The 1,089,803-nt window shown below is 44.3% G+C and overlaps 10 protein-coding genes, 2 long non-coding RNA genes and 2 pseudogenes across 28 annotated transcripts; 6 read left to right on the top strand and 8 right to left on the bottom strand.

Annotated features, from left to right (window-relative positions):
* Window positions 1-7,088: 7,088 nt before the first annotated feature.
* Window positions 7,089-20,387, bottom strand: IL12B (interleukin 12B). Its single transcript, XM_037499556.2, has 8 exons — window positions 20,355-20,387; window positions 16,273-16,360; window positions 14,709-14,984; window positions 14,011-14,128; window positions 12,356-12,573; window positions 10,809-10,963; window positions 9,501-9,629; window positions 7,089-7,261 (listed from the first exon to the last, which is right to left on the bottom strand). Exons 2-7 carry the CDS (start codon window positions 16,358-16,360, stop codon window positions 9,501-9,503), a joined length of 984 nt encoding a protein of 327 aa, XP_037355453.1. The 5' UTR covers window positions 20,355-20,387; the 3' UTR covers window positions 7,089-7,261.
* Window positions 20,388-36,124: 15,737 nt separating this feature from the next.
* On the top strand, window positions 36,125-550,475 carry ADRA1B (adrenoceptor alpha 1B). Of its 4 annotated transcripts, XM_054691783.1 has the most exons (9): window positions 36,125-36,193; window positions 82,458-82,515; window positions 134,653-134,726; window positions 404,181-404,374; window positions 414,811-415,234; window positions 423,169-423,243; window positions 498,093-498,158; window positions 498,683-499,826; window positions 549,820-550,475. In XM_054691783.1, exons 8-9 carry the CDS (start codon window positions 498,878-498,880, stop codon window positions 550,425-550,427), a joined length of 1,557 nt encoding a protein of 518 aa, XP_054547758.1. In that variant the 5' UTR covers window positions 36,125-36,193; window positions 82,458-82,515; window positions 134,653-134,726; window positions 404,181-404,374; window positions 414,811-415,234; window positions 423,169-423,243; window positions 498,093-498,158; window positions 498,683-498,877; the 3' UTR covers window positions 550,428-550,475. The 4 variants fall into 4 exon arrangements, with proteins under 4 accessions (XP_054547758.1, XP_054547759.1, XP_037355887.1 ...); XM_054691784.1 differs by lacking the exons at window positions 36,125-36,193; window positions 82,458-82,515; window positions 134,653-134,726; ... (1 more) ...; window positions 414,811-415,234; window positions 423,169-423,243 and adding an exon at window positions 437,298-437,342; XM_037499990.2 differs by lacking the exons at window positions 36,125-36,193; window positions 82,458-82,515; window positions 134,653-134,726; ... (1 more) ...; window positions 414,811-415,234; window positions 423,169-423,243 and adding an exon at window positions 448,791-448,842.
* On the bottom strand, window positions 279,630-280,490 carry LOC119236874 (heterogeneous nuclear ribonucleoprotein A1-like; annotated as a pseudogene).
* A 20,425-nt stretch (window positions 550,476-570,900) lies between the features above and the next one.
* On the top strand, window positions 570,901-618,193 carry TTC1 (tetratricopeptide repeat domain 1). 2 transcript variants are annotated; one of them, XM_037498367.2, is made up of 8 exons: window positions 570,901-570,954; window positions 572,539-572,906; window positions 592,169-592,229; window positions 593,763-593,875; window positions 597,646-597,682; window positions 605,615-605,763; window positions 608,017-608,071; window positions 613,759-618,193. In XM_037498367.2, exons 2-8 carry the CDS (start codon window positions 572,571-572,573, stop codon window positions 613,890-613,892), a joined length of 885 nt encoding a protein of 294 aa, XP_037354264.1. In that variant the 5' UTR covers window positions 570,901-570,954; window positions 572,539-572,570; the 3' UTR covers window positions 613,893-618,193. The 2 variants fall into 2 exon arrangements, with proteins under 2 accessions (XP_037354264.1, XP_037354263.1); XM_037498366.2 differs by having other exon boundaries at window positions 570,910-570,981.
* On the bottom strand, window positions 593,130-593,215 carry LOC119237320 (U6 spliceosomal RNA; annotated as a pseudogene).
* A 12,758-nt stretch (window positions 618,194-630,951) lies between the features above and the next one.
* PWWP2A (PWWP domain containing 2A) lies at window positions 630,952-656,761 on the bottom strand. Its single transcript, XM_037501352.2, is given in 3 exon segments — window positions 630,952-635,159; window positions 656,165-656,407; window positions 656,409-656,761. Coding segments are annotated over 3 exon segments (2,226 nt in total). The 5' UTR covers window positions 656,708-656,761; the 3' UTR covers window positions 630,952-633,475.
* A 64,268-nt stretch (window positions 656,762-721,029) lies between these two features.
* On the top strand, window positions 721,030-735,674 carry LOC129145189 (uncharacterized). Its single transcript, XR_008550382.1, has 3 exons — window positions 721,030-721,225; window positions 721,301-721,411; window positions 734,528-735,674. It is a non-coding gene; the product is annotated as an uncharacterized LOC129145189 (long non-coding RNA).
* A 34,822-nt stretch (window positions 735,675-770,496) lies between these two features.
* FABP6 (fatty acid binding protein 6) lies at window positions 770,497-774,408 on the top strand. Its single transcript, XM_037500012.1, has 4 exons — window positions 770,497-770,586; window positions 771,860-772,035; window positions 773,090-773,179; window positions 774,338-774,408. The coding sequence occupies exons 1-4, from the start codon at window positions 770,520-770,522 to the stop codon at window positions 774,389-774,391; spliced, it is 387 nt and encodes a 128-aa protein (XP_037355909.1). The 5' UTR covers window positions 770,497-770,519; the 3' UTR covers window positions 774,392-774,408.
* A 5,022-nt stretch (window positions 774,409-779,430) lies between these two features.
* On the bottom strand, window positions 779,431-871,223 carry CCNJL (cyclin J like). 3 transcript variants are annotated; one of them, XM_037500547.2, is made up of 6 exons: window positions 870,897-871,223; window positions 836,832-836,946; window positions 806,536-806,749; window positions 787,282-787,584; window positions 785,704-785,863; window positions 779,431-783,684 (listed from the first exon to the last, which is right to left on the bottom strand). In XM_037500547.2, exons 1-6 carry the CDS (start codon window positions 870,947-870,949, stop codon window positions 783,261-783,263), a joined length of 1,269 nt encoding a protein of 422 aa, XP_037356444.1. In that variant the 5' UTR covers window positions 870,950-871,223; the 3' UTR covers window positions 779,431-783,260. The 3 variants fall into 3 exon arrangements, with proteins under 3 accessions (XP_037356444.1, XP_037356446.1, XP_037356443.1); XM_037500549.2 differs by lacking the exon at window positions 870,897-871,223 and adding an exon at window positions 837,317-837,546 and having other exon boundaries at window positions 785,662-785,863; XM_037500546.2 differs by having other exon boundaries at window positions 779,432-783,684; window positions 785,662-785,863.
* On the top strand, window positions 858,241-870,527 carry LOC119236611 (uncharacterized). The gene is made up of 3 exons (XR_005123110.1): window positions 858,241-858,260; window positions 870,173-870,317; window positions 870,459-870,527. It is a non-coding gene; the product is annotated as an uncharacterized LOC119236611 (long non-coding RNA).
* A 3,972-nt stretch (window positions 871,224-875,195) lies between the features above and the next one.
* On the bottom strand, window positions 875,196-893,669 carry C1QTNF2 (C1q and TNF related 2). Of its 4 annotated transcripts, none has more exons than XM_037499623.2 (4): window positions 893,576-893,669; window positions 886,536-886,686; window positions 880,007-880,277; window positions 875,196-876,218 (listed from the first exon to the last, which is right to left on the bottom strand). In XM_037499623.2, the coding sequence occupies exons 2-4, from the start codon at window positions 886,590-886,592 to the stop codon at window positions 875,605-875,607; spliced, it is 942 nt and encodes a 313-aa protein (XP_037355520.1). In that variant the 5' UTR covers window positions 886,593-886,686; window positions 893,576-893,669; the 3' UTR covers window positions 875,196-875,604. The 4 variants fall into 4 exon arrangements, with proteins under 4 accessions (XP_037355520.1, XP_037355521.1, XP_037355519.1 ...); XM_037499624.2 differs by having other exon boundaries at window positions 880,007-880,259; window positions 886,536-886,689; XM_037499622.2 differs by having other exon boundaries at window positions 886,536-886,689.
* Window positions 893,670-907,787: 14,118 nt separating this feature from the next.
* On the bottom strand, window positions 907,788-914,092 carry FAM200C (family with sequence similarity 200 member C). 2 transcript variants are annotated; one of them, XM_037499921.2, is made up of 4 exons: window positions 913,802-914,092; window positions 912,874-912,949; window positions 912,451-912,569; window positions 907,788-910,269 (listed from the first exon to the last, which is right to left on the bottom strand). In XM_037499921.2, exon 4 carries the CDS (start codon window positions 910,218-910,220, stop codon window positions 908,436-908,438), a length of 1,785 nt encoding a protein of 594 aa, XP_037355818.1. In that variant the 5' UTR covers window positions 910,221-910,269; window positions 912,451-912,569; window positions 912,874-912,949; window positions 913,802-914,092; the 3' UTR covers window positions 907,788-908,435. The 2 variants fall into 2 exon arrangements, with proteins under 2 accessions (XP_037355818.1, XP_054547008.1); XM_054691033.1 differs by lacking the exon at window positions 912,451-912,569.
* An 11,473-nt stretch (window positions 914,093-925,565) lies between these two features.
* SLU7 (SLU7 homolog, splicing factor) lies at window positions 925,566-941,056 on the bottom strand. Of its 2 annotated transcripts, none has more exons than XM_037499468.2 (16): window positions 940,960-941,056; window positions 939,743-939,928; window positions 938,970-939,123; window positions 937,074-937,154; window positions 936,640-936,804; window positions 935,491-935,559; window positions 932,405-932,452; window positions 932,082-932,213; window positions 931,711-931,808; window positions 931,495-931,562; window positions 931,221-931,360; window positions 929,538-929,699; window positions 928,140-928,244; window positions 927,923-927,994; window positions 927,698-927,814; window positions 925,566-927,077 (listed from the first exon to the last, which is right to left on the bottom strand). In XM_037499468.2, the coding sequence occupies exons 2-16, from the start codon at window positions 939,910-939,912 to the stop codon at window positions 926,898-926,900; spliced, it is 1,761 nt and encodes a 586-aa protein (XP_037355365.1). In that variant the 5' UTR covers window positions 939,913-939,928; window positions 940,960-941,056; the 3' UTR covers window positions 925,566-926,897. The 2 variants fall into 2 exon arrangements, with proteins under 2 accessions (XP_037355365.1, XP_037355366.1); XM_037499469.2 differs by having other exon boundaries at window positions 940,956-941,013.
* A 3,950-nt stretch (window positions 941,057-945,006) lies between these two features.
* Window positions 945,007-952,149, top strand: PTTG1 (PTTG1 regulator of sister chromatid separation, securin). Of its 6 annotated transcripts, none has more exons than XM_037500125.2 (6): window positions 945,007-945,085; window positions 945,812-945,912; window positions 946,221-946,402; window positions 947,647-947,740; window positions 951,148-951,306; window positions 951,981-952,149. In XM_037500125.2, exons 2-6 carry the CDS (start codon window positions 945,822-945,824, stop codon window positions 952,058-952,060), a joined length of 606 nt encoding a protein of 201 aa, XP_037356022.1. In that variant the 5' UTR covers window positions 945,007-945,085; window positions 945,812-945,821; the 3' UTR covers window positions 952,061-952,149. The 6 variants fall into 6 exon arrangements, with proteins under 6 accessions (XP_037356022.1, XP_037356017.1, XP_037356018.1 ...); XM_037500120.2 differs by having other exon boundaries at window positions 945,008-945,085; window positions 946,218-946,402; XM_037500121.2 differs by having other exon boundaries at window positions 945,011-945,066; window positions 946,218-946,402.
* The last annotated feature ends 137,654 nt before the right edge of the window (window positions 952,150-1,089,803 follow it).

Raw genomic sequence — 1,089,803 nt, forward strand, 5'->3', positions numbered from 1 at the left:
GGGGACGCCTGCCATGCTCCTTAGGAATAGAGATGTGAGCTGAGTGTGCTGCTGCAGATTCCTGTTGCCCACCGCACCCTGGCATGTACCCAGTGGAGGGGATTCCTGAGTGAAGCTTCCGGCATGCCCCTGGAACCCCAGCAGCATGAAGACAGATGCAAATGAGCTCCACAGAGCATACTTCCTGCAGAGGAGGGTTTTCAGTATGCGGGCCTGGTTTCCTCTGCCTTCAGTCCCATCGCTGATTTTATTTTTGCATTTTATGAGCCTGAGAGAGGGAATTCATTCCCCTGGTATAATGTGTCCCTCTAGAGAAAAGTCTTGTCAAAATAAGTTTTGCTCACAAATGCAATCCGGGGAAAGGGGCCCACTGAAATGCAATAGAAAGAGGATCGAAATCTGGATTATAGGTGAAGTGAATTGGTGAGTTTGTGCTAAATTATTGCATCCAACAAAGTAAAAGGGGGAAAAAGGGAGCTGGAAACCTTTGTAAAGAGAAATGTAGAGGGATAGGTACCCTTTTTCTGGTCGGGTTACATTTTAATATATTTGCTTCCTTTGCCCCTGTCTCTCACTCACCAGACTGTACAGTGCCTAAAGGCAGAATTGGACTCATCACATATTGGTACCTCCCCAACCCCCATGGGACTGATTTTGCAATTTTGTATATAAGAAAGAGATTCTACACTGTCAGGACTTTCTAACCTCATCTCTTTCTCATGCTTAGGCTGATTAACATTCCTCCATCCTAAACCATTCTTCAGAGGCTCCAGGGCCAACTAACAACAGCCCTTCATCCCCCTCACCTTCTTAAAAGCAGAGGATCCATAATTAACATAACCCATAATCAACAATAAGCTTGTATAGGTAATATAAGGATATTTACTGATGGAAACTTAGAATAGAAAATTTGGAGTGGAGGCTTCACAAGGCCAGAAAATGGAGATATAGAGGTAGAAATAGTTATTAAACCAGCTATAGAAATGAAAAATCCTTAGGGGCTACTATAGAAAATAGCCCTAGGTGTGAACCAGAGGTAGGAATATAGAGCTGGAGGCCATTAGAGAATCAGCAATCCTTCTAAATTAACCCAACCACACCTTGAAAGTAAGTGATTGATTTAACAATAGACAACAAATTCACAAAGGAATGAACCCCTCCCCCCCAAAGGAACACTGAATTACAACAATTTCTACAGCAAAACGCAGCTCTGGTCTCAAGACTGCTGCCTGTGTCTATGCAGGCACCTCTTTTTTTTTTTTTTTTTTTTTTTTATCCTTTTCCTAATGAATCTGTCCTTTTACAATGGAACATTTGCCTGCCTATGTCTGTGCAAATGTCTTCCACTCCCTGACAAATTCACTGTGTGCTGCTGAAAGGGAAACTGCTGAAGCTGTTCTCAGAGGTAACCCAAGGACCCTGCTGACTGAACACCTCATCAGAATGACATCATCAACAATAAGCTTGTATTGAGTACTAAGGATTGGGTGTTTTTCTAAGCTCTTTCTAAGCATAATTCCATTTAAGCCACCCAGTGAATTCTTATCCCACTTTAGTCAGTGGAAGCAGCTGCCACTTATTGGGGGCCAGGCTCTAAGTCAATCCCATTAAATCCACCATGTCAAGAAGTGGCTTCCAATGCTTCAGAGCATCTGGTTAGTTCTTTGGAGGGAACCACGTGAGGACAAGGACTTATGAACCCCATTTCCAAAATGGAGAGGATGGTGCTAGGGCCAGTGATAACTCCATAAGTGTTGAGTAAATGAAGGAATAGCAGGGGTGACTGTTCTGTGGGCTCTGCTTACTGGGGCCCTTCTCCCACCTCAGTCCTGCTCATGCTCTGATACCCTTAGAACAGACCTCCAGGCCATGGTCACCTCTCTGCCAGGGAGGCAGGATGTACCCAGGCCCCACCTGGCATGGTCGATGGTTGTAAATGGAGTGCCCTTGGGTTTCCCAGGGTACTGCCAGCTGGAAGGGTTAGAACTAGGTTTTCTGGTGCCAGTTCTGGCCTGGATCCTTCTGGACTGGCCAGCAGCCTCTCATGGATGGGGGTCTGGATGTAAAACAGGGCTGTGTGGTTGCTACAGTCATCTAAAGACAGTGCCCACGAGAGGACAGGTCTGTGAATTCTTCACTTGCGTGCACAATTGTAAAACCACTTAGGCTCAGGGGACAACAATAATGAGGGTTATTTAACAAAAAGGGGAAACAAAGAGTTACTAAGGTCACAAATGGCTGCCTATTTTACCCTAGATGGTGTCCACAGCGCTCAGAAGTCCCAAGCAAAAGGCCACTCATCCAAGATAGTGCTCTCCCACCAGCAAGGCCCTGGTGCGTGTGGCAGCGACAGCAGGCTGGGATCTAGGTCACGGTGGCAGTTATGGCTTTTCTCTTTGGAGATTGGCTGCTGAAAGTCTTTTCTTTCTTTGTAGGCCAGAAACAAGATCCCAGGAATCTGGGCCTCTCTAGATCTCAAAGTCTGGATGGGGGGGTCTGTGCAAACTCCTCCACTACCTTATATCCTCTCCTCAGGTCCTCCACCCTCCTTGATACCTTCTGATTGGTCCATTGAACTTGGCCGGCACCCAAGGGAGGGGCTACACTTTGGCAGCAGATTTTGGCTTAAGTGTCAAGCTTTTCCAATGGCTCCTGTGCCTTAGGCAGTGATAAAACAACAGTCTTGCCTTGCACTGTAGAACCCTGGTTACAGATAGTAGGAGAATATCTTTATTTAATTTTTGGCTCATTCATTCTGTTTTAAAACCAAACATGGATGGAGTTTTTTTTTTTTAAAGATTTATTTATGCATGTAAGAATTGGGGTACAGGCCAGAGGTGTGGGGGGTTGAGAGGATTCACCAGAGACAGAGTGGGGAACAGAATAGGCAGATGGACTGAAGTACAATGCTGAGGGGAGCAGCGGGTGAGACAGCAGAGGTCTACTCCACCATGTGGGTAGCTCCCTGGCTGGCCTGGGATCGAACTCAGACTGCAGAGGCTGCATATAGCTTCACAGTGCTGTGCTTAACCCCTTGCGCTACCAGGGAGGCCCAGATGGAGTTATTGTTTAATGGGTACAGTGTCAGTTTGGGAAGACGAGAATATTGAACATGGATGATGCAGATGATTGCACAGCAGTATAAATTCAGTTAATGGCATTGAACTGGGCACTGAAAGGTGGTTACAATGGTAACTTTTATGTTATTTGTATTTTACCACAATTTCAAAAATGCAAATATGGGCATGTCTTTCTAACACAAGAAGAAGTCTAGGTAGGTAGATATAAGGGTGGTTCACCATCACTAGGATCTCAGAGTCTGTCTTTAGAATCTTAATAGATGGACCTCCCTGGTGGCGCAGCGGGTTGAACGCAGTGTTGTGAAGCTGTCTGCAGCCTCTGCAGCGTGGGTTCGATTCCTGGCCTGCTGGGGAGATTCCCACATGGCAGGACGGACCTCTCCTGTCTCGCCCTCTGCTCCCCTCAGCAGTATATTTCAGTCAGTCTGCCTGTTCTGTTCCCCATTCTGTCTCTGGTGAATCCTCTCACCCCCTGCATCTCTGGCCTGTACTCCAGCTCTTGTATAAATAAATAAAAAAAAAAGCCTTAACAGCATGGCTTCATCTCAGGTACCTCTGCAATTTAAAACTCATCTTCTCAGGTGAGGAAGGAGGGAAAAGTTGATGCTAGCTAGCTAGCCACAGCTCAGGGAAAAAAACCCAGAACTTTCTTACATCTCAATATGCAGAGCTGGGTCTTGTGGCCTTGATAGGTGATTTCTTAGCTTCCCAATCTTAGAGTCAAAGAGAGACATCAAGTGGGGGTAGGCACTGATTAGACAAACAGTGGCATCCAGCACCCTCCTGGTCACCGGGCTACATCTTGGGGCTTGCTGGAACTAGGGCTCTGGCTTCTACTCCCAATTCTGAGCAAGTTTGTTAGGACATTTGATACATTTTCTAGGACTAGATTCCCAGTTTCAAAGATATTACATATTTGAAAGTTATTGAGAGTATAGAGCCTAAAAGTCCTCATCACAAGAAGGGAAAAATGACTTTGTAATCATGTAAGTGGATAGATGTCAGCTAGACTTATGTTAGCGATCATTTTGCAATATGTACAAAATATCAAATCAAGTCACATGCCTGAAACTAATATAATGTTTTATGTCAATTATAGTTCAATTTAAAAAGCACATTGAAAGTGTTTTTTTTATCAAGTTTGGGATGCCTAGAGCGTTCACTTCCACAAAGCAGGAAAGTTTCACTTACAACTCAAGTCAAATGCATAGAACCAGAATATGAATTTATTAAGGGGGATTCACATTACAATAATATAAGAATACAATTCAATTAGGAGCAAAAGGGGGAAGGCGCAGGAGATGCACACAGAGAAGGTGGGACCATGCTTGGAGAGTTTCTGTAATCTGGACACTTGCAGGGAGGGGAGAGTCACTTCTCAGAACCAGAGCCCCTAGGGGCTCTCATCAAAACTTGGAGGTTTGAGGACTACAGACGTGGATTCCATCATTATTTCAAGCTGCCTCAAATTTGGTGCCTGTATTTATACCACTTTTCCAAGGCATGTTGTCAGGACCACCTTTTAGTTTTGACTTAGAAGGGGCCTCTCAGCACTGGGTTTTATCTACCCTTCTCCTTTGCCTGCATGTTTGTCACTATCTTCATAAACAAGTGGTTGCTTTTTAAATGATAAGTTGCTCTATCTTAATTGCCTACCTCTTCATGAACCAGCATCATTACAATGACAGTATATATGACAATCAGAATGATAGCATGGAGGTAGAAGCTACAGAGGAGAGGAGGAGAAAAGGACAAAGCCCTCTATTGCATGCACCAAAGGAAGTGACATCAATTGCTCAGAGGTCATGTCAGGAGAGCACCCAGTACACCAGAGCTCTGCTCCAGGCTGGCTGGAAGTTTTGGGAAAGGTCCTTAGGTTTTGCCCTTATGGAATGTGATTTTTTTTTCTTGGTTAACATTGCTCATTAAATGCTCATTAAGTGTTTTGGTAAATCTAGATGAAAGACCCTGTAGGAGGAAACATAGTTATTAACCAACCACATACTATCAAGGATGGGCTTATAACACAAGATGATAGGTTTCAAATGTTGGATCAGGATGACAGGAACTTCCAACCTTTCTCCCTACCAAGATTAGAGTAGAATCAGGGTTTAGGGAGCGCTTAAACAAGGAATATAAATAAACATCCTTATTATCATCACCTTGCCATTCAAGGATGCCTGGATGTGCTCACTTGACTTTTAAAGATAGTAGATTTCATTCTCCCCCATCTCATCACTAGCTCCTTCTAGGGGAGGCACCCAGGGAGATGGAAGGACCTGCCATGTGTGTGGAAGGAAACCGGAGTCTCTGGAGAAACTCCTGCATACATGGAGAGAAGATGCAGATGCCATACAGATGGTGGCCCAGACCAGAATGGATTGTTTCTTTTTCTCATCAATATTAAAACGTTACTCAAGGACCCGCTGTACTGAGCTTTTTAGCATTTAGTTGTATTGAAGTTAACTTTTTATACGTGTCTCAGAAACTGTGCCAGGAGTAGGTACTATATGGGGCAGGTTTTTGGGGAACTCCCCCATTTCCAAGGATGTCCAGCCAAGTGACAAACCCTTGGTAAACCCTGGAGCTGGGCCTGTGGGACAGGCTTCCCCTGGCTCTTGCAGGTTGGACTTTTATTTTATGAAGGTGGGGAAACTGGGAGAGTCTATTCCAGGACAGACAGTGAAAGAAGCAAGAGCCTCCAGGCCCTGATGAAGAAATGGTATAGCTCAGTGCCCTTGCAAAGGGTCCCCTGGGGTTAACTCACAAGGACATGCCCTGAACTCCGCAACCCATTCATGGGAAAAGGCAACTCTGGGTAATTGGAAATGAGATTGTTTCAAGGAGGGGGAATTCTTAAATGGTAGGGGAAGAAAATTCAGTCCTGCAAACACGGGAACAGAATACCAGAGTCAGCTGAGGAAGCCCAAAATATTATTGCATAGAAGAGATACATTTTTATGAGTTTACTGTGAATAGAAATGTAAAATGTAAATGTAAAAATAAATAAGTAAACAGAAAACAAATGTAGTCGCTTCAAAGACAGCACACTGATCACCTAGATGTAGTACCTAAAGGAATCGGCCCTCTGGTCACACCTATCAGATTCACTCATTTGACAAGTAAACAATTCTTGAGTGTTTTCGCTGCATCTGTTTGCTTTTTTGTGTTGTTATTAAGGAGCACATGATGTCTCTATGTCACTCTCCCACATCTTATAGATAAGGGAAGATGAAGCTGAACTGCAACTTCAATCTTTTTTGTTGTTAGTTCTTACTTATTTCAGGCATCCAAAGGCTAAACTTGCTTAAAAGAATAGGAGGTTCTGAATGATCAGCACCACTTCTAGGACATCTTTACAGGACATCTTTACAGGTTACAGGAACAAGTTTTTTTTCCAGAACCTTCTCAAATGAGGCTCATGTCTCCATGAATTTACTATTGCCTATGTTCCCAGCCACCATAAAGAGATTATGGTATGGGTATCAGAGTATTGTATTCTGGCTCTGCATCATCATAAAACAGATGCACATGGGCCTTCCTGGTGGCCCAGGGATTAAGTCTCAGCGCTACCACCACTACGGCTTGAGTTTGATCCCAGGCCAGGGAACTTACCCACATGGCACAGCAGACCTCTCCTGTCTTGCCTGCTGCTCCGCTCAGCAGTGTATTTCAGTAGATCTGCCTGTTCTGCTCCCCATTCTGTCTCTGGTAAATCCTCTCACTCCCCCCACCCTGCACCTCTGGCCTACACCCCAGTTATTCTATGCCCCCCCACAAAGACTCACTTGCAGCCTTGCTTAAAAAGTTGGTCAGTATAAATAACACATACATTCATTCACATTTTTCATAATAGACCCCGATTCTAGTGGGCCAAGTTTTAAGAGTCTGAACATACATCTTAGTATGCAAAAGTTAAATAACAGTAATAAGTTAATAAATACATAAATTATTTAAATACTTAAATAACATCAAAGTTAATGGCAACCTGCTTGCTAGACTCTATAAATAAATTAGTTGATTGTTCCAGTGGGCACTTAACATTTAAATATAAAAATATAGCAAAGACAGCATCATTTTAAAAAAAATAATAAAGCAAATCAGTTAGAAAATATCTTCTTGGGTCTATTTCCTGATGTTTGCATCATCTCTTCCTCCAAGGTTTCATCCTGGATGAGAACCTGAAAAAGAGTGCCAACAGTCTATGTGGATTAGAAGTGCCAGGGCAGTGCCCTTGCACTTGGTGGCGCAAGGAGTTAAGAAGCAACCAATGAGGAGCAAAGAAAGTTTGTTCAATAAATGGTGCTGGGAAAACTGGGTCGCTACGTGCAAAAGAATGAAGCATGACCACTACCTCACACCATACACAAAAATCAACTCAAAATGGATTAAAGAACTAGACATAAGACCTGAAACCATAAAATACATAGAAGGAAATATAGGCGAAACACTACGGGATTTGCACATCAAAGACATCTTTACAGACACATCACCCAAAGCAGTGATAGTGAAGAGAAAGATAAACAGCTGGGACTACATCAAATTAAAGAGCTTCTGCACAGCAAAAGAGACAATAACAAAAACAAAGAGAAACCCCACCAACTGGGAGAACATTTTTGCACCCAACACTAATGATAAAGGACTGATGACAAAAATCTGCAAAGAGCTGATGAGACTCAGCAACAACAAAGAAAATAATCCAGTCAAAAAATGGGCAGAAGAGCTAAAAAGAAACTTCTCTGAAGAGGAAATGCAAATGGCCAACAGACATATGAAAAAATGTTCAACATCACTTGTCATCAGGGAAATGCAAATCAAAACTACCATGAGATACCATCTCACACCAGTGAGAATGGCACATATTAAAAAAACTAGCAACAACAAATGTTGGCGAGGATGTGGAGAAAAAGGAACTCTTGTGCACTGTTGGTGGGAGTGCAAACTGGTCCAACCACTATGGAGAGCTGTGTGGAGATTTCTGGACCTACTAAACATAGAGCTTCCATATGATCCAGCAATTCCACTCCTAGGTATTTACCCAAAGGACACAGAAACATCAATTCCAAAGAGCACCTGCACTCCTATGTTTATAGCAGCACTGTTTACAATAGCTAAGCTTTGGAAACAACCCAAATGCCCAAAAATAGATGACTGGATCAAGAAGATGTGGTACATATATACCATGGAATATTACTCAGCCTTCAAAAAAGATAAACACATGCAATTTGCAGCAACATGGATGGCACTGGAAGGGATCATGCTCAGCGAAATAAGCCAAAAAGAAAAAGAAAAATACCGGATGGTCTCACTCATAGCAGGAATCTAGAAAACTTAAATAAGGGACCAGGAAAATGAATATAAGAAAGTGAAAATCAAAATCAACAAAAAACTATGAACCAGAGACACTTTTTGGGGGGTGGGGGGCGGGAGGGGAAGGATTGGGGTCAGAATGGGGCGTTTGCAATTGTATGGGGGAATATAAAAATAAAATTTAATATTTAAAAAAAAAATAAATAAATAAAGTTACCTAGGGGGAAAAAAAAAAAAAAAAAAAAAAGAAGCAACCAATGAAACTATCCACAGCTACTGCAGCACGAGTTCGATCTCCCACCAGGGAGCTACCCACATGGCTCAGCAGACCTCTCCACTCTCGCCCGCTGCTCCCATCAGCAGTGTATTTCAGTGGATCTGTCCTGTTTCCCGCTCTGTCTCTGGTGAATCCTCTCACCCCCCACACCGCTGGCTTGTACCCCAGTTCTTGTATGCATAAATGAATAAATCTTTTAAAAAAAGTCACAGAAGAAAAAAAAAAAGAAATGCCAGGGCAAACTCATTTCACACTATATACTGTCTGGACCATTCCTTAAAGGGGCCTGCAGTTTGGCTTGCCAGAGGCTTTCTTGAGAGTTTTCTGAGAATATCTGATCATGTCATATCTTTGCTTAAAGCCCACCAGTGGCCCCCAGTGCCACCCCTCTAAGCACCAAATACACAAGGTTCTAACTTTAGGAGACAGCTGTCCAGACTGTTGAGGGGGAGGGACTAACGCTTTTCCTTCTTGCCTTTCCCTTAGAGGAGCAGGGTCCCATCTGTTTCCTTTCCTATGTCTTACAGATAGAGGCTGAAGCTCAACTTCAACTTCAATCTTTTTTGTTGTTGTTAGCTCTTGCTAAATACGGACATCCAAAGACTAAACTTGCTTAGACGTGCTCCTGCATTACATAAGTACCCTTGTGTCCAGCGCAGTGCATGGAACAATACGGTTATCGAATAAATATCTGTTAATGAACAAACGTGTGTTGCTGACTCTGAAGACCCTGTGCTGGTGCCCATCCCCCCTTTCTCTCTCGTGGGAACCCCACCCTTGTCCTGCACCTGGAACATAATGCAGGTGTGCGAGGGGGTTGCGAGCCTGCTCACCTAACTGCAGGACACAGATGCCCATTCGCTCCATGAGGAGCTGTAGTAGCGGTCCCGCGCTTGCACGTGGACCTTGGCATCCTTGTAGCACTTGACCTTGGCGGAGGTTGTGTCCGTGATGATATTTTCCTGCAAAAAAGAGGGTCATCTTTTTCAGCACAAAGGTGCACCGTGCATATTTCTGCCAAGCACGATCTTCCAAAACAAGCACACCCTGGTCTCAGGGTACCTGGTGCAAGGGGAGCGTGCAGAGCGAGCGCCACCTACCGACAGAGCTTAAACCTAGACGCGAGCTGCACGGGATGGGTCTGGCCACCTTTGGTCTTTCCAGCATTGCTGCCTTGTAGAAAAGGTGCCGAGCACTAGGTGGGTCTGAGACGGTTGTCCCTTTGATAGTGAGAAATACCAGACCCCTGTCTTTTCATCAGACCAACTCGGGTTCAAAATGTAGGCATGGCTACCGATAAGCTGTGTTCCCAGAGAAAAATAACTGAGGATCTCTGTGTCTTATTTTCCTCATTTATAATAATACCTGATAACATCACACCTACTTCATAGAGTGGTAAAAGCTAAAGGTAATAAAAATGTGACACTCTTAGCAAAATCTTTAACCATGTAGAAAGTGGTCAGTAAATATTTCTATTAATGATATAGGCATTATGCAGGGAAGATATATCTCAAAGTTTAAAATAATTAGAAAATCTCTACTCCAGAATAGCCCTTCCATTTGTAAAAAATTGTCAGAATCACTGAGTTTCCCCCCCATGGTAAAGGCTATATTGAATGGGGCTTTTATATAGCAATTTTAAAACTGGGTTCTTTTAAAAGCAAATTTATTTATTTATTTTTATTAAAAGCAAATTTTACAGGAGGCCGGGGTGCCTTTGGGATGTTGGGTTGATGCTGCCAAGACAAGAAAGTTTGGAAATCACCTACTTATCCCATGTAAATGCCAACAGTCTGTTTAATAAGATCATTTCCTCATATGTGGAAGAGCTGGGGGTTATCTGTTTTGGGTCAGACAGAGTGGAATTTTCTAGCATTCACTATATTCACTCAGTTGAAACAATAATTTGAGGCTCTTAACTAACCTCTCTGAGCTTCCATGGGTTCTTGTGTGAAGTGGTAATAACAACACCGCCTGCCTTTGAGGGTTATGAGAGGACTGGGTGAGACACACCAGTAAACCTTAGCGCAGTTGCACAGAGTCGCATAAAAACCTTGGTGGTTCTTATCACTGTTCATCTCCTTGATGTGGGCCTACATAATCCTGACCACAGAATATACAGCACTTGAATCACAACATACCTTTTCTTTCTTGTTCTCCAGGACCTGAACAGAAAATGTCAGGGAGAAGTAGGAATGCGGGGTGCTCCAGGTGTCAGGGTACTCCCAGTTGACCTCCACATGCCTCGAGTTCTTTAAAGGATTCAGCTTCAGGTTCTTGGGTGGGTCTGGCTTGACTGAGGAAGAAGATAGAGAAACATCCCTTATTTGCCTAGTGTGGCTTGGGCATGAGGTAGTTCTGGCTTCAGACCCGACTTTCACTTGGGCCAGCTGCGCGTCCCTATGATAGTTACTTAACTTCCCTGAGCACCTGCGAGCCCCTGTGGTGTTGGTGCTGTGGAAGCCACATCAGACCAATCACCACATCCTTTACAGTTAAACCAGAGAACTGTGTCACTCCCGCTCTGAGCACCAAACTCAGAGCCATGCTGAGATGCTGAATGGGGATGAAGTGAGAGATTTTCCACTCATGGCCCTTTCTTTTGTCTTTTCGTGGCATCTAGCACTGACTTGTCCTAGTTATAGCTCACTTGTCTCTGCTCAATGGTTCATTCACTTATGTAATAAGGTATCACCGAGCATCCGTGATGTAACAAATAGTGCACCAGGCATGGGGGGACAGCAGTGAGTGTCTCCGTCTGTCCTCAAGCACATGAAGGAGGATGGTCCATGAAATGTGTTGGGCCCTCTAACTCCAGCAGCACTCCACACAAAGACCAGGGGCCCTGCCAGATGCTCCATGAATGTTCTTCCCTTAGGTCTTAGCTAAATATCATCTCCTCAGAGAACCCTCCTTTGGCCCCCCCCATGTGAACCAGATCTGCCCTCCTGCTCCCCATGGAAGGCAACTCTTCACAAATGCCGCAAAAGCGCTGCACATTCAGTGGACAAATTGTAAAGGAAATGACAAGTGGCAAAATCTGCCAATTAAAAATGTCCACTTTGGAGGCATTTACATTCCAAGAAGTCTTGGATTTCAAGAAGTCTCTTTTCAAATGCTAGGGAAAGTGGTTGGGAATAGGTCATAGGGATCAGTAGGGAAGCCCTGGTTCTGCAGAAAATATAATCACTTGTCATATAAGGATGGGGACACCTTCTGAGAAATGCATTGTTTGGGGATTTTGTCATTATCAAATACCACAGAGTGTAAATTCACAACCTACACATCACAGTCCACACACACCAAGGCTATTCAGTACAGTGTATGGGGATAGTGCCACCTATCTGGTCCCTCGCTGACAGGTGGCTGTGTTATGGTCCAGGGGCTACTCTGGGATTCCCCATGGAAGCTACCTGAACCCAGAAGGGTGGTACAGCCCAGAGCCTGCATTTCCCAGTGGGGTAGGTCTGGGGGTCTGCAGGGCTAGCTGTGAGATCCTGGGCAAGTGTTTTAACCTAAGACTCAATTTTCTTTTCCTTAAAATGCATATAGTAATATCTACATTGTACTTTTTCCTTTTTTTTTTGGAGTACGGGATCCAGGAGCCCCGTGCCCTAGGTCTGGGGCATCGTGGACATGTGATGAATGGCAGGCATGCGTGTTAGCACAGGGAATCAAGCCAACTTACTGATGTCCCTGATGAAGAAGCTGCTGGTGTAGTTTTCATACTTGAGCTTGTGGACAGCATCCACCACGACTTCTATGGGCAGTCTCTCCTCAGCAGCTGGACAGGCACTGCCCTCTTGGCACATTACTGTGTACTTGTTGTACTCCCTGTGGCCTACTCTGACCCTCTCGCCTGAGAGTGTCGCTGGGCCACATGTCACCCCTCGGGGGTCAGTAGAGCTGAAATCAAAGACAGACATCTTTACCCTAGGGCCCATGTTTGCTGGTGACTTCCTATGGGTCATACCTAGAGAGCCACCTGAGGACACATTGATTTCTCCCCAGGGCATAAGGAACTGTTCTCGCCAGGAGGCCAAGCTCTGCCTCAAGAGATAGTATTTAAGGACAGCTCCACATTTCAATGCCTCTGGCCTAAGTGAATCTGGAAATCTTTAGATCCTTGGTTAATTTCCTTATTAAAATTTTTTAATTCCTATTTCCCATTTTAATTAGAAAATCAATACATGCTAATCATAAAAATTAAAAAGCTAAAGATGCATATAAAGGGATTGTGTGTGTCTCCTTTAACCTAATCTCACTCCCCAGACAAAAACAGCATTCATAGCTGTATCGCTCCAGACCTTTTCAATGAATATTCAAAGCAATCACATCTTCACCCATCTATATGCACACACATGTATTGTTAATACATGCACATAATTGATTTATTTCTCAACTACATTATATATTATAAATATCTTTTATTTATGAAACAAGATGGCTTTTTCCCCATGAACATATTTTGGGGCGCTCTCCACTACAGACCATACAAACATAGATTGTGTCGTTCATTTCAATGCTGTACATCAAGCCAGGGTGCAATGTGCACACTGCATTAAACCTCCCTGTGCTGATCACCAAAGGTGTCATAATGAACACTTCATTTATGTTTGCATTTGTGCATTTGTCTCAGCATCTCTCTGGTAAATATTCTAATTTTAAAGCCAGAAAAGTGAGACCTCAATGGCTAACTTACACTCGCAAACAGTGGCCAAGCCAGGATGATGGCTGAGAGTTCGCTCAGTTATGCTCCATTTCCCAAGAACTTAGACTATGAGGGAAGGAGCCACACAGGAGGGCAATGCAGGTCCTATATGCCAGGTAGCTGGTTTCTTAAGGAAAGTCCAAGTGCACTGGGTGAACAGTGGTCAGCAGAAGAAGGAATTGTACTGACCCTGCCTGGGGGCATTTCTAGAGGCTACAACAGAGTTTGGGCTGGGCTTCAGGGCTATCCAGATCCATGCCCAGAGTTCTTGTGTCTATTTTCAACTCTTGGGGCAAATCATTTGTAGCTTTGATTTTTCCCTTCATGCCCCGCTGTGGTGCCATGAGCACTAATGAGACATTACCAGGGCATTTGGATGAGTGGATTGAGATTGCAGTGGTTTTCTTACATTCCCGTAATATCCTAGTCTAACATAAACTTGTTCAGGAGATTGGTTTAGATCTCAATATTCTTTCCCCTACCTAAGCAAGGAGGATAGGTTTGAAAATCATAGGCATTTGTTTTTGTTTTCTCCCTTATCATGAATGGATAGGCCATTGCTCGGTCACCCTTATTTTCTTTAGAAAATAAGTTTTAGCAAAATGCCGAGAAGCCCGAGTGGTTCCACTTACCCTTTGCTGCTCTTTACACTGAATCTCAAGTCTCTACTGATTGCTGTCAGCCACCAGCAGGTGAAATGTCCGGAATAATTGTTTGCCTCACATTTTAGAAAGGTCTTATTTGGGGATTCTGGATGAGCAAAGAACAAAAATTCAGTATTTTGTGGTTTTCTTTTAGAAAAGCTTGGACTGTGATTAGTCATAAGCCACCAAGTGATAAAAGATTGAGGTTCTTCTACTTATTTCCTTGGGGAATGATGCTGCTTCTCCGGCAGGAGGCTCCTAATAGGAGGCTGATTCTGCAGAGGCTACTATGGCCCAACATGACCACAGGAGATGCTGCACAGGCTCAATGGTGTCAGCCTGTGCTGAGTGACACTCTGGTTACCAAGTATCTACCAAGAGATACTGTGGGTACCTAAGTAACCAGGAAGTGATACATTGGCTACTTTCTGCTAGTCATTCAATAATAACACTATTGTTTACAGAGAACTTCAAGAAAAACACCCAGTTTTCCATGGAACACAACATGAGAATATGATGTTTGATCACCCAAAAGGTCCAGGAAAGCAAAGGAAAATACAGGATCTGGGTGGTTTCAGTATGGACTTGATATTAATTCATTAACTACACTAATTTAGTCTTGCCTTTTGAATTTTTGTGTCTCTTATGATGCAGAAGATGGACACCAACCCAGGGAATGGAATTACCTTTCTGACCTTTTAATATATCAGAGGACCAAACCCCGTCTTCTTTTTTGTGAAGCAACAGGAGCGACCGGCTGAGAACGTCACCTCCTTTGTGACAGGTGTACTGGCCAGCATCTCCAAACTCTTTGACTTGGATGGTCAAGGTCTTGCCAGAGCCTAAGACTTCACTGTCCTGGTCTGAGGTCCAGGTGATGCCATCTTCTTCATCGGTATCGCAGGTAAGAACCACCATTTCTCCCGGGGCATCAGGGTGCCAATCCAGCTCTACCACATAAACTGGAGCACAAGGAAGAGGAGAACTGCATGTAAGCTCAGTGAACTCCAGGGCTGCAGCTTATAAGGCATCTGGGCATTCCTTCTGCCAAGCACAGCCCTGCTTATAACAATAAGCGCTTGCCAAGGTCATCTCAGGGTACTGGATCCCACTTGAGCTTGGTTGTGGATGACAGAAGCAAAGAGGTTTATAACTGCCAATAACTCATGAACTGGTTGGAGGTCTTTAGTAATTAACTTTTGATTAGCTGGCAGACCCTGACACACCAAAAAGGCAAACAGCACAAGAGTCTTGCAGCATGTGGAAGTAAGAGGAAGCCCCTATTCTGCTAATACATATGCTATTATTCTACTAACAGTTTTGATTTCACATTGGGATAATAAAGAGGTTCTCCAGAATCTTCAGACATTATTTTAAACAGCCAAGACAATAATACTAGCTAACATTGGGGGGCCTCCCTGATGGCGCTAGGGGTTAAGCACCGCACTATGAAGAAATCTGCAGCCTCTGCAGCACAAGTTGGAACCCCAGCCAGCCAGGGAGCAACCCACATGGTACAGAAGACCTCTCCTGTCTCATTTGCTGCTCCCCTCAGCAGTGTGTTTCAGTCAATCTACCTGTTCTGTGCCCACTCTGTCTCTGGTGAATCCTCTCACCCCTGCATCTCTGGCCTGTACCCCAACTCTTGTTTGCATAAATAAATAAATCTTAAAAAAAAACCTAGCTAACATTTACTTTCATTTTAGCAACTGTCTTTCTAAGCCATGTAGTAGGGATCACTTTGCAACCCCCAGTTTACAGTTGAGGAAGGACACTCAGTCTCAGAGGTGACCCAGCTCAAGGTCACACAACCTATTTCAAAGGCAAAAACAGCCTTTGAACCCAAATCAATGTGAGTCTAAGAAGTCCTATGCTTCATTAGCGGTGAAGCACCTTAGTGCCAGCTGCAGGAGTGGGAGATGATAGGATACAGCTCTTATACTTTTCTAGCATTCACGTTGGAATTTTAAGACTATGATCATATGATACAGCTGTTTTTTTTCAGTATTGCTGCCTAAGTCCATATCTCTTTTCCCACTGTGGTCCACCAAAGACTCCTTCCCTGGCATCTAATATGAAAGCCAAACAGACAGATACTCTCCAAGGAGGGAGAAGTATTACTCAGTGATGCCCCCACCAGGAAGGCCCACTCATGCTTGCCCATTTTAGCCTAATTTTCCCTCAGGTGCTGTCTGAGAGTTCTGACTTAGATTCTGGGGTCTCCACCAAGAATAAGAGGAGGCTCATTACCATCTTTTTCCAGTTCCCAGATAGCCATGAGGGGTGTTGCCAGCAAAATCAGGGTTATCCAAGGGAGGATCAACTGTTGCTGATGCATCTGCAGGAGGGGACAGAGAAGACAGAGGAAAAGAGAAGAGGGAATATCAACATTTTTTCAGTTTCTTCTGGAAGCCATATCCACATACTGTGTACATTATTTTAATCTTTATTTTCCCCTACAGTCAGGTTAATATGTTATGAATTACAGGAGACCTATGCAACTCTCTGGGTAAGAACTTCTCCAAATAGAGAATCACAGACTATCTGGACTTGAAAGAGAGAAAGCCAGCCATCTGATATAATCCTCTTATTTTTTAAGATGAGAAAACTCAGCCGAGAGCAGGTATGGGCCTTGCTTGGATCGACATTCAGAAATTATTTACTTGTTCCTTAGTATATAAAGGGCACTGAGTTAAAGGAGTTTGGAGGGGAAAAAGGGTATTACCTGGGTCCTGGCTTTTAGGAAGCAAATACTTTCATTAAACAAATATTTATGAAGTGAGCATGTTTAAGCAAGTGCCTCACCTCCAGGTGGGGAGATAAGCTACACACCTGGGCTGTGGAGCACAGGCAGTGTTTGCCATGATGGTGAGAACTCCTGCTAATCCTGGGTGGGAGGTCTTGCTATGTTCTTTAACCCCTTATATTATGAAATGCGTGAGTGGCAGCAGGTCTTCCAGAACCTGGTCAGTGCTCTTACTACTGTGGCACAGAGCTTTTGCAGGTACCTCCTAACAATTTAGTCCAAGTAATGACTAGAGCAAAACACTAGCCGCCACAGAGCATCAAATAAGCTTGGAGTCAAGCAGACATAGGCTTGAATTCTGGTTCTACTACTCTCTAATCGAGTAATGTTGGCCAAGTTATTCTTTGAACCTCAGTCTTATCATCTACACAGTGGATATAATTACCCTCTTAAAGGGTTGGGAGGATGCAATGAGATGACATAGCTGACACCCAATAACATGTCAGCTTGCATCTATGGGAGGGACCAAAATGGCCTGCCTGGCCTGAGGGAAATACCCACAGAGGAGTGCAAATATGCAGTCTGTACAACCCAGATGTCAGCACTCTGGGAAAGGAAACAACAGATTCCTGGCATCTCCTGGTGATTCCTTTTACTCTGTGAATGCTGGGGTTTCCCCCTTGGCTGCATGCCCAACCCCACCTCTCTGACTTCAGATGTATTTGAGAATTTCAGGTGAATTGCACTGCTGGGTCAAGGGTGGCCCCAGTGATGGTTGTAAGAAATAAGTCCCATTTTAGTATTGCTTATATTTTAAACCAACACTTTGTATTATATGCAGATATAATTTAAACCGGATATATTTTATCTGCATATTTATATGCAGATATAATTTAAACCAGATATATTTTAAACCAACACTTTGTATTATATGCAGATATATATGAATATGCAACTTCTAGAATATACCAATATGCCACTTGTTTTACATACAGATACAGTTTATATTGTGCACACATATATGTATATAAGGGAACAAAATATAGCGCAACCCTCTAGATCAGCTGATCATAGGGAGCTGTACCCCACAGCCCACATGTCCTCTGTAAGGTAAATTTGAGTCTACTTTTTTTTACTGAAGTAATATTGATTTACAACACTATATAATTTAGGGGCCTCCCTGGTGCCTAGGGTTAAGTCTCAGTGCTACCACCGCCAAGGCCCACTGACGGCCTGAGTTTGATCCCCAGCCAGGGTGCTAACCCACATTTGGCACATGTGTCTCATCTACTGCTCCCCTTAACAGTGTTTTTCAGTAGATCCACCTGTTCTGCTCCCCACTATGTCTCTGGTGAACTCTCTCAACCGTTGTACTGCTAGCTGCATGCCCAGCCCCACATCTCTGACTTCAGATGTATTTGAGAATTTCAGGTGAGTTGCACTGCTGGGTCAAGGGTGGCCCCAGTGATGGTTTGCATAAAAACCCAGTTTTATGCAAAAAAAAAAAAAAAAATAAAATCTTAAAAAAAACCTCAAACACTGTATAATTTAGGAGAACAGGTTCATACAGCCTCGGGTGTATGTCATTATACCACACCCACCACCAAAGCACCCATAGTCCTTTACACTAGACCATTTGTCCCCTGCCACATTTGCTCCTCTCCCATTCCAAGTTTGAGAGTCTTCAGGTTTAAAACTGTAATTTCATAGATTTCCTAAACTCCTGAACTCCTTGAATGAGAGATGCAGGGCCCCCAGGTATGTCAAGGCTCTTGAATGCTGCTGCCATTGTAGGCACCCCAATCACACACTTGGGTGGGCACCTCTTTTCAAGTTTTATATTTATTACCTTGTAATTAGAAAAAAGAATTATTCTATAAAAATATTGAAAATATTTCTAAACAGAGTTATTTCTAAGAAGAAAAAAGAATTATTAAAAAATAAAATGATAGAGTCACAGAAGACCTGGTTGCCACAGGCTAAGGGCCTGAATGCCTGCCTTTGCATCCCAGTTCTGCCACTTGTGCCTTGGGTGACACTGGGCAAGTCGCTTGACCTCTTTAAGCCAGACATGCTTCATCTGTAAAATGGGTATCCAGTGAGGGAGACAAATTGCATGAAACATTTTCCATTGGGATTCAATATGGTGTGTCCTCACAGAGCCCCATTCCCTGGCCAAACCACTTTGTACAGTTGCAACATTATACTTCTTTCCTTAGTTGTCTCCCCTATGACTCTGGGCTCTCTGAGGCGGGGAGCATATTTATTTTAGGTCACACTGTAGCCCTAGAGTCTAGCATGGAGACTCTAATATAGAGGGATTTCATTTAAATAATTAGAAGGACGTATGGACAGAAAATTGAAAAATTCAGTACAATATAAAATTACAGCAAAATGTACTGTACAAGGTGTTAAACAAGGAGACAGCAGGTTCAAAATGGGGGTCACTCATTCTAAGCCCATGCCAGCAAACCAAACTTGGATACTGAAGCTAATTGTGTTATCAACATATTCTAGAAATGTAAGCTTTAGCCAGACATGCTGGAATTTTCTGGTCAGCATTGCTGAGATGATCCATCTGACACAACCTCTCCTATCCCCTAAAGGAAGGTGACCCTGCCTGAAACAATTCCCTTTTCCCTAATCTTGCCCCCTTTCATCTAAAAACACTTTCCATTTAGTACAGCTTTGAGGAGCTGCTTTGTACTTCCTAGATGTGATGCAGCCTGATTCATGAATTGTTGAATAAAACCAGTTATATCTTTATATTTCCTTTGTTAGAAAAAAAATTTTTTAACAGGGGCTCCTAAATTCTTCCTGAGATATCTTGAAATTCCATATTTGAAAAGTGGGCTCTGAGCCCTGGTAATTTCTTTGTTAAAATGGTATCTTAATGTGATCATTTTTTTAACCTGAAAATTGTTGCAACCACTTTTACCTAGGCAGGAATAAAACACCAGGACAGTAAAGATTTATCTTTCTTTTTTCTTCTCACAGTTTAAAACTCTTCAAAAGGTATTTTTAAATATGACAGTTGTTTTCCATTTTTTAAGTGGAGCCAAAAGAGTTAAGTCAAAAGAACTGAACCAATCTAGTTGTCACAACTGTTAAACCCACCACAAGTCTGAGGTGGAGCGCACTCTAAAACATTCAGTTACAAGGTATAATCTGAATGTGATAACATTATTGAATTCATTATTAATGAATGAAAGACTTTAAATGTTTATAATCTTAAGTAATCAATGCTCACTTAACTGTACAATCAATTTTAACTGATAGGTATTTATATCAAAGAACACATTTTTATATACATACCACTGTAAGACAAAAACAAACCTTTCCAGAAAATGAGCATCATTCATAGACCTTGGTATACAATGATTATTAGTTGATTATTAAAGTTAATACTTATATATCAGTTCGCAAAGCACCAACTTTTCACTAGTCTCCCAGTAGGTTAAGTCACAAAGAATGCTTCCAGGAACCCTCCCATTCCACAGTGCTGGGCTTATGGGTAGCACACCACGAGCTGACTGAGCAACCAGTTGGCTGGAGGAGGGCCAGTAGGGGCGGGGTAAATGCTTACCTTGGTTCTGGCCGGGCTGTAGGGCTTGCTAGGTCTGAAACCCTTGCTTCTGCTGTTCTACTGGTGCCGCTACTGGAGTTTATATACTCTACCCAGCTTTCTGGTATGAACTTGAAACTGATTGGACCAGTTGCAACACTAGGACAAATCTCAAAACACTCTGGGGGAATTTCAAGTTCCCTTTTTGTTTTTTTTTCTTCTGTTTCTATCAATAACGTGTAAGGAGCATAGCATCAAAATCCTAGGTAATGAACTACGAGGAAATGAGTAGGGGAAAGGAAGGAGTCTGAAAACTCCCATCTTTGGGTTGGGTTGACATCAAGGTCAAGGAGTCTAGGCTGGTCACCCCCAGAGGCTGAGTTCAGGATTTCTAGCAATTGTGTGTTCAAGAGCCCAAAGCAAAATCTCTGAATATAAAGAGGATGAGACAAAGGGCACAAGGTTTAGTATATTGGGGCAACTCCCCCCTCCCCCACATTACTCCCTAACATCTGGATTTCAGAAACATTACCACCCATTCATTGCATTGTGGCTCCAGGCACCCATTCTAACTGTCCCCCCTTCAACTCCCCCCTCACACTCACATACTTCCATGTTCATCCAAAGAACAGCCCTGAGGAGATGATAAAAACGCATCTACTACTACGAAGACTCAAGAATGTCAAGAGACATGGCCTACACTCATAGGTTCGCTCATTGACAGATGGGAGCACAGACAGTCCATGGACCTGCACTATATCCTTACTTGCGCACAAATCTATGGTCCTACAAATTCTACGCTGATGCGCGAAGCGAGCTAGTTATTTCTAACGGAATTTAACACTGCTAAGAGGGCCTCAAATGTGTACCGCGGTGTTAGACATCCCAAGAACCCCAAGAGCCCCTGCACAGGAACAAGGACGCGATCGTACCCAGAGCCGCCGACAGAGGGCGCTGCAGGCGAGGCAGCCCAGCACCCAACTCGGGTCGCCTGCGCAATCCAATCCGACTTTTCCAGCCCCAGCCCGACGGGTCCCACCGCTGGGGAAGTTCCCTGGCCCTGCCAGCTTTCAGGTGACCGCACATTTTCGGCCTAACTTTGCTCTCAGTCTCAGCTGGAAGAAAACGGGAAACTCTGGCGAGAGCAGCGGAGCTTCCCAGCCGCAGGCTTCCTCCCTCCTCGGCCATGTGGGAAGGCGGCTGCTTAGGGGTTAGTCTCATTGGTTCTGAGCCCTTGTGCTTAGCTGGGCGGAGGCCTTACCTCCAGCTGGGAGTCACCTCCTGTCTCTGTCCTCCAGGGTCTGATACAGTTACAAATGACCAGTCTCATAGATTGGCATTAATAAACTTGTCTTTCCCCTATTACCTGACAGGTTTGTCTTTGATGGGCATTAACAAGATTAACAGTTTCTTTCCCCCATATTTTGCAATTTCCCCCTTTGATGTGAAAATATATTATTGAGCAAATGAATATAATAAAGATTCCAGCAGAACTTCCAGCCCAGGTGCAATGAGCATTCCAATGCAGGCATAATTAACAAGTTTGCTTACTTACAGCTCCTTCCCCTTCAAGATTCAAGGCCAGGACCTCAGCACTCTTATCTACAAGGTCCAGCAGCCAGCCAAGCTGGTCTGTCTCTCCAAGGCCATCCCTGAATGCCTGCATCTTTCCCCCCTTACCTTGTCCCTCTTGTCTGGGGACTTTGCTGCAAATGGTTGTGCCTGCTGAACGACGATGTTATCAATGTAACAGATATGTGTTACCCAAGGCTGGCCTCAGTTTCCCTCTGCCAATAAAAGGAAACCGAGTTTGAGGAAAAGGAAAGCGGTTTTATTTGTCAACAAATGAGGAGGGCGGCAGACTCATGCCCGAAAGACCACCATCCAGCTTTTTGGCAGTGGGCAGGGGTATTTATACTAGGGGGAGATGGGTAGGGGCTCACCAAGGGGAGAGGGAAGGGGTCCACACTGAGACAAGTGGGCGCCAGCTCAACAGGGAGATGGATGGGTGCCAGCTGATTTTCATTAAGGGGAGGTGGAAAGTGTCAGCACAGAGACGGGGAAGGGGAGGGGTCTTCACAGAGGCCGATGGGTGTCAACTCATTCATCTTAAGGGAAGGGGAAGGTGTCAGCACAGAGACGGGTGATCGCCAGCTTGTTTTCATTAGGGGAAGGGGAAGGGTCAGGGTCTGCACGGAAACCGGTGGGTGCCAGCTTGTTTTTCTTCTCAAGGGGAAGGGGAAGCTGCAACAAATGGGAAAGACAAGCTAGTAATCCTGTTAATGCTAGATAAGGGGGAATTGCAAGAAATGGGGAAAAGACAAACTTGTTAACGGTATCATATGGACACAGGTGTGCATAAAAGGAACGCTTGGTCTTTAAACAGGTGCTCACACCTTATGGGACTACCCAGGTCTCGGACCTCAAGCATGAGTAATAAAGCGTCTCCTGACCTCACCATTCCTGAAGTAGCGCTTGTTCTTCCTCTGCCTGGGTAAAAAGTAGAATTTATTTGTACAACAGTTTGATAGATTTATCTTTATGACTGAGTCTCCCAGATGAACATACCTGCATTTCAAGGAAGAGAAAGTTAAACATCAGCTATTGAAGAAAATCAAGCTCATGCCTACCGGTCTCAGTGCGACCCCTCCCTCCTCCCCTTTGCAGACCCTACCTAGCCCATCTCGACTCTTTTTCCCTCTGTCTGAATACCCCTGCACTCTGCCAAAGAGCAGGACGGTTGTCTTTCAGACATGAGTCTACTGCCCTCCTCATTTGTCGACAAATTAAACCACTTTCCTTTTCCTCAGACTCTGTTTCCTTTTATTGGCTGAGGGAAACTGAGGCCAGCGTTCGGCAGCAGCTCCAAAAAGGTTGCCTCCTAGGCCTCAAGTGAAAGGTGGTTCTCCGGTTAAAACAAATGTCCTGCTCATTGGATATATGAACATAGTGGTTTGCATCGTGTGTTGGTTGTATGATAGCATTTGTTTGAGTGCGCATATGCTTTTACAATGGGCGTTCCTGGGGAGTAAGACTAGGCGGTGTTTAAAAAAAAGAAAGGAAGGAAGAGGGCCTCCCTGGTGGCTCAGCGGTTGAGCGATGGGTTGTGAAGCTGCCCACAGCTTCTGCAGCGCTGGTTCGATCCCTGCCCCCACATGGCGCGCAGACCGCTCCTGCTGTGCCCGCTGCTCCCCTCAGCAGTGTGTTTTGTCAGTCTGCCTGTTCTGTTCCCCGCTCTGGCTCTGGTGAATTCTCTCACCCTCCCGCGCTTCTGACTGTACCCAGTGCTTAAAAATAAATAAATAAATAAATAAATAAAAATAAAAATAAAGAAAGAAAGAAAAACAGCAGACCCCAAATGGAGTCTTTTCATGTCAAGCCCCTGCAAGACCTACTACCTAATCTAACTGCAGTTTCAGCCTCTTCCCCAATTGGAAGTTAAAACTCACCAATTTGGAGTTTCTGGGTCTGTACTAGTGAGGTATCTGCATAAGACCCTCCTCCCACTGCCCCTAAACTAGGTGGCTTTGCTTGAAATAGTCTTTCTTTTGTCTTGCTAATGGACTTGTCCCACCTTCTGCCTGACTATAAAAACCTTCCATTTTGCATCACTGCTAAGGGCAGATGGACAGCTGCCCTATTCACAAATCTTTTACAATGCACATTAGAGCTTTAAGTATTTGTTAGTCTTTTGTTATTTAACAGCAGTTTTGAGTATGGGGCCTTTTCATTGATTTTTCTTTCAGTTACTGTAACCATGATACTGCACATGCACACACATACATATATTGAACTATGTATCAACTTGTGGGTTCTTTCTGTAAATCTGTACATTTGTCCCCCACCCCTCTTTATTCACTGGGAATACATTCCAAGACCCCCAGTGGATGCCTGAAACCATGGACAGTTGGGAATGAAACCATGGATAGTACTGAATTCCTTTTTTACTGTGTTTTTTCCCTCTACATATGCATCTATGATAGAGTTTAATGAGTTAGGTACAGTATAGGATTAACAGTAACAATAATTAAATGGAATAATTATAGCAAAATGATGTTATAAAACTTATGTGAACCTGGCTTCTATAAAAATATCTTATTGCATGTTTTCGAGGGTAGTTTACTATGGGTAATGATGAGGTTTTTGGAGTGCTGAGTCCTTGGATTCACTCTGGGAAAGGTTTTACCAGAGCTCCCGTTTCCGCTGCATGCGGCAAGTTTCTCCATGAGACAGAGACAGTAGTTCTATTTAAAGAGCAGGTTTATTAGAAAAGGGATAGGACAGTAAAAGACATTTGCATAGACATTAGCGGACAGGAAGAGCTGCCCCTTAGTGGGGGCAATGTGAGGTTTTAGCCTCTTCTTTTGGTGGGGAGGGCCTCATCTTTGGAAGTGATCAGATTGTTCCATTTTTGCCAATTTTGGGCAACTATGCAAAACCAGGAAGGGACCAGAGATTCCAGGGTGGGCCCAATCTCCATATCGTTACCCTCAGGTCTGTGCTCCACTCCCTATAGCATCTGATCCTGCTTGGGTCTTATGCCTTGTGATAAGGCACTGGTGCCTAAGGGTCATGACCTCTCCAGCTACGTTAATGGTCATGTTATTTCCCTCTACCCCCACCTCTTTGTGAGTCAGGTTCTGGTCTTAGGGCACCTCCTTTCCAGTCTTACTATTCTTGTCCTCAATCAGGTAACTGAAACCACAGAAAACAAAAGTGTGAATAAGGGGGTGGGGGGAGCTATTTATTTTCCCCAACATGTCGTCAACATTTAGTATGAAATTGACATGAAATGGTTTCATTAATTCATCTGCAGTTGCTGCATCATTAGATAGGAGCCCTTCTGTGACCCCCTCCATAAATACATACATACGTAAAATAAGACAAGTAAGTCAGAATATTTTATCAGTATGTTTATAAATTCATCTGTAAAGTTAAGGAGAGTGATTTGAAGCATAAAAATCTGTTAAAATAGTTGTAAAGGCAGGACTGGACCACTGCAGGTTTTCTGATCCCATGCAGACTGGGTAAAGGAGGAGTGAGAGTCCTCAGCAGTTTTGCAGGTTTTTTATTGGGGTTCACCAGGCATATGGCAGGCAGGGGTGCTGGCTGGGCTCTCTAGCGTTCGTTCTGCTGCTTCTCGGCTTCTCTTTCGGCTTCGGCTTCGGCTTCGGCTTCGGCTTCGGCTTCGGCTTCGGCTTCGGCTTCGGCTTCGGCTTCTACTGCTGCTGCTGGCGTCCCCGTGACGTCGCCCTTAAAAGCACAGTCTTAGCTCAGCTGAATCCCATCTACCTCTGCCCACACCCTATTCCAGGTGCCCGCCATCAGGCATGCATTCAGGACAAGGATCCATCATCTATCCTAATGGCAGAAGGGCAGAAAAGCCTGACATTTTCTTTACCCTACAATAGTGCACAAGTTATGTAAAAGATGCTTCAAGTTAAACCCCCAGCTTCTCTATTTCACTCAAATTGCAAATTATGAGCATATGTTCTGGGGCTAGATCTCAATTTCAGTACCTGCTCTGCAACTAACTTACCGTCTCTAAACCTCAGTTCTCACATCTGTAAAATGGAATTAGTAATAGTACTTGCTCTTAGGTCCTTTGAGAAAATTAAATGAGATATGATGTTATGCATTTAGCATATTATCCTGGTTAAGCACTTGGTAAATGGCTGCATTTATTCATCCATTCATTGAGTTGTTCATTTGCCCCTTATTGTTCCAGGAAGGTTTTGGTAACTCACTAGGGAATATTGAGAATTACAAGAGGATGAAAAGGGAATTAGGAGGTTGGTTTCTTAACAGTTCTCATGCTGTGAAACTGTGTACTACAAGCTGTGCCCCAACTTGGCTCTGAGCATCCTGGTAACTGAGATCAGAAAGAAGAAACTGCGCTTGCCCCATTTCTGCCCCATATCACTGGCCAACAATTTTGATGAGTTCAGTTCACTGATAAAGCAAGTAGTTCTCATACTTTATCTGTAGCTAAGAAAATTCGGGATCTTGGGCCCTACCCTCAAAAGGTGTGATTCCACAGATCTGCAGGTGGGGGGAAATCTGCATTTTAACAAGCTTGTAGTGTTGTGGAGAGGATGTCTTGAACAAACTCCGCAAACACAGGTTTTATGGACACCCTCACCCCAGACCTAAGAGATCCAAGACATCAAGCGTTACAAATCACACAATGTCATCAGCACCGAAGGGAGGATTGCTGGGAACTGAGGGAGGAGTTAAGCAGCCAGATTTCGTATATAATCAGACATGTGGGCCTTGGAGGGTCCTTGGTTTTTTGCCAGCCTTCAGCATGCTAATGGGGTTCTAGCTCAGCAGAACTGGTAGGACGTAGTCACCAGTTTATCTTTCTCCCTGAGTTATTTCTTTCTTCATTTCCCCTTTTTGTAAATAAACCCTTTTTTAACCTTTTTGTGTGTGCCTGCAGTTGAGTCTGATTAGAAGTCCCTTTTAAGCACGTGGGTGAAGACCCAGGGTCAAGCCAACTCATTTCACATTAAAGTTGGAGATTCTGATGGGAGAGGGCAGTATGGACCACTGCTTGGAGATTCATCCCATGCCCTCCGCATCTCTGGATATCCCACAAGGCAGCTCATACTCCATAATGTCAGCCCAATACCCCTTGACTCATTTTGCAATCCAGACCTTGACCCCTGGTAAACTTCCCCTATGGGGAAGACAGTTTTGCAAACAAACAGCAGGCATGCTGACTTGCCAAGATGGAGGGGAGTCCTCCTGGAAACTGAAAGTTATTGTACTTGAATTTTTTTGACCATAAAAGTTTTTTTTTCCCTTAAGAATGCTCTAATCTTCTAGTACAAGTTTCAGATAAAGAGGAAGTCATGTACACTTTAAAGAATTAAAATATTTAAAGAAGTACATGTGTGCAGACTATTGTCAAGATTTCCAATAATGCAAATGTACACAGAGTACAAAGCTGAAGGCCAAATTCATGAGCATTTTCCTTCAGAGTCTACTCTTGATCTTCTTTATCTATTTATATTTATCTATTTGATTATCTAAATGGGATCATACTATACCTACTCTGAAAATTGCTCTTTTCTCACAAAAAACATTTGCGTCCAATGGCTTCCAAAATCTATTCCAGAGGTCATCTGAAATAGAATTCATCTCTGGATCACATCTGCTTTAGGCTTTGTTCTCCAGCTGATTTCTCTCAGTTTCCCAAAATAACTCCACAATTTCAGGTATCAACAGGAGAACATCCAGGATAATAAAAGATCATCTTTTCTTATATGTCTCTCTTTGGAGCAAAGATCTTGTCTCAGAAGCTTTCATAGTCTTCTCAAGTCTCCTTGGTCATCTACCAACCATTGCCTGAGAAGGAGAAAGGGCTCACAATAAAAGTGTGGAAGTCAGGTATTCCCCCGAGCTGTGGAGAGGAGTAAGCTCCCGGAGGGACGTAAGTGGGCAGAAAAAGCTGCCCCAAAAGGGACAGGTTTGCTGAAAGGCCTGCATGGTCACAGGCCTTAGAAGGAGAGCTGTTTCTGCTCAGGGAGGTCAGTGCAGAGAAGCATCAGCATGGTCATAGGTTACGGATGGGCTTGAAGGCTGCTTCCCTGCAGAGGGAGAGAGTTGGAGAAAAGAAGCACCTGTATAGTCACAGGTGGGCAGGACTGCTGCCCCTTGTCAGTGCAGAGATTGCGCTGATACAGTCTTCTTTTCTTTTTTTTAAAGATATTATTTATATCTTTAAAAAAGATATTATTTATATACAGTCAGAAGCACAGGAGGGTGAGAGAATTCACCAGAGCCAGAGGGGAGAGCAGAGCAGGCAGACTGTCAAAATACACTGCTGAGGGGAGCAGTGGGCAGCAGGAGAGGTCTGCATGCAATGTGGGACCCTTGCCTGGCAGCCGGGGATTGAACTGGCACTGCAGAGGCTGCAGACAGCTTCGCAACCCAGCACTCAACTGCTGAGCCACCGGGGAGGCCCTACAATCTTCTTTTCTTTGGGAGGGGCTCATTCCTTTGTAGAGTGGGCTGTTTGCTATTGATTTTGGATACTATGTGGAATTTGAAAGGGACTGGGGAATCTATAATGGACTCAATCTCCATATCTTTACCTCCACTTTGTGCCCTATGGCACTAATAGCAGTGTGACACTTCGCTTGTGTCTGTGCCTGGGCACCAAAGGATTTTTAGTTCCTAGAGCTGGTTTAATGACTATGTTAATCACTTCTACACCCATCTCCAGCTCCTCACATTGTATGAGCCAGGTTTCTGGTCTTGTGGAGCCTCCTTTCCAACTTTTCTATCCTTATTCTCCATCACAACCATGGGGGAAATCTGCAGATTATAGAGTCAGGTGTGCACTCTAGGTGAGTTCACCTGGCTAGTGATGCAAAGAAGGGACAAAATATGGCAGTCACATGAGTAACGAGGACAAAGTTTTCTTCTCAATGGTCAGTTGCTTTTGAAGGGACACTTAAAGTTTAGGGGCATGGACAGTAGTTCTTACCTGCCATCTCAGAAGAGATTAGAAAGTTCTATAGCCAGAAGTTTCTATAGGGTACATCTCAATCGTATTATTGTGCATGATTTTGTTTTCTTTATGATTTCCTAAATTCTCCAAAATGCCTACAACACACTTGTATTACTTTTATAATAGGAAAGAATGTCATTGAGAAAAGAGTTGAATGAAGCAGACAAAAAAGGCAGAATAAGTATCTGCCTTCGGCAGATGAGAAATCTGTGTCCTAGAACCAGATAGACCTGGATTATAATATTTTCCTGGATAAAATTTGCCAAGTTATTGCTGAAATACCTACTTTGTGAGCAGTATGTGTGTGTGCATGTGTGTGTGTGTTGGGGGGAGGGTGTGCATCTGGCCAGGTGTGGTATTTTCTCCAAACTAAAGACAACCTGAAAGGATGTCATTCCATTTTCCAGTGTCTTTTAAGTACATATTTTTGTTTTAATGCTTGCCAAAGACCCCTAAACATTTCATTTTTTAAGGGACTATGATGTCTTCAGCAACCTCCTCCTTTTAAGAATAGAGTCTGGTCACATCTCTGTAATGACAACTCCCATCCCTGGCCTTGAGGTGGGCTGTGATTGTCAGATCTGGCATTGCTCCAGTTCATCATCCAAGTGGGCATCTCTGGCTGGCTCCACTGAACTGAATGTGGAATCCTATGGGCTCCACCTTTACATTGATTTTCCATTTGCATATGAATGTCTTTTTCTCTTCCTCTCTAAGCAGTTTTATGTTGTCCCAGTGAAATGGGCGGGGAAGGAAATGGGTGTCTTGGGTTGTAGGATTGCTGAGGTGTTTTTCTTCTTCCAGTTTTATTGAGAAATAATTGACATAATGACTGTGATGGTTTGATTTACATAGATTGTGACAGGAAAACAGAATTAGAGCCAGCTAACATCCATCTTCTCATGTGGATACAATGACAAGAAGACAAAGAAGGCAGAAGGGGTGGTTGGTGGTGGATGGTGAAAGAACGTTTGGGTGTGGTGAGGAAATGTAATCTTGGAACATACAGTGTTATAAGTTAGGATTATCTAAAAAGAAAACATTGTCTTCTCTAAATCACATGAAGGAATTTAATAAAGAAAATTTTTTGTTTATTTAATGTTTCAAGAGCTCAAAGAAAGAAAACATTATGGAAACGGTGACGAGATATTAATAAAATGGCATGCTCCATTTCATCTGCCAAAAAACCCATTAAACCACTTGAAAAAGGCAAGTGGTTGGTTGCCAGGAGAGCCTCGGGCCTGCCAATGGAACTCTTATTAGATCACATACCACAGCAGAAATTGACAAAAGACAGAATTCTTTTGTCTTTTTTTGGTTGTTTGTTTAGTGAATTGGTTTTCTTTTTATTTTAAGATTGCTTTTTATTTATTTATGCGTACAAGAATTGGGGTGTAGGCTAGAGGTGCAGGGTAGGTGAGAGGATTCACCAGAGACAAAGTGGGGAGCAGAACAGGTTAATCTACTGAAATACACTGCTGAGGGGAGCAACAGGCGAGACAGGAGAGGTCTGCTGCGCCATGTGGGTTAGCTCCTTACCTGGGGATTGAACTCATGCTTCAGTGGCTGGCAATAGCTTGATAGCTGAGACTTTAACCCCTGTGCCACCAGGGAGGCCTGAATTAGTTGTCTTTTGACCACATAGTGACTGAGCATCTACTTTGTGCCAGATGCTATGGCCACTTAGAAGGGGACACTGTCTCCACTACTGATTTTCTCATGGTGTCCTAAGGGGCGGCTTTCAAGCCAAGAGGGAGTCTGGGTACAGAAGGCTCAGAAGAGAGGATGTGCTGGGACCCTCTGAAGGACAGTGGCCCAGGCGTTTCTACTCTGGCTGTGAGGTCCTTAGGTGCCAAAGATAGGTGCAAGAGTGGACTGGGTTGTCTTTCAATCCTAGAAATGAAGAAGCCTGGTTGAAAGAGAGCAAGCACAGGCTTGGGAGGACCAAGAAAATTTTTTGCCAGTTATGCTCAAGGGGACATAGCCCCAGGCTGAGTCTGGACTGCAGCAGGAAGGCAGCTACTTGCTCTCCATGTCTGTCATCCAAATGCATCTTCAAAGCTCCAGCCAGATTCTTCTTGGTGCCAGTCATGTGAGGCAGAAACACCAAATGGTCTAGGGAATTGGTTGACCATGTGTAGTTTTTGCAGTGATCTGTGTATTCTGCAAACAGCGAGAATCATTTGGAGCTGTCAGCTTCTGAGGCAGAAACTTCCCATAAGAATGAGATGTGGACATTTATGGGGAGTCCTGGCATGCTGTCCTCATAATTAGAGCTAATTGTTATATAGAATGCTTGTTTCTTGCCAGACATCATTTAACAACTTTACAGCATAACACCCGAGAGAAAGAGTGCTTTCCTAGGAGGTGGAGGAGTTGGTACTCATGACCTCAAATGCCACCCTTGACCTCCCTTGCCCAGGGCTATGGTACAATAGGTCCACATTTCTATCTGAAGGGCTGTTTTCCATCAGAAAGTCATCTGGATGCTTTGGGCTTGACAGGGCCATGGTAAAAATACCTCTACATGATTTAAGCTGTGCATTTTCGCTCTGAAGCTATTTGTTGGGTGACAATTACACACCAGGCACTATGCTAAGTTCACTGGACATAGATGTAAGCAGAACAGAGACTCTGCCCCAGGAGCTAAATACATGGACAGAGAACCATGAAGGGAATGTGCCAGGACATGAAATGGAGCGTCATGGGGAGACCTGGAGACAGTGGGCCGGGAGAGGCAGTTAGAAAAAAAAAAAAATTCATGTAAACTGAAAGAAGAATACTATTTTAAACACCTTTTAAAATCACCCATTACTAATGATATACATGCTCCTATTTGGTGCTGCACAACCTCTCAAGTTTGGTAAGTGGGCACCACTTTCGTTTCCTGTTCCACAGATTTCTTTATGCTTTTTATCACACTAACCACTGAAAATATGACTTAGCATAGATATACCATGATCCAGGATCTAATGTTGAAATGGGACAGCCCTGCATGGGTGCAGTGTTCGACAAATGTTGAGTATCCCAATCCCTTAAGGAACTTCAGCTATCTCTCAGCAATTCTGGGAATTTACAGGATACCCTGGGGGTGATGTTGTATGTAGTTTGGGAACCACAGAATTAGGCATATTCCTTTTCCACTAAATCCTTTCTTGAAGCCATACTTGATTACATGGTAACATTTTGGGCTAGGATATCAGAAAGTTAAGTGACCACATTTTTGGAAAATTGTGTCCTGTTTGCCCATAAGTCAATGAAGATGGTCTCGGAGTACTGACCCAGCCTGCCTAACTCAGACAGAGGAGAGGAGGAAAAGCACAAGAAACATACAGATCTTCAGTAGTAGCACAAAAGCAGGTGCTGTTGAACAAAGAAGAAATGAGTATGTGGTTTGCAATAGTGATTTGGGAGACCTCGATGAAGAAATAGAATGCTGAGATTCTGAAGGCTGGTTATTGCCAGCATCTGCAATTCACCTGGTTAAATCTTGAGGTGTTGCACTGGGAAATTCTATAGAACATCTTTAAACTGCCAGAAGGCGTTTAAAGAAAGGAAGAGCTGAAATGTAGAGAAGGAATTCAATCCAGAGCAACCAGCACATTCCTTTGATTATGCTCTTGTTTCCTTAGCTGGATGCCATTCTTGGTGAGTAAGAGAAAGTGTGAAGATTAGTGAGCATACCTGTCTTTGATATACCCCAGAACCTCCATGCAATGTAAATACTGTGTTGTCTTGAAGAATAAAGTGGTTGACCAGTTTAAACTTTCTCTTTCTATATGATATCATATATGCAAATTTTCCAAATTGGTTGAGACACTGATGAATTCAGTTCCTATAGCAACTGGGAGATATCATCATCCTCACATCATCCAAGAGATGGGTTGACCCAGGAAGTCAGCTGGGGAACCCACAATATCACACAGAGGTATGACGTGTCCTCACTAATCAACACTTTAGGCATGAAAATACACACTCCAAAGAGGAAGAGATATTAGGTTAGCTTAGATTATCTCCTGGATAACCAGAGTGAGATACTTCCTTGGGAAAATCCTAGCCTTGGAAATTTTGCACTTGTTGTCATCATGATGCCAGCGTGCATTGTTAACTTAGCCCTTGAACTACCACAGGTTCTTGTCCCACGAAGCCATAAAAAGGAATTCATAGACATTTTAGATAAGTAAGCAGAGAGAAACAAACTTTGTTTAAGAAAGTAAAGAAAAGTTTATTTAAAGGAAGAAAGTAAGGACTCCCAGGTACGCTATACTTGGGAGGGCCAAGGAAGCCCTTGTGGGCCCGTGTCTAGGGGTATTTAAACCTTTTTTTTCCCCTCTATTCTAAAATCTCATTATCCTATTTTATGACTGGCTCTTCCTCCTAATGGCTATACTCCTCCAGGCAGATGTGCTATTTTCCCATATCTCATCTTAAAGTTTCTCTTTTACCTCTCCTGTCTAAGAGCTCCTAAAATTTACTGTCCCAATTTGTCTCAGATTTTAGTCTTAAAATTTACTGCCCTCATTAGCCCTCCTGAATTCTCTGCCCTTATCTCAGAGGCTTCCCTTCATTCTCTTGAAGTCCGTGCCTGCACTGTTCCTGAGGCTGCCTACTTAACTGAACTTGCCCTGGGACATTTCAGTCAGGCTGAAAGGTCCAAGTTCTCTTCACATCTGAGTTCGCTCCTGGATCTAGTAGTTTGCAGTTGTGGTTGCAAAGGATAATTAATGCAGAAAAAGTCTGGCTTTATTGGAGGCTGGGCATGGGGATGTTAAAAAGCAGTAGGTCTTTTGAATTAATGTTTTTGTGTCATTTGGGTAGATACTTAGGAGTGGAATTGCCGGATAATTTGGAAGCCCCATTTTTAGTAGTTTGAGGAAACTCTACACAGCTTTCCAGCAATCAAAAATGATAAACTCATGCCATTCACAGCAACATGGATGGAGCTGGAAGGGATTATGCTCAGTGAAATAAGCCAGAAAGAAAAAGAAAAATATAGGATGGTTTCACTGATAGGAGGAATGTAGAGGAGCCAAATAAGGGATCAGGGGAAAAAATAACTGTAATAAAGTAAAAATCAACATCAACAGATAACCAGAGACGTTCTGCAGGGGATGAGGGGGAAGAAGGATCAGGATAGGGGCGGGAAGATCACAAGGGACTATGGACTATGGTGATGGTGCACAGGTGAATTGGTGGTGGGAATTTCACGGGAAATCATACATTCTACAAAAATGAAGGATGATGTAATATATATATATATATATATATATGCATACACACACATATACATATAAAAGCAGTAGGTCTTTTTAAACTTGAAGGCCTGAATCAGAGCCATCTTTCATCACTACATGTTGCTTTTAGTAAACCCCTGCTACCTTTGCAGTAGAACACAGGGCATAGTTAACATTACAATCTCCAAGAGCCCTGGTGCTTCATTGTCTACTCTACCATTTATTGGGAAGGAAACGTGATCTTTCTGGGCTATAATTTCTTAATGTGCAAATGGGGATGATTTTTCTAGGACCTGCCATAATAGGGCTATTTGAAAGGGTTGATAATAGGGCTGCTATAGGGGCTCATGATTTATGAATAGGTTCTGGCTTTTAACATACCTAGTGCCAATTTTTTAAAAATTACTCTTTTGAGACCATACACATAGATTTTATGATTTTTTTGAGCTGATACTATTTTTATTTTCTTTTCTAGTCTCTCAGTCTGTTTTTTTTTTAAGATTTATTTATTTATTTGTTTATTTATTTATACAGAACTGGGGTATAGGCCCCAGAGGGGGGTGTGGGTAGTGGGGGGTAAGAGGATTCACCAGAGCCAGAATGGGGAGCAGAACAGGCAGATTGACTGAAATACACTGCTGAGGGGAACAGCAGGCGAGACAGGAGAGGTCTGCTGTGCCATGTGGGTAGCTCCCTGGCTGGGGATGGAAATCAGGCCACAGTAGTGATAGTATAGAGACTTAACCTCTAGGCCACCAGGGAGGCCTTGAGTTCCAGGGCAAGTTTGGTTAAGTAGGCAGCCTCAGGGACAGTGCAGGCAGGGACTTCAAGAGAGCTAAGGGAGGCCTCTGAGATAAGGGTAGAGAAATTCAGGAGGGCTAATGAGGGCAGTAAATTTTAAGGCTAAAATCTGAGACAAATTGGGACAGTAAATTTTAGGAGACCTTGGACAGGGGAGGTAAAAAGAGAAACTCTAAGATAAGACCTGGGAAAATGGGCACATCTGCCTGGAGGAGTATAACTACTAGGAGGAAGAGCCAATCACAAAATAGGATGATGAGATTTTAGAATAGAGAAAAAAAAGGTTAAATACCTCTAGACATGGGCCCACAAGGGTTTCCTTGCCCCTCCCAAATACAGCGTACCTGGGGCTCCTTACTTTCTTCCATTAAATAAACTTTACCTTCTTAAACAAAATTTGTTTCTCTCTGCTTACTTATCTAAAATGTCTGTGAATTCCTTTTTACTGCTTTGTGGGACAAGAACCTGTGGTGGTTCAAGGGCTAAATTAACAGCACACACTGGAGTCAGCCTCAGTATTTAGAACAATATTGGGCACACAAATTAGTGCTGCTGATGAATAAATTATAAAAATAATGCCCAGCAGACACTTTTAAAGGCTGGCAACTCCTGGAAACACCTAGTGGTAAAACCAACTCATGGAGATGGTCCTCAATTACAGTTTCAGATGCTCAGACCTCCTTTTCTTCTGCAGCCACTCAAATTATTGTCTTCAAACTAAATTCAGAACCTCTCATTGTTTTAGTGGAAATTTTGGAGCTAAAGGCCTCCCTGGTGGTGCAGGAGTTAAAGACATTGCTAACAAGCTATTGCCAGCCACTGCATCAGGTGTTGGATTCCTGGCCAGGGAGGTGACCCACATGGCGCAACAGACTTCTCCTGCCTCGCTGCTCCTCCCTCAGCCATGTATTTCAGTAGATAGATGTGCCTGTCCAGTTCCCCACTTTCTCTGGTGAATCCTCTCATCCCCCCACACCTGTGGCTTACACCCCAGTTCTTGCATGCATAAATAAATAAATCTTTGAAAAAAAAAACTTTTTGGAGCTAAGTCTTAAGATAAATAAGTATCCCTTATATACTTGGAGGGGTGACAAACTCTGGGGCATTATGCCCACCTCACTTTTACTTAAACTAGTGCCTGGTTTTGTTAACCAAAAGAAATTTCAAGAGGATTTCCACATTTACGACAAAAGCTGGAAAGCAAAGAGCATGCGCAGTGCAGGTTTTACCGCAGTTGTAGAAGCAGCCGCTGGAGAGACGAGAAGGGCCCTACTACACTCCTTCCTGAGGACTCCTTTCCACAGGTGTGTTATCACAGCTTTCCTGCTTTTACTCTGTGGGAGTAATTTTAAGTTATATGTGTGTAGTGGCAGGATGGGCACAGTGCAAGTTATCTATGATCCCAGCAGACCTGGTAAAAGGAGGAGTCCTGGAGCCCTCAGTGGCTTTCTCAGGCTTTTATTGAGCTTTGCATGTAGTGTGGCAAACAGGTACATGGCAGGCAGGTGCTGGGGCCAGGGGCCAGGAGGCCAGGAGGCCTCCAAGCCCCTGGCAAGTCTTCGCTCTGGGCTTCTCAGGCCTTCTTTCTCTTGTTCCCTCTCCTGTCTCTCTCCTTCTTCTCTGGGTGACTATCTCTCTATACCCCTCTCATGGCCCACAGAAGTAAATAAGCTAGTTTGCAACAATGTAACAACTGCAGGTACCCCCCCCCCACACACATCAGGCAGGGCAATCCTAATGGTGGGAGGGCTGAAAAGCCTGAAAACCATTTACCAAACCATTTACCCTACAATGTGTTATTTGGCATAGCTTGGTGGGTTATTTTTTTGCCTCTAGGAAGAAACAAATAGAAATGAACAGTAATTGCTTTGCCTCTAATGGCTTTGGATAGTTTTCATAGGAATGCTCTACTTGCAGATCGCAGGGGAAACCTGTATTATTAACTTTATTACCATCCATATTCACTGGAGGAATCACGTTAGGCTTCATGGAGGAGGTGACATTTGCAGTCTGCCTTGAAGATAGGCCTGGGACAGGAGGAGATGGGGCAGAAGATTTTAGACCATGGGCACCACAGGAGCTGTGCAGCTTTGGGATGGAGAATAACCTGGAGGCTGCATCTTAGGCTCTATAGGAAATAAGAGAGAAGGGTTTTGCAGAGGAGCCTTGCTGTTGGTGGTAGACAGCGAGTCAGCATCGGTGCTTTTAAATTTAAAAGGGAGATGGTGAGAGTTTTGCTGAATTCTGTTGTGAGCCAGACAGCCTGCTACTGAGAATGTGCCCTCCTTCAGGAGCTCTTTAAAATTGAGTCTATGGGGCTCTCTGGTGGCACAGGCGGTTGAGCGCAGTGCTGTGAAGGTGTCTGCAGCCTCTGCAGCGCAGGTTCGATTCTGGCCGGGCTGGCGAGAATCCCACATGGAGAGCAGACCTCTCCTGTTTCGGCTGCTGCTCCCTTCAGCAGTGTATTTCTTCAGTCTGCCTGTTCTGTTCCCCTCTCTGTCTCTGGTGAATCCTCTCACCCTCCAGCGCATCTGGCCTGTATCCCGGTCCTTGTATAAAAATAAATAAATCTTTAAAAAAAAAAAAAGTAAAATTGAGTCTACACAAACAGATACCAATTCTGAGGTGAGGTCCCCCAAGACAGAGGAGAAAACAAACTCTTGGCGATCTGGAGTTTCCACTCAAAAGTCCAGCTTTCAATTCTAGACTTATCCCTCAGTGTGGACAGGCTATCTTGGGGTTCTTGTATGCTCAGAGATGAGGGAAGAAAAGGGAAACCAAATAGCAGAAGCCGCTCTGCAAGTCCTGTGGCTCTCGGCACTGTCTGTCATGGTTCTCCCTTCCGGGATGATACTTCCTTTTTAGAATCCCAAAGGGCACAGCTGACTTACACCATCTCCAGGCCATTTCTTCCTGGGTGAAAATAGGGGCTTCTCGAGAGGAAATGAAAGATCAAGGTGTGGTTTTGCCTATTATGACTTTCTATTGTGAACCCCTGGAAATACTCATTTTGAAATAAAAAAAAATAAGTGGCTCTGAAAGTGTGATGTCAGAGTGGACGTTTGGAGCCCCTGGAGGAGAACACACAGAGGCAAACAGGGGTTCTCCAGAGGTGCCTCGGAGGGCTCTTTGTCTGGAAAATTGGCCACTGAGAGGAAACAGCACTAAAACAGAAACCAGAGCAGTGGGGATCTGCTGGGTCAGTGCTTTCCAAAGGACTTTGCCATGTCAGGTGATTCAGAATACAGAGGAACAACTCCTTCTACAGTTATCACAGATAAGACCTTTCCTCAGTTTCAAAGTTATTTTTCCATTCTTCTGATGTCATTCTGGAGAAAGGCTCATTTTGGGTTTGGTGTGTCTGACATCATGGCCTGCTGAGAGCAGGCTCTGGAGCAGAGGCCTTACCTGTGTATCGTGTCCATTTTAATGGATCTTACCTGTGGTTGCCTGGGGAAGGCTTTAAAATATTTCTGATGCCTGGTATCCCCCTCCATGAGGAATTCTGACTTAGTAGGTCTGGGGTGTAGTCTGGGCATTGGGGCTTTTAAAAACTCTTAAGGCAGCAGTTTATAATTATAATTATATTTCATATAATTTATATTTATATGAATTATGTAAATTATATTTTATATGATTTATATAGCAATTTTAATGATAAAATAAATAATAGTTATATATTTTCATGATCACCAATTATATTAAATAAGTAATTCTATTTTTTTTTTTAAGATTTATTTATTTTATTTATACAAGCACTGGGTTCAGTCAGAAGCGCAAGAGGGTGAGAGAATTCACCAGAGCCAGAGCAGGGAGCACAACAGGGAGAAGGACCGAGGTACACAGCTGAGGGGAGCAACGGGAGGCAGGAGGGGTCTGAGCGCCATGTGGGACCCTCACCCGGTGGCGGGGGATCAAACCGGTGCTGCAGAGGCTGCAGGCAGCTTTGCAACCCAGAGCTCAACCGCTGTGCCACCGGAGAAGCCCAGTAATTCTATTTTTTATTGTTTATTTTATATAATTTACTCATGGTGAATGAAACAGCGTTTCTTTTTCTTTTTTTTTATTTTAAAGATTTATTTTTATTTATTTATGCATACAAGAACTGGGGTTTTGGCCAGAGGTGTGGGAGGTGAGAAGATTCATCAGAGACAGAGTGGGGAGCAGAACAGGTGGACTGACTGAAGTACACTGCTGAGGGGAGCAGCAGTCGAGACAGGAGAGGTCTGCTGTGCCATCTGGTTCAGCTCCCTGGCTGGGCATGAACTCAAGCCATAGTGGTGACAGTACTGGAACTTAACCTCTAGGCTACCATGGAGGCCCAAGCTTTTCTATTTATGTTCATGAAATCAAATTTCCTTATAATATCAATTGATTTGAGTAAAATTAATAAATAAGTAAATTTCAAGTTTTTGTTAGAGGTTTTTAATATAATTTCTGTACTCAATAAAACCGAAGGGCTTTCCAGGTAATAAGTAAGGATTAACACTAATAAGAGTAAACATTCATTGCTCACTTATTTGAAACTATTACTGCCTTTTATCCTTTCCACAGCCCTGTGAGGTCAGTACTGTTGTAACTGTCTAATAACAAATGGGGAAGTTGAGGCTTAGAAATCTTGTCTTTTGTGTCAGCTTTCTAGTGAGCAATCTGTTAGAAATATAATGTATACCACCTCTGTCATCTTGAAATTTCAAGTAGTCATATTAAAAAAAAGTGAAAAGAAACTGGTGAAATTAATTTTAGTAATGTATTTTGTAAGCCCCAAACATTATCACCTTAAAATGTAATCAATGTAAAATTTATGAGATACCTTATATTCCTTTTTTTTTTTTTTGTACTAAGTTCTTGAAATCTGATTTTCTTTAAAAAAAAAATAAATGGGCCTCCCCGGTGGCGCAGCGGTTGAGCGCTAGGTTGCGAAGCTGCCCGCAGCCTCTGCAGCGCCAGTTCGATCCCCGGCTGCTCCCCGGCCACCGGAGGAGGGTCCCACATGGCGCGCAGACCTCTCCTGCTGCCCGCTGCTCCCCTCAGCAGTGTACTTCGGTCCTTCTGCCTGCTCTGCTCCCCGCTCTGGCTCTGGTGAATTCTCTCACCCTCCCACACTTCTGACTGTACCCAGTGCTTGTATAAATAAATAAATAAATCTTTAAAAATAAATAAATAAATAAATAAATAAATAAATAAATAAATAGATAGCTAGCTTTTGGGCCTCCCTGTTAATGCAGGGGTTAAAGTCTCAGAGTTATCAAGCTATCACCAGCCACTGCAACTTGAGTTCTATCCCCAGCCATGGAGATAACCCACATGGCACAGCAGACCTCTCCTGTCTCACCTCTTGTTCCCTCAGCAGTGTATTTCAGTAGATCTGCCTGTTCTGCTCCCCATTCTGTCTCTGGTATATCCTCTCACATCCCACACCTCTGGCCTATACCCCAGTTCTTGTATGCATAAATAAATAAAAATAAGTCTTAAAAAATATACTTAACCTTAAAAAAAATACCTGTATTGAGAATGTAAATCACCTATCGTCCACCCACCTCATTTATTCAAAAAAAATTTTTTTTAAAGATTTATTTATTTATGCATACAAGAACTGGGGTACAGGCCAGAGGCATGGGGGAGGGGTGAGAGGATCCACCAGAGACAGAGGGTGGAGCAGAACAGGAAGACTGACTGAAATACACTGCTGAGGGGGAGCAGTGGGTGAGACAGGAGAGGTCTGCTGTGCCATGTGGGTTACCTCCCTGGCTGGCCAGGGATTGAACTCGTGCTGCAGAGGCTGAGGATTGCTTCATAGTGCTGTGCTTAACCCCTTGTGCCACCAGGGAGGCCCTACCCACCTCATTAAAGAGTAAAATTCAGTGGTTTTAGTATGTTCACATGAACTTGCCTGCAATCATCTCCACAATCAATTTTAGAGCCCTTTCACCATCCTGAAATGAAATCCTATGGCTTTTATGGCTTTTAAACTATCACTCACTTACTGCCCCAGCTACCCTCCCCACCCAGAGCAGTCTCTTTTCAACTTCCTGTTTCTGTAGATTTCCCTTTTTCTGGACAGTTAATATAAATGGATTTTTCCCTGTGTGGTCTTTTGTGATTGACTTCTCTTACCATTTTTTCAAAGTTCATCCTGGATGTGGCATATATCGGTACTCATCCCTTCTACTGGCCAATAAAATTCTATTATATAGATATACAACATTTTCTTCATCTATTTGTCTAGGATGGATGTTTGGGTGCATCTTTTGGCTAACCTGAATAATCCTGCTGTGACAATGGTGTACTGGTTTTCTGTGTGGACATGTATTTTAATTTCTCTTAGGATTGGAATTGCTGGGTCCTATGGTAACTCCATGCTAATAATTTGGGGAACTATCAGACTTTTCCAAAATGGCTGTCTCATTTTACAGCCCCATTGCAGTGTATGAGCATTCCAACATCATTGTTGTTCTCAAACTTTTTTTTGATTCTAGCCTTCTTAGTGGGTGTTTTCTCATTGTGGTTTTGGTTTGTACGTTCCTTATGGCAAATGATATGGAGTATCCTTTCATGTGTGTCTTAGTTATTTAATATCTTGAGAAATGTCTATTCAGATCCTGTGTCGTCATCGTCATCTTCTTCTTCTCCTTCTTCTTTTTTTTTTTTTTTTTTTTGCATAGAAGGACTGGGGTGTAGGCCAGAGTGTGGAGGGTGGGAGGATTCAAGAGACAGAGTGGGAGCAACAGATGGATTTACTGAAATACACTTCCAAGGGGAACACTGGGTGAGACAGGAGAGGTCTGCTGCATCTTAAGTGGATTAACACCCTGGCTAGGGATTGAACTCAGGCAGTAGCAGTGATAGCGCTGAGACTTAACCCCTTGGCCACCAGGGAGGCCCTGTGACTGTGTTTATATATATTGCCTATGCAGTGCAGAAGTATTTTAGTTGAATATGGTTCCACTTGTTCATTTTTGCTTTTGCTGTTATTGTCTTTGTTTTTGGTGTCATATCCAAAAAATCATTGCCAAGACCAATGTAAAGGAACTTATTTTCTATATCTTCTTCTTTTTTGATGTGGGCAGAAAGTGGTATATGAATTCATTGTCAGTGAAGGCATGGGATATGAAAAGAGCCATACTAATGGTCTATATCATGGGGAAAGGATGTTCTGGAAGAGCAGTTTTAAATGGGAGCTTGGGAAAAAAATGTCTTTTATTAGGAAGTCTAGGTTATGTTGCAATAATAATAATAATAATAATAATAGTAATAAACAACCTCAAATTAGTAGCTTCATCCAGAAAGTGTTCCTTTCTTGTCAACAGAGTCTGTTGTGGGTCCATGCTACTTTATAGGGGTTAGGGGCAGGAGTAATTGTATTATGCCCATGAGTGGCAGATTATAGGAAGTCTTGATTAAACAACTTTAATAATTTTTAAAATAATTTATTTATATATTTTATATCATTGTTCTTTTTTTTTACAATATTTGCTTTTAAAAATTTTTTACATCATTGTTAATTTTTAAGCAATATTTGCTTAATATTTCCTTTCTTTTCTCAGGTGTAGTCCCCATAGAATTTCCACCACCAATTGACTAATGCACCATCACCATAGTCCCTTGTGCTCTTCCTGCCCTAGTTTTAATAAATTTAATAAAGTTTTATAAGACTTGCAATTCCATATCTTGATAGAAGAGTCTACACAGTTAATGTAGGACTAGATGTGAATATATTTTGTGATTCTGTGGCCCTTTCCACATAGAATTTAGATGTAATTATTGCATTCTTAAAAGCTGCATCATGTGAATCAATGAGTGTATGAGGAAATGGGTCCCATTATTTGAATTAGAACTTTAACAAAATGCTGCCACTTAATGGAGCACTTCCTGTGTACTAAAGGCTTGAGACACCTTATCTCAACCAGTCCTCAAAACAACTCCCTGCAGTAGAAATTATTGTGCCCACATGGCAGTGAGGAAGTGAAGCTCAGAGCTGTGTGGGAATCTGACTTTAGAGTATAAGACTAAGCGACAAAACTTAAGCCAAATTCCAGTCTCCTTGGCCACAGAGTCCTTGGTCTTAATTACAAGGTAGCATTTCTGGGAGATGCTTTTTCTTTTACTCTAATGTGACTTGAGTGGGAGCTGCCATTCATAAAAACAATAAACAAACAAAAAACAGTCTCTTGCTGGTGGCTGTGATGTGGTAACCTACATCTGAATGTATGATCCTACATTTCTGAACCTTATGCAGTGTTATAAACCAATGTTACACCAATTTTAAAAGTGTAGTAAGTAAATTAAATAAAAATATATCACCTAGATTGTACTGACCGGCTCAAAGATAGGCGTGTGATCTAGTCTGAGCGAATCGTAATACTCAAACTTGAGACCCTAGTTGATGAGTTCAGTGATGGGTACCTGACTCAAGTTAAGTCAATCAAATTAATTGGTAGCATTTTAAAAAAGATTAATTTTATTTATGTATGCATAGAAGAACTGGGGTGTAGGCCACTGGTGTGGGGGATGAGAGGATTCACCAGAGACAGAGGGCGGAGCAGAACAGGCGGCTCTATTGAAATACACTGCTGAGGGGAACAGTGGGAGAGACAGGAGAGGTCTGCTGCGCCATGTGTGTCACCTCCCTGGCTGGGGATCGAATTCATGCCGCAGGGGCTAGCAATAGCTTGATAGCGCTGAGACTTTAACCCCTATGCCACCAGGAAGGCCCCACTGGTAGCATTTTTCACTCAGGGAATAGAGAAAAATAATCTGATTCCTCATGGGTTTGTGTATTGTGAGATTTGAGATGCTAGAGCTATGATGGCCACATTCCTGGCTGTTCTGTTTAAGAAAGAATAAAGTTGATCTGCAGAGCGAAATAGAAATGAAAGGCACAAAGAGAGTCTTGGAGGCACTTAAATATCTCATTCTGAAAGTCCCTGAGATCCACCGTTATGTACTTATTTGGTTGGTGAGGCTTCATTTGAATAACTTCTAATAATCCCCACCCCACCAGCTGTCTTTTGTTTTAGCTAGTTTGACTTGAATTTTTGTATCATGTAACTAAGGACTCTCACTAGTATTTTTGGTGTCAAATCAAATGTAAAATAGAGATTATCCTCATGTAAAATAGAGATTATCTTGATTTTACAGAGAAAAAATTGAGGCCCGGAAAAAAGAAAAATGTGACCAAGTTACTAAAATGATGAGGAATTTATCCAGAATGAAGTCCCAATCTTCTCTCACTGGTGAAAACATAGGTACAGGGAGAATTGGGCAGAAAAATCTTAGGCTTAGGGGACTCAGTATCTAAATCATGAATAAAATCGCTTCTCATTGCTGAGGCTACTCTGAATATTCTGACGACCAATTTTTGGTAACATTTTAGCTTGGGCTTTTTTTTTTTTTTTTTTTTTTTTGATCAGCAAAACCTTGGCTTTTCAGGAAAAAGGGGAAGCCCAATTCCACCACAGCACCCACTTCCCATTTTACATTAAGTCTGGGGTTACCCAGGTCTGAAATCAGTCATAACTGTTTGTACCTTGGTGATGTAATAATGTAGAGGATGGCTTTTGACAAGGACTAATGTCAAAATTATTGATGCTAAATGAATGATTGATACTCTTATCAAAAGCACATTCAGGGCCTCCCCTGGTGGTGCAGGTGGTTGAGCGCAGCGCTGTGAAGCTGTCCGCAGCCTCTGCAGCACTGGTTCCATCCCGGCTGGCAGGCGAGTGTCCCACATGGCGCGGCAGACCTCTCCTGTTGTGCCCGCTGCTCCCCTCAGCAGTCAGTCTGCCTATTCTGTTCCCCACTGTGTCTCTGGTGAATCCTCTCACCCTCCCGTGCATCTGGACTATACCCCAGTTCTTGTATAAATAAATAAATTTTAAAAAAAGCACATTCAAATCCATAGTAACCTAGGGATGCAGAAAGATTCAGATAACACAATCCCTCAAGTTTAAAGACATATTTGCCTAAGCTGTCTTTTAAAAAAGAAAGAAAATGTACTCAGAACATTAAAAAAATTTATCTGGGTGCCTCCCATGGTGGCTCAGGTGGTTGAGTGTAGCGCTGTGGGGCTGTCCGCAGCCTCTGCAGTGTCGGTTCTATCCCGGCTGGCAAGGGTCCCACATGGCACGGCAGACCTCTCCTGTCTCACCCACAGCTCCCCTCAGCAGTGTATTTCGTCAGTCTGCCTGTTCTGTTCCCCGCTCTGTCTCTGGTGGGTCCTCTCGCCCTCCTGCGCATCTGGCCTGTACCCCGGTTCTTGTATAAATAAATAAATAAATCTTTAAAAAAATTCTCTCTTTCTTATTACAAATAAGATTTGAGGTGACTTAAAAGAATATAACAATAGGAAGACAATAAGTAAAGAGAAATGAAAAATGAAAATAAATTAGGAACATTAAATAGTTAGGAGTGAGGCTAATAAATAATGAATGTGACACAATCCTAAATAAGTTTCACAACTTGTTCCCAAGATGGGTTTTAAACTTTCTTGTTATTAATGTAAACAGGGAATTCCAATTAATTACATAGTTTGCAATGACCATGAGATTAAACAAACCAGACCAGCTACCAGTGTACCTGATTTTTGACCAAAAATTATGCATAGTGAGTTCTTACATAGAGAGCACTGTGTTATATAGGGTAAAAAGCCTCAAGAGGGGGCCTCCCCGGTGGCGCAGCGGTTGAGCGCTGGGTTGCGAAGCTGCCCACGGCCTCTGCGGCGCCTGTTCAATCCCCGGCTGCTCCCCGGCCACCAGAGGAGGGTCCCACATGGCGCGCAGACCTCTCCTGCTGCCCGCTGCTCCCCTCAGCAGTGTACTTCGGTCCTTCTGCCTGCTCTGCTCCCTGCTCTGGCTCTGGTGAATTCTCTCACCCTCCCGCACTTCTGACTGTACCCAGTGCATGTATAAACAAAACAAACAAACAAACAAACAAATAAAACATGCCTCTATTTAAAAAAAAAAAAAAAAAAAAAAGCCTCAAGAGGGACTCCCTGGTGGTTCAGGGGTTAAGTCTCAGCCCTATCAAGCTATCACCAGCCACTGTGGAATGAGTTTGATCCCCAGTCAGGGGAGCTAACCTACATATGGCCCAGCAGACCTCTCCTGTCTCACCCACTGCTCCTCTCAGCAGTGTATTTCAGTAGATCTGCCTGTTCTGCTCCCCACTCTGTCTCTGGTGAATCCTTTCATCCCCTACCACAGTTCTTGTGTGCACAAATAAATAAAAATAAATCTTAAAAAAAAAATGGCCTTAAGAGCTCCTTCCAGGAAAGCAAGACTAACATTCACAAGACTGGTTCTTATAGCTGGGAACATTATTTCTCAGATTTTAGTCACCTTTATGATTTTTGCCAAATCTTCTTAACTACATTTAACAAATTACTAACCCAACATTTTCTCATGTAGATTTTCTTTTCAATCAATTTGAAACTTATTTCCTTTAGTAAGGTAGATGAGTTAATTCTGTTGATACTTTTCTAATATTCCAAGTTTAAGCATTAAAATAAAGAGGTCTATTATATCCTAAAATTTTCTCATGTCCTCTTAGTCGTATGTGTGCTACACATTGAGAAACACTGACTTAGGGGAAAAGAGAAACCCAATATTTGAATAACCATGACCTCACTGCATCTTCATGGCCCTCTTGGGAAGAATCATTACCACCATGAGAAGCGAGAAAGCCAAGATTAAATGACTTTCACAAAGTTCCACAATAACCGAACTGGGTTGAAACTGGTCTTTTGACGCAAGTTGAGTTCTAGCTTCTGGGTGAAGGCAAAGAGGACATTTGCCCCAAACTGAAGTCCAACCCCCTTTGACCATTTGCCATTCTGCTTTCTACAGAAAGCCTCACCTTCGGCGATGCCTACCTGTGGTTATTGGGACTGAGTCTGCCAGACCAAAGGAAGGAAGTCTGCCAGGCAGCTGTGGGACCCCAAAGAGGAACCTCATCAACTGCTGTAGACAGCTCTGCCCTCTGTACCCTGTAGATATTTTGGGAAGTGTCTTTGTGGCTTGCCAGTCTCTTGTTAGGCAGGGCACTTGTCCTGGTTTGGCCTTCTGTGCTGGTGTCAGGCATGGCTGGCAGATCTGGAATGACTGCATTTTGACTTTGAATCCTGGCAGGTGCTGTTTTCATGAACTCTTTTGGCCAGACCTCAAGCTGAAGTTTGTTGTTGAGGATGACAGGATTCCTTTTAATCTCGGGAAACATGTTAGGTCATAACTGGCAGCAGTTTTTTTTTTTTTTTTTATTTATGCAAGCACTGGGTATAGTCAGAAGTGCGGGAGGGTGAGAGAATTCACCAGAGCCAGAGCAGGGAGCAGAACAGGCAGAAGGACCGAAGTACACTGCTGAGGGGAGCAGCGGGCACAGCAGGAGAGGTCTGCGTGCCATGCAGGACCCTCGCCTGGCAGCTGGGGATTGAACCGGTTCTGCAGAGGCTGCGGGCAGCTTCGCAACCCAGCGCTCAACTGCTGCGCCACCGGGAAGGCCCTGGCAGCAGTTTTCTTATGACAACTGAGTAAGCTCAGAATGGATACGCTATCTCCACCTCTCACATGAATGTGACATTGGGTACATCATCTTGAACTCTGGGCCCATGTGTGAGCCATACTCTCACTGAGTCCTGAATGTAGTGGAAGCCTTTTGTTTTTCTTCTTCTTATTTTTTTAATGAATAGAAGTAATGTGCTTTGCTTCATCCTTCTGTTACAGAGATGTTAAAAAAATCTCATAATTTTATTATTTAAAAAACTTAAATTTTGAGGTAAGTATAGGTTTACATGTCAGTGGACAAAATGCTGCAGAAAAATCCTATTTGCCTTTTATCCAGTTTTCTTTAATGGTAAACTTTTCTAGAAATTTAAAAGTCACTGTTATAATTTATATATAATAAATTTGCTCTCTTAAAACATATAATCTGATGATCTTCGACAAATCTGTACAGCTGAGTAACTTTTATTACAATTAAAATATAGAACTTTTCCATCATCCCCAAAAGTCCCTTCATGCCCCTTTGTCGTTAATCCCCTCTCCTACTTCCAGCCTCTAGAAACCACCGCTCTGCTCTCATCCCTGGAGTTTGCCTTTTTCACATTGTTTTAAAAATAGAATCATACAGTAGGGAGTTTTGTGCTTCCCCCCCCCCCCATAATGCTTTTGAGATCAACCCTTATTTTTGAATGTATTGCTAATGGGGGAGGGGGAGGGTGCCTTTTTGTTGCTGAGTCAGCAGTTTCTCAAATACCATCACTTTGTTCAACCTCATTTCTTTTTTTAAATTTTATTTTATAGGGCCTCCCAGTGGCACAGCGGTTGAGCTCTGGGTTGCGAAGCTGCCCGCAGCCTCTGCAGCACCAGTTCGATCCCCGGCTGCTCCCCGGCCACTGGAGGAGGGTCCCACATGGCGCTCAGACCTCTCCTGCCGCCCACTGTACTTTGGTCCTTCTGCCTGTTCTGCTCCCCGCTCTGGCTCTGGTGAATTCTCTCACCCTCCCACGCTTCTGACTGTACCCAGTGCTTGTATAAATAAATAAATCTTAAAAAAAAAATTTTATTTTATATATCTCTTTTTACATCATTTTTCATTTTTGCACAATGTATGCATTTTCATCTTGGTTATAGTCCCCATACAATTCCCACCCCCTCTTGTTTGATCCTACTCCCTTCTCCCCACCCCTGTAGTGTGTCTCTGATTTATAGTTGCTTGTTGATTTTGATTTTTACTTTATAATAATTAGTCTTTTTCCTGGTCCCTTATTTAGGTTTTCTAAATTCCTGCTATGAGTGAGACCATCTGGTATTTTTCTTTTTCTTTCTGGCTTATAATGTTGATGAGAAACAAAAATTCTGGCCCACATTGAACAATGATATATTCTTCAAGGGTATGTTATCACTTAAAGATTCAGATTCCAAAAACCTATTGAACATAGGCCTTATGGCAGTATTCCATGTGTTATGCTGCAATTTCTTTATCTACTCACCAATAATGATGGACATTTGCCTTGTTTCTAGTTTTTGGCTATTAAAAATAAAGATACTTTAAGAATTCAAGAATAAATCTTTTGAAGGACGTTAGTTTTTATTCCTCCTGGGTAAATTTCTGGGTTGTGTCATAAGACACTGTTTAACATTGTAAGAAACTACCTAACTGTTTTCCAAAGTGATTGTACAATTTTGCATTTCTACCAGCAATGCATGAGGGTTTCAGTTCCTCCACCTCCTGGTCAACACTTGGTGTTGTCAATTATTTTGAAAATTTTAGCCATTCTAGTGGTATTTTACTTTTGCTCTTACCTCATTTATATATCTTCTTTGATCAGTTGTTTATTGGATTCTTTGGCCTGTTTTTAATTTTGTTTTTTTTCATTAACTCATTTACCTTCAGATTTTTGAATTGTGGAAGTTCTTTAGGTTTGTTTTAATGTTAGTCCTTTATTAAAAATATGTTTTGGAAATATTTTCTCCCAGTCTGTGACTTGTGTATTTCCATTAAAAAAAATTGTCTTTCAAAGAGAAGATTTTTAAGAATTTTGATGAAATTTGATTTACCAGTTTTTTACTTTGTGATTTATGCTTTTCGTACTCAATACAAATTTTTGCATAATGCAAGATCACAAAGATGTTTTCTTTGACCCAGTTTTATAATTTTAACTGATGCTTAGTTCTGGAAATCATTTTTTTGTTTGTTTTTAAAGATTTATTTATTTATTTATCCAAGCACTGGGTACAGTCAGAAGCGCGGGAGGGTGAGAGAATTCAACAGAGCAGGGAACAGAATAGGCAGACTGACGAAATACACTGCTGAGGGGAGCAGTGGGTGCGGCAGGAGAGGTCTGTCGCGCCATGTGTGACCCTCGCTGGTGGCCCGGGATCAAACTGATGCTGCAGAGGCTGCTTTGCAGCCCAGCTCTCAACCGCTGCACCACCAGGGGAGGCCCAGTTCTAGAAATCATTTGAACTAATTGTATATGGTGTGGGGTAGAGGCTGAGGTCTATAATTATTTTGCATATGAATATTCAGTTATTCCAGTGCCATTTGATAAAAGGAATATTGTCCCTATTAAGTTATTTTGGCACTTTAGTGTAAAATTAATTGACACTATTTTGGACTCTATTCTGTTATGTTGATCTACATGTCTAGCCTTACACCTACGTCATGCTATCTTGATAACTGTAGTTTATGGTGAGTTTTGAAATAATTTATAGTAAGTCCTCTAGCTTTGTTGTCTTTAAAAAGAATTGTTTTGGCTATTTGAATTCATTTGTATTTTTTTTTTATGTATTTAAAGAGCAGGTTTATTAGAAAAGGGTCAGAAAAGTAAAAGATACTTACATAGACACAAAGTGCAGAAAGAAAGAGCTGCCCCAAAAGGGATAGGACTGCTGAAAGAGGCCTGCATGGTTGCAGGCAGGCAGCCCTGAGGAAAGCTGCCTCCACTGAGGGAGGCCAGCGAAGAGAAGCCCTGGCATAGTACAGGTCATGGGCGGGCAGGAGCCTGTTGCCCTGCAGAGGGAGAGAGTTGGTGAAAAGAAGCTACTGCATAGTCACAGGTGGGCAGAAGGACTGCTCCTCTTTTGTATTTTAATATAAATTTTAGAAGTATTTTGTCAATTTCCATGAAAAATAAACCTATAGAAATTTTGACTGAAATTGTATCAATTAAATTTGTAATAGTATTGAAGCTATCGGTCATTAACATGATTTATAACACTACTCATGTATTTTTTCTCAGCATTATTTTTAGTTTTAAGTATAAAGATTATATATATTTTTTGTCATTTACTTCTAAATACTTAATATTTTAGATACTATTGCAAATATCAATTTGCAATGGTTTGTTGCTTTTGTATAGAAATGTAATTGGTTTTTGTTCATTGGCTCTGTGTCTTTAGTTGTACTAAGCTATTTATAAGTTCTTTAGGTTTTTTTGTTTTGTTTTGGTATATTCCTTCGGATTTTGTTTATAGGTTTTCACATCATCAGCAAATAAAGGCAGTTCTCTCCTTGCAGTTTGGTGTCTTTTTGTAAGTTTTCTTTTCCCTTAACATACTGGCTAAGATCTGTAGTATAATGCAGAATAGAATTGGTGAAAGCAGTTATAATTGCCTTGTTACCAAGCCTTGGAGAAAAATATTTAGCTTTCTATCACTGAGTGTGATGTTAGTTGTAGATTTTTTTGTATGTGTGGTCTTTATCAGATTGAGAAATTTCCTTTATTTTCCTATTTGGTTGAGAATTTTTATCATGAATCAATATTTCCTTCAGTAAGTATTCTTTCTTCTGTTTTTAATTTTGAAACAACATTGCTTTTCTGGGATAAAGCCCATCTAGTCATGATTTAGTTTTATTATTTTTTGCAATCTGTTAAATGTTCTGTGTTGGGTTCATGAGAACTTTTTGTTGAGAGGCTTTTTTTTCTATAAATAGAAATATCTGGTTTAATGTTAGGGTAATGTTTACCTCATAAAATTAACTGGGAAGTGTTTCTTCCTCTATTATTGTTCAAAGGAATTCATGTAGAATTGATATACTATTGTCTCTGTTCGTTTGGTATAATTCCTTTGTGAAGTCATCTGGGCCTGGAGTTTTTGTGGGAAGGAATTTAACTATGAATACAATCTCTTTAATAGTCATCAAGCTGCACAAGTTTTCCTTTTCTTATTGAGTGAGTTTTACTGAGGAATTGGTCTATTATATCTGATTTGTCAAATTTATTGTCATAAAGTTTCTTATAGTATCACATTATTCTTTTTACAGCCTGGTAGATCTGTAGAGACGGTTCTTTCATTCATAACAGTGGTAATTTGAGTTGGTGCCCTTTTTTATTCATCAGTATGCGTAAAGACTTACCAAATTTATTGATCTTTTCAAAACATTTCTTTGGTTTTATTGGTTTTGCTTATTATATTTGTTTCTTAGTTCAATGTTTTCTGCTCTTGTATTTTTCCTTTATTTTATTTACTTTGGGCTTATTTTTTGTTTTTATTTATCTTATTTTAATTTTCATGTAATATTTATTTTAACATACAGGTTTCAAGTATACAGCATTAAAAATAAGCATCTGTGTATAGTATGTTATGTTCACCACTAAACATGTAATTCCAGCTTTCAATTTACCCACTCTTCTTCCACTTCTCTTCTGGTATACTTTGGGTTTAATTTGCTTTTTATTTTTCTAATTTTATAAGATGGAAACTTAGATAATTGACTTTAGAACTGTCTTCTTTTCTAATATGAATGCAAGCTATTAATTTCTCTTTAAGTATTGATTTAGCTAGATCCCACCTTTTTTTGGCTTGTTATTTTAATGTAGTTTAAGTATTTTCTAATTCCCCTTGTTATTTCTTCTTTGACCTGTGAGTTACTAAGTAAATGTTGCTTATTACCCACATATTTGAAGATTTTCTTGGTGTCTTCTTGTTGATGATTTACACTTGAACTCTATTGTCACCAGAGAACATATGTCCTATGGAGTTAATCTCTCTATGTTTATTGAGGTTAGTACTGTTGTCCAGAATATGGTCTTTGTCTATGAATATCTCATGGACATTTAAAAAGAAAGTAAATCTCTGGGATGAAGTGCTCTATAAATTAGATCAAGTTGTTTAATAGTGTTGTTCAAGCCTTTTACATTGTCACTAAATTTTGTTTAGTTCTATCAATTAATGTCAAAAGTAATGCTGAAATCTCCAACTATAATTGTTGAATTGTCTATTTCTCTTACTGGCCACTATCTTTTCACATATTTCATCTGTGCCATTCTCTCTTCTCCTTCTGGGACTCCAGTTTCATGTATATTGTGCAATTTAATATTATCTTATAGCTCTTGTATTTTTTTGTGTGGAATTTCTGTTGACTTATCTTCAACTTCACTCATTGTTTCTTCTGCAGTGTCTAGTTTATTGATAAATCTGCTTAAGGGATTTTTTTTGACTCTAATGTGTGTCTTTCATGTTTAGCATTTCCATCTGGCCATTCTTAATTAGCTTTCATTTCTTTTGCTGAAATTTCTTATCATCCAAAGTTTGTCCCTTTTTGACCAGATCACTTACCATATTAATTATCATTGTTATAACATTCCTGTGTGGTTGTTCTAACCTCTGTGCTTCTATTGCCTAGTTTTTCTCTTGACAGGAAGTTTTTTCTTCTTTATTCCTTGTGCATCTTGTTATTTTCAATAAAATGCTGAGCATTCTGGATAAAGAAGAGTGGAGATTGAGATAAATAATATTCAGTTCTCTTCTGTTGAACTATTAGTGTGGGAAATGACTCTATTTATTCAGTTGTTGAGCTGAATTTTTTGTTGCTTTTGCTATAATTATCTTAAGTGCACCATAGGTGCTTAGTGTGTACAAATCCTGGAATCCTAGAGAGTTTTGTCACTATTCTTGCTCTATCCTCAGCTTTCCATGGACTCTTTTTACTCTGTCACCCTCTTACAGTGGAAATTACTCTGTGTAAGGCTTATGATGGGAGTTTGTAAATCTTCTGATTCAATTTCAGTGCTAGGTAGACCTTGTGCACCTGAGTCTCAGAAATTGGACTTTCCCAATATTTGTCTTCCTTTAGTTACTGGCAACTCTGGCTTATATTCAGTTCAAATTCTTGTATAAGTTGGTTTACTGATTGTTTTTTGTCTTAAAGGTTTATTTTATTTATTTATACATACAAGAGCTGGGGTGTGGCCAGATTGCAGGGGTGGGGGGCTGGATGTGTGTGAAAAGATTCACTAGAGACAGAGTGGGGAGCAGAATAGGCAGATCGACTGAAATACACTGCTGAGGGGAGCAGCGGGTGACACAGGAGAGGCCTACTGCGCCATATAGATCAGCTCCCTGGCTGGGGATCGAACTCGTGCTGCAGTGGCTGCCGATAGTTTCATAGTGCTAAGACTTAACCCCTTGCACCACCAGGAATTCCCAGTTTACTGATTGTTGTGGACTGAACTGTATCTTCTGAAAATTCATATGTTGAAATCACAACCCCCAGTATCTTAGAATGAACTGCATTTGGTGATTAGACTTTACAAAGGTGGTAACATTAAAATGGCACCATAATGAGCAATCCCAAACCCATAATACTGGTGTCCATGTAAGAAAAGGAGATTAGGACATAGACATTCACAGAGACATGATTGTGTGAAGAGGTAGCAAAGAGCAGCCATCTGTAAGCCCAAGAGAAAGACCTGCTGGCACTTTGATCTTATAGTTCCAGGCTTCAGAACGGCAAGACAATAGGTTTCTGTTATTGAAACTACCCATTTGGTGGTATTTTGTGACAAATTGATAAATTGACCTTCCCTTCTTTGGCAACTGAACTCTTTTGTGTGTGGGGGTGGGGTGGGGAAGAAAGATCTTGGGTGAGAATTTGCTTATTTTCAACCTCTGTGTGAAGGGATTCCTTGTGTGAAGTCTGAAACTTGCTCCTTGTTTCAGAGGACAAGGCAAGAAAGAGGCAGACCACTCTAGATTAGCAGGTGGCAATTTTAATAAGCAAGAGAATTTATGTACGGGGCTTGTCTTAGACAACTGCAGGTTGAGTAGATCTCTGCACCCACCCTGTAGAATCATAACTTTATATAGAGACCTTACTGGGGTTGTTATGTGTACAGTCCAGATCATCTCAAAAACACATTGCTCCCTTAAAGTTGCATCCTTGAAATGGCTCTGGTTGTGGAAACAGTGGGTAGAATGTACGTTTGAAGAACAGGAAGGGGGTAAGGAGTCTCTCTGATTGCCTACATGCAGGTTGTGGTGCATCCAGTGGTCATGTCTTCTCAATGACTTCTTCTGACAGTGGGTTTCTTATCCCTTTCCCAGGATCTCTTGCCTTATGACACAGCAGTCAAAAGGTCTTAAGTAGAAGTCTTACCCTTTGTCCAGCAGCAGGTGCCTTTTGTTCCATATCAGAGAAGCTTCAAATTTATGGATGTGTATTGTGCCTAGCCTCTAGGACAACAGATCACTACTCTCTACCCAAAGAGATTGTTGGAGTCTCCAGATAAAAGGGCTTCTCCTGCTTCTCCTCAGACCTTGGCATCACTGAGGGGGTGGGGGTGTCTCTCCTGCCTTTACCTGTCCCCAGGCAAAGTTTTCATGAATACCTGGTAGACATGGAAAGTAAAAAGGGAGCGGGTGTAGACTTTGCTTGTGTTTGTGCCTCCCAGTGATTTTAAACTGTCATACCAGCTGACATTTAATGTTTAAAAATTCATAAAGGGGAGATGGATGGATAAATTGACGAAAGGGTACAATGGTATGGAGAAGGATAAGAATTGAACCTTTAGAGGTAAACTTAATATAGTATCAGTACATGTTGATTATCAGTGAAGCACACCTGAAACTTAGATATTATAATAAAGTGTTACTTGATAAATAAATAAGTAAACAAACAAGCAAAAATAATTCACAAACATTTTGGCTGTTTTCTTCTTGCCTGCTGTTATAACTGTCATTGTTCTCTCATAGTTTGCCAAAATTTAAATTATTCATGTGTCCCCTCTGTTTACCTCATTATCTGGTGAGCTTATCACCCTGAAAGGAAAAAGAAATGTATTTTTTTAGATTATATGAATTTTTCTTATAGTTGAGTGGCCTCAACTCCCATGTCTTTCTATGCTCTAAGTGGAAACCAAAGTCATTTTATTTACCTTGTCAAAATCAAAATGGAATAATAGGAAATCTATCAAGACCAAAGTCATTGTACTTTGTGCAAGTAATGTGAACCAAATAAATGTTGTATAAAGCATATTAAAAGTGAATTAGTCATTTGAAACTTGCTGCGGCACTCTCCCATGAGAACTTTTGAGTATTATGGGCAATTATTGGAAATAATTTTGCTGTGTTTTTAATAGCTAATCAGAATGTGATTGGTTACTTTTGTATTTATAAATCCCATATCAAAGTGACCCCCTCTGGCATTTTAGCTGCAGTTATGCTCTACTAATGTGGGTATAATCTTTTTAGGACTGAAAACACAAAGCCAGCAGAGTTAAGTGCACCAAGACCGTAGGAGTGAAGGCACAATGTTCTTTGTGGAAACATTCCAAAATACCTCCAAGGTTACATCTGTGATCTTGATCATTTTATGTCTAGTTTATTCATGGAGGCCAAGCCTTGTGACAATACTGGGTGAATATCCTGGAAAAGATGAGAATGCGAAAGTGTGATGAGTTCTTACAAGCTGGATACCAAGTTGAAGGGTCTGAAAACTGGACTAAAAGATTTGTATGTGAATGTGCCAGTTTTGTTTTTGTTTTTTGTTTTTAACTTTTTTTTTTTTAACAGAGGCATGTTTATTTATTTATTTATTTGTTTGTTTGTTTGTTTGTTTATACAAGCACTGGGTACAGTCAGAAGCGCGAGAGGGTGAGAGAATTCACCAGAGCCAGAGCGGGGAGCAGAACAGGCAGAAGGACCGAAGTACACTGCTGAGGGGAGCAGCGGGCAGCAGGAGAGGTCTGCGCGCCATGTGGGACCCTCCTCCGGTGGCCGGGGAGCAGCTGGGGATCGAACCGGCACCGCAGAGGCCGTGGGCAGCTTCACAACCCAGCGCTCAACCGCTGCGCCACCGGGGAGGCCATGAATGTGCCAGTTTTTGATGATTGATTGAAATTTTTTTCTAATAGGGGAGTAACATGACAGAACAGAGTAGTATAAAGAAACCACTGTTGAGGGCCTCCCTGGTGGCACAAGGGGTTAAGTTTCAGCACTATGAAGCTATTGGCAGTCACTGAAGCATGAGTTCAATTCCAAGCAGGGAACTACCCACATGGTACAGCAGACCTCTCCTGTCTCTGCCACTGCTCCCCTCAGCAGTGTATTTCAGTCAGTCTGCCTGTTCTGCAACTCACTCTGTCTCTGATCAATCCTCTCATCCCCCAAACCTCTGGCCCACATCCTAGTTCTTATATGCATAAATAAAATAAATCTTCAAAAAAAAAAAAAAAAAAAAAAACACTGTTGAGAGCTAGGCATGATAGACTTGCATTTGAGTCCTGATGTTACCAAGGAAACCCAGTGAAGAGGAAAGAGCTGAATGCTAGGTCCAGAGAGGATTGGATGTAAATCCTGGCTTTTCCAATTCAGAACTTGTGACTTGGTTTGTTTAAGTTCTGAGTTGCAGTTTCCTTATCAGCTAAATGAACACCATAGCATCAACCTTGCAGTATTCTGGAGAGCACATGAGATAACATATTTCCATGGTACTTGACATCATCAAGTATATCATGTGCCATGTACCATATACCAAGGTGGTTAATAATCTTCCTTTCAATCTTTGATCTTTTTTTTTAAAAGATTTATTTATTTTATTTATGCATACAAGAACTAGGGTATAGGCCAGATGTGCAGGAGGATGAGAGGATTTGCCAGAGAGAGAGTGGGGAACAGAACAGGCAGACGGACCAAAGACACTGCTGAGGGGAGCAGCGAGCGAGACAGGAGAGGTCTGCCGCACCATGTGAGTGTCTCCCTGTCTGGAATAGAACCTGCCCTGCAGAGGCTGCGGACAGCTTCACAGCGCTGCAGTCAACCACCTGCGCCAGCAGGGAGGCCCCCATCTTTGATCTTTTATTTCCTACCTTTGTGACAGAGTCTGTGGACCTTGCTCCAAAGGTGGTTGTGAAAATTTATTAAAAAGGAATAAGTACTGAGGACTTTGGAAAGTTTCTGGCATATACGAAGTACTCTAAAAATGTTAGATATCATTATTCATACTTCTTCCTTCTGGCCCTTCTATTTGAGGCCTCTATCTGCTACTTCTGATGCATTGACCACCTGGGAGAATTCACTCTGTGTTGCCCAGTGCCCTCAGGGTGCCAAGCCTACATTGATTCACTCATTCAAGAAATATTTATCGGGGCCTCCCCGGTGGCGCAGCAGTAGAGCGCTGGGTTGCGAAGCTGCCCGCGGCCTCTACGGTGCCAGTTCAATCCCCGGCTGCTCCCCGGCCACCAGAGGAGGGTCCCACATGGCGCGCAGACCTTTCCTGCCGCCCGCTGCTCCCCTCAGCAGTGTACTTCGGTCCTTCTGCCTGTTCTGCTCCCCGCTCTGGCTCTGGTGAGTTCTCTCACCCTCCCGCGCTTCTGACTGTACCCAGTGCTTGTATAAACAAAACAAACAAACAAATAAATAAAAACATGCCTCTATTAAAAAAATAAAATCTTTAAAAAAAAAAAAAAAGAAATATTTATCAAGGCTATGCTATGTGCTAGGTCCTGTTCCAGGCATTGGAGAATGCCTCTCGGTTTCCTAGGCTCTGAAGCAGCGCTCTCTGTACACGTTATTGTTTGTGTCATTAAATTTCATAGTGTGCAGCTCACCAGAACTACACATGTGCTTTCATGTGGGCTCACCACTGTGGTGAATAACTGGGTAGGATTCTCTCTCCTCCCTGGGAACCTCCCCTGCAATTCGTAACTCCCTCAGCAATACACGGGATATAAATGTGGAGTGCAAAATGGATGTGGGGAACAAGGGAGCACCTGAACTTACCTGCCAGAAATCTAGAACTTTGCTGAAACCTGCACTTGAACTCAGGTTACAGGGGCCTCTCTCTCCAGGGGACCATTAAGGGAATTACATTAAGGTGACCTTTAATGTTGGTTTGGGCAGGTTTCAGTAAGGGCAGGTTTTTTTTCCCCTAATTTTTTTTTGAGGTAGTGAAACAAGATTGCTTAGTATAGAGAATACTTTTTGAGATTCAACTCACAGCCACAGGCTCTTGAGTGAAATTCTGGGTGTAACCACATTTCTCAAATAACAAAGAAAATGGGCAGTTGGCTTTCCACAAATGAAACCAATCATCTAATAATTCTTTCTCACTCTGACAGTCAGAGGCTTATGAAAAGCATTCCCAAGAAAGTTTATTGGGTGGCCTGAATTATATAATGGAAATGGGGAGAGAGAATATTCAAGTTCAAGAATGCAATATTATTATTATTATTTTTTTAAAGATTTATTTATTTATTTATATAAGCACTGGGTACAGTCAGAAGGGCGGGAGGGTGAGAGAAATCACCAGAGCCAGAGCAGGGAACAGAACAGGCAGACTGACTAAATACACTGCTAAGGGGAGCAGCAGGCGCAACAGGAGAGGTCTGCGCACCATGTGGGACCCTTGCTGGCGGCCGGGGATCGAACCGGCGCTGCAGATGCTGCGGGCAGCTTTGCAGCCCAGCGCTAAACTGCTGTGACACCAGGGGAGGCCCCAGGAATGATATATTAAACAGAACAAAGATCTAGAAGGTTCTGTATGTCATGGTTCTACTCATTTGGAGTAACAAAGATAGGAGAATCCTGGAAAAGTACTGGTGAAAAACTAAAACCACTTCTAGATCTTTTTCTTCATGGCAATGGGATCCTTTATTCAGAATATTCATAATATTATTCATATTGCATACTCAATATGCAAAAGAGAGAAAATAGAATCTGTTTTGAAAGTGGGAGGGTAAGTAGAGCTCAGTTGTTGCTACTCGCCCCACATCGTCAAACCCTGGCAAGTCCTGGACACTCAATCCTTCAAGGAATATGGTTGGACTCCTATTTATTTATTTATTTATTTATTTTTAAAGATTTATTTAGTTATGCATACAATTACTGGGGTGTAAGCAAGAGATGTGGAGGGTGAGAGGATTCACCAGAGGCAGAGTGGGGAGCAGAACAGGTAGATATAATGAAATACACTGCTGAGGGAGCAGCAGGCAAGACCGAAGAGGTCTGCTGGGCAATGTGGGTTGCTCCCTGGCCGGCTGGGGATTGAATTCATGCTGCAGTGCCTAGCGATAACTTGATAGCACTGTCTTTAACCCCTGTGCCACCAGGGAGGCCCTGGACTCCTATTGATTTAAACCATGATAGAGAATGAAAATTGCATTAATACCTTTTTCTCCCCTAAGTTAAATTGGATTTAGAGTATATGTTACACTATGTGCTCTGCTAAAAAACAAGTTACATCCACAGCAACACTTATTTCCCAGGAAATTGTCAAGATGAGGAAACTGAGGCTTAAGTTGGTGAGAGCATGGCTCAAAAGTTCTACACTTACTACTAAATGGCACGTCATGGCATATCATGACTTTATACTCAGGACTGACAGCTAAGCTCCTGACTTTAACCAATAAACCCAACTCTTTCTCTCTCTCTCTCTCTCATAGATCTCTTAAATCCTCATCAAGAGTAGAAGGGTTTCAGGGAGTGTTTACAGAAAGGAGATAGGAGGAAGGAAGGAGGAAGGAGTAATGAGGAGGAGGCAGAGGGGAGTAGGACTTAGGCTAATGACAAAGAGGAAATTAGTGTAAAATGATAAAAACCCAAGGAGTCAAATGCTAAGAAAGGAAACTCCATGGGAAATCCAAAGAAAGATAATACTGCGAGGAATGAGAGGAAGAAGAGGTGGGTCTCAGATGTAAGGTCACATTCACTTACATCTTACCAAAATACCAAGATTTCAGCCAGGACCAAACCCTCTGATTTCTGTTGCCATATGATTCCTTAGTCATTTAAAGCTGGAGTAACGTTCCAAATCAACAATCCACACAGAAGTCCAGCCCAAAATGCAGGGATCCTATAGGTAGGTCAGCCAGCTGGAGCTGGACAATGGACTCAGCTCATGAGTCATATGATGTCCATTCCCTGGGTGGAGGCTTCCCATGTCATCAAGCCATAATTTTGGCCCCATTGTCTGAAGTTTCAGCTAAGTTGCTGAGATGACTGACTGGGCTGGGTTCACGGGCTGAGAGTTGATCCAGGGGACAACCCAGAGCCAAGACTCTGGCTATGGGTGTATTAATCTATTAAGAACAAAGAAACCAAAGAGAAAGTTTTCAATTTAATTTTAGTGACTGGTCTCCCCATTGGCTAATCTACTTGTGGGGAACACCAGGGCACTTTACCCACCCAGATCTTGGGTAGAGCTGGCAGCTGAGCATCTACTGCTGCTGCTAGCCACTAAGTGGGTGACAGGTGTAGCAGAAGCACCTGTCCTGAGTGAGAAGGGGCCACGTCCTCTTTCTCCTCCCCACTTTTCCTCCCTGAAGCACCATGATTACATTTGCTCCTTACCTTCCTCTTCAGATAAGGGATATGAAAGCCCAAGCAAGAGTGTTAAAAATCACTTGGAGTCTTCAGGGAAGGAAAGGCAAGAAATATTGAGTGAAGACCTTCTCTATCCAGTCAATTCACATACCTTCTATGTGAGATTCTCCCCAAACTCTAGAATAGGTGGGACTAACTCCATTTTATAAGAGATATTGAAAGGTTTCTGAGATTCAGAAAGTGTGTGAGCCACCTAATTCTTTTCTACTCCTTTTTGGATCCATTCTCCTTCTGGTGCCCTGGGCCTCCTGGAGGCATCTAGTAGTCACTCTTTTAGATGTTTAGCCTTGACCAAAGGGCATGAGGCTGGACACTAGTCCTGGCAGGGCCACTTCATGGGCCCAGCAGATGACAGGGCTATGGGAGGCAGCCAGGGAAAGGCCAGCAGGGAGCAGCAGGCTTAAATGTTGTACATAGCAAGCCACTCAGGCACGAGGAGACACAGCTGCCCTGTCAACAAGATAACACAATTCCGATCTTTTCCATCTATAGCCTCCTATAGGTCCTTTTGAGTTCCAGTGTTTAATTTTGGTTTTTGTCTCTGTCAAAATTAAAACATCATTTGTCTATTCTCTTTGGGTTCTGCTTTCTGTAGGTAGGCGTGGGCGGTGGCAATGAGCTAATCTGATAAGCTAATGTTTACTAATGGATAAATTAGCTCATGGGCCACTCCTCCCATGACATAATGCCAGAGTTCAAGTACACCCTTTCTGATCTTAGGGGATTGACAAATGGTGGGAATTCACACTGCTATGCTTAGCATGTCTGCAACTATACCTTAGGGACAGTAGCAAGCAGAGGGCTGGAGGGGAACTGATTATGCCTCAGTTCCCTCCAAGTGGGGGTTCACTATGATTGCCAGAGTCAAATGATTGGATTGAAAGTTCTGGGTTCTATTATTATGTGCTCACCCCTTGGGGAGTGAGTGGTGGTGGTGTGGGGTCCATGGCAATTTTAAAGTCATTTAATAATATATATATTTTTAATAATAAATTTTATTTTTATATTCCCCATAAAATTGCAGCCCCCTTATTTTGACCCAATCCCTCCCCTCCCACTCCCTACCCCCCATAGAGTGTCTCTTGTTCATAGTTGTTTGTTGATTTTGGTATTTTCTTTCTTATAGTTATTCTTTTTCCTGGTCCCTTATTTAAGTTTTCTAGATTCCTGCTATGAGTGAGACCATCCGGTATTTTTCTTTTTCTTTCTGGCTTATTTTGCTGAGCATGATCCCTTCCAGTGCCATCCATGTTGCTGCAAATTGCATGTGTTTATTTTTTTTGAATGCTGAGTAATATTCCATGGTGTATATGTACCACATCTTCTTGATCCAGTCATCTATTTTTGGGCATTTGGGATATTTTAATCACATTTTATTTTTATTTATTTATTTTAATCACATTTTAAACTCCTACTAAACGTACTACTGTTTCAAACTTTTTTCACAGGTTAAAAACACATATTTGTGTAAAAGGAAAAAATACCTAGAAAGGTATGAGGAATAAAATAACCTTCTCCCCACAACACATAATCCCATTCCCTGAAGGAACTAACTACTGTTCCTTATAGATGTCTAAGCTAATGAAGATCACTTATAGCATGACTATTCTGTCCTCAGAGAAATCACAAATAAACAAACAACCCCCATCTGCTTTCCCTCCTTCCAGTCCCCAGCACAACAAATTATGCTAATAATGTGATCTTGTCCTTAACATGTTTTATCTTCCATAGTTTTGGCTTTTTTTTTTTAATATTTATTTATTTATTTATACAAGCACTGGGTACAGTCAGAAGTGCAGGAGGGTGAGAGAATCCACCAGAGTCAGAGAGGGGAGCAGAACAGGCAGACTGACGAAGTACACTAGTACACTGCTGAGGGGAGCAGCAGGCGGCAGGAGAGGTCTGCGCGCCATGTGGGACCCTTGCCTGGCAGCCCGGAATCAAACCAGCTCTGCAGAGGCTTCGGGCAGCTTCGCAGCCCAGCGCTCAACCACTGCGCCACCGGGGAGGCCCACACAGTCTTGGCTTTTTCTCTGCCCTTCCATAGAACCCCCCCTTCTTATGCTCACCTTTTCCATTTCAGAAAATGCTTTTTTCTAAAAACAACAACAACAACAAAAACCCAAACTTTTTAATCAACGTGTACACATGAGTGTAGAAAAGATTGTAATGCATATAGAGTGTAAGATCTGGAAGGATTTATAATTGTAGGAACTGAGGTTCCAGAAAAACAACCATGTGCCTTCTCTTGGCTTTCCTACCCATCATTATATTTAACCTCCATCAGCTCCCCATGTGGAAACTGGATAGGCAGCAGATGAGGAAATGCAATTCCTGGAGATGAAGCCCCAATAGCCAGAGCACTCTGGCCCTCAGTGAGTGGCCTGGCCAGCCCTCCACCTCACCAGCATCCGCAGCCTTAGAGGAATGCCCTGTGGGACATAGAAAGGATAGAGATGTAAGAAAGGGGAGTCCTCAAATGGCCACACTTGGAAGTGTGGTTGTGCCGCATATGTTGGCAACCAGCCCTGCTCACGTCCACTGCTAGCTTCACATTCCAGGCTGAACTCAGTGCCCCGCCCAGGTTTCCAGGCCTGGAAATGGCAGCACCATGCTTGGGGCAGGAAAGCAGATGCATCACCCTTCCAGATCTGGCTGCTTGGAAGTTCCCAGTTCATGAGCCTCACACTGACTGAAGTCATCACTGCTGTTTACATCATCATTACCAAGCTTAAGTAAAAGAGAAATTTAGTAAAGAGGTTATTCAGAGCCAAACTGAAACCCTGGTCCAAGGGACCAAGATCTGATTGCCCTCATAGCTTGGGGTTCAGTTTTATAGGTAAGTTACAAGCACAGAAAGAAATACATATTTTTTCTTACCACAAAGGCAACATCTAGTAAATTATAACACTTTCAGTTAATGAAAGGAGGTTGGTTTCTAGAAACACTCTTCTTTACTTCGAAGTTCTCCCTTGATCTTATAGAACTAATCCAGTCAGAGCCATCTGTGTTTGGGAAAATGGAAAGACCACAGGCTATTTGAATCTCTTACTCTAGAAGCACCCTCAGATGTGGGGTGCAGTCACTTCTTCCTGCAACTCACAGATGTGATAAGAGTCTCGGTCTGTGGGATTTTCAGTTGTTTCCCATTTTGTTTGTCATCACAGGGATCTATAGTTATTGTTCTACTGACTCTCACCTCTGGAGCCACCTACTGGGTGGAGGTGGACATTTTCCAATAGAACAAATGGTAGAATTTCTTTTCTTAGTCAACATTCACATGCTGGAACCAACTTCTCTGTTACACTTTCCTTCACCTTCCCTGAATTCTGTGCTAAGCACATGTCTCTTTCCTGGCTTTATCTCCTTGGCCTCTAAGGGGTTGACAGGGGTGGGGGTAGTGAATTAAATGGCAGAAAAGTAAGGGTGGACTGAGGTCAATACCATGAGCAGGTGCCATGCTCACATGGATAAGAGACAAAGGGGACCTGGCGTTCACACCTGAGAGCCCCCCAGCTGGTGGCATGGTTGGTCATACAGAGCAAAGTGAATGTGTTAGGAATTGTATTTGGCTTCAAGTCATAGGGTCACAAAGATTTAAATAAGAAAGAGTCTTTTTCTTCAGATTGCTCCAATGTTGGATCTAGGTGACCCAGGACTGGTCTGTTAGCTCTGGGGTATCACTAGGACCCCAAGTTCCTCTTCTGTTCTGCAATTTTTGTAGGATTAATTATCAAAGAGTGGCTGTTGGAGATTCAGAAGTCTTTTCTCAGGCAGGAAGAAGGAGAAGGAGAAAATGCAGACAAGTACAGGTGAGAACAGCCTCCCTAATTCGCTTCCCTGGAAGCCCCACCCCACAGTGTTGACTTAGGCTTCATCAGCTGCCTTGTCTCCAAAAGCTGCTGGGAGAAGTTTTATTTAGCTTTTCTTTTTTTGCTTTAAGCCGAGCATATATTGTTACAGTCTTTGTTATGACAAAAGAGGAGGGGACCTGAGTCGGGGCAGAGTGCTAGCAGCTTCCGTTAACCTGGGCAAGTTCACTGTGTGGTGGGGTTCAGTATTCTGCTGGGTGTGTTTTAGCTCAATGACAAAACCAGTCTGTGCCTCATTTTTTTTTTACCTTCAAGATGCATAATAATAATACTTGCATTGACTGAATTTTATAGGACTGTTACAGAAATTCCATGAGAAGATGTAGTCATACCTATGGCTTAGAGCTATGGGAGGTATACTGTAAGTGCCGACTAAATGTTAGTTGTCATGCTAAGCACAGTGGATGGTGATGATCCAGGTCTGGAAACGAGACTGCCTGGGTATGTTGCCCTCCTCCAGGGCTTTTTGTTGGCCGTGGGCATGTTACTGTGATTTAGTTTCTCCAGTGGTCCACAGTGATGGTAGACTCTCCCCCTTTGGGTTGCTGTCAGATTAAGATGATCCATGTAGAGTGCTTAACAGAGTGTGTGACACTCAATGAATGTCATTCATTCTGAATGTGGAGGCACAGGAAAGGGTGTGCAAACAGCTAGACTCAACCTGGAAGAGTGGTATCTGGGTTGTATGCTAGCCAGTATAAAGGCAAGAGCCCAGTGAAGAAGGAACAGAGGGTGGCACAAGCAGAATACATGTGTGAAAGCACATGGCTACCCTTACAACTGTGAAGTGGCTTGTGTTTCTGGGCTCCAGGTTCAAGGAGGAGGAGGTTAAGGTCAGGTGAGCTTATCTGCCTTGACAGGAATCTACAGCTCTGCAGTGGTTGGGCCTGCTGCTCCCTCTCCTGGGACTGGCTTCTGAAGGTAGGTGAGGTCACAAGTACAGACAAGGGATTAGCAGATTTGAGCAATGCTTAGTTTTTTGGCATCTGCAAAAAAACTACCTGTTAACAAAGGCCCCAGGCTCCTTTGCTGGGCAGGCTCCTCTGGGAACAGGCCATTAATCAATTAATGACTTCCACTTTGGCAGAGAAGGAAATGCTAATAGCTGCTGGCTGATCTTATGACTGGAAGAAAGGAAGCTGTTGTAATTTCTCACAGGGGTGTAAAAACAAGATGAGGTTTCCAAAAAGGCTTTATTACCCATAAGCAGGCACGGATTTGTTTATCAGATTCCCCTAGAAATTAAGCTGTTGTGGTTGCCTCAGAGGTGAGTTCTGAGGTGGGAGGAGAAGGCAGAGAGAGGCCTGGGGAAGCTGCCTGCAGGGTATTGTAGCTGCCACCTCAGGGACTCAAGGCTGCTGGTTCTGCAGCAGGGAAGGTGAGAAGAAAGGGGTGCTTGATGTGAGTCTAGAGTCATGGGGGTCAGTCTTTCCTTCTTCCCTAAGTTTCCAGAAAAAAAATGCATGATGTTCTGTGAAACATGGTTAACTACTGTCACTCGGCAGGCATAACCAGGTTGTCAGATAGCAAATGAGAAAATGCATGTGAATACACTTTGTCAGGTATACCTAGAGTAAAACCCAACCTCTGCCCAATCTCCCAAACCTTCTGATAGATTCTAGAACACACCAGCCTCACAGCTGTCTTTGTACATGGGTAAGTACTCTTTCCTCTGTCTGGAACATTTTTCTGCCACTTCTTTCCATGGCTTGTTCTGTCTCATCTCTGATCTGCTCTTTCCTCAGAAAAAACCTTTCCTGACTTCTTGAAAACTCTGTTGCCCAAGATAGCTCATTGTTGAGAACCTAAGCTTTAAAACAAGGCCTTGGATCTAAGTTCAGTTCTAACACCTGTCAGCTGTCTGACTATGGGCAATCACCTACTCTCTCTGTGCCTCAGTTTCCACTTCTGTAAGATGGAGATGGTAATAATAATATCTACCTCACAAAGTGGTTTGGATAAAGGATGATGTTAATAGATGTCAGCAGCTATTACTATTTGTCAGAGCACTATTTCCTTTCTAGTACTAAGCTCATCTGTAATTCATTTATTTGTATTAATGCTCACTATCTGATGCTGCCCCTCACATATTGGGATCTTCATGAGAGCAGCAGCCATGTCTTTCTCCTCTAGTTGATTAACTGGAAATCTATTGTCAATGATAGTTAGACAAAGAGTTTATCAGGTAATCAAAGTGAGGATTCGAACTCAGGAAGCAGTCGAATGGATCTCACTCTATGGAAACTGTTCCAACAATCACAAGTTTGAGTTTCATTTTATGTAGATAGGAACAGTGAGTCACTGGCATTGAAGATGTAGTCATTTTTGACTGGGGGTTCTGGTCCTAAGTTCTTTTGACCGAAAGCTGTGTGGATGTTAACTATGTGCAAAGGAAGGCAACGCTGGCTTAGTCTCTTCCTTTCTGAAGAATGCTCTGCGGAGATGCCAAGCCTGCATCCCCAATGCATAAATCTTTTTTTATCTGGCTCTTTGGTCATTCGTGGGGGTTGAAAAGCCATCAGATTTTGCATAGCTGTTTGACAGACTTCAAGTCTCAGTAGATGGCTTGGCTCTTTCGCCTACTAGGTCAGTGGAAGGGGGTGTTCCCACAACACTTTATGCCATGTGCATAGCCTGGCTCCTGGCCGCTGGCAGAAGTTCCAGAAATAGTGGTTGGACCAGGAATATACTGAAGGAGTGTTTCCCAGAACAGCCCTGAGGGTGAGCGAGTCGAGCTTGTCACATAGCCCTGCATTGCATTTTACCATCCCCTTCGTCAGGTTTTCACTTATGCAGTGGAAGAGCAGTAAAACCCCAGGACACCTGAGCACTTTCCTTCCAGTCAGCCCAGAACTTATAAATAAGAGAATAAATAAGAGAAAAACAGGTGCTCCAAATTGCATGCTTCTTGGGACAGAGGGTCTTGTGTGGGTACTGCAGCCGGTCCCAGGGACACCAAAGATGAGGAAGCAGGGGTCCCAGCACAGCTCTCAGCAACAGAGGCTTTTCCCACCTCTGCTCCTGGCCTGCTGTGTAACCTTCACAGAGTCACATTCCCTCTCTGGGTCTCTTCAATGTCCTCACCTGCAAACTGATGGGACTGGAACAGATGGTTAAAGGATATCTAGTGCTGGTTTTGCCCGTAGATCTGGTGTCATTGCTAATAAGAATGCTTTCATTCTCTAAGTGACCTGCACTGGATTATAAATCATAAATTCAATTCATCTGAAGTCTCTTCCAGTTATAGTGTTTTGTCTTAAAAAGATATTTTTCTGATCACCTGCGCCTGCCTCTGCCCGACCCCCAGACCCATGCTATGCCCAGAGATGCTAACCTGCAAAGGCAGGGTCACTTGGAGACTCCTGCTTTCTGTTTCCCAGTGGGGTTTGTGGATGGGAGGCACCAGCAAAAGACCAGAGTGTGGAAAGGAAGCAAGGAAGGAAGAGGGGGAGGGAGGGAGGGAAGGAGGGAGGGAAGGAAGCAAGGAAGGAGGGGCATTCGTCTCTGCTGCTCGCTTCATTGTTTCCTGGAAAGTGGTTCCTTCCTATACCACAGCATCCAGAGGAAGACCTTTGTCGTCTCCTGGCAACTTCATGCCTGGTGCTGGCCATGGCTTCCCGGCTGGGCCTTAGCTCACCCACATTCTATGCAGAGCCCCTTCCTCTAACCATCTCCAGCTAACCTTTCTGAGGGTTCCTGCTGCACTTGAACAAATAGAGATGCTTTGACATTCTGACCCAATCTTCACCCAGAATATGGGGCGCTTTAATCAGTGAACCCTAAAATCCCAAAGCAGGCAGCCCCACCAATGAGTCCTGGTTTTCTAAGAGGGCTGGGATGGCTGTGGTATAACTGGTGTCAGGATAAAGAGGAGGGGCTTGATGATGGCTTTTGATCCAAATGCTGTTTAAGTGCCACCATAGCCACATGGAAATCAAACTAAGAAACTCACAACCATGTATAACAGGCATTCAAGAAATGTGCTTTGTGTAAATGGTAAGCTTTCCATCCCCAAATTTTATTCTGGACATTTCAAACATACAGAAAGTTGAAAGACAGGTACAATGATCCGTGTACTCACTATGTTGATTCCACAAGGAAGATTTTGCTATAGTTGTTTTAGCAATGGTCTCTCCAACCATAGACTCCTCTGTCTAGTCACCTAATTTTTAATAAATTTTGAAGCAAATTGCAAACACAGTATACTTTCCTCCCCAACACAGCTGCAATAGTAATATTCGTTTTCATTACTAAAGCAATTAAAGGTGACGTAAAACTTTCTGACAACACAGGGTGTATATAGTGAAAAAAGGAAAATCTCTGTTCTCCTCTATCTCCAGTTTTGTTCCCCAAGCATACCTGCTGGGAGGCATTTATAAAACTTTTTTTAAAAGATTTATTTATTTATACAAGAACTGGGGTACAGTCAGAGGTGCGGGAGGGTGAGAGAATTCACCAGAGACAGAGCTGGGAGCAGAACAGGCAGATGGACTGAAGACACTGCAGAGGGGAGCAGCGGGCGTTACAGGAGAGGTCTGCCACACCATGTGGGAATCCCTCTGGCCGGCCAGGAATCGAACTGGCACTGCAGAGGCTGCGGACAGCTTCACAGCGCTGCACTCAATCCACTGTGCCTCTGGGGAAGCCCCGCATTTATAATACATCGTTTATATTTTACAAAACTAGACTTATAGCAAATGTTATCATTTGTAACTTACTTTAAAATATCAACCAAGGGCCTCCCCGGTGGCGCAGCGGTTGAGCGCTGGGTTACAAAGCTGCCCGCAGCCTCTGCAGCGCCAGTTCAATCCCCGGCTGCTCCCTGGCCACCGGAGGAGGGTCCCACATGGCGCGCAGACCTCTCCAGCCACTCGCTGCTCCCCTCAGCAGTGTACTTCGGTCCTTCTGCCTGCTCTGCTCCCTGCTCTGGCTCTGGTGAATTCTCTCACCCTCTCGCGCTTCTGACTGTACCCAGTGCTTGTATAAATAAATAAATAAATCTTAAAAAAAAAATCAACCATACTTTGAAGTTATTCTTTCCTATCAATAGTTATAGTTCATCTTAACTCTTTTTAATGGCTGTAGAGTTTTCCATATCATATACCTTTATTTACTTCATCATTTGTCACTGATGGCCATTCATACTGTTTCCATATTTCTTTTTTTTTTTTTTATTAGATAATAAATTTTATTGTTATATTCCCCATACAATTGCAGCGCCCCCATTCTGACCCCAATCCCTCCCTCCCGCCCCTGCCCCCCTAAAAGTGTCTCTGGTTCATAGTTTTTTGTTGATTTTGATTTTCACTTTCTTATAGTTATTCATTTTCCTGGTCCCTTATTTAAGTTTTCTAGATTCCTGCTATGAGTGAGACCATCCGGTATTTTTCTTTTTCTTTTTGGCTTATTTCGCTGAGCATGATCCCTTCCAGCGCCATCCATGTTGCTGCAAATTGCATGTGATTATCTTTTTTGAATGCTGAGTAATATTCCATGGTATATATGTACCACATCTTCTTGATCCAGTCATCTATTTTTGGGCATTTGGGTTGTTTCCAAAGCTTAGCTATTGTAAACAGTGCTGCTATAAACATAGGGGTGCAGGTGTTCTTTGGAATTGATGTTTCTGTGTCCTTTGGGTAAATACCTAGGAGTGGAATTGCTGGATCATATGGAAGCTCTATGTTTAGTAGGTCCAGAAATCTCCACACAGCTTTCCACAGTGGTTGGACCAGTTTGCACTCCCACCAACAGTGCAGGAGAGTTCCTTTTTCTCCACACCCTCGCCAACATTTGTTGTTGCTAGTTTTTTTAATATGTGCCATTCTCACTGGTGTAAGATGGTATCTCATGGTAGTTTTGATTTGCATTTCCCTGATGACAAGTGATGTTGAACATTTTTTCATATGCCTGTTGGCCATTTGCATTTCCTCTTCAGAGAAGTTTCTTTTTAGCTCTTCTGCCCATTTTTTGACTGGATTATTTTCTTTGTTGTTGTTGAGTCTCATCAGCTCTTTGCAGATTTTTGTGATCAGTCCTTTATCATTAGTGTTGGGTGCAAAAATGTTCTCCCAGTTGGTGGGGTTTCTCTTTGTTTTTGTTATTGTCTCTTTTGCTGTGCAGAAGCTCTTTAATTTGATGTAGTCCCAGCTGTTTATCTTCGCCTTCACTATCACTGCTTTGGGTGATGTGTCTGTAAAGATGTCTTTGATGTGCAAATCATGTAGTGTTTCGCCTATATTTCCTTCTATATATTTTATGGTTTCAGGTCTTATGTCTAATTCTTTAATCCATTTTGAGTTGATTTTTGTGTATGGTGTGAGGTAGTGGTCAAGCTTCATTCTTTTGCATGTAGCGACCCAGTTTTCCCAGCACCATTTATTGAACAAACTTTCTTTGCTCCAATGCATAGTCTTTGCTCCTTTGTCAAAGATTAGTTGACCATAAATCTGTGGGTTTATTTCTGGATTTTCTATTCGATTCCATTGGTCTGTATGTCTGTTCTTGTTCCAATACCATGCAGTTTTGATGATTATGGCTTTGTAGTATAGTTTGAAGTCTGGGAGTGTGATGCCTCCATTCCCTTCTTTTTTTTTCAGGAGAGCTTTGGCTATTCGGGGTTTTTTGTGATTCCATATGAATTTCATCAATAATTGTTCTATTTCTTTGAAGAATGACATTGAAATTTTGATTGGAATAGCATTGAATCTGTATATTGCTTTTGGAAGGATGGCCATTTTAATAATGTTTATTCTTCCAATCCATGAGCAGGGGATATCTCTCCATTTCTTTGTGTCTTCTTCTATTTCTTTTAACAGTGTTTTATAGTTTTCTTTGTATAGGTCCTTTACCTCTTTTGTTAGATTTATTCCCAAATATTTGATTTTTTTTGTTTCAATAACAAAAGGGATGGTTTTTTTGATTTCTTCTTCTTCAGATTTATTGTTTGTGTATAGGAAGGCTACTGACTTTTGCGTGTTGATTTTGTATCCTGCCACTTTACTGAACTGATTGATGAGTTGAATTAGCTTTTCTGTGGAGTTTTTGGGGTTCTCTATGTATAATATCATATCGTCTGCAAATAGTGATAGTTTGACTTCTTCTTTTCCTATTTGGATTCCTTGGATGTCTTTCTCTTGTCTTATTGCCCTGGCTAGGACTTCCAGTATTATATTGAAAAGCAGTGGTGAGAGTGGACATCCTTGTCTTGTTCCAGATCTTAATGGAATTGCTTTCAGCTTTTCACCATTGAGAATGATACTGGCTGTTGGCTTGTCATAGATGGCCTTTATGATGTTAAGGTATGTTCCTTGTATCCCAAGAATTTCAAGGGCTTTTATCATGAATGGGTGTTGCACTTTGTCGAAAGCTTTCTCAGCATCTATTGATATTATCATATGGTTTTTATATTTCTTTTTGTTGATGTGTTGGATAACGTTGATTGATTTTCGGATGTTAAACCATCCTTGTGTCCCTGGAATGAATCCTACTTGGTCGTGGTGAATTATCTTATGGATACATTGTTGAATTCTGATGGCTAAAATTTTATTGAGGATTTTTGTATCAGTGTTCATTAGGGAGATTGGCCTGTAGTTTTCCTTTTTTGTGTTGTCCTTGTTCGGTTTTGGTATTAGTGTAATGTTGGCTTCATAGAACGTGTTTGGTATTGTCCCTTCCTTCTCAATTTTTGGAAGAGTTTGTGAAGGATAGGCACTAATTCGTCTCTGAATGTTGGTAGAATTCATTTGTAAATCCATCAGGTCCTGGGCTTTTGTTTTGGGGAGGTTTTTGATTACCATTTCAATTTCGCTAATTGTAATTGGTCTGTTTAGGTGTTCTATTTCTTCTTTATCTAGCTTTGGGTGATTGTAGAGTTGTAGGAATTTGTCCATCTCCTCTAGATTGTTAAACTTGTTTCCATATAACAGTTCATAGTAGTTACTGATTATTCTTTTGATTTCTGCTGTGTCTGTTGTGATTTCTCCTCTTTCATTGATGATCCTGTTTATTTGTGCTTTCTCCCTTTTTTCCTTTGTGAGCCTGGCTAGGTTTGTCTATTTTATTGTTTTTTTCAAAAACCAGCTCTTGGTTTCATTGATCTTTTGGATTGTTTTTTTAGTTTCAATTTCATTTATTTCTGCTTTGGTTTTTATTATTTCTTTTCTTCTACGTTTTGGGGTTTTTTTGTTCTTTTTCTAGATCTTTGAGCTTCGAGATTAGGTTGTTTCTTTGAGTTCTTTCTTGTTTCTTGATGTGAGCTTCTATTGCTATATATTTTCCTCTTATTACTGCTTTTGCTGCATCCCATACATTTAGGATATTGGTGTCCTCCTTGTCGTTCAATTCAAAAAATTTTTTAATTTCTTCTTTCATCTCCTCATTAGTCCAGTGGTCTTCCAGTAGTGTGGTTTTTAATCTCCATGAGGTAGGAAAGTTCCTTGCCTTCTTTTATGGTTTATTTCTAGTTTGATGCCTTCATGGTCAGAAAAGATGGTTGATATGATTTCAGTCTTGGTGTATCTGTTGATGTTTGTCTTGTGCCCCAGTATGTGATCGATCCTGGAGAATGATCCGTGTGCGCTTGAGAAAAATGTGTACTCCGTTTTTTTGGGGTTTAGTGTTCTATAGATGTCTGTTAAGCCCAATTGCTCTAGGTCCTTATTTAGAGCTTTGGTTTCTTTACTTATTTTTTGTCTTGTTGATCTATCCATTGTTGATAGTGGTGTGTTGAAGTCTCCCACTACGTATGTGTTTTCTCTGATGTCTGTTTTCAGAGAGGACAACAGTTGTCTGATATATTTTGGTGCTCCTTCGTTTGGTGAGTATATGTTAATGAGTGTTATTTCTTCTTGAAGTATTGTCCCCTTGATCATAATGTAGTGACCATTGGGGTCTCTTTTTATCTTTTTGAGTTTGAAATCTGTTTTATCTGATATAAGTATAGCTGTTCCTGCTTTCTTTTTTGGTCCATTTGCTTGTAGGATTGTTTTCCATCCTTTAACTTTGAGCCTATTTTTATCTTTTATAGCTAAATGTGTTTCCTGGAGACAGCAAAAGTTTGGGTTTTGTTTCTTAATCCAGGCTGCAACTCTGTGTCTTTTTATTGAAGAGTTTAGTCCATTTACATTTAGAGTTAATATTGATATGTTAACATCTGTATTTGCCATTGTGTTTGTCTTTCCTTTGATTTTATTTATTTATTCTTTAATAACTTTTTTTTTTTTTGGCCTTCTTTCATTGTTATTCGTCCCTCTGAGGTTCTGGCTTTAGGACTCCTTGTAGTATTTTTTGGAGTGGGGGTTTAGTTGCAATGAAATTCCGGAGTTTCTGTTTGTCTGGGAAAGTCCATATTCTTTCTTCAAAGAGGAAGGAGAGCTTTGCGGGATAGAGTATTCTTGGTTGGCATCTGTTTTCTTGGAGTCTGTTGACTATGTCCCTCCACTCTCTCCTTGCCCGTAGTGTTTCTTCGGAGAAGTCTGATGTCAGCCTGATTGGCTTTCCTTTGAATGTTATCTGTTTCTTCCCTCTTGCCAGCTTCATTATTTTTTCCTTGTCCTGGATTCTTGGGAGCTTTACTATTATGTGTCTTGCTGTATTTTTCCTTTCGTCGTGGAAGTTTGGTGTTCTTCTTGCTTCTTGTATATCAATTTTCAGCTCCTCCTTCACATTTGGGAAGTTCTCTTCAATTATCTCTTTGAATATTTTCTCTGTTCCTACTTCTCTCTCCTCTCCTTCTGGTATTCCTATAACTCTTATATTTCCTTTCCTCATGGAGTCAGATAGTTCCCGAAGTCTTTCTTCATTCTTTTTCCTTCGTACTTCTCTTTCCTTTTCTGTTTTGGTTCTTTTTATTTCTGTGTCTTCAAGAGTACTTATCGTTGTTCCATTTCATCAATTCTGCTTTCATTGCTTTTCCCAGAATTCTTTAGTTCTTCCATTAATTCTTTGATCTCCTGCATTTCTTTTACTTCCCTCTTTAGGGACTCAATTTCATTCTTCTGATCGTTGATTATTTTTCCCTTATCATTGTTTTCCTTTATGACTTCTGTCAGTTTTTTAATCACGGCAATTTTAAATTCTCTTTCTGGAAGGCTCAGAAGTTCTTCCAAGTTACTGTCGTTGCCATCTGGGGGCTGGTTTTCTTTTTGTGGTGTGCTTTTTCTCTGGAGAGTTGCTAGGTTGCGTGTGGTTCTTCTCCTCCCTACTGTCTGTTTTCTAATTTGCCGTATGCGTTGGGACACTGTGTAGTTGGGACTGGCCGGCATCTTGGGTGGGCTTCTCTGCTCCCCTCTGGTTCCTCCAGGAGTCATCGGGGGCCGGGGCTGTGTGCTGGTGCTGGTCTCCTCCTGGGCGGGGCTCTCTTCAATGGCGCCCAGAGCTCACCTCCGCGGCGGATCCTGCGGGGGTTCTCCGCAGCTCCCGTTCACAGGGTGTGGTGGCTGCAATAGTTCCTTTCCACTCCCAGTCCCGCTTGCTGCGTCCTTTGTTCTTGTTGGCAGTTTTAGTTTGTTGTTTTCCTCCTCTCTGCCGGTCGGAGAGTGCCGCCTCTGTGGGCGGGGGAGGGGAGCAGGGTTCTGCGCTTCCCTCCCTTCTGGTCCTCTTTTATGGCCACTTTCTTCTTCGCGGGTTCGCTGGCGTCACCCGTTTATCTTCCGTGTCCCGGTTCTCACTGGGACCTGCCGCTTTTCCTCCCTATTAACTTTTTTTAATGGGAGATCTTACTCGCAGCGTCTCCTCGCCGCCATGTTGCTCCGCCCCCCCTCTGTTTCCATATTTCTTGATGTGATAAATAGTAACAATAGGTTCCTTTATTCAACAAATATTTAGTAAGCACATACTATGTGCCAGGTATAGTTCTATGCTCTGGAGATCTCTGAGGAATAAGACAGATAAGATCTCTGTGTGGAAATTGCATTCTTGTGAGGGAGACAGATAATAAACTAGAAAATAGCAACAACAAAATAAATTTTAAGTCATTATAAAAAAAACAGATCAATTTGATAGATAGTGGCAGGAGGTGCTATTTGACAAAAGGTAGTCTGGGAAGACCTCTTTGATCATCTGAGACCTGAAAAATGAGAAGGAGCCAGTCCTGCAAAGCCCTAGGGAGAATGGACAGCAAGTGTACAAAGGCCCTGAGGTGGGTGCAAACTTAGTGTGTTTGCAGAACAGAAACAGAGCCAGCATGATTGAAGTGTAGCAAGTGGTTATAATGAGGTCAGAATGGTAGGCAAGAACCAGATCAGATAGGGCCAAGGAGTTTGAGTTTTATTCTTTGTTCAGCATATCAGATTGTATTTTAATCAATGAAAGTTCATAGGATAAAAGTAGCTTCATCTGTCCTGTTATAATAAACTATGAGTAAAATATTTCATGCATCAGGTTAGCTACAGCCTGGGAAGCCATGATTCAGCTCAGGCTGTTGACATGCTGGGAAGAGAATGAACATCAGAGTGGTTTGTGTTCAATTCCACCTCCACTGGCACAGATCCACAAGAAGAGGAAGTGAAATCTCTATGAGAGATTTGTACATCCATATTCATAGCTGCATCATTCACAGTAGCCCACATGGAAGCGACCCAGGCATCTGTCAACAGATGAGTGGGTAAAGAAAGTGTGGTCAATACAAAGGAATATTATTCAGGTTTCAAAAGAAAGGCAATTCTGACACATGGTACAACAGGGGTGACCCCTGAGAACATCATGCTAAGTGCAATAAGCCAGGAACAAAAAGACAAATATGGTGTGGTTCCAATTACTTGAAGTACATAGAATATTACATATGAGACAAATTCTCAAATTCACAGAGATAGAAAACAGAATGGCGATTACTCAGGCCTGGGGAGAGGGGTGAGATGGAGAATTGTCCAATGAGTCCATGGAGTTTCGGTTTTGCAAGATGAAAAGAATTCTGGAGATTATTGCACAATAGTGAGAATGTCATTAACACTACTGAACTGTGGTGTTAAAAATAGTTAAGATAGTAAATTTTATGTTTTATGTGCTTTAACCACAATTTTAAAAAAATGTTGATCCATCAGCTATGGGTGGGGTGACTTGGCCAATAGTCTTTTGAAGCCTCCTATGTAAAAGGGAGACAGTAAAACCTCCCAGCTCTTGTGGAGATCAGACCAAATGCAGTCTGATCTGCAGGTTTTGGAATGTCAGGCTTCCCAGCCTTTCTAGGCAGCTAGAAGAAATTTACGGTGAGTTCTTCTCAACTGAGTTACCCTTGGACCTAGTGTGTCAAAGATCAATGATGGGCTGACAAACCCACCTGTATAGAGATCCTGTAGAAGGAGCAATACACGGAGGGGGCTACATGCCTGGTGCTGGATTGGCACCCAGTAAATGTTTATTGAACAGGTGAATGAACAAAGTGGATATGACATCTGGCTACTAAATGTAAAACAATCTTCCTGTTGCAACATAGATGCAAATATATTCCTCAGAAAACAACTGAAGAGCCCTGCTGACTGTCTTATGATAACATGTATCATTTTTCAATTGTTAGAAAATAAATTTCCACAATTACAGGGGTTTAAACAACACAAATTTGTTACTTTATAGTAGGTCAGAATTCTGACATGAGTGTGAGGGGCTAAAATCTGTAGGGCTTTTAGATTATTGGAGGTTCTGGGACAGATGTATTTCCTTACACATTTGGGTTGTTTGCAAAATTCAGTTCCCTGTGGATGTAGGACTGAGATTCTGTTTCCTTGCTGGCTGTCCCCGAGGACTAGTCCACTTCTAGAGACCACCCACATTTCTTGTCACCTGCCTGCTTCCTTTACCCTTAATGCCCCAAATGCTTCTTCTCTCCTAAAATCTCTTTGACTCAACAGTAAAAGTTCTCCTCTGTTACAGGCTTGGTTCTGTAATTAGGTTGGTTCACCTGGATCAATCAGAATACTCTCCCCATCTCAAGGTCTTTAACCGAAATTCCACTTGCAAGTCTCCTTTAAAGGTTAAAAGGTTCTGGTGTTACAACCTAAGGTTACCTTAATGAAAAAAAAAAAAATCTGGGGATTAAGGCATGAATATGGCAAGAGGAGCAAAAATCTGCCACCTGAAAATATTTCTTTGTCCAAAGGTTGATTGCATGGGAGGTACTCCGAAGACTGGGTGGAGGTTAATTTAAAGAACAATATTTACATGTGAACTTCTATAAGGGCCTCTCCTAGGAAGATTGATCTCCATATCTCTTATTAGTGGAGAAGACAGAACTTAAATCTTTTTCTACTTTTGTATGTATACCTTTTTCTACTGTGCCTTCCTTGGTAACCTCCCCGAGAAAAGTCCTTCTGTCTCAGCTAAGGTATTTAAGATGGCATCTGAAGCCACATAGGTGAGTTACTCAGTTCTGCTAGGTCTCTTTCATGTATTCAAGATGTAGACATGCTATTATTAAACTTCTTTTTTTCCTTTTTCTCTTATCAATATATCTGATGCTTGTTTGATTGCTTGCCAGCCTATAAAAACCCAGAGGGATATGGGATGATTTCTGTTGTGCCCTACAATACATCTCTGGAAGGTTATTATTGTGCCTATCACAACGTCTATTATCATTTTAAATGAGCTGGTTTCTCTGACTCCCAGGGAAATGAGGCCAATGAAAGGGAAATTGGGATGAAGGAGGAGAGGTGAGGCATTGGTAGTGATATCTTGGCAGACCTGCAGCAGATGCTCTAGAAGGGAGCCCTTGGATTTATGGAATCCAGTTTGCTGAAAGAAGAAATACTCATACATGCCAAGAAAGTTCGACTTTGTTTTACAATTTTCTTCCAGACCCATTCTGTTGTGAATAAAGTGATCTCCATCCACTGTGAAAAAATTGCAATATTTTCCCCATAGTTTTCACTAGTTGATGTATGGGCTGTTGTCCATTCATAGCTGCCCATAATTGAAGGATGTTTTCTTTACTGGCTGGGTGGCCTTCTGACTTCCAGATGTTTTGAGAGCAGGTGTTCCTATAGGTTTGCCCAGCACCTGGCATTGACTGTGCACACTGTTGCTGGCCCCTACAGAGGTTCAGTAGCTGATCATGGAACTGTCATGTCCAATACAAACCTCTAGGTCATTTCAGGAGCTTCCTTCTGTTGCTAAGATACCATCTGTTTTGAGCCTTTTTCTTTTTTTTTTAAAGATTTATTTTTTATTAATATAATAGCTGGGGTACAGGCTAGAGGTATGGGAGGGTGAGGGGATTCACCAGAGACAGAGCAGGGAACAGAACAGGCAGACAGACCAAAATCACTGCTGAGGGGAGCAGCGGGCATGACAGGAGGGGTCTGCTGCACCATGTGGGAATCTCCCTGGCTGGCCAGGAATCAAACCCACGCTGCAGAAGTGCGGACAGCTCACAGCTCTGCGCTCAACCTGCTGCGCCACTGTGGAGGCCCGAAGCCTTTTATTTCTGTCTTATGATCATTCTCCTTCCTCTCGCTTTTCTTCTTCCTCCTTACTCTTCTCACTTTAGTTTTTTAATGTTTCAATAGCAAAATGATGAAAAAGAATAGGAACATGTCAACCTAGGAAATAAGCCAGAGGTGTAGAGGGAGTATACAAAGTCCACTGCTCCAATCTTCCTTGTTCTGATAAGAGGCATTTATAACAAAGAAATCTGGCTTGGGGAAGCAGGAACGAGAGGCAGAAGTAGTATTGTCTGAGGGGAGCAGTCTGGGGCCAGCGGATGGAATGGAAAGTAAGAAAAGAGGGAGGCCATGACTGATTCTAAGGCCACAGAAATTATAGGTCTAGGAAAACGGCGGAAACCTGTATTTCCTCATTCCTACAGAGGGATGGCAGGGAGACTCTTGGCCAGAGTTTGCGCTGAGAGAAAGGGTGTGTTGGACTTGGACCTTGTAGATGCTGCCACAAGGGAAACCAATGCTCATAGAGGACTCGGCTCTTAGGAACAGAGGTTACAACACAGAGGAAACTCCCCCTCTCTGCCCTGACCACGCCCTCACTGCTTTCACACCAGTTAGGCCATGGGGCAGTTGGGAGGACTTTTGGAAAAGAAGTTAGCGAGATTCAAAGCGTAGGCGTGGTGCTATTAAGAGGCCCTGCTTGGGAAACTCAACAGGAAATCGAGGTAATTGAGTCAAGACAAGCCACCAGACCTTTCTTTTGACTAGAGACATCTTATACAATTGAATAATAACAAATTATTGTGCCTACTGAGTCACAGTGATACATTCATCATAGTTTTACATGGGTTTTCTTTCGTCATTGTGCTAACTCTGCAAGGTGAGCATTATGTATGTCCTATAGATGTTGAGAACCTAGAGACATGGGGAATCAGAGAGGGCAGGAGAGTCATAAGGGGTCAGGGATGGAATTCAAGTTCAGGTTCATTGTTTTTCAAGCCTGTCTTCTCTTTCTTTCCCTCCCTCTGCACCTCCACCTTCCCTCCTTTCCTTTTATTTCTTCTTACCATCTCTCTGTCCTCTTCTATTTTCTTTCTGCCATGTTTGCTTCATGTCTTTCATTTCAAAGGAATAAAATGTTGCACTCTCAATGGAAGTGTCTTTGTGTTCATTTTACTCCCACTCCAGCCCTCCCACCCCTGGGATTGCCAATTGCCCTGCCTTCCTCTCCAGGGGCAGCCTCTCAACTGAGGTTAGCCAGTGTTTCCCTTACGCCCATCCTTCCTTGTGAATGTCCATGGCCATGAATGATATGTAACATGATTTATTTTAAAATTTACATGTGGGAAAAGGGCTAATAGTATTCATTTACAGAGAGAGAGATACAAATGCCTGTTAACTACGAGAAAAGATCCACTATCTGATTCATCAAAAGAGTGGTGCAAATTAAAATCACATAGAAAGACCATTTGTTAATTTGTCAAATTGATCAATACTCAATATTTGGTGGCACAGTGTGTAGTAGTGGTTGTGGGAAAGAAGACACTCAAACTTCAAAGTTGAATGAGTAAATCAGTGTAATCTCCATAGAGAATAACTTGACAATCTCTAAGAAAAGTGCAAAAGCACAAAATTACAAAAGAAATTCAATTTTTAGAAATTTGTCTATAGATATATTTGGTTTTTTTATAAGATTTATTTTTTTATTTATACAATAGCTGGGGTACAGGCCAGAGGTGCGGGAGGGTGAGAGATTCACCAGAGACAGAGCGGGGAGCAGAACAGGCAGACAGACCGAAAGCACTGCTGAGGGAGCAGTGGGCGCAACAGGAGAGGCCTGCCACGCCATGTGGGTATCTTCCTGGCCGGCCAGGAATCAAACCCACGCTGCAGAGGCTGCGGACAGCTTCACAGCGCTGCACTGCGCTCAACCCACTGCACCACCAGGAGGCCCTCTATAGATAAATATATTTGTACTGTCCCAAATCATGTGTGTCCAAGGTTATTCACTAATGTATTGTTTGTAATAAAAAAAACAGAAACAATCCACATAATCATCCATAGGGAGCTGATTGAATAAACTATGATTCATTCTTGCCATGGAATCTTCTGTAGTTACAAAAAAGAATGAAGACACCATATTAATATTGAAATTTGTGTGATACATATTAAGTATTAGACAAATTAAATAGACAAAAAAGCAAAATGCAGAAGAATATGTATAAAATATACTACTTTTGTGTGTCCATTTTTGTTTATGACTGTGTAAAGAAACTGAAAGTTTATGTCCATATACTAATAACAATTTTGTATGTGGAAGGAAAGCAGGGGGATGGGAGAAGGGAGGAAGACTTTTAGATGAAATTCACCTACTGCATAAATTAAATTAGAAATGTAAAGTGCTATCATACAGTACCAGTCTTTATGCAACTAATCTTAGCTAGACTGGTTTCTGATTTCCAGGCCTATCCATGTGGCCACCACCTTGCTATTTCTGTTAATTGTGCTTCCTTGAATTATAGAATCATGTAACTGGAAAAGCCCCTGGAGAATACCCAGCTGCTGACTTTCAGGTTCCAAGAAAGAAAAACAAAGGTGCAGAAATGGCAAGTGGCTGCCCCCGGTGGCCCAGCAGGTCCGAGACAGATTTGGGTTGGTCTCCAATGTTCTGACCCTGACTGGGAGTCTGGGGGCTGCCTTCATCCCTTCATCCCCCAATGCCAAATCCACTCCCAAATGCTCACCAAGAAGTTAGAAACTCTATGTATTATCTTTTCATAAGGAAAGTTTACCTTTTAAAAGCAAAACGAAAAGAGCAATAATGACTGACAAAAAATCCAGTGATCATCATTTTATTCAATAGGAGTTACTTCATTCTCAGAAGAAATCAGAGAGATATACTCAGGGGTGAGGACTGTGATGGAGGGGGACACTAATAATACAGGCATCACTAGCCAGGAATGGAGCAAACTTTCTAATATTTCCTCTCACCTCTCCTCCTGCAAAACAAACAAACAGATGTAAAAGGCAAACAGAAACAGAACTGCTAAGTCATTCATTATTCATTTGTAAAACTGGTACTGCCTTTGGCACAGGAAGCCTCTAATTTGTGGCTTAAATATCTGATGCCTTTGAATACTGTTAGTAACCAAATGATAGTAGGTATTTTTGTTTCCATAGTGGCAGTCATTAATAACCCCTCTGCCCCATTTCCCTGTGTAGGTCAAGTCCTACCTGTCACTCTGCCAACAGGCAAGACCCCATTCAGCCATCCTAACAGGTGAGTATCTATTAGCTTCACCTCCATAAATGATCCCAGCCCTTCTGGAGTTCTTGTAGTTCCTCATTGTGTTAGATGTTTTAAGGATGCAAAAACTTGTAAGACATCTCTAGTGGATGACATAAATGAGTGTTTCACAAGTTTTTATCCCAACATGTTTATAATGGTGAAGGAATAGCAACAATGTGAAGAGACCCTTCCTATGTTTGGCATTTTGGGACAGAGAAGACAGTAGATCTGTTTGGCGAGAGGACGGAACTCATGGACTGGAGAAGTATTCCAAAACATCATTGTTGGAATGGACTTTGCTGATTATTTGCTTCTCATTGTACAGATGGGGGAAATAAAGGTCAAGAAGTAGCTCAATTCTGGAGAGAGGCTGAATTGTGGAGCATTTGAACACCAAGCTAAGGAATCTCAACTTTGCTGGGCAGCTCAGTGATGTGTGAACATTTCATCACTTGAATGCTTATTCATTCACTAACTTCCTACATGTCACACAACCAGGTGTCTCAAGAAGTGTTCATCTGGGATGGAGTTAATGCTCAACATTTGTACACCTTTGTGAAATGTCATTGCAAGGGAGAGTGACAAGATACAGCTGGAGCAATCACCTAGGCAGGTACTGAAAATTCAGAAGCCCTGACTTCTCATCTTGCTGTTCACTTGCTCTGTAAGTTGAGACCAAGTCCTGAGTCCCCTTTGGTGTTCTTCTGGGTTAAACAAGAAGCAGCTGTCTTGCCCCTCTGCCAGGACCAGTGGCCAGTCCCTGACCCAGTATCTCACCACCAACAGTGGAGTCACCAGTGACCTGAGGGTGCTGTATCAGAGAGGTGCCACAACCTCTTGTGATCTAGATCCTCACTTATGGGGCACTTCCCACACAATGGGTGTTGAGAGTCCACAGTAAATGAGGCAAGCAGGGAGCTCCCCTTCTGTTGGTGTGAGGCAAGAACATAATCAATGTGTAATAAACAAACCAATAATTTCAGGTGGAGGTAAGTGTCCTGAGAATAAAATCTTAGGAAAGACCTCTTAGAAAACAGGCCCCAAGGTTGAGAAGAGCCAACAATGGAGTATCCTCAGCTGAAGGAAGATCAAGGGGAAAGTCCTTGTGCAACATGGTTGAGGAGCAGAGAGAAGGCAAGTGGGTGCTCTGGCAGGTGGGCTAGGAGAAGATGGGTAGTAGACAAAGACAAAGAGGCAGACACCATAAAGAAATTGATGAGAGTGAAGGACAGAATTGGACTTTGGTTAATTTAGCGTAGTATTTACATATGTTGATTCTCAATGATCTACAACTGGAACTTACATATTGTTATAATGCAAAATTTCTTCAGTTTAACAAAAGGAAAGAAAATAAATACAGGCATTTTCTACATTAAAAACAAAAGGAAATTGGTGAGTTTTAATCTGGTCAATTGAGTGGCCCAATATGGTGTATAGTTTTTTTTTTTTAAAGATTTATTTATTTATGCATACAAGAGCTGGGGTACAGGCCACAGATGTAGGGGGTGAGAGGATTCACCAGAGACAAAGTGGGGAGCAGAACAGGCAGACTGATTGAAACACACTGCTGAGGAGAGCAGTGGGCAGGAGAGACAGGAGAGGTCTGCCTTGCCATGTGGGTTGCTCCCTGGCCGGCTGGGGATCGAACTCATGCTGCAGAGGCTGTGGATTGCTTCATAGCATAGTGCTTATCCCCTTGTGCCACCAGGGAGGCCCCTATGGTGTATAGTTTTAAAGGAGCATGTAGACTGTTACCTGAAGATTGGCTTGGAGACATTAAAAGTAGAAGTAAGATAAGAAGGCTAGCTCTGGTGGGGAAAGAAGGTGGTCTTTATCAGTCAGTATTCCTGGAGTCAGAGAGGGATGCTTAGGATTCAGGATATTTTATGGTAGGAAAGAAACAGGACTGACTGAGTGACTGGATGTGGGGGCTGGGTTGATGATGGTAGTGGTACCAGAGAAAGGAATGCAGAAATCAAAGATGACTCCATGCATGGGAGCTTGAACACCTAGACAAGTTGTGGTGCCTTGGTGTGGTTGTTGAGGCTTGAACAGTGGGAGGTGAACCATTTTGTGTGGGTAGTGCAGTGAGTCAGTAAGTCCATCATGGGTATGCTAAGTGGAAGATCCCTGTGCAGTTGGCAGATGTAGGGCTTTTTTTTTTTTGGTCCCCAATGTTGCAGGGTTAGCATTCTAACACCCAACTAGCTAACAGCTGCTTGAGACTTGATTTGCTTGACCACATATTTTATATCTTCTTAATATTCCTGGGACTCCTTACAGAAGATCTATTGAGTCCGTGGATCTATCCAAGCTTCTGTATTTCACCTCCACCAGAAATCTTGCACCCATCTCTGTTACATCCCTTGCCAGCCTCCACATGACTTCTTTGCCTGCCCCACTTGGCCCCAGCATAGCATATTTAAAGGACCTGATATGTAATATCAAATACATCTGCCAAGAAATTGTGGCACTTACATCCCTTTCAACAGGGAAGGTGAGTCCATTTGCCCACACTCTCTTCAACACCAGGCTGTATTTGACAATTTAATGGGTGACAAATGGGGGCACATTTCAATTAATGTTGCAAAAATATGCTTTTAAACAGCAAAGTACTCTATGTAAATTACAACACAGAGAATCATTTAAGCATTCACAATCACATGTAATACAGTTGCCTCCCCTTATTCTTTAGGGGATGCATTCAAGACCCCCGGTGAATGCCTGAAACCACAGATACCACCATACTCTATATATTCTATGTTTTTTCCTATGCACACTGATGAAAAAAATTAATTTATAAATTAGATACAGTAAAAGATTAATATTAGTAGCTAATAAACTATTAGTAATAGAATAGAACAATTATATAATAGAACAATTATAACAATATAATTGTTCAATAAATAGAACAATTATAACAATATAATTGTTCAATAAAATAGAACAGTTATAACAATATACTCCAATAAAGGTTATGAAAAAGCGGTCTCTGTCTCAAAATATCTTATGCTATATAATATTTCTGGATCGTGGTTGACTTTGGGTTTCTGAAACTGAGGGAAACAAAATTGTAGATAAGGAGGGGAGGGAGTTGTTGTATTTAGGTGTTTCAGGCTGCAAATCAAAGCAGTGTCTAGTATTTACTGATATCCTGTGCAAGCCAGGCACTGTGGTAAAATACTCTGGATGGTCTCACTCATAGCAGGAATTTAGAAAACTTAAATAAGAGACCAGGAAAAAGACTAATCAATACAAAGTAAAAATCAAAATCAACAAGCAACTATAAACCAGAGACACACTATGTAGGGGGGAGGGAGGGGCGGGGAGAGGAAGGACTAGAGCAAAATAAGGGGGGTGTGCAATTGTATGGGGAATATAACCATAATGAAAATGCATACATTGTGCAAAAATGAAAAAATGGTGTAAGAATTATATAAAATAAAATACTAAAAAAAAAAAAAAAACACTCTGGGCATGAATCCCAACAGCATTCTGATGTGGGACATGTTGTCATCATTCCTTATTTTCTAGATGAGAAAACTGAGGCCACAGGAAATTATATAAGTTGTTCAAATGGTAGGAATGAGATTCACATCTCAAGTCACTGGAGTATAGAACGCGAGCTCCCTAATCTCCCTTCTTCTTAGGCAGGCCTGTCTGTCCTGAGAGAGAGGCCTGCCCATGATGATAGCATCAACAAACTGTTTCTGGAAATTCTGAAACCTTTCAGCCTTCCCTCCCACCTTCCCATTTTTTCCTACCTGATTTCTAGATCCTTCTTGGGGTTTACTCCTGGCTAGTATAACCCTCTGTGACCTTCCTTCAGCAAAAACACCCAAGTCATCCAGTGGTGATGAAAACCACACAACTTCCTACAGGTTTCAGGGTAGGGTGGAGGACTCCCCATGGGTAGGCCATCTCCTCTGCCCCCTCTTCACTGTCTCACTGCAGTGAGGTCTGTTTTATATTTTTTCCTGATGTTTATAATGAATATATAATATGTATATGTGTGTGTGTGTGTGTGTGTGTGTGTGTGTGTATATGTATATATATATGTATATATATATATATAAAGGCCTACAATGTATGTCCAGTTTTAAGCACTAAAACACTAATCTCTACAATCACCCAGTGAGGTTCTTATCATTACAAACATTGTCTCTCTCTGCTTATATAAATATCTATTTATTATTATGTCATTTATTTCTACATTAGTAGAAAGTCTGAATAGCAGAGTACCTAAGGATTGCCACTGCTAAGATTTTGGTGGTGCTTCCAATATTTCTTCTTGGCTTAAGTATTTTTTTATCTTTATGAGTTTCACATCACACAGACAGTAAAATTACATGTGCTGAATGACACAATCTTGAGAGAAGACAGGAGGCACAGAAAGAAGGCAAAGTGTGGGTAACTCCATTCACCATTCCAGAGTTTGCAGATGCCCTGGAGGGAGCAATCATGTGAGGAGGTGGGTATCTGCTCTTCCCTGCTGGGAACTTCCTTCCTGGTGGTCTCTCATGGAAAGAGAGTCTCACCATGCAGACCAGGTTCTCAGTTTTTTGGTTTTTTTTTTTTCCATGCAGAAGAACTGGGGTGTAGGTCAGAGGTGCAGGGGGTGAGAGGATTCACCAGAGACAGAGTAGGAAGCAGAACAGGCAGATTTATTGAAATAAAATCAGGCTGTAGCACTGATAGTGTTGAGACTTAAGCCCTAGGCCACCAGAGAGGCCCCAGGTTCTCAGTTTGAAGAATTGTATTTTGGGTTCAACATGGTACCTCATTCAAACTAATTGTTTCAATTGAATGTCAAACTAAGACTTAGGGGCTATGGGGATTTTTTTTTTTTTAAGATCTATTTTTATTTATTTATACATACAAAAACCGGGGTGTGCCAGATGTGCAGGGGTGTGTGTGTGTGAGAGGATTCACCAGCGACAGAGTGGGGATACACTCCTGAGGGGAGCAGTGAGCAAGACAGGAGAGGTCGGCTGTTCATGTGGGTTAGCTCCTGGCTGGAGATGGAACTTATGCCACAGTGGCTGGTATAAGTTGATTGTACTGAAATTTTAACCTCTGCACCACCAAGGCGGCTCCAATTGAGCATTTATTTCAGAAAACACTGACTCATCGGATGACCTAAGGGTTTCAAGTGTATTTTGACTTTTGACATTTCTACCTGGAACACTGATATGATAAACTAACCCCTGTGCAAGATGCCACTCCACTCCCATGTTTATAATTCAGATTTTGGTTGAGGTCCCTTGTACTTTGAGGATTAAGTTGAAGTGATTAAGATCTTTGTCACTATTTCCCGTGGGAAGTCTTGTGTCCTCCCCAAGATTCCCACCATCTCTGGGCTGGTATTCCCTGGTGGGTTCTGTCTCTCAGTTTCTGCCCCCAAGATCTCTGGGTTCATTTGTCTCATGATGGAACCTCTTACTGCCTCCCCTCCCTTCCATATCAAGCTTCCCTGGGACTCCACCTCTGTTCTTTGTTCCCTCCAGGCCCCTCTCTCCAGGAATGTGTGCCCATTGGGCCTGAATCAAGGTGTGGGGAAATTCAAATTCATAATAACATGAATAAGGAATTTCTTCCTCATGGACTTTCTCTAAAGATTCTAGCTTCCCCTTTTGTTGCCTGCCTACTGTGCTTCTTAAAACTTTCAAATTCTCTCATTTATTATAAAAAGTGGTTTAGGTCTTTAACCCTGACACAGACCAGGTCCTCCTTTCCATCTCAAAGGACCTTACTGATGAGTCATGTTGGAAGTACCCACTCTCTGTTTCAGTCTTTATCAACAGAGAAAAAAAGGACAGCTTTTGAAATTTCCATCTCCCTTCCCCCCACCCCCAAACGGTCTTTGGGAGTGGAATGTAGCTGTATAGAGATCTATTTTCTCACTAGTGTAAACTGTTTTCTTATAGAGTCCTTGTTGACTCTATAGTCTTGTAGTTTTAATTACTCTCTACCCTACTGTCTAAGCAAAAAATGCATGCTTTATGCCACATGTGCATTTTAGTACGTTTTTTCCATTTACAACTTCCTTTTTTTATTTTTATTTAAATTAAAAAAAAAAAGATTTATTTATTTATTTATACAAGCACTGGGTACACAGAAGCACGGGAGGGTGAGAGAATTCACCAGAGCCAGAGGGGAGAGAAGAGCAGGCAGACTGACGAAGTACACTACTGAGGGGAGCAGAGGGCGTGGCAGGAGAGGTCTGTGTGCCATGTGGGACCCTGGCCCGGCGGCCAGGAATCAAACCAGTGCGGCAGAGGCTGCGGGCAGCTTCGCAACCCAGTGCTCAATCGCTGTGCCACTGGGGAGGCCCTCCATTTACTACTTCTATGTAGCCAGGCATTCCAAGCAACAAGAGCTCACTGTGCTCACAGGTTTTATGGACCAGGGATTTGAAAAATAAAAACATGGCAGTGATGGCTAGTTTCTACTCCATGATGTCTAGGTATAAAGGCTGGGGTGGTTTAGACATCAAGTTGCTGGACTCATCTAAAGGAATTTTTCATTCATTGTCTGACCCCTGAAGAGCTCCAGTGTCACTTGTTATGTGAAAGGAGGCAGTAGACTCATCATACGTCTGGCAGTAGGTGCTAGCTATCAGTTGGAACCTCAGCCGGTGATGTTTGCTGAACCGCTTACTCATGGCCTTCTATTGTGGGGCCTTGGGTTTCCTTCTGCATGGTGGCTGAGTTCCAGGCATGAGAATCTCAAGAAAACAAGGTGTAAATACATGGCATATTTATGAGTTGGTCTGAGAAGTCATGTGACTATCTCTGCAAGAGTCTTGGTTGAGGTGGACACGAAGACTTATCCAGGTTTAAGGGGAGGTCAAAATCATATTGTAATGAGACCATGTGAGGTGTTGCAGCTGCCTTGGAAAGTACCCCAATCTGGGTAAAAGGGCTAAGCACACATTCCTTGGGAGAAGGGCCTGTTGGGATTAAAGTGATGTTGTTGCAACCATCTTGGAAAATATGATCTTTTCCCTGATCATAGCATGTCATTATAATAATTGTCAAGCCTGTGGGTACATCCATAGAATTTATTTATATAAGCAATTTCTAATTTTAGGATTTTTCTCATCATTTCTTTAAGAAAGTAAAGGCAGGGCTATATATATTTTTCCCTTTCCCAAAGAGAAGTCTTTGACAAGTTGGTTTCTTAGTGGAGTCCTATCCCACCCATGTCCTATTGCACTAAATTGGGGCTGGTGATTACTTTTCCTTTCAGAGTTTCCAAGTCAAGAACCAGCAGAGTAGCAGATGCTGTCAGGGCAGGAGAAACATGTAGGAGAGGATCCTGGAGCCTCTCATATAACACCTGGGTTGAGAGAACACCTGTGGAAATGAGATTTGAGCTGTTCTGTTATTATTTCCCCAATGTGGCTTCTGACAGGGTGAGACACTCCTAGAAGAAGAATGTGGGGAGGCCTGCCTCTGGTCCAGGAGGGAAAGGGACCCAGTTGGTGCCTAAAGTAGGTGACTGCAGGGGGTGGTCCAACAACATTCTAAAAGAACCCAATGTTGTGCCCTTGGAGTGGGCAGCCACACAGAGGGAGTCAAAGGTGAGTGCTTAGAATCCAGAGAAATAGCAACTGCTGACAGAGAGGATCAGCCCTCTGTGGCTGCCCAGCTCCTTCCTGAACCTCACCATGGCCAACACCTCTGTCCTTCCAGCTTCCTGTCCTTCTGGCCTGCCCCTACACCAGGGGACATGTGTGGAGATGAGGGTTATAAGAATGGACTATACTCCTCCCCTTACCCATCTAAGTCCTTTAGAAACCCAAGTCTAGTGTGTGCATTTGTGTTTGAAGGTGAGAAGAAGAGAGTTCCAGCTTAAACATAAGTTTGCAATTTTGAGAAAACTTCAGACCGAGTCCTATTTTTTTTTTTTTTTTTTTAAAGATTTATTTATTTATTTATACAAGCACTGGGTACAGTCAGAAGCGCAGGAGGGTGAGAGAATTCACCAGAGCCAGAGCGGGGAGCAGAGCAGGCAGAAGGACCGAAGTACACTGCTGAGGGGAGCAGCGGGCGGCAGGAGAGGTCTGCGCGCCATGTGGGACCCTCCTCCGGTGGCCGGGGAGCAGATGGGGATCAAACCTGCGCTGCAGAGGCTGCGGGCAGCTTCGCAACCCAGCACTCAGCAGCTGCGCCACCGGGGAGGCCCTGGTTGTTTTTTTTTTTTTTAAAGATTTATTTATTTATGCATACAAGAGCTGGGGTACAGGCCAGAGATGCGCGGGGAGGGGGTTGAGAGGCTCCACCAGAGGCAGATTGGGGAACAGAACAGGCCGACTGACTGAAATACACTGCTGAGGGAAGCAGTGTATTTCTCCCTGGCCCGCCGGGGAGCGAACTCGCGCTGCAGAGGCTGTGGATTGCTTCACAGTGCAGTGCTCAACCTCCTGCGCCACCAGGGAGGTCCTGGTGTTAATAAAGAGACAGAGCGGGGAACAGAGCATGCAGACTGACAAAATACACTGCTGAGGGGAGCAGTGGGCACAAAGGAGCGGTCTGCCGCGCCATGTGGGATTCTCGCCGGCCTGCATCGAACCCGCGCTGCAGAGGCCGTGGACAGTTTCACAGTGCGGCGCTCAACCGCCTGCGCCACCAGGGAGGCCTCTTTTCTTGCTTTTCATGATGCCTCTTGGCTTTTGCACAAGACCGACTTGAGGACCTGTTTTAGTTCATGGAAAACAATCCTAGGAATTCCACATCTGCATGGCAGAAGAGGAAAAGAAGAAATAGTGCTGAGGGTTGGGGTCTGTGGCTGCCCAGCTCCTTCCTGAACCTCACGGCCACCTTAGCTGCTCACACCCACCTGACGTCCACCTGACGTTCACGCCCATCCACTCGCGTTCCTCACGTTCCTCACGTCCACGCCCATTCGCCTCACGCCCCCCTCAGCGTCCACCTCACGTCCACTCCCGTCCACCTCATGCCCAGGAGGCCTGGGAGCTGCCGCGTGCTCTCCATTCATTTGGCACCCGCAGCCGCCATGGCCTCAGCTGCCCGCGCGGGGGAGCGGGCGGGGCTGCGCTCCCGGAGCGACCAGGGCGCGCGAGGCCACAGGCAGCGCCGGAAGTGGCGTCCCCGGAAGCGCCATGGCCGGAGTGGCAGCCTTGGCTGAAGTCCGGCTTTCCTGTGGGCAGGGCCCGGCGCCGGGAGCCTGGAAGGACTGGGTGACGGTGAAGAGGCCTCCACGGGCTCTGCCCCGGCCCAGCTCTTACCGCCACCGCCAGGCGGGCGGCCTAGAAGCCAGGACGGCGGTTACCTGCCTGCTTGACGGACTAGCACGCCATGAGGGGTCAGCAGAGGACCCCCTTCCGTCGGCTCCTGCCCCCCAGCCCGGGGCCGTCAGCACCCTGGCTGGGCAGCGCTTTCGGTGAGTGAACCCGCGGGCCACGCGGTCTTGGCGCCCCCGCCGCAGGGTCCTCCCTGCCTCGTCCTCCGCGGCGCCTCCGTGAAGTTCGCGGTGCGCGTGTTCTTGGCAGGTTCTTCTGGTTCTGCTCAGGTTTTTTTCTCCGCCCACCGATGATGGTTGTTTCCTCACGCCGAGCTTTTTTGGCCTATGGACGGTCTGGTGCACTCTGCGTTTAGACAGGGGAACCTGTGACTGGAGAGGAATGGCTTGGGGCTGAGAGGCTGGTCACCACATTCGAGAGTTCTCAGCGCCCAGCGACGCTTATGCGTTGGGAACTGGTGAATGGAATGGGATTGGAGCAAACTGAGTAGTGCTTTTCAGACTTAGTTCCTATGGTCAAAATGCCCTTCCAGGAAGACTGCTTTCCCTACTGCTTGGACACAGTGAGGTTGTCCAGGCCCGGAGAGATGCCTTCTCCTATGTTGGCCATCACTACAGAGGGAGGGGTTGTCACCTGCAAACCTTGAGTCCCCAGAAATTTGTGTCGAAGGCTTTGTGAGCAAACCTACATGGAGAAGTGCTGTGTTCAGGTGGGCTGTGTCTGAACATGGGAACATTTTGACCCACATTCACTGCCCAACCCTTGCCTTCTGACTCCAGACACTCACTGATTCTGCCACCTGCTCCTGCCAGCCACCTGGTGGTCCTAAACCCCTGCCCCAGGGGTCACTCAGCAGTGAAGGCATAGCTGTGCCCGTAGAGCAGAAAGAGATAGGAAGAGAAAGTAATACAGAGGGCTGAGAAGGAAGAGACACTTAGAAAGATGGGCCATTTGAAAACTAAAACCGCCATGAATGTTCTCTTTGCCTCCGTTTTAGAAATGGGAAGAGGAACATAGGTTGAGAGGGGCGGTTAATTTTTAGCAACTTTTTAAAACAGACAACAGAGGAAGAGTCACCAGAACCACAAAGTGAATATCTTGCCCTTCAGTATCATTTGATCTATTCAAAAGTCCCTAATCTTAGCAGGGACTGTCCCTGGAGAAAGAGTTCTGTTTTGAACTGGAGTGAAGCCTGGATGAAGTGCATGATCCCTTCCCCAAATCACTCACTCCCCACCAGCATCCCATGATGCTGGAAATCCCCAGGCTTAACTGTTTTTTTCTTTAGGCTACAGTTAGGAAGCTCATTTAATACATCCCACTATGGTGCCTCAACTTACAGATGAGCTAACTGAGGCCTGAAGAAATGAAGCAATTAGCACATTCTTATTATACAGCTGGTAAAGCACACAGTATGTTGGATTCCAAACTCTTATCATCCCAGTAGCTCAGTAGATATTCACTACTTTAGGATGAGGTATGCTGTCTGTCAACACCCCATCACATGGTTTAATAAGCAACGTAGCATAGAACTCAAATGGTGGATTTTGGGGTGGGTGGGGAAAAGAATTTGAATTTTCGTTCTATCATTGATTAGTTGTGTAACTTTGGAAATGTAACCTCCTTCAGTTTGGTCAAAAGGACATTTGGCTGTGAGGAGGAAGGCCAACAAAGTGCATAGTAAACATTTTACAAGATTACTGTTAAAATTTTAAAGCTTATCTGTCCCTTGGCCCTGAGCAAACAATGACAGAACAGGAGAACAGAAAGATTGCTAATGCCTCCTGAGTAATGGATCAGACACTGTGCTATGTGCTCTCCTTGTACTGTCTGAATTAGGCCTCCTAACAATGCAATGAGGTCTGTGTAGTTAGCAACACCTGTGTGCAAAGAAGTGTCTCTGGTCACATGCACAGGTGCCAGGACTTGAACCCAGTAGGATGGACTGGAAAGCCTGTGCTCCATCAGTGGGCAAGGTTGGAAGCAGACGGTGATGCTTAGGAAGGGTGAGGTGAGGGCTTCGGTTCTGGGGGCATTAGGGGGTGGGGGAAAAGGCAACAAGAGCACAGATGAGAAATAGTAGCTATGAAAAGGGGAGTTGAATATTTGAAACAGCTGTCTCCTGTGGAACCATGTTTGCAGCAAGGTGGTTGAGGGTGAATTTCAAGGGTGAGTCCAAGTGCTCAGAATTGCTGTTTCCTTAGAGATGAGCTAGTCTGGCGGGTGTTGAACTGTGCTGCAGGGAACCACGCAGTCCTCCAGGGGGGTGGGTGCATGGAGGAAGTGGGGTGGAGACTCAACAGATGGGTCTCAAGATTCTGTAATCTGCTTCAACCAGAGCAATTCCACTTTAGAGGTGCAACTTACGTAGGGTACAGCACACTAATCTTAGTAAGAAAACCAACCAAGCTCTTTTTTGTCCTCTCCCTGTCTGTCAGTGGTAACCCCCATTTTGCTTTTATCTGTTTTTTAATGTCTTATAAGTGAATGATAAAGTTTGTACTCTTTTATGTCTGGCTTCTTTTGCTCCAAATTATATATGAGAGATGCATCCATGTTTTGGCATGAAGCACTGCTTTTCATTGTTCTATGCTATTTCATTGTATGACTTTCCCACAATTAATTCATCTTTTCTTGCTGTTGATGGACATTCATAATGAACACAGCTGCTGAGAACATTCTTGCACAGTCTCATGATGGGCAAATGGATGCATTTCTGCCAAGTATGTGCCCGGGGTGACTGCATGTTTAACTCTGGAGGGTAGAGCAGCACTTTATTTGAATATATATTTCATTGAGCAGGGATCCTCTTAAGATTTCACTTGGGGAAAGGTTGTGATTGCTGAACATTTTTTTTTTAAAGGAAAATGTTTAAACTCCTCTCCTGCAGGCCTGTGCAATTATAGATGGTGAAACAGGTTCAGAGAGCAGTGCTTTGTGCAGAATCAAACTGTGGTAAAGCCAAACTAGAGCCAGATTGTTAGCTTAAACATTTCTCAGGTGAGCTTGTGAGCTCTGTGAAATGAGCAGTAAAGGTCACTCCAACTGACTGCTCATCAGATGTGGGAAAGACACCACAATTCAAGGCGGAAGCCCTGGAGTCAAGGCAGTGTGTGACCCAGGATGTGGTAACTACTGCTGTGTCTCCCTAACTGGGAAGTGGGTGCTTCTCAACACTGCTGAATTAAAGGAGAAAATGATGTGGAAACTCTATAGATTGAGAAGCAATATCACTATTATTGTTATCAAGTCTGTCCTAAGAGGATGCTTAAGCATTCTGTTTTCTTGCAATATTAATGCTTACAATAATTCACTGGTTTATATTTTATATCTAGTCTGACTTAATAGTTTTTAATGAAAGATTTTCCCTCCTCCATTAAAAGCGATGTGTTAGGTAGTATATTCCATAGATGACACACCAAAGGACATCTCATCCAAATGCTGTTCTTTGATGTAACATCTGTATAATGAGACACTTCCATTGAAGAGGGGTCTACATTCTCTCCTCTCAAACCTGCCAGACCTCTGTAACTATCTCGACTAATCAAACTTGGCAGAAATGCTGTGAGCTTCAGTCTTCTTCATTGGGGAATGTGAGGATGTGAGGATGAATCCAGAGTTAGAAAGGAAAAGTCTAAATTTGGGGAAGTTTCCTAGAGAGAACAGAGCCATTTTTGGAGGATGCCCTGATTTCACATCATGGTTCCCTTCATTTCTCGAGTGTTTAAACTTTCCAACAAAGAGAAAAAAAAAAATGCATCTAGCAAACACTCCCTGAGTTAAACTACATGTAAAAACTGAGTGTACATAGCTTCCTACTCAAGGGATGTTCATTTGTGGGGAGCCCATCAACTAGAGGAGAGAGGCCTAGAGACCAAATCCTCCTCTTGGGGCTCAGAGGATCAGGAATGTGGGTGAGGGCTTGTCTGGGTGCTGTTCCCCTTCACCTGAGAGGCAGAGAGACTGCAGTGCCCTGGCCCTAAAGGCAGGATGACACCTACCATGTGGGTGGTTAAGCATCACACAAAAAGAGCTGAATTCTTGCCTCTTAACTGAGGGCTCCAGTTTGTTGAGAAAGAAAATTGTTCCGGCAAGTCATTTGAAATTAATAAATATTTCATATGTATCATTTGCTTCCTATATTATGAAACAGGCTCATACATGTTTCTTTATTTTATTTTTCCAATGGTTCTGTAAGGAGACCAGAAATTTACCATTGTTGTCATCTTTTTTATTGCCACCACCACCATCATCACCATTTCTTCATTTTCATCATTGTCATTCTCTTTACCATCGTCACATCAACTTCTTCAACCTTCTTTACTGTCATCACGATCACCATCAATGTAAAGGAATTGAGAGGATAAGGACTTTGACCAAGATCACACAGCTAGCCAGTAGACACAGAAATGAAAGAACCAGGCCTTTTGACTTCTGAGAGAGTTTCTTTTGCTGCCCCACAGATTTGATCCGGGCAAAGTAGAAGTTTTTGGCATTGAAGTAGACCGCTCACTCAGCTAACCTGACAGAGGTGTATATATCACCCTTCAGATTGCCCCAGAGCTCTGCACTTTGCACAGTACTGGCTGTACATGGAATAAAATACTCTAGATTGGTCACCTTACATCCCTTAATGACTCCCCTGGCCCTGTCCAAAAAGAACCAATCAATCATTGACATGTTAGGGAGAATTTAAAGGCCTATGCTTCCTGTCTCAGAAATACTTGCATTTTACACTTATCTTGCATTGTAATTCTTGATTCCTGGAGAAGGCATTTTTAAGTATCAGTGAGCAGATAGAAGAAGTGTTCTCTCAGAGTCAGGGTAGAAATGTTTGGGAGAGATTTTATAGACACGCCCCTGCTTGTGACATGTCAGCAGATGCTAGCTAATTGCTTGAATCTTAGAAGCTCCGTTATCAAGTATCTGGGTGCTGGGGTAAGAGGAGGGATGGGTAAGGTGTGGTTCACCCAGGTGCTGGGGGGGACAGTGATGGGTGAGGTATGGTTATGAAAGCAGCCACAATCTGAAGGTAGATACAGGCCAGGTAGGAAGTGATTGTACGAGCTATTGATTTTGTAGACGTAAGTATTCGGTTTGCTATGGGAACATGAAGGAAGTGGGTGGAGTGGGAGGCATATCAGAACAGTAGGTAAGCTCCTTTGGGCTGAATTTGAAGAGGGAATGGATCTGTCATCCATTCAATATCTTAGTGCAGCTTCAATCAAGATCAGGCCTGAGCAGGCCTCCCTGGTGGCGCAGCGGTTGAGCGCTGGGCTGCGAAGCTGCCCGTAGCCTCTGCAGCGCCGGTTCGATCCCTGGCCGCCGGTGAGGGTCCCACATGGTGCGCAGACCTCCCTCTCCTGCCGCCCGTTGCTCCCCTCAGCAGTGTATTTCGTCAGTCTGCCTGTTCTGTTCCCCGCTCTGGCTCTGGTGAATTCTCTCACCCTCCCCTGCTTCTGACTGTAACCAGTGCTTGTATAAATAAATAAATAAATAAATCTTAAAAAAAAAAAAAAAAAGATCAGGCCTGAGCGATAATGTGCAGAGGCCAGGAGAAGCACCAACCTGCAAGCAGGTGTGAAGGGTAGGGAGCGAGGTGACTTAGGCAGGAGAGAAATATGACAAGTTGTGTTTCTCACCCTGCCCAGCTCTGTAGCAAGGCCACTGATTGCTCCACCTTGCTGGACAGGCTCAAAAGGCCCATGGAACTCTGTCCCTGTGTATGCTGGGGTGGGGGGGGGACAATAATTAACATTAATAAAATATCCAATGTTTAATAAATACTTAATTTGGACCAATTTTTATTTTAAGTTATTTTTATATTTTATCTTTTTGGATATAGATATTTGAAATTTTCTATCAATTTAATATGAACATTAGTTAAAAATATACAGCCTCATGCAGCAATGAATTAATCCCCATATCAGTGTAAACCTGGTAGGCCATGAGATGTATCTCTGGTTCTCTCCATTTCTGGTCTCCCCAGTGGCTAAAATTCAACACAGAAGAAGTTAACTCTCTTGCATTTCTAGTTCAAGTCATATACCCTGAGCCCACGTCCTGGAGTGAGGAGAGGCACCACTGATTTCTGGTGGCAGCCTCAGAGGCACACAGGACTCTGGGGGTCACGGTGCCAGGAGAAGGTATGATTAGCTCAGGGAGGAGCATATGCAGAGGCCCGCATTGACACACCGGCGGTACAATCCTTACGATACCTGTGCTTTGGGTTGCATTGTATCCCCCAAAAGATTTGTTGAAAATAGGTCTTTGCAGATATGATCAGGGTGTAAGTAAAGATGAGGTGATCCAGAAGTAGGGTCAACTCTTAATCTGACATGACCATAATCTTTCCAAGAAGAGAAGAGACACAGAGACAGTGACACAGAGAGAGGAGAGCACCATGTGGAGACAGCTATGTGGGGAAGAGGCCATGTGACCATGAGGCAGAGATGAGGCAGCACAGAACACTGACAACACTGGAAGCTGAGAAAAAGGCCAGAACAGTTTCTAAGAGGGCACAGCCCTGTGGGCTCCTCGATCTTGGACTTCAGGACTCCAGGGGAATAATGCTAGAGAGGACATTTCTGTCGCTCTAAGCCACCCAGTTTGTGGTGCCTTGTTGTGGCAGCATTAGAAAGTGAATACAACCTGTAAGGCAGGTATTATTGCACTCATAGCACAAAATATAAGGAAATGGGACTGTTGCTCAAATTTTCACAGCCAGTGAGTATCAGAACTAGGGTCCACACACAGATCTGTCCCTCCAAAGGTTGTACCGGCTCCATAGTGCTATCCTGGTCGGCCTGAGGGAAGGCACTCTAGAGAGAGGGGCACAAACTTGGGGAAACTGTGGATGAGATCTGAAGGGTGAGATGGTGATGGCGAGTGGGTGATGCTGCCGGTGCTGATAAGGGTTGAGTTACAGTTACTGGAAGCACCTACCTGCTGTGCGGGGTTCTCAGTGCTTGACCTCTACCCACTCATTGAGTCCTCACAAAACCTTGTGATGAGCAACAATCCAAATAAGGACTTGAGGCACAGACAGGCTAAGTCTCTGTATTCATTCACCCAGGGTTGATACAGTGCCTCCCCTATGCTAGAAACTCTGGGTGCAGAGATGAATATGCTTGCACCTCCAGCCCTCATTGTCTTTTTTTTTTCTTTTTATTGAAAAAATTGCACTTCCTATAATTACTACAGCTCTTAGGAACGTTTCCCATTTTATAAATGAGGAGACCAAGGTTCAGAGAGGACCCACAGTTGGCCCAGGCCACTCAGTGAGTGGGTGGCAGCTGGGACTTGCATTCAGCTCTGTCACACACTGCAGTCTGCCTTCCAGGAGGGGATGAGAAAAGATGAGAGAGGGGGGATATAGGAACCTGGCTGGGGACACAGAGGACAAGTGTCTCCAGCCTGTCATGTTTGGGTCTTCAAAAGGATGAGAATTTTTATTATTCATAGTATGGAAATCCCACAGAAGGACATGAGCATCATGAGCAATCCTGCCCAGCCACACCCACCTGTTCCCTTGGCCATGACTTTGGTTTTTCCAGGACATGAGCAAAAAAACCTGTTTTCACAGAGTCGTAGTCTGCAAATCTCAGGGCTCCTCTCTGGGTCTAGGGCATAGGTGTTTTGGGGACTGGTCTCATTCTGAGCACAGCAAATTGCCATTCAAACACTATCATTTCACATTTCAAAACTCGACTAGGCCAAGGGTCAGTGCACACCCCTGGTGGTTAACAGACATCAGGGATGGAGCCAGAAGCCATGCTCAGTAAGAGTGGAGAGTATAGACGCTGGCATCTAGTGAATTAAGCATTGCTTGGTTTCCTGCCCAGCATCAACTGACTCTGTTCCCGTCAGCTACAGGGGAGCTACGGAGGCTCTTCCTTCTGCCGACTCCCTTTCCTCTCCTTTTCCCTGTGCTAACTTCGAGTCTTCCCTCTCCTGGGGCAACTGCCACACCCCTGGGAATCCCTCCTTGAGCTCCTGGACCAGGTCAACATCTTTTCTAGCCGTTTCCAAGTTCCTGTGCTTCCTTCAGCATAGTGCTGACTGTCCATTCTTTGTGTGAACCTTAGTTTCATGCCTGTCTCCCCCACTAGAGTCTTTAAGTGCTTGAGGACAGGGCCAGGCCTGTTCTGCTCACCAGTGCGTGCCTGTGTCATGCCCAGAAACTGGGCGCAATACCAAATGTTGACCCAGTGAATGAACGGGTGTTTAACGTGTTGAATACATGAGCAGATGGCTTTCCTTTGGCAGAGCAATGCAGGTGTTTCTGAAAGGTTGTTTGAAAGGCAAATATAATGCCCAATCTCATTCCATTGACTTTAATTACAATACTAAGGAGCAGGAATAAATCTTGCCTTCAAAATGTCATAAAGTCATACTTTAAATTCTGGACTGTCTTCCATTTGCTTTTTTTTTTTTAAACAATGTTTTCCTGATAAGACATAAATAATAGTACTTAAAATGGGGTTCTGACTTGGCTCCACTGCTAACTAGTGGCCGATGATACTTAAGTCACTTAAACTCTGCTTGTCACTGTTTACCTCAACTGGTTCTTATGTGGCTCTGGGTTGCTGGTGTGAAAACCTGTGTATAAGGTCTTATTACCCATTATTCTCAGTCTTATTAATAACAAGTAGGAATAGGCTGCTTGCCAGAGATTTGCAGGCCTAGAGGATTGAAGCCATGGAGAAACATGAAAAGAAATGAGATTGGTTGGAAAATATTTAGGGGGGTAGGTAGAGATAGGAGGGCAGCCAGAGATCATAAAAGCTACCAGTCTGAGCAAAACATGGGGGGCTGTTGGTGTTTGAGCTGTTGGTGTCATGGTGGCGGATGAATTCTTAGAAGCCACATGAAGGAAGAGAAGAAGAATAACCCTCTTGGTTCATCATGGGATTACATAGGAAGGAAGCTGTGTGTTCCCCAGATGGCCTTGTCCATGCAGGGCTGTGGCTCTGCGAACCCTTCTTTGAGGCTGTGCCCTGCAGCTAGTTTTGCCCACCAAGAAAATTTTATTTCTCAGTGGCACCTGGGCTTAGCTGCTGGGGGGGTAGGCATGGAAGTCTCCAGGTCTGGGAGCAGGAGCAAAGTCCTACGCAGGGAGGGTAGGGGTGCACAAAGCTAAACCTTTAGGCTGGGCAGGAAATGAAAAGTAGGGCAACCCAGAGGGTATGGGTTCTGGAGAAACCAACCTGGGTAAAAAGGCAGTGGCCCTGCAGGAACTTGATTTCATCATTACTGGTTTTTCCAGGGAGGCTGGATTGTAAGTGTGAAATCATGCCATTTGTGGAAAAGCAAAGACTCAGCCAAAACAAACAAAACCCCTGCAGGTCAAACAGAGCATGTCTGGTGGTTGCACTTGGATCACCAATTTGTATCCCATTTGATTCCCTTCTTGGGGCTCCCTACCCATCCTTGCCTCCCCCTTCTAGGGAGAAAGCCCCGAAGACCCATCTAATAGATCCATCATCTTTGAGAAGGAATGATCCATGCCTTTCTTCAGTCCTGGAAGGAAAGGTAGACTCTCCTATCCCATTTTTTATTCTCTTACTATTCTCTTTCCCTCCACCCTAATCCCCCTGCTGTAGTATCAAGTAGCTGCCAAACTGGTGATAACCGAGGTCAATGGAAACAAGTCATTCATTCATTTGTAGGGGCAGGAACAGGACACTGCAGGTTTTCTATGATCCAGCAGACCAGGTAAAGGAGGAGTCAGAGCCTTCAGTGGCTTTTTGCAGGCTTTTATTGGGATTTACCTGGTACACAGCAGGCAGGGATGCTGGGGGGCCGGGAGTCTGGCAGGCCTCCCAGGCCCCAGCAAGTCTTCACTCTATCTGGGCTTTCCGGTGTTCTCTGCTTCTCTCTCGGCTTCTCTCTCGGCTTCTGTTCTTCTCGGCTTCTACTTCAGCTTCTGCTGGCGTCCCCGTGACGCTGCCCTTAAAAAGCCCATTCTTAGCCCAGGTGAATCCCATGTACCTATGCCCACACCCTATTACAGGTGCCCGCCATCAGGCATGCATTCAGAACCACAAGGATCCATCATCTATCCTGATGGCGGGAGGGCAGAAAAGCCTGACATTTTTCCTTACCCCGCAATTCATTCATTCATTCATTCATTCATTCATTCATTCATTCATTCATCTATGCATATTTTCATTCACCAAACATTGAAGCCAGATCCCTCTAGCTGTCAACATAGCTTGGTGAAGATAAAGACAGAGATTTTACATTGCAGTAGAGGAGGCTGATGGCCAGAAGTAAATACGTAAAAAGTGTTATTTTGTTAGATGCTGTGAATGAAGATAGTGTAGGGTGAGAAGAGAGTAATGGAAGTGGCGAGCTTAGATGGGAAGTTCAAGAGAGCCTCTCATTCCTCCTCTTTTCTGGCTCTCAGTGATTTAACAAGGTGTCACTGGCTTTCCATCCTCCTTCATAGGTGCTAACAAGCACCTGGGGTGGGCTGAGTAGCTGCTGTGATAAAATAAGTGTTCTCCCTCCACTGACTTTGTTCCTTACCTCAGCACTGGCCAAGGGGAGCAGGTGAAAAGCTTAAATCCTGATGAAGGGGAAGTATTCCATTTGGCCATACAACTGGAAACAACTGGAAACAGCTGACTAGCTGGTTACACCTGGAGGAAGGAGCCCATGGGCTGCAGGACAATTCTGGTCTCCCATCTCCTGCTCAGATAGTGGTATTCAAGGGAAATGAACAGCCATATGGGATACAGAAGTCAGGAGGCCTCATTGACCCCAGTATGCCTCCGCATGCTGACTCTGATCTCCCCGACTGAAATCGTGCCATCAAATGTTCACTGTTCTGGCTGGTTCAGTATTTTATGTCTCAGAGATGAAGTTCCTAGCCATGACCCATGAGGCTCTGTGTGACATGCATGCAGCTCCCACTCCCAGACTGGCTACACAGTTTTGGTGGCCCAGTGCCAAATGACATATTGACCTGCTCAGGAATTCCTGAGGGTGACTTTGCAGTCAAGGTCAAGAACCATGACCACTCAGTGTTGCACATGAGGATCACCCCAGGAATTAAAATCAAATCCCAAGGCTAGGCCCCACCCTGGGTCAGCTCCATCAGAACCTCGTTGGGTAGGCCTCAGCCTGTGTAGCCAGGCTTGATAACCAGGGGGCCAGCTTTGCCCCAAAGGCTGTCGTACGTGGGACTACTTGGTTGCTTGATTCCTGCTCAGATGCCCACACCGTTTTCAGAGATTCTGAACTGACAAATTTGAGAAGTGGGTTGTATAGTTTACATGCTCCCTATCATGTAAGGATTTTGCTTACCCCAGTGTTTGAGGACCTGGATTATCTTGTTGAACCCATGATGTGCCCATTTTACAGGCAGGAAAGAAAAGACTGAGAGGTTGTCTTTTGCTCAAGGTAACAAGGGAGATAATGGGCAGAACTGGGATTTGAGCCTATGTCTCTGAAACCTTGATCTACTTCTGCTTCTCCTTTGTGATGAAAATCGAAGTATATACCAGGAGTAGAGAGGCAAGTGGTTATGAAAAGTAAGAATTAAAATAAATATAGTCAAGTTGCTTTTATCTGCTCTATGGGGAAGAAATAAGTACAGTGGGTGACCCCATTCTGACCTCCATCCTAGAGGTACTGGGGCTTTAGGACAGAGCTGGGGGTCATTTCCCCCAAATCTTCAGATTCTACATTAGCATGTAAATTGCTGCTCGCTTAGTGCATCCCAGATCCTTGTTGCTTGTGCCTGGCACGTAGTAGGCTCTCAGGCAGCAAGGACTAAGGCCAGAGGGCTGGGTGGGCGGGTGAGGAGGGTTCTGGGTGTCAGTTCTATCTAGCGGGTTGAGTTGACTTTCTCTGCTTTCCAAGTGGAGCCATGACCACTAGAGGGAGATATTGGACAAGAGAAAGAAAAGAACTGCCAAGGATCTTTCTAGCACTGGAGAAAATCATAGATTTGTGAATGCGGATTTATACCCAAAGGGAGGCTCTAATTCACTGAGCAATTAAAGTGGGCAGAGCTTTCCCCTGGGCTTGCAGGCTGATGGAAACCTTCTCAAGCTAGAGTAGTATGTGGGCTACCTCTGACCTTCCTAGATTTAAAATCAACAGATCCAGAGGAGAGGAGGGGAAATTTTGGTCTGCCTGAGAAGTGACTCTTTATAGATAACAGGAGGTTTAAAAAACAAAAAAAGATATTTATTTGGTAGCTTCCCAGACTTTTACAACATTGATGGGAGTTAATGTTTCGAGAAATGGTATTATGATGAAGTTGTATGCTGAATTAATTTTCCATAAATAAAACCATACATTTTCACAAGATTGCTTTTCCTGCCCTATCATGGGGGTGTGTGCTCTCGGTGGAAATATTCCCCCCCCTTCCTCTACCTTCCCTCTCCTCCGTGAGCCCCCAAGTAAGAGAGACCTGGGTCTGATCTGGCAACCAGAGACTAGAGATGGGGAAGACAGCACAGCGCCCCTTTCAGATTCTCCTTCCCCTTCTCTTTCCCACATTAGCCACCAAAAGGAACAGCTAAGTTGTAGAAGGAACAGCTAAGTTGTAGAATTGTGAGAATTCTCTAAGTGAGAATTCACCAGTTGCTCCTCCCTAGAGAGCCATGAACCCCAAGATTTACATTTCAGAAGATGCTGAATTGGAAAGGGACCCAGAAGAACGGGATTTTTGAAATGACAGCCTTTCATATTCAACACCTAACTGGTGCTGACAATCATTACAATGACAATAGCATTTCTCCTGGCACATGTGACGTGCTGTGCATGGTGTTGAGTGTTCCACATGCATCCTCTCCTTTATTTCCCACTCCTAACCCTTTGAGTCAGGTGCTGTATTACAGGTGTCTTTTTTAAATAGAAAACTGAGGATCATAAAGTTTAAGTAATGTGGCTGGGGTCCCACAGCTCTCTAGTGGTAAAGAGGGGGTCAAACCCAGGCCTGACTTCAAAGCTGACTGTTAAGAAGGCAGCTGAGAGTAAAGTGTCTGTGTCCTTCACTCTACTTCCAGGAGACTTGTAGAAAGGTAATGTGTTGGGGGAGGTTGAGAGGAGGAGGGGGACACATGAAACAGGGGGGTCTAGGAAAACATCAGAGTAGTGACAGTGTCATTTGAGCAGGGCTCCGGGACTGGTTAGCATTCTGGCAGGGAGAAGGGTGAGTAGGGAAGAGAGCATTGTAGGTAGAAGCACTGCCAAGGGCAAAGGAGAGAGGCTGGGATACATAGGTTTTGTCTAGGGACATGGATGTGTCCAATAATGCATGTGAAATAAGGTGCTATTTATTATTTGTATTTTACTGAGGGAGAAATTAAGGCACAGAGAGGGTGATTAACTTGGCCAAAGTCTCACAGTTAAGTGGTAAAGTTGGGATTTGAACTTCCTTCTGTCTGACTCCAGAGCCTGTTCAAGGTGACAGCCACATCGGGATCTCAACTTAGTCCCCAACTAAGGGGAAGTCTCAAAGACCTGCAGCTCCTGGAGGATTCCAGGCCCAGCCACCCAGCCCTGCCCACAGCAGAACTGCCACCACCTAGAATTGTGTGGGGCCAGAATATGGGGAAGCGCAGCAGCTTTCAGCATCTAAGACAACTGCAGTAGTCTGCCTTTGTAGACACCAACTTTTCTTCTCAAGGCCAGGGGTCAGGTTGCTCCCTGGTATTCTTTTTTTTTTTTTTTTAAGATTTATTTATTTATTCAAGAACCGGGGTACAGGCCAGATGTGCAGGAGGGTGAGAGGATTCACCAGAGACAGAGGGGAGAATAGAACAGGCAGACTGATGAAATACACTGCTGAGGGGAGCAGCGGGAGAGACAGGAGAGGTCTGCCACGCCATGTGGTATTCTTGCTGGCAGGCTGGGATTGAACTGGTGCTGCAGAGCCTGCGGGCAGCTTCCCAGTGCAGTACTCAACCACCTGTGCCATCAGGGAGGCCCCTTCCTGGCATTCTTTTATACTTAATCCTGAGGGCTTATTAACCTCAGGCTGGTCCAACCCTTAAGTAAGAGCCAAGCCAGGGCACTTTAGAAATCTATGGGAGGTCATGCAGCTCACCAGACTGATGACGGGGCCAGCCTAACCTCTGCACTCACCATGGCACTGCCCTCTCTCATTGGGCTCCTTGCCACAGCCCCAGAAGGAAGTCTGAGTGGCTCACCTGGGCTTGAGATTGGGACCATGTCCTCTGGTCTAGGCAATCTCCCGGCTGCCCTTACCTCTGACTTCCACTGCCTCCCCTGTCTTTCCTAGGCAGCACCTGCTGATGGACCCTGAGTGTCCCCTACTCAGCACATCTGAGGGCCTGGCCATAGGTTCTAAGAACCCTGCATGTAGGGGACAGGAACTCCAGGCCACAGCTGGGCCTAATTATGTGGGTTTTAAGCTCAGTGGAGTCCTGGCTGGTTCCCAGTTGTGACCAGAAACTGCCTGGGCCCTGAGGGACTTTGTAGTATCTGGATAATACCCTCAGAAAGGCCAGGGTGGGCACTCATGCAGACAGAAATCTCACCAGAGGAAGGGAAGGCATGAGCACACCTGAAATTTCTGTGGATTTAAGGAACCTACCTCCAAGGTGGTAGAAAGGGGAGACTCAACTGCATGGGGAGAGGAGGGTATGCATGCTCCCGCCTTCATTTCTTGGTTCCCTTATGTGTGGAATCCCTCAGTATGCACACACTGAGCACCTCTTCTGTACTGGGCCAAGTTCTGGGCACTGGAGAAACAACAAGGACACAAACAGGTGTGTGGGTTTCTCCACGGTCAGACAGAGTGAATGTGCGTTCTGGTGCTCTGGGCTCACTCCGAGACAGGACTTCTTAACATTAGTTCTGTTGGTGGGGGGATCACACATGAATTCTGGGGCTGGCTTTTCCTGACTTGAGGCTATAAACCCAAAGTGTGGCCATAGCCCATCATGTTTCATGTGAAGTCGGTGGTCCCCAGCATCTGAACCAAACCAGCATCAGCCACCTCCTACTTAGGGCCCACAGACACCCCGCTTTCACTGTATGGAGCCCAAGAAACAATTCTGAGAATTGCTTTCATTTACTTGCCAACTTTGTACCCCCCCCACCACCCTGCTCTGGGAATCTCTATTAAGAAATTTATGAACTTCAAAAATATACTAAATAAAATTTTATCATTTTGAATTATTTTTGACTTTCAGATATTTTTGAATTGTTACTACTATTCAAATGATTTTGAATTATTTGTGGCTTTTCATTAAGTGTCAGTCACGGAAGAGGATTTAGAACTCCTTCTTCATACCAGACACTGTCCCAGGGAGCTGTGTCTGGGTCCATGAGCTCATGTAGCAAATATTCTAGTGACAGACACAGATGAGTAAAGAGTGGTTGTAATATGAGGCTGCAAGAGGCTATATAGGGGATTGTTTTGGGAAATACTTAGGGAAGAAGGTCAGAAATGAATTCCTGGAGGAAGTAATATCAGAATTGGGATGTGTTTACTGGATCAAGAGGTGTGGGAAGAGCTTTAGAGTCTTAGGCACAAGCAGGGTGGAGCCTGGAGTGGAGAGAGAATGGGGACCCCAGCACCCCACTCATGGGGTGGTGTGATGGTGAAGTTGGGATAGGATGCCTTGTCCACCCAGGAACGGGTGCCACATATAGCAGACTTATAGCAGAAATTTACTTTCTCATCATTCTGGAGGCTGGAAGTCTAAGAGCAAGGTGTCAATAGGGTGAGTTTCTTCTGAGGCCTCTCTCCTTGTTCTCAAAAGAGTAGATGGCTATCTGTTCTGTCTTCTCATGTTGTACTGGACTCAATATTTGTGTCTACCAACATTCATAAGTTGAAATCCTGACCTCCACGTGATGGTATTAGGAGATGATTAGATCACGACGGCAGAACTCCCTTTTGGATTTAGTGATCTTACAGAAAGGACCCCGAAGAGCTCCCTCACCCTTTTCTAGAGGACACGAGAGGTTAGTGATCTGCAGACTGAAAGAGGGCTCTCAACAGAATCCCACGCTAGCACCCCATGTCCAACTGCCGTCCTCCAGAACTGGAGAAATACATTTCTGATGTTCGCAAACCAGCATGTCTCTGGTACTTGGTTACAGTGATTGGAATGGATATCACACAGTCTTTCTTCAGAGCCTGCATGCTTTCTACTCTCCTGTTCCCACAAAGACATCAGTTGTAGTGGATTAGAGCCTACTCTTGACCTTGTTTTAATTTAATCACCTCTGAATATCCCTATCTCCAAAGTCACATTCTGGGGTCCTGGACATTAGCTTCCACATATAAATTTGGTGGGGAGGTTGGAAGCAATTCAGCCCTGTACCTAATGGGCAGTGGCTGGATCAAGCAAGATTTGGCAGTGTTAAGGAGTGTGGTGTTCATTTGTGAATTTTGCTCATGTTTGCATCTTACACAGCTCTCACAGCTGTCTGAGCACACTGCTGAGGACAGTAAGGACTCTACGGCAGTTGGAACATTCTCTCAGAAGATCTTGCTGTGGTGGGGACCAAGGAGGTTGAGTCAACAGGACCTGTGATGGGTCTCCTGTGGGAGCAGGGCAGGGAAGACTCAGGGGACCTGGGTTTCTGGTTTGGGCTACCTGGTGCACTGAGGAAATCACTGAGAGTCATGGGGAAGACCTTGGTCTGGGGGAGGGGAAGGCACCAAGTCCCAGGTGGGACAGGGTGGAGGCAAGTCTCTAGTTTTGGAAAGAAAGAAACCCAAGTTGAGACATGTATTTGAGCTTCAGAGTTCTGGATGGTCATCAAAGCCATATGAATGGATGAGAAGTGGTGGGCATGGCGTGGTGGTGGGGGAGTGGTGGTGGGATGGTGGCAGGGTGCACATGGGGAGTGGGGGACTGGTGCTAGCCCTGAGTTTGGATATTCAGAAAGGAACTGAAAACGCCTTATTCAAGCTGAAGATATATGTGCCCAGAATGCCTGCTGATCTGGAAACCCACTTAATTCATTCTGCAGGCTGAGAAGCCACTGGGTGTCTGCGATGAGCAGAGTCTGGGGTCTCCTGGGTGACAGCTTCCTTCCAGGCCTGAGGGCAGTTAATCAGGGTTTGGTGGAGTGAGTCACTAGGCAGTCTCCCAGCTGAGTCAGCACAGGGAACCCTTCTTGGGAAGGAGGTGGGTGAACAGCGCCCCCTGCTGACCAATCAAAGGGGTGGCGAGGTGGAGATGGGGGTCATTTCCCAGGCCAGGCAGGTGCAGTCTCTAGTCCATGGGACACCCACAGAGCCACTTGGCTTGTCATTGCTGAAGCACAATTTGGGGTGTAATAGCAGATATGTCTTAAGATGCCTTTCTTGGGTCACTTTAAAATAATAACAGCTGATATTTATAGAGTCCTCACTAGATTTCAGACAATGTGGGATGTAGTCTCCCTGCATCCACTTAATTCATATACTTAACGAAGAGTGTGGCTCTTCCCTTTGCACTCACCAAAACACCATGACTTGAAGAAGTGAACAAGCACACAGGGGTTGTGCAGTTTGTAGGTGGGGGGTCTGGATGTGAGCCCCCCACAGGCTGATGTCAAGTCACCCACCCACGATTAATCAGGGTGCCACATGGCTGCCACTGAGTGGATCCCAACCAGTCCTTACCTTGTGTGCTTGCTGGCCACATAGTCAAACACATGTGCAGGACTCATTCCCAGTTCCCCCACGGGCTGGGAATTTGCTTACCTCCCTGCATCTGTCTTCTATCTTCCATCAGATGGAACTATAGTGCTTATTAGTATAGGAATTTTGGGGGGAGTTTTCTGATAATGATGCATGATGACCTTGAAACGCTTAGCTCCATGCTTGGAACAGAGTGAGTGTGTGACAGCTGGTGTTCCCCAAGTTGCCACATCAGTACCCCCTTTCATGACTCTTCTTCCCATGTGATGGTGACACACCTTCATTGTCTGTTGGGTTTAGGGGTTTAGAGTCCCTCCTCTTGGACCCGTGTGTACCTTGGTAATCCCCTTGGCCATTGGAGGACGATGGAAATGATGCTGTGTGGCCTCCAGAGGCTCAGTCATAAAAGCGTCCTGGCTCTCTTGCTCCGTCACTTGTGCCGGGGAGCCAGGAGCCAATGTGTATGGTGTCCTGTTACCTGTGCTCACTGTGCTGGGGAGAGTGTGAGGTGAGACCCCTGAAGGGATAGAGTGATGCTAGGAGCCCAGCTCTACCAGCGCCTGCCCTTAGGGTCTTCCCACCTCAGGCACCAGGTAGAGTGAGCAGCTAACAGCCCCATTTTGAGCCACCGCAGTTGAGGCAGAGCAGAGTCAAGCCTGGAGGAGCTGTCCCCAGGAGTCCCGCCCAGATTGCTGATTTGCGAGTGAAAGAATGTTTTTCTTCTATGCTTCTGTGTTCCTGGTGCTTTATTTTGCAGCTCTAGATGGTAAGAACAATGGCCAATAAATGACTTTTGATGTTATTTCTTCTGCCTGGATGTGGCTGTCACTGATTCCAGAGGGAGCTGTGGATCAGAAAGATGAAAATCCAGAAAGTGTGTCGACTCCTGCTGGCGGTCTTGGAGTTAAGCAGTGACAACAAAGGCTAACTGGGTAGTCTGAGAGTGGGAGTTTGGACCTGTGCAAATGGGAGCATTCCCAGGATGACCCCCTGCATGTGGCAGCATAGGGAATGGGTTTCCTCCTTCAACCCTTCTCTGTGGGCCTCTTTGGCTAAGGTAATAACATTTTTGGTGTGTGCATTATTTTGTATTTTCCTCAATACTTCCATATCAACAATATAATTTACATCATACTGTATACTTTCAGGATGGAGTAGGACAGGGTATATTTACCCACGCTCTGGCAGGACAAATTGAGGCACAGCAATGGAACATATAGCTGCTTAGGGGTGTGGACATACAGCTGGTTAAGGGCAAAGCAAAGTAAACTCTCCTTGCCTTTAACACCTACCTCTTGCTGCTGTGTGGCCTTAGCCAAGCTACTTAACTTCTCTGTGCTCAGGTTTATTTATTTATGTATTTATTTTCCATCTATAAATCAGCAATAAAGATAGAACTCCTATAGAGGAGTATGGTGAGAATTAAATCAGATATTCATGACAGTACTTAGGGCAGTCCTAGCTTGTATGAAAAGCTAAGAAGTGGCTGAATTAAGGTTTCAAATCAGGTGGTTTAACCACAAACACCACATGAATAAGTGTAGGTCCTGGAATTTCCACCAAACACCCTAAAAAGTGACTGGACAGCAAAATTCCAGGTACTCTGGGTACCATTCCCATAGAACATGCTAAGTGTTCTTCTCTGTCTACTGTGCCTTGAGCATATGATACCTGAGCTGAAGACACCACCACCTCCTCCTCCTTGATTAATGCAGTCCAAGATGACACTGGTGTGGTTGGCAGTCACATCACACTGTTGACTCATCCTAGGCTGGCAGTCAAATCCTAAGTGTTCCCACCACATGTGCTATCCTCGAGCTGTGTTCCTTCCCTCTAAGACCGGTACAGTTGGAGCTTTAAAAAAAAACCAGCTACAAAATTGTGCGGTTTGTCAGATTTTGTTCATTGTTGCAGCTCCCTAAGAAAGACCTCTGAGGTCTTCCACCTTGGTACCTGGAGACATCCCCTATGCTTATAATATACCATCTCTTTTCCCTGAAGTTAATGTGAGTGTCTTGCTACTGTAACAGAATGAGTAATTGTGGCCTGATTTCTGGGTGGTCCAGATGTAGAAGAAGGAGGTGTGGTGTGGATGTCCCAGTAGATGCAGAGAAAGGGAACACTGGAGCATGTGCCATGACGTGCCAAGTCTGAGCCTGGCACCATTGCAGTTGATAGGAGTCTCTTTTCTGCTGACTCTGGATAAGGCCCAAGTTTGATCAGCTGCCATCTGAACAGGACAGGGCAGAGGACAGAAACTGTGTTCTGAGAGGACACTGGCATAATTAATCAGGCTTCTAGCAGATTGGTTTTTCAGATGCCTCCCAAACTCTCTAAATGTACTACTATCCAGAAGGATAAAATGACATTTTTGTCATATCTAATTTCTTGCTGAATTACAAATTATCTAAGTGGCCACATCACTCGATCTTACTAGTTTAGCAAAACTGTGGATGGTACAAGATGGACATAGGGTAGTCTGTGATTCCCACAAAGGGTGGGGGGCTCAGAGTGGCCCCAGCCCCATCCTGGGTTGATGGGCTTCTTGCATGCTGTTGGTGAGGTGCAGAGGGGGTAGCACCAGGCACCTTAGCACAGGAGACATGGCACTCAGCAAATGGATATGGTGTGTACCCAGTTCTCTGAGTACCTTCTGGACAGTACTAAAGCCCAGTGCTGAGTCAGGTGGGGCCTGAGCTGCATCTAGATACAACTTTAAACTTTGTCTTTGAATCCTCCAAAATATTCTCTATTCTCCACCTACCTGACTCCCCAGCCTAGGGACACTTTCCCATTCTGAGAAGAGAGAGTGTCACCCTACTCCACTTGCATTCTCTCAACTGTATTGATTATGCAAAAGACCTTATTTTCTGTGCCTAAGCTATTGAAGCTCAAAAGTTAATCACTGGCTTCTTTTTTCTTTTTCCACTGTTCCCTGCCCCCCAGAACTACAACAATAAAGGCTATGTTTTTCTTATTTAGACACAACAAGTATGATGCATTCTAAATAGAATGGTCTCAAAGTGCAGTTTCAGTGGCCACAGTTGAGTCTATCAGCAACTCACTCCACTGTGGTTCTTTTGATTACGTCACCCAAAAATAAGGCTGATTTTTATTATTCTATGATACACAGCAGCTATTAGCTTTCAAGAGACACAGGGACCATCGTTTCCCCTCCATTTTTTCTACCATCACTGTTCTGCTTTGCTTTCTGTTACCTTTTCCTCAGGGGAGTAAATGTAGACTGCAGGTTGAACAAAGTGGAATAAGCTCAGGGATAAGGAAGTTCAAGACTTAAAAAATGCACTGGTTCATGTTTTAGACATGGTATCCCACTGCACAAGTAACAGAACTTGCTCAGGCCAGCTGGAGCAAATTCAGGATATTTATTGCGAGAAGGCAGGGGTAGTGATTGCTGGCTGTCACCAACTAGCAGACCAGGAGGGGGACAGAGTCAGGAAACCAGAGGAAGGTGCTCAGCATTTCTCAGTATTCAACCTCAGATTCATTCAATTTAGCATACCTATCCCTTCCTCAGAGATGAAACAACACATATGCTGGCCACTCTTCTCTGCAATACTCTAACTTAGTCTGGTAGCATTACTAGTTAGGGAGTGAGCTGTGACCAGGCTGAAGCTACTAGCCTCTCCCTGGGAGCTGGCCCCTCAAATCTACTGATGGTAAATGGGTTTCTCTCCCTCAATATTTTTTTTTTTTTTTTGCTTAACTTCATCAGAGGCAGTTGTTATGTTACTTAAAGAACTGATACAGTCAGACCCCAGGAACAGAGAATTCCAGACTCCTCAGGCCTTATGGTGACATTGCTACATTGCTAAGGTCTTGAACTTTACAGCTGTAGTTTTGGGGCTTGAATCTCTACTCTGCCACTTCTTAGCTGTTTGATAAGAGGCAAATTCCCTTCTCTATGCCTCAGTTCTGATCTTAAAATGGGAATTAAATGAGTTAAAGCTTGCAAATACTTTTAATACAGTGCATGGTACAAGGGACCACTCAGTAGTTATCATCAGTTATCAACTATCCCAGCAGCTTGTAGAAAGGCATTCGATGCAGTTATACTTCTTTAAACAATGGGGATGGGAAAGGCACACCCATGGAATAAATTGGAGTGACTTAATTGTTTCTTATGGGCTTACTTATGTCATCCCCTCTACTCTGAGGTTGGGAATGGAGGGAAAAAAGATCTGGAATTGTCTAAAGGGGGAATTAAAAAATGAGCTGGTGCCTTTTTGTTTTCCAAGACAATCCAGAAGCCAGTAGTGGCACCTGGTATTCTCTTCTTTTTCTGGGAAAGTTCATGGGTTCTTGGCCCTAAATAAGCTGAGTTCTCTATAGCTTCCAACAAGGAAATTAAATTTTCAGGTCCTGCAAAAAAGTGTAGTTATCGCTAATATGATCATTGGTGCTGTCTCTGTAGGTCTGTAGGAGCAGAGTTCGGGGATGGATGGGGGAAGTGTGGGATTTGATAGCAATGGAAAAATATTCCTTCTCTGACACCTCACCCCCACCCAGATGCAGACACATGTGCCTGAACACACACATACAGGCACACACACCACGTGACACACACCCTCAGTCACATACCACGCAACCACACATGTCTGTGCACACAGACACGGACTTTCTCAGGAGCAGTCATTATCTTGAGTAATTAAAAAAAAATCACCAGTATTTATCTGGTGCCCACTTGGCCTTGCACTGGGGGGCACAGGGAGAAGGGCATGCTATGGCATGATGACAGCCTGGTCCTGCCTTCAAGGAGACTGCAAAGCAGTGTATGGGGGGCGGGGGGCAAGCAACACCTACCTGCACTTAGTGGAAAGTAGACCGGGAAAGGGCTACGTGGGAGGTTAACACCTTGTTAGTGGGGCTTTCATTCTTTCACTTGTTTCTTCACATGATTGCAGACTGGTTGCCTACTCTGTGGACAGGATAGGAATATCACCTACCTGTATGTGTTAAGATTGCCTTTTGCTGCAAGTGACAGAGGTTAGATGGCAACAGTTTGAGCAAATAGCTTATTTTTCCCTTGTAACAAGTAGCTCAGAGGCGGCCAATCCAGGGTTGGAACCATTCATTGTTCAAGGAACTCTTCCGGGACCCAGCTCCTCTGTTTTGCTGGCCAAACCTCCAGGGCCGCAAGGTGTCCTTGCAAAATGGCAAGAGACTGGTGGCATCTGTTCTCTTTTGAAGAGCTTTCTGCAGAACTCTATTAAGGATTCCATCTGACACTTTATCAACTACAACTATGGCAGATGAACAACCTCCCTGAAAAGGAAGCTGGGATATCACCTATTTCAACTGGCTGTGTTATTGCCTCAAATAAAACTAAGCTCCTGTGAAGAAGGAAGAAGGGGAGACCCCAGCAATTTGGGAAAGTTCTGAGAAGGCTCCCTAAGGCAACTCTTGTCAAACTCTTTTTTTTTAAAAGATTTATTTATTTATTTATACAAGCACTATGTACAATCAGAAACGCGGGAGGGTGAGAGAATTCACCAGAGCCAAAGCGGGGAGCAGAACAGGCAGACTGACGGAGTACACTGCTGAGGGGAGCAGCGGGTGGCAGGAGAGGTCTGTCGCACCATGTGGGACCCTTGCCGGTGGCTGTGGATCGAACCGGCACTGCAGAGGCTGCGGGCAGCTTCGCAGCCCAGCGCTCAACCGCTGTGCCACTGGGGAGGCCCAACTCTTATCAAACTCTTAACCAAAAGTCTAATATATGGTAACTCTTATCAGCTAAAACTCTGCCCAAGGTCTTCTCCAAGGACCCCTCAGTGAGGTGACCATGGAGCTCGGTCTCCTCGTTGTCTTCACTTCCCCCCCCTCCCCCTCCCACAACCCTGGCTGTCTGACTCTAACTCATGCTTCCTGTCACAGGCCACCTCAGCTTCTCCAGAAGCCTCCCCTCACCTCTCAGGTCCTCACAGGTGTCACCTGCTCTTTTGAAAACCTGTAGCGGGAAGTGACTGCATTGCTCACTGTAATGTGTCATGTATACCCTGGTATAACTAAACCTTTATCTGTGTGTTTATTTTTTTCTCACCTAGGTTACAGATTTCTTGAGGGCAGGCACAGTGTTTTATTCCCACATTTCTGCATCAAAGCTCTTATCACAAGTTCCTACCTAGTTGATGTCCATGTTGAATAGAGACTACACATTCTGAGGCGGCCATTTTTGGTTTGGTTAGGCTTGCGGGTGTGGATTGCCAAGGATTTGCTCGCATGCATGCAATGATGAACCACACTCTTTAGGGCATTTGTGGTTCTGCCCATGCTGATTTTCAGATCTAAGAAGCCAAGGTGTGGTTCAGTAAACACATGCAGTTGTTGCTCTCCAAACAGGAGAGGTTTGGATTGCCCATCTGGAATCAGGTAATCATTCATTCATTCATTCTGCCAACTGACACCTGATGTGTGCTGGGCACAGTACCTAGGCCTCTTACTCCATTTTGAGACAAATGGTTCCTTTGCTCAGCAGTATTCACTTTCTTCAGGTTTGACTCAAGGGAGCTTCCTTGGGCACCTTAATTTCAACACAAATTCCTAAATCAACTTAGACACTTGCTTTCAAGGGGAGCCCTGGCAAATAATTAAGAAAGAAGAATAAGAAGCAGGGCTAATGTGGGTGGGAAAGCCCCATACATACCTGCTCCCCTGTTTAGCCAGCTCATGTCCTGGTCCCCTTGAGATTCCCAAATGAATTACTTGGACTCTCCTCTCTCCCGGTAGTGGAAAGGAAGTGGTGTTGGTGATTCAAGCAGATTGCATTTCATCCCTTAAAATGAATGAATTCAGCAAATGGTTTCTGAGTTTCTATTTTGTGTAAGGTACTGTGTTACCATGGGTGACAGAAACACAGATATTAAATCAATTAAGTAACCCATTAGATATTTGATTTGACTGTGCTGGCTAATGGCATTCTCTGGATCTCTGTAAGACCAGTAGAGTACTTTTTATGTGCAAGGGCTTATACTTCATTCCTGACATACACTTTCTTCTTGAATCCTCTGAATATTTACATCAACACTTTAAAGAAAGGAGAAGAATAATTATCTTGATTCAGTGTGAGTCTGTGAAGGAGGGGGGATGGTTGGAGATCTAGAGTTAGGATCTAAATTCTGGGTAGAGACTACTTGTTGGTTGGGGTGCTCCGTGACAGAATGGGATAGTTACAGTAGTATGGAAATGGCAGCATTTTTAGGTGGAGAGGGCTGAGCTGTCTCCCTATACCTTGCTCCTGAGTCTGTCTCATACCCAGTGGGTATGTCGCCCAAGTACCTTTATGTGGGAAATGTAGGTAACTATGAAGTTGGTTGGTGCCTGCCATGGGCTCACTCTGTGATTTGAAGGGGCATCATGCAGCATCTTTAGTAAGGATGAGCCAGAGTTGGGGTTCACAGAGGACATAGCAGGTCTCAGGATGAATAGCATCAAGGAGATGCTAAGTCACAGGTAGGAATTGCATTTACTTTGTCACTGTCACATCAGCTGTGGTCACTTTAGGAGTGGATGTGACAGAGAGAAGCCAGGATCCACACTCAGAGGGATGACACAGCTCAGTGGAGGTCAATCAGATCTGGGAGTACATGAATGACAGTTGTTAACCTGGAATAGACAACTTTCCTGTGAAACCTGGAAGGCCCCCTCACCCTCACCTTCTGGGAACTCAGTTGCCCCTTTCTCAGATAGGAAGGTGGGGAGGGAGAAACTTTCAATTCTATTGAATAAATTACATCAAAGAGATAGGCTTTAACTAGAGAAATAATGGTGTTATCTTTTTTAAGGAATATATTTCATTTTAATATTTTTAATTTATAAGTTTTTTCCCTTACATTGTTGTTGTCCGATAGTTCTCTCACCACATCACCCAAGGACTATCACCATATTCCTTGGTGTTCATTCCTCCCTGTTTTGCACCCCCTCCTTTGCTGTGTGCCTCAGTTCTATGATCAGTTTTGTTTTGACTTTTTCTTGATGTTTTTTGTTTGGTTTCTCTGTATTTCACATATAAGTTAGACCAGCCTGTATTTATCTCTTTCCTTCTGACTAATTTCAGATAGCACAATCCCTTCCAACTCCAACTCCATCCATGTGGCCCCCAGTGGCATGAGTTTGGTTTTTTTTTGATCGCTGAGTAATTTCCATTGTATAAATATACCACATCTTTTTGATCCATTAGTCTATTTTGGGGCATTTAGGTTGTTTGTGCTGCAATAAACATAGGAGTGCATGTTTCCTTTCAAATTAGTGTAAAACAATATATTTTAATATTAAATATTAAAATGAATATTGAAAGAATATTAAATTAATTTTAATACTAAATACATTTAAAATTTTTAAAAATAAAAATTTGTCAATTTACCACACTATATAATTTTCAGGAATACAACTTCACACATCTCTATGTGTGTAAATCTCACTTCATCCACTTTCAAAGTCCTAGAGCCATTCTCATTGTTGGGTGCTGCCCTCTATCCTTCTCTCTCACCCCCACCCCCACCCCTTTGGTAGCCACCACATTTTTCAGAGTCTAAGAGTTGTTTTTGCTGTGCTTTACCCTGTTGTTTAGTTTGATTTCATGTCTTGACTGGCTATGAGTAGTACTGCTGTGACATAGGGATACAGATATCTTTTCACATTAGTGTTTTCATATTCTTTGGATAAGTACCTAAGAGAGGTATTGTTGGTTCATATGGTATTTCTACTTTTAGTTTTTAAAGAATCTTCATTCCATTTTCCATAGAGTATGCACCAGTTTATGTTCCCACCAACAGTGAATGAGAATCAGTCATGGCGTTATCTTTATGTAGAAAGAACAAGAGCTTTTTCACCCTCACAGCAACAGTGGCTCCAAAATTATGACTGTGAATTTTATATCCACCAGAGGAGCTTAGATAAAAACATCCTCAAATATTTTCTTTTCTCGTCTTCTGTCTTCTACTTTTTGGCTTCCTTCTCAGAAAGCCTCCGGTAATCTGAGGAGCCTGCCAAGACCCAGGTAGATATTAAACCTCTGAGTAATGGCTGAGGCTTCATCTCTCACTCTATGGTTTCCCTGAGGGAGCATGCTCTCATATTCATTTTTTAATCGATGGAGAGACCAAGGGATGACTCATCCCTCAGAGCTGTCGGGCAGGTCATAATGTCCTTGACCGGAGGCATCTGGTCAAGGTTTGTAGTTTCTTCTAGGTGAGGTCAAGGTAGTGCTAGGATGACTACATGGGGGATGGGGACAAGAGGCCCTGGGAAGAGAGGCAGTGGCTATTTTGGGCAAGGAATGCTTCCTGTCAGGGCTTCCATTATGACCCAGACCCAGGCTGTTGAACTTCCTTCCCAAACACCCAGTCTTGGATTCACACGCTTGCACACGAAACCATCCCTCACTACCACATCTGAGAGCGACTCTGCCTAAAGACCTTTTCCTCCTCCAAAGGTGGGAAGATAAAAGAATTCTGAAAAACAAACAAAAGTCCCTACTCTGTAGTGAGAAATGGCGGGGAGGGGGTGGCAGCTCCACCCCTCCCTAGAAGCAATTCCACCTACTCTTTTACATCAAATGAGGTTGCTGATGAAATCTCAGTGGAGCAGCCCCTGCAGATTGGGTTCAACTTATGGAAACTCAACACAGCGAGTTAACAACCAGACCAGTTAGGAGGTGATTATTCACTTTATTGATGGCTGCTTTGCTTCCACCCAGGATTCCCTTATGTAGTAGTTCCTGAGACATTCAAGAATTTGCTTATAGATCGTGAGTGTTGGAAAAAAGTCAGAGGGAGGCAGGAAGGCAGGAAGGCAGTTAGGAACCCCTGTCTGCTATAGATCCAAAGGGAGTCAAGAAAAAAAGAATTATCTCTGAAATTATGTAAATCAATGGAAAAACAGAATGGATTTCCCAAATCAATGTATACACAACTCTGCGTAACATTATAAAAGACCAGCTTTTACAAACATCTCATGTTTAATGTATTAGATGGTTTACTTACACTAGCATCACCATAGCCATGAGAGTGGATAGATTATCTTCATTATATGGATGAGTAAACTGAGGCCTAAGATGGGAAGAGACTTGTCAGATGTTACAGATGTGTCAACCATAAATCAATATTTATAAATCCAACTCCTCAGTTCCCCCACCCTCTCTCTGCCTCTCTCTCTTGCTCTCTCTCACAGTACAAAGCACAGGGATTACTCAGCATTTACTCCTCTATTTGAAAAATATTCTTTAAAAAGGAAACTATTTTTGGATAGAGAAAATTAAGAGTAAACATGAGTCTCATTGTTGGTTTATTTTCACTGAGTGCACACACCCCTTCAGGATGTGAGCTGGAACTCATTAGAAGTCACTGGGCCTAGGGGAGAAGATAAAGTCTCGATTAAAGACAACTGAGCCCTTCTGGACACTTTATTATCTTGGATTTAATTTTTAATAGGAGACACTAATTTACACAAGAAGTCCCTGGGGCAGGAGAGTGGTGCTGTGTAATTGTCATGGGTCTCTGGAGCGTCCAAGCATGCCCACACTCCTGGCCTGGGCGAGACACCAGTTCTGATGGTGATGCCAGGCTTGTGAATTCCTGGGAACCCCACTCAGCCTGGCATTGTGGGAGGATTTTAATCAAACAGAACATGGATCCAAGTTGTTCCTGATGTGTTGGCTACTTTTTCCTCCATTCATCCTAATGGAAGGGTGAAGGCTCAGCCTCTGAGTTCAGGTTCAAAGCAGGAAGGTTTGCAGCAGAGTGGCAAAGAATAGAGATGCTCTTCTGAAAACCAGATTTCCCAGTGAACTCAGTGGGCAGTAATGTTCCCCAGTGGGTCCCAGTTTCCCTGTCTTCAGAATGAAGAGGTGATGATATGTATTGAAGGTCCTTTTCAAATAGAGCCAGAAAAGCAAAATGGGGCATGGCAAGCTGGAACTCAGTCCCCTGCTTAGTCTATTCCTAGACTGGATGTTGGAGTTATAATGAAAATAGCAGCAAAATAATGTTGGTTATTTACTAAGTGCCAGACATTATGCTAAATATTCTTTTTTTTAAAAGATTTATTTATTTATGCATGCAAGAGCTGGGGTACAGGCCGGAGATGCAGGGAGTGAGAGGCTCACCAGAGACAGAGTGGGGAACAGAACAGGCAGACTGACTGAAATACACTGCTGAGGGGAGCAGTGGATGAGACAGGAGAGCTCTGCTGCACCATGTGGGTTTCTCCCTGGCCGGCTGGGAATCAAACTCATGCTGCAGAGGCTGTGGATTGCTTCATACTGCGGTGCTTAACACCTTGTGCCACCAGGGAGGCCCTATGCTAAATATTCTCAAATGCAACCTATGAAGTAGGCATTTTCATAACCTGCATTTCACAGTTGAGGCTGGTGACTTACCCAAGGCCACATGGATCCAAGTAGTCGAATGTCATTCCACACCTGTACTCCTAACTGCTATAATCTTCACCTATAAACTGGGAATAATGACAAAGTTGTCTCATAGGATTACAACGAGGGTGAAATGACATCATAAATGACAGTACTTAGCTTAGTTCCTGGCACATGGTAATAGCTTGTCAAGTAAATTGGGTTTGTTTAGCTTGGAGAAGTTAATAAGAATAGGAGACTTAATTATTGTCTTCAAATAGATGAAGGAATTTTAATGATTCACTTATGTTTGAAGAATAGTGAACCCCTACAGTCAGACTAAATGCTTTGTCTTATTCTCAAGTCTGTTATCCAGGAAGAGAATTTAATTTAAACAGAGAAATTTAATTAAACAAAAAATAACTTGACCTTCCTACTGGGTATAAAGTTCTAGAATAAATGATTGCAATTAGCTATGAAGGTTGTAACCATGGTGTTTAAATAGAGAATTATTATTTGAACAGCAGCCATAAACAATTGTGCAGGTTGTGTACTGCACAAATCCATGGGCTACCATTTACATCATAGCCTCTATGAATGGCATTCTCTGGAGTTATATTATAAAGCTTCCATTGCCCCTGGTAGCAGTGTTGCTTCTTTATTCTGAAGTGTTTTGGTTGAATTTGGTCCTTTTCTAGCTGTAGGAATGCATGGTTTTGAAAAAAAAAAAAAGTTGAGATGATTATCTGGGAAAGGTAAACATAGGTTTTGCACATTACAACTCACTGTTGAGGATCCATAGCAGTAGTAGATAGTAGACTGGCCTCAGAATCCCTCTCAACATCTCATTCCAAGGAGTTGCTATCAATAAATCAGATCTGTCACTTTAACTAAAATACAGAAGCTGTATAGCACAGGGTCGCCTTGCTCCATGTTCAAGCCAGCAACAGTGTTCTGAGTGCTTCTTACATCCCATCAGTAGCCTGCGTAGTTTGGAGCCTGAATGACTGGGTTCAGATTGGATCTGCTTTTCCTATTGGTGGCTTCATTTTCAGGCTCCCCATGGTGTTCTTTGGCACCTTTAGATCTGCATTTTTCCAGTTCAAACCAGTAGCAAAGAACATGTTTCCCTTCCCACTAGTCCTGGCAGATGTCTCACTGACTGGGTTACATGTCCATCCCTGAAAGAATCACTGTGGCCAGGGGTGGAGTTGGAGTGGAGGTTTCCTCCCTTGGATCATATGAACTGAGAGAGACAGACAGAGAGCTGGTGTGGTAATGGATGCTAGACCATAGAGCAATAGATTGGGGAATCAGTGAATGAATGGATGAATTATATAGGATCAAGTAATAAAATCAGGCATAGAGAAGAATGTGTTTCTTCTAGATGTCCACATCATGATCCCTTGGAACCTATGCATATACTACATTTCATGGCAAAGAGGAATTTAGGTTGTGGATGGAATTAAGGCCCCTAATCAGCCAACTTTAAAATAAGGAGATGATCCTGGGTTGTCTGGGTGGGTGCAATATCATCACAGAGGCAGGGGAGTATATGGGAGTGATGGGATGTGAGAAGCACTCAGAGCACTGTTGCTGGCTTGAAGATGGAGCAAGGCGACCCTGAGACAGGAAGGGAGGCAGCCCCTAAAGCTGGAAAAGGTGAGGAAGTTGATGCTTTTCTAGGACCTCCAGAAAGAAACACAGCCATGCTGACACCTTAATTTTAGCTCAATGAGACCTATTTTGAACTTCTTATCTACAGAATTGTAAGGTATAAATTTCTGTTGTTTTAAGCCACTAAGTTTGTAGTAATTAGTTTTAGCAGCAATGGGAAACTAAGAGTTGAAGCAAAATAATAGTATTATGTGTCCAGTCCAATACACACATGAATGAATAATACCATGTAATGAAATTGCAGTAGAGAGAGAAGTACAAGAGAAGGTTCTTGAGGAAGGCAGCATTGTCCTTGTATACCTTGGGAGTGTAACAAAAGGAAAGGGATTTCTGCCTGAGAAGAGTGGAATGTTCCATGCCATGGTTCCCAATGTCATATTGGGGCCCTCGCGGAAACCATAGGCTGTGGTTGAAGAAAGGTATGAGTTGTGGTCTCACAGGGAAGAAAGGTGCAGTTGAGGGAGGTTCTCAAAGCTGGGACAAGCTGTTTCTACTGTTCCAGTTAGTTAAGAAAAGGCAGTGTTTTTGAGCAGAAACCTTTCATGAGGAAACAGTGGTGCCCAGAAGAATTAGGGTTAGTGGAGGCCAGAGATGGGCCATGCTGTTGGTGTAGAAATGGAGAGGAGGAGCAATGGTGGAACTCTACTGTGGAGTAGAAAGAGGGGCAGGGGTGAGGAGGAAGCAGAGAACCCTGGAAAGTAGGGGGTCTTCACTTGGGATCTCCTCCATCATGACTTAAGGTGGTGAACAAAACACCCTAGATGCAAAATTTGGGGTGTTTGTAAGTTTTTCTGGGAAGGGTATCCACATTAAAAAAAATGAGATTCTCAAAGGGCTCTGTGACTCCAGAAAGGTCAAAGTTGCTGTCAGCTTTAGGTCACTCTATTGAAGAATAATATACATTTAGGAAAGTGCAGTTTTCTGTGTTAGCACATACTGAATACTCCTAGTCCTCAGCATCCAGCTCAAACAGAGGCCCTAACCTTTACCCCAAAGCTGCCTCTCAAGCACTTCCTACCACACTCCTGTCCCTCCTGGCTAAGGTCACTATGACCTTGATTTTAAACTGTGGACTGCATGGGGCCAGTGCCTAAGAATGGAACTACCATGTCTTGAAGCGACTGTAGGCTTGAAAACTACACATTGGACCCCACCCACCAGGGGTTTTCATGTAGAATTGGATGAGAGAACCACTTTAGTGCTTTCTGATTCCCCCTATGTGACTTTACCTCCAAGGAGACCCCCTCCCGGGTTTTCTGACTGTCTGACCTGTGGCCAAGCGGAGCTTTCCCCAGGGCCATCATCTCTGAGCTCTGCTCCATTTGCTGCATTAGTCACTGTAATCCCAGGGGCTGGGCCCTGGGAAGAACAAAATCTAATTTGGGCTTTTCATTTTATGAGTTGATCATTATTTGGTTTCCTTTCCCGGTTCAGAATCAAGGGCCAAGAACACAGGCTCTTAAGTACACAGTTACCATGGCGTGTTTGTGTGCTGCTGCGAATGGCTAACCGCATTGGAGGGTAAGAGGATTAGACAGAGGATGGCGTCTGATAAATATTAATAGGAAGTCGTCCCGCAAGCATGACATAGTGCATTCCAGCAGACCCGAGGCTGAGGGAAACATTGATGGCACACAAGAGTGTTCAGAAATGTCCATGTGCCTTTTCCGACAAAACTCAAATGGATGATGGTAACTGGATTTGAGATTTGGCTCTTGCCTCAACACATAAAAGCAGGGAGCCCAAGCAGAAAGAAATGAGGTGAGGTTTTTTTGTGGCCTTAACAAGAATAATGGATACTGTCAGGGAAAAGAGACCAAAAAGGAAAATTAAATTTCTTCAGAGAAATAGGGAGGGTGGCAGTGGAGGGAGGCACCAGGCCTTCCTAGTTGGGTGCACGTGCCCCACCAACCCCACCCACTACATCCAGCTCATCAGAATCTACAGCCCATTTCCGAGGACTTCCCTAATTCTTGAGTCCTGTTGGGATTTTGTGGTATTGATTTCTGTTGGCCTCGACATCGACTGGGCTTTCAAACTCTTTCAGATTTGGAGAGTGTTTCATTAAGATGGTATTGTTCTCGGGCCTCCCCGGTGGCGCAGCGGTTGAGCGCTGGGTTGCGAAGCTGCCCGCGGCCTCTGCGGCGCCGGTTCGATCCCCGGCTGCTCCCCGGCCACCGGAGGAGGGTCCCAGATGGCGTGCAGACCTCTCCTGCCGCCCGCTGCTCCCTTCAGCAGTGTACTTCAGTCCTTCTGCCTGCTCTGCTCCCCGCTCTGGCTCTGGTGAATTCTCTCACTCTCCCGCGCTTCTGACTGTACCCAGTGCATGTATAAACAAAACAAACAAACAAATAAATAAATAAATAAACATGCCTCTATAAAAAAAAAAAAAAAAAAAAAAAAAGATGGTATTGTTCTCCTGGGAGGGCCCCAGCTGGGAAGGACTGTGGAGTGAGATCTGTTGGGTTTCCCCTCCTCACCTTGTTACAAGTCCTATTTCCCTTTGTATTTTCCCACTCCTGCTCCTCACCCTCATGCTTTTCCTCTTTCTCAAACCTGAGTTGTCCCAATAGGCCAGTGAATCCCAGTCCTTTCCAGCATCTCTGCTGAGTTTTAAAGATTTATTTATTTATGCATACAAGAACTGGGGTACAGGCCAGAGGTGTGGGGGGTGAGAGGATTCACCCAAGACAGAGCGGGGAGCAGAACAGGAGGAATGACTGAAATACACTGCTGAGGGGAGCAGTGGGCGAGTCAGGAGAGGTCTGCTGCGCCATGTGGATAGCTACCTGGCCAGGGATCGAACTTGTGCTGCAGTGGCTACGGACACTACATAGGTTGCATCTTAATCCCTTGCGCTACGAGGGAGACCCCACTGCTGAGTTTTAATATAGGAAAGGCCACACAGGTGAAGACAGCACTTTTTTTTTTAAGAAGTGGGGTACAGGCCAGAGTTGCGGAGGGTGAGAAGATCCACCAGAGAGAATGGGGAGCAGAGCAGGCAGATGTACTGAAACACACTGGTGAGGGGAGCAGCAGGTGAGACAGGAGAGGTCTGCCTCACCATGTAGGTTGCTCCCCAGCTAGCCGGGTATCGAGCTGGGTGCTGCAAAGGTGGCGGACAGCCTCACAGCACTGCGCTGAACCCCCTGCGCCACCAGGGAGGCCCAAAGACAGCACTTTTAATGTCTCCTCTGTTGTTTTGTTTTGTTTTGTTTTTGAAAATATATGACCCAAGTTAATAATATTTCAAAAAAGCTCTTAAAATGTTAATTTTTCCTAATTAACAATAGGAAATAAAATGTATTTATTTGAATACAAAATAAATAACATAAAAAGGTGTTTTAACATAAAAAATAAAGGGCCCTGAAAACTTCCATTTAAATTTGACAGAATGAATAACTCTATTAATTTGGTTTTCTGCCCTAGACGCAACTTAAATGACACTACATAAATGAAGATGGTAAAACCCTTAAAAATAAAGAAAGAGGGAAAATGAGAGAAGTTATCAGTTTAGAGGACTGGGCATAGGAGTGATTAGGGGGCTTTTTAAAGAGCAAGGGAAGCTGAAACTAAGAGCCTATGAGGTGAGGGATGGAGAACTAAAAGAGGGGTGGACTCAACATACAGAACATCTGGAGGTTCAGGAACTAGGCACTAGATTTCCCTGAAAGCCAGGGTGTGGATAGTCCAACACAGGAACTGGGTATAAAGTCTGATAAAGGAGAACCCCCTGGATCTCAGGGGGCCTCTCCAGCCAAGAAAACTCTCCCTGCCTCATCCCAGCTGAAGATAGAAGTTCTGGAAATGTGAGCCTGAGAGATTAGGGCTTGGGGCACAGCTGAGCGTAGTAGGCTGGACTTCATTAAAAATAGGAATTAAGTGAAAGGCTCTCTGTGGACTATGGGGGTCTCACTTGCTGCTATCTCTCAGCTCGCAGAATGTAGCTATCAGCTCACACCTTTACACAGGCAGGGTGAACATTTGTTCTCAGGGTAGTCAAACCAATGCAGAGAACACGCCACAGCTACTACGTCCCTCCTGGTTAGCGCCTCCCTCAAAAGTGAATGAACAGCCAGAGCCACTGCTCAGTTTCTTCAGATGCTATAATAAAATTCCACTTATTGGGTGGCTATAAACAACAGCAATTGATTTCTTATAGTTCTGGAAGCTGAAAGTCCAAGGTCAGGGTGCCTACCTGGTTGATTAAATGCTCTGCTCAGGTTCATAGCTGGTGCCTTTTTGCTGTATGCTCACATGGAAGGGGTCAGGGAGCTCTGTGGAATCTCTATTATAAGAGCATTAGTCTTATTATGAAAGCTCCACCTTCTAATCACTCCCAAAGACTCCACTTCCTAATATTTTCACACTGGACATTAGAGTTTCAACATATGAATTTGAGGGGATGCAAACATTCAGATCATCTCAGCATCTTCTCAGTGTAGCTAGATACTGAGGATGACTTCTAACTTGAAACAGATCCCAAAATAAATTAACTGGGAAGACAAAACACCAAGGGAACAATGATAATGCAGTGATAAAAAGAAGGTTTTAAAAAGTATATTAGTATTATTTTCAGAGAGCTAAGAAATTGTATCTATGAGATAAGAGTAAGATGTTGTAAAAAAGTACTCAGCTTTTTGACAGTTAAAAATATGGCAACAGGAATAAAAGTTTCAATAAAAGACTGTATGATTAAGTCACGGCGGTCTCCCTGAAAATAGATGGGAAAGAGGTAAAAAGAGATAGAAGATAGGGAAAAATATAGAGGGGCTAGTTAGGACGTCCAGCATTTATTTAGTAAGAATTCTAGAAAAGGGGACAAGAAAACTAAGGAGAAAATAAAATCAAAGAAATAGTTTGATAGTTCCTATAACTGAAGGGCCTGAATTTCTAGATGCAATGCACTGACAGCAAAGGGACCCCCACAAAGCATATCCTTGTTAATTTCAAAGCTTCCAGCATGAACAGCTCTTATACGAAGGTGAGAAATCAAATGGGCCGGGACTTCTTCACAGCTACACTGGAAGCTAAAAAGTCAGTGTGTAGCGTGCCTTTACATTGTTGAGGGAAAACAAAGCCCATTCTAGAATTGCTCTTCCCAGACAAATTAAGAATCAAATGTGAGGACTGAAAAAAACGCTTTTTGTTTGTAAGATCTTGAGATTTTTTTACTTCATGTGTCCCACCATGTTGAAGGAGTAAAACGAGAAAGAAATTCATGGGATAGAGGAAATGGGCTGGAGCACAGGTGCATCCTGAAGGGAATTCCTAGGAAGATGGTGAAAGGGGTTCGCCAAACACAACTCCCTAACAGGCTTAGAGAGCACCCAGTTCCTGTTGAAAGTAAGGGGTGGTGTGGGGGGTGCCATAATGGATGTCCCTAAAAAGGTGGAGCTGAGAGACTGCTGACGATTTGGGTATACTGAGAAATTTTGTCTTCTATAGGAGCATTGGGGGAGAAATTAATAACAGGCACATGGAAAACTAAGCAAACAAAGACAGTCACAATCACATAAAATAATCAGGACAACTCCAGGAAGGTAAAAAAGTTGTTCGAGAAAGAACACAAAGTCACAGAGCAGCTGCATCTGTAAGCAGCATATACCTAGTTACAGTGTATACCTAGTTACAGCTTATACCTAGTTACAGAGTATACCTAGTGTATATGCCTAAAGAGTATACCCGGTTACAACATACACCTAGTTACAGAATATACCTAGTTATGGCATATACCTAGTTACAATACTGTATATGCTGGTTAATGACTTAACAAAATCATAATTATAATGCTGTTAGGAGAGTGGAGATTGAGGGACTAAAGGGAGGAGGGGACTCTGTGAGCAGGTCAAGGCCACAGCAGGAAGTCAGTAAAGTCTAATATGTAAGTACTGGCTTGTGAATCTTATTTTAATATGTGGAAGTAAATACTAGGAGTAAATACCAGATATTCTCTTTGGTCCTAGAGTGGGAGACAGAGGTGTAAAGAGTGATAAAGAAGAATCTAGTTTCTCTGATATAAGTCCTGTGGAGGTTTTTAAAATTTTTATACAAATTGCTCTGATAAAATTTAACTTAAATTTGACAAAGAGAGGAAAACGATATCCTCTAATTTCACCTTCTGCACATTAATTATAAATAGTCTTGTGAATATTCTGTTGACCTTTGTCTTCTATGTGTAGTGTAATGATTTAATTTTCCCGTGATTGGATAATTGTCTTCCATTATGAAATGTCTTTCATTTTCTCTTTCCTATGTATATCCTGGACATTCTTCCATCTTAGGGAGAGTAATAGTAATCTTTTAAAATGAATTTGTGCCTTATTAGTCACAATTGCAACTTCCTGCTTATACATTGTGTAAAATCTCCTCCTGCATGTGGGGGAGCACTTGGGGGCCATTTGCTCTGGGCCTCCCTTCAGCTGATTCACCTTGAATCATTTGTCCAAAGTTCTATTCAGGTTTTAACCAATGAGGGCTTAATTAATATCTAGATGGGAATCACAGTTCTTGCAGCCAAGTGAGTGCCTAGTAGCCACGTGCAAAAAACTGGTGAAAGCTGGAATAGAACATATGGCTTAGACTCAAGGCTAATAAGCCCTCTCCTTTCCATTCTGGATCTAAATCTTGGCACCCATGTTGGACAGTCATGTCTATAGGATGTGGGAGACATGCAGCAGACCCAGAGTCCATCTGCCCAGCCAGAGACATCTCAATCATTCAGCAGTGGATGGGCTAGCAGGACCAGCAAGAATGACACTGCACACAGTAAAATGTTAAGAGGTGGTCACTTGGATACGTCTCCCCTTTCTCCATGTGGAAGAGCAGCTAAGGGGAGGGGAGTAGAATGGGATGCAGGAATGTCCTTCCAGAAGGAGATGAGGCAAAGAATTCCTCATAATACGTAAGAGTGGCTGGCACTTACACACATCATTGGCAAATGATCAGAAGCTAATGAGAAGCATAAAAGGAGTTCAGAGGAGGCTTCCTCCAGGAGGGAGCATTCAGAGTCCTCTCTGTGTTGCTGCCCAGTTGAAGGCATAGTCCTTCTGAGATTTTGTGATTAAAACGTTCCCTTAAGTTGCTGTTGATGCACATGCAATGCTATATCCACAAAGTATAATTACCTGTTACCACTTTGACTGGGTGTTGGCTGGAGCTCTTGGATCAATTAGTAAATGTCATTGAAGTTGAATATAAATAAATGATATGATCAAGAAATCCTTAAATCTCATTCCATTAAAATTGCTTCATAAAATTTGGGCCTGCTGAGAGATTATTGACAAAAGGAAAAATACATTTCACTAAAGCTTCCATGGACATTTGATGGACAGCAGAATCATACCCAAAAGTCAGATACCAAATGTGGAGCCTCTCAACCTACATTTCTTACCAATAACTCACTTCTGTAACCAGTCCATACTCACACATGGATTTTGGGTGACTGGTAGCACCACTGAAAAAAACTTGTTTCTTCCCAGGATCAGTAGCAGGAAGGACGAAGGACATTGAGGTGGGAGAACTTTGTATGTGGAAGCCAGTGCAAGGGACATTCAGGGGATACTGAGCACACCCATTTGGCTGATTGGTTAATCTGTTCATTCATCTCTCTGCCTTTCCATCAAAAGGAAGTACTTGACTCTGGAATCCCAGAGAAACTGCCTCCTTTTGGGAAGGTTGGTGATGGAAATTTAGGGGTGCTTAGGAGATATTAACTAAAATTTTTGTACAGCTAAATTTGTGAACTCCCAACATGTGTTCCCTGTATGCCCATGAGAAACCATTTTGAGGTTCACTCACTCACTCCAGGCCTTTGTTAAGAAGCTAGCATTTCAAGCCCTGGGTAGACCCCACTTACCCCATTGGTCAATAGAACTATGCCAGTGACACAGTTCTTTCTCAAAGTGGTTATACCAACCTCCCACATGTGTTGGTGGGGGAGGGCCAGGTTTTGGGTGCTTTAGGATAAAGGAGGCCCTTAGAATCTACACCCTTCTGTGGCCTCATTAATGCAGAATCTCAAGTTTGTCAACACCCACCCACCCCTAACTCACCCACCTCTGTAGAGAGGGCACCTCTTCTGCTGTGCCTGAGTTTCTACCATGTGGTAGAGTGCAAAGGGGGGTGGGCCACAGTCATTGCTTAGCCCACAGTGAACAAATCTAACAACATGGGGAGAAAGACAGAATCTTCCAACTGATTTCAAAAGACTTAGAATGCTGGAAAAAGACTCATTATTCTGTCTCAGGTCCTTGCCCAGTCTTTGTAGTCTCTATCCAGGTATATGAGGATGAGCCACATCCTAACCCTTTCAGAGGGATGGGTAGGGAACTTCAATTGGCAGTCATTGATTTGTTGCTTAATATTTATGCTTGATAAACTCAGGGAAGACTGGAATCACATGGAAAGTGTAATGAGGAGAAAGTAGTGCCAACAGAGGTGTGTGCATGAGAGTAAGGGAACTGGCTGGTAAGGGGACTGCTATACAATGAATCAGAGGAAAGAGAGAGAAGCTAAAGTTCCTACTCTGGGAAAAAAATCAGAAAAAAAATGAGCACTAAGGTTTTGAAGCAGAACTTAGAGAAATTCTGGAGTAGAGGGCAATAACTTCAGAACATTTCTTTAGGGCGCTGGAGACTTTTGATGTAAAGGGAAAGGGAACTCTTAAAGGCACCAACCTGACCTTGACACTGTTGGGAAGTGATCTCAAGAGCCAGTCATTCCCTTTCCTATGTGAAGGTCATTGGATGGGGCCTGGCTGGAAGGACCAGGATACTGGCCCTTGGTGGCCTCTTGATTTTAATTTCTTTTCTCAAAGTAATAAAGTTTCCAGGGTCTCTCACAGTTGTGGGAGATTTCTTTCCCATTTCTGGCAGGAAGGCTACCAGTTTAACTTAAGAAATCTAGTGCTTCTGTTGAAGCCTCAACTAAGTCACTGATTCCAGAAAGGCAGTTTGCATCACAATATGGTGAGTGCAGCTGTAATACCATGCATAAGGAAGGGGGTACTGAATACTTAGAAACAGACGGGAACAAGGAAGTCATGCGGAAGGTTGTATCAACTTAAGGAAAATCTGCTGATTTCATAGACAGAGAAGTAAATTAAAGTGACATTTTCCCTTGACATACCTCCAAGGAAGCTTCTAAGTACGGTCATACATCTCAAAATCATAAGTCTGTTTGCCAGGGATGGCTTCCAAAACTGAATGATCAAGGCTGGATGGAATATTGTGTTAAGAAGGATTCTGAAGCAGCGTCTGAGTCCAAAAAGAAACAGCACCTTATTTGATACAGTGATGCATTCCAGAGCAATAGAAGTGAAATGTGGTGGTATGCATCCCAGGTGTTCAATGTCTTCAAGGACTCAAGCATCCATTCTTGGGGATTTATCTCAGAAAATAATTTCAATGGAAAAAACAAGTACTGTATACACAAAGGTGTTCTCCTTGTTCTTATCTAATATAGCAATAATTTGTTCTGTAGAGGGAGAATGGTCATTTGTCAGAATTAAATTGCCGACCATGAGGATCATATAGAAACACGGGAAAATGTAGGACATAATGTTGAGTAAAAAGAAAACAGTTGGGTTTTCCTCCCTGGATGCCTGAAGACCCCCCGCTGTCATGAATGACTGTGTGAACCAGAAAGTTCATGACTCACTGACTGCTTCAGCAGAAACGAATGGTCGTCAACATGCTTCATCCTGGGAAGGCTACTGTAGTACCTGAGACAGAAAATCACAAAAAAACTAGCTGAAGTATACAAGATCCCCCCTCTCTCCCCTGTTATCTTTGTATTTGGATTCAGAACCCAATTTGGAGGGTGCAAGGCAACTGTCTTTGGCATGGCTTGTAAGTCCTTGGATTAACCAAAGAAAGCTGAACCCAAACACACTTTTTTTTTTAAAGATTTACCCATCCATGCCTCCAAGAACTGGGGTGCAAGCCAGAGGTGCAGGGGGATGAGAGGACTCACCAGAGACAGGGCGGGGAACAGAACAGGTGGATCTACTGAAATACACTGCTGAGGGGAGCAGCGGAAGAGACAGGAGAGGTCTGCTGTGCCATTTTGGTTGACAGAGCTGTCTTTAACCCCTGCACCACCAGGGAGGCCCTGAACCCAAACAGAACTGCAAGGCTTGGCCTGTATGAGAAGAAAAGACCTTGGGCAGACAGTAAGGAGCGCAAGACCTTGGGAAAACAGAAAGGAGCACAAGAACAAAATGAAGGAAGTTGGGGGACTGCAGAAGCCAGAGTAAAGATTTTGTAGTGACTTTATCTGTGGTAATTGTACAGATGTTTTATAAGAGGATTAATAAATTAAAACCTTTTATGTGAAAACAGAGAATATTTTATACACATAATGATTGCAACTAGGTTTGAAAAGAAGACACTCCTGTGTTTTGTGCATGGAAGTGCCATTTCTTTCTTGTTCACTGGTATATGGAGCCCAGTTCCTGTTATACAGTAGGTTTACAATAAATGCTAGTTACCTCTTCTACTGATAGATTTCCATATTTGTACAATAAAAAATAGCTCTCCAAAGAAGTAATACAAGTTAAAAAAAAATCCAGCTGTTTTGTTTCCCCCCCTTGGAAACAGCAGCTTGTTTTGCCTTTTCTAGTCCACTTGCATCAGTCTTACACTCTTTCTAGGACTCCACTGAGCAACTCCAAAGACCCAATCTTCTATTAAATTCCTACAGATATGTCACTTCTGACAAAGACTTTTCTGTTTTCCCTTTGCTTCAAAATGTTCAGGCTTGGGCTTCAGGAACTCTGAAGCACCCTTGTTTATTATCCTTCTGAAGTTGTTGATTTGCCCCAAAGCAAGTTTTTCTTATTTTATGTCTCCAAATAGCTAACTAACTATGAGAATGACTTAATCAGCATCTTTATGGCCAGTTGTAAGGTTTTTATGGAATTCAAATTCAGATCTGAAATCTGTGTATATGGCTATTGGAATGATTGACAGATTGGGGTCAGGTGTCAAACAGACCTCCAGTATTGACAAAACCTCTCCTCCATGTAATGACCTGTAAACATATGGCAAGTGATTAATTATTGTGTAACTTCACTAACTTCAGAAACTCTCCTAATGTTCCCTAATTCCATCAAACAATAATTATTCTTTCTCTCTGAACCACACAAAACACTCATAACCCTCAACTAGGAAATTAAAGTTTATTTTCAATTTCCTTGGGCAAGGCAAAGGCAAGGGTAAATTAACAGTCTGTAGCTTGTCTGGAACTAGAAAAGCATTGCAAATCTGGTGGGGAGTTACAGTGTAGGAAAATCGTCCAAAGACAATGCAATATTTAGCTGATGGCAATCTCAGAAGATATACTTGGAGGACAGAAGCTGTTGGATGAGCAGGCATTATCTCTGGAAGCAAAGCTAAAGTGGAGGGGGAGGCAGTTATTGCAATGATTTAGACCAAGAAAAAAGCCATAGTTTATCTGTCTCTACCAATCTAATATACTAGACAACACAGTGTCAATCCATTTGACTGGGTTCAAAATTGTCAATTCACTGTCACACAAACTCACTTATTATAAAGGAATAGTTTTCTCTCTTTACTTCTCACCTGAATATCTCCTGTTCCTAGCCTTTTCTTTTTGATAACATCATTTTTTATTACAACAATAATTCTTGTATGCATCTATTCAACAGATTTTATTGATTTTCTACCATGAGCAGACACTATGTGAGCATAAGGGATAGAGCATGGGCTATAAAAATTGTTCAGGGAGACAGGTAAATTCAGAGAGAATTACAATTTGGTGTTATGATACAAGGATGTATTAGGTGATCTTTTAGCCCAAAGGGGGGCCCTTAACGCAGGTTGTGGAGGGCTTTCTGGAGGAGGTAACAGTTCTGAAGTTAAATGGTTTCAGTGGTAGAGAAAGGATCCTATATCACCTGTAATCCTTCTTTAGCATTTATGTAGGTTTTTTCCTCAGTAACTTTTTTCTATACACAAACAGATAGATACAGACAAGTAGAGAGGTAGGTAATAATGGTTATATACATAGATTTGTAAAACTGTGATCATAATATCTATATATCTTTCAATGATGTCTTATGCATGTCTTTATATATGTATTGAAAACTGGAGTCTTGATTGAAACTAGTATTATATTGAAGCAACATTTCTTAATGTATTTGATGCTTCTCTTTGTGTCTTTCAGAGTTTTTTTTGGCAAGTCACAAAAACTAAACCTGGCTAGTTCAATGGAAGAGGACTTTACTGGAATAATAATAGGTACTTCTCGACTCCATGGGAGGACTGCAAAAACAGGCGAGAAAGGGCAGGATCAGATGTGCTCAGGGGTGGGAAACCTATTTAGTGCCAGTCATAGAAACAATTCATTTTTGGCCTTCTGCTTTTGACTTAGATTTAATATTCTGAGAAGGAGCATCTAGCTGGCCAAGCCTAGAAAATGTGTCCCTCCCTACCCACAACAGGACAGACTTTTTTTTTTTCAAAGATTTATTTATTTATTTATACAAGCACTGGGTACAGTCAGAAGGGCAGGAGGGTGAGAGAATTCACCAGAGCCAGAGCGGGGAACAGAACAGGCAGACTGACGAAATATACTGCTGAGGGGAGCGGCGGGCATGGCAGGAGAGGTCTGAGTGCCATGCAAGACCCTCACCGGCGGCCGGGGATCGAACTGGTGCTGCAGAGGCTGCGGGCAGCTTTGCAGCCCAGCGCTCAACCACTGCACCACCAGGGGAGGCCCAACAGGACAGACTTTTGCAGTGAGAAGTGGGGCCTTGATTCCCATTGAGACTCTCCCAAGAGGACCTTCTCCCAAGCAGGAAGAGCATTGGGGTATTCCTAGGAGAAAGCACCCAGGAATATCTATTCCTCTAATTGTTAGAAGTTTAGATGACTTCTTTTATATTATGAAATGATTGGACATTCTTCTGCCAAATCTTTTGAGCATTTCTCTGATAATCTGAATATAAATGCCTGAGAAATGAAATTTCTGGATTAAAAAATGTGAACATTTTAAATTCTCTTCATACATACTGCCAAGTGGCATTTCAAAAGTTACATCAGTTGAAGCTTCCTCTTGGAGGTTGTTTTGGTCATGACCCATGTTGGACATCACCATTTTTGGAAATCTTACGTCCACTCCTGTGTAACCTGTGCCACTCATGTAAATTATACTTCTTTGAAGTCAAAGCACCTAGTGGCAGAGCAAACAATTGGGAAATAAGTTGTTTATTTTCCTATTTGTGATAATTACCTTTATTGATTTTCTTCCACATTAATTAGATTAATTCTGGGACTGCTTCTTTTAACATGCAGTGGAGAAGCCAATTGGTTCCCCCCCCCCCTTGAAAAAATACTCTCCTTGAAAGGGAGTATTAACAAAGCAGCATGACCAGCTGAAATAATAGAGGCTTTGAATTCTGGAAGTGAGGGTCTGCGCAGAGGTCTCTAATCAGATCTTGTCGGACTGTCTTGCATAGTCCTTCTGAAGGCAGGGACAGAGCACATCTGCAGAAGTGGGTCCTTTCAATAAAACATAGCAGAGAAACAAGTCCAGCAGTCCCAGATTGTGATGAACACGATATCCAGAGAGATGACCAAATATTTCATGACTTTTCAATTTACTTAGAAGAACATCTTTTTAGTAAGAAGCTGGGGCCTCCGTGGTGGTGCAGGCAGTTGAGCGCTGCACTATGAAGCTGTCCGCAGCCTCTGTAGCATGGGTTTGATCCTGGCCGGCAGGCGAGAATCCCACATGGCACAGAAGACCTTTCTTGTCTCGCCTGCTGCTCTCCTCAGCAGTGTATTTCGTCAGTCTGCCTGTATTTCGTCAGTCTGCCTGTATTTCGTCTGTTCTGTTCCCCACTCTGTCTCTGGTGAATCCTCTCACCCTCCCACACATCTGGCCTGTTCCCCAGTTCTTGTATAAATAAATCTTAAAAAAAAAAAGAGAAGAAGCTGAAAGGCATGAAGAATGTTAGGTTAGTTCTAGGCTTCCATCAGGAGGGTTCAAGTGGGAGCCAGGAAGGAGCTTTTGATGAGAAATCTGGCTCAGAATGCTGGTCTTGCTTTGCCATTAACTAGGTGTGTGGCCTTGGAGAAGGCTCTTCACCTGTCTGGATTTCAACAGGGCCTGGGCCACATGATCTTTAAGGGAACTTCTTTTTCTGATAATTAAGGTTTCTAGGATCCCTAACTTTGGATTTTTTAACAGTGTCCTGACTTCCAGTGTAGTAGTGATCAAATCACTTTTCGCTTTGCTGTCAGCTGAGAAATAATCTATTGATTGAAGATATACCTTATCCTCTTGGCCTAGTGATCAGAAGTCTCTGTGGTAAAAGCAAGACCTCAGCAAAAGGCAGGCAGAAGGCAAGCTGAATTCTTCAAAAAGAAAGCCACTCCCTTCCATTTGCATAATTTGATTCTAATGTTCTGCCCTTGTCAAGTTCTCTCCTACTTGTAGACATTTATGCAATGGGTTATAACCATATTATTTTATTGCTGGTCATTAACCCTGTACGAGACACCTTGTTAATAGGCTTATTAGGTATTCTATTCATGAGGACTAGAAATGAATTTGATTCTGGATCACTTGCACTTGCACCTGTCTCTGCTTGGCAGGTGGCCAGGTGGGTACCAAGACCTGATTGCTTGCTTCCTCTTGTGGCCACCTGGCTTCATGTCCAGGTGCATTCCTGGGATGGTGGGCACTGCCAACCTCTCTGGTTGTGAAGGAATATCAAGCTCATTGAAAAGTTTATAAGCACAGAATCATTTTCAGTTCTCTGAGTAAATATCTGGCAAGGCTCAGATTGGAACAGATCCAATTCTATGGATAAAATGCCCCCAAACACATTTTCCCCTGAGAAAGGCTGAAAATATATGCACATTTATATGTGTCTAATTTGAACAAATCTCATTAATGTGAATGATGTAGAAAAATGTACAGTGACGGAGTGGTTCGTATTCTCATGCTAGTCTGGGAGAGAATTCATCATGGCCTGGCAGGAGGTTAGCATTTGCTGAGGCTCTTTCTACATGAGGTGTTTACAATAACAAGGTCCCAGGCCAGGGATGCAAATACTTGGCGCCTGTGCCTTACCGCCCCTCCCACATCCTGAGCAGGCATCACTAATGGTAGGTGATGTTCTTTCCTCCTGTCACACCCTCAGACATCCAAACAGGGACTTAATCACTCTGCCCTAAGGTGTCAACCAGCTTGTCACCTGTTCCTGGAGAAGAAAGGAGACCCTGCTACTTGTTGGAGATGATTGATGGAATAAAATTGAGTGCTTTAAAGCTCATGAACTAAAGTACCAGGATGTTAAATTGACTTTCATTGTCTTCTCAGAGGCTTAATTAAGTTTCCAGTGTTGAGGGAAATGTGTGATAAGTATCCCCATCTGAAAAAAAAAAAAAGGTGCTAGACACTAAACACATCCGTGGAGAGTTCCTGGGAGCAAAAGTGGTCTTCCCTCCAGCCTGTAAAAGAGGAATACCAGGATTTTGAGGAAATGTGATTGCATGAAGCAATGTCTCAGGAGCATGAAGCATTTTGAATTCCACCAACCACTATTTTCCAGGAAATAAGAAAGGTCCAAGAATGAATATGTACGAAAGTACATCTCCTTGCCCCGAAGACTCTGAAGGTTGGAGTCTGGAACTGCCTGTGGTGGTAGAACCTGGACACAGGGCAGCAGTGGGGGCACCAATCCTCTTACATTTGTAGGGCAGGATGAATGTGCTTCCCATAGCTGAGTGGGCACAGTGGAGGGGAGCCAGACTTCAGCTCCTCTGAAAGGTTCTCTACCTCAGCCTCCCTGCTGCTCCTTTCGTACAAGTGTGGGTTCAAATGTTGCATCCTCAGAGATGCCATCTTTGAGCACATAGGCTCAAACAGTGACCCCTATAGGCCCCCCTTAGTACACCACCTGGTCTATTTTGTTGGCAGTAGTACTTACCATATGAATTTACTTTGTTTTCATTCTTCATTATTTATTGTCTGGTACCTGCCCAAATTTTGGGGAGAGTAGGGGTGTGGAAGTGAGGGCTTGGGAAAGGCATCTCAAAGTGACCACATTTTAAAGTGTAAAAAAGCTTATTGAATGTAAATTCCAGGAGGGCAGAGACCACTTTCATCTTCTGCACCACTCTTCCCAGTGCTCATTACAGAATCTGGCACATAGTAGCTGCTCAATAAAAGTATATGTATAAGTAAATCTCTGCCATTCATGAGCCCTAAGAAGTCAATAGACATCAGATGGTTCTGAAAAAGACAATTTCTCAAGTCCCTGGCATGGCATCAGTATCTGCATCCAAAGGGTTTAGTGGGAGAGCAGAGTAAGAGCCAAAGGCTGGAATAAAATTGGCCCCTGCTGGTTTCTGTTGTTCTGCTGCACTGCCTTGACACCTGGGAAGCAACTCTTCAGTCAGGCGCTTTCTTCACATCCTGATCTCTCCCGATCCAGAAAGTTTCCCCCGGCAACTCATATGGGTTCTCCCTTAGTTTTGATCGATGCACTGGCCATTGAGGGGCTTGCATTTGTGTACATCTAGGCTTCAGGAAAAATGGAGCACCTGCCCGGGTGCTTGGAGACAACCTGCAAATCTGGAAATACATGAGTGTTGTGTATTTACCACTGTTGTCCTGGCTTTCTGCACAGCCTCCTGAGTGATGTGAAATTAAAATCATGAACCTTAAGCAAATATGCGCTACAGTGATAACGACCCCAAGTAAACACATTTATGAAAAGAACACCGGGAAAGCAGGTATTTCATGTGTCATTTGTTCCCTAGGCTTCTTATTAGAATCACAAGTGAAATCTCCACCATGCTGGTCATTCAGTTATATGGGAAATCATAGCCCTTCCATATAGAGAATCACTTTTTTTTTTAAAAAGATTTATTTATTTATACAAGCACTGGGTATAGTCAGAAGCGCAGGAGGGTGAGAGAAATCATCAGAGCCAGAGCGGGGAGCAGAGCAGGCAGAAGGACCGAAGTACACTGCTGAGGGGAGCAGCGGGCGGCAGGAGAGGTCTGCGCGCCATGTGGGACCCTCCTCGGGTGGCCGGGGAGCAGCCGGGTATCGAACCGGTGCTGCAGAGGCTGCGGGCAGCTTTGCAACCCAGCGCTCAACCGCTGCACCACCAGGGAGGCCCGAGAATCGCTTTTTTTTAAAGGTAGAAATAAAAATCTCTTCTTTGAGTAGTACTGCAATTTAAAAACACATCTATTTATACTAAATCAATTGACTACAATAAAAGGTAAATTTTAAATCCCCCATGAGGTTGGAGAATCCCCTGGGTTTTGGAGAATAAATGAATGCCTGTTTAAGCGCAGTGTTGAACAGCACCATGATGGCATGTTCCCTTTAGGATTAGATGTCAGTTTGACTTTGAATGACATCACATTAAAAAAAAAAAGTTGGTAAAGCTGTTGAGGACTAAGGAGTCCCAAATGGTCTTACCAGGTCTGCATCTAAGATTTGTGTGGCCTAGGTAAGAGTACTTACAAACGCAGACCCACTTACATATGCATGAATATTTTATTTATTTTTTTTGCAGTCAACATAGAAACATTTTTATTAGCTTGTTTATTAATTAGCATGTTCTTGTACTAGGAAAGTACTTTACTGCATTGAACTGTCTATTGTAATAATGGTTTCTTGTTATTTTGTTATTTTACTTAATCTGTTGGGAAACAGATATTAATATGAAGAGATATGCTTTTTTGCTTACAGATGGATGTTGATTTTATTTTTTAAAATTTTATATTTTTTTACATCATTTTTCATTTTTGTACAATGTTTGCATTTTCATCTCCATTATAGTCCCCATACAATTCCCACTCCCCTTGTTTTGATCCTACTCCCTTTTCCCCCACCACTCCCCTCCCCAGGGTCCCCATAGTGTTTCTCTGGTTTATAGTTGTTTGTTGATTTTGATTTTTACTTTATTATGGTTAGTATTTTTTGTGGTCCCTTATTTAGGTTTTCTGAATTCCTGTTATGAGTGAGGCCATCCGGGATTTTTCTTTTTCTTTCTGGCTTATTTCACTGAGCATGATCCCTTCCAGCTCCATCCATGTTGCTGCAAATTGCATGAGTTTATCTTTTTTGATAGATGAGTAATATTCCATTGTGAATATATATACCACATCTTCTTGATCCAGTCATCTGTTTTTGGGCATATGCATGAATATTTTAAATGTGTCAATCAAGTCAATGAACTGTTAACTAAATATATTTCACCCTCTTCCCATGGGTAATGTTCTTGTTTGAAATGAGGGTTCTTGGACCCCTCAGAGTTTCCTTGTAGACTGTGGGGGGTAAGGAGATTCTAACTTGGGTGCCTCCCATTCCTCTTTCCACTCCTGGCTCCATCCTGCAATCCATGGGGTTTGAGTGGAGGTGAATGCACCCTTAGTTGCATACCCACTCTCCTTCCATGTGCCCTCACCTTTCTGCATGGTTTTAGAAAGAAACTCAGGGCCAGGTAGGATATTCAGGGCTCATGGTATGTTTGTCATAGCGTGAAAAAGGTGAATGCAGTCACCAGGTGGATTTGCTCATTGACCCCCTTGGGGTCCTTACCATATGGCTGTAGTCAGAGGAGAAGATAGAACTCTTCAAAGTGCAGGGGACCTAGGCAGGGCACCTCCTCTTGCCTGAACTAAAGGGGGACTAAATGCAACCATAGTTGGAATGAAACTGAGTGGTGTTTGAACCTCAACTTTTATCTTAGTAGTCCTTTAAGTAAAACACTTGTAAATGTTTTAATACCTACAGTTGCATTTATCAGTAACCTGTCTGAAATGAAAATCAGTTTAGTTTTGGTATGGAGTATATAACAGTTAACAAGTGAACCAAAATTAAAAGTGAAAACTAGCAAGAGAAAGCATGCTGGATCTACTTTACACAGATGAATTTAAAGATCAGTAGTCACACTAAAAATTCCTTTAATATGAAAATTCTTTGTTTCCAAAGTTCTTTCACTTACAGATGTATCATTGAATCTTTATAAAAATAAGCATAAGTTCTTCGAAGTTTGAAAGATGTATACTCCAGGCAAATAAAAAGGGAAACTTATTTGATACTTTGAGGAGTATGTTTATAGAGTCTACTAGCCTGAGGGAGCAATGTAGAAGGAGAATCAAACATGCCAAACAGACTCTGACTTTGGAACAGTTCTGTTCTGTAGATAGTGGCTGCCTGAAGCACTTGATTCAAAGGGTCTCAGGCCATACCCACTTATGGTGGTTGGTGATACATTAGTCATGTCTGTCATGGTCAAGGGAGTGGCAGTGATGGCATGGTGTGCCTTGAAGGTGCTACCTTTGAACTTGAAGAACACATGGGAAAGATAGTAAGGGCAAACAAGATATTTGGAGTCCTTCTTAATCTCTTGAAATTGTTGAGCATGGAGAAAAATGAATCCAAATTCTTAACTAGAATTTTCATGTTCTTGAATATTTCTTCCCTAAGCCAAAAATGATCCATTTTAGGTCTCTTTGAGAAAGATGCTAGTTTCTTTTGTTTTCCTGGTTTAGAAAAAGGTTGGGTAGGCATTTGCTAGGGTGTTAATTGGTGATAACTGGATTAATATGAGTCATGGATTCTCTTCTCATCTCTGTCATTAACTAGCTTTGTGACCTTGAGCAAATCCTTTAACTCTCCTGGGTTTCTTATTTCCTTATCTCCAGAATAAATAGACTATCTGGGTGATCCCTCAGAATTTTGTGAGGCTTAAAGGAGATCATAGCAAAGCAAGCACTTGAAATAGGAAAAAAAAAAAAAAACATTGTAGAGATGTAAATCACTATGATTCCACTGGGGAAAAAAAAATGCAAATTCAACTAGAGTAGCATTTCTCAAAGTGTGTTCCCTTGGAACTTTAGTTCCAGGTAGTGTTAATGGGTGTGACTTAGGCCAACAAACAAGCAAAATGTGTTTTTCTGTCCAAATAATAAATAGAGAACTCTGGCCTGAACAAACATTTCTACCTTAGCAGTTATCACAGTCATTACTTTCTACTGTTCATTAAAATTGGGAAATAGCATACATGTCCACACACTTATTGGACAGAAGACTTTTCTTTTCTCCAAATATGAGTCCCTCAGAACATGGTCCTTTGAAGTCACTGAATGATGTGACCTCTAATTTCCATCCCAGCTTGAATGCTTCCTGATTCTATAGTTGACAAATGTCTATAAAGCTCCTATTGATTGCAGACACTGTTCAATGTGCAAAATACATTGGTACACAAATGGAGAGGCAAAATCTTTGCTTTCATGGAGCAGAATTTGATATAGTCACCCAAAAGGTGCTTGTGCCTAGAGATGTGACCACTATCCCCTTACACCAAGAAATGAAACTCTAAAGTAACATGCTTAAAAACGGAGCCAGCGTCATGGGAAGGATAGTGTGTGGACAAATATAAAAGACCACTCTTAATTGTATTGCTGTAACTCAGCCTCTGTGTTGAGTTAAACTTTGGACATGGCTCTGAAAAAGCAGATTGATTCTGAATACTAGCTGTATAAGTTCTCCCTCACTCACTCAGTCACTTATACATTCAAATACTTAAGGGCATGATAAGTGTCATTAATGGAAGCTGATTAGACTATATCTGTACTTTCAGAGTTGACTGTCAGGAGGTAGGTCAATGTGGATAATAGGTGGCTGCAGCTCTGTGTGTTCTATGTCCCATAGTGGGGAGTACAGGGTGGTGTGAGAAGACGTTAGCAGGGAACGCCACCCCATACTTCGGAGAAGGCATTTCAATAAAGGTGATATTTAAACTGAATATTCCAGAGGTTGATAGTTTGTCTAGCAATCTGGCTTGGGCAAGCGGGGGAAATGGGAATAGGAAAACATCTTTAATCACAAAAATACCATGCCTTCCCACTGCTCTTGTACTTGTGGAATTGGCAGGGAAAGTTATATTTATATGTTAGGATTCTGTGTATTATTTTCTTTGAAAAAGTGACTGATGCTGAAATAAAACCTGAAAATCTTTGAGGACTTCTGAAATGACATTTTGGAGCTTCTGTCATCTTTATCACTCCCAGATTCTACCCATTCTATCAGACTTCCTCTGAAAAGCATTTGCATTTTCATGGAGAATTTTGGCAGATTGGGAGTTCTCTCAGTTCTCAAGCCCAAAGGAGCATATTGCTACTGGTAAATATATTTGCTAGAAGTCTTTTGGTGATAAATGACAGAAAACAGAATGCAAGATGGCTTTAGTGAAATAGGGAATTAATTATCTTACAGACCAAGAAAGTTTGATCCAGAGCCTCCAGATCCAGTCTCTCTTCATCTCTTAGTTCCTCTGGCCTCCAAGTAATCTTCATTCTCAGCTTTAACATGGTGGCAGTATGGCTGCTAGCATATGCTTCTTGACATCTTCCATGTCCAAGTCTGGTGGAGGGGTGGGCTGTCTTCCCAAAACTACTGATAAGCCAGAGTGGAGACTTATCAAAACTAGGTGACTGGAAGTGGTTTCCTGGAGAAATTGGGGAGGGGTTATTATTAGCAGAAAAATAGGGGTGACCACTGATTGGGAAAAAATCTTGATCACAAAGATATAGAAAGAATTCACACGACTCAACAAAAACAAAATAAACAATCCAGGCAAGAAATGGGCAGAAGAACTTAAAAGACATTTCTCCAAAGAGGAAATGCAAATGGCCAACAGGCATATAAAAAAAATGTCCAACATCCCTTATAATAGGGACATGCAAATTAAAACCACATTGAGCTACCACCTTACACCAGTAAGAATGGTACATATCAAAAAAAACAAGCAACAACAAATGTTGGCGAGGATGTGGTGAAAAAGGAACTCTTCTACATTGCTGGTGGGAGTGCAAACTAGTCCAGCCACTATGGAAAGCTGTGTGGAGATTCCTCAACCTGCTAAAAATGGAGCTACCATACAATCCGGCAATTCCACTCCTAGGAATCTACCTAAAGGACAGAAAAACATTGATTCAAAGAACACCTGTACCCCTATGTTTATTGCAGCACTATTTACAATAGGTAAAACCTGGAAACAACCCAAATGCCCAAAAATAGGTGACTGGATCAAGAAGATGTGGCGTATATACACAATGGAATATTATCCAGCAATCAAAAAGATAAACTCATGCCATTTGCAGCAATGTGGATGGGGCTAGGAGGATTTATGCTCAGTGAAATAAGCCAGAAGGAAAAAGAAAAATATCGGATGGTTTTGCTTATAGCAGGAATATAGGGGGAACCAAATAAGACATCAGTGTAAAAAAATAACGGTACAAAAAGCAACAAAGCAAAAACGGACAATTATAAATCAGACATACTGCAGGGGAGGAGGAGGAGGAGGAAGAGGAAGAGGGATAGAGGGAGGGAGGAAGGAGCACAGGGGACTGAGGTGATGGTGCATGGCTACATTGGTGAAGGAAACTCTATGGGAACTACACCTGAGGGGGCGGGAGGAAGCAAATATTTAAAAATGAACAATGATGTAAAAAAATAAAAAATACATTAAAAAATAAAAATTGAGATGTTAAAAAAAGAAAAATAGGGGTGAGAGAAGGGAGATGAAGGGAGAATGGGAAGGAAGGAGGGAGATATGAAGGAAGACCAAAGAAAATGAAAAGGGAAAGATCTTTTATTTCCCTTTAACAAATGCAAAAAATAAATCTGTGCCACTGAGCACTTATGGCTGTGAGAAATGGAGGAGAAAATAGGAAGAAGAGGAAGAAAATGAAATAGGAAGAAGAATCACCTTGGTTTGATGTGGATATTCCTGAGTCTGTCATTCATCACATACCCATCAAATCTTTAGGTAGAAAAGGAATTTCAGGATTGAGAACTGAATGCTTGAACCTCCTTCAGCCAACATAACCCGATTTCCCCCACTATCCAAAAGTAGAATGTTCCCATTCAGTATGATTTGCTAGATTATTTTTTGGGTCTGGAAATGCTATTGCCAGTAATTTATAGGAAACAAATTTTTAGTATTCCCAGACCTAAAATAATCACCTACCAAATTATTCCAAATAGGAATGTTTTACTTTCAGATAGTGGGGGAGGGGGGGAACCAGCAATCAATGAACCCTTGTATACCCCCAATCAGAGGTAAACTCCTTCCTCCTGTAGTGAATTGTGTCATTGTGGACTTCTCCACTATTGACTTGTCAGTCCTTACAGTGATCTTGAAGCCCTCCTCTTTGTAACTTGTCCATAAAGAGAAAGTTTAATTTACTGGAGGCTAATACACAGACTGTGATCAAATCTGGTCCAAGAAAGATCCAGGCCCAGTGTAGTGTTTAAATACAGTTGCATGTAGGTGTGTACAGTGCACCTTTCCTGTGGTCTCCACAACTCCTCAACATCAGTTTCCCTGGGAGCATCCTATGTTTATGCTGTGTGCCTGGACTGGGAAGGGATTTTGCAGTTCTGGTCTAATTCTTTCATGTGGTAGTTGATCAGGTGCTTGAAGACTGTAACATGATAGATTAAAAAAAGGAAGGAGAAAAAGAAAAAGAAAAAAAGAATGGGGCTTAAGCTTACACAGCCTAGTGAATTCTTCTCTTTCAAAGCATCACCTTGGGGGTGATGTACATTTTCTCCAATGATATTGCTTTTGCTCAAAAGGATTTTCAAACTACTCTTGGAATTATTTTTAGAGCCTGAAGCAAATTCTTTGACTATCCTCACTGGTGGCAAATCCTCATTCTTTGAAAGTGGTTCTGACTTTTGGAAGGAGCCAAAAGTCATTGAGAGTCGAGTGTTGATGAGCAGATTTGCGGGCACAGCTGCCTGCCTCACCTTTTTTCTGCATCCAGAGCAAAGTGCAATTATGTAATCATGAGGTTGAACGTCTCATAGGCATCTTTTAAAGTTTTTGTTTTATTTAGTTATTATTTCTTTTTAAATTTTATTAATTTAGTAACCAGCCCATTCATAAGGTTCAAAAGTCAAGGGGCACAAAAGCAAAAATGGTGAAAAGTGCCTTTATTGTCCTTGAGTTCCAGCTAAATGAAGCTAACCGGTTTCCCTCAGGTTTGGTAGATACCCTTGTAGAGACTCTATCCATATCCCTTAAATGCCTTGAAGAAAGCCCAGTATAAACACTGGAGGCAGATCTTGAAGGCTGGCCTTTTATGATCATGACATTGTGTATAAATTCTGGTAGGTTTGTGCCAAACATAGGTCTCATGACTTTATAGTTCCCCCAACTTTTGGGATAAATAGCTCCTTCACTCACAGAATTGAAACCCTGAGCAGTCTCTGTAAGGGGAAGTGATTTTGAGAGCAAAAATGGAGCAAAATAACTTTTCCAAAGAGGCAGGAATTTTGTCTCAAGACTGTGACATTGAAACCCAGCCCGCGTTCCATCATGCTGGCCTGCTTTATGGATTTCAAATTGCAGATCGAAACATTCACTCTTCCTTGAGCTTCCAACCTGCTAGACTGTCCTACAGGTTTTGGACTTACCAGCCCCCAAAATTGTCTAAAATTGTGTGAGCCAGTGAGACATTCTTTAGAAGAAATCTCTGTGTATGTGTATACTCTGCGCATATGTATCCTCTGTTTCTCTGGAGAATCCTGAGTGAATCAGAGGGAGAAAATTGTGCATATTTGGGCATGGGATAGGAGGATAGATGGGGTTTCTAAGAAAAGCCCAGGTTTTAGTTCTGGCTCTTCCCCCGACCAGCTGAGCAGCAGGGAGAGATGCCTTGTTCTACCACACTGAGCACTGTGCTACCAGTTTCTCCAGCTGCTTAAGGGCACTGCTGCCTGCCGGAAGTGGATACTGTGAAGATACTACCATTTCCATATAGTGATTATTGCCTGGTCTGTCTTCCTTTGAACCGTCACTTATCTTTAGAGCCGATCTGTGGTGACTCCCCGACTTATATCTCTCAGCAGACATCTCCTTCCAAGGCTTGTTTCTTGTCTCTGTCTCTGGCTATGGGGCCCACCCTCAGGGACGGAAGTCCAGTCCTCCTGCAGGTAGTTGCCAAGAGGATTGGAGGGGCCCCCAGGCTTCAAGAGGACTCTATACCAACTGCCTTGGGGAAGTGGAGAGAGGTAGGAGCAGGGTGGAGGGAGCCTGGGGAGGAAGGGACCATATGCTAGGATGGGCTCCCAGGGGTCCAGGGCTGATTTACTGGGTGGCTGGGTCCACACTTCAGATTGCAGGCTGATTGTGGCAAATTAGCCAGGACTTAGAAGGGCCTCATCAGAGCAGGTAGAGGCGGTGCTGAATGTCCTATTTATCTGGTTCCTGGGACAGAGCCAATCAAGCAGGAGAGGGCTGGGGGAGAAGCTCTATGAATAACCTGCCTCCGTCACCCCCTACAGGGCTTCAAAAACACCATTCATTCCATTTTCACTTGTCTTTTCCTTCTGCTGTGACCTCAAGGACCAGCACTCCAGACAGATGAACTTTCTATAGTGTCTAAGATCTCCTTATTGCTGCCCATCCCATCCTGAAGTTCCTTACTGGTCACTCAACTCTTCTCTTCCATGCTACTTTTCCACAACTGAAATTATCTGACAAAATATTACGAGAAAGCACTCTCTGCACTAGAATGGGCACTGCGATCAGGAACTTATGTATCTTGCTAACCCCTGCAACCTCAGCGGGCCATGATCATGCTAACAAATGTTTACTAAGGAATGGGAGGGATGCAGACATTTAAAACACTCTCTGTGCTAGGCAGGGAGCCTCACCTCACAGGATTTCTCATCTTCTTTTAGTGACAACTCTGTGAAGGGAGTTGATCATCTGTATTTCACTGGTAAGTACAACTACAGCTCAGGTTGGTTAAGTAACGTGTCCATGGTCAAACATTCAGAGCTGAGATTCTGATTTAGCTCTCACTGATCCCAGAGTGTATGCTCTTAATCACTATAAATGGCATAAGATGAATTGGCAGTCATTGTCAAGACTCCTTAGCTGAGAAGAACAGTGAGGCATTTCCTGCCTTAGTGGAAGACATGCTGAAATCAATTAGTTATGTCTGCAAGAGGTGAGGTACGATGTCTAATGGTGCATGTGTCCTCTATTTTGTCATCTCATGCTATATTGTATTGCCCCCCTAAAGATATGCAATCAAGGTAAAGAGGAAAAAAAAGGAGAAACTAAGAGGCGGTAGTGTCTGGCTTCTGTGCTACTTTTCATTCCCTTTTGCTGCAATTGTCTTTCCTTTGCAGTGAGAACTTATCTCCCTTTGGGCTTATTTGGAGGCTAGGGTGCAATCAGAGATAGGAACCAGCTTTGAAGAGTCTTGCAAGCAGAGGTTGGGATATTATTTCTTGAGCTGACTTCATGAGGACTGCAGGTCATTATTTTTTGTGGGATTCCAATACTTGTGTACCACGGTGCTATTATTATTCCCCAAAGGCCCCTCAGTGACAGAAGGAATAGGGAGTGGGGGGAGGTGGTAGATTGGAAGGATTGGATCCTGGCTGCAGGTAAATCTTCACAATTCATTGGCCCACAGGATAATCGCCCTACATTTACTCTGCCGAAGGAAACCCGGAAGGTGGAACAATACATTGCCTAGAGAGTTTTGGTCCCAGTTTTGCCACTTAACTGTGTAATCTTGGGTAGGTTATTTAACTTCTTTGTGGCTTAGATGCTTAATGAAAATACCTTCTGCTTCGAGGTCAGTTGTGAGAATTAAATGAGACTGTGTGGGAGGAAACAATTGGGCTCTGGTATACAGCAAATGCTCAAAGCCTGTTAGTCTGTGAGAAACCAACATGCATATGTGGAAACTGGAAAATCGGCACAAATATCTGACTCTATTTCTGTTGCCCCAAAGCAGATAATTGGTGGCACTTTGTTTTATTTGTTTTATTTTTCTGTTATTTTCTTCTCATTTGCATCTGGATGTTTTAAACACCTACTCTGGTATTTTTAGAACCAGGAAAGAGAAGGAAAGGGTTGTTCAAACCTGTTCCTCTTCTTGAAATACAAAGTATGGTCCTTGTTGCTGCTGTTAGATCTCTCTTTAACTAAACAAGGGGAAAGGCCACCCTCTGAGGGTTAAAAATTGAATTTTGAGAATGTGAAGTTGGGCTTTTGCCACAGACCAGCTCTCGGCAAAATGTCGTGTCAGGAGTCCCTGAATGGACGAGACGGCCTAGGTGAAGCAAAAGGGGCTAAGGGGAAGGGGATGAGGTAGTGAGACACTGACACTGGATGAGGTGCAAGTAGCTTCTACTGAGGGACTCAGCAGGTCTTTATTCATTTTTTGCAAGCAGTGAGATGACATCATCATATGCATAGAAGCAAAGCAGAAACAATCAGTGCATTCTTTTCCCATAGACTTTTGGCTACTACGTGTTCTCAGCAAGAAGGCAACCTTCAAGGTTAATGGATAAAAAACTAAGCCTTACACTAAAACTCATTATTTCAGCTAGATAATTACCTAAGACAGTTGATAGCCACCAGTACACCCCTATCAGCGAAAGCCTAAGCATCCAAATACTCTTCTATTCATATGGCCTTCAGCTGGAGACCAGCTGCTTCTCAGCTATCAGAACTTTTTCTACCTAGAAACTCCTTAACACAATTAACTTCATTTAAAAACTTTCCTAAGAAATTCTAAAAAAGCAAAAGAAGGACTTATTATAATCGTTGTCCTGGATTGCTTGTCAGGCATGTTCATGTATAGCAAACTCTTTCCCATTGTCAGGCAGGCCAAATTTACAGTGTTTAATTTTTAAGCAGGTATTTCTCCGTGCCATGTGCTTATAATATTCTTATACATATACTTTATTGCTCAATGTATTTCCTGAGAAGTTTTTTTCTTATATGACCAAAAACAAAAAACAAAGGGATGTTAAATCTTCAGCCTCACAGTGTGAGGCACAAGGAATCTTCAGCCCCACGGTGTGAGGCCCTTTTTCTTCAGCCCCACAGTGTGAGGCTCTTTGAGCTTCGCCCCATGGTGTGAGGCCCTTTTTCTTAGCTGCTTGCCAGTGTCTTACCTGGCTGGGGTAGCAATGCCCCCTGCAGCAGGCTTTGCTCCACTTGCCAGCAATGAATCCATTGGTTGAGAGCAATCCTCTTTACCCTTGTCTTCTATAAGAAACAGCTTAGCTCAGCATCACCCGGGGTGAGGACTGCCATTCATGGCTCACTAGCCATGTGCTCAAAATTATGTACTCAACTGCCCTATGATACCCATTCCAGTTTTGCAGCCCACTAGGCTAAAGTCATTGCCCAGAGCAGAGAAGGGCAGAACTAGGCTTGAAACCTAGGTTAGCCAGCCTCTGCATCTCCATGCTGACTGCTAAGCCTTATCATCCTCTCTACTGTCCTTTGGTTTCATGAGGAAGTCTATCTTGCATGGGCCTGTGGAGGGCCAGAGCCCTGGTTCTCGCTCTCTGGGTACACAGCTTTCTCCTGAGGGGCATTGGTGGAAATAGAGATGCCTGGTCCTGACCTTCTGAGATTTTGAGGCTGTTGATCCAGGATGGATCTAAAGCTTCCCAGGTGATTCTGTGAGGCTTCCTTCCTAGCTTTATGGCACTGGAGTAGGAGGTCAGGAGGGAGTTGCCAAATTCCTTGTGGTTACAAACTGTTTCCTCCTTTCTTGGAAGAGCTGAATCACATTCCAAGTGATGCACCTTCATCTTGACGTCTCCACCAGCAGCATGTGGGCAGGGAGCTGGGTAGACAGACAGCTTGGAAAGTGCCATTTAAATGGGAAGCATCAGGCTGAAGTGTTCCTGGGGTTTTGGGGTAACCCCATTTCAGTTTCAATGTGGGTGCTCCGGGCTGCATCTCCAGCATTTCTGGATTGTCACTAACCACTGGGCAGCAGGCGGTTGGTGCCAGGGGCCCAGGGTGCCAGGCATCTGCATGCACAGCCTGTGGTGACTGGGGAACTCAGATTGCCCCAGCCTTTGGCTGAGAAACAAATGTGAGCCAGCGCATAATTAGAACCATTAACTGGTTCTCAATATGGAGAATAAGATTTGTGGCTCCCTCTCACAAAGGAAATATGAAGCAGTCAACATACTTCCAGTTACAGATGGAGCTAACACACCATTAAACCTAATGCTAATGGCTGTATCCTGCTCCCTTCGAACATTTCACCGTGGCAACCAGCAGGTGCCCTTTCAAGTCTTCTCTTTCATCTTCCCACAATTCTCTTCTGCCATAGCTTTTTAGATGATAATGGACACATGCCTAAAATAGTAGCTATAAAAAAGAATTCAAAATTTTTTTGAAAAAGCAAATTAGATTGGGGTAGATTTCTAGCTCCTCAAGCTATTTGTTTGTAGTATGTAGCCATCTCAGCTACTGAGAAGAGGCCACGGCAGATGAACATCTTTAATTGATGTGAGTTTTTAGAATCTGCCTACTAATGCCGTGAACACTGGCCTGATTTTCCAGTTCAGTCACTAAATTGTGGGAATAGCATAACATACAGCTTAAGACTATATTGACCCTCTTGTGTATAAATCCTTTTCGCTTGCCTAAAAGCCATGTGACCTAGGGTGAGTAACTTTCCTTCTCTGTGCGTTTCCTCATGTGTGAATTGGGGATACTAACAACCACTACTTCATATCAACAGTACTATTGTGGGATGATGGGGGAGTGGAGTGGCATAGGGGCTGGACTGATTAATGAAAAATGATATAAAGCTTTAAGTATAGTGCCTGGCACATAGTAGGTGCTGCTGAAGATGCTGATTATTAACTTGCTGGGTGACTTGAAACTAATAACTTCTCTAAGCATCAGATTCTTCATCTGTGGAAGACAAGTGAATAGCAGTACTTCACTAATTTTTGTAAAGTTCTAAAGGATCGGGTGGTGAAAAGTCTTTGGTGCAGGACTTACTGAATGAATGGTGAAAACAGGCAAATACTTGGTAGGTGGGTTGAAGCAGCCCAATCATGAGACCCAAAAGGTTCAGAAGTAGACATGGAGGGGGAAAATGACACACGGCCCTGGATTCTGTCAGTTATATTTTGTAGCAGTTCCAGACCATCGATCCTGGTGCTGAAATTGCACAGCTGGGGGAGTGTCACCATCTGTGGTTATTCACCTGTGCCCTCACAATTGCCAGACATCACTTAGGCTTAGAGTGAAACAACAGGGGAAACAAAGGGGAAATTGGGAGAAAGAAAAGCATTTCTAAGGTCACAAATGGCTGGCTTTTCTATCCTCAATAATAGCCACAGTGTCTAGTCCTCCAAACCAAAGACTATCTGTGCGAGATACTGTTGTCCCTTTAATGAGAGTGTGGAGCTGGTAGTACACTGATAAATGGTGGACCACGACCCAACGTAAGGTGGCAGCTGGGGGTAGTCATAGGTGGTGCTGCTGAGGTAGCAATGGAATGCAGCAGTACCAGGAGGTGGTGCTGGATGTGCTGTAGGAGGGGCAGCGGTCAGGCAGTGGTGCCGGAGGATCAGAAGTGGTGGGCAGCTCTTAGAGATGGCCAGACACAGGTGAGTAGTGCTGGTCACATGTCAGCAGAGCCATTCAGCACCAGTCAGAGGATGGTGAGGATCAGGCACATGTGTTACAACTCTTAGAGATGCACAGCACAAACCATCATCAGATAGCTCTTTTAGAAGCAGTTCCTGGGAACCAGGCACCTGTGTACAGCTCTTTCAGAGACACCAGGCACAGGCCAATAGTGCCAGTTAGCAGGTGATGTCAGAGGCAGGGCCAGAGGCAGGAGCAGTGGTCAGGTGGTGGTTTGAAGAAGAGATGAAATGCAAGGGTCTTGAAGGTCTGTCAGGTGAGTTTCTCAGAGAAGTTGGATGAGAGTTGAAGGTGTGCAAAAGTCTTGGATGTCTGTGTCAAAGATCTTTCTGGGAGAGAATCCAGACAAGTCTGTGTCTTAAGCTATCTGAAGCCTCTCTTATATCCTCCTTCATGGTACTCAGCTTTCAAACCTGATTGGTCTATTTTTAATACCGGTTCTGTTTTCAGAATGTGATTGGCCTCAAACTTGATCAGTCTGTTTACTAAACCCTACTGGTTTCAAAACAGAAATCCTACCAGCCAGTGAAGCCTGACCTATACTGGGGTTGGGTAGTCTTGCACTGGTGGTGGGCCCCACAACAGAGCTGGGGAGGCGAGTTCCATTGCATCTGAATGCATGTTCCTGGCCAGCACATATCCCAAACTGCCATGCTTTAAAACAAAACCAAAAACCCAAACTCTGCTGCCCCCAGCTTGACCAACAAACAAGGTTCATGCTGGGTGTCATGGCAGATGCAGGGTTCCCACTTCCCCTATATCCTGCCCCTCTCCCCCAGTGGAGCCAGTCATGCCCCACTGCAACCAGCTGCTGCTGAGGCAGGTCTCAGTGGGCTAGGCATGGCCTGCTGCACTCAGTTGCTAAAGAGGCCCTGAAGCTCCACTGCATCACTGGTCCAGGAGCTGTGGGGTGGTGGGGCTCCTCTTACAGTTCTGTGCTGGAAGAGAGAGTGCTGAAACACATAAATGAGAGCCCTCTACTACCCAGCAAGGCCTCCTACTGGAAGGACCATAAATTCTAACACTGCCTTCCCACATTCGCTCAGCCAGGGAAGCGAACTGGGTTCCCAACCTGGCCTTTCTAATGTCCTGGGTCCCTACCTTGGATCCATGAGCCTCCTTCCATTTAAAGCCTCCTCCAGGGCACTGATTCACATAGGCATTACCTCTGCCAACTTCAGCTCATCTCGAGTCCTCCCAGTTCTCCTAGGGTGGGGGGGTGGAGGGGTGGGGTGTTAGCAGCCAGTTTCCAGAGACAGGCTGAGCACTTAGGCAGCCACTCTCTTGGGCATGATTGGAACTCCTTAGAAACAGTACTGATGGCTTTACTGTTAATTATGAAAGTGATACATGTTTATTTTAGAAAATTTGGGGGAAAAGCAAGCACACAGAAGAAAATAAAAATCTTGAGTTCCTGATGTCATCCCAGACTAGTTAAATGAGAACTTCTGTGTTGGGGTACTCCATCAGCATTGTTTTTCAATTCCAGAGGTGGATTCCAGTGTGCAGGCAAATTGCACGTTCAATTTAGAGATAATGACCAGTAACATTTTGAAGTATTACTTTTTATTTTTTGATCATACTTTCCATACCATTTGAGACCTGATTTTGTCACCTTTAGCTTAGCAATATATTATGGACATCTTTCCACATCATTAACTATCCTTCTTAAACATGATATTTATTTATTTATTTATTAAAGGTTAACAAACGTTTATTTACAAAGGAAAGGGAATGAGGAAATGTACAACTCAGGGAGAAAAGAGGGAGATAAATTCTTAAATGTGTCCTACCTGTTCCGCCAACCTGGAATCCCAAATGACCTGCTGAGACCAAACCTGCTGGCCAAGAACAGGAGCCAGGTCCCCCAGACCCCACTAACATGGCTGGTTTTTATTTACAAACAGAGAAAATGGCTGCTTAACTTACCCTTAGATCCTCGCCACTTCCCTTTGGGGATCCTGGGATTTGTAGTTGTAGTTCCTGGTGTCTTGATGGAGTGTGGGTGGCATCCACAAAGCCTGTATGGAATTAGCTTCACTTTTTGCCATCATTTCTATGGTGTTGAACATCAAATGTATGGATGCTGGGGTACAGTCTCAGATGAAAATTTTTCTCAGGGTTCCCATTGCAAAGCAAATCAGTCTCTCCAGGTATTGTCTATTGTGGAAAGCAAAAGTCCTCCATTCCTGGGAAATAGTTAAACATGATTTTTAAAAGTAGTCATGTTATTTTCATGTGGTTGCACCATAATTGTTTTTGCCAATTACCTATCACTGGACCTTTTTTGCCTAAAATTTTTCTGATTGAGATAGTACTGAGATGCAGTTCTATTCCTATTTCTGATCACTTAGCCAACACATGTAGCAGGTGACCATATGTTGGGTACTGTACCAGGTATTTTTATGTTTCACGTAATCCTTAAAACTGGCCTATCAGGTTGGCACTATTATTACCCCCCTTTTAAAGATGAGAAAATTGAGACTCAGGTGCTAAATCACATGACTGATTTGTGGCGCCCAACCTCGCTCCAGAGTCCATACTCTGGAAAGAAAATTGCTGGTTCAAAAAAATAAAACATTTTCAAGGCTTTTGAAACATTGCCAAATGGCCCATCAGAAAGGTTATATTTCTTTCTTCATCAGCAGCATAGGTGAGACAGCGCAGGGGTCCTTGAGTTTGAAAAGAATTGTCACCCAGTGGACTCCATCAATGTAAATCTTTCCTTACTGCCATCCTATTAGGCTTGTAAAAAACATCTTTTAGAGTAGGAAATTAAAAAATGATGTCTAACAGCTGTTCAGTGTAGCTTTGTAGCCTGTATGAGCTGGTAGTACTTTGCAGAGGAAGGAAAGGGGGGCTGCCCACTTTGTGGCCAGCTCAGTGGGCTGGCTGCTGAGGCTGCGCCCAAGTGTTCCTCCCCACTCCATTCTTTTTCTTTTTCTACTCTTCTGTTTGGGGAGAGTGTTTTTGGTAAAACACTTGCACATGCAGTAGCTCCCAGAAGACATCCTGGGAGAGGAAAGATGGATTGCCATTTATTGAAAATTTTGTTGCATTTCCGATGTTTTGCTGAAGAGCCCAAGGCCCCCTCTTTGGGGGGTTATGATTGAACTCCCTCCAGCTATTTGAGGAGTGAATGGAACTGGGTTTCTGGGAGCCCTGGAAGGGGGGCAGAAGGGCCCTCAAGGTGAAGAGGATAAGGGAGTCCCAGGAAAGAGGGGAGGAGATGGGCAAGACAGGAACTTCTGGAAGCCTGCTGTGTGTGCTGATGCACGCCAGTGGAAAACATAAAGCTCGGTGCACCCCTTGCCCCTGGCCTCTGCGTATATTTGTCCAAGCCAGTGGTTTGCTTGGCTTTGATTATTTTTTTTTTGAAAGAGCATTGTAACTACTCAATGCTCTTATGTCATTCCCTCCCCTTCCAGATAGACATTCATGTCAGCCGTATGTCTGAGGGATTTCCTACTTACGGCAGGAGAGCAAAACAAACTCCTGTAACTGAACTCCTGAGAACAGGGGCCATGTCTTCTTTTTTTTAAATCATATTCATTCTCAGTGGCTTTGGCAGGTCACAATTTTCCCATCTGTGCATAAATCCCCTTGTCCTATTTTTTTTTAAGATTTATTTATTCATTTTACACAACAACTGTGGTACAGACCAGGTGTGCGGGAGGGTGAGAGGATTCACCAGAGACAGAGCGGGGAACAGAACAGGCAGACTGTTGAAATACACTGCTGAGGGGAGCAGCAGGCGAGACAGGAGAGGTCTGCTGCACCATGTGGGACCCTTGCCGGCCAGCCGGGATTGAACCAGCGCTGCAGAGGCTGTGGACAGCTTCACAGCGCGGTGCTCAACTGCCTGCGCCACCAGGGGAGGCCCCACCTTGTCCTATTGATTGAGGCTGTGATGGTAGTTAGGTACTAGTGAGCTCTAGTTTGGTTGCCAGACACAGAAGCCCAACACAAACTCTCCCAATTAAAAAAAAAAAAAAGAGAGAGATGAGTCTGTGATGGAGAGGAGCTATGGCTGGATTCAGAGTTTTGAAGTATGTTCTCCCCCTCATCCCTCTTCCCCCTCCCCATGCTCCTCCTCCATACTCCTTTCTATTTCTTTCTTCTCTGGCTGCCCTCATTGGCTCCTGCTTGGTAATGGATTCCCTTCACATTACCAAGATGTTTCTTGGAGATGTTTCTCTTGGATTTTACCTGTGAGTACAGGGAGAGCACCCTTAGCACCGCTCTTTTGCCTTGGGCATTGCCAGTCTGGGTCGATGAAGCCTGGAGCCTTGTGCCTTCCTCCTGCTGTGTGACTCCAGCTTAACCTAGGGAGAGAGAGCACTGCTCTCTCTTAGCATCCCCATGTTGGTCCAGGAGAGGGCTGCCTGGCTAGGCTTCAGTCACATCAGGGCAATAAATAACTGCATCCAGTGGAGGAAGGTGTGACCAGGGGCCAGATCATTTACATGCACCCTGTGTGGTTGGAGAGTGAGGCCATCACCCAAAGGAGAGGGTAAGAAAATAATGTGTCAGGAAGACAAACCAACAAAGAACAATATTGATTCAGATCTCATTTTTTCCTAGGATTTCAGTTGGTCAAGTTAATTTCTGGTTTCCATCATTAATGGCAGGTTCTTTCTAGTACTTCACCATCTGTAAATTAGGTAGAAACTCATTTTCATTAAAATCTGATTTTTTGAAACCTTCTTCTTCAGTATTGCTTCCCTCTAATTATAAACTCTGCAGCTGTCCTCACATTTATTGATAGTGAATGAGTCAGTCTACCCACCTGTGACATTTCCATTTCTCTACTAGCTACTTGCTGTGAACCCTTTGCCTAACACCCTCCTCCTCTGATGAAGCAGCCTCCACAGGCCACTAGTGTCCATGGTTGCTGAATCCCTGGCCTTTCCTGGCCGAGTTCTCCTGGACCCTCTGGCATTCCATGATGTGCAGTCTTACTTTCCAGCTCCATCTCCATTTGTGGAACAAGGAATGTCCTCATGAAGGACCTTGAAAAACTGTTCCCTTCTCGGCTCTTCTGCTCTTTTGGGCTGCCTGGTTTTGTTCCCTGTCTATAAATAAAGGGGAGACTCATCGTTAACCTCTCCCCCTTTCAGCTGGGCTATATTTTGCCTTTGGCTGGCAGAAGAAACTTGTGGAAAGAGCATGCTTTGGAATCAGACACACTGGGTTCACATCCCAGCTTCTTGCTGTGGGGCCTTTGGGAACATTATTTTTTAAAAAATACCTTTAAGCATCAGTTCTTTCTCCCGTAGATCGAGGGAAACAATAGAGCCTGTTTGGAGGATGGACAGCAGCTTCATGAGTAATGTAGAAGCACCAAAGACCAGCCCTCAGTGGACATTCAATAGATGTGAACCCCCTCCCGTCAACCACCACCAAAGGGATTTAGCTAGTCCCCTGCCACCGTGAGTACTAGCTCTGCACTGACCACCACATCTATATCTATTCTGTAAGAGCTGCCAGTCTGTTAAATGTTTTTGAATAACATAATCTCCACATTCTAAGGAAGCTGGTCTGTTAGAAACAATCCTAAAGCTAACTGCTTTTTGGCAAAGGTCTTCCTGACTTTTTCTACTGTGTGGCAATAGCTTTTCCTTTTTTTTCCTTTCATTGTAACAGAAATCTGTCCCCTGCCCCACCCCTCCATCCCATCCAGTATAGGTGCCATTTCCCATGGAGTCTCCTCCACTTTCACAATCTCTGGTTCTGGAGGCTGAGGGATATCATGTGACCATGGCTCAATCAATCATCATTGTCTCTCATTCCCTTGCCACAGTGATTGGCTCTGTAGTAGCCACGTGACCCAAGTTTGGTTTATAGATGCCCTTGCCTTGAATTTCTTAGGTGGCTTCTCGGAGACAAAAATTCTCTCTCTTTTTTTCTCCTTGAGTGCTGCTAGTTTGGGCTGATGAAGCTTGGAGCTGCCTGTTCCATGTCTCCTGCTGAGTGGATAAAGTTCTTCTATCTTGGGGAAGGATGATACCCATACATGAAGAGAAGCAGAGAGCTAAGATATGGGCAGGAAGGGAGGAGGGCACAAGGAGGGGAGAAGCATGATAGCATCATTTGATTTCCTGAGGACAGCTCTAGTCCTGGCCTTTCGAAGATAGGAGCTAGTGAATTCTGATTTTTCCTTAAGCCATTTGGGTTCATTTTCTGTTCCTTGAAGTCAAGGATCCTAATAAATGTGACATTTTTTTTGAAGTTAGAGCTACTTTTAAAATGAGAGTTATGTTTATGTTACAACAAAATCCTGATAGCTAGTCTAAGTTGTTAATAAGGAATGGTCATACATTGAATTCCTGTGAGGGGCAAAAAGATCTGAGTAAAAAAAATGCAAAACCCTTCTGAGTTTGTAACCCTGCAACCTCATCTATTCCCTGGCACATTGAAGGTATCTGTGGTTATTCAAGAATTAAGCAAGGCATGAGAGAATTAAGTTTGGCATGGTTGGTTCTGTTGGTCAGTCACCAACTGATCCAGGAAGCCCCACTATCTGTGGGTCAGGCCAGCTGTGGGTAAGGATCCATGGGCCAGAAAATAACTTCTTTTATATAACTTCTTTAAAATAACTTCTTTAATTCAACCATGGGCATGGCTGGTTCTCTGAGTCTCACAAGGCGGACAGTACTTAGTGTCGCTTGTCCAGGCCATTTGAGTCCTCAGTGAAGGGCTTAGAGAATTGTTGGGGGAGCTCCAGGAAAAGCCAAGCTGCTCCTATCCTGCTGAGGGTCACCCTTTAAACTTCCCTCCCAGAGGAGAACAGTGACTCCAGACAAATCGGGGGATTCTGGGAAGCCACAGGAGCCTGAGCAGCTGCCAGAGAACTCCAAAGGGGCCCGCAGAGACCCACTGGTGAGAAACAGGCCCACGTTGTGGAGGGGCTACCTGTGACTCACAGCCTCTGCTGGGGTGAGAGCCTGGGCTGCAGTAATGTTCCTAAGTCCCCAGGCCTTATTCTCATGTAAGCTGACACTGCGGGGAGAGTCTCTTACCTCCTCCTTGAGGGGTCAAGAGGGCTGGGGTTAGTGTCTCCTCTCAGACACTGAACTGCTGCTGCATGTGGTGGCTGCAGTGAGTGAGGAGAGCAAACCAAGCAGATGGGCCTGGCAGGAGGTCTGGGCCAAGGCATCTTCAGGGAACCTGGCTTTGGGAGGTTGGCATTTGAGGTTGATTTTAATCTTGGCTCTGTCTACACAGCACCAGAGTTAAGTGGGGTGCAGTGAGGCTGTAGTTGGTGGAGGAGTCCAGGATAGGTGTCTGGAGACTTGGGGATGAACCTCCCTCCCCAGTTCTCTAAACCTTTGTCTAATCAGGACCAAGCCCTTCATTTCTCTGTGCCTCAGTCTCCTCACTGGTAGATTGGATTCCTCATGGTAAGTCATCTGCACTTCCTGTCAAATGATTGTCTGAACTCACTTGCTCAATCAATTTAACTAATATGGAAAAAGTGGGTTTCAAAGTTAACTTTCTTTCTAAACAGAACGACAGTAGTATATTAATGATAATAGTAACAATAATAAAAAAAACTTAAAATTCTGTGAGTCAGGCACTCTATTAATGCCTTTTATGAACATTATTTTATGGCACATTAAGTTATCTAATTCTCCACAACACTCCTCTGGGGTAGATCTCTTGTTTAATTGAGACTCAGAGAGGCTAAGTGCCTTGCCCAGTATGTCTCTGTTAAAAAGGAGGTAAAGTTCAAATTTGAACTCAGGTTCTGCTTGATTCTAAAGCCCACGTTCTTATCTACTCTTCATTAAGTGGGTGAGTGGGGCCTCCACGTTCAGATGCACAGAGTGGTGTTGCTCAGTGCCCAAATGGGAAGGCAGGGAGATTGTTCCTCAGTCCTGGGGGTGACATAGGAAGCCCTCAACAATGTGGATCCAGATTTCTGTTTGCAACTTCTTCACTTACCTTTTCACCATCACCCCATCACACTGATGCTCCATGTGATACACTCCTTCCCTGCTCATTATTTTCTCACTAGGCCATGCTTCTCCATGCCCCTGGACCAGCCTCTGCTGGTCCTTATTCTTAAACTCCTGATCCTTTCTCAGGCTACTGACACATTCCTGCTCAGGCAAAGTTCAGATGCCATTCCACTTTGAGAGTGTTCTCTGATTTCAAACAATGAGCCACAATGCCCTTTTGCTTCTGTCATAGCTTGTATCATATTCTGTAGGGTGTTGCAATCAGCAGTCACTCAACAAGTTTCTCCCCAGCGGCTCCAGTGCTATGGATCGATGCCTGGCCAATGGTCCCTGCCTCCCAGGCCCCCACCTGCAGTCAAACTCATGGTTTTTGTTTGTTATTTCCCCACAGAGAAGTGACTCAGTGAATCCCAAGTCACTGATCAAGCCTGGTACATCGAAGATACTCAGTTGCTACTTGATTAGCAAATGCATGACCCAGAACATATCCCACTTCTGAATAACAGTTTCTTCCTCACACCCCCGCCCTCCCCCACCAGATTTGTAGTCACTGTGAATGGGAGCTGGGTTGTGTTTTGCTTTTGTCTCCATTGCTTGGTGCAGATGAGGAATTTAACACCTGTTTGTTGAATGAATGTTTGGTGAGAAGTGTGAGTGCTAGGAATGAACATGCTAACTCTGAAGGGGTGATCATATACCCACCCTGCATCCATGCATGCTCACCAACACCATTGCCTGAGTGTGCACCATGAAGAGGCAGCACCATACAGATCTTTTGTCCTTGGGGATCCTGAGTGTTCACTGTGCATAAAGTAACACAGCAAAGAGCCAGCTGAGGGGGTGCCAGGCACTCATGGGACACCATCCTGTCCAGAATCATTGTCATTGGCCTCCCCAGTGGCACAGCGGTTGAGCGCTGGGCTGTGAAGCTGCCCGCAGCCTCTGCAGTGCCAGTTCGATCCCCGGCCACCGGCGAGGGTCCCACATGGTGTGTAGACCTCTCCTGCCACGCCCGCTGCTCCCCTCAGCAGTGTACTTAGCCAGTCTGCCTGTTCTGCTCCCCGCTCTGGCTGGTGAATTCTCTCACCCTCCCGCGCTTCTGACTGTACCCAGTGCTTGTATAAATAAATAAATAAATCTTTAAAAAAAAATCACCAGAATCGTTGTGTCCTCACCCCATCAGTGCCTCCCTTCCCACAGCTTTCTGCCTATGGAAGGCCATTAGGTAAGTAGATATGACCTGTGAAAGAGCTCCGAGTTATGGCAAAGATGATCATCCTTCTAATTCAACATGAACTTAAGTGAAATGATGTAAAAATATATAAAATTAAAAAATAACAATAAAATAAAATAAATTAATTAAAAAAAAGATAATCTTCCTGAACCAGAATCATTGCTCTTGTTCCTGAAGGTGCCACCGCAGGTCATCTGCCTTGTTCTGATCTCTCTGCAGAAACCATTATAATAGGGTGGAATTGTATGTTAGCATCTAGGGGTGACAGTCTCTGAGGAGAACTGTCTTGAGGCCTTTGAGAGCAAAGATGGTGGGAGGCAAAGTGATGTAGAAAGAACTGGTGTCTTTTTTTTTTTTTTAATAGAAGATGACTTTATTTTTTTTTAAAGATTTATTTATTTTTTAAAATAATAAATTTTATTTTTATATTCCCCCATACAATTGCAAAAGCCCCATTCTGACCCCAATCCTTCCCTTCCCGCCCCCCACCCCCCAAAAAGTGTCTCTGGTTCATAGTTTTTTGTTGATTTTGATTTTCACTTTCTTATATTCATTTTCCTGGTCCCTTATTTAAGTTTTCTAGATTCCTGCTATGAGTGAGACCATCCGGTATTTTTCTTTTTCTTTTTGGCTTATTTCACTGAGCATGATCCCTTCCAGCGCCATCCATGTTGCTGCAAATTGCATGTGTTTATCTTTTTTGAATGCTGAGTAATATTCCATGGTATATATGTACCACATCTTCTTGATCCAGTCATCTATTTTTGGGCATTTGGGTTGTTTCCAAAGCTTAGCTATTGTAAACAGTGCTGCTATAAACATAGGGGTGCAGGTGTTCTTTGGAATTGATGTTTCTGTGTCCTTTGGGTAAATACCTAGGAGTGGAATTGCTGGATCATATGGAATCTCTATGTTTAGTAGGTCCAGAAATCTCCACACAGCTCTCCATAGTGGTTGGACCAGTTTGCACTCCCACCAACAGTGCAGAAGAGTTCCTTTTTCTCCACACCCTCGCCAACATTTGTTGTTGCTAGTGTCTTTTACATAAAAATAAACAGAGATTTTAGGTGAGGAGATTTCAAGGAGAGGAAATAGAGGAGATGACAACCCAGAACTTGAAATTTGCATTAGTGGAACTTTTTAAGATGGGACAATTTTTTTTTTTTTAAGATTTTTTTCATTTATTTTATACAAAAACTGGGGTACAGGCCAGATGCGCGAGAGGGTGAGAGGATTCACTAGAGACAGAGCGGGGAACAGAACAGGCAGACTGACGAAATACACTGCTGAGGGGAGCAGCGGGTGTGACAGGAGAGGTCTGCTCGCCATGTGGGACCCTCACCGACCCTCATTGTCCAGCACAGGCTGTGGACAGCTTCACAGCGCGGCGCTCAACTGCCTGCAGCACCAGGGGAGACGAAGATGGGACAATTCTTGATTGTACCTTTGTGTGTGTGTGAATGCTAAGCCTTTCTCTTCAAGAAAGACTACAACACACATGTGTGTACACACCAACACACATGCACACCCCTGTATTAGTGGTTGGGGGGAGAAGAAAAGAAATTACAGCAAAGGTGCGAAATCCCTTGTTTGTGTTGGTCTAGCCAGCCCTCACAGGAGGGTGAGAGCATCTGTAAGTGAAAATAACTCAATGGAAGCAGGTGATTAGGAAGGGAAAGGAAAGTAGGGGGAGGGAAAGAGGGGCAGCAATGAGGGTCCTCTTGTTACTTCGTGTGGGGTCTCAAACCAATTTTTATTTGACCTTCACAGAAGAGGGCTATTCACTGGGGTTTTTGCTTATGAGATGGAAGTGGACTCTGTCTAAAATCCAACTACAGGCAGCAACAAGGAGGCAGATTCTGGGTGGCTTGCAGAATCAGCGGGTAGGTGCAGCAATCATGTCCCCATGAACAGGAACTCGTGGACATTCCATCGGGACCTTCTGCCATGCTGGGGATGCTCCCTCCAAGGTTGGCCTGCAGGGGAAGTTAGTTTAATGGAGGCTGGTCACATGTGTCCTCCTCTTGTCCCTCACAATTGGCTAGAGCAACATGGAGTAGGGGTGTCACATTAGCCATGTTCTGAGGACCACAGGAGAGATTTAGGGGAACCCTTCAGAGGAAGGAAAGGGAGCACTTTTGCTAAAACTCAGAAGAAGGGTTCTGGGCAAGCAGAAGCAACGAATGTCCACTCTCACAGGGCCTCAGCTGTGAGATGTGGCTGCTAATGAACAAAGGTGGGATGGATTCTGTCACCTGAAATTTATTTGCCAGCAGGCCTGGAGTTAGGGCTGAGCAGTCGAACAGTTCAGCCAAGTGGAGATGGAGAACCGAGTCTCATCTTCCTGGGTTGGGTCCTTTCCTTCCCCCCCAGGTGTTTCCCTGGCACCTCACACCTCCAAACTTTTGCCTGAGCTGTTCCTTCCATCTGGAATCCCTTTCCCTTTCTTTGCTAACTGTTACTTCATTTTGTCCTTGAAAACTCAAGAGTATCATCTGAAAGAAATCTTTTCTAAGGATAGGTGTCTCTCCTCTATCTTTATCTCTATTTTATTTCATCTGTAAAGTGTGCATTGTTGGGCCTCCCCTGGTGGCGCAGGTGGTTGAGCGCAGCGCTGTGGAGCTGTCTGCAGCCTCTGCAGCACCAGTGATCCCGGCCGAGGGTCCCACGAGGCACAGCAGACCTCTGCTGTCTCGCCCGCTGCTCCCCTCAGCAGTGTATTTTGTCAGTCTCCCTGTTCTGTTCCACGCTCTGTCTCTGGTGAATCCTTTCACCCTCCCACACATTCTCTCACCCTCTCACGCATCACCCTCCCACGCCTCTGGCCTGTACCCTGGTTCTTGTATAAATAAATAAATAAATCTTTTTTTTTTTTTAAAGTGTGCATTGTTGGTAAAAGTAGTTAGCATAAGGTAAAAAGCTCAACCATGAGAGAGAGAAGGAAAAATGTTGGGCTTCCTTTTCCCTATGGGTCAGTTTGCCAGAGGCCACCACTTTGCTGTGTCTCCTTTCAGGACACACACATACACACAACCTACCCATACAGGCACACTCACACCCACACACTACATTCACATACACTCACATACTAGCATGCACACATCCACATGCTCACACATTGGTGTGCACACACCCACACATGTGCACACACTCATATGCATACATGATATCCACTGTGGCTGTAAGAGTGTGCCTCTCCAGACCAGAATTGTAACAGCAGCTGGGACCTCCTGACTCCTGCAGAAGTTAAGAGCCATCTTTTTGCAGAAGCACAGTGGAATTGGGAGGGAATGGGGGTGGATTCCACCTGAGATCACTTGGTGCCGCGCTCTGTGATCTATGAGTTGCTTTTAATTTCCTGTGCTGGCTGCCCAGCAGCCTGATGAAATGAGGTAGATAGCAGGCTTCAGATCTGGCCCCGCAGGCCTGGGGCTTGTCTGCTCCATACAGGGCCAGGATCTCCAGACCCAGAAGGGAGGAGAACCCAGCACACCCCACCCCCTAGCTTCTTTCTGGCCATGAGGCAAAATGGGGCTGCTCAGTGCCCACCAGCTGCCTGTGAGGCCATGTGAGTTCACTTCTCTTGGCCTGGAGGTCAAGCAGAAATGTTTGAGGTCTTGCCTCTGCTGCCTTGTGGTTGGTCACCTCATAGTCTCTATTCTTTGAGCCTTAGTTTCCTCTGTCATGAATGGAGGATTTTAGAACCTATGGACTGAGTCCTTAAGAGCATTCAGAAGGAGTGAGGGAAGATGCTAGAACTTGGCACATGCTGCCTGGTAGCCCATGTGGTCATTTTTCCGTTTACTACACGGTCACCAGGATCAGCTCTCAGCTAATTGGTTCATTGAATGGCTTTGTCTTCTGTCTCTCTCCTCTCTTTTGAGTGCCCCCTTACCTCTCAGGCACCACATGGTTTTATCTTTCCTCATCTTTTCAGGTATGGACACTAACTCTTCCTCACTGGCTACCACTGCCCTTCCTACCACCATCACCACCTCCCACTGACTCATTGGGATTTGGTGCCAGATTTTGTGCCTTTGAACTGGGATCTGTCATCTCATCTTTACAATACTCGTCATTCCCACTCTAAGGCAGAGAAAATGGAGTCACGGAGAGTCAAGGTGATTTCCTCTAGACTGAGTGAAGCATTAAAACCATTGCTGTGATGCTCATTTGTAGTAGGATGAAGAGATTTAATGGATTATTTCCACTTTGACTTTCCATCTTCAAAGTCGTTTTCAAAAAGGAGTTTGGCGCTTAATCTAGAGGGATGAACTGACAATGGGAGCAGGTGATGCATCCTTGACAGACTTGGGGAAGAGAGGATTTTGTTGGGGGAGTAACAATGCCTTTCTCCCGTTCTTAAAGAAATAAAACACAAGTTGCTGCTCAGTCCATCTGAAATGAAGATCAACCCTGAACCTTTCCACAAGAGAACAGTGCAAAAATTCTGATTACTTTGCATAGCGTGGCTGTTTCCTGAGAATTCTATTCACTAGCCATGAACTTGTTTAACAAACACAAACTCTTCCCCAGATTCAAGATCTAAAGAAAACAAAAACTCTTGTCCTGCTTCAATGAAGTCTCACTGTTGGATGCTGAGCCCTCAGCCTGAGTAGATGCAGGACTATCCATCACCCACAGGTGTTTCTGGTGGCTTCTCACCCACCAGGTGCTTGGCAGGTGACAGCAACAGGAGAACTAGACATTGGCCTCAAACATGACACATCTTCTAGCTCCATGGGCTCCTTAGTGGTGATACAGATAAACCCTTAAAGAGAGGACACCCAAGAATGGAAGTGACTGCACATAGGTCCATAGCCATAGCCAGGGAGTGACTTGCTAGAATTCGGCACTGGAAGAAGTGTCTTGGTGGGAATAATCAGAGTGTGGGCATCAGTGGCCTGCACCACCTTCTTCCTTGCCTCCTTCCCTGACTCCCTTTCCTTGTGTGTTTCCCCCTTACTCTCTCCTACCTCCCCCTCCCAAACTTGTGCATTTTCAATCTTTTAAAGAGTAGAGAGGACATCAGTACGTGGCGTCACACCAAGGAGAGTGGCAGAGGAGGGACTGACACCAAGTGCCACCACCTGCTGTAGCAGTAGGGGCAGTCCTGTTACTAATTAGCTGTGAGTCGAGGAGTAGATTTCTTTATCTCTCAAATTCTGTTTCCTTGTCTAGAAACCGAACAGTAATGGCAGTTATCTCAAGGAGTGGCTATGTGAATAATGGAAGTATTTAGGGTGTTTATCCGAGTACCTGGTACTTAGTAAGTGCTCAGTAAGTATCACCTTCATGGTTTGCTTCCCAGCACTCCCCAACATCTTTATCATGAGATTGTATGTACTCGGACATTATGTGTCAGACTTGAGCTTATGTTTTGCTTTGCAGTATCAAAGATTGATGTAATGCTAGATAAATGTAGTCCATTTTTTCACTTGGCAAGTATGTTAGTACCCAGCAAAGTGCTAATGTCTAAAGGGTGACAAGAAGTGACCTTGTAGGGGTTTGGACAAAGCAGTAAGCATTCTTCAGCCAGTGGCATTAAAGCAAAGGAAAGAGAGAAATAATGACTTTTCCTTTTGTGGTCTAGTGGAACAAGAGTTCAGACCAGTGTCGGCTGAAATGGAAGAGTGACCCCTGAAAACTGGAGCTCTTATATGAAACCACCTGTAAGCTCACAAGTCCATACCTATGTTGTTGACTCCATTCCAACTATTGAGTCCACTGCAATTGGCTCCATCTGTGCTCAACCCCCAAACTGAGGAGGCAGTTTCTTCATTTTCTTTACCCCTATCTGACAGGTCCTGTGTTAATTGCCTCCACTGTGCATCACAATCACTCCACCCTCCTCGTCACATGTGATTGCTCTCCTTTCTTCTACACAAACCTCTGTGAATCTGACTCCATGCTTCAGGAAGTGAGTTGAGTGATTCAAGAGGGTCTTTAAAAATATTAATCAGATTGTACTACCTTCACAGTTAAAATCCTCATCCGTAAGACAAAGATGATGAACACACCTCCTTCCTAGGGTTGATGTAAGCAATGCAGCAGCAAGAGACCACAGCTGAAAGTGTCAGCCTGGGACATGTGCTCTGGAATGGTTGCTCTTCTTTTTTAAAAAATTATTTTTCTTATATCATTGTTAATTTTTGGACAGTATTTGATTTCTTCCCTCAGGTGTAGTTCCCGTTGTTCTCCTACCACCATAACCCCCTGTGATCCACACCATAGTCCCTTTTGCTCTTCCCTCCCTTTTTGACTCATCCATCCTTCCTTCCTGTATGCCTCAGATCTATGGTCAGCTTGCAAGTTTTGTCTTTTTCCTAACTCTTTGTTGGGCTTCTCTATATCCCATATATAAATGAAATCATCTGATTTTTACCTTTCTCCTTCTGACTTATTTCACTTAACAACATCCCTTCCAGCTCCATCCATGTTGCCATAAATGGCATGAATTTATCTTTTTTGAATGCTGAGCAGTATTCCATTGTGTATCTATACCAAATCTTCTTGATCCATTCATCTGTTTGGGGTCATGTAAGTTGTTTCTATTTCTTGGCAGAATGATAACTCTTCTTAAAGAGGTGTGATGTTCCTCCCACCTTGGGCCAGATTTCTTAGATATTCCTTTGACACTGACTTGCAGAGCAGAGACCTGTCCTCTTAGATCCATAGTCCTGGGTAAGTCACTTAGAATCTTCTGAGCCTGTGTTTTGTTGCAAGCAATGGGAGTAATACGCCTCTTCTATTAACATGCTGCTCTGAATATTGAGATAGTACATAAAGCACTTGGTGTGATGCCTGTCACACAGCTGTGCTGAACAAATGGTAGCTGTTAGTTCCTGTTACAATGGTCACATCTTGCTGCCTCTCTGCCTCTGGGAGGGGCCTAACTCCCACCAACCACTGTCATGATTGCTGGGGTTTACCTGCTGCAGGGGTAAGGACTAGACTCTAGTACCTTGCATCTGTCAAATCCAATGAAGGTGGATATACTGAGAGAATTTCTTCTTGCTTCTGCTTTGGCTCTTTGCTCTTTCGGGGCTGTGTGCTTTTGCGGACAAGGTCATTGTCATAGCACATCTAGTCACCATGCAGTGTGACCTGCTCTAGATTCTCCACCCCATTATTGACTTTGACTTTGAGGACTTTGGAGGAGGGCTGCCATAGTTGCTTCCTTCAGAGCAGAAAAGAGAAGAGAAAACAGAATGTTCTTGCCAATTTCCTTAAGTTCCAAGGGAAAGAAACAGAAACCAGTAACATGAGTTGACAAAGCAAAACTGAGATTGGAAGTATGTTGGAATGAACTCAGAGCCTTAGGGCATGTTCAGGAGCAATCACTATTACTGTTTGACTGCTCAGAGTTTTTATGATGCTTGGTGTAGTACTCTAACTGAGGACGTAGAATTTCACAATGGCTGAGAGGAGATGGAGACAGGAGTCCTGGTGTCAGGTGCCAGGGATTGATTGTGGAGAGACTGAAAAGAGAAAACAGTGATGTCTCTGGTAGATTGGCCCTTCTCCTGGGGGCGGGGGAGAGAGAGAGAGCAAGAGAGAGCCTTTTCTCTAGTCTCCAGCTCCACTTCCCATGATACCTGCATTAATCTCCAGTGGGAGGATGTAAGATCAAGGTTGGCGTTAAGCAATAGCAGAGGAATCAAAGGGAACTCTGCACATATTGATCACCATTGTATACAAATGCAGTGCCTGATTATATAGATCTTTCCATCTACCTGAAATAAAAAATGAATCATACAGAAAGCACTCAGATACTGAAGTAGTGTGATTTAATATGAAAAAGTGGTTGGCATATACCTCTCCTCTTCCTGTTCTTGCCCCCTAGGATAGAGAGACCAACCTTCTAATAACTAAATTCAAATTGCGGGAGATTACATGGGACTTTTCAAAAAGGAGAGGGGGAGAAAACAAGTATTCCTTAATACCAGAGAGAGACAGAAGAAGCTGTTGATGTCTCAGGCTCATGTTCTTTGATCTACTGCTTCTTAAGGAAACATCCCCAAACTTGGTGGCTTAGAACAACAGGGTTTATTTTGTTCATAAATTGGCCAGGCTTCTGTGGGAACAGTGTGTCTCTCTCTCTCCACTCAGCTGGGGTGCCTGTAAGGTTGGAGCTGGAATCCTTTCAAGGTTTGCTCACTCACATACCTGGCAATGAATGCTGGCTATGAGTAGGGGCCTTCGCCTGGGCTGCTGGCTGGAACACCTACACCTGTTCATGTGGCCTGGAACCACACCACATGGCTGGGTCCCAAGGGAGAGAGCCAGGCAGAAGGGGGTGGCCTTCTCGCATCTAGACTGCAAGTCATGCAGCCTCATGTTGACTGAGTCTACTCAAGAGAAGTGAGGCACAGATTGTGTTCATTTGCCTGTGTAGCTGTAATGAAGTACCACACACTGGGAGACTGACACACCATAAATGTGTTTCTCAGTTCTGGGGACTGGAAGTCCAAGCTCAAGCTGTCAGCAAGGTAGTCCCTGTCATCACTGTGTCTTCACATGGTCTTCCCTCTGTGCGCACTTTGTGCATGTGTGTGCATCTATGTCCAAATCTCCCCTTCTTATAAGCACACTAGTCAGATTGGGCTATGAACCCACCCTGAATGCCTCATTTTAATCTATTTACTGCTTTAAAACTCTCTCCCTAATAGTCACATTTTGAGGCACTGGGAGGGGGAGTGTTAGAGCCTCGACATATGAATATTTGGGTGGAAGTACCATCCAAAATACCAAGGCCAGGCGATACTCAGAGTGGGGAATTAGATTTAACTTTGTGATAGTAGGGGGTCAGAAAATTTCTAATGTGTTTTAAAACCACCATAGCTGGGTCGGGACAGAAGCGTGGCAAATTCTGGAGCTGGCAGGGCTCCACGCTCCACCTCCACCCAGCACCCTGAAAAGCTATGGAATCTCAGAGAACAGGTAGACCTTGACTTTCAGGAAAGATCAGTGCCCACAGGTGTGAGCGGATGGCAGTGCTGTTCACCATCACATGGCCCTTGGGTTTCCAGAAATCACATTTCAGCAGTGAGGCAGCTCAAGAAGCCTCTGCAAGTGTGTGCGTTTAGGGAGTGCACAGAATCTCAAATCACAACTCACGCTGAATTTCCCATCAACCTGGTGGGTGAGGGCTAAAAAGGGGGATTTAGTTTGACTTGAAGTCATGAGATGTTCCTTTGAACCAAGCTATGAAGCAACATTCCTATCTGCTCCTTGGGGACCAGGTATCTATGATCCCCAATTCACGTAAAGCAGGAAGTGAATTTCCTATGCTTCTCACTTTGGATGACTGTTGCTTCCGCTCTGCTCACCCAAAGCAGTATGTGGAGAGGCTTCGCAGGTCTCCATCTCCATTTTGACGGGACATCTGTCATTCCAAATGGCTGTTTTGTGCATTCCCTTCTCTCCCTCACTGACAGCTGCTGCCATGGGTGGTTAAAAAAATATAAAAGGTCATTTCTAGACTGGGGATGGCTTAGGAAGTGGAGGGATGGGAGGGCTGAGTCTGGGCAGACCCCAGGTACCACCCATCTCTGGTACTTTGCCCACAGCATCCTTTCCCTAATCTGAACATTTTCATCTCCTATATTACTTTTCTTGAAATACCACCAATAAGAAATTCAATTAAGTTGAATAAGGGATGATTGGTGGTGCATTAATTTGTAGCTGCACACTTTGGTTGAATCAGGGACTTGAGTCTTACTTCTCCATTTGTAATAAGGGGCCATGGTTTCTATTAGGGACAGATGGATGAACTGTTTGTATGTATATAGTTAGGGGCATAGGGGACCCCTAGGAGGAAAAAAGCGAAAACTTCAACATAATCTCTGGAGGCTGTTATGAAATTTGCTGATGACCTGCAGTGACCTCGCCATGGTCAGACTGTAGAAAGGATGATGTGATTACAGAAGAAGAAGTGTATGTGAGGATGAAGGAGATGATGTGGTGTCTTTTGACCAAAGGCAGCACAAAGAGGGGTGCTGCTTGGGTCTGGGAGAGTGTTGGAGTCAGCACCAGTCCTGGCACTGAGTAAAGGACCCCTCCCCCACATCTACCACCCACCCTGTGCCAACTCCAAGTCTCTGGCTTCAGAAAGGACAAACTGGGCAAGCAAATGCCATCTGAAGTGGGTAACTCATTGCCTATTCTTCCCTCATCATACCCATCTCCATGAAGCAAAAAATTAATAAATTCGACTACATAAAAATTAAAATGTCTTTATGGAAGCAAATTCCACCAAGTGACAAGACAAATGATAAACTGGTATACAATATTTGCAACACATACAAAAGACAGAGATAATTTCCTTATTTTACAAAGAGCTCATACAAATCAATGAGAATAAATATGAACAAAGCAACCAAAAAATGGGGAGAGGATATGAAAGGTAGCTCACAGAAAAAAATATGCAAATAACCAATAAATGTATGAAAAGATGTTCTACTCTCTTCAAATTAAAAACACACAAATCTAAACAACAATGAGATGCCATTTTCACTCATCAGATTAGCAAAAATTAAAAAAAGTTTAATAATACTCAGTGTTGAGTGAATGAGGAACTAGGGATTCTCATTCACATTCAATGAGTATATTACTCAAGGTAATATTTCAGCTGGACATTTTGGCAATACCAATTAAAATTATAAATGTATATACCCTTTGATCCATGGACAAGAGTTTAATACATATATTCACACAAGTACCATATTTTAGATACAAAAATTGTCATTACAACCTTGCTTGTAAAATGGGGAAATGCAAAGGGTCATAATGAGAGTTGGGTATTCCAGTTACAGCATATCTATAATATTTGGTGAAATATTAGGCAGTCATTAAAAAGAATGTTCTAAACTATATCCATGCTGTTAAAGGAGAAAAGCAAAGTGTAGAACAGTATGCATAAAATGGCTCCATTTTTGTGAATAAAGAAGAATGTACATGCTAATGTATACATAAAACATTTATGGAAAAATTCACATGCTAGGGGACAACTAGGAGGGCCTGGAGCCACCACTGGATGATGGGGTATGGTATTATTGAACCCCAGGGCTGTCCATAGTTCTTTAGGATGACAACTTGGGCTGCCTTCCTGCGTGACTCTTTTTTTGCCCAGGGGTTGGAATCTCTTGAGTGAGTTTTCCTAGTCCTTCACTGGAGACTCTTAGCAGGACTCTAATATCATCTAGCCACAGGTTCATATGTAACACTTCCCGTTGGAATTAAAGAATAAGACTCACAGAACAGAGACTATTTTAGTTATTCTTCTCTAAGTATTTACTGAACCCTTTTTTTTTTGTTATCCATTATTGACAACATGCCACTCCAATCTTTAATGGTTTAAAGCAACAATTGATTATTTCTAAAGTTCTATGGGTTGGCTAGGAGCTGCTTCTGCGTCACATGGTGTTGTGAGGCACTCCAATGCTAATAGGTAACCAGGTGCCCTGTTTTCCCTTTATGTGTGCCATAATTGGCTGCTTAGGTTTCCTCAGGAGACAAGCTAGAGTCCACAATGGAACTGTCTCAGTGGCCAAGGCACAGAAGCTGTAGGCCAGGAATTACAGAGGGGCATATCTGCAGTATTGTCAACAGTATGCCTAAAATGCCAACAATTCATGGGGCCAGACCAGATTCAAAGGGAGGTGAAATAAGCTCCATCTTTTGATGATGAGTTGCAAATAGTTTATGGCCATCTTCACTCCACTAAGCCAACTATGTGCCAGATAGAGTGATAGGTTCATGGAGATATTAATGGTGAGCAAAATATGACATAAGCCTTGTTCTCCTGAGCTAGTTGTGGGAGAAAGAAATAATTAGGCATAAACACTTATGTTAGTAGAAGTACTATGAAGAGAGGTGCTTAATGGTATAAGAGCGTAAAAACTAAAAACAGGGAACCAAGTCATAACTATGAAGATCAGAGAAGATTTACCTTATAAATTAACACTGAAACTGAGATCTGAATCAGTAGGTTTATTTATAAGGCTTATTTGTGGTATATCCTCAACTAATACTTGCAGAATGAATAAATGAATGAATGAATGATGGGTGTGTGTCTGGAAAGCCAGTATGACTAGAAAGCAGAAAGGATGGAGGGTTGTGGTATGAGAACCCAGGAGAAGACAGACCTTTGTAGACTTTTTTTTATAAAGATTTATTTATTTATTTATACAAGCACTGGGTACAGTCAGAAGCACCATGGGAGAGTGAGAGAATTCACCAGAGCCAGAGCAGGGAACAGAACAGGCAGAGTGATGAAATACACTGCTGAGGGGAGCAGCGGGTACAGCACGAGAGGTCTGTCGTGCCATGTGGGACCCTCGCTGGTGATCGAATCGGCGGGGATCAAACCGGCGCTGCAGAGCCTGGAGGCAGCTTTGCAGCCCAGCGTTCAACCACTGCGCCACCAGGGGAGGCCCCCTTTGTAGACTCTTGAAGCTGTATTAAGGATTTGGGACTTCAGCTTAGGGTAATTGGTTTGAAGCCAGGGTAAGTGGGTCTAATAAGGTTTGGACTTTGAGAAGTTCTCCCCAACTGTACTATGGTGAATCAAAAAGTTTAGAGGGATAAGAGAAGAGAGGTGGAGGATGGTTAGGATGCTATGTGGGACCAGTTCAGGCAGCTGGGTAGTGCTGTGACCAAGTGATGTCTACATAGAAAACCGAGCAGCTGTAAAGACTGTGGGAAGAAGTGGTTCTTGGTGGCTGTTCCCTGGGATCCCTGGAAGCTTTTGTGCTGTGTAGGTGATCTGGAGCAAGCAGAAGGGGTCTGAACCTTGAAGGGCCTGTGGCATTATCCAGAAAGTCACCGGTAAGGCAAACACAACCTGCTTTCCCCACTCAGAGCCACAGAGGTATTGATTTCTGCAGCTGAGAATGTAATTTAGAAACTTGCTTTCAAGCCTCTCCAGGGGGCTGTGCTCACCGGGGAGATGAGCGGCTGTGACCAGGTTGGAGGAGATCAGTTTCTTCATTCAAGCCTGTGCTGTTCTCAGGTGAAGCACACGTCACTGTTAGCTCCCTGGAACACAGGAGCCACAGAAAGTACACATGTAGGAGTCTCCAAGAGAATGTTTTCTATCCATGAGAGTTTTGATTTTAATGTTTTATTATGGAGGATTTCAAACTCATTTAAAAGAATAATATGAATCCTACCATAAGCTCTGGCAGTGATCAGCATATGACCAATTTTGTTATCTCTCTAACCCCGAACTCTCTCCCTACGTTATTTTGAAGCAAGTCCTAAATATCTTGTATGATTCTCTGAAAGATAGAGGCTCTTTAATTATATAAAAAGCCCATTATCACTATTTTAAATGTCAACAGTTAGTAGTACCTTCCCATTTATATATGTTATCATGCATTTGGATGATTATTTGATATCATGGAATCATATAATGATGTTTGTGTACTTTACCCTAGTTGTCTTATTTTAAAATGTTCTGTTGTTATTATTGTTTAGTTTGTTCATTTGAATCAGAATCCACATAAGGCCCATCATTGTAATTGATAACTATGCCTCTAGGTCCCTTGTATTCCATGGGTTCTCCCTTCATCTCTCTCTAAAACTTTTCCTTGTAGCATTTGTAGAAGAAATTGGGTAGGTTGCCTTATAGAGTTTCCCATACCTCGATCTTACTGAGGACATCTCTGTGGTGACATTTCAGAGTCTCTGTCCTTTGTGTTAACTGTAAATCAGTAGTTGGATGTTGAATTTTGATTAAATTCACAATCAATAATTTTTTTGGTAAGGCTGCCTGATAGGTGGTGTTCTGTTCTTCCACCAGAAGGTACATGGTGTTTGTCTCTGCAACCTGAGTGGTCATTGATCATGGCTTAGATTCATTAATTCATATTGCAAAATGGTGATGGAAAAATCCCCCATTTTACCTTTTATTATTTTTTTAAATTAGCTAGCCTACTTCTCTACAAGAAACTTACTCTTATGAACAGTTTGGTTATGCTGAGAACAGAATTACTGTTCATTTCTTTTTCTCTAAATAACATGTTGTTCCACAGCAATCTCTAAAGGTGATTAATGAATATCCTTAAGTATGTGGCATTTATACATTAGACATGATTTGCAGATTAGATGTGCAAATGAGTCCAACTTTGACGAAGGGGAATCTCAAGATTCTAGAGTCATCTTGACACACTCCTCAAAATCTTTGATAGCTTCTTTACTTTCTAGTATAACATGTTTTTGCACATTTCCTGCCCCAGACTTCAAATCTTCATTTCTCCAAGGACCCCTGGTTTCTTTTTAGTGAGAAAAAGGATTTAGAGATGATTATCTAGGCACAAGGAGTGGTTAGTGTTTCTGGACTATTCTTTCTAGACCTTTTTTTGTGGATAAACTAGGAAATACATATTATACATATATACCCTGCAGATAGTTTTTATTCAGATTCAGGATTACAGGGTTTTTACTAATCATCATCTATCTTAAATCTGTATTTCTTTTCACCCATGTTGAAAATCCTGGTTTTCTTTGACACCCATGGAACAGTTTATTTGTTCCATCCCTCACTACTTTCATAACAGCCTTGGAATAAAAATACCAGTGCTATATCTTAGACTATATCTGAGGTAGGTATAGACCGTTTGAATAGCTGGATCACAGAAAAACTGGGTTCAAATCCTACCTATGCCATTGCTATAACCTTGAGCATGTATCTTAATCTCTCTGAGTCTGTTTTCTCATCTGTAATATCAGAGCAATAATACCCACCTCCTAGGTGGAAGTGATGTGTGCAAGCAAGTAGGTAGCACATAGTAGGTGCTCAATGCATAGTAGCTCTAATGGTTTCATAGTTGTTATAATACTTGGTAATTTTCATGCACTTCCCATTTGATGAGACCCTGTCATTCCCTGTCAATGTCCCACAGAGAAACTTAAGAGTAGTGGTGGGCAATTTGGGAGTCATTGAATACAAACTCAAAGAATAGGAACTGAAATGCTGGCAAGATCCCTATTCTGCTATTCACAGCTGTTTTGCTTATTGAACAGGAAGAGACAGAGACCCTAGGAGACTAAGTGATTTTTCCAAAGCCACAAACCAGGCTGGGAAAAGTCTGCCTGGTGAGGCCCAGTCCAATCTTCAAGGTAACTTTTCTCTAATGCAAAATTCATCCTCTGCAGTTGGTAGATATTTCTTTGCACATTCCTACATTTTCTCTGTGCTAAAGGAGAAACCGGGTGAGGGATGGGTCAGGGAAACTATGCCTTGAAGACAAGTTTCTTTCTTCCCTTGGTATGTAAACATAGTAACAGAGACGGGGGCTGGGAGCAAGGGCTTATGAATCCATCCATTTGGAGATTGTGGCCACGGTAAGGGAGTTCAAACAATAGTCCCTTACCCTCAGGGGCTTTAAAACAATTAAACAACTTCAAGCTCATTTAAAAACCAATCATGGCTGTAACAATGTGCTTAAAATAATTATGCATTTTAATGGCACAATTTTATTTTTGTTAGAGCAAACTTTGGAGATGGTTATTATTATTACTTCTGTTTCATTTATAGAAGGAAATGCAAGTTGAAGTGGGTTGTGTGACTTTCCCAGTGGTATATTGCTGATGAGCAGAGATATAGAGGTTTTATTGGTTTGATTTTTGGTATTATTTTTTTAATTGAGGTAATGCTGGCCTACAACACTGTATGATTCTGAGGTGCAGGTTCACACTTCTTTACATGCATGTTAGCACGCCACACCCACCACCAAAGCACCGCGGTCTGCTAGGCTTCCTCCTCTCTTTGATCCTAAGCCCCACCTTTCCCCTTTGGTAGCCTCAATTCTGCAGTCAGATTTCTAGGGTTCATTTTGGCTTAGCTTTATCTGTTCCTTTGTTTTGTTATTTTATATTCCACAGATTAGTGGGATCATCTGGTATTTGTCTTCTCCTTCTGACTTATTTTGCTTAGCATAAAATGCTCTAGTTCCATCTATGTTGTCACAGATGGCAAGGATTCATTTTATATATATATATATATATATATATACATATACATATACATATAGCTGAGTAGTATTCCATTGAATTCAGGGCTGAGACTCTTAGTCAAATGCTCACAGAGTGGAATTGTTACAGAGTGGAATTGTTAGAGAGTTATCTCCATAAAAAGGGGAGGTTCTGGGGTCCCTGCTCCACCTAATGAAAGGTGGGCTAAGTGGGGAGGGGAACCTGAAAAAAACTTAGAGGAGACTTGGAAGAATGAACGGAAGCCGAAAGAAGAAGAGAAGCAGACAGAACGCCAGAGAGTCCAGATAGAGTGAAGATTTGCTGTGATGTGAACCCTTGAACCTTATTTTCTCACGTGTAAAAGGAGGAGCTTTGTGATCTTTCAAAATCCTACCTCACAGTTGGACTATTTTGAGGTAGTTTTCAAACTTCCTCTCCTCATCACTGTAGGGTAAGGAAAAAGTATCAACCTTTTCTGCCCTCCCGCCATTAGGATAGATGAGGGAACCCTGTGGTCCTGAATGCATGCCTGATGGCGGGCACCTGAAGTGGGTCCACCTGGACTGAAAGACTGAGTTCATAAGGATGTCATCACAGGGATGCCAGCAGAAGCCAAGAACGAACGGAAGCCGAGAGAAGAAGAGAAGCAGAGAGAACGCCAGAGAGCCCAGATAGAGTGAGGATTTGCTGGGGGCTGGGAGGACTGTGTAGAGTCAGAAATGGTCACTGAGCAGGTTTTCTGACCCAGCAAACCGGGTAAAGGAGGAGTCAGAGTCCTCAGTGGTTTTTGCAGGTCTTTTATTAGGATTTACCCGGTACACAGCAGGCAGGGATGCTGGGGGGCCGGGAGGCTGGCAGGCCTCCCAGCCCCCAGCAAATCCTTACTCTATTTGGGCTCTCTGGTGATCTCTGCTTCTGCTTCTTTGCTTCTCTCTCGGCTTCTCTTTGGCTTCTATTGGTGTCCCCATGATGCTGCCCTGAAAAGCCCAGTCTTAGCCCAGGTGAATCCCATCTACCTATGCCCACACCCTACTCCAGGTGCCCGCCATCAGGCATGCATTCAGGACCACAAAGATCCATCATCTATCCTGATGGCGGGAGGGCAGAAAAGCCTGACATTTTTCCTTACCCTACAACTGCCAGCCTCCTGGCCCCCCAGAATCCCTGCCTGCCATATGCCTGGTAAATCTAAATAAAAGACCTGCAGAAACCACTGAGGACTCTGACTCCTCCTTTACCCGGTCTGCTGGATCAGAAAACCTGCCCTGTGTCATTCCTGTCCCTACAAATATGGAAATTGATCTTAACAGTATAGTCTTTATAGCTATGTCTGGGTTCGAATGAGATGTTGGGGTTCAGTGAGTGGGGTCCTGATTCCCCCTGAGAAAGTTTTCAGCAGAGTTTTCCCATTCAGTGGCACAACAGAAGTTTACTAGGGAAAAAGATGTTTGCGTAGACATCAACATTTCCTAGGCAGGTGTAAGAAAAAGAAAAAAGAAAAAAGAGGTGTCTGCCTAGACACATGCAGGCAGTCTTGGGACAGGTCCTGCCTTTTGCCAGGGCAAGGGGTTATCATTATATAGTGTTCTTTGGGGGATTCATTCCTTTGTGGAATTTTCATTGTTCTTAGTTTGCTGAAAAAATCACTAACTTTTTCTATGCCTGCTCCAGTTCCTGATTTTGTGAGGCTTTGCACAGCCAGTTTAATGACTGTGAATCATCCCTATCCCTACCTCCACCTCCGTGCTAGTCTAGGAAACAGGCAATCTAGGGATGAGGAAGTCAAGGTGTTTTTGTCTTTCCCAGCAGGGTAATCCCTTCAGCAATCAGCTGCTTCTGATGCCACTACCAATCCTGAAAATTTCATTAGGGATGAAGCACAATCAGCTGTCAAGTTTCTAGGGATGCAGTTGGAGCCAGTTAATGGTTCATCTTAAAGAGATCATACAATTCAGTGGTCAGTTTAATTTTGCTTATTTCTAAATTTTCTTTCTAAGCTTCTATCAGCTGCAAACGCTCTAAAAAAAATCCTGTATCACTCTTAACACTTAATGAAAGCGAGGCTGATGCTGTTACTACACATGTATCTCAAAGTGTCCTCAGATCACCCATCTCAGCCCACCTGGGCTGCTGTTAAAAATATAAATGCTTGGACCTCAGCCAAGACCTATGAATCAGACTTCCGAAGGTGGGAGCTGGATAACTACCTGTCTCATTAGGAGTCTGGGTGGTTTCTGTGGCAAGCTATGCTTGAAAACCATTGCAGAATTAAAGAGAAAAAGGAGGTCAACTTTGAGTCAGATAGACTAGGTGGGATTCTAAAACTTGAACTTGCACAAATGTCATTTGAGGATCATGTTAAAATTCAGATAAAGATTTGGGAGGGCTGAGGTGGTGCCAGAGAATCTGCATTTTTAACCAACTCTAAGTGATGCTGGAGCTGCTTCCTAGCTCCACCCATAAATGGGGTAATCCTGGGAAAAGTAGTTAATTTCCCTCTGTCCTAGGTTTTTTATAAAGAGGATGACATGCAGTGCTTAGGACATAGGATAGGTGGTTGGATTAAACATGCAAACAAAAAGCTACTTGCCCCTGTAGGCAGCTACAAGAGACGCACTGATATCTTCCACTACAACCAAGTTTCCATTGACTCAGATTCTCTGGGGTTGGGGTGCTGGGAGCATGAATCTAACTGCAATCTGTAAGTGACTCTTGCACAAGAAAGTTGATAACCCTGCCCTCTGTCTGTCAAGGACAGGAAAAATCCCCAAACTAATTCTAGTCCTCTAAATCCCATAGGAATCCAGTCTGAAAATGCTTGATTGAGGAATGATATACAATGATGCCTTCAGAAAACTTGCTCCCCAAACAGCACAGGTGATGAGGGTTTTGTGAGGCAGCTTTCAATGCTTCTGGCAAATGTATATCTTGAGGTTCATATTTTCCTGCAGGGTGTCAGAAAAGGACCCAAGTCATCAAATACATGAGGATGGCACTCTAACTCTACTATCAGAGAGAAATGGGATAGGTTCCTGGCATGGGAGGCTCAGTACTCTTGATGGAGATGGAGAGTCCTGAGGGAGAGAAAACCACTTATACAACAAACCATTTCCTTTTTTTCTGTGGGGCCTCTGGCTGCAACCTGCCCTTGGTTTAGATTCTGAAGTTTTCATTTATTAAGTTTGGGCAATGCAATTCAACAAATCTTTGTTGAGCATCCATCATGCCAGGCGGCATGCTGATGCAGAGACAGGAGAACAGCAAGACAGTTAACATTCCTGGGAGGGACAGCAACAGGTAATAAGTACATAACCTAACAGATGAATGAGAACATTTTAGATTCCTGTGAAGGTTAGGGAGGAAATAAGCAAAGAAATATAATAGAAAGAGATGTAGTGAAGTTGTCTTTTGAAGAGGGTTGGGAAAGTGCTCTTTGATGAAGAAGTCATTTAGGTGAGGCTGGAAGCATGAATTGGCTCTTCAAAGATGGAGGAAGAGCATCCCAGGAAAAGAGGAACAGCATGTGGAAGACTCTGAAGAGGGAAAGAGCTTGGTTTGTTGGAATAAATGGGAGAAAACCAACAATGGGTGGGGAGTATGTTTCTTTGTATCTGTGTTTGGTGGGGAGGTGGCTCAAAGGAGTTTGAAGAGATGACTAATAATACTTCCTGAGGACCTTTGGAGCCAGGCGCTGCTCCAAGTGCTTACCCTGCAAGAATTCTTATAATGCTCACAATAACTCTTATAACTCCATTTTACAGGTGGTAAAATGAGGCACAGAGGGTCAGCCTGGTAGGACCTAATCTACTAACAATTTACAGTGTCTGGTCTTTGTAAAATTTGAGCTCAGAAAGCTTGCTTTGGGGCCCCATACCTTGCTTCTTCTGGGCTCCTCACACTTTCGGCGGCATTACTTTCTCACTCCTCTCCTCCTTCACCCCTGTTACACAGAATATTAGAAAGGAGAAGTCAAAATGCTGATAACTATGGAGGTGGGATTATTCTGCTTGTTGGACTACATGTACAGTCAGCTAAGTATTGTTAATAATTTTTCCTCTCTGTTTTCTTTTTTTTTTTTTTAGATTTATTTATTTATTTATACAAGCACTGGGTACATTCAGAAGCATGGGAGGGTGAGAGAATTCACCAGAGCCAGAGCGGGGAACAGAACAGGCAGACTGACGAAATACACTGCTGAGGGGAGCAGCGGGAGCGGCAGGAGAGGTCTGTCACACCATGTGGGACCCTCGCTGGCAGCCGGGGATCGAACTGGCGCTGCAGAGGCTGCGGGCAGCTTTGCAGCCCAGCACTCAAACGCTGCGCCACCAGGGGAGGCCCTTTTCTCTCTGTTTCTAACAATATTTAATAAACATTGATTAAGTGTAATGTGATATAGTGGTTAGTGTTAAGGAATCAGATGGAACAGGTTGGAATGTCAGCTCCTCCATTCTTCATGTATCCTAGAGTCTAGGAAGCCATCAGGTAGAAGATTCACCATTAGGGTAATAAGCATGGGTCAGGGTGAAATACTGCATTAAAAATACTCTGTTGACCCTTGAACAGTAAGGCTTAAATGGCACAGGTCCACTTACACTTTGTTGTTTTTCCTTTAATAAACAGTTGACCCCTGAGCCCCATGCTGTCAAAAATGGATGTATTTTCTCTTATGATTTTCTTAATATTTTTTACTTTAGAATACAGTATAAAACATGCAATATAGGTGTTAATCAGATGTTTGTGATATTGGTAAGGATTCTAGTCAGCAGTGGGCTACTAGTAGTTAAGTTTGTAGGAATTCAAAAATTATATGCAGATTTTCAACTGTGTCGATGTTAGAGCCCCCTACCCCTCTGCCCTTCAGGGGTCAACTGAGCAACATCCATGGTGAGGTTATCTTTATTGCAGAGGTGTTAAAATGTGAGACAGAATAAACATGTTTTGGAATCGTGTGGCAGTGGGATGATTTCTCTGAACCTCAGTTTTTATCTGCAAAATGTGCCATGGTCTTATCTCACTGGCTTATCACTAACAGGTCTAGATTTTTGAGTGCAAGCAGACTAAGTATGTGCCCCAAATACCAGCAAAGAAGGAAAAGAAATGTAAGAAGTTCAACTTTGATGAACGAATTCTGGATTTTGCAAGGATACATGTAGATAGAAGCTATTTTAATTTCAAAATGCAGGCAGGCTTTTAAATTAAATTTTCCATGCATGCTTGTGTGCATGTTGATTATGGTTGGAGGTTTACAATACCCTTTTCTGTGGCCAAGTCTTCTGGAAATTGTATCATGCTCTGGTGAGAGGAGTGAATGAAATAGCACACAAGTGATGTGCATAGTGAGAACTGCAAATGCACTTTTCCTCATCATCACTCCACAGTGGACCTTGGGATCTTTGCTGGGGAGACATGGAAAGCCATGACTGGGGTGACCTTGTCACCCAAATTTGTACAATTGTGAGAGTTATTATTAATTAAGCAGTAAAGATGTACAATAAACATGCAAGCCAGAGCCTGTGGTTTCTGTAACCCCAAAGCCTAGGTCCTGTGGTCTAGGAATTTACTGGCTAATGGAGAGCTTATTATTGAACCTGCTTGCCCCCGCATTGAGTTCGAAGCCTCTCCAAGGCATGTATAGTAATCTACCTATTTAAGAATCCTTTTTTACTAAAGTCAGAACTTCACCCTACAGAAGATTTTTGGTTTGAACATGTTGATTTTATTATAATAGAATTTTTCCTTGCAAAAGCTTCAGCAGGCTGTGGGGATACCATTCCATTTAATGTAACAGTGAAATTCCTCTCCCATCGAGGGAGGAAAGACTTAATCTAAATTACAGTGTCACAAGAGAAGAAAGCAAATTAATTTCAGACTCCACTAACCTGGGATATCTATTAACTTAGGTAGAGGCTGGGACTGATAGTCACTTTTGCTGTAGCTATTGGTAAGTGAATTTATAAAAATGCATTTCTTTTCAATGTTCATGAAGAGGGGTCTAGAGGAGTTAAAACTACATGAAAATAATGACTAATATATTTTGAATGATTATAATGTCTCAGGGATTAGACTAAGCTTTTCTTGTGTATTAATTTATCAATTTCTCATTTTGTCTCTATAAAAGCAGTATGAGAGGAAGAAAGTCATGAGGCCTAGAGAAATTTGCTTAATTTTGCAGTTATTAAGAAAATTATGGAACCAAGAAACAAATTACTAGTCTCTACTATCAAGAAAATAAAACCACATTACTTATAGGTTATTGATATTAGAGATTAGGAGATGCAAAAGATATAAAGCAAAATGTAGCTCAAATTTTACCTTCACTGTGAAGCCTTCACAGAACCTTACACATATAGTTTATATTCTGTCAATAATTACAAATGTTCATTTTCTCTTCCCTTTGGGCTTTGAGCACGATCTCTACAGATCTGCCATATTTGGTGTCTAGCACAATTCCTGGTACTCTTATCAGTTCTCACTCATTATATTGATTGAGTTAACAAATATTTGTTGTAGGCTCTCTGCATGTCAGGCATTCTGCTAGATGGGCAATAAGCAGTGAAGAGTGACCCCTTGACTCTTAGCCTCATGGATTTCATCTCCCCATTGCCCTGATGCATCATCATTCAATGGAGACTCAAAGGAAGGACAAAGTGAGCTACCAAGCTGGAGAGTCTGAAATGCCCTCTAATTTGTCTCATTGTCTCAGGCAGTGCTGAACCTTTAGGTCAAGGAAAAAGGGAAAGGTGGGCTGTAGGCAGTTTTTCCCGAATCCCGAGGGTGTACCAGTTGTTTCAGACGTTTTCCTGTTGAGTAGGATTTAGTGGGTGCAGAGCTCTCCAGATAATTGACTCATTTATTCAACAAATGTTGATTGAGAATGTACTATATGCTGCACATTGTTTTGGGGTTCAGGAGTTAATAAGCTAAACATGTCCTTAAACTAAGCGTTTACAGTCCAGTGGGGAAGATAAAGGTGACTAGATAAGAAGATAAAGGTGACTAAAGTTCCAAATTGGGACTGGGAAGAGTGCTATGAAGAGGACGATGGCCTTCAGGGAGGGGTAAGGAGCTACTTTATATCGATGTTCAGGGGTGACTCTGTGAAGAATTGATACTTGAGTTGACTCTTGAAACAGTCTCGCAAAGAGCTAGAGAAGAGGGTTAGGAAGAGGTTCTGAGGGACTGCCATACTCAAGAAATATAAAGGAACCCGTATTGGAATAAAGTAAGCTACCAGATAAGGTCAGAGAGATAGAGAGGGGCCAGATCATATAAAGACTTGATGGCCATGATAAATAGTTTGGACTTTATCCTTGGAGAAATTCTGAAACCTTAGAAAATGTTGAAGCAATAGAGAGCCATCATCCTTAGACTATACTTAGAGAACACTGTTAGTTTTGGCCTCAACCAAAGTTATAGCCTCCCAGGAATCTCACTGTATTTTCTCTCCACCCTGTCCTTGTTATTTGCTCTCCTGAGAGGTGTCGTCAGGAACACCGGCAGCCATTTCTCCCTGACACTGTCATTATCTGAGAGCTAAGGGCACAAGTTAAGGTGAAGAACTGTGACAGACAGTTGACACAATGACCTCATAAATTGGTTGTAGCTGACTAAGTAAGGGGTATAACACTCCTTGAGAACTCCTGGAATCCCGAGGAGAGAAAGAATAGTCATTTCATCTGCTTTCATTTAGGACTTAAGCCTTCTTCATATTGAAGCACTTCCATAGACAAAACCAGAGATTACTGTGTGTTCCCACAAAAATTGTTTGTGCAACTGAAAGGCTTCTCTATGGAAGGAAGCTCTTGGTATTGGAGAATGGCATGACAAATGTTCTATCTATCTTGGCCTGGAGGGCCAGATGGCCAGGGCAGAGTCTCAAACTGAATGAGATTGTCCTTCCTGGATTAATTTTGTTTTGAAGATAAATCCTGGACTTGACAAAAGGATCATGACAATGTCAGATTCCCAGTTTCTGCCCCAGTCTTCTGGTCTAGTGCTGGATTTATCCTGCATGATGTCTCCTCTCCTCTTTTGGCAGCTAGGCTCTCTGTTGAGTTAGGACTGTTTGCTTGGCTGATCTCCCTGAGGTGGCAGCATGCTGTTCTTCTTGGGTTGTTCTTGTCTTAGGGAGCTTTTAAATGCCCCAAATGCAAGATTATTGAGAACTTCTGGAACTTTGCAGAGAATTCAGTGACACTAGATATTTATTCCTAGTAAGTCCTCTGTAAACATTGTGTAATATATTTTGGACTAGGGCCTCCCCGGTGGCGCAGTGGTTGAGCGCTGGGTTGCGAAGCTGCCCGCAGCCTCTGCAGTGCCAGTTCTATCCCTGGCTGCTCCTCAGCCACCAGAGGAGGGTCCCGCATGGCACGCAGACCTCTCCTGCTGCCCGCTGCTCCCCTCAGCAGTGTACTTCGGTCCTTCTGCCTGCTCTGCTCCCTGCTCTGGATCTGGTGAATTCTCTCACCCTCCCGTGCTTCTGACTGTACCCAGTGCTTGTATAAATAAATAAATAAATCTTTAAAAATATATATATATATTTTGGACTAAAGCTAGCCCTTTGTCTTCTTTGAGAACTGCAGTCCTCTTGGCTGCCATGTTTAAGGATGTGTTCTTTGCCTTCCTGATCAAATTGACTGCATAAGACATGGACACTTTACTCGATGTGGCCAATCAGATTCTCTGTCCTGAAAGGTTGAAATGGGGATTTAGATTTGCTTGCCATTCCTTGCTAGTTACTAGAATCAAAGATATTTGAAGTCTAGGTCCATGGCTGTCCAGCTTAGTAGCCACTAAATACCGAGCATTTGTAATGTGGCCAATACAAATCAAGATATTGTGTAACTGGAAATTATACAATTTCACAAGTATCAAGATATTGTGTAACTGGAAATTATACATTGGATTTCAAACATTTAGTAAGAAAATAACACATAGAATGTCTCATTAAAATTTTTATAGTGAGTACATGTTAAATTATATTTTGAATATATTGATTAAAAGTATATTTTAAAAATTAAATTTACTTTTTTCTTACATTTTGAAAATTGAATCCACAAAAATTTTAAAAATTACATTTGTGGCTCATATTGTATTTCTGTTGGAAAGCCACTCTCAATCTTGTCACATGCATCTGGCTAAAGAGAAAAAGCTGATGCACAGGAAGAAACGAGAGAAGATCATGCTGAGAGGGAGAGAGATAGAGAAACAGAGCATGTAAGTACTTGCTTGTAATGAAAAGATGTTTGTGAGACTTGCTGACCTATGAATTGCAGAAATATGAGACTACGGTTAAGGAGCATAAGTATTATGACACAGCCCAAGGATGGCAATATCTGCCACGTTTGCTATCCCAGGATTTGTCAGATACTGCTAATCAATCACAACCCAACGTATGACCTGGGACTCCTTTTCGTTGCTAGATCTTTGATCAGCCACCACCAGTAGACTAGAAATGACATGTGAGGAAAATCCTATTTGTTTTTCTTGGGGAAAATCAATGAAGTAGAAATCAAAGGGGACTCAAATTTTTGGTCCAACTGAAATGTGAACTTGGTTTTTTTTTTCTTTAGTCAATAATTTCCTTTTTCTGAGCTTCCGTTGCCTTGTCTGTAAAATGGCAATAATGATTGTACCTGCCCACATGGTTGTTGTGAGAAATGGGAATAGTAATAGCAATGAAAGCCCCTGGGAAGTGTAAACACAGATGCTGTTCTGAGCAAGGCCCTCAGAATTCAGGGCCAATCCAGGTCACTCCTCCACTGCCCTCAGCCTCAGCACAGCTCTGTAGTGGAGGGGTACCATCATATGAACCTAGGCTGTGGAAACACTTCTCAATAACCATAATAAATGACATGGAGTTGTGTTAGAAGCCAGCTGGGCCAATCAATTTCATGTCTTCTTATTTTATTTTATTTTTTGCTCAAGAAGTTGGCACTAAGAGGCAGTACTGACAAAGGAGATTTTGGAAAATGACTCATCTGGAATTTGTTGGAGGAATCTGTAATTGGTGGAACTTAAGCTTTTGAAAGAAAAAAGGAGGTGTGTGTGTGTGTGTGGTACGGTGTCCCTAAATGCTCTTCTGTCCCTGAAGCATATAGGAGCAGTTCTCAGAGAGCAGGGGGCATCATCTGACCAGGTCTAATGCAAGTGGTGTTCCTTCTTGGACTATTAGAGTGTTTGTTCAAGAGATAAGAATATGGATTTGACAAATGAAATCTACCTATATTTACGGCAAAAATACAATACAGTCTTTATTTCAAATGATCTTTCCTACTTTCCTAATGGATGTCATCAATTGGTGAAACCACATGGTCTAAATTGGGGTTCCAAAAATATGTCCACTATACCTGTAATACATTGCTTTGCTTCTTGAAGCTCAAAGGAGATTGTCATCGTGGCAACTTCTGAATAATACATATTGTCAAGAGGATGTTTTTATCAAACACTGTCCATCTTCCCATGTCCTGGGTTCAAAAGCCCATTATCCTAATAGTTAGGAAAAAAAGGGCAATGAATAATTTTGATAATAATCAACAGTTATGTTGAACTTAAAATTTGCTTCACTCTGTTCTTTTTACATATATTCATCCTTGCAAAACACACCTATTCATCTCATTTAATCCTTGCAAAAACCGAAAGAAAGACACTTATTATCCTATTTCATCGATATGAAAACTGACACAAACAAAGATGGGGCAGTTTGCCCAAGATCCCATAGCTGATAAATGGAAAAGGTCACACTCTGAATAACTGTGAAGATCTAGGCCACTAGACAGGGAGACGTGAATTCCAGAGCTATTGGGAAGGAAGCATCAGTTATACTCATCTCCCGAAATAGCAGCATAGAATGTCAGAACGGAACAGGAAGTCAGTGACCACAGAGACCTCCTGGCTTATTTTAGAAATGAGGAAACTCAGGTCCAGGAAGGTTAAGTGATTTGCCCAAGATCATGTAGAGAGTTAGTGGCAGAGTCAGGGAGAGAATTCACGTTTCCTGACTCCTGTTGCTGCTCATGATTCCCTCACTAGTGTAGGGTCTGAGAAGTATTGTCAATGGCTGCTCATGGGCTTTTGACTTAGATCTCCTAGGATGCTTCCTGTTCCTCTGTTTTAGCTCATCTTTCCTGCAAAGGGAGAATTGAGCTCAGTCTTGGAATTTAAATGCCATTTCTGGGTCCCCTTTCTTGTCTAGCTTGTCATCATCAGCCACCCCCTCACATTTCCATTATGTCCCCATTCCATGTTTTCTTGAAAACTTGATAAATTATCACTGCTCTGCTCCAGGGCTCCAGCAAGCCTCATCTCCTCTGGGAGGTGACAGTGCAGGGGACCACAGTCCTGGCCATAGGGAGTGGTCCAGGGCTGTGCAAGTGGCCTCAGCTTAGTCAGAGACACTCAATTCTGAAAATTGACAGGGTTATTCTTTCCTAAGGGTCTGCGAAGCTCATAGGTTATAAGTCTGATAGTCAATCTGAGATGCTACCTGAAAACAAAGCAATATAGTGGAAGAAGGAGGGCCAGGATTCCCAGTGACACTGAACAACCCATGGACTTCTTTATTACATCCATCAGTACTTTCATTTTTTTACTGAAACCAATTTGAGTTGTATTTCTGAGCATTTACAACCAAGCAGTTCTTTTAACACCCACTTTTCTCAAAACAAAGGAATAGCATGATGTTACCTGATTATCCATTAATTAGATACATATAGAAAATATAAAGGGAGTATAGCTAACAAAGATTGATAAAGATGAGTGGGACAGAGTCTTTGCACTGGAGGATTTAATGGTCCAGCTGGGGAGCCAAGAATGATACATAATTGGTTATCATACAAAATAGACATAAGAAATGGACTGAGAGAGGTGCAAACAGAATGCTGTGGAGGTATAAAGAAGAAAGAGTCCTCCATTCACTTGCAGAGCAAAATAAGACATTTCTTACAGTATACATTATTTGTGGCAGATTTTGAAGATTGGGGAAGAATAAGAAGAATTCCAGGCAAAGAAACCAACATAAACTAAAATGTAGAGAAGCAAGCTTTCTAGGCACAAAAAATGCAATAAATAGATTGTCCATTTGATTTAGAGCATACACTTCAAGGGGAAGAGTGGCAGGAAATTCAATTCATTGGGTCAAGTGAGATACAATATGGTCATGTTAATGTTATATTAACACTGTTCCAGCTGGAATGGATTAGGATCATGTCTGATGTTGTGTATTTCAACACATTAAATGTTTTTTGATTGAGTGAATGAATGTTACCTCTTCCCCCTATTATATAGAAGCTTCATGAAGTCAGGTAACATGTTTGTCTTAGTATCCATTTTATCCCCAGTTCCTGAGTGTCTGGCATAGAGTGGGTGCTTAATAATTTTCTGTTGAATAAATGAATATTATGGACAGTTTTCAATGTCAAACCACGGGCTTTGTACCCAACTGAACAGATACAGTGGAGGGCTTTGGAAATTTTCAGGAGAACCCAATATTTATTTATTTTTATATTTCTCTTTGTAATTTTTTTTAGCTGTATAATACTTTTTTTTACATCATTGTTCATTTTTAAACAATATTTACTCCCCCCTACTCAGATGTATTTCCCACAGACTTCACTTCACCAATGCACCCATGCACCATCACCACAGTCCCCTGTGCTCCTCCCTCCCTCCATCTCCCTCCTCCTCCCCTGCAGGATGTCTCTGATTTATAATTGTCTGTTTTTGTTTTGTTGTGTTTTGTACTGTTGTTATTTTTTTACACTGATGTATTATTTGGTTTCCTTATATTCCTCTTATAAGTGAAACCATCTGATATTTTTCTTTTTCCTTCTGACTTATTTCACTGAGCATAATTCCTTCTAGCTCCATCCACGTTGCTGTGAATGGCATGTGTTTATCTTTTTTGATTGCTGAATAGTATTCCATTGTGTATATATGCCACATCTTCTTGATCCAGTCACCTATTTTTGGGTATTTGGGTTGTTTCCAGGTTTTACCTATTATAAATAGTGTTATAATAAACAAAGGGGTGTAGGTGTTCTTTTGAATCAATGTTTCTGCTGGGTCATATGGTAGCTCCATTTTTAGTAGACCGAGGAACCTCCATACAGTGGAAAACCAACACAATATTTAAAGATTGCCTATTATGTGCCATCCCCTCTTCAGATGTAGCAGATGACCGGGGTTGTGCTGCAGGAAGAGAAATTGGAGTAGAGAGTCAGCTAGTATCACTATTAACCCATATTGATTCAAGTTGAACCTGATCTTGAAGAGGGTGTTATAAGACTAGAAATCAGAGGACAGATGTGAGTACAGTGACACAGTTTGGTTTCCTTCACTGAAAAGAAGCCAGGAGAAGAATATGAAGGATGGTATGACAAATTATATATGGCCACAATAGGATTTGAATATCTTCTTCCCCACCACATCAGAAAATAAGTGTGGTCTCTCAGTTCTTATATCTGAGTGGCTCATTATTTGCTTGTAACCAAGAGAATATGGTGGAAGTGAACTTCGTAACTTCAGATGGTGAGTCATAAAAAGTGACTAAACTTCTACCTTGCTGTCTGGAGTAATTTCACCCTTGATGTCTCAGTTAATATGTGAATGGCTTGACTACCTGGAGAGTACCATGCTGTAAGCAAGCCCAAAAATAGCCCTATGGAGAGACTGCAAAGAGAAACATTAAGATCACACTTGGGAAGAGGAAGAGGCATGCTTCAGTGGATCCACAGAGTATAGATCCATACTGTTTCAGAGTCATTAAGAGACCCCCAGGGAGGAACCATCCAGCTGAGCCCTTCCTGAATTCCTGGCTCACAGAGATTATAAGAGATAGTAGATGCTTTCAGTGCCAGTCATGTTGAGCTGAGGCATATAGACAGGTCCAGCAAACATGCTATCCAGCTGTCTGTTGGGAATATGGCCCTTGCACTTACAAATGAAGGCCTAACTAGGGAGGTAGATGTGAAGACACATGTTCCTTGAAGCCATGGAAATGCATGACATCATTAAGTGAAAGAATGTGACCAAACTAGGAGAGAGATCATGGGCCACACTTGGTTGGGTGGTGAAGAGGAATTGGTGCAGAATGAAGGTGTATTACTAAATAATCACCTATTTATCACTTAGTCACATTGTTGTCTGGGTCCTCCAATTAGTTTATTAGGTCCTTAAGAGCAAGAATCGAATCCATTTTTTTGCTGCATTTGTGAGTGCATCAGTGGAAAACCAACACAATATTTAAAGATTGCCTATTATGTGCCATCCCCTCTTCAGATGTAGCAGATGACCGGGGTTGTGCTGCAGGAAGAGAAATTGCTGCACAGTGCATCCATAATCTCAGTGGATTTCCGCAGCAAAAGATTGCCCTATCCCTGTAACTCTCCTGCTTCACTGTAGGTCAGCAGTGGCTCTGTTCCAGGCAGCCTTCTGCTCCATCTATCTTCTCATTCCAGTTCTCCAGTAGAGAGAACTGTCTCTATCTGGGACATGCTGTTATCAGAAAGGAAAGGAGAAGCAAGAGGTCTGCAGAAACTGGCAAGACCTCTAGAAGCTTCTGCCTGCATGTGTGTATGTCCTGCTGCTCCAATCCATGGGCCAGAGTGTGACTCATGGCCAAGCCCAGAGTAACCCACAGAAAGCACAGAAGTCATATGACACTGGGCCAATGTGTAACCTTCTTCCAGAGATGTGGGTGGGAGTGAATTATTGCAAACAATAACTTACTCCTCTTACCAAAGTAACTGTCGTGTTAAGCACAACCACTTGCACTTAGGTGCTCAGAAATATTTGTTGAATGAATGAATGAATGTGGTCAAGTAAGTAGCAGAAGCTCAAGTGTTCAAGAACCCAAGAAAGATTTGACCACAATTCCAAAAAAATCTGAGTGCTGGTGACAGTAGACTATGAACCCAATGAAGTCATATAAGTAGGTTGTACAGTATTTTTAGTCTTTTTTCATGGGAAATTTTGCAGACACCTGACTCAGGTGTAGTTCTGCCAGAGAAGCAATTTTTCCCAAAGTCCTAAGAAACCCCAACTTCGCCTCATTCCTGCACCCAACCCCCTACTTGCTTACAAGTTCCATTTAGATCTCCTAGAAATGGCAGCTGTTTGGCATGCCACTAGGATACAAATGTTCATTGCCCGGCACCTAGTAAATCAAAGAACTATGAGATAGGAAACAAGCCATTCTCCACCTCTCTCACTTGGATTTAGGTCAGATCAAACTCTCTCAGGGCACAGAGATGGCACTGCAAAATGGGCTGTGGGTGTAGAGGAGTTTCAGCCTGGCAGAGAAAAGGGAGTGGGGTGGGCCATGGAAACAATAAAATGAATGAGAATGCTGGTATGTTTTAATTTTGAAAAATTCATGCTAGTCTTATTTGTTAGCTTTTTAAAAAAAATTCAAACTAATGAAAAATTGAGAGGAAATGAGATGTTCTGTGAGATTTAGCCACACACTGAACAGGTCTGGTGGTATCTGACTGCATAATTAGTTGTGGATGGTTTTTTGGCAAGAGCCGTTACTGAGATGAGCACACTGTCCACCTGTTTCTGAAAGGTGAGGATGATATATACTCTGATGGACTCTAGCAATGTCCCCTGTTTTTGTCCTGTTTGTAATTACCTAGGAGATGAAATTTGAGCTGTGCTACGGAACCAAAGATCAAACAGTAAAAGCAAAAACGTTTAAGTTACATTCTAAAATTATTTGTGTGTTTTTGTAGTGTGTGTGCTGCTGTTGCTATTTATCTATATATGGATGGCATAGAGATGCACAATTTGTGAATTAAAGACCACAAGAAAAGCAACCACTGAATGGTTGTGATTATTCTCTTGTATGAAGCTGAGCATTTGATGTGAACTTTCTGGCTTCAATATATGAAACTGTTTTGGGTAATGAACACCGATCTTGAGTGTCTGGATGTGACCTCACCTTGGTTCCTCTGGTTGAGCAGAAGGGAGACGTGAGCTTAGTATTCTCTTCCTTCTAGCTGATAGGTAGTTTAGTAGAAATTAATGCAATTTCAGCAAGAGCCCGTGGGTCAAATCCAGTTAGTTTGTTTGTCATTCAGATTTCATACATCATTCCAGCTTGCCATTTTGAAAATGGGGTGGACAGGTGTACACAGACTTATTCCCAAATGCTTGAAAGCCTTAGTGCACCCAGTTGTAGCCACACTGAATTTCTCTCAGTTCCAGTGAGCATCCAAGATCCTCTGGGCTCAGTGGTTTTGCCAGGCTATTCCTTTGGCCCAGAATGTTTATTTTTTCTCTCCTCTCTTTTCCTGGCTAGCTTCTCATGTCCTGCTTAGGAGAGGGTATCCATATTCCTGCTCCTCCCTACACACCACACTATGTGTCTCCTCCATGGGCTTTCTAAAGTATGCTCCTCTTTTACCATTTATGGTTATCTCTTTGTTTTGTTTCTCCTGTTTTCCCCTAAAACTACGTGGTTGGGGGCAGTATCAGGCCTATCCCTGCTTCCCTGCACCTGGCAGAGTTCCTGGTCCGTAGATGCTCAGTAAATAGTTACTGAGTGAATTAAAGTTCTGCTAATGTTAGGTGCATCATATCTAGAGATAAGTCATCACTTTAGAGATGGAAAGAGCTTAGTGGTTACAGGGCCCTGACTCTTAAAGACACACAGATCCATGTAAACTGATCACATTTAATTATTTTCACTCTGTCCTGTCAGTGTGGCATAGCTTATTTATTCTGGAAATTGGTATTTGGTTTGTTTCCACTTTCTTGCCACAATAAACAATGCAGCTATCAGTGTTCACCTAAAACGGGCTAAATATATGATGATGGATAGAAACTAGAATTCTGGTAGCAAGCATAATGTAGTACATACACATATTGATTTATAAGACTATACGTCTGAAACCTATATAATGGTATAAACAAATGTACTTCAATAACAATAAATTTAAAAAGCATTGAAAAATTTCATACATAGGTTGCATTGTGCATATTTGCAACAATTTCCCTAGAGCCTGTGCCTGGGAATAGAATTGCTAGGTAACAGGATATGCCTGTCCTAACATGACAACACCATTTCTTTTCTAGAGTGACTGTTAATCATCACTCCCAGCAACTGTGCCTGAGTGTTCTCGTTGCTCCACTTCCCTGACAACATTTGATTTCAACATATTTCTTAGCATTTGCTAATCTTGTGGGTGCAAAATGGTGATTTCAATTTTTGTGAGACCAATCTGTTTTGGCCAGAGATTGCAAACCAGCTGTGCATGGCTGACTGGTGCCTGCAGCCCGGATGTCGTCCACAGATGTGTGTTGTTTGACCAAAGGGTGTTTTTTGAATCAAGAAATTGAATTAGTTGCAAACATTTGGAAATTGGAGGCTTTCACTGTAGAATCTGGATTTCTGAGGATTTTTTTTCTTCCCCTTGGGGAGGAACTAGGGACAGCATCACTGCACAGGGTCCATAGTCACATACAACAACAGCTGGCTGTGGTTGAGAAGCAGATGCCTGTGCTTGTAGGGCAGGGCTTTGCCATTGGTCATAGCCTTGCAGCTAGCCTGCTCCCCAGCAAAAGCCCACAGTAAGCACTCAACTGATTTGTGTCATTTGAAAGAAAGTGAATGTGACCCTCTCTCCCCCACAGGCTCTGTCAGATCTTTAAAGACAATGACAGGGTCCCAGGGCTTAGCCCAATGCTTGCATCTGAGCTCTTGGTAAATGTTTGTTGAAATGAATGAATGAAACTTCCATGGCTAAGTCATCACTTTCAAGTACTGTGAAGCACCAAAAATAAACAAGCACTAAAATGTCAAACCTCAAGGAATTTTCAGCAAAAAAAGACAAGTGGTGAGTACACAATTGAAACACCTGGGTGGGAAAAAAAAATAATAGGTTGCACATAGGAAGAAGTTCAGGGTCAGAGAAGGTCACCCCAGAGGGCAAGGGAATGGAGGACGGCACAGGAAGATGCAGGGGAGAGGCTTTAGGGAGGAAATGGACTCAGGGTCCATTTTAGTCCATCTGGAAACCATGTGTCCAGGGCTACTCCTGGTCAAACTTGGGGAGGAGGCCTACCATCTACCACCACCGTGCTTCCCAGGCCTTTCTTTTCTGACAGCTCAAAACAGGGCAGAGAGTTTAAAAGCCTACAGGGCAGGAACCTAAGATAACCAAAAGATTATCCTAAGATAACCACAAGACCCTTGCCTCATGGAGCTCACAGACTAATGAGGAGCTAGGTGTGCAGTTGCCTGTGACTCAAGAAGTTGCCTGTGACCTAGTCTAGAGTTGGGTGTGGGAATGCAGGTGAGATTGAGTTGAGATTTGAAGGATGATTAGAAGCCAACCGGATGAAGGAGGCAGGTGGAGAGGAATATGTATTCCACGTCCATACAAGAGAGTTTGATGGTGAAGGCCTGATGTGGAGGGAGGAGTCCAAGCTCACAGACAGGAGGCAGAGTCAGGTGGGCAGAGTCTTGAGTGTTAGGGAGGGGGAGTGGGAGATGAGGCTAGATTTGGAGTTTAGGACCAGACCCCAAAGAGAAGTGAGTGCAATCAAACATAGAGGCGCATACAGTTAAGACACTCAGTTGTTGACTGAATTAATGCATAGGAAAGTGAACACATGGCTATTCTAGAAACTTTATGTCTAATAGACAGGTTGTTGATATTTAATCAGGAAGGGACAGAATGAATTTGAGTATTTCAAAGACCTGCAAACTCTGCTCTTGTTAAAAGAAGAATCCTGTAGGCCTGGGGATTTATTTATTAAAGATTTATTTATTTATGCATACAAGAACTGGGGTGCAGAGCAGAGGTACAGGGAGTGAGAGGATTCACCATAGAGAGTGGGGAGCAGAACAAGTAGATCTACTGAAATACACTGCTGAGGGGAGCAACAGGTGAGACAGGAGAGGTCTGCTGCACCAAGTGGGTTGCTCCCTGGCCAGCCGGGATTGAATTCATGCTGCAATGGCTAGCGATAGCTTGATAGCACTGTGACTTTAACCCCTGCGCCACCAGGGAGGTCCAGGCATGGAGATTAATTATTAAAGATGCATGGCTCTTCACCCTCACATCTGACTGGAAAAGGAATGCCCTTCCAGGGCTTCCATAGACCCTGAAAAGAGAATTGTTGCCTGAGGAGGATTAGCTGAAACAAGGCCATAATGAGCCAACCCTAAGTCATTGGCAGCACTTGGCACTTAAGTTTAAGGAGCAAGTCTTATTTCTTAAACTCTTGCCTTGCTAGTGTACCTCAGGGATTCTGAGGCGAACCATCCAAATAAGCAGGTTATTTTGTCTCATTTGACAACTTCCTACTACTGAACTGATATTCTCGGCCTCATGGGTGGCCAGACTTTATGGGGCACACAATTGAAATCTAAAGCATCCTTGGAGAAAGCTGGCCTTTGACCCACTGCCACTTCTAGAAGTGGAGGAACTTTTTTTTCATAGGCTTTATTATAGTTGATTTCCTGAAAATTATAGCTAGGAAATATAAGGCTCTGCTCCCCTGTGGATGGGTTTTTTGTTTGTTGTTGCTAATTTACCTGGCATTGGCAAAAGGAGCCTCCTGTCATTCTGATGCTGGTGCCATCTCCATTGCTCTGCAATACTCTATCTGCCTGCTGCGGGCTGTGTCTTTCTTCTAAAGAGCCTTGTCTTCCATGGGAACTTCCTCTCACCAGTTACTCTGTACATTATTGTATTTGATTATGTATTTTTTATTCATGTGCTTTAGAAATTTGTATGTGGGGCCTCCCCGGTGGCATAGCGGTTGAGCGCTCGGTTGCAAGGCTGCCCGCGGCCTCTGCGGTGCCGGTTCGATCCCCGGCTGCTCCCCGGCCACCAGAGGAGGGTCCCACATGGCGCGCAGACCTCTCCTGCCGCCCACTGCTCCCCTAGGCAGTGTGCTTCGGTCCTTCTGCCTGCTCTGCTCCCCGCTCTGGCTCTGGTGAATTCTCTCACCCTCCCGCGCTTCTGACTGTGCCCAGTGCATGTATAAACAAAACAAACAAACAAACAAACAAACAAACAAATAAATAAATAAATAAAAAAACATGCCTCTATAAAAAAAAAAAGAAAAGAAATTTGTATGTGTCTTGGTTCTTCCACAAGATTACATCTTGGTAGTAGGCCAATCAGCATTTGCTGAATGTATTCATGACATTTAAAACTGAGTTAAATTCTTCTTTGCTTACCTATCTACTGGTAGGATCATAAGAAATAATCAGTAGATATTCAGAAGTTACACTGAAACGCAGTGTATCTCAGTGGTTAAGAGCCTGACCTATGGAATTAGGTAGCTCTAAGTTCCCAGCTAAGCACTTGGACAAATTCAGTAGTTTCTTTTTACCTCAGTCTCTCCATTTGTGAAGGAGTGGCTATTGTGGTGTGCCCACCTAGCAATTATCACTGGAGATTGAATAAGATAATGTATTAACATAAAGCTAACCAGCAGCTAAAACAGACTGCAAATGAGACTGTGAACAACTTAACTGTGTAGGAAAGTTGAGGATTTGAATAGAGCTTCCAGGTTGCAAAAGGAAACAAATAAGTAGCTTTGTTGGAAGTTAGGATCAACCTGAAAATACAAAAGACCTTCGGGAACCATTCCAAGGTGAGTGGCAGGTGAAAGATAGTAGAGCAACTCCAGAAAGCAAAACAGGGCAGTATGGAGCAGGTTGGTGTCCCAAATTCACACCGCTCATATCAAGTCAACACGCTCATTCTCTTTCTGTTGTTTTTTCATCCTCAAAGGGAAAAGTTTGATGGAGTTTTCATTTTTATAAAATCCTAGTGTGGTGGTTCTTGCTCAGCCCCCCTTGAGCCCTTTCTAATCTTTTTTTTTCTTTTTTTTTTGTGGAAAGAGCCTTCACCTTAGATTGTAATCCTTTGCTAGACCTTTGCATATTTTAACTAGAATTCAATATCATTTTTTGAATTTATTTATTTTTATGACTATCATTTATTTAAAGTAAGGAATTACTATTAATAGTAATATAAAATTTCCTTTTACATTTAATTTTAGCAAAAGAAAGAGATCATAAAAGTATTAGTATAGGAGGTCCATGGTTAAATAAAATAACATGAAGGTGGAACACAAATTACTGACTAGAAAATGCCAGGGCTGATGGTTAGAAGGTCCAAGTTCTGTCCTAGCTCTGTCCTCCAGGGGTAGGCAATGCGGAAATTCATTTCACTTGTGCTAGCCTTCCATTTTCTAATCTTTAAGGTGAATGGATTAGACACAAGAGAGAATGGTCATGATTCTGTCTAGTTTGTATTATAGCATTTGGTTAGAGAAGGTGTTAGAAAATCCTCCTTTATGGTAGACAGGTGACTTGGTTGGAAAGGATGAACTTTGCAGAGAAGTGGGAATAGTGAGGCCAAACAGAATCTCCAGGCCAGGGACATAGAGGGTTTCTTTATGGCAAGGCTATATTTATTCATGTTCACCAGCCCCAAGTTGCTACCCTTATTTTAAGAATGAAAGATAGCCAAACCTGGATTTAGCTAGTAAATTAACACCAACTTGTGGTCAATTTAGTCAGATTCTTATTTCCCTAGATTTCCTTTCCTTGTGACCTTGGGTAAATGTTTTCATCCCTCTTAAAGAAAATACTCTATGTGTGTCCCGTTCTCTATTTTCTGCCTGTTATGACCATAGTGATCACTTATCAAGCTTTTAGTATGTACCAAGCACTCTGCAAAGCTCTTCAAGCATATTATATTGCTTCATCTTGTAACAATTTGAAGGGAAAGGTAGTACCATAATTCCATTTACAATGAAGAAACTGGGACTCCATGAGCTTAAGTGACTTGCTCAAGGTCACATAGCTTGTAAGAGGTAGGAATGGAACTTTAAAGTCTGTTGTTTTCCAAAATGCATGATATGAAACCATTAAATTATACTTCATTAGTATTTTCATAAGAGTGTTTTATAAATCTTACAGTAACAACCAAGAAATTGAGGATCTGAAATTGAGGGTTTCTTCCTTGTTCTTTTTTTTTTAACTTAAATGCATTCAAGATGTGTTAACAAACCAGAATACTATCAAGATATTAAAATCACAAGTGTGTGGACCATGCAGTGCAAGAAAACAATTGTGAGAAATACCACTTGATACCAGCACCCCTACGTTTATTATAGCACTATTTATAATAGGTAAGATATGGAAACAACCCAAATGCCCCAAAATAGATGACTGGATCGAGAAGATGTGGAATATATGCACAATGGAATATTATTCAGCAAGCAAAAAAAAAAAAAACATAAACTCATGCCATTCGCAGCAACATGGATGGAGCGAGAAGGGATTATGCTCAGTGAAATAAGTCAGAAGGAAAATAAAAATGTCAGATGATTTCACTTACAGGAGGAATATAGGGGAATAAAATAAGGGATAGGAAAAATAGTAACAAAAAAAAATTGGCAGGCAACTATAAATCGAAGACATTCTGGGGGGGAGGGGAAGGGAAAAGGATCAAAACATGAGGGAAAAGCACTAGGGACTATGGTGATGGTGCACGGGTGAGTTGGTGGTAGGAATTCTATGAGGACTACACATGAAAGGAGAAAGCAAGCATTGTACGAAGATGAACAATGATATAAAATATATATAAATAAATAAATTATATTTTTAAAAATAGGAAAAAACGGGCCTCCCCTGGTGGCACAGGCAGTTGAGCGCAGCACTGTGAAGCTGTCCGCAACCTCTGCAGTGCAGGTTCGATCCCGGCTGGTCGGCCGGTGAGAATCCCACATGGCGTGGCAGACTTCTGCTGTTGCGCCCTCTGTTCCCCTCAGCAGTGTATTTAGTCAGTCTGCCTGTTCTGTTCCCTGCCCTGTCTCTGGTGAATCCTCTCACCCTCCTGCACATCTGGCCTGTACCCCAGTTCTTGTATGCATCAATAAATAAATCTTAAAAAAAAGAAAACATTTTAAAAAAATAGGAAAAAATAAGACCTCCCTGGCGGGGCAGCGGTTGAGCGCTGGGTTGCAAAGCTGCCCACAGCCTCTGCAGCGCCAGTTTGATCCCCGGCCGCTGGCAAGGGCCCCACATGGCACGCAGACCTCTCCTGTTGCCCGCTGCTCCCCTCAGCAGTGTACTTCTTTGTCAGTCTGCCTGTTTTGCTCCCCGCTCTGCCTCTGGTGAATTCTCCCACTCTCCTGCGCTTCTGACTGTACCCAGTGCTTATATAAATAAATAAATCTTTTTTTTTTTTTTACCATTCACATCCACATTTATTAAAAATCAAATACAATGAATTTTACAGCCCCCATTTCTTTTCCTTTTTTAAATTTTATTTTTATATTCCCCATACAATTACAACCCCCTTATTTTGACCCCAAGCCCTCCTTTCCCCACCCCTCACCCCCATAGAGTGTCTCTGGTTCATAGTTGTTTGTTGATTTTGATATTTTCTTTCTTATAGTTATTCATTTTCCTGGTCCCTTATTTAAGTTTTCTAGATTCCTGCTATGAGTGAGACCATCCGGTATTTTTCTTTGTCTTTCTGGCTTATTTCGCCAAGCATGATCCCTTCCAGCTCCATCCATGTTGCTGCAAATTGCATGTGTTTATCTTTTTTGAATGCTGAGTAATATTCCATGGTATATATGTACCACATCTTCTTGATCCAGTCATGTATTTTTGGGCATTAGGGTTGTTTCCAAAGCTTAGCTATTGTAAATAGTGCTACTATAAACATAGTGGTGCAGGTGCTCTTTGGAATTGATGTTTCTGTGTCCTTTGGGTAAATACCTAGGAGTGGAATTGCTGGATCATATGGAATCTCTATGTTTAGTAGGTCAAGAAATCTCCACACAGCTCTCCATAGTGGTTGGACCAGTTTGCATTCCCACCAGCAGTGCAGGAGAGTTCCTTTTTCTTCACAACCTCGCCAACATTTGTTGTTGCTAGTTTTTTAAATATGTGCCATTCTCACTGGTGTAAGATGGTATCTCATGGTAGTTTTGATTTGCATTTCCCTGATGACAAGTGATGTTGAACATTTTTTCATATGCCTGTTGGCCATTTGCATTTCCTCTTCACAGAAGTTTCTTTTTAGCTCTTCTGCCCATTTTTTGACTGGATTATTTTCTTTGTTTTTGTTGAGTTTCATCAGCTCTTTGTAGATTTTTGTGATCAGTCCTTTATCATTAGTGTTGTGTGCAAAAATGTTTTCCCAGTCGGCAGGGTTTCTCTTTGTTTTTGTTATTGTCTCTTTTGCTGTGCAGAAGCTCTTTAATTTGATGTAGTCCCAGCTGTTTATCTTTGCCTTCACTATCACTGCTTTGGGTGATGTGTCTGTAAAGATGTCTTTGATGTGCATATCATATAGTGTTTCGCCTATATTTCCTTCTATGTATTTTATGGTTTCATGTTACTTATGTCTAGTTCTTTAATCCATTTTGAGTTGGTTTTTGTGCATGGTGTTAGGTAGTAGTCAAGCTTCATTCTTTTGCATGTAGCGACCCATTTTTCCCAGCACCATTTATTGAACAAACTTTCTTTGCTCCAATGCATATTCTTTTATCCTTTGTCAAAGATTAGTTGACCATAAATCTGTGTGTTTATTTCTGGATTTTCTATTCAATTCCATTGGTCTGTGTGTCTGTTCTTGTTCCAATACCATGCAGTTTTAATGATTATGGCTTTGTAGTATAGTTTGAAGTCTGGGAGTGTGATACCTCCATTCTCTTCTTTTTTTTTTTCAGGAGAGCTTTGGCTATTTGGGGTTTTTGGTGATTCCATATGAATTTCATCAATAATTGTTCTATTTCTTTGAAGAATGACATTGAAATTTTCGTTGGAATTGCATTGAATCTGTATATTGCTTTTGGTAGGATGGCCATTTTAATAATGTTTATTCTTCCAATCCATGAGCAGGGGATATCTTTCTATTTCTTTGTGTCTTCTTCTATTTCTTTTAGCAGTATTTTATAGTTTTCTTTGTATAGGTCCTTTACCTCTTTTGTTAGATTTATTCCCAAGTATTTGATTTTTTTTTGTTTTGATAATAAAAAGGATGGTTTTTTTTTATTTCTTCTTCTTCAGATTTATTGTTTGTGTATAGGAAGGCTACTGATTTTTGTGTGTTGATTTTGTATCCTGCCACTTTACTGAACTGATTGATTAGTTGAATTAGTTTTTCTGTGGAGTTTTTGGGGTTCTTTATGTATATTGTCATATCATCTGCAAATAGTGATAGTTTGACTTCTTCTTTTCCTATTTGGATTCCTTGTATGTCTTTCTCTTGTCTTATTGCTCTGGCTAGGACTTTAAGTATTATATTGAAAAGCAGTGGTGAGAGTGGACATCCCTGTCTTATTCCAGATCTTAATGGGAATGCTTTTAGCTTTTCGCCATTGAGAATGATACTGGCTTTTGGCTTGTCATATATGGCCTTTATGATGTTGAGGTATGTTCCTTGTATCCCAAGAATTTCAAGGGCTTTTATCATGAATGGGTGTTGCACTTTGTCGAAAGCTTTCTTGGCATCTATTGATATTATCATATGGTTTTTATATTTCTTTTTGTTGATGTGTTGGATAACGTTGATTGATTTTCGGATGCTGAACCATCCTTGTGTTCCTGGAATGAATCCTACTTGGTCGTGGTGAATTATCTTATGGATACACTGTTGGATTCTGATAGCTAAAATTTTATTGAGGATTTTTGCATCAGTGTTCATTAGGGGGATTGGCTTGTAGTTTTCTTTTTTTGTACTGTCCTTGTTCGGTTTTGGTATTAGTGTAATGTTGGCTTCATAGAACGTGTTTGGTATATCCCTTCTTTCTCAATTTTTTGGAAGAGTTTGTGAAGGATAGGCACTAATTCGTCTCTGAACATTTGGTAGAATTCATTTGTAAATCCATCAGGTCCTGGGCTTTTGTTTTTGAAGAGGTTTTTGATTACCATTTCAATTTCGCTGCTTGTAATTGGTCTGTTTAGGTGTTCTATTTCTTCTTTATCTAGCTTTGGGTGATTGTAGAGTTGTAGGAGTTTGTCCATCTCCTCTAGATTGTTGAACTTGTTTCCATATAACTGTTCATAGTAGTTTCTGATTATTCTTTTGATTTCTGCTGTGTCTGTTGTGATTTCTCCTCTTTCATTTATGATCCTGTTTATTTGTGCTTTCTCCCTTTTTTCCTTTGTGAGCCTGGCTAGGGGTTTGTCTATTTTATTTATTTTTTACAAAGAACCAGCTCTTGGTTTCATTGATCTTTTGGATTGTTTTTTTAGTTTCAATTTCATTTATTTCTTCTTTGTTTTTTGTTATTTCTTTTCTTCTACTGGTTTTGGGTTTTTTTGTTGTTCTTTTTCTAGATCATTGAGCTTCGAGATTAGGTTGTTTCTTTGAGTTCTTTCTTCTTTCTTGACGTGAGCCTCTATTGCTGTCTGTTTTCCTCTTATTACTGCTTTTGCTGCATCCCATACATTTAAGAAATTGGTGTCTTCCTTGTCTTTCAATTCAAAGAATTTTTTAATTTCTTCTTTGATCTCCTCATTAGTCCAGTGGTCTTCTGGTAGTGTGGGTTTCAATCTCCATGAGGTAGGAGATTTCCTTACCTACTTTTTATGGTTTATTTCTAGTTTGATACCTTCGTAGTCAGAAAAGATGGTTAGTATGATTTCAATCTTGGTGTATCTGTTGATGTTTGTCTTGGGTCCCAGTACGTGATTGATCCTGGAGAATGATCCTTGTGCGCTTGAGAAAAATGTGAACTCAGATTTTTTTGGGTTTAGTGTTCTATAGATGTCTGTTAAGCCCAAGCTCTCTAGTTCCTTATTTAGAGCTTTAGTGTCTTTACTTATTTTTTGTCTCATTGATCTATCCATTGTTGATAGTGGTTTGTTGAAGTCTCCCACAACATATGTGTTTTCTCTGATGTCTGTTTTCAAAGATGATAATAGTTATCTGATATATTTTGGTGCTCCTTCGTTTGGTGAATATATGTTAATGAGTGTTATTTCTTCTTGAAGTATTGTCCCCTTGATCATAATGTAGTGACCATTGGGGTCTCTTTTTACCCTTTTGAGTTTGAAATCTGTTTTATCTGATATGAGTATACTCGTTCCTGCTTTCTTTTTTGGTCCATTTGCTTGTAGGATTGTTTTCCCTTTGACTTTGAGTCTATTTTTATCTTTTGTAGCTAAATGTGTTTCCTGGAGACAGCAAAATGTTGGGTTTTGTTTCTTAATCCAGCCTGCGACTCTCTATCTTTTTATTGAAGAGTTTAATCCATTTACATTTAGAGTTAATATTGATACGTTAGCATCTGTATTTGCCATTGTGTTTGTCTTTCCTTTGATTTTATTTATTTATTCTTTTAATAACTTTTTTTTTGGCCTTCTTTCTTTGTTATTCATCCCTCTGAGGTTCTGGCTTTAGGACTCCTGGTAGTATTTTTTGGAGTGGGGGTTTAGTCGTAATGAATTCCAGAGTTTCTGTTTGTCTGGGATGGTGCTTAGTCTTTCTTCATAGAGGAAGGAGAGCTTTGCGGGATAGAGTATTTTTCATTGGCATCTGTTTTCTTGGAGTCTGTTGACTATGTCCCTCCACTCTCTCCTTCCCCGTAGTGTTTCTTTGGAGAAGTCTGATGTCAGTCTGATTGGTTTTCCTTTGAATGGTATCTGTTTCTTCCCTCTTGTCAGCTTCATTATTTTTCCTTTGTCTTGGATTCTTGGGAGCTTTAGAATTATGTGTCTTGCTGTATTTTTCCATTCATCATGGAAGTTTGGTGTTCTTCTTGCTTCTTGTATATCAATTTTCAGCTCCTTCTTCACGTTTGGGAAGTTCTCTTCAATTATTTCCTTGAGTTTTTTCTCTGTTCCTACATCTCTCTCCTCTCTTTCTGGGATTCCTGTAACTCTTATATTTCCTTTCCTCATGGAGTCAGATAGTTCCCGAAGTCTTTCTTTGGTCTTTTTCCCTCGTACTTCTCTTTCCTTTTCTGTTTTGGTTCTTTTTATTTTTGTGTCTTCAAGAGTACTGATTCGTTCTTCCGTTTCATCTATTCTGCTTTCATTGCTTTTCCCAGAGTTCTTTAGCACCTCCATAAATTCTTTGATCTCCTGCATTTCTTCTATTTCCCTCTTTAGGGACTCAATTTCATTCTTCTGAGCATTGTTTTCCTTAATGACTTCCATCAGTTTTTTCATCATGGCAATTTTAAATTCTTTTTCTGGAAGGCTCAGAAGTTCTTCCAAGTCACCGTAGTTGCAAGCTGGTGGGTGGGTTTTTGTTTTGTTTGTTTTTTTGTGGTGTGTCTTTTTTCTGAGGCATTGCTACTTTGCTTGTAGTTTTTCTTTTCCCTGCTGCCTGTCTTCTAATTTGCCTTATGCGTTGGGATACTGTGCCGCTGGTACTGGCTGGCATCTTTTTGGTGTGTTCTTTCAGGAGTTTCAGAAACTGGCAATCCAAACGAGTCAAAAACTGTAATGCCAGAAGTCTAGTGGGGCAGTGGTACTTTGAGTATGTTAATGGTCACTGTCACAGAATCTCTCCCCCTTCTGTGTTTAGTTACAAATGTGCGTCTTGAAGTCCCACAGACTTCCCTGGAGGTGGGGCAGCTGGATTGCACTCTGGGCTCCAAATCTCTGGGTCCTTCTCTGGGCTGACTTCCTGCCAGGTGGGACTGGGCTTGTGGGGGCCTTCTGCTCACCTCTGACTGTGCAGGGAACCTTCTCCCTCTGGCTCCACGGGGAGCCTTCTGCCAGATTCAAGCAGTCTTTATTAAAGAAAGGTCCCTGTTCTAAAATGGTGCTTTGTAGACAGGCACACTCTTCCACGTGCCCGGTCTGCCCTGGCCGTGGGTGCCCGCTCCCCCTCTGGGTTCGGACTGCTGGCTTGAAGGGGCCTGGCATGGGCAAACTTCCCAGCTCACCTCTGGCTCCTCTGGGAGCCTTCTGCCGGTTTCAAGCAGACTTTATTGAAGAGAGGTCCCTGTTCTAAAAAGGCGATGCAGGTACGCACTCCCCTGCACGCTTGGTCTGCCCCAGCCTTGGGTGCCCGCTCCCACTCTGGGCTCGGACTGCTGGCCAGAAGGGGCCTGGCCTGAGCGAACTTCCCAGCTCACCTCTGGCTCCTCCAGGAGCCTTCTCCCGGTTTCAAGCAGTCTTTACTGAAGAAAGGTCCCTATTCTAAAATGGCGATTCGGATACAGGCACACTCTTCCACACTCCCGGTCTGCCCCGGCCCTGGGTGCCCGCTCCCCCTCTGGGTTCAGACTGTTGGTCAGAATGGGCCTGGCCTGGGCCAACTGACTAGCTCACCTCTGACTCCTCTGGGAGCCTTCTGCCAGTTTCAAGCAGTCTTTACTGAAGAAAGGTCCCTATTCTATGGGGTGTTGGTGATTTTTTTTTCTGGTCGCTAGGTGGCACTAGAGATCTCTCCTAGTGTCCTTGGGGAGCTGTTTTTTTTTACCCCATGGGTCAGGGAAACAGAGTGGAAGTGATGGGGAAAGCCTCAACGGCTTTGGGGTGCTGTGTCTGCCTTGTGCCCCACCATTGTGGGGATCCCATGCCCCGAATTTCGTGCCCCGGGACTCAGTTCCAAAGCCCTCATGTCCAGGACGTGGGCTGTAGCCCACCCAGTTCAGTGTCTACAGAAATGGCGCCTTTTGCACCCCGCTCCCGTGTCTGGGTGTCTGGTTTCTGATTACTCAGTGAGGGACATTCACCTCAGTGAGGGCCCCCTCGTGTCTCCCCACAAGCCTAGGTCGCAGGCGCAGGGACCTGGGCAGCCACGATCTGCGTATCCTTTTCAAGCGCCGCTTTTCCGCACAAGCTTGCCGGCTGGCCTGGGGCTGTTTGTAGGTCTCCAGGAGTCTTTGTTTTTCTCTAATGGGGCCTGGAGCCATTCCTTACCTCCGTGGAGAATCCTGCAGGGTTCTCCACAGCTCCAGTTCACCAGGTGTGGTGGCTGAAATAGTTCCTTTCCACTCACAGTCCCGCTTGATGCGTAGTTTGTTCTTGTTGGTTGTTTTAGTTTTTTTGTTTTTTCCTCCTTTCTGTTGGTCAGAGAGTGCCAACTTTGTGGGTGGGGGAGGGTAGCAGGGTTCTGAGCTTTCCTCCCTTCTAGTCCTCTTTTATGGCAACTTTCTTCTTCAGGTAGTTTGCTGGAGTCGCCCATTTATCTTCCGTGTCCCAGTTCTCACTGGGACCTGCCGCTTTTCCTCCCTATTAACTTTTTTTTAATGGGAGATCTTACTTGCAGCATTTCCTTGCCACCATGTTGATCCGCCCTAATAAATAAATCTTAAAAAAAAAATAGGAAAAAATATTCATAATGTAAAAAAAAAAAAAAAAACTTGAGAAAAACCATGCAAGGGGGAATTCAGATTGCATCTCTGCTGAAACATCCTTTATATGCATTGGCCCAGAATATATAGAATTTGAGAATTTTAGACTTTAGGCTACTTGACTCCAAAACTTACAAATGTATATAAAATAGTAAGGAAGTGTTTTGAAAGTAACCCACGAGTTATTGCTAAAGGAGTCCAACTGTGGCTAGGCCTCTGGATTCATACATTATGGGCACACCTGAAGTATTCAATGAGCAGGCGATTCCTGTTTGGAGACTGGATTAAAAATCACTTCTGATAACCCAGTCCTTCATCATGCAGAGTCAACTTTATTGATTAGAATTTAAAGAGAATCTTCCTCTTCTCAGAACTTCATATATATTTTGAATAACCAAACTTCCAAAAATGCATGTGTGCACATAGGTTTAAATGTTTGGCAGAGGATTTCAGTGGACTCAAGATTTCTGGTAAAACAGCTTTTAAAACATTTTTTTCTGATGTCCCAGTGAGGGTGGTTGGGACAAAGTTGGAGTACACTTGGTTTTATCAAGGACTTTCAGGACTATCTCTTCTCAAAACTACCTTCTAGGCTGGATGGAACAACCATTGCTATAACTTTTTAGAGTACAGACTTGGGAGTTAGCTGCTGGGATTAAAATGTCAACTGTGTTACAGGTACACCTGGGAGCTATCATGGGTTCTGGTTTAGACTGCTGCCATAAGGTCAATATTACAATAAAGCAAGTCACACTTTTCTTTGTTTTGGTTTCATGATGCGTATAAAAGTCTACTATAGTCTACTAAGTGTGCAGTTGCATCATATATAAGAAAACAATGTGCACACCCAAATTTATTTTTTAAAGATTTATTTATTTATGCATAGAAGAACTGGAGTGTAGGCCAGAGTTGCTTTATATCATGGTAGTGAATTTTTAAAAAAGACTTCTTTTTATTTATGCAGACAAGTACTGGGGTGTAGGCAGGAGGTGCAGGGAGGGGTGTAAGAGGATTCACCAGAAAGAGTAGGGAGCAGAACGGGCAGATCCACTGAAATACATTGCTGAAGGGAGCAGCAGGAAAGACAGAAGAGGTCTGCTGTGACATGTGTATTGCTCCCTGGTGGGCTGGGGATCAAACTTCTGCTGCAGGGGCTGGGGATAGCTTGATAGAGCTGAGTCTTTAACCCCTATGCCACCAGAGAGGCCCCACGCCCAAATTAAATATGACACAGAGACATGGACAAATGCACATGTTTTTGGAAAAATGACTCTGATAGACTTGCTACATGTAGGATGGCCACAAACTTCGACCTGTAAAACACCCACTATCTGCAAACACAATAAAGGGAAATGTGATAAAAAGAGGTATATCTGTATTTATAGAAGTGAACACATTACTCAATTTTTCTAAGCTGCTAACTAAAGTGGAGATGATGATTTTATGACAAGGAAGATGCTGAATAGCTCATTGGGTGGCTTGAAAATTCAATGATAAATGTAATGTAAGCACTAAACACAGGGGTTGGCACAGAGAACATCTCAAGTAAATGACTTTCATATGACAAGTCTAGCAAGGAGGAGGGTTAACACTCTATCCCATATTGCTCATCAATTCCAAGTCCCACATCCTTATAACTTCTTATAAATCACAATGTATTTGTTCATTTCCTGTTATCTTTTTATTGTATTTAACTATGTGGCTATATACAGGTATACATACACACATCTTATTTGTTATCTTCCACGTGAGTGAAATCATGTGTTATTTACAGTATTTGTCTTTCTCTGACTTATTTCACTAAACATAATGCCTTCAAGGTCTATCCATGTTGTCACAGATGGCCAAACTTTCATCATTTTTCATAGCTCAGTAGTATTCCATTGTATCTGTATATGACAGCTTCTTATCCATTCACTAGTCAATGGGCATTTAGGTTATTTCATGTCTTGACTATTGAGAATCATGTTGCATTGAAAATATTGTCATTTAAATCAAAGATGTCACTAGATAAAGCTTGCTAATAATTTGCATGAAATTCTAAGTGATTAATCTAGCCCCGTCTCTGGTATGCTACCCTCCTTCTTGTTCTCTTCTCCAGAGCTACCTTTTTGCCTTCCCCATGGATGTCCCACACATAGCCTATGGTGTGACCTCCATGCCCTCAACTTCTTAGTTCAGAGATTACTTCTTCAATCTTTCCTAACTCCACCACCCATCCTGACTTATTAGTTCCTTTGCTTAAAATTATCCTTTATTGTATTTATCTCCATTTCTAACTAATTTGAGTGATTATTCGACTCATACCTGTTTCTCCAGCAGACTATACCTGACAGGAAAGCAGGGCCTGTATATTAAATTCTCATTCTTAGGCCTACCTTTTGTCAAATAAACAAATAATTACATATGGGAAATGCTCTGAACTTGTCCTAGAACAGCACTGGAAATCCCCCTCAATCTCACAGCAAACTTTCTAGCAGGTAGCATTTTAATCATTTTATACCCTAAAGAAATTGGAAGGTCAGAAATGTAAATAACTGACTTAAGATTACAGAGAAGGTAAATGACAGAGGCCCCACAGCTTTTGGTGATTTCCAGTGGCCCAGAGAGCCTCAGGGTATGAGAGGCAGGAAGCAGAATTAGGGGAGTTTTCTAACATCCCAGAGAGTTACATACCCGCTAGTCAACGAGAAGAGTAGTCATTGGAAACCACGTGTCCTGACTGATGCGGTGCCTTAAATTGATATACCACTTACAATCTTTTTCCTTATAAACTATCTGGATCAAAATTCCAAGGTATATAGCAATAATTTTCATTTTTCTGGGGATATCTAAACACTTGGATGTTAAAATACTTGTCATCAGAGAGAAAGTTAAAATGGGTTTCAGTATTAATTTCTTAATGATTTTTGAAATATGCAAATCCTGTTGGAGCAGATGTGCCAGAAATGGATGGCTTCCAATGTCCTGTTAAAATCTGGGATGCCTCAGAGGCTATAAAAATAAAATTCTAAATGCAATTTCATTTTGGCAGAGGCTGGGTAACCATTCTGGATTGGACCAAAATATCTAATTGGCTGGGGCACAGAGGATCGATGGCATACTCCAATCTATGAACTTCCTATGTGGAGATTAAATGGAATCATGGGATTTTAATTAGTCTTAATTACAGCCATGGTTCCTTCTGTCTTTGTCTCTTTGCGATGGCAATCGCCTATGATAGCTTTTGAATAACTTGTTCCTTAGCCTGAGAAGGGCTCTTATAAAGAGTTTTCCATTCAACTCTCAAATATCCTACTTAAATTCAGGACAAAAATGAGTTATTCATTTCAAAGATTTCTTATTTCTTCTCCCTGAAATTGAAGCACTGTATTGGGGAAGCATCCAGGTCGGCTATAAGATGCAAACCAACTTCATTGTCCATGGTGGGACGTGATGCTAATGGTACATTCCCTCCAGAAGGCCAGGAATGAGCAGATGCTCCTTACACCCAAGCCCCCTTACATGGCCCATTTTCTTTTCCAGCTGTGGGGTGTTCATGGGAAGTAATTTACTATCAGCATGTCTGGAGTGGAAACTGTGTGGGATACTGATTCTTTTCTTCCATCTCCATTGTTTTGCTCAGTTATTTCCCCCACTCAGTAAAAGAATTGCTTGGTGAAATAACCATCACTTTATTTCTTTTGTGAGCCCATTCTTTAAAGAGATATACAGTAACATGGACACTGCCACACAGGCCTGTGTAGAGAAAATTCTAGAACTGCCTTCCCCTAAGCAGATGGACACTTTTTGCCTGATTCTAGATCTGTTGAGGTCTGCAAACATACAAGCCAGGGTCAGAGTATATTTACGTCTTATCTTGGAACACTCTAGAAGGAAGGTCTGTTTTATGAGATTTTCATTCCTCAGATGTAATAAGAATAAATAACAGCAATTATACAGTGATCACTCCATTGAATCAATCAACAGATCTTTACTGCCTGCATGCTAAGTTGCCAGCACTGTTGGAGCCCTAGGAATAAATCAAGGGAAACATTGCTGACCCAATCCTTACCCTGTGATGCTTGCATTGCAGGGGCGTGAAGGGCTGCATGTTTGAAGCCCATATTTGCTGTTCTGCACAGAGAAAAAGTATTAGATGTGCTCAGTTTCTGGAAATCAGAGAAGAGGAAGTGGCAGTAAGTGAACAGGGAGGCGGAACCAGTTAGGCCCCTGGTTCTCAAGTTTGGTCCTGGACCAGCAGCCTCGGCAACCCCAGAGAACTTTTCCCAGGTGCAAATTTTCAGTCCCCAACCCAGACCTGAGTTAAACTTGGGGAGGGGTCCAACAAGCTGGTTTCACAAACCCACTGCCAATTCTGATATGGTCTAAATTTTCAGGAAAATTCCACATGAAGAAGATTGCTGTGTACAGTGGAACCTTCCAGCAGCCTGCAGGGCTGCTGGTGGAGTAGAATCCCTATCACTGGATTTATGGAAGCAGGATTACATGAAGAAGGAACGAAGGGATTGGACAGTTGTGTTTCCCAAGCTTATTTAATGATGAAATAATTTTATAATTATTTATGAGATACTGACAGGACACTAATGGGACTTGTAAAAATATGCTCAAGTGCATTAAATAGATTGTACAAAATGCTTCCAAATGAAATAATTGCTGTCAGAAATTGTCAAACATTGTTTTCCATACTTTATAATGTAAAACAACCCAATTAGAGAAATAAAATCTTTTTAGGTTGTTAGTGTGTTAATGTGAATATTGCTAACATAGGCATCCCCCCATTCAAACACCTGGCACTACATCAAAGATGGGAAAATGAAATGTTCTAGTGTTCCTTCCAATCCTGGAAAACATATTCTAGAAAAAATAGATAGTAGCGGAAATTTTACTTGAAACTTCTCTGTCCTGTCCCATGATTTTTACAACTCCCCGCCACTCTCCTCCTTTCTTCTTTTTTCCTGGCAATCCTTAACCCTTCCTCAAAAACCTTAGGACCCAGGTGCTGGCTCCATTCCCCTCCTCTAGCCCCAGTCTCCCCAATCTTTTCCAGTGTTCTTGCTTCCCTGAGGTGCCTGTTCAGTTCTTCCTAGCCTCACAGCCCTATTCTAATCTGTGCCAATGGAGTTCCAGTTGCTGGTCAATTGTTGCTTCACCTTTGTTAACTGGAGCCTTCTGGAGCCAATGCTTGTTAGGGGGAGAGTTTCTGGAGTCTGCGTGGAGGAGGGGCACATCATGGAGAGAATTTCTCAAAGTTCATTCCCTAGTATAAAGACTTACATCAGATTTACTCATTTTTGTTACGAGTAAAATCTCAGCTTTTATCCTAGATGTGCTGAATCTGAAATGGGCCCTGGGATCTTCCTTTTAACAGTGTTCTTGCAGAGTTGTGTGTTCACTCAAATTTGGGGGTCCCGGGTACACAGCCCCATGCCCCCCAGGCATCTGAGGACTATTTGTCTATGCTCAGTCAAATCCAAACCTGACCTTGCAGTAATATTTTCAGTTCCTGCCTCAGGAACTGAAATTGAAGGTGAAATAAAACCACTGACTTGGCCTGAATTTGATATGGGCTGTGGAGGAGACAGGCTATTCCTATGCAATCCTGTTACCCAAGCAAAGTCTCAGTCAGTTCCCTCCTTGGGGTTATTAGTCTGTTTGCTTTTTTTCCTCAGCTGATCTGAGGATGGGGTGGGGATAGGGGTCATAAGATGAAGACAAGGAGACAGAACCACTCTACTCTGCTTTTCCCACAACTACTGCATGTGAAAGGAGACCTGTTTGCGGTCACTGATTGTCTCCCCTATGATATTTGGCCCTCATTTGCAGTGGGGATTAACATGATCTACCCGCAGCCTTCTGGGTTGTTTTGTGATAATCTAAAAATAAACAAAGCCCAAAGGATCTATTTCTTCTTCCCATTAATTTGAAGGAAGGCAGATGGTGCCCAATAACCTGATTTAAATTGCCAGTAAAGCACATCATTTTTTTGCTAAGCACTTGCCGTTAAATTATAAGGGATGGTGTCAGGTGGCATGGCATGAGCTCTGAAAGGTAACTTGGCCCTGAGGATAGGAAAGCAGAGCAAGGGAGTGAGTCTACCTCCACCAAACTCTCTGAGAAGGAGGGATTTGGAGAGACGAGAAAAAGTAGGAAAGACTCTGGGCTATGGAGACTGAGGGGGAATGTGTAGCAGAAAAGCGGCATTTCCCAAGAAACTGGAGGACATGTGGTTGTGAGTGTGAGGATACCAACTGCATTTCATCTTTGGCTGACATCCCACCATCCTGACCCGCCTTGACATCCCACTCTGTTGACCATGCTCAGTGGGTGGCCAGTGAATGCCTGAGGGAGCTGAAGGAGCGAGGCCAAGCCTTGAATGATGGAATCTAGAATGAGAAGAAAGAAGACAGCAGAGGGAGGGAGGAGTGGGAGCCCATGAAGAACTGCAGATGAAAGAAAGAGTCCTACTGTGGGGTCCTGAGTTCTAGTTCCTACTCTGACGCTATGTCACCAGGTGGAGAAGGTGAAAACCACATGCTTGAGTGACCTGTCTCCTTCATCTGGGACTAGAATCTAAGACTCCGAAGCACCCCTGCACTGGCCCCGGACCCTGTTACTGAATGAAAAAATTATATTTGGAGCCGTTTCCACAATGTCAACAAGCCTGCTCCTCACTCACAAGTTCAATGAATTGATTTTTATAACTCAAAATGGTTAATTCTGCTGATTTTTTAAAATGTCAAAATTAAGTGGCTGGACCGGAAGATCGATAAGTTCTTTCTCAACCCTAAAATTCTGTAGTATTTTTGGATATATTTGTAAAGAGCCAAGTTTGTTCTGTTTTGTTTGTTAGAACACAAAATACTAGGGCAACCAAACCAGACTGACTCCATTATGGGTATGGGAAAGCGCTGAAGGACCATCTTCTCTAGAGAAGGCCTGATAGTGGCCTGGCCACCTCTGCCCCAGGAGCCAGACATTTTGCTCTAAAGATGGGCTTTGGTGGCCTCTACATGCCTATAATCCATTCTGGTTTGAATTCTGGTTACCAGCTGTGTGACCTCTATTTGACTGCTTTGTGTCTCAGTTTTTACATCTGTAAAATGGGATTAATGTTGCTATTTAATTCCGGTTTTTTTTAAATAATAATTGAAATAATGAATGCAGAGGAGATAAGTAATACTGGCTAATTTTATCATGACCATTTCCCCCTTTTCTTACTACGGTAATGTTTTTCTCTTGTGCTTCACACACATATCACCTACACCCCTTTACTGGGCCCTGACCCTGTTCCTGAAGAAAAAATTAGACTTGGAGAGAGGCCCTCCCAGTCTTTTTACTTAAGCTAATCCCCTCCCCAACTCTGCCAGGCAGGTCCCCCAGCTAATGAGGAGCAGAGGTGCTTGCTTTGTGCTATGGGGACTCCTTTCTCATGCTGATAGCCTATGTTTTGGGGAAATACATGAAACTTCAAGGTGACATTTGCAAAGTGTCAGAGCCCTGAGCATTTCCTTTCCAGGTTCCAACGTATTAAGAAAATTATGAATAAGCTGCCATCTTTGGCCTTAAGTCATGCTGATGGATGTAGCGTTTGATTCCTGTCTGCTAGATCTGTGTAGGTATTGAACATTCTTGGAGCTGTTCAATACAGCCTTTCAAGTAAAAAAAAAATCTTGCAAACCTCATAATGAGAAAATAACTGCAGAAGTAAGATGGCTGTTGAACTATGTTTTAAAAGTGTTGGAAGAGTTTTAAGGAACTCTAAACATGAGATACAAGTTGGGCCTCATCTTCCTCAGCTATTGCCTGAAAAGACAATCTATAGTGTTTCTTTCAACCTTGATTATTTAAGACTTTTAGATTCCAGATTCTATAGTGTTATCCAAAATTGCTTCTCTTAGGAAGTCTCTCTATTCCTCTGAATTTTCAATAGTGGGAAGCAGGATGGGTGACATCTGCAGTTGAAACCAGGCCATGTTGTTGAACAGTTGGCAAATCTAAGTTATTCTCTTCTCTCTAGAAGGGTGCAGGGTTGCATATTAATTTGCAATTACTCATAAAGTAGAAGGCAGAACCTTCTCTTTCGTCAGCCCTTGGACATACAAATTAGGTAATATTGAATGGGCAATGAATATTTCATTTCCACCTTGCCTCATGGTGCCAATCACCTTAAATGAGACTAGATTAACATCAGGAGTGACTCACACTTGGTTAGGTCTCCAAGTCTGGCTCCCTCAGACTTGCTATATTTTGGCCTCAATTTGTCAGCTGAATTTTGTTACTGACTCTGCAAGCATAGAAGCAGAACCTTCTTAGCTTGTCTCCAGTTTACGCTGGGTATGGGTTTCAGTTTTTTAAAGTGATCTTTAGTTCTGACAATGGAGCGAATTCATAGGATATCTGAATTAAAAACAGAAATAGAACTTTATAAAATAAACTTTTCTGTCATGAAAGACAGAAAAATCCCCAGGTACAAAAAATGAAGAGGGAAATCAAAGCCAGGACAGAAATGAAGAACAAGCATTTCAGCAAAATTTCTGACCCAGATATGGACCATAAGAGTTGAAGGCTGGGGATTGGACCCCCATTAGGATATAGGAACGGTTACCTCAAACCTTGGCCAGGTAGGGAAACTAGAATTGAGCTACAGCATAAAGTTGTGAGACTTGACAAGTTGCACTGCCCATGAAATGGCAGCTACAGTAACTCCACCTCTGAGTCTAGAAAAAAATCAGAAAGCATGACACCTGTCTAGGGTCCTGGTTAAAAAGGAAAAAAAAAAGAAGTATGGTCCAAGAAAACCAAACTAGATCTGTGCCACATATGGGGATGGTTCCAGATGTATACTAGTGTGTGTTAACACAAACCACTCAGATGCATTTGAAGCCATGGGCTATAATAGAAGAAAATGTAAAATTGTTTTATGGGGACATTTTTACAACTCAAGGCATAAAGGACTTGCACAAGGAAATTCACCACCATGAGAGACAGTCCACAGGTACAGCAAAAGAATAATTAGCACCCCAAGAATCAGAAATAATAGCACTCTTTAAGATACTATACAATAAGAATAACTGAAATTATAGAAGATATAAGAGAAGGAACAGAATTATAAAAGAAGCATTAGGTCTTAAAGAAATACACAAGTAGAACTCACACACTAGGTAACCAGTTATGTTACTTTTCCCAGGACTGAGGGATTACCCAGGACAGGAGATTTTCAGCACTAAAACAGGGAGAGTAAACCAGGGGTAAACCAGGTTGGCTGACCACTCTATTTCAACTAGGTAATTGAAGAGATTTTAATAAAGTGGCTATTTACAAATTTATGGATAGGTTTTGGGAACCCAGCAAGGAATACAGCCCCTGGGACCAACAACAATGGAGAGTCATTACCACATTTAAGCCTGAAGAGATGTGTTTACTGAAACCCAGAGAAATAAGCTCCAGGAGTATAGTACCTGATAGCAGCTGCTAGTGGAGGGAAAAGTAGCAGGTCCTCAAACAACATCATTTCTATCAGTTATTTTGTTTAAACATTGATGAGAAAAAAACAATGAATTCCCACCAAGGCCACCATCTGCAGGGGTTTTGGTCAGCTGCCCTGGTTTCCTCTCATATCCCAAAGATATGCACATGAGGTTCATAGACATGCCTCGGCTGTTCTAGTCAGAGTGAATGTGGGTGTGGGTGTGATGCCCCCTGAGGTGGAAGGGCATCCTTTCCAGATTTGGGTGCTGCCTTGAGCTGCCAGCATAGGATCCAGCCACCTGTGACCCTGAAATGGAATAAATGAGTTGGAAAATGAATGAAAGAATGAATGAAGACAAAGGATTGTTGAATATTATAAGTGTTTGGAGTCCTTATAAGTTTGGTGATTTTTTGTAACATAAATAGGCCATACAAATTTAACTCTTGTTTATATCAATTAATCCATGTTCAAACTGGTTTCATTATGTACTGTTTTGTTTAAAGTTGAAGTTTCCAAGAACTTAACTGTATACACATTTCCTCCTACATTCCTTCTGCAGCCCTACTTTGCCCTCTTATTGGCTAATTTCAGCTGAAAGTGTGAGGTCAAAGTAGCCTGTTGACCTGGGTCATAGAGATCAGCCTCCTGAGATACACCATAAAGAAGGAACTAGATTGTGAGGATGTAGAGGAAAAGAAACCATCATACACTGTTAGTGGGGATGTAGACTGTTTAACCCCTGTGAAAAATAGTATGGAGTTTTCTTAAAATATTAAAAATAGATATGCCATTTGACCCAGCAATTCCACTCCTAGGTATCTACCAAAGAATACAAAATATCTTATTCAAAGTGATATATGCTTTCCTATGTTCATTGCAGCACTATTTACACATTATTGAAACCTAAGTGGCCATTGACAGAGCAGAGGCTTAAGAACATGTTGTATACATACAGAATGGAATGCTGTTTAGCTATAAAAAGATGAACTCTTGCCATTTGTGACAACGTAGATATAGTTAAAGGGGAATAAGCTAAATGAAATCATCAGGAGGAGAAAGATAAATGCCAAATTATTTCACTTGTGGACTATAGAGGAAAAAAACCACAAAGGAACTGACAAAACTAAACCAAAACAAACCCTAGAGATATACCTGCAGAACTGAGGCTACTGGAAGGGGAGAGCAGTGGGGGTGGGAACAGAGGAGTAAAGGGGCCCAATAGCCGATGGTAAAGGACTGTGGGTGCTTTGATGGTGGGAGTGGTGTGGTAACATACGCCTGAGAAGCTGTGACCCTATTCTCCTAAATCACATCAGTGTTGTAAACCAATGTTACCTCAATAAAGCAGAAAAAAAGAATGAATCTCATGAATCTTGAGGGACAAATGTAAGATAACCAGGACAGACACACAAAATAATCGATCATCCGAATACCCATATCTAAATCCTCCCTTGTTAAAGCAGGCTGTATGATATCAGAATGAGGAGAAAGATTCTGAGATAAGAGTTGGGAGGGCTGGACTCTGATGACAGATGTATCAGGTATTCACAATCACTGAGACTTTGAGAATGTTTCTTGCTTTATATCATGGTACTGAATTTCTTAAAAAGATTTTATTTATGTAGACAAGAGCTGGGGTGCAGGCAGGAGGTACGGGGCGGGGAGGTGAGAGGATTCACCAGAGACAGAGTGGGGAGCAGAACAGGTGGATTTACTGAAATCATAATACTACTTAGGGGACCAGCAGGTATGATAGAAAGGTCTGCTGTGTCATATGTGAGTCAGCTTCCTGGCTAGAGTTCAAACTGAGACCTCAGCGGTGGTAATGCTGAGACTTAACCCCTATGTCACTAGGGAGGTCCCACTACTTAATTATTAACTAATTATGCAATATTTCTAGAACAGAAATCTCTATCTGGATGCCCACGGATCAGATCTTATTACAGATCTGTATTGTTTGGCCATATAATATTTTTAGATAAATCTGAATGACCCACCAATTTTGAGAAACCCATGAGAATTCACATGAAAACCTGAATTTGAAGTTTCCTTTGTGTTTCTGTGTGGCAACAATTGCCTAAAAGACCCACTTTAGGCAGGACACTGCACTCCACAGCCCCACCTGCCTCACTTCATGTATTTTATGTCACCTCCCTGCTCCCCATAGGAATCTGAATTTTCCACCCTTGAATGAGCTCTTTCAGCTTCCAGCTTTAACAGTCTGTGAAATTTATGTATTTTTTTGCATATGAACATACGCTCTTTGAATTTTTTAGTCTGGATGGATTGGGAAACTAGCAGGTGTTTGTTTTTGCATACCTTCCTTTACGTCTGAAATATAGCACACATGCGGTTTTATGAAGCATATGGTTTTCCATGTGCGTAACTATACTTTGTTGACTTTTCCTTCTCCTAAGTTCTCCAAAAGCCCAGTAGAATAAACACAAGCTGCCACTTGGAAAATGATTCTGAGGAAGAGCCCAGCTGGGTCCAGAAAATTAAGGGGATCCAAAAAATTGCAAAGTGGCCATAGTTCGGGTACAAGTATCTATGGTTCATGAAGACCACAATTTTTCCCCACTCCTACCCTCACCCCCTTTGCATGGCTTATGGTAAACATGGGTGTGAAACAGCTAATGGGTGGACTAGCCATTGCTTTTCTGATATGGTGGAGAATGGATCAAAAAGGAGAATTTGGCCTCTCTGTAGCAGACTTTGATTGGAAGCACGGAAACATTTTACTGAGTTATGGGTGCTGGGTTTTACATCGTCTACCAACAGCTAGGGCAGGAGGTCACAACAAGAAGGAAAATCCTTCCAGGCTCAGGGGGATGATAAATCTGCAAAGGAGTTTTTCTCCCTACACCAGTCCTGCTTAAGTGAGCTATTCAGGCCTGGGAACCTTGAGTTAGGCATTAGTGGGAATTGCACTAACATTCCCAGAGGGACTGTGAAAGTGGTTCTGTCTCGCCAGTGTTTTGTACTGAAACCAGGTCCTGCTCAGGGATCATGAAGGATTTCCTCTTCAGCCCTTGCTCAGCCCTCTGCTCTGTCTCAGCCACTTCTGGGAGATGATTAGTTCAAAGGATTAAAGTGTTGAAAGTTCCTAACTCCTTTTCTAGAGTAAACAAGGATTTGGAGTTGAATCTAAATTGTGAGCATGTATTCATTTTCCTGTGGACAAGTTTGGCACTAATCACCTGGAGAGCAAGTGAAAGTTTTGAATGTTGCAGGATGAACTGGCACCTGACAGAATTAAGGAGCAAAGTTTGTCTTCATGTCTCCTGTCCCTTTTCTGGAACCTCTTCCTTTGTCCACCACTTGCCTTTCCTAGGCCACCCTGCATACCCGGTAACTCCTATTGACTTTATGTACATGTCTCACCTGACCATCAGTCCCCACCACAACTTACCCCCTTTCCTATGCCACTATGTCAGTGAGTTTCCTGCTGGTAGATTTAGTGTCCGAAGAGGGGTACTTTTAATAGTTAAAGACTGCTATTAATAATTCCTCTGACCTGACAACATTTTATCCACCCCAGAAAATATATTTGTATTTCCATAGGGGAACTTCTAGCTGTATTTTGTCTTGACCCAACAAGAAACTCTAAGGTTGGGGTTTCTGATATTTTGACATAGTAGCAAATGAATTTAATGATTTGGGGGTAGTTAGGATTTTTGTAGCAGCTTAAATCAAACCATGAGTATCTAGAGAGTCTCATTTGGAAATAAATAAATCTGATGCTTACCCTTAGAAACTTTTAAGTTAATTTGGGAAGTAAGAAGTGATAGGGATGAAAAAGTGCTTGAGATAGGTGATGTGTATTACTTTTTAATGAAAGTAATTTTTAACCCTGCATCCCCTACAACTCCCAATAAGGAAAAACAAAATACTGAACTACTGCTGGTTGACAGAAAGAAGTAACTAGACCACAAAATAATAGGAATTATTAATAAGATATTAGTACTAAAACAAACTAGGGCCAGAGGTGATCAACCACGATCACATTTTGGGTGTGACCAAGGAAGACCTCTTGGAGGAGGTAGCATTTTTCTGAGACTTGAAGTATAGGAATGGCCCAGCTATATGAAAGTTTGGGGGAGAATACTCAGAATGTGCTAGGACCTGCATTGCTAGGGCATGCTTGTGGTCCTGAATGAAGCTGACCCATCTGGATGATGGGAATGGAGAGGCAGTGTGGAACATGATAAACTGGAGGAGCAGATAGGTATCTTGAAGGCATATAGGAGTCTGATTTTTATTTTAAGTGGAATGAGAATTGCTTGAAGTTTGTAAAGTTTACATAACACTGAAATGTTTAGAACTTAAGTATATTATTCTACCCTGTAACAAATTCCCTTGTCACTATATAGACTATTTCCACCCCTGCCCCAAAATTCCCTCATGCCCCCTTCCAATCAGTTAAAACCTCTAATAAATGCCCACAACACATTTGTTTCCCTTATTTTTAACTTTATACAAACAGTATCATACAGTATTTATTTTGTATCTAGCTTTTTTTCCTCATGTTTTTAAGATTCATCCAAGGTATTGATTCTTTTGTGTTGCTAAATAGTATTTTATTGTATGAATATACCATCATTAGCTTATCCTTTCTCTTGTTGAAGGATCTTTTCTTTCAGTTTTTGGCTATTATGAGTTAAACTGCTATATACATTTTTTACAAGTCTTTTTAAGGGCATGTGTTTTCACTTCTTTTGGATAAATATTTAGGAGTGGAATGCTGAGTCGTAAGTAGGATTATAGTTATTTTTCTTTTGTGTTTTGAATTAATCAGCTTTATGGTAGTGTAATTTACTCATAACAAAATTCACCTATTTTAAATAAATTATTTCTTGAATTTTGACAAATAAATACAGTACATCTACAATCATAATCACAATCACAATCATCCCCTTTGCAGTCAGAGTCCCCTACCCATTGCTTTTGGCAAACATTGATCTGTCTTCTGATACTATAGCCTTGCCTTTTCTAGACCTTCATAGATGAATGAAATCATATGTTAGATGGTCTTTTATGCCTCATTTCTTTCACTCAGGGTAATACATTTGAGAGTCATCCATGTTGATACATTCATCAGTAGGTCATTCCTTTATATTGTTAAATAGCATTTCATTGTATGGATTTGCCACATTTGCTTATTTGCCACATCAGTTGATGAACATTTAGGTTGTTTACAGTTTAGAGTGTCTGTGAAAAAGAAAACAATACTATAAACACTCAAATATAAGTGTTTTTGAGGCTGTATGTTTTCATTTTCCACAGATACATACTTAAGAGTGGAGTTGATAGGTTATGGTAGGCTATGTTTTAGTTTACATGAAAGTGAAAAATGTATTCCAAAATATCCTGAACCACTTTATATTTCCACCAGAGATGCACAAGAATTTCAGGGACCTCATGCCTTGTCTTTTAATTTTAGCCATTCTAGTTAGTATGTAGTAGAATGTCGTTTGGTTTTAATTTCAACAGTTTAATTATGATGGGTCTAGGTGTGGCTTTCTTTTAGTTTATCGTAACTAGAATTTATTGAACTTCTTGGATATGTAAGATAAAGCTTTTTACCGAATTTGGGAAGATTTTGGCCTTTTTTTCTTGAAATATTTTTCTGCCCCTTGCTACCACCTACGACTCCTATTATGCATCTGCTGTGGCTCTGTTAATTTTTCATTATTTTTCTTTCTTTTATTCATATTGGATAATCCCCATTGACCTATTTTCATATTTTCTAATTCTTTCCTCAGTCAGTTCAAATATCATTTTGAGTGGAATTGCTGGGTTATATCCCAAAGGTCGCAAAAACATTAATTTGAAAGGAAACCTGCACCCCTATGTTTATTGCAGCACTATTTACAATAGCTAGGATATGGAAACAATCTAAATGCCCCAAAACAGATGACCAGATCAAAAAAATGAGGTATATACGCACAATGGAGTACTATTCAGCAATGAAAAAAAAGATAAACTCATGACATTTGCAGCAACATAGATGGAGCTGGAACAGATTATGCTCAGTGAAATAAATCAGAAGGAAAGAGAAAAATATCAGATGGTTTCACTTATAGGGGGAACATAGAGAAACCAAACAAGGGATCAGGAACAAAAAATAAGACAAAATTAGCAGGCAAACTATAAACTGGGGACATTCAGCTGGGGAGGGGGAGGGAGAGGAATCAAAACAGGGGAGGGGGAGGGAAGAGCATAAGAGACTATGGTGATGGTTCAGAGGTGTCTTGGTAGTGGGAATTTTATGGGGAATGAACAATGATATAAAACATAAATTAAAAATTTTTTAAAATATATGATTTTGAGCCTTTCTAGGGAATTTTGTCTTTTCTGTTCTTCTTTGTATAAAATAATTAAGAGAGTATTAAGATTTACTCTCTTAACAAGTTTCACATATGCAATAGAGTAGTATTAAACTACAACCACATGCTAGCCCTGCATCCCCATTACTTGGTTATTTTGTAACTGGACAATTGTACTTTAACCCATTTTGCTTCGTTCCCCCAACAATCTTGCTTTCTGTGTTAGTGAGCTTTTTTCAAATTCCCATGTAAATAGGAACACTTGAAATAAGTTTCTGTCTGACTTAATTCACTTAACATAATGCCCTCAACTTCCTTTCTTCAATCATCCATCAAAAAACACTTAAGTTATGTTCATATTTTGGCTGTTATAAATAACGCTACAATGAACATGAGTTACACATATCTTTTTGTTAAATTCTTTTTTTATATAAGATTTTTTTTTAATAGAGGCATTTTTTTTTTATTTATTTGTTTGTTTTGTTTACACATGTGCTGGGTACAGCCAGAAGCGCGGGAGGGTGAGAGAATTTACCAGGGCCAGAGCAGGGAGCAGAGTAGGCAGAAGGACTGAAGTACACTGCTGAGGGGAGCAGCGGGCAGCAGGAGAGGTCTGCACGCCATGTGGGACCCTCCTCAGGTGGCCGGGGAGCAGCCAGGGATTGAACCGGCACTGCAGAGGTTGCCGGCAGCTTCACAACCCAGCGCTCAACCGCTGCGCCACCAGGGAGGCCCACACCTATCTTTTTGATTTAGTGTTTTTGTGTTCTTTGGATAAACACTCAGAAGTGAAATTACCTGAAAATATGGTAATTCCATTTTTAATTTTTTGTAGAACCTCCATACGGTTTTTCATAATGGCTGCACAATTTACATTTCCAGCAACAGTGCACAAGTATTCCCTTTTTGTCACATCCTCACCAACACTTGTTTTTTCCTTGTCTTTTTGATAATAGCCATTCTAAAAGGTTGAGATGAATTTTCACTTTAATTATTGTACATTTCAACTACTGAATTTCTATTGATTTTATATATACTTTTGTAAATTCATATTATCTTGGTGAGACATTATTCTCATAGTTTTTTCAGTTCTCTAAACATAGCATACTTTCTATCTTTGGACATATTTAAAGCAATGGGTTTAGATTCTTTGTCAATTAAGATCAATATTTGTGCTTTCTCAGCAATATTTTCTACTGACTGCCTTTTCCCTTGTCTATAGTGTATGGGCCGTACTTTCCTTCTTCCAAAGCCCATATTTTTTTTTGGGGGGGGGGGTTAACACTAAAAGTTTTAAGTAATAGTGTGGCAAGTCTGGAAATCAGATTTTCTCCCCTCCCTGGGATCTGTTATTGTTGCTCTTTGCAGTTACTGTGACCTTTCTGATTCAATTCTACAAATCTGTATTCTTTGTTGAGTGTGGCCATTGAAGTCACTGCTTAATTAGCTTATTGATAAGCTAATGATTAAACAAGGATTGCCTTAAAATGCCTGGAACCAGTACAACCAGTATAACTCCCAGTCTTTGCAAAAGGGCTCTTGTGAATGTTGAAGCTTGCCTTGAACACTCAGGCAGTTGACAACTCTCCCTTAACCCTCACTTCCAGTTGGTGCAGAGGCTCAATCAGCCAGAGGTGAGAACTTGGGATTTTCTTAGGTCTTTCCTGTGCCTACACAGTCCCATGCATGCACATGACCTTTAAGATTCTCAGGAATATGTCAGACCTTTTCAAAGCTTTAATGGATATCTCTTTCCCCAGTTCTTCTCAAGCTTTTTGATTAGTTTGTTGCTTGCCCCATCTGTTGCCCACCATCTCAGACAACCAAAAAATTAAATAATTGCCTGTAACTGTTAACAACAAATTTGAAGAGGGAGGCACTGGCTGAGTTCTGACTCAGGTCAAATAAATACCACCTTGCAAGAGAGCTCTTTAAATGAAGCACCAGAAATATAAACTAGCAACAATTCCATAAGGAATGGGGTCTGAAGTAGCATCAATCCCATTCTACTTCTCTGGTAGCTGTCAGATTGCTATTTCCACCATGATTTTGGGCTGTTAGTTTTGAAGTCCACTGTGGAATTGGAGAATGGGGAAGACATTAGGGCAAGTGAAATACCACAAAGCTTGTGTTCTTACTGAAACTCAGCTGTTTTACTTGAAGAAATTATCCCCAGATTATTACAAGACTAATTTCCAGAGTTCTGGAAAAGTTGCTTCTAAACATTTTTACCAAATTTTTTCATTGCTTTTATGGAAGAGAGAATTTTCAGAGGTCCTTATTTTGCCATTTTCTCCGTTTGGTTTTAATTCTCATTTCCATAATGACAAATAGTATTGATCATCTTTTTATGTGTTTATGTGCCAATCTTAGCTTGTTTGAAGAAACAAAACTTTTCCCATTAAAAAGTAGGTTATTTTCTTTTAGTGAGTTTTAAGAATTTATATATTTTTCATACAAATTGTTTATCAGATATATGTTTAGTCAATATTTTTTCCCAATCTGCAGCATGTTTTCAATTCCAAAATGATATTCTTTAAAAGCAATCTTTAAACTTAGAGGAAGTAAAAATTTATACTTTTTTCTTTGAAGGTTCATGGTTTTATTCTAAAAGTCTTATATCAGTCTATGTTTATATTTATGATCCATTTTTCTGTCTTTTTTGCCTATGTGTATCCACTTGTTATTGCATCATTTGTTGAAAAACTATCCTGACTCTCAAAAATCAGTTTACCATTTCAGTTTACTATTTCTGTATTGTCTATTCTGTCCATTGTTCTCTATGTCTACCCCAGTATCATTATCACATGGTTTGATTACAATAGCGTTACAATAAGCCTTGAAATTACATAGTGTCTGTTCCCTAATTTTCTTCTTTGGATAGGTGTTTATTTAATTTTATAAACTGCCCTCAATACTTGGCCTCTAAACAGCAATTCATTAGATAGAGTTACAGTTGTGACACAAACTTGATAACCTTCTATGTTATTTATCCATTTGAATTTTAGCCTGTGCGTATGAAATGGTATTTCATCGTAATTTTAATTTACTTTTATTTGATAAGTAATGAATTAGAGTGCCTTTCTGTTTGTTTATTGGCCAGTCATATGTCTCCTTTTGTGAAGTTTCTTTAACTATTTGTCTTTTTATTATTGATTTCTACCATATACACATCAAACATTTTCTCATAGTCTAGGGTTTTTTCCCCATTTTCTTAATTGTGTCTTTTGAGCAGCATTACTTTTTGAGCAGCATTTTTAGCTTTGTGTCTTTTGAGCAGCATTTTTAGCTTTGATGAATTCCATTTACTATTTTTCTTCTATGGTTAATGTTTTTTATTTATATCTAAAAAGACTTTGCCTTTCCCAAGGTTGTGAATTATTTTCCTAAGTTTTCTTCTAGAAACTATATTGTTTTAGTTTTTATGTTTACATCTATGCTTTACCTTGAGTTATATTTTTGATCATGTGGGGTTAGATCTTTCCCAGATTTATGCAGTTGTTTCAGTGCCAGTTCCTCCCTACTTGAATGGCCTTTGTGATTCTTTGAAGGGTAGTAAGCAGAGAAGTAATGTGATTTATTTGCTGATGTGGGACAAGTGGATGGGAGGTGGTAGAGAAAGCAGCAGGCAGTCTGGATTTGATGTGATAGTGGCCACACCAAGGCAGCAGAAATAGGGATGGAGAGAAGAGGAAGTATAATTGTTTGTCTAGATTGATGGAGATGATATGTACTAGTCCTGTACTCTTTCCGTGTTTGCTTGTCTCCACAGGTTCACCATACAGAAAGCATCAGCATAATATGAATGATGAGTCAGGTGTCAAGGGTTTTAGCACAGATTGTTCCATTGAATCTTAAGTAATCTGTGAAGAATTTTTTTTCCTTGTAAAAAATTAGGTTGTCAATGACATACTTTTCTACCCTAAAATTATGACTCTATGCTGTTCTTTGAATGTTCCAGGAATGATGAGTGTCTGATGCCAGTAAACTCTCTTGTGTCTTTACTTTACCTGACCTCCCTATAAACCTCTTTGACCACTCCTTTCTTCTCGACAGTTTAATTTTCCTGCCTCACATGATTCCACTCTCTCCTGACTTTCCAATTTCTTTTTTGGCCAGTTTTTCCCAATCTCCCTCTCTACCTTTTGTCCCTTCACACAATTTCTAAACATTGGCATCACCAAGACCTTGCCATGGTCTCCTTCTTAATCTAATATCTTCTAGCATCTTATTCATGTCCATTATTGCAAGTATTTAGATACTATTGCTCTCACATTTCTATCTCCAGGTGAGGTCTTTCTTGAATTCTAAATTTATATGTTAATAGTTAACTCTTATGTGGTCCTCTGCACCAAGCTATCATCTCTCAAGGCCAAGACTTCATACACTAACATCTCCCCACTAACCTCCTCCCCAACTTGATTCTCTGCTTTGATGACTCGTACTACCTCCTAACCTGCCTCCCAAGATGTTTGAGAGTCATCCTGTAGACCTCTTTCCTTCACTCTCCACACATTCTCCTAAATCCTTTCTTTCTCTTTCCTGAGTGTTTTTCATGTTTTATCCAAGCTAGAATGCTTTTGAGAATGAAGGGGACACCATTAGTAGCTATATCATGACAACAGGTGAAAACCGGGACTGCTCTGGACACAAGGAATGTATGATAAGACTGAAGATGAGAAACAGAAAGAATTCCAGAGGGAATTCCAGAAGGAAAGCATATCACTTCTGATGATGGAGGGAATTCCAATCTGGTTAGTTGTGTGTGTGTGTGTGTGTGTGTGTGTGTGTGTGTGTGTGTGTGTGTGTTGGGGGAAGAGTACTAAGAGATGAAGCTGCAAAGGTAATTGCAGTGTTAGATTTAGATTCTGCATGTGTAAAATGTTTATAGAATTAATCATAAATGGTAGACATTGTTGGGAACCTGTTTAGCATTCATTTCTTTTCCTTTCTATCAAAAGCCATCCCAGAGTAATGCACTCACTGCCCCCTCACCCCCCTGAGACAGTGGTGGGTCTAGTTGGTGTAAGGGTCATCTCTTTTTCTCTGCCAGGATGTGTTTCAAAGGCCACATGATCTAACACCAGTCATTGGCATACTAGGGAATCTCTTGGAGGGTTTCCCAGGAAAGTTTCCTAATTCCTAACAGATAACCACAGCAGGGATGCTCATGTCTCAATGTCATGCCTGTAATTGCTCTAGTCATTTAAATTCATGTCTGAGGTTGAAGCAAATCACAGATGGCAGAGGAAAGAGAAGGAAAAAAAGCAGGATTTGGGATGACTTCATGATCTGCTAAGCAACCAATCCTTGTCTTATTTCTCAACTTTGTTAAATATAAAATGATATACTTTTTCTATTGAATTTTCTTGAGTTGGAATGTTCTGTTATTTGGGCCAATAACACTCTGATGTACCATGAAAGTTAAGAATGTGAAGTAATGGCCTTGACTTTGTAAGAAATTGGGGAGTATAACCCCCATGCTACTCTCAGTCACTCTCAGTTATTTGACAAGTACAGCTGTTTTTTTTAAATTTTACTTTGTATTGTTGTTTATATGTCTATAATTAGTTTGAATATCCAACTAGTCTGGAAACTTTTTCAATCCAGGACCAAGATAAACCTTTTATTTCTTCATAACTCTATAACCCTTTACATAACTCACATTTTTGTCAACTATCAACCCCCTCTTTATTCCACCCACACAAATTATTTCAGAAGATGACCAGAATGCTATCTCTATTTGGAGATAATAACTAGTCTGTCTTCACTGACTTCCTTTTGAATATGGAGGGAATTATTGGGTGAATGAATAGGAACATGGTGGCCATGTGGCCTGTTGCCCCTGAGTACTACTTGGAGACCAGCCTGGCATGGAAATGACCAGATGTTTGAAGCTGAGCCAGTGGCGAGTGAAGTAAATAAGCTTGCTGTCATACTTCCCATCTGCATGCACAGTTTCTGCATTGCAAAACCATTAATCTATAATCTCACATGGTAGCAATGGATCTCTTAACGCCTTTCTAAACTTGGAATAGGAAGGCACTGGAAGATCAGTTAGATTGCTACTGTCCATCTGCTATGGGTGTTCCTGGAAGTGGTGGCTCAACTCAAGCCATGGCCCAGGTACACAGGTGTTCCTGTACCTGATGGAGTCACATGTAGAACAAGAGGAATGGCTAGGTGAGGGCAGTAAGAAGAAAGTAAAGGGGTTTACTAGGCAGCTCTGAACAAGCAGAGGAAAGATGATGGTCTAAAGTAGGAGGTGTACCAAAAATGGGCTAATCTTACAGTTTATATGAAGACAGGAGCAAGGTATCTTTGTCTTTTTCCTTCTTTCCCTTTCTTGCCCCCCTTCTTCTTCTCCCCCTCTTGTAACATTGATTATTTTTATGAGTCTACTCTTTGTGAGAGATAAGAGAAATGGGGGAATATGTAAGAAAACAAAAATCAATCTCCTAATATTTTAGTATGTATCCACATGGTCTTTTTTCTAGTTGTGTCATCATTTATTCAATCAACATTTCCACCAATATTTAATGTGCTCTGTGTCAGCTACCTTTCTAAGCACTAGGAATATAGTAGTGATTAAGAAATATGCAAAATCTTTCACCTCATGATACTTTGGGTTGAGCATAACTAACATATAAACACATAACTGCATTAAGAAATATTTAATCTCCTATTTAGCTAACTCTATAAAGGACAAGACAGTCTTTTAGAGAGAATGGCAGTCTTAACCTAGTCTGAAAACATCAGTACCTGAGTGTGAGGAAAGGACCCTGAAACAGAGATCGGAATGATGAGAAGTTTACTGCCAGAAAGGGAGGGGGTCATGTGTTGGGCCAAAGGAGTAAGTGTAAGGGGCAGTTGAGAACGGAGGGAATGGGAAAATCAGTAGAGGGAACAGCTCTCTTGAGGTTCTGATGGGGAGAATTACCAGTCAGGGCTTTGTAGAAGTTGGAGAGGAAAATGGGAGGCCAGATGCTTCAGAGCAAGTGTAGCAAACTACAGCCAAATCCAGTGTGCCACTGGTTTTTTTTTTTAAATAAAGTTTTATTGGAATAGAGCCACGCCTACTCATTTATGTAATGTCCATGGTTGTTTTTATGCTCTGATGCAGAAAATGAGTGGCTGCTACAAAGACTCTGTTCTGCAAAGAATTAGATGTTTACCATTTCTCCCTCACTGACTTTTTACAGAAAGGTTTGCTGACCCAGCCACAGGGTCTTACAACCCAGCAAGTGGTGGACTTGTTTATCCACAGGGTCCATGTGGAGACTTTGAGAGGAAAGAAAGCCAGGGACCTATCTGGGTTCTGACCACAGGAAGGAAGACAGATTAGAAATGGGGACTCTGGGTGGAAATGGGGAGCCTTTGAGTATCTAGGAGAGAAGAATTGAACCCGGGCTTTGTCTGGTGGACACAGAGAGAAGTAGATGGATTTGATATCTCTTTAGGAGTGTCAAGGGTTGGGACTTGGTGACTGGGCAGGGGAAGCAAGGAGAGAGAAATACCCAGGAGCTGTACCAGCTGTACCTGTGGCACCTGGATGGATAATCCAGATCACCTTCTGGATGGGCAGCATGAAGAAAAGCAGGATAGACAGGGAAGGTCATGAGCTTCGAAGTACCTGCCTCATTTACACAGTGGGTTACTACACACATCCCCTATTATTAGACATAAAGATGGTTTTTGTTGTTTCTCTTTAAAAAAATAATGCTGCGATAATCTCTTTTGTTTATAGCTCTGGCTGTTTCCTTAGGGTAATACCCGGGAAGCAGAATGTTTGGATAAAAGGCACATTTTTAAGTTCTTTGATCCATGTTGCTAAATTGCCCTCCAGAAATGTTATTTCAATTTTGCCTATGCCAGTATATATTTCTGAGGCCAAGTTTAGTTCAATAGGCACCAAATTGCCCCAGAGTTGGGTGTCAGAATCTGTCCTGTGACTTAAAAAAAAATACACCCGGAAAACCATTGCTTTCAGCTCAAGATATTTACTGATTGAAAATTTTCCATGTTTGAAAAGATTTTGTGGTGTATAAATTGACATTTTGGTGGCAGAATAAGAGCATTCTTCACAAGTGTGGTTGACCAAAAAGCAGGAATCCTGGCTCAGAGCTGTCCTATCCCACCTCTCCTTGGGGAGGGCGAGCAAAGATAACAGACAACCTGAGTCACTTTGAACCCTAATATAGGTAAGCAGGTGTTCTTTGCCACATCTATGCTCTTTCTCCAGACTCTCATCTTATATGGCACATCCTCCCCCGCCAAACCCAACAGCCATCTCTTGAGCCTGGCAGTTTTGCTACCACCTGGTAGTGATCTGACGAGTGAAAATTTGTGGTGCAGGGAGCAGGTTCGTGACATCAAGGGAGCTCCCTGGGGTCACAGCATGGTGAAGCCTGCCCTCTGGATAGGGAGCCAGGACCCTGTACAGGCCCCGGATCCACCTGTTACAATCTTAAGAGACCATGCGACTGTTCTCACTGTCTCATCTGTAAAGTGCGAGTTATGTAGCTCTTATATTTTGGGGAGGAAAAGCAATAAAACCTGTACTTGGGTACTGAGTCCATCCTGGGCTCTGAGTCAGTGTGGAATGAAAAGTGCTTTATGAAAAGATAAAGCAGGAATAGTGGGGTATATGGGGTTTGGGGCTCTGAGACCCCAGAGTCTCTCAGCATGCCCAATTGATCACAACTGGAGGAAGGCTGCCTAGAAAGGCAGAAATGAAGATTAAGGCTTATCCTTCAATCCTGTTTCAGGTGGTCAGCTCTCAAACAGAGGTAAGATAATCATGGATGTGATGCTAAGCAGAACCCTCTCACCACCTGACATTTCCATTGTGTATTCAGGTTAAAAGAGAGTTGTCTTCTAGGGAGTTTGCACAGGCCTTGGAGTCAAGTGAATGGGAAGGCTATATCCTAGCTCCACTGCTTATTAGTGGTGTGACTTGGGCGAGAGACTTCATGCCTCTGTGCCTCAATTCCTTCGTCTGTACAATGGGACTAAAATAGGGTTTGAGGAGGAGTAAATGAGATAATGCCTGGGACATAAGGACTCCATAAAAGTTAGCTATTGTTAGTAGCTAATCTTGAGAAGAAGGGGTGGGTGGTGACATGACTCCACTGGGAATAAATTTGAGCTACTTTCTCATGTGGGTGAGTCCACATAAGTCTTGAAAAATTGGCACTGTTTATCATTCCTGTTTCATTAATGGAGGCAACTATGTCTTGGAGACATGAATTGGTCCTGACTCACACAGCTCCATTAGAATGCCCTCAAGGAACATGGCCTAAAGACCACCCCACGTCAGCAGTGGCTGTAATAACTCTTGCAAATAACTACTGTGCCTTCCCAAGAGAGGTTCGTGGTGATAGCCCTTGAAATGCACTTGTGCCTGCTGCTCCCCAAGACAATACCAGAGAGTTCCCAAATATTCTACCTTTTGTTGTACACAGGTGGAAGCACCAGGAAGGCACAGAGGAGTTTCTCTATGATCTGGGCAGACTGGTAAAGGAGAGTCCTGGAGCCTTCAGTGGCTTTTTCAGGCTTTTAATGATCTTTCTATGCCATTTGTAGTGAGGCAAGCAGGGCAGGCAGGGGTGCCGGCGGGCCAGGAGGCTGGCAGGCCTCTTAGCCCCCTGCGAATCTTCACTCTTTCTGGGCTCTCTGGCATTTGTGTTCTCACATGATCTCTCCGCTGGACTTTACTGCTCTCTGCCATATGGCCCTCTGTCACTATGCTGTTATATGCTCAGACTCCATGCTCAGCTGTGCCCACTCATGCACACCCACACCATCTCCAGGTGCCACCAACAGGCACGCATGTAAGACAACAGGTGTTGATCACTGATGCTGATGGTGGGAGGGCAGAAGAAACCTGATCACTTCCTTTTACCCTAAAAACAGGGGTCTGGGTTTGGAGGACAGCTTAAAGAGGCAAGGCCAGATCCTAAACCCAGAGGCCACAGAGATTTTACACCCCAGCTCCTGTGGCCATGATTCAGCATTTAGAGACGGAAACTCCAAGATAACATAGGTGACTTATTTACAGACAAATGATCCCTGGCCTCACTCCTAGTGACATGGAAAAATACCAGGACTACTATGTCTGCCCGGCATTCCTGGGGGAAGTGAGTCAACAGTCTGTCGATACTATGGATTAGGTGTCTTCATGTGGGTTCTGGTGTGAACATTTTATAATGCTTTACACACTCCCACCCCCACCAGCTACAATTATGACACCAAACCCAAACCCAGAGGCCAGACACACAAGTCCTTATTTGTCTCCAGCTCTGCAGTTTCTGTCTTCTACAGTCAGAGAATCCTATTTCATTCAATGAATAGTTAGCAAGTACCTACTCTCTGCCTGGGTGGTCCCAGAATAGAAGGGAAGTCTCTAGAAATTTGGTATAATCTGATGAAACTGAACTCAGATAATAAAATTCTAATAATGTTTTATATTGATGCATTTGCTACATGCCAGCCACTGCCAGAAATATTATGATTCATTCTCCCCAAAGCCCTCAGTTGTTCATCCTATTACTATTCTCATTTTGTTCTAAATGAAAATAAAAACAGAGAAGTTAAGAAGTTTGCCCAGGATGGCATCATGAAGCAAATGTGGAGTTGGATTTCAAACCCTTATACAATCAATTCTTGTTATTCATGTAGGTATATTCTATCAAATCTTCACAAAGGCTGAGTTAGTGACTACTGGCTTGTTCCCTTAGGCCAGGCTGGCAGATGGTTCCTGAGAGAGCCTTAGAAGAACTCTGGACAAACCCTTGCAGCCTCCTAGGGTGTGTGTATGTAGTATATGTAGGGGTATGTATGGTGTTGGGGGACTGTGCGTACATCTGGGTGTGTGACAGGTGTTTTGTGAGGCATGTATGGTGTGTGTATGAGATTTAGAATGTGTGTGAGTTTGTAGGGCTGTCTTTGGGGATGTGGGAAGTGTCAGGGGTTGTATAGTGGGTTTGTGTGTATATATTGAGCATGTGGGATGGTGTGTGTGTGTGTGTGTGTTTGTGTGTGTCTGTCTGTCTGTCTGTGCATGCACATGTAAGTGCCAGTGTGTTCCTGTATAATGTCAGGAATGCACAAGGCAGCTCAAATGGCACATTTGTCCTCAATATTCAGTGTCTTTTCCTGGGCCTTCTCTTCCTGTATAAAAGACCCTCTTGAGGGCTTCCCCAGTGGCGCAGGGGTTAAAGTCTCAGTGCTATCAAGCTATCACTAGCCACTGCAGCATGAATTCAATTCCCAGTCAGGGAGCTAACCTACATGGTGCAGCAGACCTCTCCTGTCTTGCCTGCTGCTCTCCTCAGCAGTGTATTTCAGTAGATCCACCTGTTCTGCTCCCCACTCTGTCTCTGGTGAATCCTCTCACCCCTTGTACCTCTGGCCGATACACCAATTCCTGTATGCATAAATAAACTATAAAATAATTATAAAAATTATTTTTTTATAATAAATCTTTATAAAAAAAGACCCTCTTGCAACCCACTGAGGAAGGGACTGGCAAACTCTGAAGAGAACTAGATAGTAAAATATCTTGGGCTCCGTGAGCCACCTGGTATCTATTGCAACTACTCAGCTCTGCCACTGTGGCTTGAAAGCAGCCCTAGAAGGTGTGTACCCACGTAGGCAGGGCAGTTTTCCAACAGAACTTTATCCACACAGGGTTGCAGACTGGGTAGTGTGCAAAGTCTCCAGAGCTCCCTCTGTCCCTGCCCAGCACCGTCCATGGACTCACCCATTATTTCACCAAGTTCTTGGGTTCCAAGCCCAAGGGCTCTGTCAGCAACCCCTGCTCTCAGTTGACTTGGGACCTCTATGTGGTTGTCCTGCTCATGCCGAGCAAGGTGCCAGATGTCCTTCACACAGCACTCCTCACTGGCACCCAGCTAGGTAGTCTCCTGTGTCCCAGATAAGTTGTCCAAGGCTTAAAGAGCTGAGCCATTTGTCCATGGTAACTATAACTACTTAGTGATGGATTTGGACCTGGCTTTCCTGATTTATAAATCCCAAACTCTTAATAAGTTCTCTGCCATCTCCTAATAGATGGTTTTAAATGAGTACAATGAGAAAATCATCAAAATGAAAAATACCATAAAATATCCCTTTGACCCGTTGGTCACAAATGTGGACTTCAAGGTTACAAAAATCAGTAGGCCAGCAAGTACAGGAAAGGTAAAGATAACCATCCTGGAGAGGCAGTAAATACATGCATCCCCAGGTCTAGCCCTCAGAGACTGATTTCATAGACACGTGATGGGGCCCAAGAATTTGCATTTAGACCAGTACCTAAGGTTTCTGGCCAAGGTGTCCTAGGGCCAGTGGGGGAGGAACCATAATTTCTGACACCCTGCTAGAAAACCCTACTGTCAAAAAGTGTAATGAAGATGCTTTGGGTTACCCACCTCCTACCTGCAGGCTCCTGTCCTCCTGGGTGACTTCGTTGTACCATAAGTCTTACTGATGCAGTGCTGATAATGATAACACCCTGCTTCTTTGCCCAACTGATTCTCTCCGGGGCTAGCCCCAGAACGATGAGAAACGAGAGCTCTGCAGTTTTCTTTTTCATTGCCTGTCTTCCAATCCAATTCCCAGCATGTGCTTGCATACCTAATGAGTGCATTTTTATCAGAAACCTTTAATTCTTTAATGTGGACATTTCTAGCTCCATTGGGGTTTTAGAGGGGGAAGAAAGGAGGTGATTAGAATTTGAACCTTCAACATCACTAATGCAAATAAGAAATGAACAACTCTACTTAATACACACAGCGCTGGCATTTGTGGGAAGGAGAAGGTTAATGCAGATTGTGCACAAATGACTTTTGTTCTGCTTGGTGATTTAGGGCCTCACATCTCCTCCCTCCTCCCCCACCCCCCCGCCCCTCTCTGCAGCAGGATCTCAGTCTCAGCTTGGGAGGCAGTGAGAACTGTTTCAGAAGGTGGGCCTATACTTTCAAGTTGACAACTTGCTTGCTTTGTGGTCAATCCCCAGTCGCCTGCTACAGACCCAGGGCCCACTCTCGGCATGAATGAGAAATGAACACGCCACTGCAGTCTTGCAGGTGCAATGCATCACTCCGAGCCAGAGCCGGGCTTCTCAGTTTATGCTCCACATGCTGTGAATGCTCAATTGGGACCACCGGGCTTCTCCAGACTGACTTCTCATCTAGCGGATATTGTTTGTGCGGGGGTGGTGGAAAGTGAGTGATGCCTTGTAATTTCACGAAGATACTTGTTCCAATCAAATATTTCAAGGTCCAGTATTCCAAATCTCATTACACTGTGTGCTATGGGAAGAAATGGTGTGTGTCTATGTGTGTGTATGGGTGTGTGGGTGTGTGAACAGACCAGGTTTACTTCCTTGCTGGTTAGAATAACAGAAAATACAATTCAGCAAGACAGAAAACAGCAACCCTCTCTGACTTAGAATGTTTCATATACTGACTTTAAGCCCAAATAACACCCCAGCACACAGTTGCTAGAGTAAATCTTGGTTCCCCATTCTCTGGATCTGTGGCTTTGGGCACCTTCTATAACCTTTCTCTCAGTCACTTCATCTGTGCAATGAAAGACACTTCCCTCATGGGGTTATTGCAAAGAAGAAATGAAATCAGGCAGGCAAAAGTGCTTACCTGCCTAACATGTAGTAGGTGACTTTTATGCACCAAGCCCTGTTTTTAAGTGCTAAGAATAAAACAGTGAGCAAAGACAGGAATCCCTTGTCTGTAAGCCTGAAAGCGTCGAACAAGTAAAATGTAACTTACATAGGGCAAGTGCTATGGCTCAAGATAAATCAGGAGAGGGTGCTGGACCTTGCAGGTGGGGCTGGGTCATTTTCCCATGTAAGGATCACAGTGTGGAATGTGAATGCCATGTGGTCCTGGGCAGTTTGGCAACTGGAGTAATATGGGGTTAGTGGTGTAAAGAGTTCAGTCCTGACCTAATGGTATTGAAAGGTAGGGTATCAGGGTGAGGTGGGGGTGGGTTCTTTCAGGAATGTATAGAATCTTGGCATCCCCCCTTTTTCTTGGTAGTGGTTAGTGGAGGCTGGGAAGGGCATTATTAGTTGGTGGAGGCTGTATGAGACATTATTTTTGCTATAAAAGCTTCTCTAGCTTGGGATCAATGATGGGATGAAGAGCACTTCCAGAGCTCTATAATTTTTATACCAAATTAACATAAGTGTGTGTAGGGAGAAAATTAATAAATTTCATCCTGTACCCAGAGAAATCCATGATCCAAATGGGAATGCTTGTCTCCATGGCTCATAAGAAGGGTGTCCACCCCTGCTAGTGCCAGCTGTTGCTTGTTGCCCTCAAATGACAAGCAGTAGTGCTCACTTTCACCCTCCAACTTGTCTAGATGACTTTATGATCACCCCCTGCTGTATGGCCCTTCTTATTTCATCTGGTATCTATCTACCTCTCTTAAAAGACCTTCAGCTCTGGATTAAGAAGAGCCTGGAGCTCTGTTCTAACTGCTTAGGATGATCTTCCCTGATGTCATCTGACTGCAGAGGAAGGGACAGAAGTGTTTCTACTTTTGGAATCAGGGATAAGATTTCAGTGAATTCCTTCCACTGTGATACAGCGTGTGTTTCTTCTCTTAAGTCCCCTTTCCCGGGCTTCCTCATTCCCCAAACTGACATTTTGACATTGTGCCAATTTGGGCAGTAGGGAGAAGAAGGAAAAAAGAAAAAGCACCTGGATAACCAGCAAGATAGATGATAAGAGCTGACAGTGTCTAACACCGGGACTTAGGTGGCAAAATGCTCAGTCTGCTTGCATTGAAAGGAGATTGAGTTACATGTCTGCATGTCCTAGGGGCTGATGACCAGAATATCCTTCCCTTCTGGGTACTTTCAGTGTCTGGATTTTGCTTGCTTATCAGCAAAACAAACAGGTAAATGGATGTAACTAAGTGTAAAGCAGCATGAAGAGCCCATAGAAAAAAAATATAGATGGGAGACCTAATTTTAGAATGCTCACTTCCTGTCTTTCTCCCTTTTTCTTTCTTTCTTTCCTTTTTTTTTAGCTTTGATCTCCCTAGGAGTTAACTTACTCTGCATAAGAAAGACTTTGGTTAATGACTTTGGACTCTTTTGGGTCTTCTAGTCTCAGAGAACCATGGGAAAATGTTGGGTCTAGGATTGAGGGAAAGAAAGAAGATGAGAGTGAGAAATTGGGAATCATACTGTCCATGGGCATACATACTTCTGAGCCAGTTATCATTGCCATTTGGGAGAGCTTTGGTTTGGAATTCAAAGGCCTTCAGGGGATTGTGTTACATTTGCTTTCTTTATGTGAGTTTGATAGAATAATTAGAAACCCAGCAGATGTAGTTTTTCTGAATGACTCCTATTATTATAACATTATCAAACATAAGAAAAGATTATTCACAATAAAACTGTCTGATATGTTTAAATCAAACATTTCTATTCAGAAATACCACCCATATGCACCCCATAAGTACCCCCAGCCTTTACACAGGGGATGTGATTCCAGGTGAGTGTGGATTGAAGCTCTGGATGTTCTATCCCAGGGCCACCTACCCTGGACTGGGTATTGAATCTAGGATGATCTCCCAAGTCCCCAGGCAGAGGCACTGGGAGAGCATGAGCTGACAGGTGAGGAATCATGGTGCTGTGGAAGATGAGGTCCATTGCTTGGTGAGCCCCACTTGTCTAACTAGCATGCATGCTGGCTCTGCTACTTCCTCCTTTTAGGCTATAAGCTGAATAATTTATATATAAGCAAATAAGGTAGCCCTAGCATGTTGATCCTGCTATTCCATATATGTGACTCCTGGTACGACATGGTGGCCCTTGCTGGGACACAGGCATCACTAGTGGGTTGATATGATCAAGTAATATGGAACTCACAGTCATTATTTGATATATACTCCATACTGTGCTAAGGCCATGCTTCAAATTGAGTCCATAAGTGTAATTTTCAGATGCAGTTGAGTTGTTTTTGCCCTGACAACTTTTGCTTTTGTTTTTATTTTGAACACTGACATTTTAAAACAGTGAGATTTCACATGACAATCTGATGTCTATTTTTGTTTGTTTCTTTTATCAGAGGATCAGTTTTCCCTGAGTCCTCTTACTGCATGCCAAACAGGAGCAGCCATTTGCTCTCCTGTTGGCCTCAGTTTCTGCCTAGCACACTTCTCTGTCCCTGTGGACTTGTCACACTTCCACCTTGATTTGGAAGCTCAGTAAACTTGTTGGCCCTTAAGTGCCCTTCTATAGTGTCAGGTCCAGAATGATGATGTCCAAGCCTCCATCCAAGGAAGAACCTTCTCAACAACCACCTCTGCCCTTTCTAGCCAGTAGATCTGCCTTGGTGACTGCCACCTGTGGGACCAGGCACAGTGTGGGCCCACTGTGACGGCTGCTCACACTGAGAGGTGTGGAGAGGTGTAGCACTCTCAGACCAGGGCATGGGAAAATCGCTGACCCTCATGAGTAAAGGGGACAATGGGCTTTACCTTGCATACCTCGAAAGACTGGACAGTTTTCTCATCTAACCTCTTCAATTTATACATGAGGAACCACAAATCCAAAGAAGATCTTTGATTATTCCAAAGTCCCACATTTCATCAGAGGATAGCCAGGTCTTTTGATCTGTGGCCTAGACCATTCCCTTGCTGTTTTATCTTTTGTCATCTTTTTCTTGAGCATGAAGTCATCATTGTGTCTGCTTCTTCTGCTCCCAGTGAAGACCCTTCATTTGTTTTTGTCCTCCCTCTGAGTCAGTGGTCTTGAATTTCACAAGTACTGCAAGTGTGAATTGCCTGGGTTACAGCTCCTGGTTGGAGTCCATGGCAGTCAATATTTTCCCAAGATGGTATCTCTCAACAAGACTGAAGCCAATAAGTGGCAAGCAGACAATCAACAAGTACATATTAGTTCCCCAATCTTTGTGCAGGTTTCTGAAGCTGTATTACTTTTAATTCTTCCTAAAATAAGTGACAGACATCCCTGTCAAAGTTACTTAAGTAAAATGGGAATTTATTGGCCCCAGAATATAAGCATGAATACCAAGTCATGGGCAAGGCAGGGTCACAGCTGGGCTTGGGAACACTGGCAGCAGAAACTCAGCCATATTAGGACTCTCAGACTACCCACAATGTCCTGTACCAGCCTCATTCTCCACAGGGTAGGAAAATGTCCACCTGTATTTGCTGACTTTACTCTTTCTGCTTCTGCCATTGTAGAGAGAATGACTTCCTCCTTATGGGTCCTCTGAAGCCTATAGACATTCTCTGATTGGTCTGTACTAGGAAAGGTGCCTGTTCCTAGACCAATCAGCTATGGCTTGTGTGGGGAGTAAGGGAGGCACTCACATAAAGTGGAATAAAGTGTGACCTGGGGTGACTTATGTTGTACCTAGAGGACAACATCTTCTGTAGGTTCATGGAAGGGGATAAAGGTAGACAGGGCAGTCCCAGGAAAAGGTGTAGAGGAGAGGCCTAGGAGGACTGCAGTAGTTTCTTAGAGCTACCTTAACAAAGTACTATAGACTGAGTGACTTAAACAATAGACATTTATTGTTCACCATTCTTGAGACTAGAGTCTGAGGTCAAGGTGCTAGTATGGTTGGCCTCTGGAGAGCACTCTCTTTCTGGCTTGCAGATGACTGCCTCTGGTTGTGTTCTCCCATGATCTGTGAGAGCACAGAGGGGAGAGAAAGAATACTCTCTTATGTCTCTTCTTACAAAGGCACTAATCCCATTATGAGGGCCCCACCCTTATGACTTCATTTAATTACCTCCCAAAGGCCCATTTCCAAATATTCTCACAATTATATTCAGGTCTTTAACATATGAAGCGGGAGGGAACATGACACAAACATCCAGTCTGTAATTAAGCATATATATATATATATAAGAGCAGCAGCATGATAAAACACTATATGTCACTGATCATTTTGGAGTCTTTCCAAAAGGACTAGTATAATTGAGGCTGATATGTCACAGAGCTTGCCTTTGCAAATTGGGATTCTGGAGTAGAAGGAACTTGAATCGAACATGATTCATTTTTCCAGAAGCCTCAATTTTGATCAAAATCAAGGAATGGGAAGAATCCATTAAAACCAACACAAAACACAAATATCTTTTGGAATATAATATAAAATTTTTATAACTTCAAATAATAGAACAATTAAAAATAAAAGGAAATCTAGTATGTTAATAAAACTCTGGTGAAGAAGTTTAAAAAGCCTGGAGGGTAGTTAGGTGTTCATGAACATTCCCTTTCAACAGGTGTGGTTTTGGAGTACTTAATAACTTTTCTGGGCTAAATGGGTTTGAGGGGGGTGGGAAGGGATGAGACAGACTGTTAAAGAAGATCCCAGAACTCCTGTTAGTAATACTATTATATAGGTTTTGTTTGTTTTCTGTTGGAAAGAAAGATTTCAGCAATGGCACACAAACCAGATGAGGTGTCATTAGTTTACACAGTGAGCCTCACTCTACATTACTGAAAGTGCTAAAAAAACAAAATCCACTCCAATAATTTCAGACATCTAATTGACTTTATTCAACAATGCATTAATTGAGCTGTATGCCATTATCAGGGATCATCCTGTACCCCTCTAGGTTCTTTGCAGGCTGGATGAGTAATTAAATAGCATCAGAGATTAGTAAAAGGAAAAACAACCAATTTAATGACATGTAACATACATATAGAGAATTTACATGGTTGGAATTTGTCAAGAATAATGTGTTGGAGTGGCTGCTAATTCTAAGCCCTGCATTCCCTGGGCCCTTGGAGAAGATGTCTTGCCCTCCTGGAGTGGGTGCAAACCCCTTGAAGGGTCAAATTCCTTCCCTTGATGTCTGGACTCTGTCCAAACCATAGGTGATGATGCTTTCACAGTGCTGTGGTCTGAACTCTGCTCCTGATGTCTTAAGTTAGGGAGTTGTTGAGAAGGGGTAGAGCTGCGTGGCCATTCTGGGAGTCTTTGATAGGGAGTGATGCATGTGGGCTCACTCTCTTTTTCACTGGAGCTGCAAGCCCTGCTGGCTAGGCAGCAGGCTTTTGCCCACCCCTCTGGGGTTGACAACCCCCACCCCCTGATGGGGAGCCCCCAGTCTCTGCTGCAGCAGGCCTCTGCCACACCTTGTCACCAAGTGGTGGTGGCAGGACTTGATAAATCTGCTTCAGGATGTTACAGGTCTGGGCTCCAGATATTGTGACCTTGGCGTGAAGAAATCTATTCTGGACTTGTTTCTTTATTTTTAGCAATAAGTTCTTGGAAACTGCAACTTTTAGTGAAACAACATAAAATGAAACCAGTTTGACCATAAGCTAAATGATATAAATAATAGTTAAGCTTCCAAGGCAGATTTCTGGCCATAAAAACAACCAAATTTCTTAACAAATACTCAAAACAATTCTAATATGACATAATCATTTTTTTCATTCATTTCTTCATTTTCTACCCCCATTTATTCTAGTTCAGATGCTTGCTCCAATGGGAACCTGTTCTGGAAGCTCAGTTGGGGTCCTGTTGGGGGGAAAGGATGTCTCGAACAAACTCCACAAACATAGGTTTTATGGACCCCACCCCACCCCTAGACCAAAGAGATCCAAGATACCAAGGACTACAAAGGGAGGATTGCTGGGAACTGAGGGTGGAGTTAAGCAGCCAGGTTTTGTATATAACCAGACACGTGGGCCTTGAGGTGGGGGGGGGGGGTTCTCTTGGCTTTTCACTGGCTCTCAGTGTGCTTTTGGGGTTCCCGCTCAGCAGAACTGGTAGGACGCATTCACTAATTTATCTCTCTTTCTATCTCCCTAAATTATTCATTTCTTCATTTCCCCTTCTTTTATAAATAAACCCTTTATTAACCTGTGTGTGTGCTTACAGTTGAGTACTATTGTAAGTCCCTTATAAGCGCACAGGTGAGGATCCACAGTCAGGCAACCCATTTCATATCAGGGTTGCCCAGTAACAGTTTGGTGCCCAATGTGGTTGACCATATTATACCCATAGTTCCACTTTGGATAGTTGCCCTTCCATCATCAGGCACATAACATGTACCTCCATACTCATTCTGACTGGGACAATTGAGACAGGGCATCATTGGCATGTGGGAGGAAATCAGAGTACCTGGAGAAGACCCACGCAGTCATGAGAACTGTTAGTGGGCTGACCAAGGGGCACAATGGGACCCCCAAACCTTGCACACTCAAAATGGGTCCTCTACTGCATAAAGACATAACATACTCTCAGTGTGTAAAACCTTCAATAGAAAAGAATTTTAATAGAATTGGTGTAGAGTAGGGAGATGAGAAGAGAAAGACTACAGTTTCCCAATGAAACACCTAGAGTTACCCACCCCTTAGAGGGTAAATGCCAGAGGATTGGCCCAATATGGGGGCCACTGAGGCCCAAAAGCATCCCACAAGTCTAAGACACCTTCTGATAGGGAACCATAGGAAAGAGGCAGAAGGGGCCAGACAAGTCTGGAAGGAAAAGTACAAGTCGAGATAAAGGCCATGGTTAGCTTCCCCGTAGGACTCCCTCACCATGTCTCTTTCAAATGTCTCCTTCCATGTTGCCAAAGTCCCTGGTATAAATCCAAGGCTAAGAAGCAACCACAGCTTTTTCTTCACATGTTTCTGCTCCACTTGCCTCCTTCAAGTCTTGTCTTTCCATCCTTCACCCCCAAGTCCTTTTCAGATTCTCCTCACTGCTCAGCTCCACCCTTCCTTATGTGGGGCAGGGAACCTGCAACCTCCCCTTTCTATGGGGATTAACTGTTACAGAACCTGTAAACCACATGGTATCTCCAGCCTTGGCCAGGAATCCATTATTTTTTTTTTTCAGTCTTTGTTAAAACAAAGTGAAGTTGAAAGTGAACTTGCTGTGTAGTTCTTTACCCTCAGTTCTAGGATCTCTAGACTCTCCTTATAATATGGATGTCACTTTGATAGGTAAATGCTGATTAAGTAATGCAAATGAGTGGAACTGCTTTGCTAATTAGAGGGATTGGATTGAAGGGCATCAGGCCATAAACAAGAGACTAAAAAAGAGACTAAAGAGAGAGTTGGAGATGAGGTAGGTGGAGGTGGGAGGTGAGTGGGTAGCTTTTGGGTAGCTGCCTAAGGTCTATTTAGCTTAGAGAGAATTAGGTTCAGGGACCTCCCTAGTGTCACGAGGGCTTAAGCACAGCACTCTGAAGCTATCCACAGCCTCTGCAGCACGAGTTTGATCTCCGTCCGGCCAGGGAGCTACCCACGTGGTGCAGCAGACCTCTCCTGACTAGCCCACTGCTCCCCTCACCAGTGTATTTCAGTCAGTCTGCCTGTTCTGCTCCCCACTCTATCTCTGATGAGTCCACTCACTCCCCACAACTCTGGCCTGTACCCCAGTTCTTGTATGCATAAATAGGTGAATCTTTAAAAAAAAAAAAAGAATTAGGTTCAGAAATAGGAAGATGATCTTCTCCCTGGGTTAGCTCAGCAGCATCTACTTAGTGCCAGATCATTTTTTACCAATGGAATTTCCAACAGAAGATACACTCCTCTTTTCTGAGGCATACTTCTCCACTTGTGTTCGAACACTTTCTTCCTTCCTGATCTTGATCAGTAGATTTCTATCAATTATCACTTCTCCTGTATGTTTTTAGCCTTCTCTCCCTGCTAACATCTTTCATTTGCATTTTAGATGCCAAGCCCCTTCCCATATTAAACCCAGTCAAAGTGCCACTCAGTTGAAGTCATGCTCCCTCTAGTGGGATTCTGCCTACCATCTCCTGCTTTTGATGGCCATGCTTCTTGAGGTGTCAGTACATTGTCTTTCCTTCCTTCCCTTCCATTCAGTGATCTACTCACAACAACCAAGCAAGCATTCATTTGCTCTCCTTGGTAGACACTTTCTCCGAGGTGACCAAAAACATCCTTGTATCCAAGCCCAGTGATCCTAGCTCACTTGGCTTCTAGGCAGCCAGTTTGACTTCTTGAACTGACTCCTGGAAATTCCCAGATAAAAGAAATTTCAGGCCATTAAGATTAGAGTTGTCCCAAGTCCTGCTTTAACACGTGGAATAAATCATGGACTGGTGAATCCTGTCCCAATATCCTGTCCAGTCAGTTTGGCTCACTGCACTAACCGTATACCATGTTAGACAAAAAAATATTACGTCCTGACTAATGATTATCTCACAATTTCCTGGCAGGGGAAGGCTGAGAGCCCTGTGCACAGTTGGAATGTAACCTGTCTGCACATGCCCTGGCATAGCACACCCCAGAACAAGCTAGGATGCTGTTCTCTAACCTCACCTCTTGGACTTACCCTTTAAATATCTCTTCCTAATTTCCTTCAGGGAACCACACTAAATTCTACTTTCCAGCACTCATTCCCTCATGCACAAGCCTCTAGTAAAGCCTTGCCAGGGATTGTGTCTGTAACATTTCTTAGAAATATTTGATGTCTGTAACACTCTATTCTGAGATTTTGTGCACCTACTTCTTTCTCTTCTTGACATCCTTTCTTTCTACTCAGTTCTGTGCTTTCTCTTATATCATCATTTTTTCCCTCTACTGGGTCATTCCCATCAGCTTACAGAGAGGCTGTTATTTCTCACATGGACTTTCCACCACTCCTCTCTTGCCTTTACAGAACACTCCTTGAACTAGTTGTTTGCACATATTCTTGCCATCCTTCTTCTCCGTTCTCTCCAGGCACCACACTCATCAAATCTTTGCTCCTAATACTCTATCAAAATGGTTCATTTCAAATTGCCAATGCTTAAAAGACTCACTTTATTCCATACCTACCTGCTGCTCCTACACCTCAAAACTGTTCTGGCATCAGTCTCCCATAATTCAGGGATAATGTTGCTGAGAAAACAAGGGTGCTTCTACCAATGTGCATAAATGCTGCCTCCCCTACCCCCAAATAGCCACCAGGGTTTGGAAAAGGAAAGGACTTTAATGAAAAGTTAGCTCAACTTCAGACAGGAACCCCAGATCTGTCTCCCAGGAAGGCTGAAACAGTGGACTTTTATCACATTTTGGGAAGCAGGGCTTAGGAGAACAAAAGAGTTGAATTTCATTGACTGGGGAATGGGCTAGGCACACAGGAATTTGGCTTTGACAGGAGGTTACTGGTTGAAGCAGACAAGGGGATCAGGAATAGAGTTGGTCTGAAGGTCACTGGCGGTGAGGTGCCCTTGTCTGTATATAAGCTGGTGGTTAAATCCTTCCAATGCATGAATACCTTGTGGACAAGGGCAATACCTGGGTTGCTAGGTTTTCTTTCTTTTTTTTTTTTTTTAAAGATTCATTTATTTATACAAGCACTGGGCACAGTCAGAAGTGTGGGAGAGTAAGAGAATTCACCAGAGCCAGAGAAGGGAGCAGAACAGGCAGACTGACAAAGTACACTGCTGAGGGGAGCAGTGGGCACAGCAGGAGAGGTCTGCTTGCCATGTGGGACCCTCGCCAGCAGCCAGGGATCGAACTGGCTCTGCAGAGGCTGTGGGCAGCTTCACAGCCCAGCACTCAACCACTGCACCACCGGGGAGGCTTTTCTTTATCTGAAAAGCTAGGTTTTCTTTATCTGAAAAAGCAGAATTGCTTGAGAAGAACTAGTTAGAACAGGGAATTATACATTATCTGATATAAATGACCAGGCTGAACAACAACAAAATCAAATTAGAATTGACTAGTAACTAAGTTATAGACAATTATAGGACTAGCTTCAGGCTGGTTTTTAGCTTTTGGGGGACGGGTTTCTATTGCAGTCCCTTTCTTTACTTAAGACTCCAAAACCTTGGAGTCTTGCTTGACTCCTGTCTGACACCCTGCACTCAAAGTCAACATATATTACTGATTGCTATGAAATGAATGTGTGTGTGTGTCCATCCCCCAGATTTATATGTTGATGTCCTAATCCTCTGTGGTAGTATTAGGGGTGGCACCTTTGGAAGGTAATGAGATTTATATAAGGTCTTAGGGTGGAGCCCCATGATGGGATTGGTGCTCTTATAAGGAGATTAAGAGATCAGAGCTCTTTTATCTCTACCAAGAGAGGATACAGCAAGAGGCATTAATCTGAAAACTGAAGAGAGGGCTTTCACTAGGAGCTAAAAGGGCTATCACTTTGATCATGAATTTCTCAGCCTCAGAAATGTAAGGAATAAAATTCTGTTCTTCAATCCACCCAATGAATGATATTTTTGTTACAGCAGCACAAATGGACTTATGTACTCTATCTTCAATTATGCATAGATTCCTACACCTCCTCTTCTCTTCCATGGTCACCACCCTAGTGTCACCCTCTGACATCTCTCAGCTCTATCAATGTCATAGCCACCTAATGCTCTTTAACCTTGTAATATCATCTCATCAAAACCAGAAGATCCTATTGAGGTGTAATTTGGACCAACTCACTTCTGTGCTCAACACCCTCTGATGACTTTCATCCAGTCAACTTACTGTGATCACAGGGTCCTACATGATTTGCACAATCTGCTCATCCCTGACCCATTTCTATCCTTGTTCATTCCTCTCCAGTCACTCCAGCCTCCTTGCTTCCAGGCTTTCTCCTGCTTCATGGTCCTTGAACTTCTGTTTCCTCTTGCTACAATGCTTTTCACCCAAGTACCCACAAACTTTATTTCTCTCCTTCAAGATTTTGTTCAATTTTGCTCAAGATTTTGCTCAGTCTTCTTGAGGAGCTCTTCCTTGGCCTTGAGACCTGAAATTAAAGCTTCCTTCCCCAAACTTATTTGTATTCCTGCTTTTTAATCTCCTTTGCATTTATTACTATATGCTGTACTATTTATATTTTTTATTTATCTACTAATTTATCTTCATTATTCTCTACTCCCCCACGGGAATATAAGCCACATGAAGTCAGGAATTTTTTTTAATCTTTTGTTTCCTGGTTGATTTCCAGACCTGGTATATAATAGGCACTCTGTAAATATTTGTTAAATGTATGGATTTAGTTATTTGAATAACTAATTTAGTTATTTGACTATAAACCTCTATAGTTTTTGTAATAATTTTTATTTTAGGTGACTCAACATTTAAATTCAAATTCCTTATAAGGAAACGTTATATTACTGTTATTAATGGAAAACAATATCATTTTCTGTAAATAAAAGTTATGCCTCAATGCATTCATAATAAATATTTAACTATTAAATAAACAGAATTTGACTTCTGCATCACCTAAATTCAAATTAGAATCAATGATACTAAAGTGACAAATTTGGGGGAACATTTTGTTAAATGCCCCTATTTCTTGAGGTTCTGCCCTAGATGTTTTTTTCTGTACAGTCATGTGTCACTTAGTAACATTTTGGTCAATGATGAATCACATATGCTATGGTGGTCCCAATAGACTATATCTACCACATAGCCTAGGTGTGTAGCAGACTGTTACCAACAAGGTTTGTGTAATTACACTATGACATTTGCACAATGATGAAATCACCTAATGAAACATTTCTCAGAATGTATCCCAGTTGTTAAATGATGCTTGACTGCATACTCTCCATGGACAGACTCAATAGCAACAAATAGTCTCAATTTCCATACTATTCAGGCAACAATTTTCTCACACCAACTGAGATACTGCAATTTAATTCAATTCTGAGCCTAATTACCTGGAGTTAGTGCAGACCCCTAAAGTTAAAGGCAAAGTCACTTACAAGATTGCCCCCACTTCAGATATCAACCACAAGTATGAGGGACCACCCACAACTTCTGAGTAAGTGACTGTGTAAACAGGGGTTCCCATAACCCCTTCAGATTTGATGATTGACTAGGACAACTCACAGAACTCACTAAAAAATGCTATAGTCATGTAGAGATACATAAGGCAAGATTTGAGGTGTGAAAGGGACTTCTATGTCCTCTCCTCATGGAATCTAACACATCACTCTCACTACATCCATATGCTTACCAATCAGAAAGCTCCTCTAAACCTTGGTGCCCAAAGTTTGTATTGGGGTCTATTAATGTTGTTACAGTTGACTAAATCATTGATCACATGATTGAACTCAGTCTCCAGCACCCCATCCATCACTGGAGGTTGGCCTACCCTCTCATCATGTGGTTGGTCTTTCTGGTGACCAGTAACCATCCTGAAGCTATCTAGTGAGTCACCTCATTACATAACAAAATTACTTTTGTCACTTGGGAAATTCCAAGGTCTTGAAGCTTTGTTCCAGGAACTAGGGACAAATATCAGATATATTCATAGTTATAGCATGCGCATTCATTCAGATGAATCACAAATTTATTATTTCAATTCTATCTCTCTCAGATCCAACTGCCACTTGGGATCTTTTATATAAGGTATCTTGTTACCTCCAATCCATCAGTATCCAAAAGTAAACCTCTATCCCCACTCCACCACCCAATTAAATAAATATACTCTTTTTTTCTGTATTTCTTCTTAGCAAATAATTACATCAGCATGTACCCAAGTGCCCAAATATGAAACCTGGATTTTACCCTTAATTTTTCTTGCTCGCATACGGTTTCATTCTCTTTTAATGTCACTTTCCAGCCTCCCCTTCCCTTTTTACTTATTGCTTAGGTCCCAGCATAAAAGTTATGGTGCCCAGGAAGTCTTTGCTGGTCACCCAAGACTGGCTAGTTGCCCTCACCTTCCATAGCCATAGTGTGATGACCTCCTACTTATCTCTCTTGTCCCCTAGCTTGGTGAGCAAGTAATTGTGTCTGTCTTACTCTTTTGTGTGTCCTTATACCTGGCATATAGTTGGCACTTAATAAAAATACTCTGAATGAAACAGTTAAAATACTCCAAAATTGGAGCATTTCAAATAAGACTTCCATATAGATAATTTCTATACCAATAATTACCAACTTATTCATAGACAATGTTCCGGTGTAATCTTATTTTGAGAATTAAATAAATGATGTATGTTTCTAATACCTGACTTGTAAATCACATATCACTCAATGACAGGGATCCATCCTGAGAAATATGTTATTAGGTGATTTTGTCACTGTGTGAACATCAGAGTGTGTTTACACAAACCTAGATGGTAGAGCCTACCACACACTTAGGCCATAGGAAACAGCCCATTGGGACCATTGTCATATATGCGACCCATTGTTGACCAAAGCATCAGTAAGTGAAGCATGACTGTATCTTCATTCATGAATCTATTACTTGAGTATTAATTGAATATCTGCTAATGTAATAAACTGTGCTCTGGTTCCTAGGGCTGGGGATGGTGGTGACCCAACTTACTGGGACAATTTATATATATATATATATATATATATATATATATATATATATATATACACATACACACACACATACATCCATATATTACAGGGACAATAATATGCATACATGCACGCATACATACACACATGCAATCACAATAAAATATGGTAGGTTCTATAAAAGAGGGATGAGCAAAATCCTGTGGGGAATACTGAGTTTGGTAGATTGGACAATTGCTCCCAAGTCTTTATTCCTTGTTATAAAGAATATCCACCTATGCCCTCTGCCATATACCTTCCAGAGCCTATCACAAGAGTAGGAAGAATATGCATCTCTATCCCGTTCACTTGGTATTTGACTGTATGACTTGCTATGCGTGAATAATTTAGGTAGAAGTGAAGTGACAATTCTGTGTCAGTTCGGAGTGTTTTCAGAAGGATAACAAATTTCTATCAGCATCTCATCCTTTCATCTTTTTGCACAAGGAGTATATCCCAGGTAACTATTGGTCTCTTAGCTTGAATCCTGGAGAAAAGACACATGGGGCAACTTTAAATGTAAACTATATTTGTTGTTGCTAATTTTTTTAGTATGTGCCATTCTCACTGGTGTAAGATGGTATCTCATTGTAGTTTTGGTTTGCGTTTCCCTGATTACAAGTGATGTTGAACATTTTTTCATATGCCTGTTGGCCATTTGCATTTCCTCTTTGGAGAAGTTTCTGTTTAGCTCTTCTGCCCATTTCCTTTTTTTAAAGATTCGTTTATTTATTTATACAAGAACCGGGGTACAGACCAGATGCGCGGGAGGGTGAGAGGATTCACCAGAGACAGAGCAGGGAACAGAACAGGCAGACTGATGAAATACACTGCTGAGGGGAGCAGTGTGAGCGAAAGGAGAGGTCTGCCGCACCATGTGGGACCCTCTCCAGCCGGCCGGGATTGAAATGGCACTGCAGAGGCTGCAGACAGCTTCACAGCACTGTGCTCAATAGCCTGCGCCACCAGGGGAGGCCCTCTTCTGCCCATTTTTTGACTGGATTATTTATTTTATTTTTGTTGAGTCTCGTCAGCTCTTTGTAGATTTTTGTGATCAGTCATTTATCATTAGTGATGTGTGCAAGTATTTTCTTCCAATCGATGGGTGCCTCTTTGTTTGGGTTACTGTCTCTTTTGTTGTATAGAAGCTCTTTAATTTGATGTAGTCCCAGCTGTTTATCTTTACCTTCACTATCACTACTTTGGGTGATGTGTCTTTAAAGATGTTACTGAGGTTGGTGAGGATGTGGAGAAAAAGGAACTCTCCTGCACTGCTGGTGGGAGTGCAAACTGGTCCAACCACTGTGGAAAGCTGTGTGGAGATTCCTCAACCTGCTGAAGATGAAGCTTCCATATGATCCAGCAATTCCACTCCTAGGTATTCACCCAAAGGACACAGAAACATTAATTCAAAAGGGCGCCAGCACCCCTATGTTTATAGCAGCACTATTTACAATAACTAAGCTATGGAAACAACTCAAATGCTCAAAAATAGATGATTGGATCAAGAAGATGTGGTTCATATACACAATGGAATATTATTCAGCAATCAAAAAAGATAAACTCATGCCATTTGCAGCAACATGGATGGAGCTGGAAGGGATCATGCTCAGCAAAATAAGCCAGAAAGAAAAAGAAAAATAATAGATGGTCTCACTCATAGCAGGAATTTAGAAAACCTAAATAAGGGACCAGGAAAAAGACTAATTGTAATAAAGTAAAAATCAAAATCAACAAGCAACTATAAGCCAGAGACACACTACGGGGTGGGGGGTGGGGGAAAGAGGGAGTAGGATCAAAACAAGGGGGTGGGGAATTGTATGGGGATTATAACCAAGATGAAAATGCATACATTGTACAAAAATGAAAAATGATGTAAAAAATATATAAAATTTAAAAAAATAAATTAAAAAAGGTAAACTATAGATTGGAGGCTAACCTAGCCAAACTGATTCATGTCAACTCACAGCAAACTACATTCCCATATACATGAAATAGATACTTCTTTCGTAAGCTATTCAGATTGGAGTGGAGAAGTGTGTGGCTTGTCATACAACATCACAGTTGAAATATCACTAATACACTGAGTGTCCACGTAATTACTTTGATGGCATATGAGACATAAGGAAAAGGTCACATGGCTGTGACTATTTCCCAGCACACAGAATGCCCCAATTCTCTGCTGGATACAGATTCTTCAAGAAAATATCTATGCATGAATTCAGAGTTTTGTGCCATATGCCATGCATCTCAGGAGCCAGACATAGCAAAAGATGAACATGAGGTTCCTTTTTTGTAATAAACTGTGCTCTACTTCCTAGGGCTGGGGATGGTGGTGACCCATCTTACTGGGACAATTATACATATATGTGTGTGTGTATCTATATATACACACATACACATTGTATGGGTCACGAAGACACGGTGCAGGTTTTCTGATCCAGCAGACCAGGTAAAGGAGGAGTCAGAGTCGTTAGTGGCTTTTTGCAGCTCTTTTTATTGGGATTTACCCGATACACAGCAGGCAGGGGTGCTGGGGGGCTGGGAGGCTGGCAATCCTCCCAGTCCCCAGCAAGCCTTCACTCTATCTGGGCTCCTGGTGATCTCGGCTTCTGCTTCTTTGCTTCTCTCTCAGCTTCTCTTCGGCTTCTGCTGGCGTCCCCGTGACGCCGCCCTTAAAAGCCCAGTCTCAGCCCAGGTGAATCCCATCTACCTATACCCACAGCCTACTCCAGGTGCCCGCCATCAGGCATGCATTCAGGACCGCAAGGATCCATCATCTATCCTGATGGCGGGAGGGCAGAAAAGCCTGACATTTTTCCTTACCCTACATACATACATTACAGGGACAATCATATACATGCATGCATGCATACACACATGCAAAGGATCTGATCTGTTTGTCCTGGACCTGACCTATTTGTCCTGGATCTGACCTATTTGTCCTGGAAAATCTATCAGACTGTATTTACAGATATTCTCACACAGCTTGAGTTTTCATGATGCAAACTAAATGCCATGGTGTCGATGAGTTAGAACACACGCTGTAACTATGCAGAGCATTAGGATTCTGATAAAACTTCAGAGGAATTGGCAGCACTTGAAGGAGAGAAGCTGGCCTCCCAAGCACATTGATACCTGTTTGGTAATTAGCTTTTTTTTTTTTTTTTTTTTTTTTTATAGAGGCATGTTTTTATTTATTTATTTGTTTGTTTGTTTGTTCGTTCGTTTTTTTGTTTATACATGCACTGGGTACAGTCAGAAGCGCGGGAGGGTGAGAGAATTCACCAGAGCCAGAGCAGGGAGCAGAGCAGGCAGAAGGACTGAAGTACACTGCTGAGGGGAGCAGCGGGCGGCAGGAGAGGTCTGCGCGCCATGTGGGACCCTCCTCCGGTGGCCGGGGAGCAGCCGGGGATCGAACCGGCGCCGCAGAGGTCGCCGGCAGCTTTGCAACCCAGCGCTCAACCGCTGCGCCACCGGGGAGGCCCCGGTAATTAGCTTTTCAAGGTGGTTTATATCTTGTTGACCACTCATGGTCAAGAACTCCACTACAATTTATTTTATTTTGTGCTAACAGTGGATGGTAAAGGTTATTAAACTGTTAAAAGAAACTCTCTAGCTCCTACTCTCTTTTTCTCCAAAGCTATAATTTCTTGTGTGTTTGTTTTAAATAGGAAGCAAGAGTACTGAAACATTGATGTATGTTCTCATCTCAGTTTCTTCATTTGTAAGTTGAGGATAATAATAGTGCTTGATTTCATAGGGTTATGAAGAGTCAGTGAAATAATCTTGTGTGGCTTTAGCACAATGCCTAGCAGACAATAGCAATTGTCAGTACATTTTAATTATGTACCATTGTTTTACATCCTTGTTAATATTTTGACAGTATTGGATTTCTCCCCTCAGGTATTGTCACAGTAACTCTGCACCACCAAAGCACCTATAGTCCTCCACTAAAGTTCATTGTGCTCTCCCTCCTGCTCCCCTTTTTATTCTACCCCCTCCCCTCCTCCCACCTTGGATGTCTCAGATCTATGATCAGCTTTCAAGGATTCATTTTAAAGTTTGTCTTTGACCCCTAGTTTGGCTTCTCTATATTTCATGATAGAAATTTTTATAGGCATATTTTGCTAATGCTACTTCTTTAGGAAAGCAGCTGTTCATTCTAGAAAGACAGGCTGTGTCATGACATTCATTTTGACCTTTTCACAGTGGCGTGGGAGCTGTGGTGAGGGAGAAAAAACCTCAGAGCCCAAATCTTAATGAATTTATATGCTATGTTTATGAACAGCTATGCTTTATCCAGTTTGGTTCTTTGAGAGGAATAAGGGTCAGTACCACTGCAAAATGGACCCTTCCTGAACCTTTATTTGGTGTAGATCAAGTAGACTTGCCTCTCAGGTAATGAACTGTGGGAAGGTTTCCAGGCAAACACGTAGTGCCCTTAGATGCCTCTACACATCCCAGGCTGGAGTGGCAGCAATAGTGCTGGGAAGCTGCCCAGGTGAGATGTTTCTCCAGCAAATTTGCCAACACTTAATGTGAGTTGCCTAACTGACCTCATTCTTAGATCTACTCTTTTCTGAACTACAGAGAGCACCAGTGTGGATAGCCCAGAGTTTATGAAAATGTAGGTGCCAAAGAAAGTTAATTCCCTTCAGAAACCACACAAGTTCCTAATGGTTCTGATTTACAGGAAATAATTTGTCATAATACAGTTGACTGTTTACTCTGAATGAGTGTGTGTACATGCATAGCAGGTGCTTTTTGTTGGAAATGAGTAAGCAATTTGAAATTTGCCTCAAATTTTCTCCCCTGGAGAAGTAGAATTCTTTTATAGTACTCAGTCATTTTGTTCCCTTGACTGTTCACTTTCTCTTTGGTATGCATTGAACTTATAGATGAAACAAGGGAGGCTTGCAGTTTTATTTTCTGCTAATACAGAGCCTGGGAAAATATATACACACTCAGAAAAGAAACAGTTAACTTAATCTGTCATGAATGGTATATGAATCACATGAAAATTAATGAAGGGTCATATAGTAAAATTGAACTTTATTTTTTTACTTTATTTTTTTAATAAAATATATTTCCCCCTCTGAGAAAGAAAAAAATTGGGGATGTATATATCATTATTCAATAAATAGAATAAATAAGAAAAAATGCACTCGGTGAGCATATCTTGTGGAACAGAGGGAGAGAAAAAGTAAAGAGGGACAGAAAAAAAGAAAGAAAATTGGAAGGAAAGAGGCACAGGGAAAAAGTGAAAGTAAAAATGGGAGCGATCCAGACAGTACAAGTGCGACTCTGGGCATAGTCCAAGGTTGGAGTTAGTGTCGATTACTATTTCAAGGCAGTCACATTTTCCAGCTCTAGGCTCTAATTTAGTCTCAGGCTCCTGCTTTGTGGGCCAGTGACATGCAGACAATGACCAGCCTCAGCTCATGGTCTGTAGCTCATGGCAAAGACTGTTTTGCCAGAACTGTAGGTCTGAGGGCAGCTTGGGTCTCTTTTTCAAGAGACAAGTGAGATGAGATTTTCTTTTTCTATAACCGTGTTACTTTATTGGTTACAAAAACCAGGAATTTATTTGAAAAAAAAAAACAAATCTATAAAATAAAGCAAAAGCATTTTGCACATACACACACATGAAGAGACAGAGAAGTATACATGAAAGGGACTAAGAATGTAAGAAGGAATGTCTAGGTAGAGGTAGTAGGAAATCCAGAAAGTGTTCCTTAGAGGTCAGGGGAATAGTTTCCCCACAGTTAGGTATAAAATTTATACCTCACAGCTTGAGTGTAAAATGTGTATATTTTGAGTGTAAGTTCCATGTCTTTTGTACAAATGGATATCTATATGACTATTACCAAAATCAAGAAAAGGAATATTTTCATCTCCCCAGAAAATTATCTCTTGGGTCTTTGTCCCTCCTGTTTGCCCCCACAGCAGTACAGTATTCTAAAATCTGTCTCTATAGGACAGTTTCCTCTGTTCTTAAACTTATCAACCTTATCTGCTCCTTTGTGCTTGACTTCTTTTGTTCATTTTAAAAAATTCATCCATGTGTCAGTAGTGCATTCCTTTTGCTGGATAAAATTCCATTGTTGAATAGACAACATTATTCATCTGTTCTCTTTTTAAGGGACATTTGAGACTATGATGGGTAAATGTGCTATGAACATTCTTTTACATCTTTCGTTTAATGCCCACTCGTTTCTCTTGAACATATGCTAAGTATATAATTGCTGAATCATAGAGCTAGAAGAGTATGTTTAGCTTTATTAGAAACTGAGTTTTCCAAAGTGTTATTTTATATTCCCATTAGCAATTTATGAGCATACCAGGTGCTCCACAGCCTTACTAACATTTGGATCTCTTTAAATCTGAGTCATTCTAATGCAAGTGTGTAGTGATCGCTCGTTGTGGTTTTAATTTGTATTTCTTTGATGATTAATATCGAGGGTCACCCTTTCACATGCTTATTGGTGATTCACATTTCTTTTGTGAAATGCCGGCTAAAGTTTTTTTTTTTTTATATTTTATTTTATATAATTTTTACATCTTTTTTCATCTTTGCACAATGTATGCATTTTCATTTTGGTTATATTCCCCATACAATTGCAACCCCCTCCCCCTTATTTTTACTGTAGTCCTTCCTTTCCCCGCCCCTCCCTCCCCCGCTGGCTAAAGTTTTTTCCTATTTTAAAAATTGTGTTTTGATTTTTAAATTCCCGATTTGTAGGAATGTTTAATATGTTTACATTTAATATTATTACCAATAATTTCCTGTCTTTCTCTTTGTTCATCTATTTTTCCTTCCTTCTTTTGGATTAGTCAAGTATTTTCTGTTTTTCTTCTCTAGAGGCTATTACTTCTTTGTATTATTTTTGGTAGTTACTCATCTAGTGATTACAATATTCATCTTTTAATTTATCACATTCTACCCTAAATAATTGTACTAGCTCGGCAATATCAGAACCTTACAAAAGTATACTGATTATCCCTCTTTCATCATTTGTGCTATTTGTCATATTTTACTTTGAACATAGTAGAAACCTGAGGATATTGTGTTCTATACGTTTGAAACAGTTCATAGTCTTATAAAGAAAAAATTTTAAATTTTGTATGTTTATGCACAAATTTACCTTTCAAGTTCTTTTTGTTCTCTCTACAACTGTGGATTTACATCTTTCCCCTTCCGCATGAAGAATTTTTCTCAGTTTTTTGTAGTACAGATCTGCTGATCATATATTCTGTTTTTGATAGCCTGAAAATGTCTGAATTTTGCCTTCATTTTTGGAGAATATTTTCTCTGAGTAGAACATTTTAATTTGATAGTTTTCTGTTTCTTTCAGCACATTCAAGATGTCCTGGTTTCTTCAATGAGAAATCAGTTGTAATTCTTACTGTTGTTCCCATATATGTAATGTTTTTTTTCCCTTTCACTGATTTTAAGATTTTCTACTTATCTCAGAATTTTAGTAGTTTGACTATAATGTGCCTAAGTTTTATTATTATTATCATTATTTATTATTATTCTGTCTTCTGTTTGCTGCACTTTTGTAGCTTTTCATCTGTTTTGGAAAATTTGGAGTCATCATCTCTTCAAATATTTCTTCTTTATTTCAGCGATTCTAGTTACACCTGTTAGTTGAGTTTATCTTGTTCCACAGATCTTTGATATTGTTATTTTTTCGATTTATTGCTCTTTCAGTGCTTCAGTTGAATAATTTTTGTAGCTCACTTCCAGTTCACTAATCCTTGTTCTGCCCTGTGCATTCTGCTGTTAAGTCCATCCAATAATTTAAATTTTTTAGAGGTATAGTATATTTTAATCACAGCATTTCTACTCTGTTCATACTGTTTTCATTTATTTGATGAGATTCTCCGTATTTAACCCCATTTATGCCTTCCTTTCCTCTAAATTCTTCAACAAAGATATCATAATTATAAATAAGTCTTTTCTGAAAATTTCATCCTGTGGATCATCAGTGGGTTTAAGTCTACTGACAAGTTTTTATGTCTATTAACTGTGGACTTTGTTTTCCTCCTTCTTCTCAGGTCACAATATTTTTTTTTTAAAGATTTATTTATTTATTTATTTATTTATTTATTTATTTATTTATTTATACAAGCACTGGGTACAGAGAGAAGTGCGGGAGGGTGAGAGAATTCACCAGAGCCAGAGCGGGGAGCAGAGCAGGCAGAAGAACCGAAGTACGCTGCTGAGGGGAGCAGTGGGCGGCAGGAGAGGTCTGCGCGCCATGTGGGACCCTCCTCCGGTGGCCGGGGAGCAGCCGGGGATCGAACCGGCGCTGCAGAGGCTGCGGGCAGCTTTGCAACCCAGCGCTTAACCGCTGCGCCACCGGGGAGGCCCTCAGGTCACAATTTTTAAATCCTATTTCAGATAGTGTGTGTAAAAGACTACTAGAGACTGGAGTAGATGATCATTTCCTCCAGAGAGGGCTCACCCTTTAGTCTGACATGCACCTATTATGAGGGGCTGAACTCATCAATGTAAAAAGGCAGTAGAGCTGAGTTGGAGCAGAAAGGCTGTGGAGCAAGTTTCATGTTCCACCAGTTTACCTCTGGCTCAAATATCTTTAAGAAGATCGGCCTCTCCATCCAGGAGAGGGATCTAAGCCCCACATGACTAAGAAGGCCCTCTCTGCTTTGCACACCTGATCCCAGACTTTCTGATGATTCCACTTCTCTCTCTCTGGATTTCAGAAATCTAAGTAGATTTTCTTTTTTTCTTTTGAGCCATAGACCTCAAAGGCTTTAAAGAGAAATATAATTATTTTTAGTTGGTTTACCTTACTATTGTTTTTATGGAGTGATGGTAGAACTCTTGAATTTGATTCTGATGAATTAAATAGTAGATCCCTTCAAGAACTCATTTTATTTTAAAAAAATGAGATGACTCATTATTTATCATATTATGAATTTGCAGATAATTTTTCCCATCTGTAGTGTCCTTAGCCAACTAACCTTCAGGACCGTGCTTCTGCTGCCTTGAAAGGTTGCCATGGAGAAGATAAGAAATATCTAATTTATAGAATGGAAAAGAAGGGCAACGAATATTTATTAAGTTCTAGGTTGTAGTACATTCCTAAGAGCTCTGCTTAGCCCTTTACATACATACATACATGCATACATGCATACATACATACATTTATTTATTTAAAAAATGTTTATTGGACATTTACTCTGGTATGGAGGAAACTTGCAGAGATGGAGGTCACATAGGAACTGTGGGGTCAAGCACCCATCAAGGAGTAGGAATAAAGAGGAGGAGTAAGTCTTTCTGAGAGCAGAGGGAGCTGAGCAGTTAAGGTGCTGGACTTAGAAATGGACATATTTGTTCCTACCAAGAACCAGAAAATGAAGCATCTGGACCCCACATCTTTATTCCTGATCAATGTGTCAATAGAAATACTTTGGAATAAAAAATAATAGAAAATCTAATTAGCAATGACTAAATCTTAGGTAGATTTATTTCTCATTGAAAGAAAGCAGGAGCCCTAAGGATGGCTGGTAACTCAACAAAATCACCAGAACCTAGACCCTCCATCTTTAATGTTATAGTTATTCATCCTCATCCTGGGGGCCTCATGATTGCAAAGTGGCTGCCTAAGCTGCAGCATCACATCATCTCCTGACCATGTGCAAGGATGGAAACGAAGCAGTCAAAATTCTAAGAAATTTCTCAGCACTCTTCCATTTCACAGACAAGTACTCCATCACATGGTCACTTGTGACTACAAGGAGAGGCTAGAAAGGTGAGTATCTGACAAAAAGTGACTGAGTTTGTTGTGATCGAATTAGCAGAGCAATGATGATTCATCTCTCAGAGCAGTCCAAACAAAATCAAGGTTCTGTGAGTGCCATAGTGTGTGTGGGTAATTTGCTTTAAAATACTTCAGTATAAGTGCAGTGATGTGTATGTGTGCAAGTTAATACTAATCAACACTCTAGGAAGGAGTGGGTAATTAGTATATAAAGAGTCCTTATCTCAATCAATATCTTTGGGTTAGTTAATTAGTATAATGAGTGTTAGGAATAATTGTTTATTGGTGAAATGAATAGTGGGGTAGCAGGACCCATGGGCTGTGCATGAATAAAATGGGTCATGAGCATGCTTTCTGTCAAAATCTGAGGTGGAAGTGCTGGAGCCCCTTGGCCCTGAATGGACCCATGAAGAGTCCCACCAGCTGATGAGGCCTCTGATAATGCTTTAAGTTAATCTGTCTCTGAAGTTGCTGCTCCTGGAGGGGCTTTCCAGAGAATCTGAAGCTTAGGAGTCTCTCCTGAGCACAGGGAAATTGTTTGATGCTTGCTTATGAACCTCTGTATATTTGGTGAATTTTGCTCGAGACTTGGTTTTACCTTAACATACTACCTTGGAGTAAGGTTACAGAAATAGGGACTATATTACCTCTTTCTGCCTTTAACCACCGATATGACTAGGCTACGCCAAGAAGAATCTAATACTTGGCCAAAGAGCCAAATTAGCTCATGTCTGTTCTCTCCAGTTAGTGAAGGAGTAAAGGGGGATAGTTGTTGGGGAGACCACCGCACCAATATATCCCGTAATGAGATGTTAGTTTGAAAGAATTTCAAGGGAAGCTTCATGATGTAATGGACATAAAACTCCAAAGCAGGTGATAAACCAAAATACAAGTAAAATAAAATAACCAATTTCAGGGCGCTGAATGATCAAGAGTAGATTTTGGAAAAAAAAAAAAAAAAGAGTTTTCTGTAAACTGTCTTTAAATTGATTGGTTGCTATCTTATGAGTCTTTTCTCCCAGGTGGGAGTGCTAGCGATGTTCTATCCTCACCTCAAGTGTAAGGGGATACAGCATATTGATACATGTCCCTTGGAGATGGAGGTGGATGTGACAGACTAGTATTTGATACACACTTGAGGAATCTGAAGGACTTCAATTATAGGTGGCGAGGTAGAGGGAATGAAATTGCTGCACTGTGGAGAGAAACTGCTTTAGCCTCCACTGGCCGGTGAAGAAAGTTCAAGGATAATGGTGCTAGAGTTAAGGTGCTTGATAGGATTGTTAGCATGGGGCTGTTTTAAAAGGGATCCTGGGCCTCCCCGGTGGCGCAGCGGTTGAGTGCTGGGTTGCGAAGCTGCCCACAGCCTCTGCAGCACGCCGGTTCGGTCCCTGGCTGCTCCCCAGCCACCAGAGGAGGGTCCCACATGGCGCGCAGATCTCTCCTGCCGCCCGCTGCTCCCCTCAGCAGTGTACTTCGGTCCTTCTGCCTGCTCTGCTCCCAGCTCTGCTCTGGTGAATTCTCTCACCCTCCCGCGCTTCTGACTGTACCCAGTACTTGTATGTATAAATAAATGAATGAATGAATGAATGAATGAATGGGATCCTGCCTCAAAAGGCTACTTCCAGAAGGCAAATTACCCCAACGGAGGGACTGTATGACCCTTCAGAAAATAAACTGAAGTTGAGGAGGGAAATAGGGAGCACTGCTACAAAGAAGAAATTTTAGGGCCTCCCCGGTGGCGCAGCGGTTGAGCGCTGGGTTGCGAAGCTGCCTGCGGCATCTGCGGCGCCGGTTCGATCCCCGGCTGCTCCCCGGCTGCTCCCCGGCCACCGGAGGAGGGTCCCACATGGCGCGCAGACCTCTCCTGCCGCCCGCTGCTCCCCTCAGCAGTGTCCTTCGGTCCTTCTGCCTGCTCTGCACCCCGCTCTGGCTCTGGTGAATTCTCTCACCCTCCCGCGCTTCTGACTGTACCCAGTGCATGTATAAACAAAACAAACAAACAAACAAATAAATAAATAAATAAAAACATGCCTCTATTAAAAAAAAAAAAAAAAAGAAAGAAATTTTACCTGCATTACAGGAAGAGTGGGCAGAGGGATCCAGCTGGACAACCACCAAAGGATCCCGACTGAGCTTAGAAATAAAATACTGGTTCAAGCCCCTGCTAGACCCACAGCGCCCAAAGTCATCATAAATGCGGGACAGATGAAAAAGCTCTTTCCTTCTTCTCTTCCATCCATCCATCCTGTGATGGAGAAAACAGAAGCCACAATTAGTAGGCTGAAGAAAGAGAAGTAAAGAAAGGAATGAAAAGCTGACCCTATGGCCTGTGTCTGGCCCTACCAGAAGGAAAGGGGAATGAGAAACCCCATTTTTGATGATCATAAGGAACTAAGCATTATAAGCATCAAAATGAGACTAGTTGGCTGTTTAGAGTGGTGGCAGAATTTTCTGTTCCCCAAGAGTGATCCCAAAGTCATGGACCTACTGGCTTTTCCATCTGCAAATCAAAGCCACAGTGAGGTATCCCCATGACTCACTATGCCATCTATTAATTATAGCATAATTAATTACTAAGAATTATTACTCCCCCTCTGTGTTTAATGATGCTTACTAGTCTTTAGTGAAGACCTAAGGTCACACAACTAAGACACAGGGCAGCAGACTTAAAACTCAGGCTGTCTGACCCTGTGCCCATATGCAGCCTGGACCCTTTACTTTGTTCCAACTTGGCTCCAGGAGGATGAGCACCCATCTTTCCTGTGCACTCCCACATCTCCAGCACCTAGCACATAGTAGCCACTCAAAAATGCTCATTGAATGAAAGCCAGCCAGTGCACAATGGAGCTCGGTCAGCACTTTCCTGCCTTTGTGAACCTCTGTGAATGGGTGAGTCACCCCCTCTTTGGTTTGGGATGACCTTTTATGATAGCTTTTTTTGGTCTCAGAAAACTCTGCAGTGAGTCTCAGGTGGGCCTGCTCCACCGGCCTCTTCTTCCTCTCCCCTTTCTTCTCTCTCTTCTTTTCCTTGTTGCCAGTGCATTGGTGTGACCTTACCTGCCTTGTCCAGTGGGAGAGGACTCTCGGTTATGCTGACACCAGGGCCACTGGCCTGGCTTACCAGAAAGGTGCCCTCAGGGACTGTGTTGACCCCTGAGCCTGCATGGTCAGCTTTTGTGAGCCTTCCCTGCCTGCACTGTGAGGGCTGCTCACTGGTGCCTTCCTTTCTGGCTTGAGGAAAGTTTGTCAAGTAGCAGCCCATTCCAGGAGGGTCCAGAGAGTCTAATCGTCCCTGTGGCAGAGGGAGGCAGCAGGAATCCAGGTCAAGAAGGACTTGGCACCATGGTGTAGCTCAGGGTAGGGGAGCCAGGACAACAGTTAGCTTCCCTTTTTTTGCTACAAAGGGAGGATGGGCAGGAAGCTGGATTTGCTTTCAGTGCTTGAATCAACAGTGAACCCACTGTGTCTGCCAGCCCATATGGTTTGCAGAGGCAGCCTCAGACTGCATTTTGGCAGATGGAGGGAAGCTATGCTGAAAATGACAGTCTAGCAAGTGGGAAGGCAAAGAGCGAGCAGGTGAGAACCTGAGGCGGAGGCTGGTAGAGAACAGGGGGAGCCCCTAAGGAAGAAACAGAGTCAAAGCAAAAGGAATATCATTTCTGTAACCACTTCCTCTTCCCCCCACCCACCCCTCACATTTGGACAGCTGGGTGCCAACCTCACCGCTTCAGGAGTGTGTACACAAGTCAGTCTTGGTTTCACTACAGGGCGAAGCAGAGAGGCTTATAATGGGATGAAGGATCTGCGTGGGAAATAACCAGAGACTGAGGACAACAGGGTCCTCTCAAGTCTGTGCAAGATCCCTGAAGCTCAGACACAATGGAGGGGAGGCTAAGGGAGGAGGGTGAGGTGGGCTTGACTGATACTACCAGCAGCAGCGGTGTAGGATGTATATTGGAAGGCGGGTTGTAAGGAGGGACCCTGAATACCAATGGAATTCAGTTTAGAAAACCCAAAGTGGCGTTTTTTCTGTGCTCCAAGGTTGAGCACAGAGATAAGTACCTGCTGCAAGAATATGGCTTTTTTATTCCCAGAAGGGGAAAAAAAAAACCTCAGACTTGACTTGCATATTTGAGCTGTTTTTTTGTTTGTTTTGGTAAATGTATTGAAGTGTAACATACATCCAAATAAAAAGTATACAATTCAATTAATATTCACAAAGTAAATTCACTGCTCTAGCAGAGCCCATAACTGAATATAATAGGCACTGGGGAGGCTTCATGCACCCCATACAATCATATCAATCCTCCCTAAAGAATGACCACTCTCCCGGCTTCCAATGGATTTATGTAGATGGTTTTTAAAGTTATGTAACTGGGGTCAATTGAACTATACTCTTCCGTGTCTTGCTTTGCTCAGTGTGTTTGTGAGATTTGTCCATGATGTTGTGTGTAGCTGTAGTTCATTTCCTTCTATACCTGTAAGGTGCCTCATGGTGCGACTCTAACAGGATTTATGTACATGCACTCTGTTTGAGGCAAGTGTTCATGCTGTTTCCAGCTTTTAGCTATTGCATGGAGTGCTGCTATGGACTCCCTTGTATGTCTTTTGGTGAATATAGTGGGCATTTCTGTAGGGGATAATCTGAGAAATAGACTTGCTGGGTCATAGTATGTGTATGACTAAGCTTTAGTAGATCCTGCCAAAGGGTTTTCCAATCTGGCTGTAGTAATAACACTGTCACCGGCAGTGCACAGAGTGCCCATCCCTCCTCATCCTGCCCAATGCTCAGAGATGATTCTTTTTCACTGTAGTCATTCTAGTTTATGTGAGTCTTCATTCAGCTACTTTCTTGCTCATGAGGCCTTGCCCTAATCTCTTCCTATTGTAGGTGATCCTGTTCTCTCTCCCAGCACCTCTGCTAGGGAGTTGGGAGAAGTAGGGACGGCTTTGTTTTCACCATCATAGTGTGTTAGAACTGAAGAGGTGACCTTCAAGATCACCTGTCTGTCCTCTTTGTTATACAAATGAGAAAGCTAATCAAATGGGGAGTTGAGGCACAGATGAGTTTTTCAGAGTCTTCCAGGCTGCAAATATCTGAGGCAAGACTAGCACTTGAACTCCTTGATCATGAATCTGCAACAGGGTGGTCCCCAGGAAAGGGGGAGGTTCCCTGCCCCACCCAAGGGAGGGTGGAGCTGAGCAGGAAGAGGAGAAGCTGCAGAAGAGACTGAGGAAGGAAGCAGGATGGAGCCAGGAGACCTGGAGGAGGCGCATGGAGCCTAGAGACACGTAAAAAAACTGCGCTTGTCTTTTGGTCGTGGACTGGGTGACACAGATGTGGGTGAGACCCGTGGGGAGGTGACCATGGCAGCTTTTATCTTGATGTTGATTTTGCTCTTTTCCTTCCGGACTTGTCCGGTTGTTTGTGACCCTTTTTTGTGGGTCCCCACTGGAAGATGCTTTAGACTTGTGGCAGGCTTTGGGGCCTTGCTCTGGGCCGATCCCATATGGATGGAGTTTTACCCACGAGGGGATGGGTAACTTTGGGTGCTTCATTTAGAAACTAGACTCTTTGCCTTACCTGTATTGTTTCCTAGTTTTATTAAAGATCCTTCCCATTAAAGTCTCCTATGTTTTGTGTTAATACGGCGGATGGCAGAACCCATTTAGAATAGGCAGGTTTGCGGGGTTTGGGCTGCCCCTCTCCCTGTCCTATAACAAATCCACTGCTTTTTCTGCCTCCCTGAGCCGTTTCTTTATTATGACTTTTTAATTTTACTACCAAACTTGAGCGTCAAGGATGTTCCTTGGAGCCAATAATAAACGCATTTCAGCTGTTGTCTGGGCAGCTAATCCACCCCTGCAGCCCATCCCTTTGGGTGGCAAGAATAGTCAGAGCAAGGGTTTCTCGACAGAGTAGATAAGCTACAAATCCCTAGCCTTGTCATCTACCTGGGGATTGAGGTGAGATTGCATTTCAAAGCTTTTGGAAGCCTCCCTAATCCTTATTTCTCATGGGCTTCCATCTGCCCTCAAACAGTTAGGGTGGAATGTAGTGATCATACTTCCTCTTCCCCCTCCCATTATGTATCTCCTTATGTCGATAAGCTGTTCTCATCACTTTTTCTTATGTGAGGGCAATACCAATACTGAGTACTTGCTATGCATTAGGCAACCTATCATTCGTAACACCCCTAGGAGACCCGTATCATCATCTCCCTATTTTACAGATGAAGCTTGGGATCTTAGAGCTATCAACTTGTCTGAAGGCCCACCATGAAGTGGATGAGCCAGGACTTGGACCCAAGAATTCAAGGTCATCCTCTCAACCATGGCTCTGTAGCCTCCATCTCTTCGAATCAATATCATGGGATCGAGGAGGGAGAAAATGCTGGCTCAGGGCGTCCCCTTCCCTAAGACAACCATATAAAGGAAAATCTGAAACGATAAAGCAGATGTGTTTCCTCGCAGAAGGAACACAGTGTTGTTTAAATCCAGCTCTCTAGCGGGAGCATTTAAAGTGTTTGTTTTCACAGAATTTACTACTTGACTCAGGGGCTTGGCAGAGTCAAAGAAACTCAACCAGAGTGTTAGAGAACTTCTAGCCTCGAGTGGTCATTGGGAAATTAAGAGAAAGCATCTCTTCTTCAAATAGGGGCAGTGGAGCTCAGGGTGGAGGACAGTGTGGGGAGCTGGCAGAGGAGCATTGTATAACCTAGATTCTGAGGCACTTCATAGGAAGAAATATACCTGTAGATGATAAAGGTCATAAGCAAAGAAATTTGAATCACACAGGACAAATTCAAAACACTTCCTTCACAAAAATGTAGGTATAACTGCCATTCTTTTTCTGAGAGTAGAGAGGAAACTCTCACAATGTTAAGGTGGAGTGTTCAACCGGGAGAAGTCAAATATGCATCTTGCCAGATGGTGGAATAGAGAACAGTTAGTCATATATACTTGCATTGGGGAGAAGGATGTTTAGGAAATAATCACAATTTATAAAAATCTGTGTGGACTCTTGATTGAGAGCAGAGATCAATGTTGGAAATTTTTATTTTAAACTTTTGAAGGCCACTTTCCATCGTCCTCCACATGTCCCTCTGCCCACTATTCTGTCTAAAGCCTCCCAGTGGTCTCCCACTACATTTAGAATAAAATCCAAATCCACACCAGATTGACAAATTGCTACCTGAGCTGGCTCCTGCTTGCTTTCCCAGTTTCTTTTCATCCCACCCTCCTCTTTACTCCACCAGCTAGACACTAGCTTTGTTTTGCTCCTGGAACATGTCACATTGTTTCTGACCCAGGTGCTTTGTATTCCACTGGTTTCTCTCCTTGTAATGCTCTTTCTTGACTTTTGCATCACTGGGTGCTTCTCATCTTTCCAATTTCAGCTCCTGTTCACCTCCTTAGAGAGCCTCTCATCAGCCGATCCTTCTTCCTTCATAACACTTACCGTAATCTCTACTTACCTTGTTTATGAATCTCTACTTGTTTATTACCTGACTTCACTCACTAGATTTCAAACTCCAGGAGTGAAAAGAGCTTGGATGTGCTTTTGCTTTTTTTAATTGAGTGTCATCAGCATTTATAACAGTGCTAGGGATTACTAACTGTTATTAATTGGATGAATGAATAAACTAGATATCTTAATACCCATGCAAGAAATATTCAGACTCCTAGTTCCAATTAATAAACACCAATTTTAGAACACAATAGAATTAGTTTTCTTTGAAAACCAGCCTAAGCCTTCTCTAATGATTAGATATACCTGTGGCACAGATATAAACCCATCAAATACAAAGGTCTGAAATGCAGACAAGGAGATTGATTTTCAGAATGGCAGTGTAAGGAGCTTTGTGAACCCACTATTCAGTGAAAATTACTTAAAACAACCATTTAAAAACACTGGAAATGGTTCTAGGTTATATAGCAAATGAAGAATCATCTAGTCACTAAAATCTATGTAATTATATTAAAAAAAATGCAAGCTCCCTCTATCTCCATGTCAAATTCAGTGTGACTTTACTACAGACAGGTGCAGCCAAGAACACAGGAATCCTTGTACCCCAGCTTCCCATTGCAAGATTTTCTTTCCAGGGGAACAAGTATGTCAAAATTTCTTGATTTCCTCCTTCCTTCCTTCCTTCCTCCTTCCTTCCTTCCTTCCTTCCTTCCTTCCTTCCTTCCTCCCTTCCTTCCTTCCTTCCTTCCTCCCTCCCTCCCTCCCTCCCTCCCTCCCCTCCCCTCCCTCCCTCCCTCCCTCCTCCCTCCCTCCCTCTCTCCCTCCCTCCCTCCCTCCCTCCGCAAGAATGTGGCTTTTTTATTCTCTCTCTCTCTCTCTCTCTCTCTCTCTCTCTCTCTCTCTCTCTTTCTCTCTCCCTCTCTCTCTTTTACATAGAAGAACTGGGATGTAGGCCAGAGATGTGGGGGCTGAAGGAATTCACTAGAGACAGAGTAGGGAACAGAACAGGTGGATTTACTGAAAAACACTGCTAAGGGTAGCAACTGGCAAAACAGGAGAGGTCTACTCTGCTGTATGTGGGTTAGCTCCCTGTCAGGGATTGAACTCAGGCTGTAGTAGTGATAACACTGAGACTTAACCCCTAGGCTACCATGGAGGCCCCAACATCAACATTTCTTATCTTTTCTGCAGTCAACTATTGCTGAAGCAAAATCCCATCAGAGTGGTCTAGAGATGGAGACTCCTTTCTGCCCATCCCTCTTGGAATGAAGCAGTAACTTGGGCATGGTATGCTGAGAATACTAGGTCCCTCTTGGCCATCCTGGGGCTCATAAATTGGGAGTTTCATGTCAGTCCCTAAAATGGGGTGCTACTCAGAAAGAGGCATGCCATTGTCTCCATTACCAGCTGTAGATCCCTGCTTCCAAGATTCTGCCTGGGGGGAGAAACACACCATAAAACAGCATCCAATATCTTCCCAGAGGAATCAGCTTTGTTTGCAACAAAGTGTAGAGAAGTTCAAGCCTAAGGATGGTCTCAAAAACAGTGGAGGTAGTTGTGGAATAAGGGAGGAGATTGCTAGATTCAAAGATGTAAGTTAAACTGTACAGTGGCTACTTTATGGGTGAGAACTAGGAAAGGAGACAGTTGGAAGGGAGCTTTCCTGGTGTCAGAACAGATATCAAATACTGAGCTCAGGGAATGTGCCTTCAAGGTAGCCCAAATTTGTTTGGATTAGTCTTTAGGGCATTTTATGCCTCAGGGCATTATTGAAAACAACAGAGCAATTAGCTAACAATTAGTAAAGCCTAACAGTTGGATATGGCCAGTGAACCAGATAAAGAGCACTGTGACAAACTGTCATCCAGGGTGACTGTGGATACACACAAAACTGTGCCTCCTAAATTGCAACATCAGAGCTTTTACACTATGAGAAAGTAGAGGTGCAAGGAAATGGACTTCACTAAAAGTGAATGGACTTCACTAAAAGTAAATACATGCAATGTATATGTATAAATAATACCACAAAAAGAGGAAAAGGGGAATAGAACTATAGAGGAGAAACATTTTTATGTATCACCAGCATTCAGCTGGTATATCTAAAACTGATTTTCATAAGTTAATATATATGGTACTTCCTCATGTAACCACTAAAAAATTCTTAAAAAATAGGGAAAAAACCATGAAAGAAATTTGAGTGCTTTATTTGAATTTATTTAATGTAAAAGAAAGATGTGAAGGAAGAATAAAGAACAGTATACACACACACACAAAAGAATAGAAGAACAAAAAGACATGAGACATATAAAAAAATAAAGAGTAACATGGCATATACATATCCAGTTATCAGTAATCACTAAGTGTGAATGGATTGCACAAGCCAACTAAAAGGAAGACATTGTTAACTGGGTGAAAAAGAAACAAGATCAAATTGTATGCTATTTGTATGAGGCATACTAAAGATTCAAAAGCAAATACACTGAAAATAAAAGGATGGAAAAAGATATATCAAAGAAATAGCAAACAAAAGAAAGTTTGAGTGTCTATATCAATATCAGACAAAATAGACTTTGAGACAACAAAATTTACTAGAGATAAGGAGGGATAATTTATAACAATAAAAGAGAATCTAGCAGGGAAATATAATAGTCGTAAACATTGTCTATAACAGGCACCAAATACATGCAGCAAAAACTGATGAAAACAGAGGGAGAAATAGGGCCTCCCCTGGTGGCGCAGGGGTTGAGTGCTGGACTGCGAAGCTGCCCGCAGCCTCTGCAGCGCCGGTTCGATACCCGGCTGCCGGTGAGGGTCCCACATGGCAGGCAGACCTCACCTGTCACCCACTGCTCCACCCACTGCTCCCCTCAGCAGTGTATTTCGTTGCCTGTCTGTTCTGTTCCCTGCTCTGGCTCTGGTGAATTCTCTCACCCTCCCGCGCTTCTGACTGTACCCAGTGCTTGTATAAATAAATAAATAAATCTTAAAAAAAAGGGAGAAATATAATTACCCCATATTTTATAATGGATAGAATTAGGTAAAAGATTGACAAGGAAATAGAAATTGTACTACACTATGAACCAACTAGACTACATTTAGAGAATATTCCATTCAACACAGAATGCACATTTTTCTGAAATGTACAGGGAAAATTTTCCCAGATAGATCATATGCCATAAAAAATTAGAAAAAAGTGACAGAAAAAAATTGGGGGGTACACAACTATGTGGAAATTAAACAACACACTCCAGAATATACAGCAGTTCAGAAGGAAAATATTAGAAATTACTTTGAGATGAGTAAAAATAAAGATACAACTCATCAAAACTTATAAGAGCAGCTAAAGCAAAGCTTAGAGGGAATTTTATAACTATAAATGCCTATACTAAGAAAGAAGACAATTCTTTTTTTTTTTTTTAATTTATTTACTTATTTATATAAGCACTGGGTACAGTCAGAAGCGCAGGAGGGTGAGAGAATTCACCAGAGTCAGAGCGGGGAGCAGAATAGGCAGAAGGACCAAAGTACACTGCTGAGAGGAGCAGCGGGCCCAGCAAGAGAGGTCTGTCGCACCATGTGGGACCCTCGCCGGCAGCCGGGTATCGAACCAGCGCTGCAGAGGCTGCGGGCAGCTTCGCAGCCCAGCGCTCAGCCACTGCGCCACTGGGGAGGCCCAAGAAGACAATTCTTAAATCAATAACCTAATCTCCCACCTTCAGACACTAAAAATAAGAACAAAATTAAACCTAAAGAAACAGCAGTGAATATTAAAGACTAGAGCACAACAGAAAAACAATAGAGGAAAGTCAATGTAACCAAAAGCTTCTTCTTTGTAAACATTGACAAAATTGACAAAGCTTTAATTTTCAATAATATTCAGATTACTAAAATCAGAAATGAAAGAGAGGATATCACTACCAACCTTACAAAAATAAGAGGAATTATAAAGGAATACTATGAATAATTGCTTGTCAACAGATTAGATAACTTACAACTTGTAGACAGAAATATGCAGATGACTGAAACTGACTCAAGAAGAAATAATTTGAATAGACCTACAACAAGTTGAAAACACTGAATTAATAATTTAAAATTAGAAGAAAAAAAAACTGACAAAGATGAGCTTATGTGCACTTACTCTGCTGCTGAATTTTACCAAACATTTAAAGAAGAGTTAGTACCAACTCTTCCACACAAAAAAAAAGGAAGAAAAGGAATAACTTTCCAACTTTCTTTCTTTCTTTTTTTTTTTTTTTTTTGTGGGACCCTTGCCAGCAGCCGGGGAATGAACCGGCACTGCAGAGGCCTCAGGCAGCCTCACAGCCCAGCGCTCAACTGCTGTACCAACAGGGGAGGCCCAACTTTCCAACTTATTTTAGGAGGCTAGTAAATTCCTGATACTGAAAGCATGCAATAACAGCACAAGGAAACAAGAGACCAATACACCTTATGAATATGAGGTATAAAAATCCTCAACAAAACACTAGTAAACTAAATCAATCAACATATGAAGTAAACTAAACATATTTAGTAAACTAAATCAATCAACATATCAACAACTTCTCCTGGGGGAGAAGTTCTCCCTGCAAGTGTTCATGCAGTTTGAGAAGTCAGTCAGCTGTGTGGAAAGGAACTGGTTGAAGTGAAAATCCCACTGAAAAATTCTTGAAAAGGGCCATTACAATGCACACATTACTTTGCATGGTAGCCCCTGGCCTCAAAGTCATAAAGAAAATTCATTTTACTTGATTTTTGAGACTTTCTTGGAAAATACAATATGTCTTTCCTTATATCTATGCATGTCAAATATTCCTAGGCTCTCCCCAAAACTTGGTCCAGAATTCAGGCACTCCAATTAGTATTCTGTCACGACTTTGGCTTGCTAAGAATTTCTAGAGCAAAGTAAAAATAATTTGTACTCTTGATGCAGTTACTGCTGTATTAAGTAGGAAGCTTTTGCCCATATTTAACAGAATACCAAGTCAACAGTGACTGAGACAATACAGGCCATTTACTACCTCACCTAACAAGAAAGCTGAGCTATTTCATCAGGTCAACAATGCCATTAAAGATGTAGTCTCCTTATGTTTATTTCATCAACTTTAACAATCAGCATCGTGTCTTCCGGCTTGCTGCCTCGTTCTCACACACCGGAAGCTATGCCGTAGACACCACATCTGTGCTTAAAGCAGGAAAGAAGGGATTACACCAAAAAACTCTTCATTTACTTTTATCTTTGATATAAAAAAAAACAAACTCTTTCCTAGAAGTCCCTCAGCAGACTTTCTCACATACATATTGAGCAGAGCTGAGACTCATGGCTACCCTTAAATGCAAGTGAAGCTGGGAGAAGACTGATTAGTGAAAGTGAAAGTGCCAAGATTGGCTTAAAATATCCATAATCTATTTCTTGAGCCTGGAAAAAGTGCTTCCGTGAACAAAATCAAGAATTTTTAGCAGGGAGGAAATGGCTGTTGGGTGGGCTCCCCATAGCATCTGCTACAAATGCCATGCAATGTTCTTTGCCCAAGCCCCCTTCCTTTCACCTCCTGTCTCATCCTTACAACCTCCCAGGGACTCAGGGAGGCTCTGTGTACTAGAGAGAAGTCAAGTTAAACCCTGGCAGGTGAGTGGCTCAGAGTGCTCTGAAGAGCTTTCTGAGATATGTTTCTCAGAATGAAAACTGAATTCTGTGGTCAAAAATCATTTGGAGGAAATTTTTATTTAAAAAATAGCACTGGCTACCAGCAAAAGTAGTGTGCAACATACCTTTGATATACTATCTCATTTAATCCTCACAGCAACCCTGTGCTGTGGCTCTGTCAGATCCATCTTGCTTTTACAGGTAAGTAATCCAAGTTTTTGACAAGTTAAATCACTTTTTTAAATCACATACCACTTGGTCAGTGATCAAATCAAGATTCAGATCAAGGGAGTCTATTTCCAAAGCCTTCAGTGTTTATGAAAGAGAGCCACAGAGCTGAACAGATTGCCTTGTCCCATGACTTCTCAGGGCCTTTCCTGAACTAGAATATATTGTTAAACAGAATGTATCAGAACCTCCCAAAGAAGGAGCTAAATCATTGACCACCAAACTCTTCACCAAATATTTAGCAGGATTTGGTAAAACTAGTGTCCTCAGAAACAGACTTCTGAAAACACTGGTTTAGTGGGGGGAACACAAGGAACCGTGTGGAATTTGTTGTTCCCTCTGCTGTTCTCCAACCCTGCAGCCCTTCTAGTTAATTCGTATTTCCCTTTCAAAACGTAAGCATCCCGTGCTGCAATAGCTTTTCCAGGTAGCTCTTTTGAATCTACACGTCAGACCTGGATGTCCCCTTTGTGATTTTGTACTGCTCTCTGCAGTAATTCCCAACAGCAGGCAATTTTGCCCCTCCCCAGGGGACATTCAGTAATGAATAGAAACATTTTTGGTTGTCACCACTGGTGTGATTGGCATTTAATGATTAGAGGTCAAGGACACTTTGAACATTATACAGTTCACAGGAAAACTATACAGCTGTCCCTTCGTCAAGAATTTGCCAGCCCTAGGTGTCAAGAGTTGCAGGATTGAGAGACCCTGCTCTGTGATGACTTCAATCATACACTTACCAGCCTACCTATCTTGTATTTACCTGTCTGTGTTGCTCCCTCACCCAACTGTCAGCTTCCTGAAATCTGGGGTTCTCACAATTTTCCAATGAAGGAATTAGTGATGGTTTGTAGTAAGTGCATTTGGGATGTCCACCTAGCCTGTGTTCCCCCATTATTGAGTACTGTTCATGAAAGAGGTCCTGGCCATATATTTGCACCGCATACACTGTATCTTTGTTCTAGCCATTGAACCAGAACTGGACACCAATCCCCACCTCAGCCCATCATATTTCCTCTTCAGGGAATTTAGAATTGATACCAAGTGCCACTATTCTGTCTTTGCTTGAACTTGAGGGCTATTTTATAGCTGTCTTTGGATCTGGCATATGGAAAAGTCTCATCAGAGGAGAAGGATGAGTACATTGCTAACAGGTGGAGACTGTGACATGCCAGAGACAGTGGTTGCCAATGGCATTTGACTTGCGGGTTCCACATTCCTGCACTCCTATAATGAACTCTTTCCATTTTATTTTGTTCTGAGTGGGTTTTTGTTTATACCAAATCAAAGAATCTTGGTGAAGATGCAAGTCAGGAAAGTTGTCCCTTACCCTGTATGTGAGAGTTAGGAGGAGAAAAAAAAAAATAGTGTCAGAGAATCTGTAAAATGGACCTCAGGAGATACCTCTGTGGTCCCATTTTCAATAGCTTACAAAGGGTAGCTTATTTTTAGATTATTATCCAAAAAGAGTGACTAAATGCTTTGGGGGTGGGGATTGCTTTAGATTCTAAACTATATATTATATTATATAATATATAATATATATATATTATATATTATATATAATATATATATTATATATATATAGTGGTGCAGAGCTATATAGTGTTGCAGAGTTCCCCTGTGTAAATGAAAGGCATTAGCAATCCTCTTCAGTTTCAATACATCAAAAGAGGCTAGTGGAGACAATTATTTCCTGAAGGGCCACATGACCTTATTGGACCTGACATTTATTTTATCTTCCTCTGAAAACAGTTAAAATTACACAATTGATATTTTTGCACTTCTCATTTTCTGCTTCTTGATGATTACCACAAAAAATTATAATACGTGATTAAATCTGCCTGTTAGCTTGGAAGAGACTTGGGAAAAAAACTTTAAGAGAAAACAGACAAATAGAAGACTTTTCTAGCTGTACAAAGGTGGCAGAGATATGACCCCGCCAGCGTGTACTCCTGGTCGCTTCTAGCTGTTATGGCTGGAGAAACACAGGGAGCCGCACCTACATTTGCTAGTGTAAACCCAGCCGCAAGTCTCACTTCTGAGGCTGGCCCCAAGTTTGGCGTGAGAAAACAATCTGTCAATGGTGTGTTTTCCAGTGCAGGGCTGACCATTTCCCTGAAGTGGGCCTACCCTCTGCTTGTTCCTTGACCTCCTCCCACAAATCTGGGATAGTTTTCTAAAGAAATAACTGTTATATTTCCCCACCTATTTTGTCCTTGATTTACCCAGCATGAATGCCAAGTAACATTTACATGATGGGCTGAGGACCCTCTGAGGTCATCCCTTCTCTACTGCAGACTGATTTGCAAGAGCTTGATGATACTCTTGTCAACAATCAAGCATTTGTTCTTTTTCTTTACCTACCAAATTCCGCCCTGTTTGTTTTGTTTTGTTTTTCTTTCCTGGGTCTACTCATCCCTTCTCTACTGCAGACTGATTTGCAAGAGCTTGATGATACTCTTGTCAACAATCAAGCATTTGTTCTTTTTCTTTACCTACCAAATTCCGCCCTGTTTGTTTTGTTTTGTTTTTCTTTCCTGGGTCTACTCATTACTGTTTCCAAATCTCAAAGTAATTTTTCCCTAATCTATTTTCTTTGGTGATTCCCAATTCCAAACACCTTTCCTTTTGGTGCTGTTTGAATTAAAAAAAAATAAATAATGCTGTTTTATTACAGCCATTATTTTAGGTTGTAGATCTTTATTGATGGAAAGTCCCATCCATGATGTGACAAGTCTTTGCTTTCTACTCCCCAAAACTCTGGTGTCAGAAATGGCTGTGGCATCAAGTTTAAAGCACTAACTTGGTTAATGAGACTAGTGGTCAGGTTACTGAATTGAGAGTCAGTCTTCTCAGATTCAGAAAATGTTCTCTCTGCATAGAAGGATTTTATACATTGATGAAAAAGAAAGAATAGGCAGAAAAAAAAATGATTCCTTAGATATAAGGGCAATAGTAAAAGCTGAATTTCTTTGACTCTGGAGAGAAATCCCATGCTAGGTCACTCATATTTCTCCTTTTAGAAGCCTGTATTAGTATATGAAAGGCAGTGGGGAGGAGGGGGATTCGTCATTTTAGTGGACTGCAGAGACCACTTTGAAATACTGAACATCTCCACGAGAAGAAATGTAATAGCTTCCACCTGATGTCATAGCTGCTGTTCTTTTTAAGGATCCAAGCATGGGGGTGAGTTTTCCTGCCTTGGAACATGACTGGGCCCTTCAGGATCCCGAGGGTATCATTTGCAGGACACTCCCTGCTCCCTGCTCTGTGACTCTTCCATAAGCTGGCCTTTGATTTTGGTGTTTCTTCTCAAAAGCCATGGCCCTGGCAGCCGGCAGTGACTCAAGCAGATGGCTGACTGTGACAAGCTTCTTCTGATTGGTAATAAAAATACCAGCAGCTACTATTGTGCACAAATACGTGAGGCTATTGCTGATTCCTTTGTATCTCTAGCTTCTATTCTGAGAAAAGGTTGGTCTTTTCCATGCAGAAACCTGACAGAATGAGCAATCATGCCAGGTGTGTGTTTGAAGCAGCTTCCGCAGTTTGGGAAAATGAGGATTTTTTTTTTAATCATTCTTCAAACCCTAACCTTACCCTCTAAGATCTGACCACTGGCCATAATTTGAGATGGGGAAGAGGAAGAGGTTCATCTTGTACAAAAACCATCAGAGGCACTCTGGAATTAAAAGATAAATTCAATATATATTGCCTCTCTCCTTCCTTAAAAGATGATGCTAATGACAAAAAATGAATAAAATAAATAAGGGGGGAGGATATAGAATTGAGAGTGAGAGTAGAAGTGAGTGCAGATCTAAATTAAATAATCCATTCCTTGGCTTATGAGTCTTGGGAATAATTCAGAGTTGATTTTGAATGTATTTTGCTAGGTTTATTGCATTGTTTCACAAATATTTCATCATCAGAATCACAAAAATTATTTTACTTTTCAAGAGGATATTAAGTCATTTTCTGATTATACATAATAATGGTAGATACACAAACTTCATTCCCATCTGTAATTTTCTCTAGTGCCATAATTCAATTTAGATATATTGCAGAGGCTGTGACAATAGTCATTAATAGCCAATAAACTCCATGACTCTGCTTGGGTGACCCTTTTAATGGTGAACTCCAAATCACAACACAGTAACTGTCAGTTTAATTACAATACTTCTGAAAATAATAACTTCTCTAAAAACATGTTCTAAAAACATTTCAAATCGAACTTGGTATCACCCTGAAGGAATTGTAACTTCACACTGTTGAGATAGTTTACTTTTTTTAAAAAAAGATTTATTTAGCATACAAGAGTTGGGGCACAGACCAGAGGTATGGGGGGTGTGTGTGTGAGGATTTACCAGAGACAGAGTTGGGTGCAGAACAGGCAGACTGACTGAAATACACTGCTGAGGGGAGCAGCAGGTGAGCCAGAAGAGGTCTGCTGCGCCATGTGGGCATCTCCCTGGCCGACCGGGGATCGAACTCACGCTGCAGAGGCTGCTGTTGCCCCATAGTGCGGTGCTTAACCCCTTGTGCCACCAGGGAGTGTTGAGATAGATTACTAAGATAGTTTCAGAGTAGACTAACCTTCCACGGTACATTAAAAAATAAAAAGACATACTTACTCAGCTTGCTGATCAGACTGTTACAATCAACATCATGGGTGCAAAAAAAAAAACTCAATTAAAAGCTTTTGTTGGAATGCTTTATACTTTCCACAGAACTAAAATAACCTGTTACACAATTAGTCACAAATACAGTTATCAAGTTTTTTGACCATACACATGAGCATTGTCTGCTTTGTAGCAGTGAGGTCCTGGCACCACTATGCTTGGCTGAGTCCACAAATCTGTTGTAACCTATGGCTTCCCTGTGAGTTCTCTGGCTCTCCTCTCCTGTTAAGCTGTGTTTCCTGGCACTTAATTAAAACCTTCTACATTGCCGTGGTTACTGCTAATGCTAGAACCACTATAGCCACCTTAGTTTAATGGTTTAAAAAAGTATTATCCTCTACCACCAGAGCCCCCAGGAAAATTTTCTCTTTCCAAGGTCCAAAATTTGAAGATTGATTGTTATAGTTGCCTAAATCATCGTAGCTTCCATCATTACCAAATTCATTATGACCATCCCACTGCTGCCATGTCCACCACTACCATCAACACTTTGCTTGCCACCAAAGCCACGTTGACCACTGCAGTTTCCTCCATGACCAAAGTTGTCACTCCCACTACCTCTGTGACCTCCATCAAAGATACCAGAACCACTTGAACCTCTTTGACTGGATGCAGCACTGATGATATCTTCCTTAGCTAGGGCTTTCTTTCCTTCATAGTTGTGGCCATTCACAGTATGGAATTTCTGTATGGCAATTTTGTCTATAGAATCATGTCATCAGCGGTCACAAAAGCAAAGCCTCTCTTCTTGCCATTGCAAGATATTCTTCAGTATCTTCCTAATGCCATCAACAAAAAATCTTTTTCTCACTTTAATGGACCCCAGGTCTTTGAGGATATTCTCTCTATACAGCCATCTTTGGGTCTACAACTCTTCCATCCACCTTGTGTGGCCTTGAATTCATAACTGCATCCACCTCCTCCACATTGGCACCTGTGACAAGCCCAAAACCTCTGGAGTATTTGGCGTTTGGATTTCACAGTCCATGTGCATTGCCTGTTATTCAAGATGGCGTCTCAGATCTTATCAGTTGTTTCAGAGCTTAAACATCTGATTAAGAACCTCTGCAACTGTTCTTACTCCTTGGAAGACTCGTACTTAGACATGATAGCAGTGGAGGGGGAGACTTACTTGGTTATGTCTATGGGGAAAAAAAGCTTCAGGAGTTTTTATAAAACTACAGATTCCCAGACCCCACCCTTTAGATTCTAATGGAGCACTTTAGACTGGAGCCAGAGTAGGTCTGTATTTTGAACAAGAACAAGAACTCTAGTGATTCTAACCTGTTCCTGCTGCTTTAAGATGTGATCTCAATAAGTTTAAAATGACGGGGCAAAGGGCAACCCAAAAATATCAACTGCTAACTCTGTGCCCTAAATCTGCCAACCATGAGGATTCTGGTGGGATGTGAGAAGTACTGGGATAATGGAGAAGGGGTCAAAAGGTCCACTTTCCAGCCCTCACCCTGTCATTTATTAACATGTGACCTTGGGCAAATGTCACCAGGAGGTTCAGGCCTCTTTTCTAGGATAGGTCCATAGTTCACACTCTGCTTATTTCTTTGGGTCATGGAGACCAAATGCAAAATAACTTAGGATATAACATGATGTGTTAGAGGTCACACAATTTGCAGAGATAGGCAGTGTTTTACTTCTTCCATCTTTTGATGGCACACTGACACTCAGCCTTGCCAGACCCTAAATCTTTATTCAACCAAACAGAGGATGCCTGGTGCTTTGTAAGGCTGATTCTGAACACAGCTCTCTTGACCTGGAAGGTATTGATTTTCAGAATCACCTGATGCATGTGTGAAAAGGCAAGATTATGGGGCTCCATCATGAATCTTTGGGAGTATGGGTAGGATCTTGTTTCCATCTCATCATGCCAGAGTGACATCATATGATTTCATTAAACGGGGAGAAGCTCCTGAACAGGTAGTAGATGAGGGGCCTAAGCACTGAATGTGACCTCACAGGCCACTGTCACATTTTCTGTGACCTGGGGTAAAGTGTCTTGCTGCTCCATCCTTTCATTTATCCTCTGCCCTCTTCTCCATTCCAGCTATTCTTTTCACCTTCCTCAGTCTCCAGCTACATTCCATTGCAGCAGAATCATCTCCTCCATCGAAATTCATTCCCTTCCTTCCAGTTCTCAAGGTAACTGTCCCCCAAATCCCATTCCCACAAAGGTGTGTGGGATAGGTTCTGGCACTCTCCAGACTCTACTTTGGTTTTTAAACAGATTGTTTGCATTTGATCATTATATCAAAGCATTCTATCAAGGCATTCCTAGAGAATGCCTATGAGTCATCAGCACCAGGCCCGCCAGGAGGATGTTGTGGGACAAAGGTCCCTGTCCCCCAGCCTGCCAAGCTGTTGCTGGTCAAGCCGGCCGATGTCCATGCTTATCAGCCAGATCCAAATGTCCCCTTCATGGACTCCATCCTCTCTCTGCCCCTCCCTTGCTCTGTGCTTCAAAACAAGACAACAGAATGTCTCCTCTCTGCTTATGGAAGATCTTCTTTCCAGCCTCTCATGATTTTATGGCCCTACTCCAGAAGACGTCCAACTTGGCTCTGATCTAGATGGCTACCATCAATTTCCCAATGCCTCTGATTCTTTTTCCAGGGAGCTCTCAACCTCCCTCCTGGGCAGGGCCTGACCCAGGGAGCCCTGATTTTTTGTTTACTGACTTCTGGTGTGACATGGGGCTCATTGTATCTGAATTATCAAGGCTGATGTTTCCCTAAAGTACCATTAATGAAAACTCAGTCCATGAGGTCTATTTTTTGTTGAGGGCAGTGTGTCTTCAGCCAACATTTTTAAGGATTGTTTTTGCTTGATTTGAGGGGATGATTTTTTTCTTCTTTCTTTTAAACTGAGAGGAAAAACAAAATGGATGGTAGATTAAGAAGATAATGGAGGTTCAGGGTTGAGGAAAAGACTAGTTTCGGTTGTCTCCAAGGAGAGGTAGTGAGTGTGGATGCTCCAGTTGGTAAGACAATGAAGGTCAGCAGCTATGGGGAGAGGATACTAGGAATGAAGAGAAACTGGGAGGAGCCAGGACATAGTTACTCTTCTATGATATTCTAGGTCTGATAGAAATACTTTCAGGATTAATAGGCTAAAAAATCCTGTTGCCTCTCAACATCTAGAACAGCAAACTTCTGTCTATCTGTTGTTGTAAGTAAAGTTTTATTAGACCAAAGTCGTATGCATTTCTATTATCAGCGGCTATTTTTCCTATACTGAAAAGTAGTAACCACTGACCACATGGTCAAAACATCCAAAATATTTGCTGTCCTGCCCTTTACAGAAAAAAAGTTTGCTGACTTTTGGTCTAGAATGCCTTATCCTCTAGAGTACTGCTTTAAAAACGTTTCCCCTTCAGAACAGAATGCACCTCTGCTTCCCTCTCCCAGTGGGGTCTCCTGAACCCAGAATTCCATGGAATAGAATTTGAAAATCACTCAGCACATACTGCCCCAGTTTTTGTCTTTTTAGTCACTGGCACATAAAATATACTCCAGACAGATATGATAAATGAGTAATGGAATGAAGTGTCTTCAATTAAGATCCCAAATTCCCATGGCCATAGTCATGGTCATGCCAAATCTCTCTCTGCTCTTCGTCATCTAAACTTCCCCTAAAGTGCCTTGAACCCACTATTAGCCTCCTTTTACTTATTTCTGCTTTTAGCCCCATTGCTCTTCTGGGACTGTTATCACCATGTCCCCAATGATATTCTTAATTACCATGGCCCATGTACATATTTCAGTTCTTATCTTCAGAAGTCTCTTGGAACATTTGTCAATTCCTAACTCATCACCCCCTGGATTCTCATTTTGCCATAATCTTCTCTTTGACTTTTGCTTCCCTGTCTTTGAAATGGTCTCTCTTTTTCCTGACCCAAAATGATTGTGTATTTTCAGCATTACCATCACGCCATCTAAATATACTTGTTGTGTGCTCCCAAGTCTCTACTTAAAAAATCTTTTATTTTAGACTCATGTGTTTAATCCACTAGTAGACAACTCCACATGGCATCCCGAACTTAATCTGTCCCAATCTGAAGTCACCATGATCCTCAGAGCTGTTTCCTCTTCAGTATTCCTTCTTTCTTGATGACACCATCACCTGGTCAGCTCCTGTCAACTTCAACCCCATGACTTTGGCATCTCAAATCAAACATCAACCACAAATTTCCACCCATTTTTGTGATCTGAGGATTTCTTGACTCAACACCCTTTCTCCATCTCTTATTATCTCTCTTGGGACCACTGCCGCAGTCTCCTCACTGATCTCCTGACATGTGTGCCCTACTCTGTTCCCCACTGTGAACCACAGAGATTACATCATGCACCCCTCCTGCCAGCACTCACATACTTACATACTCCCCATGGCTTCCCAGTGCACATGGGATTAGACTGAAATCCATTAACATGGCCTACAAGTCCCTACAAGGGCTAGATGCTATTTGGCTCCCCAACTTCATCATTCATTCTTTTTTTTCAGTCACTGTCTTTGAGCTATGCCAGTGTGTCTCTTTGAGTCAAACATACCATGCTCCTTCCCACCATACCATGCTCTTATCTATTCTATTCCCTTTTCCTAATATGGTTCCCCTGAAATAATACCTAGTCATCCTGGAATCTTAACTCAAACACCACTTCTCTGGCTTGCTGCTTTCCATCACCAATCGGATGAGGTCATCATGGACTTCCAGGACATTGTGACATCTCCCTCCCAACTCTTGTCACAGCTGTAATTTTACATCTGTCCTTGTAATAATTACATGATCCCTATCTCCATGCACTAGCCCCTAAACCCCTAGGAGACAGATACCAGATCTGATTTTGCTCCTAACACATCCAGTGACTGCCATAGCATATCTTAGCCTCTAGAACAATGCTCTTTGCTAGGAAATACAAATAATGTTTGCCTAATGAAATGTCATTCCTTCATCCAGAATTGTCCTCACATCTACCCTGAACATGTTCTACCATGACTCCCTGTTGTCTGCTAGACAAATCAAATCTCATGTCATGCAAGCTCTGTCATGAATGGACCATTCTCTGGGATTATCTCCTGCCTTCACTGGGTACTTTATGTTCCAGCAGACCAGTCCTGCCACCTGCTTTCAGCACTCACCTTACTTGTCACACCTTAGGGCCTCTGATCCTTGGATAGATTTCATTGGGATTCATCAATTGTTAATATTTTAGCACATTTGTACACACACACTCTTTCCCTTCCCCCAACCCTATATTTATGTGTGGTTGTATATGCACTTGGGGGAGCATTTGTGAGTATTTTGAAGCTACCACATCACTTCACCCCTGGGTATATGGCAGTTGTCATCTAAGAATCAGGTCATTGTCCTCCATGAGTATAATATAATTATTACACTTGGAACACTTAGCATCAATATAATACTATTATATAGACCAAATTTATATTTCCCCGGTTGTCCCAGAAGTAAACTTTGTAGCTCCCTATTTTTTTTTGTTTTCCTGCTGCCTCGACTCACCCCCCATCCCCATTCTACATCTGGTTTGCTGACTGTACCTCCTCATTTACTGTACCTCATCCTGATTTTTTTGAAGGGCAGAGATTGTGAACTATACAGCAAAACCCGTTTCTTCTTCCTAAGCATACAGCTTGACCTCATTTCTAAGACTCTCTTGAAGTTGGGGGTGTGTGGCTATGTGGCCAAGTTCTAATAATAGTGATGGGGGCAATTTCAAGGCCAAGGTTTCATCCAAGCACTTCCATTTGACAGCTGAATACAGATAATGAAGACAAGAATCTAGGGAACCATGGAGCAACAAGATGGAAGGAACCCTGGGTCATCAAATCACTTGAACAAAGAGAATCAGTTAGAGACACCTGCCTTGGGTTTTTAGGTGAGCAGGAATAGACTTTCATTAGGTTTGAACCATGACATCATTGGGGATCAATTTATTATAGCAGCCAACATTACACCACACTAATGATCTTACTATGGGAAAGAGAGGAGACTAGTTGGATATTCTTTTTTTTTTTTTAAGATTTATTTATTTATGCATACAAGAGCTGGGGTACAGCTCAGAGGTGTGGGTGGGGGGTGAGAGGATTCACCAGGGATAGAGTGGGGAACAGAACAGGCACATTGACTGAAGTACACTGCTGAGGGGAGCAGCAGGCAAGTCAGGAGAGGTCTGCTGCACCATGTGGGTTGCTCCCTGGCCAGGGATGGAACTCGCACTGCAGAGGGCTGCAGACAGCTCCAAAGGTTGTGTCTTAATCCCTTGCACCACCAGGGAGGCCCTAGTTGGATATTCTTATCTAGAATTCCTTACTTGTAGAGAAAGCAAAGTGTAGTTTGCGTGGACACCACAGCCTGGAAACCAGATGGTCCCAGGAGCTAAAGCCCTGAATAAAGAAGGGACATCACCAAATGTAGGAGTTCAGCTCATGGAGACTCTGAGCCTAGACATCTTTCTTCCAAAATGTGAATGTGCTTTTGTCTCATGATATCTTTGTGCAATGACAACTTCATTTAAATCTTAAGTAGTATCAGAGAAAACAGTCAACATGGAAGCTTTTCATAAATGCAGAGAGTTAACAAAATAGAGAAAATCCATAAAAGCTAGGTTTGACAATATGAAAGTAACATGAATAAGTAATTACAGGCATTGTATGTTCTTCTCATTTTGTCTAATCACTATGCAGCACAATCATAAGATTTATCATTAAATTTGTCAGATTTGCTTTATTGTTAATTTATTTGATCACAATTTCAAACTTTGTTCTTGAATATAGAGCCTGTATTGTTTGTTCATATGGCTGCTTGCAGCTTAAAAAATTTGAGGGAGACTCACTACCCTCCTGTCGTAAATAGCTCTGTGGCTGAGTAAAATAAGAACATTTCATTGATATCTAAATTTTATGGTTGTTTATAACTTCAGATTTGGCCTTGTGGATGGAATCGGATAAATGCTTAGCCAGGAGAACTGCTGTGATAAGAGAACCAAGGCTTTTGCTGCTCCTCTGGCTGGATTGTCACACAGCCAGAAAGCTCTCTGCCTCATGTCACTCTCATGGTCAGTTACACAGAGCCAGAGCTTGCCAATGTCTGGCTTTCCTTTCAAGACTGCAGCATCTTCATGCCTTTAATGAATTACATATGTTACTTGAAATATGACTTGTATATATTAATTTCATTTAATATACCAGTGACAAAAATGTGCTCAGGCAGAATTTCTCTACATGAGCAGAGATAAAAATCTCATACTCCAACAGCATATGATGCTAATAAAATAATCACATCACCTACACGTACTAATTAGCTACTAACTGTTTTATATCTCAGTTAATCTTTACAACCATCCCTGAGGAAAGGAGAGTGATTTGTCACTTCTCCCCCAGACTATGAGAGGAGATAGAAGTTACCCAAGATCACAAAGCCTGGGCAGTGGAGCCAAATTACAGATTAGTTCAGTAATCTTGATCCCCTTTCCCAGCTTCCCTTCATCACTCTCTCTCCTCACCGTGTCCTGAGATGAAAATTCCTTCTGAGATGAGAATACAGGATGAGGAATGTGTACTTGCTGCTTTTCCACTGTTCCTTGAAGATTTGGGAGGTATTGACTTTGATTTGGGTGAGGTTGGAGCTCTTTCCTTGTGTCTGCTTTAGCAAATACAGATTCAGCAAGTATATATTATATTCAACAAAATCTGTACAAATATATCTATATACATTCATATATATATATATATATAATATATTTGAGCTGTTGCACACACACACCAAACACATGCACACACACCATGTGCTAGTGCTAGGGGCAATCCAGTTCCTAACAAGTTTATGACCCAGTTGGGGAGGCCAAAGATTGAATAGGCTATTGAAATATAGCAGGGTAAGTGCTGTTAGGGGAGAAGTATTGGATTCTGTAAGGAAATTCTAAGGCAAATTTGGCATCTATACTAAGGTCTGTAGGCCAGGAGGGAATAATGAAAAGAGGGAAAGACAGTGTGCAGGCAAGATGTGTGATTCACCAGATAAGCACTGAGTGGTCCCTTCCAGAAGACTCTCCCCCATCTTCTATAGTGCCTAGTATTCTCAACATTGATTCATTAACAAATATTTCTATCAGTAAATTAATCTGATGTGTGAAATATTCACTACATTGAAAGCACTGGGTGAGGCAACGAGGAAAGTTTGAAGAACTCTGAATCCCTGTGTCTATCCTCAAAGAGTTTACTGAGTGTGGAGTTGGAACATTATCCAAGGAATAAAGAAAACATAAACAACCATGCAGGTGTGAAAGTAGTAGGAAGAATCCGAGCTTTGGATTCAACCTTCCACCACCACTCCCTGGCCATGCATCCTTGCATAGGGTACTTAACCTTTCTGAGGTTCAGTCCCCCAGCTATCAAACCGAAGTTATAAAGGTCCCTTTCATGGCCACAGCAGAGATGAGATAGGTAGTGCCTAGTGCCTAATCGACATTTAGCGTGTTGCTCAGCACAGAGCAGGCTCTCCATAAATGAGAGCGATAAATGCTTTAACCATTAGGATATTATTATAATTAATTCACTCATTAAATTTGTGAGAGCTTCCTCCCTTGGGCCTTTTGTACTTTTGATTTCAAGCCTCTGGCTTCGGGCCTCGCCAGCCATTGCCCTCGCACCTGACTCTCCTTCTGTTGGATTCTGTTTTCAATTTAGCATGTTCTTGCCAAAGAAGCATAAACCATGAACTCTGAGGAAGCTGCTTGTCTCTCTCACCAGTAGGCCTCTGAGTCTCCTCAGCACCTCCCTAAGCCATGTGGCAGGGTGGAGCTCTCTTTCTGTCCTCTCCACCTCTGTCCTCATTCGCTGGGCGGTTAATTGTACCCCACCCACTGACCTCTTCAACCATGTAATGGTATGTTTTTATTTATTATATTTCTGTTAACATCTGATATTTGCCGGCAGGAGATGGCTATGGTCCTGGTCAGGGGACAGAGGATGATAAATTTGGGTTGCAACATACAGTTCGAAACCATGGAGTGCATTCTCACACAGGATCACTAACCAAAAGCACATTTGTTTTGAAAAAGAAGAAAAAAAAAAAAAGTCTGACATCTCGTCAACTTGCCCATTGACCAGTTATGTGATAGTTTTGAAATACTACTACTAAAATCAACTCTTATGTGTTTTTTTGCTTATTTATTTATTTGATGGATGATGTTAAGGATGCCTCCTAGCTTCCCAAATACAGTTTCTGGGAAAGCTGGAACACTGGTAGGAGAATCTAGGAAGTGACAAAGGAAAGCAGGTTTGATGGTGCTGGTGGGAAGAGTCAGTTTAGAATTGTAGACATGTTAATTTCAAAGCCATGGTAGGCCATGCAAGGGAATGTGCCCAATCAAGTATGGCAATAGAAGAGTGAAGCTGAAGAGAGAGGACAGGACAGTAGATTTAGGCATCCTTCCCAGAGAGGAGGCAACGCCCAGAGAGGAGGAAACTCTCAAAATAAAAGCCTTCTACAGAAGGTCCAGTGAGGGCCACACATACCAGGGTGAGTAACACATTAGCAGGGCTACTTAGGCTTCTATTTTGCCCAAGATGGACACTGTTAACTGAGACCCAAGTGTTCAGGGCTGCAGCCCCAGTAGCTAACCTGTTCAGCATGAGCTAACCTGTTCAACCTGTTCAAACATGAGAATTTCCCATTCCATTTTGCAATTTACAAATGAGACTTTAAGTGACTTTTAAGGGATACTGACTCTCCAGGATGACATGTAGTGTGTGGTTTCACATAGGACACAGGATCCTGGTACACCCACATGAAAGGGAGTTTATACGCAGCTTGCAAAGCAAGGCATTTGCAAGGAGAGCCTTGTTTTTTTTTTTTTTTTTTTTTTCTTTTTGGATGGTATCTGATCATCAGATTGGCTGGCTCAGTAACAGGAGAAACTATCAGGAGACAATGAGACCCCAGACCAGATGGGAAGTTTTCATGAAGGTGAGATATCAGGAAAGCTCTTGTTGCTAGAGAGTATAGGGTAGAGGGGTGGTCAGGGCCATGTCAGAGCTAGAGGGCCTTATAGAATGAAGTGAAAGGTCCCTCCCCTGAAGGGCAGGAGAAGTGTGGGAGGCTGGGTTTTGGCAGCACTGTGGACCAAAGGTGAAAAAGAGTGAGGATGGCTGTGCCTGGGCTGGGTGATCAGACACTGTTTGCTTTGGGGCTCCATGAACCAAGGACTCTGGGAGGTTCTCTGTAGGGCCAAGAGCAGACTGAGATTTCTCTCTGGAGTGGAAACAGATTGCTATAACTTCAATCCCACCAAGTATTTTACTGACAGACTAGGTGTGAGTTTTCTCCAGGTGGGGGCGCTTCAAAACAGAGGGAAGGGAGGCTGGGGTGGGGGAGGTAGGTGGGGAGATAGCGGTCAGCTTCAGTGTGGCTTCAGGAAAACTCTTGCAGATGTGGGCAGAGGAACAGATTCCCCTGAGCTACAGTCAGTTCCCCAAATCAGGGAATGGCGGAGAGAGGGGGCAATTCATTTTATACAAGGGGATCCCTAGGAGTTTCTGGACACACAACCTAACCTCAGTTTGGGTTCACTTTGCAATGGAAAGGAGCAGCTCTCCTTGCACCAAATTAAATCCATTTGATCAAAATTTGTAATGCAGAAGAGCATAATTAGATTCAAGATTTTAATTAGGCACAGTTTTGATGAAACTTAACGGCAGCCGCAGGAATACTCTTGCTGTCTATTAAATATAATCCTGCCTGGTGAAGAGCTCTTTAGTTGATGATCTTTAATGACTGCAGGCTCTGGGCTTGTGGTGTGCTAGGCAGCCTGGAGGAGGAGGGTAGGGAAGTGTTAGGGGGTTGTTGGGCAGAGGGAGGAATTGCAACCATAGGAAGCTTCTCTTTCAAAGGAATGTTGGTACTCAACTTTGGGGGTACCTAATTATTTGCTTTTCATCTGTCAGAGTAGAGAAAGTGAAGAATTTTGTTGAGGGCCATTTACCGTTATCAGCTAGGAAGGAGAGCAGCCCACCCCTACCCCAAGCACACATAACTGTCCTTGCTAATCGATTTCTGCCGCTCAGCAAAAGCTTGAATTTTCTGCTGGTCTCCCGGCAAGAAAACCAGAAAGGAGGCCCCTAGGAGTACACGTCTGGGGACGAGTCCTCAGCCTGCCAGAGCTGACATTAGTAAACACAGCAAGGTTGAAGGAATGAATAAAGCAATGAGTGAATAAGTGACTCACTCTGGAACTCTGCTGACCAAGAGAAGGTGTTAAAAAGCACAGCTAGGCCACAGCTGTCACCTTTTTGTGTAAAGTGACTGGGCTTGAAAGAAAAATTCTTCATTCCTTTCTGCTCTCTCTCTTTCTTTCTTTATCCAACCTGTTCCCTGAAGGCCCACTCTGCAGTAAACCTCTCCCAGACCCTATATATTTTACAGTGAATACATAAGAGTCTCTGCCTTTGGGAAATTAACATCCTGGTAGGAAAGAAAAGTGGTGCATATCTATTTATGAATTACAAGAAACTCTGAGAAGGATTAATAGAGAAGTTATAATAGGTTTTGATCAGGGATCAGCAAACAACTGAGGGGCTAAATCCAGCTGTTGCCTTTTTTTGTAAATAAAGTTTCATTGGAACAAAATACTGAACATTCATTTTCATATTGTCCAAAGCTGCTTTTGCTACCAAAGTAGAGTTGAGTGATTGTGACAGAGACCCCTGGCCTACACAGTCTGAAATACTTACTCACTGGCTCCTTATAAAAAAAATGTGCTGAATCTTGGTTTTGACCCCTAAGGAGGAGGATTTTGTCTGGTGGGAAATGCCATGTTGGGGAGAAGAAGCTGGATATATTCAGGACCAGAGGAAGATCCCTCTAACTGGAGGGTCAGGGAAGGGCTAGTGTGTGTGGGCAGGTGTGGCTGGGCAGGTGTGGCTAGACAGGGATGGATGGGCTGAAGTGGCTGATTGAATTGGATGAGGAGTCAGACCTTGGGGAGGGATTTGGATATAATTCTGAGTACACTGGAATGGTGCTACAGGGTGTTAAGCAAGAGTATAATATGCTATGATTTACACTGCACCCTCTGGCTCTGTGGTCAGCTGGGAGGAGAAAAGCCCCCTGCTCCTGTAAGATAAGGCAAGATAAAAACAAGAGATGGTGGTGGTTTGGACCAGGATCACAGCAGCCAAGGTGGTTTGGATTAAGATTACAGAGTCCCGGGCAGATTTGGAATACATTTGAGAGGTAAGATGACAGGATTTAGAAATAAATGTTGGAAAGGGTGGTTAGGAAGAGGGGGTGGGGGGAATGTTCCTTTGGATTTTGGTGGGAGCAATTAGGTGACTGGTGGTGAAACCAGGTGATGGGACTGGGAGAGGTGGGATTATTCAGTATGTTATGACCTCCTTGAAATTGAGATTCTTGTGAGCATCCAAGTAGAGATCTCAGGCAGACAGTTGGATATATGACCCTGAAGTGCAGATGAGAGGCTCAGGCTGAAGATAAAAACTTATGAGTCATCGGCATATAGATGGTATTTAGCCATCAGCATGAGCTCACCTAGAGTGGGAAGTACAGAGAAAAGGAAGTGGGACCCATAGCTGATGATTTTCTGCAGGCTGCTTGATTTCATTTTGACCTGTTACTCACTGATACTAATCACTGATACCTGATATCCAAGTGTTAGGCTCTGGATAAATTACTTAAGACTTAATTAAGAAATATGCTTAAAGAAATGCAATAAATTATTCTTAAGCATATACAGTTACTCTGAGGTGATGCTCCTCCCCCCAAGCAGTATGAAATGGAGGACTTTGCATCTTTTTTATATAATGAAAACAGAAGTAGTAAGTGCATTGCTTAAATGGTGCGTGAATGATTTGCTCTTTACAGTATTTAAATGTCCTTCTTCAAGTTGAGTGATAGTTGAGCTGTTTAAAGTGATGTCTCCCAATCACAGCTTCCCAGCAGTCATCCAACCAGAACTGGTGAGAGCTGCGTATTCTCTGGCCTCCCACCCAGAGTGATTTGGTAGATCTGGAGTAAAGTCCCAGGAATCTGTATTTTCAATATAGACCCCAGGAGGTTCTGATATAGGAAACCCATGTTATAATGCCTTGTTGCCACAGTTTTCCTGGATATTTCAAAGGCAAACTTTTTTTAATTAATTAATTATTTTTTTTTTCTTACATCATTGTCGTCCCCACAGTTTTCCCACCACATATCATCTGTGATCCATCACCATTTTCCCTTGTGTTCTTCCCTCCCCTGTTTTAACCCCTCTCACTTCCCCTGCCTTGTATGTCTCAGTTCTATGATCAACTTGCTAGTTTTAACTTTTTCTTGACCTTTTGTTTGCTTTCGCTATAATCCACATAGAAGTGAGACCATCTGGTATTTATCTTTTTCCTTCTGACTAATTTTGTCTAGCATAATCCCTTCCAACTCCATCCATGTTGCCGCAAATGGCTTGAGTTTGAATTTTTTGATTGCTGAGTAATATTCCATTGTATAAATATACCACACGTTTTTGATCCATTCATCTATTTTGGAGTGTTTGGGTTATTTCCATTTCTTGCCTATTGTAAATAGTGCTGCAGTAAGCATAGGAGTGCAGGTTTCCTTTTGAATTACTGATTTGTGTGTCCTCAAAGACAAACTAGATTACCTCACCCAAATAACCATATCATCTAAACTGACAAAGCTCTGAATTTGTGAGGTTAGGATAAGATACAAATACTGTTCTTATACATACAACATATTTACTGAGTAGTTATTATTACTTATTATTGTTATTACCTGCTTGCTTCCTCTCTTTCTTTCTTAACACCGCACCAAGACCTAAAGATCTTAGTTTATAAAAATATTTCAACCAACACACATATATGCAACACCCATAAACACACAAAATCTCTCTCTTTTTCTCTTCCTCTTGGGCACTCATATGCACATATACCTCTCTATTTGTCTTTGGCAACACTGCATCAGAACAGGTCCTAATCTTTCAATGAGGCTATATAATAGTTTCCTAACTGCTCACTATCCCTCTGCGGTTACACCAGCCCTAGTCTATCCTGCAAATTGCTGCTAGAAGTATTTTTCATAAGCCAAATCTGATTCCTTTAAGCTCCTATCATTTAGGAAAAGTGTCTGTTGTCTCCTCAGTGCCTACTGAGAAAAGTCCTTGGTTTAGTATTCGATGACTGCTATACAGAGACTCTGATCTCCTTGGTTAGCAAGAATTCTTCTAATTCTTATACCAGCTCATTCGTGCCCACCAACATCTATTCACCTACACCTGTCCATGCACACCTGCCTATCCAGACCTCCACCTCCAATGCTTCCCTTCCACATCTGCTCATCCCTGTTTAGCCACACCTGCCCACACACACTAGCCCATATATTCCTGCCTATCCATTACCCAATCCCTCCTTTCCTTATACAACTCTATATCTTGGTCTGAGATTCATTTTTTCCTAAAACTTCCTGGTCAACTCTTACTCATTCTAGAAGATCCAAAATTCCCTTCATTTCAAAGGCATTCTTGGTTCCATAGGCAGAGCTGATAATTCCTGCTTTGTTCTCCACTTAGCAAATTGTACACATCTTTACTAAAACATTTGCCAAGTTGCATTGTGATTATTTGTTTCTTACTTACCAAACCCCTAAACCAAACTGTGAAGTTATTCATCTTTATATCCATAGCATCTAATTCAAAACCAGGGTTAAAAGAGGTGCTCAATAAATGTGTTGAGGAATTTTTCCTCTCCTTCCTCGCTGTCAGATTCTCAATAAGCTAAATTCTAAAGGTGATCAGTGTGTCTTCCTGTGGCAGCCCATCTTCCATCTTTTGATTTGCTGGTGTCTATTAAAGCAGATTGCTGAGTTCATTTAGATTTTGTGAAAAACATAGTTAAAAGGTTTCTGCAGGCCCAGAGTGACTTTCAAATCATAAAATGCTTCAGCTATAGTGCATGTTCTTCCTTCAGTCTCCTCCTGTATTGCTTCCTTCTGGGTGCTCAGGTATGGTATGGCAATTTAGGCTGCTGCATGCCAATCTCTGGACACCTGAGAAGTATACATTATGCACACATCATGAGGACTACATGTTCATTCCCAAAAATAAGAAGAAAAACCAATGAGAATGAGAGGCCACAAAAATTCACAGTGGTTGTCTACAAAGCACTTCAGGACTTTAGGCAACCATGAGTCCTTGCTATGTTAATTACAAGGTACGTGCACAGGTATGTGGATTTTTCTCGGAGGAGTTTCCATCATTTTTATTTTATCTATCTATCTATTTATTTATTTATTTATTTATTTATTTATTTATTTATTTATTAAAGACTGGGGAGACCACAGTTCAGACTCACCATATCTTTTTTTTTTTTTTTATAGAGGCATGTTTTATTTATTTATTTGTTTGTTTGTTTGTTTTGTTTATACATGCACTGGGGACAGTCAGAAGCGCAGGAGGGTGAGAGAATTCACCAGAGCCAGAGCGGGGAGCAGAGCAGGCAGAAGGACCGAAGTACACTGCTGAGGGGAGCAGCAGGTGGCAGGAGAGGTCTGCGCGCCATGTGGGACCCTCCTCCGGTGGCCGGGGAGCAGCCGGGGATCGAACCAGCACTGCAGAGACCACGGGCAGCTTTGCAACCCATCGCTCAACCGCTGCGCCACCGGGGAGGCCCTTATTTATTTATTTTTAAAGAGTTATTTATTTTTATACAAGAACCGGGGTACAGGCCAGATGTGCGGGAGGGTGAGAATATTCACCAGAGACAGAGCGGGGAACAGAACAGGCAGACTGACGAAATACACTGCTGAAGGGAGCAGTGGATGAAACAGGAGAGGTCTGCTTCGCCATGTGGGATTCTTGCTGGCTGGCCAGGATTGAACCAGCACTGTAGAGGCTGCAGACAGCTTCATAGTGTGGTGCTCAACTGCCTGCGCCACTAGGGAGGCCCTCCATCATTTTTATAAGATTTCAAAGGGACCTGAATCCCATAGGATTTAAAGCCTGCTGACTTAGACTATAGCTTTATACCTTTCTTTTTAATATTCATCTTTAAATTAACACATGAATCTTGAAAGGGCTTTGGAATATGAGTGATTTCGCTGTAATACGTTGATTCCCTGTTCTCCAGTCTTCTCAAATATGTCCTCACTTGCTGTCTTCATCCTTTATTTTAGCCTCCACACCAAAGAGTGAGCAAGGCTATATCATTTTTAATAAATCCTGTAAATAGACCTGGCTTCTGCTGTATTAGATCACTGTAAAACAATTCCCTGAGGCCCAACGGATTAAATAATAGAAGAAAATGCTTTCCACTAAGCCAAGCAGATGATAGAAAATATTCTTGCTATGGTAATTTGCACAGATTACTCCATGACAAATAGGTTGTTTGAGCTGATCATGTTGATCACTGAAACACTGTGCAGATTTTCTCCTGCGTTTGGCAATGTTGCAAATGCACTGCGAAGGCCAGGGCCATTGCTCCTGACTGGCCAGCATGCAGATGCACTTTCAGGAATCTCAGTGGTTTCAAAGCCAGAGCTAGCATGCTTTGCATATAGAACAGCTGTCTTCAGTCCTCCACCTCATAGCCATTGCCAGTGTTCATTCTGTAACAGTGCTGCCACTAGGGTCTGCTGAGAAAAGGACACAAGATACCACATACATGCTGGTGGAGGCTCCGGAGGCCTCATCTTTCCTTCTCCTACTGTCCCCAACCTGCTTTTCATGTATTCCCATCTCATTAAATGATGTTATGGGTGCCAGCTTGACTCCTGTCTCTCACTGCCCTCTCCTGAATCCTGTTGAGTCTACATCCATCTTTTCTCTTATCTGTGTCCTTCCTTTGGTTCAGGACACTAAAACCCTCTGTCTGAATGGCAGTAGTGTCTTCTTCCTAAATGGTTTCCTTCATGCCAAACTGTAACAACTTGATTCTATAAATAAGCACCTGTATCCTCTCTGGGTGTCCAGTGTCATATGTGCATTGACCTATGGGGCCTCGTGTGGGATGGGCAGTATTTCACATACTTGTCCATTCTGCCCTGCTTACATTTCATAATCCATCCTGGGATAGGGTCCACCTCTCTTTACAAATTATGGGACCTACAGAATCCAAGTAGAGGCCATGCTCCACAATTTGATCACGGTTTCTATGACAGCAATTTTAGAAGACTTGATTTGAGAACGGTCTTATTTGGCAGCAATACCAAATTCCTAGTCTTTTTTTTTTTCGCCAAGCGAATTTTTCTTTCATTCTCATGTCCTAATGAGGTTGCCAATCATAGTGTCTCAGCCCCACTACAGGAAAGACCTGTGATCTATACTAGGCAACCCATGTGTCTCCCACTTCCTGTGCCACCATGACAGGCTTGCTTATGGGCATGGAACCATACTAGCCTGTTTAGGATCCCTGGGATTGATATGTGAACGCAGATGAAGAGAAATTCTCTTTCTGTTGAGGATACTAAACTTGAAGGATGTAGGCATGTGACTGCTTGAAGCCATTTTGAGCTCTTATCTGCAAAGTATATTCAACAAGACAAGTGATGATGGGCTGGTGGTGACAAATAATAGCTCTTGAGTGCTACCCATATGCCAAGAATTATTCTAAGTGTTCTGCATGTATTAGCTCATCTAATCTTCATAGATATATACTTAGGATTATTATTATGGTTGTAATTATTGTTTAAATGAGTGTATTTTGCTATAATTATTATGGTTAAATTATTAGTATCCTTATACTGAGATAGAGAAATTGTCACACTTAGGGGTCAAACATCTCAAGGTGAAAAGAGCTGTCAAATGAAGGAGATCAATTTGAATCCAAGCAACCTGGTTCCTGAGTTTGCTTTCTCACTTTATTCTGTTGTCTGTAGCAGTATTGACCAAAGAGGAGGAAGAGAAAAAAGGAGGAGAGCAGGTGGAGTAGGAAGACACAGATCCGCAGGTTATTGCTAGAAACTTTGGATTCAGCTATGTCTGAACCCAGGGCTCCTGGATTCCCAGGAGTGACTCAACACTTTCTCGTTTGTTTTTTGTTTTACTTAAGTCATTCATTGGGTTCCTATTGCAACTTGCCTAAAATGCTCTGCTTTCCATCATCTTTCATTCTGTCTCTTGTCTTACTGCTTTGCCTTAAACAACAATATTGTTAATAAATAATATAGGAACATTGTAGATTCCTCTCACATCTCTGTGCTTCCTGAGGATTGACCTCCTTTCTGATTTCACTTTCTGCTTTGGCATGAGGAAGGAAACCAAAGGTGGTGAGGACAGGGTTGGCTTCAACATTTGTTCCTTGGCCTGGATTAGTGTTCAGGGCCCTGATGATCAACCCTATTCACCTGCCCTAGCTAGGTTTCCTGGCCACAGGTTGATCAAATCAGAGATGTCAGAAGCATCTCGAAACTGCTCATCCCATAAAGAGGCCAGGAAGGCTCTGCAGACAGCAGTCTGGGAATAAGACACTCTTAGGAAGGTCCAAGCCTTTGTCACACACCAGCAAGCATGAAGCCAGGATGGCTCAGCAGCTCCAGACTGATTTATTCTTAGGCATGCAGAATTACCAGTTAGCACATTAAGAAACCTCTTGTTCCTGCCTTTTTAACTCCACACATCAATAACAATTTGCTTGGCAAAGCCCCGGGTGCTGGACCTAAATATGCAAACCACCAGGGGGAAAACACAAGGATAATGTAGAGAAATTAGATTTAAAATACCAAATAAACTCTTTTCACTGTATTCCTCCCAGTTAGTGCTATATAAATGCTCATAACATTTATGAAGCACTGAATGCCACATAACTGACTGGTTATTGATGTGTAAATGAGAAAAGGATGTGAATGGAAGAATTGAAAATAGTATAACTGTCAATAATGCAGATGTTAGTCTCAAATGTGATAAATCTCTGTGTGCAATAATGCCAAACCATGAACAGTGGTAGGTTAAGAGGATAGACTTCAAACAGGTCCAAAGAGCTCCAAAGGCAAAAACTCTAAAGAAGGTCATCATAGCTGAGGAGAAGGTGATGCCAGAAGAGGTCAGAACAGGTGGTCATTTCAAGTAAAGTACAGTGACAAAGACAGAAGCATCTCCCCATTCTCCCATCCATCCATTCATACACATTTCATTATTTGTCAACTAGACTGCAACTATAAGCACTGTTATTTACTCAGTTTTGGACTTGCTATAAATTGCTGTCATTTATTGAGGGCTAAATTTGTGTGAGGTATTATACAGTGTTTTACATGAATCATCTCACTTAATCCTCATAAACACCCTTTGACTCTGACGTTATCTCTACTCTGTTGATGAGAAAACAGTATCTTGGAGAGCTTAACTGTTCTGTGGAAGGTCAAGGAGAAACATGCATCATGTCATGATTGAGCTCCAGACTCGCTCATCTACCCAGTTATCTCCTCATTTTGTGGCCCTTGAGTTTCTACCATGTACCAAGCTTTGGATGGGGTTCTGGGACTAGGAAGGAAGTGTAGCTACAGCCCTTCAGCATTAGCACCTGGGGGGAAGTGAGCCTGGAATTGACCACATAAGATCTTGGAATTAGAAGACTGGGATTCCTAGAGGTCATCGCTGGAACACCCAAAAGCAATGGTCATGGTGATCTCAGAAAGACCTTCCCAAGTCAACCCTGTTCTTGAAGAATGACTCCTGTTTATGAGATTAAAAAAAAAATGGGAAACCTACTCTAAGTGGAGGAATAGCATAGGTAAAGACCTGGAGACAGGGGGAATGTGGCTATTGCATGCAATTCAGAGACATTCAGCAGAAGTGAGAGGATTTGGGAACCTAGGCACCTCCTATACTAAGTAGCTTGTGTTTACATTCAGCCTGTCATAGCTACGAGCTTGAAGATGCAAACACAGCAGCACCACTGGGGAGCTGACAACTAGACAGCCAGGCCCTGCCCAGAGCCCCCACCTAAAGTCTCCCCCCGCCCCCACCCCAGTCTTATTACATTGATCTCCTTATTGGCTTGACTTTTTCACAGTACATATCACTGACATATTTATGAAATTGTTTGCTTCATTTCCATAAGCTCCATGAAAGCAGAGATTGTGTCCATTTGTAGAACGAAGTTTGCCATGTCATATACCTTCCATATTTGTCAAATAAATAAATGAACCCAACAGTGAAAAAGAGAAAGATCTGCCACTAGTGAGATGTGGAAGCAATGAAGTTCTGTCTCCTGTCACCCAATTTGGGCTTGAGGTTTCTCTTTAATCACTTGTAAGTGGTTTAGAGTCCAAATCGCTTGAATGCCTTATGAAGCTTAAGAAGTCATGGTCTTGGGGCCTCCATGGTGGCCTAGGGGTTAAATCTCGGCACTGCCAGCATTAGTTCAATCCTTGGTCAGGGAGCTAACCCACATATGGCACAGCAGACATCTCTTATCTAGCCTGCTGCTCCCCTCAGCAGTGTATTTCAGTAGATCCTCCTGTTCTGCTCCACACTCTGTCTCTGGTGAATCCTCTCTCCGTCCCCCTCCCCATACCTCTGGCCTACACCACAGTTCTTCTATAAATGAATGAATGAATGAACGAATGAATGAATGAACGAGTGAACAAACAAATCTTTAAAAAAAAAAAAGAAGCTGGGCCTCCCCGGTGGCGCAGCGGTTGAGCGCTGGGTTGCGGAGCTGCTCACAGCCTCTGTAGCGCCGGTTCGATCCCCGGCTGCTCCCCGGCCACCAGAGGAGGGTCCCACATGGCGCGCAGACCTCTCCTGCCGCCCGCTGCTCCCCTCAGCAGTGTACTTCGGTCCTTCTGCCTGCTCTGCTCCCCGCTCTGGCTCTGGTGAATCCTCTCACCCTCCCGCGCTTCTGACTGTACCCAGTGCATGTTTAAACAAAACAAACAAACAAATAAATAAATAAATAAATAAACATGCCTCTATAAAAAAAAAAAAAAAGCTGTGGTCTTAGCTGTGCTATCCAAATGCTTCCTTTCACCCATTTCCAACACTGGCAGTCAGATTGCTTGTGCTTAGTCATTACTTCCCCTTCCCATGCCCTAGGCAGACATTGCAAATCAATCATGGCAATTTTTCTCATTGCTTTAGAATCCTTGTCAATACCACACTCCAGACAGATACTGCTAATCTGCAGGAGGTGGCATTAGAGGTGACACTTCATCCTGAGCTTGAGCAAAAGTAAACAGATATGAGGAGAGTAATATAATAGATGTAAGGAGGAAGTGAAATATTGTAAGCTATATGTTTTCAGACTTCCCCCACAATGACAAATAGAACAGCTCAGAGACAATATAGCCCAGTGAGTATGAGTATGAACATTAATGTCAAGCTTGCTGGTTGTACTCCCTGCTTCTTAACCTTGTACCTATGTCGTTTTGGACAAGTTACTTAGCCTCTCTGAACCTCAGTGTTCTCATCTGTAAAGTGGAACTAAATCATGAGATCATTGTGGAGAAAGCAAAATAGTTTACCTTGCCTTAGCCCAGTGCCTAAGTAATCAGTCAATATCAGTTATTGATTTTTTTTCAAAATTGGAAGACTTATAAATTTAAAATTAACCAGTAGCTGAATCTTGAATGCCAGAAATATTAGAGCTGAAACTCATTTATTCACTCTTAGGAATATGTAAGGCAAGCCTGCTCCTTACTCAATCTCAACAAGTTTTTTATTTCCTTTTTCCAATTTGTATTCATATTTGAATGGCTATTGTAAAGGCATTTAAGAAAATGTTTTAAACAGTAAGCAGTTAACCCATAATCACAGCCCACACAAAACTCATTTCATTTTTCACATTCCTTTCCACTCTTTTCCTCGATGTGCATGTGTGTGTGTGTGTGTGTTTAATAGTAATCTTGGTCTTTCTGATTTTTCTATTTATTCTCTGAGACAGAAAATTTAGTTACTAGGCCTTTCTCCATCATTGTGTTTGCCACATGCAAGTCACCAGGCTGAGTGCTCCTACCTATTAAAAGAAGATACTAACACCTGCCTTGCTCACCTCATAGACTGGTTGGATGGAGCAGAAGAGAAAAGGGATGTGCAAATAGGTTTAAAAAAATACCCATCTTAATCACCTCCTGAGTTACCTATAAGTAAAACATTATAATAAATGTGAAGAAACTTATGTAAAATGGTATTATTAAATGAGCAGGGGTGGGGAGTTAAAATGCAAAATGTAAAGGAAATTAGAAGATAATTCCATAAGTTGTGGGATTGTTTTGAAGTCCTTCAGAATGATAGTAAATTTCAAGTAATTCTCTAGCAATCATGGTAAATTACTGCTTTTTGTTGTTGTTGTTGTTGTTTGGCCTTATTTTTTTCCCCTGTAAAGCAGTTTTAGATTAAATGGCCATTTTTCTCTGTATTCATAAATCATACAACAGCCACAAATATTTGGAGAACTTCTTAAACAAAAAATGCGTAAGTTTTACTAGGTAGTGAAGAAAACTGTCACACTGAAATCACAGACAAAAGTAGATACACATACAGACATATATGAAACCCAGACATCAACAGTCACTTGATTGCCCTGGAACTTCCCCCAGGGAATCTCTGGCATCGAAGGATTAATGATTGGTATTACATTAACTAAGGATTTAACCACACAACTTGAAATACCCATCAGTTAGGAGTGGATAGGTTATGTTGCAGTAACAAACAATCCCCTTTTCTCACGACCTTAGCACAGCCAATCTTTATTTATTACTCACGCTAAATGTCCAAAATACATTCACAGGGAGATTCTGCTCCATGTATTTATTCAAGGAGAGGCTCATAGAAACTCCATCTTAATCGGTGTTTCCACAGTTACCTTAACAACAGGAGGAAAACAGGGTCCAGAAGTAACTCAAGTCTTTTCCTCATTCCCACTCGCACTCCATTCACTGAAGCTGGTCACAGGGTCACACCTGATTTTATGGGAGGCAGAGAAATGCAATGCTGCATGTTGCTGGGAGGAGAGCCAGAGATGTTTGGTGGTGAGCAGTAATTACCACACAAGCTCCTTAGGTGTTCTTCATCTCTGTTCTTCCTGGGGTTGGTTGAAGAACAAGAGGGAGAAAGAAAAAGAGAGGATTCTTTTTCTCTAATTTCTTTTTTAAAATTTTTATATTTTATATTTTACATCATTCTTTTTGTACTCTTTTTCTCTAATTTCTTATTTGCAACATTCCACCTTTCAGGCTTCTATTTATTTCTAGATTGTTCCTTGGCTTCTAATTCTTCCCTTTTTTTTAATTAAAGAGAAATTCTACTGTGACATACAGTGTTATTGTGCCCAGATTTTTATACCGAAATCATCACTAACCTCAGCTAGATCTACTACCTTCCTCAGAAATTGGAGCATGAATAGTGTTAGGGGCAGTAAAAGGAAAACACATTTTTTATACATTCAGAGTATTTCTCTGAATTTTATACTGGAAGGTATTAAAAGCACCAAATACTTCATCTTTGATGTCAAGAACATGGGATCTGGCATCAGGTATTCATAGGTTAAAATTTAGCTCTTTCACTATCAGCTGTATTTTTTAAAGGAAATTGCTTAACTTCTCTAAGTAAGCCTCAGTTTCCTAATCTATAAAATGAGGAATAATATTTTCTCTATAGAGAGTTGTAATGAAAATTTAATGATGACAGTGCCTCCAGTTAATAAGCATTCAGTGAATCTTGGCTCCTATTATAATGCTCATCTTTCCTTTCTTAATCTATGTGAGCAGCCTAAAAGAGAGTGAGATCACCATCTTCTTGAATATAATCTATTTACTGTCATTAAATCACAATTTTAATTAGGGATTCTTCATTTTAGAGTATAAAAAAACAAAAATGTCTTAAGCAAAAATAATAAATAAATAAATAATCCTGGCTCATGTAAGTGAAAAATTAGGGATAGTTAAGCCTTAGGTACAGTTGGATCCAGTTGCTCAAATAATTTCATCAGCGCTCACTATCTGTGGTCTTTATTTTTTCTACTTGGTTCCACTACTGGACTTATTTTCCCTTAATGGTGATAAAAAGACTGCCTAGCATTTCAGGGTTATATCTCAATAACCAGGCTGAACAGAAAGGTTTCCTTTTGAACCTATATCCTAAGGAAAAATTTCAGAATTGCTTTTCATTGGTTATGCCAGGACATTGATTATCCTTGAAACAATCAAGGTAGCCATGGGGATGTGATACACTGACTGGGCAAGCCTGGGCCTCTCCTTTGGACCAAGGGGTAGAGAAAATTGGGAGTAGAGTGAGCAATTCTGGAATCCTTTGCATGACAGTGGTGGGGACATATGTGTTCATAGAATAGCAGGCTTCACTTACCAGAAGAAGGGTAAATAGGGAAGAAAAAAAAACCAGTACCTAATACACAGTTTATTGATACACATGTACTTTGTAACAGTGATGTCCCACCATTAACTTACTCAGGCAGAATATCTGTACCAGTGTCCTCACATCCAATTCCACAGCCAAGATTGAAAATTAATCATAGCCCTGTTCTCTAATGAGTTAGAAAATAGTTCATAAGTCTACTCAACTCAATCCTCCTGGAAGCAGGACAAATTTTGACAGAAGTTTCCAAGAAAGTTGATACTATTTTTCTCTAAGTCATGTTCAAGTGAACTGTTCAACCACGTTATTCCTTCCCCATGCATTCTAGTTGATTTTTTATTTTTTTATTTTTATTTTTTTTAAAGATTTATTTATTTATTTATTTATTTATACAAGCACTGGGTACAGTCAGAAGCGCAGAGAGAATTCACCAGAGCCAGAGCGGGGAACAGAACAAGCAGACTGACAAGGAAGTACACTGCTGAGGGGAGCAGCGGGTGGCAGGAGAGGTCTGCGCGCCAGTGTGGGACCCTCTCCAGCGGCTGGGGATTAAACAGGCGCTGCAGAGGCTGCGGGCAGCTTCGCAACCCAGTGCTCAACTGCTGCACCACTGGGGAGGCCCTCTAGTTGATTTTTTAACTTAAGTCCAAAATGTGATATTTTCACCTGTTTTATTTTATCCTGTTGCCTTTGGCCTATTTCCTGGTCTGTTGAGATCTTCAGTCTTGATGCTATCATTCAGGCTTCATTCAGTTATACGCCCAAATTCCTTGCTGTCCATAACTGCAGGCCATGTCTGTTTGGATGAATGTTAAATGGAGAAGTCAGGAACTGAGTTCTTCATACATGTCAAAACATCTCTCTCCAGATAATTCCAGTTTGATCATGAGCAACAAAATTGGTTGATATTCTAGAATACAAAATATCCAAGCACAATGTAAATTTATACACACATGCATACTCAAGTGCTACTATACCTACATTTTTTTTCTATTTTTAATTGATTTGGTAAAATTAGCAGGTCAGACCTAAAATGACAAGTCAGGGTTTAATTAGGATAATAGGCAATTCTCTAACAAAGAAGAGAAGTAACGTTGGCCTGTCTTTACTAAGTCCATCGTGGCTCCAAAATGAAGTATTTTTCCTTTCTCAGTGATGTAAGAAACACCATTTAGACTGCACTTGGAAAACAATCTGTTTGGATGTAGCAGAAAGTTTAACTTGTGTCAATAGTTTAACTTGATGTAAGAAGAATCCAGGGGCCTTTGTAGAGTGGAGTGCTGTTCTGTCTCCCATGGGAAAGCAAATATGTATAGCAGGAACTAAAACTCCACATCAGAACACACACTCTTCCTGGTACTTGGGAACCTGCCTCTTGTTGCTTAACAGACCTTGTTCTCACATCCCAGGAGGTTCATCTGGGATGTCAGGAGACATTGCATCTGTGAGACATGTGATTCCTATTGTAGGAGGTTGACCAAGAAAGGTCATTATTTTTAAGTTGTGTAAAACACATGGGACCAACTGTGGTCTGGTTGTTTGAAGAGACCCATGAACTTTTTCCTTTTGCTGCCAGCTGCTTGAAGAGGTCTTCCTCCAAATCATTGCTGAGAATCAGGAAATGAGGTGACATTATTTCTAGTAAGTTGGCCTGAAACTGTCCTGTATCTTCCAGCTGACACTGGGGTCTCATTGACCTGGTATAGACCCTTCCCTGTTCTTCTAACGATGTCACATACCTTCTATTCCCTCTCTCAGTTCAATGTGTATGCAAATGTGTATGGAGGCCTCTAGCACTGGAGAAGTTGTGTTAAGCACTTGATATCTGTTATGGCTCATAGAATATTCACTCATGTCTTGAGAGAGAAGTGTTATTATATCCTTCTACAAATGAGGATACTGAGGCTGAGAAATACCAAAGGACCCATGTATGAGAGCAAAGGTAGGACTCCAGGTTAGGCCACACCCAGTGCAGATTCTTGCCACTGAGCTAAGCAACCCATCTGCCCTCCTACTGAGTAATTCACCAGTGTTGACAAGCTCCTGCCACACTGTGCTCACCTTGGGACTCTGTCAAGTCCCTCAAGAAGCCACCAGACATGACTTTAAACACTGATTCACAGCAAAGGGGTTGTGGTCAGTTGGAAATTGGTGTATGGTCTGAAGAAATGCCCCCATTCCCCAGTTGCATCCAGAGCCAGCCTTTTCTGTGTTATGAATGTGCTCACCCAAGACCTCCAAACCCCCCTCCAGGACTGTGAACCTCTGCTAGAGATGTGGCCTTTGCAGAGGTGTCTATGCAGCACTGGCCACAGGGTCTTGGTTACCCAAGCCAACTTCACCCTGTGCCCAAAGATTCAAAGACTGTGTCTACTATACAGACACACAGCTGAGAGTTTGAAACCAGGCTAAGAAGTCATCCAGGGCCTCCCAGGGTGGTGCAGGGGGTTGAGCACTGCACTGTGAAGCTGTCTGCAGCCTCTGCAGTGCCGGTTCGATCCCGACCAGCCGGTGAGGGTCCCACATGGCACAGCAGACCTCTCCTGTCGCACCTGCTGCTCCCCTTAGCAGTGTATTTCATCAGTCTGCCTGTTCTGCTCCCTGCTCTGTTTCTGGTGAACCCTCTCTCCCTCCCCTGCATCTGGCCTGTACACTGGTTCTTGTATAAATAAATAAATAAATTTAAAAAAAAAAAAAAAAAGAAGTCATCATCCATCAGTAAGCTCTGACTGTGAATGGGGGCAAGAGAAAACTTTTAAAAATTTTGCCTCGGGCCTCCCCTGGTGGTGCAGCGGTTGAGCAACATGCTGCAAAGCTGCCCGCAGCCTCTGCAGTGCCAGTTCGATCCCTGGCCACCAGCAAGGGTCCCACATGACGTGACAGACCTCTCCTGCTACGCCCACTCCTCCCCTCAGCAGTGTATTTTGTCAGTCTGCCTATTCTGATCCCCGCTCTGGCTCTGGTGAATTCTCTCACCCTCCCATGCTTCTGACTGTACCCAGCGCTTGTATGTATGTATGTATGCATGTATGAATAAATAAACAAACAAACAAATAAATAAATAAATAAATCTTGCCTCTGGGGCAGTAGAAGGGGAAGTGACTGCTTAATGGGCATAGAAATGATGGGAATGTTTGGGACTAGATAGGGCTGAAGATTGTACAACACTGTGAATGTACCAAATTGTGCTGAAATGTACACTATAAAATGATTAATTTTATGTTATATGAATTTCATCTCTATGAGAAAATTTTTTTAAAAGTTAAAAGAAAGAGAGAGAAGAAACACTGCCTCTAAGGACCATAGTCTTTACTGTGCTCTTGTTCAGAAAGGTAGCTAACCATCCTTGCCACCACCCCTTCCAGCCACTCTGCCCACTGGACCCATTAAAAGAGGCCTTCTCCTATTCTAAAACACTGAGCAGTTAGTTCCCAGGCCTCCTTTTCTCCCTTACTTTCCCTTCCCTGAAGAAGGAGGTGTCCCTTCCCAGATTGCTAAGGTTGTGGAAAGGAAAAAAATCCCTCTGTTGATTTCAAACAAAAACAAATAATCATTCTAGCAATAATGGGTTTATTTGGAAACAAACAACAACTAATACATAAACAACAAGCAAGAAAGGGCAGATTGGGATGTACATTCATGGCCCAAGTGCAAATCCTGGGCTAACAACCCCCTATGTAACCTGTGGTTACATAGGTTACATAGTTCCAGTGGGAGAGGAAACATGTCCCTCCCTAAGTCCCCCAGTTTGCTGGTTTACATATGTGTGGTCACTCTAGCTTCCCAACCTCATTTAAATAGTGTTCTGATCATCAATATTCTTACCTCTCTGGCCTTTGTCTTAAGGGCACCCAGGGACCTGGCTAGTGGCTCTAGTTTTATATGGATACTAGTTATAATCTATATGCAAAGGGGCCTGAGATCTTTCTAGTGCTGTCCAGAGCCACCTTCCCCCTCCCTCCCCTGAGTCATCATTGTCCATCCCCAGACCATAGTGTCTCCCTCCATCTGTGCTCATTCTCTCATTTGAAGGGATGCATTGGCCTTGCTTTTCTGAGTCTGACTTTTACTTAGGGGGCATCTACTTTCCTTCTCACTTACCTTAGAATTTGTAGTATTCAACAGCAACCATCAAAATACGACATGAGGCTATTTTTGTAGCAAAAAAAAAAAAGTATTTATTGATTTCCTTTACATCAGTTTGCATTTTAAATTCAAGGCAAAGAAACCTTTTCACCGTCAATCACCAGCTGCTTTGGCCCCATTTGTCCTTCCAGACTGCTGGGCACGTGATTAAGAGTTTCGAAGGACAAGTAAACTCAATTTTGCAAAATCTGTCATGTTCAGAAAGCTGGAACATTGAAGAAAAACAAAAAGACCTTTTCATCCCCTTCCTTAATTTGAGTTGTTTCGTCTTTGGAAGCTAATTTCTAACTGTAATCACTGGAGAGAGGGGGTTTGAGCAATTATACTGAGAATCTGATCTGCAGAGCAGTCCACTGGGATGCTGTTTTCCTCAGGAGCTATACTTTTGGCCAAAATCATCTGGGAAACTTTCCTCCTCTACTAATTTATTCTGCCTACGGAGACCTTGTTAATCATGCCAAAAATACTTCCCATTTGTATAACCAATTTAGATTTTTTTTTCCAAACTCTTGTCACTTTAATCATCTTACTTGAGCTTCATAATTCTCTGCAGAGGTGAGTAGACAAGAGAATGGGGGTCATACATTACAGATAAGGGAGTGAATCCTAGAGAGGTCAAGCAACTTGTCTAAATGCACACTGCCTTCCAGTCAGAGAAAACCCAGTCTTATAGGCCTTATTTCCAACCCTCTAGTTTTAGATGTAGACTAGATCATAAGCACAGATTGTTGTCCTACTGGCCTTCACCAGAAAACCAAGTGTCAAAATTCCAAGAAGTGAAATTCTACCCCTTGCCATATTTGGCTCTCCCTTCTTATTAATATTTGACTTGAACATCAGAGTTGTTCTTTTGGAGTTAGGTTTATCACACAGGTGGCTTATTGTTCTCTTTGTCATTTTGCCTGATACATGCAGAAATCAGGATAGAGAGTGATTTGGGTAAATCTTCCTTTGATCTGTTTTAAATGAAATCCTATTTACAAGATACACTTCACTTCTTTTGATGTGCAGCTCACTAATTAGTTCACATCTGAGAGCAGGTTCCCTGGGAGAAAAAAAATTAATTAGCTCATTCCATCTCAAAAAGACACAATTCTTGAACTAATTATGGTATTTGAATGATTAATCTCCTTTAAATACACATGTGTTCAGAAATTTTACAGTTAGGAAGAATGTATAATGAGAAAGAAAACAAAGCAAAAGGATAAAAAAAAAAAAACAAGGTCAAGATTCTAGGTATAAATTCTGCCCTGAGCTGGGGTGAAAGTTTGGGGATTCTTTACTACCTGAGTGGAATTTTGTTAACCTACAAAGTGATGGAGTAAGCACAGTTAGTTCTGAACCCTCCTCAACTCTAATATTTTTCTTTTTTACTAGCCTCTGTTGGCCAGTGTCTTCAAGGTCAATCAAACTTCATATGGAACCTGTGTCAGGAAAAAAAAAGTTATTTAGTTTATACTAAATTGTTAATGTCTGATATCATATTCCACCTAACTTTCTTATCCTATGATTATTTATAGCTAAAATAGTGTGTCAATGAATGGTTCTTTATTTGTAGATTTTAGGATATGGCATATATCTCTTTCTGACTAATTGGCAGTGGGTATCTGATTCACATCACAGCCTATATATAATAGGTTTATGAAAAATAATGCTATGTTACATAGTAGTATTCATGAAGTCCACTGTGCAGGGTATCACCTATACCCCTCAAAGGTGGGCTGCCACTAGTCATCACATTTCCAATGAGTGTTTTTGTTTACTTTGACATTATACTATAAATCCCTTAAAAACAGGGTGTTTTCTTTTTGTATCTCAGAGTGTGGCTCTTAGTTGGCACTAAGTAAATATTTCTTGAAATAGCACAAAGGAGATAACATAGCAAATATGGAAAGAAATGAGTTGCTAAATGAAAGTTTACAATTGGGTGACACTGAAGGAATAGCATAATATAAATGACCATGATTACCAGGATTCTCCAGAGAAATGTCAATAGAATAGGTATAGGTATTGGTATAGGTATAGGTATGGGCTTACAGATACAGACATATAAAGAGACTTACAGAAATACTTAAACAGATTTACTATGAGGAATTGGCTCATGAAATTATGGAGGCTGAGGAGTTTCAAGATCTGCTTTCTGCCAGCTAGGGACCCAGGAAAGCCCATGGTGTGGTTCTGTCCAAGTTCAAAAGTCTGAGAACCAAGGATGCTGATGATACAAGTCTCAGTTTGAGGGCAGGAAAAGTTCCATCTCAAACAATCAGGCAGAGAAGGAGCAAATTCTCCCTTCCTCCATCTTTTTTTCTATTCAGACCCTCAAAAAACTGGATGATGTCCATCCACATGGAGGAGGGCAATCTACTTTACTGAGTTCACCCATTTAAATGCTAATTTCATCTGGAAACATTCTCACAAATACAACCAGAAATAAAGCTTAGCCAAATATGTAGGCACTCTGTGATCCAGTCAGTTTGACCATAAAATTAACTAATCACAAAACCCTTCAGCTAATCTGTTAAATGAAATTAAGCACATATTTTAGCGCCAATCATCACGGTAGACAGGACAAAATGAACAATATGTTGGGTTCTAGATTTCTCATTCTGTAATTTAAAAACCAAATCAAGTCCACCTGGAGGATGAACTTTTTTGGTTATACAGTTCTAGGAGAAATGTATCCTGGATCTCATCCTTTTTAAAGACCATTGAGTAAAACAATGGCCAATGTCTTTGAAAAGGGTTTTGCAAATGATTCAGTGATATTTTGTAAATGAAGCTTTTGGAATCAACTGTCTAAGGTGTAGTGAGTATAGCATTGCTTGTCACTCAGTGAAAATATTTCTAAAATAATGTGAAACAAGGTAGAAGGGTAAGAGACTCATTGTAGAACTCACACCTATCTCCCCATCCTGCTGCCCTGTAACCTCAAGAAGACAGAGCCCATACTCATACTTGGAATAACTTCTCCATCATCCCCATTAAGTAAACTGGGCCACAGAGCACTGCAAAGAAAGGGGTGAGTTCTCCATCCCATGTTCAAGAACCCTTGGTAAGTCTTTGTCTCTAGGTTTCACTTTTGCACTTGGAAAATACGGGGAAGTAGATCACCAGGGGTCTGCAAACTTTTTCTATAAAAGTACAAATAATAAATATTTTGTGTTCTGCAGCACATTCAGTCTCTTTTACAACAGTCAAATATTCCAGTATAGTGTGAAAACTCTGTTATATATATTGATATTGTAATAAGCTTGACTGATGGAAAGGGCAATTGAGGTAAAGTAGCTTATCAATGAAGAAAAAACCACCACTCCTTTATGAAGTAAAGGACACTGATAAACAGTGTCTTTGCAAAAAGCAAAGACAGATAAAACTTGACTGTGACAGGAGGCTTTGTCTACATTAAAGTTAGCAAGTGTTATAGATAATATGCTTCTGAAAAGTGGTATAAGTATAGGCACCAAATTTAAGCCAATTTGAGATGCTTATGGACTCCATGTGTGGTCCTAAGCCTTCTCCAGGTTTTGGTGAAAACTGCTAGGGACTTTTGCTCTGAGAAGTGGCCTTCCCTTCTCTGCTGATGGACAGCTACCAGACCAACCCCCCACATGTGTTGTCAATCTCCTGAGCCAGCCAAGAGGTTTATATCCCTCCCCATTTTACTGGCAATTGAGTTGTATGCCCATGCTGTTATAATGTATTTCCCCCCAACAAATTGATATTGTGGTTGTATGCTTTTGGTTTGAGTAGTTTGAGTATTTAAGTGGAAGTTACTTTTGAGACCTAAATCTGATGTAACAAACACCCACAGACAAAATGCAAAGAAATGGGTATATACATTTCCAGTTTAACATTGTTTACAAAAGCAGTCAGAAGGCTGCATTTGGGCAAGGGGCATAGTCTCTTGACCACTAGACAGAACTGAGCAATAGAAATCAAATACAAGCCCAAGATGCAAGTCATATACAAGATGCAAAAATTTCTGAGTCAAACATTTTAAGGTTCTTTTTAAAAAAATATTAATTTTAGTAATATATCTTGTCTTAAGTTACAATATATCTAAAACATTATCATTTCAAAATAGAACCAATATGGAAACTTACTCATGGGAGAACATCCCCTCCTTTTTAATACAGTCTTTGAAATCCAGACCATTTTTTTATACATAAGCACATCGCTGTTGAACTCACCACATTTCAAGGGCTCAATCACCACATATGGCTTATGGCCACTGTACTGGACAATATCGTTCTAAGAGATTCCTTCTACTCTAGACCTATTATGTTCTGCCAAAAAACACAAAGCAACATAAAAACCCCATAAAGCAAACAATAACAACAACAAAAACCTAAATGAAAACCCATAAAGCACCATTGTTCTGATTCCACATCCCTAATAAATTAATATGTAACTATTAAAAACGTGATAATGGATATCAGTAGGTCAGTGCAGCTTCTGCGTGGCTTGATCACTATCTCCACTGCAATTAGTAAATGGCTGATAATATCTTCATGCAGAGTTTCAAGGAACTCTTCTCCCACCCACTCCAAGCACCCTCTTAATGGGAGAGAAATGTGGACATTTATTCCCAGTGATGGATGGGGGCGGGGGGGGGGACTGAGATAGAGGTTTTGGTTGAAAAAGCCACCAAAATATTTCTCAGAAGTCTCATGTTGTACTTTAACATGCATTCATTTTTGCTTTCTAGTCCACGCTATAATCTGTGTTTCTTACCAGTTGAAGTATAGAACTCCTGCCCTTCCTACCACAAATCTAAAATTTGGCCTCCAGAGAATGTGCCACATTTACCATGTGCACTTTGGTTGATGTAACAGTATGTTAAACAAGAAGTTTTATCTGAGGTCCTAAGACACAATAGACATCAAATGCATAAAATGTAAAAATTTCTGTTGAAAGTCAATTAGGTGACTTAATGTCTCATTAAGTAAGGATGTGAGAGAGTTAAGAGAGAGAATTTGTGGCTGGTATTTCCTCGGAGAATACCCTCTCCCATCCAGCTTCTCCTAACTGGTGGTGAAAGATTTAAAAGTGGACAGGAATTGAAGGGCAAAAGATGGATGGTTGGAGATGTATCAGCTGAGGAGAGGTGACTGTGCTCCAATTGCTTCAATCTTCGAGAACTTTCTAGAACCAGGGTGTCCTGCTGGACCAGACATGGGCCAGGAATGAGTAAATAGACAATGGAGGAAGATCAGGAAGGAGAGATTCTGGTCCCCTTCCCACATCTCTTCCTAGTTAAAGGTAGTGACAAATGAGTGAAGGAAGGAGCTTTGACATTCTCGGAATCAAGTGAACACTGTACTTCAGGACTGAAGGTGTTGAGGCATTTTGTACTGTCTAAGAGTGAAGAGAAAAGAGAGAATAGGAGGACAAATCAGGCCTGTGTAATACACTTGTTTAAGACTCTTGGCCTTAGGCTGTTACATGCTCTTAGATGACATATTTGCATTAAATGAGTGACAGATAAAGGAGGTAGAATCTTCCAGCATATATGATGAAATCCAGAGATTGGAATTTTCAGCCCAGTCACCAGGCTGGGGTGGGGGATATTGGTGGGGACAGTGATCTCTCTAATTCCTTAAATTATACCAAATTACCTAAGACAACACTGATCTGTGCTGTGTAGATAGTACACAATCTTTGAGAAAAAAAGTTGATCCAGTCTAGAGAAAAGGATAATCAGAACAACAGGTAATCATTTACTGTGCACTCACTATGTATTATACACTGTACTTTTCTTACAACAAAGCCCAAGATGGGTATTACTATGTCATTTTATGGAAAAGGAAAGTGACACTTAGAGAGGTTAAACAACTTCCTCTAGGTGCATAGTAAGCAGCAATCGTGGCATCTGAACTCAGTTCTGTTTACCTTCATCACTAGTCCCTGCTGATCACCTTTCCCAGTTCAGCAATTCTAGACCTTTTTATTATACTTTTTGGCCTGTTTTCTTCTTCCTTCATCCTACATTCTCTCCTGGGCAGTGAGATTTTTATCCTCAGCTGAACACAATTTACCCTCCTCTCCTGTCACCTGGGATATCTGATATGAACAGACTCAACAATGTTAAGCCAATGAACTCAGAATCCAGAAGGTACATTAGGAATCTTAGCCAAATCCTGCAAAATGCTGGCCAGGCAAGAGAACAGTGATAGAGAGCATCAAGTCTACTGGGTGCAGTCAGAGTTCTGTTAACATGGTGTTAGACTGAGGATGAAGAGGGGTCTGAGCGCTCCAAGCAAATATCATGTTTGGGCTTATGGAATAAAAACAGAATGCCTCCATTTCATAACTTTGTCCACCCTGCTGGCTATCTAGAGAAGACATCTGGTATCCACCATCACGAAGCAGTTGTCATTTATAAATGGGTAAGCAGTTCCACCCTAATCCTTGTCACCTACTTTCAAGGCATTGCTGGGGCAGTCATTCAAAGTTGTTAGGGGCACCCCTTTAGCAATTGCTAAACACCCTCAAAAGAGCTGAGTGAGCCCCACTGACATTATCTATGAAGACATTATCTCTTGTTTATTCTTCCCTTACTCTGCTGAGTTATTTTTCTTAGGTTTCCAATATAGAACTATAAAAGCTAGTGTTCAAATAATGCAATATAGTCGACTCTTTAGCTGGCCTTATGCTAAAGCAGCACCAGATTCAAATGACATTTTTGATGAGTAGCATCAGATTTCAGATTTACATGGGACTTTTCCCAGAATGAGATTTTTGACCTGGGAGGAAGCCAGAAATGCTGGCCGGGTCTTCATCTGAACTCTGCCCTTGGATGTACATTTGAAAGAAGATGATATAAATTCCTCTCTGCACAGAGCTGATTTGATCCCTGATGAAAATATGTTTAACCCTGAAATGAGCAGAGATCAGTGAAAAGATGGATGATGGTGTGATTCTGAAGGCTGAGTTTCTTGACTGGGAAGAGGCAAGACCCAGAGCAGGAAGCAGCAATAATATATCTTTGCTGAAGCAGAGCCAGACAAAGGGTCTCAGAGAGATTCAGCTATAGTCCATTGATCCATTGATTTTTAAAAATGTTTATTTAACATCTGCTAGATTTGTCATTGCTTAAAATACCAAGGCGAATGATAACAAGTGAAAATATTTGCTAAGCATGTATATCTGAGTCATTTTAGGTTGCTATAGTGAAACACCATAGATTAAGTTGGGTGGCTCCAAGAACATCTATTTCTCACAGTTCTGGAGCCTGGAAATTTGACATCTGGGTACCAACATGGTTGAGTTCTTGGTGAAAGCCATTGTCCTGGTTATCCTGAAATGGTCTTCCCTTGGTGTGTGTACTTAGTGGAAGAATTTCTCTCTCTCTCTCTCTCTCTCTCTCTCTCTCTCTCTCTCTCTCTCTCTCTCTCTCTCATTTTACTAATCCCATTATAGAGGCTCTATCCTCATGCCCTCATCTAAACCTAAATTACCTTCTAAAGGTCCCACCTTCAAATGCCATCATCCTGGGGATTAGAGCTTGAGTATATGAATTTGGGGAATATTCCTGATATTGACAAATGCAGAAGGGAGTGGAGGGTAACTGGTTGAGCTAGGAAACTGTTCCAGTGAAGAAGCTCAGCCAAACTCAAGGAGAGTTCTAGTACTGGGAAGAACCTTCAGAATTGTTTCCAATTGGGACAAAGAGGTGGTTTGGGGAGAGCCCTTTACCTTCCACCTGTGTTGGACTGGTGGGAGGTATCAGAGAGTACTGACTCAGGATTTCCTCTACTACACACTCATTGGAAGACTCTAGAAGAATTAATTAACACTCTGGGCATAAAATTTCTCATCTGTAAAGTGGATGTTAATGATAGGAAACCTATCTCATAGTTAGTCAAGATTAAATGTGGTAACACAGTGCTTGACGCATGGAAAGTACTCAATACATTTTATCCATCAGCCTTCTATTAGCAGGCTTGGAAGTCCCCTTTTCTCCCTTTTCTCCCCTCTGTTCTGCATTTGCTTTATTTTCCTTTCTCCAAAAAACTATTTCAGATCTACTGGCAGAGAGGGGGAGGGGAGAGAGAGAGACTGAGAGAGAGAGAGAGAGAGAGAGAGAGAGAGAGAGAGAGAGAGAGAGAGAGAGAGAGAGATTGAGAAAGATTATTGATCTAGTCTCCAGGACAGCTAAAAGCAATTTAAGCTTGAAACAAGACAAGAAAAAGTAGTTTCTTGCCAAGGAAGTTGCTTGCAGTGATTGTTTAACAGATGCCAGCCCTGCGGGCTTTCCCTGCCACTGTCAGCTAAACTTTACTTCAGCCTAATCTGATTTTTATGACCCCAGAGAAACATGTTTGAAGTTGGGGAGAGTTAACAAAAGATACCTCTTGGGCTCTGCAGTTGTGTCAACACCTAGCATTTGTCATGCCGGATGTGTCCAGGTAACTATGGGTCGCTCTCATCCTAATTTATCATGAAGAAGCCAGAACTTTAAGATGGAGGTGTAACACCCAAAAAGGGGATGAAAACTTTTAGAATCAAACAAACAAACAAACCCCATAGACTACTTGAATGGAGGAAACCAGGAAATTCTCCGTTTACAAATCAATGCCCAAAGTCAGAAACTTGCCCTCAACCCTTTATCTATTTTAAATTGCAAATCTCTTCTTAGCACTTTTCTCTGTTGGAATGCGAGAAAATTTGAGCCCAAGGTGGCAAATGGATTTTAACTCACATGCCAATTCCAATCAGTTGTTGGTGTTTGGAGCAGCACTGTATTGAGCAAGTTTCCCCCTCTGATTTTAGGAGAAAATAGTGCTGTAATCAATTAGCAAAGTGCACCATGAACAGCAGCCAGGAGTGGGAGACCCCTCTGCTATAAGTCTGCTGACAATTCTGGGCCAACAAAGTGGTTAAAGCATGGCTGGAGTGGGAATGTCTGACTTTCAGTTGCCTGTTGTAATCTCTGTCCTTCCAAGGCAGGACCTATATTTATTTATTTTAATTTTCTTTTCTTTTTTTTTTTTTCATTTTATACATTTTTTACATCATTTTTCATTTTTGCACAATGTATGCATTTTCATCTTGGTTATAGTCCCCACACAATTCCCATCTCCCCTTTGTTTTGATCCTACTATATTTGTTTTTATTCCAATATGTTTTCTATTTTCCAAATAGCATAGCTATGAATCATCCCTCCAGGTCATTCTCCATTCTACCTGAGACATGAAGATGGCTTGCAGCACCCAATCCTGGGTCAGCCAGATAATAGCTTTCTGCTTGTTCCTCCTCTTACAAGGGGATGAGCCCCCAGCTGGCAGACACCTCCCCACATGCAAGACCTGCCAGCTGTCTGTTATTTCCTTTACTTTGTTTTCCTGAAGGTAAAGATATCATGTGTAGACTCTGGAACACAGGAGAGACTCCTGGGATCATCTGATGAGATCTGATTTAACAGATGAAGAAACTGAGGCCCAAAGGAGGGATATGGCTTGACTGAACTTTCAAATGGAAATAACAGGCTGCCAATCTGCCCACAATATGACGTCTGCTTTATTCTTATTCTTTCTCCAATTTTATATCCCCAGTTATTGTAATCATTATTTTTTAAAATGGCAAAGAAATTAATGGCCATGTGGCATAGTACAACCTTAGCAGAGAAGAACCAACAAAAACACAAAATGCCATTAACTAGCTTATGTCTCAAAGGCAAGTAACAGAGACTTGAAAAGGTGGTGAGAGAATTATTCTACTTAGGTGTGTGACCATTTCCTAAGTGACAACAAAAACGACATTGGAAAGAACAAAAACCACATCTTTCACTGAATATCATATATTCTTTTATTTGTAATATCTGCTTAAGATAATATATGAGTATATTAATGGTTGTGCATTTTGATAATTTTGAAAGTTGTGATTATTTGAACAAAATGTATCGAGTCACTAATTTAGGCCAAGTGTGTCGCTTAGGTGTCAGTAAGACAGAGATGATAAAGCATAGTCCTGATTTCCCAAAGTTCAGGACTGTCTTGTTGGGGAGACAAATGGACAAAAAATAATGGATGATGCAATATGAATGAAATTATAAATGTTATGTAAGTTGCAACAATGGCGTGGAGGAGGGAGAGATCTACTTTGAAAGGCAGCAGGAATTCTTTTCCAGAAACATCAGAATTAGGCTTTGAAGATAAATAGGAGTTCTTTAGTTCTCTTGGTGCACTTATCCATTCAACAAATGTAACAATACACCCAAGGCATGCCAATCACTGTGTGAATTACCAGCCATTGAGATAGATACATAAGGTAGAATCCTGATCTCTCAGAGCTCATTGACTTGATGAGATGAGACAAATATATGAACAAAAGATTATATGGCAGTACATTGAGAGCAATAGTCATTGAGAGAACCCAGGATAGTCATCAGGAAAGGCCATGATGAGGAAAGGATTTGGCGAGCATTTCCCCTGGCATGTTTGTAATACTCCTTTTTAGTAAGCACTAAGTATCATTGTGGATCATCATGTTGGCATTGGGATACTAACAGGAAAATACCTATTTATGAGAGAATTGATGAGAAGATAAAGAAACTGTGATAAAATGATGGAAACCTAGCTATCAACATCTGTTTTACAAAAAATCCTTAGTACCTACCATGCACTAGGCTTCTTACTAACTTACGGGCATGCAAGATAGAGAAATGCCAAGTGGCCATAAAACCAAGGGGTAATTGCCATGGATGACGGAGTCAGCCTGCCTGGATTCAAATCCCAGTTTCTCAACCACAAGTTATGAGATCTTGGACAAATTGCACAATCTCTCCATGTTTTAGTTTCCTCATTTGCAAAAAGTAGATGTCAGATGACTCTGGTTATGGTGATATAAAAAACAATAAAGCAAGCAAAGAGCTTAACCTAGTCTCTGGCACATATAAACAGTGAGTAAAAGTGTCACCAATGAAGAAGATAATTATGACAAGCAGATGCTGAATTTGAAGAAGCATTGTGATAAATATGAATTTCATTCTCAGGGCCATGTGCAGTCATTGGAAGCTTTTAATCAAACAAATGACATGGTCAAATTAATTTCTTAGAATGCTTTTATTAAAGAAATTTTAAATATCCACAAAAATAGAGATTGTAATATACATAACACCCAGCGTCCATAATTATCTAGATTTTGCTACATTTGCTTCATCTACCACTTTTTTCTTTTTTGAGTTTTAAAGTATTATAAAACAAATCAGACATAATTTCAACCACACATCTTGTAAAAATATAATTTTTATGACTACCACACCATTATCATACCTAAAAAATTAATATCTTGCTGTTATCTAATACTTATTCCATATTCATATTTTTCTAGTTTTTTCAAAATGTCTTTATAATTGGTTGAAATCAGGATGTAAACAATGCCTCCTGCAACACTGAATACTTAAATTTCTTGGTCTTTTTAATCCTTTTTTTCATATCACAATTTTGTTGTTTTTTAAAAAAGATTTAGATTTGTCTTTTGTTCACTATGATGTCATTTAACTCATTCCCCTGTGCCATTCCCGAGTTCAGCAAGAATATTTCATGGTAGTTACAGTGCTTTTTATCTCAAATTTTTAAGTCTTCTAGGTGGATGGTAGAATAGTACTTCCCTGACCCCTTATCATTAATCATAACTATGTGATTTGCTTTGGCTAATTAAATGAGAGTGGAAACAAATGAGTGTGTCTGAACTTGGAAAAAGCTCTAAGCCCTAAGAGCTCTAAAAGCCAGCACATGATTCACTGTTCTTTTTCTCAACCATGGTGACCATGAGAGAGCATAGATATGGACTTCCATTAGCATGTTCCTTTGTTAAGTAAGTGGCTGCTGAGATTTAGGGTAATTAGTTATTACATCACAGTCTTGTCTATTTTGATTAATATGGGGGGTACTGTGAGCCACCTATTGCATCAGACCATAAGGTACATGATGTCTGGTTATCTCATTTGTGGTGATGCCAAGATTCATTGGTACATTCATCCTGTTCAAACACACATGGAACATTCTCCAGGGTAGATATTATACTAGGCCATAAAATGGCTCAAAAAATTTAGAAGGACATAAATTATACACAATGTTTTCTAACACAGAAGAATTAAATTAGAAATCCACATCAGAAAGAAACCCACAAGTATTTGGAAATCAAACAACACATTTCTGAATTATTCATAAGTCAGGAAAAAACCATGAGGTAAATTTGAGCTGAAATAAAATAAAAGCACAACATATCAGATTGCATAGTATACAACTAAGGCAGTAAAAAGAGGGAAATAAATAGCTTTAAGTACCTAGGTTAAAAAAAAATCTCAAATCAATAACCAAAGCTTATGCTTTAAGAACCTAGAAAATGAAGAGCAAACCTACCCCAAACTAAGGAGAAGAAAGGAAATAATAAAGATTACAGTCAAAAATAATGAAATATAGGACAGAAAAGTAAGGGAATAATTAAGTCATAAGTTTGAGAAATGCTTGAGAAAAACCAACATTATTGACAATCCCTTAGCTATACTAACCAAGAAAAAGAGAAGACATATATAATTGAAATCAGCAGTGAAAGAAAGGACATAACTCCCAATTCTAAGAAATTAAGAGAAGGAATGCCAAAAAAAATGTATAGCTTACATGAAATTTTAAAAAATTCTTTAAAAAGACACAAATTGTTCAAACTGACCCAGGAAGAAATTAAAAATATGAATGGATCCATAACAAGTAATTTAACCAGTAATTTAAACCTTCCCCCTCAGCACACACACACACAAAGCCCAACTTTGATAGCTTCATTGATGAATTCTATCAAATATTTAAAGAAATAATGACAATCCTTCCAAATTCTTCCAGAAAATATAGGAAAAAAGCACATTTCTCAACTCATTTCATGAAACAGTATTACTCTAATTTCAAATCTAGACAAATCTATCACACAAAATAAAATTACAGGCCAATCTCCTTCATGAATATAAACATAAAAATCCTCAACAAAATATTAGGAAACTGAGTCCATACTATATGAAAAGATTAGAGATCACCAAATGAGATTCATTGTAGGAAAGCAAAATTGGTTTAATATTCATGGGGTGACAGCCTAATTCCTCCATTGTTTTCACATCAGTCTTTTTCATCTAATGTTTCATCCACAGTTGATCATTTTCTGAAGCAATTATTTAATCAAGGATTGCAGAATGATGAGTTTCTAATACTATCCTTCTTAATGCATATTAGTTAGAATCCCTCTGTAAAAGATAGAAATTTCCCTCATCAACTGTGGCTACTATGCTACTCTGGAATGTAGTTTGTCCAGGAAAGGTAAGATTTATATTTAATTTTTTCCTTTTAATTACCCGTTTTCAGAGTAAGGTGTTAGTGGCTTAGTTACTTCTAATAACATCGAGTAAGTTTTTCTCCTATTTCCCTTTGTTTTATGTTTTCTTTTTTTCACTTTATTTTTTTGTAATAGCATAAATTAATGTTTTTATATATTCAGTGTATTTTCATCAATTTTACTCATCATTCTATGAATTAATTATCCTGTCTTTAATGGGAAGTCCTTTGTGTCAGAACTGTGTTTTTAACTGGACCTCATTACTTCTTTATAATTAACTTGCTTCTTCATATAACAGCATATCCCCTGCTCAACTTTTCCATTTGCTGCCATTTCTACAAGGATCTCTGTTTCCTTTTGGTGGGGAGGTATTTAGAGGTGATAAAATCGGACCTAAGCTTAGTTGTTATTTCTGGGTGCCATTGCTACTTTTAAGTGGACAGTCAGAAAATAGGTATTTCTGAAAGAGAATTGAGTTCCTGTTGACATCCACAATTTAATTTGAGGGCATTATGCTAACAAATCAGGCAAAGAAAGAGAAATACTATATGATACCACTTGATAACGATCAGGTGGTATCACTAGATATATGTGGACTCTAGACAGCTGACCTTGTTAAAACAGAGGGTAGAATAGTGGTTACCAGGGGCTGGAATCTAAGGGCATTAGGGAGATGTTATACTAGGGTACAAATTTGCAAGTAGTAAATAAATGAGTTCTGGAAGTCAAATGCATAGAACAGTGATTATAGTCACCAATACTGTGTTAGTAACTTCAAAGTTGCTAATAGATCTTTACTGTTATAAACACAAAAAAGAAATAACATGATAAAAGTGTTAGCAAACACTACTGAATTAATTGCTATATGTAGCAATATATAGATGTATCAAACGAACACACTGTGTACATCAAACTTATATAATGTTATATGTCAGTGATAGTCTATTAAAAAGTTAGGATTTTATTAACTTTTTTAATGAAAGTATAATTGACATATAACTTTAATGTATATAATACAATGATTCAATATTTGAATATGTTGTGAAATGACTACCATAGTAAGTCTAGTTAACATCTTATCACCATACATAGTTACAAAATATTTTTTCTTGTAATAAGAGCTTTTAAGATCTATTTAGAAACTTTCAAATGTGCAATATACCATTGTACCGTATTATTAACTGCTACTCTCATCCATTTCCCTCCCCCATCACCCAAGAATATTTTGACTCAAATCCTGGCCATCCTATAATTTCATCTGTCTGTGAGGTAATTCCCAGGACCTTGAAGAAACATTGTTATCCAAATCCCACTGCTCTTTTCCCCATTGCTACCACTTGGCTAGCTGACTCATTAGAGTCTATTCCTTTGCTATAGTGCTTTAATTCCTTTAAAAATTCAACACAGCTTGTGTTCCTCAGAGCTACTCAATGCACAATTGGACTTAAAAATAGAATCCCTCTGTTTGCCAGAAGGTAGTGATGGAGAAAAGGTCAGGTACAATGGTGTCTTGCTCATCCTCAAGCACTCCTTGGAGTCCACATGCCATAAAAATTCTGAGGTGTGTGGCTAGCACTAGAAAGCTCCTTGCTGAGTGTCCCTGGGGCCTGCCTGGCAGGGAAGGGGGTGGACCTTATTCCTTTCACGGAGACTCTTGCTTGATGCCAGCCATTCAACCTCCGTTCTGTGACTTTCTCCAAGAGTTGTGACTCAGCGCTAACTTTCAATTCATGTCCCCAAACACTTGGGCTATATTGTGTTACAGTGATGGATTTACTCAGTGGACATCCTTTCACCCTACCACAATGTTCATTCTTGTTAGTTGCAGCCTGACTTACCTCCACAGCCTTTCCATGCAGTGCTCAGTTACTGGCAGCTTTCTTGACCTTCTGAGACCTCCATTCTCTCACCTCTAAAATGATTCATAGCCTCATGTGGCAACAAAATTAAAGACAGAACTTCACATTACTCACAGACATACCATTGTTTGTATGTTTAACCCACTTATCTCATGGGTACTGGCTATTTTCCACATTTATCCCAGTGAATTTTCTTTTTTGCCCAATTTTCTTATCTGCCTCATTTATTATTATCTGTCTCTATCATTATTATTATTATTATTATATTATTATTATTATTATTATTATTATTATTATTGGAGTAAAACTATCTGACCAAGGAAAGATTAGAAATCATTGTGAATCACAATACTTTTATATGTTAAAATGGGATTTTAACATCTTATAAACTGTTGTGTGGATTAACCCCCCTGCAAAAGGATATAAATTAGCTAAATTTGTACCTGGCACAAGGTAAATGCTCAGCAAATAGTTGGATGGGGTGAAGAGCATGGGCTGGGTCACTGGTAGGGATGTGGAGCATCTTTCTATCAAAGTCATTTTCAGGGTGAAAACATTTAGGTATCATCCCTCAGGTGAGCAGAGAGTCACTGCTAATCTAACAATTCTGATGTCACAGGACTACAAACAGCACTGTTCCCCTTGAGAGCTATGAGTGCCAAAGCAGACTCATCTGCAAACATTAAGTTATCTGAGTTAAGCTGAATAGTTTAATAAATGCCACACATTTCCAAAGTTCTAGTCATCTCCAAATGAGCTCATTCTATTATTTATCAATTCTCTCCATATTATAACAATAGTCAACTAATCACTTATCTTGTCCTGAAGCTAGAAATCAATCCCTTTTAGATAGCTTATGAATTTAGTTTTAGATTTCAGTTGCCTTTGTGCTACTAAACTCAGCTGAACAGGCCCTCAGGGATAAGGGGGTGGGAAGGAGACAGCACCATAGTGGAAAAAGTGGCTTTAATTTTAACTTTTATTCTTTATTAACCATTTTCCCACACTGCTTTGTAAATCACAGTGAGGAAAGAGAACAAAGTAATAAAAGCAAAATATATTCAAATAAAGCCCCACAGAGTAGTATAATAGTAGGTGGTGGTGCTCCGGGACGCTTTTTTAAAAATATATCTCATTTGCTTTTGAATTGGAAATTACAGAAAGCCTCAGTATTGACTTCTTTAAAAAGTAGAAAATAAAAAAAAAAAAGAATTGAAATCATACAGAATATGTTCTCTCATCCCAATGTAATCAAACTAGAAGTCCCTAACAGAAAGGTAACTGGAAAATCTTCAAACACTTGGAAATTAAACAACCCTCTTTTCAATAATTCATGAACTAAAGAGGAAATCTCAATGGAAATAAAAATTATATTGAACCAAAAAAAAAAAAAAAGTAGCTTAGATTGCTTCTGAATCAAAGCAAAGCATGCCTCTCCCACCTCCATCTCCAAGCTCTTGGCTTCCTTCAGTAGTGCATCCTTGGTGAACCATCCATTTTTTTAATAACAATCAAGGAGAACATTAGCCTCTTGTTTCCAAGGTATGGTTAGAGCCTCTCTGTCCATCTATGTCTGTGTACAGTGGTGTTACATCCTATACACATTGAACTCTGGATTCAACTGCCCACATTTGGTAAAAGAGATAAAAGGTAGAGAGGATGCAGAAAGTGTGGATAATTCTAGTTGCCCCTGAGTAACTGTTTATTGGGCTCGGGGGACATTTGAGTTATAAAAGTGCTTCTCTAGGCCAAGTGTTAGTGCTGGAACCTTGAATTGTGTTATGGTCTCAAAACTGTTTTACCTGGTGTCAAAGGAAGATACAGCAATGTCTACCACCCCTAGAGAGAAATGTAATAGTCTTTCAAATGGTGATTATCGTTCTATCCACCAGCTTCAAACCAACCTAGAGGGCTTCATCCTATGATGGCTCTGGTAGATATGAGCCAGGGTGGCCACCCAGCATCCAGCAATTTCCTTTGTGGCACCTTCTATCTGCAACCTTGTGGTTGAATGATCTCAGGGCAGGACATCTGACTGAAGACAGTAACCTGAAACCTGACTTGAGAGATGCAGACCTAGTGTCTCTGCTGCAGGGTTATCAGGGTGCCAGCTCCAGTGACTCCCAGGGCTGAAATACCCCACACTGCCCTGGTTTCTGCTTTTCTTTTCAAATTCTAAAATTCAACAATTGGTGATTCTGTGAGCTTCTGTAATATCTTCAAGAAAGTTAGCCGAATTGCTTTTTGTGTTTACAACTAAATAAACCACAGCTACGGCCCTCCCTGGTGGCACAAGGGGTTAAGCACAGCACTGTGAAGCTATCCGCAGCCTCTGCAGCACAAGTTCGATCCCCAGCCAGGTTGCTAAACTACATGGCGCAGCAGACCTCTCCTCAGCAGCGTATTTCAGTAGATCTGCCTGTTCTTCTCCCCACTCTGTCTATGGTGAATCCTCTTGCCCCCTGCATCTCTAACCTGTACCCCAGTTCTTGTATGCATAAATAAATAAATCTTTAAAAAAAAACCCATAGCTAATATTTCAGGTTGTCATCCCATTAAGTTAAAAGCTTCTTGGGAGTTAGAACTGAGTCATTAATAAATACATCTTTCAGTGATACAAAAGAAAGATGCCAAATGCAGAGCCAGAAATGTTCAGTGCCATAGACTGGTGTTTCCCAAAGGGGGTTCCATGGAACTCTAATCCAGCAAGATAATTTTGATGACAAGATTTCATGGCCAAAGAAGTCAGAGAAATGCAATGTGCTCTATTACTCATATAGAAAACCATGCAAATAAGCCCTTTCAACTCACTTAAAAGTCCTGTGGGAAAGACATTAGTTTACTAAACTGGAATTTCTGAAGAATATTAAATAGCATCAAATCTATCTCCTTCCCTCTATGCCCCCTATGAATATACTCCTGTTAACACATGTTTGGGGAAGCATTCATAGAGGGCATGGCTAAAGAACCTCTAGTAAAATGTTTCCTAGAAGCTTTGACTCTCCACTCAAATCTCTGGTCAAAAGATCTGGTCTGTCATTCACAAGGTGCTTGCTGAGAACTTTGATGGGAAGCACTGTGTGTTCTAGCGGCAGCCCTGGTATGGTGGGAGGAGCCCTGTAGGAAAAATGAGAAGGTCTGGTTGGGTTCCTACTCTGACCTGGAACTGAAAACTGACTTTGTTCCCTTGTACAATCTCCTGACCTCTTTCTAAATCAATTTCCTTACTCTCCAATGGGCTAGTAAAATCTACCTTACCTCCCCACTGATGGTTAAAAAATATCTAATAGGATAATGGACTTTATAAACTGCAAGGCACTGAGTGAATATTAGTTATTAGGAGGAATAAATACATTGGAGAATGATGTCAGATATTATGGAGAATGAGAAAAAGAATAAGGGAGAGCACATCATAGGATCTTAGGCTTATACCTGTGATTTTCAGATGCAGTAATTGTTTTAATAGCACAGCTAAGCATTAAGTGCATCAGGATAATTTACTAGTTTACGGAAATGTGGATTTTTCACTTGTATAGAATAACATTTAATCTGTTGTTTTCTATAACAAATCATCCCAAAACTCAATAGCATACAGTAATATATATTTATTTTTTATTAAATATGTATAAAGATTGGCTGAGATTTCAACTAAACTGGGCAAGATTTTGCTGGACTTGGTTCTAAGCTATGAGAGTCCAGGTCTGCTCTACATGTGTCTTATCCTCCTTGGGAGGATGGCAGTGATAATGGTGGAATGCAAGAGCACATACCCAATGCTCCAAGCACATTTAAAGTCCTTACTTGGTTATGGCCATTAACATTCCCTGGACTACACAAGTATGTGGCAAATTCCATCATAATTGGGTAGGTAGAGAAGACACCTCCCATGAGGGTAGGATAGAGGAAAGGGAAGAAAATATTTCCTAAGTAATGTTTCATCTTCTACAGTCTCCATGTTTTTACCACCTTCCATTTCAAGTAGGTATTCAGACCTAGTAGCATTTTCTTCCATGGGGATATTTTGTATGGGAGAGTCAAGCGGATGGGAATGCCTAAAGACAGAAATTCTTCCTCTTTTTTCATAAGAGTCTAAAAATTACTAAAGAAGCTATACCTTGAGGTAAAGCAGAAGTGAAATAATGCCCTTAAAGTGAACAGATACAAGAGGAAGAGAATTCACAGAATGTGAAGAAAAGTCAGGATGGACAGATTATCAGTTAAAACATGTCTCCCTTAAGTATAGAGTTCCTATGTTTCAAAAAATAATTCCTTTAATCTATATGGAGTTCAATATAGAACCCCATACCTGAGGACATCACTGGCTGCCATGATGCCTTGGGACATAGAGCTCTACCCCTGTTCTCTAGATACTACCTAAGATACTGGGTACCACCTACGATACTCAATTGAGAGGGGGTCCTGGGAAGGTGCAAGGTCCCCTGATGACTGAGACTGAATTTCCTCTTGGCATGGGCACTCAGCCACAGAATAGGTTGATCTTTAAGAAATGAAAAAGATGATATAACTTTCATGTCTCTATTTGCTGCCTAAGAGTCATACCTGCTAAATAAGTTATTTCATTTTGTTTCGTTTTTGTTAATATACATGGTGTTGTGACTTTTTTGAATCATTTGAAGTTGGTTGCCAGATTTAGCAAATAAAAATACAACATTTCCAATTAAATTTGTGTTTAAGATAAACAACAAAAAACATTTTTTTTAGTGTGAGTATATCCTGTGCAATGTTTGCATGTGTACTAAAAATTTTTCACTTTTTTTTAATCCTGAAATTTAAATTGGGTGTCATATATTGAAAGGACAACCCTACATGGATTTCTATAGCTTAAAGCATTTTTGGGTTAGTAAAGGCTAACCTATGGATGACCTGGCCAATTCTAGCCTGTCCTACAACTACCCAACATGTTTCTTGAGGTTGGGGGTTTCTCCTAAGTCAACACGAAAGAGGCAGAAGGCAGATGTCCCATTGGTGATGCTCAGGAATGCTGAGCTCCTCTATCCCTTTGTGAATCGTGGACTTCACCCACCACTTGCTTCTCCATTTGGAAGACATGTCAGGCAAAAACAGCAGGAATTCTCACATCCAGCTACTTCTTCCTTGACCTTACTAATTTAGGATGGTTTCCACAATTTTGTGGACATAACTGGGTAATCTAATAAAGGTAGATTAAATTACAGCTGAGTATTTTCAGATCTGAACATGGGAAAAATGTATCCTGTTTCAAAAAAAAAAAAAAAAAGATAAACCACCCCCCACTTGTTTTGTTTTTCTTTTATCTGGGAATGGGGCAAATAGGAACCATCTCTGGTTATTGTATGTGAAAGTCCTCACAGCTGTGTTGATTTTTGTAAGAAAAAAGAAACAAAAAATACTAAAAAGAAAGAAAATCCACAAAATTGTGTTTTACCACATACCAAACATATGAAGGACCTGTATTACAACTTTATGAATAGATATTTCATTTAAAAAAAAACTGCTTTTTTTAATGTGTTGAATTTTATTGTGAAGACCCTGTTCTGCTCTTTAAGATTTAAGAAACTAGAACAGTCTGTTGCTTTTTTGTCTTTTCTCCTCTTTTTATGTTTTATTTGTTTATTTTTTAATGAAGTACCATTGTTTTACATCCTTGTTAATTTTTCATAATATAGGATATCTCCCCTTAGGTGTTGTCACCATAGCTCTCCCACCAACTAGAGTACCCATAGTCCTCCACCAGAGTCCATTGTGCTCTCACCCACCCCTGTTCTCACACTTCCCCATCCTATCCTGGATGCCTCAAATCTATGGTCAGCTTTAAAATGTTGGTGGTTGTTTGTCTTTGTCTGATCCTTTGTTTGATTTCTCTATATTCTACATATAAGCGAAACCATCTGGCATTTATCTTTCTCCTTATTTCACTCAGCATAATCCTTTCAGGCTCTATCCATGTTGTTGTAAATGGCATGAATTTATCTTTTTTGATTGCTAAGTAGTATCCCATTGTGTAAGTATACCACATCTTCTTGACCCAGTCATCTGTGTTTGGTCATTTAGGTTGTTTCCATATCTTGGCTATTATAAATAATGCTGCAATCAACATAGGAGTGCAGGTTTCCTTTTGAATTAGTGTTTTTTGTATTTTGGGGGTAGATATCTAGGAATGGAATTACTGGATTGCATTGCAGATCCATTTTTAGTCTTTTGAGGAAACTCCACACTGCTTTACATAGGGATTGAACCAGTCTGCATTCCTACCAAGAGTGTCAGAGGCTTCCTTTTTCTCTGCAACCTCGCCAACACTTGTTTCTGTTTTTTTTTTTTTTTTTTTAATATGGACCATTCTCACAGGTATAATGTCGTATCTCATTGTGGTTTCAATTTGCATTTCCCAAATGATAAATGATGATGGACATTTTTTTCATGTGCTTGTGTATATTCTTTGGAGATGCCTATTTAGCTTTTCTGCCCATTTTTTATTGGATTTTTTTTCTTTTTGTTGAGTTGTATGAGTCCTTTGTAGATTTTGAAAATCACTAATCTTGAGTCCTAACACACACACACACACACACACACACACCATTGCTTTAGACTCTTCAAGTGAAAATACTGGCTACAGAATCACAGGTAATTTTGTAAACAGGAAAAAAGAACACGGATTTGAACCAAATGAAACTTCAGCCCTGTTCAGGTTCAGCTGGCAGCATCTTTAGACAGAGATTGTGATCTGGTTCAATAGGTTTGGAATATTAGTGTTGTGAACTTAGTTTTTGGTTCATAGTAGTGGTTCAGTCCCAAGAGAGAGAAAATGGTGTTCCTTCCCACTTTGCATCTTTAAATAAACCCTGCCAGTCCCTTTATTTATTGTGTAGCAATATCAGCTCTGACTAGTGGTCTAACAATGGTCTCTCTAATGCACAACGGTCTCCTGAAAGTAGAGTTTGTTTGCTTAAAACTTGAGAGTGTTTCTTGGTCATTTTCTGATGAGCAGATTGTGATTGATGAGTAGGGGTCAGAAAGCCTATGGTGGACCAAAAGACCCATGGAAATGTATCAAATCCACTCTGGATGCCCTCTAGCATTTTTTCCCCCATCTTGGCTCAGCAAATGAGTTTGGAACTTCCCAGAAATCAGAAGACTCAAGAGGAGTGCTCAGAGCTACAGAAAGCATAAGAAACTTTCCTTAATACAGACAGTACAGGGCCTCCCGGTGGGGCAGTGGTTGAGCGCTGGGTTGCGAAGCTGCCCGCAGCCTCTGCAGCGCCGGTTCGATCCCCGGCTGCTCCCCGGCCACCAGAGGAGTGTCCCACATGGCGCACAGACCTCTCCTGCCGCCCGCTGCTCCCCTCAGCAGTGTACTTCGGTCCTTCTGCCTGTTCTGCTCCCCGCTCTGGCTCTGGTGAATTCTCTCACCCTCCCGCACTTCTGACTGTACCCAGTGCATGTATAAACAAAACAAACAAATAAATAAATAAATAAATAAAACATGCCTCTATTAAAAAAAAAAATACAGACAGTACAATTCTGAATCTATTACAAGACTGACCTTTCTGTGTTTTAAGAATAAAGTGTCTGAAAACAAAGTGAGAATATATGCACACACAAAAAACAACCCCACCCTTACTTGAGTATGATGAAAACAACCAAGAGAACAAACTGTTATTTATTCAGTGTACAAACTACAAATAATTCTTAACTGTTTGTTTATATAATTTTTTTATTTTTTAAAGGTTAACAAAAGGTTTATTTACAAGGGAAGGGGAATGGTGGAAATGTACAACTCAGGGAGAAAAAAGGGAGATAAATTCTTAAATGTGTTCTACCCATTCCACCGACCAGGAATCCCAAATGACCCACCGAGACCAAACCTGCCTGACCTAGACCACAAGCCAAGAAGCCCGACCCCACTAACATGGCTGGTTTTTATTTACAAACAGAGAAAATGGCTGCTTAGCTCCGCCCTTAGGTCCGCACCACTTCCCTTTGGGGATCCTGGGATTTGTAGTTCCTGGTGTCTTGATGGAGTGTGGGTGGCATCCACAAAGCCTGTATGGAATTAGCTTCACTTTTTGCCATCATTTCCATGGTGTTGAAGATCAAATGTATGGCTGCCTGGGTACAGTCTCAGATGAAAATTTTTCTCAGGGTTCCCATCGAAAAGCAAACCAGTCTCTCCAGGTATTGTCCATCGTGGAAAGCAAAAGTCCTCCATTCCTGGGAAATAGTTTATCAGTCCAAGCCAAAAAAAAAAAAAAACCAAAAAACAAAAACAACAACAAAATCTGGAGGCATTAGCCAAAACAAAACAGCAAAGATATTAAATCACAGAAAAAAATATTAAAATTGATTCAATTTATGTAATAACAGGTTCTCTCAACCTTGATCCCAAATTGTTTCAACAGTTTAGCAAAAGTTTGCAAACCAAATCTACTTTTAAACCATATTACCTATTTTTGAATAAAATCACCGGGCAGAATAACTAAACATTAGCTGTTTATTTTTAGTGCATCCTGAAAGTTTCTAAGAAGAGATAGGTAAATCCCTTTTACCACTGCCATGGCATAAATACACCACATATACGAAATATGTTTAAATGGCAAGACAGGTGTTTATCCTTGTTTGATTACTTTCTCAACCCAATATTCTAAAATTGAAGTAAGTACAGATTTTTGTGTTCATTTACCTAGAAATTTCAATCTATATAACTACACAAATCCCTTGATTTTACAGATGAGTAAACTGAGGTTAAGAATGGAAAGCAACTTACCCAACGTAACATGAGTCATGATTTTTTTGGAGCCAGAACTAAAATTTGAATCTCCTGTTCTTGAGAACACAAAAAGAATTGATGCTCATAATAATGTCCCCACAGTCTCATAACAACCCTGTCATCCCTGAGTGACTGTTCCAGGATAACTGACCTCAGCCATTCTCCAGTCCTTACTAGGCAACAAAGAGAACTTGGATGTTCTAGAAAGATGCTGAACAATCCCAGGATTGGAACAAAAGGATTTTCTGCCTGGCTCTGAATGACTCACAGAAATTCAGAAACAACCCAATTTCTAAAAGCTTTTGTAGCTTTTTTGCACTGTTTGGGGGGCCTCACATTCCATGTTTCCCCCTTTCACTTATCATAAAAGGTCTTTGTTAACTCAGACTGAAGCCAGATCCTGTAACATTTGTAACTTTCTATTCACTAGGATTCTGGGGTCTTGGCTTGCAGGACTCTGCTCTTTGCTAAGCATTGTGGGATGACATGAGAAGGCTATGGTTGTTCAACCTTTGTGCTCCCTCGTAGCACCAACTGCAAACCCTGACACTTGGTTGACAAAGAAGAAGAAATCTGTAAACACCTTGACATTAATTACCACTGGGGTCTGTCTGCCCAACCATGCTAATAAAAGAGACTTCTCCCATTCATCATCTTTATTTCCTCCAAGACACCAGAAAATAACCCCCTCCCAACAGAGTGGGATGAGTGTGTCAGTAGCTCAGCAGTCCAAGTCCTTCGTAATACCCACAGGGGAAAAAAAGGAAGAAAGAAAAAGCATGTAGGGGCACAATGCAGAATGCCTCTGTGACCTTTGTCTCCTGCAGTCACTGTTACTGCTGGATTAGCATCTGAGGCAGGAGAGGAAGGTCTCATCATCAGCCCTGTGTTTTTGCCAAAACTAATTTCTTTTCCAGTCTTTATGGTCTGGCCATGGGCCTTCCTGAAAGGTTTTGTTCTATTCCCAAGGAAGGAATGTCAGGGTTTTCTCACCTGGGAAAGGAATATGCTATCTTGCTGGCCTGCCATGGGTTCCTGAGGACCCCCAAATGCTGGTTTATGCAGACATTGTGTGGCCAGAAGCAATGCCAAGATTCTCAGCACAGTGCTTCCTTAAATGAGTCTTCCTGTTCTCTTGAAAGAAAAGTCAAGAGCAGGATTGGGGGAATAAATTCTTGGGATAGAAGGAGGAAAGAGGAGTTTACATAAAGAAGTCACAGAATACGGAAGATGTTAGATCCTTTAGGATTCTAACATGACCTTCAAGACCCTGCAAGACTGACCTATGATATTCCAGCTTATTCTCCCTTCACATCCCCTGCCTCACCCCACACCCTGTGTCCTTATCCCTCCCTCCATGATGCCTTTGCAGAGACTGCCCTTGCTCCTAGAACATTGCCCCAGTCGCCACTGACATGGCCCTCCCCTTTTTCTAACTGATTCCACTCAGCTCTGAGTTCTAAGGTAACTGACTCAGGTTGCCTTCCTTGAGCTTTGGGGATAGGCCAGGCCCACCTGTATAAAGTTCAGAGCATCTGCTCCCATTGCAATTTCACACTTATTTATCGGGCCTCCCCGGTGGTGCAGCGGTTGAGCGCTGGGCTGCGAAGCTGCCCACACTTATTTATGGGATCATTTGAAGAATATCTAGTCCTAGTCACATGAGAACTAATATCTCTTCCTCTCCATGAAGCTGTCCTCTTTTTTTTTTTTTTTAAGATTTATTTATTTATGCAAGAACTGGGGTACAGGCCAGAGGCACAGGAGGGTGAGAGGATTCACAAGACAGAGTGGAGAGCAGAACAGACAGATGGACGAAAAATACTGCTGAGGGGAGCAGTGGGCAGGAGAGGTCTGCCGCACTGTGTGGGTAGCTCCCTGGCCAGCCGGGAATCTAACCTGCCTTGCAGAGGCTGCAGACAGTGTCACGGCAGTGTGCTCAACCCGCTGCACCACCAGGGAGGCCCTGTCCTCTTCTTGTCAGCCTGGCATCCCTAGTCCCAGCACACTGCAGGGCATGTAGAAGACATTTGCAGAGTGGATGTATCCTGGTTAGATAAGCTGGTATCATGAGCAGCATTGTTACCTATGAGAAAACAACACCCTCAAGAGGTTAAGTCCTGGCCCAAGGGCATGCGGGAGTTAATGGGACAGCAAAGGCTAGAAGTCTTCTAGAGAAAACCCCTAATACCTGTATGAGTGAGTAGCTCAGAGGACTTGGGTTATAATTTTGACTCTTGCATTCCCTTGCACATGACCTTGACCAAGTTACAAAACTTATCTAAGCCTCATTTTCCTCATTTGCAAAATGGAGTTAATAATCATACCTACATCGTAACTTGACATAACCAATGTAATTATTATTCTCGGAAAGCCTCAAAACTCTAGACTTTGTTAATTAAGAATTTGTGATCATTCAGGCAAGAACTTGGCTGGGGTTCACATTTTCAAAATATACGAAGAACTCCAAGCTTTTAAGAGCTGTTTGGAACTTACTTAAGGAAAAGAGGGAAAGAAGAGATGGAAGGTTTAGAATGCAAATGGGAGATCTTTCACCACATTTGGGAGACAGTGTGTTTAAACTGTTTAAAAGAACAAATTGTTTTTAGAATGTCAAATTAGGTGTTTCTAGAAGCATTTATTTACAGACAATTCTGTTAAGATAATTATACATACTTCTCTATTCATCACAGTAGATTCCCTAAGGGTTTCTATAGTACAGTTACTTATTAGCCTGCTTCCAATTAGTACTGGTGCTTTAAGTAGCAAAGCTGCTTGCCTCTCAAAATATTTTGCAGTTGATCTCCTCACGGGTTCCAGCAAGCCTGACTCACCCAGCTCCTAGGCTGCCATTCCTTCCTTGTCTTGTACAGAGCTTACACTTCTACGCCTCCAAACCTTTGTACTTGCAGTTTCCTCTGCCAAGAGCACCTTCCCCAGCTCATCACCAAGGAGCCAGGGCAGGAGCACCCCTGGGTCCGCACCTTTCCTAAAAGTTCTCTCCCCTCACACTTCTGCCTGGGTTAGGTTTAAATGACTTCATTGCCAGCTACCACTGAGAATTACCCTGGTTCCCTGTGGATTTTTTTAATGCCTGTCTCCGCTCTAGAGACTGGGGCCTTACTGAGAGGAGAGGCCTCTCTCCCCTGTTTTGTCCTGGTGCCTGGATCAGTCCTGGTACAGAGTTGGTGCTCAGAAATTATTCATTGAGTGAATTAAATGTCCCCTTGCTAGATCAATTTGGTGACTAGGTAGAGAACTGATTTGGATAAACCCAAACAATAGAAAGTCTTTATACCTCTTTAGCATGACATCTTTCAGCAGCAGTCTACAACTTCAGCATTTTTGTAAGTCAGCCGTAATATTGGCAAACATCATGTCGTCAGGGAGATGAGAACTGTTAAAGGGTAGTTAAGATTGACTGATGTTTTAATGAAGCAATCGACAATAAACCTCGCCTTTCTCTCCTCCCCCTACCCACTGCCCTTTAGAAAGCTCCAGGTTAGAAACATAACCCAATGCCTTGTGTTGTGAAATTAACATAAGTTAGGAGCAGACAGTAATGGTGTCGTTTATACAGTAGCACAGATTCCAGGTTCAATAAATATTAAATTAATCATCGAGGAAAGCTAATATGAACAGTGGGTTGTCATTGATTAATTTATTTAAGAATCCCCATCTGATTAACTCCCAGAGGCGCTGCATGGAAAGAGTATTATTTGATGATGAACATGTTGATGCAGGCTTATACTAATGAGGAAAGTTACTGACCCATAAAGATTACATGCCTTGTTTAAGGAAATTCAGGGAGCCAGTTGGGCCAGATGCGAAAGGAGAATACTGGCTACTCCCTTTCTCTCCCTCTGCCTTGCCCTGGATTTTCTTCTTTCCCACTTCAAAATTTTCTCTCCCCTTTTTTTTCTACTCCCCATCTCATCTTTTGTCTATTCCTCCTTTCAAAACCATCTCTCAGTTATTGCCTTTGTACTCAGGTCTATATTTGGGGGGTATCTGGTTAAGAAGTTTTTTACCACTAACTGGTGGTAAAAATAAGATAGACTAATTCTCCCAAACTCAGGTGCATATAGGTACTGAACAGATAAGTTAGTGAGCCATGTTTAGTGCAATGCAATAGAGACTGGTGGGGACTGTGGTAAACTGGATATTCTACGTGTCCCATCCAGAAGGTTAGTGGCTACCTAGGTCCAAGCTACTATTGCCATGAAGAAATGAGAGTATTTGGCCTATATAAGAGTTTAGAATTTCTATAGACAGGCCACTTGCAACTTTTGATACTACATGTTCTTGACTCAACGTGTCTATCAATGACAACTACTCTACCCCTGGGTACTCAACTTCCCGCCTTTCTCTCATTCCCCTCCCATGCCCAGCCTTTACTTCTTTGTTCTCTTAAAGTTCGTTTTCTCTCTCTCTCTCTCTCTCTCTCTCTCTCTCTCTCTCTCTCTCTTTCTCTGTGTGTGTGTGTGTGTGTATGTGTGTGTCCGTGTCCTATGTCTCTTCTCCTTCCTTTTGCCTTTGCTATTTACAGAATTGTCTTCCCCTGCAAGACTGAGTTAGTGAGAAGAAAGGTAGGGACTCATTCACCAGGTTCAGAATGGGGGCCATGAGTGGAAGGGGACAGACCGTGGAGTGAGGTGACTCAGCTTGGTCATAGCCCCTGACACTTACAAAGATCTAGTTTAGAAAAATGTGAAAATAAACAGAAAGGCAGGAATGCAGGGTCCCAAGAACCCTCACATTCTCACACATTTCTCTCAGCTTCTCCCTCATGGATTCCTTAGTCCCTGACAATACTGAAAGTTCCAGAGAGCTTTCTACATGATCCAAGAACAACAAGTAAACAACTGAGGAAAAAGAATCTCTGATGTTTTCCAAAATAAAATTCTAGGCAAAAATTCTGAGACCAGAAGTTGACACCAACCTCCATTGTCTGGGGTGGGAATCTGTCTATCAGTTGAACTGAGGCCCAAGATGGCAACTGTGAGAAGAAGCTAATGTCAGCCACAGATCTGTCTCTGCATCCAAGGCAGCCTATCTTCCAGAAATGGGGAAATAGACCACCATATATAGAGGTCACAGTCCCTATGGCAAGGTTTTCTAATGTTTTATATAGATTCTTCCATTAATTACAACAATAATTCAATGAGGTAGTACTTCCATTTTATAGATGGGGAAACCAAGGCATAAAAAGGTTAAATAATTTACCCTGTCACCAATATATCTTTCCCAAGATGACTTGAAAACTAAATAGGATTTTGCATGTGCTGCATACATAAGATGCAAAGTACCTCAGAAGGGTTCATTTTAATTACAAACTAATTTTCACAAAGCTATTAGCAGCAGATAATATGTTAATATATTGCCCTTCCTAGGAGGCTCATTCACTCAATAAATATTGATTGAGCATGCACTATTGCATCCTCAATGTAGGAATGCACATAGAATTTTCTAGAACCTCTATGACTCAGTTCAAAGTGGGGTCATGACAGACAAATGAGAGAAACCCATTCCTCCTACCACAAGGCCCTAGATTAGGTTAGGTACAACACTTGGCCTTCTTCTTAAATTGGGTTGTCTTTTGCTGCAAGCACACAGTTCACTGGAAAAAGCCTGCCTTAAGACCCCCAGGCTTGGCGGAATTGCTGAGGCCTCTCCTGAATCCATGGTCTTCTGTCACCAGTTGTGAGTGGAGGATAAATCCTCAGACCCTTTTCCACTGAACATCACCTTTGCTGTCCTTGCCAGCTCTGCAGCAAGTTCTCCTCCTAGCCTCTCTCTCTTCCTCACATTCCTATTCCAGGACTCCAGAGCCAACTCCATGCTAGGTCACTCTGACATGATTATAAGTGCCAGGTTTATAGGAGAGGCACTGCATGACACTTGTCTTCTCATGGGACAAACCATTTTTTCTTACTTGGGGACATTTTAAGGACATCCAGAAAGACCAGTGATGTGGTGGCCCTGTGGTGTTTATGGGAAGACAATGGGAGTCTGGCCAGCTTGAAAAGTGACTTCCTTTTAGGTTCCATTTTCTCCACTAGTGAACTGGGAAGCTAGTCCATATGTTCTCTGTATTTCCTTACAGTTCTCACTCACATCTTCAATGGCTTTTCTTCCACACTCAGACAGACCAAAGGGACTATATGGCCACTTGAAGCAAAGCCAGGTTTTCTCACAAACAAGGTAGACATCACCTCTTTGGTAAAATTCCAGGGGTAAAAACCCTTTTACCTCCCCCTAGAGAGCTTCTCCCTTTTATGATGCCAGAAACTCTCCCATATTATTATTTGAAAAAGTAGATCTGTTAAGATGCAGTATCGTTACAGACTCTTAGTTTTATATATCCCTAACTCAGGAGGGGAATACATTTTGGGATTGCCTACAAAAACTTTTACCACGGTGGGAAGCTGGCAGTCCCCAGGGGAAATAAATAAGACAGGACTTTTGGGAACTAGCAGGGAGAAAACATTAGATGAACTCTCCTGGGAGGAGAAGGAGCATTTGTCTTTTCTCATCTATGTCCCTGGTTCAGCCTCAGCTCTCCTCTACCTCTACACCCATGTCTCTTTGAAAGACAAGTGAATGCAGGAACCTCAGCTCTGGATGAAGGAAACCGGAGAAGTGCTGCAGAGAACCTATGTTTTCTGGGTGGACAGAACCAACCCAAGATCAGCTGTATGAGCACAAACAACCAGAGCTGCATGGAGAGAGAGTCTGAGAGGGAGGTCCCAAGCATGGGTCTCAGGGAGGGAGCTTGGAAGAGGCAGGGACTGCAGGGCAGCAGAGCCAATCAGCAGCCATCAGCTTCTATTCTTTTGACTCCTGCTAAAAAAGGCAGTCTGCTTAGTGGCTATGAGTGTGTGATTTGGAATAGAGATTTGACCTTGAATCTTGATCCTGTCACTTACCAGCTACGTGTCTCTGAAAATATTACTTCCTTTCTCTGTGCCTCTGTTTCCAGTAGGTTAAAGCAGGATGCCAGCTGTTACTAGTCCATAGCAGCATAGTCAGAGCTAAAGGTGAGACTGCAGAACACCTCTCCAGTGCTAGCACCAAGCAAGGCTCAATAGTGACTCTGGTGCTATTGAGAAGACAAGGAGGCAAAGTTTTCTAAGGGACTGGGTTTCCAGATGTCACTGTCACTTGACATTTGGGCAAGGGAACAAAACACATCCATTGCTCTGATGCTAAGGATCAGGATTCTTGGCAAGTTACAGACCCATCTGTCCTCATTTTCCCCTTTGGTAAAGTATAATAATTTCATCTACCTCATGGGACTTGAGGGAGGATTCACTTATTCAGCAAATATTTACTAAGCAACTATTAAGTGCCAAAAGCTGACCTGTGCACTTGAGATACCTCTATCAAGAAAGACAAGGATAAGTGCCCTGGGAGCCAATATGTAGATTTGGGAGGAAGGGGGGAGCTGTGCTTGGTCTGGACTGGAAAATTCACAGGGTATTAGAGGGATGATCACCTACAACCTAATACAAATTAGCTGTTTTCCCAGCTGTGGGCCTTGGACAAGTCATAACCTCTCTGGTCCCAGTCTTTCCCATCTGTAAAAAGGGAGTATTTATATTAGTTTCTTGGGGCTACCATAACAAACATGGTGACTTCAAACAGCAGTTTGTTAGTCTCTCACAGCTCTGGAGGGCAGAAGCCCAAAATTAAGATTTTGGCAGGATTGGTTTCTTCTGGAGGCTCCGAAGGAACATTCCATGCCTCGCTTTTAGTTTCTGGTCATCTCGGGCAATCTTTGACACTCCTTGTCTTGAAGCCACCTCCAGCCTCCCCTCCATTTTCACGTGCTGTCTGCATGGGGTCTCCTCTCCTTATAAGAATACCAGTCATTGGATTTTGAATGCACTGGTGTGACCACACCCTGACTTAACATCAGCTAAGACCCTCTTCCAAATGAGGTCAGGTTCTGAGATTCCATGTGGCCTTGAGTGTTATTGAGGAGACACTGTCAACTCATTCTAGTCTAGATGGGGATCTAGAAATTCCCCATTGAAGGATTTCTGAGCAAAGACATTTCATAGAGAAACACTTCATGGTCAGAACCTGGAGGGCAGGGCGAATATTTTGTCCACCCTGTTCCATCCATATTATGTCCAGAACCAGAAAAATCTTACTCTTTCTCTGTAAATGGCTACTGATTTATCACAGGAAAATGTCAAGAAGCACACAGCTGCTTGGGAATCATTTCACTGGTGTGTGTCCACCAAGAAATGAAGCATGGTTTGCTTGAAAATGAGTCCATTCTTTCCAGACCACTTGATGACTTAATTCCAGGGGTTGAGTAACTAATAACCCGAAGTATTAATGAGATAATCCATTACCCTCTCCTGGCTACAATATCTAAATTTTAGTAGAGGCCTTCTGGAAGTAAGGTTTTATTTATTTATTTTTAAAGATTTATTTATTTATTTATACAAGCACTAGGTACAGTCCGAAGCGCGGGAGGGTGAGAGAATTTACCAGAGCCAGAGTGGGGAACAGAACAGGCAGACCGACGAAATACACTGCTGAGGGGAGCAGTGGGCGTGGCAGGAGAAGTCTGCGTGCCATGTGGGACCCTCGCCCGGCGGCCAGGGATTGAACCGGTGCTGCAGAGGCTGCAGGCAACTTCGCAGCCCAGCGCTCAACCGCTGCGCCACCAGGGGAGGCCCTGGAAGTAAGGTTTTAAACAAAAGCATTGTGGGAAGGTATATGGAGAAAGGTGAACTTAAGGTTATCTACTTGAACTCAGCTACTTTTCTTGAGCAATTTCCACATGCAAGGTACTGATCTCAATACCATCTGGAGCCCACTCCTAGCTGTCAGGGATTCCTTGTACATTAGCTGCACACAAATAATGGCAAAGAAGGAGCCTGGGAGATGCATTGTGAAAGAGACAGAAAGGACATGCGTAGGAGAGGCAGAAATTTATTTTGATGGCAATGATGTGAGAGGGTATATCAAAAAACCTAGAGGAACTGGCAGATTTTACAGTGTAGATGGACAAGTGGAGGTGATGGCATGGCAGTCTAGGTAGAGGATTCTGTACAAGCAAAAACACCAGGGTGGGAGAAGGCATGGTACTGGCGACTGCACGTTACCTGCTCCGATGGTCAGACTGTGCTGTGAGACCACATGGGAAGGAATAACTACGGAAGCAAACCAGGAGTTGATGCTGAGGGGTCTGGGCTGCAAAGGAATGGACCTGAAGTCTATGGCCACTGCATCTCGTTGTACATAAGGGCATTGTGCTGCTGCCCTAGTTTTCAGCATTAAGATACCTAAATCATCAGAGTCACACTCTCTGGGCTACAAAATATAGGTGGCCCTGGTCCTTTGGCATAACCTCCTCCTGAAGATTCAATAAAGCAGCTGCAGTTAGCTGCTTAGGACAATGTGGACACACAATGACTGTTCATTATTAACTTTAAATGTTTTGGTAAGGGATGTGATTCGATTGAGGGCTTGTTTGTTTGTTCGGGTACCTGGACTAAATGAAGGTGCATCATAGAGCTACATTTAGGCACAAGGAGAGGATGGTCTTGAGTTTGGGGCAAGCTAGTGGGGCAGCTGTATTGGGTCTAGGGGGAGCACTGCAGTGGGGAGTCCTGGGATCTGGAAGCCTGATGGCAGCCGCAAAAAAGAACAGTTGGCTTCAGTTATACTGAGGACAGTAGCTTCTTATCTCAAGAGAGATTAAAAGGACATTATGGTTTCCAGAGTTTCTCCTGGAAGCTACTTACCTGAAGGGAGTAGGGGTGAAGGGCACAGCAGGGAAAAAACCTAAAGGTGGAAGTCATACCTGCCTTTCACTGGCCTGGGACCAGCACTGAAGGTGCCCACCTAGTGAGCTTGGCACCAACAGGTTACATTTGTCCCCATCATTCATCCTAGAGCCTGTGTGTTGCCTTTTGACCTGAACATCCTCTGATCCTGCAAGGCCCTGTTGAAGGCTTGCATCCCCTTTCCAGGCATCCCAATTTGTGAGCACCTCTTTCTAAATGCCTGCTGTGTGTTCAGACTCAAACAGATGAGCAACAAGTTGTTCTTTATCCAACAAACAGGGAGGGTGACAACTCAGATGTTTCTTGTGTAGAGTAAGTGGAACCAGCCTGAATATGTGCTTGGCACAGCACATCGTGGTTAGTGATACATAATCAGTGTTGGTGGTTCTGCTTCATTCCTTCCTCACATCAACGGTATAGTCATGGCTTGGGGGTATGTAGTTAATGGCATCCTGTGAACAACACACTCCTGGGGACAAGGGTGTGTGGGCGCAAGCTGTTCATCCCTTTCTCTCCCGCTCAGAAAAACATTCTAGAGAACCAGTGAATGAATATGACATTGTTATTGCGATAACCTTGAATCCACTCTAATTCATGTTTGTTTTTTAAATCATCTGCCAACACTGGTGCTTTAGCTTCATGAGTCACAAATTCCTAGTGGCATAGCTCATAATATATGGTGACTCAGCAGGGTACTGTGGTCCTGAAGGTGAGGACTTCCACACTAACTACTAACTTGTTCTGCCTTCCTAGCTATATGAAAACACCCTGAGAAAACAGGGTCCCTAGCTTGTACACAGTGGTTGGCATGTAGCTGTTGTTGACTCATTATGTGCTAATTAACACTGTGTGATATTGAGTATAGAAAGATAAAAAATCTCTAAAGTCTGGTACTTTCAGGGGTATATTTCTAGTCCTGCCCAATTCCTATGAAACTCTCTATGAATGGAGAAAACCTGTATATTCACCAGGTCCCTTGGAGTCAAAATGATAGCAGTCAAACTCAAATTTCTTTAAGTAAAAAAAGAAAAAAATTGGTCCATATAAATGAGAAGTCCAAATATAGTCTTACTTTCAGGGAAGGGTAGATCCAGGTGCTCAGATTTTATCAGCAGGAATGTGTTTCTCTTTCCTCTAAATTGTCTTTATTTGCATGCATGTGCTACACAGCAGCTGGCAAAGACGGTCACTAACACCTTCATACTTCTGTTTCATCAATTTGACAATAGCAGGCAAAGCCCTGTCACTTTCCCAATCATTTTAACAGAATATGGACCCGACAATCTTAGTCAGAATGGACCAGATGTCTATACCTAAATCAATCCCTGTGGTTCAGTTTGACCAGGTATTGATCACGTGCTGAGCCTGGGCATGGAGTGGAACATATACTATCCAAAATAAGCAGTTAAGGCATTCAGGAAGGACGATTTTCCAAAAAATTGTCTTCGATGCTGTTCCCAGAGATAGAACAAATGCACACTGGGCAGGCAAATATTTTCAACATTTGGCAAGCATGAGTGAGGGACAATGATTATGTGTAGAGGCAGAAACAGCTGTTTCCATGTCAACTGCTGTCACCATGGTGAAAAAGACACAATCTATTGCATCATCTGTGGATAGAAGGGACTCTTTTGCCGCAAGCTCCAGACCCTGACTTTGGTGACAGCATTGAATAGTTGCAGTTACATCTCCTCACAGACAACGCTTGTTCCTACCAGAAAGAAGGAAAGAAGAGCTGTTGATGGCATCCATTGAGCTACCTGGAGAGGAACTTTGCATGTGAATGAATGCAGCTTATACACAGCTGACATCTGAGGATAACTGCTGGCCTGTTAGCAAGATGGGGAATGCCCTTTGAGGTCCTAATCTGATTACTTTTTCTCAGGAATTGCCTTCTCATGCAGCCACAGGGAAGACATTAACCCACCATTCCACTCCATGCCTTATCTTCTCTCCTCCAGGATTTCCTTTCTCTATTGCCAGAGCTGATCCTAAGTTGATAGGATCGCAGCTGCCTGCCACCATGGAGAAATGTTAGTTTGGCAGGTAGCATCTTCATCAAAATAAAGACCTTCTTGACCAGTGTGCTCTTGAAGACAAAGAAAAAAAAATCTGAAAGACAAGTTTTACCTGTTGTTATTAATACCTTTCCTTTTGTTGGATTTTCCAGCTAGGGAACTGGACTGAGTAGTCTTTATTGACAGTGTGGCTGTTTTGCAATAATTCATTCATGGTGAGAATAGTGAAGAAAACAAGAACCACATAAATTAGAACAGCAAAATAAGATGTGACCTCTCTAGTCGTTCCTGCCCTGTAAGCTTTATAAAAGCTCCTCAAATGAATCTGTCCTGTTCATTATTATGGTCCCAGTGACTGAAATAATACTTAGATATCTGGGAATACAACCATTCCTTATTTCTGTAATTAGGCAGACAACACCAATTAATCACTGTCTTCTTCCCCCTTGGTCAAGAATATGGCCTCAGAATCACTCAATACAGAAATCCCAGAATTCAATGCTAGCCAACAGATAAGCCAAAATTGATTTGTCACTTTTGACTTGTGGCTTGTCAAAAGTTTTCAGAATCAAAAGGAAAGATTTCTTTCAGTCATATAGTTTACATTTAGGATGAACCAGAGACTTAAGCAGTGATCTATCAACTAAGAGAATGGCTTCTTTAGGCTTGAAAGTTGCTGAGAATTCCCCCAGCCTACATCCTTTGCATCATTTCTGAGAAGAAATTTGAAAAATCAGATACTACACACCCATGATTAACTTTTGAGGACTACGAATTCAATGTGTTTTAACTCCTTAATAATCTACAGGAATAATGAGCAAGTAGAAAACAGGCTACTTCAGGTAAAGTTTACAGGTTTAGCTGTTCAACAAAGATCTCCAGGAGTTCTGTTCCTTTCTTTGGTGCTGGCCACTTAGCATTTCAAGTGGTGAAGAAATGGCATGCTGAACGAACAGCTCTCTTGGGCAGAACACGCCTTTCCTTTCAGATTTTAACCTAACGGGCATTAGGAAGTAGTCAATTATGGACAATTTGAACTCCTGCAAGTATCTAAAGAGGATGCTGAACTGACTTTGCATAGAGACGTGCCATTGGAAGACATCTATTCATATGAACACATTCTACATCTGTGGAAGCAGCCGAAAGATCATTAACAAACTAGTCAAATGACTGTGATAATAGGAATAAGAAAAAGGCTGGATCACTTGGATAATTGAAGCTGCAAATGATCAAAAGCTCTTTTGTTGAATTGATGGTTTCCCAGATTGGCATCATTCCCATTGAACAAGGACTATCACCAAGCATACTAGCAATAACATCATGCTTTTAATACCTAGCAGTTAAATTCAAGAAAGGAATAAGGAAATAGTCATTTCAGTTCATGGTGACATGAAGGCAGTTATGCAAATTCAAGAAACATGTCAATAGAGTGTGCTAATCCAGAGACCCCAAGTATTACTGGGCTCTAAGGGGCAACCTACCATGCATTATTACTGCTAGAAAGAGACAAAACACCTGATGTCAGTCTTTGTCTTGGATGTTATCAGAATGACCTAGTAGTTGAGCAGCAGGGCTCAGTGGCAAGGTTGTGATTCAGATTAGTAGTTGGGGTTTGGGCATCTTTGACCATCAGACAGAACTCAGCTTTAAATCTGCAACAACTAAAGCAACTGTGCTTATGCTGGGAAAGAGCAATTTGGAAGCTAGAACCCAACACTTTCAGAGAGAGGGAATTGACTTCAGAACTCAGCCTCTTGAGTACAAGTGATCCTCCCCTGTTTACTGGGCTGAGGGATGGGTATGGAGGAATTATGGAAGAGCAGTTAATAGTTTGGCTTTGGTGTCGAAACTGGGAGCATATTCTAGTTTTGCTACTTCATAGGTGTCTGGCATTGAATCATTATTTAAGTTGATTGACCCTCAGCTTTTTCTCTTTAAAATGGAGGTATGATATCAACCATTTCCTCATCATTAAAATGGGGATGATAGTAAGTATTGTTGTGAAGATTAAATATGGAAAAAAGTATTTAAGTGCTTAACACTATTTGGAACATTTACCAAGATTGACCATGTTCTGGGATATAAAACAAGTCTAAATACATTTAAAAGGAATCAAATCATGCAAAATATATTTTCTAAGCAAAATAGAATTAAATGAGAAAACTTAATAAAACAATGCTTATAAAATCCCCAGATATTTGGAAACTGTATAAAACACTTTTTAATAATCCTTGGGTTAAAGAATAAATCAAGAGAAATAAGAAATTAATTTTACTGAGTGAAAATGAAAACACAGCATATCAGAATTAATCCTGTAAAGCAGTGCATAGGGGGCAATTTATAACACTAAAATGCCGATGCCAAAAAGAGAAGAAAGTCTCAAGTCAGTGATCTGTACTCCACCTTAAGAAACTAGAAATAAAAGAGTAAGTTAAAACCATGTAAACATAAAAAAGGAACTAATAAGTAAAAATCAATAAACACATCAATAAAATAGGAAAACAATAGAGAAAAATCATTGAAATAAAAAATTCGTTCCTTGAGATCAATAAAATTCATAAACCTCTATCTAGATGAGTAGGAAAAAAGAAAGAAAAACATAAATTCTCAAATATCTAGAATGAGAAAAATGGCAACACTACAGAGTCCACAGATATTAAAGCAAAAATAAAAGGGTTATTATTAATATTATGAACATCTCTTTGCCTATACAAAAAAATTATGAACTAGGAATAAAATACCAAAGACATAAATACCAAAGTTCACATAAATACCAAGGAAGATAACATCAGCAAATTTGTAGTTAACTTTCACACACACACACACACACACACACACACACACTCACAAAATTCAGGGCTAGCTGCTTTGGGAAATTGTACCAAACATTTAAGAAATAAATACACAAACTTTTTGAGAACACTGAAGAAAGTAATACTTACTAACTCATCCTATGAAATCACCATTATAGATGATGACATTATAAGAAAATTACAGATGAATATTCTTCATGAATATACAATAAAAAATCCTCAACTGAAAAAGTAAATCAAATCTAAAATCATAATATATCATAACCACATAAATGGCATTGTTCTGGGATTTTTCCAGAATTGCAAAGTTGATTGCACATTTGACAATCAATGTGATTTACCATTCTGATAGTATAAATATGGAAAAGCATATAATCATCAAAGCAGATGTAGAAAAGTATTTGACAAAATACAATATCCATTTCTGAAAGAAAGATTATTCCTGGAAAACTAGGAACAGGGGGAACTTCCTTAACTAAGTAAAAGCCATCACAAAAAAACCTACTTCATTCTTAATGATTAAATAAAATACTGAATGCTTTCTCCCTAAGATGCAGAAGAAGAAATAAGATGCCTAGCCTCATCATTTCTATTCCAATTTGTACTAATATTCTAATGAATGCAGTAAGTCAAGAAAAAGAAATAAATTGTATACAGATTAGAAGGGAAGAAGTAACCCTGTCTTTACTCATAACTGATATGACATTTTATGTAGAAAATCCTGTGGAAACTACAAAAAAAAAACTTTTAAATAATTTTATCAAAATTTCAGGATACAAAACCAATATAAAAGGTTTTATTTACTTACTATATCAATGAACAGTTAGGAACAAACAAAAAAAGTGTCATTTACAATTGCACCAAAAAATATAACTAGCGTTTGTATCCAACAAAATGTGTGTAAAATTTGTAGACTGAAAACCACAGAACACTGCTAAAAGAAACTAAAGAAGATCCAAATGGACATATCCAAATGGTCATGGATCAGATGACTCAATATTATTATCCGTTCTGCCCCCAGTTAGCTTATGATTTCATATAATCACAATAAAAATCTTAACAATTTGCTATAGAAATTGACAAACTAGAGCCTCCCTGGTGGCCTAGGGATTAAGTCTTAGCTCTGTCACCACTGTAGCCTGAATTCGATCCCCAGCCGGTTAGGGAACTGATCCACATATGGTGCTGCAGACTGCTGCTGTCTCACCCACAGCTCCCCTTAGCAGTGTATTTCATTAAATCCTCTCACACTCACACCTCTGGCCTATACCCCAGTTCTTCTCCGCAAAAAGTAAATGAAATTAAAAAAAAGAAAACTATTGGGAATTTTTAAAAAAATAAAGAAATCGACAAACTAATGCTAAAATTTACTTGAAAATACATAGATGTAGGATACTAAAAGCAACTTTTTATTTATTTTTAAAGATTTATTTATTTATTTATACATGCACTGGGTACAGTCAGAAGCGCAGGAGGGTGAGAGAATTCACCAGAACCAGAGCAGGCAGAAGGACTGAAGTACACTTCTGAGGGGAGCAGCGGGCAACAGGAGAGGTCTGCGTGCCATGCAGGACCCAAATCCGGTGGCCAGGGAGCAGCCGGGGATCGAACCGGCGCTGCAGAGGCTGCTGGCAGCTTCGCAACCCAGCGCTCAACCGCGGCGCCACTGGGGAGGCCCTAAAAGCAACTTTAAAAGAACAAATAAGTTGAATGGTTAATACTATCTGATTTTATCATATTACAAAAATATAATTGTCAGTGTGCTATTAGTGCCAAGATATCAGAATAAAAAGTCCAGAAATTCACAGATAAATGGACAACTGATTTTTTGAGAAAGAATAGTCCTCAACAAGGAGAATTAGAGAAGTTGAGTATCTGTATGGAGTTGGGGGGAGGGGGACAGAACTCTAATTCATATTTTGCACTATATGCAGAAATTAACTCAAATGGACTATAAATCTACATGTAAAACCTAAAACTATAAAACTCTTAGAAGAAAACATGGTCCTGAATTGTGCAAAAGTTTCTTAGATATAACACCAAAACCACAATTCTTGAAAGAGAAAAATTCATATATTGTAGTACATCAACGTAAGAACTTCTGCTATTTGAATTAAACTGTTAAGAGAATGAAAAGACAAGCCACAAAATGTAGGAAAATATTTATGAAGCATATACCTGATAAGAGAATTATATTCAGAAAATACAAAGAACTCTAAAACCCATAACTGGAAAACAAACCCTCCTTCCAAAAAAACTTATGTTTCATCAAGAAAGATACATGAATGGTAAATAAGCAAGTAACACTATTGTCCAATAGCATCATCATTAAGTAAATGCAAGCAAAGCATTGAGATACCATTACAAACCCAATAGAATGACTAAAATTAAAAAGACTGTACTGAATGTATGGAGGACACTGCTGAGGATGTAAAATTATAGAACCACTTTGGAAAAATAATTTGGCAGTTTGTTAGAAAGGTAAACATCTACCTACTATATGGGAAAGCCTTTGCACTCTTGGGTCGGTAAGCGAGAGATAGGAAAACATGCACCCATTCCAAAGACTTGTCAATTTACAGGATTTTGTTTATAACAGCCCCAAACTGGAAATACCCCAAGTTTCTATCAAGAGATAAAAAGATAAGCAAAATTATAGTTTACATTGAAATGCAATAAAAGCAAAGAACTGATACACATGACATGGCTAAATCTCAAAATTGTTACACTGATTGAAAGGAACCAGATAAAAAGTTTTGCTTAGTGTATGATTTCATTTATATAAAATTATAGAAAATAGAAACTAAGCTAGAGTGACAGTAGCAGATGGGTGGTTAGCTGGGGTTGGCAGGAGATAGAGAGGGCTGAAAGGAAGTGTTGCCAGGGGACACAAGTGGACTCCTGGTGGGGTCATAGCCTTAACTGGGGTCATACCTTCACATGTATGTCAACATCTCCCCCATTGTATACTTTGAATATATACAAATTACATGTCAACCATATACCTCAATAAAGCTGTTTTCCAAAGATTGTTTAGGCAGGCAAGCCAAGAGTCCTACCAGGAGCATCTGTGACTCTGTTATAGAGAGACCTGCCAAAAAGGTTGTCCCCCTTCTATAGCTGCTGGAGGACTGGTCTGTTGGTGCTGCCACTCTTAGGATGTAACAGTAAGAGAATCCTGGCAGAGAGATTAAAAAGGAAAAAAGTATTTAGTACTTGGTAACTGCCTTCTTTTTGCTTCCAGCTATCCCCTGACTTTTATCCTTTCTTTCCTAATGAATTTTCAGTGTAGGGATAGCTGGGATTTCACAGGATTGATCTTGCAGGTCAAATTCTGATCCCCTGCTGTGGCTACCTGGAGCATTGCACTGAACAGTGTGTACACAAAATAGGGACCCCCAAAGATGCCCACATTCTAATCCCTGAGACATATGACTCTCTTACCTTGCATGGCAAAATGGACTTTGAAGGTTGGTTAGGGTTGCAGATTTTAAGATGGAGAGATAAGCATTGATTATCTGGTAGCCCAGTCTGATCAATCATGTGAGTACCTGAAAGTGGAGACCATTTCCTAGCTGTGGCCAAAGAGCGAGGACACAATGGGAAGGATTTGCTATCCTTTTGCTGGTTCAGAGATGTAGGGTCTTTGTTCATGGACTGCAGAGACACCTCCAGAAACTGAAAAAGACAAGGAAATAAATTCTTCCCTGGAGTGTCCAAAAAGAAAAGCAATCTAATCAATGCCTTGAATTTATCCCAGTGGGATTTATATTGGACTCTGGACTTATAGAACCGTAAGATCATAAGGCTGTGTTGTTTTAATCCATTAAACATATGGGAATTGCTGCTGTAGAAAATTTGCTGCTGTTTGGAAGCTAATCCAAGCAGGAAGGAATTTTGTAATGGTGAATAATATCTAATACCATGGACACCATAAGGGAAGGAAGCCTGTATCTACATATCTGCCATCTTGGTTCTTGTTTTCCAGAAGTGCTAGACTAGTAGTTGGGAAGGCACCTTCATTTATGCCGCCTGCTGTGTGCCCCACTCTCTGCTAGGCTCTTTACTGAGTTCCCTACATCATGCCCATACCAGTGCTATCATGATGTAAATATCACTTCCCCTTTTGAGAGATGGCATCAGAGAAATGAAGACCTCATCTAAGATCTTAACTCCAAATGATGTTTTTTTTAATTCCACCTCACTTCCAAACAAAACACGGAGCCCCAAGGAAACCTGAGTGAACTAGGTTTCAAATGTTGATGGAAAACAACAAACCCAAATGAAGAGCCTTTGTTTTGGAACAATACTTCTGGCCTTGGAAGTGGGGCACTGAATGTTATTAGCACAGCTGGAACCCCTAGAAGTGTCTTGGGAGTGAGGGAGGAACAATACATTTCTAATATTTGGTAATTATCATGAAAATGACTTGCTCCTTGTTTACCCTTAAACTTCAGCACAGAGGAATGCCACTTATTTTCTCTCTCAGCACTCTGTGTGTGATGCATCCAGCCAGCTGCCTTGCTGGGCTCCTGGCCTGTTGGGAATGGGGACTTGTTTATGCCTCCACAGAAGGGGCTATGCGGCCACACATCCTTCTAGCCTTGGCTCCCTCTTCCAAGAAAGCTTCAGGCCGTCCTGCTTTGGACAGCCCTGCTGGACGCCCTGTCTCCCAGTGAAATTGCAACATCGTGCTGGGGCAGGGAAAGAACAAGACCCCAGATATCCTTCAAAGCAGCTGTGGAACCAAGCCACATCACTGTCATTTGCCATTTCACCATCTTTCTGCAGGAGTTGATGAGTTGGGAAGATTGAGAGACTAACTTCAGTGTTGAGTAATCCCATAATTTAGCCTCTGTGAACCTTCATTCTTTTCAACCTTCATTAACACGAGAGTGAAAACAGCCACTCACATGATGTAGCAATGGTTGTGATTCATTGAGCACATATGTGATCTAGGCACCGTGTTAGGGGCTTTATATGTAAACTTCACTTAATCCAACAGCAGCCTTCTGAGACACATATTGTAGGTACCCCATTTTACAGATGAGGCTATATAGTCAAAGAGAATTAGTTACTTGCACAGTCACACAACTAGTAAAAGAAACTAAGCAAGACACTCAACTTAGGACTCGAAGCACAGGAATTATTTAGCACAGCTCCCTGCATGGAGTGGATATTCAGTGGGTGTCACTTAGAATTATGTTGGCTTCTGTGTTAGTATTCAGTGTTAGTTGGGTACCAGTTTGTGGTAAAATAAAACACAGATACATAAAACCACACAAAGCCCAGAAGATCACCCCTGGGCTTCATCCAATCATGGCCACCCATGGAAGGGAACCATGGTCTTGACCTGTGGGAATAACTGTCTTAGTTCAGGCTACTGTAACTAACAATAGAGTACCATGGACCATATGACTTGTAAACAACAGAAATGTGTTTCTCACAGTCCTGGAGGCTGGGAGTCTGGGACCAGCAGGTGGGGTCTGGAGAGGGCCCTCTTCCAGGTAGCAAATGTTGGCTTCTTGTGTCCTTATATGGTGGAAAGGGGTGAGTGACCAGCTACCCAAAGCCCCACCTCTTATTCTATCACACTGGGACTTAGGATTTCAACATATGAATTGTTGAATATACAAACAGTTAGTCCATTGCAATCATTTCTTACCATTTCATTTTCTCACCCTTAGACACTAGTTAGCATTGCCCATTCTTGAGCATATTTTCATGACTCTTGGATATACAGGCATCTGTCCTCAGCTCACCCCACTTCCAGTTCTTCTTTTTTTCCTAACACTTTTTTTTCTGGCTTGCTTTCTGAGCTACCTTGTGTCTTTCCTAACTCCCAACTTTTAACTGGACTGTTTTTCTTCATCTCTTTATCTGGATCCTGATAAAGTCTTATTTACTCCCAACAGTTTATTCCCAGTGCAGGAAGGAAGTCCAACTGGTCAGTTTGGGGCATGCCTAGGGGCAGATTGCTCCGGCAGTTCTACCCTCTCTCCAGATCCCTCACACTCCCCCTCTACTGATTTAGGCAAAAATCCACCAGGTTCAGCTGTCACTCAGATTGGTTCAGGGCTCTCCCATTCTCTGGGTCTACCAATTACCCATTGTCCCTTCCTTCCTCACATACAGGCAATGATACCATGTGAGTCATGAAGTAGATGCTGCTTTGTCTCCACAGTTTGTATTTTGGGATTCATGGGAATAGCATCTAATTTTGTTTTTGATTATGGTATCTATTTGCTGTTTTTATATGGCGATTAGGGCAAATTCAAAAATGATTCTATGCCCACTCTCTTCTCCCAGGATCCACTAGAAATAGAGTTATTGATCACATGCCCCCCCACACTTCTCCCTGCATGCAGGAAGACCACCAAATATGTCCCACAAAAGCCTCCCTCATGATCCACCCAACTCTCTATCTCCAGTGGCGGAAACAATTGATATGTACTGGCAAGATGGGCCTATATTCCTTCATAACCGAGGTTACCACAACCTGAGAGATAATTTTAAAACATTTAACAATGAAAGGAGCTGAGAAGAGATCAAAGACCCCTATAGTGGGAGGAAGTTGGATTGCTGATTTAAAATCCCTTCCATCTCTACTGCATTGAGATCTGACAGTTCAGGAAAAACTCCCTAAACGCTCCCAGCTTCTTTTAATTAATCTTATCTTGAGATAGCAATAAGAGTCCCTGAGGGTTGGACCTCCATGCTTTTGATTTGAGAGTTCCAGAGGTCACCAGAACAAGATAGGAAACCTCTACTTGCGTTTTCATCATTATAGGCATGGAAATGCTTTCATAAAAAAAGTTTCATTTTTGCTTGACCACATTAGCCACTGTCCAATGAAATCATTCTGCTTTCCATGAACTCATGATCTGAATCAATAGCACAAATTGCCGTAATTTCATATCTGTTTCATCTCATATTCTTAAGGAGCCCCCAAAATATTTGGCTCAAAAGCAAACTTCTCATTTGGGGGGATGTTCGTGTTAATGAAGAAACATTTTTGTTTCTTTATTTAAAAAAAGAAAAAGAAAAGCTTGTACCACTAAGAGTTTTGTTGCTATTTCTATGGACACCTTTTCCAACCATGCTTTGCAAAAATAAAGTCAAACATTTTTAGAACACTGGTAATGTTAATGTTGGGGGGTAGGGAAGGAGAAGGTCTTGGCCTTTCTCTCCCAGCCCCCCAGGTCCTCCTTTCTCCAGGAGAGAAGTGGTCTCTGATGAATCCCATTTGACAGTGCCGAATGGAGCCCAATACCAGTGGACAAGGCCATTGTATATATGTACTGGCACACTTTGGAGATATTGTAGGTTCAGGTTCAGGCCACTGCAAAAAAGTGATTATTGGCCAAGACATGAAAATTACAATAAAGCAAATATCACAATAAAAGTGGTTATGCAAACTCTTGGGTTTCCCCATGCTTGTAAATATTATATTAACTCTATAACTGTAGTCCATCAAGTGTGCAATAGTTTTACATCTAAAAAGCCAATGTACATACCTTAGTTCAGTGAGACAGAGATACAGAGTGAGCACACACTATTAAAAAAAAATGGCACTGACAGACTTGTTTGATGCTGGATTGCCCCATACCTTCATTTTGCAAAAATACACTATCTGCAAAGCTCAAGAAAGTGAGATGCAATAAAACAAGGTGTGCCTGTGGTGGGAAATCTTTGTTCTGGAGGCTAAGCTCAACTTTCAGCCCTATTTGTCAAAGTGTCTGCACAGGGGTCTCATGCACAAGACCAGTAATCAAAATATAAGTGAGTCTCGCCTTTAGTCTAAATCCTTTGTGTAGGATGGGTGGCATTTCCAAATCCCTGGTCTGATGCTAAGAGCACATCTAACCATACATTTACTTCAAACCACTCAGTTAATTTGCTGTCTGACTGGTGGGCAAAGAAAGTGACTGCATATATGCTGTGGGAGGTCTCTCTCCCTGCATCAGCCTCCTTTGCGCTTGCTATGTACTTTATAGAGCCAACATGTCAACCATTGAATTGCTGCTAAGGCCCGTGAGCTGATGGGGTGGCATGGTGTGTTTGTAGGCACTCTGAGTTAGCTTCCCTCACCTGCTAAGACCTGGAAAGTATAGGGCACAGGGGAGGTATGTTTTGGTGAAGAAAAAGCAGAACCAATTCAATTCTACCATCAAATTGCTGGCTGAATAATATATTTGAAGCACAGATAGGGTCAATCTATAATTAAATGTAATGTTCTCAGTGCCTACACAATCAAGTTTCATAGTTTTCCTCTTCCTAAGGCCCAAATGTACTTTTTCAGCCTATTTCCTCTTGAAACCCTGCACCTCCTTTATACACTATGCTACAGCCATCTTGAGCTGCTTCTGTTCTTAAGTATGCATACACTTTTATACTCCCTGCTTTTATTCAAGTTGTGCCCTTTGCCAGGAATTCCCCTTTCTGTGTCAAAAAAAAAAAAAAATCCTTCCAAACCTAGCTCATAAGTTACATTTTCCATGAGTCTTCGCCTGGGTCCTTGTGCCATGTGTGGAAGGTGGAGGAACAGGACAGATTTATTCCTCCCTCCTGGTATTCTCTCTAACTGCATTAGGAACTTGCTCCCATCCATTCCCCACCAGATCAGTGCCTCTTTAAAGCTGGTGATATGAATCATGTTTTGGGGTCCCTGGTGCGTTTCACAATGCCTAAGATATTATACATGCTCCCAAAAAGTTCACTAGTGGCTGGATGAGGTAAGGGTGTGACTAACCTTTAGAATTATTCAAGAAATACTTTTTTACTACCACTCTATACAAAATACCACAGTTTCGCTAGAAAAAAATTAATGCTGAATGCATAGACTCTTAACTGGTTAATTGTAATTTGAGTCCTATTAACTACACTAAAGCAGGGGACAGTATTGAGGGTCCTAACAAATATACTTGGAATTTGGGTCTCAGCTCTGTCACTTCCTTGCTCTGTGACTTTTTAGTTTGAAACTCTGTTTTCTTCTCTAGAAGAAAAGGATAAACCATCAGAACTGCCTTACCTGCCTCTTGGGTTGGAGTCCTAATGGATGGCATGGTGTACATGTAGGCGCTGAGTTAGCTTGCTGGGACCTGCCTGCTGGGACCTGGAGGGCAATAAGCAAAGATCTAAGGGCAAGAAGGCAGGAAGATCATAGCAGGGGAAGGATGCTAGACAACAGGGAAGTGATATGAAATTGTTACTGAACAGGAGTGATAGAAAAACTAATGTGTTCCCAGGAGAGGTGTAGGGAGAACAGGTCACACAGGGAAAGAGAAAGGCAGGTTGTAGCCTTCCTTTGGGAGAACACAAGGGCACCTCCAAGTCCAGGTAGAACAGAATTTAATTTAACAAACAAACAAATAAATAAAAAGCCTAGTACAGCTTCAGGTTTTCACTTATACTTTCCTAAATCCAATTACTAATGGACATTCTGAACAGCCTCACTTGTTATGAGGACCTTTACAGCCCACATTTGATTGACACACAGGGAATACCTGATGTTGTGGGCTGCGGAGTCAGAGCCACACTGGTCATCACTGGCTTGCTGCTACACAGCCCTCCTAAGGAGTGAAGGGAGTGTGCCATCCTAGGATGGGCCATGCCTGTGAGTCAATGGAATGAGAGATCAGTGGGGCCAGGGCTTGGTGGTTATTACCTGCCACCATCCCGCACCACCCACACCACTACCAGATGATCAGAACTGCTCCAGCTTCAATCAGAACAACCAAGTGGGGCTTGTTAATAAATAAATGTTTCTTAGGCAACTTTCATTTTGTCTAGTGTTAAAAGACAGGTATTGGGGGCCTGGAATATTGTCATTGAGTCCTCCCTCTCTTGCTCTGTCAAAAGTTTTTCTCTATATCCTGGGAACCAAAGAGATCTTACATCTTGAGGGTCCTAACAAATATTCTTCAAATTTCATTTTTTAAAAAATATCATACAAAAAATATAAATTATGTTAAGATGTTTAATAAACAAACATCCTTTCAAATGTGTTATCTTCTAAGTTTTAGTCCTTTGTGTTTATTGTACCTGTTTAGTTGTGCCACTGGGTTGCATGTGTGAACATGTATAGACTTGGAATAAAGCTTCTCCTATTTTTTGAAGTTTCCTGACATGGCAAGATGAATTACTTTCAAAACATCATTATTTGCAACTACTGCTTTAATTTCCTTAATCCTGGCTATATTTGTCAGAAATGTTTTGGTTGCAAGAGACAGAAATCCAAGTGAAAATGAAAGACAAAGGAGTATAGTCGGTTTGCATAGCCAAAGAAGAAAAAAAACAGGGGCCAAGTTCCAGCTAGAACTGGACACTCAGGTGGAGGCATTGTATCCAAGCCCTCCTTCTCTTCTCAGAGCTTCCCTCTGGGTTGTCATCCTTGGCACCTTTGGTTGCCTGGGGTGGTTAGATGGTCTCCAGCGACTCCAGGCTCCCAGCTTCAAGGCAGCAGTCTTCAGTTCTCCCTGGCCCTGGCTCCCAGATCCCACTGTGTAGCTGGGAGAGGTGTCAGTACTCCAGAACCGCGTGACAGGAAGTGGGGGATGGGAAGTGGCAGAGAGTGACTGGGAAGCAAAGCAACAGAAGTCCATGCTACTGGGCAGACCAAACCAACTACAGGAGCATGCAGGACCCCGAGACTGCATGCTCCCCCTTTGAAATCAGTCTCTGATTTCAAGCTCCCAAGTTCCCCAAAATGGCCTCATTGTTCTTATATGTGGATTTGATAATAAGTAAGTGTTAAACATTTAAACCTAGAAATAAATAAATTAAAATCTAGATCTAAATGAAATCGTTCTTTTACAATTTATATAGTTTTGATTTCTACATCAAATTTGTCCAAAAAAGGTGGCTTTGGAGCATTAAAGGGGATAAGAACTCATCATTGGTTTTCATCCATGTCCCAGATGTGTTTGATCTCCACAAAGACTTTCTTTCTATCTTGTGGGGAAACCTGCTCCTTTGTGTGTGTTCTACTCATTTAGGTTTGGTCTGGGACACTCATTCTAAAGAACCACCTCCCCAGTTCTTCTGAATGAGTGAAATGCTGCGATTACAAGTTTATTATCTTTTGTCTTAATCATAGGTGTATGTTTATTATGTTTTATATAAAATTTATTATTTGTGTAGAATCCTGTCCAGTCTCCCTGCTGTAGATTATTGCATTAATGGCCTTTCTTTACCCCTTCCTGGATCTGCGTTTTTACCATGCAACTGTTGTGCCCTCTCTGAGTCTGGATTTGATAATGATTTGCTTTGGCCAGTAGTGTATTAGCAGGTCTGACCCAATCAGAAGCTTGAAAAGCCCTTGCACAGTTGAGCTTGTTCATAGATAAGGTTGCTCCCCTCACCTTCCACCATGAGAACATGCCCAGGCTGACCCGCTGGAGGACCGTCAAATTGACCATTCAGTCACCCAGTCGAGGCCACCCTAGACCAGCCGGTTGTCAGTCAAACCCCAGACACATGAACCTAAACTGGAAGAAACACTGCTTGAATCTAGTCTAAACTACCAAATTGCAGATTTGTGAGTTGAAGAAATGCTCAGTTTTAAAACACTATTGTGACAATAGATATATATCCTAGCCAGGAAAAAATTTTTTTTTTTTTTTAATTCTTTGGATTGTTTCTATAGCCTCTTTTTTTCTTTAACCTACCACCATCCCTTTGATATTTTCTCCCTCCCTCCCAACTTACTTCTAACTTCAGAAACCTCACTTTGTTTATGAATGTGACTGGCATATAATTACTTTGTTTTGTCAATTCAGCTGCTATGATTCCTTATTTTATTCATATTTATGAAAACATCCAATTAAATGCTGTTCTCTTTTTGACTTGCTTTACTACCTATAAATCCCTTGATCTCCTTCCATTTTTGTGTAAATGGTACTATTTTATCTGCCCTTATAGCTGGATAGGTTTCTGTTGTGGACAGACCACATCTTCTTGATCCAGTCCTCTATCAGTGAACACTTATGTTGCTGCCAAATCCTAGCTATTGTAAATGATTGTAGAGCATGTGATTTTTAAGTTGATGGTTTCATGTTCTTTGAACAACTGTCCAAAAATGGGATTTCTGGGTCATATTATATTTCCATTTTTAAAGGGTTTTTTTGAGCATTTTTATTGTATATATTTTATATATATATTTATATATATATTTTTATATATATATTTTTTATATCATTTTCCATTTTTACACAATGTATGCATTTTCATCTTGGTTATAGTCCCCATACAATTACCAACCCCCCCCCTGTTTTGACCCTACTCCCTCCTCCCTCCTCCCATAGTGTGTCTCAGATTTATAGTTGCTTGTTGATTTTGATTTTTACTTTATTATATTTAGTCTTTTTCCGGGTCCCTTATTTAGGTTTTCTAAATTCCTGTTATGAGTGAGACCATCTGATATTTTTCTTTTTCTTTCTGTCTAATTTCACTGAGCATGATCCCTTCCAGCTCCATCTATGTTGCTGCAAATTGCATGACTTTATCTTTTTGATTGCTGAGTAATATTCCATTGTGTATATGTACCACATCTTCTTGATACAATCTTGTAATCAGGAAAATGCATATCAAAACTACTATGAGATACCATCTTATACCAGTGAGAACGGCACACGTTAAAAAAACTAGCAACAACAAATGTTGGCGAGGAGTGGAGAAAAAGGAACTCTCCTGCACTGCTGGTAGGAGTGCAAACTGTCCAAACACTGTGGAAAGCTGTGTGGAGATTCCTCAACCTGCTAAAGATGGAGCTTCCATATGATTCAGCAATTCCACTCCTAGGTATTTACCCAAAGAACACAGAATCATTAATTCAAAAGGGGACCTGCACCGCTATGTTTATAGCAGCACTATTTACAATAGCTAAGCTATGGAAACAACCCATTTTTTAGGTTTTAAGATAAATCCAGATCACTTTCCAAAATGACTGCACTAATTTACATTCCCACCAACAGTTTTCCTCTTTCTCTACATCCTCTCCAGCACTTGTTGTTGAGGGTCTTTTTAATCTAAGTCAAGCAAAAATCTTGTTTTGGATCTTCCCCCCACATTCCTGAAGCTTTCCAATCCCCTCAGCCCTTTCAAGGGAAGGGAGAGGAATAGAATGCCAAGAGTTCTTAAAATCTAATATCCACACTCTGCAGACTTTATGCAGCACCTCATTTAATCTCCACAGTATACTTGGGAAGTAGGTATACATTTCCCATGAAGAAATTAAGGGTCAGAGAAGTGAAATAAGTTCCCTAAGGTCACACAGCAAGAGTGGCAGAACTGAATCTTCCCCCAGCTGAGGGTGCTACTCAAGCAGTTCTGTTTCTACTGCATTTGGCCGCCTGGCGCCTGTGGCTCCCAAAGCCAGACCTGCCCCACTGGGCCCATTTCTAGATACTGTCTTGTTCTCCACTGGTGTCATTTTTGTTTATCATACAGCTGTCTCTCTCAGACTTCTTCTCTCATCATGCTGGAAGATGATCTATTTATTAACATACTGGTTTACACCTTAAAATTTGCAAGTTGTCAATTTCTTCATACTTGTTTCTAAGAAACTTTGTTCATAAATAAATAAATGGGAGGGGGAGTTGCTTTCCAAATATTTTAGGAATCTAACATTTTTTTAGCCCAGACTTGGCCTCACTCTGGTTTCTGACCCCAATATTTGAGTTATTCTCCTCTCTATACCCAATGGAGGTTATTTTTAAGTTGTAGTTTTATCCAAAGAGCATTTTTCACAGAATGCCTTGGAAGGCCTTGCTCTTTCTCTTCAGCCCCAGAATGCCCTGTAGCCACATCCCCTAGCTCTGGGAATTTATTTTGGTCTGTGCAAGAATCGCATGTTTTCTTTTGATGAAGTCATCACAGTATTTTACTTCTATGCCTTTGATCATATTCAAGAAAGTTTGGTCTCTCTGATCTGTCAGAGCAGTGGTGTGTATGTTGTACTATCATTTCAGATGTGAAATCATCACAGACTACAACTATGCCTCCATGTCCCCAAACTTACCCACAGCTGCACCCCAATATGCATCCTTCTTCCCTTTCTCCCAAGTCCAGGTCTTTCCTCTCTCCTCTGTGAAGTTACCTATCCCAGTGTTCATGATAATATCCCTCTTTTCCATATGATTAGTGATCTGAAACCCTTGATTATGCAATTATTATGCATTCAAAGAATGCAGTAGGTCCCAAACTCAACTTAAGAATCTTGATCTGGGCCTCCCTGGTGGCACAGCGGGTTGAACGCAGCGCTGTGAAGCTGTCCGCAGCCTCTGCAGCACCGGTTCGATTCCCACCCAGCCTGGGGAGATTCCCACATGGCGTGACAGACCTCTCCTGTCTCACCCGCTGCTCCCCTCAGCAGTGTATTTTGGTCCTTCTGCCTGTTCTGCTCCCTGCTCTATGGTAGATTCTCACCCTCCCGCGTCTCTGGCCTGTACTCCAGTGCTTGTATAAATAAATAAATCTTTTTAAAAAAAAATCTTGATCTTCTCCCTTTGCTTTTCTTTTTATCTAGTATTCTAATCCTCATTATTGTGCATGCGAAGAAATTTTTTGAGTGTGATTTTTTTTAAAAGTAAGCGTATAATTTGCTGAGTATACACGTGCCAGAGAGCATACAATCTACTGAAAATAGTAAAGCCACAAATAAATCAAATACAATAATGCTACATAATATAATAAAGTAAGTGATAATTTTTAAAATTGGAGAGTGGGATTGAATAAATAGGAGGCTGGAGAGGGCTGCTTTAGATCAGGGAAAAGTCTCTAAGAAGGGGACATTTGCATTGAACGGACCTTATCCATGATACCATAATTGCCAGCCTCCATTCTCCTTCACCAATTGAAAGTACAGTTTGAGGAGAAGAAAAGTAGTTTTATTTATTTATTGACAAATGAGGAGGCTAGCAGACTACAATCTGGAAGTGACCGCCCCACTCACTAGTGGAGCGCAGGGGTATTTAACTAAAGTTACATGAAATAGGGGAAGGGGCTAGGATCGACACACCCGTTCTCATAACACAAGTGTCTGGTACTTGGTTGACATCAGCTTGTTTTCATCACTGTCTATGGTCAGAAATTCCTGCATTGTCTTGCTGCCCTTGGCTTTGTTTTGAAGTTTCTTTTCAGAAGATCTGTAGTCCTCAGAATGCAAGGAAAAATCAAGATATTAATTAAACAAATGAATCAAGGCTTGTTAAACTTAGAGGGGAAGAGAGTGTCTCTTTCCAAGGCAGAGAGGAATATATATTTTATTACTATATCAGCCTCTCCTCTGAGGAAAAAGTAGCCTAGGTGATGGATGTCACAAAAGCAAAGACTGAGGCAGAAACTATTAAAACTTTGCAAGCAGTGTGGCCAGTGCAGGAAGGTGAGAGGATGGTAACACAGAAAAAGCTCGAAGAGGCTGACCTGCAAACTATGCCAGAGTTTGGATTTTGCTCTAAGCGCCACTGAAGTATCACAGTTTTAAGGATAGAAGTGATATCTGATTAACATTTAATTAAGGCCCCTTTGACTGCTGTGTTGAGACTAGGTTGACTGGAGAGATGGAAAAAAGTGATAGCTATTCTAGTAGAAATAATAAGAGGTTTGGACAAAGATGGGAGAAACATTGTTATGATTTTTTTTCTTGCTTTTCCCCACATGTAATAATGTCTTCCCTCTGCGTAGTGTATATTTCCTTTTAAAGTTGGATTGAATCTTGTTTTTTGTTCTGTTATTTAGAAGCCCAGAACAGAATAGAAGCTGTGGTGGGTACTTTGATATTTCACCAGTTAACTCTGCTTAGTTTTAAACCTTGGTATTTTAATTGGGCAAAACCCTTGAAACTCAATTTTGCATCTGGTATGCATCTTGGTTTACTACATTTTGAGGTCCTTGGGTCTTGCTTAAATTTCATCTACCACCTACTGAAATTTCCATGCCAACCTTCTACTAGATAGATGCATACCAGAAATTCCCATGATATCGATACCATTGCAAGCAGTTGCCAACCTACTTCCAAAAGTATGGTTACCTGGAAAGATAAACCTCTGTCTTGTATAAGGCTTTGTGGTCTGGCCTCTGTACCTTGTAACCATTCTCAACTTTAATTGGTATAATTGGTCATTTGAATACTGTTCAGATATGCCTGTACTTGCTTTCACTCTGTGAAACTGTCAGTGACATATGGTGGGTAGTTTCTGGGACTCTGCCAGACACCATTTCAGGACTTTCACACAATTACAAGGCAGCAGGTGACACCTGTGAAGACTTCAGGCATTTCCAAAGCCTCCTCTCCAAGCTTTTCCTCACCCACTGTCAGATTGCACATCTTACCAACAGAACTGATTATTCAAAGCAGCTAAAAACCTCCAGGTGATGTGAGACTATCTTGACCTTTCTCTATGAATTGTCACCCTTTCTGTAAGCTTAAACAGGATTGCTAATGGATGACCTATCATGTACTTTGGCCCTATAGATTTCTTAGGTTAATTTGAATTTAAGTCTTCTCTCTGACATTGGTACTTGGCTGGACTAGGGAAATGTAAATCAGTGACACCACCGATGAACTTTTAGTTTCTTCTTAAACCAGAGAATTCTTCTGGAATAAGGAGCTATTTGATTATTTAATGTAAGATTTTTAGAAACAGGAGTTTAGAGCCAGAAAGGATTCTACAAGTCATTTAGAAGGAAGGAAGATGTGGAACAGAAAGTTGTTTAACTTTCTATGATCATGAAACTATGTAATTTCAGCACCAAAGCAAGGCAATCTCATATATATAAAGTGTATGTTGTGTATTGAACACTGTAGTAGGTTTTATATATACGTTAATCTTATTGTATCCTCCTAACAATCTTATAAAAGATTCTAATACCAACGTATCCAATTCTGCACTCAATTATAGTGTGTGAGGTTTTTCCCCACACCAATTAAGGACTCTGAAAGATTACCCCCACCTGGATATGTACACGTGTACATACATTTCAGACATCAAATGCAATTCCAGGTTGTCACCTGTGCTTCTGGTTGACTATAAATTGGAGGTTCCCGTGATCCCCTGTTCGCTATAGAGTGTTTCATGGAACTTAGAGAAAAGTTTACTTACTGGTTTATTATAAATGGATATAACCCAGGAGTAGCTAAATGGAAGATATACAGAGGGCAATGATATGGGAAGGGCATAGAATCTCCGAGCTTCTCCAAGCTTGCCATTCTCCAGCACATCCATGTGCTCATCAAGCTGGAAGTCCTCTGAATACAGTCCTTCTAGATTTTATGGAGACTTTATATAGTTATGATTGTTTGAGTTATTAGCCATTGGTGGCTGATTCCACCACTAGTCTCTCTCTTTTCCCCAGAGGTCAGGAATAAGATTGAAACTTTCAAGCCTCTAATCACATGGTTGGGTGCCCAGGCAACAAATCGCCCAGTCTTAGGTTACTCAGTACTTTAAATTATCTCATTAACATAATAAAAGCATTTATTGCTCTCATCATTTAGGAAATTCCAATGATTTTAGCAACTCTGTGCCAGGAGTGGGGATGAAGATCCAATATATAGTATAAATCACATTAGCACACCATATTACATATGAGAAACTAAAGACCAGAACATTACACAGCTGTTAGATGATGTGGTAAATTATATTATTACTTGTAAATATTCCCCTCTCCTCATATTGGAGTAGGTTTCCCTATGCCATAAATGGTGACTTGGCCATTTGATTTGTCAGTGAAACTTGAGTGAACAGGGCATAAGGCATCCTAGGAAAGGCTTTCAGTGTGATTGCATGGTTTGACGTGGTTTCTTGCTCTCTGCCATAAGGAGTCACACACCAATAGCTGTTGCCCTGATAACCTGAGTCCTGGAATAAGAAATGGACTTGATATCTAATTGATGCTTAGAGAATGGCTATAATAAATGACCTGCAGCCACCATCATACAATATGAGCAAGAAATGTTTTTGTAAGCCGTTGAGACTTGGGGTCTGTGTGTCACCCAGCATAACCTAATGAAGGTTAACAAATGCAGATAAGCAGAATCAAGACCCAAGTCTAGGTCCACCTTCCTCCAAATTTGACCCCCTTCTCACCCCTCCACCCCAGATTCCTATCTATCCACACCAGTCTACCTCAGCCTCGGCCAGCAAATAATGATTTTTTTCAGACCCATGCCTTTAAGCCCATTTCTTTACAGCACCCAGAATGTTTTCTTTTACCATTTTCCTTAGATTCAAAGTCCTACTTTGCAAGTGGCTTCCCACCAGCTATCATGAAATGGTGACTTTTCCACATCTCTCTCTCTTTCTCTCTCTCTCTCTCTCTCTCTCTCTCACACACACACACACACACACACACAGAGAGAGAGAGAGAGAGAGAGAGAGAGAGAGAGAGAGAGAGAGAGAGAGACTGCCCTGCATGATCTTCGACTTCTCTCTTACACTTCCAGATTTATTTATGCCATCTGGAATCCTCCCGCCTTACCTCTCTGCTGCATGGAAAAGCACTCCATGCCCCATACAAGGCTGACTTCTCAACTGTCCTCTTACTCCTTTGGAATCCCACTCCAACAGTTACCTCCCCTTTCTTCTTTCATCCTTTCCCCTGTCAACATTTTTCTCCTATCAGCCTGGGTACATACAAGTGTCCCTTGTTCTCTAAAACTAAACCAAAAACATGTCCCCTGATCTCTTTTCAAGCTATTTTTCTACTTTTCACCTTCCTTTGACATAAAAGTTCTCCCCAGAATTGACCTCCTCACAAATATCACTTCCTCAAAACCCTCACTTCCTCTCCATCTTTGTTTCCTCATCACTAGGTCACCCATCCACCCAGTGGTCTAGATTCTGCCCACACATGAGCTGTGGAAAGACTGCCCATGCATTGGACTTCAGTGGCTTCCTGATTGTCAGACTCAGTCATTTGTCAATATATAGCATTGACAGATAAAAGAGTCTCAGTTATATGCAACATTTGGGATATATGTATATACTAAATAATCACGTTATTTATCTGAAATTCAATTTTAATTGGGTGTCCTGTAATTTCCTTACTAAATCTTTCAATCCTAGCAGTGTGCCCCCTTCCAGTTTTATCACAGTGATACTTCCTTCTTCCTTGAAATCTTCTGTGGTCTAAGAATGCAATTATATTTCTCTTCCTACCTTGTGACCACCCTTTTTCTATCTTCTTGAGGGTTCTTCTGCTTTTAACATGGGCCACAAATGTTGGTGTTCCTAGGGTTACATTTTCAACAGTCTTCTTATTCTCTGCGAACTAATCAACTCTCATAGTTTCATCCCTTTTATAGTGGCTCCAAAACATCTACTGCCAATCATCTTATCTTTTGAATACTAAATTGGCACACAAATCAATTAACTGAACATCTCACTTGGCTACCCCAGAAAAATCTTTTTTTTTAATTTTATTTAAATATTTTATTTTATATAATTCTTACATCTTTTTTCATCTTTGCACAATATATGCATTTTCATTTTGGTTATATTCCCCATACAATTGCACCCCCCACCCTTATTTTGACTCTAGTCCTTCCTTTCCCCGCCCCTCCTTCCCCCCTGCCCCAGTGTGTCTCTGGTTTATAGTTGCTTGTTGATTTTGACTTTTACTTTGTATTGATTAGTCTTTTTACCCCAGAAAAATCTTAACCTCAACCCTTAAAAAACACGGCTCCTTCCTGAAAACATAGTCCTCCTACTGTGTCCTCTACCTCAATTAAAAGTACCAGCAAGTTGTGAAATCTCAAAGATTTCTTTATTCCCATAAGGCGTCTGATCAATGCTTTTCTTTATTCCTTTTTATTCTGTTCCTTTACTTCTTCATTCTGTTCCCTCCTCTCTACACAACAATCGTGTCCTAGTTCTAATGCTCATCATTACTATCTGGAGATACAGTGGCTTCTCTCAACCCATATCCTTGCGTTCTGTTTTTTGCGACCCCTCCTGGTCATACTGTTCACTGCAACCAAGACAATCTACTAATTTCCAATTTATCCTTTCCCCTACTTACTAATAGGAGTGCCCCCTATTATTCATAAAATAAATCCAAACTCCTTAATTTGATATTCAAGGCTCTTGAAAATATGATCTCTCTCTAATATTTCTACTGTATCTCCTTACACACAATGGATGACTCATTCCTTAATCACAGACTATACTTTATGGATCATTTTCATGCTTTCCCTTGCAAATATTGCAGAAAATATTACCATTCCCACTACCCCAACAACCTCACCTTCCTTCCCCCCAAATTCATACCCTGTACACATCCTGCAAAAAACAGTTGAAATGTCATCTCTTCTGTAAAACTCCCCTGAACCCCTTCAAAGGAGTTTCCTTGGATAATATAGCATATTAGAAATGGTAGTTTCTACTTCACATGTGCCAATGAATGAGTAGGTTTTCTGAGACAAGATCACATGAATGACTGCATCTTATCTTACTCTTAAACATTAGAGAATTTCACCTTACCAGAGAAATGTCTCTTAGTACTTAGGATTAGATGGTAACTGAGTATATAGTTTAATGTCAAAATGTGAGGTTGGTTTGGCTATTCTGTCACCCCACATTGCAAAGTTCATTTGACTGCTCTAACAAACAGTGCAAGTGTCCCGTTCATTCCATCCACCTCCACAAGTGCAGCACCAACAGCTCTCAACATGGTCAAAGAAGGCAACCACCCGAGGCATAAAACAGGAGTTAGAGAATCACAGACAGGCTTCTTTTGGGCTAACACCTTAATCAATCCATAATGTCTGCTAAAGAGGTCTATTTAGACAAATTCCAAAGCCAAATTCAGATTTATAGGAAAGAACATCATGGTTGATTAGTTTTGTCTGCCAAGTACTACTCAGTCGTATTTATGTCATAACTTTGCCATCTTATCAAGGGTGTTTAAACAGCTACAATTCCTTTTTGTAGTCACCAAATAAGCTTCCATGTTTATGCTTTAATGTGGAAATGCATTTGTTTGCCTGAAGTCCTAGTGGCATTTACATTTCCTTTAAATGCTGTTTTTATTTATAGCTGGTTGCTTTGATGAAGAATATTTAATTCAAATATTTAATTTCAAGCAAAACAACAAATGCTTTTTTAGCATACAGTTTTAGGCAAAGAAGCATGAAATCTAGCCTCTGGCTTCAAGGAAATCACATTTGGATCAGCGGGCAAGCCACATACTCATCGAAAGTTCTTTTTTAATTATGTAAGTTAAAATAACAATAGAAATAAAAATGCAACTGTGTCACTGTGAGGTTAATTGACAAAAGAGTACTATGGATGAGAGTGATAGAGAGACCAGAAAGATATTTGTTCCAGCCTTGATCACTCCTGGCATGTGAAGAAAAAATGATAGGTGATTTGGGGTCCTCACTCAAAAAGTGTAAGATGTGAAATACACAACCACTGTAAAGATGCACTTTATCTCTGAGGAACAATATGATAATGAGGAGATTTTTCCTTTAAACAGATTACTGTTTTCTGGTAGTAATAACTGATTCAATTCTTTTCTTTGGAGAGTTCCTCACTGGTTGGTCTTTCTGGAAGATATTTGAAGTGTTTTGACCACCGAGCATCACTATACTTCCCTTAATTTTCATATGGTGATATAGAAGGGACTCCCTCCTTCTAATTCCAGCAATAAAACTGTGTCCCAACAGTTAAGTCTAAACCAGCTCCATTCCTTGGCCACAGTAATTGGTTCAAGACAGACTGTGACCCACACCAAACTAATGAGGTTCAATTAAAGTTCAAGAGGGATTCTCCTCACAAGAACAAGAAGAAAGAGCCATTCACACTTTCCCACTATGCTTGATTTTGAGTGGTGTACTTCCTTTAGCTGCCTTGCCATCACGCAGAGCCTAAGAATGAAGGTATCACACAGAGGAAAAGATTGATGAGTCCAGCACAGCATTTTTTTGTCCCCTGAATCCAGCTGTTCCTGAAGCAAGGTCCAAAGTTTTTCAATTATGTACAGCAATGAGATCCTTTCCTTCCTAGATCCATGATGAGTTGAGTTCCTATCACTTATAACCAAGAGTCCCTAGTGTGAAAGTCTTTAATCTCACTTTAATGTAACATCTTAAATATAACATCTCACACTACTCCCTTTTACTTGTTCTCCTTAAGCCTGCCTGTCCATTAATTTACTCAGTTCCCACCACAGTTTTCTGAAGTAGAGTAGGGCAAGTGTTATTGACTCCAGCTGATAGAAGCATTGACTTTAACCCCAATAAGCTGCATTACTGAAGGTCCCAGTGGGATTCCCCAAATTAAAACAAAAATCCCTGGGGCAGAACCCAGGTCTTGTGGTTCTTAGCCCCGGTTCTTTTAAGAGGTCTTCCTTTTGGTTTTCTGCCACCTTTCATTTATGCACCTGCCAGTTTTGCAGCATCATACTCAACACTGTGGTTCCTGCTTTAATTTTGGTAGCATAGAAACATCTTCCCAGCCAAAATACTCTAGAAGTTGCTGCAGGACCCAGGGAGAGTCTGTTGATTACAGTTTTTCCACCCAGAAATTTGCCCCTGTTAAGGGATAAATTATACACCTATTTGATGGAACTTAATCTATAGTAGAGACTGATGATGACTGTGCTTCTGCTGATGATAATGGCACAGCAGCCAAATAGGTAGTAAGCACCAAGGGACCAAGATTTAGAGATTAACCACTTTTGCAACTAGCAGTGACCACCCCTGACTCTTCACAGACCACCTCTGCTCTTCACAGCTCTCACCCTTGGCAGTCACACTTTGTGCTAAATTAAGATGTTCTTGGGCTGATGGAGTATAGCATCACTAGAAACCAGACCCCCAGGTGCTGGAAGCCACTGGAGCCTGGCACAGATGCAAAGCCACTTGGCAGTACAACGTCCCCCTCGGGGAGTAAACTAGATGCAGAATAAATGAATTTGACAGTGTGTGCTATTGCCAAGCATGAAACTGTTTCCCACAAGCAATCACTTGCAGGACAGTAAGAGAATTCCATCCTCTAGAAAAGGGATCCCCAGTGAGAAGTTAAAACCTCCTGGTGCATCTCTGGGTCTTCCCAAGGAGATCTGAGCAGTGGCACCCTTCCCCTGTACCTTGCTGATATCAAGACCTGATTTACCTCGAAGCTGTTGTAACTACCACTCCCCCCAAAGTCTCCTCCAAGCTTTGATGTGTCTCCCACGGGGAAGTCAATTCAACTCCCTCTTCTGAGCCTCTTGGGAATCTTAATTCAGGACCTTTCTGTTTCACTAAGGACTCACAAGCACCAGCCACACCTCCTTCCATTCCAAAACTTCATGGAATAGTATTTACTTTTCAACAAAAGACAGATAACCTGTGATTTATAAAGGCAATTATGTTATTTTTAAGTCAATACACAATCAACTGCAAACTGACCATGAACACTCATTCATTCATTCCTTTAGCAGAAATTTATTATTGAGTGTGTGCAAAGCACCAACATGTCAGAAATTGAGAATTTTAACTATGTCGGGTTCACTACCATAGCACTGCACTGAAGCCAAGACTGGGCACATAGCAGCATGTATAGCACTTACTGAATAAGTTAATAGGGAGGGTTAAAAGAAATTTTACAGGAAGGCCTGTTTCAAGACCTTATAGAAAGTGCCCTGATCTGTAAAATTGAAGGAAAAGGTCACTACAACCCCTCCCAGCTCTAAAATTCTATGAATCTATGCTTCTGAGTCTTGGTTAAATGACAAATACACTGAGTTGTCACTTCACGTTGTGAATAGGTTCTTGGGCACAATGACCGTAAGTGAAACAATGACCTTAAATCATCCTGTTTCATCAGCACGGGCCAGGGTTGGTTTTTCTTATCAATGTTATAACAAAATAATGTTGAAAGAAACTTTAAAGGGCCCGCTGCATATCAAAAGGAGCAGGAGATGTCACAATGTTGCAATATAAAAGACCATACAAGAGATAAGGACTGAAAGTGCTAGAAATGATCAGAAGAAGGATAGAGGTAGTGTATGTTGCCCAGGATTTTATAGATAATCACACCAAGGCTAGGTGACCCCTTGTCCTTGACCTGATCCAGCCCCCTCTCTTTCAGCAATATCCATCCTTGCATATATGTGCACACACTTTAAAGCACATGCGCGCGCACACACACACATCACGTCACTCCTTTCAGTCATCCAACACACCAAACTCTTCCTTGTTCAGTGCCTTCACACTCATGAATATTTCACACACATGAGGATACTTTTCCCTACTCTGATCTCACCAGTGCATCTTTTGTGTCTCTGTTCAAATGTAAGAGAGGCCTTTTCTGATCTGATAATGTAAATTGGCTCCATTCCTCAGTCCTACCTCCCTCTGTAATTGCAGATTTACACATGGGTTCATTTCACATCTTCCTCCTCCCAGCCTATGCCTCTCCCCAGCATCTTTCCCCATGTGCAGCACTAAGAGGCACTCAACAAACATTTATCAACTATATGAGAAGACAGAAGGGTAAAGAAGATGAAGGCAGAAGGGTCCAGAAAAGTCTCTGGGCATCTCTAGGGAAGAGAACCTAGTGGCTACAGCGAAAGAGATTTGGGGTTGTCTGTGGATCTGGCTCCTGTTGCTCCTCCATTTTGGAATGAGAGTCTGAAACTCAACTCTGGCTGCTCCACCATCGAATACATTCTCCCCCCAGCAGCCTCTGGAATGAACGTTATTTGGAATAATTGGCCAAGCACTTAGAAAATGCTCTGGTTTATTTTTAAATGTGATTAGGACCTGTCTCTTGCTTTCCAGAAAATCACGTACACTCCTCAGAGAATCAAAATCCTCATGATAATCAAACACTTTTAAAACCAAGTTTTGTAACTTGTCTGTACAACAAATTTGCTAGGTGGGTTTAGACAAAGCATCTCCATGTGGTTGATGGAAAACCGAGATTTAAGAGCCACTAAAAATCCCATCCAAAACAGCTGGTTGGTGGCAGGGTTGGGGGCTGGTCTCTTTAAACCACCTCACCCCTCTGCCTCCCACTGTAATTTATGAATGCAGGCAAATAATAAAGATGACCCCCCAAACGGAAGAGTAATCTAGAAAAAGGAAGCCACTGCCTTCTTGATTTGATATTTTATGTGGCAGCAGGGCAACCGATCCTTCTAACTAGGCCACAGGAAGCTGGTTTCTCTTTAAGAACCCATTAGCAAGCTGGCAAAAACTCATCCCATTACCATGTAAATAAATAAGGATAAATTTTCCTACCTCAGCCTCCCAGGGCTGAATCAAAGCTCTCCCCCTCTGCACATTTTTGATAACCTGCTCATTCTGAAATACCTCACAATTAATGATAGTGTGCACAGAAAGTCAATAATTCATCGTGGAGGGGGAAAAAAGGACAAGATAATTAACATGCTCGGGCTGACTTTGGCTGGGAAATAGCTTAGTAAGCACAAGGACATTTTTTGGGTTATTTCCATCATGAGGGGAGAATAAATACAATAGATTGTTTCTCGTTCCTCATTCTGAATCTGAAAGATCATGTCAGGCTGGTTGGCACAGGGACGGGCTGAGTTAAGTTCATACTTTCCACCTATGGCAAAGAAAGCAGACCAGTGAATGCAGCCCTGGAGCTGGGGAAAGTGGATGAGCTGGGGGGTTCTGAGGTGTGGGGAAGGGTGTTTCCAAGCTGCTCCTTCCTACACTTCTAGCACATACCGCAAGCTTCAACTTTTCAGTGAACTCCTCTCTGACCTCCTACCTTTGTCTCTGATCTCTGTTAACAAGTCTGCTATTCTCAATGAGCCTTCCTTAGCTTGCCCTTCTGTCAAATGAGGACAGTAATGCATATCAGGCAAGTTACTAAGGGGCAAAATGTCATCCGTCATTGCCATCATCATCACTACACTATTGTTTAGGGTGTATCCAGCTTTATGATGTGCTACCTGCTCTTCATTTGCATTACTGCATTTGGTGCCTCCTGGGATAAACAACCACTTTGAACATCAAACAAAGCAAGCTAGCCATAGAGGATTTTTTAAAATTCTGTGTCACACAGTGGGAAATAAACTAATGAACACATAATCCCCAGGGGATGGTGCAGGCAGTTGGAGAGGGTTTGGGTACATTTGTGCATGACAGAGCCATAAATGGCTGCTGGGAGATGCCTAACCTTTATGGTTGACGTCAGGGTGGGGGAATGGTTTCTCTGTCTCTTAACCAACATCAAGGGTGGGTACAGCATGACTGTGCCCTCTGGGTGCCCATCCCGTGGGACCTCTGTTGGCAGCAGAGTGTCAGCCTGCGTAGACCATGGGTCTGTCCCAGTATGGCAATCCCTATATTTTATGGTGTTATGATTCTTAGAGTAAAACATTTTTTTCAGCTATGACTCTAGTTTCTCTGTTGATCTACTGACCACTTAATTTGCCTCGTCTCCTCGTTCCCTCTAATTTCGATTTTCTTGATTGAAGTAGTGAAATTTTGGTGGCAATTTCCTAATAACGAGTCAGAAAGGAATTGTCCTGAAATATCCCAGTGCTTTAACCAGCTCATGGGAAGTTGCCCCCACGCCCATACCTACTTATATACCTTAACACCCCCACACCTTCAGACCCGAGGGAAGGAGCATCTCCTTGCACTGCAAGACTAATCCTCACTGGCACTTTCGATTCCAGCCCCAAAACATGCCTCCTCAGACACCCGACTTCATCCAGAAACTCTCCTCCTACCCTCCAGCCTCCTATTATTTTTCTGTAATAACTTAATTCATGTCTCTCGCTCATCTTGAAAAAAGTTGTCCTCCCTGACCCCTCAGTCCCCCATCCTCTTCCAGGCACTGTCTTATCTCCTCCTCCACATCCAAGCTGATGATATAAAAAAGTTTCTTACTGTAACTGTGTCTCCAGCTCCTGGCCTCTCGTGAGCTTCTCCCTGGGGTCAGGCTGCTCTGGCTGTTCTCAAGCCCTCAAACTGCTCTCACCATGACTCATGCTGTCCAGTCCAGTGGGCACCTCCGGTCTCCTTGGTGGCTCATGCTATGGTGGGGTTTTCCTTCCTTGGGAAACCCCATCCATAGGCCTCAGTTTCCCTCTGGGGTGCTCAGGAAGAACCCTACGAGTTCTATTGCAGCTGGGCCCGTGGGCTGACCCCTCGATGCCCTCTCTGGAATACTAGAATCTATGTTTTCCAGACTTATAGCCAGGGTTCCTATGGGATTTCAGTTCTGCCAATTAGAGGTATGTCCACAAGCTGCATCTGATTTGACCCTGGGCCGAGGTGAGAGGGCAGCATGACTGATGTGCCCTTTGCCAGGGGAGGATGGCAGAGGCCTCAGGGTTCTAGAGACAGCACCAGCTCAGTGGGGGCCCGGTTCATTGCTGTCATTTGTAGAATTTTTCTCTTCCTGGAAGCTTGCCCTGGTGTCAATCTGTTCTGTCCACTCAGTGATTATATGAACTATTTAGTAGTAGTCCTGTAAGAATAACAACAAAAGTAGTCATAATCACTGTTGGTATGTTTATTAATAAGTCGATCATTCTACTTAAACTATGATGGAGTCTGTCGCCTACAATGAGTACCTCTATATGGAGGAGGGGGAAGGGAAGAAGCAGAAAGAGGAGACGGAGGAAAATTTCCAAAGGGGGTGTAGCAGCCAGGATGGCAGCTTATTTTCTCTCTCTCAGCAATTTCTTAAAAATTTGGTAAGCCCATGGAAAGATGTCCCTGGCATATTACATTTTTAGCAATGTGTATAATGCCCACCTTTTGCAAAGAAAATTCACATCCTCACATCCACATATAGGATAGTATATTTTAAAGTGCACAAACCAAATGCTAGCCCCTGTCATTTCTACATAACGGAATGACAAGGGATTTTTTTTATTACTTTTAATTGTTCTGTAATGAACATGGATGATATAATAGATACATTTCTTTTCCTTCAGACCCCACTCTTATTCTCAAATCTTGACATTAATAAATTTATCAGACACATCAATCCTTGCAGATGGATGCTAGGATGAATAAACACATTATCTCTGAAGAGTGGCTCTTATAAAAAGAAAAGTAAGGCTGGGCGAGATGGGGAACTGATCTGATTTAACTCCTTTTCCTGTATCTTGTCCAGGTAACAAATGCCAGAAAAGCAACTAGAAGCCCTGTTTTGAGAGTAGGAGACTGATTTCTTATTTTTTAAAAAAGATTTACTTTATTTATTTATGCAGACAAGAACTGGGGTGTAGGCCAGAGGTGCGGGGTATGTGGGTGTGTGTGTGAGAGAGGATTCACCAGAGACAGAGTGGGGAGCAGAATAGGTGGGATTGACTGAAATACACTGCTGAGGGGAGCAGTAGGCAAGACAGGAGAGGTCTGCTGCGCCATGTGGGTTAGCTCCCTGGCTGGGGATTGAACTCACACTGCAGTGGCTGGAGATAGCTTGATAGGGCTGAGACTTAACCCCTGCACCACCAGGGAGGCCCAGTAAGAGACTGATTCTAATGCTGTTTGGTGTCAGTAGTTTCTGAGCTTCTGTGAGGCTTTGTTCTTTCATCTGAAAATTGAATATCATAGCAATACTTTCCTCCTGGTTGATATGAGAAGCCAAAGAGATAGTGCATGGCAAAAGCTTAAACCTGGTTTGCAAATCATGCTCAGTAATTGCTAGCTACTGCTATTATTGTTACTATTATTATCCCACTATAAAAGGACTCTATTACACATATTTCTTTAATTCTGAGAGCAATGAAGACAAGGACTTTTCTCCCGGGGCACATTAAACCATGCCAGTTCTGAGCTCTGCAAGAATGGAGGAGCTACCCTAATCATCTTGCATTCAGCATAGTAGATGCTTTTTGCATAAATGACTGTCATTAGATAGGTGGATGGAAGGATGGACACAGACAAATAGATAGGTGGGGGGAGTAGATAATGAGTACCCTTCTGGTGGATGGACAGAGGAGAAGGAGATTTGTAAGTGACTAAGTAAGACAAATGCCTGAATGGGATGCAGGTGGTTGAGTAGAGGAGTGGAAGCGAGGGTGGGTGATGGAGTGGATGGGTAGTTGGTAGGTCAGTGGGTGAATAGAGAAGTGGATGGATGGATGGATAGATGGATGGATGGATGGATGGAAAGAAAAGATGATCTTAAGTGACTGATAGTGTGTGCATGTTTGAATGGATGGGAAGGCAGGTGGCTGGGTGGGTGAGTAGATGGACAGATCATAAATGGACAAACATACACATAGATGATGGCCTCCTGCCTTTCCTCCTCCTCCCTCACCACAGCCCACCCTCCCTTGGTTCCAAGTCCCTGCAATAATGCAGACTTACCTGGCCAGGGCACCCTCATCCTGCATCTTGGAGGAGCATGTAATGGGTGATGGCATGTGGCCATTGGCAATGGGTGGGGGGGGATGGGCGAACTGGGGTTCTGCAACCTGTGCTCAGGTGGGCAGGCCACACTAACATCGGGAATGGTGGTGAGAGCTGCCACTCAGCCAACACTGGGGCTAATAAAAGGCCCTAACTCACCTGTCCACTCAAGGGTGGCCAGGCATGTCTCCAAAACCTTAATGCCATCTGCTGGCTTCCACTGCCCCTTGCTCAAAGCCAGCCTCTGGCCTCTGAGCTGTGGAACTTTGTACCACTGGTCACAAAGTGGCAGGTGACTCGGTAGCCTGCTGCAGGTCCTACCTAACTCACCATTTTAAACAGCCCTTAAGGGAGGTAACATGATTATCCACTCTTTGGAAGTAAGAATACTGAGAACAGAGAAGTAAAGGGACATGCTAGAAGCGACACATAGGGTACAGTACAGTCAATAAAATTGTCACTTGACAGACACTGTGGAATCTTTACTGAGTGCCTAGACCTGTGCTGGAGACAGAGCGTAGTCTCCATGTGCACGGGTGTGGAGCTCGGGAATTGGCTGTGCCATCTCTGAAAGTGCTTAGTAGAGGGAACACAAATCCATCCCTTTCTACCACCACTACACTTCTGTGTTTCTGATGTACAGGGCACAGCAGCACAGGGGATAACGTGAGGGCCAAGTCAGCCTTCACGCATTCAATCCTCCAGCCACCATGTAGTTGCCATGCAGTTAGTATGGACCAGGCAAGGTCACCTTGATGCCCCTACCTCATGATACACAGGCCTGCAGGGAAAGAGTTCAAGTGAAAGCAATGCAAGAAGTGCCTTCCCCAAACATAATGAAGAAAAAAAGAATGGAAGGAAACATACAAAGAAGCTGTTTTAGAGGTTTATTGCTGTGGAATTGGGGTAATTTCTAGGTTTTTACTTTTGCTTGATTGTGTTTTTTGAATTTTCCACAATGAATAAATATTTCTTGTATAAATAAGGCAACAGCCACAGTTCAATTTTGAGGGGGTCACATAAGCTTTTTCTGTCCTTGCAGACGGTATTACATCTTATTTATTTTTTTTTATCCTCCCATGGACCCCAGTAAAATGCTTGACATGCAGTAGGTGCTCAATAAAAGTAACCGAAAAAATAAAGCAGTTAGAGAACAGGGTCAAGGCAGGGCAGGATGGTAGAAGGCCAAATCAGGGATTTTGTTCTATAACAACGTTCTAGACCACATAGCAAGTCAATTTAGTCTTAGAACAAATCCAGTTGCCCTAGCTTTCATGGCACATGGGGTCCTCACCCTCACCAGATTCCACAGTCACAGCCAACAAATTCTGTGACAAATTTTAATTGAGTTTCTCCAAAGTGTCCTGCCCAAGTAGGTTCTATAAGGGAATGGACACCAGTGCTGTATAAAACAGGGCCCTTTGCCAGAGCAAATATTTTGGTGCTGAATAATTTGGCTCCCTCCAAGCAGGCGAGACCTGAGAACACTCACTCAGAGGGCTGCCTTGCCTAACCAAATGGCAGAGCATACTATGATGTTATAATATTAAGTCCTTAATCACGCAAACACTGGCATCTGTTTCGGTGGAAGCTCCCTCCCAGATGGCGCGTCCCACTGTTTTTGTTGTCTGAAACAGTTTGAGGTTTCTTAAATGGCTTTAAGCTCCCAAATCATCCTCCATACAATGGCAGCCTGTTAATTAAGTGGTCCCTTTGTGATTGCATTTGATAAATATGAGATGAGAAGGGTTTATTGAGATGTGAAAAAAAGCAAGGCAAAGCAACAGGGAGGAGCTCTTGCCAGCAGAAAGGCTTTTGAGTGGGCTTCATCGATGGGCTTCAAGGCACCTGGACACAGCAGTGGATGCATAGAGAGATGACTGGGTTCACACAGACAAAGCTGCCACTACCTAGTTGATGCCCAGCCTGATGCAAACAGTGTGGCGGGGGTGCTTTGTGGTGTCTGTGCCTCACCCAGCTTTGCTCAAAGGCTGCAGGGAAGAGAAAGCCTTCCAGATCCTTCTCAAGTTGAATGACTCCCCGTTCCCCGATGTGCAGTTGTCAGTCACACTGCCAGGCGCTGTTTTGACTCCAGTCGTCAAGATGCTGGAAGAGCAGCTCCATAAAAGGTATCTGCTTTGGAAGCAACATTCGTGTTCTTGGAGCAGCACAGGGCTGGTGACAACATACAATTAAATATCAGTGCTTGTGCCCAAGAACTTGACTTGGAGGGTTGGTACAGTTTCAGATCTGGCTTGTTAAACTTGGCCTTCGCCAAAGGCAGGGCAACTTTCTCCAAAAACAGCACTCCAGGGAATCAAGCCCAAAGATCAGTGGAGGCTTCAGTTGCATTCAGATCTCTGACAAGCAGTCACCCTCCTGCCTCCAGACAGATACACATAGCCCCAGGCTAGAGAAAAGGATCTGTGATTCCTGAAGTCATCCTTGCTATTCCTACTGGTTCAGTCTTAGTTCAACCTCTCATGCAAGAAAAATCTACCAAGCATTTATAAGGAGGAAGATGCATATAGGGGGATGTGATGGACAGGCTGATGTGCTCCTCTCCTGGGGAGCCTACAGTCGGGTAGTTTCTGATTCTGTGAGCCCCTGGGAGGGGGAGGGAAGGGGCAGAGACTTTAGCTTTGACCTTTACTCTCCTAGCCCCTATGTTACAGGGCAGGGAGAGGGGTACCCAGACCCTGCAAACCTGCCTGCTCTAAATATGTTCTTCTATCCACCGCATCAACCCAAAACATATGAGACTTTAATGAAAAGGAACTTTAATACAATCAGTAAACAATACAGGAAAGGCAAAGAATATGATTTCTAAATCAAGCACCCGAAGTTACCCATCCCCTCATGGGTAAAAGTTCACACACTAATTGATAACCCAAGGCCCGAAAGCCTGCCACAGGTCTGAAGCACTTTCCAGTGGGGACCCACAGAAAAGGATCAGAAACAACCAGACAAGTCTGGAAGGAAAAGAGCAAAATCAAAATCAAGATAAAAGTTGCCATGGTCACCTCCCCACAGGTCCCTCACCCACATCTATTCCAACAAGTCCACAATCAAAAGGCAAGCACAGTTTCTTCACATGTCTCTCTGCTCCATGTGTCTCCTCCAGGTCTCCTTCTGGCTCTCCCTCCTGCTTCTTTCCTTCCTCTGTCCCTTCTCCAGCCTCTTCTCATTAGCTCTACCCTCCTTTGGGTGGGGCAGGGAACCTGGAATATCCCCCCCTCCTGGGCACCACCCTGTCACACCTAGCACCATGCCTGCTGCATAGAAGGTATTCTATGTTTGTTGAGTAACTGCATGATTGAATACTATTTCCCACCTCCTCCAGTAGTTAATATTGTTCTGTATCTTTTTTCACTTCCTCCTCTCCCCTGCTGCTAACATTAATACTTATTTTCTGATTTTAGTGACTAGAAGAACAGTTATATCTCAACTTAGGTGCCCTTACACATCATATGCTTGGAGTTGTTAGTAATTCATCTTTTTGCCTTAACTCTTCGCCGGCATCAGTATTTGCTCACGGTCACCTGGCATAAGAAAAATCATTTGTTTTGTCATCTAATGGTCTTTTAGAGCTCACAAAGGTGTTCACATGTGAAAGTAAAGTATGGTTTCAGGGGCTGTGGGAGATCCTCTGAGGAAACCCAACATCCCCTAGGCTTCATGAATCCAAATACCACCTCTATCCAACCCCCAAAACCTTAAAGTTCAGCAGCAGAATTTTAAACTTTCATTTCGCCATTACGAAAATAAAAAAGATTTAAGAGCACCTTCTGTAAAAAAAAGGCATCACGTGACATTCACATTTTTTCACACTATAGTACAAATTATATCAGACCTTATGCTAAAGGTGGGTTATAATACAGTGGAAAGAAAATGGGAAAAGCACAGGAAAGTCCAGAAAACTTTCCCCAACCAGACCTGCCTACCACTAATCTAAGACTGTAGCAAAGAGGTTCAACAGTTACTATCAATCATCATCATCATCATCATCATCATCATCATCATCATCATCATCATCATCATTACTGCTAGCAGTACTATTACCATTAGTCAGCTCCACCTTGTAAATGCAATCCCAGCAAATTCCTGCTTCCTCCATGAAATGTGAGCTTGACGGGACGTCAATTGTTTTCATAGCTATCTACAACCCAGGCTGATATTTTGTTTTTATTCATGTTAAGTGTCAACAGATGTTCTCTTAAAACACTCACATGCTGTATCAAAGGGAAAGGTTTCGATGGCTAGTAAATTTAAATAGAACTGGGACTGAGAGGAGAGGATTTCTTTGGGGGTAACAAGCAATGTGGTCTAATGGAGACTTAGTTACCTCTCTTTTCTCCCCGTTCTTAACCTTCCTAGGATGGGGAATACTTTTATTCAGGGGCTGACTTTTGGCGGACTTTGTGGAAACTGATTCACTCTTTCTTACATGTTTCAGGGATGAGTGAGGGGCACCCTTGACGCTGAGTATGTATTCTCACTGCAGGGGGTCCCCTACTTATTCTTCATTGTCTCAGCCACCACCAGACACCAGGATGACTCTCCTTTCACACTGGTTCCCCATAGAGGATGTTCCTTGCTGGTCAGGTGCTTCTGCCACTTCTCCATGACTCAGTCTATTTGCCTCGCTTCTGATGTCCTATCTTCCAAATTCTGTGTTTTTCTTGACTCCTGGCCCAGGGTCTGTTTGGACTTCTTTCCTCCAGATGCTTCTGTGATACACACTGCCCTTTTGCCTGATTCCCTTTGCTTCATTCTTAGTCTCCATAAGCCATCATGATCATGCCCCTGCAGAACAAATACAGAGAATACAAAGCTGTAGCTTCCCAGACATCCCCCGCAGGAGAAAGGCTGTAGCAATCTGCTGCAGACAGGGCCTTGCTCCTCCTGGTGGTTCTAGTCTATGGCCAAGCACTTCCTCACCCCATGCGGTGACCTTCTGACCTTATAGTGGTCCCATGACCTTCCTGGTAGGATGAAAGACATAAAATGGCTAATGCAAACCCATAGACACACTGGAATATTTCCCTTTCCCATCAGCCTTGCCCTGAAACATAAAAGAGAACACCATTGTATTTTTAATAGAGCACTTTTAGGTTCATAACAACACTGAGGAGAAAATACAGAGAGATCCTATATACTCCCTACCCCTACAAACTCACAGCCCTTTCACTATCAATACCCTCCACTAGAGGGGTGCATTTGTTACTTTCTGTGAACCTGCTCAAACACGTCATTATCAATGGCATCCACAGCCTACATTGTGGGTCACTCTTGGTGGTGTATACTCTCAGAGTTTAGGCCAAATGTACAGTGACATTTTGTATCCACCCTTAGAGTAACAAGATAGTTTGAGAACCCTAAAAATCCTCTGTGCTCTGCCTAGGCATCCTTCCCTCCAATTCCCCCTTGCAACAACCAACCTTTCACTGTCTCCATAGTTTTCTCTTTTTTTTTTTTTTTCCAGAATGACCTATAGTTGGAGTCGTATAGCATGTACGCTTTCAGATCAGCTCTTTTTTGCATTCTAATACTAGATTTAAGGTTCTAGGTGTCTTTTCACGGCTTGATAGCTCACTTCTTTCAAGCACTAATTGATAACCCATTGTCTGAATGGAACACAGTTTATCAGTCCTATCACCTACTGAAGGACACCGTTGTCCCAAGTTTTAGCAACTTTGAATAGTTACTGTACACAAACACTGGGAATGTTGTTTTCAATTTTATTTCCTATCAATACTGACCTCTCCATGTGCAGGGATAAGTTGCAACAAACATGCAGTTCATTATATAGGACCTATGACCAACCCATTAGGCCAACCCTTCATTAATCAGACTAATGCCATTTACTTCTTGGCTTGCTATGAATTTTTTTAAATATGAATAAATGTTGGATTTTATAAAATGTGTTTTATGCCCCTATTAAGATGATCATCGGGGTTTTTTTCCTCAGCTATAGTCACTGCCTTATTTTTTCCTATCCCCACCCCTTTCACCCCCTCGGCCCTTCCTGCATCCCACCTCCCAGTTAACCACAGAAGCCTCACTTCCCTTATTAGCACCCACTGGTTTTTATACGAATTTTACTTTGTTTGGTCATGTGCTATGTAAATGGCCAATCTTTGTCTTTGTGGAATAGATTCCTGAGCCCCACACCCACAGGCTGATTCAGTACTTCTGGGAAGCTCCAGGTATAAGGAACACAGGTTTAAACTCCCAAAGGAAGGAAGCCATGGAGAGTTGAAATCTCTTTGTCTGCATCAGGAGGATCATGCACCATGAGGAGGGTGGAGACTAGCTTCCAGAACTCATCTGATGGAGACATTTTGTTCTTCTCTGAGCCTCTTGGGGAAATGACATGGTGGCTAAAAAAATTGTTGATATGTGCTATCCTCTCCCATTAAAAGGAGCTAAAAAAGCCCTGGGCACCAAGATGTGAGCTATTTCCTTCAGGGTAGAATGGAGCCACTAAAAATAGCCTTGGAAAATAAGGAGTTGTAGAGGTTCAACAAGGAAAACAAATCAGAAATAATTTTGGCACCAAGAAAGGAAGGAGGAGAAAGAAGCAAACTCTCTCAGGCAGTAGAGAGGAAGAGGCTATTCGCTTGGGTACATAAAAGCAGGTACATTTTTCCCACCCACAGAGCCACTGGCTGGCATTCCTGCAGTGTAAATCAGCCCTCCAGAGCAAAAGAAGATGAGTCAGAGAGTCAGCTAGGACAGGCTAGGTTTAGACCAGGGTAACAAACAACCCTCCAAATTGCATAGGCTTAGAAGCACAAAGGATTGTTCTCTCTCATGCCACCTGGCTGGTAGCACCAGCAGGTTGAGTGGGGCCTCTGCTCCTGCTAATCACTCAGGGACCCAGGCTGACAAAGTCTTCTGGACCACTGCTGCAAGGTCAGGAGTGCTGTGCTATCTGGCACTGAGGATCAAATGATTCCACCTGGAAAGGAGCACTTATGCTCTCGTGTTATTGGCCAGCGCAAGTGAAATGCCCCTGTTCACATGGGATGAGGAAGTAAAATTGCACCATGTGTCAGGGAGGAGGGGAACAGAATAGATATAAACAATTCTGCTGGCATAGGAGTCATATAATGGAGCTGAGCAAGGATGGGAGGGCCCCAGCGAAGGAAGTCTCCTTTGGAGCCAGCAGTCTGCAATTTGGGTTGCATCTCTCTTCTTACCCATCTAGGTGACCTAGAGGGTCTCCCCAGCTCTCTTCCTTCACATGAGGAAAAGAACAGTGTGATAGTGGACAACCTGGGCTCTGGATTCGAATCAACCGCCATTCGTGTCTGGAATCTATCAGCTGTGTGACCTTGGGCAAGTTGTTTAAATTCTCTGGACCTCACATCCTTAGCTGTGGAAGGAGAATGAGTATAGCAACTACTCCATCGAGTTGTAAATTAAATGAGATGAAGAAAAAGAGTTGGAGGCCAGAGCTGCTTGAACCAAGGAGCTTGGTAACATGCCTTTTCTAATTCAAAGGTGTTGAGCAAAGCCTGAGAGCCAGCATTTCTGATAGTTTCACAGCTGATATCATGTTGCATGTCTGTAGAAGGATTGAGAGCACATAGTACCCAGACAGGATAGATTATATTTGTTCTTAAAGCCCAGTTGAGACTGATTCCAGCAGTTCTGCTGCCTGCCCTCGGTAAATAGGTAGCTGCTTGTTGGTGCAAAGGTCCACAGACAAATGTTCCAAGGAACTTTGTGGTCGGTGGAGCAGGTGGCAGGGTCAGGAGGCCTGGTTTGTCTGGACTCTGCCACATAGCAGTCCTGTAGTTTGAGTGAATCATAGAAACTCTAAATGTCTGTATCTACATCTGTAAACTGAGCATATTAATAGAGCTCCTCCATCTGACTCCACAACCCACAGTCTCTGAAAACCACAAGTTTCGTCACTAAGTTTAGCATATATTGACCTGGCAACAAAAAATGACCCACAGTGACATGAGGCTATTTATAACCTTTATTTCACCTCCCTTTTGTGATCATTTCTCTGTTTTATCACGGACATGGATGTGCTTGATAAGAAGATGCTGCTGGATTCTGAAATGTACCTGACTTCAGTTCTGGACCTGAAGACCTTCTTTCTCTGGTAGTTGAAGGCAACAAGGGGAAAATGCATGTCAAGCACCTACCCATACCTAGCACATACTAAATGCTCACTACATAGGAGTTATTGCTGAAATTATTCATACAGTGCATCCCATGGACAGAGAGGAAAAGAATGTGGGGTGGGGGGGAGTGTCCACAGGTCCCCTAGAGACAGGATAGGATCAAGTTTGTCCTCATGTTGACAGCCCCTTGATTTATCTTCTGTTTTATCCTAAAAATTATTTAGGCAGGTGGAGCAGCTCTTCCTATTGCCTACCGCAGCTTCTAGACAGGAGCTCAGCCTCAGAGGCAGCCAGGGACAGTTGTTTGCCTTGCTGCCACTCTGATTCACTACCAGAGGGTCTCACTGTAAGGACTTGGTGGGAGGGGATGGGCTCCCTATCCCTGAAACTGCCATTCACCTGCTGGGGGAACTCCACACTCTATCTGCAGGGGTCTCCACTGTCTTATGTGAAAATGGGGCAAGAATGCAATCTCTGCCTTGGGGGAGGGGGGGGGTGCTTAGAGATGTGAATGCATTTGAAATGCAGTCAGACATGTGAATGCGTTTGAAAGGGAAATCTTTCCTCACAGGTGGAAACTAATTGGCGACCAGCAGGAGCTGGGTGAGAGGACTGACATGGCACTGGGCACTGGTGAGCCCTCACTTTAATCACACCTCTGCTGTCAGCTGCAAGGCACCATCACTTGCACTGGGCTTCCTCCCCTTGTCAGTTAAGGCTGGCTAGAATGAGTTTTCATGAGATGTGAATTCAACAAGCCATTCTGGTCCCTCTACCGCTTATAAATACTGGAATCAAAACTTGGAATATTGCTTTTCAGGCTAATCAATAACAACCATTTCAAAGAAAAACAAATGTGAATGGGACACAGATTTGACACACATCTCCTTCCCATGTCTACCTTTCACTGTGTCTGCAGATTTTGGAACTGATAGCTTTCCCACTCTCTTCTTGTTCCCTCTTAAGAGCACTGACTTTGGGGTCAGACAGACCAGAGTGAGAGCTGATCCTGACCTCCACTGCCTCTCTGTGTGTCCTTTGGCAAGTTGCTGAGCTCTCTGAGCTTTGGTTGTTATCTCTTTAAAATAGGGATAAAATAGAACTACCTGGGTGGTTGTACGCTTTCGGTATACAAATAGGATATAAATTTAAGTTCCTCCTACCTCAAAATTCAGTAAAAGTTCCCACAATGACTAAAATAACTGGCAGTTACTCCAGTCCACTAAACAGGGGTGCTAGCTTCCTGAGGTAGACTTACTAAAAACAGGGCCATTTCAGAACTGAACCAGTCCAGTAATAAGTAACCCCTTTCACCAGTAACAGAAAAGAAGACTGAAGGTTAAAAGGTATTGGACGAGCCTAGAAAGGGTTCGTTACATGTCCCTTTCCCACTCTGGAAGAAGAGGAAACCCCTTCATAGAACAAATATGTTGAAGGGGAGAGTATAGCCTAGAATAACTTCCATCTGGATGCCCCCAAAAAGCCAGGCAGGATCTCACACACAGGTGCAGAAGGACAGGCTCCATGGCTAGTGTGTGACTGGGATGGGAGGGAGAATCCCGGGGCAGCATGGCATGCATTTGGTGGCCTTCATGACCATGACTGCAGGGACTGCCCATTTCAGAAGACAGCGAGTGGGCTGGAGCCAATTGCTTCTCCAGAGCCAGAAGATGGGACCCAGCAGCCAGGCAAGAATGTGTGAGTGTTTCACTGGCCAAGGGGAGGCTGTTAGAAGTGGCTGGGCTTAAGCCCTCTTGAAAAGCCCCCAGTAGTGAGACTGTAGAGTGGACAACCAAGGCAGGAGCTAAGACAGCCCCAAGAGGTTGACCTGAGGGTTCTAAGAGTCTTCCCATGAGCACCACCAGCAGGGCTTCTGCCAAAGATGCCAGGAATGGCCAGGGTCACATTTCCCTTCATCCCATTCTGTGCCTGACTCTGCAGAAGCTGGCCAGCCACAGCTACAGAGAAGGAAGTTAAATGCAAGTGAAAAAAAAGAGACCATACTCCCCACAGGAGATTCCTCTAGCCTGAGTTGGAGGGTGGAGTAAAATGATACTGAACAAGATAGGAGGCTGAAGTATGACGTAAGGGGATCATTGAATGCCTGAACTGAGTGTGGATGATCAAAAGAGCACTTGTTCTTATAACCTAAGATGACCAGAAAGCAGGGCAGGATTTGTGCCAGGTGTGGCAGATGGAGGGCAGCAGAACCCCACCTCCTGCCTGGGCATCCTTCCCTGCCCCCTGAGCATCTGATGAAGGAGTACAAGGGTGTCACTAGGCACAGGGGACTTGGTGTGCTGTCAGGTTATACACATCATTGCTCGGTATCATTGAGAAATGATTTAGATCTTTTAGTCAATATACAGAAATACGGGATACCTCACAAGTGAAAGGAAGAGAAATGATGTGTTTTTAAAGAACATAATAAAAAGCTCCCATCTTATCAGGTGAATTCAGAACCATCCTCAGACCCAGACTACCATGTGGTCTGTGAATATCACATAACAGACCTGCCAGGGCACCTGTCACACCTGAGATAATCATGACAAGGAGTCTGCCCCCAGCTTCATCCTCTAGGAGAATGTGGGCTTCGTGGTGTTGCCCAGCAGAGTCATCAGGAAGGTAAGATGCTATTAGCGCCCCTTGGAACAGCATCTCCAGCATGCTCACAGCCCTCTCTCATGGCCCCATCAAAATCTTCCCATCCTAGGGTACAGGACCTCCAGGCCCGGCCCCTCCCAGCCTTGCTAGCATGTCTGATAAACCAAGAGGCCAGGGGCCCGAATTGGAATCCACATTCTCCTGTGTGCTCCTGGGGCCCCTGAGCATTTATCCTTCTGTCACAGGGCTTCTGCTTTCCCATCTGGAAAATAGGGGGTACCTATTCTATCCCTCTCACATGACTGGCCTGGGTTCAGTGACACTGGTGGATATAGGGGGACTTGGAAAACCTTAAAGCACCATATAAATGAGGGTCAGATTCTCAGGAGTGTAATGTCCTTGTTCATTGAGCCCAGATCCCACTCTGCAAGCAAATAGATTGGACTCCAGTAGACTTCGGAAGCAGGAGTTGTAACACTGTGATAGGGCCAGTAGGAAACACATTTTTGACAAACCCCCATCTGTCTCACTAACTCCTCAAAGATCCAGTCATGCTTCTGATACCAAAATCCCCCTATGCTCAGTGTTTGATTTGGCCTATTCCTGGATCTGTCCCAAATTTTCTGTTTTTAAAAAAAAATTATCAAAGTAGGTTTCTTTGGAATTTTCTCCCTCTTCATGAAAACATTGCCCAACTGAGCAGTCGGCACTGCTGGAGCAGCCAGTGCTGTGAGTGAGCTTTGCCCTCCACCTGTGGAAGGGATTGCATTTTATTTGCTGTCCCTGTGCGGTCCCCTCTCTTGCCCATCTGGTCAGATTCACCTGTGCAGCGTGCCGATGCTGAATCTTCTGGAGGAGAGGCCTTTTGTCCTCGGTGCCGACAAGCAACACAAACTCTCCCAAGCCAAGAAAAACATTTCCATCGGCCCCCAAGGGGTAACATCCAAGTCCAGGGTGGCTCCAGACTGAATCAAGCAATTAAATCCACGTCTGCCTCTGCCCAAAACCTCAAAAATGTTAACATCGTGCACGTGTCAAGAGGGTTATTTATGAAACTATTTGCTTGTCAACCCCAGGAGGACATTCTGTAGCTTTTTTGCTGGAATACTGTATATTTATGAACCACAGCTCAAAAACTCACTTTGGCAAGAAAATTTATAAGAGAAAAAAATCCTATCAGTTGCTCACAAAGCATAGCCTGCATCCTGTCACCACTTGCGGTGGCTGGTGGCTGGCAGGGTCCCGGCAGAGCGACTCTGTGCTTGTTGCTGCAGGGAATGAGTTCCAGATGTGAACTTCTTCAGGGGAAGGGTTTCCATTTCAGATAAGAGGCACTCGAGTCTCTCTTTCTCTCTTTCTCCCATTCTCAACCTCAAATAATTAACCTTGAATATTTAGAACATGTAGTCTATTTGCTGCCTCCTGCACTTGATGCTCTAGCACCCCCCCTTCCTGACCTTGTCAAGTCTCCTGGTTCCAAGCACTTGCCTCTGATCTCCCAGTGTTAGGATCTGGTTATCTAGTCCTAGCATGACACACAGAAAGCCGCTTGGTTGGAGAACGGGGCTTGGTGTGTTGTGGGATAGACTCTAACCTGGGACCATGACCTATCCACGGGGCAGCTGGCACTAGCCTCCCCTGGGGACTATGCCCTTGAGCCAGTGCCCCTCCCGTGGCCAGCTTGGGTAGCCAACAGGGTCTTCTGCCAACAGGGAGGCTGAACCCATCCTTCATCGCAGCAGATTTCTCCCTCTCTTTTGAGTTTGGGCAATGAACTTTATATTCATTTGTCCACACTCTTCAGGATTGAAGGGTCCAGGGGGCAGTGGTCTGTGAGTGTGTGTAGCTTGTTGAGTGACAGATAAAGGGACATGTATTCAGGGACCCAGAGAAACTCAGCGAGAAAGAGAGACCAGAGAGAGAAATGCTCAGAGGGTGACATGTGTGTCTGGTCCTCATACCATCTCCGTGGTGTTTTCCGCTAGGCTACAGGGCTAACAATTTCATTATTAAAAAACCTTTTGAACCTCAATTCGGGGCTTATTCCTAAAAGTCTTGATCTATAATGACACACCCAGTCAGAATACTTAGAGACAAAGTGGAATAGCTTTGGCTGCTTTCTCTACCATACCATGTAACAATGATAATAAATTCTTTTCATTATTGACATTTATCAAATAGTGGTCATTTTAGCCCATTCTGTTTCCAGTTCTTAGAAACTGAGATTTCATATATGTTCACTTCTCTGTTTCATCCCTATTTTACACATAATAGAAATTGAGGTACAGAGGCACAGAGAAGTTAAGTAGTTTTTTAATAGTCACACAGCTGATTACAAGTAGAACTGGTATTTGAACCCAGAATATACCTGTTCTTTGTTGGAGGGAAGAGCAACTGTCTTAAGTTGAGGGAAGGAGAAAGGTGGAAAATTAAAGCATAAAACAAAACCATCAACTCTCAAGAGTTTGGTATTTCCCCCTTAACCCCAGTGGCCCTTCCAGCCTTGATTGACCTCCCTGAGAGATGCATGCTGCCTGAAGAATGCGACCCTGTGTAGATCTCCCCAGTGTGACTTCCAAGAGGGTCTGCGAGGTTTGGAGCCAAGGTCTTCAATGGGGCAGGACATGGGCTTTGCACTGGAGACATTAACAGATCCAGCAGGGTGTTATTTGGGAAAAGTCAGGAATCTGAAAGCTTCTGGGGCTGGTCCTGGGCCTCAAACTCCCTCAAACATCATGCTATGCCAAGGTCAGGACACAGAATCAGGCTGTCTCTCTGGGTTCCTCTCCTGCCCCAGTCTTGGCCACCCCACCAGGGCTGGCATCTTTCCAGTGGGGAGCAGTGCCTTCTGGGAAAGCCAGAGCCTCAGGCCACAGTCTAGGCTGGAAGCTGGGTGAAGGCCCCCAGGGTATGAAGGCAGCCCAGGCTATAAATCCCAGGCCTCGGCAAGGGCACAGAGCCAGCCAGCTCACTAAGAGAGCAGCGGACAAGCAGGAAGGACCTGGGCAGTCTCCAGACCTTGGCAGGTAGGGGGTAGGAGCCTCAAGGCTTTGTCACAGGAGGTTTATGTGGAGTCTTCACTTTCTTCTTAATTTGACCAAGTCAATATGCCACAAAAGTGTTCAATGACTGTGAGCTCTTTAAAGTTATCATTAATTTAACTTCCTGGAGGCAAAATAAAAGCCTGGGAGTGAGAATGTGCTAGAGATAATACATGTGGAATTATGAGTTCCTGTATCAGAGAAGTAAATTGTATTCAGAAATGTTATCCAATTTGGTCAAGTTGATAGCCAGACGTTGCTGGTTTGGGAAATGAGCATAGATTGGAGATTATAAGAAAATTGCTCCCAGGCTGACCTTAGTGAAGGAAAGCTGACTTGCCAAGGAAAGAGGTGGTAGGTGCCAGAGTCTAGGAATTGGAGGTGCCAGAAAATTAAGGTGCACTAGATCAGCCGGTGACAGGGCTGGAGTTATAAGACCTTCCCAGGGAGGTAATACCCGGGAAGAATGCACCAGTGCCAGGCACCCTTGCTTGAGCCACTGCCTATGAGTGCTGCAGATGTGAGCGGCTTCCCAGAGAGGGGGCCAGTGGGAAGAGCTAGTACATCGGAGGCAGAGAATCCTAAATTCAAATCCTCTCTTAGCCTCTTCCTCACTGATCTTGGGCAACTTACTTAACCTCTTTGAACCTCCACTCCACGAGGATCTAAAGTATACATAATAAATACCTGTATTTCACACTTGTAAGGACTAAGTGAAATAATAGCAGGTGCTAAATCATGAAGTACCCTGCTCCTCTTTCTTGCTCATAACAGTAAAGTGGGTTGTTGGACAAAGCCTGCAAAATAAAAGCCTTCCACCTTCATTACTGCTGATGGCTGAGGTACTTGGAGCAAGGTCAACGCCCAGTCAAGATGGCAGAATGAACTGAGGCCAGAAGCCTGTGTCCTCAGTGTCAGACTAGATATTATTTGTAATTTTTAACAAAAATATATTGGCCAAAAATTAAGACAGAAACTCTCCAGGTGTCAGGAGTGAGGAGAGATAAACCCTTGGATGTCTGTCATCTCTCCAGGGAGGGGAACCCCAGGCCCAGGTCTGCTGAGAACAATGACTCGGGACCATGGGAAATCCTTAGTCAGCAGAGAGTCATTATTTTTGGTGCTGCTCTTACAGACACAGGAAGCCAGACTTGGATACTGTAGAAAGATGAATTCTGAAAAATCCAGAAAATTCTATTACCCAGTACCCTGTACTCTGCTGCTTTCATTTAGCCCAGGGTTTACTAAGTGTATCAGGAAATGATTGTGCTTTTCCTCTTATCCCAAATCATTCGGAGTATTGGCTATTTTTCTTTTCTGTATTACTCAGTTCCTTTTGTGGGCGGGATGAGCGGTTCTTCGAAGCAAGTGGGAGATAATCTGATTGATTATGTGCTCAAGGAGATGGTCTGACTATGTGCTTTTTTTCCAGCACACCACTAAGGACTATTTACAGGGAGAAATGGAATGGGGTTCTGGGATTAGAAGGCAGAAGTGAATGTCAGAGAAGGAAGCTGGAAAGGAATCAGATGACCGTTTGGTGTGTAGGGCAGGTTGCTCAAAAGAGGAAAGGCCTGGGGTTCTGGTGAGCAGAGGGCTCCACCAAGGCCATCTTAGAGCCAGGAGGCAATAGCCAGGCCCTTGAACATCCGAGGACTGAATGATGTGGTCTGAGCCTTAAAGGAAAGAGAACTGGAGTTAGCAATAAAGCTCTGTACCTGCCAGGAAATGCATGAGAATGAGGACACATGGAGGTAAGATTCTAAAGAGAAACCCACTCCTCAGAATATATTCCAACAAAGAAAGAACAAAGGAACCCTAACAGAACATTGCCTTTACACAACAAAGGTGTCTCTTAGTCTCTGAAAAATGTGACTGCCACTAGGTAGGATATAGGCACGGGAGCTTTGTGGAGGATGAGTAAAGCACATACACATGGAGAGGGGTGAAATTATATAAATGAATGACAAATCAGTAAAATTTGATTAATTTAAAAAAGAACACCGCTTTTGGATTCAGGAGCATGGCCCTAACTTAAATCTCCAACTGATGAAGAAATTCCAAGCCTCTGATGTAGAAAGCAGAATAATGAAAATGAAATAAAATGTGGCTCCAAACCTTTGCTGCACCATTCACTAGCAACATAGCACACACATGCTGCTTCCTATTTGGGAACCTAAGTTTCCCCAACTATAAAATGGGCATGTCAGACATCCCCACCCCCTCAGCAGTTTGCGAGCATTAAATGAAATGGTACCTTTAAGTGTGTGGAGTACAGTAATGGCTGGTCATTAGGCCAGATAAACGGCTGTGGTTCTGAGCATGAGTATTATTAAGAGAGGGCAGGGCTGTTTTCCCAAGACACCCATTAGCTGCCAGTGACCTTAGATGACTGTACTTTGCGGTCCGAGCTTGTCAACAGTGGTCAAGCATGTATGAGCTGTAGCTGGAGACAGTTTGGGACTGAATCCCAGGGGCTGCCATCTACAAAGGGGTGTGTTGGGGCAGATGTCACCTCAGAGTCTGATTTTTCCATCTATAAAATAGGGGTGATGACAGTATGCACCTCATGGCAAATTCTTAACCTCTGGTTATTATTGTTTATATTAAAAAGACGCTTTCCTTGCACAGCCCTTCTGCCCACCTGTGCCTATGCAGGTTCTCCTTTCTGCCAACTCTGTCCTTCAACAGAGGCAGCTCTCCTCAGGGCCTCCTGCCTGCGACCATGCAGGCCTCTCTCAGCAAACCTTTTCCTTTCAGGGCAGCTCTTTCTCCCCGCTTTTGTCTATGCAAGTGTCCTTTATACTTCAGTCCTTTCCCTAAAAAAAAAAAAAAAAAAAAAAAACTTTCCTTCCTCTGCTCGGCTTCCCCTTGGTGGCTTTGAAAGAGAACAACTACCACACTCATGGCCAGGACTTTATACTCAGGAGCTCAGTCAGAGGCTACCAGGTAGACCGCAAACCTTGACTGAGGTGCAGAGTCTCTCATTTGTCCACACTGGATCCGACATAGGTTCACCAGATAAAATGTTTCTGTCTTCTCCTGCAGTGGAGGGGACCCATATAGCCCATGCCTCGAGAACTCTGGGGAATTAGGGAACCCAGAAGCAATAAAGTACCAGTGCCAGAACAGTTTCAGATTAAAAAGTGCAATTCATTTTTATTTAAAGGTGGTACGAAAGTGCTTTTACTAAAATATATCTTAAATACTCAAAAAAAAAAAAGATAATTGCCAGAGAGGTTTACCCCCCCTTTGCAGATGTGAGCTTGTGAGTGTGCTCTAGGTCGGTGGTTGCCCACTTCCCACTGTCCTGTGTAGCTTCTCCCTCCCACTGGGAAGGCAGGCACAGTGAGGACCACACCCCTATTAAAGCCATGTCTAATGCCCAGGACTCCATCCTATAACAAGGACCCTGTTCTATACCAAGGACCCTGAGCTTAAACTATGGACCTGTCCTAAACTCTGGACCTGTCCTGTACTAACGCTGTCATCCATGTAACGCCCAGGTTCTGATACACAAATTGCACCACCAGGATTGCTGCCTCATAGTCACATGCAATTCCTCATCATTATAGGGGTAGCCCAAATATTGGCAGCTGAAATAATAATTAATGTTATTAGGGGCAACAAGAAAGGGACCCGAAATTACCTAAAGGCAAAACAGCCTGCAGCAAACAATCTTAGATAATTGTCCCCAAAAGTGAAGCTTCCATCTCCACACCCACTTCTCTTTCCCTTTGGAAATCTGTTTTAGAAAGACAGGGACATAAATATAGATTAGAGCTCAAATAAGTGGCAAGTGAGTCAAAATATTGAAAGGAAAGGAATTTCTGATTCACACGCCTCTGATCACAGCTTGTAATTGCTCTTTTCACATCAGACGGGCTTCCCGGGCAAGACTGAGAAACCAAGGAGGCCCTGGCAGCTGAGTTCAGGGGCTCACTCAGTCACAGGGTTGCATTGTGCTGGAGTCCAACCTCATGGACAAGCACCAGAGTCAAGAAAGGAGTATGAGCATGTAGGCGGGGATGACAGGACTGGACTATCACAGCCAGGAAAGGGGAAGTCAGAGAGATTTAGAACCAGATGGTGAGGAAGGACAGACCTGCTGGCAATCCCACCACTGGTTATGTGACCTTAGACAGGTGAATCAACCTCTCTGAGCCTGGGCTCTTCTACCGAGGAAACCTCACTGGGATGCTAAGAGAGTTAATTAGAGTGTGGTTATAAGCCAGGCCCTGGCACATAGCTAGTGCCCATAATTTACTCACTCAGCAGCTAACAAATAGCAGAGTTGTAATTTCTAACAGAAATCTCAGACCTAGAGCCAGCAGGTGCTCACCCAAGGCTATTCGGCCAGTCACTAGAACTCAGGGGTCCCCACACCTAGGCCAGTGCTGTTTCCCTGACCAGGGGCATGCAGTCTTAATCATCCTTCCAACTGGCCTAGTCACAGGGAATCAAGCCTGCCCTATTTTGTTATTTATTTATTTATTTGTTTGTTTGTTTGTTTATTTATACAAGCACTGGGTACAGTCAGAAGCGCGGGAGGGTGAGAATTCACCGGAAACAGAATGGGGAACAGAACAGACAGACTGACGAAATACACTGCTGAGGGGAGCAGCGGGCGGCAGGAGAGGTCTGCGCACCATGTGGGACCCTCGCTGGTGGCCGGGGATTGAACCGGCGCTGCAGAGGCTTCAGGCAGTTTCGCAGCCCAGCGCTCAACCGCTGAGCCACCAGGGGAGTCCCAAGCCTGCCCTATTTTAGAAGCTGTCAGCAACAGTGTGATCTTGACACAGTGAGACCTCAAGAACCCTAGGAATACTCCCTAATGGATTTGCCTCTCCTCCCTCATAGCCCAAGTTCCCCTTGTGTCTGGGTTAAACAATAGGCCAGAAAAGTCCTGCATTTCATTCTGTGTCAAATACCATTCTTAGCAAGTTAAATATTTTGCCTTTTATTCCTCATAACACCTCTATGAGATATGTGTGTCCCCTATCTGCAAATGGAAAAAAAAAAACATAAAGATGCTACATGACTATTAATGGATTAAGCTGTGTCTCCCCCTCCCAAATTTATATGTTGGAGGCCTAACCCCCAAAACCCCAAACCGTGACCTTCCTTGGAAAGAGTGTCACTGCAGATGTAATTAGGAAACTAAAATGAGGTCTTAGTAATCAGCCCTAATCCAAATATGACTAGTACCCTTATAAAAATGGGGCATTTGGACACAGAGGCATACGCAGAGAGAAAATGCCTGTGAAAAAGGCAGAGATTAGGGAGAAGTATCCATAATTCAGGAAATGCCAGATATTGCTAGCACACCAGCAGAAACTAGGGGAAAGGCCCAGAACAGAGCATTCTTGCAGCCCTCAGAAGGAACCAGCCCTGCCCATGCCTTGCTGTTGGACTTTGGCCTCTAGGACCATACCATAAAGTTCTGTTTATTCCACCAATTTGTGATATTTTGCTATAGTAACCCTAACAAATGCATATAATGACTATGGACCCACACCTGACCACTGGGAGGGTTAAGCCAGAACTGTGTTAGTCATTATTGATTTCTGTTACTGAGCAGTGGGCTTGGTGCCTGGCATACATAAAGATACCTGTACTGTGACACCAGGTTTTGAGAAAAGGATTTGTTGCAAGTCAACTGGCAAGGAGGCAGGAGGGAAATCTCAAATACCCCTCCCCTATTAGCAAAAGAAAAGGATTTATCTTGACTTGTGGACTTAGGGTATAGACCATTGGAGCTAAATTCAATTGGCTAAAAATTGGGTTAAGGACAAAAAGGTGTGGACTTGACTGAATTCATTAGCTGGGTACAGAGCAGCTGGTACATGGAGACCTAGGACCAGGCTTGTCTTGACATAACTGGAGCTTTGGATTTCTCTTGAGGGGACCCTCATCTCTGGGTAGTCTCTCCCTGGTCCACTTCCAGGTCTACATTAGCAGTCTCATAACTTAAGCCAGCTGGGATCTCAGTTCAAAGTTAGTTGTGTCTGCACATGCTCAGGTTGTTTTATTTGCAATAAATGTCCAGTGTCTGTGTCTGTGCAAGCAATTCTCAAAAGTTTAGTTAATTCTTTTTCTTTTGCACTCCAGGGTCTGAGAGAATTTGACCTTTTAAACTCAGCTCAATCCCTTACATTCTCTTACCCTCCAATCCAACCTATCACCAAGTCCTACTGATACTTTGTCTCCTGTTTTCCAATCCTTCACCTCTTTCCTTCTCTGTTGCCATGACTTTCATCCAAACCACCAGCTGGATCACCACAATCTCTTTACATCAGGCTTTCCTGACTCTTGTCTTGTCCCACCCCAACTCCTCTTCTTCGCAACAACCAGGGTAATCTTCATCAAATATACTCATAACTTGTCTTACTGCACTTCTCCGTATTGCACTTTGCAGATGCCACATTTTCTATAAATTGAAAGGTTTGTGGCAAAAAGATGACAACTTGCTAAAGGCAGATGATGGTTAACATGTTTTAGCAATAAAAGTGTTTTTAAATTAAGTAGATGCATTGCTTTTTTTAGACATAATGCCATTGTGCACTTAATAAACTAGAGTAGAATGTAAACATAACTTTTATATGCGCTGGGAAACCAACAATTCTTGTGACTCACTTTATTGCCATAATCACTTTATTGAGGCATTCACACCTGAATCAACTATATCTCCAAGGTGTGCCTGTAAAACAGATCTCATCACTCCTCTGCTTTTAAACTTTACAATGACTCCCCAGTCCTCTTGAGACAAACCCTGAAGTTTTTCTTAGCCCAGTAATTCCAGTCCCTTCCCAATCCTACTTCATCTCATCTTTGATTTCTGTGCTTTATCTACTACCCTCACTTATTTTTAGTTATTCATGTTCATCAAGTTCTTGACTATCTCATGGTCTTTGCACATGCTGCTCCTTATACTTGGAAAGCTTCCCTCCCCAGGACCCTGCCCACATTTTCTGTCCAGCTAACTAATGTAGCCTCAGCTCTCAGCCTCAAAGACTCCTCAAAGAGGCCCTCCTGACCACCATCACCTTCTCAATTGTTCCTATCTCATTTTCTCACTGGGCACCATAGTGTTCTGCAAGACCTGACAATCATCTCTCTATATTATTTCATGCATACACTCCTGAGCAAGATTTTCTAACTCTAACAGAGACCTCGGGTGTAAAATGCAGTCCCTGGAATACTGTTCACACTCAAATGCTTGTTGAATGAATGAGTTGAATGAATGAATGAGTCAGTGTTGGCATTCAAGCTAGGCTCTGTAGGACCCTGATATCTTCCACCACAGCACGTAGGTAATCCTCTCTTGAAGGATATGGTTAAAATCAACCCATTGTATAACTCTATTTCTAAGATGGCATGGCTTGATTTAAATCAACTCTCTCACTAGGAATAGCTATAAAAGCAGGATTAAATTAAAAAGTTTTAAAAAAGTGTTTGACAGCATTGGAGAATAACCAAGAAAGCCAGGACTTGAGGGCACATGATTCCAGAGATAAGAGACTCCAAGAGAAGTCAGCCTGACAATTTGCTCCACCTTCTATCTTAAGGAGTTTGATGCATCCTAAGCTAGTAGGAGAGATGCCAAGAAGCCAAGGAGAGGGCAACCGCTCATGAGCTTAAACACAGTACATGAGTACAGCTGGAGAAGCCAAGGTAGAGTTCACAGATGCTAAGAATAAGGAATCCCAGGAACAGTCTCATCTCCAGTTAAACCCCAGAGGAAGGAAATAAGCAAACTTCACTCTCAGTTTAGACCCATCTCAACTCCTAATGGTACAGGTAGGTCTGCCTCCCCTCCAACTGCTTATCAGAAGAAAATAAAGTTTTCTTTGGAGAAAGATGACACCATCCAGAGCCTCCACAATTTCTTGTAGACTGAGACCAACACTATCCTCACTGCGGCCCTAAAGAAGTCCATCTCTGTCCAAGACAAAATGTGAATTCCTCATCCAGCTGACTCCCCTTGGGGGCAGTGTCCAGGGGCTGGCACAGGACGAGAGGAGCATGCCAGACAAAGCTGACACATTCAAGTCATGTAGGAATATCACCTTGAAAATGGAAGCTGCCTACTTGCAGGCAGCATGCAGGTGTAGGAGCATCCGTGCAAAGAACAGGCACAGCTAAGGTCAACAAGGGAAGGGCTTCCCTTGTGACCCGCGATGAAGTTGGGTTCAAGTCACTGGAATAGTGCCAGTGGAAGGGCTCTTATTATGTGTCTAAGCTGAACCTTTAAGCCTTTTGCTTTCATTGACTGAGGCCCCAAGATGTGACATGATCCCCCGATGTCCACCCAAAAGCTCGAGCTCATTCTTGAACACAGAAGACAAAGCTCTGTGTGTCAGGGTTCCCTCCTGTCCTTCCTGCCTCACTGCAGCCCCCAGCTCAGTCACCTCCTGCCAACGGCCCCATCAACACTGCAAACAGCTTCAACATGACTATAAATGTCAAGTTACATATCATATGATGAATGTGATTCCTCCCTAGCAAAGCGCCCTAATGGGAGAATACAATAGGATTCCCATGGAATTAAATTCTCCATCTCCCCAAGGACACCACTACAATTTCCCATTTATAGTGTCCTAATAAATACAAAGGAAGTCATAATTCACTGCTCTTATTTAACATAGCCACGATGCCCTGGCTTTTATAATGCTGTGTTGAGCGGGATGTTTTCTATCAAGCAGCAGCTGGGCCTTTTAAAAGCCCAAAGCTGGGGCTTCCATTTATGGTGTTACCTTGAAGATGGAGACTCAGAGTCAGGGAAAAGGGCTGCCCAGGAGACGGCAGGAGGGCCTGTTCTATCCTCACTATGGCACTGCCTGGTCTGGATGCATCAGGAAATCTCGTTGGCTTGAAATGCTGTGAACCTTTTTCCAGCTCTGTGTTAAGAGCTGATCAGGCTCTTCTCCTGCCACCTTCACGACATCTTTTTGAGGTAGGGAAGGAGGGAATGGCTGCACAGGGAGCTCTTTGCTTGGAACTGGTGTGGCAACTGAGATCCAAACTCAATTATTGGGCATTTGATTTTAGAAGCAGAATCTTTTTTGTTTTGTTTGTTTTTACTAATGTCTTGTTCCCCTAACTAGCTGCCTCACTTGCATGCAACCAGATATCAGCTGCAGCAGTCCATTCCTCAAACATCTAAATAACCTCGACCAAACCTCTCCCTGCCCACTGCCTGTGCATACTGGAATTCTGAATCCTCAAGGGCATGCCTGATCATGGGCACTTTGACTTCAGATCTGCAAATGCTGTCTCTGTCCATCCACACCAGCATTTCCAGATGAGAGACTAAGAGCCTAGCATTCAAAAAAAGAAAAGTGCAACTAGGAGTCCATGGTTTAGGGACTTTAAAAACAATCTGCAAGGTCACAGGGCAGCCTCGCCCTCACCCTACCCCATCTGGCCAGCTCTCTTAACAATTCCTTCCTTTTCCCAGGACCCCAAAAATGTCCTGAGTGCTGCAGTTTTGACTCTTTCTCAAAAGCCTTGTGCTTGGCCAATATTCATGAGCTGCAGGGATTCACCTAGCCAGGCAGTCATATCCAGACAAGCATCATCTCAATAATTCCAGAACTCTCTCTAAATAAGAGTCTTGAGCATGTGCTTAAACACAAATCTTTTTTTTCTATACATTATAGGCAAAGGGTTGAGATGAAAGATGCCCAGCTGGGTTCTTGGAGCCTCAAGGGCCATGAACTATTTTTAGTGTTTTCAAAAACCAGATAAATACTGCCTGATTATTATCTTCATATAACAGCACATACAACATGAGGTGGCTTTGATTGGGGTTAGAATTACACCATCTCTGTGTGGTATCTGTGGTTTTCTCATCTGATCAAAAACCCTGATACACAACTATTTATGTTCCTGGTTAATTAAAGGAACTCACATAAATCTTTTACTACATTTGTTCATTCAGTCAACATTCATTGATCAATTACTCTGTGCCAAGCTCAGCTCTTCAGTGGTAAACAAGATGAAGTCCTGCCTTCTAGGTGGTGACAGACAGTAAATAAACAAATTTGTGTACATAGTGTTAGATAGTGATTTGGGGACTGGGAATTCAGGATGTATGCCTGAGTAAATCCCCCTTCAAATCCCATCTGAAGAGTTCTAATTGGTTTTACAAGTCTTTCTGCAACCTAGAGCACATTCCAGGCAAAGATGTAAGCCCGGGTGAGATTTTATGTCTGGACTTCATTGGATTATGAATGTGAAAATGTTTCTTTTGGGGAAACAGCAAATGCTGCAGGCTGCACAGCTACACCTCAAGTTCAATATCTGATTTGCATACAATACAGCTTGGATCTTAATTTAGACCTGGGTGCCAGAGTTTTTTCTGCAGCAAGGGAAGAGGGCAGAAGAAGAGGGCTCACAAAGAGCAAAGTGCCTCCATGTCCTTGGCTTGAGCTTTAATCTCCACAGAAGTGCAATTAACCGGGTGGCCCCTTCCCATTGCTTCCATCACCCTCACCGGGGATGAGCTCTCTCCAGGCACAATCAAGTGCTTTCAGAGCTTAAAAGTCATGGCTTTTCAGTGACTGTAGCTTGTCCATTTCCATTTCATTCAGAACATAAGGGGAAAAGATTGCTCTTTGCCACGTAGATAAGAAGTGGGGGGAGGGGAGCAGAGGGAAGGCAAAAAATCAAAAAAATCTCTATTCCAGGAGCACAGAAGAAACTGTGGGAAGAGTAAAATATACAGGACTGTTAGCAGCCTTCTGAGACTTCACAGGCCCAGAGAAGGTAGAGTTAGAGAAGACCTTAGAAATCTGTTCTGTTCAATTCAATGCCTTGACGTAAGGGGAAACCGAGTCCCCAAAAGGAAGAGTGGTCTTTCTACAGCCCTCTGGTGGTTCGTGGCCGAACAAGGATGTGAGCCCAGATGCCCTGTCCAATGCCCTTTTTGTCACACCAGACTGCTCTCATCTTTCCTTTCTTCATTTATCCCCTTCCATGTTATTTCTATAAATTACCTCAGCAGGTAGTATCCTCCCTTTTGTACTAACCCAGGTAGCCTCAGATTTCCAAAGACCATTCTCTGTTCCAAGTACTTCAAGAAGTTAACCCAGTTACTCCAGGAATAATTTCCACTTCTTTTGTTGGAATCACCACATTTGCTATCTGAATCACTCATTTGTGTTGTAGCTTGCAACTGACAATTTATAATTTGAATTGTCTTAGGCAAAAACAAAAGTGACAAGTTATTAGCTGCAAAACTGGAAAGTTGAGGAATACATGCTCAAGACAGCATCAGGACCCTGATTCTCTATGTCTTCCTCTGGATGGGCTCCTTTCTGAAGATCTCCACCTCGGGGTGGCATGACCCCACCCAGCAGCTCCATGTAGAATCTCTTCCTACTAACATCACCAGCTGGAAGCACAGTCCCTTTTGCAGCAATTCCACAGATTCCCAGTCAGCATCTCATGGGCAGTGATTGGGCACTACCTGGTATTGACCTCCTGTGCTCATCTGCTTCTGGACCGCCAAGATAATTGTCATCATTAGATGTTGTGATGCCAGCAAAGGATACTTGGGACCATGTAGTGTACTAGTGTCCGTGGTGAAAAATAAGAAATTGATAAGACTGGATAAAGTCAGTTTTTGCAGCCATGAAGCTACAGGTGTTTTTAGGATGATGACCCAGGGGAAACTCCCCAAGACCATCAGCACCTCCCACCCATGGGGCATTTGTTCCATCACCACCAACCAGGAGCATTTTCATTGGGGGGTAGGGGAGCATCTCAAGAAACTGAAATCTTTAAACATCTCATAGCCAGTTGCCTTCTGGTATATTCTGCCTCCTGGTATATACTACAGTCTTTGAGCTTATCAGAGTAATCTGTCACTTCTGCAAAAGTTGGGTTCAGAGAGCATATTTTTGACAAGTTTCAGATGACAGTCTACCCATCTCCAACCCTATCATGGAGGGCACCGGAATGTGATGCTCTGATTGGTCAAAGCTGGGTCACATGGTTCCCTAAAATGACTATATTGTTGAATTCCTCAATAATTATTTTTTTCTGGAAAATGCTGAGTAGCATCTATGAGCAGAAAGTACAGAGTGGCAATTCCAAGGACAACCAGGTTTTCCAGAAAAAGAGGAAATGGATATTGGGTAAGGAAAAGAAATGGGAATCCATCACAGACAGTATTCTCTTGTCCCTTCATATGTACAAACTTTGCTCTCCAACTCAATTATAAGATTCTTGAGGGTGAAAACAGGTCTCAGTATTTAATACAAAATCAACACATTCAAAAGCAAACACTGGGCCCCCACAGAGAGCAAGATGCTGTGACACTGGAGCATCTTAAAGCTCAGACACTGCTTCAGATTCGGGGACTCCAGTTGAGTGCCACATGCTAAGCATGGTGCTAGAGCTGTGTTTGCAAAGTTGAATAAAATACAATCCCTGGCAGTAAAAAGTCTGAGTGGGAGTAAAAACAGTTACAGCATCATTTATGGAGTAGTTACAATGCATCCACAATGTGCTTACCTTCCACTACATTAATCTTAAATCTTATCACAGCCCCGACATGTTATTACAGTATGATTTTACTGAGACCCAGAGAATGAAACCTAAAATCTGAAAGTCAAGCTTGGGACTAAATAAAGTGTCTAGGATCCCAAAGTCAGTGGCTAATAGGTAGTGGAGTGGGAAATTCTGGTTGTGAGGTGGCTCAGAGTTGGTTCTGATTATTTAGATATGGAGATTTAAAAATAGTAAAGGAAAAAGAAAAATTAGAGAAAAACAAAAATCCATTGCCGAAGCACTTTTAGCAATCTCTCTCTTCCGAAGAATTCTGAAACGTCCTTAAGACCTATTGCTTGCCAACACACACACACACACACACACACACACACACACACACACCCCTTCCTCTTTAGTTTTACTTTTGAATACATTTATACTCACCCTTTTTTTTTTAAAGATTTATTTATTTATTTTATACAAGCACTGGGTACAGTCAGAAGCTCGGGAGGGTGAGAGAATTCACCAGAGCCATAGCAGGGAACAGAACAGGCAGACTGACGAAATACACTGCTGAGGGGAGCAGCGGGCATGGCAGGAGAGGTCTGCGCACCATGTGTGACCCTTGCCGGCGGCCGGGGATCAAACCGGCGCTGCAGAGGCTGAGGGCAGCTTCGCAGCTCAGCGCTCAACCACTGCGCCACCAGGGGAGGCCCTTTCTCACCCCTTTTCTATATGAATTACAAAGCCATTTAATCATTAGAGGAGCTCAGTGCCAGATAAATATATTATAATTGCCATTTTGGTCATAATTCTTTTATTTTTTCTTTAATGGAGCATACTCTTTTGGCCACTGAACACTACTTCTGGTTGATTAGGCTCTTAGGACAAATAAGTTTTAATAGGAAATGAGCAGAATTAGTACAGTATCTTGAATAATGAGCTATTAATGTATTTTTAATGACCAAGATGTTCCAACAAGAAACTTGTTGATTTTTGTCACTATAAGATTCTTGGAAAAATGATCTGCTCATAGACAAGAGAACATTTTATTATGTGAAGTGGGGATGATGTTTTAGCACAGTTAGAACACTCTTATTTTTTTTATTTTTTTATTTTTTTTAAGGATTTGTTTTATTTATACAAGAACTGGGGTACAGGCCAGATGCGCGGGATGGTGAGTGGATTCACCAGAGACAGAGCGGGGAACAGAACAGGCAGACTGATGAAATACACTGCTGAGGAGAGCAGCGGGCAAGACAGGAGAGGTCTGTTCACCATGTGGGTTGCTCCGAGGCCAGCGGGGATCGAACCGGCACTGCAGAGGCTGAGGACAGCTTCACAGTGCTGTACTCAACCGCCTGTGCCACCAGGGAGACCCAGAACACTCTTTTAGAAGCCAACTTGATATGGGAACTTGTCACAGCTAAACCAAAGAACCTAGAGATCAGAATTGAGTAGAAACTATAACATTTTTGTAGATTTCTACCCATAAAAAGTAATTTTCCCATAAAGGATCTATCTAACTGACTCATAGCTATTAACCCATTTTACAGAAGGGCAAAATAGAAAGATTTATCTTGCTTTTTTCAACTTGTTATCTAGAAGCATGGTTTCTGTCTGGGTATGACTTTTAGTACAACCATAGGATCCATTTACTGTTTCGTTTTGTTTTCGGCAGAAGAGATTAGATAACTTTTGGGTCTTGATTTCTTTGTCTGTTAAATGGAGATGATAAAATGCATGTGTCATCGGATGTTGTAAGAATTCTTGTTGGTTAAATATGCTATTTTCAAGTTATCAAACTTCAAATTTTGTCTTTACTAGATATGAACTATATAACTTTGTTAAGGGATTTAACTTCATTTATCTTCAAAATAACCATCACAGTTATTGCACTTATCTATTAGATTGTGAAGATAAAATAACAGAGATCATTCATGTAAAGCAGCACTAGGTCTTCCCCTTCCCTTAAGATATTCTCCTTAGGGAAACTTTGCATTGTTGTAGCTGCTAAGATCCACTTGGGTTGTGAACTCCCTGTATTCAGGAACTGTACCTTACACATTTCCTCTTTGTGTCCTTGCCTTTAGTCCAGCACTGAGCCCAAAGCAGATGATCAGTGGATATCTGTGGGTAGATCACCTCCCAAGGCATCTTCCAGCACTTAATGTGCTCTGACTACTTCCAAGGAACTTCTCATGGAGACACAGAAGACAAATTTATACCTATCCCTTTTTGGAGTTGGGCCCCGTGAACCCAAGGTTTTAAGTTATGAATTGTGAAGGTGAGTCATTCAAGGATCATTCACTATTTCATCAAAACTTTTCAGTTTCATAATAGTGAACTTAATTGTGGTGAATTTATAGTTAAGTGCCATCTTTCTAGTAAAATGTAACCATTGATGCTTCAAAGGGATGATTAAAAGTGGAGTGTTAAGTAGAGTGGATCTATAAAAAGAAAGAAGGAAGGGAAAAAGCTAAGTGTCCAGTATGTTTGTATACAGTTTTATTTTAGAATGTGACTTTTGGACTCTAGCTAGGTTGGGAAATTTAAGGAATATTTTAAGGAAAGAATGTTTGATATCTAATAGAACATTGATGATGATGATGATGATGATGATGATAGTTACCATTTTTTTGGAAAACTACTATATTCAGGTACTATATTCAAGTACTTCAAATATATTATCTTCACAATACTAATAGATAAGTGTAAATGAGTGTAATGGTTCTCATTTTGCAGATAAATGAAGTTACCTTTTTTTAAAAGGTAACAAAGTTATATAGCTCATTATCTAGTGAAGACAAAATTTGAACACAGTTCTGATAACTCAAAAATTGCATATTTAACCAATTTTCTCTCTCAATCCTCAGTTTCTCTCTTCTTTGAAGGCAAACAATATATAGTAACTTAACTAGAAAAATTATTGCTGTATGTCTAGGAAATAAGAAAAACCCTATATTGCATAGACTGAATTATTTAGCTATATAATAATGACAGATGCCAGGGGCTTGTCAAGGGTTAATGATGGCCAGAAATGTTACTCAGAGACACTGTGAGTATTCCCTCTCATTTTCATCTCTGCGGAGAAGTTATCACAGCCACATTTTACAGATAAAGAAACTGATATTCGTGCCTCTAAAGAAGCCTCCCCCAATTCCCAATGATAGTGAATGGCAGAGGAAAGATGCAGATAGAAGCCATGTCTTTCCTTTTGACCTCTGGTAAGGCAGTATTAAATCAGGAAATCCTTTGTTGTATAGACACAGGGACAACTATAGAAAAGACAATCATTTCAGCTTGCTTTTCAAGTTCTGGGACACAGGAGGGTTTGGATTTTTTTTGTTTGGTTGTTTTTTTTTAAGAAAGTATTCAAAAGCATCTCTTAAATGTTTGGGGTTTGGAAAAGGAATGCCAAAACATGATTTTTCCCTTGAGAATCATCTTTCCTGTCTATTAAACTGTCTTGTAATTTCAGGCAAAATTTAATCCGTATGTTTCTGGTTTGCTTCCCCAAATGTATCACCATGTTTTGTAGGGCCCACGTGAAGTCTGAGTTTTGCATTTGCTCTAAGCTACTTGTCTTTATTTTTTTTTTATTTTTTTTAATTTAAATAATAAATTTTATTTTTATATTCCCCCATACAATTGCAAACGCCCCATTCTGACCCCAATCCCTCCCCTCCCGCCCCCCACCCCCAAAAAGTGTCTCTGGTTCATAGTTTTTTGTTGATTTTGATTTTCACTTTCTTATATTCATTTTCCTGGTCCCTTATTTAAGTTTTCTAGATTCCTGCTATGAGTGAGACCATCCGGTATTTTTCTTTTTCTTTTTGGCTTATTTCGCTGAGCATGATCCCTTCCAACGCCATCCATGTTGCTGCAAATTGCATGTGTTTATCTTTTTTGAATGCTGAGTAATATTCCATGGTGTATATGTACCACATCTTCTTGATCCAGTCATCTATTTTTGGTATTTGGGCTGTTTCCAAAGCTTAGCTATTGTAAATAGTGATGCTATAAACATAGGGGTGCAGCTGTTCTTTGGAATTGATGTTTCTGTGTCCTTTGGGTAAAAACCCCAAAACCAGTAGAAGAAAAGAAATAATAAAAACCAAAGCAGAAATAAATGAAATTGAAACTAAAAAAACAATCCAAAAGATCAATGAAACCAAGAGCTGGTTCTTTGAAAAAATAAATAAAATAGACAAACCCCTAGCCAGGCTCACAAAGGAAAGAAGGGAGAAAGCACAAATAAACAGGATCATAAATGAAAGAGGAGAAATCACAACGGACACAGCAGAAATCAAAAGAATAATTAGTAACTACTATGAACAGTTATATGGAAACAAGTTCAACAATCTAGAGGAGATGGACAAATTCCTACAACTCTACAATCACCCAAAGCTAGATAAAGAAGAAATAGAACACCTAAACAGACCAATTACAAGCAGCGAAATTGAAATGGTAATCAAAAACCTCCCCAAAAACAAAAGCCCAGGACCTGATGGATTTACAAATGAATTCTACCAAACATTCAGAGACGAATTAGTGCCTATCCTTCACAAACTCTTCCAAAAAATTGAGAAGGAAGGGACAATACCAAACACGTTCTATGAAGCCAATATTACACTAATACCAAAACCGAATAAGGACAACACAAAAAAGGAAAACTACAGGCCAATCTCCCTAATGAACACTGATGCAAAAATCCTCAATAAAATTTTAACTATCAGAATCCAACAATGTATCCATAAGATAATTCACCACGACCAAGTTGGATTCATTCCAGGGACACAAGGATGGTTTAACATCCGAAAATCAATCAACACATCAACAAAAAGAAATATAAAAACCATATGATAATATCAATAGATGCTGAGAAAGCTTTCGACAAAGTGCAACACCCATTCATGATAAAAGCCTTTGAAATTCTTGGGATACAAGGAACATACCTCAACATCATAAAGGCCATCTATGACAAGCCAACAGCCAGTATCATTCTCAATGGTGAAAAGCTGAAAGCAATTCCATTAAGATCTGGAACAAGACAAGGATGTCCACTCTCACCACTGCTTTTCAATATAATACTGGAAGTCCTAGCCAGAGCAATAAGACAAGAGAAAGACATACAAGGAATCCAAATAGGAAAAGAAGAAGTCAAACTATCACTATTTGCAGATGATATGATGATATAGAGAACCCCAAAATCTCTACAGAAAAACTAATTCAACTCATCAATTCAGTAAAGTGGCAGGATACAAAATCAACACGCAAAAGTCAGTAGCCTTCCTAAGCTACTTGTCTTTAAAGCAAGAAGTTACATTTCCCAGGAGGACAGAGCACTTGACTCCCAGAGGGAAGGGACTGGTTTGCAAACCTGGCTAGGGGCCCTGCATCTCCACCAGCTCCTGGAAACCTTGGCTTCATGACATTTCACTCGATCCCCAGAGCTGGACTCTATTTCACTTCCCTTCTCCTCCAATACTCTGTTCAAAATTCACTATAGTGTATAATTTTTCTGTCCCTGAATTATTTTTAATAGCACTGAGATTTATTGCACAAACAACAGATGTGCTTTTTTAAAAGGTAAAGAATAGAGGCTACATAAAAAGAAAATCTTAATTTTTTTCCAGGCTTCCTTCCAACTCTTTTTTATGTATATTCACAGATTTTTATACAACTGTAATCAGAGTAGAGATATGATTTTATAGCATGCATATGATTTTATTGCATTTAATCATGTTTTTCTTACCATATGGATATTCCTTTAAAAATGGAAATACCATGTGATTCAACAATACCACCTCTAGGTATTTATCCAAAGAACATGAAAACATTGATAAAGTTCTCCATTCTCCTGCACCACAAAACATGGAATTAACCTACATGCTCATTCATGGTGACTGGATAGAGCAGATATACTATATATACACAATGAAATACTACTCAGCTATTTAAAAAGATTTTGTAACAACACGGATGGAACTTAAGGTAATTGTGCCAAGTAAAAAAAGTCAAAAAGTGAAAGACAGTTACCAGGTGGTTTCACTCAGGTGGAATATAAATCACTGAAGCAAACAAATTAGCAAAACACACAAAAATAAGTCTTAGACCCAGTGAAAAACATGGTGGTTACCAAAGGAGAAAGGGAAGGGGGTGGAAGCAATGGGCATAGGGAGTCAACTTATTAGTGTGATGACTTTAGAACTTTTGGGGGTCGGTGAATGAAACATAAACACATATTGAGGTATGTAACTGTATTCCTCAAATTATATAGTTTTATAATTTATGCAGCTTTATAATTATAAAGTAAATGATAACAAAATTTGAATTGAAATTTTTAAAAAATTGTTTCTACATTTATTTAATGTAGAATGATAAAGAGAGTTATCGTTAAGGAATGATAGAGTTTATCAAGCTGAAAGGAAATGATGCCAGAGGAAAAAATTTCAGGGAGGAATTAAGAGCATCAGAATGGTCAATAATAAAACTATTCTTTTACCTTAATTTCTTTAAAATACACATGACAGTTTATAGGGGGATGATAATTTTGTCTTACAGGGTTTATAACATAAGTAACCAGATTACATGTAACAATGACAGCATAAAGGATGGCAGAGTATGGGGTGGAAGTATACCACTGCAAAGCTGTCCATTTTACATGGATGGGGCACAGTCTTAATGCTAATTCAACTCTGAAATGTGAAAAATTAACATTGTAGTCCCTTCCAGTACTCATTAAAAATATAATGCAAAGAGATTTAGCCAAAAAGCCAATAAAAAATAAGTAAGAACCCTAAAAGATGTTAAAATAATCCAAAAGAAGATAAGAAGGACTTAAATAAAATGGGAAAACAGAAATCAAACACTGATATGACAGAATTAAATCCAACCACATCAATAATTATACTAAAATATTAATGTAAGATTTTATTAAAGGGAAACTAAGTGTAGACCAAATAAGGACCCTCTGGATTTTCTCTGCAATTCTTCTGTAACTCTAAAACCAATTTTTTGTAATTGAAGTAATATAACATTATATAAATTTCAGATATGCATCATTAAAAATCAGCCTGTATATATACTACATTAAATTCACCATTAAAATCCAACTCTATCCTTCACCATACCATTGACCTTTACTATGCAATTTACACAGTCCCCTCCCCACTACTGTTCTGGTAACCACTGATTTGGCCTTATAGTCTAAAAGTTTATTTTGCTTTTCTTTAATTCATCTGTTTGTTGTTTTCTCTATATATCACATATAAGTGAAATCATAGAACAGTGTCTTTCTCCATCTGACTTATGTCACTAAGCATAATATCCTCTAGGTTCATCTGTGTTGTTGCAAATGGTAGGATTTTGTCTTTTTTATTGCTGAATAGTATTCCATTGTGTATGTGTACCTCATCTTCTTTGTATATTTGTCAGTTGATGGGCAGTTAGGTTGTTTCTAGCTCTTAGATGTAGTAAATAACATAGATAGAGGTGCATGTAGGTTTTCAAGTTAGTGTTTTTGTATTTTGTGGGCAAATACACAGAAGAATAATAATTTGATCTTATGGGATTTCTAATTTTTTGGTGTTTGATTTTTTTTTTAGAAATCGCCATATTGCTTTCCATATGATTACACCAATTTACATCCCTACTAACAGTAGGGGAACAAGGGCTCCATTCTCTTCACATCCTCTTCAACACATCTTTCAGATAATAACCATTCTGGCTCATGTGAAATGATACCTTGTTGTTTGGATTTGCATTTCTCTAATAAGAGATGATAAACATCTTTTCTTGTGCCTATTGATCATATGTATGTCTTCTTTGGACAAGTAGCTATTCAGATCCTCTGTACGTTTTTTTTACCAGGCTGGTTGGTTTTTTGTTTTTGAATTTTATGAATTATTTAGATATTTTGCATAGTAACTCCTTATTGGACATACAGTACACAAATATCTTCTGTTTGATAGGATATCTTTTCACTTTGATGTAACTTTCTTTCACTGTACAGAAGCTTGTTATTTCAATGTAGTCCCATTTGTTTATTTTCATTTTTGTTTCCCTTGTCATTGGAGTCAAGTCCCTAAATACATCTCTAAGGCTAAATATCACGAAGCATGTCGCTATGTTTTCTTCTATGTATTTTATTTTATGGTTTCAGGTTTTGTATCTAAGTCTATTTATTTTGAATTAATTTTTGTATATGGTATAAACTAGTGGCCTAGTTCCGTTCTTTTGCATGTGTCTGCCCATTTTCCTAACATCATTTATTGAGACACCTCTTCCACCACTGTCTATTATTGACTCTTTATCATAAATTGGTTGCCCATGTGTGTGTGGTTGTATTTCTGTACTCTCAATTCCATTCCATTGAGCTGTGTGTCTGTTTTTATTCCATACAATGCTGTTTTAATTGCTATTACTTCTTAGTATATTTTGAAATCAGGGAGTGTGATATCTGCATTTTTGTTCTTTTTCTAAAAATTGTTTTGTTATTCAGGATCTTCTATAGTTCCAAATGAATTTCATGAGTTTTTTTTTATTTCTGTGAGGAGCAACTTTGCAATTTTGATGGGGATTACATTAAATCTGTAAATTGCTTTAGGTAACATAACCATTTTAACAAATGGTTAATTCTTCCATTTCTTGAGCATGGAATATCTTTCCATCTCTGTTTTATCTTCTATTTCTTTAAACCATGTCTTATTGCTTCTAGTGTTTATGTCTTTCACTTCCTCGATTTCATTTATTCCACAATATTTAACTATTATTGTTGAAATTGTCAATGGGACTATTTTCCTGATTCCTCTTTCTGCTACTTCGTTATTTGCTTATAGAAACGCATCATGTTTTTATATAAATTTTGTAGCCTGCCACTTTATTGTATTTGTTTATTATATCTAATAGATTTTGCCTAGAGTCTAGGGGTTTTCTATGTATATTATCCTGTCACCTGCAAATAGAGATGGTTTTACTTCTTCCCTCACACTGTTTTAAATGTAAGATTTATTTTTTAATGAATGGGTTAACACTCTAACTAAAGGCAGAAATTATTAGACTGGCAATAAAAGCAAAATAAGTCTTTACACTGCAAGTGATACATTAAAACATAAAGGCATGTGTAAGTTGGAAATAAATGATTGTACTATGTACATTCATGGAATCGTTGGTCATACCCTGCATGCTACAAGGCTGAACTGGCTATAGTAAATTAGCACTAAACATATTTTGAGCTAGAAAGTGATACCAGAGATTAATAGGGACATTTCAGAATGATGAAAAGTGTTCATTCATCAAGGCACAGTGATCATAAATATGTAAATGCCTAATGAAATGCCTCCAAAGACTTAAAGTAAAAATTGACAAACTTAAAATAATACATATCCATACAAATCAAAAGAATACGAATCAAAATACTGTGATACTAATCACAATAGGAAACTTTAATTTTTTGTTGTTGTTGTTAATTGTTGTTAATTTGGTGCTATCAGGGAGGACCCAAATATCAGTAACAAACAAGGTGTTTGCAGCTCTCCTTCTATGTTGCTGCTCTACTAGCCTTGGGGATTAGGGAGTTGGGGTTGCTCTATCCTAATAGCAGCTCATCAACACATCGTCATCATATCTGGTAAGAAGAGGAAATGGTAGGAGCACACCACTTCTCTTAGTTTTTTATTTTTTTGAAACATTTATTTATTTTTATATAAGAACTGGGGTATAGGCCAGATACATGGGAGAGTGAGAAGATTCACCAGAGACAGAGCAGGGAACGAAACAGGCAGACTGATGAAATACACTGCTGAGGGGAGCAGCGGGAGAGACAGGAGAGGCCTGCTTCACCCTGTGGGATTCTCACCAGCCTGCTGGTATCGAACCCACGCTGCAGAGGCTGAGGACATCTTCACAGTGCAACTCTCAGCCGCCTGCGCTACCAGGGAGGCCCACCACTTCTCTTTAGAGCATGACCAGAAGCCACACACATTTCTGCTCACATTTTATTGGTCAGAATTTAGTCATGTGGCCATACTCATTGACAAAGATGAAGATCATAGTCTTAATTCTGTGTAGCCAAACACCCAACTGTAAACCAGGCATCTGTTACTATGGAAGCAGAGAGAAGGGTTCTTTGGATACACCTGGAAGTCTCAGACACAACTTATTTTCATGATTTCTTTATGTATAGAAGGAAGGAGCTTTTTGCACTACAAAACAATAGGTCGTCATGCTGTGTGATCACAAATCTTAAACCCAATGAGACTTTGGGGTATCGCCTCGTACAGTGCCCACTTCATTTTTTTTTAAATCTTTATAATCTTCTATGATTTTTAGAATATGACACCAATAGCACAAGGAACCAAAGTGGTGGGGGGAGCAAACAGATTAGATGTCATCAAAATTAAAGATGTTTATGTATCAAAGGACACCACAAGAAAGTAAAAATGAATGCAGAATGGGAGAAAATATTTACAAATCATATAGCTAATAAGGACTTAGTGTTCAGTCTAAGTAAAGATCTCTTATAACTCAACAATAAATAACCAAACCTCAGAAGTGCCTACTTTAGGTCTGAATGGCAGACTGTTCCACCACCCTTGGGAGGCCATGCTTCCTTGCTCGTTCTTGCCTTCTCAGGTGCCCCAAATAGTACCTGACACATATTAGAGGCTCAATAAAACTTGTTAAGTATATGTACAGCTCTCAATTTAACTTCCTCCTTGTTTGGGAGTTTCTGGATCTGTTCCATTGGAAACATGAGTTAGAAATCATCTCAGGCCTAATTTGACAAGGAATGTTAGGAATCTTCTAAAACAACTGAAGGAAGAGCTTTTATGAAGGGGGTGGAGTGAAAGAGAAGTATGGTCCATCTTCTTGTCAGCTGGGCTTCATAAAGCCCTGAGCAGCCTTGGCCCTCTTCCTGCATAAGTTTCTGTGGTGCAACTTAGGCCCTCTCTCCCAGAAATGTCCCCCCAATGACCTATGCAGATGTCTGAAAGTCCATCACTTTGGGGTTCATGGAAGTCCCCTGTTTGAAGGTAAATAATCGTGAAATGGTGCTAGCGCACACCCTCTCTGTTAGTGGCCAACACCTTTTTAGAAGATGCTTCCCAGATATGGAAGCAAGAAAGGCCTTAAAAACAGAAACAATGAGGAGCCAAGAAAATGTTTTGGACTCCTCTGGGGAGGAGTCCAGATCACAGGGAGCTGCCCCAAAAGAGCATATCAGAAAAAGGGGAGAAAGTGAACAGGCCAGCCCAGCCTAGAGGCAGCCTGAGGACACCAGGCACAGGCGGGTGTAGGGGAGGACAAGAGACCCAGGCTCATAGCCACAACCCCTCACTTTCCAGATGGCAGCAGGTACTGGAGAAGAGGTCAGTAGGAGTGATAATTAATTGAATTAATTTATTTAATAAACACCCTTATCACACTGTACATGCCAGACACCCTTCTAAGAGCTTAACAAATACTAACTTGAATTGAACCAGGCATGACCTTGTCAAAAGTCAGGTTTGAGACCCAGCACCACCAGTTCCTGCCTGTGTTACTTCAAACCAGTGACTCATGCCTTCCAGAGCTCTTTTTTATCCCCAATAAAAGAGGGACTGCAGTGAAAGTACCTCAGAGTCATCGTGAAGAGCTCTCAAGCTGAGAACCATCAAGTATAACCAAGTCATGATGAAGGTTATAAGGAAGCCCAGCACTGACTCAGCCTCTGGAGAAAATAACAAAAAAAGCATCCCCAGGGTCATGCATGGTAGTTACCCTCTATTACGTACCTTGTAGAACCTGGAATGGGTGACTTCATCCACATCCCCCCTCCCAGCCTACTAGCTCCACGACTTCAGACCAGCTGCTTTATCTCCCAGTGATTCCATGAGTGCTTCTATAAAACCAGGGTTAACAATAGTCTCTACTTCATACATAGAGTTGCTGTGAAAACTTTAAAAAGATGTTAAAAAATAGGGCCTCCCGGGCCTCCCCTGGTGCGCAGTGGTTGAGCGCTGGGTTGCGAGGCTGCCCGCAGCCTCTGCAGCGCTGGTTCATTCCCCAGCCACCGGCGAGGGTCCCACCAAAAAAAAAAAAAAAAAAAGTAGGGCCTCCCTGGTGGCGCAGGCAGTTGAGCGCTATACTGTGAAGCTATCCGCAGCCTCTGCAGTGTGGATTTGATCCTGGCCGGCCGGTGAGAATCCCACATGGTGCGGCAGACCTCTCCTGTCTCGCCCACTGCTCCCCTCAGCAGTGTATTTCGTCAGTCTGCCTGTTCTGTTCCCCGCACTGTCTCTGGTGAATCCTCTTACCCTCCCGCGCATCTGGCCTGTACCCCAGTTCTTGTATAAAAAATAAATAAATCTTTAAAAAAAAAAAAACGTTGTTAAAAATAAAGCACTTTGGACAACAACCTGGTGTAAATGCACCATAAATGACACATGTCCCTGCTCTTTTAAGCCTCACAATTTTCCTAAGTTTCCAGAGGAGAAGGTACAGGGACGGACAGAGAGGCTGGATGACTTGCTTCGTGCCACCTGCCTGGGGAGTGAGAAAGCTGGGATTGCTAGGCAGGCCTGTCTGATGTGGGCATTTTTATGAATGTCTGAGCAAATGTTTTCGCCATCCGTAATGACACACCAGAGATGCTTAAGGCAATTCTTGAGCAAAAGAGGTAAGAATTACAAAGCTAGAAAAGAAAGAAGATTGACAAATACCTTTCTTCCCCTTAAGTGCGAAGTTATTGCAAAAGGGAAACACAAGCCTTCAAACACAGATGCTGGAAATTGGAGAGGCTCCCAGAAGCCATCTGCTCCCATCTCCTGCCCTATGCGGGCATGGCAGAGCGGGCTAATCAGGAACCAACCCATCCCCTCTCTTCCCTGGGCTGTGACCCAGACATTGCCATAAGAGATGATGATGGCCTTTCAGCCAGCAGCGTGTGAGCAGAGTCCACGTGTCCTTCTGCCAGATAGGTCACAGATAGCACCGTGACCTAATCAGCCACCTATTGAAGAGGATGGAGCCACCGGATGAACGTGGCTCCACTGCATTCCTGAACCACTCCCTGTGAAGAGCTGCCTACCATCAGGAGCACCCAGTTGAGACTTCACAGAAGCCTGAATAACTCCGTCTCGTGATTGAACCATCACATAGCGTAAGTCTGCTTGTCCCAGCAGCCTGTACATCTTGAACCAGTTAGGAAAAAGAGTTTCCTGTGTCTCTGACTCATGGCCACCTAAATTCTGCTTAAATCCTTCCAGTGGTGGGGAATGTGTTTTCTCCTGAAGCAGTCATTTAGTCTGTGCTTGTTCAATCAATAGCCATTTCTTGGGTCCCACCTATGTGCCAGGCCCTGTACCAGGTACTGGAGGAAATAGACCGAGAGAAACACACAGACCTCTGCCCTCACGAAGCTTATCACCTAGCCTGCTGGAAACAAAAGAAGGGAGCAGGCAGCAGGCTTGATGTCTGTTAGCTCTGATAAGTATGAGGCAAAAAACCAGACTGATGGCACAGAGTAAGTGGGGGCTGGGGGTGTGATGTCAAGTTGAGACAGGGGAGAAGGGGAGGAGGTCATGGAAGCCTTCTCTGAGGAGGTAACTAAGACCAGACACAACTGGCTGGCATCCTTGATTATGTTTCAAAAGACTGACTTTGGTGGTGGTGGTGGTGGTGCTGCTGCTGTGCTGATATTAACAGGAAGATGTGTCTCCTTAGTGCCACCTCTGGTCCTAATTATAAGTCTGGGGTCCCAGAAAAGTCTGTTTTCTCCCATTTCCAGTTGATGGCATCTCCAGTATCCGATGTTGGCAGACAGCTGTCACATCTCTCCTATCCCCCAGGGTCCTCCCTCCCTCAGCTGCCCCCATGGGGTTTGGAGGCCCAGAAGCACTGCAGATTTGAAGGGTGATGGGGTGGCTAGAGACCTCCAGGGACCCTCTGGGCATTTTGGGGGCAGTTGTTCCCACACACCGTTTGTTCATTTGCCCAGGGCAACTTGCTAACTGCTGGCTTCTGTTGGGGGCTGATTCCCTGACATTGGGTGGAGCAGGCCGAGTTATGGCTTTTCAGGGCTTCCGCTGGAAGCCTTCTCCCTTTCTTGAAAACAATTTATTTTTTCACTGTTAAAACTGGGTTCCTCCCCGCCACCCCCTGTTTGAACACCAAAACAAACCCAGCTGTCCTGAGTTCTGAGCTGAAACCGCAGGCATTTGGCTGCAGAGCCAGAGAGGCAGCAGGAGGAGTTGCTCAGAGTCCTGCTCCTCCAGGTTCCTGCTCAGGAGGCAGGGAGGCTGAGTTCTCAAAGGTCCAGCCTCCTCCTAGTCACAGTTAAGGAGGATGGTGCCTCAAGGCAACAAGTCTGCCTTGTCCCAAAGGCCAGGCTCGAAATGGGTTAGCCCCACCCTCCGCCAATGGTCCCCCAGCGGCTCCGGAGAACTCCTGAACAGTCAGCAAGGCTGAGACCCAGGACCCAGGCACAGGGTCCATCACTGTTTTCCTCGCGGGGTTTGGAGATAAAAACAACTGCTGGGCCTTGTGTTCTCACACTTTCCACTGAGGTCACTCAGGACAGGACTGAGTCAAGACTTCCAGAGGGTGTGGCAGTATCGGGGAAGCAAACAATGACCCTATAAGCACAAGACACACTGTCCAGATCCCTCCATGGCATGGCAGTCACAATGAACCACCTGCAAAACAGGCCCTCGACAGCCTTCCCGCATTGCATATGGCCACTTGCTGGGGCTTCTCCCCTCAGTCTAAGTGGTAGCTGTGGTCCCCCTGATTCATAGCTTCACTCCCTTCATGTCCCCTACCTACCCCCAGTGCTCCAGGTGCAAGTTCAAAGTCAGCCCCGAGAGTGAGAATCTCCTTAAATTTGGTGCCTGGGACTTTTTTGTTTTGTTCAGGGGCCAGATAGTACTTTAATTTTGTTGTTGCGTTTTTGTTGCCAATGCTTAAAAATTCAAAAGAGTTCAAATGAAAAAAAAAAAAAGTGTTTCTTGACTTCTTTTAAAAACATGGAAAAGGTGGCACCTCCACTGGAATACATCCTCAGCTGCACTTTGCTTTTGTTTTTTTTTTTTAAAGATTTATTTATTTATTTATGCAAGCACTGGATACAGTCAGAAGTGCGAGAGGGTGAGAGAATTCACCAGAGTCAGAGCAGGGAACAGAACAGAACAGAACAGAAATGCACTGCTGAGGGGAGCAGCGGACACGGCAGGAGAGGTCTGCGCGCCATGTGGGACCCTTGCCAGTGGCCGGGGATCGAACCGGCACTGCAGAGGCTGTGGGCAGCTTCGCAGCCCAGCGCTCAACCACTGTGCTACCAGGGGAGGCCCTCTCAGCTGCCCTTTGGACATGACCTGTCCAAAGGGCATGGTCCAGTCCCCCAGAGCTCCCTGCCCCATCCCACCCCGGGGCCAGCTGGCCTGCAGTGTTACATAGGCACTTAAGCTTGGAGCTTGTCATCCAAAGACAAGTCATGTGCTGACATGTAATAGCTTGTCTGTAATGGTGTGATATATGGCCACGGAGGGGGACTGGGGCAGGAGGAAAAGGGGGTAATTTCCTGATGTTCTCAAAACCAGGCTATGGAGACAGGACCCTCTCTGCCAGCCAGGGTGCAGAGAGGATGGAAACCTGCAGTTTTCAGGAAGCCTGTGTTGTGACAGGAGCAGAGGAGCCACTGGGATGAAGGGACTCATCTGGGGATGGAAACATCACTAAAGGGTTAGGAGACTAGCCCAGGCACTCCACGTTGGCCTAGATATCACCTGTGTGACATTGAATACAACTCCCTAGAGCCTTGCATTTCTCATCGCTTACTAAAGAAAGTCAGGCAAACATCTCGGGTCCCTTTCAGCTCTAGCTCTTTTGAATTTAATGCTCTCAGTTCTTAGGTGAATTATTATAGTCAAAGGACTCTCAGAACATTGTTCAGGTCTAGCTTAGATAAGCCATTGAATGAAATCAGAAACCACATTGCATTGAGAGCAAGGAATTCTGCAACTTTCACAGCCCTCCATCACCCTTTCACATTCTCTCTGATTCTGATGAGAATTTACACTTAGGGTCACTGGAACAATAGCCTTACTCAACAGTCTCTTGCCTTAACAGTGCTGGTCCTGGAGAATGCACTAAGTGTGAAATCAAGTTTGCTTAAAACTGTGTCTCTATCTCCAACATGTCTGAGGAGAAAGCACTCCCTGTGCACACTAGGGAGGCTATCAAAGTGGAATTCACTGCTACGGCCGTGAACTAACATCTCCAGAGCCCTCTGTACACACAGTGTGGATGGCGGGAAGAGGCCAGGGAGCACAACCAGGTGTAGAGGACAGGCCTTGTCCTCCAGGAGGTGACAGTGGGCTCTCAGAGCCCAAACACACCTCAGAGGATGGTAGAGTCTAGCAGAGTGATAAAGTGTCAGGAGGAGTCAAAAAAAAGATGGCGTTAGATGGGATGAGCTAGAGGTAAAATGGAGACAGGGAGTGAAGGGTGAGCAGGTGAGGGTGAGCAGGAAGGACACAGGCTCTGATCATACCTTTGTCCACAAAGGATAAGTTTCCCACTGTGCACACTGCCCCGGGTGCTGGGAGGTGGGGTGTCCAAGACACAAATACCTAAGATCATTTCAGATATTGTTAAGAGCTATGGAGAGTATTAAAGAGAGCCGTTATCATGGATAGTGACTATGATAAAAACGACAGGAAGAGCTCTCTGAGGCCCCAGTTGAGCTGTGTCATGAGATGGTCCAGAACACTGGACATTGCCAAATGTCCCTGCTTGCAAAAATGCCCCCAGATAAAATGGATATATCCCCTACTATAGCCAACACCATAAGGCTACAGGGTGGACATTGTCTTAACCCAGGGACCCTATATCCAAAGTGTTTTAGCCACCAATCGGGTAGCATGCACTGGCTTCCAAGAGAGGAATGACAAGTGCTGTCTAAAAACATACGTTGCCTCCATAGTCTCCGGCAGATCAGGCATTTTTCATGTACCCCAGCTCTTCCCTATTCTCTACCTAAGTCACCCAGAGTGGAGGAGCAAAGAGGATCCTAGCAATGGGTGGAAACTTCCTTTCCGGGGTCACTCACCCCCATAAAGGGCAGGACAATACTCCAGTTTGCTCTTTATAATGCCATAACCAACCTCCTGCAGTCCTGGCTTGAGATGGAACAGGCAACATTGGGAATTTATTTTGGTCATATCTGTTTAAGGTAGACTTTTCATAGCCATTTTATGTCTTTATTTCTATTGTTTTTTTTTTTAAAATGACAAGCAGGAAACATAAAGCATGATTTGGTTCAAGAGATCTGTAGCAAGAAACTACCACATCTCCACTGCAACAGTCTTCCTACGGCACAAGCAAAGACATGGTGGTGTGGACCTCCTGAGTGCATTGAGACACTGCAAGTCCTGGGTATAGCTAGAGGGTGGATTCCTTGGTACCTAACAGAGGACAGGCTCGAGAGGGAGACCAAAGCCACATCTTCATGGGCCTTGAATGGCAACCTAAGGAATTTTAACTTCATTCTATAGGGTGTGAACAGTAGGGAGCTATGGATGACTTTAGGCAGGGAGTGTCAATGTAAAATCTAGGCAAGAAAAAGTCATTTCTACATGAAAAGAGTGAAGAGTCCTAGGGCGCTCCCTTTTATTCAATACCCGAGGGGCTCTGGGGTTAATATTCACCTTCAACAAGCTGACCTTTGACCCTACATTTTGTCCCAACCCCATTTCTTCACTGTTTGGTGCAGCTCAGCATGAGGGGTATGGGCCAGGAGGCTCCCTGGGGGAGCAAGCATAGTCCAGCAGCTGCTACATTGCTCAAGACAGGTTCTCACCCCCAGAAGGTCAGTGCCCCTGGCCTCTGAAAGGAGAGTTGGAGGGCTGGAGCAGTGTCAGTGCTCAGAAGACAGATCCAGGCTTGGCAGGGCTTGAGAGCAGTTTGGAAGCTCCAAACCAGGTTTAGTTTGCTTTTGTTCTATTTTGTCCTGGGCTCTCAGAGTGAGCTGCAGAAATAGCCTCTGCAACTTGACTCTCCTCAACTCTCCAGCTCCCATGTGCAGTGAGAGTCTTTCCTGGCCAGGGGCCACCCCAGGTCCCTCCGTCGTGGTGGTGGTTTTCTCTCCAAATGGAGCCTGCCCAGCATGGAAGGACCCAGTTCACCAGGTCGGCTCCAGGCACAGGACAGTAGAGGCCGTGAAAGACACTGCCACATAACCTGTGCTTCATGGACAGGTCCTTGCGTAGTGGCACCACGTTAAACAGATGCGCCCCATCTGATGATCATAGCAACCTGACGATGTGGGTGCACAGATTTTCTTTGTTTAACAGAGGCCCAGACACCCAGCTACAGTTTGACAGAACCTAGGTCCAAACCTGTGTCTGACTCCAAAGCCAGGACCCTTTGGCCCCCCAGCCTCCCATTTTTCAGCAATTCCCTGGGATGCCACCCCTTCCTCTGCCCCTCTGGTCCCCCGGCCTCCCACCTGTGTTTCCTCAGGTGAACATCCAGTTCTTCCCACAGGCACCTCCTTTTGAGGGGAGTCCCACCCCTGCTTTGAATTAGTCCTGTGACTCTGGGAAAGTCCATTCATCTGTGAGGGCCTCCACTTGCATATTAGTCAAATATGGGTGCCTGCCTATTGAATAGAGATGGTGAGGGGATTTGATCAGTTTGTGAGCCCCTGACACCTCAATTACCTGTGAGAGTCAGGTAGTCAGGCCTGATTGCAATGCAGAAAGGATGCATACAGGCAGAGACATGAGCCCTGTCTGGAGGCAGCAGGAGCCGAGGGAGTCCCCACAAATAGACTCCAGCAACAGGTATCTGTGCCAGGCAGCTCCTCACCTCCAGCTCCTTCTGGCAAGCCAAAAGCTTTTGGCTCTTTCCGCAGAGAGAGGTCACATTCCACAGTGCTCAGCCCAGCCCAAGGAAGCAGCCCTGCCCAGCCCAGTGGAACGTGGACCTGGGAGGGCCTCTGATTGTTTTAAAAAGGATTATGAGCCTCTACCTTCTCTCATCTGCTGCTGAGGTAACAAAATGGGATCTGAGCTCCCCTCAGCCTCAGAAGTGCTGTCTTTGCTGAGCTGGGCTGAAAGCCTTCCCTGTGGAAAGTTATGCACAGCAATGTTCCAGCTCAGACACAGGAATGACTGAAAATCAGCCTGTAAGCCACGCTCCAAGATGTTGTCACACGCACTGGAATTGCTTCCTGGAAATGTTCCACAAAGGTGCAAACTGGCAGCAGATCTAAATGAACAATTCATGAAAGAGGACACGCAAAATGCCTACACATACTATGGTGTAGTATGTGGCACCCCAGGGATAAATGTTCATCATCCCTCCTGCTAAGGGAGATGCAGGTTAAAAGCACAGTGTGATATCATCTCAGACCCCTGAGAATGGCACGTATTAAGACTTGCAACAACAAGTGTTGGAGAGGATATATAGAGAAAGGAGTCTTATTACCCAGCCATTAGCAAAAGCAATCTGAATTTACCTTAATAAAAAATGGAAATACCATAAGATCCAACAAACTCACTCTTGGGCATTTACCCAAAGAACATGAAACCATCAACTCAAAAAACTATAAGCTTCATAATGTTTATTGCGGAATGATTTTTTACAATATTTTGGCCATGGAAGCAACATCAGTGCCCATCAATAGAAGACTGGGCCAAAAAGATCTGTCCACACTGTGGAATAGCACTCAGCCAAAAGGATAAAGGAAATGTCATTTACAGCAAAATGGAAAGAGTTTGAGGGAATTATGTATAGCTAAGCAAGTCAGATGACAAAGACAAATACTGGACATTTATATAGCAGACAATTCAATAAAGTAAAATACTTATAAAACCCACAAACGTTAATAAAGGAAGTCAAGTTCTGAAGGTTAAGCGTGAGAGGGAGGGTAAACAGTCAAAGGAGATATAAGGGATGGTTAGGGGTGGGGCATGAGAGCTAAATGCCACAAACTGGAAGGTTTAGAGCAATGGATATTTATTGTTTCTAGTTCTGAGGGCTAGAAGTCCAAAGTCAAGGAGGTGACAACGCCATGTTCCCTTCGAAACTGTAAGAGAGTTTCCTGACCTCTTCCTGCCTCTGGTGATGCCAGACCTCCAGTCTCTGCCTCTTCCACATGACCTTCTCCCTGTTTCTTCTCTCACCAGCCTCTGTGCCCAGATGTCCCCTTCTTCTAAGGACACAGTCTTTTGGGACTCTGAGACCCCATCTTTACCAGGATACCCATGTAAAGGTTTTGTTTCCAAATGAGGCCACACTGGGGCTTATATTTTTGAAATATCTTTGGGGAAAGGGCACAATTCAATTTGTGAAGCCTGCCTCCTTGAACCTTATGTTTGGTAAAGGAAAAAATGACTTAGAAGATCTGAGTTTGAATTCCAGTTCTGCCTATCACTGGCTTCTTGGCTTTGATGAGTGATTTTGACCACTGTGCCTCTTCTTGCTGATTTGGGGGAAGGATGAAATGAAATCAGAAAAATTACTAATTTTATAGCTTGATGTAACTTCTGATATCATCCAATACTTCCTAAAATTCTCACAAGAGCATTTCCTACAAAGCCCTCTTGGGATGACGTGGGGACCAGTGCTGAATCCCTGGCAGAGACTTTCAGTGTGCATCAGCAGGGCAAAGACCCTAAGACATCATGCAGTAAAGTCTTTGTCCCGGCATCTCCCACACTCATTTCACCATAGAACCCTGCTATTTGGGTAACCCCATTAACACTCTCTTCATCATTGACCCACATTTGGGAATGTGCATCTGGAATAACACCTCCAAAGCATTCAAAAACCAGAACTTAGACTTTGTCATCTTCTACATAAATGACCCTAAATCCTCAGGCTTATCTTTGAGGAGAACCCAAACAGAGTCAGAAGTTAGTTCTCTCAATTGAAAGTGGTTTTACTGCTATTTAAAATTATTTTTAATGCTATATACTTGTTAATATTTTCAAACAACACAAAAGTAGATCTCACCTCAAATATTCCACTCACCAAATAAATAGCTAATATGAGATTTTTATGATTTCTTCCATCTCTTGAATGCACAAGAACTCAAGAACACAAGATGAACTCAAGAACTCAAGATGGACTCAAGAATAGGGACAGCGGTTGGACCCAGAATCAGTGAGTTCAGAAGCACATCCTCATGTTAGCTGGTATTGAAATTCTAAACAAGTTCCTTGTTCTCCATGTGCCTTAGTTTCCCTAAAAACTTAGGCAGTTAAAGTATCTGTCTATTGCAGATTCTGAAGATTGGTATTATGAATGGCTACCATTTATTGGGGGCCTATTAGGTGTACATATTATATGTTATTGCATCCAGGAAAATTAACTTAATCATCATAGCTACATCAGAGGTCCTCACCAAGGCTCTGAGAGTTGAAGTGACTTGCCTGAGGTCTTAGGGCTAGTAGCAGCAACAGAGGCAGAATTCAGACCCAGATCTGCCTATTCCTTGAACCTTCCTCATAACCATGACTCTATAACTTTCTAAACTATGTGTTACAGGCATCAGTCATATTCTCTGACTTCTCAGCTTCTGTTAAATGCCCTTCATAGGGCCTCCCCACTGGCGCAGCGGTTTAGCGCTGGGCTGCGAAGTTGCCCGCAGCCTCTGTAGCACTGGTTTGATCCCCGGCCACCAGCAAGGGTACGACATGGTGCACAGACCTCTCCTGCCATGCCTGCTGCTCCCCTCAGCAGTGTACTTCATCAGTCTGCCTATTTTGCTCTCCACTCTGGCTCTGGTGAATTCTTTCACCCTCCCGTGCTTCTGACTGTACCCTGTGCTTGTATAAATAAATAAATAAATAAATAAATAAATAAATCTTAAAAAGAAAATAAAATAAATGCCCTTGATATAGTTGGGCTAATTTCAGTCCTGTACACCCCAACTGTTGATGGTAGAACCCAGAATTTCAAATCAAATTCCAATCTTTCTTGCAACTTGGAAGAAGACATGTGTCTCAGGTTCTGCCAATGTACACACTTCTGTAAGCTTTGATTCCAAAGAGAATAAGTCAAGGCAAGATTCCAGGAGACCCATTTTGCTGGCAAGGACGAGGAATCTGACTTTTAGGGGTGGCAGTATTTGCAAAATTGAGACCGTGACATAGTGGTGGAGGTGGTTTCCTTAAGGGCTTGGTGGGACAATGGCAGGGACGTACTCCTCCCACCTATCTTTCCAGTTTTGTGGAGTGATGTTTTCATTGCTTGGCTTAGCATTTCAAGCTTTGATCATGGTTCTTCATTTCCCCTAATAATTTTGAGCACTCACAGCATGCTTTCAGTAAATTCCTTCACTGCCCACTGCTTTCTGTTTCTTGCCACCAGAAACCCCAATATGTGTAGTGTTCATAACAGTGACACCTCCCACAACATAAAACTCTAGTGACTTTATCTATACTACTAAGTAATGAACAGAGTTGTTCAGTTTCTGATCTATTTGGTCAAAATAGATTGCAATTCATTTGATGCCAATGGAAACTTTTGGCCAAAGTTGTAGAAATTGGTTAAAACTGTATGGATAATATTATCCATTAACAGTAAGTCTCCAGCTCACATTGTATTTTGTGCTTGGAGTTAAGGTGTCGGAAAGCAAATGGAAAACTAGACTTGATTGAGTGAATCTTTGTGAAGAAGTTTAATTGAAAATCACATATATGCTTTTCCCAACAATTTTCATACTTTATGTTCTCAGAATACTTTTTGCACTTTTAAAAATACTGAGGACCAAGACAACTTTTGTTTAAGTAGGTTATGTCTACTCATGACTACTGTATTCAAAATGAAAAGTGAGAGACAATTTAAATTATTTATAAATTTATTTTCAAAAATAATGAATACCTTATATGTTAGCATAAGCAACATATTTCATGTATGTGTATATATAGAAGAACTGGGGTGTAGGCCAGAGGTGTGGAGGGTGAGATGATTCACCAGAGACAGAGTGGGGTACACAACAGGCAGACTGACTGAAATGCACTGCTAAGGGGAGCACTGGGCGAGACAGGAGAGGTCTACTGCATTATATGTGGGTCAGCTTCCTGGCCGGGGATCAAACTCAGGCCGAGGCGGTGATAGTGCTGAAATTTAACCCCTAGGCACCAGAGAGGCCCAAAAGTAACATATTTGATGAAACAACTGTATCTTCCAAAAAATACTAAAAACACAAACAGCATTGATTCACATTTTCTGTCATACTCTTGACTCTACTCTGCATAGTTTCAGTCTCAGAGACCTCCCCCCATCCCATTACTAACAGTAACCACCGGATAGCTTATCCCACCTTCCCACCTTCCTATGCCATCCCACCCCAAGCTAAGAGAGAGTATCTATACCAGAAAAAAAACCCAAACAGAGAAAGAAATTTCTGTCTTAAATGTTCTCAGGAAATGTCCCCTCTTGGATCCAAACTAGGTCAAGTGTCTATCCCTGAACTAATCACTAAAGTCTAGGTAATAATATAAGCTGATTGGGTCCATTTAATCAAAGTCTGTGCTGGAGCTGGGCAAGGATGACTCATCCAAACCACTTGGCTTGGAAATTCTGCATTTGGTTAAGAAACAAGAAGGCAAGAATGGCTGTTTGGAAGGCAATCAATGGTTGTCCAACATGACATCACCAGTCTGTATTTGTTGACCAAGGAAGATGATGACGACATACTGTAAAGTAAAAAAATTAGGTTAAAGCATAAGTCTATTAAGATTTCCATCTTACAAAACACATATGTATACATTTATAAGTGTGTGTATGTATCTTTATGCATCTGCACTATATGTATGTAGACACATGTATATCCCCTTAGTGGTAATGACTGAGGACTGGGATTATGGGTGTCTGCCTATTTTTGTTGATTTATTAGGGTTTTTTTTTTTTTTGCTTCTCTTGCTTTTATATAACATGTAGTACTTTATGTAAAATTTCAGTGCAGAAACATGTCTAAGATCCTACAAAGATGTGACACATGACCACTGACCATCCCATTCCCCACTCCTATCACCCTCTAGTCCTCCATCCGAGGCCTAAGGCCATTTATGGTTATCCTCAGCTACCATCCTTGTGGCATCAAATGGAACCCCCAGGCAAAGGGCTGAGCCAGCCTCAAGAAACTTCTTCTCCCATCAGTGTACATTTTGCTCAACACCACCAAAGAATCACAAAACCACAGTTTCTTGCTCAGAATAGAAATAAGTCTATTTTCATATATATGCAATTTTAATATTCACTGGTTCTCTGCCTCTCTCCTCCTCCCAACCCCTCCACCAGCTCCCATGACCTCATCATGATATTTAGAATAATTGTCTTCCCACAGGTCATCAGCTTCTAAAATAAATATATTTCTATCAACAGAAGCTGCAGAGTCACCAAAATTATTATACCTCGGTTCAGAGTCACAAGCTCGTTAAAGACTGATTATTGTACTTTTCCAAAAAGAATGGCAGTGGAAGAAGTGGGTTGATTTGTTCCTATTGAACTAGGAAAAGAGATACATAGACAGATTGAGGTAAAAGGCAGCCTTTGGAGGGGATCACTAAGATAGGCAGTAGACAAGGAAATAAGGGAACAAAAAGAAACCCAAATCACTAAAATTTTGATAAGCATTTTGTTGACCTTGAAAGTACCAACAGCAGTGAGGCAGCTTGGTCAGAAGGGAGAAAACTCCAGTAGAGTCAGGAATTCTAGATTCCATACTTCATTATTCCATGTGTGATTTTTCCACCTCTGTGGGCCTTTGAAGTTGGGTAAAATCAGAGATGGCAAATGACTGACAATTCTCCACTATCTCCTCCTTCCTCTTCTTGGCTGACATCACTAATCCATCTCAGAATCCTTTCCCAGGGTCCCTGACTCAGGCTGAGAATCAGCACCATCCTCCAAGCAGCCGCTCTCCATTTGTCAGTGAGCACATGAAGCTGATTGTTATCCCTGGTCTAACAGTTTCCAAAATGCCCATAAAATTCTGCCACTCTGCTTTCCCTTTGCTGACCCAGGCTATTTCATTTGCTAAATGTGCATAGCTTGTATTTCACAATCAGTCATAACATTATTAACATCATTCATGAAAGCAGCTGATGGTTACAGAGTGCTTACTACTGAAAGGAGATTGAAGCAGTGGCGGCTCGCCTGATTGATGTCAGAGGGCCTGTCAGGGGCAAGAGACAGTCTGTGTAATCTGTAGAGATAATCCCAAGAGATGGGAGTGGAGCCTCAGGGAAAAAGTTACAGAAAGACTAATGACAGTATTTGCAAGGCTTTGGCTGATCCACAGGGGAGCCTTTCTCTACCTTGAGAGAATTTCAGGCAGTGTGGACTCAGCCACGTCCCACGGAGACCATAGAACACAGGTCATATGGGTCAAGCAGCTAATGTAATTAAGTGCGATAGACCTGGTGGTGGCAATGTAGGGCATGGTGAGACCGGTTGGGACCACAGAATGATGTCTGGTCTGAAGGGGGCAGCCACGCCAGGCCAGACCACAAAGGCAGCCCGGCCTTGATCTCCTCTTCCCTCCCCTCCCAGCTGTCCTCCTTCCTTTCACGCAGTCCTCCCTCTTGTCATTTCCCCCCAGACACCAACAGTGGCTCTCTGTAAATAATGAGAAGGTGCTGTATATGACATAAGCGAACTGCCGTGGCAACACAGAGCAAAGAGAGATGGAGTTGGTGTGCTGGGCTTGAGGGAAACTTCCTGAAGAATGTGGCATTAGTTGTGGACTCTGAAGGGGGTAGAGGGGGCTTCCAACAGAGATAAAAAGGAGGGATCCTCCAGGCAGGACCATAGCATGAACAAAGGCCCTGGGGTAAGAGGCTATTAGAACAGAGGGATCATAAAGAAGGATGAATAAGCTGGAAACACAGGTCCCAGACAGACTGACAGTGGTGCTCAGATTTGCCAGGGCTTTAGGATACAGTTTAGTGTCTCCTACATTGTTCCCCACTTCTTAGTTTTTCCAGAGTGACCCTCTGTGTTTTTCACTCCTTATTCATGTCTCCTCGGGAAGGGACTGGGGGAAAACACAGCTCATCTGACCCATGGGTTTGGGAGAAGGAAATGTCCACCACAGAGCCCCCATACTCTGGCCTACTCTCTGCCTTGGTCTCAGAGCAAGAGTCCTCCCCAAAGGAGGCATTTAGTGCTCCTGCTCTGCCCACCACCAGATAAGTCTGTCTGATCCAGGGATGGGAGTACTGGAAAGCCTCCTTGGCCAGTACAACTAAAAAGTACACTCTCCCAACAGCTAATCTAGAAGAAAGGGGACGCTGGTGTACCTGATTCTTGTGTTTCCTTAAATGGTTCAGAATTCAGATTGTGATAAGTTTGGGATATTTTGCCCCCCATGAAGTTCCAATAACAAGGCCCCCCACCTCAAGATCTTCTGAATCTCAGAAGTTGAAATTCAAGTATATGACTTTTCAAGAAGTTTTCAAAGTGTTTCTAATACACAAGCCTAGTTAAGAACTCCTAACGTAAGTACTGGGGACACATCGAAAGTGTTTGAGCAGGCAGGGATTAACAGTTGCAGACCCAAGTATCTGTATTCCCAATCATCCATATTAGTAAGAGCCCCATTATTTAGGGCAGAAATGTAATACCAGCAAAAGACTACATTTTCCAGGCTCCCTTGCAGATATATATAGCCATATAACTAAGTACTGGCCATGAAAGCAAAAATGTTATGGTGGAAGTTTCTGGGACATGTTCCTAAAAGTGGTGTGGACTATTTTTTCTATCATGTGTTTCACTTCTTCCTCTAAAAATCTGCCTAGAAAGTGGCTGTGATGGCTGGAGCTCTGTCATATTGGACCATGAGTACGATAGTGATATCCATAGCTTAATTGCTAAAAACTGGAGGGAATCTGAGTCCCTGGTGCTGTGGAAATACACCACACAAGGAAAGAAAGTCCTTTCTCCAAGTCTCTGTTATTTTTAGTTTTCCATCACCAGCTGCTTAACTTAATCCTAATTGATATCAAAGGTATATGAATCAAAGTGTACTTTCAAACACCACCACCCCTGGTGTTAGGCCTATTCAGGTTAGTCAATCAGTAGATTGAAGCCCCATCATGTGCCAGACATGGGGGACAAAATGAGGGAACAAAGAAATCTAGGTCATACCCTTTTAGTGTTTAAATCTGTTGGAGGATATAAATGATTATTAAGTAAATAGATAATAAAATATTTGTAAGCTATAGCAAAAGCAAAAAAGGAAACAAGTGTGGTACTGTAGGAGTGGGGAGATGTTAGTGGTCAAAAGAGCTATGGGAGGAAATGTGGTCAGAAGAGGTGAGTCCAAGAAGGTTAATAATTACACAGGAGCTGGTAGAAGGAAAAGACACCAGCCTTGTGACTCAGGAATGGAAGGAAGAGACTCCCACTCCCCAGGGAAGAGAGTGGGCAGTATCTACAAAGACCCTGGGGCAGGAGAAAGTTGTGTCTGAAAAAGAAACTGAAAGCAGACCAGGGTAGCCAGGAGCAAAGACCATGATTCTCACAGCAACTGGCAATGACCCAGCAGCACTGGGAATAAATGTGCTTGACCATGTCCCGGGCCGGCCCTTGTTTTAAGTTTTACATCTTATGGGAAATAACTTTCTGAGTATAATGGATACCTCTGTGGAGCCAAATGGCCTGTGTTCATGGCCAAAAGCAAGCTTTCATGGACTGTGGAGCTGAGGGTAGTGATGGAAGAACAGGCGATTTTCCTATTGGGAAATAAACTTTCAAGGAGAGAAGAACATGTTCTTTTAGTTTATTCATGAGCCTAAAAAGCTCTGCTTTCCTACCCAAACACACCACTCCCTAGGAACCCCCTGAAACCAAATATTAGCATCTTTCAGGAATTTCCACTGGACGGACAGGGCTCAGTGGTAGATTTTCAGGAGGGCAGGGTAGTAAAAATTAAAAAAAAAAAAAAAACAAAGGAAAAGTTGTTGTGCTGCTTAGAAGGAAAAATGGTGGAAGGATCAAAATTTGCAGGCAGTTTCTCCAAACCAAGTAAAAAATAGATACCAGAGCAAAGAATGAAGCCAGGTCCCCTGTAAAGCAAGTTGTTGCCCAAAGACCAAAGGCCTTGGTTCTTTTTTTTTTTTTTAAAGTCTGGGGAAAATTTTATTTGTAAAATAAAATAAAATTTGTAAAATTTATTTTTGCAATAAAATTTCATTGAGTTACCACTGATTTACAAAACTATATAAATTTCCGGGAGATCCGCTTAACCTCCATGTGAGTATAGCTTCTACATGGAAAGATAAAGCAAAATAACTCAAAATCTTGAGCAAGGTGGTAAATAGCAATACAGAATGGGACACATCAAGCAGGTAAACTGAGACAGCAGCAAGACAGTTAACGGGGCAGAGGGGGAAAGGATTGTTTCACTGAATGATGATGCATTGGTCAAGCACAAATGAGTGAAACCATCAGTAATAGTCTTTCACTTCTGGCTTTTTGCACTTGGCATCATCACCTCAAGATCCATCCACTTTTGTCCCAAAAGTCACTACCTTTTCTTTCTTACTAATTGCTAAGTTGTATTCCATTGAGTGTAAATTCTTCAGTTTCTTTATCCAATCATCCTTGACCCAGCCCTTTCTCATCTCCTTGAGAATAACATCTAAACCTTTAACTGGAACAGTGAAGCCCACCCATAAAGACCCACCTTCTCATCCACCTCATCTACCTCTCTTCTTTTCAGGCCTCTCCACCACTCAGCCCTACTTTCTGTTCTTCAAATAGCCCAAGGCATTTTCATCCTGAAACAGTCCTGTGGTAGAAACTTCTCAATTTTGTTGAAGCGGTAGTTTCCAATGTACTGGACCCTGAAAACACCCTTAATAACACCTATTTGCACCCTGCACAGCTTATGAGTTCCCAGGCACAGCTTATGTGAATAGTATTCCTGTTACAGGGCAGGGAGAGGGGCAGCCCAAACCCCACAAACCTGCCTATTCTAAATGGGTGCTGCCATTCGCTGCATCAACACAAAACATATGAGACTTTAATGGGAAGGAACTTTAATACAACTAGGAAACAAGACAGGAAAGGCAAAGAATCTAGTTTCTAAGTGAAGCACCCAAAGTTACCCATCCCCTCGTGGGTAAAACTCCATCCAAATGGGATTGGCCCAGAGCAAGGCCCCAAAGCCTGCCACAAGTCTAAAGCATCTTCCAGTGGGGACCCACAGAAAAGGGTCAGAAACAACCAGACAAGCCCGGAAGGAAAAGAGCAAAATCAGCATCAAGATAAAAGCTGCCACTGTCACCTCCCCACGGGTCTCACCCACATCTGTGTCACCCAGCCCAAGACCAAAAGACAAGCGCAGTTTCTTCACATATCTCTAGGCTCCATGCGCCTCCTCCAGGTCTCCTTCTGACTCCATCCTGCTTCCTCCCTTCTCTGTCTGCTCTGCAGCTTCTTCTCTCTCTGCTCAGCAACACCCTCCTTTTGGGTGGGGCATGAAACCTGGAACTTCCCCCTTTCCTGGGAACCACCCTGTTACATTCCCACCCTGTTCTAAGTGCTTACACCTTCCCCCCAACCAGGCCAATCCTAAATGGGGGTGCCTCCCAGACTCCGCCTTTCAAAATCGGTGATGCCCTGACTTTTCCCTCCCCCTGGTCACCTCTTTTTATTTCTACCCATCTAATTCCTTTGTCCAGGCTCCTGGAAGGAAATAACTGGGTGTGGTTTGAGGCTCAGTCCTGGGTAAGTCATATTTCTGGAAGGAGCTTCCTGGAGTAGGCCAGGAGGTGGGGCTATTTTGGTCCAGGCAGGTGGTAAATCACAGCATGGAGACAGCTACCCACTCCTCCTCCCACTGCCAGGCTGCCCTAAGAGATGTTCTCACTCCCCATTGTCCTGCTGCCACTCTTCTAGAATGTCACCCTAACACTCAGTGCTGAAATAGAGCCGGGTGCTGACTTGTCTGGGTAATGTATGCTGGCTCCTCTCTTGGCACTTTCCATCTGCCTGGAGATACAAGAATCCAGAACTAGAAGGAATGCTCGGATAGAGCTCATCTGGCCCAGTCCCCTTTGTTACAGATGAGTAAGCCAAGGCCCAGAGAGGCTAAATGGCATAAGCCCACAGTCAGTCACGAGGAGCAGGAGCCCAGGCTTGTGGAGCCAAGTCCAGGATGTTTTCCATCCTGTAATGAACTATCAGTAACAGCAAATGACTGGCCCAAACTTCAGGATGTGATTCTATTTGCATATATATGCATATTCTTAGAAAAGTTACAGATAGATTCAAACTTAAGTTTTTGCAACTTCTTTTTGTTTTTATTTCCACTTTCTTTTGTCTGAATCCCATGATCACAGCTAGAGGTGCCCCACCACTACCCCGCAGCATAAAATCAGGGCCTCCCTGCCTTAGCTCTTGCCTTCTCATCCTCCCTCTGAACACAGCAGAATAATCCTTTTTACATGTAAATCAGGTTCTATTACTTCCAGGCTCATAAACCTTCCAGGGCCTCCCAATACTCTTAAGATAAAGGCCAAACGGCCCAATGGGCTCTCTCCCTGCCCCCTCCCTGACTTCACTGGACCCACCGGTTTCTTTCAGCTCCAAACAGGCACAGGGCTCTCTCTCCCACCTCTGAATCTTCTAGAACCCTCTTGCCTCTCATAGAAATAACCCCCATCCTGCACATACATATACACACAAGCAAACACATATGCATGCATGGTCACATTTGCACACACACATGCACACAAATGCCTCTCAGTCTTGAAAGTTCAGTTGAAACATCATTTCCTATTTTTCCTGAACACCCCCACTTCCAGGCCCACAGCAGACTTTGTCAGATCTGTTATTATTCATCTTCACTGCAGCATCTATTTTTCGTTATATCTTTATCCACATGTATATCCACTTATTCTGTAAAAACCTGTAGAATTCTTTGATGAGTGTGTCTTCCCCCAATGACTCCACAGTCCATGGAGGGCAGAGGACACCTCTGTGCACCATCATATCCTCCACACTTAACCAGTTCCTAGCAAATATAGTGCCTCAGATAATATTACGAAAGGGAAGAATATGTAAGAATTCTGATAGAACAGAGGCTGCAAGCAAGTTGCAAAGGAAGCATTGTCAGAGGAAAAGATGAGTCTGCTAGAATCAAGAAGGCAAGTACAAACAGCAGGCCTCAAATGCAAGCTTGAAAGGAATAGCACCTTCTTGACTTTCTTAAAATAAGTTTATTTCCTACTCTGAGTCTTCAGTCTTCCAGACTAGAAATAGAAGAATAAAGTCTTTATTGGAATATCCCTGTACCCTCCACTCACGGGCATAAATAAGAACACCATTCAGTCACATGATGTTCTGGAAACAGAAAATGGGCCTGAGACCTCAGTGACTCATAAAAACCACAGATGCCTTCCATGTTCAATCTGAAGAGACGCTTGAAAGGTAACTGCCTCCTTGCTGTCAGCTCCCCGGCTTGGGGCACAAGACTCTTCCATGACTGGCTGCAGGGTCCTGCCCTCTGGGACACCAGGATGCCATCCCATGAGGTCTCCTGTCTGCTTGGGGAGCTGCCACAGAAAGTCACACCTCTGCACAGCCCAAGGACCTGCACACAGAGCAGAAAGCACTGCTACTGGAGAAAGTGCCAGGGACATGTCCCTGCTGCCTGTCCCAGTCTGCCCCTGCCCAGACCCCTCTGCCTCCAGTGCCAGTGCCTTCCCTCCCCTCCTACATAGGCACTAAAGAGGATTTCTACAAAAGATGCAAATCAACCTTGGGCTGTGGCTGCTTCTGTTGGCGGGGCCCCTAAAACAAGGAGTCCAAAAGGTCCAGCTAACTGCTTCAGATAGGGAGGAAGCCTTGAGGAAACTCAGAAAGAAATTATTTATAATATCAAAAAAAAAATTGTCTTGCCTTACAAGTCACTTTGATGCCTTACATTCCCCCCCACTTCCTGCCTGAGCCTGAGCCAGCAACTGTCAGATGCAAGAATGTTCTGAAATCTAGGACTCTGACCTTCCTCACAGAAGAAACCTAAGGAGGGTGTAAGGAGCAGAGGAAAGAGAGGGACTTGATAAGGGACTGGGGGAGTTTACAAAGATTGAGAGGGAGGAAGTAGGGTATCTAATAGGACATTTTCAGTCTGAGAATCTGGAATGGGATACCTTGGAAAGCACTGGGGATGGGGCAGATTTTTTTTTTAATTGGAGATGGGAAAGGAAAATCAAGAACTCTCCTTTGGATGTATTAAGTCTGAGATGCCTTAAAGATGTTGAAGAGGTGATTTTGAGAGAGAATTTATAATCAAGTCTGTAGTTCAGTGGAAATGCTCGGTCAGGAGATACGAGTTAGGAAGTCAGCATATGGATGGTATTGAAATCCTGTGGCTGATAAGATCATCAAGGGAGTGAAAATAGAAGTCAGGGTTTATTTATAGGGAGGCAAAATTTGGGAGAACTAAGAAAAAGAAAGAGAACTTACAGACTGGGACATCACCAGTTATCTGTCCTACACCAGATAGCATCCATTGAGCAGAGACCAAGTTCCAAGCTGAAGCTGCATGTGGCAGCTTCTGAACAGACTTCCTTCCTTGCATGCAGTTTAACTGCTAACGTCCCAGCCATAAAACTGTCAAATCCCCAGCACCTTAATTGCCAAAAACCTCAGCTCTGCCCCTTTTTCCTATCAGTGCCCATTCAGGGGGTGGAGTCCCTAAAGAACTCCACCTTCTACCTTCGAGTTGGCTATGAGCTCCACCCACTGCAGAGGTTGCTTCTTACTATTCCTCTTAAAATAGGATTCAAGAATGGGGCTCTTGCAAAGGGTGGTGTGGGGGGTGTTAGATGAAACTACTTACCCCACCCACTGGACTGGACTGCTTGGCAGGATAGACCACAGGCTAGCTCTTTCACAAATCACCAAGCAGAAAGGTCTGCTCACCCTGTGGAACAGAAAAGGAGATCCCTGCCCACCAGCTTACATGGATTCCCCCAGTGGGGAGTGTCTTTCCAATAAGCTATGGCCTCCAGAGGTTAGAAGATGAGCCAAGGGGTGAACTGTGACACTGTCACCTAATATAAAACATTAGTCACACACCCTGAGGCTGGATGTCCTATCCAGATAGCTTTCACTGAGCTATTTTCTCTGGAAGCTTTTGGCCCTCCTAGGGGCCTCCCTGTTCCCTCTGTGACACCAGCTCTTGGATGAATCTCAGGAGGCTGCATGATATATTCCCTTAGCTGATCTGTAGCAACCACTCAACTGTCTTAAAGATGGAAATTGCTCTTCTAGCTCATTGTCTTTGATTTCTGCCAAGGCACTGGGAAGGAGCAGGCCCCAGCCTCCCACATAGGTGCCTGCCTGGCACGTAAAACTGTAACCAGTGGAGCTACAAAGCCCAAGGGACCTCAGGGTCTGTCCAAGGCATCATCTGGGTCTCAGTGTCTCCTGCCCACATGCTCTCCTTGTCTGCAGGTCTCCACCTGGACCTGGTGGTGATAAGCACTGTGATTATGGGCCTCACCTCACCTTGCCATACAGAGATCAGCACCTTCGCAGATGGAATACTGATTCAGTGTTGAAAGCTTATGGAGCGAATGAGTAACAGAGAGAAAACACGGCTTCACATCAACAAATATTAGCAATCTGCATGCTTCCAGAGCTATCTTGCATGCCATGGGGGATACAAATGTTGTTTTAGATTCTCCTCTTATGACTGCTGAGGTGACAAACCAACTCATGATATGAGCTATGTTCATTCAATAAACAATGAGCACCAAATCTGTGCTGGGACAAGGACTGCAACTAAGAAAGTGGCCCCCACCTCCATGTAGCTCACACCCGCATGAGAAATGACAAGAAGTTAAAAAGTAAGTTACAATCCAGTATGATGCATATTTCTGAATGATGTGAAATGCAACAAGAAGGGGCCTTCATTGGAAAATGCTAGTCAAGAAAATGCTGCCGGGAGAGCTGCTGGACTGTGTGTAGACAGACAAGCTCAGAGCTAGAGCAGAGATTGAGTGGTGACCTGCTTCTCATTCATATCCAAGCCCCACTTCTTGCTACTGTCTGATCTTAGACACCTTTCTCATTTGGTGCCTGTTTCATCATCTGTGATAAGATGATGATATAATAGTTGCTGGCTGTCTCATAGGGTGCCTGGGAGGATTAAATGAGTGAAGTAATACAAGGGATGATCTTAGCAGAATAAATCTCAATATGCAGCAACTTACATGATTGTTATTTTTATCACAAGAGCTTAGCTAGGCTGGAACTGGGGAAATCATAACAATAGGCCAAGTGTGACTGATGGAACAGTCACACACCTGCTGACAGGCTGTGTGTAGGTAACGGGGGAGGAGGAAGAAAGGGCCATGAGTGTCTCATTAATGAGCAGTGTAAATACCACCACGAGCTCTGAATAGAGACCTCAGAGGACCTGGGGTGGCTCCTGACCCTGATATTACCCTGGTAGGGTAACCCCACATAATCACTTACGACCCTGACCTCAGTTTCTACAGCTGTGAAATGGAGATAATGTTGGTGCTCTGTGTACCCTGCAGGGGTCACTGCAGAGAAGCAAGTGGATAGGAAGGCCCTTGAGTCAAATTGCAAAGTGCTGCTGAGGTTTGAATTATTATCCTTAAGGGTCTAGTTCAAGAAACCAAAAGTACACACTTTGCACTGAATCTCCAACAAAGAAAAGGAGATTCTAGGTTATTTTCCTTCCTTTTATCTGTTTCTAAAGATTGTAATGCTGAGTTTCTCAAACCTGATTACTTATCACCCAGGGATCTTGGTCAGTGCAAAATCTAATTTAGAAGGTCTAGGGTAGGACCTGGGTTTCTGCATTTCAAACTACCTTACAGGTGGTTCGTGGATGACACTTTGAATAGCAAGATTCTCTAGAAGAACAGATGGGCACATGATCACCTTCCTTAGGCAGAACTGACAGCAGAGACCCAAGGATAGCTGTGGGACACTGTCAGGATATTCAGGATCCATAGCTGTCAGGGTCCAACCAGCCATCCCTCCTTTATGGGTGGTCACTGTCTAGCATTTGCTATGTTGCCCATTGTTCTAAATACTTGGCAAGTATTTACTTATTATATTCCTGCAACATCCCTATGTGATATGTATTATTTCTGTCTGTATCTAACAGATAATGAAACTAAGGACCAGAGAGGTTAAATTATTTGCCCAAGATCTCAAGCACACAATCTTTATGCCTCACCTCCAGAGCTGAGCACTGAACAGTGAGTAACAGAACTGAGCACATTTTGGTACCAGCTGCCCCTCCAAACCACTGAGCAGAAAAGCAGCTGCTGATCCATTGTCCCGTGCTGAAAGCTAGGTAGAACTAAGTCATTCCATGGCAGTGGCCTAAAGAAACAGTCCCAGATCTGCCCCAGTTCCTATTCTATCTGCATTCCTCTCCCTGACATCCTGTGTGCCTCCTGTCCACAGATCCTTTGCTTGTGCATATCACGGGGCTTCAAATTTTGGGCTCTGCAATTAGCCTGCTGACTTCAGTTTTTTACTTCACCACACACTAGTTACTGAGCTGCCCCAAGGCTCAGTCTTCCCAGCTGTAGTTTAGGAATAACAGTACCTGCTCCACAGCGTCGTTGAGAGGATTACATGTTATCTTGCATCTTGAGCATTTAGCTCAATGCATGGTACCCAGCCTCGGCTCCGTGACTATTCTGTATGATTTTTAAAATGAGAGTAAGCACAGGCCCAGTCCCTGTGCTGAAATCAGCCTAGCACACCACCACTGACCCCTTTTCAGGGATGGTGTGTGAGAAGCCACCCCTGGTGTGAGTGACAGCTGTGAGCAGGAGTGTCAAGTCATTGCACCTGCTTTCCACGTTCCTCCTGCTTCTCCTAGAAAATGGAGACAATGTCCATGTCTGAGGCCTTTATCCCATATCAGGGAAGTGCTTTGCACAAATATCTGGACAGACTTTTCATGACCCTGGCCCCAGGCCTGCTGTGAATCAGCTCAGGATCCTGACTCAGTGCCACCTCGCTCCAAAGACCCTGGGTCTCCATCCCTGCCTTCCCTCCCATGTCCACATCTTCACGCTAAATCCCCCAAGAACCCAGGAGGGAAGAGATATGTGGAGTGACGTGAATGACAATTGCCAAGGAGCCACACTGGCCCTCCAGGATGTGTTGACTGCTATTAAAAGATACTCCAAGTCATTATTGCGACATTATGGGGACTTTGCTGATTGCAGCTAATCTCAGACTCCCTTTGTCTTCCTAATGGAGGTGAGCGGCCTCGTGTGAAAAATCCCATTCTGTACCTTTCTTCTAAGATTTAGTTTAAGAAAAATAACTAGGGGCAAAATGTGATATTCAGCCTTTGAAAATGAGTTAGATAAGGATTTGGGTACAGAGCAGTGAGTCACAGAACTTTTTCAGATAGATGGTCACTGGAGAGGACAGACACACAGGATGAGTTCAGGGGCAGAGTATATTGAATCCTGGGTGAGCCTGTGGCCCCGCTTTCATCCCCTTTATGTCTTCTGATTACATCAGTGAGAACTCCCCATTAGAGCTAACCTGTCTGTAACACACTCTGGCACAAGCTCATCGCCCTTTTTTAATAGAGAGAACAGGCCCACAGACACAGACCACAGCTCAGCCTGTTTGCATGGGAATCTGGGATCCATGGGCAACTTAATAAACTGCTCTATGGATCATTCTTGCAATCTGTAAAATGGGATGATAATAGTCCCTCTTCCACAGTTACCGTGAGGATCATTGCAGGCTAGCTTGGCACAGAGTCCAGACCTAATGCAAGCTGTTTTTGTTCTCATAGTATTTATTTTTTCTCTACTCAAGGTTCTCTACTTGGGGGACATAATATTGATTTTTCACTTTTAATAACAGTAGAAAATGTATTTGTAAAAGAGATATATTGAAAAGTCAGTCCAAAATTGTATATGACCAACAAAACAGATCATCAGAGGTTGTGACACAATTCAGTAAAAGCTGCATTTGAAAGGCTGAAGTTAAGGAAGCTGGATCCATTTCAGCCAATTCATTTTATAAGTAAATACCTGAAGTCCAGAGAGGGAAATTAACTTCCCTGAGATCACACAAGCTAGAGGCAGAGTGGGAAATCCAGAACCTTAAGTCTCCTGCTGAGACTTACCTAATAGGTGGTCTTTAGTCAACTAAGGTGACAGTGTCTTAAGAAAGGCCATATCACATTAAAAGGTGCCTTTGAAGGGGTGGGGCACCCCTCTGAAGCCCTAAAACTGGAAAGTGTTAGCTTCAGTAAGGCTCTTTGCTCACATACACAAAAGGAAAATAATATCATTTTCGGGGTTTTCAAAGAATTCAGGCAGGGTGCAAAAAGAACTTAGAACCTAGGATACTGTTTTCTTTGGAGTTTGAACAAGGTATGCCTTTGGGTTCCTTTTTTTTTCCCCTCATAAAAGCATATTCAGGCTAAAGTAGAAAATACTGTAATGATTTTTTTTTTATAAAAGCAAAAAGGGCAGGCAAGAGAGTGTTTGTCTTGTTGAAGAACAAAGGATGAATTCATATGGTCCAATGTGAGTGCAGGATAACAAGATTACATCTTGAGGGGAGAGAAATTGGAGAGCAAAACCTAAATTGTTCCCCAACCCTGGTCTGAGTGTCTGTTGGTGCCAAAACTGAACACTGAACCCCCAACCCTCCTGATCCTTTCTCTCTAGTGGACAGGACTGGAAGGGGTAGAGCCCACCTTTTAATTCCCAGCCCCCTTTGGTGTTGATTATGTCTAATAAAGTGCTGGAGACTAGGGGTTGAGGAGAACCTCACCAATTGCATCCAATATATCATAGAGGTCAGGATGGTCTCAATCACCCCATACACTGGGCCGGGTACACAGTAGGTGCTTAATAATGGTCATAAGTGGGTGGCAAAATGAAGGCATGCACTGGAACAAATGGAGTCGCTGTGTGGTCCATAAGCAAGTAATGAGCAGGGTCTGAAGCAGAAATTAGCAGGAATCAGGAATGGAGAGACTGAAGCTTAAGAAGTCAGGAGAGAAAAGAAAGGTAGGGAAGCTAAAAATCCCATTGCCTGAGTCAAAGTTGGGAACTATCCTTTGGAGACAGAAAGCCTGGATTTGATTCCTTGCTGTGCTAATCAGCTGTCTTGCAATTTGGGGCAGGCCACGGGATCCCATGGGGTCTTGGTCTCTACATCTGGAAACCAGGACCAGGATTATCTAGCTTCTAGGGGTGGCTTGAGGAGCCTATGAGATAATAGATTTTAAAAAGCTTTTGGTAAACTGAAAAACACCCCAGAAGGGGCAAAGGGGACAGAGAGTCAAGTCACGTAGAGGATGATGAGTCAGAAGAACAGTGCAAAGCCAACATATTTCTTAGGCTGTCTGCACCATCTAACGTGTCAAGACTGCTGTTGGCTTAGCTTTTGGCTTGAGTCATCCTGATTAACAGGTGCCTGGCCTGCCAGGAGGTGGACTCCTAGCTGATTGGATAACTGAGTGGGGAGGAGCTCCTGAACTTGGCCAGTGACTGGAGAAAGTGAAGACAGCAGCCAAAAAAGAAAGTAACCTCCCCTTCCATTACAAGGACAATGGGGTCATCTCTGAGCTTCATCCTACTGTCCATCTCCAAGGAAACATGGGTAACACTTCTTCCAGTGTTTCCAGGTTGATGAAGAGGGTGTGCTGACAAACAAGCTCATTCAGGGTGTGAATTATTTATGTTCATACCATGCAAGTTTACATAGCTCCATTAACAAAAATTACAGCTGGCAACCACTTCTAAACTATTGCAGAATCTGTGGTTTTAAGTAGTGAACAAGATAATAAACCAGAGCAGCCACCCTCAAGCATGCAGAGTATCTCTCTCCTTGACCCCAGCAGATGGCCAAGAGCTAATTAGGTTGAGAACATGGGCTCTAGAACAGAAAGACTGGGTTCAGATCCTAGCTGTCACCTCAGGCCACTTAGTTAACCTAGCTAAGCCTCAGTTTCCCCAACTATAAAGTAAGAATAATAATAGTAGCTACTCTCAAGAGAGATTGTTAGGATTAAATGAGATGAATAGGATGACCTAGGCAAGATACACAGTGCTTCTATCAGAGAGAAAAAATGTAGGTTCCATGGCTACTTCTGTGGCCTCTTCAGGATTCCATCACAGATCTAGTCCCTTTCTTGCTAATGTCTGAAGAATTCTAGATTGTTAAAGTTGGACAAAACCAATTAATTAAAATTATTTAGGACCTAATAGTAGTAGTAGTAGTAGTAGTTATTGTGTTTTGAAGACTCAAAAGTATCTTGAAGACTCATCAAGGGCTATATTGGGGAGACAGAGAGGGCCCCAAGTTAGAGATGCCCTAGACCACCTTGAGCTCTTTACCCAGATAGGCTCCACTTTGATCTGTTTTTTCATATTCATGCTTGGTATAGGTTTTTGCTTCTGTAGTACAAGTAATTCAATCTTTTCATTGTCCAAATAGAAAAGCTGGGACCCAGTGAGGTGACTTGCCCAAGGATACCTTGTGAATAGGTAACAGATACAGAAGTGGATTTTATGTCTCTAAATTTTTATTAAGCAGACATAATAACTAACTAAAATTATTAATTACTAGATAATTAATATCCCGATGCAACTATTCTGTCCTTAACCAGATTGACATTATACTCAGTCCAATATGCTCCTTCTCCCTTGAGGCATGGGCTAAAAAAATATTATCTCGCATCGAAGGAGATGGGGAATTTCAATAGATAGACCAATAAATAATTGATTGATGGATTAATGGACCAATGGATTGACATAGATAAATGTAGAAATATAAACCTTGTGCCTGCAATCTGCAATGTAACCCAAGAACCTTTACCTTCTGTTGACTTTAGCTTTTGCTTTTTATTGTGTCTTGCTATAGCTGCTATTTTGCAAACTGGTAGATCAAACCAAGTCATATTTGAAGAGGTAGGGAGGAAGTAAAGAGAAAGAGAAAAGAGACTGTTTGAAATTCCAAGTTAGGATAGAATGTGTATGTCCCATGCTAGCCCCCAGGAGCACCTTCATGTTATCATGGCCGCAGCTATCAGGCGTTGATCAGAGCCAGGCTCTGTGCCTAGCATTTCACACACATTTTTAAATTTGAATATCTGCAGACACCTATGCACAGATGGGGAACGAGGCCCAGAGAGAATTAAGTGAATAGCACAAGATGACAAGACAGGGCAGAGCTGGAGTCCAAGTTCACACCAGTGTGATGCTTGGCCAAGTCTAGAGTGTACCCATCCTCCCGCCAAGTGTGACTTACACAAGTTCAGCTAGACCAATTCACACAAGCAAGCACACAAAATAACCAGAGAGAGAACTGCTCTAATAGTGCAGGTGGCCCCCAGGGTGCGCCAAGGTGAGCAGGACGATGCCATCTGACAGTCACATATCTCTCGGAGTGTCATCTCCACTGCAAACCAAGAGTGACTCTAGACGCACCTTGTCGTCAATGTAAGCCAGTTCTGTCATCTGAGAAGTAGCTGTGGTCTGGCCAGTAATTGGAGAAAAATGACTGTTTTGACTCCAACAGTCTCCAACCAGGGCAGGTCCTTCTGAGGGATGCTCAAGGAAAATCCCACTGCACCTGATTCTTCTCCTAAGTGCTGACCTTATACCCTGATTCCTTAACAGTTATCCTTCCTGTGTCTGGACCAACAGAGCCTGGTAGATGGCAGGAGAGCCAGTTTCTGGCCCTTGCTATATCACTTACATGAAGGTGACTCTCCTTCCTTCTCAATCACATAAGGGGTTAGACTAAGCTGATCACTAAGGAGCCAGAGGGCACTGTAGACCTAGCATTTGGGTCTCAGAAGCCTTTGAGAACTGGGTTAAACTAAGCTGAGCTCTACAAGAGGACTGTTCAGACCCTCAGGAGATTCTGGGTCTCAATTGGTGACACCCACCAAGTCCCTTACTGCCTGGGAACTTTCTGTTCTTTAGTGGCTGAACTGGGCTTCTTACTGGGTCTGGGAGGAAATGAAAGGCTTGGAGGCCTGATGGTAGCTGGCTGGAGCTGGGACTTAGGGAAACAGAGACAGGCTCCAGGGCATCTCCCTCTGAATGGGCCCCCCTCCCCGTCCTGGCACCCTGCCGCTTGCTAATTCATTATCTTAATGACAGAGGGCCAAGGGAAAGAAAGAACCTTCCTAGCTAACTTGGGTCTGGGTTGTTGAATCCAGAAGTTTGTTAAAATTAAAAGGAAAAGGAAAAAAAGGGACCAGGGTGATGAAGAAGGTCTGGACTCCCCATGGCCTTTGCTACCTGGAGAAAGTTGAGGACCTCTTCCTCCAGCCTGGGGTTTTTTCTTCATTGTGTGAAACACCAAGCTGTGTTTTCTTTAAGCAAATTGACCCGTTTTATTCGAAAAAATAGGCCAATTGTTTGTGTGCCAGGCAACACACCCTTCATATTCTCCTGCAACTTAGCAAAGTTTCCTGCATACCAGCTTTTCACACCAGCTGCCCCAGCTGATGAAACATACAACTTAATCATCAGGGACCATGAATCAAGGTGATGACTGGAGGAGACACTCAAAGGTAACAATCTGTGTGTCATGGAGAACCTTGGCCCAATGAAACTCAGTGGGAAACAATGTCCTTGGAGCTGGCCCCAGCTAATGGTTAGATCTACACACACACACACACACACACACACACACACGCATGCACGCATGCACGCACGCACGTACGCACGTGCACGCAGGTGGAGTTTCACTTGTAAATACTGAAAAGATCTAGAAACAGAGAGTTCTAGATCTAACCATTCTAGAGCTGACACTGCACTTTGCAGTGCATGCTTGGGTTGGGGTTCACCCCTTGTTTCCCAGTGACAGACTCAAGGGTAAAGTGGTCCATTTGGGAGGTGACCCCAGGAAACCCCTGTAGGGGTTTGGGGAAGAAGATGGCAGGGAAAGCAATCGAAACAAGATATGTTAAAGAGTAATTGAGTCACATTCCCAGTGGGGGGAAGAGTAGAGCATGCCTTAGAAGGGTATCGTCTACCTTCTCTCATGCATGAAAGGGTCCCCCTGAGAATGGAGGCTACTCTACCTGACCCATTGGGCTGGGTATGCCACTACAGCACAAGGCAGCCCTCAAGCAGTCGCTGATGTAAGAAGCTGATGAGCTAGGAAAGGAAATGTCTTGGTGGGTCAGGGAGGGCCCCATCAGCTGCTGATACAGCTGGACTCCCCGATGCTTACAGCAGCACCTGGCATACAGCTGGTGCTCAGTGACAGAACTGCACAAATGAATGCATTTGTTCTACTGGCTTTATTTGAAAAAATATTTTTTCAAAGGAAGTTGCTTTCTTCAAAGGAAATCTTACAAAGTTTTGGATGTAAAAGAAAAATAAAGTGGAGTTGTTCAGTTTAAGGACCAAATCCCCTTGCCTTACACAAAACAAACCCCTTACACAAACCTGGGAACCCAGAATTTAACTCATGCACCTTGTTTCACAGACAGGACAATTGAGATTGTGTCTCTGGTGACACCTTGTAGTGTAGAAGCCAAGAGCAACCCAGGAAAGGTGATCAGTGGAGTGTCCACCAGCCCAAACATTGGCCAGTCTCAGCAGGAGTCTCCTCTGCTGAGGGCTGGGATGCTCCTTCCCCAAGACTGAGGGGAAGGAAGAAGCATTTGCTGCAAAGTCATGAGGCCTCGAGCAGCTCCGGGAATACAAACAATGAAGTCTGTGTCGTTCCCGTCCCTTTGCTCCAGAACCAGTTATTAGCAGCCAAGGGCGATGTCAGCACCTTCATTGTCACCATTGCTGAGTCCGCTTTCCATGGCTGCCAGAGGGCTGTCATCATGGACAGGCTGACTCTATGTGCTTGTGCTGAACGGGGTCCCCTCTCTCCTGGGAAGGCATGTCAAGCAAACACATCTTGAGCGTTGGCCAGGAGCAAAAATCCTGAAGAATTTAAAAGGTCAAGTTTGTGCTAGAAAGCCAAGTTTGAGGTCACTAAACTGAAATGAGCTCACAGTTTTGGACAGAGAGGAAGAGATAAGATGTGGAAGGAAAGATTTCAATGGTGACTTCTAAGAGCCTTTGGGTTTCCTGTGGCAGAGTTGGGATCCATGCACTGATGGCATCCATCCTTCTGAGACTAGGTCTCTTGCCACCAACGCTGAAGACTCCCAACTCAGTCACCTGCCCTCCTTCCTTCTGGACATCAATTTGAACACCATGTGGGCAGTCAAGGCCACCTACGATTTTCTAGATGCAAGAGGAAATCCCTTTTCCTTAGTCTCTTGGGAGGACCTGGGCCTTCCCTCTTCTGAGCACAAAGAGGAAAGAAATGATAGTATAATAAGGAGCAGTTTTGTGTGAAACTCAATGGAAATTAACTCTCCATCTCTGTCTATTCTCCAAAATGAAATTTTCAATGGATTGTTCCAACCAGTGCAACCTGCTTGAACTCTTCATTTCTACTCATGAAAATTTGAGGCTCAAGGAAGTGACTTGCCTTAAACCTCACCATGATTTAATGAGCCATCTGGAACTAAAGTGACAGTTTTGCCTGATTCCTAGTCTAGTGCCTCTCTGTCTATACTAAATCTACCTTTATTTTCCTTTGGCTCTGATTTTTCTTTTCTTGTTTTCTTTTGTTGTCCCTTTTTTAAATTTTTTAGAAATTTTATAGCTCTTTCCTGGCACATAAATTCTCCAATATTTGTTGAAGGGTTGTATGACTATATGAATGAATCTCCCTTCTGAGGGAAAGCATAGGACTTTTCTTCAAAGCCTGTTTTTTGACTTTCAGAAAGTTTCCAAATGGGATAAACATCATGTTGGACAGACTGCACTCCTGGCAGAAGGTGAGGTTGCCAGATGGAGGGGAGGGCAGTTCAGAGTTCAAAATAAGAAGTGATGAGCTAATGTGAAGGGACATATGCACGCCTGTGTTCATTGCAGCACCACTTACAGTAGACAAGTTATGGAAACAACCTAAGTGCCCAAGGACAGGGGAGTAGATTCAGAAGATGTGGTCACAATAGAATACTACTCAGCTATATAAGAGATGAAATCTTTCCATTTACAACAACATGGATAGAACTGGAGGGGATGATACTGAGCAAAACAAGTCAGAAGGAAGACAAATGCCATATGATTTCACTCACATGTGGAAATAGAGGAACAAAAAACAAAGGACCAGAAAACACTAAACAAAACAAATCGTAGAAATCTGACTGTAGATTTGAGACTACAGATGGGGAAGGTGGGAGGGAGGAGCACAGTGCGGGGGAGCACCCACTGTGGGGTCTGTGGGTGCCTTGGTGGTGGGTGTGATAACATTCATCCCCTAAGTCATGTACAGTGTTGTAAATCAATGTTACCTCTATTTAGGGGAAAAAAAGTGACGGGGAGCTAGTGGCACTTGGGAACAATTGAGAATACACAGCAGCCCCTCCTTGGAGGGTCCTTGTCTCCTCCCGTGGCCCAAGACAGAGAGAGGCTCATCAAGAGCCTGCCTAGTGGCAATGCTGAAATGATTTCCACATCTATACTTCTGTAATTCTATACACCACTTGACCTAAAATCTGGAGAGCTCTGCTTGCTGGTCAGGTCGACACCCTCAAATGACTAAGTCTGATAAGATGATTTGGAAAGAAGTTACTTAGCCCAAAATGGCCACAGTGATTTCCACCTAAGAGAGACAGAGATGGTGCTGATATCAGCTGGTCACCAGCAGCCTGAGTTTGCCTTTCTCTGGTTTACCCACTTATCATCAGCACTGGAGCATTGTGAAGCCAGCAGTAGGCTTTATCTTTGTTTATTTAAATTTTGCTGTTCACTGGTCATTCTTTTTTTTAAATATTTATTTATGCATACAAGGCCAGAGGTCTGCAGGGTGAGAGGATTCACCAGAGACAAAGTGGGGAACAGAACAGGCAGACTGACTGAAATAAACTACTGAGGGGAGCAGCGGACGAGACAGGAGAGGTCTGCTGTGCCATGTGGGTAGCTCCCTGGTCGGCCAGGGATTGAACTTGTGCTGTGGAGGCTACTGATAATTTCACAGTGCTGTGCATAACCCCTTGCGCCACCAGGGAGGCCCCTCTTTTTTTTTTTAATATAGTAGACTCACTGTAAACACAATCTTTATTTTCAGATAACAGACCCTAACAGTTAGGAAAAGAAAAATCAGTCAGTCTTTTAATGAGCATCCTGCCTATCACTTCTACAATTCCAGTCACTTCTGTGACTCCACCACCCAATACCTCCACCTCATCCTGGTGTTTCCTGTCCCTAGAACTACCTTTCTTGCGTACAATGGGCTGAGCCCTTTAGGTCACCTCATTTCATCATCACAGCATCCTCACAAGGTGGGGGTTGTTCCCTATCCTACAGATTGGAAACTGAGTCACAGAGAGGTTGAAAGCTACACAAGGATACACAGCTAATAAGTAACAGAAGTGGAATTCAAATCCAGTTTTCCTTAAACTCTTAAAAAAAAACCCTCTCATTTTAATACATTTACTATATGACAGATCCTGTGTTAAGTGTCGTATATAATTAGCTCAGCTCTTTGCAGCAAAATGATGAGTAGGTTTGATCTATTGTTGAGAAATCTAAGGCACAGGGGGCTTCAGTGACTTGTCTGGAATCACACAGCTGGTAACAAGCAGAACCAAAAGGCAAATTCAGGATTTCTGACTCCTGGTTCTGTTCTCTCAACCAGAAACCTACACCGTGCCCTCCTTTCCACTTGTGGAGACCAATTTCTATACATGTGGAGTCAGGCTCTGCACACTATGATGTCACTGTTTCTCTTACAAACGAGAGTAGCAGGTTTTCAGTCCTTGCCTTTAAAATTGGGTTGACAGCACCTAGTCCTACTCCCTTATGCCACCGTTGGCTCTGCCACATCCAGTGGCCCACCATGGATCACAGCCCATTCCCTAACCACCCATCTCCACCACCTTGTCCTCTGTCACTCCTGGACGCCTGATCTTGGTCTCCTCTTCTCTTTGCCATTTCACATCTGCCCCTCAAGCCTGGTACATCAAACAGCCCACTGATCCAGACCCTCAAACACACCCTATCCATGTGGCTTGGCCACTTCTCACCACCCTGGTGACCTCACCCCATCCAGCCTGCTAGCCTCCCAGTCTCGCTCAAGCCTCTGCCTCTCTTGCCATTGCCACCTTCCAAGAATAAGAAGTCAGCAACAGAAATTCCATCAGCTGGACTACCAAGTTCCTGTAGTTGAGAAATGATATTCCATGTTATCACCTCCCTTTAAATAAGGAAATGAGAGTTTCCTGGAAAACGTGCACAGGCTACCCCAAGATTGAATCAGGCCTACCACTCTGCTGGAGCTAATCTGCTGTGTGCCTCTGGGCAAATCTCTGCAACTCACTTTTCATTTACTTCTGTCTCTGTCAAATATCAGGTAGACATAGGTGGTGGCAGCCCCCTGCAAACACTGAAGCTCTGTTAGTCTGTGACTGAAGAAATGACAAGCTTGGTAGATTACTCCCATCGATGTTTTTGTCCAATCATTAACCAAACTACAAAGGCTGTTTCTGCAATCCAATTGCAAAGTTCACTTTCAGGGAGAAGGGGAGGATTCAGGGCAGTGGGATGTTCCCAGACATTGCTGGGGCCAAACACTGACTTGTTGATAGTGTGCCGGCAGCAGTGACAGGAAATCAAGGGAGCCTCGGAGATATGGGGTACATTTTGGAATGAAGGAGCACTTCTGGTGAGTAGGAAACTGTGATCTGACTGACATCAAGATGACATCTACTTGTTGAAAATGTTTGGTTTTTTTGTTAAGCTTGGCTCGATCGCTTGTTTTTCTCGGTGCCTTATATAATCTTGTGGGATGCGGCGTCTGAAAGTCATAAATCATTCATGGTGCTCTTGGGGGGAAATCATTTTCACAAAGCAGATGCAACTTAACATGAAATGAGAGATGTTTTTGCATGAAACCCAAAGAAAGACGTAACTCGCCTCGTGTCACCCACACCGATTGCTGAGTCTGCTCACTAAATCCGCATCACTATGTGGCCTGGTCATTTGTTCCAAGGCTTCTGTTGCCCTTCCTTCCACTGGAGACTGAGTTAAAGATATAGTTTGTCACACTGTCCTGAATTTTTCCAGAAGTCTTAGAAAAGATGCTATGGTCAAAGCATTTGCAGGGATGATGGAAGCTGGCAGATTTTATTTCCTGGTTGAAGAAACCAAGAAAGCCCCTTTTTCATCTAAAAATCCCTATTTCAATATGCCCATGACTGATGTCCATAATTCCTTGGTGGTTAAATTCCCTTGGCATAATATAAGTACTCATCCCAAACCCATATGAAAAAACACAAGCCACCTCCAACAGAGGTAACCCATGCAGTTAACTCTCAAACATTAGCACCTTAAATAATTTGGTTTATTGACATTTTTTCTAATATGGCAGCCAGTATAATGCTATCTGATAAACAAGCAAAGTATGGGGTGGGGAGATTGAACCTTTTTTATATTCATTAACTCATTTGAGTTTCACAGAAGTGGCAAGGACTGGTATGTGTCCATTCATTAATTCATTTCTACAACAAACTTATCTGATTGCCAAGAACAATGCTGGGAATTAAGACATAGATAAGTTAATGATCCCCCAACTCACAGGGCATGTGGAGACAGGCAAGTAAAAGTCATTGCAAAATGAGTTACAATTCCCAAAAGTTAAATGTTTTGCCCTAAGCCGAACAGCTGAAAAGTTCTGGGGTAGAAATTTCCTCCTAGATCCCCCACATCCAAGTTCAGAACACAGTCAAAGAAATCCTATAGTTTTTTGTAAATAGACAAGTTTTGATGAGAGAAAGTGAGGAAAAGAAGCTCCCAGATTGAGGTCCTGGCTTTTGGAGAAACCATCTAGTTTTACCACTTTCTAAGCCAGGGAGTATCAACAGAGCTGAGAAAGAATTCTCCACAGAACAAATGAGGGGAGCACTCCCCTAGGTCAAGGTCACAATTTCTCCCAATCAGTCCCAAGATGATGTCCAACCAAACACAGTGCCCAGCATTGGGTCAGTCCTGAGGAAATGTCTATTTACTCTCTGTTAGTTACATTCACATTAGTCACATGACCACTTGTAGCCTGTCACCCAATGACAAATGGTTGCCCTCCCCCACCCCATCCATACTCTTGAGATCTCACTGACGTTACCTTGAACCCATAGCGTGAGAAGGCCTTTCACCAAACTAGATCCTTGCTTTTTCCTGGTATTGAGAATCTGATTGTTTGGCTCCCTCTCCCCATCCCAGCCCACTGTCCAAAGGTATGGTCCTTTCCAAATTTTCCACCAAAAATCCACATGTGCTAAGCCTTCAGGAATTTGCTGAAGGTCTAGGGAGTAGTTATCTCATGGGCAGCCGGCACGCCGATCCACCACCTTGCTGGTTCCACACCTCCCCCACTCACCCATCCTGTCCCCATGTTTTCTTCTCCCTTTTCAGAGCAACAAATCTGTTCTTCCTCTTTGCTCAGTCCCAGTTCAGCTATATACCTGGGGTGGCAGCTTCCAGAGTAAGTGGACTTACCAAGAGATTTCCCTCCACTAATGTGGATCTCTCCCTAGAAATAAGTCTCAGACCAAATACAAAAACAAAAACAATAAAAATGTTCTGCCTCTTGCAGAATACCCAAGACTTTAGTCACCCAAGACTAAAACTAGACCAGACAAGCACCCATTGTTTTCAGTATTTCCTATGGCCACAGGATGTAAGGTGCAGAGGATTCCTATCCTAACAGAGCCCCTCAGGGTTCTTCTTGCTTTAAGGACTGTTTTCACTTCAGTCGGATGCCCAGCAACCCATGCAGCTTTGATTCTCTAGCACCATATGTTTTCCCTACCCTCAGTATGGTCTGATGTTTTTTGGGTCTGTAACAGTAAGCAATAGGACCAAAATAAATACTGTGTAGAAAACATGATGCAAGGCATGAAAAACAATAAAAAAAAATCATGGCTTCTGTCTTGCAGGAACTCATAAGCTAAGCTCTGACACAACCTTCCCATGCAATCTTAGAAAAATGCCAATTTCTAAACCTCAGTATTCTCATCTGTAAAATGGTGGTGTTATAAACACCTATCTCATCAGATCATTGCAAAGAATAAATAAAGCCCCCAAACAGGCAAAACATGTAAACTGCTTGGTTGGGCACATGGTTAACTATAACAATGAAAGGAATGCAAATAACTAGATCAGAGCTGATGGCTGAATAAAACAGGTTTTATAGGAGAGACACAACATGCACAGGACAGCACCCCTGCCCAAAATTCACTCCATTAGCAGTTGGCTTACACACCTCCAGTCATAGGAAGTTCATCGCCAATACAATTCTGACCACAATTAGCATATTGAAAAAACCAGAGGTGGGGAAATACACAAGGTTTATGGGAGATGGTGATAAGAAAGTTAAAGTTTCCAGAAAGTGTCAATTTTAAAAGAAAACTTGTTTTTAATACTAGCTTGACCTTAAGCAAGCCCACAATTTTCTAAGACCAGGGTACACTTCATACTACCTATAGTTCTGATATCTTCAAACCTTAAAGAGGTAACACAGCTCAAATGGCATGTTATACAGAAATCAAGCATGCATGAGTATTTTATAACTTCTCAACTACAAAATTAAAAGGGTTTTATTGCCTATCACTCAATTTCACTGGATATCAGTCCCTAGGATACAGAGATGAATAATCACACACTACCCACCCTGCATTAACCATGCCTGAAAAAGCCTTGTATCCAGACACAGAGATGAATAATCACATTCTACTCCACCCCACACTAACCCTGCCTGGAGAGTCTTGAGCTCAGATATGGACACTACCATTTCACAGAAATATCAATACACTTATGGTTTGGCCATAGCTAGGGATATTGCTAGAACAGAGGCTGTCACTGAATTGGAAACTCTTTTATCAGAGCTGTGTGAGAAGGACTCAACTTCTTTTAAACTATTGAGGGTAGAGCAAAGCATCCACAGGCTCAAGTACCAGGGAAGTGGATTTCAGTTTCATATAAGGAAGAGCGTCCCAATAGTTAGAGTTGTCCAATTGGAAAGGTCAGGAAATCCCACTGCCAGAAGTGTTTCAGAAGAATCTAGAGAATTAGGCTCAGAGGAGCTGCACTATGTGGACTTGGAGGGGGTCCCAGAAGACCTATAAGTGCCTTCTCAGTTCTGAGTCGCACAGTCCCATGGTGCACTGTAGTATTTATCATGAGTCATGCATCTATCCAACAGATGTTAGTGAGCACCCTCGACTTTGGGTCCAGCATTGCTGGTTTAAATCTCAATACTGCCACCTTTTATCTCTGAGGTTTTACACAAGTTAGCATCTCTATATCTCAGTTTCCTCATCTATAAAATGGGAATAATAATCATTGCTGCTCATAGCACTACTGTGAGGGTGAAAGGAGATTATTATGTAAAACACAGTGTCTGGCAAACAAACTCAGCCAATTAAGAGACATTGGTTAATAGGATGTGGCAGGTACAGAACTAGACCTTAGATCACCGACATTAAAAAAACAGAAATGAATCCTACCTTTCTTGAGTTTAAAGTCAATCAGGAGATGGGAAGGCTATAAAAGATATTAAACAGTCACAAAAATACAACCATAATTTCATAATCTGACAATTGCTATGCAGGGGGGAATGAGGATGCTAAGAGTCATTAGGGCAGAGGAGGTGGGGCTCATTTAGATTGTCAGATGCCAGGAAGAGTCCACTGAGGAAACTGAACTACAATCAGGTGCATCTCAGTGTTTTAAAGGGAGGCCCCAATGTATGGCCTTATTTTAAGTCAGGAGAGAAAGCAAGCTGTCTATCTGCAAGGGAATGGAGCAACCTGTCAATCTGAGTCCCAGTGTGTGCATCAAGCCTAACATTAGGCAGTGTGATATGGACAGCTTCCCTTTAACTGAGTTATTAGTTTCTATTTGATTTTTCTCTGACATCTATAAACTCATAAGTCTATGCATTTATCAGTCCATCCATCCATTCTTCTTTTTGCTCTCAATTTCAAGGAAGTCATCTAAGGGAGGCTGAAACATGCACAAGTTCCTAAAAGCAATGATACATCGGGGAGATGGAGGAAAATATTACTGAGGTTGAGGAAACTAGAACTTCAACACAAATGAGTAGGTGGAAAGAGTTTTTGGGGAAAGATGGCATATTGAAGCATGCCAGGGAATTCTAAGCAAAATGAATTCAAAGGAATTAAGTCTTTTACAGTGTTTGAGTTCTAAAATCAATGCACAAAGCCAAAAACAGTCATGACTAGATGATAATCAGAAGTATCCTTGAAAATATCTTCAGCAGGGACCAGATTGGCACATCAATATACTGAGACTACCTCTCAGGAAATCCAGCATAACCAGTGTTTCCTCTATTCCAGAAGTCAGTGACTGCTCTTCAGTTGAGTTCAGATGAATTTGCAAGCTTACATGGAGGTGCCATGTTGTGTGGAAAATATGAATTCTTAAATGCTGAGATCACACACTCTTGGAGCCCATGGGAGAGGAGAGAAGGGGCAGTTGTCATGTACCACCTGCATCCTCCTTGGCAGGAAAATCCCACTTACCAGTGAGCTTAACCACTGGCTCACTACTCCTGCTCTTTGTGGAACGGTCTATCCTGATATCAATCCATCTATCAATTAACCTGATTCCTTGCTATCAATCTATCAGTTAGTGTTGTCTCTTATTTTTTGACAATTAGTTAAACTTGCATGTGTTAAATAGAAACATGATGGTTGTCCATTGCAACACAATGAGGTCAGCAAAGAGCTGAGGTCAGCAAAGAGATGGGGTTTCAGGAACTAACAGTGCCACAATAGAGCTGAAAGTGGGAGTCTGTATTTATTTCTTAAAGCTGCCATAATAAATTCCACAAACTGAGTGCCTTGAAACAAAATGTATTCTCTCACAGTTCTGGAGTCCATAAGTTCAAAATCGAGGTGCCGGCAAGACCATACTCCCTCTGGAGGCTCTGCAGGAAGTTTATTCTTTGCCTCTTTCAGCTTCTTTTTTTTTTTTATACAAGCACTGCGTACAGTCAGAAGCACAGGAGGGTGAGGGAATTCACCAGAGCCAGAGCAGGGAACAGAACAGGCAAATGGACAAAATACACTGCTGAGGGGAGCAGCAGGCGTGGCAGGAGAGGTCTGCGCGCCATGTGGGACCCTCACCGGCGGCCGGGGATCGAACCAGCACTACAGAGGCTGTGGGCAGCTTCGCAGCCCAGCACTCAACCACTGCGCCACCAGGGAAGGCCCTCTTTTAGCTTCTTGTGGCTCCTGCGTTCCTTGGCTTGTGGCAGCGCATCCCCAATCTCTGTCTTCCCATGACCATCTTCCCTCTGTATCTGTGTCTCACTATCCCCTTCCTGGATTTAGGGCTCCTTCTAATCTACAATGATCTTGTCTTAGATTCTTAATTTAATTAACATATTATAGGCTTTCCCTTCCAAGTAAGATCACATTCATAGGCATCTGGACCTAGAACATGAACTTTATTTTTAGGGGTCACGATTTAACCCACTACAATATTCAAGAAAGAACTATGGAAGTGACCTGATACTCTCTTTGGCTAGGCTTGAAATACTACTTTCAAATGTCTTTGAGGGTCTGGCTCTCTGAGTCATGATGCTGGCCACCTTGGACTGTTTAATCGCCTTGTACTGTAGGGCCCTTTCCTCTGTCTCACTGACACTCTCTGACACCCTACAGCCTTCCTCCCCCTACTTTACTCTCCAGGGCCCATGAAGTGCAATATACCTGGACATATTTTAACATCTGCTTTTCCATGTCCTCATCAAAATCTCTCTAATGCCAAAGAATCTCTACATCTGCTTCTAGAGACCCCACCTTATAACCAGCTTTATTGTTACCATAGCTGTTATCATGGCCCAAACCCCTCAAGGCACACATCCTTGGGGATGAGGAGGTGTGGATGTGATAGTGATGGTGTCTCCTCCCTTCCTCTTAGTCTGCGGGCTGCTAATCCTGCCCTCCCTGGAGATTTTCTAGTTCATTTAGACCAACAGAGAAATGATCAGATGGTGGGGCATTTGGTCATTTTCTTGATAGCCATTGCTGGTCCCTTCAGAATGAAACACTAGGAAAGTATTTGATGGGAAGTTTTGCAGACACCACCATCAGCCTTTACCCTCACCTCCTCTTGTTATGCTGAGGGCAGGAAATGTCTTTTGAACCACTTGTGACATTGAGGGAGTCTCCCCATAGGACTGTAACCCATCCTGATATCCGTCGGCACTCCTCGGAGGGTGGGCCTACCCTGAGTAGCCAAGGTTGTGCCCTGCTGTTCTGTAGAATGGCCCTTCTGAAGAGCCCTGAGTACTTGGAGAAGTTATCAAGGTCACTGGTGTCTGACCACCAGGCCCTGTACTGAGATAAAGGCCTGGAGCTTGAAAGGGCTTCCAGAAATCATTCAGTCCACCTCTCTGCCCCTAAAGAAGGACCCCACCTTCCAACACTTCATTATTTTCCCCTTAAAAATGAAAGAAATCCAACCAATGGAAAAATTAAAAAAAAAAAACTTATTAATAAAGAATTAATTTCAAACTTTTTTTAAGAAAAATGAATAAAAGTTCTATTTCCTTGGCTTTCCACCCAGATGCCAATGAGCTGCAGAAGCTCTGCAGAACAGCAGTGAGCCACCCCCGGATTCTGTTTTCTCCCCTGCCAACTAATTCCTGTCCCTAACCTTCTTAGGTGTCATTATAGCACCTATTATTTATGGCTTCATTGACATTTCTTCTCAATCCCTGGAGCTGGAGGTGACTCATTCTCCTGTCACCGAGGCACATGGCTGGGATATACACGCGGTTCTACACCAAGTTCATGTTAACTCTTCTCTGACACCTTTCAACAATTCGATGTCACAGAGGCGAACATGAAGATTTCCAATTTTATAGCTTGCGGATTTAAATTAAGCAAAGTGCCTGAGTCATGTAGGGCCCCAGACCCTGGAATTGCCCTTGGGGACCAGTGTCCCCAGGTCTGCAGAAGCTAGGTGAGCCAAGGTCTAAAATGTCCACGGCCACCTGCCTTCCCTCAAGGACCCTGTTTAGACTTACCCACCTTCTGCAATGCCCTTAGCATAGAGGGGAAGAGGAGTAGTCCCACCTCTTTCCACAGACAGTGTCCTTGCAATTCACAAGGGATGTTTTCACTTTGTTTGGAAGAACTGAGCACTTACTGGGCTAATTGGGGCTGAGGAGGCTGGTTCCTCAACCACACTTGTGTCTCCATAGCACTACTGAAGTCACATAGGATGGTAGGTTTCAACCAATTTCTAGGCTTATGGATGTTGGGTGGGTCACCCCCATTCTTGGAGTCTGAACCACAGTGATACTTGGATAAGAGAAGGTGGGGGAGGGGCTCTGACAATGTGGTTCTCAGTGGAGAAAGCAACAGGGACCCTTTCAGTAAAATCATACATAAGAAGAAAAGGTTTATCCCACAAGATAAAGGTTCCTTGTCTTTTAGTATCCCCCTTACTCGCCTATCCACCCTCCCCTGCCCTCTGTCTCTCACCTCTTTATCACCCAAGCCCACAACCATAGTCTCATTCAACAGCAAAATCTGAAAGCAGTCACTGATATCCCCAACTTAATCAAACACAGAAGAGGTAGAGCTAAGGTCTCAAAGCCAGCTCACAAACATGTGCCCTCCAGACTATATGCAGTGATGAGGATGGGTTGGCTTGGTCCATATAGGGCTTTCTTTAAATTTTAATGTGGCATCTCCAAGTTGAGAAATGCCACATTAAAATCCAGTTTACCTTTTTCTCTTGAAAGATACAAACATCTGGCCACACCATGCTAGCACTCCTACTTTGCCATCACCAGGAGCCAAGTAGCCAGCACCCTCCCCATGACAAGGAGTACCCACTCTCCCCTCACTTCTCTGACACCAGGCCAGTCCACCAATTCTGTATTTCTGGCCTGTGCACTGCAGGTCTCCAAGTTTGAGTCCCCTAGATTAAGGCAGGGAAGAGAGACTATCACATGAAGAGAAGCTTTCCCTATGTATTAGTTCAAGAGCTTTTGGATGCATTTAATAGGATATCTGACTAAAAGATTCTTAAACAATAAGGATTTTGGTACTTAATTTAACAGAAAGTCTAAAAGTTGGCAGTTAGATACAGGGTTAAATCAGTGGCTCAATGATTTCAAGGTTCCGGGCTAGCTTCTCTTTTGGTGTTCTTGGTTTTCTCCTCATGGTGACAAGAGGGCTGCCAAGCACCACATACTCACCCAATGACTTACAAAGAGGCCAGAGTTTCTCCTCCCATTTCTCTCTCTTATCATAGACCAAAATCTTCCCAGAAGATTCCAGAAGACTTTGCCTTGGGCCTCATTGTCCACAGGGACCACCCCTAATCCAGTCACTGGCAAATGGGAATGGAATGGGCATGTTTAAGTGAGATAAAACATGGCTCAACCCTGGATCCAGAGGAGGGGTCCACCTTGGCCATTACTGCCCATACAGGCCTGCTAAAAAGAAAGATGAAGAGTGTGTGTAGGAGGTGTAAGATAAGGGTGGGACAAAAGTGAAGGACTATTTGTTATTTGTCCCTTTCCCTGGACTATGTGTGCCCAGCTGACAGATCATTTGTTATGAGTGCCACTGTCCCTCCCTTTCACCATTAGGGGCTGGTGCCTGTGATTCAGTTATTCACCTGACTTGTAGGAGGGCAGTTCCCATCTTTGTCATAGTCCTGGAATTTTCTCTATGTGTTTTCTTCCCCTAGGGATGTAGAAAAAGAGGTTGTCTTTGAGACCAGACTTGGGATTCAGTCCCGCAATTGGAAGGGCCCCTCATCTGGTTAAAACTCTTGCCGAGACGGATGGATAATGTGGCTTCTGGAATAGGAGCCTCAGGTCATAAATCAGGTCTTGTTGTCTGGTCCCTTTGTCATCATCTCCTCTGCCTCCTTCTCAGCTCACTCAGTCCCAGGTAGACTTGGAGCCACAGGTTCAGGGAAGGAGCAAATAAAGCTTCAGTTCCTGGATCCTAGGCGTACTCCCCACTTATGACCTATTCTGCCAGGCTGGGGGGACTGAATGAACAAAGGTGATGTTTGTTCATTCAGGGTCTTCCAGAAGACCCTGGACACTAGGAGGACCTTGTTAAAGTCCCTTCCTCCTCCATCCCCTTCTTACTGAAGTGTCCATCAAGAGCCCAATCTGTAGAAGTCCTTTACACACCTCCTGGCTGCCACATGCCAAATCCATATCCAACAGCACATCACTTGACAAATTCAAAAACTGAAAAATAAAATAATTTGACATCATGCTGTCCAGCCCTGTTCAAATCTCTTATTTCATCAGATCCTCCTAACCAGCTGAGCAGCCACCTGGGCAGGGGTCAAAGGAACAAATCTCAGTCATCGTATCCACCATTTTACTGACATCCCACGGCAAACCAGGTGCTGTGCTAAGTGTTCAATATCCACAGTCAAATTGAATACTCCCAGCAACTCTGTGGGTAGGTACTGTTACTGACCCCACTTTACAAGTGAAGAACCCAAATGCAGAAAGATGGCATACCTCACCCAAGCTAGCCAGTGACAAGGCCAAAATTCACACTCAGGTCTGTCTGGTTCAGAAGCCTGGGCTAAAGGACTCCTGCTTTCTCTTCCAGTCTAGGCAGTGGTATTTGAGTGGTGGCCAGAGGACTATTACTCTTTTTCTTTTTTCAGACCTCAAGAGTGATGAGGAAATGTTGTCTTTTGTCCAGGCATCCACAGACTCCACTAAACCTAGAGGGTTCCATAGTTACAGATAAAGTAGATACAATTGGGAACAATTCTGCCATAATACCCAGTACCTCCTTTGCCCCTCCAGAGGGTGACCCTCATTCTTTCATCAAAATCACCATCCTTGAGGTCCCCCACTGGTGGCGCAGGCAGTTGAGAGCAGTGCTGCAGCACTGGTTCAATCCCGGCTGGCCGGCGAGGGTCCCACATGGCATGGCAGACCTCTCCTGTCTCACCCACTGCTCCCCTCAGCAGTGTATTTCGTCAGTTTGCCTGTTCTGTTCCCTGCTCTGTCTCTGGTGAATCCTCTCACCCTCCTGCGAATCTGGCCTGAACCCCTGTTCTTGTGTAAATAAATAAATAAAAATCTTTAAAAAAAAAATCACCATCCTTGAGTACAGACAACTTTCTCTTCAATGTTTTTTTTTCCTTATATGATAGCTAGCTTTCAGTTTTGTTTTGTTTTTCCCCAGCACCAGCTCTTATACCCCCTTGACCCTTTCACTCACCCCTCTCTCTCTTAACCTCAGAAGCCTCAGTTGGATTAAATTAATATCCAAGAGTTTGTAATTATTTTTGCTTCATCAGTTTATCTGTTTCCTTATATTATTCATATATGCAAATTTGTTCAGTATTTATTGCTCTGACATTCTTCACTATGCATAATCCACCTCATGTCACCTCCATTTTACTGTAAATGACAAAATTTCATCTTTCTTTATGGTTGAATAGTATTGTACTGTGTTTGCATACAATACCTTCCTTATCCAGTCCTCTATTAGTGGGCATTTAGGTTGTTTCCATGTCCTAGCTATTATAAATAATGCTGCAATAAAAACTGTGGAATATATAATTTTTAATTGATGACTTAGTGTTCTTCAGATAAATTTCAAAAAATGGGATTATTGTATCATATGATTTTTTCTGTCTTTTAAGATAAGTCCAGATCTCTTTCCAAAATCACCACACTAATTTATATTTCCACCAACAAAGTGTTAAGGGTTCCTTTTTCCCTTTCATTCTGTTCTTCCTCTCCAACACTTGCTGTTGCGACTCTTTTTGATGTATGTCAGTCTCATTGGTGTGAGATGATATCTCATTGTGGTTTTGATTTGCATTTCCCTTATTAAAAGTGATGATGAACATTTTTTCATGACTCTGTTGGCCTTCTGAATATCCATTCTTTGGAAAATTGTGTATTCAGATCTGCTATCCACTGTTTAATTGGCTTGTTTGATTTTTCTGTTGTTATGTTGGATGAGTTCTTTTTGTACACTGGATATTAATTAACCTCTTATCAGTTGTGTGATGTGTGAATGTCTTCTTCCATTCAGTAGAATGTCTTTTTAATCTGATATTTTCTTTTGCTATGTAAAACCTTTTAACATGAGGTAAAATCAAATGTTTATTTTTGTTTTTATTTCCCTAAACATCGTCCTTGAGTGTCCAAAGATATTTCTATCACTGATGTCATGAAATAGATCACCTATGCCTTTTTCCATGTATTTTGTAGTTTTGGGTCTTATATCTAAGTCTTTAATCCATTTTGAATTTATTTTTGTGCATGGAGTTAGAGGGTGATCCAACTTAATCCTTTTACACATGGCCATCCAGTTTTCCCAGCACTGTTTGTTTAAGAGACACTCCTTTCTCCATTGTATGGTTGTGGTTCCTTTATCATAAATTAAGTATTGATATATGTGTGGGTTTATTTCTGAGCTTTCAATTCTATTCCATTTATGCTTGTGTCTTTTTATCCCACTACCATATTGTTTTAGTTACTGTTGCTCTATAATACAGTTTAAGGTCAGGTAACATGATGCCTTTCGCTATTTGGAGTCTTACTGTTCCAGATAAATTTTAGCATTTTTTTTCTATTCCCCTGAAAATATCATTAGAATTTTAACAGGGATTACATTAAATCTATATATGGAGGGACTAATCTTTATCTGAAGGATAAGGATGGATGTCATCTTGTTAAGTGGTAGTCTTCACATCTGCTCTTTCTTACCCACTGACCTCCCCTGGCAATAACTTCAAGGCCCAAGTGCTAGCTCTGTTTTCTAGAAAAACAGATTCAGGTATTTTCAACTTAGTCCCATTAGAACTCCAGGCCTAAATGAGTTCAAAAAATCAAAGGTACAAATCCACAAGTAGGACCAAGGGCCAGACCAATCTCAGACAACCCTGACAAGCCAGAGGAATCAAGCTCAGCACCTAGAGTGACCCACCTGAATCAATAGGGTTCAAAGATGAGCAGCAGCTGTTACCTAAGCCATGTTGGCCAAAGACAGGTCAAGGGCCAAGAGGAAAAGCATGTGAGGGCAGAGCACAAGTTCTGCTCTGGACAGCTGGTGTCCAATCCAAGGCATCACCCACCTCAGCTAGGAGCAAAAGTCCAGGTACACACAGGAACTGTCTGAGAGACAGGGGATCTAGAGGGGAGCCCTCTCAGAACTGGACCGCGGGCCATATAGGAAGGGTCAGAAATAAAAGACTAATAGGACAAACAGACCCAGACAGTCTTGAGGACCCTGTTTTCCTGCTGGGTGCAATCTAAATTCATCTAATACATTATCAGTTGATAATCATTTCAAATCCCATTCTCCCCAGGTAGTGCATAGTATAGTAAAAGAACATGACTGCACCACCTCTAAACCTTACAACCACTCCCAAAACATAGTAGGCATCAATGAGTCCCCATTTTATAGATGAGCAAACTGAGGCTTAAGAAGATGAGGGGGCCTGCCAAAAGTCTTCTAGAGGAAGAGGTAGAATTAAAACCCTGGTCCTCCTGATGCCCTAAAAAATGTTCTTTCTTCTGCAGCATGAACTATATGAACTATAGAGCTATCTATCACCAGGATCCTCACACTGGGAGAGTGATGAGATCAGGTCCCCATCCAGTTGTTATCTAACATCTGGGCACAGCCTCTGTGTCAGGCTCTGTGCTGGGAACTAGTTACAGGACAGTAGATCAGACATAGAGTCTGCACTCCAAGAACTCACTACCCATCCCCACTAGACTTCCCGACAAGACCCAGCTCTCCTCCCACCCTGCCCCAGCCCTCTCAAGAAGGCAGGCCTAGTCCAGGGCTGCCCTGTCCCCATGCCAGTCATTCTGCCCATTTCAGAAACCACACTGTTGACAGGCAGGTCCAGAGGATTAGAATGTATTGTTTTGAATCTAAGCTGCATCCTCCTTGATCAGTGGCCTTTGGGGGGGGGGGGGGAGGTTTCTGTTTGTTTGGAGCTGAGAGTATTTACTCAAATTAGCATAGAAAATGTCTATGCATGAGGAAAGGGGCGGGCTGGAATGCAGCAGAGGGCCTCCTCCCATGGCCAGCAGCCCCGGAGGGAGTGACACAGCGCTTCTCTGGGCTCCAGCAGCAACAGGCGCCTGCCTCGAACAGAACAGAGGGAGCAGAGCCGGTGGTGGGAATGACATCTTTTGGTTATCTTATCACTCTCCATCACTGAGGCTCCTTAGGAATGATTTCAGTCCCCTCTTCAGCAGCCGGGGCTATAAATAAAGATTCCCCAGGGATGCTGAATGCTGCCCTTCATCCCGCTGCCTCTGTGACTCATCCCACACTAGGATTCTTCCATCTTCTTAATGATGGGGAGAGGGAAGTGGCTGTCTGTGTGCTTGTCTGCCTGCCGTGTGCTTTTCCTTGGGTGCCGTCTGCCTCATGTATGTCCGTGCCTGCAATTCTGTGTGCACGTGTCTATATATGACTCTGTTTCAGGTTGAAGGGCAGAGAAAAGATGCAGTCTTGTATCAGATTTGGTGTAGAGACTGTTAGCTACGACCCCATATTAAATCACATCCACGAGTGTTTTTTTAAGACCCTTTGTCATGCTCATCTCTATGCTAAGCAAGGAGGATAAGACACAAGCTACATCATCTTCGTGAACTACAGCTGCTAAAAGCAAATAAAATCCCCAAAGTGGCAGTAGCCTCTGAGAAGCCGCATTTCATGAAAAGAAAAGCCTCACCTGTAACAAAGAAAAAACAAGAAGACACTCATTTCCGGAGTTCCTTCACTGTACTGGGCTTACTAAGTGCCACATAATTTATTCCTCACAATAACAAAGTCAAAGAGTTTCTTATCCTACTTTTCACAGATGAGAAAACAGCCAAGAAGTTAAATAACTTGCCCCAAATCACACAGAGCGTGAAGGTCCAAGGTAAAATTAGAAGCCAGAGCCTTGGGACATCTCATCGAGAGGTCATCTCCTCAAAATCTTCATCTAATGTTTGCATCTACTCTACAAAATTCCCTGAAAACTGACCATTCAACCTCTTGGTGGAGAAACTCAACTCTCAAAACAAGTCATTCCCTCTTTGGACAGTCCCAAAGCACTCCTGTGTTGAACCCCAGTTTACCCCCTTCTCATCTCTGCCATCGACTCTCACAAGCCCTGCCCTAACAAAGCAAAGCTAATTCCTCCTCCTGTCACTTCCCTGGAAATAAATCATGGCTGCCATCTTGCTGCCTCCCATACTGAGCCAGTCCCAGCAGCCATCCCCTACTTAAAGTAATTTTCAATCCCTACATACTTGCTTATCATTATGTTCTTCATGCTGGTGTTCATGGTCTAGGCACACTGAGATGAAATTTCAGTTGACTGAATAGAGATGAATAAGCCCTTTCAGGATGGAGTGTGCTATGCCTTGAAGTGCTATGCCATGAAGTCTTTTGTCTTAATTAAGGGTTGCCTGGTGGCCAGGGACAGAGCCTCTTCTGGATTGTTCAGGCTTGATGGTTGGATCCAAGGAATTCTGAAGAAAGCTAAATGTACAGAGAGTAAGGGCCTGTGTTCTCTGCTCTCTAGCTTCTCATGGCACATCTTATGTTCTACTCATAGTGTGCTGGTTTCCTCCACTGCTCATGGCCCAACATGGCAGCTGTCCCCAAATCATATTTCCATAAGGCTCTCTGTCCAGCCACACTAAATAGCAGGGGTTCTACATCCAGTAGAGGGGCACTGATTTGTCCCACTCAGGTCAAGTGGCCATTCCTAGAGCAATCAGTAATGACTGACAGGCACCAGGGAGAGATCACCTAGCACAGCACCTGTTTAGCCAGTAGTGAAAGTGTGTGTTAGAGGAAAAGGAAGAGTCTTTAGGTGAAGAGAAATGCTTGTATATCTTTAAATACCAGCATTATAAATTGATCTGAAAGGTTTAGGACACTCTCAAAGGAACATTTTATTTTTAGGGTGCCCAGACATGGGGGATGGGAAGGAGTCAACTTTCAGAACTTCTTATGTTTCTATGACTTAGCCTCCGGCCATGGAGCCCTGAAAAACCTGTCTAGTGGTCTTGGGTGGTCTGGGGGACCAGGAAACTGGGGTAAATGCAGGAAACTGGAATTATTAGTGGCTCTTTAGCATCATGTCAGTGATCCTGGCTATCTCTGGACAGACAGCAGATCCCATCAGCAAGTGCTAAACACATGAACAGCCTGTTTTCTCTTCCCTGTATGCATAAAGTATTTGTGTGTGGAGCAATGAGGGCTGTGGTTAGAGGATAGCTGAGAAGGGACAGAGAGCATCTAACCAAGGAGTCATCACACTGTGTTCCTCAGACCTCTGCCATTCCCCAGAAGCACATCAAGGACCAAAAGAGAAGGTAATAGGAGAGAGTGGGTAGGCAGATTTCTACATACCACAACCACTCCCTCCCTCCTGCAACCAGAGCAATTCTGCTGTCCTTAGTATTAGATATTGGATTTCTGTGTTATTTCACTATACATGGGTAAGGAAACTGCAGAGAGGTGCTTGGTTTGCTCATGGCCACACAGCTGGCTAGAGGATAAACAGTGCTGAATCTCTGCTGTGCTGACCCCCAGAGCCCTCATTCTGCAGGCACCGGTCATATTGAGACAAGGAAGAGAGCAACGATTTTTGACAAGGATAAGTATCATGGCAGCTAGCCATCTGTGTCTTCCACCTGCAGCACAGCATCAGACATTCACTCCTGACATACTTCCATCATCCAATACCTGAGCAACAACTGTGCTTGGCAGTGTTCAAGCAGCAGGACAGGGGTGATCTGTTAACTTCAGGGCTCAAATCTCCCAATGGCCAAATCTGTCTATTTTGGCAGTAACTAATTCACAAAGGAACCTTGTAACCATTAGGGTAATTTTACTGCAGTGAACAGAAGTCAACTCTAGTGGTTTTGAAAGAGAGCTGAAAGAGAACATTAAAGGGTTCTCCAAACTGACAGTGTTAAGGTGCCATGACAGCTACGAATAAAGGTCAACCAGTCTTCCCAAGACGTGAGTTTGTAGGAGAGGGAGACAGATGGATGAGCTCGGCTAACATGGTCATGAACTCCATAGTGACCACTGAAGTTCTCTTGTGTAGCTACTGATTTCAGTCTCTCTGGCCACCATATTTGCTGCTACCCTTGAATTAAATCTTGAGTCATGTGGGTCAAGCAGTTTCAGGCTCTCTAGCTCACAAGTGGCTGTTGATCTTTCTCCCCTCTCTCAGCCTGCACTGGGCCTTGACATGCCTCCACACACTAAGAATCATAAGTTCAAGCTCTTATCAGACCTCCAAGAGGAATTTTCTTACATTCTCAGTATCTTGCAGCCTATTTTATAATCCTTTTGACACACATATACAATTCTCATGCCTTCTCTTCCAAGTACTTGAGAGATGTTTCTTTGAGACTGGAATAGAGGACAAGATGCAAAAAGTATCATATACTGTATCACCCAGCCCACTTCTTTGACAGGACATCCAAGAACTGAACATTAGGTTTGAGTTCAGTTGTTCTTCATCTTAGTTCCAGAATTTTAGTCTAGCGCAAATAGTCGTCTCCAACATATTCCCTGTATGGTTCTCCTAGAAGGCCTATGGGGACTTCATCCAAACAGAACCTCTGTGTCAGAGTCACATTGTGCAGCAGACACAAATTAGGTACACCCCCAGGATTTTGCTGCAAAAGCATTTAAACACATAGCCTCCAAAATCCCTTCCAGTCCTAAGAGTTCATGATTCTCTGATAAAGCAGTGGGAATTTATTTCTAATGAACATCTTACTCAATGAACCATAATTCACTCTGCCAGATTCTGGAGACTTCCTGGCTGATCACTGAAAGCACTGACATGGTGCTGAATTTCTGCCTTTTGGGAGTTTATGACATCAGAGAGCAGTGTCTGACCTGACCCTTGGAGAAAAATTTTTATCTAAACTATGAGGCAATAGATCCATGTCTACCTTCAAAACCAAACACATCACTTTCTGGCTGACTCAGACCATTTGCCCAGCAGGTGAGGGGTCATTGATGGTTGATTGAATTGACTCTTTGCAACAGGCAGAACTGTTCTGTGCCATCTGCTCAACAGGCAGCCTTCATTGTGGCCTAAAGCCAAGAATAAATTAAAAAGAAAAAAATCCATTCAATTATACATGTAAAACTAAGCTATACTTTGGGGCCCACCTAAAAATAAAATTGGCTAGCCCACGTGACTGAAGAATCTTTTCCCAGCCCTCAAACAGCATGCCATTATGTTTTGGGTTGTTGCTTCAAAATGGAAATGCCATTCACACTGGGTCTTCTTTAGAAAAAAAAAACAATTTAGCAACGTAATCTGCGGGCACCAAACACAGAGGATTTATCTCAATGAATTAGAAATGTTCAAATCTACCCCTCTTCAGCCTCAAACACTATGGGAGATTGACTTGCCAGGGAGGAAAGAGGGAGCCTTCCTGGGTATAGTGCTGAAGTGGGAAAGGCAGATGCTTTGACATGTAACCAACTGTATCATCAGCTCAGCTACACAACTCACTGTTATGAGTGACAGATGCTAGGGTCTTGACATCCGTTTCCTTTGGCTGGTTCGTAGGAGCTCCACACATCTGGAGTCCTGGAGTGTTTGGGTAGAAAGCTTGAGGTATTTCTAAGAGGAGGATGAAAGTTGAAAACAAAAATGATACTGGGGCCTCCCTGGTAGTGCAAGGGGTTAAGACGCAGCACTATGAAGCAATCTGCAGCTACTGTAGCACGAGTTCGAACCCTGGCCAGGGAGGGGACCCATGGTGCAGCAGACCTCTTCTGTCCCACCTGCTGCTCCCCTCAGCAGTGTGTTTCAGTCAGTCCACCTGTTCTGCTCCCACTCTGTCTCTGGTAAATCCTCTCATCCCCCTGCACCTCTGGCCTACACCCCAGCTCTTATATGCATAAATAAATCTTTTTTAAAAAAAGATACATTTTAGTTGCCCTCTCATCAGAAGACCCAGCCACCACACTTAACCCATTGAGAACACTGAGCTAAACCAGAGTTGTGATTCTCATGACAGGAAAGAGACTGAGAGACCAGGAAATCCGAAGCAGAAACTGATTATTGTAACAATAATAAAAATGATAGTGGCATATATTGATTATAGATTTTTCATTCAGTTGCTGAGTCCTCATGCATCTTGCCTTTCTTTTCTAACCTCTGTTTCATTCTGGCTCCCAACCTCCCACATTGTGACCTCAGGTGAGGCTAACTGTACCCTCTAGGATGAGTTCCATTGGTTAAATGCTTCTATCAGTAATTGGGTAGAACAGCCACGTGACCCAGTTCTGACCAAAGAAATATAAGCAGAAGTTTCCTGGTAGCATTGGTTTTTTAAGTTTCTTTGCTCCAAATAAAGGGTCACAGGGGAGACCTTCTTCTTCTGCAGGACACTGACACATCTAGATGGTAGTCATCCTGCTTCCAGCCTAAGACTGGAGTGCACACTCAGAATCACAAAACAGAATTATGGAAAGAGCAGGTTCCTAATGACATCACTAAATAACTAAGTTAGCCAATGCTGAAGACATCCTCTCCCTGGATTTTGCTTACATCACCTATTATACTTTCTTTTTTTAATCGACTCTGAACTGGAGTATCATTTACTTGCAACCAAGAACATGCCATATTAGAGGATGCTTACCGCATGCCAGCCACTGCACTCACCAGTCTGCGAGGTTAATTTTTTAATCCTGTGGCAAGCCTGTGAAATGAATCCTATTGTTAACCCATTCTACAGATGAGGAAATCAAGTCTTGGAGAGACTAATTTGCCCAAAATCAGTTAGTAAGTGGCGAAGACTAGATTCAACTAATAGGGTAGGACCTTCACTCTGAACCTCTATACTATACAATCTAGAAAATGGAAGAGTTACTCTGAAATGCACCACAAGTCAGCATCATCCAAGGATTGAAACAAGGTCAAGTGCTCTTTCAGTGTTCATGTGAATGGTGACCATTTCAGGGATCAGGAGCCAGTGTGGTCTCTCCACCTTTAACCACAGCTTTTTTTGTCATGGAAGATATAAATGACTGAACTTTCTCTCTGACTTACTATGCTCATCTCCCTTCTACCACCTTCATTATTTCTGCCTTTTTAATCATTGAAGAGAGATCTGTTTCTCCTCAAAATCTCTGATGGTAGGGGCAAACTCAAGGCCAGTGAGGAGATCTCAGTAGCAAAGAAACCAGGCTGTCTCCTGGGAGCAATTGGTGGCAGTCTTGACTCAATGGATCTTCCAAGCTGGGTGACAGCAGTGGTGCCCAGCAACCCAGGCATGGAAAGAAAGTCAACACTGGAAGCTACTTCTAGCTGAGGGTGAGTCCCGGGAGGTCACCCAAGGGTCCTCACAGACCTTAGATTGCCCATGAGTGAGGACAGACTGATCATAGCAATGTCATTATGGTAAGAAGACAAACAGGATTGGGGAGCCCATGCTTGCATTGTGGTTCTGGAGGTGGGGAGGCAGTGGAGTATCGTGATTATGAGAATGATCTTGTAATTTAGCAGATGTGAGTTTGACTTGCAGTTCAGTTACTTACTAGCTGATGAGTGCAAAAGAGTGAGTGATGGGACTTCCCTGAACCTGTTTCCTCTTCTGTAAAAAAATCACAGTAGAATGGTTGTGGGAATTAAATGCAATGAGCGCGAAGCCTGGCACATAGTAATGCTGGCACATAGTCAATGCTTCATTCCCTTTGAAGACAATGATACTGGCTGCAAAGATAATGATAATGATGATGAAAAATTGAGTAGATAGAGATCAAGTGTTAATTCTCATGGTCAAAATTTCATTCTAAATAACTCCAGAAAGTCCCGACTTCATTCAAAAAGAACCTGTACTATTTTGCACTGTGCTCTTATGTTTCTTCTCTCCTTAAAGAAAGTACAACTGGGTGCACCCGATCAATCAGTACTTCTGTGGCCGGCGACTAAAACAATTTCCTGTTGTATCAAGCTGTATTAATGGTGAACACAACTACCTTAGCTCAGGAAATCCAATTATTCAGGATACCAACAAAGTTGGAAAATGTGAACCAACACAGATATGGTTAATTTCAATAAGGAATATTGGTTTCACGGGCCTCCCTAGTGGTGCAGCAGGTTGAGCACAGCGCTGTGAAGCTGTCCACAGCCTCTGCAGTGTGGGTTCGATTCCCAGCCGGCCAGGGAGATACCCACATGGCACAGCAGACCTCTCCTGTCTCACCTGCTGCTCCCCTCAGCAGTTTCCTGTCTGCCTGTTCTGCTCCCCACTCTGTCTCTGGTGAATTCTCTCACCCTCCTGCACCTCTGGCCTGTACCCCAGTTCTTATATAAATAAATAAATCTTTTTTTTAAAAAAAAGAATATTGGTTTCATAGTAACTAAGCCTCAGTATTTAAAGTTATTGTGATGATCTTATCAGGCTCATGGTGAAAAGACGTACTTATTCAAATATCTTATTCAAATATCTCAAATATCTCACCCGGCATACCCCTTATTCAAATATCTCACCGGGCATACCTTTGCATCTGCCATTGAGTATGGTGTAGCTGTTCAGTAGGCCAAAATATACATGTCTTATCTGACATGGCTACAGGGACGCTTTACACTCAGGTTTCTAAATCTACTAGTGGGTGTAAGGTCATGTTCAGACGGCATTTGAGCAAAGCAAGGACATCATTTATCATTGGTTTCAGTTCACCTGTCTGTTGTACCTGTATATATATATATATATAGGAGCTGATATATATAGGAGTGTTGATCTAGTGCAGAGTTGTAGCTTTGCTCCATGGAACCCTGGATGTGTGGTGGGTGCTACCAAAATTTTAGGGATGTGGGAGTTCACAAAACTCAAGGACATCCACCGCAGCTTCAACCAGAGACTCTGTTTCTGTTTTCCATATTGGACTTTCACACAACACTTTTTAAGTTTGGAAATCACCCTCCTAATTGAACCCACTCACTTTTTACAAGTACAAAGTACAGCCTAGAGAAGTCAATTGACTTGCCCATGATTGCACAGCAAGCTACCAATGGAATCTGGACTAAAAGTCCAGACTTAGAGACCAGCAAGCACACTGGCCTAAGAAAAACCACTGAAGCATTCTCTTTGCAAAGACACCCTTTGAGTCATCATGACTATCACTGTAAAATCAACAAACACTCTTGTCAGTATCTATCTATGAGTGTGTGGTATGCTAGTTGGCACCTTGGAGCTTTGGGGGGCAGAATTCAGGGGTGATACCAGGAAAGGTTTCCCAGAGAACTGATGCCTGAACAACATTTTTAATGGTGTGTATGAGTTTTCCAGACATAAAAGGGAAGAAATTAGAGTATTCCAAATATTAAATCCAGGCCAAGTAGTGTCAGAAATGATTGACCTATACTCCTGGCAATTTCAGAACCTCTAGCATCCTTGAAATATCCAGCCAAGGACCCCAAGGGGTAGGATATTTGCCCAACTCCTCCTATTTTAAATCATCACCTATTAAATTACTCACCCACTGCTATATAGTAAATCATCTAAAAACTTAGTGGCTTTAAAATAACAGTAGTTTTTATATTATCTCTTAAGGTTTCTGCAGTCAGTAATTCAGTCAGGGACAGTAGGGGTGACATTTCTGTTCATGAAGTTTGTGGAGAACTCAGCTAGAAAACTCAAAGGCTTGAGGCTGCTTTTATCTGACAGCTGAGACATTCATGTGTCTGGTGGTTGAAGCTGGTTGCCAGCTAGGGACCTAACAGGGGCCATCAACTGAAACACACCCACATAAGTCTTTTCCGTGGTTTGGACTTTTTAAAACATGGCGGTTGGGTTCCAAGAGTCAGGCAGGTTCTATACTGCCTTCTAGGATCTAACTTGGAAATGACATGGCATCACTTCCATAACATTCTATTGTTCAGGACAGTTTCAAAGTTCCAGCCCATGCCATGGGGATGAACAGAGAGCCTACCTCTAAATAGAGGAGTGTCAGTGTCACATTGGAAGATGTACATATGGCATGGGAGATAGATTGATGCAGCCATCTTGGGAAAATACTTTCTGCTGTAGTCCCCTTGAGTAAGTCCCAGATTATCTCTGTTGATTCATTCTCCTTGGATTATGCAACAGTTCCCTCTGTACCTTCTAGTAGATGTAGCCTCAATTAGTCCAGAACACCCTACACCTGCCTACCTTTAAAGAAGGGGCCTGGACTCAGTGAGTCTCAAATGGTCTGTGGATCCTTCTTCTGAAGAAAAACAAACAAGTGGGCTCCTGCCACACTTGTGAACCCAAGATAGTAATTTCCATAACCCCTCAGAGCTACACATTGCTTTATAGTTCACACCACAATTTTGCTTACATGGGCTGATTTAATCAATAAGCTCAAGATGACTTTTCTGATGAAAAAAAGTAAATAAATAAAATGATGCAGTGTTAAGTTAAATGTGACTCAAAATCACTCAGACCACACTTCCCCAGCTCTCCTCTTGCCTCCCTGAATCATATTCATGAGGACCCAGCCCCTGGGTCTGACACCTCAGCACAGTATACCTTCCATGTCAGCAAGCTGGGTGAGGTGGGAGAGGAACCCAACAAAGAAAGGGGCTTTCAAACAGGAACAGGAGGCTCTGGAAAACTTGAGTTAATGATCCCAACCTAAGGATCCTGCAGGAGTTGGGTAATTTGGAGGCAGTAAGGGACCAAATAAATTGATTGTGCTCTTAGCCCTCAGGCAAAGCATTCCTGACTCATTGCTAAGAATTTTCATAACACCCTTCTGCAGCCCAGCTCCCTTGGTCTACGGCTGTAAGCCAACCTGACTTTGTGTAAGATGAGGCAAAGTGTAGTGGGGGGAGCCGGAATGGGATTCAAACTCCAGACCACTCAACAGTGTGGAAATCATAGAGATTTGCATGGGGGAGAACCGCTTCAGGTTTCTGCCATAACTGTGGCTGAGAATTACTCGGTCCTGATAAAAAGCTTGAATCACCAATGTTGACATTTGAAATGGGCCTCTGATGGTAAATTAAAGTGGTAACTCTTTTCCTTGCATTTAATTTGTACCAGGCATCCAATTATCACCTTTACCAGTATGATTGAATTTGGTTCATCAAATTAATTATTCAAACACATGTTATTGTGTACTGACCATGGCGTCCCAGAGATTTGTGCTCTCAGAGTTGGGACCAGAGTCAGCAATGTGGGATTCCAATGTCTGACACACCAGCCACAGAGCTGTAGGGCCCCTGTGCTGGTGATGTGTGTGTCTTCCATGACCTGAGGGCCCGTACCAAAGTGAGGGCTCATCTGGAGCTGCAGAGCTTACTAGGCCCAGATAAGAGTTTAGCACATCTTGGTGTCTGTAGCCACAACTCAAAGGAACACAATGGAGAGATTCTTAGAGGCCCAGACTGAGTGGAGAGGATGGCAGTCAGACCTAGGTTTGAATCCCAGATTTCCCACTTTCTTAAATGAACCACTTCATCTCTCTGTAAAGAGGAGATAAAATAATTCAGTGAGATAACACCCATAAACACAGTGCTTGGTCCACAGGAAGTTATCTGTGATCATCTAAGAAGAAGAAAATAAGGAGCATGCAACTTAGAAGGAGGGCCTCCACGTGGTAGCCAGAGCCTGAGGAAGAAAGAATGACAGTTGAATATGTTGCAAACCAAAGCGGGTCGCATTCCAGTAGCTGAGAGGTGAAGGCTGGTGGCTTGCACTCCACCAGGAAGGAGGGAAGTAGTGCCAAGAAAGAGGCAGATCATTCTTTCACTTATTTGCTCATCCATTCAGTCATTCAATAAACATTTCCCAAACCCTACTGCATAGAGGATGCTCTGTTGTTCCAGAAGGAGGGAAGGCCTTGCTGTCTGAGAAAGCCAGGCAGGTTGACAGCCAAGGGCACAAAAGGCCAAGGGCCTTTTGATTAAAAGGCCTTTGGAAATTTCAGCCCAGAGATGTGAGGTCTACAAAGGTGGTGAGGAAGCAGAGTGGGGATTTATGTATTTCCTCATAGTTTAAATGGCCTCACAGGCATTGAGTCTATCACCAGATTCTGGAAGTTTAAAGGACTATGGAGGGGCCTCGCTGGTAGCTCAAGGGGTTAAACACAGCACTATGAAGCTGTCCGCAGCCTCTGCAGCACAAGTTCAATCCCTGGCTATCCAGGGAGCTACCCATATGGCGCAGCAGACCTCTTCTATCTTGCCTGCTGCTCCCCTCAGCAGTGTATTTTAGTCAATCCATCTGTTCTGTTCCCCACTCTGTCTCTGGTGAGTCCTCTCATCCCCCCACCCCACACCTCTGGCCGGTACCCCAATTCTTGTATGCATAAATAAATAAATCTTTAAAAAAAAAAGTAAGACTATGGAGAGGTTGGATTGGGAAGGCTTCTGATGGCCCTGTCCAGTCTGGGTCACTCCCAGCAAACCTCACTCTCACAGCCAAACTCAGTGACAGCTGGTTTCAAGGGTCTCAGGCTGGTGCTTGAATGGCTGAAATAAGGGCCAGTGCAGTACGTGCTGAGCTACCGGATCTCGATCTCCCTCCCTGCGAGAACATGGTGGCCACAGCAGACGTCCACCCACATATACCTACCATGCACCAGGCTCTGACCTCAGCCCAGACACACCAGGCTAAATTAAACAGATGAGGCACCTGCTTTCTTGGGGTTTATGTTGCAAACCCTTCTCTGATACCTTTGTACCAGATATGTTTGGGGATAGAGATTTTTTCATATTCTAGAGGGTTAGCAAAGTTCAAACTCCACGTGATGTGTTAGACCCATAGAGTCAGGCCAGCACATCCTCATCAAACATACTAACAGTTCTACAGCCACCCTTATCAACATGAACACTAAGAGGGGCCAATTAAGTGAGCAGAGAGTTTAACACTGATTCAGGCAGGATTCTGCTATAATAGCTGCAAATTTATATCAAAAATAGAATAATGAGTGACAAACATTGTTTTTAACATTCCGTTTTCAGGGTGCATGGAGTTTCACAATTATAGAAAGGGATTGTAAACAAGGTAATTTGGGACCAGTCCAGGAAGACAATCACAGGGAATAATAGGGTCACAGGGTGGGAGGGACAGAGTGAGGTCAGGGATGATGGGGCCCATCCTGTATCCCTCTGCCTGCCCCCCACACTGAGAGGCAAGGCTGTCACTTTCATTGTCAAGGAGATAGGCCATGGGTATCATAAGAAACTCATTCTAGGGCCTCCCTGGTGGTGCAAGGGGTTAAGCACCACACTATGAAGCAATTCACAGCCTCTGCAGCACAAGTTTGATCCCCAGCCAGCCAGGAAGGTGACCCACATGGTACAGCAGACCTCTCCTGGCTCGCCCGCTGCTCCCCTCAGCAGTGTATTTCAGTCAATCTGCCTGTTCTGTTCCCCACTCTGCTTCTGGTGGATCCTCTCACCCCCGCATCTCTGGCCTGTACCCCAGCTCTTGTATGCATAAATAAATAAATCTTTAAAAAAAATGAAAAGAAACTCATTCTAGGCCAGCATTCCCCAAACCTCTAGACAACTACTGCCTGTGGTTTTACACATACCCCTCCAGTGTGCCTTAAGATTCTCCTTTAAATCAAATCAGTTTTTTTTTTCACTTATATAAATTTAATTTCAAAAGAAGCATTATAGAGCCATCATAAATGGAAAGATGGTATCTTTTGAAGGCACATAAAAATACAGAGTTCTTAACACTGTTCAGGTCTCTGTACCACCTAAGTGTTATCTCTGCAGACCACATGGGTTTGAGCAACCCTGATCTCAGCCAGCAAGTGGAGTCAGGCCAGAGTTCCACGCTCTGCCTCCCTCTAGTCAATGCCCTTCCAGACCAGGTGGCAACTAAGACCATGTGGACTCATTTTGTTAGAGGGAAGGATGTCCTGAACGAATTCCACACAGGCTTTGTGGATGCCACCCCCACTCCATCAAGACACTGGGAACTACAAATCCCATGATCCCCAAAGAGAGGTTGCGAGGACCTAAGGGCGGAGTTAAGCAGCTGTTTGCTCAGTTTGTAACTAAAACCAGCCATGTTAGTGGGGTCTGGGGCTCACCTGGCTCGTGCCCTTGCCCAGCAGGTTTGGTCTCTGTGGGTCATTTGGGATTCCAGGTTGGCAGAATGGGTAGGACACATTTAAGAATTTATCTCCCTCTATTCTCCCTAAGTTGTACATTTCCTCATTCCCCTTCCCTTGTGAATAAGCATTTTGTTAACCTTTTGTGTGTGCCTGCAGTTTAAGTCCCCTTTAAGAACACGGGTGAGGACCCACAGTCAGGCAACCCGTTTTATATCAGGGTTGCCCTGTAACAGCTTGGTGCCCAGCATGGTTTCCAAGTTACACCCGTGGTTGACCAGCCCAAAGTAACTCCTTGCATTGGTCACCTTAAGTGCACTAGGTCTGCAGGACACTGGTAACAGTCTTTGTCCCAGGTCTTGGACAGTTTGTCCTGCAACAATTTCACCCACTCACCACATCTCAGACCCAAAAGGAATCATCAGTTTCCTAGGAACTCATCCAGAATGGACTGAGGGTAGAAGAGGAGGAAGAAGTTTAGACCGGGGGTGGGCAGGAGGAAAGGACAAGGAAGCAGAGCATGACAAGGAGTGAGGCAGAGCGAAAAGGGGTGGGAGGCAGAAGACAATGAAGAAGCCAACGATGAGACAATGAAGAGGACTGCCAACGATGACTAAGAGGACTGCAGCAGAAGAACAACAGAGAGGAAAGAAAGTAGGAGAGGGGAGGAGGGAAGGAAGAGGACGAGAAGGTCATCGATGGAAGAAAGAAGAAAAAGAACATGGCCAGTCACCAAGCACTGTGCTAAGGGTTTACCCACCATGCCCCATGGAAATTCACAATCCTGGAGTAGATACTTCTGCTACCCTCATTTAAGAAAAGAGGGAGTGGGCCTCCCTGGTGGCTCAAAGGGTACAGCGCAGGGCTGTGAAGCTGTCCACAGCCTCTGCAGCACGAGTTCAACCCCTGGCCAGCCAGGGAGCTACCCACATGGTGCAACAGACCTCTCCTATCTCGCCCACTGCTCCCCTCAGCAGTGTATTTCAGTCAATCTGCCTGTTCTGTTCCCCACTCTGTCTCTGGTGAGTCCTCTTACTCCCCATGCCTCTGGCCTGTACCCCAGTTCTTGTATGCAAAGATAAATAATCAAAAAAAAAATAGAAAAGAGGCACTAAGAAAGGGATGTTCAGCGTCACAGCTACCAGAGGCAGAGCTGCTGGCCCTCCAAGCATGCACTCTACTGGCTGTCCCAGGCTCCCTAATGTCACCCCATCCTCCTGTAGGCAGCGGAGCTCTCTGCTCCCAACCCCCCTGAAGTCCTCATGCCCTTGCTAGCAGGTATGGGGAGGATGTCTCTCTCACCCAAAGCCTGTGAGCACCTTAAAGGCATAGCAATGTTTTAATGCATCAAGAAGGCAATCAGTTGTTTCCTGAAAGCAGAAAACAACTTCTGTCTGGTTCAACTCAGCAGTCAGCATATTGCAGGCCTGATACCCACAAAGGTGTTCAGTAAATACTTGTTGAATGAGTGGATGGATGAAGGTGCATGAACCTTCAATTCATGGGTATCCACCCATGAACCCCAACTCTAGTACCCGGCACCAAGCTTGGAGCTTAGAGGGATCTCAATATTGATTTCTTGACTCTATAAATGACACTCCTTTTACTTGAAGACCAAGAAGAACCAAGCTCTAAAAATTCTATTTTCTAGCATTCAAAAGAAAATGAATTTTGAAGGGTGCTTTCTTCTGCAAAATAAACAGGCTACCAATAGGCAAAGGAAAAAGAGAGAAGGCTTTCCAATTCAATCACTCTGGATCAATTTAGAAAAACTTAAAATGTGAAAGCCTTGGATTTAAAATCAAACGTGAGCCAGCAAAGAGTATTATTTCCAGCCCCGAGCTGCCTAAACGTGCTTGCTATAATTCCCAGCTGTTGTCTGAATTCCTCGGAGATGGACAGCGCTGACTAATTTTAAGTGATTAAATGTGTTCCTGGAATTCTCGAGTGTTCCTCCCGACTCAGATGGAAGGTGTGTACTCAGAGGAATCATCTCAGGTTCTTTTGTTCGGAGAGTGGGTGTGGATGGTACAGAGAATAGCAGGCACAGAGCCCCTCCCAGCACAGGGTTTAGACATGAAACCAATTGCATGTTGCCAAGCACATTAGCGCCGTCAGAGCGGTTCTAGTTTTCTGATGGGAGCACTGCTGAGTAACCTGCTCATCAGCCGTGCTCCTCGGGAGCTACCTGCAGAAGAAACTCCTCCACAAAACCTTTAAGGACAGAGAGTCCTGCCCCGCACAGGACACAAAAACTTCCTTCCCCATGTCACTGAGACAAAAGACTTAGGAACATTGTGCATTTTCCATGAGACAATGTGTCAAATGACCCACTCAGCACCTCATGCAGCAGATTCCAAGAGTGCCCTGCTGGGGTAGAAGTCCCTGGAACTCAACTCTGCCCAGGTCTCCACCTGTCATTTACATAATATGGGACAATTTGGAGATTGCTGCATGTCTCTCTTTTTTTTTTTTTTTCTCCCCAGCCACCCTCTGAGGCCCCTAGGCAATAACCTTGTTATCCCCTTGCAGCTGAAGACAAAATCAAAGCTCAGACAAGCAAATCACTGACTCAAGGCACACAGCGAGGTGGTAGTAGAGCTGGAGGGGTGATTTCTCTGGGACATTCCTCTGCCACTGGCTGATAGGGCTGTCTCCCACCGGCCCGGCCCACAGGGGAAACAGGGAATCATTCAAGCAGAGTCTTTTTTCAATTTCTCTGCCCCCCAAAAATGTCTCCTCCATGGCCTTCCAGGATTCCTGAAATCCCTGCCTGCCTCTCTTCAACATGAAGTGCCAAAAACAGCCACCCCCTCCGCCACACACACACAGATTTGTCCCATCTGAGTTTGCAAAAGAGCCCAGTCCTGTCTCTTTTGGTGGACTTTTGAGTCAAGATTTTGTTTCCCGACTCCAGTGCCTTCATCTGTAAAATAAAGAATCTGGGTCCTCTGACCTCTGGGTTCCACCCTCCTGCTGGAACATTTGCTGTCCGTTTGACCTAAGCAGACATCTAAGGGGCTTGGCCACCTCTTCCTTGTCCACTAGTAAAAGGCCTAATAGCTGGATAAGATCAAAGGCCACTGGCGCCTAAAAAGAACTGTTCCTGCCAGGGCCGGTCTGCCTGACAGCTCTGCCTGGCATGGCTCCTGATTCTAATGCCATCAAGCTAATAGCCCTTACCACTCCCGCCCTTCCCTCCTCCCTCTGGCTGGCCAGGCAGACTGCAGGCAGAGACACCCTGGACAAGGCTGACTGTGGTCTCTCCAGGGGCTCTGCTCATGAGTCCTCTTGAAGAAAAGTTGTACTCGTATCTGTGGCCCTGCCAAATGTGTGTGATTGCTTCTGGATTACTGAAGAGAACAACTGTGGGGTGGCCCAGAATTACTCCTGCCACCACCATCACCCACAGTTCAATGGTCTCCCAAGAACACAGAGAAAGGGAAGAGAAAAGGAGAGAAGAAGCTGGCTCAAAAGACAGCCACAATGTATAAGATCTGAGAATTATCCACTCTGGACTTTAGAAGGCACTGGATCACAAAACCTAATTCCCAGAAGGCATGTCTGTGTGTATCTCTGTGTGTGTGTGTGTGTGTGTGTGTGTGTGTGCGCGCTGAAACTAAGAAACAGGAAATTCTCAATAACCCTCACCAATTTATACCTCTGATTTATGTTTGTAACCAAAGAGTCAGATTAAAAATGCAGAGTTAGGGGCTGTTAGTCCATCAAGCATACATTCATGGATTCTAACAAGGTGATTTTTTAATAATTTATTATCATTTTACAGTACTAATTGTTGAGTGTTTACAATATGCTGGTCATTAGCTCATTTAATCACTGTCTCAATACTTAAAACCATCTATAAAGTATCATGGCAGTACTGGCTGCTGGTTTGCTTGAGGGTTTTCTTACTCTCTGACATTAGCATCAATGAAGAGAAGCTCAGGTAGAAAGAAGCTTGGGAGAGGGATCTTGTGAGGACAGATTGGAGCTGCTCAAGGTAGAACAGGAAGGCAAATAGACTTTAGTTCAAGTGCCAGCTACAACTGAAAACTGGTTGGCATCTATTATGAGATTAAGTTTGGGCTTGTTGGGAAAGAAGTACTTGATTGACAGTTAAAGCCTTTCATGGTACTGGAGAAAGAAGTGTGACCACATGTGACAAGAATTTGCCATCTTGCTGAAAAAGAAATTCCAGGCCATTCTCCTGTGCAGGACTCCTGTGTATACCCTGACCAACTGTGTGCTTTTTCCAACTCTGGAAGGTGCCATTCGTATAGGTTTGGGTGCAAATGAAGCCTCCTGGAATTGTGCAGTCAGCAACCTGCACAACTGTACCTGGTGGCCCAGATGCTATGATCCCTCTTGGAAATGACAAGTGAGGAGGGACATGATCAATTGAGCTGAGGAGATGGGTCCTTAAAGTCCAGGAGTCTAGTGCTAAGAGCTCACAATGGTCCTGCTGTTCATATGTGGTGTGTCCTGGGGCAAGCACTGTCCCTTTTATGGACTTCAGAGTTATAGCTTATTAAATAGCTGCTTAGACCACAGGGCTCTGAAATCCCTGCCAAATGTGTGTATGGTGAACTTTGCTATTGATTTTACCACCCAAAGTTTCCTCCTCCTCTTATGACATCATAACCTACTTTTGCTTGGAGGAGTCCCCTCTCCAACTCTCAACTTTTAAACTTTATTGCAGTCACAAGCATTTGATTAAGCTACACCAGGCAGTGTGTTTCATCCAGCCCTTACATACAGCCACAGTGATGTGTTCAGAGGGTTCAGTGCCCAAACACTGCTGATAAAACTCAAGGGCAAGGATTTCTTTAAAGCTAGCAGAGAAGTGGGCTCCATCACTACAATCAGATGTGAACCTGGAAGCATGTGACCCCAAGCAGTGTTGGCAGTAATGCAGGGTCTACAAAGAGAAGTCCTATTGAAAATAGAGCCCATACCCAAGAAACAAAACTTTAAAAACAGAGAAACATATTCTAATTGTACCATGTGAGTCCTGCATCAAGATCTGCCTGAACCCATGGACCAATTAGCTGATAAGAACCGATAAATAGTTGGGTATGGGTTTTCCCATAAAAGAATCCTAACTGAGGGCCTCCCCTGGTGGCGCAGCAGTTAAGCGCTGGGCTGCGAAGCTGCTCGCAGCCTCTGCAGTGCAGGTTCGATCCCCCGCCCCCAGCAAGGGTCCCACATGGTGCGCAGACCTCTCCTGCCATGCCTGCTGCTCCCCTCAGTAGTGTATTTCATCCTTCTGCCAGTTCTGTTCCCCGTTCTGGCTCTGGTGAATTCTCTCACCCTCCCGCGCTTCTGACTGTACCTGGTGCTTGTATAAATAAATAAATAAATCTTTAAAAAAAAAGAATCCTAACTGAAAATGTCTGAATTCATGTGTCACCTCATGAGGCACCAGCATTAGGAATGGTGCAGGATGAGGGAAGGATTATTCAAAGTCCATGTGGAGCAATGAAAAGACTAGAGGGGCAACACAGGGATGTCATGTGCAGCCCCCTCCAAAGGCAGTCTCATATTTATTAGAATCAAGACCAAAGTGGGGCAAGTATGCAGGGAGTGTACATGCGTGGGGGGTGCAATTATTGGGGATATAAGCTAGGATGGAGTGACCAGGGGCTATTGCCTGGGGGTTTCCATTGTTCCCACTAGTCAGCACATTATCTCTATTCTAATATCTGCCTGCTGTTTCTAGCAGATACTGGTTTCCCAGTATGTTCCTCATACCAGGACTTTTGCCCTTGGTGAGAGGCCCCCTGCATGACCCCCTCACTAACAAGCAGGAACTCTGGACACCAAGACAATATCCCTGAGAACAAGGAGGGCTGGGGATCCCACATTCCTGAATCTAAAGAGTGAGTTCTGTGCCCTCTAACTCTGATCAAAACGGATCTTGGCCTCACTGACAGGAGGCGAGTGGTTGGATGTGAGAGATGCTCAGGGCGCCTCTCAGGCTCAGCTTCAGTGTCTCTACATGCATCACACACACAGAGCACTGGGGAAACAGCCATTTATGTCCGTGCTTATGAACACTCGCACTTCCAAATGAAAGATGCCATCAAAACAATCACCTGGGGAGGGAGGCTGTGGATTTCTTTCTTTATATCAAAAATGCTTCCATATTGAGAGACATGCTTTTTTTAAAAAATGCTTCTAGTGTTCTTTTTTGAAAACCTGCTGATACAGTTTGCAAAACCCCGAGTGAGAACTCTCTAGATCAAAATTACAAGGCTTTATTGATCAACTATTAAACATAAGAGATTATGACAAGCACTGGGGGATGAGCAACAATACAGAAATTCCAGGACCTCAGAGCATTTACAATTTAGAAGGAAAAAAGCAGGCAGGTGTCCAATCCATCCAAACATGGTATTACTGCTGGCTGATAAATATCATCTTCAAATGTTAAATGGTTTTCTAGGCAAATTTGAGGCTCTTCTCTCCTCCACTCCTTTTCAGATCTTAGGTGCTCTGTGGTGAATATCTATGAAGCCCTTCTTTTCTAAGAACTGTCCTCCCCTCAAGCTTATGGTCACTATGGAAGCCAGTCCAGACAAATGTGACCTCCTCCCCCTGGCTAAGGTTGATGGTCCAGGCCTAGTCACCTCCGCAAGCTGAGCCATCATAGAAGCCACTGCCTAGTGACAGCCAGTTGATCCAGAGGTAAGCCCTGATCACAGACTCATCTGAGCCCTGCAATGGGTGTTTTGGGACAAGACTGACGTAAAGAAGGCTGCCTACATTCCAACATAAAAATTCGGAATTTTTTGTAGTCTTGTTTTTCATCCTGGGAATCAGAGAAGGAGAGGATTTCACCCTATGGAAAGAAAAGTGGAAAGAAACAAAGATGAGATATGCTATGCGATGAGTTGTTCAGTCTTGGATCCCTGGGTCCAGTTGTTTCTGAAGCCCATTTTCCTGCCAGGCTTTCACGTGCTTGTTTTATTACAGCTAAGATTAAACTCATGCTTCTGCTTAAGCCAGTTGGGGCTGGTTTTCTATCAGCTAGAACTAAGCGTCCTTACAAACACATGATCCTAAGAAGTCCAAGTTTCTGGTTCCGCCAGCCAGGTTTGGACCGTCCCTCATTTCTGCATTTGGAACTTCCTTGTTGTGCATTTAAATCCCCTTCCAGGGCCTCCCTAGTGGTACAAGGGGTTAGGACACAACCTATGAAGCTGTCCGCAGCCTCTGTAGCACGAGTTCGATCCCCAGCCAAGGAGCTAACCCACATGGCAAAGCAGACCTCTCCTGACTCGCCCGCTGCTCCCCTGTTTCAGTCAGTCTGCCTGTTCTGTTCCCCACTCTGTCTCTGGTGAATCCTCTCACCCTCCTGCGCCTCTGGCCTATACCCCAGCTCTTGTATAAAAATAAATAAATCTTTAAAGAAATAAAATAAATCCCCTTCCAACTGAAGTTGGAAGTTGGAAGTCACACCTTCTGGTCCTTCCTTCTGGTCCTTCCTTCTGGTCCCTCCAGGGGGGCTGCCTCACTCTCACCCCCACCAGCAAAATGCACCCTGATTCCCCTGTGGTGGGGGAAATAGGACAAGAAAGTCCCAGGAAACCATGACTCGGGCTGCAGATGTGGCAGGTGCTGGAGCCACACCCACCTTCTGGGCAAGGCCAACAGGGAGCCCTCGAAGTCTGGGTGGGGCGGGAGTTACTTGGTGGAGAGAAACTGAGATTTTATGAAGAAGGGACCTTTGAAAGAATATTTCTGGCAGAGGTAACAAAATTGACCCAAAAAATTTATGGAAAAATGGACAAGTACTACTTAGTGAGCCTCTAAATAAAAAACTTTTCCATCTTGATTCCCACATTACTTAACAGACTGGGCTCCAGACAACTTTGTCTTTTCAATATGTTATTTAGGGGAGGGGCACAGTTGATTACTTGCCTGGTTGGTTTTTTTTTTTAATACTTTAGACTATAAGGAAAATTATAAAATCAACTAATCCTTCCATCTACTCAGACAAAATCCCAACTATGAATGCATGTATGCTTATTACCTTCTTTTAAAACATCTGCATATTTATATGAAAGTTGATTTTAGCTATTTGGACAGTTTGGCAACCTGGTTTTGTCACTTTACAATATTTTGTGGACAGAATGTCATACACTGCCTGTGATTTTACATCATTATCACTGAATATCCTAACCAGTTCCCTGCTGGCAGACAATGAGGTCAATTCTAGGTGGGTATGACTGTATGTGGACTTGCTTTTATGGCAAAACTGTGGTGCACCTTTGGGCACTGGTTTGCTTGTATTCCTGGGGTAAATTTCATCAGGTGGATTACTCTGTTAAAGGGTCCAGATATTTTTCAAATCTTTCCACACATATTGTCAAGCGCCCCTTAGGAATGTGCCGATTTACATGCCTACTGGCCAGCACTGTATAGGACGGTCCCTTTTCCTTCACCTTTTTCAGATTTTTCACTCTTAGTTTTATTTCTTTCCATCTGCCCAATAGGTAAACACCAGCTATCATTGCTGTGTCATTTGCATTTATTTTATTAGCATACAACTTTTACATGATTATTGGATTTATCCATTCATGTCCTTCTCACATTTTAATTTGGATGTTATTCATCTTTTCATGATTGATCGATAAAACCCATTTAAATATCTGGGATATTAATTACCTATTATGCTTATGTGCTTTTAATATAGCCTTTGTTTTAACTTGGTAATATGGGAAGTTTTGCCACATAAGTTTTGCATTTTTATTTATGTGCACATTTGTTTCTTTCATGGTTTCTGATGTTAACATTATTAATAAGAATTCCCTTACCCTGAGAAACTCAAAAATATGTACCTATATTTTCTTCCAGTATTTTTATGATTTAGATGTTTACATTTAAACCTTGTATTTATACACACACACACACATATACACACGCAATGGAATATTACTCAGCAATCAAGAAAGATAAACTCATGCCATTCACAACAACATGGATGGAGCTGAAAGGGATTATGCTCAGGGAAATAAGGCAGAAGGAAAATATCAGATGGTTTCACTTATAGGAGGAATATATGGGAGTCAAATAAGGGAAAAGGAAAAAATTATAATAAATTTTTGCAGGGAAGAGGGAGGGAGAGGGCTCAAAACAGGGTAGGGAGAGCATAAGGGACTATGGTGGTGGTGCACGGATGAATTGGTGGTGGCAATTTTATAGGTACTATACCTGAGAGGAGAAAGCATACATTGTACAAAAATGAAGAATGATGTAAAATACACATAAATTAAAAATACAAATAAATCTATCATTTATCCAGAATTTATATTTTATGTAAGGTGAGAAGTAAGCCATAGCTTTGTTTTCTTCCTAGTATTAAAGATTGATACCATTTGCAAAGAATCACAATGACTCCTTTGTAACCTATTAATTCTCATGCATAGGTGGACCTGTTTTTAGATGAGCTAGTCTATTCCAATGACCCGCCTGCCTAACCAGCTGCCAGTAGCACTGTTTTACTTACAGTCACATTATCAAATGTTTAATCTGCTAGGGCAATTCCCTCCACATAACCTTCCTTTTTTCTAAATTTTCTTGGCTATTCTTAAGCATTTATTCTTCCAGAAGCACTTTGGAATCATTTTGTTAAATTCCCTCCAAATCCCACTGATATTTTGGATGGAATTGCCTTAAAGATTTAAGTGAGGCATTGACATATTTGCAGTTCTTCCAGAGGTATAATGTCTTTCCATTAATTCAAGTCCACTGTCATGCTCCTTGTGTCATTTTCTCCTTATAGGAACTGTACATTTATTGTTACCATTATTCCAGGGCATTACATATTTGGTTCCTATTATGAGTGAATGCTCTTTGCTACTGTATTTTAAAGCAAATTCAGCTGCTATTTAGCAGGCCATTGATATATACGGTTGACCCTCGATATGCACAGTCCACTTATATGTGGGTTTTTATTCTACTCCTTGGTTTCGCTGTCATAGGTTCAACCAATTGTCAGTCGGTTAATCCAAGGATGCAGAATGGGTGGATACTAAGGTCAACAGCCCTGCCTGCCCCCACATATCCTCCAACCCACCCCATTTTTCAAGGGTCAACTGTATATTTATACTATTGGGGTGGTTTGGTGGAGCAGGAGCCTGGGCAAAAACAAATGGTGGGGTGAGGGCAGGGTATAAGAGGAAGGGAAAAGAAGGATGGGAAACATCTTGACTTCTGTTTCTCTCTTTCTTGCCATATCCCTGCTGGTCAAATTCCTACATAAGCCAGACAACTGGGAAACTGGGACTCATGGCCCCCAGCCATATGGAATGGTACAGGCTAAGTCAGAGGAGGGGGACTAGGATGCACTGGCAAGGAGAGGGGCAGCTTACCTTCATAATGACTACTGATTGCTTCTAACAATCACAATTGCTTTGAAATAACGAGTGCTTAACCACCAAGATGGCCCTAAGAATGTCCATTAGAGCCTCCCTGGTGGCGCAGGGAATTAAGACACAACCTATGAAGCTATCAGCAGCCACTGCAGCACGAGTTTGATCCCCAGGTAGGGAGCTACCCACATGGCGCAGCAGACTTCTCCTGGCTCGCCCGCTGCTCCCCTCAGCAGTGTATTTCAGTCAGTCTGCCTGTTCTGTTCCCCGCTCTGTCTCTGGTGAATCCTCTCACCCCCTCACACACACACACATTATCTCTGGCCTGTACCCCAGTCCACAGTTCTTGTATACATAAATATATAAATCTTTTTTTAAAAAAAAGTCCATTAGTTTGAGAGCAATTTTTAAAAAGTAGAATACTAGTTTCAGTCAGATTAAAACAACCTTACTACTTTCAGAGGCAATGACTCTAACAAGGAAAACTCTGGGTCAATCCTGGCATTTTTAAGGAAGTACACGAATATACTATTATTTGCAATGTAAACTATGTGTTAGTTCAACAAGCTGCCAAAGAGTAGAGACCAAAGTGAATTTTCTCTTTGCAAGAACCCAGGAAAACCTTTCTCCCTCCTCTCTTCTGCTTAGAACCTCCAGCTCTCCTTCCTCAGAGGGAAGTGGGGAATTTTTCAGCAGATGCAGCCGATCTTGCCTCCAGCATCAGTCAAATAAGCTAAATAAGTCCCAACAGGACCAAAGTTTTAAAAGAATTATAATAAAGACATGCTAAATGCCTGCATGAACTCATGCGCCTGCTACAAAATGCAATTTTGATTCCATATGATTCAGCTTTCTCAAAATCAAACAGATGTCCACCTTGAGAAAAATCCCAATGCATTTCTCAAAGCTTCTCAAGGGGGATTCTTGTTCAGCTCAGCTGTCCTCAGCACATAGGAATAAAATGTTTGGAGTCAAACTGCCCCACATTGATGTCCCGCCCAGCCCAGGGGTAGATCCTGCAGTCTTGTCCCCCTGCTTATTAGGTAACAGTGCTGCTGCTGGCAGCCTTCATATTTTTCCCATGTGCTTGTATTTCCCACACAATCTAACCCAGAGCCTGGCACAGATCTCACCCCGTTTTTATGGGGTGAATAAAGGAGCAGATGAATGAGGGCCTCACTATCCCCCTCTATGAAATGGGAACTTTGAACACCTGCCTTTCTGTGTGATGGAGAAATTCCTCTTGCTTGCTCTGCTTGTGGGAGATGAGAAGTGGGGGTTTCCTTCCTCCTGTACCTCCCATGTGTGTCTGTTCCCCTCTCAGTGAGTCATCCGGGAGCCAGACAACATCGCTCTCGGACAGAACATGTCATGTACTTGCTGGGGAGCTGCTGACCCATAAATCCAACTGCGTCCCATGGTTACCTAGGGAACGCTGGGTCACAGCCAGGAAGGGGGAGCACTGCAGACAGGCCTCTGGCCAAGTTCCAGCCCTCTCTGTGACAGCCCAGTAGGCGCTTCCTACTCTTTCAGTCGCAGCCGGTGCCCTGTCCCCTGTGCAGGGCAAAGGTGGCCCCCCGACAAGGACCCTGAAAGGCACCTAGATGCCTCAAAGGTCAGAGGGACGGAGGGATCTGGTAGCAACTGGACTGGGGCAGGATTGGGAGGCTGGAACTGGCCCCAGCCCTCCGCCCTTCACCATTGCACCAGCTTCATAGCAGACCCCCCCCACACACACATAATCCATGGATATGAAAATTAAATGAAGCAATGTATTATGCTGTTTAGCATAAGTTCTGGCCACAGCTAACAGTTAATAGAGGCAGCTGTACATTCCAATAATGGTCTATTTTCCTTGCTATGATCCCCCAAGTTTCACCCCACCTTACAAATGAGGAAAACAGACTCAGAGAGGTTGAGTGACTTGCTCAAAGGCCCTCACTAAGAACTGCACCGCAGCTAACTGCTCTAAGGATTCTTCTTGCCAAGCCGTGGGTGTGTGGGGGAAGAATGGGCGAGAACTCTCAGCTCCACTGAGCTCCCACCCACCCAGGCACTCTATGTGGGGGGCAAGGCTGGAATCCCCACAGCCCTACCTGCAAAGCCACTTTCCTAATCAAAGATCCCCTCTCTCTCAAACTCAGTGGTTCTGATTGGAACAGGTGTCCACCCAGAACTGAGGGGAGGTTCTAGCTGAGTCTGAGGTGGGGGACCCAGAGGACAAGCAGAAGGTTTAAGGGGAGGTTTAAAGAGGCCAGGGGCCCAACAGGATGCATTTGTGTGTGTATATGTGTTGTGCCTGTATGAATGTGTATTTGCACATGTGTGCGTTATGTGCATGTATGTAAAGTCTAGAAAATATTTACTAAAACATCTACAGTGGTGTTCTTGGAAAGTGGAATGAAGGGTTGTTTCCCTTTTGCTTTCTATGCCTCCCCCTTCCTTTAGCATAAGCACAATTTACTCTGATTTTTTTTAACTATTCTCATTTCTTAATGCTTACATAATGCAAGTAATATACCGCTATTTTAGGTATGTATATTTTTAAGGCTATTGGGTAGGACGTCAGAAGCCTCAGTTCAGAGTCCACAGTCACCTTGCTTGTCAGGTCTCAAGTTTCCCCATCTGTGGAATGCGGGAGGGCTACAGTCTCCTCAGGCCCTCCTGGGTCTGATTCTGAAAGGCTCTCTCCCATGTACACACAGCAAGTAAAAATGTGTGGCCCACCAGGTGCTAGGGGAGCCTGTGGCTACAGAGAGAACTGTTATGTCTGAATAGAAGTCAGTTCTGAATGCAAGTAAATGGAGACATTTGAGAATTGGAAAAACCTCACAAGTTGATATGCTCCCCAGGGCTGCAGAGAACACCCCCCTCAGGGGAGACCAACTAACCTACTCCAGCTCAGAAAAACCTCTCCCTCCCTTAGAGAGGTGAATTAACATTCCCTTGTGGACCTACCGTGTCAGGACTGATACAAAGCTCCTTATACACCAGGTCTAATTTAAACACAGAGCTTGTGTGGTTACCACTATTCATCAGGGAAGCAACTAAATACTGAAGTCCCACTGAGGAGTTATCTGTCACCTCGTTACTAAATGCAAACTCAGGGTGCATCCCTGGCACCCCTCACAAGGGTCACTAGGCATTTGCCGATGGCTAGAATCCCCCTCCTGTCATCATGTGTCTCGGGCTCTGTAGAAGTGGCCCCTAATAGCAGCGGTTTGACCAGCTCATTGGAGCACATGGCTTTGGTTAAGAAAGTAATGATCTGAGTTCAGATTAAAGTCGGGGAGAACGAGCAACAGATTAAGCCATTATCCACTACTGGCAGGGAGCCATCCTTATGAAGTGCAGTCCTTCAGGAAATAGGATACTGGACTGGTAGAAAAGGTCAGGATTTAGGGGTGACCGAAGGCAGCATGAGTACATGGGATCTTAGGCAGACATTCAGTGAAAGGAAGGAAGTTCACTGGGCGCAGAAATATTTCCAGCCAGCCCTGGGCTCGCTGAGTGGTAAAGCCAATTTCAGAAGTGGATCCCAAAGACCAGATAAATTTATTTCTGCCTTCCTGGTATGATTCTTGTGTTGTGATGAAATCCTGCATATAAAGTACACACAAGTCTCTGCACTCAGTAAGCTCTCAGCATATGTCAGCTGTTGTTACTTACAGTATTGTCTTTTTCCAGCCAGTTTTGTTCAGGCCTATTTATATCAGAAAAAAAAAGAATCAGTTACATCACTTGGCAAGTAAAGGGTTAGAAGTTTCACTGAGAGATACTGAGAAATCTGTTGTGTGTTTTTAAGATCATGTAAAATAGCAACAATGATTAAGTTTATTGAATTTCCTAGGTGCCAAGCCAAGTCCCATGTAATATCTATAATGACTCAGTGCATACTATTAAAATCTCTATTTTAAAGGTAAACAGACAGAAGCATAAATAAATGAAGTAATTTACCCAAGGTCACAAAGTCAGGAAGTGGCAGGAACTAAAATTTGATCTGATGTTTAATAAGCTATTTCCTTGAGTTTAAGTGGCATCTCTCATACTCTCTTTACAGTCTCTCTCTCGCTCTCGCTCTCACTCTCTCTCTCTCTCACTCTCTTGCTCTCTCTTATCCATCATGGGATCAATAGTCTTTGCAGTTCTTGATGACAATTTAATTATTGGATCAGGCCTTCCACTCTTCTTCCGAGAAGAATTGAGGCTTGAGTCTGATACAAGCTTTCAACTCGCTCAAGGTTTCCAGGGAGAGGTTAAAAGAGATGTAATCCTTGGATCCAACCCGAGAGAAGGGCCCATGTTTGCCTCGCACAGAAATACATAGCACACAATAGCTTATACCCCTGGCCTGCGGAAATTTGCCCGGAAATTCCTGTAGTTTGACTTAGCAGGGACATCAGGCTGCAGCCCTGTCTGGAAGATGAGAAGTATTGCTTTTGACTCATACTGCCTATCCTTTAACCCCATCTCTGTAATCTTAAACAAGTTAGCAATCTCTCTCATCCTCACTTTCCTCACCTGTATATTGGAGCCAACATGTCCTCTACAAACATGTTGTCTGGAGAATTAAATGAGATTATGCCTGAGAATTGGCTTGACAAAATGCCTGCAGCATGAACCCTTAGTCATAGTTCATTAAAATTTGGGTTAAAGGGGATGATGCTCACCTCTAAATAGGTAGAACTCCAAAAAGCAGGGTGGATTTTGAAGCCCCTGCCAGCAACTTGCTATTCATACCATGCTGTTAACCATCATGATCTCAGGTTCCTCCTGCCTAGATGTCCCCAAAAAAATCTTCATCCCCTACCCCAAGCACTGACCAGGACAGGCCCACAAGAGGCAGAAAAACCACAGCTTCTCCTCCTTCTCTCTTCCTTTTTTCTAGACTCCCAAGGCAATCTTCCAGATTGGTTGGTTTGGTGCCCAGTGAACAGCTGAAACATGCGGGGCATTTCCTGTCCCAGCATTCCTCAGGACACCATAGACATGGACTCTTTCTCACCCTTCTCCCTTGTTGCCATGCCCATGGGGGCACAAAGTGATGTCACATGCCATTTTCAAGCACATCCACCCCATCCCAGGGTCTTACATCATCACCTCTGCCAAAAAATGGAGAAATGTAGACATCAGTCGACCTGTGATGTCACTTCCTGCCTAGCTCCCCAGGTCCCAGGTCTGTCCTCTCCAAAGCTGGGCTCTAACACTTCATCCTGATACAATTTCTAGATGCCCCTAAGAAAAAGGTTCCCACCACTTCCTTTAGGATTTCTGAACTTGGTGGCCACCCCAAGTGAAAATCCCCAAAAGGACCTGGTTAGTTTGGTTCACAGCACAGAAGAAGAGGAGGAAGGATGGAGAAATTGGAGACCTAGGTCATGTATTTATTGCCTTCCTTATTTAACTCCCATCCCTGTTCAAGGTTGGATACCATTCCCTGCATCCTCAGACACACATTCCTGTTATTTATCTTAGACTGTCAAATCTGGGAGGACAGGAGAGGCCATATCGATTCATTTTATTAGTTCAAGTTCTGCTCCGTGATGAAAGGTCAAACACTGTATTCGTTCTGTTTCCCAAAAGTAAAAGAGGTTCCACAGAGATGGAGTTAGCAGGAGAGAGACTCAGAAAACAAGAAGAAGAAGCAACAGTCTGAGATCAATTGATCAAGGGGCCCTGACAGGACATTGGCCTAAGGAAGTCCCTAAAGGCATTCAGGGAAAGTATGCAGCAAAACAGGTTCTCAATAAAGTCTAGAACCCCAAACATCAAGGACCCCAGTGGTAAAGGAGTAACCCTTGGCCTTATGAAGTTTGGAGTAGGTGGGATAAGTTGAAATATATAAAATCACAGAACATGGATATGATCAGGATAGCTGCTTTGGTTGAATGTCTTTTATGACCAGGTGCCAGCCTCAGCATCCAGACAAGATCTCCTCTAATCCTCATGGCCACCTGGCTTGTGGATGCCAAGTCTCTGGTGCAAAAAAGGAGGGCTGAAACAGTTTGTGCAGCTTGTTGAGGTTGTACACCTGATCACCACTGACCCTAGCAATGCCTTAGGCAAATCTGTACCCGCTTCTGGTGCTTTGTGTCCCCACATGTAAAATAAGAGAGTGACTAGATCGGGGTCAACAAATGTTTTCTATGAAGGGTCAAAGGGAGAAGATTTTAGCTTTGTGAAACAGACCATCCATCTCTGTAGCAGTTCCTTTGCCCTTGTAACCCAGAAACACCCACAGACAGCAAACAGATTGTTTCAGTAAAACTTTATTTATAATCTAGAGTCCTGACATTTCAGAATCCGAGATCCCCACTGCAGTAATGGAGTCTGGGGATGTCCCTGCATTGAAAAGTCCACTGTTAAGGAGCCCATGACTATAAGTTCTGTATTGTTTTAAACTTGGTTGGTGTCAACAAATGTGGTTAAGAAGTAAAGCCTGGGAGTGGCAATGCAAAGGCATCTTATAGAGCTTTAGCCCCGTAAAATACCCATCAGCTCCCTTCCTCAGTTACTGCTAAGGACAATTACACCTTGTGGAGAGTATGGTGCAAAAAGCTGCATGAAACCAGATTACAATCTAGACTCTAGAGAAAATTTGGAACCATCATGGATGTCTGAACAACGTGATGGGCAAAGCCCATGACCATAAAGGGACATCCAGTGTCAGACAAGAAAATGTCACACTCTCCCCCGGCCCTGGACTCTGCAGCCACATGGGGTCGTGTTGGCAATCTGAGTGCCTTGCTCCAGGGAGGAGCTTCAACGACATAAAGGAAAATGGACCCGTCCCTGGGTCCTCAGTAGGCTTTTCCCACCCCAGGTCCCCACCTCAGGCTTCAGGCTCTCCCCACAACATTCATGTGAGAGGATATCTTGGCAATTAATCATCACCAGCCTGCTGAAAAGGACTGCTACTGACCTCCACCCCCCCACCCCGACTTTACCTGAAAGTGCTGTGCAACTGGAAGTTCTGGCTTGGGGGTGGGACCCCTGCTCACCAAAGATTGACAGATTGTAATGACCAGAGAGAAAAACAGGTTTGTCCATAGGGAGCTGCAGTCCTCAGTCCTGGAATCCTCTGGCTGCTGCCTTTGGGGCAGAGGAAATGCCAGTGCCTCAGCCTTGTCCCCTGTTGCTGCTCACCTCTCCCACAGGACTGCAGGAGGGATGAAAATGCTCCTGCAAACCCCAGAGACCCCCATGTTCCTCATGAAGCAGATGCTTCACTTCTTGGTGGTTCTTTCTCATTTTTGGCCTCATTTCTTGTGTGCTTTTAATTGCAGCTCCACCACCTGCAAGCACAGTGGCCTAGGAGAACCACTCTGAAAGAAGAGTCTCCAATTCCTCACTTACAAAATGTCGATAATAATAGGTTTGCCTGATAATATTATCAGAATGAAATCAGATAATGTGCAAAAGGCAAGTTTTGTCTGGTACCAGGAATAACTCTGGTTATTACTACTATTATTCTGCTGGTCAGCTCACATGCATTTTCATGTTTAATCCTCACCAGGGCTCCATGAGGTGGGACTATTATGATCTTTGTTTCACAGATGAAGAACCTGGGGCTCAGAGGGGTTCCATGACTTGCCCAAGGACACACAGTAATAAATTATTACAATAGGGACATAAACCCAGGCCTGTGTGAGGCCAGAGTTCAGGCTCTTAGTCACTTTACTCTCCTGCCCCAGGTCACCTTCTGACCTATTAAATTATGGAAGTGGGCTTAGAATCAAAACAACTATCCAAACAAGTGTTGGTCCGTGACCAAGGAAGGCTGACCTATAAAGTCCTTGTTGGAACCTTCTCTCCTGGACAACTCCGCCTGGCCATCCCCTGCTTGACCTCTGCCTCATTCGGGACCCCGATCACATTCTGTCTTCTGCTGTGATTTCCTTCAGGGCTAACACTGAACCTTCTGCTGCCTTTTTTTTTTTTTTTTTTTTTTTTTAATCTCAGCCTGGTGCAGAGAGAGGGATGCAAGCGCTTTGGAGCCAGACAACAATGCTTTGAATACCAATGCTGCTTGCTCTGTGCGTGGGCTTGGCTATGTCACAGAATCTCTCTGAACCTTAGTTTCCTCATTTGTAAAGTAGGGGTCATTCCTACCCTGCATTGTCACGAAGATTCAAGTACATGTCCACGGAACACCCAGCACCGTGTCTGGCACACAAGTAGCTGGACTCACCACCATTGGCTCCCTTGACACTTAACTATCACTAGGGTTCCGTGTCTTGATCTCATCCGTCTTTGATTCATGCCTATGTACCTAGCACAGTGACTTACACACGATAGGTGCTCTGCTAGATGACTAGTTGGATTGAAAAGAGGAACAAGCTAGAGAGGGAGAACCATGCCCACTGCCCGGTCACAGGTGAACAACATCCTCCCCTAGATCCCCAGGTCGCCTGTAGCCTCTGTCTCCCCACGCATCAAAGTCAGTGCCAGCTTCTCCAGAAAGCTCACAGAAATGGGAGCTTGCAACATCAGAGGCTTCTAATGTAATCAGATGGATAATGAAAAGGTTCTTCTTTCCCAAGCCTTGAATGAGTCAGAGCTCTATGCTTGGCTTTGCCCCAGGGAGTACCGAGAAAATGAAATATCGTCTGCACCCTCATGACACCTAAACAAATGGTCAGTTACGTGGGTCAGATATCAAGCCAGAGGGGTTAAGAGATTCTCCAGTGAAGGGAGAGAGGAGCACCCAAGAAGGACCCTTAGCAAAGGCTGCTGAGTGGGGTCCTGGTACATGGCTGCTCTTAAGGCAAAGCCCTGTTTGCCTACGGTGGGATGTTTTCTTTGCCTCCATCAAAGGCGCCAGTAAATGACACTATGTCTGAAATCTACAAGGATTTTGAACCTCTCTGTCTGGCTCAATCATCTCTTCCACATTCTGATGCCTGTATCAAGACATAATTCTCATCGAGGTAACAAACTATTCTCTTTCATGACAAGTATGAAGCCACTGTGAATCTCAGGTTTGCTCTGTTTTGTTTTTGTTTTTTTTTTTTCTGGCCTTCAGCCACCATAGAGAAATGTCTGCTAGGCTGAGTATTCACCTTGCCGCTGTTTTCTGTGATTATGTAGACAGGGCCTCTGTAAATTCAATAGGGGTATTGCTGGCTGTTCAATAGCTGGTGAAATTAATGCCCAGGGAAGCAGGAAATAGGCCACCACAACCAAAATGTGGACTAAGAATTTGCTCTTCATCCTGTCCCACCTCTTCATTCCCCACATCTCTGCCTTTGTGCTAATTGCCAGCTTTCTGCCAGCTTACTAGCATTCTCTTGCTAGTATTCTCTCCATTTCTCCTTGGAATACAGCAGTGAAGAAGCCCCATCATCCTAGACTTGAAGATACGTGGGGATGGTGGGGACCGAGTCTCCAGCAACCTACTCCCACCACCCCTATACATGGTATGTGGGAAAGGGAGTAAGGAGTTACCCTCAGACAATTCCTTATCCAATAAGGGAGGTTGACCACCTGGAACTAGAAGGCCTCAAAAGACCATCAGGCCCAGACCCTATTTCCAGGGATTAAGGGGGGACCCAGAACCAAGGACAGTCTCTTTTCTCCATAAGGACTTTGGCAGAGGGCTTCCCAGGCCAGCCCAGCCTCCCCCCACTGTGTAAGTCCTGAGTGGCTGTCAAGCTGGCTTCCCTCTGGGGCAGGAGAAGAAGCACAGCTCTGTAAGGCAGGGAAGTGGGGTTTGGTGACCATCATCCCCTCTGCCCTGACACTACCTCCCATGTGGGAAGATGTACAAGTGAGGGTTCTCATAGTTCATGAATAGCTGAATCTCTACAAAAATGTGAGTCTTTGATTTTAAAACTTTCAAAACAACATAAGCCAGTTTAATTGAAGCAGAAAAAAATCTGTTTTCAGGGCTGCCTCTTCTACAGGTTTCTTAATCACAGAGAACACACTGAAAATGTGGATTTTGTGCATTTGGAAATTGTGTACTCTGGTGGGATAAGATTAAAGCCTTAGATAGGTGTATGATAATTACCTGCACCCTCCAAAAATATGCAAAAATAGAAAGAGGTTAAGAACCTACCTGCATGAGGAACCCAATTGCAAATCACACTAAGTGACTTCCTGGTGCCCACGCTGAATAACAGTGGGCTGAGGGTTTTGCTTTCCAACCTCCAGCTATCTCTGCCCACTGCTCTGCCACGTGTCTACTAACCATCTGACCTCAGGAATGTACTAACTGTCTCCATCACAGTTTTCTCATCATCAAAGGAAAATGCTTATGGCTCTCTTAAAGGATTGTTGTAAAGCATAAAAGAAAAAGAATAAGCGTCTGGCTATCAGTAGAAGCTCAATAAATGTGAGTTTCCTCCCAGGACTTAATAGCTCAGGTTTTCTGAGCTAATAGCTTCTAACATTTACTGCTTAGAAGACAACTCCACCTCTAGCAGTCAACCCACCCCCCTACCTCGAATATAAATTGATACCATCACTATGAAAATAGTACAGAGGTTGCTCAAAAAATTAAGAATAGAATGACCATCTGGTCCAACAATCCCACTCCTTGGTATCTATCCAAAATAGGATCTCAAAGAGATACCTACCATTCCACATTCATTGCGACATTATCATTCACCATAGCCAAACATGAAAACAACCTAAGTGTCCGTCAATGAAAGAGTAAATAAAGATACATTATATATGTTATATATACACATGAAATATTATTCAGTCATGAGAAAGGGTATCGTGCCATTTGCAGCAATTAAACTCATGAAGCTAATTGAAATAAGTCAGACAGAGAAAGACAAAAACTATATAGTATCACTTATTTGTGAGCTCTAAAAGAGCCATACTCATAGAAACATATTTGAGGGGCCTCCGTGGTGGCACAGGGATTAAGGACAGCGCTATTAAGCTATCCACAGTCACTGCAGCACAAGTTCCATCCCCAGCCAGGGAGGTGACCCACATGGCGCAGCACACCTCTCCTGTCTCACCCGCTGCTCCCCTCAGCAGTGTATTTCAATAGATCTGCCTGTTCTGCTCTCTACTCTGTCTCAATGAATCCATTCACCCCCGCACTTCCACCCCAGTTCTTGTATGCATAAATAAATAAATCTTTAAAAAAAGAAACATATTTGAGCGGTGGTGACCAGGCCCTCGGCTGCAGGCAGCAGGGGTCAGATGTGGGCCAAAGGGGACAAATTTCCAGTTACAAGATGAATACGTTCTGGGGTATTAATGTACAGCATGGTGACTGTAGTTAATAATATAGAATACATACTCGAAGGTTGCTGCTGGTAGATCGTAAATGCAATCACCACGAAAGAAAAGGTAATTGTGTGACATGACAGAGGCATTAGCTAAGGCTGTGGTAATCATTCTGCAATATAGAAAAGTGATTAGTTAATACACTGCATACCTTCAACTTCTGCAATGTTATATGTCAATTATATCTCAATAAATCTGAAAAAAAAAATCCAGCCCCAACTTTGTTCCCAGGGGGGAAATGTGCCACAAGAGCTAAGTGTCCAACTTTAGCTCAGAGTTGGACCCAGAGTTGGGCTCAGTTCCCAGCTTCCTCTCCTTGATGACTGTGAGGACTTGGGCAAAGAGTTCACTTCACTCTACCTCGGTGTCCCATGCACAAAATGGGAATGATGATAACAGTCTTTCTCTCACAGGGTGATGAGATAATGCAAAAAGCGCTCAGCACACTGTCTGGGACATACCCATGTTGGCCATCTGTTAACTAGCATAAGGACTTCTCCCCGCTTCCTCTAGCCCCGTTATACTGTGCTTCCTAAGTCCCATTCACCCACCACTGGGAGTGTGTCCCTACAGCTGAATGTCCAACATGGATATCAGGCAAAAGGGAGAAGAATCAACAGATAATCCAGATTCCCCAAGCCCCTTCCCCAGCTGCTGAAAGGTCTCGTTCCCCAGCCCCAGATGGCCCCAGACCTGTCCCTCATCTCTTTCATGACTTGACTCACTTTACCCACTCCCCAAGCACCCATTTAAAACGTCCAAACCACCCACCCCACCCCCATGCACACACACACCCCATTCATTGTACTTCTCCTCTTTGCTTTATTTTCTCCGTAGCACCAGTTTCCACAGGACACACCTCATAATTTGCTTACTTCTCTGTTTATTGTCTGTCTCCTCCATAGAAGTTAGGCTCTGAAGGGCAGCGGTTCTTGTCCATATTGCCCTTAATCTCTATGCCCTCAGCACTTAGAACCGAGGCTGGGGGAGGCAGGGGTACTCAGTGAACAAGTGAGTGAGTGAATGAATGAGTGAGTGTCTGAATCTGTAAATGACTGAGTGAATGAGTAAATGACGCCTCCCAGTTTTCTTGTGAAACCAGAGGTTCACAGGGAGGTAAAGGATGTGTGTTGGTCTCAGATCTCACCTGCCTCAACTTGGACTTCTTCCTCTTGTAGGTGCCGGGCAAGTTGCCTCTCCCCCTAAATCTGGGGGCTCACTCCAGCAGTCCCTGCGCATCAGAGGTAAGTACCTCCAGACCCCACTTTTGAAACTGGAGAGCAAATAGGAGGGAAATTCCTCCCAGCGGGACACCTGGGCTGGGGGGCCGGGTGATCTCCATGCCCAGTTCGCTCTGCTCCCTCCCACCCGAGCTTCCAGGCTTGCCCACGGGGTCGCGCGGTGGGGGGATGCGCGGCGGGCCAGGGTGGCGGCGTCGGGGCTGCGGGTGCCTTGGCTGGACCCGCATTGCCCCCTAGTGCCGCGCGGAGTCAGGGCGCCGGGCTCCCCCGCCTGATGTCACCGCCGAGCAGTCAGCCCAGAGGCGGCTCATTGAAAGCAGACCCTCCTCGGCGCTGCTGGGCGGAGGCGCCTTGGCCGCAGACCCGCTGCGGGGCCGGGCGAGCTGGGCGCCCCTGCCCTGCGCCCCTGCGCCCCTGCGCCCCGGCGCCCGGCGCCCTCGCCAGCCCGGCCAGCGCGCCTGACGTGGACCATTAAACTTGGAGCTGCCGCCTCGTCCCCTCTCTCCTCCTCCTCCTCCCTCTGACAGGCGAGCCGGCAAGCGGCTCGGTGGAGACAGGAGACGTGCTGCCGGGCTGGGCGGCCCGCGGAGATGACTTCTGGCCCGGAAGGCGCTTCGGGAAAGCCGACCACGGGGGCAGCAAAGTTTCGGGGCAGCTGAGGAGCCTTGGCCGCAGCCCTTCCAGCCCAATCACCCCCCTGGCTATGGAGGGCGGACTCTAAGATGAATCCCGACCTGGACCCCGGCCACAACACATCAGCACCTGCCCACTGGGGAGAATTGAAAGATGCCAACTTCACTGGCCCCAACCAGACCTCGAGCAACTCGTCGCTGCCCCAACTGGACATCACCAGGGCCATCTCCGTGGGCCTGGTGCTGGGCGCCTTCATCCTCTTTGCCATCGTGGGCAACATCCTAGTCATCCTGTCTGTGGCCTGCAACCGGCACCTGCGGACGCCCACCAACTACTTCATCGTCAACCTGGCCATCGCCGACCTGCTGCTGAGCTTCACTGTGCTGCCTTTCTCCGCTACCCTGGAGGTGCTGGGCTACTGGGTGCTGGGGCGGATCTTCTGTGACATCTGGGCGGCCGTGGACGTCCTCTGCTGCACAGCCTCCATCCTGAGCCTGTGCGCCATCTCCATCGATCGCTACATTGGGGTGCGCTACTCCCTGCAGTATCCCACGCTGGTAACCCGCAGGAAGGCCATCTTAGCGCTCCTCAGTGTCTGGGTCTTGTCCACGGTCATCTCCATCGGGCCCCTTCTGGGGTGGAAGGAGCCAGCACCCAATGATGACAAGGAATGCGGGGTCACCGAAGAACCCTTCTACGCCCTCTTCTCTTCCCTGGGCTCCTTCTACATCCCGCTGGCCGTCATTCTGGTCATGTACTGCCGCGTCTACGTCGTGGCCAAGAGGACCACCAAGAACCTGGAGGCCGGAGTCATGAAGGAGATGTCCAACTCCAAGGAGCTGACCCTGAGGATCCACTCCAAGAACTTTCATGAGGACACGCTCAGCAGTACCAAGGCCAAGGGCCACAACCCCAGGAGTTCCATAGCTGTCAAACTTTTTAAGTTCTCCAGGGAGAAGAAAGCAGCCAAGACCTTGGGCATTGTGGTCGGTATGTTCATCTTATGCTGGCTACCCTTCTTCATCGCGCTGCCACTGGGTAAGTCGGGGAACCGTGGCGGGGGGAGACAACCGGGCATTTTTGGATCTCGGGTTTCCTGATGAGCTTGCTGTAAAGTTGTTTTGTTTGGGTTTGGGTTTTTTGGTTTTGGTTTTTTTTTTTTTTTTTTTTTTTTTTAATCAGTCTGTGTGTGTTTGGAGATTGGAGAATATTGTTTGCTCTGCAAAGGCTTTGCAGATTGAGCAGCTGGCTAAGCACCAACTCAGGTGTTAGTGGAACATGCTAAGATACTAGTCCCTGGAAATAGAACCACTGGAGGAAAATCTGGGATGTGGAATGACTCACTCAACAGCCTGGGTTTAATAATTAAAAAGGACACTGGACTTGAACATCACACGGCGTAATTTCAGTAGTAACGATGTGCTGGCTGAGGCAGCGTCACTAATGCAGCATACAAAATAGTTTGTAGTTACCGCAGACGCGGCATTTGGGCAGCAGGCAGGCAGCTTTCATTCAGCATTTCCAGGGCGCTTGCAGAGAGCCGCGCTTCTCAAGGGCTTTGCAGAGGCGGCCTCCTCCTTCCTCCTCCTGCTCCTCCACCCTCCACACACACCTCTCTCATCCCCAGTCCCCATCTCAACACACTCCCTCAGGATCAGCTAGCAGGAGCATTTTCCAGCCGCCTAGCCTGACCAGTCTTTAACTTAGCTGAAGCTTGGAATTGGAAAGCAAAGGAAGATGACCAGAGGGTCACACCTCAGCTTTCACCCCTAAATGTTCCTGACTTGTGATTTCTTGGATGCCCAGGTTTAAATTATAATTGTCCCTCACTTCAGCTGCCAGACACGGGTCCTGCTAAGATGGAATTGAGCCCTTCCTCGCCTATAAAAATGTGTTACTCTTCTTTTGTCTGGGGGGCCAGCTGAGTTGTTCAAAAGGCTAGCCGATTTCTTCTAAAGACGGAGCCGAGGTCTGGTTAAGAGGTTGCCCTAGGAGAGGGGACAGTGACACGTTGTCCACATGGCTTGGGAGCCCCAGGACCCTCTGAAAGTCACTGTCCTGATTGGATTTCTTTTCCTCCCCCTGGGGCCACTACAGAAGATGAATGGAGGGAGGCCCTCCTGACGCCGCCGTGTGCCATGATGTCAGAGGGTACCGGCTGTCCATACCGGGGAACACATCCTCCTGCAGCCATACCAGCGGCTCCGTTAGAGCCGACCAGAGCCCAGACCCTCAAATAGCAAGCTTTCAGAGAACACGTTGCTGCCAAGAGAAAGGAGCAAGTGGAAAGAAAGCAAGTCCTGATGCCAGGACTTTTCCTTCTAAAGAGATAAAGCCTACTCGCTGGTCTTCTCTAAGGCAGGCTTTCGAGCTAATCTCTTTTAGAAATTTTGGCAGCATGTTCAGTGGGAAGGGTTTGAAGTTCTGCCTCTAGAAGGGACCAATGCCACTGCAGAGAAGCCTTCTCTTCTTTCTCAAAGTCTCAGGGTGCCTTGTCAAGCTTGTTGTACTAAAGAGGGTGGCAGGTCACCCTCATGCAAAAATCATGGTCATCCATGGAAGGGATTTGACCACTTAGGCAAGTGATCTTGGGCAAGTGACCACTCCTCTGGGAGCCTCAGTGTCTTCATCTGCAAAATAGAGCTAAGTACTATGTGGCCTGTGGGATTTGCTCTAATGCATGAAAGCGACTTGATACAGTACCTGGTGCACAGTGGCATGAAAGTCAGTTCTTACTACTATAAACCAAACCCCAATAACCCTCGCTATAACTGGGCATTTTCTCCTTCTCTGCCAGCCCCACACCTGTTACCCAAGCTCTCAGGAGAACTAGATCTTTCTCCTTGCGTCTGCATCTGTCCCTGAGCCCATGGAGGCTATGACCAGAGCCTGCATCCTCAGGGAGAGGTGCCCAGTAGGGTGCCAGAGGGTTCAAAGAAAGGTGGGAAGGTGCAGGCTTTCACCCCAGGGGGTGCAAGAAACAGTTCCAGATAGGTGAGGGGGCCATGCCATGTGGCGATGGAGAGAGCAGGGCTCTGGGGTATGTTAGGGTTAGGGCTAAGGTGAGGGGCCACAGGGATCCTATTTGAGCTTCACCTTCAATTGCTGTTGCCCTTGACTTGTTGCTTTCCCTGTGTGGGCTTCAGATCTCACTTCCGGAGAACAGGGTTGGACTAGATCAAGGGCTCTCAACCTATAACAAAGAACAGGACCAATCAGAAACATGCAACTTCTTAGGCCTGACAGGGAATCTGCTGGGTCTCTGGCATCCGCATACTTAACCAGCCCACCAGGCATTTCCAAAGGGGTTTTCCACAGACTAGACTTTGGGAGCACTGGCCAGAGGATCTCTGAGTGACCTATAAGCTCCAGCCTCCTGGATGCCAAGGTTTTAAATGCACCAAACCTTTTAGCCATTCCCCAGCCACACAGCAAAATGACCTTGCCGCTCTAACATCTCAGGTCCCTAACTTCCACCCCATAGAAAGTGACACTCCTGTCACCCCGCTGTTTTCCGTGCTTGTGAAAACTTTCTGACCATCTATGCTGATCTCCCAGGGTGCTTTTCCGGGCTGACTCCACCACTCCCTCTCCACTGGGAACCTGGGCTTGGTAGCAAAGGAACACAGCCTCTGGGCCTGGGGGTTCAGGATGGACTCAAAGGCCTCAAACTGTGAGGGTACTTCATTAACATGTCCCTAAAAATTTAGGAAGAGCATCCAAGCAAAACAGAGTTGTGGGTTTCTACTTCCTCTGAGTTCAAATAACACCCAATAAAAGTGACTGGGTGTAGGACTCCTTTGGCATCTGAAGAAGTTTCCAACTGGTAAATTTTCTATGAAAGCTTTTTCACTCATAGGAGCAAAAGCAGATCTGCAGGTAGAAGCGTTTTCCAACTGGCAATAGGCGTCAGGTGCCTGGATGGCAGGACACTTCCAGAGCTGTGTTTGTCTTCTCCGTGGGAGAGAAGGGTTGGAGTCCTCCTGGGAAGGAAGGAAAATAGCCTTGCCCCCTACTGGATCCATATCAGGAGCCTATCTGTTTTCCTCCCTCCCTTATTTTTATTTTTGGGAGCAGGGTTGGGCTGCCTGCAGAGCTGCCTGCTGCGTCCTTCCCACCTGTGACCCCTCCTTCCTCCTCCCTACCCTAGCCCTGTGGCCTCAGACCAAGTTGGGCCAGGGAGCAGATCTCACTGGCCCCAGAGCTAGATGGACTCCACTAAACAAAGACCTCTTTATTGGACCCCTGGAATCCGGCTATGGAGGGACAGGAAGTAAGTGGGATATGGTATCGCTGCGGTTCTACTCAATGGGCCACGTGCAAGATGGCCAAGCAGGCTTCAGCTGCCAGGGGTTATAGTGAAGGCCAGCTCCTGCCTGCCTGGGGAAGGCCTGCTCAGGGTCTCCAGAAGTGGCTGGGCTGTTGAGGGATATGCATTGCCTAGGGGGGACAGTGGGGAGGACAGGAAGTAGTGCTGGGCAGCTAACTGGTGGCTGGGCTCAGGGAGTTATTTAGAAAACACTGGAACCTTGCTTTGCTCCAAATCTTTCTTCTGTCTTTTTAAATGCTGAAAGGACCAGGAAGCCATTATTGAACTAACTGCTTTCCCCTCCAAGTAAGTGAAGGTCGATTTTAAAGAATAATCGGGCTCTCCTTAGTACAGGAACCAAAGAGGAGCCCCTCTCTCTTCCCATTTGCTCCTCCCATCCCCTCATTCAAATTGGGGCTGATGCATCCCCACTGCCCACCAGAGCAGAGGGAAAGCAGGGGTCTCATAGAGGACACAGGACAGAACGGCCCCCACAAACACGCACACTTACTCACCCTCCAGCTATGAGGATCCCAGACAGAGGGTTGAGGTGCTCACAAGGAAAGCAATTGACAGAAGGGGAAAATTTTACACAGAGAATCAGGGCATCCTTCCTGGAAGTGGGGAGTCCTAATGAAGGAACATATATCCAACCATGTATGGAATCATTAATAAAGGCTTCCTAAAGCACCTACTATGTGCTGGGCACTGTACTACTTACTGGACTATTGAGCTAGAAATAAACACAGCCCCTGCCACAGAAGTCTGACAGCCTCATCGTCGTGAGATCGTGTTATTATATAGTACAAACTAAGAGCCCACATTCAATAGGCCCCCTGCAGACATTGCCTCCTATTCCTCACAGCTACCCTGACAGGAAAGAACCATGGTCCATCTCTGCAGACTGTACTGAAGCTCAGAGAGGTTAGACTTCTTGCTGTAGGTCACACAGCAGTGATAGAGCCAAGAGTTGAAACCACCTCTGTCAGAACAAGCACATGCCTGCTCCATGGCACACACAGGATGTCTGGCCTTCCGCTCTCTTGTCCCATCTTGCTTTCATAGCCAGTGTTCTCCAGGAACCCCAGATTATTGTTCTTCTGCCATAAAACCCTGCCTTTCTTCTACCCACACCCCCATGTAAACCCTGAAAAATGACTCACTCAGAAAATGTCAGAGGAAGGTAATATACTCTCTCTAGCTTGGAGCTAGATTTTCTCCATGCCCTGCACACTGGAGGCTGGGAGTTTCTCAAGGTGGGGCATCAGGTTGTCCATCAAAGGAAAAAGTGGGGTCTGGCCCTTCATGGAGGGCCCTGGCTCCACATCTTTAATCATTTAATTAAGCATGCATTCATTCGCTAGTTGATATTTCATTTATTAGATGTTACTATGTCAAGGCATTGTGCTAAAGATACATTGGCCAAAAAAATGGTGATGTTATGTGTTCTCAGAGAACTTATTTCTGGTGGGAAACACAATCATTTGAAAAGCAGGTGCATATAAATAAATATGAATGCAAATTGTGATAAGTGACTTGGAAAAAATAGGATGAGATGCTATTAGAAGAATATAATAGGAATCAATATAGCTGGGTGTCCCTGCAAACCAGGTTCCCCTTGTTTGAAGCTATTTCAGTAAAGGGGACAGGTGGAAGAAGAGGTTTGGAAAGAAGAGAGGACACCCTTGACAGTCCCGAGGCAACAGGTGGTGTGGTGCAAATGAAGGCTGGAGAATTGAGGGGAGACAGGTGCCATTCGAGGCTGGTGGTGTGGGCAGATGCCAAGCCATGTAGGGACTTTTAAGCCACATGCAGGACTTGAGATTTTATCTTACGTAGCATTGGCCCCCACTGAAGCAGAAGAGAGATACTATCTGAATTATGTTTAAAATTCGACTCAGGCCACCACATGGAGCATAGACAGGGGTAGCGCAGGCTGCAATCCCTGTGGGAACCACTGGTGACTTAGATCAGGCCATGAAGGTGGTGGGATGTGGACAGACTCAAGGACACAGGCATGGGTTGGTTATGATGTAAGAGAGTTCGTCAGAAGTAGAGATGTATCTAGAAAAATGCTGAGGGTTCTGGGTAATGCAGGTACCATTTGCTGAGATGGGGACAGTGGGGGTGAGGGTCAAAACATATGACCTGTCATGGTCCAAAGTACTCCTCAAACCCCTTCATCAGGCTCCTAAGAAACCATGTAGAAATGATCTGCCAGACACTCTTATGAGTTGAATATATAAAATGTTCCAAAGCCAGGAGCCACCACCAATAGCAAACCTAGCTGCTCATCAGAAACATCTGGAAGGGGTAGGGAAAGATTGTTGCCCCACCCCCAACTAATCAGAATCTGAGAATCTCAATTTTTAACAAGTTCTCTAAGAGATTCCTAGGCAGTGAACACAGTACCACCACTGCCATGCCCAGGAGCCCCTGCAGCAAACACCCCTGGAGAGCCAAGGAAAGAGGTATTCCCAATCCTGCCCAGGCTCTTGGCTAATCCACGTGGAGTTGAATTCTTTTGACTAGTGCTTCCCTGGAGAAAGGGGGAGAATGAGGTCTGGGAGGGCAATTTCCTCACATAACAAGACCACTCAACATTGAGCATTATATTGTTCCTAATTCTCGCAGTCTCTCTGCAGAGCAAGTGTTTATAGAGTTCAGAGAGGGTAGATAACTTACACAAAGTCACCCAGCTAGTAAATGGTAGCATCTACCAGACTCAATTTGCACTCAATGAGCATTCAATATATGACTCCTCTTGTTACTACAGTGCTTCCGAGCATTTCCCTGGCTCTGGTGCCCGTGGGGGATAAAAATTTGTACTGGCTTTTGACAAAAAAAGAAAAAAAATTAGGAAAATTATGTGTTTTTCCAAATGTATTCAATATAAATGGATGTCATTTTATTCTAAAAACCATGTTCTTTCTATTTTGGGGCACTGAGAGAGTGTTTCTTTGATGGAACAATGATAATAAGCGATGGTGATAGCATGTTTGTGTGTGTGTGTGCGTGTGTGTGTGTGTGTGTGTGTGTGTGTGAGATATCCTACTTGGTAAAATAAGTACTTAGCAACCCTATGTTTGTCCTTCCCCCAGATATGTTTTTTAATTTTACTGTGAGTCCCCTAAAGTCTTGGAATAATGGCAGACACTGTGGTGGTCACACCCAGTAAATATCTGTGGCAGAAAGCGAAGAGGGAAGGGGGATGAAGACAGAAGGGGAAAGAGGGAGGGTCATGCTTGTCAGGTATAAGGGATGGAGATAACATGTCCTGCTGGATGAAACAGGCCCCGAACTTCCTTGGGTGCATGTTTGCTGCACAGCCTCCAGACAGGCCTGTTAGATCTGTAACGCAGAGATGCCTTTACATGAGTGTGTATGTGGCTCATAAAAATAACTGATGGCACTGGCTGCCCTGGGAAATTGCTTCCTCCCACATCTGCAGGATGTTTCTGCAGGCCTGGCGCTCCTGACCAAGTTTGATAATCATAATACTAATAGCTACCGTTTATGAGCAGGTGCCAGGTTCAGGGTGCTATGCCAGCCAGCGTGGGCTCTATGCCTTCTCTCAGCCACTCCTCTGTAAAGGGTTATGTCATCCCCACTTAACAGATGAGGAAACTGAAGTTCAGAAAGGTTGAGTGATTTGCCTTGGGTGGCTCAGCAGATTAGTGACAGACAAGAATTCATATCTGGACAGTCAGATAATGCTGAAGTGTTCATCACTGGGCCTCAAGGGTGTGGTACTCTGACCCCAATTTAAGGAAGCCCAGGAAGGAACTGGGGAGACCAGAGTCCATTCTGAAAAGGAGGGAAGGAAGGGTAATAGATCATGATCATTCAACAACAGAGAGGTAAAACAGAAAGAATAGAAAAATAATTGCCTTTCCTGTGGCAAGCTAAGTCAGAATTTCTCTTTCATTATGGATACTTTAGGTTTCTTTTCAGTGTTCGAGAGACTTTTTTTACAGTCCATTCCCCATCTGCTTACATTTGTGTGAGTGGTCCATACCATAGGGCTCTGTCTCGTCACGGATCAGCCTCATCCCACCTCTTGATGTCCCAGAGCTGGATGAATTGGCGTCAGAGAGTATGTCCTAGAAGCTGTTTTCCACCCTACATTAATTCTAACTAGTGATAATCAAGCTAGCCAGAATAGAAAGACTACAGACCTCATCAGTATATTCAGCAGATCCCAAATAAAATGCATCTTAACTCAATTCTTAGCCCCAATCCCACCACCCACATCAGCGGAGATACGACAGAGAGAAGTTGGAAGCAAAATAGACTGTCATCCTGACCAGTTGCCGTTCACAGATCTCACTTGTGAACATTGTCCAGAGTTATCTGATCATGAGGAAACATGACCCAGAGTCTTGAGGGTCCGTGAAGTGAGGAGCCCAGAGGCTGAGTAAGCTTCCTCCACCCACAGCCAAACCATCAAATACAGCTCACAAACATGCTTGTGATCACCCACGTCACTCTGTCCTCTCCAAACCTGGACCTTCTTGTAAGCAAGTAAGTCCTCTCTGCCCCCACAAAATTAAGCAAATGAGTTCAGGAGAAAATCAGGAGCCCACTCTAACTCAGATGGCATTAGTGCCCATTCCCCCAATACACCTTGAACTTTCCCTCCCTGGTGCCTTTGCTCCTACTGTTCCCTCTGGCAGGATGCTCTTCCTGTTCCCTCTAAATAAATTGCTGCATGCCGGTGAACCCAGTTTTGCTAACTTCTCTCTCGTGACATCGTTCCTAATTCCCACCCGCTTCCTGGCAGCGATGGCTCACTTTGTACCTCGTTTGTGATGCTGGTCACATTTGTCCACAGGCTTCAGGACTGATCTGCGCACTGCCAGCTGTGCTCGACTCCCCTGAAGTCCTCCATGTCCAGAGTGTTCCTAGTCACCCCAGTAGGAATGGCAATTGCAACTGTAATGTGGGCAGTGTGAGCCAGACTCCACTACCATGGCTGCCTCCCAACAGCCCTCACAGAGGGAGCAGCCTCTGCCTGCTTTATACATGAGGGAATGAGACCGGGACAACCACAAGCACCGTGAGAGGAGATTGTCCCGACTTCTCTTGTAAAACCATAATTCCAGCCTGGGCCTGGTCTTGGGGCCCAGGTCAATAGGTGAGGGCCTGGAAACACCAGGGAGGAGACTTCTTCATTCTTTTTTTTTTTAAGATTTATTTATTTATGCACACAAGAACTGGGGTACAGGCCAAATGTGCACGAGGGTGAAAAGATTCACCAGAGACAGAGCGGGGAGCAGAACAGGCAGATCTACTAAAATACACTGCTGAGGGGAGCAGCAGGCGAGACAGGAGAGGTCTGCTGCGCCATGTGGGTTGCTCTCCGGACAGCTGGGGATCAAATTCATGCTGCAGAGGCTGTGGACAGCTTCACAGTGCTGTGATCAACCCCTTGCACCACCAGGAAAGCCCCATTCTTTATTTAAAAGTTGCCATTCCACCCGCCTCTGGGGGAAGCCTGTCTGTTGTCAGTCAGCCCTCATTTTCCCTCACCTTACCAGCCCTCCTGACCTTCCTCTCACCTCTGAGAAGGATATGGTCGGGGCTGGTCCCCACAGACAGCACCTGATTTAGACCTTTTGAAAGGCCCAAGGTATTAAGAGAGAACCCTCCTCCACCTCAAAGTGTAATTCTAAATTAAAATTCACATGCAGGACCCTAAAATATGTGGAAGATCACTCCCTTTCTGATTCATCTCATGGAATCGACTTTGATTTATTAAATATCAAATTATTTACAAAAAATGTGGAGGTGCCTTGTTAATGCTTTAGAGGCAGGCTGGTCAGCTTGTTGGGTGACACAGTGCTGATGTGCATGATGTACACAATGTTTGGGGACATTGTGTGGTACTGCCTGTGGGGACCGCTGCCGTCTGTGAGGTTTTCACTGACTGGAACGTCATACTGTGTTGCATCTTATTCTCAAGAGTGTCCTTCTGAATGGCAGTGTGCCTCCTCATTTTAACCCCCCAAATAGGAGTGCCCCTAGGGAAGCACCCAACTTGCGTCCTGTTGCCAAGGAGCCAGAGGCAGGGTGGGGGGTAGAGAATCAGACCCCCACCACCTCAGCAGTCCAGAGGAAGTTAAGAAGGAGAGATTGAAGTAGGCGTCAGCCTAGGGAGGAAAGATGCATCTCCACATGTGTGTTTCAGTGAGAAGCAGGAGTTACTGTAAATGTTGACTTTGATTGCTTAATTCTTCGTTGAGTTGATGTACCCTGGTGACACAGCAAGTGACTGAGCTGGGGTCTGGCCCTATGGCCGGTTGATAGTACATGCTTAGGGAATAAGGGAGTGACAGAACAGATCGACTTCAGCGTAGGACAAATGGTGACACCCTCAGTGGTAAGTGTCTCCAGAATGGAGAGGATGCCAAAAGCAGGGTGGACTGAAATAGGATCCTGAAGTGCAGAAAAAAGTCTTAAGGACTTGTGAGATCAGAATAACTGTAGAGGAGGAGGCCTTTACCCAGCCCTCACCTCTCCTGGCATGACATAGCCTGAGCCAGCCCAGATACAGTCCTCACTGGTAGCCTTATGTTCCTAAAACTGCTGACAGCACTCTCTTGCCCACACCCTTCAGCAGTACATCTGAGTTCCTTTGAACACCCAGGTACCCTTCTGATGTGAACCCCCAGAGAGTGCTATAAAAGTTGTACCAATGAACAGTTCAGGCCAAAATGTTCAGAAACAGAATGTTCTAGCACTCGCGAGCAGACCATTCCTCACTGAACCCCTTTTAACTTTTTCCAGGGGTATCTGCCCGCAGCGTCTTATTCCCCCCAAGCTTTTTCTTTCTCCTGCTGGGATGCATTTGGGTTTTGGCTTTGCACACTTTGTGAAATTCTTCTTTAAGATAGAGTTTCCTGCCAGGCTAGCATGCGTCGCTTAGAGGCTGAGCTCAGCACCCTGGCGGTGCCCCAGAAGGAGGTTAAAACCGGACCTAGGGCAATCAGGGCTCGCTGTCATTTGCAGGCCTAGGCCTCAGGGCTCACACACCAGCATAGGGCCGGGCAGGGATCCAGGGAGGCAGCTGGTGGGGGAGGAGGTTCCACCAACTGGAACAACAACCAAAAAAAATGACATCTTCGATTCATATATTCAGGCCATAAATCGCCCCGTGGCATCAAGAGAAAGGGCCCCTTTCCTGCTTCCTGGTACACCCTCACAGCATCCATTTGTGACTTTTTTCTCCCTTACCCTTCAGAATTTACCTTAACACTGGGTTCTCAGGCTCTCCTGTTCTGTGTACCCCTTCGTGACTCCTCTTCTCACAATAGACACACAAGAGACAGAGGATTTCAAAGAAAACCAATTATTCTGAAATGGTTATTCTTGTGTTGAAAAAACAAATTTATCACAGACTTAAAAAATGTTCTTTATTAACATATTAAATAAACAAGGTCTAGCAGCAAGTCAAATAAATAACTACTATGGTTTTGAAATAATGACAAGTAGAAATATTTCAAGATATCTGCAACAAATGTAATATGATACCATAAATCTAATTTCCCTCGTTGACAAATCCTGCTAATATGACTGGCTTGCTGCCTACCTTCCCGTTCAAGGAAATGCTAACTTTCAGCTAAGGGCTAGTCTTTTTATTTTTTTTAAAGATTTATTTATTTATGCATACAGGTGCTGGGGTACAGGCCAGAGATGGGGGGTGGTGAGAGGATCCACCAGAGACAGTGCAGGGAACAGAACAGGCAGACTGACTGAAATACACTGCTGAGGGGAGCAGCGGGGGAGTCAGGAGAGATCTGCTGCGCCATATGGGTAGCTCCCTGACCGGCTGGGGATCGAACTCGTGCTACAGAGGCTGTGGATTGCTTCATAGTGCGGTGTTTAATCCCTTGTGCCACCAGGGAGGCCCAAGAGCTAGTATTTTTAAACATTACTTTCTCTCATCCAAGTTCATGGACCCCATAACCCCAGAATAAGAATCCAGCTTCACAACACCCTAAAGATGTACTGCAGGACGCGAGGTTCTCAACACTTGCTTCTGACAGCTCAGTTTTTTTAACACAGGGAACTCAGGAAATAACATTGAGCCTCATAACTATTTTACAAGGTGATTTAGAGCAATTTTAATCAACTGATTTCTTTTAAAACTGTAAATTTTTATTTAAATCAGAAAGAAGAGGAAAAGCCATAAAAAATTTCCTCTACCCTCACCAGACCCATGTCCACTTCCATCTCACATCCAGATGCTATCCACTTGAAAACATAGACATATGCACATGTGTGTGTGTGTGTGTGTGTGTGTTGTGTTGTTCCTACCCTGTTTATTTTTACAGATGTTATCATTTCATAAACACTGCAGTGACTGTTACATTTCACACTCAGCAGCCTTGGGCATCGGTCTGTGTCACTTGGATATAGTTCTACTGTCAAAATCTACAGAGTTACTACCTTCCTTTCCTTGACTCCATAGTAATCTATTTGATGGAGTAACCTGTTTTACTTACCAATTTCTCAGTTGATTGACATTTAGATTATTTTTGGTCTTTTACTACTATAAACTATCTGCAGTAAATTCTCTTGTGTGTACATCTGTGCCCACATATTCATGATAAAATTGGAATCATTGGGGCACAGAGTATTTGGTATTTTAGGTTTAACCTGATTATGTTTACTTTTACTAAATAAGGGATTAAAATTTAAGAAAATGTAAAGTGTTAAAACAAATGTGTTAGACCTATATCTACTCACCTGTCCTTAGGAGGTTTGCTGGTAGTATTTAAGTTAAAAAAGGAAGTCATAGAATAATATGTAATCCTGTTTCTAAAAGCTATTAACTTAGTCACCTTAGGGGGTAAAAACAAGAGTGAAGAAGAGTAGATTATTAACTTTTTTCATATACCTCTATTATTGCACATGTTTCAATGAACAAATGTTCTATTTGTTATTAAGAAAATGTGACAGAATAACATTGAGTTTCAATAGAATTTTAATAGGGACACATATTTTTAGATGATTTTAGAAGGGAAAAAATGGTCAAGCAAGAAAAGATTATTGTCCTTAAGTCATTTTTAGCTGATTTTGAAATAATATAAGTGTATAAGTGTATGACATACTTAATATACACTAAAAGGATGTGAAAATAAATTAAATAGGGGCCTCCTGGTGGCACAAGGGGTTAAGACGCAGCACTATAAAACTGGTTCCCCAGCCAGCCAGGGAGTTGACCCACATGGCGCAGCAGACCTTACCTGTGTCGCCTGCTGCTCCCCTCGGCAGTGTATTTCAGTACATCTGCCTGTTCTGCTCTCCACTTTGTCTCTGGTGAATCCTCTTACCCCTTGCATCTCTGGCCTGTACCCCAGCTCTTGTATACATAAGTAAATAAATCATTTTTTAAAAAGAAAATAAATATGTATATGTATAATATAAATATTAATTGTATATCATGTTTGTGTATATGATCTTATATAAGACATATTTACATTATGTCAAGTACATTAAGTAGATGTAAACAGAGATCCTGCTATGTGATCACCAGCTCTAGAAATTACTCAGGCCCCTTTTTCAAGCTGGGTGCAACCCAGTTCAAAACATGTTATCAGACTTTTTATTTTTTTTGTTTGTTTTTACATTTTTTTGTCAAAATGACAACAATTTTTTCTCTCTTGGTAGCAAAAGATAATTTTTTTTCACTTTTTTTGTGTGTAGAAGAACTGGGGTGTAGGCCAGAGGTGCAGGGGGTGAGAGGATTCAGTAGAGACAGGATGGGGAGCAGAACAGGTGGATGCACTGAAATACACTGCTGTGGGGAGCAGAGGGCTGAGGGGAGCATCTGGCAAGACAGGGTTAGCTCCCTGGCTGGGAATTGAACTCAGGCTGTCACAGTGATAGTGCTGAGACTTAATCCCTAGGCCACAAAGGAGGCCTGCAAAAGATTATTTAAACAGTGAGATACAAAGAAGAAAAGAAAAATCAACCATAATCTTTTCCTTACATCATCATGTTTAATATTTTTCTATAGAACTTTCCAAAATATTTTGTATGTGACTGTGTGCTCATATGCCTGTATACCATGTTTGTATGTTTCTGTGTATGTACACAAGTTGAATTACTAAGTGCTTTTTATAATACGCATCAAGCATGAATTTCTTGTCATCTCAACCAATCTAACTTGTCTCATTTTTTAATTTTTCACGTCTTTTTAATGCATTCTGTTCAATACAGTGGCATGATGTGTTTCATCAGTCCACTTACAACAAGCCACATATGTAAACACACCCCAGGAATCACATTCACAAGACTCCAAAGTAAGGTGAAAACAATGTCCCTCTCACTTGGGGGCCCCCAACCATCCAATTCCCATCTGTGGAGGCAGCTACTATTACCAGTTTTTTGCACCTCCTTTCAGAGATGTTCTACACGTATAAAAATATGTCTATAGGTTCTTTTTCAAATGGAAATAACATCCTCTACATGCTAGTGTGTGCCTTGCTTTTTTCCAGTGAATAACGAATCCTAGAGATCTTTCTACTTCAGTATGAATACAGTCATGCTTCCCTTAGTGATATTTCAGTCAGAGAGGGACCACCTGGCCAGGGTGGCCCCAATAGTATACCATCTAGCCCAGGTGTCTAGTAGGTGACACCATCGAGGTTTGTGTAATGACACTCTATGACATGCACACAACCCTACTGCCCAGCGACACATTTCTCAGAATGTTTCCCCTTGGTCAAACATCTCCTTGAGCGACCTATTCTTTCCAGTATTAACATAGTACTGCACTGTGCTTCTTTCAGATAGACTTCTATAGAAGCATTTAGGGTGTTTCCGTGTTTCTGTTATTAGAAATAATTCTGTAGTGAATATTCTTATGCAGACTTCACTGTCTTCCACATTATCTGCAAGAAAAATCTGGAAAGCAAATACATTTTTTGATTTTGGTAAATATTGGCAAATCATAGCAGTTCACCCATTTTCATTTCCATAATTGGCATCTGAGAGTGCCTGGCAGTGTGTTTTCAAACTTTGTGATCTTGGCCAACTAGCTAGATGAATTTCGTGAATTAAGTTAAGCATCTTTTTTATCTATTTAAGATAATCCATGGTGGGGGGAGGGGAAGGGGAGACCCTGGTGGCCTAGTGATTAAGTCTCAGCACTACCAAGGCAAAGACCCACCAGGACAGCCTGAGTTCCATCCTCTGCCAGGGAGCTAACTCACATGGTGCAGCAGACCTCACCTGTCTCACCCGCTGCTCCCCTCAGCAGTGTATTTCAATATATCTGCCTCTTCTGCCCTCCACTCTGTCTCTGGGGAATCCTCTCACTGCCCCCACCCCCCCTCCCTGCACCTCTCACTTGCACCCCAGCCCTTCTACTAAAAAATAAATAAATAAAATCTTTTTTTAAAAAAATAAGATAATCCATCCCCTCTTGAAGTACATTTGTTTTGAATTTTCAGCTGTGTCAAATATTATTTTCCTTTAAGATCTTTTTGCCCTTGAGGGTTTCCTTAGGATAAGGCCCACACTGAATAACTAGCAGGAAAGGTAGATCCTGAGAAAGTCCTCTGAGAGGAGGGTAGCAATTTCACTTCCACTGTGTTTAAACATAGCTGAAGAATCCACTTTTTATACTGATAGTTTCTTATTGCCTGGAGGCCAGAAGTTCCGTGCATCTGCATGACAACCCAGCTTCCCCTCAGAGGTGATAAGATGGCTTGAAAGCTTCAAATCCTTCGAACTAATTTGGTGTCAGCTTCCCAGAGTTCAAGCCGCCCTCTTGGAATGCAACACCCCATCATCAGGGGAGCCAGAGCAAGCAGCAGTCTTGGAATGTGTGTATTTTACCCAGGATCTGAGGACAAAAAGCAGTCACCCACAGTGTGTAAACGGATTTGATCTTTCACATGGCTGCCCAACCCACCACGGTCCACATCAGTGGTTCGAGACTCCAGGGCTGACATCCAGATTTAAAATAATAACAAGATAAAAGAAAATGCTGCCTTCCCCACCACACCAAATCCCCCACCCCACCCCACCCCATCCCCACACACACACTACAGCAGGAAATGATTTGGAGACTCTCAGAGGATGAGCTAGGGAGGAAAGATTCCTCTGGGCATCTGAATGTGCCCCACCCCCACTGATGTGGGCTCTGTGGATCTAGAAGGCTCTCTGAACAATCTGTATATTTTTTAAGATTATACATACAAGAACTGGGTTATGGGCCAAAGGTATGGGGGGGGGGGTGAGAGGATTCACCAGAGACAGAGTGGGGAACAGAACAGGCGAATTGACTGAAATATACTGCTGAGGGGAGCAGTAGGTGAGTCAGGAGAGGTCTGCTGTGCCATGTGGGTTTCTCCCTGGCCAGGGGATTGAACTCATGCTGCAGTGGCTGCAGTTAGCTTCATAGGTTGCGTCTTAACCCCTTGCGCCACCAGGGAGGCCCTGAACAATCTGTATTTAGACAAAAGCATGGCAAACGCACCACATTTTACTTGCAAAATTCAGACTGGCTCTGGAAGATGCCAGCCTCCCAAATTAAAAGTTGAATTGAGCACCTCTCAAGAAGCAAAGTTGGTCTGTTGAACAGATTCCACAGGGGATGAAGGCTGCTCGAGAGGCAATCTGTGGGCCCTGCTTGGTCAAGGGTGTAATTTAATCGTGACCTTGAATGACTGGTCTGAATGGAGAGGGTTATTTTGAGACCGTACTATATCTAGAGGTGTTGGAACCAGCGTTCTGGACATAGTAGGGACAGGGTGAACTTTGTCCCACTATCTCAGGAGTAAGAGATCAAGGAGATGCTTACTTAGCAAGGGGCTGGGGTCAGTCAGAGAGTCTTAGAACCTGACCAGGAAAGCCTTTCCTGCCACTTATCCCTGCCACTGCCTTCCTACACTCCCTCCCCATCAAGGAGGGCCACCCCCTCCCCCCCTCTACCACCAGACATCCTTGAATCCTCATGACTCCGGTTTGAGTGCAGCTTAGAGGACTAGAAAAAACACGGATATTGAAATCAGACAGCTCCAGGTCTGGAGTCCTGGCTCCACAATACATCTCTCTAAGCCTCAGTTAATTCATCTATAAAATGCAGCTGAAAGCATCCACCTCATAGGATTAAAGCTAGAAATAAATAAGAAAAGGGATAAGAACTTGGCTGGGTGCTGTACACCAGTAAACAGTGCCCACTTTGGAGAACATATGTAATAAGGACCTGTTGATATTATCAACTTGTATGACAAATTCTATGAATTGGCTGTGTCTTTGGGGAAACAGAATTGGGATCAGTTCCCTTTCATTAAAATTCTGGGAAATCCCTCTGTTAAAAAAGATGAAAAAAGTTAAAGACTAAATAATGGTGTTTGGTGTGATGGTCACGTCCTCAGGAAATAGCAGAAACTTTTATAATTCTACTCATATTTCTTTTTAAAGTTGTTTTGATATTTAATTATGAGATGTCTCAGTCATTCCAAAAAGTACAACAAATAATTTGAGACACCCATGAGTCCTCCACCCAGATACAACAAATGTTGCTGAATCTGCTACACACTTTCTTTTCTCTAAAAGTAAAACGTTACAAATACATCTGAAAGGCCCCACTCCACTACTCCCTTCACTTCTCTCTTCCCAGGCTACCACCAGCATTTAGTGGTTGAGCAGCCTTGCTTTTCTCCACCTTCTTAAGAGTGTACACTTAGAGCCTCCCCGGTGGCGCAGCGGTTGAGCGCTGGGTTGCGAAGCTGCCCGCAGCCTCTGCAGCGCCGGGTTCGTTCCCCGGCTGCTCCCCGGCCACCAGAGGAGGGTCCCACATGGCGCACAGACCTCTCCTGCCGCCCGCTGCTCCCCTCAGCAGTGTACTTTGGTCCTTCTGCCTGCTCTGCTCCCCGCTCTGGCTCTGGTGAATTCTCTCACCCTCCTGCGCTTCTGACTGTACCCAGTGCTTGTATAGATAAATAAATAAATAAATAAATAAATAAATAAATAAATAAATAAATAAATAAATAAATAAATAAATAAATAGTTAGATAGATAGATAGATAGATAGATAGATAGATAGATAGATAGATAGATAGATAAATCTTAAAAAAAAAAAGTGTACACTTACTTAATCAGGAAGAGGGAGGCCAAAACTGAGGTTCTGGGTTACGTCAGTCCTGAGTGTGATTTTTGCTACCACTACTTAAGTATCTGGGTGGCCTTTGGCAAAATGTTCAACTTCTCTGTTTCTTCTCTAGTCTTCCCTAAAATAAGGACAAATAATACCTGTATCACTGGGTTGTTGTGAGGAATAATAACATTGTTCATGAAAAGCAAGCATTCTCAAATAAGGCTGATTAGACCCCCCAAGAGACATTTAACAATGTCAGGAGTGATTTTATATTGTCACAGCAGAGGTGTCTAGTGAAGAGGCCCAGCATACAGTTAACAATCCTACATTGCACAGGACAACCCCCCACAATAGAGAATTATCTGGCACAGGACATCAATGGTACCAAAGTCAAGAAACTAGAATAAATAGCAGGCTCAGTAAGCATTTGTTCAATAAACATAATAATAAATTATCATTATTACTATTATTATTTTGGTAAGATATTATCCAAGCCACTTTCACTTACATTATCTCACTAGTACCCAGTCATTTTCCTTCTTGGAAAAAAGAATGGTAGCCCTGTTCCTACTGCATGTCTTAGGATATCTACCCCCACTGGTGAAGTCAAGGTGATAAATTTATTTAAAATATAACATTTCGGGCCTCCCTGGTGGCGCAGCGGTTGAGCGCTGGGCTACGAAGCTGCCTGTGGCCTCTGTGGCGCCGGTTCGATCCCCAGATGCTCCCCGGCCACCGGAGGAGGGTCCCACATGGCGCGCAGACCTCTCCTGCCGCCCGCTGCTCCCCTCAGCAGTGTACTTCGGTCCTTCTGCCTGCTCTGCTCCCTGCTCTGGCTGTGGTGAATTCTCTCACCCTCCCTCGCTTCTGACTGTACCCAGTGATTGTATAAATAAAATATAAATAAATAAATAAATCTTTAAAAAAATAAAATAAAATAAAATATAACATTTCATGCAAATGATTAATTGGAAGTTGTTACTCAGATTCCCAACTCTCCCTTGCTCTCTATGAAGAGCAAATTGCATCAGCAATTTCAGCCACAAAACTGGTTCATTTAAACCACAAATATCTCTACCAGGTCCAGGGACTGGCAAGGCAAAAATAAATGAGGTGCCCCAATTAAGCAAATGTTTTTGGCCCCTGTTTGCAACAACTGGCTCCCTAATGCTCAAGAAACCACGGAAGTGAGATAGAAAATGGGGGAGGGACAAGAGAGGTCGGAGATCTGCTTCTCTTTTTTCTTTCAAAATAGTCACGGGAATTTTCTGCCCAGGGCAGGGAGCCACCAGTGTATTTGTGGGAGTGAAGCTACCATGAGTGACCACATTCACCGGGTCTCCAAGGAGGTCCCAGCCAGGAGCATCCACATTGCCCAGGAACTTGTCAGCAATGACAAATTTTTGGTTCCCACCCCAGAACTATACTATATCAAAAGTGGGGTGCAATCAGGCAATCTGTGTTCTTCCAAGCTCTCTCCTGGTGGCTCTGGTGCACACTCACACATGAGAACCACCATCCTAATAAGACCAGCCCTCACTTCCCAGTGACTCTATTCTCTGTCGTATATGGGCCTTATGTGGCTCCCAACATCACTTCAAGCAGCAGAGGGGCTGCTACTGACTCACTTCCTTGGGCTGCATGCTTGATACATATCCTTAACTTTCACAACAAGAAAGCAAGGAGATTCAGTCATGCATCCCTTAATGATGTTTCTGTCCATGGCAGACCACTTAGCTCCCCGTAGGCTGTACCATCCAGCCCAGGTGTGTCATGGGCTCTGCCATCCAGGCCTGTGTAATTACGACATTGCACAAGGAAACATTTCTCAGAACATGACTCTATCATTATGTGATGCACCACTATACTCTTATCCCCTTTTTCCAAATGAGAAAATCACAGCTGAGAGAGCTTAAGCAGCTTGCCCAGGATCATACCTACAGGAAAGGTCTAGAACCAGGATCTGAATCTCCATCAGCCAGCCACCAAATCCTATCCTCTTAATGATGACATCACACTGCCCATTGATGCAGAAGAGAGAACACAAACAGATCAGCCCTGACAGGGTCAAGCTGTGAACCCTGTCAGGTTCAGTGCCCCCTGCCACCTGTCCCGGGGTTCACCTGCCCATAGGTAATCCTGCCCCCTAGAGGCCAAGGCTCCCCCACTTCAGTGGTCTCCTGGCATTTGGATGTGCTGGTATTTCAAATTCCCTCTCCCTCTGGGAGCTGTATGACTTTGAAACTGATGCAGTCTCTCTCTACTACTATTTCTCCTGTTCAAATTAGTTACAGTGATACTTGTGTCAAGGTGGTTAATAGAATTAAGTGGGGTAATGTGAATATATCTAGCCCCCTGGCTGGCATGTAGTAGAAACTAATCAACTCTTGTTTTTTTCTCATCTTCCTCTACACACCTACTATCAAAACTGCTCAACTCAGGATTGATTCTTTTGTAGTCTCACTTATGGGCCAATTAGCTAATATGATGAGTTAATCCTCACTAAGGATTAATGACTCACTGTGTTTGTCTCCAAATTGCTATTTGCATTTCATCAAGGGGCTCTTAGTCCTCAAAATTGTGCAGCTAGAAAATGGTTAGTGGTGGAAATATTAGGGAATAAGAAAGGCCAATGGGGAGTCTTTCCCCATCCTGCACGTCATTCCAGTCAAACCCCAATGGACAGGGAATCCCAGAGAAATGAAAAATGAGAGGAGAAAGGGAAATAGTCTTCAAGGTTGCACCTGGCTTTGAAGAGAACAAATAAACTATAGGCATCTGAATAGGAGGTAGAACGATGTAAAAAAGAAGTGAAATTAAAGACTAACAAGTCATTTGCTAACGTTTAATACAATTGCTTGGGATCTGTGAGGTTATTGTAATAAAGCTTCATTAAAAAGTAGTTATAATGACTAATAAGACCCTAATTAAATTAGCTTTCACTGGGCAATGTGCTGGTGAGGTCCTAATTAGATTATCTGCTGCCATTGGCCTGGCCTGAAACAGAAGAAGATTCTGTGATGTTCCGTGATGCCTGGAAAGCCGGTTCTGGTCTCAGGCAGGAAATGCTAAGAGGCTGTGAAGTGGGGGTCAGCCCAACCTCGAGCATCTCAGCTCTGCAGAAATCCCGGAGTGTGGCTTGCGTGAAACCCTTCAAAGCTCCCTTGCCCTTAGGAGGCAGTTTTAAAGATGAAACAGTCATTTAAAAAGGGAAACTCTAAGAATTCCATTTTACAGAAGAGGAAATAGAAGTGCTTCCCATTCCTCTGCCCTTCCTCTATCCTGGCCTGGAATAAACCCAGAATTCCGCTGCTAGTGTGGTTTTCATTTGGGAAGATAGAGGGAAACAAAAGTGCTGTTGTCCCAGAGGCTCCTGTCTTTGAACTGTGTGTGTGTGTGTGTGTATCTGTGTGCCTGTCTACCCATGTCTATCTGTGTGTAGCTCTGTGTGTCTGTATGTGTTTTCTGTACGTGTATTACTGTGTGTGTGCATATCTGTGCCCATGTCTGTGTGTCTCTCCATGTGTCTCTGTTCTGTGAGTGTGTGTGTGTGTGCATGTATGTGTGTGTGCATGCATGTGTGTTAAACATCATTCAGTCCCAGGTAATTTGCTGACCCTTCACTGTGTGGGCTCTCCCCAAAGCTGTCTGCATTTCAACCACAGTGGTGCCATGATCCTGCTCAATTGCCCATGGGGTGACTTCAGCATCCTGCACATGGTGTAAACTCTTTTCACAGTTGAGCTCCAGCCTTTCTTGTCTTCAAGAATGAGCTTTGTGCTCAACAAACAGGAGCCCCAGCCCTGCCCTCATAGCTCTGCAAACTTGGACAGATTCCTTAATCTCTGTTTCCACTTTCTGCCTGTAAAGTAGAGATGACATTTTACTTATCTGGGTGGACTATTGGAGAATTAAATGCCAGTAAAGCAGATAAGCCTCTTGTCAGTGGGCTATTACCCCTCCAGCCATGTCAGTGGGCTATTACCCCTCCAGCCACACAGGAGTACTCTCTCCCAAAACACTGGCTCACACTTGTCCTGACCTTTGCACGTGCTGTTCCCTCTGCCCCAGCCCCTCTTCTCTACTTCATGAATTCTTCCCTCTCAAATGTCACTTCCATCTGCATTCTTCCACAAGAGCCCAGGCAGTGCCACTCTTCTCCTGCACTGTCTCTCCCCTCCCCACTGCTCACACCAGGCTGGATGGGTTTCTGACGTCCACCTCCCCCAAAAGGCTGGGTCTCACCTGCACAGCCTGGCATACAGCAAGGCTGGAGAGTGAATAAAATCTTATCACAGCAACCATGAGGAGGAACAAGATTGGTTCCAGAGTCGCTTCTGTTCCTATCCCCAAAACTGAGAAGTAAATTCTGTACAAACACACACACACACACACACACACACACACACCCCAAGATATTAGCAGTAATGACATGTAGAGGGGGCTTGTATTTTATGTCCTCCTCAGGCTTCTCTGGGGTGAACATGTATTGCTCTTACAGGGGAGAAAAAGGCAATGTTTAAAGCAAGCAAGCTGAAAGCAGAGAGGAGATTGATGAAGTGTCAGTTTTCTAAATTCATTCCTAGAAAAGTTGGGACTTACCTCAATTTCTATTTGATGCAAAATTCTGTTTGGTGGCTTTAATGTCTGTGAATACTTCATGATGTTTGTGACAAGAGCTCACTTGGAGCTGCCTCGTACAGACCAGAAGCCAGGGTACTTTCCTAGTGCGGTCATATGTCACCGATGGATGGGGACACCTGAGAAAGAAATGTGTTGTTCGGCGACTACATGGTTGTGCAGCACCCTGGGGTGCAATCACACAGACCTGGGTGGTATAGACGACTTCACATCGAGGCTGGAGGATGCCTATTGTAACCACCATCGTATGGGTGGTCCCTTCCTGACCCAAGTGCTACTATGTGGTGTGTGTCTACATCTTTGTAGACTGTGAGTTTTCGTAAGCAGGAGAGAATGAGCTCCATGTTTCTCATGCAATAGTCACTGTCTCCATGAAGTGAATCAAATCTAGGCTCATTAAAATTAAATGAAATTCACTTCCTCTGTCACAGAAGTCACGTGGCAAGTGTTCACTAGTCCTACCTGGCAACCTGGACTCGTGTGGTGTGCACCCTGGACAGGGCAGATCTGGGCCAGCATCACAGGAAGTTCAAGGGGACAGAGCTGTCTTTCAGCTTACTGCAAACAGGTTGATGATGTCTCAAGAGAATCAGCACCTCCATTTGCCACATGAATATGTTCTTTCTTGTTCAAAAATTTGTATTCATGGCCATATAAGATGAGGCAGTGCCCCTGGAAAACTGCTTGGCAAATCCTCAAAAATGTATACAGTGGGTTGCCTTTGATCCTCTTGTTCCCACTCCTGGTACCTGCAGAAGAGAAGTAAAGACATATTCTCACACAAAAACTTGCACACAAATGTCCACAAGGACATTCCTCACAATAGCCAAACAGTGGAAATAACCCAGAGGGCCCCTGGCTGAGAAAATGGATGAGCAAAATGTTATATATGTATGTACATATACATATATATACATACATATATGCGTACATACAATGGAATATTATACAGCAAGATGAAATGGATGTGCTCATACATGTAACAGCATGGATGAATCTTAGAAAATATATGCAAATACTCTTGTAGGGTTCCATGTATGAAATACCCAGAATAGGCAGATCCACAGAGAAAGGAAGTAAATTAGCAATTTCCAGAGATTGAGGATGATGAAAATGTTCTGGAATTAGATTGTGGTGATGGGTACAACTCTATATACAAAAGCCACTAACTATACACTTTAAAGGGGTGAATGTTTGTGACAAGTGATATCTCAATAAAGCTGTTGAGACGACCTAAATGTCCATTTATAGGCAGGTGAGAAAATAATCCCTGATAACATCCATACTGTAGACCTTGATGCAACAGTTAAAAAGGGTGAATTAACTCTCTGTGCTTATTAAGAGATATCTTCAAGACAAATTGTCAAAGGGATAAAATAAGCAATTTTCAGAGAATTGCGTATAGTATGAAATGTGACATAGAAATACAGAAATATCACATATTCCATTTTCCATGAAGGTATAACTAAAATACATAGAGAAAAAGAAATCGTAAAAGGCTGTCCACCCAAAAGATAGTCATCGCTACCTCTGAAGGAAGAGTATAGAATTAGGGTTGATATTTCAAAGGCATATTCTTCATTTTTTCAAAGAAAAGGTTACTACACCATGATTAACAATTAATTTTAAAGCTATCTTTATTAAAAGCATAAACTGTAGGAAGTAAAATGACCTACAATAAAAAGCAAGTTTCAAAGAAATAAACTAAGTATAATCAGATATTTTATTTGTTATAATATTCTCCTAGGGAAACAAACTTACTACTAAACTTTGCCTACCCCACACTCTCTAGGGCTGAAAATACCCACACAGGGCAGCTTCCTCTGGCTTCCCTGCCAAAAGAGCTCCAGAACTAAAAGTCCTTAACTCCCAGGCTCCAACCTGATTAAAAGTATTAGTGGGATGACTTCCTCTCTGTGTCACCTGTCACCACCGCTCACAAGCCTGATCTCTCTAGGGAAGGTTTTGAAATGCCTTTATGCTTCCTATTCTAGCCTGCGCCTCTGCCCAGATCACGGAGGACATTGTGCAACCTACTTCGGGCCATTTTTTCCCCAGAGGTGAGAGAGAGGAAGAGATTTGCTTTTCATTTTATTTTTCCCCATTTTCCCCCAATCTTTCCATCCCCAGATCACAAGACCAAGAGGATAAAATTTTTTTAAAAAGACCATAATGAAGCACTTTCTCATTATGTAGCTAAAATTCAACAATGCTGTCCTTGCTATCAGCGTGTCATTGGCCGGTGGCTGCCTGGCTGCCCTCATTGACACTTACTCTGATTCTTTCTCTCTCTGAATCTCACTGCCCAATTTTATTTTTCTGGGTTCTCTCTTCCTTTCAAGTCAATAGCTCCTCATCATTGAATAAGTCTCTTTTCCCACATTTATTTACATGGGAATCTTGCAGAGACCACTATTACCTTTTAGAACTTCTTAAAAGCAAACAGATCTTATTCCCTTTGGAATGTTTCAGGCAGATTTTATTTTTTTTAAAGAACGCTTCAAAAGATGCCAATTCACTATGAATGCCCCATTTGTATAGTAGACTGCCCCGGCAGTCCACTTTCTCACAGGCCACCATCTCCTGGCCTGACTGCCATACTTCTCTCTTTCATTTCTTACATGTCTGACCATGGCAGTGTCCTGCAGGCTGCTCATTCTTCTAGATACAAATTCCATCTGCTGGGTCCTTTTAAGAAGGATCGAAGCAGCACCAGGTCTCAGGTAACTAGTCAGTAATTGTAGCTAACACTTAGCCAAGGAAACATGAGAATCATGTTGGAAAACCTGGCCTCTACATGCCATGTTGCAGTTTTGTCCAAGTGCCCCTGTTGGAAGATGCTTACTTGTTCCTAATAAATGAACCAGAGGCCTCCTTTGTGTGTGTGATGACAGCATCTTACCATTAGCCCCCAAGGAGCACAGCTGCTATTATTTTTTGTTTGTTTTTCTTTTTTTAATTTTATATATTTTTTACATCATTTTTCATTTTTGCACAATGTATGCATTTTCATCTTGGTTATAGTCCCCATACAATTCCCACCCACCTTGTTTTGATCCTACTCCCTCCTCTCCCCCACCCTGTAGTGTGTCTCTGGTTTATAGTTGCTTGTTGATTTTGATTTTTACTTTATTATAATTAGTCTTTTTCCTGGTCCCTTATTTAGGTTTTCTAAATTCCTGCTATGAGTGAGACCATCTGGTATTTTTCTTTTTCTTTCTGTCTTATTTAGCTAAGCATGATCCCTTCCAGCTTCATCCATGTTGCTGCAAATTGCATGTGTTTATCTTTTTTGAATGCTGAGTAATATTCCATGGTGTATATGGATCACATCTTCTTGATCCAGTCATCTGTTTTTGGGCATCTGGGTTGTTTCCAAAGCTCAGCTATTGTAAATAGTGCTGCTATAAACATAGGGGTGCAGGTGCTCTTTGGAATTGATGTTTCTGTGTCCTTTGGGTAAATACCTAGGAGTGGAATTGCTGGATCATATGGAAGCTCCATCTGTAGCTGGTTAAGGAATCTTCACACAGCTTTCCATAGTGGTTGGACCAGTTTGCACTCCCACCAGCAGTGCAGGAGAGTTCCTTTTTCTCCACACCCTCACCAATATTTGTTGTTGCTAGTTTTTTTTAATATGTGCCATTCTCACTGGTGTAAGCTGGTATCTCATGGTAGTTTTGATTTGCATTTCCCTGATGTTGAACATTTTTTCATATGCCTTTTGGCCATTTGCATTTCCTATTTGGAGAAGTTTCTTTGTAGCTCTTCTGCCCATTTTTTGACTGGATTATTTACTTTGTTTTTGTTGAGTCTCATCAGCTCTTTGTAGATTTTTGACAAATACTGATGAAATTCATATGGACCCACCAAAAACCCTGAGTAGCCAAAGTTCTCCTGAAAAAAAAAAAGAAAGGAATGGATGTATCACACTCCCAGACTTCAGACAATATTACAAAGCCATAATAATCAAAACTGCATGATATTGGAACAAGAACAGACACTCGGACCAATGGAACTAAATAGAAAATCCAGAAATAAACCCACAGATTTATGGTCAGCTAATCTTTGACAAAGGAGCAAAGAATATGCAATGGAACAAAGAAAGTTGGTTCAATAAATGGTGCTGGGAAAACTGGGTTGCTACATGCAAAAGAATGAAGCTTGACTACTATATCACACCTTGCAGAAAAACCAACTCAAAATGGATTAAAGAACTAAACATAAGCTCTGAAACCATAAAATATATAGAAGGAAATATAGGCGAAACATTACATGACATACACCTCAGTAACATCTTTAAAGACACATCACCCAAAGCAGTGATAGTGAAGGCAAAGATAAACAGCTGGGGGCCTCCCTGGTAGCACAGCGGGTTGAGTGCAGCACTGTGAAGCTGTCCACAGCCTCTGCAGCACTGGTTCGATTCCTGGCTGGCCAGGGAGATTCCCACATGGCAAGACAGACCTCTCCTGTCTTACCGGCTGCTCCCCTCAGCAGTGTACTTCGGTCCTCTGCCTGTTCTGCCTGTTCTGCTCCCTGCTCTGTCTCTGGTGAATTCTCTCACCCTGCCATGCCTCTAGACTGTACCCCAGTGCTTGTATAAATAAAAAAAAAATTTCTTACTTTAAAAAAAGATGAACAACCGGGACTACATCAAATTAAAGAGCTTCTATACAGCAAAAGAGACAGTAACCAAAACAAAGAGACACCCCACTGATTGGTAGAAAATTTTTGCAAACAACGCTAATAATGAAGGACTGATCACAAAAATCTATTTGAACCATGCTCCAGGCATCGCGCTAAGTGCCCTCCAGGCATTATCTCCTGCAGCCTTTACAGGAGTCCTGGCAGCGGCAGGAGAGGCTTGTGATTAGCCTAATTTTATAGATGTGGACATGGAAGTTCAGGGATTGAGAGGCTTAGAAACACCACCCAGATAGATACCTAGTAAGTGCCAACTATGTGTGGGAAACTCTTCTGGACACTGCAGACACAAGAGTGAATAAGATGGGCAAAGCCTCCACTTTCACAAAGGTTCTAGTCTCGGGGGTAGACATGATCAAATAGTACATGCATAAATGGATAACATGACATCAGGCATTGTAAGGCTTCAGAGGAAGTAAAACAAGTTGTTGTCCTGCAGAGGAGTGAGGAAGAGCAAGAAAGCACAAGAAGGTTGAGAGGGAATGGCCCTTTATGGTCAAGGGCTGAAAAGTGAGCAACTGGGAGGAGCCGCCATGCAGGGACTCGGGGAGAAGGCTTTCAGGCAGCCAGAAGAGCATGTTCAAGGGCCCTAGTGTAGGAATGTGTTTGGCATGGTCGGACAGGGAAATGGAGAAATGGCAGGCAGAACACTGGAGGGAAGAGAAAGACGGAAGAGAGATGACATGATGCCAGGTGGAAAGAGAGAGAGTAAGGAGTTTAGAGTTCTAAATACACTAGAAGGACACTGGCTGGAGGGAGGGCATGGAGAAGGAAATCTTACCACTGGCCTTGCATTTTTTAAAGAACTCTGTAGGAAAACAGAGGATGGCCCAGAGAATAGGAATAAGCTACATGCACTTGTCACATGAAGAATAGAGACAGGGAGGCCCCTCAGGAGGCTGTGAAGTGGTCTAGGAGGGAGGTGAGTGTGGCCTGGAATCACCCTCTGTTCTTACATGAAATAATCAAGGCCATTCATGGAAGATGTGAGCTAGAACTGACAAAGAATCACCCACCTTCCCACCCACCTTCCTTAAGAAGTTGACATGAGACCATCAGGTTTCATCCCAGCCCATACTGATGATGTACCAAGTATGCACTGCTAATTTCTCCTTAAACTGTTTCTTTTTTTTTAAAGATTTATTTATTTTTATACAAGAGCTGGGGTACAGGCCAGAGGTGCGAGAGGGTGAGAGGATTCACCAGAGACAGAGCGGGGAACAGAACAGGCAGAAGACCGAAATACACTGCTGAGGGGAGCAGTGGGCACAACAGGAGAGGTCTGCTGGGCCATGTGGGAATCTCCCTGGCTGGCTGGGAATCAAACCCATGCTGCAGAGGCTGCAAACAGCTTCACAGTGCTGCGCTCAACCTGCTACACCACCAGGGAAGCCCCTTAAACTGTTTCTTAAAGGTTAACATGCATCCTAAAAAGTGCACAATCATAAATTCAGGTCCCTATCAATTTTCACATCCCTCTAAGTGCACCCAGAATTAGAAAGAAAAAATTGTCCACGCCACCCCTACTGACGTACCCAGAGCCCTTCCGGTCAGTCTCTGCATTCCAAATGTGTTTTGCCAGAATAACACTCTGTAAATCAATGTTCTCCATCTTGCTTAACCCATGACCCTGTTTTCTAAACTGCAATTAGAGATTCTCTTCTACCACCAGCCAAGAAGTTCACATCTTATATTCTGTGATGTGGATTATGAAAATAGAGGGATTTGTTCATAAGAAATCATAATGTAACATGGAATATGCTGTTTTTAAACTTGACATAAATTTCCCACTGCCAGATTCTGTTACAACCCCTCTTAAGCCTCACATGGCACAAATTAGAAAGATGCAAGTTGCCTTCATCTACAAGAGCCTGGAAAGCGAATGGCCAGAGACTAGGAATAGGCTACATGAGTTTGTCACTTGGAATGAAGACATGATTTCAGGGCTTCATTCAGGGCACAAGGCACTGGCAGAGGACTTCTGTTTTCTGAGCACTTACTATGTCCCCAGCACTCAGCTGGGTGTTTTATAGTTTGTTGTCTTATTTAATCTCTATAACCCTTTGGGGATGGTAGGATTCTCTCCTTGTACAAATAAGAAAGCCAGGACTCAGAAAGGTAAAATAATTGGTCCAAGTTCTCCAGGCTTATAAGTGACAAGAGCTGAGCTTTGAAACAGTTCTGCCTGCCCCATAGCCCATGCCCATTTCATTCAATCAGAGCAGCCCCACACATGCTTTACTACCTTTGATCTGTAGTAAATAAATTGAAAGTGTTGGTCTCAACACTCCATTGCTGCAGTAACTTCCGTTCCTTCTAATGGTTTTGTTTTTACCATCTTTCAAATTAATGGTGAAGCTATTCATAAATGAAATGGGGAACCTGGCTATAACTTTGTTTCTTTCCAGAAATCAGGGGCTCTTTAAGCCTAATGAAGTTTAGAGCTTGCTGTAAATCCAGGAAAGAAATGAATGAGAACAATTTACATTTCCCAACCCAGAGTCTGGCCAAGCAGGGGACACGGAAGCCACATGGTGTCAACATATCATACATTATTGAGAAAGGAGCCAGCAATTAACAAAGCCATCTAGATTAGGCACGTTAACATCTCTGGGCAAGCAAATCATGTTGTCTGGTTTTCAAGAAGCTCTTCCCTGCTCACGCTATCCCTGGGTTTTTTGGCTTTGCGTCATGAAGGGAATTGATTTGATCAATTACATTGCTGCTACCTAATTAGTAAGCATGGCCACACTTGCCCATCAGTTTCACAGAGATTAAACTTGGGATCCTGACTGCAGACCAATTTTCATAGCTGAAAGTCGCTGTGCCTTTCATCCTCAATCCATACCAAGTCCCCCAGAGTTAATCATAACAAGACTTTGGGCCTGAGCCAGAGGCAGGTTTTCAGAGTCCAGAGAGCTGGGCCTCCAGTGTCCTCCTGCATTGCAACACTGGTTATTTTGTAAAGCCCCCAAGCTAAGAACCCCTGCTTTTCCGCATGTGCCAGGCACACCCTTCACATAGCAGTTCCTTTTTATTAAAGTAACATTGCATTTTAACAGGTGCGCCTCATTGAGCATCAACACGTGTCTTCATTTCACCCCTGAGAGTCCATTTTTGCCCTTCACCATACTGTTGTCTCCTTTGTTCTGATTTACCTCCCTCATCCCCACTTCCCTTGTGGTAACCACTAATTGATCTTACAGTCTAAAAGTTTATTTTATTTCATGTAGTTCATCTGTTTGTTTTCTCTATATACCACATATGAGTGAAATCATCTGGTATTTGTTTTCTCTGTCTGGCTTATTTCACTAAGCATATTCCTTCTAGGTCCATCCATGTTGTAAATGGCAGGATTTCATCGTTTTATAGCTGAATGATATTCCATTGGGTATATATACCATATCTTCTTTATCCAATCAGTAGTTGATGAGCACTTAGGTTGTTTCCAGCTCTTGGCTGTTGTGAATAGTGTTGTAATAATCATGGAGGTCCATGTACCTTTTTGAATTAGTGCTTTTGTATTTTCAAATAAATACTTAGAAATGGGATAACTGGATCATGTGGGATTTCTGTCTTTTAACTTGTTAAGAAGTCTGCCTACTGCTTTCCTTAATGGCTGCACCAACATACATTCCCAGCATGGTACAGCCTCCCTTCTCTCCATATCTTCTCCAACACTTGTTGTTTCTGATCTTTTGGATACTAGCCACTCTTGCATGTGCAAGGTCTTATCTTGGTGCTGTTTTGATTGGCATTTCTCTAATAATAAGAGATGATGAACATCTGTTCTTGTGCCTCTTGTCCCTCTGTATGTCTTGACTTGTCCTCACTTCTCATTTGAGTTTCCCAGCATGTTGAAAAGGAAAAAATATATAAGTTTCATTTTACATGAGGGAAGGAACCTCACAGAAATGATTACCACAGTCAAAGTAGTTCTCAACTAAGATGAGTCATCCTTTTTTAAAAAAAATAGTAACTTTTATTGGGTTGGTTTGTCTGTTGCAAGAAGTTATACTTGCTCCTTAGAGAAACTTAAAAGATATAAAAAAAAATAAAGAAGATAATTAAAAACCATCCCTGAAACATTGGTTGGTATATATTTACTCAGCAGCTTATCAGTGGGATGGTATCAGAATATTATTTTGTAAACTGGTCTTTGTCTTTTGGTGTATCATGAACATTTTCCCAGTCACATTTACTTTTATCTTTAATAGTTGAGTTGTAAAGGCCATTAAACCAATTACATGATATGCACTGTTTGGAGTTGTTTCCAATTTTTAGTTATGATAACTAATGTGCCAATAAAACCCTTGGGTATAAATAACAACAGCCAACACTTATTGAGTATCTTTGTCACAGGCACTGTGCTGTTTTACCTAGTTTAGCTAATTTTTAACCCTTCCAAAAAACCCATGGATAAATGATATTGCCTCCGTTTTACAGATGAGGAAACTAAGGCCACGACAGGATGTAGGTCCAGAGCAGCAGGTTTTACCACTACGGTAAACTCTTATAATGATAATTTCAGAATCGCTAAATACATAAAATTGTAAAGTCTGAGTCCTCTTGCCCAGTTGCCCTCCAGAAAGCAGATGACAATCTCTATTCCCACCACCAGGCCATGACTGCCCAATCACTTACCCCATGGCCAAATCTTATTGTTCATGAGAGAAATGAAGTCCAGACTTCTGTTGGCCAGTTTATGCTCTTGAGAGCTTGCAGCCCCAGATCCTTATCAAAACATTGATTTCCTTTAACTCAATGGTTCTTATCCTTCTTTTTGTCACTTTGAGAGTCTGATGGAAGCTATGAAGTAGTCACACAGAAAACACATGTGTGTACATCAAATAACTTTATTTTTCAGGGGCTCATCAATATTATTAAGGATGCCTATGCTTGTAGAGGATTGATAGATCAACAATGCTAAAACAAAAAACCAAAGCAGAGCCAATAAACCCAGCCAGATGCCGGTTTGACCAGGTTATTCTTTTTAATAGTCATGTAGTATAAGGAACCAGAGAGGAAGGGGCTGGAATAAAATGTCCAGACACTATAATGATGAAGACCCATGTCCAGGGAGAGGGTATGTCCAGGTCAAGACTCTCTCCTGAGGTTGCATGGACCTTTGCCAAACCAGCAACACCTCAGCAGCCTGGGAAGAGCAAGACTATGCCCTCCTGCCAAATGTACCTCTACACATACTGGTATTTTTCATTATCTTCCCTCTATTCTTGCACACTATAGGTTTTCAAAACCTCATTTTAAATCTGTTAGACCTCCACCAACTTTTCCCATCCCCCTGCTGTCACAAGCTGTGGATTGGAACAAGGTGGAAGGTAAATATGGGGTCCAGATCCTCACCTGTTCCTCTGTGGTGCACAGACATATTTTAGGGGGAGCCCTCCTTGGGATGTGCTTCTGGGAACAATGGGGCTGTTTTTCATAATGATCCATTGAGCTTTGGTCACATTTCCAGAATTGAGAGTGGAAAATCTAGTCCCAACCTGCAAGGAAGGAAGTGGACAGGGGAATTAGCATGCTGAAGTGATTGCTCTTTGGGGTGACCCAGCAGAGAAGTTAGCTCCATCTGGATGGACAGTCTTAGCTGCCAGACCGCCATAGAACACACACCAAGAATAGAGGCAACACCTGAGCTGGATCCTGGCCATGCTGCCATCCACAGTCACCTCTGGGGTCTCATTTTGCACCAGGCCACCACAGCCTTGCCAAAAATATGAGGAACAGAGGGGATGGGAAAAGAGGATATTTTGCCTTTTATTGCTTGTATTTGGGGCATTGTCCATCTGAGAATGATGGAAGAATTTGAGAGTTAAATATCCCTTCTCCCTCCACTTCCGTGGGGCCTCAAAACTGACTTTCATAATGTGGCAAGAAATGGCAGACAGGTGACTTTTCAATTCTAAATTCTTATAGTTCCTCCTGGATTGGTCGGGGAAGATGAGTTGCCTCGAAACTAGTAGAGTCACACCCACACATGACTCTTGTTTCCTCCTGTGCCCTGAGCTCCCTGTGGAAATGGGCCCACTTTCTGAAATGTCCTTTTCATCCCTAGCTTCTGGGGAACCTGCTCACAAGGTTAAAACAGCAGAGGCAGGGAAAGCAGGTTGTAGTGTGATGGACATGTCATAGTGCTGTGACTCAGAGTAAATGCCTTCTCTTCTAAACCTCAGTTTCAACATCTGTAAAATGGGAACATTGCTACATCACCCCCATAGAACTGTTGTGGGTAGTGAGTGAGGCCCTGCATGTTCAGGACTGTGTATAGCACTTGCCATCTGGAAGCTCTCAAGAGACAAAACTGCTCTTGTGGTGTGGCTGTTGCTCTTGTTGAACCCCAGTCGCCACCAAGTTCCCTTTTCCCTTTGGAAGCATCGTGAACACTGAGCCCCTCTCTAAGGGTCATGAGTCACCACACTCACCCTGCTTCCTGGTTTCAGGACACCGTGAAGGAAGTGAGGGCTTCTCTCTCTAGCACTACACAATCTTCTAGGTTAGCTGCTTTCCAAAACATTGCTGTCCCCTGCCATGGCCCCTTTACCCACAGAGGGGACATAGTCCCCTGCCTTCTAGCTCCTTCCAGTCCTCAATATAGGTAACCATGGAACCATTTTTGCAGGGAAGTTCTCTGAAAGCAGAAATTCAAATAATACCTTCTTTCTCAACCTGTCACCCACATGCATCTCTCCATCCCCATGTGTAACTACACCTCCTGGCTTAACTTTCTTCTGGCTTACCTCCACACCGAATATTCCAGGGAAATAACAAGTCTCTGGCCTATGAGTCACAGGAAGGATAGCTGAAAGGCCAGTCACTCTGGATTAAGGCTTGGAATTGAATAATTGAATCCTGTCCTCACCTCTGTGTAATCCTGAGCAAGCTCCTCAATTGCTCTAAAATAGGCTTTTTTCATCCATAAAGTATGCGTAATCACTGATTCACCCCATAGGCTTGTGGGGATTGAATATAGTAACAGGCAGACTATCTCTGCTCCCCCAGTCAGGGTTAATCTCCTGGGTAAAATGTTCACACCTAATGTTCAAGAAACACTGCTGTAAGGCAAACAGAGCTTGGGGACCTCCCACCACCAGAGATCATCCCAACTCCTACATCAACCCAGAAAGGAACCTTCATTACACAGACAGAGGCGCAGCAAAGTGTATTTAAAAAAAAAAGAGAGAGAGAGATTCTCTGAGGCAAGGAACTGTCTTTGGGAAAACGTCTGCATCAAAGCCTGGAGGTGAAGGGTGAAACCTATCTTCCCATCACCAGTCCTCACTCTTCCCTGCCCCCTCAACAAGGCTGACATCAGAGATGCCAGAGACACTATAAAAAAGAATAGGGTGCTCTTGGAGTCAGCTGAAAAGAGAGGGCCTGAGACGGCGGTCAGGAGAGGAGGCAGTCCAGTGGTAAGTTGGTGCTCCTGAGGCATGGTGGGGGCAATTTTTCTCTCTTGGATTTGTTGCCTGGATCTGGTACAAGCAGAGCAGACTATCAAGGGGCAGGGAACCCAAGAAGCAGGAGAGATAGGAAGGAATTTAGCCCCCGCCCACTCCAGGAATCCAAAGACTCCAAGGGCAGGCTGTGGACTTCCCAGGGTTATGAAAAAGGGACACTCAAAATGACCTTATGTAGCTTTCATGGGGTAGGAAGTCCCCAGCTGACATCCAGGTTGCACATATGTAAACAGCGCAGGCAGTTATATTGAACACCTCTGGTCCTGTCTGGAATTCTCACATCACCATAGGTAGTCCAACCAGCTCTCTGTTCTGCGGGTTGTCTCTGAACTAAGCATCAAATTGTCGTTCAGGTACTTCCACCTAGAAAGTTTGCTAGCAATGAGAAAGGGCAGAGTTTCAGGGTATTTTATGTGTGGATCAAAACTGAGAGGTAGGAAAAAGCCCCACTTTGATAAAAATCCTGACAGTGTCATCTTCCACCTCAAAGACTCTGCATTTCCTGATATCGCAGCAGGATCCCAGCAGTGTGCAGACTTTTGGGATAGAAAAAAAGCAGGAGAGGTGCTGGTGGGGAGACTAGATTCCCCAGGAGCCTCAGGCTGGTGTTACACATGGAAAACTCTGGGGCTACATGCGGCAAGGAAGGCTTGACCCTGGTTCTGCCCCTCAGGGAGGAGCAAGATGGGGCCAGACAGTGGACACGAGATGTCCAGTGTCCCAGGCTCAAACTGAACCATATAAACTAGTTTGGATCTAGGAGAAGGCTTTGATTACCACCAAGAAAAGGAGAGAACAGAGGCATGAGTCAGACAGGGCAGGGATCAGCAAACGGTTGCTAAGAAAATGATGAAAGGGATTGCACGGAGCCTAATGGCCTAAGTGGCCCAATCTCAGCTTTTCACCCTCTGATTCTCCAAGGCCAGTAATTGTCCCTGTTCTCCCATGGAGCCTTTCATCCGAAGGCACCAGCCTCTCAGCCGACTGATTGTATCATCAGTTAGCACAGAAGGAAGAACCAAGTGTTAAGCAGTCTGTTTATTCTAGGCTCTGGCTGGAGGGGTATTGTACCTTCTCCCCTAATTTCCATTCCACCTCTAGAATAGGGTAAACACAATGCTTAGAATCCAAGAGAGAGGGGGTGTAGTAGCTAATACAACACCCTCATTTCATCCTTGAAGAAATTGGGGCCCAGAAAAATGGTGTTCCAGTCTATGAACTACTAGTCCTCTTTTTCTCCTTCTCTCGCTCTCTCGCTCTCTCTCTCTCACACTCTCTCTCTCTCTCTCTCTCTCTCTCTCTCTCTCTCTCATTACAAAGGCAATATTTGTTCTTTGCAAAAAACATTGAAAATCTTCCCTTAAACTGATCCTCCTGAGATAACTACTATAGTTTGATTTATATTCACCCAGATTTCTTTTTCTCTGAACAAACTAACACTTTTTTTTTTTTTCCAAAATCAGATCACACTAAGCATCCGTTCCTGAAATTTGATATTTTTTCTGCTTTATTTTGTCCTGGCATCCTTCCATGCAGAGTTAGCTAAATCTGTTAGTTCCTATCTATTAAAATCCAGTTTTAATAGATGGAAGGGGTTTCATTGTGATACTGCTACATGGTTTATTTCACAACCTCCTAAGGTTGGAAATGTAGGTTATTTCCCATTTTGGGACAACATTACTGTAGCTCCTTGTTCTTTTATCTTTTCTCTCTTAGAAGAGTACTTCTGTAGGATAACTTCCTGAATGTGGCAAACTTAGAACAAAGCACTTAGTACTTAGCAGAGTACTTCTTGAATGGGGAGTACATAGATCAGAAGCTAAGCTCATGTTGCCTTTATTAGTTAATGCCAATTTTCCACACAAAATTTACAGTCTCACCCAGAGTATAAGAAAACGATGTTTCCCCGCACCTTTCCCAAATTGAGCCCCTTCCAAGGTCTTTAACCATCTTCTAGACTGATAGAACGAAAGTATTTTGCTGCCTTTTAGTTTGCATTGTTTCTTTTGTAAAGCAGTTTTGTTTTGCTTCATTAATTATTTGACTGTCTGTGTACTTAGTCTTGTTATTTGCTTATCCAGATGATGTGCTCTGTTTTCCATGGAATTGTTTTACTGGTTTGAAAGTGAGAATTATGTATTAGAAATGTTATTCCTCTTTTTTTTTTTTCTTGTCCAGACCTTTGATTTTAATGTAAACTTAGATGCTTATGCTTAGCAACAGAAGATATATTTAGGCTTCGTCAAGTTTTCTTTTTTTTTTAATTTATTTATTTATTTAAATTTTAATTTTATATTCCCCATACAATTACAACTCCCTTATTTTGACCCCAACCCCTCCTATCCCCGCCCCCCAGCCCCCATAGAGTGTCTCTGGTTCATAGTTGTTTGTTGATTTTGATATTTTCTTTCTCATAGTTATTCTTTTTTTTTTTTTTTTTAAAGATTTATTTATTATTTATACAAGCACTGGGTACAGTCAGAAGTGCGGGAGGGTGAGAGAATTCACCAGAACCAGAGCGGGGAGCAGAGCAGGCAGAAGGACCGAAGTACACTGCTGAGGGGAGCAGCGGGCGGCAGGAGAGGTCTATGCGCCATGCGGGACCCTCCTCCGGTGGCCGGGGAGCAGCCGGGGATCGAACCGGCACTGCCGAGGCTGCGGGCAGCTTCGCAACCCAGCGCTCAACCGCTGCGCCACCGGGGAGGCCCTCTCATAGTTATTCTTTTTCCTGGTCCCTTATTTAAGTTTCTAGATTCCTGCTATGAGTGAGACCATCCGGTATTTTTCTTTTTCTTTCTGGCTTATTTCGCTGAGCATGATCCCTTCCAGTTCCATCCATGTTGCTGCAAATTGCATGTGTTTATCTTTTTTGATTGCTGAGTAATATTCCATGGTGTATATGTACCACATCTTCTTGATCCAGTCATCTGTTTTTGGGCATCTGGGTTGTTTCCAAAGCTCAGCTATTGTAAATAGTGCTGCTATAAACATAGAGGTGCAGGTGCTCTTTGGAATTGATGTTTCTGTGTCCTTTGGGTAAATACCTAGGAGTGGAATTGCTGGATCATATGGAAGCTCTATGTTTAGTAGGTCCAGAAATCTCCACACAGCTCTCCACAGTGGTTGGACCAGTTTGCACTCCCACCAGCAGTGCAGGAGAGTTCCTTTTTCTCCACGACCTCGCCAACATTTGTTGTTGCTAGTTTTTTTAATATGTGCCATTCTCACTGGTGTAAGATGGTATCTCATGGTAGTTTTGATTTGCATTTCCCTGATTACAAGTGATGTTGAACGAAATGTTATTCCTCTTGATGCCATTTGAATTAGAAATATTTTTCTAATTTCTTCTTTTAAAACATTGAAAAACATCAAAGTTTGCAACATTATTGAAGTGTCTAGGCAAACTTATCAGTTCTTGACGGATCCTGAACTCCTGTCACACTTAAAAAAATCTCTACTATTTCAAAATTATAAAATTCATAATAATAAAACTATTCACATCTATCCTCTTCTAATATTGTAATCATTTTTATACTTAAAATCTTGGATCGACCTGGTTTTATTTTGACATAAGAAATGAAGCAGGGATCCAGTTTTATCCGTTTCTACATAGTCAGCCTATTGTTCCAAAACTGCTTATAGAATAATCTATTGTTTTCCCACATTGAAATGGTCTATAAAATTCTCATGGCTAAACAATTTAATCTCATTGATCTAGTTGCTTTTTCTTGTACTTCTTGCCCTGGGATATTTTTAAATTACTGTGATTTTGTGGTAGGTTTTATGATAGGTTATCTGTGGGGATGGGTTTATCTGTTTTTCCCTATTCCCACCCCCAACCTTTCTCTTTATTTTAATTGGCCTGTCTAAATTTTCTCATGATTGTTCTTCCAGATTCCATATTCTTCCATATAATTAGTTTGGGTTCCCCCAAACTAATGTAGGTTCCCCCCTTCCAAAAATAAAAATTCCTCCTGTTGGTATTTTAATGGGGTCGTGGATTTACAGATGAATTTGGGGAGAGCTGAAGTTCTATTGGATAGACTTCCTGTAGTAAAACAAGCTATGCCTCTCCGTTTATACATGTCTTCTTTTTATGGCCCTTTATAGTTTTATGGCTTCCTGCACAGGGCCCCACCAATACAGTTTCTGAAAGTTCTACAGGGAAATTGCTATTTCTGTGAGGTCAAAGCAAGGGACACACTCCTTTTGACATCAAAGATGGACCCATATGTGCTGTGGAAACCACTCATCCCATTTTCCCACCTTTGGGCTTATGCTAGGAAGTGGCACCCCTCCTGGGAGTGGGTACTTGATGGCCCAGCTGCATGCCCGGCCCGCACTGTGGATGCTCGCAGGCCCCACAGCCACAGAGCCTTGGTCCTGACCCCAAAGGCAGCAGCATGTCCCTCAGTGTGGTGCTGTTTTAACCCACCTGCTGTGGACTCTGTCTTATGGAAAATGAAGAAACGCCCTGAGTGGTCAGGAAGGCGATGGGAACGCAACTGGGTGTTGACAGGTAGCTAGCATTTAAATAAAGACGAAAGCAGCACAGTACAAGCAAGGGAGTCACCGGGTCGCTGTTTAATCAGCACCTACACTGACCTCACCGTGGGCCAGGCATGCGCAGAGGGGACTGCGTGTGGTCACACAGTCACTGCAAGCCTGGCTCTGGGTTAGATGCTACAGAAGCCAAGGCGGGTGAGATTAGCCTCAGGGAACTTGTGAATAAGGGACAGACTCTTAAATAAATAAGTCTAACAGCTGTTAGGCTAGAAATCTGTGGAGAGACTAGCAGGAGGTGACCTGACACCTCCTGGGAACCCATGATGGGATTCTGTGGGCCTGCCAGCCCCAAGATGATCTGGTGCTATTGTCAGACTAAGAACCACCAAGGCAGAGGGACCAAAATACTACCTAGATCCTTGTGTTCTGACATCAAGATCAACATTAAAATAAGTAAGCATACCTACCCTTCTCCATCCCCCCACTCCCTGGTCAGAAGTGTTCTGAGTTCAGAGGTGAAACTGCCAGGCTTGGGGCCATCAAATAGCTGTCTGGTTTGGGGACAGTTCCAGACACTCTCAGACTCGATTTCCACATCTGTCCATTGAGAATTACAGAGGCCAGCCCTCTTACCTGCCCCTCATTGGATGCAATTAGGTAAGGTGTGAGGATCTCAGCTCTGCTTTCAGTCCTTCGCTTCATTCTTCCTGCTTTCACATGTCAGAGGAAGCCACGCATGATGGGCTGTGCTTATGAGAAGCAGGAACTTGTGCCTGGCCTGGAAAGGAGGGGAGAGGATTGGGGATCTCAGGCCAGCGGACAGCATGCATGCAGGGAAGGGAGCCAGCCATGGCCAGGCATGTTGGGAAGAATCAGACCATCACAGCCAAGTTGAGCAGGTCTTCAATTCCAGCACAAGCAGTTTGAACTTTATCCTATAAACTGTCGGAGCCTCTGGAGGTTTGGGGCAAGCAAGTCAATCCCATGGTGAGGTGGCTCTCAGCCCAGCCTTTGCTCATCTGTGAATCCCAAAATACCCAGAAAAACAATCTTAAAAATAAAATTGTACTGTGGGCTAAAAAAGGCTTCTTACCTCTGGATCTTGTTAAAAAGTAAATTCTGATTCTCTGGATCCCTGAGATTCTGCATTTCTAACACGTACTCCAATGACGTCATGCCATACATCTGGGAACCTCTGAGCAGCCAGTTGGGGGCTAGCAGATTTCGGTTGTGTTATTTCTATTAGTATTAGTTTTCATGTAACATACATGGACTGAGGGCAGGTCACGTGTCAGGTACCGTGCTAGGCCCTGGGGAAAGAAAGAGAAAAGAACAGACAACAACTGTCTTTTCTAGAAGTTCACTGCTAATCAGAGGAGATGAGGCATAGCCTTAAGCGGCTGTAATTCAAGGTAGAAAGTGATACATGCCATGTTTTAGGTTCAGATAAAGAGCTTTGACAATACAGCAGAGGGATTGTCCCCAGTTGAGAGAAAAGTGCCTGGTGCTCAAGGAAATTAATAGAAGCTTCTTTCTCTTATTATTTAACAATGAGGAAGAACCTGTGCTGCAGAGTTGAATGTTAATCCTAGCTCTGCCAATTTATTAGACTTGTGAGTTTGTTAATCTCCTAGACCTTGGTTTCCTCATCTGTAAAATGAGATAGAGTAGTGGGAGGGCAGCTGGGGGCATGGCTTGAGCCAAGGTTTGTGAACTTATTCCCTAGTAATTCGTTCCTAGTTCTCATTCCTAGTTCATTGGAAACAGTGGCTCTGCTGATTATCACTGTTTTGAGTATTTGCTTTGAAACTCAATATGGGTCTGTTGGCCCCAAATATATTTGTTGGACAATTTTATGACTTCAATCCAGGGTTAAGTGGCAAAGGAAAATGGAAAAACCTCAAAGGGAATTTCCAAATTGAAAGGAAACCTCCTTTACAAAGCTGGTGCTGAAAGAATTAGCAACTATTTCAATTTTTCAAGTTCTTATTGTGCCAGGCTGTTTCAGCTGGGGAGACAGGGCTTGGCCCTAGGTGTAGGCAAATGTTCCTAACAAGACGCACACGGGAAAGGAGTCCCCTCTACTGACAAGCTGATCAAAACAGTTTTCCCACCTTCCAGCTCCCTGCAGGTCATTGACTGATGTTTATGAAAAATGTTACATCATTTATATTCTGAGAGTCCCTGTCTGGGCCCAGGGAGATGTTGCCCTCTGACCCCTCAAGACCCCCAACCCAATCCCTGATGCTTTAAGTGTTGCTGCCTCCCTGCAATCTCCGAGCCCACTTACTGGTCTTTCCTTCAACCAGTTTAATGAAGGCCTATGGATATAGGAATTCATGAGGAATTAAACGAGCCCTTCTTTCTGTCCCGCAGTTAGGGGTGAAGGGCAGGAGGGCACATCAGGAGCTAACAGTGGAGGCTACAGGGTTTAATAAGAGCTCTCATTTCAAAGCTCTCTCACTTTGCCCAAATCTGGGCCCTGCCACCTGCCGGTCAAACTTAACTTGTCCTAGTCTGAAAGTAGGGAGAACCCCACTCAACTCAGAGAGCTGTTATGGGGGTTCAATGAAAGAGAACATAAGAAAGTTGGCTGACATAACAATGACCTAATAAACAAGGTATCTTTGAGGGAGTTATTTTCTTAATAATATTCATTGGCTTTTGCCCAATTACTAAAGTCATTCATGTTTATGGAGAATATTCTGGAAAACACCGAAAAGCACAGACAAGGGAAATTCACCCCTCATTCTACCACCTGAGGATAAACACCATTGATGTTTCCTTATTTCCTTCCCTGGGCTACCTTCCAGCCCTCTGTGCACATCAGCAGAGGTGCCCTGTTCCCCAAGAGCTGTGTTATTGGAGAGATGAGAGCTTCTGCCAGAGGCTGCCTGGGTCTAATCCTAACACTGTCACCTCCAGCGATGCCCCTCTGCTCCCTTGAGTGTCTGTAACCCCCAGCAGGCTCAGGCAGGCTGGACCAGGGAGTGGGAATGGCGCCCCCTAGAGTTGTGCAGGAGGCTGTCCCAGGATGAGTGATGGCAGAGGAGTAACTGGATAAGGATGGTTCCTTATTGGCCCTGTGGCTGGCCCAGAACAAGAGCTTGAGCTTATGAAATAGTGGGGACTAGCCCACAGACACCAGTGATTTTGGTTTTGTTTCTGTATTTTTCTTTACTGAGGTAATATTGCTTGACAGTGCTATTTGTGAGCTAGGAGTATAGTTTCACACTTCCCTAGATGAAAGTTTCTACACCATGCCCACCATCAAAGCACCCACATCCTTCACCCTAGGCCATTGGGCCCCATCCCCCTTTGCTCCTCTTCCCACCTTCCCTCCCACTCTAATAGCCTCAATTCTGCAGTCATATCTCTGGGGTTTGTTTTGGTTCAGTTTTGTCACTTTCTTTGTATGTTTGTTTCTCTGTATTCCAAATATGAGTGAAGTCATCAAGTATTTGTCTTTCTCCTTCTGGGTTATTTCACTTAGCACCATCCCCTCCATTTCCATCCATCTTTTCACAGTAGCAAGAGTTCACCTTTTTTATAACTGAGTAGTGTTCCATTGTGTATACAAAACACATCTTCTTTATCTGCTGCTCTGTCGATAGGCATGTAGGTTGTTTCCAAAGCTTGGCTACTGTCAACAGTGCTGCAGTGAACATAGGAGTGCATATATCCCTTAGAATTAGTGATTTTGGGGCCTCCCCGGTGGCACAGTGGTTGAGCCTTGGGCTGTGAAGCTGCCCGCAGCCTCTGCAGCACCAGTTTGATCCCCAGCCACCTGGTGAGGGTCCCACATGGCGCGCAGACCTCTCCTGCTGTCCACTGCTCCCCTCAGCAGTGTACTTCGTCAGTCTGCCTGTTCTGTTCCCCACTCTGGCTCTGGTGAATCCTCTCACCCTCCTGCGCTTCTGACTGTACCCAGTGCTTGTATAAATAAATAAATAAATCTTTTTTAAAAAATCACATTTGGAAAAAAAAAATTAGTGATTTTGTATTCTTTGATGCCTGTGGTTTTGGAGGGGTAAGGGAGAGGGGTGGGTCCCAGAGGATCGAGACCTTGTTTCCACTGTCAGATTTGTCCACAGGCATCTTAAGAGTGATGTCCAGTCAAGAAATGGTTCTCCCTGGGTTAATCCTGTTCAACACTGGCATTCATCCTTGTGCATCATGATCCCTCTACCTGGCCCTCCTTGAGGGACAGACAGGTACCAGAGACATGGGTAGAAACTGCTGCTCACCCTCCATCCCTCCTGGTCAAGCTCCATTGGCTACCAGGTGCCCAACCAAGCACACAGCTTCCAGCCCTTCCATACAGGCTGCCTTATTTGATCTGTTTCAACAGCCTCATAAGAGGCTGCCAAGAGTATCCAAGAGATCCAGGGGTCTTAGGTCTGGATTCCATCCCCCACCACCTGCTGAGCATATACCACCGACTAATGACTTTTGATCAAGAGCAGACTGCACCTTGGTTTACTGCTCTTTGCAGATCAGAGGTTGTGGCCGCCCCATGAGGAGCAAGTCTATCAGCACCATCTTCCAACATCATGTGCTCCCTGGTATCTCCATATCATATTTTTTAGCAATTAAGTATTTTTTAACTAAGGTGCTTATCATGTTTTTCTAAACATAGTGTTATTGCACATTTAATAGTAAACATTAGTGTGGAAACATAATTTTTACCTGCACTGGGAAACTAAAAAATTCCTATAAATAGCTCTGACATAGTAGCTGCCTGATTGTGGTGGCCTGGGCTCCACAACAATGGCTCCCAGTGTGCCCGTCCCATGAGGGCCTCTGTAAACAATCTGGGTGTGGAGCAGGACCATCAGGTTTGGGTAAAGTACACTCTACACAAAGGATCCCGGTTATTAAGTGACATGACTAGGTCTTCTTGCTGGAATTCACCATGGGGTTGGGTGAAGGCAGGTAGCCTGACATGACAACGACAGGCGACATCCGAGGCATGTACTCGGTCCATTGGACAGTCGCTGAGCAAATATTTATGAGCACCTATACGGGTTAGGGCGCGCTCGTGAGAAAGGTGTTCCCTGTCCCTCGTCTTCTGACCCTTTAGATACCTCTCTATTCAGGACCAGCAAGCTTTCCATGCCCCTCACCCTGCTCATCTCCCCTTGGGCAAAGGAGAGAGCAGGCCTCAGGGCCCCACTGTCAGAGCCATCCAGAGGTACTCAGACCTTACTTTTCTCTATCAGGATGTTCTATTTATAGCCAATAATGAGGTCTTAAAATAGAAAGCTTCCTTTTAAAAAAAATTTAGTTGAGATATCAAAAGTGAGTTGATTTCCAGAAAATCACTAAGTTACTTTGTGGTCAGGTGGTAAAATAATGGGGACAGAGAAAGCATTAGTAATGAGATGGAGGTGAAGGGGAGAGGCAATCAACCCCTTGGGGACTTCAGACCCCTTCAGCCCATCATAGCTGTCAGGGATCCTCCCTGAGAAAACATGTGGCTGCCGCATACAATTTCAAGAGGTTCAAGAAACACCTGGAGTCCATCCTTGGGCCCATGCTGGAAAGAGCAGTAAGCTGAGACCGGGAGCGCCGGGGATCTCACCTTCTCCCTCTTCTCCATCTTTGTTGCAGCAAGACCTGCTGGAACAGCAGCGCTCCAGGAGCAACAGGAGAATCTGAGGAGTCAAAATAGCTACGCTTGTGAGAGGGGTTGACATGCCAGGCACATACCTCACCTGAGTGCCTATCAACCAGAGAACTGCCACCATTCCCATTTTCCAGGAGCTCAGATGGCTTCTCCAAGCTCATGCAGCTGGGAAGTCACGATCAGGATTCGAACCAGGCCACAGAGCAGGTCCCTAACTTCTAAACTCCCTGCCTGGATAAACATTTATGGAATCAAACAAATGACAATCTAACAGGGTCTGGCAGTCACTCTGTCCTTCACCAGCTGCGCAACCTTGAGCTTCTCCTAAGGAAGGTGGTTTCCCAGTCCTGGCAGAGCAGCCCTGGAGTGTGAGGTCATATCCTGAGCAAGAGCAGTGGAGCCAGGTAGGGGGACACGGACTGGGAGTTAGTGGCCTCTTCAGAAATCTCTGCTCAGCCTCGACTTCCTGCAGAAAGCGCATGCCTTCTAGGAACCGCATTTTTCTGGCAGCTCAGTCCTGCCCCCCAAGGTCTGTTTGGGTGCCTAGAGAAAGAGATCAGTCCCCAATCTTTCTTCATTCCAAAGAGGCTCAGCACCTTCTCTAATTAACTGCCGTTTCTTGGCTCCCACCAGGGCAGGGAATGTAGCAAACAGGGCCCTGCTGTGCTGCTGGACGCTGGTGGGTATAGAGAATCCAAATATGTGAGGAATCCCAGCTGGCCCAGGTTGGGTCCCTGACCTACACTGCCCCCCTGTGGTGGGTCTGGAGAAGCAGGTATGCTCTTGCAGTCTGGACAAGGTTTCTAACCTCTGGCTTCAGGGAGACTGAATTTCAAGGCTGTAGAGGACCCAGATCAAACCACTCAACTAAAGGGGAGAAACTAAGGCCCAGAAAAGGAAAGCAACTTGACCAAAACGATACAGCAGGCTTTCAAACATAGATCTGTGTTCGGAATTTCAACCCTATCAGTGATTTACAAGAATAATGATGATTATTTGGTTAATTGGTATTAATGCCAATTGGGGCATGCACCTGGTACACGAGGTGCCAAGAAGGTTTGTACAGATTTTATCTTGCTTGATTTCATGGTAACCCAGAGGTACACTACTCTTAATAGGTTGATGGGGAAACCGAGGCTAAAGCAGGGTGGTTTGCCCAAAGTCACATGGCTGCAGGTGAGATAGACAGGATTTATGCCCAAGAGACTGATTCTAACAGAAAGGGACTTCCTGCCACTAGTCACCGAGGGTCTGCACAGGGTGGATCAGCCTAGCTGGGGTCCTCAGGATAAAATAAAGTAGGATGCAAACTAGCAAGAGGGTAGCAGCATCAGCTTCAGACACGTAACCCAGCCCAAAGCACCAACCCAAAGCAGTGGAGGGGGGAAATATCACAGTTCAAAAGGGAGCTGAGCTGGTGTCCATGCTCCAGTGTGGAAATGACTCAGTGAGTCCTCCTGGGGGTATGTATCCTCCGAGGCACCCAAACATGCAAAAAGCAAAATGCAGGAGGCTTTTCACTTTTGCAGCTCACAACAACCAAAAACTGTAAATCACCCATGTGGCTAGCACCAGGAAAGGATTAAATAGACCACTCTATGTCCTGATGGTAGGATACAGTGTCGCAAAGGGGTCAAGGTCTTATATACCCGCACCTCAGATATATCCCACCCTCTAGACCCCATAATAAAGTGAAACTGCCATAGAGAGAGTCACACGAATTGTTTGGTTTCCCAGTGCATATAAAGTTATGTCTACACTATACTGTGGTCTATTAAGTGTAGTAGAGTATTATCTCTTTAAAAAGGCAGATTAAATGTGATGCGGAGCAGGAAAACAACACCAATAGAACTTGCAGGATGCAAGGATGCCACACATCTTCAATTTTTAAAAACACAGTATCTGAGAAGGACAACATATATATTCTAGGTGTATATTCTGTATATTCTACATGAAAAATGCAATCTGGGGCACGGTTTGTGTATGACTCCCTTAAAAAAAAAATCTAAAAGGAAAGGATTAAAAACAAAATTGTTAACTTTGGTCCCTCTACTTGAAGAGGATTTTCACTATATTTTATGGATTATTTTGGTTCTGATGAGCATGACCTATTAGCATCACTGCTGCTGTGTGTCCTTTCAGGGAGCCCATCTCAGGCTGCATCCGGGTGAAGTCATGTGCTACCTCCTTTACAGTGGGCTTGGCCAGCACAATTACGAGTTTGTTTTCAGCAAGCATGCCCATGGGCCTCCCCATGGGGCCCTTCAGACTTAGTGGCCAAAACAAGGTCATCCCTGTGGACAGAGACAAGTCTCCAGGACATAGGCACCATTTGCATTTCAGCCGGGCCTTCCTGGCATTTTCATGCGAAGGACTGCCCATAAGGGGAAGCACAAACCTCAAACGCAGCCCTGTCGCAAATCTGACCACCATGCGGCACACTCATGCTGCTCTCCTGTCTCAAACCACAGTTGGTCACCCATTCCCACATGGCCCCAGAGTTGAGCAAAGGCCATGTACTTAGAGTTAGCACTTATTTCCTCTTTCCAAATTTAACTCCTCTCTGGCTAGTCCTACTCCTGAAGCCCAGCCACCAGCACTGGGTTGCCAAACAGAGAAGGAGGAAGCTCCCAGGACAACAGGGTTCTCCTCAAATAACCAAGAAGATGAAGTGTGCGGTCAAACCTAGGAATTCTTAAGGCAGCTGTGCCACCACCTGTGGGATAGTCAGCCATTCTCTGGGTGTCAGTGTCTCCACCTGAAAATTAAGGAGGCTGGACTTTGTGATTGTGAAAATCCCTCCCATGCAGACAGCATCCTAGAAGCTCTTGTTCTTCCTTCAACTAGAGGACCCAAAAAACCAGGTCCTTGGAAAACTCACAGTCTAACAGAAGAGAGAAAACAGGAATAGCAAAATGACTGTACTGCACAAGTGCCAGGGTTCAGGACATGATTTGAAGTGACAAAATGTTCTGTATCATATTATCCCATTTTTTTTTAAAGATTTATTTATTTATTTATACAAGCACTGGGTACAGTCAGAAGCGCGGGAGGGTGAGAGAATTCACCAGAGCCAGAGCGGGGAGCAGAAGAGGCAGACTGACGAAGTACACTGCTGAGGGGAGCAGCGGGCGGCAGGAAAGGTCTTTGTGCCATGTGGGACCCTTGTCTGCGACCGGGGATCAAACCAGCACTGCAGAGGCTGCGGGCAGCTTTGCAGCCTGGTGCTCAACCGCTGCGCCACCAGGGGAGGCCCCATATTATCCCATTTTTAAAAGTGCAAAATGTGTAGATAAATCAGGAAAAAGGGGTCTGAAAGTATATGCATCCAATTGTGACTCCTCAGCATTGTGAATCTATGTGTGCTTTTTAAATATATTTTTACTTTTTAATGTTTTCTCACTTTCCACAAGGGAATTATTAATAGCATTTAAAAAAACATATTTTGTATTCAAACATATATTGTCTAACATGTTTTGTGACTTGGGCAGGTCACTGAGCCTCTCTAGGTCTCAGTTGCCTTACATTTAAAATAGAAAAATTTTTTTGAGGTAACATTGGTTTACAACACTCTAAATGATTCAGAGGTACAGGGTCAAACCTCTTCAGGTACACTTTACCATATCACACCCACTACTAAGGCCCCCATAATCCTCTACCATAGTTTATTGTGCCCCCTCCACACTTTACTCTCTATCCTTCCTTTCCCCCTCCCACTCTGGTAGCCTCAAATCTATAGTCAGATTTCTAGGTTTTGCTGTTGATTAGTTTTATCTGACCCTTTGTTTTGTTTCTCTATATTTCACATATAAGTGAAAACATTTGCTATCTCTCTTTCTCCTTCCTATTTATTTTACTTAGCATTTTCTCACCCAGTTCCATCCATGTTGTCACATATGGCAAAAGTTTATCTTTTATAGTTGCATAGTATTCCATTGTGTATATAGCCCATATCTTTTTCATCCATCTGTCATTGGGTGCTTAGGTTTTTCCATTACTTGACTATTGTAAGTAGTGTTGCAGAGAACAAAGGAGTGCTTATTTCCCTTTGAATTAGTGTTTTTCCATTCTTTGGTAAATACCTAGAAGTGGGACTGCTGAATCATATGGCAAGTCTATTTTTAATATTTTGAGAAACCTCCATATAGCTTTCCAGATGGTCTAGACCAATCTACATTCCCCCAATAGTGTGCGAGGATTTTTTTTCTAAAACAAATAGTTTTTAACTTCATATTAGCTTAAAATGGTTTTGGACTGAAAATTCTGAGGGATGAGGCAATCAAGTTTCTTGATACATAATACCTCATGACCCATTGGTCTCTGCCAGGCCTCTCTCATTTTATTGATGCACATCCTTTTATTCCCAGGCCCCACTCCCATTGCCATCTGTCTCCACCCTCAGATAACTCTTCTATATTTGACATGTATGTGAAAGTGTTTTGGAAAATGTACATACATGGTTGTTTGGTCTGCTGCTTAAATAGTGTTATGTTATAAATCTCATTCTCGTTCCTATTTTTTTTCATGATTTATTTAAGATCTTTTCACATTGCTATGAGGACATGTTGTCCAAGTCTCTAAATGCTACATAATCTCCATTCAGTGCCTGTAACCCACTCTGCCTCTCCATGATCCCCAGTAAGAGACACCTAGGTTTTCTCCAAATCCCTGACACTATAACACTGCCCTGAGCATGCTCACATATGTCTCCTTACAGACCTGGGTGAAAATTGTTTGACCTGTACCCTGAAGCAGAATCCCTGGGCCAGGCAAAGTGTGTAAGTTGACTTGGACCAAGGGATGCAATCTTCTCCAGAATGTCTGCCTACACTTGGCACTACCTAGCCTTCTCTTTTTTGCCAGTGTAACAGAGATATTTCTCTGTGCCTTTCATTTCATCTATTTCACTGCCTAGTTAGTATTTTTGAGCATCTTGTCATATGCTCATCATCCCTCCCACCCCACCCCCAGTTCCTGTTTGGTAAATTGCCTTTTCCTTTTCTTTCCCCAGACTTCCAGTCTTTTTCTTGTTGATTTGCAGGAGCTCCACACATATTCTAAAAGCCAGTCTCCTGGCTATCTTAGACATTGAAAACATCTCTTCTGGCTCTTATCTCCTGGTTTATCTTTTTGAATTGTTGTCATTTTTCTTCACCTCTAGGTCAAGAAAAGCCCTTTACATTGTCTCCTTTTACTTTTCAAGTTTACCTTCCTCGTGCCTTTAATAATCTCATATTTACCACAGAAATAATCGGCGTCTTCTTCCTGGCGTTTGGGGACGGATAAAATAATACAGACAAAGCGCCCAGCGCAGTGACTAACCCAAAAGAGGCGTGCACTCGTAGGTGACGACTGCTGTCACTTGGGTAGAGAGTGGTGAGCGTTGCCCCAGGAAATCTGTACAGGCTCTCAGATCCTGTTCAGATGGTGCAGGGAAAGTTACAGGTTGGCCCTAAACATGAATGCAGGGGTCCTTCCTGTCGAGCAGAAAGGCGAGCGAGCCTGGGCAAAGGCCCGGTGGCCAGAAAGGCTTCAGTGGTCCTTGTTAAGGCGGAGCAGCCGGGAGAGGTTTGACTACTCACAAACTGCTGTCTGTCTTTCTGCCCGTGCCCACCCCACCCCACCCCACCCCTGCCCCCCTGCAGGCTCCCTGTTCTCCACCCTGAAGCCCCCCGACGCCGTGTTCAAGGTGGTGTTCTGGCTGGGTTACTTCAACAGCTGCCTCAACCCCATCATCTACCCGTGCTCCAGCAAGGAGTTCAAGCGCGCCTTCCTGCGCATCCTGGGGTGCCAGTGCCGCGGCCGCAGGCGCCGTCGCCGCCGGCGCCGCCTGGGGGGCTGCGCCTACACCTACCGGCCGTGGACGCGCGGCGGCTCGCTGGAGCGCTCGCAGTCGCGCAAGGACTCGCTGGACGACAACGGCAGCTGCATGAGCGGCAGCCAGCGGACCCTGCCCTCCGCCTCGCCCAGCCCGGGCTACCTGGGCCGCGGGGCGCCGCCGCCGGTGGAGCTGTGCGCCTTCCCGGAGTGGAGAGCGCCCGGCGCGCTCCTGAGCCTGCCCGCGCCCGAGCCCCCCGGCCGCCGCGGCCGCCACGACTCGGGCCCGCTCTTCACCTTCCAGCTCCTGGCCGACCCCGAGAGCCCGAGCACCGACGGCGGCGCCGGCCACGGGGACTGCGAGGCGGCGGCCGACGTGGCCAACGGGCAGCCGGGCTTCAAAAGCAACATGCCCCTGGCGCCCGGGCACTTGTAGGGCCCCCAGCGCGCCGGCCTGACCCGGGGAGGAAATCCACGTGGGGGGAGGGCGGGAGGGGCGCGACGGCGCCCGCGGGGCGCGGGCCTCGAGGGATGGGGGGCGGGGGGCGGGGAGAGGGGCAGCTGCTTTTCTGGCAGGGGCATGGGTGCCAGGTACAGCGCAGAGAGCTGGGCCGAGCATGCTGAGAGCCTGGGGCACCCGCCCGGCCGGGGTTTCCGTCTCTCTCTCTGTACATAGCTACACGAGTTCCTCTGTACTTGTATTTAACCGTGGGTACACGTGCGTGTGTCTGTGCGGTGTACGTGTGTGCTGCATGTGCGCGTGTGTGGGCAGAGCGAGTGCGCGTCCGGGGGGCCGTGGGCGGGCTTGGTCCCGGGACTTCGGACCTCTCCAGCTCCTCCAGAGACTTCTCTAACCGGTGGCACTTTGGGCGGGGCTGGAAACCGAATCGGACATTAAAGGTCACTTCTCCTGTGCGGCTTGTAGTCATTTGTGAACGGAGCGGGAGGTGGATCTTGCGCTGCCTTCTCTTTCCACTTCAGCAGTTTCTCTTCGCAGTAGTCCTGCTGGACCCCCATTTCTGACTTGGCTTTTACTGCCCTCCAGGGCTGAACAAATCTTATCCAGGGGCTGAAAGTAATCTAGACTTGTGTAAATCCTGCTTGACTGTCACTGACCCAACTGCCAGAGGCAAAGGCAGTGTCTGGCCTGACCCAGACCTCCTAGGACCCCAATCTTAACTGAGACTTCAGGCCTCAAAGGGGCCTGTCACCTGAGAGAGGGTGGGACTGGGGGGGGGGCAGCAGGTGAAGGAAATTGGACCTCTACATCTCTAGGCCAAATGGCTCCATTGTTTGCAGGTGTCCAGGGGACCTGAAAAAGAAATGCAGACTGCAGAATGTTGTGGATAAGATACGGATCCATGCGTCTATGCAGCACACATGGGCACGAGAAGTCCCCTAAGCTCTGCCAACTGGTCAGCCTGCTGGGAAAGCAGCACTGAGGAAAAGCTCGCACACAGGTGCCACATACCTGGGAGAAGGTAACATCTGATCCAGTCTTAGTCCAGCTGCCTTTTTATTATGTAACCTGAAAAGGTATACCCCATCTCACCTCTTCCTCTTGTTAGGTTCCCATCTCTGTTATGACAGGATTGATTCTAAAGTCATTTCTGCCTTTAAAAACCTGTTTGCTCAAAGAATAAATAATGGGGAACAAGACAGGGAGCATTTTTCTTCCCTGAAATTCAAAACAAAGTATGAGAGGACCACCCCCACCTCTAGCCTTTTCTAGTTTTGCTTTTTCTAGGTTGAGCTTCATAATTTTACAAATGGCAGGAGTACCTCCCAATAATATTAGTACATCAGTCAATTATTCTTGGTCATTTATTCTATAGGTGACTGAAATAGAAAATGCTAAAGAGGGGAAGGACAGTTATCCATATAGCTGAATGGAATGTAGGTATCAGGTACAGCTGGATCCAGGAACTTAAACAATATTGTCAACTCATTCACAGGCTCTCACTCTTTTATGTAGTTCCCATCTTTTTAGCGCTCCTTATTGCTTATCTCTTTTATGTATGTCTTTGTTCCCTTTCTGCAAATAGATTTCTCACAACTTTCTTACAACCTGAATCTCCCTCCCCTTCAGAAAAGAAAATTATATTTCCCAGCAATTTTAAAGAAAAAAAAAATCCTGGGAAGCTAGAGGTTTTACATTGTTGATCCCTGTGGGGCTCATAAAAACTATAGATGCTCCTTCTGAAAAAATATACACTCAAAAACTTACATCATTTTCATGCAATTTGAAGGGGCTCACCCATACTTAAGAGCCCATGAATTAAGCATCATCACTTCAGAATTATCTAGGTCATCTTACAAGGTAAGAAGACTGAGGTAAAGGACATGACCAAGTCACACTGAACTAGGACATTTCAGGCAGGTCTGCTGCCTCCCCACCCACAACATTTTGTATTCCTTTCGGCTATGTCTTGGAGTTGAGTACCTCTTCAACAGGGACCAGGGCTCTTCTTGCCCCTCAAGAGAGAGGGAGTCCTAGGAAAAGAGTACCTGGACCTAATTCCCAAGAGAAAAGAAAGTTCAGGGCAGCCCTTTGAAAACATTAGCAACACAAATCTCTCATATCAGCCTTACAGACTCTGAGAGAAGCACAGCCCGAGAGCTGTGGCACCCTAAGGCTCCCCAGAATGAGGTTTGGAAATATCTGGTCTGGCACAGGTGCCTGGGGTTGCAGTCAATAGGACCATGGTTCCATGAGACCTTGAGCTCTTCCCTGCCTCTTGTGGTCCATTTCCCCATCTATCAACAGTCCATTTCCCCATCTATCAACAGAAGTGCAAAGGGCTCAATGAGGTGGGGTAGTGCAAAAAACGAGCCATGAATCACCAGGCAGATGCAGTCATAATTTGGCCCTCAGCTACATGAGACCACAGGCACCAGTGGCATTTCCTGAGCTGCTCAGCTCAGATGACCTCACACATCACTGGTGTTTGGAGATCACCCAAGCGGCACAGGGAGCCAGTGGCAGCCTCCAGCCTCTTTCCAAAAGAAAGATTGGCCAAGCAGTAGCTAATATGCCCAGAGGATACTGGGCTGCAGAGGTTCCTCAATACCCCTTGGGCAAACAAGTTCTCTCCCGTCTGACTGGGCCACTAACAGCAAAGCAGCCCTGCTTTATCCTCTCCAACCCTCTAGAACCTGCTGGGTCAAACAGGTCATCGAACTGAAAGGAAAAATGAAATTGAATCAAATTTGTAGAATGTCACTGGAATAGTGTCAAGGGAATCCTGGATGCTTCAGGGTGGTGTGCTCTGTGATGGGGAGTTGGAGGGGATCACAGCTGCCTGGGGAATGCATCTGCATTCAAGTCCCAGCTCTGCCACCTGAACCAGGTACCTGGCCTCTGGGAGACGCACTGCTTTGCATGTCAATAGAGCTTATGGTGATCCAGCCACACTGATTGAGCGGAGACAAAATGTGGAAGAACTTGGCCAATTAGCCCCATTTTTATTCCCTGGAGTGGCTTCGATACCCACACTTGTCAACATCCCTGCATCAGCTCCTTTAAGAATCCGCTGAAAGTAGAGAAAAACGAATGGAACAGTCCAAATTCTACCAACCATTCCTCCCCCACAAATCTCTCAATGGACACAAGGAACCCAGGTTATAAACTTCCCAGCAGATCTGACTTCCTGGACGCAGAAGTGGCCTATCCAGAATGTGCACACACAGGGGTGGAAGGTAAAAGCCACATCATGTACTCTACCTGGGGACAGGCAGCATGTCAGAGGGAAACTTGTTTGGTGTGACAGGATCCCATGGCCACCTTCCTCACTTAGGATGTAAAAGAAGACCCCGAGCCAAGCAGAGGGTCCCTACCTTGGGGGCACGGAGGTGATGGTTGATGGACCTTTGGAAGAAAGGTGATGGGTTGCAAAGGCCTGAGCATCCCTCCTTCAGTGAGGAACAGGGCTCAGCCTGGCTGCTGTCACCAAGAGGTCTCCACTGGCCAACAAAAAGTAGAGCAGCACCAAGCTCCATGGAGATCCAGGGTTGTCCCCTGCCTGGCTGGGCAGCAGAGGTGGATCATTATTTAGTCAGGCTGAGGCTGAGGAGAAGGGGTCTGTTCACCTGGCAGAATTTGCATCTTTCCATGTTTTTTTCCCATCTTGTACTGGACCTGCCTTCTGAAACTGAGGGGCCAAGAATTTGACACTCTTGGGGGGAGAAGCTTCCCCTAAAAAAACCTTCCCCTGAGCAAGAGGTGGCTCACCCAGGGCTGACTAGGTGAGGGTCAGGGTTATGTGAGCTAGGTTCCTGAAGTTTGGGTGTTGGGAGGTAAGGAGAGGTCTCAGAGGCACTCTCTGCTCCCCTGCCCTCTCCAGCCTTCCTTCCTTCTCTCTGACTCACACCTCAGGCCTTTTGCACGTACTGCCTCCTCTACCTGGAATCCCTTCCCCACATGCCTTCCTCCCTTCCATCTTTGAGAGCCCCTTCTCATGTCTTTTTTAACTCTGACCTTCCCACCAGGTTGGCTTTCTTGAGCCTCACCTTCCCACACTCTCAGAGCATCTAGCACAAATGATCGCGCTCTTTCTTATTTTTTATTTTTATTTTTTCCTTTTTTAAAAATCAAAGTGACACCGCACTCTAACATGGTATAAGTTTCAGGTGTGCATCATTGGAAATCAACATGTGTCTACACTATATCAGGTTTACCCATGAAAGTCCAGTTCTGTCCTTCACCATACGTTGTCCCTTTGTTCCCATTTATCCATCCCCCTCCCTTAATTTTTTTTAAGATTTATTTTATTTATTTATGCATACAAGAGCTGGGGTGCAGGCCAGGGGTGTGGGAAGTGAGAGGATTCACCAGAGACAGAGTGGGGAGCAGAACAAGTAGATTAACTGAAACACACTGCTGAGGGGAGCAGCAGGTGAGGCAGGAGAGGTCTCCTAAGCTATGTGGGTAGCTCCCTGGCTGGGGATCAAACTCTTGCTGCAGTGTCGGGAGATAGCTAGATAGTGCTGAGACTTAACCACTTGCGCCACCAGGGAGGCCCCCTTCCCTTATTTTTAAGCACTTCCTTTACTCAGCTCCAACCGTACTGATCTCTCCTCAGCACAGAAACTTCTCCATTCACCATCCTCTCAGGGTAGAGCCCCCTACCCCGTCAGTCCTTGGATTTTCTCTTCAGCCCACTCCTGTCTCCCCAAGGTGACAAATACCCAATTATGTCATCAGCCCAGGCCTTTCATCACATCTCAACCTCAACACCCCAATAATTTCCTGGTTTTCACACCCAGTCCCAATAAATGCACCACCATACACCTGATTGCATAAACCCAGACCCCACAGTCTCCTGGGCTTTTCTCCACCTCAGACTCCATGTCAGTCATCAAAAGTGATTGTTGCAAAATGTATCCTCATTTGAAAAATACATCCAGAATCATCCATTTCTCACCATCACCACCCTCTCCATCTAGCATTATCCCCTGGCCTCCAAGCACCCTCCCAGCTCCCACCTTAGAAAACTGCATTAACCATGCATTGTACAAAAATAAAGAATGATGTAAAATATATGTAAAATAAAATAAAACTGCACTAACAACTGCATCCCCAGCTACAAGGATGTCCCTTTAAATGTGAAAGGACCCTCACCCTGCTCAAATACTCCAGCGATTCCTGGCACAAAGCAATACAACTCCAAGCAATGACCCAGCCCTTCCCCCACTTCCCCTACTTCCACTCTCCCTCCTCCCCTACCCCCTACACACACACACACACACACACACACACACACACACACACGCACACACTGTGCTCCAGCCAGTAGTGTCCATTGAGGACACACCAGGGACCTCTCTTCTGAGGGTCTTTCTCGGTTGTTCCCTATTTATTCTGCATATTTGCCATATTCACCCCTTTCTCACCTCCTCAGAGAAGACTTCCTTGATCACTCATCTGTCACTCTGTAGCTCCTACCTGACTTTCCCATTTTGATGGCACTTTATCATACAACATCTGATGTACACTCTTATTCATGGGCTGTCTCCTCCACTTGAATGTGGCTCCACCCCAGCAAGAACTTGATCTGTCATATTTCCTTTTGACCCATCACATTTCCTCTTGATCTCCAGATCAGAAAACAGTAGGCACTCATGCAAAATTTGATGAATGAATGAATGTGATCTTAGTGACCACTCACTGGCCAGACCCAAGTAGTGGTGTGCTAAGCTGTGTGCCCAAATGTAAACATCCCTTCCCAACCTGCATTCAGCAACATCACATGGGTAACTTAAAACCTGCAGTCACGGGACTGCACCACCAGAATTACCAAGCACTATTAATCAGGGCTCTGAGTTTTCTCTCTTTGGGAGCCATTCCCCAGCCCAGGAGTGAGTCTCCGAAAAGACTAGAAGTCACCTCTGATACCCTTCTTCCTTAAAGGACTCTTGGAATGCAGGTAGTGATATCGCTGGATACTGGCGACAGAAATCTGGTCCTGGGATGAAAACAGGACCTTTTGCTTGAAACAAAGCCAAGTGTTGGCACCATGACACCTGAGGGGAAGATTTCCATCTGGCTGGGTCGCACCTTTGAGGAGGTTGAGACATGGCTCTGGGGACACAGGAGCTCAAGAAGCACCAGGAACTTTAGCTGCTTTATTCCATGGCTTTTCTCTCCTGCAATCTGCAGACGAGGGTGAAAATGCAAGTGATGGCAGAAAAGGAATGCACAGGAATTCCCAGAAATGTTTGGGGAAACTTCTTAAGAGGGGCTGGAATTTGATAGGTGGAGACCATTGAACTGAAACTGATTATTCCTATTCATATGCCCCAACTGGCACCTCTGGCTGGTGGAACTAAGGTCATTCAAATTTGGAAGGAAATGGGTTCTCAGAAGCTAATCTGTATTTGAGCTGCCAATTTTGAGTACCAAGAGTTATGTCAGTTCTCAAACTCTAAGAATAGAGGAATCACTCAGGGGTTTACTAAAAATAAGGACTCTCATCTACCACCTCTCCCAGTCTCTCACTGATATAGTGGGGGAGGCAAGGCCCAGCAATCTTCATTTTTTTAGTGTTCAGCTTTTCATTGAACTTGTTGCAAAAAAGATTTGTCGGGAAAACCAAAGCCGGGCCTCCCTGGTGGCACAAGGGGTTAAGTGTCAACACTTATGAAGCTATCCACAGCCACTGCAGCATGAGTTCAATCCCCAGCCAGGGAGCTACCCACATGGCACAGCAGACCTCTCCTGTCTCACCTGCTGCTCCCCTCAGCAGTGTATTTCAGTAGAGCTGCCTGTTCTGCTCCCCACTCTGTCTCTAGTGAATCCTTTCACCCCTTCCCCCACACCTCTGGCCTGTACCCCAGTTCTTGTATGCATACATAAATAAACCTTTTTTAAAAATTAAAAAGAAAACCAAGGCCATGTTATTGTCAGTCTCCTCAGATTCTTCTTTCATTGTTTCTACTTTCATCTCAGCCCAAGCAGCCGCATAAGCAGGGGCAGGACTACCTGATGGGGCAGGTCAACCAACCCCTACAATGTAGGTGAGACTCCTAGTGCTGACCTGGCCAGGACCTTTGCAAACAAGCCAGGTCAGAAAGGTTCAGCATTTACCTTGCTGCTTTAATGAGGACATTGCTCTTATCCTCTGTACCAGTCACCTCACTCTCAGGCAAGATGAAGGCCCTGTCGATGCCAGAGAGCTGAGACTCAAGTCATGGCATCTGGCTGCAGATGGGTGTGCGTCACCTGTTGAAGAGGCCCTCCTCTCAGTGTTTAGATTCTTCAGAACAGAGAACCTTGCGGGAAGCTGAAGAAAGAAGAGCAATCTGGATTTTTAGCAAATGTTCCTGGCGTCCACAGACTTTGAGAAGCACTGCTATGGCTGTGGGGTGCATCCAGGCAGGAAAAGGACCAGCTCGCCTTCAGGGCCTACTGCTTCTAGGATCTACTTCACTGCACAGTTGAAAAAAGACCTCATTCCCCATTCCCATCCCTGCCTGTTCCCAAGAGTGATGCATCCAGCTACACTTCAGCCTGCCCTCCTTCCACCTGAGCCCAGTGGATATCCAGACAATAGTCTCTCATCTGACCCTTAGACCTTGCACCCCTGCCTCCAGCTAGGAAGATGCCAGGCCTGGGAACGAAAGGGCAGTGTTTTAAGCTTGAGGAACCTGTTTCCAGAAATTAAACAGCAGTTGTTTTCATGCCTCTTAAATCACACCAAACGATTCAATTTCCCCTTGGCAGGCTCATAAATATTTGAGGTTGGGTTTCTGAGTTTTCTGCCAGGAGCCCTGATCACAGGATTGAGGCCAAGGCTCAGTGCACTCCCAGGTGTGCTGGGCTCACAGGTACTGGGCCAGCACCACTGCGTGTCCAGTGGCTGCCAGCGAGAGGCCTCCCAGGGTACCAGGATCCTTCCTCCCTACGTGCAGAGACTGGGAAACAGCTCTCTAGACACTGCAGTGGCCGAGGCCTCTCCACATCCCCTTCCCCTGAGCAGGTGCGAGCGTGCATTGATGCAGGACCCGAGCGCCACCTGCTGTCCATGGTGCAGAAGCAAAGCCCGTGCAGAGGAACAAAGATGCTGAGCAGTTTGGAGGAAGCTGCCTTACCCACTTCTTCGCTCCCTAAAACATTATTGCAGAATGTAGGGCCTGTGTATGTTTTTCTGAAAGAGAAATGAGTCTTATAATATTTTGTGATCTGTGGGCTGTGCCAGACTATGTTCAAACCCTTCCCGTGCCCTTACATGGATATCACTGGTCTGTACTAGTCTGAATAGTGATCTCCCGTTATGCCCATATCCCGATCCCCAGAACCAGTGAATGTCTTGTTACATGGGAAAAGGGACTTGGTGGATATCACTGAGTGAAAGACCTTGAGATGAGATGACCCCAGGCACTGTAATCACATGGGTCACTATATAATAAGAGGGCACAGGAGGCATCAGAGACAGCTGGAGGGTGATGTGACAGCAGAAGCAAGAAACACAGAAAGATAGCTGAAGATGATGTGCTGGTGGAATTGAGGATGCAGGGTGGGGTGGGGCATGAGCCAAGGGTGTGGGTAGCCTCTGAAGCTGGGAAGTGGGAGACAGATCCTGCCCAGAGCTTCCAGAAGAAACTGCTAACATCTTGACTTCAGCCCAAGGGAAGTGATTTCAGAGGCCCCACCTCCAGAAATGTAGGAGAATAGATTTGTGTTGTTTCCACTAAGATCGTGATGATGTGTTTATACTACATAGCACTACACAAAGTAGGAAATGAATACACATCCTAGTAGGCCTCAGATCCTAAAAGAGGCAAGTGACCCCCATACTCATCTGAGGTTCTCTTCCTCTCCCCAGTAGGAGACAAGTCAAAGAGACAGAAAACACAACAAACAAGAAGGAAGTGGATTTACTCACCTCTCCCCTCTGCTAGAGTCCTTTTCCTGGGAAGCTTTGGGACTAGTGAGGATGATCAGATTCAGATTGCCGATTTCTACCTAGCCCAGGTAGAAATGCGGTAGAGATGTACGGAGGCTGCACAAAGCCATGGATAAAATGGGGCATCTCCTGGAGTACCGGCTTTCCTGGATGAGACAAAGTTGAAAACACTTTTCATATAAAACTAGGATTTTAAGATACTTATAGCCATTTGTATTGTGCTCCCCAGATGTTTGGGGTTACACAGCCACCCTCCTCTGCCACCAGTGATATCTTGGGGAGAAAAACAGGCGACATTGAACAAGCTACGGAGGTGCAGTAGATATACCTCAAGAGCGTGGAGGTCTTCAGCAAGGTGAGATGAGAACAGCTGACAAGACACTGAAAAGGTGGAATCACAACCTGGAAGGATCTGGAAAGGCAGAAAACAAGGGAAAGGAAGACATTCCCTGAGGGAGAGGCTGCAGATCTAGCTGGCTGGCCACTGTGTCCATGGGAAAAGTAGGGCAGGATAGCTAGGTTTCCAGAGGCCTCCGAAGACAACCTGTCAAGAGTGCAGGCAGATATCTAAGCTTTTTTTTTTTCTTACATCAAGAGGACATTAGAAATAAATGATCTCTGGGGCCTCCCTGGTGGCACAAGGGGTTAAGCACTGCACTATGAAGCAAACCACAACCTCTGCAGCATGAGTTTGATCCCTGGCCGGTCAGGGATCACATGGTGCAGCAAACCTCTCCTGTCTTGGCCCTTGCTCCCCTCAGCAGTGTATTTTTGGTCAGTCTGCCTGTTCTGCTGCCCACTCTGTCTCTGGTGAATCCTCTCACCCCCTGCACCTCTGTCCTATACCCCAGCTCTTCTATGCATAAATATATAAATCTTTAAAAAAAAAAAAAAAAGAAAGAAAGAAATCATTTCTGGTCATTTCTATATGATTCCATCACAGAAACTTTCCACAAGGGAAGGCATGGACAGACAAGACAAAGAGCATCTCAGCACCTCCCAAATCCCACCTTATCCTCCACAAGTTAGAGAAAACAAAACTAATTCAGTGCTTTCATCCCTGGAAGTATCTTCCTAGCTAAGAGCATAGAAAACATTTCCAGGGTTTCTGGATGCTCTCTAAATAGATGCTTTGAGCACCCCAGGATTTTAGCATTGACAACAAGATTAAGTAACAAAGTGGCCATGTAGCTTGAGGGGGTGGGGGACTACACATATGCTGTGCTAAACAAACCAGGATTCCTTTGCTAGAAAGTTCACTGAGTTCACTCCTGCCCTGTCTGGATGGCCATTCTACATGGGGAAATTTTTGAAAATCCACTTTTTCCTAACACACACCTAACTGTGCAATGTACCTGTTTAGTCAGAGGCAACAAAACATTGATTAGCACCGCAGGATTTTATTTCTTTTTTTTTTTAAGATTTATTTATTTATTTATTTATTTATACAAGAACTGGGGTACAGGCCAGAGGTGTGGGGGGTGAGAGCATTCGCCAGAGACAGAGTGGGGAGCAGAACAGGCAGACTGACTAAAATACACTGCTAAGGGGAGCAGCGGGCAAGTCAGGAGAGGTCTGCTAAGCCATGTGGGTGAGCTCCCTGGCCAGGGATCGACTCATGAGGCAGTGGCTGTGGATAGCTTCATGGGTTGCCTCTTAACACCTTGTGCCACCAGAGAGGCCCGGGGTTTTATCTCTTATTCTAATTCTGTGCGTGCTAGGCGACAGCCTCTCATACATGTATCTTCTCCCCTTAAAAACAAAGTCAAAAATCTAGGTGGTCAAAATGTGTCTCAAATCAAAGTTTTGTACAACTCCCTAGCAGAACCCAGCCAGCATGGAACCCTCCTAAATTGAACTCCACTCTGAGGATAGTGCTGTTTACAAACTTGGATGCAATGGGCCGTTGGGAGCTGGCTCTGGTCTGAGGAAGGAAACTGGGAGCTGAGGGGTAGAGGAACCACACCCTGGTACCATTCGTGTGTGTCTGTGCAGTCAGCTCCTGGACACAGGAGAGGGGAGACACAGTCTGAACTAACCTGGGGGAGTCATTTACTCTGAGTAAGAAGCCTCCACCTAGAAAACAGACCCCAATCTGTGTGTGGGGTCCTCTGCCTTGAAATCAGGGGAAAGGTGTGTGGAAAGTAAACAGTTGATGCCATTTCTCGTTTTCCCTTTGGCTCACATCAGACAATAATGAATTTCTTTTCTTACTAAGTTCTGGTGGTGAGTGATTAATTCATTTTTACTATGGAGGCAGGAGGTGCTGGCATTAGAATATACTGGAAATAATTCAAGTTAGGCTAGCCAAGCCAGTTATGGGTACCCCCCACCATAGCTGAAATTCTGAAACCAAATAATGCCTAATGTGGGCTTGCTCGTGGTGCACAGACAATTGTTCAATTATCTTGATTTTCCGCCATTTACCCAGTTTCCATAAAAGTTGTCTGGTTCTGAAAAATCACAAAAGAAAACTAAAGATAGAACAAGTACATGGAATAAGAAGCTCTCCTGAATTTTCTTGAAGAACGTTCATTCTGCTTTGCCAGTGGATGTGGGCACTGCTGGGTGATTTATCTGTTTCTGTGCATTTTTACTTGTAGAAAATCAACTCTTCCTCTTCCTCACTAAACAAAATCTAAAAGCCAACATTTGATAGATCTTGGGGGAGAATGTAGGCAAGCAATTTCATATAGTATTCATGAGAATAGAAGTGAATAAACCTCTGGGGCCTCCCTGGTGGCACAAGGGCTTAAGTCGCAGCACTATGAAGCTATTGGCAGCCTCTGCAGCACGACTTGGATCCCTGGCCAGGAAAATAACCCACATGGTGCAGCAGACCTTTCCGGTCTCACCTGCTGCTGCCCTCAAGGTGTATTTCAGTAGATCTGCCTGTTCTGCTCCCTACTCTGTCTCTGGTGAATCCTCTCACCACCCCCACCCTCACCTCCGGCCTGTACCCCAGCTCTTGTATGCATAAATAAATAAATCTTTAAAAAAAAATAAGAAGTGAATAAACCTCTTGGGGCAGGGATACTCCTTGAGCCAAGGAATAGCAAAAGCTTATTGGTAAGAGGAAGAAGGGGGAAATATAGAGGTTAAGTACAATGTGAAACTTTGGTAAATTGTACGATTCCTGTGCTTAAATAGTTAAGTCAGTACATCATTCACCTCCTGCTGTTTCCAAAATACCACAGGCTGGGTTGCTTAAACAACAGGAATTAATATTCTCATAGTTCTGAAGGCTAGAAGTCCAGGGTCAACGTGTTGGTTGCCTTGGTTGGTTTCCTCCTTGAGGGCTGACTATTCACGGTGCCCCCATGTTTCTTTTGGATAGAATTGTGAATGGAATTATTTTCTTTTTTTTTTTAAGATTTATTTATTTATTTATACAAGCACTGGGTACAGTCAGAAGCGCGGGAGGGTGAGAGAATTCACCAGAGCCAGAGCGGAAAGCAGAGCAGGCAGAAGGACCGAAGTACACTGCTGAGGGGAGCAGCGGGCGGGTGGCAGGAGAGGTCTGCGCACCATGCAGGACCCTCCTCCGGTGGCCGGGAAGCAACTGGGGATCGAACCTGCGCTGCAGAGGCCGCGGGCAGCTTTGCAACCCAGTGCTCAACCGCTGCACCACTAGGGAGGCCCTGGAATTATTTTCTTAATTTCTTTTTCTTCTCCATTATTTGTCCCTTCTATAAGGACACCAGTCCCACTGGATTTGGGCCTCACCCTATGACCTCATCTTACTTTTATTGTCTCCTTGTGAATTCTCTGTCAAAATACAGTCACACTGGGAGTCAGGGTTTCCACACAGGATTTTGAGAGGGACACAACTGAGCCTATATAAGAGTGAGAGCCTATATATGAAAATCTGCTGGAAGGGTACACAGCAAACTGTGTTTGCTTTGGAGGAATAGTGGTAGGACTCCCAGTTAGTCCCATTCTGCTATCTCAAATTTCAATTTTTCAATTGTATAAGCTTTCACTTCCTTGGTTAGGTTTATTTCCTTGGTATTTGATTCTTTTTGATACAATTGTGAATGGAATTATTTCTCAATTTCTCTTTCTTCTCTGTTATTTGTAGACTAAAATGCCACAGATTTTTGTAGTTGGTTTTGTAACCTGCCACTTGGCTATATTCACTACTGCTTCTAATAGCGCCTGGATAAAATCTGTAGGGTTTTCTATATATTTTCTCATATCATCTGCAAATAATGATGGTTTCATTTCTTCTTTTCCAATCTAGATTCCCTTTATTTCCTCTACATCAAATTTTTAAATTGTGTTCTTTAAAAGGATGATGATAAAAGGATATAATGTACAACTCCAGAGTCCCAACCAGCCTGACTGTGTAGAGCCGCGTGGCTCACTCTCCAGCACACGGCGCAGGACGCCCAGCTGGGCAGGCACTAGCATCCCAGCAGCTCCCATCCATCATTGCCAGGAGCAGGGTGAGCCTTCTGGTGTGCCCTTTGCACATGGCTGACACGCCTACACCCCCACAGACTCACTTCTGATGGCAGAAGGCGCATCAGAGTGGTCACCTGAGCAGGGGAGTCTCAAGGTCCTACCCAGCCCCCAAACCACTCTACCCGCTTCTCATCCCACATTTTCCTATGAAGTCAGCATGATTGACAAAAATAACATCTCCCAGGGCTTATGCAAGAAACCTGAGGAATAAATGAGAAGTTGCCTAAGCCCCTTGAATTAATATAAACCTCCTAGTTGCCTCCATGTCTGTGGTGGGTGGTTCACCACTAGTTATTAGGTGTTCTGTCCTTGTCAGCATTTTCATAAACACTTCCCTTCTGTGAGCCATGATGAGCATTTAATCAAGGCTGAGTTGGAGGCCTGTACCCTGGGGGCTGAGGCGGGTCATGAGACTGTATGGAAGGAGGTTGGTGGGAGGGGGTTGCACTGTGGACCAGTGTGGTGGACAGCACATTGCATGGTTGTGACAGAGACAGCTGCCTTTTATGAGTCCTCGGTGTCCAATAATCCTGTCCCTAAAAGTTTGGGTGGTGTCCTTGAATATGGGAGGTTTAGGGGAGCTCAGGTACCCAGCCAGGAAAGGTGTATGTCCAGCCAGGAAAGGTGTGTGTCCATCAGGGAGGGAGTTTTGTGTCCATCAGGGGTTGCATGTAACAAGTAACAGTGACCTGAATATGTCAGATGTTTGTTTCTTTCATGTGAGGTGTTAGCAGGTAAGAGGTCCATTCTGTGAGGTTAGACAGTGTCCCTCCTAGGGTCTGCCTGCCCCATCCTTCTAAATTGGCCATAGCACCAGGAGGAAGAAATGGACCAGGCAAAGGCACATAACAACTGCCTCAGCTCCCTCTTGAGATTTCCATAAACTTCTATCTTTGTGCTTCTGTTCTGCCACATGGCCACTGTCTTCTGCAAGATATTTTAAAGCACAGTATAGTGATTCCAGAGATGGTAAAACATTGATTATGCTCATTCATCACTACTTCAAAATAGTGGTAGTTATTACACCTTCCATATTTAATGTGTTAATAATTTAGGTGCAGCAGACCTCTCCTGTCTCACCTGCTGCTCCCCTCAGCAGTGTATTTCAGTAGATCTGCCTGTTATGCTCCCCACTCTGGAGAATCCTCTGGAGAATCCTCCACTCCCCACCCCCACACCTCTGTCCTATATCCCAGTTCTTCTATGCAAATAAATAAATGATTTAGATATGCACTTATATATTTAATTTCACAGATATATCTATCACAAAAATATGTTTTTTTAATATTTCACTGATGATATACATTATAACCTATTTTCTTTATAATTCTACATCTTTCATTTTGGCAATTAAAAACAGATTTCTGAGAAAAGGTCTAGCAAAATGCCTGAGCCCATGGAATAGGAGAAACAAAGAATTCCTGAGCCATGGAATCTCTTCACTATAAATGATACTCTGCCACAAGTTGTTGCAATAATCCCTGAGCAATTCCCTCCAGCTCTGCATGTCCTCTGCCTTCTCTTCTATAAAATGGGAATCACACTTGCCTTGTCTAGCTCAGAGCTGCTAAGAGAACCAAAGTAATCCAGATGCACACACACTTGCAGAGCTGACACCTGTCAGTGACACAGACACAGTTTCAGAAGTCAGAGGAGGGGTCAATGGCTCACTCTAGACCTATTTCCCAGAGACGACGATGTTTCTCTAGCTCCCTTTTCTAGAGCCAGATTGGACTGAATGAGGATAAACTTCAATAAAGGGGAAAAATGCACCATAAGTGCACTTGGTTGCAACTCCTTAAGAGCTCTGGAAGAGAAAATGAGAATTCTCCAGTGGGTCTTACAGCTCCAATATCTGACACTCTTTGAAAGTTTGAGTTAATAAACCATGCTTTAAAAGACTTCACAGACCAGCCAGCCATTGCTTCTGCAATCTCTAAACACAGGGATAATTGGACAAATAATAGGGTAGTCAGGAAAGTTGGTTTGTTTCCTTCATAATCTGTGCCATTAAAATATCTGTGAATACTTATTAAATCTTTATTTATCCAAGAAATCCAGAAGGGTGGCCATAATTAATGTTTTAAATAACAAGATAGAGATTTACAAATATCTTATTTGTTAGACGAGACTAAAGGGAGGGCTGGAGTAGTGTTTGGAGTGTTACTGAAGACTCTCGCAGATGCAAACCTCAGACACAGGGGCCTGTGCAGTAGTCAGCTTAGCCACACCAGACGGTGGCTAAACAAGATGGTATTTCAGTCAGTTCCCCCCAGGATTTATGGAAATACCCTGGGAGGTGTATGTTGGAGAGGATATTTGGTTGCACAATAGAAGCTGCCACTTTTTTCTGGTTAATGAGAATTTCAGACTGATGCTGGAGTCTTCACTATATATGAAATCTGATTTAAAGTTAGGCTTGGGGGAAAGCTTTATAAAATTCAAAAAGATAAAGAGAAGTCTACTTTTGAGTTTAAAAAAATTCCAACAAGTGGTGAAAATGGGGTTGGGGGACAAGCACAAGGGAATATGGTGATGGACTATGGGTGCTTGGATGGTGGGAGAACTATAGTGACCATACCTGAGGGGAGAAATCATATATTGTCCAAAAATTTAATTAATGGAGTTAAGCAGACAATGCTTGGTATGAAACTGAAGAAAAATTGGAATAAATAAATAAAAATAGATTCCAACAGAAAACAAACCATTTTCTTATCTTGGGACTCATAAAAGATCATTCATTCATTTGTTGACAAGTATTTCTTGAGTACCTACTATTTTCAAAGAACTGTGCCACACACAGAGGACACAAGTGATGTGGCTCCTGCCCTCAGGAACTGAAAAGGCTAATGTTGATAACATTATAATCTTAAAAAAATTAAAGACTATGTACTAAGTATTACACATATGCCAACTCACACTCACCTATTCCCAATAGCCCTAAAAGGGAAATATTGTTATGACTCCATGTGACATAGGGAATCTGAAGTTAATTAAGGTTAAGGACCTTGTCCAAATTTACAGGACTAGTCAGGGGCTAAATCCTGATCAGTCTGATTCCCCAATTCCTGCACTATGAAGTTATCTGCATCCTCTGTGGCACAACTTCGATCCCCGGCCAGCCAGGGAGCTACCCACATGGTGCAGCAGACCTCTCCAGTCTCACCCACTGCTCCCCTCAGCAGTGTTTTTCAGTCAATCTGCCTGTTCTGTTCCCCCACTCTGTCTCTGGTGAATCCTCTCACACCCCACACATCTGGCCTCTACCCCAGTTATTGTATGCATAAATAAATAAATCCTTAAAAACAGAAGAAGAGGTCAGAGAGTTAGGTAGAGAGCAGATCGCATGGATCTGATGGATCATGGCATGGAATTTTTAGATTTTATTCTAATCAGAGTGAGAAGTCAATGAAAATTCATGAAGATGTATATAGGATTCATGTTTTCAAAAAATGAGGCTGGTTACCGCACGGTGAAGCAATTACAGGGAACAAGAATAAAGGTAAGAAAGCCAGGGTTATTAGGATTACAGCTGAGCCTTGAAGGAGAAGGGGTTAGGGCTGTCGACACCCTTGCACACTCAAAATCCATATATAACTTTGACTCTGCCAAAAGTACTACAGTTGTCCCTGGGTATCTGAGGGGGATTGATCCCAGGACACCCCACTCATACCTAAATCCTCAGATGCTTATATCTGTTATAGTTGGCCCTCCATACCTATCGGTTTTGTATTCAAGTATTCAACCAATCAACAACCGAGGTTGGATGAATCCACAAATTTGGAACCTCTGTGGACATGTGGACATGAAGGGACATATATATTTATGGGAAAAGTCCATGTATAAGGAGACCTGTGTGCTTCAAAACATGTTATTCAAGGGTCAGCTGTGCCTACAATTATGAGGCCATGCCCTGGCACAGATAAGTTTTCTATGAATGTTAGCTGTTCTAGAAAGTCTAAGCCTATCATATCTATAGCCAACACTAGCTTCATGGGGCTATTAAACATTTGATAAGTGGCTGATGCAACCAAGGATTTAAATCTCATTTTATTTCATTTTAATTAAATCAAATTTCAATTTAAAAAACTAATGAATGACTCAGTCTTGGGCAAATATATTTGAACAAACTTGGGTATGTGAATCTACTTTTTGTTCTGTAAATATTTGAATTCTAAATACAACAACAAAGGGATTTATTTAACAAATCAGGAAAAAATGAAGAGTTACTGAGGCCAATAATGGCCTTTATCTCAACCAATGCTGGGTCTAGTGTCTTTCAGTCCTGCACACAAACAGTTAAAATGGCGTCTTCCCGCCACTGAGGACACAGAGCTCTTCTCCCAAACAATAGGCAGCGTGTCTAAGATGGCATCTTCCTGCCGCTGTGGACAGGTGGCAGCCAGACTATAGGCCAGGTTTCGACTCATGAAGACACCAGAAGACACAACAGGAAATGCTCCATAAGCTGCCGGGATGCCCCAGCACAGCACCAGACAGGTGACCCTAAAACAACAACTACAGTGGTCAAATGACCCAACAAAAGGCCACACTTACATCTCAGTAAGACAGCTGGCTCCGTGTCTTTTTCTTCTCTGCCAGGCGGCAACAGCTGCAAAATTGGGAACAGTTTCAGTCATTTGGCTACTTACAAAGCCTCCAACCTCTTCCTCTCTGAGGTTGGCTGCTGAAAGCCCACAACAGCCTTCTGGAAGATCGGCATGGTGGGGTCCCAAATCCGCTGACCCTCACACTGAATCCCCAAACTCTCACTGACAAAGACCCCATCCGCCCCTTCTGCAGTACCTCACATTACTTATCAGTTGCTCCACCCCAGAATGTAATACTTTCTAGCATTTTTCCTGGAGCTATCATCACTCATCAGCAACCCCCTCCAGGGGGCACCACCTGTAATAGTCTTTTGGCTTCAGCCACCGGTTACGTGAGAGACCTACTCTTGCATCCTCCATCACTTCCAACTCACTTCTCCCTAGTCCCTTCCCTGCTCCCAGCACAGGACTGACTACAGACTGAGTGGGTAATTCCTTACTGATTGAGGGGTATGCAGAGTACACCAGGAAGCCACCTGGCTGCTCCCTTAGAAAGAAGCGTAGAGAGAAGGTAGTTCCTTTGCTACTCTCCTATGTATTGCTGGACCCACTACAGGGCCTGGTTGGATGCCAAGAATTAGAATTCATTCATTATTTTATTTTTTTTCTTTCTTTTTTTTTAAATAATAAATTTTATTTTTATATTCCCCATACAATTGCAACCCCCCATTCTGACCCCAATCCCTCCCCAGAATTCATTCATTATTCATTCATCATATCAGTTTCCATTTTTTCAATGAACGTAGGTTCCCTTTGGGCAAAATAAGTGCTGTATCCTCCCTCTCCCACCCCCCACTACCCTGTGAGTTCTGGGGAGGCGTGGGGTTCGGTAAGTAGGAATGGTGTCTTATGAGGTTTATGGTACCCAGCTGTTGGCACATGGCCTGTCACATTATTGCTGGCCCTAACACTTACTAAGTACTATGTGCCAAGCCCTGTGCTCTTTGTCTTCTAGATTATATAAAAAAGCCAACAACCTTTAAAACAGAGGTACCATTGTCACCTATCCCAGTTTTTTACATTTGAAGTAAATTTATATGCTAATGCTTAGAAGCATTAAATAATTTGCCTCAAAGTCACACATCTAGTCACATGGCAAAGCCAGAATTAGAATTCAAGTGGTCAAATAATTTACCTAAAGCATTTTCCACAGCTGCAGCACCTAACTAAGCACATAGCCAATAAGTTAGCTACTGAAATTATTGGCAGCTCGTAAAGAAAGCTGAAATTTTAGTTCAAGTTTATTATTTGTTGTGGGGCAAATCTGCAGGTGGGTAAGTGGGGGAAGGGATGTAGCTGTTCTATCTCTGTGAAATGCTGCCTTTATTGCCTCAGCTTCTAGGGTCAGGTGTTCCCACTTACGTATGCCCTCATCATACTCCAGGTGTCCACAGTCAGGCATATGTGCCCTGCGCCCACATTCTCAAGCGCATCCTGCATTCAAGGCTGCAGGGGCTAGCTACAGAGGCTACCGGAGTAAAATCCTATGTCACTTACCCTACAAATACACATCCTGAAAAAATCCTTTCCAGATATCTCTGCAATAGGTGTTACTAATTACAGAAAACTAATCCTCTGCTGTTATTGCTGGTAACCTGTCTACCTTAAAGGTTGTCTTGATTCTGTTTACCCAGCACAATGCCAGGAGTTTAATAAACATTCAGTAAACATTTCTTGAACAAATATATAAGGCAGCAGTTCGCTTTTAGTTCCAAGACCCCTTTATACACTCTTTAATATTATTAGGATCAAAAAAAGCCTTTAGAAGGATTATACCCATATTCACTGTATTGGAAATCAGAACTGAATGAAAATTATTTCTTAGGTCATTGAAGCTAGCAATACACACATTATATACAAACACAAACAATCATTTTATAAATAATAACTATATCTCCCGAAATAAATATAGTGAGAAGAGTGGCATTGTTTTACGTTTTTGCAATGCTTTGGCTAAATAGAAGACAGCTGGATTTTCATTGCACCTTCTGCATTCAAGCCATTGCGCTATCACATGACAAATAACCTTTGGAAAACACTGTGCAGTCGGAAGAAGAGTCTGGGAAAAGCAAATAACAACTCAGTATTATGAAAACTGCTTTGATAGCGAAGTGAACTCTTTGAAATGCACATTGAGAACCATGAAAGGGAAAATTTATTTCTGCTAGAGGTTTATGCTTCAGGATTCCTCTATCTGTTGCTAACATAAGCGATTAGAGTGAAGGAGGAAAAACCAACACCCAGAATTCAGCCTTTCGCTACCCGTTTTTCCCCAAGTCCGCAAACTAAGGCGGACTGCAGCCGTATTCGAAGATGGCAACCTTCATTCATATTCCGTACAATTGCGTCACACGGCGACGTCCTCCCTCCTGTGGATTTCACTACATTTCCCAGGATGCTTTGCCAACAGCGACGCCATTGGTCTGCGCCGACGGAAGTGCACTTGGCTGGGCGGAAGCAGAGGCTTCCAGCACCTGGGAAGGTGAGGACGCGAGGGGGCTGTGAAGCTGTGAGTAAGCTACCTGGGTCTGTCCTCTTTTCGGTGAGGGACGCAACTAGGGTACAATTCTTGGGAGTGGGGTGTCATCTCCTTAACCCTGGAGTCGCAGACGACTTCGAGCGGGGAGAAACAAAACACTACTCTGAAGGTGAAGTCTCCGTATTAAGGTCTTGCAATTTTTTAATTTTCTGGGACGGAATTGGGGCGAATTTGGACTTTTGTCGCCACACAGGGGTCGTTGACGTAGCTGCGACCAGAAGGCCGGGGCTGCCAACGCCTGACTCAGCGGCTACGACAGTATTTCTCAGTTAGCTGCACAGTGGAATCACCTGAAGTGACTTTTTAAAAATACAGATACCCTGGCCCGACGCCAGACCTGTAAATCAGAACCTGGAGGATTAAAAGCGTCCCAGTGTTTTGTTGGGCCGCCAGGGTTGACGAACACTCCGTAGTGCTTGGTTCTGAACCCCCACGGGCATCCTGGTTAGGGTCACCTGCGCCATACCCACTAAAACCATTGGGCCCTACCGCACGCAGCTGGGGCAAGTTGAGCACTCTTGGCACGGATTGCAGCTCGAGCTCCACCAGAAACTTCTTTAGTTTCTATGGCTGTGCTGGAAAGACGGGCCGGTAGTTGCTTATCATGACCTGACTATTCATTCTAAACAAAGATGAGAACCTTGCCAGTGTTCTAGCTAGCGTCTAACTTATTTTTCGCTGTCTTGACAAAACGAAAATGCAAGCGGTGGGAGGTGGAAGAGTCACATTAAAATCGCTTTTGTTGCTTATAAGTCTGAAAATGACTTTTAGCATTATTTATGGGCTTAACCTGATTTTTTAAATAGTGAATTACAAGGAAGTTAGAGTGTATTTTGGGTTTTGATGCAAAGGTTTGTTTAGGTGTGATAGGCAGAACTTTTTAAGATTTATTTATGCATACAAGAACTGGATTCGAGGCCAGAGTTGGGGGAGGGGGTGTTAAGAGAATTCACCAGGGACAGAGTGGGGAGCAGAACAGGCGGATCTACTGAAATACACTGCTGAGGAGAGCAGCGGGCAGACAGGAGAGGTCTGCTGCGCCATGTGGGTCAGCTCCCTGGCTGGGGATGGCGCTCATGCTGCAATAGCTTCATAGCACTGAGACTTAACCCCTGCGCCACCAGGGAGACACCCTAGAACTTTTTTTTTTTTTAACATAAGAGCCAGTGCCTTTTGTGACAGTAGGGATGAAACTTGAAGTGATGGTGTGAAGTGAAATAAGTCAGAAAGGAAAAGAAAGTTACCTGATGGTTGCACTCGTTTGTGGAACAAATGACTGGCAAAACACAAAAAATATAACAAAAATAACTCTTTGGCTTGTGAGAAATACGGTGGTTATGGGGGTTATAATATGATATGTAGTGGCACTGGAGTTTTGGTGGAAGGTGAGGGAGCCATGTGCACATAATTGAGGTATGAAGTGTACTTCCAAAATTATAGTTTTGTAAACAAATAGCAAATCAATAAAATTTGACTTAGTAAACAAACATTGAGTTCTATTGCCTAACATGTTTCCTCTTTTCGCAGAGCTTCAGCTTCACCTCCCTCACTCATTCAGCATGGGGGAGAAGTCGGAGAACTGTAGTGTTCCAGAAGATCTTTTCAATGGTTTGAAAGTTACAGATCCCCAGGAAGCAGCATGTGCTCGCCCTGTGTTTTCTAATCCCAAAGATGACCATTCTCAGAGCCAGCTGCGGGAGGCTGCTGAAGCCCATCCCCACGAAGACCAGGAAGAAGAGGAGTGCTTTCACGCCTGCAGGTCCTCGTTTGAGGAGGACGAAGAGCCAGGAGTGGACAAGGTTGAGAACAAAGCCGATGATGATGTGACTCCCTCCGAACCGGATGAAGAATACCTAATGGAACTGGAAAAAAACATGCCAGATGAAGAGAAACAGGTAAATATTTTCTTTATGTTACATGATCTGCCATGTGAACTGCATCATAAACCACTTCATCTGTGGTGAGGGGTTACTTGCCCATCTGTGTCCATAGCACTTTTAGTAGTGATGGATCTAAGATAAATCCATGGTCTGATAGGGAAACATGGAGTGTATCTGCTTAGTAAGGAAATTTCCATTTATCTGTGAAGCTTGGGTTCTTGTGTGATTATTTGATAACACGTGTGTGTGTGTATATCCCTTTTAGCTTATTTTCTATGACCTTATCTATGCTTGATTGGTGTGATGGACTTTTTTTTTTTTCTTGGTCAGACTTAAGAATTAGGGTATGCTGCCTTTTTATGTTAATTGGTTGTTAATCAAAAGCTATGGTTTAAGTGTCCTGGTGGTTTGGATACAGAGGGCAGTGGCCAGGACCTGTATCTCTTACATAGTGTTTTCGAGGACTGGAACTGTATAGTGGCAGCTATCATTTGTTAAGCACCTGTATTGTGCCAGCCACTGAGCTTAAAATATTTTTGTTTTCATTCAATCTTTACAAATTAATCTTCACAACATGGGATATTTATGTTAACATTCCCCATAGATAACAAAATTGACAATGGTAAAGTAACTTGCCCAAGAGCGCACATCTAATAAATGGCAGAGCTAATCTTCAAACTCCTATCTCTTTGATTCCAAAGCCAAAGTACAAGGTAGAATTTAGTAATGAAACAGCTATCTTGCTACCAAGCAGACACACTAATACTGAAGAGTAAACAGTAAATAGATTGTGATAGCTTGGTAATGGCCGAGATGTTACGTATGCAGTAGCACCATGGGAAGGAGGAACTCCTCTTTGTCACTCCTTGATCACTTTCATTATCAGATCTATTGATTTTAACATTCATGCATTAGCTGTTATGCTGGCATGTGCCACAAGAAGAGGGGCATAAATGGCAGAAATGAACCAAGTTCATGAACCAAACTCAGCAGAAATGACATGGAAAATTAAATCCAGTACTATCTGATAACATTAGGGAAGTGATTTTCCAGGAAATGAGGGTTTTGTTTTTTTTTCAGCTTTCATATCGTCTCTGTAGGCTTTTTAGAAACATTGATTAAACATCCTACAATGTTAGCAGTGCATTTCTGACACCTTAATATATTTAGCCCTGATATCATAGTGAATTTTCTGCAGTGCCATTGATTCGACACTTGAGTGATTTGACTAAAAGTATTGCATACTTTGCTTCCCTTTCTTCCCAATTTAGGAAAACATTTTTGTAAATTCTGCCCAAGAAATTACATTTCAAGTTATACAAACATTTGAAATAGTCATTTTTATTGTGTATAAATTGCATTTTTTTAAAATAGCATAATAGTTTTAAACTTCCTTTTAAACATTGAGATATGATGTACAGAGTGAAACTAAATTCTAATGTGTCCTGTTCAGTGAGTTCTGACAACTGTGTACACCTGTGCACTCACACTCCTGTCAAGATACAAAGCATTTCCTCATGCCAGAAACTCCCTTTGTGTGCTTCATCACTTATTCCTTCTCTCCCAACCCATTCACCCAGGGAACCACTGCTCTGATTCCTAGCCCATTAGTTTTTGTAGTTGTTGTTCCAGACCTTCATATAAGTATAATCACCTTAAATATATAAACAATGAAATGCAGCCACTTATAGCAAAATGGGGGGAGTTTGGTATAGTAAAGCAAACCAGAATGAGAAAAACAAATACTGGATATTTACATAGTGGATACAAAAACTAAGGGACAGGGCCTCCCTCGTAGCTTAGGGGTTAAGTCTCAGCACTGTCACCTTGATGGCCCACCGAAGCGGTCTGAGTTCATTCCCTGGCCAGGGAGCTGACCCGCATATGGCACAGCAGATCTCTCCTATCTTACCCACTGCTCCCCTTAACAGTCTATTTTAGTAAATCTACCTGCTCTGCTCCCCCACTCTGTCTCTGGTGAATCCTCTCATCCTTTACACCTCTGGCCTACACCCCAGTTCTCCACAAAAAATAAATAAAATCTTTAAAAAACAAAAACTAGGGGATATTAATAAACAGTGGGGGCTCTGAGGTTAAGGTGGGAGAGAAAGGGATAGGGGATATAAGGGATGGTTGTAGGGGAGTAGAGAGAAAAGTAATAATTATTGAACCCCAAGAGTAGAACTCTACTAGGTGTTAACATATATGCTACTCATTTTAGCTCTCATAATAGCAATTTGGATTAGCTCTGTTTTTCTCATTTTAGCAACGATATTCTGCTGACTTCTGTCTTGAAAAGAATTTAACTACCCAAGATAATACAACCAAATATTGGTGAATCTAAGATTCTAATTCAGGTCTATCTGACTAACATTGCAACATAATACTTCCAAATTTAGAACAGTCGCCTTCACCATTAAATTAAATCTCAGAATCTTGACCTAGTAAAGGAGAAGATTATTTAAAGGGAAAGCAAACAAATAATTGAAGGTTTTTACTTTCAATCATGATATTTTCTAAGGTGAATTTTGATAACTCTAAGGCAAAAAAAAAAGTTATGAAATTCTCACACACAAAAATTCAACTCGGGAACCTCCCTGTAATGCAAGGGGTCAAGATGCAACCTATGAATCTGTCTGAAGCCTTGTACCATGAGTTTGATCCCCAGCCAGGGAGCTACCCAAATGGCATAGCAGACCACTCCTGGTTCGCCCACTGCTCCCCTCAGCAGTGTATATCAGTCAATCTGCCTGTTCTGTTCCCTACTCTGTCTCTGGTGAATCCTCTCACCCCCACACCTCTGGCCTGTACCCCAGTTCTTGTATACATAAATAAATCTTTAAAAAAAGAAGAAAAATTTATGGATTTAAACTATGTATATTTTACATTTGTTGGTTATTTCCTATAAGAGCAAAGTTACCTAGTTATTTGTTCCAATTTTTAGCCTGGGTGCTTTGTATAAAATATACAGTCAGATGTCAGCTCAGGAACTGAACAGCACTTATTTCTAAATAACCATAAGAAAGGTAAACACCTTAGGAGTGGTCTGGTAACATATATGTGAGGAAATGTGAAACATTCCTCACATTACAGTGTACTATCATGTACAGTGTTTTAAGCCAGTGTTACCTCAATAAAGAAAAAAAAAGACTTAATTACTTTTTGCTCAGAAGGTTAGAAATTTGTCATTAAAAAATAATAACAAAAATTCAAACCTTTCTTGAAGATTTTGTGCAATGAAAAGAAGAGAGGGGCTCTAATTGACTTACCATTTTTAATTTGTATAGAATTTACTTTGAATTGATACTATCAGCTGCCAAAATGTGTCAAGTGGCTGGTATCTTTAAAGGCTTTAAAATCTATAACTTTTTAAAGACTTCTCTGGCATATGTACTCACTTCTTCCAAGATTTTTTTTTTTAATGATTTATTTGTTTATTCATATAAGAACTAGAATGTAAGCCAGTGTGCAGGGAGTGAGAGGATTCACCAGAGAGACTAGGGAGCAGAACAGGCAGATGTACTGAAATACATTGCTGAGGGGAGGGAGCAGTGTGCAAGACAGGAGGGGTCTGTTGCACCATGTGGGTCAGCTTCCTGGCTGGCCAGGAATTGAACTTGTGCTGTCGTGGCTGCCAGTAGCTTGATAAAGCTGTCTTTAACCCCTGCGTCACCAAGGAGGCCCCTTCTAAGATATTACAGATCCGAAGCACCCCCCCCACCCCATTTTTCTAGGTAGATAGAGCAATATGCTATATATAGAATAGATTTATGGACTAGAATAGAATTTTGGAAGTAGATGCAAGTTGAGTTAGTCTGTGATATTACCACTGGTGTTAATGTTATTTTGCAAGTTCTAATTAATGCAGTAAGACAAGAAAAAGTAAAAGATAAAAGTAATACCTTATGTTTTAAGTTACATCTAGAAAATCTAAGAGTCTACTAGATGACTATTAAAATTAATACAACCTTTAATAAGATGGCTGACTATGGAATAAAGTACAAAAATCAATGAAAGCAACAACAGTTTAGAAAATACAGTCCAGAGAAGGTCTTATTCATGAGAGTGGCACAAATGATAAAATACCTAATAATTAATTTAACATGAAATGTGCAATATCTGAATGAACGAAATTGTATAATTCTACTAAAGAACTTAAAACTCGAAGAGACCAACATTTACATTTATGGAATTCTAGTTAATTTAAGTATATAAATTGTTCTTCCTTAATTAAGATTCTAATTTTATATAATTCCAAGTTGAATTCTGATAGTGTTCTGGGGCATCTTCATTTGAGTTTTCTGTTATGGTTAAGATATGGTTGCTGGGGGCTGAAAAGGTGTTTAAACACTTTTGGTGATTTTATATTTTGTATATCAGTCTGTAGATTTTCATAACATACTTAATTTGAAAATGTCTGACAGCTCATAGAAATAACTTGCAACAGTGGTAGCCACTGTTGTTTTATAGAAATGGAAGCCACGGCTTCCCCAAGGAAACAACCTATGAGAGTACAGACTGCCTGTAGCTAATTGTGGCACTACTCTCTTGGCTGTTTTGATAAATATCTTTCTGAGATCGTTATCAGGAACAGCAAAACAAGTGAAGAAATGTCTCTTCACTGCGTGTAATAGTTTGGTTTTATTAGTCCTTGGGAACAAGATGTCTTTAAGCTTGAGTCTTTTAAAATAGACAAAGTTCAGCACAACACAAACAACAACAAAAAAAAGGTGAAAGACTTTTTAAGTCTCACCAATATTCTTCAAATGCCAGTTAAAACATCTAATTAGATGAGAATAATTATCTGATGTTGACAAGAAGAGAGAGGGTACTAATATTGAAGATTTAAATTGCTACATGGGGCCTCCCCTGGTGGCGCAGCAGTTGAGCGCTGGGTTGCGAAGCTGCCCCGCAGCCTCTGCAGCACCTGTTCAATCCCTGGCCACCAGCAAGAGGGTCCCACATGGCGCTCAGACCTGTCCTGCCGCCCGCTGCTCCCCTCAGCAGTGTGTTTTGTTGGTCTGCCTGTTCTGTTCCCTGCTCTGGCTCTGGTGAATTCTCTCACCCTCCTGCGCTTCTGACTGTACCCAGTGCTTGTATAAATAAATAAATAAATAAATAAATAAATAAATCTTTTTTGAAAATAAATAAAATAAATTGCTACATGGTTTTTAATGGGATAGAGGCATTAAATTTTTCTGTGAACATTCCTTTATACCAATAGAAACTTCTGCAAAGATGGGAATGTCCTGTATCTGCATAGTTCAGTACAATGACTTCTAGCCGTGGGCCACTACTTTTTAGAAATGGTCATTTGCCTGTTGAGCCCTAAAACTGTTGTTAGTATAACTGAGAAAGTGAAGTTTCTCATTTTTAATTTTAGTTGATTTAACTCATCACATGTGACTAACGAGTACCATACTGAACAGCACAGCTTTGAGTCTGATTCTCTTCTGGCCATTTATTTTAAATGAAGTTATTATCAGCCTGTAGCAATGTGTATATAAAGATGTATTGCAGCAGCATCCTTAATTTTGGAAAACTGGAAATGTTGACCAAGGGGTATTACATTATGATTTGGGGCGGGGGCCATGTTTATGCAGTAGTATACACTGCAGTTATTAAAAGACATCAGTCTTAGGTATTAACTTAGAAAGATGCCTATGATATTAACGTTAAATGAGTTAGGTATGATAATATGATTTATAAAACACATATTATGTGTTTGTCTAGTTCCTGGCACAGAATTCCTAAAACCCTTGGGAATTCACAAGTGCCTAGAGATAATGGGGCCATTTGTTATTTGTTACAAGCTTCCTTTAGCCACACCTGAGTTGATAATGAGGTGACATTTAGAAAGTCTCTAAAGGTGAGGTGGTCTGTATTTGGAACCTCTTTGACATAATGAAGCTTCCATAAAATCCTAAAAGAATGGGTTTCGAGGAGCTTCCAGGTTGGTGAACACATGGAGGTAGTAGGAAGCCAGCAAACCCAGAGGGCATGGAAATCAGTGGTCTACCCACATACCTTGCCTAGCGCAATCCTTGTATCTATCTGACTGTTGTAATCCTTCTAGAATAAACTGATAATCTATTGTGTCAACTGTTTTACTGAGTCTGTGAACCACTCTAGCAAATTAATTGCACCTAAGAAGAGTGTTGGAAGGGCCTCCAATTTATAGCCCATGGGTCAAAAACAGGTGACAATGTGGACATGCAGTTGGCATCTGAAGTGGAGGTGGAAGAGGCCAATCTTAAGGGATTAAACCCTTAACCTATGGATCTGAGGCTGTCTTCATGTACATCAGTAATATCAGAATTGAATTAACTTGTAGGACACCCATCTGGTCTTTGAGTCAGAGCTGGCATTGGTTGGTGTTAGAGAAACTCCCACACATCTGGTCAAGGAAGTGTTCAGTGCAAGAATTGAGATTAGAGGACACACAGGGGCTGTTTTCCCTTTGTAGCATGTTTTGGAACTGTGCATACTTACTCTTTTTAAGTTAACCTATGTGAAAATATGTTGGCACATAAAGTTTGGAAGGATATGCAGCAAATTATGAAAAGTGAGTAGCTTTGAGGGGTATATTTCTGGGGAATTTATATTTAACACAGTTTTGTAATATTTGCTTTTTTACAGTATGCATGTGTTAAATTTTATAATCAACAAAAATGTTACTCCATTTTGAGAATATAAATATGTAAGAATTCTTTACAACTAAACTGGACTTTTTACATTAAATGTTTCTCTAAACAGAATCAAATTACTGTAGCAAAAGTCTGTTATTCAAGCTGACTTGACTTGCCCTGTGGCTGGAAAGATAATCCAGGCTTGAATGGTGTCCCAATTCTAGCAGAAGTCATAAGGCAGGAGTAATGGAGGAGGAGGAAAGCAGGAACACTTAAGGAAAGCCATGTGTGTATGCCCGGGTGCCTGCACTCAGCAAATCCTGTTTGTGAAAACTTGAATTGTGGATGAGACTACCCAGAGAAATGGAATTTTAGCTAACAGTTAAGATGTACTAGATCTGCGAAGCAAGTGATTCCCAATGGCTTGGCTGAGGCAGATCTGACAGCAGATGAGAATTATTGCTACAATAATATAACATACGGCAATACTATGATACAGAAACGTAGTTGAATCTATAGGATTTGCCTTATGGTGGCTATAAGATCTTTTATGGGCTTCTTGTCACAGTAGAGCTCTTAGACCTTATGTATAAGTTCCCTGGGTAATTCCCTGGGCACACACTGAAGTTTGAGGAACATTTTTCGGGGGTTTGCACATAGTCTTTCTTTATGAGTGGCCTTTGAATAAATCAAGTATGGTTATCTCTCCCAGGCGGGCCAGTAATTGGTCTTAGAAGTTAGAGAGTTTATTTCATAACTGTTTGCATGTCTTCCACATTCTGGGCATTGAGATCCTAAGGGAAACAGTGGGGAACAAGACAGAGAGGGCTTCTCTTCTCTCTCAGGTATATTCTAGTTGGGAGATACGCAAAAAAAGGGTAAGTTGAAGTGATGTGGGGTGGGGATTGGCAGGATGACAAGGACTGCTTTTGATTGACTGGTCAGGAAAGATCTCTGTGGAGCTGACTTAGAGGGAGAAAGGAGTCAAATGTGTGCCCGTCCGAGCAAAAATGTTCCATACAAAGGAGTTATGTAGTATAGGACCCTAAGGTTAGCTATAAGCTGGTGTGTTCTTGGCACAGGAGTAGAAGGGCAAGTAGCTGGGACTTGATGATTGAGGAGTTGCTGAGGATCTGATTATGGAACACTTCATGAGCCACGGTAAAAAATGTGAAGTTCCAAGTGCAGTAAAAAACACATGGGTGCCTCCCCAGTGGCACAGCGGTTGAGCGCTGGGCTGTGAAGCTACCTGTAGCCTCTGCAGCACCAGTTCGATCCCCGGCGGCCAGTGGGGGTCCCACATGGCACAGCAGACCTCTCCTGTCTCGCCCGCTGCTCCCCTCAGCAGTGTACTTGGTCTTTCTGCCTGTTCTGCTCGCTCTGGCTCTGGTGAATTCTTTCATCCTCCTGCGCTTCTGACTGTACCCAGTGCTTGTATAAATAAATAAATCTTTAAAAAAAAAAAAAAAACAGATGGGGCCTCCCTGGTGGTGCAAGGAGGTAAGCACCGCACTATGTAGCAATCCGCAGCCACTGCAGCACAAGTTCGATCCCAGCCCGCCAGGGAGCGACCAACATGGTGTGGCAGACCTCTCCTGTCTCTCCCGCTGCTCCCCTCAGCAGTGTATTTCAGTTAGTCTGCCTGTTTGTTCTGTCCCCCACTCTGTCTCTGGTGAATTTTTTCACCTCCCCACCCCTCGCCCCCGCCCCGGCATCTCTGGCCTGTACCCCAGCTCAAATCTTTAGGGAAAAAAAAAATAAGAAACAGACGGACAATTTTAAGCCAGGAGTAATGGAGCACAGATAGTGAAAGTTACTCTTTATTGTATTTTCTGGTGGTTGTGCACAGGATAAAGGGGTTGGGGAACAGTACCAAGTGGAATGTTGAGACCACTTAAGCAAAGATGACAGTGTCTTGAACTGTAGATCAAGTGATAAAAAGAAGTGAATGATTTTAGGATATGTTTTGGAGGTAAAGTTGGCAAGACATTCTGGTGGAAATAGTTGGGCTGGATTGAGAAATTTGCATGTTTCCTTCAATTCTTGGATGGGCTGTGGTACCCTTTAGAATATGGAGAAGATAGAGGAACTTCAAGTTCGTCAGGACCCTTGTGACTTCATTCTTGCTTGTGAAAAAGCTAGCAAATGAAAATTTTTTTATTTAGAAGCAAAATCAGATTGTCATTTTAATGTGCTTGCTCCTTGGTATTCATTTACAAATAGATACATAGATCTAGTTAAGTGCAAGATACAAAAGTCTATTGCTTGGTGAGCATTGACTCAGCACATGGTATCAGGGATTTTAAAGCATTTCCTTAGGCTTCCCTTTAAGGCCACTTCCCTTTTAACGAGGAACCATTATTTAAGTATTGATTTAGAACAGGAGTTCTAATTCAGTTCTTTACTTGCTCTCTCGTCCCCTGCCCACCCCCCATCCTCACCCCCCTTTACTTAATCCTTTTGATTTCAGTGCCTCTGGCATTTCTTTGCATTGTCTTCATAGTCTTAGGATGTTCTCACAATGGACATGTCTACAGGGAACAGTCTGAGTTGCTTCCTGAAAGTTTTCTGTGACTTTGCTATAGTGGCCTATATTATGTTAACCTCATGAGAAGACCCCTTCTTGTGTGTTGTTTCCCTTTTCTTTTCTAAAGGACATCTTTCTGAACTAAGGTGTCTGTGTATTTCATAGAGTTTACCAGTATAGGGTTTAATGAATGCTGCTGGTTTGTGATTAAGTAAAATCCTAGAATTTAAAAACTGGAAAGACCTTAGATTTCTGATCCTGAGTTTAAACCAGGGAAAACAAGTTCTTTACTCCAGAACATTTGGAAGTTAGTGGGCTATTAGGTTATTTGCTGATAGAAAAATTAGTGACATTCAACATTTCCTCTATTTATTGAGGAAGATCACTGTGTAGATCAGTGGTTCTCAAACTTCATTGAGCCTAAGAATCACAGGAAACTTAACTAACCAAGCAAAGCCTTGAAAGGTGTCTGATACTGTTACAGGGCACCCCCGATATAAAACAGGTTGCCTGACTGTGGGTCCTCACCCACGCGCTTAAACAGGACTTATTAATACTCAACTGCAGGCACACACACAAAAGGCTAATAAAAGGTTTATTTACAAGGGAAGGGAAAATGAAGAAATGTACAACTCAGGAAGAAAAGAGGGAGATAGAGTCTTAAATACATCCTACGTTCCACCGCCCTGGAATCCCAAATGGCACTCTGAGAGCTGGCGGTGAGCCAAGAGCCGTGAAGCCAAGAGAGCCCCCAAGGCCCACGTGTCTGGTTTTATACCCAACCTGGCTGCTTAACTCCACCCTCAGGTCCCAGCAACCCTCCCTTTGGTGGTGATGGGATTTGTAGTTCCCAGTATCTTGATGACTTTGGTCTGGAGTGGGGGTGGAGTCCACAAAGCCTGTATGGAATTAGCTCAGGACATCATTTCCCCCTAACAATACCACAGACCTATACCGTAGGTGGCACTTGGAAGTTGCTGTGTTGACAGGCATCCCAGGTAAATTTGATGTCACGAGAACTGCAGCCACATTTTGGGAAACAAAACCAGGTGGACACAGGTGATGAAGGTTCTAGGTCTGGCCTAATCTAACCAGTGTACTGACTGCTACTAACCTCAGAAAAATGGCTTAGTAATAGCATATTTTCTCTTACTTGCATCTGTGCTCAAGGTCTAAAGATTACTAGGCAGAATTAAGTAGTACCAAAAATTAAGTAGTACCAAAATAATATTTATTTCCATTAAATTGAATTTGGGAAAATAGAATGTCCTGAGTTAAGAAAGGAGGAAGTAATCCAGTATCTCCAAGATTAATTCCTTACAGAACAGTCATCTTTCCTCAGAAGGAATAGGACCTATTGAATCAGGTTCTGACTACAGCTAAAATGCAGAGATTCTCCCTCATAGGGCTTCTATAAGTATATCCTACAAAGAACAATGATGTGTAAAACCAATGGTGTCTGATTTCAGAGAAAACAAAAGGAAGCTTTTGTATCTTAATAATGAAGAATTTCCTTTAGAGTAATTTGTAGGACTAGTATCCCAGCTATTTTGTTGTGTAGTTTGCTTATTCTGCCTTGATAAAACTAAAGTGGAAATTTCTACAACATGTACCTCCATTTTCTAGCCCTTTAGCAGGTATGTGAGGTTTTTTTACCTTCCTTTTTACAGTTGATCTCTGGATATTATGCTTGAATTAAAAGTTTATGCTTATTTTGTATCACCACCAAACTGCAGGGGGAGGCAGAGAGCTGCTGATAGATTTACAACATGAAATCCACTTACTGGTGTCCACCAGCCTCTGGGTTTTCTCTGTTACATATAAAATATGCTCACTGCAGGATTATTTAAATAGGAGAATATTTTCTAAATGTATTTAATGCAAATTTTTATTATTTAAAATGATAATAGGGATATACATTTAATTTATTATTTAAAATGATAGTAGGGATATACACTGACCTAAAGTAAAAGGATTGTTTTTAGCTAGATACTGCATGGACAGGGTCTCTGATGGGGAGTGGTTTTGTCAGATTATCATTTTTACATCATTAGGTTAGCTTTTATCATTTAAAACCTAACTTAATTTATAGTAGCATTATTTATCAAAACAAAGAATCTTTCAGACTCATTGGCTCACTATTCAGAGATTTGAGTGGTGATGAAATTTTAAATTATTTGGAGAGTTCATTCGTTTAGAAGCATAGAAACATGCTGTTGAGTGGTTTTGTGATACATTTCAGAGTTCTTTTAGAGAAAGTGCAGTTCCCCACATCATGCGAAATTCTTTTACCCTATGACCTACGAAAGCCATCCCCTGGGAATTAGAACAAAATAGAAGATCCCAACATCCCTGTATTTACAAGGGCAAAGAATAGACTTAAACACTTGTAAATTAAATTGGTCCATCTGTAAAGAATCCAATTTGCTAATTTAGTGATAAATGGCCTTGGACTAACTACAGAAGAACAGCCTAAGACCTGTAGTACAAGTCCCTGATTCAGTGCAGAAGAGGGTTTTTTTTGTTTTGTTTTGTTTTGTTTTGTTTTTTAAGATTTATTTATATATGCATGCAAGAGCTGGGGTACAGGCCAGAGATGCGGGGGTGGGGGGGGTTGAGAGGATTCACCAGAGACAGAGCAGGGAACAGAACAGGCAGACTGACTGAAATACACTGCTGAGGGGAGCAGCAGGCGAGACAGGAGAGACCCGCTGCACCATGTGGGTTGCTCCCTGGCTGGCTGGGGATCGAACTTGTGCAACAGAGGCTGCAGATTGCTTCATAGTGCAGTGCTTAACACCTTGCACCACCAGAGAGGCCCGGAAGAGGTTTATTTTTAACATAGGTCTCAAAATAAGCATAGTTCAGATCCCTGGGACACCATGGCATGCTCTAGAGCAGTGTCGTCCTTTTCCAGACCCCTAATTCTTGGTTGCAAGGAAATTACAAATGACTTTTTCTTTAGCACTACAAGCACATAAACTTGTGTTTCCTCGCTTTTTACTCAGGTTCTTCTTCCTGCATTATCATCATCATATACCTTTTTTTGTCTCCAGTAATAGTTCTTGTTTTGAAACCTATTTTGTCTGATATTATAATAGATAGTGCTGTAGACTGAATATTTTTCATCCCCCCAAAGATTATATATTAGAAGATGTCTTCTATATCTATTGAAGTCAACATAGTCCTGTGACTATAAAAGTTTAGACAAATCAGCTCTAGTTCTGTCATTTAACTTGCTGTAAAGGTGGGCTAATGATAGCACCTCTCTCATGAAGTTGTTTCAAGTATTAAATGACTAGCACATAAAACCTATCGTCATTAAGGCAAAATTCAACATGAGCGTAGATGGCAACATGCTTAGAGGTCTGGGACTCGGATCACTTCAGAGTCTTTTTTGTTTTGTGTTTTTTTATCTTTTTTTAAAAAAAATTATTTTCATTTATACAAGAACTGGGGTATAGGCCAGAGGCGTGGGAGGGTGAGAGAATTCACTAGCGACACAGTGGGGAGCAGAACAGGCAGACAGACCGAGGACACTGCTGAGGGGAGCAGCGGGCGAGGCAGGAGAGGTCTGCCACGCCATGTGGGTTTCTCCCTGGCAGGCCAGGAATCAAACCCACACTGCAGAGACTGCAGGCAGCCTCACAGAGCAGCACTCAACCTGCTGTACCACCGGGGAGGCCTTCAGAGTCATTTTTGGACTTGTATCTAAAATGTATCAAGGTGTCAAGCATGAACCTTGCAGTTTTTTGGAGGTAGGTAAACCTCAATTAGCCATTGATGATTGTTCAAGTGAATTTATAAGAAACAAATTGTTTGGCTGGGGATATGGAATTGGGGTATGACAGAAAAGGAATTGCATATTTGAAAGGAACACCTGGAAAGCTTCTTTGGATCTGGCAGTTCTCTTTCTTACTTAACCTGAGTATTAGTTATATGAATGTAGATTTTTACAGCAATGTTTTGTGTATATCTTTCCATGTGTATTTCTAGTTCTGTCACCATCTGATAGTTGGGTACTGAAATAGCTAACAGTTGACGCTTGACTATTTCTTGTTGAATTCTGTCAGTTTTGCTTTCTGTATTGTATAACTCTGTTAGGTACATACACATTTATAACTGATTTTCCAAATTTATTGACCCTTTTATCATCATGATATATCTCCCTTTTTTGCCTCCAACAATATTTGTTGTTTTGAAGCCTGTGTTGTCTGATATTACAATAGAGATTGCTGTAGACTAAATATTTTTCATCATCCCAAGGTTTATATGTTGAAAACAAACAAAAGAAAGAAAACCAAATCCCAGTGTAATGGTATTAAGAGATGAAACCTTTGGGAAGTGGTGAGGTCATGAGGTCATAAATTGGGTTATACTACCCTAATAAAAGACCACAGAGAACACCCTTGGCCACTCTGCCTTGTGTAGTTATAGTGAGAAGACCTCTATAAACCAGGAGCAGTTTCTTGCCAGACAGAATCTGCTGGCACTGAGATCTTGGACTTCCAGCTTCAGAACTGTGAGAAATCTTTGTTGGCTATAAGCTGCTCCATGATGTTCTTGTAATAGGAACTCAAGCAGACGAAGTCCTCTCTTCTTTCTCATCATTACTATTTCAATGGTATGTATATTTTGTCCTTTTACTTTCATTCTTTGTCTCTTTATTGATTTGAGGAGTGTGAACATAATCTCGGACCACTGAACTGATCAGTGAGCTGTGCAGAGACATTTGCTGTCTATAAGATGCAGTAAAGTTTCTACCTGCTATGGGTGATGCTGAATGGAGTTCGGAGTGTATTCCAGGTTCAGGCAGTTTTCAGCTATGCCCAGCTAGTCTGTCATGCCTGGCATCTGCTCAGCATGTGCACACAGCTTCCTTTTAAGACAGGAATGCGTGAGGAGCTTATCCAGTGCCTCTGAGTATCTCTTCTTAGGTCTCCCTGTTACATTTCTGTCTATTCCATGGGTCCCTTCCTTGTTTGCCCCATAGGGACTGCAGCTACAGGCTGTAGAAATCCTGACCTTCCCCCTTGGCTTGCCGCTCAGCTGGGCACTTACACACTGACAACACCGCCAGGTAGGGATTATTCCACTCTCTGCTCCATATCAAGTCGGCCTCCTCCCATGGTGAAACTCTGGCTGTTCAGCAAGGTTGCACATGCCAGTGGTAGAACCACCACGTCAGGATGGGAGGAAGAGGAAGCAGTCCCCAGCAGTACACCACAGATTTCTTTGTTGTATCTTGAAGTCATTTTTTGTGTTACTTTGTTATAAGCTTCTAGCCAAGTTCCAGGACACTGAAAGAGTTTTTGATCATTTTTTTCGGTTTTATAATTGCTTTTTTTTTTAAGATTTATTTATAATTGCTTTTAAATTAGAGGATTTGGCTGCCTGTTCACTTTGTCACATCAGATGTTATGCCTAGTAACAAGTTTTGAATTGATATTTTACACATTCACATATTAAAATTAAGTCAAAAAAGATGAGGGGAAAAAGCCTTAGCAAAGGGGGAAAAAAGCCTTACAGAAACAAATTAATGTAACTATCTCAAATTGATCTCATAGAGAAAATAACTCCAGAAACTTCAGTCACAGCACTATGACTAAGTAGGAGATATTCTAAAATTGGAAAGAACAGCAGTGAAATTGTGAATTTTACATAGGCCAACTGTTGGTAGTGATGATCACATGATAATTTTGAAACTTTTTATATATTATAAGGTACAGAAAATGAGTCAATACTGATACATTGTTGTTACTGGGGACTATGAGTTTTCACTGTGGGGGGACAAGGAAGGAGGAGATGAGGAGTCCTCATTTGTTTGTAGTCTTTGACTCATGGGATTTTTGTGTTTTTCTTTCTTTTTTTAAGATTTATTTATTTATGCATACAAGAGCTGGGGTACAGGCCAGAGATGCAGGGGGGTTGGGGAAGGGTGAGAGGACTCACCAGAGACAGAGTGGGGAACAGAACAGGCAGACTGATGAAATACACTGCCGAGGGGAGCAGCAGGCGAGTCAGGAGAGGTCTGCTGCACCATGTGGGTTTCTCCCTCGCCAACCGCCAGGGTTCAAACTTGTGCTGCAGAGGCTGTGGATTGCTTCATAGTGTGGTACTTAACCCCTTGTGCCACCAGGGAGGCCCTGTTTTTTTCTTTTTTAAGATGCATTTTCTGGGCTTCTTCAATGAAAGGGCCTAAAAGCAGTGTCAGTGTAGTAATAGACACCTATTAGATCTTTGTTGCTAAATACACTCCCCACTAAAAGGCTCAGAACTTCTTGGAGAAATGACTGACTGCAAAGCGCTGCATCTGGAGCATAATGTTCACATGTAGCAAAGTCCCCCCTTAGAAGGACAGACCCAGGCCTAGGCAGTCCTGGAAGTGGGCGAGGGAGACTTGGGCAGAAATCCTAACCTAAAAGCATGACCTCAGAGCGCCCTATGGGAGGAATTGGGGGGCCAGAGGAGGACTTGCCAGAGGCACCTCTTGCCCAGGTCCAGTAGCCGTACAGCGTGGCTGTACAGTCTTCCACAGCCCATGAAACTGCTGAAGTGGTAACATCCCAAACTTTTGCCAATGCTTTTATTGTCTTTGCAATATTAAATACACACACAAAACTGTGAGTGATAATTGAATTCCCAGATTAGAGACAGTACATTATATATAGTCTATATTCAAAGGAGGATCATATGGGAAAGTGAAAGATGGCCTGGGGGGAGATATCATTTCTGCTAGACTTGGAACGCTAAGCGGAGACAATTTGGTTTGGGCAGGTGCAAGGAAGATGTGGAAGAGAAACGACACTCCAGCGTGGGGATATAAGCAAAAAGAGTGGAATGAAGAATAAGCACAGTGAGTTTTGAGAGACAATAATGACTTGTGCTGGTAGTAACTAAAGGAGATAAGATTGACTAGGTTGGAATAGAAGTATAAAGAAGAGATTTCTGAATCTTGATTTTTCTTACCTGTAAAATGAGTAAATGCCTCCATGCCCATCTCTCAGAACTGTCTTGAAAAGCAAATGAACTAATGAATGTGACAGGGGTATTAAGCAGTGAAATGCTATAATGCTATAGGTTGTATTGCACTTCGAATACCAGACTGAAAAGTTTGCAGTCACAGTAATAACCATATGAATAAACTGCAGGCGTCATCTGAATGGGATTTTCCTTGACTGACAGTTCCTGTGATTTTCCGATGTAAAATGATGTCACTCTCCCCCCTCCCCCCAAGTGATGGGGAGGAGTGCTGAGTAAAGAGCCCTACAACATTTCTTAAGATGGTTCCCATTCTTAGAGGAATAGCGTTTTAGAGCAGAAGTGAGGCCTTGCTGGAATGTGTTTAGAGGCTCTGTGGGGTGTGGTGAGGACTCCAAACCACTTGAGACCAGAACCCAGAAAGATGTGGGCCTGATGATGGTGCCAAACCTCACTCAGCCAGCTCACTGCGTGTGAAGGCTCAGCACTGAGTGTGCTAAGTGAGATTTCTGCACTGCACATCTGCCCTTGCATTCCTGAAACATGACAGTCTGCCTGCCCGTTCCTGTGGGGAAAGAGTATGAAGCAGCCAGATGAACCCTAGTCCTTGCACTGCTGCGATGAAGTTTGTCTGTTGGCACAGCTGGAGATAGTGCATACTTGGCAGAGTGCTATTTTTAGCTGTTTCCAAGGAGATGTTTAGCATGATATTGATAATTGCATTAATCCTCAATCTACACAATCTGTGGAAGCAGGCACACTTTTCCAGTGTTTCCTGCTTACTGGGCCACTAAGCTGTGATTTATCAGCCAAAAAAATAAGATGCCTTCCTTAGAATAATTGGCCTCAGAAATGTGTTCTGGAGCCCTTCTTTGCCTGTGTCCTCTTCTAGTTAGACACAGTGGGCTGCTTTCCTCTGGCTGACTGCTCGTGCTGGCCCTTATGAGTAGTTCCTTCTGGGTATACCTTGGATCTGGGCTTTGCCCTTTGGGATCTTTTACCAAAGAATGATTCGGCTCTTAACACACGTGTGTGTACACAAGCTATTCACGAGCCTGATCTGGCAGTCTGAGTGATTCATTTGTGTTCATAGAACATTCCTGACAAGTTAGCACTGGAGGACAAACTTGAGCTTGAAATTGGAGTTAAAAGCAGAAGAAACTGAAAGTTTTAAAGAAGAGTTCATTAAACTCTAGTAACTTGAGTTGCCTATCTTAAAATTTGTTTGCAAATAAGTTTTAATCAGTCTTGTTATAGGGTTGTCTTAGCTTCCAGCATCTAATCTTACCCTTCCTGTTTGGAGTCATTCTCCCATTGAGCGCTCAGTATTATTGAGTATGCCTGTCCCTCACTCCATCCTCTGATAGACAAGGTGTGTTACCTACACTTGACCTGTTGGATGACTCTGACCAAGACTTTGACTCTGGATGGGAGCAAAGAAATTAGGATTCCTTTGTAGTCCTTGCAACCCTGTCCTGGCCAGAATGTTCCATGAAGGACATTGACTGCTTTCTTGCTTCCTAACAGCTCTGCCTTGAGTCCATCCTCTCATTGATTCCTTGAGCCCCCAATACCTTTCCAGTAAATCTGTCCCCTTAAAATTTTTCATGAGGGGCCTCCCTGGTGGCGCAGGTGGTTGAGCACAGCACTGTGAAGCTGTCTGCAGCCTCTGCAGTGCTGGTTCGATCTTTGATCCCTGCCGGCCTCAGAGCAACCCACATGGTAAGCAGACCTCTCCTGTCTCGCCCACTGCTCCCCTCAGCAGTGTATTTCGTCAGTCTGCCTGTTCTGTTCCCCACTCTGTCTCTGGTGAATCTTCTCACCCTCCCGCACATCTGGCCTGTACCCCCGTTCTTGTATAAATAAATCTTAAAAAAAAAAAAAAATTCATCTGAGACAGAAATCCTGTCTACTACAATAGAGCACTCTGATCCAGCACCTCCCTCCTGGGTAGTGAGGCCACATACTCACGTCTTGAGTCCCATCACATTAATTGCATTTTTCTGTGTTCCTTATGCTGTATCTTAAAATGAATCTGCTGTATATGCTGTACATCTGGTACACAGTAGATAGTATAGGAATTAGATTGTGTCTATTTGCCACAGCTCTGTTTCATTGAGAGCATGTTAATAAGACATTTGGAATGTCCCATGGCCTCAGCTGTGTATTTCCAAGTCTTCTCTGAAGACAGTATATTTTTACTTTGGTTTGTAATCTCAAGATTACCAACTGTTGAGGCCCCACATTTCTCGTATGTATGGAATACTCCACTTTTTTCCTCCCTTTGAAGTTTTTATTTAGTAAAAAACTTCAAGAATAAAGGAAGAGATATTTGAAGATTCTGTAGTTTTTTGTTGTTATTTTTAAGGCACTATCAGAAAGTGGCAGGTAGACGCTGCCAGAGCTGCTTGTGTACTTACTGTTTTGCTCAGAAACCTGGGCCTTACACAAGTCAGCTTTGCTCTGCAGAGTAGCGTTCACTCTGCCTTTGAGTTTGACAAGCGGTTTGGCCTTCTGTGAGTCTGTGTGCGTGAGAACAATCTAAGAAAAAAGAGATTTGTGTATCTGGGTTTCTTCACATTTCCCGGTTGGCCTGCTAGCAGTGGGCTGCACTGACTTGCAGGTGAAGCCTAATGCCTATCATGCACCTTCCTCATGCAAGCCATAGTTGTAGCTAATTAGCGCTCATATTTTTGAGCCCTTATTTACTAGTCACTGGATTACACATTCATTATCATATTAATACATAAAACTATTAAAGCCTCATTTTTATTAGCTGAGGAAACTAAGGCTCAAAAAGATTTAGAAATTGTCCAGAATCATGCAATTAACAAGTAACAAATGCAGAATTTGGATTTGGATTTACAATGATCTGTATACCAGTGAGTATGTTGTTTAGTTTCATTTTGAGTAAAGAGAAATTAAATGATGCAAAGGAGAAACAAGAAGCCTAGTTTTATGTTTTGAACACTAAATGTGCAGTTGACCAAGTGGGTATGTGTTTTTCTATATCTCTTTGAGATTTAGATAAAATGGACTCAGTTCTCAAAAATTAAGTTCCTGTCTATTAAATGGCTAATGTGTAAAGAAAACTGACAACAAAAACATTGTGTGACATGTGATTCTCTTATCTCTTTCAGAAAAGAAGAGAGGAGAGCACTAGACTAAAGGAGGCAGGGAATGAACAGTTCAAGAAAGGAGGTAAGACCAAGACATGGCCTAGAAATAGGGCTGCAGAATTGATGCTACTAGTAAGGATGGGAACAAGGGACAGGGATCCAGGAGTCTAGACTAAAGGACTCTGGGTGCTTTAGTGTGGTGACATACATCTGAAGCAGTGGGAACCTGTTCCCCTACAGTGTTGTTAACCATTGTTACCTCAGTAAAAGGAAGGAAGGAAGGTGATAGGAGCTATTTTAGCGCTGATGTCTGGTCATCGTTAACTGCTCATTCTTTTTCAAGTCTGAAAGAAACACCAGAGAACTTTTGCAAACAACCAATAAACTGTTAGCAATGCAGTCTTACCTCCCGATACTTTGAAATGTTGTTTGTGACCAGGTTCCAGTGGTTCTCAGATGACAGTGACCAATTAACTACTGTCATGACACAGGCACGGGCTGGATTTTTCTTTTCTGCAATCCACTATCTTTAAATTAGGAGGAAAAATTTCCCAGCAGTTGCTTTGGAAACTCCAGCCTTGACTGTTCAAGACCTTTTGCTGTGTTGCGGTACGGGGTTCCCGCTCTTCCCGGCAGCAGTGCGCTCACAGACCAGCAATTTCAGGCTCGTCTGGGGAGGGATTTTGTTTGTAATTTGGGTTGCTCTTTTGTGTGCTATTTTGGGGGGATGACTTAAGAAGAAGATGTTTTTCATGACTCTCTGCATTTCCAACACTGATTTAGCAATAGGTTGAGTTCACACTGGTAATTTCAGGAATGTGTTTGATCTTCAAATAGCCTTCTATCATGACTTAAACAGTATATGCTTTAGAAATCAGAAGTGACAACATCTTTCCCCTAGTTATTTTTAGGTTAATTTTTTTTTTCCCACTTGGTATTCTGTTTATTGTAAGACATTGTGATTTCCCAAGGATGGTTCAGAAAAAATATGGAACACTTCACAAATTTGCGTGTCGTATTTGCTGATCTTCTCTGTATCGTTCCAATATGTGCTTCCAAAGTGAGCACTTAGGTTAAATTTTTTTGTTCTGATATCCTGGTTTAGTTATCACTTTTTTTCTAAGAGAAGTAACTAATTTTCCTAATTTTGAAGTAACTAATAACTAATTTTCCTAATTTTGAAGATATATCTCTTTGTGTTTTGGTGTTAAATATTTCAAACCTGAGAAAGAAGTGAATAGACAATTTTTTCTTAGTGCCCTGAACTTTTTATGTAGCAATGAGTATATCAATTTTTTATCATCTTTCTTTAAGACCTTTAGTCAACTATTGATTTTTACACTGTTGCTTTTACATAGGATTTTTTTCTCATTCCAGACCAGATTATTAGAATGAACTGAATTCCTAATTTTAGTCTACTTCATTTGTCCAGTTCCCTAATCCCTAAACTCCTTCAAAATCCCTTAGTTAATTGATAAGTCAAATGAGAGCTGAACATCCAGAGCATTCTACTTGAAACCTTTGTCCTGTGAATGGGAAGTATACCTCCTGAGACCCTATGGAGTACAGTAGTATTGGGAATAAAATCATATGAACTTTGGTCTTTTATCCTCAGATTATATAGAAGCTGAGAGTTCTTACAGTCAAGCCCTTCAGATGTGCCCATCCTGTTTCCAAAAAGACAGGTCTATTCTGTTCTCAAATAGAGGTGCCGCAAGGATGAAACAGGTATGTTTGCCTTTTGTTTTTAAGAAGCCTGTGAACTTGCAGTGTTTTCATAGGGTAGCTTCTCTCCCAAAACAAGCACAGGGGTTTAAAGTTGCATCTCCCTTTTCCTGCGCGTGTATTTCCCTGATATAAAGGGCACAGGAAGGATAGAAAGAGATTTTGAGAAACAAAACTCAGATTACTGTTAACATTTCCCATTTTAATGGCTGAGGAACACTTTAGAGAAGACTGGCAATTTCCACCAAACGAGGGCAGGTTAATGAAGTGAAGGACCAGGTAGTGCATGTCCTAGAATAGCTACTGCTGCTTATTTTAGGCCTCTGGAATTCTAGATAAAGACTCTAAGGGACAAGATAACACTCATGAAAACACTGGGCTTAAAGACGCTTAGTCCTAAGATTCTGATTTTCCTGTTGAAAGTGCAGACACAGGGAGAAGTGTGCAACAGCTGGGGTGAGAGGTGCCCTTAAATGCAAAATCGGTGCTGGGGAAAGTTCTAAAGTGTTTTGTATTTCCAGAGAATTAAGAGCCCGACATAGCAGGGTGATTGAGGAATTGATAACAGCGCAGTATTTGTTTTATACCAAGTGGGTATTAGAAGTTAGATTTGTTGCTGATTTGTCTGATACTCCTGTTCACAACATAGTAAATCTTGCTGTATTGAAATGGTGAGTTTTTTGAAAAAACAAACCACTTGTTTAAATTAACTTTGGCCACTATAGCCAAGGCACAAGGCATGGGTTATTTCACATACCTGTACGCAGCCATGAGGCAGGCTCAAGATTGAGTGAAGTGGTGGTTGGTTGGTGGTTGGTATCAGACATCCCTGTCACTTTTGTTTTGATGTTGCCTCAAATTCTTCAGTTCCTCTACTGAGAGTCACTGTGGATGACCAGGTTGGATTTTTGTTTTTTGTTTTTATTTTAAGGGCCGGGGTTGGAGCAGGCATGCTTGAATCCTTGGGTATGCAGAAAACTTTTCAAACCCAAACTTGTATATTTTATTATTGGATTCAATCTCCAGGATGAAGAATTTTTAGTGATTTATATGACATAGGAAAAGATAATTCTAGCATATACAAACACATTTTGTTAGGTAAAATGAAGCAACTTTTTTTAGATTACATAAAACTATTCATTAATTCATTACCACCTATTAGAATCCACACCTAATTGTTTTTAAATGTTGCTGGAAAATTCTGATCTTTTAGCATTGGCTTCTCAGAGACATCTTGCCACTCTTCAGATTGGAAATTTTCAGTGTGAAATGGAATGAGGGATTCCTTCAGTGTCAGAGAAAATGTGCCAAGTTCATTGGAGCTGGGGATTTGAAATTCTTGCTTTCCGCAATTTCCACTTTATTGGTACTGGGTTAAGATTGGACCAGCATAATTGACTAGTTCCTGAGTTAGAAAATGTGTGCTCTAACTTGTCTTTTGTCTGTCACATCTGACGAGAACTGGAAAGATAGTTGCCTTGTGACCATTCCCTGTACAAAAGATGGGTTTGTTAGTGGGTTATTTATTTATTTATTTATTTATTTATTTATTTATGCATACAAGAACTGGGGTATAGGCCAGAGGTGTGGGGGGTGAAAGGATTCACCAGAGACAGAGTCAGGAATAGAACAGGCGGATTGACTGAAATACACTGCTGAGGGGAGCAGTGGACGAGTCAGGAGAGGTCTGCTGTGCCATGTGGGTAGCTTCCTGGCCGGGAATTGAACTCATGCTTCAGTGGCTGTGGATAGCTTCATACATTGCATCTTAACCCCTTGCGCCACCAGGGAGGCTCTGTTAGTGGGTGTTTTTGTTTTGTTTTAAGTTGCACTCTTGATATTCTAAGAAAGATTCTCATATGAGAGATCTGAAAACTTCCAGATTTAATGCACTGAAGTGACTTATGAAACATGTTCTGAGTTTTTCACAGAAAGTATGGTTAACTACTTTAAGAATTTCTAAAAGACAAGTTTGCAGGCTTAGCACCCCTGACTGGATTCATTGGCCAGGCTTTCCATTTCACATCTGGAGCCAGAAAAAGGCAAATGGGTGTGAAGATAGAGTTTGAGGCTTATCCTGAGAATAAGGGTTTTTTTTTTTAACTGCTTTTGTGTATTATGTACACTGTTTTACCTATGTGTGTATATATATTCAAATTATGAAAGAATGGTTAATGAGTTTTGGTTTCTTTACACCATCACTTTAGAGACTGTCCCTCTAAGCACAGATAACCTGAGTCCCCTGAAGTGTTAGTCAACTATAAGCCTCACACAAAGTATTCCATGATAAAACTTCAATTCTTTAATCTAAAGCGGTCATTTGATGAGAATAAGATGAACTGCATCTCAATAACAACTACAAGGGACACTAAGAAAACCACCACACAGTGGTACACTTAAGTTGTAAAGACTTACTCCTATTTCAGAAAATTTAAAATATGAAGTTGTGGATCTTAGATTTACAGAAATCTGATGGTTAAAGGAAACTGACAATACAAAATCACACAGATTTCTTTACCGCAGGAATTCTTGGAGCTTTTAGTGTGCAAATTGCTATGCTGGACATTGACAGAGATAAAGAATAGTGTTTCCCAGGTGACTCTGGAAACTTTGTTGTTTAGTGTGGGTGAAATACACATGACATCAACTTGACCTTTTTAACCATTTTAAAGTATACAATTCAGTGGCATTAAATTATGTTCACAGCCATCACCATCCTTAGCTGGTTCCAGAACTTTGCCATCACTCCAAGAGGAAATGCTGGAACTACTCCACATACCAGCATTGTTTTTACTGAATCCCAAAATACAGTTTGCCTAAATTGCTTTAAAGCATTATGAAGAATATTTAGTATTTGGGCCTCCCTGGTGGTTCAGGTGGTTGAGCGCAGCACTGTGAAGCTGTCCGCAGCCTCTGTGGTGCCGGTTCGAATCCTGCTGGCCACGGAGATACCCACATGGCGAGGCAGACCTCTCCTGTCTCACCCGCTGCTCCCCTCAGCAGTGTATTTTGGTCAGTCTGCCTGTTATGTTCACCGCTCTGTCTCTGGTGAATCCTCTCACCCTCCCGCACATCTGGCCTGTACCCCGGTTCTTGTATAAAAATAAATAAATCTTTAAAAAGAAAAAAAGAATAGTATTTTTTACAGTCGGTATTAAGGAAGAATTAAACTTATTCTTTGAACTAAGTTTTCTGGAATATTGCAGAAACTAATTTGGAGAAAATAGACATTTTTAGAGCTAGAGGGGTTAAATAGGTTAGAGTCCAATCTGGAACTAGAATCCAGTTCTTTCAACATCTTTCCATTATACCATGCTTCAAGAGTCAGCAAATTAAATTAGTTCAATATAGGACCTCCCTGGTGGTGCAAGGGGTTAAGCACCACACTATGAAGCAATCTGCAGCCTCTGCAGCATGATTTCGATCCCCAGCCGGCCAGGGAGCAACCCACATGGCTCAGCAGACCTCTCCTGTCTTGCCCACTGCTCCCCTCAGCAGTGTATTTCAGTCAGTCTGCCTATTCTGTTCCCCACTCTGTCTCTGGTGAATTTTCTCACCCTCCCATATCAATGGACTGTGCCCCAGCTCTTGTATGTATAAATAAATAAATCTTAAAAAAAAAATTAGTTCAATATATTTGGTGAATTCTTTTGTATTTCTGCTTCGCCAATGGGTAAAGTAAGGTTTCAGCTTATGTCATTAGATTTTTTGGGCCATTAAGATAAATCATGTTAATGTTCTATACATGTTGATGTTGTGTTTTTATCTTTCAGGACAAGAAAGAGATGGCCATCAGTGACTGCAGCAAAGGTACAGCTTTTTGATCTTGTTTACATGTTAAGATACAAAAGCAGTCTCAGCTCTTTGGACAGTCACAGACGCTCTGTCCAGGTGTGCACTTGTGCATGTGTGCCCTTAGAGTTGCTGTCCAGTACTTGTTTTAGCGTAAGCATGCATTTGGAAGAATAGTTCGGCTCCCCTATCCTGTGGTAGTAAATATGTAATGAAAAATTCAAAACTCCCTTGGTAACAGAAACTCACGGGACATGATTTAATTTCTAGAGTGTCCAAATGCCTTTCTTGTTGAGATTCATATTGAAGATCTTCACTTCTCTTAGAGCACCTATATCTGTGTTTGGATGGGAGGGCAGGGAGTGTAGGTGGCGTAGCTGTGGTGAGGGGCAGATTCTTTTAGGGAATTGGTAGACTCTTCAGATGTAATTGTTGTCCTAAACCTACTCATATCACTTTTTTTCTTTTTTTTTTTCCAATTGAAGTAATGTTGCATTATAACATTATATAAGTTCATTGTTGAGAATCAACAGGAGTGTGTATTACATTACGTTCAGCACTTAAAAAAGTTCAAATCTAACCTTCACCATACTGTTGTCCCCTTTGTCTGGATTTACCACCTGCTTCCCCTTTGCCATCATTTTAATTACCTTCAAGGTTCTGCACAGTGAATCTAGCCTTTGCTATACATGTTTGCTCATCCTGTGTCTGAGTTCCACTGAGGTCTTTTCATGCCACCAACTTAGACACCCAGACTAGACTCTGTCATCTTTGTTTTTGCATAGAACTGGGGTCTGGGCCAGAGGTGTGGGCAGTGAGAGCATCACCAGAGACAGAATGGGGAGCAGAACAGGCAGATTTACTGAAATAGACTACTGAGGGGAGCAGCAGGTAAGACGGGAGAGGTCTGCTGCGCCATATGTGGGTCAGCTCCCTGGCCTGCGATTGAGACTTAACCCCTAAGTCACCAAGGAGGCCCCTACTGTTTTTGTCAACAAAATTCTTCATAGAGCAGACGGTTGTCTTTCTAAACAGCTTTGTGTGGAGACTCAAATGATCACATTTCCTTGCCTTTCTTCCTTTCTATTCTTAGAGATTTTTCTAGCTAATTACTTCTTTAGGTGATTTGTATGTGTGTGTTTCCCTTCCTTGTGTAATATTTTCTCTGGGAGAATCAGAATTGGAAAGAACCTTACTTGTTATCTTACTCATACTAAACTTGAATTCTATTCTTTTTTTTTTTTTTCCATTGTCACTGTCTTGGCTTTCTTTTATTTATACTTGGTATTTCTTTATGTAGCAAAATGAAAGAAACAGTTACTGCATTTGAATCTAGCAGACTAAATCTAATTCTGAATGTACTGTTTTGTTTGGAAGAAGGTGTTTAACCTTCCTCTGTATGAGTTTGTGTGGGTATGAAGAGTTTGAATTAGGAACAAGCTGCTGATTTTCAGAGTCCTCTCTCTGACCAAGTGGTGAAAAAGTATCAGTGAGCTTGATTAGCAAACAGTTAATTTCTTTCTAGAGCCCTAAAAGTGAGCACCTAACAAGAAAATGAGAGTGAGCAGGTCTTCTCCAACCAAAGTGTTTTCCAGATTTGTTTTTGCATTTGGTTAAACCAATATTCATGTGTTTATGCACCGTCATGTGAGCTTCATACATCGTACCCATAGGTAAGAGATACTCAACTGCTGAGGTCTGGCACCCCTTCTCCCAACACATGCACTCTCTGTTCATAAACCTTTTTTGCAGAGGACTTAACATCTTATTTCTGAGATCTTAATAGTAAAGGCTTATTTCTTTCTCTTTATATGACTTGGAAAACAATCACATGTGCAATACCTTGGTTTTTACAGAAATAGTCATGGGAAAATTCCTTCTCTTCAATACATATTTGCATTATCAGAAGCTATTCACTAGTTTGAAAGGTGGCCCATTCTGGATTAACATGTAAATTAGGGCATTCTTTGTCTTTAAAAGATGTATAGCAAGTCATTGAAGTGTTTTTCTTCTTTTTTTTTTTTTTTTTAAGATTTATTTATTTTATTTATACAAGCACTGGGTACAGTCAGAAGCGCGGGAGGGTGAGAGAATTTACCAGAGCCAGAGCAGGGAGCAGAGCAGGCAGAAGGACCGAAGTACACTGCTGAGGGGAGCAGCGGGCTGCAGGAGAGGTCTGCACGCCATGTGGGATCCTCACCTGGAGGCCGGGGTTCGAACTGGTGTTGCAGAGGCTGTGGGCAGCTTCGCAACCCGGTGCTCAACCACCATGCCACTGGGGAGGCCCCACTGAAGTGTTTCTCCTGTGGTTACTGTGTTGTCGTTTGGAGTATTTTAAGAGAATGTGCTATATGGGACCAAGGTGTGGTTGACAGAGAACATATAAAGTTGAAATATTAAGAGTTTTGGATTCTTTCAGAAAACCGCGTGAGGGGGTATAGCTCAGGGGTAGAGCATTTGACTGCAGAAAACCGCGTGAGCCAGTGTCCCCGTCCTGCTATGTACCATCTATCTCTTTGGTCCTCTTCTGTTGCGTTAGCCACACCACACTGATAATGGGAGTCATGGAGCAGGCTACATAATGTAGGATGCTGCTGAAAGAGCAAGATCCTGGCCTTTTGATTCTTAGCATAATCACACAGCATCAGTTGTGTGGGGAAGGAAAATGTGCTCTGTCATCTCTAGTATCTGGGGTCTTGAGTCTGCCCCCCAGGCGCTTCTCATCTGCTTTATGACTCGGTATTGAGATTGAAATCAAGCTGTAGATCCCCAGCGATGGTTTCAATCTTATCAAGGCATTCCACTGTTCAGCTTCTGGGGTCCCTTGTCATACATCAGTTAACACCCGTGCCCCTCTGCCCCCCCAGGCATTCCCTGTCATACCTTGTGATGCATACCCTTCCCAGGGTCACCAAACTTTCTGCTCTTGATTGATTTGAAAGGCACCTTGACCAAGTAGTTCTGACCTGGTATAGGAATGCAAAACTAGGTGACAAAAATGGTGACTTTACAGGCCATTTAGCAGACCCACACTTTTTTTTTTGGTACTGATTTTTTTTAATATAATTTATTTATACATATTTTACATCATTGTTCATTTTTATACAATGTTTGCTTTCCCCTCTCTGGTGTAGTCCCCAAAGAATTCCCACCACCAATTCACCCATGCACCATCACCATAGTCCCTTGTGCTCTTCCCCACCCCACCCCCATTCTGATCCCTCTCCTTCCCTACCTCTGCAGAATGTCTCTGATTTATAGTTGCCTGCCAATTTTTTTGCTGCTGCTGCTGCTGTTTTTTACCTGATCCCTTATTTGGTTCTACTGTATTCCTCCTATAAATGAAACCATGCAATAGTTTTCTTTTTCCTTCTGACTTATTTCACTGAGCATAATCCCTTTTAGCTCCTTCCATGTTGCTATGAATGGCATTAGTTTATCTCTTTGGATTACTGAATAGTATCCCATTGTGTGTATGTACCACATCTTCTTGATCCAGTCATCTATTTCTGAGCATTTGGGTTGTTTCCATATCTCACCTATTATAAATAGTGCTGCAGTAAACATAGGGGTGTATGTATCCTTTTGAATTAATGTTTTTGTGTCCTTTGGGTAGATTCCTAGGAGTGGAATTGCTGAGTAATATGGAAACTCCATCTTTAGCAGATTGAGGAATCTCCACACAGCTCTCCATAGTGGTTGGACCAGTTTGCATTCCCACCAGCAGTGTAGGAGAGTTCCTCTTTTCCCACGTCCTTGCCAACATTTGTTGTTGCTAGATTTTTTAATATGTGCCATGCTCACTGGTGTAAGGTGGTACGTCATTGTGGTTTTGATTTGCATTTCCCTGATTATAAGGGAATTTGAACATTTTTTCATATACCTGTTGTCCATTTGCATTTCCTCTTTGGAGAAGTGTCTTTTTAGCTCTTCTGCCCAGTTTTTGACTGGATGGTTTGTTGAGTTGTGTGAGTTCTTTGTAGATTTTTGTGATCAGTCCCATACCAGTGTGTGGAATGCAAAAATTTTCTCCCAATCACTTGGCGTCTCTTTGTTTTGGTTAATGTCTCTTTTGATGTACGGAAGCTTTTTAGTTTGGTGTAATCCCAGCTGTTTATCTCTTCCTTCACTTTCTTTGGGGGATGAGTCTGTAAAGATGTTATGAAGATGTATGTCATACAGTATTTTACTTGTATTTTCTTCTATATATTTTATGGTTTCAGCAGAGAATTGCCTCTACTGCTGTGTCTTCTCCCATTCCCTCCTCATCCTATAGCCATTAGGCTTCTGTTTCATCTGAGCTACTGAAACCTATCTATAAAGATTACCAACAGCTTCTTACTCAGTACAGTAGTGTTTCTCTGTCCTCACCTTACTTGACCTCTGCAAAGCATTTACTATGGTGTGTCATTTTTTGTTTTTTTTTTCCTGTTTCATTGACTTTTTAGCCATTCTGCAGCCTTGTTAACCTTACCATCTGGAAATCTCTAGATTTTAGTCTTACACAGGGCCTTTTTTTTTTTTCCCCCTATTTTTTTCCCTGTGTGATCTCATCCAGTTCTGAAAAATGTCATCTCTGTGTTACATTTTGAATCTTCAGCTCTCCTTGCATTCCATGTGAACTGGACCTCTCTTTCTTGGATGTCTGTTAGGCACTCCAAATTTAAAGTGACTGGAACAAACTGCGCCCGCGCGCGTGCACACACACACACCACCACCCCCACCACCCCCTTGCAATTAGGAGTTACCATTTCTGATTAAGGGGCATTACCTTCTATTCACTTGCTTCAACTAAAACCTCTGTAGTTATTCCTGATTGTTTTCTTTCTTTCATTCGACATAGCTTGACTAATTAGCAAGTCTTAGGGGTTCTAATTCAAGGATTTGCAATAAACCTGGCCTCTTTCCCTCTCTGCATCTACCAGCATTGGCAACATCATCTCTCTCGCCAGGCCACTACACAGGCTTCCCAGCTCTCACGCTAACCTCCTCCTACTACAGCCAAAGGATGCCTAAAATTGTAAATCAGATTATGTCTTTAGACTGCTTAAAACCATCCCAGTGGCTTCTCATCACACTTGGGGAAATGTCCAACTCCTTTCCCTGACCAACAAGCTTCCGGAATCTGGTCTTGATACTGGGCAGCAAGGGGCACTAAAACGCCACAGACACTACCCAAATAACTTATCAGTCACTGTCTGAGTTCTTCACCCATGCACAAAATTCCAAGACTGCTCAGGCTCAGAGAACAACATGGGATTTATTTAACAAACCAGGGAAAAACAAAGATTTACTGAGTCCCAAAATGGCCATTTACCTCATCCAAAGCAGTGTCCTATGTTTCCAAGTCCTAAACAGAAAGCATCTAAGGTCATGTCTTCCCGCCACTGAGAACACAGAGCTCCTCCCCCAAACAATAGGCCCTGTGCCCAAGAGGGCATCTTCCTGCCACTGTGGCAAGTGGCAGCCAGACTTATAGGCCAGGTTCCAACTCATGAAGACAACAGAAGACACAGCAGGAAATGTTCCCCGAGCTGCTGAGATGCCCCAGCACAGCACCAGACAAGCAACACTCCAAACAGCAGCTGCAGTGGCTGAACGACCTGACAAATGGCCACACTCACGCAGCTCAGAGAGGGGCCCAGCTCCGGGTCTTCGCCTTCTCTGCCAGGCTGTAACAGCAGCAAAACCAGGAACAGTTCAGTTGCTTGGCTACTTGCAAAGCTTCTGAAGTTTTCCTCTCTGAGGTTGGCTGTTGGAGGCCTCTCCATGTTCAGAGGCCCACAACAGTCTTCTAGAAGATCGGCACGGTGGGGCTGAAATTGCTGACCCCAAAAAACACTGAATCCCGAATGCTGAATAAATCCTAGACTGCTTCTGCAGTCCCTTATATTTCTTATCAGTTGTTCCACCCCAAAATGTGATACTTTTTAGCATTTTTCATGAAGCTAGCTATCCTCACCAGCACCCACCTTGAGGAGGCACTACCAGTCTTTGGCTTCAGCCACTGGTTACAGGCTTTGTCTATATCTTCAGCTTCATCTCTTCCTGGTACATACCTCCTTAGCTTCTCCAGTGGCTGGAGAATCTCCTTTAAAGATTCCTTCTTCAGGGCCTCCCCGGTGGTGCAGCGGTTGAGCGCTGGGTTGCGAAGCTGCCCGCGGCCTCTGCGGCGCCTGTTCGATCCCCGGCTGCTCCCCGGCCACCAGAGGAGGGTCCCACATGGTGCGCAGACCTCTCCTGCCACCCGCTGCTCCCCTCAACAGTGTACTTCGGTCCTTCTGCCTGCTCTGCTCCACACTCTGGCTCTGGTGAATTCTCTCACCCTCCCGCGCTTCTGACTGTACCCAGTGCATGTAAAAACAAAACAAACAAACAAATAAAATAAATAAATAAAACATGCCTCTATTAAAAAAAAATATTAAAAAAAAAAAAAGATTCCTTCTTCATAGTCTCTGATCTTCTCTGAAGTTACTTTATTCCCCCTTCACTTGAATTCACATTACTTTGTTTTATTTTTCTCTATCACCCTATGATCATCTGAAATGATTTACCTGTATGCTCTTGTTTCTAGACTAGCATAAAACCTCATGAGAACAAAGACCTGGTCTGTCCTTTTACCAGTTTACTCAAGAGATATGTTAGGTAGATCTAGTAAGTAAAAATAAATACTGAAAACTTGAATGCTTAAAAGTCAAGGCTATATTATGTGAAGAGGAAAAAAATGTTCTAGAGCCATGACATGGCCTTCTAACAGAAAAAGACACAACTCAGAGGGAAATAGAAGGATCCCATGTACTTGAGCCAAAACACAGACAAAGGACGATTAGAAGGGCAGTCACTGCTGAATAAAGGAAAGGATAGTTTGTATCAGTAATCTATAGCTGGAACAGTTTTTTTTTTTTTTTTAATAATATTTTATTTTTATATTCCCCATACAATTGCAATCCCCCATTCTGACCCCAATCCCTCCCCTCCCGCCCCCCACCCTCCAAAAAGTGTCTCTGGTTCATAGTTTTTGTTGATTTTGATTTTCACTTTCTTATAGTTATTCATTTTCCTGGTCCCTTATTTAAGTTTTCTAGATTCCTGCTATGAGTGAGACCATCCGGTATTTTTCTTTTTCTTTTTGGCTTATTTCACTGAGCATGATCCCTTCCAGCGTCATCCATGTTGCTACAAATTGCATGTGTTTATCTTTTTTGAATGCTGAGTAATATTCCATGGTATATATGTACCACATCTTCTTGATCCAGTCATCTATTTTTGGAACAGTTTTTTAAAGGAACACAAAGGTTCGACTAAAATGTCACCTGAGTAATCTTGATTTGACCTTAGCTGTTGGCCCTAGGAAAAAGAGAATGATGGTAGAATTTGCCTTTAAGCTCTTTTCCCTCAGCTCTTTCATTTGTACCTTCAAGTGCTCTCTCTTTTTTTCACTGTGACTCCGAGCCCTGTGTTTTGGCTTATTCTCAAGTGGTGAAGGACATGTAGGTAAAAACAAGGACTTGAGCTATAGACGTAGGTCTGGCCACAAGCCAGATACAGCCTCCTACCAGCATTTTTAGAACCTGTGAGCTGAAAATGGTTTTTTACATTTTTAAATAGTTGGAACTAAAATCAAAAGTATTTCATGGCAGATGAAAATTATGTGAAATTCACATTTCTGTGTCCATAAATGCATGTTCGAACACAGCCAGCCTTATTGCTTTTGCACTGACTGCTTCATGCTGCAGCAGCAGAGGTCAGTGACGACAGAGACGGTTTGTTCAGTGAGGCCTGAAGTCTTCACTATGTGTCCTCTACAGAAAGCATTTTCATCTCAGATACAGGTGCAGACAAATCTATTCCTTTTAGACCCTTGCTGTATGATTAACACAAAAACTTGATAGAGCTGAAGTTTTAGGCCCTTTTTATTCATGGTAACTATTATTTCTTCTCTTTTCACAGCCATCCAGTTGAATCCCACCTATATCAGGGCAATATTGAGGAGAGCAGAGTTGTACGAGAAAACTGACAAGCTAGATGAAGCCCTGGAAGACTATAAATCCATATTAGAAAAAGATCCATCAGTTCATCAAGCAAGAGAAGCTTGTATGGTAAAACCAGATTTTTTTCCTGCCTGGTGAATCTTAAATAATCTCTCAGGACATGGCTACATTCCATTTCTTTTTTTTTTTTTTAAAGATTTACTTATTTATGCATACAAGAACTGAGGTGTAGACCAGAGGTGCAAGGGGTGAGAAGATTCACCTGAGACAGTAGGGAGCAGAACAGGCAGATCTACTGAAATACACTGCTGAGGTGAGCAGCATGCGAGACAGGAGAGGTCTGCTGCACCATGTGGGTTCCTCCCTGGTGGGGGATCGAACGCGTGCTGCAGTGGCTGGTGATAGCTTTATAGTGCTATGTCTTTAACCCCTGTGCCACCAGGGAGAACCTTCATTCCATTTCTGTGTTTTTGAGGAGCAGATATATGGGTAGTAGAACTTTTTTCCTTTTCGGCATTGCAAAAAAAATAAAAAGGTCTTAGAGGAATAAACATTAGAAAAGAGGAAACAAGTGTCCCTGAAACCCAAATGTCACATATGTTTAAAATTCAGTCTTATGTACAAATGTTGCATTTAAAAAATTTTAAGAGATGCAAACTCAAGATGGTTTTATTTTGTGAGCCTTGGGGTCTCCCCACTGGGCCTGTAGTGCTTTAGGGGCTGTGCCCTACAGGGTTGGGAATCTACACATCTACCCACCCACCATGCCATTGGGGCTGAAATGTAATAGTAAACGCCTCTCATTCCATGGTGCCACCACATCCAGATGCTACCAGCTACCTGGTGCCCCTCCACTGGCTCTGGCCTGAGATACCCATGGGGTAGCTGTGGCTGAGAACCTCTCTCTTCAGGGCCCCTCAGTTGCACTTAGGAGGTAGCCTGATGAGCAGTAGAATTTTGAAGTGATGGCCATAGGCCAGCTGTGACCATGTACCATTTCATCTTTAGGGTTGACATAAACTTTATTTCATTGCTGGCTTGGGGAAATCCTGTCCACCACAGTTTAGTCCAGAGTGAATCTTAGCATTATAGCTAAAGAAATTGGGCTTCTCTGTGCATCCTTTCCCTTATTTGACCACCAAGTTCCTATTTATTGTCACATGCCCAGCTCATTTTCAGTTGATCACATCCTAAAATAACCTCATCTTTCTTAAAATGACTCTTATTCTGGTCTTTGGCAGCTATAAATCCTTTTGCTAGATGTCATAATTATTTTTATCTCAATTATAAATTCAGTGTTGCTGGCTTTTCCCCCCCTTTAAAAATATTTCTAGATTTGTGCTTGTACCTTTATCACCACTCTTTGATTCTCTCATGCACAGAGCAAGAGATAAAAGTACATGCTACAAAGTGGTTGTGTCTTTGTCGTTACCACTCTAAAGGAATGTAAGACTAGTTCAAGAAATACTGACTGTTAATTAAGCAAGTGTCTTCGCTGCCAGGCTTTTCAGTCATGGAGATTGGGTGGGGGTAGTCTGCCAGGAACCCCAGACTGCAGCAGTGATTGCAGACTAGCCCACAGGAGAGGAAAGCTTAAGCCATTTGTTTTTTAATTGCAGCCAAGGACCAACATTTAAAATGCTAAGCACCCTACAATGCACATGCAACCCCGCTCCAAAATACCAGCGGTGGGCCTCCCTGGTGGTGCAACGGTTAAGATGCAACATATAAAGCTCACCGTAGCCACTGCAGCACGACTTTGATCCCAGCCAGGGACTAGACCATATAGCGCAGCAGAGCTCTCCTGTCTCACCCGCTGCTCCCCTGAGCAGTATATTTCAGTCAGTCTGCCTGTTCTTCTCCCCACTCTGTCTCTGATGAATCCTCTCACCCCCCGCACGTCTGGCCTGTACCCCTGTCCCGTTCTTGTATGCATAAATAAATCTTTAAAAAAAAAAAATACCAGCGGTGCCAAGTTTGAAAAACCCTGAGCTGGATGATTAGTTACGGACATCCAATACGGTTCTGATCCTTTTCTCAAGAAACTAGAATATATTAAAAAAAAGACTTCAAGTTAAAAAGGTGAAACTGTAAATATCACCCAGAATCCCACTGTAAACATCTGCCGTGTATCCTGTGAGACAGTTTTCTGTATGTGCTAGTCACGTTTTTATTGCTCTTCTCCCTGGGCCAAACTATAGCCATGACCCAGCTGACTGCTGTGTTTGTGTGACGCCCACATATCCTTGCTTTTCATTATTTACAGAGTCACAGATAGAGGCCTCACCTGATGGCACTTTAAATGCTTCTCCAAGTCAAAAACAAACATTTCACCAACTCTTTCTTCTCTTCTCCCCTCAGAGATTACCTAAGCAAATTGAAGAACGGAATGAAAGACTCAAGGAAGAGATGTTGGGTACGTCTGCTTTCCTCACTCTCCCTTGACCATCAGTAGCCAGGGGCTTTCAGGATTTTGCTTACGGGAGGGGGCTCCGGGGTGCTCAGGAGTCAGAAACAGCTTTGGGCCCTTTGTTGTAGGCAGCCATACCCAGGTGCTTACTGACCTGTCAGCCCTTTCAGACTAGGAAAAGAGCCGCGCGGTTTAGAGAGGATATCTGCCTTTCAAAAACCAAACGTCCATTTTGTTCTTACTGGGAAGATTTCCTGCCTTCAAGAATTCAAATGTAGTTTGACTCCTACCCTGGTTGGCTGGGTTAATGGTCTCTTCCAGATTTGAGTTTGTACCTTTATCACCACTGTTTGATTCTCTCTAATGCACAGAGCGCAGCTGGGAGCTGGGAGGCAGTGAGTGTAAACTTGGAGGCCAGATGGTGATGCTAACATAGGTCTGTGGACAAGCTTGGGTTACAAAGAGAAAAGAGGCAGTAGCCCTCCTGCAATTCTGTGACTATGCAAGTGTGTGTCTTCGCCAACCTTCTCCCTTTGCAAAGTAGCAACAGCAGCCCTTCTGCCCACCTGTGCCTGTACATGTGTGTCTCTTCGCCAACTTTCTTCCTTTGCAAAGCACTGGCAGCTCTCCTCCCAAGGCTGCCCGCCTGTGACTGTGCAGGCCTCTCTTTTAGCAAACCTGTCCCTCTGAGGGCAGCTCTTTCTGCCCGCTTGTGTCTGTGCAAGTGTCCTTTACTCTCCTCTCCTTTTTTAGAATAAACCTGCCTTTTTGGATATTTAAAAAAAAAAAAAAAAAAGAATGTGGGCTAAAAATCTTTGTCATCATCATTTGCAAATTGTTTTATACTGCTTCCTGGCCAAGCCAGGAGATTGCAAACAAATGGAATTGCTGCAAGTCTCTGTGTGTCTGTGGTGTGGTTCTTCCCTGATCTCCTGTCTTCTCGGTTTATTGAAGTGTGAGAGAGAAGATAAACTCATCTACTTTCTCACAGAGCCTTCAAGGCAGCTTCCAAGGCATCTGGGGCCATCAGCCTGGCAGACTCATCCTTCTAGTAGCTAGAGGTTGGTGTTTGCTGTTAGGTTTTGCTGTCGGACTTCTGCTCCAGATTTCACTCACCAGCTGCCAAACCAAGTTCTCTGCTGGGATGGGTTCTCAAAACATGGTGCCTTGACCAGCACTTCTTGAGAATTTATCCTGACAGCACATTTTCAGATCCTGCCCAAACCATCTGAGCCCCTTTAGGTAACTGGTACACATTAGAGTTCACTGACTGACTGGCGAGTGGTAGGGAGATATAGAGGCAGCTGGGGGACCCTGAGCCAGTATGGGGTTCAAAACCTCTGCTCTGAGTGGACCTCTGAACAGAAGCAGGCATGTCACTGATTCTTCTCTTCACTTCTCATGCTTTAGCTGCCGCAGAGAAAAAGCTGGAAGTACACTCGTGCAGGTGGCTGCTTGCACCTGTGAGCCATCGTTGCCAAACTTTATTTCTGGTGTTGCGTCGGCTCCCTGTGTTGTCCCTCTCCGCCAGGTGGGCAGGTCCTAGGGTTGGAGTCATCACAGGATTGTGCTAAGCTGGGTTTCTACCATTCCTTGAGATGTTGCTGCTCCTGTCTCACCCAAGGGCTGCTGGGTGCTGGTCCTGACCTGGAGACCTACAGCCATGATCACTTATTCCCTGACAGAACCAGTAGCGTGGGCAGGGCCCTGCCCCATGGTCCTGCCTCCCCTTCACTGCACCTGCTGTCATCCCTGCCCAGCACTTGGTCACACACATGGGGGCCATGGTGGTCATCAGTCCAGGCTCATCTCTTTCTACCTCTCGGAACACAGCTCTGGCGTCGTAACCCTGAAGTTACTCTGTTCTTTACCGGCCACTAGCAGCCTGATGAGCCCACGTCTGAGCTGAATTAAGAACACCATCGTCTATGAGTTAAGACACCACATTCAAAAGCCAAATGTGGAGCTCAAGCTACCTTGCTGGTTGTCGTCGTGAGGATTTGAGCATGCTTTGGGCACTCCCTGTGTGCCCCGTGCTCTGTTCTGTGCCTCGTAACCAAGCTAGACTTGGCTCCCTCTCTGGGATGACAAGAAATACTCTGAATCATTACTGTCTCTTAAAACCGCTGAGCCACGCTTGTGAGTGTGGGGAGCCTGACTTTTTACATGCTCCTCTTCATCCAGCCGGCTGGTCCTCATTATGGCTCACGGCCACCCCCAGTGTCTCTAAACCAAGTCCTTGTCGTCATCCCTCCACAAGGAATGTCATTTGTAGGTTTTATTGCCCCACATTGAGTTTCATTCCTCATTGCTGCACCCCATGTTTCTCTCAAGAGCCCCCTACTTTTTTGAGCTCTTGGTCTAGTCCAGCCCCCATTTGCATCCAAGTGCAAATAGAAGCATTTGAATTAAGCATTACTCTGACTTCTCTACTCTGTCCCTCTTGCTCCAAGGAAAGCTTGTGTTAGCTGCCCAGCTGTGTTCCTGCCTCCCAATGGGGTGAATTCTCTCGAAACATTGCTTGACACAGAAGTTAGTATTTGTCAGAATTGCGCCCATCAACAAGCTTGGCACACTTGTGTCTGAGCACACAGATGGGACTGTTGTCTGCCATGGACTCTAGTCTAGCAGAGGATGTCCAAACAGGGACATGTTGATGTATTTATTGACAAGACTGAATTTGCTACAGGTGGAGATAAGGCAACCTCACGGTTACTGTGCGAAGGGGAAGCCCCGATGTTGGCAGCCAGGAGAGAGCCAGGCTAGCTCGGCAGCCTCCTTACTTGGCACAGGGAAGCTGTGTTAGTGTCTGCACAGCAGCGACACTGCACAGCAGCGGGAAGGCCCGTGAGTGTGTGGCTGTGTGTGAGACTGTGAGCGGCCATTTAGGAGCATGGTCTCCACTGAAGGTGCTTCTCTGCCATTTCCCAGCAGTGTATTTTGAGACACCAGGACCTTGACGTCCACACTGTTCCTTTATGCTCCTGCCACCCCTCTCTGGATTCAGAACCTCTTTCCCCAGCACCTCAACAGTCCCATGTTTGTTCCATGACAGATGGCCTTTCGCCCATAGTGTTGCACACTCTGCCAGACCGCTGCAGCACTCCTCTTCTGGTTCATTCTTCGCCACGGGACTGCTAACCCTGAAAGCTCAGGTCTCACACCCTCAGTGGGCTCCCGCCGCCATGCCCAGCTCCTAGAGCTGGACAGGAGAGGCCTCCCACCTGGCTCTCTGCTCCACCCTGGCCTGCCCGTCTCCATTTGTTCCAGCATCTCAGTGCACCACCCACTCCCACCATCACAGATGGTTGCGGTCCTGCCCCTCCTCTCTTGCTTGCTTCCAGCACAGTCTTTGCACAGAAGGTCTGCCTCCCCCTGCCCCAGCTGGAGGAATCGTCCTGACAGTCACAGTATTTTATAGTTCAGCTTCACGTGGACTGGCATCTGTGTGTGTGTCCTGCCTCCCCATCTTGTCTGAGCTTACTGGGTACATCTCTGCAGTCCCACCACACTCATCAGGCTGCCATACGCCTGTTGTATTGGTTCAACATGTTGGTCAAATCCTTGCAAGTCAGGAACCTCAGCTCTCCTCTGACGTGGCCATAGTGAATTGCAGGTCTTTATTTAGATGCTTCACAACCGCCGTGTCACGCAGCAGGCAGAGCATCCCCAGTGCTGTTCTGCAGGGGACAGTCATGAATGGTTGTGGAACGTCATCACTGCAGAGCTACATCACTAGAAGGAAGAGGAAGGCATGCGTAACTGTATGTTTTAGGTGGGGTCCTGGCAGAAACAAGCCAAGATTGGACTTTTGAAGTGCAAGAAATGTATTGGGGGAAAGAACTGCAAAGAGAAATGGACACTGGGCGGGGTGAAGGGGAGCTGGGGTTCTAATCCTGTAGAGGAGAGAGGGATGGCGGGTAGGAAAAGTCTTTCTTTTCCTCCATGCAGGGGCTCCCCACTGGGTCCCAGGGGCACAGAGCTGCCCATTGAGCCCCTGCCCGTACCTGCCCTGTCCCTCCCTATGTTGAGTGGGAGCAGCCCTGCTCTGGAGATGCCCAAGTGGCATGGTGACCTCTGCATCGCCTCTGCCAAGGGAAAAGGTCAGGGTCCTTGGCAGCAGGGCCTTCAGCAGAAGGAGGGTGGGAAGGACCCAGCTTTTTCCCTGTGGCTGTGCTTACATACTACCCGGCTTTGCTACCGTCAGCTTGGACCTCCTCTCTGGTTCTGGCTCCTTCCTCATCTGGTGGTCCTCCCCTGGCTCGCTGGCTGCTCCGTGTCTGTCTCCCTTGCACACTGAGCATCTCAGAAGCTAAGACCGAATTTGATGCCTGTTTCCCCAGCCTCACAACAGACCAAATAAAATGTGCAGTCTGCACTTCAGATGCTGACCTGACGTGGAGAGGGACCTGTGGTGAAGGCTCCTCAGGGAGGAGCACACCCTCTCCCCAAGTGAGGCTCTTTCTCCACTGGCTCCTTGCCAGCAAGAGCCGGGGCATGTCTGCCAGTGATGTGCTGCTGGCTTGCTCTAAGTGCTTGTCTCCTCCTCAGCCCCAAAGCAGCAGGTTCTGGGTAACTTCTGCTTTCCAGGACACCCTGTCTTGTCTTCGTTTGCCATACCCCTCCCCTTTCATCCGCCTCCCGAGCTGGGCTCCAGGCCTTGGTGCTAACCTGTGTGTGGGAGCAGGCCTGTGCAGGGGGTTCCCACACCAGCACTGAGCCGGTGGCTCCAGATTAAGTTTGGGAACTTGCCTGGAGGAAAGTCAGCCTGGGCCCTGGAGTCTCAGACATGGTGAGTGGCTGGGACTGAATCTGCGACTGACTCCAAAAGTTCCCTCCATGAGTTCTTGGGAGAAACCTGAGCGTTTAAGGGCCAGGCATCTTTGGATGTCTTCACCTGGGCTTTATGTCAAGGAGAGAGAGCCTGTACCTCTGATGATGAGGCGTTTCTTTCCCTTTTACCCCCATTCTCATCTCCTTTGGAAGCAGATCGGCAAGAAAAATTAAAGCAGTTAGGAAGGGCTGAGTTTTCATTCACAGCAAGATTTTCCGAAACACTCAAGAATCAAATACTCTATCCCATTGCTCTGCGGATCCCTGTAAGTCTCTCACACGTCCTGAAGTCCAGTGCCGGACACACAGACTCCGGGGCCCTCCTGCGTGCAGACGCCTGAAGACCTGCGGTTATACCACCGTCTCTCTCGGCTGTGGCTCAGGCAGAAGCTCCCCAGGACTTCAGGGCATCTCCTGGAACTGTTCTGAGGAAACTGACCGAGGTGGATGGCACGTGCAGAAGAGCGAGAGCTGCCACTTCCGAGCAAGGCTGGGTTCTGTGTGGAGGCTCGGCCTTTGCGGAGAAAAGCAGGAGGCTTTTGAGTTGGATCCAGGCTGAGGAGAAATGTGCCGACAACTTGGATTAGCAGGGGCTGCCTGGGTTCAGAGAGAGCAGTGGGAAGAATCTCTGCCCTCGGGGCAGGCGTCCGGGCCACCACGCACCCCAAGCCTGTGCCCCTTGGGAGGCACCCGCGAAGGGGACATGGGCGAATAGTGTCATCGTTTGAAAAGCAGGCATTTCCTGAACAGCAGACAGATGCTCTCTTTATTTTGTAGTCAGTAGTAAGACAAGATGAGTCACTGTCTCCCCACTTCTTTCACTCCCCATGTTGATCAGAGTTTCTGCTTTTACATTACAGGCAAACTGAAAGATCTCGGGAACTTGGTTCTCCGACCTTTTGGACTCTCCACAGAAAATTTCCAGATCAAACAGGATTCCTCTACTGGCTCCTACTCCATCAATTTTGTTCAAAATCCAAACAACAACAGATAACAAAGATAACAGTACATGAAAGGCTGGCTGGAAGTTGTGTGCTGCTCGCCATTGGCATAGGCACAGGCCCTGCAAAACTTCACTGTAGACGCATCTTATCTCAGACAGGCTGCCCTGCGCCGGGCGCTGCCCATTCTCCCATCCCCTCATGTATCCTGAGCAGGGTCGGCCGCACCTCCTGTTGTCAGGAGCCTCTTGTGATTTTATTTCAAGGTGGTGTCTGCGCTATTACCCCGGTTCTGTCCCTGGGGTCTGTCCGGGCTGACCTCCCAGAGGCAGCAGCAACACAAGCCCTGTTTGTATCCCCTGGACCCAGCAGACCTGTGGACTGGGGAGATTCTGATGCACCTCCTGCCCACTGCCCCCTCCGAGGCACCCACCGCCAGGCTGCCTGCCGCCTGACTCCTGTGTGGTAATAAACGCTTTCTCTGCTGGTCTGAGCTGGGTGAATTTTGTCCCTCAAAACAGAGCAACAGGCTTCCCTGACTTGGGAGCTGGGCCAGTTCCAGCTCCACAAATCTGCCCAGTCTTAATTGAAGATTTTGAAGAGGTGCCCTTAGCCCCTCATCCTAGAATCCCAACACCCCACCCCTCATACACCTTAAATGCCACCTCCATCATCTAAAGTTAGACTCACTTCACTCGAGAATGGCAGCTTGTGACAAGATCATATGCTTGGAGACCATGGGATGTGGGTTTTTTCCTAGAGATAGTTGATGCTGGTGAAACACTTTCCGGGGATGTGGTTTGCATGTCAAAGCGACCTGCCAGCTTCCCTTGGCAGCGGCAGAAGCGACGCCCACCTGCAGTGAGCGTGGTGGGGTGCTTTGCCAAGCCTGCCTCCCAGGTTAAGATGGAACTCAGCGTGCAGTTTACTAGGGGACAGGGAGGTTAATTTTGCTCTGCTGTCTTCTGCATGTCATTTTCCCAAAAAGGTTGTGAAACCTCACACGAGCTGTGTGTGCACCTGCTTCGGAAGCACAGCCAGCACAGTGTGGGGCTCAGCCTCACATCTTTTGATCAAAGGAGTCTTTCACACTGACAAGATTTGAGGAGCTTTGGTGTCTTTGGATTATATCTATTGGTATAAAACATGTTAGAAAATCAGTATTTCTTAAATACTTAATCTCTCAAAATGAATACATTTCATGTTAATATGTTTAGAAAAATATCTTCTGTGTTGGTGATATTGTTTTACATTTTTGCAAATCTCTTTAATGTGCAACTTGATAGAAGACCGCTAGATTCTCAGGCCCGCTTCTGTCCTCAGTTCATCAGGAGGATGGCACACCCTCATCTTTGGAAAATTGTGCGTGCTCATGATGGAATGACCATAAAAGCAGAGCCCCCTTAGCATTGCTATGAAAAGTTTGACCTCAGGGACACCTGAAAGGGTCTCAGGAACCTGGGGATCCTCAAAGTACCTCGAGAACTGCTTCGCCAAGGCTGAGAAGAAAGGTCAGGACTGAGATCCCTGCAAGGTCGTTTCTGCTTTCAGAGAAAAAGAATTGTTTGCATGGTAACAAGCTAAGACACCAGCATCCCTGCAGGATGGCGCGGTCTTGCTGCTTAGGCCTCCACCTCCGATCCCCCCTCCACCACACAACCCCCTCAGGATACACATGGGGCTGGTGGCGGGTGCGTCTCAGGCGGCACAGTGTGCATCTGGAGGAGAGGAAGGGATCCGAGGTGAGTGTTTGCTTAAGCCAGGGAGTTCTTACCTACACCGTTACCTGAGTCCAAAGTCCAGGAAGACACGTGAATTCAGACCTTTTAAAAATGTCTGACAGTAAAAAAATCTTGAAAGGGTTCAAAGAAGTTCGGGAAGTATACGGGAAGAAGGGAATTAAAAATTGAAATAATGATTTTCTAGCGTTTTATACCTGTCTTTGTGTCCTGTAGCTCAAATAGGTGATTTTAAAGTTCTGTGAGCCTTCCTCTCAAAGTATACACAATTTACTTGGAAGGGAATCACGCAGTGACATTGTATATGCTCTCATTCTAGTGGTACTGCTGTGGATCAAAATACTTTTGCACCTCCTAGAATTTCTTCGAAGACTCAGACATTTTAAAAATACCATATCCTCTGGACTGCAAGTAGGCCCTGAGCTCCGAGAAGGTAAGGGCTCCACTTAACACACCAGCACCTACTGGTTGCGCAGGTGGGCCAGTCTCAGCTTCCAGGCCCTTCTCTTGGTACCTGTCCCTGGCTATTAACCACTCTGTTATCCTCCCCGTAGATGCTAAGACACAGCCCATGATTCAGTGGTGCCTGCTGTTGGAATGGGGGGTGGGGGACAGTGTGGTTTCCCCCTTCAGGCCACACTGACTCAGGACTTCCTGCACCTCCTCCAGAAGGGCCTGGCTCCTCTCCTTCAGCCAGCTGCACCTCTGCCAGGCGGCTTTCTAGGCATTAGATCCAGTAATTGGGCCACAAAGCTTGTAGCCACTTGTGGAATCAACTGTAGCCCCTCGAGCCACCGTGTAACCTCAGATGCTGAGACTTTGAGGCCTGTAAGCTGGGCTGGGTTTTAATCTTTGTATCACAGTAATGGCGAGCACTGGCCTTGAGACTTCAGAAGTCCCCAGCTTGTCCAGGAGCTGTGGCCTCCCAGACCCTCCCAACCCACGTTGCCCTCAGTCTGCTCTGCATTTGTCTCCAGGCTGCATCTTCACAGCCTCCCCAGCGGCACACAAGACCCTTCGCCCCCAGAACCAGGATGGTCCCCACAGAAAGTGCTCGCTCATGTGCTAGGACTCCCGTGCAGACAGTGGACCAATCGCTTCCTTCTCGTGTCAGGGACTGGACCTGTGGTGAGATGCTGTTCTTAGACCTCCTTCGACCCCCTTCCAGGAGCTCCAGGGTGCCCGTGCACCTCCCTGTCCTCACAAGCAGTTTGGGTTTTATTTCCTTTTGCACTTCACCCCCTCCCCCAACCCCTGCCGCACACACACCCCCAAAAAAAATGCCACATCGTATCACCTTACAAATCACTGCTCCCAGGAACAGACTGCCAGGTGTGAGGTGGGGCAGCCTGGGGAGACAAGGCCTCAGACACACTTGAGTCAGAGGCAAGACTGACTGCTCAGGCAAGGGTCAAGCGGTGGCGTGTTTCTGAAGGCGGGGGTGGCTGGGGAGAGGTGGTGGCCCTGGTGTAATTCCTGGGGTGGCTCAGTCCACAGCTACAGCTGTTTGAGGCCACACAGCACTTCAGCTCCACTCCAGCCTGTCTGAGGACCTGGTGCAGGTGGGAGACGTAGTCCTGACGAGGGGACGCACTTGTCAGCAAAGCTTTCACAAAAGAGGGAAGGCCGGGCCTCCCCGGTGGCGCAGCGGGTTGAGCACAGCCTCTTCAGTGCGGGTTTGATTCCGGGCGGGCCAGGGAGATTCCCACATGGCGCGGCAGACCTCTACTGTCTCCCTCGCTGCTCCCCTCAGCAGTGCTTTCAGTTTGTCTGCCTGTTCTGCTCCCCACTCTCTCTGGTGAGTCCCCTCACCCTCCCGTGCCTCTGGCCTGTACCCCCCAGCTCTTACATAAATAAAAAATAAATCTTTGAAAAAACAAGGGAAGGCTGAGAAAGGACCAGAGGATGTGAGGCAGCGGAGTGAGGTCATGGTGCCCCGCTCACCCGAGAGAGATTGGAGAGGGCCCAGCAACCCCAGGGCAGGGTACAGGTCAGAGACACCACGTGGGCAGAAATCGGTTGGCAGCCCTGCCCCTGATCGTGACTGGCTGTACCGGAGAGAGGATCCAGGTGAGAGGGAAGCCCGTGATGCCATGCGCAGCCCAGCCTCCCTAAGCCTCCCATCTTCCTGGGATTTGTGTCCCCTCCCCATTTCCTGCTGTTACCCAACCTGCCCTCCCCTCCTGTGGCGCTTACCCAACCCCTGCCCTTAGCCAGCTCCTTTCAGGGGGGCTCCTCTGCGCCTACATACACGTCAGCCCTCCCATCACCTGCGTGTGCTTTCAAACAGGAGGTGGGTGCACATTTCACCACAGGGGCAGGACATCTGTTCCTGGGGGCGGCCGAGTAAGAGCTGCAGAGAGAGGCTGTCATCTCCAGTCACCCCTGCTGTGTGAAGAGCCACCCTGAGCCCACACTGTTAATGAGAAATGGATCCCCCAGCAGAGCTGGAGGTGCAGATACCTGGAAGGATGTGGGGGGCCGTCAGAGACCCCAGCGGCAACTTATGAAAATGGGTCATGGTGCTCTCCCTCCTGTGTGCAGGCGCCCACCGCATCCTCCTGGCCCAAGCTGGTAAGCGCCCACAGGAAGGGCGGGCACGTGGGTGCTCATTTATACACTCCACTTTTGCCAATTTCAGTCCATAAAAGGAAAATAGGACACCCTGAGCGCCATCACCCCAAAGTCTGATCAGCCAGAACTGGAAACGTGACCCCCTACCTTCTTTTTCCTTTCACCCAAGAGGAGACTGGAAGCCCACATTTCCCCCTTAGCTAAAGCATGGCAGGGTTTGTGGCCCCACCACCAAGGCAACCCACGGCCAACAATTTGGGGTGATTCAGTCCAAGCTGGACACTAGTTCCAGCTTAAAAACCACCCAAGCCCAGATGGGCTCCCTGTGAGGTCAGGGCTTGCTTCTAGACCTTGGGGTGTCATCAAACATGTGAAGGGAACCAACCCAAAGACTCCTCAGGAAACCCTGTTCCAAAAGGGAGAAGCGGTTCCCGGAGCCTCACTGCTCCTCAGTGGGGTGTCGTGCCAGACTCATGTCCACACCAGACACCCTGTGGTCTCACCCCAGCAGCCACCCTGGGCTGTTGAGCACTCAGGTGCCCCCAAATCCCCCGAGAGAGCAAGCACGTCGGAAACCCACAAAGGCAAAACTCCAAGACAGGCTACAAGTTTGCTGGGCTCTGCAGTTCTTGAATTGCGCAGGAGGATTTTCTTAGGACAGTTGGCAAATGCTGCTGACAGCTTTGCCTCGGGGAGTTAACTGAAGGAAAGCCGCTTATGGCTAGGGCCATGTGCTTGGATTGGATTCTGCCACTGGCGGTGACCTGAGCCCAGGAACGGTGGCTTCCGCGTGTAGTGCCCAAGCCATTCCAGCTGGCGGCCCCTTGTGTGGGCCCCCAGAAGCTGCAACTCCATTCCCAAGAGCCCACCCAGCACTGTCCTCTGCAGGTTGCTGCTTGAAGCCCCTGCCTGGGCTTCTCTGCGGGCAGCTCCCCTGTGCTCAGTGTGCATCGTTTGCATCACAGGTTTGAGCCGTCCACTCGGCATGCATGTGAGCTGGGCACTGAGCGTCAGAAGAAACCAGAAATGGAGAATATTCCTCTCGAGGAAAAGCATTCCCTGATGTCTCCAGTGTTTCTGGTCTTGCCTGAGGGGAGACTGCAAAGCTGGTGAGTAGGACACTTGCTCTCCGTACATGGTCTGTGAGGGCAGCGTGATCTTGTCAGGGAAGTCACTGACAGAATTTAGAATCACGTCTCCCACCTTAACACTCAAAGCAGGTTACTTGTATAGTAGCATCTTCCTAGATCACCCCACTTCACTTTCCCTCCTTATATGAGAAGTTTGCTTCTACCAAGGAAGGACAGAGGGTTGACCCTACAAGTGCTGTGAACTGAGGAGCACTTCCTGCTCGGGCACAGTGTTCCTGAGCTGCCTTCTCTGTCCTCCAAGGTACCTTACCTTCTTGAGAGCAGAGCTGTTGTTAAGCCCTGAAATTTCATTCTGGATAACCAAAGATGTGGCAGGATACTAATTACTAGAGAAAACTGCTTAAAAATGTATACCTTGAAGAAAGCACTGAGGGCAGATCTATCACTTGAAGGAAACATGAACTATCAGGTGTAAAGGCAGGAAGAAAGCTTGCCTTGACTTGACCTGCAGCTTCTGCAAGAGTGGTTCCCATGCAGCTTTCCCAGTTCCCATGCAGCTTTCCCAGATCAGGAGCCATGGCTTGTGTCCCTCCCGATTTTTTCTAGTTCCATGTTAATTTATTATTTTTTAAAGATTTTTACTTATTTTTGCATAGAACTGGGGTGTAAGCCAGAGGTGCAGGGGCGTGGTGAGAGGATTCACCAGAGACAGAATGGGGAGCAGAACAGTTGCATCTACTGACATATACTGCTGAGGGCAGCAGCGGGCGAGACAGGCGAGGCCTGCTGTGCCATATGTGGGTTAGCTCCCTGACTGGGGATCGAACTGAGGCCACAGAGGGCCATATGGTCGTAGTCTGAGACTTAACCCGTAGGCCACCAGGGAGGGCCCCTCCATTTTCATTTAAGGGGAAAAATATATTGACAAGGTGTCTCCCTGGTGGCCTGGGGGTTAAGCCTCAGCACTAAGCAGCTATTGGTAGCCACTGCAGCATGAGCTCGATCCCCTGCCAGAGAGCTAACCCAAAGGGCGCAGCAGACCTCTCCTGTCTCCCCCACTGCTCCCCTCAGCAGTGTATTTCAGTAGATCCACCTCTTCTGCTTCCCACTGTCTCTGGTGAATCCTGTCACCACCACCCCCAACACCTTTGACCTAGCCCCAGTTCTTATATGAATAAATGAAAAAAAAAAAAAAACCTTAAAAAAAATATTGATGAGCCAAAGTACAGTGGCCTCTTTTATCCCCTCATTATTATTAGGTAAATTGAAATGAAAATTTGAGCTGAAACTCCATTTAAACTAGGGAACAACAGGCAGCCTTCAAACAAATTGCTTTACTTAAATGGGGGTAAAAAAAGACGTTGACTTAAGTTTCTGGGTAAGTCCTGAAAAACTTCAACTGTCTGGGAGGTTTGAAGGACTAATTTTTTTCCTGACAACCGAGTGTTTCTGGTCAAGCACTGGACCTCACACTGGAGCGGTGGGCTTTTCCAGAAGCAAGAATTTATCCGTAAGGGCAGAACTCCTTAAGAGCAAATAAAAACCCCAGCAGCAGATGTTTAACTGCATTCAACTCTGAAAGGCAGATGATTCGTTTGTGCCCAGGGTTCTAACAGCCCCTCCTCTGTCCTTGGTCACAAAAAGGTCTCACGAGGCACCTTCCCTCCCACCAACAGCGGTTCAAAGCTTGTTTCTGTTCCCTGAAATACAGCCTGTGGTGGAACTTTAACCTTTAAAACCTAACTCCTAAAAAAAGGTTAAATAACTAAATTAAAAAAAATCAAGACTTTATTGGATAAATGTTACACAACATTCTTTAACATTAAGTCTCAGCAGACTTCAAATGAGAATCCATTTTTGTCATTCAAGTCTACAAAATGAAATAGGCTGTGAAGATTTGTAATACAGACAGGTCACATGAAGCAAAGCTTAAATATTAAGCAACTAAAGCAATGAAGTCAGATAGCCACATGGTATGTCTGGATTTTAAATACCAAGTTTCTTTTTAAAATGAGAACTGGTTTGTGAAAGAACATTTGAATATCTTTGATGAGAAAAAAATATTTTGATGTTTAAAACCTGATTTCTCCCAATTCTTTTGCCTTAAATTACTTTGCCCTCATTTCCATCTCTCTACACAAAGAACTCTAGCACTGACGACACCGTCCACCACAGCCTGGGAGTTTCCTGGTGCTCAAGTGAGCCTGAAAGGTACTGCTGGTGTTAGATGTCTGAAAGAACAAGATCCCTGGGGTGGAGAGCGGCGCTACTGTAGTCAGGGGTCTCTGCTCATTCAGATTTGCTCAAATGTATAATGACTTCATAAGGAAGTTTCCAAAAACAATTTTTTAATGCAATCAAAACTGGATTTCTTACAGTGTGGTCAGGATTGGCTCGATAGAAACCTAACTACTTCTACTGTCCTCTTGAGTCGTAAAACCAATCCTACCTGTAGCCAGGTACAGTAAATGTTTGAAAACTCCCACCCAGAACCTTCTGCCAATTCTGAATGTGGGGGTTAAGTCATTCTATACCTATATAGTAAGATTATGAAGTCTGAACACCTGAGCCAAAAGCTCAGTTAATTTTTTGGCATTTTTTTTTTCCTTTTTTGTATTAATATGGGTTATCTTTCTGGTTTAAAAAATAAATCAGTATTGCCACTAAAAAACTTCAGTTTATTAAAAGTATGGCATCTTCAAATATAAAATGCCCTAGAAATGTAGTACTAACAGGTCCATCTGGTTTTGTCAATGTTTTCGCTACTTTAAAAAAGAGAAATTAAGGTTTTTCATACAGTGTACTTTCCAAAGACGAGAAAAGCATCATGGGTCTGTTCCTGCTGCTTGTTCCCCAGAGTCAAGTCCCACCTGAACCCTGTGAGAATTTCCTGCATTTAGGAGGGGCTCTCTATGAGAGGTCCACACCAAATTGAGACACCGTCACCTTTTCTGAACTAGATAAAATCAGGAAGGAGGGAGAATTAAGAATCTTTCTAGCTCAAGAGAATAACTAGCTCTTAGAGTGTGTATTTCCACTCCAAGATTCACACTAGCCTATCTGCTTTGAGTCAGAATTTGAAAGATAATGTAGTTATGAAAATGTGCACAAAAATGTTTTAAATACTGGTGGCAAATAAATACCTCTTAATATGTCCTAACAAGCAAAATAGTCTAGATAATACAGCCCTGCTTTATAAAAGAAAACATCCAAATTTCCTTGGGGGTGGGGTGGGGTGGAGGTTGGGGAGCACTTTACCATCCTTTGATTAGGATGTTACGTGATCTTCTATTTCCACAGGCACCTGAGGGAAACATGGGCCTCAGCATGTGACTATTGCTGTTTCGTAGGAGCCACTGTAGAAATACCTCTGCTCACATCTCAACTGATTAGACATAAACCTTGGAGAAAGCACAGAGTTTTAGTATGAAAAATAATTCAACATTTCTGCCATCATCCCTTGGCCTTTTAGGCCTATCCAAACTACTGACAGCAACTTCTTTTGAACATGAGTTGTATGTCTTCACACGTAAAATTCGAGTGAGTTCTCTGTGTATTTCATATCACTTTTCCTCATTTTGTGCATAAGTTATTGCAAGTTTATTCCTATAAAATAGTCCCCTCATAGCTTTTCTTCCATTTAATCCAGCACAATTTGCAAGTGCCCCTGTAGAGAATATTGGTTTTAACCACTGCCTCAACATTTACTTCTTAGTGCAGCTTTAAAACTGTGAGTCGCCAAATTGCATTCAGTCCTGACGCTCTGGTGCTGTCTGTCATGTGGTGCAGGTCCATGAAAACCGAGCAGCCTGCTAATGTCTTTGTGCTGAAATATAGTAAAGAAAAGGAAAAAAATGTAGTTAAGTACAAGTAATGACATGAGAAAATTGTCCTTGTTAAAGTCCTACATATATTGTGAGATCACACCTGATTTTCTTTTAAATCTGTAAACTTGTGACCATTGTTTTTTTTTTGAGAACTGCGTACTGCCACTCTTCACCCGCAGAGGTATTTGTGTTCTTTCTGAAGTTCACCTGACCAAAGTCCAACACAAATAAAATGGTTGTCACCTTCTGTCTTCACTTGAGTGTATTCTTTAAAATGCTCATTTATGAATCTCTGCCTAACACACGGGGGATTCTGTCTTTCCGCTCTGCTGCTGTTACCCAGGGAGCAATGTTCAAGGTGAGGTACCTCCTCTGCCTGCACAGCTACCTCCAGGCTTAAGCAGCCAAGTATATGCAAAAGCAGGCAACATAAAAGTCAGAGTCTACATATGTGCAAATGAGGGAGAGGCCTCCCCGGAGTACACACAGCGCATCAGGATGCATATGCAGAGAGCTGTCCTGCTCCGGGAAGACACTCGTGTTCAGGGCTTAGAAAGTGTCCCGCCACACCAGCAAACCTCATGAGCAGAGGCGCTCTGCACAAGCATTCATAAAACGCACGGCTTACAGCAATGCCTGCACGTGACAGGACCAGGATGTTCAACATCACCAACCTCCCTTAATACCAAGAACCGGTTAAGACTCCCCACCAAAAACCTCAACAGTCCTCGTGCCTCTCAAACTAGGAGCCGAAAGTCCTAGCGAGAGCTGGAATTCCAAATGATCTGTGAAGACTATAGTCAAATGTATTTTTTAACAAAAGATATTGTAGTCAGTAGAATAAAATACAAAATGCAGAAAACAAGAAAACCCACCCCCATCCTTCCCAATATTTAACTTCCAACCACCATAAAGTAGGTGTGGCACCTCATGTCAGTGTCACACTGTGGCACACTCTGGTCACTTCTGCATCGAGGCCTGTGGATAAACCACACAGGCCCTCATTTCACCACCCTTCTTACTCGAGCAATAAAAAATGGCCTCGAGCCATCAATACAGCACACGACAGAATGAAAAGGAATGTGGTCCTTGTTCTGAAGCAACAATATTTAACACTGACATTGTTTATATTTTCTAAAACTAAGATAGGAAACTAATAATTGTGATACTAATAAACTTAAAACTCACAGGACTTTATAAAGAAACTCTGCCTACTTTGTAAGTTAAAAGAAGGTGAACGATCAAGCCCATGTACAATTCCATTCCCTTCCACTAACTCAATGCCTGGCCCGAGTGAGGTCCATTCAAGTTAGCAGGAAAGCCATGGATCGAGGCAGATCTTATTCCTATGAGAAGGGCAGAAAACCAAAAACCACTATTCCTTCAAGAGTTCATAGCGACAACCTCTACACAGGTACAGTCCAAAATATCCCAGCCTCACTCTAATCCAAAATGTGCCATCCTGACCCAGCTGCAAAATCCAGGTCATACACAACAACACAACCCAAGCACAGCTCTCCACCCAGTGCAAACACCATGGGGTGAAATAGCTTAAATTTGAAGAAAAAGATCTTAAGTTCAAAAACAGCACAACAGAAATCCCCAAACACTTCCTGCTACATACAACCCCTTTAGGCATTATACACGGTTTTAAAGAACTAGGTTACAACTACGTAACAGCATTATCTTTTGCCACCCTCTTGAGTTCTGACTTGCCTTATATGTAAATGACAATGGTTCGAGGTAAATTCACTGAGGATAGTATCTGTATATGGGCGTCGAGAAATAATGCTGAAGGAATGCATATAGTAGTGAAAAAGAAAGAGCGAGACAGCAAAGACAAAGAAACCCATTGCTCGGCTTTCCATGGTTGCTGTTTGACACAACTCCACTGTGACCACCCGATTTCTACCACCCTAGGGAGAGATGCAATTCATGGAAGCTCAGAGAAGGCTGGCTCTCCTTCAGCAGAGAAGTTGGAAAGTTTTCTTCACTCATTAAAACTATCACTTACATGAACTACACCCAACTACCAGAGTCAATGAAAACTAAGGAAAAAGAAGGAATGAACTCTTTCAAGTCTAGCCTAATCTACTTTGGAAATGAGCAAGTGATGACATGATGCCCTTCTTCTCTTTGTGGCAGGGCTTAACAGACAGACCTGCCCGTTTCACTGTTAACTTCAATGCTCCCAGTCTGAATCCACAGTGGTCTGTCAGACACTGTAAGGGAGCAGCAGGACTCGTCACTGTCTGATGTAATAGCTGCCATTTGTTGAGACCTATGGTAGAAAAAACCAAGTTAACAAAAAGAGCAGTCATTTGTTTTCCTTTTAATCCATTTTACAAAAAAAAATTTAAAAATCAGACCAAAATTCAGTTGAATTTTCATAATGAATTCATTCAAGATAATTTGCTGGCTTCACAAAATGGGAAGCTTTGGCACTGAAGACTTGAGGTGTGCGCACGCCAGCCTTGACCAGCAGAGGGCACTCTCTCACCCGTCAATTCAGCAGCAAAAGCCTCAGGGGCACATCAAGACGCCCTTCAATGCAAAGGGAAAATCGCATTCTGACAAAAGAATCTGTACTAGTCTCATGCTAGCTGAGCACTGGAGTAGCCCCGATCATCTCAGCATTCATGAAGAGCTGAAGTCAACACCCCGATGCTCAATTCATTGCTGAGCTCCGAGACCCTGCTCTGCTGAATGACCAAAAACTGCCAAGTCACTGTCCCCTTTCATGCAAAGACAACCTGTGCATGCTCAGTAGCTTCCTGTGAGGTGAGGGCTGCTTGGTATCAGTTTGACAAGATAAGATTCCTCACTTGTGTTCTCTACAGGCTTCAAATACTAAGCATAATTGGAGAGATTGCTATTTTAAGCCTTCTTTTGTAAAACCGCTGTTTATTTGCTTACTTCCCTATAAAGTGTAAACAAACAATTCATCAACCACATCAATATATAGTCAATGCTGGGATCAGTGATTTAAAGAATGTTCAGTTCTAAAGTAATTCCTTTTTAAAGAGCGAAGTTAAATCAGAAGCAGTAGCGTATAAATAAAACTTTAGCACAGACTACACTGAACTATAAACATAATTCTGAATTTTAACTGAGAAAACAACTTTCTTAAATGAGGTTTAATAATGGGCTATTTATATCCTTTTGTTCATAAGAAAACTTAAACATACTATTCAAGTATATTTAAAAGACTATACTATTAACTAAACCCCACATCAATCATAAGAAAATAAAAGTGCACTCTGAATGCAGCAAAGGACTCTTTTGAACCTCTCCCTCCGTAAGTAAAACATGTTGGGTTTCAACAGTCATTCTCAAAAATCTCCTTTTAGGTACTAATCAAGAGGAAAGTCAAGAAGCTGCTTTGAATGACCATCTCCAGCCCCCCTGAAATGCCTTGTGAAAAAGACATCGACATGCCATTCCACGCTCCTAAGAGCCTGGCTCGAGTCTCCTGGGCTAATTTTTTAAAGGAGTGTCTCCTCGATGCTTTTAGGGGCTTGAGGTTTTCTTTAGAAATTAACTACACATAACAGAATGCACCAATAAGAACCAAGATGCCCTGAGGAAGGGTAGCAGTTCCACTGGAGAGCCGTGGTCCTTGACAGAGACATAAAGAGCAACTCAGACCAGAGCAATTAAGCAAAGCCGAGGACAAACTAGGGTTAAGATTATAAACAGGTACCGAACACTCAGCTGCAATCCTAATGTCGTGCCGTATGAGGCAACATGAACGAGTAAGAGGGACATCAGGCCTCTTACAACACAGCCACACTGGTTTTCTAGCCTCTGTGCCATTTTTCTAAAGTTATTTTTCTAGGGTTTTAGATACACTGCGCAGTTCTTTCAGCATTCCAGGACTCACCATATGTGCCACTCCCACCAAGAGTCCCTTCTAAAACACTACATAGATGTGCAAGCAACAGCATCTCAAAAGGGAGTCATGAGTAAAGATGTCCACCTTCTGGGAGCCATGGCCATGACGCCTACAATCACGGCCTCAAAATGCGAAGTTATCTCTCCATAGATAGGGGAGAACAATCTCCTACTTAACCATGCCGATAAAAAGTAATGTTCAAATTAATATCCACTTTTTTACCACACAGCAAAACATTAAAATAAAATGTCAGGGTCCCGGGGAAAACACAGCATCTGCACATCTGCGAATTCACACTACTTTAAAGCTAACAAGCGTTGCTTTGTGGTTCAAGTACAAAGCTCTCCTAAGAGGACCTGGACCTCACCAAGTGCCACCAAGGACACCGCGCACGCTGCGAGCTCATGTACTTGCCACACTGTTCTGATAGGGAAGCAAGGCCCTTCTGCAACAAGTGGCAGTTAGTCCAGAACTATCTGAACCTGGATGACCACCCACTCACAAGCAGACCGTCACGCCTGTCAGGCCCCGTACTTAGAATGAAGGTAGAAATGGAAGTGGGACTCCAGAAACAGATGTGACACCAAGTGACTGGGGTAAAGCTGAAGTGCGGTTAATGCATTATCTCCCTTCATTACAAGCCCCTGAACTCCAACCACACTGCTCAGTTCCAGCTGTTTCTACATAGTTATAGACAATTGTACTAAGATTATTGGATTTTCAGGTGTTGGGGCCTCCCTGGGGGAGCAGTGATTAAAGACAGCGTTATCAAGCTATCGCCAGCCACTGCAGCACGAGTTTGCTCCCAGCCGGCCAGGGAGCAACCCACATGGCGCAGACCCCTCCTGCCATGCCCGCTGCTCCCCTCAGCAGTGTATTTCAGTGGATCTGCCTGTTCTGCTCCCCACTCTCTTTGGTGAATCCTCTCGCTGCCCCCCCTACACACACCTCTGGTTTACACCCCAGTTCTTGTATGCATCAATAAAATCTTAAAAAAAAAAGTTACTGTAACATTTTTTTCACTAATACTGAGTGTTTATATTGAAGATCAAAAGCTTCCAGAATGAAAATTCTATGCCACACACGAAGCGACGGTTGTAGTAATGATAGCAAATATTTTATACAGGTCTTGTACAGCCACATACTTTACGGCTATAAATATTCATTTAGATTTTCACAATTACCTTATGAGGAGATACTATTATTCTCATTTCACAGGTGATACTGAGGTCACCTGCCTTGTAAGTGGCAGATCCAAGTCAGGCTTTGAATCTAGGAAATCTGACTCAAGAGCCTATACTTTCAACCGTGTGCCTGAAAAGTGAAAGACAGTGATTCTTTGCTCAATAAAAGCTGGTACTGAGCACTACTGGCACAAAAATGTCAGTGAATGCTCCCACTCCCCCACATCATAGCCAAGTTCTAGGTCAGAAGTAGTCATTTCTGGGTCACAAAGTTATCTTAAATACTGTCTTTAAAAAAGTCGTTGCTAAAACTGGATAAGCACTTCTAGGTGAAAAGAGGCAAAGTGATCACATTTTGGATCACATCTTAGTTATGGAATATTTATTTGGTTTTTCTTCTAAATACTAACACTAGTGTAGAAAAATTGTAAGGGGTTTTAAATTATAATTGCTGGCTAAGACCAACTGCTAACATAATAGAAGTTTAACTGTGACATGATACAAAGAAAACTCCATATTTAAATAATGGCTGTTTTCAACTTTTTAATGTTGAAAATTCTTGCATTTTCCTTACAAAAATATCAGGCATTTCAATTCATGTTTAAAACAAGTTTTAAGACCAACTATTTCAAACTGGCCTGCTTTCACCATCAAAATGTTTTAAAACTGGTTTACAAACAAAAGGCGGCCCATGCTTAATTATGCAATATCCATACAGCCACCTAATAAGTTACTCAGTTGAGAAATGAAAAATCCTAATAACTTGAGTCCAGTGTCTCCTTTTCCTTTACACATCCCCCAACCAATCCCTATTTTGTGCCAGAATAACATGTCTCTAAAAACTCAAGCACAACAATTAGTTTTTTCAGGTTAGATCATTAAAATTTGATTCAATTCATCCCAAGCTGGATTTAAAGGCATGATATAAAAATGAACTCCAAAATATTAATGCTGTATTTTCTACCAAAGTGTGCAACAGGTGACCTTGGAATTTTAAGTTACCTACCTGGCAAGAAATTTATTTTATTTAGTAAATTATTTCAGTAATTTTCACACTCATGAAATTGTTCAAAACAAAAACCAATAATATTTAATAGGGAAATGTAGTTACACTAATACATTAAAATTTTTACGGAGGGCAGCAGTTCTGCAAAGGGAGTGCACTAGCTCTGTGGGCAACATGACTTCCTGTGAGGGCTGCGGCTGACTGATTAGGAGGGAGTCTAGGATCAGCTGCCAGGAGCAATTTCAATACCTGTGCTTGACCAAGAAAAACACTCCTGAGACTCAATTTCCAGACACCTCCAAAAAATACCACCCCAAATTTAAAAGACTCCCATAGTGGTGGTGGGTAAAGGAACTTAACGTGAAGGAATGCGCATGAACGTAAGCCACAGAACTCCTCATCTAAAAATGGCTGAAATGGTAAATTTTGTTAGTTAACAAAAAGAATTTACATCCCAAAACAAAACAAATTACAGTGCTCTAGAAAACAACTTCCACAGAGTCACCAAAAATATGTAAGGGGGAAAAACCTTGAGTCTCTAAATGTCTCTTACTTGAAGAAAGATGAAACGGGAGCTACTTCGCTTCTGATGTTATTATCAACTGTCCACGGTAGATTCCAAGGCAGCTTGGATGATAAAACTTATAAATCCTCTGTCACTGTGACTTAGAGCTTCCTATTTCCTTACTCAGAATAGAACCACAGAGTCTAATTGCTAAGGATTTAATTTTTTAATTCTCTTCACTGTGTTGAAGGAAGAAGTATACACAGGCTACAATACAGAATCTGAAGAACAGCTTCAGTTAGAACCAATAAAAGTACTTAATGCACCTTAACTGGCATATTTTCTCCTGGTAATTGAAATGGCACCAGCCTCTTGTTCTAATTTTCAATTCTCTGTATCAGGCATTTCAATAGGAGATTGTTTGAACCCACACCAAATTAAGTAATCCTAAAGCAAACACTCAATTTGTCCCACCTTAGAAATAAGATCTTCATTCTCTGGCAAATTCCTAATCAGAGGCCATAACTGAACCCAAAGCAAAACATCTTGAATCACATTACCAACCTTTCTAGACATTTGCCAGCCTCAGTTCTGCTCAGTACTAACAAAAATCAACCATGCAGCACAAACCAGATAAATTCACAGCCTAAAAGGGAAAAACCTAACTTTAGATACCAATTATAAATTGCTGAAGGTATTTCCAATTCCCAATTCCATTATTCTATAAAGAAACTTAATTTTGAGCTTGTGTTCAACACAACCAAAACTTAAGCACAACCTGCTCAAAGAGGGAACTTAGTTTTTTTTGTACATTAGAAACTAGACCCACTAATGAAAACATTCATGTAGTTCATTCTAACAAGTTTCATATTCTTGGCCTACCGTCTGTCTCCCTATCTGTATTCCTGCTAATGTCCTTAGTACTGCTCTAAAGTAACACTTAAGAGATCTTTCCCATCAAAACTACCAAGAGGGACCCACCATCAGGTCATGTTAAACAGGTAGCAGACCAGTTCCTCACTGATCCTGTAGGTCTCTGGTTGCATATCTAGAAATGAGAGTTGAATAGATGTTCCTTCCAAGGGAAAAGTCAGCTTTCTGGTCTGTGATTTCTAGAACACTAACAAAGCAATCATACTATCAAGCTTTAAATTTCTGAGAACTTCTATAGAGACATCTTTTCAGTTTTTACAATTCTTACTTTACTTGGCTTCTCCCTTGTTAATCTGCTGTAGCCACTTCCCTTAGGTGACTGGAGATTTGGTTTAAGTCTAGTTTTCTCTCTGCAGGGAGAAAAATAGCCACTTTATTATCTCCAATGAAAGAGCAACTTTATTACTATTATACTGAAAATAGAAAAATAGCTACAATTATCCAATTCCTCTATCTAGCTTCTTAAGAACTATCTATTTGAAAAAAACGTGTAATAGCAGCTACCAGGTTTAGAACATACATTTTTAAGGCTACAGAAATCCTTTAAACTTTGCCTCCTATTGAAACATCAGATGAAATATTGGAGACTGACAAGACTGAGGGAAAAGTGGCTTGAAAATAAGGTCACAGCTTTTGTGATCACACTTCCACCTTTTCCTCAAAGGAAAATTTTTGTGCTGAACAATCATGATTTCATTGTTTTTCTTTCCCCCCAACTCTTCTGAAATCAATCAAATGATTTATGCCATAAGAGCACCTTTGCCAAGCATTTGATATTAGCAATTGCCAATCACAACCACCTATGTTAAGGTAAAACTCACCTGTATCAATACATGATGCTTTGGAATTACTTATTCTAGATGACTGCTCTGCCTTGTTTAAATCTTCCTCAACTTTCAAAGGTATCTACATGAACAAATTCATTAACTAAAACAAATACTTGGAAAATGGAAAATCTTTTAGGATACTTCCTTAAAATGCCTGAAACACTGAACTCCAACCTGTAATCAAAGAACTTTTAAAATAGAGTGGTTTCTGTTTGCAGGAAAGAATTACGTTCTAGTCAAGAGAAACTTTTTTCCCAAATGTGTGTTTATTATAATCAAAAAGCATTGAGTTCCCCAGGAGAAATCCTACTTGCTTTTGCAGAAATTGGCACATAAATTATGGAAGTTCATGACCTTAATGAAGCTAACAGAATACTATTTATTTTCAATTTCCATTAGTCTTTTAATTCATAGTAACTAAAACATTTCAAGCTGTACTACTCAGAAAAAGTTGCTCTAAAGTTTTGTTTCCAAAAGTGTCAAACTGACATTACATCGTATTTGACAGGTTACAAAGAGTACAAAAGCAACTTTAAAAATCTTGGAATAAAGTTGCCTCCATAGGTAATCAGATACATTTCTCACCAACAATAACAAAGCTAAAAATAGAAAATAAGTAATTATCCCAGGGGCAGATGAACCAAGTAGAAAAATAGTGAGCTAAGTTTCTAGCCCCAGAAGCAACGATATCTAAGGCAGAGGACCAAATCCATGACACTGGTTACCCAAATGTTAATGAAGAACATGATGAAATAAAGGCTAAAAATGAAAAAATTTTATGACCCACACGTTTATGAGAAATTGGCGGGAGGAAGAAATCAAATCTAGAAGCACATCAGACCTCTGAACTACGAACCCTCATTTTAACACACTGATTATCACTTGTTATTTCAATTTTATAATTTTGCCTCTGCTCATATAATATATTCCCTAGTAGGGCAAATAGGAAAACGAAGGTGTGATGGTTCGCCTCCGCTACACATTATTACAAAGAATTCTCTACCATCTTGAAATTTTTCAAAGCTTTTTGAGAAACACACACAAATAATTTGGATTTAGTTGATTTTATTTACAGTTTTTGTTTTTTTACATTTCAGAGCATTACACAATTACATATTCTCATTTTCTGACCTGCAAACAGATACCTTAAATGGAAATTTTTTTTTTAATTATCAAATTAGGTACATCCAAAATGCAACAATTACACATATGACAATTCACAAAGTGTAATTTACTAGGACGTATCCTAAGAATTTAGGAACAGTCAGTCAGGAGAAATCTGACCAAGTTTAGCAATCACCTATTTACATATCCCAAAACAAAACTAACTAAACTCCCAAACCAGAAGTTTGAAAGTTTCCTTAAGTCCCCACTGGATGAAAGAGTAATGACGGGAACCTTGCCACCTTGGACAGTCTGACTCCCAAACTCTGGCCTATTTCCCCAGCCTACAGCTGAGGAGCAAGCATTTCAGTTTGTCAAACACCTAATAATCAGCCTCTTGAGCCATTATGCACATAGAAAAGCTAAGTGTTCATTAATTAAAACAGTCCTTAAATATCCACGATTCCCCCAGCTCACCAGCCCTTACTGCAATCTCAAATATGCAACCTATGTCACATAGTGACGGGCTATATTAAATATGTAAGGTGTGTGTGTGTGTGTGTGTGTGTACAAATATATACACACATACGTGTGTGTTACATGTGCATGCACATACACACATCCACACAGTACTAGGTACAAATGGCAATTAACAGTCCCTGCAAAAATTCATTTTCAATTGAGGCTATGGCTCCTATGCCTTGGGATGATTTTAGATTTCAAAACTGAAAAATACTGCTAAAAATCTCATTTCCTTAAGACAAAATTTGATTGTTTTTTCAATTTAAACCTCTCAGTTAAAAATGGCTCTAAGGTCAGTGTATAAAAAGCAGCCAACTGAGTGCAAGTCCCGCTCCAGTATGGCCAAGCTGCTTTGCAGCAGTGACTCCTAACTAGACTAGAAAACCTGCGGCGCCTTTCCATGGTTCTTGCCTACCTTACTGTCCACGTTCACGTCTCAAACTGTGTCAACAGAGCCCGCACTTCAGGGGTCAGCTGCTGGGCAGCCTTAGCTGCCTCTGTGATAGCCTTGCGATACAGGCCCTTTCTCTTCTTATTAAAGCGTGACTGGAAGTTTTCTAAAAAGGGGGAGAGCTGCGAAAGAGCAAGGAAAGAGGTGGTTGGGGAGCCGAACCATGAAATACGGGCCTCCTGGCGGAGTAAAAGGCCGTTATCTTTCCGGCTCACAGTTATAGTAAGAATACGGGCTGGCCACCAAGGGAAGCCGTATATCTTGGCCCAAACAATGTCCCCGACACATATGGTCCTGCCATCTGGTGTGACACATTTAGAGACGTTTTTGGAAAAGACTTTCATTTTCAAGGAATTAGTGAGCTTTTGCTCTTCCTTTGAAGAGGCGGAAGTGGAAGGGGTGGAAGGTGCATGCATACTGCCAGGAGGAAAATCAAAGCTTTCAGAGGAACTACACTCAGAGCTGGAGGACTTCAAGCCATCCGTGCTGTCAATGCTACACACTGACGCACTGGAAGAGTCGGATTTCTTTTGATTAAGGGTCATGTAAACAGAGATATTGCTTTTGCTGCCCTTTTTGCCCAGTGTCTGTGGTTCATCCTGCTCATCAGGCACAAGCCCTTCATTGGTGTCCTGAACCTCACTGTTGGCCTCTTCCAGGCCTTCTGAGGGACTCTGATTTTCTGAAGGGGCCTCACCTGCTGAGCGGGTGGAAGAGCAGCGAGACTGGGGCTTGGGAGCCATCTTGCCACTCCGCATTTTCTCAAGTCCAGTCTTCAGAGAGGAGTCATTTTCTTCATTCCTGTACCGTTGTGGTTTTAAACGAACCCGGGGGGGAAGGGAACCTGAGCTCGGGTTCTGATAGCGACGTGTGAAATGGACTTTTGAATGTGCATTTTTGGATGTAGAGGTTTCACTTTGCTTCTTTTGTGCCTTTTCTTTGGCAATTTTCAACACTTCCCGAGCTTTCGCATGATCCATGTTCTTACTCTGAAGCACTTTCTTAGTACTTAACTGAGCTTTTGATGTATTTGCCTGAGCAGAAATTTTAACTACTCTACCTCTGCTGTGAGCAATATTTGAAACCTTAACCACAGCATTTCTTTTCTGGCTTTCATTTTGGTTTTTCCCGTCCACTTTATGGTCAGTTTTCAGTTTTTTGTTCACAGTAGTTACACTTTCATTTCTCCGTTTCTTATCTTCATATTTAGAAGAGTCACTTGCACCGCTACCTTTTCTAATTTCTTTTTTTTCAGCAACAACACTATTTTTGCATTTGTCACACAGAACTTGCCTGGGTCGGAGTTTTATAGCATTCATTATTGAAGTAGGTTCTTCCCTGTACATCTTTCGTTTGGGTCGCTTAATCTTCCGAGGTGGTGGTTGAGGTATTGATTGGTTATAGGTGTCCCTGATAAACAAAGGGGGAGGATAAGGTGCTCCTTCATGGAAGAGAGGTGGTGGTTTGGAGGTCCACAGGCTTTCAGCCAAGCTGGGCTCAGGAGGCGGGACAGGAGAAGGATCATTGGGAACAGCACCATTCACTTCATGCTTGACCTCTGTCCCTTCTTGGAATGTATGACTTTGGAGCTGCATGGCTTCAGGTTTATCCTTATATTCCCTTTTGGGAAATACTGTCACAGGGATCCCATGGGGCCCAAACCTTTGAAAGAAATAGGGGAGGGGAGGAAAGATGACATTATTTTCTGTGATTCAACCTCTTAAAATACCAAAGCCCTTCATTTTTATTGGTACTACATTTTAGGTAAAATCAAATTATCAAATGGTTGCTCTAAGCAATGCCAGAATAGCTGGCCTTATTTAAAACAGACCTTTCCAGTTTTGAATTAGAAAGTTCAATTACTTTACTATTAAATGTCGTAACAGGTTGGCTGAACTATAGCCATGTCCAGTAAATGTTAACTGTAAATGTGTAACATATGTATCTTCCTGTTTACAGTAGCTTTCAAAAGCTTCACAAAACAAATTCAGCTTTTATTATCCCCCAAAATGGAAACAGCTAGAGCGTCAAAGACAGTTGGTTTCCTTTACTTTTGTATCCTATAACCCCCTAAGCCCTTATCTGCCCCCCAAACACAAGACTATAAATTCAGATACTCAAATTATCAACAGTAGACTTGTAACTTTTTTATAGCACACATTATTCACATTCCTATACAGTAAAACATTTGTGTGTGTGTACAAGCATGCATATACACATATATAAACACACTTTCACTAACTACTTAACCCTTATGTGATACGAAATTATTTTTTTCCCTACTGGTCTATTTCATTTGTCTCACGGCAGTCAGGCACATAAATGGATTTCAGAACTGCCTATGGGTCAAGATCCAGCTTATAAAGCACTGGTACAAAACACAAACCTTTGTAATTCTCAGTTTCTAAAATGAGAGGTCAACTGCCTTTGTCACATAAACTTAGAATTAACTTGCTAATCATTATAAACCTTTAAGTTAAGCTGGCTATGTTCATTCAGCTGCCTTCGCTTAAAAATGAAATCTCTCTACAAATAACTTCATCATGTATCGGTTAACATTCACTATTTGATTCAAAAAGTGTCCAGCACAATACAAAATTTGAATCCTTTCAGGCAGAGGTACTTTGAATCCAGGTAGAGTCCCTGACATTTGATGCAAAAAAATTGTTTTCTGGAGAATGAAAGTAGGTGATAAGATTCTCTAAAATGGGAAGAAATCTTGAAGTCAGGTTCTAGGGCTGCAGATACACCTAAATTCAAAGGTACAGGAAGAGCCAACACCCCCAGGAGATCTGGTTCTAACATCTAAACCTTAATCATTTTCTTCCTAAGCTCATTTTTTAGCTAGGCCAACATAAACCAACAAGTGATTGCAACTATTTACAAACCACCAAAGAAGAGGATGCCTAGGATGGGCCAAGACTGGGTCTAGGGCAGTCCCCAGGAAGGTGCCCTCCACACTGTCAGTCCATGCAGAATGTGGCTTTCTGTCCCAGCATAGCACCTGAGCGCCTCCTGACTGGTGACTCGGTGGCCCTCCCAGCATGGCATCTTTTCTTCCACTAGGTGTTCAATAGTCATTTTTCATCATGACAGGAATAAAGCAGTGCTTTTTGTGTTTACTACAGAGGTACATAAAACAGTAACTTATCTAACAAAAAATTTTCTAATTCATTTTGCCCCAACTGCACCTTTCACTGATGTTTCCATAGGTAAACTAAGAAGAAATCTTTTTTTTTAAGCATATAAGAAGTGGGGTGTAGGCCAGAGGTACAGGGGTGAGAGGATTCACCAGAAAGAGGAGGAGCAGAACAGGAGGATTTACTGAAATAATAGTGCTAATGGGAGCAGTGGGTGCGAAACTCAGGCCGTAGTGGTGATAGTGCTGAGACTTAACCCCTAGGTCACCAGGGAGGCCAACAAATCTTTTTAGGAAAAACTAAACCATAATCATCGTATTCTGAGATGAAGTTTCACTGCTATCTTACCAACTTTCTATCAGCAGATGTTACTACTACTCTGAAGTTCAGTTTTTATACATTTATGTAAAATGGGATAACAATTTCCTAAAGGATTCAGATGAGGATTAATAGCCCAACAAATGTTATCTTTCTTACCTAAAATTACATTTTTTAAATTTACTTCAATTAAGCAAGTTGACCTTATTTTCAACTAATAATTTACTAGAGTTTGGAATCCTTTCAATATCATTAATTTATAGTTCCAGCCTAAGGATGACCCAGCCAATTTGAAAACCTTATAGCAAATAAGTTGTGGAATCTGATTTCCTCTTAAAGTTTACTAAGAACATCGCTTTCAGATAGCAGTTGTTTCTTCTTCTTCCTTTACTTCTCTTCTTAAACACAAAATGCAAGCAGTATGTTAATACAAAGGCACTTAGCTATGCAATGTGAAGGGAAATTGCAAGCAGCAAAATGAAAACCAAAAAAGAGCAGCCAAACTGGAAACTGTTCATGATGGATGATCAATAAAAGCAGAAAAGTACTTTTACTAATAAAACTTCCTTAAAGGATCAGAAAGATGAATCCCTTTAAGAGAAAAAAAGAGCCAGTGTCCTACATCATCTCAACTATCACATCATGGCCTTAAAATTGATGACACTCAAGGGCAGTGTTTTCAAACTAAGGATGGAAACACAGCTTGAAATCAATTCAGAGGTTCACAACAATGACTAAAATAAAGAAACCATAAAGTATGTAACCACAATGTATCTGTTTCATCTGTGTAGAAGGATCCAAAGCTAACATACACTGGTAACTATGCTCAAAGCCAGGAACTTATGACACTGTGATCTTGATTAAAATATAAAGTAGCAATAAAACTATGGTCTCTTAAAAACCCTATCATCTAATTTCTCAAGCACCCTCTACTACACAATGCTGTGTTGTCAGAAAATTAGACACCCAAGCCCTGTCTCAAAATGCATCATCAGGCTCTCCTCATATGGAACCCAGGATCCGAGTTCCGAGCAAGCCACTTTTGCTTTAGTTTTTTCTAAGGTGAAGATACTTACATGCCATGTGAATGTTCACCAAAGGGAGACCTCAGCAGAGGAAGACTTTTTAATTACGGGAAGACTGAGTAATGTCCCTTGCTTGAGCTTTTCCCCTAAATTTACAAATACCCTTTAGAGCTGAGTAATAAGGACCTCCCTGGTGGCACAAGGGGTTAAGTCTCAGCACTATGAAGCTACCGGCACCCACTGGGGCATGAGTTCAATCCCTGGCCAGGGAGCTCACCTACATGGTGCAGCATGTAGGTGCACCTCTCCTGTTTGAACTGCTGCTCCCCTCAGCAGTGTTTCAGTCAATCTGCCTGTTCTGCTCCCCACTCTGTCTCTGGTGAATCTTCTCACCACTCCCTCCCTCCTGTACCTCAGTTCTTGTATGTATAAATAAATAAATCTTTAAAAATAAAAAGTGCTGGGGGCTCCCCTGGTGGTGCAGCGGTTGAGCACTGGGTTGCGAAGCTGCCCGCAGCCTCTGCAACACCGGTTCGATCCCCAGCTGCAGGCGAGGGTCCCACATGGCACCAGACCTCTCCTGCCACGCCCGCTGCTCCCCTCAACAGTGTATTTCGTCAGTCTGCCTGTTCTGTTGCCCGCTCTGGTGAATTCTCTCACCCTCCCGTACTTCTGACTGTACCCAGTGCTTGTTTAAATAAATAATAAATCTTCAAAAAAAAAAAAGTAAAAAAAATAAAAAGTGCTGAGCTTCCCCAGTGGCGTAGCAGGTTGAGTGAGGTTCTTTACAGCCTCTGCAGTGCAGGTTCGATTCCCAGCCGGCCAGGGAGAGACCCACATGGAGCAGACCTCTCCTTCCTCGCCCGCTGCTCCCCTAGGCAGTATCTTCGGTCCATCTGCCTATTCTGCTCCGTGCTTTGTCTCTGGTGAGCTCTCTCACCCTCCCATGCCTCTAACCTGTACCCTAGTTCTTGTATAAATAAGTAAATCTTAAAAATAATTTTTAAAAAAGAACGAAAAAAATTCTTAAAAAAAAAAAAAGAGCTGAGTGGTAAGACACAAAGTCCCTGAGTCTCTCTACCCTCCCACGGTTTCTTTGTTCAGCATGAGTATTTATTAATGTTGGCAAGCAACTCATTCTAACCGGGACTCCTTTTCAGTCTTTTTCAACCACTATCCAAAAATTCTACAGGAAAAATATTCAAGTATATGGTTTTAAAAATAGATTCTTGGGCAAACTAGGTGAAGTGCACTAGAGACCTCTCTTGTATCTAACTTCCTATGAATCTATAAAACATTTTAAAAATAGCTATCTTTATTTAAGAGTAATGAGTGCCAAAATTTTGAGGAGATAGTTACGAGAGCTTAGCAGTTACTTTGTGTAGAGAAAAAGATAATCAACTAAGAAAAATAATCTTCAGGGCCTCCCTGGTGGCACAAAGGGTTAAGCACAGCACTATGAAGTGTCCGCAGCCTCTGCAGCACAATAGATCCCTGGCTAACCAGGGAGCTACCCACATGGTGCAGCAGACCTCTCCAGTCTCTCCTGCTGCTCCCCTCAGCAGTGTATTTCAGTAGATCTGCCTGTTCTGCTCCCTACTGTCTCTGGTGAATCCTCTCACTCCCCACACCTCTGCCCTGCACCCCAGTTCTTGTATATATAAATATATCTTAAAAAAGTAAGAAAAATAATCTTCAGCAGACATAAAGGTGAAATGTAAATGTGCAGTTAAGTCAAAATACACTGCTGAGGGGAGCAGCAAGCATGGCAGGAGAGGTCTGTCGCGTTGTGTGGGGCCCTCTCCAGTGGCCAGGGATCGAACCGGCGCTGCAGAGGTTGCGGGCAGCTTCACAGCCCAGCACTTAAACCGCTGGGCCACCGGGGAGGCCCCTGAGGGTTCTAGCTTTGACTAAAGGAAAGCTTTATGCCCACTGATAAGCTTTACAAAATCTCGGCATTTGCTCAAGATTTGGAGCATTATCAATCAAATCCACACTTAAACAGATGTCAAGAATGCTTGAGTAAAGCTTGTTAACCATTACCCAAATTCCCTTTCTAAAGGACTATCTCAAAACTAAAAATGTTTACCAACAAAACTACTCGATATTTTAAAGTCAGACATATTTATAATCCTTTCCTCTTATTTCTGATCATTTTTTAAATGCTGATAAAGCATTCATTGGCATTAACTTCACAGCAACTTCAATCAAATCACCTCACACCTAGGGTTATATTGTCTTTTCCTTCCTGTATACAACATTTTTATAGTGCACAACTGATTCTTTTCTTCCCTCAATTCTGGCTGTAGAGTTTCAAATGTAGGAGTAAATCCTTCTTAAAATACTACACACTAAAAACACAAAACAACAAAAACTAAAATACAATAAACTTCAGGCAAGCAACAGATGTCCCGAGGAATTCAACGCTCAAGAAAAGGGCTCAGGTGTGTTAGTTGAGTCACTTCCCAGTTTCCTGGCTGACCTAAGCGTCTCTCTAATAAAAAGATCCAACAAAAGACAAAAACCTTTCTCACCCAGAAGTCTCTTAAGGACTCTGCAGTAGGAAAAAATTATATGCACTTGAAAAATAACCACTTGAAAAATAGCATCCAGCTTTATTTCATCTCAAGCAGATGTTTTCAGAAACTACTTCTTAAATTTCCAACAGGTTAAAACACAAAAGCGGGAAAACTGTGGAGCAGGCTTATTTTGGTTCACATTTCATCTCTATGAGACTGGATACATCAAAACTTAATCTCAGGAAAAATGAATTCAACAGTCAGCTATATAGTAGTTTTACAAAATAAAAATGTTTATCTATGTTTCAAAAAATTAAAAAGACAATCCCGCACACCCACTTCTGAAAATATCCAAAATAACTGAAAATAGGGTTTCAAACATTTGCACACCCATGTTCACAGCAGCACTGTTCACTATGACCAAAACAGGGAAACAACCCAATACCCACGGGCAGATGATCTGCTATAAACATACAATGTGATATTTTTCTGCCTCAAAAATAAAACTGTCACATGCAACATGGATGAACCTTAAGAATATTATGCTAAATTAGTGACCAAAAAAAAAAAAAAAAGACAAGATGCTGGATGAGTCTGTTATAGAGCAACCCCGATATTAAACGGGTTCCTGGCTGTGGGTCCTCACCCGCGCGCTTTAAAGGGACTTATGAATACTCTACTACAGACACACACAAAAGGGTTAATAAAAGGTTTATTTACAAGAGGAAAGGAAATAAGGAAAATGTACAACTCAGGGAGAAAATAGGGAAATAAAGTCTTTAATGCGTCCTACCCGATCCGCCGACCTGGAAAACCAAAGTCACTCTCAGAGCTGACAGACGCTGCGAGCTGGCCGAGAGCCAAAAATGGGGGAATCCCAAAGCCCACGTGTCTGCATTTTGTATCCACCTGGCTGCTTAACCCCACCCTCAGGTCCCAGCCACCTTCCCTTTGGTGGTGATGGGATTTGGAGTTCCCAGTGTCTTTGGCTTTGACCTGGGGTGGGGGTGGAGTCCACAAAGCCTGTATGGAATTTGCTTTGGGACATCCTTTTCCCCCTAACAAGTCCACTTATATTAGTATCTAAAGCAGTCAAATTCATAGCAAACAGAAAGCAGAACATACTTGCCAGGTCAGAGTAAGGGGAATATGGGGTAGTTTAATGGGCATTGAATTTCAGTTCTACAAGATGAAAAAGCTTGGCGATGTTTTACAACTATGTCAGTGTACTTAATACTCACTTTACCATACACTTAAAAATGGTTAAGATGGCATGCTGTTTTCTTTTACCTTAATTAAAAAAATTTAAGAACTGCACACCTAACCTAACATAGCCAGGAAATTTTGATGAGAGCATTTTATACATATATATATATATATTTTTTTTTGTGGGGCCCTCGCCGGCAGCCGGGGAACGAACCAGCCCTGCAGAGGCTGCGGGCAGCCTCGCAGCCCAGCACTCAACCACTGCGCCACCAGGGGAGGCCCGAGAGCATTATATTTTTATGGTCATAAATTACTTGTGCAAGGGAAATAATAGTTACTACACTGGGAATAACAGGCTAACATGCTGACCTGAGTAAACTTAGTAAACTAAGTAAAATACCCATGATAGCAAATGACAATCACCTGCCTACAGATGTGGTCCCTGAGAATACAACAGAGCCTGTGTAACCTAAGCCTCCCAGAAGCCAATGTCAAATAAACCTAACTAGAAGAATAGTATTTATTAAAACTAAATGCGGGCCTCCCCGGTGGCGCAGCGGTTGAGCGCTGGGTTGCGAAGCTGCCCGCAGCCTCTGTGGCGCCGGTTCGATCCCCGGCTGCTCCCCGGCCACTGGAGGAGGGTCCCACATGGCGCGCAGACCTCTCCTGCCGCCCGCTGCTCCCCTCAGCAGTGTACTTCGGTCCTTCTGCCTGCTCTGCTCCCCGCTCTGGCTCTGGTGAATTCTCTCACCCTCCCGCGCTTCTGACTGTACCCAGTGCATGTATAAACAAAACAAAACAAACAAATAAATAAATAAATAAAGCATGCCTCTATTAAAAAAAAAAAAAAATAAATAAAAAAAAAAATAAAATAAAACTAAATGCAATGCATGATCATTTCCTGGAGGAGGAAAGAAGCTTAAAAGGATATTACTGGAAAATTTGACAAAATATTAAATATACGGACTGCAAATTCAGATAAAAGTATTTTATCAGTGTTTCCAGAGTTTGAAAACTTTATTGTGGTTATATACATGAATATCTCTGACCTTAGGAAAACAAATATTGAATTATTGAGGAGTGAAGGGGAATGATGCATGCAACCTACTCGCAAAGAACTCAAGAAAAAAATATTTTTATAGTGATAAAGCAAAAGCAGTAAAATGCTAAAAATTAGTGAATCTAGACTAAATTGTTTGAAATTGTTTCAAAATCAGCTTAGAGTTCTTTAAGGGATAATCTTAAGTTTAGTTTATCTCAGTTCCACCAAAACTTTAATTAAAAATGACAATTGAGGGCCTCCCCGGTGGCGCAGCGGTTGAGCGCTGGGTTGCGAAGCTGCCCGCAGCGTCTGCGGCGCCGGTTCGATTCCCCGGCTGCTCCCCGGCCACCGGAGGAGGGTCCCACATGGCGCGCAGACCTCTCCTGCCGCCCGCTGCTCCCCTCAGCAGTGTACTTCGGTCCTTCTGCCTGCTCTGCTCCCCGCTCTGGCTCTGGTGAATTCTCTCACCCTCCCGTGCTTCTGACTGTACCCAGTGCATGTATAAACAAAAACAAAACAAACAAATAAATAAATGAATAAATAAGCATGCCTCTATTAAAAAAAATAATAATAATAAAAATTAAAAAAAAAAAAATGACAATTGACCCTACTTGAGAGTAAATGCCAGCAATCTCCCAAGCACAATAAGCACACTATCTATATTCAAATACAAATAGGCTAATTAGTCAGACACTATAAACAAAGGTCCCAGCCCTGGAAGGTGAGGTCAGAATGCCACAGTCATTGCCAAGGGCACAGAAGGCACTGTGAAGTAGTGATCAGGAAAGTGGGGTTTTGCAGGAAAACAGACCACCTTAGAAGGGCCCAGACAGATTAAGTGAAGCGCAAGCAAAACAGGGAGTGGTCTAGAGTTTGTTACCCACTTTTGAATTTTGGTAGCTAACTTAGGACGGTTTATAAAGGCAAAACACTGAACAGGTGCAGCAATGGAATCATCACTCAGTTACCCAATTCTCTCTTCCACTGCAGACAAGGATTCAGAGGCTTAAACAAGGTAATACAAATGTGTTCCTTTAAATTATTAAAACACAATGGTAGAGAGGGCACGCTGGTTAAGTGCAGAGAGGAGATGGCATTGTTGTGAGGGTCGTGTCAGAGTGTGATGGGAGAATTCTAGTATCTTACAGGAAGGATGAGATCAGAAGCCTCGAATTCACTGTGGTAAAAACTTCATATTTATACCAGAATGGTCCAACATCTTATAAGTATTAAAAAGAGCACCAATTTTTTGCTGACTTTGAAATCTATTATTCTCAAAGGGGAGTTCTTTTCAATTCTGTTTTTAAAGTATATAGAAAGCAGAAAGACTGTAAGGTTAATTTCACTGGTGAGACTGTAACTTTCTCTTCATGAGAGAACCCATAATTTCCACACATGCCATCTGCCATGAGGGATTAATTAATGGAACAAAAAAGACTGAGAAACATCCACAGGCCACCATTGTGCAAGCTACTTCTTGTTATCTCATTCCCTAATAAAAAATGTCATCCTTCCTTCTTGAAAAGGGAAAGTTACACCTCACAAGAAAAGGAAAACTGCTGGAAGTTTCTACAGAGCCTTTTTAGGTATCTTAAAGATACAGATTATACTGTAGACCACCCTATTAGTATTAACTACCTCCAGTTTAGTTGAGAAAACCACAGCCCAGAGAGTACTTGGAAGGGAAGTGACCCTCCCAAGATCACACAGCTAGTAAGCAACAGAGCCAGGTTAAGAATCCTAGGTAAAAGTCCAAAGTCAAGGCCTCCCTGGTGGCGCAAGGGGTTAAGCATAGCAGGATGAAGCAATCTGCAGCCTCTACAGCATGAGTTTGATCCAGGCCAACCAGGAAGCTACCCACATGGCGCAGTAGACCTCTCCTGTCTTGCCCGCTGCTCCCCTCAGCAATGTATTTCGGTAGATCTGCCTGTTCTGTTCCCCACTGTCTTTGGTGAATCCTCTCACCCCTCAAACCTGTCCTGTACCCCAGTTCTTGTCTACATAAAAAAATATTTTAAAAAAGGAGGGGTGGGCCTCCCCAGTGGAGCAGCAGTTGAGCGCTGAGTTGCGAAGCTGCTCTGCAGCGCCGGTTCGATCCCCGGCTGCTCCTCAGCCGCTGGAGGAGGGTCCCACATGGCGCGCAGACCTCTCCTGCCACCCGCTGCTCCCCTCAGCAGTGTACTTTGGTCCTTCTGCCTGCTCTGCTCCCCGCTCTGGCTCTGGTGAATTCTCTCACCCTCCCACGCTTCTGACTATACCCAGTGCTTGTATAAACAAATAAATAAATCTTAATTTAAAAAGGGGGGGGGCCTCCCCAGTGGTGCAGCGGTGAGCACAGCGCAGTGAGGCTGTCAACAGCTTCTGCAGCATGGGTTCAATTCCCCGCCGGCCAGGGAGATATCCACATGGCGTAGCAGACCTCTCCTGTCACGCCCACTGCTCCCCTCAGCAGTGTTTTAGTCCATCTGCCTATTCAGATCCCTGCTCTGTCTCTGGTGAATCCTCTCACCCTCCTGTGCCTATGGCCTGTACCCCGTTCTTGTGTAAAAGTAAATAAATCTTAGGCCTCCCTGATGGCACAAGGGGTTAAGTACTGCACTATGAAGCTATCCACAGCCTCTGCAGCATTAAGTTCAATCCCTGGCAGACCAGGGAACAACCCACATGGCTAAGCAAACCTCTCCTGCTTCACCCGCTGCTCCCCTCAGCAGTGTTTCGGTCCGTCTGTCTGTTCTGTTCCCCACTCTGTCTCTGGTGAATCCTCTCAACCCCCCACATCTCTGGCCTGTACCCCAGCTCTTATATGCATAAATAAATCTTCAAAAAAAAAAAGTCCAAAGTCAGGTTCTTTATTACTATTACTACTACTGCTACGGCCTCCCCTTATCTCTTCAAGTTACTTAACCTCTCTCCTCATTCCACTTTTGCTTCCCCATTAAGGGAGTGGTAGAGCTAATTGGCCCATATGCTCTTTTTTGAACACTGTGGAGTTACACCAGATTCTGAATTTGGAATTTTTCTGGTTTTCAAAGGATAATAAGTACCCTATCACCAATTACACTAATATTTCAGCAGTGAAATAACATCCACACTAAATAGGACAGATGTAACAGTCTCACGTAAGTTCAGGTCAGATTAGGTTTGCCACTAGAAAAGTAACAAGTTCAATTTTCAGAACTGAATGGATTTTGCAATTGCAGTTAACTGACATCAAGTTTAAATCAAAATACACATAACTGCTCACCACAGGGCCTAGTACATAGTAAGAAGACAATATATAGTAACTACCATTATATTAAAGTTAAAATGTCTGTGACTTTATTAACTGGTAAGTGAAGGGATGATGTTTTTAATTAAAAGCCCCAGGTATTACAAGAGCAATCTGTAGGAACTATGGGTACCCAAATGGTTGAGGAGGAAGGGAAAATGACTTCAGCAACATAAAAACAGAACATGTAATAATTATGAACAAGGATACCATGCAGGGCCTCCCTGGTGGCTCAAAGGGTTAAGCATCAGCACTGTGGCTATCACCAGCCTCTGCAGCACTAGTTTGATCCCCAGCCAGGGAGCTAAACCACATGGTGCAGCAGACCTCTCCTTTCTTGCCCGCTGCTCCCCTCAGCAGTGTATTTCAGTAGATCCGCCTGTTCTATGCTCGACTCTGTCTCTGGTGAATCCTCTCATCCCCCGCACCTCTGGCCTGTGCTCCAGTTCTTATATGCATAAATAAATATTTTTTAAAAATAATAATAATATCATGCAGTATTTTAAAAACTGAACTGGTAGGTGGAGGGAGTAAATCTCTCTAACTTTGATTTTTAAGTTCCCAATCGTACCTCATGTACCTTCAAACAACTCTAAAAAACTTACCTGGTAACTAGGTTTAGAAATAAAAATAGAAAATAAGGAGAAAAACAATTATCCTTCAGTCCTTTTGTAAGCAAAAACAGCAATAACACCAGCAGAGTATTCAAATTATTTAATGCCTTAACAGTAAATTCTTTTCTTAAAATAACCACCTAAGAAAATAATAGTAGCCACAAAGTAGCCAACTTTTTTTTTTTTTTTTTTGTGCAACCCTCGCTGGTGGCCAATTTGAACTGGCGCTGCAGAAGCTGCGGGCAGCCTCGCAACCCAGCACTCAACCGCTGCGCCACCAGGGGAGGCTCAATAGCCAACTATTTTTAAGGACCAACGCTGACTTCACCTTTGTATACTACTTAGAGCAACCAACTGACATTTTCCTAGAAATGAACACTGATATAAAATGATCTTTTTTATTAATGCAAATATTCATCAGTTGCAAACCCTTGAATTGAACTCCCTGGGTCATGTCTCTAAACTGCTGATAAAGCAATTTTAAATTTCCTATGTTTGTAATATGATTTCTATATACCTCTAATATTTCTTCTATGTCCAATAGGGTCCAGTATACAGAGATCTATATTATTTCTCAACAGAAGGCAATTTATTCAATTATTTTACTATTCCTATTTTACCAAAAACAGGTTGTTCAACAACTATGTATTTTAAATCCTTTTCCAATTCCTGACACTTCTGGATGCTGACGTGTGCTCTAGGACCTTCCAGTCTGACCTTGTGTGGCTCCTCTCCTCAATGAGTGGGCCACTGTTGCCAGGGCCAGGTTAACAAAAGCAAAACAGCATGTTACTTAATTTAAAACCCAGGGCCATAGATGAAGAAGAGTCCCTATTTCCAAAAATGCCCAAAGAGCTGACTAAATTCAGCTGAAGAGCAACTCAATTTAAAAACAAACAGTTGTTGCTCGACAGTCAAAAACAAATGCTCAATAATTCTGAACTAGCAGGGTTAACCACCCACCCAATCCTTAAGTTAAACGATAATGGTAAAATACAGGTAAGTACAGAACTGTACATATTGTTCAAAATGGCTCCCTCAGTAAACCTACTATTATCTGGCACTTAAAATTTTCAACAGTCTACTGAATGTCTACAAGTTTCGGTGTCTTTCCCTGTGAAAAGGGGATTAACAGAATTTACTGTCACTGGAGTTTCCAAAGAGTAAAATGAAACCCAAGCAAGGTACACAAAATGCTCGGCATGGTGCCTAAGGTTAAGAATAAAATGTCTGTGACAAGTTACACAGTAACTTCTTAATAATTACAGAAAGTAAAGCTTGGTAACCTTCTCAAGATAGTAGGAGTATGCAGAAAAGCGAAATCAAGTATTATACAGTGAGTTGTAAAAGGCTAAAAATCACTATTCAATAGTAAAGTGACTATCCTAAAATTAGTCCAAAGGGAAAGATGTTAATTATGGACTTAACTTCTCTTGGACAACCAGATTTAAGAAACCATTTTCAAGTCCAATTACCAGCTCTACTTTAAGAATCTGACACTGCCACCCAAGAACTGCTTATTTTGTGAGTACATCCCACCTGAATTTAACCAGTAAGTTTTAAAACAGGTCTCACAATTTATCATTCTACAATTTTGGCAAAATTACCCCCTAAAAATAATTTATCTACAAATTCTGATCTGCATCAGAATCACCTTGTTAAAAAAAAATACTGCAGAGAGAGCAGAGCTCCAAAAGCTTCTAACATTTGTTGCGAGGTAACATCCACTTACTTTCTTGAAAGATCTGCCACTATAACAAGTTCTGTTCATCTAGTAATGTGTGCCTAAATTAATTTTGGGGATCTAAGAAGCATAGGGCCATTAAATATCAAGAAATAAGGGTATAGTTCATAGGCATAAATAACGAGTAGGAAATTAAATTAGCCACAGCTGAGAAGATGGGCATACAACAAACTCTAACAGTCTCCCATAGAAAAACTGATCTTAGGAAGGTTAAAATTTAATTTCATCAAGAGTTTTCTTTAAAACAGCACACAGTGAAGTATGGTCTCATTTACACACAGAAGGCTGAAAAGTAACCTCATTAGAAACCCCAAGCTCCTTACATGCCAGGAATCGTTTATTACACATCTAGTTATCTAGTTTACGAAACTTAGCTATAAAATTCACTTCTAATACCATGCTACAGAATTATTTACATCTGATTCAAAGTAGGTTTATAAATGTACAACTACTTATTTCCCAAAGAAATCACTGCTTTCCAATTTGCAATGAAAGAGCTCACTCTCGGTACAGTATAAACACCAGTATAGTGGTGAGTGCCCCGAAGTTCTTTGGCCAGGAAGTAAATGGCACCTGCCCTTATGTTACTGTGGGAACTATCAACACCTTGGGATATAAAAAGAATGATCACCCCCAAATATTTATGTGCTTTAAATATGTATGACTCAGTAAAATCATTCAAGCATATACTTCAGGGCCTAACCTGCATGCTTAGTATAAGCTACTGATACCACTACTCACTGCTTCACCAGAATGGCTGTATATTTTTCCCACCAAAAGTACAGCTATTGCACCATACGTTTCATGGTCTCTGTAAAGAAAAAAAATCATCTTGGTTTATATTTCCTTAAAAAAAAAAGAAAAGAAAATTTTCTACAATTATTTTAATAACTAATTTTAGTGAAATCCGAAGTTTTCTGAAGAAATCACCTCAACTGCAGTACCCCCCACGCACACATCATTTGTAAAAGATCAATTCTGAAATACTACTAACTACAACCTTTAATAAGTAAGCACCACAAAGTAAAATGTGCAAGTGTTTCTAAGCAATGGCATTTATTTTGTTTCCTTAATTCGTTATCATGTCCTCCCCCAAAAATGGGATTTAGATTTTTCACCATTTTTATTAAAAGTGGATAGCAGTAGTAAATCATCTAGAGCATTCTGTGTAGGAAGAAACCAGGAAACCCTCAAACTTTCAGGCTTGGATCCAGGGGGCTAAAGAAAAAAATCTTTTCAAAGACCTGGGCTGAAGGCTTCTGCTCTTTGCAGACTTAAATTTTTCTATGTTTGGGATTAGTGAAGTTGGAGGTGATTAAAGGATAGGTCTAAAAACCTTCCCAAGCAGGCAGGAGATATTCACATTCACATCATTTCTATTGACTCCAAAAAACAAGGGACAAGAGGCTTTCAACAGAGGTCCTTCGAGGCCTGTGGTTGTTGCCCAAAGTTTGTTCCTAAGGGAAAAGAACTATTTTAAAAATGTTATGAAAATGCACCCAAGGAATGCATCCAAATGCAACCAGAAAAAAATGCAGAATGTGGAAAATTCTACCATTCTATGGCTTAACAAAATAAACCACAAGGGAATAAAAGTAATGGCTGGAGAGCTACAGAAAGACAGGAAACGCAACTTACTGCAAAGTAGAACTTTCCTTTGGTCCTAATAGGAACAAAAAGTAAATGTTATATTAATTGAGACATCAATTTTGAGACAATCTGTGACATTTTCACATCTGAAGAAAACAAATGACTTGTTATTTGAGGTCCAATGGTTCAGTTACAGCAGCGTTTTTTGGTTTTTTTTTTTACATTGACAGGTTTATTAGGAGCAAGAAAAAAAACGAGAGGCACCTGTACAGACACAGGTGGGCAAAGCTATGCTGCTGCTTTGCAAAGGGAAGTTTGTGAAACAAAACACCTGCACAGTCACAGGCAGGCAGGAAAGCTCCATTTTGCCAGAATAGAAATTTTACTGATACAACCTTCTTTTGTGTAACAGTTAATGGTTTTCTTAAGTCCTTATCTTTTTAGGGCTTCCCCGGTGGCGCAGAAGTTAAGCGCTGGCCTGTGAGGCTGCCCGCAGCCTCTAGCGCCGGTTCGATCCCTGGCTGCCGGCGAGGGTTCTGCATGGCGCGTAGACCTCTCCTGCCGTGCCCGCTGCTCCCCTCAGCAGTGTACTTTGTCAGTCTGCCTGCTCTGTTCTGACTCTGGTGAATTCTCTCACCCTCCCGCACTTATGGCTGTACCCAGTGCTTGTATAAATAAATCTTTAAAAAAAAAAGTCCTCTTTTTAGAGATCCATACCAAAACATTTAAGGTGAAGTGATTACCTCTGGGATTGCTTCTACCTTTGGGATTGCTTCAAATGAATCTAATGGATATGGGAGTTTTTGATGATTTCAAAGCAGGGATGATACATACATGAGGAAGGCTCATTTCTCAAAATAAAAAAAATTTTAACAAAAATTATACCAGATTTATTATTCAGGCTAAAATAATCATGTTGACAGTTTAGCAACCAGAATGTTTATTATATGCTAAAGAAAAAAACAAACATACCTACCTACTCCAAAACCTCAAAACCATAAAATTAAGGACATAAAGGAGACAGGAAAACCAATTTGTTGGTTAGTTGATTTTTTTATCATGGAGTATTAGAGTATTAGACATTACTAATGAGTTCAGAAGTAGACAAGTGATTTAAACTAGCTAAAAGGGTTGGGTATAAAATAATGGAGGCGTCTAGAATAAACTGGAGAACGCATCCTTGACCTTCACAGCATTGCATTTCAAGTAAACTGTTACATAAAATGTTAACCAGTTCAATTATTCTATTTTACTGTGAGGTATCATTTATCACTCAAAGCAAGATACTTTGAAAAAAGGGATACAGAAAAAAGGGATACAGTCACAATCAAACCTAGATGGCACAGAAAACGCAGGCCACCCAGTCATCCCAATCACGCTCCAAATATAAAAACTGAGGAATAAAGTTTGTTTTCTCCTTTAAGTCAAGTACCTAAAAGTCAAAATAAACTTTCCCCATAAGAACTAAAGACTGGGGGCCTCCCTGGTGGCGCATGGGGTTAAGACACAACCTGTGACGCTCACTGCAGCACAAGTTCGATTCCCGGCCAGGGAGCAAGCCATGTGGTGCAGCAGACCTCTCCTGTCTCGCCTACTGCTCCCCTCAGCAGTGTATTTCAGTCAATCTGCCTGTTCTGTTCCCCACTCTGTCTCTGGTGAACCCTCTCACCCCCCACACCTCTGGCCTGTACCCCAGTTCTTGTATGTATAAATAAATCTTTAAAAACAAACAAACAAACAAAAACTAGAGACTGCAGCCCAGAGAGACAAAGAGATGTGTCCAGAGTCACACTGTGAACTAGAGGCTGGTATTAGAAGTCAGAATCCAAACTATTTAGTACCGTTTTTGTTCTTTTTTAAATTTTTTTTTTTTCTACAAAAACATTCTCAAAAAGGTGATCTTCAACTAACTAAAAGGTAAAAAATACAATGCCAAATGCTTACAAAAGCAGACTCTTGATGGATCAATCCACACATATATATAGTTCTATACCCTTGTATCAAACACTTTCCCACATAGTGGACAACTTCCAATTTGGAAGATCTTTCTGTATCAGAGACTTTGGACTATAGACATAAGACTTTATCTGTATGCATGTGTCAGAATCTAATAAGCAAAAACTGGCCCTTTAAAAGAAAAGCATACACACAATAATGCACTTAGCCTAGCTCCCAAGTGTTCACTCTTTCAGACCACCTCACCTCTCTGAACCAATCCTTCAGAGCCACCTATATGCTCCTCAATGAACAGCAAAAGATATGGGGATTCCCCAGAGAAGCCACGGCTATTAGCTGACTAAAGAATCTGCATGTCTCCATCATACATATCCCTATGTATTATCCCATACAGCCAACTGAAATCAGCAGAAGCATTAAATTTCAGAAATATACAATGCTGTACTTCTGATTAAAAGAAAATTTGCCAGGGCCTCCCTGATGGTGCAGGGGTTAAAGACAGTGCTATCAAGCTATCACCAGCCACTGCTGCACGAGTTCGATTCTGTCCTGCTAGGGAGCAACCCACATGGTGCAGGCCTCTCTCCTGTCTCGCCAGCAGCTCCCCTCAGCAGTGAATTTCAGTAGATCTGCCTGCTCTGCTCCCACTCACTCTGGTGAATCCCCTCACCCCTGCACCTCTGGCCTGCACCCCAGTTCTTGTATGCATAAATAAATACATCTTTAAAAAAAATTAAAGAAAATTTGCCAGTCCAACTAACTTTCTAACATGGAGAAAATGTAAAGGTTTTAGAATCATATTAACCTATATTTGAATCTTATCTTTGCCACTTACAGGTTAACTGGGCAAGAGTTTTAAAGACTACAGCAAAGCGGTGCAATGCCTAACATAATAGGAACTCATTAAGACACTGATTTTTACCTAAAGATTCCAATTGGATACAAACTTTCTAAAGCAATTGATGATTATAATCTGTTTTAGGAGAGTCTAACTGGAATACCTACGGGATTATAGGTTCACCCCACAATTGCCCGTGAAAGTTAGCAATCAAGGTAAAAGCAGATCACAAAATATACTAGCAGATACGAAAAAGTAGGGGACCCCTTCTTTGAAGCTATGGGCAGCCTGAGTTAGATGCCAAACCACAAGGCCAGGGAGCTAAACCACATGGCACAGCAGACCTCTTTTGTCTTGCCCACTGCTCGCCTAGGCAGTGTATTTCAGTAGATTGGCCTCTCCTGCTCCTCCTCTCTCTCTCTGGTGAATCCTCTCCCCACACCCTCTGGCCTATACCCCAGCTCATGTGTACATAAGTTAAAAAAAACTTTAGGGGGCCTCCCTGGTGGCGTGCAAGGGGTTAAGCATAGCACTAGGAAGCTATCCGCAGCCTCTGCAGCTTGAGTTCAATCCCCAGCTGGCCAGGGAGCTACCCACATGGCACAGCAAACCTCTCCTGTCTTGCCCACTGCTCCCCTCAGCAGTGTATTTTAGTCTGCCTATTCTGTTCCCTGCTGTCTCGGGGTGAATCCTCTCACCCACGGCACCTCTGGCCTGTATGCATAAATAAATCTTTAAAAAAAAGAACTTAAAAAAAATAATTGAAAAAGGATACCCAACTAGAGAATCTTTGGCCCAATAATAATTCCTTGAAGAGCTCAATTTTAACTGTTTCATTTCACTTTCACAACTGATCCTTCCCATTAAAGTTTCTAGAAGGGGGCCTCCCCGGTGGCACAGCGGTTGAGCGCTGGGTTGCAAAGCTGCCCGCGGCCTTGGAGGCGCCGGGTTCGATCCCCAGCTGCTCCCCGGCCACCAGAGGAGGGTCCCACATGGCGCGCAGACCTCTCCTGCCGCCCGCTGCTCCCCTCAGCAGTGTACTTCGGTCCTTCTGCCTGTTCTGCTCCCTGCTCTGGCCCTGGTGAATTCTCTCACCCTCCCGCGCTTCTGACTGTACCCAGTGCATGTATAAACAAAAAAACAAACAAATAAATAAATAAATAAAACATGCCTCTATTAAAAAAAAAAAAAAAACCGAAGAGAAAAAAAAAAAAATACCTAAGAGGGCTTCTTACACACAGATGTGTTCAACATACATTTGAATGAAAAACTGATATGACTCCCTTAATGTTTGTGTTTTTTTTTTAATGCCTCAAATGATAGGGTCTTTTCACTTCAAAATATCTAAGTATGTAAAGTTGGTAACACTAATTTCTCCCAAAGAAAGAAATTTCTGGGTCTCCCTGATGGCACAAGGGGTTAAGCACAGCACCATGAGGCTATCCGCAGCCTCTATAGTGCGAGTTTGAGCCCCTAGCCGGCCAGGAAGCTACCAACATGTCGCAGCAGACCTCTCCTGACTCATCTGCTGCTCCCCTCAGCAGTGTATTTTGGTCGATCTGCCTGTTCGGTTGCCCACCGTCTCCACTGAGTCCTCTCACCCCAGCCCCGGCCCCGCACCTCCGGCCTGTACCCCAATTCTTGTATGCATAAATAAACCTTTAAAAAAAAAAAAAAAAAAGAAATTTCTGTTACTAGTAAGTTAATAAACCAAAACTCAAAAAATTCCAATTATCTACAAAGAATTTTAAAACTAGGGAGGGAAGAGCACAAGGGATTATGGTAATGGTGCACAGGTAAATTGGTGGTGGGAATTATATGGGGACTACACCTGAGAGAAAAAAGCGTATATTGTACAAAAAGGAAGAATGATTTAAAATACATATTTAAAAAAGGAAAATTTTAGGGGCCTCCCTGGTGGCACAACAGGTTAAGCACCGCACTATGAAGCAATCCGCAGCCTCTGCAGCGAGTTCGATACCCGGCAGGCCAGAGAGCAACCCACATGGCGAAGCAGAACTATCCTGACTCCCCCACTGCTCCCCTCAGCAGTGTATTTCAGTCAGTCTGCCTGTTCTGTTCCCCACTCTGTCTCTGGTGAACCCTCTCACCTCCTGCATCTCTGGCCTGTACCCCAGCTCTTGTATGCATAAATAAATTTTTGAAAAAAAATTAAAATAAAGGAAAATTGTAAAAATGAAAAAACACCAACACAATGAGCAACTCAAAACAGGAAACAACTTACCGTTTTGCACCTTCCTTTTGCAGATTTGAAATCCAGATTCTCACACAATCACCAGCCTTCACTTCTGTTTGGTTCAATAGCATACACACAACTGAGTCTTTCTTTCGCTAATAAGCATGAGTAGAAAGCACACTGCTCTTATTCTGCTTTCTAACTATCAAAGGTGCAGAAGTCCTCACAAAAATCCTTTTAAAAAATAAACTTAATTTTTCTGTACAATAGTTACTGTAAAAGCTCCTATTTTGCTCCCCACCCCACCCCAACACCATACTTCAGCATGAATTTTAAACAGCTTGTTCCCCAAATGGGAAGGGCTTCCTATGTCTTGATGGGACTGGAAGGAATTAAAACATGCTAAAACAACCCATTTCCAAACAGGTGAGATACCATCAGCGTGTGTGCTGTTGCAGGAAACAGAAGGGAGAAACGGTGACTGGGAGCCTCTGCACTTCATATCTGCAAAAGAAGAGAATGAGAAGGTTAACCTAACTCTAGGCTGCAAAGAGAGGGTCTTCTTCGCCTGTTTAAATAAAAATGCCCACGAACATGCAACTCAGAGTTGCACGCGGGTTAGCAGAGACAGACTTGGTGGGCCAGTTCAACCTCTGTCCTGGATACATCCATGTAAATCGCAGCTACGGTCCTGAGCGTCCGCATTTCCACACTTTCCCGACATACCCACTTGATACCTAAGTTAAAAACAAAACCCGACCCCTTTAGACTTCAAACTTGTGCGCAGCCACACGCGCCTCCCCATCTGAACAGCTACGAGTGAGTAACAGTCAAAGGCTTCTTTTACATAAACGCTCTTCCCTCAGCGGAGTGACAGATAACCTTTTCGGAACCCCAGGGTTCACACCCCTTTCTCCACGTTCTTTCAATCTAAAGGTTAATGTGAGGACAACACTGCCCCCCGCCCCTCCCAGCACCCGTTCCCGGCACAAAATCTCCCGCCCGGGGCCACCGACGCCCGAGGGCGGCCGAGCGCGGGCGGGGTCGCGAGCGGAAGGAGGGGGGCCGGGGGGGGCGCCCCGGGGAGCGAGGCCCCGCAGCTCGCGCCCGGCGAGCACCTGCCGGGGGCGCCCACCTGAGCCGGGGCGCGGGGCGCGGGGCGCGCTCCCTCCCGGGGGTGCCGCGGGCGTGCGGGGGGCGCGCGCGGTACCTTTTGGACAGATCCATGAGGACCCCGGAGAAGAGCCGCTCCCCGCGGCGGAACGACACGACGAGCGCGTCCTCGATGATGTGGTCCAGCGTGACGCGCACCTCGGAGCCGGGGATCAGCTGCGACACCGCGGAGTCCCCGCCCGCCGGCGGCGCGAGCGCAGGGGCGGCGGGCTGGGGCGGCGGCGGCCGCGGGGGCGCCTCCGGGGCCGGGGCGGCTCGGGCGGGGGCGCGCGGGGTCGGGGCCCTCGGGGGGCGCGGCGGGCGGCTGCTCCTCCGCCTCCCGCGCCGGCCCCGCCGCCTCCGGGCTGCGGGCGGGCTTCCCCGGCGGCGGCGGCGGGAGCGGCGGCGCGCCGGCCTGAGGGGAGGACGGCTGCCCGTCCGCCTCGCCCGCCGGCACGGAGGCCTCGGTGGCCGTCACCGGGAGGGGGTCGGCGCCGGCCTCGCTGCCCGGGATGGGCTCCATCTCCGGCTCGGCCTCGCCGGCGCCCCCCTCCCCGGGGGACGCCGCAGTCGCTGCCGCCTCTGCAGCCACGGCCGCCATTTTCTTGCTGGCTTCTCCCTCCTCCAACTGGGGCGGCGGCGGCGGCGGCGGCGGCAGCGCTGCTTGGTTCCCTCGGCCTTCCCCTCCCTCTCGCCGACAGTCGCGGCCCGCCCTGGCCCTGAGGTTCGTCTTTCGGCCCACGCCATTGGCTGCGTCCTCTACCCCTCCCGCACTCGCGAGATTTCATTGGCCCAAGGGGGACGTCTGTCATCTGGTTAATCCAGCCCTCCCAGGCAGAATAGGAACTTGTCATTGGCCGGAACAGCTGTCAAACGTGAATCTCTGGGGAATACGGGGGCGGGCTACACAGGCGTAGCGGGGGGAGGCACAAAAGCAGAGGCCTCTTCCTATTGGCTAGAAGAGATAATAAAGATGGCTGGTTGGCCTATGCACCTGCCTGTTATCAGTCAGGCTTTCCAAGGTGGGAGAAAGGAGAGAATCACGTGGCGTGCCAGTTCTTTCAAAGGCGACAGAAGGGAGGAGTAACACGAGAACGTGGGCGGGGAGCGGCTTCCCAAGCACCCCTGCGCGGAGGTCCTTAGAATAAATGTTATTTCTAGGCGCGGACCTGCTTGCGGCCGCGTGTGGGCAAGATAAGCATCTTTGGGAAGGGCAGCAAAGTTTGATAATGATTCCACAAACGCTTTGCGATTGGTTATGATGCTAGGCGCTATGCTGGGTACTGGGGCTAGAAAGATGTGCAAGACGTTCTCCATAACCTCGAGGCAGCGGCTCCATTACCGCGCCCCCCTCCCCCAGCCCCCAAACACAAGGCGTGCCTTCCTTAACTCTTCTCCACTTTCAAGGAACAACACGCCTACTAATTTCAAAGTAGGAAAATGCTAATGAAAAGAGAAGAGACACGAGGCATACTTGATTAAGCTGATGAATGTTCCAGAGAGCAGCCCTGAGGCATTGCTGAACTTAACCAAGGAACACTGCTTGGAAATGGGTGCACCTGGCTCCTTGCTAGGGCGTTTTTCTTTACTGACCTCTCCTGTGCCACGGGTGCAAAAGGTCTGTCTAGTGTCTGATGCCCCTACTTCTCTATTTCCACTTTAATTCTTTTAGTTTGTTAAGTCTGGAAGACTCTGCTGAATCCATTTCGCACAAATTGCACCACAGAGTCAGCCTTTTCTCCAGAAGAGATGGTACAAGCTAAGAATGCCCAGAGAAGAGAGGGAAGAAAAGTTGCTGGCATTAACAGAAGTAAAAAATAAATTCTATAAAAATAAAATATAATTTATTGAGCACCTATATCTTCTATGTGCAGTAGTACAGATACTTAGTATAACTTAATGTAACTTAACACTTCTGTGAGGCAGGTACTACTGTAACAGGGTGGTCCCCAGGAAAGGGGGAAGTTCCAGGTTCCCTGCCCCACCCAAGGGAGGGTGGAGCTGAGCAGGAAGAGGAGAAGCTGGAGACTGAGGAAGGAAGTAGGATGGAGCCAGGAGACCTGGAGGAGGCGCATGGAGCCTAGAGATACGTAAAGAAACTGCGCTTGTCTTTTGGTCGTGGACTGGGTGACACAGATGTGGGTGAGACCCGTGGGGAGGTGACAATGGCAGCTTTTATTTTAATGTTGATTTTGCTCTTTTCCTTCCGGGCTTTTGTGATTGTTTGTGACCCTTTTCTGTGGGTCCCCACTGGAAGATGCTTTAGACTTGTGGCAGGCTTTGGGGCCTTGCTCTGGGCCGATCCCATTTGGATGGAGTTTTACCCACGAGGGGATGGGTAACTTTGGGTGTTTCATTTAGAAACTAGATTATTTGCTTTTCCTGTATTGTTTCCTAGTTTTATTAAAGTTCCTTCTCATTAAAGTCTCATATGTTTTGTGTTGATGCGGCGGATGGCCGAACCCATTTAGAATAGGCAGGTTTGCGGGGTTTGGGCTGCCCCTCTCCCTGTCCTATAACACTACTACATGGGTACAAAAATTTTAAATAGATTTATATTTATATAATAATTTCATAGAGAAATCCAAGCCCAAAGACAAGGCCAAAGTCCCTCAACCAGTAAATTGCAGTCAAAATTCCAATTTTACATTGAAAGAACTGAAAATGGCAAAATGCAAATATCACCACAGGTTCTGCCTATTTCAAGCCATGGCTCATCAAGCCAGTCAGGATAGGTTCTGAAGCTCCAAAGTAACAAAAGGAAATGAGTTTGCTGAGTGCCCACTCTGTGCCAGAATTTTCCCCAGAAACTCTCATTTAAGTTTTTGAGTTAATACAAAATTTAAAAAAAAAATTTTAATCCTGACTTAAGCCTTCTTTACAGATGAGGAAACTAACCCTAAGCTGGATAAAGATCTTAGCAGCTGCAGATAGCTGAAGCAAATCAATCCCATCTAACCCGTGTCTTTCCAAATGCACTACTGTTTCACTAATTCCTTCCCTGAACCAGTGATTTATCTCCTGCAGGCTAAATGCCACCTATAAGGGTTTTCACTATGATCACTATGTCTACATTTCACCATAATCAATTATATGAAACATCATCTAATTTTATATATTCTAGACCCACACCAAGTTTCCTACATTGTATAATCTTCCACAGGGAGAAAAATACAGTTCTGGTCCTAGGACCTGATTATCTCTTGCTGTAATTCAGTAGAAGATGCTGCAGTGAATCACTTAAATTAAGGATTTATAGCGGACTGTGGCTTACCAAGTTACCCTTCTAAATCACCATTTTCATCCGGCAACTCAAGACTCTCTGCTAGCTCCACATTCACATCAAGTATATTCTCTTCTACTTCAGAAGGTCCTCTATTCCTATTCTATCTTTCAAAGTGTGTTTTCCAGTACTCTTAAAGGCCCCTAACACTGACAAAATCTGGCTGTGCTTCCTTCATCTTTTTATTCACCATTCATTCAGCAAATAAATATTGATGGTCTAGTAGGTGTCAGGAATGGGTTAGGAATGCAGATGGCATGCAGAATGAACACATAAAACGTAGTACCTGGGGCCTCTCTAGTGGCGTAAGGGGTTGAGCGCAGCACTGTGAAGCTGTCCTCAGCCTTTGCAGCATGAGTTCGATCACCGGCCAGGGAGCTACCCACATGGTGCAACAGACCTCTCCTGACTTGCCCACTGCTCTCCTGAGCAGTGTACTTTAGTCTGCCTGTTCTCTTCCCCTCACTGTCTCTGGTGAATCCTCTCACCTCCCACACCTCTGGCCTGTACCCCAGTTCTTGTAATCATAAATAAATAAATCTTTAAAAAAAAAAAAAAACTTAGTACCTGACCTCCTAGAACTTATTTTTCTACATAGGGAACTAGAAAACAAGCAAAAAAAATGAACAAACCAAATTACACACTGTGAACAATGCCATAAAAAAAAAAAAAACAGACTAAGGATGTGTAGTGGCTAGGGGAGAGAGTGGCTCCTTTAAGTAAATGGTCAGAAAACTCCTTTTGAAGGACAAGACATTATAGCTAAAATGCAAAAGATAAGAGGGGCCTCCCAGGTGGCTTAGGGGTTAATTCTCAGTTCTATCATAGCTATGGCCTGAGTTGGATCCCTGGCCAGGGAGCTAACCCACCTATGGCACTGCAGACCTCTCCAGTCTGGCCCCTTCTCCCCTTAGCAGTATTTCAGTAAAGTCTGCCTGTTCTGCTCCCCACTCTGTCTCTGGTAAATTCTCTCACCACCCCCACCCCTCATACCTCTGGCCTTCACCGTAGTTCTTCTATACACACACACACACACACACACACTCCATTTATTGACACTGCTGGAGGAACTTTTAGGTCAAAAGGAACAATGCAAAAGTCCGAAGGCAAAAGAGGGCTTGACTTATTCCTGAAACAGGAAGGAGAACAACTAAAGAACAATGAGCAAGAAGATGAATGAGATAAGGTAAGGAGAAGACAGGAGACAAATCCTGTTTTATGTGTTGCAGATTCAAAAAAAGAGTGTCTGCCCTCAGGGCGATCCAACTCTAAGTGGGAACCCAGATCTTACCTGTGCTATTGTTTCCTGCCCACCCTGCATTTATTGGTACAGAGGAGGCCTCATATGTTTGATGAATGGGTACCCACAAACATGGTCTGAGGTATCGGTGGCTAACTGCATGATTGGTTAGAAGGTATCTTAGTCTGTTCGGGCTACTAGTGTTGGGGGAAATGATGTCCTGAGCTAATCCCATACAGGCTTTGTGGACCCCACCCCCACTCCAGACTAAAGCCATCAAGACATTGGGAAAAACAAATCCCATCACCACCAAAGGGAAGGTGGCTGGGACCTAAGGGTGGAGTTGGGCAGCCAGGTTGGATATAAAAACCAAACACGTGGGCCTTGGGGGGGGGGCTCGCTATCGCTCGCTTCCTGGCTTCACGGCTCCTGGCTTGCAGCCAGCTCTCAGAGCGCCATTTTGGGATTCCTGATCGGTGGATTGGGTAGGACGCATTTAAAACTTTGTCTCCCACTTTTCTCCCTGAGCTGTGCATTTCCTCATTTCCCCTTCCCTTGTAAATAAACCTTTTATTAACCTTTCGCGTGTGCCTGCAGTAGAGCATTGATAAGTCCTTTTAAGCGTGCGGGTGAGGACCCACAGTCAGGCACCCCGTTTTGTATCGGGGTTGCTCTACAACACTAGGACAAAAAACCACAGACTGCGCAGCTAATAAAAAGCAATTCTGGAGGCTGGACATTGTAGTTCAGGGTGCCAGCATGGGAACTAGGGATTGCCTCCAGAGTCTCCTTTACAAAACCACTAATCCCACAATAGCCCTCTGACCTAGTCCTAATTCCCTACCTCCTAATATCATAATCTCGGGACTTAGATCAACATGGGTCTACCTGGTGGTGCAGGGGTTAAAATGTCAGCGTGTCACCAGCCACGGCGGGATGAGTTCAATCCCTGCCCAGGGAGCTGACCTGCCTGGCACAGGTAGATATACTGAAATACACTGCTGAGGGGAGCTGCTCCATGTGGCTCACCAACCTGGCCGGGAATGAATCTGTTATAGGACAGGGAGAGGGGCAGCCCAAACCCCGCAAACCTGCCTATTCTAAATGGGTTCTGCCATCCGCCGCATCAACACAAAACATAGGAGACTTTAATGGGAAGGAACTTTAATAAAACTAGGAAACAACACAGGTAAGGCAAAGAGTCTAGTTTCTAAATGAAGCACCCAAAGTTACCCATCTCCTCGTGGGTAAAAGTCCATCCATATGGGATCGGCCCAGAACAAGGCCCCAAAGCCTGCCACAAGTCTAAAGCATCTTCCAGTGGGGACCCACAGCAAAGGGTCACAAACAACCGGACAAGCCCGGAAGGAAAAGAGCAAAATCAACATCAAGATAAAAGCTGCCATGGTCACCTCCCCACGGGTCTCACCCACATCTGTGTCACCCAGTCCACGACCAAAAGACAAGCGCAGTTTCTTCACGTGTCTCTAGGCTCCATGCGCCTCCTCCAGGTCTCCTGGCTCCATCCTGCTTCCTTCCTTCCTCAGTCTCTTCTTCAGCTTCTTCTCTTGCTGCTCAGCTCCACCCTCCCTTGGGTGGGGCAGGGAACCTCCCCCTTTCCTGGGGACCACCCTGTTGCAGAACTTGTGCTGTAGTGGCTGAGGATAGCTTTTATCATGCTAAGACTTAACACCTTGCACCACCAGGGAGGCCCCCCAAAATAAATCTTTTTTAAAAAAATATTTCAACCTATGAATTTTGGGGGAGCACAAACATTCAGACCACAGCAGATGGATCACTGTTTAAATGGACGGATTGTTGAGTAAGTGAATGGATGGGTAACAGGGTGGTCCCCAGGAAAGGGGGAGGTTCCAGGTTCTCTGCCCCACCCAAGGGAGGGTGGAGCTGAGCGGGAAGAGAAGAAGCTGCAGAGGAGACTGAGGAAGGAAGCAGGATGGAGCCAGGAGACCTGGAGGAGGCACATGGAGCATAGAGACACGTGAAGAACCTGTACTTGTCTTTTGGTCGTGGACTGGGTGACACAGATGTGGGTGAGACCCGTGGGGAGGTGACAATGGCAGCTTTGATTTTGATTTTGATTTTGCTCTTTTCCTTTCGGGCTTGTTTCTGGTTTGTTTTTTCTGTTTGTTTCCTTTCTGGTTGTTTCTGACCCTTTTTTGTGGGTCCCCACTGGAAGATGCTTTGGACTTGTGGCAGGCTTTGGGGCCTTGCTCTGGGCCAATCCCATTTGGATGGAGTTTTACCCACGAGGGGACGGGTAACTTTGGGTGCTTGATTTAGAAACTAGATTCTTCGCCTTTCCTGTATTGTTTCCTAATTGTATTAAATTTCCTTCCCATTAAAGTCTCATATGTTTTGTGTTGATGCGACGGATGGCAGAACCCATTTAGAATAGGCAGGTTTGCCGGGTTTGGGCTGCCCCTCTCCCTGTCCTGTAACAGATGGACAGATGAAAGGCAGGGAGTAGCAATCTAGCTAACAACTCAAACAGATCCTTACTATCACAGACTTCCGTCTTGAGCTCTGCAGTTTGTTATAAAACTATAGTTTGGGGCTTCCCCGGTGGCACAGCGGTATGAGCACTGCACTGTTAAGCTGTCTGCAGCCTCTGCAGCACTGGTTCAATTCCTGGCTGGCCAGGGAGAAACTCACATGGTGTGGCAGACCTCTCCTGTCTCCTCTGCTGCTCCTCTCAGCAGTGTATTTCAGTCAGTCTGCCTGTTCTGTTTCCTGCTCTGTCTATGGTAAATCCTCTCTCCCCCATACCTCTGGCTTGTACCCCAGTTCTTGTATGCATTATCTTTAAAAAAAAAGTAAGACGGAAAGATATTTCAGATATTTCCCCAACTGACCCCCACATATACTCATCCACCTACTTTGTTAGGGCTCCTTGTTCCAGGTGGATGCTCTATACCCCTAATCACCTGCCCCTAGTAATAGACCCTCACTGCCAACTGGCAGGTGGAAGAGGCCATCATATTACAAAGGTTAATACCAATACTAAGGACAATTCTCATAATTGAGCTCATTTAGTGAGCACCTATTATGTGCCAGACAGAGACAGCAGCCAGACTGGGGTAGAGGGGTGGGGGGTGTCAAGCACATGTAAAGCAGGCACAGTCCTGGGATCTTTCTCCACTTTCAGTGTTAATTCACAGGGCTCCTCCTATATATACACACATGCACACTCAATTCAACAACTGCCACTTCCATGTCAACAGAGCTCCTTAAAAATCTACCCCAGGGCTTCCCCTGGTGGCACAGCGGTTGAGCGCTGGGCTGCGAAGCTGCCCACAGTCTCTGCGGCCTCTGAAGCACCAGTTCAAACCCCGGCCACCAGCAAGGGTCCCACATGGCATGACAGACCTCTCCTGCCGCGCCTACTGCTCCCCTCAGCAGTGTACTTCGTCAGTCTGCCATTCTGTTCCCCGCTCTGTCTCCGGTGAATCTTATCACCCTCCCACGTTTCTGACTATACCCAGTGCTTGTATAAATAATTTTTTTTTTAAAAAAATCTACCCCAAGGGCACTACTTTGGAGCATGGTTCTAGGATGATCATGATGGAGGATAAGAATAGAAAAACTGGGGGCCTTCCTGTAACGAACCCATTTAGAATAGGCAGGTTTGCGGGATTTGGGCTGCCCCTCTCCCTGTCCTATAACATTCCTAATGGCACAAGGGGTTAAGCACCACACTATGAAGCAATCCGCAGCCAGCCAGGGAGCAACTCACATTGTGCAGCAGACCTCTCCTGAACTGCCCCCTGCTCCCCACAGCAGTGTACTTAGATCAATCTGCCTTTTCTGTTCCCCCTCTGTCTCTGGTGAATCCTCTCACCTCCCTCATCTCTGGCCTGTACCCCAGCTCTTGTATGCATAAACAAATAAATCTTTAAAAAAAAAATAGAAAAACTGGAAAGGAGATACAAGGTCAAGAACTTAACTCACACAAGGAGGTAGGGGTAGAAGGGATTAGCATAATCCATTAACCCAGTTATAGAAATCAAGACCCTTAGGCATCAACACCCAGATCAGGAAGTGCAACACCCAGAAACTATCAGACTGCTATAGGGAGTGTCAGTGGAACAAATTATCCACCCACAAAGATGACCCCCTCCCTGAAGATGATAAAAGCTAATGGAGCCCCTACACAGGGCAGCAGCCTCCTGCCCGCCCACGACCTGTACCATGCTGGGACTTCTCCTCACTGCCCTCCCTCAGTGGAGGCAGCTCTCCTCAAGGCCACCTGCCTGTAACCAGGCAGGCCTCTCAGCAAACCTTTCCCTTTCTGGGCAGCTCTATGTGCTCTTGTGTCTTATGTAAGTATCTTCTACTGTCCTATCCCCTTTTTTTTTTAAATATTTATTTATGTATACATGAACTGGGGTACAGGCCAGAGGTATGGGTGGGGGGTGAGAGGATTCACCAGAGACAGAGTGGGGAACAGAACAGGCAGACTGACTGAAATACACTGCTGAGGGGAGCAGCAGGTGAGACTGAAATACACTGCTGCTGCACCATGTGGGTAGCTCCCTGGCTAGCTGGGGATCGAACTCATGCTGCGGTGGCTGCAGATAGCTTCACAGTGCTGTGCTTAGTCCCTTGTGCCACCAGAGAGATCCCCCCCCCAACCCTTTTCTAATAAACCTGCTCTTTAAATATAACTACCATCTCTGTCTAGTGGAGAAACTCACCTGGGAAATTTATTGCGTGCTGCTGAAATGGGAGATCTGGTGAAACCTTTCCCAGAGTGAATCCGAGGACCCCTCACTCCCAACTCCAAAAACCTCGTTAATTATCTTGGAAATTCCTCACTCCCTGTGACAGGTGGCTAGTCTTCATGCCACAGTGTTGCAGAAATGAACACCACAACAGTGCAGTGAGGAAAGAGAGCCTCAGAGGGGTCAAAGAAAGCTTCCAAAGCCAGAGTTGGGATTAGGGTGGGAGCTGGGCCTGTCAATCTCCAAAGAATGTCGCTTCATAACTTTTGTTTCAAGATTTATTTATTTATTTATGCATATAGGACCTGGGGTACAGGCCAGAGGTATGGGAGGGGGTGAGAAGATTCACCAGAGACAGAGTGGGGAACAGAACAGGCAGACTGACTGAAATACACTGCTGAGGGGAGCAGTGGGCAAGACAGGAGAGGTCTGCTGCGCCATGTGGGCATTTCCCTGGTAGGCCAGGGATTGAACTCGCGCTGCAGAGGCTTCGGACAGCTTCACAGCACTGTGCCCAACCCCTTGTGTCACCAGGGAGTCCTTTTTTAAAATTTTTTAATGATTTCTTTTATTTATGCATAAAAGAACTGAGGTGTAGGCCAGAGATGCGAGGGGTAGGGGGAAAGGTGAGAGGATTCACCAGAGACAGTGGGGAGCAGAACAGGCAGATCTACTGAAATATACTGCTGAGGGGAGCAGCAGGTGAGACAGGTCTGCTGTGCCATGTGGGTTATCTCCCTGGCCAGGGATCAAACTCAGGCCACAGTGCTTGGCCATAGCTTAATAGCAATGAGACTTTAACCCCTGTGCCACCAGGGAGGGCCCCAACAACTTTGATTTTTTTGACAATTTCTTATATTTCCTTAGCTGTCTTCAGGTTGACATGATCCTCGGGTAAATGGTCCTGTATTTTTTTTGTCAAAACTTCTAGTTCCAAGCCCACAAGTTAAGCCTGACCTTAGATTAAAAATACTCCTAATTGTATTTGCCCCCCCCCATAAAAAATCTAACATTAATTCACCTGACATCCCTCTTAGTTGGGGTATCCTGTGATTTCAAGTGTGGCAGCTATTAGATTATTAGGCCTTATAAAGTTAGGGCCTTATTTTATAACTTCCTTAGCATAATACTGGTAAGATACTAATATGTGACAAACATTACCTTATTATATCCCCATGAGTCACTGTCCATAATTATCACCATTACAAATTAGGAAACTGAGGCACAGAGAGGCTAAGTACCCAGACTAGGGTCACACAACTAGTAAGTATAGGTACCAGAGGGGAATACATCTTAGCTCATTGATTACAAAGAGCTCCATGTGTTTTCTTTGGGAAAGCGGTTCTGATAGCCTTAAAAGTGAAGCTTTCAGAAAAATGGGTGTAAATGTCAGCTAAAGGGCCTCCCTAGTGGCACAGGGGTTAAAGACAGCACCGCCATCAAGCTATCGCCAGCCACTGCAGCACGAGTTTGATCCTCCAGCCAGTCAGGGAGAAACCCTCATGGTGCAGCAGACCTCTCCTGTCTTGCCCGCTGCGCCCCTCAGCAGTGTATTTCGGTCGATCTGCCTGTTCTGCTTCTCACTCTCTCTGGTGAATCCTCTCACCACCCCGCACCTCTGGCTTACACCCCAATTCTTATATGCATAAATAAATCTTTTTTTAAAAGTCTGCTAAAGAGGTATGTGTGTATGACAGTCATCCTAGAAAAACTACAGTCTCAAGATGATTTGATAGAATTGTTTTAGTGTTGTCAGTTTCTCTCCGTCTCAGTTTCCTTGTCTGTAATATGGGACTGATAATATCTCTACCTCAAAGAGATGCTGTGATGGTCATATTAAATTAGATCAGGCATGTGAGGCAGCAACTTTGGGAAGGATCTCTGTAATAATTCTTATTATCCCTCTGAACCCAAAGGTCTGGAGGTCCAGGGAAGGAGTGTGGAAGTATTTGGTTCACACAATTACATTCTGAGCCTAAAGCTGGGGTCACACTCATCTTAGGATCTACTTCAGAGGTGTTCATTCCAAGCAGCTCTTTCATGTTATCCAGCTGCCCTCCTAACTCCTTAGCTGCCACATATGCAAATACAAAAAATGACCTGAATAACTTTTGGGGGAAAATTGAAGATGAGGGGGCCACCCTGGTGGTGCAAGGGGTAAGGTCTCAGTACTATCAAGCTATGGCCAGCCACTGCAACATGAGTTCAATCCCTGGCCAGGGAGCTACCCACATGGTGCAGCAGACCTCTTCTGTCTCACCCGCTGTCTCACCCGCTGTATTTCAGTCAGTCTGCGTGTTCTTTTCCCCACTGTCTCTGGTGACTCATCTCACACCCCGCATCTCTGACCTATACCCCAGTTCTTGCATGCATAAATAAATCTTAAAAAATAAAAATAAAAAATAAAACAGCAGAGATACACTGCAGGAACAAAATAGCTAACCAGAAGGAAAGAGAGGGAAATAGGGTAGGTGAATTGGAAGTATGGTAATGGAAAAAACTACACTTTGGTGACAAGCCTAACTGTAGTATAAACAGATGTTCTAGGCTTCCCTGGTGGCGCAGGCGGTTGAGCGCAGCACTGTGAAGCTGTCTGCAGCCTCTGCAGCGCCGGTTCAATCCCCACCGGCCTCGGAGCAACCCACATGGCGAGCAGACCCCTCCTGTCTCGCCCCCTGCTCCCCTCAGCAGTGTATTTCATCAGTCTGCTGTTCTGTTCCCCGCTCTGTCTCTGGTGAATCCTCTCACCCTCCCACGCATCTGGCCTGTACCACGGCTCTTGTATTAATAAAAATAAATCTTTGGAAAAAAAATAAATAAACAGACGTTACAATATAGTCAATGTAGTATATTCAGCTGTACTTGGCTGTATAGCTGAAAACTGTGTCATGTTTTAAAATCAATGTCACCTCAATAAAGAGTAGATTTTTAGAAAGGATGCATTTTCAGTTATAAATACAAAAGTCACTTGGAATGAGTGTGTTGGCCATCATCTCTCTCTCCTACACAGCATGGTGCCTGGTATATAGTAGGTGTTGGAGAATTATTTGTATAATTCATAAACAAATGGCTAAAGAAGCAAATAATTACTTCTAGGGACTAGAATCACTGTGGGCTTCTATTCTTTTTACCCATTTGCTTGTCTCGGTTATTCTAATTTTCTCATTTTTCTGCCTTAAACATTTATTCCTTAGAGGAAATGTCTGAATTCTTACTTCAGCAAATAAATACATAAATAAGCAAATAAGGCCTGAGTAGTCCTGAGTAATTCCAGGAAGATTCCAAACATGGGCTCTCTGCAGGGGTGTGCCAGCCCAAGCAGGAGGGCTCCACTAGGGAGGAGGGACAGAGTGTTCCCAACCTGGAGCCCAAAGGCTCTCAGTCCTTGCCCCGCTGTGGGTGAGAGGCAAGTCTGTGCTGGTCATGGGTGAGAGGCAAGTCCTAGAGAGTTTCTCCAAGACTCTAAATGATTCAGAGGCACTTTTCTCCTCTCCTCTAGCAGAGAGGCCTGGGTCTCAGGGCCACAAGAGAGGTGGCACCACCCCCACCCTCAGCCCTTGGAACCTTCAGGGGTGACCCCTTCTGTTTTCAAATCTGACTCCTTCCAGATGCAGCTTACTCTCCCCAGAAGGGAATAGACAAGGCAATTTAGTTGTTGCCCTCTCTTTGTTCCTTTGACCTTGAGGCACTTAACTCAGCAGAGCTCCTGGTGCGGGAGAGCTCAGAGAGCTCAGCAGAGTTGTGGAATGAAAGGTAAGAGACCTTGGGGGTCTTGGAGCCCGCACTCCTCTCTGCTCTGGTCACCATAGTGACTTCTCTCTGAAGCCTCAACCCTGTGGTTTTGCTCAGCGTTCATTCATAATAAGGCCACCCCTGTGTTTTCCGCCCACTGGGGAACTGAGCACTGCGTGCATTTGTAGTCACATGGCTGGCACATTAGGTTTTTTAAAATGTGTATGTTGGCTCTGTGTGTGTGTGTGTGTGTGTGTGTGTGTGTGTGTGTGTAGTAGTAGTAGTAGTAGTAATAGTAGTAGTCGTAGGGTGGGGCTGTGCAGAGGGAAGAGACCAGCAGGGAAGGAATTCAGATTCCCTGTTCTGGTCCCAGCCATTCACAGAAGAGAAAGGATTTCCTAAGAGATCAGCCCCCACTGGAACTGGAGTGCACTGGCCCTACCCAGTCCATCACTCCAGTGCCTGCAGGCTAGAGAATCACACTACTTGGGACATCACAAAAGGTTACTGAAATTTGCAATTTCTGGTACTGAGCAAAAGGTCAGAAGTACAACTCCTGTAGAGAGAAAAAGTATTTCCATCTCGTACAGATTAGCAAATAAATGAGCTCATTTAACCCTCAAATTTACCCTGCACAGTGACTACTATTATTATTATTCTCTTTTTTTTTTTTTTTTTTTTGGTGGGACCTTCGCTGGTGGCTGGGGATCGAACCGGCGCTGCAGAGGCTGCGGGCAGCCTCACAACCCAGCGTTCAACCGCTGCGCCACCAGGGGAGGCCCTATTATTCTATTTTTAATTGAGAAACGTGCAGCTTCTAGAGTGGCTGAATAGATCCACTTGGAGTCAGAAGGGAATTTGAATCCTAACTATACAATATACTAATGATAAAGGATGGCATGATCACACTGTGTACATAGTTAATGCCTTCAGGCTCAAGGAGATCAAGTCATGTCATTTCCTTGCTGTGTGACTTTGGGTAAGTTACTTCTTTAGGCCTCTATTTCTCCTTTTGAAAAAACAACAGAATAACAGAACCTACTTCTCAGGGTCGTTGTGAGGGTTAAATAAAGCAATGCATGTAAAATCACTTAGCCAAGTGCCTGACAATAAGTGGTTTCTATTATTACAGAGAACTCTCCTGCCAGAACTGCTGGTCATAGACAAAGAGAAAATCTGCATCCCACTTTCAGTCTCACCAGAGCCCAATGCCTTTCTTTGTGTCAGCCAAGGAACATTACTGGGGGGAAACGTTTTTTTTCCAAAAGAGAAGGAAGTAAAGGGCCTCCCTGGTGGCGTAGGGGGTTAAGCACCATACTGTGAAACTGTCCAGAGCCTCTGCAGCATGAGTTTGATCCCCGGCCAGCCAGTGAGCTACCCACATGGTGCAGCAGACCTCTCCTGTCTCGCTCGCTGCTCCCCTCAGCAGTGTATTTAGTCAGTCTGCCTGTTCTGTTCCCCACTCTGTCTCTGGTGAGTCCTCTCACCCACCACACTTCTGGCCTGTACCCCAGTTCTTGATGCATAAATAAATCTTTTTAAAAAATAATATTTCATAAAAGAAAGGCTGATTTTTAATACCCACAAAATTAAACAACTCAACTATGTAAAATTGTATATGATCCCCCATAATGAAAGTGCTACCTCCATAAAAGGAAAGAGGTATCTCCATAAAAGGAGGAAGTACCATATTTCTCATTCCCATTCACACACAGCTGCCTTGGACTACATACTGGAAATTAGGGGAAGCTGAGCGGCCAGGTGAAGTTATGTAACACAGAAAGCAGGTGGGCTCTGGAGAGAAAGGAGGGAGACAGCTCTTGCTTCTGTTGCCAGACTTGCATCCTGGTGCTGCTGGGAAAGAGACACAGGAAGAGATACATGGAGAAGAGACATGTAGAGACACTTGGAAAAGACATATGTGTGAGACACACAATGGGAAGCTGACAATGGCAGCTGTTCTCTTCATGTAGTATCTCCCAGGAAGTGAATGCAGTTTACATTGGGCTATCAAATATCATCATCATTACTGAATTCCATTACAGATTCATGCCTTTTCCCTCCTAACTCCACCCCAGTCTATACTTGAATTTGGATAGTCCATTACAGTTGGAGTTATATAAAAGAAAATCAACACATCTGCCTTCATCCTTCATGATTATGAAAGAGTGGAATCTATCCAATCCTTCTCATTTCCCCCTCAGATGGGACCTATCAGGAAGCTCTGGTCACAAAACTGAGTCCATAGAGATGGTCCCAGTGTCCACCCAGTGGAAGCCAGGGCTGTCATTGAGCAGGCCACCCCAGGTTTTGCTGCATACTTCTGGGGGGCAACCCGTAAGGCCAGAACACCAGGGGCTGCCAGGGGTTACCATGCCACTGGCCCACTTCACCCAATGGGACTTAGAAGCAAGCTTGCTACAGCTGAGTTACAACTGATTTAGGATTTGTCCATCTCCCACCTAGAGGCTTTCAGGAGCTAGTTCAGTCCTCAGGGAGATCACACTGTATTTCTAAAGGTGAAGGAAATCTGCTTGGCATTAATTTCCAAATGCAAATTCAAATCCTGACCTTGCAGATTTGAAGGGGAGATTAGAGATGAAAGCCGCAAGTGTAAGGGGAGCCCATAATAATCACGCCTTTTAGTCATATTGGGCATTGTGACTATAATGACTGTGACTTGCTGGGTGCTTTGCAAATATGTGTCATTTAGTTTTCATAGCAACCAGGGGGTCATTCTTGTTTATTTTACAAAAGAGAAAATAGGGCCTCCCTGGTGGCGCAAGGGGTTAAGCACAGCACTATGAAGCAATCCGCAGCCTCTGCAGCAGAGTTCGATCCCTGGCCGGTCAGGGAGCAACCCACATGGTGCAGCAGACCTCTCCTGTCTTGCCCACTGCTCCTCTCAGCAGTGTATTTTAGTCTGCCTGTTCTGTTCCCCACTCTGTTTCTGGTGGATCCTCTCAAACCAGGCATCTCTGGCCCGTAGCCCCCCCCCAAAAAAAAAGAGAAAACAATAAGAAGTGACAAGTACCCAAGGTCATATAATATAATGGCTGAGCCAAGAGCCCAAACCTGGGCTGTCAGACTACCAAGTTTAGTGCTGTAATCTGTGCAAGCTCATGTCATCACTAATAAGTGATGGAGTCAAAATTTCAATTAAAACAAAAATTCCTGAGTCAGCTTGTTGAGATTAAAGAATGATAATACCAAATATGAGTCAAAGTGTGGTGACATGCACATTCTTTCAGGCACTCAAGTCTCTGCAATTTGATATTTCCCTTTGCTTTAGCAATTTGTTAATATTTGCAAGAATTTATAAGAATTTTTTGAATTTCACTTCAACAAAGCAATTTCCTTTTATGTCTATATTGATTAATGCTTATGTAAAAACATGTTTGTCACTAACTTCTTTATTTTTTTAAAAAGATTTATTTATGTATACAAGAACTGGGGTACAGGCCAGGGGTATGGGGGTGAGAGGATTCACAAAGACAGAAAGGGGGGCAGAACAGGTGGATCTGTAACACGGTGGTCCCCGGGAAAGTGGAGGTTCCAGGTTTCCTGCCACACCCAAAAGGAGGGTGGAGCTGAACAGGGAGAGAAGAAGCTGCAGAGGAGACTGAGGAAGGGAGGAAGTAGGAGGGAGAGCCAGAAGGAGACCTGGAGGAGGCGCATGGAGCAGAGAGAAAGGTGAAAGAAACTGCATTTGCCTTTTGGTCATGGACTGGTTGACACAGATGTGGGTGAGAGACCCGTGGGGAAGTGACAGTGGCGGTTTTTGTTTTGATTTTGATTTTGCTCTTTTCTCTCCAGACTTGTCTGGTTGTTTCTGATCCTTTTCTGTGGGTCCCCACTAGAAGATGCTTTAGACCTGTGGCAGGCTTTGGGTTCTTGATTTTGGCCAATCCCATTTGGATGGACTTTTACCCACGAGGGGATGGGTAACTTTGGGTACTTGATTTGGAAACTGTATTCTTTGTCTTTTCTGTATTGTTCACTAATTGTATTAAAGTTCTTCCCACTAAAGTCTCATTTGTTTTGTGTTGATGCAGCAGATGGCAGAACCTATTTAGAGCAGGCAGGTTTGTGGGATCTGGGGTCCCCCTCTACCTGGCCTGTAACAGATTTACTGAAATACACTGCTGAGGGGAACAGCAGGTGAGACAGGAAAGGTCTGCTGCATCATGTGTGTCACCTCCCTGTCTAGGGATTGAACTTGTGCTGCAATGGTTATGGTAGCTTCAGAGACTGAGACATCCCCTTGCGCCACCATAGAGGCCCCTGCTACCTTCTTTATTTTGTTTATTATTTTTTTAAAGATTTATTTATTTATTTATTTATTTATACAAGCACTGGGTACAGTCAGAAGCACAGAAGGGTGAGAGAATTCACCAGAGCCAGAACAGGGAACAGAACAGGCAGAAGGATCGAAGTACACTGCTGAGGGGAGCAGCGGGGGGCAGGAGAAGTCTGCGCGCCATGTGGGACCCTCGCAGGCAACCGGGATTGAACCGGAACCGGCGCTGCAGAGGCTGCGGGCAGCTTCGCAACCCAGCGCTCAACCGCTGCACCACCTGGGAGACTCCCCACTATCTTCTTTAAAGAAGGAAAAAGAGGGCCTCCCTGGTGGTGCAAGGGGTTGAGATGCAACCTATGAAGTTATCTGCAACCTCTGCAGTTCGATCCCCGGCTGGCCAGGGAGAATCCCACATGGTGCAGCAGACCTCTCCTGTCTCGTCGCTGCTCCCCTCAGCAGTGTACTTCCATCGGTCTGCCTGTTCTATTCCCCATTCTGTCTCTGATGAATCCTCTCTCTCTCTCAAACACACACACACACACACACACACACACAAACACCCCTCTGGCCTATACCCCAGCTCTTGTATGCATAAATAAATAAATCTTAAAAAAAAATAATAAAGAAGAAAAAAGAAACAACCTAAATATCACCAACGAAGGTTGGTAAATAACTTATACTATAGCCATTCAATATTTAAATGAAAAAAAATTGAGAATAAATGCTCTAAAATATTAATAATGGTAACGCTTGAATGTTATACATATGAGCCCTTGTAATTTTTTGTCTTTATATTTTTCTGCATGATTAAAATTTTTCATAAAGGTATTAAAATTTTTCATAAAGCTTGTCTCTGGTCAGCAAAAACTATTCTAAGAGAAGAAAAATTACAGTAACTCCAACATCTCAGGAGTAAGTAGGAAGCTGTTCAAAGTGAGTGGTTTGAGGGGACTCCATACCTCTCTTTCTTCTGCTCCTTTACTTGTTTTCTTCTCAGTACTGATTACTGTATGGAAAGTAAAAATCTTGTTTACTTCTTCTGTATTTGACTGTTGTCCCTTCTGTACACCTTCCCACCTTCTACAGCCCTGCATCTAGAATAGTCTCTGTTAGTCAAGATGGCTCAAGAGATTTGTAGAAGGAATGAATTCCCACTTACCCTGACATCACCCTAAAGCCAGAGTGCTCTTAGGATCACTTAAAAATCAGCTCGGAGGAGAGAAACTGAGAAGGGAAGCATAGGAATTTAATTTGAAAATATCTCCAATCTATCTGGCTGTTGATATAAGAACCATTGGCAGCCTTCAGTGGATCAGGTTTCCCAAAATAAATCATTCCCATTGCCAATCTCACTAAAGAATATTCCACTGTTAGCCAAAAATGATAATAATAATAACTACCGTGTTTGGAATGTTTACTACATGCCAAGGAGTGTGTTAATAAGCATGTCTTGTGTTTAATACATCATCTAGCCTATGGATAGATAATATTCTCACTATATATATGAGGAGACCATGCTTTGGAGAGGTTAAATAATTTGCCCAAGGTCATGTGGATGATAGTGGTAGAGCCAGGATTCAAAGTGAGAAATATATGTTTTTCTTCCCTGTCTAAGCATGAGGATGGGGATTACCAGCCAGGCCTACAGTCACCAACTCAGGGCTTTGCAGAGCACGGCCCTGGCTCCGCAGGTAGCTCAATTTCACCACAACTTGAAGACCTAGGCCCAGTCTTAACTCCAAACTAAAGCTTTTGGTAACTCACTCACCTTGGATATACTTTTTAAAAAGATTTATCTATACATACAAGAACTGGGGTACAGGCCAGAGGTGCAGGAGGTGAGAGGATTCACAAGAGACAGAGTGGGGAACAGAACAGGCAGACTGGCCGAAATACACTGCTGAGGGGAGCAGTGGGCGAGTCAGGAGAGGACTGCTGCACCATGTGGGTATCTCCCTGGCCAGCCGGGGATCAAACTCGTGCTGCAGAGGCTGCGGACAGCTTCATAGTGCAGTGCTTAACCCCATGCACCACCAGGGAGGCCCCGAGCCCTAGCCTTTAGAGAGACAGACGCAGGGTACCCCAGAGATAACAGCTGTGCAGTTGTGGAATAACCTCATGGCTTTGTCACTTAGCTCTCTGGGCCCCAGTTCTGCCCATATCGGCTCTGTGGGTTAATAATTGCTATTCTCAAAATATCATAAAGATTAGATGGCCTAATAACATACATGTAACAACCAGTCTGATGTATCACACATGGTCGCTGGTATACCACGCTTTTGTTTCCTTATGTAATCCTTCTCTCTTTCTGTTATCTCATTCTCAAATCTATTCTAGTAAGGCTCGTGCTTTTTGCAACACTCTCCAACAGGGATACGAAGGCAGCTGTGGTCTCTGCTTCCTCACCAAATACTTGCTCTGCTATTTCTAGCTCATCTCTCATCAAGGTCCTTTCCCTTTTTCCAAGGTAGCTAGGATACAGACTTGTTCAGCCTGGCCCTGAATTCCCTGAGGTGACCAAAGCAAGGCCTTAGTCTGATGGACATATGGGGAAGCTGGAAAGGACAAAGTCAAAGGGGGAAAAAAAAAATGTGTCCAGGGAATGGAGGCAGATTCTGCTGCTTAAGCTGTGTCCTCTGAAAGCAGCTCAGAAGCACAAAGATCGATCAGCCAGGGTGGGGCACCCCAGCCAGATCCAGGAGGGAGGGGTGGAGGTGTAAAGCAGCAACCCTGTCCTCAATGGCAAATGGGGGAGGGGATAAAAGAGCAAAGGCCTATTTCCTCCTCCCTTCTCCTTTCCTCCCTTTCTCCATTCCTTCCTAAATAAAGCTCCCTATTTTGAAAAGGACTGCAGGATTTGGGATTCCAGCGGACATGAGTATAGACTGGGCCCCAGAAGAAGCTAAGCAGGAAGGTGCTGGTAGGCTATTGTAGCAGGCTTAAGCATAAGGGAAAAATTAGAATGGAAAGTACCTCCCCTCCCTGGGGCTTTGTTAGGTTGAGTAAACTTCCTGCTTGGTTTCGCAGGCACCTGGCAGAATCTCACCTGCAAGAGGCCTCTTATTTTCGAAGTCACCCTCACAAGAAACCAGGAGAACTGGGGAGTGGGAACCTGGAGAGAGTCCACAGAAAATCTACATTCAGGGCCTTCCTAGTGGTGCAAGGGGTTAAACACCGCACTATGAAGCAATCTGCAGCCTCTGCAGCACGAGTTCGATCCCCGGCCAGCCAGGGAGATACCAACATGGCGCAGCAGACCTCTCCTGTCTCTCCCGCTGCTCCCCTCAGCAGTGTATTTCAATCTGCCTGTTCTGTTCCCTGCTCTGTCTCTGGTGGATCCTTTTACCCCCTCCCCCCACATCTCTGGCCTGTGCCTCAGCTGTTGTATGCATAAATAAATAGATCTTAAAAAAAAAAAAAGAACATCTACATTCAAATGACCCTCTTCACAGGCAGGAGTCACAATTTCCTTTTTTCCCCCTGAATAAACCCCCCCCCCCCAACAAATGCAGCACATAATGAACAATTCAGACTTTCCAAAAAGTAGAGTGAAACGCAGGCCTGCTTCCCATTCCAGTTCTCAGGTTCTTGGGTACAACTATTGTCTTATTTCCCCCAGCGTGTAGCATAACTTCAGAACTCCTGATTTCAGCAATCCCTTCCCATGAGTTACTTCAACCACATTCTGTGTGGCAGCACAAAATTAGGCACTGAGGGCCTCCCGGGTGGTGCAAGGGGTTAAGATACAACCTATGAAGCTATCCGCAGCCACTGGAGCACAAGTTCAATCTCTGCCAGGGAGGTGACCCACATGGCTCAGCAGACCTCTCCTGTCTTGCCCACTGCTCCCCTCAGCAGTGTATTTCGGCCAGTCTGCCTATCCTGTTCCCCACTCTGTCTCTGGTAAATCCTCTCACCACCCCTCCCCCCCATACCTCTGGCTTGAACCCCAGCTCTTATATGCATAAATAATAAAATCTTTTAAAAAACCACAAAATTAGGCACTGAGGATACCATGATGGACAGTAAGGCAATCCCTCACCAGTGGGAGCCTATAGTCTGGGGAGGAAGAGAGCCAATAAACAAGTAATTACACATGCATAATGATTTAACTATAACTGTGAAAGATGCCATAAAGGGGAATTTCAGGCGTATAACATCCCAGGCCAAGGAAATGACATTTAAGTTGCTGTCTAAAGGTTGAGCAGCAGTTAACAAGAAAGAAAAGCGTGGCACAAGGGGTTAAATCTCAGCACTATGAAGCTATCTGCAGCAACTGCAGCACAAGTTCTATCCCACATGGCACAGCAGACCTCTCCAGGCTTGTGTGCTGCTCCCTTCAGCAGTGTATTCTAGACAATCTGCCTGTTCTGCTCCCCAATCTGTCTCTGGTGAATCCTCACACCACCACCACCCCTGCAACTCTGGCCTACACCCCAGCTCTTGTATGCATAAATAAATAAATCTTTTTTTAAAGATTTATTTGTTTATTTATACAAGAACCAGGGTATAGGCCAGATGTGTGGGAGGGGTGAGAGGATTTACCAGAGACAGCGGGGAGCAGAACAGGCAGACTGACTGAAATACACTGCTGAGGGGAGCAGAGGGTGAGACAGGAGAGGTCTGCCGTGCCATGTGGGTATCTGGCCAGGATTGAACCTGCACTGCAGAGGCTGTGGACAGCTTCACAGTGCTGCACTCAACTGCCTATGCCACCAGGGGTGGCCCATAAAATAAATCTTTCTAAAAAGAAAGAGAGAAAAGGTTTTCCTGCCAGTAGGAATGGCATGTGCAAAGGCCCTGCAGAGGGGAGGTATTTGGCAAGAGGGATGAGAGAAGGCAGGTGTAGTGACTGAGTGAGAGGGAGGTAGAAGGTGAGGTTCAGGGTCAGGTAGAGCCAATCTCTGGCAATATGCAAACTGGTAACCAGCTTGAGTTGTCATTGAAACTATGGTTCTGGCTATGCACTCTGGAGAAATCAATGAACTTCCAGAAGTTACTTGAAAAAATAAAATACAGACCAACAAAGCAAAGACTAACAGCAGTGAACTGGAACCTTGAGGCAGAACCATCCCTGGAGAGTTAGGAGTCAGGACAGAATGCCTCACAGGCTAGGGGATGGTATTGGAATTGAATACTTATTAATGTGTGTGCTCAGGCAAACTGACTACTTCTCCCCGTCATGAGCACTTCATATATCATCTATTTTTTAAAATTTTTGTTTATTCATTTATTTAAAGATATATTCATTCATGCACACAAGAACTGGGGTACAGGCCAGATAGAGGTGTGGGGGGTAAGAGGATTCACCAGAGTCAGAGTGCGGAACAGAACAGGTAAATCTACTGAAATACACTGCTGAGGGGAGCAGCAGGCAAGCCAGGAGAGGTCTGCTGTGCCATGTGGGTTGCTCCCTGGCTGGGGATCAAACTCATGCTGCAGTGGCTGGCCAGAGCTTGATAGTGCTGATTCTTAACCCCTGTATACCAGGGAGGCCCCATATATGATCCAAATAAAAAGATGAGCAAGGTTGAAGAACAGAGAGGCTAAACGGTAAGGATGATTTAAATGAATTTTTTTGATGACAGATTTTTCAGATAATTGTTGAGTCACATGCAGTTTTAAGAATTAATATAGGCTTCCCTGCTGGTGCAAGGGGTTAAGCATCACACTATGAAGCAATCCGCAGCTTCTGCAGCACGATTTCCATTCCCGGCCGGCCAGGGAGAAACCGCATGACAAAGCAGACCTCTTCCTGTCTCACCTGCTGCTCCCCTCAGCAGTGTATTTCAGTCAGTCTGCATGTTCTGTTTCCCACTCTGTCTCTGGTGAATCCTCTCACCCCCCACATTTCTGACCTATGCCCCAGCTCTTGTATGCAAAATAAATAAATCTAAAAAAAAGAAAAGAATTAATATAGAAAGATCCCTGTACACTTTGCTCAGTATCTTCCATTGATAGTATATTGACAGCCTACAATGTAGGTCTATGCCCCAAAGAATGGAAAGCAGACTCTTAAACAGGTATTTGTACATCATGTTCATAGCAACATTATTCACAAAACCAAACAGAATAAGAAACCTAAGTGGGCCTCCCTGGTGGTGCAAGGGTTAAGACGCAACCAATGAAGCTGTTTGTGGCCACAACACGAGTTCGATTCCCGGCCAGGGAGCTACCCACAAGGCACAGCAGACCTCTCCTGACTCGCCCGCTGCTCCCCTTAGCAGTGTATTTCAGTCAATCTGCCTGTTCTGTTCCACGTTCTGTCTCTGGTGAATCCTTTTACCCCCTCACACACACCTCTGGCCTGTACCCCAGTTCTTGTATGCATAAATAAATAAATCTTTAAAAAAAAAAACCCAAGTGTCCACCAGTGGATGAACAAACAAATATATGCTATACATTCAACAGAGTATGGAAAAATGGAATACTGACACGTGTTTGAGGACGTTTGAAGGAAGTTGTACACAAAAACAAGTGTTGCATGAGTTTACCTATAGGAGGCTTGGAGGAATCAATCCATAGAGACAGAAACAGGATGGTGGTGGCCAGAAGTAGGGGAAAGGGGTTGGGATTAGTGATGTACTGACTTTCAGTTCTGCAAGATGAAGAATTCTGCAGATTGGCTGCACAACAATATAACTGGACTCAAGTCTACTGAACTGTACGCTTAAAAGTGGTTAAGATGGTTGATTTTGTTATGTGTGTTTTACACAATTAAAAAAATAAGAACCACAGTATGATATACCAGGTTACTGAAAGTGACACAACCCAATCATCTTAGATTTTCTCAGTTTTACTTGTATTTTTTTCTATTTGTGAGTCATATCAATTCTCTACAATTTTATCACCTTCTACCACTGTGGTTCCAGCGTCCACACCACAGTCAAGGTTCAGAAAAGCTCTCTGTGGCCCTCTTCTATCTACATCTACCACCCTCCTCTCTCACCTCTTCGTGTCCTCCATTTCTAAAATTTTGTTATTTCAAAAACCTTATATAAATAGGCTCATACAGTATGTAATCTTTTGGAATTGACTTTTTTCCCTAAATCTCCTGTAGAATCATCTAGGTCTTTGCCTGGATCTATAGTCTTCCTTTATGATATTAAGTAATGTTTCATGATTTTATGTACTTTAGTCTGTTTGGTCATTCAGCTGTTGAGAGCTGTCTGGGGGTCTCCCTGGTGGAACAAGGTGTTAAGACGCAGCACTACGAAGCTGTCTGCAGCCACTGCAGCACAAGCTCAATCCCTAGCCAGGGAGGTGACCCACATGGTGCAGCAGACCTCCCGTCTTGCCTGCTGCTCCCCTCAGCAGTGTATTTCAGTGGATCTGCCTGTTCTGCTCCCCATTCTGTTGCTGGTGAATCCTGTCAGCTGCCCCCCATCTCTGGCCTGCACCCCAACTCTTGCATGCATAAATAAATAAATCTTTAAAAAAAAAAAGAAAACCATCTGGGCTGGTTTGGCTACTGTAAATAATGTTGCTATGAACATTTGTATACTGGCTTTCTGTGTAAACATACATTTTTAGTCCTCTAGGATAAATAGCTAGGTATGTTATAGCTGGGTTATAAGGTAGTTGAATATTTAGGTTTTATTTTTAGGAAACTGCTGAACTGTTTTCCACAGTGGCTGCACCATTATATTCCCACCAGTGATGTGAGTGTTGTCCAGGTTGTCTGCATCCTCCCAGTGTTTGATGTCACTGGTTTTTATTTCACCATTCTGATAGGTATATAGTGATCTGTCATGGTTTTAATTTGCATTTCCTAATAGTTGATGATGTTGAACACGATAAATATGCTTTTTTGTCATCTATACAAGCCCCTCTGGTGAGCCTTTTCTTTTTTTTAAAGATTTATTTATGCATACAAGAATGGGGTACAGGCCAGAGGTGTCGGGGGTGAGAGAGCTCACCAGAGACAGAGTGGGGGACAGAACAAGCAGATTGACTGAAATACACTGCTGTGAGTCAGGAGAGGTCTGCTGCACCATGTGGGTTGCTCCCTGGCCAGGGATCAAACACGTGCTGCAGAGGTTGCAGATAGCTGGATAGTTTCATAAATTGCATCTTAACCCCTTGCGCCACCAGGGAGGCCCTGGTGAGATTTTTTCTTCATATCTTTTACCTATATTTTAATTGGCTTGGTGTTTTGCTCCCCACTCCCCGTTTTTTTAAAGATTTATTTATTTATACAAGAACTGGGGTATAGTCAGAGGTGCAGGAGGGTGAGGGACAGAGCAGGGAGCAGAACAAGCAGACAGATGGAAGAGACTGCTGAGGGGAGCAGCAAGTGAGGCAGGAGAGGTCTGACACGCCATGTGGGTTTCTCCCTGGCTGGCCGGAACCGAACCCTCACTGCAGAGGCTGTGGACAGCTTCACAGCGCCGTGCTTAACCCACTGCGCCACTGGGGAGGCCCACTTTTTTTTTTTTTTTTAGCTATTGAGTTTTGAGAGTTCTTTATATATATTTAAAAAAAAATTTTTTTAAGTTTGCGTAGAAAAACTGAGGTGTAGGTGAGAGGTGTGGGGAGTAAGAGGATTCACCAGACACAGGGTGGGGAGCAGAAGAGGTGGATCTACTGAAATACACTGCTGAGGGGAGCAGCGGGCAAGAAAGGGGAGGTCTGCTGAGCCATGTGTGATCTCCCTGGTGGGGGATCGAACTCATGTTGCAGTGGCTGGCGATAGCTGGATAGACAGCACTGTGTTTTTAACCCTTGAGCCACCAGAGAGGCCCCCTCTATATATTCTATATACTAGTCCTCTATCAAATACATGGGTTGCAGCTACTTTATTCCACTGGGTAGCTTGTCTTTTCATTGTCTTCACATGGGCTCTCACAGAGCAAGTTTTCTATTAAGAAGAGGTCATTTTTTCCCTTTATTAATTATTATACATTGGTGTTAAGTCTAAGAACTCTATGCAAAGCCAAGATACTGAATTTTCACCCATGTTTTCCCTATAGGTTTGCATTTTACATTTAAGTCTACGATCTTTTGTAACTTTTGAATAAGGTATGAAACAATGTTTTGGGTTTTGTTTTCCCCACTCCCATGGATTTCTCATTGGATTGCTTGCTTCTCTCTCCCTCTCTCTCTTTTTTAAAAAAAGATTTCATTTATTTATATAAGAACTGGGGCACAGGTTAGAGGCATGGCAGGGTGAGAGAATTTACCAGAGACAGAGCGGGGAGCAGAACAGGCAAACAGACCAATGACACTGCTGAGGGGAGCAGCAGGTGAGGCAGGAGAGGTCTGCCGTGCCATGTGGGTTGCTCCCTGGCTGGCCAGGAATCAAACTCACGCTGCAGAGGCTGCAGACAGCTTCACAGCATGGTGCTCAACCCACTGCACCACCCGGGAGGCCCTCTCTCTCTTTTTTTTCTTTGGAAAACATTTACCTAGTGTCATGAGTATATGGTTACATTTGGCAATCAACAGCATGGGTGCAAGAAAACCCAAAAAACTATCTACATTAAAACCCTTTGTTAGAAAGCTTTACACTTGCCACAGAACAGAAACTAAAATAACCTGTAATGCAGTTAGTCACAAGTACAATTCTTATCTTTTGCCCAAACATGAGTCTTGTCTTCAAAGCAGTGAGGCTCTGCCACTTGGTACTTGGCTGAGTCTACAAAGCCACTGTCACCTATAACTCCCTGTCACTCCTCTGCATCTCCACTCCTGCTAAACTGTTTCTTCACAGTTAATTAAAATCTTCTACCACTGTCACAGCTAAGGCTGCTGCTCCAACCACCACAGCCACCACTTTAGTCTTTTGGTTTGGCAAAGAACTGCCCTCCAGCACTACAGGGGTCAGAATTTTTGCCTTGACAGTTTCTACCTTTCAGGGGTCCAAAATTTGAAAGTTAATTGTTCACTAAAATCACCACCTACACAATTGTTTCCATTATTAACAAATCCATTAGCACCATCCCCACTACCATCATATCCTCTACCACCACCACCACCACAGCTGCCGGCAAAGTCACCCTGACCACTGACTAAAGCTTCCAGAACCACTTGAACCTCTGTCCAACTCTTGCTAAGATAGGATTATCCTTACTACACAGTCGTGACATTCACAGTATGATATAACGTTCTCTTTTTCTCAACTGTATTGAGATGTAATTAACAAACATCATTATGTAAGTGTAAGGTATATAACATGATGATTTGATATATGTATGAATAGGTTGTAACATGATCACATTAAAGTTGGATAACACATCCATCTCCCCATAGTTACCTGTTGTTTGTTTTTTTAGTAGCTAAGATGACTTTTTAAAAAAGATTTATTTATTTATGCATACCAGAACTAGGGTACAGGCCAGAGGTGTGGGGTGGTGGTGAGAGGATTTACCAGAGACAGAATGGGGAACAGAACAGGCAAATTGACTAAAATACACTGCTGAAGGGAGCAGCGGGAGAGACAGGAGAGGTCTGCTGTGCCATATGGGTTGCTCCCTGGCCGGGGATCAAACTCCTGCTGCAGTGGCTGTGGATAGCTTCATAGGTGTGTCTTAACCCCTTGCGCCACCAGGGAGGCCCCCAGTAGTTAAGAACATTTAAGACAGGGCCTCCCAGGTGGCGCAGGGGTTAGAGTCTCAGTGCTATCAAGCTATTGCTAGCCACTGTGGCATGAGTTCGATCCCTGCCCAGGAAGCTAACCCATATGATGCAGCCCACTTCTCCTGTCTCAACTCCTCTCAGCAGTATATTTCAGTAGATCCCCCTGTTCTGCTCCCCACTATGTCTTTGGTGAATCACCCCCTCCCCGCAACTCTGGCCTATACCCCACCCCAGTTCTTTGTATGCATAAATAAATAAAACAAATCTGTAAAAAAAATTTAAGATATACTCTTAGCAAATTTCATTTTTTAAGATTTATTTATGCATACAAGAACTGGGGTACAGGACAAAGGTGTGGGGGGTGAAAGGATTTACCAGAGACGAGTGGGGAGCAGAACAGATGGATGTACTGAAATATAATGCTGAGGGGAGCAGTGGGTGAGACATGAGAGGTCTGCTGCGCCATGTGGGTATCTCCTGGCTGGCCAGGGATCAAACTCATGCTGCAGAGGCTGCAAATAGCTTCACAGTGCTGTGCTTAACACTTTGTGCCACCAGGGAGGCCCTACTGTTAGCAAATTTCAAAATGCATTACAGTATTACTATAGTTATCGTTCTATGTATTACATTCCTCAAATGCATTCATCTGAAAACTGGAAGTTTTGCTGTTTGACAGTATGGTCTTTCCAAGTGACAATCTTGTCTATGGAGTCAGGTCATTAAAGTTTACAACAGCAAAGCCCCTTTTCTTGCTGCTGCATCAGTCACCATTTCAATTGCTTCAGTTTTCTTGTACTGTTCAAAATCATCTCTTGCGTGATGTTCTTTAATGCCTTCTTTAATGATACAGACAAAAATCCTTTTCACAGTTAAGAGGGCACCTGATCTTTGAGAATCTTCTCTCCACACAGCCCTCTTTGGGTCCACAATTCTTCCATCCATCTTGTGTGGCCTTCTATTCATGGCTGTATCCACCTCCTCCACGGTGGCACAGGTGACACGCCCACAGCTTCTGCAGCACATGGGGTTTGAACCCCTCATTATTACACCACCCCTATGAGATGCACAGGGATAACCATGGCCCCTCAGATGATTATCAGTTGTTTCAAAGCTCCCCACTCTGTGAAAAGCTTTTGCAGTTGGCCTGTGGTCTTTCGGAGGCTCTGACTAAACAGGATGGCAGTGGGAGGGAAGGCTTTCAGGATGCTTACTCAGCAGTGACCACAGGCAAAAAGCGGATTTCCTTGACTTTTAATCATCACCTCTCTCCTTACTACTCATTCCCAACTCACAGATGTACTCCTCCCCTAACTTCCTTAGGGTATGCAAGGGTATATAAGAATATTAATTCTGTTTAGAGAATTCACAGAATCCCTTTACATGACTAGAGCTAGGTGTCCCTAAAACAAGTTTGGGAATCATTGGACCAGAAACCCTTCGGAGTTTGATGCATTGCTGCTTTTCTACTATCAAACATGCTAGTAGTTTTACCACTTAGGGTACTGAGGCTCATACCAATTGTTTGGCACCATTTATCTCTTAATTTTCACATTATATCTACAAGTGTAGCGGTGGGAAGGCAAAGAGCTGGATCTCTATGATCCTATGCAGATGGGTAAAGAAGGAGTCCTGGAGCCCTCGGTGGCTTTTCAGTCTTTTATTGTCATTTTACCAGGTACACAGCAGGCAGGGCCAGCCTCCCGGCCCCCCGCGAATCCTCACTCTTTCTGGGCTCTCCAGCATTCTCTCATGGTCTTGTGTTCTCTGTTCTGCTTCTCTTTCTCTCTTGTTCGCTTCTGGTTCCGTGCCTGTGACGCCGCCCTTAAAAGCCCGGTCTCTCAGCGCAGGTGTACCTACCTATGCATGTCCAAGCCCCACTCCAGGTGCCCGCCATCAGGCATGCATTCAGGAACACAGGGATCCATCATCACTCTTAATGGCAGGAGAGCAGAAAAACCTGACAATCATTTACCTCACAACAAGGTAGGAATTTTCATGACTATTTTACAGATAAGGAAATTGAGGATGAGATAAGTTAAGAAATTAGAATATAATCTATATTATAGTTAGAAACTAGAATATAATCCCAATCTTTTTTTTTTTATGGTCACGTTCGTTCATAGCACTATACAGGATTTAGAAGTGCAGGCTTACACCTCTTCAGATGTATGTGACCACACCAACCACATCCACCACCAAGAACCTATAATCCTCCACCATAGTCCATTGGGCCACTCCTCCCTTTTACCCCTCCCCCAATCTTTACGATTTTTAAAGCCTTTAATTGTGAGTGAAAAAGCAACTCACAGAATGGGAGAAAAATGTCCAAATTTTGGATTTCCCATGCATGTCATATCTGACAAGGGAGTAATATGTTCATATAAGGAACTCTTACAACTGAATAATAAAAAGACAACTTATTTTAAAAATGGGCAAAGAGGGGCCTCCCTGGTGGTGCAAGGGGTTAAGACGCAACCTATGTAGCTATCCACAGCCACTGCAGCATGAGTTCGATCCCCAGCCAGGGAGATGCTCACATGGCACAGCACTGCTTCTGCTCCCCTCAGCAGTGTACCTCCATTGGTCTGCCTGTTCTATTCCCGACTCTGTCTCTGGTGTGAATCCTCTCACCGCCCCCCACCCCGGCCTGTACCCCAGTTCTTGTATGCATAAATAAATAAATCTTTAAAAAAAATAAAAAAAAAATGGGCAAAGAGGAGTCCAGCAAGATGATGGCAGACTGAAGCATTTTGCCTGCTCTGAGCAGGCTCACAGCTAGGCTGCAGAGAATAAAGACAAAGCCCCTGAAGGAAAAGTAATGATCACAGCACACACCAGGAGCAACAGTTCAGCAAAAAGGGGTAGGAAACTGTAATGCATGGTGCTTATAGAGGTACTGGGCAGTGCAACCACCAGAGGCGGCTGCTATGCAGAGCCCCCTGCGGTGGCCCACGCAGGGCACACGCCAGGACGTGACTCCTGAGACCGGCACTGCACTGGATAAGTGGGTGCACAGAGCTGGCACCCAGGACAGAAGGTGTACTGTTGGGGAGCTGCAGGGATGGGGTGCAGCACGAGATTTACTGGCTTGAGCCTGAGGCCCTCAGTACAGCTGGAGCCTGAGGCGGTGGGAGAACCAGGTCGCACCACCCTGTCTCCTTCTAGAGGAGGCTCCTACTCAAAGCCCAGGCTGGGATATTCACAACACCTGCCTCCCCCACCACAGGGCTAAAACCAAGACAACAAATGGACACTTGCATAAACCAGGGTTTATGCATCTATTAAAAACAGGAACAAACATCCCAGAACAAGGATCTGTGCTAGAAAAGAAAACAATTCTGAGTCTGTAACCCAGAGTCAACTATGACCCATGCCCAGCACTGCATCAAATGTGCAAAAATACCCAAGAGGCAGAAACTGACATGAGACTATAAGAAACACTGAGGAGCAGGCCTAGAGGAGAGGATCACTGCATTCCCCCCCCCCCATAACTCTGCCAGCCACAGCATTACAATAAGAAGCATGAATCCTGACACTGAAGGTGATCTTTTGGTGCCCTTCTATCCTGGTCTTCTTTCACACTTATTACCCCTCGCTGGTTACACTTTACCAATTACTTCAATAGGTGCACAGGCAATAGTCTGAAAGTCTATCTCTATTACAACCCATAAACATTAAAAATGAAGGGGCCTACCCGGTGGTGCAGCGGGTTGAGCGCAGCACTGTGAAGCTGTTTGCAGCCTCTGCAGCGCGGGTTTGATTCCCGGCCAGCCAGAGAGCTGACCCACATGGCGTGGCAGCCCTCTCCTGCCTCGCCCGCTGCTCCCCTCAGCAGTGTCTTTGAATCTGTTACAGGGCAGGGAGAGGCACCCCAGACCCCACAAACCTGCCTGCTCTAAACAGGTTCTGCCATCTGCCGCATCAACACAAAACATGTGATACTTTAATGGGAAGGAACTTTAATACAATTAGGAAACAGTACAGGAAAGGCAAAGAATATAGTTTCTTTTTTTTTTTAAAAAAAAGATTTATTTATTTATTTATACAAGCACTGGGTACAGTCAGAAGTGCGGGAGGGTGAGAGAATTCACCAGAGCCAGAGCGGAGAGCAGAACAGGCAGACAGACGGTTGAAGTACACTGCTGAGGGGAGCAGCGGGCGACAGGAGAGGTCTGCGCGCCATGTGGGACCCTCGCCTGGCAGCCATGGATCGAACCAGCACTGCAGAGGCTGCGGGCAGCTTCGCAACCCAGTGCTCAACCGCTGCGCCACCAGGCAGGCCCAGAGAATATAGTTTCTAAATTAAGTGCCTAAAGTTACCCATCCCCTCGTGGGTAAAAGTCCATCCAAATGGGATTGGCCCAAAGCCTGCCACATGTCTAAAGCATCTTCCAGAGGGGACCCACAGAAAAGGATCAGAAACAACCAGACAAGTCTGGAGGGAAAAGAGCAAAATCAAAATCAAGACAAAATCCACCATTGTCACCTCCCCATGGGTCTCTCACCCACATCTGTGTCACCCAGTCCACGACCGAAAGGCAAGCGCATTTTCTTCACGTGTCTCTCTGCTCCATGTGCCTCCTCCAGGGCTCCTTCTGGCTCTTGATCCTGCTTCCTTCCTCCTCAGTCTCCTCTGCAAATTCTTCTCTCCCTGCTCAGCTCTACCCTCCCTTGGGTGGGGCAGGAAACCTGGAACCTCCCTCTTTCCTGGGGACCACACTGTTACTGTCAGTCTGCCTGCTCTGCTCCCCACTCTGTCTCTGGTGAATCCTCTCACCCTCCCGCGCCTCTGGTCTGTACCCCAGTTCAGCATAAATAAAAATAAATCTTAAAAAAAAATTAAAAATGAAGGGGTCACTATGAGCAACAACATGCCAATAATTTCAATAACCTTGAAAAAATGGCCATATATTTTTTAAAAAGATTTATTTATTTATTTTTAAAGATTTATTTATTTATACAAGCACTTAGGTACAGTCAGACGCGCGGGAGGGTGAGAGAATAAGCCAGAGCCAGAGCACGGAGCAGAGCAGGCAGAAGGACTGAGGGGAGCAGCGGGTGGCAGGAGAGGTCTGCGTGCCATGCGGGACCCTCCTCTGGTGGCCGGGGAGCAGCCGGGGATCGAAACTGCGCTGCAGAGGCTGTGGGCAGCCTCGCAACCCAGTGCTCAACCGCTGTGCCACCGGGGAGGCCCAAAAGATTTATTTATTTAAACATACAAGAGCTGGGGTGTAGACCAGAGGTATGGGTGGTGAGAGGATTCACCAGAGACAGAGTGGGGAGCAGAACAGGCAGATCTACTGAAATATACTGCTGAGGGGAACAGCAGGTGAGACAGGAGAGGTCTGCTGTGCTATGTGGGTCACCTCCCTGGCTGGGGATCGAACTTGTGCTGCAGTGGCTGAGGATAGCTTCATAGTACTGACACTCAATCCCTTGCACCACCAGGGAGGTCCCCAGATTTCTTGATCAATATAATCTACCAAGACAAATGCATGAATCAATTGAATAATCAGAAGCAACAAAACTAAAGCAGCAATAAAGTATCTTCCTCAAAACAAAAGTCCAGGAGACAGATTTACAAATGAATTTTATCAAAGCTTTAAAGAAGAACTAATGTCCATCTGTTCGAATTATGTTATTATTTTTTAAAGATTTATTTTTATTTATTTATGCATATAAGAACTGGGGTATAGCAGCCTCCCTGGTGGCGCAAGGGGTTGAGATGCAGCACTATGAGGCTATCAGCAGCCACTGCGGCATGAATTCGATCCCCGGCCGGGGAGCTACCCACATGATGCAGCAGACCTCTCATGACTCTCTTGCTGCTCCCCTCAGCAGTGTATTTCAGTCAATCTGCCTGTTCTGTTCCCCACTCTGTATCTGGTGATTCCTCTTACCCACTGCTACCTCTGGCTGCCTGTACCCCAGTTCTTGTATGCATAAATAATCTTAAATAAATAAAAGTTTCTACCTGGCCCAACAACTCAATTGGAGGTAATATACCCAAGAGAAATGGAAGTCTAGGTGTACATAAATACTTGTATGTGAAAGTTCATGACTGCATAATTCCAAATAACCAGAAAGCAGAAATAACTCAAATGTCTATCAATTGATGAATGAATAAACTGCTATCCATATAATGCAGACTATTTGGCAATGAAAAGAATTGAAGTATTGATACATGCTGTAAACTGGGTGAATCTTGAAAACACCATGCTAACTGGAAGAAAGCAGTCACAAAGCCCTACATTATGATTCCATTTACATGAGATGTCCAGAAAGACAAAAAGTAGGTTCATGGGTGTATAGGGCTGGGGGAAGAGAAAATGGGGTGTGACTGCATGTGCATAGGAGCTTCTTGAGGGGATGATAAAAATACCTACAATGGATTTTGGCAAGGGTTGCTTAGCTCTGTGAATATATTAAAAAGTATTAAAGTGAGTGAGGAGAATTTGAATAATAGCTCAATAAAACTGTTATAAAAAATAACCATGTTACCTGTGTTACACCACATGGTCTCTCAGCAACTCAGTTCCTCATTTAACAAATATTTATAAAATGCCAGCCACAAGTTGCTGTGCACTGAGGACAGTGAGGTTTGCCAGTCAAACAAGGACCCTTCTCTCATGAGGCTTACATGTATAATGAAGGGAGGCAGAATATAAACACACATTTCAGAGGGGCCATTTCAGACACTAATACATGCTACAAGATATTAAATGAGGGTTTTAAGATAGAAAGTGACTGGGTTCCCAGGGGAAGTAACTACTTTAAACAGCATTACCAAGTAAGGCTTCTTGGAAGAGGCGGCCTTTAGTTGAGTCATTCATTCATTCATTCTAAACATCCTGAGTTCCCAGAAGCTCTGATAAGGAACCGAGTCCATGGTCAATTCTCAGCTTCACCAAAGTTTTTTTCTGATTGACTCATCTGCTTCCTTCAAGTTATTGCCCAAGTTATTTGGGACTTGTCTGTAGGACATCCTCCTTTTTGTCACCTGGGAGTGAGCACAAATTGCTTCCCTGTGGAACAGTGAAGTTAAAATCATTCATCAGAGGCAATGAAAACCAGAACATAAAATAAACATTTTCTCAAAAGCAGCAACATGGACTACACATGTCAGTTCTATCTAAGCCCCTGGGAACCTCCCTTCATCCTACGACAACCTGGCTGGCAAATAGAATGGGGGCACTGTCCCTGTGCCACAATTCCAGCAGACCTTAGACCATACTCAGTGGAAAACAGTTCTGAGTTTCTGGACTCTAATCCTTCGGATACACGCAGAGCTGAGACCCAGCTACCGAGACCCACTATGTCAGTTCTAGAGAGGCACCGGAAGTGGGTGTTGCTGAGCTTAAGCAAGCAGCCCCTTTGCCAGGATGTGAGACAGAAGGCAAAAAATTCAACTGGCGTAAGGAGACATGGGATGAACTGGGTGCCCAAATTCTAGTCCTGGTCCTGAAACTGACCAAACCTGTATTTTACTTAAATCTTGTCACTTTGGGGGGCCTTGGTTTCTCTATTTGTGAAGTGATGGGGTTGGACTGGTTCTGGAAAGACTGAAACCAGACCTCCATCATGCAACACATACTCCTATCATGGCAGAGCTTCTAACTGATCACAGAGCTCCTGGGACTCAGGCTCAGAATCCTTCTCTACACAGTGTGCTAATAAGCTAACAATAGCTGAGGGTAGACACATAGCCAGCAACTGCTAGCCATGTGCCTGTCATTTCTAAGGACCCACTGGATCTACATTCTGACTCCAGAAATGGAGAATGGGGAGTGGTGGGAAAGGAACACAGGCATCAGAATCAGAACACCCTTGGCTTGAATCCCAGCAGGGTTACTTACTGGTTGTGTTAGGGGGAAAGGATGTCCTGAGCTAATCCCATACAGGCTTTGTGGACCCCACCAACACTCCAGACCAAAGCCATCAGGACATTGGAAAAGACAAATCCCGTCACCACCAAAGGGAAGGTGGCTGGGACCTGAGGGTGGAGTTCAGCAGCCAGGTTTGGTATAAAAACCAGACACGTGGGCCTTGGTGGGCCTTGGGGGCTCTCGCTCTGTCGCTCGCCTCCTGGCTTCACGGCTCCTGGCTGGCGGCCAGCTCTCAGAGTGCCATTTGGGATTCCAGATCGGTGGATCGGGTAGGACGCATTTGAAACTTTGTCTCCAACTGTTCTCCCTGAGCTGTACATTTCCTCATTTCCCCTTCCCTTGTAAATAAACCTTTTACTAACCTTTCGCGTGTGCCTGCAGTAGAGCATTGATAAGTCCTTTTAAGCGCGGGTGAGGACCCACAGTCAGGCACCCCGTTTTGTATCAGGGCTGCCCTATAACAGTTGTGCAATCTTGGGCAGATTAGTTCTTCCCTGCCCACCCACCCCCAACACAATGTTTTTTTTTTAATATTTTATTTTATATAATTCTTACAGCATTTATCATTTTTGCACAATGTATGCATTTTCATTTTGGTTATATTCCCCATACAATTGCACCCCCCCCCCTTATTTTGATCCTAATCCTTTCTCCCCTCTTCCCCCATAGTGTGTCTCTGGTTTATAGTTGCTTGTTGCTTGTTGATTTTGATTTTTTCTTTATTGTAAAGAAAAAACTCAAATATCTATCAATTAATGAATGAATAAACTGTTTAGTCTTCTCTATAAAATGGGACCAGATTCCCCAACACATGAGGGGATATACAAATCAAATTAGATAATGCTGGTGATGTACCTTTTGCTTGCACATGGAACACAAACAGACAGTCTGTTTACCAGTCACCCTGTTTACCAAACACAATGAATTCTACCCAGCTAGTGCCATCCTCTCTGTCCCACAGAACAGAAAAGCCCTGGGGCCTTCTGGCTCAAGCTTACTAGAGGCCCTTCCACCTGAGCTATCTCTTCCATCAACTTCCAAATGCTGTCTGCCCTTCCAAAGCATCCTGGGGCCTGGCGGAAGCCAGGGATCTCAGAGTAGGCAGACTGAGGGGCAAGATGGCAGTTCAAGAGAGGCACCAGAGGACCTCTGTGGTGGTGCAGGGGTTAAAGACACAGCACTATCAAGCTATTGCCAGCCACTGTGACGAGTTGGATCCCCGAACAGAGAGCTAACCCATGTGGTGGAGCAGATCTCTTCTGTCTTGCCCGCTGCTCCCCTCAGCAGTGTATTTCAGTCAATCCTCCTGTCTGCTCCTCACTCTCTCTGGTGAATCCTCTCACCCCCCACATCTCTGGCTTACGCCCTAGTTCTTATATGCATAAATAAATAAATCTTTAAAATAAAAGAGAGAAAGAGAGGTACCAGTGGTGAGTGAGCTGTGGGCTTGGCCCTGGCTGTCCCATTTGGTCTTGCTTTATAGCAGCAGCACCAGATGCTGGGTGCAAGTGGAAAGGATGTCCTAGAAGTGGGGTGGTAGAGGGACTAATTTTTATATCTCAGTATAGGAGCTAGGGGCCTTTGTGGGAAAACTTGGCTTGTCATTTCTCCAAGATGGCAAATTTATGGCCCAACTGCCCCACCACCATCACCATGTTATCTTGGAGCAGGTTCTCAGGGGGAGGAAACTCTGAGACAGATTTGCATGCAGAAAATTTACTGGAGCAGCTTTCAGGATCAACAGCTGTGGGAATGAGGGAAGCAGGATGGGGCAGGGGAGAAGATGAATCTTGATGGGGGTGCAGCAGAGACCCAGAGCATCCTACCAGGAACTCTGGAGCTGGAGTAATCTGCTCAGGGTTGTCTCCTAAGGTGGACCCCCGGTTACCATGATGCTTTTTGGCCAAGGGCAAGTCTTAGAGCAGGACTGTGTTCCAGGCATGCATCACCACTACAAGGGTGTGCACACTAAAGGAAATATATTTGTCACCCCCCATTCTAATTATTTTTCAGTTTTCACATTTTTATTGGGGGTCTCTGAGGAGGGGACTCCTCCTTGTCAGTGGAAGCTCTCACAGTTGCAGCCCTGAGGGTCGTAGGGGCAGCTGGTCATGTCAGGCATGTTCCTATCATCTCAGAGAGGCACTGGGTAGTTGGAAGGAGTTACCAGGTTGATTGTGATGATGGCATACTTGGTGAAGGGCTGGGGGTGGGGAGGAGAGGGGTAAATTACAGCAAGACCTCTGATGGTGAAGGAGGCTACCAGTACCAGCTCCTTGGTCCAGGAATTCTTGAAGAAGGCAGTCAGTCTTCTGGCCATTTTGGTCTTGGTGCTGGTGGCTCCACAGTCTAATCTTTTTTTTTTTTTTAAGATTTATTTATTTATGCAAACAAGAGCTGGTGTGTAGGCCAGAGGTGCGGAGGGCAGGATTTATCAGAGACAGAGTGGGGAGCAAAACAGGCAGATTGACTGAAATACACTGCTGAGGGTGTTAGGGGGAAAAGGATGTCCCAAAGCAAATTCCATACAGGCTTCGTGGTCTCCACCCACCACTCCAGATCAAAGCCAAAGACACTGGGAACTCCAAATCCCATCACCACCAAAGGGAAGGTGGCTGGGACCTGAGGGTGGGGTTAAGCAGCCAGGTTTGGTATAAAACCAGACACGTGGGCTTTGGGGGATTCCCTTTTTGGCACTTGGACAGCTCGCAGCGCTCGGCCAGCTCTGAGAGTGCCTTTGGGTTTCCAGGTCGGTGGATCGGGTAGGACGCATTAAAGACTTTATTTCCCTATTTCCTCCCTGAGTCGTACATTTCCTCAATTCCTTTTCCCTTGTAAATAAACCTTTTATTAACCTTTTGTGTGTGCCTGCAGTGGAGTATTAATAAGTCCCTTTTAAGCGAGCGGGTGAGGACCCACAGCCAGGAACCCGTTTTATATCGGGTTGTTATGGGGCTGCTCCGTAACAAGGGGAGCAGTGGACGAGACAGGAGAGGTCTGCTGTGCTATGTGGGTTAGCTTCCTGGCTGGGGATCAAACTCTTGCTGCAACGGCTGTGGATTGCTTCATAGTGCTGAGATTTAACCCCTTGTGCCACCAGGGAGGCCCTGGTGGCAGGATTATATTTGTATTTTAGAAAGTCTTCTTGTTACTGGGTGAGAAATGGACAGGAGGGCACCAAAGGTAGGAGACCGCTACTGATCTCCCAGTGGAGGCCATGGAGAGGCCGCAAATGAGGTGAATTTGTGAACTAGGAACAGCTATAGGTCTTGGTGATCAACTGTGTTGATCACCTAGCACTTATCACAACTGTGATGGAATGACATGCTGTGTGATTAGATACTGAATGTCCAATCACTAGATTACAGTCCCACTAGACCGTAAATTCCAAGTAGGCAGTGTTGGTCTGCCCTGTCCACAGCCACATGTGCAGCATCAATCAGTGCCTAGCACGTGACAGTGTCTAGGGAAAGAAGGATTTGCCAGGCACTTGGGAAGATGCTGCCTTTTTTAGGGGTAGAGAGGACCCCCCGCCTCCACCACATACACCCTTCTGGTTCTTCTGGGTTTGGTCAAGCAATCAAATTAACTTAAGACAAATTAGTAGGTTAAAAGAATAGATTTAATTATGTGTGTGTGGAGAATTCACATAGGTGTGGATTCTAAAGCCAACAGGACAAAATGAGGGTATATTTCCTAAGCTAAGGAAAGGGATAAGGGCCTGGGAATTCAAGGAGAGATGGGGAACTTCACAGATGAGGAGAGGGTGACTCATATAATGAAGAACAGATGTTCTGTAATTACATGTTTGCTCTGACATATAGTAGGTTTCTCTGAGAGAAAGATTATTTCTGGTAAAAGTCCTAATTCTGTGTAATAATACCAATTTTCATTCTTCTAGATAGTTAACAGAGAGGTACAGTTTCTTGTGAGCTGGCAAGACCTCCGTTGACCTCAGCTAGAAACAATCCACATGCCAAAGTGACACATCTTAGGAAGGCCTATTTTGGACATATTGGGGAGGCCTGTCTGAATATCTTGGGGAAACCTTCACTTTCATGAAGATAGAAGCCCAAGAGGAGAAACAACCAGGGAGGGAAAAAGTCCATCCACTACAAAAATAATGTAAACCTACCCCCTTCCCCCCAGTCCACAGGGTGGGATGGGACTGACAGACAGATGCAACAATTCTTTTAATTCACTTCTGGGCCTTGAGCAAATTAATTACTGTAACCTTTGTTTACCTCATCTGTAAAGTGCAGATGACATGGTAACCTTCCTTCTTAACTAAAAAATAAAATTAAATGAATGAACCATCAATTCCATTTCCGGGTACAAATTCCAAACAATTGAAAACAGGGACCCAAAAAGATATTTGCACACCCATGAGCATAGCCTCATTATTCACTATAACAAAAAAGGTGGAAACAATCAAATATCCACCCATGGATGAATGGATAAACAATATGTGGCAAGTCATGCAACAGAATATTATTTGACCTTAAAAAGGGATGAATTTTTCATACATACTACAACATGGATCAACCTTGAAAACATCATGCTAAGTGAAATAATCCAGACAAAAGAGGACAAATATTTTGTCATTCCACTAATACAAGCTACCTAGAAAATTCAGGGCCTCCCTGCTGGCACAGGGGTTAAAGTCTCAGCACTATCTAGCTATCGGCAGCCACTGCAGCATTCACTGCACTGAATTTGATCCCCAGCCAGGGAGCTAACCCACATGGCGCAGCAGACCTCTCCTGTCTCACCTACTGCTCCCCTCAGCAGTGTATTTCACTAGATCCGCCTATTCTGTGCCCTACTCTGTCTCTGGTGAATCCTCTCACCCCCTCACCTCTGTTTACACTCTGGTTCTTGCATGCATAAATAAAAATAAATCTTTTAAAAAAAAAGAAAACAAAGAAAAAGCAAATTCATAGAGAGAGAAAGTAGAATAGTGAGACTAAGGTCTGGTTGTACAACTTTATGACTATGTCTAACACCACTGAATTTTATTTATTTATTTAAAAGATTTATTTATTTATGTATAGAAGAGCTGGGGTACAGGCCAGAGATGCGGTGGGTGAGAGGATTTACCAGAGACAGAGTCAGGAACAGAACAGGCAGACTGCTGAGGCGAGCAGTAGGCGAGACAGGAGAGGTCTGCTGCGCCATGTGGGTTGCTCCCTGGCCAGTGGGGGATCCAACTGGTGCTGCAGAGGCTGCAGATTGTTTCATAGAGCGGTGCTTAACCCCTTGCGCCACCAGGGAGGCTCACCACTGAATTTTAGACTGAAAAATGGTTAAAATGATAAATTTATGTTATATATATTTTAACCCCTCTGTACCAAAAAAGATTAAATGAGACCTTTTTATAAGGCCTCCTAGCACAGAGTCAAATATTCCTAGAAGTATATTACTAAAGAGAGGAACCAAGAGCCTGGGGAAAAAAACAAGCATGTCCACTACCTCTGTCCACAGTCTGGGTCACAGTGAAGGTAACATTTGAGTAAGACTTGGCTGCAGAAGTGGAGGAGGAAGCTGCAGGAAGTCCAAACCCCCTGGAGCTCAGACTGGAGCCCCCACACCTTTCCCACCAGTGAGAGGGGTGTGCACCCGGAAAGTTCATCCCCAGGCTGGCCTGAGGACCTGTCCTTTGTCCTCAGCTGGCTGAACTCCCTGGCTAGAAGCATTAGGTGCTGACTGTTCCAGCAGCTAACCCACTGAAATGCCTTCTCTGAAACCCCAGTGAGCAGACAGATAATAAGCTAGTCTGGTCCTCTCAGCTTTAAGTCAGGATTAGTATTTAATTCCTTGTATAGAGAGAAAACATCTGGCACACCACTCTTAGAGGCAGCAGGCGAGCACACTGCCCCATCTCCTTTGTACACAATTTAGATACACATGTGTGATTTTAGAGGCGAGACCATCAAGTGGTGGTCTTCATCCAACTCACTTGAGCAAAGCCAACATGACGCCAGAGGCAAAGGGACTGGAAGTCTTGGACAGACCCCAGCTGACCACTCCCAAGTTCTGTAACCCAGTCAAGTAATTTAACTTCTGGAGGCCTCATTCCTCCTCAGTAACATAAGGATGATGGACGCAGATTTCCTCTCTATCCCAAAGCACAGAGTTCCTATGAAACCTTCAGCAAACCAGTACAGCATAAAGCAAAGAACTCATGACCATTCATTTCTATGGAAATGAATTTTGAGTCTTCCCACACCCTCCAAAATAACTTACTAAAACAAAACCTAAAATCACACATGGAGCAGAAACAGGAATGCTATGTGTAGGGTAAGGAAAAATGTCAGGCTTTTCTGCCCTGCCGCCATCAGGATAGATGATGGATCCTTGTGGTCCTGAATGCGTGCCTGATGGCGGGCACCTGGAGTAGGGTGTGGGCATATGTGGATGAGATTCACCTGGGCTAAGACTGGGCTTTTTAAGGACGGCGTCATGAGGATGCCAGTAGAAGCCGAGAACGAACAAAAGCTGAGAGAGAAGCAGAGAATGCTGGAGAGCCCAGATGGAGTGAAGACTTGCTGGGGGCTGGGAGGCCTGCCAGCCTCCCGGCCCCCCAGCACCCCTGCCTGCCATGTACCTGGTAATCCCAATAAAAGAGCTGCAAAAACCACTGAGGACTCTGATTCCTCCTTTACCCGGTCTGCTGGATGAGGAAACATGCACTGTGTCCAGTCCTGCCCTTTACACTATGATAATACGTACCTGTAGAATGTGGGCCACAGCAAGGAGTGAGGCAGGTCACCCGAGGTGCTGGGGGTGCTGCTGCTTCTAGAAGGGCTGCTGTAAAACCCACACCTAAAGCCTTCTTCACTTTTTGCCTTCTGTCACAAAAGCATAGCTCCTAGGGGATTTCCCTTGGCTGCAGAAACAGGTGCTACTGAGGGGCGCTCATAGAACACAGTGGCAGAATGCGAACTGTGGGAAAGTGAGCACACCTGTACTGCCTCTCTCGGCGATCTCCCAGAGAGGAAAGCCAGGTGGAGTTAACTTGGTGGTAGCTGGGAAGGGAAGGCCAACAGAGCCTTCTAGAACCTTCCCACACCTGACCCTCTCCACACTCGCCCGGCATTACTGTCTCCCCAGCATTGATCCTGACCTGAAACTGTGTATGTGTACTTGTTGGTTTCACTCTCCTACTAGAAAGTAACCCTACTAGAAAAGTAACCCACTCACTCTGGCCCAGCAGCTATACTGTATCTAGCACTTTACTTGCATTTAACAAGCATTTATGGAAAAAATGGCACTCTAAGGTCACTCTGGGATTAGATCAAGCCTGTTTATTCAAACTGTCATACAAGGAATGGGTATTTTAGGTATATTATTTCAACTGAGAAGCTATCAGCCTAAGGATATATATTTGGCCTGAGAAGGAGCTCATAACTCCAGAGCACCTAAGAGTAAATACAGGCCTCCCTGGTGGCACAAGGGGTTAAGCACCACACTATGAAGCAATTCACAGCCTCTGCAGCATAAGTTCAATCCCAGGCCAGCTAGGGAGCAACCCACATGGTGCAGTAGACCTCTCCTGACTCGCCTGCTGCTCCCCTCAGCAGTGTATTTCGTCAGTCTGCCTGTTCTGTTCCCCACTCTGTCTCTGGTGAATCCTCTCACCCTCCTGTGCATCTGGCCTGTACCCCAGCTCTTGTATGCATAAACTTTTTTTTTTTTAAGAGTAAATACAAGGAAAAAAATTTTTTAAAAAGAGAGTAAATACAAGAAAGTTATTTTATTTAACCATATCACTTGGGTTGGAACTCAGTGTCCAGGTAACCCACTAGGTTCTGGAGGTAGAGGCAAGAAAAAGATGGCTGTCAGCTGGGCAGGACAGGCAGGACAGGGAGATAAAGAGGGGGGACTCTAACCACTCAGGGTGGACTTTTCTGGAACTTGACTCTTGACCTCCCTCTCCCCTCAGGATGTTGGTTAGTTGAGTTCTTAGAAGTCGGTGTGTTGAACCAGGGTAGTTTAATGATGAAACACATAGCTTTGGGTTCAAAACTTACTTCAGGGCCTCCCTAGTAGCCTAGGAGTTGAGTCTCAGCACTATCATTGCTGTGCCAGAATTCGATCCCCGGCCAGGGAGCCAATCCACATATGGCATGGCAGATCTCTCCTGTCTCACACACTGCTCCCCTCAGCAGTATATTTCAGTAGATTTGCCTGTTCTGCTCCCCACTCTGTCTGGTAAATCATCTCACTACCCGTACCTCTGGCCTGCACTCCAGTTCTTGGATGCATAAATAAATAACTCTTTAAAAAAACATAAAAATAAAAAAAACCTACCTCACTCCAGCCCTTAACCTCTTGTGTGATCTGCAGTCAGAGTTGTATCCTCCCTGAGTTCTAGTTTCCTCATATGTCAAACAGGATGCCAACAATAGAAGCTATTTTACCAAGTTACCCTGTTTGTAAAGAGACCAGAAGACCAGCCACATAAAGGCGGCCATAGTGTGTGTTCAACACAAGAAGCTGTATAGATACATTTCTGTGAAAGGGAGACACCATTTTCCTCACCCCTACTTACATGCAGTTGCCTTGGATTGTAAGAACAAGAAGGGGGCCTCCCTGGTGGCTTAGGGATTAAGTCTCAGAACTACCATGATGGCCCTCCTCAGTAGCGTGAGTTTTATCCAGGGAGCTAGCCCATATGGTGCAACAGACCTCTCCTGTCTCACCTGCTGCTCCCCTCAGCAGTGTATTTCAGTGGATCTGCCTGTTCTGTTCCCCACTCTGTCTCTGGTGAATCCTCTCATACCTTGTACCTCTGGCCTGCACCCTGGTTCTTCTATGCAAAATTAAATCAATAAAATCTTAAACAAAAACAAAACAAATAGGGGCCTCCCTGGTAGCACAAATGGTTGAACGCAGCGCTGTGAAGCTGTCTGCAGTATCTGCAGAGCGGGTTTGATCCCTGCTGGCCAGGGAGATATCCACATGGCGTGGCAGAGCTCTCGTCTCACCTGCTGCTCCCCTCAGCAGTGTATTTCAGTCAGTCTGCCTGTTCTGTTCCCTGTTCTGTCTCTGGTGAATTCTTTCACCTGCCTGCACATCTGGCCTGTACCCCGATTCTTGTATGCATGAATAAATAAATCTTAAAAAAAAAAAAAAAAAAACAAACAACCAAGTAGGCCATGAACAGGACTTCCTGAGCAGGGAAACTACTGGAAACTAGGGAGTGAAGTGAGTGGCAGGTGGACCAACATGGAAGGCAGGAAGGGACACTGTCTTGCGTTTCCTGCTTCCACTTGCACTGTGGTATTGCTGGAAGGAGACCCTTAGAGGAGACATGTAGAGATACTTGGAAGAGATATGTGGGTGACAGACATATGGGGAGACTGTGCCTGGTCCTTGGCAGAGACAATGGCAGCCGTTATCTTGATGTGTTATATTTTGAATTTTCTCACTCTTTCCTGTCCCAACTTTCTGGGACCTGTCTAAACCCTTTCCTGTGGTTCCCTGCCAGAAAGTACCTTAGACATGTGCCAGGCTTTTGGGCCTCCGTGGCCCCACTTCAGGATAAGCCTGTTTGACTAGGCATTTGCCATGAGGGGATGGGTAATTTGCGGAGTTTTGAGAACTTATTTGAAATCCTTTCTTTTTCTCTCTTTGCACACAAATTCTATTAAAAATCTTTCATGCTTAGAGTGTGCTTCCTTTGCCTTTGTGCTTGCAGGTGGCAGAATCTCTTTCAGAGTGTGCACCCTTAACATTTTGGGTTCCCTGGTTATCCTCTGGCCATGCACTAACAAAGTGAATAATTCTTAGCTCTTTCAATCAAATGAGAGGCTCAGCTTCAGTGTAGGAGAGACATGGCTCTCACTTAGTAGTAAAGCCTAGAACTTGAAGCTCTGGAGTTCATACGCTACTCTTTTCACTCTCTGTGGTGGCAATTGTTTCTTCTCCCCCAGGACCTTAGAATCTAAAAGGGGTGCCTAAACATGCAAAAACCAAACCTCAAGAACCACCAAGGGTGAGCAAACATGTCAGTAAGTGAACCCAAGTCTTGTGATTTTAGGATCTTCAGCTAGAACCACAAACCCAGAATGATGTAGTGAAATAATTCACTATGTTTTCTCGTATGTATAAGACACTGGCTGAGGACCTAAAATGAATTATGCAAATAATGTAAATTCATAATTATGAATTACATAATAATTATATAAATAAAATAACAGTAATCCTGGAAAATAGGCACTGTCATTTTGTAGATGTGGAAACTAAAGTCATCAGACACTTAACTACTTCAAGATCATATTAAGAAAGATCTAAACTGAGGCACTTCCCCTCCTTCCTCTGCCACAGGTTCAAGTTCTACCACTAAAGCCTTCTGTCGAGGGATAATAGCATCATCCCCCTGAAAAAAATGCAAGTATTAGCCTTGACAGTTATGTATACATTCAAAATGTGTAGAATCTCAGTCTACTGTGAGAATATAATAAAAGAATACTAGTAATTATAAGGTAGCAAAAGTTTGCAACCCCAAAATATTTATTTTTGGCAAGAGACTGATTTCATGGTAAAGACTCTGAAGGCTAGCTGAAAGTTGCCTTTTTGTGAAAGAATTTACATGTAAGCATGAGAAACTCTAGGGACCAACCTGGTGGCACAAGGGGTTAAGTCTCAGCACTATGAAGCTATCTGCAGCCACTGCAGCACAAGTTCAACCCCCAGCCAGGGAGCTGACCCACATGGCGCAGCAGACTTCTCCTGTCTCACCAGCTGCTCCCCACTCTGTCTCTGGTGAATCCTCTCACCCCCACACCTCTGGCCTGCATCCCAGCTTGTATGGATAAATAAATAAAATCTTTTTGAAAAATGAGAAACTCTATCTATGAGGAGCAGCTCCCTCTCCTTAACTCTTTTCAGTGGAGATGGCAGAACTCAAATCTTCATCAGTCATACCTTTATTTAAGGTGCCTTCTCTGGTAACTTCTCCTTTCTCCTTCCTGCCCCAAACCTGTCTTGGATGAGTAAAATAGCATCTGAAGTCATAGGGTTAGTTATTCAGTTTTTCCCTGTGCTGTTCTCTTGTGTATATGAGGTATGCTGTTATTACTAAACTTTTTTTTTTTTTTTTTACTTTTTCTCTTGTCAGTTGTCTTGATGTTTATTTATTTGCCAGCCTAGATGAATCCAGAAGGGTACGGGATTTCCTCTGCACCCTGATACAACAGCAATACCTAATGCCATGCCAACTACTACTATAACGTCACTAAACCTTTAAAAACAAAACTACTACTAGGTAGCAGATTATTCTTGTCTTACAGATGCAGTAGCAGGCAGAGAGGTTAGTAGTGCCCAGTGGAATGGCATGGCTGGTGGTGGATAGATGTACCCCAGTCACAGGCAATCTTATGCTCCTTAACCAGCATCATCCTGCCTTTTGCCCACCACCTGCCCCTCTCCCCATATCCCCATCTGTAGGTTCAGTGACCCTTTGTGGATCTGAAAAAAGCCATAAATATTATCCTCAGACACATAATTCTGTGGTTTTCGGGGGAGGGTCCCAGAGTCTCTGATATTTATCAGAGAACCTCCAAAATGAAACCTTACCTCAACCCAGATTCTCTAGCTCTCACCTCCCTATGGCCCCATCAGTGGCTGTCAGGCTGGCTTGACCATCTCTAAGAATAAGGACTTCCTGCCTCCCCAGGAAGAGCCCAGGGCCTCAGAACAAGTCAGCTCCACAACAGTGTTTGCACCCCACTCCTCCTTCCTGGAAGGTTCTGATAGGCAGGGGCCCCAGAACACTCCTGCTTGTCTCCTTTAAAGGCTTCCTCTCAAAGGAAGAGGTGCAGCGTCGGGGGATGTTTTATGGAGGATGTCTTTGTCCCACAGTTTTGCTGAGCACAGTGTGGATGGACAGAACCTAAAGGCCTCTCCCTACTGAAGAAGCGTGAGACTGGACTGGACCTTTCTGCACCCAAATTAGCTCTTCAGCAAAATTGGGGGTGATGGGGAGGAGAGTGAGGGTTCATTAGATTGTGGTGGCAAACCCATATGTTCACTGGGACCAAGTCACAGATATAACACCTAACAATACATTTCCTCTATAAAGAGGTAGGCTCCCTTCTGATTTTTTTTTTTAAGATTTATTTATTTATACAAGAGCTGGGGTACAGGCCAGAGGCGCAGGAGGGTGAGAGGATTCACCAGAGACAGAGCGGGGAGCAGAACAGGCAGACTGACAAAATACACTGCTGAGGGGAGCAGTGGGCATGACAGGAGAGGTCTGCCGCGCCATGTGGGAATCTCCCTGGCAGGCCAGGAATCAAACCAGCACTGCAGAGGCTGCGGACAGCTTCACAGCACTGCGCTCAACCTGCTGCGCCACCAGGGAGGCCCCTCCTTCTGATTTCTTTAAAAAAGCCACCCTCTACTTTTTTCTTTCTGACGGCACAATAGAAGTAAACTAGATGAAGGAATAAAAACAAATATTCCAAGGGTAAGGGAAAATAGCAACAGGCACCTGGTCTCAGTGAAGGAGACCATAGGGACAGTGGCTGGTGCCGGCCCGCCCACTCTCTGCAGGGGTGGCTGACTCTGCATAGCCATTTGGGGCCGAATGGGCACACAGACCCATGAGCTTTCGGAAGAAGCTGGACATGTTAACTTTTATGTGAAATCTAAATTTTTAAATGCCTCAAACTTTTCTTAAACACCTAGGAGGGCCAAATACAACATGTTCTGAATTGTGAGCACCTGTCTCAGGAGTAGGTGTTATTAAAGCTGCTTTCCTGCTTGAACATTCTGTGGAGGGGGGGCTGAAGAGGAAGGAGGGTTAGCAGGATCCCTGGGGATTCTCTGAGACCTGGATTGGCCTCTGCTGAGTCTTGGAAATTCTCTCTGCTGCTTCAGCCCCAGGTGGGGGGAGAGGGTGAGGAAGGTCTGACTTTTCCATTCTGTAAGATTTGGTTTAGGTTAACAGATCCTTTGTTCTGGCTTTCTGCTCTTTTGGGAGAAACATAATGGCTCCAGGCCTCAGGAGGGTCTGAGCAGGTCTGAACAGGATGCTCAGGGTTTGTGGTTAGAGAGGCAGGGCTGGGAGGGGAGGGTTACAGACGGAAAGTCAACATCCTAGGCCAGAGGAGCTCCCAGGAGCCCTGAATGTCTCTCCAGCTGGGCCTCTGTGTCAGAGAGGGAGACTATAGCTCAGGGTTGGTGTGGCTAACCGCCAGCCTGGCAGACGGCCAGAGCCCAGATCTCGCAAGAACATAAATAAAGTCTCTGGTGGGCAGCTGTGACCTAGAATCTTCCAGAGGAATTGCAGTGAGGGGGGATTGGGGACACCAAGGGGACTTTCTCCCAATTCCCTCAGGCTGCCCAGGACTCAGGCATCAGCCAGGGACAGAATGGGGCTCCCTAGGCAATCAGCTGCCACACAAAGATATGGATGAGCCCACTTTAAGGGCCTTTCAGCTCCAACCTTCGGAAGCTCTGTGATTCAGCTCTCCTCATACTGTAGCCTTTTCTCTGTAGCAAGGCCATCTGTGGTTTTCTCTTGTTTGGAATCCACTGCCCCCTCACTGTTAGCAATACCCCAGTTATCCTTCCAGAAATGGCCCCTCCTCCAGACTCTGTCCAGGCATTCTGGGTGATGCTGACCTTGCCTTTTCAGGCCTGACCTTACTGATAAGCTGATTTCTTCCCCTGCTAGGTCCCATGAGACCCAATCTAAGGAATTGTGCTAGAACTCAGGAAAAGAGATGTTGCCAGCAATTGGCTTGGTGCACATCTGGAGGAGCTGGAGACCATCTGGCCATGACATGGGAGGAGCTTGCTTGAGAATGAAGTCATCACATAAGAAGACAGCAGGGCAAGAGGGAGAGAAATGAAGAGGGAGGCAGAAGGGAACACACTGGTTGATTAGTTGTTGTGTATAAGAGAAAGAGAGCATGGCCTGAGACTTGAAATGGCTTGAAACCCAAGATTCAGCTTGAACTGATGCAGCTTCTAATTCCCGGATTTATTAGTAAAAGAGTCAAGAATATGCAACAGGGTGGTCCCCAGGAAAGGGGGAGGTTCCCTGCCCCTCCCAAGGGAGGGTGGAGCTGAGCAGGAAGAGGAGAAGCTGCAGAAGAGACTGAGGAAGGAAGCAGGATGGAGCCAGAAGGAGACCTGGAGGAGGCGCATGGAGCCTAGAGACACGTGAAGAAATTGCGCTTGTCTTTTGGTCGTGGACTGGGTGACACAGATGTGGGTGAGACCCGTGGGGAGGTGACCATGGCAGCTTTTATCTTGATGTTGATTTTGTTCTTTTCCTTCCGGGCTTGTCCGGTTGTTTGTGACCCTTTTCTGTGGGTCCCCACTGGAAGATGCTTTGGACTTGTGGCAGGCTTTGGGGCCTTGCTCTGGGCCAATCCCATTTGGATGGACTTTTACCCACGAGGGGATGGGTAACTTTGGGTGCTTGATTTAGAAACCAGATTCTTTGCCTTACCTGTATTGTTTCCTAGTTTTATTAAAGTTCCTTTTCATTAAAGTCTCCTATGTTTTGTGTTGATGCGGCGGATGGCAGAACCCATTTAGAAGAGGCAGGTTTGCAGGGTTTTGGGCTGCCCCTCTCCCTGTCCTATAACAGATTTGGCGCCCAACGTGATTTAGGATAGAGCCATCCGTGGTTAGTCAGCCCCATGGGGAAATTGGGCAGCTTTTATCTTGATGTTGATTTTGCTCTTTTCCTTCTGGGCTTGTCCGGTTGTTTGTGACCCTTTTCTGTGGGTCCCCACTGGAAGATGCTTTAGACTTGTGGCAGGCCTTGGGGCCTTGCTCTGGGCCAATCCCATTTGGATGGACTTTTACCCACGAGGGCACGGGTAACTTTGGGTGCTTGATTTAGAAACTAGATTCTTTGCCTTACCTGTATTATTTCCTAGTTTTATTAAAGTTCCTTTTCATTAAAGTCTCCTATGTTTTGTGTTGATGCGGCGGATGGCAGAACCCATTTAGAATAGGCAGGTTTGCGGGGTTTTGGGCTGCCCCTCTCCCTGTCCTATAACAAATATACCACTGTGGCAAAAACATTGTTATAGAGCAGCCCCGATATTGAACGGGTTGCCTGGCTGTGGGTCCTCACCCGTGCGCTTAAAAGGGACTTATTAACACTCTACTATAGGCACACACAAAAGGTTAATAAAAGGTTTATTTACAAGGGAAAAGGAAATAAGGAAAATGTACAACTCAGGGAGAAAATAGGGAAATAAAGTCTTTAATGCGTCCTACCCGATCCACCGACCTGGAAAACCAAAGTCACTCTCAGAGCTGGCCAGATGCTGCTAGCTGGCAGAGAGCCAAAATGGGGGAGCCCCCCCCCCAAGCCCACGTGTCTGGCTTTATATCAACCTGGCTGCTTAACCCCACCCTCAGTTCCCAGCCACCTTCCCTTTGGTGGTGATGGGATTTGGAGTTCCCAGTGTCTTTGGCTTTGGCCTGGGGTGGGGGTGGAGTCCATGAAGCCTGTATGGAATTAGCTTTAGGACATCCTTTTCCCCCTAGGAATATGAGTACTTGCCTTCTTTGCCTAAAAGAACACCCTCCCAAAAGAAGTCAATTGTCTTATGTGCCCTCTGGGGAAGGCTGACTAGAAGGACCACACCTAAACAGACAATGGACCCAAACTATCCTTGTCTCTATTTATTTCCTAAGGACCCATTATCTTTCTTACAGTCATTTGTTTTCTAGTAAATGCCTTTCTTCCCCTCTCTCTCCCCTGTTAAGATGGCATAGTATAGAAGCCCCAAATTCTAACCACCTCCTGGAGTCACATTTATTTTTGTATATGAGAACTGGGGGGTAGGCCAGAGGGGGTGGGGGTGAGAGGATTCACTAGTGATGGAGTGGGGAGCAGGACAGGCAGATATACTGAAATACACTGCTGAGGGGAGCAGTGGGTGGGGCCTACTGTGCCATGTGGGTCACCTCCCTTGCCTGGAGACAGGGTCAAACCCTCCTTGATTCACATTTTTATGCATCTTATATCTGTGCTTATATAACATGGTGGTCCCCCAGAAAAGGGGAGATTCCAGGTTCCCTGCCCCACCCAAGGGAGGGTGGAGGTGAGTAGGGAGGAGAAGAAGCTGGAGAGGACACTGGAGAAGGGAGGAAGCAGGATGGAGAGCAAGAAGGAGACCTGGAGGAGGCACAGAGACTTGTAAAGAAACTGTGCTTGCTTCTTTGTCCTGGACTGGTTGAAACAGATGTGGGTGAGAGACCCTTGGGAGGTTAACAATGGCAGCTTTTATCTTGATTTTGATTTTGCTCTTTTCCTCCCAGTCTTATCTGGCTGTTTCTGATTCTTTTCTATGGGTCCCAGCCGGAAGGTGCTTTAAACTTGTGTCAGGCTTTCAAGTCTTGCTTTGGGTCAACCATGTTTGGCTGGACATTAACCCACGAGGGGATGGGTAACTTTGGGTGCTAGATTTGGAAACTATATTCTTTGTCTTTTCTATATTGACACTAATTGTGTTCAAGTTCCTTTCCATTAAAGGCCTTGTATGTTTTGTCTGGATGCGGCGGATGGCAGAACATATTTAGAGCGGGCAGATTTGGGGGTTTTGAGGTGCCCTTTTCCCTGACCTGTAACAATCACCTCTTTTTTCCAGTTTAATTTGCAGCCCCTGCCCACCCAACAGAACCTGTAACAGTGTAATCTAAAAAGGGGAGGCTCCATGTTTCCTGCCAAACCTAAAGAAGGGTGGAGCTGAGCTGCTTGGGAAGCTAAAAAGTGGGAAGAAGACCTGAGGAGGCTCGCAGCGCAGACACTTGTGAGCAAGAAAACTTGCTTCTCAGCCTTGGACGTGCGCCAGGGACTTGGGCCAACATGGAAGACACTTGGAAGAAATGTAGGTGAGGGACCTGTGGGGAGGCTGACAACAGTCTTTATTTTGACTTGTACTTTGATTTTGCTCCTTCCTTCCAGACTTGCTTTGTTACAGTGCAGGGAGAGGGGCACCCCAGACCCCGAAAACCTGCCTGTTTTAAATAGTTTCTGCTATCCACGCCTGAACACAAAACATATCAGACTTTAATAGGAAGTAACTTTAATACAATTAGGAAATAATACAAGAAAGACAAAGAATATAATTTCTAAATCAAGTACCCAAAGTTACCCGTCCCCTCATGGGTAAAAGTCCACCCAAGCAGGATTGGCCCAGAGCAAGACCCCAAAGCCTGTCAAAAGTCTAAAGCATCTTCCAGTGGGGACCCACAGAAAAGGATAAGAAACAACCAGACAAGTCTGGAAGGAAAAGAGTAAAATCAAAATCAAGATAAAAGCTGCCATTGTTATCCTCTCCACGGGTCTCTCACCCACATCTGTGTCACCCAGTCCACGACCAAAAGGCAAGTGTAGTTTCTTCACGTGTCTCTTCACATGTGCCTCCTCTAGGTCTCCTTCTGCCTCGCCATCCTGTTGGTGGAGATGGTCAACCTCCTCCCTGGCTTTCCCGAAAACCATTCTCTGCTAATCCAGAGTTAGTAAAGTTTGTAGCATGGACTGTATATCTGCCCTGTTAGGGCAGTGGGAGAGGAAGATAGAGGCAAACAAGTTCACCATCCTCTTAGGAGCCTGCCGGTACGAGGGGACAGAGCTCCTCCAATTTAGGAGGTCCGCACCAGGAGGTCTGCAGTGCTAAAGGGATGGTGTGACCAAAAGTACCCAGCAGGTCGCCCATGTTCATTTAAGCCACCCATCAGCATCAGTCTGAGAGGAAACTGTCCTGTCTCAGGGCGACCCTTCCTGCCAAAATGGGTGCCGCATCTAGTGTGGGGAGGAGATGCTAATTTTGTTTCTTCCCCCAGGGCAGTGGAGGCTGTGAAGCCTTAGAAGTCTTAGTAAGAGGGGCCTTGTCACACAGAGAAGGACTTTGTCCTGATGTGTTTAAGGTGTTTAACAAATGATACTCCTCCTCTTCTAACTCTGCCCTCAGGTCCTCGCAAACTTCCCTTTGGTGATCATGGGATTTGTAGTTCCCAGTGTCTTAATGGAGTGGGGCTGGTGTCCACAAAGCCTGTATGGAGGTTGCTCAAGACATCCTTTCCCCATTACAGCTTGGCCCTTTCTGCCCCTTTCTATGATTCCCTGCCAAAATGTGTCTTGGACTTTTGAGCCTCAGTGGCCCCCATGTTGGGCCAACCATGTTTGGCTGGACATTTACCCAGGAGGGGATGGGTAGCTTTGGGTGTTTCATTGAGAAACTGTATTCTTTCTTTACTTTTCTCTCTATTGTAAATTAATTGTATTAAAGTTCTTTTCTAAGGTCTTATGCACTAAGAGTATATTTTGTCTTTATGTGGCAGATAGCCAAACCCATTTAGAGCATGCAGGCTTGGGGTCCCAGGGTGCCCCTGAGTCTGCCTGCTAACAAACCTGAAAGGGGCAGAGGAATTTTCCTTCATGACACCAGTTATAAAAGCAAAAGCCCCCCTCTCACCCCCTCTGACATCACTTTCCCTGACTCCAACATTTCACACAGGTCTATGATATATGCTACAATTTTCCTAAGGACTAAATTCTACTTTATTTTCTGAGGGCATAGAAAGTCAGTAGAGACCTGGGCTCTGAATTCTTGCCCTGGTTATCTGAAATCAGAGATTGTCCGGGAAGCCTCCAGAATCCTAGCTGCATTTCTGCCCTGCCTGCACTCCCAGCAAATACCTCAACACAACCCTGGTCAGTGCCCAGAGCTGTAAAGGGAAAGTCCCAGGCCCCAACTGTGCCCTGTATGCATTCATTTGGCAATACAACACACATTTATCGAGTACCAGCTGTGTTCAGAAATGAAGCTCTTCACAGAGGTCTTAGGATTTGAAGAGGAAAATGGGACCAGTAAAAAGAATTTCATTAGAATGTGATTAGAGGGGCCTCCCTGGTGGCGCAAGGGATTAAGACGCAGCAGTGTGAAGCTATCTGAGGCCACTGCAGCACGAGTTCTATCCCAGACCAGAGAGCTACCCACATGGCACAGCAGACCTCTCCTGTTTCACCCACTGCTCCCCTCAGCAGTGTATTTCAGTAAATCTGCCTTTTCTGCTCCCCACTCTGTCTCTGGTGCATCCTCTCACTCCCCACACCTCTGACCTGTACTCCAGTTCTTGTATGCATAAATAAATCTTTTTAAAAAATGTCATTAGAGCTATAACAGAAATAAACTCAACCTAGGGCCTCCCTGGTGGCGCAAGAAGTTAGGACGCAACCTGTGAAACAATCTGCAGCCACTGCAGTACAAGTTTGATCCCTGGCCAGCCAGGGAGAAACCCACATGGCGCAGCAGCCTCTCCCCACTCGCCTGCTGCTCTCCTCAGCAGTGTACTTCAGTCAATCTGCCTGTTCTGTTTCCCACTCTGTCTCTGGTGAATCCTCTCACCCCCACACCTCTGGCCTGTATCCCAGCTCTTGTATGCATAAATAAAAAAAATAAATCTTAAAAAAAATCATATTGGCTCTTCCTTAAAAAAATAAATAAATAAACCCAACCCAGCAAAGATGCCTATAGATGGGGAGAGCAAGAGATACATCACAGAAACTTCCTGAAGAAAGTGACCCTGAGCTGAGTGACCCTGAGTTGACTCCAGAGGATGAGAAGGAATCAGCCAGACAGAGGGCAGAAAGACCCTATCCAGGCAGGCAAAGGGGCAGCGTGAGATGGTACTGCAGGGATTGGGAGGGGCTATGGTCTGTCAGAGGATCTAGTGGGAAGCAGAGGCAGAGTCTGGAGTGGTGCAGGAGATTCCCATCAGTGGCTGTTTGACAAACTGGCTATGATGAGGATGCTTCTCCAATGTAAGGAGACACAGACTTAGCAAGCCTAGAGCTCAGCCCGGCACCTGAGCCCTGGCAGAGCCTGACTCAGGCCCACAGAGTTGAAAACAAACCTGCAGATCCCCAACCAGGGTCCTGGGTCTAGGGGTTGTGACAAGTTGGGGAGTTCCTTGCCCACAGAGTAAGTTTGGACCTTCCTACTGGAAATGAATGCAGGCCTGACTGGGTGGGGGTAAAGGCCTCCACCTCCTGCCCCACTCCTGATTCCCCAATGCCTCCCTTTTCCATGCATCACTGAACTCTGCAGGGTCTGTGAGAACAGAACTACGAGTAAAGTGGATACTATTGCAGTCAGGCAATCCTGATTTCCAATCCTGGCTGGGTCACTGAATGTGACGTTCTTACTCAACCAGTATCTGAAATACCCTTCACAAAATATAACAATTAACTGCACAAATTACATCATTCTTTCATGTCTGGTGACATAGTCATGAATTCATTCAATCTTTCTTTTTTTTAAAGATTTATTTATGCATACAAGAACTGGGGTACAGGCCAGAGGTGTGGAGGGTGAGCGGATTCACCAGAGACAGAGTGGGGAGCAGAACAGGAGTAACTGAAATACACTGCTGAGGGGAACAGCGGGAGAGTCAGGAGAGGTCTGCTGTGCCATGTGTGTCAGCTCCTTGGCCTGGGATCGAACTCAGGCCACAGTGGCTAGTGATAGTGTTGAGACTTTATTTAACCCCTGTGCCACCAGGGAGGTCCCGTTTAGTCTTTTTATATGGTCTGCGTAGCACCCCTTTCTTTGAGAATCATACTACGCTATGGGCATGCACTGACCAAGCCCTTCTTGGCAATAGTGACTGGTCTTTGGGTGGGCCTAATCTCCAGCAGGTCACCCAAAGTCTGTCAGAGGAAAGGCTCTCTCCTTCCTGGAATTGCTGGGTAAGGAGAAAATGGGCCTGGAGAAAGCCCATCTATCTGGATGGAGCCACTTCTTTGAAGGAAAAGCCAACCAACTCCAAGCTGCTGCAGGCAACACCCTACGCTGCTAGCAGCCAAATCCATTCCAACTTCTCAGTTCCAAGAGCCAATTCATGAGTATTTTCTTTCAGCCAAACCATTAGGTTTCCTTTATATACAGCCACAAGAACCTTAAATCACCGCCATGTAAGGTCCTGAGCATGATATCTGCTACCCTAAGACAAACGCAATGAAGGGTGACTATGATGAAGAGGGTGAGAACAGTCTAATGCCCTGTACCGCCACTACCTTCCCTCCTGGCCTGGAACAGACTGTTGGCTGTGCCGGAGTCTCATTTCCAAGGATGGGATGGGGGTGAGGGACAGGGTGACAGTCAGGCCAAACCACCCAGTGCCCACCATCAGGGGCATGGGGACTGCAGTAACCCTGCCAGGGTCCCCGTGCTGTCCAGGAACTGTGGCTGGACTGGCTGTGGTGGGGTCTGACTGACTTTGTCTCAGTTCTGTTCCTTCCTCTAGTCCTTATCCTTCTCCAAAACTTATTAGTCCAATTACACAATAAGCCAAGGGGGTCAATACTTATTATTCCCCCTTTACAGATGAAGGACCTGACACATGGAGAGCTAGATACTTGCCCAGGCCTCACAGCTAATAGTGGGAGAGCTATGACTAGAATCCAGGGTTCTTTTTTTTTTTTTTTTAAGATTTATTTATTTATGCATACAAGAGCCTGGGGTGCAGGCCAGAGGTGTGGGAGGATTCACCAGAGACAGAGAGGGGACCAGAACAGGTGGATTTACTGAAATACACTGCTGAGGGGACCAGCAGGCAAGACAGGAGAGGTCTACTGTGCCATGTGGGTAGCTCCCTGGCGGATCAAGCTCGTGCTGCAGTGGCTGCTGATAGCTTCATAGTGTGGATGGTTAACCCTTTGCACCATTAGGGAAGCCCCTTGAATCCAGGATTCTGACTAGAGTCCACATGCTCGCTGCCGCCTCTTTGTAAGTTCAAGAAAAGGAAATTAAAATGCGAACTCTCTATTGAGGGGCTAAAAGATAGGAAACCCATGGAAAGGGGGCAATCTAGAGGCCTCCCTGGTGGCACAAGGAGTTACTTGTGCACTATGAAGTTACTCAGCACTATGAAGCTATCGGCAGCCACTGCAACACAAGTTCGATCCCTGCTGGAGAGCTACAAACATGGTGCAGCAGACCTCTCCTGACTTGCCCGCTGCTCCCCTCAGCAGTGTATTTCAGTCAGTCTGCCTGTTCTGCTCCCTACTCTGTCTCTGGTGAACCCTGCCCCCCACACCTCTGGCCTAGGCATACCCCAGTTCTTATATGCGCAAATAAAAATAAATCTTTTTTAAAAAGGGGGGGAACCTATAAATTAACTGTAAGAAATCACTATTTCCCCAGGGCTTAGGCACAAAGGGAGAAGAGAGTGTCACTGCAGCCAAGAGTCATGGCCACCTGGTGGGGCCCAGGAAACTGGAGGAAGCAGTCAGCCTCCATTCACTGCCAGAGACCACAGAAGTCTGAGGTGAGGGGACACCCTGACTTCTCCCCACCCTGCTCTCTCATTGCCTCTATTTCCCATTGGTCAAACTGATTAAGAAACCAGTGGGCAGGGGAACCTGGGAAATGTAGTATAGGCCCTAAGATGCTGAGCCCACCAGGGAAAGGCAGGCAACAAAGGTGAACAAACAGTAAACGGGCACCGTACTCTGCATGCCATCCCTCCTCCTCTTCAAAAAGCATGGCACAAAAGGGCAACTGCAAAATAAATGGGAATTGAAGATACATACATACCATAGGGGTGAGAATTACGGTCCCTAGTTGGGTTCAGCACCTGAGTCTCAGCACAAAAGTATAACTCAGATATGACTGTGACTGATGGGTGACCTGTGACAACTAAAAAGCTGTGCTGTAACTTCATGACTGAGGGGCACCCAAAGGCCCCAAATCGTTAAGAGATATTCTCTTTTTTTTTAAGATTAATTTTATTTATGCATAGAAGAACTGGGGTGTAGGCCAGAGGTGCCAGGGTGGGGGGTGGTACGGTGAGAAGATTCACCAGAGACAGAGTAGGGAGCAGCGGACAGGACAGGAGAGGTCTGCTGCGCCGTATGTGGGTCAGCTCCCTGCCTGGGGATTGAACTCAGGCTATAGCTGTGATAGCACCAAGATTAACCTGTAGGCCACCAGAGAGATGCTAAGAGATATTCTTTTTTTTTTTTTTAAGGATTTATTTATTTTTATGTAAGAACTGGGGTACAGGTCAGAGGCACAGGGAGGGTGAGAGGATTCACCAGAGACAGACAGGGAGCAGAACAGGCAGACGGACCAAAGGCATTGCTAAGGGGAGCAGCAGGCAAGACAGGAGAGGTCTGCCGTGCCATGTGGGAATCTCCCTAACCAGCAAGGAATTGAACCCACACCGCAGAGGCTACGGACATCTTCACAGGGCTGCGCTCAACCTGCTGCATCACTGGGGAGGCCCCTAAGAGATATTCTTAGAGGGTTTGGCCATACATGTACACAAGGCAAAGAAAGCAGACTCTAAGTGTGAAAGATCTTTTTTTTTTTTAAATTTATTTATTTATGCATACAAGAACTGGGGTACAGGCCAGAGGTGTGGGGGGTTGAAAGAATTCACTGGAGACAGAGTGGGGAACAGAACAGGCAGAACAACTGAAATACACTGCTGAGGGGAGCAGTGGGCGAGACAGGAGAGGTCTGCTGCACCACGTGGGTAGCTCCCTGGCTGGGGATCGAATTCTTGATGCCGTGGCTGCAGATAGCTTCATAGTTGCGTCTTAACCTCTTGTACCACAAGGGAGGCCCTTAGTGTGAAATATCTTTAGCTGGTGTGCAGATAGACAGAAAGAGAAGAAAGGATTTCAAATAACAGATTCCCAATAAAATTTCAAAAATTATCCATCCCCTGTGGGCAAATGCCCAGCCAAATAGGCCAGGCCCAAATCAGGGTGGCTGAGACCCAAGCTTGCCACAAGTCTAAGATGCCTTCTGACAGGTAACCACAAGAAGAGGGGTAGGCAGGGCCCATGGAGCTGGGACAGAAGGAGAGCCTCAGAATTCAAAATGTTTTATGTAATCCACCATGAGGTCAAGATAAAAGCTGCCAGTGGCTCTGCCAAGCACCAGGAGCAGCCTCCCCACGTGTCTCTCCTCTAAGAGTCTCTCTTTCACATAGCTCCCCCTCCTCCTTCACGCCACCTCCATTTATAAGTCCCCCTCCCCTTCCCAGCTGCCTCCCACTCAGTCCAAGGCAACGATGTAAGTGGGGGCAGGGAAATGGCATCCATTCACTGCACTGTGATGTCCTCCCCCTTTCACAGAGATGAATCTGTAACAGGGAAGCAGCAACTGGGCTCCTAATGGAGCCTCCTCCTCTTGGCTTTTGTACATCTGGAAGCTTCTGCAGATGCCTCTGCACAGCTGCATGCACTCCTGCCACAAGAAACCAGCTCTCTTTTTCTTTTTACAAGGAGTGAAAGCAGCCTAAATGGCCACAGCAACTGCTTTGGGTTCTGAGACAAACAGACTCAGCAGCTGCTGAAAATAAGGGGATACGAAGTCCTTTCGCAAAGGCCATTATCTACATCCCAGAGGAGTCCCTTTACTCTCCTTTCCCCTGCAGGCCCCTCATTATATGACCTTGCTGAGTATCTGGGAAGCAGCTGCATCTGCTGCCCTGAAAGCAGGCAGGATCCCGCAAGTGACAACATGAATAAGGGAAAAATAACGAGGCTGGAATCCAAGTGAAGGCGTGAGGTCTCAGCCTGCCCTGCCAGGATGTAGAAGAGAAGGTCTTTGACCCAGAATTCTGCCTCTAGGAATTTAGCACATAGATATTCTTACACAATTGCATACAGACTTGAGGATGAGATTATTGACTGCAGTGTAGATCGTGATTGACGACAATGGGAAAAAATGGCCAATAGGAGGTGACTGAATAAAACAAATCCGGCCTCGCTAGTGGTGCGAGGGGTTAAGTCTCAGCACTAGGAAGCTATTGGCAGCCAATGCAGCACGAGTTTGATCCCCAATCAGCAAGATAACCCACATGGCGCAGCAAACCTCTCCTGTCTCACCCCCTGCTCCCCTCAGCAGTGTATTTCAGTCAGTCCACCTGTTCTATTCCCCACTCTGTCTCTGGTGAATCCTCTCACCCCCACACCTCTGGCCTGTACTCCAATTCTTGTATGCATAAATAAATCTATCTTTAAAAAATAAATAAATTAAGGTATATTTGAACAATGGGACGCCCTGTGCTCTTGCAAGGAACAAGACCCATCTTATCTGTGCTGAAATGGGTCTTCTTCCAGGTAAATTATTAAGTGAAAAATACAAAGTACAGAACAGTTTGTCTTGTATACTCTAGAAGAGGGAAGATGTGTTTTCATGTATATTCATACAAGCATCTTTTGTTATCCAAATCTTGGTTTCTGAATGCAGATGTCAAGGGTTCAGAAAGCAAGGGATGCTACTTTATTGGAAACTTTTGTTTCAGACAACAAATAACAAATAGTTTGTCTAAGAGGTTTATCTGAACTCATTTGGCTCTTGAGTTGGAATAGAGTTTGGAAAACAGAGTTGATGGTAGGGATGCCCGTGGATGTGCTACTCTCATGCCCTTGTGGATGGATTTCTCTGGAAAGATATCCAGGAAATTGGTCAGTGAGGGCTGCTATGGAGACTATTTCAGCCCTAAGGGAATGGGTTAAAGGGAATCTTATTTTTCAGTTTACATATATGTTGTGATTTTAAAACACAGCCTCCAAATTCTTTAAGAGCTGGGGTCTGTGTCCACACCTGATTAATCAGAGCAAGTCTGCATCTGCTTAGGATGGATACAAAGGTGGAAATGTCACTTTAAGGCTAGATTGTAAAAGGTCCGACAGCTACATCTGGCTCTCCTGGCTCAGTGGCTCTGGGATGCTCTTTAACAGATGCCAGCCTCAAATCTGGGAGAAGCCCAAGCCACAGTCATATGGAGTGGCCCACGTAGACACTATGATGCCATCTGAGTTCCAGCCCACAGCTGATATCACATGGCAGCCATGGGAGTGAGCCACCTGGGGACCTCAGCTCCAGTCCAGCAGAACACTCCCCAGGTTACCACATAACACCAGAGACCCACAGTGAGAACCACCCACCTGAACTAAATCAGCACACAGAACTGAGGCAGCAATACATGCCCTAAAGTGCTATGTTTTGGAGTGTGGGGTGTGTGTGAACATTAATTGGAATATACATAATCACAAGTATAACCTATTCAAAATGAAGTGCATCTTCTTTGCATATATAGAAAAGATGGTACCAAATATTAAATGTGCACCATCTCATTTATTCCTCACCAGATACTATATATTTTTTAAAGATTTATTTTATTATGCGTACAAGAACTGGGGTACAGGCCAGAGGTGTGGGGGTGGTAAGAGTATCTACCAGAGTGGGGAACAGAACAGGTGGATTGGCTGAAATACACTGCTGAAGAGAACAGTGGGCGAGACAGGAGAGATCTGCTGTGCCATGTGGGTAGCTCCTTGGATGACCGGGGATCGAACTCGTGCTGCAGAGGCTGTAGACAGCTTCATAGGTTGAGTCTTAACCCCCTGCGCCACCAGGGAGGCCCCAGGTACTATATTGTTTCCATTTCACAGGTAAGAAAACTGAAGTTCCAAGGGGCCCTTTGTTACATGATCACAGTTCCTAAGAGGCAGAAGACAGACAAAGAACTAGGGGACCTCTCAGCCCTACAGCTAACAGTCACTTCCTCCTGGGACCTGTTCTCAGTCCTTGTATGCTGGGCTCCTAACTGCCCTCTGAGAGGGGTTTGGAATAGGTAAGGGGCCAGGCCGACAACACAAAAGAGTGAGGAGGGTCCAGGGGAGTTGCTGGAGCATCCCTGGGAAGGTCAGCTCAGGTGAGCAGATCTATTCTGTTTTAATATTTGCAACTTTTTTTTTTAACTTCGCAGACGAAAGGCAAAACAAAAACAGAAGCCCAGCACTACTGATTTGCCTCCCTGGAGCTAGATCTCCAAGGAGTATTGGGCTCAGACAGCTTGAATTTCAACAGAAGCTCTCTGGGGAGACAGTGCAAATTCTAATTCCCAAAGTCTCCGACCTGGGATTGGAGAGGAGTGGTGAAAAACGAGGTTCCTAGCATCTCCCCCACACCCTTTTCTGCTATCTTGGAGAAGCAGGGCCTCCCCACTGGGAGGGCAGCCCAGACTATGATCTATCAACTGCCATAACCTGCCTGCTTCTGGGGCTGTCAGTGCTCCCTGGAGCTATGGGTCAGAGCAGCTGGGGAACTGGGGAGGCTGAATTTCCATTGCAATGGCATTCCCCCCCCCCACCCCGCAACACCCCACCTTCCACACACACACACACACACACACACACACACACCAGGGACCTCTATCACTCCTACTCACCCCACTGCTTTTTCAAAAGGAATCCTGTCCCTTCTCTCCTCCCTTCCCCCTCCTCAGCCAAGGAAGGGACTGATACAGTCCTTGGCTGTTTTTCTGGGCCTCCTCCCCTATCCCCAAGTCCCTCCTAGGCGTATGGGCCATTCCATCTTCAGCTGCCCAGTCGGTTTTCCTGTGAGATAGCCTGGCAGAGCGTGGCGGAGTGATGGATGAGCTGAGAGTCTCTGGCTGGCAGGCAGGTGGGCAGCCAGCCAGAGTCATGACTCTCACAAGAGAGAGCGTCCACAGGGAGAAACACAGCTACTGGTATGCTCCTGGGGCTCCCTGCTGCCCGGGATGATGTGGGCCCACTCTGGGCAAAGCAGAGAACCACGAGATCCCATGGGTATGGACTGGCACACACAGTCCCTTAGTTCTTGTACATTCTTCCTCTGAAACAGACCCAAGGACAGGAAGACAGCCAGACATCTGGCGATCAGTCCAGGTGATTATAATTTGTTCATTCATTCATTCATTCATTCATGTACTCTGAAAGTCTACTACAGCCATGTTGGGGCACAACGTAAATCATCCAAAACCCCTCTGGGTTCTTCTGGGCTGACAATCAAACAAGAATCAGACAGACTAATAAGAGAAAAAGTCAAAGACATTTAATAACATCTGTACCTCCTGTCTACACCCACATGGCTTCAGATGCCATCTTAAATAGTAGCTAAGACAGGGGAGGAAAGGGAAGTTCAGCTAAAGAGGTTAAGGTAGACACAACAAAGAAAGGCATGCAGATTGATGTTCTGCCTTCACCATTGAAAAGTTAAAGAGGGCCTCCCCGGTGGTACAGCGGTTGAGCGCTGGGTTGCGAAGCTGCCCGCGGCCTCTGCGGCACCAGTTCGATCCCCGGCTGCTTCCCGGCCACCGGAGGAGGGTCCCACATGGCGCGCAGACCTCTCCTGCCGCCCGCTGCTCCCCTCAGCAGTGTGCTTCGGTCCTTCTGCCTATTCTGCTCTCCACTCTGGCTCTGGTGAATTCTCTCACCCTCCCGTGCTTCTGACTGTGCCCAGTGCTTGTATAAACAAAAAACAAACAAATAAATAACATGCCTCTGAAAAAAAAAAAAAGTTAAAGAGACTGGGTCTTCACAGTACAGTGAGAGATGCCCTCAGAATGTAAATGTCTTTCAAAAACAACCTCCACCCAGCCTTCAGAGCCCCTCCCATGAAATCAACCTTTTTGCCAAAGACATATTTTGGGGTGGCAGCTTTTTGCTTCCCCACAGCATTAATACATCATCGTAATTCCCGTGTGGTCTTGGAAGGCAGGCAGTTTGAGCCCAGACTCCATAACTTTCTAGCTGTGTGACCTTGGGCAGATAACTTCATCTCTCTGAGCTGCAGCTTAGCTCTCTCAGGGTCGCTGCTGTGAGATTCAGATAATACATGTAAATCACTTAGACCAGAGCCTGACATATAAGAGATCAGAAAATTCTTTCCTTCATTTAACAACCAATAACTAAGGACTTCTGATGTGCCATGTTCTGGGGTGACAACCACAAGCAAGGCAGAGAGGACCCCAGTTCTGCAGTTTACCTTTAAGAGAAGACTGACAATAAATAACTGGATGAACAAAAACTGAAATACCAGGTAGGAGGGGTGAATAATGGTGGGTAATGTTAGGGAAAGGTCAGCGAAGCATGAAGATCACTCCAGGAGATGACACTGGAATTGAGTTTGGATGAGGAAAAACAGCCCAAGTGTAAATCTGAGGAAACAGCATAGTAGGCAGAGGGAATAGAACATTAAGTCCTGGGGCAGGAACAAACCTTGCAATAACAATCAGGAAAAGGAGAGGCCACAGAGAAAAAGAGAGGCAGAGAGAGTAAGAAACATTAGGGGAGGTACCATGCACCCTGCCCCAATAATACGCGGCTGCCTTAGACTACAGGGCCCGGGGTACTACTGGGAGTGAGGGGCAGAGCTGAGCAGCTAAGTGAAGCTGCATAATGTGGAAGGCAGGTGTTCTCTGGGGAAGAGGAGAGCTCTTGTTCCTACAGACTTGCATCCTCATGCCGCAGGGGAGGAGACATGGAAGCAGAGAGAGCTGGGAAGCCGACAACAGCAGCAGGTACAGTGATGTGGTATTTCCTTTTGCCTCAGCTGTCTGGGCCCTGCTCCAGAGCCCTTTTCCTATGTGTTACAGGGAAGAGTTGGAGTGTAAGACTGAGTTGTAGAGGTGACGGTATTCACCAGAGACAGAATGGAGGAGAGAAAAGGGAGATTTATTGAAATACGCTGCTGAGAGGAGCAGCAGGTAAGGAGAGTTCCTCTGTGCTGGGAGAGGGGCTGAGGCTCTTTTTATATTTCAGGCACCCGGTGACTGGCTAGGATATCTGGCCTTGGGCAAGTCAGGAGTCATGATTTAGATTATCAGCTTAATGGCCCAGTTCCCAGGGCAGTTCCATCCACTCCTCTTAACCATTTAAGCCTCCCAAACTTACTTGCTGGGCAAGGAGTGGGACTTAGGTTTTTTTTTTTTTTAAAGATTTATTTATTTATGCATACAAAAGCTGGGGTATAGGCCAGAGATGCGGGGTGGGGAGGCGGGGTGAGAGGATTCACCAGAGAGTGGGGTACAGAATAGGCAGACTGACTAAATACACTGCTGAGGAGAGCAGCAGGAGAGTCAGGAGAGGTCTGCTGCGCCATGTGGGTAGCTAGCTCCCTGGCCGGCCAGGGGATTGAACTCGTGCTGCAGAGGTTGAGGATTTCTTTATAGTGTGGTGCTTAACCCCTTGCGCCACCAGGGAGGGCCAGGGACTTAGTTTTTAACATTGGTAATGATATGTAATACTGTGGTTTCCTGTCAAAAGGTGCTTTAGGCTTATGGCAACCTTTCAGCTTCAGCGACCCTGCCTCATGCTAACCCTGTTTGGCTGGTGTAAGGGCAGGTGTAAGGGCAGGAAATGACCACAGTGCAGATTTTCTCATCCAGCAGACCTGGTAAAGGAGGAGTCAGAGTCCTCAGTGGGTTTTTGCAGCTCTTTTATTGGGGTTCACCAGGCATATGGCAGGCAGGGGTGCTGGGGGGCCGGGAGATTGGCAGGCCTCTCAGCCCCCAGCAAATCCTCACTCTATCTGGGCTCTCTGGCGTTCTCTGCTTCTGCTGCTGCTGGCGTCCCCGTGACGCCGCCCTTAAAAAGCACAGTCTTAGCCCAAGTGAATCCCATCTACCTATGCCCACACCCTATTCCAGGTGCCCGCCATCAGGCATGCATTCAGGACCGCAAAGATCCATCATCTATCCTGATGGCGGGAGGGCAGAAAAGCCTGACATTTTTCCTTAGCCTACAGTCCACCCCCTCAGGGTTTTCTGCCATATAATCCACACATACACAACTTTGTTTCTTAGGAAACACAAACAATGCAGCCATGGCCCACAAAAGCAAATACATCACAATATAACAAAATACAACAGAACACAAATAAGTCCAGGCAGGGCCACAACCTAGTGCAAAAGACAATTATTGGTACCAGCAGATGAGCCACCACATCTGCTGCCGAAGGCACTGCTCATACGAGGGAGGGGAATCACTCACAGCATCTACTGTAACACACCAGGTGCCGTCAGCCTTCCTGGCCTTCTCTGGCTGCAGTCTCGGCTACAAGCCACACACAGCATCCACCCCCAGGATGCACTCACTCTGGGACTGGCAATTCTATACTGTTGGGGGTAATAGTCAACCCTCAGGGTTTCTGTCTGCAGTTGCTCCAACACTCGGCCTTCATAGCCACCAATGCGACTCGCAGACCCCTGCACTCAAGCCAACCCACTGCACAAGCACATGGGTCGGGGATCCAAACTCTACATGTGTCTTGGGCTCCACCCCAAGTCATGTTCCCCACCCCCAAGGACGGGTTCCTCAGCTCCTCACCCTCACTCAGGAACGAGCAGGGCATCACCCACAGGTGATTTTATGAGACTCACAGGGCTTCAGCATACTCAGGCTGCTTAACAGCCACTCAGGGCTTCTCAACTTAGCATCAGGACCAGCTTTTGCCTTCTCAGTTGGCTTTTCTCCTCCACCTGGCTGCTGGGCATACACAGGCTGCTTTTGGCCATCAAGACCCACTGGCCATCCCCAGGTTCCCATCTCCTGGGGTTTACAAACAAAACTGTTCCACCCACAGGGTCCCAAAACATATCAACCTGCAAGGTCCTCCGCCTTCTGGCGGGATTGTCAATCCAAGTTTAATTGTCAGTCCATCAGTCCAAGTCTCTTGGCCTCTCCCTGAATGAGCACTGGCAAGCTCCAAATCTTGGTCCTCTCTTTGCCGATGATTCTTGCTGCCTCAGGGGTCTTTGGCTGGTCCTGTCGGGTGTCGTTGGCTGGTTCTCTTGGGCATCTCCTTCTCCTCCTCCGGGCGAGGTCTTATCCCGTAGATCCTGGACATTGTCCATCTCCTGGGTCACCATGATGCCTCCGGCGTCGTCACAGGCAGTCTTTTACTCCTTAGTCCCTCCAGGTCTTCGGAGGGCTCCATACTCGTCTGCATGGATCATCTTGCCGACTTACGCCAATTGTAGGGGCAGAACTGGACATGGTGCAGGTTTTCTGATCCCATGCAGACTGGGTAAAGGAGGAGTCAGAGTCCTCAGTGGTTTTTTGCAGGTCTTTTATTGGGGTTCACCAGGCATATGGCATGCAGGGGTGCTGGGGGGCCGGGAGGCTGGCAGGCCTCCCAGCCCCCAGCAAATCCTCACTCTATCTGGGCTCTCTGGCGTTCTCTGCTTCTGCTGCTGCTTCTCAGCTTCTCTCTCGGCTTCTCTTTCGGCTTCTGCTGTTGCTGGCGTCCCCATTACGCCGCCCTTAAAAGCCCAGTCTCAGCCCAGGTGAATCCCATCTACCTATGCCCACACCCTACTCCAGGTGCCCGCCATCAGGCATGCATTCAGGACAAGGATCCATCATCTATCCTGATGGCGAGAGGGCAGAAAAGCCTGACATTTTTCCTTACCCTACAGCAGGACTGACCACTGAGCAGGTTATCTAATCCAGCAGACGGGGTAAAGGAGGAGTCAGAGTCCTCAGTGGTTTTTGCAGCTCTTTTATTGGGATTTACCCCGTAGAAAGCAGGCAGGGGTGTTGGGGGGCCGGGAGGCTGGCAGGCCTCACAGCCCCCAGCAAGTCTTTTTTTTTTTTTAAGATTTATTTATGTATTTATACAAGCACTGGGTACAGTCAGAAGCGCAGGAGGGTGAGAGAATTCACCAGAGCCAGAGCGGGGAGTAGAGCAGGCAGAAGGACCGAAGTACACTGCTGAGGGGAGCAGCGGGCGGCAGGAGAGGTCTGCGCGCCATGTGGGACCCTCCTCCAGTGGCCGGGGAGCAGCCGGGGATGGAACCGGCGCTGCAGAGGCTGCGGGCAGCTTCGCAACCCAGCGCTCCACCGCTGCGCCACCAGGGAGGCCCCCCAGCAAGTCTTTACTCTATCTGGGCTCTCCGGTGATCTCTCTCTCTCGGCTTCTGCTGCTTCTTTCTCAACTTCTCTTTTGGCTTCTACTGGGGTCCCCATGACGCCGCCCTTAAAAAAAAAGCACAGTCTTAGCCCAGGTGAATCCCATCTTCCTATGCCCACAGCCTACTCCAGGTGCCCGCCATCAGGCATGCATTCAAGACCGCAAGGATCCATCATCCATCCTGATGGCAGGGGGGCAGAAAAGCCTGACATTTTTCCTTACCCTACAGCTGGGCATTTATCTATAAGGGGACAAGTAATCTTGGGTATTTTATTGAGACATAAATACCCTCTCTTCTCTCTCTGTGCACACTAATTCTATTAAAAAACTTTCACACTGAGAGCTTGGTCTGTCTTTATGTGAAGGATGACAGAACCCTATTTTGGAATATGCAAGTTTGAGGGTCCCTGGGTAACCTTTGGTAGCACATACTAACAGACTGACACACAGAGAGAGAGATAGAGGTAGAGAGTGAGGCCAGTGTAGCTAAAACAGCAGAGAGGTACGTTAAGATAAGCTCGGAGACCTGGACTAGACCAGAATAGCAAGGATTCCTAGGATGGGATTTTATTTTAAGCACAGTGGGAAGTAACTGCCTTTTTGTTTTATTTTTTGGTCTACATAGTTTAAAAAAAAAACCACAACAACACTCAAAGCTGGTTGCCAGCATTTTAAACTGGGAAATTGCATGTGGAAGAAGGAGGATGAGTTGGGCAGCTCCCGGGTACCTTGGACCAAGACCGGAGACAAAGTATATTGGGGATGATTTGAGAGGCAGCGGGGACAGGTCTTTTGCTGCACACCAGGAGGGAAATCTAAATCAAAGTGTCCACGAGGATGCCTATGTTTTTCCTTTAAGCCACTGGCTGGATGGTGGTGCCATCTGCTGAGATGGGGCTGATGGGGGCGGGCTTTGGCAGCTCTTAAGGATGGTACATATTTTTCCTTCTGCCAGGAGTTGCTTACAGGAGGTGGTCTCTGTCCTTAAGAACTCCTTATTTGGGGTCCTCCCTGGTGGCACAGGGGTTAAGTCTCAGCACTATCAAGCTATCGCCAGCCACTGCCACATGAGTTGATCCTTGGCCAGGGAGGTGACCCACATGGCGCAGCAGACCTCTCCTGTCTCACCTGCTGCTCCCCTCAGCAGTGTATTTCGTCAGTCTGCCTGTTCTGTTCCCTGCTCTGTCTCTGGTGAATCCTCTCATCCTCCCACACATTTGGCCTGTACCCTGGTTCTTGTATAAATAAATAAATAAATAAATCTTTAAAAAAAGGAAAAGAAATAAAAAAAAATAAAAAGAAATAAAACTTAATAAATAAATAAATAAATAAATAAATCTTGGGCCTCCCTGGTGACGCAAGGGGTTAAGACACAACCTATGAAGCTATCCGCAGTCACTGCAGCACAAGTTCAATCCCTGGCCAGGGAGCAAACCACATGGCACAGCAGACCTCTCCTGACTTGCCCACTGCTCCTCAGCAGTATATTTTACTCAGTCTGCCTGTTCTGCTCCCCACTCTGTCTCTGGTGAATCCTCTCACACCTCTGACCTGTACCCCAGTTCTTGTATGCATAAATAAATAAATCTTTTAAAAAAATGAATCTTAAAAAAAGAACTTGTTGTTTGGTCAAGGAGTCAGAGAAATGAGCAGGCAGTGACAAATTGGTAGCTGTGTTAGGGGGAAAGGATGTCCTGCGCTAATCCCATGCAGGCTTTGTGGACTCCACCCCCACTCCAGACCAAAGCCATCAGGACATTGGGAAAGACAAATCCCGTCACCACCAAAGGGAAGGTGGCTGGGACCTGAGGGTGGAGTTGAGCAGCCAGGTTGGGTATAAAAACCAAACACGTGGGCCTTGGGGGTTCTTGCTCTGTCACTCGCCTCCTGGCTTCAACGCTCCTGGCTGGCGGCCAGCTCTCAGAGTGCCATTTGGGATTCCAGATTGGTGGATCTGGTAGGACGCATTTAAAACTTTGTCTCCCACTTTTCCCCCTGAGCTGTACATTTCCTCACTTGCCCTTCCCTTGTAAATAAACCTTTTATCAACCTTTCGTGTGTGCCTGCAGTAGAGTATAAATAAGTCCCTTTAAGCGCGCAGGTGAGAACCCACAGTCAGGCACCCCGTTTTGTATCAGGGCTGCCCTGTAACAGCTGCTGTGACAGGGAAGACAGAGTGTTAGGGGGAAAGGATGTCCTGAGCTAATTCCATACAGGCTTTTTTTTAAAAAAAAATATTTTATTTTATATAATACTTACATCATTTTTCATCTTTGTACAATGTATGATTATCATTTTGGTTAATATCCCCATACAATTGCACTCCCCTCCCCCTTATTTTGACTCTAGTTCTTCCTCTCCCAGCCCCTGGACTCCACCCCCCTCTCCAGACCAAAGCCATCAGGACATTGGGAAAGACAAATCCCATCACCACCAAAGGGAGGGTTGCTGGGACCTGAGGGTGGAGTTAAGCAGCCAGGTTGGGTACAAAACCAGACACGTGGGCCTTGGGGGCTCTCTTGGCTTCACGGCTCTTGGCTCACCGCCAGCTCTCAGTGCCATTTGGGATTCCAGGTCGGCGGAACGTAGGACGTATTTAAGGCTTTATCTCCCTCTTTTCTCCCTGAGTTGTACAATTTCCTCAATTCCCCTTTCCCTTGTAAACAAACCTTTTATTAACCTTTGTGTGTGCCTGCAGTTAAGTATTAATAAATCCCTTTTGAGTGCGCGGGTAGGACCCACAGTCAGGCAACACGTTTTATATCGGAGTTGCCCTGTAACAAAAGGAACAACTACCCACACACAATAGAAAGGTCCCAGCTCCCCCAGAAAGGAATCCTGGCAGCTCTACTCCAGCCTGTCTCCAGCAGCCCCATGCCCACCCGCCATTGTCCCCAGCCCAGTCTCTTTGCTCCTCTGACAAGCCATTTTCTTAAACACCTCTGAGTTGTATACTCTGTTGCCTGTTCCAAGAGTGCCCCCTCCACCTTAAGTCTCAACTCAGTTTCTGGCCCCCATGTTCACCCCAACTGAAATTCTTTACTTTTTGTGAAACTGCTTAAAATTGGCTGTCTCCTCCCATAAGAATCTGCAAGCTCCTGAGGAATAGGGATGGTGCAGGTTCTGTTCACTCCTGATCCCAAACCCTGGGCACAGCCTGGCACCTGGTTAGTGCTCTGTCAGTATGGGTTAAAGGAATAAATGAAGGACTGAACCAGTAAATGACGTCAAGGTCTAAAAATTAAATTGAGTTAGACAAAGGGCTGAGAGCTAAGGCTGTTCCACACATAGGGAGGGAATGGCTTGCACAAAGGCCAGGAAGTGAGAGGACAGGAGGACAGGGCAGAGCAAACAAATTATTAAGGGGAAAGAATGTCCTGAGCAAACCCCATACAGACTTTGTTGGACTCCACCCCCACTCCATCAAGACACTGGGAACTACAAATTTCATGATCACCAAAGGGAAGCTTGCGAGGACCTGAGGGCAGAGTTAAGCAACTATGTTCTCTGAGTATTTAACCGGCTGTGTGTGTGGTGGTGGTGGGGGGGGTCACTCTCTTGGCCATGCGGCACACTCAGTTTTTCACCAGCTCTGCAGGTCTCTGGGATTCCAGGTCAGCAGAATGGGTAGGACCAATTAACGAAATTATCTCCCCCTTTTTCTCCCTGAGTTATTCATTTCCCCATTTCCCCTTCCCTTGTAAATAAACCTTTTAGCAACCTTTTGTGTGTGTCTTCAGTTTAGCATTAATAAGTCCCTTTAAGTGTGCGGGTGAGGACTCACAGTCAGGCAACCCGTTTTATATCGGGGTTGCTCTGTAACAAAAGGACTTGTCACCAGGGAACAAGAAGAACCCTGCCCCCCACCCCCATGCCCCTAATAATCATGTCCCTCTGAGCTTTGCTTGCTTATAGGACCAAGGCAGGATGCTAGTAACCTCAGGACCAGACCAAACCAGTCACCCCCAAGACAGCAATGGGGTGGCTTGTGCAAAATGTGAGAGACATGCGCAAAGGTGCCAAGTTCAAAAAGAAGTCTCTGCGCATGACCACTGGAACCCTACACCAGAGCTGTGAAGCACATCCCTTCCTCATAAAGGACACTACATTTCCTGGCTCAGGAAGAAGGTATCTTTTGAGCTTGAGTTTAGTCCTTCTTTATTCTTTGATCAGTGAACAAATTTTCCACCAGCTGTGCCAAACCCAGTTTTTGTTTTATTGGCATGAAAGCTTCTAAACAGGGAAAGAACTCCAGGGGCTTAGCCCTAAGTGCCGGCAACAGACCAGGAAGTCTGATGATCTAGAGGCCCTCTGAGCCCGCAGGCAGCACTGAAGCCTCCTACTCTCCCCCATGCAGCAGGGCTCAGAGCCTGGGAGCTCCTGGGTGGGACCGTGCCTCATTCACACACCTCCTCTTCCACACATTAAGACACTCCAGAGCTTTCAGACTTTGAATGATGCTGAAATGAATTTTGCCCCTCAGTTGCAAAAGTGACAGGATTTGATAGTTTCAGAACATTAACTCCAGCACAGCCTTTACAGCCCCACCTGCCTTTGATTACAAATGAGGAAACTGAGCCTTAGAGAAAGGAATGGATTTGTGCAAGCTCATACAGCAAGTCAGTGGCAGACCTAGGATGGGAACCCAGCTGTCCTGACTGTGGGTTCAGAGACTCTCCCAGCCCACCCTGACTTCTGTCTTCCCTCCCCAACCTTCTGCCTTCAAGATGTGAGAAACTAGCAGACTGGAGCCCACAGGAAATCCCGTGTGCCTCTCAGCAGGGTGAGAGTGCTGTGTCACAGGGAGGGCAGATGGGGGCCATTAGTGAGCTTGCACTGTGGTTCCATTAGTGACTCTGATTAGCCCCTTAGAAACTGTTATAGGACAGGGAGAGGGGCAGCCCAAACCCCGCAAACCTGCCTATTCTACATGGGTTCTGCCATCCGCCGCATCAACACAAAACATAGGAGACTTTAATGGGAAGGAACTTTAATAAAACTAGGAAACAATACAGGTAAGGCAAAGAGTCTAGTTTCTAAATGAAGCATCCAGAGTTACCCGTCCCCTCGTGGGTAAAAGTCCATCCAAATGGGATTGGCCCAGAACAAGGCCCCAAAGCCTGCCACAAGTCTAAAGCATCTTCCAGTGGGGACCCACAGAAAAGGGTCACAAACAACTGGACAAGCCCGGAAGGAAAAGAGCAAAATCAACATCAAGATAAAAGCTGCCATTGTCACCTCCCCACGGGTCTCACCCACATCTGTGTCACCTAGTCCACGACCAAAAGACAAGCGCAGTTTCTTCACGTGTCTCTAGGCTCCATGCGCCTCCTCCAGGTCTCCTGGCTCCATCCTGCTTCCTTCCTCAGTCTCCTCTGCAGCTTCTCCTCTTCCTGCTCAGCTCCACCCTCCCTTGGGTGGGGCAGGGAACCTCCCCCTTTCCTGGGACCACCCTGTTACAAAACCACTGGAAGTGGAAGCACAGGGACCCCTGAAGGGATGAGCTGCAAAGTAAACCAGCTTTGGTGAAGTCAAGGTGTTATGAGGAAAGGATGTCCTGAGCTAATTCCATGCAGGCTTTGTGGACCCCACCCCCACTCCAGACCAAAGCCATCAAGACATTGGGAAAGAAATCCCATCACCACCAAAGGGAAGGTGGCTGGGACCTGAGGGTGGAGTTCAGCAGCCAGGTTTGGTATAAAAACCAAACATGTGGGCCTGGGGGGGGCTCACTCTCTTGCTCGCCTCCTGGCTTCAAGGCTCCTGGCTTGCGGCCAGCTCTCAGAGTGCCATTTGGGATTCCAGATCTGCGGATCTGGTAGGACGCATTTAAAACTTTGTCTCCCACTTTTCTCCCTGAGTTGTACATTTCCTCATTTGCCCTTCCCTTGTAAATAAACCTTTTATTAACCTTTCTTGTGTGCCTGCAGTATAGATAAGTCCTTTTAAGTGCGCGGGTGAGGACCCACAGTCAGGTACCCCGTTTTGTATCAGGGCTGCCCTATAACAAAGGGAGCAAAGCTGGAGACAGGGAAAAACCACCTTTCCTCTTTCCTTGGAACAAAGGCCTCCTTAGGAGGGTGTGCCAGGTAGTATACGGGAAGAAAGGTAGGATTCAGGGCACAAGGGAAGTGTGAAACTGAACAAAGAGAGAGAAGGAAGTTGTTTGCATCACACAGGGAGAAGCCAGGGCCCCTGCCCCCAAGTACATTAAAGGATTTGTGTAGGTGGCAGGAATTATGCTAAAAACCACTTGTTGGGAGATGTTGCACCACTTGCTTTACATACTTCATCTTATTTTATTCTCATAGCAACCCCAGGAGGTAGAAAGTATTACCCCAGTTTGCATGGCAAAACAGGCTCAGAGTAGTTGAGTAATTTGCCCAAAGTCACACAGCTAATACAGAGAAAAGCCAAGAATTGGACCCAGGCAGACTAACAGTCCAATTCTCATCTCTGTCATCACGTTATGCGCTGAGCAGCAGAAACGGAACCAACTGACAAATGCTGTCTGCAGAGCTCTTCATGCAGGTCATGCCTTTTATTCGAAGCAGTGGAAGACCATATTATCACCCTATTTTACAGGAGTAAAACCCAAGGCACTGTCAGGCTGAGAACCTAAGGTCACTCACAAGTATGTCAGAAGGATGCAAACCAGCTTATGTCACCCCCAAAGCCAAGGCTCTGGTCCATTGCATTACATGAGGTGTGACCACCCCACCTACAGTAACAGAGTAACATTGTCAGGGCACAGAACTGTGTTGACTTCGCTGCATGGCATCTACATTCACCCATTTACTTTTCAACTTTTCATTCACCTGTTCAGCAAACACAATATTGAGTGCCTGCTAAGTCAGCTTACAAGACCACTGGGATCTGCTGTGGGGATGAATTGGGTATAGGTCAGAGATATGGGGGTAAAAGAATTTACCAGAGCAGAGAACAGAACAGGCAGATCTTATTACTGCTAAGAGTAGCCACAGGCATAAAGGAAAGATCTGCCACCTGAGTGCAGAATGAAGGTCACGAGGGTCTATTCACCTGGCATCATTGACTGGTTAGGGTGACTAGTCTTGGGTGTGTCCTGACTAATGATCTGAATTAGCATAAGGGATCATCCACTCTTCATATCATCAGCTTAATGTCCAGGTTCCCAGAGCAGTCCCATCCACTCCCTTTATCCATTCAAGACTCCCAAACTTGCCTGGTAGGTAAGGAATGGGGGCCTAGGTTTTAAATTTAGTAATGATACCATGACAGGATCCCAGCACTTCTGCAGCATCCATTCTACTTGGTGTCATAAGGAGCACTGGTGCCTTGGCCTTGTAACAGGGTGGTCCCCAGGAAAGGGGGAGGTTCCCTGCCCCTCCCAAGGGAGGGTGGAGCTGAGCAGGAAGAGGAGAAGCTGCAGAAGAGACTGAGGAAGGAAGCAGGATGGAGCCAGGAGACCTGGAGGAGGCACATGGAGCCTAGAGACACGTGAAGAAAATGTGCTTGTCTTTTGGTCGTGGACTAGGTGACACAAATGTGGGTGAGACCCGTGGGGAGGTGACAATGGCAGCTTTTTTTTTTTTTTTTTTTTTTTTTAATATTAAATTTTATTTTTATATTCCCCCATACAATTGCAAATGCCCCATTCTGACCCCAATCCTTCCCCTCCCGCCCCCCACCCCCCAAAAAGTGTCTCTGGTTCATAGTTTTTTGTTGATTTTGATTTTCACTTTCTTATATTCATTTTCCTGGTCCCTTATTTAAGTTTTCTAGATTCCTGCTATGAGTGAGACCATCCGGTATTTTTCTTTTTCTTTTTGGCTTATTTCGCTGAGCATGATCCCTTCCAGCGCCATCCATGTTGCTGCAAATTGCATGTGTTTATCTTTTTTGAATGCTGAGTAATATTCCATGGTATATATGTACCACATCTTCTTGATCCAGTCATCTATTTTTGGGCATTTGGGTTGTTTCCAAAGCTTAGCTATTGTAAACAGTGCTGCTATAAACATAGGAGTGCAGGTGCTCTTTGGAATTGATGTTTCTGTGTCCTTTGGGTAAATACCTAGGAGTGGAATTGCTGGATCATATGGAAGCTCTATGTTTAGTAGGTCCAGAAATCTCCACACAGCTCTCCATAGTGGTTGGACCAGTTTGCACTCCCACCAACAGTGCACAAGAGTTCCTTTTTCTCCACATCCTCGCCAACATTTGTTGTTGCTAGTTTTTTTAATATGTGCCATTCTCACTGGTGTGAGATGGTATCTCAAGGTAGTTTTGATTTGCATTTCCCTGATTACAAGTGATGTTGAACATTTTTTCATATGTCTGCTGGCCATTTGCATTTCCTCTTCAGAGAAGTTTCTTTTTAGCTCTTCTGCCCATTTTTTGACTGGATTATTTTCTTTGTTGTTGCTGAGTCTCATCAGCTCTTTGCAGATTTTTGTGATCAGTCCTTTATCATTAGTGTTGGGTGCAAAAATGTTCTCCCAGTTGGTGGGGTTTCTCTTTGTTTTTGTTATTGTCTCTTTTGCTGTGCAGAAGCTCTTTAATTTGATGTAGTCCCAGCTGTTTATCTTTCTCTTCACTATCACTGCTTTGGGTGATGTGTCTGTAAAGATGTCTTTGATGTGCAAATCCCGTAGTGTTTCGCCTATATTTCCTTCTATGTATTTTATGGTTTCAGGTCTTATGTCTAGTTCTTTAATCCATTTTGAGTTGATTTTTGTGTATGGTGTGAGGTAGTGGTCAAGCTTCATTCTTTTGCATGTAGCGACCCAGTTTTCCCAGCACCATTTATTGAACAAACTTTCTTTGCTCCAATGCATAGTCTTTGCTCCTTTGTCAAAGATTAGTTGACCATAAATCTGTGGGTTTATTTCTGGATTTTCTATTCGATTCCATTGGTCTGTATGTCTGTTCTTGTTCCAATACCATGCAGTTTTGATGATTATGGCTTTGTAGTAGAGTTTGAAGTCTGGGAGTGTGATGCCTCCATTTCCTTCTTTTTTTTTCAGTAGAGCTTTGGCTATTCGGGGTTTTTGGTGATTCCATATGAATTTCATCAATAATTGTTCTATTTCTTTGAAGAATGGACAATGGCAGCTTTTATCTTGATGTTGATTTTGCTCTTTTCCTTCCGGGCTTGTCCAGTTGTTTGTGACCCTTTTCTGTGGGTCCCCACTGGAAGATGCTTTAGACTTGTAGCAGGCTTTGGGGCCTTGTTCTGGGCCAATCCCATTTGGATGGAGTTTTACCCACGAGGGCACGGGTAACTTTGGGTGCTTCATTTAGAAACTAGATTCTTTGCCTTACCTGTATTGTTTCCTAGTTTTATTAAAGTTCCTTTTCATTAAAGTCTCCTATGTTTTGTGTTGATGCGGCGGATGGCAGAACCCATGTAGAATAGGCAGGTTTGCGGGGCTTGGGCTGCCCCTCTCCCTGTCCTATAACAGCCTGACCACTGGTGTCTTGGCCTGACCTAGAGGAGGCTGTAGGCAGAGTTCACTCTTACAGGCACTGTAGAGGCAAAGACAAGAGCTGGACCAGCCCAGGACAGGACAGCGGCACAGGAACGCTCTATCTGCAACAACAGCTGGAGCCAGAGCTTTAAAAAAGGTAACTCAGAGGCCTCCCTGGTGGCGCAAGGGTTAAGATGCAGCACTATGAAGCTATCCGTAGCCACTGCAGCATGAGTTCCATCTCCGGTCAGGGAGGTAACCAACATGGCATAGCAGACCTCTCCTGCCTCGCTCACTGCTCCCCTCAGCAGTGTATTTCAGTCAGTCTGCCTGTTCTGTTCCCCGCTCTGTCTCTGGTGAATCCTCTCATACCCCCTCCCCCCACCCACCCCACATCTCTGGCCTGCCTGACCCAGCTCTTGTATGCATAAATAAATACGTTTTTTTTTTTTTTAAAGGTAACTCAGGGAGCAGCAGAGGCAGAACTGGAGTGTCAAGGAGTGGCTCCTCTAAATATCCTCAGAAGAAACGCACCCAGAAGAAACAAGCTTGACCACTAAGCCATTATCAAGTGATGAAGACAGGAGACAACACACTTGTGTCCACTGTAGATGTCAAGGTCAACAACAGGCTGTGGCATTCTATGACATTGATATGGCCAAGGTTAAGATGTTACAGGGCAGGGTGAGTGTCTGGTATCATTGCCAAATTTAACAACTAAGCCACCACTCCTTGCCTGGTAGGCAGGGTTGGGAGGCTTAAATGGATAAAGGAAGTGAATGGGACTGCCCTGGAGAACTTGGACCATTAAGCTGATGATCCCTTATGCAAATTCAGATCATCAGTCGGGACCCACATGACACTAGCCACCCTAACCAAATCCATGAATATAGAGACCTGGGATCCTCATGCAGGTCCTCATGCAGGCTGACCACTCCTGCCTGGCCTACTGCTTCCCTTAGCAGTGTATTTCAATAAATCCACCTCTTCTATTTTCCACTCTGTCTCTGGTGAATTCGATCACCCCTGTGTCTCTGGCCTATACCCAGCTCTGTCCCATGACAGTTCTGTCCCCAATTTGCCCACTCTCAATAGGTTTTGCCATCTGCTGCATCAAGACAAAATAAACTCCAGTGTGTTAGACCTTCAATGGAAAGGAACTTGAAAACAATTAGTGTGCCATACAGGAAAGGGGAAGAATATGTTTCCAAATCTAGTACTCCAAGTTAACCATCCCCTTGTGGGTAAATGCCCAGCCAAACAGGGTTGGCCCAAAACAGGGCCACTGAGGCCCAAAAGCTTGGGTTCCTTCCAGCAGGAACCCATAGAAAAGGGTCAGGAACAGCCAGACAAGTCTGGAAGGAAACGAGCAAATTCAAAATCAAACCTGCCATTGTTAACCACCCCATGGGTCTCTCACTCACATCTGTTTCAACCAATCCAAGGCCAAGAAGCAAGTGCAACTTCTTCACATGTCTCTCTGCTCCATGTGCCTCCTCCAGGTCTCTCCTGGCTCTCCACTCTTCTCCTTCACTTCCTCAGTCTCGTCTCCAGCTTCTTTTCTTCCCTGCTCAGCTCCAACCTCCCTTGGGTGGGGCAGGGAAACTGGTACCCTTTCCTGGGGACCACCTTGTTACAAACATAGATCAGACTTGACAGAGAAGGCTTAAGTTCAGCTGGATCCTATGATGCTTTGGATGTTGCCAACAAAATTGGGATCATCTACACTGAACACAGCTGGCTAATTTGAAATATAAATTTTTTCACCATTAAAAAAGTTGTGGCTGGTGGTGGCACAAGGGGGTAAGTCTCAGCATGATGAAGCTATCTGCAGCCACTTCAGCATGAGTTCAATCCCCAGCCAAGAAGCTGACCCATATGGCACAGCAGACCTCTCCTGTGTTGCCCGCTGCTCCCCTCAGCAGTGTATTTCAGTCAGAGCCTGTTCTGCTCCCCACTCTGTCTCTGGTGAATCCTCTCATACCCCACACCTCTGGGCTGCACCCCTGTTCTTGTATGCTTAAATGAATAAATCTTTTTTAAAAAGTTGTGGCTGAAGTATAGTCTTTGAGACAACAAGACAATGGAGGCTATTTTGCTTATCTTACAAGATTTGCATTTTGAAAGTCTGAGGTCTGGAGCACTGCTGCAGTGGGCTAGGTCAGGGGCCCAGAGACAAATATGGTGGAGTTTCAAAGATAAGGAGGCTTAGGCGGATAGATTAGATCTAGGAAGGAGGGATGGGGGTGGGGACTGGTTTCTGACTGGGGCGTTGGCAAGCAGAAGCCTGGGTAAGGAACCCTCCAAGAATTGTATGGGGAAGAGAAAGTATCATGGTGGACTAGGTGAGTGTGAAGGGGATAAAGACCTCTGTCCACAGTGTGGCTGGACACACTGCCCTGGATGCACAAGAAATGGTGTTTGGTTCTGCAGAGATGCTCTGTGCCTCAGATTCCTCATCTGTAAAATGGGTAATAACATGACCTTATAAGAAGTGTTGTAAAGATTAAATGAATTAGGGCCTTCCTGGTGGCGCAGGGGTTAGAGACAACACCATCAAGCTATCACCAGCCACTGCAGCATGAATTTGATACCCTGCTGGCCAGGAACAACCCACATGGCACAGCAGACCTCTCCTGTCTGGCCCGCTGCTCCCCTCAGCAGTGTATTTCAGTAGACCCACCTGTTCTGCTGCCCACTCTGTCTCTGGTGAGTCCTCTCACCCCCCGCATCTCTGGTCTGCACCCCAGTTCTTGTATGCATAAATAAATCTTTTAAAAAAAAAGATTAAATGAATTAATGTGTAAAGCACTTAATATAGTACCAGGTACATGGGGATGTTAACACAGGTTAGTTGATAAATCTATGAATGACTGTCTCTCTCTGCTGTGGTTGATAGAAGTTTTGGGGGAAAAGAGTAGATTTAAAAACTCAAGGACTGTCCGGAGCCGTCCAGAGTATGTGCCGTGTTGCGTATGCGTGCCATGAGTTCGCTTTACCGTTTCGCCTTCGGAGAACCACAGGTTTTTCCTGTAAAGCACATGCGACTGGGAGGTACGGGGGGAGGAGCTACGAGGGTATAAGAGGAGAACGCGGGAGAGAGAGGAGAAGAAAAGAGATTTAAGAGGAGAACCACGAGAGAGGAGAGTACTGCGAGAGGAGCAGAGAGAAGGCCAGGGAAGTAAGAAAGACAGGGAAAAGGAAAAGAGAAGGAAAAGGAAAAATAAAGAAGCAAACGCTAGCGTCAAGTTGTCAAGCCCCTCATTTCAATCCTCAGCCCTTCTCTTTTCGTGCCTCCGAATCCCGCAGGCCGGGACAAAGGACCTATTTCCTTTCTGATATTCAGGACTGTGTTGGAGGGTTAAGGAGTAGTAGAAATGTTACTTTGAAGGACTGCATGAGGGAGTGGATGGTGCCATTTTCCATCCCCACACCACCCTGGAGACAAACAAGTACACAGTAGGGAGATAAACCCTTATCTAGATGTTGAATAACTATCCAGGACATGCCAAGACTAAACCCCCTAACCAATCAATGAGGCCTGGGCTATGAGTACAGCCTTGGACTCTCCCAGAGCAGATGACCTCTCACACCTTGCCCGCTGCTCCTCTTAGCAGTGTATTTCAATAAACCCACTTTTCTGTTCACTGCTCTATCTCTAGTGAATTCTTTCACCCATATGCCTCTGGCTTACACCCCGATTGTTCCTCTCCACTAATAGGGGCAGGGAAAATGGCGCCCATTCACTGCACTATGATGTTCCTCCCCTTTCAAAGAGATGAACAGCTGTTACAGGGCAGGGAGAGGGGCACCCCAGAACCCCCAAACCTGCCTGCTCTAAATAGGTTCTGCTATCCATGCCATCAAGACAAAACATATAGAACTTTAATGGAAAGAAACTTTAATACCATTAGTGTACAATACAGAAAAGACAGAGAATATAGTTTTCAAATAAGCACTCAAAGTTACCCATCCCCTCATGGGTAAAAGTCCACCCAAACAGGATTGGCCCAGAGCAAGGCCCGAAAGCCTGCCACAAGTCTAAAGCACCTTTGGGCGGGGACCCATAGAAATGGGTCAGAAACAGTCAAACAAATATGGGAGGAAAAGAGCAAAATCAAAATCAAGATAAAAGCTGCCACTGTTAGCGTCCCCATGGGTCTCTCACCCACACATGTTTTAACCAGTTCAGTACCAAGAAGCAAGTGCTGTTTTTTTCACGTCCCTCTGCTCCATGTGCCTCCTCCAGGTCTCCTTCTGGCTCTCCCTTCTGCTTCCTTTCTTCCCAGTCTCCTCTGCAGCTTCCTCTCCCTGCTCAGCTACACCCTCCCTTGGGTGGAACCTGGAACCTCCCTTTTTCCTGGGGACCACCCTGTTACACAGCTAGACTCAACAAGGAACAACAGGAGACCTTCACCCCAGACCTCGTTAAACAGGGGAAATCAACAGCTTCCCTTGAGAAGACACTAAGGGATCAGGCTGAGGAATGAGAGATGAAGGGAAAGTTTCAGGCTGGGAAGCTGAAGGGACTGTACAGAGAAGCTGAGGACCCAGTTTTCTAATGACTTAGGAGGAGAGATGGCAGGAGGCAGGTGACCTGGGTCAGATTAGGAGTTGTGCCTTAATCTGTGAAAACCAGGACACACGTGAGAGGTGAGTTTCATGGGAAGTTTCTAGTGGTAAAGGATCTGACAGTTGCACAAACAGTTACTCCCTAAGCACCCAACCTGAGCCACACTTAATTAAAGTCAGCCATTACTTTTGTTATTTCTCCAGCCTCCCAGGCACGTTCTGAATCTCTCCAGTGTACCAGGGAGGGAAACAGTGGAACTGGGATGGGCTTGGTGTGTGGGGGCTGGGCCTTACACACACACACACACACACACACACACACACACACATTCCGGCCCCCCCCCCCCACGCCCCCGGGGCTACCCTAGGGCAGCTCCTCCAGATTCCTAATCAGACAGGAGCTCCCCCACCAGGCAGATCAAGTGTGCTGTCTTCACAGCTGGGTGTGTCTACCCTGCTTTTGCAAAAACAACAACAAAAAGGCCTGGGCAAACCTGAGCCTGTTGCCTGAGTGCAGGACTCACCCTAGAACCAGGTGGCAGCAAGGTGCACAGCAAAGCCCAGGCAAGAACTTGGACAGCCATTCCTGCTCCCCCACACAGGAAAGCCCACTACTGTGAGCCCTGAAGCTTTCCCCAGCAGGACCAATTGAATCAGAAGCTCCAAGGAGCTAAGGTGTATCCCACCTGAGTGTGGCCTGCATTTCCTTGTGTGGGGAGGAAGCCCTTCGGATCAGACTGTTAGCTCTATGCTGAGTGGCTCCAGCTGGTTGCCTCCATGCTAAGGCCTTGGTTTTTCTCATCTAAAAATGAGGGGGCTGGGCCTCCCTGGTGGCGCAGAGGTTAAAAATAGCACTATCAAGCTATGGACAGCCACTTCAGCACGAGTTCGATCCCCGGCTGGCTAGGGTGCAACCCACCCACATGGTGCAGCAGAACTCTCCTGTCTCACTTGCTGCTCCCCTCAGCAGTGTATTTCAGTAGAACTTCTTGTTCTGCTCCCCACTTTGTCTCTGGTGACTCCTCTCATCCCCTGCACCTCTGGCTTACACCCCAGTTCTTGTATGCATAAATAAATCTTTTTAAAAAATAAAATAAACATGAGGGGACTGGACTCCATTTCTCATGGCCCCTCCTGGAAGGAGCATCCCTGCTGACCTGCTCGGTCCAGATTTAAAACTCTTCCTTCCCCCATAGGCCTGGGAGGCAGGCAGACCCAGGGTTATATCCTTGGCATTTATTTGCTCTGTCTCCTTGCAGAGAGAAACTTGCTGTACAGCTGTGCATTCCAGCAGGGTCTGCACACTTTCTACAGAGGCCAGAGTTAATAGTTTAGGCCTTCCAGGCCATAAGCTTCCTGTCTCAACTATTCAACCCTGCCACTGCAGCAAAAATAGCGTGGACAATAGGAAACAAATGAACTGGGTCTGTGTTCCCATAAGACTTTGTTTCTGGATGCTGAAATCTAAAGTTTTTATTCTCACCGGTCAAGAAATTATTTTCTTTTAATTTTTATTTCATTTAAAAGCCTGGAAACCATTCCTAGCGAGCTGACTACACTAACACAGGCGACTTGGTCCTTGTTCTAAGGCAGTGTGACCCCTGCATGGCAGCCCAGGCTGGTGAGCTTTGAGGCTGGTTCCTCCCACTGCCTAGAGCTGTTTCCTCATCTGCAAAATGCTGACAGTACTTCCTGCAGGCTTGTGGGGAGTAATTCAGACAACAAAGAAGCTCCCACAGGGTTCCTGGTGTTGGGCAGGAATGTGTCTCTAGTAGAGAGTGAGCAGGGAGTTAGGATGGCATCCTATATCAACCCCACTGTTTGAGTGCTTCCTGTGTGACGGACACTGTGTCCTATCACCTACTCATCTCAGTCCCATGAGAGAAATGACATGTTTCCATTTAACATAGAATAAGAACAAGGCCCAGAGTTGGGATATGAACTGCCTGTTATGTTGTCCACCAGAGCCCCTACTTGCCTGCTTTGTCAACTCTGAACAAACTTGGAGTTGCTTTGTGATTGTGAAGAGTTGATATCTGTGGGCCCATTTTATTTTTTAAAAATTTTTTAAAAGATTTATTTATTTATGTATGCAAGAACTGGGGTACAGGCCAGAGGTGTGGGGGGTGAGAGGATTCACCTGAGACAGAGTGGGGAGCAGAACAGGCAGATTGACTGAAACACACTGCTGAGAGGAGCAGCGGGTAAGACAGGAGAGGTCTGCTGCATCATGTCGGTAGCTCCCTGCCCGGCCAGGGATTGAACTTGTGCTGCAGAGGCTGCGGACAGCTTCATAGTGCTGTGCTTAACCCCTTGCACCATCAGAGAGGCCCTGTCAGCCCATTTTAAAATGAAGTTGTTGCAGAGAAATCACATTACCTGTCTCATTTGAACCAGGCTAAATATCTCTGGACAGGGCCAAAAATCAACTTAATAAAGAAAGCATCAAACTACTGCTTGAGAAGTCATCGATCAGGAGAGCTGATGATTACAAACTTTTAGCCAGAGGCTAGAATCAATGGGTCAGTTCCCTTTTCATCCTTTTTAGAGAATCAATTATGTGTAGCCATGACCAGCTTAAGCTTGCTAATAAAAACAAGCTTCTTTCTTTAACCATTTTATCTTCTTTTCCTTCCACAAAATCCTCCAAGTTATCTTCCTTGAAAGTACATTTTAGGCTTTCCACCTTAATCTGCATTCCCTGAACTTCAATTTTTTTATTCTAAATAAATGCACCTTTCCATTTTAATGGCCTCCTGCATTTTTAGGTTAACATGACTATAGATAGACATTTCAGTTCTCTGGACATCTATAAGCTCTTTGGTCAGGGTAAGAATTAATATCTTTTATGTTCAACTGTCATTTTGTCTCTGTTTGTTTCAGAAGTGAAAGTAAGGCTTGAAGAATTTAAGGGTTGAGATCTGGGACTCTGTGTCCCCTAAACTGAGCTCTTTCTTCTGGGAACAGTTACAGAGCAGACAGATGCAAAAGCCCCAGACATAGGAGCTTCTGGAGCTCCTCTCTTCCTTTCGCCCACATCTAATATACGGGCAAGCTGTTTTGATTCACTCTGGAAACTATAACCTGACGATCCACTTGGGAGTAAGGAGGAGAGCTACACCGTCATTTGAGGTTACCATGACCTTTTAAAAGTACACACCAGGTCCTGCCATGCCCATGCTTAGAAACCTGGACAGTTTCCTAGTGAACTTGGGATAAAAGCCAGACCTTCACTTACAGCAGGTGCTATGCTGTTTGCACCTGCCCATCTCTTACCCCTGTGCCCTGCTCATGTCCTCCTGTACTTCACTCCAGCCTCAATAGCTTCTTTTCTGTTTCTCTGAACTGCCAGGGGGCCATGTCTCCTGCCCTGTCCAACCTCTTGCACTTCCTACAGGTGTTCCTATGGGAGAAGCCTTGAAAGGACACCTCCCCAGCCCAGCTTCCCTGCCACCCCTGGTCTCTTGTCACAAGACATCCTCTCTCGTTACCATCTGATATTCTGCACACAGTCACCCCCAGTGGAATATAAACTCTCTGCCAGCAGGAACCTTTCACTAGTTCTTGCCAAAATCTCTAGTGCTGGATTAGCCCATGCTTGACACACAGTAAGTGTTCAACAAATATCTGATGCGCTAATGGCTCCTTGTGCCTGGATCCTCTCTGTGGGAGGTCAAGAACTCACAACAAAACCACCAAGAAACTTTGAGCTAGACCTTGCACTGGCCCTGTACCAGTCAGTGGGACAGCCACAGTCACAGCCCAGTTTCAAGCGGAGCAACTCACTGGCCCAACAGCCAGGGACACCCATGCGCATGCAGGGAGGCCAGACTGGGCAGGTGAGCCAGGCTGGGCTGAGGATCATCAGGTTCAAGGGTAGCTGGAGATACAACCACATGGCTCCTGCATCCTTTACACAGTACCCATGCTCTGTCCAAGAATAGGGCCTCAACCCAGGACTCCCTCTGCCTAGAACATCCCTTCCCCGCCCCCAGCTTTTTTTTTTTTTTTTTTAAGATTTATTTATGCAAGCACTGGGTACAGTCAGAAGCGCGGGAGGGTGAGAGAATTAACCAGAGCCAGAGCAGGGAGCAGATCAGGCAGACTGACAAGTATACTGCTGAGGGGAGCAGCGGGCGGCAGGAGAGGTCCACGCGCCACGTGGGACCCTCGTCGGTGGCTGGGGATCGAGCCGGCGCTGCAGAGGCTGCGGGCAGCCTCGCAGCCCAGCACTCAACCGCTGCGCCACCAGGGTAGCCCCGCCCCCCCCCCCCCCACACACACACACACACCCGCTTTGATTCATTCCTAGACTCCAGTTTCCACATCTCTTCTTCCCGGAGGCCTTCTCTGACCCCTCCTGTCCATCATGGTCATAGCACTTGCCATTTTGCAGAGTCAGCCTGTTTCAATCTGACATCCCACCCCACCCCAGCCCATTTATTCCAGGAAGCAGGGACCTTGACCAGCACCCACTTCAGTGCTGAGCACAAAGTTGGAGGTCAAGAAGTACATGATGCTGGAATGAAAAAATACACAGACGGAGGATTTTCTGGGATGGCAGAATTTCATCATTCTGAGACCAGAACAAGGGGATGAGAAAGGAGTCTCTCTGGCAGCCACAGCCCAGTCTCTGTGTTTGCAGCTACCTCTCGGTCTGGGGGGCTCTCATGCCAAATCCCAAACTGATTATTTTTATAATTTTGTTCTTAAATGGCTCCATGAAGGCACACATCTCAAGAGGTACAAAAGGAGATATGCTGCTTGTCCTCAGAGGTGGACCAAGTTCTCACCTCCTGCCCATGCTGCCCTCCTCTTTCTGGAACATTCCACAGGGGAGGTCTCATTTCCAGGCTTCTGAGCCATGGGGACCACTCCCTACTGGAAGAGAGTGAGTCCCTCTGGTGCTGATGGCCTGGATCCAGGCAGAGGCAAGGGAGAGGTGAATTGTGGCAGGCTGGAAGTTTCCAAGATTTCAGGAAGCTGAGGAACCCCGCTTCAAGTCCCTCATTACAGTTCTTCCACGCCAAATTGCTGGAGACACTACTCCAGTGGGAGAGGTTTATACTCCCACCATGGCTCCTTCTGCCAGCTGTAACACCAAACCTTACCCAAGAGGGTTGTGAAGATGCCCAAAGCCTCAACTACAAACCTGTATACACTCAGACATATGAGTCCAGGTCATATTAGGTTAAAGCCAACATCAAGGAGACCCAAAAGAAACTGGCTGGGGCTCTGGGAAAGAGTTTCCCTGGTTCCCAAACACCAGGGGGAAAGGCTTGAATATGTGTGTCAACTCCTGTTTTTTTTTTAAAGATTTATTTATTTATTTATTTATACAAGCACTTGGTACAGTCAGAAGCGCTGGAGGCTGAGAGAATTCACCAGAGCCAGAGCGGGGAACAGAACAGGCAGACTGACGAAGTACACTGCTAAGGGGAGCAGCGGGCGCAGCAGGAGAGGTCTATGCACCATGTGGGACCCTCGCCAGCGGCCGGGGATCAAACCGGCACTGCAGAGGCTGCGGGCAGCTTCGCAGCCCAGCCTTCAACCACTGTGCCACCAGGGGAGGCCCCCTCAACTCCTGTTTTGTTTTGTTTTTTAAACCAGGGGTGGACAATTCTATTTTTGAGTTACCACTGAGTGTCAAGGAGTGGCAAGGAAGGAGGTATCTTTAGACTAACTCAATTTGTTTCCAAAATCTTTAGACGGGAAAGGCAGACACTCGGCACTTACAGCCACTCCTCCTTCCCTCCCAGCTCATTAATTATTCCTTGGCTACTGTCCGCACCAAAAACAAGGAATCATCCTGTACCCTTCTGGGTTATTCTAGGCTGACAAATAATCAAACAAGCATCAGACAGATTGACAAGAGAAAAAGTGAAAAACAAGTTTAATAATAACATGTGTACCTCCTGTCTACATGGGCGAGACCCAGCATGACTAACTCACCCAGTGGCTTCAGACTCCATCCTAAATAGCAGAGCTAAGATGGACAGGCTGGAGGAAGGAAGGGGAAGGTCACTTGAAGACCTTCCTAGGGAAGGCACAGTAGGCAAAGTTATGCAGATTTAAGTTCTGCCTTCTCCACGGACAGGTTCAGGAGACTGGATCTTCCTGGTGCATGCCCTTACAAAGTTTATATGTGATTATTAGTTTTATTTATTTATCTTTTATAAGTTTATTTTTGATTTATTGCATAGAAGAACTGAGGTGTAGGCCAGTGGTGCTGGGATGAGAGAATTCACTAGAGACAGAGTGGGGAGCAGAACAGGCGGATCTACTGAAATGCACTGCTGAGGGGAGCAGCGGGCGAGACAGCAGAGGTCTGCCTCTGGGTCGGCTCCCTGGCCGGGATTGAAGTCAGGCCATACCGGTGATAGTGCTGAGACTTAACCCCTAGGCCACCAGCAAAGCCTGTGAATATTAGTTTTAAATGCAAACTCCCCCCAGCCTTCATAGCCCCTCCCACAAAAAACGACCCTTTTCCAAAAAAACATTTTGGGGTGGCAGATTATTGTTCCCCCACACTACTAGCAATACATACTTGCACTCATGATGAACCCATCTGCTGCCCTGTCCTACAGGCAGCTCTACCTTGGCCCAGCTAGCCCCACAAGGTGGCCCCTGGGACTTGTATCGTCTCAACCGTTGCAGTGTACAATCTGTGCCACCTTTCTGGAGATCCCACCAGGATGCACAGATGATTTTGGAGGCTCCAGAGGGAGGATGGGAGTGGGATCCAAGGGAAGGGCAAAGGGGATTTGACAAGGTCCCACATAACTTCAAGCAAGCAGTCCTACTCTGGACTTACTAGCAAAACAGTACTTAAAACAAAGTGTCCCACAGCTAACAGTGATATATACCTGAAATCCCTTTATTAGGAAGGGCAGAGGGATAGAGTAGGGTGGGATGTGTGGGGGATGTGTGTGTGTGTGTGTGTGTGTGTGTGTGTGTTTCTCCACACAGAGCAATCAGAGACTTCGAGTCTGAATCCCAACTGGCCTCTCATTTCCTGCATAACCGTGGACAAATAATACCAGCCATCTCCCATTGTGGCTGGGACTAATGGGAACAATGCCAGCCCACCGTGATGACAGTGGGACGACACCAAGAAGGACAGTCCTAGCACTGACAGCAGGGTCTGGGGCAGGGCCTCTTAAGCACAGCGCTCTTGGCATTGGGAGCCTAATCGTTCTTTGTTCAATGCCCCACGGGATGTTAAACAGCATCCCTGGCCTCTACCCATCAGTTGCGTCAGGGAGAATATGACAACCAACAATGTCTCCAGACAGAGCCGAGTGCTGCAAGGAGACAAAGTCACCTCCATCTGCAAACTTGGGTTTTGGAATTGCTGCAGGGAACAGAGGGTGATGACGAGCAGAAAGAGCTGGAATCTGGAGCTAGCAAAGGTGGCCTCCCCTTTTTTGGAAAATTCAACCACCAGCTCCTCTGGCTCTATCCCTGGAGATGCTGAATTGGAGATAGCCTCCTGATAAGGCTGCAGAAAAATGTGTGTGTGTGTGTGTGTGTGTGTGTGTGTGTGTGTACATATGTGCATGTAGGGAGGTAGGGTAAAGAGCTAGTGGGGCAGGCAGCAGAGGGAGCTATATGAAAGCACCTCCATCTCTGATCTCTGAACACACCACACCCAGGATACTGCCCTGGGGGATCTAGCAGTGAGTCTAGGGATCCTTTGCCCCGGTGGCTTAGTGACCTGAGGAAGATGGATCCTGAATCCCAGACCCAGGCTTGAAGGGTGTGGAGAGGAGAGGAGGCACCCAGTCTGCTCGTGGTTCTCCTGTCCCTTCCAGAAAACTCACCAACAGACCCTGTCCCCCCACTAAGATTCATCAGAATTGACTCCTCCCCAACCTGGTTTTGCCACCTTCTCTTTGTTTCTGGAGACCAGAGTCACCTCCTGGGTGTGTCCCTGCATCCACACTGCCCTTCCTTTCTATATTCCCCTGACAAGCAGATGGAATGGCCTATTGAAAACACAATTTGGCTCATGCTTAAAAGCCCTCCAGTAGCTCCCTGGCCCTCAGAATTGCATCTAAACCTGTGGCACAGCCTTCTGGGAGGTGGGGTCCTGGACCCTCTCTGACCACAGCCCACTGTCTTCCCTTCCCTTCCTCCGAGGCATTGAGCTTGCTGCCCTCTGTCACCCCACTCCAGCTTGTCCTTAGCTGCACAGTCACCAGTAAATAGGCCCCCCACTGCCCCGTGTAAAGGTGACATCCCCAGACACCAGCACCTTGTGCAGTTGTATGGTCTTCACAACACTTGGGCCCTAACAATGACCTTGCTTCTTGCTTGCTGTTCCTTGCCTGGAATCTACATCCCTGGATGTCAGCAGCATGCCCAGTGTTCATTCTGTACCCCAAGAGTCCACATGTCAGCATATGGTGGGGCAAAGTACATATTTACTGAACAAATGAGTGTGATGAGGTGGTCTCAGGCCCCACTGGCTCTGTCACTGCGGGCTTTATGTCCTGAGCCCAAGGCTTCCAAAACATGGGATGGGGGTGTTAACCCAGCAGTCCTGTGACATGGAAAGAGGTCTTCTGGAGCCAATTCAAGAACGTCCAGGGTGTGCTGTGAGGACACCAGGGGGCTTATTCCTCCCCTGTGACTCTAACGATGACTTTGAGAGCCCCTTTGCTCCTTCAAGAGTCTTTGCACCTCTTTTGTGAGCATCTCATTGTTATCAACATTAAGCTGGCTTCCCTCCAGGAGTACCCAGGTCAGTCCACATCCAGAGATGGCAGTCGGGGTGAAGGACCATCCTCAGGGCCAACCGGCCTCCCCAGGTCAGGCTGAGCAAGCACAACAGAGGCCACCAGAGGGCGCCCAAAGTCACCACAACCAGGCTCTGTGGCAGCCAGAGGTGGGACTGGGCTCCAGTGGGTCCTACCTGCAGGTTCTCACATTCTCTTCTCCCTGTCTCTCAAGTGTGTGTGTGTGTGTGTGTGTGTGTGTGTGTGTGTGTGTGTATTCATATATATAGGCCCATCCCTATGTCCCTAATTTCCCCCCAGCTTTTCACCTCTCACCTCTTTTTCACCCCTCACCTCTTTTCACCCACTTTGGGTTCATCTGTGGAATGCCCAATGTCAGGCCCAGTTAGGGACACAGACATATCCTGATGGGGGTTCTCTGTTCCCCAAACCCGGCCCAGAGAAGGGAAGCCTACTGGATCTAGCTTACCCCTAACCCCTCTGGCTCCTGTACCTGAGCCCTGTTTGTGCAGACCCAGATCACACGACTTTGTGAAGCTGCACAGGTAGAGGGAAGGTCTAGCTGCCTTAGCTCACTGAGGGGGAAGCTCAAGCAGAGAAACATACTGCTGCACCTGGGTCAAATCCTTTACCTGCAGATCTTATGTGACTCGTTAACCTAGGAGCTGGGGGGCCCTGGGCAGATTTACCAATCTCTCTGAGCTCAGGCTGCAGAAGTACCAGCTTCTGAAGGTTAAGGGGGATCATACTTGCTATGTGCTTGGCACAAGGCATGGAGTTAGCTGTTATCTTTATGTCCAGGTCACTTGTCAAGGTGAGCCCAGAAACCTTATCCCCTAATTCTCAGTCCTGGCTCTACCTGCAGTGGTGGGCTCAGGCTGTAGGGCACTGGGGAGGCCGTTTCTTATTCTGGGGAGAGGTCTGCATTGCCAGCTGAGGTCCCAAGACTGTCCTCAGGTGCCCTGCTAAAGAGATGGTGCATCCTTCCTCCCAGGCAGGTCATATCTTATGTCCTTCCCTCACCTTTGGGAGATCCTCTTGAGAAGAAGAGATACTCCCTCTCTGAGAGATTTTCCAGCTAATCCACAACGGGTGCCTATGCTCACAGTGCCTACCAGCCCAGTTAGATCAAGGCTAACAGTAGAAAGAACTAGACAGGCTGGCTGTTCTTCATTCCAAACAGAATGCATCTGAATCTTCACTTGGATAGGAATCCTTGTGTGGCTACCAATTCCTGGCATCTCCCCCTAAGATAGTGGGAACAAATTAAGAATATAAACTCCAGACTATGGAGAACCCAGCATCTGTCATTCTCAAGACCTAGAAGTTGTCTGGTTATCACCCACTCACCCAAAGACAGCTAATCTTCTGGTGTACTTCAGCTTGGGCCTCAATATAAATTGGAAGATGCCCAGCCAATGGGACTCTAAATTGTAATACAGCTCTGCAGCTGGACTTGCATTGCTAAAGACTAAGGAAGTGAGTGGAAATTCCATACCTTCAATTCTTCACGCCCCTATACCAGAATAAGGGCCTTTGGAAAAAACATAATGTAAATGTAACCTCCACCAGAATAGTACCAAGGGTCCCTTGCACCTGGACTACTAAAGCCTTCAAGTCCTTCTCCCTTAGCAACCCTCCCTAATTTGCCAAAGGCTGGAACTGAGCCCTTCCAGTACAGGAGTGGCATTAATTACCAACCTGGGACTATACCTCCATTAAGGTAGGTCCCCATCAGGGAAAGGAGCCTTACTTTAATCCATGTTCCTCTCACACCTCGGGCTTACATGATCAGAAGTCACACTAAGGGCTTAAGGGAGGATCCAGAGGGATTCCTAAATGTGCTTTGGGGAATTTTCCAAAACTCACAGCCCAACCTAGGCTGACATCCAATCCCTTCTGTACATCTTTCTAACTTAGAAAGAAAAAGGTGATTATCTTTCTCAAAGCCAAAGAAAATAGGAACAATGCACAGTACCCAATATGGCAGCAGGAAACAAGGCAGTCCCCAACACAGACCCTGAGTGGCCCCCCTATATCCAGTGTTAGCCATGATGTTATGGGAACAGGATCCTAAAAGGGTTCAAGGCTACAGGAAAGAAATCAATCAACCGGAGTAAAATCAAGGAAATCAACCATGAGGAACTCTTTCTGCTTCTGAGGAATATCTGAGAATATATGCTACCCTGAATCCTGAGCCCCAGGAGGGAAGCCCTACACTCTGGTCTCACTGCATCTTTGAGTATGCCAACACAGGGCATAAGCTCCAGAGGTTAGAGATAGAGGCCCTGGCCACCCCCATGCCTGCTTGGCCGGGGTGGTCTAATGTGCATTCAACTGTGGAGACCTAGGAAAAAGGAGGAGGAGAGGAGAAAAGAGATCACAAAAGGCTGAGAAGAATGGCCATCTGAACTGGGCGGGGGGCCTCAGGCAGAGACTCAAGACAGTCATGAGTGACCCCCAGCTCCCGTTAGTGTCCAGCAGACCTCGGAAACTGGGATGTAGCCAATGCTTCATTTGTAGAAGGAAGGGCACTGGAAAGGGAAGTGCCCCTTCTGACCCCAAGTGGGAACAGGACTGCCCTAAATCAGCACCACCTCAAAAAGTGTTCCAAGTGGTACAAACAGATGAAGGGGTCAGGCCATCTCTCAAAGTTATGGCTTACCTCAAAAAGTAGGCTAGCTCTAAGTTACCCCTGAGGCACCCTGGTTGTTATTGGATATGGGGGGAACTGATCGACTTATTGGTTGACACTGGGATCACCTACTCAGTGTTGAACACTAGGCCAATTCAACCAAAGAATACGTAAAATATCAGACATGTCCAGGAGTCCTCTGTGGAGCAACAGATCCTCTATGGAACCGCTAGGGTGTTGGTGTATTCCTTTCTGTATGTCCTTGAATGTCTGATCACCTTGTTAGGAGGGTTCACCTACATAAAATTGGGAACCTTTTTTCACCTAAATGAAATCAAGCCATCCCAACAGAAAAAAGACATCAGTTGGTAATGCTGGTGAGAGAAGGTAACACAAAAGGGGAACACTTTCCCAGGAGCAGAGGAAATGCTAAGTGTAAATCCTCAGGTTTGGGTCCAAGAATTGATCAGGAGGGTAACTAGAGGACACCCAATCACAGTAAAACTAAGACCCAACCATCTTATCCAAACATAAGGCAGTACCCCTTGAGACTGGAGACCCTCCAGGGCATAAACCTGCTAATCAAGGACCTACTTGAGCAGGGACTAGTCTTCCCCTTACAATACTCTGATCCTTACAGGAAGAAAAGATTGTGGAGAATACCATGTGATCCCAGATTTAAGGGTAATTAATGAGGCAAATGAAGATATTCACACTGTGGTTTCCAAACCAAATACTTTACTCATCACCACTCCTATCCCCTGACAAGAATTGGTATTTAGGGCCTCCCCAGTGGCGCAGTGGTTAAGCGCTGGGCTGTGAAGCTGCCCACAGCCTCTGCAGCGCCGGTTCGATTCCCAGCCACCAACAAGGGTCCCACATGGCGCGACAGACCTCTCCTGCCGTGCCTGCTCCTCCCCTCAGCAGTGTACCTTGTCAGTCTACCTGTTCTGCTCCCCGCTCTGGCTCTGGTGAATTCTCTCACTCTCCAGCGCTTCTGACTGTACCCAGTGCTTGTATAAATAAATAAATAAATCTTTAAAAAAAATTGGTATTTAGTCCTTGATATAAAAGTTACATTCTTTTGCATCCCTCTAGCTCAGGAATTTCAGGAATTGCTTGCTTTCAAGCAAAAGGATCCCATTATTCAGAAAAAACAGCAGTATTGTTGCACAGTCCTGCCACAAGGGTTCAAATACCCCCCTGCAATATTTGGAGAAATCTTGGCAAGAGATCTGGAGGATCTAAATTTGGATTGGGGAGCAATCCTCCAGTATGTGGATGAAATGCTAATTTCCAGCCAAACCAAGGAGACCTCTGAACAGAATATCATCACCCTCTTGAACCATTTGGCAGAAAAGGGATGTGATGTCTCAAAAGAACAAGGTCCAAATATCCCAACCTAAGGTTACATACTTAAGGTTTATCCTAGAGAAGGGCCAAAGGAGCTTCCCAAAAGAAAGAAAAGAAGCGGGGCCTCCCTGGTGGTGCAAGGGTTAAGACATAACCTATGAAGCAATTCACAGCCACTGCAGCACGAGTTCGATTCTAGCCACTGCAGCACGAGTTCGATTCCCAGCCAGCCAGGGAGCAAACCACATGGTCCAGCAGACCTCTCCTGACTCGCCTGCTGCTCCCCTCAGCAGTGTATTTCAGTCAGTCTGCCTGTTCTGTTCCCCACTCTGTCTCTGGTGAGTCCTCTCACCCCCGACCCCTCTGGCCTGTACCCCAGCTCTTGTATGCATAAACAAATACATCTTTAAAAAAAAAAAAAGAAAGAAAAGAAGCTAGTTGTAGCCTCACTGCTCCTAAAACAAGGATGCAGCTGAGAGGGTTCTTATATAGCTTATGGCAGGATTCTATTGCATTTGGATTCCAAATTTCAGACTCATAACCCAACCCATGTATGAACTACTAAAGGGAAGGGTCATGACCCATTTGAATGGGCTAGTGAGTGTAAAAGGGTGTTAAAGGAACTAAAGCAGGATGGAGACCCCACCCTGGGCCTCCCAGACCCCATGAAACCCTTTAATGTATATGTGCATGAAAGGCAAGGACTGGCTCTAGGTTCACTAACACAAAAATTAAGCCCCCAACCCCTTGCAGTAGTCTGTTTCCCTAAACAGCTAGATCAGACAGCCAGAGATGGTCCTGTGCATTAGGGTATTTGTGGCCATGGCTGCCTTTTACAGGAAGCAGACAAGCTCACCTTTGGACAACCCACCAGCAATTGGGACTCCACACCAAGTCCAGGCTCTAATTAGATCTAAAGGGATGGAACGGCTGTCCCTGGGAATGGTCATCGAAGTCCAGGTTATGCTTCTTGATAACCTGGCAGTCACCATCGAAACTTGTTACAGGGTCTCTCTTGTTAAGGGTTAAGTCTTGGTGCTGTCACCTCTATGGCCTGAGTTCGCTCCCTGGCCAGGGAGTTAACCCACATATGGTGCAGCAGACCTTTACTGTCTTGCCCGCTGCTCCCCTTAGCAGTGCATTTCAGTAAATCTGCCTGTTTGCTCCCCACTCTGTCTCTGGTGAATTCTCTCAACCCCCATCCCCCACCCTATGTCAGCCTACATCCCAGTTCTTCCATGCATAAATAAACGAATCTTTTAAAAAAAAAAGTCCAACTTGTTACACCCTAAATCTGGCTGCCCTCCTCCCTATTGGCCCCAGGGAGTGAGTACACAGCTGCTTAGAAATCACAGAGCATATCTACAATAGCAGGCCAGAGAAGAAGCGAGCCCTTGACTAATGCTGAGGCCAGCGGTTTATGGACTGGAATAGCTTCATAAAGGAGGGGGGAAAGATGGCAGGCTATGCAGCTGTTAGTACAAACAGCATCACAGAGGCAAAGGCTCTCCCAGCTAGAACTTCTGCACAAAAAGCAGAGCAAGTCATCCTGCTCAGAGCTTTAGAACTAGGAAATAGCAAGGTATTAAACATCTTCGCTGACTCCAAATATACTGAACTATTCTCCATGCTCAGGGACTACCTGGAAAAAGAGGGGCATGTAACAGCTGACAACAAACAGGTCAGGCACAGGGACAGACAATCTTAAAATTGCAGGTTGTGTCATTGCCTAAGAAAGTAGCAGTGGTCCATCTTCAAGGACATCAAAAGAGAGGTATGGATAATTTTTTTTTTTTTGGCATAGAAGAACTGGGGTATACCCCAGAGGTGTGTGTGGGGTGGGGGTGAGAGGATTCACCAGAGAAAGAGTGGGGAGCAGAACAGGCAGATCCACTGAAATACACTGCTGAGGGGAGCAGCAGGCGAGACAGGAGAGATCTGCCACACCATATGTGGGTCAGCTCCTTGGCAGGGGATTGAATTAAGGCCACAGTAGTGACAGCGCTGAGACTTAACCCCTAGGCTACTGGGGAGATCCAAAAGGGAGGTTTGGAAATATTAATGGGAATAGTGAGGAAAATCTGATTGCAAAACAGGCTCAACAGGATGTGGTTCTACAATTGCCCTTGCTCCCCACCAAGCCTGACAAACCCCACAAATAGTCTCTAACATACATGGGCTCAGAAAGAGAACAAATGCTAAAAGGGGTTTCTCTAATAGCCCTCCACACCCAAAGTGGCTATTGAGGCAGCAGCTATTCCCAAAGACAGCAGACCTTCAGGCTCTAAGTGAGACACACCAAGGCACCCTCTTCTACCACTTGTAGGGAATTAAGAGTAAAAATTCCAGGGTATGGAGAACCCGACATCCGTCATTCTCAAGAACTAGAAGTTGTCTGAACCATAGAACAACTCTGAAAAGCTAATATACCTGGCACATCAGGTAAACAACCCACATAACTGACAATCTTCTACCCCTCCCATCAAACCTGTCTAAGCAAGAGGTATGTACCTGAATGAGGACTGGCAGGTTGACTCAAGATCATGCCCAAAGTACCAGGATTCTTCCGATACTTGCTAGTGGTACCAGACACCTTCTCAGGATAGGCTGAGGTTTTCTCTGCAAGACAGGAAACATGTGCTAAAGTAAAAAAAGGCACAGTTAAAGCCCCAAATCAGCACTTCTTTGATCCATTCAGAGTGACTGTGGACCTGACATTTGTGTCCCAAATTACTAAGGTTGTCTCCAAAGCTTTACAAATCAACTGGAGATTGCACACTCCCTGGACGCCCCATTCTTTATGGGAAGTTGAGAGGCCTAACCAAACCCGGAAAAGGATCCTGGCTAAAATGGGCCAAAACATTTTGGCTAAAATTCCTGCCTGTGGGGGAAAAAAAAAACCCCAAAAACTGAATATATATACATAAAGGGCCTCCTCTGGTGGCACAGACAGATGAGCACAGCTCTGTGAAGCTGTCCTCAGCCTCTGCAGTCTGCAGCACATGTTTCATCCCAGCCAGTGAGAATCCCACATGGTGCGGCAGACCTCTCCTGTCTTACCTGCTGCTCCCCTCAGCAGTGTATTTCAGTCAGTTGCCTGTTCAACATGTTCCCTGCTCTGTCTCTGGGGAATCCTCTCACCCCCTGCACCTCTGGTCTGTACTCCTATTCTCGTATGCATGAATAAATAAATCTTTAAAATAAAATAAAATAAAATAAAATAATATAATATAAAATTCCTCCCTGTGATTTTATTCTGCATTCACCTGCTCTTCTCCTCCCCCTCCAAAGGAAAACTCCAGCTTCGTGCTTTTGAATTTATGTATAGCAGGTCTATCCTGTCTATGGGGAAAAGCCCGCCAAAGCCCTCTGAGTTAAAGCACCTCAATATGGCCTCCAAGGAGGGACAATTTCCAAGGCCATGACTGCCTATGCCAATCAAGTTTTGCCTGTAACCACTGACCTGGACCTCCACCCATACGGCGGAAGGGGGACTAGATAAAACTAAAGATTTGGAGGACAAGAAGTCCACAATCCCAAATGGACTGAACCCCACTTGGTAACTTTAACCACACGCTTCCCTCTGACATTACAGGGGGGCACTCAGTGGGTAAAACACACTTGGGTAAAAGAAGCTGCAGCTGGGGAAGAAGCAGCAAGCAAACCCCAGGAAGGGTCAGTCTGGGGAGTCTATGGGTGAACCAGTATCCAACTGGAAACTCATCTTCCAAAAAGCTGTTAGCGAAATGTGACATATTTTTTTAATATTTATTTTATTTATTTATGCATACAGGAGCTGGGGTGTAGGCCAAAGGTGTGAGGATTCACCAGAGACAGAGCGGGGAACAGAACAGGCGGACTGGCTGAAATACACTGCTGAGGGGAGCAGCAGGTGAGGTAGGAGAGGTCTGCTGCGCCATGTGGGCTGCTCCCTGGAGGGGAATCAAACTTGTGCTTCAGTGGCTGCTGATGGTTTGATAGAGCTGAGACTTAACCCCTTGTGCCACAGGGAGGCCTGAAATGTAACATATTGTTAAAGCTTTGCCTAGAGGTGTTTACTGACCTCGCCTTTATCCTACATGCCATGCTGCTTTCACAGAAAGGTCACCAGGAGGGGAGAAACTAGCGATAACAGGAAACTGGGACAGGCCACTTGGCTGTGGGATCCCGCTGTAGGGTAGGTAAAAGGTATCAGGCTTTTCTGCCCTCCTGCCATTAGGATAGATGAGGGAACTCTGTGGTCCTGAATGCATGCCTGATGGCGGGCACCTGAAGTGGGTACACCTGGGCTGAGAAACTGGACTTTGAAGGGCTGAGTCACAGGGATGCCAGCAGCAGCAGAAGTGGGGTGGGGGAGAGAGAGAGAAAGAGAGAGAGGATAAAGGCCATCTGCTTTAGTAACCATGTCCCTCCATGGTCCCACATGGCTACCGCAGCGGTGGAAGCACCCATTGCAACCTGGAAGTCGCCAGTCTGCCATGACCACGAAGGCCGTGCCTCAGGCCGGGAGGCCCCATGCGTCTCCTGCAAGGTCCGCCTGTCTAGCTGGGGAGGTGTGTTCCTGGCAAGCATTCATCTTTCTCATTCCTTGATCAGCGAATAAAATCTCCACTTGTGCCAAACTTGCATTCGTGGGTTTTTTTCTTAAGATTTATTTATTTATACATACAAGAACTGTCTCTGGGGCCTCCCCGGTGGCGCAGCGGTTGAGCGCTGGGCTGCGAAGCTGCCCGCAGCCTCTGCAGCACTGGTTCGATCCCCGGCTGTCGGCGAGGGTCCCACATGGCGCGAAACCTCTCCTGCCGCGCTCACTGCTTCCCTCAGCAGTGTATTTCGTCACTCTGCCTGTTCTGTTCCCCCCTCTGGCTCTGGTGAATTCTCTCACCCTTCCACGCTTCTGACTGTACCCAGTGCTTGTATGAATAAATAAATAAATCTTTAAAAAAAAAAAAAGAACTGTCTCTGATGTATCTGATGTAGACCACAGACAAGAGTGGGGAGCAGAACAGGCAGATCCACTGAAATACACTGCTGAGGGGAGCAGCAGGCAAGTCAGGAGAGGTCTGCTGTGCTATGTGGGTCACCTCCCAGGCTGGCCGGGAATCAAACTCGTGCTGCAGTGCTACCACGGAGACCCCAAACTTGCTTTCGTTTCATTGTTGTGAATGATTCTGAGCAGGAAAAGAACCAAACAGGGCCTTAGCCCCAAGGGCAAGTAACAAGTTTGGGGAAGTCAGTCTCTCTCCCAGCATCCTTTTCCTCATCTGTAAAAAGACCTCGAGTCCTGGCTTCCAGGCTCACCATGAAGCCTGAGTGAAACAAGTCCTCCCACAGAGCGGGCGAATGCAGTGATGGCTGGCGGAACAGCTCATCCTACCCACAACTTTCCCTCCTTGCTCCCTCCTGCCATCCTATTTTCCTGATGGATCTGTACTGTGGAGAGTGAAAGAGAAACCAAGGTTTCTGTACCTAACCCAAGCTGGGAGGCCTCACCCTGCCGGCAACCTTGAGCTCAGGCTTCCTGTTCTCTCTGAAATCCTGTGCTGAGGTTTAGGGCCCATGTCAGGGCAAAGGTGGAGGTGGTGGAGTGAGAGGGTGTAACAGCTGACATTCTCCATTGGTTGTTTAAGGTCAGTAGCACCCCAGGTAGAAAACCCCAGGTTCACAGGGAACAAAAAGCAAGGTGATTCTTTCAGTTGGATTACAAGGGCTGTGTCTTCTGCCTGGCTCTAGACCCAAGGCTTCCCAGTAATTAGATAACAATCTCATTGTTATCTCTCCTTGGCCAGGATTTTCAGTCTCACCATATCTGCCCAGGAAGGCCAAAGCAGGTCACTGACATCAGCTTCCCTCCTCTGTACGCACCGTGACTTAGGCAAACACCTGTCCCTGTGTCCACCTTGCCTGTGTATCTATGCACATCCCTCCACTCATAAGTACCCACTTGCATATATATATGTGCACCTGAAAGGACATACATGTAAGCTGACACATGCACACATTGCCACATCAACATACCCATGCTCCTTAACACACACACACACACCCCTATGTCCACACATACACCAATGTACTCCTATATGCACCTTCATGTTCAGGACAAGCTCCTAATGTGTCCTATTGTTTCCAAAGATTGTGGTCATCGAGTCTTTGTCTATACATGCTGCTGTTTCTCAAGCAACAGGTGAATCCTGCTTCCCTTCTCCAGTTACGCACTATTGTGATAATTCTGATTTCAGAGTTCAAGAGGACTGGGAGCTTTACTTCCTCCTTGCTGGGAGTCAGATGCCATGTAAGAAGTCCAGCTGTCTGGAGACCACCATGCTGGGGGGATGTCAAGTGAGGGGAGATAGGAGCCAAGAGAAGGATTTATGCAGAGGAGTGCTGACGGGCCAGACCCCAGAGGGAGCCTGCTGGACCTTCCAGCTACTGTGGAATGTACCCCAGGGAGTACCCCATGTGAAGCTGATGACCACATCCTCTTCCAAATCCTGACCCACAGAACCACAGGAAATGATGCAAATTTGTTGTTTTTAGTCACTGGGCTTTGGAATGATTTGTTGTATGTATGGGAACAAAAGTCTGCTACCCAAAATATGTTTTTGGCAAAAAGTTGATTTTCTAGGAGGGACTCCAAAGGCAAACATTTACAAGTTTACAAGTTTACAAGTTTACATGTAAACATCTCCACAAAAACCTCTCCCAGGAAGACCTAATCTCTTTATCTTTCAGTGGAGACGGCAAAACTTAAGCCTGCATTTTATTGTCTACTGTGCCTTCCTCAGTAAGCTTCTTAACTGACCTTCCCTGTCTGTTTGATGCTTGCTTGATTATTTACCAGTCTAGAAGAACCCAGAGGGGTTCAGGATGATTTATTTTGTGCCCTGAACAACATGAACAACAAGTCATTGGAACACCCACAAATACTGCATAAGCACTTAGGTTCACATACACACAAACTTACATGCACTTATAAGTAGACATGCTACATACAAACTTACATGCTACATACATACAAACTTACATGCTACATACAAACTTACATGCTATAAGTAGACATGCTTACATGCACAGGCCTTCGCGTAAACAGAACTGTCCAGCCACTGTCCATTCCCATTGATCTTCCCTGCTGACGGAACTCTACGATGTGACTGTCTCTCCCCCAAGTGCTCAACTCCAGGAAGGGGATCCTTACTAGTCCAAACCAACCTTGGTGGTCTCTGTCCCCTCGACAGAGATCAGTTAAGCATGTAACCAAGTTCTAGTCAACGAAACATGAAGAGATAGTAGAATTGGGGCTTCTGGGAAAGTCTCCTTACTCTGAGGAAAGTCACCCAGAAACGAAGATGCTTTTATCTGTCACTGGATTCTTAGTGTCTGAATGCGGAGTGTGGAAATGCTGCAGACATTTTGTGGTCGGGAGGGTATACAGAATTAAGCAGAGTGGAGAGGTGGAAAGAATGCAGCTCATTATTTATTTTTTAAAGATTTATTTATGCATACAAGAACTGGGGTACAGGGCAGAGGTGTGGGGGATGAGAGGACTCGCCAGAGACAGAGCGGAGAGCAGAACAGGTGGCTAGACTGAAATACACTGCTGAGGGGAGCAGCAGGCGAGACAGGAGAGGTCTGCTGCGCCATGTGGGTTAGCTCTCTGGCAGGGGATTGAACTCCTGCTTCAGTGGCTGCAGACAGCTTCTTAGTGCTGAGACTTACCCTCTTGCACCACGAGGGAGGTCCCAAGAATGCAGCTCTTTAAAGACAGGATCACCACAATCTGTCAACTCAAGAGTCCTCCCTCCCAACCTCTGGAATTTCAGTTATGTGAGAGAAGTATTTCATTTATTGTTGAAGGGTCTTTTTTGATTTGTTTGCTTTTGCTTGTAATCTATGGATTCCAACTAATATCTCCCTCCCATCAGTAAACAAACACTGCCATATATACATACCCAGGTATCTGCATAAAGGCAGAGTACAGCCACACAGAGGGGCATTCTGCATGCATGTGCACGCAAGCACACAACACACACACGTCCATGCAAGAGCACACTACTCTAAATGCACATGCATACATGTACACACATGCACACAACCCTCCACACACATATGGAGAGACACCCCCCCACCCTCCTACATACAGATATTGGGACACATGTACTATTTATTCTATTTATGAACAAAAATAGAATTAAAAAATCTACCTGAATAAATTTAGAAATCTAATTGGCTTTATTTTTTTTTTTAACTTTTTTTAAAAAAAGACAACCCCTGTGCCACCAGGGAAGCCCTAGTTGGCTTTATTAAAGGATTCATGGATCAGGCAGACTCCCACCAAGCACGTAGAAAGGTGCTGCCAGGGGTTTCCTTTTAACTTCTTTAAAAAAAAGACAACCCCTGTGCCACCAGGGAGGCCCTAGTTGGCTTTATTAAAGGATTCATGGATCAGGCAGACTCCCACCAAGCACGTAGAAAGGTGCTGCCAAGGGTTTCCCAAAACAGAAGGTTTTTATAGTTAGAAAGAGGGTGGGACAATGCTATTAGCAAAAGGAAAGCGATTATTGCAGGCAAAGCCAACTTCCCACAGGGGAAGGCAGGTCTCATTATGTGGATGACCTGACTGTCCTAACCAGGAAACTCCAAATAGATTACTTTAAATTTCCACTTTTGGAGTGGCTGAAAGAGCAGTTAGTTTCTGTGTTAAGACTTGGTGGGGCTTGGCCTGAAATACTCTATTTGAGGATCTGTTTTGTTTTGTTTTTTAAAGATTTTATTTATTTATGCATACAAGAATTGGGGTACAGGCCAGAGGTGTGGGGTGGGGGGTGAGAGGATTTACCAGAGATAGAACAGGGAATGGAACAGGCAGATCTACCGAAATACACTACTGAGGGGAGCAGTGGACAAGACAGGAGAGGTCTGCTGTGCCATGTGGGTCAGCTCCCTGACTAGGGATTGAACTTGTACTACAGTGACAGAGGATAGCTTTATAGTGCTGACACTTAACCTCTTGTGCCACCAGGGAGGCCCTGTTTTGCTTTTTTTTTTTTTTTTTTTTAACAATGCACTCTTAACATGTGCACGCAATTCCTACATGCTGTACCACAGATGTGAGAGCACTTGGACCACATGCATCTATCCAGAGAGGCACAAAGACACCCACACTGGTCACATCAACTTCTACAGAAGTCTAGCCATTCCTGCCCTCGCCGGACCAGCCACAGAGAACATGTCCACAGCTCTAGTGGGCAGCAGCAGCTGGCAATGTGAGAAACCAATGGCAGAGGCCAATGGCCTCTCCCTCTGGAGAGAGTTAGAAAAGGGGTTCGCAGACAAGAACACAGAGTGGAGGCAGGAGAACCATCTTTGGGAGGGCTCGATGTGCAAAGCTGCCCTGTGGTCAACACATGCGCGAGAGAATCCTCCGGTTGTATTCAGGGGGCCAGTTTGCTCCTTACCAAATGGACTATCCTCTGAACCCAGGCCTGTGGAACAGGTAAAGAGAATCATAAAACAGCTCTGACCTCAAGGAACTTTAGCCCTAGGAGGAAGGGTGAGCCAAGTGTGCATAAACAACATCCTAAACTGGATGAGAGGTGGGCTGGAGAGAGTGCTCTCCTGGGGTTGGAAGAGAGGGTTTCCATTCCTGGTTCTGCCAGTCAGCAACCTCAGGCACATCACCTCACTTCTGTGACCCTCAACCTCTTTATCTGTCAAAGGATTTAGTGGCAATAATGGGGCTGCCATCTGTGATGATCAGATGAGATAACCTACCTGAGATCATTTTCTGAACTCTGAGGGATGGTTTAGTCACCTTTCAACAGGCTGAGTTACCTTCAATGCAAAGGGTGCAAAGGGATACGTCCCCACAGTGGAAATTCAGACTCAAGCTGAGTAGACCATTTTGGGGGCAGGGTCACCTTTGGATGGCCCTTTAAAATCCCACCAGGCAGGCTAGAGCCTGCAGAGCTCTGCCATTCGGATCCAGAGTCAGAGAGGGCACTCTTGCCCCAGCTCAAAGGCCAGCCAGCAGGTGCCCATCTGTGCAGCTATACACCCTAAGGAGAAAAGAGTCAGGGCAGCCACTTCCAGGCCTTCTCTGGAGGTCCAATCCTTCCCATAATCTAACTGCCTGCTCTGGGTAATTACTTTTCTACTGCAGATGAGCTAGGAGCTATAGTAGTTGCCAATAACTAGAGACTTAATAAGGCTAAATTACCCTGAGTGGCCTGCGGAATTATACACCGCATTAACACCAAATGAGTTCATTAGAGATTCATTAGGAACAATTCCGGTGGCTGCCGCAGGAATTCATCACTGTTAGCCGCAAGGCGGCAGGAGATGGGGTGAGGAATAATTGCAGGAGGAGCCGGATGAAGACCTTTGGGCACCTGGCTTTGACCAAGGTTTTCAAGGGTCATGAGCTGCTGTGGTTGTACCTTTGGAAGTGAAGTTGCTTCGGTGGCACTGAATAAGACTTCAGTTTCCACCTCCCCCTTCCTCTGTGGCCCCCATCAGGAGTAGATCCACAGGCGTGCAAGTAGGAATCTGTCCAGTGTCGGAGAGCTGAGAATTCCTGCAGGGGACTCCTTGACTGCCTGCCTGCCAAACTGTTCCCCTTCTCTGTAAGCGCCTTTCCATGGCTCTGGAAGGTCTCCCCTGCCCTGCTCACGCGGTCTGCATGGGACTCTTAGTCCCACCCCCAACACTGTGTAGATGTCCCCAGTGAGGCCAGCTGGACTTCCTCTATTGGAGTTTTTGTTGTTGTTGTTGTTGTTTTTTTTCAGTAACTAACATATGGTAAGTGCATGTTAGGAGCCAGTTCTGGCCCTAAGTGGCTGCATGTGTGGAGTTATCAAGCCTTCCCCTGGACCGAGGAGGAACTGTCCATGCCATTCTGCTCACCGGAAGCTCAAGCACAGTGGTAAAGGGACCCGTCCATGTGATGTGGGCAGGAATTGGCCAAGCTGGGAATTTGGTCTTGACTTGAGGGCTGCAAGGATGGGGGATGGTTGAAGGGTAGCCACTGGACGGCAGTGATGCTGCTTTCTTGCTCCTTGGTGCTACAGGTTATTTGAGGCCTTGTTGCTTTATCTTTAATATCCTTTCTATGAGTCACCGCAAGCCTTCCCAAGAAACTCCCCCACTTTGTTTGTTTGTTTTTGCTGTTACCAAGAATTCATGTCTGTTACACTGAAAGAACACCCAATAAGCACCTAGACCCTCCGGCAGGACTGCCCTGGGTCTGTTGCTGTACAGGTCCCAAAAGCATAGACACACTTCCTGCTAGCATCTCAGATTTAAAAAAAAAAGCAATGATAACAACTGAATCCCACACTCTCCTATGCAGGTTTTAAGTGGAAGACAGCCAGGCCTGGGGGCTGGACCTAGAGAAGGGAAAAGGTTTTATGGAGGACATTACACAAGAGTGGGAAGAAGTTTGGGGGAGAGGTCATGGTCATGGATGCTTTTGGGCATCTGCCCCTCACACAGTCCCATCTCCAAAAACTGTCCCTCTCCATGCAGAGCAGCTGGCCTGAAGGCTGAGCTAGCATTGCTAACTCCCTTATAATGATGGGATCTGCTTCCCGGTACAGACACAAACAGGTCAGATACTCATTTTCTCAGCACTTGCGACATGAGGGTGTCTGCTTGTGATGTGGGCACAACCAATCCCACATTCCCTCCAGACATTTCCTCTGCAGCTTGTGATACAAAGAAGCAGGGGTGAGAGTATCCATTCTGGTGTGTGTGTGTGTGTGTGTGTGTGCGTGTTTCCAGGTTGGGGCGGGGCATGTCCAAGGCCAGGGGAGTGGAATCTGCAGCACTGTCATTCACAGAGTGCAAACTGCCCTGTCCGGCTTTTGGTGGTCCTGGCGGTGGGAGTCTCAAAAAAAACATTTCTGTGATGTGATGGTGCCTGAAGTTCTAGCTGCTTATCTCTCTCATTCCAGCTTGTTTTCCAAGCCTGAAAATTCTGTGATCTGATCAATCACTTTTCAATGTTGTTTTTTTGTTCATTTGTTTGCTTTGCTCAGTGTTCCTTGCTTGTCAGGAAAAGCACTGCAGAGAGAGTTCTGCTTCCCTGCCTGGTTATTGGACCCAAGGCGGGCATTTCATTCAAACCCGATCTCCTGCCTGACTTAGCTTCTGTTGGCTGCTCTGAAAGCCCCGTTTTCTGCATGCACCCAGCAAGCAGAGAACAGAGGTCTGCAGAGAATCAGCAGAGCAAGCATGAGCTCCAAGCTGTCTCCTCCCCTGACCACCTGGGGGTGACATTTCTGGGCCTCTTCCCTTAACTGCACAGTAGGCCTCTCAGGACTGCTCTCCTACACTGGTTGGGAGAACTGGGGAACAGTTCAGGTAAAGCTCTCTGCCCATTCAGGTGCACGAAAGATGTTGATCCTCGTATCCCCCACCAAGTGAGATGGGGAATCCATGGAGGAGGAGGTTTTGCTGAGGGTGGACATCAGGACATGTTACGTTAAGGAGGCAGAAGAGCCAAAGTGGGCCCCTAGGATGGCAGCTGGAATGAGTCCAGAGGGGAAGTCTGAGCTGGGGAAAACAGCAACATGTAAATGATTTTTAAAATCATGGACTGGATGGGACTGGAGCGAGCGCATAGAGAAAAGGGACAACAAGGACCAAACTCCTGGGCATCTGACACATCAAGGTGAGGGAGGTGACTGTCGCTGGTGACCAGACATGGCGAGGCAGTCTGCCCCCACTCACATCTCCCTAACACCTTTTTATAGATTCTGCGCTGGGCCCCAGAGAAAGTGCTTTACAAAAGTGAACTCACTTAGTGTTCCCAGTGGCCCTATGAGGCAGGGCTACCCCATGAGGTTGTCCCTAAAATCGACAAGAAAACTGAGACATACCTTGTCTAAGGTCACACAGCCAGTGAGTGGCAGAGCTGGGATCTCCCAGTCTCTTTTCTAATTTCTTTTTTTTTTTTAAAGATTTATTTATTTATGCATACAAGAGCTGGAGTACAGACCAGAGATGCTGGGGGTGGAGTGGGGGTGAGAGGATTCACGAGAGACAGAGTGGGGAACAGAACAGGCAGACTGACTGAAGTACACTGCTGAGGGGAGCAGCGGGCGAGACAGGCGAGGTCTGCTCGCCATGTGGGTTGCTCCCTGGCCAGCCGAGGATTGAACTTGTACTGCAGAGGCTGTGGATTGCTTCACAGTGCGGTGCTTAACCGCTTGTGCCACCAGGGAGGCCCCTATTCTAATTTTTTTTTTTAAGATTGATTGATTGATTGATTGATTTATACATACATTCATGCAAGCACTGGGTACAGTCAGAAGCGCGGGAGGGTGAGAGAATTCACCAGAGCCAGAGCGGGGAGCAGAGCAGGCAGAAGGACCGCAGTACACTGCTGAGGGGAGCAGCAGGCAGCAGGAGAGGTCTGCGTGCCATGCGGGACCCTCCTCCGGTGGCCGGGGAGCAGCTGGGGATCGAACCAGCGCTGCAGAAGCAGTGGGCAGCTTCGCAACCCAGCGCTCAACCTCTGCGCCACCGGGGAGGCCCTATTCTAATTTTTAATTCTAATTTCAAATTGTGAATAAGCAGCATGCAGACTGGACTTTCCAAGGGAATGCTGGGTTTGTTAACCTCTGACTCTGGAGAGCAGAGCTGGAGAACATCAGGGAATACGTAGTCCTGAGAGGTCCCATCTAGCTCTGATCTAAGATCAGCTCCAATCAATGTTTTAGATTCTCAGTGGAGGAAGGAAATGGAGGGGGTTTTGGTGGAGGAAACTATAGCCCTGATCCATCACTTACTCCAGGCAGGGCTGTGGAAAGGCCTGGGTGGGGAGGACAGGAGGAGGCCAAGGCTGTTCCTGCAACCAACCCACACTCCTGCATTTCCCATCCCCTTCACCACTCTCAGAATCATGGCAGGTTTGAGGGAGGAGCCAGAGTCCAGGTGGGAAGCTGGGGTGGTCTGGGTGGATTAGCCTTGAGGCCCTTTGTTATCTCCAATAGGGTATGGTTGCTATATAGGTTCAATTGCCCCATAAAACCTCTCTGTGCTGTGTAGGTAGTTTGAGTTCATTTACCCCTTCTGGAAAGTTCTCAGTGTCTTCAACCCCAGTTGAAGAAGGAAAGGGACAGGGTATGGGTGGAGGAGGGTAAAGGGTCAGATGCCCTCCAGACCACAGTGAAGGGGAGATGGGCACAGCTGAGTCAGGTATCCAGGTGTCAATGGTGTCCATCCCACAGCCTACCATACTTATGCTGCTGTTGACACTGACCTTGGAGGAGAAAACTGCTTTGAGTGTACAGAAAGAAGTCAATGGGGAAGAGGCTCAGTGGGGGCCTGGGGAGATCACTGCCCATCCTGCCAGCTCTTATGCATTATTCACATCCCCTATGCATACGACCCCTGAGAAGTTTGTCAAATGCAGATTCCAGGGTCCCACTGAGACCTGCCAAATCAGAATTTCTGGGGGTCAGGGTTCAGGGATTTCCACTTTTCACAAGCCTTCCTCTCCTGCCCCCCTCAGCAATCTGTGGTGAAGATCACAGCCTCACTACTATTCTAGACGGATCCAATAAAATGAAATCAATGGTATCCTAGCACCGACCAGGTCCTCTCTCCTTGGAGGGGTGACAATCTAACTGGGAGACAAAGGACACACTTTGTGAAGAATGAAATTAATACTATCTTAAATAATTAGTAATACAATCAATGGGTAGTTAGGCAGGACAAATGACCAATGTATACGAATGATAGTATCATCCACTGAGCTCCCACGAAATACCAGTTCCTGTGTTAAGCACTATATTTATACCCTCTCAATAATCTCATTAACACCCTGGGAGGTAGGTATTTTTTATCCCCATATTATAATGAGTTAGTTAAGGCTGGCTTACTCATCAATTGCTCTGTCATCAATTTGACCCTTAGGAGGTGGGCAGGGTGATCTCTGTTTCTTTACAACGTCCTGATGCTACCTTTTTCTCATTTATCACACTGTGTTGTGATTGCCTGTTTACTAGTCTGGGTCTCTAAAACTCGAGGACAGAAACTGGCTAGTTTAAGAGCCTAGCACACAGTAGGTGCTCAGCTAATGTTTGTTGAATGAATAAAGATTGTGTGTCTGAAGCGGCAGTGCGAACACAGGAAGACCAATATATGGGACTGTAAATTCCAGCTTTCCCACTCTCTATCCCTGCCATTACAAACAGATGCTTCACATCATAGGGATTCCTGCAAGGGACAATCTATAGGTTACAGTAATCAGAGAAGGCTCCCTGGAGGAAGTGGAGTTGGAAGAACATTTTGAAGTTGGAAAGACAGACGCATGGTGAACAGTCATTCCAGACATGAAGGTGGGATTCTACAAAGTGTACCTGTCCCCCAAGACTGGAGACCCCAGGGACTCCAGGATAGCACCATGCTTCTCCGCCCCTTACCGCCCCAGCCTCTTCAGCTTACCTACACTCTGTCTCCATGTATCTAACTAATCTCCCAATCACTGCTATTAAATTATTTTCCACCAAGATTTACAGAAAGAAACCAGATGCTCAACTGTGTGCCCATGCCAAGAGCAGAGTGACATAGTGTATCCTGTTCATGGATTTGTCCATTTGGAAAGTCCCTTCTAATAAGGGTATAATTTTTCAGTTCCCAGGAAGAAATAAGATACATCATGTCCCTGTTATACTATTAAGTAGGGGGGAAAAGCAAGACAAAACTATCCTTGGATTTCTTTTTTGTTAGAAGAATGGAAAAAGCGGATATGCACACCGGTTTTCTGTGTGCTCATGGGACCATGCAGGGATTCTCTGGTGACCTAACAATAGCCGGCTCTGGGCAATGAGATGTGGGACTGTCATGTTTTCCTCGCTTTTGTCTTTTTAAACAACAAGTGTGTATTCAATTTACACTTCAAAAATACATCCCTTGGGTGGGATGGCAGGATGCTTTCTGTTTATTTGTGCTCTGCACCGCCCCAAATTTCTACTATGAACATCTATTACTTTTTTTTCCAAAGATTTATTTATTTATTTATTTATTTATTTATTTATTTATTTATTTATTTATTTATTTATTTATTTATTTATACAAGAACCGGGGTACAGGCCAGATTCGCGGGAGGGTGAGAGGATTCACCGGAGACAGAGCTGGGAGCAAAACAGGCAGACTGAAGAAACAGGCACACAGCTGAGGGGAGCAGCGGGCGAAACAGGAGAGGTCTGCTCGCCATGTGGGACCCTCGCTGGCCGGCAGGGATCAAACAGGCGCTGCAGAGGCTACAGACAGCTTCTGAGCGCTGCGCTCAACGGCCTGCACCACCAGGGGAGGCCCTACATCTATTACTTTTATAACCACAAGGTTAAAAGTCCCTTTCCTCTCTAAATGTTATTCAAAGGGAAAGAAGTAGATTCTCGAGATAGCACAGTTTGTGATGCTGGGGACGGAGGTCTGGGGAAAGCAGCAAAATGTTTGAAAGCGTGAGTCCCAGGACATTCAGGTAAGCAGTTCAGCCCCAACTTGGCAAAACATCTTAAGAACTTTAAGTTTGTTCCAGGCCCCTTAACTTGGTAATCTTACTCTGAGGCTTCACCTCAAGAAGATACTTTAAAACACAACATCAGGAGGGGAGGGATTGGGGCCAGAATGGGGGGGCTGCAATTGTATGGGGAATATAAAAATAAAATTTATTATTTAAAAAAAAAAAAACACAACATCAAATTCTCTACATGTAAAGAAGCTGACAGAAGGCCTTGCATTTAATGGGGTGAGCTGGGATCCCCCGAAAAGTCCAGCAGCAGATATTAGGCAGCCCTTTCCAAGAATAAGTGGGACAGCTTTATGGAAACATGGCCCTGGGCTTACGAGCTAATGTGAGCTCTCCATTTCTCCTCCCGTCTGGAGGGACGTGCATGTTGACATGAATAACAACTAAGCCTCCTATGCTTTGTGGAAAAGTCAGACACCAGGTCTCCTGGCCAAATGCCTGCAATTTCATATTGCTAGCACATTCATTGTAATCCTGGGGGTGGCAGTTTTCTGTAAGTTTGCAGTGGCAGAACCAAGAAAGAAGGCATAGGCAGATTTCTATAGAAATGATTCCATGAGAGGGCCTCCCTGGTGGCCTACGGGTTGTCTCAGTGCTGTCACAGCCACGGCCTGAGTTTGATCCCTGGCCAGGGAGCTGGCCCACATGGCGCAGCTGACCTGTCCTATCTTTCCCACTGTTCCCCTTAGCAGTGTATTTCAGTAAATCTCCTGTTCTGCTCCCCACTCTGTCTCTAGTGAATCCTCTCACGCCCAGCATCTCTGACCTGCACCCCAGTTCTTCTAGGCATAAATAAATCTTAAAAAAAAAATGATTCCATGAGAGATGTTGAGGAAATAAGGGGGTCTGGGAGATTTCAGAGTGCAAAGTGGTCTGGGAACAGAAAGAATTTCTTAGGCTTGACTTCCATTGTCAAGCTTGTCACTAATCTCTGTTCCTGAACTAGAAAACCTGGATATTTGACTGAGAAATAGTTTCTCTTGATCAATAATGATTAAAAATAGTAGGAGGAAGAAACTAATGTGAGTGAAGAAAAACAGAATGGATAGTTTACATGGTTTTATTTATTTATTTAAGATTTTTATTTATTTTTTTATTTATTTATTTTAAGATTTATTTATTTATTTATACAAGCACTTGGTACAGTCAGAAGCGCGGGAGGGTAAGAGAATTCACCAGAGCCAGAGTGGGGAACAGAACAGGCAGACAGACGAAGTACACTGCTGAAGGGAGCAGCGGGCGGCAGGAGAGGTCTGCGCGCCATGTGGGACCCTCACCCGGCGTCCGGGGATCGAACCAGCGCTGCAGAGGCTGCGGGAAGCTTCGCAGCCCAGCGCTCAACCGCTGCGCCACCAGGGGAGGCCCTCAATTTGGAATTTTAATATATAGAAATTTTTTTTAAAGATTTATTTATTTATTTATGCCTACAAGTACTGGGTACAGTAGAGGTACGGGCGGTGAGAGGATTCACCAGAGACAGAGTGGGGAGCAGAACAGGCAGAGCTACTGAAATACGCTGCTGAGGGGAGCAGTGGGTGAGCCAGGAGAGGTCTGCTGCGCCATGTGGGTTGCTTCTTGACCGGGGATCAAACTCTTGCCGCAGAGGCTGCCGTTAGCTTCATAGGTTGCATCTTAACCCCTTGCGCCACCAGGGAGGCCCCTAATATATAGAATTTATCATCACAAAACCCCACAACTCTGAGGGTGTGTGTAGTTTTGTTAAATGGAAGTGTTTATAGTTTTATAAGAAATAAGACCCCTGGCTGGAGTAAGGTTTCCAAGAGTGGAGACCGACACTGGCAAAATGCAGCAAAGTTGTTTTCATCTGTTTCATAGCCACTTAGTCTCTGGTCTGTGGCTCAGCAATGGTGGAGAGTTCTGCTTTGGATGGAAACAATGAGTCACTAAGAACTGACTCTGGAAAAGAAGACAGAACTGAAGACATGTCTTTTCCACCTGAAGAACAATTCCAATGAGACAGGCAGGAACTATGATGGAGGAGACTGAAGTGGAGCTGGAGGACAAAGCAGGGACTGGAAGTTGGGGGTCTGACCCCCTAGTTCCTCCATTGTGAGGCTCCAAGTAAAATTCATGCACGATCTTCAATGCATGATGGTACCTGCTTCTCTGAGCTGGGTCCTGCTTCTCTGCAGGTGTGCATTTTTTCTCTGGCTTGATCTCAAGCTGTCTTGGGAAGGGTCTAGGTCTTAGTCTTGTCTTCCTGCCTACAGTTCATGCACTTTGGCCAATGGATGAGGGGTGATGGAGGGATGATGAGACTGTGGTTGGAGCCTGTGCTTGGTGGGAGGGAGAAAGGAATGGGTGGAGGTGGATGACCCCTCACCCTCTGAAATCCTGGCCCTCGCCTTGCTGGGCCTGGTGCTGGGATCACAGCCAACCCTCCTCTAGGGTGAACAACCTCAGGCTCTGCCCCTCTGGGTCCTGCCCATATCATAAAACAGCAGTGCTTCCTCTTCAGGGGTGGAGGCAGGAGTGGGGTGACTTGGGGGTTGAACCTGAGCATCCAGGACAGTTTATAAGCTGGAGCACTAGGCCCCTCAGCAGCATAGCCACCTTCCTCACCTCTGCACTCAGCCCGAGTCTCCAGCAGCATGGCCTTCAACGGCAAGTATGAGGTGGAGAGTGACAAGAATTACGATGAGTTCATGAAGCGCCTGGGTGAGTAAGCCCTGAGCACACCTCTGTGGGGCTTTGTCTTAGCTCATTTGGGGCCAGGAACCCAAACTCTTGGGGTACAACAAGACAGGACTTTAGTTATTCATTTATTCGCTCCCTCATTTGTTGAGCAACTAAGTAGTCTTTCCAGGTTCTGTGGATAAGGCTCTGACTTGAAAACAGAACATCTCTGCTTTACTATGGAAAACTTGAGGCCCAGAGAAGTTGTGTTACTAGTCCAAGGTCACACAGCTAGTCAATGGTGAAGTGGAGGCTTGATTGATTTATTTATGCCACGAATGATAGAAGACCTGCTGTATGAAAGGGCCCACCCCATGTCACTAATGGGATGTCCCAGCATGATATGCCCAAGGTCACACATCAGTCAGTGGCAGAGGTGACTGGAATCCAGGACCTACAATAGGATGATGAATGGTGCCACTCCCTGTTGCTTGGGGAGTGTAACCAAAGGATTAAGTCTAGAGGCTGGGTTTGCATGCCAGTCATACATTCAATTTTTCAACAAACAAGGGCCTCTTCCTGTGCCAGGCAGCAGGGGCAGAAGATGAAAGATCTCATGCCTCTTACTGCTCTGTTTGCAACACTGGTTTTGAGGAACCAGGCACTTGACAATCCTGCAGGAATCAGTGCTCTGAGTCCCAGGAGACCTGCACCCACACACCCACCTCCTCAGGGTCAGAGAGCATGACCAAGTGCACTGGGCCTTGGGGAGCAAGGATGCTTCTGTCACTTTGGGGGAGTGGCCCTGCAGGAACCTGACTTGCCTCCACCTGTAATCTAGTGCAGCACTTGGAGTGGGCGCCACAGTTCCAGAGCAAGTTCTGCCACCAGCTCCATGACACACTGGGGAACATTTTTCTGCTCTGGGTCTTTGCTCCCTTTTCAGCAAAAATGAGAGCATTAAAAGGCAGTCTTGGAGGGTCCATTTAATCCAAAACTTGGCCAGTTTCTGTTACACTTATGTTCTATTACTCCCAGAAGGGCAGCTATTATTGACTAAGTGTTCACTATGTGACAAGAGCTTCATACGGTCCAACTGAATCCTTGCAAGGACCTGGTCAAGTGGGCTTTATTACCCCATTTTGCAGAAGAAAACACTGAGGCTGGTGAAGCACAAACTTGCCTGAGCCACATGGGCTCATGGTAGGTGCTTATAACTGTCAGGCTAACCTGCAGAGAGGGAGGTGAGGTTTTGCCCAAAACCACAGGCTGGAAGCAGCTCTTGCAAGGCTTCTCTGCTTGTCCCGGGAAACAGGGCTCCCCAGAGATGCCATTGAAAAGGGTCGCAACTTCAAGATCGTCACGGAGGTGCAGCAGGACGGCCAGAATTTCACCTGGTCCCAGCACTACCCCGGGGGTCACTCAATGGTCAACAAGTTCATCATCGGCAAGGAGTGTGACATGGAGACCATGGGGGGCAAGAAGTTCAAGGTAAAGTCTGCTGGTGCCCTGCACTCCTTCCCCAGATCTCCTGCACCCATGCTAAGACTCCATCTCTGGTATTAAGAACGTAAGCCCTTGGCAATTCAGCACCCCTGGGTTTTAATGCTATGGTCAATAATGAACAGTGGGATAGTGAAAATGGTTATTAACATTGATATCCCAGACACTTCACTGAATGCTTCACACATCTTAAGGCAGGTGATCACTACCCCATTTTACAGATGGGGGTATTGTATTGTATTTTACAGATGGGGGTATCAGCAGAGCTTTCTGCTGATTAGGGCTGAGACTAATCACCCTGCAGGATCAGGACTTCACCCAATTGGCCTCGATCCAGAAGCCCCTCCTCTTGTTTATGTCACCTAGAAATGAATAGCCCATAACCTAGACTCATACCCGTCTGGGTTTGAAACTGCAGTCTTGGGGAGCACAGATGTGACAGACTGGCTATTTGTCCCCACCTTACCCAGATGGGTCCCTCTGGTCATTCACCCATCCTGGTCACCTGCAGCCTCCAGCCATGATCACGAGGGGACTTTTCTCCTTGCACTGCCAAGGTGGAAAATCAGTAGTCAAACTACTATATATGGCTATTCTGACACTTGGGTATTGAAACAGCATAATGATCTCACGCAGATGTCTCCCTGTCTCAGCACCTGGGGGTCTTTCAGTGGCTGCAGTCACACCCTGGCAGGACAGCACATCAGTCTAGCGATGACGGTCAAAACCAAGTCCCTAGTTCACGCTGGGGAGGGCTCACATGCCAGCACTCTGCGTTTCCCTGTGCAAGCCTTTACTCCCCTGGTAACTGTAAGGAGAAGGTACAATTACCACCCACGCTTTAGGGGTGAGAAACCTGAGGTGCAGCAAGCTTACATGCTTATGGGGTTAACACACTTTAGATTTGTGTGGCTGTGTATCTATAAGGACGGTCATTCTCTAGGGGGTAGCTGAGGCCATAGGCAGCTCTTCATCCCTGAGGGGGTTGGCAGGTCCCTGGGGGCCTGTGCTGGCTCAGGCTGAGGGTCACCTTCTCTTCCAGGCCACTGTGCAGATGGAGGGTGGGAAGGTGGTAGTGGACTTCCCCAACTACCACCAGACCTCGGAGATCGTGGATGGCAAGCTGGTGGAGGTGAGTGTCACACTGGCTCCTGGGACCTGCCTGAAAAATTCTGATAAAAGTTTTGGACACATTTTTACATGAAACGTCAGCCAGTGGGTTCTGACTCCCAGAAGCAGAGCTCTCTAGCTGGTCAGGAGTGCAGGGTGAACACAGGGCAGGCGCACTGGAAGAAGGTTTGTGCCAGACAGAATTGATGTCTCCAAGCTGAGCGAACCTGTTTCCTAATTCCTAGAGGCTCTTGAATAGGGAGCCTGTGTGCAGCACCCAGAATTCAGGGTCATCCTCACACATGCACACACATATACACACATGCACACACACAAATGCACATGCACACAGGCCAGAACCAGAGTGGAACCAGCTGGATTGCAAATCTTCCATTCAGAGGCCCAGAATCATCATGGATACCCCATCCTCCAGCAGCAGCACCCTCCTCCCCATCCAGCCCATCCCCGGCACCCCTTGTTCCTTGCCCCTCTCCTTCCTCTAGACAAAGCCTCTTGCTGCTTCTGCCTCCCTGCTTGCACTCAATCTCCCCCCACCCCCACCACGCCAATCTCGCAGCACTTCCCACTGTCCCTGCTCTCACAGAGGCCACTCGTCTCCCACCCCCTCCCCCTGGGCCTGCTGCTTTCCTCTGTGGGGTGTCAGGACCCACTGATGACATGTACATGTCTTGTGACAGCACGTCATATGACCTTGGGCCTGGGCACTTCACACAAAGGGCCTTCACCCACCAGCATCCTCTCCCACAAACCAGCATGACTTCCCAAGGGAGGGACCCTAGCTTCCCACACTCAGCCCCGGTGCGCTGCTAAAGCCATGGGGTGCAGAGGCTGAGTGTGGCCAGTCCACCTTAGCTGGGTTATGTGACTTCTCCAAGCTTTAGTTTTCCCATCTGCACCATGGTGCAGTCCTACTGTGTTGGGGTTTGATGAGATTGCATTGGGAGGTCCCTGGCCCGTGAAGTGCAAGGGACAGATGTGGAGTTTATGACATGACATGTTTGCACTGTGGCCCTGTTGTGCCCTCACAGTGACTCAGGCCACAGATTGAGAAACCGAGGCCCGGAGAAGTAGTGCTACATACTGTCTTCCACTTCAGCTGTGTCTGTGGGCAGCTTGGGGCCCCTGCACTAACTCCTCCTGTTCTGGATGCTTCTTTCAGATCTCCACCATCGGGGATGTGACCTATGAACGTGTGAGCAAGAGGCTGGCCTGAGCTGCCAGCTGCTCCGGGGTTGTCTGGCACCAATAAAGTGGGTCTCACAGGACCCTTCCCCCCAGAACCGCTTTGTCTTTGTCCTAGTTTCCTGGTATCAAGTCTGTTCTGACAGGGTTGGAAACCCTGGGGATGGCTAACAGGCTGGTCTTGGGCCCTGAGATCACATGGGATCTATTGTGCAGAGGGAGCCCCATATGTGCACTCCTGGCCCTTAGGCAAATGGATGCACAGAGTGGGAGACACGGCTGTGGCCCCTCGCCCCACCCTGCCACCAACACTGTGGGTAGAGAAACCTTGTTGCTTGAAGGCTCCTTCAAAGAGAAAAATGTCACCCAAGAGCTGCCTCTCGGATGGGCCACAGGGCAGACATCTCGGAGCTGTGACTGGGGCAGGAGTGGGCTTCCAGGAAAGGGCCCCCAGCTGCTGGGCCCCAAGGCCAGGCAGACTCGGGATGGATACCTCAGGCTACGCCAGGGTGGGTGGGCGGTATGGCCTGGACTCTGCTGTTACCCCGCTGTGATGTCATTCCTTTGGGTCTCTGTTTACCACTGGGTGCAAAACAGGGCCAAGCGGACCAGTGAGGGGACTGAGGAGAAATGACCTTCTGTGAGGGGCCAAAGGGGCCAGGGGATGAACAGGAGAGACAGAAAGGGGCTATGTGGTCCTGGCCTGGACAGAGGAGCCAGGGGAAGCTGCAGTGGAGGGGAAAGGTCAGAGGTTGCCTGCAGTCCTGAATAGAGGATTGAGGTAGATTTGGCTTTAGGATCTGGCCCTGTCTGATGACTGGGTCTGCCCACGGTCTGGGACTAGAGAACGGGGGCCTGCTTGCCCTGGGCAGATAATCCAGAGCATTGGCCAGATCTGCGTTCACCCTCCTCTTCCCAGAGGATCCCCATTCAGGTCCTGCCCTGATCATTTAGCACAAATGTCTCTGTGACAATTCACTTTTTATTACAATGTGTGTGTCACGTCTGAACACGGAGTCAACAGCATTGGCTAAACATTGATTAAAACTCTTTATAAAGTCAATGCTGAAAATGGTGGTTTCTAGGTAGTGGCTTCTAGCTAGACTGTCACCTGCCCAAAGCCTGAGCTCGAGGCCTCCCTTTGTGAAAAAACATAGTAGCATCAAATGAAAAATTTGCTCTATGACTCATCACAATTACTGCAAGCCTGAAGAAAAGAGAGAGGCAGGACTCATACTAAGACTTAAATTATCTAAATTATCTTGAATACCTAAGTCTCACAGGTGAAGTGTAAGAAATGAGTGCCCAGTGTCTGGCATACAGCAGGTGCTTACTAAGTGCTACCTGCCCTTGGATCCTTCCAGCTGAGTCATCTACAGCCTCTCCCTCTCAGGGTGGTCTTGGAAGGGACAGAGAGCACAGCCCAGATGCTGGCAGCCCAGCTCCTTTCTCCTCCCCCACTCTGTCCTGCAACTTGTTTATCTTTCCAAGAACAGCACCAAGCCTCCCCCAACCACCCACCAAGCCAGGACCCTGTGAATTCCATCCTTTTGCCAAGACTTATTGCTAATTAAGTGAACTGGGTAAGCATCAAATGAAACTAGAAATGTGGCTGCTTCTCCTCCAGACTGAATAATTACTTATAATGAGCTTGGATAATAAGTCTCTAAATAACAGAGTTAACCCTAATTAGGCTGAAAATTGAGAGACAGAGAGAACGAGAGAGGGAAGGAGAGGGGAATGAAGGGGGAGGAACAGAAGTTTCCACCTCAGTAACTGATTCAAGGGCAAAATCAAATTTAAATTGTTGGCAGGGGAGAAATTCCTGAGTTGGTGTTGTTAGATTCACAAACACACTGACTAGCAGACCTTCAGAGCTCAACTGACTTAAACTCTGTATTTCCCAATTATGGAAACTGAAGCTCAGAGAAAGTATGAAATTCACCCATTGTCACACAGCAGAGTGGGTCTGAGAGTCACGTGGGGTTGGGTGTCGCTGGCTGATGGAGGCTACAGTTACTCATTCCAGCTCATGAGGGTAAATGCAGTAAGGAGGGCGGGAGGAAAGCGTCCATTCTGCCAGCAGCTTGGTAGGGAGGCTTGCTCAGCTAGCAGCAGGGACAGTGCTTAAAAGCTTCATCTCCAGGCTCATATGATTTCTCCCATGTAGAAGCTATGTTTCCTTGGCATAAGTGCCTCCATTTCTCCCAGCTTCTGTTTCTACACCTGTGAAGAAATAGCAGCTGTACTTACTAATAATTGTCTTGCAAACTCACTACCTTACTCTACCCTCGGCTGGGTCCGTGACCGTCAGTCACCTCCATTACAGCCATCATTCTCAAGCCCTTGCCATGAAAGGAGGAGCAGTGCCTCCTTGTAGGGCATGTGGGTAAGCTGCTGGGTTTCTCAGTCTTACCTTGTCCATGTGTAATGTGGATTAACAGACTTTCTCTTCTGGGGCTATAGGGGGCATTGCAATGACAAATGGTAAAAATCCACACTGATGAATTTCATGAAATGAGGATTTTCATCATTTTGCTGTGCTGTTCAAAATGTTGCAGAGATTTTCCACTCCACTGACCTCAATTTGGCAGTCCTTTACTGCAGGTTCTTCATGAATTTCAACTTGACCTTTGATAGTCTTACCTTCCACTCTGCCTGGGAAATTGCTGCTCCCGCCAAATTCATTGTCCAGTGAAATGGGAGCTTCCCCATGCATCTTTAAACACCACCACTAGGTGGCACTCCATCACCCACCTGCAGCTGTTGAACACCAAGGTGTACTTACGCCCTGACCGGTGGGGGAGGGGCAGGCAGTGAAATCCTGGGCAATTGGGCCTTATACTAGGCTGTAGGTGTCATCTAGGGATGAAAATGCAGAGGTGATGAGGCTCCTCCAGTCAGGTGTGTCTAAGTCCCACTACTCGCCATAGTGAGAACTTGGAGGTCCCTGAACCTCAGTCCCCTCACCTGGAAAATGGCGATACTACTACTAGCTCATGATGATGCTGTGAGGACAAAAGAAGAAGGAAGAAAGCATGAGTGTAGAGTAAGGAAAAATTATCAGGCTTTTCTGCCCTCCCGCCATTAGGATAGATGAGGGAACCCTGTGGTCCTGAATGCATGCCTGATGGCGGGCACCTGAAGTGGGTACACCTGGGCTGAGGGACGGAGTTTATAAGGGCGGCATCACGGGGACACCAGCAGAAGCCAAGAACGAACGGAAGCCGAGAGAAGAAGAGAAGCCGAGAGAACGCCAGAGAGCCCAGATAGAGTGAGGATTTGCTGGGGGCTGGGAGGCCTGCCAGCCTCCCGGCCCCCCTGCACCCCTGCCTGCCATATGCCTGGTAAATCTAAATTAAAGACCTGCAAAACCACTGAGGACTTTGACTCCTCCTTTACCCGGTCTGCTGGATCAGAAAACCTGCACTATGGTCCTTTCCTGTTCCTACAATGAGGAAAGTCTCAAGTACAGGGATTGGAACACGGTAAGTGCTCACTAAATAGTTATGAGGTTCTTGGTGGTTCTACTGGTACACACCAGTACACCCAGAGGCTAAGGCCCTAGAACAGGCCAAGTGTCAAACCCTGGCTTTGCACAAATGACGCCAGGGCGCTCTTGTTAAGAGGAGCAGCCCAGACCTGTGAAGTGCAAGGTTCAGGTATGAAGACCAGGGAACCGTCACTGTTATGTGCTCCCCAGCCAGGCATGACCTTAGAGACCGTTCTAGTCTCAACCTTCCCGTGCTCCCCAGCCAGGCATGACCTTAGAGACCGTTCTAGTCTCAACCTTCCCGTTTGGCAGATGGAAAATTGAGACAGGAAAGGGAAATGACCTCCCCTGTCCACACCACTAGGGAGGGTGCAGAGGCCTGACTTCCTGTACAGCCTGTGTCTCTGGCACGGGCAGGGACCTGAATCACTGGTCAGAGCAGGCCCAGCAGCAGCAAAGTGGCTCACCTGAACACCAAGAGGAGCCCACATTTTACACTATTCCTCATACAACTCACTGTTGAAGCATGAAACCATTTATTCCATGCTCTTGCCAGAAACCTGAAGTATAGCCCAGAATGATAGCCTTCCCACCTAACAAATGAGCAGACAGAAAGGAGTGGAGAGCTTTTCTCAAGGTCATGTAGTGAAGAACAGGCAAACACCTCCCATCTCATTTATGGTGGACAAGAGTACTCTAACCTACAACATACTGTCATTGGTTTATTGTGTTAATTTTTTTTTTGTATTTAATTTTAAAATTCAATGAAAAGTTAGATTTCCTAGGAAGGCTAGATTTCCAGTTTCTCCGAAATCTGAAGGCTTGGCAACATGGAGCTCCCACCCCTGAAAGGTAGTAATTGGCCAGCAGCAGCCATATATCCTCTAGGAGACACAGTCCCCACCCCACCCAGTCACCCAGTCGGGTTCACTCACTGTATCTCCAGGCTGTCTGGTTCAAGGGAACATTTGGTCTTGAGATTTCTGCCAAATGCTACAGCTTTTCTGCTGAAAGTCATGTCGAAAAAAGGCCTCCCTGAGGAGCAGTGAAGGGGGTAAATGAGGGCTAGGAAGGTTCTTCCCAGGCTACAGGGGCAAGAGGCAGCAGAGTCCCCCAAAGGCAGGTTCCTCCCAGAGGAAGCAGTGAAGCCCAAGCCTGGTCCCAGATCTTCACCTCCACAGAGGGGGCTTGGGAAACAGCCCCAATGCGGAGGCTGTTGGGAGACAGACAGATGGAGCCACAAACCATATTAGCAAGAAGCTACGTTTCTGTATTTCTGATTTCTTGCTGGTGAACATGCTTGGGGAGCACCTGCCACTCCATAAATCAGGAGCATGCATGCTGGCATGAACCCATAGTCACAAACCCACAGTTGTCACAACTTTACTTACAGTAGCAAGGGCATGGGCCTCCCCGGTGGCGCAGCAGGTTGAGTGCAGCACTGTGAAGCTGTCCTCTGCAGTGCAGGTTCAATTCCCGGCCGGCCAGGGAGAGAGTCCCACATGGCGCAGCAGACCTTTCCTGTCTCGCCCGCTGCTCCCCTCAGCAGTTTCCAGTCCGTTTGCCTGTTCTGCTCCCCACTCTGTCTCTGGTGAATCCTCTCACCCTCCCGCGCCTGTGGCCTGTACCCCAATTCTTGTGTGTGTGTGTGTGTATATATATATATATATATATATATAAAAACAATAGGAGGGCATGGAAACAACTTAAGTGTCCACAGAGAACTGGATCAGAAAGAGGTGGGTTAAAGTACTGAATGGTGTCATTTATATGTGGAATATTGAGGAAACAAGATTAAGGGCCAGATGAAGTCAAATAATAAATCCTAGAAATCTGACTATAGACTGAGGCTACCAGAGGGAAGCAGGAGAGGCAAGAGCACAGTGAGGAAGAGCAGTGGGCTGTGCTGGTAGACTATGGATGATTTGGTGTAGCAATAACCTGAAGGGGGAGATCCTGTACCTCTAAAACACACACAACATTGTAAACCAGTTACCCCCCCAAAGAAAAAAAGGGGCTGCAGATGCTGACAATTTGAGCTTCAAACTCAATTTGGTCTAAAGTCTCAGAACACTCAGATTGAATTACAGAATTGGATTTCACATGACCAGGAAGACTTTCCATAGTCTGTGCTGTTACCCCCTAAAGAGCCTTTAATAAAATTCAAAGCTTAAAAAAAAAAAGAAGAGGGGCCTCCCTGGTGGCACAGGGATTAAAGTCTCAGCACTATCAAGCTATCGCCAGCCACTGCGGCCTGAGTTTGATCCTGGGCCAGGGAACTAACCCACATGGCGCAGCAGACCTCTCCTGTCTCGCCCATTGTTCCCCCCACCGGTGTATTTCAGTAGATCTGCCTGTTCTGCTCCCTGCCCTGTCTCTGAATTCTCTCACCCCCTGCACCACTGACCTACATTTCAGTTCTATGCATAAGTAAATCTGGATGGTTTTTTTTTTTTTTTTTTTTTTTTTTGTGGGACCCTCACAGGTGGCCGGGGATCGAGCTGGTGCTGCAGAGGCTGCGGGCAGCCTCACAAGCCAGCGCTCAACTGCTGCGCCACTGGGGGAGGCCCATGTAAGTAAATCTTTAAAAAAGCAAAGCAAGTCAGAATGACAGATATGTATCAGATGTTTACAACGTGGATGATTTGGCAAGGTAAAAGTTATATAAACTAGCAGACACTATTAAAGAAGTGAGGATTCTGGAGGCAGGGAGAGAAGTCAAAGGGGTGAAAAGATGCTACAGGGTGTAGGGCAGCTTCAGGCCCGTTCTTGCTGTCCCTAGACAAATTTCTCCATGCTCCCCAATTTCCAGTCTGTAGAATACAGCTCATGGTAACCTCTACCTGGCAGTACTAGGATTTTTTTTTTTAAAGATTTATTTATGCATACAAGAGCTGGGGTACAGGCCAGAGGTATAGGGGGTGAGAGGATTCACCAGAGTTGGGAACAGAACAGGCAGACTGACTGAAATACACTGCTGAGGGGAGCAGCGGGCGAGTCAGGAGAGGTCTGCTGCGCCATGTGTGTGGGTCACCTCTCTGCCCAGGGATTGAATTTGTGATGCAGTGGCTTTGGGTAGCTTCACAGTGCTGCGTCTTAAGCCTGTGCGCCACCAGGGAGGCCCCAGTTACTGGGATGATTCTAAGAAATACGACAAGCAGATTCCTTAGCATGGTGCTGTGCACCCGACAAATGCTCATCCACGCCGCTGTTCTGACTGGGGCCACTGAGACCAGAAGTTATCCTTGCTTGGGTGAGGGGCCTGAGGCCACAGCCATCAACCCAAGTAAGCCAAGCAGCAAGCTTGTTTCAGATGCTGGACAGCTATGAGAAAAAGGGGAAGGAAATGACAGCATGACAAGGGCTACACCAGATTGACAATCAGGAGGCTAAGGTACAGGAGAAGGCCCTCCACCAAGTGGGCAGGACTTGTGCAATCAGTTGAAGGCCCTTTGAAGTTTCTTGGAGAAAGAATTCGCCTCCAAGACTGTAACCTAGAAATCCTTCTGAATTTCCAACTTGTCTGACAGGCTTGGATTCACCTGCAACATCAACACTTACCTGAATTTCCAGCCGGCTGGCTTGCCCTACAAATCGCTAACTTGCCAGCCCCCATACTCGCATGAGCCAATACCTGAAAATTAATCTCCCTCACGTACATCTGCTTTGGTTTTTTGCAAGAGGTGGGATGTCAACACTCACTCACTCCAGCTGCCCAGTCCGTGTCTCCAAGGAGGCCGAGCTCCGAGCGGAGAGGCCACCAGGGCTGACTTGGGAGAGGGGGGAGGAGGTGGGGAGAGAAACCCAGGAAAATAACAGAGACCATGAGCAGGTGACGTGTTTATTGTGGGGACGCACTTTTCTGTGAGGCTCAATCAACCTTTAGTCCCCAAAGAGAAAGATACAGTAACTTGGAATCCAAACCAGTTGCACATAAATAGAAGGAGGCTGGCAAAGGAAAAAAGAAAAACAACAAACCGGTGTGCAGGTTCCTATGCTAACGTAACCAAGTGGCAGAGCCTGCTTCCCATCCAGGCTCTTCCATCTCCCGTTCCCACGCTGGGGCTTCAGCTGTGAAGAAAATCAGCCTCGGATCCTACTCAGCAGCCACTGGCTGCCCCCGCTCCCACTCCCAACCTTGGGACTGGCAAATGAATCAGGAAAACCAACCTTGGTTTTCCTTAAAAACAAACAAAAAATTCTTCTGTAGTTCTTTGCACCTCCCAATTCTGACGGGTGTCTCCCCAACTCTGAACCAACCCCACCCCCCAAAAAAACCCACACTGAGCACAAGCCAAGAGACAGAATTAACACATATTGCACATGGTTCCCAGAGTCTTCCTGAGAGCCCTCTTGCTGCAGGGACCCCAATACTGGCTTTCAATCCAACCGATTGCTTGCTGTCAGTGAATTCACAGACCCACGCACAACCCTATACTCCAAATCCAGCTGGCCTGGAGCAAGGATTCCACACCATCATTTGTCAGTGGCCCAAACTGAAGCAGAGGCTGGACTGTACCCCACTCCCTGGCTGCCTGGTAGAGGGAGATGGGGGTTGTGGGTTGTAAGCCTCTGTCTAGCAACAACTTTTATCCTCGGCCTGGTTATTGAAGTTCCGCAGGTGAACACAGCATTCAAGATGTGGAAACTTCTGGAACTGAGAGCCTGGAAAATATGTCTCCCAACTACAGGCTTTTGCAGAGGAAGCTCGCTGTTCCCATAGGTCAGCCACCAGCAGGGTTAACCTAATAGCCCTCGCGGGAGACGGGCTGTGTGACCATGCTGTATTTTTTCTTTCTCCTAAGATTTTTCAAGTATCGCCAAGTCCCTGATGTGGCATGTAAACAAGACATCTTACTGAGCAGAAAGCTAGGTTACTTTGGGGAGCAGCAGCATATGAGCGCGCGAAAAGGTTGAGTAAGGTTTTTAGCTGGACAACCATGGCGAGACTGAGTCTGAGGCATCACACACAGGTCATAGGAAGAAGGGCAGCCACTGGGGCAGAGCGCACGCAGGCTGCCCCTCCTTCCCAGAGGTGTTTTCGCCATCGGCAAAAGAATAAAGAAACCAGACATGCTGAACATCAGGGGGCTGGTATGGCTCCCAGTCTCCCTGCCTGGCTTCTTACCAGGTCTTGCTGTATTCTCTGGGACCCTGCTCCAGGGAGTGGCACCGAGCCACCCTCTGGTCTCCAGGCAGTAAGTGGAGGATGTCCAAGGACGACACTTCCTGGAGGATGTTCTTGGGTGAGGTATATAACTGACTATTTTGCTCTGGGTCAGTTCTACTTAAAAAGAACGTGAATCTTCTCCATCCAAGGATAGTAAGGCTCTGCGGGGACCCCAGCTCCATTGGGTCCCCCTTCTGCCTGGGTCCCAGGCCTTCTGCAGGCCCAAAGGTGGCCGGCCTATCTGTCGAAACAGCCCGTGGGAAATGTGTGGCTGCTGCTGAAGTAGCTGCTTCCGTAGGTGGTGGACAGGCAGTGCCTGGGTTCGGCTGTGATGGCCATCTGCATGCCGAGGGATGTGGGGAGGCGTAGGGGACAGAGGTCCAGGGGCTGGAGGGCCGGGTACGGGGTGGGGAGGGATGAGCCAGGCCCCCCCGAGAGCAGGCTCCCAGGACGGTGGACCTGCAGCGAGTCCCGATAGGCCAGGCACAGGTCCTGCACCGGGGTCTGGAACGGAGGCAGGGCCGGGGTCGCTGGCTGGCTGAGGGCCGGATAGGCGGGCGGCTGGAAAAGCACCTGTGTGGGGGTGGAGGAGTTGCCAGAAACCATCGCCAGGGCCTGGCTCTTGACAGCAACGGCGTCCTTGAGGATGTTGTCATATGCTCTGAAAGGAAAGGGCGTGTGTGAGACTTGGAGGTCAAAGGCCACAGTGCCAGACACTGTGAGCACCTCTACCTGCCTGGCTAAGTGTGACCCCCCAGGAGATCTGTGCTATGTTGCTGGGCCGTGCCTGTCGCTTCAGCTGCTCTCTACCTACATATAGGTCTCTGAGCTCAGCTTCAATCTGCTCTCCCCAAAAAACCACTTCTGACTTCTCAAGACCAGCCTATGTTCCAAATGCCATGTCACTGCCCCATCCCAGCAGTCAACACCCCTGAAAGTAACTTCCAGGTCACTACCTAAACCCGGGGGTGAGTGCAAGCTCCAGGAGGGATGACTCTGTAAGTTTTGGTTCACTGCTCCCCTCATCTGACACTGCTCCCCATGTCTGACACTGCTCCCCATGCCTGGCACTGCACCTGGCATTGACAGGTAAGGGTGGCCACCACCTGTGTCCTCAAGGCACTCATGAACTAACAGACCCCAAGCAAGCTGCCTTCTAGGGTCTATTTTTCTCTATCTGAAAAGGGGATGGATTAAGTTTTTTGAGGGGAAAAAAAAAAAAGATTTCCCAGGATAAAAATTCTTGGAAAGAATTAAAGAGATTTGGGCCTCCCCTGGTGGCGCAGAGATTAAACGCTGGACTGCGAAGCTAACCGCAGCCTCTGCAGCACCTGTTCGATCCCTGGCCGCCGGCGAGGGTCCCACATGGTGCGACAGACCTCTCCTGCAGCCCGCTGCTCCCCTCAGCAGTGTATTTCGTCAGTCTGCCTGTTCTGTTCCCTGCTCTGGCTCTGGTGAATCCTCTCACCCTCCCGCGCTTCTGACTGTACCCAGTGCTTGTATAAATAAATAAATAAATCTTAAAAAAAAAAAAAGAATTAAAGACATTTATGTAAGAAAGGAGCAGATAAGGCTGCAGCAGATCTGAGCAGTGAGCCACCACAGAGTGCCCAGCACAGAGAAGAGGTGGGGCTGGCAGACCCAGGGCCCGTTCAGCACTCATACCAGGCATCCCCTGGCTCTGGGCACCTTCTAAAAGGGCATATTTTAATACCAGGTCCCAGGAGAGGACTGGCATTTTAGAGGAATGAGATAGACAGTAACCTTGCCTGCTGAGCAAAGGTTCTCCCATCAGGGGCTTGCCAGTGATCAGTGGGATGGGCATCGGGTGATGCCACCATCTGTCAGGTGGGAGAGGGTCTGGGCATAGCTAGGCAGGATCTCTCTGAGGCTGTGTTCCCAGCAGTTTCCTTTCCTCAAGGCCCAGAGTGCCTTTCTGTGTCTCAGAAACATTAAACACCTTCTCCCCGGTAATCACAAGGGCATCTGCAAGGCCACAGAGACCTCTACTGTTTTTTTTGTTATTTTTTTTTAAAGATTTATTTCTTTGCATAAGAACCGGGGAACAGGCCAGATGTGTGGGAGGGTGAAAGGATTCACCAGCACCAGAGACAGAGCAGGGAACAGAACAAGCAGAATGACAAAATAAACTGCTGAGGGGAGCAGCCCAAGACAGGAGAGGTCTGCCGCGCCATGTGGGTATCTACACAGCCGGTGGGGATCGAACCGGTGCTGCAGAGGCTGCGGACAGCTTCACAGCATTGCTCTCAACCGCCTGCGCCACCAGGGAAAGGCCTCTACTGTTAAGCCATCCCGGGCTCATATGGCTATGAGGTCAGTTTGGTGGCCACATCCTAATGAGAGTCATCAGTCATCACCCTAAGAGGGCTGATAACCCGCACCCAAATGGAGGGCCCAGGCATTTAGGAAGCTGTGCGCACTGGTCCTCCTCTCCCCTACTCTCTGATGGTGAATGCAAGCCCACAGCTACCCCCAAACAGGAAGGACCAACTCCCCAAGCCCCAGTTCTACCAGGTGTCACCGTGGCCCATTTGACATGAGACACTAGCTGGGACAACCACCAGAAGCCCAAGACTTGAGGAAATAGCCTGGGGTGGGTCTCAAGAGCCAGTGGAACCTCGTAATTTCCGAAGCTCGGAAGGACCACAGGGGCACTGACACCAGCAGGATTTCCAGGCATGTGCTGAGATGCTCCAGGGAGTAGTTGGAGATCCTCTGCAGGTCTCTGGTCCAGTAGGGAGAAAGCTGAAGGCAAATCCTAGCGGCCCCAACGCAGGCTGCAGCCACCACGGAGGGCTGGAATTTGTAGAAGATATGATCTGCCAGAGAAGCACAGGGAGTCAGCATCATAAAGCCTCCCCGCACGCTGGAGGCACTGGGCACCCCTTCACCTGCTTGTGGCCGAGAACAGAAAGAAATGACGTCAGAGGCTGTTCACTGTGCACATGTGCATACACACACACACACACACACACACACACACACACACAAAGCCCCATTCTTGCATTTGAAGCACTTTAGCTCTCAGTCTGGGCTTTCTGATGTCAGACTAGAGCAGTGATTTTCAAAATCTGGTCCATCTAGGGGACTACGAGGGGCTCACTGACGGGCTACTAGGGAACGTCTTCCTTTTCTTTGGTCTTTGAGGTGAATGACTCTTCACTTCAAAGGTTCCTGAACTAGAGGCTACTTATTAACAGTAACAAAGCCTGGCCCACAATAGGCACTCAGTAAAAATCTGTGGAATGAATGAATGGCTCTGAGAGTGTGATATTCGTAACTAAAACTGGACCTTCCTTAGGTTTACTGAGGAATCGTCCCTCCACCCCACTTATTAAAGTATGAGTGACAAAAAAGGTATAAAATGGGGTGTTTTGGAACATGTACACTGGTGAAATGATCTGGGAAATCTTATGTCCTACTAAGTGGTTACTAACTCATGGAGTGGGGCACACTGGCGGTTCCTGCAATTTTCACAAATGACACTTGGTTATCAGTATGTTATTACATGATCTTAAATGGTTCATGATTTCCAATTTCTTTAATGTCTGCCTTTAAAGTATGAATCAGGCAGGGTGTGGCTATAATTATAGGTGTGGTTAAGGAGAGAAGACGCCCCCGTTTCAAATCCTAGCAATGAGTTGGGGTCAATGACCTCTTGGGCAACAATGACGGAAATTGATTTGTAAAATGAGAATATCAGAAATGATTTTCATAGAGTTGTTGTGGGGTTCCAATGAGACAATGCACACAAATCCCTAAAATAAAGTGCCTTGCACACGATAAGCAGTCAATTAAAGTTAGATATCACAGCAGCTGCTATTGTTATCAGAGTTTGTGCCAGGTTATCAGGTAGTAGCATCAACAATGTTTCTGACCAAGTATTTTACTTAATACTTAGGTTTTTAAGACACTGGGAAGAATGAGAATCAAACAGGGTAACTTTATAGCTAGAGTAGGTATAAAACTATTATGTATGATGATAGTTCTTCTGGAATCACCTACTGCAAATATGGACTATTTAGAGAATCTGTAATATTTCAGGTTACCATAAGGACAATCACCAGGTGACCTCTAAGTTTGTAGGGTACCAGTCACCTAATAACATTTTACTGATAACATGGTAGGTAAGTCCTTGCACCTTCTTCACTCATCCTCTGCTCTGCCAAGTGGGAGGGATTTGGGTGGATGGGCCTGGATGCACACATGGTGTGACGGTACTGACATGGGGCCCCACCTTGCAGGGTGACCTCGAGGAAGTAGTGGGCATACTCCTTGAGGCATTCTTTGGTCTTGCGGGGGCAGATGGTGGGCCAGCTATGGCAGTGGTGGTCCTTCTCACTGACAGAGGCCAAGAGGTAGTAGTCAAGGAAGTGGGCAGGGGTAGGCAGGCAGAGATTCCAGCAGAAGGCCTCCAGGAGCAGCAACTCCGTGCCCAGCAGCTCCTGCTTGGTTAGGGTGAAGTTCTGGCTGCTCAGGATCCTCGTGCTGTTGATCTGCTCCAGCTTGGGCACATGGTCTTCCCGATCCTCGAACTTACCTGCAGGACAAGCAGAGGTTACTGGAAGACAGTCCTTGCCTGACCCAGGCAGGGAAGGCCCACCTCCAAGTGTCTGGCAGGCGCTGGAGGGAATACGAATGACCGGAAGCTGGGAAGTAAGAGCGCCCATTCCGATCTGTCACACCTGGGCTCCAGCTGTGTGATCAGGCACAGGTGTCTCAGCTCTCTGTGCCTCAGGTGCCTCACCTGTAAAATGGAACCTATGCCTCCCAAGCTTTGTGTTCAGTTCAGCAAGAAAAAAACACCTCAAATGTTTGGCCTAGCAGTGGACACAAAAGGTGCTCAAAGGGGTTTAGCCAGGGCAGCAAGGGCTCAGGGGATAAGGTGGATCCTCTCTGCATCGGCACTCATTCAGCCTTAGGACTGGCCAGGGGGTCAGGCCACAACGAGAATGAACTTGCAGCTCTAACCCTGTTCCTCCAGACATGGGAAAATATGTCATCCCCAACCCCTTACCCACGATGTCTTCAATGTTGAGTTTAAACCCTGTTTGTTAGTTATTAGTTTGGGTCCCTCAGAAACAGTATGTGTGGAAGGGAGCCTAGGAAAGATGGGTATGGGAACAGGAGGAGACAAGAAATGGCGAAGAGTAGGTTCCTTGGTGGCACAAGGGATTAAGCACCACACTATGAAGCAATCCGCAGTCTCTGCAGCACGAATTCCATCCCCGGCCAGCCAGAGAGAAACCCACATGGTGCAGCAGACCTCTCCTGTCTTGCCCACTGCTCCCCTCAGCAGTGTATTTCAGTCAGTCTGCCTGTTCTGCTCCCCACTCTGTCTCTGGTGGATCCTCTCACGACCCCACATCTCTGGCCTGTACCCCAGCTCTCACATGCATAAATAAATCAACCTTTAAAAAAAAAAAGAAAGAAATGGCGGAGAGCCCAAAAGGCCATATTATCAAGTGTGGCACCTCTGTGGGACACTGGATCTTAATCTCATGAGGAATTCTGAGACCCCATATAAACCCTGAACCTGGGATTATGCCAGTCAAACGTCAAGGAACCAAGTCATTGACCTCTGAGTCCTTGGCCGTCACCTCTGAGTGATGGCTCAGTGGCCAGGCTCACTGGGGGTCCAGGCCCAGGGCTGGCTGTGGGTGGGATGTGGCAGTCTCTACTGGGGAAGGTTCTGCAAGGGGGCCTCTAAGCCTCAGCTCTGCTCACTCTGGAGAACCCTCCCCATCCTTCTTTCCCGCTGCCAATCTCCTCTGATCATCACTTTCCAAGTCCTTGACCACTGCAAACCTTCCTGGATCACAATCCACCCACACCACTTTTAAACGAGACTACAAGCCCTGGCCTCCATGTCCAGCCTGGTCCAGCTGATGAGTGAGGGTCAGGAGAGGCCAGACACAGACAGGGTGCTCACACACCCGTGCAGGGCTACATGCCTTTGACTCAGTTCTCAGCAGACTTCCACACTCTGGGGAGAGGTAAGAAGGGAACCACTCCAGGCTGCCCTAGAGCAGCTCCAACACATTCCTCAGCAAGCCTGTAAAGCTGTCACGGAGAAAAGACATGGACTTTGAGAAGCCAGCTTCACTTCTCCTCCTTGGTGAACTTGACCAGAGTCCACCACACCAGTTGGGCAAAGATGCCAGACATAAGGCTGGCAGATTGGATGGCAGGAATGCAGTGGAGACTACTGCCAGCAGGTTACCTGCAGCTTAGAGTTGCCCCAGACTGGTCTCCTTCCGGAACCCTACTTGCAAGAATTCAGCCCGGCCTGGCCCTGCCTCCAAAGGGCACACCTTCCCTTGTCTTGCATGCACAGGCAACCCCAGTAGGTAAAGGCAAGGTCAGTGCTGCCCATGGGGGAAGACCCTTTTGGATGGCTGGGGATTCTGGGCAGGGACCTGGATGACCAGGCTGGCTGGCCTCTGAGGTCCTCCACCTGCAGCACAGGATCCAGCCATGTGCTGCCCCAACCCCTCCTCCAGCTGTGAGTACAGGGCCCTCACCACCACATCAAGTGTCCCCCAGAGCTCCGTTCAGAGGCCCCTGCATGTCACCAGGACACTGCTCACAGGCAGACGGCTTCCAGACCTTTCAGAACTCTGCCTTTGCTGCAGCTACCAGGTCCAAGAGAATGACCCCAAATGGAATGTGCCACGGATTATGTGAATTCACCTGTCCCCCACACTTGGGCGGCTTTTGGGGGATCCACCACCCTGTCAACGAGAGCCAGGCAGGCAGGGTGAGACTCTTCCAGGCACTGGTCCTGCACCCAACAGCACTCAAGCCCATGGCGTCCCTCTCCTTCCTAGGTACATGCCCCATGCAGATGCAACGGCCAGTGGGATGGAAGCTGCTAAGTGCCCAGCATACAGAAAGGAGCTCAGGAGCAGTGGCGCACTGGGCTTTTATTCATGCAGGACCCACCCTGGACCCACCCACGAAGGTCCTGACCGATCCAGATCCCTAGAGGAGGAGAAAAAGCTGAGCTTCCCCACCTTGGAGTAACCTCTGATACTGCTCTTAACTGCTGGCCAGCTGACCCTGCTTACTGACTGTCCCCCAGCACAATGCCTTTCCAGCCAGAAAATATTTTATGAGTTCCCTGGTGCTACACATGCCCAGCGCCTGGCTGACATTCCCTCCCCTTGTCCACGGCCGTGAGCAAGTGGTAGTAGGCCTCTGTCCCCTGCATTGCAGCGGCTGCTGCCCTGCCACCACCACTCAGCTGCAGGCTCCTATCGACAAGCTGCACAGACACCAGATGCCTGGAAGGCTGCAGGCGTTTGCCTGGGAGGCGAGGACGTGAGTCCCCAGGCTGTTCCAACTCAGACCAGAGCAACAGACACTCTTGGATTGCTGATGTACTTTCTCTTTGGAAAATTTTCAAATCCACAGAAAAGACAGAACCAGGAAGTCAGATGACCCTTCACCCAGATTCTCCAATTGCTGACCAAGCCACATGCACTCTCTCTGTCTCTTTCTCTCTCTCTCTCTCTGTGTATGTGTGTGTATACTGGTTTTACCAAATCATTTTCAATTAAGTTACAGACATGACCTGCCACCCCAGACCCTTCAGCATCCATCCTGGGGGCTGTCATTTTCCTACATACTCAGCACTATCAGCAATCTTAACATCAGCATGACAGCAATAACTTTTCCTGACATTCAGGCTACATTTGACATTCCCCAAAGGTCCACAACATGCCTTTTATAACCTTTATATTTTTGGATCCAGGGTCGAACAAACTTCATATTAGGGGACTGTTGCATCTCTTTAGTCCCCCCCTTTCTTAGTTTTTCATCAGTGACTCTGGATGAACACGGCCTCTTAGAATGTCCCATACTCTGGGCTGCCTGATGGCTTCCTCGTGACCAGTGTGGACAAGGACACTGCTCCGGGTCTGCTCTGTCCTCACCAGGTCATAGTCTGTCCTTACCAGGGGTCAGAGAACAGCAGTCTGGCCCAGCAACAGTGACATGCTTCATCATTTGATTAAGGGGGTGACACCAGGCCTCTCCATTTAAAGGAACCATTTTTCCATGAAATTAGTAAGGGATATGTTAGGTGACGTCATGAGGCTGGGCATTTCCTGTTTCCCAATAACCTCAGTGGTTTGGACCCATGACAATCCTTTCCTGAATACGTTACTACGACTAGGGTTGAAAAGAACTTTTAGCAATTCTATCACTCACCTCTGATTTTTCATTTTGATGCTCCTAACTGTTCTCAGTGTGAAGAGAGGGAGCTCTATGGAGACAGCCCAGGTAAAGGAAATTGCCAGACGTTAGGATAAGAGCGGCCCCGAGTCTTGTTTGAAATGGGCGGACTAAATCAGCGACTGGGAATTCTGTCTCAACATCCTGTCCAAACAATTTGCCTGCCACAATGATGGTAAGGCGCCATGCTAGACACAAAGTGTTAGGATTACCTCACAACTTCCTGGAAGGAGAAGGCTCAAACCGTCACGCACAGCTGGAGTATAGCCCTTCTGCACAATCCAGAGCAAGCTATGACCCTACTTATCTGCTCTCCGCCTCATGGACCTACCCTTTAAATAGCTCCTAACGCCCTTCCAGAAGCAAGGCTAAAGTCTCCATTCTAGCACTTGTACTCTCTTTTGTGAGTCTCTGGTAAAGCCTTGTGTGGTTCAGCTACACCTAGCATTCTCTGATAAATTCTTTCCCTACAGGGCAAAGGACCCCACTCTTTTGGCTTGGTCCCTATAACACTATCATCATACCTGTGCTATTAAAAAAACATCCTAAGCTATCACAGGGCTCAGCCTGGCTCTTGGGGACCAGGCACAGACACATGAGTCATGAGGAAGGCCTTACACAGCCTCACATAGCCAGTGGCCCAGTCTTCCTACCACCCCCAGGTCTGGCACATGGGGTGCTCCTGGCAGGTCACACTGATGATGGACAGATGACCATGAGGTTAGCCAAGTGGCCTCAACTCTTAACCACAGACTGGGCGATGGTGACAAGACACTGCTGACCCTGCCAGCCTCAGCAGGACACCCCCAGTTCGAGTTCTTTCTACTGCTTTCCTTTTTTGTTTAAAACGATTTTGGGGGAAGGGAGTGGTAAAACGCATAGAACCTAAAATTTCCCATTTTAACCATTTTGACCGCACAGCTCTGCAGTATTAAATACATTCACACTGTTGTGTAACCAATCTCCAGAACATCTTGCAAAACTGAAACTTCGTCCCCAGGAAGCAGTTCCGTAGGCCCTAGGCCCGGCCACCACCATTCTGTTCCCTGTCTCTACGCATCAACTAAAGTCTGCTTTTCTTCTTTTGCCTGCTGTCCTAGCAACCAAGTTTTCAAGCAGACCAAAGAGGATTCCTGATTTTTCTGAATTAGTGCCAAGAGAAGCAGTATTTCTTATTGCTTAAAAAAATAAAGAAATAAAAAGCAACACCAAAACTCTTCATTAAGGAGATCTTTAAATATACCAGGAAAAAAAAAAAAAAAGCAGAAAGAAAAAAATGGTATAATGAACTTCCAGGAATGCAGTCCCCAGTTCTGACAATCAACATTTAGCCTGCCTTTAGGAAAATTCTTAAACCAAAAGGTAAAGAGCGCAGAACAGGATTCTATAAAGTCACTGCTGCCCTGTTTTCCATCCTCGACCCAGCTCCATCAGTTTCCCAGACAGGCTGCTTTACACTGATTCCTTCTTAGTCTCCCCAACAGTCCCTCATGCTGAGGAGGCCCATTTAAACACCCACTCCCGGCTACCTGCTGCCCAGCAGGCACTAAGCCTGGGTCAGAATGAGGTCCGCCACCTGGCTGAAGAGCACCCTTCCCTAAAGAAGTGCAAGGCCTTTAAAAACATGCCAATCTGGGCCTCCCTGATGGCGCAGGGGTTAAAGACAGCGCTATCAAGCTATCAACAGCCTCTGCAGCACGAGTTCCATCCCCGGCCCTAGTTCCATCCATGGCCAGCCAGGGAGCAACCCACATGGCGCAGCAGATCTCTCCTGCCTCGTCTGCTGCTCCCCTCAGCAGTGTATTTCAGTAGATCTGCCTGTTCTGCTCCCCACTCTCTGGTGAATCCTCTCACACCCCCACCCCACACCTCTGTTCTACACCCCAGTCCTTGTATACATATATATTTTATTCTCTTCAAGAAAGCTTCTATTTTAAAGTTTTTTCTCCTCTTTTCATCTGAGGATGAGAAACATAATTTGATCAGGAATTGAGCCCCCCAAGCCTGCCCTCCACCCCTGCCCTACTGTTAGGCAGTTGACGATGAAGGGAACCAGGGAGGAATCAGGAACCATTTCAATGGCTCTTGGCCTCGTCCTCAGCTCATTCTGCTAACAATCCCAGGGGGCTGGCAGTTCTCCACAGGGAATCAGAAGCTGCCCATCACCTAGCTTGGGTGGGGTGGGGGTGGGAGGCAGAGTAAAATGAAAAGTCTGGTTGGCTCCTCCAGGAGGGTGGGGACCCCAACACATCTATCTTGATGAACATTATGAATCCCGTTTACCCCACACAGCATCTGGCATAAAGTTAATACTTAATAAAGAGTTGGTAGTTGTTTTTAACAATCCAATAAATAGCTCCAAAGTCCAGAGCTTTCTATACCACAGGCAGGAAATCCCAGATAAAGTCGTGAGATCTCTGTGATCCCAGAAAGTCTCCATAACTAATGTGTCTGGGGAGAGGAGTTCCCCAGGAGTGGGGGTTCCACCAGTGTGTACCTCCCATTGGGGTCAAATGTTCTCCACAAACATGATGATTGCTTTCCCCCAACTCCCTACTTCTGCTATTTAATCATTTAATGCCAGTGTCTTTCCATGAAGGAGCTGTGTGGTAAATAGGACTTGAATTTTCTTTCACTGACAGAATTGAAGTTGAAGAGTGAATCTCTAGGGGGAATCTTTCCCCAACTAGTTTTTTTTAATGCTATTAAAATATGTTATTTATTTGTTTTAATTGCAGTAACATTGATTTTCAACACTGTATATGATCTAAGGGTACAGGCTGACACTTCTTCAGATATACATCACCACACCACACCCAGCACCACCAAAGCCCCCAGAATACTCTTCACAGTCCAGTGAACTCCCTCCCATGCATCTGATCAATCTCCACACCACACCGTCCCCCTCTGGTAGCCTCAATTCTACAGTCAGATGTCAAGGGTTTGTTTTGCAAAGCAGTTTTTTTAAATTTTGAAAAACTTACTTCCTGTAGTTATGAAGACCTGAAGGCGGCTTTCTATTTGTCCCCAAAGGGAGCACTGTCCTATGTCATATGTTCCAAGGAACTAGGAGAGACAGACTGTGAGCATTTTAACAGGGACACCCCTATGGAAGGCTGTATTACATCTCCATGTGTCGGGGTGGAGGTCTGACCAGGACCAGCTTGGGTGCCACGGAGGCTCGGCCACTCACGGGCCGGGACCATCCCAATCTCTCAGGCCTGAGCCTGCAGTCACAGCGAAGGGAACTGGAGGGATGACAGGAGGTTCATGCACCCAGTGTGGTGCCTGGCATGCCACACACACTGGGTCTTCTCTGCTCTACAAACCTCTGCCCTGCTCAGGACCAAGTGTGCACTCAGTCCCAGCCAGGAAGACAGTCTGGTTTCTGGACAGGATTTGATGTGCAGCAGAGAAATCCAGGGACAGAGCAAAAGACTCCAAACCCAGTGTCAGTTTGGAGTCTTCAGGCAAAGGAGGGAGCTGTGGGGACCCTGAGAGTGGGAGTGTCCCCCTCCCAATCTGCCCTGAAACACCAACCACAGCCTGTCCCAGAGCCATCCTCGGTTGCTCCGGGGATCCAGAGGTTAGGCAATGTCCTGGAGAAACATCCCTCCAATCCCAGCCAGGCCTGGGCTGCAAGGGCCCAAGGGCACAGCCCGGCATGATGGTGGACCCGGGACCTTCCCTGGCTGAGCTCCCCTCCTTAGGAAACAAAGACACAGCTCCTCCTGGTGTCTTGTGCTCTAAAAAGCACAGGACGGTTCTCTCAGGGCCACAATAAAACTGAGTGAATGAGCCAACCATTAAATGCGTGGAAGTACATTTCTGACAGAGCCAATTCCTCAGTCCAACTCTGGAAACGGAGACAAGAGGTGAGGCTGTGGGATGGGAGGGTGGGGGTAGTTTTCTTCAGGAGGAAATTGTGAAATTGCTTCCCAGATGATCAGAGGTGGCACTCAGCCATCTGGGTCATGTACCAGCTTCCCCCCTGGCTGCGGGGGGACTCCCTGTCTCAGGAGCTCTGACTACACAGTGGCCCAAGCAATCCCTGGCTCCCCAGTGCTCCAACAGCTTCAATGACTGTCGAAAACAGGAGCATCCGCACTGGGGCTGAGCAGGCACTTCATGGGGAGGAGCAAGCTCTCTCCTTAGAGGAAGGGTCTGGCATCACTGCTTTGTAGAAGGCTCGCTCCAGCTCTCTAGTGGCTACTCCCCCAGGCCCCTCAAGGCTGCTGGCTACAAGGAATGCAGAGTGAGTCCTTCTGGGCAGGAGGGTCAACAAGTGACACCAGAGGCTGTAGATCCTTTGTTCCAACCTTTGCTAGGGCCAGGCAGAAGAAGCAACTGTGGCCACTTCTCTCAAGGACAAAAGGGGGAACCGCTTTCCAACACAAGGTCTGATCCTGAGGGCTGAGCTTTTCATCCAGGTCAGCTAACTAATGCTCTACAGGCTCAGAAAGCAGGGGAGCAAGGAGTCCCCAGAAATCACTCCATGTGCTGGGCTGAGTCTTCCTGGTGTAGCCAAGAAGGAAGTGACCTGGCTGTAGAACAAAGGCCACTTCTGTGGTGGCCGAGAGCAAGGACTCGGGAATAGCTACCTGGGTTGCCATCCTCATGATGGCACTGTCTTTGTGCAACTTACCCAACTCAGTGGACCGCCTCTGAGAACTGGGAAAGAAATACTATAAACTTCATAGCAGTCTTTTGAGGATTAGATAAGGAAATTCATGAAAAGAACTGCCTAGGCCATGAACACACAATAAATATTAGTCATTCCACGATCACAGGGGTGAGAGATCTGTCCTTCACCCCAAATTCTGACTACTGGAAAAAAAATCACAGTGAGCTTATAAGTGATTTTTTCTTTTGTTCTATTTTTTGCTACTCAACAAATCTCATGCTCCTACTGAAGAAAAATGAGTTCAACTCCTCAGGATACCAACTGCCACTGATGGGACCCCAGAACTGCAGACTAACTGCCAAAGAAGGTCCGGAAAATGGACCTGCCCCAGCCCAAGACGATCCCAGCGTCAGCCTGCTTTTCAAGTGCCCACATATCAGAACTGCCACAGATACCCCCACATGTCAGTGACAAAGAGGCTTTTCCTATCAAGACACCAAGGTGCATGATGTGAAAAGGAAGACGCAGCAGGAAGGGAATGTGAGGGAGTCTGGAAGAGTCAGGCAAACACACAGCGTACGAGTTACACCTTGACCTCACTACCCAGGGACAAAGCAGGCTGGCAGAGTTCCTGAAAGTGTCTGAAAATCATTTTATTTAAAAGCCAGGTGGAGCTGCCTGGCTGGACCTATTCTGAGGACTTGGCTGCCAGTGAGACAGGCAGTGGTGACCGGGGAGACACCTTCCAACGTGGAGCCCATCTGCCTCCCAGGGAGGCGAAGAGGTGCTGCAGTCTGGAAAACACTCTGGGCGGTTCTCCCAGAGAACCCTTACCAAGGACAGCCTCCCACAGCAGCGTGAACAGGCCAGCAGAGGGGCAACGGGACCAGTATAGATATAATTAAAGATTAAAGTCAATAAAAAGAAAAGAGAGACGAGTGTCTAAGCTCTCAGCAGCTAAACTGCAGAGTGTGGGGCAGACGGAGCCTGGTGACCTTGTCGAGAGGCCTTCCCCTCACCGGGTGTGCTACGGCTGTTGTCCTGACTCCACATGTGTTCTTAGAAGACCCAAATGTTGTTGGCATGTGCCCAGAGACTTCTTGGTGAGGCCAGGCTTGAAAACTAAGACTGGCCTTCCCCGCAAAACCCTCAGAGCCCAGACCCAAGCCCAGCCCAGGCCCAAGCCCAGGGCCCAAGGCCCTGGACCCTTGGGCAAGCAGGTCTGGGTGCCAGACTTGCTAAGGCAAAAGCCACAATTTCTGAGTCCCCAGTTGACTGACAGTGCTTCACACACAATCTCTCCCTGAAATGGTTCCTGGCCTGCTAGCCTGCAGAGTTGGGGATAGGAAGTGCAAAATCCCATGTCCTTGCTGGCGGTACTGTTATACTGGAGCCTGGGCCTGGCCACTAGAGGTCACCTTTTTCAGTCCGCCCAGTGCTGTGTGTTCACCACCAAAGCTGTGATGGACATGTCATTTGGAAGCCCAGTCATGGTTCCTGAGATGAGACGCCATGGCAGGCAGCAGATGCAGCTGGCATTCCTGCATGAGACACTAGGAGCTATTCGATTACCTTCTGTATAGGAGCACAGAATTATTTTTCTTGCAGATTTGGGTTTAATCTTATGAATAAATCTCAAGCTTGATCCATAATACACCTCTGGAAAGGCCACTGGAAATGTCGTTCCTTTCATCTGCTGCCGACGATCAGGCTGCAGAGGAATCTCCAGCATTTCCAGCTCTGGGGACAGCTCGGTGCTTAAAGTCTCTGGGCAGGAAGACGGCACCTCCTTGCTCCCTGTCTACTGCTTTCAAGTTCCACAAATCTCCACCAGCTGACCCCCATCCCATCCCCTGCTGCTGCCAGTCTTTGATTGTTTGCAACAGTTGCCAAAGAATCCAGGCAAAGGGGGATGGAAAGAGGAGAGGAGAGGAGCATAAATGGGGCCTCAGTGGCTTTGCCTGGACTTTTCTGAGGCCCACCCAGTGCAGCCTCACTTTTACTGGTACCTGCCCTAAGAGATGAGGCTACTGGTTTCCAGCTTAAGGACTGCTATAGCAGTTTGGTCTGGAGCTGCTTTCTCACCTGGGCATCCTGAACAGGTCAAGGCAGGAAGGCAGCAGGCAAACACACTCCCCTCTTTAAGCACACAGAAGAAGTCACAGATGGACACAGGTCAAGGGCCATGATGGAGGAAGGACACGGATAGCTTGTTGATGTGGACAAGCATGGTTTCAGAGGCTCTCCCAAACCACCTCCCATTCAAGAAAAAGGGACCCCATCAACTGTCCGATTTTGTGCTAACCTCTGCAAAGCAATTTAGCCCTACCTATGAGAATCTTAAATGTGGAAAACCCTTGAAGCAAACAATGCAGATGGACCCACCCACTAACATGCACAGACAGACATACAGGAAGAGGGCAGTTGTCATGATGTTTACTGCAGTGAAAAGAGCAGAGGGCGACGTGAATGCCCACAGATAGCAGGATCACGAGGTGGCTGGCAGCGTTTACAACTGGGAGAGCTCTGCAGCCAATAAACGGCTTGAATACACATGAAACAGACAATCACATTTTTTTTTTTGCTACTCCTGTATTTAAACCAAACCTGAGCTACTGTCAACAGGAGGCAAGATAACCTAACCTTTCACTCCTGGGTCATTAGCACCGCTCCTGACTAAACAAACACTCTAACTTAGCCTGAGCTTGGCAGCCACACCCAGCAGGGCCATCTTTATTTACCACATCCTAAAATTCTTCCTGATCACTGACAGCCTCAGACACTAATCTGGCTCCCTCCCTCCCCCGGCCACCTTCAAGTTCTTTTTCTTTTGTGTGCCTACAGGAGTATTTTTCTCTGAAAAATAGTGTTTTCATTGAGCTTACTAAGGTGGTTGAGCGCAGCACTATGAAGCTGTCCGCAGCCTCTGTGGTGCCGGTTCGAATCCTGCTGGCCACGGAGATACCCACATGGCGAGGCAGACCTCTCCTGTCTCACCCGCTGCTCCCCTCAGCAGTGTATTTCAGTCAGTCTGCCTATTCTGTTCCCCACTCTGGCTCTGGTGAATTCTCTCTCCCTCCTGCGCTTCTGACTGTACCCAGTGCTTGTATAAATAAATAAATAAATCTTTTAAAAAATAATAAATGAAATAATCTCCACCCAGACTGATAGGGAAGACTCCCTAACGTACTACGAAAACACCTTTGGTGTTAACCCGCTGCGTGAGCATGGAGCTAGTTCTCATTATTTGCGGCAGCCATGTTCTTTAAAGCCTCTTTGAATGTTGAATCAGTGAACACTGAACCACTGCTCTTGGAGGAAAAGACTCCATTAGGATCAGTTGCCCAACCCAAACTCCAGAGGTCACTTCTGGGAGCATTTTCTTTCATCTTCCTTTTGATAGAATGTACTTTCTAGAAATGTTCTGGGCATATGCAAACATGCACTTGATCTTTCTGTTTCAAGGGTTCCATACTTTCACCTCATTAAGATTTATTAGGGGGCCTCCCTGGTTGTCTCAGCACTATCACTGCTGTGGCATGAGATGGACCCTGGCCAGGAAGCTAACCCATATGGCCCAGCAGACCTTTCCTGTCTCAGCCGCCGCTCCCATCAGCAGTGTCTTCGGTCCGTCTGACTATTCTGCTCCCCACTCTGTCTCTAGTGAATCCTCTCACCCCCCCCCACCCCCACTCCTCTGGCCTGTATCCCAGTTCTTCTATGCATAAATAAATAATTATTTTTTAAAAAAGATTTACTAGTAACCCAAAAGCAGCCCTCACAGAACTTAGTGGTCACTCTGGGCACATGCAGAGCCCTTGGTCACAACTGATCAGCACAAGACCTTGTTTTGTGTACTTCTGTTGACTGTATCATTGATTTGTGATCACTGATTGAAGGAACGGCCCCTTAACTCATGCCTGAACCAGCTGCCCTAATATGCGTCTTTTCCAGGAAGTTGCCTCTTAGTCTTCTTTCTCATAGAGACTCTAGACAGCACTTCAGCACCACAGGTGGGGCCATTTTCAAGACAGAATCACCAACGGCAGAAAACCAAGAAAACGTGGCATGAAATAAATGGGAGAAAAAGGACACTTGTTTGCAGTGTGAGCTGAAACATCCTGCACCAGCTGGGGCCATGTCCATCCACGACTCTTGCTGCATGTGCCCACGGTGACCACTAAGTTCTGTGAGGGTGGCACTGGGGGTTACTAATAAATCTTTTTTTTTTTTTTAAAGATTTATTTATTTATTTATACAAGCACTGGGTACAGTCAGAAGCACGGGAAGGTGAGAGAATTCACTAGAGCCAGAGCGGGGAACAGAACAGGCAGACTGACGAAATACACTGCTGAGGGGAGCAGCGGGCGCGGCAGGAGAGGTCTGTCGTGCTATGTGGGACCCTTGCCGGAGGCCAGGGATCGAACCGGCGCTGCAGAGGCCGCGGGCAGCTTCGCAGCCCAGCACTCAACCGCTGCACCACCAGGGGAGGCCCGGTTACTAATAAATCTTAACAAGTGGGCAGAGGCGCAGATACGGAACCCTTGAATCACGAAGATCAAGTGCATGTTTGCATATGCCCAGAACAATCCTACAAAGTACATTCGATCAAGACTTCCCTGGCAGCACAAGGAGTTAAGCACAGCACTGTGAGGCAATCTGCAGCCTTTGCAACACGAGTTCGATCCCGGCAGGCCAGGAAGTTGCCCACATGGCACAGTAGACCTCTCCTGTCTCATCCACTGTTCCCCTCAGCAACGTATTTCTGTTTTGTTCCCCGTTCTGTCTCTGTTGAACCCTCTCACCACCCCCCCACTTCTGGACTGTACCCCAATTCTTGTATGTATAAATAAATCTTTTTTTTTAAAAAAAGTACATTCAATCAAAAGGAAGATGCAAGAAAATGTTCCCAGAAGTGATCCCTGCAGTTTGGGCTGGGCAACAGGTTTTTCTTTCATTCTTTCACTCTCACTTTCCAAGTGAGTATGCCATCTCTACAAAGTACAGCAGGGAGAGGGCCTTTCATGGGAAAGGGCGGTGCAGCATGACAGACCCACTCGGGATTGAGAGATGCTGCCCTGCAGGAGGACCAGGGTGCAGAGGGTCCTTTCCTGCAGAGTGGCCCCATGACAGCCTCCTGCTTGAGACTTCCTCTCCTGGGGAGGCCGATGGGGGCTAAAATGAAGGCAGGCATAAGACTGGGCCTCACCTTCAAATCCCAGAAGCCAGAACGTTCTCCAAGAAACAGACGGACTTTCACCTAGCATCCATTACCTTTAACTCACCAGCAGCAGCTGGCAGGACAGGCAGGGCTCACGTCCCGGGGAAAACACAACTTCATATCAAGAATCCTTGTCCTCCCAGGGAAGGAGTAGTGGTTCAGAAGGCACAATGAAAGAAAACAGAAGTTAGCGAGGAACAAGTATGTTGACATTGGAATTTTACGGAGAGAAAAGAAAAGAATGGGGAAGGCACGAAAAGAGAGGGAACCCAGCAATTCTGCCCAGTGGATGGGTCTATATAGATGTATGTGTGATTCACCTCCCTTTCCCCCTAAAGTAAATATGTTTATTGCCCCCACTATGAAAACATGTAAGTGCATCTAGGTCTAGACGAACATATGCCCAACTGTGGGAATGAGGCTACTGGTTCAGGGAGGAAATTGTTTTTTTCCCACTAGGTACTTCTATTATCAATTTTTATACCAGGTGTGTCTGTATCTTTTGAGGTTTGTTTTTTTTTAAAGATTTTTTATTTATGCAAACTAGAACTGGGGTACAGGCCAGAGGCGTGAGGGGGTGAGAGGACTCACCAGAGACAGAGTGAGGAGCAGAATAGGCAGATCTACTGAAATATACTGCTGAGGGGAGTAGCAGGTGAGCCAGGAGAGTTCTGCTGCACCGTGTGGCTCAGCTTCCTGGCTGGCCAGGATTGAACTCGTGCTGCAGAGGCTGTGGATTGCCTCACAGTGCTGTCCCTAACCCCTTGCACCACCTGGGAGGCCCTCTTTTGAGGTTTTTGACAATAAAAACGAGTCTCAGGAGCCTCCCTGGTGGTGCAAGGGATTAAGGTGCAGCACTGTGAAGCTATTTGCAGCCACTGCAGCATGAGTTCGATCCCCAGCCAGGGATCAAACTGCTGCTACCCACAGGGTGCAGCAGACCTCTCGTCTAGCTTGCTGCTCCCCTCAACAGTGTATTTCAGTAGATCTGCCTGTTCTGCTCCCCACTCTGTCTCTGGTGAATCCTCTCAGCCTCCCCTGGCCCCTGCTCCACTGACCAGCACCGAGCTCTTGTATGCACAAATAAATAAATCTTAAAAAAAAAAAAAACCACATGACTCATACTTCCTGCATCATCATAATGGGATCTCACATTCAAGGCTCTAGCACAAAGGCCGCTGGCCTTGTCTCCACCTTCTGACTTTCTTTTCCACTCTCTCCCCTTCCCCAGGCTGGTTTAAGCACTGAGCTAAGGATGCAGTATTCAGTCATGTCTGAGCAGCCACAATCAAGCAAAGCAAAACCCAAGTTTGCTTCCTTAAAATGTTCAACATAAAGGACCTTATGAGCAGCAATTCCAATCCTACATCTCTACACAAGAGAACTGGAAACAGGTGTTCAAACAAATTGGAGCCCAAAGGTTCAGAACAGCACCCATCACAGTAGCTTAAAAGGAGAAAACAACCCAATGTCGATCAAGTGATGATGACTGGGCACCCAGCTTGTGGTGCAGCCACCCCAGAGAACGTTACTCAGCCATAACAAGGAATGAAATGCGCCACAACATGATGACCCCTGGACACACACAGTGCAAGAAGCAGACACAAAAGATCATGTACTGTATGATTTCTTTGATAGGAAATATTTTTAAAAAAGCCAATCTATACTGACAGAAAATAGATTAGTAGTTGTCAGATGCTGGGGATGGAAAGGAATAGAGGTGACTCCAGGGCCTACTTTTGGGGTATGGAAATATTCTGGAACTAAAGAGAAGAGACGACTGAACAACAGTGTGAATGCACTAAATGCCATGGAATTGTACTCTTTTAAAATGGTTAAAAGGTTGAATTTTATGTCATGATAGGAATTTTACTTCCATTTCAAAAATAAAAAACAAAAACCATCCTTGGAGCTGTGTGACCTTGGACAAGTTACTCTAGTCTCTCTGAGCCTATGGAACGGGCAGATGTCAGCACAACCACATAAGCTGGTAGGGGGATTTCATATGATGTAAAGTGTGTGGCACAGGCCTGGGCATGGAGAGAGGGACAGATAAGTAACGCAGCCCCTGCTGCCCTGTGAGCATCGTGTCTGAGCCAATGCTTCTAGAAATCGCCGAGTTTCTATGTCATGAACAACCACCACGAAAGGACAATTGAGAGGGGATGTGTCTAATATAAAAGATTAAAGAGGAGAACGGCTCTGTGATATATTTCTATCTAGATTGTATTTATTCTGTGGTAGTATTCTAGGAATGTGAGGGGAGGAAACACAAATGATAAACTGGTGACAGAGAGGCCACAGGGGCTGGGAAGGGGGCTTCTCACTTATCCACTTTGGTGGAACAACCTACAGGCTCTTGCTTTCTCCACTTCTTTGTAGTCCTAGACACGGGCCCTTGATGGACCTGTTTTAGGGAGAAGGAGGGGCTGTCTGTGGATGAGAAGGTTCTATCTGTCCATCCGTGCAAAGGCCCTTATTTGAAAGCAGCTGGAAAAAACCTAAGTGACAGGTGGAGATAGGAAGAACCATGGCTCTTCCTATCCGGGAATTACTTGGTACTGAATTAGCAGAACTCAAAACTTCCTGAGGCAAGGTGACCTCCCTTGTGGCTGACAGTCAGCCTGGGGAGAGGAGAGGGCAGAATGAATAGGATTTCAGGCTGTCATGGAAACTTTTCTTTCCTCCGGCCTCTGAGCATATGGCAGGTGTCTTGAAAAATCCATTCCTGCTGCCCGAGGCAGGCTGCTGCCCCCAGACATGTGGGTGGGGGTGTCTGCCTCTTCGACTAAAAGACCCCCTTCCTCCACAGCACAAAGGAGTCTCCAGTGTGTGCTTCACGTCTCGGCTCCCTAGACAGATGCTGGGGGCCAGCCTCCATGGCCCCATGGAAATCTAAGCCCCCTGGTCCCAGCGGGCCTCGATGCAGCCCACAGATCACAGACAGCAGCAGGCCAAAGGCCGCGCTGCAGCCTTGCAGGCTGCCTGAAATGCGATGCCCGCTCTGCCTTTCCTGATGGGGATGTCTCAGAAGTGCCGCATCCCTTCCCAAGGCGAGAGAGCCGCACGTGGATTTAATACTTTTCAGTGGCTCTCCTCTGCAGAGCATGGCAACCCAGCTAGCCCAAGGTGGAGAAAATCCCAAAGTGGCCACAGGGATTATATGTAACAGCAGGTGGATGGTGCAGGGTGGAAAACAAGGCAGAGCTCTGAGAATGATAAAGCCACGTGTCAGCCCTGGGTAATCATACTTGGGGGCTCAGGGCAGCATGCCAGGAGCAGACAAAGCCCCTGGGGGGGAGGGGCACTCTCTCCTCGAAGCATTAGTAGCACTCAGGATAGGGATGCACACATGAAATAAATAGGACAACAGCAAATCACGGTGAAGAAAGTAAAATCTGCTTGAATTTTAAGGATAAATACTAGGGAAGGGCAAATGTGGTGTTGGCCTCATGCCACTGAGGGCACCTGCTGCTCTGCAGAAGGGCAACTTGGAGATGCGTGGAAGCCCAGCTTTAGAGCAACTCAGTCCGCTCATTTCATCTATTCCACAAATATTTATTTTCTGAGGTCTTCCCCACCCTGATGCTCACTGTTGAGACGGGGAGGAGGGTGCTCATTAAAAAGCACATGTGACTGTACATCAGGCGAGAGAGACCTCACCTGCTTAGAAGGGGGGCTGGCCCTCTCAGGGAAGTAGCCCCTGTGACACTTAACCAGGATTGGACGTGCAGGGGAAGGGAAAGAAAGCACTGGCAGAGGAGAGGGAGCAGCATGCGTAAAGTTTTGTAATAGGAAGGGCTGGGTTGGAACCCAGGGAGTGAAGAGGAGAAAGGTACAAGGTTAGAGCAGCTTGACAGGCTGGTCATTGTCCTAAAGTGGTTGATAAACTAGGGGTGATTTTAGGTGGCAGGATGACAGCACAGAAGTGTTTTTGTTTTTAAGATTTATCTACTTATGCAGACAAGAACTGGGGTACAGGGCAGAGTTGCAGGGGATGAGAAGATTCACCAGAGTCAGAGTGGGTAGCAGAACAGGTGGATCTACTGGAATACACTGCTGAGGGGAGCAGTGGGCAAGACAGAGAGGTCTGTTGTGCCATGTGGGTAGCTCCAAACTCATGCTGCAGTAGTTGCGGATAGCTTCATAGTGCTGACGCTTAACCCCTTGCACCACCAGGGAGGCCCCAGAAGTGTGTTTTAAGCATGTGACCTCAGCAGCAGTATATTTGTGTAGTTATCCCAACTGATGCAGATGACATGGACACAGCTTCCCTGTGCAAGCTGACAACCCAGAGAGGGCCATGCCTCGACCAGGTGGCCCCATAACCATATTTCGATCCACCTCTAAGAATAGTGCTGGCTGGATTCTCCCCATCCCTAGCACATTCAGATTCCATACTATAATGAGGCAAAATGGTTAAGTTAAGCTGCTTTCAGAGCCTAGAGTGCGCGCGTGCGCACGCGCACATACACATGCACACACACACACACACACAAATCTTATCTAACTCCCTTTCAGGCTTGTATTCACAAAAGCAGTTTATCTGCAAATGACCTGAGCAAACAGAAGAGGCTGACCTTGAGCAGAGCCCCAAGGCCAGCTGGAACCAGGAGACAGTAAACACAGAGGGGGGTTACCCAGAGATGAGGGGTCCCCCCAGCAGAAATTCAACTCAAGTTATCTGAATTTAAAAAAACACACAAAAATTCTTGATACTTCTCCATGGATGAACTGCCCTTCAACTAGCTGATAAAGTTCAGCTAAGTCCATGCTCTTCTTTGCCCTCACCTGCTCCTAGCCAGTAAAATTTAACTCTTTTTGTCTGAACTCCAGTCTCCCCACTCCGACCGCCAACTACATAACTTAATTCCCTTTCTTAACTGGGGAGGCAGATTTGAATCTATCTTCTGCCTCCTGGCCAAATGATTCGCATAAAGCTGCCTTACTTTCTCAAAACCTGGGGATCATGGTATCAGCCTCTATGCACATCAGGGAGGATGTTCATTCCTCTGTAACAACAGAAGGAAGTTGGTGGCATGGGGTCACAAGAACAGGTCAGGGCACCATTCCATATATATGTCTGGACTCAAATTTTGTCCACTGTATATGGCACTGGGGGATCTAAGGAAAATTTCTTAACTTCTCTATGCCTCAGTAAAATGCGGTACTAATAGTATCTGTCTCCCAGGGTCGCTGTTAATTGAGATCAAGCTGCTACAATTCTCATCACTTTGCCTGGTGCATCAAAGATGCTAAAGAAAATGTTGATTATTATTACTGTGGTTTGCACTCAGCTGAGGATGAAAAGAGATGTGCAAAGACCAAGGAAACATAAAATGATCGGTGAGCCCCGAGGCTCTTGGGGGAGGAGAGGCACTGTGAGGAAGTGGGTTCCAAGCACATACTTGCGAGCAGGAGGCAGGAGACGGCCACAGCGTAGAGTTGCTTGGAGGTGATGATATTATAGCGGTCTAGGAAGTGGTCCAGCAGGTAGACGGCCAGGTGCCGGGCTGTGGGGCAGAGCTGGCAGTGGCTGCTCAGAAGGGTCAGGATGTCCACAAGGAACCGGCGGCTCTTCAAGAGAGGGGAGTGGGCACGGAAGGCGGGCAGCTTCAGTTCCTGGAACAGGAGGGCAGAAGTGGGGGTCAGGCCTACCTCCCGAGAGCCTCAGGGCCCCCAGTGAGTGATATGGGGGGGGTCCACCTGCTGACTGGGACGAGGCATCGGTTCCTTTCATGACCTGTTTGTTTTCTCAGTTCCACAAAGGCAACCCATATGTTCCAGAAATTCTTGGGTGAACCCATCCCCTCACAGGCTCTAAGTGTCAGGGAGCAACATGATGGAGACAGGTAAAGGAGAGCGTTGGCTCCAAAGAAACTCCAGGAAAGGGTGACCATCTGAGCTACACAAAGCCAGAATACACATTAGTCCTGGAGTCAGAGACCCACAATCAAGGTCTGTTTCTTTCCTCAACCCACTGGTGTGACCCTGGTCACCTGCTTCACCCTAGTTTCCTCCTAAGTACTTAAGAATTAAATGAAAAAGTGAATGTAGCACCAGCACAGTACTCTTTCTAGGTCCACGGCTTTACTCCTTCTGTGCATCAAATTTCCGGAGATAGTTTTTTGGAAAAAAATTCAACATAAAAAAAGTTGCAAAAATAATAGCACAAGGAACTCCCAAACAGCCTTCACCCAGATTTGCTAGGTGACAGCATTCCTCATTTTTTCTCTCAAATGCACATAGCATTTTTTCTAAATACAAGTTCCAGACATCATACTTTGCCCCAGGAGGCAACCTCTAATCTACTTTATTTAATTTATACACTGCCATGTTACCTGAATTTATTCATCAAACTCAAGAAAAACCATCAAGTAGCAAACCAACCAAGATTTTTTTATTTTAATTTCTTTTTATTTTTACGTAGAAGAACTGGGGTGTAGGCCAGAGGTGTGGGGGGTGAAAGGATTCACCAGTGGGGAGCAGAACAGGCAGATCTACTGAAATACACTGCTGTGGGGAGCAGCGGGTGCGACAGGAGAGGTCTGCTGCGCCAAACGTGGGTTAGCTCCCTGGCCAGGGGTCGATCTCAGGCTGTAGTGGTGACAGCGCCTAGACTTAACCCCTGGGCCACCAGGGAGGCCCCCAACCAAGACTTTCATGGGGAAATATTTCCTTATAGAACGACCGTATGTATGATGCTATCAAAGTAGACCAGACAATGATTTATTCAGGAAAAGGCTTAGCAACATTTTGTCAAAAAGGGAAAGTAAAGAGAGACAAAACTAAGAAAAATTAGGAAAAGAGAAGCTGGAAGAAAGGAAACTCTGAGAATTCACTGGTGGCAGGTCGTGGGGGATGAGATTAAAAACAAACTGGTGGTGGGGCCTCCCCGGTGGCGCAGCGGTTGAGCGCTGGGTTGCGAAGCTGCCCGCGGCCTCTGCGGCGCCGGTTCGATCCCCGGCTGCTCCCCGGCCACCGGAGGAGGATCCCACATGGTGCGCAGACCTCTCCTGCCGCCCGCTGCTCCCCTCAGCAGTGTACTTCAGCCCTTCTGCCTGCTCTGCTCCCCGCTCTGGCTCTGGTGAGTTCTCTCACCCTCCCGCGCTTCTGACTGTACCCAGTGCATGTATAAACAAGACAAACAAATATAATAAATAAATAAATAAAAAACATGCCTCTATTAAAAAAAAAAAAAAAAACTAAAAACAAACTGGTGCCCTTTCTTATGGCACTCTCTTAACCCTGGAACTTATGTAGCAACAGTTCTGGGACAAGGAGATACCTTTTTTTTCATTCATTCATTCATTTAAGAGATAGTATTCATTCTACTTAATATGTACCAAGTGCCTTCTATACATCAGGCATTATGCTAGGCACGGGGGGATACAATCTGGACTATTACCAAAGACCTAAATGAAAGATTAAAACCATAAAACTTTTAGAAAAAAATAGGGACAAATCTCTATGACTTTAGATTAAATGGAATCTTCACTATGACACCAAAAGCAGAAGCAATAAAAGGAAATAAGCAAGGCTGTACTTCAACATCAAAAACTTTCACATTTCAAAACATACCACTACCAAGAAAATGAAGCCAATCCACAGAATGGGAGAAAATGTTTGGAAATCACATATCAATATGAGATTGCATTCAGAACATATAAAGAGCTCTTACAAGAATAAAAAGACAATTCAACTTAAAAATGGGCAAAGGGCAAAATAGCTACTTCTCCAAGGAAGACACAGAAATGGCCAGTAAGCCTGTGAAAAGATGCTCAATGTTACTAATCATCAGGAAATCAAAACGAGACACCTCCCCACACCCACTGGGATGGCTATTATAAAAACAAAGACAGAAATAAGCAAACGTTGGTGAGGATGTGCATAAATTGGAACCCTCCTACAACGCTGGTGGGAAAGTAAAATAGTGCAGCCACTGGAAGATGGTTTGGCAGTTCCTCCAAGCAGGACACACAGAGTCACCACACAATTCAGCAAGTCCAACCCATGGGCCAACCAATGCAAAAGAAACGACAACCTACAACCACGCAAATATGTGTATACAAATGTTCACAGATGTATTTTCATACTAACATTGGAGTGGAAACTACCCAAACGTCTATCAAATGATGAACAGATAAGTGACATGCACACAGTGAAATATTCTTAGGCCATATAAAGGAATCAATAGTGATAAAAGTCACAACAAGGATGAACCTTGAAAAGATCCCACTATATGAACAAAAGTCATAAAAGGTCACATGGTTCTATGATAACATTTTTACATGTCAGTATAGGCAAATCCATACAAAGCAGATCAGTGGAGGCAGTGGAGTGATGTTTCATGGAAGTTGGAGATGAGTTTTTCTTGGAAAAGACTTTTATGGCCTGATATTATGATGCAGTGATCATTGCACAACTGTGAATACCCTAAAAAAACCTGAATTGTGTATTCTAAGAAGGTTAACTTTAGGTTGTTATATCCCAATAAAGCTGTTATTAAAAAAAAAAAAAGATGGACACATCACCCACTCTTTTGGAGCTAAAGGACCAGGAAGAGACAGTGGAATGGTGATCAAGTATTAAGACAATTACAGAATTTCAACCTGTGACCAACTACAAAAATCTATGGGCCCTGTGACTGCCTCACCTTCTCGGAGATGCTAAAGCAAAGCTTGAGTTGAGCTTTCATGCTGGGATCTCTTTTCTGGTTTGTCCCCCTAGATTGCGCAGAGGCAAAGACCCAACAAACTTGGTGGCCCCATAGTTTTTCTCATGGAAGGTGCCTAAAGCCTATATAAATTATTTCCTTCCCCTCATGTTTACATATGCAGAAATGGGAAAAGTCCCATAATCCCAGGGTTTTCCTTAATTAGCAATAATCTGAGAACAGAAACTTTTTTACACACATCTTTATTATCTCACAATTTATGTCGGTCAGCTGTCTGGCCCTGGTTTGGTTGGCTCCTCTACCCAAAAAAATCAAATCAAAATGAAATCAATCAAATCCCCACCCCATCACATTCCACAGCTGGGCTGCATTCTCATCTGGAGACGCAACTGGGGAAGAATGTGCTTCCAAGCTCAGGCACTCATTGTCCACAAGGAGCTGAGGGCCTCTGTTCTACAAAGGCCTACAGTTCCTTCCCTACCACATGGCCACCCTCTAAGGAGTTCACAGCACAGCAGCTTACTTCTTCAAGGCCAGCAGGAGAGAAAAAGTGACTCCAGAGAGACCATTTTATATAATGAATGTGATTGTAGTAGTGATAGCTCATTGCCTTTGCTAAGTTCTATTGGTTAGAATAGAAGACTTTAAATGTATCCTTTTCCCCAGTATTTTATCTATTTTTTTAATTATGGAAAAAGAGCCTTTATCACCAGTTTAATTTCTTTAAGGGAAAGACCTGGCTTCTTTGTGTGTTGTTTATCTTCACTGTTTGAAAATTTCACGGTCACTATTGTACCTCAAACTCCTTTTGGGCAGGGTCTGGGTCTGCACTGCTCATCCTTGTTCACCACTCTGGTGTCACTAGAACATGCTGGGGGCCCAATAACAAATCACTGATGAATAAAGGGAGAGAGAAGGCAAAAAGAAAGGGAGAGAAAGAGGACAGAATTGACCTGTGAGCACCGGTGGGTCCAGCATGGCCTGGACCCACAGAGGAAGGCCACCTGGTCCAAGCAGCACATCAGTGGGAAGTGAGGAAGAGACAGTCAAGTTTTGGAAGGATGTCTAAGACTTGATTTTTAGAAGGAGCAAGAAGGAAGGGATGCTCAGCAGGGAAAACAACACCTGCAAACCATACAGGTATCCCCACCAGAGAATCTGGCAAACTTGGAGTAAGGCTGTGGGAGTGGGAGAGCCCCAGCATGCCCTGCTAAGATATCTGGCCTGCCCTGATGGTCACGGGGAACCACAAAGGGGTCTGAAGCAAGGGCAGGGTGGCCACACATGAAGACCCCTGCCAGTTTCCTCCCAGGCTATAGTCAGACATCTGGTAGGAGCAGCCAATGTGGGGCTGCAGCTCCCCAAAACAACAGCCCCCACAAGCTGGCAGGCTTCCTAGTATCTCCTCTAAGCAAAGGGCTCTACGGCTCTTGACAGGAAGCAACCACAGATCCTTGGTGTTCTGTAGACAGCAGCTGCCAGCATTCTTCAAGTGACCTTTAGCCTGGACCACACTGCCCTCAGTAAGGCAGTTCCAAGTCCCCAAAGACAAGTCAGAGGCACAACGTCCTGACTTTCCTTCCTGCTCAACTCAGCCAAGTTGCACTATTCCCGATTTTCCCTTGAGTCTTTGTCCCAACCTTTTGGAAAAAGGATCCGATCCTTTGCGTAGACTCTCAGAAAAGGCCTAAAGTACATTGTCAAGGAGTCAGCAGGGAGGACTTTCTGGAAAAGGCTACTGTCAAGAGCAGGCAGGATTTCTGAAGCTAAAACAACAGCTTACAATGCTCTCTGCTCATTCCTCCGACAGTGTCTTTCTTTGACCCCTCATCATTCCAAGTCAGGGCCCTCTTATTCTTTCTCTTAGGCACATATTCATGGCCAAATTATTATTTACTGATGTTTCTTTTCCTGCAAACTCTGGCTCCAGAGAGCAGGAGCAATGTCCATTTTCTGATACCATTTGCCCAGTGTCCTGCTTGTGCCTGGCACAGAAGCTGGTACTAAAAAATATTTGCATGTGTAAAAAAAGAATAGCCATGAAAAGACATGGAGGAAGCTTAAATGCATACCACTAAGCAAAAGACTCAGAAGACTATAGAATGGGACCTAGCCACAGCCTCTGCAGCATGAGTTCGATCCCCAGCTAGCCAGGAAGCAACCCACATGGCACAGCAGACCTCTCCTGTCTCACCCGCTGCTGCCCTCAGCAATATATTTCAGGTAATACAACAGTATTGCCTGTTCTGTTCCCCACTCTGTCTCTGGTGAATCCTCTCACCCCCACACCTCTGGCCTGTACCCCAGTTCTTGGATGCATAAATAAATCAGTCTTAAACAAACAAACAAACAAAAAAAACACTACAGAGTGTAGGACTCCAATTATATGACACTCTTGAAAAGGCAGAAGTTTGTAGACAGTAAAAAAGATCAGTGGTTGCCAGGGATTTTGAGGGGGAAGGAGGGATTAATAGAGTGTGCACAGGATTTTTAGGGTAGTAAAACTGCTCTGTAAGATCTAATAGTTGGTAGATCCCCACACGCTTGTTCAAACCAATAGAATGGACACCACCAAGAATGACCCTGACAGAAACTATGGACTCTGGGTGACCACCGTTTGTTTGTCCATGTAGGTTCATCGACAACAACAAATGAACCCTCTCTGTTGTGTGTGTATGGGGGGTGCTGATAGTGGAGGGCTGTGCACGTGTAGGAGCAGGGGGCATGTGAGTCATCTCTGTATTCTGCTCAAAACTTGTGTGAACCCAAAACTGCTCTAAAAAATAAAGTCTATTTTAAAAAAATGAATGCAAGGAATTCCCTCCCTACCCCCCAGAGGTGGGGGAGCAGTCTGGCACAGGCTGTGGAGTCAGGCAGCTGAGGGGGCCCCAATCCCACTATTTACTAACCTCAGGCATGTGAATTCTCAGCCTGTGTCCTCAACTGAAAAAGGGTAGGGCTGCCATAAATGTGAAGTATATGGCATTTGACAGTCCTCAGCAAGCCTGTCCCTGGAGCTGGGCAATCAAATCTCAGGTCTGGTGTGCTTATCTGCTCCATCAAAGGCTCTTGGTTCTCAAAGGAACCTGCTTTGACCAGTGGAATGAGGCTTTCTACCTGAGCGCTGAGAGCTCGGCCTGAGTGCCTGTGCAGGATGAAACCTGCATCCCCAGTCTTCTGCAGTGCCCCAAGCCACCTTTTCCCCACATCAGAGGAAAGCGATTCTTTAGCCAACAAAGAGCAATGTGGGTGCTGGTGTGTCGCCCTATTTAGTTTGAGTCTGGCCGATTAGCTCCCTAACACCGTTAGGGGGAAAGGCACGCGGGACAAGGGCTCTGCTGTAGGGACAGACATTCCTCCTCAAGCACTCTTGATCTCTATCAGCTGCAAGGCTGCACAGCCTCGCAGCAGAAGTCAGGCCCCTCTACAGAGAGCATGGATTCCAGAAACAAAAGGGCAGCCTTTGAGGGCCAGCTGGTAAGCCTCTCCCGGGTCAGGCAGTACGGCAGAAAGGAGGCAGGACACAGGCAGGCAGGGTGACATCCCTCTCAGCAGAGAGGCCAGGGAGGGTGCAGGGAGGAGGGCAGAGGCTTCCTGAAACCCTCGCTCCTTCCCCAGCTGCAGCCTCTGCCTCACCGGCTGCACCAGAGGAGTCCGCGGCCTCAGGTCCACCTACAGCTGAGTAGGTGGGCAGGTGGGTGCAGGGACAGAGGGCAGAGATGCAGCTGGGGAATAAGGAGAGTCCCACCTTCAGACATTTGCTTTTGTTATCTCAGTAGTTTCTCTTATTTTTAAAAAGAATTACAATGAGCTAGAAAAACTAGAAGATACACACCAAAATTTCCCACCTCACACTTACTCTATGCCCCACCGAGGTCTGACTCACAGGTGGGCTCTTCTTTTTTGTTTATTTTTCCAAATTATAAATTGTGAGTTCACTGGCCAATTTTCCAAAGTCGAAAAGAGTAACAGGTATCACTTATCATTCCTCAAGCAGAGAGAAGTCAGTCCTAGTTAAGTGGCTCACCGGTTCCTCGGTGCACGAGTTACTGACTGCACCCCTCTGTTGCAGGTGGACCCAGTCCCTGCACCTAGCATGGGGAGCAGAGCTTTCACTGGCTGTCCTGCGTGTCACAACTGGTTGTGCTATGCGTTCGCCAGCCCCCACTGCAGGCATCTCGGCTGCTTCTCTTCCTTCTGGTTTCTGTGCAGGCTCCTGGTCAGAGGCAGCACCTTACAGGCTCCCACAACCAGCAGTCGCTACAGCCGGTTTATGAACTGTGTTCCCACCCCTACTCCCATTTCTGTCTCCAGCTGTACCTCCAGGAAAGGTCCATAGCTGGGGCTAATGACCCAACTGAATGAGTGAATGTAGAATAAATGCCACATTTTGTCATGATGAACACAGTGTGGCCCGAGCAAACCCAGCTGGGGGAACGACCATCCGGGTTTGCTCGGGCCTCCTGCCCTCCAGGAGCCCCCACCCAGCACCGCACCAAGGAAGCAGGGGCACTGCCCCCCAAGGGAAAACCCCACTGTGATGTAGGGGTCAGAGCAGCTGTTCTATGGGAGAGGATGGATGTCAAGACAGGCTTGAGTCTACAGGATTACCTGAGAGAGACACTGCTTAGAAAGACCAAGGACAAGTGAAGCACCACACCACCCACATGCAGCAGGGGGCTGCTGGCCAATTATCTGAAGTGTCCAGGTGAGCTTCATCACTGCCCCATCTTATGGAGGCCCTGGCCTTGGCAGAGGTAGCAAATATTCCACATCTGTGCTGAGGCACCAATAAGGCCAGCTGGAGGTGCTGTTAAATCTAAGGAGCCCAAGGCCAGCACTGTGGGTGGGGCTCCAGCCCATGCCAGCTGCAGGACAGATGGGGAGAAAGTCGGTGTGTGCTCTGCACACATGTGTTCTGCTGACACACTGAGGCTAACCTCAGGGAGTCCGAAGGGCATATGCACTGTGAAGGCTCAGTCACCCCAGGTTTCCCAGGTTAGTGGGGAAGTTAAGCCTTGTTTTAACTCTTGGTGTCCTGCACTGTGCTGTGTTCTAATTAATTACCTCATGGTTTTACTTCATTATTTTTTTTTAAAGATTTATTTATTTATGCATACAAGAACTGGGATACAGGCCCGAGATGCGGAGGGTAAGAGGATCCACCAGAGACAGAACGGGGAACAGAACAGGCAGACTGACTGAAATACACTGCCGAGGGGAGCAGCAGGCGAGACAGGAGAGATCTGCCATGCAGGTGGGTAGCTCCCTGGCTGGCCGGGTATCAAACTCATGCTGCAGAGGCTGAGGATTGCTTCATAGGTTGCATCTTAACCCCCTGCGCCACCAGGGAGGCCCGGTTTTACTTCATTATTAATCCATTCTTCCTTCAGATCTCAACTCAGAAGTCACTTAACTTTCTTTTTCAGAATCATGTACCATGCACCTGTCAAATACACTCCCAAGCATCTAGAACTCTCTACCCATTGAACCACCCACCCATTTAGCCACCCACCCACCCATCCACTTCTACTGTCCTTCTTTATCCTTTGACTGTAAACATCATGAGGTCAGGGACTGGGTTCGTCTTGCTTAGCTCTGTGACTCAATACATAACACAGAAGAGATGTCCCATAATGACCAAAAAACAAACTGGGGGGATAGAAAATATTTAAAATGAAAGGTAGGGGAAAAAATGATTTGCAGCTGATCTTAAGATTGCTAGAACTACTCATCATACTGAGCAATTCCCAACACTCATGAAGACCAGAGGGGGTACAAGAAAGTAGGGAAGCTCAATTCCAAGAGCAAGAGAGAGTTTTGTCCTTGTCTTGGGATGGTATATGCTTCAGTCTACCCAGCAGCAACAGTGATTTTCCAAGGAGGAAGTAGGTCTGCGTTTACAGAGGATTGGGAGCTTCAAGAAGATTTATAAAGTATTCACTTCATACTCAGTGTAGAGCAAATGAAAGTAATCAGGTTTTTTCCACCTTCCTGCCATCAGCATCAGTGATTGACACCTGTGGTCTTACACGCATGCCTGATGGCGACACCTGGAGATGGTGTGGGCGTGCATGAGTGGGCACGGCTGAGCCAAGACAGGATATAGGGGCAGTGGCAGCAGAGGACTGTGCGGCAGAGAGCAGTAGAGACCAGCGGAGAGACCACAAGAGAACGCCAGAGAGCCCAGAAAGAGTGAAGATTTGCCAGGGGCTAGGAGGCCTGCCAGCCTCCTGGCCCCCCAGCCCTCCTGCCTGCCCTGCACCTGGTTGCCTCACTACAAATGATATAGAAAGATCATCAAAAGCCTGAAAAAGCCACCAAGGGCTCATGCACTCGCCTTTACCCGTCTGCCAGGATCCATAAAGAACCTGCTCCATGCCTTCCTGACACTACACTCAGGCATTTCAAAGGCAATGTTTCCCAGGTGTGTCCCATGACACCCAGTTCTGAGGTAATCTCCTTAAAGAAGAGTTCAATGCACCATTAGTTTGGGAAATACTGTGCTGCTCCTTCCTAAAAGGAATCCCATCTCAAGCCCATTAATGGCCCAAAACATTTGCTGAGGAAAATACTTACATAGTTTTGGAAAACCCTGGGTTAATTATTTATCCACAGACCACAACTCCCCTCCCACCTTTGGCCTGGGATGGGGGAGGTGTGGAGCTGGGGGCAGAGTAACAAGATCCTAGAGAGCTTGTTCTGGAAATGGAGCCTTGGGGTGCTAGCAGCTGGGCACTGGTGGTTTGCTGGGGAAAATCAAACCCCAGGGCAGCTGCAAGGCGAGATGCTGGTGAAAATCCCTGGCTCAATGCCTAACAATTTGACGGTTCTAAACCTAGAGAATTACGGAAAAGTTCACTGAGATTAAGAACCACAGTTTCCACCTGCAGAATTGCCCCGGTAAGACTTTGCACATGGCTGTGGCATTAAGAGCCTAGGAGAGACACAAGAGCTGCAGATGGACCAGTTCCCAGAAGTCCCCGGTACCAAGCACTGGGAACCCTGTCCCGGGACTGGGCCCAAGGTTACCCCCATCTCATATATATCTTCCCATCTCATATATATAATATATATAATATATGCCACATATATAGCATGTACATATGTAGGGTACATATGTACATGAATTAATCAGGCTTTTTTGAACCATTAGCCTCTGTGGCTATCACCTGTGGCCTCAATTGTGTTGCGGCAGAAGGTGCTTGGGACATGGGTGTGGGTCACATGTGCCTGACTGTGGACACCGGGAGCACAGGTGTGGGCATGCCTAAGTGTGTACACTGGAGCCTATAGGCCAGGGCTGTAAGGGCGGTATCACTCAGAGACACAGGATGGCTACGGGAGGATGAGTGACTACAGAAGAGGAAAGACCATGACAGAACAACAGGGAGAGCCCAGGGAAAGAGCAAAAGATTTGTGGGGGGCTGGGAAGCTCAGCTGTTTGCCTGATCTCCAGCTCTCCCTGCCCTGCTCATGCCTGCCTCCTTGCACGCCAGCCTCCCTGCCTAGAGTGCCTATGTACCTGGTTCCCTGAAAGCAATAAAGACTGAAAAATCCGCTGAAGGCTTCGGGACTCTCCTTCATCCGTCTGCCCAAACTGATAGTGAACCCGCCCTGTGCTAGCGTGCACAACGCGTATAATACATATTGTATATACACATAATATAGAACACATATGCATATCTTACACATATATGAAATTTTCACACCTCCCAATACTCTGTAAAGATGGACCTGGTTTCCTCTTGGAAACCCTCTGTTGCTATTGGGTAGACTGAGGCACGTGCCACCCCAAGGCAAAGATAGAGCTTTCTCCAACTCCTGGAAATCAGCTCCCAGAGCTTCCTGTACCTCCCTCTGGTCTTCACGCATACTCAGAATTGCTTAGTATGATAAATAGCTCTATACAACCTTTTAATAGATTAACAGAGAGATTAGATACATACAGAAAGCTTTTATCTATACACCTGCAGGATACTGTTCTGTGCATCGAGTGCCCTCATTGTTCTACAGGTCTATGGTTGGGACCAGGGAAATCAGCATCCCATTATCCCCGACAAAGCTGGCACAGGGGGGATGAGTAACAACCCCCCATCAACAAATGGATATGAATCTGGGCTTTTTGACCCCTGCACATTTTAACACCATGTTTGTGAGCCTCCCCAGGGTTGTTTGGGTTTGTTTGTGTTTTCCTTCCAAAATATTGTCATATTTAACTGATTATGAAATATGTGATGACTAGAGAAATTGTAGAAAATACAGAGGAGGACAGAAAAAAATGAAAACTCCCAGCAATCCCAGCAGCATGAGGTAAGTATGGATGTGCCCTGTAATTCCTTCTGTTCTGGTTTCTCTGCACACAAGTCCCACCTTTGTCTCTGTCTCTCATGGGTCTATCCCCGCCGCTGCCCCAGCAGCTGGAACTGAATTCAGGCTTCCATTCCTCCTAAGGTGGACCCACACAGCAGGGCAGTACCAGAACCAGCTCCCAGGAAACTGAGGCACAGAAATGCAACTGTCCGGGTCACCAAGCAGGGGAGCAGCCAGTACTGGGCTAAGACATCAGGGGAGCTGGCTGGAGCCAGTGGCCCAAACCTAGAGTGACAACCATTTCCCAAACAAGGTGCAAGAAGGGCTGAGCTCTCCAACCCCGATACTGGAGAAACCCACTCTGGTTCCCCTGCACTCCCCACCCCACTCAGCCTCTCCCTGACAACTGCTGCCTCCCTGGGGCACTGGGCCAGCTGCTTGGGAAACAGCTCCAGGGCGCCAGTCTGCCTGAGAACAAAGAGTATCAGGAAGTGAAGAAACACCATGTGTAACCAAGGTGACCAATAGGAATTGGCTTGCACACTGAAAGGGGAGGGGAGGTTGGCTCTTCAAGGCCTTGAGAGTCCATAAGACAGCTGGGAGGACCTCCAAGGCTGGAGCATCATCCTTCTTCCCCGGGGGGCCTCACTGCTTCATGAGGCCCAAGAAGGCATTTCCCTTGGAGTCCACATCTCTGCCGACCACTATTTCAACAGTCTGAGAGGAGGCTTATGGCACATGAAGCTCCTGCAGCTTCCTTCCAGCAGACCAAAGGGGCAAACCAGACTGCACACCTCTCACTGTTCTCCAGAACTGAGGAAGGGGTAGGGGCCCAGCACTGGACATGCCTCTTCTTGGGAGCCAGAATCACAGCCCTCCCATGCATGCCCTGTGGCAGGCCTGACATCGGACAGAGGCCAAAGAGATGTCTGCCCAGCCCTCACTGATGGCCCCTCTCACCCAAGTCACTGAGCCCTTCCAATACCAGCTCCCGTGCCCGGTGCACACACAACACTCATGGTCTTTTGAGAAGACACTCCAGATTCTTCAGTTCAGCAGCTTTCTGCTCTGACCACATCCCTCACACCTTCTTACCTGGAGAGTGGGGTGCCTCCCATTCTCCCATGCCACCTAGGACCAAGGGTTATGATGATCCCCCCTTTTACGCTGGTTCTCTGTGCCATGTGCAGTCCTGGGATGCCTGGATCCCTCCTCCTTCCCCCTCCAGGTCACCTTTCCCAAGCAGTGGCTCAATAGCACTTACACCACACTTCCCGCTATCCCCCAAACCCAGATGCCTTCCGAAGATTCTCGTGGGCACCTTGGCCCTTCCTGACCAGCAAGGTCACTACCACCCTGTTCCTCCAGTTGCCAAAGGCCTTCTCCAGCTCTGGTCAGCTACCTGACCTCAGGCAGGAACCTCCTGGGAACACTTTAAAATGGCAGCTTCTCCTGAATACTCAGTTGAGTAGAGTTGTCTGCAAATTCATGACTTCAAAATGTGACCTTACTTGGAAATCAGGTCTTTACAGCTGCAATCAAGTTAAAACAAGGTCACACTGGATTAGGGTGCAGATGTGAAGGTGGAGGCAGTTGGGCATTGCAGTTACAAGCCAAACACGGCAGAGGTTGCTGGCCACACCAGAGGTGGGAATAGGTGGGAGGATCCTTCCCTACAGCCTCTGCAGGGAGCACAACCCTGGCGACACCTCGATTTCAGACATCCAGCCTCCAGAAGCAAGAGATAAAAACTTCTGTTATTTTAAGCTCCCCAGTTTGAGGAACCCTATTTCCAACTTATTGAGTCAGGCTTCCTGGGGACGGAGTTGAGCACCAAGCTGTGCACTTCATTTGCTCCTGATGCTTGCCTCTGAGCTCCATGAAGGTAGAGCACTTTCTTGTGCTCACCACTTACATCCCCATTGGCAAGGGGTGGCATGCGATCAGTTGCAAAAAACTCACATTGAAGACAAGAGTCAATGCATACCGGGCCTCCCTGGTGGCGCAGGGGTTAAAGACAGCACTACCAAGCTATTGCCAGTCACTGCAGCACCAGTTCCATGCCCGGCTAGCCAGGGAGCAACCCACATGGTGCAGCAGACCTCTCCTGTCTCACCCGCTGCTCCCCTCAGCAGTTTCAGTAGATCTCTCTGTTCTGCTCCCCACTCTGTCTCGGGTGAATCCTCTCACCACCAGCACCTCTGTCTTACACCCCAGTTCTTGTATGCATAAATAAACAAATCTTTAAAAAAAAAAGTCAATGCACACCAATGTTCAAGAACTAATGGAGTCTTGGTCAGGACATTTAACTTCTCATTTTTAAAGCAACCTTAATAATCAAATGAGATAATGTGCATCAGCCAGGTGACAGTGGCTAGTATCTGGTTGTTGCCCAATAAACATCAACTCCCTAATGGAGGGGGCAGTGGGAGATTAAAGATTTCCTAGAAACTAACAATTGCCAGTAGCTCTCTAAGTAAAACTTTCTCTGTGAATAAAGGCCCATTGTCCTTAGCCACCGAAAAGTACTTTGTTCCAATTAGTCAGAAACTTGAAATCTTTCACTCCTTTTGCTCACCTATTGATCCCATTTTCTAAAACTCAAGTCTTCCCCAGCTCCTGCCTTGGTTCGGACGGCATCTCTTTGGATCACTGGCAACACCTCAGTGTCCAAGGTCGTGGTCCATAGCCCAGTGTTCTGGCCCTGCCCTTCCTCCTCACACCCCTCCTCTCACCGGCCCAGGTACGTGTGAACATCTAGGGAGACCAGCATCCCACAGCTGACAATCCAGGGCCACCTTCCTTTTGGCCCCAAGTCTCCTTGCAGGCACCCACCTCAGGCCCTGGGGTAGAAGCTTCCTCTACACCCCTCTCTGCCCAGCAAGCCTCATCTTATCTCTGGCCCCCAGCTCAGACTGCACTGCCTCTGAAGTTTGCCCCACTTCTGGCAACAGATACCACTGCTGGAACAGTGTCAGGAGTGTGAGCTTTGGAGCCAGGAGGCCTGGGCTCACATCCTACTTTGCCATCCACCAGCTGTTTAAATGCACCCACCTGTCCCATCTGGAAAACAGAGCTAATTCTAGCCGCTACTACAGTGATTGCTTGAGGACTCAGGGAGCAGAAAGGAATGAAATGTAAGTCAAGTCCAAAGCAACCAGTAATGTGGATGGTGTGACAGATGGTCCAGCTGAGTGCTATTTTGGTCACTGTGGATTCACAGCACTCTGTCCTCAGCTGTGCCAGGGGCTCCCCAGGTGCAGGTTGGGTCTGTGGTCACCTGACACAGCCTCCCATGGCTCTGCTGGTTTTACCTGGGCTTCACTTTACTTCCCACTAAATGGCTGCTGGTGAGAGGCTGTCTGGCAACCCAGCCCCAGACGGTGCAAGAAAATATGCCAAAGCCGCTTTCCCAGACTCTCAGCCAGAAAAGGTTTCCTCCTTCCTGGTGGGGAAACGGAAGCCCCTCTTCCCAGGCAGGCCTGCTGACACCTGGCAAGATGACTTAGTGGTTTGACAAAAATGCCCCCACAAACAGCTTCATGGCTAATCTTAAAAGTAACAGTGCAGGCAGCTCCCCTGCCTGCTTGTAACTAAGCAGGCGACTCTCTTTTTCTTTCTTCTTTTTCTAATAAACCTGTCCTTTAAAAATATAAATAATAATAAGAAATAACAGTGGAAAATAAGCCCTGAAGTTGTAGGGCTAATGGGGATATGTCTGCATCTTGGTTCTGGGAAAAAAGCGTTCATAATTGGTCCTGTGAAGGCACCTCTTCTCCAGGTTTGAAATATTTTTGAAACAGAGGTTAACACCAAAGGAGAGGCCAAGGAGGGATTTCAGCTGTGTTCCACCTTGGCCCAGGCTGCCCAGGGCATGGACACAGGAGGGGAAGTTCATATTACACCATCACTGACTCCGTGGCTACCTGCGACTCTGTCGCCCAAAGTCAGGCTTAGGGAGGCAGAGGGCAAGGTTTAAAGTCCTCCACCTCCCACTGTCTAGGGGTGACCCTGGCTGGAGGCTGAAGCCATTGGGTGTTTCTCTGCCAGCAGGCTGATGGGGATGGCACAGGCAGGGTGCCACCAGTCCCTCGGGGCGGTCCAACAGTGAAGCCCAGGAGGCAGCGTGTGGACTGGACGCAGAGCCCCCAGAGCAGCTGTCGGTGGTGAGCACAGATGGATGCGGGGGGGCCCTCATGCAGCAGCTCTACTTAAAAATGGGAGTCCCTCACCACCCTCATGAGCCCACCATCTAGGGAGAGAGCCAGACCTAAAAGAATCATCACATCAACAAGCCTACAATTACAGGCAGAGCTGAGGGATAATGGAAGGCGTTTTGGGAACATCCAGCCCTGACCTTGTCTGGGAGCTAAAGAAGGCTTCTCTGGGGAAGTGACGGACATGTGAGCTGCCAGCTGGAGAACACGAGATTATAGAGCATTAAAACCCCACAAGAGGAGGGACATGTAGAGACCAAATTGTTTGTCAGGGGCTTGAGTTAAATGATACCATGAGGAAGCAACGGGCCAGATCAAGGCTATGACATTTATCAAGACAAATGACCTGGTTTCTCCAAAACCAATGAAATTAAAAAGAAAAATTTAAGGGGGTGGGGGGCAGGGGAACTATTAGTAAATAAAAGAGTAAAATATGTTTTCAATGCAATGAATGGAGCCCGTTGGGAACAAACAACTGTATAAGCTATTTTCTGAACTGAATATGGATTGGGTGAGGGAAATGAAAGAATTATCAATAATTTTGTGAAGTATAATGATGATATAGCTGTTATGTTAAAAAAAAATAAAGGCTTTATCTGCTGGTAGATACTTATGGGTGAGGTGACATGCTGCCTGGGGACAGATGAACCAGGCGGTCCCCTAAACCTGAGGGGAGGTAATGGGGAGCCGTTCTACTTTTATCTATTTTGATGTATCTTTGGAAAATTTCTATAGTGAAAAGTTAAGGAAAAACAGTGGTTTATTCTAAAGAGAGTTGGAAGGACTATGGTCATTTGGACTTTCTCCAATGATGAGAAAGATCAATTGTCATCAAGAACACAGCTGCCACCAGCCACCTCTAGAGATGTCCCCTATTTTAGGGTACAGATCAACCACTGGGAAACCAACTCCCTTCTGACTAGCATTTACATCTTGTCCAGCTTTTCCTTACTATAGCTGTGTCCACCCAACTCCCAATGCTCCTGTTCTGACAACCGACTCCTCCCCTGCTTGTATTCCCCAAGCCATCCCCCCAGTCATGGGATGGCCGTATCTGGACTAAGCAGCTGAAGGCACCAGACAGGATGTCCTATCACAAAGAACACCAGGCTCTGGCACCAACTGTTCCAGCAACCTGCCATGGACCCAGGGTGCCTAGACCATTCAAATTCAGCCTCAGAAAGATTGTTTCCAAGCAGTCGCCACTCAGGAATTGGGGGCAGCAATGATGGGACCGAGAGGGAGGAAAGGGGTTTCTGGTAAGGCCCAAGGGTCACCCCAGGGGCTGCTGACTTGGGGCTCAGGCAGGTCTCCTGCTGCAGATGGGGTGCCCCAATGCCAGAAGGAATTCCGGTTTCCCTGCATCTTTCCCCCCATTCTCCAGTGATTCTCCCATTCTGAGTTTCAGTTCTTTATTTCGTTGTTGTTTGTTTTTAAAGATTTATTTATGCATACAAGAACTGGGGTACAGGCCAGAGGTATGGGGGGGGGTGAGAGGATTCACCGGAGACAAGAGTGGGGAGTGGAACAGGCAGATCTACTGAAATACACTGCTGAGGGGAGCAGCGGGTAAGTCAGGAGAGGTCTGCTGTGCCATGTGGGTTGCTCCCTGGCCAGGGATCAAACTCATGCTGCAGTGGCTGTGGGTAGCTTCATAGGTTGTGTCTTAACCCCCTGTGCCACCAGGGAGGCCCCAAGTTCCAGTTCTTTAAAACAATGCCAAAAGATACCATTTTGTGGTGAAAAGCTTGAAAGTATTCCCATTAAGATCTGGAACAAGACAAGGATGTCCACTCTCACCACTGCTTTTCAATATAATACTGGAAGTCCTAGCCAGAGCAATAAGACAAAAGAAAGACATACAAGGAATCCAAATAGGAAAAGAAGAAGTCAAACTATCACTATTTGCAGATGATATGATAATATACATAGAGAACCACAAAAACTCCACAGAAAAACTAATTCAACTCATCAATCAGTTCAGTAAAGTAGCAGGAAACAAAATCAAAATGCAAAAGTCAGTAGCCTTCCTATACACAAACAATAAATCTGAAGAAGAAATAAAAAAAAAAAAACCATCCCTTTTATTATTGAAACAAAAAAAATCAAATACTTGGGAATAAATCTAACAAAAGAGGTAAAGGACCTATACAAAGAAAACTGTACAACACTGTTAAAAGAAATAGAAGAAGACACAAAGAAATGGAAAGACATCCCCTGCTCATGGATTGGAAGAATAAACATTATTAAAATGGCCATCCTACCAAAGGCAATACACAGATTCAATGCTATTCCAATCAAAATTTCAATGTCATTCTTCAAAGAAATAGAACAATTATTGATGAAATTCATATGGAATCACCAAAAACCCCAAATAGCCAAAGCTCTCCTGAAAAAAAAAAAAAAAGAAGGGAATGGAGGCATCACACTCCCAGACTTCAAACTACACTACAAAGCCATAATCATCAAAACTGCATGGTATTGGAACAAGAACAGACACACAGACCAATGGAATCGAATAGAAAATCCAGAAATAAACGCACAGATTTATGGTCAACTAATCTTTGACAAAGGAGCAAAGACTATGCATTGGAGCAAAGAAAGTTTGTTCAATAAATGGTGCTGGGAAAACTGGGTCGCTACATGCAAAAGAATGAAGCTTGACCACTACCTCACACCATACACAAAAACCAACTCAAAAAGAACTAGACATAAGACCTGAAACCATAAAATACATAGACGGAAATATAGGCGAAACACTACATGATATGCACATCAAAGACATATATACAGACACATCACCCAAAGCAGTGATAGTGAAGGCAAAGATAAACAGCTGGGACTACATCAAATTAAAGAGCTTCTGCACAGCAAAAGAGACAATAACAAAAACAAAGAGAAACCCCACCAACTGGGAGAACATTTTTGCACACAACACTAATGATAAAGGACTGATCACAAAAATCTACAAAGAGCTGATGAGACTCAACAACAACAAAGAAAATAATCCCGTCAAAAAATGGGCAGAAAAGCTAAAAAGAAACTTCTCTGAAGAGGAAATGCAAATGGCCAACAGGCATATGAAAAAATGTTCAACATCACTTGTAATCAGGGAAATGCAAATCCAAACTACCATGAGATACCATCTCACACCAGTGAGAATGGCACATATTAAAAAAACTAGCAACAACAAATGTTGGTGAAGGTGTGGAGAAAAAGGAACTCTCCTGCACTGTTGGTGGGAGTGCAAACTGGTCCAACCACTATGGAGAGTTGTGCGGAGATTTCTTGACCTACTAAACATAGAGCTTCCATAAGATCCAGCAATTCCACTCCTAGGTATTCACCCAAAGGACACAGAAACATCAATTCCAAAGAGCACCTGCACCCCTATGTTTATAGTAGCACTGTTTACAATAGCTAAGCTTTGGAAACAACCCAAATGCCCAAAAATAGATGACTGGATCAAGAAGATGTGGTACATATACACCATGGAATATTACTCAGCATTCAAAAAAGATAAACACATGCAGTTTGCAGCAACATGGATGGCGCTGGAAGGGATCATGCTCAGCGAAATAAGCCAGAAAGAAAAAGAAAAATACCGGATGGTCTCACTCATAGCAGGAATCTAGAAAACTTAAATAAGGCACCAGGAAAAAGAATAACTATAAGAAAGTAAAAATCAAAATCAACAAACAACTATGAACCAGAGACACTCTATGGCAGGTAGGGGCGGGGAGGGGAGGGATTGGGGTCAAAATAAGGGGGTTGCAATTGTATGGGGAATATGAAATTTTTTTTTAAAAGTGTGTAATTAAATATCATTACAAATTACAAAATATGACCACGGGGAATGAGTCAAGAAAAAAAAAAAAGAGATACCATTTTGACCTGTCTGAAGGGCCCCTATTTTTTTAAAGGGATAATTTCCAGGGTTAGCAAGTCACTGGGAAGCAATGACTTGACAGCTGATCTTTCTCATCATTGAAGAAAGTCCAAATGACCAGAGTCCTTCCAACTCTAACTCTTTAGAGTAAACCACTATTTTCCCTTAACTTTTCAGTATGGAAAGTTCTGTGCCACTGGTGTGACTGAGGGGAATGTATTACGGGAGACAGGCAAGGTTCCTAGTGTCAGACCCTGTGAGCAGCACCCCATTTTAGAAACTTATTCTCGCGCACAGGTGGATCACCACAGTGGGGTCATGTTAATGTAAATGGTAGCGGATATGATCCAGAAGACCATCAAGAAGGGAAAGGAGGAATTAGTTGTGTTATTCGCAACAAGGGAATGCTACTCAGCAGTAAAAAGCAACTCCTAGTACACATACTACCACCAGTGACTCTCTAACCTAAGTGAAAGGGGGTAGAAAGACAAGACTATATCCATGTACATGAAATGCCAGAAAAGACAGAGACACTAAGCAGGTCAGTGTTGCCTGGGGCCAGGAGCAAGGTGGGGTGGGTGAGTGAGAAGGAGTACAGGAACTTTCTAGGCTGCTGGCAATGCTCTTCATTCTGACTGTGGTGGCAGTTACCAGAGCGAAACACTTGTCAAACTCACTGTACACTCACAACTACATGCACATTTAAGAGCTGTACGTTGTTCTGTGTGTGAATCATATGTCCATTTAAAAACTCAATTAAGGGGGCCTCCCCTGGTGGCACAGGCAGTTGAGCGCAGTGCTGTGAAGGTGTCCGCAGCCTCTGCAGCACAGGTTCCATTCTGGCCATCAAGTTTCCCACATGGTGCGGTAGACCTCTACTGTCTCACCCGCTGCTCCCCTCAGCAGTGTATTTCGTCAGTCTGCCTGTTCTGCTACCCACTCTGTCTCTGGTGAATCCTCTCACCACCACCCCCACACCCCTGGCCTGTACCCCAGTTCTTGTATGCATAAATAAATAAATCTTTAAAAAAATAAGTAAAAACTCAATAAGCTCCACCAAAATAGAAACAAGGAGATGAGCTCATCACACCATGGTGGGTCCATACAATAAAATATCATACATGACATAGGAAGTGATGAGTATACCCAGCCAAGAAAAAACAAAATTATGCAACTGTAAGACAATATGATGACATTTTGGTAAAATAAAATGTATATAATTGGGTATAAGATAACCAAAAAGAAATATTCCATTCACTCACTCAACATGTATCTATTGAATATCTACTATAAGTTAGAAAAGACAAAAAAAAAGTCCTTTCTGGTCATGGAGCCTCTTTTCAGTTGTTTCAAAGAAGAAGTTAGATTATTAAAGTGTAAACATTTAAAAAAAATCAAATAGAAAGTGTGTGAATTGTATTACCCCTGGTGTGAGAACAGACACATACACAAAGGCAAAGACATTTGTGTTTGTTTATACACAGGACACCTCTGGAAGGATCGTAAATTGTGATTCGTGGTGCCTTTTGGGGAAGGAAGTCAGGTGACAGCAATGCAAGGAGATTGACCTTTTAAACAGTCACTTTTTTTTAAACCAAGTTCATGTATCATCACTTCAAAATAAACACAACTGTTTCTAGTTTTTTGCTAACATCCAATAATTAGGAACAGGATGGAGAAGAACTAGATGGAAATGTGTGCCTAGTACACTGAAAAATGAACAAAGTGTTCTGAGAGGAGATATTTTCCATTTACACTAAAAAAAAAAAAAAAGAAAAAGAAAAATGTACAGGGACAACATATGTACAAAGAAACAGGAGAAACAGGAGAATCTAAACCAACAGATCAACAGAACCTGCTTCCAGGTGGTGGGATTGGGGGACTTGACTACTGTTTGCTTATATTTATTTTTGCAGTTTCCTAACCAAACAAGCAAAACAAAATAAAACATAGTGTGTGTGTGTGTGTGTGTGTGTGTGTGTGTGTGTGTGTGTGTGTGTGTGTGTTTAATAACGTAAAAAAACGAGAGAAAACAGCAGCTCCAGTGTCACCTCATTCAGCCAGGCACTCAGACTGAATCACTAGATGCATCCTTATATCCAAGAGGCCGGTGGCTTAGGCAGGCCAGGAACAAGTTAAAGGCACCAGCACAGGGCCAGCTCCAGACTGAAAGTCCTCTCCTTACTTAGAGAGCGCTGGTGTCCCCAGTGGAACAGGGTGCCCTGCTAGCCACGTTCCACCCACAGCCCAGGGGCCCAGCGGCTGACACAGCACACACACCTCACTGTCCCCTGGGACACCGAGGAAGCAGGGAGTAAGTACTGAGGTGAAAGGGAGGGCCTGAGATCATTTGCTTCTCTCACTGATAAGATGCACTGAGGCCAAGTCTCAGCTGGTTGCTGTGGGCACTGAACCTTGGGTATTCTAAACCTAAAGGACTCAAGAGAAAAGGCCAAGTTCTGATTGAGTTTTGTCACAACTTCCTATAGAACACAGGTGAGAGACACTGGAGTCAGGGTTTCCCAGCTGGACACCACTTTGAATGATGTCTCAGCCCCATTTTCCCATTCACCGCCCCTCCATCCTCTCTGTTCTCTGGGGGCAGCCCAGGTCACCTCTGCAGAATGGACAGTAGGAAGAGTGACCTTAATCTCAGAGCCTCCAGGAAGGGGCCCCTGACAGTCTCACTTGAGGAACCCCAGCATGAGGCAGCCCGCTAGTAGGTTAGGGCTTGTCAAAACCAGCACTGGTTGTTAAAGGCCAGAGTTACAGTCACACATCACTTAACCACGGGCACAGGTTCTAAAAACTGACTAGTTAGGCAACGGTGTCACTTCGTGGATGCCACAGGGTGTAACCACAGCTGGCACTGCCTACAACACACCTGGGCTGGGCGGTACAGCCCATGGGACCCCTGTCGTCTCTGACATCCGACCCATTCATGGTCATGCACCCCAAGACTATGCATATTCCTGCAACTAAGCTGGACAGGCATGGTCTTTTTGCCAGTGTCCGAGATGCTTTCTAATCGGCAGATCCGGGTGTGCCTCGCCATCTGGGAAGAACTGCCCTCTGAGAGGGCAGAAGCCCCAAAGGAAGGGGTAAGAAAAACCAATTAGGGGATGACATAGCCAAACTGCAGAACTTGAACCTGGGTTAGCACTCTCTGTAAGGACAGAGAGGTTCAGCCGTACAGTGGGGAATCTTAAAGGATTAGGGGGAAAATAAGTAAGAAGAAAAAAAAAATACTGATGTTGAAAGAGAGAAATGAAAGGATATGCAAGCTTGAGAGGTCACTAGAAAATAATGCAGTTTTAACCAGGGACAAAGGGCAGAGCTGGGACGATTTTCTCCTGACCCTTTGCCACGTCCACCATGAGCCTGGCAATGGCAGATGCCCCTCATTTTAAAGCAACAAGCACGAAACAAGTGAGAGTGCCATACCCATGGGACCAGGCAGGAGACCTCGGTCCAGGAATCAGCCTCTGCAACGCTCACAGCAGGGTAATGCCTCCAGGTTGGTATAGGGAGAACCCAGCTTTTGGAGAACCAACACAAATAACAACTCAGAGTCCACAGTGTCGTGGGCGTCAGGGTCTAGAAGGCCCCCTACACCTCCTACTTCCTTTCTTGCGAACATGGACGATTTTTCAAATACATCCCCGTTCGAGACTTGATACAATGGGCTGTTTGATCTCAAGACAGATGCATTCTGAGCCTTGTGGTTTCCCATCTACACTCCAGCTCAATCCCAACACTGGGGGAACTAGAGGACAGACAATTCACGGGCCAGCTGGCACCCTGCTGGAAACATGGTTGGTGGGGGGAGGTCACTAATGCTATTATCGCTTAATGTTGTTTTCTTGGTGCAGATTCCGGCAGCAGTCAGTCAAAATGTGCCTTCTAGGACCACTGGCTCAGGGAGCCTGCCCTGAAGAGACTGAAGTCCCTGTATACAACGAAGTTTCAGGAAACTGCCATCAGTGGCAGGTCATCCTGCAGATCTCCTATCACGGAAACAGGGTGAAAAGACCCCCTAAGTACGTGACTTGGATCTGGGGAGAAAATGAACTCCAGGTGAGGAAGAGGGAGCCTCTGGCGTGCAAACTCCCACAGTATCCAAAGAAAAAGCTACCAGATCGTCCCAAGTAGGCTTGCAGACATTGTGTTAGAAGGATGAGATTTTTTTCCCCCAAGTATCCCTAAAATTCCTATGCAAGTACATTAAATTTTTGTGCTTTGCTTTACTAAGCCTGGCAGTGAGTGTGTTTCTTACAAATTAAAGGTTGTGGCCACTCTTTATCCAGCAAGTCTACAGGAGTCATTTTCCAACATGAACTCACTGCCTGTCTCTGGGTCATGTTTAATTATGGTATGTACACTTTTTTTTATTGCTTTTTAGACATGATGCTATGATAACTTATAAGACAACAGTAGAGTAGAAATAAAACTTTTATAATGCACTGGGAAACCAAGAAACTCATGTACTCCCCTTTAATGCGATATTCGCTGTGTTGTGCTGGACTGGACCCTCACCGGGGGGGATCTCTGATACGCTCATCTTCAGAAAGTTTCCCACAGCCCCACAGAGTCTTAAACCACAGCAGCGGCGTGGGGTCCTTAAACATTTTCTTTGCTTACTAAATAACCACTGCTTTCTAACTGGAGAACAAGATTCTGTAAGAGGGACGTAAATCAAAAGGAGACCAGAGCAAACTATTTTGTTGTTCACTAGAAGATGAAATTCAGGAATAAAAAGGGAAAATTTTGGCAAGAGTCTGTGAGGGATGATCTCCGTTTCTATTATCCGGGCTCCCTTTCTGTCATCAGTTGTTCCTTCTCCAAGATCACGATGCTGTGCTTTGGTCCAGGCCCTTATACCTGCTTGTCTGAGAAATTCTTCTTCTATCCCCTCCCTCCAGCGCTCTCCTCTCCCCACATTATCTGAGGGGATAAGGTGCAGGCTGGAGGAAGCTGGAAGGCAGACTCACCTGGACAGGACCATTCACAGACCGCCAGGAGGCATCTCCTGGCACGAGCCAACACCTTGATGGAGGACCCCGGGAAACGTCCCAGCACAACCCACCCGTGTCCCGCAGGAGTCCCTTCGAGCCTTGTCCTGCCCTCCCTTGCTCTTCCACACCTGTACCCGTATGGAGGTGGTGGTGGCGATGGACAGACACCCTGAGGGTCTTCTCCACACTGGATACTGGTCTGGGGGTCCCAAGACATAAGGCACACCTCACATCTGCAATAAACGCAGTCTGGGGGCCTCCCTGGTGGTGCAAAGGGTTGAGTCTCAGCACTATTAAGCTGTCGGCAGCCACTGCAACATGAATTTCGCTCCTCAGCCAGGGAGCTGACCCACATGCAGCAGCAGACCTCTCCTGTCTCACCCGTTGCTCCCCTCAGCAGTGTATTTCAGTCAGTCTGCCTGTTCTGTTCCCCGTTCTCACCCCTATGAATCCTCTCACCCCACTCACCTCTGGCCTACAACCCAGTTCTTGTACGCATAAATAAAAATAATTCTTTAAAAAAATAATAAATGAACAATTTAGTGGGTAGGACGTGTTGTTACACAGGGTGACAAGGACAGCTTGCATGAGGTGGGGGTCAGGATACATGGCAAAAGGGAGAGAGGTTTAAAAGACAAGGATATGGTCCTTAACCTATTGATGGATCCAAACCAACCCAATTAATTTTAAATACAGCGAGATGAATTTTTCAGGAAAAGGAAAAAAAAAAGTGTGATTCTCATTTTAGTCCAAATACTCATGGAACAACAGCCTCCCCGTAGCCACCAGTCTGGTGATGATGTGCCCCTCCCTGAGTGCAGTGAAGAAAGTCAAGGGCAGACATGGTGAGAAACCTGACTCCCCTGTACCAGCTGGCACCCCATCCCCAGGAGGAGGGGGTCCAGGTCTGTCTCAGCAGAAGCAGCAGGGCCAGGAAGGGTGACCAAAGGAGCAATTCCAAGCTGAGCATGAGGCAAAAGTGGCCTGGAGAGGGATGAGCGGGAGATTCCCCTGAGGGATTTGGGGGGAGGAGGGCTCTGTTCTCCCCTCCCCATTAGGATGCTTTACCCAAACTATTTAAGGGATCTTGCTGTTGGGGCTGAGCTTTGGGGCCCCAGCCCTCAATATATATGTACACATGGATTTCTGGTAAAGTGCTGCCTTGGCCGTTCTGAGCTCCATCACCAAACCTATGGTCCGATGGGGTGATGATGCCTTTCTTAAAAGGATTACCTGTCACACCAGGGAGCCCCTGGGGGTGGTCACCGACTCCAGGCCTTATGTTAACCGTGCATGATGGCTCACACAGAGCAAGGGTTAAGAGGGACAGCAGGACGCCTGTCATGTACCTCCCACATCTCATGTTCCGGCTTCACTCACTTACTCCTAACATCCCAATAACCATTTCTTCCAGATTAGTCGAGAGGAAATGAAAGGGTCATTTTCTTCATCACTGCACACAGATCAGAAGGCCGTGCTCTAGACACCTAGACTTGGCATCCGACAAGACAGACATGGTCCACTGTTGTGGAACATGTTCTAGTGTGGGAAAGAGACGGTCAATAGACAAAATAATTCTTCGCTCAGATATTAAAAAAGATGAAATCTTGCATTTATGACAACGTGGATGAAGCTGGAGGGGATGATGCTAACTAAGCAAAATAAGTCAGAAGGAGGACAAATACCAAATGATTTCACTCATACTTGGGACATAAACAGGAACACACAAAACTAATCCTATAAAGCTGATTGAAGAATTGAACCTACCAGAGCAGGAGAATGGGGGATGGGGAGTAGAGGGGAGAGGGACCCAACCAAATACAGCAGAGGATTAGTAGGGATTTGGTGGTGGGGTGGGGTGGTAGCACACATACATCTGAAGAGGTGTGAACCTGTATCAAGAAATCATATACAGTGTTGTATGTCAAAATAATAGAATTAAAAATAAGTAAAAGATGCCCAAAAAATAAACATGGTAAAAAAATTCCAGATACAGATAAATACTATTAAAAAAAATGGTTGATTTGACAGTGATAAACAGGAACAGGAACAGAAAAAAGCAGGCTCCAAATACTGGTTTCATCTGATATCCAAAAGTAGACTATTCCTATGAAAACTTTCAGAAGCTGAAATGCAGTGAAGAGGTAATTTCTATGGAAACATTCTGAGGTATTCCAAACACCAAAAAATAATTCGTCAACTCATACCAAATAACACAGAAAACCTAAATTCACACTCACATCTCACAGAAGCTATGCTATGATAATGCACAGCCTGTGTAAAGTAGTTCCAGGAAGGATCTGGAACTCTCATTGCTGGCATGTCGCTCCCTCTAGAAGGTGGCTACAAAGCCACTGCCAAACGTTGTGTTCACTTTTCACCTTTTGTCATAAAAGCAAAAATCTTCTTGAGATGTCTTTTGATTAGTGAGAAAAGGTATTAATTTAGGTCTTTCATGAAAGTGAAACTTTTGAAAAATAGGTGATCTCTATAGATCAGCCAGCGCAAAGGCTCTGAGGCAGCAACAGGCAGGAAGAGGGGTCCACAAGGCTGGAAGCAGTGAGGGACAGGGGCAAGGAGAGCAGGCCAGGGCCCAATCGCCAGGTATCACAGGTAAGAGTAAGGACTGAGAACGTTAATTACTGTACACGCAATGGGAGGACCTTGGAAGTCTTTAAGCAGAGCAGTGACACAATTTAAGTTCTGGTTGTTGTGGGAAGAACAGAGGACCAGTGTCAGGGTTAGAGAGATGAAATAAGCAGCTTAGAGTTTCGCTGCCATTGCCAGCTGACATCCAATATCAAGGTTGGTTTCCATGGTGTTACCTTTTACACATCATTAGCACCAATGCTCCACTGGACTCTCACCTCTGACAAGGTGGGTTCCCACTACCTCCACAACCCCAGCTTTATTTTCCACACCAGTCAAGTGCGGGTATCTGCTGTGGTTCTATGACAATTCAACAGCACATATAGGAATGGCTTTATATTCACCCAGCAACATCCTACAAACAGCGAGTATCGAATTTACGTGGGACACTTATAAAGTCATTCTGTTAGAAATGCACGTTAGAGTAAATGGTTAATAAGAATTTGCTCTCTGTAAGGAAAAAAAAAAAAAAAGGCCAGTCCTCATGCCTCAAGAAAGGTGAGACATGCAGGGAAAATGGGTCTTCCACCTCTCTGCAAACTCTCCAATAAGCCAAATTTTCTTGAGAAGCATTGTTTCTCTGACTAAAGAGCAAAAATAAATACATATTGGGTAGGTAAGACCTTGTGCTCCAAAGCAGCTCTAATACATTTGTCCAACGAAGACCAGCTTCAAGTTAGGGGACTTTTTTATTTTTAACCTGTAAAACCTGGACAAACCTGCCCTCCCTCTGGTGGGCAGCCAAGCAGTGAGTTACTGTGGTACTATGGCATGGGGAAGGCATGATGAACGGGGAGCTGACTCTGCTGCTGTTTCGTGGGGATGGCAGAGACTTTAGGACACTGAGTCTCATATACAGAAGATCGAGGCTTCTAGGGTCACAGAGCAGACTGAGTTGATTGTATGCCTGCTAGAAAGGGACAAATGGGGTCAAAGGTGTTCCTCCAAGTCTTGAGCAGAACTGACAACCACTGGGGCCAATGAAAAACAAAGATGGCTGGTTTCCATGGCAGCCTCACTAATTCCACTTAATCACCACCCCCACAAAAGGACCAAGATGGGACTGCTTGGCCTGTCACTCCACAGTCCAGAGCTATAGGTGAACCACTAAGGTCTGGGTTTCTCCAGAAGCTGAGGGCATGAGGCACCGTGGCCATTACGCTCTGGGGAGAAGACCAGGGAAGCAGAAGGTGAGACAGAGCTAGACCAGCAGTACCAGAAAAAAGAAGAAAAGCTTTCCTTGGGCTGGAAGACTACCACTCACCCATGAGGAAAAAACCCTAAATAACTGGTGACTTCTGAAGCAAAGCTCCATAGGCACCTGGGGCAAATGTGGGGCCTATTTGTGTAGGGACCCAGGCACCCTTACTAAGACTTTTCTCCCCCTGTGATGGTTCAAACAGTGTCCCTCCCCAATTCATGTCCACGTGGAACCTCAGAAAATGACCTTATTTTTGAAAAGGGTCATTTCAGGGGCGTTCCTGGTGGCGCAAGGGGTTAAGACGCACCACTGTGAAGCTATCTGCAGCCACTGCAGCACAAGTTCAATCCCTGGCCAGGGAGGTGACCCACATGGCGCAGCAGACAGACAGACGTACAGGGAGAGAAGGCCATGCGACAACAGAGTCACAGCCTGGCATGATGCAGCTACAGGCCAAGACGTGCTAGCCACGGCATGCTGGAAGAGGCAAGGAAGGTTCTTCCTTGAGAGTCATTGTGGACAGCACAGCCACCAAGTCCTCAGATTTCAAACTTCCAGCTTCCAGAAGTAGGTGAGAAACATTTCTGTTGTTAAACATCCCCAAGTTTATGGGACTTTGTCGCCACTGCCCTAGAAAACCAACAAACACCTGCTCCGCAGTCCACCCTTCTCAGTCTCAGCCCAGAGGCAGCCAGCAAGACACACAGGCCAGTCCCCCAGCCCAGGGGACTTTTCCACCTTCCCAGCGCCCATCAGCACCACCCCCCTGGAGTTGAGGGGAGGGCGAGGATCACATTTCAGCTGCCCCCTCCTTCTGCCACAAGAGGCAAAGAGAAAGGGAGTGTTTATTTTCTTCCCAAAGCCTCCTAGCTTTGCAGTCGCTCAATTAGATTGGTGTTTCTTAAATTTTATTCAGCCCCACAATGAACCTATACATTTTTTTTTGGGGGGGGGCATAACTATGTATTCTTTACACAACATTTACCTAATATCTCTTTTTACCCAATCATTACTTTTACTTAGGTCAGTTTATTTTAAAATGAACTACCCAGCAAGCTTATAATAAATGGAAAATCAGCATCATTTACCTGTGCAGAACATGTAAATATGTTTAACTGCACATTAAAACTATGTGCAGGGCCTCCCCGGTGGCGCAACGGTTGAGCGCTGGGTTGCGAAGCTGCCCGCAGCCTCTGCGACGCCGGTTCGATCCCCGGCTGCTCCCCGGCCACCAGAGGAGGGTCCCACATGGCGCACAGACCTCTCCTGCCGCCCGCTGCTCCCCTCAGCAGTGTACTTCGGTCCTTCTGCCTGCTCTGCTCCCCGCTCTGGTGAATTCTCTCACCCTCCCGCGCTTCTGACTGTACCCAGTGCTTGTATAAATAAATAAAATAAAAATAAATCTTTAAAAAAAAAAAAAAAACTATGTGCAATTGTTTATTTATATATATATTTATACATATACAATATACATCTTTAAAGTCCACTCATGTGCCACTTAAAACTAATCTCGGGTGACAATACTATGGGAAATACTGATTTAGCAGTAGAGCTTAGAGCTCTGGGCTCCTAATCTCAAATCTCCACCCGACGCTTGGAGGAGAAGGTTAAGGGCAGGAGCAGCGCAAGGCACCGAGTTCCGAGTTCCCACGCGGGACATCCCGGGGACAAGAATTTGAGGGTGAAAAGACCTTGGAATCTCGGGTCCCGCGCGGAACCAGGGCTGGGTGGGGGGAGACTGACCTTCTCGCGCAGGGTACAGTGGACGTCCGAGGCGACGCGCCCATCCCACCAAGGCTCATCCATCCTCGCGTACGCGGCGCAGTGATCCGCGGCTACCGGGCTCCGAGGGCGCACCCTGCGTGGACACGCGCAACTTCAGCGGGCGCGCCGCGCCCCTGCGCCCCGAACCCCCGCATCGCCATTCTCCGGGCCTGGGCCGGGGCTCCCCCGCTCTGCGGCGCTGGCGCTCGCCCCCCGTCCCAGCCAGGTGGCGGGGCCCCCTCCCCTCTGCTCGCGGGGCGCGGGGCGACTTGGAGCTGCGCACCAACTTGTGGGGTTTTATCTGCCCCTTTGCAAAAAGTTGCAGGGAAAGTTGCCGTCCCCGCTAGCTGGCTCCGGAATGGGGCTCCCGCGGCGGCCACCGGCTCGCCGTCCCCAACTCCTCCCCCGCCGCCCAGCCTTTGTCCTGCTCCCACATCCTGCCCTCGAGCCGGGGCGCAACTCACGCATCCCTCTCCGGGCGTGGGGGGCTGCGGGCGCCGGGCCCCTCCCAGACCGAGCCCGCCGTGTCCGGGGTGCCCGCTCGCGCCCAGGCCCCTGCGCCCGGCGCTCCGCTCGCCGCGCAGCCGCCTCCGCCGACCCGCTGGCCTCGGCTGCCGCCGCGCCCCTGCGTGCGCCCGGGTCCCGCCGCGGCTCGCAGCCTCCGGGCCGCCGGGGGCCTCCCTCCCTCGCTCGGGGAATTGGGGGCCGGGCCTCGCGCATGCGCCGCCGGGCCCGCACCCCGCGGGGCGGGGGGCTGGGAATTGCAGTCTTTCTCTCGCCGGCGCTGGCTCGGCTTCCTGCCTGCCTGCCCTCCTCCCCCACCTCGGTGGCGAGCTTCCTCTCACCTGGGCGGAGGCTCCCGGGGCCCCCCGGGGCGCCCCGCCGGGAGCGCGGGCACCGCCGCGCCACCTGCGCGCACCACGCGTGAAACGCGCCCCCGGAAAGTTCCGACTCCGCGTGCGTTCCTCCAGGGAACCTTCCGTGGCTTCCACCTGTTTCTTTTTCTTTTTTTCCCCACCTTGTTCGGCAATGGGGAGGTATATTTCCAAAATTGTAGTTCCCACGAAAGTTCCAGAAGGGCCACTCTTGATTATGCACAAGTCCCTTCCTCCAAAGGAGCCTCAATCAATCAACTGGTATTTATTGTACGCCTGCAAAATTTAGATCTACTCTAAAGTCACCCTGGGGGGTGGGGCCAAGCATTGCTTTTTTCATTCTGTCGCTTGTTTTTGGCAAGGCACTCTGTAGAATCAGCTGTGGAGCTGACCCTGCTCTGCGTTGTCTTGGTTGATGCTCTGTATGATACTTTTGAAGCTTCACGGACCTGGAATCAAATCCAGCTACCAACTGAGTGATTTTTTTTTTTTTAACCACGTTCCTCAAATTCTTTAAGCTTTGGAACCCCCATATATGAAATAGGAATGGCACCGGCCCGCCAGAGATAATGTGTCATTAAATAGGTAATTCTCGTCTAGGACTAATCACCATGGGGCTGCAAATAAATAAATAGCTGCTACCAAAGAGTCTTGAGTTTCTTACTGGTTTTCTGCAAGTAAAGACTCACCTGGGAAAAACAAAAAGCAATGTAGCCTGATTTGATAAGTAAACTTTGGGGCTTAAAAAGCAAGTTTACTGTAAAAAAAAAAAAAACAAAAAAAACAAAAAAAAAAACAAAAAAAACCCCACAACTCTTGTAAAAATACCTAGGAATAAATTTATTTAAAATGCAGGCTCTTGGGCCTCCCTGGTGGCACAAGGGGTTAAGACACAACCTATGAAGCTGTCTGCAGCCTCTGCAACACGAGTTTGAATCCATGGCCTGCCAGGGGAGCAACCCACATGGCGCAGCAGACCTCTCCTGACTTGCCTGCTGCTCCCCTCAGCAGTGTATTTCAGTCAGTCTGCCTGTTCTATTCCCCACTCTGTCTCTGGTGAATCCTCTCAACCCCACACCTCTGGCCTGTACCCAAGCTCTTGTATGCATAAATAAATAAATCTTTAAAAAAATAAGTAAATAAGATTCAGGCTCTTAATGAAGAAATTATAAAGGTGAAAACAAAATGAAGGCCTGAAAAAATAGGAGATAAAAATACTAACTTTATCCAAATTAATTCTTAGTGAAATCCTAATGGTTGTGGGTAGATGAGGCTGGGGAAGGGGGTGACACTTTTTCTAACACTCAAATAGAAGGATATCCATGAGAAAAGCAAAGATTTTTGTATTTTTTTAAATGCGGGGGTGGAGGGGTTTAGACCTTTTGTCAATCTTAAAATGTATTGCAAAGCTATAATTAAAACTATGCTGATACAAGTATGCATGGATAAGCATCAGAAAAACAATTGAAAGTCCAGAATATTTAAAAAAAATTAACTATGATAAATATAGCATTTCACTTTTGTGGGGGAAATTTTAATTCTTTAAGAAATTAGGCTGGGGAAATTAGGTAAGGGGGGGCTAGTAAAACTATGGATTTATTTAAATCATCACTAAAATAAATACAAAAACCCAGAGAACTACACACAACAACAACAAATCAGGGAATAATTAAAAGAAGTTATGGGTGAATTATTTCAAGAGGAGGCCCAGATTTTTTAGGCAAAAGAAGACACTAAAGGGAGGAGGTGTATATACACATTTGAACAAACATGTAAGACTTAGATATATCAAATATCATCAAAAAAACAAGTGACAGATTGGAGAAAATATTTTTAACAAATTCAACAAAAGATTGATCTATTATGTAGTTCTCTTATAAATCAATACACATAAGCACTGACACTGAAAATGGAAAAGCGGATGAACAGAGATGCCATAAAAGGAAAATTTCAAATGGATAAGTAGCATTTTTAAAATACTCACACAGACGAGCAAAGATATTGAAGACATTTTCAAAACAGTGGGGTACATCTTTATCAAGGATTTTTTAAAGGTAATCCTCAAAGTGATAAATAAATAATAAACAATGTTGTTGAGAATATAAATCAATGCCATCTTTCTGAAAGACTGTATAATCAAAAAAAGTAAAGAATTTATCATTTGATCCAACTATTCTGCCTCTGAAAATTTATTCTGAAAAAAATAAGATGAGTACAAAGATTTATTTACAGAGGATTTCATCTCAGTGTTTTTTATAGTGAACTATTACAACTGGGACTGGTTAGTGATTGGGCCCTTAAAAAAAATATTTATGAAAAGGAATAATGACTTGGGGAAATGTTTGTGATCTATTACTTGCGGAAAGAGAGTAGGGCATGATCTCAACTATGCTGCATTCACACATCAAGAAACTGAAAATACTCATAAAAATATTAACTGTGTGATCAGGGTGGTAGGATTAGAAAATATTTTTTTAATGGAAAAAATATTTTTATTTTAATTAAGAAACAAAAATACAACCATGTAAAAACTTTGGGGTCACTGATGTATATAGTTTTTTTACTCTATATATTATGATGCTTAAGGAAGTTTTGCTTTTGGGTTTAACCAAATTTAAGGTTTCTTAGGATTAGAAAATTTTAATTTACTTTTTATTCTAGTATATGTGTATTTTCTAAAGTTCCTGCAAGAAACGTATTATGTCCATAATCAGAAAAAGGGAAGAGGGCCTCCCTGCACAACCTCCGAAGCTTTCCGCAGCCACTGAAGCATGAGTTCAATCCTGGGCCAGGGAGCTACCCACGTGGCGTAGCAGACCTCTCCTGTCTCGCCTGCTGCTCCCCTCAGCAGTGTCTTTCAGTCAGTCTGTCTGTTCTATTCCCTACTCTGTCTCTGGTGAATCCTCTTATCCCCCACAACTCTGGCCCGTACCCCAGTTCTTGTATGTCTAAATAAATCTTAAAAATAAAAGAAAAAGGGAAGAATGAGTGTTACTTTAAAACAATCACATAACATACAAGCGAGACTTTCCACTAATAATTCAGTTTTTGTTTTTGTCTTCATAGCAGTATTTTTTCTTTCTCAATAATCTTTCTCTGCAGGGAGTATTGAAAAAAGGAAGGTCTTTCTCACTTAATAGTTCAGAGTCTTCTTTTCCTAAACTTTAGCTGTTTATCAGGATTTCTGATAGGTAAGAGAGGCAGGCAGAAACTTTTTTTCTAGGAGTTTTTTTTTTAATTTATCTTTTTTAAAAATTTATTTGTTCATGCATACAAGAACTGGGGTACAGGCCAGATGTGCGGGAGGGTGAGAGGATTCACCAGAGACAGAGTGGGGAGCAGAACTGGCAGACGGACTGAAACACACTGCTGAGGGAAGCAGCGGGCAAGACAGGAGAGGTCTGCCGCTCCATGTGGGATTCTCGCTGGCCGACAGTAATCGAACCTGTGCTGCAGAGGTGGTGGACAGCTTCATAGCGCTGCGCTCAACCCTCTGGGCCATCAGGGAGGCCTCCAGGAGCTATATTAAAAGGATCTGAAACACCCTTCACCATACAATCTTCAGCGTGTCATTCTCAGGGGGCTCTGGTGTCTCTAAGAATACAAATATATTTCACAGGTAAATTGGTGGCTTTGGTGAAGTCACTGCCCACAGGTAAAAATGGCTTCCTCTGGTGGAGAGGTGGTATATGGTGGAACAGATAGGACAGATAGGGCAACTAGAGCGACTTCTCCCACTCACTCCATCACCAGCCAAGCCAAGAATCATTCATTCAAAACCTAAACCTTTATCAAGTCCTTACTGTGAGTCAATTGCTAGGTTCCTTCCACCAGCAATCCCTGAAGCTCACAGATTTAAAGCAAGAGCGTCCTACCTATCTACAATATTCCCAATTATCAAAAGAGGGAAAAAATTTTTTTCTCTCATTTTTCTAATCTGTCTTACAGGGCAAATCTAGTAATATGGATTACTCACTTTGCACTAACCTCTCTTTTCCCCCTTATGATGGTAAGCTCTCGTGTTGCAGTATATATGGTAAAATGTCTGTGGTCTCCAGCTGGTCCCAGAGCTTCTCCCCCTCTCCAGGGATAGCCAGTGCCTGGCATTTCCTTCCAAAGTCATTATGCCTTCACTAACACAGACATGCAGGCCTCTTCTTTCACACGGAGGTGGTAGGTAGTGTGCATCTTTCTCTCCTAATTATTTTCCACTTAGTGGTTTCATGTGCTACCCGCAGAGCTGTCCATATAGCTCCTTGCCCCACAGTAGGAATTCATCATGATCTTGAAACAGGGTTATAAAGGAACTACAGCCATCCAAGGACAGTGCCCAGTAGAGGACAGGTTACTATCTGCGAGTTCTTTACCCACACACGCTTAAGCTCAGGGAACAACAATGGGTTTTATTTATTAAATGGGGAAACAAAGAGTTACTAAGGCCACAAGTGGCCGGCTCTCTCATCCTAGATAGTGTCCACGGTTTTCAGAAGTCCCAAACAAAAGGCAGCTCATCCAAGATGGCCTGGAGCATGTGGCATCAGGCAAGCACAGGCCAGATCCAACTCACCGTGGCAGCCAGAGATGCTCACAGGCTGGGCTGCTGAGATGATGCCACAGCAGCCCGCAGCAGTTCTGAGGTCAGGATAAACAGCCCTGGACGCTGGACCAAATAACATGGGAGGTGAATGGGAGATTCGATAAAAAGCTCTTGGTGAAGGCCTCCCCTGGTGGCGCAATGGTTGAACGCTGGGCTGTGAAGCTGTCCACAGCCTCTGCAGCACCGGTTCGATCCCGGCTGCGGGCAAGGGTCCCACGTGGCTGGACAGACCTCTCCTGCCACGCCCGCTGCTCCCTTCAGCAATGTATTTCGTCAAGTCTGCCTGTTCTGTTCCCCACTCTGGCTCTGGTGAATTCTCTCACCCTCCCGCGCTTCTGACTGTACCCAGTGCTCATATAGATAAAAAAAAAAAAAAAAAAAGGCTCTTCGTGAGTGGTTGGCCCACACCAACAACAAACAGCTCAGTGAGACACTAGCCCTGGGCCCTTAGTGATCCTTTCAGGTGGTAGCAGCAGCAAGACAGAAGGCAAATGCTGTCACCAGGTTGTTGCAAAACTCTTGGGCTTCTCTCTGTAGAAGTCAGCTGCTCAGGGATGCTTCTCCTTCTTGAAGGCCAGGTGCCGAGTAGGAGTCCGGGAGTCAGTGTCCAGGTGTCTTAGAGCGTGTGATCCCAGGATCACTTCTGTCCTCCCTTATGTCCTCTTTTAGGGTCCTCCACCCTTGAAGGTACCTCCTAATTGGACCATTTAACGTGGTTGTCACCTGAGGAAGGGGCTGCCCCACAGGCAGTAACCTCTGTCACGAGTGGGTAAGAACACTCCTGTTTTTCTAACGGTTCTCACTGCTTAGGTGGCAATGGAAAAATGCCAGTTTTGCCCTGCAGTCTACACTGCAGGGCACTAGTTACAACATGATCTTAGCTCTTCAGGGGAAATTGAGGCATAGGCTTTAAACAGTGTTTCCTTAGTGTCTTAATGGTTTGTGTTACTCCATTTAGGGCTAAAGGCTTATAGGCTGGCTTGGTTTATAGGGACAGAAGAACGACATCTGGGCCATAAACTTTGAGACTTAAGCCTTGTTTACCACTATGGTCTTTAACCAAAAATCAAGCAACCCCTTTAGATGGTTTCTAGCTGTGTGCTCTACATCAAGGGAGCAGGGGCCAAATCCATTATGGTCTTTGACTAGAAAGTCTTGAGCTGGAAGTCTACAGACTAAGTCTAAGGATCAGGTGATGGGGGTGGGGTGGGGAAAGCAATATTTTGCTAACAGAACTCAGAACCTAGGATAATTTATTCAATTAGCTTCTCTCTCTCTCTCTCTCTCTCTCTCTCTCTCTCTCTCTGTGTGTGTATGTGTGTTTGTGTTTAGTCTAAAAAAAAGTATAAGCTTAAAAAGGTCTAAGAGGGAGAAGGAGAAAGTAAACCCCTTCTCACTGGGTGAGTCCATGGGCCTTGTGTTTTGCTTAGTGCTCTGCTGTTGTCGCCTTCAATTCTTGAGAATTTGGTCTTTGCACCCTGTCTTGTAATGAAGTCTGAAGAGCCATGCCTGAGCGGAGGAGACCCTGCTGCTTGTTGCCCCTCCTTTGCATGGAGTGTTTCCCATGCCCCAGCATCAGGGATTCTGCTGAATCTCTTAGGTATGGGAGTTCAGCAAGAGTCAAAGAAAGGAGAGGAGAAAGTTGTTATGTCTATCACTGGGGGAGGAGGGGACAGGAGCAACCAACAACCTGAGAGGCCATGCTCTCCACTTGAACTAGAACTTGATTTGAATACAGAAAAGTGCATCAGTGTCCTGTGGCTGCCATAACAAACTACCACAAATGGGGTGGCTTAAAACAACAGGAGTTTATTCTCTCATAGTTCTGCAAGCTTGAAATCTGAAGTCAAGGGGTCTGCTGTGCTCCCTCTGAGACTCTGGGTGGAGTGCTTCCATGCCTCTTCCCTGCTTCTGGGGGTGGCTATCAGTCTGAAGTGCTCTTGGCTTGAAGATCCCTCACTCCATCTGCCTCTACCTAAATGGTTTCCTCATAAGGACACCAGTCACTATCATGCAGAATAAGGGCCCATTTGACTTCAGTACAGTCTCATCTTATCTGGAGCCTCTCTGGTGGTCTAGGGGTTAAGTCTCAGCACTGTCTCTTCTATGGCCTGAGTTTGATTCAGTGCCAGGGAGCTAACCCACATGGCGCAGCAGACCTCTCCTGTCTTGCCCGCTGCTCCCTTTAGCAGTGTATTTCAGTAAGTCTGCTCCCCACTCTGTCTCTGGTGAATCCTCTCACCACCTGCTCCTCTAGCCTACACCCCAGTTCTTGTATGCCAAAATAAATGAGTAAAATCTAAAAAAAACAAAAAAAAAACAAAAAAAAAAACCAAAACCAAAACCAAAATAACCTCATCTAATTCCATCTACAAGACCCTATTTCCAAATAAGGTCACACTGTGACAGGCAGGGTATTAGGACTTCCACATGTCTTCTTTTTGGGGAGACACAATCCAACCTACAACAGAAGATAATCACACTCTAAGAAACACAACCAACCAAGGAACCCTTACACATTCTTTCTTACTGGTGTTTCTTCCTTGTGTCAGGCAACCACGTATTATAACACAAAAATAAAGTAAAAGATGGAGCAATCCTTCATTCTTTGCCCTTCTATTTGTCCTTACTCATTAGGAAGCCAAAAGGAGAGAGTAAATATAAGATGGTCATACCTCAGAGGAGCTCATTGCAACATTGCTCACAATAGGCAAGACATGAAAACAACCTAAGTGTCCATCAATGAATGGACTGAGAAATTGTAACATATATACACACACATGCATATAATAATGTATATAACATATAGTGAATATGCTCACAAAATGGAATGTTCTTCGGCCTTAAAAAAGAAGGCCCTGTCATTTGTGACAAAGAATCTTTAAGGTATTATGTCAATTGCAGAGGGACAAATATTAAATGATCTCATAAAAAGTTCATAAAAGCAGAGAGTAGGATGGTGGTGCTCAGGAGCAAGGAAGTAGGGAAATGGAGAGATACTGGTCAGAACTTATGAAGTTCTCATCATGTAGAAGGAATACGTCTAGAGACCTACCATGCATCATGAGGCGCTGGTCAATGATACTGAAACCCAACACTGGAAATTTGCCAAGAGAGTATAGATCTCAGGTGCTCCTAACACTCCTCTCCCCGCAACAGAAAGGTACCAAGGGAGGAGGTGGGTATCTTAATTAGCTTGATTTCTACAACCATCATTTTACTATGTCTGTTGTCTATCAAAATATTATGTTGTATATCTTAAATATTAAAAGAAAACAAAAGAAGTGAAATAAAACCAACTCTATTTTGGGAAACATTTCCATGATTACTGTTTGAGTTAAATATATAGCCCATATAGAGCTTCCCTTGGTGGCTCAGGTGGTTGAGTGCCGCCTTGTGAAGCTGTCCGCAGCCTCTGCAGCGCTGGTTCGATCCTGGCCAGCCGACGAGGGTCCTACATGGCATGGCAGACCTCTCCTGTCATGCCTGCTACTCAGCAGTCAGTCTGCCTGTTCTGTTCCCCACTCTGTCTCTGGTGAATCCTCTTACCCTCCCATGCATCTGGACTATACCCCGGTTCTTATATAAATAAATAAATTAATTAAAAAAGTATATAGCCCATATAAAATATGGAATATGAATTCTGTAACTTCAGGGATCCCTCAAATGAGTTACATAGTCTAATTTTTTTTTTGCATTTTAAAGTGGATTGCACAGTATAATAAGGAGACAAGTCTTATTGATTTTTTTATTTCTCCTTACCAAGAACAACACAAAATAGCAAATTAAAAAAAAAAAGCCATGTCAAGTTGAGAATGGCAGAGACAAGAAGAAATGTTATATTTCTGCACCATTAATAGCACTTTTCCCTGCCTTCTGAACAAGGAAGCTCATATATTCATTTTGCACGGGACCCTGCAAATTTTGTAGCTAGCTCAGCCCTGACCTGAAGTGTCCCCCTCACTCTAGCCCAGAGGAAACTGTGTCTGGTCTGAATGTTTGCATCCCTCCTCCCACCCTATCCATTCAAATGTTGAAATCCTAATCCCCCAAGTGGTTGGTATTTGTGGTTGGGGCCTTAGGTCCAGACACTGGCCCTGGTGAATGGGATTAGTGCCTTTAAAAACAGAGCTGGTAATGTTAATTCTTCCAATCCATGAGCAGAGAATGTCTTTCCATTTCTTTAAAGAAACTTCTCCAAAGAGGAAATGCAAATGGCCAACAGGCATATGAAAAAATGTTTGCCATCATTTGTAATCAGGGAAATGCAAATCAAAACTACAATGAGATACCTTTTTTTTTTTTTAAAGATTTATTTATTTATTCATACAAGCACTGGATACAGTCAGAAGAGCGGGAGGGTGAGAGAATTCACCAGAGCCAGAGCAGGGAACAGAACACGCAGAGTGACGAAATACACTGCTGAGGGGAGCAGCGGGCACAGCAGGAGAGGTCTGTCGCGCCATGTGGGACCCTTGCCGGCAGCTGGGGATTGAACCGGCACTGCAGAGGGTGCGGGCAGCTTCGCAGCCCAGCGCTCAACCGCTACACCACCAGGGGAGGTCCGTGAGATACCATCTTACACCATTAAGAATGGCACATATTAAAAAAACTAGCAACAACAAATGTTGGCGAGGTTGTGGAGAAAAAGGAACTCTCCTGCACTGCTGGTGGGAGTGCAAACTGGTCCAACCACTATGGAGAGCTGTGGGGAGATTCCTCAACATACTAAAGATAGAGCTTCCATATGATCCAGCAATTCCACTCCTAGGTATTTACCTAAATGACACAGAAACATTAATTCCAAAGGGCACCTGCATCCCTATGTTTATAGCAGCACTATTTACAATAGCTAAGCTTTGAAAACAACCCAAATGCCCAAAAATAGATGACTAGATCAAGAAGATGTGGTACATATACACAATGGAATATTACTCAGCATTCAAAAAAGATAAACTCATGCAATTTGCAGCAACATGGATGGAGCTGGAAGGGATTATGCTCAGCGAAATAAATCAGAAAGAAAAAAAAAATACCGGATGGTCTCACTTATAGCAGGAATTTAGAAAACCTAAATAAGGAACTGTTATAGAGCAACCCCGATATTAAACGGGTTCCTGGCTGTGGGTCCTCACCCGCGCGCTTTAAAGGGACTTATGAATACTCTACTACAGACACACACAAAAGGGTTAATAAAAGGTTTATTTACAAGAGGAAAGCCCAGGTGGAGTCTGATGAGACCAACTTTATACCTGAAGCATATATCGACTGGATGCCACCGGTTCGCTCTGATCCTGTATGGAGTATTTCAACAAAGCCAGCTAAAAATTGCTGTTAGTTATTTCTACCCTGTGATTTTATGCAAAAATAGGAAAAATGGTTTAAAAGTAGATTTAGTTTGCAAACTTTTGCTATGCTGTTAAAAGTTTGGGATCAAGGTTGAGAAAATTTGTGTTTTACATAAGTTGAACCATTTTAACATTTTTCCCTGTGATTTTGATATATTTGCTATCTTGTTTTAGCCAATTCTCCAAATTTTTTTCTTTTGGCTTGGATAATGGACTATTTTTAAGTAATGAAACTGTCATACTGGACATTCATGGACAATGCTGCTGACTAATTGTTGCTTCTCTTACACACATTGTAACCCTGAAAAAAGACTGTCTCCTAAGATTGCACCCTGAGATTGTGCCACCATAGATATGGTGGAATAAAAATTAAAAGGGGGGATTGTAACAGGGTGGTCCCAGGAAAGGGGGAGGTTCCCTGCCCCACCCAAGGGAGGGTGGAGCTGAGCAGGAGGAGGAGAAGGAGAAGAAGAGACTGAGGAAGGAAGGAAGCAAGATGGAGCCAGGAGACCTGGAGGAGGCGCATGGAGCCTAGAGACACGTGAAGAAACTGCGCTTGTCTTTTGGTCATGGACTGGGTGACACAGATGTGGGTGAGACCGGTGGGGAGGTGACCATGGCAGCTTTTATCTGGATGTTGATTTTGCTCTTTTCCTTCCGGGCTTGTCCGGTTGTTTGTGACCCTTTTCTGTGGGTCCCCACTGGAAGATGCTTTAGACTTGTGGCAGGCTTTGGGGCCTTGCTCTGGGCCGACCCCATATGGATGGAGTTTTACCCACGAGGGGATGGGTAACTTTGGGTGCTTCATTTAGAAACTAGACTCTTTGCCTCACCTGTATTGTTTCCTAGTTTTTATTAAAGATCCTTCCCATTAAAGTGTCATATGTTTTGTGTTGATGCGGCGGATGGCAGAACCCATTTAGAATAGGCAGGTTTGCGGGGTTTGGGCTGCCCCTCTCCCTGTCCTATAACAGATTCAGGAAAAAGACTAATTAATACAAAGTAAAAATCAAAATCAACAAGCAACTATGAACCAGAGACACACCATGGGGTGGAGGGGGGGCAGGAAGAGGAAGGATTAGGGTCAAAATAAGGGGGGGTGTGCAATTTTATGGGAAATATAACCAAAATGAAAATGCATACATTGTGCAAAAATGAAAAATGATATAAGAATTATATGAGATAATGTATTTAAAAAATAAAAAAAAATAAAAACAGACCTGGATTGTATCCTGGCCCCTGTATCACGTGGCAACACAGAGAGGAGTAGTTTATGAAGCAGGAGGGGGACTATCACCCAAAGGCCATATGTTGCCACATTGATCTTGGACTTCTCAGCCTCCAAGCTGTGGGAAATAAATTTCTGTTGCTTATAAGCCACCTAGTCTGTGTGTTTTGGTACAGCAGTCTGAATGGATTAAGACATCCATTTCCATTCCCCTCCAAAGGAATTCTATGCCATATCACTCTTAATCTGAACTCCCCCACTCCCTGCATGGGCAATCCTTGGGGGAAACCACCTCCATTTCTCCGCCACATAGCTGTTACCCCCACACAACTCCAGCTCCTTCATGTCTATCCAGCACCATGCCCCAGGAAGGAAGTGGGCCATGCTGGTCCTAGTCAGTCGAGATTTACTGGATGAATAAATCTATGATGGCATAGTCTATGAAGGAATCACCCAGTCCAGACTTCAGATTGGTAAGAAGTTATTGTCCCCATTTTTCAGGCGAGACCCAGAAAGCTTGACCTAGCCACTTTTGTTCTTTGGGCCCTGTGGTTCATATTCTGCAGTGAAATCCAGGACTTACTCTTGCCTGAAAAGATGGTATGACCATTAAATGAAGAAACTAGCTGTGGTCATTCGAATAATAATGACAGAACGTGCTAGAGCCTTCCTTCAGAATCTTCTTAGTTTCCCCTTCTTTTAAAGGAAAGAATGGGATTAGATCCCAGGGGGTGTAAAGCAAGGGAGGAGGGGTTCAGGACGACAACTAAGAGAGAGCAGTTTGCTGCATGGAAGAAAACTCTCCTGATTTAACCCCACTGCACCTTGACAGAAACACAGAGACTGAGAAGCATCTCGGTCTGTGAGGAAAGCATCAGCAGGTGTTTGAGGGTCAAAGGCCACCCAGCCCAGGTGCCAGGAAGGCAGTACAGAGTGATGGGGACTTCAGAGAGCCCGAGCTCTTGGCATATCGAAGTGAGGGGCCCCTTCTGCACTCCTCAGATTGTCCTGGAGCCAGAATTAGTACTCATGATCGCCAGATTGTTTCATTTTTCAAAAAAAGGGACCCGAGATATCTCCCAATATTTAAAACATTGGCTTTTATGACTGCAGACTGAGGCTACAAGATGGGGGTGGGGGGAAAGGCGGGGGAGTAGTCTATGGAAAAGGACTTGGTGCTTTGGTGGCGGTTGTGGGGTGGTGACATACATCTGAGGTGTGAACCTAGTCCCCTAAACCATTTACAGTGTTGTCAATCAATGTTACCTCTATAATAATAATTTAAAAAACAGTGGCTTTTGTTTTTGTTTTTGTGAAATGCCACATGGCCATGCATAGCATCAGCCCCAGTTTGGGAGCGAGGAATAGAGAGGTGGTAAGAAACCCCTAAGGAGTCTGACTTAGGATTCAGTGGGGGACAATGGAGTAGGACCCTAAGAACTCCCCCGAGTCCAGGAGGAGGAAATTAAAGCAGCCATTAACTTCAAAGTCACTGAGCTTGCCAGACGCCCCTCCTCTGACAGACAATGAACAGGAAGGAAATTGAGACTGGACAGTAAAAAGCAACCAGATGAGTCTGTGGGGGTGGCCAGTGGGACCCTCCAGCTGAGAGGTCCTGACAGCAGGCAGCCACAGGAACATAGGAGGTCACCTTCTAGGAGAGGCTTCCAAAGTTTCCAGGTGCAGAGTCTCAAGATGGGGGGGGGGGCGCCGGGTAGGGGATGGGGCTGTGGGGTTGGGGAGGCAGTGTCTGGGTTAACATTTTCAGACTGTGCAAGTCTCTCTTTGTTCAAAGCATAATAAAATATTGATAGCATTACTATCCTGAAAAACCCTGCTCTCCCACCCGCATTGTGCTATCACATGATGTAATGTGTAATGGTGCACTGTTCTAGGCTCATAGACAAGGGTGGGGATGCCCCCCACATGACTAGCTCAAAGGCTTCAGGTGGAAACAGGGGAGTAGGTGAGAAGGGACCAGATTTGGAGCATATTGTAATAGAAGGTAGAGCTGATGGGATCTGCCGATAAAGCAGGTGTGAGGTATGAGTGAAAGAGGGGACTCAGGACCACCCCAAGGTTTCAATTCTGGCTGAAGTTATCATTTCCTGACTGGAGGGCCTTAATCCCACCCCTGGGACATTTTCCAAGTACTGCGCTCCACCTCCCTGGCCTTGGTGCCTTCTGCCAACTTGGTGGTTAAAGCAGAGCTAAGATCAGAACAACTTGGCCTTGCTTCTAGCTGAGAATCTCAGGCACGTCTTTTAAGCCTGGATTCCTCATTTGCAACATGAGGATCATGTCAATTCCTCCTTTACAGAATTACATGAATATCAAATGATATTTTACCTGTGTGTGGAGGGCACTGACTAGGTATGTGCTACAGTTACCATATAATCATTAATTTGGAATCCTGCTGCTTATAAGCCCCAAATTATCTCAGGAGCATTTTTCGTGAGATACCTTAAAAATATCTTTCAAACATTTTAAATTGCTGCATACTATTCTACCATGTAGATAAACCATCTTTTATTTAACCAACCGTTTATTGTTGGATATTTTAAAACATGATGAAGAGCTATTGGTTTACTCTTGCATTGTTTGTAGGGTTTTTCTCTGTGCATTATAAACAATGCTCAGATGAAAATCCTAAAAGCTTCCTTTCTTTTTGCTTCCTGAGGGTACACTCCTAGAAGTGAAATTGCTATGATCAAGGATATGAGTAATATCTGAAACAGATTATAAATTGACCTCCAGGAAGAGTCTACCAAAACGCATTCCTGTCAACACAACGTTATAAAGCGCTTGCTTCCCTGGACCCTCACCAAGACTACATCAGCATTTAAAAAAATACGTTTGAAATCCCCCCAAATGGATTATGAAATTGAATGCATTATTTTGGTTCACACTACTTGGCTCTCCAGTAAGACTGGAATTTTAAAAATGCGGTTATTTATATTTCTTCACAAACTGTCCTTTTATCCATCTTGCTATTGGCATATCAGAGTTGTGCTAAAGGAAGAGCTAGTTATATATTCAAGCGAACAAGTCTTGAGCTGTGGAAGTTGTTGCTAATGGTTTTCCTGCTGTCTTTAAATTTTATGTGGGGTTTTTATGACCTACAGAGCACATGCAGTCAACCCCTCTTCCCTTCCTGAGAATGTAAGCTTGCAAAGCACTTTGGTGTGCAGCTGAAAATGCACCTGGGAACGACAGCAGCCCCTCCTCCCTCACCCTCCTACTAGCTTGATGTATGGCCCGAGGCACGTGATATCTCTCAGATCACAGCCTCCCCAGCATGTAGGGGCTGGGTCTGGTTAGACCTCTGAGCTTCCTCCCAGTTTAGCATTCTGATTCTAGTTCGAAAAGTAGGAATTTGGCTCTGAGCTCAGAGTTTTCAAGAAACCATCACTAGTTGTTATATCACTTTAGCGAGAGCTGCCACCACTAATCACCACAGACCCCAGGGACTTAGGTAATCAACATTTATTTTTCACAGATCTGGAGGTTGGAAGCCCAATTTCCAAGGCAACATCATGGTTGGGTTTTAGGGAAGAACCCTCTTTCTCACTTATGAACACTGTTTTCTTGCTGTATCCTAGTGTAGTGGGGAGAGAAAGCTCTAGCCTCCTTGCCCCCTTATAAGGGCACCAATCCCCAGATGGGGGTTCCACCCCCATGACCTGATTTAAACCCAGTTACTTCCCCAAGGCTCCACCTCCAAATACCATCACATTAGGGATCAGGGCTTCAAAAATTTGGGGGTGAGGTGTTATAAACATTCAGTCACTAGCAGTCCCTGACCTGATCTCCCCATTTTTGATCCCTCCACACCCCCCATTTTAAGGGCATTGCTAGCATCAGCCTTCCTGGAGGGCTGTTCTGAGCATGTGGTTTAAGGTCTATAGGTCAGACCCCACATTCCTGATCTCTTCCCCAGCTTTCCCAGCCTTATCTGCTGCTTCTTGTCAAAATCAGTATTTGTGGTTCCCCAAATAGTTTTGCTCATACCATCGCCTTGGCTGGGAATGCACCCACACTAAATTTTACATGGAAAAACATTACCTACCTTAAAGAACCCCAACTAAGCACCACCTCCTTCATAAAGCCTGTCACTGCTATTTCCCAGACTAGAGAAATGTTCTCTCTTTTGAACTACAAGCTTTTCACATGCCACGTATATTGATATTTATGCCTTATTTCCTGAACAGAAGTATGTAAACCTCTGAGGTGACATGGCCAGTCACTAAATTAGGGAGTGCACACTGGCAAATTATATTTTCAGAATTGAGAAATTTCACACAAAATCCTGGCTGCCATCTTCTCTTATGAAAATCAGAAGATCTGGACTACAGTCTATAAGGCAGGGTAAGCCAATTACATATGGCCCATGGGCCACACTTGGCTTGGTGCCTATTTTTATAAATAAAGTATTATTGGCACACAGCCATTCCCACTTGTTCCCTTATTCTCTGTGGCTACTTTCTAGTTACAATGGTGGAGGGGAATAGCTGCTACAGCAATTGCAGGATTCACAAAGCCTGTTTACTATTGGACCTTTTGCAGAAAAGGTTTGCAGACCCGGCTATAAGGCTCAACAGCAGCTGCCCCCTTAAACAGGGAGGTACTCTCCAGGTACAGCCAGAAACCTTTCCACAGGCTCCTGTATCAAACCTGCCCCAGCAAATGATTATCTTGCCCTCTGAAACCTTGGCATGCTGTTGTGTTTTTTCATTGTTATTCATCCTCTAAATCATCCTGCACTCTTGAAAGCCAGTTACTCCATAGAAGCGAGGCGATCTCTACAAAAGTAACTATAGACTGCCAATTTGATGATCAGGTTTCCCCATCACTGGAGCTATTGATGAGGTGAGCTTTTCAGCTGGAAGCTTGGGGTCCAAAGTCAGTTTACCTGGGTTTTTCAGCTGGACCGCCACCGAGATGGGCGATCCCAGTAAGCTCAACTTACTTAATTTCCTCATCTACAAATGTGGCTATCAGTACCTCCTCCTGGATAGAAGAAAGGATAAAGTAATAATTATTGATTCCTACTCTCTGTCAGGCTCTTGGGGTATATCTGTGAACGGAAGCCACAAAGCCTCCACTCATTAAAGGCTCCCATGATGGGGGTAGGGGTGGGGAGGAGAATGGCCAGGCAGCAGACACCCCTGCCCCTATGCCCACCTTGTGAAGTGTTAGGAAATGTATTTATCCTGCCCCCTAGCTACCAGCACCTCCACTGCAGCTGGAACTAATGAGATCCCCAAGCAAGCACACTTGGAGGTCAGGGAATTAATGCCCTCCAGGCAGATCTCAATCAAAGCAAGATGGCCCCTAGCTTTTGGCAGGACCTCTTGGAGATATTCCATGTGCTCCCCAGAGGACCTGGTGGGATAGGGTCACTTTGATACAGTAGCAGTGCTGGTAACACCCTCACACTGACTTTGACCCTCCCTCCTTACTGTCTCTACATCCTCATCTTACCTTCTGGCAATATCTTCCCCCCAAAAAAACCCTCTGTTGGGCCTCCCTGGTGGCACAGGGGTTACACTCTCAGGGCTAGCAAGCTATCTCTAGCCACTGCAGCATGCGTTCAATCCCCAACCAGGGAGCTAACCCACATGGCGCAGCAGACCTCTGCTGTCTCGCCCGCTGCTCCCCTCAGCAGTGTACTTCAGTAGATCTGCCTGTTCTGCTCCCCACTCTGTCTCTGGTGAATCCTCCCACCCCTGCTCCTCTGGCTTACACCCCAATTCTTGTATGCATAAATTAATACAAATAAATCTTTAAAAAACAAAGCAAATTAAAACTATCTGCACCTGCATCTCGGTCTCAGTCTGCTTTAGGGGAAAGTCAAGACAGAACAGACTCAAACAAACAAAACCAAGGAAACACAAGAGGGTTGTCAATCCCATGGAAAGAATTAAAATAGGCATAAGCAAATTAAAATAGAACAGAAGCCACATAATACTGGGTCATCTGAGGCCTTGGTTGACACTAAGGGTCAAGTAGACTCTCCATGCGCCACCAGGGGAAAGAACAATCTGGAGAGAGGAAAAAGCTGGTGGTGCAAAGCTGGAGTGGGCCAGACATGTTGAAGAAGAGGACAGTCAGGAAAGCTGGGGTTTAGGTGAAGAAACAAGGTGGAGAGGAAACAGATGACGAGGGGGGCTGAAATTCAGATGCAGCAATTTGATTTTTTCTTTTATATGCCAGGGATGAGAGGTCAGGAGAAGATTTTAAGCAAAAGAATTAATAGCTTAATATGTAGTTTCAAAATATCTCCCTGGTACCAGTAGGAATGTGGATTAGAGGGGCAGTGGAGATAGGACCCCAGCCATTGCGGTGGGTGATAATGGTGGCTTGGACGGGGATAGAGAAAAGTAGACTGGGATATGTGTTATAAAGGATAATTCTAAACAAACAGCATCTACTATGTGCCAGACAGTCTCCATAAATGCGCTTAATAATAACATAACCCTGGTGGGTACTATCCTTAGTGCCATTTGAAACAGGGAAACTGAGGCACAGAATTATTAACTGTCTAAGGTCACCCATAATGAAGATCTGGACCAGGTCCATCTGGCTCCACAATTTTAGGCCTAAGCAGAGTCCACTGACTTGCTGAGGGATCAGGTATGGGGATGGAAACAAGTAGCTGAGGGGGTTCCTTCCAGGCCACTGTTGCTGCTGCTACCACCACCACCACGACCACTGGGTAGAGAGGGGGGCACCCATCACCTTCTCTGCTGCAGGCAAGAGTCCATTCCCCCTAAACTCACAGCCTCCCCTCACCATCTACCAAGAGCTGACGTCAGGCACTTGAAGCCTGACTCTTCAGCCCATGCCTCCCCCAGACTTGAAGCCTCCATCTCTCCGTCCTCCCCTATCTGTCATCTGAGCCCATCTCCTGAAACTTCATGTTCTTTCCCTTGGGCCCTGGGCCAAACAAGTGCAAAGTCTCTTGCATCCTTAGCTCCTCTTGGCATCCACCCCCTTATCCTTCCGGTTCTCACCCTCAGGCTGTACATTCTGATCACCCAAAGACTTAAAAACACACTGAGGTCCGGGTTCCTTGTCAGGCTATTTAAAAATCTCATCTTGTGGGATATAGGCCGTGGTAGGGTCTCAAAACTCCCATGGGTTGATAACTTGCAGGAGGTGGGAAACCACATCTGGAACAGACCCTACTTCTCCAGTGTCTCCCTCAGATGGTGGTGGCTGCCTGCCTCTGCTCCCTGGGCCAGGAGGTGGAGTGGGCTCCTCCTTGCTCCCCCTGCTCAGGGCCAGAACTTTCTCTGTCCTGGTCCCTTTGAAACCTCCTGGCTTTGAATCTCCAGACCTCAAAGTGCAATTCCCCCATGCTCCTGGGTGCAGCTTGGAATTTCACTTCACTCTAACTGGCTCCTGCTTTAATTCTTTGTTTTCATTATCCAAACAAACAGAGGTACCTTCCAAGGTTCTGGCATCTTCTTCCTGGACCTCCCACACTCCAATGAACCGGTCCTCACGTCACCTCAGAAGCTCCCTGTTTCCATCTCCCCCTCAGTCATAACCTTATGTCCATTTCACTCCCTCTGGGTCCCAGAATCCAATAATCCTTGAAGTCCAAAACCCCACCACCTGTCACTGCTTCACCTCTCTCTCCTCACCTTGTCCAGATTCAATTCCAAGCTCAATCAGTGGAAACACTCCATTGCATCTCCCACTACCCAATTACCTTTCTCATGATTTGCAGGATTCACTGGGCTAAACTTCAATGCAGGTCAAAGGCTGCCAGTTCTGTGCCAGGCTCCAGGCAGCAAGGGTGCCTTCCATTTCACCCAGCAAGCCAACTACATTGCACTTGCCTGGTGTTGCTCAGAGATGGGCCCTTACCAAGCAGCAGCAGCATCACTTGGAAACTTGACAGAAATGACAATCCTCAGGCCTCACCCAGACCTACTGGGCAAGCAACTCTGAGGACAGGACCAGCCGTCCGCCGTGGTTCACCCTGAAGGTGAGCGTGACGCCCAGGCCCTAGCTCCAGGTCCTCGCATTCCCCCTCTCTCCTAAATGACTGCTTACACCTTCGCCTCTCCTTGCAAGGGTCACAGACTTCTTCCCCCAACTCATCTTCCACTTGCTTCCTTCTTCACTAAGGAAGTGAAAAAAATCAGAGGAATGTCACAAGTTCCCACAACACTGTCTTGCCCTCTGACTGCTCCTTGTCCCTTCTATTGAGGATGCACTGGCCATTAGGGTTTCTGAGACCACACCCGCTCTCATGTTCTGGTCCAAGTTGCCACTAACTGTCAGCTGGATGATGGCAAAAGCTTTCTAACCAGTCTCCTTACATCAGCCCAAGCCCCGCCACTAAGCCCTCCACACAGCAGTTGGAATGATGCATTGAAGTGAATTCAGCTTTCTTCCCGGTTCAAAATCCTTCAGTCGAGGCCAATTACTTCCTCTATCTGCAGGCCCCACACATTCTGTGGGCCCTCTATATTCCTCTTAGACCACGTCTCCCCTTACAGCCACACTCTCTCCAAGTATCCCTACTACACTAGCCACTTGGCTTTTTCTCCACCCAGGCATGATCCTACCTCAGGACCTTTGCACTTGCTGTTCTTCTCACCTCCAGATAGCTGGTCAGCTCTCCAATATCCTTCAAGTCTTTACTCAATGTCACCGTCTCAGCAAACCTTTCTTAGCTACCAATTATAGCTTCAATTCCCAATTATCGACTCCTCAATCTCTCTCCACTGCTTTTTTTCTCCTAATACTTTTGTCCCTCCTTTCATTAATCATCATGGAATAGACTATGTATTTGACTTTTTCAATCTTTATACTCTGTCTCTTATTAAGAATATAAGGTCTGTGGCCTCCCTGATGGTGCAAGGGTTAAGTCTCAGTACTAAGAAGCTATTGGCAGCCACTGCAGCATGAGTTTGATCCCCGGCCAGGGAGCTGACCTACATGGTGCAGCAGACCTCTCCTGTTTTGCCCACTGCTCCTTCAAACAGTGTATTTCAGTCAATCTGCCTGTTCTGCTCCCCACTCTGTCTCTGGTGAATCCTCTCAACCTCCAGCACCTCTGGCCTACTCCACAGCTCTTGTATGCATAAATAAATAAATCTTAAAAAAAAATGTAAGTTCTGTGAGGGCAGAATATTTTCTTTGGTTCACTATCTCAGAGCCCAGGTGAGTGCCGAGCACAGAAAATGAGTTAATACCATTAATCTCTTTGAATATCCCTGTCCTTTTTCCTCCCCAAAGTTAGAAACGACAAAGAACAGATTCTCTTCTAGAACTTTCTGACTGACACACTTAGAGTTCAGACTTCTGGCTTCCAGAACTGTAAGAATATTCATTTTTGTGGTAAGTCACCAAGTTTGTGTTCGTTTGTTAGGCTAACCCTCTGAGACTCACTGAGCTTGCCTACTAGTCATCTATGACTTAACAAGTCGACTCCCCCTCCCATCCACTGAACCTGCTCCCCCATCTAAGTCAACATAGGTTATTTATCTGCAGAAAACCTTCCAATAGTTCTCCATCACACTCAACACAAAAGCCAAGTCCTTACAATGTCCTAAGGGCTACAAGACTACACCGCTGTCACTTCTCCGATGTCATTCCCTGCTGATCTCCCCTCCAGTCCTCGGCTCTGAAATCTTGGCTGTTGGTTCCCAACTTTTCACTAAGGTGCAGGGGCTTTGGGTGGGGACCTAGTAGGAATAGGTTACCTTTTGTGCCATTTGACACGTGTAGACATGAATTTAAAGTGAGAACAACTGGCTCAACTCTGTGCTGTCTTGAACATTCAGCTGGGGGAGAGTGAATAGAAAAAAGAGACTGGCAGTGACCAGATTCAAGTTCTGCCAGGGAAGGAAGATGGGAAAGCAACAGCAAGGAGAGCAGGCCATTTGTGTAAGGGAGTGATTAAAATGTTGCAGCATGGGGCCTCCCTGGTGGCGCAAGGGGTTAAGACACAGCTTATGAAGCTATCTGGAGCCACTGCAGCATGAGTTCGATCCCTGGCCAGGGAGCTACCCACATGGCGCAACAGACCTCTCCTGTCTTGCCTACTGCTCCCCTCAGCAGTGTATTTCAGTCAGTCTGCCTGTTCTGTTCCCCACTCTGTCTCTGGTGAATCCTCTCACCCCGCCCCCTGCACCTCTGGCCTGTACCCCAGCTCTTGTATACATAAATAAATAAATCTTTTTTTTTTTAAAAAAAAGAAAAGGCAAACTGGTAGGAAGAGTTGCCTTAAGTCCTATTGGAACAGGTGGACAGAATCACGAACTGAAGTGCCCTGTCCAAACAATTTGGCTACCCCATTATCCGTGGGATGCCATGGTAGACAAAAAGCCTAGATCTTGGTTAACAATTATCTCAGTTTCCTGGAGGGAGAAGGCAAGAGTCGAGATGTAGTTGAAGTAGAACTTGTCTGCACATGCCCAGTGTGACCCAACCCAGACCAAGGGTAGGTCTCCGAAACTATCCTTCAAATATCAATTCCTACCTCCACTGGAGAGACACATTAAATTCTCCTTTCTGGGGCCTCCCTGGTGGCACAAGGGGTTAAGCACTGCACTATGAAGAAATCCGCAGCCTCAGCCTCGGCAGCACGAATTCGATCCCCAGCCAGCCTGGGAGCACCCCACATGGCGCAGCAGACCTCTCCTGTCTTGCCTGCTGCTCCCCTCAGCAGTGTATTTCAGTCAGTCTGCCTGTTCTGTTCCCCACTCTGTCTCTGGTGAATCCTCTCACCCCCACCCCATACCTCTGGCCTGTACCCCAACTCTTGTATGCATAAATAAATAAATCTTAAAAAAAAAATTCTCCTTTCTGGAACTGGCTCCCTCATGTACGAGGACGCGCTCCAGAAGAACCTTGCCTGGTTCAACTACACCTAGTGCTCTCTGATGAACCTTTCCCTAGAGAACAAAGGACCCATTCTTTGGGATTGGTTCAAATCTCTCATCTTAAATCACGTACAAGTGATAATTCAGAATTTTCTCTATTCTATCATTCACTTCTAAACATTTCTGGCATTGAGAATGTGTCTTAAAATGAATCCATTTGGAGAGGGTCTGTTTGGCGTTAAATGGAAAAAGTGTGAAGTGGAAGGGAATTTTATTTCTGGGTGTTGACTTAAAATGTAACCAAAAGCAGAGCACCCAGCTCCGAGGGTGGCTGTGAGATTTCCATGAGTTGAAAGGAGATGCTGTCTGTAATGCCTTCAGAGAGTGTGAACCTGGGGCGAGGTGGGTGGGGAGGGTGTCTCCCCTGTGCTGCCAAGATTTCCCTGTCACCCTGTCAGAGCAAAGCCTGGCAGAGCAGAGAAAGGAGCAGGAAAACCTCCCTACTTTGCTCTGCGGGGTTCTTTCTTATCTATAATTTACTGTAACTTCCTTCAAGGACGTGACTTCTCTGGAGAGCGGCTTCGTACTCCCACTGCCTTTATTTTGTTAATCACTATGAAACCTACTTTGGCAGACTTGGCACACCCCACCTGCACCTCTTAGGGGTTCTGGGGGCTGGAGTCTGGGTTTACGTCTTGTTTGCAAGGACATCATCTATCAACAGATGATAAAACCTTTGTTCAAGACACTCAGTTCCAGGTAAAAACCAAGGTCCAGGGTCCACGAGACCACGCATTATGGGCCTGCTGGTTATCGCCCTAGCTGCTCGGCCTCCTGGCTGTTTCTGCAGCAGGCCAGGCAAGTGGCTGTGTTAGGCCTTTATGTTTGTTCCTCCCTCTGCCTGAAGTGTCCCCACCTCCCCCTGCAACACCTTCAGATATTCTCATCTCCTCTCAAAGACCTTTACTCACATATCACCTTACAGTAACCCCTTTTCTTAACACCTGCTTAGAGCTGTCACTCAACCTTTAGCAGCCTCATTCTCTCCCCTTCTTTCTCTTCTCTGCAGAGCAGTGAGGAGCATCCACCACACTTACTATCTACTGGTTTACTCTCCAGCAGAAGGCAGTCCCACCCCAGTGGCAGGGTCCCTTTTGTTTTCTGCTTAAACCCCAGTGTCCAGAACAGAACCCACAACTGATGGGTACTCATGATTATTCATTGAAATAACTAGATTTTCTGGGCCTCCCCTGGTGGCACAGGCAGTTGAGCGCCATGCTGTGAAACTGTCCTCAGCCTCTGCAGTGCAGGTTCGATCCCGGCCGGCCAGGGAGAATCCCACATGGCGCGGCAGACCTCTCCTGTTGTGCTCGCTGCTCCCCTCAGCAGTGCATTTCGTCTGTCTGCCTATTCTGTTCCCCACTCTGTCTCTTGTGAATCCTCTCACCCTCCCGCACATCTGGCCTGTACCCCAGTTCTTTTGTAAATAAATAAATCCTTAAAAAAAAAAAGAAATAACTAGATTTTCTGTATCTCATATACCTCTTCTTCAAGGTGAGAGTATTGGACCAAAGGGATAAACATATATGGATTTACAGGTCTTCATCTAGTAGTAGCCACTATCAAGGGTTGGTTCCCTGTTCTTGCTGAGTTTTCAAGCCCTGATGTACCACAGTTTGTTTAACCAGGCACTCCCGGAAGGAGGTCTGCACTCTTTTCAGTTTGGGGCTATTATAAATACAGTCGCTAGAAACACTGGTGCTCAGGTTTTCTGGGGACACAACTTTGATGCTTACTTAAAAAAACAACAACAAATGACCAACTGTTTTCCAGCGGGACCATATCATCTTACATCTCCACCAGCAACCTAAGTAATAATCCAGTTTTCTGCCTCTTTGCCATTATTTTTATTTTTATTTTTTAAAAAGATTTATTTATTTATGCATACAAGAACTGAGGTGTAGGCCAGCAGTGCTGGGGTAGGGGGGGTTTGAGAGGATTCACCAGAGAGAGTGAGGAGCAGAACAGGCAGATCTACTGAAATACACTGGTGAGGACAGCAGTGGGCAAAGCAGGAGAGGTCTACTGCGCCATATGTGTTACTCCCTGGCCAGCCAGGGATCGTGTTCGTGCTGCAGTGGCTGGCAATAGCTTGATAACGCTGTTTTTAACCCCTGTGCCACCAGGGAGGCCCTCTTTCCCATTATTTTGGATTTTAGCCATTTTGATAGGTGTTGTGGTTTTAATTTGCATTTATCTAATAACCAACGATCTTCAGCATCATTTTATGTGCTTGTTTACCATCTGCATATTGTCTTCAGTGAAATGTCTCTTCATGTCTTTCTCCTGGTATAACTGGATTGCTTGCTTCTTTACTACTGAACTTTGAGTTTTAAATATATATTTTAAATACTAGTCATTTGTCAGCTATGTGGTTTGCAAATCTTCCAAACCCCCCACCCCCATCCCCAACCTTCTGCACATTATTGTCTGATCCTCTTCACAGGGCCTTTCATAGTTCAGAATTTCACTTTTTACTCTTATAGATTATTTTTTGCCTAGACAGATCCTAAAGATTTTCTCCTGCATTTTTCCTAATAGTGTTACAGTTTAATATTTTACATGGACTCTATAATCCATTTTGAATTGATTTTTGCATAAGGTGTGATATTGGATTGAAGATCAGTTTTGTCTTGTTTTGTTTTAATCTCTAGATGTTCAATGTGGAGCTTGCATCTTAACAAACTCCTCAGAATATGGAGATCTGAGAAACACTGTGGGGAGGCTTCATGGAATTTAGACAGTGATGAGATGGTAGCTGTTCCTCAAGGGGCCTTTGGTGGGAAGGGCAAGTCTCCTGGTATAAATGCAACCCTTGTAGCTTTGCTGGAGGGCCGGTGAAGCATATGCACATGTTGAGGGATGAAGTTTTACAATTTTATTGTTTTGTAAATGAATGGCAAATTGGCAATATTTGATTAAATGTAGATAGGTAAAAATATATACAGCACTCCTAGCAGATTTCCAGCACAAAGCTAGTGAACACTGACAGGGTTGGGAAAGGGTGCTGAGAACCATAATATTGTGGAGTGTTTCCACCCTTACAGTAGGTGCAAGTAACTTCAAAAGCATAGGTAATCATACAATATACTAAGAAGAGATGAATTTTGTATACGTATTACCTTTGTTTTTAATATAATTCATTTAAAGCCTATATCAAGAAATTTTGAGGTTCTAAGAGCTTGTCGTACATGCCATCTAAGAAACTTAGACAAAGGGGTCAGACAAAGGACTTATTACAGAGGGTAGTAGCACAGCCAGTGACTATCAACATTATCTTTGCTCCCTGAGTCCCACTTTCCACAGGGCGAGACACAGGGCATCCATGGGCACTGGCCCAAGCTGCGGGTGGCCTACAGGAAAGGAATCCTGAGCTTAGGGACCTGAATCTTTAATAATGATAAGTTATAATCTTTTATAATGCTTAGTGGTAGACAAAGCTTTACTATTCTGGATAATAAGCAAAGCTGCCCTTTTTTTCCTGGAGGAAACACTATGTAAACAAGCTTAAAAGGAACAGCTAGGAACAAAGATAGTCCATGCTGCCACTCCAGAGATGGCTGAGGTAAGAGAGACTCATGGAGAAGTGACTCCCCAAAATTTATTAATTTAATTTTAACATTTTTTTTTTTTTTTAATATTTTTTTTTTAATAGAGGCATGTTTTTTTTTTTTTTTTATTTATTTGTTTGTTTCTTTGTTTATACATGCACTGGGTACAGTCAGAAGCGCGGGAGGGTGAGAGAATTCACCAGAGCCAGAGCAGGGAGCAGAGCAGGCAGAAGAACCAAAGTACACTGCTGAGGGGAGCAGCGGGCGGCAGGAGAGGTCTGCGCGCCATGTGGGACCCTCCTCCAGTGGCCGGGGAGCAGCCGGGGATCGAACCGGCGCCGCAGAGGTCGCCGGCAGCTTCGCAACCCAGCGCTCAACCGCTGCGCCACCGGGGAGGCCCTTAATTTAATTTTAATAATGCTGATTTCAACAACCAGCTCATAATATTCCTAAGAATTTAATAGGTTCTCCGAAGTCAGTACAATTTGGCTCCAGCATGCCAGTATATCTTTTTTTTTTTTAAACTTTTTTTTTTTTTTAATAGAGGCATGTTTTATTTATTTATTTATTTATTTTATTTGTTTGTTTATACATGCACTGGGTACAGTCAGAAGCGCGGGAGGGTGAGAGAATTCACTAGAGCCAGAGCGGGGAGCAGAGCAGGCAGAAGGACCGAAGTACACTGCTGAGGGAGCAGCGGGCGGCAGGAGAGGTCTGCGCGCCGTGTGGGACCCTCCTCCGGTGGCCGGGGAGCAGCCGGGGATCGAACCGGCGCAGCAGATGTTGCGGGCAGCTTCGCAACCCAGCGCTCAACCGCTGCGCCACCGGGGAGGCCCTATCTTTTTTAATTTTTTAAATGTTATGTGTGCCAACAACATTTATTTATTTATTTATTTATTTATTTATTTATTTATTTATTTATACCAACCACTGGGTACAGTCAGAAGTGTGGGAGGGCGAGAGAATTCACCAGAGCCAGAACAGGGAACAGAGCAGGCAGAAAGACCAGAGTACACTGCTGAGGGGAGCAGTGGGCGGCAGGAGAGGTCTGTGCGCCCTGTGGGACCCTCCTTGGTGGCTGGGGAGCAGCCAGGGATCGAACCAGCGCTGCAAAGGCTGCAGGCAGCTTCGCAACCCAGCTCTCAACCGCTGTGCCACCGGGAGGCCCCCATGCCAGTATATCTTGAGGAAGAAAGAGGAAGGAGCCAAGAGGCAGAGAGCTCCTCTGCTTGATTTCACCAGTGAGGAGGCCAGGAGGCTGGAAACGAGGCCCTATCACTGGAGGAGGCTATTTTGGTGGTTTGTTTTCCAGGAATGTTTATGGTTATAATGGAAACTATAATAATGGTGATTAAAATAAAAATAGCATCCTTCTTTATTGCCTGCCAAATACAGGTCATGCACTTTGGGGCTTTTTATCTCATTCAACCCCCGTGATGACCCTATAAAGTAGAACTGTCACTCTTTTCATTTAATAAGGATGGAACAGACTCATAGAAGTCAAGGGAAAAAAGCTGGACTGGGAATGAGTTTGGCTGGAAAACTCTAGCTCTGAGGAGCTAAGTACTCACAGTCCTAAAAGCAACGCCTCCTTGTCAGAACTCACATGGACTGGCATTATGTGCCTGCCACCTGCCTTGTCCCTTCCCCTCTCAGAAGCAGGGCTCTGGTGTGATGGTGGCAAGGGCCCAGGGTGTAGCATGCTGGGCTCTGTTTGCTGGTGAGTTCTCCTGACCTTGGGCAGACTGCCCCCTCCACACCTGTTTCCTCCTCTGCCAGTCTTGCTCAGCAATCCTGAGCTTTGAGGGTGCCTCCGAATTGGCTGAGTTGTAGCTTAGGCCTTGTCACTCACAAGCTCGGTCCCAGCCAGAGAATCTCTGGTGCTCCAAGCCTGGGGGAGAGGGCACACATATCTGACCACCATGAGGCCATCCAATTCTGAAACTATAAATGAGATAATAGGCGCAGAAGGGGTCAGAAAATGCAGAAAGTGGCTCACAGATGGGTTTCTCACTCTTGGCTGCCCTGTCAATTGCCAGCTTCCTGTCGTTGCACAGCTGCTAGGCTCACTGAGGGTCAGGAAAGCACTCAATTTGAGTCTCTGAGCTGTAGCAATGACAGCATTTCAGGGGGGTCTGGTCTCCCAGGGCAGATGAGACCTCACCCAGGAAGCCAGGGAGGATGGGTCAGAGTGGAAGAGGGGGCTTGGGTTGCTCCTGGGCCTCTCAACTCGGAGTCTTCTCAGAGCTCAGTCTGGGCCCCACCAGTCAAGTGGCCAGGCCTGGGATCTAGGTTTCATCTTCCTCAGCCTCATTTCTCCCCTAAGAAGGATTAAGGATGCATTTCACAGGAAGATCAGAACTAAATCAAATTCAGTATGTGCTAACTTAAGCCACTCTGTCAGAGACCCTGATGTAAGACACTGACATCCAAGGCAATGCACTCTTCTTGATAAATTCTACTGACCATTTATGACACATGGTAATGCCCTTATTTAGCCCTCACAGCAACCTAAGCAGATGGGGATTGTTTCATCCCATTTTACAGTGGAAAGCCATAAAATGGAGAGATTGCCGAATGTCACATTGTGGATGTGTGGTAAAACCTGGATTCAAACCTGCCAGTGGGCTCTGGAGTCCTGGCTGGCTCTTAAGTTTGAATTCTACGGTTCCTTCACCCTCTGTGATACTCAAGCTATCCAGGGGGTCAGTAAGCCAGTCAACAAACACTTGGTGGTCCCTATTGTGTGTCAGAATTCCTTCTAGATGTTGGTGGTGGCACTGGTCCTGCATTGAGGGCCTCCACCCATTCTGGCAGGAGATGAGACACATATAAACAAATACACATGTTAAGGTCTAGGAAGTACTATGAAGGTAAAAATAAAATAGGACATGCTCTAGAAAAAGGCAGGAGGGGGTCTTTAGTGAGTGAGAACAGGCTACTTAAAGGGGTAACCTTTGAGCTGGGACCTGCAGGAGGGGACAAAGGCAGCAGAGTGAAGACATTTCTGGTCCCCAAGTGCAGGATCACCAAGTTCCCCTAGGACTTGGTCCAAAATGAACTTGGCCACTTCACATGGCAGCAGAGCAGCCTGGCTGGAGAGAGGAGGGGAATGAGATCAGGCATCCATAACCTGCCCCTGTTAGCAGAATCCCCAGAAGCTGAGGCGCCCCGAGGAGGCAAGGTGATGGATGTTCCCCAGTTTTTTTACTGCCTAGTCCTCAGGCATGGTCACCACTGAACTCTGGGGCTTGGGAGGCATATCTCACCTTCCAAGGCTCTTACAGGAGTGGCTGAGTCCCTGGTAATGGGATGCCAGCTAGCAGCACCCCAAGATTAGCCAATCATTTCTTCTTCTCCCCCAACTTCTGGGCAGCCTGGCTCTCAGCCAGAGAGATGGCAGTCAGCAGGGCTCCCCGAACCAGCGATGTGAGCTGATGCTACGTTACTAAGAGCCCTCAGCTTCCATCTGTCCATTCCAGAAACCCAGTCACCTTGGGGAAAGGCTAGAGAGTCATAAAATCACAGACTAGCTGGCTTCAGGGAAATCGGAGGTCACTGAGCCCAGCCTGAGAGCTGGCTCTTTGCTGCTCTCCCTCCCCAGGGTCCTCCTAGACTGCAGGACACTGGTCTCAACTTGGCTGCCCAGCAAACTCACTTTTGGAGCTCACCAAGACCACCCATGCCCAGGATGCCCTCGGGCTAAGTGCATCAGCATTCTTCTGGGGGAGGGTTGGTGGCAGGACCAGTAGTTGGCTGACTGCCAGGGTAACATGGGCTTCAGGACAGTCCTCTGGAGTCAAATAGACTTGGATTTGAGCTCTTGTTCTACAACTTTGACAACTGAGTGTCCTCGCCCAACTCTCTGACCCTCTGTCCTCTTCTGTAAAAAAGTGCATCTTGGGGCCTCCCCAGTGGCGCAGCGGTTGAGTGCTGGGTTGCGAAGCTGCCCGCAGCCTCTGCAGCGCCGGTTCGATCCCCAGATGCTCCCTGGCTGCTCCCCGGCCACCGGGCGAGGGTCCCACATGGTGTGCAGACCTCCCCTGCCATCCGCTGCTCCCCTCAGCAGTGTGCCTTGGTCCTTCTGCCTGCTCTGTTCCCCACTCTGGCTCTGGTGAATTCTCTCACCCTCCTGCATTTCTGACTGTGCCCAGTGCTTGTATAAATAAATAAATAAATCTTAAAAAAAAAAAGTGCATCTTGGTAGAAGCTTATATGTTGTTCTCAAGACCAAGTGTATTAACCCACCAGATGCACAGCCTTCATTCCTAGTGAGAACCCCAATAAATGTGTTTATTGCTATTATTTTCCCAAAGTGAAACATTTTAGTGGAAAGCTTTTCTTCAGGTTCATTGAAATGTTCTTCTTTTGGCTGCAAGAATAATCTTCTCAAAGCCCAGGTCTATTTATGTCACCCACCCACAGAAAATCATTCTGTGGTTTTCTGTTTTTCTCAGGGTCCAGAGAGAAGTCTTTAGTCTGACCTACCAGCCTCAGTGTATCTGGCAGTTCTCGAGTTTCTCTTGTACCCTTTCCCCCTTGACCTGGGGATGGTGGCTTTGATTCTTCCCCTGCCAAGCTATCCCACCACAGCGCCTTGGCATGTGACAGTCCCTTCCCTGGAATGCCTTCCCCATCCCTCAGTGTTCCGTGATGTCATCCCCACACCAGTAAAGCTGGTCTTGACACATTTACCAGGACCAATCCTCACCTTGCCTTTCTCAGAGCACCAGGTCACAGTTGACATTTTACATCTGCTTTGCGGTCATTTTATTACCCAGGAAGCGGAAGGCTGACAGCAGAAGGCTAATCAGAACTGTGTTAGTCAAGGGCCAGGTATACATTCCAGCTTAAACTGGTGAACCCTAAAGCAACATGTGCAGAGAGGACCCTTGGTGATCTAACATTAGGCTCATAAAAGCCTTGTCACAATAAAATCCTGCTTGGCCGCCATTTTCAGAACCTGTGACCCTTGCAGAGGCCTGATCAGTCAAGAAATGACACTGAGCCTATGCTGCCACGGTTCTGGCTGTTCCACCCTGCCCCCACTCTGTCCAAATACCAATAGTCCTATAAAAATTCTGACTCCCTTTAGGAAGCAGAGATAGTGCTTTGGGAGTGATCCCTCTGTTTCCTTATTTGAGTCAAGTGATAAAACTCTGGACAGTTGGCTGACGCAGGCCAAGGGAACAAACCTTCTAGTTGGTAACAATGTCTCTGACATATGTTGCCTGCAAGCTCCATGAGGACAGAGACTATATCTGGATTTGCTCATTCAGGCACCCTCTGTGCCTCCTCAGTGTTTGGCACATAGTTGAGGGTCAGTTCCAGGGTCAAATATTTGTTGAATAGACAGGCCAAAAACTGGATTCAAGTTCTGCTCTCTAGCATTCCCCAAAGTGGTGGGTGCCCTGACCCCCTGACCCCCTGCAGAGGTGGGCAGGCACCCTTTTCCCGCCTGTTCCCTGTAGAAGGTGACTCTTTCAGGCCCTCTGCATGCTCCCCGCACCAGTTCCAGGTAGGATACTGTAGCAAAAATGGAGTTAATCCAGCTTTTTGCCTTCCACCACTGCCCTCTATGGCTGGCACCTGAGGCCTTGCTTTCCTCCCAGGTTTTGTGTTGGGAGCACGAGCACATGGCATGCACAGTCACGCGCACCAAGAGGCCAGGGAGCAGGGGGCGTGCCCATATGTCAATGCAGACCCCTGGTTCGCAGAGTGATAAAGGGGCTCAGCTCTGGTTTTCACAGTGGTGTCACTCTGAAGTGAGTGAGCCAAGACAGAGAGGCAAACCGAGAGAACGTGGGGGGCTGGGTGGGGAGAGGGAAGAGAGAGAGAGAGAGAGAGAGAGAGAGAGAGAGAGAGAGAGAGAGAGAGAACGTGGAGATCCTGGGAGCTGGGAGGCACACTTGCCTCCCGAGCCTCCTGGCCCCCCTGCCTTGGCTGCCTGCCTGGCCTGCCTGCCCGCTGGTCTGCCTGTTGTACCTGGTTCCCTGCTGCAGCATCAAAGGCCTGTCAAATCAATCGAGGGTGCCAAGATTCCTTTGTCTGCCCGAATCCTCAATGAATCTGCCTGCCCTGGGATGGTTGCACTACAGATGCCTGGTCCAGGGCTCAAATTAGGGGTTGGGAAACATTCAGCAGCCGCTGCCCACACAGCTTTGCCTAGAAATGGGGCCGCTGGGGAGCCCTCCAAGATTTCATGCTCCAGTTAGCCTTTCCCCTTCAAGGCGCAGGATCTCCAAATAGTTAAGCTTGTGCACTCAATGTCTGAGCTTGTACAGGGTAAGGGTGCCCCTGGTGGTTGATGGACTTTTCACACCGGGAGGCCATTTTCCAGGAGCTTCAGCCTGAGAACAGCCTCCTACCATAGCCTGGCTGAAGGGGTTTTGCCAGTTTGCTAAGGCATCCTCAAAAAACAAATGTTAGTGATGAAGTTAAACTCTTCCTGTTTTTTAATCAGGAATCAGGGCCAAGCTAAAGCAAAACTACAAAGCAGATGAAGAAATTTTTTTTTAAAGCAGTTTCCTAATGCTCAGGAGCTAATGCTCAATAAAAGCTCATCGATATTTGTGTTCCAGCTCAGGAGACCCCATCCCAGCACGCTGTCAATTCTTCAGGGGAAGCCAAGCACCAAACATGAAGGGATTGTGTTTCAAAGCACACTGGCCTGATTCAGCTGGCCAGCTGTGGTCATTGGCAATTCAGAACGTTCAGGTGCTTTCCTGAGCTCTGCTTTGCAGACAGATACACAAACATTTAGGACCAAAATGGGTGGAAATCATCTGATCCCAATTCTTCATTTTACACATAGGGAAACCGGGTCCATCAGCTGGGAAATGACTTGGCCATAGCCACACAAAGAATCTGAAGACAGAGGGAAGATGGGAATCCAGATGCCTTGTTTCCCAGACAACTGCAGCGTCCCTGCAGCATGCAAGCTGCCTTGGCAACCCCAGGTATCTATGAAATCCTTGTAACAGAAATGGTAGGAACACTGTGCCTCTTGAGTTCTTATTATTTCCCCCAGTGGAAAGTCGTGGTCACATAATACCATGGTCAGAATCTTTCTCTCTCTTCCCCCTTCCTCCTCTCTCCAGTCTTAGGCTCAGAATCTAGGAAACGGCCTGAGGATTCCAGGGTGATCATCCAGCTCCCACGCCTCAGAACTGGAGGTTTGTACGGAAGGGTGTCCCCCTAGTGGAACAAGTGAGGAAGACAGGCAGGAAGTGAAGCAGAGTTGCCCTTCCCTGATTGACCCACCTCCCCTAAGCTGCATTCTGCTGATGGGTAACACGGATTGCATCTGCACTTGCACGACTGGCATCCTTTACCTCCCCTGACCCCAGCATTGTCAGATCTGTCTATACTTGAATTTTTGTTCATCAGAGATTTTAGCACTCATTTTGATTCTTTAAAATACTATTTATATTGATTGCTGAGATTTTTGATGCCCCCTTAAATTTTGAGCCTCAGGCCACTGCTGCATCCACCTCCCCTGATCATATTGCTTACAGACCTCCAGATACCACACTCACTTGTCAGCTGAGTCTCCAGGCCCAGAGAGGCCAGGCTGGCTTGTTTGGTTCATCTGTGTGGGTCTGGTGCTCCCTTCACAGAAATAACCAGCACTGAAGATTCCTCAGGCTTTCTCCAGAAGGGAACAAAGGTGAGAAACTCTATTCAGTCTCCCCTGAATGCTCCTCTTGCTTGGTTGTCATCCTTGGCTTATAAAGACTTGGATAAACACGGAAGTCCCTTCTAACAGTTTAAGACCACATCCCTGGAATGACCCCAGCCCCCTTAAAGAGGCTGCCTGAGAAAACAGGCAGCCAAAAGAATGTATTGTTTGTTCCAGCAACTTCTGAAGATAGGGCCTGGCTCCCAGTCTCTGTGGGAGGGAGGAGCACAGCTTCCGATAAAGGCCGATTAACAACCCCCATAGACTCTCATGGACAAGCCCCACCTTCCTGTGCTTTGGAATTTTTCACCTCCCTGACTCTCCAGAACCCCTACTTACTCCCCTCTCTGTTGCCTTGTCTTCCCTTTAAAATTCTCAGTCGCTTCAGCTCCCTATGGATTCATTTTTTTTATGACAATAGCACATAAGGGAGTGAAATCTGTCCTTAGCATGTTATCTAGCACCCACCATTCTCTTTGACAATGTCTGCCTTTCAAAGTGTGAAAAAAATCCTACCATCAAAGGCAATTTTATTTATTTATTTTAAAGATTTGTTTTTATTAATGCATGCAAGAGCTGGGGTGTAGGCCAGAGGTGCAGGGGCAGGGGTGAGAGGATTCACTAGAGACAGAGTGGGTTGCAGGACAAGCAGATCTACTGAAATACACTGCTGAGGGGAGCAGCGGGTGAAACAAGAGAGGTCTGCTGAGCCATGTGGGTAACTCCCCTGGCAAGGGATTGAACTCAGGCCACAGTGGCTGACAATAGTGCTGAGACTTGATCAAGTGACCGGCTTGATAGCACTGAGAGTTTAACCCCTTGCACCAACAGGGAGGCCCTCAAGGGCAATTTTATTGCACAAATATGCAGGGGCCAACAGTATTCATCAGTCCTATGAATGTCTAAAACAGACCTTGTCTGTGAGGTCCTCAGGAAGCGCCAGAACCAGGAGGAGCAGTTGTTGCCCCAGCGTGTCTGGGAAGGCCACCTCCTTGGAACACCTTCCATCCTGCAGCATCTGCCTGAGAACTCCTAGTGGCTCACCAAGGAGGCCGCTGGATTCAGCTGGCCAGCTGTGTCACCTGCTTCTGCCCTGCCTGCCACAAACCCAGCACACCATCAGGCTTGTCTGACTGCATCAAAGCCAGACAACACCCCAGCCCTGGGACCTGCAAGGTCTCTGCCTCCATCCACTCCTCTCCTGTCTGAGTACCCTCCCCACCATCCCTGCTGCCTTTCTTGGGTGCCAGAGGGACACAAGTTTAGGTCAGTCTCCTCCACCACGGAACTGTGGGATCTCCAGCTCAGGCTGAATTTATTACCCAGGCTACAAAGGGTTAATTGCCTTCAAAACCCTACATTCCTAGGGGAAGGAAAAGGAAGTGGCTAACATCCCTCCTAAAACATTTTTAAAATAAAAGGAAAAAACAACTGTTCACAAATATGCCCCTTGAACTCAGAAGCTCACCATTTTCTATGAGGGTGCCAGGCAGGACCCTGACCCACATGGGTCCCAAAATCCTCTCAGGGCGTCTCAGACCCATCCCTAATCCTACACTTTTTTTGTGTGTGGCTTAGTGAGAAGAGAGTTCTAAGATAAGCCTATTTTATTTATGGCATAAACGCTATTTTATTTATTATGGCCTCCTGTCCTGTCCCTGACAATCCCTCTGGCACTTAACCCCTTTCATAGCTAGAGGTGAGTCAGAGCAAGCTGCCAGAAAGTAACGGCTCCATTGAGGATGTTCTCTTCCCCCGTGAAACTGTGGGGTCCCCTCAGTACCACCACTTTGTACATTGACTTCCCCCTTCCTCAGCGCCTGATGTTGGCGACCACCAGGCAAGAGGCATTTATCTGCTCCCTCCTAGAGCCGCTCAGGCCCGCCACACATCCCACTGATGGAGAAATGGCCTGGGAGATTCGTAGCTACTCATCAAGTGCTGAAGTCTCTGCTGATTGACTCAAGCATGAGCAGATTCAAGGTTACCCCTACAGGAATGCCACTCTCACTGTTGGTTCTGATAAAGCCCCTTGAGTGGAATGAACTCTTTGCTGCAGTCAGTGGGATTCTGCTTTACTTTCCAGCCAGCCTCATACCTCTTGCCTTGCCTCTTTCTCAGTTCACCCCATCCATGCCTCTGGCCCTCAGTGGCCTTCAAATATGCCCAGCTATTTCCTATTCAAGACCTTTGCTCTTGCAGCTCCTCCCCCAGACCTTGGTATTCTTTTTTCTCCTGCTTCAGGGTTCAGTTAAAAAATTAACCTTTTTTTGAGATATATGCTCGCCCATGTTCATGGCAACACTGCTGACAATAACCAAGAGTTGAGAACAACTCGAATGCCCGTCGAAAGATGAGTAAATAAAGAAAATGTGGCATATATCCACAGTGGAATAGCACTCAGCTCTGAAAGGGAGGGAATCCGGCCACTTAGAACAACAGGGATGGTTAGAGGGTATCAGCCTTGGTGAAATAAGTCAGAAAGAGAAAGGAAAGCACCAAATGATTTCACTCACAGGTGGTGGATAAAGAAACAAATAAAAAGGTCCTCCCTGGTGGCGCAAGGGGTTAAGTCTCAGCACTGTGAAGCTATCTGCAGCTACTGCAGCAGGAGTCTATCTCCAGCCAGGGAGCTACCCACATGGCACAGCAGACCTCTCCTGCCTTGCCTGCTGCTCTTCTCAGCTGTGTCTGTTCTGCTCTCCACTCTGTCTCTGGTGAATCATCTCACCCCCATATCCCCACACCTCTGGCCTACACACCAGCTCTTGTATACATCAAAAAAAAGAAACAAATAAAACAAAAACAAAATTTTAGACTATAAGGACAAAGTACTGGCTAGCAGTAGAGATGAACAAAATGGGGGGAGAGAGTGTAAGTTGGATAAGAGGGGTTAATTGTATAGAGAAGATGGAAACTTGAATTCTTGTGATGAACATTTTGTGGTATATACAGATGTGGATTTATAATGTTGCAAAGCAATATTACTTCAATAAAAGAAATTTAACAAGTCACACTACTCCCCTCCCCCTCACATGATGTTCTTTTAGAAAGTGTGTTTTACCAAAGTTGTGTCTCCTCGGGCCTCCCTGGTGGCGCAGCGGTTGAGCGCTGGGTTGCGAAGCTGCCCGCGGCCTCTGCGGCGCCGGTTCGATCCCCGGCTGCTCCCCGGCCACCGGAGGAGGGTCCCACATGGCGCGCAGACCTCTCCTGCCGCCCGCTGCTCCCCTCAGCAGTGTACTTCGGTCCTTCTGCCTGCTCTGCTCCCCGCTCTGGCTCTGGTGAATTCTCTCACCCTCCCGCGCTTCTGACTGTACCCGGTGCATGTATAAACAAAACAAACAAAGAAGCAAACAAATAAATAAAACATGCCTCTATTAAAAAAAAAAAAAGTTGTGTCTCCTCGAAAGCACTACTCAATCAAATATACATTTGGTTGACACTATCAGCCCTCCACACAAAGGACCTGTGGTTCTCTGTCTTCTCTGTTTTGCCTGCATGGGCTGGCATTTTGCATGAAGTAGAAGAGAAGGCACATGTGGGTTCCTGATTTTTTTTCTTGATTACATTCCAGTGCATGGATCTGGAGTTATGGGCTGTTTATAGAAAGGTTGGGCTGCTGGGCGATATGCTTCTCAAAGCCTTAGGGATTTTGGGTTTCTCTGAAAACATACTTTGTTTTTTTGATACAAGATGAACAGGAGAGAGAAAGTGAAAAGAATAGACAAACAGGATCTTTGGTGTAACCCAAAAGGAAGAGAAATTTGCATCGATGCTTAAATGCTAAATTCAATCAAAGCAGGGAGGATTTGACCACTCTTATTTCTTCCTATGGTCATTTACAGGTCATTATTGATATAACAGTCATACCAAAAATGTCACAAGAGTAACACCTATTGTAAAGTGAGGTCAGGAGATCCCCTGGGTCTTGTTACCAAGATCAAATAAAGAATATAAGAATGACAAAATTAACCTCTTGGTGGTACTGACTCAGAGGGGCTCTAAGAGAGCTGTAGGGAGTTTGGGGCTAGATTTATTCAGTTCTGGATCTATGGGAAGGTGTGTGCATATGTAAAAATTCATTGAGTTGTCTGCTTGAGATCTGTGGACTTTACTGGATGTGAGAAAAGCCAAAAAGATGAAATCTAAAAAAAAAAAAAAAACTTTCCACCTCTTCCCTGTCTCCTGACATAGTCACTGTTCTCATCTATGGCAGGTGCATTTCCTGGCACAGGAATGACAGAGTTTACTCCCTTGTTTGTACATTGCATCTCCCATTAGAATGTGAGCCTTACGAACAACAGAGCCACACTGTGTCCTGTTTCCTGATGTACCTTCCAGGGCAAAGCACAGCACCTGTCACACAGTGAACACACAGAAAATGAGTGACTGCAGGATGACTATGAAAACTTGGGTTTAATGATTGAGCAAAAGGATGCAGAGGGGGCTGGCCCCAATCTAGAAGTTCCCAACTCCCAGTCCCAACAGACAGTTGGGGGGTTCTTGCTCTGCAAGCACTGGGCCAGGAGCCTGTTTCTTCCTGGGCACCCCTTGTTGTTATCTGTCTACACTTCATTGGGGTCCTCCCTGTCAGCATAGATGAGAAAGCCCGTGAAGAGGCTGTCAGTCCAGTAAGGATCATAGAAGAGCCCATTCTGCTCTGAATAGAAGATCTGCAGCCAGACCTCGTCCCCCTGCTTGAGGGCCAGGATGGTGGAGCCTGAGGCCACGTCGTGGTTGCCCGTGTTGGCGTCAAAAGTCCGGATGCGGTACTGGCCGTTGTGCACCAGGCCAATGGCCAGGTGCTTGTTGGCCAGCGTGATGTCATAGGTGAAGTAGTAGATCCCCGGCACTCCACACACAAACTTGCCACTGGATGCATTGTAATGGCCTCCCTCGTTCATCAGGATCTTGTCAAACTTGATGGGCAGTCGCTCTCGGGGGTAGCTCTTGGTCACTGCCACTGAGAAAGCTGACTTGGCATGGCCACTGCTGCAGCTGCAGGGGCCAGGGAGGCCCGGATCCCCCTTCTTGCCCTTGGGCCCCTTCTTGCCTGGTGTGCCGTGCTGTCCTGGGGCACCACTGACTCCCTTGGGACCGCGAGGGCCTGCTCGCCCAATGGCCCCAGCTTTGCCCTTTGGTCCTGGCTTTCCCCGGTTACCGGTCCGGCCAGGTGGACCTGGAAGACAGAGCAGCTGGTGTTACAGAGGTTTCGCTTTCCATCCTCAGAGCTCCAGCCTTTGGGTCATACAGAGAATAAGAAGGTTCTGGAATTGTGTGGAAATAGCTCAACCTGGTAAAATCTGAGACCCTTCTTCCAGTTTTATCTGGAAAATGGGAATGGGGTACAGTGGTCCCCCCTTCCACAGGGCACATGGCCAGGACCCCCGCAGTAGATCAAACCCTGCACTGGCTGTGTCTTTTCCTATACATACATAATTGTGATAAAGTCTGATTTATAAAGTTAGACAGTGTAAGAGATGAACAACAGCAAATAATCAAACAGAATAATTACTGCATGATATGGCCATAAAAGTGATATGGATGTGGTGTCTCTCTCAAAAGATCTTATCACTCCCAATATTTTCAGACCATTGCTGACCAGATGACTGAAAACATGGCAAATAAGCCCAAATAAGGAACTCCTTCCAGAGTTCCTTCCAGAACTCCTTCCAGAACTGCCTTCCAGAACTACTGTGGATGAGACATAAGAATCTCTAGTCCCAACTGACTTGCATCCCTTTCCCTGCCTTCTAAGGAAGTGTCTGGTTTGTTGGCTAGACTGATCTTTCCACGGGCTGTGCTGGGAACAGGTTAAGGAGAGAACACTGATCTTGGTGCAGTTGCTGCCCAGTATTCAACATCCCCGCCCACACGGCAGGGCTTCTGGTGCAGCATTGCTGACAGCAGCAAAACTAGGAACAACTCAATGCCCAAGCAAAGGGAAATGATTAGAAAATGACATTCCCTCCACATCTGCAATTCTATGCATGTGTTAGAAGAACAATGTGGATTTCCAGGCATGACAGGAAAGTCTCTCTAAAAAATTCTGTTAAGAGGAGAAAGCAGGTGGCAGAAGTGTCTTTGTTCAAAGGAAACCACAATGGTCTCTATTTCTGTACCCATTTTAAGCACAAAAATGAGTTGGCACCCATAGAAGCTTTTCCTTGGTCTAGCTGGCATTTCCTCAGAACAATTTCCTGGTCATGACTTCCTCTAGAATGTATCTTGATTTTTAATACCCATTTTTCATAAAATGTACAATTCTCTCTATACAACATTTTGGGACAATGATAATATAGGAAACATTTATGTTCAAGTTCTCTAAACTCAATATGACATTTAAACAAAACATATATGGTCAAGATTTGACTCACATCCAAACAAAATTGTGCAATTGTTAGAAGAGCAGAATTGGGGGAAATGTTTGCAAAACATGTCAAATGTCAATTGAGAAATCCACTTCTGAAGTTTATGTTGCCATAGAATATTTAGCATCACTGCACACACAACTGTTTGTTAGCCATCAGATGAAATGGGATATCGGGAAGTAATGTTTTAGGCATTTTACATCCTAACTAGGTATTTTGCTTCTTACATGTTTATAGGAGACATTTTACTGTATTTTAGATTAACATGCAATGCATTTAGATCTTTCCTATTTTAAATAATTGGGAAATAGATTTCCAAGTAGCATTTTCTCACTGAACATCTAATTTTCAGGAACAGATTGTTTACCCTAAGTACTTGGCAATACGTGGTATTACTATACACATTTGTAAATATGTAGAAAGAGGCCAGGAAGAGCAGGCATCTTACCAATTATCATTGCTGACCTCTCTCTGGAGGATGAAAGCGGGGTAGTAATTTAAAGGGACTCTTGCTTTATTTGCATTGTTTTAATGTATTGCAATGAGAATGTATTTGAATATTTCTCATGTAATAAAAAGTAAAAGGAAGGGTAAAATGAAGAAAAGTCACAAAGCCATTCCTTGAAAAAATGAACAAAAGTGGCTAAATGAAGAGGAGAGAGAAAGACAGAGTCATTCTGGGATTGGAGTTTTGAGGGAGACAAATAGATAAGGAAGCTTATTGGAAGTTCTACCAGGGGTTGTGGGATGTGTTTCCTTCTTGGCCATGCTTTTTAGGAAGTTCAGGAAAAGTAAACTTTACTTCTCCAGATCTTTCTGGAGATGGCTATGAATGTGCATGACAGGTGACTGGAAGTTAACCTGGCTTTATCTGGGTTACATGTGGCAGGACTTTGAATCTGTCCACAATGCCTCTCGAGTGTGTTAGTTTAATTTTCAACAGAGACTCAATACATGCAGCAGGACACATGGCCCAGAGCAGCCTCACACACATGCTCCCAGCTGTGGACCAAGGGGGAAAGCCAAATACAGCTCCTCTCCCTCACCTCCACCTCACCCCAGGATCTAGGAGGTGGAGGTTATAAAACTACTGCCCCACATGGAGCACAGGCCTATGCCACTCTGCAGCCCCGCAGGGCCCTCAGCACCTGACACCCTGAGACCGTGTCACAGCCATAGCCGTTAGTTTTACCATCTTTCTTCTGGGAAGGAAGTGCTTTTGGAGGAATTAATTTGGGGTGGTAGGGAAAGCCTGGACTTGGAGTCTACTCTCTACCTCTCACTTGCATGAACTCAGCAAGCCAGCTAAGGGGCGACTGCTGCTCACCATATGGCTCTTCAGATTCACAAGTTATTTTACTTCCTTTTTGCTGCACAGTGTGAGGTGGGTGCTGCTATTAACCTCATTTTAGCGATTTAAGGGTAATCAGATGATAATAATAATAGCATGGCGATAAGAAGCAGCGGCAGACCTCTTGCATAGCATTGCACTGATGGTTTAATAAGCAACCTACTGCAAGGGTTTGTTAGTGTTAAAATGCCAGACCAATAAAGCTATGCTTTCCCTACTGCTGACAATGTACACTTGGAGATGCTGCTGGCACTTGAAAATGCTCGGTTACTGGGGTGAGAGTTAAGAGACATGAGAAATGTCACGACATGTCAGAGCTGAGAGGGCAAGTCTGGAGGATCCAATCTGCTGCCTTCCTGGATGGAGGGAACTGTTCTGCTCTGTTGCATGTGGTCCCAGTGAGTCTGTCACTCACAGGTACCAAATGCCTTCACCAGCCATTCACACACACCATGGGAGTTTGGCGGGGGTAGGTGGTGATTAGGGAGCACCACAACCCAGTCCTAGCAAGTAGTGGCATTACCTTCACATGGGATCAAGGAGGAAGGTCGTTCTGAGATTTGCTCTATGGATCAGGCTATAAAAAGGAAGGCTTGAGGCCCTCCCTGGTGGCCAGTGGGTTGAACACAGTGCTGTGAACCTGTCCTCAGCATCTGCAGTGCCGGTTTGATTCCCAGCCGGCCGGGCAGACTGGAAGGGACAGTCTCTCCTGCCTCACCCAGTTCTCCCCTCAGCAGTGTCTTTGGTCTGCCTGCCTATTCTGTTCCCCTCTGTCTCTGGTGAATCCTCTCACCTCCCGCACATCTGGCCTATACCCCAGTTCTTGTATAAATAAATAAATCTTTTTTTAAAAAAAAGGAAGGCTTGAACACTACTTCAGATCATTTCAGAACTGCTGGTCTTTATGAGAACTAAGCTAACACACAGAGAGAAACAGAACCTTGACAACAATAGCCGAGCTCCTGGAGCCAGTTATTCCTGAAGCTTGACTGGGGCTTTTCAGTTGCAAAAGCCCATAAATTCCATGCAGGGCTGTAAAATGGGTTTCTGTCACTTGCGACCAATAGAATATTGAATGATATTTCAGGAGACTTGCCCAAAGTCACCTGGGTAATCATTGAAGCCTTTTGGGCACAAACATAAGATTTAATCTTCACTGTCCCTTCCAGTAGAACACACTGCTCTTGTGTGTCAACCAACACACACCCAGGTGGGGACAGGAAGAGTAGATACTGGGCCACTTACCTTCCTCTCCGCTGTCCCCCCGGTCTCCATCCTGGCCATCCTGACCATCTTTACCAGGAAAGCCCATTCTTCCCACCATTCCTGAGGGTCCTGGGACTCCTGGGGGGCCGGGTGGGCCCTGAGGGCCAGGCAGGCTGCAGACAAGTTGAGGGGAGCCCTTCTGTAAGTCCCTGCGGGTGAAGGCACCCACCAGTGGGTCAGCTGCACAAGGGAGGGCACAGGCCAGGAGCACCCAAGGGATCATGGTAGCCACCTGGGGGAGACAAGAGCACTGTGAGCAGAGGAGGTCAGTATTGAGCTGACCCCAGTTCAGTCAAATAGGCATCCAGAGGAGGAGACAGCTGCAGAGATACCATTCTCTTTCTGTTCCTTGCTCTCTCCTATATTACATGCAAGTCACTGGACAGGGCCATTGTCAATGGAGCACTTATTTGGAGAGGTTGGGTCATAGTCTGAGAATGTGCTTTGGAGGGCTTTTGGAGGTGAGGCCATTATCACTGCAGCTCTGTCCCCTTCAGTGCTGGAACAGCGGCAGGATTTACAGCCCAATGAGAGCTGACTGGTAAGGGCCAGAGAAGGAGAGAAACACACAAGGTTTTTTGTTTTTTTTTTTACTCAAATATGTGGCTCAACTGGTAATTGACAGGGCAGAAATATTTCCCTTTGCAAGGGGTGATGTGCAATTACCTGGAAAGCTGGGGTTGCAAGCGCCAGGGAGGTGCAGGGAGGGCTCAGTTCTGAGTAGAGGAACCACAAACCTGAGTAACACTGGAGGCCTCAGTAGCAGCTCCTCCACCAGGCGCTTCCTACGCACCGAGCAGGAACTAAGAGCTGTCCACACTCAGCTTCATCCTGGCACAGCCTTATACATCCTCAGAGTAGGTATGGGGGAGGAAGAAACATGGCTCAGAGAAAGTCAGATGGCCAGCGAGTGGCGGGCTAGGGATCTGAGCCAGCCCTGCACATCCTGAGCTTGTGCCCATTTGCCACAAGCAAGTCTTTCCTTTTCTAAAAAGTAATTTATTGAAATAATACACTCACATTGGTTATAAATACAGTTGCTCCTTGAGCAACACAGAAGTTGGGGGTGCAGACCCAGCACAATGGATAGTCCAGGCAGGCTTAGCTCACATTATATAAACATGGTTCCGGCATCTGGGAATTCATCCAACCTCTGAATTGGTTGATACTGTGATGGGTTGAATCCCTGAATACGGAGTTCGAGGACCGAAAAAATAAGATTTCCACTTTTAAGTGGACCCATGCAGTTCAAACGGGTGTCTTTCAAGGGTCCACTTTAAAAATGACACAAAAGTCATTTCTCACCCCACAAATCTTTACTTTCCACCTTCTCCCTCTCCCTCTCCCAAATCATTCAGCTGTAGCTTCTGGTATTTACTTCCATTAAAAGATAAACTGGGGACCTCCCTGGTGGCACAGTGGTTAAAGAGAGTGCCAGCCAGTTATCGCCAGTCACCACACATGATCCTGGCCAGGGAGTTAATGCACATGGCGAGCTCTCCTGTCTCACTCACTGCTCCCCTCAGCAGTATATTTCAGTTAATCTACTTGTTCTGCGTCCCTTTCTCTCCCCACTCTGTCTCTGGTGAATTCTCTCACTCCACCCACCCTCCTCTGGCCTACAACAGTTCTTTTGTGCATAAATAAATAAAATTAAATCTTTTTTTTAAAGATAAACTGAGAGGTCAAAAGGTAAAAAGAAAATTGAAAGTCAAGGGAGTTGGGTCTCGACATTTTTTCTTTGTAGCATTTGCGCCTCGAAGGGGACGATCCTCAAGTGTTAATAAAATAATAAACTTGTGTGTATTTTGCATTTAAAAAAATTTCAAAAAAATTGTATTGAATGTGGGACTCCAATACAGCTCTGGCATTTTCTAAAGGCTAAGAAGGTTTTACATCATCCTGTGTGTAATACTAATAGCAAGGGGCTAAGGCAGCTGGATACATTCCCTGCTCTGGAACCCCAGAGGAGAAGAACAGCTTCTAGAAAGAAAAAAATAATAATAATATGCTATACTGGTTCTTCTTGATTTATAAGTTTTTTACCCATTACCTTTTAAATTCCTTTTGTGAAAGACAAGGATTTAGCTTCATTTTCCATCATTCCAAACCCGTTTGCTTTCCCTCATGTAGTTAAACTATTTTTGACTGTATTAAAATTCATTCTTTGAATTGATACAATACCGTTTACTGCTAAGCACTATATTATAATCCTATTTCCTTTATTTGTACACATGTTTCTTATTGGAGATGATAATTTTGCTTTTTCATTTGCTTAGTTCTCTATGCCATTGTTTTATACATTATTTAGTACATCAGATAATTAAACCCCCATTTATTTTCCTGAAGATATAGGTCCTGGCACTCTCCATTCTGCTTGTATTTTAAAAAAAGATTTATTTATTTATGCATACAAGAACTGGGGTACAGGACAGAGGTGTGGGAGGTGAAAGGATTTACCAGAGACAGAGTGGGGAGCAGAATAGGCAGACTGACTGAAATACACTGCTGAGGGGAGCAGCGGGCGAGTCAGGAGAGGTCTGCTGTGCCATGTGGGTAGCTCCCTGGCTGGGGATCGAACTCATGCTGCAGTGGCTGCAGATAGCTTCATAGGTTGCGTCTTCACCCCTTGTGCCACCAGGGAGGCCCATTCTGCTTGCATCTTGATGCAAGCTGTGAAAAGAGAAGTTCAAGATGACTGAATTGACTGCATCGTGCATATGAGACTCCATCTCACTGAACTTTTAACTTAAAGAGAAAAAACAATTTACCGACTGGTGAGAACCAATCCAGCTAGCCATGGCCTTCTCTGGGAATGGTGCAAAGATAATTTCTACTCCTCCTCCTTTTCTTCTCTCCATAGTAACCAAGGCCAGCTTGACTAAAAACCTGTGACTTCTAAAGGAACATCAGCTATAGACAATCCTAGTTCATGATGAATTCTATCTTCTCCACCCACTCCCTTGCTTTTCCTTCAAGACTCCCTTAAACAGAGACCCTAGTGGGAAGCAATTTGAGCTGATAAACTGTTTGCTCTCCCCAATTTGTAATTCAGAGACCCCGAAATAAATGCTATTATTTCAATTTAGCCTCCTCGTGTTTCTCTGTAGTTAGCAGTTGTCACTCTAGGATTCTCATTTAGGAGGCCATTCTCTCTCCTGGATTATGGCTCCTGTTTACAAATCCCATGTCTTTAAAAAAAATTTTTTTTAACTCCCTCATTTGGATGGCAAATATTCTATAGTAGCTTATTGGAAAAGAGGGCCAAGAAGAAATTTTTGGAGACTTGCAAGTTTCCATATGTGTCCTTAAGGCTGATCACAGTGGCCACCAAAGTGAGCCAGGCTGAGAGATGATGGCCTCCCAGACCCTGGTTGCGAAGATGTGGAAACCAAGGTCCAGCACTGGCACCAGCCGACAAACTGACTCAGTCATTGCAACCAACACCCACTCTCCCAGAATGAAACCAGGGAGGCGTGACTTCCTGCACAGGATGCACCTCTACCTATAACAAACTAGCTCAGTGACCTAAGGCAAGTCCTTTCCCACTCTGGGACTGTTCCCCACCTGAACTACAAAGGGTTGCACTGGATCAGTGGTTCCCACATTCCAGCATGCTTCAGTGGCTTGGAGGGCTTGCTCCAGTCCAGATGACTGGCCCTGCCCCTGAGTTTAGGGTTCAGCTGGTCTGTGTTAGGGCAGAAGGAAGATTTGCATATTATTAAATGTCCCAGTGATGTTGCTCCTGGAGGTCCAGGGACCCATTTTGAGAATCACAAGTTTGGTGGCCTCCAAGGTCCATGCCCCTGATGCTAGCCAAGCCTTTCAGACTCTATTCTCTTCTTTCCCCAGAAGTGATAACCATTTGGGATGGATGCTGCAAAACTAGAATAGAGGGTGTGGCTTACTTGCAAGCAAAAGGAAATGTGATGGGCTCACATCCCAGCCCTCACAGTCATAGAGCCAATGGGGACTCCTAGCTCCCCCACAAGAGTTGCGGCTTCCAATGGCTGCCAGGCCCACATTCAGAGGGGTTCACTCCTGGCCCAAAACCTGTGAAACATGTAAGAATCCTCCTGCTGTCTGTCCCTTGTCGCTTCCACCTCTCCTTCCTTCAACCCAGGAAGAGAGGGCCTGAGAGAGGGAGCAGATGGCCCTGCCAGCTTTGCTGGGGGACAGGAGGAAGCCTCACCTTAAAGGAAGGTTGAAAAGGGGATCACCTGGGAGTGACGGGGTAGGGGAGAAGTTCCCCAGAAAGAGACAAAATATAAAATAAAGTTGCTGCTTAACGTATCTCTGGGGTCACGCTGCTCAGGGTGATGCAGAGATGAACTTGGTGCTGGTATTAAAAGCAGGATGCGCTTTTGGAAAACAGTGTCCCACATACTGCCTGGGCACCAGACACCTCCATTTCTGTCCCTTTTCTACTAGACGAGAGTGCTGGGAGAACTGGTTGGAGTTATTTGTGAGCTGCAATACAGCTGGGCCCCACAAAAGAAACCGAATTCTCAAAGCAGGTTTAAAACGGTTGGGGGAGTTGCAATGTGCAAACATTTCAGACTCGAGAGAGAGGGAGGAAGGAAGCCAGTAGGAGGGAGTCTCCCAGGCAGAGCAGAGTCCGGCAGACAGCGCAAAGAAGGCAGGCAGAAAGACATGGGAGAGGCAGGAGAGCGGGGGATGTCTTCAGTACCATTTACCACTCTCCTGTCTTCTGAACTCGGCTCTCAGCCAGACAGAGGGAAGAGGGTCTTCCTGGCACCAGCCTCTTTGGGCCATAGGGAGTTGGGCTCAATGACAGCTGGACCAGGGCAGGCCCTGTCCCTGGATGAGGAGCAGAGCTCTGGAACAGGCAGGGAGGAAAGGATTTCTCAGAGCTAGAGTCTGAGGTTGGCAGCCTCAGAGTCTCAGCAGCAGGAGCCAGGGGCTGTTTTGGAAATATAGGCCGAGAGACTAGATTCTGATTCCAAAGCTAGGGGGAGGGAGAAGGGTGTCTCCTTGACTCCAGGGCACCTCCAAGAAAAACAAGGCTCCAAATAGCCTTGCTCTAATGTCCCACCCGTGAGCCTGCTCTCCATCCTCAAATCCTAATGCAAAAAACCAGGAGTGCAGAGGGAAGAGCGGGGTGCAAGGAGAGGGGAGACCAAGGTCCGCAAGGAATCAGGGTCTTTTCATAAATTTAGAGTCACAAACTTGCAGAAACTACACACACACACACACACACACACACACACACACACACAGAGTTTAATCAACTCCTTCAGTCAGACAGGGAAAGTGAGGCAGAGGCTAGTGGACTTTATTGGACTCCTACAATATCCTAGGCACTGTGCGAAGCTCTTTGCATGAATTATTTTATCTGAAGTCTACAATAAACTCCATAAAATGCTATCTTAGTCGTCCTATTTTTCAGAGAAGGAAACAAGGAAGTGAAATTTTTAGCTAAAGTTACCCCACCAGGGATCAATGGATAGTGTCAACCCCATGTTCCGGGTGTTCTCAGACTACATTTCACCCACGGGCATCTCGACCCCTTCTCTTGCTACATATAACACAGTTTTCCTCTGTATTATAGAAGAGGAAAGTGATGTTTGGAGAGGCTAATTTGCTGGTATTTAAACAACTAGTTAATCAAAGAACTTAATTTGAACTTGGGATTGACCAATTCTAATTCCCAAATGCTTTCCATTTAGTGATCATTTCTTAAAATTTTTTTCCTCCTAAATATCCCAATTATAGAAGAGACATTGAAGCATATGACAAAGCCACACACACAGCAACAGAGATTTCTTTGCTATCTTGTATTTTAGACACACACACTAGATGACTTTGAACATGTAAATATGATGCTTTCCAGCTCCCCACCGAGGATGTTTGAGGGCATCCTTCCAGACACCCACACTTGGCTTAGTCAAAATCATGGGGAGCAGGTCCTTGTCTCTGAATTCCCCCAGAAGCCCCTTTGAATGTTAATGGGGGGGGGTAACCCAGGCCTGAACCAAAAGACCAGGGTGCACAAAACACAGTCCCAGGACAGTCAGCTCATTTCCTGCTTGCACTGAACAAGAGTCTCCTCTTGGGTCTCCTGTCCCATACCCCCCTCCTTCCCTGCGCTCCCCCAGCTGAAGCTAGAGGGATCCTTTAAAAACTTCAATCAGCCACATCACTTCCTTGGGGGGGGGAGGGGGGCTGGCCGGAGGAACTTACTCCAGTGACAGCTGGCTGAAAATAGCAATTAGCAGAACCCCTGGGGATGCTGCAGGCCTCCACCCAACTCCAGCTCCTCCCTGCTTTCCCTAGTCCCCTCATCCAGCAATCTGCTTGCCCTCAGGCTGGTCTACAATCCCCCTTCTGCTCCCTAGGGGCCCACCCCTCTGGACGCTGCTCCTCATCCTTGTGTTTTGGTAAGGATGCCCCTTCTCCAAGTCTTTCCTGACCTGCTTTCAGTGATCCTGGTACCCTGATCCTGGTTCGTACCTTTCTGGCCAGATTGCCATATTTGCTTACTCACCTGCTTTCTGAGTTCTTGCTCTCTTCCCAGTGTCTCCCACCCAAGTAGAAGGCCCATGGGCGCAGGGACCCTGCTTCCAGCCTGCTATATCCCAGGGCTTCCAACTTCTTGACACACAGTGGGTGTTCAAGACTGCTATCATGCAGTCTTCCTGCTGAAGAGGAAATACATTAGTTGGTTACACCCCCAAAACAGAATCATGAGGCTCTAAACTTGGGTGAAGTTTTTCAGTCTGGTTTGAATTTGTCTGGTCCCTGGGCTTCTCTTCTCTTGATTAAGTAGCTAATGTTCTAGAGAAATGCAAAGAACTAAAGTGACCCCACCTGAAGTCCACTGTTAGGAAACACCTGCTTCCCACTCCCCTTACTACCTTTGGCCCTCCACACAGGCCCCTCTGGCTCATTCCTAAGGACCCTCTGCCCAGACAGTGAAGGGAGAAGGGCTGGAAACTGGGACGTCCTTTTCTTGATGACTCTCCCAGCATGTGGTTCCCCAGCAGGATCTCCAAAGGCCAGTTTCTGGGCCTCAAGCCTGCCTGCTCAGCCTGAGTTCTCATAGACCTCCCCTTGCAGGCCAGAAAATAGAGATGATGCACAAATACTTTGATCTGGCAAGCAGGTGACCACACATTGACCCACATCCAAAGCTTGTAGTCAGCCTGTGGCACCTCAAGTATCTGGAGACAACACTGCCCCAGTGCTTCCTTCTCTTGACCTCCTCCCCCTAACAGCCTCCCTGGCCTGCCTCATCAACTCAGGTTTCATAATCTTCAGAGAGTTCTGCCCCATCAAAGGATCTAAAGGACAGGCCTGTGTCGCTGGACAACAGCTGCACAGATGAAGGTTGTCCATGCAATGCTATGCCACACAGTCCAGGTGTATCTCAGGTTCCAGCACCCAGTCTGCACAGCTACACTCAGTGATCTTTGTAGGAGCTGACTGACCGAACGAGGCACTTCTCAGAACACGTCCCCTGTGACAAGGGATGCACGACTATCTGCCCTCTGCCCTCTCTGCCCCCCTCCCCCACAATGATTTGCTCAGAACCTTGGCCCAACATGGGATTATCTATTTGTTTCTTGATCGGTCACTGTGTGTCTGCCCCATCCTCAGGATGAAGGCCCTGCCTGTGCTGCTCTCTGTTACATCACCATTACCAGAACCTTGTCCAGCCTCAATGTTCATTCTGAACCCTTCCACATCTGCACAAGGCTGCTGAAGGCCATGAAAAACAGTCACTCATCACAAAGTGGCAGCGGCCTCAACAGGATTTCAGGCGATGAGGGGACAGAGCCTCCTCAGCTGCTGAGGGAAGTCCCCTGAGCTGAGGTGCTGGGTTAGGAAGATGTGGGTTCTTCTCCTAGTTCTGTAATCCACTGGCTGGATGGTTGTGAAAGTCAGCTCCTCTTATCCAGGCCCTTGTTTCCTCACCTGCACATCTTAGATCTTAAGCCGTCTCACCCCGGCTGGGTGAGTTCTGAGAATTCAACAAGATAGCCGGGCTATTGAAAACATAGCATAAGACCATTTTGTTTCCTACTGTAATTGCCACCAGCTGCGTGGAGGGACCAACAGACAGGCCTGACCTCCTACTCAGAGCCTCCCCCCACCCCCTGGGGTTTTTAGGGAGGGTCCTGATCCTGGGTTGGGGGTGGGTCCCAGTGTTAGGAGTTAAATGGGAAGGGCTGATGGCTTGCTTGCAGATGAAGCTCGCTGAAAATTGCTTTGATGGGAGTGAGAATTCTATAATGAGAACCACCCCATGCCTTCCCTGAATTCCAGGAAGCAAATTGGAAACAGCCTTCTCCAGTGTCCCTGAAAAGTTGGAGGAGACTTTAGGGGTGGGAGGGCCAGAGGCAGCTCCTGACACAGTGTCCACTATGCATTTCCCTCCCCTAGGATATCCAGATCCACTGCCACGCGGAAACGCTCAACATCCAGATTCTGAAGACAGGATCCCAAGTCATGGGGCCCACTTGTCCAGAGGCCCCAGAAAATATGTGATTTGCTGCTTCCCCTCCTGCTCCTCCTGTTTTTGGCTCAGTCTGGATGAAGAGGTCCAAGGATAAACCATGACCTAATGAGGTGCCAGGAGCCAGGATCTTACGGGATTGTTGTCAGCAACCTCCTACCACCCCAAAGCATATGGGATGTCAGACTGCTAGCCACTGTACCAAAATACGAGTTAGATCTGCTGATATGGTCACCCCAAACCCTGACACACCAACCATGTGGCATGTGATGTGGTGGGCCTGGAGCCCACCCCCTGGGCCCTGGGCTGCTGGGCGTTGGATGGACCTCAGCAATCCTGGCAACGAGGAAGGAGGCAGGCTCTGGGGTGGCGGAGGCCAAAGCCAGCAAGCTTGGACCTGCCCCAGTCATTTTCTGCTGTGGAGACCGAGGACAGCAGGGAGAGAAGGCAGCTATTGCCATGGGAGGGAGGGAGGCCCGCTTCTCCAGGGCAGACCTGAGAGTGGCACACAGAATCTGGGGAGCAGGAGAAGTTTGCGAGGCAAACTATGCCATCCTAAAGGGTCTCCGCCACGTGAACAAGGTAAAAGGAAGCAGTGAAGTTCATTTTAATAATGTATCATTTAGTCCAGCATATTTCACATATCATCTTATCAATGTAAAAATTATTAATATGACACTTCACATTCTTTAATTCACACTCAGTTTTCGAAACCCCACACAGAAGCAGTGGGACCTTTTAGAAGTTCCTTTTCCTGTCTGCCTCAGCCTTGTCCTCTCCAAAACAGGGACAAAAATAATAGCATCTACCTTAGAAGGTTGTTATCAGATTTAATGTTTCTGGAATAAGCCTAGGCATGGGGTAAGAGGTTTACAAGCACTAGCTATTGTTACTTTAATATTTTTCTCCACCTTAAAATGAAACAAGATAGTGGTTATTAGAAGATAAACTTGCTACAAAAATGAAGATCTTGTTTAAAGCTAATTGTCACCAACTACAGCTGAACTTGTTAAAAAAAAAAAAAAACCTACAAAAACAATCCTGATCACCCCACTGTGAGTCCTATGGGATTTCAGGTGGAGGCCGGGTATTTGTCTAACAAATTCCCCATTATCACCTAAGCTGGGTTGAGCTGTGTTTCTATCTGGCATGACCAAGAGTGAGCCTGGGGAGGCGTGGCTTATGCTCCTAACCTGCTGTTCTGTTCCCAGGGGCGGATGGATGTCTGCTTCTAAGCCACCTGGCATATTCATGGACCATAACACAAAGCCAGGTGACTCAGTGGGCTAGCACTGACCTCCTCAAGAGGAAGGAGGCCAAGGGGGAAGTCAGGTGTGCATGCACTTGGCACCAGGGTCCAGAAAGTGTTGCTGCTTATTCTTATTGCCTTTGAGGCCAGGCATGGGAAATCTGGGTAGGAAAGACGAGGCTGCTGCTCTCACAGGGCACACAGGGTTGGCCTGGCACATCTGTGCAACCCGGAGAGAAGGTCACCCCTTCTCCTTTCCTTTTGCAAAAGATTTTCTCCAGGAGCACCCGGGACCAAGCAGAAGACAGGGGAGGGAAGTTAGGGGACTATCATTTTGGAATGGGATCAAAGGACATACTTGAAGATCCAGGAATTGAAGGAGAACAAATTTTGCGCCCTGAAGGGCTGGGAAGGAAAGGCTAAGTATCCTTGACTTCTCTGGGCTTGTGGGTTCCCGTGGAATCACTCTGATCAGGCCCTGACAGCCATCCAGGGCAACTCTGAAGATTGGCCCCAGGACTGGCTTTCAGGAAGCACAGAGCTGGTCTGGAGGTTAAACATCATTTATTTTCTGAATATTTATCTCTGTTAGGGAACCTCTCCAAGCCTCAGTTTCCCTATCTGTAAAAGGGAGAGAGGGAAGAATACAATTATTCCCTTATTTCAACTATTTGAATTTGAAATGGCATGATATAAACATATTTATTGTTTCACTTGCTGTGTAAAATCTGAAATAACTCAGTCTTCCAATTAAAATTAAAACTTTATGTGGCTATGGGCCTCCCTGGTGGCGCAGTGGTTGAGCGCCGTGCTGCGAAGCTGTCCGCAGCCTCTGCAGTGCCGGTTCAATTCCCGCCAGCCAGGGAGAACCCCACATGGCGTAGCAGACCTCTCCTGTCTCGCCCACTGCTCCCCTCAGCAGCGTCTTCAGTCCGTCTGCCTGTTCTGCTCCCCGCTCTGGCTCTGGTGAATTCTCTCACCCTCCAGCGCTTCTGATCTGTACCTCAGTTCTTGTATAAATAAATCTTTAAAAAAAATTAAAAAAAAAAACCAACTTTATGTGGCTAACCATAAGAAATTAACTCAGTCTTCCAATTAAAATTCTTTCTTTTTTTTACAGGGCATGTTTTATTTATTTATTTATTTGTTTGTTTGTGTTTTGTTTATACAAGCACTGGGTACAGTCAGAAGGGCGGGAGGGTGAGAGCATTCACCAGAGCCAGAGCGGGGAGCAGAGCAGGCAGAAGGACCAAAGTACACTGCTGAGGGGAGCAGCGGGCGGCAGGAGAGGTCTGCGCGCTGTGGGACCCTCCTCCGGTGGCCGGGGAGCAGCCGGGGATCGAACCAGCGCCGCAGAGGCCGCGGGCAGCTTTGCAACCCAGCGCTCAACCGCTGCGCCACCGGGAAGGCCCCCAATTAAAAATTCTTAACAGTTGTTTAAGAATCTTGCAAAGCAGCAGGAATTTTAAGTTGTAACCTATGTTTATTACACGTGATTGTACTAGTTTAACAGGTAAGAAGAGAGGCCTCCTTCCTTTGGAGGGTGAAATTTTTTTTAAGATTTATTTATTTATTTTTGTATCAAAGAAATGGGGTACAGGCCAGAGGTGCAGGGGGTAAGAGGTGTCACCAGAGACAGAATGGGGGAGCAGAACAAGCAGAACTACTGAAATACACTGCTGAGGGGAGCAGTGGGTGAGACAGGAGAGTCTGCTGCACTATATGTGGGTTAGCTCCCTGGTTGGGGATCGAACTTAGGCCATAGCAGTGATAGTGCAGAGACTTAACCCCAAGGCCACCAGGGAGGTCCCCAGTGGGTGAGTTTTGAATGACACCAAATGTGAATGATTTGAGATCTTTGGGAACATCTCCCTGTGTAATCAGATGGCCCAGCTCTCCCTTATAGAGTAATTGGGGGTATTAGATGACTTGTGTGTACATGCATATGAGTGTTTGTGTGTGTGTGCATATAATAAAAGTAATCCGTTCATAGCAATGCAAAAGGAAAGATTATTTCCACAAGAGGTGATATGATGTAGAATTCCTTTTAAAAGCAAACCAAGAATAGAACTTGATTAACAGAAATCTGGTTTATGTAGAAGTTCCTCTCCTGGAAGCCAAATGAGATTGGCAGGCCTTTGAATTGGAGGAAGGAGTGGGGGAGGGTGCGAGTATTTATAGGGATGCTTATATTTTTGACGCTTGTATTAAGGATCAAAGCATCTGTAGGAAAGGAGTTTCAGTCTGTGCATGAAGAGAGAAGGGACAGCAACACAGGAACAATGGAGGGACTTGCAGAGAAAGAAATAACTCCAGTGGGGTATCTGCTGAATATTTGATGGAGCAGAGCAGCTTCTAAGAGGACCCCAGCCTGGTGAAAGGAATCTCCATGTGTTGATGTGTAATGACCCCATTCTGAGAAGCAGGTCTGTGTATGCAGGTGTGGAAAGGTGGCCATATTCACTGCTAAGTGAAAAGCAGTTTCAGCATGCAATGTAAAGCCTCATTTTTCTCTAAATTAAAAAAAAAAAGAGATACCTAAATATAGCCCAAAGTACTTATGTGAGTGGGAAATTTCTGAAGGACAACCACTTCTTGTTGGAGGGGTTGCCTTTTAGGGGGGTACAGGGGTGTGTGGAATTTTCTTTTCCATGGTCCACCTTTTGGTGCTGTCTGAATTTCTTACCATGAACACTATTGGTTTTATAGCACAGGATGCAGAAGTTAACCCTACTATTTAAGGACTAGATGACAGGCAAGGCTGGCATGCCTGCTGGGAGTGGGGAGAAGTCAGACATTCAGGAAGAAGCTAACTTTGCTGGGCACTTGTGTGTTGGAAGGAAGGGTAGAAGGGAGGGTCTAAAGAGCATGTGTATCTGAAGGGCTGGCAGCTGAAAGGGGGCAGGATGGACATGATCACCAGATGGAAGCCTGGTCAGAGGGGAGCCAAGTGGATGGGAGGCAGGAATGGAGGAGAGGGCAGAAAGACCAGGAACACACTCACAGAGCATCCTCAGCCTCGGATGACATTTCTAGGGCTTTGTTATTGCTATTGCTGCTAGCTCAGCAGGGTCTCTGGGAGATGTCCATCTAAGAAGGGGCCTGTGGTTCCAGGTTTGAGAGTTTTGTGGTCAAAGAGCAGAGGAGGATGTGTAAGAACAAAGAACTGGGCTGGGAGGCCAGTAAGGGCTATTGCCATGGTCAGCTGAGAATGCAGCCCTGGAATGGGATGCTGGGGGCAGAGAAATTAAGGCAAAGTTTGGAGAGGAGTCATTTTTGGGGAGAGTGAAGACAGTAGTGCTGACTTGGGTGCTAATCTCAGCTTGCCTGTTTTCCTTTTGAGCTCAGTCTGCCAGTCCATATACTGTATTTGAAGAAATGTTGGGGAGATGCACTCCCTGAATGTGAACTAGGATTTACAGTCTGCATATTGGATTGTCCCTGCAGTTTTCAAATCACTCACTAGCTGTGCAACCGTGAGCAAGTCACTAAGGCCTCTGAACCTGGTTCCTCTTTTGCAGATGCGAACAACCTGATGCCATGGAGACGAGACTGCTAATGCACAGGGCTGACAGGGCCTGACTGACATAGAGCAGGCACTCATTAAAGGGCAGAAAGTAAAACTGCTGAGCACATAGCCTGGCATACAGTAAGCGCACCATAGATGTGAATTCATGTTATAATTCATAAGGCAGAGGTGGAGAGCTAGGATTCTGGGGGTGCTTTGCAAACCTGCCACCACCCCAGTTAGCCCAGCAAGCTCCCCCCTCAACATGCACTTTCCAGCCCTGCTCACCCTCCTGAGCACCCACACACTCACCGGCTTTATGGCTAGCCACATCCAGGGGTGTCTGTAGCAACAGGCTCTGGACCTGCTCGTTATTCACCTCCCAAGGCTGCAGCAGCTGGTTCCCTCCCAGGCCCGCCCCAGGCATACTTTTCCTACCCCGTCACAGCCCCAGAGCCTTCCCTGTCACGTGGACCAGTGTTTTCTCTTTGCCATAGTTTCGGAAAAAACTTCCAGCGCTGGACCCTTGGTCTGTCTATGCATGTTTCTGTGTGTCAGAGCATTTGCAGGTTTTCGTGCACAAAGTGGATTGCTACCTAGGCATTTGCATGAAATGTGTGTGTGTGTGTGTGTGTGTGTGTGTGTGTGACTATGTGTGTTCCAGCCTCTTCAGAGACGGCTGTTTGTGTTTTGCTTGCACGCAGCATTCATCTCACGGAGGCATTGAGGGTGTGTGTGAGCAAGCCAGCTTATTAAGAGAGTGCATTCTCTGTGTGTTGAGTGTGCATGGACTGGAGAGTGTGTGGTGTTGTGTGTGAATTCCCAAGTGCATATGTCCAAACATGCACTGGGCTTGATTACCTAGGAGCCTGGCACAAATGTGGAGGACTGCCGCTTGGTGTATGACCAAGTGCACTTCAGCTGTGGGTGTATACCATAGTGGCTGGATCACCATGTGTTGTTTAAATGTGTCTATCAGTGTGCGTGACCACATCTCCATGTGTGTGTGTGATGTCTATAAGTGCAGGGCTCATTTTGTGTGTGTTTTATATGTGTCTATGTCTTGGTGTGGATTTTGTCCTGATGTGAGTGTGTGCACATGTAACAGTGTGGACAGGTGTCCCTGTGTCCCAGCCTTCATCTCCCTTCTTCCCAGCAGAGAGTCTTGCTGACATCCTGAATTCTCTGGCCCAGATCCAACTGAGAGCGGCATGCCCCTCCAGGACCCCAGCTGCTAGACTAGACAGAGCCATCTGTGCAGATAGCAGCCAGACACCACAACCAGCCAGAGGAAAGACAAATCACCTGAGGCCTGCCTTTTGCTTCTCCCTGTTCCTTCCACTGCCCTCCACCACAGGCTACCAGTAGTTCCTTCAACAGCCAGAGCATCTGTAGAGCAGATGGTCCCAGACTCGAGATTTTCGGTCAGATTTTTAATGTAGGCATGCATTCATACACACCTGCTGGGTCCAATCCCTCATTTCTGAAAAATAATAATTACATTATTACACTATCTATCCCCCACAGTTGGGACACTGACCCAGGATAGTGTTAACTTTGAACTATGCAGAGAATGATTAATAATATTACATAAATAGTAGTTGAGTTTGCATGTTAGTGGACACAAGAAACATTCACTCAACAAACATTTAATAAGCGGCAGTTTGGTGTCAGTCCCCAGCGAGGTGCAGGAGAAACAGAGGTAGCCAGGTTGCCATGCTGCCTGCCTTCATGGAACCTGGGGCAATGCAAGAGGTTGTAAGTGAAGTGAGTGTTACAGAAGAAACTCTGAGTGTCAAGCAGGTGTGCAAGGGCAGACCCAGGAGTGCCACTTCAGTTGAGCTGTGGGGGTGATTGAGACACAGAATGAATCTAAACAGAATGAAAGACGGTATGTGGGATTCAGTCCAGATAGCTGGCTGGGGAGTCCCTGTTCATGCCCGCTCTACGTCTGGAATGAGGAAGGTGAGGAAACACTGCTTAGAATGCCTGGAGCCCATTTAGACTCTCTGGAATCAGGAAAATCTCCCTCCTATTCCAGGTAGGTAAGGATCCCTTTGTGGAAACCTCGGGGCACCCCTGTGATGGAGGTTGAAATCACTGGTTGGTGAGGGAACAGCTAATAAAAAGTTTCGGAGCTGGCAGTGGTGCCATATTTGGTACCCAGCAGGCATGTAATAAATGTTCACTGGGTGAATGATTGGGGTGGGTGCTTTTCCAGTGTTTGTAGGCTCCTGAAACTGAGTCGAGTTCTATAGGTCGTGGTTGTTCTAGAGGGGGACCCTGAACTGCCTCCAGCCTGCTCCCTGCTTTCATTCAGGCCACAAACATTTACTACCTGTTCTGGGTGTGGGGACAAGGGGGTGAACTTCTGCTCCACAAAGAAAATGAACAGGAACACGATTACTTTATGAAGCAAAACGCGATGGTGCGTAGGACAGGTACAGGTGTGGTTAGCCAGGAGGCAGCTTCTGCCCTTGACTCAGTTCAGTTTACTCCACATCCATTCATGTCTAGAATGTGCCAAGAAAACCAATGCCATTATGACATTTGGTGGCCATAGTTTACCATCTGGTCATGTGCCAGATGTGGAAGATTGGCTTGTTCCACGTGTCCAAACCTCTCCAGAGTGTCTTCCTGTAGGATAGAGACCAGAAAGCTAAAATCTATTTCCTTGCTGCCAGAGTTCTCATTCTAATCCAGGGTTAGCTAGGCCAGTGCAGATCTGGATTCACAATGGAGATAAGCGGGGGCGGGGGCAACACCCAGGAGTCCTTGATGCTGGTACTGAACTAGCAGCCACAGGGTGGCCTTGGTCCTGCACTGGTGCCTGGTCCCAGCTTCCACAGGGTGGCAGAGTAGTCACTCCCTGGTGGTGTCAGTACCGGGTGAATCTGGGAATCATGCCTGGAGACGAGGCCACTGCTTGCTCTGCGATGATTCTGAATTCACTCAAATCTTTTTATGAAATCCAGTCTGCTTAAAATAATGAGAAGTATTTGCATCTTCACTTAGACCTAATTGATAGGTCATGCTGTGAACTATGTTTGGGGGCGGTGGGCTTGAGAGAAGGGAGACAAGTGTGGGTCAGGACGAGTAGGGAAGCAGAGACCTGTCTCTCCACCTCCTACCCTTTACCCCATTTGAACCCATCATCAGTCTTCAAATGAATCTATCCACTTTTAGGCAGCCTGCTTGACATTGGGGTCACAGCAGTGAACAAAGGATCAAGGTCTCTGCCTCCATGGTGCTTATGAGGAGCTATAAGCTACATAAAGCCTGCACAGCAGCACAGAAGTCAAAATTATGCTGAGAGTTAGCAAGGAAAGGAATAAGAAACTGGGAGATAAGGAGAATGTGGGTGGGGGATTCCGATTAGGTGATCTGGGGTGGTCTCCTTCATAGGTGACATTTAACCTGAGTCCCAGCGGATTAAAAAGGGCCAGTTGTATGTGCAGAGATGCAAGGCAGAAGGAGCTGGGCTCAAATTAGTTTAGCCTTCACCTACCCCTTCTCACCCTGCTCTTTGAAGAGTCTCAGCACGAAGCCTAAATGCCTTAGCCTTTTTGTAGCCTCACTAATTGCAAGCTCCCTACTGCATCATGCCCTCCCTGCCCTGTCTCCCACTTGTCCTGTATGGCAGTTTCTCAGTCTCGGCACTATTGATGTCTGGACTGGAAAAGTCTATGTCATGGGGACTGTCCTGAATCGTGGGGTTTTGGGATGTTTAGTAGCATCCCTGGCCTCTGCCCTCCAGATGACGGTTGCAGCCCCTGCTCTATTCCCATCCTCAGCAGGGACAACAAATATCATCCTGGACATTGCCAAATATTCCAGGCGGGGAGGGGATTACTCCTGCCAATAACCACCGGTTTATGCATTTGGCTCCCAGATGCACCTTCAATTTTCTGTGCTGGACCTCCACTCATGCATGCCTTGACCTCACACCTTCTCTTCTGTCTCTCCACAGAGCCTCACCCATGTGCTTAGCTGCCCAGTATCACTCTGTGCCCTGGAAGATTCTGTGGGGTAACTCTCGTGGGTGGCAGGGCAAGCCTGTGTCCTAGGCTCTGGTGGCAGGGGGCCTGTAGACCTGATTATTTTCCTTCTGTGCCCAGTTAAGAGTCAGTGGCTCCACGAGCTCTCCACAAGGGGTACACTGCTTTTCCTCTGAATTGTTAACTGTGAGGACACGGCCCTGGGCTGCCTTGGTCATATTTCCTGACACTTGGAGAGAAGCCCCTTGATGGCAGGAAGCAATGACATCAAATCACAAATAGAAGTGGGTTCTAGAAGAACTGAGAGGTGGAAGGGTGTCAGGACTCCATTATGGAGCCTCTTACACACTTGAGCTGAAAACATTCCCTTTCTCGCACTCTGTCTCTCTCAGCGAGTCTGAATTGTTTGTCAGGCACCATGGAACAGGTCCTCAGCTGGCAGCCTGCAGGGCCTCCTTCAAACCTCTCCTCTTTTTTGAAGACCTCTCAACACAGACCAGTCTGAAGAAAAAGCTTCCTTTGACCTCCAAATGGGTGGTTTGCTGGAACCAGAGGGCAGGGAGCCCCTCCCCCCCAACTCTGAGTTCTGTGACATCATGTTGGCAGTTTAAGACCCTGGTAGTGGGCCTGTCACCCTGGGAATCAGCACATGTGGAGGCCCTTCCCCCAGCCCAGCCCACAGCTGGCACACCAGGGCAGAACCCCGATGGTGTTGGAGGACCCGCTTGGGTATTATTGTGCTGATTTGTGACATTTCTGACTTTCTGAATACAGCAAGCTTGGGAGGACCAGCACCGTGACCTCAGCTGCCTTTGAACCCTCAGACTCTCAAGGGAAGAGGGGGCCTGAGAAAGAATTCTGTCTGTGGTTTTCAGATCATACACGCGGACGGGGAGGTATGGAGACCTTCAGGGACTGGGTAGTTGGTTACAGCGCCAAGAGAAAGAAAGTCCACCCTTCTTCTGAGTTATGCTCATTATTCAAAGGCAGGCCTTCTTCTCTGATTTTTTCCAGTCCTTTCCTTTCTCCATCTTTGGTACAAAAGTGTTTAAGAATGACTGAATTGCTTCAACCAGCTCAGGGCTGACCTTCGCATGCCGGGCTGTGAAATTGTCCAGGATGAGGTCATTCCAGATGGGGTCTCCTAAGTGTCAGCACCGGGGAGACAGCTGTTGATGCAGAGCACCTGTTGCCACGGCACAGGAAGATGGGGTGCGGGGTGGGGGGGATGCTGGCTGGACACAGAATGAAACAAGAGGAAAGCTGAGCAGCCAGGAAAGATTGAAGATTATAAAATTCAAAAGTACATGATTTTTTTTTTTTTTATTAGAGGCATGCTTTATTTATTTGTTTGCTGGTTTGTTTGTTTGTTTGTTTATACATGCACTGGGTACAGTCAGAAGCGCGGGAGGGTGAGAGAACCCACCAGAGCCAGAGCGGGGAGCAGAGCAGGCAGAAGGACCGAAGTACACTGCTGAGGGGAGCAGCGGGCGGCAGGAGAGGTCTGCACGCCATGTGGGACCCTCCTCCGGTGGCCGGGGAGCAGCCGGGGATCGAACCGGCGCCACAGAGGCCGCGGGCAGCTTCGCAACCCAGCGCTCAACCGCTGCGCCACCGGGGAGGCCCGATTTTTTTTTTTTGACATAGCTCTTCTATTTCCATAACTTATCCTGGGAGTGTGCATGGGATAGTCTTTGTAACCTGTTTTGAACAAAGACAGACTGGAAGCAATTAATAGGGTATTAATTAAAGAAGTCAATTTTTTAAAAAGGTGTTTTGTTTAATTAAGTCACTTAATAATTGTGTAAAATATCTACAGAATTTCAAAACCCAATTTACAGAACAAGTGACTTCAAATAAATGCAACTTATAACCTGTCCCCTCAACCTGTCTCCCTCCTTTCCACTTAAATTAATAATAAAACTTTTTTTTTCACGTATAAGCAATTATGTACTGGTTTCACGTTCTACTTGTTTAATACTACACAAATTCTGTCTCCTTGCTTTAAATTTTTCTTCCCCCTCCATCCCATGTGTCCCCATTTCTTTCCCTCCCCCTCCCTAATGTTAGCCTCAGAATCCTCAGGGTATTTGTTGATGTCCAGTACCTTTTGTGGGTTTTTTTTTGTGTGTGTGTATAGAAGAACTGGGGTATAGGCCAGAGGTGGAGGGGTGAGAGGATACACTGGTGAGGAGAGCAGCGGGCGAGACAGGAGAGCTCTGCTGCACCATGTGGGTCAGCTCCCTCCCTGGTCAGGGATAGAACTAGGTCCTAGTGGTGATAGTGCTGAGACTTAACCCCTAGGCCACCAGGGAGGTCCCAATGTCCAGTAGTTTTTGAAAGTGTTTTGTGTTGTCAAATTGCCTGTTATATATTCATATATATGTATACACACACACACACGCATATATATATCCAATATTTGTTTTTGTTGTTCTGGCTAAATAAGGCCAGAACATGGAGGGGGAATTCTATGTACTATTATGGAATTATCCCCAAGACATATTGTTGATGAGAAAAATGAGCAAAACAGTACATGTAGTTTGCTACCATTTAAGTCCAACAAAAGAAGAGGTACGAGAAGCCACATCAACATGAGTGGGTATGAGCATGATGACTCTAGAAGGATTTACAAGCACAAGCAGTTGTCTTGAGAGAGGACACTGGGGGTAGTGATAAGAGGAGACATTGTTTAGGGTTTATCTTTTGGAACAATTTGATTTTTTACAACCCCAGTAATGTCTAACTTATTCAATGCTCTGACCCTCAATCAAATAAGAAGTAAATCATAGACAGTATTGCACTTCTTGGACATTCTCACTTTCCTCTTTCAGATGAGGTAGCTCTGGGGATGTGGCAGAGAGTTTAGAGAGTTAGTAGTCTCCCTCCCCACTGAGAATGATATACTTTCTTTTAAAAAAACATTCAGGGCCTCCCCTAGTGGTGCAGCGGTTGAGCACTGGGTTGTGAGGCTGCCCGCAGCCTCTGCAGCACTAGTTCGATCCCCAGCCACCGGCGAGGGTCCCACAAAAAATAAAAAAAAAAATAAGAAAACATTCAAAGAAGCAGTATGCTCTACTCTTCCCAATTTGGGATGAATATTTCTCCTGTGATCCAACCGGAGGGCCACACAGAGCAGCTGTGCGGTGGAGGTGACAGCGTGAGTGGGTTTGGGAGGAGGGCTCAGCCTCTGCCGGCCCTAAATTCCTTCTGCTGGACTATCATAAGCTGGGCAGATGTTTCAAAGGGTGGAAAGAAAGGACCAGAGTGTTTTAGAGGATTTTCCGGGCTAAGTTTTCACGAGAGGTAAAGCCTAGAGCCAGGGGTCTCCAGCCTGGAATCTACAGAGCTCAGCTCAACCCAGACAGGTGGGGTGGTGGCGGCACCTGCTCTACCTGAGGGGAAGGCCCAGTGCCACAAAGTGTCTTGACCTGGATAGCCAGCAGATGAATGAACAGTTTGGAGACCCCACACTGTCACCTGGACAACTGAAATAACCCATGTCCTCCCCAATTTTCCATCCTGAGAACCAAACCATCTCCACCCTCATGTCTTCAAAGTATAAATGAGGACTGCTCTCACAAAGCCCTCTCTGTATGTCAAATCTGGACAATCCTGAGGGCATCTCCATTTCCCCTGGGACTCATCCTGCACCAGACAGACCAATACCCTCACCCAAATTACAAGCACGAGGGTTATGGAGAAAGAAGGCCACAGGGCAGCAGAGGGTAATCTTCAAAGTCTGCCCCAGACACCGCTGTGAAACTGTCCTGGCCTCATAGGAGGCCAAGGAATCTTGCTCCCCACTTGCCTATGGATCCCTCCTGTCCAAAAATGTGAATTAAAAAAAACAAAAATGATGAGCATGCCTTCAGATTAAAAAAAACAAAACCAAAAAGCCTGGATGGAGCCAGCAGAAGTCCCTGGGGAAATTAAGTCAGACGGAAATAGACACCACTTAGAGTTTGTAGGCAGTGACCCAGAAAAGAAACAACCAGTTTCCAGATTAACCTGAAGGGTCTCAGTGCAGGGACTTCATTTTGGAATCTGTTACAAATATTCCTGAGGTGTTTCCACTCAGTGTGTGGGTGGAGTCATTTGATGGGAGGGAAGTGCCCTGCTAAGACAACCAGAGGCTTCCCTCTTTGGAGAATGCAGGCTTGAAAGCTGCTGGTGGACCGGTTTAGAAGCCAAGGCTTTGCTGCATTTGCCAGCACAGATCTGGGAGGCCCTCTGGGAAATAAAAAGTCCGTCCCAGCCTCTTAGCTGAGAGGAAAAGCAGAAATTCCAGACTGAAGAAATGTGGCATGATTAAACAGCATTAATGAGACTTAGCTAGTGGCTAGAATTTTTTGGGGTCTGTTAGGTGCTGTGAGCAGGAGACTAGTTTCTCTTAATCTTGTATTTGGAAAGACGTCTATAGGTTTCTTTTAAATAGCATTCAGAAGACACTGCTACAGGTCTAATTCATCTAATTTATGATGGAAAAACAAAAATTTTAAAAATTTAAATTCACAAGATTGTTTAATGTGCTATTGCTTATGAAGAAAAAAGATTTGGTGCACAAATACACATTTATGCATCATATCTCTTTAAAGACATACAACCTTGTTGCTGGGCTGCCTCTGGGGAGGGTGTGGACAGCCTCCACTGTTCTGTTTCAATTTACCACCCTGAATAAAAATATTAAAAATAACACATACTCTTAAAAAAGCTCAAAGGGAAAAACCATATGCCATTATAATGTAACCAAATAAGGAAATTTAGCATTATCAAGGATATAGAAATTGACCTTACACAGTACATTAAAACCCTGAATATAATCAAACTTTCAGACTTAACCTGGTTAGCAGGAAACATATGGAACAGAGGAACTAATTAACCAACAGAGGGGAAATAATTCAGAGTGGGATATGCTTCTAAATATGAATGTTGTGAAAAACCAAAAGGTGGTTGAGAAAATGAGGAATGAAAGAAATTTGGCAGGGGAGGGTGTGTATTTGAAGAACTTTGGTTATGCTCTGAATATTGGGCTTTAGGGGATTACCATTCATTTGCTTGGGGGTGCTGGTTTTGTGGTTTAAAGGACAATGTCCTTATTCTTGGGATATGCAGGCTGAAGTTTAACAGGGGTGGTTGTTAAGACCTCACTTTAAAATGTCTCAGAACACACACACATACACACACACACACACACACACGGCTATTAAACTGTGGTCCCCTAGCTATTAAACTGTGATCCCCTAGCTTCAAACTTAGCTCTATCTCCCAGTGCAGGGGCTTCGCAAATTACTTTTCTCCTTTGCCAGATCCCTTCTGTTTGCCTGCCAATAGGGGGCACTAGAAGGAGACAGGACCTTTGGAGGAATGCTGAGGAGCTTGCTCCCTTCTGTTTTCCTGCCAATAGGGGGCACTAGAAGGAGACAGGACCTCTGGAGGAATGCTGAGGAGCTTGCTTCCTTTTGTTTTGCCTGCTGCTGCTGTCAGGTCACCCAAACTACAACCCCTCACTGTGGCTCTTTCCTGCTGGTCTCACCTCCAGCAGACTTTTTGGCTTTGAGAGGCAACATACACCACATGTGAGTGTCACGTACTCCATCACTCCATTCACTGTGTCGCTGCCAGCCACAAATGGTGTGGAAAAGGCTCTACAGCTAACCCATGCTCTGGTGCTGGCTGCTCTGCCACTTGGGGCGTAAGATCTGGCTGACGCAATGTCACTTGAGTGGCAAAGAGGGAGTCTGCATGGAGCCTTCAGCAAATGCTAATAGGAGAATCCAAGCACAGGCCTCTAGGTTTTTGAGCAACTCCATACTCTCTTTTGAAGATGACTCTTCTCCTTTTGGGAAATAGATCCTGACATGTCACTCAGTTCTGGTAAGCCTGACTATATCACCAGGACTGGGTGCGGTGTGGTCCAGCAAGCCTGGGCCAGAGTCTGCACAGTGGCCACCTGCATCAAGCGGATGTGGGATAGAAGGGATAGGGACCGAGCAAGTTGGATAGGCACAAGCCAGTCCCTGAGCAGGTGGCCCAACTCTTGTGCCACCTGTGCCTGCTGTGAGGCTGCCTTTCTCTCAGTTTAGAACTTTGACTGCTTGGGAGCTCCTGTGACCCTCTGACTAGGAGGATGAAATTTTGGCAGTTTTCAGTTTATGCTGCTGAGTATACTTGTACCTGCCAGTTGCTACAAAAATCACTGAGCATTATAACCTTGACCCGAAATGTTTCTGAAAGATGCCAGTGCTTCTGAGGCAGAACTGAGGGGTGGTTTGGGTGTCTCCATGTCTTAGCTGACCACTCTCCAGAAGTATGGACCTAAACTAAGTCTGGCATTCAAGGGCAGTTACTAATGTTGGGTGGATGCTCAGAACTTGGAAAGAGCAGGTTAGAAGACAAGTGACAGGAAGGCCTGGGGGCGAGCTATGTGAAGGGACCTGTCAGAGTAGGTGGAGAGTCCAAGTTCAATTCCACTCCAGGTGAAGGCTGACTGGAGGCCAGAGTGCCACTGCGAGCATGTCCTTTGCAGACACACAGCTATGAGAATGTAATTACCCAGGAGACCCACTCTGCTGTCATCACTGTCCCCCAGCCAGGGCATGCTTCCCAAGAGCTGTACCCAGCACATGATGAGAATGGCAGCAATACTAAGGCAAGCTTACCCCTGGGGGTCACTGGTGGCAACTGACTTTGGCTTGAGGTCACCCTGATGACCTTGCTGAAGCTAAACTAACACAGAAGAGGCTCTCAGCAATCAGGACAAGAGGAGGGAAATTGTAGCTAATAATTAGCTTCTCTCTCCAGTCATGCCAAGGATTGCCCATTGGGTACTTGTACCTGCCTGCAGCTTACACAACAGTCCATGTCCTCATCTAATCCTGTCTTCCAGAGGTCTCATCTCCAAATATCATCACATTAGGGAGTAGGGGCATCCTCATATGAATTTGGGGTTGACACAAATGTTTAGTCTTTAACAGAGCGTGGCAGCACACTGATATATATGGGATTTACTAGTCTTGCTGTGCACTCCCTTCCCCAGAAACTGCTAGTCTGTTAGAACAGCAGAATGATCCGAAAATTCAGTTACTTACAGCTAAGGTTCTGTCTTGCAGGATGGCATAGGTGCTTTGAATCAGTAACCAATGAGTATGAATAAGACAAAATGGACCAGGAATTACTGGTGACGTGGGAGTGGTTCCTTTTACTATTGCACCTAATAATTCACTGAATTTCAGCACCCTGTTGCTGCAACTGTTGCGGTCTGATAGTCTGGAAGTCTTGGTTACCAAGGGAGGAAGGCTTTCAGCAGGGACTGTGACATATTGAATCAGAAGTTGTTACAACCAAGTACCTTGCTGGGCTTGTGCTGAGAGGGTTATGAAAAGCTGGCAACTGTGGAGCCATTTTTAAAATGGAGTCATTCCAGAGAAAATGCATTACCCTTTGTCCTATGAACTGGGCCAAAATTAATTCTTTTAAGACATTATCAGGCAAATACTGAGAAGTCATCGCAGATGGATATGAACTTTTTGCCAGAGAACAGAATCTGTAACTCATTATATATAGCCAAAAGTAGTTCAAGCTTCACATGAATCAGCTTTTTTAACTACTTAATTCCACTCTTCCTGCCATAGCTCCCTGCCCCCTGCCTTTGTCCCTCCTTGAGGCATGTTTTAGATTTTCTACCTTTATCTCTGTCCCCTGAATTGCAATTCTTTGATCCCCAAAAATGTGCTTGCCTTTTAGTTACCTCCTACATTTTTAGGTTGGCAGGGTTAAAGACTGGGGCCTGAGACTGGCAGGTCAAGCAGGACCTGTCCTGATAAAGGGCTGCTTTGTAACCACAAGTCTGCGTTGTATCAGGGAGCCATGTAGCAGTTTGTCATCCTTGTTTAAGAGTGAGATGGATGATTCTGTACCTGGAGACATCTTCATTCCTCTCCCTGCCCCCTAAAGAAAAAAAAACAAAAAAACAATTGAGTTGTTTGGGTTGGTTTTCAGGCCACAGACTAATCAATGGCATTGCTACTAAATTTGAGGAGTTAAGGCTTTGTGTTCCACCTATTCTGGGAAGGGAAAGGACATTTTTATTTATACAAAGGGTAGTTATACCTTAATATAACTACAAAACAAGGTTTATAGTAAGGAAATTCAACTCTGAATAGAGGGCTATGAACGGATATTGAATAGGTGAAGGGGCAGAACATGCTGGTCATTAAGCTGTTGTCTTTCAGCTTCAAATATACCCTCTATCTTTGTATAATCAGCTTTGTGATGCTCTGACTGACTGGGACCACAAAAAGTACATTTATTATGTAGCTTTCTGCTAGGTTCTGCAAATAAGAGGTGGGGAAGAAGGGAGATCTACAGGAAGGGCCAGGGACTGGCTCCTTCCTCTTTCTTCCGATTTGCAGTATTATGACTTAAAAGATCTGTATTTGGTCATTCAGACTACCAAAATGTTTCTCACCTACAATAGTCTTCATTCACATTTCCTTGCTCACAACTTTCCCAACCCTTGCAATTTCCCAAATTGTAACAGCAGTGGGTGCTTCTTTAGCAGTATTTGGATGGTTTAGGTTTCCTCTTCATTTTAGCAGACACTGCAGTCCCTTTCATTTGATTAGGGGAAAATACACTTTAGTTGAATACGGAAATGAATTAAAAACTCAGGTTTTCCTTTAAAATCTCCTTTGCGTTTTTGTCTCAGAGCAGAAATGATGTGTGTCACCTAAGAGAGATCTCAGGTGGATTTAATGGAAAACTGCTAGCAGAGATCACTTGTGTCTGCCATTTTGTTCCAGTCACGCTATGGTACCCTCAGACCCCAGGCTACACACCTGCCTTGGCTGCCACCCCACTTCCTTGTTCTCTTTAGATGTGCACATTAAACTTTATAGACTCATCCAGGTTTCTCCACAAGCTTTTTTTTTTTTTTTTTTAACATGGCCCTTGATGTTAAATTATACTAAGGAAAATTAGGGCTTGTGTTTTTTCTTTTAAAGATTTATTTATTTATGCATACAAGAGCCGGGGTGTAGGCCAGAGGTGAAGGGAGGGGGTGAGAGGATTTACCAGGGACAGAGAGGAGCAGCAGTCAGCACAGGAGAGGTCTGCCTGTGCCATGTGGGTTAGCTCCCTGGCCTGCCAGGGATTGAACTCATGCCGCAGCGGCTACCGGTACGTTCTTAGTGCTGAGACTTAACCCCTTGCGCCACCAGAGATGCCCAGGGCTTGTATTTTCTAACTATATTTTCAAATAGAAGGCCTGTTTTATATTTATTGATAGAAGTATTTTGATGGGTGGTGCTAAAGTTGGGTTTTGTGAAGAAAACAAACTTCAGTTTGCAGCACCCATGTGGCATTTAAATTTGGTAGGCAGGTTCCATTCCCCTGGGCTTAAAAAATTTTTCACAATTATAAAAATGCTGTCATTTCTTACCTTATAAATAATTTTGTGGACAGCACTGATTCTTTCCATGTGGTAAATTCCTTGGGGGTAGGTGAGGGCAGTAAATCTCAACCAAGGGCTATGACTAATGAAGGGGGAACTGAAACTAGTACAGTAATAATAAAACACTGGAAGTTGTGAGATGGGTATTTTGTAATGTCAATCCTGTCCTCTGGAGGGATCAGTTTATAATTTTCAAAGTTGATAAATCAAAACTGACTTAGAGATGTGGGTGGAACCACAAAAAGTTAAGCAGGAATGATTTTTAAACTGTTAACATGTTAAAATCTGTCAGTTCCCATATGTTGTACATGGTATTTGTGGTTTTGGCTGACATGTAGCTGTACCCCAAGGTTTGCTGATCAACTAACGACTTAGTGATCAAACTGTGAAGTACTTTGTATTCTGGATTTTCCTTTATTATGCTTTATGTCAAATCTACCACTGTATGGGTGGAAATTGCCGTTTTTATGATGTAGTATTTCTACAAGTAAGTCTCTCCTTTAAACCACCACGGAGACAAATTGTCTTCATGCTGTGGGGAGCTGCAATGGCGTCACTTTTAACGGTATAGAATGATAGTAGGTCAGTGTATGCACCTATAAAGTCCTGGCTTTAACTGCAAAAAACAAAGAAAAGGTAATTGGGCAGGTAGGGGAAGCACAGTTTTTCATTATAGGACTCATTTCTCCCCCAACCTCGACCACATTCGACTTTGATAAAGTTTTGAAAGTTTGAAACTTTGAAAGTTTGGTCTATAATGAAAATTATTTGTTACAAATACAGTTTGCTAAGTTATCACCCAGGAAAAAAATATTAATTTAAATCCCCTTGAGGAACTTTTTGCTGGCTCTGAATTACTCCAATGATTTCCTGTCAATTCTCATCCATCCAAAAATTTTGAACTATCTTAGAAAAGTACACATAGTACAATTATGTGATATAAGTGAGGAATCTGGGGTAAAGTATGGGAAAAATAAGATGAGGGCAGGGACCAAAGAATCCACGGAACTGTTTGGAAATCTGTGGTCTTATCCCTGACCTGCTAAGTCAGTTTCTAAGGTAAACCTTTGCAATCTGCTATGTAGCATCCTCGATGATGTAATTTAAAAGAAGACAAGGAGGGGCTGATAGGATGTTAGGATATTTATTAATGTTCTGGTATTTAGACAATGGGAGCTAGAAGAACAGACATTGTGAGACTAACTCCAAAGAATACATCTAAAAATAAGTCATACAAACACTAGAATCATCCCTTCTCCCACCATAACATTTCATAATCTCTTTTGATTTCATTAATCTCCCCATGACAACCTCTTGAAAATGGGAGGGCTGGGTCTGTCCTTGTGTTTACTTTCACTCTTAATACGAATCTGCATCCTCTGGGAGTCTTCCCCTTTCTCTTGGCTTCATTCCTAGCCTATTGGACCATTAACCTGCATATTTCGGTGCTGGTGCATCTTTTACATATTGTACCGACAAGTTAAACAGACACCCAGAATGAGAAAAACCCTATGTATCAAGTAGCTGTGGTACTTCATCTTTCTTGCTGTGTATGTACTATTCTCAAAACATATTTTCACATGCCACATTAAAAGCTATAGTTTTAAAACACAGGATTCAGTATACCATAAATAGAAAAGGAAAGAGACAGAGTGATAGCTTAGTTTTACAATGGGATTAGGCATATATTAAACATTATACATTAAGAAAGCCTATCAGCTCACAGTGACTTCTGCTGTAGCTGTGACTTTTGTTCAATGATGTCTGAGAAACGAGGAACTTTTTTTGAAATAGCCACACGGATGTCATCGCTCATATTAAAGCCGCTTCTAGATTTTGTTTTAAAATGTAAAAGGGATGAAAATCCCAACTCACAAAGGTAAGTGGTTGCAAATGGCATAAGGATTTCTAGAGCTGTCTTTGCCAGGCTTGGAAACACTGTGAACTGAGCACACCAGAAATCCTCCAGCTTCATCGTCTCAAATTCCATTAGGATTTGGCCGCTAGCTCGCAATTCAGCAAGATCATTTTTCATTAAATAACCATCATCAACAAAATCCAGATTAAACAGGAATGGGTCCAATATCCATTTACTTGCCTCATCAAGATCTCCCACGGAAAAATACCCGTGGAAGAAGCTGCTTAACCGTTGCAGATGCAGGGTTATTTCCGTTGCCACGCAGACTGCCTCGTGATCTGAAACAATGATTTCTTCAAGAAAAGGAAAGTTGGTAAAATTTTTTTTCTCAATTCGTTTTAGCCAGAATGGAAACTTCCTGACAAAAGCAGACAACTTCTCTCTGGCTGATACTGTGTTCATGCCAGTCCTTTGCATAGATGCACTGAGTTCATTGAGGTGTTTGAACAAATCTGCAAGGTATGCTAGATGAAGTTTAAACTCTTTATTTTCAAAGCTATCAACTAAATTACTGCTTTGGTGGTGAAGAAACTGATTTATTTCTTCATACATTTCAAAAATATGAGTCAGTATTTGGCCCCGGGAAAGCCACCTCCTTTCAGTGTGGAAAAGGAGAACACTATACTCGATTCCAATTTCTTCAAAAAAGGCCTGAAACAGGCGATGGTTGGGTGCCCGCCCTTTGATGAAATTGACCACCCTAACCACAGTAAACAGGGCTTCCCTCAGTTTCACAGGCAATGTCTTTGTGACCAGTTCATGGGGGTTCAATAAACAATGAGTGATCACGACGTGTGGAACCTCTTTCTTCACATGAGCAACAAACTCTGAATTTTCTCCTAGCATAGAGGAGGCCCCATCAGTGCACACTGAGCCACATACATCAAGTGCTATCTTATGTTTCACAAAGAAATCTCTGAAGAGGTGGAACACATCTACTCCTTTCACTGTTAACTGCAAGGGTTCACAGAACAGGAATTCTTCTATGATCTCTCTTTCTTTTATGTATCGCACAAATGCTATTAGCTGGCTGCAGTCGTCCATGTCTGTGGTCTCAGCAAGCTGAATACCCACTTTAAGAGGACTGGCTTTGATATCTTCTAGAACTTGCTGTAAGATGTCCTGGCTCATTTCATCAATTCTGGAGTGGATCACATCATCTGATAAGGGTACCTGCTGAAGCTTCTTTTGTGCATCTGGTCCCAAAACTATTTGAGCTATTTCCAACGCACAAGGTTTCACTAATTTTTCAGCTATTGTGTGAGGATTCTTCTCTTTGGCACATAAATATGCAAACTGATATGATGCCTGCAATAAGGCATCCTCATGAGATGCAACTCCAAATGCTTTCAACGTTTCACTCTGGTCAGACGGGGCTGGCACGTGCTTCAGGCTGTTGAGGTCATGTCCACCCACGCCACCATGCTGTCTGTTAAAATGGTCTGACAGTTTTGATGGTCTGAGATCAGCATTTGAAAATACGGAGTTACACAACACACACTGCGGACGCTGAGTTCCATCGACTTCCGTCGTACAGGTGAACCAGTAACGTACATAGTCATCATCCCATTTACGTTTCTTCGACATGGCACACAAAAACGCTCAGGCAGTATTCCAATGATGCTGCGGAATTGTGCTTTGGGAGTAAAATATTATCCATGCATTAGAAATCAGTGGTTAATGGAATTAAAGCCACATCCTATGCCATCCTGTCACGCGTACACATGCTAAGAAACAGCCTGCAACAAGTCAGAGCAAACGACATCCACCCAAGTGAAAACTGACAACTCAAAGCGAATGTCCTAGAATAAGTGATTGAACAGTAAATTGTGAAGATCTGGGCTTCACAATTGGGAGAACTGGGCTTATGCAAGTTGTGATTATCCCCCGTATGTCCTTGTTTATGGTTCAATCTGTTTTCAGTGATGTACGTTCCAAACAAAACTAGTGCATTTTATATCTTCAGAAAGGAAATCTCACTACCACCCCCTGCTTCCATCCTGTAGGATGGAAGGATGTTATGAAACACCAATGACAAGGGAGTAATCCACTAGCTACTCCAAGGGAAGAGAGATCTTGACATGCTGGCTGGTGCGGTTACATAGGTGGGGGTTAAACAGAGCTTTAAAACCACTGGATTCCCTGAGTGGCTTTGATTGCAACTTAAGCCAAGAATTTTAAACAGGTCTGATATTTTAAGTTACCCTTGACATAAAAACAGGATACAAATTTGGCTGGGAACTTCTTTGCAGCTAAAGTATAGGCACTATCAGCCTATTGTTCTCACTTTTCATTCAGAAAAGCAAAACAAGTTGCTCAGGAGTAACAGTCATAACTATTCTTGTTGCTGAGACTGCAGAAAAATTTCTCTCATAGAAGAATTTCAACAGGAATTTCATGGTGCTTTCTCATTAACTACCCCTTGGCAGAACCAGTCAAGAAAAAGAATGATGCTTGCAGCCTCCATGGCGCGGGTTCGATCACCGGCTGCTCCCCGGCCACCAGAGGAGGGTCCCACATGGCGCGCAGACCTCTCCTGCCGCCCGCTGCTCCCCTCAGCAGTGTACTTCGGTCCTTCTGCCTGCTCTGCTCTCCGCTCAGGCTCTGGTAAATGCTCTCACCCCCCTCCCCCCACTGCGCTTCTGACTGTATCCAGTGCTTGTATAAATAAATAAATAAATAAATCTTTAAAAAAAAGAAAAAGAATGAAACAGAATGAAAATAAGCAGCAATAAGCAGCATTCTTAAGATTTGGCTTAAGCCAAGCAAAGGATGTAGAAGGCAGTGATTCTCTAGTTTAGTTAATGGAGGAATCATCTAAGTCTTGGGCTAAAATGCAGATCCCTGACCATCCCCAGAGATTCTGATTCCTTAACTTTGGAGTAGGGGCCCAGAATCTGTGCTCAAATTAAGCATTTAGATGATTATTATTAGTAACTATAGTCAAGGCAGTATTCCAGTGATGCTGTGGAATTGTGCTTTGGGAGTAAAATATTATCCATGCATTAGAAATCAGTGGTTAACTGAATTAAAGCCACATCCTATGCCATCCATTGCTTAGCAATGGAGAGTAGTTCTGAGAAATGTGCCATGAGATCTTGTTGATATGACGTCATAGAGTATAACTACATAAGCCTAGATGGCATAGCCCAGTACAGGTTGTATGATATAAGCCTACTGGAACCAAACCAGCACTGGTGGTCTGTTGTTGATTGAAATCCTAGCAAGCCATGCATGACCGCAGAACAGTAATCTTTAACAAGGGATGCCCATCCCAATCCCTGGAAGCCCCTTTGAAAGCACATAGGGTGCTGTACTCCTTCAGAACTGACAAATTATCTCTCAGAGTGGGACAAAAGAATCAAAAATAAAGCTGTCTAGATGATTACAAATAGCCAGATTTAAAGGAATGAAAACATATCCTTGAGATCATTCCCTAGCTTGCTCATATTCTAGTTTGCCAAGTCAAGTCTCAATGCTTTGACAGTCATTTGAGCTTTGAGTTGACCTCCTCAAAAGAAAGTCATACCTTTTCTCTTTAACTCCCTCATCAACAATGTGCAAAGGTTTAATCCACACGTAAGCTCAGATATACCTATCTACAGACAAGTACCACCCCCAGAGTTGCCAAAATTCTGTGCTGTAGAACATGCCTGAAACAACAGGGACACATTTCACTCCAAATGCTACTTTGGCCATTAAAAAAAAAAAAAAATCACAATCAGCCAAGAATATTTACCTAAAGCACTCACTTTCTAACAGCCCTGCAAAGATTAGGTAATTGTAAAATGTACTTCAGTGAAACTAATAAGCTGACCTGCTATATGAGCCCATTTAAGACAGAAGATTCATGATTTTGAAGTTCAAAGAGTTGAGCTTCAGCCTTTTGTCAAGTGAGGTGATGATAGTGCCAACGGTGTTTGGAACCTCTACTATCTGCAAAAAAAATTATGATGTCAGCATAAAAAATGCACATGTTTCTGCTTTGTATATTTTGGGGAATGATGCAGAAGGGATGAAGGCAAGAGCTTTACTTCAGTCTCATTAGGAATTATTTCAGGACTGTTGAGGAGGTCATTTCAATCCACCCTGACTGTACTACTCAGTTATATTTTGAAGATCAATGTTTTTAACAAGAGTTTTTAGAAAAGCTCATTTATAGCATTCTTCTCTGGCCCCTCCAAAAAGGGTGAATAGGTAACAAGAATTTTCCAAGATCCTTGGAAAAAGATGAACTTACCGCCTAAGAGGCTTTCTTGTGTTGAGAAACTCACAGCTTTCACTTGCTCCTTCGTGTACTTAGCAATCACAACATCCTAAATAAGATATGTAAATGTTAAAAAAGCATTATCAATATTAAGAAATCAGTGTTCATTTAAACAGGTGTGACAATGTTATTGTCATTGTGCCTTTAAGTGTTCATTTGTAGGCGATAGAGTAATTATTTGCAAATTAAATGATGTCGGGGATTTCATTTGAAATGCTGTGCTTCTGTGCACATGCACGTGTACAAACGTCCATACGTACACACACACACACACATACACACAGGGGCAGAGTGGGCTGGAGATAGGAAATAAGGCAAAAAAGGTGGGTCGTAAGCCCGTGGCTGTCACAGATGAATGTAGCTGGGTACACAGCAGGGTACCATTCTCATTAATTTTACGTATGCTGGAATGTTCCATCATAAACAGTAAAATACACAAAAAGCGTAATAGATTTGCTTCGTTTTCTGAGTGACTTGAGTCTTCGAAGAGCGAGCATTAGATGCAGAATGAAAGCTCTCTCCCAGGAAAATGGCATGTCTTCGCAAGCGGATAAGCAGAAGGGTAGAGTACGGCAAAGTATCACCACTGAGAGCAAAAGCAGTCAGTGAAATGTGGCCATTCCCCGAGCCACAAGGCGGGGGAAACGCGAGAGCAAACCCCCCGGCCGTGACCAGCAGAACGCAGCCGCGAACCCGCTACGGACGCGACTGCAGGTTACTTCCACCTGCGCCGCCCGCGGCGGGGGCGGGGCGGGCCGGGAGGCGGAGGCCCCACAACCCTGGCGCGGCGGGAAGCCGGGGCCGGGCGGAGGGGGCGGGGTCGCGCAGCCGGCGACCGCGGCTTCGCCGCCCCCGGGGCTCCCTCGCGCCCGCCCGCGGCGGCGGGCTGCCCGGGACCTACCTGCGGCGGCGGCGCGGGGCGCACGCGCAGCTCGGCCCTGGGGGCCGCGTACTGGGGGCCGCGCGTGACGGGGCGCGGGCGACGGGGCTCCGCTCGACCCTGGGCAGAGCAGGTCACGGCGAGGCTTCAGTTCTGCACCCCGCTCAGCCTGCTGCCCAGTTGGGGGCGTCGGAACCTCGGGTCGGAACCCTGAGCAGAACCCGCGTAGCGCGGAGAGACGCGCTCTCCCGCCGCACCCTCCGCCCCGACCGCGCCAGGTTTCCATCCGGGTCTCCGGGCGGCCTCCCACCCCTCCGCCCTGGCTGCGCCGGGCTTCCATCCGGGTCCTTCGGGCGGCTTCCCGCCGGGAGTCGGGCGAGGCGCTGGGCACACGCAGCCGCACTAGCACGCCGCCGGCCCGCGCGGCTGATGCACGGCGCGTGCGCGCGGGCCCGCCCCGGGTTTGGGCTCCGCGGTGCTGTTGGGCCTATGGAGCTGGTAGGTTACCTTGTCTGCCAGAAACAGTGAGTCGTGGAATCTCAGGCACGGAAGACACCTCCCCACACAGTGCTACTTTTTAACTTTTTTTAGAGCCCTGTCAGACAGGGCAAGCTAGGGTTATTAGGCAGTTTTAGGGGAAGTGCAGGAGGGGACCCCTGAAGAATTTAGGGAGGCTTCAGAGATAAGGACAAGCAAGGAAATGAAACCAATTTCACTGGGAAAAACAAACTTCCTAGCACCATTGTTAACACTAGGGGAAAAACAAACATCCTAGCACCACAGATAATCTTGTTGAGGATGGTCCTGGTTTTTTTTTTTTTAGACAATAAGATAAAGTGTAAAGATGCTCACCGGGAGGGCTAGACCATAAAGGTAAAGCGATAAGCATAACAAATGGGAAAAGAAAATACTGTTAAAATAAGGAATGTGAAATTGCTCAGTACCCCCTGAGAGCTAGCCAATCAGGAAGGGAGACTGAACTTTTAACATAATGAGAGAAAAAAAGTATATATTGCCAATGTAATATCCCATACCGGCTCATCTTGGCCCCTCCCAGGTACTTTATACCTGGGAGTCTTTCTTCTTTGTCTCTTTTCTTCCTAAATAAACTTTTCTTTCAAAGACAAGATTTGTCTCTCTCTGCTTACTTACTCCAAAAGTCTGTGAATTCCTTTCTACGGTTTCGCGAGACAAGAACTCGTGGTAAAGCAGCAGCAGTTGTTACACATGCCGGCATCACCTGGAAATAAAAGTTTTTATTGCGTGGGCCTTGAGCTTCAAGATCAAGTTTCCATAGTGACCATTTACCATGTGGAATAGATGAGGAAAAGGAAGCTCGTTGTGTTATAGAGCAACCCCGATATTAAACGGGTTCCTGGCTGTGGGTCCTCACCCGCGCGCTTTAAAGAGACTTATGAATACTCTACTACAGACACATGCAAAAGGGTTAATAAAAGGTTTATTTACAAGAGAAAAGGAAATAAGGAAAATGTACAACTCAGGGAGAAAATAGGGAAATAAAGTCTTTAATGCGTCCTACCCGATCCGACGACCTGGAAACCCAAAGTCACTCTCAGCTGACCGGACGCTGCTGCTGGCCAAGAGCCCAAAAATGGAGAGCCCCCCAAAGCCCACGTGTCTGCCTTTTGTATCCACCTGGCTGCTTAACCCCACCCTCAGGTCCCAGCCACCTTCCCTTTGGTGGTGATGGGATTTGGAGTTCCCAGTGTCTTTGGCTTTGACCTGGGGTGGGGGTGGAGTCCACAAAGCCTATATGGAATTTGCTTTGGGACATCCTTTTCCCCCTAACAATTCCCCCCTTTCACTTGTTGCCACCATTTCCATGGTGATGAAGATCGAATATATGGAGGTTGGGATGCAGTCTCAGATGAACATTTTGTCAGGTTCCAGTGTGAAAGAAAACCAGTCTCTCCAGGTATTTGTCCATTGTGGAAAGCAAAAGTCCTCCACTCCAGGAAAAATAGTTCATCAGTTTAAGCCAAAAAAAAAATCTGGAGACGTTAGCCAAAACAAGACAGCAGATATGTAAAAATTACAGGGAAAAAAATCTTAAAATGGTTCAACTGATGTAAAAAAAAACCACAAATTTTCTCAACCTTGATCCCAAACTTTTAACAGCAAAGCAAAAGTTTGCAAACTAAATCTACTTTTAAACCATTTTTCCTATTTTTGCATAAAATCACAGGGCAGAAAATAACTAACAGCAATTTTTAGCTGGCTTTGTTGAAATACTTCATACAGGATCAGAGCGAACCGGTGGCATCCAGTCGATGTATGCTTCAGGTATAAAGTTGGTCTCATCAGACTCCACCTGGGCTTTCCTCTTCTCGAGGGTACCAGGGCTTTTTTCGTTGGCCGGGTTGTCCAGTCCTGCCAATGGAGGCAAGCTTCCTCACCTTCTTTGGAGGTCTCTGGAACCCTACAAACAAGGCAAACAGGTTCTCCTCTTCTTGGTTCAGCTCTTTTTCAACTTTTTGGAAGAACTCCACACAAAGCCACACAATCAAACTCGCGTCCAATTTTTTTAAAACAGACAAAATCCCTATGGAAGTTATGCAAAAACAGACTCTAAGATAAGTAGCAAAAATTACTACCACTATTTGTATGCTGTGTTGGTATCAAGGGGAGAGAAAATGTGACAAGTTAGTTTTGCTGGAAAAAAAATTACAACCTTTCTGCAGATCCTGGTTACTCAAAACAAAACAAAACAAAACAAAACAAAAACTTCGTGGATTCAGGACAGAATGCATAAAAAAAATTTCCAGTATGTCAAAGAAACCTTAGTAAATGTCAGGTGTATTTCCAGGTCTATTCAGTCCTTTGTAGGAAAGTTTTTTTTCTCTCAACAGTTCCATCAATAGGAATCTGTTGAGACCTTTTCTCCCTATATTTCCGGAAACAATTTCTGTAGGTGTGAAACAATTGAATTATACAATATTACAAGGTGACAATCACCATTGACAATTTACATACATACCAGATACTACTGTTAACATTTTGTACATACCAAAGTTTTACCATTTTCCCAAGTGACAATGCTTCCCTTCCAGTTTTACTTCATTAGGTAAAAGCCAAATAGAACAAATTCATGTAATGCCTTCCCAGGAGGAAAAGGAGAAACTTCGTGGAGTGTCTCAGGAGCTCTACTGAGGTTCCACAAAATTTCCTTGCATCAGTCAAATGACAGGCTACCAAATTTGTACTTGAATTTAGATTTCTGGGAAGCTTTGCCATAGATATCAGAAAATTAACAGAAACAACAATATTCAATCTCTATGAAGGCACCGGCTTAGTTCAGTAGCACAATGTTGACAATCAAACCATAACTTTTTTTTTTCTCATGACTGGAGACTTTTTTTTTTTTTTCAATGTCTGTGGGCACCATGTATACCAATTTGTCAATCACTGGAGGTCAAGACGGTTTGACACAAGGACATACTGACAGACAACATATAGACACAAAGAGCTCTTTAGTTACTATTCATCACGTGGGGGATATCCCATACAACTGCAGTTTGTCTGATAGGCCAAAGTAACAATAAAAAAACAAGCAGGAAAAAAGAACTTCAAAGTAAAAAAAAAAAAAACAAAAGTTGATAGGAAATAACAAAATCAAGATTAAAAACCTTTCTATGTAAAAAAAAATACTGTCAGCATGTGCATGATCCTAGATGTTATTTCACATCTCCTAAACTTTGAAAGGAAGAGATTGGTTAGAGCATGGTAGTTTTTTATTTCTCAGGGTTTCTTCAAAAAAAAAAACACAAAAAAAACAAAAAAAACAAAAACGAGTTCTTGGGTATCCTGCAACAATAACTGGAAAAGGAGTCAGTAACATTCAAGTTTCTTTGTTTCTTAAATAAATATCTCAAGTCTTCAATGGGTTCACAAGACCAATGGGACTTCGTCTCTGGGTCGGTTCCTTCTGGCGCTTTCTTAACTCTGGAATGATGTACCCAGGGTTTTATACCTGCAAGTTTTAGAGAAGTATGTGTGCTTAGCAAAACGTCATATGGACCAGTCCATTTTTCTGACAACTGGTTTTGGGCATCCCCACTCTGCCAGGTCTTCAGTAAGACCTGATCTCCAGGTTTGAAGGGATGCAATGGTTGATCAGGAGGCATAGAGATTCTCGAGGTTGCAAAGTTATGAATTACTGCCAGAACCTCCTGGATGTGTTTCACATATTGTGTGATCCGGCAATCTTGAGCTATTTCCGGACTGGCTTTTAGAACTGACACCTGGAAGGGTCTTCCAAACACAATTTCAAAGGGGCTTAATTGTAGCCCACTTCTAGGTGCCACTCTTATGCGGAGGAGGGCAAGGGATAGTACCTGGTCCCAACGAAGCTGTGTTTCTTGGCACAGTTTCGCCAAGGTTTTCTTTAAGGTGTGATTCATTTTCTCCGTTTGTCCAGAAGACTGTGGTCTCCATGCAGCATGCAATTTCCAGTTGATCTGTAATGCACTGCTTACTGCATGAGTAACATCAGAGACAAATGCTGGCCCATTATCACTCTGGATAGAATCCGGCAACCCAAAGTGAGGAATTATCTCCTTTAGCAGCTGTTTTGCAACCTCGGAAGCTTTTTCCGTCTTTGTGGGAAATGCTTCCACCCATCCCGAGAACGTATCCACAAAAACCAACAGGTATTTGAAGTTGCCTGTTGTTCTAGGCATTTGTGTAAAGTCCACCTGCCAGTCCTCAAAAGGGCACTTGCCTCGATATTGAACCCCAACAGCTTTGGGGTGGGAGTCAGTCTTGGGGTTATTCCTGGCACATAGTTGACAACCTCGGGTGATCCGTTGTGCTATTCTATGCAAATATGGTCCCTTCAAATATGGGCGCACAGTTTCTAATAAGGCATCTCTCCCATAGTGGGATCCTTCGTGAAGATGTTTTAGCACTGGATATACCAGGGCCTCCGGGAGGAGTATCATCCCATGGGAGTTTACTCTCCAAGTAGAGCTGGGGTCAAACTCAGTAAATCCCCATGCACGAGCTCTCTCCTCATCCCGCTCGGTGTATTCAGGAGCATACTGAGTCAGGTCCACAAGAGGGATGAGTGCACCCTGGAGGGCAGAACGGGCAGCGGCCTTAGCTGCCTGATCAGCTGCCCTGTTGCCCTTTGCCAAGTCAGACCCACCCTTTTGGTGGCCGGGACAGTGCATCACAGCGACAGCTGATGGTAAAGCTACTGCCTTTAACAAGGCCAGGATTTCTAATGGGTGTTTGACATCCTTGTTGCTAGCCGTAAGTAGTCCCCGCTCCTTCCAAATGGCCCCATGCATGTGGAGAATCATAAAAGAGTATTTTGAGTCGGTAAATATATTGACTCTTTTACCTTTTGAGAGTTCCAAGGCACGGGTCAGGGCTATTAATTCGGCTTTCTGTGCTGATGTACCTGCCGGAAGAGCCTTGGCCTCCACGGTGTTCTGGAGCGTCACCACTGCATATCCAGCACATCGACGGCCTTGATCCATAAAGCTGCTGCCATCTGTAAATAGCTCCCACTCTGGATCCGGCAGAGGCTGGTCCGTTAGATCTGGTCGGCTGGCATACACTGTGTCTATGGTTTCTAAACAGTTATGGATTAAAGCGTCATCCTCAAGTCCGTCTGCATTGCTTGGAAGCAGTGTGGCAGGATTCAGGGAATTAGAAACTTGCAGTTTCACATTAGGATTGTCCAACAGAGCTGCTTGATATTTTCCCATTCGCCCAGCGGTTAACCAAAGTCCACCCTTCTGCTCCAGCAACGTCAAGACCTGATGTGGCACACACAGTGATGGGCTGACCCAATGTAAACTTCTCTGCCTCATGTAGGAGGTCACAAGTGGCAGCCACAGCACGCAAGCATGGAGGCCATCCCTTATTGGTGTGGTCCAACTGTTTGGACAGATATGCAACGGGCTGCATTTCTGGTCCCAACAATTGGATCAGCACTCCTAGGGCAACCCCCTGTCTCTCATGTACATAAAGTCTGAATGGCTTCCTAAGATCCGGAAGTCCTAATGCTGGTGCTGAAATCAACTTTACTTTTATTTCATCAAAAGCCTTTTGACATTCCGGAGTCCAAGACAAAGGTTCAGAGTCCAGGCCTTTGAGAGCATCATATAAAGGTTTTGCTATTAGTCCAAAATTAGGAATCCAAATCCTACAGAACCCAGCCATACCCAAAAATCCGCGCAACTGTCGCCGGTTACTGGGGATTCTAAGGGCTGAAATTACCTGTTTTCTTTCCGTCATCAGGCTCCGTCTGCCTTTCTTGATTTCAAACCCCAAATACGTAACAGTTTGTTTGCATATCTGTGCATTGTTAGGTAACACCTTGTAGCCACATTTTGCCAGGTGGTTCAGTACCACTATGGTATTTTCCAGACAAGATTCGTAGTCTGGACTTGCAATCAATAAATCATCTACATATTGCAATAAGACACCCTGGTTTAGTTGAACCTTCCTGAGATCCCTGGCCAGTATTTCCCCAAAAATAGTTGGGGAGTTCTTAAATCCCTGTGGAAGCACAGTCCAGCAATACTGGAGAGTGCTCTTGGACTTAGGGTCCTGCCACTCAAAGGCAAAAAGCAGTTGATCCTGGACATCAATTGGAATACAGAAAAAGGCATCCTTCAGGTCTAATACTGAAAACCACCCATAGTCACCAGGTATGGCAGTTAATAGGGTGTACGGATTAGGCACAGTGGGATGTAAATCCTGAACAATGTCATTAATAGCCCTTAAATCTTGGACAAAACGGTACTCGCCTGTATGGGGTTTCTTCACTGGCAGAATTGGAGTATTGTACGGTGAGCAACAGGGCCGAATGAGTCCAGATTGAAGGAACCTTTTCAATACTGGCTCAATTCCTCTCAAGGCCTCCTCCCTTAAGGGGTATTGTTTCCTTCTCGGGGTTTTGCTCCCCTCTATCACTACTATCTTTACAGGCTCCGCATTTTTTGCACGTCCTGGGGTTCCATCAGCCCATACCCCTTTATTTACTCTTTCAACAATTTCTGGAGGTAAAATTTCACTTTTTGGTGGAGCATCTTGAGTAAGCAACATCTGGAACCGCAGAGCATGCTCTGGAGGAACCTGTAGGTGAAGCCTCTGATTTTTGGGTGAGAATATAATTCGTGCATTGAGCTTACTTAAAAGGTCACGACCAAGGAGAGGGATTGGACACTCTTCCATGTACAGGAAGCTGTGCTGGAGCTGTGTGGTGCCTAGCCGGCACTCCAAAGGTTGCAGGAAGGGTGTCTGTTGTGACTTCCCTGTAACCCCAATGACTGCTGCAGTCTTTTTGCTCATTTTAGTTAATTTCGAATTCAAAACTGAGTATGTTGCTCCAGTGTCCACCAAGAAATCAATCAGGCGATCCCCCACAGCGAGGGTTACCCGGGGCTCCGAGGGGGTTATTTTGATGGGTTTAAGATCTAGTGGAACCCCTGGGCACCCCTATTCTTCATCTGAACCTTCTCCATGAACTATCATTTGTCTCCTTTCCTCCACACTTGGCTCCCGATTCCTTCTACTCTGTCTATATTCCCTCCTATCTTCACCTGAGACCCTACTCTGTGCTATCACTGGTCTCCTGTCCTCTGTGCTGGGCTCTCGATTCCTTCCCCGTCCGTATTCCCTATCATCATCTGAGCCTCTAGTCTGTGCTGACATCTGTCTTCTTTCCTCTCTCCTTGGTTCCTGGTTCTGTGTACTCCTCCTATATTCCCTCCTGTAACCCCTACGTGAATCATCCTGTCGTGGTGTCCTCGGTCTTCTATCCTGCCCTCTGGAATTACTGCGTCTGCCTCTGCCCTGTAACCTGGGACAACTGTCCTTCCAATGTCCCTCTTCCCTACAGAAAGCACACTGATCTCTTCCTAGGGGTTCACGTCTCTGTCCATTACTGTTTTCCCGATACCCTGGCCTGTGCTCTCTTTGTACAAAAACAGTCGCAGGTTTCGGTCTCCTGTCCTCTCTCCTGTTCTCTCTATTATTATAAACCTTAAATTCTAAGTCCACTACCTGGGACGGACTCATTTCTGTGACGCCGTCTACCCTTGCTAACTTTCTCCTTGTGTCTGGAGCACTATTTGTGGTGAACGCCACAGTGAGCACACGAGCATTTTCTGGGGCATCTGGATTTAAATCCGTGTGGTCTGTATACGTCTGAATAATCCTCTCAAGGAATTCTGATGGATCCTCATTAGCCCCTTGTGTAAGTTCCAATATTTTGTTAAAATTTTTTTGTTTGGGGATTCCCTGCTCCAGTCCTGCCAATAAACATTTTTTATAGAGATCCAACTTCGCCAGTCCTCCATTGTTGGGGTCCCATTGAGGATCTACCTCTGGGACAGCAATCTCTGGCTCTGGGTTTTGGCTATCCTGTTGGTGGAGACGTGCAGCCTCTTCCCTGGCTTTCCTCACTACTATCCTCTGCTCATCTAGACCTAGTAAAACATGTAACATCATCTGTATATCTGCCCAGTTAGGGCGGTGGGAGAGAAAAATGGAGGCAAACAAGTTCGCCATCCTCTTAGGAGCCTGCCGATACGAGGGAACAGAGTTCCTCCAAGTTAGGAGGTCCCCGATGCTAAAAGGATGGTGCAACCAAAAGTACCCAGCAGGTTTCCCCTCTTCATTCACGCCACCTATCGGCAGCTGGCGAAGAGGAAACTGTCCTGCCACAGAGCGGTCGTTACTGCCAAAATGGGTGCCGCTCCCAGTGTGGGGAGGAGACGCCATGATAACTACCTCCCTGGAGGGCAATGGAGGCTGTGAAGCCTCAGGAATCTGTGCGGGAGGGGCCTCAGGAGGGGCCTGGTCACGTGGTGAAGGCCCTAGTCCTGAAGCCTCAGGAGTCTGTGCGGGAGGGGCCACTTCACGTGGAGAAGGCCTTTGTCCCGAGGAGTTCAAGGTATTTAGCATATGAATCTCTTCCTGTTCTTCTAAGTCTGCCCTACTGCAGTCCTCATGGGAAGGAGAACATTTATCTCTTCTCTGCACCATTATTCTAGCCTTTTTCTGCGTCATATCCCATTCATGGAGGGCGGCCTGTATCTGGTCCTGCACACTTTTAAAGGCGGACTCAAAAACGTTACGATTTTCGTCCCTCACACTGCCAATAGCTGAATCAAAAAACTGATTTTGTCGTTGCACTTGATCCTGCATGCTTTGAAAAGCTGACTCAAAAGTCTGATTTTGTCGTTGCACTTGATGCTGCACGCTTTGAAAAGCTGACTCAAAAGCCTGATTTTGTTGTTTCATCGCTAAGTTAAGAGCTTGGATTTGTTGCAGCACATTCTCAGTATGTGAATTACAACCACTACTTCTCATAGAAACAAAAATGTAGCACATGGCGCCTATGCACATTACCAAAAAAACACCTAGAAGCACAGACTGCAAAGGGATGGCTTGTAAACCATTCACATATGTATACAGAATTAAAATCACGTGCCATAAGCTAGGTCTAATCCAATTATTTACACTTATCAAACTGGTGGTAATATTTAATGGAAAAAGGCTACTTAAATTCAAGGCCGGAAAAAAACTGAAAGAACTCAAGTTAGGGATTAAACTGCTGAAGTTCATGGTTGAGGCCGCGTTTGGGTCAAAACCACACCCACAACGGCCGTATGCGCGGGGGGGGGGGGGGGGGGCTGGGGGGGGGGGAACTTTTCAAGACGTGAAACAAAGAGTTTCACTGCGAGTCCTGCAGACCTAATGCGCTTTTATGGTGACCAACGCAAGAAAAATTACTTTGGGCTGGTCAGCCACGGGTGAAACTTGCAAATCACGTTTGGGCGCCAAGCTGTTATAGAGCAACCCCGATATTAAACGGGTTCCTGGCTGTGAGTCCTCACCCGCGCGCTTTAAAGAGACTTTTGAATACTCTACTACAGACACATGCAAAAGGGTTAATAAAAGGTTTATTTACAAGAGAAAAGGAAATAAGGAAAATGTACAACTCAGGGAGAAAATAGGGAAATAGTCTTTAATGCGTCCTACCCGATCCGACGACCTGGAAACCCAAAGTCACTCTCAGAGCTGACCGGACGCTGCTGCTGGCCAAGAGCCCAAAAATGGAGAGCCCCCCAAAGCCCACGTGTCTGCCTTTTGTATCCACCTGGCTGCTTAACCCCACCCTCAGGTCCCAGCCACCTTCCCTTTGGTGGTGATGGGATTTGGAGTTCCCAGTGTCTTTGGCTTTGACCTGGGGTGGGGGTGGAGTCCACAAAGCCTATATGGAATTTGCTTTGGGACATCCTTTTCCCCCTAACAGTTGTAGTCCCAAATGAAACTTTCAGGCGCTCAGTTGTGTTGACTTAAATCAACCGAGGTAGGCACGAGTGAGTGCGTTTATCAAAGAATCAACACCGAGTATTCAAGCTGGGCTACAGCTTCCAGATAGCTCTGGGGAAGCTACCTGCCGCGGACCAGCACAGCAGTAGACGATGAGGCCACTTCAGGGTTGAGAGAAGCGTGCAGGGTGGTCAGGGCGTCGGTGAAAGAAATGACAGACACACTTCAAGAGTGAAAATCTGACTGTAATTTTCTTTGAGTTTGTGACCAGTATATATGTTTTCCAAAAGCACAGGAACAACGAATATCAATGAAATCAGCTTGCTCATGGGCTCAGCCTATCACCTTCAGGGCAGTGATCTACATAACAAGCAATGACCTTTATAGAAGAAAGAAGGAAGTTTAGAAAGACAATAAGGGGATTAAAGTTTGTAGTTCTAGAAAGACGGGATAAGGTTTTTTAGCATTCTTGTAGTGGTTCCTGGTGGTCGTTATCTTTTGATAAGCTTCTGTCTTTTCAGGGAACTTCGCTGTACTTCCTCTGCTTCAGGGTGTTTTGCTGTTCCCGCCCCTGCGCGCTGGTTGCCCAGCCAGACCTAGGGACCGTGGCGAAAGCCATTCCTAAAGGTCACTGCAGGGGGAGGTGCAGCAGGTATGTCTTCAGAGGGTTTTGCTGCTCTCCCCCTGCATGCTGGTTGCCCAGCCGGACCTAGGGACGGTTAACCCTAAAGGTCACTGCAGGGGGAGGTGCAGCAGCTACCCCATCTGAGCCTCACCATATAAGCCCATTTGCTTACTTGAAAATAAATCACAATTACTCTTTGGAGTAGATAACATGAAAACTATAGCACATAGTTTCATCACCTAAAAGACAGATGAGATGTCTGTCTTTTGATTTACTGAGATGAAAACAAAGCTCCCATTTTGAGTAATGTTCTACATGTTACTATTTTTTTTTAACGATTTGTTTGTTTATTTATACAAGCACTGGGTACAGTGAGAAGCGCGGGAGGGTGAGAGAATTCACCAGAGCCAGAGCAGGGAGCAGAGCAGGCAGAAGGACCGAAGCACACTGCTGAGGGGAGCAGTGGGCGGCAGGAGAGGTCTGCGCGCCATGTGGGACCCTCCTCTGGTGGCAGGGGAGCAGCCAGGGATCGAACCAGTGCTGCAGAGGCTGCAGGCAGCTTCGCAACCCAGCGCTCAACCGCTGCGCCACTGGGGAGGCCCAACATGTTACTCTTTCTTCAAAGTGAAACTGGAATAGGGCAAACTTTCAGATGTTATATTTCATGGCGGAGGGAACAGAGGCCCAAAGGGGTTAGGTGACACATTTATTTAAATTAACAGATCCTGAAATCTCCTAATTCAAACTCGTAAGCTAACCTAGGTTTCCTCCTTGCCTGTCCTAGAAAACACTTTACTGACAAATATTTGTAATAATGTTACAAAAGACTGTTGAATATTCTCAATTATATCTTTATTAACAAAAGATAAATAGAATACAAAACAGACACCAATGTCAGACCTTCTGTTGAACAACCCTCTCTCAAGAATATAGAAACAAGTTTTTCACATTCTTAAAGTGGCTAAAATTAGATCTATTTATACTGCTGTTGTAGTTTCACACCAGTCTGACTCTAGATGCCACGTATATCCCTATTACTTGAGAGTTTGATTCAGTTACTCCTGATCAGCACCATCTCTGAGGTGCTAACTTACTGCAGAATGCTACTGATTCTTCCCAGCTCAGTAAAGTCAGAGTGCTGTTCAGTCAATGTTCTCACAGCAACAGGCTTCTTCACTAACTCACTAACTTCACCACTCTTGCTGTTAGTATTAGCTTCACAAAGTTCTTAGGAGAGAGGTCTGGGAATCATGACAATCTCAGTCACTAACAGCCCTACTAGCTAGCCTTATAATTCTTTGAAGAAAATTTCAACTTCAGATTTTGCTTTTTGCAAATTTTATAAACAAGTTTTGAAAGATTAGGTAGAATGGACATTCCAAAATCTAAAATTCATGACTGTTAAGTAAAGGCAATCAATGATAACAACAAATACTATTACAAATAATATCCTCTATCATAAAAGGTTTTCTGTGTATAATGGCTCATGGTCAAAGACCTTGCACTAGTTTGTCAAGGATGAGATTATTTTTTCATTCAAAGGCTAACACAATTCTGGACATAAGGTACAAGGGAAAAAATAAATATCAAAATTTTATAGCCAAGTGAAAACTGAAATTATTAATACACAGCTGGACACAGGATAAAGTTAGTCACATATGTTGTTAATTTTCCTTTTAGTAACCCAAAGCCCAAGACAATAATTTTTCTATCTTCAGGCCAGGAAATCCTTAGAAAATAGAAAAAAAAAAGATTATCAAATAACTTCAATTATAGTTATTAGCAAAAAAAAAATTCTGGTTTTGAGAAAGAGTAATCAGCCTTCAAACATGTGGTAAACCTGTATAAAGGGCCATAAAAATAGAGGAAATGAAATTTGAGACTTAAAATAGAGAAGATACTCTTGACAGATAGAGAGCTGAGCCATCTTTGCATATCACTAATGGAAAACTGGAAAGAAAATCTTAATCTGAACTTAATGTACCTCCTCCTCTTTGTTTTCCTTGTTTGTTCAAGTGTTGAGGAATAAATTTACCATGAGACTTCTGGAAGCTTTATTAAAGTCTGGTAGCGTGAAGTATAGATATGGATTTTTCTATCGATAGTCTTCAAGAGAAAGGAGCTGAAAAGAATATGCTGGCTGTGTCTTCCTGGATGCCTGTCTATGACCAGTCACTACTGTCCCAGGAAGGAGGCCATGGGGTCATCAGGCCTTTGACGTTTCATTCTATAGGCCTCCATTTCCTCTTCAGTAGGTTCCCGAGCTTCATATATGCTATTGTAAGGCCGCTTCCTCTCATCAATCTGCATGATCTCCTTGACATGAAGAAGGCGGGCCTCCTCTGCATTCAGTGCCTGCAGTGAGAAGAAGTTATGAGTGCCACAGCCCAGCAGCAGCTCTCTACTGATCCCAAGTGGCAGAGCACCAAAAGGTGCCCTGGATATAAAGTGCTATATCAAAACCCACATTTCTGAAAGAGCTTGGGAGTCAGCTCTTCCACTATCAAGTACAACCAGTCGCTATTTGGCTCATATGACATTTTCAATGTCAGAGAAATTTTATGTAATAAAAAATTTTTAATAAGCTTCAATTTCCTGACGGATGCTTCTGATAGAGACTGCAGCTCTCACTTTTCATAAGGACTCGCTGAAACTTACAAATTATAGAGTTAGAAGGCAATTCTTTCTGGGTCACATTCAATAACTGTAAAATAACAGTTTTATCAAGCATGTTCTTTCTGTGCACTCACAGTTAACACACACACTCCAAGAAGCAGGCAATACTCAGACAGTAAAAAATCTCCATTCACATTCTAGACCTCGTATAGGGTGGCTGGTGCAAATCAATCAGACATTGGGCTCATTTCTTCATTCTTATAGCATATTTGGAAACAAGACTAGATAGATCATTTCCTATGGTCCCTCCAGATAAAGAATACTGTTGTTCTTTTTATTATTTAGACTCTACAAAGTACCTTTTTCAATTTTTCATTTTTCTTTTCTTCATCATCACTATCTGAACTGCTCTTTCGATGCTTCTTCTTCTTCTTCTTTTTCTTCTTTTTCTCTTCTTTTAGCTTTTCCTGATGTATCTGAAGAGGAGGATTGACATGTAGTGATACTGTGAAAACAAAGCTCTAGTGCAAGTTTTGAAGCCCTCCCTCAGACTTAAGAATTCAGGCAAATGACTTCACACTTACCTCCATCAGGGTTTGAGGTTTTTTCACAGATTCTTCTCCAGTTATTTCATTTATAAGACATTCCTCTGAGTTCTGTGGGGAAAAAATGGTATAATCTGACTTGTGTTATCTACAGAAAAGTTAAAATTTGAAACATGAGAAAATTTGAAACACACAGATTTTGACTTAAGAACTTTGATTGCTGTAGATCGGTAAAAACTAGACAACAATTACTTACAGAAATCTCCTTCCCAGCTTCTCCAGTGCAATAGGAATACTTGAAAAAAGAGTGACAGCATTTGTAGCCCCATCGGCCTTCTTTCCAGTAAGATCCCCAGATATGCTAGAGAGAGAGAGATATGTTACTTAAAAAGGGACTGTAAAGTAAGGAATTTGTATTCTGTTGGTAGGAGTATAAAATAATAATTTTAAAAGCAATGTGGGACAACTCCAAGGCCAGTTAACAGGGGAGGGTGGCCCGATTTCAAGCGCAAGAAGCAGGTGTTACAACTGTAATAGTCTATATTCTATTCCCCAAAACTTAAACAGTTTTTAAAAAAGACATCTGGCTTCTCTTGAAAAGCAAGGATTGAGAAAAGTTGGGACCACATTCTGCTTGGCAATGACTGGCTGTTGCTCAGCGCAGACGCCCCTAGTAGACAAGGTCTGTGTCCTCCAGTTTGTACGACTGGCCTGGCTCACTTCACACTTCAAGACAACTGTGATCTGGGAACTTCCGGAGTACGCAAGTGACACTATGTTTTATAAGGTGATGCAATATGAAGTACACTAGCATCCCCCATGAAGTGTTCTTGTCAAAATCTCTGACTTACACCCAATCAAGCCTTTAGATCTAAAGTCTTGTTTATAGGAAATACAAGAGATAGAGGATAAGTTACATGGTGTCATTATGAACCAGTCAAATTCAGAAAGAGACAGTTTACAAGTAGACAATTGGTCCTGAGCCGTTAGTTATTGTCATAAAAATGGAAGAATATGCTGGTGAAAAGACACATGTAACCAAAAACCATCAAAATAAAGTTCAATGGAGTTCAACTCAAAAACAAACATACCAATTGAAAGACATTTTTGGGTATATTTTGGAAAATGTGATTAAGAACTACAGGTTAAATGATATTAAGGTATCAATGTCATTTTTTTAAATTTTTGCAGTGAATAATGGTAACATAGTTATATAGGAGAATATCTACAATCCACAATCTTCCCAGCTTCTCCAGTGCAATAGGAATACTTGAAAAAAGACTGACAGCATTTGTATCCCCATCAGCCACAATCTTTGATTGTGGGAGATAAATGACACAGTGGGTGAAATGTCTTATTTGTTATTTCCAATGTCTCAAACAATAAATATATACCCCTAAAACACACACACATGTATCAGCACGTGTATGTGTACACACACCTTGACAAAGTATATATGAAAATGTAAAAAAATTTGGAACCTAGGTGATTGGGTGTATGGGTGGACATAGTAGTGTTCTTTTACATATTCTTTTGGAAAAAAATATAAAACAAAGTTAAAAAAAGTACAACAATGTTTGCTAATGAAGCTATAATAAAAAAGTACAGCCTAAAGCAAAATGCCAATGAGGACACCAAATGGCTCAACACTGACCGTATGATTGTGGATCTTCACGTCCTCCTCATACTTCGAGCAGGCGACAGCCCGCTCCTGCCCTTTGATGACCGTCCCGTGTCGTGAGTACTCCACATAGTCTTCAGTCTGAGCTAAAAGCAATTCAGCTGGAGGGGCATCCAGGTGTTCTTGGCCACCATACTGAAAGGATATTGAACCTCATTAAATGTATTTTACAAGAAGGATTTGCATTCAAATCTCTACCAAAGAATGTATTTACAATCAGAAAAAGAAGTAGTCTTAATGGGCTTTGTTACACAAAATACTAGTTAAAAAATGCCACCAAATTTTTTATAAGCAAATAAAAGATGTCTCAGTTGCTATTCATCTGTTAAGTGTGGTAGATTAAAAAATAGCCATAGGGCCTCCCTAGTGGCACAAGGGGTTAAGCACCCACACTATGAAGCAATCTGCAGCCTCTGCAGCAGGAGTTCAATCCCCGGCCAGCCAGGGAGCAACCCACATGGTGTGGCAGATCTCTCCTGACTGGCCTGCTGTTCCCCTCAGCAGTGTATTTCAGTCAGTCTGCCTGTTCTGTTCCCCACTCTGTCTCTGGTGACTCCTCTCACCCCCCACATCGCTGGCCTGTACCCCAGCTCTTGTATGCATAAATAAATAAAAATAAATCGTTAAAAAAAAAAATAAGGGCCTCCCCGGTGGCGCAGCGGTTGAGCGCTGGGTTGCGAAGCTGCCCGCAGCCTCTGTGGCGCCGGTTCGATCCCCGGCTGTTCCCCGGCCACCGGAGGAGGGTCCCACATGGCGCGCAGACCTCTCCTGCCGCCCGCTGCTCCCCTTAGCAGTGTGCTTCGGTCCTTCTGCCTGCTCTGCTCCCCACTCTGGCTCTGGTGAATTCTCTCACCCTCCCGCGCTTCTGACTGTACCCAGTGCATGTATAAATAAAAAACAAAACAAAATAAAATAAATAAGTAAAACATGCCTCTATAAAAAAAAATAAATAAATAAAAAATAAAAAAAATTAAAAAAAATAAAATAAAAAATAGCTACAGATTCCTTTTACTTTTGTATGCTTCTCCCCTCAGAAGGTAGTCTGTTTCTCCATCTCTTGAATCTGAATATGACCACATTGTTTGTTCCAGTCTATATGAACCTGGCAGATATTTGGTTGCTAGCCTCTGGTCTCCTGAAAATGCCAGTAAAGAAGCAGGGCTAGCTTCTTGTACCAGAGGAAGAGAGCCCACATGGGAGAGATGAGATGTTTCAGATGGGTCCCTTTCAGCATAGATGAGGGCTACTACCTGCCAGAGAGCAGAATGAAGCCATCCTCCATCAGCCAGACTGAGAGGCACAGGTCCAGATCGGGGGACCCAGATGACAAACAAAATCCTAAGAAATACTGGGTTGTCAACAAAGTCATGACGCATTTTGCCACAAAAAAGTAGGAAAAATATGTCATGACTTTTCTGACAACCCAATAACGTGCTTATTTTAAGTAACTAAGTTTTGTGGTGGTTTTTGTTTTGCTGCCAAAGCTGATTGATACTGAGACTGTATTCCAAATGAATAAGTCAATGAAAAGAAAAGACTACTCCTGGTGGGTTCAAAGGGACTCTTGTGTAATATATTGCAAATGTAAATGGAATGCTTATTAACTGGTAACTTCTCTTTAAGGAATGTTCTTCCTTAGCATTCTGGTCAAATTACCTTTTCTAGGATGCTCTCCTTCTGCTGTTCTTTGAAGTCTTCTTTTTTGACTTTGAAGGACTTATACAACAGCTCTAGTTTTGTGGGATCGGCCTGCAGATGCACTTCAGATCCCTTGTCATAGGCTTCCCAAGCAAACACTAGTGTAATTAAAAACACATTAATGAGTTGTCAGCTATGTTTATTTTACGCTTCTTGAAAATAAGCTTTAAAAAGTGTCCCCGAGTTTCTTGTGGGCTGACATGCAATGCCTTGACAAAGAGCAAACACTTACACTGTGTCTGAGCCATTGAGATGGTATCACCGGTGTATCTAACGAAGTTATCTCCTGCATAGCTCACTCTAAACAAATTAAAAAAAATTGTTTCAGAGATTGACTTAAGTTAATTCTTTTCTGATCCAGTCACAGATGTTGTTCATTTTAGTTCACATTCACTTTATGATTAAAAGTTCCCCTCTGCCACCATGAAATCTGTAACTTGATACTTACTCATCTGGATTCTTTCCTGCATTGGCATAGGGATTCTCTCTCATCGCTCTTGTTTTGGGATCATAGTAAGCAGAATTTGGATCTAAGTTCCGCAAATACTAGAAGGGAAAAACATTTTAAGATGGCATGAATGTTTACTTCCATCAAAAAAGATTTCAGTAGACTAGCAGGAGGAGTTGATCATGACCTATTCAATGTGTGGGTACGTATCTGGGGTACAAATGAAGAGTAAAAAACAGAATCACACTGAATGGCGGAAAGCCTGACTATATTACCCATTACTAACTGCCCAGATATCAGATGAGCAGATAAAATTCAGTATGGGAAGACAAATATTTTTCAACTATGTATGTTAAGTCGGCAAGACTTACTTTTGCAATGTCTTCTCGAATCCTGAGATTTCGGACAGTAATTCGTCTCTTAGAGTCAAAGTTCTGGCCGGGCATGTCAATATCATCTGCATATTTATCTTCATCCTCATCTTCACTATTATGATCTTTTTCCTGAAGGAGAGTCAGAAAGGGGGAAAAATTGTAGGAAAAAAAGAACAAGCAGCTCCTACTCCTGTTGCCCATTCCTTTAACTAACCCTTATTTATTTGTATTCTTTAAAGCTATTACTGTTAGCATTATTGTTAATTATGTGATTACTACTACTGGTCACCGGAAGTTAAAAATAGGGCAAATATTATTACCGCCTGAGAATTTGGCTCCTCTTCTCCCCACTGGTGTTTTGGAGAATTCTGCATTATGAAAAAAGGAAAAGAACTTATAATTTTATTCTACTGAGTCAACTCATTACTTATACTTTAAAAACCTGTCAAGATAATATAACTTAAATCTAACTGAACAAACTCATATTTCTCACTTGTAACAAGCATTAAAACACCGAGTTCAAGTATGTCATTGTAAATAGTTAATTTTACTAGACTGTCTACAAAGCTAGGAAATGTCTAGAGTTTCCCTTGATATAAAATTATATTCACACAAAAGGAAAGGGAAGATTAAGTTGACCAATGCACCCAATAAAGATTCATCTTATACATGTTCTTCTTCAGGCATACCATTTTCAATAAACTTAACTAGCTTTCTATGAAGTCCAAAAAGAAAATGTTACCAAGATCATGTAAGAAGTATCTTTAAATCTAAAACAGTCTTTGTAGCATTTGGGCAGTGAAGAAATCTACTCGGGTGATACCCCATTGTGCTTACAGACTGAAATCCCCGTCACGAATTCCCCCTTTCTTCATTAACAATTGTCAGGATAGTTTCTAACTTTACATAACACCTAGAGCTAGGACTTCATCATGTCCCTTTAAAAAGATTTTAAAGGTTAAAAAGGATAGCATTAATAAGGGAGACGTGGAAACTTGTGTGCGAGAAAAATATCTATGTTGATAACAGCATACATTTGTGCAACCTTTGTAGATCGTAGCTAAGTGATATGTCATCAAAATTTTATATCCACATATTCACTGCATGAACAAGTATAATTTTATAAATTTATCCCAAGGAAATAATGTAACTTACATAAATATATATATACACACACACACAGAAAATCACAATGTTGTGTATATCCAAAAATAAGGAAAAACTAAAGTAACAACAGATTCTAGTTACACATATCACTGCATTCAGCAACACTGAACAACCATCCAAAATTATTCTAAGATGCAGGAAAGTAAGTATAACTTGCGACTTCTTTGTTAAAGAGAGAAGGGAAAGATGGGAATTATACATTTGTATGCTTGTATTTACACAAGAAACTGAAGGGATTCACAAGAAAAATAACAGGTTTCATGGCAGGTAAGGTTTAGAGAGCGAGTGGATGGAGACAGAGGTGGGAGACTTCTCATTGCATACTTTTCTTAAATTGTTTTGATTTTTGACCATGTGAATTTAGATGAAAGCAAATAATAGTATAGGCCTACATTTAATGACACAGAAAACAAATCCTCAAAAGATGAACCCACTTAAAGACATGCATTATAATTACATACAAATATATGGGAGGGGGGAGGAGTAGGACCCAGAAAGGCCTAGTTCAACATACTAACAACTTAAAACAGGGGATAGTTATTATCTTCTTCATAACTTTCTAATTTTATTTTTCACTGAGTATGTTACTTTGAAAATCAGAAATGTTTTTTAAAAGTAATTTTTGGAAATTTGCCGGTTCAACAAAGGACATTTATATTGCTATCTAGACAGTGACATCTCTATAGTGGAGACTGCTCTACTATAGGTAATCCTAAAATCCAAGTGGGCAAAATTAATTCATTCCCCTACATATATTAAGTATACCTACTGGAAAAAATACACTATATTTACAATAATAGAAATTATGTTAAAAGAAGAGAAACAGGCTCTTTCCTTTTTCCAAAGTTGGCAATAACTAACAGTATCACAACAACTACCAATTAGCAAGGATTTGTCATGTGACATGCATGCTAAGTCTCCTGGAGACTAAATGTTCTTAACCTCTCCTTCAGAAATGATAAATTGAGACTCAAAGAAGTGAACTGATTTTTCTATAACACTTAGTTACTCAGGGGCAGAGCTGGCAGATCTACCTGTTAATTTTTGCTGTGAACCTGCCTGGTAGGGGGCCTCACTAAGCACTTACCTGGTGATTATTTACTTAGTTGTGTTTACTGTGTAATTCATGCTTACTAAGAGGGCCTTTGCAGCAATTTAAGCTAGAAAACTCCAAATGTTTATGATTTGTGCCATGAATTTGTCAAAAAGAAACTTTCACAATTCTGGCCTCCCCGGTGGCACGGTGGTTGAGTTATGGGTTGCGAAGCTGCCCGCAGCCTCTGCAGCGCCGGTTTGACCCCCGGCTGCTCCCCGGCCACCAGAGGAGGGTCCCACATAGCGCACAGACTTCTCCTGCTACCCGCTGCTCCCCTCAGCAGTGTGCTTCGGTCCTTCTGCCTGCTCTGCTCCCCCCTCTGGCTCTGATGAATTCTCTCGCCCTCCCGCGCTTCTGACTGTACCCAGTGCTTGTATAAATAAATAAATAAATCTTTAAAAAAAAAAAAGAAACTTTCACAATTCTAATAAGCATAATATACTTTTACTATTAAGTTGATATGACTTAAAAAAAAAGATGAAAATTGGCTGCCATATATCTTTTTAAGTATAATTTTTTTTTGCCCAGTTATAAAATAATTACATGTTTATTATGGAAAAAGTGGGAAATACTAACAATATAGACTGAAAAGAAAAATTCATTAATCTACACTGAATGAGAAATGGTGTTCTGGTCTTTTTACTGTGTCACCAGATTATATTGTAATGACACATGAAAAAAATGTCTAAGTATTAACCAGTTTTGTTACAGTGTTTTTATTAAAACCACTTTAAGAGTTATGCAACTTTCTATCATCTCACAGGATAGCTTACTTCACCAATTCTCTATTCCTTCACATTTATTTCAAATTCTTGCTAGTGTAAAAAGTGCTGCAATGAACTATCTGTGCACGTTAGTTATTTTTAATATTGAAAAATCTTCTAGGAAGGATGGATGCAGTATTTAAATTCAGAAAAGACATACAAAAAATTTATGGCAATAATCTTTCCAAAATGATTGCACACATTTTAATATTTAGGAATAATATAAAAGTTTCAGTTTTAACTCTTTCCTCTCAAATATACTTCTCTCTCCCTAAAATCTTTTCTAACTAGAAAGATATAAAATAAATTCCAGTTTCAATTTTCATTTTTGGCTCACTAAGAGTTTGAAATTTTTTTTGTGATCAGTTTTATTACTTACAGCTTGTTCCACTAATTTTCCTGAGGCTAATTCTTCTTGGAGTTTCTGGGCCTTCAGTGTTCGCTTTGCCTAACAAAAAAGAAACATTTGAAATTTACTTACGACACTCAAGTGAACATTTAATTTTTATATATTTAAAATGAGTTGGCTGGGTCTCCCTGGTGGCGGAAGGGGTTAAACACCACACTATGAAGCAGTGCGTGGCCTCTGCAGCACAAGTTCGATCCCCAGCCAGCCAGCCAGGAACCCCCATGGCAAGGCAGACCTCTCCTGTCTCGTCTGCTATTCCCCTCAGCAGTGTATTTCAGTCAGTCTGCCTGTTCTGCTCCCCATTTCTGTCTCTGGTGAATCCTCTTACCCCCTGCATTTCTGGCCCGTACCCCAGCTCCTGTATGCATAAATAAATATTTAAAAAAATAAAATGAGTTGGTTATTGTTTTCAGAAAAGTTCTCTGGATAAAGTCTTATCTTTGTGATTTCTAATTGCTTGAGAGTCAGAAATCACCAGTGGTGAAATGCACAGCAAGCCCTCTCCCAAAGGGATGGTGGGCTCCAGATGACTGATTCTTGCCAAACAGGGCCAGGATTAATATAGGTAATTGTTCAAGAAAAGATGAAATTCAGATTTTTACATGAATTCCCATGATTTTTAAATGCTGCCTTTACTTAAAAATAAAAAGACAATGTGACTACAGTTTTTAAGGAATGGAGATAAATAGGTGAGGTTGAATTAAAATGCAATTTTCTGAAACAAGTTATCCTATTCCCTTTCTACTACCCCTCAAACACTATGTGAGATGAGTATAAAATAGGCCCATGAACAAGATATAGTCTAGGGCCCCAACTTCAAATCTTCAAAAAGCTAAAAATTATGAATACTGTTCTCTTTTCATGCCTTCAGTATCTTTTGCAACCTAAGTCAGGGAGTAAAGGGCAATACAAGAATCAAGTAAGAAGAAAATGCTACCAAGCAGGGATAGCACACTATTTCACTAGTCCATTAAGCTTACTACCACTGCAATAAAAAAAAAAAGCCAACATTTTTACACTACTGAAGACTTAAAAAATAGGACTGCTAAATTAGAGCACAGCAAAATGTACATTCTTTAAGGACAGTAGGGGAAAGGAGGGACAGGGCATTTTGCTTACCAGATCCACTTTGGCATATTCTTCTACAATTTTCATGTGTTCTTCTGGATTGTAGCCATTCCACCGATCCCTCTTCCCATCATAGTCAAACGTCAGTTGAGGCTGGACATGTTCATCTGGAGCTATATTAGTACCTGTAAATTTTGCTCCAACTCGCCTAGGTCTCTGAAAAGTAGAGTAATATTAAATCTTTCCTAAATACCTGTATCCCAGTGGAAATTTTCATATACCCTATACAGAGCGAGCATGAACATAATGTGGGACTGTATGTCTACTGAAAATCAAGTCACTCTATCAGCAGAACATTTTGATGGGGGTATACTAATTTCACTCAAATTAATTTTTAATTAACTTGTACCACAATTTAGCGAGTTTTAGAAAAACAGGTTAAGCTCTCTGACAACAGTTTTCAAAATTCTCAAAGGGGGACTTACCTCAAAGCAGTCTTTCTTTTTGTGTGTCATAGCACCACAATTTTCACATGCTCCTTTGCGGTATTTAGTAGTTATGGAATTCTAGAAATGAATATAAGTAAAAACAAAGAGAATGTTTTATATATTTAAATAAGTTAGAAATAACTTCCAGAAGCTAGGAAAAGAACAACAGATTTTTACAGCAGACACAAGGAAGATAATAAAAATAAAAGTAATAAGGTAAATCGAAAAAAATAGTACATTAAATAAATGAAGTCCTGCTTAGAAGATATCAAGAAAAGAGACAAACATTAGCTAACCCAATCAAGTAAAATAAGGACTTTGGATCAATTTCCACAAAGAGATTCATCAAGGTACTGTTCCACAAAGAATGCAATGAGTGACCGAGTGTTTCCCAAGTGAACTCAACTAGTCTTTTAGAGAACAGGTAGTATCAATGCTGTTCCAAACTGAAAGAGACAAAAAAGACACAACTATATGGAAGACATGAACCTGGACTAACTTCTCAGGACTGGAAAATATTGGGACAAATGAAAAAACTGTATGTGGACAATAGATGAAAGTATGGAATTGATACTAAATTTCCTGAATTTGATAACTGTACTAGGGTTTTGTTACAGAATAGCGTTATTATTATTAAACATAGACTAAAATATTCAGAGACAATGGCAAGATGTATGCAACCTATTTTCAAGTGGTTAGAAAAGAAATATACTTCTTAAAAAAAAAAAAAAAAAAAAAGGCAGGGGCCTCCCCTGATTTGCAGCGATTGAGCGCTGGGCCGGTTCGATACCCGGCCGCTGGCGAAGGTCCCACATGGCGAGCAGACCTCTCCTGTCTCACCCACTGCTCACCTCAGCAGTGTATTTCGTCAGTCTGTCTGTTCTGTTCCCCGCTCTGGCTCTGGCGAATTCTCTCAACCTCCCGCAGTTCTGACTGTACCCAGTGCTTGTACAAATTAAAAAAAAAAAGGCAACGGGGCCTCCCTGGTGATGCAGGGATTAAATATTCAGCACTTTCAAGCTATTGAACTCTTGCCACAAGAGTTCGATCCCCAGTCAGGGAGCTAACCCACATGGCACAGTAAACCTCTCCTGTCTCACCCACCGCTCCCGTAAGCAGTGTATTTCAGTAGATCCACCTGTTCTGCTCCCCACTCTCTCTGGTGAATCTCCCCCTCCCCCACCTCACCCCAGTTCTTGTATGCATAAATAAATAAAATTAATGTTTAAAAAAAAAAGGACAACAGACTTTGCTCTTATTGCTATATTGTCTACTGGACTTATTCATTCAGAGGAAAATCAGTCTCCACACATTACAAACGAGAAAGTTTAATGATATTTGAAACATAAAATTTGTAAAAGAAAACACAGAAGCTGTAATTTGTGTTGTGAAATTTAGTAGCAGATAAAAGGTTATATAATGTGTCTCTTTATATAATAGTTTATTAAAGGTACTTGAAACAAGTTATTAAAATAAAATCACTGTGGGCCTCCCCGGTGGCGCAGCGGTTGAGCACTGGGTTGCGAGGCTGCCCGCGGCCTCTGTGGCGCCGGTTTGATCCCCGGCTGCTCCCCGGCCACCAGAGGAGGGTCCCACATGGCGCGCAGACCTCTCCTGCCGCCCGCTGCTCCCCTCAGCAGTGTACTTCGGTCCTTCTGCCTGCTCTGCTCCCCGCTCTGGCTCTGGTGAATTCTCTCACCCTCCCGCGCTTCTTACTGTACCCAGTGCATGTATAAACAAAACAAGCAAACAAGTAAATAAAAAAATCATAAATAAATAAAAATACATGCCTCTTAAAAAAATAAAAAATAAAAAAAGTTAAAAAAAAAATAAAATAAAATCACTGTTTCTACAGTGATCACTGTTTCAATTGCTTATAGGTTGCCTACATACCTCTTTTACACCCCTCTTGTACCATTCTCCAGAGGAGCTGTACTGCTTCTGTTTCTCTGGTTGTGGTCTCTGGTGTTTTAAAGTAGGTCTTTTTGATGGATCAATATACCATGGCACTGAAGAAATATACTGGGGAATATGAGGGTTGATGTCTCTGTAATTAAAAAAAAAATTAAGAATAGAGTTTGAAAGTAATTCTAATACAGTTACAAAGATAGCACACATTGAATCGAGGAATAGATATTGCAGTGGGAGAAGGATACGCAATATCTATTAGCAAATAGATATTTTTTACTATCTAATAGTAAAAAAGAATTAAAAATAAAGTAACTGACATTAGAGTGAAAAAATTTTCAACAAAGAAAGTAAGAATAATGATATAACTCAAGGAGGAGAGATGAAGGAAGACAAGGGTGTTGATGTTAGTGAGATAAGGCTCTGAGCAAAAAGTTAGCTTCTATGTGCAGAGGTGATTAAAATAATGGTGTAGGTATAAAACAATTTAGACATGTAGATGTAGCAGCTAGAAAAATTCAAAACAGAAAGAGTGGGACATGCAATGGGTGGGGCTGACTGACTTGTTCAATATAGGTCCTTCAATATTACTTTTATTACTAAATTTTACATATGACTTTCATAAAGAATGAAAACAAAAATGATATAAATGGTAAAGACAGCTTCCTGTCAAAGCAAAGGAAGAGAAATGGATAAACAAAGCAGATATGAGTTTGAATTTTAAATGAATGGATCATGAAAACAACGAAAGCACTTACTTTCCTTCTTCATCAACTTCAGCAGGAGCATTGCCCAGTTTTCGCTGTTCTTCTAGCTCCTTCTTCTTTCTCCAGTCCTCTCTAGTCATCTTCTTTGGTTCCTCTAAACTCATTTCTTTGGACCCCGAGAGGGGGGTGGCATTAACCGCATCCACAGCAGCAGCTGCCATGGTGAGGTATCCTCCCCTATGAAGAAGTAATACATATTGGTAAAAGTGAAGTCGTCATGAGTTCATCAGTAAAATCATCAAAAGCACAATCTAACAACACATACTCATCTGTTTCCAAGAGTTCAACAGCTACAATATAACACTGCTGGCTCTATATTTCTCTAATCCAGACTTTTGAGCTCAGCTTCATATACATATATTCCAATTGCTTACTCGACAGCATCTCCTCTTAGGTTTCAGAAATCCCTAAACTCCATAAATCTTATTTCAAACACATGATACTCTCCATGAAATCTAGTCTCCTCCTCCTGCTTCCTCTCTTGATGAAAGGACTTTTAATTAAAGACATCATTTATCCCCATTATCTTGTCACTAAAATGTGTTATTTTCACCATCTGATTATCATTAAAATCCATTTCCTCTCTATTCTCAAAGCTACTATGTTTGTATACGTTATTGCCTTTTCCTACTGACTTTCCTAACTTTGATCTTCAGCACTCAGTGTTTTTTCTTCAAAACACAAACACGACCATGCCCCTCCTCCTCCAACGTAACTATGCCAGTCCCATTAATCATTTAAAGTGGTCCAGAAGTCATCTGAAGAAAGTAAAAATAGGTAAATTACTTTTACGATATTATTTAACCCAAAACAGCCAGCAAACTATCATCTCATCAAGTAATCAATATAAAAAATTCATTAAAAATCTGAATATAAATTTTACCCTCCTTCAACGAGCAATAATTCAAGCGCTCAAGAGTCACAAGTAGCTAACAGCTGTTACAGCGGCCAGCACGGCCCCAAAGGCATTTTAGACTTCATAATCTAAAAACCATGGAAGACGCAATCCTAGTTTGGGCACAAACACCAGCACTGAGGCCTGGGACGGCAGATTCCTTCTCGATCACCAGTCCCTTCTCCAATTGGCGTTCATGACCCCGGTAAGGATTTATCTAAGGATTCCGAGCCTTCAGCTCACTTTTTGAGATTTTCTAGCTTCACTCACTCCCACCCAGCCGTGCATATTCTCGGAATAGTTCCTTACCAACCTCGCCGCAGCCGACCCCCAAAGCAATCGACAGAAACTAAGCCAAACCAGAATGTTTACTTCCGGGTCTTCCGCCCTCTCCCGGCAGCCCCTGCGATAATCTTCCTACGTAGACACATGCGCACTAACTAATCTCTGGGTCTCTGCTAGCGTCAGGACGTTGGTCTCGCGATATCTCGAGCTGTTCTCGTTTCGCTGTCTCCCCAGGGCGGTGGGCTGCGTGACGTTTGAGTAGTTCCTTTGCAGCCCGGGATCCCTGAGCTCTTTTATTATGTAGTTGTTGTTTTCGTAAAGAAAAAATAATCAGTTCTGAGAGACAGACTACCGCTTAAATTTTACTGGAGCACAGTAAAATGACCGGGGATGTTCGTTACGTGTTAAGTTAAAAAAAAAAAAACAATTAACAGTTTCAATCTGTAGCTTGGTTCTGTGCAACTGCTGGGGACCCGGTGAACACAAGACCGGTTTCCTCTAGAATTTACATCTTACGGGATGAGAAAAACTAAACAATTACGCAACTGTCAGTTGTAAAAAGTGACTGAAAACAAAGCCAGGTGCTATGGGAACATGAGACACAATTTGGTAACTGACTCCTCAGCCTGAAGTGCTCTTGTATTTTACTATTGGAAAAAGTACTGTAGGACGATTTCCATTTTGGGAAAGCAGTGTTATCTGTGACTTCCCAATCATCCTTTTTAGGTATAATACCAAATTTTTTTTTTTGGGGGGGAAGAACAGTAACTTTGGTAGGGTTTTTGCGATTCCCCTTCCTCCATGTGCTTGCTATTCGGTTAAAAAAATTTCAAAATGACATTTATTCTTTTCTAATGTAAGGAATGAAGGTAGATAACAGCCTTGCCTCAATAACAGACCTTTGGTTTTTTCTTGTTAAAAATTTGCAGTGCCTAGAGTTTAGGAACATAAATATTAATTTTGATTTTTACAGTGATAGATGAAGAAATAAAAATTGTCAGAGACTAGCCTGAAAGTGAATGAATAACCGACATTTTGTTTTTACCGCCTTAAAATGTAATAATTCCGGAAATTTGCATCGTTATGTTGAGGTTGATTTAATTAAAATCACCAGACACAAGCAGGAGGCAATCATAGAAGTACTAGACAAGAGTGAAGAATGTTATGTAAGGTTTGGGTTCCTCCTGGAGGACTCTGGGGGTCTAGGAAAGCTGGGATCAGTTCTGGGTGGGGTGCCGTTTGTAAAGCAGAAATAGGATAAACTGGGTTTGGGCAGGGATTAGGTGGTGTTCTGAGGTGAGGGTGGTTTTGCAATTGGGTTTCTCCAGTTACAGCTGGGAATAGTAAAGTGAGTCTGGGGCCTCATTAATAAGAACACAGTGTACACTCAAAGTTTGGCTGGTTATGGCATTTTAAAAGCGCTGAATGAGGGCCTCCCCGGTGGCGCAGCGGTTGAGCGCTGGGTTGCGAAGCTGCCCGCGGCCTCTGCGGCGCCGGCTTGATCCCCGGCTGCTCCCCGGCCACCAGAGGAGGGTCCCACATGGCGCGCAGACCTCTGCCGCCCGCTGCTCCCCTCAGCAGTGTACTTCGGTCCTTCTGCCTGCTCTGCTCCCCGCTCTGGCTCTGGTGAGTTTTCTCGCCCTCCCGCGCTTCTGACTGTACCCAGTGCATGTATAAACAAAAAACAAACAAACAAACAAATAAATAAATAAAATAAAAGCGCTGAATGAGTGGAGACTCTGAATTTCCTGCTGTCAGGGGAAGATTCATCCTAAGGAGATGTAAATCTTGCACCTAAAGACTTTAGGAGGTAGAGGATTCCCACTTGGGAGTTGTAGGTGTTGTACAGATTTGGTTTCAAAAGTGAACAGTGTTGTGCGCTGATATAAGATGGAGCAGAGTCATTTAGAAGTGTTAGGGGGAGAGGTATAGGGAGAAAGTAAAGGGAGAGATGGATGGAGTTAAAAGAAAAAGTATAGGGCCTCCCCGGAGGCGCAGCGGTTGAGCACTGGGTTGCAAAGCTGCCCGCAGCCTCTGCAGCGCTGGTTCGATCCCTGGCTGCTCCCCGGCCACCAGAGGAGGGTCTCACATGGCTCGCAGACCTCTCCTGCCGCCCGCTGCTCCCCTCAGCAGTGTACTTCGGTCCTTCTGCCTGCTCTGCTCCCCGTTCTGGCTCTGGTGAATTCTCTCACCCTCCCGCGCTTCTGACTACCCAGTGCTTGTATGTATAAATAAATAAATAAATCTTTAAAAAAAAAAAAAAAAAGAAAAGTATACAGAAGGGGCCATAAAGGCATGCATGGTTTTTTGATTTCTCTCTTTTCTTCACCTTCTTAGGATCTTTTCTTGATGCCTAGCACAGTGTGCAGCACTTAACAAATTCAATAAATATTTGTTGAAACAAACAGGAAATGAAAAACAAAACTCCCAAACAAAAAGAAATTTGTATTGAAAGAATGAACTGTTTATGCAGTTTCAGCCATGAGATGCCAGAGAAGAAGTGGCCAGGATACTGGTGTAATACTGAGAACCAAATCACACCAGGTGTGCTGTTAAACCTTTTGTGAAAGAGTAATGTTAGGGTCAAATCCTCTCTCTCAGTTTATCTGCAGATAAAAATGTAGCTGGTGACCTTTGAGGAGTCCGGTTTGATTGACACAGGTCAACCTTGGTCCTTTGAATGTATTCCTTTATTTTGTATTTGTGCAATGCACTTTTCACTTACTGTAGAAATAAGAAAAGGCCATTAACTTTTTAAAACATTATTTCTTCCCATATCTTGCAATTTGAATTCCTTTTTCTATACCTTTATTATCCCTCTTATCTTCCTCTCTGTTCTCCCTCTACCCTCCCTTGCTAAGCCCTTCCAGAGCTTTGACGAATATACTATTGAGATATTAGAGGTTTAAAATAGGTCCTTATTAAATGATAGCATTTTAAAGGAGACCTAAATTATGTATCCATTAGGATCACTGTTTTGTTCTTTTTTTTTTTTTTTTTAGCAAATGAATTCTTTTTTTTTTTTTTTTTTTTAAAGTGTCAGTCTTTTTTTTTATTTATTTATTTGTTTGTTTTTTTTTTTGTTTATACAAGCACTGGGTACAGTCAGAAGCGCGGGAGGGTGAGAGAATCCACCAGAGCCAGAGCGGGGAGCAGAACAGGCAGAAGGACCGAAGTACACTGCTGAGGGGAGCAGCGGGCGGCAGGAGAGGTCTGCGCGCCATGTGGGACCCTCCTCCGGTGGCCGGGAAGCAGCCGGGGATTGAACTGGCGCCGCAGAGGCCGCGGGCAGCTTCGCAACCCAGCGCTCAACCGCTGCGCCACCGGGGAGGCCCACTGTTTTGTTCTTAAGCCAGATTTCTATGTTTTAATAGTGGGTAGTCTTGCAATAAAGGGATTATTAGTCCTCTTTTAATCACAAGCATAAGACAATGACTCAAACACTGCTGTTTTACATTTCTTCTTAATTTTTAATTGAGCACTTTAGACCTAATATGAGTTGTTTTACCCACCTGACTGTATGTATATATCTCTAATTGACATAAAACTATGATATATCCATTTTCCTTAAAATTTTCCCCCTGCTGCCTTTCCTTCAGTGCGATCCCTCTCTTTTGATTTAATTTGTTCTACTTACTTTGGGACAAATAGCTGACTAATCGTAGACATTAGAAAAACAATTCTGTCACCACCTCGCCTTGACTTTTTGGACTTCACAATCTCCACCTAAGAAAGCCTGATTACCAGAGTATCTCAGGAAAAAAAACCCTCTGTATCTTGATATCATAATAATCACAATAATGATTTGTCGCTTGGATTTAGAGACCATATTCACCCCTCACATAGAGATAACTCTGTGGGGAGAGTTAAAAAACACCTAGAAGTTTAATGAAGGTATCCCAGGAAGGAGTGTTGTGTTTTTTTTTCCCCACAGTAAACAGGCTACAAACTTCCCAGGAAAAGCTTTCGGGGTGGAGCCCGGGGAGCTCTCCCATTGGCTCGTCCCGGGGCTCTAGCCCCGCCCCTTACCCGCCTCCCGAGAGGATGAACCAATAGGAGCGTGAGTTGTGTTTTAAACGCGAGTGCGGCGCGACCTCTGGCGTCCTGCGTGATTCTGGCTGTTGGTGCTTGAGTGGTGAAGCGAGCGGTCGCGGGTGGGTGGCGGGCGGGTCCCGGCGAGGAAGGAGGCTGGGGTCTGGGAGCCGGGGTCGGCGCTGGTGGGATCCCGGGTCTGGTTTTCTGGGGCCTGAAGCTTGAGGGCGGGGTGCTGACTGGTCCTGGCCCCTCCAGGGCCGTCTGTGGCGCAGAGCTGAGGCCTCGGACCTGGTCCGCCGCCCACAGCTGGTCTGTCCTGATGAGCACCAGGTCCTGTGCCACCCCAAACTCTTCTGGAATTCAGAGCGTTTTCCTCAGGTTTCAAGAGTTAAAAGTTGGATTAAGTGTCTGATGGGTTAAGGGCCTGTTGGCACACGACGGGGCTCCTCCCCCTGCTTAGCTCTTTTTGCACAGACGTGGGTGGAGTGGAGTTAGGATTCTTTTACGCCTGTTTCTTCTTGGCTTTCTCCTCGTCTCTAATGTCTATTTTTTTTTTTTTTTTAAAGATTGATTTATTTATGCATACAAGAACTGGGGTACAGGCCAGAGATGGGGGTGTAGTGGTGAGAGGATCCACCAGAGACAGAGTGGGGAACAGACAGGCAGATCGAGTCACACACACTGCTGAGGGGAGCAGCGGGTGAGGCAGGTCTGCTGCGCCATGTGGGTAGCTCCCTGCCCCGGGATCAAACTCGTGCTGCAGAGGCTGCGGAAATCTTCATAGGTTGCGTCTTAACCCCTTGCGCCACCAGGGAGGCCCTCTAATGTCTATTTCACCCCCCTAGCTAATCCAGAATGGCCACTCTCATTTTTGTCGATAAGGAAAATGGAGACTTAGATACCCGTGTGACTTCTAAGGATGGATTGAAGCTGGGATCTGGGCCTGGTAAGTACTGCAATCAGGTATGCAGGTTTGGGGAATTAATAGGGGGCGTGGCCCGGAGCTGGGGGAAGGCATTTCTTGTGTCCTTGCAGCCAAGTTTAATGCTTTGTTATTGCAAAGTGCTTGTACAGTATATTAATGAGATTATTTAAGAAATTATCAAGAACTGAAGTCCTATGAGGTATATAAGCCACTGTCAAAACTGGGAGTTGAGTTTGGGGGTGAGCATTAGGCTGACATAATCAATCTTCATGGTGCCCAGGTGTTTCTTGCCCCAATAATCTTATGGAGAGACTTTCTTTCTTCAGCAGCCAAAGTTTTAGATGGCAGAGTACAGGTTTCAGCAGCACATGTGGGCAAAATGTTTGATGCTCCACCAGCCTTACCTAAAACTGTCAGAAAGGCTTTGGGAACTGTCAACAGAACCACAGAAAAGCCAGCAAAGATGAATGGACCCCTCAAACAGAAACAGACCACCTTCTCTTCCAAAAAGGCAAGTGTTGGCTAAAAGAACAATTTAAATACGTCAACATTTTTGACTCTTGAAGATGACTATAGGTATCCTCCTGCTTTCTTATCCTGTGAGTAGAAGAAATTGGTCTAGTAAACATGAGTTAGCAGAGAAGCACACCGTCTTCATGGACCTCTCAGAAGTAGCTCATGAATAGTGTTGCTTAATCTGCCCTTAACTAGAAACACTAGAAGTAAATTGTTGGTCGTAGTGACTTAAAACACACGAACTACCTAGAGGAAGACTACTTCCCAGGAGGCACATGGCATAAGAGCTTTGGTGCTGCCCTCCCCCCCACTCCCAGAGCAACTCCACTGGTTAGGCGACAGTTTGCTGGCATATTGACCTTCGTGTGTGCACGAGCGTCCCAGACAGGATTGTGCTGTGGAAGATGACCCATGCCCACAGATGAACTTCATTTGAATAGTTGTTTAATGTTCATTAGGAAAAAACTAGTACTTGACATCACACTTCCGAATTAGAGGCAGTGTGACTTAGGACAATGAAGTCTATTTCAAAACTGAATTGACTTAGAGAAAAATGCTCAATAGAGATAGTGCAAGGAATTGGTGAAAATAATGAGATGATGACCTAGAACTGGACTGTGGGGGACCTGCCATAGAGATTAATCTAGGCCTGTGCTGTAACCTAGACTAAATCCGGAACATGCAGGCTTCTGTTCTGGCAATTGCCCTCAATTGCCTCCTCGCCTATTCTGAACTAGGGAATCATTTGTGGTGAGCTTCTAAGGTCCTTGCTTGTCTCTTCTGCCTTTTACTCAGTATGTGTGTTTGAGTAACCAAAACTTAAGCAAGTTACTTAAGTAATTAAGAAATACCGATGGAAAAGTCACTTTTCCAAAAGCCAAAAACGATTTCTAGCATTTGCTAGGGTGATTGATGCCCATGGAGAGAATGATTGTGTTGAATGATTGTGTTGTTTAGCTCTGAATTAACTAAATCTGCTGAGTTCTTGATGACTGATGCTGACAGGTGCTAATACTTAAATTAGTCTTAATTTGGACTTTCGAGCCATGCCACTAGAACTGCTTGCTAGAATTATATTTGTGTGTAATCATGAGAACGAAGAATTAAGGTTTCTTAGAGGTCTGTGTCAAATTGGCCAATTGGAAAATGTGGAGACATCATGTATCCTGGAGGAGTCCTACAATCCACTGACAAGGCATCCCACTCACTACTAGTTCATATTTTCTTGGGTTGTTTTAGATGGCTGAGAAGACTGTGAAAGTGCAAAGCTCTGCTCCTGCCTCCGATGACACCTTCCCAGAAATAGAGAAATTTTTCCCCTACAATCCTCTAGGTAATCTTTTTTCATATTGCAAAAATGCTTTAATCTTGAGTTTCTCTTGGAATTCTATTCAGCTGTAACTTGATAGGGATATGAGTGTAACATGTGACCCAAAACTCTAACGTTGAATCTGGTTGCTTTGAACATATTTGATAGTGGGATTTGTAGGATTTATTGGTTTTATTTGTTGGTTGAATATCCTGGTGGACGACCATTTTAGGTCAGACAGGGAATAGGCACAAAGATATGGAGGCCTGTTCCATCTTCAGGGAGATAAGACATGTTCACTAACATTGAGCAAGACAGCTGACAGTCTTCCTGCAAGCCTGTTAGAAAGTGGGCTCTTAGTTAAGTTGAATTATGCCTGAAATATCCACATAGCCCATCAAACCAATGCTATACCCCTTTAATATAGATATAAAATATTTCCTATGAAACAGCTAGCTTTTCAAGCTTAAATTTACTCACATTTGAGGAGAGAATACTTGTGACAGGCACTGTCAAGCTTCAGATGAAGAGGTTAACAAAATGGACCCTTCCCTGAGAGAGGCCACGACTTGGAGGAGAAATCAAACAGTGATCAGTGCATCCCACCGGGGTGTGAGCAAGGAGGAAGACAGGATCTGGTAGGGGAGGGTGGAGCAGGGGAAGGGGCAAGGCAGAAGCACTACAAGTAAATGTATGCACAGGTCCTGAGGTAGAAGAAAGTCCTGGAGTGGTGCTGGGAAATTGCAAGGCAGAATGAAGGATGATACAACTGTAGGCCTGGGGGCAGGTCCAGTAGAGTCTTAGATTTCTGAGCTAGATTTTATCAGAAGGCATTTAGTGATCCTATATACATGCAGTTCCTTCTGGCTTTTATATATTGGAAACCATTCCACACTTGGATGCACAAATTCAGCACAATATAATTTGAGGATGCTATCTGGAGAGTAAACTTTAAGGATGGCTGAGTTTCACAGGGTGGGTGATTAAGTGTTGATTAAATGTGGGGCATCCATGCTAATCATGAGCATTAGCAAATAGAGCATGCTGCGTTTGAGGAGAGAGGGGCTGTCAATTTGCTCCAAAATAGGTGCATAAATGACTGAACTCACCTACAGTGAATGTGGATGCTAGCTTTCTCAGGTTCTCTGCAAATGTAAAGTTTTAAAACTTAAATCTTTATCAAAATGTCCGTGGGTATCTTGGTATTTCCTTATTGTAAAGTGTGTTGCCTATGCGTGTTTATTGGCCATTTATATTTTTTAACATCCTGTTGGTGTCTTTGTTGTCCTTTTGATTATGTGGCTTTCTTACTGATTGTTTTTTAAAGAACTGTTTGTGGAGAAGGAAACATTTTGTCAGTTTATGGTTCCTTTGCAGTTCTGTGGTTTTTAATTAAGCAGTCACATGTCACTCAATCCTTTTTTTATTTGTGGGTTTTACCAGTCTGGAAGAGAGTAGACTAATTCCCGGTCCTTAGCAGCAGGTAAGACAGAATTTTCACACTTAAAACAAAGATGGAGGGAGAAATTTTCTGATCTTTAGAGAAAACTCTTAGCCTCTTTGAAAAGACACAATATTTAAATATGACTTTTGCTGTTAAGAAAAGTCAGTTGTTTTAAGTAATTCCTAGAATGTGAGGCCTTGGATTTTAAAAAGGCATGTTCCCTAGTAGATTGGTTCTCAAATTTTTTGAGGACTTTTTTGTGTTCCTCAAGCCAGCGAAGACCCATAGAACTGTGTTCATTTTATATTTTCTGTTTTAGAAATTTTAGAAATTAAAGTGTCAATTGATTATATATAACATACCCATTACATTAATGTGAATTAACTTTTTTAAGCACAAAATAACTTATCCAAAACAAAAGAAATTTAGTGAGAAGACTGGTATGGTTTTATAATTTTGAAAATCAGTTTAATTTGGCTTAACCTTTCTGTAATCATCTGGTTTTGGTGAAGTATAGGAAGAAAATCTGGCTGCGTGTAGATATGTCAATTAGGAAAGGGAGAAGAAGCATTTTTATAGTCTTTTCAGGTAAAGGGTTGGTTTGCTTTGATACCTCACTGGACTAACCATGTCTGTCTTCACGTCTAGTTGTAATGTGAAATCCAAAACAATATCAATGAACATTCGAAACTGATAGTAAAATCCATGGATACATTGAGTGTATCTTTTATCCTTGCATTTATCATGCATGGGTAATTCAGAAATACTGCTTCAATGAGAAATCTAAATGTTGAATTCTTTCTTTAAAACCAGTTAATTAACACATTGATGTCATCACTCACTGGAAAAAAACTAAGTAGAAGCTGTCAGGCTGATGATTGCTGATAAATTTTCTAAAATTCTAGTTCTTGAAATTGACTTATTTTAAAAAAAGATTTATTTATGCGTACAAGAACTGGGGTCTAGGCTAGAGGTATGGGGGGTGTGAGAGGATTCACCAGAGACAGAGTAAGGAGCAGAACAGGCAGATCTATTGAAATATACTGTTGAGGGGAGCAGTAGGCGAGACAGGAAAGGTCTGCTATGCCAGAAATTGTGACTTAATTGTTAGTGACAAACCTTTTTCCTTGAATTGATTGACTTGCCTTATTTCACTGAAAGAATACACAACAGATACCCAAGTCTGAGTAACTGGTTTGTTTTCCAGCGAAATGGTGTTTTAGGAGAAAGGCTTCTGGTGTAATCTGTGAATCAAAGAATTGCACATATCCTTTGTCTTTGAGATCACGGTAACTCTGCAGTGTGCAGTAAAGTGCTTTATATGGCATATTTCTTTTTTTTTTTTTAAGATTTATTTTATTCATGCATACAAGAACCAGGGTATAGGCCAGATGTGCGGGAGGGTGAGAGGATTCACCAGAGATAGAGCAGGGAGCAGAACAGGGAGACTGACTGAAATACACTGCTGAGGGAAGCAGCAGGTGAGACAGGAGAGGTCTGCCACGCCATGTGGGATTCTCGCTGGCTGGTCGGAATCGAACCCGCGCTGCAGAGGCTATGGACAGCTTCACAGCACTGTGCTCAACTGCCTGCGCCACCAGGGAGGCCCCTCTATGGCATATTTCTTATTTGATCACACAGAATACTAAAAAGACATATTCTTAAGGTTGGAGAGCTTGTAAAGTTAACTTTTTTACTGATGTGGTAAAGTGATGCTAAGTGACACTAACATTTTTTACTGCAGTAAACAGTAGTGAGGAATGTGACTAACTAGAGAGTATGGCCCATTGGCGCTAAGACATGAGCAATTTAATTCTCCATTGCTTTTGTACCTTTACTGCAAATGTCAACACAATGGGAAAGGGATTAATATGAATGTAAAAATAATTAGGACCTCATGGACCCTCTGGTAGGGTCTCCGTCTCCTAAGGGTCATCTGATCACACTGACACCCACTGCCCTGACAAAAACTTTATCTTGGTGGCAGATTTTGAGAGTTTTGACCTCCCTGAAGAACACCAGATTGCACACCTGCCTTTGAGTGGAGTGCCTCTCATGATCCTTGATGAGGAGCAGGAACTTGAAAAGCTGCTGCAGATGGGCCCTCCTTCACCATTGAAGAGGCCCATTCCACCGTGGGAGTCCAGTAAGTGAACCTACACTCTTTGAGAAGGGCTGTACACAGATGGTATCACAGCCCTCCTGTGACCATGGGCACAGAGCTGTAAGGAAGGTTAACCTGCAGATGATTACTGTCCTTCAGGCTTGAGGCATAAGGTTTCAGCATAATGAAAGCTATTCCAAGTTGGTGGTGCTTTTTAGTCTAAATGCCTGGGTAAAAGGAAGTTTGGCTGCATCCAGTGTTACATAGGGCCAATGAGATGAGATGTAGCCTGTGGATTCTTAGGTTGTAAATTTAAGTCTATCTACTTGGAATTCTCATCCCGAGCAAGTTTGTATCCAAGGCTAATTGAGGATCCAGGCATCATCTTACTGCAGAGGGTGTGAGGTCTTGGGTCTGGTCTTTGGTTGAAAGCCATTAGCCATATGTTTTGTCCTGTGGTTCTGATGGGAGAACTTCTGTGTTAGAAATGAAATGGGTGATGTTGCCTCTTACTTGGATCTCCAAGAATAATAAAGTTGCATGTGCTTCTGGGCTTTATCTCCTAGCAGAGGTTAATTATGGGGCCACAGCATCATTCTCAAAGAGGTGGGGGTTGGAATTTATCAGTACTACAAATTTATGACAAAAAGGGACAACCAGTAGCTATGTTGGCTTAAGGATTTGCAGAAATTTAATAAGAAATTCCTGTTTCCTAGATGTGTTCCAGTCTCCTTCCAGCATTCTGTCGGCCCTGGATGTGGATTTGCCACCTGTTTGCTATGACTTCGAAATTTAAATTTCTTAGTGCTTTCTAGCTGGTGTGTGCATGTTTTGGTATTAATAAAGCAATTCTTTAACAGACAAAAAAAAAGTGCTGATCCTGCGATGGGTGTTCTTTGGATTGCGCGTAAGAGTGCGAAGATTGCTGGAAGTATGTCACAGACCTGAGTCATGTGGCAGTACACATTTGTCTGATTAGTAAAATCTTGCATTTAAAACCTTCCGGTTTGTTTTAGCAGCTTATTTTAGATGCTGCCACTATTTTCTTTGAAACATCAGCCCCTCAAAGTGTACTTTATTCCCTTTTTGTGGCCATTAACTAGTAACAGATATTAGATCTCTTAATGAGAAGAGCCACTTCCTCCTTATCAAGAAACTATGGCTTGGTATTCTTTATTGCTGGTTCCATTTAGTTTCTAATTCCCTTATTGCTCAGTACTCAGTAATCAGATTTTGAGAGGCTCTAAATTGCCTTAGAAGTTTCCGCCTTGGACTTTTCAGTTTGGTTCTTTGAAGACTAGTGGTAAGAACACTTTCCACCCTATTCTGTGCATTGTTTTAAATATTTAATAAGCACTATTGTGTTTCCTGTCTGACCCTATTTTTCCCTAAGAGAACAGTGAGAGCCGGAAGTTCATTGATAGACCAAAGATATGAATAGAAAATGAGAGAGCTAGAGCTGGTATTTTGATTCCAAATCTGACATTGGCATCAAAATACCAGAGATTGCTAATAGTTGCTTATTGATTTTTCTTTTTTGGGGGGTTTGGGCAGGGAGTGAATGATATTTAAAAAAAAACCCATACGTTGTTGGCCATCATGTAAAATTTCAAAGCTTTGCTTACCTTTGTGGAGCTTCTCTTGTAAAAGCAGACCAGGCACCAGAAGCCCTGGTTTCTGCCACTCTCTGGGCGAGCTGGAGTTCTGGCTGCCTTCTTCCTTCCTTCCTTCCTTCCTTCCTTCCTTCCTTCCTTCCTCCTCCCTCCCTCCCTCCCTCCTCCCCCTCCCTCCCTCCCTCCCTCCCTCCCTCTCTTCTTATACATACAAGAACTGGGGTATAGGCCAGAGTTGTGGGGAGGAGGGTGTGAGAGGATTCACCAGAGCCAGAGCGGGGAGCAGAACAGGCAGATTGAGATACACTGCTGAGGGGAGCAGTGGGTGAGTCAGGAGAGGTCTGCCATGCCATGTGGGTAGCTCCCTGCCCGGGGATTGCTGTGGTGGCTGCAGCAAGCTTCATAGGTTGTGTCTTAACCCCTTGTACCACCAGGGAGGCCCTGGCTGCCTTCTTGATGTGGCATGTGGGCTTTATGTCCCACTCACGACCTACCTGAGGACGACCCAAAGGGAGAACCCAGGTGTTTTTCTACTCTTCTCTGACCTCGCCATTGACCTCCCTGTACTTTCCTGGGTCAGGCAGTCCTTTGAATTTGATCCTTGCTTAATTCTCATCTGTATAGAAAGCCTTTCCTCTGAAACATCAGTAATGTCTATAATCCAGGGAGAAGGTGAATCCTCTTCATCTTCATCCTTAGAGGAAGCTGAAAGATCCTAGGCATGAAGTACTAGGAACATATACAGACACTCATCCCGACTTTCAGCTTTCCATCCAAAAATAACTGAATCAGTCTGCATTTCTGGAATTAGTAGAAAGGCCTCCAAGAAACAGGACTAGAGTAGCTGGTGCTTGACTTGGGGAAACGACTGGATCTGGCTTCCTCTGCTAGCATCGAGCCACCTTGAAAAGCAAAGCAGCATTCTGAATGGCTTTCATGTTCTACAGTCAATTTAGAACCTTTGCAAAATGGTGTCATGCTGGAGGGAACAGAGGATGGAGAGAAGAGACTTTACCAGCTGGTTACTTCCCCCCCCCCTCAGACTTCAGCTTGGTGCTCCGGTTTTTTCTTGTGTTAATCAGAATGCAAAGTGCAATTGAGACTATTGAGAGGATTAAACAGATGCTTCTCAAGTAATACATATACTTGTCATTTTGTGGGCATTGTTGCATTTGTACATAATTTACGAAGTGTGTGTTTGGCTAAATTATTTGAAAAATCCTACGAGCAGCCCTGTTTGGAGTTTGTCTGCTCTAGGGTTAAAGCTCATTTCTTCTTGGTGTCCACCACACCAAACTGTAGCCCTGACCTACGTGAGCCTCACCCATGCTGAGCTTACTGCTCCTTCCTTCAACATTGTTCAGGCTTCAAATTCCAGTTAATCTTCAATGGGAACACAAAGCCTTTTCAACATGCCAATGTGAACATTCTCTACCAGACTAACAGCAACAGGAGCAAGTCAGGAAAGGATTGGGTCTTTAGTATGGTAGAATTTCCTAAGTTGACTTTGTTCTTTCCATGAACTTGCTAGGGACCAAGCCTATACTGATTACATAGCCCATTACCCTGCCCTCAGGTTCCCGTCATCCAGTTGGGGAGACAAATGACGTGATTGCTATGCAAAAGGGTGACTGCAGGATTGGGAAGGAGTGCCATCTAGCCAATCCGGGCCAGGGAAAAGCATGATTGGCTGCCTGGAGGAGGAGTGTATGCCTGGAAAAGCACAATGTATGTAGGGTACAGCTTTTGTGACTGCCAGGAGGCCCTAGAACACAGCTTGCCTTTGTTTTCCTTGTTTGGGTTTGAGTGAGGAGTGTGGTTGTTAACAAACTAGTCTGCATAATGAGGCAGGGACCAGATGGCTTTGTCTATGGTGTAAGGGGGTCTAGAGGCCTAGGACTATTGGGGTGCCATGGAAAGGATTTGAGGATGTGACAGGTCTTCCTTCCAAGTTGACATTTCAGAACCTCATTCTGGAAGTAGGGAGACCAATCTGGAAGCTGCTGTTCATGATGATATCTTCTTGGGGAGGTAAAGGAGCAAGGTTTAAAGAGGGTGTTAGGAGTTGGAATTGGCAGGTGATGAATGGTGGGGAGAAGGCATAGGAAAGAGTGAATTATGTACCCCCATTGAGTGTTTCAGATGAGTTTGCAAAGATGTCTAGTGGGAAAATGATCCAGGTATAGAATGCAATAAAGAATATTCATTGACTAAGGTGAGGTAGATAGGCATGTATGACATGGAAGCTTTCAGTGTAAAAAGTGGGATCATTTTTCTGTTAAATATGTGCTTCTACATTAAGATAGGACAGGCAGCACAGCGAGGAATATAGGCTCAGTCCTCCTGGCTCAGCAGCTGAGTAGCTCTGTGGACTTGGGCTTGTTTAGCCTCTCTGAAATCTTGTTTTTCATTTGTATTTCATTTGTGAGACCCATGATAGAATTTGTCTTGAAAGCGGGTTTGGAGGATCATATAGGCTCATTATGAATCAAAAAAGGACGTGTAGTGAGTTTTACTTACTATTACTTTACGTTATTTTCGAATATAAAATACCTGTGCAGTATATATTCATCTCTTATCTGGGTTATCTTGTGGCTGTGTCTGGGAGATTAGCATAGTTTAAAATTACAAACATTTGTATATTAATAAGATTATACTATTTGAAGAAAAAATATCCTTCCCTCCAGAACTTTGAGTACCTCGAGGCTAGAGTGAGTCCTCTTGCTGAGCCACAGACCTCATTGTGCGTCTGGGCACTGGTGGGTACTAGTGTTCCCTTGATAACTGCTCCTGTGATTTCAGGGTATCTGAAGATCCACTTTGTGTCATGGGAAGGGGCTGTGGCTGCTGATTCTGCAACAATCTCAATGGAGGCTGGGGGTGGGGTATGTGCTTTAGTGTGGGGGCTTTGTGAGAATTAAGGCTGTTCCTGGAGAAATCACACCATGGAGCCAGCTGGCATCCCGAAGGATTCAGGCTTGAGTAGCTTTGTTGGTTGACCTGGACATACAACACTTCCACCCATGTATAAGTGCTGCTTATTGCTCCTTACACCCTCACCAGCACTTGTTTCTGATCTTTTAGAGGTGGGTAGTTTTCACAGGTGTGAAGTCTATCTCCTTGTGTTTTTTATTTGCATTCCTTGATGGTATTGATAATCATGTTACATATCTGTTGGCCATCTATATGTCTTTTTTTTTTTTTTAGAAGTTTCTATTTACTTCTTCTGCCCACTTTTTGATTGGATTATTTGTTTTCTTTCTCTTGAGTTGTGTGGGTTCTTTGCAGATCTTGGATATGAGTCCCTTGTCAGATGTACAACGTGCAAATGTATTCTCCCATTTGGTAGGGTGTCTTTTCATTTTAATGATAGTTTCTTTTGCTGTGTGGGAACTTTTTAGTTTGATGTAATCCCTTGAAATAGAGTCCCTGAAGTCAGAAGTCGTGCCCCAGGAGTGTTTTGCCTATGTTTTCTTCTATTTATTTTGTGGTTTCAGGTCTCACATCTAGGTCTTTAATTCATTATGAGTAAATTTTTTGTATGGTATGAGATAGTGGTATAGTTTCTTTCCTCTCATGTTATCCAGTTTTCCCAACACTGTTGAATAGACTTTACTTTCTCCATTGTATGCTCTTGACTCCTTTGTAATTAACTGTCCATCTGTGTGTAGTTTTATTTTGGGGCTCTTAATTCTATTTCATTGGTCTGTGTGTCTATTTTCATTCTAATACCATGCTGTTTCAATTACAGTAGCTTTGTAGTGTAGTTTGTTGTATAGTTTGAAGAGGGAATGATGCCTCCCTTCTTTATTACCAGGATTACCTTGAATATTTGGGATCTTTAGTGATTCCATGTAAATTCCAGTAATGTTTGCTCTGTTTTCTTGAATGCCATTGAAAATTTGACAGGAATTACTTTGAATATATATTGCTTTGGGTAAGATTGTCATTTCAACAATATTATTTTTCCCAATCCATGAGCAGGGAATATAGTTTAGTTCTTTGTGTTTTCTATTTCTTTTAACAGTATCTTACAGTTTTGGTTGTATAGATCTTTGTTACCTCCTTTGTTATGTTTATTCCTAGATATTTAATGTTATTATAAATGGGATTGTTTCTCGGTTTCTTTCTCTTTCAGTTTCTTGTTTGCAAATAGTAGCACAACAGGTTTTTATATATTGATTTGTAGCTGCCACTTCACTGTACTGATTTATTGTGTCTAATAGTAACTGAGTCTTTAGGGTTTTTTCTATGTATATTATCATGTCATCGACAAGTAGTGATAGTTTCGCTATTTCTTCGCCAACTTGTTTTCCTTTTTATATCTTTCTCTTGTCTAATTGCTCTATCTAGGACCTCCAATATTATGTTCAGTAGTGGTGAAAGTGAACATCATTGTGTTGTACCTGATATTTGAGGAAAAGCTTTTAGTTTTCTACCATTAAGTATGGGATGTTTGCTCTGGATTTATCATGTGTGACCTTTATTATTGTGAGGAATGTTCCTTCTATCTCCATTTTTTGGAAACTTTATCATAATGGATGTTGAATATTGTCAAATGCTTTCTCTAAATCTTTTGATATTGATATATGATCTTTATCTTTTTATTGGTGTGATGATTGCATTGATTGATTTTGTAGATGTTGAATCATCTTTGTGTCCCTGAAATAAATTCCATTTGGTTATTATGTATGATTCTTTTAATGTATATTTGAATTTCGTATGCTAAGATTTAGTTGCAGAATTTTGCTCATTAGGAATATTGGCCTGTGGTTTTCTTTTGTGACATCATTGTCTGCTTTTGTTTTCAAAGCACCTTTTTTTAAAACCGAGGTAACGATACAGTAGGAAAGTGGAAGTAGTCAGACATTTGGCCCTTTCTCCAGTTTCAGAATGCATAATTGGAATAGACATACTCAGTAACTGACAGAATCCCCATGTTGGTTCCCTGACCTGTGGAGTGAGGGCTGACATGGTGGAAAAGGCCAGGTGGAAGACACTAGATCTCCCTCTGCCTACAAAAATAGTAAACAAAAAGCAATTCACATTCCTTAAGGGTCTGAAGAGATTAGTACTGCCATCAAGAATTTGAAGAATGCAGGGTCTCCCTGGTGGTGCAAGGGGTTAAGACACAACCTATGAAGCTATCCACAGCCTCTGACACATGAGTTCGATCCCTCGCCAGGGAGCTACCCATATGGTGCAGCAGACCTCTCCTGACTCGCCCGCTGTTCCCCTCAGCAGTATACTTCGGTAGATCTGTCTGTTCTGTTCCCTGCTCTGTCTCTGGTGAATTCTTTCATGCCCCCCACCCCTCTGGCCTGTACCCCAGTTCTTGTATGCATGAATAAATAAATCTTTAAAAAAAAGAATTTGAAGAATGCAGGGGTGGTCATTTCTACCATATCCGCATCTAACTTGCCTGCCTGATCTGTGCAAAAGACAGATGTTATTCTTGGAGACTAACAGTGGATTATCATCAGCTTAAGTAGGCGGTGACTCCATGTGCACTGATGTACCAGATGTGAGCCAACTACATGGCCTGCTTCCTGGTGTGCATCTGTCCATCCCTGTCAATAAGGCCCAGCAGAAGTAGTTTGCTTTTACCTGGCAAGTCCAAATATACCTTCTATACCCTACTTCAGAGAATATCAACTCTACCCATGTTACACTTTAGAACATAGAGTTCTCTCTCACCTTTTCCCTCTCCCTGGAAAGCACTGGTTGGTTACATTGGGTGACAACATGCTAATTGGATCTAGTAAGCAAATGTAGGGACTGAGCAAAACTGAAAATGACGGGTGCCATGGAAAAAATAAAATAGGAAAAGAGATTATGTCTGCTAGATGAGTGGGTGTGTGGAGAGTTGGTAATTTGGGGAGAAGTGATAGAAGGCCTTGTTGGAAGATACTTTGGACAAAAGATTTGAAGGAGGTGAGGTAAGAACCCTGAATATATCCAGTACTAGGGCTGGACAAAGGAGAGAGCAAGTGCAAAGGCCCTGGGGTAGGAATGAACTTGGTATATTTGAGGCTGGAGGGTAGTGAATGGTTGGGAGAGGGTTGGGAGACCTTGTCATGTGGGATCTGGAGGGCCTTGGAAATGAGTGGTTTTCAATGTCTCTGAGGGGCCAAAAGATTGTTAGGAGCACAGTAGTGTTGCACTGGGAAGATGCAGGGTGGGTCTTGAAGATCAAATTATGAGAGTGTCATAATATTTAGGGGTTATGGAGCTAGTTGGAGGAGAACTGTTGAGGAATCTTGAGAACAGAGTATATTGGAAGGAAGAGTGTCAAGGAGCTGTGGTAGATGCTGTGAGCTTGGACCCAGAGTCCTCCAAGAGAGACAGGAATGACTCAGGTGTTTGCAACAAGAAGGAGATGGGCAGTGTAGTCTGATGACATGTGATTCCTGGCTGGGTTTCTAGGGTGGTAGAAGGGAGTATGGTCATGATAAGCAATGAGGATCCTGATTTGGGGGATGGGTTGGAACGGGGCCCTCCTCCACCATGCTGAAGGGAGGCAGGGTAGGAGGGACTGGTGATGGGTACGTGTGTGTGCATGTGTGTGTAAATGATACTGGAGCCAAGGTTCCTCTGTGTGTGAAATGACTATCTTTTAGGATACTGTTATTCATGATCACTTATTTTAATGAAACCTAAATGGGAGTATCACTTTTTAAATTTGGTCTTTTTTAGCCTAAACGAAAATGCATGAGGTTGTTTTAGTTCTTAGAAATGGGAGGATCCAATTGCTCCCCTTCCTCAGGCATCTGGGATAAATACAGAACTGCCCCTCCTTGGTTGCAGGATTCCACCTCCAGGTTCCCCACTGCCCCAGGCTGCATCCAGAGCCTAGAGGGACAGCAGGTTGACTTAGGAGCCATTCAGTTGTCAGGAGAAGGTGCAAGAATGGAAGGAAAAGGGAAGAAAAGTCACTTGAAATCCACTGGTTGCTTCGCTTGGAGTGAACTCCCTGGAGAAGGGACTGTCCGGAGGGGTGTGGACCTTTGTTCATTTGCCCCGTAGATAGTAGGGGTTCTCCAAGAGTGTCTGGAGATCCCAGGGGTGCCCAAGACCCTTTTGGGGATGCATGAGGTCAATAGTCTTTCAACTGTAGTACTAAGATATTACTTGTCCTTTTCATTCTCATTTTCACACAAGGGTGCAGGGGAATTTTGCAGAAGCGATGTGAAGCGTGGTGTCACAGCAGACTGAATGCAGAAGTAAATGCTCATCCTGCCCTCTTTTAAGCCATAGATTAAAGAAATCTGCAAAAATATGCCAAACAATGTCAGTCTTCTTTCATGGTTTTTATTTGGGAAAGGAGTCATTTTTCATGAAAACTTGTTGATCGTATCAACATTATTGTTGTAATATTAAAAAAATTCCTGTTTTAATTTAAAATACTATAAATATTAGGAGATAGAATCTTTATAAACAGAAACTCTTTGTGGTAATTAATTTTTAAGATTGCAAAGGAATTTCGAGGCCAACCTTGAGAGAATTAGTTGTCTAGTGGCTAAGAGGCCAGGTTCTGGAGTTGTATGCTTGCGTACAATCTGGGCTTTGTGATCTCGGGCAAGGTACCTGAACTCTCTGAGACCTGGTGTCCATGTCTGAAGATGAGGCTACCTCCTACAGTTACTGTGAACAACCAATGAAATGATGTATTAATAACATTGTACAGTGCTGGGCACCAAGTGATCATTTCATAAACGTTATTTCATCAAATAATTGGCTATCTAGTATATGCATAACTCTTATGTGCTAAGTGCTGTGAAGGAGGTAAAATGGTCTAAGTCACAGCTCCTACTCTGCAGGGGTTTATCATGTCGCAGGGAAGAGATTTCCTAATTTGTGGTTGGCATCTTTGGGGCCAATCCCTAGCTCCACCCTGGACAAATAATGCCTGATATTGATCCAGCTGCTTCCTGTGGGGGTAAAGTCAGATAATGAGGGCATCTGTGATGGTCCACAGAGGCGATAGTAGTTTCCACCTGTATCTTTCAGACATCTGTGCCTCTTCTCAGTTTAACACTTGCCTTTGTCCCGCTGCTCCTTGAACATTACGTGAAGTGCTTCTCTACATTCTTCTGAAACCATGGTTCTTCCCAACTGCGCCACTAGAGGGCGCCTCCTGCCTGCTTACTCATTCGGGCATTCCCTAACCTGGAAATGGGTGGCAAGTCGGGGATGGATGTCTTCAGGACGTTCTCAGCTTGGCGAGCCTGGTAAGTTCTTTTTGAAAATCCTGACTCTGCTTTTATCAGTCAGCACACACCTGAGTCAGCACCATCACCACACCGTGTTTTAGCTTCTGTCATCTATGGAGGCGCAGAGCCGGAAATCTCATATTTAATAGCTGGAAACCTCTTCTCTGATTGAGCAACTTGTGCAAAGTTCAGCTAGAAGGCAGAGGCACCCATTCAAATCCAGATTCTCCACACGGGACCATTAAACAGATGCTGAATCCAGGGGCTTGGGAGGTGAGGTTGATAAATTCTGCAGAGAAGTGTGCTGACTGCAGATAGTGAGGTGGCTATGAGCTGGAAGCAGGACCTGGACAGCAGGAGGACACCAGGGGGAGTCCTTCAGGCAGGGGAATGACACTTGGAAGTAGGAAATCTCCCACTGGGCACACTCATCTCTCCCTGTGAGCCCTTAGGGCAGGGAGCAGGTGTTTCTGTTTGAGGACACTGGTTCTCAACCTTATTAGACACAGAACCCCCTTTACTATCCTGAAGTGAAATGCAAAGGCTGTGTATTTCCATTTCTACATATATGGCTGCATAATCCAAAGGCAGTATCTCCTAATGGGGGAGTGTCAGACCTGCCTGTGCAGGCACAACAGTAAAAGCCATCGCTGGCAGGAATCTCCCAACTGTCCGCCAGGGGGCGGCATGCCCCACCCTGCGCTGGAATCTGGGGAAGGAGCCCCTTCCTCCATGGTGGTGTGGATCAGTTTCTCTTACTCTTTGTAACCACCTCCTGTTAGACGCCTCCTAAGAAGGCTTGCTTGTCTCTCTGAGGTCCCCTGTGGAGTAAGGGGGGCTGGGGAATGAAGAGAGGAAGTCACAGAGTTCCGAGTTGACCCTGAAGTCAGTGTGACAGATTTCTGGTCACATGAACACACCGTGATTAGAGTCAGATGCTTTAAAGTTTTAGTTTGATATTGAGTCATTTGCTTAAGAATGATTATGAAGGAACATTTTTATTTTCATTGAAGTAGTTTCCTGAGGTTACTGTGTATTACAGCAAGCCAGAAGTAGTCATTTAAGATTTTTCTGTAAACTGATTCAGTTTTTCATTAACATCAATACAGATTTTTAAATGGAAACTTCATGTACAAGTGGAAAACTTGTATCACCTGGCATAATTAGAGATTGAGCTAAAAAATAGACAAAAGAATGCGTTTCTTGCTGACACTGATGCTGTTCCCACTAAAAGTCCTTCTTTCTGAAAAGGGAGTTTAGCAATTGTTTGAACAGTCGTTGAAGAAATTCCCAGGTAACCCAGGCCTATCCTTAAAGTAACCAGGAGTAAAAGAAGTGAAAGGGAGCATTTTTTTCTCATGAACAGAATCCACATTATGTAAAGCTTTCCCTGTACCCCTAAAATCATTTCCCACACTGCAGGGCTCTCATTCTGGCTTGGTAGGATGACTTCCTGGACTTGGAGTCTAGGGACCCACTTCCAGGCTTTGTGTCCTGCACAGATAACTGGCCCTCTCTCGGCCCCTCCCCCTCTCCTGTAAAATGAGAAGGTTAGGGCCTCCCTTGTGGCGCAGCTGTTGAGCACTGGATTGAGAAGCTGCCCACAGCCTCTGCAGCGCTGGTTAGATCCCCTGCCACCAGCGAGGGTCCCACATGGCACGCAGACCTCTCCTGCCGCCAGCTGCTCCCACCTTTTATTAACCCTTTTGTGTGTGTCTGTAGTAGAGTATTCATAAGTCCCTTTAAAGCGCGCGGGTGAGGACCCACAGCCAGGAACCCGTTTAATATCGGGGTTGCTCTATAACACCCTCAGCAGTGTACTTCAGTCCTTCTGCCTGCTCTGCTCCCCGCTCTGGCTCTGGTGAATTCCCTCACCCTCCCGCGCTTCTGACTGTACCCAGTGCATGTATAAATAAATAAATAAATCTTTAAAAAAATAAATAAAACGAGAAGGTTAAAAGGGATGACCTCTAAAATTTTGGCTACAATGGCCTCAGGCTCTTGGAAGCCTGCATTCTCACTGGCAGGAGAGCCAGGCCTTTGTTTTGGGGGGTGGGGGAGAGGAGACATACTTTTGCTTTGTGCATGGACCCTTTGCATGGGCCATGGATTCTCAAAATCCCAACTGGCACCCTCTGTCCTGACAGGCAGGTTAGCCTGGGCAACAGAGTAGCTGGGAGGCAAGACCTTGGTGTTTGAAATACCTGGATTTAAAGCCTTGCTTGGTGGGCCTCCCCGGTGGCGCAGCGGTTGAGCGCTGGGTTGCGAAGCTGCCCGCGGCCTCTGCGGCGCTGGTTCGATCCCCGGCTGCTCCCCGGCCACCGGAGGAGGATCCCACATGGTGCACAGACCTCTCCTGCCACCCGCTGCTCCCCTCAGCAGTGTACTTCAGTCCTTCTGCCTGCTCTGCTCCCCACTCTGGCTCTGGTGAATTCTCTCACCCTCCCGCGCTTCTGACTGTACCCAGTGCATGTATAAACAAAACAAACAAACAAATATAATTAATAAATAAATAAACATGCCTCTATTTAAAAAAAAAAAAAATAAAGCCTTGCTTGGCTGCCTACTAGTCCTGGGACTTGAGCAAGTTCTTGCCATGTTGGCCATCTCCCCATCTATATGATGGATCAGTTCTGTTGTTGATACTGACTGTGAAGGTGAATTTGTAATGCCATGTGAAGCCTTGCTCCAGTGTGTGGTCCCAAAGCCCACAATCATTGCTGCTCATTAGATAAGCCCCAAGTTTTCTTTCTAATTAAACTGGAATATCTGGGGGTGAGCCATGGGGGAGGGGCCTTGCTTGATGATCCTATCCCCAATACTTTTGTTTTTATTTTTATTTTTTTAAGAGATTTATTTATTTATACAAGCACTGGGCACAGTCAGAAGCGCAGGAGGGTGAGAGCCAGAGCAGGGAGCCAGAAGCAGGGAGCAGAACAGAGCCAGAGCAGGGAGCAGAACAGACAGAGTGACGAAATACACTGCTGAGGGGACCAGCGGGCGGCATGAGAGGTCTGCACGCCATGTGGGACCGTCACCCTGTGGCCGGGGATCGAACCGGTGCCGCAGAAGCTGCGGGCAGCTTCGCAACCCAGAGCTCACCGGGGAGGTCCCCCAATACTTTTCAATTGATGAAATGATTTAGGCCCCCAAGAATGGGGGGTCTTGTCTGAGAAATGGAGTGTGAGTAGACAAGGCCTTGAGGGTGATATGAGGGTTGAGTGTTTGTTACGGGGTTAGGGCTTTAAAAAGCTTTTCACAGTTTTGTTCTAAAGCGCTAGCTGAGTGACTGGCTTCCCAGCCCATATGTCTCCTGGAATCTGCCTGACCTGGGCAGCTCCATCTATAAGGATGCTGGTTACTACCCCCAGGGGGCTTGCAGGGGGCTGGGACAGGGGAGCCTGCTGTTGGGGAGAGGGGGATCCCCATCCTCATCACTTCTAGGTCCTTTCTGACTAGGTAGATTCTCCTCGTGATGATATCATTTTAGCCTCCTCATGTGATGCTACTTCGCACTTAAAGACAGTTTCGGTGTTTGGGCCATGGACCTGGGTTTTCATTCTGACTTGACCACCAGTGAGCTTTAAACACAGCTAAAATGAAAGCATTACATTATAATTTATTTGTGTGTATGGGTGTGTATGTGTGTGGTGGGTAGATCACAAAACCTCTGGCGAAGTTGATGAGAGTTAGAGACTCTCCCTCCAGAAATATCTAAGTTCCCACACATTTTCTATAACATTTCCTATGGGTTTCAGTTGTAAACCACTGATGCTAGGCCTCCTTCAGTTTAGAAGCCGCTATGAGGCCCACTGAGCCTTGCTTCCAAGTTGACTGTTATACTCGGCCCAAAGCAAAAGAGGATTCCATCCATTTGTCAATGTGTTTGGTATTTTCTCCCTCATAGTCCAGCCTTCTCAGCCTCAGCTCAGCAGGGCCCTGGAAGAGAGGGCCACTGAGGCCTTTGTATGGCCTTTTGGGGTATTCCTTGCACTAGGTGTACCCAGAACTCAGCCAAGCCCTTTCCTAATTGACACAAAGGCCAGCATGGGCCAGCAGTAAAGATGCCTTCACAACTACGTGGACAATGTGTGGCCCTGTTAGAGTCTCTACCCCGGGCTCCACCTGAGACTCACCAGTCTTGTCTGGGCTCTGTGGACAGCAGGCATGAAAGACTCTTCAAGAAGACTCAGGTAAGACTGAGTTTCTGAAACAGTTGGGACTCTTGTGGGGAGTAACTGGGCAGAATCCTTGTTTGCTTTGGGCGGAATAGGAAAGCCAACTTTGAAGGAAGGTCCAGTGGACCTAAATATCACTGTTTTGCAACCTGAGTTCATGGGTGGGCTCAAGAGGGGGTTCTAAAAACACCTTGATATGTTATAGAAATGTGGGGTGTCTTGGGTAGCAGTCCACAGATACCAAATTGACTGATGAAAGCAGAAAAGGAGTTGCTGAAAGCCTGTCAGGTGGCTCTGAGAATTGCAAGGCCAGCTGCAGGGCAGGCGGGCACTCCAGGACCCTGACAGAGAGGCCGGGCCTCTGCCAGCACCCTCTTGAGTGATTGTGGACCCCGTGCTGGCAGGGAGGCCTCTGGGGGTGCTGGTTGGGAGATGCTGCTGTCACCACCCCTGCTGGAATGAATTCTCTGGAACCTGTAGTCACTGTGCGGAAGCCTCTGAGCAGCCACATACGTGGCCCCCCACAACCGCCCAGGATGCTGGGAGAGCAGTGACATTTTCCACTATTGTCGTGGGAGGTGTACTCTGTCTCCCACCCAGACTCTGCAGTGGGGGGATTCCCCAAACCATCACAGGCAGCCCTCCAAAATAACAGACTGTATACAAGCACAGCAGCCAGACCTTGGTCAGGGCAGACAACCTGACACACTGGAGGGGGTTTCAGGAAACCAAGAATGGGAGGGAAGCCAGACCTCTGGAATGGTCCAGAAGCAGGTCTTTGGGGAGCAGTTGTGCTCCCTCCACAGCTATCCTCTCTGCCCCTTCATTTTCTCCCTCTGCATTCTGACATTTTCTCTCCTCAGTCGGAGAGGTGGGATCCTGTGGTAAAGATGAGGCTTTTGGGGATGCCTCCCGTGGCTCTGAGTGTCCCTCCCAGGATGATGAGTAGGCATTCACCACTTGGGTGGCTCCTGCCCCCTCACGGCCTCATTCTGACCACCCAAGATGTGTGTCTGCTGCTCAGTGAGGGTTCCACCCAATGGGACCCCCTAGGTAACCTGGACATCCCTCCTCGTGTCTCTCTATGGCCTTGCTTAGCTGTGCTCATCTCCCTACATGCTAAGTCTTCCTCATTTTAACAGGTAGAGGGTCTGAGACCCCAGAAGTAGTGACGTATTCTAGATTCTGACGTCTGCGCAGTGCCCAGAGGAATGTTTACAGTGGGGATCTCCGCAGAGGTTGCTCTCACTGCTAGGATGTCTTATCTCCCAAAGAGTATTTTTTCCATTTCTCTCTTTCTTGGATCCCTCTGTCCTTCCTTCATTCTTTGCAACAGTGTGTACAGAAGGCCTCTGGCTCCCAGAACCATTCAGGTGCTGAGAACTAAGTGCTCAGAATCCCCACATGAGATGGCTGTCGTCCTGCTTGCTCCAGCCTGTCATTTCAGTGGAAAGCAAGTCTGCACACAGAAGGCCTCTGGGACGGTGATAAGTGCTCTGAAGTAAATAACAAAAGAGGGTGCTGCGCTGGCTCAGGGGAGGCCTTGATGTGGTGATTGGGGGGGGGGGGCTCTGACCTGGGGTCATGAGCTGGGATGTGAGGATGGGCATGAGGAAAGCAGGTGTGTAGGCATAGCCCGGAGTTGAGAACAGGTGGGGTGGACCCAGCCTGTCTTTATGGGGTGGAGAGATGGGAGCAGGAGGTGGGGAGGGGGGCAGAGGAAGCTCAGGAAGGGCTCTGTAATGACAAAGGCCATCTAAGTGGAAAGGACCTCATCTGACAAGGCTGGTCACCCAGCTGTTATAGAGCAGCCCCGATATTGAACGGGTTCCTGGCTGTGGGTCCTCACCCGCGTGCTTAAAAGGGACTTATTAATACTCCACTACAGGCACACACAAAAGGTTAATAAAAGATTTATTTACAAGGAAAAAAGGAAATAAGGAAAATGTACAACTCAGGGAGAAAATAGGGAAATAAAGTCTTTAATGTGTCCTACCCGATCTGCCGACCTGGAAACCCAAAGTCACTCTCAGAGCTGGCCGGATGCTGCGAGCTGGCGGGGAGCCAAAATGGGGGGACCCCCAAAGCCCACATGTCTGCCTTTTATATCAACCTGGCTGCTTAACCCCACCCTCAGTTCCCAGCCACCTTCCCTTTGGTGGTGATGGGATTTGGAGTTCCCAGTGTCTTTGGCTTTGGCCTGGGGTGGGGGTGGAGTCCACAAAGCCTGTATGGAATTAGCTTTAGGACATCCTTTTCCCCCTAACAGTTCCCCCCTTTCATTTTTTGCCATTTCCATGGGAGTCAGAGTGAGGCACTTATGAATATCAAAGAGTCACAAGTGGAGAGAGATTCTAAACCAAACCAAACAATAGCAGCAACAACAGACATCCTCACTGGCCTGTGTCCTTCCTAGGTGTCAAGGTCACAGGAGATAAAGGGCTGAGGAGCAGCCCTTTGCTGCACAGCAAAGACACATGATGGTTAACTGCAGCGTGAGACCCTGGACTAGATCCTGTTTGGGGGAAAGTTGGAACACTAAGGGGGCAGCTGATGAAATTTTAGAATGTATGGCTTTTTAGGTAAGGGCACCACATATTGTTAAAGGTCCTGAATTTTATAGCTGGGCTGTGGTTGTGGAGCAGAATTCCTTGTTCTGCAGAAATACATGGGGAAGTGTAAGGTATGAAAGGCCATGGCATCCCCCATAGACCCTCTGGTTCACAGGAAAGTATGTGGACAGAGAAAGTGGAAAAGCCGGGGTGGAATGGCATTCAACGTTGGTGTATCTGCTGAAGCTTGAGCTGGAGGTCTCTCTACTCTTTGAGACTTGTAGGTTTGATTATTTTTTTTGAAAGATTTATTTATTTGTGCCTACAAGAACTGGGTGGGGTGCAGGCCAGAGGTGTGGGGGGTGAGAGGATTCACTAGAGACAGAGTGGGGAGCAGAACTGACTGAAGTACCCTGCTGAGGGGAGCAGAGGGCGAGACTGGAGAGGTCTGCTGCCATGTGTGTTGTTCCCTGGCCGGCCAGGGATTGAACTTGTGCTGCAGGTGGCTGAGGACAGCTTCATAAGTTGCGCCACCAGGGAGGCCCTAGGTTTAATTATTGATCTGGTTAGGCTTAAGTCTTTCACCTTGCATTTGTTTCTATTTGTTTCTGTTCTTGATTCCTCTTTTTCTGTCTTCTTTTGATTTTTTATTTATTTATTTATTTATTTATTTATTTATTTATTTATTTATTTATTTATTCATTTGTTTGTTTTTTTTTGTTTATACATGCACTGGGTACAGTCAGAAGCGCGGGAGGGTGAGAGAATTCTCAGAGCCAGAGCGGAGAGCAGAGCAGGCAGAAGGACCGAAGTACACTGCTGAGGGGAGCAGCGGGCAGCAGGAGAGGTCTGCGCGCCATGTGGGACCCTCCTCCGGTGGCTGGGGAGCAGCTGGGGATCGAACCGGCGCTGCAGAGGCTGCTGGCAGCTTCGCAACCCAGCGCTCAACCGCTGTGCCACCGGGGAGGCCCTGATTTTTTTTTTTTTTACTTGAAATAACATTGCCTTATAACATCACCTAAGTTTTAGGTTTGCATCATTGAGAATCAACGTGTCTATACTATGTTAAGTTCACTGCTAAAAGCCCACTTCTATCTTTCATTGCATCGTCTCCTTTGTTCCAGTTTATGCATACTCTTCCCCTCTTCCTCTAGGTAACCACTAACTGCTCTTATAGTTACAAAGACTTATTTTTGTTTGATTCAGTTCATCTGTTATTTTTGACACACCACATGAGCAAAATCATATGGTGTTTGTCTTTCTCTGTCTGCTTTAACCATAATATCTTTTGGTCCATCCATGTTGTTGCCAATGGGAAAAATTCACCATTTTTTATAGTTGAGTTGTATTCCACTGGACATGTGCACCGTCTGCCTGGAGTGACGTAACACGTCACATCCCATAAGGATGTTATGGCGGTGAATTGGGTTTTCAGCTTTTGTATGTCTGAAAAAGTTTTTAGTATAAATTCTGGCTTAACAGTTTTTCTCCTTTTGTACGTTAAAGCTGCTGCTCCGTCGTTTTCTCTTATTACATTTTTTTCCACTGAGGAGAAATCTGTTAAGATTATCTTATTCTTGTGACTCTGTGTAATGTCTTTTATCCCTCTCTCCCTCCTTATCACTAATTTTGAACAATCAGATAATGATGTGCCTTGGTATAGTCTTCTTCATGTTTCTTGTGTTGGGGTTTGCTGAGCTTCTTGGATCTGTTGGGTTTATGGGCTTTATCCAGTTTTGAAAGTTTTCATCAGTTATTTATTCAAACACTTTTCTTTCTGCTCCTGCCTCCAATTACTCCAGTTCCATGTCTGTTAGGTCTCCTGGAGTTGTCTTATTTCTCTTCACTGGTGCTGTTTTCATTCCATTTTGTACTATGTCTTCAGTATCATAAATCTTTTCTTCCACAATGTCTAATCTGCTCTTCATCCCACCCAGTGTATTTTTTTCATTGTAGACATTTTCAAGTCTACAAGTTTGAGTTTTTGAAAAATATATTCTATGACTCTGCTTACTCTGAATATATGAAATACAGACATAGTCACTGTTGTAGTGGCTTTGCTAATTCTGTGTCAGTTCTGGGGCAATTTCAGTGAATTTTCTCCTCACTGTGGGTCTTGTTTTCTTGCTTCTTTGCTCTCCTTTTGTTACTAGAGGCTAGGCATTGTGAATTTTAACTTTTGGGGTTCTAGGTAGTTTTCTTGTCCTGTGGGAAATGTCTCCAGCTTTGCCCTGGGATGCAGTTAAGTTACTTGGAAGTGGTTTAATCCTTTCACTTGATCACTTTAGTCTATGGCTAGTTGTTTCCTGCTACTGGGGCAGGACCCTTTGAATTATTCTACCAATGTCCTATGAAGTGTGAGTGTTGGGGAGTTGGCACTGTCTGACCCCAGAATGAACCCAAATACTCTTACCTCAAATCTTTTCAGGCAGTTCCTCCTATAGTCTTGGGTCATTTTCTCATGATTCATGACCTTCACTCTCCTGAATACTCTAGTGGAGACCTTCTCTAGAGCTCTGAGGTTCTCTCTGTGGCACTCTCTCCCCTGAAATCAACCACTGTGGACTTCCAGGACTCTCAGGGCTGTCTTCTCAACTCCAGGCATTTGCTGGGGTCTGTCTACTTGACCCTCTCTGTGTCATGTCTAAAAGTCTTGTAAGGCAGTGACCTGAGCAATTGTAGGGCTTCCCTCTGCAATTTCCCATTTCTAGGTATCACTGCCTTTCTGTGTCACACACCCTGTGTCTTGAAGATCCTTGTTTCTCCTGTTGCATTTTTTTAGTTATTTGAAGTAGGAGGGTAAATCCTGTCCTGACTATTCCATCATAGCCAGAAGTCGATGTTCTTTTGTAGGTTTGACACTATTTAAGATAACAAGTTAAAAATAATTCCAGTCGCTGTAGGGAAAGAATAGAAGCAGGTGACAAATGGGGCAGGAAGAGCCTGGGCATTTGGAATTGACCAATGATGGTGAAGTTGTAGAAAAGTAGATGAACTGGGAATTTGTTTTGAAGATAGAATTTCCAAGACCAGTTGATGGATTCAATGGGCAGGAATGGATGAGGTCTGGTGTGAGGGGAACAAAAGAATCAAGACTGTCCTCACATTCTACCTCTTGTCTCTTGGTTTAAAAATACCCAACAATATGACTTTTTGAGAATATTCTTCCTAAAACCAAATGCTACCACCCAGGTAAAATTTTGTCATTGGGAAGCTGGGTGTTCATGAAAGCTTGCCCCACTGTTTGGCCGCTCCCTGCCTCACACACTCAAATGTGTAACATGGGCTATGGTGCAGATAAAGCCATGGGTCCTTGGGAAAAATATTTGCTCTCAAGTTAATGTAGAAACTTTCCAAAGTTCTGCTTTTCAAAGATCAGTTTTTGATTGGATAAAGCCTCTAATTTTCAGGGTCAAAACTCTTTTTGGGGAAGGAAATGCCTGGCATCTATTTTGCTGTGGGGATCTTTAAGAATGTCATATATGTGAATCGCTGACATGGTCTGTCTTTTCATTACCTTCCTACAGGTAAATCTGCTCCATTGAGAAGAGGTATCCCTGAGAGGACTGTGGGAGATTGGTCCTCAGCCAATGATGTTGGACTAGGCACTTGACCCTAAAACAGTCAATTATTAGCCCATAACTGTCTGTTTTGGGGCCTGGTGTGGATAAGTGGGATCATTGGAATCCCTCTTGACAGAGTTGTAAGAAATTCAGGAGCATAAAGCTGTAGGGAATCCGAGTCCTGATGCCACACGTGCAAGTATGGCAGCCCCAGACCTCAGCCCACAGAGGAGATCCCATGCTCCTGGGTTGGAGCTTGGAAACCGGTGTGGTATTTTTCATTGTTTTTTTTTTTTTTTTAATTGAGGCAATGCGTGTTTCCAACACTGCATATGTTTCAGGAGTACAGATTCATACCTCTTCAAATGAAGATTACCACACTATGTCCACCACCAAAGCCCCCATAATCCTCCACCACAGTCCATTGGGCCCATTTTCCCCTTCCCTGCTCACAGTCTTCTCATAACTTCAGGTCTGCAGTTGGATTTCTAGGTGGTTTTTTTTTTTTTTTTTTTTTTTTTGGTTTAGCTTTGTCTGTTCTTTTGTTGTTTTTTTAAATATATCCTTTTCTCTGTATTCCACTTATGAGTGAAATCATCCAGTATTTGTCTATCTTTTTCTGACTTATTTCACTTTGCATCATCCCCTCCACTTCCATTCGCGTTGTCACAAAGAGCAAGAGTTCATCTTTTTTTAAATAGTTGAGTAGTATTCCATTGTATATATGTACTATACATCTTAATCCACTCATCTGTTGTTGAGCACTTAGTTTGTTTCTGTAACTTAGCTATTGTAAATAGTGCTGCAATGAACATAGATGTGCGTATATCCCTCCCAATTAGTGACTTTGTATTTTCAGATACCTATGAGAGGGATTGCTGGATCATGGGGTATATTGATTTTTAACAGTACAGAAACTTCTGTACTGTTTTCCATAGGGGCTGGACCAGTCTACATCCTCACCAACAGTGTATAAGGGTTCCTTTCTCTCCACATCCTCGCCAGCACTAGTTTCTGGTCTTTTTGATGTGGCTGGCACAGTATTTTTGAATCAGTCAGGGAGGTGGGGGCAGGAAATCTCTGATGCAACTATTCCAGCATCACATTAATTTAAAAATAATTTTATTTCTTAAATTTTTTCAAACAAAGAATGACTGTAAGAATAGTTGTAAAAACTTTTTTTTAAGATTTTTAAAAAAATTTATTTATGCATATAAGAACTGGGGTGTAGGCCAGCGGTACAGGGGGTGGGGAGGTTGAGAGGATTCACCAGAGACAGAGAGGGGAGCAGAACAGGCAGATCTACTGAAATACACTGCTGAAGGGAACAGTGGGTGAGACAGGAGAGGTGGGCTGAGCCATGTGCGTTAGTTCCCTGACTGGGGATTGAACTCATGTAGCAGTGGCTGGTGATGGCTTGATAGCACTGAGACTTAACCCCTGTGCCACCAGGGAGGCCCCATGAGAACTTTTGTGTACCTGTACATCTATTAATCAGAATCTCTGCAGACATTTTGCCACATTTGCTTCTCTCTCTCTCTCTCTCTCTCTCTCTCTCTCTCTCACACACACACACACACACACACAATTTTTTCTGAATTATTTGAGAGTAGTTGCCAAATACAATGCCCCTTTACTCCTAAGTCCTTTGGTATATATTTCTGTGGAACAGGGCCATTGTTTTAAACAACCATGGCAGAGGGACTGAATTCAGAACACTGACACAAATACCAAACTGTTGTCTCATCTTCAGCCCGTATTCTGGTCTTACCAGTTGTCCTGATAGTGTCCTTCATCTGGCCCAGGGTCCTACCTACAAAGGCTCCTATATTCCATTGGCTTGTCAGGTCTCTTTAATGTCCCAGGGACCACATTTTGAGAAATACCAGCAGGCTGGAGTGGGAGGAGGGGATGCAAACCTCTGCCAACACTGAGTCACAGGACTGGCAGACAGGGCAAGGGGACTGGGCCCTCCTTGGATCCAGCCCATCTGTAGAATGTCCCAGTGCTTCCTGTAGCTCCACTGTGAGGCTTGGATTTCAGGTTCCACCATATTAATTCTCTAGCACCTTCTCCCTCACCCCCATCCCTTGAGGCAAACACCTAAGTCTGTTATGTGTCACTGAGAGCGGGAAAGAGAAGAGAAAATGAATGAAGGGGAAGAGAGCCAGAAGAGGTCAGTTGAAAAACCAAGCCAACCTTAGCCTTTGACCCACAAATTACAAGATGACCATGGTCAGGTTATCACATATTTCAAGCATCAGAACCAGCATCACTGCTCTGATTTTCTGTGACCTGAGGATAATAAAGTCAAGATGGGAAATGTTTGCACAGTTTCTGTGCTTCTGAGTGTCCCGCCTTGTCACACCAGGATGTACACTTCATGTGGGGTTTGCATGATTTTTTTTTTAACAAGGAATGAAAGGAGGAACTCAATGCACATGACATTGATGGGGCTGAAAAATTCCTTATTTAGAAATCTGATACAAAAGCGAAGTCATTGTTTTTAATCCAAATTGGGTTCCTACTCATTAGTCTGTGCTTCTTCACAGGCATTAGGGGGATGTTCCCAAGTCCAGGTGCTAAGGGGCCCCTCCCCCATCCCCCAATGTGCAGAGGAGCTACCAGGACCAGCTAGTGTAACCTAGGGCTGGTTCTGAGGGGACTGAGAGAGCTTCCTTGCAGGAAGCCCTAAAAACTTAAGTGTGACCTGGTCCCCTGTGGGCTCCTCTGCTTAGAATATTCTGTACTGGCTCTTTGTCTTTTTAAAATTATTTTTATTAAGGTAATGGCATATATGATGTAGGGGTACAGATTTAAACCTCTTTAATTGTGTTTCTACACTCAGTATTTAAAGCCCTAATAGTCCTCTAACATAGTCTATTAGGTCCCCTGCCCCCTTGTTCCTGGACCCCTACCCTCCCTCTTTAGGAGCCTCAATTTTATGGTCAAATTTCTAGGGTTTGTTTTGGTTTAGTTTTGTCTGTTCCTTTGTTTTCTTTATATTCTACATATGAATGAAATCTGGTATTTTCTCAGTTGAGAACAATGGAATTTCCCAACCCCATGAGAAGGTGGCAAGGACAGTGACAATGAGAACAGAAATGGCAGAAGGAATCTGAGAGGTCACATGTGGACTCTTCAGGCTGGTAACCACATTGAGCTGGGGGAGTGTAGTGGCAGGAAGGGCACAAGCAGGTTTTGATTCGTGCAGACCGGGGTAAAGGAGAGTCCTGGAGCCCTTGGTGGCTTTCTCAGGCTTTTATTGAGCTTTACATGTAGTGTGGCAAACAGGTACACAGCAGGCTTGTGTGCCTGGGGACCAGCAGGGGTGCCAGGGGACCAGCAGGCCCCCAGTAAGTCTTCACTCTGGACTTCTATGGCTTTCTTATCTCCCCTTCTCTTTCCTGCCTCTCTCCTGCTTCTGCTTCTCTTGGTGACTATCTCAATACCCCTCCCATGGCCCACAGAAGTAAACCAGTCAGCTTAGAATAATGTAACAACTGCAGGTACCCCATCGGGCAGAAAAGCCTTAAAACCATTTACCCCACAACCCATCCCCTCAGCGTTTTCTGCCATACAATCTATATACAAGTATATACAAGTTTCCTTTAACAAACATAAACACAGCCACCTTGGCCACAAAAGAAAACACAACAGAACACAAGTAAATCCAGGCAGGGCAGCAACCTAGTGGCAAAAGACAAGATTATTGGCACCAGCAGATGATCCACCACGTCTGCTGCCGAAGGCACTGCTCATGTTGGGGGGAACCACTCAGGCTTCTGCCATCACATCCCCAGGAAGCGTTAGGCTCCCCCACCTTCTCTGGCTGTAGTCTTAGCCACAAGCCACACACAGCATCCACCCCCAGGATGCACTCCCTCTTGGATTGGCAATTTTGTACTCTTTGGGGGCAGTCGAGCAACCCTCAGGGTTTCTGTCTGTGGTCACTGCAACACTGGGCTTTCATAGCCACCAATGGGACACACAGACCCCTGCCCTCAGGCCAACTCATTGCCCAAGCACATGGGTCGGGGAGCCGTGGATACAAGCTTCACATGTGGCCTCTCTTAGATCCCCTTTTTGGCTTGGGCTCCACCACAAGCCATGTTCCCCACCCGACCCCAATGACCGGTTCCTCAGCTCCTCACCCTCAGTCTGCAATGAGCAGGGCATCACCCACCGGTGATTTTAAGAGACTCACTCACCTTCTTTAGCACACTTAGGATGCTGACTAGCCGCTCAGGGCTTCCTGATCTCAGCACCAGCTCTTGCCTTTCTAAGTTGGCTTTTTCCCTCTGCCTAGCTGCTGGGCAGTAGTACACAAGCTGCTTTTGGCCATCAAGGCTCACTGGCCTCTCCCAGATTCCCATCTCTTGGAGTGTACAAACAATACCATCCTCCCCCAGGGTCCCCAAAACATAACATTACCCTGCCAAAGTTCCCCCACCTCCTGGCGGGATTGTCAGTCCAAGTCCATCAGTCTTTTCCTGCATCAGCACTGGCGAGCTCCGATTGGCTCATTGGTCCTTCCTTCCCCTACAATTCTGTGCCTCAGGGGTCCTGGGCTGGTCCTCTCTGGCCTTCTCCTCCTTCAGGCGAGGTCTCGTCCTGCAGCTCCCGGACCTTGTCCTCTTTATGTGCTCCTGCAGTGTCTCTAGCTCTTCCCATAGCTCCTGGACTCTGGTCACCACCTGTGCTGCCATGGCATGTCCAGCTTTGTCACAGGCAAACACAGTCAGCTACTCCTCAGTCCCTCCTGAGGCCTTCGGAGGGCTCCATACCCATCTGCTTCGAATTATCTTGCTGACTTATGCCAATTGTAGGGGCAGGAAGGGCACTGAGCAGGTTTTCTGTGATTCGCGCAGACGGGTACAGGAGAGTCCTGGAGCCCTCAGTGGCTTTCTCAGGCTTTTATTGAGCTTTACATGTAGTGTGGCAAACAGATACATGGCAGGCAGGGGTGCCAGGAGGCTCCAAGCCCCCAGCAAGTCTTCACTCTGGGCTTCTATAGCTTTCTTTTCTCCCCCTCTCTCTCCTGCTTCTGCTTCTCTTGGTGACTATCTCTACCCCTCCCATGGCCCATAGAAGTAAACCAGTCAGCTTACAACAATGTAACAACTGCAGGTACCCCACCAGGCAGGGCAATCCTAATGGTGGGAGGGCAGAAAAACCTGAAAACCATTTGCCCTACAGAGAGAAAAGGAAGAAGTTGAAGATAAACTCCAGCTCTGGTCAACAGGATAAATTCAAGTTTTCTATAACAGAGAGAGAAGGGGTTCCCCCGGTGGAGTGAGTATATGTGAGAATGTTTAAGGTTGCCAAGTGCAGTTCAGACTTTGTTGTAATTTCCAAACTGTTAGGAGATTCAAGCAAGCTTCTCTCTAATTCATTCAATAAATATTATGGGCACTTAGTATGCTGTAGGTTCTGTGCCATGAGCCAGAAATATAACAGTAAAGGAAACAGTGCTGAGCTCACAGTGCTTCCAGCCTACTGGGGAGGGCAGGCCAGTGACAGTGAGCACTGGCCATCCAGGACAGAAGCATGTATGGCGTATGGCCTCTCCCAGATTCCCATCTCTTGGAGTGTACAAACAATACCATCCTCCCCCAGGGTCCCCAAAACATAACATTACCCTGCCAAAGTTCCCCCACCTCCTGGCGGGATTGTCAGTCCAAGTCCATCAGTCTTTTCCTGCATCAGCACTGGCGAGCTCCGATTGGCTCATTGGTCCAAGCATCTCCTCCAAGAATGGTGTCAGCAAAGGTTTAGGAAGTGACTCAAAGCTGAAGACAGAAAGAGAAGCAGGATCTAAGAAGACAAAAGCCAGAAGGATGAGTGGATAAATAAGAGCTGGTATAGATACACAGTGGAATACTATGAAGCTACTAAAAAGGAAAATATTGATATGTATTGTACATGGATGGAACCGGAAGGGGTTATAATAAGCAAAATAAGTCAGAAGGAGAGAGGCAAATATCAGATTATTTCATTCATATGTAGACTATAAAGTAAAGAAAGGAACAGACAAAACTAAACCAAAACATACCCTAGAAATATAACTGTAAAATTGAGGCTCCCAAAGAGGGAGGGTAGGGGTCAGGAACAAGGGGGGGAGGTGACTTAATAGACTATGATAGAGGACTATTGGGGCATTAATGCTGAGTGTAGAAGAGGTGTTCACCTCTTCATATACAGTGTTGTAAGCCCAATGTTACCTCAATAAAAATAAATTTTAAAAAAGTTCCCAACTTTTTTTTTAAGACAAAAATGATAAACCTTTATGTAGAGCATAAAAAAAAATATGCAGTAAAGGGAGAGATGTAACATGAGTGTGGATAGGAAGGGAGTACCTGCTTTGTTCTGGAAGTGACTCATCACAGTGCTTGAGACCTCACTGTGATTGGCTCATTGGTCTCCATGTTGGAGGCACAGGCACTGGGCTCTTGACTATCCTTCAGAAGTTACTGCTTCATTCTCTTAATTCAGGCTGCTTCCTCTACAAGGAATTCCCATCTGTCCAGGACTTCCTGCCTGCTACCTATTGTGTCTGCCTCCTCTTTCCAGGATGAGCTCAGATTCCTCTTCTAAGCTTCTTAAGAGTAGACTGGGTCTTGTTTTATCTTAAGTTATTTTGTTTCCAAGTTCAGATAGTGTGTTTGGAAAGGGATGGATGGTGGGTCATCAAAACCTATGAGGTTTCTGGTTTTGAGTAATCAAGGAGTTAGAGCTCAGATGGAAAAGGGGAGCTGTTGCAATGGTGGAGGTCACCGCTGTTTAGTCATCAGGGCTGAGCTGCCACCTGCCTTGTCAGTGTCCTTCATAGCGTGTCAGCTCTCTGGGTGGGGTGGGGGAGTGGGCTCTTTAAGTAGCCTGGTTTCCTACCGTATGATCCAACAATACCATTCCTAGGTGTTTATCTGTGAATATGAAAACACTAATCCTAAAAGACTTCAGCACCATAGCAGTGTTACCCACAATGGCCAAATCAAGGGACCAATCTAAGTGTCCACTGACAGATACTGGATAAATTGTGGAATATATACAAAGCAGAATACCACTCAGTTAAGTGAAATTGTGCCTTTGGGGACACATGGATGGATCTTGAGGGAATGATGCTAAGTGAAGTCAGAAAGTGAGAGTTATTGGATGGTTTCACTCATTTGTGGAATATAAACAACAAATTGGCAAAACACAATAAAAATAACTAACTGTGAAAAATATAATGGTTGCTGGAGGAGGGAGAGATGAGGGGGTAGCATGAGGCTTGGGTGGGGGGAGAGTGTGCATGAGCACATGTGGAGGTGTGCAGTTGCACCCCCCCCAATTATATAACTTTGTGAATGAAGAACAAATCAATAAAATTTTATTTTAAAAAATCCACATTCTCAAAAAGAAAAAGACAAAAAAAAAATTGCATTCTGCAGATAGAGGGTAGGGGAGAAGGTGTGTATAACTGATTTCCTCACCGAATCCCAGTGACCTCCACTTCCCTCCAGAGCTAGTGACTCCTCCTCAAGGAAGCATCAGGGCCCCCCACCCCCACCTGAAGCGGAGTCTGGGATGTCTTCTGCACATCACTTGGAGCACCCTCGGGCTTTTGGACGAACAAACGCTTTCTAACCGGTACTGACAGTGATCGTATTTTCTGTCATTAGAAAGAAATGGCACATAATGACAAGATGGCACATAAATGTGACCCTTTTGTCCAGTTAAATAGAAGTCCTGCACGTGAATGATTAAAAAAAAAAAAAGCAACTTCCAAGTACCTACAGAACAAAGACAAGTTCCTTCCCACCCACCGACCGTCTGGTCTGGTGGCCGGAGGCAGCGGTGGTAACGGTTTCCTGTCGGTCCTTCCGCACGTATTCCCTGTATAAATCAGCACGTGGGAGGTTTCTTTCTTCTTTCTTTTCTTTTTTAAGATTTATTTATTTATGCATACAAGAACAGGGGTACAGGCCAGAGGTGCTGGGGGTGAAAAGGATTCACCAGTGGGGAGCAGAACAGGCAGACTGACTGAAATACACTGCAGAGGGGAGCAGAGGGGGAGACAGGAGAGGTCTGCTGCGCCATGTGGGTAGCTCCCTGGCCAGCCGGGGATCGAACTTGTGCTGCAGTGGCTGCAGACAGCTTCATAGGTTGTATCTTAATCCCTTGCGCCAGCAGGGCAGTCCTGGTGGAGGTTTCTTTAAAGGAAACAGCAAGAGCCCACCATGTGAAGTGCTGCATCTCCATGTTTTCCAGTTTGGAAATGGACTCCCCAGCCACATTCCCTCAGGCACTTGCAGACCTGCTGTGTGAACTTTGGGGGTAGGGGGAGGCTGTGTTTGTAGAAGGGGCTGGGCTGTGATTGACTTATGGAGTACTTTGCAGATGGGGCATTTTGATGCTTATCCCCACTTTGAAAGAATGAGCAGCCAGCCCAGAACACACCCTCGCACTCTCCACTGCCCTCCAGGAGAGCTGTCTGTGTTCCCTTTCTGGGAAACGTGGCATGTTGTAGGCTAGCTCACTTAATGGAATGTGTCAGGGTTCCCTTAACACCTCCCTACTTGGAGCTCGTGTTATTTGTTTCCTGTGTGTGCATGCGTGTATGTATGTGTGTGCATGTGTGTATGAGTGTGCACGTGTGTGTGCATTTGTCTATCACTTCTAACAGCACTACAGCGCACATCTTTATAATATGCCTTTTCAACTGCTCTCCCATACCCCGACTCAATTGCTTGGGAGTCCAATGGGGTAGGGTAAGCAGTTAGCCTTCTTCCCTTTTTTGAAGCTTTGAGTGAGTCACATGACGGGTTGGGGTTTGGTCCAGCTCTGCCACTAACCAACTCACGGTGTAACCTTGAGAGAGTCCCACCTTCTCTCTGGGTCTCAGTCTTTCCATCTGTCAAAGGGAAATTAGACTCAGTGACCCTAAGGACCTCCCTGTTTCTAGGTTCTTCATGGGACAGCAAGTTCTCCAGGGAGAGGGACCAAGCTTGTCCAAGCTTGTTTTACTCATAGTCATTTCCTGAGTATTAACCACATAGTGGACTTTTAGGGAGTAGTTGGTGAATTGGCAAATGAGCGATTGCTTTGTCTTATTTAAGGTCACGGTGCTCACTCACAGCAGAGTCCTGAGTTCTTGTTTTTTGTTGTTTTTTTTCCTTTACATCAGGCTGTCTCCCACCTCTCAGATATCTTTGCCCTTGACCTTTACACTCTGTAACCACATGATCTTTTGTTCTACTGATACTCATGTGATGTGTGTTTCACTGTCAATGTGTCTTTTACATATTAGGTGGGGGTTCTAATCTTAGTGCCATTTATTACCTGCCTGGCTCCTGGTAAATTGACTCTATTTCCTCCTCTATAAACAGGCACGGAAGTTCAGTAGTTACCATGCAGATGTGCCTTGAAGTCAGTTATCTAAGGGGATAGGTATGGATTGCCTTGCAAATGGTGTGGTAGACAGTAGGCACTCAGTAATGCTTGAAGTTGGTGGCCTAAGCAAAGAGTGATTCAGAGGACGGGCATCCAGAGGGACAGACATCTTTTAGGTGGCAACACTGGCAAAGGGGCTAGGGAGATTCCAAGTTGTGTGATGATGTGCCCAGTCCTTAAAGGAGCTCATCACAACATCCCAGAAACATCAATATCATAGTGGAATTTCATCAAAATGGTTATGTATATTCTTCCAACTCATATCTCCTGCCTGAGTAGTTACCATATTAAAAGACACACACATGGGCATACAAGCTAGAGCTTCCTGCTCTTGACTTAGGTTTCATGTTTTCCCTTTATCCCAACACCTGGACCAATTTTCAAGTCATGTTGGTTTGGGTGGGTACCTTGGAAATTGGTGGGGGGGGGGTGTTGAAATAGTTGAGATAGGAAAGGGTGAGAGCAGCAGAAGGCTTATTTGCTTTCATTAAAATGAAAAAGAGTGAGACTCAATTCTATTAATGCAGAGAATGCCTAGAACATGGACAGGTGTCAGAGAAAAGAATACAAAGGATTATTCATCTCATGAAAGTGAACAAGTCAGGCTTCTTTAATGTAAGTTACAGAAGGCCAAAATTACTTGGCTTAACAATTTATTGTTTTGTTTAACTGATCCTTTTAGTAGTAAACTTCAGGTTAAGCCTGATCCAGAGATCATCAAGACCTTAACAGTGGTTTGATTTTCAGTTCTTATATGGGGCTCTTAGCTCCTTATGGGAGCTAAGTGGTTGTGGCAGCTGAGGCCCCACATGGATATATTTCATCATCGAATGGTAAAGAGGGATCTTTTCTGGAAATTCTTAACAAGTCTCAAAATTACTTCTCTCATGGGTCTGAATTGGGTCATATGTCCTTTCCTGAACCAATCGTCATTTTCCATAAGAGTGGTTTAAGCCAATCAGTGTCCACAACAAGGAGGGGACTAGTAGGCTCAATTCCATTCAAAATCACTGAGTGGAGTACAGGGAAGTAGAGATTTCATAAAGGAAATTTATAATGGTGTCAGGAAGGGAAATGGATGATAGGGCAGCCATTTTGCTACCAGAACAGTAAGTTGTATCCATTATACATTGGACAAGACTGGAAATGTTTACATGCACCCCCTCATTTAATCCTAGTGAAGACACAATGAGGTACTATTTTTTTTTCTATGCCCAGGATGAAGCAACAGAAAGAGACCCAGTAAGTGGCTTGTTTGGTAGTTGGAAGTGAAGGAACTCAAGCCAGGCAGCTTGGCTCCAGGCCCTCTGCTGAAACATCACATCATGTTCTTTACCTGACCCAGATTGCGACCTAAAGTAGTTAATTCCCCCAAATCATTTCCTTAATGCTATTTGCTGCTGACTGTATTTTGCCTTGGGATGCTTTTTGAAGAAGACAATGTTCCTAGATTACTCTGGCCCATTCCACTCAGTTGAAAGCTTTTGGGTCCTTTCATGCTTTCAGGAATATTTCGGGAAGACAAAGCAATTTTTGTTTAAATTACCCTTACATGGCACTTTGATCTATACATATTTACTCTCTGCTAATCCATTGGATATATATGCCCAGTCTTTTATCTATAATCCTGCATTAACAGGATGGCAGGTGTGTTTTTTCTCAGCTAGAAGCTTTGAAGGAAGCAGAGCAGAAGAGTTTGCAGAGGGGAAGAAGCTTGGGGTGGGGAGAGAGACATTGATGAAAATGTGCTCTTTGACCTTTGCTTCCTTTCTTCCTTCTCACCATCTCACTCACCAACTAACATTTCTACCCCCCCCCTTTTTTTAAAGATTTTTTAAAAAGATTTTTATTTATTTATACAAGAACTGGGGTACAGGCCAGATGCACAGGAGGGTGAGAGGATTCACCAGAGACAGAACGGGGAGCAGAACAGGCAGACTGACTGAAGTACACTGCTGAGGGGAGCAGCGGGCAAGACAGGAGAGGTCTGCGGCACCATGTGGGACCCTCGCTGGCTGGTCGGCTGGGATCGAACCAGCACTGCAGAGGCTGAGGAAAGCTTCACATGCTGCACTCAACAGCCTGGGCCACCAGGGGAGCCCCCCCCCCGCCACTTTTTTAAAAAGTAATCTGCTTGGAATTTTTAAAAATAGAAGGCACAGGAAGACAATGTAAGAAAGGTCTCATGTATTCCAGTCTCCCTTCTATAAATAGTGATTCTATTGGTATGTTGCTTTCACTTTTTCTTACAGAAATTACATGCTAACTGGCATTTTAGTGTTATTTCCCTTTTAAAACACATCTAGAAGCATTTTTTAAAAAAATTATTATCAAGTATCCTTTAGTGTCCCCATTTGCAGCACAGTGGACATACTTATTTGGTTGATGCCTCATAAATTCTTTGACCAAATTCCCAATTTTGGACCATGAGGTCAGTTGCCAGTATTTTGATGTTATACCAGCTTTGCCTCATTTGGCTACACCTGTGTGCCTTGTTGATTTCTTCGTTTGCTGGATCTAGTGTGTCATTGTTCAGGTTTGTCCACTGCTGAGGTGAGGGGCTCCATCTCTCTCCTTCCGTTCTACCCCCCACTTCTAGGGAGGCTTGATTTCCCACTTCGACATTTTCAGTTTGAGGCGCAGACTCTCAGGAAGTGGGAACTGCCTTCCTGCCCATTTCCACAATAGTGGGCTGTGAATTGTTCCCAGACACAAGGTCACGGCGAGCTCCCTGGCTGTGCATCCAGGGAAAAGCCACCCAAGAAATACTAAGGTACTTAATATCTGGTCTTCTGGTTCTGTCATATTGAGGGCCTGGTAGGGACAGTATTATATTTAGGAATTTACTGCCTTTTAAAATAAATTAAAACCTTACCTCCACACCCCCCGCCCTTCTGTGGCCCTCCCTCCTGTCAGGTTGGCATTATTTCCTATTTCGTTAGAAGTTAATTAGAAGTTCAGTTTGGTTTCTTTAGCCAGCATTTTAGTTGGGGCATTTCTACTACTCTTGGCTGCCTTTACAGGCCCTTAAATTGGAGAGACCATTTGTGTAGGTGTAAGTTAAAGACACTGGACAGGCATTTGTGCACACCCTATTGTCCTGTGATTGGGAGGAAAGGCTCAGCAAGGCTGCCTGGAGGCTTCTGCAGCTCATCACGCTTTGTGTCAGGTGCTTGGTTACCTGGGATTTTCTGTGGGATGGTGGCATCAGGCAGGTACCCCTAAACCTCCCTGGGCCCTGCAGAGACAAGTGCAAGCTGAATTCTCATCTGGGGCCCCAGCTGAAGGGTGATCTAATCAAGGTTCCAGCTCTGAGCCTCACCCCCACCTTGCCCCAGTGGGGATTTCCTGGGCTTAAGAACCCCACACATCTTAGCCACTGAGTGGGCTGGAAACACGCGCTTCATCGTGACATTGGGGGTATTTTTCATGGCCATCTGTTGTCACAGTTTCCTAGGGCCAAGTCAAAGGCCAAAGACTACAGTTTTCAGGGGCACTATTGAGGGTCATCTCTTTCAGGCTGTCCTTTTTGTACCCTGGGCCCCCACTGTGATCTTTAAGGTGGACAGGGGCAAGATTAGGAAGCCTCCTGCACATGTAATGTGAAGCGTGGGGGCAGAGCCATCCCTTAGGCTTGGCACCAGGTAGCATACCAGTTGCCATACTGTGCGCTTATCAAGGGCTCCTGGTGAAGAATTGGGCTGGCTCCAAAATTAAAAAAGATACGACAAAATCAGTTTCAGTATATGACACCCCAATATGAAATCACACCTTTGTATCAATCTATGAACTTTACCTGCACACACAGGAATACATACACATATTAACACAGCATGCTGCAAAGGATTGCCTATGTCCTATTTTCCGTGGAATCTGGGTATGTTTTGAAACCTCTAATACTAATACAATGATAGAGGGTGGAGTGGGGGTGGGTGAGCAAGGCAGTCATTAGGAAGGTTGACTCTACTGCACCGTGCACTGAAAAGAATACCATGCAGGGCTCAAAAGTTTTTATCCCTTGTGACTGTTGCCTCCTGGGAAACTGGGTAGATAGTAGCTCCAATAATCCTATTCATTGTTGAACTCGGAAAGACATGTTCTTGTCCAGGAAGAGTGAGACTAGGTTTTACTGAGCCAGCCACTCTGGGAAGGGTTTCACATGAGCATTAAATGAGAAAATGTAGGTGAAGACATGTAAGTTCCACACATGGTATTTAAGTTCACCTCCACCCTACCCGCTTCCATCAAAACACAGCTGATACAATTTTGATTATTAGCAGATGAGGTTAAATTCAGACATAGTCCATGGAAAGGTGGCTGGAAACGTTAGTCTGTTCTTACCCAAGCAAGATGTGGACAGTGGAGGTGCAGACTGCTGGTGGCATGCTGTTCTTGAAATCCTGATCCTGGACATTCACTTGGTTCTGGAAAACCAAATGAACCACAGATGTCATGAAGGACCTGATAAGAAGGCAGTAGTCACTTGAACTCTCAGGAATGGGGTCATGAACTTGTTAGCCAAAACAAGCCAGACCTGGGGTCCTCCTGTCCAGCCCCAGATGATGGATCCAAATGGCTTTAAATGCCATGGAAGTGGTGCAGCTCTTAACCATTTAGTGTAACCCTAGTGTATCCCTCCTTCTTCTGGCCCAGCCAGTGCTCACAGGAGCCTGAAGTTCTGCTCAGAGCTGAGCAGATGCTGATTCAGGGTGGCCTGCACCCCCTCGAGACAACCTCACCTCAGGAAACAGTTTTGATGCTGACCCCTTGGAGGAGCACCACATAATGCACATATGGGAATCAGATGTTACAGAAAGCAAATCTCACCTCTAAATCCTGGCTCTGCTCATTTCTAACATTAAGACCTTGGGCAAGTTTTCAAATCTCTCTCAGCCTCAATTCCCTCATTTGTAACCTGGCGATAATAATGGCATCTGCTTTTTAGAGTTGTTGGGAGGATTTACTGAGAACCTATAGCTATACCCAGTGTCTAACGTATAATAAGAACTTGATAAACATTAGCTTTCAAAAACAATCGCCTGTAATAGAAATGAAAACAAACCTGTTGGGAACCCAGTGAGATGAGAACAGAACACCTTCTGGGGAGGTCAGGGCAGTGAGGAAGGAGGTTCAGGTAACTGCCTGGAGGAAAAACCCTTTGAACTGTCTCTTCTGTCCTTGGACAAATTTCCAGAGAGGTTTTCATTTTTCTTGCCTTGGGATTGGAATCTGTATTTACATCTTCCAAGGGCCTATCTAGTGAGACCTCAAGGTTTTGGACATGGAGCAGCAAAGGACAACCGTGGACGTAGTTACTCCTTGTGTGACCTGGAGCAAGTCACCCTAACCCCAGGAAAGATCAAATTCTTTTTTCATAAAATGGGGGGGCATATTGCTGGCCACCTGACATGCTGGCAGCTGCCTTAGGGAAGATCTTGCAGGGTGGCTGGTGGGCAATAGGTGTCCGTTAAACATCGGCTATCATTGTTCTCATTAGCCATCAACAAGACAGCCTGGTAGAAGTACATTTTAAAGAAGAATTCTGGGACAGAAATTTCTGGGTCTCCAGACTGTCAGGCCAGACCTGGCTTCCAGCAGTCAGTTTACAGTTCAAAGCATCCATCTGTTCAAATGTTGAGCAAACCCAGGCCTCGTGGATTCACAGTAAGCAATAAAGCTTTCTGCCTCATCTTCAACCCCCCCCCCCCAAAGGCTGATTTCTTTTTAAAGTCAAAGCCTGCAAACATGTTATTTATTTATTTTTGGTTAACGTTCAAGTGAGGTTTTGACCGAAACTCAGCTGCGCCTGCTTGAAGAGCCAACAGGCTCGTTGGGCAGCGGATGAAGCTGTCGGGATTTCCCCACCGGGCTGCGGAGAGTACAGACAGGAAGCCCGGGACCCAGCGCCTGACCAGAACTTCCTCGGGGGAGGCAGGAGCCCAGCAAGCATCCTGCTTAGAACTCTCCAGAGCGCGCACGGGCAGCGGTGGCCGCGTGCGCCCTCTGGGCGCGCGGGCACAGGGTCCCTGGCCCCCACCCGTGGGTCACACCCGGCAGAGAGCCTGGAGGGTAGAGGCCACCCCTAAGGCGAGGCTGACCCTGTCCGGCCTGGAACCTTTCATTTGGCCCAGGCTCTTCCCCCCTCGCTGCGCCACAACCGAGGAGGGAATAGAGAAGGGACTTTCCAGCCAGCGGTTGCGTGCAGGGTGTGGAAATGGAATAAAAGCATATGCAAATAGGCCTTGGCCTGCCTGCCTCTACCCCAGAGGGCAAGAGCCTTTCTCCAGAAAGATGCCCGGGCTCTTCGACTCTTGACACTGGCTTCTTCCCTGGATGGCGGCGCAGGGCTGAGTGTGGTGGTAAAACCCAGGCAGGAGGCCAGGCCAGAGGGGTGGGCTGCAAGGGCTGGAGGAGCCACAGGAACAGGGGGTGGCGGGGCCCTGCATTAGAAAAGATAAAGTAAAATGAAATTTTAGGAGCTCGCTGTGAGTCTGAGCTGGGACAAATAATCATTGCAAGCTGATTTATTATGTACTTATCTTCTGTCTGAGAGGCAGCAGGCTTTTGTACAGTGGATTATTGCAGAGTAAATGGCATTTAAAGATATAATCAAGATGCTGAAAGCATATTGAATGAGGTTAAAGTAGGTGAGACTTCTGTCATGGTCTAGAAATATAAAAATGTCAGTTGGCTTGGAGATGTTTCCAGTGCTTTAGTTAAAGATGTGGTTCCATTTCCAAAAGGAAAATGTTTAACCTTTTATTATTTTTCAGGGTGGGGTGGGAGGGATTGGGGAAGTGGTTGAGAAACTATGGGGATAACATAATATGCTTTGAACCTTGGAGCTGTTTGTCCACGGTGGCCTCTGTTTAGCAAGTCAAACTTTCTTGCAGTGACAATAGAACGAAAATATAACACATCACCCATGATGTAATTTGGGAGATAGGAATTGGCAATCCTTGGCTGTAAGAGTTGTCCTTTTTAAAAAGAATATTTTTTTTTTTTTAACATACTGAAGTTGACTTGTACATTAATTGGGCAAATATTATAGCTTTTCCTTCTTGAATCTTCCATGGGCTCAATTATCCTGTTATTGTATTTTCTTGTCATTTGGGACCTTGGTGTTCAGTGTCCATTATTTCATTCACCCGCCCTGGGTGCTGGACTGTGGTGATATTGGCTCCCAAGTTGTAAACTATGGATTTTGAACAGCATAAATTTCTCTTCATTTGTTTACTAAAAATCTGCAGGCTGCCCTGAACACTGCAGTCCTTGGATGAATAGCACAAGGTGCTTCTAGGTTGGTGAACAAGTGGCGATTCGGGCATAGTGGGGCGGCTGGAGAAGGCACCGAAGCACCCAAGCCGTTTCCCTATGCATTTGCCTTATGCATGGCTTCCATTTGGCTGCTTCTGGGGTGACTCCTTTCCATCACTAACCAGTGATCTACCAAGTAATAAAAGCAGCTCACGCAGAGCAAAGAAGGTAGAGCCTGGACTCGGGAGCTTGCTCAGGTGTTGGGAATTGCTTGACTTGTCAGTGCGTGTGCTGGGTGGTGTGGGGCCTTCCTTCAGGATCCCAGGCGTTCCAGACATGGATGGGGTTGCATTGCGGGCTGGACAGCTGGTAAGGCTTCTTGGTCATGCTCCTATCTGTGAATTCCTTCCATCTGCTTTTTCCAGGGAACCGTGGGGAACTTGTTGTAGCCTTATCTTCTCAGCACTAGCTTTTGGGCTATATCTGTGGTCAGTCTTTGCCTTTTCTGGTATGAGCAATTTATAGTCTTGGGTGTGGTCCCTAAAAGCCAGCATTTTGGCATTTTTTGAATTGAAATGGTAGAGGCTGCTTCTGCTTGTTCTACAGTTTGGCAAGAGTTCCTTATTTTGGTCCTGCCTTGAGTTTTCTGTCTTTTGTTTTTTAAATAAGTTTTATTTTACTTTTATTCTTTTAATGTTTTCTTTTTTAAAAGTTGAAATAACATTGGTTTAGAACATTACACAGGTTTCAGGTGTGCGGCACTGTAAATCAGCATCTGTAGATACTATATTCTAATCGCTGACCTCAATCTTAGTAATAATAGGAATTCTTTTTATTTTACCACTAACTAAGGAAGTGTTTTTGATGATCTACAATTTGCAAAGCATTTTCCCGTGTCACTTCATGTGCTGCTTTTATAAAATTTGTAAGGTTAGTAGAGAGAGTACAACTGGCATGTTATGGGTGCTTATTAACTATTTGTTGAGTGATGAATTGAACCCATTTTATTGCTAAGGAAATTGAGTCTCATAGAGGTCAAACACCCAAGGCCTCGTTGTCAGGAGGGACTCAATCTCAGATCTGACTTTTTTTCCACTCCAGGCCAGCTCTGATGTGCTGTTTTATATGGCATTTGTCATCTTTCCCAGGAAAATGTCTTTGATTATCTAAAAAACGATACTGAGAAAATACAAAAGATTGGTTATCCTATAATGTGGTGGGAGGGAGACTTCCCTACCCCACCGTACATATTTTTCTTAGATTCCTTCCTCTGCCAGAAATTTATATCCATAAAGACACAACTTTTATTTGGATATATCCTGCACTGGAGTTGAAAACAGAAGGTCTTGTTTTAAAAAAAAAAAAAAAAACTTTTAGATTTTAAATATTTCTTGAAGATTTGGGCATCATATTGCATAGATCTCAGGGTAAGCTGGTCCCAGAGTTTTGGACATGAGGCTGAAAAATGTTCTCTAGCTGTCTCTGGAGTTCCCTGGTGGTAGTGGAGCAGTTTCACCTTCTTTCTAGGGGGCTGGCTGGGCCTGGCTGTGGTCTGGCCTCACCTTCAATATTTCTTGCCTGCTGCTCCCCCCAACCCCCAACCTCCCCAGCTCCGATGCTCAAATTATAAGAAAAGAGCCCTTGTCCTCTCAAAGCCAGGCTTGGTCTAGGGATGTCCTGGGATGCAACAATATTACAACTGCCCAGGGGAGACCTCCCTCTGGCCAGGATTCCAGGCAGGGCGCAAAGAAGAGAATTTCCCTTCTAAACCTAAAGCCAGTGAGAGAGGGCTGCCACGTGTGCCTCCCAAGGCCTTTCCCTGTGATTTCTGTAACTTGAGAATCAGAACTCTGTGTGTGACTTTTGTCCCAGAGGAAGCTACAGAAACAATTCTGATTGCTTCATGGAGTGAATGGTCCTTCCCTCAGTATACCTCAGACCTGCCAGTCTTTTTTTTTTTTTTTTAATTTTCTATTTTATTTTTTTTAAAGATTTATTTATTTATGCATACAAGTACGTGGGGTGTAGGCCAAAGGTGTGGGGGGTGAGAGGATTCACCAGAGACAGTGGGGAGCAAAGCAGATGGATCTACTGAAATACACTGCTGAGGGGAGCAGTGGGGGAGACAGGAGAGGTCTGCTGCGCCATGTGGGCAGCTCCCTGGCGGGGGATGGAACTCGTGCTGCAGAGACTGGCTTTCAGGGCTTTCACTGGTGTCCCATTGTTCTTGAAGTTAGCTCCTTTGTCCGTCTGGAGTACATTTTTGTAAATGGTGTGAGACAAAGCTCATGTGGATTTAGTCAGTTTTCCCCTCTGCTGTGTTTTGTTGTAATAAGCTTTCAACTTTGTGGTACTTTCAGATTTATAGTAACAGTGCACACATGGTAGAGTCCTGTGTCCCCCTTCTCTGCTGCTTTTTGATTTGAAGGGATATTTTGCTGGCACCGAAAGTCCCATTAATACACAGCTGTCTTTTTAGACTCACTTTATCCTATTGATGTGTTTGCTATTTCTGCCCCATTGTCACGTGCTTGATTAATATTATTTCTAGAGAGTTCGGGGCTGTTGGTAGGGAGCCTAGAGCTCACAGGACTTTTACGAGCTCACATTCAGGCTTCAGGGAAATAAAGTGGTTTTAATCCCATTTATGAATGTGTCTGCCGCGGGGTGGCTGGAGAAGCTAGTACCCAGGGAAGGGGTTGTGATGGGACCCGCTTCTTGTACACAATGCTCTGTTCTGCAAGCACAAGCCTTGGCCATAGAGGCCCTGACGATGCCCTGGAGTGCAGGGCTTTTCCTTCTGGGCACTTCTGACACTTGGGGACTGGTCATTCTCTGGGATGAAGGCTGTGCTGTGTGCCGCAGGGTGCTGGGCAGCATCTCTGACCTCAACCCACTCGATGCCATTGGCATCTTTGACTTATGACAATCAAAATGGTCTCCAGACATTGAAGAAACCTCCTCCCTATAGAGAGAAGCCCGGCTCTGGGGTCCAGCTGCCTGAGCGTGGTCAACCTTGACTCCACTGTTGAGTGGCTGTGTCCCTCCATTCCCTCCTGTGTAAAAGGCCAATCGTCACAATGCCCTGTTCCTGGAACACAAGCTGTAGGACAAGCCCTGGCTCCATGTTGGCTATGACTATTGTTTGATAACCTTTATAACTGATATCTTAATAAACACAGCTCCCCATTTTTTTTTCCTGCTCTGTCTCTGTCTACCCCAGCTTATAGCAAATGTGTCCAAATCATAACAGTGTCTGTCAAAACACGGCACGTCTGTGTAATGAAACGGAGCTCTATTTTCAGGGCTCTGTAGCTGCTAATGAATCAGCTCCCCTGATAAACTCATCTGAGCCGTGTGTGAATTTTATTTGCAGCTACAGAAGTACAGGCCCAGTTAGTTAATGGTTATGTGACATCCCAGCTCTGTGGAGCAGCAGAAAAGCCCAGAAATGATTTTCTAGGTGAGATGCTAATGACAGTGGGGAAGATGGAAATCTGGGATAAGGACAAGACTGAGAGTTTCCTTGATTCATTCACTTGATGTCTTTGGGGACTCTGTGTCATTTACCATTGATACACATCATCGTTGTGCTGTTCTGGGGGGTGGTGGGGGATGGATGGGAAATGCATCCTCAAGCAGTTTATGTCATTTTTTTCTCCTTTTGTAGCAGTGGCTTTTAAAAAAACATAATGTTTGCTATTAAGCTTGCCCAAGAGCCTCTCTTGTGGGCATGATTATTTCCAGTATGTAAGAAGATCTGGCTGATTTGGTGGGGCCGGCATGTGGGCTGGGGGCGTCTCTGCTTTTGTCTAAGGGAGTCATTTCCCCAGTGAAAGCGGGACTGGGTTTGAAGAGGAGGGGACGTCCGGGGTTGGACTGAAGGGCTTCAGTCCCAGTGGGATGCATTAGCTTGATGATCTTGGTGAGGCTGGATTGGATCACTGAGCCAATGCAGCTGGGTTCTGGAGTCTGAATTTTTAGGTCAAAATTCCAGTTCTTTAGCTTGCTGGCTGTGTGGCCTCGGGCAAGTCACTTAACCTTTTTCCTCCTCTATAAAGTGAGGTTGATGACAGTATCCACCCCCAGCTTCATTGTGAACTTCAAGTTCATTTAGCCCAGTGCCTAGCATGCATTTTAGCTGTTATGTCGTTATATAATAATCTCCCCTTCTCCTTGATTTTAGTTATCTGGTCAACTGAGGTTAGAAAGAATTACCTACAATACTAGAGGGAGGGGAACAGTAAAGGGAGGGAGAAGGAGGGGCGCCATAGTCACATACCTTTTATTACAGCATACTGTGCCTAATTTCTCAATTCAGCTTTGTCACAGGTCTACGTAGGGGGAAAAACAGCAGGGGTTGGTACTATTCGCGTTTCAGGCATCTTCTGGGGGTTTGGACTGTATCTCCTGTGGCTAAGAGGGGATGACTGTAATTATTACTTATTTGCGTGTCCCCCACCAGCCAGGCATTGTACTGGGGGCAGGGGATACATTTAAGCCACTTAGGACATTGTGTGCCTCCAGGGAGTTTATGCGCTGGGAACTGGAGTCTTGACCAGTGGGCTCGGGAGATGGCTCATGGCAGAGAAGTCCCCAGAGACTGGTGCCTACTACCTCCAAGGTCAGGAACCCTGGACAGGGGTCTCTGACACAGAATGTTTTCCTTTTCAATAGGAAACACTCACCTTGTTGGAAGCAGAGTGGCTGGAAGATGAGAGAAGAGCGTTACCTACTTCTGCTGAGCAACTCCAGCCATCAGCTTCTACCACTTTCCGCACCTTCTGTGTTAGGCTCTGTGAGTCCCTTGAGGGGCCTGCAGCCTAGAGGTTTGGGGCTCCTGGGGCCAGAGGCACGGTAATCATCTGCTTGGTGAGTGGTGCTTTGTTGTCTGTTTTCTCACTGTGTGAGCTCTCAGCCATAGGAGATTTGGTCTCGCGCGGAGGGCATTCAGTAGTGGAGGGAACCCTGCATTTGTTAGGGGCGATGATCTCTGCAGCCTGTTGCTTTCCTTTTGCCATGTCCACTCCAGTTTTCCTCCTAGGGCTCCATGTGGAGTCTCATTGAGATAACTATGCAGAGTTTAAGATTTTTAAAAAATAAAGTGCTGTGTCAGGGACTATTTTGTTGTTGAGCATCTAAAGCAATCTGGATGTATCTCCTTTGCACCTTTTGGGAATGAACTGGGGAACCAGGATTCATTTAACTCTGAAAGGATTTGAGGTTTGCAAAGTCCTATTGCATTGATAGATTTCACACTAGGAAACCTATTCCTTAACTCTACAGAGTAGCCTCAAAGTGGCACCATATTAATTTCTTGGACAAAATCATGTCTATAACAACTTTTGGGTTGTTTTGTTTTTTTTTTTTCCTCTGAAATAGTGGGAAAATACATACAAGTAAAAAGGGATAAATTATTGGAAGTAGAAACGAATAGCTCTTTCATCATAATGCAGCAAGACCAAACCAGGTGTGCATTTTTTTTCCATAGGACAATTATACATTTGTGCAACAGAGCTACTCAGTAGGTTTCAGCCTTTAAAGAGAATCCAGCTTTTAGCTTTTTATTGATTTAGTGCAACTTCAGTCTTCCTGGGCTCTGCATGAGGTGTTGTGAGGGGGAGATGCTAATCTCAGATGGAATAGTAGTGTGATAAATGTCCGTGGGCCATGGTTTAAAAGGCCTCCATGTTGTTCTTTTGTCTCCATGTTTCTTGACTACAAATCTCAGAAGATGACAAAATGGCTCATATGTCTGGGTAAATAGAAGGCAATTACCTTGCTGAGTTGCTCTGTCCTGTTCTCTATCTGGCTGAGAAATGGTTCTGCAGGTGCAGTTTAAGTTCATGTTGACCTGGCTGCCTCATCAGAGATGCAGACTCTGAGAGCTGGAGGTTGGAGGGTCTGGGGACCTCTCACAGGCAGCGGCTGGGGCAGGGAGTGGACCACGATGGCTGAGAGGCCCATTGACCTGTCCCTTTGGCCTCTGATGTGCCTTGTCCGTGAAATGCAAGGATTGGTCAGGGAGCTTGCCTGAGGTTGCCTGAGAGTGACTTTGGTCTTCAGAACCAGGACATGTCTGGGGGAGAGTGAGTAGGGGCAAGGCAGAAAGGTGTCGTTCATTTTAAGAAACACAGGATTTGTTATCACAAAATACTTCCTCAAGAAATGTGTTATGGTTGTCGTCCGTGGGCAGTGCAACGCACTGCTGTTGTGGGAGGCGTGAAGAGGTGGAAATGATCCTAACCTGTCTTTGAGAATCCCAGCCTTCCTGATTCACGTGTAGATAGATACAAGATCCCGTGGGATCAAGTGTTGAATCTTGAGATCAGATGATGGAAACCTGGGATTATTTCTCATTCTCCTCCTGACCCTCCACAACACACAAGCCAGAGCATAAAGCATCGTGTTGCTTCCTGGTTTCCTCGGTCTTCCCTGTTGGCATCAACTCCAGGCTCCTGAGCGAGGCATGTGAACAAGCCTCCCTTTCCTATACGCCATCCCTCCCTCATCCTGGCCCCCCTGAGTTGTGTATGAACATTCTATTCCACCTCCTGGGCCCTCTTAGACCTGCTCCTCACCAGACAGCCTGTCCACACTTCAGGAGGTCTCCCAAGTGTCCCTTCTTCCTAACCAGCAGGTGTGTTGTAGGCTGGTATGTCTTTCCATCTGAGCTTACTGGGGTGTGAATCCCAGGGACCCCAGTCTCTCCTGTTAGTGGGTGATCTCGTGAGGACAAGGCAAGGGTTAGGCCCATCTTGTTCCATGCTGTATCCCCAGCATCTGACATTTATTGAGTGGTTCTGCATATTACATCTTGTTACTCCTCAGGGAAGTGGGTCTACTCTCACCTTCATTAGCACAGAAGGAAACTGAGTCTCAAAGAGCCCAATCACCCTGGCCAGGTGCTCGTGAGTGAATGATGGATGCCCTGTGGGTGAATGGAAGGACGAACAGACATAGAAGGAGGGATTCCACTGGGCCAATGCAGTTGTTCTTTCAAAGCACTGTGTCCCTCCTTCCTCGAGGGCATGTGGGGTGTTGTGCTGAGTGTCCTGTTAGTCCCCTCTCCTGCACACATACTTAGGGGGCAAGGAGTACAGCATCATTGTCGTTGTTGTCATCATCGTCTTTTCATCTCCAGAGTCTGGCTGGCATAAGAACTCCATGAAGGCTGCGGAAAGAAGGAAAGAACAAATTATGGCTGGATGGAGGGGGCTCACCTGGGCTGTACAGCATGCTTGGTGTGGTGGTGGAGGGCAAGTGAATTAAAGCGTCCCAAACAGTAGCAAGATTTAGAACGCACAAGATGAGGGTTAAAAAAAGTGCAAAAAACTGAATTTGCAAAATACCGGGTAGTCACCAGACATAGATCTTGACAGGATGTAGGCACTGCAGACCAAAGGACTGGGGGGCAGAGGGCGCTCGGAATTTCCCCAGTTGGATGTAATGCCTCGAAGGCTATTCCTCTGTCAGCTTGCTGTTTCTCTCAGGGTTTTAGCCACTCAACAAATAATTATGCAACACCCTTTCTATGCCTCTCCCAGGGGCAATGTCACCTCCCCAGGGTGTAAAAATCTGCTCTTGGGAGGTGAAAAGTCTTGTCCTTCAATGTGGAGAGGCCAGCCATACATGTGCCCTGTAAGCAGATTTCTGCACATTGTTAGAATTTCACCGTGAGGGGGATTAGGAAAGATTGTCTAAAAAGGCTCTTAAAAAAAAAAAAAAAAAAAGCTGAGATCTGAGCTGCTTCATACCAGACATTTCTCTGGTCAAAGTGTCCATTCCTTGCAGCTTCCTTTCTTCCAGGAAGATGGCATAGGCTGCAAAACAACAAGTAACCACATCCCCATCAGGAATCAGAAGTTCTATGAAGGGGCCATGCGACCACTAGGGGTGGAGTGTGGGTGCATCTCTAGTTATTTCAGGTCGGGGATCAGGCCATTGTGATGAGGGGACACTTGAGAAGAGGCTGGAAGAAGTGAGGGGTGAGCAGAGCAAGTGTTTGGAGGAAGAGCTCCCCAGCTGGGCAAAGCGTGGTGGAATTGGATGGGCGGGAGGCCACCGGGCAGGAGCGGGGCAGTGAGGGAAGCATGCGAAAGGAGGCTGGAGATGGCAGACCAGGTCACAGGGGCAGAGTGAAGGGTTCGGATTTTGCTGAGGGTCCTGGACCCTGTGACTCGGGGGTGTGACCTGACACAATTGCCTTTGCCTGGTGTCCCTCTAGCTGCTGTTTGGGGAGTGGATGTGGAAATGTACCTCATCTTTTAACATTAGTTCCTGGTCTGATAGACACCTGACACTGTTTACTGCATGCCAGGCCCGCGTTCCACACATGCCTTCTGGTTTACTGTCCTCAACACCGCAGCGCGGTGGGTCTGGTCTTGCACTCTTTGTACAGTTGAGGAAACTGAGCCCTGGACAGGGGACTAGTCACCAGCGGTAGAGCGGGGACAGGGGAGCGCTGTTTCAGGGTCCAGGTGGAGGTGGTGGTGGGTCGGGTTGGGACGAGAACTGGGTCCGGGCTGCTGTGCAGGTAGAGCTTGCAGGACTTGCAGAGTGGCTGGGTGGAGGGTGTGAAAGGCAGAGCCTCACAGAGGCCAGGATTTTACTCTGTGCTCCCTCATTCAGATACTGAGCCGAGGTTAACCAGGGGAGGGGCTGATTCCCCCCGGAAACCCATGCAGGAATGAGTCTTCCTTCCACCAGCTGCCCCCCCTTCTCGCTGGTGCCAGACTTGGCATACATGTTGCCTTCTGTGATTACTGATTTTCTATCCGTGTATCTTGCTGCCTTATCTGAGCTATAAATTCCTTTAGAGAGGAAATCTTTTTAAAAATTGTATTTTTTTTGAGGTATTGATGGTTTACAACATTGTGTATGATTTGGTGGTACAGGCTCACACCCCTTCAGATGCATGTTAGCATACCATGCCCACCACACACATCCATAGTCCTCCACGGTGGACCCTAGGATCCCTCCCCCTTTGCCCCCCACTCCTGCAACCCCCTCTGGTAGACTTAATTCTACAGTCAGATTTCTAGGTTTTGGTTTTGATTTTCTGTTCCTTTGTTTGGCTTCTCTATATTCCAAATATGAATGAAGTCATCTTTCTCCTTCTGACTTACTTGCTTAGCATCACCCCCTCCAGTGCTATCCATGTTGTCATAAATGGCAAGATTTCATCTTTTCTTACAGCTGAGCAGTATTCCAGTGTGTATACTTGCCACATCTTCTTAATCCACTCCCTGTCCTTGGGTAGTGAACATAGGAGTGCACATATCCCTTGGAATTAGTTTTTTGTATTTTTTGGTTAGGTACCTAAGAGTCGGATTGTTGGGTTGTAAGCTACATCTATTTTTAAAATGTTGAAAAAGTTCTATACTTTTTTCCATAGGGGCTGAACTGGTCTGTGTTCCCACCCACAGTATACAAGGGTTTCAGGAGGCAATCTTTTATTTTAATTTAATGTCTCCAAAAGGCAAGCAATGAGGCAGAATGGTTAAAAGTGTTGTGTGAGCTAAGGTGAGAGTTCTAAAGATTTATTTTTTTTATTTATGCATACAAGAACTGGGGTACAGGCCAGAGGTGTAGGGTGTGTGTGTGTGTGTGTGTGTGTATGTGTGTGAGTGAGTGAGAGAGAGAGAGAGACAGAGAGAGAGAGAGAGAGAGAGAGAAGATTCACCAGAGACAGAGTGGGGAGCAGAACAGGCAGATCTGCTGAAATACACTGCTGAGGGGAGCAGCAGGTGAGACAGGCGAGGTCTGCTGTGCCATGTGGCTAGCTTCCTGGACGGGGATCGAACTCGTGCTGCGATAACTTCATAGTGCTGAGACTTTAACTCCTGCATCACTGGGGAGGCCCCTAAAGTGAGAGTTCTAACTGCTTAACTTGTCATTGTCCTTTCCTCTGTCCTCTTTCTCTTCCTTTTCCTCCTTAATTTTTCTTTTTTCGGTCAAGTCTGCTTTTTGTGGCTGTGTGAGAGTGAGGTGAGACTTGTTTGCGTGGTGAGTGTCTTGTTTGGCTCTGGAAGGTAGTTGGTACCTGGTGGTTACTGTGCTGTGTGGCGCCCTCTCTCTTAGGTTTTGTGAGGTAAGCTCACCCCTCTGTCGGGGTCATCCACGTTGGCACACTTGTGGTGAGGGTATCATTTCCTCCCTTCCATGTCTTGGTCTTCCTTCATGTAAAAGGAGGAAGCAAGCCTTATTGAAGAGATGAGACAATGGAGACCCTCCAGTACGGGTTTGGGCATTATACATTATGTGATATTCTAAGTAGAGTTGGGGCCATGCGGGGTTGAGGGTGACGGAGAAACCATTTTATTTCACCCAAGGGGAGCAGGTGCCCAGCAGATCGTCTTGAGTAAGTGGAATCGATTCTGCAGCATGAGCAATACAAGATGTTTCTATAATCATTACCAAATTGTGTGGATCCAACCAGAATAAAAATGCCTGGAGCTTTGGCTGAGGGCCATGGGTGATCAGAGCAAGAAGCCTGGCACGGGAAGAAGGAGTAGAAGGCCAGGGCGTATCAGGGTAGCTGTAAACAGAGGCAATATGGCCACCTCTTTCCCACTCTGCCCTCCTGGGGCACTTTGTTAACTTATGGCATCATTCATTCCTGATTTTGATAGACAACTAACACTGATTGAGCGTTTTATTCCATGCCTGCCTGTGTGAACTAACACTGATTGAGTGTTTATTCCATGCCTGCCTATGTGGTCTACACACATTGTCTTGCTTATCCCTTCAACACCTCAGTGAGATAGTGCTGTTTTTATCTACATCTTACAGATGAGGAAACTGAGTCTTAGAGAGACCACTAACTGCCCAGGACCTCCCAGCTAGCAAAGCTGGGATTAGAACCCTGGCAGCCAAATTCCAGAACCCGTTCTTAATCATTATGCTGTACTTCTCTAGAGGTACCTGGATGCTACTGCAGAATCTTTCTAGCTGGTAAATTCATTCCCACCTGACTCCTTAAGGTGGGACTCAGGTTCATATTACAGTTGACATTCATTCATTCATTCATTTGTTCATTCACTCATGAATTAAACATTACTTTGGTACACCCAACATGTGGCAGGCACAGTTTAGGTACAGATGATTCAGTAGTGAATAAGACTCAATTCCTGCTTGGGGCTATATTTAATGGAAGAATCACTTCCTGTCTAGGACTCTAGTGGTTGGGAGGATTCAGAATATATGTGATTTGGGACTAATCTAGTGTCCCCTTCCCAGCATTGAACTCGAGTATCCAAATTGATGGCAGAAATCGGCAACAACCTGAAAAATGAATTATGATATCCCAGCATACACCTTGCCCAGAAATTGGACCACCTGCTACCTTTTTCTGACAATAGTGATTTAGCTCTTTGACTTTGGGACCAGTTATAACTGATGTGCAAACACTGCTTTCTCCTGCATCCATTCTCCTTTTCCTTCAGGACCTGGTGGGAAGGAGGGAGTCTCTGATCACAGAGAGGTTATGTGATCTGTCTGAGTCTCAGCTGATATGAGATAAGCTGGGTGTAAAACTCAGTTCTAACTTCTAGCTCTTTGTTTTTATCGTCTCATCATGCTGACATCTTAAAATCTTTAGGCTTTCAGTTTCCCCATCTATGAAATAAAAAAAAGTAAACCACATACCTCCTTCCCTCCCTCTCTCTCTGCCCCCTCCTACCTTCTTTCCTCCCTTTCCCCCTTTCTTCTCTCTCCCTCCTTTCTTTTCCTTTCTTCTGGATTACTAGAGAGACTACCATAGCCAGATATTATGTTAGAAGCTAGAAACAGTGCTTGGTAAACACACACGTACATACACACACTAATTAAAAGACAATCCATAAATGGGGGAAAATATCCGCAAGTCCTATGTGTAAAACTTGATATATAAAGAACTATCTACAACTCAATTAAAAAAAAACAAACAATCCGATGAAGAAATTGGCAAAGGATCTGAATAGATGTTTCTCTAAAGACTACATACAAATGGCTCATAAGCCCATGAAAAGAGGTTTCATGTCATTAGCCATCAGGGAGATGTAAATCAAAACCATAATGAGATACTGCTTTCCACCCACTAGGTTGGCTATAGTCAAAAGGAAGATGATACCAAATGTTGGTGACAATGTGGAGAAATTGAAACCCTCAAGACAGAGTTGTAAAATGATACTGTTACTTCGGATAACAGTCTGGCAGTTCCTCAAAAAGCTACCATAAAATTAACATAGTTCTCAGAATTTCTACTCCTAGGCATACTAATCAAGAGAAATGAAAACATGTACAAAAAATCTTGCACATAAGCACAAGGCATTATTTGTAATAGGCCAAAAGTAGAAACAATATGAATGCTCATCAAATGATGAATGGATAAACAAAATGTGCTATATTCACCCAATGGAATATTACTTACCCATTAAAAAGCACGGAAGCACTGATACATGCTAAGCATGGATAGACTTTGAAAACTTATGCCAAGTGAAAGTATCAATCACAAAAGGCCATATACCATGTGGGTTCATTTTTATGAAATACATGGAATAGGCAAATACACAGAAACAGAAAGTAGATTAATGGATTACCTAGGGCTGGATGGGCAGGGGGCGCGGAAATGAGAGTTACTACTAATGAGTATCAGGTTTATTTTCGGGTGATGAAAATGTTCTAAAATTGTGTTGATGGTTGGGTAATTTGGTGAATAAAGTGAAAACCAACGAATATGTATACTTTAAGTTGGTATATAGTGTGATATGAGAATTATGCCTCAAAAAAGTGATTACATATATATTTTAAAAACCCTAGCACAGTCTCTGCCCTTGTGGAAAACTTAATCTTGTTGGGGAAATAAATATTAAGCAGGTAATTATAAGGAGATTTCTAGTTACAAACTATGGTAAATGCTATGAAGGGAATGAACTGCATGTTAAAAAAGAGACTAGCGGGGGCTAAATGGTTAGAGAAGAGGTTTTAGGGGAGCTCTAACATCCAGGTGCACTATCAATGATCTCCCAATAGTAGTGGCTTAAACAAGCTTATTGTTCAGTTTTTGCTAATATGGTCATGCAGGTGTGAGCCATCTTAGACTCTGATAGAAAGCTGCTATTTCAGGGATTTTCTAGCCTGTGGCTTTGTCCTTCCCTTGTGGGGAGGGGTGATCCTCAAATGCATGGTCCATGATGGCTCAGAAGTAAGGAAGGGGCCACACTCCTTCCATCCAGATAGCAGCCACGTGATGCCAGGTGTCCATGTGCCCAGGGAAAACTTAGGGATCCTCTGACCACTGGAGGAGGGGCATACAGAAGTGGGGTGAACCATTCTCCCTCATGCCATGGGTAGCTTTTCTGAGGAAGTGAGGTTGAAGAAGAGAACCCCAGGAAGACTTGGCATTAAAGAGAAGCTACACTGCCTGGGAACATTATGTCTAAGGGAAGGACCAGCTCTGATGTTGAATGATATACCTGACTACCGTGCTCATCCCTCCAGATGCTCAGGACTCAGCGCAGGACCAGACCAGGCACTGGGCAGCAGCTCACTGGGGTTTTCTCTCTGGTATTTTGCAGTGCAGAAATGGTTCTAGAAGGTGAGGAGGGGACTCTGCGCAATCTGGAAGCCCTATGTGTATCCTCAGCTTTGAGAACTGAATTCCATGGGTTGTGTCAGTGTCAGACCTGTGAAATTCAGTTCTTCAGCTGGGATATCTCTGTCACCGTGGACTCAAGAGACACTGAAATGCACCAGCCCAAGGTCAGCTGAAGAACTTGGAAGCCTGGAGGCAGTAGGACAAAGTCTTAGGCTCTGAAAGAATCAGGAGGGTGGTTTCTGGGAAAAGCACTCCTTTAATTGAGAGAAGACTGAGCTCTGGGCTGAGCTGGGGGTCCAGGACCCTCACGAATGCTCTTGGCTCCTCTTCATTCTAGCTGCTGTGGCTCCTCCTACTTTGCACGTGTTGATTACTTACCACCACCCAAGAACTGCACTAAGTGCTTTACATGTGGTTACAGGAGACTTGTGGGAAAATAACTTTAATAAGACTTGAGATATTGACACTGCCGGGCAGGGATTCCACCCTTCTTCATAAAATCAGCTGGAATTAATAGAATATGACAAAGTGTCTGTTCATGTGGATCTGAGGTTAGTGGCCTCTTTTAAAGGGGAGAAGTACAGGCACATCCCTTGTGTACCTGTGTAGCTCCTGCCCCCTTGAGTTGAATGTCCACTGCCTTGCCTTCTATCAGCACACAGGGCTGCATTGTGTCATTGCATTACAAGCAAAGCAAAATGAATTGACTTGACCATGACCCCCAGTTTCTCCCAAGGAAATGCCATATAATGATTTGAAGCCCCAATAACCCCTACTGGGTGTGTTGGTTAGTTACACGCTGTGGACCAAGCTCATCTGCTGCTTCTTGGTCACCATGTCAGCTGAATCTGCTCTGAGGTTGAGTTTGCTATGATCCTGATGATTTCTCTGTAAGTAGAGGGCTGAGGGCCATCTGAAGTAAGATTTGGACTTTATTGGACTTCAGATTTGCTGGGTGATCAGGAAGGAGTGTGTGTTACCTCATGGAATCTCATCTTTGCTCCCTCTCTTTCTCTTGTCCTGAAATATCCATCTCATCATAGTCTGCAGAGTGGAGGCTGTCTGGCCCAAACAGGGGAGCCCAGCACAAGGAAGGGGCCTCACAGCATGAATGTCCTTACACAGACACCTCTTGAACACCCACTCTACTCACGTGTGATCATAGCAGCTCCCAATCTAGCCTCATCTGTAAATAAGGACACAGGGACAAAAGAGTGTCCTATCGAGAAGCGTAACTACTTCCTGTAGCGGCAAAAGAGTGCTGGGCTCTGCTGGAAGCCGGTGTGGAAGCTCCCTGGGCTGTGCCCATCTTAGCAAGGACTTTCCCCACCCCGGCTCTGCTCACTTCCGCCATTTGCTTGTAAGACCTTTAGCCAGTGACTCATTCTAGAACCAGAGCATTGGTGAAACTCAGCTGAGACCAGAGGTCAGGGTCTTCAGTCCCAGAGAGTGGGAGGAAATCCAGAATCTACACCAGAAGCTCTAGATTCTCTTTCAGACCATTTGTACTGTGATCACTTTCTTAGACCCAGAATGCTGATTGACCACAACGGTTCGTTCTTACATACAGGTGAAGTCTTCCTAAAGCAAACCTAGTAACACACACACACACACACACACACACACACACTCACTCTTTAAAAAAATGATTTGGTGGGTTTCTGAGAAGGAGGCAAAAATTCACTCTATGAAAGAATCCTTTATGCAGTTCCTAAGAGGATTTGTATGAAGATTCCATTGAGTAATGCATTTCCTGAGAGTTTTGAGGTTGTGTTTGTTTTTATCAAACCTTATTTGATGTAAATGAAAAAAAAAACAGGCTAACAAAATACTTTGGATAGTATGATTCAATTTACTTAAGTTTATAAATGTTTATAGGAATACATGCATTGAAAGATGTCCATCAGCTTTTTAACAGGGATTGCCTGTGGGGTGTTGCAAATTGACATGTGTTTTTCTTTCTTTGTATTTTTCTCTCTTATCTGATTCTTACACCAGCAAGGAACAATAAAGTTCTTGAAGGAAATTTCACACACAATCCTCATGAGTCTGTGGCTTTTGTTGAAAGTCATTTGTGACAGATCATGGAGCAGTGGGTGGTGATGTGGTCATGAAGGCAGTGACTATAACCCAGTATTTACAGTTGTCTCCCTTTATCCCTGGGGTTCTCAGACTGCCCCCCCGCCCGCATATGTACTGTTTTTTTTTTCCCCTCTACATACATGCCTATGATGGAGTTTAATTTAAATATCAGGCACAGTAAGAGATCAGCCACAATAACAATAGGACAATGTTAACAGTACACTGTCATAAAAGCTGTGTGAATGTGGTCTCTTTCTTAAAATATCTTATTATACATAATATTTTTGGAAGAGGGTGATGGAGGGTTGTGACCAAAACCACAGAAAGGGAAGCCATGGATAAGGGGGGACTGCTATAGTGTAAATTTTTTTTTTTAATAGAGGCATGTTTTATTTATTTGTTTGTTTGTTTGTTTATACATGCACTGGATACAGTCAGAAGCATGGGAGGGTGAGAGAATTCACCAGAGCCAGAGCGGGGAGCAGAGCAGGCAGAAGTACCGAAGTACACTGCTGAGGGGAGCAGTGGGCGGCAGGAGAGGTCTGCGTGCCATGTGGGATCCTCCTCTGGTGGCCGGGGAGCAGCCGGGGATCGAACTGGCGCCGCAGAGGCCACAGGCAGCTTCGCAACCCAGCGCTCAACTGCTGCGCCACCGGGGAGGCCCGTGTAAATTTTTTTTTTAAAGGGGAAAGAGTGTGTGTAAGTCCAGTGGGTCATACATGACAAGACAGCTGTGAAGACAGGTGATTCTTTTCTCCCCCTAATTTATGTTTTCCTGCCTAAGAAAGAAAAAATAAACCTCAATGTATGTACTACTTTCCAAGAACCGATCCATCTTGTAAACCAGTGGGTTTTGAAGTGTATTTTCTGGATGAACTTTATTACCTGGAAACTCGTGAAGGCTATAAACACTTACAGAATAAGACTTACTGAATAGGAAACTGGGAGTGGGTACCTCCAGTTTTTGTTTTAAGCCCTAAGACTGACAAATGTACACTGACATTTTAGAGCTTCCGGGGTCAGTGAAGGGACATCCCCGTGCCACTAAGTGGAAATGACCTGGTGTTCTTGAAAGATGCGGGTTTGCCCCGACAGGTGTGCAGACAGGTATGCCACACATCGCCTCTCTGAGAGATGAACAGGGGACAAAGCCATATTCCCACAGTGAAGGTTAGCGTTCTGTTTTTAAGATGCTAACTTTCATTGCATGAAATCACCTGCAGAGATTGTGAATTAAGGCAGATTTCTGGGTCGTTCTCCTGGCCCACAACTTCAGCATCTCCTGGGATCTGTCATTTTGACCGTCCCCCCCAAAGGATCCCATCAAGACCAATGCTTGGAGCACTTTATTTTAGGCTTTTCATTCTTTTTCTCCTTCCCTTCAACCTCTCACCCCATACTTATGTCTCTTCTTTTCATCTCCTTTTCCTCCGTGCTGTGACGGATGGGGTTTCAGAAGCAGATTTGTTGTTCTTTCGGCTCTGCTTGGCAGAGAACAGGTCAGACACTCCTGAAGAGGTGCCTGGGGAGTAGCAGTAATAATAATGGAAGTATTGATTGGCCATTCTCCAACAGGTGAACGTCATCGTTGATTATTTCACACAGATGGGACTCAGAGGCAAGCTGGACACCTGTTCAATAGCGGCTGCCTGTTCGCGTGACCTGGTGTCTGATATTCAGAGATTTACGGACACAGTGGTTTCCTAAGTCCTCCCAGACATCAAACCTTCATTACTTAGAATAGAAGATCCCCTTATTAAGATTCTGCAGAAACAGAACTAACAGGATGTATGTAGCATGCACACACACACATGTTGTAGGGAATCAGTTCATATGACTATGGAGATTGGCGAACGCGAAGGTCTGAAGGGTGAGTTGGCAAGCAGGATACCCAGGAATGCCGACAGGAGTTCCAGTCAGAGGCTGAAGGTCTGGGACCTAGGAAAACCAATGGTTCTAGCCAGAAAGAGCTGATGTTTCCATATGAGTTGGAATACAGGGAAACATCTATGTCCCAGCTAAAGTGGTCAGGATGAAGGGTTCCCTTGACCTTCAGAAAGTCAGCCTAGTTCTAGTCAGACCTGCACCTGATCAGCTGGGGCCCATCCCTGTTAGGGAGGGCAATCTGCCCTCTATCCATTTCAGTGCTAACCTTGTCTTGAAGCTTCATCAGGACACACCATGAATTGTGTTTGAGTTTCTGGGCAACCTGCAGCCCAGTCAAGCTGACATACAAAATCAGCCTCCTCAAGTCCTTTGTTTCTTTTTTCACATCTTGACTGTCTTGCCCTCCTCTTAAATACTATTTCAGAGAGTCCATTTTGGGGCATCTGTGTCTGGAAGGTCGGAGAATCTGGGAAATGCTCCTGGGGCCCGAGAACTTTGTTTTGTGTCCATTTCCTCTTTGCTTTTCGTAGCACTAAGAGGCTTTGGAAAAGTGTCATTGCGAGAATTTCTGTCTTGCCCCATTCCCTGGGGCAGCTTTTCTAAACAGATGAGCAAACTTTTGTTATTCCTGAGAAAGTACAGGCAATATAATTACCACTTTCCTGTGAGGGGCTTACAAGGCTCCAGGTGTCTTATATATAAGGAAAGCGATTATCTCCATTTTCCAGATGAGACAGCTGAAGCGTGGAGAGTTCATTGACCTTGCTGACATTTGTCACCGACAGGACAAGAATCAAAGCTGCTAATCAGAGCCTGTTTTCTTTTCACTAAAGTTTGTACTGGGCTTTAACGGTTTCTAAGGCACGTTAGCATACATTATTATATTTACAGAACATAGCATTCCCCAGAGAAATAGCTATTATAGCCATCATTTTAGAAATGGGAAAATGGAATTTTCAAAAGGTTATGTGACTTGTCTGTCTCCTGGGTCCTCCAACTAGTTCCTGGTTAAACTGATCCACAATCTCTGTAATAAAAAGAGTTCTTATCTAAAAAAAATTCATAGGAATACATATACATTTTTTTTTAAAAGGGGCATGTATTTTTATTTATTTATTTATTTGTTTGTTTGTTTGTACATGCACTGGGTACAGTCAGAAGCGCGGGAGGGTGAGAGAATTCACCAGAGCCAGAGCGGGGAGCAGAGCAGGCAGAAGTACCGAAGTACACTGCTGAGGGGAGCAGCGGGCGGCAGGAGAGGTCTGCGCGCCATGTGGGACCCTCCTCCAGTGGTCGGGGAGCAGCCGGGGATCAAACCGGCACCGCAGAGGCCACGGGCAGCTTCGCAACCCAGCGCTCAACCGCTGCGCCACCGGGGAGGCCCCGGAATACATATACATTTAAAAGGCAGGAGAGAAAAACAGATGCCCTGCCTTAGTTTCTCTATGTGACTAAAGCAGAAGTGTGTATACATTGAACCTATTCTGTTTTTTTTTTTTTTCTCCTCTGTATCTTTGGTTGGCAGGAGTGAGTTCTTATACGTGATTGTTTCTACCCTCTGGCTCAGCCACTTGTTAAGATATATTAAAATGACATTGCAGGCTGCTTTTAAGACACCATCATGCATCTTTGCTCTGGGTCTTGCAATGCTTCTGAGAATGGTCTGATTCCATTTATCACTGGGTGATCAAAGTGTTTTCTGGTTTGAAAAGCTAACTTTTCTTATTATAAAAGTGATATGCATTTACTGCAAAGAATTTTGAAAATGGCTGGTACTATCAAAGAGAAAACAATTTAAACTATAAAAAAATTAAGATGAAAAGAATAGGTATTTTCTTTTACTGGGAACTTAGAAATTTTTGCAAATCATAGGGTAGAAAAGTGTTGCCTATACTCCCATAGATGATCATTTTGGGTGACTATTGGGTTAGCAATGAGCAAGTCCACCACGAGATACTTGCCAAGGTGTAGTGTGGGTCTTACTTGACTTGAGTAGTCTGTTTCATACAGAGGCCAGCAGCCAGCAGCTGGAAATTGCTGTTTCTCACATTTAGAAGTGAACCTGCAAACCTCATCTCTCACTCAATATAACACCATCTAACACATGCTAACATTTTTCATCAATATTAGTGTCACCACAAAGTGCCGTTAAAATAGAAGCGATTTCATACATTATTTATCTGCAAAGTATCCAGCAAGTCCTTCTTTTCCTGGAGAGCTGTCTCCTTGGCATTTATAAATTGGGTAAAATATCTGCAGCTCACTGGGTTTGTCTTCTCAGGCCATGGCAGAGAGAGAGGAGGATCTGGGACCTGTTTGGGCTGAAACAACTTGTGGCATCTCTTCACACAACTTTGACATTGCTTGGATGCAGGGGAGCTGAACCAGGCTGGAGAATGGAAATTCTGAAAATAATGGCTGCACCTCACTTCCTGAAAACATGTCTCTACTTGGCAGGCGCTCAAAAAGGAACCAACATTCATTCACACCTTTCAGTGGTGCCTGTTTCTAGAGCTGAAGTCTGAAGCAGCAATTCACAGATGTGTTTTGTGCGGGACTGGGCAGGGGTGAGGTGAGTGAGGGCCTAGGATGCAGAGATGAAGGACCCATCCATTCTCTGGATTGTATGTTATTGCATGGCCTGCTTTTGTTTTTCCCTCATTAGCTGTAATATTTAAAATTTGGGATATTTATTCAACAAAGATTTTCTGATCACTTCTGTGTGCTGGGTGCTATTTTAGCCATGGGGAATACAATAATGAACAAAACTGCCATTACTGTCTTCAAGTTACTGATATTCTTGTACAGGAGAGACTTCCTATAGAAGTCTGGCTTTCTGGCTCCATGAAGTCTCAGAACTGACAATTCTGGGTGGGCTTTTCTTGATGATAATCATCACCCAATGCAGGAGCCACTGCCTCCCTTTCAGCTGGAGTGTGAGCTCTGCTGCTTGTCACATTCCCTATTGTGTTTGTCATATTCTCTATCCACATGGGATCTCAATGGAGTAAATACCACTATTATTGTTGTTGCCATTTTGCAGGCAGTAATCTGAGATTCAAAGAGGTAAAGTGACTGGACCAAGGTCTCTAGGCATAGAAGGGGCATGAATCTGAGGTCAGAGTGGGGTCTGGAGCATGTACTGTGTGACTACAGAGGCTGAGGTCATGGCCTCCATGCAGAGCAGTGTCTCTGGAGGCAGGGACATAGAAATATCACCAAGCAAAACCACTCAACTCCTCTAAGGTCAAATTAGAGAGATGTATTAGCAGTAGTGATGTCAACCTTCAACTAGGATGACTCAAACAGAGTTTCATAATGAAACTACAAAGGCGCGGGTACTGTGTAGGGAAACCACAACACCAGATTAGTAATAGTGGGCTCCTGTGGCCACTCCTGAGCCTTCAGGGGCAGAGGAAGGGGTGGGCTACAGGAGTCAGGGAGAAGGGACTGTGAAGAGGGCTGACTTTCTTGAGCTGAAGACTTTGGATGCATTGAACCTCTAGGGACAGCACAGGGCGGGAACATGGAGCAAAAATACCCCAACTCCTCCATTTCTCTCAACTCCTTCCTATTGGTCTGCTAGTGCCAATCCCAGCAGGAAGTCAGAGGGCAAGGGAACCACTGATCTGCCCTACAGGCTCTGGAAACACAAAGCAGCGTGCAGAGCAGTGGCGGAGAGTGTACAATGAAGGACATGTAGCCCAAGGGGCAAGTCCAAGCCAAGGGCGTTTTAGGGGACAGGTAGTGTTGATCGTTAAGGGACAAAACTAAGATAATGGTGAAATCAAGGTCAGCTTTGATGGGGTTGGGAATATCTCTTCCTCCTTCTGCTCTTCTCTCTCTTTCTCCCTGCCATCCTTGATGGACTACCTTTATACCAGAAAAAGTGTTGATGTCATGTTGGAGATGCTTCCAGTTTGCAGCACAGGACTTAAAAATTTCGATGACCTTCCAGTGGACAATCCTGAACTATGAACTGTGCATGGTGGTACCACCTTCAGGTTTTCCCTAGCATTGGCAGAGTGCACCAAACCCTCTCGTACAAATCTGTGTCTTAAAATCTCCAAACAGCTCTGTGGTTAAATTTCTCCTCTAAAATCTATTCTGCTTAATCTTTCTTGTCAAACATAGTATATCCTTCTAAATGGAGTCATATATTACCCACCACTAATAATCATGTCTTGCTTGCTTTCAGAATTCTCAGTTTCTGAAATCAACTGGACCATGACTTGGATCTTCAGTTGGTTTATCTCAGCGTGTTTCAGTCATCTTTACATATTTTCCACAGCCACCTCAGGGGTGTTTATGAATAGCCCTGTCAGCATAAGCAGGAGTAATAAGGTCAGGAACACTGCACTGAACACTCCAATGGTGTGCAGGCCTGTAACAGCTGACTCGGCACCAGTGTGCTTCCGAGAATCGTGGTGTGTGGGGGGAGCTGCAATTGCTGGGTATGAATGCTCCTGGCTGGAACAAGGGGTCATAATAAAGGTGTGTGATGCTAGGGATTGGACACCTTTGAGCCTTTCCCCCTCTTCTTCCTTGTTAATGGCATCCCAATATTGTCACAGTATAGGCAAGTCCTGAACCTCAAAGGGGGCTGGTCTCTCCAGTCCCAGCGAGCAAATTCACTGGTCCAGCCCAGGCTTGACATCACCCCTTTAGCAAAGGTTGGATTAGCAGGGGGCATGGGGTGCAGTTCTGACCAACAGGATGGGAAAAATGTGCTGTGGATATTACTAGAATAGGCTCTTTTTTACTCCCAAAAAGAGTCACAAAGGAAAAATAGTTGCCTCTTCCTGCGTTGGACTTGTCATAGCCGCTTGCGGTGTCTGCAACAGAGGCAGTCAGGTCATGATGCCTCATGCCGAGGATGGGAGGGTGCAGAGGTGCTTTATTCTGTCTTCATCCAGGTAAGCCCTGAGTTAGCCCATGCGAGTCCTCTCCTACACAGGTCTTTTAAGTTGGCACAGTGCATTTCTCTCTGCTGACACCAGCAGGTGCAGGGGGCTCAGATCTTCATGCATCAGACAAGTATGTGGAATTCAGGGGTCAAAGTGGGGAGGGGGAACATGATTTTAGGTTTTGTTTTTAAAATCAAGTTTTATTGATTCACTCTTTGTTCATGAAACTATATAATTTGGGGGTTAAAAAGCTTCATACCTTGGGCCTCCCCGGTGGTGCAGCGGGTTGAACGCCGTGCTGTGAAGCTGTCCGCAGCCTCTGCAGTGCAAGTTCGATCCCGGCCAGCGGGTGAGAATCCCACATGGCGCAGCAGACCTCTCCTGTCTCACCTGCTCCCCGCAGCAGTGTATTTCAGTCAGTCTGCCTGTTCTGGTCCCCACTCTGTCTCTGGTGAATCCTCTCACCCTCTCGCACCTCTGGCCTCCACCCCCACTCTTGAAATAAATAAATCTTTAAAAAAAAAATAAGCTTCCTACCTCGATACATGTACTCAACTTATTCCAGAGTCAATACCTGATCCCATTATCCCCCCTTCCTTCTTCTCACCCCCTTCCCAATATATCTGTAACCTTGGCAACCATTATATTTTTCAGTGTCTAAGAGTTAGTTTTCTTGTGCTTTGTCAGTTGGTTTGCTTTGGTTATTTATATCCCACATATGAGAGAAACTATCCAGTAATCTTTCCCTTTCTGACTAATTTCACTTAGCATCGTCACCTCAAGTTCTAGTCAGGTTGTCACCTTTTTGAATAGCTGCGTAGTATTCCTTTGAGTCTAGATTCTCAATTTCTTTTTTTTTTTTTTTAAAGATTTATTTATACAAGAACCGGGCTACAGGCCAGGTGCACGAGAGGGTGAGAAGATTCACCAGACACAGAGCGGGGAACAGAACAGGCAGACTGATGAAATACACTGCTGAGGGGAGCAGCGGGAGAGGCAGGAGAGGTCTGCCACGTCATGTGGGTATCTCCACGGCTAGCAGGGATCAAATCGACACTGCAGAGGCTGCAGAAAGCCTCACAGTGCTGCATTCAACTGCCTGCGCCACCAGGGAGGCCCTAGATTTGCAATTTCTTTATCCAATCTTTTGTCTATGTGCATTTGACTCCACATCTTGGCTATTGTGAATAATATTGTTATGAACATAGGGGTGCAGATATATTTTTGAATCAGTGTTTTCATATTCTTTGGATCAGTACCTTGAAGTAATATTGTTTGATCATATGTATTTAACATTTTTGGTTTTTTAAGGAATCTCCATACCAGTTTCCACAGAAGTTGCATCAATTTACATTCCTACCAAGAGTGAATGAGGGTTCCTTTTGTCCACACCCTTGCCAACGCTTGTTGTTTGTGGTATTTTGGATATGGGCTGTTCTCACAGATGTGTGGTGATAGCTCACTGTGGTTTTGATTTGCATTTAAGGGTAACATGATTTTAACACATTGCCTATACCTGCTGAAAACAGCATGTGCAGAAACAACAATAGAGGTTATGGTGAGAGCAGCATAAACACTGAGACTTTCCTTCACTTTCTCCCTCTTTCCAACCTTGGCAGGGGCCAGCTGATTACACATCCCCCACACACTTGTGCATTCCCCATTTGCCTGCTTGCTTCTTTGATCTTTTTTATTTTCTGTCTGATTCTAAATAAAAACGAGACTGGCCTTGGAGCTGGTCTGCACTTTCTTAGTGTAGTCCCTCTAGGCTTCTCATTGTTCTGCACATATACTCTGAGTAATCCTTTTTCATTTTTTTTATTTCAAAACTAATGCATGAATGTAAGAGTTCAATGGAAGTATTAAGACTAGAAATTGGATGTCTCTTGTAATTCTCTACCTCCTAACTACATAATACACTATAATATAATATGTTTAAAAAAAAGGGTCGGATTCTATATACATCTCATGTCTTTTGCATGAATACATGTAGATCTATTCTTTTTATTAACTGCATAATATTAACTCTATTCTTTTTATTAACTGTGTAATATTCCAAAGCATGAATCTAATTATGCTTTGTAAGACTTAATAGGGGTGTGCTTCTGAAAATGTGAAGTTACCCATGGGTAACTATATTCATGAGCCCCATTGCTGCCATCAGTCCTTTCCAGCAAGTTTTGCTGTCATCTGGAGAGACATGGCTTGGAGGAACCACTTGACACAATGGAAGGGATGCAGGATTTGGGGTCCGCTCTACCCTGTTCTAGCTGTATGATATTGGGGAAAGTGATTAAAATCCTTTATACCTCACTGATCTCATCCCTTAAAAAAAGGATAGGGCCTCCCCGGTGGTACAGCAGTTGAGTGCTGGGCTGCAAAGATGCCCAGCTGCCCGCAGCCTCTGCAGTGCCGGTTTGATTCCTGGCAGCCCCTGGCCGCTGGCGGGGGTCCCACATGGTGCACAGACCTCTCCTGCCATGGCTGCTGCTCCCCTCAGCAGTGTACTTTGTCGATCTGCCTGTTCTGTTCCCCGCTCTGGCTCTGGTGGGTTCTCTCGCCCTCCCGTGCTTCTGACTGTACCCAGTGCTTGTATAAATAAATAAATAAATCTAAAAAAAGAAAAGGATAATAAAACCTACCTCTTAAAGTTGTTTCAAGAGTTAGAAATAACAGCAAAGCATCCACCTCCTTAATAGCTGTTCAATGAGTGAGTTGTTCTCGGAAAGGAACCTCAGGAACTAGTACAAACCTCTTGATTATCCTCAGTGAGGATAGTGGACAAATATATGCATGTGTACTTGTTAGTCTGAAACAATTTTTTGACACCATGGTGCTACTGTCCCGGAATGGTGCAAAGGAAGTCCAAGGAAACAAATTATCTAAATTCATCTTTGTGTCCCTCCTGAGAAGAAGATTCTTTAATCTTGAACATCCATGGACAGAGATCTGCAGATAGACTTTGAGCAATTTATTAACAGAGAGGACAGGAAAAGACTTCATTCAGAATAAGAAGATCTCAAGAGACTGGAGAGACAGGCTAAATCAAACAGCAAATTTTACTAGGGAAAATGTGAAATTTAACCATTTGGTTCCTTTCTCTCTTCTTTTTTTGCACAACACAGATGGGAGAAAGGTAACTTAATAACAGGTATGAAAAATACTGAAGGGCTTTTTGAAGCTGAAATTCAATATGAAGCCAGAGTGTGGTGCCACTGTCTCAATAAGCAATTGTAATCTTTATCCTCATAAAAGGAAGCAGGAAATTCAGAAGGAGGAAGGTGTTGCCTCCCTGCAGTTTGTCTTCATCAGACCACAAACTGCAACATTAGGTTGGCCAGTGACTGGCATGCAGGTTGAAGCTTCCTGTTTGCATGCCCAAGGCAGACACCACTAGCATATTCCACAGAGTTTAGATAGAGACTGAGTCCTCCTCAACACAGTCTTCAAGGCAGCCAGAATGTTTTGAATGGAGCTGGCATGTAAGATGAAATCTTTACTGAGTCAATGGACTGCAGGCTGCTCCTGGGACCTCCTTCGAGGGGAGAAGCCCAAGCTCACATAATGGGATCCAGCCTTTATCTAGGCAAGGGTTGGAACCCAAGGGCTGCCAATCCAATCTTTAAAGAACTTTCGCCGAATACAAACCAGCTTGCTCACTCCGATTCTCTCTTAGGAATTTAACCTGGGAAATCAATCGGGCAGTTGGTGGCAGACCCAGGGCCTGAAATGTTCATAGCGAGAGACAGAGGGGGAATAAGGAACACGAGAAAACAGAAGGAACAACAAGGAGGCAGGAACTCCCAGAAAGAGAGGGGGAGGGGCTAAGGAACTGGCCTGTGGCAGTAGAAAGTGGAAGCAGGGGCAGGAGTGCTGAGGGCTATTGCTTTGCTGTTGAGGGTCTGGTCGGACCTCTTGTCCTCTGGCCTTAAACTTGGGGCTCCTCTTTTGCTTTTTTTGTTTTTAAGTCTACAGTAAACACCTATTACTGGAAGTGTCCGAGGGGTTTTTCTTTCTTGTAAACCCAAACCCAAATGTCTGCTCAGGTTTCCTTGTCTGGTTCTGGGTGTCATATTGGCAAACCAGAGCAGGAACCCCGGAGAGAAACTAAGCAAGGAAAATGAGCTGGAGGCCCCCACACAGGAGGGGTTTTCAAAGGAACCAGAGATACTCAGATATCCAGACCAGAGATACTCAAAGTGGGACCCCTGAGCAGCAGAAGCAGCTGCAGGGGGAGTTTTAGGGGTATCTCTTAGAGATGCAAATTTCTGGATTCACCCTAGATCAGCACAATAGGAAACTCCAGGGTGGCCCAAGGTCACTGGTTTTAGTAGGATCACATCTGAATGTGGGCCTGTACCAGAATCGGGCTTGGAGAAAGCCCAGGCAGAAAGCCAGGACCATCTCTAGTTACTTGAAGGAATGTTAAGTGAGGTGTGACAAGAAGGATCCCCTGAGGGCAGTGCTAGGTTTCAGACTTGGCAGAGGAGTGTGAGCAGCAAACCCGTTCAAGGAGGGGCCAGCTGCTAGATCCCATGGAGGCCTGTGAAGTCCATAGGGACAAGAGGAGACTGAAAGCAGAAGTATGAGTGGGGAAGCTCTGTAAATCAGGAACAGCACTGAGGACAAGCATCAAGGCCTCTTCACCCCCATGTTGCTATGGGGACTGGGGTTGGGGCAGGGACACGCTAAGGTGTGTCTACGAGCCCAGGTGGTCTTCTTGCCATAGATCAGATCTAGGATCCTGGTCTCCTAACACGTGAGACCAGGATCCCACTTTGGGGTTTGCTTCTACCCCTACCTCTAGATCCCAGCCCTTTGCTAAATTCATCAGCAAAGGCAGAGACGCCAGCACTGGGGCAGAGAAGTGGAGGCGACTGATAGAGACCCACCCAAACCTCTCGGGATAGGTACATTCAGTAGGTGAGAGTGTTGGCCCCAGAGTCAGAAGACGCGCTATGTATTGACAATTGAGTGACCTTGAGTGTGTGACTCTCTCTGCCTTGCTTCCTTGTCTCTGACATCGAGACCTAGACTACTGGGTCCCTTCCTGGGTTGCTTTGGGTAAGAGATAGTAACACCATGTCCAGTCAGTCCATTTAACCACCGTCATCACTATTGTTGTCTTTCATTGAACTCCTTCAGTGCCTGTGAGGAGGGAAGGTGGATTGATCCTCCCCCACCCCCATTTGACAGCCCCAGGAATGGAGGCAAAGGACGAAGGAGACCCAGGCTGACCTCACTGCATCCGCATTAGTGGCAGAATAAGCCTAGGATTTGATCTTTCTGATCTGTGGTGGTCAGGACAGACTCTGTGTGTGCTTTTTAGAAAGAGGGATAGAATTAATTATTAATTAAATTTGTTCAGATTCAGGTTTTAGAACTTTTAATTTTGCTAAAGCAAAACATTAAGACATAGACTTGATATTTTTGGAAAAGACAGTATTTGTTTATGAAATAAATTCTACAAAGAGGTGTGTGGTGAAAACTAAGTCTCCCTTCCACATCCTAAGCTCAGTGTCCAGGTCCCTTTCTTATGATGGATGCTGGCACCTTTTTTTTTTTTTTTTTAAAGATTTATTTATGTATACAAGCACTGGGTACAGTCAGAAGCACGGGAGGGTGAGAGAATTCACCAGAGCCAGAGCGGGGAACAGAACAGGCAGACTGATGAAGTGCACTGCTGAGGGGAGCAGCGGGTGGCGGGAGAGGTCTGCGTGCCATGTGGGACCCTTGCCTGGTGGCCGGGGATTGAACTGGTGCTGCAGAGGCTGTGGGCAGTTTCGCAGCCCAGTGCTCAACCACTGCGCCACCGGGGAGGCCCGGATTCTGGCACCTTTCATGCACGTTCAAGCCTAGCAGGTGTAGGTCTCTGGGCATAATTTCCAACACTCTTATGTTTCTGCCCTTTGTTTCTCTCTCTCTCTCTCTTTCTGTGTGTGTGTAGGGAGGGCAAGGCTGACTTTTTGAGGGAAGTGATGTTGTGGGATCTAAACTTGCCCTTGGAAAGAGAGGCCAGTCGGTCTTGGACAGTACCCATGATAGGCCAAGTGCTCCGAAGCTGCTGTCCACCTTCAGGGCCAATGTCTCTACGGTTCCCAAGGCCTATGCGGGTAGCATGGTGGTCTGAATTTTGGGCTTCCTGCCTGCACTCCCTTCCCTCTAAATCTGACTCTTGTTCTAAGAGGCCGCCATTCCCCGAGCCCACCCTGTCTGCCTGGGGAATGCTGACGGGGAACCACAGGCCCGAGCTGCTGAGTCCTCCAGCCTAGGACACTGGACAGGTGGTAGGTACAGTTCTCAACCATGGAGGTTGCAGGCCCAGGGCCCTATCACTGTCTTGTTACAACGTGTGGCAGCGGGATGAAAAGGGATTACTCAGAGTCCGTGTGCAGAACAATGAGCAGCCTAGAGGGACTACACTAAGAAAGTGCAGACCAGCTCCAAGGCCAGTCTCATTTTTATTTAGAATCAGACAGAAAATAAAAAAGATCAAAGTACCCAGCAGCCAAACGGGGGATGCACAAGTGCATGGGGGATGTGTAATCAGCTCCAGCCAAGGTTGGGATAGGGAGAAAGTGAAGGAAAGTCTCAGTGTTTATGCTGCTCTCACCATAACCTCTATTGCTGTTTCTGCACATGCTGTTTTCAGCATGGATAGATCCTCACACCAGGACTTACGCCCTGAGAGATTCCTTATCAACTTTCCCTGTTTCTGCACACTGAGAGACACAGAATAGTCAAAGCAAAGAATAATCAAGGCAAAGACACAGAATATTTGAGACACACAATAATCCAAGCTGCCACACATCACCTACCTGGATTCTTCTACTTTCTCCAGACTCATCTGATGTTGGTAATCCTGCCAGCATAGGAGAACAAGTTTGTATTTATTATCATTATTATTACTGCACAAATTGTCTAACTTCTAGAAGCCATCCCCCAACAACCACAGAATGGCCTTGCTGTTTGGGTAAGAAGACCAGGCGCAGGGTCTGCTGAGAAGGCAAGCTCTTCCCAGGGTAAGGCCGCAGGGCTGTCCCTGTCCCAACAGCTCCAAGTCCCAAGGCCTGTTGTGTCAGAGCAGATTTCCCTGCTTCCTGGTGCCATTCTCCCCAGCATAGTCTCTGGTATCCACTGCTCCAGGCTGGGCCTTTCAAAGGGTTCAATGTGTAGGCCTTGGAATTTAGAGGTGTTACCTCTCTGGGCCCCTCTTAGCAGGGCCCTGGCTGGTCTATGTTGACTGGAGTATGTCAGTGCTCCCCAAATCTCTCCATTTCATTCTTAGATGGTTCTAGAGCGCAGAACAGAACTGGGGTTTGTGGCCGGGGCTGCGTGAATGGACAGCTTCTAGACAACCTCAAATTCCCATTTAACTTAAAATCCCCTGGGCCCTTGCTTGCTAGGTCTTTGACATTTCCGGTTTTCAGCGTCCTATGTGAGGAAGGGCTGGGTCCTGTTTCAGTGGGGAGGTAAGTGTAGGAGAAATCCATTTACCTCAGGAGAGAATCTGGTGGGGAGCAGACCAAGTGCCTGTCAAGTCCCGTTCTCTGCGTTTCTCCTCGTCCTCTTGTTCTGTGATGAAGCCGGGCCTGCCACTGGGCGTCCAGGATGGGGCGCCAGGGAAGCAAGTTGGAGAGGGCCTTGTCCTGGGATGAGCCGGCAGCCTGCTTCCTCTTCTCACATTGCCTCTCCCCTTCCCACCACCGCTTCCTGCCTGGGGCGGCTGCAGCCAGCAGCCCAGCTCCTGAGCCCAGTTATTTAAAAATTCAGCTGTCACCATGGCAACCTGTATCCTGTTCTGTTTCAACCAGAGATACAAAGAAACAGCAAAAGGGAAAGTTTAATAAGATTTTTTTTATATGAATTTCACTGACAGGGCCTGTCTTTTTTGGGAAATAGAAATATTCCCTCTTAGTGCTTAGTGGCCTTATGGGAGTGTCCTTCATTTCACCCACCCCCCTAGACTGCTAGAGATCAGAGCCTCTGCTGGCTTTCTATGGCTAGTAGGGTCACCCCTTTGTCCATTTTGGAATAGGGGAGTGTTCTTCTCTGGTATTTGGGCTTTCTGAAAGGGTTTATTTAGGGTTGGATGAACTGAAGGGTGTCTGTGGCTTTTTTCCTCCCTCCTGTTTGCCCCACATCAAATCCCAGAGTCGCATTGGGAGCTAGAGGAGTCTTTGAAGGTCATTGACTTTGCAGTGACTTGACAGTGACTTTTCTGTTCTTGGGTGTCTAGTAGGTGTTTCCTTGGCCACTCTCTGGGGAACTGGTCCTTTGGCCATGTCAATCTATGCATTCAGGTGGAACCCAGAATTTCCCTGACACGATGACAGGCTCACGGATGAGCATGTTAGCCTCAGGCACTGTGGGAACAGGCTGGGACTTTTGTCTGACACTACCGAGAAAAGCCCCTTTTGCTGCTGTGGGGATGAAGGCTGGTGCTGCTGGAGACCCAACCTAGAGGAGGAAGCTGCCCACGAGGGACAGGAGGGACACAGAGGGAAGCAGGGCTGGGGATGGAGAAGAGAAACCAGAGCTGGCTCCCCTGACGTTGCACATGGCCTGGGTTGAGTCAGCCCTGAACCCCTGGCTTGCTGGCTTCATGACTAATCTGTCCCCTTGTCTCCCCTTAAGTCGGGATTTCTGAGCCCTGAAAACAGTGGGTATCACATTCCCCAAGATCTGTACTTCACCAGCGGGACAGGAGAGACCATGTGCAGGGAGGCACCATCCAAGGTCACACAGACACAGAGAGGCCGTCTGAGGTCAGGGCTCCTGATGCCTCCACAGCCTCTCAACCCCCTTGTCCTTTTCTTATCTTTGCGGGGAGGAAAGCTGAGCCTGTGGAGGCTGACAGCCCAGTAAGGACACTTTCCAGTCCTGTCCTTACTCCTACTGCCCACCCCCCATTCCTCTTCCCCTCCCATCATGCACCACCCAACATCCCCCTCTACTCCTCACCCTCACACCCCACCTGCATTCCTCAACCCCATACCCTGAGCTGGGGTCTCATGCTCTGCAAACTGAGCCAGAAGGTGACCACTCAGGTATTCCTGCTGAATCTCTGACTAAAGCCAACTCCCAGATTAGGATGACACCAGGGTCAGGACCAAACTGTGGGTGACAACTTTCAGCTGAGCACGTCACCCTCAAGCACCACCTCAAAATGTCAGTTGCAGCTTGGGTTGCCTATTACTCAAAACATTCCCAGGTCTGCTCTGGCCTTGACCCAGCACAACACCCATCTCTTTACACCCGGGGCATCATCTGGAGGCCACCCCAGGGTTGGGGGAAGTCCAGCCCTTCCACAGGTGATAGGAAGCAGGCCATGAACCCTAAGCACACTGGAATATCCGAGTAGAGCCAGGTCCTAGGCTTCATGGCTGGTGTGAATGCACCCAAGTTCCCCCAGCAGAGCAGCACTGGGGACACAGAGTTGACACTCACCTGAGCTTTCACCCCAGTGACAATGTGTAGTTGAACAAAGGGGTTGTTTGGGGGTGGATGGCCTAGCTTGTCAATACCGCGGTGAAACTAAGTGCTCTAAAAAATAGTGTCTACTAATACAAATACGAGAAAGTGTAAAGGTAAAAAAAATTAAAGATACTATTTTGGTTTGGCTTTTATTGTTGCTTTTAAATAGAGAAGGATGCAGGTTGCCTCTGTCCCTCCTGGAGAGTGCATCCTCTTGCCCAATTTCTCTTTGATTTGTCCTCTGTGGAGGAAGGAGACTGCAGTAAAGTTTTCTGCCACTAGGGGGCAGGAGCATCAAGGCAAAGAAGGGAGGCCCCCAAAGTGGCCGCCAAACCGCAGGTAACAAGCAGCGGGTTCGGCTGGGTTCGCCCAGGTGCGGGACCCTTAAATTCCCAAGTCCGAGCTCTGCGTGTTCTGATCCACTCCCACGATTTCGTCTTGCACACTGTGAGCGCTGTCGATGCCAGAGCCGAAATGAAAATTTAAAAAGGGGCTTTGGTGGAGGAGGGTTCCAGTGCCTGTAAAACGCAGGCATGGGGTCTGGGACTAGAATTTCACCTTTACTAGTCCTTCAGAATGTGCCTGGAGCCCAAGGGCCCCTGGCCTGGTTGCCAGTGTGCTGTGTGACCTTGCTTAGGAAATACAGTGTCTCTGGGTCGAAATTGCTCCTTTCAGTGATAGCGCTGAGATTTGACCCCTAGGTCACCAGGGAGACCCTTAAATTTCCCCTTTTATAAAAGGATGTGAAAAGTCCCTTCTGATTCAAAGAACCCCAATGGTGACTAGTAGAGACGGCAGAGTTCCCCCTCAGGTTACTTGTCCAGAAAGTTCTCCTTGTGGGGGTGCTTTCCATTTAGCAGAGAAGTACTCTTGAACACAAGGGGGTGAAGACCCTCTGCTGGAGCTTTTGGGTAAGTGGTAGAGAGAAGCTCGTGGCTTTTTCAGGTCAAGGTGAGGTTGGCATCCTCATTCCCTGATGGGGAGGTGGCGTTTGGATCTGAGATGGAGATGGGGGTGAAAATCTGGGGGAAGCAAGTTTCTCCCTAAAAGCTAAGTAAAATCCTGCAATATTCTGAACTCAGAGCCTACAGACCCTGCTCATGAGGCTGCTGATTTGAGACCAGCATGGAAACAGAGCTTCTGGGAGTCAGGGGCTTCTCCCTGGTCATATTCAGTTAGATTTGTGCACAGACTTGACTCTCTGAGAGACCCGGCCCCACCCAGGAATGCAGCCTCCTCCTGAAGCCACAGTCCTGTCCTAGGAGGATCCTGTCTACACTGTGCCTGCGGCCTGTGGGCTACACTGGCCTGTTCCTCCACAGGCGACATCAGGAAGACAATACCACAGCAACCCAAACAAGCAGCAACAAAACACTCTATAAATGAAAGCCTCCCTTCTCTGGCAGGAACAGTTTCTGGGATTCACATTCTGAGCCTCAAATGCAAGTGGGTGGGGCCATTGGGGGGGTGGGGGCACTGCTTGCGTTCTCCCTCCTCCTGGGAGAAACTTTTAAGGAGCCCCTGGCCCCCAGGGAGTATTCCTCCCACCCAGGCGTGATTGACAATGAACGGCTGCTGTCTCATTTAGGCTCTATTATAAAAGCCTTCAGTCTCAATTAATATAGATTAGCACTGTAATTTTTCCTTTCCTCTACGGATGATTTAAATTTTGAGATAGATTTGAAGGAAACTCGTTTTTTGGTTGAGTGACATCAGCACCACAATTTTTAAAACTTGATTCTATTTAATTTACTTTTAAATTTTATATTATGTTTATTGCAGTAATATCGGTTTACAGTACTGGATATGACTTAGAGCTACAAGTTCTCATCTCTTGAGATGTGTGTCCCCACACCCACCACCACTATGGCCCCCATAACCTTCCACCGTAGTCCATTGGGCCTGCTCCCCACTACCCTTCTTCCCTCTGGTAGTTCTGCAGTCAGATTTCTGGGGTCTGTTTTGATTTAGTTTTGTCAGTTTCATTGCTTTGTTTCTCTATCTTCCAAATAGGGGTGAAATCACCCAGTATTTGTCTTGCTCCTGACTGACTTCACTTAGCGTCATCCCCTGCAGTTCCACCCGTGTTCCTGCAAATGGCAAGATTTTCATCTTTCAACTTTTATAGCACCACATTTTTTAATGGCTGCAGAATGTTCCAACTGCCCCGTTTTGCCAGGTAGGCTGGAGGCCACTCTGTGACTGGGTGCTGGTGGAATTGAGGGGTTCCCAGGTGGCTCTCTCCAGCCCTTTCCTTCCGCAGAGCAGGGAATGGCATCCTGCTGGTGTCAGGCTGGGACTGGAATTCAGATGTGCTGATTCCCCCTCGTCCCCTTTTTATGCTGCTGGCAGGTAGGCGGGAAGGGAAGAGAGGAGATCAAACTCTGACGTGCTGGATCATTTATTGAGTTTATTGAGAAAAACGTCCCCTCTCGTACATTGTGATGTTCTTGTCTGTGCTTCTGCAAGTAAGGGTCCAAAATACTGTCTGCAGCTGATTGCTTACTGGACGCGCTTGGTCTGGCCCCCCTTCCTGGTGCCTACAGCAGCATGTTAACGCTCCTCATCCTCTTTCAGCCGGTCCTACCTCTGCACCCCCGGAATTGAATCTCTCCAGGGTGGTTGCCACAAAGAACCGGCAACCCAGCCCCAAGATGGCTAAATAAATGTGCAGGCTGCAAAGAAGCCTCCCGATCATCTGCTCCTTCGTTTAGCTTAGAATTCACTCCCCTGCCCACCCCCCACTCCAATCAGAGTGGCAAGGAGACTGGAAATGTCATGCTGGGCACTCCCCGGTGGGCGTGCGTGTCTGACAGGACAAGCCAAGCAAACACCACCTTGCAGTGAGCTGAACTGCTGCTGCCTGCAGAGGAGCAGAGTCTGCTTTCTAGATAAAGCCCACAATCCCAGGCTTTGATTTCCAGAGCAAGTCACTGCGGCTCATATCAGTATTGGCAAAAACACAGGTCTGGCCCAGGGTTTTGTGGAGCCGGTTGACCCCCGAGGGGAATGGATTTAGGGACCAAGAGGTGTGACATGGACTGTGTCTCCTCTCATTGTCTTGCCTCCCTCAGGGGAAGATGGGGATTGGGTGTCTGTGGCTTGAAGAGGTAGTGACCCCCAAGGGCAAAGGTTGCTAGGGGACTTCTGATTGCTTGGTCAGAGACAGGTTTGGGGTTGTTAACGTTTGCCATCTGTGATCACGAGGAAGCCAATCTCAGTGTGAAGAGTCGTAGGGTATAGGGTGGAACGGGGCCTCTAGAAAGTCGCAGGTTCAGCTGAAGCCCTGAACTATCATATTGAAATAGCTGCTGTGCTTGCGGCCCTAGTAAGATTGGAGTTTTGGAGATGTGAGGTTCATTTTGAACCTGTGATGGTAATGGGGCAAGGAAGAGGGAAAAATCTGTATCCTGAAAGTACCAGGATTTGTTCGCTATCCTGGAAGGAAGTGATGGCTTTCCCTGCCCATCTAATGGATATTTTTTTACTCTTTTTCCTAAGTGGATCCTTATTAACTCCTGAGGCTACCAGCCATTTCCTTCTTCTTCCCTTAGAACACTATTGTGCTTCTCCTTTTGTCTCTTGTCTCTCCTTTCTTTCTCTGGAGTGTCACCCTCCTCTGTCATTTAATGTGATAGTTCTTCTATTCTCATCCTAGCGGTTTATTTTCCCCTCTGTGACTTCCTCCCAGACAGTGGCTTCAACTCCCATCTGCCTGTTTATTCTTCACAGTTCATGTCTGGAACCACAGGTGTCACCTCGACTCCAGAGGCCTGTGTGACATCTCCACCTGTATGTCTCAGAGTCTGTGCACTATTCACAGCAGCCAAGAGCTTCCAATAGCCTAGATGTCCATCAACTGATGACTGGATAAAGAAGATGTGGTCTATATACACAATGGAATACTATATAGCTATTAAAAAGATGTCACCCTGCATTTGCAACAACATGGATGGACCTAGAGGGTATTATTAAATATGCCAATTGGAAAAAGACAAGCACCATACGATTTAACTCATTTGTGTTATATAGAGAAAGCAAACCAACAGGCGAACTAAATAACAAAAATAAGCTTTTGAATTATAAGACCATTTGTGGTTACCAGAAGGGAAGGGGGAATGGAGGGTGGGTAAATTGGGACAAAGGGAGGAATGGTATGGTAAAGGATGACTTTGGACTCTTAGTGATGAACTAAATTGTAGTCTATATTCATGTTGAGTCTCAATGGTGTGTACACCTGAGACATATAATATTAAAATGCAATGTTACTTTAATTTTTAAAAATAAGTAAGCCTGTGACTTCTCATTTGCCCTTTACCTACCTGGATCTCTTCTGGCATTTATCTTGTCAGTCTACCACCATCCAGTTAAATAATCAGAACATGACCTGCACATGCCCCTTCGCTCTCTCATCCCATATCCAATCCATCACCCAGTCCTGATGATTTTACCTCATAAATAATTTTGAATCTGTCCACTTTTCCCTTTCCCAACTACCATCCTAGTTAAAACTACTATCATCATTTGCTTGGACTAAAAATGGGCCATCCTCCCCCTAATTCCTTTCCTTAAGTTCTTTCTAGCTCCCATGTAGTCAAAAAAGGATTTTGTCACAAAGCAAGGCGGGACATTCATGTCCCTCTGCTTATGCTCAGGACTTCAACTTTGACCTTGGTCTATAGTTACTGCCAAGCTTTGGGAAGAATGTCAAAGTCTCAGTGTTCACATAGCACATTCATTTCCAAAATACTTTTGTTTACATTTTCTCACTTAATTCTCAGCTAACCACGTGAAGGAGTCACCATCACATGTTAGGGAATCTCATATGCTGTCCTTGGAGCAGCTTCAGATGTTGAATCAGCTGTTCTAAGGTCATCCAGGTGGTTAGTGAGGGAGTCCATGTCTGATTCCTGTGGCCTCCTTGTTGCATACATGGTGGAGACTGTCTTGAACACTGGCATGGGAAAGACTTTAAAAACAGATGCAGGTTTGATGGAGAGATGTGTGACAATTGATTAGTAATGTCTGTCATAACTGAGGAATGCAGCAAAGGATGGGGGAACACAGCCCTGGAAGGATGCTACTCAAAGTATAGTCTGCAGATGTAGGTCTAGAAATATTTGTTACCCATGATGCAATGCATACCAAAATGGGAAGTAAACCTTTAGAAACTTTTATAGTGATTTGACATTGCTACCTCATCCAAGTATAAAAGTTCTGTATTTTATAAAGCATTGATCTGTGATGAATTGAAAATAAAACAATCCTATTCTTTTACCAGAGAGAGCTTGAGAAGCTTTGATCTAAAGAACTATTCTTTGACCCCATTACTACCTTTGAAAGACTTTGAATTTCCTTGGAGTTGGGGAGCTTATGAATGCAGTCAGAGTCCCCTCCAAGTCAGCATCGATGTGGACTCACTGGGTGTCACCCAGCCTGCCTCTCTTGCTTGGCAGAAGGATTAAGGTAATAACTACTCAGAGATTGCCAGAAATGCCTTTCTGACCTTTTCTGTTCTTACTTTACTTTTTTTCCTTTGTAAAGACTTGCAGTGGAAAGCCAATGAGGCCAGCAAAGAAGTTTATGTCTTTGAAGGTCCTGGTGGGTATTGGAGAGGTTGGAATGGCCTGGGTGGCCACTGGGGTCACACAATCACTCTTCCATTCTTTTGCCCAGTCATGCATTCTCATTCATTTTGTCACTAGACAGTTCTTGGTGGCACATCAGCTGTGCGGCTCACAGCACCAGGCACTGAGAAAGTATGATGGTGACTGAGGCAAATAGGGTCAGTGCTTTCATGATGCTGACACCTAAGAGGAGTAATGTGTACAAGGGGTGACAAAAATCCTGGGAGGTGCTGATGGGGAGCTATCGGTTGCTCTGAGAATATTTAGGAGGGTCCCTATCCCTGCAAGTGCATCTTGAAGACCCCCAGGAAGGGACATGCCTGCAGTTGTGGCTGGACCATGATGAATGACAGGAGAGTAATGGAGGTAGCTTGAGATGATTCAGGTGGAAGTGGGCAAGAGGTTTGTAGGCTGCAAAGGGAGTTTGCACTTGATCCTAAGGCCAGAAGGGTGCCTCATGGAATTATAAATATGGTTAAGATGTCTTCTCTGCTCTCCGAGACCATTAGTCAGTTAGGGGAGAAAGAAACCTAAGCAATTAGCTATAACAATGTGCTCTGGGTTATCTAAAGGTGCATGTACACACAGATAGGAGATTATGGGGTTAGGGCACTGAGATGATTTATCAATAGTAGATGAAATTCAACCCTCCCATTCTCTTGCTTGCAATACTTTGTAGCTGCCCATTGTCTCAGAATGTAGACAAAATCCTTCCAGATGGCTTCATATGATCCCGTGGCTCCCTCAATCCTCAGATGCTCTTTCCTGCTTTCTCCACTGCATGCATCCTGACTGGCCCTTCTTTATTTAGGTCCTCGGTACCACACTTCTTCCTACTGTGGCCTTTCATTTGCAGTGTTCTCTCTAGATCCCACCTCCCCCCACCCCCCGCCCCGCCCCTTTACAGTCAGGTCTCAAATAAAGGCAGCTCCCCACAGGGTACTATACTACTCCTTCCTCATATTCAGGACAAGTGAATTCTTCATTTGTATCCCTAGCTGTTTAATATCTGTCTCCCCTGATGCAGTAAGCACTTGACCAATCTTGAATGGGTGAGAATGTGCTAGCCTGGCTGGAAGGATGGCCAGTCCTGTAAGCAGGGGTTGACATGTTGGTGTGGGTTTGGGACAACATGTGGAGAAGCTGTTATGATCATTTCGTTCTCCCAAGCCCTTCTCTCCATAACACAACGGGACTCCCTGAAAGTCCGCCTGAATGGATTGCCAATGCCAATCCTTAGCCCTTTAGGGAAGATGAATATCCCAGCTTGATAAAGTAGACTTCATCCTCTCTGTGTGAATTATAAGGAAACCCTTCAGTCTTTAAGATGCTCAGGACTGAAGAGCTTATTTTGGGGTATGTTGCTTGACAGGGTGACAGGCATGTTGGAAAGCTGGTGGCTGGGGTGGCTGGGGTTGCTGTTAGGCACAACTGACCTTCCTTCTGCATCTCTTCTGTCCTCCCTGGATGATGCCTTACTGGACTTTAGTTTTTGGTTCAGTAGCCAGGAGGCCCAACGTCTGTAAACTTTCCTGCATGAGTCATCTATTGCAGTGTAACAGCTTATCCTCAGATTTTGTGGCTTAGAGCGCTGTTTATTATTTACTATTTCTCATGGTTTTTGTGGGGCAGGACTTTGGCACGTAGGGCATGGCTTGTATCTTCTGGAGTCTCAGCTGGCGAGGCTCTAAGGTTGAGTGTGGGATTCATCTAAAAGTTCATTCATTTGTGAGTCTGGCATTTGGCTGGGACCCTTGATGGGTGTGTGGAAAGGAACAACCACCTGGGGCTCTTCCAGGTGCCTGAGCTTCTTTCCAACATGGTGGCTTGATTCCAAGGGCAAGTGTATTGAGAGAGTGCCATGTGGAAGCTGTATCCTCTTTAGAACTTAGTTCTAGACATCACACAGCATCAGTTCTGCCACCTTTTTTTCCTTAACATTTACCTATATGTTTATTTATTTGTTTTAACATAGAAGGAATGGGTATAGGCCAGAGGTGTGAGGGATGAGAGGGTTCACAGAGACTGAGTGGGGAGCAGAACAGGCAGACTGACTGAAATACACTGCTGAGGGGAGCAGCGGGTGAGACAGGAGAGGTCTGCTGTGCCATGTGGGTTAGCTCTCCAGCCTGGTATTGAACTCAGGCCACAGTGGTGATAGTACTGAGACTTAACCTCTAGCCACCAGCTAGGCCCCACATTTTAAAGAAGAGACTCACTAAATCTTTTTCATTTTCAAGGGAAAGGAATTAGAAACCACCTTTCATAGGCACATTTTTTTTTTTTTTTATAGAGGCATGTTTTTTTTTATTTATTTATTTGTTTGTTTGTTCGTTCGTTTTTTTTTGTTTATACATGCACTGGGTACAGTCAGAAGCACGGGAGGGTGAGAGAATTCACCAGAGCCAGAGCAGGGAGCAGAGCAGGCAGAAGGACCGAAGCACACTGCTGAGGGGAGCAGCGGGCGGCAGGAGAGGTCTGCGCGTCATAGGCACATTTTAAAATCAACACATTCCCTTAAACAAACATGTGGGGAAGATCCTGGAACAGAAATGTAACTTTAAGTATAAAAGAATGGTGTCATAACAAAAATTTCATTTCTGAAATTTTGTGGGATCCTATCCCAGGCATTGTTTAGGCAGGAGCCCCTATTTTCTATTAATGAGCAGTTCTGGCTTCTGGAAAACTTATATATATGTTCTACTTTGTTGAAATAAATATGGTATAATATCCTCCCTCTCTCTCTCTCTCTCTCTCTCTCTCTCTCTCTCTCTCTCTGTGTGTGTGTTTAAGTGTATGGGGGATGCCATCCATGGTTCACTCTAGTCACTGTCCTGGAAATTGGGCAGATTCTCAGAGTTTCATATACATTTGTGATATTTTAGAGATGCCCAAAGAGAAAAGGAAATAAATAATCCCTGCTAATAGTGAAGAGATATATTTAAGGGAAGCTTCTTTGACTGAACTAGTTTAAATGTTAATTTTATTACTCAAGAGGGCACTTTGGAACTCCCTGTCATTATCAAACAATTAAACCGTAGTTCCTTATTAATTTTTACTGCCTTCCTAGGGCAATTAGTGGCACATAATGTGAATTGCAGCCCATTAATGAATAGATTTTTGAATCGGAGTGGGCAGAGTCTTTTATTTGGCTATCCAACAAGATAAGACCTGTGAAAGGAAAAAAGTTGGGTCCTTCCCAGAACAGAGGGTCTCCGTACACCTCCCTCAGCCGAGGCTCAACCCCAGCAAAACAGCCAGTCATCCAACTTTCAGGGAGTAGGATGGCTCACTCCTTGGACTCGAGGTTTATAGTCAGAACATGAGTAGTCCCTTTGGAACAAAGATTAGAAAACAGGGTGTTAAAAGCAGGACATTAAAAGCAGGGTGTTGAGATATTCCTGACAGGAAGTCTGTCTCAGGAAGATTCATCTTTTGGGTTTGTCATAAGTGCTATTTATGAAGCACCTAATGTTTGCCTGACTCTGTACTAGTTAATATGGATACATTATTTACTGTTCACAACTATGACTCCATAAGTTGCCTGCTATTAGTTCCACTTTATAGACAAGGGAAAGTCATCTCAGGATCCCTCCTCTGCTCCAGGTTGTTGATCGGCCTCCAGCCTCTGCTGTGTTTGTAAAAGCAAGTCTCACAAAGAAATTTAGATAAGTTTTTTCTTTCTTTTACTTTAGGGTCTGAGACCATGTGGCCTCAGTTTCACTTTCTGGGAGCACCAGTTAGGTGCCAGGCCTCTGCTGCTTGCTACGTACACAGTTGCTATAGACGCTATTGTCTGTCTAGCCCTCTCCCTTTTTCATAGAACCTGTTTTGTTTGGGGCAAGGATTTGCCTGCTCCCGTGATGACTTGTGATTACTCTGTATTGAGCAGGATAATGTCCTCCCCAAAGTCTAGTGGCTACGTGACTATGCTGGGTGAGCTGAAAGAGGAAGTGTGGGTGTTTCTGGAAAGCATTTCCTTTCCTGTTAAAACTAGCACACACAAAGGGCACCTGGTAGTGCTGCCCCTTATCTTTTCCCTGCCTTGATGGGATGTAGTTTGGGCACCAGGAACATTAAGCTTGGGTAGCAGGAGCCAATATGGGGCTGCTGGAGCTGGAAATATCAGAACCTGGAGCCCAGGACTGCCAAGCCGCCAAGCTGTCTCCAAGGCTGCTCTTCCTGGGCTTCTCATTTAGTGAATGACCAAAGCAGAGTGGTGTAAGACCCTCTTATGACTTTATCAGTGTTGGCAGATCCCAGCTTGGGGAGCAAGAGACGCAGTCCATAGCCTGTGACGCTTTATGCTATCAACTGATGACAGATGCTGGGAGGAGAACAGAATTGAGTTGCCCACTCAGGCAGTGCCTGGTGCCTCCCTCTCTCACCCATTAAAGAACAGTATTCCTTGCACACCATGTCTTAGAATTAAATTCCATCCCTATTTGCTTTTTAATTTTAACTTCTAATTTCTTTTTTTTTTTTATAATTTTAAATTTCTTTTTTTTTTTTTTAAATATTAAATTTTATTTTTATATTCCCCCATACAATTGCAAACGCCCCATTCTGACCCCAATCCTTCCCCTCCCGCCCCCCACCCCCCAAAAAGTGTCTCTGGTTCATAGTTTTTTGTTGATTTTGATTTTCACTTTCTTATATTCATTTTCCTGGTCCCTTATTTAAGTTTTCTAGATTCCTGCTATGAGTGAGACCATCCGGTATTTTTCTTTTTCTTTTTGGCTTATTTCGCTGAGCATGATCCCTTCCAGTGCCATCCATGTTGCTGCAAATTGCATGTGTTTATCTTTTTTGAATGCTGAGTAATATTCCATGGTATATATGTACCACATCTTCTTGATCCAGTCATCTATTTTTGGGCATTTGGGTTGTTTCCAAAGCTTAGCTATTGTAAACAGTGCTGCTATAAACATAGGAGTGCAGGTGCTCTTTGGAATTGATGTTTCTGTGTCCTTTGGGTAAATACCTAGGAGTGGAATTGCTGGATCATATGGAAGCTCTATGTTTAGTAGGTCCAGAAATCTCCACACAGCTCTCCATAGTGGTTGGACCAGTTTGCACTCCCACCAACAGTGCACAAGAGTTCCTTTTTCTCCACATCCTCGCCAACATTTGTTGTTGCTAGTTTTTTTAATATGTGCCATTCTCACTGGTGTGAGATGGTATCTCATGGTAGTTTTGATTTGCATTTCCCTGATTACAAGTGATGTTGAACATTTTTTCATATGTCTGTTGGCCATTTGCATTTCCTCTTCAGAGAATTAACTTCTAATTTCTCAGAGTAAATATGAGCCAGGAAGAGCTGATCAAGAGAACAGCTGCTCCTAGGAACCTGACTGTCTGTGGCTGAGGTAGATGGTGAGCTCATTTAGAGAACGTTCTGGACTGATAATGATTTCAGTCACAGCAGAGGCAATGAGTTTGGAGCCAGAGATTCTGGAAGGAGTGGCGGTTCCATTTGGCATGCCTGGGCAAGGGCTAGAGGCTCTTTCTTTCCCCTCTGCACAGGGAGAAGTAATCTCCTTTTTGACAGGGTCAGCCTGGGGAATGGTTGATTCACAGCTCAGTTTTTTACTCACATGCAACAATCTGCCCAGAGAGAGGCCACGGAGGATGGTGGTTAAGAACTCTACCTCCGAGACTCCAGCCTTGCTCCATTAGTGCCATGTGACTTTGGGCAAGTAAATTAGCCTGGCTGAGTTTTAGTTGTTTTATCAGAACTCTGTGGACAGTCTCAGTAGATTAGGTTTCTGTTGGGCCTTTGCAGGCCTCTCATAAATCTTCTGATGTGTACGATCACCGAGAGCTGGTGAGGAATTGGGAGGGAGCAGAAGAGGTCACTCCCAAAATATGACACTTTGGCATGTGGACCAAGATGTGATTGGCAGCTAGGACCCAGCACACTTCACAAAGGCTTTACTTTCTCTTTCCCTTAACAATCCACAGGGATTTCAGTAGAGGACCTGTTCTAGGAAGCAGCTATCACCAGAGTTAATTACAAAGAATATGAGCTAAATGTGGTAGACTGGGGCAACTTAGTGAGATCTGTTTGTTCAATATCCCTTTGTCTCTGCATGACATGCAAATATTTGTTTACCAAACATTTGCTTTCCCCATATTTTGTAAATTGTTTTCCTCCCTGTTGAAGTCCTCAGATCCTACTCATTCTTCCTATGAAACCCCAATTGCTTGACTGTTGGGGATCCCCATGTTTTTGTGGGATTCCCATATGTATAAAATTAAATTTGTTTTTCTCCTATTAATCCATCCTGTGTCATATTAATTATTAGACCAAAGAACATGGAAGAGAGAAGGGAATTTTTTCATTCTCTACCAAATGAGTTTGGGGCAATCATAGGAATCAAAGCATCCTGGACAGTTGGGAGGTGTAACATCAGTGAAGGTATAGAGATAAAAGAAAGCAAAATGAAAACACAGACCAGAACCCCAAATGTGTTGGGGTTGCTCCCAGGAGGTGTGGGGAAGAGCTCATTCTCCCCGCCTAAGTATTTGTCTAATGGTTCTACCAGAATCCTGCCCTATAGGAAACGCTTCCTGTTGAAAGAGAATTCTAACTCCCCAAAACATGGCAGCCGCAAATACATATATTTAATGATCATTCAAAGTTTCCATATTTTTTATGGGAGGAATAAACACCTTTGTGCTTCTGGTAGATGTATGTTATAGGATCAGTCTTCCCCAGAAAAAGATTCAGTTAGGTTTTTTCCAAGATGTCTGCTCCAAGACTTTTCCAATATGGTTCACCTTGCTCTGTGGAACCGAGGCCTATGAACCTCAGAAGAAAATGTCAGCAAAATCTTCAAGGACGCAAATTCCCTAGATTTAGGGATTGGCCCACAACTAACCTTTCTATTGGCAGGGCAAACATCTACAGGTAAGGTTTGGTCATATGAAGTCATCCTCATCTTGCCTGTGAAATTTCTTCTACTCAACACCTCAGACCTTTTCCCACTCTTTATCTTTAAAAATCCTAGTTTACTGAGCATGATCCCTTCCAGCTCCATCCATGTTGCTGCAAATTGCATGAGTTTATCTTTTTTTGATTGCTGAGTAATATTCCATTGTGTGTATGTACCACATCTTCTTGATCCAGTCATCTATTTCTGGGCATTTGGGTTGTCATGCTCCGCTAAATAAGCCAGAAAGAAAAAGAAAAATACCAGATGGTCTCACTCATAGCAGGGGGTTAGAAAACCTAAATAAGAGACCTAACTATAATAAAGAAAAAATCAAAATCAACAAGCAACTATAAACCAGAGAGAGACACGCTGGGGTGTGGGGAGAGGAGGGATTGGGGTCAAAATAAGGGGGGTGCAATTGTATGGGGAATATAACCAAGGTGAAAATGCATACATACATTGTGCAAAAATGAAAAATGATGTAAGAAATATATAAAAAGTAAACAAAAACAAAACAAAACCTCATTTATCCCATTGTAGGGTAAATGGTTTTCAGGCTTTTCTGCCCTCCCACCATTAGGATTGGCCTGCTGGATATGGCGCCTGCAGCTGTTACATTGTTGTGTTGTTTACTTCTGTGGGCCATGGGAGGAGTATTGAGATAGTCACCAAGAGAAGCAGGAGAGAGGCAGGAGAAAAGGAGGAAGAAGACCAGAGTAGCCCAGAGTGAAGACTTGTTGTGGGGGCAGCTTGGAGGCCTGCTGGCGCCCTGGCTTCCCCCCTCCCCCCTGCACCCCTGCCTGCCTTGTACCTGTTTGCCACACCACATATAAAGCTCAAAAAAGGCCTGAGAAAGCCACCGAGGGCTCCAGGACTCCTCCTTTACCATCTGGTCTGCTCCGATCCTAGAAATCCTGCTCAGCGCCATCCTGGCACTACACCCATTTACTGTTGTAGTGGCAGGATGGGCCACTGAGCAGGTTTTCCAAGGTCCTATGCAGACCAGGTAAAGAAGAAGTCCTGGAGCCCTCAGTGGCTTTTGCAGGTTTTTTTGAGCTTTTACCTGTAGTGCAGCAACCAGGTACACGGCAGGCAGGAGTGGGAGAGGAGGGGAGCAAGGGGGCTGGCAGGCCCCGAGGTCCCCAGGTCTGGGACAAGTCTTCACTCTGGGTTTCTCTGGCATTCTTTCTCCCCTTCTCTCTCCTGCTTCTGCATCTCCTGGCAAACATCTCAATACTGCAGTCATGGCCCACAGAAGTAAATAACACAACTATAACAATGTAACAAATGCACGTACCCCATCAGGTTGGGCAATCCTAATGGCAGGTGGGCAGAAAAGCCTGAAAACCATTCACCCTACATCTGTGGAATTTACAGGTATGTAAATTCTCCGTACAGATATTATGAAATTTGATTTTTTTCTCCTGCTAATCTTCCTGATATTGACTTGCTTGTTTGATTAGCCTCAGAAGCACCCCAAGGTGTGGGGGAATGTTTCCTTCACCCTGACAGTCTCAGTAAAACAATTTTAGTAGGACAAGAGCCCTGAATATGTTCATATTCTTTGACCTAGCAATTCCACTTTCAGGAAATGATAGAAATATGGTTATAGGAAATGAATGAATGTGCTTTTTATACAGTGTTGTAAAGGGAGGAACTGTCCAGTAATTTCTTAAATCCTTGGTGAACATGTACAGTAGAATACCATGTTACCATTAAAAAAATGAAACTTATAGGGAACCTGAGGTGATGTTATACAGGCATGAAGCACAAAGATTGGATTTATACTTCTGGGTTTTAAGCCTGCTTTTACTACTTTCCAATTGTGTAATGTTGGACAATTTATATAACTTCTGTGTCTAGGATTTTTCATTTGAATATAGAGGCTACCCATAATAATTGCTTTTTGGGTGTGTTATAAGTGATATAATGCTTGCAAGCTAGTAGGGCAGTGACAAGCACAGGATAAGTGTCTCATCTATTGTTAAGGGAAAACTATGAGGACATGTTTCTGCACCAAGATAAGTGAAGTCCTACAGCTGTGTGTCACAGCAGGATGTTACAATTTTCGGGTCTTAGCAATAGTGTTACAGATCTTGTGTTAAAACAGTAGTGTTACAGCAAACTTTTTTTCTAGGCTTCTGGACTGCAGTCAGGGAGAACAGATTCAAGGAACACTTGAGCTACCTGGCAGGAGGGTGCAAGCTTAGAGTGGCAAAGGGCTGGGGCTAGTTTTGTTTTATGCAAATGAAGGGTTTGGTCAGTGCAATTCTGATTGGTGGAAAGTTTGTCAAGCTGCGATTGATTGAATTTCAATCCAGGGCATGGCTTGGAAGTGTGATTTCATTTTCTCCTGGACTGTGCTCACCTCTGCTTATGCTCCGGCATGCCAGGGTGTTGACATCTGCCAGGGACTGCACAGTCTTCTGGCTCCGTTTGGTTGTTACCCAGACTGAGGTGGCTCCAAGTTCCTTTTCTTTTGTATTTTATCATTTCAGAAAGATAAAAAGGAAGAAAGAAGAAAAAAATGTGTATACAAGGAAAAAAGAATGTATTTATTCAATAGCTATTTATTGAGTAGCTCCAAAGTGTCAGGTTCTGGAATACAGTGGTGACAAGGAGACACAAATACCTGTAGCAGGAGGGTGTACAGGTCAGAGAGGATCCTCATAGGACTCACTGGTGGTGTCTTCAGAAAAGCAGATTCTGGGGACCCATCTGCCCTCGGAAATCTGAGTTCTGCAGCTGCTGGGTAGGCCTAGATGTCTTTGCTTTTATAAGGTGACAGAATATTGTGCAGTAGACTTTGGTGGATAGGCCACAGAACAGTGATTGGAGAGGGATGAGGAGTGATTTTAATAAAACTGTTTCCTATGTTTTGTAAAAATTCTTCACTAAACAAGATTTATTATATAATTGGAAAAAAATTCGCATAATGTATAGCTATTCAGCAGCTATACCTTTCCCCTCTGCCCAGCATCATGCCCATTTCTTCCATAATTAGAGAAGCACATGCATAGACTTCAGATTAGGAAAGGCTTCTGGATGGTGGATGTTGGGGCTGAGATTCACAGAGAGCTGCGATATTACAAAAAGAAGGTGGAAAATTTCTTGCCCAAATTGTTTCAGTGTGCTCCAGGGCAGCCTCTCCAATGCAAAGGGACCTCTTTAAAGACGCATTTCATTTGCTTTCTTTTTTTTCCAGTAAGTTCTCCTGACCTTGAGATGTATCCAGTGGCTCTAGTAATTGGTGCAGTTTCCAGAGTCATTTGTATGGACACTGTGTAATGCAGAGGTAGGTGGAGAAATCTCCACAGTCATCCTGTGCTTGTAGTAGGTGAATTTATATTTTATGGGTTTTGGTCAGCTTGATTTTTGCAAAACACCCTGGGGTGTTAGCAAATATGAAAGTTCTTGTAGTGTGGGTCTCTTGTTTGCATTTACAGGAAAAATAAAAAGAAGAAAAAAAATTTACTCTCTTTGCTGACAAACTCCCTCTTCCCCAGGAGTGCAGTAGGGAAGGAGATGAAGGGCTTCCAACAGGAGAGATAATGAGAGGCAGGGAGATCAGAGATCAGAGTGAGAAGCTGCCAGGGATCGCCTCTGCAAATCATGAATATCTTTATCAGGTGTGGGCTGCACATTATCAGGTACCAGGTAGGTCTCGCTTAAGACACAAGTTAAGATAAACACAACTGCTATGATTAAAGGCTTTAATGAACTTAAATATTACATATACATTGGTTTTCGTTGTTGTACACCTGAACTTATACATGCTCTGTAATGTTATTTAAAAAAAAAAAAAAAAAGACACACGATTTCAAAAATCCCAAAACTCTGTGGTCTTGCCTTGAATTCATTCTGGACATATGTCGGTTTTGGGCTGATCTTGTTAATTATATAGATATATAGAAGTACCTACAGGCTTGGTTATATAATTTGAAAACCGTGTCTTCTTGAAACCCAAACGAAATGAAACCAAACCAACCAAAATGCCTAACTTACTATGTTAATTGTTTCATGCCTGAAATACGTTGAGCATGCTGCGTTTTGGTAAAGGTGGGCTTAGACAATGTGAAGCTTGCAAAATGCTGTTTCTTATTTCTAAGCCCAAGACTGACATCACTAATGAATTATAGACCTTTCTATTGCTGAGGTCAGATGTCAGCACTCAGTGCTTATGGGATCACAAACCCCTCTGGGTTCTTCTAGGCTACAGATAAACAACCATCAGACAAAATGATAAGAGAAAAAGCCAAAAAGAAATTTATTAATACCATGGCTGTCTCCTGGATTCATGGGAGAGACCTGGCAGGATTGAGTACCTGATCCCTGTGGTTTCAGAAACCATCTTAAATATTTGAGCTAAGACAAGGGAGCTTGAGGGAAGGAAGGGGGAGTTCAGTTAGGGGGCTTACCAGGGAAGACACAGCAAACAAAAGATATACAGATGTAAGTTCTGCCCTTGCCTTGAGAGGATAAGGAGACTTCGTCTTTCTGGGAGATGCCCACATAAATATCTTTATCAAAAGTCACCTCCACCCAGCCTTCTGTTAAATTAGCCTTGTGTCAAAAGCACGTGTTTCAGGGGGGCAGATATTTCTTTCCCTACGTGCCTCAATAGTCTCACTTGTTGCCTGAGGCAGAACATTGTTTTGGGGTTGCTCTTAAGCACCAACAGAGTTGGTGGGTAATCTAACATTGTAGGGCTTTCCCTGTTTCACAACACTTTCCCCATTGAGCAACCTACATGCCTGAATTTCTCACCATTACAGCCATTATTTTTGAGTAAAGCACAGATGCAAACACAAACTGTGTCTACTGCGGTTCTAACTGCACCGCTTCTCTGCTTTATCCTTGTAACAGGCCCCAATAATACATGGCCCCCCTCACTGTGAGCTCAGGTGTGACCTTAGAATCTTCCTCCAGACAGTTCCATAGCTTCAACCGTTAGGTATGAGTTTGTATGGACCAGGGGAGGTATTTGACATCCTTGGGTTTCTGGGAATGAGGAGGCAAGGCATCTGCCATTAACCCCTGTTTGTGAGTAATATCATCAGATCGTACCACCAGGGCATGAAGGGAGAAGGGCATGTGCAGGTGTAAGCTCCACCTGGTTTGTGCTCGGTTTCTATTTCTAATCAAACATTAAACATTCTCTGCTCAGGCAAGCCTTTTTTACTTGCTACCTACAGTTTGTCTTTTCTCTTCTTTAGTTCTCCAATAACTCAGTTGACACACCCTCCTGCCTCTACAGCCATCCGATTCTTGCGTTACTTAAGGTATAGCCAATCCTTTCTAAATACTAGCAATGATTTCTCTGGGGTTTAAACTCCCAGAGCATTTAAACTAATCCACTCATTTGGCATCGAATATCTTCCTGAAAGTTTTTTCTTTCTTTTTTTTTTTTTTTTAAAGATTTATTTATTTATACCAGCACTGGGTACATTCAGAAGCGCGGAAGGGTGAGAGAATTCACCAGAGCCAGAGCGGGGAGCAGAGCAGGCAGACTGACAAAGTACACTGCTGAGGGGAGCAGCAGGTGGCAGGAGAGGTCTGCGTGCCATGTGGGACCCTCACCCGGAGCCAGGGATCGAACTGGTGCTGCAGAGGCTGCGGGCAGCTTCGCAACCCAGCGCTCAATTGCTGCGCCACCGGGGAGGCCCGAAAGTTTTTTCTTTTTAATATCTGTGTATTTTGAAGTTTTTCTCCTGGAAAAATGGGCCTTGGTAGCAGGGCCTAGGTCTTTGTCTTTCCCTCGTGTTAAATGTATAAGTATATAAATATATTTTAAAAGATTTATTTTTATTTGTTTATGTATACAAGAACTGGGGTATAGGCCTGAAATGCAGAGGGGAGAGGATTCATCAGAGACAGAGTGGGGAGCAGAACAGGTGGATCTACTGAAATACACTGCTGAGGGGACCAGTGGGAGAGACAGAAGAGGTCTGCTGCGCCATGTGTGTCAGCTCCTTGGCTGGGGATTGAACTCATGCTGCAGAGGCTGAGGATACCTTCGTAATGCTGAGACTTTAACCCCTATGCCACCAGGGAGGTCCTGAATGTGTATTTTGGACAAGAACCATTTGTCTGTTGAGGGGCGAAGGGAAGAAGAGGTGTGGATGGAGGGGAAGTGAACCCTGCTTCATCTGCTGTGTGCTCTGGTTGAAATCTCTCTCCATATCCACTTGAGTCTCTTTAAATAAGATCCATTCATGGGCTAGGATGTCTGTGGATTTTTGCATGAAGAGCTACTGCAGTATTGAGAAATACTGAAAGGGAAGATGTGGAGTGTGTTAAATCAATGAACCACTAACTCCAGACAGTGGGGTGTTAGTCCTGGAGGAAACCTTACTTCCCATGGGTTGTTCCTGCCCTCGTAGGAAGTAATGAAGATGTCCAGTATCCAAAATCATTTAATCTTTAGTCCTACCACTAGGCAAGAGTTGTATTTTATCAAATCAGCTAGTTTCCCTGTTACTCAGTGAACTCAGAATTGGGTGCCAGAGTAAATAGAATTTATTCTGTATACTTGAAGTGTTTCTTCATAAGTTTTAAAAAAATAGAGCTTCAGTGCTACATAAAAATGATAAAATCCGATTGTTTAAAGCCCGAAGCAGGTAAATAACAGAAATCAAACTTGATACTTGCTTTCTGAGTTTTTTCTATGCATTTCCAAATTGAATAATGATGTTTGATTAGAAATCATTTTTCTTAATTACAATATTAACATATTTTTATTTTTGCTTAGGGAATAAATCATAACAAATACATAAAAATCTTCCATGAAAAACTATGATCGGTTCTTTCATGGTAATGGGCTCTAAGGCATAAGTTATTAAGAACAGAAATGTCTATGTAGAAACTGAAACCCCAAAGGTAAGGGACTTGGCTAAGGCCCAGGCTTTGAAAATATAGCTTGAAGAGCTATATTTAGCTTGAAGAGCTTGAAGCTAAAATATAGCTTGAAGAGCTATATCCAAATCTTGTACATCCTAGTGTGTCTGTACCCTGTTTCCATAGCTGAAAGGTAAATATCTAGATATTGGAGACCTATCTTCTAGGTGGATGAGCAATTAGATGTGTCAAGTTCCACAGTCCTCATCTATAGATGAGGCTAGATGTGCTGTGGTTTTCAAACTATGCTCTGTGGTACCCTAGGGTTTCCTGGGGAGGGCAAGAGGCTAGCTCTCCATTTACCAACCTCTCCCATTAGAGCAGCTCTGTTTTTGATTACTGTTTTTAAGGGATAACAATTAAGATTTGCTTTGGAAAAAATGGACTTGGTATCTAAGTTATTGTCTGGCTTTCAAAAATTCTATGTCCAGTTTTTGTTCCCAAAGGCTGGTTCAATGAATACAAAATACAATGAATACTTCATAAATTTTATTGGCCAAGAAAATGGAAGGAAAATTTTGTGAATAATGACCAACATTTATGAGCTACCACTAGTGTGCTAAATTCTTCATAATTATTTTATATATTTCTCATGACAGGCCTATGAGATAGATTCTGCTGTCATCCTTATAGAGAAACTGAGATTTGTTTATTTATTTCTCTTGAGATATCCCAATTATATTACAATTTTTTTCTCATGCTGGTTAGCTGGAATTGTGACCAAATGTCTATTAAAGGTCCATTTTGGTGGAGAAAGTGATATTTTAGTGAGGTTCAGAAAACCCACTTTTGTCTCCCACTGAGGGATGGGAAATTAACAGTAGCACCTTAGGGACTGCTGTGGTGAGACCACCAAGGCAACAGAGTGGGTCCTGGGCTGTGGTGGTTCCCTTGGGTGATGGTTTTCTCCTCTTAGAAAGAGGTTCTTGCTACCTCTTCTGGGTTCAATTCTGTCATGAAGTTTCCTTGGAAAATGCTATCATAAGTTATAATACTATACTAATTGGTGGTGGAGATTAATGTTACAATTAGTTTTTAAGACCTGGGTTCATATTTATCAAAGGCTTAATGTTTATGGATAACATTGATAAAAAAGCAAAGAGGGACAAAGCCATTTCTCTCAATCTCCCCTTAATTCATCCTTCCTCTTTCTGTGCTCCGGAGGCTGCCTTAGGCATTTAGCCCATGGGAGATTGAGGACTCGATCAAGTGAACAGTGAGGCTAATTTCCAAGTTTCTCATTCTATTTTCTCCTCTAGTGATGGTCAAGATGTATATTGCATCTAAGGTCATGGTTCTAAATGGATTTCTATCTTCAGCATCCAGGGAACCTCTAATAGCACACCTCTCCTGGAAACAGGTGAATCATACTCCCTAGGAGATTCGAGGGGAAATTGATGAAGCCAGGTGCAGAGACGCAGCCAGCACATTCCATCTGAACGCATCCCCTGTGGAAGAGCATGTTTTACCAGCATTTCCAACATGGTCTCTGTGAGTAGGAAGTGGCAAAGTGAAAGTGTTGGGGGTTTCCAGGAGACTGGGAAAACAACTTTGTTTAAATCCTCTTAAGAATCAGTATGGTAATTTCCAGGGAGTATGTATCCAGGAGGAGGGTGGCTGAGTGGGAGAGTTGGTGGCCCTACTGTAAGGCCTGCCTGGCAGGATACGCCATGAGTGCCAATACAGTGTCCTTCAGAATGACCTCAGGCTTTTACTCTTCTGAAGATCCCATACCCTCACCCGTATCTTCACCCCAAAACCTGATGAGTCTAACTAAAGATATTTTCACTACCATTTTAATTTGCATTCTCTGATTACCAGGGAAGTTCAGCAGGGCATCATCTTTCTCGCCCATGAAGTTGTGAGCTTCTCACCCAAAGGCCATGACCTCATTGTGTGTGCATCCCTGGTCTCTGAACCCCATATCAGCTCGTCAAATGTCTGCTGAATTAAATATGATTTAGATTAGCACCAGGTTCTTCCCTCAGCAGGGATGCAGGTGTTTTCCAAACAAATCTGTTCTTGAAATTTCTTTATGTGTGTGTATGTGTATTTATTATTTTGTTAATGAAGTACCGTCATTGTACATCCTTATTAATATTTTGACAGTATTGGATTTCTTCTCTCAGATGTGGTGACTGTAGCTCTCCCACCACCAAAGCACCCATAGTCCTCCACCATAGTCCCATGTACCCCCCACCCCCATTTTCCTTCCCCTCTGTCTTCTCCTCCCCTCTGATCTATAATCAGATGCCTCTGGATGCCTCTGATCTATGATCAGTTTTCAAGGGTTGGCTTTAAAATTTGTCTTTGTGCAACCCTTTGTTTGATTTCTCTATATTCCACATATAAGTGACACCATCCAGTATTTCTCTTCTTCCTTCTGGTTTACTTCACTTAGCATAATCCCTTCCATTTCCATCACAGTGTTGTAAATGGCATGAGTTCATCTTTTTTGATAGCAGAGTAGTATTCCATTGTGGATATATACCACATCTTGATACATTCATCTATTTTTGGGCATTTAGGTTGTTTCCATATCTTGGCTATTGTAAAGAGCGCTGAGATAAACATAGGAGTGCAGCTTTCCTTAAAACTTAGTGTTTTTGTGTTCTTTAAGTAGGTACCTAGGAGTGGAATTGCTGGATTATATGGAAGATCCATATTTAATCTTTTGAGGAACCTCCACACAGCTTTCTGTAGGGACTGGACCAGTCTACATTCCCATCAACAGTGTAAGAAGGTTCGTTTTTTGCCACACACTTGACAGCACTTGCTTCTCTTTTGTATTTTTTTTTTTAAAATATGGGCCATTCTCACAGGTGTGAGGTGATTTCGATTTACATTTCTCTGATGATAAGAGATGATGAATATTATTTCATATGCCTGTTGGCTGTCTGCATGTCTTCTTTGGAGAAGTGCCTATTTCACTTTTCTTTTTTTTTTTTTTTAAATATTTATTTATTTATTTATACAAGCACTGGGTACAGTCAGAAGCGCGGGAGAGTAAGAGAATTCACCAGAGCCAGAGCGGGAAACAGAACAGGCAGACTGACGAAATGCACTGCTGAGGGGAGCAGTGGGCGGCAGGAGAGGTCTTTGTGCCGTGTGGGACCCTTGCTGGTGGCCGGGGATTGAATTGGTGCTGCAGAGGCTGCGGGCAGCTTTCCAGCCCAGCGCTCAACCATTGTGCCACCGGGGAGGCCCGCCTATTTCACTTTTCTGCCCATTTTTTGTTTGGGTGTTTTCTTTTTGTTGAGTTGTATGAGCTCTTTGTAGATCTTTGCTATCAGTCCCTGTCAGTTGTATGATGTGACATATTTTCTCCCGTTCAGTAGGGTGTCTCTTGTTTTAGTTACAGTCTCTTTTGCTGTGCAGATGCTTCTCAATGTGGTGTAGTTCCAGTTGTTTATATTCTCCTTTTTTTCCTTGCTGCTGGGATGAATCTGCAAGATATTTTTGAAATTTATGTCATGGAGTGTTTTGCATATGTTTTTTCTATGTATTTTATAGTTTCAGATCTAACATCCATGTCTTTTATCCATTTTGTGTTGATTTTCATGTATGGTGTGAGATGGTGGTCTAGTTTCATTCTTTTGTATGTAGCAGTCTAATTGTTCTTGAAATTTCTTAAAGTAGGAAACAGCCCTTTCTAGCCAGAGTTGGCTAGCATCTGTCTTGCTGTACTTATTGGCTGCAATCAGCAAATGATGCCAATGACTCCAATAACTCCAATGACTGGAGCATTCATTTGTTTTTGTAAAACCAGAGGACTGGATTGCCTCAAGGAATTGAGGAAGGGTTAGTGAATGATAAATGGTGCCAACATGTGCTGTCATCAGAAAGGTGGAGAGAGGTTGTCAAGATGGTGCCTGCTGGTGACTCCGACCCAAGTGTAGTTAGTGGAGTTTCCATTTCTTAGGATCATTCTGTAAGGATAGTACATGGGGTTCCTTAAGCTGTGGGTTAGGCTCTGTTCAGACTAGTGCTACTGGTTTTGGGTCGTGAGGCAAGTGACTCTACTGAAGGATCTATTAAGGGCTGGTTCTTAGTCTTTACTTTTTCTTCAGCTTTCCTGTGCTCACTTTCCTGTGGCTTCAATGCAGGGGTCCAGGGGTTCACCTCTGCTATGCTGTATTATAGGCTTGGAGTGCCAGCTTTAGTCACAACCCTCTCCCCTACTTCCCAGAAGGAACACCTCTTCTCAATTGTACCTTATTGTCCCTGCAATGGATTTTTTCTTCCATGGTGAGAGTGTTTTCCTGTCTTTCCTATCCCTTTGGGTACTCCCTTTTTATACTTTATTGTGGAAGTTCTGTTCATCCAAATTTCAGGTCTTCTTCTGGCTGATTAGTCCATATTTAGTTGTAGATTTATTGTGGCAAAATCAGACCAGACTAATCATGTCCTATCGCCATTCTCCCCATTCCTAATAATGTCACGTCATGAGTGAGGCCTTTCCTCCCCAGGCAGGAGCTCATAATCCTGAATCTTCTCTCTCCCCATCAATATAGACCTACCCTCTGTCCCATCCATCAGGAAACATTTCCAACAGTTCATTTGTTCATGTTATAAACTATAAAATAATCCAGGCTAAGGTAAAAAATTGTGAAGAGTTTAGGATCTCAGGCACACACACGTACACACTCTCCTTAAAGGGGGTATGTGTATTTATCCTGCCAGAAGCAGTAACCTCTATTCGAGAAAATGGTGGAATCCCAAGCAATGCGACAAGCAAGAGGGATAAGAGAAGAATCTTAATAGACCCACATAAAATTTATTTGGAGGACTGGATTTTGGCCAAAACAAAACTGTGTCCCCTTAGCACCAGGTCCCACACCACACCAATTCTTATATATTTTGAACATCACCCTTGCTTTTTTTGGTTTGGTTGATCGACTCACATCTGCCTCCAAGTACGAACAACAGGAACAAGATCTGTGCATCTGTCCTAGTCGTACATTTTCCCCAACCCAAAACGTAACATTTACACTTGAACACTGCTGCTGATTAAGATGATTAGACTTGCTCCTCATTATTCTTCATTAGGTAGGAAAGAGACATGTATTTTTCTTTTCATGTATTAATCTGTCTGGGTGTTTTCATACCGCATATTTCTTTAATGTTAGAATTTAAGCAATGAAAACAACTCATCAGATAGTCTGTTAAGGATAAGGTAGGAGCTACCATCCTGATCCTGCCAGTGAAGCTTGTCTTTTCAGTGTGCTTTTTTCCTCCTCCCTGGCAATCAAAAGACGAGCATCTGCTGGGGAAGGCTGTGCAAGTGGATGTTTTAAAGAAGGGAGAACAGGCAGGGTGGTTTTGCCACTGCCAATATTGAAACAACAAAGCATGTCTTGGCTTGTGGGAGAGTCATGTCAGCAGTATTTTTACAAAGATAATAATGAGTCTTCTGGGTTTGTACCAGATTTCAAAGGAATGTCCTAACCTAGATGAGATGGAGCACAAATGGTTAAAGATGCATGTGGAAGGAAGGCCCTTCAGCCCAGCTTCACATTTAGAATCACTTATGCACCTTCAATAAAATACTCAGATCTGAACAGTACCAGCCAATAAAACCTCCAATAGTGAGGTCCAAGAATAGCAACAGAAAAGCTCAGTGATCTTAATGTGCAGCCAGAAGGGTGCACCCCTGACTGAAGCTTTGGTTACAGAAGGAAAACAATGCAAACAGTGATAGTTTATTGATAGTTTGTGATTAAATTATGATGCATCCACACACAGGATACTTACTAGTCTTTTTTCATTTTTCAAATAAGGCAAATCTATAGGTATTGGTGAACTCATTCTTTTCATAACTGCTTTGGGCACAATAATTAAAGTCTCTATAACTTTTGGGGAGGTCTATGAAAATGTTAGCAATCTCCTAAAATTGTTAGTTACAAAATATAAAAAAAAAAAACCGCAAAGTTGCAAGCAATAAATGTCAATAAAGTATCAATACAGATTATATATATATTTTTTTCTAGAGGCATGTTTGTTTGTTTCTTTGTTTGTTTATACAAGCACTGGGTACAGTCAGAAGCGTGGGAGGGTGAGAGAATTCACCAGAGCCAGAGCGGGGAGCAGAGGAGGCAGAAGGACTGAAGTACACTGCTGAGGGGAGCAGCGGGCGGCAGGAGAGGTCTGCGCGCCATGCGGGACACTCCTCCGGTGGCCGGGGAGCAGCCGGGGATCAAACCGGCGCCGCAGAGGCTGCAGGCAGCTTCGCAACCGAGCGCTCAACCGCTGCGCCACCGGGAAGGCCCAATATAGATTATATTAATATTAGATTTAGTGTTCCTAGGATTTTTATTACACTTGAAAACAGTTGGTACATTATGTTATCACCTTAAAAATTAAGGGAAACCAAGTGCTTCCAGGACCTGCTTTCATTATACATTTTTACTAAAATCATAATTTCCAGGGTCCAAGATGGTGGATTAGGGAGAATTTGTGCTCATCTCCCAGAGTCACAACAAATCTATAACTAAATATGGACGAATTATCCATAAGCAGACCGGAAATCCAGATGAATGGACTGTCCACAATGAAGTATGAAAAGGCAGCACCCAGAGGGACAGGAGAGACAGAGAGATGTCTCACCATGGGAGAAGATGAATTAACTTTCCCATAGAACATGTGATAGGAAAGGAACTGTAGACATCACCTCTTCCATCTGAGGAAGCTGCCTGGAGAGGGCAAGTGACTTAGCCAAGGCCACACAGCAATTCCCTTTGGCAATGTGGGAAGAACTTTAGCATCAAGACTGATTTCATGGTCTGACTGTGTTCCTGATGAAGTGTTTCTATTTTGCTTTCCTGGGGACTTAAATATTCACATCTGCAAAATGGGGGGTCATTTCAAAACACTGAAAGATGTGAAGGGATTAAGGGAACTGGAGAATGCCATTGCTGCAGAAGAATTATTTTGAGCTAAAGGCATTTGAGATAGATAAAAATCTTTAATTTGCATAAAAGCAGTGCTTGTCACAAGAACTCAATTTTCATAAATTTCCTCCCTGGGGAGCAGCTCTATCTACTTGGAGATGAGCAACTGGCACCATGAAATCAGACATTGTCACAAAGCTATTGAATCTCCCATCTACTCCACACCCCTTCTCCCCGTCTAAGAAATCATGTTTCCCATAAGTGCCCTTTTCATCACTCCTTGCCCAGTGCATATAAGCCCCTTTGAATCACATGTTTTTATGAGCTCCCTTACATAAAGTATTAAAATATATTTTTTCTCTTACTAATCTGTCTGGTTTAGTTTAATTTGGAGACCCCCCCCAAATACTGCATCTAAGAGAGTAGAGGAAAAGTTTTCATCCCTCTTATAAAACTCATCAAAAAGAAAATGAACACATGTAAAGATTTTATTCAACTCATAAATCAGTGACTCAGTAAGAAGGTAGAGTTGGTCAGATAGAGAAGTTGTGGAACAGACTTTTACAGCAAGTTGGTCAAAGGAATGTGGAAATGAATTTACTAAAAGATGCCACATTGATTAATGTTCTACAGGGCAATCAAATTATAACCTTTGGACAGGAATCTTCAAGTTACATTATTTTCACAGTATTTGTTCTCTAAACCAGTAGTAAATGGTAAAATCCAATAAAGTCCCTATAGCTTTGTTCCTTTAGTTTATTTCCAAGTTTTGTATAATTTTGGTTAGTCTGAGGACGTGATGAAAAAATATTTTTCTGAAGTGTTCCTATTTAGCAGGGAAATTTGTTTCTGGACCTTTCTGGACCCTTGATTCTGTGAGAACTCAGCCATCCACATGTGTACTCTGCAAGAAGACACTGTCCTAGGTAGGAGGAATCTCTTTGTATTAATCCTCCTATTATCAGTCAGCCAGATTGCTGAGTATCTGAAATCACAGCCCAGGAATGGCCTATTCTGTCCCTTCTGTCTGTCAAAGTAGACAGTTAAATGAAGAACTGTGGGTTCCTACAAGTTGAGCACTCATGGGCAACTGTGACCTATTTGCTGTCTGCAAATCACAGCAGAGCATTCCTGGACTACCTACGGACTACAGCCTGTATCCTGAAGCAGGCCTGGGAACGCCTAGGCCGCTGTTGACCTGATTACGTGACTATCTCCATGGTGGTCTCAGGATAACTCTGCCTGCTATAACATCATACTTTGCTGATGCAAATGTCTCTTGACATATGGACACGATGTCCCCTTTCCTGTCCCTCATAAAACTTTGTCCCCCATTCCAATCCCACCCTCTGGACTTTATTCCTCATACCGCTGTCGCATGACCAGCTTTTACTAGACTGTGTGCTTTCAATAAATGGCACAAAATCTTCTGCTCAAGTAGCAGAGTCTTGACTTGCAAACCTGCTTCACCACTGCTGTGTCCCTCATTGCATTCCTGCCGCAAATCGGCAACAAAGTTCCTGTTGCAACAAAGAACCAATGGAAATAAATCAAGGATTTCAAGCCTGTGGAACAGCAGGTCTGTTGAGGGGGAGGGGTGGCTGGGCAATGACAGCTTTTGGGGAGCTGGAGTGGGTAGAAGTGATTGATGTCATTTCACTTCCTTTTCTCACCTCTGTGACAAAATATAGCCACACACCTTGGTGATTCCCCAAGCCTTGGCCTTGCGGTCTGGTCATGGTTGAATGGGTCCTGGCCAGGGTTCTCCTGGGATCGTCTGTTTCTGAATTGGCCTCTGTTTGCATTTCAAACACTTTCATTATTTGGTTAAGAAATAGGTCATTCTTGTCCTTAGGCTGGTAGTGACCCACTGAAACAGTGTTTTGGAAATACCTCACATATTTGTATTTCCCACAGCTCAAGTTTCTGAACTAAATTTCCTGTGAGCTCTCCTGCCTCAGAGGCAGGGCTGTCTATGATCGTGTTGTGTGGAGTTTGGGGAACACATTTCTCCTTGTGCCTTTTCACCTTGTTACTCAGCCCAGTTCTCATGTCTTCTATACACACCATCAAAATGTGCTAATGGGTAATAGAGACTCCATAACTGACTGATGGTCTTTCATGTGTTAACTGTCTCAGAGATCTCATTTTTAAGAAATATCTTTTTAAAGAAAGGTTCTTGTTCATTATTACAGGCTTAGGAAATACAGAAATGTGTGAAGTAGAAAATTTAAATTACCCAGGATACCAGAATTGGTGTCTCTAGATCGTTCTAGAGACACCAATTTTGGCTAAGGTTTTGCTGAAGTTGCTTCCATATATACATACTTAAAAACTGTGATTATATTCTTCTATTAACTTTTTAATTGTGATTGAAGCCAATTCCAACAGTGGAATTCCACATATCAGTCTGGGGATTACAGGTCCTTATCCAAAATAATGGGTCACTGGCCCTCAAGGGAAGGAATTTTCCAGAGAGCACTGGGTTTAGTTGAACCAACAAGGTTTTATTAGACCCATGCACCATGAGGGAAAGGGGAATTTAGCCTTGCTCCCTCTAAATGGAATTAGGGGAAGATATATATTTATTTATTTAAAAAGATTTATTTATTTATTTATACAAGCACTGGGTACAGTCAGAAGTGCGGGAGAATGAGAGGATTCACCAGAGACAGAGTGGGGAACAGAACAGGCAGACAGACGAAGTACACTGCTGAGGGGAGCAGCAGGCGCAGCAGGAGAGGTCCAGGCTCCATGTGGGACCCTCCCAGGTGGCCCGGGTTCGAACTGGCACTGCAGAGGCTGCGGGCAGCCTCGCAGCCCAGTGCTCAACCGCTGTACCACCAGTAGGGGGAGATATTTAAAGGATTGTCTGTGAGGTGGGAGAAAGAGAACAGCGTCATAGCTTGTTCTGGGTTGGGCTATGCCTGGGCATGAGCAGATGGGTTACATTCTAACTGTGGATTTGGGGGTTCTTGGCCATCCCCCTCTCCTAAAATGAGATAATCATCAATCAGGATCTAATACTTTCTGTCTGTCATGGCGGTGTGGTGGGTCAGATTGTTTCACAGGGCTCTTTGGTCCATGATTTAGTCCACCTGGGGCAGTTAATGCTGCCCCCTCAAAGTTTCTTTTACCTAAATTGTAACAAGGTGGTTGCACAGATTTTTGGGGGGATTTGGGGGAAGAGCTAGGGAGAGGCTGGACATCTTAGGTGATTAGTGAAGGGTGCATATATAGTTTTCTCTGGTTAGTTATGTTGGAGTCCAGGACATAATATAATAAAGATGCCAGTTATAAATCAAGTCCTGTCTGCTTTGGGGCGATTGTTTGGCTTCTTGGTTATTTCTAAAGGCTTTTCACAAGTCTGAGTTGTAAATAGTAAGTAGGCTGGCTTCTGGGGTGGTTGCAGATAGTGCGTTTAGGTTCAGATTTTTGTCTGTGGCCTGGTCTTGCACATTCATTGCCTCAGTGTCCTTTTGTTTCACACCTGGTACCAATTTGATTGTGAATTATCTATTATTCTGTTTATTTCCATTTTACCTAGGAAGAATCTGGGGGTTAGAGAGGTTAAGTAACTGGGCCAAGATCACAATTAGTAGAGACTTTGAATGAATAATTTTGAGTGAACATGAGGTGCATATATCTCCTCAGATTAGTGTTTTTGTGTTCTTTGGATAAGTAACCACAAGTTAGGTCTTATGATATTTTTTGTCTTAATTTTTTGGGGAAATCTTCATACTGTTTTTCATAGTGGCTGCACTAATTTACACTCAGGTGGGTCTTGTTTGGATTAAATTCTTTTCTTTTTCATTTTTTTGCTTTTTATTCTTTATTTTATATTTTTAATTAAAAAATGAAGTGTCATTGTTTTAAATCCTTGTTATTTTTTGACAGCATTGGATTTCTCCCCTTATGTGTGGTCACTGTTGCTCTCCCACCACCAAGTACCCATAGTCCACCATGGTCCACTGTGCTCTCTGGCCCCCTTCTCACCCCTCCATTTCCTTGTCCCCCTCTCTATCCCCTCCTGGATGCCTTAGATCTGTGGTCAGCTTTCAAGGGCTCGTTTTTTTTTTTTTTTTAATTTTTATATTCCCCATGCAATTACAATTCCCTCTGATTTTTGACCCCATTCCCTCCTTTCCCCGCCCCCCAAAGTGTGTCTCTGGTTCATAGTTGTTTGTTGATTTTGATTTTTTTCTTTCTTATAGTTATTCTTTTTCCTGGTCCCTTATTTAGGTTTTCTAGATTCCTGTTATGAGTAAGACCACCTGGTATTTTCCTTTTCCTTTCTGGCTTATTTCGCTGAGCATGATCCCTTCCAGCTCCATCCATGTTGCTGCAAATTGCATGTGTTTATCTTTTTTGAATGCTGAGTAATATTCCATTGTGTATATGTACCAGATTGTCTTGATCCAGTCATCTATTTTTGGGCATTTGGGTTTTTCCAAAGCTTAGCTATTGTAAATTGTACTGCTATAAACATAGGGGTGCAGGTGCTCTTTGGAATTAACGTTTTTGTGTCCTTTGGGTAAATACCTAGGAGTGCAATTGCTGGATCATATGGAAGCTCTATCTTTATTTTTTTATTTTATTTTTTTAAAGATCTATCCATTTATTTATACAAGCACTGGGCACAACCAGAAGCGCGGGAGGGTGAGAGAATTCACCAGAGCCAGAGTGGGGAGCAGAGCAGGCAGAAGGACCAAAGTACACTGCTGAGGGGAGCAGCCGGCGGCAGGAGAGGTCTGCGTGCCATGTGGGACCCTTCTCCGGTGGCCTGGGAGCAGCTGGGGATGGAACCGGCGCTGCAGAGGCCATGGGCAGCTTCGCAACCCAGCGCCCAACCGCTGCCACCGGGGAGGCCTGGAAGCTCTATCTTTAGTAGGTTGAGGAATCTCCACACAACTTTACATAGTGGTTGGACCAGTTTGCACTCCCACCAGCAATGCAGGAGAGTTCCTTTTTCTCCACATCCTTGCCAACATTTGTTGTTGCTCGTTTTTTTTTTTAATATGTGCCATTCTCACTGGTGTGAGATGGTATCTCATTGTAGTTTTGATTTGCATTTCCCTGATTACAGTGACACTGAAAATTTTTTCATATGCCTGTTGGCCATTTGTCTTTCCTCTTTGGAGAAGTTTCTTTTTAGCAATTCTGCCCATTTTTTGACTGGATTATTTTCTTTGTTTTTGTTGAGTCTCATCAGCTCTTTGTAGATTTTTGTGATCGGTCTCAGGGGCTCGTTTTAAAGTTAATCTCTGTTTGACCCTTTGTTTGGTTTCTCTCTATGTCATGTATAAGTGCTGCCATGCAGTATTTATCTTTCTTTTTCTAGTTTATTTTGCTTACTGTTATCATCCCTTGGCATGAGTTTATCTTTTTTGATCGCTGAGTAGTATTCCATTATGTGTATATACCACATCTTCTTGATCCATTCATCTGTTTGGGGGCATTTATTTTAAAGTCTACTTGCCTCAGGAAAGAGAGAAGTGCTTAACAAAGTTCTTTCTCCATCTACTCTTAAAACAATTCTTGGGAGCACTGCTGTTGCTCTTAATTTTCCTTTGGGTGGAAAATGTTCTCTTTACTCTTGGCCCATGACCCTGGGACCCTTGCACCTATTCAAAAAGCTGGGAAGAGGAGTGGTGAGGGGCAGAGGAACAAATGGATGGTGTGTTATGTGATCATTGGCCAATGCAATGCCCACCTTCATATTGTCGTTTTTCTTCATTTTTTTAAAGATTTATTTTATTTATTTATGCATACAAGAACTGGGGTACATGCCAGAGGTGCCAAGGGTGAGAGGATTCACCAGAGACAGAGTGGAGAACAGAACAGAACAGGTGAATTGACTGAAATACACTGCTGAGGGGAGCAGTGGGCGAGACAGGAGAGGTCTGCTGCGCTATGTCAGTAGCTCCCTGGCCGGGGATTGAACTAGTGCTGCAGTGGCTGGCGATAACTTGATAGCACTGAGACTGTAACCCCTGCACCACCAGGGAGGCCCCTTTCCTTTATTTTTAGGGAAGGTCAGTAAATTCTTCTTCGGTCTCCTGCGGTAAGCAGGGTTATGTTTTTGTCTGTTCTTGGATTTGTCTCTCTTTTTTTTAAACCAAAGAGGGAAGTGGAGTTTGGAGCGTCCTGGTGAGCTGCTGTATTGCAGGCAGGCAGAAGGACGGGCAGGGGGACCAGGGGCCAGGGGGCTGGCAGACCTCCCAGCCCCTGGCCAATCTTTACTCTTTCTCTATGGGCTCTCTGGCATCGTCTCTTGGTCCTGCCTCTCTGTAGTCACTCGTCCTTTTTGTAGCAGTTCTGCTGCAGCTGTCCCATTGTCTTTTGTGTGATGCTGCCCTTATACACTCAGCCTCTGGGCTCAGGTGTGCCCACTCAGGCACACCCACACTCTGCTCCAGGTGTCCACCATCAGGCATGTGTGCCCCAAGCCCACGTTCCCAAGTGCCTCCTGCACTCAAGGCCACAGGTGGTAGCCACAGAGGACAATAACGTAAAGCCTGATCATCTCGCTTACACTGAACCCCCCTCTTTTAGCTCACTCTGAGCCCCCTTTTTAACTTACATGTATTTGAAATGAGAACATTAGATCACTATTTAGAACAAGAGAAAAAAAGTACCGAGTAGAATTTTATATATACAGATAATTTTTAAATTATATTGCAGATATACAGATAAATAAGTATGGGCTCTGAATGTATTTGTACATAATGTAAGGAATGCAGTGTTGACATAGGAGCTCAAACTGAGGCTATAATCCTTAATTAATGTAATTTTATGGACAACTGAAAACAAAGTATTTCTTCTTTTATACTCTAAAAATTTATTTTTGTTTTATTTAGTTCATCTGTTTGTTTCCTGTATAGGCCATGTATGATTGAAATTATATGGTATTTGTCTTTGTCTCTCTGTCTTATTTCCCTAAGCATCATCCCTTCTAGGTCTACCCTTGTTGCAAATAGCAGGATTTCATGTTTACAAAGTATTTCTTATGAGAATTTCTGAAACCCAATCTGTTTTCACGCTTTGTCACACCTAATACTGTTTGGTGGGTAGCCCGTGCCCTGCATTTTGGGAGACCCTGGAAAAAAATGGTTTGTAATATATCCATTCACTTTCATGTGCTGTGGTTTTCATTATCCCCCACCTTCACCTGCCATTGGCCTCCTTTCACCTTTTCTTTTCAATTACAAACATCTGAGACCTACTACTCCTCTAACTGCAGAGGCCTCTTTCTGCATCTTGGATAACAAGTGGAAACAATAAGGCCTAGAACAGATAAGAACAATTCCTTCCTGCTGCTCTGAGAGGGTTGGAGATAAGGAGGTAGGCAGAGTCAGGTAGCAAGAAAAGGCCTGAGACAGGCCACAGTGACTCCCACCAGTGGCTTTTTATCTGGATGAGAGCAGCTTCAATAGTGTGTGGATGCCCAGGGAGCCAAGGTCGTGACCTTGTTTAATTCCCCATCACTCCAATCCTCTTGTGCTGCCCCAACCCCAACACCCCATCATTGTCCCAAATGAACCCCTAACTGCATGTTATCTGATGGTATTTTAGAAAGAGGATGGGCATGCAGTCAAACAGAACTTGGCTCAAAGCCCAACTGCCCCCACATCAGGGCAGGGATACAGTGGGTCCTGGTTGGGGAGGTGATGGGGGAGGACCCCACAGGCAGAGAGGAAAAAAGGCAGAGAAAGCGGGAGCATCCCAGCATTGCAGTCCAACCAGTTGCCCTGAGACATGGTCATTCTGTGATATCAATCAACTATCTGTCCTCACTACTAACTATTGGGTCTATAATCTGAATCTGCCTCTGGGTTAAAGTCTCAGCTATTTCTCTAGCACCATTTGGGAAAGAGGGAGCTCTCCTTCTTCCCTCTGCCTTCCTACCCAGCCATCTGCCTCCCTGATTCATTGCTTAGCCCACTCTCTATCTTCCTTTTCAATTGATACTCCCCCCCTCCCCTCAGTACCACTGCTGGAAAACCTCATTTGTGCATGCATCTATTGGAATCCTGTTTTTCTGCCCTCACTGGATTGTAATACCACAGGACACTTCTGTCCTGATCCCAGCTTGTTCTCAGAGTCTAGAGCAATGTTTGGCACAGAGTATTATTAGGTCAATAAATATTTATTGCAAAAAGTCAAATGAATTGCCCCCATTCAGTCTAACTTACTGAATTTGTTCATCACTCTGGCTGTGCACCTGGGGCTTTGTTGGAGACACAGTTTTCAGATCATCACTTCTGAGTAGGTTGATTCAGTTTTCTTGGGTGAAGCTTAGGAATCTGTATTTTTACTTAGCATCTCAGGTGATTGGACACAGCCAGTGTCTAGATGATACGTGGGAATTACTCCATGGAGAATAAGACTGAAGACAGAACCTTATTGTGGGCATTGCCTACAATCACATTTCCTGTATTGCAAGCAGTTGATTAAGTATATATCCATGATTCAAAACATAAATGACTCAAAGGCTTATCCAATTTGTGCTTTGTGGGGAAACAGTGTATTTATTCAAACCCTGGTCACAATACAGTGGGGTGACCAGCTGTCCAATCAAGTGCCTTTTCCCAAGAAAAGGACAAATCATTCAATCAGCAGATAAAGTGGTGAACTGCTGAGAGGTTGCCCAGATAGCCTTTGGGCTTTCTTCTAGAATGGCATCGTGCACTGGAGCATGGTGGCAGATGGACTGTCATGTTGCAGACACGCTTGTGCTGGGAATGTGGCCATTGTGGATGTTTCCATCGGTCCCCGGAAGGGCTGCCCAGTTGGCTTGCATGTATCCAGTTGGCAGTATGGAGCAGAATTGGAGGGCCCAGACTTCACTTAGACAGTCCTGGGCCTGAATCACAGAACGGCCACTGATTAAAGTGTGATATGAGGCATTTTACATGGCCTCTGTGAAGCTCAGAGCCTTCATCTGCCATTAGGGATAATATTGTTAGCTCATAGGTCTGGGATGAGATTTCAGTGCTGTGTGCCTGACCTTTTGTATATATGTTGCTCAAAAAGTATGAATACCATAACCTCTGGGAAGATTGACTCATACCATTACATTGTCAGAAACTGCCCTACTGAGTCTTTAAAATCTAAGGATCTTATCTCCATTGGCCAAAAGAGGGACCAGCAAAGGTGCTGAGTTGGGCTTGGAGAAAATTAGAATAATGGAAATTTATTTAAAAAAAACCCTTCAGATTTCATTAGATACTTGCTATATGAAATTAGGATTTTAATAAATGAATTTTTATTTTATTTTTTAAAGATTTATATATTTTTTTATTTATACAATAGCTGGGGTATAGGCCAGAGGTGCAGGAGGGTGAGAGGATTCACCAGAGACAGAATGGGGAGCAGAACAGGCAGGCAGACCGAAAGCACTGCTGAGGGGAGCAGCGGGCGCGACAGGAGAGATCTGCCACATCATGTGGGAATCTCCCTGGCTGGCCGGGCATCGAACCCGTGCTGCAGAGGCTGCGGACAGCTTCACAGCGCTGTGTTCAACTTGCTGCGCACTGGGTAGGCCCCTGATACATGAATTTTTAAATAGTTACATAATTTTCCAGAAAGATCGATTGAGTTTCAAGAAAAATTTGCTTATAGAATAGTTTCAGTGGGTAAACTGAGGCACTGATTGTGGAGGACTGTTAACTGGGACCAGTATGCCAACAATTGATACTCCCCTCCTCACTGTTATCTACCTTTTAAGACAATTCTAGGCCAAAATATGATTCACGCAAGGGACATTAAGCATGAGTGGAAGGGAAGGGGCCTGGGTGGATGGTGGGAGAATATAGCTCAGGTGATTCCATAAGCAGCAACAAAGCCAAGGAGCACATGAACTTGAATGCTGGGCGGGGTTTATGTGAGCACTGGTAGCGAGTCCAGGATGCAGTGGGGAGGCTCACATGACCACACATGAGGCTGCTTGAGAATGGGAATATCCCTGAGTTGGGGGTTCTTGCTCTCCTATTTTGCTTAAGGATGGAAAGCAAAGATCCCGGCAGAATTATTTTCTGAAACTTTAAAAAATAAGTCATAGAACCAGAGCAGACTAATTAATTGAGGGAACTTTGAAAACTTTGAACAATTTCATTTAAGATTTTTAGATGGGCACCACAAACTGCAAATTTGAGTGTTATCAGAGACCTCCAAAAATCAAGCTCCTAACTGGCCATGTTCTTGGAGAGTTTTCTCTACTTGTGCCACCTCCTCTGTGCCTGTCTAGTGAAATTTCTCACCCCAAATGAGTCCCTTTAACATCCTGTGTGCAGGGGGTAGAGGCAGGGCTGCAGGGGAGCACAGGTTCTTGGCCTTGGCTGCACATTGGCATCACCTGGGCTTCTTCACAAAACTGATGCTGGTTGATTGGTTGGGGGCGTGGCTGGGCGTCAGGCGCTTAAAAGCTCCCCAACCAGGGGGCGATTCTTTAGGCCTGTCTGGATCCAGAACCATCTTCGCTCAAGAAAGGAACATCCCTTTCTCCAAGACTACAGGTGATTCAGCTCTATTTCCTTTTTCTTGCTTGCCTTTGACAAGTTAGTGGCAGATGTCTGCCCTTGACTGCTTTCATAACGACAAACTGTTTTGTTTTTGGGAGAGGTGCCTTTGTGATGAGCCTCGGGCCGCCCTCACTGCTTTGCTTCCTTGGTGTCCTGTGTTGTAAACAAGCTCCCTTCTAATGGGTGAAGCTCTGTTGGTGCAGATAAGAGCTGCTAGTCATTTCTTTCCTTCTCTATACTTTGGAGAACTGGCCCCCTCTTAATGTCTGTGTGTACTTAAATAGCTCTCAGTAGTTGTGGAAAGTGTCTTAAATGAAACCAAGTCTAGAAGTCAAGAAACTGGGTCAGGTAATCCCATTGTTCATCAAACGGGAGTTTAATGTTTATATGGGGGAAAAACCACAAGTAGATAAATAGCCTGTTCTTGCAGAAGCAGAAGCCAGGAGCCACCAAAGTGCTGTTGGCTTTCCAGTCAGGCCACTGCTAAGAGCCTGCTACTTGGACATAGTCTATCATCCTGTCTTGCTTTTGATACTCATTCCCCAAAGGGACACGCGCGTCTCTGAAGCTTTATGGCTTCTTCGTGGCAGCCAAAGTCTTCTCTGCAGATTTTCCCAGAGGGCGGAAGCTGCAGAGTCCACAGGTGGTGAGCGAGATGACTTTGGGAACAGCACCTGAGGTGGCATTAAATAACTTGGATCACATAAGGAGAGGCAGACAAACTGCTTCCAGGAAAAGCCAGGTTGCAAATATCTCCGCCTTTGCAGGCAGTGTGGTCTCTGTAGCTGCTAGTTAACCATTTAACAAGGAACCATCTGTAGACAATATGCATGACAAGAGTACTTCTCCCTTCCCCCCACCCCCTCTTATGGACACTGAGATTTGCTTTTCATCTAATTTTTCCATGTCATGAAATTGTCTTCCTTTTGCTTTTCCCTCCAGCTGTTTAAAAAAATGAAAATCATTTTTACCTCATGGTTTGTACAAAAACAACCAGCTGGTCACTTTGCCATCCCCACTGCAAGGGAAGCCTCTGCTTGGTGATAGTTAATGCTCTTCTGGGACCTGTGAATTTTGGCTTTGAACGGAGTTAGAGGTTTTGTGTGTGTTTCTTTGTCACAAGAATATTTAGCAAGCATTTAACCACACTATGTTGAACCGCTTAAATCTTATTTTTAAAACTGTCTTCTATTTATGGGTAGTTAAGTAGACTTTCCATTTAGAAAGTGATTTTTAAAGATGGGTGGTTTGCATGAAAATGTTAAGCATCCAGGTGGCACATGGATTGGCAATCATCACAAGACTTTTATTTAAATTTAGTGTTTGAGGGCCTCCCTGGTGGGGCAGGCGGTTGTGTGCCGCCCTGTGAAGCTGTTCACAGCCTCTGCAGTGTGGGTTTGATCCCAGCCGGCAGGCGAGAATCCCACATGGCCCGGCAGACCTCTCCTGTCTCTCCCACTGATCCCCTCAGCAGTGTGTTTCGTCAGTTTGTCTGTTCTGTTCCCTGTTCTGTCTCTGGTGAATCCTCTCACCCTCCTGTTCATCTGGCCTATACCCCAGCACTTGTATAAATAAAATAAATTTTTTAAAAAAATTTAGTGTTTGATCCAAAAGACCACCTGTACCCCTATGTTTATTGCAGCACTATTTACAATAGGCAAAACCTGGAAACAACCCAAATGCCCAAAAATAGATGACTGGATCAAGAAGATGTGGTATATATACACAATGGAATATTATTCAGCAATCAAAAAAGATAAACTCATGCCATTCGCAGCAACATGGATGGAGCTAGAAGGAATTATGCTCAGTGAAATAAGCCAGAAGGAAAAAGAAAAATATCAGATGGTTTCACTTATAGCAGGAATATAGGGGAACCAAATAAGACATCAGTGTAAAAAAAATAACAGTACAAAACACAACAAAGCAAAAACAGACAATTATAAATTGAGGAGGAGGGAGAGGGATGAGAGGGAGGGAGGGAGGAGCACAGGGGACTGAGGTGATGGTGCACGGGTGCATTAGGGAAGGAAACTGTGGTGAAGGAAACCTGAGGGGGTGGGGGGAAGCAAATATTGTTTAAAAATGAACAATGATGTAAAAAAGAAAAAAAATTCTATAATGAATAGAATAAAAAAATAAAAGTGTTTGGGGAACTGTTGTTTAGATTTGTTATCCAAGACTTTTCTATGTTTCTGAAACAGAAAACAATTTATTTCTTTAAATTGGGTTGTTGATATTTTCTGTTGTTAATGAGTATCATTATTTTATATCCTTGCTAGTGTTTTGACAGTATAGGATTTCATCCTGCCACCCCCAGGTGTGGTAGCTCTTCTTCCACCATAGTCCATTGTGCTCTCCCCCTACCACGTTTCCAACTCTCTTCCTCCTCCACCCCTTCTGAAAGCCTAAGATCAATGGTCAGTTTTCAAGGGCTGGCTTTAAAGCTTGTTTTTGTCTGATGCTTTGTTTTTCTATATTCACATATAACTGACACAGTCCGGTATTTAGCTTTCTCTTTCTGGCTTATTTTACTGAGTATAATCCCTTCCAGCTCAATCCAAGTTGCCACAAATGGCATGAATTTATCTTTTTTGATTGCTGAGTAGTATTTCATTGTGTATATATTCTGCACCTTCTTGATCCACCTGTCTGTTTTTTGGCATTTAGGTTGTTTCCATATCTTGACTATTGTAAATAGTGTTGCAATAAACATGGGAGTCAGGTTTCGTTTCAAATATTTTTTTTTTTTAGATAGATACCTAGTAGTAGGATGAATGGGTCATATCCATTCATCCATGTTAAGTCTTTTTTTCTTTTTTTCCAAAGATTTATCCATTCATGCACACAAGAGCTGGGGCACAGGCCAGAGACATGGGGGGTGAGAGGATTCACCAGAGACAGAATGGGGAGCAGAACAGGCAGACTGACTGAAATACACTATGAGGGGAGCATTGAGCGAGTCAGGAGAGGTCTGCTGCGCCATTTGGGTAGCAAGCTGGCCAGGGGGATCAAACTCGTGCTGCAGAGGCTGCAGACAGCCTCAGAGGTTGCATCTTACTCCCTTGCACCACCAGAGAGTTTAGTCTTTTGAGAAACCTCCACATTGCTCTGATCATGTAGTAGTGGGCCATGGTAAATATTTAAAGGTGATGATGAGCATTTTTTCATGTGCCTGTTGGCCATCTGCATGTCTTCTTTGGAAAAGTCTATTTAGCTTCTCTACCCATTTTTTGATTGGGTTTTTTGTTTTCTTTTTGTTGAGTTGTATGAGCTCTTTGTAGATCTTCGATAGCCGTCCCTTGTCAGATGTATGGTGTGAAAAAAAATATTTTCTCCATTTCAGAAGGGCACCTCTGTGTTTTAGTTAGTCATTTTCACTATGTGGAAGCTTTTTAGTTTGATATAGTCCTAGCTTATATTTTCTTTTGTCTTTCTTGCTGCTGAGGACGAATTTGTAAGTATGTTTATGCGGTTTATGTCTTGGAGCATTTGCCTATGTTTTCTTTGTATTAAAACCCCTTTTAAAAAACTTTTTAAAAATTGAGTTAACATTGCAATGCTGTATATGATGCGGGAGCATGGGCTCACACCTCTTCCCATGCATGTCATCACCCCACATCTATCATCAAGGCCCCCCTAATCCTCCACCACAGTTCATTGGGCCTTCTCCCTACTTTACTTCCCCACCACTCCCTCTACCTCTAGGAGCTTCAATTTTATAGTCAGATTTCTAGGGATTATTTGGTTTGGTTTTGTCTGTTTTTTTTTTTTTTTTATAGTCTGTATCTGAGTGAATCATCTGGCATTTGTCTTCCTCCTTCTAACTTACTTGGCTTAGCATCACCCCCTCTGGTTCCATCCACGCTGTCACAAATGGCAAGATTTCATCTTGTTTTTTATATATATATAGCTGAAACTGACTAAAAAAATAATCTTCATGGTGGTGATCGCAAAATTTGTGGTTCTACTTTTTTTTTTTTTTTTAAGATTTATTTATTTTTATACAAGAGCTGGGGTACAGTCCAGAGGCACGGGAGGGTGAGAGAATTCACCAGAGACAGCAGGGAGCAGAATAGGCAGACAGTGCAGAGTATTCTTAATGCCACATTTATACAGCTGTAGCCAAATCAAAAAGGTGACTCAGTAAATCATGAGTTTGCAACTTATGAAAAAACCCCATGTGCTGCAAGAGAGCGTGTATGTGGGGAAATGTGATTGGGAAAGAAGAAAAAGCATCAAAATTACATTTCCCGCTGAACAGTCACTTTCCTGGTGTGTTTCTCGAGCAGCTGTTGTTTAGGTAGCGCTGCTGTCCACAGTGACGAAACGTGGCTGTTTCCTCCCACAGTATTTTTACCTGATTAATTCTTGCCGTTCTTTTGAAATGGAAAGAAATTCACGTTGTTTTCCCTGGAGTTTCTGAAAAACTTACTAGCTCCTTTTAAGATAGAGAGCACTGGGTAATGGGGCTGCACCAAGTCTTTTTTTAAAGATTTATTTATTATGCATACAAGAGCTGGGGTACAGGCCAGAGGTGTGGGGTTGAGAGGATTCACCAGAGACAGAGTGGGAAACAGAACAGGCAGATTGACCAAAGTACACCGCTGAGGGGAACAGCGGGCAAGTCAGGAGAGGTCTGCTGTGCCATGTGGGTAGCTCCCTGGCCAGCCAGGGATTGAACTCATGCTATAGTGGCTGCAGACAGCTTCACAGGCTGCATCTTAACCCTTCTGCCACCAGGGAGGCCCCAGCACCAAGTCTTTATAAAGAGTGATTTGATATTTTCAGTGTATCCCACATGAAGAAGCAGGACAATGGTACTGAGAATAGTACATATGCAAATAGAACCTGTTTATTTTGCTTTGAAAACCTAGTCCCTCAAAATGGACTGAATGAACAGGGCCTTAATCTGTTGCTAGTGGTATATTAATGGCTGGCTTTATGATTTCTAAGCAGACTGATTTCATAGAACCCAGGCAAGCAAGGCCATGCTGATGCAATCAGACATCTCTGCTTTGAAAGAGGGTGCTTGCAGGGCCACTGGTGTGCCCAGCTCAGGGACAAGCAAGGCCCCTGAAGTAGGGATGCTCTAAATTCAAATCCGAGCTCCGTCCAGTCCTAGCTTCATGGAGCCTGTGCTAACCACTAAACTCCTACATTCTCAGCAAGTGGGATACTATTAACAACCCTTGTTTCCAAGGCCATTGCACTGCCCTGCACCCACAGCCACCATGCATGGCGTAGTTTATGTGAACGGTACCCTTCGGAGTTGTGCAGTGCACAACCTGAGCACACAACCCCCTAAGGGTTGGGGGAGGCAAGCCATTCTTTTATAAGCCAGGGTTTTTTCTTTTATGACTCTGTCCTTAGCATGTAGTAAGCCAGGGAATGCCAGGTCTTTATTATTTTTACTTTAATATACATGATCTATGGCTTCTAGTTTCATATTCCAATTCTCAAAGGGCTTAAAGTACTACATACCACATTCCATCAGATTGCCCCATCAAGGGAGCAGTAGAATTTTGTAAATTTTTCAAGTGAAGTCCTCCCTACAGCCTTGCAGAGAAACTGTGTTTACACACTTCTGTTTCTATGATCCATCATGTCTGTGAAGAGGTCTGAAGAACTCCAAATGTTCTGAAAGTTGCTATATAAAAATGCCCCCCCTCCCCGATTCTAATCTATTCATGCATTCATAGAAGTGAGCTTGGAACCAGACACATCCAATGCTCTTCATGTGTAGCTCTGTGATTTTCCCAAGTTCATCTTTCAAGTTTCGATTCTTATTTCTGTGCTGATGTCGAGGGTAATTTCTAGCATTTGGCACCACTGGGGAGGTGAGTGTGTGTGGACTGTGCTGCACAGCAAGGCCTCCAGCAAAATCCTGGCTCGAGGGTGACACTAAACAAATTATTTTTATGTGCTCTCACACTGCTCGTCTGTGTCTCTCCGTCCCTGGCGGAGGTAGCTTGATCAGGGAGCCTGTAAGCTTCAGGTCATGCCAGGAGGGTGTTGCCCCATGACTGCTGCTGGGTGCAGGAGTCTTCAGAAAGATGAACAGCAGGGCATTATTCTAGCGCCAGCTCTGCTATCTTGGAGAGAGACCTGCTGGGTAGTAGCGACCCTCGGCTACTTCATCTCTCAAGGCGGGTGATTAGATTTGGGGATGTTTAAAGATATCTCTGCACATGTAAGATTCTCTGATATTTAACTCCAGGTAAAATAGGCAGTATTTGTGATTGGATTTTCCACTTGCACTTTCCCTGCCAGTTTGGGTGTTATATCTGTGGCCATCCCCGCTCCATGTTCACAGCGTGTTTCGCTGATGAAGTAAATTACGTATTTAATTGAGCTTGGATGAGACCTCGGAATCCTGCGCCACACAGACTCCCAGTGCATGGAGCCTCTATTAATCCTCGTAAGTGTTGATTTGAAGGACTAGATCTATTTGCCATCTGTTTTAAAACAGCATAAGTACTTAGAACTGAAGTCTTTTGTAACAGCCATAAATATTTCTTTTCATTACGCCTAGCCAAAAATGCATTTGTCTAACTTGCTAGCAATAGAATTGAGTTGGAATTTCAGGAAGTCTACATTTTAAAGCTACTTTATCCTTTTCTGAAATCTTTATGGAATCCCTTCTCTGTTCCTTTCTCCAAGTGATGGGGAGATAGGCAGATGAACAGGCGACTGTCACCTAGTGTATGGAGTGTGTGTCACTGAGAAGATCAGGGGGATTTGTGGGTTGATAGGAGAGATGGTCAGTCAATCTTGGGAATTAAAGGATTGTTTTCAGGACATGGCAATGGGTGAGAATGTTCTAGCACAGGGATGGCATGGCATGAGAGAGAGAGAAGATAATCATAGCTGGTTGGAGACTGTCCAGTCACTCAGACCCTTGAGAATTACTGCTCTACAGGGACACTGTTGCTTTATTTTCTTATGTTTTAGAGCTTAGCATGCATTTCACTTCTACAGCTTCCTTGACCCCCAACTTTTGAAAGGACTGGAGAGTGAGTGGGGAAGAAGAGGGGCTTACCTGAGTGTAACCAGGAGGGGATTGTGGATAGTAATCTGATGACAGTGAGATTCAAAGTCACTGGGGATTTACAGAGGAGGGGAGGAGATTTATCTGGAAGAAAAAGAAGGCTTCTACCCCAAGGTATGGGAGAGTGTAAGGTCTTTTTTTTTTTTTTTTTAAGATTTATTTATTTATTTATACATGCACTGGGCACAGTCAGAACCGCGGGAGGGTGAGAGAATTCACCAGAGTCAGAGCAGGGAGCAGAGCAGGCAGAGGGACCGAAGTACACTGCTGAGGGGAGCAGCGGGCGGCAGGAGAGGTCTGTGCGCCATGCGGGATCCTCCTCTGGTGGCCGGGGAGCAATTGGGGATTGAACTGGCGCTGCAGAGGCCGTGGGCAGCCTTGCAACCCAGCACGCAACCGCTGCGCCACTGGGGAGGCCCGAGAGTGTAAGGTCTTTACTGGAAGGGCCTTCAGGGGAAATCTCATTCTCAGGGCAGAGTCAGGGTTCTGTTTACAAAGCTCTCATTTGAAAATGCAGCACATGTGTTAGGGCAGAAAGAGTGATGAATGATAACAAGTGGAGGGCGATATACCTGCTGTTGTTTGCTCAGACAAGGGCTTGGAAGACAGTTATGCAAAAAGGGCTAACAGTTGACTTGAGTCTGAAGTGATGGTTGAGGCTTCCAGGCAGATGAGGATGAAGGGGGTGGGGAGAAAAAGAGGATGGACAGAGAGGCATGGTTGGATTTGGGGAACTGAAAATGGGCTGAAAGCAGAGGGGAGAATAAGGAGCCGAGACAAAGGGCCCAGCACAAACCACGTTGGAGGTTCTCTTTGTATTGAAAATTTTTTTGGAAGTGATTTTGAGTCATTGAAGTATAAGCAGGGCAGTGATTGGGTTTTTAAACAAATCCTGAATTCAGTAAAACAGCCTTTCTATGACTTGCTTTGATAATTCATAGTATATATGAAGACTCTGCATATATCAAATGATAAACAGGGAGCTTGATTCACATTGCTGCAGCTCAGATCATTGGCATCTGGACTCTAACACGTACTGAAGATTTCAGGCACAGGCCAGTGTGACTGTGGGGTAGTGGGCTGAAGACCCCTAGTGGTGAGGAGTCTGCACAGACACACTGAGTTAGCTACCCAGGTTGTCACTTGCCAGCTCCAGGTCTAGGACAAATGATTTGATTTCTGACTTTCCACATATACATTAATTCTTCCTCTCTCTGTCTGCCGTGAGCTCCTAAGACCTTGGCCCTTCCTGGGGTAAGAGTGAGCTGGAGATGGAGTTCAATCACTGTGGTCAGTGAGTTAATGCGTCAGGCCTAAGTAATGACGCCTCCATAAGCCGGGCACAGAGCGCTTCTGGGGTGGTAGGCCCTTGACAGTTCAGGGCAAGTAGGTAACAAATTAGTGTGTGGAAGCTCAGTGTCTCTTCCCACATACTTTGCCCAAAGCAGCTCTTCCATCTGGTGGCTCTTGAGTTCAATCCTCTCATAATAAATGATGATGTTGTAAGTAAAATATTTGCATTTTCCAGACAGTATGTGTGTTTGTGCAACTCTAAAAAATTGCCACTTTAGCAAATAAACTGAACCTGACCAGGGAGTATGGGTAACCTCCCATCCATAGCCTGTGGGTCAGAAACTCAGAAGCCTGGTGTCTGAAGTAGAAGGTGGTCTTGGGGACTGAGCCCGTAACCTGTGCAATCTGATACTGTCTCCAGGTAGGTAGTGTCAGAATTGACAAGAATTATGGGAACTCAGCTGGTGTAGAGAACTGCTTATTGTGGGAACTGTCCTATGTCCCTCCTTCTCCCCCAGCCCCTATTGGAATTGGGAATCAGAATCTTTACAGCATTAGGAAAAAAGTGGCTAAGTGTGCCAGTCTTGAACAGACTTGCAAAGGGTCCTCAGCTCATCCAACTCATATCTCCCTCTCCTGTATTCCTGTGCTCTTGACTCCTTAGTGAAAACCAGTTTCCAGGTTTGGACCAGACGTACGCCATGTTTAATTTGGTTGGAGCTACTCTGAGTCGTGGCTGCCGACCAGACTGTATTTCTGTGTGCATGCACCTCTGCAGCTCAGACGCCTGCCCAAGAAGCGGTTTTCACTTGCGGAGCTTGCAAGTAGGTGGTGCTGAGGAGCGCTGGCTTTGGCCAGGCAGGCGAGGGTCTGTGTTTGCAGCTTGCCAGCTGTGTATATGTTGGGGTTCAGTGAGTGGGCTTCTTGGGTTCCTCTGAGAATGATATTGGCAGAGTCCCCATTCAGCTCCACACAGCAATTTTATTAGGGCAAATGAAGAGAAAGATGTTTGCATAGACAAAGGCTGCATTTTCAAAGGGCAGGTTTATTAGGAAAAAGATGTTTGCAGACTAATGTGGCAAAGAGCTTCAAGATCCCAAAACAAGTGTTCTTTGGGGGATTAATTCCCTTGTGGAATTTTCTCTGTTGTGGAATCCATCCCTTCTGGGGTCTAGTTGGGTTCATCTGAAAGAACTGGTGATCATTTTTGTAATGACTGACAATCTTCCCCAGTTTCCATCCTCTGGATCATCCGTAGTCAGTTTAATGACTCGTTAATCATCTCTAGCCCCATCTCTGGTTTCTGACCTTGCAGTACTTCCATCCTCAGTTTTTTACTCTATGCTTCTATCATAACCATGGCCCTTCTTGGTGCCTCAGTTTTCCCATCTTTGAAATGAGCTTGATGATTTGGAACCTCCTGGGGTTATGGAGAATGCATGAAATATGTGACAGGTTCAGAAATGGGCCAGTAAAACTGGGTCTCTGAAGTAGTCATTAGTAAAGTGGGTTTTGCATACGCCAAAAAGATAGTTTGCAAACCTGGAGCACTCAAGCGAAAGCCAGGAATGAGGCTCCGGGGTTAAAAAGCAGTGGATTTAGTGGATTTAGTGAGGAGGCAGTGACTTTATTTTTCACAGTGACTGGTTGTAGATTAGATTTCTCTTCAATGATCAGGAACTGGTCAGTGATGACCTCACACCCCCCTAGGGGAATGGCTTAAGTTGCTGATGATTCCACACACAGGCGTCAACAGAAGTGACCAGGACAAGTTAGTGTTGCAAAAGAAGTTAAGTGAAACTTTGGTTAAACAGCTTTTGTCTGCTCATGGAATTTTTGAGGCTGGTCTGTTTGTTTTTTATTTTAACAAGTGCTTGGGTCCCTACCCTGCCCTGTCTGGGGTTTGCAGAACATGCCACGTGTGCTACTTGATGACCGGTAATAATAGCTATCATTTCCTGCTATGGGAGAAGAGGTCTTTCCAGGGGGATATGAGAAGTGAACATTGGACCCCAGTGAGCTGTGGGGAAGCTTTTGCAAGCAGAGTCTTTTCCCTGAAGTACAGTTCTCAGATCAACAGCCCCTTTTCCAAGCAACCTGAAGTTAACCAACCCCTCTTCACCCACCCCCTACCCCCAGTATTTGCAGAAACACCCACAAGCCCTTCATAGCTTTTCTAGGGTCTTATCAATGCTGTTGCTGAGCTGCATGGAGCAAGTCTGAGATCATCTTTTCAGGGTGTTTAATACTTTGCAGAAGCCTCAAGCTTATTTTAATTGAATTATTTCATTCAGTGGCAGGCTTAAAGAGTGCCCTGCAGGCCCCCTGGTCTGAATGAATGCATGAAAAAGTCAGATAGTATAGATTATGGCATAATCCTTCAGGGAGATATAAATAGAATACCCTCTTCTGCCCTTTCATTTCCCTACATTGGTTAATAAACATGCTTTTCTAGCATCTGCTTTTCCTTTTCTTCCCCTAATGCTCTTTAGAAAAAAGCTCAGAATATTACAAGATGTTGGGGAAGAATTTACCAGCTCCATTTTCAGGACTGGAGGGGCTTTTCAGCACCACCTGGTCTAAACCCTCTGCGTGATTTATGTGGTGGTTGCAGAGGCTTAGAGGAGATGCTTGGTCAGGGCCACAGAACCTCACTTCCAGTGAGCTCAGTTTACAACATAGACCTGTTCTTGACCCTGGACAAGTGTCAGGACCTGCAATGACCATGCAAAAGGTGGAGAGTCCACGCTTGCTGGGGTTGGCGTGGTGCTCTGGGTTCAGACTCTCAGGGATTGAATGTTGGTCCTCTTCCCACTCTCTGCCTTTGGATAAAGTTATTTAACTTTGCTAATGTCCATTTCTTTTTCCCCAAAGAGTCCCTACCTCAGAGTGCTGTTGTCTTGAGTTATAGTTCACTAAAAAGCTTACTGGTACACCTGGAACATAGTGAGTGCTCAATAAATTTTAAACAATTTTTTAAAAGGGCTCTTGTCCTGGTGGTGGGACAGCCTGTTCTGGCACTTCCTGGCAGGGTTTGCATGCTCTCCACCAAGAGCTCCTCCACCGAGAGCTCCTCCACCAAGCAGGCCCAACTGTTGAGGAGCGAAAGGGTGGGTATCAAGGGATCGGCTCCATCACAGAGGGCTCCTGGTCCCTAGGACCTAGTACAAAGTGAATGTAAGGACACTAAAAGTGTGGAGCTGCTTGTTCCAACAAACTCATTTGACTCTCTGAATTATATGTGAATATGTATTCTGTAGATAAAATGTAGAAGGCCACTAATAGCTCCTGGAGGAAACAAAGGAAGGGTTGGATAGATGCAGTCATCGCATTTGAAGGAAGAAATAGGGACGAGGCAGACTTTGCTATGTGACAAACCACTCCAGAGCCCCTAGCTTGACAGCAATACCCACGTGCTCATCATGCGTCTGTGGCTTGACAGGGTGGTGCCCCTTTGGGTTCGCTTGGGTTGGAATTTCCAAGGCAGCCTCACTTGTGGGCTTGGTCACTGGTGCTGGACATGGGCCATGATGCCTAGCTTTGCCCCTTTGGGCTGCTCATCTTCCAGTGGGTTCAGTGGTCTTCCTTACCCCGGGGTCTCCAGAAAGCAGTCCAGGATGGTGGAGACAGCAGCTGCCAGGCTTGGGGATTTGTGTAGTCCTGCTGCCGCCACATTCTGTTAGTCAAAAGTAATTTACAAGAGCAGCCAAGAATCAGGGGGTCCTGTGACTTCAGGGCTTGTGACCTTTCTCTTGTAGGGCATCTGCTTTAGTGGCCAGAGCGAACTCAGCTTGGGGACATGGGCCCCTGATGTGTCTGGTAAATAATGTCCTAGTCCTGAGCCATGGCGCTTGGGTTATAACACAGCTCTTTATTTGTATATCGAAAAACCCATTGTCTTTTTATACGCTGCAATTCAGTTGAGACCCAGGGACATGAGAACCTACTAGAATGACTTCTTTCCAGGAGACCCAAGGTACCCATGTGTGGCTTAATTTAAGAGATCTGCTTGGGTTTTACCCTCTCAATTGATCACAGAAAGCCAGCCCTAGGAAATACACCTTTGAAACATAGCGAGGCTCGAGTCAAGGCCATGTGGTTCCCAAGCATTTGGCTGAACCTAGAGAAGATGGAAAAAAGTACAGCAGAGAACAAGAAGATGAAATTTCAAGCGCAGAAGGGCTCATTTAAAACCTTAGAACATGGCGGGGGGCGGGGGGGGGGGCACGGAGGGATGGGGAGAGAGTGGAGCTCCCTGGTGGTGCAAGGGGTTAAGTGTCAGCCCTATGAAGCTCTCTGCAGCCACTGCAGCACAAGTTTGATCCCTGGCCAGGGAGCTGACCCACATGGCGCAGCAGACCTCTCCTGTCTTGCCTGCTGCTCCCCTCAGCAGTGTATTTTGAATATAAACTCCGCAGGAGAATCTGCCCCAATAGATTCCTAACCGGAGGGGTCTTACTGAGCGACAGAGAGCGATTCAGGAAACGGGAGCTGAATCTCAGTGCTGTGGGCGCGGTCTGCACAGCCTCACTGTGGCCCTGAAGGGTACACAGTGCCACTGGAAATGGTCTCTTGGGGAACAAGTAGTAAAGAGTAAGTGTTCTCCACTCCTGTGTGCTCAGGAAGGGGCTGCCGCTCAACTCTGTGCCTCCAGCACTCGTTGAGCAATGGGCGGGCTGGAGCCTGAGCCCTTGGGGGCCCCAGGGAGAAAGGACTCCCCAGTCCTGGACAAGCTGAGCAGGCCTGAGACTTGGCACCCCGTTTTGTATCGGGGCTGCTCTACAACACTTAGAGAGTTACTCTTTGAGGCTTTTGGAAACTGATGTGTGTATATTTTGAGGACCCCCCACGGGGTTGGGGGGGGAGCAGAAGCTGGAAGATCTAGTTTTACTTGGTTATGATAGATTTTTGCCTTATCTTATGTTTTCAGGGAGATTTGCAACCAGTATTTTTTTTTTTTTTTTTTTCTCAGTTGATTGAGGGGATCTACCAATTCTTCCCACCCCCCTCCTTTCCTAGTGAATTTTGTTGCTGGGAAGATTTGCTAGGGGTGGGTTCTGGTGTCTGTCTGCAAGGCTTTCTGGGGCCAGTGCTGGAGGGGAGGGGGCAGCTACTGCTGTCCAAAGAGCAGGCGTTGGCAGGTCCAAGTGCAGCGGCTGGGAGCTGTGTGTCTGAATGCTGGACTGCCTCCCTAGCACAAATTTGTAAGTCATTTAGAAACCGCGACGATGCCCTAGAGCCAGGCTGATCATGCAGCCAGCAGGAGTTGTCACGACCATCTGTATTGCTGCTGTATTCAGAAACATTAATGTACAAAAACCTATTTAAATGAAGTTGGGAGGCTACAAAGAGAGAGCCCACAGGTGCAAACATCAGCAAGCTCGCTGGCCCCAACACTCCTTGCAACTCCCGGGCCTTGGGGTGGGGGAGAGATGTTAGCTGTTACCCTGCTCCAGATAGGTGTGTGTGTTCTGCAGAAGCCTTGTGGGGGCTTGCTAGCCTTGGTTTCAGGCAAGTGCATGTGACTCTCACCCCCCCATGAACACACTCTTCAATCTGCCTTTCCCTTTTTTTGTTTCTGAATTAACCTGTTTTGTTGTTGGGATAATCCATTGCTTTTGCTTGAGGGGAACACTATCTAAAAAAGCTTTGATAAGCCTATTAGAGTCAATTGTTATCTTTTTCTGTTTTCCACTTCCTGTCCTTTTAAGGTCATTTAGTGGCCATGGGAGAGGGCATCTGAGCAGAGGATTATTTGAATTGTGAAAAAAACAAGCGGTTTCCCTGGGGTAGTAGTCCATATCATAACAATAGCTTAATATATGTAAATATTTCCACATTAATACTCTATAGACAGTATATCAGTGTTTCTTGTAGGGCAAATCTGGTGATGATATATTTTGCTAGCTTCTGTTTGTCTGGGAAAGTCTACTTCCCCTTCACATTTGAATGATAATTTTGCAGGATAGCATATTCTTGACTGGAAGTGCTTATCTTCTAGGATTATGAACACTTTTCCTTACACACTGCTCTTGCTTGGAGAGAGTCTGGGGTGAAATGTGAGGAAAGTCTAATTTGGGCGCCTTTGTAAGTTTCTTCTTCCTTGCTTCCTGTAAATTTTTTTATGTTTGATTTTTGATAATTTAACACTGATATGTCTTAGTGTAGTTCTTTTTGCATTTAAATGTTTGGGTGTTCTCTCTGCTTCCTGAACATCCATTTTTTTTTTTTTTTTTTTTAGATTTATTTATTTATACAAGCACTGGGTACAGTCAGAAACTGGGAGGGTGACAGAATTCACCAGAGCGGGAAGCAGAACAGACAGACTGACTAAATACATTGCTGAGGGCAGTGGGCGTGGCAGGAGAGGTCTGTGTGCCATGTGGGACCCTCGCCAGAGGCTGGGGATCGAACCGGTGCTACAGAGGCTGCGGGCAGCTTCTCAGCTCAGTGCTCAACCGCTGCGCCACCAGGGGAGGCCCTGAACATCCATTTTTTTAATTCATTTCTTGGTTTGGGGAATTCTCAGTTATTATTTCATTGAATAAGACGTCTACTCCCTTCTCACTGTGTTTACCTTCTGGGGTCCCTATTATTCTTAAGTTTCCTCTTCTAATTGAGTCTGACAAATCTTGTAGAATTTCCTTGTTTTTCCTTTGTCTTGTTTCTGTCTCTTTTTCTAATTATGTGGCTTACTCTTTTGATTATTCTATCTCTGAAATTCTTTTGCCAGTTTAATTCTATAAAAAGCACCTTCTAAATTTATCTGCATTGGGCCTCCCTGGTGGCGCAGCGGTTGAGTGCTGGGTTGTGAAGCTGCCCGCAGCCTCTGCAGCGCCAGTTCGATCTTGGCCGCCAGCGAGGGTCCCACATGGCGCGACAGACCTCTCCTGCCGCCCGCTGCTCCCCTTAGCAGTGTATTTCATCAGTCTGCCTGCTCTGCTCTCCGCTCTGGCTCTGATGAATTCTCTCACCAGAGAGTTCTGACTGTACCCAGTGCTTGTATATATAAATAAACAAATCTTTTAAAAAATAAATTTATCTGCATTTCATTTAGTGTCTTTTATTGTGATTTTAAAATATTTTCTATATCTTTGGTGAAGAATTCCTTTTTTTTTTTAAGATTTTATTTATGCATACAAGAGCTGGGGTGTAGCCCAGAGGTGTGGGGGTAGGAGGGGGGTGTTGAGAGGATTCATTAGAGATGGAGTGGGGAGCAGAACAAGTGATCTACTGAAATACACTGCTAAGGGGAGTAGCGGGCGAGACAGGAGAGGTCTGCTGCACCATGAGCATAAATCTCCCTGGCTGGGGATCGAACTCGTGCTGTAGTGGCTGCCGAATAGCTTCATAGTGCTGAGACTTAACCCTTTGAGTCACCAGGGAGGCCCTTTGTTGAAGAATTGTTTCTGGAATACCTCTCTAAGACTTTGCATCTATCTGCCTTTGACTGATATATCAATATCTCATTTAGCATTTTTAATATTATTGTCCTGAAGACTTTGTGTGATTGTGCCTCTGTTTTTGTATGCTTTATTTTACTCAGAGTTTCTGTTCTCATTTTGCTTTCCCATCTTGTGTTCAGTTGTTCCTTGCTGCCTAGGCATGTATTTTGCTATCTTTTTTTTTTTTTAATGGTTCAGGTACTGGGGGTTTAGTTTAGTTTCTCAGTTTACCTTGGCTTAAGGGGGTGGCAGCAGGAGAGTCTAGGCTTCAGTACTCAGTATCAGTTTGAGGAATAAAGTCGGTCACCTCTATTTCCTCTCCTTTCTCTCTGCAGCAAACTTTTCAGTGTTGGAATTCTTAACACCTACCCTGCCTCCTTGCTGTTCCTTTCAATGGCGGGTTGTGATCTGTGAAGCTGGGGTCTCTGGGTGGGGGAGCTAGGTTTGGACCTCCAGGCTCATGCTCCTGGGCTACCCTGGGCCTGGCAGGCAGGCAGCATGCAAGTGTGGCATGTGCTGTTTGGCACAATGGCCACCAACAGCGGCCATCACTGCCCTGCCCCCACCATGGCCTCGCTCCTTCTGCTGGGCCCCAAGATCTGCATGCAGTTTACTTTTCCAAGGGATTCATGAGTTATCTCATAAAACCTCTGTGCTATTGGGTCTGCTGTGGAGCCTGGCTTGACTCAACCTGCTCTTTCATCTCCCCTGGGAGGGGCCTAGGAGAGCTTTCTGCACCTGTGCTGCTCCCAGTTTGGGTCTGTGCCTGCAGTGTTGAACCTGAGTCCTTGTCTCAAAGTCCCTGCAGAGAACTTCACAGTTCCTTGGGGTATCCCTCTGAGGCTTGGGTGACTGATACCAGCCCATTCTGTAGGCTGTGTTACCTGGTCTCCCAGGCACACGCTGCCTCACTTCCTCCCACTCCTTCCCCTCAGCAGCCACCAACCCTAGTTGGAGATCTCTGAGGGAAAGTCCTGGGTCTTCCTTTGAGCAAATAATTTTTTTTTGAGGTTTTTTTTTTTTTTTTTTTTTTTTAGGAGAGAAACTGACCCCAACCTGTCTAATCTACCATTTCTTGGGTGGAATATGCCTGATTTCAATTTTATGTTGATGTATTAATCGATTTTGAATTAATTTTTGCATGTGGGGTTAAGTAATATGTGGCTATCCCAGTATCCTAATACATTTGTTAAGGAGACTTTCCTTTCTCCATTGTATGGTTGTAGCTCCTATGTCAAAGACTCACTGTCTGTATTTCTGTGGGTTTATTTCTGGGTTCTCTATTTCATTGGTCTGTATTTCTTTCTTTCTTTCTTTTTTGTTCCAATACCATTCTCTAGTTTCATTTCAACGACCTTAGAGGTTAGGAGTACAGCAGGTGCTTGAATAACTTTGATCCAGTCAACATTGTCTCATTTTAATACTAATGAGAAAAAAAAAATGGATTCTTTGCAGGGGCCACTGTTTGTGGAGTTTGCACGGTCTCCCCATGCCTCTGGGTCTTCTGAGGTGTGGGTTTCCTGCCACATCCTAAAGATATGCCCTTAAGGTTCATTGGGGTGTCTCATTTGTCACAGTTGGTTGAGTGTGGGTATGTGTGGTGTGCCCTGTAATGGAAAGGTGTCCTGTCCAGGGTTGGGTCCCATTTTATACCCTGAGTGTCCAGGACAGACTCCAGTCACTCAAGACCCTGGAATGAGTGGGCTAAAAATTAAATGGTTACAAGTGAATGTTTCATATTGGAAGTGTTTGGGGGGTCTTTATAAGTTTGGTGATGTTTTTGTCACCAGGAATTGGCTGTAGGAACTAAACTCTTGGTTATATCAATTAGCATATGGTCAGGTTGGTTTAGTTTGGCTTAAAGTCAGTTTCCAAGAAACTATCAAAGATGACGTGTCTAGATTTTAAAGGTTAGGAAATGGTCTGAGAGAGATAAATTACTCTGAGTCCCACAGCTGGTAGGTAACGAAGCTGACATTTGAACTCACACCTTTCGGGTTAAGTTCTAACATGTTCTCAGTGTTCTCCGGAGGTCTGAGTTCCAACCATGACTGATTGCTCTCGGGCAAGTCATTCCCTGGCCTAGTTCTGTTTCCTCAGATGCAAAGTGAAGTTTAGACATAATGTCTAAAGTTCATTCTAATTGTATGAGCCTGTGATTTAAGTATTTGCAGGCTCTTCCTATGCTCTTGCATGCAGACTGTAGGAAATGAGAGAAGGCATCCTTGCCTTCCTAGTAGGCAATGGAATGCCTGCAGCCTATCATGAAAAAGAAGTACAAGAATAAATAAGGTTATGTTCCAGCCATGCAGTAGACAGAGGCAAGGCCCAGAATAGTCACTAACTTGTTTGGCACTAGAAATAAAAAAAATAAAATAATAAACTAAACTTGAGGTTATTTGTGGTCTATAAACTAATTCTTAAAAAAAAAAAGGCAAGTGATGCAAGTTGGATTGCCTATCATTGGTCAAATTATTCTAGTTATCAGGTTGAGTTTCAGATTTCCTTCCTAACTTTGAGATATAATTATAAATCAACATGCAAGTTTAAGATGTGCAAAGAGTTGATTTGATACACATATACTGTGAAATGATTACCACCAAGTATTAGGTAACATCTCTCTCCAATCACATGATTACTATTTCTCTTTTGTACTGGGATTATTTAAGATCTATTACGTAGCAACTTTCAAGTATATATTACAGTATTGTTGACTGTAAAGATGATGCTGTGCGTTACATTCCCAGAACCTATTCCTTTTATAACTGGAAATTTGTACTCTAACCAGGTGTCTCCCTTTTTCCTCTACTCCAGCCCCTTCCTGGTAACCACCATTCCAGGTTTCTATGATTATATAGATTATACATAAGTGACATCACTGTATTTGTCCTTATCTGACCTATTTCATACAGCATAATGCCCTCATGTTAGTGCAGATGCAAGATGTCCTTTTTCGTGATACACCATTGTGGTGTGTGTGTGTGTGACATCTTTATCCTTCCATCTGTCAGCTAACAATTTGCTTTCATGACTTGGCTGTTATGATTAAAGCTGTTGATGAACGTGGGGGTGCAGATACTGCTTCACTCACTAACTCTGGTGTTTTGGAGATAGGCCCTTCTCATAGGTGTGAGGTTGTATCTCACTGTGGTTGTGATTTGCAGTCCCCTGATGATTAGTAATGTGTAACTTTTCATGTACCTGTTGGCCATCTGTATGTCCTCTTAGAAAAATGTCTATTCAGTTCTCTGTCCATTTGCCATTGGTTAGTTTATTTTTTACAACTAAGTTTTACAAATTTATATTTTGAATATGAAGCCTTTGTCACATATGACCTATATTTAAAAAAAATTTTTTTAAAGATTTATTTTTATACAAGAGCTGGGGTACAGGCCAGAGGCATGGGCGGGTGAGCGGATTCACCAGAGACAGAAGGGAGCAGAACAGGCAGACGGCAGAAATATACTGCTGAGGGGAGCAGCGGGCACGACAGGAGAGGTCTGCCACGCCATGTGGGAATCTCATTGGCTGGCTGGGAATTGAACCCGCACCGCAGAGGCTGCGGGCAGCTCCACAGCACTGTGCTCAACCCACTGCGCCACCAGGGAGGCCCACATATGATCTTTATTATGTTGAGGTATAGTCGCTCCATACCCAGTTTGTCGAGAGTTTATCATAAACTCTGTCATGCTTTTTCTACATAGAGATGGTCATGTGCTTTTTATCCTTTCTTTAGTCTGGTAACACATTGACTTGCTTATGTTGAACCATCTCTGTATCCTTGGAGTAACCCAGCTTGATTATGGGGTAGGATCTTTCTAATGTCATCTGCTTGCTAATAGTTTGTTTAGGTTTGCATTTTTGTCAGGGATACGAGCCTGTAATTTTCTTGTGGTGTCATTGTCTGGTGTTAGCATCAGGGTAATGCTGGTCTCAGTGAGTCTGGAAGTGTGCTCCCCCAAGTTTTAGGTTTTGCTGTTGTGCTCTTTCAATGCAGTTGTCATCTGCTGAATAATACCCGTCTGCCCTGTGATAGGACAGGAAACGCCACATCAAAGTCTCTACATGACTACCCAGCAAGTGGATGGAAGCCTGGCCCCCAGAGCCCTGTACTTTGCTCTAGAAGGAAGGTGGTTGGGATCACTGTCCAGAGTTAGGGCATACTGGCCTCGACCATGAGGGCAGAGGCAGAGACATAGGCTGACTGCACCCTCCACATCAATGCCCTCACGTGCTGGGCTCTGCAGGGAGGTGGGTCGAGCTGCAAAAACTTGCTTCCACCACCCCTGCTCAGGACCCAGCTGCAAGGGGCTGCTTGCATGCACCAGGCGCTGCCTCAGGCCCCACTGCGTGCCTCCATGGCCACAGCTGGGCAAGGTTCCTGGATGACTTGTCTGAATAAGTGATAAGTGGAGAATTCCTCTTTACCAGCCACTCTGGAAGTGTTTCAGTATTTTAACAATGGATGTGATGGGGATGACTTTTTCTCAGATCTTCATTTCTCCCTTTGCTGTGTGACCCTGAATGCAGTAGAGCAGGAGGAGATGTCCCTGCTCCACCTGTGTTGGCCTTGGCCATGTGGCTGTCTTGGCCACTGGCATGCAAACACAATGAACAGGTCGCCGGGTCTGAGAAGTGCATGATTCAGGTTGCCACAGCCCCTCCATCCAGAGTCAAATGGATTAGATGGAAACTGACCCAAAAGCTGGAGTGAAACATAGCTGCCCTAACACCTGAATTAACCTCTGGTGCTGTGAGCAAGAGAAAAAAATACTTGCAATTAGGAGATGGGGTTTGGAATGTATTGTTATGCAAAAGTATTGCAGCAAGAGCTCTCTGATACCTGCCACCCCCACCTCCCGAGCTTGTTGCCCGCTAGTGTGGGTTAGCATTGAGAGTAGATACTGCTGAAAAACTTCTTCTTCTTTTTTTTTTTTTTAAGATTTGTTTATTTAGGGCCTCCCTGGTGGCACAGCGGTTGAGCGCTGGGTTGCGAAGCTGCCCGCAGCCTCGGCAACACCGGTTCGATCCCCGGCTGCTCCTGGTCACTGGAGGAGGGTCCCGCATGGCGCGCAGACCTCTCCTGCCGCCCGCTGCTCCCCTCAGCAGTGTGCTTCGGTCCTTCTGCCTGCTCTGCTCCCCGCTCTGGCTCTGGTGAATTCTCTCACCCTCCCGCGCTTCTGACTGTACCCAGTGCATGTATAAATAAATAAATAAATCTTTAAAAAAAAAAGATTTGTTTATTTATATAAGAACCGGGGTACAGGCCAGATGTGTGGGAGGGTGAGAGGATTCACTTGACACAGAGTGGGAACAGAACAGGCAGACTGATGAAATACACTGCTGAGGGGAGCAGTGGGCAAGACAGGAGAGGTCTGCTGCGCCATATGGGATTCTCGCTGGCCAGCCGGGATGGAACCGGCGCTGCAGAGGCTGCGGACAGCTTCACAGTGCGGAGCTCAACCACCTGCGCCGCCAGGGAGGCCCCTGAAAGACTTCTTGTTGCTATAGTTTTTTAAATACCAGGAGAAGCTTCCAGGTAAAGGTGGAGCGGGAAGAGGCAAGAGCAAAGGTTAAGGGTAGAGATGTTCAAAGGCTATGCAGAGACAATGAGAAGACCTGCTGGTTTGGAAAAATCAAAGCTCAACATTCTCATTCTCTCCAGTGGGGGCTTGCAAATCCCCTCTGACACCCTCACGTCACTGATGAGGTTTCCACAGGCCCAGTGCTCGTGAATAATGTGGCAAAATAGATAAATGTATTAAATGGGCCATTATTTGTCTCAGCTCCTCCTCTCTCAGAATGAATGCTAAGGGAATAAATGGCAAGTGAGAAAGATGGTACAAGAATGTTATATTACCCTTATTTTGTAATGTGGAAAAATAGCGTATCCAGCAACAGAGGCTGTTGGATAGTTTAGGTATCCAGTGAGAGAGAATTCTGAAATTGATATATAGATTCAATGAGATGCTATACAGCCTTGAAAATGAAATTGTAAAAGAATAGTTATTAACAAGTAAAGATGTTTTTCTATATAGGAAATGAGATTAGGGTCATATTGATATGTGGCTATAGGTAAAATAGTCACTGTATTTTATGGGATTTTTATAACAAAGTACTGCACACATATTCTTTCATTAGGATCTTTCTTTGAGATTCTCTGAGAATACTTCGGCTTTGGGATGCTAACTTGCAGGTTGCTAACTTGCTCTGTTTTGGAGGGGTGCAGGATCTGACAAGGCTGGACTCTCTGCATGGGAAGCGAAGAGAAACTGAATTCTTCCTGGGCTCCCTTCTACCATCTTCCTCTCTGGCTTCCCACCTCCCCTGTTCTAAGTGTGGCATAGGAGTGATGTTGAGAGAACAAAGAGCTAATCGGAGGAATTGAAAGTGGCTTTTGTGGAGTGTGTGATGTGAACACCCTCCTCATGTCTTCAGCCTCATCTACATTGTTCCCACCATTTTGTGCCAGTGACTTCCTCCAGGAGAGCTTGAAGTAGAGGTTGAGGGCACCTTCTTTTGTTGTTGCACAATTAAAATACATTAATTTGTATTAAGAGGGGGAAAAAAAACTTTGCTTGAGCAACATCAGAAGAAAGGATCAGTTTCTTTGAGGTCCGCCCTGAGATAGGTGCTGTGCAGGGAGTTCCCTCTCCAAGAGGGAAGGGGCAGCCAGCTGGCTTCTGCATTGTTCCTACACATTAGTTGCCACCCACACCCTTCAGCAGTGCATATGGGAGACACTGTTCAGGAAGCTCTGATAGAAGTTTGGAATTCAGGGATTTGGATTCATGCCTAATTCATAGCTTGCTACATTTTATTCTGCAGTTCTACCTTAGGGAGCAGACTCTGAGAAGAAAGTGAAGACCTAATTCACTATGATTTTACAAACTTTCTTGCATTTATTTCTCACAGTGGACCTTATTTACTAGTCAAAAAAAAAAAAAAAAAACAGAAGAGGTTTAGAGAGGTTAATGACTTGCTGAAAGTCACACAGTACATAGTTATCCAAAATCGATCTGATACTACATTTTTTTCTTTTTATTTGCAAGGGGTCCAGAGATAAAAATTGAAAGAGTTTGCTGTACTTTTTCTTTCAGAAAATATCTGCTCGTCTGTATATTATTTCTTCTGAGGAAAAAAATAAAGAGGAATGAGGCAATCCACAGCTTGAGAGAATGAGGCTAGTGATTATGGAAAAAAGAATTCTGGACAGTGATGTGATATCCCTTAGACTTTGGAATTGATTACCAAGTATTTAATCTGACTGAACTTCTTCTTATTTATTTATTTATATTTTACATCATTGTTCATTTTTGTACAATGTATGCTTTCTTCTCTCAGGTGTAGTCCTCGTAAAATTCCCACCACCAATTCACTCATGCACAATCACCATAGTACCTTGTGGTCTTCGCTCTCTCCCTCCCCTGAAGAATGTCTGATTTATAGTTGCATGTGAATTTTCTTCATTTACTTTTTCTGATCCCTTATTTGGTCCCCCTATATTACTCCTATAAGTGAAACCATCAGATAGTTTTCTTTTTCCTTCTGGCTTATTTCACTGAGCATAATCCCTTCCAGCTTCTCCATGTTGCTGCAAATGGCATGAGTTTATCTTTTTTGATAGCTGAATAGTATTCCATTTTGTGTATATGCCACATCTTCTTGATCCAGTCATCTATTTTTGGGCATTGGGGTTGTTTCCAAATATTACCTATTGTAGATAGTGCTACAATAAACATAGGGGTGCAAGTATCCTTTTGAAGTTATGTTTTTGTGTCCTTTGGGTAGATTTCTAGGAGTGGAATTGCTGGAACAGATGGTAGCTCCATTTTTAGTAGTTTGAAGACCCTCTACACAGCTTTCCAGTGGCTGGACCAGTTTGCATTCCCACCAGCAGTGTATGAGAGTTCTTTTTTCTCTATATCCTCACCAACATTTGTTGCTAGTTTTTTTTTTTTAAATATGTGCTATTCTCACTGGTGTAAGGTGCTATCTCATTGTGGTTTTGATTTGCATTTCCCTGATTATGAGTGATGTTGAACATTTTTTCATATGCCTGTTGGCCATTTGCATTTCCTCTTTGGAGAAGTGTCTTTTTAGTTCTTCTGCCCATTTTTTCACTGGATTGTTTACTTTTTTGTTGTTGTTGTTGAGTGTGTGAGTTCTTTGTATATCTTTGTGATCAGTCCCTTATCAGTTGTATTGTGTGCAAAAATTTTCTCCCAATCAGTAGGGTGCCTCTTTGTTTTGGTTAATGTCTGTTTTGCTGTACAGAAGCTTTTTAGTTTGATGTAAGCCCAGCCGTTATCTTTTCCTTCACTTTCCTTGCTTTGGGGATGGGTCTTTAAAAATGTTACTGAGAGGTATGTCACGTTGTGTTTTTACCTATATTTTCTTCTATAGATTTTATGGTTTCAGGTCTTATGTCAACTGAACTTTTGCCTAAATGTCATCTCCTCTTTAAAATGCCTGATCAGTGAGAGCACAGATGAGGTGAACTTCACAGACCCTTGAAAAGTGGTGTTTGACAAAAAAGTAGTCTGAGACCCACATAGATCAAAATTGCCTGGGGTGCTGCTTCAATTAAAGATTTGGGTCTTGGGCAAATTTTATTCATCAATCATGGTCCATTTAGAGAAATGACAATGGAAGGGAGATTAAACGCAATTGAATGCAAGAAATCATTCATGATTGTGTCAGTTATCTGGTGTGGCATAACCAAGCACCTTAAAACTAGTTTGAAGGAACTATTGATTACTGCTTACCAGTCTCCTGGGCACCTGGCCCCGTCTTCTGATCTTGCCTCCCTCATGTGTTCATGGTGGGTGGTGAGTAGTCCCTTCTCTGGGGTCTAGGACACTTGATTCTTCTCCCAGAGGACTCCCCCTTTCCAGGAGGCTCACCCAGGTATGTTCACAGGAGCAGAGAGGTTATGTGATAGGTGAAGTCTGAGCTGGAGCCCAAGTGGGCAGGGCTGGGACTGAGAGGGAGGTGTGCCCGGCTGCTGGGGTTGCCAAAGAGAACCCCCTCCTCCCTCTGTTCATGGTACAATCAGGTGATTTCTCTCTTCTGGCTGCTAGCAATTCAAATTGGCTGAGCTTCTCAAAAGTCCTTGGGATGAGAATCTGGGAAATCCTGGTGTGGCTTCCAGGCCTGGCTTCAGAGCATGGAAGGTAGAGAGTGGGGTTATGGGCTGCAAGAAAAAACTGCCAGTCCTCAGGAAATTCTTAGCACAGTGAAGTTTTGAGACCTAGTGCTTTAACATGCTGTGGGTATAGGGGAGTAGAGAAACGTAAGCGGTATTCCAAAGATACATAGTGACCGAATCAACTGTGAGTTTGGTGATGATCTTCCAGGGAGTTATTATCACTGATTCTGAACTAACTCAATGGAAGATAGGAGTGTGGACAAAAGAACTCATTTGAATATGCAAAAAAAATAGGATTCCAGTCTCATTTTTTAAAAAGATTTATTTATTTTTTCATACAAGAACTGGGGTACAGGCCAGAGATGTGGGTGTGAGAGGATTCACCAGAGACAGTGGGGAACAGAACATGCAGATTTACTGAAGTACACTGCTGAGGGGAGCAGCGGGCAAGTCAGGAAAGGTCTGCTGTACCATGTGGGTTGCTCCCTGGCTGGCTGGGGATCGAACTCATGCTGCAGAGGCTGCGGATTGCTTCATCGTGTGGTGCTTAACCCCTTGCTCCACCAGCGAGGTCCCCAGTCTCATTTTTTATCTAAGGATGATCAGTATGGAGAAGCAATAGATAAAGATCTTTTTTAAAATACATGAAAAATTATTGATTGACAAAACTATATAAATTTGGGGGTTGCATCTTTACTTTTATGTGTAAGCCTCACCTCACCTCCACTGTACTTCTAGTGCCCTTCCCTCCCAACCTCCATCTCTTCCACTTCTGGGTAATTAGTATATTTTCATAAAATCTAAGAGTTTTTTTTTTAAAGATTTATTTTTATTTATACAAGAGCTGGGGTACAGGCCAGAGTCGCGGGAGGGTGAGAGGATTCACCGCGGACAGAGTGGGGAGCAGAACAGGCAGACGGACCGAAGGCAGTGCTGAGGAGAGCAGCGGGAGAGACAGGAGAGGTCTGCCGCAGTGAACGAGACAGGATAGGTCTGCCTCGCCATGTAGGATTCTCCCTGGTGGGCCGGGAATCGAACTGGTGCTGCAGAGGCTGCAGACAGCTTCACAGTGCAGAGCTCAACCTGCTGTGCCACTGGGGAGGCCCAATCTAAGAGTTATTTTTGTTGTGATTTGGTATATTTGCTTTGGTTATTTGTGTTCCACATATGAGAGAAACCATCCTGTAATTGTCTTTCACATTCTGACTCATTTCGCTGAACTAGATCTTGAAGCAGCCACTTGCCATTGGCTTGGCCAACAGTCTTGGCCACCGGGTGGAGTGTTTGCCTCAGGTGTACACGAGGGTCAGAAGGAAGAAGTACAAGCCCGCTCCTAAAATGGAGACACTTAGGCCAGAAGTCGGTCTGCTCTAGGAAAGGACACCAGTCTGGATTGCTTAGCGAGAAGAAATTGACAGAGATATTGTTAGAAAAGCCCAGCAGCTTCCATGTAAAAGTCAGATACTGACTGATCATGCAGCTGTGGGGGCTCCCAGAGGATGACAAGGGGTCAGGAGACCTGAGACAAACGGCAACAGGCTGACCCTGCCCCCGGAGTTCATAAAACCCTGCAGGAACCCCTCAGAGGCCTAATTATGGATCCTGAAGACACTTAAACATGCAGTGCAGGGATGTGACTTAAATATGCATTACGTTCATGTAAGAACTATTTAACAGTGATAATTTACCCCCCCCCCTTCCCTTCATCAATTAGTGTTGGAATTGGCCTGCAGATGTGAAGAAACAGCTATCTAACCTTCACTTCTAGGGGCTCTTTACAAAGCACTCCTGCTCCTCTTATGTGCATATACTAAAACTAGGGTCCAGAGAATTTACTGGACTGGTCTGAGGTCACACAGCTGACTAAAGACCACACAGGACTGAATTCAGGCTGTGAGATTCCTAGTCACGTGGGTTTCTGTTCCCTTGACTATAATTTATACCTTTTTTTTTAAAAAAAGATTTATACAAGAACTGGGGTACAGGCCAGAGGTGTAGGGGGTGAGAGGATTCACCAGAGACAGAGTGGGAAACAGAACAGGTGGATAAAGTGAAATACACTGCTGAGGGGAGCAGTGGGCGAGTCAGGAGAGGTCAGCTGTGCCATGTGGGTATCTCCCTGCCCGGGGATTGAACTCTTGCTGCAATGGCTGTGGAAGTTTCATAGGCTGCGTCTTAACCCCTTGTGCCACCAGGGAGGCCCTGTAATTTGTACCTTTTGATAGAGGCCAGGTCTGCTGCTGGGTTTGCCAACTCCCCTGTGGTGCTTTTCCAGGAGACATCTGCCAGCAGCCAAGTCCCAACCCTCAGAGGCAGAATTCCGGAGTGGGAGGACAAAGCCTTAGGAATGTTCATTTTTAAAGAAACGTTTGTGTTTCTGACGTCTTGTCTCCCTTTTCCCTAGCCCCACCTGGTATAAGAATAAAGTTCTCTTTTTTTTTAAAGATTTATTTATACAAGAACTGGGGTACAGGTGAGAGGTGTGGGAGGTTGAAAGGATTCGCCAGAGACAGAATGGGGAGCAGAACAGGCAGATGGACCGAAAACACTGCTGAGGGGTGCAGCGGGCGAGACAGGAGAGGTCTGCCGCACCATGTGGGTATGTCCCTGGCTGGGTGGGAGTTGAACCCATGCTGCAGAGGCTGCGGACAGCTTCACAGCACTGCGCTCAACCCACTGCGCCACCAGGGAGACCCAAGAATAAAGTTCTAGGCCATGATTGGTGGAGGAGAGAATTCTCCCTGGATGTCTGCCTGCATCTAGTTGGGTAGGCTCCTCCTTGCAGGGTGACTCCCTGAGGGGCAGGGGCTGTTCACCATCATTAGAAGTTTCCACAGACCTGTCTTTTGTACTGAGAGTAACGACACTGAACGTGCGTCATTAGCTATCATTAGGTTGGTCCCTCCAAGCATCTGTGTTCCAGAAAATTATAGGTTGATGTTCAGTTCAGGGAACTCAAGGGTGAGTCCCCAGGTTCCAGGTAGTGGGGAGTTACCCAATGGTGGGTGTAAATTAGAATCTGGGAGGGGAGCCAGCTCTTAGGATATGTGAGTCTCTCTTATCCACTGTGGAATCTGCAGCTCCTGACACACGGTGGTAGGTGCTCAGTAAATGTTTTCGATTGAATAAATGAAAGGGAACCCTTACTGTGTGGCAGCTGTGAAACAGCTGTACCTAATGCATCTTGACTGATGCAGGGTCCTCTTTCCAGAAGTGTGGTTGGGTTTTGTGCCTACCTGGGATTCATCCAGTATAGCTCCCCAGGGCCTAATGTATGATGATAAATCATAACCTCCTAGGTGTTCAGAATCAATTTCACACCTCATCTGTTACCGTGAGCAGAATGTGTGAGAGAATGCCCTCCCTGTAGTAATACATCAGCTCACAAAAATAAAACGCCTGAAGATCAGAGAAGGGAGGTCGGTTAGAGTGCATAGTGCTCCATCAGCCACACAGACGTTGATGGATTTGGGGGGATATTCACATGTGAGTCATGGTGCCCGGAACATCTCCAGCAGAGCTCACAGTTGATGGGCACGGAAGCTACTTAGGAAACTCATTTCTCATGATCGCTAGTCTGCAACTAGGTCTGTTTATAGAAGTAGCCTCTAAGTAGAATGAAGTATTGTCTGGCGCATTGCAGGCTGGGCTACCCTCAGCCCTCAGTGTTTCCCCAACAGGGCCTGGTGTTTTTGACTGGGCCAGGTGCATCTCATTGCTCATCAGACCCAAGGCTGGAGGAAGCCCCTGCAGACTGAGCCAAGTGGGCCTGTTGATCTGAAACTCGCTGATCTAGTCATTATTTCAGTATTTCCGTGGAAAGCTCATAATACCAGATAATAAGAGGAGGAAAGAAAAGGAAACAGAATCCTATGGGTTTGGAGAGCATCTTAAGTGAGTCCACTTGGCTTTTGGGCAGCGGCAGGAGGATTTCCTCAGTGGCGATATTTCACCAACTGGAATTTTGGGGCTGTAGGCATCAGAACCACCATGATGAAATGGAGGTGCTTGCGGCTCACTCAAGACTTACTGGGTTGAAGCCAAGGACTCTGCAGTGGGGCAAATATCTGGTGTGTCCTCATCACCCTTAAGTTGGAGAACTACCAAGGCCCTAGGGAGACCGCAGGGGCTATCCTAGCTGTGGGTACCCCAATGAGGGTAACCCAAAGGGGGAACTTTCAGCCTGACTCCCTGACCCCAATTTTCAGAGTTACCTGCTTCTGATTCCCGAATCCGTCTGAGTCTGCTGGTAGACTGCCTGACTCCATGGCTCTTCCCCCGCAGGGGTTTTGCAGTGAGAGGAAAGCTGGAATGGAGTCCGGTTACCATGCCTGCGTCCATTTCTCTTTCCCTCACTTCTGCTGACTTCTTTTTGGCTTCCATTCCTTCCTTTACTCTTAAGAGGGTATACCTTGCTGCTCCCTTAACTCTGATTCTAGTAGACTTTTAGAAGAAAGCTAAGAAAATGTATATATTGATCTAGCACATTTAACTGGATGTTGAGCTGATGTTCTATCTATATGTTTCAAAGTTAACTTTGTTTACTCTTGTGGTCGCCAGTTTATTGAGCTTTCATTAGCCAGGACCACTGGGAAGCCGCGTGGAGACTTGCTTTAGGTTTTAGAATATGTCTTGACAAGATTTGCAACCAAGGAGTGGGTCCTTTCCTCTTGCCTAAACTTGCATGGTTGAGCAGTGTATACATTCAAGAGAGAAAGGGCAGGAAGTCTTAGCGTTCTGGACCTACTAGCCGGACCTTTCCAAGCACCTGCCCAGGAATCTGCCATAGGATATTGCTGAGCATCTCCGTTATTAGGCCGACACATCTCACAAATCTTAATTTTCAGGTCCCCTGGGCCCTATGTTTGTGTATCACAACCCACTAATATCATCTCTGAACATTTTCTCTGCTTTGCTGGGATTCCATGTTAATCTGCTTCTTTCTTCTGTCTTCTTCTCAGGGTGCTGAGACCTAGAATATACCGACATGCTGCTCCTGTACCTGTGGGCCGGGTTCCCTGCACCCGGGTGGTTCCGGCACTGCGGAGACTCTAGAGTAGTGATGGCTCTTGGACATCATCTGGTGGCTTCGAGCTTGTCTTCTAAGATCGACAAGAATTTTCTTCACACAAAATCTTGGAGGAAAGCTTGGCGTGTGCAGCAGCAGGTAGGGAGAGGTCTGCTCTCGGTGGTCAAGGAAAGGGGCCCTGACCCTCTGCACACTCCTCATGATCTTCCCTGGGAGGTGGTTCCACACTGCTGATTATGTTTAACTCTCATGTTGAATATGAGGGACTGAGTCCCCAGGAGGGAAAGTTAAATTGCACAAGGTCATGCAGTAGATGAATCCTGCATTTGAATCAAGGTCTCTGTACACTTGACCACTTCCTCTAGGTCCACAAATATCGAAGCCCAAAGGATAATGGTGGAGACGTGAAGGTGAGTGATCAGTGATGCCTCCTATTAGCCTAATTGCCCCTTTCTTCCAGACCCTTACAACCTTCCACTAGATCCACATCTTGAGTAAAAAATGGTAAAGAATAATTTTCCCCGAAATGGCGCCTCCTTCCTACCCTAGTATGCGTGTCCTGCTGGCTTGTTAATTTTACTTTGGGTGTCAGAGACCTTCAGTTGTGAGGGCTCCTTTGCTATCAATAAATGCTAATAAACCATAATCGGCAATCCTAACAACTGCTGCCGCCTGAACCAGAATGCAAGGGCAAAAATTACTTTGGTCTGAATTGGATTTGAAAAGGCTGAGAGAACAGGCTTCTAGTGCGCAGTGAAATGCCAGTTGAATATTAATTATAGTGGCACCACTGGCCTGCAGAGGGGACAATGGCTCAGCGGTGAGAGCCGGAGAGGGAGGACCCGATGCAGCTGAGAGGCGTCTGCCGTAGAATCCAAGATTATGGCTTCAAACAGAGTCCAGGGAGCCTCGGGTGGTTTTCTGCAGTTCTGGCATTCAGAAAGGTTTTTCTGGTCTTCTGATTTGCTCTTTTTATTTACTCCTCAGAATGGCCTGGATGACTTGGCCAGGAGCTATCTTAGGGGCAGAGTTTAATTAGTGACTTGGGGATTCCGAAAATGGCAGGGAAGTAGATGGGGGTTCCATAACCTCTCTGCCCCACTGATTATTTCCTACATTCCAAGACTGAAATGTTCGTGTCTACAGTGATCCAGACACATAATTACAACCAGTCTCCCTACACAGTCGGCCTCTACACACAAACACACGGGGCATTAACAGCACGGGGGATGGGTGGGAAGTGTGCAGGCATAGAGGTTTACTGATGGTCACACTGAATCACAGGCAAGAGAGAATTTCCGTAGATCTCAACCCCTGGCAAACTTTTAAATTATGTATATGGAATAACTTCCTACCGATCTAACTGCTCCATAGGTTGTGTGACTAATTGTTTCTTTCCACTTAAATGGGAGCCTCCTGGTAGGCTGTATGTTTCTGTGCAATTATGTTGGCCGGCCCAAGGGCTGGGGCCATTTTAGCCACCCGAGGAGTGTGCTAATTGTCCTGAAGTATGCTGCCTGGTGTGTGCCTCATTGCTAGAGTGGTCTTAATGGGAACTTCTAATTAAATAAGAGGAGAGGCAGGGCTAGGTACATTCCTCCCACATCAGGAGTTCAGGCAGGCTCCTCTGAATATGCCAATGCGAGCATGCCCAGGGGAGGAGACAGCTGGGGCAGAAATGAGTGTGCCTCTGGTGTAGTTTGTCTGCTCGGCTTGGTACAGGCTGTTGTAGCTGTAATTAGAACTTGGTCAATATCAGTATGTCTTCCAGTGTGCTAATGATTCTCCTAGAATCCCTTCTTCCAAACTCCGCGTTAGTCTTTGGCAGATGTGCCTGTGCAAAGTTTCAGTAGTTGGAGGTACACATGAAGACCCTGAAGGAATACCTGTGTGCCCTCCTGCTTCCCCAAGAGCAGACAGTCTTGGTTGTTAATTACATGGGGCCTGGAATTGGATCTGGTTTGGAATACTCATCTTACCTGTTATTATCTGTGTATCCTTGGGTAAGCTACTTTTCTGAGTCTCAGTTTGCATACCTATAAAATGGGGATACGAATACCAAATGAAATGTGCATGGTATTTGTGATGTCTTGGACCTAGACCTCGGAAATGTCTGCACCCCACATGGGTGGTCTCTTCTTTCCTCTCTGGGCCACTTACCAGTCCCTTACTCCTCTGTCCCCAGACTAGTCCCACAAGCAACATTGGCAAAATGGGAATAAAACTAATTTATTTTATTAAAAAAAACATTTAACCTCATGTTACCATCTTGACATTTAAAAATTATTATTATATCATTGTAAAATTTTGGACAGCATTTGATTATTTCTCCCCTCATGTGCAGTCCCCACTCGTGAACTGTCACCATAGTCCCTTGGTCTTCCCTCCTCTGATTTAACCCCCTTCTTCTCTCCACTGCTGTATGCCTTAGATCTATGGTCAGCTTGCTGTTTTTTTCCCCCTGACCCTTTGTTCAGTTTCTACATTTCACATATAAGTGAAAAACCATCTAATATTTATATCTTTTGCCTTCTGACTTATTTTGCTTAGTACAATCCCAGCTCCAACCATGTTACCTCAAATGGCATGAGTTTGTCTTTTATGATCACTGAGTAGTATTCCATTGTGTAAATATACCTGTGCATGTATACCATATCTTCTTGATCCACTCATGTGTTTGGGGGTATTTAGGGTGTTTCCATATTTTGGTTATTGTAAATAGTGCTGCAATAAACATAGGAATGTAGGTTTCCTTTCGGTTTAGTGTTTTGTGTCCTTTGGGTAGATTCCTAGTTGTGGAATCACTGGATCATAAGGTAGATCCGTTTTTATTCTTTTGAGGAGCCTCCACACAGCTTTCCATAGTGGCTGGACCAGTTTGCATTCACCAGCAGTGTTAGAGGGTTCCTCTTTCTCTACATCCTTTCCAGCACTTTTTTAAAAATATGGGCC

The sequence above is a fragment of the Talpa occidentalis genome, unplaced genomic scaffold, assembly GCF_014898055.3.
Source record: "Talpa occidentalis isolate TD23 unplaced genomic scaffold, MPIMG_talOcc4v2.1 talOcc4.9, whole genome shotgun sequence".
In the NCBI taxonomy this organism is placed as follows: Eukaryota; Metazoa; Chordata; class Mammalia; order Eulipotyphla; family Talpidae; genus Talpa; species Talpa occidentalis.

Coding starts and splice junctions, on each gene's coding strand:
- IL12B (XM_037499556.2), bottom strand. CDS start 16,360: ATGCATCAGCAACAGTTGATCCTCCCTTGGATAACCCTGATTTTGCTG. Junction 14,985..16,272: donor CTGGGAACTGGAAAAAGATG/GTAATGAGCCTC, acceptor CTTGTGCTCCAG/TTTATGTGGTAGAGCTGGAT. Junction 10,964..12,355: donor CTTCTTCATCAGGGACATCA/GTAAGTTGGCTT, acceptor CTTCTTCCTCAG/TCAAGCCAGACCCACCCAAG.
- ADRA1B (XM_054691783.1), top strand. CDS start 498,878: ATGAATCCCGACCTGGACCCCGGCCACAACACATCAGCACCTGCCCAC. Junction 499,827..549,819: donor CTTCATCGCGCTGCCACTGG/GTAAGTCGGGGA, acceptor GCCCCCCTGCAG/GCTCCCTGTTCTCCACCCTG.
- TTC1 (XM_037498367.2), top strand. CDS start 572,571: ATGGGGGAGAAGTCGGAGAACTGTAGTGTTCCAGAAGATCTTTTCAAT. Junction 593,876..597,645: donor GTGCCGCAAGGATGAAACAG/GTATGTTTGCCT, acceptor TTTATCTTTCAG/GACAAGAAAGAGATGGCCAT. Junction 605,764..608,016: donor AAGCAAGAGAAGCTTGTATG/GTAAAACCAGAT, acceptor TTCTCCCCTCAG/AGATTACCTAAGCAAATTGA.
- FABP6 (XM_037500012.1), top strand. CDS start 770,520: ATGGCCTTCAACGGCAAGTATGAGGTGGAGAGTGACAAGAATTACGAT. Junction 772,036..773,089: donor TGGGGGGCAAGAAGTTCAAG/GTAAAGTCTGCT, acceptor CTTCTCTTCCAG/GCCACTGTGCAGATGGAGGG. Junction 773,180..774,337: donor TGGATGGCAAGCTGGTGGAG/GTGAGTGTCACA, acceptor TGCTTCTTTCAG/ATCTCCACCATCGGGGATGT.
- CCNJL (XM_037500546.2), bottom strand. CDS start 870,949: ATGAACCAAACAAGCCAGCCTGGCCTCTCTGGGCCTGGAGACTCAGCT. Junction 836,947..870,896: donor CCTGGAGACTCAGCTGACAA/GTGAGTGTGGTA, acceptor GTGTCCACGCAG/GGTGCGCCCTCGGAGCCCGG. Junction 806,750..836,831: donor ACTGTACCCTGCGCGAGAAG/GTCAGTCTCCCC, acceptor CTCCTGTTCCAG/GAACTGAAGCTGCCCGCCTT.
- C1QTNF2 (XM_037499623.2), bottom strand. CDS start 886,592: ATGGGCCTTCTACTTGGGTGGGAGACACTGGGAAGAGAGCAAGAACTC. Junction 880,278..886,535: donor AGCAAGAACTCAGAAAGCAG/GTGAGTAAGCAA, acceptor CTCTGCTCACAG/TGCTCTTGTCTCCCCCAGGT. Junction 876,219..880,006: donor GGGGGACAGCGGAGAGGAAG/GTAAGTGGCCCA, acceptor TCTGTCTTCCAG/GTCCACCTGGCCGGACCGGT.
- FAM200C (XM_054691033.1), bottom strand. CDS start 910,220: ATGTCGAAGAAACGTAAATGGGATGATGACTATGTACGTTACTGGTTC.
- SLU7 (XM_037499468.2), bottom strand. CDS start 939,912: ATGGCAGCTGCTGCTGTGGATGCGGTTAATGCCACCCCCCTCTCGGGG. Junction 937,155..938,969: donor ACAAGAGGGGTGTAAAAGAG/GTATGTAGGCAA, acceptor ATTCATTTCTAG/AATTCCATAACTACTAAATA. Junction 932,453..935,490: donor GAAAATTAGTGGAACAAGCT/GTAAGTAATAAA, acceptor TTCATAATGCAG/AATTCTCCAAAACACCAGTG.
- PTTG1 (XM_037500120.2), top strand. CDS start 945,822: ATGGCCACTCTCATTTTTGTCGATAAGGAAAATGGAGACTTAGATACC. Junction 947,741..951,147: donor TTTCCCCTACAATCCTCTAG/GTAATCTTTTTT, acceptor TCTTGGTGGCAG/ATTTTGAGAGTTTTGACCTC. Junction 951,307..951,980: donor CATTCCACCGTGGGAGTCCA/GTAAGTGAACCT, acceptor CCTGTTTCCTAG/ATGTGTTCCAGTCTCCTTCC.